Source organism: Equus przewalskii, chromosome 6 (genome assembly GCF_037783145.1).
Source record: "Equus przewalskii isolate Varuska chromosome 6, EquPr2, whole genome shotgun sequence".
Lineage (NCBI taxonomy): Eukaryota > Metazoa > Chordata > Mammalia > Perissodactyla > Equidae > Equus > Equus przewalskii.
In genome coordinates, this window is record NC_091836.1 from 88,541,650 (window position 1) to 89,695,082 (window position 1,153,433).

The 1,153,433-nt window shown below is 41.3% G+C and overlaps 3 protein-coding genes and 1 long non-coding RNA gene across 7 annotated transcripts; 3 read left to right on the top strand and 1 right to left on the bottom strand.

The window, feature by feature from the left end:
* Positions 1–16,823: 16,823 nt before the first annotated feature.
* On the top strand, positions 16,824–72,602 carry SLC6A5 (solute carrier family 6 member 5). The gene is made up of 16 exons (XM_070624511.1): positions 16,824–16,956; positions 18,308–18,835; positions 21,467–21,605; positions 24,314–24,445; positions 24,798–24,971; positions 32,169–32,310; positions 35,002–35,134; positions 42,610–42,744; positions 44,491–44,594; positions 47,283–47,407; positions 52,364–52,476; positions 53,216–53,347; positions 54,287–54,386; positions 61,271–61,371; positions 65,529–65,696; positions 67,916–72,602. The coding sequence occupies exons 1-16, from the start codon at positions 16,954–16,956 to the stop codon at positions 68,069–68,071; spliced, it is 2,385 nt and encodes a 794-aa protein (XP_070480612.1). The 5' UTR covers positions 16,824–16,953; the 3' UTR covers positions 68,072–72,602.
* Positions 27,135–34,048, bottom strand: LOC139084005 (uncharacterized). Its single transcript, XR_011541264.1, has 4 exons — positions 33,494–34,048; positions 33,350–33,407; positions 32,434–32,654; positions 27,135–27,633 (listed from the first exon to the last, which is right to left on the bottom strand). It is a non-coding gene; the product is annotated as an uncharacterized lncRNA (long non-coding RNA).
* An 11,858-nt stretch (positions 72,603–84,460) lies between the features above and the next one.
* Positions 84,461–835,264, top strand: NELL1 (neural EGFL like 1). Of its 4 annotated transcripts, XM_070624512.1 has the most exons (20): positions 84,465–84,701; positions 92,508–92,636; positions 166,134–166,284; positions 202,601–202,771; positions 235,228–235,324; positions 254,884–254,956; positions 255,608–255,690; positions 262,795–262,929; positions 263,875–263,977; positions 278,745–278,818; positions 282,199–282,298; positions 297,520–297,648; positions 446,243–446,368; positions 538,799–538,921; positions 656,346–656,441; positions 789,840–789,980; positions 815,066–815,259; positions 830,672–830,848; positions 833,075–833,299; positions 834,793–835,264. In XM_070624512.1, the coding sequence occupies exons 1-20, from the start codon at positions 84,647–84,649 to the stop codon at positions 834,841–834,843; spliced, it is 2,433 nt and encodes an 810-aa protein (XP_070480613.1). In that variant the 5' UTR covers positions 84,465–84,646; the 3' UTR covers positions 834,844–835,264. The 4 variants fall into 4 exon arrangements, with proteins under 4 accessions (XP_070480615.1, XP_070480613.1, XP_070480614.1 ...); XM_070624514.1 differs by lacking the exon at positions 789,840–789,980 and having other exon boundaries at positions 84,461–84,701; XM_070624513.1 differs by lacking the exon at positions 538,799–538,921 and having other exon boundaries at positions 84,475–84,701.
* On the top strand, positions 583,858–585,243 carry LOC103550963 (isocitrate dehydrogenase [NAD] subunit gamma, mitochondrial-like). The gene has a single exon (XM_008520183.2). The coding sequence runs from the start codon at positions 583,957–583,959 to the stop codon at positions 585,106–585,108; it is 1,152 nt and encodes a 383-aa protein (XP_008518405.1). The 5' UTR covers positions 583,858–583,956; the 3' UTR covers positions 585,109–585,243.
* Positions 835,265–1,153,433: the final 318,169 nt, after the last annotated feature.

Genomic DNA, 1,153,433 nt, shown 5'->3' on the forward strand with positions numbered 1-1,153,433 from the left:
GACCGGAACCCAGCCTTCCTGAGCCTCTGCACCAATGCTAGAAACCACTGACCACCAGACATTTTGTTCTATAGAAAAATACCCCCTGTTTGTTCACGCCACTCTTGACTGGGCATTCCTTGAAGCTGAAAGCATTTATGCCACATATACCCATCCCTCCCAGACTAAATTCTACTTGTCCTTCGACTCAGCAAGGTCACTAACTGTACCACGTGGACCAGGTGAAAGAACTCTGTTCTCTGATGCTATGCACTCAGCACTTCTTTAATTAAAGTGTAATGGCTAAACGCACCAGCTCAGAAGCCACACTGCCTGGGTTCATAGCCCAGTGCTACTATCTGCTAGTAGATAACTTGGGCAAGTTATTTATCCTCTCTGTGCCTCAGTTTCCTCATCTCTTAAATGGGGATAAGGATATTACTAACCTTATCTAACTGTCATAGGGATTAAACGTGTCAATGTTTGTAATGAACTTTATACCTGGCTCCTGATGATCACTCAGTTAATGTCTGCTGTAATCAGCACACGTTTCTTCATTCTCTACGGCGGGAGCCTAATAGTCCTCCTCCATGATGGAGCGCAGTTAATGACGGTGGAGGTGCCTCTGTCTGGTTTATTGCGTTCTCGGGGATATCCGGCTGAGGGAGACTGCCAGCAAATGTTTACTGAATAAATAAACATAGCACACAGTGCGAACAGTATACAAAAGGTAAACCAAGTCAAATAACCCAACTGCAAAGGCTTTTTCATATGAAGATGGTGAAAGGAGTTACCAACCAGCATTTAGTGAGTTCTAGAAGCTACCGAAGGAAAAATTCCCATTGTTGGCTCAAAGGACAAAATACTCATGAGCTCAAAAGGCCCCCAGCTCACGAGCTTCACTCAGTCAAGAAAAAGTCACAAGGTTGCCTGAAAGACATTCAACAGTCAGCGCTGGGCCAATGGTCCTTAAGCATTTTGCCTTGGCCTTGTCCAAATCTGGCCTCCTAAAGATGGAGTCTGTAATCAAAGATAGGAGGTGGGAAGGAATGATGAAACACAGCGCACCCATCCCAGATAACCAGTCCCCTAGTCTCTTTCTTATTTCATCTTGATTTACCATGCTTTCTCTTGCTGGCAGGTCAACTCCCATCTCTGAGCTTTCAACTCCTCCTCACCCCTCACTTGGGCTGGAACCTCACAACAAAGTTATTCTTTGTAATGCATGTGTGAGTGTGCGTGTAAAAGTAGGGAAGGAAAATCCAGCACAAGAATGATTGCACACAAGTATCTTCTGGTGAGTGTGCAGTTTTATTCCCCCATGGCTGCTGACAGGTAGGACGGGGAAAATACTGCCCGGGTCTTTAAAAAGCTTCTGCATCGATCCTTCGAGAATTTACTTTCTTATCTCTTTCTTTTCCATTCACCCTGAGCAATTATGGCATCTTTCTTTGCAGAAGGTCAGTAATTGGAAAACTGGTTTACGAATCTAGTAACTTTTTCTTCCCTAAGGATTTTTCTCATCACACAGAAAGCCAGGGGAAAGAGAAGGAAAAAGGGGAAAAATGTGCATTTTAGTGAGGTCTAGAAGGATGGATATCGAATTTCTTTAACATTCTCATTTATTACTTTTCAGGAAGAACTGGAAGAAGGCGCAGGAATTTGATACTTTGGATAACACAGGGCTGAAGCCGCATGAGGGATTTTCCTTTAAAAATGTATTTTAAAAAGATTTGTAGCCTCTGGATCAATCTGACTTTAAACCACCTTTGTGGGAGGATGTCAGCACCAGAGACCACTCGGTAAAAGAAACAACAACAATATTAGCAACAGCCCACATTTATCAGGGGTGGTGCTAAGTACTTTACAGATTACTTCATTCACTCCCAACAAATCCAACAGAACCAGCTAGGTCCTATTATTACCTCATTTTCAAAAAAGGAAACTAAAGCTTAGAGAGGTTAAAAATAACTTGCCTGAGGTCATGGAGCTCGTAAGTAGAGCAGCTAAGACCCCAAACTAGGTCCGACTGCCAAGCCCACGCTCCCAACAATGCGGGAGCTCCCACAGCAGGTGTGCCCAGTGCGAGAAGCTTATCTGGACCCATGGCAAAACGGCCTCTAGTTTTCTCCAAGCTTCTCCCATCCCCTCTCGAGTTAAGAAGCCTGGCGTGGCCCCAAGAGGTAACCACAAAAGAAGAGTAGGGGCAGGGCTGCAAAGGACAGCTGGCTCCTGTGCTCTGCTTGCTCCAGAAGTGTTTGTAAAGACAATGCAATTAGGCAGGTATTTTCAATTTGGAACAACAACAAAAGTCCCCATACCTTTCCGGGACCCTCTGTGAACCCAGAGAACCTGCGCAGAGGGGGGCCCCGTGGGCAGACCATGGGAGCATCACCCTCATCCGCCTCTCAAGAGCTGTACTGTCTTGTGCAGGCTGCTTCCCCTCCGCGTGCCTCCTTCTTCTTACCTATCAAGTGAGCAAGATAATAGCACCTGCCTCGAGTCATGGGCCCCGAGGGCAGAGCCTGGAGCCAGAGAAGATTATCCGCCAGCCTGGAAACCTAGTGGAATTTTGTCCTGCTGGGTTTTGAAATTTTGCGAGGGTGACCTCTTTCTTCTTTCTGTTTCCCCCTTTTGGAATGAGACTGTCAATCATTGCCTGTCCCACCATTGGATTTTGGAAGCAGATAACTTGTCTTCTAATTTCACAGGTTCCCAGATGGAGAGGAGTTTTGCCCTAGGATGGATCATACAGAATCCCACCTGGACTTGATTTAGATGATTTAAATGGTGAAATCTGGGACTTCTGAACTGATGATGTTTAGATGAGATTTTGGACTTGAGTTGATGGTTTAATGGGTTGAAATTTGGGGAAATGTTGGGATGGGGTGAATGTATTTTGCGTGTGGGACAGACATGAATCTTTGGGGGCCAGAGGGCAGATAACATGAGGCTGAAAAATGCTCCCACCAAAAACGTCACCCATATCCTAACCCCTGGTCCCTGTGAATGTTATATGGCAAATGAAAGAGTGTCTGCAGAGGTGATTCAGTGAAGAAATTTGATGTGGTGAGATTATCCTGGATTATCAGGGGGACTCTAAATGCAGTCACACGCAGCCTTACAGGAAGACGGCAGAGTGAGATATTTCCCTCACAGAGAAGGTGATGTGAAGACGGAAGAGAGATTGGAGTGCTGTGGCCCCAAGCCAAGGAATGCTGGCAGCTGCCAGAAGCTGGAAGAGGCGAGGGGTGGAGTCTGCCCTGGAGCCTCTGGAGGGAGCACAGCCCTGCGAACACCTTGATTTTAGCCCAGTGATACTGATTTTGGCGTCCCACCATCCAGAACTATGACAATAAATCTTTGTTGTTTTAAACCACTGAGTTTATTGGTAATGTGTCACAGCAGCATCCCACTTCTAGGTACCAAACTCCATGTTGGTTTCTTGTGGCTCCTGGGGCTACGGAGAGAGTTAAACGAGGTAATATACGCAAAGCCCTCAGAACAGTGCTTTAGAACAGTAGCTGTTTTTTGTTTTGTCAGTATGATCATTATTGTGGGCACTGGAATGTTTTCGGGAGACAGAACTTTGCAGGGGTCCATGGACGTTCTGGGGTGAACTATGAGTTCCCCGAATTTGTGTATGAAACTTGGTGTGTATGTGCATATGTGTAGTTGCTATTAGTTTGCCAGGATGGCGTAACGATGCACCACAGCCTAGGTGGCTTAAAGAACGGAAGTCTCTTACCTCGCGGTTCTGGAGGCTGGAAGTTTGAGAGCGAGGTGTCGGCAGGGGTGTTTTCTTCCGAGGGCAGGGGGGAGGAATCTGTTCGAAGCCTTCCTCTTCCTCTGGGAGACGGCTGTCTTCTCCACTTCTGCTCACACGGTCTTCCCCCTGTGTGTGTCTGTCTCTGCATCCTTTCTATAAGGACCCCAGGCACTTTAGATTAGGGCTCGTCCTAACAACCTCATTTTAACCTGATCACCTCTGCAAAGACCTATCTCCCAATAAGGTCACATTCTGAGATACTGGGGCTTAGGGCTTCGACATATTTTTTTTTTTTTTGGAGGGGCAGATACATTCAACCACATCAGTGCAAATGTTCCCAGAGCTTTTATCCGATCTCCAAAGCATCCAGGACTCACGCTCGTGCACGCGTAGGCATACCCACTCACAAAGATTAAAACTCTCTTCCAGGATGAAAGCCCAGGAGGTGGGCAGCGCTCAGTGAGTAGCTCTGGGGAGGGAGTTCTGGGCCCTTGGGTTCTCATCTCAATAGGCAGACGGCAGCTTGGCTTAAACAGCCTTAAGCCACGTTTTGAAGTCGGCAGTTTACTTGAAGGCAGCGCAGGTGGTGAAAGAGGCACAGACTGTGGAGTGACGCCAATCTGCCTTGACATCACCTAGGCTCTGTGTTGCCTCAGGGAACTCACTCAACCTCTCTGAAACTGTTTCTCTGTCTGAAAGATATCACCTACCTTAAGGCTGTGGATATAAAGTACCAAATTCAGTGTCTGGGTCTGAGCAGGCTTGCAAAGACCTATCCTCATTACGGGTGGGTTATGACTAAGGAACACATGCTCTGCTCTGCCTCTGGGGCCCAGCTCATCAGCCGCACAGACTAACGGAGCAGCGGCGGTGACTCACGCTCTGCCCTCAAGCTCAGGCAGATGCTGCTTCCCTCAGGTAAGCGGCCTGGGCAGAGCAGGCTGACAGAAAAGGGCTTTCAAGAAAAAATGTCTCATTGGTCTTCCAGTCAACCTGGGTGGCAGCGAATCCTTTAGTTGGTGGCATGGGCACTGCCTCAGCTTGACAAAAGACTTCCAGCTCCCACCCGGGGCAGGCTCAGGTGGATGTTGTACGGAGCATCCAGTCTACTAGTTAGGGAGACGTCTACTGCTATAACAAAGAGACCCCAAATGACAGCAGCTTAAACTAGACAAGAATTTATTTCTCTTTTATATCATATCTTTCATAGTATACCACATCTTTTATATCACAAGAGATGAGAGGTGCTGGGCTGGTAGACAGCCCTGCTATTCTTGACATGTGGCTCTTCCTGGTGGGTCCAAAGCGTGCCTGCAGCTCTCATCGTGTCTCAGCCACAGGAAGGGGGAACACATGCTCAAGCTTTTTAGGGCGGGACTCTGAGGGCACACATCATTTGCTCATATCCCATTGGCCAGAACTTAGTGACAGGTGCTCACTGAGCTGTAAAGAAGGCTTGGATATGTCATCCTGAATTGGACTGCCATGTGCCCAGCTCAACTCAATTATTACGGAAGAAGCAGAGAACGAATAGTGGGGAATACAGCCAGCAGATTGCCATATCCGGCTCGTGGGCTCTTTTTCTCCTTCTGGATGTCTCAGCGGCCCTGTCCTTAGATAAGTGACCATCTTGATTTTGCTCCTCTTCAAGAAACACCCTCCCCTGCCACATGGACACCTGCGTGATCCAGAACAGATCTGTAGGCCTCCGGTCTGTGAACAGTGGAATGGGAGAGATCAAGTTCTTACGACTGCATGGTGCTTTCAATTTACCCAGCTCTCCGTTCCATTATCTCATCTGATCGTCACCTCCGCTTTGAGAGTTAGGTGCTCACGATTTATTATCTCTGTTTTACAGCTGCAGAAACTGAGTCTCCGAGGAGCTTGTGATTTGTCCAAGGTCACACACCTGTAAAGGTGCCAGACCCGGGGCATCTGATAGCTATTTAGGGCTGTTTGCATCTAGAACCAAGGAAGAGGACTGGAAATTGGAACTCAATTCCATTGGAACAAATTCATCCATTCTGTTATCAAGTCTAGGGAAGTGGTGGTTGAAAGTAGCTGAAACACAAGAGGGGCGCTCACCTTCCTCACACATCCTCACACCTCCTTGTACCCTTCTCTGACCTCTCCGAGGACCAGGAACGCCATGCTCATCATAATGCAAATCTCTACTGTTGGGGACCTCCACCAAAATAGCCCATGGTGAAAATGGTCTCTATGTCCCTCTTCACTAACGAGGGTTTCCGTTTATGGATCCGCAGGGTCAGGTAGGTGTAAGGAGGAAAGCAATATAATAAAGCTTACGCCAGGATGTAAATGAGTACTTAGTTATGCTAGAAGTATGTTAAAATGGATAAAAACCACTTGGTTATGATATTAAATGACTTTCGAATTGGTGGAATTCCAGGGGATTGGCTGGCCAAGTAAAATCTTTGTGTTTGGGAGGGTTTTTGGGTGTAAGCCCTCCTTAGATCCCTGTGGTGCCCAACATCTTTGCCTGGCAGGAAAATCTGCCTTAAAATAAGGTTAGGGGATCATAGTAGTTAGCTCTCATTAATTAAGCACCTGCTATGTCTCTGCCTCTCACCTGAGCATAGTACCTGCATGACCTAAGTCAAGTTTCATAACGATGCTGTCAGGAAGGGGTAATAGTCCTCATTTTACAGAGGATAATGATAAGAGCTGCCATTTTGTCTAGCATTTACTATGTGTAAGTTAAGATATGAGGTTTTATAGATTAAATAAGTTGACCAAGGTCACATAGCTACTAATAAGAATTGGAATTCAAACCCTGAGTCCTATGACTCCAAAGGTGGTGCTCTTTTTAACATTGCTTCCTCCGAGGTCTGGAATTCTACCACTAAAATGCTCTGCTCTGGGCAGAGGCACTCCTGAGGATTTTGTATATTCATTGTCCCAGTCCACTTTTAATCGAGTCATTTAGAACAGAAAAAATATATTGACTGATATATTTTATATATTTCTATTATATATATTCATATAAAGTGTTTACTATATATTGAAGTGTTTATTAAATATTATTAAGAAAAAAATGAAGGAATAAAATATATAGGTGGCATGATCCCAGTTTGGAAGGAAAAATGCGTAAATAGATATAACCTGGAAGGATATTTACCAAAACATCAGTGATTGTAACCCTTTAATAGGAGTAAAGTTTAGAAGTGGATATCTTTTATTTTTCTTTCTGTTATTATTTTGTCTGTCCATCATCCCTCCCACACTTATTCTGGTAACTGTAATTTACTACTCTACCCTTTCTTTGGGAAATTTCTTCCCTGCTCCATGTGGTTTTTCTCTCTTTTTTGGGGGGTGGAGTGGGGCAATGAGGAAGATTGGCTCTGAGCCAACATCTGTTGCCAATCTTTCTCTTTTTGCTTGAGGAAGATTGTTGCTGAGCTAACATCTGTGCCAGTCTGCCTCTATTTTGTATGTGGGACTCCACCACAGCATGGCTTGATGAGCAGTGTGTAGGTCCATGCCTGGGGCCCGAACTTGCAAACCCCAGGCCACTGAAGTGGACTGTGCAAACTTAACCACTGCACCACTGGGCCAGCCCCTCCATGTGGTTTTGATGGGCTTCCATTCACAGATGCTGCCCCATCATCCCTAAGAGATGGTCATGTGACCAGGTCTGGGCTAATCAAGCTACTGTGTGGTTGGTCTGAGTGGGGAACAAACTAAAGCCCAATGTAGCAGCTGCTGTTGATGCCCCGCTCTGCACTGCTTCGTCCCTTCTCTGAGTTTAGCTGCAGTAGTGTGGACAATTTCTGACACGCTGACAGCTTCCCACCTCAAGCACCCACATTTCTCTCTTTCTCAAGCTGAGACTTTTTCTGGTGTTGTAGGAACTTGCTCAGCCCAAGTGCAGAGCACCCACAAGAGCTGAGCATTAACACCCTCGGGGGCAGTCCTCAGCCAATAAGGGATGGGAGTCTGCGGACGAATCACCTCCTCGCTTCCCTGTCCCCTGGTGGGAGAATTCTGACATGTGCTCCCCGTGGTGCCTCAGAGGGACCCAGTGGCATGAACTCCACTTGCCCACGGTGGTAACTGGCTCATTAACACTCTCTTTATCTCCCAGCTGTCACATGCACTTTCCTTGCTCCCACACCTGTGCTTCCTGGCACCCCCTCCCAAATCATGTACTTGCATCAAAGGCCTTGTCTCAGGGTCTGGCCTGTTAGAATCCTTTCCCAAAGCTTCCCAAACTGAAGTAGAGATGCAGCCGTCTCCTTCCTTTGGATGACAGTCTATGAGCATGGGAGCCCAGAACTCTGGGTGGCAGGACTTCTACAACATGAGAGTCTGAAAACATGTGACAGGTGGACCAACAGAGTCCAAGACCCAGAGAGAGGCTCCTGATGCTGTGGGCAGCCTGGGATCCAGCCCACCTTGAGGTCAGCTCCATTTTGACCTTGACCTAGCCATTATTTGGTACCTTGAGCTCCAGCTAGTTTTGACTTGGGTTTCTGTCCCTTGTAATCAAAAAAGTCTTGGTGGGATGATGTTTGTTTTCCTCTTTTTGCTTATATTATTCTAGACTATGATACAAAAAACATTTTAATGTCAAAAATGACAGAATAAAGTTCTAAAGGAAAAAAAATCCGTTGGAAATGTCTTTGACAACATCACCTTGACTAGCCCATGCGGGGGCACAGTCCACCTTTTTCTCTTAGTATCAGTGAAACCAGGCTTCATGAAACAATGGGATCATTGAACCATGAGTCGTCACAGGCAATCACACTCCCCAAATGCTCCCACAGTGGTGAATGACAGAGGGTCTTTCCTTTGACAGCGCCACCAATCACCCTGACTCTTAGAATGGTCTGGATGTAGCTTCTCATTTGGCCCCAAAGGTGTGCCCAAGTTAATGACTTGGAAAAACATGTCATCATGCATGTAATCTACAGAAACCAGAGAGGGCCCTGCGTCAGGCTCTTCCACTGCAGAGGAAGCGTCCACAAATGCTGCACATTTTGACAGTGTTTGCATTTTTCCTCACAACTGTTTAATTAAGTCCTGTGTAAACAGACGGGCTTATTTGTTTGGTCCTAATAGTAGTAAAATTTGGATATTGTACATATTGACAATTACAAATATTTGTATATTCTGAGTAATAGTCTTTCCGTTAAAAAATTCCTTTATGCTAAAGGGAAAGCTGATTTAGCCTTTATGGACACATGCTATGGCTTTTTGTTCCCCTGGCTTTTTCATAGCTGGAGGTATTCACGGATTGCTGGGCATCATTGGGAATAAACCACAGAGCATTGTCACCCTCTGCTCAGAGCTGGGCACATCTTCATATACAGCTCCATGTCTGAGTCTTGAAGCAGACCTTAAAAAACTGGTCCAGATAAGATGGCTCCAATTCTCAAAAATGTACAATTCCTTTAAATAATAATTCTACATTTAGGAACCTATACTAAGAATCCAAATTAGAGATGTGAGCAAAAACATATATAGATAGATACAGATATACAATGCAGTACTACTTATAGTAAATGCTGGAAAAAATCCAAATGTATAATAGTTGTTTATTAGTTAAATTTTGGTGTATTTATACTGTGAAAATCTGTGCAGCAATTAAAAATGATAAGGTAGATTTCATGGCAATGGGACAGAGCTATATTAACAATAAGTGAAAAAAGGCAGATTACAAAAGACTATAAACAGCATGAGCTCAATTTTGTAAAACAAAAACTCTATCTCTATACACATGGAAGTCTAGAAGGCCTTACACCAAAATGTTAATAAGGATATATTTTGGGGTGGTGAAAATATGGAACATTTATTGTTATGTTCTTCTTTCAGCTTTTCCAAATTTTCTGTAATGAACATGTATTATCTTTATAATCAGAAAAACAAAATAAAAAGTGAAAACTAATAAAAATACAAAATACAATGGTTTAGAGAAGACAGCAAGATGACATAAGAAATCGAGAGGGTATTCTATTATTTTTAAGTTAGTCATTCAAAAATCCTAAGTGCCTACTGCATGTCAGTGCGAGGAAAGGCTTTAGAAAAGTCAAGCTCTCCTGCCTTTGCAGGGTCTACAATTTAGAACCGCGCTGCCCAATAGAATTTTCTGCAATGACAGAAATGTTCTCCGGACTGTTCAACGCAAGTCGCTATTGGGCACTAAGAATGTAGTTAGTGGGACTGAAGAATGGAATTTTACATTAATTTTAAATAATTTAAATGTAAGTAGCCACATGCAGCTGGTGGCTTTGGTAGAAGAAAAGACATACGTGGAGATAATTATGCAATGCTCTAGGTGCTAGAGAAGCCCAGAGAACGGAGATATGAACTCTGTTCATAAAAAACCTCTGAGAGGAGATACGTTTTGGGCGATGAGTCTAGAGGTGTAGTTAGGAATTCGTTCTGGAGGGAAGAGCATCTCAGGCAAAGGACTGGATGCCTAGGCATAGTCATGAGCAGACACGGCATGTTTAAGAAAGACAAGACAAAACAAAAGAGGACACCAGGCTAAGCTCATGTCCTTTCAAGAAGGATGAGGAGAATAAAACTTGCCCACTAAATTCAGTAAGGTTAAGACATGGAGAAAGGAGTCACTGCGTTCCATCGCTGAGAGAGTGTGGCACTTCTGGTAGCAACCCTCAAACCCATGGAAACCACTATCTCCTGGGGGGAGGAGCTCTTACTGGGTGTTAAGCACTTCGCTAGAAGCTTTCATACATGTTATCTCATTTAATCCCCACAGAAACCTCATCTGACTGCAAAGGAAAGCAAGGCTCAGAGGATAAGTAACTGCCCAAGAACACACAGCCAGTAAGTGGCTGAACTTGTATTTGAACTCTTGACTCATGTCTAATTCTAAAGCCTGTTTTCACTCTATCATGTCCACCCCCCGCAACAGGAAGATGTTTAGACTGAACATAGAAAGACTGAAATAGAATGCAAACCCTAAAAGATGATTTCAAAAGATTTCATGGATCAGTTCTAAGCTCTAATGGTGACATCCCAGGAGACAACTACCATTGAGATTAACTAACTCTGGGTTGTCTATCAAAGATGGTAGACTGAGCTGGCCATTGTTTGATACGGTCTCATCCTATAGTGAATGTTGCAGATACTAGAAACAATAGTACCCAATTTGGTGCCAATGTCCATGGCCCCCTGGGCTCAATTTACAAGAGTACCACCAAGTGACAAAATTCTAGGGTCCTGAAACTTATCTATGCTGCCTCGCAGGTCCTACTGGTGTAAAGGGTTTTCAGTTTTCAAAGTCCCACTTCCTAGAGCTTTGGCCTCACCATTGTGTCTTTCTGAACCTTGTTCAGATACGACTCAATAGCCTTGGGTAACTCCATCAACTGCCTATACCGTGAAGCTTCCAGCATCTGTTCTGCTGTACTTGGGAATTCCTGCTAGGTTTGCATGATGTTGAACTCAATTCCCCCCACCCCCCACCAACCAGGACAGCAATAGAAGGCCAGGGGAAAAGGGACATTCAAGACAAAAAAGAGAGAATCTTCTTTACTAACACTGTAGACATAAAATATCAATTCTTTTGTACCCCATGTATTAGAAATCTCCCATCTCCAACAATGAATATGAGACCTGACCTGTCTTACAAGGCTGATTTCCCCCAATGTTGACTTTGGGAATGTTGAGCAGATGGAAAACACAGAGGACTTAAACGTGGAAAGAGATTACTAAGTAGTTACACCAAACATATGCAACCAGCAAAGCAGGGCTACCAAAAGAAAGACAAGAAAAAGGAGCAGAGGGAAAAAGTGGAGGTGTTGTTTACCAGAAAAGCATCAATATTGTCATTTTGGAAAAATTAGAAATCAGAAAATTTTAGTGTCATTTTAGTTTAAATTACTTTATGGTTTAACGTACGTTACAAGGATAGAGATGGGGGAACAGAGCATCATCATATTTTCCAAAACTGTGTCTCCTAAAGGTCTTGACCAGACACAGTTCAACCCCAGCAGAGCCGGGAGAGAAACACCAGGACTTTAGGAAGGAGGATTAGCCAAATGTTGGTAGCTCAGATCCTTAATTAACTGAATTCACTTTTCTGAGCTCTGCTTCTCATAGAAAGACAGGAAAATAGATGTAGGCTTAATATTTCCTAATGAAAGTAGCCTGTTTGGTGAATATACTCATTAATTAAAGTAGTAGGTTCTAGTGCTACATTTTTTTCTTTGAAAAATTGTTTATATATATTTTACATAAATTTATAAATATGACAATTGCAACCATTTAAAAAAAAATACAGTCTTTTCCTTGTCTTATTTTTTTGCTTACCTCTTGCCCTCTCTCTCCTCTCCACTCCACTCCCACCAACGCCCACACTGCCCGCCAGTCATCCTAGGTGCTGCTTAATGTGTGTGCTTCCATATTTTACTGGAACACACACACACACACACACGCACAATGGGATCATATTATACATATTTTAATACATCTGACTTTTCTCACTCACTACCTCATGAAAATCTTTCGAAGCTCTAAATCATTCTTTTTAACGCCTACAAATTGTTCCATGCTTTAGATATACTATTGATCTAATGTGGATATTTTTTCCCTAGGCTTTCACTCATCAACTATGCTGTAATAAACATTCTTGCACTGTGCCGTTGTTTCGTTGGGATAGATTCCTAACGGTGGGATTGCTGGATCAAAGGATAGCATAGTTCTTTTTTTCCCTCTCCTTTTTAAAGAAGAGATGCTTTCTGACTTTGTTCCGAATTTGCAAGTGACCTTGAGCACCCACTCCTCCTCTCTGGACCTCTGTTTTCTCACTGGTAAAGCAGGTATGTGGGACTATAGGTGACCTTGAATATCCTTCGCAGCTTGCTCTAAACTTCTCCGCTTCTGCGCCTGCGCCCACTGCCCTGCGTTTGCTGCAGTGGAGTGAGACTCATCTCTCCTGCTGACTCAGGAACCAGCCTCCTGCCTGTCTGATTCCCGGGATCCGGGACTGACGTTTTGCACACAGACTAGTTACTCAGCGGAACCACTGATTTCCAAGTGCAGATTCTTCTGAAATGCTACACTGAAGGAAGCTCGTGGTGATTATTTCGAGTCTCCCTGACACCAGGGTCCAGACGAGAACTGGACAGTGAAGCTAATTACAAAGCTCTAGCTTCTGTCATTTACCTTGAGATTTCCCTTGATCTCAACAAAAGGTGCCTCAGGACACACTCACGGCAGCCTCTGTGTTTGAGCACTTTTTCAGGATGCTCCCAATTTTCTTTTAAGGAAGAGAGATACTTGATTATTGCATGACCAAACTGCTGAATGAGGAGGGAAAATGTTGCACAATGATTACCTTGCGAGGGTTTCTATTCTGTGCATGTCTTCCGATATTAAGCCTTCTGGACTAGGGAGAAAGAACGGTTTTATTTGCTAAATCTGAGGGCTTTCAGGCTGAATAATAGCAATCGCTTATTGAAAGCCTACTAGGCAGCTGGCTGCAGTCTAGGCACTTCACACTCATACTCATTTAATGCTCAAACAACCCTTGAGGCAGGTTGATACTTTTACCATCCTCATTTTACAGATGGAGAATTTCCCCCCAAGGTCCTAGAGCTGGGCGGTGGTGTAGTCCGTCTGCAGAGCTCACATTCTTAGCACAAAACAACTGCAGTGGAGCTGGGCAGTAGTGGGCAAGTGGAACAAAAATACCGCATGGCTTCTTGACCATCTTGGCAATGTCACCTGAAACTCACACGGATCCCTCGCATCCATCACCCATAGAAGTTTTAGGTATTCACGCCTTGGATATCAAAATCACCTGAACACCCACAGAGACGCTGACATTATCTCCCATGCAGTGGAGTGGACCCGAGTCAACACAGACCTGGGCTCAAATGCTGGTTCTGCCCGCTGACCTTGGGCAAGCGTCTTTTCGCCTGTCAGATTGGCCTGCAGCTGTTTCTCGCCTGCTGCCCCGAGGACGAGAGGAGGCTGGTGCCGAAAGCGCCAGGCTGACCCCAGAGCAGGCGCTTGTCAAATGTCTGCCTCCCTCCTCTGGCCTCGCCTAGTGCGGAGGGGGGCAGCATCTTGAACGCGCGAGGCCGCCCTCCAGGCCCTCTCCGGCTCGGGTTCCAGTTCGCTCTTGGTGTCTTGGCATAAACACGGGCGTCAGGGCTGCCACGGGACGGCCTCTTTTTCAGTAGACTCCCCCGCACCCCTCCCCCCCCATACGGCCGGGTAGACACGGTTTTCAAAAATAGCTACTTATTTGCTTATCTGCGGGGGGCGGGATGGGCAGAGTGATCGAGGGCAAAATCAATTACTATTTTTCATCTTTGACAAAGTAATTAAGGCCGTAGTGACTGGCTAATTCCGACCGAATGGCTGCGCGGTGATGGATGCGGATTTACGGCCTCCTCGGCGGCGGCGCGCGGGCCGATTATCACTCCAAACAGGCGGCCGCGGAGGGCGGGGACTGTGGCTGCATCCTCGGCGTTCCCGAGCGCTGACACCCACCGGAACCGCACGAGAGCCGCCCCTGGCCTCCTGCCCCGCACGCCCGCCCTCGCACCCCTACCCTGCCGCCCGGCTGGCGCCCGCCATCCGCCCCGCGTTGACTTCCCAGCCACTCCTTTAGGCCTCCCCTCTCGGCAGCCTCCCTCCACTCCCCACGCGGCCCCTCCTTTCTAGAATCTTGCGGCTGAAAGTGGGGGGAGGCGGGGAGCCAAAGCAGCGCCTCTGCCCTCCCACCCCCAGGAGCCTTCTCCACGTGTCAACCGCCTCCGAAGGACCTGACGCGCGACGGGCCCCACGCGGGAACCCAAGTGCGCACTTGGCCAGGGAGGGGCTGCAGGCGGAACGTCAGGCCTAGGGGCCGAGCGGGGGCGCGGGGCGTCACTCGTGCCCTGGGCCGCAGCTCTGGGCTGCGGGCGGGATGGCAGTACTCCACCGCCCCAGCGCACTCGTGGCCGATCCCGCCCGGGCTGGCTCATCAGTGCGCCCCGGTGAGCTGGGTGCACGCTCAACTCGCACCTCTGCGGGGGCGGCTCAAATGCAGACTGTGGAAAGTGGCCAGAGCCTTTCGGAGTCGTGACTGTCTCTTGTAGAAGTCGGCCCAGGGCCTGCAGGGGGAGGCCTGCCCCTACCCAGGAGCGCGCCTCGTGGCGCGGACGTTAGAGGCCGCCGGGCCTGCCCTTTGCAGTTCTCGCATCCTGGTTTGGCTCCTTGGAAACTGGGGTCTGTTTCGGAAGGGCCCGGGAGGCCCCTCGGCTTTCCCCGGGGCTTCCACCGTCCAGGGTGTTTCCCAGCGCTCACCAGGCCGAAGCACGCGCCCCTGCGGGACTCTCGGCCCTGCGTGCTCTCCTGCAGCCGGAGCCCACCACAGTCCCAGCCCCGTCTCCCTTGCTGCCCCCTCCCCGACCTCGCTTGCTTTCTTTCCGAGCGGGCATCCCGAGAGAGCGCGGCTGGCCCCCCCCGCGCGACGGCCCTGTGAGAGGCGTTGAGAGAGTCTCCAGGGTTCCAAAGCGACTTTCTGAGCCTCAGTGTCCCCAGCTTCAAACTCGGGACTTTCTCGAAAGTCGTCGTCAAAGCTAAATGGGCCGATTCACGGAAAGCCCTTGCACAATGGTTCAATGTTGAGAGCTTAATACATGTTAATTCAAAACTACGATAGAAAGCGGCCTGACACCCGCAGGGCGGCTCGTAAGGAAGATCTCTTCGGGGAACCTATCCTCCTTCCATAATAGTGGAGACCGTGGGTTCCCAGCCGGCTGCCCTCACAGGGGCCAGCGGGCGAGCGGCGAGCGGAGGCAGCGGAGCGCGCTCAGGCAGCTCCGGAGCGGCGGGGGGGCCTCCACGGCGCCCCGGGCGCCCGCCGCAATCTGCCGCCACAGCCTCGGCCGGCGGCATTGTCCTCCCGCCGCGTGGGGACGGCCCAGCCGAGTCCGACGCCGCCGACCCCGAGGCGGTGGGCCGGGCTGCGGACAGCAGGGAAGGGACGATGCTTGCTCCTCATACCCGAGGCCAGGGGTTCCCCGAACCAGCCTGGCCAGGAAAGAGAGAGGGGCAGCTTTTTGCTATGAATCCCTTTCTAGTCACCAAACTACGCCTTCTTTGTAAAGATGTTTTCCTTTCTTATGATTACTGCCATTGCTTTGTGACAACAGGAAAGTCCATTTTATATCTCCACGGCCACGGCCACCCCCCACCCGCGCTGCAGCATGCTAGAACGACCTCCTGTGGCTTCCCGGGTGTCCAGCCCTGCCGCCTGGTTGCTGGGGATGGTGATTTGCAGGGTCCCTAAGAGCTCGCCTCTCAAATCAGCCCTAGCAGTGGTGGATTTTTATTGAGACGGGTATGAAGAAAAAAATGGGTTTCCTTTGACTTTGAAAGTGACCTAAGAACTAGGTCAGTGTTGGAAATAATTTCTTGTATTTCTCTAAAATATTTTCAGAGGAGCTTAAAAAATACAATGAGAAGAGTCATAATTTTACTTAGAACCTTTCTTAATTGTATTAATAAAGATAAAACAGGAATGCAAATACGAGACCTCAATTTTTAAGGGAGAACCCAGGATCCCTCTAACACTGGCTGTCCTCAGAGTAGGGCTGTGAGAATCGGAGGTCCACCTACATGCAGGTGGGTACACCCTTTATGCAGGACCCGTGCGCATCAGCCATAGCAAAGCCTCTTGCTTTCGGGGTTATATTGCAGAATCCGCTGCCTGCAGATTTGGAGAGGCGGCTACGGGATCTAGTGGAAGAGAAAAACGGAAATATGACAGTAATTTAACTGCTTCCCCTGCGCCCACTTCAGCAGCCCAATCCGCTCTGTTGGCGGCTGCGCCCCGCCTTGGGTGCAGTGGGACGTGTCCCTCCCATGTTTCCCTTAATTAGGAGGAGGCAAACTTCTGTCTTCCCCTCCCTCCGGCTTCGGTTTAGTAATCAGACCCACATGAGTCACGCCAAACACGCAGCCCCCTCCCGCCCGAGTGACAACTGGCCAGCGTGCTCTCGGCTGTTGTCCCTTTAAAACTCGAATCCAAGGGGGTAATGATTTATCAAACTTGTATTATCAAGAAAATGTCAAACGAAGGGCACCTTGCTTTGCACTGACGCAAACCGGCCTTTCCCAAGGAGATATAGAAAGCGCCTCTCTTGCTGGAACCAAACCCAGTCTTGTCAATAGCTGGTTTCGCTCTCGACCCGTTCAATCTGTTGCCGGTGCCAGACATGGTGAGTCTTTGCTTTTGTTCTTTTAAGAGGACAGGGGGCTAAGCGGGTAGAAAGGGCAGATTCATTTTGGATATTTCTTTTTGAAATGTTCTGTGTATTTTGGAAGGCGGAAGACAATTCTCCCAGCCGGAGATATTTGTACTTGCGAGCATCACCTGAGGTCAGAAAGACGTTTCTCAGGCTGTCGAGCTGAGAGCGTACCACGCGCTTCTGGGTACTGTCCTAGGTGCTGAAAAGCCAGATGCCGGTACTGAGGCGAGTCGCTGTGGACCTTAGAGGCTATCGAGAGAGAAATGCTGGCTGGAGCCTAAGTACTTAGATTTGGTGCAAATTAAGGAGATCTGATCTGTGCATTTGTGAAAGACGGTTAGACGAGAGGCGTGCAGTTAAGGTGAAGGTAATACGGTTATTTTTACCGTATAAGAGTAATTATTGGGGCTAATATTTAGGATGCCCTGACGGAAAAACCGCCGCGGGCAGTTCTTTTCATTTGAGCCTCTATTGGGAGAAAGCAAACGAAAATTAGTCGTGGGTTTTGTTCCATAAGCAAGTGTAGGGGCACGAAGGCTATGAGACTCCTGTGGATAGTTATTTCTGGGGGCAGGAGAACCAAAAACAACTTTGCAGGTCCTTTAATATACCTGGGAATCTGGAAGTCAGTGTAGGTTGTGTACGATGAACTTGGTTACTATCTTGTGTTTTAAGTCTGGTTTATTATTGTTGTTTTGGGTTTTTGTTGTGGTGGTGGTCGTTATTTTGGTTGTGATCCTTGTCCCTGCCTTTGCTACCTGGCCAGGGGGGCTGCCTTTTGGAGCTGTGGGATTCACACAACCGATTTGGCCTCAAATGCTCGCAGGTGCCAGGGCATCAGCTTTGTGGCCGCAGCTTGTCTATGGCTTATAAAAAAAAAAAAAAGAGGCAATGTGCATTGCTGAATGACAAAGGAAATGGGGCGGAAAATTAAAGAATCTTTCTACAATGGTGATGGGGACGTGAGCACCCTACAGCCGTGATGTGAAATCCAAAGAGGGCAGAGAGCTCATGGCTGTAGGGGTAGTTCTGTCCCTCCCTTTGCCCCCCTCCAGAAAACAGTTCTGCCTCTTTTCTTAGTTTACCTCCATCAGGGAGGAGAATGTTAGCTTCTTTATGTCATCTCGTTATTGAAGAGACGGACAAACTGAGAAACAGTGATTGCAGTTTTTCTTGGAGAAGGAAAAAAAATCCAGATTCCAATTTGTTCCCTGGATATTGTGTCTGGACCTGAGTTGTGAACGTCTCTATATGTAGATAAGGTATTTTTAAAGCTGCTGTGATTTTATTTTTTTGCACGAACTTCACGTTGTGTTCGCAGGATTGCGGGACTCCCAAGGAAATGAATAAACAACCAGCCAACAGCCTGGAGGCGGCGGTGGCGCCAGGCCACCACGATGGTCGGTGCGCGCCCAGGACGAGCCCAGAGCAGGAGCTCCCCGCCGCCGCGCCGCCGCCGCGTGTGCCCAGGTCGGCTTCCACCGGTGCCCAAACTTTCCAGTCCCCGGACGCGCGAGCCTGCGAGGCTGAGCGGCCGGGAGTGGGGGCTTGCAAACTCAGTGGCCCGAGGGTGCCCGCGGCCTCCGCGGCTCTGCGGGACTTGAGCGAGGCGCACGGCGCTCAGGCCGCCCCTCCTGGGGGCGCCGGGCCCGGCAACGCGCTGCATTGTAAGATTCCGGCCCTGCGCGGCCCGGAGGGGGATGCGAACGTGAGTGTGGGCAAGGGCACCCTGGAGCGGAACAATACCCCGGCCGTGGGCTGGGTGAATATGAGCCAGAGCACTGTGGTGCTGGGCACAGATGGAATCACGTCCGTGCTCCCGGGCAGCGTGGCTGCCGCTACCGCCCAGGTAAGCAGGTCGCGCTCGGCCCGCGCCGCCTCCTGCTCCCCAGCCGCGCGGAGGCGAGCGAGGCCGTGGCGGGTGCACGTGTGCTGATGGGGAGACCGGTTGGCAGTGCCAGGTGATGGATGCTGGGGGCAGCTTTGGGGCTTCGGAAGCTCGCACTGCGCTGGGGTCACCAGTTCAGGGCGCGAGGGCTGCAGTGACCCTGCCAGAGGGATCGCGACCTCAGGAGCTGCGGCTACCTGCTCCTTCCCAGCCTCGGTGGTATCGGAAATCGGGGCGCAAACTCCTTAAAACAGTTGAGGCAGGTAGATTCCTACCTCTTTATGCAGACACGACTCCCCCTCTTGCCAATGAATGGGTCTCTTCTTTTTTTCCCAAAAAACCATTGTTTTAATTTTAAAAAGAAAATATAGACAAAAGCCTGGGGGAAATAATAATTTAAGTCCTGTAGCCTTTGCACTGGGAGTTACCACTTATCACTTGAAAACTCACTTGCTGAGAGGTGGTTTACACGAGGTCACTACAGAAGCTTCAGCCTCAGGGCGATCTTTTGCCTGGCTGGTATCTAATTTTTTCATCGTGATTTTGTCCGTTTTGGTTTTTTGTTTTTCTTAAAGAGGACCTCTCTCAACTGTACAGGCTTCAGGCCCACAGACCTGGATCCACCCCTGCAGCTGATCCTTTACACTCAACCAGAGGCATAAAAGATCCTCAGAGCCAACCCCAAACCTGGGCTAGGGACGAGGGGACTATTACTGGTGGCTCCTCTCCCACATAGGCTTTGTCTTCTCCATTTCCCTCCTGTCTCCCTCCTTCCACCAATCTTTTCTTTCCTCCATCCTGTCCACCTGCTTCAGCTCTTCCCTTCCCACTGTCTGCCTTTCTGCTCTCTCCTCCTCCCCTAGGCTCAAGGCTAGGCAGTATCCAGTGGTCGGCACCTGAACCAGACCATCCGCCCCTGTGAGATCTGGGGTTCTGGGGTTTACAAGGCCCTTCTGTACTTAGTCCCTCTAGTGCTTGTACACGTGTGTGCATGCACACACACACACTTATCCATAGGCACACACAGCAGGGGCTCAGCTATTAGAATAACTAGAAATGTACAAAAATTTAGGCTTTCCCACTCGCCCCTGCTTCTGGGATCCACTTCTGGAGCGCTTGGCTGTGTGTGTTAACTGCCTGTGACAGCATGTGCCCCAGTGTGACTCCAGGTAGAGGAAGAAAACGTGTTCCAGTGCCTCGCTTAACCTCCGCACTGCGGCAGGAGGAGCAGGAACTCCCACCCTTTCTAGCCCTGGAAGAATTGGAGGGTGGGGGTGGGGCTGGAGGTGGTATGTGTGCGAGACGAGTGCAGGGAGATTTTAAAGATGCTCAGTGTAGCTCAAACCCTGCATTTGCCTACATTCAGCTCTGCCCATCTCTCTGATTCTTGCCTTTCTGACACCCACCTTGGCTCCTCCTTCGTCTGCCTCACAAGACTTCCTCCCCATCCTGACAGCAGCTTCTTTATCCTCTGTGGCCTGTGGAACAGTGTGGGACACGGCAGGTTGCTCAAATGGCAGATGGAGGGTGACTGAGAAGGTGGAAGCTATGCAGTGGCTTTGGTCCCTGGAAGCTTTGTGTGGTGTCCAGGTGTCCTGAACATTTTCTGAGTTTATTTGAGATGGCTTCATCCCCAGCTTTTTCTGCTTAGCAGTGAGGCACCCCAGAACCAGGTACTGCCCCAGAAAGCATCTTAATGTGAGCTTGAAGAGGGGAGCCCCAAAGATCCATAGACCGCTGGAGCTGGAGTGTGCCTCAGGGGCTAGTCATTCCAAGCCCCTCATTTTACAGATGGGGATACAGAGGATCAGAGAGAGCAGGTGGCTTGCCTGGGGTTGTCTACCTGGTTAGTAGTAAAGTTTAGACCAGAACTCAAGGTTTTAGATGTCCTGTCTCTTACCATATCTATTTTCTCCCTTCTCCCTCTGTTTCACCCCACATCTCCCTCCTGTCCATATTTTTTTGCTCCAGTGCTGAAAGGTGTCCCCTTCAATTAGCTACCAGGCAGGTTCTGGCTGAAGGCTTTGGCCGAGAAAGTGAGGCAGGGCCTCCGGCTGGCTTCAGGCATTGCAGCTCTCTCTGGCCTTAGCACAGACTCCAGAGGGAGAAAGGGCTGAGGGAGGGGGCATTGAGGGTTTGGGGGAGGAAGGGGTTGGTTAGAGACCTGCTTGCTGGGGACTCTAGGCATGATATTGGGGGCCTGCTTGCCAAATGAACTCTTGGTCAGGGGTTGGGGATGGAGGGACCTGCTTGCAATTAACTGACAGGTTCAAGGTTGGGAAGAGCTGCTTGCTGGTGTGCCCTGACCGCAGGGTTTGGGAAAGAAGCGTTCAGGGGTCTAAGATGGATCTTCAGATCAGAACTGGGAGCCTGCTTGCTGAACCACTCTCAGGGCAGGGTTGAGGGGGTGAGGGCCCTGCTTGTAGATGCATCCTCTCTTCAGAATTGGGGTCCTGCTTGCCGATGCATCCTCGGTTGAAAAGTGGGGGCCTGCTTGCTGGGAAGGACCCTCAGCAGGGGGGAGGGGCGGAACGGGGCCTGCTTGCGACCAACCAGGGGCTGTTATCCGACAATGTGCTTTTCCGCCCCCAGGAGGACGAGCAAGGGGATGAGAATAAGGCCCGAGGGAACTGGTCCAGCAAACTGGACTTCATCCTGTCCATGGTGGGGTACGCAGTGGGGCTGGGCAATGTCTGGAGGTTTCCCTACCTGGCCTTCCAGAACGGGGGAGGTATGGCTTTTCCGCTCTTTCCGCCTGCGGCGCGGTGGGGCGGGCGCTGGCGGGTTGGGGGGGAACCCAGAGGCCCAGGACCGCGCGAACAGAAGAGGCTCGGGACAGCCTGCTCACACTCCAGCCCCATCCTCCGTGGGCATGGTGCGGACCCAGAGCACAGGAGCGACTGGGACCGTTTGGCGCTAGATCCAGGGGGCTTTTATCGCGAGATGGAGCTCAGCAGAGGGGCGGGCCCTCATGATCCCCCGCCGGCCCAGCTTGGGGGCTGGGTTCTGAGCCAAGTGGGCATTGACACGGGAAAGGTCGGACTCTAATTTAGCCAACAAGTATTCAGGCAGCAGGTGCACTCCGCGCACCTCAACGATTTTAGAGTCCGTAGCTGTGCGGTCCTGGACGCCGAATTAAGGGTGCTTTAAGATTATAACCTGGAAATGCGAACCTGCCTAGGAGACCGTGGGAACGGGCTCTGGGTGGCGCAGAATGCAGGATGCGGGGAACCAAGCGGTGCGGGTGGAGAGGGGCTGGGGGTTGTGCTCTGAAAACCTCTCAGAAGTCCCCACACGCATACATCCTCTTGTGCACAAACGGGGAGTATTTTGACTTTAGCAAAAACAGTTTTCGTTTCATTTGTCCTAACTGGGTGGAAGAAGCTGCTTTTTGAAGGAAACCCGTTTTTGAAATGGGGAGGACACCAGTTAAGCCTGCGCTGGCTGCCTGGCCTCTCGGACCCATTGTACCTCTTCTGTACCCGACACACTCAAGATCCCTTTGCTTGACCACCTGACACTGAGGGCTGAGGGGCCGGCTGCTCGCCCCGACATTGGCTAACTGAGGGTCGCCCTCTAGGAATTGGAATTTCACCTAAGGCTTCCTCCCACAGCTTCTCAACGGGACCAAGAGACTAGAAATGCATCCCTCACTCCATCACGTTAGGCAGCTTAAGGTTGTGTGTGTGCAGGTGTGTGTGTTTGTGTGTTTGTCTTGGGTCTGCTCCACGTGGAATTTGGTGCACGGGGACGAACAGATGTTGCACCACTCGATGATTAAAACGGAAAAATATGTGACCCTTCCTCCCCTCAATTCCAAATTAGGGCATGTTGACAAATACTTATGAGGACCGCAGAGCGTTTGCAATCAGACGTGCCCTGGAAACAGAAGAACGTGTGCTGGGTACACAAATAGACGCACCCCAGCTGGGTTTCCGCTTGGTTTTCCGCAGGGAGTCCGCAGAGCAGGGTGCAGGAAGCAGGAGGTGCTATAATAAGGCTTCTAGTGAGAGGAAGGAGGTGGGTACACAAGACCGCAGTGGGAAGGGAGTTTGGCGGGCGCAAGTGCCAGCCCTTTGCAGGCCCAGGATCCGCGAAGCGCGGGGCTGCGTGCGCGCTGGGCGGTTACGGCTGCACCGAGCCAGGCGCGGGGACGGTGAGGCGGCCTTTTCCGCACTGCGGCTCCGGGCCCGCAGCCCTCCGCGCGGGGTGGAGAGCTCTCCTCCTACCTCCCAGGAGCAGAAGAGAAGGATGGCTCAAACCACGTCTTTCTCGAAAACCCTGTCAGAAGATGACAAAGCAGAACCCCTGTTTTACTCCTTAGTATCCCAGGGCCGCTGCTGAGCCTTCCTCGCCTGGAGAGCACCGTCCCCTCCCCTCCCTGCCTCCCCCTGCGCCCCCTTCCTCCCTTCCCGGGGCAGGAGATGCCCTTCCTCGGGACAGGAAGTTGGGAGAAGGCCGAGCAGAAAGAATGGAAGAGGGGAAGATAGGCACGGTGTTCTGGGTTTCAGCGTCTCTACTATCTGAACTGGGTCCGACCCATGCCACAGGGCTTCCTGGGCCAAACCTTTTCAAAGACCTTGGCCATTCCCTAAGGCCCTACCAAACACCCTCAAAGAATCCTTTAAGGGAAAGAGCCCAGAGAACCCTCAGCAAGTCTGTGGAGACCTACCAGCTACTATTGCCCTAGGCTGCCTGTTCTGGGGGATAAAGAGATAAAGGGTCAAGAACCTTAGGGGGCTCAGAGTCTGGATAAGACACTGCATAAATATTGTCAGGTGCTCAGTGCCTGGGGAAGGTACTGTGGGAGGACAGAGAAGGGAGGCTTCTCAGAGGAGGAAGCATTTGAGTTGAGAAAGATGGAAGGGGCTTGTCATGTGGAGAAGGGAGTTGAGGTGTGTGAGATGGCAGAGGTGGTGGGGAGACGGATATCCTGGCCTCCTGTCAGGCAGTGCAGGCCCCACCCTGGTTGGCAGAAGGTGTGGGGGTGACTTGGATTATTGTGGAGGTGGGGGGATTTGGGGGGGGTGTCCTGCAGTCTAGCTTAGCAGAAGTTAGGTCCTTGGAGGGTGGAAGTGCTGATGAGCTTTCACCAAATCTGACTGCAGTAGTGACTCAAAGGCATGGATTTGTCGAACACTGGAAGGGCTTACTTTTGGGGCATTGAATTACCAGAATAAGACAAAGAAAAGAATAAAACCCAACCAGCACACAATGCCTAGCGAACCATCCGGTGGGGAATGGAAAAAAGGAGTGCAGTTGCGGGGTACTCCTGCCCTTTTTAGAGGAGGCCTCGTAAACATCCCAGGCACCCATGGTTGACCTGGAATCTCAAAAGCTTCCTGGAAAGGAGAGAGAGGCAGCTCCCATTGAGGGGGAAGGTGGGCCTGAGCGGCCGTGGCCTCCCGGGCTCTCACGTCCTGATCTTTCTCTTTCAAGGCGCTTTCCTCATCCCCTACCTGATGATGCTGGCTCTGGCTGGGTTGCCCATCTTCTTCTTAGAGGTGTCACTGGGCCAGTTTGCCAGCCAGGGGCCAGTGTCTGTGTGGAAGGCCATCCCAGCCCTACAAGGTGAGTCGGCCCTGCCTCCCAGCCCCCTTAGCCCTGCCCTGCCCTGCCCTCTCTGGCCCCAGGTGGCCCCGGGGTGGGGGGGAAGACCTGCTCTTGTGATCAGTAGAATCACTCCTTCCTTCTCTGTTTGATCAATCCACCTCTGGGGCCCTCTGAAGAATGTCCCAAGAAGACCACTGGCATTGTTCCTGTCCTGGCAGAATGCCTCAATGTCCTTGGTAGACAGAGTCCACTCCACTCTTTGTGTTTCCGTCTGTAAGAGCGAGCCAAGACCTGGGTCCCTGCCCTGTGCCCAGCGGTAAGAGCCCCATAGGGCTTGATGGACTGAATCCCTGGACCTTTACTTCTACAGGCTGTGGCATCGCCATGCTGATCATCTCCGTCCTCATTGCCATTTACTACAATGTAATCATTTGCTACACACTTTTCTACCTGTTTGCCTCCTTCGTGTCTGTGCTGCCCTGGGGGTCCTGCAACAACCCTTGGAACACGCCAGAATGCAAAGACAAGACCAAACTCTTACTAGGTAAGTTGGGATATACCTACACTAGGTGTACTATTCATTCATTCAGTAAATATTAACTAAGCACAGATTATGTTTGCCAGGCCCTATGCTCGGTGCTGGGGGCACAGAGATTAAAACAAATGCCAAAGGTACTTGATTCTAACATTTAAGGAGCTCATGGCCCAGAGGAGGTTTAATCGAAGTTTTGTTTGCTCATGAATAGCTGGAATGTTTGTTAAAAATGTGGATTTACAGGCCCACCAGATACTCTGATTTATTACATTTGGGTGGGATTAGGAAATGTGCATTTTAGCAAGGTCCCCAGGTGACTTGCATGCACGGTATGATTTGAAAAGCAACGAGGTCCTAGAGTCCAGGAGAGTGATGCATGATATCCTGGGTCCACACTTCAGAAAATACTGCTCAGCGCACAAGGTTAAGTGTGAGAACAGACACTTTAATGGACGACCTCTGATGGAAATGTGCACTGTGCTGTACCGAGGTGAGTGGAATCTGCCTGGGCGGTCAGGGAGCGTTCCTGGAGGAAGACCCATCTCAGACCTGAAGTCCTTTGGGACTTGAGGACTTGGAGAAAGCTGTCAGCTTGTTGGGTCAAGGGCAGGAGAATGAATGTGAGGAGGAGGCGGGCAGATCTGTGAGCACGGCTTTCTGCTCTATAAGACATCTCTGCCCCTGACGGGACGTGTGTCTGGGGCAGGTAACTTCTCTCTGGATCTTGGTTTCCGCATTTGAATAATAGAAATAATGTAAATATTCTTCATCCTATCGACCTCTCAGGATCGATGTAAGGAGGAAGGAAATGAGGATGTCACAGTAGTTGGGAAAGTATAAAACTCTACAAATAGAAGGAGCTGGTATCCATCACCTTTGGAGGCTCTGGCCATTTTAGTGGGCACCAGTGAGCAAGTAGTTTCTTCCCCCCCCCCGCCCCCTGGCAGATCCGTTATTCTCCTGAAGCTGGATCTGTGCTGAGGTCAGAATCCTTGATCTCTGGATGACTGGCTCTCGGTGTTGGTCCCGCACATCAGCTCTGTTGTCCTTACAGCCTACACATTGCAGAACGACGACATTATTTAACCCTTTGAGTGTGTAAGAGGGAAAGATGAGTTCTTCCCTCCCACACCCCAGAGAGATGCACATCCCTAAAGGCAGTAGTTCACACTGGAGTATTTTTACATACATGAGTGTGACACACCGTGACCAACCTTCACCTGGAGAGGCTTTGAATAATACTAAAGAAGAGCTAAAACCAGAGACACGTGCGCATCAAATTCAAACCCTGTGCACCTGGAGGTGCTCAGGAATAGGGGTGGGGATCTGTGGAGGTTCCCAGGGGTGTGGCTCACTAGTGGTATGACCCAGAGCAAGTGTGCCTTAGCCTCTAGGGGCCCCAGTGTCCTCATCGTCACAATCACCATGTTGGTGGGCTCAGGTTAGAGCAGCGGTTCTCAGCCCAAGCTGCTCCACATTAGAGTCACCCGGGGAAGTAACAAATCAAAACGTCACCGAGGGTCCACCCTGGACCAATGACTTCAGAAGATCTGGGGGTGGAGCCTAGGAATCTGTATTTTTAGAGTTCCCCAGGGGCACTCAAGGTAGGAACCATGAGGCTGGAGTTTGCCCACATGCCTTCGTTAGGCTTCCCTTAACCATTATTGGAATGGAGTGCCCACCTTCTTTGCCCTGCAGTCCCTGCCAGCCCAGTGGCCACCTCTGCAAGGCTGCTGTCTGAGAGAATCCCACGCTGGAGGTGTTCACAGATTCACAACCAACAGTCACCAACCGGAATGGCTTTCCCCAAAATGGTTGCCTTGTTAGGCAAAGGGCATTTTCCGGGATGTGGGGTCCGGAATAATGGAGAAATACTTCAAGGTCAGCCCAGAGCCCTGCTTGTCCTTTCCAGATTGTGCCTGGGAGGGAAGGCACTTTTCAAAGGCATGCCTTCTGGAGGAGGGCTGTCACCTTGATTCAGCTCCACGGGAAGCTTCCCTGGGGACTTGCCTCAGGGACCATGTGGGACATGGTGACCAGTGTCCCACAGCTGTCCTCCAGGAAGGATAGTAGTTCAGAAACACCATTCGCCTCTTGAACAACATCCACTAATATTTGTGCAGCATCCTAACGCTTAATAATAACGGCGAGCATCACTTGCTACACACCAAGCACCAGGTTAAACCCTTTTACTCAAATTGCCAGTGTTAGGATGGACAACAGCCAATGTACGGCTTCTGTTATTTTTTCCATTTTATGGGTGAGAAATCTAGAGCTCCAGGTCAGAGAGCTAGCTCTGTAGTAGACCCGGGATTTGAACCCATGTTTGCCTGCCTCCAAGGCCATGGTCCTAAACACCATGCTAAAGACTCCCCAATCTACAAAGCAGCTTTGTAAATGATGTCTGTGCTGTTCCCAGTAAGAGCCCTGTGAGTTCCAAGGGGCAGGCGACATGATCACCATCTTGCAGGTGAGAAAGTGGACTTGGAGAGAGGACATATCATGCTGTAAGTCGCAGGGCAGAACCACTGTTGGGATCTGGGTCTCATGGCCCCTAATTCTCTGTTCATCCAGGCTTCCTAAAGAGTCCTTGGTCCAGCAGGTTCTACTCCATCAGTCTGGGCAGAGTGATGTCCATCCACGTGGTCCCTAACTGTTAGTAGCTGAGATCCTGTGGAGTAAAAAGAAAGCTTGTCTGACCAGTAGTTGATTTGGTACTTCCAGTTCTGGGAGGAATCCTAAGGGGGAAATCAGAGATGCAGGTGAGGACTCGACATACGTGTTCATAGCAGCCGCACTTACAATCTTGGAAAACACTAGAAACACTTAAATGTGTGACAGAAATTCCAGTAATTATTGAATAATTCCCTGGTTCAAGAAAATTATAGTGCATCTGTAAGATGAAGTATTCCATAGTCATAAAAGATGAATACTCATAAAACATGGGAAATCCTCACCATATCATGTTAAATGTAAAAACAGGATACAGGTTTATAGTATACTTTTATTTTTACTAACCATATGTGCATGGATAGAAAACACACAGGAAGGTGATACACAAAATGTTAACTAGCAGATTTAGGACCATTCTTTCCTACACTTTCTATCATGGGCATGCGTTTATTTTATAGTCAAGTATATACATATATATGCATATGTATACACACATACACATATGTGTTTGTGTGTATTATTTTTTGAAGCAAGCTGAGCCCATTGACCAGGCAAGACATGTGAGTGGGGTGCCCCTGGTTTTGTGGAGTTTCCAGTCTGGCTCCAGGAAACGCTAAAGGCAGAGTGAAGACATTACATGGTAAGCTCTGAGTTGCCTGGTACAAACCATGAAAGCTATGCAAGCTCCGAGCAGAGACAATGGACATTTTTCACTCTGATTATTCCCTGGGAGCATATAGACAGGCTGGGCAGACCTTATCTCGTTCTTAGCTAGGGCTTTAAATTTTTTTTTTTGTTTGTTAAAAAGCAAGGTGTCAGTCCCCATTCTCTCTTTGTGCAGCCCCTCCATCTGTTTTTCTCTGTGTTATCTGCATGTGAGCGGCTCCATTCCTGGGGCCAGGCTAGCCCTTGTGGAAGTATTGGTTCTTTGGGGTCCTCCTGTGACTTAGAAGAGGGATGGTGGTCTGACATGCAGCAACGTAGGTGGCCTTATAGCCCCACTGTTCTGATGCATGAGACAGGAGACCAGACAATGGATGTCCCAGGCTCTCTCCAGTTGGCCATTCTGAGAGAGGCTTATTTAGGAAACAGGAAAACTCCTTCTCCTAGTGCAGTGTCCCACAAATAACCTTCCTGGCTCACCCTCTTCGTCACAACCCCGTAGCCACCCTTCCCTGTGAGAGCAGGCAGCTGGACCCGAGAGAGGGGAGAGATGGCCTGCCATTCTTACCTTCTGTCTGAGCAAGGCAGTGTTCATCCCACAGCCGCCTCAGCATTGCCGGGGACCTACTGCCCGGGAGCCCTGCCTCCCCAGGGAGATGCCAGGGCGGGGTACCGCTCCAGCCCGGGAAGCAGCCCTGGCTCTGTCCGTGGTGGAGGCTGAGCTTGCAGCCGGTTTTTAGGATGTAGGTTGTAATGGAGACTGTCTTCGGTAGAGAGACTCAACCTTCCAGGTGTCTGAAATGGAGACGGGCTAATCCATGCCCTGCCAAGTGAGACCAGCGGCTGTTCTGTGAGATTAGGAGCTAGCTGGGTCGTTTAAAATGGGAACAACATAATATACCATTTCTATTTCTGGAATGGCTTAATTTTCATTAGAACTTTAATTAAATGATTTCTTTTCTCCCTCGTCTTTCGTGTGCTTTCATTTATTAATAATTGCCCGAGTAAAGCGAATCCCGTTCGAAGAGCTTCCAGTTGAGCACGATCATTATCGCTGCTCTTTGTTCTGGGATGCCAGGCGCCCAGCTCTCTGCCCGGTCCGCCGGCCGACCTGGCGGCGCTGGGCGCTGGAAGCACGCCTCTGCCGCCCAGTGGTGGGAGGGGATATTGCAGGAGGCTGGAGGCTGCCGAGCCGCAGGGACGGGTGACCTTGCGCTGCGGCGACAGCAGTGATCCAGACACCGCAAAGACACTCTCTGGGGAAGCGGCCCGCCTGCTTCTTGAGCGCCTTTGTGCAAGCAAGCGATTTGGCATTTACACGCGTGTTAGCATCTCTTCAGCGATAGGGGATGGATGCACGTTTTGGCAGGAGGGCAAGAAATCACTTCTGTTCTAACTTACAGAAAGGGATGTGGGTGGTGCTTTAATTGTCTTCCTTCAGGTCGCTGCTGGGGGGGAGGGGAAGCAAGGGCTCCCTCGGTAAATATTTGATAGTTATTAGGTCGGAATCCCGCTGAAACTCTCTGTTATTTAATTACACTAAAGAGATAACATTGAATAATGAGGTATTTTGAGGACTCTAACTATAAGCAGTGGTTCTCAATCGTGGGAGCCATTTGGCAATGTTTATAGACATTTTTGGTTCTTACTACTCGAGGGTGGATGCGCCTGGCATCTAGTGGGCAGAGGACAGGGATGCTGCTAAATATCCTGCGATGCACGGGACAGCCCCCCACCACAGAGAATTATCTGGTCCAAAATGTTGTTGAAAAATCCTGATCTAAAGAACTAATCAGAGAGAAGTGATTCTTATAATTTTTGTTTTAATTTTTATTTAATATTATGAGGTATTCTGGGGCATGTGTGGGAGGCAGCAGGAAATTTATGGCTGGCAAATGGGATTGTGCGAGATGATGCTGAGGACTAGAGATGCTCACCTCATGAAAAGGTATAACAATGATGATTGAGTCACAGCTAAAATTTAGTGGGTCTGGTGTGCTAGGCGTTGTATGAGGTCTTTTTGGTCTGTGATCTCGATTTGGTTCTCACAACAACCTTGTGAACCAGATACAACTATTATCAGAAAACAGAGGCTTGGACAGATAGAGGAACTCATCTGAACTCTCAGAGCTAGGGGACCTCCTGAACCTATGGTCTTACCCACTTTGCTATTCCACACAGTGGGAGTCCATGCACCAAATCTAGGCCACATGTGCCTTTTTGGGGTCCGCAATATTTAAAGACAATTTGACCTTATTTCCAACATTTTAAAATGGAGAGATTTTGTGTAAATATTCAGATTTTCTGCCTCTATTGCTGGAACACCTGGAAAAGCATGGCACAGATTGACTGGAGCACTCTCTGATTTGCCACAGTCGCCACCACTCCTTATTACCTCCATTTTATGCCTTTCTCATTTGTGTCACCAGCCTGGCTTCTGAAGGTGTTTGAGTTTATGATTGCTGCTCTCTGCTTCACACTAGAGTGGTTCAGAGCATGGCCTGCAAAGAAAAAGTGACTGTTTGCCTCCTGGTTCTGCTCTGTGACCTTGGCAAGCAACTGCACTTCTCTGTGCCTGTTTCTTTATCTGCAACCTGGAGATAAGAACAATACCTACCTCATAGGAGTGATGTGAGGCTTAAATCAGTTAATGCATGTAAATCACTTATGGTGCTTTAAAGTACGTGTGGAGTACACGGTAAATGCCCTATAAGTGTTAGTTGTTGTTATTGTTATTTTTTCACTCCTTTAGGAAATAGTGTTGTTTGCTATTAGTCTTGGTGGACTCTCAAATATTGGTCGAGTCATCAGTATTTCTAAAGCTGTCAGGGAGGCATTGTAATATGGTCAGAAAGTCTTCAGCTTCTTCTGATTTGAAATGAGGCTAATAATGTGCACCTGCCAGGATTTCACGAGATAACAAAGTGTCCAGCACAGTGCCTGACACCAAGACTCACAGGGCTAGTTCCCTCTCCCCGTGCCAGCCTCGGGCGGCTTTCTCAACCTCAGCGCTGCTGGCGTTTTGGACAGGAGAAATCTCTGTTGGGGGCGCTGTCCTGTGCATTGTAGGACATTTAGCAGCATCCTGGTACCCACTAGATGCCAGGAGCACCCTGCTCCCCAGATATGACAATAAAATGTCCCCAGACATTTCCCAGTGTCCCCTGGGGGACATGTTCATCCCCAGTTGAGAACCATGGTCTGAGGTCCGGCCGCAGGCTCACGAGCACGTGGCACAGCTTCTGCCTCCTCTAACCCATGTGAGTGTGTGGAAAGCATGTGGCGCACATCTTAGCGTACTTATGGTATGTCCTCTGTGGTCCAGGCAGTGGGTTCATGGTGAAGTTATTGCTGAGCCTTCTGTGGCCATAGCCCTTCAGAAAGTTTGCTTATGTCTGATTAAACTCATTTCTGCAAGCCATTTATTTTCTGCGGAGTTATAAAGATCTGGGTTTGAATCTTGATTCTCTTCCTCATTAGCTGTGTGATTTTGGGAGAGTTACTTAAGACCTCTTTGAGCCTTCTTCCTCATTTTAAAAACGGAGGTCATGGTAGCTAATGCTGTTGTGAGCATTAACCGAGGTAGTGCATCTCAGGTGCTCAGCATGGCTCCCACCACCCAGGGAGTGCGCCGTACTGAGAGCCACAGTGTCAGCACACGGCGCTGCTGGCGGCACTGGGCTCCAGGTGGATAACACACCGTCTGCGGTCTGTCTCCGTCTAGCTTTGAGCAGTGAACGCTTTCCCAAAGTTACTCTCCAATATTGGGCAAATATCTTTGTCCTTTGTTTTTAAATTGCTAGAGAGGAGATTTGTGTATATTTTCCATACAGATTTCACTGTATTTCCATTCCGTCTTCTCCGAAACAGACTCCTGTGTCATCAGTGACCATCCCAAAATACAGATCAAGAACTCGACTTTCTGCATGGCCGCCTACCCCAACCTGACGCTGGTTAACTTCACCAGCCCGGCCAACAAGACGTTTGTCAGCGGGAGCGAAGAGTATTTCAAGTAAGATGTTCGTTTGCTTTTTACTTTCTAAGAGAAACCCAATGAATTAGTGAACATTCAGCTTGAAGACTGGGAGTGTGGGTGGCCCGAGGAATGGGCTGCCGCCCTCTGCGCCCTCCCTACCTGCTCGAGTGATCAGGGAGGAAGACTTGTGCCCTGGTGTGGTTTCTGAGAGCAGAACCCTTGCGGGTCTGGAGAGGAGAGCTGGCTGAGTGCTGGTGGGAACAGAATTGGTGCTGCTGTAATCCCTGACGTCGATGACAAGGACGTTGCAGAACCTTCATCCACGGTGATCTAAGCAGACCTCCAGTTAACTAGGGTTTTTTTTTTTTTTTCCTTCCTCACTTGAGAAGGGAAGAGAGGCAAAAAGTAAGAAAACAAGTCAGGGTCAATGGCTTAGTTTAAAGAACTAAGTTTTCTTCTTCTTCTTCTTCTTTTTTTTTTTAACAGTTTTGCCTTGGTTTTGTACTTTCTACATCCATTTTGCCAGACATTCAGGACTGAGGTTCAGGGATCTAGGAAACCCTCAGCCACCACAGGAAGATTAAAAAAGGTCATGGAATTATTTCTTAGGGGAGGTAAATGTAGACAGAGTTCAACAGAGGATAAATAAAGAATGTTTGATAGTTAAGCCTTAAGTTGGGGGTTATAAACTCAGATGTGCTCAGGGGCTTGGTGGGGAGGTTTGCTTGCCAGCAAATGAGTGAAGTACAAATGAATGAGACAACAGAGAATGGTGGGGACTGTGGCAGACTGGAGAGGAGGTTTGCCTCGTGTAAGGTAGGCTGCTGCTGCCCAGCTCCAACCCATCCTTGCCTTGGGGGGGTGGGGTCCATGCTGCTAGAGCTTCCGTCTTACAAGAGAAGTTGGAAATAAAATTCGAAGTTTTATGTGTCTCTCCCATTTTAAATGTTTGCAAACTAATTCAAATAAAACACGGGGGCCAAGTTAAATGCATACATGAGTGGGCCCCCGGTTTGTGGCCTTTACTTGGATAATGAGAAGTGCTCACTAAGACCCCCTTAGTCCTTCCGGTTACCGTTAATTCCTATTCCAGCTTTCTCTCCTGTGCAGACTCACAGGGTGCATGGCTGTCCCTGCAGAACAGAAAGGGGAGTCAGGCTGAATGACGAAATAACCCCTTTTGAAGATAACGTGGGAGCAGGGCGGCGGGCTGACTCACCCTGAGCACTGGGAAGCTGAGTCTGGCCTGGTGGTGGGAGGAAACCTGATCACGTAGTCACCCGGTTAGGTATACCATGCAGTGATTTGTGAACTGGCCTCTGATGGTCTTTGCTCATCCTCTGGGACCAGTCTTAGGTCCCAGGGAATGGTGTGAGGAGCTTCCTGGGACCCGTCTGAGATCCCTTCTTAAAGCATGGGTAGTGGAGATGCCAAGTGCTGTGGCGTTGCTGACTCAGTGGTTTACCCTGTTGGGGGCGGGGACACAGAGAAAGTCCTTTTTGTTGTTGGGCAGTATGGTCCCTAAGGTTTGGGAGCCCGGGTCAGCCACCCTTGGTCCCTACTCAGCTCTTGAGCCCAGGTTGAGATGAAGTGGGCTCTGCCAGCCCGGAGCGTGGCCAGCCCTGTTTGACAAGGGTGACTGTGCTGCCAACAGCCTCTCCTGTGGCCCCTCGCTAGCTGGCTGGGGACAGCGCTGCTGGCTGGAAAAGGATTGTGCTGCTGCCTTCTCTCCCCCCAGCAGGTCAGAACCTCTGGGCTGTCACTTCTAGAGTCCTGGAGAGTCTGGATTCTGGCTGGTCCTTTGTTCAGGTCACAGAAAGCCGCCAACCTAGAAACACAGCACTCTCCTCCAGGACGTGGGACTTAGTTGCTGCATTGTTGAGGGGATTGTCTGAGTCTGTTGGGACTCAGTGTCCCTGTAACCACCTCCTGTCCCAGGAGGGAGGCTGCCTGCCCATTGGCTACAAGCTGCTGCCTGGGGCGCGAGGGTCACCAGGTCGGCCGGGACTTCTCGGCACCTACATAGGCTGTCAGCAGCTGCGACAGGGCCCCAGCAACCCCCTGCTTCTTACCCCGGGGGTCTGTCCTTGAATAAGGCCCAGCCGGCTCTGCTTTGATGTTTCAGCTCACCTCAGCCTGGAGACGTGCCCAACGCAACTGGAACTAAAATGCAGAGGCAGCATTTTTGGTCATTTAGCATAATGACTCTGTATTGATTTTTTCAATTTAAAATTACACACATATCCTGGAAAACATTGTCATAAAATAGTGGAACAATACGGAAGCGCACAAAAATCATCCCAGACAGCTTAGCGTTTCGGTTGGTGCTGTGAGTTTGTATAAAGACATCCACCTTGCTGATGCAGTGGAGGCTGTACGGGAGCCTCCAAGGCTGTTGGATTTGTTGCTCTTCTCCTGGGGCAGCCCTGGCCGACGTTGGAGCTGAAGTGGTCTTGTACAAAGCCTGCCCAGGGCCGCCAGTGGTCTCCCAGCGCATAATTAAGAACTGGGTAAATCCAGTCGGTCTGTCTGCGGGCAGCTGTGGGTGGGAGCCCAGGCCAGCGAACCCCTTGCCACCTGCTCAGATCACATCTCTCATGGGGAGGGCGGGGTGCTGGGTTGTTTGGCTCCTGGCTCTGCCGGAGATTAAAGCCTGCAGAAGGCCACTCCCTCCCTCCCTCCTCTTCCTCCTTCGTTTCCTCCCTCCTCTCTCTTTCTGACTTGTAGGTACTTTGTGCTGAAGATTTCTGCCGGGATAGAGTATCCAGGGGAGATCAGGTGGCCGCTGGCCTTCTGCCTCTTCCTGGCTTGGGTGATCGTGTATGCATCCCTGGCAAAAGGCATCAAGACTTCAGGAAAAGTAAGGACTTGTATTTGTCTGGGAGAAACTCTGGGACAGCCAGGCATGACTGTGTCCTGTGGCAGCGGAAGAGCTCTGAGACCAGAGTCAGGAGCCGGGGTTGTAATTCTGATCCCGGCCCTGAGTGGCTGTGGGGCCTCGGGCAAGTGATGTCACTCCTGTCTGTGCAGTGGGATGGTGGCACCTTTCTTTGAGGGCTGTGTTAGGGTTAGATGAGCTCCTGGGGAGGGTGGGGCTGCTGTGACTGTTTCCTCCCTTCCCCATGGGGCTGCCACTTCACTCAGCAGCTGGGATGGCCCTGATGCAATTCAGTCACTCTCCCTAAACTCCATGCTTCGTGCTGCTGGCTCTTTGCTTGTCGGTCTGGCTGCCAGGTCAGTTATTGCTCCTTCCAAGAAGCTGGAAAAAGATCATAACTGTAAAGCGGATTCTGTCTCCTCACTCCTGGCTACCATGTTCTCGGCCTTTGATGACCTTCTTCCAACCCCCAGCCCGACACTCTTTACCCCACTTACCCACAGCAGTAAAGGGTGACGGTCCTGCTGGTGGGATCTTGCTTGGCGATTGCTTGGCTGGCCCTTCAGAGATGATGGAGCTCCCACCCCAAGCTCAATTCTGAGCCGTGGACGGCAAGGAGTCCAGGAAACCCCAGGACACACTGGATGGACCTGGTTGTAAGGGCCACAGTGTCTTCCCTCATCTTCCTGCTGCTTTAGAAAAACTGAAAAACGCCATTGAATGGCTAACCAATCACTTTGATGACAACCAATAGTATTTAATTATCCTAAGAGTCACGTGCATGTTTCAGGATGAAAACCAAAATATCTTTAAGGCCCGAGGGATGAGCGTGTGATGGTGGACGCTGAGACCACAGGTTGTGGAGTCGGGTTTGGGCCGGTTGTCCAGGCCAGGGCTTACTGTGGTTACACACCAACAACCAATTTTGGAAGGATCAGGCCTCGAGGGTGCGCGGGTCTGTGCCACCTCCACCTCCAAGGCATGCTTCACACCCCCACCAGGCACCCAGACCCAGCACCCTTTAGCCACAGAGAGCAGAGTCCCTGGGCACATGGACATGCTCACAGGTGACTTCTCATAATGGCTCTTTCTGGTGCCCTCCACATAATCTGGTACCCCAGGGACTTGAATGACTGGCGGGTTTGTCAGGGTTACCTGAGGCCAGGGGTGCTGCCTAGGTCACAGGAGGTGGGGAGAGAAACCCAGACGGGGGGCGAGGCGACCTGGGGTCTAGTCCTCCAGGATGTCTGGCCTTTGCTGAATAGGGACAGCTCCACTTGGGCCACGAAACCTGCCTGAGCTTCTGATTTGCTCTTAGCTTTTATTTGTTTTTCTGCCAACAAATGAAAAGCAAATTGTCTTAGCTATTTCAGAAGTCCTCTGTTCTAAAGTGAATGCATTTGAACCGGGTGATGTCTGAGACCCTGTAGCTCTAATATTATTTTGTCTGAACACTTGCTGAATGAGCTCGGGGTGGGGGGGTGGGGAATGGCAATTTTCCTCTCTGACCTCAGTTTCCCCTTCTGTAAAATGAGAGCTGGGAGCAGGGGACCCTTGAGGAGCCTGCTGGCTCTGAATGAGTGTTATAAGACTGGATCGATTGCTTTCCTAAGGCTGCAGGCAGATGGGGAATGTTGCCACGACCCTTACAACAATGCCGTGTGGGTCCTGAGGGTCCCTGGACTCCTCGCTTCGGTGGCTTGGAACCCAGCTAAGAGATCACTTAGCAAGAGTGGCCAAGGATTTACTCAAACAAAATCACACTGGCAGGATCTTCACTTACCGCTAGAGACGGAGACAGGGCAGCCTCAGCCAGGATCGAAGTGGCCAGGCAGGTCTCCAGCAGGATGGGCTAGAAGGTGTGACTACAGGAGGAGAGGTGACAGGTGAGGAGGGTGGCAAAGGGCCTCTTTGCTGACATGAGGAAGGGTGGCCTGGTGGCTCTAGAGCCAGACCAACGTGAGTTCAAATCCTGCCCGTATCACTTTCTCCTTGTATAACTCTGGACAAGCTATTTAACCTCTGGAACCTTGGTTTCCTCATCTGTAAATTGGGGATAACAGTACCCACCAGATAGGATTGTTATAAGGATCCAGTGAGATGATGCACACACAATACCTGGCATGTGGTCAGTTCTTAATTTACACTGGCTTTTTTCATTTTGTAATGAAATGCCTGATGTATTGAGTGTGCATTGTGCCACTGCAGCATCTTGAAAGCAGTGTCTCTGGTGGGGAAGTGGGAAGAAAAAGAGGGCTTTGTTGAACCTTCTTGGTTCAGATTGCTGAGTATATCACACGCATTAGTTCACTGTCTCCACAGGCCCCTGCGAGGTCAGCATATTTATTCCCATTTTAGAGACAGAGAAGGTGGGCTCATCAAGGTAGAGTAAATTGTCTGAGCTCGCACAGCTTTTAAGTGGCAGTGGTAGGATTTGAACTCAGGTCTGTCTCCCTTTGAAGCCTAGACTCTTTCCACGACCTGACATCCTTTCCCGAGGAGGGGCTGTTAGGAATGGATGGGAATGCAGAATGGCAGAGTCATCACTTGCACTGGGGGCATAAAAGTCTCCCTGCTGCCAATCAGGACCTTGGCACCCCTCCCCCATCTCTGCCATCATTAGCCGTCATTGCCAGCTGGGCAAGTCATAGGATGCACCTGGGTCTCCTTTCCCACATCTGCAAATTTCAGGGTTAAAATAAATATTCTCTAAGATCCCTTCTAGCTTCATTAGTCTGGGATTGCTCGGACGGTCTTACGGCCAGTTCTTTGCATTGATTTAGAAGTCAATCCTTGGTGCTAGATTTTATGGGCTTTCCGGAATGGGGACTTTTGAGCAGCCCTGAGCAGCCAAGCTTTTCTTTTAGATCTGCTAACTTATCTTTCTGCTTCGCTGAGAAAGGTTTCCAACTAGGGGTCAATGATCAATTCTTTTAAAATGAGGAACACCACCAGAAATAACGAATCACGATTTGTTACCCTGCCCTGGAGTGTGCAGACATTAGCTGGGGAGCGTTGTTTCGAAGCCAAGGTGAGCGCACGCTGGCCGAGGCTCCTCCTGATGGCAGGCTCCTTTGTGATGGCAATTCCATGGACACTGTCATTTCTAGGCACCAGAGATGTCCTCCTTTCCCTGCAGGAAGATAAGCCCAGTTCCTCTGTTCAGGGCCCTGGGAGACAAGACCGGCCGGCTGCTTCCTATGAACCTGAGTCTCCCTTTGAGCAGCTGGGATTCCAGAGACAGGGGCGATGGGCAGGCAGCCTGAAGGTCAGATGCAGCCCCTCTGAGCTCAGGAGCCGCTCTGCCTGAGAGTTATGGCAGCAACACACAGCTAACCCCATTAGTCAGCGCAGGCTGGTGGGGCCTCACCTTCCCACCTGCCCAGGGCTCCCGCTGGGAGGAGGATGCTGCCAAGTGTCAGGCCAGCAGGCTCAGATCAGCTAGTCATGTCACTCCTGCCAAGTGTAATTCACTACTGCTCAAGGTCAATTCCTCGAACAGTATGTCCTGACGCAGGTGCGTCCCGAAGCCCCTTCACACAGGGAAGCTCACTGTGCACACAGCACCATGGACACCTGATCACATCTGAGGCATCCCCAGGATTTACAAACCAAACTGTGGGCCCTTTGAGTTCACCACGATCACCATCTACAAAGTGAGTGCATCATCTCATACACCAGGGCCTGACCTGGGGGAGGCAGGCACATGCCTGGGGTGTGAAATTTAAGGTGGCACCCCCTCTCAGGTTCCTGCAATGCAGGTTGGCCCCTGAGAGTGAGGGCCTCCTTAACTCCTGCACCCTGGGCGCTCACCTGCCCCCTCCTCGTCTGGGCCCCGCCTGCCTCCCATATATCTGATCCTGTGGCCCAGAGAGGGGCATGAAAGGAAGGAACACAGGCTTTGAGGCAGAGAGCTTCACGTTTGGATCTTGACTCCAGCCCGGAGACCTTGAGTGAGATATTTAACCCTTTGAGAGATGCTTAACCTGAGCCTCAGTTTCCTCCTCTGCAAAATGGGACTGTGATTAGCTGATCTGCAGAGGGAGCTCCAGAAACAGTCGTGTCCGAACAGCCTCCAGCAGTGGAGTGGGAGCAGTGGTCCCAGCCCGTCAGACTGGGGCTGGTGTTGGGCTTCCTCCTGCCGGCTCTGCTTCTAGGTCACGTCCCCTCCCTTACCTCCTTCCGGCCTCCCTTCCCACCAGCCCCGCATGGTCAGGGGTGAAAAGGATATTCCTCAGTTGTCACCCTGCCTCTCCTGTCTGGGTGGTGTGGAGGTCAGACTGGTCAGGGCCCTGCCGTGGTAGCATCTCCTCCCCCAGCCGCATCCCACAGCTGGGAGGACAGGCCGGGCCGTCCTGGGCTGGCGGTTTTCTCCTGAGACGTCAGGTGCCTTTGGGTTTCTCAATGTCTGTGTGTGGAAGGGGAGGCTTCCCCACGTCGGGGGAAGGAGGGAAGCAGGCCTGGCAGGGGTGGGGGAGCAGCCGCCCCTCCCCTCAGTCCCTAGCCCTCCAAGTTCTTCATGGCAAGCGGGGAGGGGAGACTGCTGTCCTGTGGGGCAGGGAAGAGGCCCCAGGTCAGTGGAGGGAGCAATGCAGAGAAAGGGAGACCAGCCCGCCCTGGTCTGTAGCCAGAGAGAGTCTGTCCTTGACGAGTAACTGGGTTTAGAGGAAGAAATGACACCTCTCTCTCCTTAGCCCACAGTCTGCCCCATTCCAGCTGATGGCACCTCCACCATCCCGTTGTCAAGGCCAAAAACCTAGGCGCCGCCCTTGACTCCTCTCTGTCTCTCACTCGCAGTCAATCGGTCAGGAAATTTGACTGGCTCTTGCTGTTCAATATCTGGTATCTAACTGTTTCTCCTGGCTCCACTGAAACACCCAGTTGGAGCCATCACCGTCCCTTGCCTGGGTTGCAGCTGTGGCCTCCGACCTGTTGCCCTGTTGCACCCCTGAGCCCCTGTGGGACACTCGCGACACAGCAACAGGGTGACCCTGTTCCAACACTAGATCATGGCGCCCCTCTGCCCAGGTCCCTGCAGTTGCACCCGCTTCCCACAGAGTGAAGGCCCCACAGGCTCACAGGATCTGCACCCCCTCCTACCTGTGGGCCCCTCACCCGGCCATTCTGGCCTCCTGGCTCTTTCTAGAAGTCAGGCACACTCCCTTCTTGGGCCTTTCCTCCAGCTGTTCCCTCTGTCTGGCATGTCCCCCAGATGTCCAGTTGGCTCTTGAATTTCCTCTAAGTCCCGGCCAACTTCCCCACAAGGCCCCCCACCTGCCCATCCTAACATGGGCCTTCCCAGCCGTCCTTCCTGGCACGCACGGCCCCCACCCTGATCCGCTTTTTCTCTTTTCCAGTGCACTCGTCACCTTCTGAGATGCTACAGGGAATGCTATTCTGATTACTGTGGGTTGTCCATCTCCCTAGCTGAATGTAAGCTACTTGAGGGCAGGGGTCTTTGTCTTGTTTACTGACAAACCCCAGATGCTTCAAACTGTGCCTGGCATACATTAGGTGCTCTAAAAGTATGTGCACATATGTGTGTATATGTGTGTATTTATTTCAATAAATGAAGTGACCCCAAGAGTTATATCTTAACCTCAACCCTAACCTTCTCCCAACCCATCTGAAGTTGGTCCTCATCCTCTAAAATTCCAGTGCCTGCCAGTCGCTGCCAGGCAGGAGCCCCCCGCCAAGCCCTGGGGGCTGTGCAGCCTGTGTGTGGCAGGGTCTCTGTCTCCCTCCTGGGGCAGGTGTTCCGAGTGTGAACGGAGTGGCTCGCCCAGCTGTATACACCTTCCACATGCATCAGAGAGGGTTTGGCGGCCGGGATGGGTGCTTAACTTCATCCTTCCAAGTGTATTCCAATGTACTTTTGGGATGCAACCAACTTGTGAGCTGGGGGTTGTCAGTGTTATTAAATTTGGGACTGGTGCGTCTTAGGAAGACTGAAGTGGTGCCCCTAGGCCTGTGCCACTTTGTACGGACTGTTCCACTGAACTCTCCCAACAAGCCCCATGGGGAATATGCTGTTGGTATTGCCACTTTGCAGGTGTGGACACTGAGACTCAGAAAGGTCAAGTCACTTCCCCAGGAGGCCCAGCTCATCAGTGATGGAGCTGGGGTTTGAACTTGGGCCCGTGGGACTGTAGAGCCTGAGCTCTGCCTCCTCATCTGCCACATCCTGGTCCCAAGCCCATCCTTCTCCCAGGGTCTGATTGCCGGATGAGGAAAGAAAGTGCCTCCCACTCATCCCCATCCAACCACAGTACCATGTTCTGCTGAGGTTACTTCCTAAATGTTTCTCGACTCTGGTCCCTCCCTCTCGTCCAGAATCCAGGAGCGTACTTTGGCTGGCCTTCCACACCTCCCATGACGTGGTCTCCTGTGCTGCAGCCCCCCCATTCACTCTTAGCCTCAAGTTTATGCTCTCCCGATAGTGAGCCATCAGAGCTTTGCCCTCGCACCGCTGCCTGGCCCACTTCTCCCTCCACCTTCCTGCCTCGCTGTACCTCCTTTAAGCTGCACTTGGCCTCTAAGACCTGGCTCCTGTGTCATCTCCATGAGTCTTTCAGTGAACTCCCAGGTTGGGCACAGTGCCCTCCCCTGGACGTCCTGGTGTCCTGTATGTAATTGCTGAGCCTGTTACCCAGACTTTGTGACGGGGTCTTCAAGGTCCTGGGTCCCTGCATCTTTATGCATCCAATGCCTAGCACAGCACCCAGCTCACAGTGGGCCCTCAGTGAATGCTTGTTGAGACTAACTGCGTTTAATGACCGTCTGTTATAGATCAGACGCTATGCTTAGGGCTATCTCTGCATTAGTTTGATCCTCACGATCATTTTTTAAGAAAGGTGCCATCATCCTCAGTTTACAGATGCAGAAACTGAGGTTCACAGAGCTTCAGAGCTTGTCCAGGGTCTCACAGCTACTCAGTGCCAGTGGTGCGACTTCATCTGAACCTAAATGTGTCAAATTCCAAGATCATGGTCTTTTCACCTCCTCGGGCTGCCTCACCTGGGGTGTCTATATAACCAACGATGGAAGGCTTAAGCTAAAAGGATTAATCTCTAATGGTGGAATTGGGGGCCTCCAGCAGAGGGTGGGGTAGGAGTTAGGGAGGAGGGAGGCAGGCAGCTGTCCTCCCAGGGGTCCTCAGGGAGCTGTCGCCTCAGCAGCTGGCCGGGGCGGGCTCTCTCCAGCCTTCCGCACTGCAGGCGGACTCACCTCCCAGCCTTAGTGTTCCCTTCACAGACTTATTTCTGGCTCTCTCTGACTCACCTCTGGCCCCAGTGCCTTCCCTGTGCCCCCAGCCCTAGCAGAGCTTGGGGAAAACTACCCGGTGTCCTCACCATGAGGCGCTGAGTCCAGGCGGCAGGTCCCTCTGTCTCCGCCCCTTCGGTGCGGGCATACCCGGCAGCCCCGCTCATCGCAGCCCTCTGTCGGACGCGTTCCAGGTGGTGTACTTCACGGCCACGTTCCCGTACGTCGTGCTGGTCATCCTCCTCATCCGCGGGGTGACCCTGCCCGGAGCTGGTGCTGGCATCTGGTACTTCATCACGCCGAAGTGGGAGAAGCTCACCGACGCCACGGTGAGCTCAGGATTCGAGTTCTAACTTGCCGGTGGGGGGGCAGCATGTGCGAATGGTCCCGGGTTGGGACGCCGTTTGGCAGAAGGGGTCAGGCCTCCCCTCCAGGGAGCTCACCGTTCACTTTTACAAGTCCCTGATGCGCTTGGACCCCTGTGCACTCAGGAAATCTTTAATGAGAGCGGGCAGCTGGGGCTTTTCAGATTCCTGGAATGGTCGTCCCACATCTGGGTTGCAGTGGAGGCGGAAATGAAGAATGAGATCCCCTTCACAGTTTTGGGCCACCTCATGCCTCTTATCTGTTACTAGCTGTAGTGTTGGAAAAGGAGTGTTACTGGTTGGAAAATAACAGCACTTAGGCAAACCACAAGCGATTATAATTCAAAGGGCTCAGACACATTGGAGTCTTGCTGGCGCACTGACACAGGGCCAGCACACGCTCGCGCTTTCTCTGTGCAGGCACATCATACTCTGAAATTCCCAACTCTGAAACCTCCAAATGAGGGGGCGATTGTTTAATGAGAAGTGACTTTTCTCACCTTAGAGAAATATCTGCTTTTCCAGAGTGTGTTAAGAACACATACCTAGGATTGAGCTTGATAGCACCTAGTGGAAAACCTTCAGATAATGGCAGCTTAAACACGGCCAAGTTTACTTCGCTCTCGTGCTTGAAAGCAGCCTAGTGGTAGGTAGTAAAGCACTGGTTGGTGGCACCATAGTGTCCCAGGTGCCTGTCTTTCCATCCTACTATTCTCAGTGAATAGCTTCCATATAGCTGCCAGAGCTCCAGCCATCACATCAGCATTCCAGGTAGCACAAAGGGGCGAGGGAAGGGGTGGAGATAGGCATGCTGCCTCTCTTTAAAAGAGGAGAAACCCCAGAAGTTCCCATAACACCTGATTTTCACATTATTGGCCAGAAACGAAATCATATGATCCTCTCCTGGCTGCACCGCCCCTTGATGCTGGGAGGGAGCCATTTGGCTGGGCTCATGCCTTTACATAAAACCACAGCCTTGTTACTAAGGAGTATGGGAGAGTGGATGTTGGGATAGGCACAGACTTTGCCAGCGCACACTTGAACTTTGTTTTTGCATATTTTAAGTACAATTTAAAAACTGGACTTAATTTCTAGAAATGATGGGAGGGCCATCATACAAATCACATAAATCCCTAGCTCAAACTCTTGAGTGGCCTTCTGGAATTTTGTGAGGACAATTAAGAGAAATCACCGAGAGGACCAGGAGGTGTTGTCAGCCGGGTTCCAGCCGGTTGTGGCCCTGTGATCCTGTGCTGTGGCACAGAGGTCACTTTACTAAGATGAGGGCTATGGAATTCAGATTTTTAATAGGTTGCTGTAATCTGTAGGAATGCCAGTTTAAAAAGGTTTTTATTTTGTATCCATGAATATTTTTGCTGTTGAAAATTGTTTTTGGAGAGCGTATTCCCCTAAAGAGAGGGCCCTGCCATCTGCTCAGTTTCTTGTGGCGGGACTTGTGAGCGTGAAGCGTGTGTAGTGTACTGAGTTCCTCTCCTTTGGCTAGAACGGGGTGAAAGTCTCCCCAGTAATTTACTGCCTTTTTGGCTTCCAGCGAAAATGATGTCTGTTTCTTGTTTATATTGCTGGCAAAGTCATCTTGTCCTGCCTGTCTTTCCTCCGGGGATGATGTGCACGGGTCGTGGGAGACCCCCCCTCTCCCGGTCCAGCCTCCCCCGGTGACCTTGAATCTTCTCCTCTCTTGCCTCCCAGGTGTGGAAAGACGCTGCCACTCAGATTTTCTTCTCCTTATCTGCCGCGTGGGGAGGCCTGATCACTCTGTCTTCTTACAACAAATTCCACAACAACTGCTACAGGTACGTGGAGGCTCTTCCGGTCCCCAAGGGGGCTGGTGAGCGGGACGAGGGCCTGGGGACAGAACAAGGGACTGCGTTACCAGACACCTGAACCCTCATCCTCGCACTTCACCTGGCACAGGTGGAGCCCTCTGCTAAGGCCTAGCTGCTGGCTGCTGGTGGCCTGGACCCCAACTTGCACTGTTGCCCCCGACACAGGATGGAACTGAGTCTCTAGGGAGCTGCTGTGCAGCTAGCTGTGTCCTGGGATGGTCATCTGTGAGCCACCTAGTCCGTGGATACACTGATGGAGGAGGGTCATTCGGTCACTCGACAAATATTTCTCTAGAGACCCCCGTAAGAAATGCAGTGTGGCACGGTGGAAAGAGCACTTGGTGATGGAGGTGTGAAGTCACTCGGTGGTGGGGTCCCCGTCACAATGTCTATGCATAGCAAATCAGCACATTGCACACTTTAAATGTATTGCAATTTTGTCAGTTATACCTCAAAAAAGCTGGAAAAAAATGCGAACTTTGAGTCCCCCCCAGATCTGTGGATCAGAATGTCTGGAGGTGGGGCAGGCCCAGGAATCTATATGTCTAGACGGGATCCTCAGGGGACATGTGGATAGTGTGATGTTAGGGGGCCTCTGGAGTCCCGAGGACCTGAGAGAGCCTGGACGGCTCCTGGAGGAGGTGACATCTGAAAGTTAAATATGTCTATGACAAGCAATAAGAAAATAAGGCCCCTTCTCTTTGGGGGGCTGATTAAAACCAGAAAGAAAGAAAGAACCTTGGACTGAGATGGACTTGCATTTGAGTTATGACTTCACCGTCTACTAAAACTCCAAGACATGGGCAGTTTTCTCATTATAAAATGCAGATTATAATCTTTTGTTGAGAGGTAAAAGATGATGTATGCAAATTCTTAGAGCAATATTTCGCACACAGTAACTGCTCAATAAATGGCAGTTGCCATTATTAATATTATTAGTTTTAACAATGTATGAGATATTTTGTGAGCCGAGAGGAAGAGCTGACAGTTGAGCTGTGGCCCAGGATGGCTGAGGTGGCCTCACAGGGGCGAGATCTATGCTGGGCCGACTTCCAGCAGGTGCAGGGGAGGAGGGGTTGTATTTCAGGTGGCAGAAGCGGCTAGAGGTGGGCGTGATGCGAATGAGTGTGGTGGAGGTGCGAGGCGGGAGCAGAAGGTGTGTGCACATGAGGCTGGGAGGGGAGGGGTCTGAGAATAGGCCGAGGCCAGACTGGAGAGAGCCTTAGTACTGGCCTGCTAGGGCTGCCTTGACAAATGTCAGAGTGGGAGGCCTAAACACCAGCAAGTAATTTTTCACGGTTCTGGAGGCTGGAAATCCAAGGTCAAGGTGTCGACAGGGTTGGTGTCTCACGAGGCCTCTCTGCTTGGCTTGTAGACAGCCATCTTTCCCTGTGTCCTCACCTGGTCTTCCCTCCGTGCGTGTGTCTGTGTCCTGATCTCCTCTTCTTGTGAGGCGCCAGTTCCTATTGGATTAGGTCCCACGCGAATGACTTGCTTTTAACTTAATTGCCTGATTAAAGGCCCAGTCTCCAAATACGGCCACACTCTGAGGAACTAGGGGTTAGCACTTCAACATAGGATTTTGGGGGCACGCAGCTCAGCCCGTAATAGCTGGAATGCAGACGAAGGTGTCTGAACGTCTTTGGTCACAGCCACTCATTAACCCGTGACCCTTGGACCTGTGTGAACACCATCAACCGGGGAGCACTGCTCTGTGCTCCGTTAGAAACGAGGCCGTGGGGTGTGGCAGAAAGAACATGAGGCTGGGAGGCAGGAAGTCTGGATTCAAATCCTGACCTCCTGTTAATTAGCCCCTTACCTTCAGTGGGCCCCTGTTTCCCCATCAGTAAACTCACGGGTGGGACAAGGCAGGAGCCAAACCCTGTGCTGTGCGGATGTCATCTGATTCTGTCCTCATAACAACCTGCCAGGGAGAGGGTGTCATTGCCACCATTTAAAATCAGAGTGGAAAGAAAGTGACTTGCTCAAGGTCATGCCAGTAATGTGTAAGAGAATCCGTATTTGGGTTTGGCCTTGAGGCTCCATCTAGCTGTGACCCCTCTGAGTCTAGGATGGCAGAGGGGCAGGCTGGAGAACCGCAGCAACATTGCCAGCAGAGGGCGCCGGGACAAAGGCCGGTGCTGCTCTCTCCCCTCCCCTCCCCGCTTGCCCTTCTCCCCTTTTCGCCCCAACCCCAGGCAGGCCCCATACCTGGTGGCATTTCCTGGTCCCACTGCCTTCTCTTCTCTCATACGTGCTTCCTGTCCTGGAGGCCTGGAAGGCCCCATCCCTCAGCTTCTGCTCTGATGGACAGACTTGCCTCTGCCCCTGCATTGCGGGCCCACCGGCGTCTGCCGCACCTGAGCCAGCGCCTTGACCCAGAGGCCCTGGAGCGGGGCAGTAGGGGAGATCATTTTGAGCCTTTTGGTGCTTGTAAAATCAGCCCGAGGGAGCCTGCGGTCAGGACTGGTTCTTCGTTTCCTTGTGAAGAAATGTCAACAGGGCCAGCCTGCAGTGAACACGAGTTCAGAAATGGGCATGCACACGTGTACACAAACACACGCAAACACACGGGCATACATTTCTGCATCCTTCCCCCGGCCCGTCCACCTCACCGAGCACATCCGACATCAAACTCTTATCTCTCCCTGCCAGGGACACTCTCATCGTAACCTGCACCAACAGTGCCACGAGCATCTTTGCCGGCTTCGTCATCTTCTCGGTTATCGGCTTCATGGCCAATGAACGCAAGGTCAACATCGAGAACGTGGCGGACCAAGGTACATTGCAGCTGTCCCCCTGCTGTGGCAGGGCGGGATCCAGGCTTGCCCCATGAGTTCCTGGTTTGTGCCATGCTGGGAGGGTGGTCTTTGGGGACAGGATGGAGGGTGGGGCAGCCCAGATCCCCTTTGCCGAGGGACCGAGACAAGCTTGCATAGGAAGCTCCCGCAGGGCTGGAGCTGGCGGGTCCCTAAGCAGAGGGCTTGCTGTCAAGGCCCGTGTCCTGCTTATCTCACCTCTCCTTCGCTCTCCGTTTCATCTCTTAATTCAGCTTCAGCCCACATGAGTAAGGCTTGTACCTGCTCAGTACGGGCAGAGGCTTCTAAGAGTAACCAGTGTCCTGGAGCTGATGGGGGCACAGCCTGCTGCAGGCAGGCATTCCTTGCAGAGACCGCAGAGACCCAGTGCTAACGCTTCATCAGAGCACTGACCTCAGAGCAGCACGTGCCTGATCGTTAGCTCGAATGTGCCCTCTGCCTAGTCAGCAAGACAGACCTGCAAGCTTGTTTCCCGGGGGGTGGAAGGTTGGACGGTGGTGGTGGGAGGGAGTAGAATGTTCACTCTTTACTCAGTGATCCCTGTATTAATGGCTCACATTTGTATGGTACTTTCGAGTTTACAGAGAGCTTTCCTTTTTATCTCATTTAATCCATATTTCTGGCATAGCGTTTTGTAGAGATTGTTTAATATTTTTATTTAACTCTATTTCCACGTGGCCTTCTTCTACAAAGGATCTGGGTGATTAGTGGGCTTTGGTGATTAAGGGATTTCCATTTGGCTTTTGCATTATGATCATTCTCTAATCAGACGTTTATGGGATGCCTCGGTGTCGGGGCCGTACCAGGGGCCGGGGGACGTGACTGTGGGCCCTGGACAATCCAGAGTGTGTACATGTGAGCAGCTTCTCTGTGCACAATCTTTCTTCAAGGAGCTCACTGCAGTTCTCAGGTAATGGCTCAGGTGCCAGCACTTGAGAGAACTAAGCCCTGGAAATGTCCCCCACTTGGGGGGCTGCTGGCCCTCTTCTGGCTCCCTGGAGGATAATTAATTACTGCTTCAGCAGCGCTGATGGGCCCTGCAGGCCTCAAAGAGTTAAAGACACAGGGAGTTCCAGGGGGTAATTATCTGTCTCTGGGGAGAGTGTCAACCCTCCAGGGACGTTTGGTTCTGCAGCAGTGCACTAAATTAGAGGAACCTGGGAGCTGAGCAATGCCCCTCCTGGGTTGAGAATTCTCAGCTCCCTGAGGAGCAGGGAGGGAAGGGAGAGGGGAGAGGAGGCTTTGTCTTTGGGGCACGTGGGCCACCCCAGCTGTCCTCCTTTCCTCCCAGCAGAGTGGCTGGGGCAGCCAGGTCCTGCCCACCTTCTAGCAGACTTGAGTGTCCTGTTGTTTTGGTGACATTACTGAGCTCCTTGTGAACCAGTGGCCGAGTTGTCAGAGACAGTGATTCCTGAGATGTAGGCCGTGTTAGTTCTCTCTTCTGGGCTCCATCCTGCCCCAGGAAAGGGGATGCAGGCACGTGTAGCTAAAACCCAAATAGAATTTTGTTTTTCCTTTATATAAAAAGCATCAGACAATTGCCTATGTTTCTGCTTGAAACTTGCCCTTTCCAGATTTTTTCCATTTCCTCTGATTTTAACAAGGAGACGAGCACTTCTGATGGGTCCTAATGTGGTAACACTTGGTGATCGCCCACTGTCCCTGGCACGGGGACTGTGGGCCTCTTTTCCCACAGGGCGGGGGCAGCGGCCCATGAGGCCTCTCCCAGACCCCGGGGGGCGGCGCTCCCTGCCCAGCTGAACTTGTCCGCATTCTTCTGTGCGATTGGCAGACTGGGCTGTCTTCCCCCAGTGTAATGCCTGCAGAACACAGGACAGAGAGTTGGGGTCGGGTCTGCCTGCAGCCAGCCCCACTCCCTCCTAACTGGGCGACGTTGGCGTAGAGACATTCAGTCCATTTTTGCTGACCCAACATTAGTTACTGCGTTTTGGTCTCTAGGCCAAAACAGGTTCTCTTTGGTGACTGCGTACTATTCTATTTCGTTGACCGCTCCCTTCTAAGAGAGCGTTCTTGTCAAAGTCACTAAGCCCAAATCTCGGCCATATCAGAGTTTTGGGGGCTGAGGGTGGGATTGGTGCTGAGCCCGGCTGTGCTCTGCTTTTACGATGGGCACGGGCGAGGGGGCTTGTTCTTCTCCGGCATCTACTCCAGAAAAGCAGCTTCCTGGGAAGTCATCTCCCAGCATCGTCATTGGTCCCTGTGGAGCACTGAGTCATGCACAGAATCCAGCCCGAAGCCCCACCCAGATGCCCATCCAACAGCAGAGAGACGGGTTAGACTAGAGTAGATGGACACAAATGTGCGTGTTGTATTTGGAGTTCCCGGGTCAGGGGGTGACTCTCAGGTACCCAGACCACCAGGAAGGGCTGCCCTGGTTCCCTTGCCCCCAGTAGTTCAGAGACCCTGCTGATCGAAATGAACAATCTTACACAGGACTGACCATGCAGCGGTCCGTGTGTCACCTGGATGCCAACCCTTCTGCCCCAAGGTCCGGTCTTCAGGCGGGGTGTCCTCTGAGAGCTCATCCACTTGTAAGAGCTTCCACTGCAGGGTGGCCCCCCAGGGGTGCTGCAGGCCTTGATGCATTACATCGACCAGAGCTCCAGGCTATGCCTTCAGGGGCTCCCTGGGAAAAGGAGGCTGTCACTGTGGGTCTCTGGGGGCCCTGGCCAAGTTGCTGGCATGCACAGCCCCTTTGATAGCATTTCCTGGGAAAAGTAAAAATGCTCTCTGCTTCCTGAATTCTCACTGTGTCCAGGTGTTGTTCTGGGCCCTGTGTTTGTATCGGCGCATTTAACTCTCACAGAAACTCTCTGAGGGCAGGTACTGTTATCGTCATCGTGTGGATGAGGAAACTGAGGTTTGTGCAGAGAGCTCAGGTTTTCCCCCGGGGCCCCCAGCTACCGAGAGGCAGAGCCGGTTTTCTGGTCTGAGGGGAACAGAGCCTGCACTCCAGCCCTGGCCTGTGCCATCTCCCAGTGGGAGAGGAGAGAGACGGAACCAGGCTCTGTCAGACATGTGGGCCTCATCTGGGGAAAACTCCACTGTGGCTCAAATAATCAATCTTTCCCAAAAAATAAACTGAACTGTACAAAATGATATAAAAATGGACTTTGAAAATCCACTCCCCAGGCAGCTGGGATAAACCGAGTTTGCTGAAAATGATGCCTTCACCTGCGTCCTTTAGGGAGGCAGCTGAAACTGCAGCAGGCCCAATATTTTGACATCCTTTCCCCCTGAGAAAGCAGTGAAGGCCGAGGGGCTGCATCTTATTGAAGCAATCAGCCGAGGCCCTCCAGCGGTGGCTGTTTCGAGACCTTCCTGTCCGTGTTGCGGGCTGACTGTCACGGTGCTGGCTTCCTCGCTGTTCTGCATTTGAGACCTATTTTGAACTGTAGTTTAACACAAACTACTCTTTTTGTGGTTCATGGGGAGCCTTCTGAGGCTGCCTCCACCGACTGTTCAATAACTACATAAAGCGGGGTGTCTCAGGCGTTCAAGGCTTGATATTTTAAACGCCGCAAGGCCCTCGGCAACATTAGGAACTAACAACCTGATAAATTCCGCTGTAAAAAAGTGCCGTTATCCTTGAGTTCTAAAAACCCCAGGTGTTGGAATATCTGGTTTCCAGACGTGCGCTGGCCGCGGGTTACCCCAGCCTTCACTGGCCCTGCCTGTTGTCATTCAGTTTTCTGCCTACAAGGACATTCACAGCTGGGGTCCTCAGCCAGCGTGGGTACAGCATTGTGCCCAGGCAGGTCGCGAGCAGACGGGAACGGCCCGGTGGCCTTCGTGACAGCAGAGAAATTGCTGCTCAGACCTCCTTCACTGAGACTAAAGCCCATGTTCTCGGGAAAACCAGAGTCAGACCGCTAATTGCTAGGTTCATCGCACGCTTGTCATAAAAGCTAACGTTCTGTGAGTGTGGCTGGCGTGCGAGGCACTGGCCTCAGTGCTGTACCTGTGTTTCCTCATTTGTTTCTCGTACCTACCTTGAGGGGGACTATTGTGATCCCCCTTTTACACACGGGAAAATAGAGGCTTATGAAATTAAAAACCTGTCCTGGGTTGCACAGCTGGTGAGGCATGGAATCTGAATTTGGACCCAGATCTATCTGACCATTGGAGCCTGGACTCTCTTCCCTCCTACAGTATGCTTCTCCACCCCTCTCCCCTACTGGGGACGGATGTAGCCCCCTCTTTACAAGCCTTTGTAGGGCAAGGTCCTAAAAGCGTTCCATGGATTCATGTTGTATGTAAATGGCGCTCCTGGAGGAGCGACCAGGAGGAAGGGTAGTGAAAGGGGGACATGATGTCCTTCTGGGTGTGTTCTAACCTTTTGAGCAGGTTTCTTAACCTCAGCACTATTGACGTTTGGGTCAAATAATTCTTTTTTGTGGGCAATGACTCATGCATTCAGGGATGTTTAGCAGAATCCCTGGCCTCTACCCGCTAGCATCAGGAATCATCTTCCCATCCCAGCTGTGAGACCCACAAATGTCTTCAGACATCACCAAATGTCCCCTGGTGGCCAGAATCCCCCCTGGTTGAGGACTGCTGTTCTAGAGGGTAATTATGATGTTCTCTCCAGCTCATCACTGCAAAGATGGCGGTTTGCGTGTTATTTGTGTGGACGCAGCCTGGCCGTGGAGTTGGAGTCTCTGCTCTGGCACTGTTTTCGAGCCTCTCCTTTGAGTTGCCCTGGTCTCTTCCTTCAGGGAGCTTGAGGTCTAACTGGGGGAACGGACAGAGATGAGTGAAAAAATAACAAGCAGAGGAGGCAGCATATAATAAGTAACAGCTCAGGATCTCCGTGGAGAGAGGGCCCTGAGAGCTTCCAGGAAGAGAGGGCCCGGAGCTGGGCCTGTCTGAAATCATCCATCTTGTTTCTTCCAGGCCCAGGCATTGCATTTGTGGTTTACCCGGAAGCCTTAACCAGGCTGCCCCTCTCTCCGTTCTGGGCCATCATCTTTTTCCTGATGCTCCTCACTCTTGGACTTGACACTATGGTGAGCCCTTCCCCTCCCTCCCTGCCCTGGGTCCTTCTATGACCACTTCCCCTGGGTCCTGCATCCAGCCTGGGGCGGAGGGGGTGCTAAGCGGTGCTTGAATGTTTCCCTGAGCAATGGAGGGAAGGAACCTGTGCAGGGCTCAGGATACCCCCCCATTTGTGGGTGACTCATGTGATGGCACAAACAGTTATACTCTCTCCCTGGATCCCTCTCTCTATTCTCCATCAAGTTTTAGCCTGTGTACTTCCTGTGTTGGTATCTTTTTGCCAAAGCAAATTCTGTGGGGCCAGATAAGGGAGAATAATGTGAAGTCAATTTTAGGGAAATTGCTGTGGGCTGAGACCACTACAGATCATGCTGACAGGCACTCAGAGTTTAGTAGTTGGGTGCAAAGAGGGCTTTTCCTCAAGTGAAAGATCAAGTGCCAGGTAAACTGGAGGGGAGGAATTTACATCTCATGAATACGCAGTGGGCGTCAACTGTCTGATGGAAGAGTACGAGGGCAGTCTCTGGGGGCTGGGAACACAGTTTCTAAAGCTCACATCCTGCTTGGAGACCCCTAGCTGGCCTCAGGGGTTAGACCCCAGTGAGGCCTGTTGCATCCATAAAGAGGATGCAGTCCTGCAACCAATCCTATTGCAAATACCACCTTCCTGGGTGGGCAGCACAAAGGACTCGATGGCGTCTTCTGGGTTGGGTGGTTTGTCTCAGACGTCCCTTCCTGGCACCATTCCAGTTTGCCACCATCGAGACCATAGTGACTTCCATCTCGGACGAGTTCCCCAAGTACCTGCGCACACACAAGCCGGTCTTCACCCTGGGCTGCTGCATTTGCTTCTTCATCATGGGCTTTCCAATGATCACTCAGGTAAGCTGCCCCGTGGGCACAGGCTTGGGGGTGGGACAGGTGGGAGGCCTGATGGCTGTCTGTCCTTTCACCCAGCTCACAGACATCATGACAATGGCCAAATCACTGCCATTCCCACGTGGATGGTACCAGTTAGTTAGAGATTCCTACCACAGAGGGAAATATGTCACCTCGGCTGTGAGTGATACTTCTAGCATCTTTGTAATTGAGATGTAGCTTCTTGAGCCAATGAGGCAGATGTGTCCTACTTTAAGAAAATGGAATACATGAAAATCCGAAATTCCCAGTTGACTACTCGTCATACATGAGAGTCTACAGCCAACTGAGTTCCTTCTGAGGTCCTGAGTGTCTTGACAAATTGTGTGTTAGCTCACTCCGTATATATATTGCTTTTGCTCTCTCTGTGACCTTGAGCAAGGCACCACTTTGGGCCTTAGTTTCTTCATCTGTAAAATGATGGATTGGAATAAGATGATCTCTAAGCCTCATCTGTTGTGGGGAGACTTAAAGACTGAGGTAAAGATGCAGGGGGATGCATGAGGAATGCCCAGCAACACCTCAAAGTCATAAGAAGGTCAATCAGATGCAGATGTATGGGGAGAAATGATTATCTGTTGTTTGAAGCAAAAACAAAGCGGTCTGGCTGCATTCACATATCCATCTTCAGATGCTGACCTTTGCCTTTTAAGAGTAAGATGTTAGATCTTTTCTGTGCTTGTTCTATTGATTGGCTCCAAGTCTCTTGTGGGACTGCTTTGCTAAATGGCAAGGCCTCCAGCTCGCATGCTGGACCGGGTTGAGGTTACTGCTGTCAATGGGAGGGGAGGTCCTCTGACTCCTGTTTGTCCCTGACTCCTCAGGATGGAAGGATTGGCTGTTAGGAGAGGGCGCAAGCCTAGGTCCAGGGCCATTGATGCTGCTGTTTCTCTTCCGTACTAGGGTGGAATTTACATGTTCCAGCTTGTGGACACGTACGCTGCCTCCTACGCCCTCGTCATCATCGCCATTTTTGAGCTCGTGGGGATCTCCTACGTGTACGGTAAGGGAACCACAGGGCCTGCTGCTCAGGGAGAACTTAGTGTCAGTAACGTGTCCATGGCAAGTGGGTTTTCCATTTTTAATAAGACGATGAAAGTGTTTAATGGCAGCTATTTAGGAAACATAAGAGAGTTGCACCTTTATTTCCACACTTGCCTCAGGACCACTGTGATCCAGATTTAATACAGAAACAAGAGGTGACTGATGGTGACACTCAGAAATCTTTGTCCCAGAAACTCCTAGGACCCTGCCTTTGGGTGCATGCTGCATGTGAACAGTTAATGTCTGGGGACAATGGCCAGGTTAGGGAGGAGGAAGGCTACTTCGCAGGTATGAAATTACTCCCTGGTCTTGGTAGCTGCAGTCCCCGTGTAGCTTGAGGGAAGGTGGAGCTCCACAGCTGGTCCCCGGATACCGTAGTGAGAAAAGAGACCACCAGGCTCACAGACCCTTAGGAAACTTTATTAGCATCATGGGAGCCTCTGATCCCATGCAACATCTCAATCCCAGCTTTTCCCAGGAATAAATTTTCATTTCTTTACAGTTTAGTCTTTCCTACCATCACTATAGCAACCTGTATCCCATAATCAGTGGGGCCATTATCAAGAACAATAGGAACTGTAATTCAGTAGATGCCATCTTTGCCCTTTGTGTGGAGGTGTTTGTGCTTGGCCATCTCACCGGGTGACCTGTCAGATTCAAGGCCCTACTGACTTCTTTGCACCTGGAAGTCTGCTCAGAATCGTCCCTGGACGAAGGCCCCCTAATATAAATAAGGCCTCTACGGCAAAAACCAGCACGGTGAAAATGCTAGGTCAGACTGTCTAACTGTTTCAAACCCAAAAAGAGAAAGCACCATGCTGTGAGCTAGAAGGAAAGGCAGGACGTCACTGGGAATGCTGGATGTGAGTGAGGGACAGATGCCCAGAGGAAGGGGGGCAGGCCGAGGGCTCTGCAGAGCTCCGCCTTCCAAGTTGGGGCGGGGGCCCAGTGGCCTCACCCTGCCCACCAGGTATCCTTGACATGAGCATCTTGCTTTTAATGTAATTGTTAAATTCATTGAAATGGAGGGGCAGGAGGGGAATCAAGATGTAGAAAGGAAACCTCTCGTGGAAAACATGGGCGCCCCAGAATCAGGAAGACACTGCGGTCATTTCTGGGTGTTGGTGGAGGGGAATTTTTCTTAGACTGGAGATCACATCCCCACCGCAGGGAGAGTTTAGTTTCTGGCCAAAGAAGAGGGTTCGCATGCCACTGTGCTGATGGGATCAGAGGCCAAACTGCCAGCTTTGGGCTGATGGGCCAGCCTGGAGCCTGCAGCGATGCTGCAACTGAGACCTCCAGCCCGAGGGTGGGTGAGGCTTCAAAGAGCTTTCTGCACCAGTGAGAGTGGCAGGAGCCCAGTCCATCTGCCACCAGGAATCTGCACTCTTGGCCCAGGTACCAAGGACTTCGCCATGGAGAGGCCAGGCGAGCTTCCGACACCCTCCTTTGGAAACGCAGCCCCTGTGGGTCACGCGTAAGCTCAAGTCCTCAGATGGTCTGCAGGTAAAGGCAGGAGAGCATCTCATTCCTGGCACTGGCCAGGTGCAGGGAGCCATCTCACTGCCTCCTCCGCTGTCTGTATCCTCTCTGCTAACTGTCACAAATGGTGCATTTGCACAGTTCTTTCCTCTACGACAGGGCTGTTCAGTGTGGTTTACAAGCATCATTAGAGAAACCTTTTACAGTTTCTGTTTTAGAAGTTAAATAGCACCTCCTCCCATGCCCCCGTATAAATCCAGTAGTAGATTTCTTGATTCTGAAGGAAAAAATAAATCCTAAGTGCTTCAATCCTTGGGCTTGGCTGATTCTCCTGGGGACCACCCAGGAGGTGGCCTGGTCTCTGAGAGGGCTGGGCCAGCCTCCGGAACAAAGTCGACTGTGCTGGGCTCAGGATGAACTTGACATTGGATGTGGGTGTGAACCTCTGATTTGGACCTGGAAGGGATTTTAAGAAGTGAGGCTTAGAAGAAATATTTGAAATAAGCTGACATAATTGTTAGCGATGAAAGGAAAAGCCTCACCAATACGTAATTTACACTCCAGAGGACAGTGTGTTCTTTAGCGAGATGATGAGGTCTGAAACTAACACAAGGTTAGTTTTAGGCAGTTGAACCCTGAAGAAGGAAAATGAACCTGACTGATGTAATGCGCTCCTGTCCTGGCTGCAGATTTAAAAAAATAAGCAAGTGAATGACAGAGCTTTGTGTTTTCTTCTTGGTTCTAGTAATCTCTAGACTCTAGATGCTAGAGGATGTCATTCAAACATTTGAAATACGGTAGGTGTAATTTTCAAGTTTTGTCTTTAGATTGAAATGGCTGATGCAAGTTCTCACGTCAACGTTCCTCAAAGGCCAGGATCCGGGTTTGAGGGAGTCAGGTTGAGAGCGGAGCTCCCTGGGCTTGGGGTAGGAGCACTGCCTTCAGCAGACTTTTACCTAGATGGTCCCTTTGAGAAAGTGAGCTGCGTTTTCCTGGGAGCCCACACAGGCGTCTTCGGGCTGGGGGGACCATGTGATTGAACTGCCACCACAAAGACCTCCTGACCGCCATCTGCTGGGCTCTATGCCGTGCGTTTCCCCCCAAAGCACGATATATGCCATTGTCTTGCTCTCTTTTCCACTTTCATCAGTTACTTGTTTCCCATCCCACCCGCAGACTGTCTTGCTCCACATCCTCGAGGAATGTTAGAGTCACACCAGGCAGTGGCTTTTACGTGATGGAGTATGTCATTCTTCAGCTCTTGTTGCCCATCCTGCGGGCTGAACTTGTCCGAGTTTAGTGCAAATGAAAACAAACAAAAAAATCCTCCCAGAACTCCATTTTGTTCCCCATGATTCCCCTCCATGACCTCCATTTCTGTCTTCTTGGCCGAACTGTCACTGTCCCCGTCTCCTTCAGGGTGTGAGGTCCCCAGCTCCCTTTGCTGGGGCTCAGTAGATGGTAGGAATGAGAGGCGTCAGTCTATCACTAACTCACACAGGTAACTGAGTGATGAAGAGATACTGAGGCAGTGCTTATGCCTGTGTGCTCCTGGGAAAGTGGGGAGGGCGGGGTAGTTCCCTACATTCCTGCGACTCGCCCCCTAGCTACCAGGAAGAGCAAACCCACTTAACACATTGAGAAGAAGGTCGGTACTAAGCCAGGCATCCTTGTCTGGGAGCACTTTTGCCGCCCAGCGATAAAGGAAGGTCAGAGTAGCCAGGAAAACCTCGAGAAGGTGTCATCTCAGAGATAAAACACTTAGTCAGGGGTAGGTTGAGTTAATTGCTAACCGAGGTGGGGAAAATCTGAGCCAACACATAGGTTTTGGCTCTGAGAGATGGGGCCTTCCCATGAACTGTAAAAGAATAATCTGAGGTACACCCAGGACTGGAGACATAATTTGTAGGACCTGGTGTGGGATGAAAATGTGGAGCCCCTTGTTAAAAAATTATGGCAAATTTCAAGATGGTGACAGGAGAGCGTTAATCCAGGTGCTGCGCCCTTCTGCGCATGGGGCCCCGTGAGTGCACAGCCTGAGTACCAGGAGGCTGGCCCTCGTCACACAGCCGAGAGAGCAGCCCCTGGAAGACCAATGCCTGACTGAGGGCAAGGGCGTGGTTTACGAAGACACATGCCCCAAAGCTGCAGAAGTGAAAGGGCTTGGTTGGTTGAAGCAAGTCCTTGGCTTCCCCGTTCAGGATTGGTTGCTTATATGGAGCTTGTTGTAGGCAGATTTCTGAGTCCAAGATCTGTTAGTTGAGTCCAGAAAAGAAGCCACAAGTTCACTCTTTTTTTCCCCTGCTGTTCTTGTGCGAATTCAGTGAGAAGCAGTTGCTCAGATCCCTTTTGGAGCCTGACTATCTTACCTTCCAGGCTCACGGCCGTGAGGTAGGCAGGTCTCCGTGCACATGCTGCAGGCTCCATGAACGATTCCTTTATCAAGACTTAGGCCTTGAAGACAGGAGGGCTTTGGGTCAGCGGAAGGGACAGAGTAGGCAGAGGAAGCCATATCAACAAAGGCCTAAGAGGAAGGAGTCCACTGACTCAGTGAGGGATACAGGTGGAGTGAGTCAGGTGGATGGAGCGACTGGAGAGCCTGACTCAGGAATGAGCAGGAGGTAGAAGGGTGTCCTGCTGGTGCCCCTGGGCTGCATCTACAGGACCAGCCTGTGAGTTGGCAGAGAACTCATGGGACCTGGAGCCTTGTTGGAGGCAGAGGCCAGGTGTCCAGAGAGGCCTAGAGAGGGAGATGAGTTTCCAGGGACCGAGCTGGCTCTGGAACCCAAGCCTTCTCCCTCTGAGTCCTGGGACCGCTCCTCTGCGTCAGACTGCCTCTGGTTGAGCGCTCGTCATCCGCCCCTTCCTCCAGCTCTGACTCCAGCTCCTTGTCCCCTCCCGGGAAGCTTGAGCACTTCACCACCACTCTCCTCCTCCCATAAGAGGCTATCTGTAGGTCTTCCTCGGGTCTAACCTTGAACCCTATCACATCAGTTTCACCAGTCAAGCCGCACAGCATCGTCTCTTGGGGATGGTTTAGTGGAGAGGAATAATCGGGCAACAGGATTGATACTGATAGCAGAAAGTTCTAGAATCTTTTTTGAAGCACTGCTTTCAGTGTCACGTGTGTGTTTGAGGGCCTCAGCTTTGACTTTTGTTCTTTTAGTTCTCTCCCCTCACTTATGCCCAGGGTGTCTAGTGTCCAGACGCCACTCATTTGAAGGTATTTGATGACACTAAAGGAAATACGCAATTAAACAAATCCAAAGATGGTCAGGCCAACTAACTCAAGACATGCAGTTCTTGCTGGTGGACCCAGGAAGCAACCTGGAGCCTCCTTGCATCATGGCTTGACCTCCTGGAAAGGCCCTAAGAGCTCATTTGGCCCATTCTCCCCACTAAAGCTGCAAAGGCTCAGGAGGGGTCATGCCCTCCCTCAGGCCACACAGTGCATTAGAGGCAGAATAGGGTTCAACTCGCGGGTCTCTCACTCCTGGTCCAGCGCTCTTCCCACTGCACGTTTGTGGTTGACCCCGACCAGGGGTACCTTAAAGTCGAGCAGCAGGCTCAGCTGCAACCTGAGCGATGTGAGAGAGAGTTGAGAAAAGCTGCCTCTGGCGGGTTCCTGACACCATTCCCAGCACAGGATGCTCTCGAGCAAACCCGAGGCTTGGCTGTCCTGCGTGACGGCAGTTGTCAGCGGGGCCTCCTGAGGGCTGGCTGACCTTCTGGGTCTGGACTTGGCATGGAGTAGAAGCACATGCCGGGAGCTGAAGGCCATGAGAGGTCTCAGGGTCCATCGTTTTGGCAGTTATGGCTAGATGGACTTTTTGGGGTAAACTTTAAAATTGAAGTATAACATCCATACCGGAAAGAGCACCTCTGTTGAGTGTGCAGCTCAGATTTTCACCCCGTGTAACTGGCGCCCAGATCAAGATGCAACACTATTGGGGCCATTTTTTTAAGGGGCTGAGATGAACTCTTCTGTTCCCTGAAGACCCCCGTCTCTGCTTTCTGCCCCAGCAAGAGATTGTCTTCTTGCCTCACACCATCCTTCCCCACGCCCTCGTAGTGGAGAGCAGGTGTGGAGGGAACAGGACCAGGAAGGATCAGTCTGGGCTGAGGTGGGGGCAGGGAGGGGGCACTGGTCAGGTGAAGGCAGCAAGGACAGCCGGTACAGAGGGAGGTGATGGCAAAGGGTCAGGCATGGAAGTGAAGGCTGGAAGGGGGGCCCCAAGGGACCAAATTCCACTGCTCCTCATGGGGCTGAGGGTGGAGGACCCAGAAATCCCAGGGGGCTGTGAGAGCCTGGGAGCTGGAGGAGCAAGTGGCCATAGTCTCTGGGAAGGTGCCTGAGGATGTGCAGGGGATGCTTCTCGATGGGAGGAGGCCGAGGGCAAGTGAGGGCTTTCCCTGAAGACGACCTCTGGCCCCTTGACCTGCAGGTCCCCACTCTTCACATAAATGACCCAGAGGATGAAGGGATGAGATTTACATTGACACTGCTGGGCCCCCGGTCAGAACTGCTGACTCTGAAGGAGCTTGATCTTGGGTCCCTTTCAGGTCCCTTCAGCACAGTGATGCTGCCGTTCTGGGAAAGCCATGCCTCTGATGAGCTCAGGGAACAATGCAAGAAACTGCCCATTCGAATATATTCCTCAGTGGCTTTTCCTTTCTGGAGTGGTTTAAAACCTTCCCAAACCAAGAGTGTACGGGATGGTGGTTAGTGGGGCCGTGAGAATAACTCTCCCCTGCTCGTGACTCTAGTGAAGTGCCAGTGGCCAAGAAGACAGCAATCCTTTGGGTTCCAACAAAGTGGGCGATGAGCACTTGGACTTTCCCATTGGTTTTTGCCTGCTGTTGTCATCTCACACAGCGCAAAGATCAACTGACTCCTGGAAGAGTGTCCTTGGGAGGGCAAGGGACAAAAAGACCAGTGGAGAGTGACTCTTGCCCTAAATCTCAGGGCTTTCCTAAGACCCTGTGCTTAATGACCATGGTCTTAATTGGTTTTGCCCGACGTGTTGCTAAGCACATAAGGCCAAGGGAGAAAACAGCCACAAAGGTGAATATGCCGGGCTGTGGCCGTGCTCAGAGCCCTGGCTGGTCTGGATGCCACTGTGGGATGACATTTTTTAACCTCACTGCAGAGAGTATTTCATATCTATTTAAATGTTCAATTTGCACCAATCTCCTAGTCATTTGTCTGATGGTTTCCTGCATACTAAGGGTTGTGTTGACACCAGGCTGGGCCCGTCCCTGGCTCATGGCACTTGAGTGAGGGGGTCTATCGCTGTCCCCTGCCCCCACCCCACCCCTGCCACTGCGGCTCATGCTCCATCTCCGTTTGTCTGTTTGCAGGCTTGCAAAGATTCTGTGAAGATATAGAGATGATGATTGGATTCCAGCCAAACATTTTCTGGAAAGTCTGCTGGGCGTTTGTAACCCCCACCATCCTGACCGTAAGCCTTGCATGCTTCACTGTGCGGATGGTGCCTTGCGTGTGTGTGGTGCTCTCTGTTGATCAAAGCGTGTGCCTACATGTGAGCCCCGGAATCCGGTAGGATGGGTATTATTCATGTCTTGCAGATGAGAAAACTGAGGTTCAGAGAGGTGAAGCGACTGTCCTACAGGTGCCTGGCTGGGACTCATGCACAGGTCCTGACGGACTGTTTCCCTGAGACCAGTCCCCTCGCGGTCTGAGAGCAGATAACGCTCACATTTCCCCACGTACTGTGTACGGTCCAGCTCCATTCGAAGTGCTTTCTGGGCCTCACCTCATCTCTCCCCCGCAGCAGCTCTGTGGGGCCGGCATTATATCCTCCTGCCTAGCATTTCACACCTAATAGTTAACAGCGCCCGGCCCGGATGGAAAGGCCGTCTGGCTCCAGACCTCGTCTCTAACCACTGCCCCATATGGCCTCTCCACAACACGTAGAGAAGTTTGACTTTTATTGTTCGTTTTTATTGCTTTTGAGGACTATCTTGTCATCCTCAAGTGTGAGGATGACATTTGAGATCATCTGACATTCATTTTCTTAAAGATCAGGGCCCTTCTTGTATCAGTAAATCTGCATGGGGACTCACCTGCACATGCTGTCGCCTCTGTGGTGCCTTAGGCTGTGTCTTTGCCTCATCCACCTTGCAAGCACAGTAATTGACTGAGACCTTGCCGTCCAGCCCGGCTCTGTGCCCTATGGTGTCATCTCGGTAAGGCTGCCGGTGGCCGGCTGTAGTTCCCATATTGCCCAGTAGGTGGCACTAGAAACCAGATTAAGACCCTCCTTTTCTACACTGTACCGGCTTCTTTAAAGGAAAACAAGCAGGATGGAAGTAAGACTGTAAAGAAAAGAAAATATAGATTTTCCTTTTTTTTTTTTTACTGTCACCAAGTGAGTTTTAATTAAAACACCTCATTTTCTTTCTGAAAAGACAGAAGTTTAGAGAGAGAAAGCAGTCAGTGTTTATCTCCCTTTGCACTGGCACGGACATAATCCTGAGGCCCACATCTGTACTCACATTTTAGAGGCTGTAATTTGTTTGTTAAGTTCCCCCAGGTTTGGGGCATGAGAGTTGAAAAGGATTAAGATAGATTTTTCAGTCTCTTGATTTCAGGACTGAAATGCGTATGAAGAACTCGGGTTCACCCAATTGGTGGGAAGAAAACTTGAGACTTTCTCGCCTCTGCTGTTCCCCATCTCTGCTGTTCCCGACTCTGCTGTTCCCCATCTCTGCTGAGCTTCTCCAGGTCCCCAAGTTCCTACTACTAGGGTGAAATCCCAGTTCGAGTCTGTTCCAGATTCTGCGTTTCCCTTCCGCCCTATCTTGGAAGAGATTAAGCTTCCGAGGATTCTATTCTATTATGCATAAGTGCATCACGTGATCATAATGAGCTCTTCTCCTCGTGGGGTCTGTTCTAGGCAGGTGGTCTGTGAGCTCGTCTCTAGAGCTTCTGCCCGCTCTGCTTGCCGGGGGACTGCCCCCGCTTCACGGCCACGTGCGCCGCGGCTTGGAGAGGCCAGGGAGCTCGCCTGCGGCCACAAAGCCTGCAGGCAACGGAGCTAAGAACTGAGTCCAGGGCAGTCTAGGCTTTGAGTCTGCATTCTAATAAATTTCTAAACCCCAGTGCTTTCCCTTCCAAGTGGAGTTTGGCCAATTTTGGATTACTATAATCCTAATCTTCCATGTGAGCAGCGTGTCAGGGGAAAGGAATTCGAGGGACTGGCTGTGTTTTTTGAGAAAGTGCCTCAACTATGCTGTGCCTTACTTAATTTCCATTATAAAACTCATGTCAGAAACTTGTGGAAAGGTCCCAGAAAATATCTTCAACCCGATTCCCCTTCTGTGCGTGGGAGCTAGGGACCAGTAGAGGTGGTCCCTTCCATCCTCATCGTCACTGATGAGTCTCTCTCCAGGGCCTTCTTCAGCTGCCATCAACAGAGGGTCAGGGTGGGCCTGGCTCAGTGGCTAAATTATCCTGTCTTGTGGCCAGGCTCCTGGGAGGGCAGAGGTTCATCAAAGCTGACCCGGCAGAAGGAAATGTATGGCAAGAACAAGTTGGCACAGAGAGGTCTGGTGCGATATTTGTGCAGCCGGAAACGGAGGACCAAGCCTGGCACTTCCTTTTTGCTGTTCGCCCTTCCGTAAAATGGCTATTTGTAGTGTGCAGGAATGAGCTAAGATTATGGGTTTAAATTACCTCGAAACCCATGAAATAAAATTGATCATTTTTATATGTGCCTTCATGGATTTATAGAGCTATAAATATTCTCTTTGCAATTATTGTGTACATAGTCAGATCACGTCACTGAATTATGCGCACACATAAGCAGACGTATTGCTATTTATATAGTAAATGAAATGGAGCAACTTACCATAATTACATTAGGCCATACTTCCAATAGACTGGTTAATAAAGCTTATAACTCTAGGGGCAAATGTTTGGAAAGGGGCCTCGGGGGTCGGCCCCGTGGCTGAGTGGTTAAGTTCTCACGCTATGCTGCAGCATCCAGCCCAGGGTTTCACTGGTTCGGATCCTGGGCCAGGACATGGCACCACTCCTCAGGCCTTGCTGAGGCGGCGTCCCACATGCTACAACTAGAAGGACCCACAACTAAAAATATACAACTATGTACTGGGGGGATTTGGGGAGAAAAAGCAGAAAAAAGAAAAAGATTGGCAACGGTCGTTAGCTCAGGTGCGAATCTTTAAAAAAAAAAGAAAATGGCCTTGAGTAGGTGACTTTCCACAGGAGCTGTTTTTTCAACAGTTGTCTTCAGGCTCCTCTTGCTTGGAATCGATACATTGAATTATTGTTGCATTGAAATAGTCACTTGCCCCAGCAGCCCGGGCTCTGCAGCGATAATGTAGATGCCTGACCTTGGTGTAGTGCTTCATGTTTTTCCAAAACAATTCCATATGTTATCTTTTCTGACATAGGTCTCTCCAATCGTTTTGGGGCGCTTATTTTATTGCTTAAGACAGACTGAGAAGGTGGGGAGGAGGGAAGGAGTTACGTGGGCACGTTATCCTAGGTCAATGCTGCCATAGGCAGGCTGAGCACCGGGAAGAACCCGGGTTCTCAGGGCTGTGCCCCGGAAGGCTCGGCTAGGCCAGTTGGATGTTGTGCTCTGTCTTCTTCCAGGCCGCTCTCTTTGGCACCTGCGTTCCCATGCTTCTCTTCCTCTGCACTAATAACCACGTCTTCAAGGGATTCTCCCGCTGTTGCCAGCCAAATTGTGCCGCAGTAGGAGATAATGGGCCGAAAATACATCATGACCTCTCTTAAAATTGAGGGGGAACTGTTGAGTAAATACTGGGCTATCGTTCCCAGGAAACTGGTGTTGTATACGCGGTGTGACATAGATGCGTTTTATAGAGAAGTCTGAGCTGTAAAGGTCCATCGGCTAATGAGTGGCAGAGCTGAGATCAGCCGGCTGGTTTCAGGCTCTCGGCCCGCCGTTGGGTGACGAGGCCCGTTCACCTTGCGTCCGTTGGGCCGGGGCTGTGCATTCATTCTCTTTGCCCCACAGCTCGTTACAGGACCAAGCTTCCGGCTCAGGCACTGCTTGGGGACCACTCCGGGTCTCACACAGTCAGCTTTAGACACAGCTCTTGGATGTGGGCCATGCCCCGTTCAAGGAGAAAGCAAAGTAAATCCGACTCATTTTTAAAAATTAAAATGCATAAACTTAATGGATTTTTTTCTTGTAACAAAAGCTTGATTATCCATTATACAAAGTAGAGATAACCCCTTAAAAACACTCACCTCCCCTTCTCCCCCCTCTACCCATCAGTCACCTTGGTGTGCACCCTTCAGACTTGTCTTCTCAGCCTGTCTGTGTGCATGTGCACGTGTATGCATGGCTCAGGTCCTGTGGGATGGCAAATGCAGGGTCAGCAGCTAAGTGTGTGTCATCCTCACCTCTTTGAAATTCAGTTTCTTCACTTGGAAAATGGATTAATGATACTTCCCTTTCAGGGTGGTCATGGGTTTCGAATGAGATGATAGATATGAAAGCCTCGGACTCAGAGCAGGGCTTCAGTACCTGGCTGTTGAATGAATGAATGCTTCCCACCGCCACTCTGCTCTAACACATGTGTTTCTTTTTTCTCCCAGTTTATCCTCTGCTTCAGCTTTTACCAATGGGAACCCATGACCTACGGCTCGTACCGCTACCCGAACTGGTCCATGGTGCTCGGCTGGCTGATGCTCGCCTGTTCCGTTATCTGGATCCCAATTATGTTTGTGATAAAAATGCATCTGGCTCCTGGCAGATTTATTGAGGTAATTCCACCAGCTCCTCCCCCTACCATCCTCTCCCAAAAGAGAATCTCTGAGAGCTCTGTGGGCTAAAAACCAAAAGATTCGTTAAACTTAGTCTAGAAGGAGACTTGGTGATTACAGTTGCTATGTTTCTGCTAACCTCATTTTTATTATGTCTTATTCCTCTAATGGAGGGGCTCAGCCAGTCCACAGGCTGAGCTGTTACTATGCTATTGCTCAGCGCAGTGACAGCTCCAGGGAATAAATGATGTGAATGTCTCCTGTCTCTTCCGCCTCTCCCCTCAGCCACACTTTAAATCCCAGTGTTCGGTTTTTAACCACAGATCAGATTCCCCTTTTCCTGATGTTCTTCTCTGTCCAAGCCTCCTCAAGCCTGCAAACATCTATTACCATTACATTGAAAATCACTACCCCTTCCTACCCCTGTGCCTATTAGGGATGGCTGAAGGGTCCAAGCTGATGAAAATGTTGCCATCCCTGTAGAATGTAATGCAAGGTTCAAAGCATGGCTGCTAGGAGGTGGGACTTGTCTTTCCTTGTCAGTGCATCCCTTGCTGGATGCATATTCCATTGCTAATGCAAAAATATCCCCACCTTCGCTCCAGAGTGGATGGGGAGGGACTGCCGCTTGTTACGCCACCAGTGAAGTGTGGTCAGGCTCTGACGTGCTAGGAATAGATCAGCACCACCTTTGTCTTCAAGATCAAGAGAGCTGGCATTTTGGCCCAGACTGGTGCTCCTCAGGGTTTGGTCCAGGGACCAGCAGCACCAGCAGCGCCTGGGAGCTCTTTGGGAATGCAAATGATCAGGCTTCAGCATGACTCCACTGAACCAGAATCCTGGGGAAGGGGGCCCTGGCGTCCATAGTTTTAACAAGCTCCCAGGTGGTTCTGATGCACACTCGAGTTTGAGAGTCTTTGGAGTAGAGCACGGTGATGAAACACCTGCCAATGGGGGGAAGTGGAGAACAGCTGGATGGGCTGTGCTCTTGGCCAGTCACATTGAGAAAAGGAGGAGAGCTCTCCACGGAGACTCCGGAGGGGAGGAGGAGGATGGGAACAAAGCAGGTGCGTAAATGCCCAATGCAAGCATCCATGTCACCTCTGTTTCCGTTGGGCCAAAGATGGAGATAGAGTTGGCAAAGGGAGATGTAGGAATCTTCCTTGTGAAGCTGAGCTCCAGTTTCCATCCTCAGGAAATTCTGTCCATTTTCCCCTTGCGATAAATTATTGTGCCCCTTGACCCCCAGGGACGGCTCGCTCGTGCCCCAGGTGAACCTCCCACAGCTGACCCAGAAACCTCTTTCCCTCTGCACAAAAGCTGGTGTAGCCACTGCTACTTTTGTCTTAGGCCAGAATTCTCTAAACTGATGAGTCGGCTCTATAAATAGATTACGGTTGATTTGGGACACCAGGGTTGCAAACTGATGATTAAGGGGAGATTAAACTAACAGATATAAGAAATGGCTTCACTTTACTAGGTAATAAACATATAATTGTTCCCTCTTATGTAGTCAGAAATATGTTTTCTTTCTTTTTTCTAGAAGATGTTCCAGTCCAATTATGTTTTCTGTAAAAAGTTCAGTGGAAGGATTAGAGACACTCCCATTATTTTTAGCTTGCCTGCGAGAACCCACACTTCTGAACCAAGTCAGAAGCATATATTTTTATCAACAGATAATTAAAATCTTTGCTTAGTCTTGGCAATGTATCTTTGGGGTTGGGTTTTCTTTTTTCCTGGCCAATTATATACTTTTTGGAAATATGCTAAACAAAATCCAATTATTGTGATGTAACAAACCACTGTTGAGGCTATAGAACAAATAGTAATCGAGCACACGTCCTTTGCAGACTGCGTTTGGCAGTGGAGAGAAGCTTGTAGATTCTCTACATTTGGAGGGAAAAAATGTGTAATTAAAATTTGGGCCCTTTATCGTCTATTAATCTTATGCAAGGCAAGCCCTGAGCAATTGGAATATTGCTTGCAGGGTGATGTAAATAATTTAAGTGAACCAAACTAAGTCTCCTATTTACTGCGTCCCTCACTAATTAATTCATGGGGCTGATCTTCCTGAAATGCTTCTCCTGGTGGGGCACCTCTTGGCTCAACGAGGAGTTCTGGTAAATGGGGTCGCACACAGTTTGGGGATGGGTGGGTGGCGCCTAAGGGAGGAAGGTACATGACTTCTGTGACCCTGTGTGTGTTTGGCTTCTTTGCAGAGGCTGAAGTTGGTGTGCTCGCCGCAGCCAGACTGGGGCCCTTTCCTAGCGCAGCACCGTGGGGAGCGCTACAAGAACATGATCGACCCCTTGGGAACTTCCTCCCTGGGACTCAAATTGCCAGTGAAGGATTTGGAGCTTGGCACCCAGTGCTAGTCCGATGGCATGGGATGGCCCAGACTTGGTCCTCTTTTTCCTCTCTGCCTTCCCCTAATGTTTTCCCATTTTCTTCTTCTTTCTCCCCACATCTCGGTACACATCTGTGCATGAGAGTGGTTATGTAGAAAAGTAGGATGTAGTGTCGCATGCTGTAGTGAAGAGCTAGACAGACCACTTGACGCGCTGTTTGCCTGTGTCCATGGCCTCAGTTTCCGTAGGGTTGGTCCCCTGAGCACACACTTTACCCAGAAGGAGCGGATCGACTAGGCGAGTGCTTTCCGGTGAAGTCACAAGGAGGTATGCGAGATTCGGTCAACTGAGGAGCATCCATGTGTTGTCGTTGGTGGTGCCAGTGAGGCAGATGGAGAAGGGCAGAATTACAAGACTGTTCACTTGGATTCAGCAGTGTCGTAGAGCTGAGCTGAGCGGCGTGGAGGTTTCATTCAGATGCAGAAAGCTCAGGATGGGGAACATGTGGAGGGTCGGCAGTGGTCAGAAATGTTTTAGAGTAAGATGAGGCTGGTGGATTTGGACACCACCGAGGTGGCTAAGTTCACATTCCCATTCACAATTGGGGGTCTGTTTTCTCCATTTGGACCAACTGCCTCATGTGCGCCAAGGACTCAGATACTTAACTCTGCACGCTGCGAATCCAGCGAAGAGGCGGTTCTCTTCCCTCGGTTGTCTTGTTTCTTTGAATAACCATATTTGTGAGTTTTTTTGGTCATTCCTCCACCTCTGCACAAGAAGCCATCATATAATTTGTGCGTAATTTTGTGCATTCTAGAAGAGCTCCATTCTCCTTTCTCCTTGACATTTAGCGCCCTGCTTCACTGTCATGATCCACCTTTCTTCTCTTCTAAACGTCTTCCTATAAGCTGTAGGTCCCTCACCTTTCAACCTCTGGGAAAACAAGACTCACCCTGGTTCTGTCTATGTATTATATGTATAAGACACACACTCTTCAAAGACAGATAACTTCTCAACTTTTACTCTTAACTTTTTCATTCACAGTAAATGCCAACGTGGTCATAGAGAAATCAGAGAAGTGGAGAACTGAATAGAAAGCAACCATAATATTCACCATGCTGGTAGTACATTTTAGGTCACCGTATTTACAGAATGTTCTGGTGAATACAGCTTAGGTAAGGAGCAAGCGAGCCAATTAAGACTATAGCTCTTAAGACTACATTTAGCCAATTCAATTTCAAGAGTCCCCAACTCACAGCCCTCATAACAGCACTCTAATGAGAGCAATTCACGTATTTGCAGAGATTGGCGGAGCTGTAACCTTGATTATCTTCCTGTGTCCTGAACATGCATATATGAAATTTTTAAAATGTGGTGTGTTCATGTCATGTAGTGTGTACTCGTAGTAGTGTTTTCTGTCCTTATAAATATCTTGTGAATCACTGTAGAGATGGTGAGTTTAGACTAGTATATTGTTTTTTTTTCCCTTACAGTAATAGTATCTAAACCTAGAATTGTTTTCTTTAGGGGAGACCGTTTCAGTCATTTTCTTATTTGTTTGTCTTCATATTACAGGGTCTCAGGCACAGTTTTCAGTTCAAATCTTGTATATTGACGTGACATTTTCATCCCGTTCAACAGCAATGAAACCCAACAACAGACCTTAATGTAACATTTTTTTAAAAAATGTCTTCATTTGTTAAAAGAAAAAAAGAGTTTCAACTCACTTTGCTGAGCTCTCCCTTTTCTAGGGCAATCATCATTGTTATTTGCCAACACTGTCGTGAACTTCCAGTTTTCCAGAGCAGCCTGTGGGAACTTCCAGGACAGGAAACAAAGATGGGTTTGAACTTTAGGTTTTCATCTCTAATCTGCCAGGCCTGTTTGCTCTTCCTCCTCCTTGTTCTCCTTTTCTGCCTGTCTCCCAAGGCTAGAGCTTACTAGAATCCTGAGCTTCTTCTAGACTTAGCTTTAGGAAGCTGAGCTGTGGCCCCATGTGTCCCAGTGTTTCCCAAACTGACCCATCTGCCATTAATACTGGTTTCCCCAAGAAAGCCATATTGATGAGAAGCCCTGTTGCTGTAGCCGATTTCATGTACTGGTACCAAAAATTAGCCTCTCCAATCGATAACTGGTGGAGTGGGAAGTGGAAGGGAGGAATAACTTAGGATCAGAAATTATCTGTAGGCTTTCCAACTTGAAGGCTGAAGAAAAGAGCTTAAATCAATTAGCATTCTCTCATGGGACCCATATGTTTATGTCAGGACCAATGGATTTTGGCTTTCCTCTCTCGTCTCTTGGCTAAAACTAGAGTCTGACGCTGGATGCCAACCCAATTTCTGCTAATTATTGTTGTTGTGATTAAAAGAAGAGGGGAGAAAACCCACGATACTGCCAGGTTTGTTTTGTACAAACTGAAAGTTAACTGAATTGTGAGAACAGGGACCTCCTCTCTAGCTAGTGTGCTTTGCAGTTGGGGACAGCTACGTTTGTATTAATTAGGATTTGTCCTACTTAAGACCCGGTAGCTGTTCCCTAAGCAGCTGGGGTGTTTTTCCTTTACCCTACAGTTTCCGTGTTTTATGTAAAATTTGTTTAAAGGTGAAAGGTTCTGAACTGACCTGGAAACGGGTACCTTGTAAATGTTGTTTTGCCTGTTTCTGGAGCCGTGGTCAGCTCCGAGGCTTTCCCTGGCAGAGGTGGTCAGTGTCCAGCTGGCTCCAGTCATGGCGCACCTGCACTGCACCTCCGTAGACTTGGTGGGGATGCAGAGAGCTGAGATGCATATGACCAGATGGATGTTTCCATGCTTTTAAAATGCACAGTCAATTGGAAGAAAAAAATTAGTGAATAAAAATAAAATGAACAGCATCGTCATAAACTGCCGCTTGAGAGTTCCCCTTCAAACCGAGGAAGAAACTGAGCTGCTGAGGAGAGACTTCCGTTGGTTCGCTGTATAGAAGGTTGGGGTCTTTTCCACTTGCGAGATTATTTCCTAACACCGACAAATGCCAGAAACCCCTTCAGAGAAAAAAAAGCCATATATTAAAAGCAGTAACCCTGTAATATCCTTAATGGAAAAACAATGTATATTTCTTAACTATTGGTGTTGTGGCTTCTTATGCAAATATTTGTCTTGCATATTAGTGACTTTTAATCTCTTTAGGACTGTGTGTTTGTCCTGTACAAATGTGTCCAGTCTGGTCTTTTACTTTTTTTGGTTTATATTTACGTATTGCATGAAATCTGTGGTCAATGCAAAATCTCGATGACCTCAATGTCTTTGAAATTTCCAATATGTTTTTAATATGTAAAAAATGTAATCAACTTGTACTTCAGCGAGTGGCACTTTAAAAAGACATTTAACATGATGACCTTTAATTTAAATGACTAAGACTTGGGTTGTCTTCGTGCTAATGTTGCTTTGGGGTTGAGTTTTCTTTTAATTAAGTTCTCCTGCTATCTACACGTGCCTCAGTGCTCCCTGACAACCTTCACCTGGCAGCATGGTTTTCCCATGCCTAAATTTAAGATTTTTCTTTCCTCTTTGTTCTGTCGGCCATCGGTCATTGTCCTCTTCCCAGAGACTTGCACAATTGCTATTGCTTAGCGTATGCATGATGGCAAGATCATGCCGCTGCTGTCGCACCCTGACTTGAGTTTGTGACACGCTTCTTTGAGGCAGATGACTCACGTGGGGTGTGCTGTGGGGCAGGCTGGCTGCAGGGAAAAACGGCCAAGGCCAACATATGAGTGCTTCCTCTGTTTTACACTGGGTATCACGCAGAAAAGACTTCCAGGCTGGGAGCCAAGTGTGGGTGATTTATTCTTGATACTAATTTCTCCACAAAGTGGCCCTAAGATTTGTAAAAGCGAGGTTTCCTATCTTTCCCAGATTTCGCTTCAACTGTACAGAAAGATAGTAATTTTGAACTGTAGTTTCTGCTTGGGTCACATCTGAGCAGCCTGCAGCCAAAGAGAAAGGGTTTTCAGAGCGGGCATTCATCGCCTCTGAGGGGCAAGCGATGGTTGGATTTGCCTGCCGTGGAGTAAATACATCTTCAGGTAGCCATTTGCCTTATAGGTGTATTTTATTGTTAGGATGACACTTAGAAATCGACTAGAAACCGTTTTGTCTTTCATTTTTTGGCCTTTTTTTGCACTTTATTATGGACCTATCCCGGAATAGGTTTATTCTGAAATTGCGTACTTGGCTAATGTCCTACATGCAGGCATCATATGTGGTACTGTTGCCTGTGAACAAAGATATGTTCCCTAGTCAGGTCCTTATATTTTTTCATTAACTTTACATGAAGAAAATATATTGTGTTACAAATGGTACATCATATATATATCTTATAGAGTACGTATTATATACTGTGCATTATTCATTTAAGGAGTCATTATTCTTGAGGCCCTACCTCAAATTTTGTATTTATGTGTACAAATGCAATTTATTGTATTATATATTTGCCTATTATATACCAATATAAATTAGAATTTATCCCAATAATGTATGAGTTCACAAAACCCTAAATAAATGTCAGTGTTTAAAACATGATGATTACGGTGTTGTGTCTATTACAAACCCATTACCCATGTTCTTTCTTTCTTAACAAATGGCCTTCAAATATCCCCAGGGTTGATGTATTTTATTGGGAGAAACCTGGAACAGCAATGGAAAACTGCCCTCCTGGGAAAATGAGAGATTGCGAGGCTGCAGAAACAAATATCAATTAAATTGTTATATTCTTCACCATCAAGAATACACTATTGTTTGCTGAATTATTAATTACCCCTCATAGGGAAGGAGAGACAGGGAGGGGGAGAATCCAAGTGCATCTGAACAGAGGGACTGGGCGAGTTAAATCCTTGGGTGTGTTTTAACAATCCTTTTGTCAGTCGTCTTCAACTTTATTTCAATTCAGCAACCATTTACATAACTCCTGCATTGAGTTAGACCCCAGGCAAAACTCAATAAAATATAAAGCAATCCCAGATCTTAAGGAACTCAGAGCCTAGGAGAAAGACTACCCATATTCAAGAAACATACGAAGAAATCAATAAATGCCATTCATCCTCTTTTCAACGGGCAGGGCCTCCAGGTGTCCTGCCCGGAGATGGGCTGAGCTGCGGTGGCAGCCTGGGCTCTTTCGTCTGATCATGTCAACCCAGAAGATTGACTCTGTCCTCCTCAAATGAACTAACACTGTCGCTCTCTCCTCCATCTTCAGCTTCTCTGTTGGCAGGCATGGGGATGAGCCAGGTCACCTTTAGTGGGAAGAGAGATGCCCTCACAAGCTGATGCTGAAAACCACATGCCAAGAGCACACTGTGCATCCTGTGGTAACAAGACTGACACGCGCACTTGGGCTTGGCCATGACGTGGCGCCATAGGGGGCAGACCGAGCAGCAAACCCCTACCTCAGTGTGAGACCTTATCCTGAAGGGGCAGGAAGAGCGTGCACGGGATCAGGGCTGGTGCTGGCTCGTCATCCTTGACCTCCTTCCTGAGGCCCCTTGGCTCACTTGTGTTTTCTTTTAACTTTTTACTTTGAAAATTCTCAAGCATCCATAAAAGTAAAGAAAATGGAATAATGAACTCCCATGTCCACGTCACTCAGGTTCAACAGTTCCCCCCTCACGTCCAAGTCTATTTCGTTTATCCCTCTCCCCACCCTGAACTGAAATTTTGTTTCTTTGGAGGATTTCAAAGCAGATCCCAGATCCCACGGAATTTCATATGGAAACATTCCATTGTATTTTTATAATCTTTTAAAGTAATCTTTCTCTAAATGGGGACGATGGCAAAATGTGGGAAGCTTAGAGCTCAGGCATCCACAGCAGGACCACTCTGCTCCGGGCTGTCAGAGGAGGGGTACAGGGGTCTGTCTGGAAGGGGCTAATGTAGGGTCCACTCTGATTACCTTCCTTGCTTCCTCTGTCCAATCTCTCATCTTGTTTTCATCAGTGTGGCAGCTATGCCTCCCCGTGGACTTTGGGCTATTTTCTTAGCGAGCTTCCTCCTGCTGACTTTGTTCTCGGCTCTTGTTCATGCTTCCTTCCTCCTCCTCTCCCCAGGTGTGTCTCCTGGAACCGGAGATTCAGAATCTCACAGTTGCTCAGAAGTCCAAGCATCTCAGAGACACAAATTCTTCTACAACAGTCTGTTTTGTGGGAACTGGATTTACAAAGAGATGGGTGTGGGCTGAGCAGTCGCCGTCTAAAAGCTTCGGCCTAGGAACCTTTACAACAGAAAACTCCTCTGGTGCCTTTAAAATAGCTCAACTTTACAAAACTTGGATTTACTTCTCTGATTTACACATTCTGCTATGTAAAACAGAGACCACGTGTGGTTCGGACCACCCCTTCCTTTCCCTTTAATATAATCTGTAATTTTATGAGACTTTTGATGGTGCAGGTTGTTTAACCCAGTCTCATTCCCTTTTCCGGGAAACTTCTCCGGACACTCGTAAGATTAGAAGAAAATAATGACCGGAATATAGTGTGATTCCACATGGAAACAGAATCACATTTGCATCATTCATTGATCCATTCCCTCATTAATTAATTTTTATGCTATGTTGAATGTCTTAATTATTTATATGTTTCCAGTGCCTAACAGTTTGTGACACATAATAGATACTCAATAAATGCATTTTTTAATTGAATGAGCAAATATTGAGTATTGGCTCTGTGCCAGGAACAGAGCTCTGTGTTATAATGTGCAAGAAAAACATGAGTGAGACTGGGTCTCTCCCTCCAGGCTACTCAGAGTGTGTGGGGCTTCAAAGCAGGTGCACACGTTGCCATAATGCACAGTGGAAAGTACCAAGTACCACAAAAGAGTTTAGGACAAGAACATATTGACAGGATGTGGAGGAAGAAATTCCCTCTGGCTGAGAGCATTGAAGGTGGGACTTCATGAAATAGGGACATGGGGAGGATTTTGACCATGAGGAGGGTATTGGGGTGAGCTTTCCAGGTGGATGAATGCAAGTAAGTGATGGCAGGGGGGTAAGGCAGACAGACCATTTCAACAAAGAGCGATGGATGAAATTGGAAACTATATTATACGCTTGTGGGAAGTGAGAACTAAGGCTGAATGTGGAGTTTAGGATTTGACGGTCAAGCGCCTTCAATGCCAACATAAAGAGTTCAGATGCTCTCTGATGGTCTGTGGGGAACCATGGAAGTTTATTGAATAGTGGAGAGTGATTTCCTGGCAGAGGCAGCTGTGATGCTTGAGACAAAGTACTGTCTTGGGTTCGAGTGCCAGCTCTTTTCCTTATTAAGGCAGTCTCAGTTTTCACAATTTTAAGACTGAAACAATTACATCCATCTCACACAGTTGCTATGAGGATTAAATTAAAATTTGTACACAAAAATTTAGCACTGCGGATAAATGGATATTTACTGTTGGAGGCAGATCTGTGCGTTTGGAATATCGACCTGGTCACAGTGTCAAGGATGGATTGGAATAGGGAGAGACTTGAGACAGAACACTGGTTTGACAGGGTGAGAAACCAGACTTTTCAAATGTTAGAAGTGAACTCCAAGACATCAGGTCGTAAGTCTAGAAATATAGGGGTCCTTTAGCAGGAAATCTCCTTTCTGACACGTGGCTGGGGCCACCAGGCATTACATTTAAAAATTTGAGGAGTCAGCGTGGAAATGACACCAGGCAACAGAAACAGAGCCAGCAGTGAGGCCAGAGCGTGGCCCTGCCGGGGGCTACCATGTTAGTTTCTGGATCTTGGTGAAGTCTCAGAGTCCGGGGGAGGTGCTGGGGCAGGCTGGGCCTTGGGGTGGGGCTCAGGGGTCTCAGGACAGCTTGGATATTTTTATCCCATTACTTGCTTCCTCGTGCTTTCTCCTCTCACTCAGGAAGTGGAGGCTGAGGGATTCTGTGGTTACTTACGAGGGTTATTCATTTGCACAATTTGCCTCCAGACTGCCTGCCGTCTCCAGCCCATGCTGGTGTTGGGGAGAGATGTACAGAGAGAGCTTTGGGCCATACCTTCTAAGGTTGCATGAATTTGATCTTTCTTGGCAGGGAGCTTTGAGATAGACCATATTAAAAAAAAAAAAAAAACATTTTGCCCCACCTGCTCAAAAGTGGAGAGCATTGACAATCTAGACACGCAGTGCCTCTCTTTTCTTGCCTTCTTGCAAGGCTTCGTAAGTCTACATGCCCTGGGTCTTGAAGTGACGGAAAGAATTGTGATGAACTTGCACTGGGCCAGTATTGGTATTTTGCAACGTTGGTACAACGTGAGGGAGTGTGATGGACACTATTCTTCCCTTCCTTAGTAACACCTGTGACTTTAGCTAGGCTTGTTGTCACCCAGTCCAAATGTGACATTTCCCCATTCCCTTGCAGCCCGGTATGGTAGATTGACTCCTGGCTCCACTTCTTTACCCCACCCCCAATCACACCCGGGCTATGGCCTCCTCGTGGGCGATTGTACTTCTTGTCTCTTGACTTTAATAGCACCTGAGCAGAGTGACAGTGTGTCAGGTTTGAGTCCAGACCTTAGGAGACCTGGCCTATTTCCGCTTGCTCATTTGTGCCTCTTTGTGCCATGACAAAAACATGTCCTGGCTAGCCCAGTGGTCCCAGGAAGATGAAGGACATGTGGGATAGAGTTACTCAACTGACACACAGACCTGTTGTGAGGTATGGCACCAGCCCAACCACTGTAACCTGAGCAGAAGTGCCTGGCTGAGGCCAGCCTGGATGAGCTGAATCCCAGGCAATCTGCAGATACGTGAGAACAGATGCTTAGAATTGTATGCTACTGAAACATTGTGGTTTTTTGTTATGCAACGATAGCTAACAGATACATAGGGAGCAACCAAGTGGAAGTGATAAGTGGGCTCCTGGCCATGCTCTTCTCCTTCTTTTCAGTTTCTTCCACATTTGCTGTCTGGAATGTGATATAATAGCTGGAGTACCAGCAGTGATGTTGAACCATGAGGACAAGAACTATGTTCTAGGGACGGTGGAGGAGAGATCTGGGAGGAACCTGGCTCCCTGAGGACTTCATGGAGCCACCAAATGAAACCTGGACCACTCCACTCTAGAATTCTTTTACCTTAGAGAGAATTAAACACCTCTTATTGAAGTTATTACTTTTTTGGAGTTTTCCTCTTATACGAAGTCAGATAGAATCCTTCCTGATACAGGTAATAAAATGAACTGACATGAAGAGAAGGAGATCCAGGGAACCACTGGGAAATGCAGGAGAGTTTGGTGTTACTTTGTTGGCAGGGAGAATTTCGGTGGCCTGTGACTCTAGAAAGTAGTCTAAAGGCATTGGAAATGACAATTTCTGTTTTACATAGAGGGGTGGAGCCAGTCTCCTGAACTGATGTGAGAGGGCATTGCCCAGAGTAACTAGAACGGGCTCTTCCTGTTCAGAAACCTCTCTCCCACTCTGCCATCCCATGGCCTGCAATTCCTCCAGTAGATATTTATTTCTTTGGGTCAACGGGTCTGCTCATGGAAGTTGTACTTTAATGAGGAATGCTCCATCCTTCCTAACTCAGCGTGAGGAAGTAAAAAGGATGTTTTCCTCCTTATTTTCCTGTAGAGTGATGGTAACAGTGTTGAGCACGTGGGACTTCTACTAGGAATAAAGGATGGTCTGGAGGCTTAGAAAAGGATACCGGGTGAGCATTTTGTGGACGCCCCAGGGACACTGGATGATAGAAGGAGGATTTACAAAGGAAAGTTTGAAAGTTGATCGAGGGGATCATCTCTTCCCCACACTTTTGGTTTCCATGATGAAGGATTTTCCTTAAACACCCTGGCCTTTTATCCCACTCCCTACTCTCTCTGCTCCTTATAGAGGACGGGATAGCCACCGGTCTTCATTTCTCAATGAGCTCTCTTTCACTTTCTTGCTTCCTTCAGATCAGTGGGAACAGACGGCTGTGACAAGGCCCAGCCTGGAGGGAGGGCAGATGGCCGGTCCATTTCGGCTTTCACGTTAGGTGTGCTCTTCCACACTGTCTCTGTATTCATAAAGGTGATGCTGACCTCCCGCAAGGTCTTTTAGTTCTCAGTTGGTAAGAAATCATTCAGGTAGAAGGGCTGCTCTTTGTTGGCCTCCCACAAGACCTCAGCAAGGAGACTGAGTTCTCAGGCTTCATCCCAGGAGAAGCGCCCTAGCTTGACAGTCAAGTGCACAGATTCTGCAGTCAGACTGCCTGGGTCTGAGGCTTGCTTCAGCCACTCATTTGGCAAATGGCTCCATTTCCATATCTGCAGAATAGGTATAATAGTCCGCCTACCTAATTGGGTTGTTTTGAGGAATAAATCCATAGAAAGCACTTAGCGCAGTAACCCACGCATAGTTACACTTGATGGCTGGAGCCATTATCGCTCTGGTCAGGGTTGGGGCGAGGCCTGCTTCGAGGGCCTGGTTGAGGGTAGTGTGTCTGCTTTTCCCTGGTCTATAGGAATGGACAACACATGCTTACCTAACACGTAACACAACCTGGGTATGTGCACACCTTGGTTCTTGTCATCAGAAACTTGAAACTCCTCCACTCATCCAAGATTGATGTTATAGATCAGGAGGGTTTGATCCAAAGAATTAGGAGATGCCTTTATCTATATGTCTATCTATAGATTTTTCTGTCTGTCCTCCTACAGATTTATACCTAGCTTTCTTCTAAAAAGTGTTTGAAACTGCAAGACAGAAGGACAATAATTAAATTTATCAAAATACGGGTCCCTCTCACTTGGATGTCATGGAAGCTGATTGTAGTAACCAGATCAGAGAACACATTTTTCATACAGAATTCATATATTCATATAGAAACAGAGGTACGTGCACGAGTATATTCATTCAACCCCTCTTTATGGGTGCACGTGCATTTCAGGAAATGCACCCACTTGTCAGGCTTGCACAGTTCCAGACGGCACTGGGGCTGCTAGGTTTGTGAAGGGAACGTGGGGGTTTTGCACTTTCCCAGACTCTGCAGCAAATTGGCACTGGTCTTAGTGTCCTGGGGCTGCCATAGCACAGCTCTGCAACCCGGAAGGCTTAAACAACAGAAACGCAGCGCGTTTTGCAGGTTAGAAGTCTGAAAGGCAGGTGTTGGCAGGGCCGCACTCCCTCCAAAGCCTCTGGGACCCTCCCTTGGCTCTTCCAGTTTCCCATGGCCCCGCATTCCTCGGCTGGCAGCCGCAGCGCTCCAACGTGTGCCTTCACTGTCACATGGTGTTCTCCCTGTTCTGTCTCTGTCTTCACATGGTGTTCTCCTCTTCTCATAAGGACACCAGCCATTTGGAATTAGGGCCCTCTAATGATCTCATCTTAATTTGATTACATCTGCAAAAACTCAATTTCCAAATAAGGCCACATTCACAGGTATGGGGTTAGGACTTCAACACTCCTTTTGGGGGGACACAATCCACTCCACGACAGCATAATCCTCTCATTTTCTCCAGTTTTACAAGGAAAGTTGTTATGTGTCCATAAATGTGAAGGTAGTCGAAAGGCTGTTTGGATAAAGGAGAGCGACTCAGGGTGGGTTTGGGAGGGCGGTAAGTGAGATGGAGAGTTTCTCAGCCTTGGATCTGCCTCTAGCTTATGGATTGAGTTTGGATACTGAAAAGAAGTCCATCTCACTCTTCTGTGGGATCCATGGCCCCGCACAGAAGCAGCAATGGAACGGCTCTGGGGGCCAGCGGGACAAGGTAGTCTGACTGTTGCCTTGGTGACGGCCAGTGAGAAGTGTCAGTTCTCCATGCTGCTTCCTGAGAGAGCATCCATTGATTCATCCAAAGAACATTTTTTGAGCTCCTAAAATGTGCCAGGCACCATTCTAGGTGGAGAGATACAGTGGTGAACAAGAAAGACAAAAATCCTACTCTTATGGGGCTTGCATTATGTTGAAGGAGAGAGAATAAATGTCAACAACTAAATCACTATTTCAGATAGTAATAAGCACTATAAAAAGTAAAGCAGTGTACGGAGACAGTGACGGGGGTGAAGCGAGAAGCTTCTGTAGGCAGGGTCTTCCCAAGGAGCTGACATCTGAGTGGAGATTTGAGTCATGCAAAAAGTGAACCATACAAAAATTTATGGAAAGAATGTTCTGGGTTGAGGGAGCAGCAAGTGCAAAAACCAGAGGAGGGTACGAACTGGGAATGCTTGAGGAAAGGCAGGGAAGCGGATCTGGATGGAGCGAGGGGGAGAGCGGGAAGAGAGAAAACTGGGGAAGTGGGCAGAGGCCTGTAAGATGTTCTGATTTTTTCAAAAAATGATAGAAAAGTGCAAGGGGATTTTTGAGCAAGGGAATGTGCTCCAACATATGTTTTAAAAATCAGACAATGGCTGTGGGGGTGGTGAGGAGCAGGAGTGGAGGCAGAGAGAAGGATTGGTCCCGGGCGGTAGCCCAGGGAAGAGACGATGATGGACTGGAGGAGGGTGGGAGTAGTGAGGGGGGTGAGAAGTGGATGATTTGGGATTTTTTTTTAAGGTGTACTGACAGGGCTTGTGGCCTGGCCGTGGGGGTACAGAGAAAGCAAGCCAAGGACCACCCTGGGTTACATGGTTAGAGCACCTTGAGAAGGCTGTGCTGTTGCCTTAGAAGGCAGCAGGAAGTGAGTTTGGGAGGTGGGGAAAATCAGAAGTCCTCATTTGGTCATATTACATTTTTCTTTCATGATCATTAAAGAAATTTTTAAAAACAGCTTCATTGAGATAATTAATAGACTGTACAATTCTCCCATTTAAAGTGTGCAGTTCAATGCTTTTAGCACGTTGTGAGTATCTGTGAGAGTTTTGCATTCATCACCACAATCAATTTTAGAACATTTTCATTTCCCAAAAAATTAACCCTGTCCTGCTTAGTGGTCACCTGCTAATCCTTCTTTGCCCTTTCTTCCCAGCCCTGGGCAGCCACTAATCAACTTTCTGCCTCCACAGATGTGCCTATTCTGGACATTTCATATAAATGAATCCTACGATATGTGGTCCTTTGTGACTGGCTTCTTCCACTTAGCATAATGTTTTCAAGGTTCATCCATATTGTAACATGTGTCAGTACTTCATTTCTCTTTATTGCTGAAACATATTCCATTGTGTAAATACACCACATTTTATTTATCCATTCATCAGCTGATGGACATTTGGGCTGTTTCTACTTTTTGGCTATGATGAATAATGCTGCTACGAATGCTTATGTACCACTTAGTGTGTGGACGTATGTTCTCAGTCCTCTTGCGTATGTACCTAGGAGCAGAATTGCTGGATCATATGGTAACTTTATGTTTAACTCTTTGAAGAACCATTCTGCATTCCCACCAGCAGTATATGAGAGTTCTAATTTCTACACTTCCTTTTCAACATTTGTTATCTGTCGTTTGATTTTAGCCATCCTCGTGGCTGTGGAGTGATAGCTCATAGTTTTGATCTGCATTTCCCAGATGGCTAACGATGTTGAGCATCTTTCCATGTGCTTATTGGATGTTTGTATATTTCTTTGGAGAAATGTCTATTCAGATCCTTTGCCCGTTTTTAAATTGGGTCGTCATTTACTATTGAGTTATAATAGTTTTTAACAGATACAAGTTTCAATCAGATATATGACTTACACACTGTTTTCTTGTTCCGTGGGTTGTCTTTTTACTTCCTATGGCATCCTTTGAAGCACAAGTGTTTTTAGTTTTGATGATGTGGCCGTATCACATTTGAGACACCTAACAGGCAGCTGGGTATATGTGCATGGGGTTCAAAGGAGAGGCTGGAGCTGGACATGCACATCTGAGAATCATCCACATACAGATAGTAGTTACAGCCACGAGGCTGGATGGGAACAAATGCGAGCCAGTGTGGCTGCAAGAGAAGAGGGCTGCGGGCCGAGCCCTGAGGCTCTCCAACATTTAGGAGTCAGGAAGAAGAGACAGAAGGATGACCAAAGGAGGCTCCTGGCTTCTGGAGAAACCATGGACGGAGGCCGTTCAGAAGAGCAGGGTGGACTTGGGATATGGCATTGGGTAAATCAAGTGTCCTCGTGGCTTCCACCGAGCTCAGGTCCCATGGCGGCATCCCAGCATCCAGCACACACCCAGCCGTGGTCCCTTCAGCGTCACTACAGAAATCTGCTGGGCCAGTTCCACAAAGGTTACCTTAGCCTGACAGGTCCACACATTCAAAATCTGCACTCGAGAAATGCACTTTCAGGAGGAGATTGAAGTACGTAGTTATCTAGGAAGATTTACGACCTTCTCAAGATTAACTGTTGTTACTGTTAATGGATGTGATGCCGCAAAGCTTTGACAGAACATGCGTCTTGCTTTACTTTTTAATGGAACACGCTAAAAGCGCCATCCCACAGGACCAACTAATTACACAGAGACTTGAAGATCGAGAGCTCTGGTCTTACCCAGGCCACCTTTCCCCTTTGTTGGGGTCATTGGGACTTCTAGGGACTCTGGGATTTCTGAGATTCATAAAAGGACCATTGGAACAACCACTCAAAGCCACTAAAGGCTGCTGCTGCTGCTGACGGTATTTAAAAACTGCAGAGGAGAGCGGGGGCACAGCTCTCACGACACAACATGGTTTATGCGTGTCCTCCATCACTTGGTTCAACTAAACTCCGAGAATCCTATTTTCTGCAAGATGTGTGACTTTAATGTCAACTTTACATGTAACGTGCTCCGGGTGAAAGGAAAAAGTCCTGACTCTGTAATGAAAACAGAGTCGAGGCAGACAAACCCTCTCCGTTCTCGAGTTGAATCCCAGAAGAGTTGGAGAGTCCGTTCAGCCCTGACATCAATTTACCTCTTCATCTTTCAGCTGACTCCTGGAGAACGCAGTGCACGTCTTTGTCATCCTCCTTTCTTCTGCCTCAGCTGTCGGGAGCTGGAATTTACCTGCTTGTTCACTTTCTTCTTCATATGCCAGGGGACCACAATGTAAAGGACCAAGTGGGACAGTGGCTTGCATACAGAAATATCCAGAAAAATAGGGCAGAGATCAGAAGGGCATGTAGATAAAATCGTCTCTCTTAGGAAGCTGTGCTGCCAGTTTGGTGACCTTCAGTGGGGGCTCCTGGGGTCATAGTCACGGAGGGGTTAGGAATACGCCACGGGAGAGGGGGTGCGAGCAATAAGGGCAGACCCTTATTAGTGAAGAGGATTCTGGAACGTTGGCACTGGTTCCCAGGTAATACCGAAGGGCTGGTAGGAGAAGTTTCGCTTTCCTCCTCTGGAATCCCAGTTGAGGGTATCCAAGAGGTGGGGTGGGCTCAGAGAGAGGGGCCCAGAGTGAGGAAGCCCGAGAGCTTTGAATCACAGGGGCTCATTTGATATAAATCACAAGTTCTGTCATCTCTGATTTCACGACTCTGCATCCTGGTTATAAATAACATACCTGGATGGAAGTGTGACAAACCTGGGAGATATTTATAGGGAAGGCCTGGGGTCTGGAAGGAGGTGACACAGAGGGAGGAGGAATTCTCTTCTTGCCCACACGCCCAAAACAAAGGCCAGCTTTTCTCTCCAAGGAATGGTGTTGGGGTAGAGAGAGGGTTCAGGAGGAACTGAGGGAGAGCCCAACATGTGACTGTGAAAGGGGAGTAGGGCTTTTGACAAAACCATCAAGAAAGTCACCCAAGGAAAAAAAATAGTTAGGAATTTCCCCTATGTGGCAGCATTCGCCCTGCAGAACCGGAAGGTTTGCAAATAGACTCCCCAGACCTCCGCTGTAGCTCGCTCCGGCTCGGGGACCCTTTTTCCGCATCCCCTGTCTCAGCGCCCTCTCCTTGCACCCCCAAAGCCTGTGCCTAGTCAGAGGGGCCCCCCAGAGAGGGGAGACAGGAGGTACAGGTGGCTAGCCGGCACTCAGCCATCATCCCCCTCAGGGCCCTACTCCCTCCTTCCCACCCAGCCGCCTAAGCAAATCCCGAGTAATTGTTTTCCGGGGAGGGGCTGGGCGCGCTCGGTGGCGCCGCCTCGGTCAGGGTTCCCCAGGGAGAAAAACCCACCCGCGAGGGCTAGGCTGGTCTTCGTCTCTGCCGGGATGAACGGTGGCAACTTCAGCTGCCCCCACAGCGGCGCCGAGGCAGAGACGGCGACAGTGGCGAGGCCAGCTCGGCTGGGCTGGAGCGCCTGAAGCCGAGGAGGGGCCTTGCGCCTCCGGCTCCTCCTTTTTGGCCGCGGGTCCCGGGACTCTAGCTCCGGTGCTCCCGGTGGGAGCGGCTGCTGCGCCGGCCGCACAAATCCTCGCAGCTCCGCGGGCGAAGGAGGAAGACCCGATCCCAGCGCCGAGCGCAACCTGCCGGAGTGGCCGAGCCCAGGGCTCCCGCCCCAGCTCCGAGGCGAGCGCAGCCGCAGCGGGGACCGGGTCCGGAGCCAGGCGCCGCCGCCGCCCGCGGTGGGGGGCGGGCTGGGGGCGGGGCGGCCGGGGCCGCCTTCCCGGGCGCGATCCCTGAGCGCAGCACCCGGCGCTGCCGTGCCACCTCCCCGCTGCCCGCTAGCAAGTTTGGCCGCTCGGAGCCCGGCGCGTCTCGCGATCGAGGCGCATTTGTTTTCTCCTGGCTTCCGCGCGCCCGGTTTGGCGGGGCACCCCAGGAGCGATGCCGATGGATGTGATTTTAGTTGTGTGGTTCTCTGTGTGCACCGCCAGGGCAGGTAAGCACGTCTGGGGCTGTCGGAGGGGTCCAGGGGAAGGGGGAGCCCCGCCGCTGTGCCCAGAGCCCACGTAGGCGTGCGGAGACCTGGAGCCGAGCTCCGTGCTGCTCCGGGGAAGGGCAGTGCAGCATGGATGGGTCCCTCAGATCTCTCTGCCCTGCTTCAGGTGAAAGAGTGAGAAGTGGGACCCACCGGCTGGAAGATGCCCCCGATGAGTGCCTCCTTCCCGGGGGACACGGCCTCCGGGACGCAGGAGTGAGGGGCGCGGCCGAGCGGGCGCACCCTCTCGCTGCTAGCAACCGGCTTCCGGGTCGAAACGCACAGCAGGGCTGGCCGGCGAGCCCCACACCCCCGAACTTGAAAGGTGCGGTGGAAACCGCTGTCCTGGCGCCCCGGCGCGCAGGGAAGGGGCATCCGCGGGAGTCGCACCCGCAGAGGGAGCGCTTCCGGCCGGCAGGCGCTGCCGGGGCCCGGGAGGGCGCGGCGCGGGGTGTGGGCTGCAGGCGAACCCCGGGATTCCGCGATCTCTTCCCGTCCCCTCGTGACTCTCCCCAGGGGAACTCCAGGAGTGTTCTCTTCCCCCCTCCCCGCCCAGAAGGGCTAGACGAACCATTATTCGGGGAACTTGGAACCCTGGAGACAATCTGGGAAGATTTTCGCAAGGTCCAAAGCAGTTTTCCCTAGCTAGAATTGCAGGTTGGGGGGTGTGGAGGGGGAGAAGGATAATTGGCGTAATTTTCGGAAGTCCTCACTTCGTTCTGCCTCCAGAGACGCAGTTGCGAGGACTCTAAGCGCACCATCTTCCGTTAGCTTCCACTCGCCTCCAGCCCCCTGTCTTAGCTGCCTTCTCCAAGGGGCTAGTGGTCGATCGGGGGTGGGGTAGTGGTGGTGGTGGTGGTGAGGGTGGGTGGGGTTGAGTAGGAAATTGGCAAAAATACGGCTCGCAGAGGCCCGGGCGAGGGAGCGTCGCGAGTTTTTATTCCTACGCTAGCTAGCCATCCTCGGTACACGCTGCCGACTCGGCGCCCAGAATCGGCGTGTAGTAGTTCGCTCTTCCTTTATCTTTTCCTCTTTTGCTGCTCTCATTTCCCTTCTCTAGAGGCGTAGCCTCCTTCGTAGACTAGGCAGCAAGTTTATCCCGAGAGGCTGGGGAGGGGTGCCGGGCCTGGGACGGCTCAAAAGTTCCCGCTTGCGCCCCAGGCGCCCCTCTTGGGCGGTTTGCCGGCCCGAGGATACAAGAGTTGGCGTGTAGGAGCTTTCTGCTGGCTCTTTTCATTTCCGAAGACCGAGCAGGCAGCAGCTTTCCGCTTGCTTAATGGAAGAGCGTCGGGCGTGGATTTCTCCAGGGACAAAAGGAATCCCCGGCCCTTTCCTGTCTCCATCCGAGCTTCCAGGGCTGCGGAGACGCCAAAGCTCAGTCCAGCCTAGAATAGGTGCTTCTTGAGTTAAGGCCCATGGGGATGGGTTGGTCTCTTAAAACCAAGACCAAACTGGAAGAAACGCGCCCCGGAAGATCAGGACAGGCGAGGCTAGCGCAGAATGTGGGCTCCCAGCCCTGCGCGGGGAGAATCTGGGGCTGAGGAACCTGAGAGAGAGAAACCGGATGGGGGAGGGGACGGCCCATCGGTCATTTCACATCCTCAAGCGCACAGCACGCCCGATGATGCCTAAATCCTTTGTTCTCATTACTCCTTTGAAAAGTCGGCAAAAAGTGCTTTCATCCAGGAGTGGACTGTGTCTCGAGGGCGCGTTGCTTGTGGAGATCTTTAAGAACACAGACGGCCTTTTCCCCTTCCTCAAACCAAGCCCCTTTAAATCTTGTAAAAATTCTGTGGTAGGGAAGATTCATTCATGTATTCACTCATTCGACAAACAGTTGAGTGTCTTGCCGGGTGCCAGGATTGTTTATGCAAAGAGGAAAGGACTTGGTCCTTTACTTCCAGGAATTTACAACTCAGCTGAGGATCCAGATAGAAACTGGAAAGCATTTTTAGTCTACAGCCTGAGGGGGGTTGGGGGGGGGAGAGGCCGAAGTATAAGAAGTTTGTACTGAGGGAGTACAGGGGAGGAACAGTAGGGGTGAATTCTGGGGATGGGCGGTTGGTGGTCAGGCACAGCTTTTACCAGGAGGGGACCTTTGAGAGTTGTGTCTTGAAGGCTTTGTAGGGGGTTTTCCAGGTGGACGAGGTGGGGAGAGCATTCCAGGCAGAGGGCTCCGCTTGTGCAAAGGCGGGGAAGCATGCGAGGCTCTGCCCAGTTGGTTGTGGCAGCTGCTTAGGGATCTTGGGTTTTACATGCCACTTGGCACTGCTTGCACACTAGAGGCCACATATTTCTTCTACAGAAATTGTCAGGAGAATCAGACAGATGGGGGACTTGTATGTCAGTTCTTTCACTTAAGTTTATTGTAGCTTGACGGGGTGTGATCGGCAGCTTATTGGGGGCAGCCTCTTTGAGTTTGCCCAGGAACCATCATCCCCACATCACACATCCATCCTCTCAGGTAGCAGAGGCTGCCTTGTGATTAGTTTATCAGGATCCCAACAGCTGCTTGGAAAGTTTATTTGTCAAGTAGGACGATTGTTGTCTGGGCTGTTAACAGTCCAAGATGAAAAAAACATGTGGTTCACTTAGTGAGCTGCTCAGATAGCACTGCCTTTTAATGGGAATGAATAGATGATATCAGGCACATTTTAATTAAAGCAGGGCTGCACTGCGGTAGCAGTTACATAGGAAAAGATCTAATGATAGGTGTCACAGGAAGCTGCTGAAATTGCTCATTGTTCAGAGAACTTGTTTCAGGGAGTAAAGCGGAGACCAGATAGGAGGTGCTGTTCTCCAGATCTTGTTATTTCTGGGTGAAAAATGATTCTGGGGTTTCCAGGTATATCACTAATAATGGAAATTTAGAGGGCTACAATATTAGCAGTAATAAGGCATTAGGTCCATGAATTTTCTCCAATGGCCTGGAAGTGTGAATAACATAAAACTCACTGATTTCTTCCCCATCACTTTCCAGTTTGTTTTGGACACCAGGGCAGGGGCGGAAGGAGCCCCTGGGACCAAGAGAGTGCCTTTTGCTGCCACCTGCTGGGATGGAGAGCTTTTCTTTTTAAGCACCTCCCAGGCCGGTCCTTAACTAGGAATTGAATACAGAGCTGTGAACAGAGCCCCCAGCCTCCAGTGTCCTTGTGAAGCACTGGCTGACTTGGAACAGGTATAGAGCGTATTCTTCAAGGATATTGCTTTGGGATTATTAAGAACCTTTGTAGGAGTCCAGGGGCTCAAATCTGAGAAGGGTTCTGAAATCCTGCTTTTAAATGAGGTCTTGGAGCATCTCTCCAGTGTCATATTTCTCTCCATGGAGCAGGGGACAACAGCTGCCATCATGGCCAATGAGCCGGATTAGATTTGAAGTGAGCCAGACCCAGGAGGATTTTCTTGGGAGCTTAGGCATGGGACCCTGAAGGTGACTGAGTGGGCTTCGGGCCTGCGCACTCCCTGGGCAGGGCTGAGGAGGGCCAGCGGCAGGTGTCCTGGGGGATCAGAGTGGAGGTTCAGAATCCCAGAGCCAGGCCTCAAGTGCCTCTGCGACCTTGACACCCTGCCTTCCAGGTTTTAAAAAATATTTCTTCCCCAGAAGCTCTTGATCCTGCTTCATTCCAGTTCCCAGCTGCAGCCATTTGTAGAGCACTTATGGCCGAAGTAGAAAACTTTCATAGAGTTTCCTGGCAAAGGGTGGGAGCTCCATGCTTGGACAAGAAGCGGAAACATTAAAATAAAAAAAATTGTTTTTGTGGAACCAACTCTCTCATACTCCATGAGGTTCAGGAGAGGCCATGTAAGCACTGCCTTGCTAATAGATGTTCTGATTCCTTAGGCCGTGTGCAAAGTGCTATCTTTTACACATCATGCTATTGGCACCAGGCATTTTCATCCTGAAGGGGACCAATTAGAGGGAGAGAAGAAACTGTATCTGGAAGCCTAATTGACTTCCCTTGTTCTGTTTTTATGGGATGTTTTCATAGCAAGAGCAGTCCAGTTATCTTAAAGCCAGGAAAGCCCCTTCTCTTGTGGCTTGTAGGGGGAGGAGCGAATAGTGATTTAACATATTGATTTCACAAAGCACAGCCAGAGTGAGATGTCCATCCAGGGCATTTAGGCATATGGAGGGATTGGGAGCAATGGGGCCATCTGTACCTTTTGTATGATTCCAGTGGAGTTGAGGACCAGGGAGCAGGAATGGTCTGGAGAGCTGGTCTTAAGACAGACAGATACAGCTTATGCCAGCTGCTAAGCGGTGCTAGGAGGTTTCATGTCGTCATCACTGAAACTTCACGAGGCTGGGAGGCAGGTATTATCATCCCCATTCTATGGATGGGAGAACTGAGGCTCGGAAAACTGAAGTGATGTTTTCAAGGGCACAGAGATAGGGGGAAGGGACAGGACTGAAACTGGCTCTTAGTTTAGTGTTGTTTCTACAACACTTTCTGGATTGAGGGTGCTGTGTTCTTATCTGAGGATGGCGATCCAAGGGCACCATTGGGTGTTCTGCTAGTTCTGCAGAACCTGTTTGGGTGCCTCTTAGGCTTATCCAGTTGGAGGGCTCATGCTCTGGGAGATTCGGGCATCTTAAGGGTGACCATCGTAGTGGATCTTTAGTCCCTGCGTTGGTCAGCTATTGCCGCAATAATATTGCATAATAAACCACTCCAAACTCAGTGGCTTAAAACAGCATTTATATTGGTTCACATGTCGGTAGATTGGTTTGGTGTTGGCCAGGATTGGCTGGGCGTGGTCCCAGACTCTGGTAGGGTATCTGCTCCAAGTGTCTCAGTCTCCCTGGACCTGTGGACCATCAGGGCCATGTTCTTCTCATCGTGATGCAGAGGTATAAGAGAACAAGCCCCACAACACAAGGGCATTCAAGAACCTGCTTGTGTAATGTCGCTAACATCCCAGTGACCCAAACAAGTTACCTGACTGGGCCCAAAGTCAAGGGATGGGGAGGTTTACTCCCACTCCAGTGGAAGGAACTGCAAGCTACACAGCAAAGGGTATGGACAGGGGAGGGCTAGCCATTTGAAGCCAATAATTCAGTCAACCTCAGTCCTTTTAGAAAATTTCCTTGGCCCAAATGCCATCTTGTCCTCTCAGGTATCCTTGGATATGCATGTTGCTCTGAGGTCACTGCACCCAAAACAATGATTGGGCATCCACTCATCAGTTAGTTAATTGGCTCCCAAGTTGAGGGCCTGCCATGTGTCAGGCTCTGTGCGAGGCACTGGGGCTCCAGGGCTGCTTCCTCCCTCTCGTGTCCTGCTAAGGCCACATTCCCCACGCCACCTTCCAAATTCCTGGCCAGAGAAAGAGCAGCTTGGACGTCCTCTGAGATCACTCTTGATTTAATTTCTGCCATACAGGTGTAGAAAACTATAGATCAAACTGAAATATTAGTTCCTTTCCTGCCTTTTCAAGGTGAGCACAGAACGGCTGATTTCTAAGCTCACTTGGAGGAAAACATCACCAGTCTCACCAAGAGGCTCGTGGTGCTGTGACGTGGGCTGACAGGCCCCTATTAGCCCCGTGTCTCTTCGCACAGACTTCCATCTGTCTTTGCGAGTTGAGTCTGTATGAGGGATGAGCAGTGTCAGGCAGGTAGAATGGACACTCACGTGAGGTCATGCTGTAAATCGGAGCACATCCCACTCCTCCCCTCCTCAAACACACACCTTAAAGCCCTCCGATGATATTCTGCTGCAGTTAGAATAGTGTCCAGCTCCTTGTTGTGGCTCACAAGGCAGCGCCTACTTTCTGGCCCCATTTTCCACCACTCTGCCTCAGCCCCACCCTGGCCCACTCTGCTCCAGCTACGCGAGCCTTTACTCTGTTCCTTGAACACAACAAGTTTGCTCCTTCTGTGCATTTTCTGTTCTCTAAACTGGAAAGCTTTCCTCCCAGGTCTTCCCATCACCGGCCCCTTCCAGTCATTCGGGTCTCAGCTCAGAAGAACCTTCCCACACCATCCTTTCTAAAGCTCCCACCCAAATTGCTTTCTGTTCCGTTGCTCTGTTTTATTTTCTTCACAGCCTTCATGGCCATCTCAAATTACCTTCTTTGCTTGTTTATTGTTTGCCTTCATCTAATGTGGTCATCCCTCATTGGAATGCACTCTCAGTGAGGACATCTCCAGTGCCCAGCACTGTGTGTGTTGCTGAGCAAACACTCAGCAATACGTGTTGAAAAAGTACTGAATGAATGCAGAATGAACGGAAGGAAGAGTTGTCTTTGGGTAAACTGGCTAATAACTGGCAGCATTTGCAAGGAGAAAACTTAAATCTTCAGTTCAGAGGACAAGGGGAAGCCTGACAAACACTGAGAAGGCAGATATATGCACTGTGCCTTTAATTTAACCCTTTGTCCGCCTTGGCAATGAGAGGCTTCAGCTCCAAAGGGCCTTCGCTGACCAGTTTTCTGTTGACAGAAGCCCAGATTGCTGGAGCAGTCCCTGTTTCCTCACAGGAAGAGAGTAAGGAGAGGGTAGATTTCCTTCCCCAAGTCTTAGGGGTCAGGGTTGAAGGTGGGAGGACAGATGAGGTTGTAGTAGCTTGCGATGCTCTGATGGACATTGGCTCAGTCTCTCTAGGACAAGTTGGGTGCAAGCTCTTCAGATCTTGCCTCAGCGCCCGCATTACCAGCAGACCCAAGGTGACAGCTGTTGCTGATTAAAACATTTCCAACTGTGCAGTCGGAATTGCACTATTGAGATGCTAAGTGTAGAAAGATACAGCCCTTATGAGTGGCTTAAACACAGTCCCTTAGCGTGATCTCCAGCCTTATTAATACATATGTAATTTGAAGTCACTTTGCAATCATGAGTGAATCATGCCACAGAATGCCCCTTGAGTGAGAGGCAGCCTTAGGCATTCACCTTTCTCAGACAAGGCAATAGGGGGCTCAGGGCCATGTTTCTCTGCACTGAGATTCTCCAACAGAATTGTCAGGGTATGTAACTTTCCATTCAGGAATCCCTTGAGGTAGAAATACACATCTCATTCCAGGGATTCTCTTTTTTGCCTGATCCCTCTGCCACCCCTCTCCTCAGGGACAGCCCCTCTCCATCATGTCCTGTTTATCACAGGTGGTTGTGCCGGATGGACAGGGATGCTCTCTGGAGGTGTTCATTGGTGACGGCGGTGTCAGATTTTGCTACTGCATCCCTCTCTGGAGCAGGTATATCAGGGCCACAATCTTGTATCCACGGTCTCCAGTCTAAAAAAGCTTGGAAACCCAAAGTGTCTTCATAACTCACCTGACAGTAAAACTTACACTGAGCTGAACTCACTTGGTGGCAAAACTTGACCTCAAGAGATATGAGGCTATTTATAGTCTTTGTTTAGCCAGTTAGAGGAAAACGTCATACTTTGTGCTCCAGAAATATTGTATTTGATTATGGGGTGCTGATTCAGACTTTGCTGAGGGTGTTACATAAAATGTAGTATATAGGCCATCTTACCTTTCTAACATATGATACATTCTGAAGCTGGAATATATTTGGCCCTGAGGGGTTTAGATAAGAGATTCTCAATCTCTAATGAATAGGAAGGGGGCTGAGGGAAGGGACAAAGAAACCACAGTGTGCGTGGGGTGATGGAGCCAAGACTCACTTCCTTTTCCGTCCAGGGAGAGAGCATCTCCGAGCACTCGTCCTGGCTTCCCTACCACTCCCGGCCTCCGTAACTTCTGTTCCATGTGGCTGCTAGCAGTCTGCGTTTTAAGCCAAGACAGCTCTTTGTTCCTTTTCAGTGATGGGCTTTGGGATGGACCCCGACCTTCAAATGGATATTATCACCGAGCTCGACCTCGTGAACACCACCCTTGGAGTCACTCAGGTGTCCGGACTGCACAATGCCAGCAAAGCATTTTTATTTCAAGGTAAAGGCTCTCCCTCCTTTGCATGGGGGCAGAGCTTGGGGAGGAGGGTCTCTCTGGGAAGTGTTCGTCTGGCCTGTACTTGTCGGAGGATCGTCTCCACTATTTCTCTTGTGTTATGGTCGGGGGCAATGTTCAGCAATGATGAAGGTGTTCACAAATTTGGGGGATGTTCTGAGGCTGTGAAGGGGCCACAATGGTGAAATATTTGGTTTGGCAGTGACATATTTCCTTGGGAATTTTGGTGGAAATCTAAAGTGGAATGAATTTGTAAAGTCCTTGAAAGCCATTGGCCAGCTGTATTATTTTGACAGGATATTTTTTCAACTACTATTTACCTATACCCACACCTCTTCCCGTTCCCATGTCTGTATCTCTCATTTAATGGGTAGACCATGAGCACGGAGGATGTTTTATGGCTGTGTTCTCTTAGGAGTGCATCTTACTTGGTTCCGTCCACTATAAACTTGGCTACAATCCCTTAAATCATTCAACAAGCAATCATAAAGGCATATTGTGTGCTTCTTAAAAGCATGTGCTCTGGAGCCCAACTGCCTGGGATCAGATTCCAGCCCTGCCAGTTATTGGCTTTGAGACTTTGGGCAATTCCTTAGCCTGCCTCTGCCTGTGTCCTCATCTAAAATAATAGTGCCTGCCTCATGGGGCTGTTATAGGATTAGAGGAGCTCATTCATTAAAGTGCTTAAAACAGTGCCTGATACGTAGGAAATCCTCAGTAAGTACCAGCTATTATTAGAGAACACCTCCAATGTCCCAGGCAGCATGCTAATAGTAAGGTTACCAGTAAGAGTAAATAAAATATAGTGGAGGAAACAGTCATTACACAGGAATTGTTGAATTACAGTTGCTATACTTACAATTAAGGGGGTGCAGAGGCTGCCAAATAAGAGTCTACAGGGAGATCGGATTTAGTGGGGGTGGGGAGATGGTGTCAGGGAAAGCCGACCCTGGAAAAGCGATATGTCAGCAGAGACTTGAAAAAGAATAGAAAGCCTGGGGTAAGAAGTGTGGGGGCTCTGAGCCTTCTGGGCAGAGGAAATAGTATGTATGAAGGTCTTAAGGCAGAAACCAACGGGAAGATGACTATCCTGGCTGAGGGATAGTGAGTGGCTGGAGAGGTGGGCGTGGGCTAGGTGACACTGGACCCTGTAGGTAGAGCTGATATTTAGCTGGTAGCCGTGGGTTCGGGTGCACTGATGGTTTATGGCCGGCATCCGTTCTGGTAGCCGGAGGCGAGGCCCTTGTTGTCAACTATTGTAAATAGTCCCCCTGCCCGTAGGCCATGGAACTGATTTTGTACTGTACTCTGAGAGCAGTAGGGGCTTTTTGACAGGATATTTTGGAGGCTGAAGCAGGGGAGTGACCTGATCAGACATGGCAGTCAGGCAGCCTGGATAGTCCGCTATGAAAATGCCCGGCAGGATTCTTGTAGCTCAGTCTTATGCAGATACCAAAAGGATTATTTTAGAATGACTGAAACAGTGCTATGGGATGAGATTTACATATTTACTGTGCAGATAACTTAAGCCTTGTTAGTGATATATAGCAAATCTGCAGATATTATATAATGATATATAACAAGGCTATGGATATGTTAATTTCCATTTACTCTTACTAAGGAATTGGTGAAGTACATAAGCTGGATATGATTAAGAGAATACAGACTGGATTACTTATCTCTTTGCATCGTGCAAGGTGTGCTCAGTTACTATTGAGAGACCATGCCATTCTTCTTCTTTTTTTTTTGGTGAAGAAGATTGGCCCTGAGCTAACAACTGTTGCCAATCTTCCTCTTTTTGCTTGAGGAAAATTGTTGCTGAGCTAACATCTGTGCCAATTTTCCTGTTTTGCATGTGGGACGCCACAACAGCATGGCTTCATGAGCAGTGTGTAGGTCCGCGCCCAGGATCTGAACCTGTGAACCCCGGGCCACTGAAGTAGAGCACACGAACTTAACCACTATGCCACTGGGCCAGCCCCAAGGCCATGCCATTCTTGATCTGAGCAATGCTGACACTTTGTCAACAGAGTTTCTATGGAAGCCTGGTTCATCTGTAAGCTTCATGAAGGTGTAAGTCATGCCTATCTAGATACCTCTATGGTCCTAGGGCCAAGTGTTGAGCGTGGCATATAATAGGTGATAAATAAACATTTTTGAATTGAATTAAATTCTCTTCTGTCCATGGGCTGGCTCGGTGGCATAGTGGTTAAGTTCACTGGCTCTTCCTTGGTGGCCTGGGGTCCGCCAGTTCAGATCCCGAGTGTAGACCTACACACCGCTCATCAAGCCATGCTGTGGCAGCATCCCACATACAAAATAGAGGAAGATTGGCACAGATGTTAGCTCAGGGCCAATCTTCCTCACACATGCACACAAAATTTCCTCTGTCAAATGTGCTCTATAAAAGCCTTGTTGCCTGCTTTGCACGTTATTCATTCACTCATTTTTTTTTTATTCCGAAGTGTGGGCTTCCTGGGCTAGAACTCTGCTCTCTAATTGGCGTGTCCTCTGTTTTGGCAACTGCCTGGGAATGTCTACTAGGCTCCAACCACAGGGATGGATTTCAGCTTCTTTGGTGGGAAGAGTAACTTCATTATAGGAGTTTGACTGAGGAAGGCTGTCCCTTATAGGGACCCTTGCGATTACATCGGGCCCACCTGGATAATCCAGGATGATCTCTCTGTAGCAGGGTTTATAATTTTATCACATCTGAAAAGTCCTTTTTCCCATGTAAGGTAGCATTTTCACAAGTTCTGGCAAGTAGGGCATGGATGTCTTTGGGGAGCTATTATGCTACTTACCACAAAGTCTGACCTCTGGACCCCCAAAGATTCATGTCTGTGCCACATGCAAAATACATTCACCCCATCCCAGTACCTCCAAAAGTCTCAGCCCATTATAACATCAGCTCAGAGTCCAAAACTCATCTAATCTCATCAGCTGAAAAATTCCATTATCTCAATATCTAAATCAGATATGAGTGGGACTCTGAATATTATCCATTTTGGGGCAAAATTCCTCTCCATCTATGGATCTGTGAAACTAGAAAACAAGTAATCTGCTTCCAAAATATAATAGTGAGACAGGAATAGAATATCAATTACAGAGATTCTTATACAAAAGGAAGGGAATGGAAAGGAGAAAGGGGTCACCATTCCCAAGATATTTTGAAATCCAGCAAGGTAAACTCCACTGGGTTTTAGGGCTTGGGAATAACCCTCTGTGTTCCTTGGCTCTGCCTTCTGGGCTTGTGACTTATTCCTCAGAGTCATTCTTTTTCATGAAGAGTAGCATGTGTTTGTAGTTGAGTAGTTTTATCAGCCTGCTTCCTACCTATAGAATTTTGGGAGCCTATCAGCCTCCTTTTATTTCATCCTCTCTCTGTCCCCTTCAGGCCAAGTTGGCAGTGTTTCTGCTGGTATAACATTCTCAAGAACGTGGAGGGTCTCCTGTCCATTAGACAGGAGGCTCCTCCACAGATCTTTCTTAGGTAATGCCTTCTCTCTTCCTGACTCCTGCAAAGATGCCTGAGGGGACCCAGGCATCTCCATCTCTTCAAGGAGCCCTCTGTGTTGTTGAATATTCTGACCTTTTGATTCTTCAGAGGCACTGGCAAACGGTGGTTCAACCACATCTTGGCTTTCTCTCCAGAATAGAGTTCCCTGACGGTGAATCTCCTAGTCTTATTGTTTGTTGCAATCTGGATAGGCTGAGAATTCTCCAAATCATCAAGTCCTGGTTCTTTTTGCCTATCAGCTCTTCCCTCAGTCTCCCTCTTTCGTCTCACGTTTTACTATAAGCAGCAAGGAGAAACCGGGCTGCACCTTCAACACTTTGCTTGGAAATCTCCTCAACTAAATGTCCAAGTTCATCTTTCACAAGTTTTTCTTTCCACATGACTACAGGACACAATTCAGTGAAGCTTTCTGCCACTATATAACAAGGCTCTTCTGTCTTCTGGTTTCCAATAATGTGTGTCTCATTTCCTTTGTAGCCCTCCCTGGCAGTATTTTTTTTTCTATTTTATTTTTTATTGAGGTTATGATAGTTTACAACATTGTGAAGCTTCAGTTGTACATTATTATTTGTCAGTCATATTGTAGGTGCACAACTTTACCCTTTGTGCCCACCCCCAAACCCCCCTTTCCCCTGGTAACCACTAATCTGTTCTCTTTGTCCATGTGTTTAACTTCCACGTATGAGTGGAGTCATACAGAGACTGTCTTTCTCTATCTGGCTTAGTTCACTTAACATAATATCCTCAAGGTCCATCCATGTTGTGAATGGGACGATTTTGTTCTTTTTTCTGGTTGAGTAGTATTCCATTGTATAGATATACCATATCTTCTTTATCCAATCATCAGTCAATGGGCACTTAGGTTGCTTCCGAGTCTTGGCTATTGTGAATAGTGCTGCAATGAACATAGGGGTCCATAGGTCTCTTTGAATTGCTGATTTCAAGTTCTTTGGATAAATATCCAGTAGTGGGATGGCTGGGTCATATGGTATCTCTATTTTTAATTTTTCGAGAAATCTCCATAATATTGTCCATAGTGGCTGCACCAGTTTGGATTCCTACTAGCAGTGTATGAGGGTTCCTTTTTCTCTACAACCTCTCCAACATTTGTTACTTTTTGTTTTGGTTATTTTATCACTGGCAGTATGTTTAATGTCCATATTTCTACTAACAGTCTGTTCACAATCACTTAAGTATTCTCTAAGACAATATAGGTTTTCTCTACCAAGCTCGTTACGTCATTCTGAGTCCTCACTAGCAGAGTCCTTAACATCTGTATTTCTATTAACATTCTGTTTAAGGCAATCCAGCCTTCTCCTATCATGCTTCTCAAGATTTTTCCAGCCTCTGCTCATTTTTCAATGTCAAATTCACATCCACGTTTTTAGCTATTTTTCATAGCAGCACCCTCCTGCCAGGTACCAAAGTCTGCATCAGTTTCCTATAGCTGCTGTAACAAATTACCACAAATTTAGTGGCTTAAAACAAAACAAATTTATTTATCATCTTACAGTTCTGAGGGTCAGAATTCCAAAATGAGCTTTAGGGGGCTAAAATCAAGGTGTTGGCAGAGCTGTGTTCCTTTGGAACCCCTATAGGAGAATCAGTCTATTGCCTTTTCCAGCTTCCAGAGGCTCCTGCATTCCTTGGCTCATGGCTGCATCACTTCAACCTCTGCTTCTGTTGTTGCATTTCCTTCTCTCTCTCTGCTTCTGTTGTCATATTGTCTTTTCTGATGTTGAAGCTTCTGCACCCTTTTCTCCCTTAGAAAGACCCTCATGAGTATATTGGGCCCACCTGGGTAACCCAGGATAATCTCCTCAGCTCAGGATCCATACCTTAATCACGTCTGCACAGTCTCTTTTGCCACATAAGGTAATGTATTTATAGGTTTTGGGATCAAGATGCAGACATACTTTGGGGAAGGTGGTATAATTTTGTCTACCATAGAATGGCTACCCACTCTTAGGTAGAAATATGAACAATACGACATTTCCAGGGTACTCCAAATAAGTCCTCCTTTCCAGTGCACCACTGTGCAATAGTATAATCAGTGAGCCGTATCTGTAATTTTAATTTTTGCAGTAGCCATATTAAACAAGTAAAAAGAAACATGAAATTAACTTTAATTCTACATTTTATTTAACCCAGAATATAAAAAATATCATTTCAACATTTGGTCAATACAAAAAATTATTAATGAGATATTTTACATTTGTTTTTTACAAAGTCTTCAAAATCCAGTTTATATTTTATACTTTCAGCACATCTGAATTTGGACACTGAATTTTTGTCTGAAATAATTGATCTGTGTTTAGATTTCATAAAATTTAAAGTTGAAAAAGTAGATTCACCAATTTATTCCATACACAGTTAATTAAGTATCAGATTTAAAAAATTAAATAGCTCTATTGAGGTATAATTGACATAATAAACTCTGCATATTCAAAGTGTATAGTTTGTTAATTTTGACATAAAAATGCTAGTGAAGCCATCACCACAATCAAGAGAATAAACATACCTATCATTCCAAAAGTTTTCTTTTTTTTCTTTTTATAATCCCTCCTTCCTTACTTCCCAGCCCTTATCCCCAGCCAACTACTCAACTGCTTTCTGTCACTATATAGTAGTTTGTACTTTCTAGAATTTTATATAAATAGAACCATACAGTATCTGCTCTATGTTTTTGGATCTATATTCTTTTACCCCTCATAGTTATTTTGAGATTTATCATGTTATAACATGTAAAGTGTTTTTCTTGTAGGTGATATGTAGATGGGTCTTACTTTTTATTTTAAAAAAAAAATCACTATGACAATCTCTGTATTTTTGTTAAGGAATTTAGACCATTCACACTTAATGTGATTATTGACAGGGTCGTATTTAAATGTATCTTTTTGCCATTTGTTTTCTACCTGTTCATCTATTCTTTCCTTTTTTCCGCTTTCTGCCTTCTTTTAGATTAATTGAAATTTTTTTATGAGTCTATTTTATCTCCTTTCTTGGATTATTAACTATAACTCTTAGTTTCATTATTTTAGTGATTGCTTTAGGGTTTATGATATACGTCTTTAAAGTATGACAATTTACCTTCAGGTGATATTATATAACTTTATGTATGTTATAGGAATATTTCAATAGTATACTTTTCTCCTCCTGACATTGGATTATTATTGTTATGCATTTTACTTTTACTTGTGTTATAAACATCATATTACATTGTTGTTATTTTTACTTAATCAGCCAATTATATTTTGAACAGATTTAGATAATAAGAAAATCACATATTTACTCATTTGTTTTTCAGCCCCTTGTGTGGATTCATATTTCCATCTGGTATCATTTTCATCCTGCCTGAAGGACTTTCTTTAACATTTCTTATAGTGCAGGTCTGCTGGTGATGAATTCTTTCAGATTTTGAATGTCTGAAAAAGTCTTCACTTGAAAGATAGTTTTGCTTGGTATAGAATTCTGGGTTGACACTTTTGTTTCTTTCAGTACTTTAAAAGATATTGACCCACTGTCTTTTCACTTGCATTATTTCTGACAAGAAATCTGTTGTCATCCTATATTTGTTCCTCTGTAGGTAATGTAATTCCGCCCCCCCCCCCCGCTTTTAAGATTTTCTCCTAATCACTGACTTCAAACAATTTGATTAAGATGTACCTTAGTCTGATTTTCTTCATGTTTCTTATATGTGGGATCTATTGAAATTAATCAAATTTGGAAAAAATTTGGCCATTATATCTTCAGATATTTTTTCTTTCTCTTCTTTAGGGACTCCAATTACATGTATATTAGGCTGCTTAAAGTTGTTCCATAGCTCACTGATAATCTGTTTATTTCAGAAACTGTTCTTCTCTTTCCTTTCTGTGTATCATTTTTGATAGTTTCTATTATGGTATCTTCAAGGTCACTAAAATCTTCTTCTGTGTTGTCTGCTATTAGTATCATTCAGTTATTCTTTTCTCTCATATATTGTAGTTTCATCTCGGCAAGTTCAGTTTGACCCTGAAAAATCTTTGTCTCCATCTAACTAAAGAGTTAGATGGAGATACAGTTGTAACTGTTTTTCAATGTCCTTGACAGCTAATTATAATATTTGTATCAGTGCTGGGTTGATTCTGATTACTTTTTCTTCTGCTTTGTGCTTCCTTGCATGCCTGGTAATTTTTGATTGAATTCTACACGTTGTTAATTTTACCTTGTTTGGTACTGGGATATTTTATATTCTAATAAATATTCTTGAGTTCTGTTCTAGGACACAGTTAAGTACTTGGAAACAATTTGATCCTTTTGGATTCTACTTTTAGGATTTGTTAGTGCTAGTGTTAATAGCTAAGTAGAGCTAATTATTTCCCATCACTGAGGCAAGACCTTCTGTGTTCTCTACCCAATCCCTAGGAATTGTGAGATTTTCCAGTTTGACTGGCAGGAATAGGTACTATTCTCAGCCCTGTATGTATGCCGGGCACTGTTGCCTTTTTGGTGGCTTTTTTCTGCCCTTGAGTATTTTTCTCATGTGCATGCACTGATCAGTACTCTGCTGAGAGAGATCCATATTTTTCTCTCTGTGCTGTTTTGTCTTATGTATCCTGTGAAATCTAGGTGCCTTGATCTCCCCAGACTCTCAGCTTCTTTATCTCAACTCAGGGAGATGACTGGGGTTTGCCTTCATTCCTCCTCCCTATGCTCAGGCCTGGAAACTCAGAACAGTAAGCTTGGGTAATTGTAGGGCCATCTCTTTTGTTTTCATCTCTCAAGGATTACTGCCCTTCATTGGCTGATGTCCAGTGTGTTGAAAACTGCTGTTTCATTGAATATTCATTTGGAATTTAAATTCAAATTAAATAAAATCAAAAATTCATTTCCTCCACCACACAGCCATATTTCAAGTGCTCAATTGCCCTGTGTGGCTTGGGGTTAACATAGTGGACAGTGCAGGTCTAGAGAGGCTCAGAGATTTTACTGTTTCACATGGTTCAGTTGATGTGGGCAAGCTACAAAATCCTATCTTTCAACGTTAATACATGATAGTAACTTCCAAACTACTTAAGCTCTCTACTTCAAGGTACCCCCATTTACTCACTGATTAAATGGGGTAATAATACTATATATGGCTGTAGTAAGGATGAAATAAATCAATACACGTAAAGTGTTAGAACTGTACTTGGTACATGGTGAGCTCTCATTAAATGTGAGTCTGTATATTTTTAAGTAATAGGGTATAACTTTGGGTTCTTCTCCTGTGTGGATTATCTGTCTTGTGGATTATTGATGTCAGATTTTAATCTGCAGAGGTGGATTGAGATAGTGGGAAAAGCAGAGGATTGGGGAGGGGACAGAAGATTAGGGCTTAACACTTTATATGTATTAATTTATTTCCTCCTCGCCACAACCATATAAGGTAAGTACTATTATTACCCCATTTTATCAATTAGTAAATGGGAGAAACTTGAGGCAGTACTTAGCAGTTCTGGTGGATATATCTCTTAATGTCTTCAAGCCTCAGTTTCCTCATCTGGAAATGGGTCTGATTATGAGAAGTAAGTGACAGCATATGAGAAAGAACTTTGAAAAGTGTAAAGTGTAAAAAAACAAATTCATTATTCTTTCCCTCCTTTATTTTTATTTCTTCTCATACGTCACCATCCTGAGTTCAGCTCTAAGTTAATGTGTATTAAGGGAGTGAAAACGTTCTTTTCAGTGCTAGCCTATTAATAATATTGATAAACTTAAGTAGAAAGTTCACTTAACTGGAAACACTCCTGTAATACCAACTCTGAAGCCTGATAGGATTTATTTTGTGGCTACTCAGCTTTTTAAGGGTATCTTTCTCACTGCTGTCTTTGAATAGTGCAAAGATTTGAATAAGTAAGATTTTTGTTTTCTTCTTTCCTGAAACAAATTGTATTTTATTAGAGATTGGAGAATGGGGGTTAGGAGATTGAACGGCTATGTGTAAGAGTGGCATAGATCTTTTCTAAGCTGAAACATATCCTAAATACCAGCATTAGAGTTTCACAATCATTTTGGATTAGCTCTGCTTTGCTTTGAGTGGGACAGAGAAGATCTGAGAGTTTAGAATGTGCTTCTCCTGACTGACAGTGCCTTAGTGTTGCGTAGTTGAGAGGATGTGTCTGTCCATTGGTGTTTCATTTACAGAAGTGAATTAGAATATGCATGAGTGCAAATTCTGTAATGTGTTGCCTTTTTTTTTTCTGACAGGAAAGTGCTACCTTTCAGGAGTTCTATTTTAGAAGAGTTTCTAAAGAAAAAAATAGATCGCATCAAGTAGCTTGTTTTATGTCCCTAGATAGAACAAAGGCTAATGTGGGATACTTTGAGAAGATGGAGCCTTTTAGTCCCTGTTTGCATTCTGGGCTTTGAGCTAGATGTTGTGGAGGACACAGATGAATAAGGCAAAGATACTGGCCTCCAGGGGCTTGCAGTCTAGAAGGTCAAACACAGTGTGCCTTCAGACGCTCTTAACGTGGAGGAGAAGAGCACTGGCTTGCAGTGGGGTGTGGATAACGTCCCCAGGATGGTGAAGAGAGAAATTGCTTCTCACTAGATCACCTGGGGAAGGCTCCTTGGGGGAGGTGGCACCTCAACCAGACCTTGAAAGATGGACAGGAATTAAATATGTGGTTTCTGTTTCATAGGAGCTCTGCCCACGTCTAATGATTTTCACAAAACGGAGCTTGAAACTTGAGCTATAGCTCTTAATGCTTAGAAAATGTGAGTAAGATGGAGTTACCCAAAGGGTTTGTTTAATGCTGATCTTCCAGATTTCCTGCCACCCACTATTGCCCAAGTCTGAATTGTTTTTTCTGTTGATTGGATGCGCCTAGTCGCTAATTACCTCTGGGAGCGTTTACAAGTCAACCTCACTTTGAGTGGAGTGATTTAGTATAACTTTGCATTTAATCAATTAGTGGAGTGATTCAGTTCACATCCAGCATCTCAAATATAGGTATTTTTGCTTTTGCCAAAATAAAACTCAAGCAAGCTGCGGGAGGAGAGTGGGTTTTCAAGTCCCTCTCTGGGGCAAATTAACACCTGCACTGGCAAATTCTGGAAAAATCATTGAATGGCTATGTGACTAAATGGATATCATAGATCAAATAAACTCTATTTATTTCCCAAACCTGCACACTTCTAACATCTGCATTAAAATTTATTTTCTCAGTCATGCTGCTTCTCCCATCAAATAGTACATTAAGGAAAGTAGAGATGGAGAGAGGTGGTGGAGGGTGTAAACAGATAAGAATTTTTTGGTGAACTCTTAGGTGTGTGAGCCAATTCCACACTAACAAATCGACCTTGGGCAAATTGCTTTAGCTCCTAGAATTTGTTTCCTCTTTGGACCTTGGGTAATAACGATAATGTCTGTGATACAAGATAGTTTTAAGGGTTAATTTAGGCAATATAAATTCATTGGAGGCAGTAAAAAGAAATTTAAATTTTAATAATATTATTGAGTATTCAGAAAATATACATTTTTTCATTACATAAATATTTAGTGGATACCTACTATGTGCTAGGCACCCTTTCAAGCACAAGGAGTGCAGCAGATTGCAAATCTGACAAAATTCAGCTCTTGGGGGAAACAGACAATAAGCAAATAACTAACGAAGTATAAAGTAAGTTCCGATAACTTAAAAAAATTCGTATATTTAAATTCAGGAAAATATTGCTGTGTTGTTTTCTCTCAAGGAGTATATACTGTATTTCTAATTACCTACCGTACTCAATTCCTAATGAATATGGATAACCGTTGTCTGAAATTTCTAAAGAAGGGTTGTCTCAACACCTGAAATTTATTTGCCTTTTAATCTTTCCACACACTCCTAGAAGTATACTATTTTCATATCTGTTATACAGATGAGGAAGCTGAGACCCAGAGAGTTCCAGTAACTCACATGAGCTGTAGTGACAGACAAAAGATTTGAACTCAGAAGCTTATACCTGCAGAGTCTGTGTCTTAGCCCCAGTCCACCTCCTGTTGTTTTTCCCTACTTCATGAGGGTGGGAAAGAATAAATAAGTGCAATATGATAGAGATATGGCTACTCTCAAAAGAAACCAAAGACATCCACCAAAATATCTTTTTGCTGTTTTTCTTTTAAATGTTAGTCTTTTTTTTTTTTTTTTTTGAGGAAGATTAGCCCTGAGCTAACATCTGCTGCCAATCCTCCTCTTTTTGCTGAGGAAGACTGGCCCTGAGCTATCATATGTGCCCATCTTCCTCCACTTTATATGTGGGACACCTACCACAGCATGGCTTTTGCCAAGCGGTGCCGTGTCCGCACCTGGGATCTGAACCTGTGAACCCCAGGTCGCTGAAGCTGAACGTGTGCACTTAACCACTGCGCCAAGAAGCTGGCCTCATTGACTGGTGTTTTAAATCAACCAGGACAGATGTTTGTCTTATCAGTTGGTGAATTCCATGTAATAGAATTTTATGATTCCTTCACTTGGAGAGGCCTGTTGAATACCTAGAGATGAATACCTGGGAATCTGTTTGGCTGCTTAAAAAGAATATGCAAGAAAATCAGAATTAACCATGGGGGAACTCTTTAATATGTATCCATTTAAAATGTAGTCTCTGGCCATTTGCCCAGGGTTTTCTTGAGAGAGCTTGTGGGAGAATAAGGTGTGCATTGTCGGCAATGCTCTTTGATGAATGCTATGATTTTTAATTGGGATTTATTTTAGCATATTGGGACTAAATTCTTTTCTGTGGGAATACATCTCCAAAATTAGAATGTAAATCAGTGGAAAAACTATGATTTGATATGCAAATATTTTATTTAAATACAACTTTTCATGGATGCAGCCAATGCATGAAGTGGAGCCAAGACGTACAAGCTAGGCTGGCTCAGTCCTCGTATTTACAGGCTGCTAACAAAATAAGGCACACAAGCCACCTGGCAGCATGGGGTTGAGAGCAGGCACGTGCCCATGTGCCTGGGGACCAGGTTCTCGCTTGGCTCTTTTACTGTTGACTCCTGGGTGTACCACTTAACTTCTCTGGGCCTCAGGTCTTTAAAGTCATGGAATTTTTATCTTGACGAGGAATTATTTTGTAAAAGAAAAGAAAAATATGGACAAGCACAAAGGATGATACAAGCAACAATGCTGTAGCTGTCCCCTAGAATCAATAAATGTTAACATTTTGTCATATTCGCTTAGAACCTTAAAGGAAATTACAGGATAAGTTGAAGTCCATCTGTTCCCCTCCCTGTTCCTTTTCTCTCTCAACTTCCCTAAAGGCCATCACTAACACGGCTGATGAGTATTCAGTCCGTGTGCGTGTATACAGGTGTGCGTGGGTGTGTGTGCACACACATGCTTATATATCACCACATTTATGTATTTATATGTGTCCATATACAAGACCCGTAACAGAGCAGGCATGTACTATATGCCCATATAGGGTGTAGGAGCTAAACCTACCGCCTTTGGAGCCACACTGCGTAGACCCACATCCCACCTCTGGCTCTTCCTGGCTGTGTGGACTCGGGGAAGTTCTTTAGCCTCTTTTTGCCTCATTTTTCCAAGGTGTAATATGGGATAATAAAGCGTCTATCTCGTAGGATTGTTCTGTGGATTAAGTGAGTTGGTTCACATAATGTATTAAAACATCATTGGGCCTTTGGTAAACATTCCGTGCATGTGAGCTGTTGCTTTAAATAGCTTAACAAATTATGTAAATGGCATCGTACAGTATGGCTCTTTCTGAAACTTACCATCTCACTCATCACTGTTCTTTTAATGACATATAGATCTAGTTCATTCATTTGAACTGCTGCATAACAGCACAATGAATTCATCCATTTGCTCATCGATGGAAACTTGGCTTGGTTCAGATTTCTGACAAACAAGACTTCAAAGTACATCTTTGTGCATGCCTCTTGCCCACACCTCTTCAATTCTTAAAATATGTGCCTCACCAAATAGGGGATTCTTTAAGGGCATGCTTAATTGTCCAACAATCCGTTAGTCCAGTCCTATGCTTGGTCACCCTCCGTGATGGACATAACACGACATCATGAGTTGGCTCGTATTATTTTTGGATTACTATGTTAGAAATAATTTAAGGGAAGACAGATTTTGGTTTGATACAGTGCCCTTCCATTGGTCCTGCTTAAATAACTCCAGGCACGTTGGCCATCTTTTGGTTCCTTGAATCCCCCAGGATTTCCCCTGACCCATGCTGTCATTCTTGCTTGTCTTTTGCCTGGAAGACCACCTGGTTCCTGCACTTTCTGTATCTGGCTCTTGGTCTTAAATGTTGCTTCCTCAAGGAAGTAATCTTAATTTTGAGGGTCCTCCATTTTATTGTCAATCACCACTTCCTGGTGTTTAGTCCTTCAGAGTTCTTTTCATAAATTGAAATTATATATTTCTTATTTCATTTAATCTTTTTGTCCCCTGGTAGATCATAGGTAACGCCATGACTCCACTTGTCTTGTTTTCCGTTATAAATCAGTACCTAGCACAATGCCTGGCACTTACAGTTGGCACTTAAGAAAGATTCATTCAGGTGATGCATAAAGAAATGATTTAATGAGGCACTTGTGACCGCAGAAGAAAAGTTTCAATCCCTTTGCTGTGAGATATCCTCTCAGATATTTGCAGACAGCTTTCAAGGTCTCCCTGCCTCCTTTCTCCAGCTAAGCATTCCTGGTTACTTCAGCAGATCCTGAGGGGACATCACTTTGAATTTCCCCATCGTTTTCTCTCATTCGAACACCTGGGCATTTGTCTGTGTTCCTAATGATGTTTGATGTCTTGAACTAAACATGGTGCTTCCTGTCTGGTCTGACCAGGACACAGCAGAGCGTCCCCTCCTTGTTCCAGTTCATATGTTCCTATTCCTGCAGCCCCATCACAGAATTAATTTGTAATAAGCTTATTGTGGATCAAGACCCCTCAGAGGTTGGTTGGTTTGTTGTTTCACTTACTGTTGCTAAACTCTGACTTCTCCCTTCTTTATCTTGTACAGTTGCTTTTCTGGACCCGTGTTTATGTCCTTATGTTCATTACCATTAAATTTCATTACCATCTATAAAAGGATAGGGTTGGATTAAATCACCGAGGTCACTGGTAGCTCTGGAAAATGGAAATGCTGTCCAATAGAACTTTCTGTGATGATGGAAATGCTCTATATCAACACTGTAGCCACAAGCCACATGTGGCTATTGAGCATTTGAATTGTGGGTAGTATAACTGAGAAACTGAATTTTAAATTTTATTTAATTTTATGATTTAAATTTAAATTTAGGTGGCCACATGTAGCTAACGGATACTCTATTGGATAGTGCAGTTCTAGAGAAAAAGTTTCAGAAGTTTAAAAGATGAAATGGTGTGTATAACATATATGGAGAAACCAACAACAGGATAGATTGGCCTCTTCTGGGTCAGGATTCACTTACTCAGTATTCTTCTATTTATTTAATAGATTTTTTCTTTTTTTCTTTTTTCACTGAGCATCAGCAATGTGCTAGGCACAATACTGGGTGCTGGAGATCCAGCTTTGAAGTAGAGTCATGACCTCTGCTCTCATGGGACTTCCTGTCTGGTGCATTGGTCCCAGCCCTGATTTCATATTAGAATGGGAAACTAAAAAATTCTGATGCTGGGGACCTACCTTTAAGAGATTATGATTTATTTCATCTAATGTGGGGCTCACATTAGACTTTGATAGCCTTGTAAAAACTCCACTGGTGACTCTAATTGGCAGTCAGGGTTAAGAATCTCTGGTCTATGGGAAAGTGCATGCCCTTCTCAATAAATACTTGGAAAGGGTCCTGTTTAGAGTTCCACTTTGGTAGGAAGGTTTCCTGCGTATTCTAAAGTCCCCCACTTGATACCCTGATGTGACCCAGTCCTTCCTCCCCAAGTAGGAAACACTGCCTGAAACATGGTGGTCCATGACATCAGTTACGTGGTCTTATTTGTTGTGTAATGGTGTCAAACTTGCAAACATATCCTGAAGGTAAGTTACATAAACTGTGAACTCTATCTCCTGGCAAAATATATGATTAGTCTTCAAACTGGTTTTCTCTGCCCAGTGCCTTTTTTTTTTTATTAAGGTTATGAAAGTTAACATCCTTGTGAAATTACAGTTGTACATCATTATTAGTCATGTTGTAGGTACACCACTTCACCCCTAGTGCCCTTCCCCCCACCGCCCTTTCCCCTGGCAACCACCGATCAGTTCTCTTTGTCCATATGCTAACTACCACCTATGAGTGGAGTCATACAGAGTTCGTCTTTCTCTGTCCGGCTTATTTCACTCAACATAATACTCTCAAGGTCTATCCATGTTGTTGTGAATGGGACGACTTTGTCCTTTTTTATGGCTGAGTAGTATTCCATTGTGTATATATATATATATATATACCACATCTTCATTATCCAATCATCAGTTGCTGGGCACTTAGGTTGGTTCCATGACTTGGCTATTGTGAATAATGTTGCGATGAACATAGGGGTGCATGGAACTTTTGGAATTGCTGATTTCAGGTTCTTAGGATAGATGCCCAGTAGTGGGATGGCTGGGTCATAAGGTATTTTTATTCTTAACTTTTTGAGGAATCTCCATACTGTTTTCCACAGTGGCTGCACCAGTTTGCATCCCCACCAACAGTGTATGAGGGTTCCCTTTTCTCCACAGCCTCTCCAACATTTGTCACTGTTGGTTTTGGATATTTTTGCCATTCTAACAGGTGTAAGGTGATATCTTAGTGTAGTTTTGATTTGCATTTCCCTGATGATTAGTGATGATGAGCATCTTTTCATGTGTCTATTGGCCATCCGTATATCTTCTTTGGAGAAATGTCTGTTCATGTCCCCTGCCCATTTTGTAATTGGGTTGTTTGATTTTTTATTGTTGAGTTGTGTGAGTTCTTTGTATATTATGGAGATTAACCCTTTGTCGGAAAATAACTTGTGAATATTTTTTCCCAATTAGTGGGCTGTTTTTTTGTTTCAATCCTGTTTTCCCTTGCCTTGAAGAAGCTCTTTAATCTGATGAAGTCCCATTTGTTTATTCTTTCTATTGTTTCCCTCATGTGAGGGGTTATAGTGTCCAAAAAGATTCTTTTGAAGCTGATGTCAAAGAGTGTACTGCCGATATTCTCTTCTAGAAGACTTATTGTTTCAGGCCTAATCTTTAGGTCTTTGATCCATTTTGAGTTTATTTTAGTAAATGGTGAAAAAGAATGGTTTATTTTTATTCTTTTACATGTGGCTGTCCAGTTTTCCCAGCACCATTTGTTGAAGAGACTTTCTTTCCTCCATTGTAGGCCCTCAGCTCCTTTGTCAAAGATTAGCTGTCCATAGATGTGTGGTTCTATTTCTGGGCTTTCAATTCTGTTCCATTGATCTGTGCACCTGTTTTTGTACCAGTACCATGCTGTTTTGATTACTGTAGCTTTGTAGCATGTTTTGAAGTCAGGGATTGTGATGCCTCCAGCTTTGTTCTTCTTTCTCAGGATTGCTTTAGCAATTCGGGATCTTTTGTTGCCCCATATGAATTTTAGGATTCTTTGTTCAATTTCTGTAAAGAATGACATTGGAATTCTGATTGGGATAGCGTTGAATCTGTAGATTGCTTTAGGTAGTATGGACATTTTAACTATGTTTATTCTTCCAATCCATGTGCATGGAATGTCTTTCCATCTCTTTATGTTGTTGTCGATTTCTTTCAAGAAGGTCTTGTAGTTTTCATTGTATAGATCTTTCACTTCCTTGGTTAAATTTATCCCAAGGTATTTTATTCTTTTTGTTGCGATCGTGAATGGGATTGAGTTCATGAGATCTTTTTCTGTTAGTTCATTGTTAGCAAATAGAAATGCTACTGATTTATGTATGTTGATTTTATACCCTGCAACTTTGCTGTAGTTGTTGATTGTTTCTAATAGTTTTTCTATGGAGTCTCTGGGGTTTTCTATATATAAGATCATGTCGTCTGCAAACAGCGAGAGTTTTACTTCTTTGTTGCCTATTTGGATTCCTTTTATTTCTTGTTCCTGCAGAATTGCTCTGGCCAAAACCTCCAGTACTGTGTTGAATAAGAGTGGTGAAAGTGGGCACCCTTGTCTTGTTCCTGTTCTGAGAGGGATGGGTTTCAGTTTTTGTCCGTTGAGTATGATGTTGGCTGTGGGTTTGTCATATATGGCCTTTATTATGTTGAGGTACTTTCCTTCTATACCTATTTTATTGAGGGTTTTTATCATAAATGGATGTTGGATCATGTCGAATGCTTTCTCTGCATCTATTGAGATGATCATGTGTTTTTTGTTTCTCATTTTGTTAACGTAGTGAATCATGTTGATTGACTTGCGGATGTTGAACCATCCCTGTGTCCCTGGTATAAATCCGGCTTGATCATGGTGTATAAGCTTTTTGATGTATTGCTGTATTCGGTTTGCCAAAATTTTGTTGAGGATTTTTGCATCTATGTTCATCAGTGATATTGGCTTGTAGTTTTCCTTCTTTGTGCTGTCCTTGTCAGGTTTGGGGATCAGGGTGATGTTGGCTTCATAGAATGTATTAGGGAGTGCTCCATCTTCCTCTATTTTCTGGAATAGTTTGAGAAGGATAGGTATTAAATCTTCTTTGAATGTTTGGTAGAATTCTCCAGAGAAGCTTGTCTGGTCCTGGACTCTTATTTTTGGGGAGGTTTTTGATTACTGTTTCTGTTTCTTTACTTGTGATTGGTCTATTCAGATTCTCTATTTCTTCCTGATTCAGTTTGGGTAGGTTGTATGAGTCTAGGAATTTATCCATTTCTTCCAGGTTGTTCAATTTGTTGGCATATAGTTTTTCATAGTATTCTCTTATGATCCATTGTATTTCTTCGGTATCTGTTGTGATTTCTCCTCTCTCGTTTCTAATGTTATTTATTTGAGACTTCTCTCGTTTTTTTTAGCGAGTCTGGCTAAGGGTTTGTTGATTTTGTTAATTTTTTCAAAGAACCAACTCTTTGTTTCATTGATCCTTTCTACTGTCTTTTTTGTTTCAATATCATTTATTTCTGCCCTAATTTTTATTATTTCCTGCCTTCTACTGACTTTGGGCTTTGTTTGTTCTTCTTTTTCTAATTCCGTTAGGTGTCATTTGAGGCTGTTTATGTAAGATTTTTCTTGCTTATTGAGGTGAGCCTGTATTGCAATGAATTTCCCTCTTAGGACTGCCTTTGCTGTGTCCCAAATAATTTGGGACGGTGTGTTTTCATTTTCATTTGTCTCCAGATAATATTTTATTTCTTCTTTAATTTCTTCAATAATCCATTGTTTGTTCAGTAGCATGTTGTTTACTCTCCACATTTTTTCCCCTTTCTCAGCTTTATTCTTGTAGTTGATTTCTAGTTTCATAGCATTATGATCAGAAAAGATGCTTGATATTATTTCAACCCTCTTGAACTTATTGATGCTTGCTTTGTTTCCCAAGATATGGTCTATCCTTGAGAATGTTCCATGTGTGCTTGAGAAGAATGTATAACCTGCTGTTTTTGGATGAAGTGTCGCATATATATCTGTTAGGTCCATCTGATCTAATTTTTCATTTAATTCTATAATTTCCTTGTTGATTTTCTGTCTGGATGATCTGTCCATTGGTGTTAATGGGGTGTTGAGGTCCCCTACTATTATTGTATTGCTGTTGATGTCTCCTTTTAGTTTTGTTAATAGTTTCTTTATGGATTTTGGTGCTCCTGTGTTAGGTGCGTATATATTTATAAGCGTTATGTCATCTTGGTGGAGCATCCCTTTTATCATTATATACTGCCCATCTTTGTCTTTCTTTATCTGTTTTGCTTTGAAGTCTACTTTGTCTGATATAAGTATGGCAACACCTGCTTTCTTTTGTTCATTATTAACTTGGAGTACTGTCTTCCATCCCTTCACTTTGAGTTTGTGTTTGTCTTTGGGGCTGAGGTGTGTTTCCTGGAGGCAGCATATTGTTGGATCTTGTTCTTTGATCCATCCTGCCACTCTGTGCCTTTCGATTGGAGAGTTCAATCCATTCATGTTTAGAGTGATTATTGAAATGTGGGGGCCTACTGTTGCCATTTTATCACTCGTTTTCCAGCTCTTTTGCATTTTGTCCTGATGGAGAGCTGTTACTTTCTGTTATTGTCCTTCTACTTATCTCCTTTGTTCTGGATTTTGTAACCCCTTTCCTTTTTTTGATTTTTCAGGAATGAGGTTCTTCCTGAGAATTTCTTGAAGAGGAGGTTTTGTGGCAATAAACTCCCTTAACTTTTGTTTATCTGGGAAAGTTTTTATTTCTCCATCATATTTGAAAGATATTTTCACTGGGTAGAGTATTCTTGGCTGCAGGTTTTTGTCCTTCAGAGTTTTTAATATTTCATTCCAATCTCTTCTAGCCTGTAAGGTCTCTCCTGAGAAATCTGCTGATAGCCTTATGGGGTTTCCTTTGTAAGTTATTTTCTTCTGCCTGGCTGCCCTTAGTATTTTCTCTTTGTCATTGACTTTTTCTAGTTTCACTACTATATGCCTTGGGCTTGGTCTTCTTGTGTTAACAAAGTTTGGAGATCTATTGGCTTCTGTCACATGAAGTTCCATCTCTCTTCCCAAGTTTGGAAAGTTCTCAGCTATTATTTCTTTGAACAGGCCTTCTGCCCCCTTCTCCTTCTCTTCTCCCTCTGGTATACCTATAATCCTTATGTTGCATTTCCTAATTGAGTCGGATAATTCTCGGAGAGTTTCTTCATTTCTTTTTAGTCTTAGTTCTCTCTCCTCCTCTGTCTGCAGCATTTCTATATTCCTATCCTCCAAATTGCTAATTCTGTCCTCCATATTATCGACCCTACTGTTCAGAGAGTCCAGATTTTTCTTAATCTCCTCCATTGTGTTCTTCCTCTCCAGTATTTCTAATTGGTTCTTTTTTATAGTGTCACGCTCTTTTGTGACATAGCTCCTGAACTCATTGAGTTGTCTATCTGAATTCTCTTTCAACTCGTTGAGTTTTTTAATAATGGCAGTTTTGAAATCATCGTCATTTAGGTTATAGATTTCATTGTCTTTGGGATTGTTTTCTGGGTGCTTATCATTCTCCTTCTGTTCTGGAGATTTAATATATTTTTTCATACTGCTTGATGGCGTGTATTTGTGCCTCTGCATAGAGATAGAGTTTAGTCGCTGCTTCCACTTGTTGCGACTGGTGTGTGGGGGGCAGCTGTTTAGACTGCACCAATCAGGAACCCTGTCAGCTGTTACTAACTGGACCTGGACCCCTCCTCGTAGTCACAGTGGTCCTGTGGGGTCCCTCGTCAGTTGTGGGGGCAATTGCAAGGGGGCCTCAGGCTGCTGGTGCCTACTGTTGCAGCCCACTTAGACGCACTCCCTCCTTGAGGTCTGCAGTGGTGTTGTGGGCTTTCCCAGCAGCCAGGAGCAGGATCACCTATAATTGCCGCTTTGTCCCTAACAGAGCCCACAAGATCACACTTATCCACTATAGGTCCCAGCAGAGCTATGGGTATCTTCTGCAGTCTGTCATTAGCTCACCTAGCTGTACTACTTTTACCCCAGGGCCTTCCCGCCTTGCAATTGCCAGTTGGGACCTCTCCACTAGTGCTGTGTAGAGGCTTTTTCTGAGGCTGCTGTAGGAACCTGGAGTTACCCCCTGGGCTGCATAGCCATTTCACCGGAGCTCCACTCTGCCCCACTCCACTCTCACGGGATCTCTGGGAGCCCCTTGCCTCGTCTGGGACATGGCCAGAGTCCATGGGCCTGGTGGTGGCTTGTAAGCTGCTGCCTTGTGGCGAATTCTGCTCTAGGGAGCTTCCTGGTGTTCCGAATGCTGGGCCGGGCCTCCCTGCCAATGGCGAGCAGAGGCCCTCCCTCCTGGGGGGGTGTGACACCCTGGAGCGTACCCCCAGGCCGCAGAGCTGGGTGTTGGAGCTCCACCCAGTCCCCAAGCACGTCCACGGAAAGTCTGGGCACCCCGTGCACCGACCCATGCACCCAAGACTGTGGGCCCAGCAGCAGCTTGCGGTCTGGTGCCGTGCTGGGGAATTCACCCCCCGGGAGCTTCCTTTTGTCCTGGATTCTGGGAAGGGCCTCCCTGCCAATGGCGAGCAGAAGCTTTCCCTGCTGGGGAGGTGCGGGACCCCGGAGCCTCCCCCTGGGCCGCAGAGCCAGGAGCTGGACCTCCAACCTTGTCCCCAAGCACATCCATGGGAAGTCTGGGTGCCCCCTGCACCGACCCGTGCGCTGGAGACCGTGGGCCCAGTGGCAGCTTGCGGTCTGGTGCTGTGCTGGGGAATCCGCCCGCCGGGAGCTTCCCTTTGTTCTGGATTCTGGGCGGGGCCTCCCTGCTAATGGCGAGTGGAGGCCTTCCCTGCTGGTGGGTGCAGGACCCTGGGGATTCCCCCTGGGCCTAGGCATAATCACAGGGGACTTGGGTAGGGCTGTTGTCACCTGTTTCCACCGTCACTCCACTGCTGAGTGCACATTCCTGCCCTTGGTGTGTGGCGATGCTATGGGGGAATCCACTGGAAGAGAGCCTCCTGCAGGAACTAGGCTGTCTGGGGGTTGGAGGTCGGGGGTTGGAGAGTTTTCACCTATTTCCACCTCCTCCCAGGGGGAAGTCCGTCCACCTTCTGATGTACAGTAGCACGAGACTCTTAGGTGTCTTGAGATGCTATCTGGATATCGTTTGTTAATTGGTGAATGTCCAATTAGTTGTAGATTCGATGGGGGAGAGACAAAGGAGACCACTCACTCCGCCATCTTGGTCAGAAGTAATATCCCAGTGCTTTTTCCATCTATAGTCTTGACCAGTTCTTCAGATTCTAGAACTTGATACTCTAGAACTCAGCCTCAGTGGCATGAGAGGAATGAGGAGCCAAATGTTTATGAGGTGGAAGGAATATTGGCTTGGACTTTTCAAGGAGGAGGAAATATATGGTTGTATCATTCAATGTAGGCTGGATTTTGCTGTGGCTCATGACAGGGGCTGATTTCTCTCTACATGGTCATTGTGGGACATCTGGGGCTTCTGGAACAAGCTGACAGAGCATCTTTTATATAGAATATTACTGGTTGTTGTGACAGAGGGAAAAGAAAGCATGGCAAAGCATGAGCTGGCCTTTAAAGCTTCTGCCTGGAAGTATACCTCTTTTGCTCAAAGCAAGTTCCATGACCAAGCAAAGAAGTGGACTTCCCCAGAGAAAGGCAGAAAATATTTGTGAATGATAATGCAGTTTATTATAGGCTTCCCTTCTCATCACAAATGTTTGCTTCAATCTCCTTTTGACTCACAAAACCTACCCTCCCCCTCCCTCTACCTAAGGAGACCATACAGAAATCCTATCCAGTCATGGCAGTAGACCCAAAGCCCAGGATCCTGTGATGGAGCTTTACATCAGATTTTCATTTGTCTCCTCTTGCTTCAGATACCCAGGAACTAAAAAGGCAATTATCTGCTCCCCATATTTCCAACATACAATGTTAGAACAGGGTTAGAATAATTTAAATAAATACTTTTTTTTGAAAAGGGAAGAATGGAAGACACACAGTTATAGCAATTTTGGCATTTAATGGGAGAGCTGTTACAAGGCCCCTTACCTCAGGGGTTGGCGTGTTCTTTTGCTCCTGGGAAGTAGACCTCCAGTCTGTCGTTTTCCATGCCTCTTGGTTTCACTGTCTTGGGAGTCCCTCCTCTTCCTTTATTCTCTTTGGCAGCTGACAAACTGTCATTCTGCTGCCTTCCCATAGAAGGTTGGGGGCCCAGATAGTCACAGTCTCTTAGTCTAAGATGGTGTGGGTCTTTGGCTATAATACAAGAATAAAACTTAGTCATTTTTCTCATCAATTTAATTTCAGGCTTTGTATTCCAGAACTTCAAGTTGCAGCTCTGCCACCTGTAACTGTGTGACATTCGTCCAGTTACTTGACCTCTCTGAGTCCCTATTTCTCGTCTGTCAAAGGGGATAGCAGTATCATCCACCTTACTGAAGTGTTTTGAGTATTACATCTCCCCCATGTAGTAACTGTATAACCTTGGACAAGGGACTTATATGTACCTCAGTTTCCTCCTCTGTAAATAGAGATAATGATAGTACACATTCATAGGGTTGTTAAAAGGATTTAATGGTGTAAAACATTTAAGCCAATGCCTGGCTCTAGTAAATGCTCAATAAATGCTAATTGTTGTTGATGTAGTTAGCTGAGGTGATACACAGGGCGAGACACACAGTGAGCACACAGTAAAGATGAGAATCACTTTCTGCACTAACATTTATTGAGCAGTGCAAGTCAAGTCTGAGAAACTGGAGTCAGGGCGAAGGGACTGAATCAGAGAAGGTGGGAGAACAAAGATGAGAGAGTTTATTGATCATCAGGCCATAGCTTCCTGACAAGCTGGTTGCTCAGATTCTCAGGATGCGTTCACAGAGGTCATGTATAGTCAGTGTATCTCCCAAACAGTCCATGCAGTAACGGGGAAGGGGGAAGAATTTATCTGTCGACTCCCAATCCCATGGGTCCAAATTCCCTCCACGAAGCATCCTACGTCCCAGACTTCTGGGTTGCATGTGCATGGATGCCATATGAGTCCTGAGACATCTCCTGCGTAAGTGGCATCAGGGAGGCCCCAGAGCATGAGATGATGGTAGGTGGGATGACGAGAGGTGAGGTGCTGTTGGAAAGCATGTGAACAGCAGGAGTTAGTGGGAGCAGCCTCCAAGGCCGCTGTGAGGCTGCAGCGCTGTTGGTGGCACAGCTGCAATCTGGCTGCATCACCATGGGAATAGTGGAAGTGGCTGCTTGGGCCTCTCTGACCTGAAAACGAAGGAAGTGCACAAATCTGGGGTGTCCTATAAGCACAATCACACTTTTAGCCCAGTTTTCTCACTTTACATGTGAGGAAATTGAGTCCCAGAGTGGGAAAGGATTTATTTAGGGTGAAACAGCTTGTTAGTTGCAGAATAAACATTAAAATCCCAGTCTTGTGAAGAGTTAGTTCTGAGATTTCCTGGTCTCTAGGTCTCTGATTCACTTCCAGCTCATCTCCATCCATCCATCCATCCATCCTTCTGTCCCTCCATCCTTCCATCATCTCTGTGCTTGGCATTTACTGAAGGCCTGCCTTTATATTTGGTGCTGTGTTGGGCTGGGCACTTCTCACAAAAGGATGGGTTTGCTGAGAGAGGAGAACTGTGGGTCGCCTCTTTCGCTGACCCCATGCCCGCTTCTGCTGTGGCGGTTGGGAAGGCAAGCTGTCTGTGGAGCCGAGCCAACAAGGAGGAAATTGGACATACTCAGGACGCCTGATAGATGGAACAACTGAGGTTTTCCGGGCCAAGGGAAAAGGAAGGCAATGGTTCCATCTCTGGCCTGAGCTCTGGTGTATTGGCAGCATCTCTGAAACTTAGGGAGAAGACAGATTTCCAAGGAGGGTACCTGGCTTTTCTGAATCCCATAGGACCTTAGATAGAGCCTCCCCAGGGAACCAAATTGTTACACAAGCCTGGTGGCTCACTGACTGCAGGGCACTGTGTTGGAATTGTGAATTACAGGCAGGTCCACGTTATGATTCCTATCCTTTAGCAAAAGAAATTATAGTTGGAAGACAAGCAAATATGTAAAAGATTATTAATAATGCTATACTATTAATATTAATGGCTAATGGTTGTTTTGCTTGGCTGGGAGGGCCCGGTTATCTGTTAGCCATCTCAACTTGGAGTCCGTGGACAAGCTTAGTGAGTCTGTGGATCCCCTGAAATTGCATGTGGATCTTGTGTGTATATGCCTTTTTCTGGGGATAGGGTCTATTTCTTGCGTCGTATTTCCAGAGACGTGTGTGGTCCCTCACACATTTAAGCACTCTATGGCGTTTCATCTTCCTAGCAGCCTTATTTTTCAGAGGAGGATGCCCAGACCTAGAGAAGTTAAATGGCAGAATCAGTATTTGAACCCAAACCCATCTGACTTCAGACCCTGTGCTTGACTCACTTTGCCATGGTGCCCTCCTGCAGCATGAGGAAGGGGAAACTGAGGCCTGCAGTGGTCGGTCCGTTCCCTCCTTCTGATCTGTGCTCAGGAATGGCTCGTGACTGCTGCTCTGAGTGGAAAGTCAGTGCTTCAAGGGGCAAACCTGGGCCTTGGGCTCCTTCGGCCTGGAGAGCAGCAGTATGAGGTGGCACGCCTCCCGGCTGGGTGCACAGATGTGCGCGATGCAAGCAAGGCGGGCAGCTGTCCCTGTCTCTACCCAGGCAAGGTGGTGCATGGCCCCACAAGGAGCGCAGTTCATACCTGAGGGGGAGCTTCCTGATTTCAAAGTGGGTACCTGAAGGAGGGGTGAAATCTCCTGAGCAGTGACGTTTGGGTCTGTGTTGAATAGTTTTTTCTAAAATTAGAGGAAGGACACAGAAATGTTTGAAGGCGTCCTTTGGGCACAGTTTTCCTCTCTGGTTCTAAATGCACTCTATTCTCCTGATTTCCGAAGGCCAGGGGTGAGTTAATTGGCATGTCCAGGTCTTGGTTCCCGGGTGTCCTCAGCTGCAGCCCAGCGGGGGCATTTGACACCCATACTGCTTAACGTTGCTGCTGACCTTGAGAAACAAAAGGCGGTTCTGCAGACGCGGAGGAGGTCTGCACCTCCGTGAGGCCCCTGGGCCTCAGGTGTTTCCTGAGTGCCATGCCAGTTGGCAAGCCGCAAGGCTGTAATGGGCTCAGAGCACTCCCGAGAGGATCTGGTGAGCTTCTGTCGCACGAATCGGACCACGGGGAAATCACTCTGTTGGGTTTACTGGGCTGATGGTTGTGGCTGAATGCACGAGGAGGAGCGAGCTGGAGCCTCTGGAACTCAGGGCCAACACAGCTTCTGGCACGTGAGAACCGCAGGTAGGCCCGGGGAGTAGGGGCTCGCAGTGAGGGTGCATGTAAGAGGCCCGGACTGCTTGTGCGAAGCACGTGCATGAGTGCATGCCTGTGGCTTGGAGAGTGAATGTGGGTGTGGCAGTGAGTGTGGTACGTGTCAACGTGTGTGGCAATTAAGACCTGGGTTTGAATTCCAGACCCACCCTCTCCAAGGTGGGTGGCTTAATTTCTCTCTCTGCGCCTCAGTTTTCTCATCTGTCAAAAAGGAATAGTAATAACCTCCTCACAGGGTTACTGTTAGGATCAAAATACAAACCGTGTATGAAAAGTGCCAGGTACACGCCTGGCACGAGTGAGTGTTGAGTCAACGGCAGCTGTTAGTGTTGTTGGGGATGAGAGTAGGTGTGTGCATACGGATGTGCTAAGGGTGAGCATATGTGCGTGCACACCCGCTGGTTTTGTCTCCAGCTCTCCTAGCAGACTCTCTCTGACTAAGGGGCTTCCTTCATGCAAATCACTGGTGTGCCCCCCAAACCTCCTTTCCCACAGTAGTCCTCAGTAAGTCCCCACTGGGATCCATCCTATCTAGGACTTCCCTGATTTCCTGCTGCGATTGTTCGCGGTTTTTGTGCTGCCTTTTTGAGTTTTTTTGTGACCAGCCTTCGTTTCCCAAGTTCTTTGCCTGCGCCGTTGGTGGAAGGAGGAAGTGACCTGGAGGCATGGGTGATGGAATTCATGTAGGGCCCACCTGCCGCCACCTGAGACCTAGGTCCCGGTTTGCCGTTTCTTCCTGCTTGTTCCCTCTGGGTCCTGTGCTTTGTGGATCTGAGTGAGTGGAAGAGTTCCTCCTGCGTGAATTTCCCCCTTTAACCCTGAGCAGCTTTTCATGGTGGGTACTACCACATTCTCTCTGTGTGAGACTCACCTCTTACCTTTTAACATGACAGATCCTATAGTCAGTGATGCATACAGACCCTAGGAGCATTTCTTATAGCTTTTACTAAAATAATGGTGCATCTTGGAGTGGAGGCTTCTTAGACCTCATCTCAGTACTCGTAACCTTACATTTCAATTATCTGTTTCTAGGACTGTTTCCCCAACTAAACTGGGAACAACTGTGGGGTGGAAGGGACTGAGCAGTGTCAGGAGCATTGTGGGAGCTCTACGCTGGCTGGTTCACACGAGTGTGTGGATAAGTCATGGCTCCTCCCTGGGGGAGCCCACAGGCTGGTGGGCCTCAGCTGCCCCGTTTACTGTGGCTTGTGTCTTCATTAAAAGCTTGGGCTGTGATTGTAGTCTTGCTGCTCAGGTCACTACCAGAAGAGTCTAGCTGAGGAGGCAATCCAGGGTTGTGTGAAAAGATGCTGGGCCGTATGGGGAGTTGCTGATGCTCCTGAACGACTCCTAGGTGGTGAGTGCTGCCGGAGGTCTGAGGATTCAGAGATGACTGGGGCTGGTGCTATCTGGGGCACCGTGCAGCAGGAGCTGAAGAATGAGTAGGTTGGGTTGGGCCGAGGGGTGAGGGAGGCAGTGATGCAGGGGGAACATCATAAGCAGAGGTGCAGGGAGGGGCGTGACCAAGGGGCGGTGTGGAGGACAGTTTGGCTTGAGTAAGAGTTCATGTGGGAGGATGTGGGAGAGAAGCCTAGAAAGGCAGGTTAGGGTTTGGCTGTGAAAAGCTTTGAATGCCGGGCTCAGGAGCTTATGGTGGGAAAATGTGGGCATTGGTATCATTGAGACCTGAGTTCATTCATTCATTCCTCAACACAGTGGGAGCATGAAGACCAGCCCCTACCCTTGCAGAACTTACGTTCTAGAGGGTTCAAGTCCTAGTTTTGCTGTTTACCACCTGGGTAAACACAAACAAGTCATTTAAACATTCTAGGTCTCAGTTCTTCATCTATAAAATTGGGATAGCCTCCACTCAAAGCAAGACTGTAGATCAAACTGCCTGAGGCACAGCTCGTGTCCAGTAGTGGTCGCTCCCCTCCTCTTCCTCCTTGCCATTCTCTCCTCCCACCTTCTTTCCCTGGGTTGTTGGGGGCCATTGGCTCTGCTCTGTACCTGTTGCTCAGAGAGAAGGGCCCTGCACCTTGTTAACCGCCTCTGGCACTCAGGTACGGTTTAGCAAGCTCCACAGGCTCTTGGCCTCGTGCATTTGCCTCCTGGAGGTGACTGTAAATTGGCGTAGATCCAGGCAGTTCATTAGCAGTGGAAATTAACCTACAAGTGCCTTGTAAGTTTCTCCGGGATGATTGCACATCCAGAGCTCAAGCTGGACCATGCCTGGAGAGAACCAGATTAGGAGCGCAGGCTGGGAGGGGCTGGAACAGATGGAGATAGGAAGCAGAGTCAGAGGAGGGGAGAATGGGAGGCAAGAAGAGATAAAGGGCCCCAGGGATAGGGGAAACTCTAATGGGTGTGGGACCCCAGGCGGAGGTTTACTTTTAATTCCTGTAAGTATTTGTTGAGCGCAGATCCCATGCCTGCCACTGTCCAGCTGCTGAGGCTACAGCAGTGAGCAAGAGAACAAATTCCCTGCCCTCACAGAGCTTGTATTAAATCGGAGGAGACAGATAAGAAACACATGAATGAAGAAAGTGGACGATAATTTTGAATAGAGATGGGGACCATTCATTCATTCATTCATTTATTCATTCAACATAATTGTGAGTGTCTACTGTTTTCTGGTTATTCTTCTAGGTGCTGGAATACAGCAAGAAAGTGCACAGTCTGTCCTCATGGACTTGGCATCCTAGTGGAGACACAGTCAGTTAACCAGTAGACAAATAAATATGTAATACGGCTCAGTAGTGATAAGGCTGTGACAAAAAATAAGTGAAGTTAACAGAGGACAGGTGACAAGGGTGCTTTTTAGATCAAATGCTTAGAAAAGGCCTTAAGAAGGAAGTGATATTAGAGCAGAGACGTCCCTGAAGTGATGGAAGAAGCCGAATCATAACCTCAGGGAAGAGCATTCTGGATGGATGGAACCACAAGGCAAAGGTTCCAAGCTTGGCGAGTTGGAGGGAAATCTAGAAGGTCAGGGTGAGTCAAGTGGGGAGGGTGAGCATGAGAATGGTGGGAGTCAAGGTCAGAGAGGTGAGCAAAAGCCAGAGCACATTGGGCCTTGGAGGGTCTGGACAGGAGTTCACATTTTATTTTCCGTGGATGGGGAGCAGTTGGAGGCCTTCGAGCAGGGCTATGATATGAGATTTGCATTTTTGAAGGATGACTGCTGCCCTGTGGAGACAGAATGCAGAGGGCCAAGGGTGTCACTGGAGAGACCGGGTGGGAGGTTGTCTGCAGGAATCCAGGGGAGGTGAGGGCTTCGACTAAGGTCTTCGTGGAGGAGGTGGTCGGAAGTATTCAGGTTTGGGATACATTTTGCAGGTAGAGCCAATGGGATTTGTGAGTTTGTGATGGACTGAATTTGGAGTGTGAGGGATCTGGTGGAATGAAGGCTACCTGCTCAGCATTGCTGTTGGGAAGTCTAACGGGGGCACTGCCGTCATTCATTCCTGTTAGATCCCATCATGTTTGAGGAGCCTATGTGATGTCCACAAGGAGATGTGAGGAAGGCAAGTCCAGTGTGAAGGGGAGAGGTGGGGCTGGAGGCATGTTTCTGGGTGTTATCAGTGTGAATGTGGTATTTGAGGCCAAGGGAGTGAAGAGATCATTTAGGGCAGTGGCTCTCGGTGTTGTCCCTGGACCAGCAGTAACAGTAGCACCTGGAGACTGTCAGAAATCCAAATTTTCCAGCTCCTCCCTAGACTGATTGAATCAGAAGGGGAGGCGGTGGAGGATTGAGGTGAGAGAAGGTGTGAAATAGAAGAAAATAAGATGGGTGATGCACTGTGACAGAGTGTGGCTCCTCCCCGGCTCTCTGTGCCTCATGGTGGGCGGGTGAGAGGCAGGGAAGGGTCAGAGCTTCTCCCAAGGGGGCACGGATCTTGACCAGGAGCCCCCGGCACCCAGTGACTGAGGAGGGCCACATGTAAGTACACAAGTGTGGCACAAACATAGATCCCAAGTAGCCCCCAGTCAGGAAAAAAGTGGGGCACTTAGTCCTGGGTGGAAGCTGAGCCCCCTCACTGTGGTTTGGGATAGTCTTTAAGTTCTAGAACCATCTTGGCATTTTTTCTTATCCAGAGAGTATGGCGGTTTGCTTGGTCCATGGGGTCTCTCAGACCTATACAACATTGACCGTTGCCCAAAATGCGGCATTAATTAATTTATTTTATAGAACATTCTGTATTTATTTTTAAAGTTGCTTAGCACTTTATTTTCACCATAACAAAGGAAACAATCCTAAAATGTATAAAGCAAACGTGTATAGTTTCTGGTCCTTTTCTCCCTCCTCCACACCTCCATCCTCCAGTTGAGCCTAGCCTTCTCCCCTACTACTAGTTTTTATTTTCTTACTCTCCTTTCTATTATGTCCCTGTAGTCCAGAGCTCACGCAGCCTCTGGAGTCTGGTGGCCTGGTGTGAGTCCTGGGCCTCCAGCATGCTGTTTTGGCTTTAATGTTATTCTCCATGGAAAGGAAGCAGAGCTCCCAGCCTATAGCTCATTACACACTTTGGGGCAGGGGACCATCAGGATGGCTCTGGGGTATCTGCTTTCAGATACATCTGGGTTAGTGCAAAAATTGGCCAAGAGGAAAACTGAGAGGGCTCCCATTGGCTGAGGAGGGGGGCAATTTATTTTTACCAAAAAGCAACAATTACTGCCGTCAATTGAAATAAGTTGTTACTAGAAATAAATAATAATGCTCAAAAGGAATATGACCCTGAGCAAATTCTTTAACTTCTTTGTGCCTCAATTTTCCCATCTGTAAAACAGGGAGACGGTAGCAGTATCTACCTCATAGGACTGTTGTCAAGATTAAGGAATATAATTCCCGCAGGGAGATTAGCAAGCAATTGGCACGTAATGTTCAATAAGTGTCAGCCATAATTTGCACCATTATCCATATTATTAACATAGAATACTCTAGGTACCGCGCAACGCTCTGAGTTGGAACCATCAGGAGTTAAGGTTTATATTTACTTGTGAATTTGTTTGATGCTGTTCTTCGGCACTAGATATAAGCTCCGTGAGTTTAGGCTCTTTGTGGTGGTCAGCGGCTGTATCCTAGCATTTAGGATAGTATTTGTTTAATAAATGAAGTAGTGAAAAGCACTCAGTTGAATAGCAGAGTATAGTTTCTGGAACTAGCAGCAGTGTGAGAAAATGTAACGTAGAGGATTGTAAGACTATAGCAAACATCTCTGCTGCGGATTGGAGGTGTGTGCGTGACTGCATGGACACGTGCACGTGTGTGTGTTTTCCAGGAAGGCATTCCAGAAGAGGATGCTCCGAGCCTTGGCATGCGGGGGGCTTTCCATCAGGTTGGGAAGCAGGCAGGAGACATTCTGGGCAGAGATGCTGGTGCCCGGCAGGGAGCTGGCGCACAGACGTGCTCAGTGCTGACAGACTGGATGAATGGTTGGGGCCGGTGCTGTAGTGCTGTCGGGGCGCTGGCTTTGCAGGGCCAAGGGAGTGCACGTGATGGGGAATCACTGACGGTTTTCAGCAGGAATGCTTCAGCTTAGATACAAGGTCCTGGGAGAGAATGGTTTGAGCTGCTGTGGAATCAAAATCTGGGTCACTTTGCTGCTTGCATTCTTCTAAGAAAATCGGATGTTTTCAAAGAGGCTGCTGCTTCTTTTCCTTCGTTCTTCTCTGGTGAAATTGAATAATAGCCCGGGCTCTGGACTTAGACCTGGATTCAAGTCCCAGCTTGGCCGTGACCAGCTTCATGACCTTGGATCATGTCCCCCACTTGTAAAGTGGGGGCAATGATACCTATTTCTTGGGGTGTTATGAATTGCTGCTGAGGTCGTGTCTGGGGAAGAACTTTGTAAACTAGTTAAGAGCTGTGGGGATGCCAGGGGCGGGGCTTGCTTCTCTATCCCTCGGAGGTGGCAGTGCAGTTGGTCTCTAACTCCTGGCAGTGCAGCCAGGCTTGGCTTCAACTACTGTATTCCCTGAAAGTGTGATTTCTATCGGAGGAGCAACTCCTTGTGGTGTCGGAAGTGGGGCGGAGGTGCAACAAGGGCTCTTTATCACTCAGAGCTCTGCTGTCCAGCACAGTAGCCACAAGCCATATTGACTATCTAAATTTAAATGAATGAATATAAAGTAAAATTAAAAGTTCAGCTCCTCAGTGGCACTAGCCACATTTCAATTGCTCAGTAGTCACACTGTAGTGGCTGCTGTATGGGACAGCACAGCTGTGATTGTGGAAAGCTCTATGGAGGCCCTGCCTGTGAAGGGGCAGGGAGGCAGGCCACAGGGATCAGCAGAGAGCACCGAGGTCACGGTGGTTTGGTAGCGGCTTCCAGGGCCTGCTGACATTGCTGGTGAGGCCTGCAGAGGGTCAAGCCCTTGGGTAAGAGTGAACTCACACAGTGTCAATGTCACTCTGTCCTCCGTGCTGTATTTGGGATGGGCAGGACACACACCACGTTGTCAGGTTGCTTCTTGGGAGCCAAATGCTTGCCATAAATGAATGCTGTCTCTTGGCTTCCTGCTGTGCATTGTAGCTCTGTAAATGGTCCTAGCAGACAATAACCCAGTCTGCCTGTATTTACATTTCTGGTGAGGTCGAGGGAGTGGGAGCTGCAGCATTTCTGGTTCTCTTGACAGTGCCTTCTCAGAAAGCTTGGAAAGTGAAAGTGACTGGGGCCCCTTGCTCAACTGATGTGTAGTGGGATTTGGGTGGGATTCAGCTGGGTAATTGCCAATCACGTTAACGGATGTCCCCCCAACCGTTCTCTGGGCAGAGAGAGGGGACGTAACCTCCCCTCACTGTCTTCAGGACTCCCAAGATGGAGTGCTTGATGTCCAGTAGGGGATGGAATGAGGAAGGAGGCTATGGAATGGTCCAGCTATGGTCTGGAGGGGCAGTTTTTAAAGGACTCACCCAGAGACAAGACAACGAGACAAAGAAATGTTCCCCTGATACACTTCACCCTGAAGTACCACCCTTATACCCGGAGGCAGATTCAGAGAGTGAACTGTTCATTTACACAACAAATATTTCCTGAGCGGGGACCATTTGCCACGCCCTGGTCTCGGGCCTCGGCCACAGCCGTCACAGACATCGTCCCTGTCCTCAGGGAGTCTATGTTGCAGCGAGGGAGGAAGAGCCAACACTTCCTGCTAACTCCGTGCCAGATGCTTTTCTAGTCTGTTCCCTCCTCGTAACAACCCTCCCAAATGCACACTGTTTACCTCCATTTTTCAGAAGTTAGGTAGCTTGTCTGAGGTCACTTAAGCTGGAAGTGACAGAATTGGTCCTGGCAGTCTGGCCTTCCACAGCACCCTCTTGATCTTACCCTGAGCTTTCCTGCTGCTCCACAAACTGGGAAGGGAGAAGGTGTTTCTGGAGGAAGAAAGACTGAGCAGTCAGTCCCTGCCATCCCTGGGAGCAGGAAGCCTGTGTTGACACAGGTGGCTCTGTCCGTGGCGCTGCCTTTCCCTGGTCCCAGGCTCCTTCTCTTCTTCATGCTATTTTCCAAACCTGCAGAATCCTGAAGCTTGCTTAGCCGTGTGATGCCATTTAGGGCACAGCAGCTTCCCTGGCTGCCCCTGGCCCTGGGATTCCCTAGATTTAGACTCCTGCCTGCCTGGGCCCTCGTGGAGAATCCCCGTAGCAGCCGTGCTGTGCTGTGCCCCAGGCCGCTGCACAGACCAGCTCTGTCTTCCTCAGCATTGGATTTCTGCAGGCTTTCAGAATTTTTCTGTTTCAGGGATGTCAGAATATTCTTTCTCTAGCACCTCTTTGCCTGCAGAAAAGGAGCCCGAATCTACTTTTTCTGATATTTTCTTTTCAGTTCCCCCTGGTGCTCCCTATTCCCTTTCTGCAGGTTTGACTTTTTTGGAAGGGCTTCCACCTGCTTCTTTGGTTCCTTCTCTGCCACTTTTAGGCCTAAGACTGCTTCTTCGGTCTGAGTTTTCCCGTCTCTTTTTCTTCTTTCTCTTTCCCGCTCTTCCTGTTTTGACTTCAAGACCAAAACCGATATTTAAGCTATTCCAGTTCTCCCTGGGTCTCTGATGTTCTCGTTCCAAAGTCCAAAGAGTAGCTTTCTGCTCACCTCAATCCCTGCGGCCTTCGTGTCCCCCGCGGGTGCTTTTCCCTCTGCCTTGACGCAGGTCTGGTTCTCTGAGTCCTCCTTCCAGATGCAGACTTACCCCTCTGGGAACTTGGTCTTGTGCCAGCACCAGTAGGCTTTTCGTCTGTCTCAACTCAAGAATGTGTCCCATTGCGTCACCTGGCAGAGGGGCTTCCATTCCTCTTTAACTGTTCACAGATGATGCCACCTTTCCATTGTGATTGAATTCGCCCCCCGGGTCTCTCAAGTCCACGAGTGTAATCAGGACTTATTTTATAAGCTCGGTTACGAAAGAAAGGGCAGAGTCATCTTAGAATTCTCCCTATCAAGCCACCAAGATCATCGGGCTCCAGTTTTCTTTTCCTCTCTGTTAATATCCCTAAGAACTGTCCAGAGATTGGGGCTTCCTTAGAGAGTGACTGCTGGGGGTGGAGGGTACTTCAGAGAAAATACTGATAGGCCACCCAAACCCACTAAGGTTAATTCTGCCCTGGAACACTCCAAGTCTTGTATAAACTTGTCTCCACTCCTAGGATTCTGGTACCTTGGGTTCATGGAGATTAGATGGATATTTGGCCAGGGAAATGAAGAATACATTTTTCTTTTTTCAGCCTATTATCTCTTCCTGCAAAGTCCCAAGGGACATGTATGTTGGAGTCCTGCTTTCCAGACTTTAATGTGCATATGAAAGTTCTGGGGATTTTGTTAACATGTGGATTCTAATTTGGTAGACTCTGCATTTCTAACAAGTTCTCAGGAGGTGCTGATGTTGCTTGTCCCGGGACCACACTTTGAGGAGCAAAAGGCTAGAGGACAAAGAGCCAGGAAAGGAGTATTTTTATTATTAGCTGGGGCTTCCGTCCCAAACTCCAGTGCATTCCTCTCAGGAAGTGGACTTTGCAGTAGGAACGACTTCTTTTTCAAAGAGGAGACTGTTGTCTCCACCTTGGCATCAGCCTGATCCTTATTTAGCGCTCTTGGAGGTGAAGAGCTGTGGAGGACACAGCTTCCCAAGCTGGAGAAGTTCTAGATCACGTCTTACCTTAATGGCTATAGTCAAGGAAGGGAGTTCAAATAGGTAGTGAAGGGAAACCAAGAGGGCAGTGACTGGAAATGCTTCCAAGCAGGAGCAAACACAGTGCCTTCCCTCTAGACTCAAGGATCCTGGTCTCTGTGAGCATAGCATTTACCTCTGCTCATGGCACCCTGAAAACTCCACTCTCTGCCTCTCGAAATCACCAGTCCACAGCAGTGCTTCTTTCTGAAGGTGGAAGAAGTGTGGGGGAAAAGAATTCACCCTTACGTTGTATTCTCTTCTTTCCATCTTGAATGGCTCTGTGTACACCTCTCTAATGGATGTTCACATCGGGTGACGTATGCTGAGCTAATGTAGTTTCCTAACCAGTCTCTAGTCAAAGACTCTGCAGAGCTCGAGGGTCTTGTGGAAACCATTGAATCCGGTGACTCTGAAATTTTCTGGCTAAGTTCATTTACACACTCGAAAGACCCATGGCTCACCTGCCAAACCTACCCACACTTTCTAGAGGTGGTGTGTCATAACAATGAGATAGTACTGTTCAAAGCTTTCTTGGCTTTTCTTTTCTTTTGTAATTAGATGTACGTCTTCTTTAGCAACCACCCAGAACCATGTATGAATCCAACTGGAGCCATGATTCTTCTCTAGCTTTCCTGTTACCATCCTTGACTGCTGTCCCTCTTGCATATGCCCATATTTCCCTGTGTCCTTTACTGACTTGTCCTCAGCTCCTGCGCCTCCAAATTTTGGACTGAGCTCTGTCTTCTGGTATCTTATCTTCTCCACTTCCTTAGGTGATCTAGTCTAGTCTCATGGCTAAAAATACTGTCTATAAACTGATGACACTCAAATTTATATTTCTAGCTTGCACTAGTTTCCTGAAAGGTAGAATTGAATATCTAACTGCCTAGTTAGCTCTTAAAACAGAAGATGCCAAAATCCCCACCCCTCCACCCCCCAACTCTGGACATCCTCTTACTCCAAGCGTTATCCATGGCAATAAACAGCTCCATCATCTACTCAGTTGTTCAGGCCCCAAACCTAAGGACCATCCTTGAGCACTCTTCTCTTTATATCACTAAACCAGTCCATTAGTTAGTGCCATCTCTTCTACTTCCCAAATATATCTTGACTTAGAACACCTCTCATAATTTTCATAGCTACATCTCTACTCCAAGCTACTATTGTTTCTTGCTTGGAGTATCATGATAGTGACCTAATGGTGTCCCATCTTCCACTTTTGCACTTCTGCAGTGCATCCTGCATACAGCAGTCAGATAGTGTTACTCTTATGCTTAAAACTCCTCAGTGACTTCCAGAACACTTAAAATCCAAAGTAAAATCTTTCTTGCAAAGCTCTGCCTTATCTGGCCTTTTCCTATCTCATCCATATCAGTACCTATCTTCCCAGCTTGCTATAATCAGACCAGTCTTATCTCTGTTTGAACATGCTGTATCAGTCAGCTATTGCTGTGTAATAAACTACTCCAAAACTCAGGATCATGAAATGGTAAGCATTTATTCTCACTTTTATAGGACAAAAAGTTGACTGGATCCGTTGATCAAGTCTGAGCTTGGCTAGGAGGTTCTGCTTCAAGCTGAAAATACAGTTGGGCTTGGCTCCTCACAGTAGTTGGAGCTCAGTCTGCTCCATGTGTGATCACTCTGGAGCCCAGGATGAAGGGGCAGCAATAACTCATGACCTGCTCTCCTCATGGCAAGGCAGAAGTCCAGGAGGGCAAGCCTATTGCACAGGCAGATTTTAAACCTTTGCTCATATCACATATACTTATACTCTATTGGCCAAAGCAAAGTCATATGGCCAATCTCAACATCAGGGGACATGGTAGAAAATTCTGCCCACAGTGGTAGGAAGACAGGAATACATCTGCTGAATGACAATCCGAAATTTGATGCACTCCAAAGTTGTTCCTGCCTCAGAGCTTCTACTTGCTCTTCCTCCTGCCTGGGATGCAGGTCACCCAGATCTTCCGAAGTCTGCCTCACATTGTCCAGTTCTTAACTTACGTGTTACCTCCTTGGAGAGGCCTTTGAAGGTCCTTGGTCTTGGTGAAAGTAACCTCGTTCACTCTCTTCCACGTTACCCTGTTTCATCTTTTCCATCTCCCTTTATTTATACCTGACATGACCTCACTTGTTTTGTTCATGTGTTTAGTGTCTGTAATCCTCCAGTGACATGTACAGTTTTGAAGGACAGGACCTTGTTTTATTCACAGAAGTATTCTAGTGCTTGCAACAGAACTGTCACATAGTAGGTGCTCAAAAAATATTTGTGGTTTGACCAGCCATCTAATTCTTATATGCCTTGAAGCCTAACTATTGAAAATTATAGGCCTTCAACACTGTGGATCCAAATATGCATCACCACATGTGGTAGGTGTGGTAGGTCATTAATCAAATGACCTACCACAATCTAAATTGATAATTATGGAGCTTAATTAGCATTCATTTATAGCATTAGCATAATAGTAATTGAGAGCCACGATCAACTGAGGATAGCACTAATGATATTGATGCCAGTGTATTCTTCCTCAAAATCATGGGCCTTCCAACCGTGTGCACATTTTCATGCACAGTAGGAGCTTTGAATGTTTCCAAGTGTTTGAGTCCTTAGTAAACTAGAAATACATGAATTTTAGTTGACTATTAATAAGTTACCCCTGCTGGTAAGGGTTACTGGTATGTAACCCTAAGCTGTCCATAAAAATAACTCTTTGAAAATGGATTTCATCTACTGATGAAATTAATAAAATGACCTTTATTTTTCAGTCAAGTTTGAGACCCATCAAGAGAATGCATATGGCCTACCACTGGGCAGTGGGCCATATTTGAAGAATTATTGGTTTGGTACAATGGCATCATCTTCTAGATGAGGACAATGAGGCTCAAAGTCCAAGAACACGTGACAGTAATGGCTGAATGAATAAATGGCTCATAAGCTTTTATTCTGGTCATCTGTCTCTGATTTCAGGGTTCCCTCTGCTCTTCCATTCTGGATCTCTATGCAAAGTAAAAATGCCTTCATAAGGAAAAGAATTTCTTATCTGTCTGGAGCCTGTGCACTCTAATTGTTTAACTTGCAATGAGCCCATGAAGCAGGCAAGGGCAGGTATTACCTTACTTAATAAGTGAGAAAACTGAGAATGAGGGGCCAGTCAGCGGCAGAGCTCCACAAGAATGTGGGTCGCTGGAGTTAGGGCAGGCTTCTCTGGTCCTGTGGACTGTGGCCCCAGGTAGAGGGTATCTTTTGGCTGGATGGGTTGGCAGAGGGTGAAGCACAGGGTCGGTAGGACCTTGACCTTACACCTTACGGTCAACCATAGACTGAAGTTCTTTGGGAATCATTAGACAGAGATCTCCAAGCTTTTCAAGAATTATATGGTCGCAGGGGGTAGTGGAAAGATGTGATTTGGAGGCACTCAGATCGGGGTTCAAATCCTGCTGTCCCCTTACTAGGTCAGCGGTCTTGGGTAAGTAACCACTCTGACGTCAAAGTCCTCATCTGTAAAGTGGGGTATTAATATCCTCCCCTGTTTAGGTGTGTAGCAAGGAATCGAAGCATTTGGCACATAGTAGGCACTCAATAAATAGTGACTATTATTATTTAAAGTTGTTTTGAATATTGCCCTTTTCTGATTCTATCAAGTTTGCCAAGTGAGACTTTCAGTTAAAGGCCATTGAAGGTGAAATTTTATTTATATGGTATATCCTAGATCATTTTTAGACCTGTTTTCTTGATCTACTCACCAATTTTTACGTTATTTACTTCTCTGTCATGGTTTTGGTAAGTGGAAATCCGGGATGTGTACGACATACAGCTTCCAGCGTGGCTCGTTCCTCATTGTACACCACATCCTCTGAAGGCTGGACAAAACCTCGAAAGGAGCTTGGTCCATCACTGTGCCTGAAGTCACCACTGTGCTCACACCATTCCAGGCTGATACAAACTTCTCCTTTTCTTTGCCCCCTGGAGGAAAAGTCTCCAGTGGGGCCTCTTGAGTTAGCTGATTGTTGCTCTGCTCCCCTTTGGCTCAGAGTTGTGTCTTGTTCACAATTACATGCCTGACTTCCTTCTTTTAAAATACCTGGCACATATAATAATAATTTTGTGGAACAGTTGACTGATGGGTAGTGCTGACCAGGAGAGCAATTGAATGTATGTAAATAGTGAGAAAATGTTCAGTAGTTAGTGTGGGAAATGCACCTGCTTTGAGCTTCTGTGTACAAAAAGCTATAATTATGTGGTCATACATGTTTGGAAATATTTTGTATAATGTCATTTATTAGTAGAAGTAGAATGTGTTGAATCTTTTGAAATAAGCAGATAAACATTGATCGATTGATTCAGCAAGAAGAACATGTCTTGGTCAGCAGCATGCTAGGAAGTTTAGGCATGGCGAACAGGAAGAGCTGTGTAGTTTGGCATCATTTCACTTAAAAGAGAGAGAATTTGAGATGAAATTTGGAAGCCGTCTATGCAGAGGACAATGCCTGAGATCCTGTGGTCATATGCAAGTAAGAGTTATTTGGATGTTAGAGGAAAACCGGAGTTTGTGAGCTTCTTGATCTTGGTAGGTGTGTGTGGTTTCCCTTGCTTGTGTAGTTGGGACCCGCATGCCAGTAGCCCACATGCCCTCACCTGGCCTATCTGTTGGCATCACTGCACGAAGGAAAGGCTGGTCTGGGAGGTGGTGGAGTTTATACTCTTTGTGACTTTCCTGATTGGTTAGATTTCTAAGCACCATTTGCTCTCCTTACCCTTGCCATAGCCAAAGCGGGTTGAGCTTGTGTCAAGGGTTATGGCTACAACATGTTACTCCATATGCAAAACTTTCATTCCATGGCCAAAGTATTCTTTCTCCTGCCTATCCACAGTGGAGTTAGAGAACTCCGTATTCCCTCAATGCTTTCACATCGCCCTTGGGATAAAAGCATAGCCGTTAGATGGTCTGTGTGGTATGGTCCCTGCCTATATGCCCAACAGCGTCCTTCTGCCTGCTCTTTGCTCTCTGTACTCCAGCCACGCTGCTGCTTCAGTTGCTTGAACGCCTCATATTTCTCATGCCTGTTGTGCAAGGTTTGGATATTTTGCCTGCAAGGAATTGATGGCTCACACTCAACTAGCTTAGGTTTACTTGTTATCTCATATAACAAGAAGTCCTAAAGGAGGTAAGCTCCAGGTTGGTTAATTCAGTAGCATAGTGATATCAACAAAAATCAAGGTTTTTCCCTCCATCTTTTTGTTCTACCATTCTCAGCATGTTGGTTTTGCTTTCCTCATGCGTGCAAGACAGTTCCCCCATTTCCAGGCATCACATGTAAACAACACGATACATAGCAGCAGAAGAGAACACAGCTCAGGTGTCTCTCTTGTTATCAGCTGGGAGAGCTGTATATGAGCTCAGCCACTGGCTGTGTGACCTTGATCAAATCACTAAATTTCCCTGGATCTCTCTCCTTTATGTTCTCTTGGAAAAAATTGGACCAGATTAATCTTTGAATGTGTTCTAATTCTATCCATCCATCCATCTTTTATGTGACATATATTTACTGAGGGCTTGTGATGCCCCAGGAATTGTTATAGGCAATAGAGCTGGAACAGGGAACCAAAAAGCAAGGTCCCTACTCTCATGGAATGTATAATCTCTTGGGAGAGACAGACATTAAGTGATTACAAATAATCCAAAATTGCTATGTGACTCCGCTATTCCAGGGATGTCTGACCTTGGTTGAGTGACAATTCTTGGTTTAGTTAGCTTTGGGAGCAGGGGCGGGAGAAGGTGGATGTAACATGCTATAGTGAATATCAGGAACTATGGCGGGCAAGAAATTATTAACATCTTTTGGAAAACAACAAAGAAAATCCAATTTTCCTACGTGAATTTTTCTGTCTCTCTTGTAAATTGAGATGTAATTAACATACAATAAAATGAACAGATCTTAATTTAGTTTGACAGATTTTTACAGTTGCGTACACCCATAAAACCGTCAACCACAAACGGGATAGAGAAATTTCCATTAACGCTCCCCGCTCAGCTGCTTAGCTTTGCTTCTCTCTGGACTTCATTTAATAGAATCGCTCTATATGTACTTTTTGTATCTAGTTTTATTTTGCTCAACATAATATTTTTGAAATTCAGCCATGTTGCATATATCAGTGGCTCATTTTTATTGCCAATTAGTCTTCCATTGTATGAATACATTTTCATTTCTTTTGGGTAAGTATCTAGGAGGGGAATTTCTGGGTCAGAGGGTAAAGAGTTCTTCAAAGTGGTTGTTCATTTTACCATCCCATCAGCAAAGTGTGAGCGTTCCAATTGCTCTACATCCCTGCCAATATTTAATATTGTTGGTCCCTTTGATCTTAGCCAGTCTAATGTGTATTTGGTAGTATCTCAGCGTGGTTTGAATTTGCATTTCCCTGATGACTAATGATGTTGAGTATCTCTTGGTGTGCGTGTGTGTGTGTTTTCCCTTTCCTATATCTTTGTGAAGGGTCTGTTAAAGTCTTTTACCCATTATTATTGTTTTCTAAAATTATTGACTTATAGGAGTTCTTTATATATTCTGGCTACAACATCTTTGTCACATATATGCATTGCGCATATTTTGCTCCTAGTCTCTGGCTTATCTATTCATGTTCTTGCTGGTGTTTTCATGAGTAGAAGTTTTAAATTTTGATAGAGTCCAATATATAATTGTTTTTCTTTTGTGGTTAGCTTTTTGTGTCTTGTCTAAGAAATCTTTGCTTACTCTAAAGTTATGAAGAAATTTTATCTTCCAGAAACTTTACGGTTCCAGCTTTTATGTTTAGGTCTATGATGCGTCTTGGATTAATTTTGTGCATAGTGGGAGATAAAAGTTGAAGTTCATTTTTTTTTATATAGACATCCAGATGTTCTGGCACCATTTGTTAAAAAGACTTTCCTTTTCCTATTTCATTAACTTGGTGACTTTGTCAAAATCATTTGACTCTGTATTTCTGGGTCTATTTCTGTACTCTGCATTTTGTATCTTTCAGCATTATTCTGTGGTTTTTAGTATAGAGGTGTTGCACATCTTTCATTGGATTTATTCTTTGATGTTAGATTTTTTATGCTGCTTCAAATGAAATGCCATCTAACTTTCATTTTTAGTTGTTTGTTGCTATTTTGTAGAATTGCAATTAACTTTTATATATCGATCATTTATCTTGAGACCTTGCTAGATCTACTTTGTTTTGATAGTTTTTTTTCTTTCACATATTCTATAAGATTTTCTATGTTTATGATATCATCTGTGAATAATGAGTTTTACTTCTTTCTTTCCAGTCTTTTGTCTTTGATTTCTTTTCTTGCTTTATTGTATTAATTAAGACTTCCAGGACAATGCTGAATAGAAGTGATGCTGAACATTTTTGTCCCAATCTTAGAGGGAACACAGTCAACATTTTACCATTAGATATCCTGTTACCTGTAGGGTTTTTTTTGGTAGATGCCCTCTATCAGAATGAGGAGGTTGTTATCTATTCCTATGTGCTGAGAGGGTTTGTTTTTGGTGGGGGGGAGGATGAGGAAGATTGGCCCTGAGCCAACATCTGTTGCCAGTCCTCCTCTTTTTGCTTGAGGAAGGTTGTCCCTCAGCTAACACCTGTGCCAATCTTCCTTTATTTTGAATGTGGGATGCCGCCACAGCATGGCTTAATGAGCAGTGTGTAGGTCCGAGCCCAGGATTCGAAACTGCAAATGCCAAGCTGCCAAAGTGGAGCATATAAACTTAACCACTATGCCACCAGGCCGGCCCCCTAAGAGTTTTTTTTTTAATTGAGGTATAATTGACATACATTGTGTTAGTTTCAGGTGTACGACATAATGATTTGATATTTGTATATATTGTGAAATGATCACCACAAGTCTAATTAACATCCATCACCATACGTTCAAATTTTTTTTCCTTATAATGAGAACTTTTAAGATCTACTCACTGAGGGTTTTTTTTTTTTTTTCCCTATCAGCATGAATAGTTGTCGCATTTTGTCAAGTCCTTTTTCTGCATCTATTGAGATGATCTGGTGCCAACTGTGACTTTAGTCAGCTTTGGGAGCAGCCATTTCAACAGCAGGAGCTGTGGGAGGGCAAAAATTTATAAACATCTCTTGTACAAATGGCAAAGAAAAATGGACTCTTCTTTGAGAAATTTCTCTATTAAAGTTATAACTGGTGAGACCACAAAATTTTGTTTTACTCAAATTATTTAAACAGAAAATTTCTGAGATATGTCTCATGTACCAGAAATTACCATGGTTTTCTGATCGTATCATTAACCATCTCCGGGAGAAGTAGAAGGTGGGGATGGGCGCCGTGCTAGGAATAGAAGGCGTATGATTTGTGATGACACAGGACACTTTCTCGCATTTGGTTCAGTTTTCCCTCTAGAAGAATGATCTTATTATGGGACAGTGTGGAGCAAACAGGAATAAGGGAAAATTAAAGCTCAGTTTAGTTATAAAATGGAACAGAGCCTTAAAGTGCTTTAAACAAGTTCTAGTCCTGAGGCTCAGATGAGTCTCATCCAGAGAAATAGGATGGATTGAGTTTTGATCATCCAGCCTGTGTCCTGTAATCTGAGGGATACCATGGAGAATGAGGGAGGCACAGAGGGGTGGGATGAATATCCTTATTATTATTTTTGTGGAGAAATTGTGGCTTCCAGAAAACATAGCCTAGTGATCTTAATCTCTCTTTTTGGCAAAATTCTAGATTTCTTTTTTAATTAAACAGATGGGAACGTTAGAAGAGAAATTATTGACTCACCTGGAGCTGGTTCAAGAATCCACTCAAATGTCACCTTTCTTTGATGGTGGCTTCTTGGACCCTGAGAGGCAGAATCAGTTCACTTTGGTCTGTGTGCTCCCACGTTAATTGTACTTGACTCTAGCCCTGACCACATATTTTCCTGTAATTTCTGTCCTTAGCTGTTTGTCTCCTTCACCAAACTACCCCTTTAAAGGCCAGAACCAAGTTTATTCTCTGTTGTATCCCTGAGTTCAGCACGGTGCCTGGAACTGTGAAGGCGTACAATAAATATTTGTGTGATAAATGAAATGATAGGACTTGCCAAACTCACATTTTTAAGAGAATCTTATGTATCAGCTAAGTTCTTTTACTTGAAATAGATCAATAGCCAACTTGAAATGGTTTAAGTAAAAGGGGAAATTTAATTGGCTCATGGAACCAGAGTTAGGGGTAGAAGTGGCTTGAGTCCTCTTGGATTAAGGTGCCCTAATGATGTCATCATGACTTAGTCTCATTTTCTCTCCATCTCTTGGCTCTACTTTGTTTTGGGCTGGCCATATTTAGTCAGGCTGCCTCCCTGGGGAGCACAGTGGTCCCTAGCACCCCAGGCTTCTATCATATTCCCTCCAGAACCTTAGTGGAAAGATGTCTCTTTTTTGTCAATAAATAAACAAAAATTTTGGAATTAAGTCTCATTGGACTGTCATGGGTCATATTCCCATCCCTGAGCCAAACGCTGTGGTCAGGAGGATGGATGATGCCAATTGGCCAGGCTTGGGTCACATTTGTACCCCTGAAGTAGGGGGGTGGAGCCAACACCTGAACCATAGAGATGGGAAGTGGGTGAGTGGTGGTTCTCCAAATGAAAACCATAGTGTAGTTACTAAAAAAGGAGGGGTGCATGATGAGCGGGAAAACAATTCCAAGTACCTCTGGGTTCTTGACCAGTTCATCCATTGTTATCCTGCAGACAGTGTACTTTGATTTCGTTGGGGGCTTTAGCACAGTCTCTCAGGATGTTCTTTGGGCAGAATGGTTAGCTGTGAGCTTGTTGATGATAGAATTAGGTGGATTTATAGTTGGCTGAACAAACATCCCTCGCAAGTGTTGATTCATGAATTGATGTCCACCTGAGGGATGGTCCCCAAGGTCCTGCTGTCGGATTTATGCATAATCCTTTCTGGACTGGCATTTTTGGATGAAGACATCATGGGTGTACTTAGCAAACCTGAGGTTGACAGCTCCTGGAACTTTGGGTGTCACAGTCTGGTAAAGTTGCAGAAAAAATTTAGGAAATGGTTCAGGGTCTTCAGCTTTTTATTTTTGCTAAGTAAAGATGCAAATACATTAACTATCATCTATTCATTTCACGAATATTTTACTAATAAAAGACATTTTAATATCAAAAAAAGGAGGAAGGACATGATCTCATTAAAGAAACAGCCCTTCCCAAGAAAGGATAATTGGCTGCCTTATACCGGCATTAAAAGAAAATAATGTAATGATATTGCACAAATAATTGCCACATAAAAATTCAATTTTCAGAATTACAATGAATCTAATTTCTGTAATTTGCTCTCTATAGATTTGTCATTTTGGAGATTTATATTTGACAGTGCATCATAGCATGGAGCTTTAATGGCAGCCTGTGGACTTGTTTTTTCAGATTTCGTGGGAAGTTCAAATTCACCTAGCTCTGCTGATAAAAATAGAAGAATGCCACTCTTAATGCTGTTTTGCTCAAGTCGCATATTTTGCATTACACCCCAAGAGGTTGGGAAACCGCTCCCGCCGACCCCCGTCCAAGCCACATGCACACGCATCCCTGGCCTGATGCCCCTCAGCCCTTTCTGCGGCCTTCTCCCCACAGGGCAGGAAATAAGCTCTGAGGCGTCTGGTGGAGATGTGTGCTGTAAGGATGATGGGGGCTCTTGCCTGGAGGGCTGCTCCCACCTGGGCGCTCAGACAAAGGCCCTGATCATCTTGAGTGAAGCAGGCGGGGAAGCAGCTGAGGGGGATGCTGCAAACTGGCAAAAATTTGAAGTCCCCTATTCTGGAGCTGCTGCTGGAGGTGATGAAATTCTAAAAGAAACAATTCCTTCACTGGGTGTCTGAGTCAAGGCTTTCAGCATCTCCATAGGCTGCAACTGGGAACTGAAGCTGACAGGATGGAATTTCATAGGGATTCGTGTAAAGTTCTTCTCAGTGCTCCAGAGCCTCAGCGACCCAAGAACAAGCCTATGTTGAGAGCAGTTCATGTGAAAAAGGCCTGGCATTTTTAATTGACTTGAGTTCAGTGTGAGCCAGAAGAACCTGTGCCATCAGTTGTAGGTCAACTTAATAGGAACGTGATGTCCAGATCGTGGGAGATCACAGCTGTCCCAGAGCAGGCTTATTTTGGACCAGAGAATTATTTTGGGGGAGGAGGGGCTTCTGGTGTTCTGTGCATTAGCAGCATCCCCGGCCTCTACTACTCGATGCCAGTATCATGGCCCCCAATGTGACAACCAAAAATATCTCCAGACACTGCCAAATATCCCTGGGGGAGGGGGCCAAGAATGCCCCAGTTCAGAACCGCTGCACTGGATTCTACTGTGCTGCATATGCCACGTGTGGAGCTGTCTTCAGTTCAGGGCGCTCCGTTGTATGAGGAAAATTCACCAACTGGATTAAGTTGGAGGAGAGGGAAGGGCCAGGGTGAGGTGTGGAAAGCCATGTCAGCAGACTGTGGGAGAATATTTAGACCGCAGTGCTGAGACTGGAAGAGAAGGGACTGAAGTGATGGTGGTGAGAGAGCTGTGTGCTGGAGAAGGACAGCCCAGCTTTAAGTACTGCCTCTTCTTTCTTCTTCTTGCTCTTTTTTTCCTCCAACTTTTTTTTTTCTCTGTAACTCTTTCCTATCCTCCTTTTTTCCCCCTTTTTCTATCCCCTGGCTTCATTTTCCTTTCCATCAACTTTTTAAATACTATTTTTATTGTGATAAAATATATATAATATAAAATTTGCCACTTTAACCATTTTTTTAAGTGTATGATTCAGTGGCATTAATTACATTCACAATGTTGTGGAACCATCGCCATTGTCTATTTCCAAAATTTTTCACCACCCCAAACAGAATCTACCCAGTTTTTTCTCCCTGCCCCAATTCTGGGCACAGAGGGACCTCTCCTAGCTGCCTTGCTGTAATCCCCGACCTTGGGTAAATCCCACCAGCCATGCTCAGCAGGGATGGCGAGACTCGGCTGCTTAGAGCCCTTCAGATTCCTGTTAGCCCATCTCAGCTGGGCTCGGGGTGTTTCCGCTCAGTTCTTGTATATCCCAAATGCCTTCCTACCCTTTACTCCCCAGCAGCTGTTCTAGATCCTTCAATTTTTCTTATTTGGCCCCACACCTTATCTTCCTATCACACTGCCTTATAAATAACCTTACCTTTATTTCAGTACAAATTGAGTTTCTCTAAAATGAATTTCCTAAGCCTGTTTTTCCCCCAGAATTTCGCCCTATCATCACTGTCTTTTTGTCCTTTAGGCTTGATCTCTGAGGGCCCGTGACTTTTCTTTCTAAAGCTAGCTATTCCACCTAACCTGTGGCCATATCTCTTGCCTCCAGAACCTAGTGTGAGAGCCACGTCCTGTCTTTCAGGAAATTTTGGTATGCTCCTTGTGCTTCCTCTTATCTTGCTATATTAGTTTGGGCTGCCGTAACAAATACCGTAGACTGGGATAGCTTGAACAACAGAAATTTATTTCTCACAGTTCTGGAGGCTGGGAAGTCCAAGATCACGGTGTCAGCGTGGTTAGGTTCTGGTGAGGGCCCTCTTCTTGACTTGTAGATGGCTTCCCTCTTGCTGTATCTTCCCCGTGGCAGAGGGAGGGAGAAAGAGAGGGAGAGAGGGAGGGAGAGGGAGAGATTGAGACTGAGATTGCAAGAGCCAGCTCTCTGGTCTCTTCTATAAGGGCGCTAGTCCCATCATGAGGACCCCCACCCTCATGACTTCACCTAAACCTCATCACGTCCCAAAGGCTCTGTCTCCAGTCACCATCGCACTGGGGGTTAGGGTTTCAACGTAGGAATTTTGGACTGACACAGTTCAGTCCATAACGCATGCCCATCTCTTTCCTTCCTAAAACCCCAAACAAGCCCTCATCCTGATTTCTCCTCATTTTCCTGCTAATCTTCCTCTTCTCCGGTCCATACACCAGACTGTGGCCAGCACGGTTCTCCCACAGGAGCCAGCATGGCATTGCCCTATTCAGAATGTGGCCTGAAGAATCCAAACTCCTTAGCATGACATTTGAGATCTTCCGTGAATCAGGCTCCAACCCGTCTTTCTGTTCTCATCTCCCACAGCATCACTTTCCCATTTCTAAGCCCTGCCCATCTCATGCTGCCCATTGAGTGTGTTGCACTTTCACGACGCCAGTCTTTGCTTTTGGTGTCCTCTCAGCCAGAGATGTCCTTGTCTCCCTTTCAGCCTCTTTAACTTCGACACACGTACCACATCTTTTCTTGGCCCACTCCAATTGACCCCAGTTAGAGGTAAGTGGTTCTTTCTCCTGGATAAGGCAGCATAGTCCTTAAAGTTTTACTTACTTCACATTTTATTCTGCCTGTTTTGCCGTTTGTTCATCTCTTCATCTTCTCTGTTAGGATGTGGGCTTCCCAAGGGCGGGGACTCTGTTCACGTTCTGTCTCCCCCAGGGCTTTGCATACGTAAGAGCCTCCAATGCACCAGCTACTTGATGAACTCAAGAGGCTTTCTGTTTGTTCTGCAGAAGGAGAGGGCAAAATAGGAGCAACCAGCTCAAATTTCTTTCTTTTGATTTTCCCTGAGGAGAGACATTTTGAATTAGAGCTAACCAACAATGGAGCGGGTTTATCAAGAGGTAGTGAGTGCCATCCCTGAGACTGTTCGAACAGAAGCTGGGAAGACCATCCCTCTGAGATATTGTAGAGAGAATTCCTGAATTTGTGGGAAGTTGCTTTAGAGGTCCTCTGAGGCAGAGTTTTTCTATCTTGACACTATTGCTATTTGCGGCTGGATAATTCTATTTTGTGGGGGACTTTCCTGTGCATTGTAGGATGTTTAGCAGCATCCTTGATCTCTACTCACTAGATGCCAGTAGCACCTCTCAATTGTGACAATCAAAATTGTCTCCAGAAATTGCCAAATGTCGTCTGGGGGCAAAATCACCCCCAATTGAGGGTCACTGTTTTAGGGTTCCTTCTATCAGTGAGAATCGTGAATGTAATATTTTATCTTTCTATTTTCTGAGTAACAAATATCCCAAAGTCGGTGGACATTCTGAAGGCTGGAAGAATGAAAGGGAAGGATGGGAAGAGAATGGATCTGTATTGAGCCTGCCACATGTCAGGACAATCTGTGAGGTGGGGAGTTTTATCCTCATTTCACAGATGAGGAACCCGAGGCTCAGAAAAGTCATGCAGCTGGTAAGTAGCATATCCGGGTCTCAAATGTGGACCTTCCTGAGAAACCGTCTTTTTCCCCATTGCTCTTTCTAAGTGTGTCTCTTATTGCTTTAAACCAAGGTCTTACATTAAACCACCTCCTTTTGTGAGCTTCACATTCAAATTTTGAGGGTGCTTCAGTGTGCGCTTCTTGTAACTTTCCACTTTGGCTCAGCACTCCCTCACAGGGTGGACCTGGAGCCTCAGATGCTCAGAGCATCCATGGTCCTCATGGAAGAAGCCCACACTGAACTGCCTCGGCACCTGGATGCTCCTACTTCATGCTGGTAATGGCGCCCCCACAACTATATTGAGATATAATTGACATATAACATTGTATAAATTTAAGGTGTACGATATGATGATTTGATATATGTATATATTGTGAAACAATTACCACAATAAGGGTAATTAGTACTCATCACCTCATGTAATTACCATTTATTCTTTTGTGGTAAGAACATTTAAGATCTACTCTTTCAGCAATTTTTAAGTATATAATACGGTATTGTTACCTATCGTCACCATGCTGTACATTAGATCCTCAGAGCTCCTGCATCCTATATCTGGAAGCTTGTATCTTTTGACCAACGTCTCCCCATTTCCCTCACCCCCCCAGCCCCTGGTAACCACCATTCCCCGCTCTGTTTCTATGAGTATGGCTTTTTCAGATTCCACAAATAAGTAAGATCATACAATATTTCTCTTCCTCTGTCTGATTTATTTCATGTAGCATAATGCCCTCAAGATCCATCCATGTTGTTGCAAATGGCAGGATTTCTTTCTTTTTGTGGCTGAATAATATTCCATTGTGTATATACACCACATCTTCTTTATCCATTCATCTGTCAACGGACACTTAGGTTGTTTCCATATCTTGGCAATTTTGAATAATGCTGCAATCAACATGGGGGTGCAGATATCTCTTTGAGGTAGAGATTTCATTTCCTTTGGATGTATACCCAGAAGATGGATTGCTGGATCGTATAATAGTTCTATTTTTAATTTTTTGAGGAACCTTCATACTGTTTTCCATAGTGTTTGTATCAATTTATGTTCCCACCAACAGTGCACAAGGGCTCTCTTTTCTCCACATCCTTGCCAACACTTGTCTTTTTGATGCTAACCCTAATGGCTTGTTTTAAGGGAGACCCAAATGTCATGAGGATTCAAGAACCTGTGAATACTACCGGAATCACAGTATTGCTAATAACCACGGAACGTCTATTCTTGTTCCATTCTGCCCAAGAAGGCCCTCTAGCTTTTTGTGCAAAATCTCAGGACCCCCAAGTCTTCCTGGGGTTCCTTAATAGGGCACCTCACCACTCAGTCTGAAAGCTTCATCCACCATTGGGCAGGTTATTCTTTTCTCTACTCTGGCTAATTTGGGAATATGCTGGGAGAAGGTGTGTCATTACCAGGCCTGATAGAACCCCGTATGAATCTCCACTTTTGTCCAGGGTGCTGTACCCAGAGATGCCAGCCTTCATGGATCCAGTAGACGCTCTCTCTGGTTGAAAACAGGGCTGTACTCACTGCTCTGGCCTGGGACCCAGCCCCTTGCAGGAGCACAGTGTTCCCAGGGTAAAGTAGGAGAAGACCTCTTGTTCCAATCACTCCACCCTTTGTATCCTGGCCCCTGATTATCCTCACTTTGCCCAGAATCCACAAAATCTCTTCAGAAAATACCCATCTCCTGTGAAATTTTATCCCTCTACCCATAGAAGCTCAAACCCTGCCCAGGCCCTGGGGAGGGGGGAGTAGACATCATTCTCTACCTTCAGGCTGCCATCATAACAAAAAAACCAAACCCTTCTTCTTTCCTCCCCAATTACCAAACAAAAGTCCCAGGAGATAAAACTGCTATGTCATGTGGGATGGGGAGGGAGCTTGTCTGTACCTGTAGCATCTGGGCCTCTGCCCAGCCAACCAGCATGCCCTCTTACACAAATGAAAGAGGGGTTTAACATCTGAGTTGAGGAACACCAGCATATTCTGTACTGTCATTGAAAGGTTTAGGCTGGAGCACATGTAATGTAATATTCTCAAGTGTTTCTGACATCCTTTTGGTTGACTTGACTAGTGCAGCTGTTTCAGTTCACTGCTGCTCAAGCTGTGTCTAGGATGCCGCTGATCAGCTATGTTTACAGTTGTGATGGGAGAGGCCCAGAAACATTTGGGTATGCACTGGTGTTGGCACAAGTGCAGATTAGTCTCATGTCCCAGACCAAGTGTCCCTAGACTTTATCTGAGAAAAGGCCTGGGTGGGAGAAGAAGGCAAATAGTGTGGAAGGTAAGTCAGTGGAGGAGAACAGGAGTGACTGATGCCCAGCCAATGGGGCAGAAAGGGAGTGACTGATGCCTAGCCAATGAGGGAGGGAGTGACCTATGCCCAGCCAATCAGGCAGAGAGGGAGTGACCCATTAGGGCTCACAGTGATAGAAGTCAGCTCCCAGATGTATTAGGCAAGACCTTGATATATTCCATTTGAGATCCCTTGACTTAAAAACAGGATTTCTCAGGATTTCAAGCACCGCCGATATTGGCATACAAGTGGCTGGTTTGGAAATCTTTTTATCTTTCTTCTTTGTTTCTTTTTACCACTAAACCCAGAGTTTGCTGTCTAATCCCATTTGACAGTGTCTGTTAAAGATTTAAATGCTGCTGCCACATTCCCTGGCCTCCTCCGGCCTCTTTGAAACATCGGGTCTGCAGGAAGGAAGGCTCAGCCTGGCACCTCCAAATGGGCAGCTCCTCAGAGTGCCAAATGCTGCTATTGTGTATTGTCCTGTGGGAATAAAAATTAGCTGCTTTGCCTGAGTGTTCAAGCTGCTGCCTTATGTATCTGCCAAAGATTCACACTCGTCTTGCCGCCCAGACTGCAGGCATGTCTGGCACGCGAGTGTGTGTGGGGGTGTGCACTGGTGGTGGGAGAAGAAGTTTATTTTTCATCATTTTATTTTTCATCTGCACCTAAACACCTCTGGGCTGCCTGATGTCGTGAAGTGTCACTCGGTGATGAGGTGCAGTCTCATGCAACATGACGTTAAATAAGACAGTGTGGCTGGACTCACCCCCTCAGAACCTGCAGCCTCTGTGTGGTAGCCTTTCACTTGGGCTTCGGACTGATTCTAGTGGGTAGAAGAGAGCACAGTTCAAGCCCACTTGGGGTCTTGGAGTACCTGGGGTACTTGGGTGAAGTTAAAGAAATGCAGACCTGCAATTTCCCAAAATAGTTATCACTGTGCATCTGCGTAGTAAACACAAGAAAACAACAACATATGCTTAAGCTTCGCCTTTGGGTTTTCCTGACGATGCCAGGGTTCCGTTTCACGAGGAGTGTCAGCCATGTTTTGTAGTCTCAGCTCAATCTCAGATTTGTGTGTCAGGATCTGTAGACAAACCCACGGCTTTGGAAGTTTGGCAAACTGCGCATCCTGGTGGATCACGTCTCAGTTTCCAGGTCCTAGGGGAGCAGGGCTTTCAAATGTCTCTTTGCTCTTACAGATTTTGAAACAGACTCTGGGAAAAAGAAATTGTGTTTTGAAGGAGACTTGGAAGGCGGCTGGTTTTATATGTGTGATAGAACAAGACGCTTTTGGATTCGCTTTAAAAAATGAAACCTCGAAACTTGAAGCCTGACATCCCTGGGGCTGTATGATAAATGCTGATGGTTTTGCAGAGCCACACATTACTTTTCTTTCCTTTCCACGTTTATTTTTTTGAAAGGCATACCAAAGCCCGAACTTTGAAGGGACCTGGCAGGATTTACTGGGGAGAGGAAACTTCTCAAAAGAGAGTCTCATAGGTGCATTCAGTATCTTGCCAGGTGGTGCAATCACGTGAATGATTTTTTTTCGTGAGGAAGATTGGCTCTGACCTAACATCTGTTGCCAATCTTCCTCTTTTTGCTTGAGGAAGATTGTTGCTGAGCTAATGTCTGTGTCAATCTTCCTCTATTTCGTATGTGGGATGCCACCACAGCATGGCCTGATGACTGGTGTGTAGGTCTCTGCCCAGGATCTGAACCTGTGAACCCCGGGCCGCTGAAGCAGAGCACACAAACTTAGCCACTATGCCATGGGCTGGCCCCTACGTGAATGATTTTTAAGATGTAAAGTCGCATATTTTGTGCACAAGTTTGTGGTTCTGATTGTGTCTCTTTGAGTCAATTGTTTGATGTGTCGTTTTGAGCCGGTTTCATAGTGAGCAGAGCGCCCTTTGGTTTTTTGATTTCTTCCCTAATTGTTTAGAGATGTCCTCATTAAAAGGCAAAGTAAACATGTTTCAGGTGTTGTGCTGAAGGCAGGCATTGAGGGGCGGTGGGGGGGGCAAGGTGATGCGAACGCCTGTGGTTCTTCTTTGAGATAAAAGCCCCTCCTGGAAACAAAGCCTGTCGGAATAAAAGCTCTCTGTACACCGAGCACGTCGGCCTTTATGGATGAACCCTCTCCAATGGCTGCTATCAAACTTGTCATATTTTATTCATGAGTTGTGGTGTGCCTGGATGAAATAAGAGAAGCAGAGCTCCAAATCATAATTATGGCATAAAAAAGATAAAACAGTTATTATTGTGACATTTTTGAAGAATTCTTAAATCTCTCCAATAATTCATTGGAAAAAGTTGCATGCAACCACTGGGTGTGTGGCGTGCATTTATGCTGTTGGCCCCCAGACCCACCCTGATGGGCTCCCTGCAGCCAGTGACTACAGTGTAATTGGGGAGGGGCCTACAGCAGTGGTTACATTAAACGGAAATGCTGACAGGCATCTTTGCATTTATCATGCTCACATTATTACTCTGTGGTTGATGAAAATAAATATTGTATTCTTGTTTTTTTATTTTTATCTTTTTTAATAGAACATGGGATCTGGATCATTTGTTATGCCTGGTATGGGGAGATTTTGGGAATAGTGGCAAAAAAGCCCACTCAGAAGGATACCTACACCCTCTGGATGTTATGGGACTGCAACGAAGAGTTTAAGAAAGGAGCTGTTGGTTTATAGCATGAATTTGAAAAAATAAGCTGAAGCACATTTAAAACACATGTATCAACCTCACTGGAAGAAAAAGGGCCAACTGTTGTTCCGTCCGCTTCCTCTGGTGACCCAGGGCTTAGCTGCTCATTTAGGAACTGATTTATCCGGAGACACTTATCAACCCACACCATCGTTATGCTCATGCTCTCCGCCATCTCTGGTCCAAATTATTTGTGGATCCAGTGTAAGATATTTATTCACTCGGGATTTGTTTTCCTCATGCTGGGTTCTATCCACCTGTTCACACGGCTAGATTGTGAGCTACTTGAGAAAGCTGGTGAGAGGAAGGCTTCCCAATGTAGTCTCTGCATGTGCCCAACTCACAGGGTGTTGTCCGCCCCTGGTGCTCACACAAGGAAGAACTTGACAGGGGCAAACATTTCCAAAACTGCGCATGTAGGCAATTGCGTGGATTTGTCATGTAGATTCTGTGATATAAGTATCATGGTTATATTTGTCACCATTTAATGGAGGAGAAACTGAGTTTCCGTGGGATTAAAGGACCTGTCACTCAGATACTCAGTGTCAAGACTGATGGTGGGTGCCAGATCTTCTGATCCCAAACTCCACTTCAACATAGGCAGTGTTTCCCAACCTTTTTCATATCATGGCACACGAGGAGAATGGTCATATTTGTACATGACACTGGGGAAGAGACAAGGGGCTGTTTTTTGCCCAAAGTGCTCTGCCTGGTCATGACAAGGGCCGAGAGGCTCCTAGCCTCAGTGATACCTGTACCCAGGGCCTAGCATCTTCTGAGAAGCCCCCGGGTGAGCTGGGAAGGCCCCAGGAGGGCAGGCAGTGGAGGGCTCTGTGTGGGGCCTGGGTGTGTGGAACGTGTGCCGTATTAGCACAAACCAGAGGTGTGTGGGGGAGGGGTACAATCCCAGAGGCATGGAGAGTGCACCAGGTAACAGTTGAGCGGAGTACGCCAGCAGGGAATGCAGCCAACTGGTGGCCTTGTGCAGTGTGCCGCATTTCCTCAGTGCCAGCATTCACTGCGTCATTGCCTGTGGGAATGTGGGCCCTGTGCTGCCACGTCGTCGCAGTTTTTACTGGAGATTTGGATTTTCATATGACATCTCCCAATTGTTATACTGTACTTCATTGATTCTAAGACACGTGTACTTATATTTTCATAAACATGTAGTAAATGGTCTTACCATCAGTAGTGTCTCAAAGTTGTAGTTGATAGCTTTGTGTTTTCTTTTTTAGAGCGTGTAAAATAATGGTATATCTTATGCTCTGTGGCACCTCGGACTTGATGAATGTGCTGTGTTGGCTGGGAAGCTTGTGGGTAACACTGGGGCTGAACACACAGCCCAAGCTCCATCTGGCCTGAGGCTTGTCACTTTACCACCTGGAGCCAGAATACCAAGCAGGACCCAAGTCTCAGCTGTGGCTGCTTGTCACAATCATTTGGGACAGTTAAACAAATAAATTCAGATGCCAGCTCCACCTCAGGCTCTTTTCCTGGGTCTCAGGGGATGAGGCACCTTAAAAGAGAAGGCCTCCACCTGCCTAGACATCCATGAGCTGCGGGCTTCATTGGAAAGGAGAGATGGAGGGCGGTTGGTATTCAGGGCTTGGCAGGGCTTTCCCAGCAATTCAGTTTTAGCTGCATATTTCACGCATAAGCCAGCCACAGCATCCTTTTTGATATTTCATTTAAACAGAAGATCTCCCCATATTTGGAAACCTGTTCAACGCACTGGAGTGCACATCAGCATGTGGACTGGGGACAGGGCAAGGTAGGGGAGCGATGTCCCAGACCCCTGCTTTGAATCTCTCTTTTCTCAACATGCGGCTTTGGAATCCCTTCTCTCTCAGTCTTTGAGGGACTGGCTGGAGAAAAATCATTTTTTTCGAGGCTTTATCTTTAAAGGTGCCTTTACAGCTTATTTACATATTGATCAGTCAGCACGCATTAACTGAGTCTGCATTGTTCCGAGTGCCAGCCACCGTGCTGGGTCCTGATCGTATGAGAAGAATTGGATAGATGCCCTGCCCTTGAGGGCCCCTGGAACTAGTTGTAGGGAGGAGAGAACCAGAAGTATGTTCATTCATTCAACAAATAGTGATTGTACACCCGTGTGATGGGCACAGTCTGGGTGTTAGAGATGGAACAGAAAAGACAAAGTCTGCCTTCATGAAGCCTACACTCCAGCAGATGTGGGCCACCACGGTAAACAAGAACCTAATGATTTGGTAACCTGAGATAGTGATATAGACTCTGGAGGAGATAAAACAGCAGCGCTGTAGAGAGGAAGCGAGGGGAGGATTGACTCTAGGTAGGATTATTGGGGAAAGCTTCCCTGCAGATTTGATATTGTTGCTGATGCCTGGATGCAGAAGGAGTCAGCCGTGCAAAGACGGTAATATCATTCATGATCACTTACATTGTTAATGAGGAACACTTTTCATGTGCTGGGCACTTTTTAAATTCTTTATATTCTTCAACTCATTTAATCCTTATAACACTCCTACAAGGGAGATGGGTATGATGAGCCCCATTTTACAGAAAGGAAGACAGAGGCAGAGGCAGACTCAATCGCTTGGCCAAGCTTATAGGTCCAGTAAGTGATAAAGCTGAGGATTGAATCCAGGCTGTTTTGCTCCAGAGCCCGTAATTTTCGAATGACTGGTACAAAGGCTCTTAGGATCAAACAAGTTTAAGGGGCTCAAGGGTGGCCAGTGTGAGTGGAGGTACCAGAGGAGGCCGAGAGCACGGCCAGAGCGAAAGCTCGGTCTTCATGTCAGCCCCAGCTGCAGTCCGAGGCACGGGGGGCTTTCAGGCCATGCTAAGGAGAGAGGGTTTTATCTGAATTGCATTAGGCAGTGCGGGAGGTTGAATAATGACCTCCCCCCACCCCAGATCTCCCAGAACCCGTGAATCTGTTACTTTATAGGATGCAGATGGGATTAGTTAAGGATCTTTTGGTGGGGAGGCGATCCTGGCTTATCCAGGTGGGCCCAATGTCATCACAAGAGTCCTTATAAGAGGGAGACAGAGGGGGGAGGTGTGAAGATGTGAAGATGAAGGTCAAGAGAGATTGTAAGCTGCTTCCCTGCTGACTTTGAAGCTGTAGGCAGGGGACGTGAACCAAGGAAAGCTGGAAAAGGCAAGGACATGGATTCTGCCCTGGAGCTCCTGGAGGGGGAGCGGCCCTCCCATACCCTGGTTTTGGTCTAGTGAGACCCATCGTAGACTTCTGACCTCCAGAACTGTAGGTTAATAAGTTTGTTTTAAGCTGCTAATTTTGCAGTAATTTGTTATAGTGGTAATAGGAACTAATGCTGGCAGCTATTTGGGCGTTTAAAGGAAGGGGTTGAGGTGATTGATATGATGTGATTTAAGTTTGAAAAAGAGTTCGTTGATTCTCTGATTGATATATGGAAAAGAGAATGAGAGGCGAGCGGAGGAGAGGAAGAAAGGCCCAACTGGAAGCAAGCTGATGTTTGGTGGCAGCTGCAACATTATAGTCAAGAAGATTGAGGGTTCTGGTGGCGATGGAGCTGGGGCTCAGGGCCTCCTGGTGGTGGCTGTGCTCCGAGGCCCCCTAACAATTAGAGGACAGGCAGTGGAGGGCGTGAAGAGCCTCAAGGTGGCCTGAGAAGTAGGAGGAAAACCAGAAGAAAGCAGTGCCAAAAAGACACAGTGCCTCAAAGAGGAGGGAGAGGACAACTGTCGGGAGGGTGCTGGAGGTCAGTTAGGCTGAGGCTAGAGATCTGGCCGTGGGAGATGGCAAGAGGCGGAATGTAAGATGTGTCCGAGTGAGTGGTACTGAGTACTGGCTGGATGTCTCTCTAGACCGAGCCTGTCTTATTCACCAGGGTACAGCGCCTGCCTTGGAGAACATGCTCCACAAAAATGTGTTTGGGTGAATGATTGCATTTTGGAGTGGAGAGGGAAAATCGCCCTTAGCTGGGGCTTCAGAGCTTCATGGAGTTAGAGGAATTGGGTCGGGCCTTGAGAAATGGGCAGGATTTGGATAGGCGTGGAGAAGGTGGCTGGAACTCCAGGTGGGAGGAGAGTTGAGATTACACGCCCGTGGAGCCCCTCACCTGTGCAAGGAGCTGCTCCAGGCACCACCCGCACGCTGCCTCAGGGAGCTCACCTGTGGCCCTGGAGGGCTTGCGAAGAATGAACTAACCACCACTCTTGGCGGGGGTAGTTCAGGGAGCCAGAAAGAGTATCTGCTGGCTAAGTCATCTCATACTCAGGTAGAAAAGATGCCTTGGGAACCTACCAGGCACGCTTTGAGATGAATTATCATGAAGACGCTATTTAATCCACTGAAGGAATAATTTGCTGAGAGCCGACTCAGGGTTGTTAGCCTAGGACTTACAAGCGCCAAATTATTTGCAGCAACGATCAAAGACCAATTTTCCCTTAAATCGGCATTTTGATTTCTTTAAAAAAGCCTCAGTGAATGGGGATTGTAATTTTTGCCCTTGGTTGTAGATCTCATTTGGGAGGGAGGTAGTGGGAAATGGGTCAGGAGGATCCAGTAGGCAGATAGCAGTTGGCTTTGAGTTCAGGAGCAAGCAGCATTTCCAATGATCTGTTTTAAGGGGTCACTAATGTTTAATTGGAGTAAAATCTCTAAAGAGGAGGTCAGCTTTCAAAGAAGCACAGCAAGTGTGCAAGAAACCACACCCATCGCCACGTCTCTGGACAGGTGCACACATCTCTTGGAGCTTCTGCTCAAGCCTGGAGTGTCAGGTGTCCAGAAAGCTTTGCTGTCCTTCCTCAGCACAGGGTTGAAAGGCTAGTAATTGCAGTTTCCCCAGGAACCTGCAAGCACAGACACCCTGTGGCCAGCACAGATAAATAATAGCGAGGGAGACCTCCCTAGCAGTGACTCTGGAACTAATTAGCTAACAAGGCGTGTAATTAGATTAACGCACGTGATCTAAGAGCTCATGATGGGCTTTTTAGGACAGCGGAAATAAAGGAGCTGAAAAGAAAGCATTCCACTGAGGAGTTCGAAATTATTATCCCTGTCGGAATTATTCAGGACGCTTGCAATAATAGAAAAAAGAACCTCCTCCAGCTGCCATGGCCAGCGAGCAGGGGCCCTGACAGGTGGTCAGGAGCAGGCTGGCGGTGGCGGTACCTTATTCATCACTTCGTTCCTGCTGGTTTACCTGGGACTAATGCTGCTTTGTGATTTCTCTCGGTTGTGGAAGAGATTTCTTTTTTTCTTCTTTCCCATAGCATAGTGAGAGGCTCCCACGTTACTTTCTTGGCATACATAGTGACAGGGCCTTCCCTAACCTAGTGGGCTAGTTATTCCCAGAAGGACACCCCCTTTCTCCTTCAGCTCATTTGGAGAGAAAGATTACACATTTGAAGCTCACCAGGTGCCCTCCATCTCCCCGGGTGCGATTCTGCAATGCAGAATGCCCAGCCCCTCCCAGGATTTAGTCATGCCCCTCGCCTCTGACCGCTGGGACTCCGATAAAGCAGATTTTGCCTCTCCGCCTCCCCTTGTTCCCCACTTCTCATTCATTCCCTCACCTCTGTCTGAGATAATGCTACCCTGTGGGTCCCTGAGCGCCAAATTTGTGCAGTTTCTAGGGTGAAATATCGCTCAGGTCACCAAAGTCATTTCTCATCGTGCCTCTGACAGTTTGCTAATTAATAAGATTCTGGTCATTGCAGCCTGTGTTGAAGTTGGACCAGTTTCCCAGGGGTGGGAAGTCAGATATTAATTCACTAAACCAACTAAATTACTTGCGTGTGAGAGGGAAGACAATTTCATCAGGAATACTTTCCTGTGGTTTGACATCTAGCTTTGCAGGTTGTGGGCTTTTTTTTTTTTTTTTTTTAAAGATTTTATTTTTCCTTTTTCTCCCCAAACCCCCCAGTACATAGTTGTGTATTTTTAGTTGTGGGTCCTTCTAGTTGTGGCATGTGGGACGCTGCCTCAGTGTGGCTTAATGAACAGTGCCATGTCTGTGTCCAGGATTCGAACCGGTGAAACCCTGGGCCGCCGAAGCAGAGCGCGCAAACTTTACCGCTTGGCCACAGGGCTGGCCCCCAGGTTGTGGACTTTTAAGAGTGTTTTCTAGCTTGATGACGGGGTGGGGGGGGGTCCTGGATTCTTGATAGGAAAGTTATGTGATTAAGATACCCCGAGTCGGGGCCGGCCCCGTGGCCAAGTGGTTAAGTTCGTGTGCTCCACTGTGGCGACCCAGGGTTTTACTGGTTCGAACCCTGGACGTGGACATGGCACCGCTCATCAGGTCACACTGAGGACACATCCCACATGCCACAACTAGAAGGACCCACAACTAAATATGTACACAAATATGTACCCGGGGGCTTTGGGAGAAAAAGGAAAAATAAAAAAAATCTTTAGAAAAAAAAAAAGTTACCCTGAGTGAAACTCACGCTCGGAGCTGTTTGCAGTTCACCGTGGAGGGGTGCCAGCTTTGTTTTGAACCTGGGAAAAGAAATAGCCAGTGCTATTTTCTATCAGGCTGAATACGAGCTTATCCGGAAGTGTCGCTTTCTGCTTCTGTGCCACAACTGTCTTTGCCCATCGAACCACGGGACCTTACCTTTGAAACATTAGCTGTTCACCCTAGTAATTGCTCTATCCTCTAATTTAATGAAAACCCATTAAACCGAAACAATAATTAAAATGAGACATCATCTCTGTAGGAGGTTTGCATATTAAAATCACTGTGCATTTCAATGCGGGCAGATTTTTATTCTTGAAAAACAGCATTTGAAGCAACAAGTAAAAATGATTTATAATGCGTAATCATAAATTAGAGAGCTTGGCGGTTGAACATGATGGCCTACTGTTTACTATTGAATTTGAGTAGCTGTGGCAAGGTCAAGGCCAATACAGCATTTGAATTCTCTTTCATGCCTGAGAATTAGGACTGCGCACAAAAGGGAACTAACTGTAATTCGGTCAGCCCACTGCTCCAAACTTTTTAAGCAGGCTCGAGATTGCACTCAATATGTGGAGGAGTTTAGGGTCCTGGAGGAGGGCTGTCCCTTAGGTAGGGCAGACCTGGCCCTGGAGCAGAGTAGAGTGGAGAAGTTAATGATTACCCTTGTCTGATTAGGGAAGCCATGCCGAAATACATAAGAAGGGCTTCAAAACGGAGTCAGAAGACACATGTCTGGTACTTGCTGGAGGTGGAATCTTGGACAACTCACCCATCTTCTACAAGCCAGACATTCTTTATCTTTAAATGAGCCTATTCATGCCTACCCAATGGGTTATTATGAATGTGAAATAGTGTCATGTGCGTGGACACTGGCAAATGGTGATGCTCAGACTTCAGTGAGTAGATGTCTGAGCCCTGTTAGCTAAAGCTTCTCAGAAGTGTCTTAAGGAGAGGATGGGGGAAGGGAGACACTTATTAAGCACAAATTATGCTCTAGGTGACTTCCATGTGTTCTTTCATTACTCCTTACTGAAGCTTACAAGGGGAGTGGTGTTTCCAGTGTTATCGACGAGGCAGCTGAAGGATGAAGGAAGGAAGCTGAGTTATCCAGGGTGTCACAGAGCCTACGTGGCGGAGCTGGCATTCAAACACTGGTTGGGCTGAGATGGATGGCAATGAGAGGCAGTGGTGCTTTGTGGTGGCACTAGACAGATTTGAGTTTCAATTCCAGCTATAATGCTTGGTAGGAAGCTTCTTAACTCTTTGTACCTCATCCATACGATGGAGACAGCAATACTGACATCGCTAGGCTGCTGACTGCCGTGACGACTAAATTAGGTGGTATATTTCAAGTCCTTAGTTTGCCATCTAGCACACAGCAAACATTAAAAAGTGTTTGGATGTTGGCTGGCTGGACCTAGATTAGAGTGGCCAGGAGCCCCATAGGCTCTGCCCAATCTTTTCTTTTTTTTTTAAAGGCATGCTTTTTTGGTGAGGAAGATTGGCCCTAGCTAACGTCTGTTGCCAATCTTCCTCGTTTTTTTTCTCCCCAAAGTCCCAGTACATTATTGTATATCCTAGTTTTAAATCCTTCTAGTTCTTCTATGTGGAATGCTGCCACAGTGTGGCTTGATGAGTGGTGTGTAGGTCTGTACAGAGGATGCAAACTGGTGTACCCCAGGCCGCTGAAGCGGAGCGTGTGAACTTAACCATTACACCACTGTGCCGGCCCTGACTTTGCCCAATTTTTAAGAAAAGAGTTAGAATTGATCACTGTGTCACCAACCATGGTGTGCAACCTCTGCTCACCTGCCCATTGCCCTCCTGCTGGCCACAGCCATAACCCGCTGTGGCACCAAGGCCCTCATGGCATGGTGGTTGCTGGTATAGCTTGGTAGTACCCCATCCTTCAGGCCCCAGCTGTATTCCAAATAAATTAACAATTGTCATGTGGCATGTACTGTTTTATTTTTTATTATTATTTTTTTAAAGATTTTATTTTCCTTTTTTCTCCCCCAAACCCCCTGGTACTAGTTGTATATATTTTTAGTTGTGGGTCCTTCTAGTTGTGGCATGTGGGACACCGCCTCAGCATGGCTTGATGAGCAGTGCCATGTCCATGCCCAGGATCCGAACTGGCGAAACCCTGGGCCGCCAAAGCCAAGCGTGTGAACTTAACCACTCGGCCACGGAGCGGGCCCTGGCATGTACTGTTCTAATAGCTTAACGTGTGTCAATTGATTTAATCTTCATACTATCCCCATGGGGTAGGTACAGTCTTAATCCCATGTTAGAGATGAGGATGCTGATGTACAGAGAGGTTGATTTGTCCAGGGTCACACATCTGATAGTGGTGAAGCTGGCCTCTGAACCAAACAGGCTCCAGAGCCTGAGCTCTTAACTGCTACCCTACGCTGCCGCTTCATGGGAAGATCAAGTCTCTGAGGAGGAAGTCTCTGTCCTGCTCCAGGTTATTCCAACCCTGTGATGCCTCCTGAGCATGCCCACTTTTCTTGTGTCTTTAAACTGAACAACCGAATGGTTCCCATTCATTTATGTTTGTGTTTTTATTACTTAACTTTTAGCCCCATTGTGGATAGATGTGTCTTAGTTTTGTGTCCATCGTGTCTGGTTCAGAGGTGTGCTCAATAAAGATTTGAAAGGTAAAGAATGAATGAGCAAATGAATGAGTGGATGGCTGGGTAGTTTGCAGAGGGTAGGGACAAAGACTGCCCTCTTAACTTTTATAAGAACCTGGAGAGCATCCCGTGCTGGGAACAACGTCCTTGCCTGCATGCAGCAACCTATTGTGTACACACAACTTCATATGCAATGTGGTGGCATGCCCTTGGGGTTCCCAGACTCTTGACAGTCAGTGTGCATTCAGATGACTCCTGTGGAGGCTTGACTGTCAGTTTTTGCCGAAGCACACCTCAACCCCAACAGCCTGAGCTGTCTTGGGCAGGGGGTCCAGGTCGAATGCCCCCACAGACATTCTGGGAGCTGCCTGGTCCCCTCTATGAAGGAAGGAAGTGGAAGCCCATGGGAAGCCAGGCCTGGTTGAGGTTGGCTGGGCAGAGTCTGTCGTCCTCAGCAATTTAAAGAGACACAAATATGTGATTAAGAGCAAGGTGATTGCGGCTTATATTCTTTTGTGGGATGGCTGTCTTGTTTCTCCCCCTTTTCTACAATGTGTTCTTATATTTTAGCTTCCAACTTGTTGTCTCTTCCAAACAATCATTCTCAGAGAAGATTTGGAAAACTCAGACCTGGGCAAAGAAGAAAAATTTCACGTGTTAGCTCCTAATTGCTGATATTTTGATTGAAGGCCATTGCCATCTTTCTGCTCTGCATCACTAAAGAAATCTTACGTATAGTTGATGCAATGCTGTACATACAACCGTGTGCCCGTTTGACAGTAGTGTGTAGGCATATCCCGTGGTATTCTAACACCTGGGTTATCGTTACATTATCCTGCATAACTTCCATTGGGCGCGTAGTCTAATTTACTTACCCATTCCTTTCTGTTGGATAGCTTTTTCGCTATACAATGCTGTCTTTTTTTAAATTGAGAAATATTGACATACAGCATTATGTTAGTTTCAATACCCCTTTCCACCTTTTGACCTCCTTTACCCTTTTCACCCATCCCCCCTGCCTCTGGCAACCACCAATCTGTTCTCTATATCTGAGTTTTTTTTTGAAGTTTTAAATTGTTTTTAGTTTTCATGTATAGTGAGATCATATGGTATTTGTCATTCTGAGTTATTTCACTTAACATAATGCCCTCAAGTTGTAATCGCCCCGCCCTGGTTTCACTGAGATATAATTGACGTCGAACCCTGTGTTAGTTTTAGGTGTACAACGTAATGATCTGATATATGCATATATTGTGAAATGATCACCACAATATGTTAACATCTATCACCATACAGTTGTTTTTCTTATGGCAAGAACTTTTAAGATCTCCTCTCTTAGCAACTTTTAAATATGCAGTGCAGCATTGTTAACTATAGTCACCGTACTCTACATTCCACCCCCAAGACTTACTTATTTTATAACTGGAAGTGTGTAACTTTTGCCCCCCCCCCCCACCTGTTTCACCCACTCCCCTCCCCCGGTAACTACCAGTCTGTTCTCTGTATCTATGAATTTTTTTAAATAAATTTTTTTTTTAGATTCCATGTATGTGAGATCATACGGTATTTCTTTCTGAGTTATTTCACTTAGCTTAATACCCTCAAGGTCTTTTTCCCCTCAGTTTTACTGAGATGTAAATGACATAATATTAGTTTAGGATGTAAATATAATGATTCAATATATGTATATACTGCAAAATGATCAATACCATATGTCTAGTTAATATCCATCACCACACAGTTACAAGTTTTTTTTCCTGTGATAACTTTTAAGATCTACTCTTTTAGCAATTTTCAAATATACAATACAGTAGGGTTAACTATAGTCACCATGTTGTACATTACATACCCCAAACTCTATTTTACAAGATAGTTATAACAATCTTATAACTTATACAATGCAGTCTTAATCATATAAAAAAAATCTTTTTACTAGTGTTTTTCCTTTCTGTTCCTTCATCCTGTGATTCAGATAGAGCTGGATCCATGCTTTACCTCTCTGTTTTTTTTCTTGGTGAGGAAGATTGGCCCTGAGCTAACATCTGTTGCCAATCTCCCTCTTTTTACTTGAGGAAGATGGTCCCTTAGGTAACATCCATGCCAGTCTTTCTTCCTCTGCTTTGTGTATGGGATGGCACCACAGCATGACTTGACAAATGGTGTGTAGGTCTCTACCCAGGATCCAAACCTGTGAGCCCTGGGCTGCTAAGTGGAGTGAGCAAACTTAACCACTACGCCACTGGGCCGGTCCTGCTTTCCCTCTGTCTTTATTCCAGGGTGTCCAGCTGAGATGGGGTGGAGGGATGAGGGTTCGGGGGGAGACTTGGTCACTGGTGGGTTGCAGTGTGAGTGTGGGGAGGCAGCCTGTGAGGAGAAGCGTCAGTTTGCTAACTTCTTAGTGACGAGGGATATGTTGATTTTCCTTACATATTTTATGTGTTTATAAGAAGAGCTCAGCTGTCTCACCACGCCTATCTAATTAGAAAAATTATGGGGATGGTGGAATCTCTTTTGAGTGAGTCACATAGTAATTACAAAAAATTGATTAATGCTATGTGTCGCAGAATTCCCTAGGTTTCGGCCCCTAATGGAAGAGTTGGGACGCTCAGCTGGCTTTATTGTTCCCTAGGCAGCTCATCATTTTAATGTACTTCTCAACAGGTTGGGGTTACAGCTGAGTGTCTTGGGTAAGCCTCCTTTGTTATGCTGTGTTCCAGACTTTGGAGTCAAGATATATTAATTATTGCAACAAACATTTGTTATTGTCGGGTCTGTATTGGTAAACAATTCCTCATGGAACTTACAGTCTTGTGGGCATGATAGCCATTAATAAAATAGTTACATACATAAAACTTTGGTTATGAAAAATACAATGAGAGCAAAATACAGTGGATCTGAGCTGGCCTGGGGTGGTCAGAGGAAGCTGGCCCGAAGGAGTAACAATTATGCTGGTACTCAAAGGAGAGGGAAAGAAGAGAGAGGTGGCTGCAGGTGAGAATCCACCAAGGCGGGGAGGGGCACAGCCCTGGAAAGAAGGGAAAGGAGGCTTGTGTGGCTGGAGTGCAGGAGCAAGGGGGTGGGAGAGGGGAAAGAGAGGAGGATGAAATAGTAAGCAGGGGAGCCAAGTGAATGCCGTGGAGTGTTGTGATCGACTCTGCTGGGGCAAGAGTCACAGTTCTCTCCACTCACTTGCTGTGTGACCTTGGGCAAACCATAAAACTTCTCTGTGTGCCTCAGTTTCTTCACCTGTAAAATGGGCGGATGTTGATCTTTAGCTTATAGGGGTTGTACAAATAGATATTTCCTGAGTGAATCAGGCACTGGGTACATGATGTGACCTGTCCCTTTTCCACGTGCACCAAGATCTGAGATCATGTGAACACATTGGTGACTAGCAGATGTGGCTGAGCAAAGAGTATAGAGGGTGGAAGCAGCCTGCCAGGTTGGAATCTCAGCTCCGTGACTTCCTAGCCCAGCGTCTTTTAGAAAATGATGGAAATTCTGTAAGCCTTAGTTTTCTTGTCTGTAAAGTCGGAGAAATAATAATGGCTACTCCTAAGGTTATCGTGAGATGATATGTGCGTGGCGGTTAACCCTCTGCTTGGTGCCGCAATAAGCCGTTCACGTTTGCTGTATCATTCTGGCTTCCAGAGCTCATGAGGTTTAATGAGACGCTATTGTGAACTTGTTGGTGGAGATAGAAATCCCTCACACATTAAGCGGGAGTCTCCTGGTGTCTCTACTACTTTCTGCTTCTTTGAAAGCTGCTTAGATCCATCTGATGTTCTCAAAGAAGGGCCACAGGACCTAACAGTGGGACCCGTGTCCCCCTCCCTCCCACACCAGGAATCGCCCTGTGGACAGTTGGCAGTTGTGAATTGGAAAATTTCCTCCGTACTTGGAAATGAAAAGCTAACTGCCATTTTGAATTAACAAGTGCTGCTTTACCTGCTGCGGTGTCTTATCATGAGCTTACATGGGGCTCGGGCTAGAGAGACGTGCCACATCTATATCAGGATGCTGCCCTGTCTTGAGTTTCTTGGTGTAAATATGCTATCATTGCTAAGATGTCCCCTGAATTCTCCATTGGTCAGGGCTGAGGCTGGCTGTTGTGTTTGTTTTGTCACGTTTCCAGCTGCCACTGTTTATTGCTCCCTTGATTCGCTGATCGGTGGAGAGTTCCCTCTGATGTTAGGTTGACTAGATGCTTTCCTGCTGGACTTGTAGTGAGAGAGGGACTTACAGAGAAAGACAAATGCCAGCATAATGGAAAACACGTGGGTGCTGATAGCCACCCAGCGATCCTGAAATGATCGCCGCCGCCTTCCTACCTCTCCTGCCTGGTAAACGCTTACTCATCTTTTTCAACTCAGGCTCAAAGATACATCCTCCCGATGTCATTCCTGCCTCCACGGTCCCCCTCCTTCCTCTGTGCATTGCCCTATCCTACCTGTTGTCAGAAGGGTCCTGTGCCAGAGCTCCTGTCTTGCTTATGCAGCGATCCTCGAGGGGAAAAACACCTGTTGTTACTGTCACTTTCCCCTTGCCCAGCACAGTGCCTGGCACAGAGGAAACACAGGCGTACATTTGGTGGCAACGCAAGTTGCCACCCTCCCCCCTCTTAAGTCAGGGAAAAGGGAAATGAAGTTGCTTCTTTTAATAGGCAGAGAAGAGTGTGTGAATACCATCTCTTATTTCTTTCCATCTCCGATCTCCTCCCTTCACCTAACACTTCTTCGCTGATTCTTAACCATCACATTAGCATTTTTAGTCTTCCTTTAAAAATGACTAGGTAGAGCTTTTCATCCCAGGAAAGGAAAAGCACTTAACCCTTGCTGCTGAGTTAGCAGTTCTTAACGAGATCCTGCAAAACCTCTAAGCACTGGGAACGACATCCCTTTTTGGTCTTTTTTTAAATGCAAAATGTTCACTGTAGGTGAGTCTTGTGTGGGAAATGACCTTGATGCAATGGTAACCTCCAAGTATACTCCCAGAGGTCACAAAACAAAAAGCCTCCCAAACAGACCGAAGTCAGATGCTTGAATCCTGTGGTAAATTAAATCACTTTCAAATATCAAGGAGGAAGCAAAGGAAAGAGATGGGGTAGGCCAGCTCACTTAGCATAAGGGGGTATGTGGGGCTGGTGAAGGCTGAGCAGCCCCATTGGACTCCTGCGTTAGGCATTGTTCATGTATTCGGTCTTTCTCTGCCTGTCAGCCTTCTTACTGATGCTGTGGTGACACGGACTGGAGCTGAAGTTATAAAAGGGGGTTCAGTTGGGGGGCCTGGAGGTGGAGTGCTTCTTCTGTTGGAGAGACTCGGGGGCAAGGAGCCGTGGCCACAGCTGTAGTTCACCAGTTACTTTGTGAGCGTGAAGGGTTTTGTTAGCACTTCTCAGGATTCATGTGGGGACAGAACTGGAATGGAATGGGTGTGGCATTTAGGGATGACATAGCTGTCATTCTGAAGGTGGCAGCTTTTGTGTGTTATGACTTGGTCCTCCCGCCCCATTCTATTTATAACTAACACTCTTCTTCACTCCTTTTTATCTGTGTGTACACACTTATGTTCCATTTATTCCATCGACGTATCACAGGTTTCCACCTTGCTCTCTATATTTAACACCTGTGAGTTTTATCCATCCCTCTTGTTTTTCCGTGTTCTCTCTACCAGAATTGAATATTCTCAAATATAGCAAACATGCATTATAGTGGTTGAGTATGGAAATTCGGTGGTCCCTACAGGTCCTCATGAACTGGTTTCCATCAGTTGCTCTTTTAACTTCAGGGGAAAAAGCAGGCTACTGCAAAGTAGGTGACATACCACTATTTTCAGTAATTGACAGCTTTATGTGATGTCGATTTGGAAAATCAGAGGAGAAAAATGATAGAATCTGGGTGTTTTATAGATGGAAAATACCTCAGTACTCTCTTGCGCTATGTGGCTGGGAGCAGGGTAAAGTGGCTAACAGAAACAAAATGTCAATGCTAGGAAAAAACTTGGACGTCATGGAGTTCAAGCTTCTCAATTTTCAGATGTGGTTTGTGAGGCTCAGAAGTAAAGTGTCTTATCCAAGGTCACACAGCTACTTACTTGCAAAACTCAGAGTGGCCTTCAGTCCCTTGAAACCTAGTCCAGTGTTCTTGCCTCTTTGTTGTAAGAAGTGGGATTACTTTCTTGTGTTCTTTTAGCAGCTGAATTATGGTAAACGTTTACTTGAAAGAGCTTTTCTGAAAATGAGAATGCACATAAAGTCTCAATGTATCAAAATAGATGTTTTTTGCGTTTCAGTCTGGTGAGTGCTAATGGAGTCTCTTTACTTCAGTGTGCCAATCATTTATAGAGAGAAGTGAGCAAAGCTGGCAAAGCGATGCTCGGTTTTCTAGGAGGGTTGGGTGAGCAGGCACGTGGTCTGATGGGGTTAGGCTGTCAGGTGGGGTGTCCTGTAAATAGGGGCTGAGCTGGCACTGAATGTCATTTTCTTTAATTTGATAACCATTAACTCTTGAAATACTCATTTGTCTCCTACTTTTCCAAAAGGTATCATACTGTTTTCTGACTGTAATGTTTGTAGTTACTTGAAGTAACAATATAAATGACAAAAATAAATGGAAAACAAATTAAGATATTCATTACATCTTTGTTAGCTGCCTGTTTTATGCCAGGCACTGAGAACTGTGGGTACAACAATGAATAGATATGTGTGTCTGCCCTCATGCATCTTATAGTCAGGTAGGGAAGGAAGGGAAAGAAGGTAAGAAAGGTGTAACAAGATTATGATGAGTGATGTAAGGAAATAATAAGCTGATTATAATAATATATTATAAGTTGTATGGAGAACATAACCAGACCGGTGTGATAGACATTAACGGAGAGCTTGCTTGTGAAGGCGTGACCAGGAAGTGGCATTTGCAGTGAGAGCTGAAGGAGGAGGACCGAGGACCAGGCTTGTGAAGACGGGGCAGAGGGAAGAGTACAAAGGTCCTGAGGCAGGAGTGGGCCTGGGATGCTCCTGTAGAAACCGAGGAGAGTATGAAGTTGGGTGGAGGGATGGGCAGGAGTCAGTCTGTGGGTCACCTTGCAGGTCACGCCAAAGAGCCTGGCTTTTATCCCGGGAGCACTGGAAAGCCATTGGAGGGTTTTAAGCAGGAGAATGAAATGATTCTGACTTTTGCTTTAGCAAGAGCACTTTGGCTGCGTGTGGAGAATGGAGAGGGCAGGATGGAAGCAGAGAGGCTGGTTAGGAAGCTATTGGAAGCCCCTCGGGAGAGGATGGCAGCCTGGACACGAGTTTTAAGAGAGGGGTTGGGAAGAAGTAGACAGATTTCAGACAAGGGAACCCTCCTGATTGGCCCTAGGATTGGATATGGAGGGTGGAGGAAAGGGAGGAATCCAGGACAGTTGCCAGTTTTTTGGCTTGAGGAACTGGGTGGTTCCATTTACTAAGACTGGGAACCCTAGGAGGAAATAGAAGGTTGGAGAGAGAATGAGAGCTCTGCTGTGGGTGTACACAATTTGAAATGCTTGTTAGACCATCTTTTGGAGATATTAAGGATATTGTGTAAATGAGTCTGCTTAAGGGAGAGGTAGGGGTTGCAGGTATAAATCTAGAGGTCATTGGCCTTGGGGCTGGACTATCACCCAAGGAGAACTGAGTGAGAGGTGAGGACACCCATAACCAACAAGATATTCATACCTCTTTCCCCCAGAACACACTACTGATGGGTCATGGCCCTCTTCATTGGACCCAAGCTTCAGAATCCTCTAATGAGCTCTCTAGGCAGCCACTACCCATCCGTGGATTCCTAATTGATGAGTAAAGAAGGAAATAGCAAAAAGGAAAAAAGTAAACATATCAGTTAGTCTCAAGAGCCAAATGTTTTTTCTGGCACTAAATTCTAGGCAGAATTTATTATGAAGATCTTTGCCTACCAGTAATGATAAAAAAGAATGTTGACGAACATTCGTTGACAATCTCTAGTTCACAAAGTGATTTGTTCATACCTTTAATAGGTTTGGAATATCATCTTGGAAAGTCTTTGGCTGCGATTTTGTAGAAGGTATAGAAGCGTTCCCTAAGTGGCTATCTCTTATCTCAGCCCTTGACAAAAGCTGACAGCATGCCACTTAGCAGTGAAGTAGAGAAAGCCTTTCTTTGGGCAGCAAAGCAAATATCGTCCAAGTAGGTTTTATGCTGGTAGCGTGCTCTGCCTGGGTTGGGTGCCTCCATGGTAGAGGCCCAGCCTTGCGTCCTGCTATTCACAGCCTGGACTTTTGCAGCTGGAAGACTGTAGTGTCCTTTTCTGTGCTGCCAACTTGAAGCAGCAAATTATAGAAGGCTGAGCTGGGGCGGCCCTGAGAAATCACCTAGTCCATCACCTCATTTTGCAGGTGAGAAGACTGAGCCCCAGGTGAAGAATTCAAGGATTTCCTTTGGTTAGAAGCCGCTCTTCAGGATGAGGTTCTTGAAGGCCCATATTCAAGTCTGTGGTGTTGCTTGGGCAATGCAGCCTTTGAAGTTTCATGTTTTCCCAGACTCCTCATGCAGTCCTGGAGGAATAACCAAGTACTTACCATACAGTCAGAGGATGTGGTCGGGGCATGAGAGAAGGCCACCAAACATGCCTTTGGTGTTCGTGTGTCATCTTCTGAATGGTTTTCTCTAACTCTGCTCACTTGGTGCCCACTTTCTGATGCCAGGAAGTGTAGTGGAAAATAATGAGATAATGCCCAGTTTATCGTGACAAGGGGGAATCTGAGGATGAAATGATGGATGTCCCTCATGATGTGGATGTTGCAGAAAGAAAGATTCTTGTCCAGGAGCAGGATGAGCTGGACTCACACACCTCTAGGCCAGTTGAATTGGCCTCAACTTTAATAAATATTTCATGAGGAAAGTCATCGACTGCATGTTTACAGGGGAATTCCAGGCACGCTGGTGGGTCATACGTTGTATTTATTCTTTAAGCAAAAGCAGAGTTGTCTGGCGTTATTAGTGTTAGTAAATCTCTGCTGGCAGGGACAGGTTTCCCTAGATACGTTGCGGAGAGGAAGAACTCAGTCCATGGGAAAAGTGCCATTGGAGCCCGTGGAGTGGCATTTGGATCCTTCTAGACTCAGGATTCTCTGAATTTAGGACCCCATTTATCAGACTGCCCGCTTTATTTAGAGGAACTTAATCTGTTTGCAGCAGGCCAGATTGCTCAGTGTCCCATCAAAATTCCTGTCAGAAAAATCACTGGCTGGCCGATTGTGAACTTGTCAGAGTGACAAGTGGGCACGGTGACAGGTGGCATTACTGGGTTTTGCATTGAATGAATGCAGCTGTGTGGAGTGGCGGGTGGCGCCTGAAACTGAACGCTGTTGACGAGAGGGGGGAAATGAAAAGTGCAACCTATATCCTTTGGACCTAACATTTTTCACTCTGCATCTTTTCTCCTCTTCTCTCTCTTCTTTTTCCTTCTGTATTACTTTTCTTTTTACTTACTCTTGTCTCCTCTCTCTCTCATCCTGTTTCTTCTGCTCTTCCTTCTTGACTCGCAGATGTAGAGAGAGAGATCCATGCAGCCCCACACGTGAGTGAGAAATTAATTCAGCTGTTCCGGAATAAGAGTGAATTCACCTTTTTGGCCACTGTGCAGCAGAAGCCGTCAACTTCAGGAGTGATACTGTCCATTCGAGAACTGGAAAACAGGTAAGAAAGCTCTTTGTACTTTTGAAAACCTGCTTAGAATGAAGGGGCTACACACATGCCTTGGAATTTAGAGATAGTAGCTCCAAGAAAACATTCAGCTAGCCGAGGCCTGGGTCCTGTTGAACACATTGACTTACTTTGCATTAGGAATTTACTTTGGGCAAAGTGGCTTTCTTGTTTGCTCTCCAAGGACCACTCGTGAATGTCTTTCTCACCTATCTTATATCTGCTGCTAGACTTGGCTCATGTACAGTTATGAGCGCATGATGACATTTCGGTCAATGATGGACCACATATATGACAGTGGTCTCATAAGATAAGTACCATGTAGCCTAGGTGTGTAGGAGGCTGTACCATTTAGGTTTGTGTAAGTATACTGTATGATGATCACACAACGTCGAAATTGCCTAAGGACACATTTCTCAAAATATGTCCCTGTCGTAATGTGATGCGGGACTGTAAAACTACATTCTACCCATCATATTTAGGTCATCAAGCAAGTTAACAAGTTATATTTAACAACAACCTTCAACAAACATTTATTTTGTGTCCTTTATGCAGAAACTGTGCTTAACACTGAGAATATTAAGGTGAATAATACAGAATTTTTATTCTAAGGATCCCATCAGCTGGTAGGGAAGATGGACAAATATCATGAAATGTTGTAGGTGCAGTGCTAGAAATTTGTGTTTAGGGAGTAAAAGTAATGGTGGTCAATTCCACTAAGGATGGCCGTAAGCAAGAAAGGCTTCAGAAAGGGTGATGCTTGTATAAGGAAACGTTAGTACTCTATACAAATATATATGTATGTAGTCACCCTGTAAAGGAAATTTAGTTTTATCCTGATTTACTGAAAGACCAAAAAGTCGTGAATAATTGTTAAGTTTTCTTAAATATCTCTTCAGGGTACCTTTTGAGTTAATTGTGTTTTTTTCCCTTTCATCTATTGACATAATTAATTACATTGAGTCCATAGTGTTGAACTATTTTGAAATTCTTAAACTTACACTTACTAATATTTTATTTAGGATTTTTGCATCGATATTAATAATGATAACTAAAAATAGTAGTAGTAACTATTTTAAGCACTGATAAATGCTGGGCATTGTTCCAAACACTTTACGCTAAGTCCGTTAGACACTTAAATGTTTTCACTCATTAATTGAGATACAGTAGGTTTTTCTGTGTACATGGTTAATTTGAGGCCTTTTGAATTCTTTTTGTGTTCTAGACTGGTTTAAATATCTAGGCCATCCTTCCTTTATAAATGTTTCTGGTAGAATCAGCCCGAAAGAACATGGGCTGATAATTTGTTTTCCGGGAGGCTGGGAAACCTTTTATTACTGGAAATGTGCATTTTCCATCTTTTATGGCATAGTTCTATTTAATTTTAAACTCTTCTTTGGGTTGATTTATGTGTTGTCAGAATCATATTTCATTGAGATCGTTTTTTGGGTAAATAGTTGGACAGTATATTCTCCTTAATAAAATTTTCATATTTGTGGTTACATCTTCTTGAATTTGTAATGTGAAGTATATGTATTTCCTTTTTGTTTTCTTGGTCACGCTCATCACAGGATTGTGTAATTTCTTGGCCTTTTTAATGAAACAATTCTTAGTTTTATTGATCAAGTCTACGGTTTTTCATTTTAATTTCATTGATTTCTGCTTTTTTATCACTTTTTAGTAGTATTTTTAGTAGCTTCTCGGATGTTGGGTTCATTTGTTTTCAGTATTTCCTGTTTACTAGCACAGTCACTGAGGGCTTTATTTTTCCTGTGAGTATTGCTTTGGCTATAGCCCGTTGATACTGCTATTTAGGGTTTTCATTTTCTGAACTTTGGCATAGTTCTTAATTTCAGTTTGACTTCCTCTTTGACCCAAATTAGAAGGGTGTTTAAAAATTTCAAAGCGATCAAGTTAAATACTTGATGGATGCCTTCTGGCTTTGTTAATTGAAGATGTGCTGTAAGATCTATAGATTTGAGATTGCTGAAACTTTTTCTGGTGACTTTGTACATGCTCAATATTTTTATTTTTGGGTGGTGCCTTTTAAAAGGATGGTGGTTTTGGTGTGTGTATAGATATATACAGATACCACTTTATACGTGACACCTTTCTGTTGTATTATTCAACTTCTGTGTGTTTTTTATTTTCTCCTTGAATTATGATATCTGGGAGGGGTGGATTCTACTGTGATTAGACTTCTATCATGTTCTCCTTAAATAGGTTTAGGGACCAGGCCTGGAAATGTCATATGTTACCTGCGCCGCATTTCATTGACCACTACTGGGATATTGTCTAGCAGTGTGCCAAGGAGGAGAGGACATGCATACTGGGATAACTAGGCAGTCTCTTGATTGTTTGGGATGTTTTCAATGTGGTTTGTGCCCACATGTATGAAAGTAGCATAGGGAAGAGATTGCATCACGTAGGGTTTTTCTTTTTATTTTTCAAGTAATACTCTTGGGCATACAGTATACATTCAATATTTACTGAATAGATAGAAATAGATTGTTTTTCTCCATCTCTCATTAAGGCTGCTCAGAAATTTCATGGCTCGGTTCAAAGTTTCACATGGAGTATATTGTCCCAGGCATAGGCACTGCCCCGGCTGTACTACCTGTGGATGCTGCACAGGACAGTGAAAAGGCAAAGGTGTTGGTATCTGGAGATTGAAATGAATAAAACCTTGGGATTTGTAAAACACCAGCATAGTTCTTGGCATATAATAGGAACCCAATAAAAAAAAAGCCATTGTAATTTAAATAAATTGAATTAAAAAAAAAGCCATGATGATGATGATGATGAATGATGATGATGATGTCGAGGTGGAAATTTGATGCTGAGGAGTGGCTAGGAAGCACAGTCACTTTTTTCTCAAGTTCAGTGGTTAAGGGAAAACAATGTATGTCACCTGAACCTTCTGGTAGTGTTCAATTTCCGGTCAGAAGTCACCTTTGCTGATAAAGCACAATGGGGGAACGGCATTCTGGATCTGAACACTCTCCCTAGCCATCATTTGCACCACAGGAAGTAATCATCCAACTGCCTTTTCCAAAGCTGTCAGCCAGAAAAACTGCATTTACTGTTTTGGAAATCACTGTTTCCAATTTCTGTTAGGCTTCCGGCTACTCTCAGGGAGGGCCATTATTGAATTAATGGCAGAAGAGTTCATTCAGTGGCTGAGTTCTCCTCTAGCCACAGGCAGGCATCTCTCTCACCTGGTGGGGATACAGCGGCCAGAGGTGGGTCATGTGGGAAGCTGTGACTCCTTAAACTGGGAGTGAACTTCTTGGCACAGCAATATCTGGAAACTCCCTAGGTCATTGAGCCAGTTGAGTTCCCATGAATGTCTTAAGTGAGTAGACAGAATGAAATGGAAAAACTTAAAGATGTTGGAAACGTACCTAGAGGTAGCAATTGAAATAGACGCTTATGTCATGGAATGGGCACTCTATTATTAATTCTAATCTATATGTCTAATCTGATGGATTCTTTTTTTCCCCCAATATCAATAGAATACATTGGAAGAGCAGCAATGATGAATCTGTCTTGCTGAACTATCTTAATGGATATTGCAGATTTTACGTTTATTTTTCCTGATTCAAGTGTGTTCATATAAGGCTTTGATAAAACGGAAAGCTTAATTAACATAGATTAAATCTAGTTGAATGTTCTGCCAGTATATGCAACTCTGTAAGATATAATGGGGAATCTTTTGTTTTTCTTTTATTCCTAAATTATAGATAAAATTGAATTTAAGCGTAATTAGATTGGAAGCTGAAAGCTAGAGTCTAATAAAAACCTTCCTGCGGAGCACTTCAATGAGGAGACGAAGAGGACATTTTTGGCTTCTTAGGGCATCTCCTTTTTTTAAACAAAAATTTAAAAGATACTGTTTCAAAAGATACTCCTCAGTTTTCTGAGTTCTTGTGGTGGGAAGAACATTCCACTTAGATGCCAGGTAGACCTGGGTTCAATTCCCTGTTCTGTCAACTACCAGACATGTAAGCTTTTGCAATTGCTTTTAATTGACCTCGCCCTAGTGTCCTGCCATGTCAAGTGATGGTCTTGGCGACTCTGTCGTGGGTTACTGGGAGCACTCAATAGGAGCACTTACATGAATGGTTTCTCACACAGCTCACGTCACGGCACTCAACAGATATCATTTCCCTTCCTCTCCTCATGGCTTCTTTCTCTATTTCCTAATTCCCTCCCAAATTCTTCAGAAGGGAAAAAGACCTTTTTGGGACCTTTTCACCACTTGCAATAGAAATTTGGTTTTCACATCAAGAGGTTGTTACAGATAACCAAAAATACTGAGTTGTCCTGATGGAAGGCAGTCTGTCATTTCTAAGGTTTGCCTTTTCTAACTAAGGAGTAGGTTTAACTTTCTAACTGGATGATTTAAGCTAATATTTAAATTAGTTTGTACTTTCAGATAATTTATTGAACATCAGAATGGAGGGTAGAGGTTAGAGGAAGAAATTCCAGGAGACTGTTACATAGTTTGATGAAGCCAGCCCAAGAAAAATCTTTTTCTTTGGGTGATTAACAGTATATTTCCAGAAATTGAACCTTTTCTATAAACTTAAAAGTTCTTTCCTTAAAGAGATAGTCTAGGGCTTATATTATTTAAAAATCAGATTTTCAATTGTTAAATTGCTTTCATTTGGAAAGGAAAGAGCTAAGTTCAAGCTGGAATCTTGCCCTAGGGCAGATCCTTTTGCAGTAGATAGACAGGTCTCCACATCACATTCAAACAAGAGGAGAGGCTTCACACTGAGAACTGTGCTCTGATGAGCCCAGAAGCTCCCGTAGCAACAGCAGTCAGGACATATTCCTGAAAACCTGCCCTATACCAGGTGTGGTCCTGGACGCTGGGCTGTGATTGTGAAGCATACGGGGGTGGAAAAAGTCCATTAAGGAAACACCACAACGTATGGTTAGTGCTCTGGTAGGGGGAATACAGGAAGCACAGAGCAGGGTACCTTGCCTTGCCCAAAAGGACGTGGAAGGTCTTCCCACCGAGAGTTATACTTAGTAGGCAAAATAGAATAAGTAGAAATCAGCCGGAAGAAATGAATGGAAGACGGTTGTGGATGCAGCATGAGCAAAGGGGTGAGAGATGAGAGAGATCATGGTGCATTAAAAGAACTGAAGAAAAATGCAATGTTATTAGAGAGTGGGGAGAACACAGGGAAGAAGGGGCAAGGTGTGGCAAGAAGTGGACCTGGAGAGTCAGGCAGGAGGCCAGATTGGGATGCCTTCATAAGCAATGTACAGGGGTTTAGCCTGGATTCCAAGGGCAGCTGGGAGCCATGGAAGGGATGCAAGTGCAGGTGTAGTGTGGTTAGATTTGTGTTTTAGAAAGATAGCACTAGTTGCTTAGTGGAGAATGGGGTGGAGGGGCAGAACTGGAGACAGAAGGCCAGTTACAAAGCTGCTGCGGCTGTGTAGAATCTAGACTCGAGCCAAGAGGGCGGGTCCTGGCCTTGGTCAGGTGATGGTGGTGCAGATGGAGAGAAGTTGATTAATTTAAGAGATAATTAGGAGGTTGAGAAAACTGGTTCTGGTTCTAAGTGGGCCGTTGGGGGTTGGAGAGGGGGGAGTCGAGGGTGATGCCCAGGCTTCCAGCTCAGGCTTCTGGGAGTCCTGTGCCCTGAGCAGGCAGAGCAGGGGGTGCATGGCTTTTTTTTATCCTTGTGTTATGTGTGTCATGTAGCATAGTTCTTGAATTTACTTTAAGATTTTAGTTCAATAAACGAACAAAAATATAGAAAAGCTGAAAAGGGTAATAATTGATGGGAAATGTTCTCAGTAAATGGATTCCCCTGCTTCTGGATAGAGGCTTCTTGAAGAAGAAAACAACCAGAAGTGAATATGTGCGTCTAGAGTTGCTTCCAAATGCTAGGAGAAAGATACCTGGAATCTGGGTTTCTAACTTGATCTTTATGCCTAGCAGAGTGTAGACACAGCTACGAGGGAAGGTTGAAAGGCTGCACTGTGCCTTAGAAAGTAGCAATTTCATATAGAAATGAAAATGAATGGAAGGATCTCATGTCAAAGTGAGGAGGTTTTTCAGGAACACGCTAATTAAATAAAATTTAAGTCTTTGTTGGAAGAAATGAAGCTGTGCAGATAACTTTTGACCTTAATTGAAGACAAGAAGTAATCACAGCAATGGAGTATAATGTTTTGGGCAAATTGCTCATGCCTGTATATATGCATATTAGATTTTGGATTGCTTAGAGTTTGAGAAATGGCAAAACGGCAAAGGTAGCAGTTAACCTTTACTTTTTAAGTAAAAAAGTCACAATTTCATTAATATTTATGCATAAAATCATTTAAGTTCAATGGAATTCTCCTGGAGGATTTAAAACACTGACTTCTTTGACTTGCTTAGAATTGGTAATTATGAAACACCTGCATGCCTGGGTAATACGTATTCATTCAACTGGCTCTGTGGAGAGAAATGTGGAAGATGAGCCTTGTCACTTATGAAAGATAACTTTAACCCCCTGATTTGCTGAGTTCTGGGTGGAGGGCACCCCAGACAGTCAATCCATTGAGGGTCGTGCAATGGCAGAGATACTGGGCCGGGAGTCAGAAGAAATGGGCTCAAGTCTCTGTTCTGTCAGTGAGTATTCAGGAGCCCCTGGGCGGGCCCCTCCCTGTACCTCAGTTTACTTATCTGTCAAATTGGAATTCTTTCATTATTCATCAGATACTAATGTGTGGGCAGAGCATTGGTGGACCCTTCAGTGGTGAGGAGGACCTGCAAATGGCCGGTCTTCAGGGAAGTTGCATTCTGATGGGGCAAGTGAGATACATATGGTTAAAGTTACACCTAATGATAAATGTCATAGAGGCAAACAAAACAGAAAGACAAGTGACAGATCAGTGGAGAAAGAGGGTCCAGAGAAGGCTCTATGAGGATGGGGCCCTTGAACTGAATCAAAGAGGCAGCTATGGGAAAATCAGAAAGATGAGTGCCACAGAGGAGCAGAGGAGACAGTAAGTGCAATGGTCCTGCAGCAGGATCCTGCCTAGTGTGCTCAGGGGACGGACTGAGGGCTGGTGTATATGGAGCCTGGTAAATTGCAGGTGAGGAGAGGAATGGTCCTTGAGGAGAAGATGTAACAGTAATAGCTGCCTTGACAATTTCACACTGTGAGAGAGAGTGTAAATGACAAAGTGTGATATTTACACAGGTCATGCCATTTCAGGTCCAAAAGTACTTCTTGAGCACCAGGTACACGCAAAGAAAGTCTACTCATCCATGTTCCTTGGAAATCAAAATAATTTCATAGCTCATGGAACTATAACAACTACATAATGTTTTTGTAAAGCAAATGAATAAACTCTGTGGTTTTTTTTGGGGGGGGTGTTTCAGTTTCTCCCCTTCTACCACTTCTAGTTGATTGAGTTGGTTGCCAATAATTATAAGCTGGTAGGAGTGAATCGTTAATTCACCATCTGAAGCATTATCAGTTCATCTGGACACAGCCAGATAAGGTTCTTCCAGCAAATAATAGCCTTTCCTGAGAGTGGAAGCTCTCATCCCCGAGGAGGTGGACATGACATAGAGATGGAGAAGTATGTGGTGTGTGGGAGTAAGGGCGGGCCCTCGAAGAGGTCCTTGTGACCGGAATGCAGCCTGCAGGGAGAGCTGGGGTGGTGGCATTGGTAGGCTCCCAGTGAAAGGCAGCCTGTAGGATTTGTTGAGGAGCATGGACTGTATCTTATAGGATAGAGGTTGAAACTCTAGGCCTATAGTTAGCTTGCAGAACTGCTTTATTGGGCTCACATTATAATGGCCCCCACATTATTTTCCTGTTAAAATATTTTTTTAAAAAAATCATGAATTAGTTGCCAACATTTGAAAATTGGGTGATTTGGCCTAAAAATCCAGCTTTCCAGATTCTCATGAAAAACAGTACAAGCGTTCTTCAGATTGCCGCAGTCCCCTATCTCTCTCCATTGTCTCCCTATCACTATGAGGCCGTGTGTTGTTTGCTTTTGTTGTTTGTGTTAACGTGCAGTTAGGAGAAAAGCGAAACTCTTGTACCCATGTTTTTATTAAAAGAAGAAAACTAAAGACAATTAATGGGCTGCTTGTTTTAAGACAACTGCTTCAAATTCATAGCACGCTCAGTCCTGTGAGATACCTGCCTGGCCCCTGAGGTTTGTGAGTCCCCTCTGTCGGGGCTGGTGAAGCAGGAGACTTCATGCTGAGACAGCTGCTTTAGGGAGAGTTCTTAGGTGGCTGTGCAGAGGATGCATTTGCCACGCTGGCATTTTTGTTGCTAGTTAAGGGAGTAGGCCAGTTCAGGAGTCATGGTTTGGAAAAGGTGCTCTTCAGACTGAGAAAGGTTGAAACAAAAACGAGCGCAGAGACGGAAGGAGCTGAAAGCTCCCTGGATTGCACACATTGCACCTTCCAAACAGGACTTATTTCTGAAGCTGAATTGCGTTGTTTTCCACAAACCACCCCAAGGGCATTTCACTTTTCTATGGCCATGGTGACCACATTTTCTGAAGTCAGAGTTTGGAAATGTATAGCCTGACAAGGAATTTTAGGCTGACTTAGGGGTAATTCTTAGTTTGGAAGATAGGGTTTGTTTCCTGAAATCATGGAATCCTTCGGATGTGTTAACGACTAAGTGGGAATAGGGCAATGAATTATCCTAGAATAACTGTATTTTAAAATCTGGGCTGTGTAGTTGTTGGTTTATCAGATGTGGCTCTGTAAAAACAAAAGATGTACATGATGAGTTTAAAGGGGACAGTGGAAATCACCATGGCTGGCCCGTTTATCTCCTTTCATTCTGCCCTGATTTGATTCTGGATCCTCAGCTGTCAGCTTTGGGAATATAGAATACTTTATCTCTTTCTGGATATTTTATATTCAGTGTCTTGACTTTATCTTGATTCAAACCAACAAGAGGTGGAAATGCTCTATAGCTGTTTCCAGCATTCAAAACATGATCCTGTACTTTTTAAGAGAGCACGTGAATTCATTTGGTACTTTTTGACTTTAGCATTATTCACAAAAGAAGCTTGGGCTGGAAACTGGGGCTGTTGGTCTGGCTAACCTTAGATGGTGACAACTTTTGGTCTGAATTTGCGTTTCACTTGAGACGTATAATGAAAGGGGAGCAAAATGATTGATACCTAGAATGTGCCAGATTGTGACTTTCATGATCTCATTTTGTCCTCCTCACAACCAAGATAAGATAGGTATTATTTTTCCATCTTTGAAATCATGAAACTGCTGTTCAGAGAGGCTGAATAATTCGTCCAAGGTTATGCAGATAGAAGGTGGCAGAGCCAGAATACAAAGCCAAGTGTAAAGACTTTGAAATAAGACCCAGAAAGGTGCTTAAGGATTTTGACTAATGTGTTATCTTTAAATATCATTGTTCCTCTCTTACCTCTGGTGTTCCTTCATGTGAGTAATTAGTTTTGCTGAGTTGACCATGTAGAGATGGATGTCATTCTGGTCTGACTCAGGGCACACATCACTGATTAGCACGGGAGTTCCCCCGAATAGGTTCCAAGGACCACTGGGCCTGCAAGATAGTCAGTCTTGTGACACAAGAGTTATGGGGTTGATGAACTTGAGGAAGATGACACACTTTCTTTCTTGGAGAATCACAATAAATACTAGCATGTTAAGAGTTCTTTAAATTCCTGGAATAAAGTACTAGGCACTATATTAAGTACTTCAAATGCATCCCTGTATTGAATCTTTACGAAACTGTGTCAAGGGTTCTGTTATTATCTCCACTTCATGGATGAGGGAACAAGCATGGATTGTTGGCTGCTTGGTCACAGGTCACCCAGCTAGTAAGATGATTCAGCTGGGAGTCAAACCCAGGCATCTGACTTCTCAGCACGTTTTCTTTTTATCAGTGTATTGTATTGGTTCCTTAAACTTGCTTACCATAGCGTTTCCCAGACTTATTTTTATCATGCAGCACTTCGGGGAGTGTCATTTAATCCCACTTAGTTGAACCAGTACTCTAACAAACCCCGGGAAGTGCAGCATGCACAGCACTGATCCAAGGCCACCCTGGGCGATCATTGCGGAAAGCGGTTTGGCAGCCTTGGAGAGTCTTGGGACCCCGGATAGTGGAATAGGCGGGGGTGTCAGGGACCTGGCAGGAAGAGGCCACGTGAGGCTTGATGGAGTTGAACCTGGTTAAAGTATCTCATTAGCCACTGGCACTCGCACTTTGCCTTCAGTGGTTGGCAATGAGATGGCTGTTGAGAAAGACTCCTGTTCCAATGCTCTGAAGGTGTCCAGTGCCCAGCCAGGCTTTGATGGTACACTGAGGACAATACCTGGGGCTCTCTCCACCTGTCAAGGTTCAAAGGCAGCAAGAGGGACCAGATAAGTGCAATGTTTACTTATAAATTGTCAATGAGACTTTTTAAATTGTTAGTTTCAGATGAGGATGAGATAAATCACTCCTTAGCTGACTAGTCAATGAAAAATACAACTCATGGGCTTTTCTGATGTCATATTTCCGTCCTTTAAGCCAGTGTGGATCCCAGAAATGGGTGGATTAGCTGGTAAAATTCAGACACTTTAAGCTTGAAGAAAGCCGTGAGAATTTATAAGCATCTTTTCCCACTTCTTTTCGCAAAGGCTATGAAATGTGTTAAGTACAGCAACTCCAGGGGTTCAAAATAGCTTCATCTTTCATCTTGCAGAGTGCCTTGGGGACTCGAGGAGTTATTTACTGTAGCTGCATGGCACCATAGGGACAAAGATAATCCACATGATCCCTTGAGCTCCTTCCCAGCAAACTGTGTAGGAAGATCTGTAGTGGGTACTCTTTGTGGGGGGGTGGAGTCACACTGTAGTAGCAATGGAATTTGAACCCTATGACAGTATTAAATGCTGTTTTGATGGCCCAGGAATTCCGGCTACAGGAATTTTGAGCAACCTTTTTCAGTGGTGACTCCCGGTGCTCTGTCGTTTTTGGAAGCCTAGAATAATTTCAGATTCCTGTGCTTGGAGAACAGCGATGCTTCTGAATAAGGCCTGATGTAATGTAGCCGCAGGTATGTGCAGAACTTAGGAGGAACTTTCCCTTTCCTGAGAAAGATTAGTGGAAGACAGCCAGTGTTTTGTGCCCATTTAGGCCGACGGCCAGCTTGGGGACCTCTCTGTTTTTCTCTTCTTTGAAGAGTTGTTAAACACCTTTTTATAAACGAGGTGCTGTATGAGTTGGTGGGGAGGTTGGTTGCAATGTGCCTTTGGGGAGACGGACCCATCAACAATTACAGCATACTGGGTATGTGTTATAAATGGGGTGAGTCACGTCATGTGGCTCTTTTGCCCAGCATCCTTTGATTGTCTCCCCACTGATTCAGGATACAACCCACAGGGTTTACCACTGCTACAAGGCTCTCTGATCTGGCCTCTGCCTGCCCCTCATCTCCTGCCATCATCTCATCTCCTGCCCCTGCTACATTGTCACTCAGCTCAGTCACAGTGGCCTCCCTGCTGTTCCACAAACATGTTCAGTTTCCTCTTGCATCTGTCCCAAGGCTACGTGTATTTCCCTTGCCTAAGAACACCCGTCTCCTGCAGGGCTCTCCTCGTTCAGGACATTATTCAGAAGTCCTTTCAGGTACTCACACCTTATTAGAGCCTTCTCTGACATCGCTATCTAAACTAGCCCCTCCTTGCCCCTGCCGTGCTCCATCCCCATGGCCCTGCACTTTATCATCTGACATGATAGATATTTACTTGTCCCCTCCCCACCTTCCATTAGACAAGCGACTCAGGTGCAGAAATTTCAGTTATGTTGTTCCCGCTTTATCCCAAGCACCTTGACCAGTGCCTGGCATCTTGTAGGGCCCAGTGAATACGTATTGAATGAGTAGATGAGGAGAAAATCCTGTTGAAACAGAGAGGGAAGCCACTAAGTCTTCTAGGGAAAGTCAAGGGAGGATTTATAGAGAAGGTGGCATTTAATCTGGGACTTGAGATATAAGTATGAGTTTGCCAGGTGGGCAATGTGTGGGCTGGGGAGGTAGGTGAGGGGGGAGGGAAGGATGGAGGGTATCTCTGGGCATGGCAATCACAGCAAAGGCATGATGCATTACTCCTCCCCTCCCTGCATCCCTCGCCCTCCTCTGACTGCCTCTACCATACAAATTCCTATCTAGATCATTTCTGGGAGAGTTTACCATTGAGCTTCTTGTTCTCAGGCTCCCATGCTACAGTGAGATGTGTCAAGTGCCTGATTGAGCTTAAGTATGATTATGATGAGGTTGGGGAAGGGGTGGGTGTATTCATTCTTCTGCAATGAGTATTATCAGCTTATAACTAGCTCCTTCTATGAAGTACACAGGGGTTTCGCATGCTGGCAGAGGGATTGTAAAACATCTTGAATTGATTGTAGGGTAATAATGTCCATCTCCAAAAGGACTTGTTATGATTGTAAAATGTCCAACTGTTTTCATACATTTAAAACTCAGGATGAAGTTAGATTTCCACTTGGGGCTTTTTCTCAGTCTGACACTTGGAATTTTAATTGAGCCTTGGTAGCTAGATCTTTAAAATGAGATAATGTTCAAACATTGTAATTAAATTTTTAGAAAGGGCAGCAATAACTTACGTACCAACAGGCTCAGCCTGCGTTCTGTAATGATTCATGTATTGCTTAATCGGAGTATCAGAGCTGCTCTCGTGTTCATTTGCATGTTACTGGGGAGCGCTTGCTTAGCAAATGAGGATGAGCCATCAGAAAGCTCTTAAATACCTTCAGAGACGAGCGGAGGGCCTCCTCTAGATCCCTCGGTAGGCAGTAATAATAGGTCCAGTTCCTTTCTGTTTTCCTCTTTTCTTTTTCTTTTTTTAAAAACTACTTTATTAAAGTATTGAAATATGAAAACCTGTGCATATTTAACATGTACCACTTGATGAGATCAGAGATGAGTATACACTTGTGAAAACATCATCACCGATGTCATAAACATATCCATCACCTCCAAAAGTTTCCTTCCACCCTCTTTATTTGTTATTATTGCTATTATTATTTGGTGTTTGTGTAATATGAACACTTAACATAAAATCTATCCTCTTGGCAAGTTTTTAAAGTATACAATACAGTACTGTTAACTCTAAGCTGTACTGATGTTTTCTTCTAAAAAGGTATCAAAGTAATTGATCAGACCACTGTGTTTAGTCAGGCTCCTGGTGGGTCCACGGGCGGCCCCAAGTCAGAACTGAGAGAACCAGGTCAAGCTAGGAATGGACGTGAGCAGACGATGAGTTGGCACTTGAGGCTAGACTGGGGATCAGGGAACACAGACAAGGTGGATCGTTAGGCAGAGTAGTGAGCTGGAAGCAGAGTAGAAAGACTCCAGGGACATGCAGAAGTTGAGGTCAAGGTCAAGAGAATGGGTTGGTAAACTGACATAGTCAGGACTCAGAGAGCACTGGGGTAATGGATGCCAGGCCCTCACAGAAAGACATCAAATAGTATAGCAGACGTAAGCTGTTAGCACCAAGGTAACTTCAACTGCTCACATCCTAGCAAGGGCATAATATGGTGTAAATGTTGGTTGAATTAATGAGAAACTTTTTTTTTTTTTTCCTGAGATGGGAAGCTTTTGTGCTAGGTCAAGAGTCACCCTTAGGGGCTGGCCCTGTGGCCAGGTGGTTAAGTTCACACCCTCCACTTTGGGTAGCCCAGGGTTTCACCAGTTCGAGTCCTGGGTGCAGACATGGCACCGCTCATCAGGCCATGCTATAGCAGCATCCCATATAGCAGAGCCAGAAGGACCTACAACTAGAATATGCAACTATATACTGGGGGGCTTTGTGGAGAAGAAGAAGAAGAAAAAATTGGCAACTGATGTTAGCTCAGGGCCAATCTTTGAAAAAAAGTGACCCTTAGGGCAGGTCTGCCCCGGGGTCTGCACTTGTGGATGGTGAAGCACATCAGAGAGGTGTTAAGGATTCATCTGTTTAAAATGAGAATTGTGAAGCTGGGTTTTCTGGCAATTGTGACAGCTCACTGGTGTTGGGAGTCCCGGCCATCTTTACATCCTTTGTTTGGATGCTGGAGCTGAGCCTTTAAGGGTGGGTTTGAGGTGCAGGTATTGAGGAGGGGAAGAACATTCCAGGTAGAAGGAATAGTGGTTACGAACGCAGGGTGGGAAGGTAAAGGTTGGAGGCCGGAAGCGGGTGGTGGTCAGGTTGGAGTCTTGTGTGCTTGGTTTTGTTTGAAGAGCTTGTGCTTGGGACGATATATGCCGAATGAATGCATGAGCCTTGCATTTCCATGATGGGGAGTAAAGAGGCCTAAGGCAGGTCCAGTTTTCAGGGTACAGGGTGATCCCTAGACATGCATCTGAGGTCCTTGGCCTGGAAAGCTGGAGAGCTGCTTTGCTCAGAGACATGAGCCGTGATAGGACTGTGCAGGAATGCACTGCACTAAAGGGAGGAACACCCGGTCTGGGAGGGGAAGCAGCAGCAGGCAGGGCTGGGAGGGCCTCAGGCACACCCTGAGGCCTTTTCCGCACCCCTGCCCCCACCCCCCACATCCCCATGGACTTCAGGCTGTGGAAGGCGTGGGTGGATATTTTAATTACGCGAGGAGCTTTTAAAATATGGATTTTAGGAATTGTTATGAATCTGAACTTTGGATTTTGGGATTTTGCTTCAGAAGTCTCAGTTTTAATTAAATTTCCAGGTGATTCTAATGCAAGCATTCTGTGGAGAAGTGTGTGTGCGCAGCATTTCCAACTATGCCTATGTCCTCTCTCGACAAGGCCAGAGAGAGGAAACAGCCATCCCACCAGGGCTGGAAGGCAAGCCAAGGCTCATGCAGATCCCCCAGAGATTTCCCTCCCCCGGCCATGAGGAATCTGTACTGATCAGGATACAGGGTTGGATGCTGAAACATAGACCAACATAACAATGGTTTAAACAGAACGAGAGTTTAATTCTCTTATGTAGCAGTTTGAATGCAGGTCGTCCAGTTTATGGACATCACAGAGTTGGGAACTAGGCTCTTCTGTATTGTGGGCCTGCAATCTCTAGGGTGTTGCCCTCTGCCTTGAGGTTCATGATGGTTCACCACACCAGCATGAATGGAAACAGAAGTGGAGAGCATGCTCTTCACATCTTAATGTGACTTTCACTCACATCCTAATGGCCAGAACTTGATCACATGACCAAAGTAGCTGCAAGGAAGGCAGGGAATGTGGCCTTTATTCTGGGCAGCCGTGTGCCCCGCTAACATTCTCTTGCTAAAGGAAGGCATGGAGAGTGGACACAGGGGGACAGCCAGTGTTTTCTGCCTCCAGCAGTCTTCCAGATCTTTTCTGAGAGAGTCCTTGACTCCTCTCTGGTCACGTGAGTGTGAATCCCTGAAGAATTAATTTTCATTGCACAATTCTGGGTGAGGAGCTGGTCAGGAGATTGATCCCCTTCCAGAAAAATCATCCAAAGGCTGGCTGTGGAAGCTGGCTTCCCTGGAGTTCTCATCATAAAACCCCTCTGAGCACAACAGAGTTTTGGCTGGAGTCCGTCTAGGTATTTGACTGAAACAGTTTAAATTTGCTTGTGCTTTGTAAGTGTGACCTTTGCATAGAACGGAGGGACAGAGTGAGGGTCTCTAGAGACATTATTTGTGGCTGAGTGGAGGTGGAGGCAACTAGCAGTTGCTGAGGGTGTGCTTTTGTGTGTTAAATGCTTTCCATATGGGATAGGGTGTTATCCAACCAGAAGATCTGAATTTCAGACCTGGATCTATTGCTTACTGGCAGTTGGCTTAATGATTGTAACTCGAAGAGAATGATGCTGGAATTGCCAAGAATAGCCTTGGTTTTGGGGTGAGAGCATGGAGAGAAGAAGGAATTATGGCTTATGTTGTCTGAGTCTCAGTGTTTTCCTCTGTAAAATAGGGATTCTGATGGTTCCTGTCAAGATGTGAACATTAATGTATAATTTCTAATTCCATGGAACCCCTCATATTGTCCTATGCCCTGAAGAGCTTGGGTGACCAATGTCAAAATAAAACTATGTTTTCATTCTTGTAATGATTTAAATTCAAGTGAGATATTTATAGAACTTTATAGTCGCTGTCAGTGCTCATTATTACATTGTCAGATCAAGTGGCAGTAAGCTTTCTCTGGCTTAGGGATTCTTGGGGCTTAAATAGGGGACTGTCTTCTCATTGGCAGTTCTAGCTAAGGATGTGCCATGTTTGTTTGTTCCCATAATAGATGAGTGCAGGTGTTTCTGGCTAGACATTGCTCCTGGGCAGCCCTTCTTTCAGTGGAGATTTAGAGACCCAAGCACCATGCACTTTGTCCTTCTGCACTCTTCAACATGTGGTGCTCAAGGTTGCTCTGAGGGTGACCCTCATTCAGCAACGAGAAAAAGGATTGCCTGTGGGAGGTGTATGGCCAGTCTAGGAAGCAGCATATACCAGTTACTTCTGTTACATGCCAATGGCTAGAATTCAAGCACATGGCCATTCCTAAAAGCAAGAGAGGTTAGGAAATGAGTCCAGCTCTGTGCCAAGAAGAAAAGCGAATGGGTTTGGTGATCAGCTAGCAGTCTCCTGCATGCTGAGTTTCTGTGTACCATCTTTCTTACTTTTCTTTTTTCCTTTGGAAGAAGATTAGCCCTGAGCTAACATCCACTGCCAATCCTCCTCTTTTTGCTGAAGATCGGCCCTGAGCTAACATCTGTGCCCATCTTCCTCTATTTTATATGTGAGATGCCTGCTGCAGCGTGGCTTGATCAGTGGTGCTAGGTCCATACCCTGGATCTGAACCTGCAAACCCTGGGCTGCCAAAGGACAGCATGTGAGCTTAACCCCTGTGCCACTGGGCCAATGTCTATTTTTTTTTTTTTTTAAGGAAGATTAGCCTTAAGCTACATCTGCCACCAATCCTCCTCTTTTTGCTGAGGAAGACTGGCTGTGAGCTAACATCCATGTCCATCTTCCTCTACTTTATATGTGGGACGCCTGCCACAGCATGGCTTGACAAGCAGTGTGTAGGTCCAAACCAGTGAACCCCCGGCCACCGAAGCAGAACGTGCAAACTTAACTGCTACACCACCAGGCTGGCCCCCTAACTTTTGAAGACGCTGTCTTCTCATTGGAGAGAGGGGTGAGGTTGTGAAAGAGAAACTCTGCCTAAGTGACTTCCATCTGTTGTGGTGGGCATAGTACATTAAGAACAAGTATGTCCTTAAGGAGGCTTTGCCAACAGCTCTTGCCTTCATGCCACATGGTGTCAACACTCTTGGTGTCTCTTTGCTGGTGCCAGAAACTTCATGTTCTCCACAACATCCTGAATACAGTGTCATAGAGTAGAAAGAACATTATTAGTTTTATGTAAACCTGGGTTCAAACCTTGGATCCACTACTTACTGGCTGTGTTATCTTGGTCAGATCCCTCAATATCTTCAAACTTTAGCTTATCTGTTAATTAGGTATAATATCTTCCCTATGGGCTTACTCTGAGGATTTGAGACAACATCTAGCACATAGTATGCACTCAATAATTGCTTGTTGTTATTAACAACTGCTGTGCTTTCTGCTTTCAGTCCAAAGGGCATGTGTCAAATTTTTATTAATGTCTTGCTTTATCTTCTAAGTTCTGCTCTTAGAATATATATTACAGTCAGTCAGGTTTGAAATCTGGTCTCTACATCTAACTTGCAAGCAGTAGAGACCCAGAAAAGAAATAATAATAATAATTAATAAACAAATCTGTTGTTATCTTAATGACTGAACCATTTGCCCAGCTCTTTTTCAGGGTTGAGAATAGACGCCTGTGTCTTCTTGTTTCTTGCTCAGGATGGCTGGAGATAAGGGCTTTATGGAGCTGTTTTGGAGTTCTTCTTTCCCAGTAACTGATTACTGCCCTATACTTGTTCTCAGGCCTTCCCTGCTCTCAGATACCCACCCGATCTTCTGTAGAACGAGAAAACCTTTAATTTCTTTCTCTTGCTGTCTTTGTCTCTTTCTCATTTTTTTCCCCTAGAAAGTCTTTTCCAGTCAGTCTTAATGTCTCATTTTCTAGCTGTTCTTTAGCTTTCACTTTTCTAAAACTATGTGACAGGTGGAAGGTGGATTCACAATTGAAACTAGGGTGAGATGATGGCTCCCCTTGGTTTATTGTGAGAATGACCCACTGCCTGGGGAGGTGGAGAAGCCCTGAGCCAAGATCTTGTTGAGAAAAAGCAGATTCAAGAGTGTCTAGAGGATCCAGTCTTTCCTTTCTCCCGAGTACAAAAAAAGTCATAGACTTTTCTACTGAGATGTCAACCACTGATGGGGCTTCCTTGGCTCTGGCTCTTTGGGGGTCAAACAATAATTTATTTTTTAACTTTTTCTTTTGAGCTTATTTTAGACCTAGAGGGAAGTTGCAAAAATGATGCAGAGAGTTCTTATATGTCCCTTGCCTAGTTTCCTCTAATATTAATGTATTACATAATCATGGAAAATGTATAAAAACCAGAGAATTAACGTTGTGGCAGGACTATGAACAAAATTACGCACCTTATTTGAATTTTACCGGTTTTTCCACCAATATCCCTTTTCCCTCTCTGTTCCAGCATCCTTTCCAGGATCTCACATTGCATTTAGTTACTATTACTCTTTAGTCTCCAGAATGTGCCAATTTCTTATACTTTGTCTGTCCCTCATGACTTTGACACTCTTGAAGAATACTGGGTGTTTATTTTGTAGAATGCCCCTTAATTTGAGTTTCTGACATTTTCTCATGATTAAGCTATGTGTTTTGTGGGCAAGGATAATCGACATGATATGTTTTCTCCGTGCATCATGTCTTGGGGTTCCTGATGTCAATAATCTTATTACTGGTCATGTTAACCTTGATCACTTGGTTAAAGCGGAGCCTGGCAGGTCTCTTCAATGTAGAGTTTCTATTTGTAATTAAAGGAAGCAGTAATTTATCAAGGTCTTTTCCAGGCCCAAATGAGAACCTGCTGTTGAATCACTGGAATGAGGAGGTGTGTTCCTGTGGGCCTGTTTGTGGAAGAAGGAAAGAGGACGGAGAGTAACACCTGGTCTGGTCTTGATCCCAGTGGTCTTCCTAACTTCTTTTTTCACCTCATGTTCTAACTTCTTTGTGGTTTAAGAGGCCAGCAGAATTTCTTTTTATATTTCATTGTAAGGTCTTCTGCTAAAGGACATTCTTGGCATGAAAAAATAGTTTTTCTAGGCCTCTTGGTGTGATGGAAAGGGAAGAACTCTTCTTGAGAATGCGTTTCCAAGGTAGGCAGAGATGTATTTTATGTGACTGTGAAACTCCTGGTATGGAAAGCATTTACTGCATCATCTTTTTAGGAGACTTAACTTTCGAAACTTTCTTGGTACTTGAAAGCAATTGCCCAGCAAACTCTCTTCTGGTTGCAGAGAAAGTTTTAGTCACACTTTCAGACTTCAGAACATATGAGTGAGTCTCTGATCTCCTTCTTGAATCCTAATATCCAAGACCAGAGAGGAGTACCTCCTAAATACCTCCTAAGATCCCGTCAATTTCACCTCCACTCCAACCTGCACATCTTAACAGCCATACTCATCTGGTAGACCTTGCTACAGCGAGTGTGGCCTGCAGACCAGCAGCAGCAGCATCCCCTGGGGCTTATTAGAAATGCAGTCTCTTAGACCCCAGCCCAGACCCACTGAATCAGGCCTGCATTTTTACGGGATGACTCATTTGTACCTTAAATTCTTTGGAATGCTTTTTAAAAGACGCTGCTTTCACTGTGGCTCTATCTCCCAGATGCCTGGGTGGTCTGAGCAGATCAGGGGTTAAGATGAGGGCAGCTATGGGATGGTGATGGGCAAAGCTTCTTCAGCCTTAGCAGGCATAGTGGAGATGGGGAACGTAACAGGAATTCTGGCAGCACAGTAAAAATTAATTAATTTTGAAGCCCCCTAGTTTTTTTTGGAAGGTGGAGGGAGTCTGGCTGTACTGGCTTTCTAAAGTTGAGAGGCAGCCCTGCAGCCTGGAGCCACCTCATTGACCTTCTGAACTGCTGGAGATTGGCTTAGGTGCTCCAAGTTTGCCCAAAATGAATTATTCTAAAATCAATTTACCTAATAGCCAATTTACTTAATGACAATTTCCCCTAATAGTACCACTGACATAAAACTCATGTTTGTGAAATTCATAACAATTCATATGTGATGGGAAGGTAAATTGGTTTTAGTCAAATTTGGTTTTAGATAAAGCTGCTTTAGGCAAATTTTTGCTTACATATATTAGCCCTAGGTAAATTGATTTTAGATGAAAGTCACCTGATCCAAGGGTCCTTTTTTGAGGAGGGGACATGGAATTCAGGGTGGGTGGTGACAATAACCTCACCCATAGAAAAGTGCAGTCATTATTTCCACGGGCAGGGATACTGGCTGCAGAGGGAACTTGCTACAATTGTCATCTTAACAGTCCTCTGAGAGATTTGCCGTATGGCCTGGCACCTTTTGGGTATCTTACTGTGAACAAATGTTACCTGTTAGGCCCAGCTGGGTCCCCATCTTCTAGGCTCATGCACAGTTCTTCTCAGTAACTGTAAACTTTCATGAGAGATCCTTTACAATGCTCGTGTTTAGCCTGTGCTCATCAGTCTGGGTGGCCTTATCCCAGTGCAACTTAAACCGATCAGGCTTTGTCATAGAACCACGATCCTTTCCTTCATTATCTGTTTCCAATTTTACATTTATCACTGTGATTATTTTGTTAATGCTTGTCTCTCCCACTGGATTGTAAGCTCTAAGAACACATGGACTGTGTCTGTTTTTGCTCATCCTTGTAATTTCAGAGCTTAGCATAGGGCCTAGCATATGTAGTAGTGATTTAACAATTATTTTTGGAATAAATGAATGAGTATATTAACAAACATCTGTTTTTTATTAACAGTAATAAGTTACGTATGGCACATCTCACAGCTTATTGTGGTACACCAAACTGCTTTGACATGGAAGTTGAGAATCATTATTGTAGAAAATAAGTTTCTTATCAAGGAGGTGGTTCAGTAAAAGCAAGATTTACATTATGATAATAATAATAGTGGAATTTATCGAGTTCTTACAGCAACTCAGCGATAAGTAGTTTACATACAGTATACCTCACTATGCATTTTATTGAGAGCTCATGTCTTCCTAACAAAGTATCACTAGACCATGTTTCCTAAGGCACTCACTCACTCTCAGCCTCCAAGACTGTGGAGCCGTCAGCACCATGGACAGAGGAAGGTTCTGTCTGGGGTCTGTTCAGAGGGAATTTGTTTCCAGCTCAGAGTGGCTGGCCTCTCTCAGTGCAACTCTCTGTCCATGATGTCAGCCTTCCCAGTGACTCTTATGTGGGTAGTAGTTTCAGTCGTGGGACAGGTGAGTCTGTTGATTCTCAGGGTTCTTTCATCTGAGAGAGTCTGGCTTAGGCATCATTGTCCTAGCTTTGTCTTTGGTCAAGTCATTTAACTTCTCTGTGACTTGGTTTCTTCACTTGTTAAGTGAATATGATAGCTCCCCATTCATAGGGTTGTTTCAAGAATTCACTGCAATATTGTATGTAAAGTACTTACCAAGCTGGTGTATTGTAAGAACTTGATAAATGTTGGCAATTATTTTGAATATTATCATTATTTAAGTGGTGCTTTTACTGAATTACCTCCTTGACGAGGAGCTTTTATTTTCTACAAGAGTGATTCTCAACTTAAGTGTCAAAGCAGTTTGATGTATCACAATCAGCTGAAAGATGTGCCATAAATAATTTATCACTGTTAATAAAAACCAGAGGTTTATAATGTATTCGTTCATTTATTCCAAAAATAACTACCATGTCTACTATATTCTAGGCTCTGTGCTAGGCTCAAAAACATACATGGCCTGTGTATTCACAGAGTGCAATCCAGTGGGAGAGACAGATCCTAAGAAAACAGTGAGGAAAATGTATAAGTAGAAAAAGGTAAGTACTGTGAAGGAAAGGAACATAGTCCCATGAAAAAGCCTGGGTGGTGGTGGGGAATGGTGGAGAGTGCTGAAGCTGAAGCCAGAAAGACGGGCAGGGGCTAGAGCTTGTGGATTCTTGAAGGTCATGTGTAAAAATTCTAGTCTTAAGCTTAATAGCAATGAAAAGTCATTGATGGATTTTAAGCTTAGGGGGTGGGGGATGGTTAGAAGGGATTAATGACATGATTGGATTTTTGTTTTCAAAAGATGACTTTGACTGTAAAATGGATTGGAAGTGGTCAGTGGATTCAAGGAGACAAGTTGGGAGGCTATGCAGTTTCCAGTAAGAGATGACGGTGGCTTAGATAAGCATGGCAGCAGAGGGGGATGTGAGTGGATGGGTACAGTAGATACCTGGGAACAGAAGCAATAGAACTTGCTGGTGGGTTGCACAGCAGGCATGGGGAGAGAGAAGTATCAAAGAAAATGCTTAGGTTTTTAGCTTTCATTTTGTTATAGGCTGTAATAGATGAGGACCAGGTTTGGGGGGAAAGATCAGGAATTATGTCTTAGGCTTATTGAATTTGGAGGGTCCAAGTGGAGTTGTTGAGTGGACAGTTGGCTATACAAGTATACAGCTCAGAAGACAGGTCTAGACTGGAGATACAAATGTGTGATTAACTTATGTTAAAAAGTGCCCTAACATATTGGAGTGGAGTCAGAGTACATTAGAACCACTGATTTGATGTGCTTTCTGGGAGGAGAAAGGACTGGAGTTAGAGGTAATATACCAGAATTCTGACACCTATGGGAGTGTTTCATGCCTGTGAACATCACCTGTCTATTTGTAATAGCAGAAAATGGTTTGAGAACCACTAGGGTCTAGGTTACCGGCCAAATGTCAGAGCCTGGTTCTATGAATCTGACCCCCATTTAACCTTTTGTCTGCTTCCAAACTCCTCTGCTGTCCTCTTGCACACATCCTCAATCCTATCCACACCTGTTCTTCTGTTGCTTGAGACTGCCAGACACGTTTCTTCCTCCCTGTCCTTACTTGTACGTCCTGCTCCTGAAGCTCCTTTCTCATCCTTCTTATTCCAATTTAAATAGTTCTTCTACATGAGCCTCCTTGGTGAGACTTTCCTGGATCACCATTCAAGAATGGAATTTTTTTCTCTTTCTTTAAAGGTCAGGCTTGTACTGTTTATTTTTCGATAAGTTTTTGTTTTACCTCATCAAGTGGCATGTAAATTCCTTAAAGGGAGGTATGTATATCAAAGGTCTTTATACTACTCAGTGCTTGCTCCTTACTTAACTTTAGTGCCATCCCTTGCATCTGATTTTCAGTTTTGCTTTCACAATATGTAAGAGTGGCTTAGCCTTGAGAAAATAGGTCTTTATTTGTAGTCTGGATTTGTGCTATAAAGAAGTCAGTGATTTTAATTTTGAGTGGGAGAATATGTATCAAATAAAATTGAAAACTATAAGGATAAAGGGGAAGCTTTGTATATAAAAAAGATCTCTTGTTACATTAAGTGGAAAGAAAAAAGTGTAGAACAGTGACGACAGTATACTACCATTTATGTTAGAAAGATGGGGCAAAAAGAATATTCATATTTGCTTTTATAGCATAAAAGCCTCTGGAAGAAAGGATAGTCTTTTTATCAAATGATGATGCTGAAACAATTGGACATACTTATGCAAAAAAAAAAAAACTTTGACAAAGACCTTACACCTTTCGCAAAAATTAACTCAAAATGAATCATAAACCTTAATGTAAAATTGAAAACAATAAAAACTTCTAGAAGAAAACATAGGAGAAAATTTACATGACCTTGGGTTTGGTGATGAGTTTTTACGTACAACATCAAGTGTATGAACCATGAAAGGAAAAATGGATAAGTTTCATTTTCCTAAGACAAAAACCTTGTACTCTGGAAAAGACACTATTCAGAGAATGAAAAAAACAAGTCAAGGGCTAGGAGAAATATTTGCAAAATACATCTATTAAAGGATTTGTTCAAAATATAGCAAGAACTCTTAAAACTCAACAAGTAAACAACCCAATTAAAAAATGGGAAAAAGATCTGAACAGACACCTCATCAAAGAAGATATAGAAATGACAAACATATAAAAAGATGCTCAATATCGTTTGTCATTAGGGAAATGCAGTTTGGTAATATCTTACAAAGCTAAACATAGTCTTACCATACAATCCAGCAATCATACTCCTATGTATTTACCCAGTTGATTTCAAAACTTATTTTCACACAAAAACCTGCAAATAAATGTTACTAAGCTGCTTTACTTATAATCACCTAAAACAGGAAGCAACTAAAATATCCTTCAATAGGTGAATGGATAGACTATGGTACGTTTATACGGCAGGCTACTATTCTGTGATAAAAAGGAATGAACTTTCAAGCGATGCAAAGACATGAATGAATATTAAATGCATATTACTAGATGAAGGAACCCAGTCTGAAAATGCTACATGCTGTATAATTCCATTTATAGGATATTCTGGAAAAGGCAAAAATACAGAGGTGATAAACAGAGCAGTGATTCCCAGGGGCTTGAGGGTTGCGGGAGGTTAAGTAGGTGAAGAAGAGAGGATTTTTTTCAAACAGTGGGACTATTGTGTATGATACTCTAGTGGTGGATGCATGACACTATGCATTTGGCAAAATCCATAGAAATTTACAGCACAAAGAGTGAACCTCAATATGTATGCATGTTTAAAAAAATTCATTCGAGAGATTGGGGGCCCCAGGGTGGAATGCAGAATGTGACTATAAACAGTCTAACTGTGTTACAAATATGTGAAATAACCTCAATAAAAAGGGGATTGGAGAAAAAGCTGCTGACCTGAGTGACTTGGAAAACAAGAGGAGTCTGCAAGACTAAAGGTAAAAGGAACTGCACATAGACCCTTCACGCTAATGACAACGGTGCTTACATGAGAGTGTCGGTTAATGATTCTAAAATCATGATACATGTACACTGGAAGTGAATTAAGTAAATAGATGGTGGATTGTGGGAGGTTACAGATAGGTATGGGGACAAGACTAGAATGATCCATGTGGGTAATGGATTAGAGTTTAAGACATCAGTATGAACTCATGTTTAGCTTAATTTAGATACAGATAGACACATAGAAATATTGATATGTGTGTATACACTGGTTATTATACCACATATATTTCTTTACTCTATCAGCAGAGAGTGCCTAGAAACAATACCTCAGTGGCAATGAATACACTTATCATCCAGATCTTGGTTTCTAATACCCTTCTCCGATAAAAACAACTAGGTCTTTTTGGAGAAATGGCTGACTTTTGGACTGAGTCAGGAACGATATAAGAAGCCTTATGTCAAAGAGACATAGGAGCCAAGTGAAAAAACTTCCAATGGTCCAAAGCTGAAACAATTTCAGCAACAAAATAACAAAACTAGTATTGGATGAGAACCCAAAGTCTAAAAGACGGCCTGTGAGTACACACCTTTAAATCAACGATTGAATAAATGGAGAGAACAGGCAAATCCTCATGCAGTAGAATTCCAAATAATTTATGTAGCTACTCTATCTTTGAGGAGGTGGAGCATAACTCCCCGCTCCTACAGTGTGGGCCGCACTAGGGAATTCCTTCCAAAGAGGACGGTGTGGAAAGGGAGGAGGGGAGGAGTAACTTTACATTGGAGAAACCTGACAGACTCTCCCGCAGCCAGGTAGGTTGACACCAAGGTTATCATCATGCTTGATAAGTCAGTTGATAGTATATATCCTAGATGTGATATGAGAATTACACTTTACCTCTGCGGTCGTCCTTCCCAAAATCCACAGCCTGAGTCTAAATATGAGAAAAACATTAGACAAATCCCAGTTGGGGGAAATTCTACAAATACCTCATCCATACCTCTCAAAATTCCCAAGGTCAAAAAAGACAGAGCAAGTGTGAACTGTCACAGCTAAAAGGAGCCTAATGAGACGTGGTGATTAAATCTAATGTGGTGCCCTGGATGGGATAGTGGAAGAGAAAAGGGATATTGGGTAAAAACTAAAGACATCCGACTAAAGTTAGGACTTTAGTTAATATTAATGTATCCATATTTGTTCATTAATTGTGAGAAATGTGCCATATGAATGTAAGATGTTGATAATAGGGGAAACTGGGTGTGGGCTATATGACAACTCTCTGCACTGCCTTTGCAATTTTTCTGAAAATCGAAACTATTCTAAAATCGTTTATTAAAAAAAACCTTGGGAGAGTACACGGGAAACTGATAACAGTGTTGTCTTTGAGGGAGGTTGAGTACTGGGGAGATGGAGAACAGGACGAGAGGGAAATTCTTCACTGAATACCTTAAAGATGATTTAGTTTTGAACCATAGAAGTTAAAAAAAAATTCAAGTTCAGAAGAACCTAAGAAACTTAAAACTTAAGACACATAAAGCCTTCAGTTTTAACTTTTTATTTGGGACTAATATTCCTTCTCTTTAAGTCTTTAGTAAAACGCAGAAGTATAGAAAGTGGCCAGGACTTCAACTACTATTATTTTGGTTCCCCTTTCTTAAATCTTTATTTAGAAACATTTAGGGGCCAACCCTGTGGCTGAGTAATTAAGTTCATGCGCTCTGCTTCGGCAACCCAGGGTTTCGCCAGTTTGGATCCTGGACGTGGACATGGCACCGCTCGTCAGGTCATGCTGAGGCGGCGTCCCACATGCCACATCTAGAAGGACCCACAACTAAAATATACAACTATGTGTATTTTATTATATACATAGTTTATGTATATTACTGGGGGGACTTGGGGAGAAAACAAATTAATTTTGAGTTCCTGGCGATCTGGAGCTGTACCTTAGGCTTAAGATAAGATGCAGTCGTGTGAGTCTAAGCCTCCAGCCTTGGGCTTGTTTGCTTAATAAATATTAATATTCAACTGTATTTGGAGGCCTTGGCAGTCAAAAACTAACAATCCATTCTCTTTGTTCCAGTAAACCAGCTCATTGGTTGCTTTTAAGTTTCTTCTCTCAATTAAAAATGTTTTCTGTCTTAACTTTCCACGTCTTTGCTCCTGGCTCTCCGTATCTGGGAAGGTTGGAAGCCAGCCTTTCCTTCAGTAAGAAGAGCACGGCCATTCCCCTGCTTTTAAAGACAGTAACGGAATTGTTTTGAATAGGTGCAAAGAACCTTATTTAACCATGAATGTTTTATTTTCAGTAACAGAGGCGGTTTGTAATTGCTGTCACCATTAATCTCTTGCTAGATGTTTGCTAAGAGGATTGAGTTCACAACTAGTATATAAGTTTACAAATGCAAAAAAAATCACCAGGTCAAATCTACACGAGGGAGAGTAGAAGGCAGAGAAGCACTATTCTGAGAGGAGGCAGGCCGTGTACCTTTCGGCAGCATCACTCCCTAGGAGGCTGTTCCTTCCTTTGTCTGCAGAAGGAATAAGGATGGGAAATCCTAATCACTGCTGGACACTGGGCACTTTGTAAGGTGATTTGCAAATGTTTTGTCATTTTTTTTTTCCCTCAAAAGGAACCTGTGAAGTAGATGTTATTTTCTACTAGATGAAGAAAAGGAGGCTTGAGGAAGTGATGTGTCTTGTCCACATTCACGGGGATGAAATGGCTGAGGCAGGGGTTGAACACAAGTTGGCTGGACTCGGAGGCCCCTGGGATACCAGCCGCATGTCTCCTGGTGTGTCTGCTCTTTCGACTACACCGTATGCTCTGAAGGAAGGAAGTAGAAGTTGAGAGTAATGGAAGGTTGTCCAGGAAAATTAGACTGTCCTTTACCTTAGTCGAATAGCTCTGCAGCCTGGGCGAGAGCTAACCTGGGGCTAGAACTCAGGGAAGAAATCACTTATAAAAGGACTGCCGAGGCGGCCACTTCCATTTCAGTGAACGCGAAGTTTGAGGCCAAGATGTTAGGACTTGATAACAAGAAAAATAATGGATTAATGAGAAAGATACCAATGTATTCCTTTGGTATTTGTTTCTTTAAATAGCTACTGAAAACCATGCATTTTAAAAGATCTGATGACTTATTGATATTGTTTAAATTGCAGTTTGGGGGACAGAATTCCATTTTTGATGTTAGAAGGAAATATATGGTTACAAGTCTGTGGGGCTCTAAGCAGAAAATTGGCACTTTGGGATTTGATCATCTGGCCGTGACCCCAGACATTTAGTAGGGACATACCTAAATGATAGTTCCAATTTTTAAAGGTAAAAACCTGTATGCCTGAAGTTAGCGTTCTGATTCCTACTGATGTGCGACAAACCATCCCCAAGCTTATTATGCTCACAGATTCTGCGGGTCCAGAATTTGGACAGAGTCCAGAGGGATGGCTTGTCTCTGTCCCACAATGCGTGTGACTTCGGCTGGGAAGAGTGGACAGCTGGGGAAACCACCTGGAGGTTTTCACTCATATGTCTGCGTTGATCCTGGAGGTTGGCGGGGAGCCCAGGTGGGGCTGTTGACCAGAGCACCCATGTGCAGCCTCCGCAGTGTGGTCTGGGCTTCCTCACAGCACAGTGGCCTTAGGGTGGTCAGACTTCTTACACAGCAACTCAGGGCTTCAGTGTTCTGGCAAACGAGAAACTGCGTCGTGTTTTATGACCCAGCCCTGGAAGTCACCAAGCATTACTTTTGCCCTCAACAGCACTGACAAGCCCACCCGGATTCGAGGGGAGGAGGCGTAGATCCCACCTTTGAACTGGAAGAATGTCAAGATTACATTGTAGAAAAACATATGAGATCGGAGATACTGTGGGTATTTTTGGAAACTACCATTTGCCAAACAGAATATTAGGCCATGTAATGCAGTTTCTCTCTCAAATACAGGACAGAAGATGGCTGTGTTTATGCCTCCTGCCATATCTTTCTATTTATAGTCTAGCAGTAGCTTCGTGTCCATGGTTACTTCTCAAGTTTTTTGCCTTTTTTCAGTTTCATGTTCCTGTACCTCTCTTTAATGAGTCAAGGTAGTCTAATAACCTCAATCTCTGTGGATTATTATCAGTAAAGATTTATTTTTGTTCCCAGTTCACTGTCAGCCTGTGTGAGGAAAGATGTCCGTGCTCCATGCAGTCCTTGAAGGACCCAGGCTTATTCCATCTAATGACACCACCCCCCACTAAGCCCTCAGAATCCTCTAGGGGACCCTCTGCAGCTGGCATGGATAAGGCACAGCCTTTCCTAACTGCCTCGCCTTGGTCACACACATCACCTCTGCCCATGTTCTCTTGGTGACAGTGTCATATGGTCCCTCCTAGATCCAAGGCTACTGGGAAATACAGTCTGGTGTGTGCTCAGGGAGAAAGGTGGGGACATGAACATTTGGTGCATCTGTCATCTCCTATCCTTTCTCCCCTGGGCTGCTAAGGAGCCTGCAGCCTGAGCATTGCCAGGAAAGTCGAGGGTAGAAGGAAACTAACTGACCAACCAAGGATTCAGTTTCTTTTAAAGTTTATCAGTATGCAAAGTAGTATATGAATTATAGAAATTTGATATACATACATCTCAGCTGCACCTTAAAGATTTAATTCAGTGGTTTCAGACTATTTTTGGAAGTGGTCTCTTTTTCCAAATGAAATCTTATGGGAAACTACAATTTATATAACAGATGAGAATGAAGCTTCTCTGGTGCCCCATCCTCTCCTTCTGCTAGAGACCCTAAGGCCCTTCCGGGAAATCCTAGGGCACTGTGGATCAGAGCCAATCACTCTGTTTAACAGACAAGAGAAACCGAGGTACAGAGAGGCAGGGCTACATTTGCCAAAGATTACATGTATTGTTTGTCTGCAGCAGGTTTAAGGTTGAAATCAAGTCTCTGTACCCTTGGGCCAGTGCTCTTTGCACTACTATTCACTTAAAAGTTGCGCCACTGTCTCTTAGTACACGTGGTCCTTGAGACCCCTGGCCTGAGGTAGGACACAGTGTACCTTCCTGGTGTTTTTGGCTTCCTCTCTTCATTATCCCAGCCCTAGGCAAAGGGCCAGGAGAGGAAAAGAGCCTCTACCCGAACAGCTGGAGTGTTTCTCTCTGTGGTGGTCGTTGTCTCATGACATGGGGAATGGGGGTTTGCACTTGAGTTTGCAGGAGGATGTCTTCACAGCTTGGAGCATCATGGGGATCAGGGACGGGAGTTGCCTGAGTTCACTTAAGGTCCCTTGCCCCCTGACCCTGATCTGATCATGCCACTGTGCCTGGAGAGGAACAGAGTGTGGTGGAAAGAACCTGGGTCCTGGAATTGAGCAGACCTGGAATTGAGTCATAGGAGTTATGTGACTTTGGGCAAGGCACCTTATCAATTTGAACCTCAGTTTTTACACTTATAGTATGAATTTAATAACTACCATTTAAGATTGTTGGCAGAATTAGAGGTAATATGTTTAAAACATCTTGCACAGTAGAAGGTAATGGGAGGTTGCCATTGGGAGCACCCACTTTGGTGTCTGCCAGACCTGGCTTCAAGTCATAGTTCTGCTACCTATGGCTGTGTGAGCTTCAGATCTTTCATTTCTTTTTCTGTCAAATGAGGTAGCAGTTAAACGTATGGACTTGGGATGCCACACAGAGCGTGAACCCTGGAGCCAGACTACTCTTGCTTGAATCCTAGTTCTGCTCTTCCCTGCCTGTATATCCTTGGGAGAGTTATTCTCTCTTTGCCTTGGTTTCATCCTCTATAAAATGGAGATGGTAATAGCCGGTAATTTTTAAAGTTACTGTGAGCATTAAATGACTAAATATTTGTAGAATAGTGTCTGGCCCAGAGTCAGTGCTGTAGGAGTGTTTGTTAAAGCAAATAACAAATAGATAAATGTCATAGGGTTGTGGTAGGGATTACAGTCACGTGCTGCGTAATGTTTTGGTCAACGATGGACCGCATATGTGATGGTGGCCCATAAGCTTAGTACTGTACAGCCCAGGTGTGTAGTAGGCTATACTATCTAGGTTTGTGTAAGTACAGTCTGTGATGTTCACATGACGATGTTACCTAATGACACATTTCTCAGAATGTATCCCCGTCAAGTGACGCCTGACTGTATTTTGAAATGAAATATAAAAGCTTAAAGACATTCCCTGGTAATGATAAACCCCAATAAGTATTAGCTATTATTAAATAAATATTAGCTGTATTTGTTTTTGTTGTTACTGTTATCATCATTAAGGTAGAATTAACCTTTCCTGAGGTCCTGCAAAATTCTAGGTGCTCTGCTAGGAAACTGACCTTTTTTTTTTTTTTTTTTTTTTGCATCATCCTTGGGACTTGTAAGGATTTGGGGGAATTGTCCACCTAGGTGGCTTATATACACACACACTCACTCACACAATATATGACTCTTTGTGTCCCTTCAGAGAAAGTAGCTAGAGGCCTGCCTGGCTTTCTCCCTGTCCCGATAATCCTGCCAGGGAAACACACACACTGGGATGGAGTGGCCTTGTTTCTCAAATCCGTTTTTCCTCGACTTCCCCACCCAGACTCCCAGGAAGTGGGTGGTGGTTCAGGGGCCCAGAGAAGCCCCTGCTGGATGGAAGCGGTACTGCACTATCTTGGGAGCTCTGGGGTGTGAGCTCTTTCTCCAAAGAGCCAATGTCTATCCTTGTGGAATTGCTGGGAAAGATAATTTTTCTAAGAAATTCTTTTCCTTTTAAAATTTTTTCTTTTATTTATTTATTGTGAGGAAGATTGGCCCTGAGTTGACATCCGTTGCCAATCTTCCTTTCTTTGCTTGCGGAAGATTGTCGCTGAACTAAATCTGTGCCAGTCTTCCTCTGTTTTATGTGGGATGCTTCCACTCCGTGGCTTGATGAGCAGTGCTAGCTCCTCACCCGGGATCCAAACTTGTGAACCCCGAGCCACTGAAGTGGAGTGCGCGATCTTAACCACTGGGGCGCGAGGCCGGCCCCTCTAAGAAACTTTTTGCCTTTGTTAATGAACTAGGATTGGATAATATTTAAAATTAACTTTTGCTGTTTTCATCCTACTATGCAGAAGTGACACATTCATCCAGCAACAACTACTTTAATATTTTGAGTGTGTATAGCCATCCAGTCTATTAGTATATAAAATATGCATTTATAAAAATATACAATTATTTATATACTTAATTAGTATAATAAATATAAAATGTATTAAATATGTATATATTTATACATACATAAAATCTCCAAAATGGATCTGTTGGTATAAGTTTTGGGGAAAACGACAACTATTTTAATAAAAATAACTGGTTGATCTTGATCTACCTATATTCTTTGGAATTGTTCCCGAATTTTATTTCCCAGTGTAGCATGGAATTTGGATAGTCTTGTGAAATTGACTTCAGTTCATGATAACTCTGTTCCTAATACTCAAGGGCACACTCTGGAGAACTATTCATGCTGATTCTGGGTAGGGTCTGCCTAGCGCTTAAGCGAGGGCTTGGGTTTAGACGTCTTAGCTATGTAGATAAGGTGGGAAAGATTCACCTTCATGGCATTCTTGTGCAAGGACTTGTGGTGTCAGAGGATGGGAAGGTCGGTGTAAGTGTTAGGATGCACTCCTCGTCGTGCACAGCTCAAAGGAAGTGTCTTTATTCCTGGATGCTGTATTTAAGACAGAAATGGATCCATTTTGTCCTACTTAGAGCATGATGACCAATGGGGGAAGGATTTAGAAAGAGGAAGAAGGCAGAATCCTTGTTCAGGAGGGCCCTCATAGGCTAGGTGGGGGACAGGAGTATAAAGGAAGGAGCTGGGGATGCTTGGTCTGAAAAAGATAAAGCTTAGCAGTGAATCTGATCGCTGTTTTCAAATATTTGCAGGAGGAACAGGCTTTTCTGGAAGCCAGGACGGGTCATTGGGACAGCACACTTGGCTGAGGTCCAAGGCTGAGGGGTGAAATGCTGCTCACAAAATCTGGCTGATTTTATCACTTGTACAGCAACCTGCTCCCCCACATCCCGAGAAGACCCCAAAGCACTTGAGGCCTCAAGAGAGGGGCCGGTGGGGCAGGGAGCTCCCTAGACACTTGCTGACGGTCACTTCCAGTGCCCTTCCTCTCCCTGCCAGCACCACAGGCTCTTACTCACTGCTCATAGCCTCAAACTTCTGCTTCCCTCACTGTGACCATCTGGCCAGTAAGGAGAGCAACACCTGGCATACTCAACACCAGTGCTTCTTAAACTTTAATATGCACATGAATCTCTGGGGGTCTTATTAAAATGCTGATTCTGGTGCAAGTAGGCCTTGGTTGGGGCCCGTAATCTGAATTTCCATTGTTGGTGATGATGCTGCTGGTCTGTGGACCATACTTTGAATAACAAGCTCTACTGCAAATCATGAGTCTTCCTTCCAGGCTACAGCCAAAGGTCATCAGGCGGAACGACCACCTCCTCCAAGTTGCTCTCAGGACTAAGCCTCACATCTCTCTTAGCAGAGGGTCACTGCCTGGAAGTATTGCCTTATTCCCCTCTCAGTGCTCATGCAACAATTGTATCCAGATGTCACTTAGCCATCCAGCGTCTTGGTCATCCCTAGGGCCACTTCAGGAGTTATCTAACATTTTTTAAAAAACACATCATCTTGACTTTCATCCAAGTTGAGATCCAGCACTTTTGAATATGTGCATGATGCTGTCAGAAACTTTACCCTAAGACACAAGCATCCATTCTGCCCTATTGAGAACAACAAGGCAGATTTCTTTTCTCGTAGCTCATGTTGGTGGTTACTCTATGGGAACCACTTGCTCCTGTGCTTTGTAAAGTGATCTTTAAAGGTCTGCTTATAATACATGGAGCATTTGCTCAATGAGGCCATAAGCCTAGGAATAATGATTAACTCTGGCCAAATGTATCTACCTCCCTTTTTCTTTTTTTTTGATTCCATCAGGTGATCTCTATAAGCATTTCTAAGTATCATTGATTGAAGTCCTTTCAAGGTTGTATCATCTCTTTCCCCAGGAGTAGTTTATTGTCAAAATAAAGTAATTGAGAGATTTTCCTGATATGTTAATCTTGGTAAGGTCTCAAATTTCAGATCATGCTGCTTTTCTAAACAGGAGCTGTGGGATCTTGGGCAAGACATTGAATAATGTGTCTGAGCATATGTGAACTCTCTGTAGAACAGATATAATATCTCCCTTGAAGAAATGAGGTGATGTTTATGAAAGCACTTAACCCATTCCCAGCACATGGCAGTCACTATTGAAATGATAATTTCCCCTGCCTCCTATTTGTTTCTCTTAGGCCAGTTTTTAGCTTGTTACAGGGGAGGGGCACGTATTTTGTTTCCTTTTTCCGCTAGTCTCAAAGCATCTTGAGAACAGGATCTATATTTTAAATTTCAGCCCTTCACTACGTGTTCGGTAATAACACATTAAATGAATGACCAGATAACCTCAGGTGGTCTTGGCCTTTTAAATTCCTTGGTTGTTTGATTCTTCCAATGTTCTAGCAGCTGAAAAGAAATTTGGAGAATTCTTTTAAAATGAATGTCTTCTAGGTTAAGGGATTTCCTCTTCTGCAGCCTTATAAAATATGTATCATATTTATTACTAATAAGTATGTACCTGGGCTCAGGAGCAGGCTCCAATAATATAAGTAACCTCTTCAGTTTATGACCTTGGGCCCGATTCTTTGTCTAGTGCAAATGAGGTGGGTCGGAGGCTGGGCTTGCTTCCCCTGCACGCTCTCTTGGGAAGATCCTGTGAAAGATGAGCAAGAAATATGCGTTGGTTCTGACTTGAGGTTTGGGGTCATGCATAATAGAGACTGTTTCATGATATATTCATTTCAGTCCTCCTGGAAGATGCTTTTTGTGTTTTAGATTGAATACAATCTGGCTAGTGGGGTCAGGACAGCTCAACAGATTAGAGGAGACACAGTAGGTCCTTCCACATCTGGGGATGAACCTGGTTTCCTGTTGAAGTGAGTAGTTCTTGAATCGTCTGTATGAATGAGTTGTTGGGAGACGGTGCCAGCTGAGGCCATCTTTACGACTTTGTCCTCCTGCCTCTGAGATGGGCAGCAAACTGGTGGAAATGCAGACTGTCAAATTCAGACCCAAGTTTAAGTCCTGACTTGGGCATGTTAAATTCCAGAATCTTAGCTTTCTAATTTTTAAAAGGGGATAATGATATTAGTCTTGCAGGATTTTGTGGGTGATGAATTAGGTCATAAGTGTTAAATGCCTAGTGCGATGGCTGGTAGTGAGATTAGGCCCAATTTTGCTGACAACTGTGATGACACTTTTCAGAAGCGAGGCATAGAACACTAACTAGGTCATCCACCCACGAAAGTATCAGCCCTGGTGTGTGTCTGAGGAGTGTCCCAGAGTTGCTTGCTGCATTTTATGACTAAAGTGCAGACTGCAGTGCTGGTGCTAAGAGTCTTTCTTGGATCTGGGAAATGTGCTAACGATCTGGGAAAGTGAAAACCCCATTGTGTGTTTCATCCCATGGTAATTTGAAATACTGGTCCATATATGAATAGCTTCAAACTGTTGCTTCCCTGGTTGCTGTTTAGGAATTGTTGTCCACTTATAGCTTTTTGTCCAAGGGGGAGTAAAAAAAAAAAAAAAAGCCTTATGATCTCTTCACTCTGACAATTATTTCAATCCCTGGTATCCAACACGACTTCTGTTTTCCTTCAATTCTTGAAAAATAAAAATGGCAGAAATAAAAATAAACATCCATAAGTCCATTCCACGTGAATGGCCTTTTTTAGACGATAGAAAGAGGGTTCTGTATAGGACTTCTTTTTTTATCATTTTTTTCTTTTTTTAAAGTATGCTTTTTTTGGTGAGGAAGATTGGCCCTGAGCTAACTCTGTTGCCAATCTTCCTTTTTTTTTTTTTTCCTGCCCCAGCATGTAGTTGTCTATGCTAGTGTAGGTCATTTTAGTTTGTCTATGAGAGGTGCCGCCACAGCATGGCTTCATGAGCACTGTGTAGGTCTGCACCCAGGATCCGAACCTGCAAACCCTGGGCCACCAAAGTGGAGTGCATGAACTTAGCCACGCAACCCTGGGGCTGGCCCTGGGCTTCCAAGTGTTTAAGAGACACTGCACCAAGCTTTTCTAATTAGCTGTGGCTTGTCACCTCACAGTGGATCACTCAAGCTCCATTTTGGGGGCTCCAGGTGTGACCATGAGGGTTCTCAGACAACAGGTGAATTGGAGGATTCCATCTGGTACAGTTGATTTTGAGTTGTAGCTCTTTGTGTCATGTTTGCCTAGTTTTAGATTCTGAGAAACCTGGTGGGAAGACAGTAAGTAGTGAGGACTGATGACTGCTATAAAATCCAGAAATAAAATAAAACAAACTCTTCTTGCTTTGCATACAGTTATTTTGAACTGGAGAGCAGTGGCCTGAGAGATGAGATTCGATATCACTACACACACAAGGGGAAGCCCAGGACAGAGGCACTTCCCTACCGGATGGCGGACGGACGGTGGCACAAGGTGGCGCTGTCAGTTAGCGCCTCTCATCTCCTGCTCCACATCGACTGCAACAGGTATGTCTTTGCTCTTTCGTGATTCTGCCCTTGAAATCGAGCAGTGGGAAGGGGGGCAAAATCAACCCCCTCCAAGCCTTGCTGGGAAACAAAAACCAAGGGGCCCTAATTGCAATTGAACCTACCAAATGGGCCATTAGGCGTGCTGAAATGACCAACTGTAATATGCTAAGAAAACAGTGCATTAAGATGAAACCGTATGCTGTGATTAGGAACAAATGTACAAAAGGTTGATTACAGATTGGGGAATATTAAGTGCTCCTTGGTGTATTCCAGGTACCAGCTGAAATTCTGTGGAGCTGTGATCACAGTTAACTGTGATATATTGTTGTTGAGTTCGTTCCACTTGGAAACGACTAAGCCAGTCTACCTTAGAATGAATCAGAGAAGCCTGTGCTACTGAAGCGGCTAATTCTATTTCACTTCATCAAGCACAGCTTTGCTTAAATATCTTTTCCAAATAGAGGCTTCTTAAAGCGGCTGTTCTTTGAATCCTTTGGAATTGATGTCATCCATTCTCTGCAGAGGAATGAGCCTTCTAGCTTGTCAGAGGATGGCTGGAGTATTTGTGAGGTCTGGGGGGTTTTGCAGGAGGTTGTGGGTTGGGGTGGGAAGGAGATGTTGCCTCTCATGTCCGTCACAGGAGTCAGGTTTACTGCCAGCTGGAGAAAGGAGACTATCGGTCTCTAGTAATTGGATCATTTGTGGCTGGACAGCTGGATAATGGTGGTCAAGGGGAATGTTTTGATGTCTCCAGAAGCCACGGAAAATCCTCATGGCTAGTGATCTGAGTCTTATGGAGAATTTTTTGCAATGCAAGCAGTGCCTGTGAATTGTTGATTTTCGTTAAAGACACCATCAAAGTTAGAATGACTGTTCAGCCACAGGACTTGCTCCCTTGGGCCCAGGATGAGGAACAGGCATGTTGGGGACAGCCTCCCTTTCAGAACCCAATAGGAAGAGGGACAATCTGAGGTCAATAAGCTCCACGTTACATTTCTGAGGAGGAGATACTTGCCTGTGCTTGCTGCTCCAGCTCTGTAGTCTCTTTTAGAAGGGCAGAGAACAGAAATGAGCTTCAGGCTGAAGGGAAGTGCCGCCATCTTGAAGTGAGTCTTGGTAATTTTCGATGGCATCTATTTAAGGTGCTTTCTGGGCTTCTGAAGAACCGTGGCTATGATCAGATGATACTAATGTTCCTGGATAAGGTTTCCATAGAAACCATAGGCTCCTGTTGACCCTGCAGTTCTGGGATGGACAGCCTGGATAGAGCTAGCCCTCAGCCACTATCTCCATTTCTACCTTCAAGAGCTCATTGGCTCCTTTAATTCTCTAGAACTAAAGTGGCCTGTCAGGTAGCACTTCTGTTCCCCTCTACCCGCCACCCATATGCTGCCCAGTGGGAGAGCAGGGGAAGGGCCTTGCGTGTCCTCCTGTGCCACAGGCTGGAAAGAGGCTTCAAAGTCCTAGGTTAGTGATGCCCGACTGAAAAGTCTGGGAAACGCTGCTGTTTTCTTGCTATGCAATTCTTTTCTTCCTCCTCTCAAACATTTTATCCTCTATTTTCCATTATTCTTCTCTCTGGAGAGAAGATATGTTTCTGCTAATCTAAGTTTTTATGCCTTCACAGTTCTCAGGTACCTATGAAATATTCCCTTTTGCCATCCTCAGCAACTCGTTGCCTGTGTGATTTTGAGCTGGTCAATTTCTTTGCATCTCAGTTTTTAAATTTGTAAAGTGGGAGTGATAGTACTAACGCATGCTCATGGATGGGAATGTTAAATGAGATAATCCGTGTAAGGTGCTCAGGGTGGCACTTGGCTTTGGCTCTCAATACATGTTTGCTATTGTTGTTGTTGCTGTTATTCTGCACGTTTAATGTGCCTCTTTGACTCAGTCTCCAAACTTTCATCCACTGTATGTCCTTGGCTACCATGGCCTCTCTACCAGCAAAGTGGGGAGTGGATGGGAGAGCTGAAGCCCCCAATATTCTTTAGGGTCCGCCCCACTTATAAGAATGGACTGAAGGGGTTCTGAATGTTCCTTCCTTTCTCTTGAAATTTTTCATACTTAGGCTCATGGTATAATATGTCCTTTATGTAAGGTCTTGGAGGGAAAATGTAAAGTTGTTGCCAGTTACTGATTCATGGACCCAAACACAGAGGAGTTTTTATGTAGGTCAGGGGAGAGAAAGGCCCGGAAGGATTGGGCCATGAGAGAGAAGTTTTGATTTTTGTATAGGAAGAGTCTAGAAAGATAATTCCCAAACCTGACTCCACAGAATTACTGGGGAACTTAAGAAAATGAGTCACCAGGTCCCATCTGAGACCTAGTGGATCAGATTCCCCGAGGCTGGGACCTGAGAAGCTGTATTGTTAACGAGCTTTCCTGTGGTTCTGGGGCTGGCCGTCCAAGTGCCCGACTGTGGTTTCAAAACCACCCATTCAGAGAGAGAGGGAGGAAGCTGGAGGAGAGGCTAGGCTGCCACAGATGAATGAGAGACTGGAAAACTAGTGCCTGCAGCAGAGCCCCAGTGAGGAGGAGGAGGAGAGATCCAGGGGGAGGGCAGTATCTGCTGCGTCGTCTGCACAAGTGTCTTCCTCCCCGGCGCTGGCTGATTCTAGAGCAGCGGAAGTGCTGGCCTGTTTATCAAGCTGCTAGTCTCCCACTTCTCATCCAGGCTGCCCTCACGGAGTGACAGTCACAGGCTGGTTCTTACTCTCTAAGCCATGCCTTTCATCCCACCATGAGATTCTTACTTTTTGGTTCCTTTTACCCTTAGAATTATAGTATCTTATTTCTCTCAGCCTGTCACCCACTAGAGTCCTGCTGGTTGGAAATAAATGGTGATGTGATGACTTTTGTCTAGTGGTGACTGTGCTGGGCCCTTCACATAGATGAAGTCGTCCCACACTCAGGCCGTTATCTTTCTCATTTTAGAATGTTGGAACAGAGTTACGTTCTATGTCTGCAATCCTGTTGCTAATAAGTGGCAGTGCTGAGATTTGGACCTGAGTCTGACTCACCAACGTCTGCTCTGACTGCCAGGCTGTTCAGCCCAGCACTGGACCTGGAACGTGAGGGCAGGCAATGGCCTAACTCAGGGTGAGCAGTTTGCTCCTTTCTAGTACTTTCCTCCCACGTGTCTGATACTGCTGGTCTTCAGAGTTGTTTGGTAGGATGTGGAATCTTGTCAACAGAACCCATTGCACTGGCATAGGGTAAGGGGCCTACCTTTATCGAGCATCTACTACAGGCCAGGTAATGTGCTACGCATAATATTCCATAGAATAGCCATGTGGGAACAATTTTATTAGACCTGTTTTACAGATTTGGAATAGAGAGGCTCAGAGAAGATAAGTAACTCGGTCTTAGTCACATAAGTGTAGAGCCAAAACTCTGAACCAGGATCTAGCTCCCAAACCTTAGTCTCCTCCCACCCCCCCAGCACCAACGTAATTCATGGACGTCCCAGGATAAAGTCACTGCCACACCAAGGACTGATGCTGCAGGAGATTCAGACCATAAAAACGTGTGAAACCGGGAAAGGAAGATTCCCCAGGCAGTTCCACTGCTCTGAGGAACTGTGGTGTGGCAGGCTCTTCCACCTTTTTTGGGTTAGAATTGAGAAACAGGGCCTTTTCAGACTGAATTACAGAAATTGTCACAAGTGGTGACTGCTGTTGTGGTTGGCAGTTGAACACTTTCTGCCTGCTGCTGAGACTTGCACTTTTCTCCCAGTTAAGCTGGGCCTGGTTAGAAGCTCCCAAAGTGTGGACTGAAGACCTCAAGCTAGAAACATAAAAGGAGCCATTCCATTGGCAGCCAACCTGATTATCTAGGTTGCCTTGGGTTTTTCTCTAGCTACCTTTGTATTGACAGTTGCCAACAAAGCCTAGGAGGAGGCCTGAGCTAACCTTCCTCAGATTCTCCTGCTCCATTCTCCGCTCACTCTGTGGCCTGTCCCCATGACTCAAAGCTCAGAATCCACCGACATCTGGGACTCAGAGCATAAGTGTTCTTTCTCATACGCCACAACAGGGATTTCCTTTCCTTCTCTTTATTTGGTAACTTTTAATTTTCAATCTAATTAATGTATTGGACACAGTGTCGCTGCCAGGCTGTGAGGACACAAAGAAATAAGGGAGTCTCTCCATCCAGAAGTTCATGGCTTATTCATTTAGTTATTTTTAATTCTGAAACCACCAGGGCCCCCCACAGTGATTGGCCCTGCACCCTTGATAGCAGAGAAAGCTTGCACTCGGTCTGAAGCCCTGTGAGCAGGCTGATTTGACAAATCCTAACAGCAGCTGAGCAGTGGAGAGAACTGAAAATAGTCACTCCCAGTATCTTGGTCTTGAAGTGACAGGGAGCTGAGCTTCTAACAGCTAAGGGATGGACTCAAAAGTGTTTTCCATTCAAATGGTACATTCATCTAGCTTTCAGTTGCACTTTTCACAATATGCAAGTGTCCCCATTCTAAGGCAACCTCCTCTTGCTTCAGTTCTGGAAAAATTGATCTCTTACGAAGTCACATTGCTACAGGGCTCTGAACTCTCACCTCGTTGGTTCAGACTTGTACAAGTGTGCACAGCACACACACTCCTGCAGTCCAATTGTCACTCTGACAGGGAATTAACTCAATGATTCTAGTCTAGACAGTAAACGTATTTCAGGTTTTACTTCCAACACATGCCGTTTATTCACTGCAGAGCACATTCCCTTTTTGCATAGAACTGATCTGGAAGAGCCTGCAGAACCAGAAAAGTAAACTTAATGTAAATCACTGAACAAGTCAGTAATTCAAGGTTTCTATCTAATATTTCAGAGTAACTTCAGGATATGAGCATCTGTTTATATCTCTAGCTTTTTCATAATGAAATAGTGTGAGATGGCATCTTCCTTCCAGAGAGCTGCTGAAGTAGTTAGAAACATCAGCTTATTAAACCTCACGTTCCTTAAGGTAGTTAAGCCGCGTGTATAATGTACTACATTGATTTTAGACAGAAATTTTGCTATAGTAAGGAGGGGGGAAATTAAGAGATTACTATCAGAGGCCACAGCTTCCAAGAGAGCCAGGCCAAGACTCTCAATCTCCTGGTTCCCAGATTGATATATTACATCGCAAACAGGAACATGTGCACACAATTAACTCATTATCAAAATTAACCAAAAGAAAATTGAGAAGCCAGCATATGCTTCATGTCCAACTAACCCAGCAGCTCCTGATCCTCTGTCCAGGAAGAGATGACAAGTGAATGAGGAGGATAGGACATACCCATGTGTAAATTTAAGAAACAGTACAAGAGATGGCATAAGGCAATGCATGATGGATTGATGGATTCCTGGTAGGACAATCAGGTCTGGAGATCACAGGAGGGATAGCTGGTGGGGATGTGGAGTAGCCTCTCAATGTCTTGCCATTCCAGGTGAGAATGCATGATAATTTCTGCAGCTTTATGGTTTTTTACTTTTATTTTTTTCCTTTTTCTCCCCAAAGCCCCCCGGTACATAGTTGTATATTCTTAGTTGTAGGTCCTTCTAGTTGTGGCATGTGGGACGCTGTCTCATCATGGCTCCGTGAGTGGTGCCGTGTCTGTGCCCAGGATTCGAACTGACGAAACACTGGGCCGCCTACAGCAGAGTGCGTGAACTTAACCACTCGGCCACTGGGCCAGCCCCTGAAGCTTTACTGTTTTGCTACTGGGTAATCTGATTCTGTATCAGTCACGTAAGAACTGAGCTTGAAATGAGGTTCATCTTGTAAGCAATACAAAGCCAGTCATGGTGCCGTTAAGAGAGTGTGTGTTTCGGGGAGTGGTATCAAGTGGGCAGTGGGGGAAAGTTACAGGGAGTGACAGAAGGAAATAGGGGCAGGGGAAGAAAGAGCTGTCTCCACGTGACCAGGTAAACGAGCCCTGTGGTTTAACCTAGCCTGAAACGAATGCTGGACCTTTGTCTTGGCTTTGCCGTTTATAAAATATGATTTACATGCAATGATGCAGGAGTGTGAAATCAGGCCATCTGTGTCTTAGATTCTTTGAAGATTGTTAGTTTCTTCCTTCCTTCATTCCTCTGCCAGGAACTGTGCTTGTGTCTGTAAAATGGAGTCATAGTAACTCTTCTCCCATACGTTGTTGCAGGAATGTAGCAAAAGAATGTGTGCAAAATCCTCAGAAAATTTCAAGCTACTGTGTGAACATACAGCGTCATGAAGTATTATAGACATGTACTGTTATACAGAAAAGATGTTAAGGTATCGTATTGGAAATGAGTACCATTTAGTCAATTTTCACCTCTATAAAATTAGTGGCTTCCATCCTTTGGATCAGGACCCAGTTGTGATGTGGATCCATGCTGCAGTGTAGCGTTTGAGGTCAGTCAGTCAGGTCCCTGAAGTGATTCTGACTGCTGAATCCTGGCCAGGGCTCTCCACGAGTCTGTCTTTTAGTTCCATGATCGGTAGCGCGGCACAATCGTGCATGGTATGTACACCAAGAGTCCCTTTAAAAATTTGTAACAGAGGCTGAGTGAGGAAGGAAACACCCCCTCCGGTGTGATAAGATCTTTAGGAGGGCTTGAGAATGTGGTGTGGCCTCTTTCCCTTTTTATTCCTGCGAGAGAGGAGGTTCAGAAACTTACTTCCCCGTCCCCAACCCAGGAGCCAAAATTCTCACAGCTTTTATGAGGGAATGTAAAGCCGGGTGAAGTTTTACAGAGTGAGGAAACTCCTTTGTTATAATTGCCTGGATCTTCTACACAAAATATCTATTATTTGTTTCTCCACTTTGAAAATCTGACTTTTTAGCACAAAAATGTTCTGGACTGAAAACTTGAGCTGAAAGAAATTGTTAAATCTGTCTGACGCTGGGAAAGTCACTGACCGTCTCTGGGCCTTAGCTCCCCAGGTCCCCAGTAAGGGGCTCCGACTAGATGATTTGTCTCCTTTTCACTCTGACCCTCTGGGCATCTCCCTCAGATTCTCTCATCACAGTGCTTAGTTAGGGCATGCTTTTTTTTTTTTTTTTTATTTTTGCTTTCAGACCCTGGAGAGCAACTCCGCTTGCCGTCTTCCCAGGGCTGCTTCTGTAGTAGACCAGCAGGGGGTTGGCACTCATCTGAGCTGATGTGTGGGTTGCCGTGCAGCGTGCTGCTGGTGAGCAAAGACTGCTTATCCTGGGTGCCCGGTTTCTCTGTTTCCTCGCTTGCCTCCCTCCTTGCTGGAGTAGAGTCTGAATGTGCATTTTTGGATGCTAAGGGATATCGGCCTCTTGTTCTCTCCATCTTGTATTCTTTCTTTCTTTCAGAGTGCTCTGCTGCAGACATCTGACAGTGGACAGCCTTTGGTGGGGTGCAGGTCCCCAGCCACGGAGGCCTTGGTAGCTTGATGACCTACCAGATAGAGCAGTGTGCTCTAGCCAGCAGATGATGGATAGTTGTGCTGTTGAAAAGCATAACACGTCCTCTGACTGCTGAAGGAAAAAAGCCTTTGAGGCTTCCAAGCTGTAGAGATTTAAATAATGGGAGAGAAAGAATCTAAAGATGTAGGTGACCAATGTAGTACATTTAAAGTTGTAGATTCTTTGGCAAAGTAGAGAGTGGCTGCTGAATTGTTGAGGCAGCCTAGACATTACTGTGTTGGATGTCTCATTGTGATTGGTCCCCCGTCCCCGCTTCTACCATGCTGTGTACCCTGTGGCTTACTCATTCCAACCTCATTAGGTGGGTTCCAGCTGTAACTTTGCCCTATCTTCTTCTAATGACATCAGCAGCAGACCTATTTCTAATCTTGTCTTTTCAAGAACCTTCATCTTTTCCTCTTGTTCCCTGCTGGGTTTAGATAATGCCTTTGGTTAACCGCGGCCTCAATGGCAGAGAAAGGTAGGAGGTGAAAGGATTAATTGAAGTGGATGATAGAGTAGCCTGCATCCCCCACTCCCCGCAAAGCTGCATTCCTGGGCTTTGAAAATTGCAAATGGAAAGTGCTAAAAAGAAATACAGTAGAATCTTCCCTTTATCTGGTGGTTTGTTGGCTACCGGAGGCCGTGAGTACATTAATGGAAAGGCATTTTGTTGCCTACACGGGACCAAGATGCATTAGAATAGAGAGGAAAATAAGACTTCATTTCCAACTCATGGTGATTCATCTACATGCCTTCAGACACTTCTTGAGTTGCCAGTGTATTGCGTGGACACGGGTCTATACAGGACAAATGGAAGGGGAAAAAAAGGCTGCAGGAGAAATAAGTGTTTTCTTGTAGGAAAAAATATCAATGCTTGCATATTTATTATAATTTTACTCTGTCCTTTTGATAGATATGCATGGTTGTTTAAAAAGAAAAGCAAGGAAGGAGAGAAAATGGAAAGTCAAGTCAGAGCAATACCTGTGATGGCACCTTATTTTTAAAAATATATACATTTATGTATTAGTTGTCTCTGTTCCTTTTATGCTTCACTCGGTGGAAAAGAGCATTGGGGAATAAAAAATGCATGAGCCATGAGGATTTTTTAATTGAAAGAAAAAAAAACGAATTCCGAACACTGCATTCGTTTTCTAGCTAGACCCGGGGTACTGATGTTGTCATTGAAAAAAGCTTGATTTTCTACACTCCTGTAAAGAAATTCATCTATCTTCTAGAAACTTTAATTAAATTAATGTTATAAATAATAGCAGCCAGAGTGGTTGGATGCAGGGAAACGGATTTATAGCTGTACCTGCCCTTCTGTTAGTGGGTACGGCGGGGAGCCGGGTGTGAGGATGAGGAGGCTTGGAAGGAAGAGGTTTCTATTCGCTCTTCTCTCTGCTCCAACCCCCAGTTCAGTGGACTTTTGTCCCTCAGCTCATCCTCCTTAACTTCTTGTGAGCGTTTCTCCCAATAGGAGTTCCGGAGCCATCAAACCAGCTGGTTGATGTGCCTGGGCCCTCATCTGGGGGTTTTCCTGGGCAATTAGGGTGGAAATCATTTCCTTTCTCCTTAAAGGGCCTGTGTGAGGCTGTTTCTAACTCTTCTTCAGGAATGCATGCTGCATCTCTGCTCGTTAGAGTCGATTAGTCTGAGGGTGTCACTTTCCTGACAGCAGATTCCACATATAGGAACTTTCAGGCTTGGATTTGAGGCCATCACCTGACTTTTCTGCGACCCTGGCGATGCCTGTATTGCCTAGAGTGGGATTTTATTCCACTGGAGGTGAAGAGCCCCAGGCTGGGGGTCATCCTGGTGTGTCCTGCTCTCCTCCTTCGCTCAGTGCTCTCTTGCCGATACCTGCTCTCCAGGTCTGATACCGTCTTTGAAGCTCAAGCCAGAAGGAACTGGGGAATGTATGATTCAGCTTTTTTGAATTCTTTGACATTTTGGCCTCAGAAGCCCAGCTCCGTGCTGGGGGAAACTCAAATATTTTGCTCGGACATTACCGCGTTGAGGTTAGGGTTTTGTGTTTCTTTAGAGACCATTCATACATTCACTTGGTCTTTACTCCAGCCCTCTGAGGTGCATGTTCTGGCATCTTATAGATGGGGACTTTTGAGGTACGAGAAGAGACGTGACTTGTCCAGAGCTATGCAGTAAGTCGGTGGCAGACTGGAGCCATGGTCCAGAGGTCCGTCCTTACTGCTTTTTCAGGACGCTGCTTCTCTATGAGTTCTTCCAGCTTCTTCTTTTGACAGCCCCATGTGACAAGATAACACTTGTAACTTCTCATGGAAGAAGTGGTCCCATCTATAAACTGATGACAACAAAGGCCAAGTTCCGTGTGTTACTTTCTGAGATTGGGGAGGCTGATCACCTTGCAGGGCTACTTCCCTGTTGGACCAAAATCTACCTTGTGATAAATTCCAACCACTGCTGGTCTTTAGACTCTAGAAGGCTTCTGTGGTATTGTTTCTAGATTTAAAGACACTCCTTTTTTCCTGGAATCTGCAGTGTCGATAGGTTCATGACTTGAGTACTTCAGAGATAATATTGGGTCAGGACTTCGAATGGCCCATCATCCTGTATGATTTGTATGTCTCACATGTGCCTCTGTGCTGGTGTGTAATGGCCAAGAACCTAATCTTAATTCATGACTGACTGCAAATGAGCCATTCGGACGTTTCTTCAAATGTGAAATAGATGCGTTACACTAGTCTCTGGTGTTACACGGGTGGTTTTACACTGTTCCAATATAAATTTTGATATTCACGGTTTCAAGGTGATAAACTCTCTGCGTCCTTTAAGGAGACTTTGCAATCACAAGGTCTCATTAAAAACTACTGGAAGTGAAAGAAAGGGCTGGCTGGTGGGGGACCCCGCATTTAGGAGGGCATTTGTCATTATGGCTTCTTTTATATTGGTATCTGATTAGATATGTACTAGAACCTGCAGGAGCTAATAAGAGAGCAAGGCACAGGAAGTAGGAAAGCACATTGAATTCTGAGTAATTTTCATGGATGGCGGTTTCTCATGGACATTAGCATGATAGTCAAGGACTTCACACTGCAAACCTGATCACTGTATTCCCTTCCCAACCCAACTCACACGTAAGCACATTTAATGGCCTCCCATATGCTTTAGGATAAAGGTCATGATCCTTCATAGCTTACAAAAATTTTGCATAGTCTGGCCCATGTTTCCTTCTTCAGTTTCCTCTTGCACAGTTTTCCCATTCCTCTGACCTCACATTCTTTCAGTTCTTTAAGTGTACTATGTTCATTGAAGCCGCAGGATCTCCGTCTGTGCCATTTCTAGAATATCAAGTTCGTGTCTACTTATCCTTAGTATTCAGGACAAGAGAAGTCGCTTGTAGTTGATACTTTCACCATGAAATAGTGTTTGTTTCTCTATGGAGTAGTTTTTGATCATTTGATTGATGGCTACCTTTCCCATAGCTGTAAGTGCCCTGAGAGCTCCCCATTGTGTCCCCAGTGCATATTACAGAGCTGTCACATAGTAAGGAGTCACCAAATATTTGTGAATACCTGAATGAATGAATAAAAGGAAGAGTTCTGATCCAGAAGTCTATTTGTGGCTTCTGGCCTTCTATACGTGGTTCTATCAGTTAAATTTCCTTGTTCTTGGCCCTGATGTCCTCATCTGTACAGAAGGGGCATCCCATCTCTACCCAGTCTACTTGCACAGGGTTATTTTGAGGATCAAATGAGAACCTGCAGGGGACAGTGTGTTGTCAATTTCAATGTTCTATGTAAATATCGGTCACAGGGAAAGGGGAAGATGAAGTAATCCTAGCATTTCTGCTTTGAACTTTTGAGGATTATTCTTTTCGTGAGGAAGGCAGTTAATCTATAAAAGGCTTTTGGTGATTTCCTGGGTTGATTCACCACACAAGGTGAACCGTGCCGTACTCTTAAGTTGAATTTACATGTGTCCTGTGTCCCCCATAGCTCTGGCAGGCAGAAAGGAGTGCAGGTAATTTACACATAGGAGATGAACATAAACCTGTCACAGGGAGGATTAAGGGGCACGTGCCCCCTCTGCTGGAGAGTAAACACAGTTGGGCACACATGTCTTGCCTGTACAGTGGACATATCACTGTCATAAAATTCTGTGGGTCTGCTTCTTAAACTGCCTTTGAGGCCCAAAGTAAGGGCCTCCCATCAAGCCCATTAAATTCAGTCCTTTGGGCAGGGTTTCCTGGGTGTCCCATGCTATTTTGGCATAGCCTGATTGTGAAGCTCAATGGATGTTTTTAGTTTTTTTAAAAATTATGAAAGCTCCTTGCTCGATTCATACACACACACACACACACACACACACACACACAAAGAGAACGTGTACAAGAAGCTGTGAGGACAGAAATTCTAAGGAACAATGTGAAGGTTGGGGTGAAATCTTTTGCAATATAGGTTTTCTTGAGCTTTATATGATGGAATGTCTAACATTTATTATAATGCCTTCCCCATATAAATTGCATTTGTAGTAAATGCTGAGTGACACATATACAAGAGGGGCAAGCTATTTAAAACCGTGCAATATCAACCCCCTGCCCTTAATTCCATTGGAGAGAAGTGATCATTATTAACAGTTTTATTTCTATTCTCTAGATTTTTTCTTTGCGTATGCAAACACATTTTTCAATAATGACGCAGTACTGTACATATTCTTCGCTTTGCTTTTTCGTTTAAAAGAATAAAGCCTGGTGTACACCATTGGTGTGTAGCAGGAATGTGTTCAGGAGGAATGAGGTCGCCTTTGTTTCTTGTAGGTTAGGCTGGGCAGCTCTGTGCCTTGGCAGCACGTAGAGCAGTATTCACCTGCAGGCCTCTGGCCTCCAGCTTTGGGGCTGTATCCATGCCTCCGGCCTGTCACAGCAGTGTCAATTGAAACAAGGCAGGGAGCTAAGAGCCCCTGTGCTTGTATCCTCATGTCCTGTCTCAGCTGTGTAGCTAGGTAAGACCATGGCAATTAGCTTATGCTGAGATGGGAGTTACAAGATTGAAGTGGGTATGTGTGGCTGCAGTGGAGCTCGTGCTGTCCAGGGTCAGGCCTCAGGTGGCATACTGAGAGAAAGTGTAGTATACTGGTTAAGTGTACAAGCTTTTGGAGTTGGACGGTCCTGGGTTTCCACTCTGGCTCTACCACTAGCTGTGTGATCCTTGGCAAGTTACTTAACTTTTCTAAGCCTCAATCATAAGATAAGGATAATAATAGTGCCTCCCCCATGGGATTGCTAGGATTAAATGTGACAATGCACATACATTAAATAGAACACTCCTAGTGCAAATAACAGTGACTTATATGGTGAGGATATACATGTAACATTCACTTAAACAAGACGTTTAGATGAGGCAGGGCCTGAGAGGAGGTGGTGCTCAGATGTCATCTGGGACCGATGCATCCTTTACATCTCTCTACTCTGTCACCCCCAGCATTGTCTCTAGGTACTTTCCCTTGGCAAATGGGACAGAGGTGGCTACAATTGTCACAAATCAACAACCCTTCCTTATACTATCCTGGCACATTGTTCCCCCAGCAGAACTGAGGCACTTTAAGCAAAGGGGAAGGGGAAATAGCTCTGGGGTAGGCTCTCAAGTGTCGACACAACAGAGCATATCAATAGTTTAGCACCGTGTCTGGTCAGGGTTCACTATACATCGCTATGATGCTGAATTTGATACTGATGATTCTTCTGTCACATCTGGGTAGAGCAGAAGTGATCAGGAGGATGAATCCAAGGTGATGACACCAGTATCTGATTCATCAGGAGTCATTTATGTACATGGGCGTTCCTGCCCTCAGGGAATCTTCAAGGACTTGATCAGAGGAAAGATCAGGAGTGAGTCTGAGAGGCCAGCCTGGCTTCATCAACCATCCATCCAGAGTCCATCAACCCTGTTGGCAGGGGAAGTTCTTGTTAGGCCTTTGCTTTGGGAAACCTGGCCTCTGCCCTCTCACAGCTCCTTTGAGCACAGCTGCCCCTTCTGTGTAAAGGTGATCGCAGCTGTTCCCAGGCCTGCCGTCCTGCTCACTCTCGCCTCTTTGTCCTCCCAGCTCTTGCCTTCTTGGCCCCCTGACCCCTGGCTTTTGATGGCTGTTTCTTTACCTGATCAGTTTGGCAACTTGTTTGGATTCCTTCTCTGTTTACTGACCTCAGAGCTTTGTGGCTCTGTTGCTAGCCTCACCCCATGGTGTCCCCGCTAGCAGGGCAGCCCGTTCCTGCTCTCAGGGGAGACCCAGCCCTTGGCTTTTCTGATGACTCCCTGAGGTTGACACCTTGCCATACCTTGATCTTTTTATTTTTCTGCTGTACTTAGGCTGGAAGTTGGGACCCCAGCTTGTGGGGATGCTGCGTACCTTCTTGAGGGTAGAGCCGGGTGGCAGTGGAATCAACATCTGCAGATCAGGTTAAGGCTTCACTCAGAGGGATTCTAAAATATGGAATCCAGATTTCAGTCCAAAAGAAAATGGATACAACCTTTATAGTATCCATGAATCTTTTCAACGTACAAATTATGTGACTGAGCCTTACCCTAAAGCTCACCCTAAGTGCCCCATGAAAAGGGTAACCCAACATCTCTCAGAAGAGTGATCACTGGGGTTAACCAAAATGTCACCTCCTTCAAAAGGAACTGTGCTTAAGTATTGGCTCCAGTCTTCTCTCAAAAGAGTGGGATGGTGGAGAAAGCGCTTGGGATCTGGACTGGGTATCTTCCATTTGCTTCTCCAGAAGCATGTTTTTGCCTCTGTTCTGCTCTGTGTCCTAGCAGGATGACATGCATATACTGCATCGGGGTCCTTTGCCGTGCACAGTCCTCTTGAATTTCATCAGGAGGAACAGGCAGGAGGTTGGAGGGAGGGAGGAGAGGGTACCTATTCCCCTAGTCCCTTGTCTGTGGGGGCACTTTGGGCTGGCTGTGCCCCTCGACTGAAAGCACAGGCCCTGTCAGGCAGCCCTTTTGGGGTTCCCTGCCCTTTTATGCTCAGGAAGGAGACAGCTCCCTGATTCCCTTTTCACAAACTTCGTGGTGGCCTACCATTCCTTGTGCTTTATCTACTCCCTGCCCATACTTCTGTAAATAATCCCTTTAATTTATTATTCTCTTTTCAGATTATCAAATCTCAGTACACTGTTCCCCACCAGGACCCTGACTATTACAGGTTCAAAGTCAGAAACCACAGATCCCTCTCTAGCTTCACCGCTTCCTAGCTGTGTGTCCTTGGGCAAGTTTCTTAACCTCTTTGAATCCTGGGCTTCTCAGCAGTAAAAGGGGGGTGGCACTAATCCTTGCTTCTGTCTACCTCCCTAGGAAGAAATGAAGAGTGTGAAAATGTCATGTAAACTATAAGGTGCTGGGCACAGGGAGGGGTTGTTATCACCTGGATATGCCAGGGGCTTGGGGAAAGCAGAAAGCTTTGAGGATGGAGCTCGTGGGTCTCCAGAGAGGGCTCTGCATCCTCCCCTGCTTCTCCAGCACAGTTAATGAGAAGCGTATCTGACAGCAGGCCGGGACTGAACAGATTATTCTTCAAAGCCGAGCCCCAGGACCTCCTCCCCCATTCACCTCAGTCCACACGTCCAACTCCTGTGGACTATAGATGAGATCCCCTCCAATTACAGACAAATTATTTAGTGATGACATTAGCTCCTGCTAAGATGGATTCTCTGGTAAGGCCTTTGGAAAATATAATTATGTGATCAGAAAAGAGGAAATTGTCAAAATGGTGCTGAGAGACATAGATGAAAAGGCCAGTCCCTTGGCTTTTGTGTTTTGCTATTCAGAGTACAGTATCGGCAAGAGTAAATCCTGTTATTTGTGTCCGTGATGATCTGACACTGGTTACTAAAAAGACATGGCCGTGGTATTTATATTGGAAATTGCTTTGGAAGGCCTTGTGCCTGAGCTCGAGAGGGAGGTGGTGCTGACTCGAGCTGATCACTCTTTATCAGGTCAAACCTCTCATCCACTTTTGTTGTCTCTGAAGGACTTTCACTATGTGACATTATCTTGGTCATTTACCTGTTTACAATTCCATGATATGTCTCATTCTCCCTGACCTGTACCCCTTACCTCCAGTAAAGAGTGTCAGCAGCTTGGACTTGTTTTAATGCTGTGTCCCCCACACCTGGTCAAATGTCTGGCACAGAGTGGATACTTGTTTGAACATTTGTTGAAGTGATGAATGAGTTAATTAACAAATGAGGGAAGGAATGCTATGCTTAAGTGGTTGTGTTAGGCATGAGAGAGAATTCTGGGTCTTTAAGGAACTGATGTCTATTATTCTTTCCACAACATTGAAGGGACGGGCATAAACCCACAATTCCAAGACGTGAAATGCTCGGGGCCCTGGCAGAAGCAAACACACAGGTCAACTGTTAAAGGATTTGAATATGGGATAATTGACTTCCGATGGAAGTGAGGAAGGGAGAATGAACAGTGGTTTGAATAGGTCTTGAGATTGGAGCCAGACTGCTGTGTTCGTGTCCAGCTCCTCCATTTCCCAGTGGTTTCCTGTTGCCTAAGTTAGTTGGGCCACAGTTTTCTCATTTGTTTAAAAAAGAATTGAAATAATATGTGGAAAGCATATAGGTTTATGTCTGACACATAGTAAGCACTTGGCAAATATTAGTTAATTATTATTACTAGTAGTAATAGTAGTAATGGCGGTAGTAGGAGGAAAACACTACAGAATAAAATTTAGTGAATCCTAGCCAGTGCATGGAAAGACTCGGCTTCTAGCTCTCACTCTGCTCCTCAACTTTGTGACCTTTGGCAAGAACTTTTCTCTGGGCATCATGCAAAATGAGGAGTTTGAACTTAATGGTCTCTGGGGGCCCTCAAACTATGATTATGTGCTTAGAGCCAGGCTTGAAGATACACAGTGATTGTGGATTAGAGAGTATCGTGAGCATGTGGGAGGATAACTTTCCTTCTGATTTTCATTTTTTCTGCTCACACTATAAGGGTATTTCACTGAGAGGAAAGAATGTCGTGTCTCTTGTGTGCCTTTTACCCCAGTGTATGCACACGGCTTTGCGTACAGAGAAGGTTCTCAAATACCCATTAGCTGCTTGGCTGACTGATTTGGTTGAGTGTTAGAGTTAGAGTCCCAAGGGGTCCAGAAGAGAGAGAAAGGAAAAGGTGAAGGATCGTTTGATTCTTTAGTATCTACATTGTGAAAGAGAGAGTTATTTCATTCTCACTCATATATACTTTAGGTAAAAAGAGGGAAATAGAGGGAGCGTGGAAGATAGGAAAGGAATGAATGTTTATCAGGCATCCACTGTGCATTGGGAGTCCACATATAGCATCTCATTTAACATTCTGAACAACCCTGTGAGGTGTGGGAGCAGCTGTTTCTAAAGCATCTTCATTTCCATCTTGACCATGAGGAGGTGGGGTCAGAGAGGGCTAACCTGCTTAGGTCTCAGAAGTCAGAGGGAAGTTAGAGGTGGGAAACCCAGAACAAATATGATATGATTCCACTCACATGAAATGTCTAGAATAGTAAAATTCATAGAGACAGAAAGTAGATTAGAGGTTAACAGGGGCTTGAGGGATGGGAGAATGAGTTATTGCTTAAGGTTACAGATATTGTTTGGGGTGATAGATATAATCTTGGATATAGATAGTGGTGATGGTTCCGTGACACTGTGAATGTAATTAATGCAACCAAATTGTACACTAAAAAATGGTTAAAGTGGCAAATTTTCTGTTATATATTTTGCTACAATTACAAAAATAGTGTAATATACCAAAAACCACTGAAGTATATACTTTAAATGGATAAATTGTGAGTTGTATCTCAATAAAACGATTTAAAAAATTACAATGCAAGAAAATAAAGTCCAGATCTACATATTGAGTGGGCCCATCATAAATCTGGGAAAGTTGACCTATCAAGTCAATTCTTAGATACATCCTAGTAAGACTATTAAATTTTAAATAAAAGAAAAAAATATTCTCATGACTATGAGGCAAAGAGATCGTATCACTTATAAAGGAAAGAAATTCAGGTTGGCATCAGACCTTTTGACAGCAACATATATAGCAAGACGAAAGGAGCTTTTTCAATAAAACTTAAGGAAAGGTAATATGAGAGAAGCTTCCCAGTGGACAGCTGAGTTGAGCGTTGGTGTATTATACAGCCAGGTAAGTGCTAGGAAGGTGTCTTGAACCAAGTGACCCGAATGTGCAAAGGATGGAAGAAAGTGTGTGAAACTTCCAGGACTTCCAAATAGTTCAGCGTGGCTGGACTATCTGTAAAGTGAAGTGGAGAGACTCCTAAGGCCTTAGGTTTCATCAAGTAATTCATTTGTTCATTCATTCATTCAGTTAATTGATATTTCTTGAGTATTAGTATTAAGTGCCCAGAAATGCCCAGTTGTGTGTTGACTGAGAGTTGTTAATGAAATCTGTTTATGAGATCTATACAAAAAGATGCGAGGGAGGTTAAAGAGACTGGGGAATATGCATACAAATTTTCATTTATGTGTGGAAATGTTTACTTGAATATTCTAAAGCATCCTCTTTCAATTGAAAATTTGCATTTCAGTCTTTCTGTCAACTTAGTCTTGGCAGTATAGGTGGTCAACTAATCCATTTAAGAAACAGGGGAAGCCAAGCTAGTCTATGCATTGGGTAATCATCACACAATCAGAGGTGGCTGCATCCAGGAACTGATTGGACTGACACAAGGGCAAAAATGAGATGAAAACCACTATTCTTGAGCACATATTCTGTGCCAGGCACTGGTCTAGGTACTGGGGTTGCCATGGCAAAATAGGAACTTGTTTCTGCTTTCAAGTTGCCCACGAATTCATAAACTGCTGATTACATCACAGGATGTGGGTGAGGTAGGCATCAAGATGTGGTGAGAAGATCAGACTTTTTTTAATCCTCATATGCACTGGCAAGTGGATGTCCCAAGACTTTTTTTTTTTTTCCAGGAAGATTAGCCCTGAGCTAACTACTGCCAATGCTCCTCTTTTTGCTGAGGAAGACTGGCCCTGAGCTGACATCCATGCACATCTTCCTCTACTTTATACGTGGGACGCCTACCACAGCACGGCTTTTGCCAAGTGGTGCCATGTCCGCACCTGGGATCCGAACTGGCAAACCCCGGGCCGCAAAGAAGTGGAACGTGTGAACTTAAATGCTGAGCCACCAGGCCGGCCCCAGATGTCCCAAGACTTAATGCAGCTCTTCATTTAGGTGTACAATTGTTCAGCTTTCAGTGTATCTTCCTACAGACTTTTGTGTTGCTTAAGACACTTAGGTTATAAGTAACAGAAATCAACTTGAATAACTTGATCAGAAAAGGCAAGATTATAAGAAGCTTACTAGATTATCCACTGGACTAAAGATAAGGAAAGGGATGTAGCTGGGCCCCAGGGAGGATCTGGAAAACTGACAAGTATTCAGGTAGCTCAACACCACTTTGCTTATGCCATTTCACGTCAGTATTTAGAGTATCTCATTGAGCTCTGGCAAAATAATTAAGAAAAGCAGGCATCATTTTCTTTATGTACAAGGTGAGAAAATGATCCCAGAAAGGTGAAGTGAAATCCAAGGCCACATCCCAAGTCCAGTGGTGAGGCCCGGAATGTAGAAGAGAGGCCTTCTGACTCTTGGCTCTATTCTTTTCCCATTAGTTTATTTCAAAATCACCTTTTCTTACTAGTATGCAAAATTTCTGCCTTCTTATAATGCCTTAACCTTCTTAATTTTTCTTTTATCATTAATTTTGGTTTTAGAATTAGAGTTGCCTGTGTGTCCTTAATAGGAGGCTTATTTGAGACGTCTCTGGAAATCGTCTTTAATTTATACCCTGTAATCTGAGCATGAAGGGGTCACCAGGAGAGGGGATAATTAAAGAGATGAACAGGAGATAGCAGCCGTCTCGGTGATTTTCTTATTATCATCCATGAAATGCCTTATCAGAAATGGGCCATTATAGTTTAAATGATCAGGTGGAGTTTGAAGAGGATTTGAAGCTTCATCAGAGGCTTTCTGAGCTTGGAGTTGTAGCCTCATTGTTTTCCAAGCTCCAATTTTCCCTCCGCAATGAACAATAACTTTTTGATTAAACAGCTGGCAGTTACTATTGAATGCCTCACATTTAATAACAAAAGCCTGCCTTCAGAACAGGAAATTTTATCTAAATTGCTTTGCTCTTCTTCTGTGATAGGGAACTTCTAAAGTCTGACAGGACTGAGAGCATGAAAAAATAAAAATTTCTCTCAAGAAGGTCATGATTACTTTTTAAAATAGCCCCAAACTAAATGAATAATTCAGTGGACTGGCTACAAAGTGGAAGTCAAGGCACACGAGTTGTCCTCCCTGTAAACATTATTAAAACCCATCCAGTTGGTATTGACACGTTAATATTGGGAAGACTATAGACAGCAGCTGAGAGAGAGAAACATGAAAGCAGCAGTTAATAGTCAAGGACCTTCTTCACTATTTTTGTTCTTAATAGAACACCTACCATTGTTCAGCATGCATTGTGTGCCAAGGGCCAGACTAAGTCCTTTACGTACTAGTTAGTTTGAGCCCCAACCTCAATCCCTTGCCGGCAATCCCATTGGCTGAAAACCAACTGGAGCCAAAAGGAGGGAACCTGTCAGTCTCCTTTGGCACAGAGCAAGGCAACGAGGGGCCAGGAGTTCATCGGGAGGAGGCAGATGGAGCTGTCCAGCTCACCTTAATTTATGTCTTCGTAGCATTTGCCACTATTTGAAATTAAATTATAAAATCATTTAGTTTTTTTCTACTGGTGTTCATCACACTACAGTGCAGGCTCCAAGAGATCAGGGATGCAATGATATTCTTGGCAAAATAAATTTTCAAGTGCCTGACTATATTTGCTATCCGTCCATCCATCCATCCATTGATCCATCCATCATCCACATGACTATTAAGGGCGTGTGGTCTAGAGAACTCTTTTGCTTCTTTATATGCACCACAAAAAGGTGGGAGGCTGAAGGAGTTTATTTGCACTGTTTCCCTGTCTTTATAATTCAAACAGAAAAACCTCGACAAACGGCCCCCTACAGGAGCTTCCCCTGTGCTCCTCTCTCTGCTTGGAGATGCCCGAAGCAGAGTCCCAGCTGCTCTTGTCCTAGGGTCGTAGGCTGGCTTAGCTGTAGTGGAGTGAGCTGGGGCAGGAGCTACCAGTCAAGCCTGACTTTGTTGGTTATGGACAAACAATGCCAAATAAGGCCTCTATGAGAGATTCATTTCTGCGGTGGGGCCAGGCTGGAACCTGAAAGTCTGGTTTTATGAGGGGCCTAGACATGTATATTTTTCTCTCTCTCTTTCCTTTTTTGGCTGAGGAAGATTGGCCACGAGCTGACATCTGTGCCTATCTTCCTCTATTTTATATGTGGGATGCCTGCCCCAGTATGGGTTGTGTGTAGCTCTCTGCCAGGGATCTGAATCAGTGAACTCTGGGCTGCCAAAGCAGAGCACGTGAGCTTAGCCACTATGCTTCTGGGCTGGTCCCTAGACATCTGTGTTTTTGAAAAGTTTACCAGGCTATCCTAATATCTAGCCAGGTTTGGGAACTGCCAAGGGTCCTTATTGGTGCTGTCCAAGGTCCTGAAAAGGCAAAAGGGTCAAAGAACATGGATCCCTGCCTGAATCTTGGGGATGCCAATGTTTTGGGTGCAGGTGGTCTGTGGCTTACCAGGATTTCATAGAAAGAAGAAGATTCTCCTCGTTCCTCATCATGGCTGATAGACTCTGATATATTTCACGTGAGTTGTTTGGAAATGGTCAATCATCAGGCCTTTGGGGATGCCCATTTGATCTGGGAACCTTTAGAATGTTACATGAGGATGTCACATACACTCTGTGCATGACAGATGGCTTTTGGATGTTTGTGTATTAATATAACAAGTAGCAGATGGAGGTTGGATCAGAAGACCTTCAATGTCCTTTCCAACCCTGAGAGCCCTGGTTACCGACGTGTACTCTATATGAGCAGTAGGCTTTTGATTTATCCTAACATTTAAATCTTCATCTAGATGAATATTAAAATGGTATTACACTGAATTATCACCCACTCATGAGTATCAGCTAATACTTTCGAGGCAGCTAGCCTGGGGTGTAACTGAACCCTGTGAGCAGCGCATTTTGTCTGAACTCCTGGAAAAAATGAGACCAATGACTATGGCTTCAATTTGCCATCATGGCAACACTTAGGGAGTGATTTAGGAGGCACGTTCTCTCCTTTCTTTCCTGTCAGATTGCTGCCCCTAAGCTCCTCTTTCATAGAAATTGGAAAGCTGACACTGGGCGCTGTTCTCTAACCAGTTGAGCCAGGTGGCTTAGATGAAGTTTCTGATATTTCTTCCTGAAAATATTTCAAAATAAAATATCTTTTAGATTGTTCCATAAAGATAGGAACGTTGATCTTACCTATCAACATTAATAATGTTCCGCTTTAAAGAAGCATTTTAGAATTTACAAACTACTTTTATGTAGATTATCTGTTTTATGTTCATCAAAAGTCTGTGCAGTAGGTATAATTATTAAAAGTTTATGAGTGAAGAAACTGAGGGCCCAGAGAGGTTCGTTAACTTGCCTCAAGTCACAAAGTGTAAACAGTAAAGGTAAGACACACATGGAGGTTTTCTGACTCTACTCCAGTGATCTTTCCTTGTTTCACACTGTTTATGTAACCCACTGGGTGAATATTTGACTTTTTAAGAGCAGAGTCGGTAGAGGATTATAAGACAATATGGCATGGCAGAAGTTTACATCTGGATTTGAATTTAGGCTTCACCATTTGCTGAATGGTATCAGGCAAGTCATTTAACCTCTGAACATCTGTCAATTGAGAATGGGAATGCCTGCCTTTAGGGTTATTTTAAGGATTAGAAAGTACATAAAGTTCTGGCATGTAGTAGGTGCTCATGCAAAGGGAGCTCTGATAGTTTGAGGCAGTGTCTGTCTCTCTGAGTTTGAGGTTTACTGTCCTTGCCAAGTGGTCCTGCATCATCTACTGGGACAACCTTCAGAAACTGGAAGTTCAGTGCCCCCAAGCTGTCCCTTTCCTCTGTGTTTTCGACTGCTGGAAAATTCTTCCTGTCTTGAGCTGAAATGCCTCCTTGTAACTTATACCTGTTGGTATACATTTTACCTCTTTTAGCACGTGGAGCAAGTCCAGTCCCTCTTCCACATGATTGTTCTCCAAATGTTTGAAGACTTTATCCTGCCATCCCTTAATCTTTACTTCTTCAGGCTGAACATCCTCTGTTTCTTCAACGACTCATCACTTGATTCGGCTCACAAGGCCCTCACAATCTTGTTTGGTTCTTTCTAAAGCGTGTCTGTTCATCATCTGAAAATTCCTACAACTACAACATGTGATTATCTCTGGGCTGATTGACTCAGATTAGAATGAGATAATTATCTTCTTCTCATGGTACAGTTTAAGATCACAGCATCCTTTTTGACAGTCTTATCTTAGCTCACTGTTGACCAAACCAGCTAAGTATTCCTTTTCAATATGTAGTTCTGTGAAGCCTTAGATCTCATCTTCTGTCTTGGAGAAGCAAAGTCCCTAAGCATGGGGCCTTTCACTTTTCCATGTTAAATACCAACTTACATGCTTTGGCCCTAATTCCTGACTATTAATGTCTCTTTTAATCCTGATAATATTATCCTAAATCTGTTGTGATTGAAACAATCACACCAACTTCATATTTTCCTACTGATTAAATAAGCACATCTGCTATTATACTGCTAAATCATAAGTAAAAATGCTAAATAGGACGGACTTATATGAGCCGGTTATTTGACCTAGATCCACAGTTAGCATCATCTTGGCATAATATCTGAATCATGAACTTTAGGCAGAGAGTAAGGGTTGGTAAGAAGTAGTGAGAGAGAGACAGAGAGATCAAGGGCATAAAATATGGTTAAGAAGGGAAAGTACCCTTGGTGTAGACATCCAGATGAGGAGAGAAAAAGGAGATAGTAAAACTTAATTGCTAGGCAGGAAAAAGCCTGAGTCTGACAAGTGTTTTCTAGGTGGATGAAGCAGGTCCCGGGAGGACTTGATCTTCTCTGGGAATACCCCTCCTCTCTTTGGAAGGTGTCCATGCCCTGCTCTGGCAAAGTCTGTCCAGCAGCATTTGCTAGTCTCTTTTGACCACTGCTGCCCTCTCACTTACCACAACAAAGGCGTCGCCTTCCCAGTGCATTTCCACTTTGCCTCCTCTTTTTTGTGTTCGTTTGTATTAACTCTGCAGCCAGCTGCTAAGGAACAGTTTGGAAATCAGCTGAGCCCTGCCACCACCCTCCCTCCAGAGCTTTGCATAGATTTAGCTTAGAATTCCATTTTTACCTGTTGGGGCATACCCGTATTCATCCTTCTCCCTGATTGTAGTCTGCTTTCTCTGGTACAGTGCCGGAGGTGCATTGTTTAATCTTGTCATTTGTAGAGTTTTATCTGGTTTTGTTCAACAGATTGGTAGGAGGAGATAGTGGAGTTCCTCTTTGGGGCATTGCTTTCATGTCTTTCTGGTACAAGCCCTGTGTGATATGTATTCCATGTTAGCAAATAATTCACTATAGCCAGGCAACCTGACATGGAAATTCAACACGTAGCCATTCAGTGTGCGCAGTCGGCAAACACTCCTGTCACAGTGAGTAAGCTTCGGGGAACTATTTTGTAGATTGCCACGACCTACAGAATGAAGGCTCAACAATTGTCAGGGCCAAGAAGAATGCTGATGACACCAAAGATGTCTTCGGTTTTTCTAGTGGAGCTCAAGAAATTCATTGTTCTTACCTTTGCCCTGTGAGGCCTGGAGAAGGAGGATTGCATTATGCCTCTTTTAGCATAAGGCCGAAAGAGGGCCTTGGCCTCTTGTGTAAGGTCACCCCCCCCACCCCATGTTAGTGAGGGGAAATAGCATGGGAATTGCCTTGTGTTCTGTGGAGGGAACTTTCTTAAAGGAGCACCTTGATATTCACTGGCGCCAGCTAAAAGACATTGAAAACGAGGCTCTATCTAGCAAACGAAGGTCATTGCGACGTTCCTCTTCAGGGAGTGTGAGCGCTTTTCTTCAATTCTAGGCAAAGCCCAAGATAAACCTCTTCATTTAGCATCTCATTTGGGCTTCATATTGTCTTATTGAACAGCAGCATAATACATGTCGATTCACATGGTTTACATTGGAAATTCATTCTTCTATATAATTGGGAAAGGTACTGTGGAGTCTCTTCAGAGGCCTTTCTTCATCCAGGTAAATAAAAATCCAATATTCCTTCATAAGTGGTGGTGTTGAACCACCGCATTGCTGTGTGTCGAGCTCTGAGGGCTTTGTCTGTTAACAGAAAATGGAATTCTTCATAGAATATTGACTGGTCTTTTAAGCAGACAGGACACTTGCCAGGGAGGGTGTTCTTAGCCAAAGTCATGAATAAAGAGAAGTTTTACCTTGTAAAGAAAATTCCTAATGGGAGCCCTCGATCCGGTGACCGACTTTCACAGGGAGCGTGTCAGCTACTCTTCGCATTGTTCATTCCTCTCAAGCAGTTTTCATGTTTGATTGGATGTTTAATTTTGCATGGTATTGTATTAGAAATGAGATACACTTTATAACACTCACAGATACTAATGGCATGCAAAATTCCCATAATTCTCCCAGTGCAACTTAATAGGCACTACCTTGTCTGAGCGCCAGGCCTAGAAACGTGACTAAGTGGGAACTGGGTTTTCTTCAGCCAAAAGAAAGGGTAGATTTTAGATGGTTGTAGAGTAAATGCATTATTTGTGTCAGATAGCCTATGGGGATGTGATAAATTTGGGCTGATTATAATGCCATCAACTTAAGCAGTAAATCGTACACTTATCAGAAGAATTTTGCTTGATCTAATTAATTTTCAAGCTGCTGATTATTTCTCTTGCCCTTTCTGAAATATGTCTATCGGGCTTTCCTGTTAGTGGGTTGTCTGCTTGACAGATTCAAACTCTCTATCCCTCTTTTCTGGATGAAAAGCAGTGAGAGGTGTTCATCTTGCTCTTTCTCTCTCGGACTTCTTGTGTGAATCTCGTGAGTAGGGGATAGTGGAGCAAGATACTTGCAAATGATTATCACCTTTCACTCATTTTCACTGACTGTGTTTTCCTCAGGATTATCTGCATAAAGTGTCAAGTTTTGACTACCTGATTTCTCAATCCGTGTTATTCTGTTTTGTGAATTGCTCATCATAAAATCTTTGCTGTTGGGGCCAGCCGGGTGGTGTAGTGGTTAAGTTCTTGTGCTCTGCTTTCAGCAGCCTGGGGTTTTCAGGTTTGGATCCCAGGCACAGACCCAGCACCGCTGGTCAAGACACACTATGGAGGTGTCCCACATAAGATAGAGGAAGATGGACACAGATGTTAGCTCAGCGACAATCTTCCTCAAGCAAAAAGAGGAAGATTGGTAACAGATTTTAGCTCAGGACCAATCACACACACACACACACACACACACACACACACACACACACACACGCAAATCTTTGTTGTAGTACTTTAGGGCTTGTGTAACTGTCTGTAGCCCTCCCATTCTGAAGGTAGTATCAGGGAGCGTTCATTCATTCATTCAATAAATATATGGAGTAGGCACATACTTTGACAAGACATTCTTCTAGATGCTAGAGATACTGAGACAAAAAAGGCAGACAAGATCCCTACTTTCAGTGCTTGCTTCTGGTGGGAGGAGACAGTCAGCAAGGAGCCAAGATAATTTTGGAGCATCATTTGCTTTGATAGGGGTAAAATGAGCTAAGTGATGAGCAGCCAGGAGCTGCTTTATCTAGAATGGTGAGGGAAGGTCTCAGTGCAGGAGACAACTGAGCAGGTGCAGGGATGCTGCCGGGAGGGCAGCATTTCCTCCCCACTCGACAGATGATCGGTGGTAGTAGCAGTCAGGGAGCCCAGGCACAACTTGAGGGTGAATGTGCTGGGCCCAGGGGTGCCAGGAAGGTCCAATTCCTCCTTGCTTGGCAGGGAGGTCTGGGAAGGCAGCCAGGACCAGAATCTTAGAGACTCCAGTGGGTAGTGCGAGGGTACAGGGTCGTGCACTGAAGTTCTGGAGAGTATGTCCAAATGGGTCATCCAAGTGGGGAGGGTCTCGGAGATCATAAAAGAACCAACATATAGGGCAGGATATATGAAATAGACTGTATTAACAAAGGCTATAGAAAGGCAGTTGGAAATAAGAACTGAGAGTGGGGACCTCCACTCACTGTTGACATTTTTATTTACTCAGAAACCTTTTCTATGGATTGGCTAAATCCAGTTAAGGTCCCAAATGGACTAGGAAAGTGCCTAGTACTGGATTGGGTGGAAGTGTTAGCAATAGTGTCCTGTTGTCTTTTACTCATTAAAAGCAATGTTCTTTGTTTTGGTTTAATGATTGTGTCCAAACATACAATCTGCTAAATGATAGTTTTTTCTCTTCTTCCTTTTCTGAGCGCTTCTCTAGTCTTAAGTGAGATTATGATGAACTTTCACAAAAATCAAACTTTTGTATATGTCAAAGAATTATATATTTTGGAAGGATGTATAAGATATTAAATAAGATGTTTGCTTAGTATCTTGAGTAATTTATGTAGAAAAGTTTGTGACTTATGGCTCTAAAGAATTAAAAGAAGCTGATGAATGATACTTTAAAACTAAAATAATAAAAATTCTGGAATTTTAGGTTGTCATAGAAAATGTACTTGTCCAAGTATTGTTTTTAACAAAGTTTATTATCTAAATAGATCATCAGCTTGCTCTATCACATTAGATTAAATGACAACAGGAATTAATGCTGTTAATTCCTTTGTTATTTTCCTGTTACATATTTACTTGTTCTAGCTTTAAATTTGTAGAAGGTAAAAAGAAACTTAGGACTTTTAAATATTCAAAGTTGTGGAAACTTATGACAAGATAGATGCTACATTCTTGCATTTTAATGTTGAAATCTCATACCATTGAATACACTCCATGTGACAGTCATGTCCTTCTTTAAACTGTATCCCAAAGCACAAGTGGGCATCTAAGACTGAGAACCCAGTCTCAGTGGATTCATTTGCTGGAAAACACAGCCAGTGGGCTAGAATGGGTCATGTGACCTGTGTAGCTCTGCCTTCTCAGATGCCTGAGTTTTACAGAATAGCAGCCAAGGCATGTGCCAAAGGCATTAAACATATTTCACCACAACCCATACAGTCAGAGTAATGTCCTCGTTTTTTAAGTAAGGAAGCTGAGTTACAGAGAAATTAAGTAACTTGATTAAGGCGATCCAGCTTGTAGAATGCAGAACTGGAATATGCTCCCAAACCTATTTTACCCCAAATTCATGTTGTCTCTGCTATACCGCACTATCTCTGATACCTCTTGGTTTTGTGGGCATGAAAATAAGTAGCTGCTTTTCTATTTTTCACTGAGGTATATTTGTGAGGGTAAATAATATTAGCCACAAAGAGAAAAAATCCTCTCTATCTCTGTGGGTTGGCATAGAAGTTTATTTATTTCTTGCTTATGTAGAGTCCAGCTGGGTGAGTCTAGTTGTCAGGTGGCCTTCCATGTCATCATTTAGGGATCCAGGATCCTCTATCTTGTGGCTCTGCCCACCTTGTAGCCCTCAGATGTCTTCTCTAGTCATCTAAAAGAGAGGGTGAAAGAATGTGAAAGATGCTTGAGGGAGAGTATTTAGGGGAAGGGGCAGGCCGAGAAGTGGTGCCCATCCCTTCTACTCGTGTTCCATGGCCACACCCAGCTGTGAGGGAGGCTGGAAATGTGGTGTGGCTGGGAGCCCAGCAGGAAGAGAGAGTGGGTCCCAGCAGAACTAACCAGTCTTGGCCATGTGCTTAGGAACGTGGACTTGTTTCCCTTTTTCCTTCCTGTTGAGTAAATCAAGTTGGGGATTTTAATTTATTTGAATGAGTAGTACAAATTTTGAGGTCTGGGTTCAAATCCTAGCACTACCATTTACAAGGTCCTTAACCATGCACAAGTTATTTAACCTTGCTGAGCCAGGAACACCTATGTGATGATGGTGTTTTGCGGATTAAGTGAATTAATTTATGGAAAGCCCTCGGTACAATGCTTGACACACATTAAGTACTGTGTAAGTGCTGGCTGTTATGTCTGCATGTCAGCTCCACTTGATTCCTCATTCAAAACTCAGCTCTACTGTCCCCTTCTGTGGAAAGTCTTCTCTGACTTTGCCAGATAGAATTCTGTTTTCTTTCCTCCCTGCTTCCGTAGAGCATGGCATTTATTGCACTGAATGATAAGGGGTGTGCATGCATTTGTCTCTCTCAAGCATTTAACCAGAGGGCAAGGACTTGGACATGTTAATTTTGCCCCCATATGTGTATCCCCATAGCCAGCACGGTGTCACACACATTGTAGGCAGTCAGATATTTGTTGAAGTGAAGGAAATCTCACTAACCAGAATACCGGACTATCAGAATCTTCCATTTCCTTACGACACTGGAAAGCAAGGGGCTTGCTGTCTTAGCTCTGACTTTACATTTCCCTTGACTTGATGCTAGATTTTGTGACAGATCACTGTGCCCTGCCTATCTATTTCCATGAGCCAGTCCACCAAGGGAGCTGTACCTCAGGGATCAGGAGCCATTTGGCCAAGATCCTGATTATATTTGTCTGGCATGTTGGTGGAATAACTCCCCCTATACAGGGTACCAGTAGGGATGTGACAATTCTAATTCTTAGCTTATGATATGTTATCAGCATTAGTTTGTGCAATACTCCTTTCTTGTTTCATTCATTCCCTTTTTTTCCCCTTCACCATTCTCATTCCCTTAGGAAAATACTGTCATACTTTATGTGAATTTAAATTTGTATATATCCTTGCCCAATAGATGTAAATTGTTTTGCATGTGTGTATTTTTAGTTTACATACATTATAGGCCTTGTTGCTTTTTTACTCTATTTTTGAGAATTTTTATTTTAAAATAATTTTAATCTTACAGAAAAGTTTTAAGAATGGTACAAAAACCAATCATACTCTTCACCCAGACTCTGCTTTCTTGGTCTCTAGATAATGATGTGTGTGTTTACATATGTATGTTGTACTTAGATACACACATTGTTATTTTGAACCCTCTGAGAATATGTTGCAAACATCGTGACCCTCTACTCCTAAATATTTCAGTGCATATTTCCTAAGAACAAGACATTTCCTTAAATACACGCCACCCAATTCTCAAAATCAGGAAGTTGAATGTCAATACAATGCTATTATGTAATCTACAGTTCCTATCAAATCTCACCAATTTTCCCTCTAATGTCCTTTATGGGATTTTTTTTTCCTGCCCCAAGGTGCAATCCAGGATCCTGTTTTGCATTTAATTTTTACGTCCTTTTGGTCTCCTTTACTCTCCAACTGTTCCTCAGTCTGTCTATTTTTCATGACATTGACATTTGGAAGAGCACAGGCAGTTATTTTGTAGAATGTCCCTTAAATTGCCTCATATTTCCTCATGATAAAATTTCCTCTGTGTGGGTTTTTATTTTTTAATACTGTGTTTTTAAGCTCTCTTCTTTTTGCCGTGTCTGTTTCCAGTTTGCTGGTTCTGCCTGCTGCGTGGAATTCTCGAGTGAGGACTGCCTGGTGGAGTGAATTGGCAGGGCTACCAGGAAGGCGGCAGCCAGCAAACTTTCTCTGGCATCAGGAGGGGATCCTGACGGGGGACTGTGTGACCCTGGAAACCAGCACACCCCTTTGACAAGGGTGCTGGGGTCACTGTCCTGCTTCAGCTGCTAGCGGCCTCAGCTGTTGGCTTCCTCAACTACTTCTAAGGGACAAGGAGTTGTTATGCTTGTGGAAGATGAGGCAGGATAGGAAGTTGATCTTTTTGATTATTCCTTCCTTCCTTCATGCACTTAATATATATCGATTAGGAGCCTATTCTGCTCGATTGCTCACTTTCTAGCATATTGAAAACCAAAAAGAAAGTGTTTGAATTGAAGGCCTCTCTCCTGACAGATGCAAATGTTTTAAAATGAAGGTTAAGATAAACAGTTTGACACTTTCGATTTATTAGTAAAACAGCCTCATAGAAAATTATGCTTCTGCCTCTTCACTTAAATACAGTGATTTCCGTTTCTCTCTGGCCTCCTCTGAAATTCGCCAACATCGAACATAATTTTTGCATCGTTATCTCCACAGTTCATAAATAACTTTCACTGGAGGAAAGTGGAATGCAAAGTTATTTTGTATACACTTTCCCATATTTTATAACCTGCATATTTATCACTCCTAATGACTATAGTAAATTCTGTCAAGCTGATCTACTATAACATATGCATTTCTCTTTTGTTGTAAATTGGACTTGTTTCTAGGTTTTCACTTTTAGAAAACTTTTTTTTTAAGGTAGTATATAGGATATTCTCATGTTAAAGCAGTTTTGACAAATTGTTTCATCTAAACTGGTTCATTCTAACATACAAAAAAGGTTGAATTCCTGTGGAGGAAACACAGCCTGTCTTTTTTAAGGAGACTTATTTTTCCTTGCTTACATTTTGAGCTTCCATTTATAATGGAAAGATAATTAGTAGAGAAGGACCTGATGTATTTAAAGCTTTGTCAGTTGAATACCTTGCACGTATTGTTAGGAAACAGCATGTTTCCGGTGGAGAATAGGAGAGTAATGGACGATGTGGCTAAGAGCTAAGACTGCAGCATGACAGCTCCCAACTGCAACAGCCTTGCAATCATTCACTTGCCTTGACACCACTGAACAATCTTTCGGTTCTTCCACACTTTCCTCCTGAGAGCCACTGGAGGAATCCATCACCCTCTGGCAGGAGGCAGTCAGCTCCATCCCAGCAGAGAGGACTGATTAGTCGTTAGACCTCTGGACCCACCTGGGAATGACTCCTCCCGCAGCCGCTCTGAGCAAGCACTGAGGAAGGCAAGCAATGGACAGGGCCATCATGAGGAATTGAAATTCACAGATGGTCCCTATATCTTATCCCTCTCAGCATCTTCTGGGCATCTTAAGACAAGTTCAAATCTCAGGCTAGCTCTTCCTTTCCCTGCTCAGCACTCAGGTGCCGGGAGGTGCTTGCCAAGGGTGATAGGGGGGCCTGTGATCATCTGGGGTTGCAGGGACTATTGATAACGACAGCGCAGCAAGATTTGTGGCTAACTGGGGCTTGGGAGGGCAGAACAATTGAGACGATTCAGTTGTTCAGTAGCTTCTGTAGGCCCCTTCAAAGATCCTGGGGCTGTTGCATCCTCTGTGTTAGTTTATGTCCTTATGTATTATATGAAGATTTTCTTCATGTGCAGAATTTTATCTTCCTCTTGCTCCAGGAGGGCAGACTGTGTGTGTCTGGTTTATTGCTCTGTCTTCTAGTGCCTTGCCTGGAGCTCAGGGCATAAAAAGTGCTCAATGCATATTTGTTCATTGGATGATGGCTTCAGTTACTGGATGTTACAGTCTAAGCACGTGATCATCTGCGCAGCTGCTACTCACTTGTTTAAAGGGTGAGAGCAGGTTGCTGTAGAAATGAGTAGCAGCTAAATAAACCAAAGCCAGGGAGTAGTAGAGGGCAAAGGGAGGTGCCTGGGCTTTGGAGCCAGGCAGATGGGGATTCTTACCCCAACGCTGCCGCTCCCTGACTGTCTTCACCTGGTTGAGCCATTTGTATTCGCTGAACCTCAGCTTCTCACCTGTCATGTGGATAAAACCACTGTACTCACAGAGTTTGTATCAAGTTCATTGCTTAGAGTCGACACTCAAAAATGTTACCCTCTTCCTCTTTCTCCTGCCAAAAGGATGAAGACAGAAAGCCAAGAAGGGCCCAGATAATGTGTCCAAGTCTTGTCAAGAAAGAGATCTCTACATTCAAGTTAGCTGTCACTTAAACTGTGCTCCATATTGGCTCCATCTCTCTGTACCAGCAGCTAACACCATGAGTACTTCAAACAGCGTGTGTAACTTTCGGTTCTGCTTTGAGCTTCTCCATTAGTAACTGTGTTCTTTGCCCCTACAGGATTTATGAACGTGTGATAGACACTCCTGAGACCAACCTCCCCCCAGGAAGCAATTTGTGGCTGGGTCAGCGAAACCAAAAGCACGGCTTATTCAAAGTAAGTGCTACTTTCTGCTTTTGCCACATGCTCTTCTATGTGGTTGACGTGAATTAAATCATTTAATTGTCACAATAATTCTATGGAGTAGGCGCTTTGAGACTAGGCAGAGAGTTACGTGCCTGGGTCGCACAGTTCACTCTACTGCCGGGTATGGATGATACAGAATGTAAATGATCCTCAAAATGTTTCTCATTAACTTAATTCTGGGAGACTACAGATAATCTTCATGTTGGTTTCCATTCTCAGGATATATGTTAAGTCCGTTTGGGGTGGATATCTAGATAGGCAATAGGAAACCAATCTCAACTTCGATGAGCTTTGGTTTTCTTGTCTATAAAGAGGGTACTGCAATAACTGCATTATTGTACTTCATAGAAAGATGGAGATACAGTGGTAAAACGAATGGAGAGGATAAACACATCATGAAATTTTAAGATAGTCTTGTTCTTCAATAGAATGGCAGACTTTTGCTTCTGGCAATATGGTAGAGTAGATATTTAAAAAAATCCTCCTGCTTGAAAATGCCTATAAATGCTGGATAAAACAGAACAAAAATCTTTCAAGATTCGTCATTGCACTTACAGAAGGGAGATCCCTGGAGGCCGAATATGTGGAGGGAAGTGAAAACCAGCAGGATGTTTGCCAGCGCCGGCAATTCAGACATTCAAGTTTATTCCTTTTCCATTGATTTATTCCAACTTTATTGAGATGTAATTAACATAAAACATTGTGTAAGTTTAAGGTGTATAGTGTGTTGATGGGATACACTTATATGTTGCAAAATGATGGCCACCATGGCGTTACTGACATCTCCAACATGTCATGTAATTACATTTCTTTTGTGTGGTAAGATTTAAGATCTACTCTTAGTAACTTTCACGTATACAATACAGTATTACAGTTATAATCACCATGCTTTGCGTTAGATCTCTAGGACTTATTTGTATTGTAACTGCAAGTTTGTACCCTTTGATCAACAGCTCCCATTTTCCCCCAAACCCCCCCACCCCAATCTCCTGGTAACCACCATTCTAGTCTCTGTCTCTATGCGTTTGGCTTTTTTAGATTCCAGATGTAAGTGATATCAAACAGTATCTGTCTTTCTCTGTCTGACTTATTTCACTACACATGGTGCCCTCAAGCTCCATTCATGTTATCTCAAATGGCAGGATGTTTTTCTTCCTTATGACTGAAGAATAAACTGTTGTGTATATATATCCACCACATCTTCTTTATCCGTTCTTCTGTTGACAGACACTTAGGTGCTTTCCATATCTTGACTATTGTGAGTAATGCTGCAGTGAACATGACAGTGCATCTGTCTGTGTGAGGTAGTGATTGCATCTCATTGGGTATATACCATATATACGCAGTATAATATGAAACCACCCAGAACGGGGATTGCTGGATCACATGGTAGTTGAATTTTTATTTTTTTGAGGAACATTGAGACTGCTTTCCATAGTGACTGTAACAGTTTACATTTTTACCAACAGTACACAACAGTTCCCTTTTCTCCACATCCTTGCCAACTCTTGTTATTTCTTGTCTTTTTGATGATAGTCATTTTTTTCTTTTTCTTTTTTTTTTTTTTTTCTGTGAGGAAGATTCACCCTGGGCTGATGTCTGTTCCACTCTTCCTCTGCTTTGTATTTGCGTTGCCTCCACAGCATGGCTCATGAGTGGAGTAGGTCCGTGCCTGAGATCCAAACCTGTGAACCCAGGCCACCGAAGTGGAGAATGCAGAACTTTAACCACTTGGCCATGGAGCCAGCCCCTTGATGACAGTCATTTTAGCAGGTGTGAGGTGGTATCCCATTGTGATTTTGATTTACATTTCCTTGATGATTATTGATTTTGAGTACCTTTTCATGTCTCTGTTGGCCACTTGCATATCTTTTTTGGAAAAATATCTATTCAGTTTCTCCGCCCATTTTTTTAAATTGAATTTTGTTTTGCTATTGAGTTGTATGAGTTTTTTATATATTTTGGATATTAACCATCTATCAGACATATGATTTGCAAGTATTTTCTCCCATTCAGTAGGTTGCCTTTTCATTTTGTTGATTGTTTCTTTTGCTGTGTAGAAGCCTTTTAATTTGATGTTAATCCCACTTATTAATTTTGCTTTTATTGCTTGTGCATTTGGTATCATATCCAAAAAATCATTGCCAAGACCAATGTCAAGGAGCTTTTTCCCTGTTTTATTCTACGAGGTTTTTTTTTTTTTAAAGATTTTATTTTTTTCCTTTTTCTCCCCAAAGTCCCCCGGTACATAGTTGTATATTCTTCGTTGTGGGTCCATCTACTTGTGCCATGTGGGACGCTGCCTCAGCGTGGTTTGATGAGCAGTGCCATATCTGCGCCCAGGATTCGAACCAATGAAACACTGGGCCGCCTGCTGCGGAGCGCGCGAACTTACCCACTTGGCCACGGGGCCAGCCCCTTATTCTAGGAGTTTTATGGTTTCAAGTCTTGTGTTTAAGTCTTTAATTCATTTCAGATTAATTTTTGTGAGTGTTGTAAAATAGAGGTCTAGCTTCATTCTTTGACGTGTGAATATCCAATTTTCCCAACGCCATTTATTGAAGAGACTGTCCTTTCCTCATTTTGGCTCCCTTATCAAATATCATTTGACTGTATACATGAGTTTATTTTTTGGGCTCTTGATTCTGTTCCATTGGTCTATGTGTCTATTTTTATGCCAGTATCATACTGTTTTGATTACTATAGCTTGGTAGTATAGTTTGAAATCAGGAAGTGTGATGCCTCTGGCTTTGTTCTTCTTTCTCAAGATTGCTTTGGCTATTTGGGGTCTTTTGTGGTTCCATACAAATTCAAGGATTGCTGTTTTCAATTTCTGTGAAAAATGGCTGTCGAATTTTGGTAGGGGGTACATTGGATCTATAGATGGCTTTGGGTAGTATGGACATTTTAACGATATTCTTTTGATCCATGAACACAGGATATCTTTCCATTTGTTTGTGCCTTTTTCAATTTTTTGACCAAAGTCTTGTGGTTTTCAGTGTACAGATCTTTCACATCCTTGTTTAAATTTATTCCTAAGTATTTTTATTGTTTTTGATGATATTGTGAATGGGATTGTTTTATTTCTTTTTCTGATTTTCATTGTTAATGTGTAGAAAAAACTGGTTTTTATATGTTGGTTTTGTATTCTGCACCTTTGCTGAATTCATTGATTAGTTTTAAAAGTTTTTCAGTGGAATCTTTAGGATTTTCTGTATGTAAGATCATGTCATCTGCAAAAAGACAATTTTACTTCTTCCTTTCTAATTTGGATGCCTTTTATTTCTCTTTCTTGCCTGATTGCTCTGGCTAGGACTTGCAGCACTGTGTTGAATAAAAGTGGTGGAAGTGGATACCCTTGTCTTTTTCCTGATGTTAGAGGAAAAGCTTTCAGATTTTCACCATTGAGTATGATGTTAGCTGTGGGCTTGTCATACATGGCCTTTATTATGTTAAAGTATGTTCCTTCTGTGCCCAATTTGTTGAGTGCTTTTTAACATGAAAGGATGTCATATTTTGTCAAATGCTTTTTCTGCATCTATTGAGATGATCATATTTTTATCTTTCGTTCTATTAATGTGGAAAATCTACACTGTCGTGTAACCACCATCATAATTAAGATAAAGGATCACTCCAAAACTCCCAAAATTGCCCTGTCCTGATTTTTATTCAACTCTTCTCATCCTGAACCTCTAGCAACCACTGATCTGTTGTCTGGCCCTATAGTTTTGCCTTTGCCAGAATGTTACATAAATGGAATTATTTATGTATATATGTTGAGGTTCAGCCATGTTGTTGTGTGTACCAGTGTTTTATTCTTTTGTTGTTGAGTACTATTCCAATTCTACTGTATGGGTGTACCACAATTTGTTTATCTGTTCCTCAGTTCATGGACACTTAGGTTGTTTTGAGTTTGGGGCATTTATGAATAAAGCCACTAAAAACATTTGTATACAGGTTTTTGTATGAACAGAAGTTTTCATTTCGTTTGGGTAAATATGTGTGAGAGGGATCCTTGGGTCTTACATTAAGTGTATGTTTAACTTTGTAAGAAAATGCCAATATACTTTCCAAAGTGGCTAAGCTATTTTTGCATTCCCACTAGCAATGCATGAAAGCCCCAGTTAGGCCTTACATTTCAACAGCCTGTGTGGGATGGGAGGAATGGGTCAGAAGCCATGCAAGATTGCAAGTTGGGGCAGAAACTTCTGAAATAAAGCCACAACCCAGAAGTCTACGCTTCCAGTGGAGGGGTGGGAACAAATAGTTTACTATTTAGCAAAGGGAAGCAAACCAATAACTAGCCTTTCTCTATCTCATCTCCACATGGGAAATAAATTATAGTTCCCCCATGAGAATTTGAAACCACAGCCCTGACATTGTTCAGGCTTGAAATTTGGATTTACTTTCCCTATGAAGCTCAATCAGCTGTCTTAATGTGGCCTTGGGTTGGGCTCCTGGGGATTCCTGATAAAGGAATTACACGTTATCTTTGAGGAAAGTCACTTGTGGTGCTGACCTCACAGGATTCCCAGAGATCAAGTTCATGCAAATATAAGTTTTTAAGCCACCATGAGTGAGAGTGGGAAGAAACGACAAACTTCCCGATTAGCCCTCAAAGGGCTGCAGGCATTGGAATTACAAAATAAAGAATTAAAAACATCCCTATGTTTAAAACATTTAAGGAAACAAAATGACAAATCAAAGAAATGTGACCAGGGAGAGTTGAACCAAAAAACTTCCAGAAAAGAAAAATGTAGTCATTGAATTGAAAAAAACTCAGTGAACCCACTAAAGAGTAGATTAGACACAGAGTGGGAGAGCATTTGTGAAATGGGAAATATCGTCAAAGTGATTACCCTAAATGTGGTGCAGAGATAAAGAGGACAATAGGAGACATTAAAATATGGAGAAGATACATATATATGAAAAAACATGTATTTTTATTATGCTGTTTATATATGTAGTTAATGTGTGTCTATATCTACATACATATATATTTGAAAGTTCCAGAAGATAATAGGAGAAAGAGGTATGGGCACTATTAAAAATATGATGGCTAAGAATTTTCTAAAATTGATGAGACATTAGTTCTCACTATAGGAAGCACAATGACATCCAAGTGTATGTTAGATATTGCTGTCTAACAAATCACTTAGAAAACTTAGAAGCTTAAACAATAGCCATTTTATTTAGCTCATAATTCTTGGGGGTGATGGGATGATTTTTCTGGTCCGGCCTGGCTATGCTGGTATCTACTGGGCTCTCTCAGGTGACTGTAGTCAATTGGCAGGTCAGCAGGTGGCAGGAAGATCTCAGGTGGCTTCTTCACATCTCTGGTAGCAGGCTGGTGTTGATTGGTGTACCTCAGTTCTCCCCTGGGTGGTCTCATTCTCTAGTGGCCTGGCTAGCTCTCCATGTGGCAGCCTTGAGATTGCAGGTGTAGAGAAGAGAGCAACCCTAGTGTATTAGTTCTTTTCAAGGCTCTGTTTGCTTGATCACATTTGCTAATAATTGACTGCCCAAAGCAAGTCATATGGCCAAATCCAGAGTTAAGAGGTAAAGAAATCATTTCCATCTCTTGAAGGACTATTCTGCACTATGGCATTGTAAGGATATGGATGCAAAGAGGGAAAGGATTTTTGATCATTTTAATAATCTACTACACAAATCAAGATAAATAGAAACAGTCATGCCTACACCTATTGGTGGAATAGCAGAACCACGAAGACAGAGAGAAGATCTTAAATGTAACCAGTGAGAAAAGGCAAATTTTCCACAAAAGAATAACACTGATCGAACAGCTGGCTTTTAAACAGTAAAAGCAGAAGCCAAAAGATAATAGAAAAACTGTTTTCAATGTTTTGAGTGAACATATATCTCAAGCGTATTTGCACATATCCAGCTTAATTATCATTTTTAACAATGAATGTGAAATAAAGAATTTATAGACAAAACTCTCTGTTTATGACCAATAGATTTTCATTAAAGAAACTTCCCAGAAGCAAGACATTAAAGTACAGGGAGAATTGAACAAATAAATTGTTTGAGAACATGCACGAAACTGAATAATCATTGATTAGTAATAATAGTGCCTAATTTAACTATAAACAAATAAAATATAAAATTAAAAATATTAGACAGCAATAAAATAGGGCATGACCTGGTTTAAAGTGTTCTAAGACCTTGTATTGGTCAGAAAATGAATAGAGAAATTGATTGATTTTAGACGTTGCATGTTAAAAATTTAAACCAACACGAAAATGTTAGAAATATTGTTTAATTTCTAAATTTAAGTATGAGAGTATTTCTTAAGAAGTTCTATCAACCCAAAAGAAGGCAAGAAGAGAAAAAACGTTTAATAGACAATAGCAGATACAATTCCAGTTCACAATATTCTCTATCAAATTAAGTGATTTACACTCAGTGGTTGAAAGTCAGAGTATTATACTGGATTCACAAAACTCAAGTCCTGATGTATATTGTTTATTTTTGAAACAATTAAAAAATAAGGATTCATTAATGTTCATAGTGAAGTGGCTATGAAAAAAAAAGAAAAAAAGAAGAGAAATAGGTCAAAATAACGTGAGAAAGCTGTGGCAGTATCAAAGTGTAAGGCCAAAAAATTTCCCACATAATGATAAACAGTTGTAAAGATGTGTACACCTAATACATATCCTGAAAATGTATGCTGCAGTGTAACGGAATAATGAGGAAGGATGGTCTTCTCTCCACAGGATGCTGGGCCAACTGACTATCCCTGTGGGAAAAACTAATCTTGACCTCTGTCTCATGCTACATGTAAAGTCAATTCCATGGGATTATAGATCTAAATCTGAAAGGTAAACCAGTAAAGCTTAAAAAGAGCGTAGAAAAACATCTTTGTGGCCTTAACGTAGGAAAGATAGTTCTTAAATAAGACATAAGTAGTAAACATAAAGAAAAAGGTTGATATATTGGAATATATTACAATTTGGAACTTTTTTCAAAATACATGACTAAGAGTACAAGGGCATGCCGTAGAATGGGAGAAGCTATTCAAAGTAGTTCTATCCTATGAAGGCAGGAAAAGCAGAAATTTAATAAGTAAAGTATCCGACTTCAGAAATTAGAAAAAGAAAATCAGAATAAATCCCTCAAAAGTAAGAGCTATGAAAAAATAAGCATATAAGAATAGAAGTTAATAAAATAGTAAGTAGGATACAATAGATAAGATCAAGAAAGCCAGAATTTGGTCATTTGAAAAGACAAATCTGGAAGTTTGAGCAAGAAAAAATGAGAGAAGGCATAAAACATAATAGGAATATAAAAAGCACATAAAAAACTGTAAAAATTAAAACAATGGTAATTAATCATTTATTAACAATTTTATGCTTATAATAAAGTGGAAAATTGAAAAAAATGGAGTTTTCTAAAAATATATAAGTTATCAAAATGAACTTAAGAAATGAAAAACCCAGATAGTCCTAGAATCATTAAAGTATCATAAAGAAGTCATCCAAAATCTATTGGTACCATTTAGCTTTCGATGTGTAGCAAATCAACTCAAAATTGAATGACTTGAAGCAGCAACCATCTACTTAGCTCACTGTTTTGTGAGTTGGCAGTTGGGGCTGGGCTTAGCTGGGTGATTCCTGTGTTCTCAGTGGATTTACCCACGCATCTTTGGTCAGCTGGTTTTCTGGGGCCTGTTCTAGAATGGCCTCAACTGGGATGGCTCATCTCTGCTTTGTGTGATCTCTCATTTTCTAGCAGGCCAGCCCAAGCTTGTTTACTTGGTGGCTGTTCAGGGTTTCCAGAGCTGGAGCAGAAACATGCACCGCCTTTTGACGCCTAGGCTTGAAACTGGCTCATTGTTGTTTTGGCTGCATTCTATCAGCCAAAGCAAGTTACAAGGCCAGATTCAAGGGTATGGGAAATAAACTCCACCTTTTGATGGGATAGGCTACAAATTCTCATTGCCCAGGGCATGGACCCAGCAAGGGGCAAAGGATTGTGACCATTTCTGCAATCTACCATTCTCTCTGCCAAATAACCACTGGGCTCAGACAGTTTTATGGGGGAATTCTGTCACATCCAAGGAAATCATTCCAATCTTATATAAACTCTTCCTGAGGAGAAAAAATGAGAAGACCATCCATCTTTTTTATGAGGATAGTGTGACCTTGATTCCCAAACTAGACAAAGACTGTGTAAGAAAGGAATTGTACAGGCCAATTTACTTTTGAACACAGGTTAGATTAAAAATCCTAAACAAAATGCTAGCAAACTGAATCCAGCAGAGTGTGTGTGTGTGTGTGTGTGTGTGTGTGTGTCCATCCATCCCAAAGAGTGACCACTTTGGTTATTTCACCAATGCAAATATGTTTTTATCATAAAAAGATTTATTAGTATAATTTACCACATTACAAACAAAAGGAGAAAAAAATCCTTTGGTCATTGCAGAAAAAGCACTAGATAAAATTCACTACTGACTCATGATACGAAATTCTTAGCAAAATAGGAGAAGGAAATTTCATTAAATTGATAAAGAGTGCATAAAGGAAACATAAATAAAAACATGTCACTTATGGTTTAAATCTTAAGAGAATTCCTGTTAAAATTAGGGATCATACAAGAATCCCTATTACAATTTTTTCTTTTCAACATTTTACTGTAGGTCCTTACCAGCAAAATAAATAAAAACTTAGATTGTGGAAAAGAAAAACATAATTATTCACAAATTATATAACTGTCTACATAGAAAATAAGATCCACAAATTATTAGAATTACCAAGATTGTTCAGAAAGAGTGATGGATATAAAAACCAAAACCCAAATCGACTGCATTGCTGAACAAAAGCAGGAGCAACAGCAACAACAAAATGCAGATAAATAGAATCTTACGTTTATAATATGAAAAAATGTATGGAGTACTTCAGAACAAATCATACAAAGTATTTACATGAGACTTATGGAGTAAATTATAAACTTCTATTAAAAATCATTAAAGAAGAACTGAATGGGGAGAGATGGACCATGTTCTCGGAGAACAGGCCTTAAAATGATAAAAATGTCGATTTTATTCATCCCAAAGTGATCTCTAGATTCAATGAACTTGGAATAAACTCCCAATAGGATTTTTTTTTATGGAATCTGCAAGCTGATTCTAAGATTCATGTGGAAGACTAAAGACCAAGAATAATGGAGACATTTCTGAAGAAGTAAAAGGAGAGGCTTTCTCTTTCAGATATGCAGGCTTATTATAAAGTTACAGCAATCCACAGACAGAGTGTGATATCGGTGCAAGGATTGGCACATGAACCAAGAGGACAGAATGGAAAGGCCAGAAAGAGACTCTCATCATATGTGACAACTTGGAAACTTGATACAAAACTGAAGTGGCATTCTGACCAATGGGGAAAGGATGTATTCATCAATAAATGGTTACGAAAACCAGTTATTTAAATATTTCGTATAAATGGATGTAATTGATTTTCATGTATAGTGTCAAGAAAAGATTCACATATGTGTTTGAACACCACACAAAAAAATTAGTGACTGTTACAATTGAATTAAATACCTAAATGTGAAAGCAAAACTTTGAAAGTTTTAGAAGAACAGCATAGAAGCATATCTTCATGATCTCAGGGTAGAGGAGAATTTATTAAGCAAGATTAAAAAGTGTAAAACCACTTAAAAAAATATTGATGTTAATATATAAAATAATCTGTTCATCAAAGAAGCTCTTAGCAGCAAGATCAATTAGCAAAGAGGTATCCATGAAAGGAAATGCTATAAATCAATAAGGAAGATTTTCGTAACTCAGTAAGAAATAAGGCAAAGATATGAAATGGCGTTTCCCCAAAGTGGAAATATAAATAGCCAATGAACATATTAAAAGAAATTTAATTTCAATAGTTATCTTGGAAATGCAAATGAAAACCCTTGTGGTATACCATTTCATACTCATTAGCCTGGCAAAATTGAAAAAATAATCTGACAGGGTTAAGAGTTAGATTAACACTGGGGAAGACAGTTGAGCAATGGACACTGAATGGAAATTCAAGTTTCCATTGTGGTGGAGACTGAATTGGTAGAACCACTAAAGAGAGCAATTTGGGAGGCTTTCTATAACGTTGAAGATGTACATACCTTATGACGTAAGAACCGAACTTCTGTTCACATTGAAGAAACTCTTGGTCGTGTATCCAAGGAGATATGTACAGTCATCACAGGAGCATTTATTGTTTTGTAATTTAAAAAACTTGGGGAAAAAATAATTGTCTATCAGTAGGAAAATGTTTAAATAAACTGTAGTAGAATCATATAAATAAACACTAAAATCATTGAAATTGAATAAAAATTGATGAATTACAATGTTGCGTGAAAAAGCAAGTAGCAGGAGAAAATTATGGTATTCAATAACTTATATGTCTAAAAATGCAGAACAATCCAATATATTGTTTGTTTATGCATCTCTGCATGTAAAAAGATAAATGCATGGTAATGAGAAGCACTGAATTCAGAATAGTTTACCTGTGAGAGGAAGGGATGGGAATTTCATTTGGGGTGGGTATGCAGAAGGCTTTAACTATAGTGATAATATTTTATTTCTTAAGCTAGATGGTGAGTTCACAGGTTTTTGCTATATTTTGCATTCAGTCTCTTTGTACATCATAAATATTCAAAATAAAGCATGACATCGTTTTTCAGGGTGATAAATCATGTATGTGTATTTTATATATGCATATATATACATTTACACATACATACAAATACATACACACACACATATGACTTTTTCATGTTCCATGATGTCCCATGTTTCCAGGAATCAACAGAAATTTGTCCAGGTGTCTCAGTTCCAAACTCACTCACATTTAATGCTGTTCCTTATTTTGTAGCTAGGTACTTCCTGGTGAAGCTGTACTTTTCTTGGGGGCTTTGTGTCTATAAGGCAGGGCAGCAACTGGTTCCCAACTCTGAAAAGACATCAAAATCACATGGGAGGACTTTAAAATTCCTGTGCCTACCTTGATCACTCATTGAGAATCTGAACTGTAGGTTTGAGGAATTTGTATGTTTTTAAAAGACTTTCTCATTGATTTTGATCTGCTAGGTTTAAAGGCTCAAATGTGAGTGCACTGATGTAGGCGACATGTGTTGATGGTCTAGATTAGAGTTTTGCCTTGGTCTCTAGAAAGATCCCACAAATATAAGCTATAGTGACTTTTTAGACTAGTCTAAAAAGTGGCCCTGCAACTTGAGAGTGCATCCCAATCTCCTGAAGGGCTTGTGAAAACACAGGTAGCTGGACGTCAGCAAAATGGTGCAGAAGGCAGCTCCAAGCTCCTGTCCCTCCACAGAAATGTCAAAAACGAACAGAAACTGTCAGAACTAACTTCGCCAAAATTTTGGTAAACATTCAAAGGTTTACAGCAACCAAGTGAATTCCGAATCAAGAAAAAGACAACATTCAAACAGTAGGAGAGCTTTGTGGCATTTTTACTTGCCCCTGCCCCACACCAGTCACAGCTCAGTGGCAGTTTTGAAGATGTCAGTTCATATTCCCAATGTGGGGACAGTGGTCCCCTGGCTCTGGAGGGAGTGGAGCCAACCTTCTTTACAAATTACTTTGTATGTCTGTTCTGTCTGGGACTACCTGGAGGACCGGTGCAGGCACTCGTCCCTATTCCCCTAACTCAGAACTCTCCTAGGCCAGAGAAGTGAAGATGTTGCAAAACTAGCAACCCGCATCTACCTGGGGCAAAAGAGTATAGTTGACACACATGCTAGACGAGCCAAAGCCAGGAGGAAAAGCTGGGGGAAGAGATTCATTGTGCAGTCAGGGCATTGAAAATCACCCATGTATAGAAAGCCACACGTGTGCCCAGAGCAGAGATCTGAGAGGGCCTTAAGCTTTCACTCTGGGAGGATCCTGAGGATCACTGTGAGCGTGGCTAAGTGTTGAAGGAGGGCTCAGCATCTATCTGTCCCTCTCTCAGCTCCTGGCATTCAAGGAAATCTTTGTTTAAACAGTGTCTGGATACAAGCTCAAGAACAGAGATTTCAATGACCAGACATGACAGGGAATACAGTCTCTGCAAGAATAATTGGGAAAGTCCTTCAATAAATGGACTAGTACAGCATTCAACAATAAAAAGTAAATAAAAATGAAACAAAAGCAATTCCAGGCAACTCTGGGGAAGGGAGAGAATGTGACCTTCAGAGTCACTACAATATCAAACGGCCATGTTCAAATAAAGTCACAAGGCAAACAAACAGGAAAGTATTGCCGTTCAAAGGAACAAGATAAATGGACAGAAACCACCCCTGGGGAAGCCCAGCCGTTGGACTTACTAGACTAAGACTTTAAAACAACTGTGTGAAATGTGCTCCAAAAGCAAAAGAGCTTATTTGTAAAGTGGCAAAGATTTCTCATAAAGCTAACGTAGATTATATAAGAATATCTATTAAAAGCACTTGACACATCGTAGGTTTACAACGTGCATTCTCTCCCTTTCTATAGTATGTATTTAAGGTTCCCTGTGTGCTTAAAATACTGCAGAGATGATGTTAGCTCAGGGTGAATCTTCCTCAGTAAAAAAACAAAACAAAACGAACTGTAGAAATGATAGGCACTTTTCCTGCCTTTTAGGGCCTTCTGTTTCAGCTGGGAGCTTGTGATTAAGAGAGGGAGAACAGTTAGTCCTATTATCTATCTGTTCCAGCTTGATGAGTGTATGATTCTCTGCAGATGTAAAGAACGTTGTGCTTAAGAGCCCAAATGTGTGATACAGACAGAAATCACAAAGGGTGTTCGTAGACTTGGACCATCATTTTGCTGCAGAGGTGGGTTGTAGGGGTGTGGAAGAGAGTACCAACGATTATTGAATGCTTTCTAGGTTCTAGACCTTGTGTGGCCCTCCATATATCATCTTAGTTATATATCCTCTTCACAGAATGCTAATAAGAATCCTATATAGATCAGGCATTGGGGCTGGGAAAGATTAAGCAATTTTCCAGTCTTACATAGTTTGTAAGTGATGGAAACAGGATTTAAGCTTAAGCCTTTTTTATTTCAAAGTCTTTGCTCATTCATTCAAACATTCATTCATCAAATATTTTTTAGGGGCTTGCTTCCCATGTACTAGTCACTGTGTTAGATGGAGACATTTCTCTTAACTATACCAGGTCCCATGGAGGAGATAGACCTTATTGTCTTTTCCTGGGTCTCCAACCCAAAGGAACAGGTGGTCTCAGTGAGAAGCACCAGAAAGGGATGGTAATTCCACACGGTCCATCTCCCCAGGGAGCAATGTGATTCTCCTTGCTCCCTGGTAAGAGTAGTTCCATCAAATGGCTCTTTTGAAGGGAATCTTCAAAACTCACCTCCTCCTTAGAATCCCATATATCAACCAGTGCTTCTGGCCATCCTTCAGCGAGGTGAGATGGCTGGCATAGGGGAAATATGTCAGTGTCTCATTACAGAAATTATCTTGATCAAGTCAATGCTGCAAAAATCTCCCTGTAAAAGAGGCAGCCACTTCTCAGGTGAGAGTCAGCACATCTTCAGGCTTTTAACATTTATCTTGTAGAAGCTGCCTCCTGGTTCCAAGAACCATGCCTGCTTTATTGCTCCAGAACTAAAAATGCTTAGGATGTGTTTTCAGGTTAAAACAGCATTATTCTCTATTTTAAATATTAATACGTTGCTTCATAGGTATAATAAAAGCCAAAGCTGCTCACTTGTCAAACCTAATTTCTGGGCTCTGGTGCATCTTCATGGAGAGTGCAATAATAGGGCTGCTGATTAAAGAGCAGGGGATGGAGTCACTCTCCTGGAGCCTGGGACATGAGCCTCTAGCATTAGGTAATTCATATCAGAGACACAACACAAACTGGAGATTTCTTTACTTCTACACAGCATCCATTTGAGAAAATAGCTGGCCAGTAGTGATAGGCTTATCTGAATCTTGTGATTGTCATAGATTATCCTTATCCAGGTTGACTACCACTCAATTTCCTTTTGATGCATTCGAAGCTGATGATGCTGTTACTATTTCAGAGGGTAGGGACATAAAGAGCAAGCCTAGCTGAACCGCAGTGAGTTATAGGATGCTTCTGTGGCGTGGGCGTTCCGACAGTTTCTAAGTAGTTGATACCTCAAGGAGAATTCCCATCCAAAGTCTTCACAGAGGCCGAGGCTCTGTGTCTGTGTGTCTGTCTGTCTGTCTGTCTGTGTGTCTCTCTCTCTTTCTCTCTCTCTGTCTGGTGAATTTGGGTCTGAAACGTTTCCCTTACCTGGACATCACTGTCTCCTTAACAGCTGAGCTGTCAGTGGGAAGTGAAATTGATTACAATTTTTTTCTTATGCCACAGCTGTTGTTTTTACCTCAGCTGGTTCCCATAATTCCACAGATGGTAAACATATGTTTATAGGCACATAGGAAGAGCAGCTCTTTTGGGTTCCTCCCATCTCTAATTCTTATTTTTCCTTGCATGCAGAAAGTCAAAGTCTCAGAGCTGGGGAATCTTATATGTTTGTAGATTAATATTTTTGTGCATCAAGATTCTGGAAACAGCAGGACAGCTAACGATATGCTAATGAGCTGACAGCTTTTATTGATCATAATGAAAGTCGACAAGTGTCTTTCTTGGCTTTTGTGCAAGCTGGAATATTTTATTAACTGACTTCAGGGCAGACATCCATAATTCTTTGCACTTTGGAAATCTTCCTTGTGAGTTTCAAGTCTTAATTTTTGTTAGCCTGTTGCTAAAGCTTGTGTCCTTGCCAGTTGATAAACCGAACACATCTTCATCCTTATATTTACATGCCCGGTAGGAACTCTTCCTACTGCCTTTCCCTTTCAAAGCAATTTGTTTCAGTGTTTTAGCATACAAAAAAACAGAACCATTTTCTTCAATGTAAACAGAGATCTGCGGGGAAATAAGAGCGCTAAAAATGAATTAGCATTTGTTTGGCGGCAAAGCTGCTTTCATTTCTATCAGAAAGCTCAGAGTGTTGGAAGAGCTTGCCTAATCTTAGTTATTCCTTACATCAGAGGGTCCTAATGGCATTATTTTTCTAATCTTCTTTTCTATTTCATTGCATCTTCCTATATTTCTTACTGTGAAATGAGAAATGTTCTCGGAATAATGGCAACAATAGGCATTGGTTCCCCAAACAAAAACCCATCCTGTACAACGTACCTGATGCAAATGTATTTTTCAGTGCCTGGTGAGCTGAGTGCAGCAGGTGGAGCGTGGCAACAAGTGGATTTAACAAGGGGAAAAATATCCATTTTTCTCCCTTTCATCAGTACTAATAGTAAAAGCTTATCAATTTGGGTTCTGCACCATAGGGATTTATTTAGATCCTCAGATCAGCTGCGGTTTAGCATTGCAGTAACAATGAGAAAACGGATTGGATTGTTCACCAAATTAATAGTATAAATAAGATTGCAGGGGGCACTATTAGGCTCCCTTAAAGGACCTCTGTTTTCAGCACTGAAAAACTGTTTTAGCAAACTGTTCCCATCTAATGCAAATAATTCCTTATGTACGGTTGGTTGGTATCTATCCATTAAGGCAATTGAGATAGAACCTCATTTTGATAATAGGACCTCCTTGCAACAACATCTTGTTAGCTGACGTAACCATGGGGCTCTCTCAAATGATGCATTTTGACTTGCAGCATGTTGTAGTGGCCCAGCACGGGTTTTGGAGTTTGTAGACCTGTAGTTTACGGCCTAGGGTTAAGGTGTGCTTTAGGAAAGGCACTTAAAATATTGAAGCCCTGGGTTTGTCATAGGTCGAATGACAGATAATCTGGCCCTAGATCAGCTGTCCTCATTGGGCATATCTAAATCATCTCAGAAGCTTTGTCAAAATATACAAGACTGTCCTCCCCTAGTCTCCTCTAAAATTCTGATGTGTATCCCTAGTTTAAAAACTAATACCCCGCATGATCTTCACAGGCTCTTACAGCTCTGAAAATTATATTGTTCAGTATAGCGTAATTCATAGTTTTCAGGAGTTTGGTGCCTTTAAAGTATTTTTTGTGCTTACTGTGTGAAATATACTATGAAGGGGACACTGAGATGAAAATATCTGATTTTTGCCTTTGTGATGTTTATAGTCTGATAATTCTGTTGGTTGCCATTCCTTTCTAAATCAGTGAGGTCTCACTCTATTCATCTGTTGGATTTGGGTGCTCTTTGCACCACTGTGAACTTTTAGAGAGTAAACCCTTCTGTTTCAAAAGAAACAAATGATTGACAATAGAGCAGGGTCTGTCAAAGTGGGGCCCCTTGACCTTTCATTGGAATCATCTGGGACAGCGTTTAAAAATGAAGATTCCTGGGCCCACTCCAACCCTGGTGAAATGGAATCTTGGGTTAACCCTGGAATCTGAATCTTAAACAGATACTCGAGGGGATTCTTAAGAAACTCGAAGTTTGAGAAACTGCCACAATGAATGATAAAAAATAAAGCATAGGTCTGAAAAAATGAGATCAAATGCCATCAGCTAGCATAGACCCAGCTAAAGTCACATTTTTCAGTTAAGTGTAGATTCCTTTAAAGTTAAATGAGGAGAAATAATAGAAATTCTATCTTTTTATCCCTTATTTCATCTCCTTTGGGGGAAGTTGCAGTGCTTGAAGGCACATTTTCATCTATAGAAATCCTCATGGATGATTTTTCTAGGAGAAATAAGGCTGATCAAGCTTCTTTGTATTTTCTAGTTTTATACTTTATATAGAGTATGAAACTTTCTAAAGAAAACTACATGCTTAGTAAAAGCTTCTTTTATTGACAAATGTCTGGGCACCAAATAGTCCATATGGCAATTCAATGCAAGACCTTCTGGTTTTTGCTCTGGGAAGCGTGCTGGATATATACACGTGTATGTATTTACGTGTATAGTCACATACGCTCAGACTTCTTTGGGTTACACTGAGCTTTGGTACAGTATATTGCCACCCTTCTTTTAATCTAGCATGGAATTACATCCATTCAAGTAAATTAACATTCCCATCTTGATTCATTTGGCAAGAACAAGTTTTCATGCCAGCATGTGGGCTGACCCTTGTGACCTTTCCTTAGAAAAATACCAAGTGTTTTGAGTTTTTGTATTAATAGCCATCGAGAAGCTCTCAGCTCTTATTTCTGTTTTTGTTCAAGTCAACATCATTGACCTTCATCTAATGATCTGTGTAACACACATGTATGTGCCAGAGATTAAAAGCGGAAAGACAGAGAAGTGAGGAAGGAGGCAGGTAGGAGAAAGGTGTGAGAGAGGCAATTTGTAATTGATAACATAACAAAATCGGAGTCCCTTAAAAAAGAAAAGAAGCAAAAGGAAAACTGCTGTGCATTATGTTGTGTTTCTACATGATGAGTGGATGAGATATCCATTTCAAATGGGTTTTCCATCTGTTTTTGGAAAAGTAATTAATTCTACAACAAATCTACCTGAGGGCACTTCTGAGTGCTCTTTCCATGGCTGATAAAAAAATAACAATGATTCAGGGTCTTCTGATAAACAGGCAGTAGATGGACCTGATCCCTTCCTGGTCCATGTGCTTTCATCACATCTGCATCACCTGGGATGACTGGCTGTCCTGGTTTGCCTGGAGTCTCTCACTTTTCCCACTGAAATCCCTAAGTCCTGGGCAAACTTGGATAGTTGGTCACTCTAAATTCATCCATATTCAACCTGATTAGATGTTTTCTAACGTGATATTCAGTTTTCTATGATGGTCTTTCTTTGGTTGAAATCTATAACTTTGTCCTTGATTGAATTTGTTCTTTTAACTTGAGAGATAGCAAAAGCCCAGAGATCAAAACTGTGCCAATTTCAGTGTGGACACCTGTTTTGTTGACCCAGCACTTAAGTGCTGGGGGGATCCTTAGCTTTTGCATACGGTGCTTCTTTTTCCAGATGAAGCAACTGAAGCTCGGGAAAGGTGGTTGACTTATTGTCTAATTTCTAGCTAGAAATGGAAAAGAACTTGAGCCCAGGTCCCCTGACTTCCAATCCCAGGCTTTTCTCAAATTTCTCACATGTGCTTGAAAGGTGTCCTGGCCTCTCAAAGGAGTTAATTTGCTTTGAAAAACTGAGCAACTTTTCATACCAGGAAGAAGCTGATTCACGTAGATTGTGCTCCATTAATTGCTCCCTGGAATTCCCTGTAAGAGATTATGAATTCATATTAAGGAGCAGTGGCAGGGGCTTGCTCCCCACAGTGAGGCTGTCTCCTCTTGTAATCACAAGCGCTGCGTCATCCTCAAAGAGGAAGAGGTTAATGAATGTATCTAATTCTGAGGAAGAAGTCCTGTGATCCCGTTATTTCTATTAATATTTCCAATTAATATTTTATCTTGAAATAATAAGCAGAAACAGCATTTGCTGATGACTTTCTGCTGTTTAGAAGATGAGCACATAAATGTTAAATGCTACTCCCTCTGAAAGACTTGCAGCACTATCTTAAGCCTATATTTTATTTATAAATTGAGCTCAATATTCTGGACCAGCTTCCACATCTTCCGTCTGTTTTGTATATCTCTTCCATCAAATCAGGGGGGAAAAAAGCCCCTAAAAACAGAATCTTGAAATTTAACTTGAAAAATCCAAAAGCCAAGTCAATATTTTCATTGAGAGATGGCAGCCCCATTGATGTTCTTAAATTAGGGCTGTTCTTCTAGACTGTTACAGAATTAAAAGACCACTTTTTACTCACAGTGAAATTTTGAGCTAGTCTTAAGACTCACCAGCAAAGACTCATGTTACTCAATTAGCTGAGAGCAAAGATTGTTATGAAATTTTTCCCATGTCTAATTTTATTTCCTTAACTAAATGAATCAATAAAACATTTTAGTCTAATGTGTTTCTATTGTCTCTTTCTCCCACTTAAAAAAATCCTGTGAATCAGTAATATTTAATGTTCTGGGATGACCAGGGAATTGAGGAGAATTGTTACTGCCTTTTTAGTTTGAAAGTTTAAGACCATTTACTGATGTTTACTTAGTGCTATGATGTTGTTAGCATCAACCAGTGGTAACTAATTATAGCTTTCTTAAGAAGAAGGTACATTTCAAGATTTCTAGAAGAGGATGGTTTGGAGTAGTTCAGTGTGGATTTAAGGCCAACTCAACTTTTTTCCTTTTCTTTTTTGAGGAAGATTAGCCCCAAACTAACATCTGCTGCCAATCCTCCTTTTTTTGTTGAGGAAGATTGGCCCCGAGCTGACATCTGTGTCCATCTTCCTCTGTTTTATATGTGGGATGCCCACCACAATGTGGCTTGATAACCAGTGCATAGGTCTGTGCCTGGGATCCAAACCAGCAAACCCCAGGTCGCTGAAGCAGAGTGCACAAACTTCATTGCTATACTACCAGGCTGGCCCTCCAACTCAACTTTTGAATGAGGCTATCAGTCTTGTTAAAAAATAATCTACCTTGTAGAGAGCATGTGACTTCACAAGAGCCATTTGGACTGGAAACTATAATCTTGATTCCTGCCTCTCTCTTCTGTTATCAAGGGAATCATCCAAGATGGAAAAATCATCTTCATGCCGAATGGATACATAACACAGTGTCCGAACCTGAATCGCAGTAAGTAGCAACTTAAAGCATTTGTGAATTTTTAATTTATATAACTTATTGATAATATCAGAGAAACGTCAGGAAAGATACATGCAGACTTCTGTGTGTTGACTTCTAAGGTGGTGGGGAATAATGAGAAAACTTATATTTATACTGTATTCTTCTGTGTCTTTGAACTTTTAAAAAGCTTATATATTATTTATAGAATTAAAATATGAAGGTAAAAAAGATTACATTGGCAGTTTTCTACAAATTGATACAGAAAGATATGTTTAAGATAACTATAGGTACACGCATATATACATACACACTATTCTTTACACTTCTTAACTTGGATGTGAATTTACTTTTTCCTCTTCTATAATAATTCACATTTCTTTAGCCACCTCTCAATAAAAACGAAGGTTTAATTTTAATTTAAAAATGTCAGGTTGTCTTTCTTTTCAGTTAACAGTCCTTTTTTCCTGTTGGTTTCTTTTTTGCTTACTAATAAAAGGGAAACTCTACCCCTGAAATCCTCTGTGCCTTCACTCTAATTTCAAAGTAATCCTTAACCAGGAAAGCAGAAACCCTTCTACATAGACGAACAAGTAGTGTTTGAAAAATGTCTTTCTTATATTAGCACTCTATCAACATCTATTTTATATTTTCTTTGTTGAGCTTGCCCAACGTGCAGTGATTTCTTAAGCCTGGTGCAAGGAATCATGGATTTACAAGAGCTTCTGGCCAAGATGACTGCGAAAGTAGGTATCTAAATTTCACGTGTGATGTTTCATTTCTGTCTCTGTCCTGTCTGGAATTTAGAGTGATATGCTATAATGGAAACATTTTTAGCTTTGGCATTTGCAATCTGTTACTATAAAATGGTTTATTCTCACTTGGAATAGGACTGCCTATAGTAAACATAACCATTTTCGTCTTTGATACTATTAGGCTATATCAGAATGTTTACTTGAAAAATGTGTGGAAGAGGCAATATATGTCTCTGTAGATTCCCTTCGAGTGGAAAAGGAATTTGCCCATTGGCTATGAAACTAGTAACACTGAGATGATGTATGGTCAGAGCCACTGCTGCTTATAAGCTAATGCATTTGGATGTAAGAATAATTGGGAATAATCAGAAGTGGCAAAATAGCTATTGTTAGGAACAGATTACTGTCATAGGAAGGCATTAGATCATATTTCTAATATATGATTCATTTCAGGACTGATCCTGAGTTAAGTAGTGAAGGAGGCAAAGTCTGCCTTTGAACACCTTCAGTTTTATGATTCTGCATCTTTTTCTCCTCTCTTTCATCCTCTTAACAAGAATCTTCTGAGGACCTGCTATGTGCCAGGCACTGTGTCAGGCACAAAGGAGGCAATGATGGACAAGACGTGATGCTCCATCCCAGAGCTGTTCATGTCGAGTGGCAGAGCCAGAAATGTAAACAATTAGGGGCTTTGATATATGTTCATAAAGGAGATCCCTGAGCCTTGTAAAGAAAGCTACCGAATAAATAGAAGGTGTGGCTAATGCTGTTGTTATGATACCAGTCAGTCATGGACATGAGTTCCAGCCTAGGGCGAAGAAAGAATTAGGTTGGGCCTAAGAGACGTTATAGTTTGTGAAAGGAAGGATTTTAATAACAGTGAAAATGATACATTAATCCTATTCCACCTGCGGCTATGAATGCTCCTTGCCATCAGCCTTGGCATGTGGAAGACAATAGGTGGATAGGTAAGTGTTTGGGAGGCAGAGCTGTATTTTGGACCTTAGATTGTGCTGCTGAAGATAACGTTTCTATTTCAAACGAGGGTTTTGGCCAAGTCCCGTTTTTCTGGGAAGGAGAGACGGAACATTTTAGTCAGAGAGAATCTGAGACTGGAGAGCTGTAACACTAGCTTTCCTCTTCAGAGGACAGTGGAAATGTGAAACGCGGGCAATGATTTGCCTTCCCAGCTTGTGGCACATAAGAGGTTTTTATTTCATCTTGTCTGGAGCAGCTTGATCTCAATACTGTTAATTATATTTTAGCTTGCTACCAAATTTTTGGAACAAGAAACATGCCACTCAGTCAGCCTTAGATGATCACAGTTCTCCGTTCCCTGGCTTCCAGGATGCCCTTTCCTTTCTCTTTCTTTCCTCTTGCAGAGAATGACATTTTTCTCTTTTTAGTCACACATTATCTAGGAGCCACATTGAGCTCTGTCCTCAAAACATTATTATGTAAAATGGGCATTTGTGAGGCAGAAGATATTTAATTGTGGGCAATTGCAAGCAGAAAATGGTTTAATCCACCTTCTAACCCCCCCTCTGGCACTTGGGAAGATTTATAAGTCTGTGTCTTCCAGCTCGTGAATAGAATTATAATTAGAAAACTGAGTGCTTCCATTTTCACTGCACAGTTTGGATTCTGTGATGATCTAGGATGGGAGTTGGCAAACTTTTTCTGTAAAGGGCCAGTTAGTAAATTTTAGTCTTTTGAGGCCAAGAAGCTAAATTGAGACTATTATGTATATACTTCATTTAAATATAATCATTTAAAATATAACCGCTAAAAACGTAAAAGTCATTCTTAGCTCACAGGCCATATAAAAACAAGCGGCGGGCCAGATTTGGTCTCTGGGCCTTACTTTGTGAACCTCTGATCTAGAAGAAGCTGGCAAGTCGCTCATACCAGGTAATACTTATTGAGCATTTACTGGTTACAGTGCTTAAACTCCTCATACTCACTGCCACTTTTTAATCCTCACAACAATCCTGTGAGCTTGTTATTAGCCCACTTTCCAGATGAGAAGACTGAATTCCAAGAAGGCTATGAAACTTTTCCCAAGATAGTAGATGGCAGAGCTGGGACTAAAACTCAGATTCTGAAAGTCGAATCATGACTGACAGGTTGTAGTTGGAGAAGAGAGAATTAGAGAGAGAAAAGCTGTAAAGAAGGAATGACTGAAGGAGAGGGGGAGGTGGATGCTACCAGCAGGGGGAGGGAGATATCAGCAAGAAGAATAAGGAGAAGATCAAAGGAGAGGAAAAGAGGAATGCGTGTCCAGATGGCGCCTGGTGGAGGGAAACGTGAGCACAGAGCTTCCAGCAGCTTTTGCACGCAGAAGCTCAGTGGGGAGCAAGGCCTCTTAGTCACCCTTTTGGTTATAGCTGCTGTTTTCCTTGGAGCGTGGGGATTTTCTGAGTCCTGGTTCACATAGCGTGTGCTTCTGTCGGGACCAGGCAGGGCCATCTTATATGAAATTATCTCCATAAGGGTTTTCAGACCACAGAGACTGCTCAGAATCAGACTACAGACCTAGGAGAGGACAGGGGAATTCTCAGGAAAGAATTCTTTGAGTTCTCATGGAAGAGGTTTCCCCTGGCTGGTACCAAAGCCTGAATAGGAAGATCGTTCTGTGCTTTGTGTAAGTCTTTTTCCTTTTTGCTCACTCTTGAACTAAGAGTCCAGCCCTTTGGGACCCCAGCTTTATGTAGGAGTTTCCTTTAAGACACCTGATCTTGGCCAGACCCTGCTCTCTAACTGCTCCCTGTTGCACACTGTGCAGCCATCAGGGTGGGAGCTCGAGGGCCCCCTGCTTCAGCAGAAACCTTCAGCCTGCAGGTTGGCTTTAGTGCTCACCTGCCTCCCTGGATCCCTAGCTGGCACTTTGTTTTGGCCACTGTGGCTTTCTTCCTTTTGTGTCAGCTCTGTGATTTTTAAAAGTTTTTATATATTTTATCAGCATTTTAGTTGGTTCAATTGGTGAAGTCTTTCGGGTTGTCGAGTCTGCCATCTTCATAGAAGCAGAGTGTAATTCACCCTTGGCAGAGTGAAGGAGGTGGGTGTGGAGAGATGAGCCAAACAGGAAGGCAAATATGGTTCCTGTGTGTAAGGGGATTCTGTGGCGTCAGGTCCATCTGGACTCAGGCTTTGCCCCTAGTTAAATATGCCTATGGTGGAAAGACTGACCTCATGGATTTGGGGGTTTGGTTGGAGTAGCCCAGCAGCTATGATTAAAATAGGCATTAGTCATATAGATCATGGTGGAGAAAGAGAGTGGGCTTTGGAGTCAGAATGAGCTGATTCTAAATCCAATTTTTATCACTTCCTTGATTGTTTGTAGCCTGGAACAAGTCCAGTGCAGTTTCCCCTTATGTAAAATGGTGATAGTTATTCTTGGTTTTTATAAAGATTCCATGAGAGTTGCTGTCAGGGCCCTGGGCTGGAGCTAGGTGCTAGGGGGTCTTGGAAAGCAGCAGGGAGTCCTCACACTTTGGTCATGTGGAAGCCATGGAATCCTACCAGAGAGCAAGCCCAGTGCATGAGCTGGACAGGAGTCAGTAGTCAAAATCAGATCAAACCCAACAGATGCAGACGTCAGATCAGCCTGGGGGTCTGCTGAGGAGGGCTCAGTGCTCTTTTTCTCCTTTCAGGGTGAGATGGGGAGTGACTCAGCTCTTTCTTGGTGCAGGACAGATCATGGCAGCAGCTTACACGCACCTTCAGGTGACAGAGGTCAGGATACATAAGAGCTCTCTTGAAGCATCCTGGTGAAACCATACCTTTTCAAGGTGGAGAAGGCGCAGGGAGGCTGTCCCCTGCTGCTTCTCCTAAATGGCCCACTAGAGACCACCAAGCCTCTGGCTTACTCTGGAAGTTTTCCCAGGCAGTCCTGACATTGTGGGCGCCGCCCACCTGTTGAGCCAGGGCTGTAGGATCAGGCTCTGTACTGCTCTCACGTCCCACCTGTGCTGTAATCACATTCTGCCTTCAAGCTCAGGAAGAAGAGATGCTGGAGACTGGGAATTTCTTGATTACTTCTGTGTAAATCTTTGACAAATCTATTTATGCAAATCAAGCAGCACTCGAAATGGCATTTCAGCTTGTAACATATTTAATTTTGAGACTTTCATTGTTTCGAGGAGCTCAATAGTGATTTTTCAATTAAGTTTAAAGGTTTAACACAATAGAAGATTTCTTTTCCCTTCCATATAGAAAATGCCAAATAAATAGTATTTCAAAGGGGAAAAAAAAGGCAATCCACCACACGACTAATGTACTCAGATCCATTCGTTGACCTCTTACTGTGCAAAAGGCCTCTGCTGTCTATCTTTGAATGTGTAGGGCTAAGAATAAATGATTTGGTCTCTGGTTGCTTAGATAAATGCACGCACCGAGGTAGGACAGAATAGGGATGTAGATTTGATACCGTATCTATTTTGGATCTGCAGGCGTTTTTGGAGAAAATGGCAGGTAGTGTAGGAATAGCTGTTGAAAATGAATTTGTGTAAATTCAGCATGCTAATACCAGTGACAGAAAATGTAATTCATTTTTCGATTCAGAGTTATTTTTCTCCTTTATTGTTGCTATAGGATTTAGCAGGGGGAGAGTCAGAGGCAAGATTACATATTAAGTGCCTTTGAAAAATTAGCTTTTTGCCTTAATATCCCTTTGCCTTTGTGTCTGTCTGATGCACTCCTATTATTACAGAGATTAGAGCTTTTCAATGTTGTCAGAAAAGGCTAAATATATTGAAAAATAAAAACAAAGTTCAGAAGAGAAACAAAATCAGCCCTGAGAATAGCTTCCATTATATTCAAACTGAATCGTTTCCTTGGAATTGAGTTTGTAGGTAAGCATAGCTCAGCCTTGTTGGACAGTACTTGAAATGGCCAATATCACCCTTAGGCACCCTCCTGAGTTTTCAAGAAACTTGGATAGAGACAGGATTGCCTTTTGGGTCATTTAGTCCCTAAGAAGTTCCCTTATTAGAATAATACAGACCCCAGAATTGTTCCAGATTTTCAGAGTGAGACAGGCACGTTTGCTCTCACAAGCTGATACCCGCTTCTGAGCCACTTTTGGGAAGGATGCGGATCAAGTTCAACTTGTTCTTGTTCAATCCAAGGTCATATGTCAATCACTACCTTACGCAGGAACTGATGGGGCTATAGACATGAAGTCTAGGTGATAGGGGCTCAGTTGTCACTCCCTTTGATCTCACCTATATATAGTTTTGGTCATTTGACCTTACTGAACTCTTTGAAGTGTACTTTATCTGTTTCCCAATGAATTCCCAAAGAACTTAATTACCATAGATTCTAGAAGCTCTTTGATCAGACTGGAGATTTAAATGTAACCTGAATTTTTGAAAGATCAGGTGTACTAGAGAAGTCACAGGAAGCTAATATTTCAGGCATAGTCAACTCTGTTTCTTCAGGGCTTCTTATGGTGCATATGGTTTATCTGGGATCCTATTTGTTCTTTCCCTGCCCATTGGTACCATCCACAAAAGGCAGACAAGGAACAAATTTTCTTGAGAAATTCCAAAAGTTTAGAGGAAGAGGATGGAATAAGTGACACAAGCAAGGTTGGAATTACATATGGATTCCATTTCTAGAGAGTAGCACTCTTACGAATAATCGAGAGGAGCATGTATGGAATAGAACTGTAGTCAATGTAGAAAGACGAGGAGAGTCGTCATTATCCAGGTTCAATCATTGTATCTAAAATATTGGCTTGAAATGGTCTTAGTTGGATTAGAAATTGACTTGATCTCCTATGTGGGGAAAATACTGAAGACATGCAGGTATAAGTATGATTAAGAAGAAGAGAAACTGTTTGATGATTTTTAACGAAGTGGTATTTGTTTTTCAATCATGGCAGTCCCTAAGTAAGGAAAAGGGGAGAAGCATAATATCACTATTGGGTTGACTTACTCCTTAGTATGTATGTGACAATAGAGAGGTCATACCAAAGTTCATTTTTTCTGCACCACGTTTTTGAAGGTGAACCGGAGTTGGCTGCTTGGAAAGTGATCAGGAGAGGGGATGGGAAGGCTACCATGAGGGAGCTATGGGGGAACCTGGTGGTGCTGCAGGTGGTCAGGAGCAGGCCTGAGGACAGAATGACCTCAAATGTTTGAAGAGGCGTTGGACTTGCTTGGGATGGGTTACAAGGCAAAACTAGATCTCATAGGAAAGAGGGAGGGAGATTGCACAGCTCAAGCCAAGAAAGACGTTTCAAACGTCCAGAGCTAGCAAAAAAAAAAGTGGCTTTCCTTGGATAGTAATGAGGGTCTCACCACTGCAGATGTGAGAACAGAGGCTGGATCATCACTTGAAGGGGTTACTTGTGAGAACGTTCCAACTTGATAACCCCTTTCAAATCAGATTCTAAGATTCTGTGATCAAGGATGACAGTTGGGTGACCTAGAAAAGTGAAAAAGTTTCTTTTACAAAATCCTGATCTCCCCTGGGGCTTTGGTTGCCTCTTCTGACTGTTGTCTGGACACCAAAGTAGATTCCTGGGGCCTTGTGTTTACGGGATCATGAGCTGGGGAAAAATCAGATCCTCCTCTGACTTTTTCTGGCCCCAGCTCCCCAGAATTTTTCATAAGAGAGGAAGTGGGAACTTCCCAGCTTGTAAACCATGGCTCTCTGGTTAGTGTGTGAAGAGCATGGAGAGGATGGTGGGAGATAAATGTAAGTGTGCTGGAGTTCCTGATTAGATCTCCTGTAAGCATTGTAATGAGTCCTTGAGAATACCATTCATCACGAGTGTTTCTGTGTGGCTTGAGCTGAAAGCACACACGTTTATGAACACCCATGAGGTCCCTGGATACAGTTTAATGTTTCATTTGGTGCTCATTATGCCATGGGAACCAATATGTCTTCAATTTAGAATGATTCTACCTCGTGTTGGAAAAAAAAAGACAAAAAACCCAAAACACACAAAACAGATCTGGCTAAGAGTCAGCTGCTCTGAGCGTTTTTTTCTCCTCCTACTTGGATTTTTTTTTCTTGTTGCTATTAGCTTTGTTAGGACAATGCAATTGAATTACAGAAATTACATCTAGTAACTCTTGTTTGCAGCTAAATTATGCAGAGACACGACTTAGTCAATTGGAAAACTGCCACTGCGAGAAGACCTGTCAAGTGAGTGGACTGCTCTATAGAGACCAGGACTCCTGGGTTGATGGCGATCACTGTAGGAACTGCACGTGCAAAGTAAGGCTCTTTATAAATGAATGCAACAAAGCCAGTTCTAGGGGCGTGGTTTCTCTAGTTATCGTGTCATCTGGCTCTTTAATATAAAAGGCCCCCTCCGAAAAGGATTCCCCTTTTACTAAGTGCCTACTTAGTAATCTGCACAATTGAGAAGGAAGCTGGAAAAGCGTCATTTCATACATAAGCACTTGGAAATTAAATTCTGCTTTCCCAGGACAGCACAGTCTAATATCTAATATTATTATGAAGAAGCTTACTGTTTGGAGGTTGGAGGTTGGAGTACTAGAGGGAGGGAGTGACTCCTTCAGTTTTCACACAACCTAATGGTTAGCTTCATTCACAATTTCGCTCTGCTAAAATAAATTTTAAAAGGGCTTTAACTAGCTTTGGGGTGCTTTCATAGTGTTTCACAAGGTATCCATCATCTGTTTCAGAGAATTACAAGGCACCTCCCCTCCCCACGAAGGGTATCCATCTTTTGTATACTCCTTCATCTTTTTCAGAGAATTCTAAGAGCCTCCCCCCACCCCAAATTAGTAGACCCTGTCCAGTTGAAATTATTTGATAAATATCTGAAGAGTGCCATTGTTTGTCTGGGAAAATACAAAATGGATTGTTAGAGCCTCAACAATGATTGACAGGGCCTGCAAGAGGGGTTATTTATGTTCTTGTAAAAATAGGCTTTTTGTTTTCTGCCTAATCTTCTTAGCCCACATGGGCAGGTGGAATGAAGCCAGTGATGTATATCAGAAAAGTAATTGAGGTGGCACGGGTTCATTCGGGCTGGAGAGAAGACATGATTTGTGGTCCTGGAGTGGACGGGGAATTCCTCACACTGCTTCTGTTTCCCTGATGCGGTTTCTGGGATGCGATGGGAGCTTTCTCTACAACAGGAACTTTCCAAGGGCACCTGTGAGATTCCGTTCCCTGTCCTTCCTTCCTCAGAGCGGCGCTGTGGAATGTCGGAGGATGTCTTGTCCCCCTCTCAATTGCTCCCCAGACTCCCTCCCTGTGCACGTTGCCGGCCAGTGCTGTAAGGTCTGCCGACGTAAGTACTGACTGAGGGTCAGAGTGGCCCTCTCTGCTTTGAGATTTATTTTCCCGCTCTGTTTTTCAGGCCCCAACTGATTAACATTGATGAAATAAAGCACCAGCAGTTGATGTAATATTAAATGTATGATAAGAGCTGCTGTAATTTTTTTGATTCTTTTTTTTTATTGAGTTAATGATAGGTTACAATCTTGTGAAATTTCAGTTGTACGTTAATGTTTGTCAGTCATGTTGTAGGTGCACCACTTCACCCTTTGTGCCCACCCCCCACCCCACCTTTCCCCTGGTATCCACTAAACTGCTCCTAGTCCATAATTTTAAATTCCTCATATGAGTGGAGTCATACACAGATTATCCTTCTCTTGCTGGCTTATTTCACTTAACATAATTCTCTCAAGGTCCATCCATGTTATTGCAAATGGAATGATTTTGTTCTGTTTTGCAGCTGAGTAGTATTCCATTGTATATATGTACCACATCTTCTTTATCCATTCGTCTGTTGATGGGCACTTAGGTTGCTTCCACGTCTTGGCTATGGTAAACAGTGCTGCAATAAACATTGGGGTGCATAGGGCCTTTGGGATTGCTGACTTCAAGCTCTTTGGATAAATACCCAGTAGTGGGATGGCTGGATCGTATGGTAGTTCTATTTTTAATTTTTTGAGGAATCTCCATACTGTTTTCCATAGTGGCTGCACCAGTTTGCATTCCCACCAGCAGTGTATGAGGGTTCCTTTTTCTTTGCAACCTCTCCAACATCTGTTGCTATTAGTTTTAGATATTTTTGTCATTCTAACAGGTGTAAGGTGATATCTTAGTGTAGTTTTGGTTTGCATTTCCCTGATGATCAGCGATGATGAGCATCTTTTCGTGTGCCTATTGGCCATCAGTATATCTTCTTTGGAGAAATGTCTGTTCATGTCTCCAGCCCATTTTTTGTTTGGGTTGTTTGATGTTTTGTGGTTGAGTTGCGAGAGTTCTTTATATATTAAGGATATTAAGCCTTTGTCAGATATATGACTTGCAAATATTTTTTCCCAGTTAGTGGGTTGTTTTTTTGTTTCAATCCTGTTTTCATTTGCCTTGAAGAAGCTCTTTAATCTGATGAAGTCCCATTTGTTTATTCTTTCTATTGTTTCCCTTCTCTGAGAAGGCATGGTGTCCGAAAAGATCCTTTTAATACTGATGTCAAAGAGTGTACTGCCTACGTTTTCTTCCAGAAGCCTTATGGTTTCAGGTCTCACCTTTAGGTCTTTAATCCATTTTGAGTTTATTTTGGTGAATGGTGAAAAAGAATGGTCAATTTTCATTCTTTTACATGTGGCTTTCCAGTTTTCCCAGCACCATTTGTTGAAAAGACTTTCTTTTCTCCATTGTGTGCCCTCAGCTCCTTTGTCAAAGATAAGCAGTCCATAGATGTGTGGTTTTGTTTCTGGGCTTTCAATTCTGTTCCATTGATCTGTGCACCTGTTTTTGTACCAGTACCATGCTGTTTTGATTACTGTAGCTTTGTAGTATGTTTTGAAGTCAGGGATTGTGATGCCTCCCGTTTTGTTCTTTTTTCTCAGGATTGCTTTAGAAATTCGGGGTCTTTTGTTGCTCCATATGAATTTTAGGATTCTTTGTTCTAATTCTGTAAAGAATGTCATTGGGATTCTGATTGGGATGGCGTTGAATCTGTAGATTGCTTTAGGTAGAATGGACATTTTAACTATGTTTATTCTTCCAATCCATGTACATGGAATGTCTTTCCATCTCCTTATGTCGTCATCCAATTCTCTCAGAAAGGCCTTGTAATTTTCATTATATAGGTCCTTCACTTCCTTAGTTAAATTTACCCCAAAGTATTTTATTCTTTTTGTTGCAATTGTGAATGGTATTGTATTCTTGAGTTCTTTTTCTGTTGGTTCATTACTGGAGTATAGAAATGCTACTGATTTATGCAAATTGATTTTATACCCTGCAACTTTGCTGTAGTTGTTGATTACTTCTAACAGTTTTCCAATGGATTCTTTGGGGTTTTCTATATATAAGATCATGTCGTCTGCAAACAGCGAGAGTTTCACTTCTTCCCTCCCTATTTGGATTCCTTTTATTCCTTTTTCTTGCCTGATTGCACTGGCCAGGACCTCCAGTACTATGTTAAATAAGAGTGGTGATAGAGGGCATCCTAGTCTTGTTCCTGTTTTCAGGGGGATGGGGTTCAGTTTTTGCCCATTGAGTATGATGTTGGCTATGGGTTTGTCATATATGGCCTTTATTATGTTGAGGTAGTTTCCTTCTATGCCCGTTTTGTTCAGGGTTTTTATCATAAATGGCTGTCGGATCTTGTCAAATGCCTTCTCTGCATCTATTGAGATGATCATGTGGTTTTTATTCCTCAGTTTGTTGATGTGGTGTATCACGTTGATTGATTTGTGGATGTTGAACCATCCCTGTGTCCCTGGTATGAATCCCACCTGATCCTGATGTATGATTCTTTTGATGAATTGCTGAATTCTGGTTGCCAAAATTTTGTTTAGAATTTTTGCATCTATGTTCATCAGTGATATTGGCCTGTAGTTCTCTTTTTTCGTGGTGTCCTTGTTAGGTTTTGGTATCAGTGTGATGTTGGCCTCATAGAATGTGTTAGGAAGTGTTCCATCTTCCCTAATTTTTTGGAATAGCTTGAAAAGGATAGGTATTAAATCCTCTCTGAAAGTTTGGTAGAATTCCCCAGGAAAGCCATCTGGTCCTGGGGTTTTATTCTTTGGGATGTTTTTGATTGCTGTTTCAATCTCTTTCCTTGTGATTGGTCTGTTCAAATTGTCTGCCTCTTCTTGAGTGAGCTTTGGGAGATTGTAGGAGTCCAAGAATTTATCCATTTCCTCTAGGTTATCCACTCTGTTGGCATATAGTTGTTTGTAGTATTCTTTTGTAATCTGTTCTATTTCTGCAGAGTCTGTTGTTATTTATCCTCTTTCATTTCTGATTTTGTTTATTTGAGCTTTCTCCCTTTTTTTCTTTGTAAGTCTGGCTAGTGGTTTGTCAGTTTTATTTATCTTCTCAAAAAACCAGCTCTTTGTCTCATTGATCCTTTCTACTGCCTTTTTCGTTTCAATAGTATTTATTTCTGCTCTGATTTTTATTATTTCGCTCCTTCTGCTGACTTTGGGCTTCATTTGTTCTTTTTTCTCTAGTTCAGTTAGGTGTGCTTTAAGGTTGCTTATTTGGGATTTTTCTTGTTCGTTAAGATGTGCCTGTATTGTGATGAATTTTCCTCTTAATACAGCTTTTGCTGTATCCCATATGAGTTGGTATGGCATGCTATCATTTTCATTTGTTTCCAGGTACTTTTTTATTTCTTCTTTAATTTCTTCAATGATCCATTGCTTGTTCAGTAGTGTGTTGTTTAGTCTCCACATCTTTGTGCCTTTCTCAGCTTTTTTCTTGCAATTAATTTCTAGCCTTATAGCACTATGATCTGAGAAGATGCTTGTTATTATTTCAATTTTTTAAAATTTGTAGAGGTTTGCCTTGTTTCCCAACATATGGTCTATCCTAGAGAATGTTCCATGTGCATTTGAGAAGAATGTGTATTCAGCTCTTTCAGGGTGGAGTGATCAATATATGTCTATTAAGTCCAATTGTTTTAGTTTTTCATTCAGCTCCACTATTTCCTTGTTGATTTTCTGTCTGGATGATCTGTCCATTGATGTGAGTGGGGTGTTGAGGTCCCCTACTGTTATTGTGTTGTTTTTAACATCTTCCTTTAGGTCTGTTAATAGTTGCTTTATGAATCTTGGTGCTCCTGTGTTGGGTGTGTAGATATTTATAAGCGTTATTTCTTCTTGATGAAGTGTCCCTTTGATCATTATATATTGTCCCTCTGTGTCTCTCTTTACCTGTCTTATTTTGAAATCCACTTGGTCTGATATGAGAATTGCTACACCTGCCTTTTTTTCCCTGCTATTTGCTTGAAGTATTGTCCTCCACCCCTTCACCCTGAGTCTGTGTTTGTCCTTGGGGCTGAGGTGTGTTTCCTGGAGGCAACAAATTGTTGGATCGTGTTCTTTAATCCATTTTGCCACTCTGTGTCTTTTTATTGGAGAGTTCAATCTGTTCACATTGAGAGTGATTATTGATGCATGTGGACTTAATGCTGTTAATCTTTCGCTCATTATCTTGTTTTCTTGCGTTTCTTTTCCTGTTTGCTTTAGACTACCCATTTAATACTGCAATTTCTTATGCTGGGTTTCTTAGATTTTTCCTTATTTATGATTTGTGACTCTGTTCTGTACTTTATTTTAGTGTCTACCTTGAAGTTTGTATTTAGAATCTCGTGTATAATATAGTCTATTCTCTGGTGGTCTCTTACCTATTTGACCAATACTGATTTAGACCCTTTGCTCTTCCCCTCCTAAATAATTATTTTCATTTTTTATTCCAGCTCGTCTTATTCATTTGTAGTTAGAGTGCTAAGATCATCCTTGTTTTGGTAGTTTCCTTACCTTTACCCTAACGCTATAATTGAATATTTGCTATCCTGTTCTGGTTCTATCCATCGGTCTCCCTAGTCTGCGGATTGTGTCCCCTTTCTCCCTTTTTCCTTTTTTCAAGTATGAGAGCCTTCTTGAGGATTTCTTGTAATGGAGGGCTTTTAGTTACAAATTCCCTTAACTTTTGTTTGTCTGGAAAAGATTTAATTTCTCCCTCATATCTGAAGGAAATTCTTGCTGGATAGAGTATTCTTGGCTGAAGGTTTTTATCCTTTAAAGCTTTGAATAGATTACTCCATTCTCTCCTAGCTTGTAGGGTTTCTGTAGAGAAATTCGCTGACAGTCTGATAGGGGCTCCTTTATAGGTTATTCTCTTTTTTTTCCTTACTTCCCTGAGTATTCTCTCCTTATCATTCCTATTTGCCAACTTTACTACTATGTGCCTTGCAGTAGGTCTTTTTACATTGACAAATCTAGGAGATCTAAAACCCTCCTCTACACACATTTCTCCATTGATCCCTAGATTTGGGAAGTTCTCTTCAATAATTTCGTTAAGCACACTTTCTGCTCCATTTTCCTTTTCCATATTCTCGGGAATTCCTATGATCCTTATGTTCTTACTCCTCATTGAATCCATTATCTCTCGGAGATTTTCCTCATTTTTTAAAATTCTTAGTTCTCTTTCTTCTTCTGTCTGGCGCCATTCAGCCTCGATTATGCTAATTTTCTCCTCTATGTTGTCTACACGGGCATTCAGGGAATCCGTATTCTGTTTTATCTGGTCCATTGTGTTTTTCATCTCAAGTAATTCTGTTTGATTCTTCCTTATGATTTCAATCTCTTTTGTGAAGTAATTCCAGAACTCGGCTTGTTTCTCTATCTTTCTCTCTACCTCATTGAGTTTTTTGATTATAGCTGCTCTGAATTCATTATCGCTTAGTTTACCTAATTTCAAGTCCTCCGGACTTAATTCTGTGTTTTTATTGTTTTCCTTCTGGTCTGGGGCTTTTATAAATTGCTGGATGGTAGAGGAGTGGTTTTTTCTCATGGTGGTAGAATTCAGTTGCAGTTACAGCCTGTCACCACTAGATGGGGGTTGAGAGCAGCGTGTTGGCTCTCTGCCTTCGCGGCAAGATGGCTGCACCCACTGGCTTTGTTGTGGGGGAGGGGCTGTTACTCACACGCGCCGGTCTGGGTTCAGATCAGTTCTGTTCTCTGGTCTCCCAAGGCCCTTGATTTATGGGGTCCCCATGGACGGAAGCTTTGCCCCTGTCGGCGGGTCTCCACTGAATCAGCGGCAGGAGTCCTGGATGATCCCCCGGTCGCACGGCCCCTACCCTGCTCCTTCCCGACCAGCCCCGCAGCGATCGCAGACTCTAGGGGAGGGAGCGATGTTCTCTCCTACCGTTCCCGCGCCTCCGAAGGTGTAAAGCTAGGTTTATGATCTCCGCCTTCTTGGTATTGTAGGTCTCTAACGAGCTGGCATTATGTTTGTTCTCTGAAATTCAGTTCTTCCAATCTTTTGTTGTATTTTGGAAGGGAGAGAATCCTGGGTCAGCTCACCCCGCCATTTTGCTCCGCCCTGAAGAGCTGCTGTATTTTAATCACCTGTGATGTGGCAGACGCTTTACATAGGCTGCTACTTAAAAAAATAATCCCCACATCAACCCTAATTACTATTCTTCTTCCTATTCTGTGTAGAAGAAACTGGTGTTCACAGGGATTAAGTCACTTCTCTAGGGTCAAACAACTGGTAATGGGGGATTGATCTGTAAAGTCATGACCCCAAAGCTCCGCATGCTTTGGCCCCCTCATTCTCAATGATCAAATTAAGGGCCAAATCCTGTGTTTTGGCCTTCTAAGGTCTTGGCCAGATTTCCCACTGTTAAAAGGCCTTGTTAGGAATTTCAGGATAAACTTCTGCAAAAATACTGAAGTAATTCTTTCAAAGTTGGCTTTTCCAGGTTATATAATGATTTAAAAATCCTTTTTCCTCTGCATTGCAAAGGGCGCTATTTCAAATGAAATAGTGAAATGAACCTTGAGACAAGCAGTAAGAGTCAGAGATGTCATTAGAATGCTCGGTCAGTGCTGGGTGCCATGCTTGGTGCTTTAATTCTGTTAGCTGATTGACTCCGCACCGCAATCCGGTAGCTGGGGATGATTATTATCTCTATTTTACAGGCAGCTTAGGCTTAGGGAAGTTAACTTACCAAGACTGGTGAGTGGCAAAGGTGAGATCTAAAACTAGTCCCATCTGACTACAAAGCCTGTAGTCTTTTCATCAAACCGTATGATCTTCTGTAGGAAAGGAGAGCTTAGGTTAGAAACGTGATATCCTACAGATAATTTTCAAGATAATTTCTCCTCCAAAAACTGCCAACATCATTAGGTTTTCAAAACACAGTGTTCTAGCTTTTTGCCAAGAACAGCATGTTACCTGATATGGCAGTGGAAGAGGGGCTAGTTGGTCTGGTCACACCTGCTCAGACCTTTGAACTCTTTCAAAGGGAACTTTGGAATATTCCTTCTTTTCAAGGTTAGCACACTACACCCATTACTCAAGAGAATGTGCTTGGAGTTGATCTAAAAAGAGAAATTTTCTTGTTTCTTTCCCAAGAGCGTTTGGAAGTCATGTCTGGCAATATGGATAGTTTAAGTGCCCCAGTGTTGACATGATAGTTTGATTTCCTGATGGAAAGATAGTTGCAAGTAGGTACACATTAATTTTTTCCAATCTTGATATTCTATATAATAGCAGAGGAAAAAAGTTGAAAAACGAATTGGAATTTGTTTACAAAATATGAGATTTTTAATGCATTATTTTGAGTTCCCTGGTCAGATCTGTGAATGCTGTCTCTTGGAAGTTGTTATTTGGACGTGGGGCTAGATGAGTCCTTCACCTGCTTCGTGTTTTAACCTTTTGATTTTCTCTAATTATAAAAACATTGTGCTTATTGTGTGACATTTGAAAACACAGAGAAGGGTACCGTTGTTGGAAATACCACCACTTGGAAACAACCAGTCTTGAAATTTTAGTAGATTTCATTCCTTTAATTTATATTTTGTCTACAGTTGAGATTTTATTGTACAAATAATTTTTACCCTGCTTTGTTGACTTACCATTATCACTTAAGTGTATTACTGTGGTGGTTTTGTTTTTGTTTTTGCTTTTCGTGAGAAAGATTGGCCCTGAGCTAACATCTGTGCCAATCTTCCTCTGTTTTGTGTGTGGGATGCCACCACAGCATGGCTTGATGAGTGGTGTGTAGGTCCACACCTGGGATCCGAACCCAAGAACCCCAGGCCGCCAAAGCAGAGTGTGCAAACTTAACCACTTGGCCACCAGGCTGGCCCCAAGTATTACTGTGTTTTTAAAAACTCTGTGTAAACCTCATTTTAATGAGCTTCATAGAATTTTATTCTTTGACTGTTGCATAACTTATTTGATCATTCCCCAATGATCAAATTTCACTATTAAAAGTTACTCTTCAATAACATGTTTTATAGAGAAAACATGTTTTTGTATTTTGTATTTTCTTAAGATAGAATTCTCCAGAGTAGAATTACTGGGCCAGTACACTGACATTTTCAAGACCCTGATACATATCATCAAATTGTCCTCTCATTAAAAGTGTATGGGATAGTCATTTTTCTTTATTATAATTCACTTGAGAATCTTAAATTTTATAAGTATTTCAGAAAATTACCCAATTTTACCAAGATACTGATATACAAGCTAACTAAAACATCAGTTTGTTTTTGTGTTTGTTTGGAATTCCTAGCAATTTAGGTAGGTAGCACTAATTTTCTCAGCAGCTCTGATTGGTAGTTTGATAAGTTTATAGTTCAATAAAGTGGTAATACAAATAAATTATTAAGACCACTAACTCAAAAAATAACTTAAAAAGAAATGATACAAGTCACCAATGGTCATTAAAAGGTTGAGAACCTCTGGCCTGGAGGGTTTTCATTTCTCACTAGTTCTTCATAGAAATATGCGGTAGGCAGTCACTGAGTGCTGGTGGCTGGGAGAGTGATAAAGAGCGCTCTCTTCTTCAGAGGGCTCACTTTCAAGTTAGAGATGTGATTTCCAGCATCCAGAGTTGTGAGTGTGGTCACATTAGGCGTATGGATGGGGCACTGTTAGAACAGAAGAACAGCTGTGAGAGCAGGGGAGGACATTGGTGGTAGGCCTGGGTGCTCCTGGAGGAAGTGGAGCCAAGCTACATATTTCTAGCCTTCTGCAAGATGACCATGGCAGGTTGAACAGTGGGGTGGAGGAGAGGAGAATGAGATTTGCTAAAGCAAAGTTCTAATATTAGTTTGTAGAATTTCTAGAAATTTTCAGGTATCTTCACATCAGAGAAAGGATGGAGACTATTCACTTTGGTTGTCCCTTTCAGGTACAATCTCCTACGCTACTCTCTGGGGTGGGTGGGGCAGTATTGTAGGGACTTGCAGGAAAGGTATTGACCTGACTCAGACAAAAGGAGCCGATATGAAAAAGCAGATTGTTTTGTTGCTGACTTCTTGAGTGTTCATGCGCTTGTCATGGCCTCAGGAGCCGTAGCACTTAAGGATGAAGTATCTGTTTTGAAATAGGAAAGAACTTTGTCTAGAGTCTGTGTTCTCTAGAACACGGTTCATTGCCTGTGAAAAGTGCTTGGTCCTATTCTGATTGAAAGGCCCGAACACTCAGGCCGTCTCCGGGAGCAAGGGAGTTTGGGGGGTTTTCACGGTGGAGGTAACAGGGCCTGATAGTAGGAGGTTCTCTCTGGGAGGCGTCAGGGGAAGCTCAGGAGGACTTCTAGATTCCCTGGTTGTGGGCATGCTGGAGTTTCATTCCTCAAACATTTGTTGAGTGTCTGCTCTATTCAAGGCATCGGACATACCGAGTTGCCTCTTAGAATCACCTGGTGAACCTCTTAAACTAGAGATTTCCAGGGCTCCACTCCGACCTCCTAAATCAGACAGAGGTGTCCTGGAATCTGCATTCTTTTGGTGGACAGATTCGAGAACTATCAGAGAAGGGGGAGAGGGAGGAGGATGGAGAGGGGATCTTTAGCTATGCCCAGCAGCATTTACAAAGGAATAGAGGTGGCAGAGAGAAAGGGAAATGGTCTGTTTGATGGTACCAGAGGGTTTTTGTGGGTTAGAAATAGAAATAAAGGCATAGGTGGCTTGAGGATGGATGATGACAATCGTATTCCATAAAATTCATCCAGTCATCCCTACTGAGCTCCTCTCCCAAACACTGTCCTTACCTCTGCATACAACAGTGGACGCATATACATCATTCATTCTGTGTCAGGCACTACGTTAAGCCCTTTTATGTGTATTAATTCATTTAGTTCCTCCAACAACCCAAAGTTGTAGGCCCCACTGCTTTCCCCGTTTCACTGATGAGGAAGTGAAGCACAGAGAAGAGAAGTAACTTGTCCAAGGTCTCCCAGCCTAGGTGGAGCCAAAATAAAACCCATGTAGTCTGGCTCCAGAGCCCATCCTCTTAACCTGTCTCTTCTGCACCCACTGTCCAGGGAGGAGCGTGCACCGTCTTGTTAGGGCAGAGAGGGTCATGTAACATGTGCACTACATCAGATGCAGAGTAGCAGGGAGAAGGGAGTGATGACTCCATCAGAAATGTGTGCATGTGTGTGTTAGGAAAACTTCATAGGGGAAATAACAGCTGAGTAGGGTGTTGACAAATGAATAGGAGCTTGCCATGTGTACAAAGTGGGTAAGAACACGCCTGCCAAAGGGAATTGCTCTTGCAGAATCATGGAAGTAAACACAGCATTAGTTTGGGTATGGAAAAGTAAGATTTTAAAGCAGGGTGGTGGCATAATCAAAGAAGTGCTTTTCCATAGGCCACTGCACCACAGGAGCTGGCAGCAGGGCCCGGGTATGGAATTCAGGCATATTCCAGGTGGAGGTGAGGAGGCTGGCAGGCAGGCAGGCACTGCCTGGGGAGATGAAAAGGAAGGGATAGATGTGAGTGACAGCCAAAATACCTGGCTCATGGTGGGTACTCCATAAGCACGTTTTTGCATGAGACAGATGAATCAGGAACAGAGCGTCTGTAAGGGAGGAGTTGCCAAGTTTTGAACAAGAGCCCGGGGAGACTCACAGCGTGATTAACAGAAATGAAGCAGGTGGAAGAAGTAGTTCAGGGAGCGATGCATTCTGTTTGCAGTACGTGAGTTGGAGATGCCTGAGGGACAACCAGTCTGATGTGGGCGCCTTGCTCAGAGAGGTGGTATCTGAAACCAGATCTGTGAATGAACTCACCGAGGGAGGAAGGATGCTTGGGCGTTCAGCCTTCCTGATCTGCCACTTTCCTTAAGCCCAATACGAGTGCTGATTTAGATATTCTAAGCTGCTGAGTGCCCAGGGATGGCTGGCATGTGTGCAGGGTACAAATACCTAAATAAAGACAGAGTGACCTCGCGTCCACATCTGACGTGGGGGGCGGGGGGGCAACGCATACCTGTCAATTGTTTATTCAGTGTGCACCCAAATGGCAAAGCGTCCGATCATTGCAATAGAGAAATCAGGTCCAAATTTGGAGGGCCAGATGTCTGCGGGTGCAAAAACATAGAACCGCATAACTGTTTCTGTAAATCCCAGTACATTTGTTTCTGACATCGTGGAGAAGTGTGTGTTGGTGCTGGGTTTCAATTTCATGGTTGGACACTGTGAAAGATTCTGGTTTGCATGTCTCCAGTGTGGCATGAAGGGCTTCAGGTATCCATTTACATTTCTACTCCTACCGAAAGCTGTTGGAATGGAGTCCCAAATGCCCCAGCCAAAGGCACTGGAGCCTGACTCACCTTATGCTTGAATTTCCTCAGACATCACAAAAAGCCTTTTGGCTGTAGATCAAGAGGTTGGATAATGAGGACTGATGTTAGGCATATGGAGGGTAGTGACAGGGGACGGGGGCCACTCTCAGAGAAGCAGGGTGAATATGAGAAAGCAGGGGGAATTCTTGGGACCTCCAGTGGAGATCCTAAAAGCTGTCCTAAGATAGTTTCATTGATACTGTTATTGTAATCATATACGTGTCCTGCGTCAGGGCCGAACTGCCAATGGCTGAGGCATGTGGCACCATGTTGACATCATTCACAGCCCCTTAAACAGCCTGCTATGTGAGGGCATAAAGTTCAGTGGACATTTAATTTTATACCAGACAGGTGGCTTTGAGAGATGGCTGTGTCCCCGTGTGTGGTGTGAAGGTAAACAAGAAGACGTTCCTGTCTCCACTTAGGAGTGCTGGGGAGTCAGGCAGAGGAAGAGAGGAGTCAGGTAACATCTGAGGACAGGGTAGCAAGTGTGCTCGTACCATCACAGGGGTGGCAAGGGGCAAAATGAGGGAGAAAAGTCTATTTCTTTGCTTCCAAGCCTGGGCCGGGAAGCAGATGGCAGATTTGATGGCAGCGCATTTAGCAGAACTGTCACTCTGGAGCAAGCCGTCTTGCCAAGTTGGCGGCAGCTGCGTTTGGGAGTTTATTAGATAGGAATTCCAGGCCCTTGGAGGTGTAGTCTCCCCGTACAAGTGACTTGGGGAATCCACATCATTAGGACCAATGAGTCATGGTCAACTGATTTATCGAGAAAATTGAGGCCTAAAAGATGATCAGGGATAATTTTTTTTAAGTGGAGGGAGAAAGGGGATCTATCTAGAAAATTGTATTGATTCTCTATTCTTTTGTTATTGTTGCTGTTTTTATTCTGATTGCGTTGTTATCTGCTTTTAATGTTTGAAATTGTATTGAATAGCAAAAAGAACTCCTATCTGGGACACAAGAAATTTGATTAGTTTTTGCTACAGCTGGAGGCTCATTAATTCTAGAATAATTTGTTGTTCCTAACAATAAGCCCAGAGAGGCACTGAGCTTGGGGCTGGAGATAAAATTGTGAATAGACATAGTCCCTACCCTTATGGAGGTTACAGCAGGAGAGATGTGTCATGAAATGAGCAACTGAGATAAAATGTGATTTGTACTCAGTCAGGGCTGGGTCCGGGGTACGACAGACACAATGAGGGAAGTTCACCAGTGTTAGAGGTCACGAACAACTTTTTTGGGGGAAGTCAGGCCCAACTTGAGACTGATGGGTATATAGGGTGGGAGATTGCCGGGGAAAGGAGTGGCTGAGTGATCCTGGAGAGGAGAAGAGTATATGCAAATCCCGGAAGCAAGAGAGAAAGCATGGCTAGAGTATATGTGGAGGTGGGAATGTTCGGGAGGGGGAGTGAATGCACAGGAATTGGTGAGTTCGAAGCCGGAGAGATAAGGAAGGGGCCACATGCATGGCCTTGTGTGCTGAATTAAGGACTTTGGACTATGTTCTGAGGGCATTAGCGAGCCATAATGGTTTTAAAGCAGGGCCTCATATTTGCACATAATAAAACATGTCTGACTGTTGTATGGGGAAGGACTGGATAGGATTGAGACCAGAACATGGAGACAAGTTAGGAAGTTCTGGTAGACTAAAATGTAGGGATGGTGGTGGCCTGAACAAACTTAGTATCTGGGGTAGGTGGTGGGGAGTGGAGAAACTAGATTCATTTGAGAAACTTAAGGAGGGAGCATTGCTAGCATTTGGGTGCTGATCAGGATGGGGGTGAGATGAGGGAGAGGTTAGAAGGATCCTGGGTGGTGGGGTGGATGCTGGCGCCGTTCACCGAGAGTGGATGGAGTGGAACAGATTTGAGTCAGGTGTGGGCTGTTGCAGGTTCTGAGGGGAAACAGTCAGAAATGGAGATTAGCTAGTGCTTTATTAGGAGGTTCTGTGAGGATCAGTTCTGGGGTGGGAGTGAGACAGTGAAAGAAGCAGAACTGGGCAGAAGGAGAGGCTGAACTGCAATGCAGTTACCGCAAATAGCTCAGTCCCTGCTATAGGGAGATCCGGACCTGGGGTGACCTTTAAGATTTGTCCTGAGTTGGGGCAAAGGGCCGGGACTTTGTACTATGTTCATCGACCACTCTTTGGATGTGGGCTGCTCAGGAAGGGGACTTGCCCTTGGGCAAGGTGCTCTCTTCAACCAAGGACAAGTCCTAGATCACTGTTCAGCTGAGAGCTGTTGGTCATCAACTGTCTCAGCAGCTGTGGGAGTGTGTCCTTTGGGCTTGGAGGGGGATCTGGGTAGCACACCACAGCATCCACTTTCAGATTGTGCTGTTAAGTAAACCAGTGACTCTGGCTTGTTCTCTTCCTGTGGCTAACAAGAGGAAGTGGGGCAAGTTGACCCCTAAGGTCCTGACGTACTTGAACATTGCGTGAGAGTTAGAAAATTGTAGAACTAGGAAACTACCAAATTTAGTTAACCTCTTTCTAAGAGATTCAGAAATGGACACTCTGAGGGGTGAGGTGGTTTTAGCTCTTAGAGTGCATGTCTTCACTTCTGCTTCTCCTGAGGACGAGGGCAGGAAGGATCCTCATCTGGGCAGGACAGGGAGCCATCAGGCCCTTGCTGCTCTGTTCCTGTTGATGTGGCTGGAGAATTTGGTGGAGACACATTAGAGTCATATCACATTAACATATTCTGTGCTTGCTTAAAAGTGGGTCACCAAGTTGGAATCTAAATTGAGTGAGGACTGAGTCCCAGTGGAATCTAAACTGAGTGGTGGGAGCTCCATTTATGCTTCTCTTTGAACTTTTCTACAAGGCCTGTCTCTACTCTATGGCCTCCCTATCAGCCAGTTAAGCTCACCTTTCCAAAGGCGGTCTCTCCTGCATTGATATAGCATTATACTGGCATGGCTTGTATTTCTTGGTTGTCTTTGAGCTCCCAGGGAACAGATAGGTTAAGGATATGCACTTCGCATGATTGCAGGTCAAAAAATGGCATCCTTCTGCATTGTGGTTGAGGTTCTGATGAACAGAACGAGTCCCCTTTCACCTGGTCATTCATTTTATGGCTGGAGTGTTTGAATCAGAGCTACTGCTATTGCGCTCCATGGACATGACAACCACTCCTTCCTTCCTTTTACCTCCTCACCACATCGATTCATTCTCTAGTTCCTTTGGCAACTGCAACATTGAAATAATTGTATATCCTTGGTATGAAGGACCCATGGCAAACAATCAAGATGGCAGTCTGATTGGGGATTCAACAGTTATCTCCTCGCTCTTCCAATGTCTTCCTCTAGATGAGGAGATTTATATTGTTTAGAATCAGAGAATTTATGTTCTGTGGAATCTGTGGGAGTTGGATGGCACCTCTGAGGTCATTTTGTTGCATAGCATAAATATCTGACCCACTTTTCTGTTTTATTATAGCAAAATGTATCTACGGAGGGAAAGTCCTTGCAGAAGGCCAGCGGATTTTAACCAAGAGCTGTCGGGAATGCCGAGTGAGTTTCAACCTTATGATCCACAACACTTGTGGCTAATTAACAGATAGATTTGTGGGCTTTATACAGGGTTCTGGAGTGGAGCATTTTGGCCTGAGTGGATCCCTGAGGGGGAAGGACCCTCTGTGGTGGGCGGGAGTCCAGAATGGGAGGGCCCAGCCACTGTCGTTGCGTGGTTAGCTTGCCATCAGCTCTGGACCAGGTGACCTTGGAAAGGCTGTTGAAGGAAGGCTCTGAGGAGGGGAAGGCAGCTGGCAGCTACTGTGAGCCAGGGAGGTTGGCAGGTGGCCCTGGAAAAGGGTTTTGAGTTGGTGTTGGGGGAATCAGTCTATGATTCCAGCTGTGGACATCTCTACCCCCAAGGGTTTGATATAAGGTCAGAAAATGCTCCTGCCTTCCCCCTCCCATGTGTTTCTTGAAATAAGATAGGTAGAACCATAGATCTCATTCAGTAATCACTCAACAAACCTGCATTGAGCACCTGCTGCATACCAGCATTGCACTAGATTCTGGGTATACAGCAGTGACCAAAACAAAGCCCCCATCTTTACAGAACTTGCAGTCTAGTGGGGGAGACAATACTAGAAGAAAATAAACAAATAAATATACCCTATGATGTTGAAGTCTATAAAAAATACAAAGCAGGCTGAAAGGATAGAGAGCTTTTGGTGGGGATGGGTGATCTGGGAAGGCCTCTCTGAGGAGGTAATATTTGAACAAAGTGCTGGATAAAGGGTGAGAGCCAGCCATGCACTTGGTTGGGTGAGGCGCCCTCCCAGAACTGCAAGAGTGAGAAACAGGGAAGGAAGGAGAGGAGGGAGAGAAATGTGAAGTGGTGGATCACTAAGCACAGCTGGCTTTGCGAGGCATCTCCAGAGAGAAGACTGGACCACTGTGGCTCAGAATAGACCATCTTTGCAAGTACTCGGACCTACAGTATCTCATTTGCTTTTCATCACATCTCTGGGGAAAAGAAAGCAGTGTATTGTAGAGATTGAGGAGAATGGGGCATTTAGAGACCTACAGAAGCTCTCAAGGTGCTTGAATCCAGTTCTTTATGGGAGGCTTGTGGGGATGGAAGGCTGTTTCCTGTCTCTTCTCTCTCTTTGGCCAGAGTCTACCCCAGGAGGTTTGCATTTGCATTTAGCTTACGCTGCTGATAGCGAGGTTATTAATATCTATCGGTTTGTAATAACTGGTTTGATTCCCTGTTGCAGAAACGAAGGTCCAGCTGAGAGGCACACGAGCCTCAGGACTGGTGCTAACTCCTGAGGCTGGGTGCCCCCCAGCGAGGCCTGGATTGAGGAGTGAGAATGGAATGTTGCTGGAAGGGGGGCTGAGGGTGAGGAGCAGAATCAGCTCTTAGACCTTGAGGCCAGAGTCAGGAGAAAAGCGAGAGACCTAGATACCTTGGGATAGATGGGGAAATGAAAAGCAACGGGGAAGGAAAAAAGATAAGACTGTGTTAGGGGCTGGACTGTCTGGGCTCAGAATTGTGGGAAAGGAGAAGAAGCCATGGTGTAAATAATCCAAAAGATGAGTAGTTGGAAATGAAGTTTGACATTTAAAGTTGTGTTCATGCTCATATTTAAGAATGGATGTGCCTGATATATGGGAGTTCCTGCCAAACCAGAGGAAGATGGGGCCACTGGAATGATAGTCTGTTGAAGATGGAAAACCAATATCTCGCCCAACCCTCTTAGTTGCCCAGCTCCATCCTATTCTCCCATCTATGCTGAGAATTACCTTTTGGCCTTAAATGAGACTCCCCTTCATGAGCTTGCTTCTTGGGTGACTTAACCAACTTCTTAAGAATGGGAGAGAAAAACTTAACATTTTAGGTAAAATAGAAGCATCTTAAACCACGCCCCCCTTTTCTTTATTGAGGAAGATTAGCCCTGAGCTAACATCTGCTGCCAATTGTCCTCTTTTTTTTTTTCCTGAGGAAGATAGGCCCTGAGCTAACATCTGTGCCCATCTTCCTCTATTTTATATGTGGGACACCTGCCACAGCATGGCTTAATAAGTGCTGTGTAGGTCCACGCCTGGGATTTGAACCAGTGAACCCTGGGCTGCCTAAGTGGAGTGCAAGAACTTGACCAGTGTGCCACTGGGCTGGCCCCTTAAACCCTTTTTTAATAGTACTTAATAGACTAATTTTTAAAATTCAGAATGGAACTAAATACAGACTCTAGTAATGTCAACAAAGAGGACCTTTGGTGAAGTAGGGACATAAAGGTTCACCTGCTGAATATTTAAAATTTTATTTTATGTATTATTCTTTTTTTTTTGAGGACGATTAGCCCTGAGCTAACTACTGCCAATCATCCTCTTTTTGCTGAGGAAGACTGGCCCTGAGCTAACATCCATGCCCATCTTCCTCTACTTTATACATGGGACACCTACCACAGCATGGCGTGCCAAGTGGTGCCATGTCTGCACCGGGGATTCGAACCGGTGAACCCCGGGCCGCCGAGAAGCAGAACGTGCAAACTTAACCGCTGTGCCACCGGGCCGGCCCCTAAAATTTTATTGTAAGAGATCTTATTGATGTCTAGAGAAAATCCAGTGCTCATCTAACTAACCCTCTTAGTGCATTCGCACCTGTGCACCTTGGTTCTTGTCTGTTTCCTCTGCCAGGAAAATCTCTTCTTCCTTATCTTATTCCATGATTTAAGTCCCTTCAAATAAGGCATAGGCATTTTCTTCATAATTTCTCCCCACCTGGGTGGAATTAATTATTCTCCCATGCCACCTCATACTTTAGAGTACATTTATTAGGACTTACTGTATATATTATGGTTTCTAGTTACAGAGATTTTTTTTCTCTCTCCATCCAAACTGTGAGGTCATCAAGGGTGAGGGAGATGTCTTATTTATCTCTAGGTTCGCAGTGCTTGTGGTCCCAGGGGAGTGTCAAAATTAGCTCATAGAAGCTCGTGAGAGGCTTGTGAGAGCTCATTTTACGTAACTTCCCAAGTCGGGTCAATGATATCATGTTGGTAGTTCAGAATCAGTCATCGTTGGGGTATTTACATCACAGAAATCAGCAAATGTTCCAAATTAGGACTCCCACATTCAACAGTCAACTGTTAATAACTTACCAGCACACCGTTTTTAGCGACCTTCTGCTACATAGTAGATACTCAAATGCATTTGTTGCAATTGAGGCTCTTTTGATATAGAAAGGGAAATTTACCTTCTCTTCCAGGAGTCTCACCAATTTAATTTGTGACTTTGTCATTATCATGCAATTCCTGGGAGCACCGTTACCTATTGTAGGTTGTTAACCCTGCGGCCTGTTAACAATGAGCATTAGTCATTTGTATCATTGACTAAAAATCTGAACATTTTTTGTTTCCCTATTATTTGGCTTCCAGGGTGGAGTTTTAGTGAAAATTACAGAAGCGTGCCCTCCTTTGAACTGCTCAGACAAGGATCACATTCTCCCAGAGAATCAGTGCTGCAGCGTCTGCAGAGGTGAGCGGTCTTGGTGGGGGGCCCTGGGGGTGTGAGGGTTGAATGAATAAATGTGATGATAAACATGGATCCAGGCTCTGCTCCTTAGAAACTTGCATTTGCTAAAAAAAAAAACAAAAAAAACCCTAAATCCTAAAAAAAAGTAATATCTTGTTTATTTTTCTCTGTTATAGTTTTGTCAATTGTAAAATGAGGATAATAGCACATATTTCATAGGGCTGCTGTGAAGATTAAATGGGGTAACGCAGCCTCCTAGCATCCTGCCCCTGCTGACGCATGGCAGAAAGGAGCCCAGAACATCCATGCTGCTTGTCCACATGCTGAGGCTTGCTCTGCCCATTGGACAATCAGAAAATGAAAGGCATACTTTTCTGGGCAGTAGGGTGTTCTTTTTTTCATGAAATCATAAGATTTATATGATGATTAAGGAAAAATCAATTCAGATGAGCTCAGAGGTCTGTTGTCTCGAACTGTGCTCTCCATGAATTTTACTCTGTCTCTCTTAATTCCCATTTATTTCCCAAGAGCGTCTGTAGAAGTAGCATCATAGTCTCTCACGATATTGTGGGGAATATTTTTCCCCTTTGACTTCCATTTGTCTTTTCCCCTGTCCTCTGGGTTCCTGTTTTCTGAGTGGAGTCTTGCAAGAGGAAAGTGTTGGATAGTTATGATTCTGACGAGACTGGGAAAGCCCAGTGGGCCTCTTTTAAGGCAAATTATTCAGTTCTTCTCTCCACTCCCCCTTTTCTGTCTCTAAAACAGAAAGTAATGAAGGTGAGAAACAGTCAAGTTCTGTGCAAAGTAATTTTTATCCTGACAGAGGATGACTTGTAGTGAACCCTTAACTCATAGATTGATATGAAACTTTTTTACTTCCTTCAAGGAAAAAACTTCACATAAGTCATACGTAATTGCTAATTAATTCTTGGGCAGAAGTTGTTTTGCTCTCACTTCCTGGAATTCCCTTCTTCCCCAAATTTGTTCTTATTTCTTCAAACCCCAGCTCAAACATCACTTCTGCTCTGAAACTTCTCACTCAGGCAGAATTAGATGGATTAGGAGAACCTGAAATTTATTCAAAATCTTAAAAAACCAATCCAGTTAAGCCGATAGCCTTTGTTTTGAGCGTAGACCCACCACAAATCCTTCTCCACCTTCTCAAATACCCCGTGAAGCTTGTAGAGGGAGAAAGACTCCAGCAGCATAGCAGTTCGGCTCAGATGACCTCATAGTGTACTTTTTTCTGTCTTCTCTAGCACAGGGACTGGCAAATATTTTCTGTAAAGGCACCCAAACCAAATATTCTAGGCTTTGAGGGGCCAGAAGGTTTCTGTTGCAGCTACTCAAGTCTGCTATTGTATTGCAAAAGCAGCATAGGCAATAGGTAGATGGATGAATGGATGTGGCTGTCTTCCAATAAAATTCTATTTACAAGTCCAGGTGATAGCCTTTCATTTGCTGACCGCTCCTCTAGCACCTTCTTATATATAAAAATGTTGTATATTTTATCACGGAGAGTTTTTGGCTTAGGCTGAGATTTCTTTCTGTGGCTGGTCGTGAGAGCACTATATTTTGGTAAAATTCCTAGGAAGACAGTGTGTTGATAGCCGAGAAGGGCTCTTAGAAACAGTGTCATGTGGACCAGGCCATCAGAATATCTTCCTTGACTTATCTGCTTTCATGGCTATAAGCCTGTTTGCAGCGGGCATACTTTAGAAAGACCTAAAGATTGATTGGGATTTTCAGAGGGATGCATTTCTTGGTAACTGATAGGGTTATTAGGTAGGTCTTATAATTTAATGCAAAATCTATCATTCGCCATTTGTTGAGGTGCCAAGTGTGGGACTCAGTTTATGTAAATCCTTTCTGATTTATGGTTTCATTAGAGCAGAGTCATTGATTATCCCACAGAAATTCAAGAGGAATTTCATTACTCTGACCCAATTTACAATAAACCAGGTGCCACTGCTTCTGCTAGCACTTCTCTGGATGCATACACTTCTTTACCAATGAAGATGCTGAGAGATGTGATGTCTCATTGAAAAGTAGACTTGTTCAGGGCTCCCATTGCTAGCAACCTGGTTGCTTTTACCAAAAAGTGGGAGGCAGGAATAAGACTTCATAGATTAGATTGTAGCCAGGGCCAATCTGTGACATTGAGGATTTTTTCCTTCTTCCTTACCGGCTTCCTTCTCAGCCAGGAAACTATTAATTCTTTTATTTGGCAGCTGATTTTTTTTTTTTTTGTAGGTGCATGTGTAAGAATTATTTGTACTTCTTGACGACTTTACATTTTGACAGGAACCAGAGCATGTCTTTGGAAAAGAAATTATGGGGAAGGACTGCTCGTGGGGAGTGGGTCAAATTAAACTATTTGGGTATATCGGTTCTCTTGGCTTTCTCCTATACGCTCATCTCAGAATCGAGACACTGGAATGGAGAAAACATCATTTTTGAGTAGGGCCCCTTTTAGCACCACTTACTGTCGTTATCTCCTCTGGTGCCTGTAGCAGACAGGAGCCCGGAACATCCGTCCCACTTGTCCACAGGCTGGGGCTGGCTCTGCACATCAGACAATCAGACAATGAAAGGCATGTTTGTCTGGGCAGTAGAGTCTTCTCTTTTTCATGAAAACATAAAATTTATATGGCAATTAACAAAAAATCAATCCAGATGAGCTCAAAAGTCTGTTGTCTCAAACTGTGCTCTCCATGAATTTTACTCCGTGTCTCTTAATTCCCATTTATTTCCCAAGAGCGTCTTTAGAAGTAACATAATAGTCTCTCACAATGTTGTGGGAGATATTTTTCCCCTTTGACCTCTATTTGTCTTTTACATTATATCTTTTACCTTATCCTCTGGGTTCCTGTTTTCTGAGTGGAGTCTTGCAAGAGGAGGAAAGGGTTGGACTATTACTATTCTGACAAGACTGGGAAAGCCCAGTGGGTCTCCTCGAAGGCAAATTATTCAGTTCTTCTCTCCCCTCCTCCTTTCCCCTCTCTCAAACAGAAAGCAATGAAAAGGTGAGAGACACTCAATTTCTATGTAAAGTAATTTTTATCCTGCTTGTGGAAAGGCTGTACCATTTGCTTTGTGGGTTGAGATTATCTACTGACTGGCGGGCAGCAAGTGAGCAGATGGGGCTCCAGTGACCTGAAATGTGTTTTTCAGGGATGAGCACAGGGCTGTGGTTTCTGCCTCCTTGATGTTATTGATTACAGAAACGGAAGTGGTTGTAGCCTCTTCCAATACCTGTGCTGAAGACCTTTCAATTAGCATATTTATCGTCTCTCTCCATCTTCCTGTGAATGTCGTTAGTCTGAGGGGAATTCACCCCAGCAGAGTATCTTTCTTCGGATGGGTACCTCAAAACCATTCTCTTGCCTGCTTGGGGAACTGAGATTCTCTGAGGTTTCTTTTCCCTGGGACTCAGATGAGCTGCCCTAGTTGAGGAGGGTTAGACTGGCGATTTGAGAAAGCACAGAGAGGGATTTTGTTTTCTGATCCCAATTAGCCAATTATATAATAACCATAAAGCTCTCCAACTGTTTCTTATAATGTTTGTTTTAATGATCACATTTTATGAATTGATGCTGTAAATGTAGGAGACAAGGTAGATAAAGATTTGTTCCTCCCATACGGAATATTTCTATCATTTTCACGTCAGTGACTTTGAAATTATTTTCGGTGCCAGCTGATAGACTTTATATATTTCATATATGAAATAATGTTAAAATTCATTTTGCTGAGTTTTGCCTTGTTTCCTCAAGTTATAACTTGTTGACTTGATTCTGAAGCTAATTTTTTTATTGAGTCATGCCTAGTTTCATAACTGGTTACACACTTTGCCACCCACCCCGCCACTGACTAATCAGGGAGAGAGGTGCAGACTATAGCTTTACACTGAGTTTTTCTCTTCGTGAGAATTACACCTAATACCTTAGAGTTAAGAGTAACAGGCTCTGACTGACTCATGGTGCTCATGGTATCAACAGAACTGATATCCAGACTAGGGATTCACACGCCTCACCTCTTCAAATCTTGGGTCATGCCAAATGCTGTAACTAATTTCCCCACCCTTTAGAGGAAAACGGAGGTAATCAGCTGAACAGGTGGTTAAATCCACAGGGCTACTGGTACAGCCAGGATGCCCTAAGGAAAGAACCACGAAACAGTTAGGGAAGACACATGCAGAAAGAATCAAGGTGATGGACATTGGCAGGGAGAGGACACTTTGCAATTGTTGGAGTCCAAGACTCGTCACCAGCTGCACCACCCAGAACAGCCCTAATCATTGCTCTGGTTTCTCTCTGACACTCAGGACCGTTGGTGCCAGTGCATGAAATTTGTTTACCCTCTTCATTACCTTAAGGTAATGGCTAAAGCAGGAACCTGTCCACTCGAAGTGTGAAGCCATGAGGTGGAGAAGGGGGAGCGGGCACCAGAGTGACATCTACGCGCCTTCTGGGAAGGAATAATAAAGGCATGAATGTAACCCCAGCAGAAAAAGATTGCTCGTGAATCACCAGTGCTCTTGGTTAAAGGGAAAAAAAAAAGCCGCTAATCTTGATCGTGCATTCTCAGGATTGCTTTGGGAACACGCACCCATCATCTGGCCCGCCCCGGAATTCTTGACACACTCTTCAGGGTTTTATTCTCCTCATAATTGACTCTAATTGTATTTTCAATGTTGCCAATGACTTTGGAGGGTTTTGCTGCACGTTTAAGACTTTCGGTGTTGGGGAAAAAGTTCGTTCTGACATCTGTTCCCAATGTGTTTATCGGTAATTCTAATTCATGCTCACTTGCCTTGTCATCTGGCCTGGGCTGAAATGAGTTGAGATTATTTGTCCTATTTAGGATTTTATGCCCTTCAATTAAATCCTCCCAGGGACTCTTGGTATCACGTGATTGTCTTTTCTAGTCTTCCTCATCATTTTAGGTGAATTTGTAATTGAAATGGTTTTAGAGAGAGGATTTCAGGGTATTTGAGGTGAGAAGAGACCCAGGAAAGAGGCGCTTATTGAGAATGTAAGCTACATAGAGGGACTGGCATTTGCAGATGGGTCATGTCCTCTGCCTACTGATAGATGGAATCTGATCGAAATCCCTGTAGCCCTGGGCTAAAGCGGACTGGAAAGACAGGGCTATCCATCCAACTGTAGAGGCTGGGAAAGCAGGGCGTTTGAAGGAGAGTACAGTCTCAGGGAGTCCATGATGCCTGTGGCCCTGAAAGTGCCACAATGGATCCTTGCCCCAGAGAGAAGACCTGGAACTAAGGCCAGGCTGCCTTGGACACGAGGACCTTTAACTGTTGACTCTTGTAGAAGAAACCCATTGCTTTCTAGGATAGAATGTGAGAGTCCAGAGCTCAGTCTCCAGCAGGCCCATCCTGATGGCCCACCCCGTGCCACCAGGAGCTAAAGGAATGTCCTCACCCCCAAGGGCCCAGGCTTCTGTGGTATGTGTGTTGGTTGTGGAGTACATGAGGGTGTCTAGTCCTCATAAAGGATTTTTTGGCCATATCCCTCTTAGCCACTCCAGGGTGTAGCTGTCACCATACCAATGAGGCACACGGAATATCCTGTCCTTAGTACACCTTTGCTCCATATGTGACGTTCAAGATTGGGCAGCAGCAGTGACATGAGAGGTACTGACTCGCAGGATTTGAATTAGGGTAGAGGACTCTGCAGTGCATTTTCAGATTGTCGAGGTGCATCATTTCAAAGGTAACCTGCCTGACCTGCCGGGGGTTACATTAGGGTTAGGAGATTGAGGACAAGCAATGGTGCTCTATGTGGAATCAAAGTTTAACTATCTGAGAGAGGCCAAGTCTTGCCCAAAGTCAGTGGCCTATTCATTCCTTTGTTGTGCAAGAGGTCACAGTAGTAAATCATAAAGATGCTCGTTCATCATTGGCTGTAGAAGCCAGATGGGTGGATGTTTTGGCTATAATTATAAAGGGTACAGAGTGGGATCTGGAGAATGGCATTTTAGGGGGCCTAATCATAGGTGAGGTTTATTATATGCAGATTAGACCAATGAAGTTGAAGACAGCAAATCCTTTTACGAGTGTTATTGGTCTCTCACTGGCAACAGAGCTCTACATACAGGACCACTAGGGGGAGTCCAGATTTTAGAGTGCTCCCAATTAGAGGAGAAAAAGTGTGACCCCAGCATTTATGTTTCTTCATGAATTTCCTTGAACTTGTCATGGACGCGTGCTGCTCCCTGTGTTTGGAACTCCCACCCTTTGTCCAGCGCACCTCACGCATCCTTCAAATCTCCTCTTTAGTACCTGTGTTAGGAACCTTCTCTGTGTCACATTCCTCACCATCAGGGTAGCTCCTTGTAATCTGATACTCAACGTCAGTCTTCCCTGCTAGAGGGTGAGATGAATGGGGGCATGTTTACTGCATATTTTTGTTCTATCCCTATTGCCTAGCTCAGTGCTGGGCACATGATAGGTGCTTAAAAAATACTTGTCAAATAAGTGAATACTATTTCTGCTAGGAACTAAAGTTAAGGAGGTGGTTTGAGTAAAACCTGGAACCTCATTTCAGCAGATTATGTGTCTTCCTCTGAGCATCTGCTCATTTTAACCACTCGAGTGTGAGCTCCCAGGGGGTCTCACTCATCTTGGTATCTCATCCATGGGTGGTGGTCTGTTGTGTGATGTTATTTTTCTTCTGACTTTGAGTCCCCCAGCAGCTAGTAATCATGGAGTGTGTCCTGGAGGAAAAAAACAAGGTTTGTTCCTTTGGAAAGATGTAAGGAATGTCATGCACTAGAAAATGCTAATGGCTAACAGAGTCCTGGTCTCCTGAGGCCAGGGTCAGCATTCCTTGAGTGTGCTTGGATGTTTAAAATCATGGCTGAGAAGTCATGAAGGGTGGTGTAGAGAGGCTGGGGATTAGAATCACATTTAGGGGGGCCAGCCCGGTGGTGTAGTGGTTGAGTTTGCATGCTCTGCTTCGGCAGCCTGGGGGTTGTGGGTTCGGATCCCCTGTGTGGACCTATACACAGCTCGTCAAGCTATGCTGTGGCAGTGTCCCACATGCGAAATAGAGGAAGATTGCCACAGATGTTAGCTTGGGGCCAATCTTCCTCACCAAAAAGAAAAAGAAAAAGAAAAAGAATCATCATATTTACCCATCACCTACTGGCTGTATAACTACTGGGAATGTAGTTAACATCTTTGAGCCTTGGTTTATTTGTCTTTAGAACACTCTTTAATTCTTATTTTGGAGAACTGTTATGATTTAGTCATTAACTCAACACATATTTATTGAGTGCCTATAATGTGTTGGATATTGTGTTAGGTGCAAGGTGACCAAACTTGCACAACCCTTTCCCTTGAACAAGTCACCCTCTAACAGGAAGATAGACACTCAGTAAATAAACACAGAAATAAACATGTCAGTAATGTGATAACTGCTATAAGCAAGAATAGGGTGGTGTGAGAGAGACTAATGGGGCTATATTTAGACTTGGGAGACAAGGAAGCCATCTCTGAATAGATTATATTTAAGCTGGGACTTGAAGACTGAGTGGAAATTATTCTGGCAGGGATGGATGAGGATGCTCTGAGTTGGTGGAATAAGCTTGCAAAGACTCTGAATCAGAGAGATTGGAATCCAGGGGAATTACAGGAAAGGCTGCTATGGCCAGAGGGAATGATGGAGGGAGAGAGGGGGTCTTGTTTATTCCCTCAAATCAAAGTTAAGGATTTTGTGTTTTTCTTAAATAAAATAGTAGCCCTTGGAAGATTTTTGAGGAGAGTGACATGAGCCAATCTATGTTTCAAAAGGATCCCTTTGTGTAGAAAATAGAGTAGAGACAAGACAGGAGGAGACACAGGAGGGCAGATGAGGCGACGACCACCTGAGAGATGATAGCAGTTTGGCATAAGGTGGGTTTTCCTTGTTGCTGTGCAGTGGAGAAGAAAGGGAGATTTACGAGGTAAAATTGACGCACCAGGCCAGTTTTCGGGCACTGAGTCTCTGCCCAGTTATGTACAGTTGTAGGAAATTGTAACCTGACCTGAGTGGGCAGCTTGTATTCCTTCTCTCCACCCCCCACCGCTGCCTAGAAGTGTCAGGTTCTCATTGGCATGGTGTTTTTAACATTTTCCCCAATTATGGATATTTACTAAATGTAGAACTATTGGAAAGCTCCTCAAAAATTCCATTCCAGGTTGCTTCTGCTGGTTTTTCTTTAGTCTTTATTATTTTGGAGTAAGGAAGTTGCGATGACTTTGATCATCAGCAACTCAGGCCTGGGCTGGTAGGTTTCTGGTTTAAGAATAAAAGATGCAACTCTGAACAAGTATAAACTTACAAAAGGAAATATTTTCACGACTGAATACCTCCATGGATGTATTATATGACTTTTTATATAAATGATGCTGATGTAAAATTTACACAGTATTTCCAACTTTTATATTCCATATTAATTAAACATGAAAAACTCAATGTAACATTACCATATATTTGTATTAATAATTGCACAACTCTGTATCTAACAATAAAGGTTGAATTGTGTGAGAGGAATTGGCTATATGTTTGCCTCTAGAGAAACGTAGTGTGGGTCTCTACGCATTTATGGATTCCTTTATAGCGTGTCGTGTTTACTTTGATCTGATATGTATTTAAATGTTGAAGTGTCTTATACTCATCATGTTAGGAATTGGAAAGGGCCAGTATTTGAGGAGTCAGGGCAAAGATAACTGCCAGTTTTCTGGTTTAGGGGGATAAAGGCACTGGGGAAGGATGTGAAGATCTGGGTGAACGCGGATCTAGGAACTCACATCAAAGCTGTTTTGGCTCGGTGAGCTGTCAGATGTCTGTGAGGACGCCCCGATGGAGTGTCAAGTGGCTATTGGCTGTAGTGACATAACATACGTAAAGTGGGATGCTAAACAGTCAGTGTTATTTCCTGTTCTCTTAGAGAGGACTTTGAGCCTTTATTTATTATTTTTACTTAATATTTATTATTGCTTCTAGAAAAGGGTGGATGTCTTCAATCAGAGGCCTGAAATGATTGGGGGCGAGCATTGTCCTACTGTCAATTTCTGCTAAGAACAGATGGGCAAAACCTTCAGTTGGGTCCTAAATGGACCTACTTAAAAACTTTTACAGGACATAGAAGGTTTGAGGTCCACAAGCATCATCAGAGAGTAAGCGTTAGTAGTTATCTTTGCTCCCAGGTATTTACATCACGGAAGAATTATTTCCTTAGTGGTTTTAACAAGAACTTTAGAGTTAAATCATGACTCTGACACTTCCTGGCTATGTTACCTTGGATAAGTTGCTAACAATCTCAGCCACATTTTCGTAATTTGTAAAGTGAGAATAATAGTAATCTTGAGGGTTTTTGTGAGGGTTTCATGAGATGAGGAGTGTGGCATGCTTAACACTATGCCTGGCATGTTGGAAGAAGTCAATAAGTAGCTGCTTTTATAATGTGTTCTCTGAATTTGGGCCAGTGCTAGTTAAAAGATGTCACTATGTGCTTCAAATTATAGGAAAATAATTCCAGAGACTCTAGAGTCACATGTTAAAAATAGCCAAGTAAAAGAACTTGAATATTGGGTTGTGTGTGTGTGTGTGTGTGTGTGTGTGTGTGTGTGTATTCTACTCTGATCACAGCTTCTAATTCTGGTTCTGAAAAAAAAAATTGATTTAAGAAAGAGGGTGACTTTGAGAAGACTCATGCATCAGACTGTGCTGATCACCCAGCTGAAGAAAAAATTGTACTAAGAGCAAGCCAGAGGACTCGAGAAAGAGCCTGTAGGTAGCAACTGAAGACGAATATCTGGAAGGGAAGGACCTGTATCTTAAGTGTCATGCTATTCAGACACATCAGATAAGAAGGACAAAGCCCAGGATTCTGAAATGTGGAGAAGTAATTGAGGATTTATGACTTGGCAGCCAACTCAGATGCTGAGGTGGGGTTTTAAGATTGAAGCTGACTAACTGGGGTGATGGAAGTATCCTAAAACTGGATTGTGGTGAGGGCTGCACAACCGTGTAAATTTGCTAGAAGTCATCAAAGTATATCTTCGCAATAGGTAAATTTTTTGGTGTGTAAATTATACCTCAGTAAAAATGTTTGAAAGAAGAAAAATGATGACTGGCAAACGAGTCACATTTGCCTTCCGGTTGGTTGAGAAGGGGGCGTTAAATGCCACTAGAGATTCGTTCATCTATTCGTTTTCTCACTAATTCACCCTCCCATATTTCTATCTGACCATTTGTCCATCCATCTATAAGCCATCTATCCACCTGTTCTCGTGTGGGAAGCTCTTGGTTCAGAGAAATGGGTGAGACCTAGACCCTGATTTAAAGAAGTTGGAGTGATTAAAGTTAGGATTCTTTGTTAAGAATGTTTGGAATTACCTAGCAAAAATATATATATTTTGAGAATGAGAAGAAACCTAAATTGTAGTCTGTCTGAATCGACACATACAAAAAGAACGCCTTCTTTGTCCTTTGGACCGTAGAATGCTTAGGAATTTGTTGTTCTTGGGAGGACCGTAGAAGAATACAGTGAATAAGAACACTGGCCTCGAAAGGGCTGGTTAGGCACGTGTGTGTGGTGATGGATTGTAATAGGCTTTGGCTGGTGAACATGATGTAATCTACACAGAATTCGAAATATGTTATGATGTACACCTGAAATTCATATAATGTTATCAACCAATGTTACCGCAATAAAAAAATAAAAAAGAAAGAACCCTGGCCTCAGTCAGACCTGGGTTCTGGCTCTGTGTACCTCCCACAAGTGCACTCACTTCTCCAAGCTTCAGTTGCCACATCTGTAAAATAGAGATAATCCAGTTTCATAGGATTGTCCATAGAATTAAACGGGATAATGCACGTAAACACTTAGCTGAGTGCCTAGCATATAGCATGTGCTCAGTAAATGTTATTGTTGTCCTTACATCTGTGCCAGATTATTTGAGCTTCCCCAAACTTAGCCTTCTCCCTCCAACTAGGATTTGCGTCTCAGCCCTTTTCACATTTCTGCCTATGATGAGCCCAAGGTCAAGTTTTGTATCATTTAGCAGTGATGTCTCCTTCTCTGAAACACTATGATAATTTGTACTGTTCACAACTCATTTAATGTAGATTGCTTTTTTAATGCTACCCCTGTATTTGCCTTATCTCCCCTCAGAGTTTGTAATTTCCTCGTGGGCAGAGAGTATGTCTCAAACATCTTTGCTTTGCTCCCAGAAGCTTGCATGGTGCTTCAGTCCACAGAGTTGGTGCCCCATAAATATCGAGTGAATGATTATTCACTGGTGCAGAAAGGCAAGTGAGCAGTGAGTAAATTTTGCTTGAATGAGGGCCTGGATTAATTAAAAAACACACACTTTTGGCATATTTGCCATTAAGGTTGGTTTGTTCCCTGGGCCCTTCACTGTCCTTGAAATACAATTTACCCAACTCCCTGCATTGTGAGTTGACGTGGCATGTGACTGATAGAGAGGCACTGGGAAATCACCAGTATTTGAGGGGCCGTGTTCCAGCCTGTCAAATGCATGTGGAAGGAAAAGGACAGTTGCAGTCTCCTGGAAAGAAAGACAAAAGAAACATAGACAAAGAATACGTGTAATAATGGATACACATATGACGTGAGTCAAGCTTCATAATGAAAGGAAACGTGACAGCTTAATTCCTCACCAATTCTGGCTTGGGGAGGGAGGTCTGGGCACTTCCTCTTCAAAGAGAAGTATGATGCCTAAAAATTGTCCCTTTGGTAGCAAGTCCTCAAGGACTTTTAGTTGTAGTGGTTGTGACAAGCCTTCTAAGCCCTTGTAGAAATGTTCTTGACTGAGGGGGCCATCACATTTCCAACAAGTTAAGTTTTGATTGGGGCAATTGCCACTTAACAGGTCGCAGGGAGTGAGGCTGGACATGATACTGTGCTCATCTAGTCCCGTGGATCCACTCCCTAGTGTCCCGAGCCTTCTTTCACTTTGTACCCCTAGGTTTTGCTATCTGAGAGGCCATCTGATGGAGTGAAAAGTCCATGGGCTTTGGCATTCACCAGAAGTAATTTAGAGCCCTGACAGCCCCACTTGTTAGCTAGGTGTTAGTGAGTCTGAGCTTATCTTTTCTTATCTTGAAGTTGAGGATAACAGCACTATCAGGTTGTTCTGAACTTTAGTTATTGTTGTCAACGTTGTCACTATCATAATCATTCATCATGGTGGCTAAGTTTATTGACCCTCAGTAGGTATCCAGAGTTGTTCTAAGTGCTTTACATGGTTTAGCCTGTTTCACTCTTTCTACGCATATTAATAAGATATATAATTTTATTATCCCCATTTAAAACATCTAGTGTAATGCCAGGCATATTATAGGTGCATGCATTTTATTATTACTTAATAATACTCATCTCTTAGACCAAGTGCAGCCTAAATACTGTTGGTTTTAAAATGCTATTTCAGAGAAAAAAGTTCTAGAATGTCGTGACTGAAAGGAATTAAACTTAGAGTTTATAGAGTTCAGCGATTTCTGTACTTTTTAAAGCCAGAAACTGTTGTTAACAGGATCAGTAGGTCAAAGATATCAAAGCAGAGCTGTTCTATTTGAGTCATGGGTGGGGGACTTGAGCTCTGCCTGAAAACTCGTCTGTGCCCAAGACTCTGAGGAATAGTTTGAAAATCGCTGCTGTTGCCCGTTCCTCGTACACATACCTAGACAGGCAAAGTGATTTATTGTGTTTGTTAGCTGCAGACCCTGGATTAGAAATTAGATCTCCTGTCCCCCAAGACTCATTGTTTTTTATGAGACCACAATACATGATATAGCAGTATAATAATTATTCATATACTTTATCACATTTGAACTTAACAACTTTTGTGCTAGGTATAAACTATGCTTCCTGGGTCACCTAAAAATGCTGCATAATATATAATTTTTTTGTTGAAAATTTGGTGGAGCTGGTAATAGAGTAAGAGGAAAAAAAATCAGACTAGAAAATAAGGAAACAGGATGATTTCATTGAGGTAAACAAGCTCACTGGAGTTGGCGTTTGCCCAGAGGGCAATTTCTGATCCCTAGTGCTAGACTCTGGCTTCTAATGAGCACTGTGTGAGGAGACAGAGGCGAAGCCTGGGGCTGGTGTGAGATGCAGAAATCAAGAAACTGGAAGGGTGAATCCTCAGTGGGTGACTAGGAAACAGCCACTCTGCGAAAGGAGACTTGCCTGTCAGCCTTGAGTCTAGGTAGGAGGCATGGAGGAGAAAAGTTTGCATTCCTGAAAGCTTAGGACCTGAATTTATTCTACCTGTGCGACTCAACCCTCATGCCCCGGGGCAGAATGCAGTTTCAAGTGATCTTGGGTTGATAGTTCCCTCAGGCACCTGACAGAAGCAAACACAAATCCTCTCTGAAGAAACGCAATTTTAAAACTGAAACCTCAAATAATTCCCACAGATTAAATTCCAAAAAATATGGGCTCTCAAAAGAATCACTCAAAACACAGTAAAATAAGTCATCTTCCTTGATTCTTAGTGAAACAACAAACTGTAAAATCAGATGCACAAAGACTGAAGATGTTGGAATTGTCAATATGAAACATACATGTCTAAAGTGTTTAAAAAAGAAAAAGGAAATTAAAAGCTCGAAGAATAAGAAACTGTCAGATTTGACCAAGGAGACTGAAAGAGATTCAAATAGAATTCTAGAAAAAAAAGTGAAATTAAAAATGATGTGGATGACTGAAACAGAATATGACATAGTTCAAGAGAGAATTAATAAGCTAAAAGATACATCTGGAAGTTACACACAGTTCAGTGTAGAGATGGAAATATGAAAGTCTAAGTTACATGGAAGAGAGCTTGAGAAGAAACAGCATTGATTGAATTACAATTTTGGAAAAAGAATAGAGAAAATGGCAAAGAGAGAATGTTTGAAGAGATAATACCTGAGAATTTTCCAAATTACTGAAAGATTAGATCAATCTTTAGGTTCAGGAATCTCAAGGAATCCTAGGAAGGATAAATAAAAATAAATGCACACCTGGGTACCTTAGAGTAAAATGAAAAAATGGAAAACAAAACCCATCAACCAAAGAAAGAAAATGATCTTAAAAGCAGCCATAGAGAAAGGGTTTGTCAAATACAAAGGAATGACTATGAGGTTAACAACTGGCTTCTCAATAGAAACATTAAAATCCAGAAAACATTGGAATAATATCTTCAAAATGTTGAGAGAAAGTAACTGTATACCCAGTAAAGCAATTTTTCAAGTATAAGGGTGGTCTAAGGCCATATTTAGACACAGTTGCTATCAAAATATCTTCACTAAAGGAAGTTCTAAAGGATGCTTTAGGAAGAAAAATAATTAGTCTAGAAGGAACACCTGAGATTCAAGAAGCAATGTTGTACAAAGAAATATGAGACAGTTGGTTGAAAAAGTGTGCTCCAGAAAACATGTTCAAGAATGTTTCTTGCAGCATTGTTTGTAATTCAAAACCTGCAAATAATGCAAATGCCCATCTGGAGTATAATAGAGAAAATGTGGAATATTCATTCTATGGAATATCATAACAGCATTGACATATATTGAACTAAAGCTACTGGCGTTAACATGGGCGAATAGTAAAAATACACCATAGAGGATATGTATAGTATGTTTTTATTCATGTGAAGTTCAAAATGGACAAAACTAAGTAATCTATTATTTGGACATAAGCACCTATTGGGCAAAACTATAAAAAATATGCAAGGGAATGATTAACACAAAATTCAGGCTAGTTCTCTCTGATGGCTGGGAGGGAGATTCATTGGAGAAGTATAATCAAGGGTGACTGATAACATTCTGGTTGTATTCATTTTTATTTTGTAGATTCATATACATTCATTTTATGTATTATTTCCTATGTACCATAAATTTTACATTAAAACAATTATAAAAGGACTAATTCTGTAAGAAGGTGGTATGAAGAGGATTCAGGATCAGCATAGAGAAACGCCTTCAGGAAGGAACAACTTTAACCAATTTGAGTATTTGGGAAAAAAATCTCAAGCATGGGGCCATCCAAAGTTTCATATTCCTACTCTCCCATCCCTTCCCAGCTCACCCTTGCATATTGCCAAGCTATGTTTTCGTGCTTAGTGACATATAGTAAAAATGTTTCATGCTTTATTACTTGAAAGTCTTTTATTCTCTTCTTTTCTGATGTAAAATTTTATGTGTTTCCTCTAGGTCATAACTTTTGTGCGGAAGGACCTAAATGTGGTGAAAATTCAGAGTGCAAAAACTGGAATACAAAAGCTACTTGCGAGTGCAAGAATGGTTATATCTCTGTCCAGGGGGACTCCGCCTACTGTGAAGGTAAGCAAGTTATTTAATGAAATCACTTGTGAGAAATGTCTTCTTGATAGACATGGTTGAAGATTGAAAACCATCACTTGGCTCTGGTCCTATGGGATCCTACAAGAAATGATATCAACTACCTAGGGTACTCTATTTTCCTGCTTTATCCAGGCTGCTTAGGAGCATGTGAAAGCAAGATCTTTGAAGGTACTTATGAAACACAGCAAAGCAACAAAAGCACTATCACATCCCATGTTCTGCTGTTACTGTAATAATCACCAGCAAAACCAGAAACACATCATTGTCTGTTCTCTTATTTGAGTAGTTTGTCATCTCTAAGTTCAATGAAATGTTATGTGGTGGATGCTCTTTTTGAGTGATACTTTGATGCTAGCTTATACCCAACTACCATCTTCTTCACCTGCCAAAGTCAGAATTTTTTTTCAGTTGGGTTTCTTAATGACTGATTCATGGCTTGCTAATTCCCAGACTCTACTAAAAGTCACAGTGATGGGTGGGCTCATAACTTTGACACGTGGATGGATGCCATTTTAGTGTGTTGGTGGCCTCAAGTATCAGTGACCCCCATTTACATTCTAGATAACAGAACAACTCCATTGTCTTGTATGAATGCCTCTTTCCAAGCTCAGCACTCCACCTTGCTGGCAATGACCATTACACACTCCTGCTCCTTTAACATACTGGAGGAGCAGGGGTTAGCTCTGCTCTGCAGGAGCTCTGACCCTGGTCTACAAGTAATATCTGAGTCCATCCATTTTTCAGGCGCTCACTGGCTCCCTCCTGTCAGTTTAGAGAAGTTCCAATAGGAAAAGTGATGGCTCAGCTGTTTCTCTATCCCAGTTGGACCCAATCATTCCTGCCATCTTCAGTAACAATATATTGAACCTTAGTAATCTGTTAATCAGGAAGGCGATGTCTTGAATGGCTGTGAACTCTCAGTCACTCTTCCAATTGGTTTGGTCCTCAAGTGGGTCAGGAATGCTAAAGGTAAAGACAATTGATGACGATAACAGTAAATTCCTTTCCATTCTGCTGTTTATATCATTGACCCCTGCCTAACGTTTTGGCTTTGACCGAAGATCTCTTCGGTTGTTCGGGAAAGGTGTGTAATCACCCCCAGCACTCGGTACCTGGGAGGCAGCCTGGTTTTCGTTTCTGCTGGAAGACTTTCTTCATTATTCCTTTGCTTCTTATTAGCAAAATAGTCTAACTAGTGTGTTTTTTTCTCTCTCCTTTTCACCTTTGTTTTTCTTTTGCTTACCTTTATAGATCTGAACTTGATTAGGGAGACATGCCACTTGGGAGGAGGATGAAGTTGCCCCTTTGGTTATGAACCTTTTCATCTACCCTTTAATGTCTTGTTACTTATTATCAGGTTTGGAGAAGCGGACTATTAATTTTAATACTTCATATTAATATTTATTCTTTGTATCTTATGCTGTTTTTTATTTGTTGTCAGAAAATTTGTGTAACTATAAAAATTAAAAATGTGAACGTTCTCTTCCCCATTTACCATGTGGAAATCCTATAATCTAGGTAATGGTCTAAAAATTTACTTTTTTACCTTCTACTGTCTGTGGGGATAGACTATAAACAATTATAAAAATGACAGAAGGGGCCTCAAAATAATTTGAGTCTCGATTCTGCCACTGGCAGAACTTTCAGTTGTGCATTCGAACCAGTACGCCCACCGTCCCCAGCTGTCCTGAGCGATTGAGACCTGGCAGAATCCGGGAGAAAACTGCTGGCCAAATACTATTTGAGACTCTTTGATTCTCTCCTCATTGAGCCCCTTTTTTCTTACATGAAATCCATTCTGTGAGGAACCATTTGTGATGCTAAATCTGCCTTTTGTGTGTGAGGCCTCATTTTATTGGTTATGTTGAGTGATTTCGGGTCTGAATCATGGTTTTCTTGGACATATTTCTCAGCTCAGTGCAGGTGCCTGGCCACGGGCCAGGGTGCACTGTGGTGCCACCCTGGGTAATGGTGATGCGCTCGGGCTTCAGTTGTTTCTCTGTTATCATGGAGACTTTCCAGAGTTCCAGAAGGCTTGTTCACAGAGATGATAGCACCTAAGAAGAAATGACTAAATATTCGAGCCCATTTAGGGTGTAAGAATAGAGCTCAGGGGGTAAAGCAGGGTGAAATACTGGGCATCCGGAGGGAGGCTCTGAGAACCCAGTAGAACGATTATGAGCATTTGGAGCAAATGTCTTTCTCTCTTTCCGTTCTGCCATCTTCAGCATGTTGGACTTTGGGCTTATTTTCCTTTGGTTGCATGGTTGCTGCCATGGCCTCAAGCATGGTGTCCTCACACCAGCCAGCACCCCAAGCAAACAAGGAAGGAAGGGACAGGGGTTAAAAAACCCTGAGTGAGGTTCTGTCTTTTTATGTCTAAAGAAAGTCCTTCCTGAGGGCCGGCCCAGCGGCGCAGCGGTTAAGTTCTACACTCCTCTTCTCAGTGGCCTGGGGTTCACCAGTTTGGATCCTGGGTGTGGACATGGCACCGCTTGGCATGCCATGCTGTGGTAGGCGTCCCACATATAAAGTAGAGGAATATGGGCACGGATGTTAGCTCAGGACCGGGCTTCCTCAGCAAAAAGAGGAGGATTGGCAGTAGTTAGCTCAGGGCTAATCTTCCTCAAAAAAAAAATTAAATAAATAAAGTCCTTCCTAGGAGGTCCCCCCTAACCCTTCTGCCCCTTCCTTCATGTAGAAGACGTCCACTGTCTTATTTTTTAGAGCTGGGTTACGTCCTCCCCACCCCTAGACCAGTGTTTGGGAAAGGGGAATGAGATGACTGTCGCTGATTTGGGCTAATGGTGTCCATCTTCTGGAGCTGGAGTAGGAGTGCGCTTTCCCTGAGGCCAGATGATCCTCCCCTTCCCCTGAACTAATTAGGGCTGTGGCAAAAGGAAGAGGGTTGGGGTGGTTTTGGGTGGGGAAAAAGCTATGTCTATGCCATTCTTTTGTGGTTAAATTTAGTTCATGGCCGTTCCCCAAGCTCTTTCCTAAGAATTGTCCTCTGGGTGGTCTGATAGACAAGATTAGATGTTGCCAAGCACCTGCCTGGGTACCAGAGACTCTCAGAAGCTGATTTCATTGTCTCACCATAGCCCAGAGAGAACTAGATTCTTAGGAACTGCTTCAGGAAAGTTATTTCTCACTCTGAGTAAATGGAGTGAAAATGACCCATATTGTACAAACCACAATGAACAAGACTGGCTTGCAAATTAAAACAAAATGTTACACACGTTGTCCAGGCTATCTTGAAAAGCCTATTCAGGCTCTCAGTGAAAAGAGAACCACAAAGGCTTTCACTTTTCTTAACTTCCTAGGGTAGCAGCAGACATATGGTGTATTAAGGACTCCTGCTTTGCAGAGATTGCTGTAGAAACTGCCAAAGAGAAGATATCAGAACTCCCAGCCAATCAATAGAAGATAATAAGAACTTTGTCAGCTATGATACAATTCTCAAGAGGTCGTTTCATTTTGCTTCGTCTGACTCAAGCAGGAACATTCTCCATTTGAAAAGTGCTTTAGTTGGATTTTGGTCTTTTATGAAAATGGTCTGCTGAGGCTGTTTACCTTTGTGATGACATTTTCAGTGGGTTGGTCTTAAATAGTTGCTGATACATTAGTTTAAATTAGAGGTAGTGTCTAAGGAAAGTATAGCAATAGGAATTCTACTTACGATCTTCTTGAATTTGGGGTCTACATAAATAGAATCTAATAACCTTTTTCTTCCTGTAGTAAAAAGTTATTTAGAAGAATAAAGAATGTGATATCACGTGCATCATACAATCTGCCAGGCATGGAAAGTACTACAATTAGTGTTAAATGATAATGCCTTCTACTTATAGAGTGCTCTGAATTTTTGAGACTCTTTTTGTATATATTGTACCTTTGGAACCTCACAGTAAATCTGGGAGGGAAGTGGCAGCGTTGGCCACATTAGCTCCATTTTACACGTGCAGACACTAAGACTCAGAGAAGTGAAGTAAAGATAATACTCAACTCCTTTCTACTCCTGGGCTTTATGCCTTGACTGGTTCTGTTCCCTACCTCCCCACCCCCACCCTGGCCCAGTGCTGTAGTGTTGTTCAAAATATTTGCTACTTCCTTGATCCAGTGAAATATGAGTAGACGTGATGTGTACCATTTCAGAGGAGAAGCTCTACGAGCTATTGTGGAGTTCCACCTCATTCTCTTTTTTCTTTAACACAAAACTGGTGACGTTCCAGAGCAGGACTTCTCCTTTACTTGGAGTCCCAGACTGAAGATGACATGGAGTAGAGTGACAACTGACAGGTGACGGACATGTGGCATGAGTGAGAAATTACGTAAATCACTGAAATTTTGGAGGGTGGAGTTGTCTGTTACCTTTGCATAAATTAGCCTAAGCCTACTCGTATACCTGCCTGAATTCGTTGATCCAAATCTTGTGGGTTCAGAAGGATGCCCTCAGCTCAGTGCTCACAACTGGAAGTAGTTTTTTCTATCGCAGGCATTGAGAGTTAACTGGAAAAAGTACAAACTGTGGAGAGCATTAATAGTCTGCTCTGGCTCTGCTGTCAAGCACTAGATATTTTTGCAGACCACAAGTTGTAAATTAGCGATTTCGTTATGGCCAAATCCAACTTGGGAAATTGGCTTTCCCAATTAAGATGATAATGAGACGGTGCGTGTCAAATCTTAAATTGTCTGGTATTCACTAAACATTTAACGATCACAAGAGTTATCATCATCATTGTCATTAACTTATATCGTTGACGTTTATGAGGATCTTTCTTGGAGTTGAAGGTGTGTGTCCTTATTGAGGCCAGTATTTTGAGAAAGAGGATTTTGTACATCTGCACGTTTTGGGAGAATTGACAGGTAGCAGGGGAGTGTTCTTAGATGGAAGCACCAGATTTGATCAGTTCTGCCAGGAGCATATTGTTGGCAGTGGGACACCAAGCCTAATAATTATAAATTATGATGAACTCCTCCCTTCCTCGGAAAAACACGAGCGGAGCAGTATTTAAGGAAATATTGTGGAGCAAAATGACCTGAATTGGTATGAATTTAATAATTTCATGTAACAAAAATACTGAAATGTCTGAAACACAGCCACAGATTAACAAGGTGATTTATAACTTTTGTGTGACCGGAGGTGACGATGAGGGGTCAGACCCTTTGAATATAAGGAGGCTGGGAAGGTGGCAGAGAGGGCAGAGTTCAAACAGAAAGCAGCCTCAGAGTCACCAAGGGGGTAGATATTTATTGACTGAAGCTTCTCAGAAACAAGACCCTGTAAATTCCTGATTAAGTGAATGTGTGGGAAAATGACTAGCAAGCTTAATTACACTTCTGATTTTCCAAGGATTGATTGTAACTCTTGCTGTTTTGAATTTTTACAAAATGCCTGAGCATCCACGTAGCTCAGTTTATGCTCAGATCTGGGCATCAGTCTGCTCAAGTCCTGCTTTTGGACAACACAGGGATCAAAAATCTTTTGTGATCATTCATCTTAGCACAACCTTGACTCTAAGCTCCTACTCGCCTTTATTTCCCGGCATTCAGAATGCTGGGGGTAAGAATACCTTGGGGTATCCTTTTTTTCCCTTCTTCTATTTAGCCTCCATGACTAACAGAGAGATCTTCTGGTACCCAGATATCTGTCAACCCTCCCATCCCAACCTTTCCAAGACTCAGAGCTCTCTAGTCTTTACTTTGTTCATAATAACCCGCATGTCCCCTTCCTCCCAGCGGCAGATATAGATGAGCCTTCTTCCGCTCCCTGGCTTTTCTCTGCCTCTGCTGCTTTATTCTCCAGGCTCATTTGCAAAAGCATCTGCTCTTGCTCTCCCACCCACTTAAATTGTTGCCTCTTATTACCTACCCCCTCCCCATTAACTTTCTTCTTGGAATTATAAGAATGAAAAAAAAAAACAAAGCTCAAGTCCAAATCTTGGTTATTGCACTTGGGTCAAACCAAGGGGTTAATTGTTAAGCTCTGTGCTCTGGAAGGAGCCCCAGTAAAACCAGCTGGGTCACTGGTCAGGACTGAACGTTAAAGTAGTAGTGGTATTTTTTACTATTTCAAAAGATCATTTGTAAGATATTGCTTGGAAGTTTTAATTATTTCTTTGTGCTAAAAATGTTACAAGTGTTGATTAGGTTTCCAGGCTAGCACACGGCGGTCTAGTTAACTCATCACGTGGCTGAGCTGTTGTATTACGAAGCTCTCCTGAGTTTCAGAGTCCTGAGAACAGAGGACTATGACTTTTCTCCCAGTCTCAGTTAATGATACTTCCGTCCACACTGTGCTCAGGTCACAGGATGCAGAAGTCATCATCAGTGGCCTTCTTCCCATCACCCCCAACATCTGCTACATCAGGAAATCTTGGTTGGCATTGCCTCCAGATGAATCGCAAGTTCACCCATGTGTTGCTTTGACTCTAGTCTAAGCCTTCTTTATCTCTTCACTAAGTGATTGCAATGGTGTCCACCCTTGCCCCCAACAATCCATTCTCCAAACACTGATCAGGGTAAGCTTTTTAAAATGTAAGTCATGTTATGCCTATCTTCTGTTTGAAATCATCTGACAGCTCCCATGTCTCTTAGAATAATATCCAAGCTAGGTCCTGGTCACACAGGGTCCTATGTGAAGTGGAATCTGCGTGCTTCTCTGTGTTCGTTTTTTGCCGCCCCTTCCTGTGTTCACTCTTCTCTCACCACAGTGTAATTCTTTGTGTTCCTCGAATAGACCTGAAATAGTTCTTTCCTTAGCTTGGGATGCACTGCATTCAGATCTTTGCAAATCTGCTTTTTAGTCATCATGTAAATTGCAGCTCAAACGTCACCTCTTTAGAAAGGTCTCTCCTAACCACCCTCATGGAGTTAGCTCTGCTACTACCCTCAGCTACTGTCTAGAACATTTTTACTTAATTTACTTAATTTATTTTATTTTCTTCATAGCATTTATTATTTAAAATTGTGTTGTTTTCTTGTTTGAAGGTTTATGATCTGACTTTTGCCTTTAGGATATATGCTGCATGAGGGCAGCCATCTTATCTTATTTGCTGTATCTCCTGCACCTAGAAAAGTGCATAGTGTACTATAGACACACGAAAATACTTAACGAATGGATGAAAGTCCCAAGCTGATTCATGCTCTTCTATATCTGACGTTGTTTTCTGTGTCTGGTTTGTCTTGTTCGTGTTGTTCAAGGGTGGCTTTCTAAGTGCCGAGTTTGTAATTCAGGGGTGGATTCTGCTCATTTTTGCTAATATCTAGTTCACGTAATGGTGAAATGCTGCCTGCTCACTTTACTGCATGTAGACTGCAATGCCATTATTTGCTCCAGAATGCGTTTTCTTCACCATGTGACAGGAAAGAAATTGGAGCTCTCCCTCAATTTTGAGAAGAAGAGAATCACGTTTGAAAATTGTTTGGGTCATCTGCCTATAGAAAAAAAACACCCCCAAATCTCTGGGGCTTAACACAGTAGAAGCTTGTGTTTCCATTCATATAGACTTTCAAATGGATGCTCTTGGTTGGCAGATGGCTTTCTTTAAAGCTGTGATTCAAACATCCAGGCTCCTTCCCTCTTTGGCTCCGCCATGTGCAGTATGTGGCTTCCAAGGTCACCATGGAAGACGATGAGTGGGAAGTTTTTATGGGCCAAGGCTGGTCACATTTCACTGGCCAGAACTTAGTCACTGGCCACACCTACTGCAAGAGAGGCTGCTAAATATCTAGCTCTGTGCCCAGGAGGAAAAGGAATCTGTCTTGGTAGATAGTTTTCCAGTCTTGCCACAATTACTGAATGAAAAAACTCTCCTTCATTAATTTTATGCCTTTTATTTTTTATTTCCTGCATTCCACCAAATGGGCCTCTGGCTTCAATTGATTGTATTAAAACTTGCTCACATGGAAACTAGGTAGGGTTTAGCTCAACTTTCTCGCTCCCACTTTCTTGTTGGCATTATCTTGAGGCTTCTCTGTGGCCCCCACTGTGTCACCTCATCTGGATTTGTTCTATCCCAATATACCCGTGTGCCCAAAGGACCCATCTCTTCTTCCTTCCAGACAAAATTCGCAGCCTCTCATGTGCTGCAGTTCTGAGTTTTATGCTAGGAAGAGAGCAGTTCATGGAACAAGCGTACACACAGTTGTAAATGACTGATATCCACGTCACGTTCCCAGAGGCAAATGTGTTCTTAAAAGAGGATGCTTGTTAATTAAGAAAATTCCCAAACTGTTAAACTTCAAGTAGCATAGCAAAAAAAAAGTGAAAAATTAAAGTTATGTGAATGTGAAAGAGGGAGCTCCCAGTCAGGGGACTGAGTAGATGGTCCCTGCTGGGGACTTAGCCGTGGGAGTCAGTCCTCGAATGTCCTCGAATCGAATGTTCCTGCTTTGTAGCGCTTTCCCCGCCTCTCCTTTTTTTTTCTTTTTCTTGACAGCTCCTGGGGCAGTGATGTAGTGAAAGAACATTGAACTGGGATAAGGAGATCTTGATTGATCCTGGCTTTACCACTTACCAGCCGGGTGACCTTGGGAAGTCACCCAATTCTTCTGTGTCCCGATTTTCTCATGGCCGAATAGACCTTTTAAACAAGGCCTTAATAGCAGCAGTTGGTTGTGAAGGTTAAATAAGATATTGAATGTGAAATCATTTTGTAAAGGCTAAAGCAGCCTAGCTCTGTACTGTAACATTATTTATGGTTATGTTTTATAATTATGCATTACATAATTGTACATCACCATAATAACAATAAGTATTATTTTCATCATTGGCAGTGCTTGGACTAGAACTTGGTCTTCAGATATTCAGGGTTGATATATGTCTCCAGAGTGTTTGTGTGTGTGCGTATGTATATATACACAAATATATATGTGTGTGTATGTATGTGTATATATATATATATATACACACATACATACACACACACTCTGGATATATATCTACTGTGATTGTTAATTTTGTGTGTCAGCTTGACTTGGCTAAGAGATGCTCAGATAGTCAGTAAAAACTTGTTTCTGGGTCTATCTGTGAGAGTGTTTCTGGAAGAGATTAGCATTTGATTCAGTAGACTGAGATCTGCCCTCTCCAACGTGGCCTGGCATCATCCCATCCATTTGGGATCCAAATAGAACAAAAAACAAAGGAAGGGTGAATTCCTTCTTTCTCTTCTTGAGCTAGGATGCTCCAGGACATTGGAGCTCCTGGTTCTCAGGCCTTGAGACTTACCAGTGTCTCCTGATTCTCAGGTCTTTGGACTTGGACTGAATTCTACCACCAGAATTCTACCATCATATGTATTGAGCCACTGTTCTGTGTTAAGCCCTTTGCTAATCATTCTAGAATTTATAGAAGTGGGGCTTCATGTGAAAGGCACCTGCTAGAATTATGCAGTATAAAGTCTGCAAGATTGAACATAGTGGCTCTACCATGGGCCTAAAGAAAAGAGTCAGATCTAGCGTCTTGTCTCATTCTTTCCGCAAACATTGATTGAGCACCCACTGTGGCTGAGTTCTGTGTTGGATTCCGGGAATCCAAAGATGATTAAGCCATAGATCATATCTTTAAGGAGTTCACAGTCTAAAGGAAGAGAGAGCCTGTGATCAAATAATGAAAATACAATAGGATTTGTTCCATCCTAGGATTTGAATAGTGTCTTAGGAGTACACTGGTGGGAGCAATGCATTCTGCCAATGGGAGTCTGCACAGGCTGCCCAGAGGAGGTGACATTTGAGCTGAGTCCTTAAGAATGAGACAGTCTTCAGGAGGAGGTATGAAGGAAGACCATCCTCAGCAGAAGCATCAGCATAGACTAAATTACAAAATGAGAAGTTTAGCGTGGATGGAACACAAGGAGTTCGGTGGAGATGAGAACGTGGACATGACTGGTGGTCAGATGGTAAAGAGCATTATAAGCATGCTAAGGAGTTTCAGTTTTATCATGTAGGCCAACATGCAGCCATCACAGTAGGTGAGAAATTGGATCTATTTTTCCATAAATTGGAAAGAACATTAGAACTTTAATTTAGGTTTATTTCCATCTCATCCTTTTCATTTCCATTTTGGTTTAAGTTTTATAATGTACATGCTATATTAGTATCATAGTATGTGTATATATTTTATTAAATAGATAAATATTTTCATATAGGAAGAGCATGCCCCAAACTGTTGTCAAGAAGGATGCATGGTCAAAAACAGAGATCACTGGTGTAGGCCGCAGAGTATCTAGTGGAGAAGCTGAGGTGAGGAGGACGTTATCGGATTGGTATGTTAGGAAAGTCATTCTCATGGCCACATGGAGGCAACATTGGCTGGGGAGATGCTGGAGGCGAAGGGAGCCAGGTTTAGGTAACACTGCGTAAATAATTGGTGTCTTCATGGGTTCTCAGGCTTGGCCAAGGTGGGTGCTGAGGAGAAAAACATGTTGAAATCATCAAGATAAGCTTGTCTGGACTTGCTTAGTGATTTTCCCCAAATCCTTGCAGTCATGTTACATCTAATTCTTGACCGTGACTTCCCTCTGAAAGCTGACCGCTCCATAACCAGCATTTTCCCAGGTGAATCTTTCTTGCCTTGCTCTTTGAATCTGTCAGAGGGGTTGGATGGTACCCAGAGGCCAAGACTGTGAGGATGGCCTTCCATTGTTGTCCAGTGATGTACTTTCACCCTAAGGAATCACACTGAGGCATCTTCCGGCTCACTGTACAGTATTTTAGGACTTTAAAGTAGCTCCTTGAAAGACATTATGCATATATTATCTTATGTACAGTACTTAGCATTTTTGTGTAGCAAAAAGAAGGAAAAAGAATAAAGGAAGGGAAAAAAGTCCCCACTCAATTTTCAGGGACAAGTCCAAGCTTGAAATGGAAATTTAGTAGATTTAAATTTTTTCTGGTTATTTAAAAAATAAATACCTCTCGACTATCTCTAAGGTGCCTAATAACTAGACAGGATTCGGACGAATTCAACTCAGTGAGTTTTTATTACACCCTTGCCGTCGTGTCTGCTATAGTGCCTGCTGTGGCTTCTGCTTCTTGGTGAAGCTTGTCTGGGCAAACAAGAGTTGTGCACTCCAAATATGAGGGAAAAATAGCAGAGGTATAGTGGAAAGATTTGACATAGGTTTGGGGTCCCTGGGTTGGAATTCCTGGCTCTACCATTATTTGGTGAACTTAAGCAGGGAACTACATCACTCAGCATTTCCCCTTTGTAAAATTGTGCGCTAACACTTAGTAGTCTTTTTTAACAATTGCTTTAAGGAAGCAAACAGGTCTAAGGCAGGACCTAGTACAAAATAGGATTTTAATAAGTGTTAGCTAAGTTTGGGTATGATAAATGCTCAATTAGACATAATTAAGTCACACGATATATGGTCCAGGATGTGTGTCAATGAGTAGTAAGGAAGGGGAGGGCTAATTCCTGGAATTAGCAGGAAAGATGCCATAAGAAAGGGGTCTTGAAATATTAGGACAACAGTTGCTGTGAGGGATAACAAATATTTGATGGGGAAGTATGGGGTGCTGTGAGAGACTCAGGCTGAGACCAAAGGATCAGATGGAGTTAGCGAAACCAAGGGAGGGTGAGAAGGAGAAGAACGCAGGAGTTGAGAGGAGCATCTCTGAAGACCTGGAGCTACAAGAAAGCAAAGGAGCATTTCCTTTGGAAACCAGGGTGGGAGATGCAGAGCGGTGAGTGCAGAGGGAGGCAGAATTAGAAGGCCTTGGAGGCTTTATGGAGTTGGAGTCTCCCCTAAGGGCAATGGGAAGTTGTTGAAGGGTTTAGAAAAGATGTGATAAGGTCCAATTTCTATTTCTGAAAAATCATTCTGGCTGCAGTGGAGGACAGATTATAAAGGAAGGCAAGAACTTTGCCAGTCTGTTGCAGTAACGTAGGCAAGAGGTAGTGGTGGTCTTGGAGGTGGCTTGGCTATTATATGAAAAGTGAATTAGAGTCAATTCTCTGGCTATTTCATCTGTACCACATCAAACTCTAATGGCCGACTTTGTGGCTTCCTCCTCTGGGTTCTGATAATACTTTGTTCAAACCTTTATAAGAGTGCCCGTCACCCAGGATCTTACTTTTTTCTTTTTGTAAAACATATTTTCTAGGTTAGGAGCTGTTCAAAGGCCAGGGCTGCGTTTGATTCATCTTTGTATCCCCAAGACCCAGCCTAGGGCCTGGAACATAGTAGACACACAGGGAATACTTTCTGAATGAACTGACAAATAAACGAAGGCCTGATTCCTTGAATAAACTCTAGTGCTCTATGATTTCTTTCCACTAAGACATTTAGCATCTTGTAGAGCGATCCCATTAATTTCTTTTCCAATTTTAAAGTGGAAAAGCCACCTTGAAATGTGTTCCAATTATGGCTTGCATATCTTTGTAAGAACCTTCTCCTCCTCCTTCGTATTGAGAGGGTTTGCAGAAAGCCCCATGCTAGCTAACAGCTTCTAAGGAGCTGCTGTAGACATTCAGGACTTCTTCCCGTTCGTTTCTGGATATTTTTCGCTTTTGTTTCTGCTGCTGAATGCTGAATTTTGTCTCTTGATGCTGACACCTGGCTCCTCGAAACTCTAATGGGAACTTTTCTGAGCCTAGCTAAAAAAATTGATGTATCAGATAGATTATAGTTCATCGATGCTTCCAGCATTGTGCAAACATGTTTTGTGTTTGACTGACAAATTAGTAAATTTATTCGTTTAGGGTTGGGAGAAAAGAATGGAAATGAGCATTCTCTTTACAAGCACCAGAACGTAAGCTTCATGAGGGCTGGGGTTGTTGCTTGTTTTGTTCACTGGTGTATCCCTGGCATCCTGTGCAGTGCCTGGAACAGAGTGGCTTCTCAGTTAAGTATTTATCGGATAAATGAGTGATTGGTGGTAAGATGTGGGACACTCTTAGGTATTTGATAAGTTTTTCTGGACAAAGGAAAACTAACGTGTGCTAAGTAGGTCTTTATGCGTGCTATCTTATTTAATCCTGACTGTCTCTACTTGGTCAATAAAGAAACCCAACATCACACAGGTGGTCAATGACAGAGCTAGGATTTAATCTCAGGTCCTCCTGACACAAAGAGTAATTCATAGTCTGGTGGAATGATTCAGAGGGAAAATAACTCCAGCTGATTCCTGTTATACTTTTTTTTTCATTTGCCAGGATACATCTGACGAGGTGTCCATTTTCTCCAGTTCTAGTCTATGGCAAATTTCTTAGACAGAAGTAATATTGTTTTCTGAATCTATATTTGTCAGTGCAGCATTTTACGGGGACAGAATAAACAGAGCCTCCTTTCTCAGTTGCATACAAGCTGTGATAAACAGCAATTTTCAGGATCCTCGAGAATCTTCAGTTAGCTCTCCTTGCCTGGGAATCCACAGGAGACTGGGTGATGTCTCGCACATCAAGGCTTCAACACCTCATGTTGGTCTGGGGTGTAGGCAGTCAAAGGGCGTCTGCTGTAAAGTTTGAAATGCTTCAATTTAAAAAAAATAAATGACTTTAGTACCTTCTATGTACCTGGTATCTCAATCTACTTCCAAAAAGTGAGTGTTTTTCCAAATCTGCTTTGATGAATTGCAGCTTATTTGTAGTGAATGATTATTCACTGTTGTTCACTAATGCTATTCCCATAGGTGATAAAAATCAGGGGCCTAGATATACCTAAGCGCGTTACCATCCTTCTTCCTCAATCCGGGGGTAAGATGTTGGCCTCCCCTGAGGATGAAACTGAAATCCACTGCTTATTGTGTGATTAATTGTGGTATAGCTCCAAAAATAGACTTTTCTTGTTGTTAATGGATAGGTTGGGCTTTTCGAACATAGTTTGTAATATATTTTAGTACAGTCAATGAATGTCCACAACATGTGTAGTCATTAACAAAGCTCACTGAAATTTAACTGGCTGCTGAGTGATGGGCAGGCCGTTTGGTATCTACAGCCCCACTCAGCTTTGTGGTTATTCGCTGGTCACAGACTATTGAGCCCCGGTTGTTGAAAATCTAGAGGGATCACTTAAATGTTGCAGCCGTACTTGCTGTAGACTTCTTAAAGTTTGTTCCACTTGTCCTAAGAAAGGAGGGAAAGATATTCCTTGCTCAAATATATGTTTAGAATATTTTGTATATCAGATATCAAAATTGCATATAATGGTTCTGAAAAGGCCTTAAAAAACTGCATTTAACCTAGTATCTGTTTAACTTATTTGTACATGGAATTATCTTAATTAACATGTGAAACCTATTACCGTTCCATGAAACTAGTGCTCTGTGTAACACATTTTTGAAAATGGTCCTTAATGTGTTTTAGTATATAATTATAGGCTCTGGTAATATTTACAAATCTGGGGATTCCTAGAAATCTCTGGATATTTATATTGCAACCATCGGGATTTTCTATCATGACTATAATGAGTTGTAAAAGTTTAAGAAACTTTCTTTAATGCGAGCTCCTGTAAAATTTGTTGTTTCTTTTTCATTATTTGCCTGAATTATTCATGTACAAATTAAATTTGTTTGAATAATAATTAAGAAGAGAAAGCTTCATCTTGTTGTTTTTCCCTCGATTGATAAAGTTCGGGTGTGATGTTGCTGAATATGTCACCATTAAGCATGTGTATGACAGAGTAAATCAGATAATAACAAATATTTGTATAGTGCATTATAATTTGTGATGTACTTTGAAATGTATTATTTCCTTAATCTCCTAGGATCTCTCATAAGGTACGGATTCTTGTTCTTAGAATATTTTGTGGCTGAGTGAACTAAGGTTCAGGGAGGTGGAGTGGCAGCCCAAAATCCAGAGCCAGATATTGAACCCACTTAAATTAAATCTTAATCCAGGTTTAGGGCTTTTTTTTCATATTGTTCTCTCTTAAAACATACTCAAGTTGTTTACTGAATACTCACAGTCCACAAGGCACTCTAGTTGGCATGGCGGGTCTGCCCCAGAGGTCAGGGACTCTTGTCTGCTTCCTTCCCTGCGGGATCGCTAACATCAAGCCTCACCTGGCACAGAGCAGCTCTTTGATTCTAATTGTTGAGTGCATAAATGAATGAATGAATCTTAGTAATTATTGCTGCTAATGTTATTAATACATTTGATAGATTTATGTGTCAAAAACTTTATGTGCTTTTTCATCTTTTTCATGTTATACACTAATAAAAATATTGGTATTTTATAGATGAGGGACTGAGGCTAGGAAAAGTCGAGTGGCTTGCCAGAAAAGTCAAGTGGCTTAACTACCTGGCTAGTTAAATAGTGGAATTACATCTCTCTGATTCTGAAATCCTCGTTCTCGTCTCTGCTAGAGGGAATTGAGGCTCAGATGTTATACTTAAACCTGTATCTTTTAATACCTAATCCAGCTGTGGCTATAGCAAACCACATCATTTCTGGAGATCTAATTCAGCCTCAAGGTAAACAAATGATGACGATACTGCCACTGTTCAGTAATAGACCAATGCACAGGGCCTTGTTCATGTTGAATCTCTGCTTGGTGACTGAGGGTGCTCACAGGCCCACCAGGCTAACCATATCTACTCAATAATAGAGTGCTTGGCATGTTACAGGCATTGTTTCATTTAATTCTCACAACTATACGAGCTAGTCCTACTGTTATTTCCGTAAAACTAAGGCTTGGAAAGGATAAATGACTCACCCAAGGTTACACTGTTAATAAATGGTATGCCCACATCCCTAATCCCAGACTGTGTTTGTCTCCATGAAAGCACAGAGCAGAACAAAAAGGAAGAGCAGGTATCAAAGAAACTCAATGAGTTTAATGAGTGTTGTTTTAATGTTCTGTGTTTTCCTTTCTCTTCTTGTAGTGGGTCCTGGGAGTGTAATTTGGAGACCTGAGATGGGAAACGTTTTGGCCAACTCTTATTTCACAGTCTTAGTCCACACAGCTAAGGAATGCCGTCTTAGATTCAGGTGTGTTTCCTCCTTCCCTTTTGCTAGTCGCTCCCCTGTGGAGAACCTCGTGGAAGATCCTGGCTGAATATATGGACCTGTCTACCTTCCCTAAGTCTTTCCTCCTCCACCAAGACCCAGGAGGCCTCCACCTTGGCTTGTTTCCACTCTCCCTAGCTTACCCTGCCAAGTCAGCTACTCTGCTTAGCTGTTTGCTCCATTTCCCTTCTCTTTCTAATCCTAATTCCCTCATTTTCTAATTATTATCAGCATTACTGATGCTTAGTGCTTAGTGTGATAGGACATGCTGCTTATAATGGCCACAGGTAGTTACACTTCAAAGGAGTGAATGGGATTCAGCAGGCCCCCGGCATATTTGCTGGAGAAAGACAAAGGATTTAAATTAAAGGATTAATTGGAAGCCTCTTAGGTGCACTTAGTTTCTGGTCGACTGAACCAAGTTCTTCTCTTGAAAGGTCAATGAGTTTTTCCATAATTTTTAGCTGCTCTGAGAAAGGGCCCGTAAATCTTTCTGTTTATTTGCTTTGTAAATCTCCCTTCAGCTCATTTAGTACGAGGCCGAACATCATAAATCCGTGACTTTCTTTTAGAAAAAGAAAAACAAACCATGTTACCAAAAAGGAAACATGTTCTGCTAAAACTATGAGAAACTATAGGGGCCAACTGCCTGACTGGAAGATGCATGTATATGTGTGTGTGTACACAAACATACACACACTCATAAATATGTTTTGTGTTAGAAAAGATCATACCGTTGGTCTTGCTTTTATCACCTTCCAGCTAAATAGCATATTTTACCATGTTTCCCAAGGGAATGAAATAATCTTTGTTCTGAAATAATATCTGCTTTAAGCCAGGCACCTTAAACTTGGAAATAATAGAAACATGGTGGAGCTGATGAATGACGTGCTTGGAGAATAGCTTGTTCTGGTTAACTGGAATTTTTGATTATCTGAGGAGAAAGTCTTGGCATCCTCATGCGCCCCTTTTTTGTTGAAAAATCTTTAAATTGCTGAATCCCATTTTTGCCCTTCGAGTGCATGCGGCTGTGTTCGTTGGTGGCTGTCTGCTTGGTGACTAAGGATGCCTATGGGACTATTCATGGTACTAGGTGATTCATGATACTAGGGGTGTATGGCCAGGGTGAGGCTCTTTGCCTCTGGCTGTGTGGACTTGAGGACACAGTTTGGAGGTTATTTTTGTGACCGATTTATCATTTGGGTTTTTCTCCCCCGAGTGACACACAGGAGAGGAAGAATGGGGTCTTCTTCAGGTCTGACTTCAACAAGTCTTATTCATTGTTGCATCTCTAACACCTAGTACTGTTCACGGCACATTCGTTCAAAAGTGTTTTTTTAAATATTCGATGATTTAAGATAGACGTATTTGAGTCATTGAGATTTTAAATATTTTGGATAGTTGATCTCTCTTCCTCCCTTCCTTTTTTCTCTGAGTTTCTGGAGCACTTCATATTCTCAGGTACTCTGGTAGATGCTGACATTACCAAGAAAGGAGGAGACTGACATTTCCTGACTCCCTCTCACATAGCAGACACTGTGTTTTTACATATTTCTTCTTTATCCAATGGTCACAATACACTATGCAGTAGATTTTACAATCTTCATTTTTAAAGATGAGGGTATAAATCTCAGAAGGGTTTTGGCTGGGATTGACACATAAGGTCAGCCCATATATACCTATTCTTTTATCCCTGTGATTCCTGAATGTGGCTGAGAGCAGAATCTCCTGGGAAGTTCTGTGAAGATTTGGTTTCCTGGGACCCTTCCCCAACCCAGAGTTAGAATAAAATCTTTAGAGACCCAGACCACTGAGAAGTTTGTGATGTATTCTTCCCATAGATAATTCAACATTTTTGAAAATAAAATTATGAAATAAGCATAAAGAAATCTTAACTTAGAAGTTCTTAACTTTTCTCAGGACAACTACTTTAGAACTTTAAAAACAGTACATATCACTTTCTCTTCAAATTTCTCTCTCTCTCCTGCCCCTCTCTTCCTTATCTCTCTTCTTTTTCTCTTTCTCCCCCTTTGCTTTACTGATGCCCTTCCCCAGAGTCTGAGTTTTGGATAACTCAGCAATTCCCAGATCTTGGGATTCTGAAGCACAGCCATTGAGCAGTTTCTCAGATATTTCTGGTTCTGCCCCCTTCTAGGCAATAAATGTTTGCCATGGGACGTGTAGTTGTGGCCAAGGAGTTAAAAACAGAAGTGATGTGTGTTGCTTCCAAGCCAGAGTTTCTAATTTCTGGGCAAGGGCCCCCAAACGCCTTCCCTTTGGCAACAGCAACCAGCAATCCCAGATAAGGGCTGTTTCGTCAGCCTGCGTCCCTGAGGGTTACAGTGATCTGGGCCCCCTTGCTGATCTGTGGTGGACATGTAATGTGAATTAAATGAACTTTTGTCATTTTAAGCTGCTGAGATATCAGGATTCTTTGTTATCCCAGCAAAACTGTGATGTGGACACCATCATTCTGCGTCATACCGGGCACTTGAAACTGAGGTTGAGGCTGAGCAGTATTTTGCCAGGCAGATAGGGAGGGAAAAGGATGTCAGACAGAAGGAAAGTGGTATGTATTTTGACACCTTTAGTTATCAAATTCTTACTTTTTTCCATTTAGAAGTGATTTTAGGGGAGTGTGTAAAAATTGAGGAAAGAATTTTAGTATGGCCCATGAATTACTTACCTGTGGGTATCTCAGGACCCATCAAAGGCATATGGGTGTGACAGAAATAGGCTGATAATAAGGGTGCACTGTCATGGTCAAATACCGTTGAGCAGTTTATTGTACCTAGAATGTGAACTATAGGTGGGGGGCAGTAGGAGATGAAGCAATTCAGGTTCTTAACGATGGTTCTTAGCAGTGCTTGGTGGGCATCCTCAACTGAGCTGAGCAGCGCCACATTAGGCCGATTGTCTTAATTTTGTGAATAGTTTGCAAAAATCATTAGACCTTTGACAAACTCAATTAAACCTAAAACGTTTGCCTTGGCCCTATTCCTATTTCTCACCTCTGGTTTCCCTTGTTCAGTAAGCTAAGAGAATGTAGATATGTGGTATATTCAGAGTTGCCAGCCAGAAAATATCTCCCCGAAAAACCAATGAAATAAGGGAAACCAGTAGTGGTATATAAGTGCACTGATTGTACTGATTAGGTTTCTTTGATATGCAAGTGGCAGAAATCTAAACTCAAAATGCCTTAAGCAGAGAAAATTTATGGACTCAACTGAAAATTCAGGGACAGACTTCAGGCGAGGCTGGATCCAAGGCTCAAACAATGTCACCAGGACTTTTCTATCTCTTTATCTCCAGCTTTTGTTGGTTTTATTCACAGGTAGATCTATTCCACTGCTACCACCAGCTTCAAGCTTCTCTTCCTAACTAAGTAATCCCAGTCATTTTAGCAAGAGTCAGAGAATTGAGTCTCATTAGTCTGGTTTGGGTCCAGTAGTTGGCCCTGAACCACTCATGATATGCAGGAAAATATGACATACTGATTATCCAATCCTGGGGCGTAGTTCCATGCCTGGGAAGTGACAGCGGAGGTTACCTCCACTCAATCCATGTGGACTGAGAGTAGGGGAGAGGTGGTTCCTCAAAGGAAACTCAAGGTGTCATATCAGAAAAAGTGAGAGGATGGACACTGGGTAGGACAAGACAAGAGCTATCTTCTACTGGGATGTCTTTCAATTTTGTAGATGAGGGAACTGTTAAAATGATGATATGGTTGATAGTGATTCTGTGGAGAAAGCAGTGAACTGAGATTTAGGAGATTTAAATCCTCATTTCCCAGTGTCTGGCTGTGTGACCCAATCCCCAGGTGTCTTAGCTGCCCCACCTGTTGAAGGGGCAGGATGATGCGCCCTCTGTGCAAGATGCTGCTCTGCAGGCAGTAAGATGACAGGATATTACCCATGTGGTATCTTCTGGGATTATCTGGGCCCTTCTTTGGCAGATGAGGAGAGTTAAGTGACTTGGCTAAGGTCATGTGGACACTAAGAGCAGAACCGGAAGTGGAGTCTTTGTCTCCCAGCATTAAAGCCAGAATTGTAACAGCAATTATGAAAGTGCTCTGGAAGATTTTAAGAATTATGCCAATGTAATTTGCTATTTCTAAAAAGTCACTTGTATATGTAATTTTTGTTAACTAAATAATTTAAATGGCAGGGCTTACTGCTTAAAAGAGTTGTATGGTTAATCATTTAGAATCTCTTTGTTAAGTGAAAAAACTCCAACCAATTTACCTTTGTTTTGGTAAATATTTTTCAGATACCACCTTTACTTAGAGTAAGGTCAGATCTACTATTATGTTATTTTAATAGGAAATCTTGATTTTCATTGTTTTTAGTGTAATGTAGTGGAAGAGAAGAACTTGGGGATCAGAAAGACTTGGCCTTCAATTCTGGTTTGGCTGCTGTTAAGCTTTGTGACTGTGGGCAAGTCATCGAGCCCCTGGGAACCTACAGGTCTTCATCCTTTGTAGTTTTCTGTTACTGCCCTCAGCAGTATTCTCAGCCATTCAGGTCCCACCCCACCTGCACCTTCTATAACACACTCCGCTGTGACATGACGCTGGAATCCTTGCTCCCTCTTTGCCATTCTCTAGCCATTAAATGATGAAGCTCCTTGAGGCTGGATCCTAGATGTCATCTCTGCTCACTCCCTATTCCCTCCTCACCACCCCATCTACAACAGTCTTCGCTTAGCTCTGATAGGTGAAAGGCTATCACCTCTACGCTGGACCCACAGCCCAGACCTCTCGTCTGAACTCCATGCCTGCATGCCTGATTGAGTATTTGGCAGCTCTACTTGGATGTCTCAAAGGCACCTCAAATGCAGTGTGGCCAAAACAGATGTATTTTCTTCTCCTGCAACACCTGCTCTTCTTCCAGTTTTCTTTTATCCAAGCGATAGCACCAAGTGTCCTGTTACACAAGCCATAGATTTATGAGACATCCTTAATGCTCTCCTCTGCTTCACCCCACTGTCTGATCCATCACCAAGTTCACTTGATTTTATCTGCTGAGTATCTTTTCAATCTATCCACTTCTATCCACATTCCCTGATTGCCTTTAGTCTCAGCTTTCCTTGTCTCTCGTCTCGACAGTAGTGGCCTCTTAACTTGTTCACTCTGGCTTTCTCTAATTGGTTTTGCATGCTGCACATGGAGTAATCTTTTCAAAATGGATCATGCCATCCCCCTAGCCTTAGTGCATGGGTTCCCGTTGCTCTATGGAAAAAGAGGCATTCTTATCACAAGCCACAAGGACCTTTAGGGTCTCTCCTCTGGTCTCACTTTGCACCATGCTGCCTCTTTTTCTTGATTCACACTTGCTGTCTGATTCTCAGTCTGCCAGTCCCTCTTCCTGAGGCATCCTTTTCCCATTCCTTATAACTTTTCACTTAATCATCTTCTACTCTTTCTTCAGATCTCAGATCACTTACCACCTTCTTGGTTGGCTTCACCACCTGGCTCAAATTTTCAGTGTACACCCTCTTGGGACCAAATGTCTCTCATTTGTTGTACTCTCCTAATGCTAATTTTATATTTGTTTGATGATTTCTTGATTATTCCAGTTATTTTCCCCTTGGACATTGTATCCCTAACACCTAGTAAAGTGTTTGATGTGTTAGGCGAGTAACGAATATTTGAATCTCTTATTTTAGTGAAAAAGCATGATCTCTGAAGCCAGACAGATCTGGATTTATATCTGGGCTTTGCTTCGTGTTGTGTTATCTGACTTGAGTGAATTACTTGAATTCTCTGGGTTCTCAGTTCTCTCATCCGCAAAATGTGCTAGTAGTTCTAATGCATAGATTGGAATCAAATGAGATAATGCAGTAAACCACCTAGCATGGGGCCTGATGCATGGTAGAAATTTTAAAAAATTCCTTCCCCACCTTCTCCCCTCCAGCTCTCCTTAGAATATGATAGGTTTTGTTTCCCAAACGTTGGGAAGCTTGTCTCTTTACATTGTTTTAGTCTTTGCAGCCATCTCCTTTGGTAGCCTGTGCTGGGCATCTGCCTGACAGCTACTGGATGCTGCTCAGTTCACTAGTGATGAGCCGTCACCATCCTGCGTCCTCTCTTGGTCCGTGCAGAATCACATGACACCTTAATGGCCAACATTTATGGTGATGGGCCATTTGCAGGGAGATGGGAGTAATTTGCTTAGTTTTGAAGGTACATTAACTTTCTTTGGTCACTGAGACTCAATGATTAAATTTTTTTCTCAGAGTCCCCAAATAATATCTCTGCTAGGACCCTCTTTGATTTCAATGAATTAAAAAACCCATGTTGTGTTGACCGAGTTAGTGGTTTCCTCCCAGTTATGCTGATTCCCTCAAGGTTCTGGGTTCACTAGATCAGCTCCATTTGCTGAAAAATATTAGTAAAATAAGTCTTTTATCTGATTTACCTGGCCAACTCACAAGAATGATTAAACTAGTAGCCTTGAGTACACAGGAATGAGAAGAATAGATGTACCGTCAGAGGAGGATGAGGTCAAGTAAAGTTAATTTTCATGAGCTATATCCTGCTTCATTCCATAAGGAGTTTGAGGCGGCTTACAAGAGTATAAAAGTACAGTAAAATAATAGAACTGAATTTTAAACTAAAATCTCACTAGGCAGTGAAAGTATAGCTAGAATAGAAAAATAAGATAGGAAATTTTATCCCTGAATGTCTTGGCCGTAAGCCTTATATAGTTAGTAAGACTGGGCGGCACATATTTTACTAAGCAAAAGAGGAGCCCTGATTGGTTGCAAAAAACATCATCCATGCACAAAAATAATGGCATTTCCTTGGCAGAAGGAGCCTTTTGGATTCAGGACCAGGCTGCTTGCTGCCATTGTCTTGTGAGGCTTTACTGAGGAAGTTCACCTCTTTGACCTCTGTTGGCTTCTTTCGCATGAGGAAGTAAGCATCAGAAGCGCAAGGTGGCATCCTTTGGGCCATATTTGGTCCACAGACATTTCTCTCTGGCTTACAGGGCACTTTGGATAACTTTAATTTGATGCCTCTTGGCACAGTGTGCAGACCTCCAGTTTGCCACTTTCCCCTCTGCTCCCTTTTGTGATGCGCTTGGCCCTCTTCTATGGAAGCCAGGAAGCCCCCGGGGAGAGAGCAGATCACGTGACACCTCCAGATAGTCTCAAAGGAGTAGATGCTAGATCAGGACTTTCAGGGTCCCAGGACCGTCCTTTCACATTCTATCATTTTACAGTCCTGTCCCAGGTCCGCTTCTCTCCCACAACATTGCCCACATCCCAGATGGGGATGAAGGAGAGAGTATCAGGAAAAATGACATTTGTCAGCTGGCCGCTGTCACCATCACCCCTAATTTAGAGATGCTTATTCTACAGCTGTAATCTTCAGCACCTCCTCAGGGACCCTGAAGGATCAGGTTTTACCAGGTGCTAATGGCTCACATACTTCATCCTGCATCAGAATCACTTGGAGCCAGGTGGCTGGGTCCCACTCCCAGAGTTTCTGCTTCATTAGGTCTGTGGTAGGGCTTGATAATTTGGCATTTTCACACATTCCCAGATGATGTGGTGTCCTTCCTCATTCCTGATGGCATGAACATGCTTTGAGAACCGCTCTTCTAGAATTGGGGCACCTTTTTACCTTTCTTAAGCCCACATCAATAAAACAAATGACAGCATACATCATATATGCCTCAGACTATGATGAGGGGGAGGTCTGGCCCTCTCTAGGGGAATCAGAGGATGCGGGGATGGCCAGCTGCCTTTTCTTTTCTGCCCCTGATTTTGTAACCTTCACTTACATGGAATTATGTAAAAAAGCATTTTTCTATGTAAATAAACTTCAAAAATATGTATTATTTAACTGGATTGAAGAGTTAAGTATTTTAAAGGATTAACCCAGGAGAAAGCTGCAGAGCATATAATGCAATATTTGCCTGGTACAATCTGGGGCATATGGTATGCAATAGTCAAAATGGCTTTTGTACTAGATAAGAAAGAAACCCCATCGGGCTGAAACATGGCCTAATTCTAATGAAAAAGGCCAAAGCCGTTTTAACCAGGGTAGATTTTGCTCTAGACACATCCTACTTAATTTATTATTCTCCCTCTGTAACTCTGCTCAACTCATTTGACCTCAGGTGTACTTCTTTTTAATCTAATAAAAATGTATGCGACATGTGCTCTCGAGAGAGACTGCCCAGGTTTAAACCCCTCCTCCGCCAGAGGCTGTGCATGTTGGACAAGTTACTTAACTTCTCTGTGCCTCATTTTGCTTCTTCTGAATAATGGGAAAATAACAATGCTTACCTCATACCATTGCTCTGAGGATAATTGATAATAGAGGTAAAGTTTGGAGCAATGCTTAACACCTATTTTAATATAATAATGGATTCTTCCTTTCTCCAGGACAGAGTATTCTGTGGAAATGAGTTTTGATTCTGAAAACTGTGATATTTTGTTTCCCACTTTAAAAAAGAGAAAGCTAAGGTGCAAAAGAGATCGGGGTTTGTCTGTGCTTGCAGAGACGAGTAACTGCAACCCGCTCAGCCTTCTGGGTCGGGCTGCACTTGCGACTTCCCTTGGAGAACATAAAGATGATGTGGCGTCTTCCGTCTGCTCTTGGTAGTTGGAATCCCCTGTTGTTTAAGGAAATAGTGTTTTCTTAGCTTAATAAATTCCCCTTGCTCCCCCTGCCGTTGTATCGCATAGGGATGGGCTGCACTTCAGACTCAGGAGCCCTTCTTCTGAGCACACGTTAGTCATCTGAGTCAGAACTGAACGACCTATCGTGGTAAATGATCGCTGTGAGTTCCATCCCACAAGCCCTATTATCATCTGCTTGTAGATAATAATGGCAGCATCTTATGCTCGTAATACTTATATCTTTTCCAAAGCTTTTTCTTAGTGGGTTGTCAGAATCCCTCAGGGAAGATTCTTATTTTCTCAGTCCCCACCACAGAAGGCTTTGGAGTCCAAGGGACCTAAGTTCTCCAGTTGACTCCCCGACTGGCTATTTAGCCTCAGGCAAAGTGGGTAAACTCTCTGAGCCTCAGTTTTTCCATCTGTGACAGCAGTGCCCCTTCAGATGTGGGTGAAGGACATCAGGGTTGAGCTGCTTGCCTTCACCCATACAGCCAACATGTCTCAGGGCTGGGCACCAATCCAGGCTGAGTGACAGACAATCCTCTCTATTGTTTTCTTCAATTTTGGAAGAGGATGATGGTTTGTGGTCTCTGGTCCTGATCCTCTGTGGGATGAATGAGGCTCCCCGAACAGGAGCTTTCACCCAGTAGTTTGGCTGTAGCAGAGAGGCTGGGAGGGCCCCCTCCCTGGTAAGGGCATCTTCCCCGCTCTGTGCTGGAAGATCCAGCCTGCCGCCTCATCACTCATTATGAAAAGGGTGCTCAGTAAAAACAAGGCCTGGGCATTGAACCGTTTTTATTGTTTTGGTTCCCCTACTTTACTCTTACTATCCTCTCTGTTCCACTGCCTTCCTTATCTTCTTGACTTTTACCTTCTTTCTGGGCCTTAAATGTATCCAGCATTGCATGGCAGAATTTGATGTGACTGGTCAGTTGAACAGTCTGAAATCAGTTGAGGTATAAAGCAAGAAGCAGTTTTATTCTTCTCTAGTCACTGCCCTCAATTGTTTCCTTAACAGTATCCTGGGCAGATTCCATAACTTTCTAGTGACTTCTGTGTATAAAAAGCCCAGTCTGGTTTGAGACTTCGATCTCCTGTCCAATTTAATGATCTTCTTTTCCCTTCCCTTTTAGCACAGGCTGAGCTTTGGCCTGAGGGCTTGCAGTGGGGAGAGGGTACAGTCTGGTCTTCCAATTCCACCTCTCCCTGGACATCCAGATACAAGTCCTTTCATGGGTCAGTGTGTAAGGTTTGTGGAGGTCCTGTGGGACCTCCCATTGCAAATATCCCTAGCATGGAGATGCACTCCCACCTGCCCTCCATATCTAACCACCCCTCCTTTTTCTCTCCCTCTTTCACAGTACACTCCAGTAGCCTCTCCTTACTCAACTGACAACTGTTTTGAATGGGGCCCTGGATCAATGGCTCAAGACTGATTCCCTTTCACAGTGTTCACTTGACACCTAGGGAACATGCCTTCTTGACATGCTAATACTAGGAGTGCGGGCCACTCCTCTGCTAACCTGGCTTTCCCTCTAATACTCTTCTCCCCCTGTTCGGACACAGAGATCAATAGGTTCATCGCATAAGCAGATAACCAGCTGAATAACATCCTAGTTTCCCCTTCTTGCTGGCATCCCCAATTTCTTGGAACCATCCTTCAGTGACCAAGGCACTCCTCCCAAGCTAATGACTCAGGACACATTATCCTGTCTGCCTGCTCCATAATCTTTTGCTTCTATAGACAGGGGAGGGGAATGGCATTGTCGTGATTTGGGTAATAGAAGCTGAAGAGGGTGTCTGGCACCCAATCGTTCTTAACTTTCTTTAGAATTTTGTACTTGACTCCCTTCTGCTCTCAGCTGTGAGACCGAGTCTGGCTATGAGGAGAAGTCCGAGTCAACATCCTATGGCATGTACTTCTTTGTGTCTCAACCCCAGCTGCATCCCTGGCCATGCCTTGTGATGCTTGTCTTGTGCCTTTCACTCCTAAATTTTTCAACTCGCTCTTGCTGAAAACCAGCTCTGGCATTTGCCCAACAGGTCCAGGTTCTTAAGTGTCTTCCAACTCCTAGGAGAGGGGCTTATCCTAAGGAGCTATCCAGGGATGGTCAGAGTGGCCACCATGGCCTGGTGAGAAAGCCTAGAGTCATATGCCGTCACCAGGGGAGGGAAGTCTTGTCTCCTGAGGGATCTGCATGCATTTTGCATGCCCTAGAATGTCTTCCCCTGTCTCCCTATTTCTGTCTCTGATACCAACATTTCTGGCAACTAATGGTTTTGTTGTAATACGTCGTCTTTGTTCCTGTAGATCAGTGGGCTGGGCTGACTGTATAAATCCACTGCTTAACTGCTCTGAGATTTCTAAGGTGTATTTTCAACTAGGGAAAGGCAAAGTAAATTAACCCTTAGTGTGTGCCTTCTGAACTTCATACGCATGCTCTTATTTACTTTTCCCAGCAACTTTGTGAGGTAGATGACCTTGTTCCCATTTTCAGGAGATGTAAATTGAAACCCAGAGAAAAGTAAGTCACATGCCCAATCTGGCTAGATCCTGGGCTAAAATTAAAATCCTGATTGGTCTGATTCCAAAATCCTTAGCTCTTTCCCCTACATAACAATGAAAAGAAAGAGGAGGAGGCATTCCTGGCCAGGCCAGCTCATTGGCACCTGCCTCGGGGTGGTTGTTTGCATAAACTGGCACAGATTTCAGTAAACACCTCTTGGCTCTGGTGCTGACCTCCTGGGAGGGCATGAATGGTCAGTTCCTGGCCTGAGGAGTGGCTGCACTTGCACTGGAACCCGCTCTGGGGAGAGATGCGTGCTAGTCCACACCAGCTTCCCATTCTCCAGGCTTATCATTATGCACATTACTCGCGGCAGCAGAGGAAGTTAATTTGGCAGAAGGAAATTAAACTCGTCTCTTATTCTCCATTCCCCCAGAAGTGTTGTACTTGAGGAGAATCACATTCCCAAGGTGACAGGTATTGTGCAGAAAGGGCACGGCAAACCCTCTCCTTCCTTTTTCCCTCAAAGCCTGTGTAGGCTATAAAAAAAAAAATCCTGAAAATATTTTTATTTAACCCAATAACATTCTTATGAAGACAAAGATATTTACATGCAAGGTCATTAATTCAGATTTGCAGGCTACTGAATATGTAAGAACAGTTCCTGGGGCAGCTCTGTGAACAGGGCTTCGCAGATGAGAAGGCGGGGCGGGAGACTGCTGCTACTGAAATGTGATCTCAATTACTACATGCATACCTAACAAATAAGATGGTTTCTGGATTTCTTGCTCAGTCTGTTGGAATTTCTGGCCTTTCCTTTAAGTTGGATTCTTTGCCTAGTTCATTGCTGTCCATGGTGCTGGAGGCTAGTGTTTGCCATCTGCTGGAGGGTTGAACGCTTTCTGGAAATTTAGATCTATGGAAATTATTTGGCTCAACCTGCACATCTTATAGATTGGGAAAGGAGATCTGAAGAATTTAAGAACCTGGATTCTAGGTGTAGTTTCTATCACAAGTCAGTGGCCTCTCTGGCCTGGCCTGGGTCAAGGTCAGGTGAGTAGTGATGGTACAGCCTGGGGCAGAACCTCCATCTTCTGACCCACATCTGGGGCTCTTCCACTGGATCATGATGACTGCTACTCCCTCACCCTGAAGTGTCATTTTTGGCCATTTCCTGGAAACTTCCGGTTAGTGGCAGGGTGCTCATCCCTCCTCACCATGCTTTCAGCTCTTAGCAAGTGGGTTTCTGTCTACTTAGAAGGCCCTCCTCTTGCTTCAGTGCCTGGCAAACTCTCATATGATGTTCCTGGCTACTTTTAGATGCTACTTACATGAAGCTTTCCTTGACTCCCTCAGTCAGACTTAGATATTCTTTCTACTGAATTTCCATTTTATATGTTGTACTCATTATAATTCCATTTATAGTAATCCTGATGTTGTGACTGATGAGTGACACATTATTCCCTGCAGTGGACTGTGAATATTTTGAGAGCAGGTGCTAGCCTAGAGTTGGTACTTTGCACCTGCTTGTTGACTGACTAAATGAATGCACAGCAGCACTGGTCTGTGGCAAGTACGTTGGTGACGATTTGGCTACAGGAAGCGAGGGATCTTGTCATCACTTCCTACTTATACATGGCTAAGTTGGACTGCTTTTGGCTAGTGTCCATTAGCTTGGCCAGCAAAAGCCAAAGAAAAAAAAAAAGAAAAAATCTGTATGGGCCAGTGTACAGAATAAGAAAAATATATATTTGGTCTCTGCCCCCAGCCCCTTTTCTGGCACACTTGGCACATAGTTCCTAAAACCCTTGGAATCTTCTGCAGTGATGAATGTCTTTTGTATGCTAATGAGATGATTCATGCCTGGGGCCTTCTGGATGGTCTTTGGCTGGGGACTGGTTACCAGGTGAGCCAATCATGTCATTAAAGAGTTAGTCCTCCCCTGACTTCGAAGGAGAGAAGAGGGGCTGGTGGTTGGAGCCTCCATGAAAACCCTAACTGAAGGGGTTCAGAGAGCTTCTGAGTTGGTGAACAAGAACACATCCATGTGCTAGGAGAGTGACACACCCCAAATTCCATGGAGACAGCAGCTCCTGTGTGTGGGAGCCTTCCAGACCTCACCCTATGTCTCTCTTCATCTGGCTATTCATCTGTATCCTTTAAAATGTCCTTTGTAATAAACTGGTGATAGTAAGTAAAGTGTTTTCTTGAGTTCTGTGAGCCATTCTAGCAAATAATGTAAATTGAGAAAAGGGTCATGGGAATCCTTGATTTATATATAGCCCGTCAGAATTGTGAGTGACCCAGACTTGGATTGGCGTCTGAAGCAGGGACGGTCTTGTGGGACTGAGTCCTTAACTTGTGGGATCTGACAGTAACTCCATCTAGATAATGTCAGAATTGGATTGACATGTAGGACACCAGCTGGTGTCTAGAGAATTGGTCCATGTGGGAAAAAATCCACACATTGGGTGTCAAAAGTATTTTGTGAGTAGAGGAAACGAGAGGGGTTTTCCTTTGGTTAGAGTTTTTCTTTTAGCCAGGCATCGCCATTTTCTGCTCCCTTAATGAAATTTGATAAAAAAATAAATGGGATTTCTGAGTTCTTTCATATCTTCAAAGACAATAATATAAAGACAAACCGTGATCATCATATAATCCCTATCTAGCTTGCAAATAATGTCCTGGTTAATTGAAACAACTTTTAAGGAGTCTAAGTTACCTTTGATTATTTTTGCAGCATATACCGGTTTGGGGCCTCATATTTCATAGCTGTTAAGTCACTGTTGTTTAGGATTTGGATGCTGGGCTTGGAGCCACATATACCCATTTCCCCCACATATAGCACACTGTCAGAAACAATCATGACACAAACTCAGCAGGCCAATTTTGAAAATAAGCACTGAGCATTGTCATGAAAAAACATGAAGATTCCCTGAGCAGCCAAATGCTGTAATGAAAGAAATTTGATGAAACATATGTGAGATCTAACAGTTAGAAATATCTAGAGTACATCAGTGCCTGGACAGGCTCACAATAGCACTCTTGTTTTTGTGATCCGATATGTTGTTCACTGTGGTTGAAAGAGCAGAAAGCCAGTCAGCTAAAAACTATGCTTTCTAAACATCTATAATTATAAGTAAGAAAGGAGGGCAAATGTATTACTAATGAACAGAAAGTTTTTTCCATTGAAAAATGTAAAAAAAAAAAAAAAAAAAAGGTGGAAATTTGTGGGGAATATGTAAATTATACTTGTCTCCAAAGTGGTAAGTGATATTTATGCCCATGCTTGTAGAAGATGGATTATCCACATTTTCTAAATCTGCCATTGTATAGCCATGTGCCGCATAATGATGTTTTGGTCAACAATGGACTGTGTATGTGATGGTGGTCCCATAAGATTAGTATCAGATAGCCAAGGTGTGGAGTGGGCTATGCCATCTAGGTTTGTGTAAGTGCACTCTATGAGGTTCACACAACGACGAAATCAGCTAATGACACATTTCTCAGAATATATCTCCATCCTTAAGCGATGCATAACTGTACTTACAAGTGAATTAGTTTAAATTTTATATTACAAGTGCCAGGCCTTAGCAGTGCTAAAGTAGAATTATTCGTTGTCCCCTGGAGTTGCTCTAGTTATTTTGGTGTAATAGCCTGCTGAGATCTGTATGAAAATGAATTTTAGTTTCTAATAAGGTAACCATATGCTTTGGAGGGCGTTGCATAAAGTGTTACAAATAATTATTGTTTCTAACAAATTCAACCTGGTGACGATCAGATCTTATTTTAACAACCCATGTTAGACATGGATTTTAGCCTTTTCCGTATTTCCGCCACAATTTCCTCGGAATCTTGAAATAGCCACAGGAGAGTTGCCCTGGTGGAAGCTGTTTTCTTCCTACTTTCTCCTCACTTACATAATGTTATTCTGTTTCAGAGTTGCAAGTTCCACAAAGGAGGCAGGTCTCCCACAGACTTCATGTTATTTTTTTCACTCCTAATTTCTGCAAAGAAAATTGGTCGCATTAGGGACAGTGTGTGTGAATTGTCCAGAGGAATTAACTTGGCGCATCCTTTTCCTGTGATTAACAGTTATTAATTCCAGTAGCTGTGAATAACAGAGTCAGAGAGAGCCAAAAAAAAAAAAAAAAAAAAAAACCACACACAAACCAACCCAGCTTCCATAAATAGTTTCCCTTTCCATGTCCCAGAAGAGCAGAATCTCCATCTCTTCTCTCGCTTCTCCCTTTGTCATCCCTACGCCCAGCTTTCTTTGCATCACTGTGTGTCAATTATCATGTATTTTTGTGCTGCCCTGTTTGACGCTGGGCAGGGTGGGACATCGAAAGAATAAGACAAGGTCTCTCTCTTCTATAAATCTCCTCCTTGGAGCTGTCTGTGCTCACTGGAATGCTACAGAATTTAAGTGGAGGAGGGATTCAGAGAAATGTTAGGTCACTGTGGGCTGAGCTAGATGGAGTTTCATGAAGAAGGTGAGAGTTGAAGAATGAACAGGATTTGGATGGAAGGACAGAAGAGAAACATTTTATGCTTATTCTACAAAGGTTTATTTTTACTTTAATATATTAATCTTCAGGCATCAGGGTTGAAATCAATACCCTACAATTCAGGATATAAGAATTTATTTTCTTCAGGTCTAATTCACATGCACTATTCTTGATAAAAGATGGGGGGAGTGTCTGATTGGAGGTCCTTGGGTCTCCCTTACTCTAAATCTATTATTTGGATGAGCGCAGTCTCATTTAGGTACAGTCTATTCAAGGATTAAAGCTCCCTCACAGCTTTTGGAGATTTCCCCTTTCCTTCATCTTCTCCAGATGATGCTCATGCGTCCTTTGGCAGAGGGGCTGCGGTGCTGGTCTGAGTGTTACTCTTCCCTGCTGCTTTGCTCTGACCTACTCTTGGGTGAGATGTCATTCATTTTACCCAGTCTTTGGGTGATAGTCTCTGTTCTGGCTGTATCCTAGTGGGGGTTTCCATGCATGATGAGTGCTCCTAGGGAACCTTGTCATCTTGGTGCCTAGTGCTCCCACCTCTGCTGTCACTGGGGCTGCTGAGTCTCTGAGACCTAATTACAGCTCCCATTTGCTCATCTGCCTGGGCAGTCCACCTAGGGATCATTCTGCACTCCACTCCTGTGTCCTCTCTGTGGTGACCTCACCAACTAGCATGCTCAGTAACCTTCTCCTGGGGGGACCCAGGAAAGTCTGGGTCCTTTCTTTCTCATACATCTTCTCTCTGTGTAAATATCCCACACCACCACTTCTGTTCAACTGCAACTTCTCCCGCTGACATGGGAGCACACCATTGGAGGATCTCCTTCCAGACTTCCAAATGGTAAACTGAGCAGCACATTCTTTGTTCTTTCACTTTCTCTGCCCTCTCTATGGTGGATTTTATCTTCTTGATGCCTCCACCCCCATAAAGCTAAAGAGCTGGGGCGGTAGGTCCTTAACACCTTCCTTCTGTGCATATCCTCTCTCTATCTCCCCCACCGGCCCCCACTGAAAAGGCTTCAATTCTTCTTTCAATCTAGTAGAAATTTCCCCTGCATCATATTCTCCTTTTTGCCTACCCTGTGGGCACACCTCCCATTTTGCTTTGGCAAAAAACCCTCATCCTTAATGATGAGAAAAGCTATAGGAGACAAAAAACCACCACCAGGACAATTAGATTATCAAGAGGAAAGCTATGTGCAGAAGTCTTTCACAAAATCTATCTGCTAATAAATACAATGTATGACCAAATGGGTCCAAGAATGTTCCTCTGGTTTATGATTCAAAGAAATAGTGAAAGGTGGTAACTCGTTTGGATTTAAGGTTTTAAGTTCCCTGACACCAAGTCAGTCATGGGACATGCTGAGACATGACAAGACTAGATGCTGGGCATCATCAGAAAGCTAAAGGATGAGACCCGAGGGCTCAGGGGTTCCTTTGTACTTTACAACCCAGAGAAGTGGGATCAGATTTGGAGTCCATCTCCCCAACCAGCCTGAAAAAGAGAATAATGCTAAATGCAACATTACCCTTGATGGAACCACAGAATAGAAAAAGGGCATTAGTAGAAAAAGCAGTGAAATACGAATAAAGTCTGGAGTTTAGTTAATAGTAATGTACTATTTGTTTCTTAGTTTTGACAAATGACCCATAGTAATATAGGATGTTAACATTAGAGGAAAGTGGATTAGGGGCATTCGGGAGCTCTCTGTACTATCTCTGAAAATCTTTTTGTGAATTTAAAATTATTCCACAACAGAAAGTTGATTGAAAATAAATTACTTGTTCCTATGGACAAAGCTGGAAAGTAAGAAGGAAAATACAAGCTGTTGTATTCATTTTTACAGTGTTTTAACATTTTCTGTCCTTTAATATTTTTAGAATATTTTAAAAAATTATATGAGTGTTATGCAATTAGAGATTCTTATTTCTTTCTTTGGATATATATTTTTTTTCTTGGGATATATGCATGTATACATTATGTACATTGTTTTATTTACATGTGTTGTTTTCAATAAATAGCCATTTAGTTTTACAAAAAAAGAGATGCCTCTCTTCCAACACTTTTGATAGATTGATCCTCCATGAGAACACAAGCCGTCCTGTATTTAAGTTATTTAGTTCAGATTACATACATTTCTTTCCATTTTCTTTTAGCTGGAGCTGGGTTTTGTTTTCTTTGTTGTTGTTCTAAAGTTTCTTTTGTAAGGATATATTTTTTGCACTCTCAGTTTACAATTTTTTTTTACACAATGACGATGGTGACAATTTTCATTAAGCATCTCACACATTGACTTTCACCATTTTTATGTATCTCCAGTCCTGTTATTATCAAAATTAATCTTCTTTCTTAGGCGTGTAAGTACCTCGGCACAAAATGCATCTTGTGAGCTATTGAGCCGAAGCAGCAGCTAATTTAACAGCTTTGGCTTGGTCAATATGTTGACCAGTAGGAGAACGTCGACTGTCTTCCATCCTCCTGCTGGTCAGCATTATCAACTCTGCGGTCTAATGAGTGCGCTTGAAAATTGCCATCCGTGTATGCCTCTGTGTAAGAGGAGATTGTATTAAATTCAATCTATATAACGCCAAGGGATGGTGAAAATTGCATGTTTTCTTACTTTCCTCTAAAGGCTGCTTTTATGGAACTCTTCCTTCTTTTTGTAAACTTAGCTTTTCTTAAAATGAAATCAACATTTTCAAAAGGAACCAGACAAAAGATGACGCCTACCATCACTTGACGATTGACAAATGTAACCTGATAAATCAAATTAAATGAGATTCCTATTGTATGTTGGGCTACACTCAGGTTTACAAAAAGACTCATGGTGTCCAAGTGTGGAATATGTGGTGGTTTGTAATATTTAACAGTATATGCCATGTCGCTACCGAGTCAACGATGGACGTCAATGCCAGGGTTAGGGTGCCATGTCTGCAAGACTGGCGGAAACTGTCGTGGTAGAATATTGTACATAAAAAATGTACTGCAATCTTCTGTTTGGTTCTTTCTGTCTATAGTTTGCTTCCTTGCCCGTTGCTGTTGGCTCTTTTCTAAGAGTTGGGGCTCCATCAGGCTTTAACATGATGCCACTGTCTCGTCCTGATGGCAGTCTGTCCACAGGTTGGATTTTGTTCTATATGCTAGTTCTTGGGATCCTGGCAGCTCTCTATCCGGTATATGAGACTTTCAGTGGTGAAAACACATGACCCAAAATAGTCAACTGGTTCTTTAGACTTTCCATCCTAAAAATTCATACCCTAGTTTGAGTTTCCTTCGGTTTCATGCTATTTTTAATTCCAAGGCAAGAGTGTGAAGCCTTTAAGGGAAGCTGAGGAGCATCCACTGATTCACTTTCCGAAATTGGTGCTCCCTACCCTGGTGGCTGAATTGGTACTAAGACTCCAAGTCTAACATTAATGGTGGCATTGAAGACAGGTGACTTTTTACAGCATCATACACTTACTAATATTCTTCCTCTGGGCCTATGTTCTAAAAGAACTCATTGATAAAAACTTTGAAACCCCTGCAGAAAGCCCCGACTTTGCTTACTTGAGGTTTTCGCTTAACTTTGAGGGCATGGGCTTTCCTTAATTTGAGTTTTAAGCTGTTTTAACTGGAAATGTGTCTCAGTTTCAAATAAGGTGGCTTCTGTTGTTCTTTTTTTCATTATGGTGTCTAAGTTTTAGCTTCTCATCTGCCACCTGCTCTGTAAAGAACATCGATACTCCAGGGTGCATTTGCTAATTATATTTGATTACTTGAAAGGTCATATGAAGGTTTTGAGTGTGTGTCTTTGGGAGGGGCGTTTAAATCAGAGTGTTGATGGATGATGTCCCTCAGATGCCCAAAAGGCAAATAGATGGGGCTGGACACAAGGTGTTGGCAGTGATTGACTGAATCACAGTGAGAGATGTGGATCTGGCTTTGGGAAATTTTTCTAATCCACTGACACTCATCGTGGTTTGACCTTGAATAAAAACCTTAACCCAGTTTCCTGTGTCACTCAGGGTGGTGGGATTCAAGATCATCGTGAATGTTTGAGTATAACATACTTTAGAGCCCTGTCTCGGGCAGTCCAGTCTTTCCAGTCATGCCTTTGGGGCCCAGAGTTAGAACTTTAGTGTTGTTGTTGGCCGTTCATTTTCAACAAGAATCTTCTGAAGCTGTTAGGTTCTTAATATCCTTCTCCCAGCAGTTGTGGGCATATATACATAAAAAGAAAAAAAAAGTGAATGAACATTTAGGAAAGACAAAGCCAGCTCTTAGTAACTTTCAAAAGCTTACACTCTTGAAGTCAAGAGACTCCATAGAGGAAAACAGTGTAATGCCTCCAAGTCATCCCAGCTGAGGACGTTTGATGGAGGTTTGCATAGATCAGATCAAGTGCTTTTGCGCAAGCTACCACAGAAGGTGAACCTTTGATAGCCATTACTTCTGGACTTAAATGTTCTTTATGTGGCAGGATGTTAAAGGACCACTGTCCGTCTCATGGACGGAAGCTCACAGGCAACCGACAGGTGGCAAGAACTCTCTCATTCTAAAGCGAGGCGCTGGGCCAGTTAAGCAGGACTTGGAAAGACGCGCCTGAGAACTCTGATCACCCAGTTGATCCTATTAAAAAGGTTGGGGAGGGAAGAGAGGAATTGAAGATGGGAAAGAGCATTTCTTTGGACAGCATAGTTAAACTCTTCCCACCATAGGGAAAGGGAGAGGAGAATTCCCTCCTCCCCTTCAGCCTGGTGAGAAGAGTTTCAAGGATACCGCTGGAGAATTTGTGTCTTTCTGGTAGGTTGGGGAAGGCTGTGGCCTGGTGTCTGACTCCCACCTTGCGAATCTGAAGAGTGAGAGCTGGCTGGAGCAGCCCTGGGCAGCAGGGTAAGGGGCTCCAATTAAAAGGACCTGCAGTCCCCCCGGAGTTACATTTCAAATGTCCCTGGTGTGCCATTTGGATTCTCTGGGAAGCAGATGCTGAAATAGAGTTAGAAGGGCAAATGATTTATTGGGGAAAAGGGGAACGCCTGTGAAAAATGAAGTGGGAGAAAGCAGCACCGGGCAAGGAAAGCCCCAGACCACATGCAGGCCTGACAATGTCTTGCCCAGTCAGTGGGGAGCTCCAGAATAAAGAGTGTCTTCAGAGGAGTCCCATGTTGGGTAGAAATAGCTTGGCTTTAGGACTTCTGCGGTGCTCAGTCACAGGTTGGGGCTGCCTGGGAATAGCGTGTCCTCAGCCCTGAAGCTGCGCAGCGGGGTGATGCAGACAGGGGCCAGCTAACTGCTTTCATAACTGAATAGAAGGTCTCTCTTCCGAGATCCGAGCGGCACGTCTCTGCGGCCACTGGGAATGGCGAACTGATTCTCCAGACATTTCCCATGCGTTCCAGCATCCCCGCAGTGAACATTTCTGAGGATCTAGGCACCTATTAGGGCCATCAAAGGCTTTAGGCTAGAAGAATATGGAGGCTGATCAGACAGATTCTTTAACAATTACCTACATTAATTAATGAACAGAAGAGTCAGTGCAGACCGTTGGGAATTCTGACCATTCTGTGTTGGATAAATGTTGTATCTGTAGCAGTTGCAGGAAATGCTGAGGGTGAGGGACAGGTGGAGTGGAAAATCTCCCTGCTTGTCTGGACGGTCTACTCCAGTCTATTTTACTAGAAAGTTTTAATCTTAATAAGTAGAGAGTAACGGGATGCTTCAGAGCAAGGGGTAGCTACACTTTGTCTGGAACTTTTTCATCAGAAGGGTCTTTGTGGACCTGCACCAAAGCTGCCTCCCACGTTCCACCCACAGCCCTGCATCCTGTGCCATCCAAAAGGCATGGCATTCAGCGTGGCAGAAGAAGGGGTGTTGCCCGGCGGCTGCCTACCCAGGAGGGCTGCCCAACCTGGTGGCTGTCAGCCAGTGGAAGACTTTCTTCCTCTGCTGTCACCTTGGTGAGACGCACTGTCCTTCAACTTGCTCTTCTCCCAATCCTTTTCCTCCTGCAGCTACATTCTCTTCTGCAACCTTTGGTGCTACTGGGAGTAATCATGAATGCCAAGAATTTCTCCTAATGCCCCCAAATTCCTCTACCCCTAATTCTTTCCTGAATTCTTCAAAGTGTGCTTGTAATTTTTAACCACTAATAGAATGAATATTAAATTAATATTTCATGTAATGGAATTGATAATGTTGGTATTTTTAAATGTACCATCCATTCTCATTAATTAACGAATTGATAGTTAACTGAACAAACGTTTGCTGAGCATCCCCTGTATTCTGGGCTCTGCGCTGCAGTAAGTTTGGGCATAAAGTAATTTATTCAGGACTTCAGGAAGCTTGCAGTCTTTACATTTTCCTATAAATCATGCCCAGAAACATATAACGGGTTTTTTTTCCAGAAAAATGTAGGGTCTTTTTTTCTTTTAGCTTTATTGATAAATCCCTGGTTCTTGGACAGAGTGGGGATGTATTTGGTGGGCCACTTAACCTGGCATCAAGATATGAAATGCAAGGAATAAGCCCAAAGAGCATCAACAATACAATGGTTACTGAAATGCTATTTTTCTGTTGTCACATTAATCTCATGCGTTGGATAGCCTGGAAAGTTGAGGCTGGCAGGAACACTCAAGGTCATATAGCCTTTGTTTTATGGTTTGGAGACCGAAGTTTAGAGAGGGGCAGTGACTTGCCAAGGCCATGGATCCCACAAATGAGAGACCTGGGACTCTGGTCTCTTCTCCACACTCTCTGTTTTGTTCTGATGTGTGGGTGCAGAGACCAATGGACCTTGTGCCAAGGAAGCTGAAAGAGATTTGCTGCTGTGTCCGTGCAGGGTGGGTCAGGTACAGGATCCTCCGCTCTAAGTGTATCTGACTCTAAGAAACAAACTGGGAGGACTAATGCCAAATTCCCTTTTGCATCTTAATAAATTATTAAATTAAGTGCCTCTAAACTTTGTAGGCCTGAATTGTTAAGGCAGAGAAGTGTTTAAATATAAAATACAGATGAATATTTCTCCTGCATATTTGTGGAGTGATGGATATGAGAAAAATAGAAAGACCCAGGCATATTCTCTTGCATTTCCTTTGCCTTGGAATCCCTTCCTCTGCTTCTCTGCCTAGAAACCTTCTATTCCTTTGTCTATTACCAGTGCCATGTGATCCCAAACCTTCAGAACCGATTGTTTTCCTGTCTGTGTCCCCACTGCACTTTGTGATGCTCATTATAGCATTTGTGACACTGAAGGTTAGTTATCCATTTCTGTGTCCTACCCTGGCTGGGCTGTGAGTTTGAGTGGCAGGGAATAGCCATATTCGTGTCTGTATCTTTAAAGCCAATCACAGCTACTGGTACATAGCAGGTGATCAGTATATATTAACTGAAATAATGGATAATAAAATCTAGTTAATTAGAATGATGGGGTAAGTTTACATAATAACATGTAGTAATAAACATCGGTGCAGACCCTTCTTTGGTTATCAAGTCTCTTTGCCACCTTGCTTGATTCTCATATCAACCCCGTGAAGGGGGTATTGTTGTCTCCATTGTTATTGGAAGGCGTGGAATCAGAGGAGCCAGAGTGTGATTTACTGTTATTTAACGGGAAAATTGAGATTCCAACCTAGGAATCCTGACTCCAGACCACAGTGCTCTAACCTATCCATGGTGGTTTTCAAATACCAGGCATGGACCAGACCAGTTTGATAGGTTTCACATGTCCATGATTAAATGAGAAAAATAAAAGTAATAAGTGAGTATTTTATAATGCAGAATTTAAAATATAGGACCATCCTTTATATTTATGGTTTAAAATATCATTTTAAAAATAAAATGATAGTGGTAACATATGGTAAATTAAAAATTCTTTACTGTCCTAAAAGAATATTGGTACAACTTATAAGACGTACATAATTGAAATTATTTTTTGGAAGTGTTACTAGTCTGCTAAACCATGAAGCTTAGGAACCACAGCTACCCTGGTGGAATACCTTAACTAGTTAATTTTTCTACACTTGCCTTTTGGAAGCAAATGATGAGAAAACAAGCTTATATCAGAAATTTAATTAAGACGACATCCATCTGAAAACTATCTAGGGTGTGTCCTGGCATCTGAATATACCAAATCTAATTTCTCATATTTGCTTTGGCTAGAAAGTGAGAGCTCATATTCAGAATAATAACTGTAGTCACGTTTTTCTTATGAGCTTATATTTTATTATTACAGTGTTTACTGATGCTTAGGGGTGGTTTAAAACATGTGTATGATGATTTTCCATGGTAAGATTTAAAACGAGGCTTGTTGCTACTTCTCATTTAAGACTCTCCTTAATTTAATATTCTGTTATTTCTAGAACATTCTGGACAATTACTTTTTCTCTGTTTACAAATTAGGGAGCATCACAGAATTCCCCCCTCTTTGACCCAGAAGCTGATACTGGGAGCAGAAGGTCTGTTCCCAACAGGGTGAGTGTGTTTTGTCCCAGGCTGCGTCCCCTCATGCGGCTGTTGACCTGGACTCTGCCAGAGCTTTTGCTGGGGAAGGGACGTTGATGGGTCATCAGCCTGGTGACACTTGGAGCCCACCGCATGGCACAGGGGTGCCGCTGCATGATCACTGACATTTTGCTGCCTCTCAGTCTTTGTCTTTATGAATGAGTAGCATGTATTTCCAATCTCTTCTCTTCTTGATAAAGACGGTGTTTACGAGCATCGGCATTAACGGCACAGTTTTGCAGCCCCGAGGTTAAAAGCTTTCCGATGTCTCATTAACTCACAATGGCATTTCATTTTTAATATTGTGTATGCACTCTTGCTTGAATCATCACAGTTCAAATGACTTTAATTTGCAGAGGCAAACTTAGCAGCGATGGATGCTTTAGCGAGAAAAACCAAAGTGGCGGGTGCCACCTTGGTGAGCTTATTCTTGACTAACAGTTTTCCTAATGTTAGGAACATATCATGTGACACTGGGATAACAAAATGGCAATAAAGCAAGCTTTGGACTTAGACTGACCTGGGTTTGAATCCCACCTGTGTCAGTTGCCGGTGGCCTCGGGCAACTCAACCTTGAGTCACAGTTTCTTTATCTATAAAGTAGATGTAATTGTACTAATTTCATAGATTTCAGGGGAAGAGTAAATAAGAAAAAATATATATCTAGTATCTAGCAAAGTACTAGGATGGAGTCCATCCTGTGTGCTATCTTCCTGGTGGCACTCAACTCCTTTTAGTCAAATGCTTTGTCTGGGATTGCTAAGACTCAGAATGGCAGCAAGGGTGGACCATCAGAAGCCTTCCAGCTCCCTCAGTATGGTCTCTCAAGGCAGAATCTCCACTCTTTGTGGGGATACAGGATATGGAGGTCTTGATCCCTCTCTCCAAATTCCTTCTTACTCTTTCTCAAGAAGCGAAACCATTACTATGACTGGATCATTTTGAACTTTAGTGATTAAGCGGCGTCTTCTCATGAGTGGGGTCACCGCGCATGACTTTCACTCTTGTTCATCTTTCCTCCATGTGGTGAGTGAGTTGGGCCTTGCCCTGAACAGGTCCAGCCATCTCTGGTCCTCTCTCCTCTCTTTCGTCTCCTCTCATCAGTGTTTATAGGTTCTCAGTGACATGATCTCTTATCTCTTAGGGTTGAAGCCATCCACTACATCTCACTCATCTGAGAGGTTTGCACTGAGGTTTTGGCCATGGTCGTATATTACTTCCCATTTCTCATTACCATTTACATGACTATTTCTGACAACTTCAAAGGGAGGTGGGCAGGCTGGGATAAAGTAAATTCCTTGGTCTTGGAGTGAAATAAACATCTCTTGCAGCCTGTAACACTTTGAATCACTAGGACAGTAAAACACAAAATTAAGATCAGCTTTAACTTTTTACGGATATCTACCTGTTGTTGGGGTAGCAGGTGATATATTTACGTAAAACAATGCTAGATGAAGTTGTACTGACTCTGCTTTATTCTTGGGACCAGGACAGAAGTTCACAGATCTCTTCAACAAGGCACCATTCTATTCCAGATCTGCTCCTCCATCCTGTCCCATCACAGGGAAACGGGAGAAGCAGTCAACTCATCTAGCGTCTTTCCCTTATCCTCTTATTGTCTGGTTACATTTTGTTTTCCAAATGTGGGGTGGGGACAGGCATTTTTGAAATTACTAGAACCTTTAAACTTGTTACAAATGTCAGTTCTATGTGACATATTCTCCCCAGAAACATAATAACGTGTGGCATATTGATATGATTGGGGCATTCACAACCAGTGTGTGTATATCACGCATGGGGTGAGAAACTGCAGAAATGATTGGGATGAAAGTTATTGCTAGCCTGGGGCTGCTCTCTGCTGGAATGGCTGCAACTCTTGTTTGGAGTTTTTTGCTTGCGAATTTTACACCCCTGCCAATCTTCCTCACTGGCATCCTCTTCCCTCTCTTGGAGATTTCTGTTTGGTTAGAAACAAGGCAGCCAGATTCCATCCTCTTGGCAACTCCATGCTGGGTTTGTGTGGGAGGGATGCATGTGTGTTCACACTCATTTGCAATTGTAGGGGCTGTGCGATTATGATTTAACAGTAATTTTATCACATCATCCAATTCTCAAATTAAAGAACAGTGATAATAGGATGTAGATGCCCACTTAAAAGCAAGCAATTGTTAAAATTAAGGTGTGGCCTACTAGCTAAGATGATTTCTGTAACACTTGGTGTATTTATAGCTAAAGATGTAAATAGAAATAGAAATATCCACATTTGTTTCTTTGCAAAGGCTTAGATGAAGTTCTTGCCCCAACGTGAAGCCTCTGTGACTTGTCCTAGAGACGTAGCAAGGATGTCAGAGCTGGAAGTAACTATAAATCATGGAAGCCAACCCTCTCATTTTGCGGTAGGGGAAATAGACGCCCAGAGAGGTGCAGTAACTTGCCTCAAGCTCCAGAGTGGAAGAGGCTGAACTCACCAACTCCCCCTCCCCTTCTCTCAACTCCTACGGTAACCACGGCTCTGAATCCCCAAGTAATTAGAGATTGGATCACACATTTTGGAATTTCTTACATTGCTTCTTATTGTTTCATATGTGCAGACTTGACTAACCTACTTCACTGAAAATTGTTGAGGTTAAGAGCTGCATCTTAAAGCTTTTCTCTTGTGAAGGCTAGATTGACGCTAATCATTTAATCGAAAGATTCAGTAAATATTCATTGATTGATTGAAATATCCAGGTATTTTGTCTACATGATTCCAAATAAGAGGATACTAGGAAATTTTAAAAAAATATCTGAACGTTTTAGATTCCTTCTGATATATGGGATCCATACTGTGTCTTGAGGCAAAGGCTGCCTTACAGTAATTTTTAGATTCACGGTGCCTGGTACATGATAGGTGCTGAAAAAAATGTTGAATAAATGAATGAGTAAATAAATGAAAATGTGGGTAGAGAACTAATAAGGAAAAAAGCTATGGGCAGAAGGGTGGGGAGAGGGGCAAGTTTACCAGGAAAGCCTGGCTTGTCAGGATGCCCTTGTTCGTCTTCAAATGTATCCTAGGCCAGAATGTGAGACAGGCCAACTCCAGAGTAGGAGCCTGGGCCCGTGGTCACTTTCTGTTGTATTGTAGAGCCAGCTCTTGTACTAACTCACTAACCTTGGGCGCTTGAGAAGGAAGATAGAATTTAACATGGAAGGGAAGATGAAGCTCCTAAAATATTGTCACTCTCAAGGTGCCATCAACTGAGGCAATTCAAGATTTCAAGGAAGGTGACCTCAACAGGCTGCAAACAGGTTCATCGGATAGAGGGTACATGTGGCAGTTGGGTTGGTGCAGGTGAATATTCGTAAACACTCTGATGTCCTTGGGCCTGTGTCTGTTTGATAGATTCCCAAACCATTGAACTTGAGGTTACTGTTGGAATCATTACAGGCACTTACGATGGGTCCCAGGAACGGTCCACTGACTCGCAGCTGCCACAGCAGACTTCCTGGAAGCTCACTTCACCTGATTCAGCATTCTCCTTAGTATTGATCCCCACAGTTGTCTCATGTCAACTTCTAAGTAGCCTCATGGCATTTAGCATCACTCATCCGTTCATTCATTCAACTAACATTTATTGAAGCTCTTATATTTATTAGCTGGTGTGCAAAGAGCTGAGAATATGAAGATGAAGACACACTGCCTATGTTCGTGGTGCTCACTGTGTGGTGCAAAGAGTAAAATAAGACCCCCAGCCTTAAACTGGCCTCCTAATATCTCATATGACAAGCCTGTGGTTCACAGTGAAGCAGAGGGTTTAGTGAGCAGAAAGATGCGGGATGGGTTACCCAGAGATCACAGGCAAGGTGGCACTTCCTCTGGTGCAGGTCATTACCTCCTAGGGTCTGCATCTTGCTGCCTCAAAAATCTGACTTTTCTGGTTTGCTGAGAAGACTTCCATCTCTTAGGGATAGGCTTATATTTGACATGCTCGTAGAACTTGATTATATGTGATATCTCAGAATGTCAGTTCAATAATTTACAGGAACTGTCAGGTCAGACGTTCATCTCAGACAGTCTGGGATAATCTCACCTTCAAGGGAAAAAAAAATGGTCAGAGGGTTCCTTAATGAGCATATGCTCAGAGGAAGGTTGTATTAGTAGTGGGCTCTGGTAGGCTGGCCAGTCCACCTGGACAATACACATACCCTCTCAGGGGTGGCTGTTCTTAAGTGACCACCAGAGCTCCGTCTCCCCAGGGTGGGCCCTGCCAACTTGCCAGTTCCCCTCTTGTGCTCTGGGGATGTGGCTGTTAGTGTTCTGGCTTCATCCAGGAATGGAGGGTAAAGTATTTAGAGGAATGGGTTGACTGCTTGTCTTTCAGAGTGTGCTACACAAATATTTTTGCTCTTAGTAGAGCATAGTATCTCACACTAATTTTGTTTTTATCAAAATAAAAGCATTTGTACATTTTAGAGTGACATAATGTTACATGGCTTATGATGAAAAATGGCAATCTACTGCTCACCCCTTCCCACTCTTTCCCTAAGTTTCTTCCACTGTTTGCTTCCATTGTTTCTTAATGATGTGCTTGTCTGCTATCTTTTTTACAATCTTATTCATTGTTTGTTGCCTTTCTCTGATAGTAGATGAGGATTCAGTTTGCTAACTACTCCCCCTGCCTTGCGTGCATCTTCTCCTCTTCCCACCTTTCCCATGGAGCTAGGCATGACAGGAAACCTCCGGTGAGTTTGGAAAGGGCTGAGCTATGCAGAGCATGCAGTTGTAATCCCCAAACCCCGGGGCACAGCAGACCAGGGTTCAAATCCCGTGTTCTGACCTAATGGCTAAGACTGCGGACAAGTCATTTAAGATTTAAGACCCTGCTTTCCTCCTTCTCAAAAGCAAGGTGGTCATACTTGCCATCTAGAAAGTGACAGTGAATAATATAATACAAGGTATGTAAAGTGCCCAGGCCTGTACGCCTTCAAAATAGGCTGAACCGAGGGTAGACCCGAGGGGCCCTTTTGAATAGCGAGGAGCCATAAAGCTTGATGAGAAACATTGTTTACTGGAGAATTTTTAAAACGTGTGAAAATAACCCCCTCCTCTCCTGCCCCAGGTCATTTAAAAAACCGTAACAGCAAACCGTCCTTGGCTTGCTCAGTGCCGAGCTGGTCCCCTCTGGAAGACTTCTCCACCTTTGGCTGCCCTGCCCCCGTTCTGTTCAGTTTTTCTCTGAATAAGGTACAATGCCATTGATTAGACTTCCTTCTGCTTAGTCAATTACAATCACACTGCAGTTCTCATTCCCTGAAATTACTCCCAAATCACCTTGATTGGGGTTTTCAGTGCTCCCGAATTCCTCGGGCACACATTGCCAGACGTTCTCGAGCTGTATTTCCACAGATGGCTAATCTCAGCCACTGTAGGTGGATTTTATGAGTTTAATTCTCAGGTGGCAACCTTATTTCCCTTCTCTTTGTTTCCTTAAGATCTAATCACCCTGCAGAAATCAACTTAAGAGTTTCTTTTTACTGAAGACTCTTTGGACCTCCCAGTCAAGTCAACGTTTTTGCTCTTCATTGTATGGACCAGTCCCCGTTCTTCGTGTTACAAGTTGGGTTCTCTGGAAGCAGATGCTGCCAAGATGGAGTTTGGGGTACAAAATTTTTATTAAGGCTCAGCATTTATGAAAGGAAAGAGGAGGAAGCAGGATTGGGCGGAGGGAGAAGTTGTAATGCTAACATGACAAAGATCTAGAGCGCATCCTGTGTGTCAGAGTTGTTCCACGTTAGACCAAGATGGCCAGGCTTTTGTTTCTCCACTTCGTCCCACCCCTGATGCGGGCTGCCCTGGGAAGGGCAAGTCCTCAGACCAGGCTTCTCTCTGCAGCTGAGGTGCATCTGAAGGAGCCGACAGCTGGAGGCTCTCAACTGATCACACTCTGTAGCTGGGCAGCCGGTCCTCCGGGGGAGATCTGAGGTGCCCATCTTCATGTCTGTCACATATGCAGAGTACTGACGGCTGCTTCTTAGTGAACGCTCTCGTCTGTGTAGTTCATTGATTATTGTCCACCTTCCCCCCAGGCCTGTGGACTCTCTAAACTCAGGAGTTGTGTCTGCTTTTTCTCATCATCCCCAGCACCTAGCTCATAACGGGCATGCACTAAGTAGTCCTAAAACCAGGCTTTATCTTCAAGTTCAACTTTTAGAGTTGTTTCTACCACTACAGTCATCACTGTAATCTGAAGGGCAGAAACTAACATATTTCCTGAGCCCCTCTTGGGTGTCAACCACTGTGCTAAGAGCTTTCCATTTGCAAACTAATTTCATCTTTGCAACCACTTTGTGAGGTAAAGGTTCTTGCTCCCCCTTTACAGTTGAAGAGATGCAGCTCTGACATGTTGGGTGACTCTCTGACTCAAGGATCTTATAGTTTCCTCGGTCACCACGCCACCACTGCTGGTGAGGCTGGGCTTCCAGGCACCATGCCGAGAGCACCTCTGGGTTAGGATCTGTGTCATCTCTGGCTTTCACATTGAGTTTCGAACTCAAAGGACATAGGCCACCCCCAAGTTGAGTATCACTGTAGCTGCTCTGCTTTTCAGTTGCTGCCACACTAAGGTAAGAAGAGTGCTCTCCTCCAACCAGAATGCTCTGTTTCTTACAGCGAGCATCATGGGCCTGCAAATCTTCACATGCTTAGCTCTTTCTGTCTGTTCCAATTGTGAGAGCATATCCCAGATACTGCCTGTGTGCCGTGGTCAGAGCTTTTCTCCCTGCCAGCCTTCCAGTCAAGACCACAGAATTGCCCCTAGGTATCCTTCCTGTCTGCCCTATCCAGGCATTGTCTTGGAGGCAAGGGCACTGGAAGCTCACTCACCCCCTCATTCTGCATAAGTGCTTTGGCTGGCATCTTGTAGGACCCACCTGTCACTCTTGGTCTCTCCCTTGAGCCTCCTTGTGCCCTCATACAGGGAGAACCCTGGTTCTCTCTGGGGCTGCTGGCTTGTGCCCCATGTTGAGGGGATATCTGCTTGACCAAGGCCCTCCCCCTGGGCCCAGGCTATAGAAAGCAGTGCTGAGGATATTGGTGCCAGAAGGGTTAGCGAGACCTGGAGTTGGTCAGGAAGGCCTAGGAAGGGGCCAAGCTGGTTTCTAAACCTGAGGCAAGCGGTGAAAATAGATGGCTGGAGGCCTGGGCTGGGGACGAGGCATCAAAGGAGGCCACCTGTCAGGAGGAAGTCTCAGAGCCTGTGGCAGGAGACCTTGGCAGCAGCTGTCCGGCCGGGGGAGATAGTCCCGTCCGTGGAAGGGGACAATGAGACACAGACCATGCGGGTGAGGAAGCACTTTCTGTGTAGTGGACGGGCCAGTGCAGCGTGGTGACTAAAAGCACGGTCTCTGAAGTCAGACTGTCTGGATCTGAACCCACACACCCCTAGCTGTGTGACCCTGAGCAAGTTACTTAATGACTCTCTGTCTTAGTTTTCTCCTTTGTCAATTGGGGTAATTATGGCAGCTACCTCAGTGGGTTGCTGTGAGGATTAGTGGCTCCTACATTATCTGCCAAGGATGTTTTCCTCTTTCTTTTGTTCTTTAAATGAACTTTTAAATTTAGAGCAGTTCTAGAATTGGCAGAAAGATTGCAAAGACAGCACGGAGTTCTGAGTTTCCCTTACTATTAGCATCTTACGTTAACATGGTGCATTTGTTACAATTAATGAACCAATATGGATACGTTGTGATTAAAGTCTATGCCTTTATTCACATTTCCTTAGTTTTCACCTAACCTTCTTTATCAGCTACCGTATCCCATCCAGGACACCACTCATATTTAGTCATCCTCTCGCCTTAGGTTCCCCTCCTTGTGGCAGTTTCCTTGTGTTTGATGACCTTGGCCTTTATGAGGAGGACGGGTCAGGCACTTTGTAGAATGTCCCTGAGTTGGGATTTGTCTGATGTGCTCCCCATTGTTAGACTGGGGTCGTGTGTTTTGGTGAGGAAGACTCCTGCATGTTTATTTTATACTTTGGGCTACAATCCAGTCCTTCTTTATTCTCTTGCTCTAGCTGGCCCATGTGCTCAAACGGGAGCTCTTTCAGTTGGCTCCTGTGACAGGGATGTGAAGTTTGATTCAACTTTGTCAGCTCAGTGGCTTTGTTGGGTTTGATACAGTAGCAGCTGGGGTTCCGAGCAGGGGTCACCTGTGCCCTCACTGCCTTTGACGGTGGTTACACGCCTCCAGTTGCCAGGATGTGTCAAGCCATGTCTCCTGCAGGTCTCCCAGCCTCTACAATGGCAGCTCTTGGAGTGGAGTCAAGCTTGATCGTTGTTTCCTTATCTTCTCTCCCTGTTCACACTGTCAGTCTGTTTGAACAACTGGGAAAGATCCTCCCCAGGACAGCTGAGTGAAGAAGTGGAGGTGAATATCCCATTTCCTCAGCCCTGCAATGCTGGCGTTCTCAGAGTCTGAACTTTTTCAAAGCAAGCCCTAGATAGGCTTATATCTCCGTAAGTTTTACGTTCATGGGGCTGATGAACCCATAGTTTAATGTATGTATAACTCCTGGTTTGAGCATTAATTTCTGTAATTATTTGTTTGCAGATTGCTTTGATCGCAGGACACTGAGAACTCCTGGGGGCAGAGACTATATTTTACACGTATTTGTGAATCCATTGTCTAGTAGAGTGCTGTATTAGAGACGTAATGATATTGGTTAAATAAATGAAGAACACAGGACTGGGAAAGTAATTAATTAGTTTACCTAACTTGGTGAACCTAAAATCTTGCAATCAACTCTTATAATAAGATTAATATTTAAGGAAAGTCATAGATTCCCCCCGGCCCACCACCATTGTGCTTGTTTTATTATCAACCTTAGTCTTAAAGCACTTTTGAAAATAGCCTTGATTTTGGCTCTTGGTTTCCTTAGCTGATTGTTCCCGCTGCCTTTGTCAGACGTTTTTCCTCTTGGCTCTCACTCACCTGAACAGACTTGTTTCCTGACTTGAACTTGGTCCATTTTTTTCAACTTTCTGTACCTTTTCTTGTTATGTCAACTGTTTTTCTTAAGGTACTACCTTTTGACAAATTTTCTTTCTGTTTACCAGTTCGATTTCTTTTCCCTTTTTTTTCTTACTCTGAGAGTGTGCTGCTCAATTTCCTTCAAGCTTTGACATCAAGGAGTTCGATGAATATATTAACTCTTTATTCTTGGATGCCTGTATGAAGAAGGAACAAGCCTCTTGAGACCGATGTGTGAATGAAGCAAGGTTGCCAATGAAGGGCCTGGAAGAGGGAGGAGGGGAAGAGACCCATTCTTGCTGTTGAAACGACTGCCGTGGTTACTTGATTTGAGCAGATCGCGGGCTCGGGACTTGCTCTGCAAATCAGCGCCTGCTTCCCTGTGGTGATAGCAGTTCCCACTTGAGAGTGACCTTGGTGATAAATGCCTGTCCCGGTCCTGTTCACCTGACAATACATTAGCCTTGAAGGTCAAGTTTCTTTCTTCTTTTCATGATTTGCTTGAACCTGTTACCCTGAGGTGACTTTATTTGCTTCACGGCTTTTTTGTCCTGTGGCCAAATCAATGCAGTTGTGGAAAGGTCAGCTTCTCGAAGGCCTTTGTAATGGAACGTAAGACCCATTTTCAAATCCCCCCCTCCACCTCTCTCCTTCCCCTCCCACCAAGAATCCATTCCAGAGCCCCATCTGTGTTTTTTCCTCTAAATGGTTCTTCTTTACAGGTGTTAACATGGCATTTAAGTAAAACACCACGTCGCACCCTTTTAAAGCAGGCACGTCATGTTGGAAACACAGTGTGTTCTCCATTCCCACAAACCTCCTGGGTGACTGTTTTTCTACATAAATGGCCGTTTAGGCCTGGTTTGTGTGGATACAGTGTACAGAGCTTTTGTGTCTGAACACTGCGCTGCAGGATCCTGTAGCATTAGCCTTTTGTGCTCCCGATATTGGCGGAAAGTAACTATGCCCTGCAGACCCCGCAGTGGGAAGAGCTCTTCCGTGGTGATGCTTCTCCGTGTTGCTGGACACTAAAAGATGGATCCCAGACAGTGGCTCTACCAGAAGCTCCACCTTTCTGCTTCCACATGTTAGGATAGACAGGACCATTCAAGGCAGGGTGAGTGTAACTAAAAAGCTTTCTTTTTAATGACAAGTTACACACTTTCTCCCTTCCAATAGCAAAAAATAAACAAATTACCTAGAGAAGCCTGGGGATAAATCAGATAAGTAACCTATGGTTTACTCTTTCTTAGGCCTTGGAAGCATTTGGTTGGGTGATCTTTGTAAACAGAAACCAGTCATACTTTGAACAACCAGCAGGTCCCCAGATCCCTAAGAAAGCACATAGGTACGCCATGATTTAGGTCCACCATCTTTCTACCTTCCTGTCTCCATTCTCAGCTGCACGCACTCTTCTTTCTAACATAGTAAAGAGACCCCAGTTCCTGAAACAAACTTTGCACACGCTCTGCTCCTGCCTGAAGGTACCTGTCTTGCTGCCGTCTCCTGCTCGTGCCACCAGCAGCTAAACTCCTGTGCTGCTTCCAGGACGCTGACTGTGAAACTGACGATTCCCACCTTCATGCCACACTTGTACTTCGCACATTGTTCTACCTGTCATGATACCTGGTAATTTTTGATCTATGTGTCTGTCTAGACCAGCTGTCCAGTGGAACTTTCTGCAATAAAGGGAATATGTCCAATATGGTAGCTAGCAGCCACATGTGGCTGTTGAACATTTGAACTATGGTAAATGCAAGTGAGGAACTGAAACTTTTAAATTAAATTAAATTCATATAGTTGGTTGCTGCTACCATGTTGGACAGTATGGATCTAGACCAGTGCCTTTCAAACTTCAGTGTGTATCAGAATCACCTGGAGGCCTTATTAAGACGCAGACTTCTAGGACCCACTCCCAGAGCTTCTGCTTCTGTGGGTCTGGGGAAGAACCTGAGAATGTGCATTTCTAACAAGTCTCCGGGTGGTGCTGATATTTCTGATTGGGGCTTCATACTTTGAAAACGAGTGATGTAGAGCAATAGTGACAAATTACAGCCTTTAGGTTAAATTAACCAGCGACCCGTCTTTGAACGCGTTTTTTGGGAACAGCCTACCCATTCATTTACATCGTCTATGGCTGCTTTCACACCACAGTGACTGAGCTGAGTGGTTGCAGTAGAGATCGGATGACTTGTAAAGCCAAAAATATTTGCTTTCTGACCCTTGACAGGAAAGCTTTGCTGGCCCTTGGTCTCTGTGAATGTGACTTTGTCGTCTTTGTAGCTTTGGCCCCTGCCACAGTGTGTAGTGCAGAGCAGTCCCTGAATGAATGAATGAATGAATGAGGCATTTTGCAGGATCCCTGTTGAGTATAAATATTGGCTTTATTTATGATAGATTGTTGTAGGCTTTTTACAGGTTTTGAAACAATCTATTTGAGTCATTTTTACTTGAGCCTTGAGACATTTAAAATTCATGTCCCTTAGCAATTTGATCAAGGTGAAAGCTTTGAGTAAAGGACTATGAAATGGAAAAGCCACATTATTCTTAAAGGTAGGAATATTGCCTGTTCAATTTATTATTAGTAGTAGTAGTAATGTTTTACTGAAATCTTATTGGAAATCCATCTTATCCTGGAACTAATACGGTGACATTCTCTTGAGATTGGGAAGAGCAGCTTCGAGGACCCGACCCCTTGCCTGCACTGTACCTTCCCACGCAGGAAGCAGGGGAGCTCTCCTGTTGGTTTGTCTTGGCACTCCGTCCAGGCCGCTGAAGTCACAGGCATGCTGCACAATTTCGAGGTCCAGATACCATTAATCAAGAGCTTTGTGGTGTCCCAGTAAAGTGAAGGTTGTAGTCTTTAAGCATTTTTTTCTTGTTCTCTCCTTGTTCACATGGCTTATTTGGGCAAAAGAGTAGGTTAGAATAGTTTTAATTTAGCAGCATCTAAAGTTGCTATCCAATCTGAAACCTGCAAATTATTTTTGACCTTGTCTTTTTCCTAATTTCTCGTATCAGTGTAGTGGTTAAACAGGTGAGCCTTGTAATATGACTGCCGAAGTCCCAAATCCTGGCTCTACTTGTTACAAGCTATGTGACCATGGGCAAGTTACTTAACCTCTCTGGTCTTGACTCCTAGATGTTTTGGGGAAAGTCACCTAGACTTTCTGTGCCTCAGTTTCTGTGCTGGATTCTGTGTTGTCAGCCTGGCGGCACTATCTCCTTCTAAAGGCGCCATCTGCATCATATTACAGGCAATCAGGAAAACTTTTCCCAGATTCCCCTTCCTTCTGTGATTTCGGGTGCAAGGCAGCCAATGACAGGGACTTGGACGTGTGTTGGGAGGCAGAAGAGGAGAAGCCACTGTTCCGCAGAAGCACATGCGGCCAGACACCTGGGCAGATGTGTGAGCCACGGCTGTTGCCCAGTGATCTCTTGAGAATGACGGGTTTGCTTGTGCAGCTCCAAGCAGTGGTGGAAGTTTCCGAGGGATTCTTTAGATTTTTAGTGGCTTCCTGGTGAGCTCTTGAAATAACTGACTTTATTGCTACAGTCTGAGATCATTGGTGGTTACTTCCCAGCTTTTACTCTCCTAGTCCTTCCAAACATTGTGAACACCTCCAATTAATTCTCTCTTTTCCGTAACTGGAATCTGTAGAGTGGCTTCTGTTTTCCCAACCAAACCCCAACTGATAACGGTATTTTCATGAATTAAGTGTAGATAATAATAGTACCTACTTCATAGAATTAAATGAAAAGATATGTGTATATACTTGAAGCTCTTTGAGCATATTACATATTTGTTTATTAGTTTTTTATGTGTCTGCCCCATCCCCTACTGGAATATCAGCTCCACTTTATTCTAGACACCCTTGTTGGAAGCCTTCTCTGCTTTCTGTCTTTGTATAGTATAGTTATTCCTTATATTTCCATCCATTTCCTTAGATTGATATTTCTAAATGCAAATTTGATCATGTCTCTCTTCTCCTAAGCATCAATGGCTCCCCATTATCCATGAGGTGAGGTGGAAACTAGTCCCATGGAGTGGAAGATAAAGTTGGCCATGGTTGATCACTTACCTACTGAGAGCCTGTGCTGTCGCCCTACTGAACTTCTTGAGCATCCCAGAACTTTCTCTAGTGTCTCATACATCTGTGCCTTTGCACACTCTGCTCCATCTGCAGGGGAGGTCCTTCCCTCTTTTGTCCACCTTGTTAACGTCTCTATCTTAAGTACTTTGCTTAAACATCATCTCTTCTGAGATCCTAGGCACAGTTGATAACTTATTTTTCCTTAGTCCTGTTGTATTTTGATCTTAATTTATTATTCAACTTAAATATTTGCATGTTTATCTTTTCCTTAATTCTGTAAGATATTTGGGTCAAGAACCTTTGCTCATTCTTCTTGGTATCTGTAGCCCAGGGACTAGGGTTGAATAGGTTTCAGTTATACATATTCAACAATGGAATGATCGAGCACTTTCATACTTAGATAGTCCTTACAACTTCCAAAGGAGTACACTTGGCCGCGGGGGTTGGTGGCCATAGTGTTACAGATTCTGTTGTCCTGTGAAAGCCGTGTTGAGTTTGCGGAACAACAGGAAATATTTTGGCCCGTGGGCACGAAGACTGATGTGTTAAACTGATAGCGACTGGCTACAAACTGCTCCTGCTGTCGTGGCTCCAGTGGTGTCAGGTGTTTGGGTTTGATCTTCCTGATTAGGGGAATATCTCATTCTTCAGGGGATGCTGTTTTCCTCTCTGTCGGCCTGGCTGTTGTCACTGGCTGTTTCAGTGTGGCAGGCACATCAGATCATGACTGCCTGGTAGCAAACGTGGTCCTTGGCTCCTGATACAAAGTTGAAGCCAGCATGTAATATGCTGTTATTTCCCCACAAACTGGTGCTAGAGGAGATGGATATTTTCAGTGACTCTTCAGCTATCCTTTGGAAACTTTTAGTGAGTGGGTTTACTGTCGGAATGCTTAGATCTATTATTTATCAAATGGTACAAGTTAGAGATGGATACGATGTGGCAGAATCCTTCTTCATTTTGTTACCGAACTAGCTTCATTTTTTCCCGCCGCCCAGAAAGCCAAACAGTGAGATGGTGAGATTGCAGCAGAGAGAGAGTTTACTCACAAGGCAGCCATACAAGGCAGTGAGAGCATGAGCCTCCAATTCGCTTCCCCGAAAATAGGGACTCAGGGATATTTATGCGATAGGGCGCAATGTAGTCTGAAATGTGGAGAGAGGTGATTGGAGGTGAGGAGAGGTGAGGTAATTGATGATCTGTGCAAGCGTGGTCAGACTTCACGCCTCTACACAGGACGCATGTTCACAAAATGGCAGTGTTAGCATGATCTGAGGATGGAGTTTTTAGCCTCTTCACGTCAAAAGTTTGCCTATTGGACATCTATGCGGGCCCAGTTGATGAGTTGGTGGTCTCAACCGGCCTGAAGTGGACAAGGAGTTCTAATTCCTGAAAAACAGCTCAGGCCCATTACCATGGTGACCCAGGCTCCAGGGAAATGCTGTCTAGAGGAGCCTAGTGGGAGTCAGAGAGCATATTGCCTAAGCAGCACCGTTAACAATGGGTGGGTTAAACAGCTAAAAGCTATCATCAGTAGTTGCAAAAAGCAAAAAGCTTTAGTACCTAGATACTTAATCATTAATGGCTGTTTGCTGGTTTCAATTTCTCATCTGCACATGCTGCTTCCCATTTAGCTCTTGTATTCTACTTCATTTTAAGTAGTCCTAGTGTTTGAACATCTCCCATTCTCTACTCAAGTTGACTTAGTCATCAGAATGCCGTTGGGAAGTTTTCACTTTTCTTTCTTATTTAATTTGGTCTTTTGAAAGCTTTACTCCTCTGGGGGTGGCAGGAAGCTATCTTCCAGGAGATTTGGTCCTATCTAAAACATCCATGAACATATTTGGTCCATCCCAAAAATGATTTTGGGATGGACCAAATATCAAGGACCTTTTGGTGTGGACCAAATGTCTGATGGACATTTTCGACCAGACTAAATGGCTGCTAATGGAGAGCTCTAACAGAGTTTGACATAAGAGGTCTGGGCTCGAGCCCTAGCTCTAGCACAAACTAGCATTGTGAGTTTGGATAAATGGCTTAACCTTTCTGAGTCTCATGTTCATGCTCTTTTAAATAGGGATGGTTATAAATGCTCTTCTTACCCCATAGGGTATATTAGTCTGGTTAAGGGCATTCTAGGTCTGGGGCAAAACTGGAGCTAGTACTTCTTTTCCCCTAAATAAGTGAGCCATTACAGAGGGGACATAGACTCCCAAGCGGTGAACTTTACCACCACCTCCTCCTGCCAGCATCTAGTGTGGGGAGAAAGGGAGAGTATATGTGGCCCAAAAGGAGGTTTGATGGTTAGGCTTCCCCATCACTCCAGGCTGAGTATGGTTTACTCTGATGACAGAAAGGAGAGCAGAGTCATGGTCCATTCTGTGGGGCCTTTGTGTCTGGTTAGGGGCTATTTTAGTGATTCTCAACTGGGGGTGATTCTGCCTCCCAGGGGACGTTTGCAGTGTCTGAAGACATTTTTCGTTGATAGAGCCACGGAAGAGGGAGGGTGTGCTACTGGCATGTAGTGGGTAGAGGCCAGGGATGCTGCTAGACATCCTGTGCACAGGACAAGCCACCACAACAAAGAATTATTTGGTCCCAAAGACCAATAGTGCTGTGGTTCAGAAGCAGTGATGTATCCTAGTTAGTCCCAGAGGTCCAGGACTAATCAGGACGAGCTGCATCAGGAGGCAGAGAACCCAGAGGAGTGGCCTGCCTGAGGACCATTTCTTGGTTTTGCTCTGGACCCAACTCCTGACTTCTGCTCCAGGTTTTCAACCTAATGAGCCTAATACTTGCTTATGACATGAACTTGCATTAGACTCTTCTCTGTCCTTTGTTCACCCTGGAATAGTCTCCTGCATCAGTATAACCTAATAGTTAAGAATATGGACTTTACAGAGAGAATGCCTACTTTGAATCTTGGCCTGTCATTTATTGGTCATGTGACCACAGACAACTCTCTGTGCCTTCACTCACTTGATTATAGATTGGAGATGTTAGTACTTATCTTATATGGTTGCAGTCCAATTAATATGTGGAAGAAACATTATAGGCCAATTAATAAGCACCTAGAATGCTGGTTGGCACTTAGTAAGTACTCACTAGATGTTAACCATTATGTACCTGACTGTCCTCCAGAGCCAGTACATGCCAATATAACGTCACTATGTGGTTCCCATATCATTTCAATTCAACTGGTCAGAACTTGATTTCCTGCCTTACTTTGTGCCAAGCATAGTGCTGAGCAGTGGGAAATAAAACTTTCCCTAAACGAACTCATAGGCGTGTAAGTAAATTTATTATCGCATAGTCCAGTGAGTATGATAGAACTATACATGCTCAACTATGGCAGCTCCAAATTGGAAGTGGTTAATTCTATCTGAGGTGGTCTTGAAAGAAAGTTCTTTTTCTTTTTGGAAGGTTAATTTTTAAAAAATGGCAAAGTGGATGGGGAGGAGGGCTTTTCAGATAGAAAGCAGAAACTTCTTATTGTCTCAGCCCAAGATGGTTTCTCTCTTGAACCTTCTCCACATCTAAGCTCTTGGTCTCCCTGATGGGCATCGCTTTGAATTCATCTTCCTGATCCACAGTAGCAGGAAGTCAGCACTCCTCCTTGTCTCGCTCCACTTTTTCTGCCTTGATAAATAGACTTGTGTCAGAAAAGATATCTTTGTGTGGGATGGCCTCTGAACACGCTCCTTTCATCCCTTTCCTGCTTGGAAGAGATGCCACTATAGGAAGCCCAAAAACGATCATTAATTTGGGGAGCCCACACAGTAGACCAGCTGGACATGGTATCAAAACAGCAGCAATCTGTGGGGCTATTTGAACTGGTCCACCCTTGTGAGGATCAGGGAAAAAGTCCTTCCTGGGAGGGATCGGCTGGCTGATAGTGCAGAGAGAAACTTAGGACTTAAAAAAAGAAAAAAGAAAGAGGAAATCTCATTCCCGGAGATTTTAAATCTTTGGAAGGGTACCCAAACTACAAAGTGCCCTTTCTACGGAGAAACAGGGATTATATTTTACTTGTAAGTGTATTTTCATGAGCTACATTTGCTTTAAGAGTAGAGATAAATGTGTTTGCATACCCAGTCTTACAGCCAGTCTTGAGCAGAGCCGTATACTCCGAATGCAACATTGAATATTGAAGCTTGGCTGGATGTGGCTGGGGCCGGGCTGGGGGGGGGAGTGGGGTGGGGTATGAATCTGAAGAGGGCTTTTAAAACTTTAATATCTCTTTCATGTTTATCTGAGAGTGAAAATGTGAGTGAATGATCAATTAATTATGGCCCATACAGCTGTGGATAATTGCTCATTCTCTTTCAAAGAACTTTGGTTCCCCAAATAGTTGTGGCCTTTTAGGCATGGGGCTTAAAAACTAAACTTATTTTTATCTTCAGAGCATGTCTTAGGGAAGGCAAGTCAGATGAAGGCTTTATTATGGCTAATTAGCATTTCTTACCTTTAGAGCAGCACCTGTGTTGATTGCACGCGAACTGCGGTTCTTTGAATGCATGCAAATTGCATTATGTACATGGTACTTGGCCTCTTGTTTTCTTGCATAGCAAGTTGCCTCTGAGACGTGAGATGGTACTTTTGGAGCCGTGACAGGCCCATCTGTAAATTTGTTTATAGTAGTTAAACCAGCAAAAGAATGTACCGTTTCATTTGAATTCTAAAGGACCTGATTTCATTAGCGCCATGTTGGGCTGACCCAGGATAAAACTGTGAGAAGCAAAGTGAACTTCCATCCTTGATATCTGGCCTTCTTTATCCTCTCTTCTACTGTCTTAATGAATTTCAGGGTTTCTCAACCTTGGCATGATTGTTATTTTTTGGGGGGGAGGTCTGTCCTGTGCATCGTGGGGTGTTTGACATCATACCTGATTTCCACCCACTAGATGCCAGTAGCATCCCCCGCCCCAGCTGTGACAACCAAAAATGTCTCCAGACATTGCCAGATGTTTCCTTGGAGGAAAAATTGCACCTGGTTGAAAACCACTGTGTTGTTTGATGCTTCATTTATACAGAGAGGAAAGGAATCTATTACACCGTGACTCTCAATTTTATGCTGGGCAAATGCGCTATGTTCTTTGACATGGTTATCTATGGAGGACTATTTGCACTGATTTGACCAGGCACGTCCTGTTTTATACCTGTTGTCCCACCAAAATTATTATTAGTGTCCCCTTTCACTTTCAGAAGCATACAGGTTTAAATGATCAAGTTTACAGAACCTAGTTTTGAGGAAGATATTCAAATCCTCATAATTGCAGAAGAGGAAATTAGGCTCAGAAATTCAAGTGACTTGCCAAAGATCAGGATGCACAGCTACTAAATTGGGTTGCTAAACCTTGAAATCAGGACTATTTGCGTCCAAAATCCTATTGATTGTTTTGATTTTTCTGTCTGATTTCCCCATGGTGATCTCCAGTAGCTTTTCCCAGTAAAAGGGTTTCAAGAACAGCCATGGTGGCAAAATGCTGGAAGAGGTCATCCTTCTCGGTATCCAGAGGGAGGAGAGCGAGTTTAGAGTTGCACAGTCTGAAATTCAAGCCTGAGCTTCAGCATCTACTTTCCTTAGCCCTGGGAATACGCCTCCTCTATTTCTGCCTCTGTAAAATCGAGGTGATAAACTGAACCCAAGGCTGTGATAAGGATTAAATTAGGTAAGGTGTGTATAGTTCTGGCATATGTTCAGCACTCAGTAGATTGTTGATGATTAGATTTCAAGATAGAGAGGAAAGCAGGCAGAATCCTAGGGCTGTGCTAGGCAAGGAGGGTCCTGAGCTGAGGGGGTCCTGGCTCCCTCGAGGGGCCTGCATCTGGAACGAATACTCACTGAAATCTCGTACCCCAAAGCTTAAGCTCTTACTCCCTTCCTAGGATATTTCAAATCTATAAGGAACTGCTGAAAAGCAAAATACCATAAAGATGCAATGTCCCGAATGTCTGAGCGTGGGATTTCGCCTGGGATGGTTAGTATAGAGAGAGCGCTAAGCCTGCCATTCAAAACCAGCCTCCAGTTCTCTTCCCAGACAAGCAGCTGCCTGGTCTTGAGCAATCTGCCCCCTCCTTTGAATCTTCGTTTTCTCACTGTAAGAAGAATTGGGACTAAGCCTTAATACTTTCCTTCCCGTAAAAAACAAGACTCACAAAATGACTTTATGGCACTGTTAAAAGAACGCTAAAAGAGATTATATGGTCAGCCACAACTCTGTCATCCCTCGAGATCACTGATGCCAGTGTCCTTTGTACTTTCATTTTTAAATTCTGTAAATCTAGGATGTGACTCTCGGGCAGTGGCAATATGGGTGACTTTTATTTTATCTTTATGCGTGTGTTTGTATTTTCCAAATGTTCTATCGTGCATGTGTATCAGTTTTCAAATCAGAAAATATTGAATGCTACTCATTTTTAAGTCTGTGAGCCTGCAAATTGAGTAGGCCAGTTGGGAAAAATACTCCCCACCCAGAAAAAACTTCCTATGAGTCTTAAGACTTGAAATTCAGGCAGGTCACCCCTGTGGGGCCTGTGGATCATTACCTGAGAGAGAATGTCCCATGCAACATGCTAATAAAGACAATGCATCTACTTCCCGCTCTAAGCCCCAACTCCCAGCTGCACGTGCACAGGTGGCTGGCGTGCCTTCTCTGTTCTGGCCCATCACTCTGGGGAAAACAGACGTGTATAGCTTTTTGCTCAGTTGCTTTGATGGGTTTTAGTGTACCACATTTTATTTTTTTTCATTTTGTACATATATTAATAACCACTAAGCGCTGTTCTAAGGCAGTGCAGCATTGCAGAGAGGCTGTTCTACCAAACAGGTGCAAATGTTCTAAATCCTTCTTACAAATAAAGATGGCTATTTAGTTCTCAAAAGTAGTAACAATTCCCATCCTTGGTGGAAAAAGATCTAGAGATGTTTTTGTGGTCTGGAGTGTGGGAACAGACACATTCAGCTTCACTCAGAAATTCAGAAACTTGAGGAATGTGTTGTTATATTTCATTCATTCTCAAATATCTGAACTTTGACACCAACTTAGAAAAACGGGTTTACTTAAACTCAAGGCAGGGGAATGATACTGATTATCATCTTTATCATTAACTTGGCCAAATTCCCTGTTTTGTGGCTTTCTTTACCTAACAGTGTCTTTGGAAGTTGTCAGTATTTTGACCTATGGACTCATATGTTCTCTACAGGACACACTGTGGTAGTTAAGGGCTCAGTTCTGGAGGAGAGCCGCAAGTCCTAGCTCCATCACTTAGTAGTCTTAGTTAAAATGGACTTGTCCCAACTCCTTCCTCGATCAAGAGGAAATGATAGTACCTATCTTGTAGGATTGTTTTGAGGAGTTGCTGCCGATAGATTGCTTACAAGGGTACCTGGCACAGCTTTCAACTCAGTGACTGTTCACTTTTACTTTTATTGTCCTTCGTGAAGAAGACTATTCTGGGGGTGACAAACATGAAACAAACTTCCCTGAAACCAGACTTAGCAAGGCAATAGGGTCCTCCCTCTGTTTGGGTTCCAAGGTTTATTCACTAATCCCAAATGCCATGGTTTTAATAATCCAGACTATTTTTCCCTTTCATCTTGCCTGTTTATGTTAATTGTGGTTCATTCAATAGGAAAAATTCACCTAAAACTTTTCCTCCCGTCTCATTGATGAAGCATCCTCTGTCCATTTCCACTCTCAGTGATCTCTCTGCCACAAACTCAAATGTTTCTTCATGTCAGTCTCTCATTCATTCATTCATGACACACTTGAGTACCATGCTTGTCTCACTTGCTAAGGAAACTATAAATCAGACAGAAAAAGGAGACTGCATAAATCACTGCCCTCAAAGAGCTAGTCTTGGGGACCGTGGTCTATATAATGTTTTTGAAATGTCCATGTATCATCTTTCTTCTCTGCTAGATTTTATTCTCTGCCCAGTGCCTGACATGGTACTTTTTGCATCCATTGTAGGTGCTCAAAAAGTACTTGATGAGTAATAGCTATAGAAGCTGTAGTCATTCTTCATTGAGCATTTGCTGTGCCCAGCTCTGTGCTTATTATATACAAAGTCTCGTTTAATCCTTGCAAACCTATGAGGTATGGGTGTTATTCTCCCCGTTTTATAGACTCAGTAATGTTAAATAACTTCCCAGGGTCCCAGACCTGGTTAGTGGAAGAATCTGGATTTGAATCCAGATTTATCTCACTTTAAAGTCTATGTTCTGAGCTGTTTTGCTATACTTGATGGATAGAGGCATGGGTCCGCGCATAATTGGGTGAATGAATTTAATCTAAAGGAAGTTTAGATTACATATGTAGCCCCTGGTTTTCCTCTGGCTTTCATTTTGGCTACTTCTCAGTCTTCTTGGCTGTTCCTCCTCACCTTCCTGAGTTCTAAACATTGAAGCCCCAGGGCTCTCTTCATGGACTTCTCTTTCAGTTTTTCTTTCAGTTTTTACTCCCTGCCTTGGTGATCTCATCCAGTATCATAGTTTTAAACAGCATCTAGGTACGAGTGATGCCCATGTTTACATCTGAGGCTGGACGCGACCCCTCCATCCTTCTCCTTACTTTCTCTCTCTACTTGATGTGCAGAAGCCATGTGAAACTTACATATTCAAAACAGAACTCCTTATATTCCCCACTCCTTCAGCCTGTCCTCCCCAACCTGCTTCTCCTTCAGGCTTTCCCATCAATTAAAGGCAGTCATTCCAGGCTCCAAGGATGGAGTCATCCTTGATTCCTATTGCTCATATCGCACATTTAATTCATCAGCAGATCCTAGCAACTCAACCTTCAAAATATATCCGGAATCTATCTGACCACATCTCGTCATCTTTATTGCCATTATTCTGGTTTAAGCCATCATGAACTCTCACCTCTATTATCGCAATAGTGTCTTAACTCCTCTCTCTGTTTCTGCTCTTGCACACTCCCTCCACGTCTCTTCTGCACACCACTGCTAGAGTGATCCTGTTAAAGTGTAAATCAGATCATGTCACTCATCTTCCCAGACCTCTTCAGCAGCTTCCTGATTCACTCAGTATAAAAGCCAGGCTTCAGAGCCATACCTCATCTGCTGTGTCTCGCCTCCCAGATCGCGTCTCCTCCTAATCTTTCTGATTCCTGGCCTCTCCCTGCCGCACTGACCTCCTTGCTGATCTGCAAACACACCAGACAAGCTTCTCCCTCTGGGCCGTTGCAGTGACTTTTTCCTCTGCATGGCTCATTCCCTCACCTCTTCAGTTTCTTACATGTCACCAAATCAGTAAGGTCTATTTAAAATTGCATATCGTCCCCACTTCCTGTCCCCTTTCTCCCCTCTACATTCTCCACAAGCAATCATCGTCATCTAAACAATTTACTTAACAGTAGATGGTAAGCAGTATGGAGGCGGGGATTCTTGTCTCTTGTCATTGTCCCAGTCCCTAGCACATTGCCTGGCACATTCTATACACATGTTAAATATTAGTTGAGTGAATGAATAAATTGTGCTTTTACTTTGTGCAAGGCACTGTGCTGAGCATTTTGCATTCATTGTTAAACTGGAAAATATTCACCATGATCCTCTGAATTAAGTAATTGTATTATACATACTTTACAGATGAGAAAGCTGAGCTTGGAGATAGGAAGTCTTGCTCAGGGTCACACAGCTAAGTGTAGACATGGGTTTGCTTAACCTCAAAAACGCCTGCTCCAACAATACTTTCTTCTGGGTTTTGTATGCCAGCCCAGATCCCTGGCCCTCCTTTTCTTAGAAACACAAGCATTTTAGCCCTCCTGGGACATTTCCTTCTGGTGGGCTGTAACATGGCGTTTCTCCGTGTCCTGTGAAGGGTTAACAAGCATTCTTTCGGGGAAGAAAGGAGAACCAATACCAGTGATTATTTTTCTGTCACTGAGCATAAGGTGGGGGGAAGGTTTAGGATCAAAATTTATTTCAAATGACATTTGTAGGAAAAGTGTGAAACGCTATTTTAGTTCTCACAAGGCAATAACCCGCCGTATCCGAGAGTGCCAGCCCGTCTCACGGGATACCTCGGACTGGAGCTCAAAGGGCGGCTCCCATGGTCAATTTGGGGAAAGCCTGACTTAGCTGTTTCGCCTGTATTTCTGGTTTTTCTACCTCGTTTTTAGGCTCTTGCTGGGCAGGGAACCACGTCTTCTCTTAGCAGACGGTGGAGCGCTAGTGACTGTTGACAAAAGTTAAAACTAAGTTCTCAACTGGCAGAATAAAGGAATACATGACTGCATGAAGTTCGCTCCTCACCCGACTCTCTTTGAGAGTCTTCACATCAGGCCTAGACTTGATACCCATCTTCTTGCCTGTTTATCCCTCCACTGTGTTAACTGTCAAAGTTGTCAATGGCATGATGTGCAAGTAATGCTTTGGTTCTCTCAGAATTGGGTTGTTTCAGCAATAATCTCCTCTCAGGTTCTGAGCTTCTTCTAGTGGGACCTGAAGACAGAGCGTCAGTTTTAAAGAGAATCTTTTTACGGCTTACAGTTCTTAAAAGCCTTTTTTTTTTCTGTTTTGTTTTGATTTTTAGCAAGAAGCAATTTAGTTTCCCTGAAACCTTAGCACTCGCTCTGGAACAGTTCATTTGTTGGTCAAAGGTGAGCAGTTAAAAGGCATCAGAGGAGGTGCCCTGCTGGGGCAGACCCGGTGTGGAGGAGCGAGGAGCCCAGCTGTCGGGCAGGGGCCCTTTCCTGCTGCCGCCCCTCTTCTCCGCGTCTCGCTCCTCTTGCACGCCTTACAAGAAGTCCAGTGGATTCAGGTCTGTGGGAGAACATATGTCTGAACTTGGTTCTTAGAAACTCATTTGTTCCCTGCAGAATGTTGCTGAAAATAGAAAAAAAACAAAGTATAAAAATCTCAGGTACCCACAGTCTAGACCATTCTATGTTTTGAGGGAATATAAGAATGGTTTTCACCCAGCACCGAGAATTTCCGTGTTTGGGGCTGTTCCTCTGAGATTCTCATTTAATAGTCCAGGCTAGATGGGACATCTGTATTTTATTTAGGACATCAGTGTTTTCATTTAAAGGTCTCCCTGTGATTCAGCCAGGACTGAAAACTGCTGCTTTAAGCAATCTCTGGTCTTGATGCTGGAGAACCATTTCCTCCTGCAGACATAAGGTAGTGAGTGCTTAGGCTGGAGAAAATATGACCCATTCAGAGCTAAAGGAACATTTAGGAAACACAAGGCCTTTAAATTAATGACTCCATGCTGAAGACCTAATCAGCATTTCAAAGGGCACTGATAACAGGTAGTGCCCACTGATGAAATGAGAAGCTGGATTGAAGAAACCACTGTAATTAATTAATATATTTACCCGACCGTCTCCTGAGTCGCTCTCCCAGTCTGATTTTGTTCTAGTCATCTTTTTTCCTTTTTGTACTTCTCTCCCCTTCTCTCTCATTTGTATCCACACTCTCTCTGCTTCTTTATCTCTTCTTTAGCTTTCTTCTTTGATTTATATTTCCCCACTTTTCCCTCTATTTTTCTTATTTATCTATTTAGCCAGAGTACGAGATGAGGTATGTTTTGTATTGTCTACGATGTTTATTGAAGAAGTGTGTATGTCTTCAGTGATTTATTTTAAAAGCAAATTAGTTGGACTATTTATATTTCTCTTCATTTAGCAAAGCCCTCAGCTTATTATTTTTTATTTATATCTTGTCCTGAAAAGTTTGCCTCCCAGAGTCTGCCGTCCCCTCTTGTGAGTTGTTGGAACCTAATAGAAATAGATTCCCTCTCTGGGTTAGCGCCACGCAAGTTAAATTGGAACCATCTGAGCTGGCGATGCTCCTTTCTCATGCTCTGTATTGTGGGTTTGTAAACGTTAACTTTAATGTTTCAGAAACTGAGACAGAAGAACACGGATTTTCCACTTTTCTTTGGAAATAAAGAGATTAAGTGAATCACAGAATTATTTTCTTCCCTGTAAGCTCTCATTTGGATGTCAGAGATGTGCGTGTTCTGTTACCTTACTGACGTTCACCGAGGGCGGAAGACACAGGGGTTTGTCTTCAATAAATGGCAAAGTTAAGCGTAGTTTAAACTTCACATCATAATTAGTCTGTACTGTCTTCCTTTGACTTATGTTTTTTGTCGATTTGGTGTTTGTGTAACAAATTTGTTTTGTTTTGTTCGTAGGTTTAAATTTGCTGAATTTCCCAGCCCCTATCACTTCTTCCTCGACATCTTCCTCCTTCTGCTCACCATCCTGTCATCATCATCACACCATCATCTCCACTGTCACCATTACTGTCACTACCCAAAGGCCCTTGGAAAACATAATTGAGATCTGAGTCCCTGTGCAAGAGCCTGACCTACCAGGGTGGTTTCGGAAAACTCTGTTTTAATGACTTCAAATAGCTTAATCTGATTTTTGGAGTTCCAAACTTATTTTTTCCGGTACTGCTCGCTGCCATGCATCTTGGATTCAGGCTCTCAGTCCCGGGGGAGCATGAGAGGAAGAAGAGAGCAGGAGAGGGGTTATATAAAGGGCATGGAAGAACATTTGACTTAAATAAAGGAAGAATCACCTAACGAGTTAGCTTCCAGCTTTCAGTCCCTTCTGCATTCATCCATTTCTCTAACGGAAAAGAAATGGAAAAACCATTAACCACTTTTATTTTGATGGCAGGTACATTATACCTGAAAATAAGATTGAAGATCTTAAAATTTCTCCAACCTCAGCAAGACTTCTGGTGACCTGCTGAATAGGTACTTGAGAGATTGCCAGCACAGAAGTCCACGAGGTGATCGGAGGCAATTGCAATATATTAGTCCATAGGCACGCACAAGTTGGGGAAAGTGACAGCCTATAGTATTGGCTGCTGGCTTGTGAACTGAACTTTAAAATTACATCAGATATTTCCTTAGGGATGAGCAGAAGAGACTCGGTGGAATGGGTATCTTCTGTAAGAAAATTGTTACTGCCCTTGCATGTCAGGGTTTGGGAACTATGGATGGGTGGGAAGGGTCCCTGATTCATCCTGGGTCAGGCTAAGCCTTCTCACGGTTAGAGGGCATGCTGTATCTCTGTGGGTGGGTGGTCTGCACTTGTTGAGACATCATGCAACCTTTCATTGCACAGACTGTTGTGGGTGAATTGTCTTGGCTGGAATGCCTTTTTGATATTTGGCTAATGCTGTTAAACCAGAATCTTGGGAGACTAGAGTCCTTCTGTGTTTGGTCGTCAGTTATGTATCTGAGGCCAGTTAACCTACTTCATTAGGGCCCAGTGATGATGAGAACCAGGCTGTGACCTCATACAGTTCAATTTCAGAGGTGTTTTATCTTCATCTTTGATTCTTTATTTTCTTTGGATTCTATTTTCTTCTAGCATGTTAATTTTTACCTGTTTAACTCAGTGGGGGAGTAAGATATTTAAAGTTGCTGGTGCTTTTGTAAAGAAGAAGTTCTAAAACTTGTTAATTTTGTTTTGTTTAGATTAAAGCAGAAACGTGTTCATGTTAGAGAATGAAGAGAGAATCACTGATGATTTCAATTCCTCCGCCCCAGATATAATTCCTATTCGTGTGTTGCACATTTACTTCTAGGCTTTCAATATGCATATATCTATCACCGTTGTCAGTTTTTGCATCAACATCTGTGGTTGAATAAAATGAATATCATACTTTTAATACCATATTTCCCTTTATTGTTATATCATTAGCATTTTCCTAAGCTGTAAATATTCTCTTAGAAAATGATGGATGACTGTGTAACATTGCATCGCATAGATACATCATTCTTTGCACTTCCCTACTATTAGATATTTACATCATTTTCAGTTTTCACTTTTATAAATAATGCTTCAGTGAACATCCTTGTATATAAATCTTGTTTAAATCCTTGACTCTTCCCTTTGAGTATTGTCTTAGGTTAATACTCAGAATTTTTTTCAGGTAAAATACCATTTCTATGGGGCTTGCTAATTCTGTAGTATATTCTTTAAATGTGTTGACAGTTGCAAGGTAACACTGTGTTCTGGGAAGAAAGTGAATGCGAGTTAGAAGACTTAGATCGAGGACAAGTTCTGTCACTTCTTAGCTGTGTGACTTGAGGAGGGCAGCTCACCGCGCTGGTCATTTCTCCTGTCTTGTTTGCATAATGGGGAACATGAAACGCATCTTGCTTTCTTTTTCCAGTTGTTGTGAGGATCAAATGAGGCAGTATAACAAACACTTTGTAGACTTTAAAGCACTTTGTTCTCAGGAGGTTTTTCTGGATACTTCTTTGGAAGCATGTATTTTTCAAGTGGGACATATCTTTTCTTTGTTTTAATTTATTATTAATAATTTTGGACAAATGGAAAGATATGAAAAATAGTACAAAAATACAAAGATACAAAAAAACCCTCCATGTGGCTACCATCTATTTTAAGAAATAAAACATTTCCTCGTGCACTCATTACTAATCTAATTGGGGCGTTGTACCCCACTCCCATTGCCTTGCCCTTCCCTCCCCGAAGAAGTTACTCTGCAGCGTTAGGTCTTTATCATTCCCAGTGTGTCTTTGTAGCTTCACTGGCTTTGAGTTCATTTCAGAGTTTATTTCTCTGTTTCTGGTGTTTGCCCTTAAAATTTTAGCATTCAGACTTAGCATAACAAAATCTAAAGTTAATATTTTCATCCTCCTGAACAGCCTTTTCTTGGAATGCTTTAAGTCCAAACATTTATTTCTTTCATATTACTTTTTTCAGAATTTTAGTTCTATTTTGTTTTGTTACTACCCAAATTAGTTGTTATTTATATTATTATCTTGTATGGCCATTATTGGTGTGATTTCTCCACGTGGTCCTCACTCCCCATCCCTTCCTACCTGTCAGTCTTTTGTTCTGTCTTACTTTCCTTTGGCCGAAGCGTATCTCTGAGAAGTTTCTTCACTGAGAACTATTAGTGATAAACATGTTAGTTTTTATCTGTTTGAGAATAACTATTTCCACTTTTGCTCTTAAATAATAATGTATCTCAAAATTTAATTCTAGGTTGTCAGTTATTTTCAGTCTGCATTTTAAGGCGTCATCCCTTCATCTCTGGCATCCCTCTGTTGGTGTGGAGAAGTCGGCTGCTGTGCACATCAGTTTTCTTTTGTAGGTGATGCTTAATCTATTTGTATAATCCTCTCTTTTTGTTTGGTCATCTGAAGTTTTATTGTGATTTATCCAGGTATGAATTATGTATAATCCAGGATCTTTATATTTATCCTGTTTGGTATTAATTTCCTGAATTTGAGGATTGGTGACTGTCATAAAATCTGGGAAATCTTCAGCTTGTCTCTTCTCCATCCTCTCTGTCCTCTCTCTCTTAGAGCTGCCTTCCGTGTCTCTTTACCCATGTTTCCATACTTCCCATGGAGATTGCTGTGCTGCATCCTTGGTAGTAATTTATTTAGATGTATCTGCCAGTTAATGAACTCTTTTAGTCACTGAATTTGTAATTTCAGTCATTACACACATACACACGTTGCATATATGTATACACGCACACACAGATATTTCTAGAAGTTCTGTTCTTTTTCAAATCTACCTGGTCCCTTTTGATAGTATCTTTTTCCTTTGTTATATTTTTGAGTCCATCTTCAATTTTAAAAAACATTTAAAACATAGATATTTTGTAGTAAGTATTGGAAAATTCTATTATTTAAAGTTATTATTAGTCTCATTCCACTATTTGTTCTTTTTCGACTTACTCTCACTGTTAGTGCCATGTCTCCTTGTTTAGTAGTTGTGGATTGTGAACTCATTTTCAGCAGCAATTAGCTATGGGAATCCTGTGAAGCATGGATTAAGAGTGTGTCTGTTCAATAGAAATTTCTGCCATGATGGAAATGTTTTATTTCTCTGCTGTCCAGTATGGTAGCTACTAGTCACACGTGACTTTTGAGCATTTGAAATGTGGCTAATGTTGGGAACTGGGTTTTAATTTTAATCAATTAAAAATTTAATCTAGTCATATATGGCTAGTGGCCAGTTTATTGGCCAGCACAGGGCTAGACAGTGTTTGATTTTTGCTTCTTCCAGGGGCACTGGAGAACTACTAATTTAGGGCTACTTTAGGTTAGTTTTTTGGCCTGGGGTATTCCATACTACACAGATAAATAAATTAGATCCTGAAACCACAGGTCTGTCCCTGTGATTATACAAATTCAGGGGGATGTTAGTATATACAAGAGAGGCACAGTCCTTGCCCATCTCCCTTTTCTGGTGGGATGATTATCAGCCCGCTCTTTCCCCAGTGCATGAGCATGTCTTTAGGAGTCCTGGCTTTGTTAAAGGACTTTGTTTCTCATCCTGGGAAAATCTAAATCCTTATCTCCTTTCCTGAACAACGAAACCTGACAGTCATTTGGTCTGAGATGACTTATATCTCTGGCTTTTAGCTCCCTCTTCTTTTTTGGCCCCTGCAAATTTCCCCTAGATTTTTGCCAACTCAGAGTCATTTGGAGGAGAGTTTGTGATATTTTGTCCAACATTATTAACTGATAGAAAATAGGTAGTTATCAGGAGATTTATTCTGCCTTATTGCTAGAAGTGAATGCATCTCCAGTTTTTTTTGACTGACTAATTTGTTTGTAGTGGACACATAATGTGAGCCTTTCTTGCTGGGCATGGAGAGAGGTATTTGTTGGTAGTTAAATAACACAACAGAATGTAAATAGGTCTTTTTCATGGGCCATTAAGTTCATGAATAAAATAGACGAAACATAATGCTTTGTATTGGGAATACTATTTACTTGTTTATAGTTAGGGTTTAACATACCTGGTTTACCAGCAAAGTGCAATCGTCCTATTCTCCCAGCTGCCTCAAGGCACATGGGATTATTGATATGTGTGCCAGGAGTCCCTGTTGGGAAGGTCAAATTACCTTATTACAGCTGTACAAGAAACCTGGAAGGTAATTGTGAGGTTCAGTCAGCGAGCCAATAGGTTTGTAAATACTTGTATTTTTTTTTTTGTATTTGGGTGTTTTGAGAGATGATCTTGGTTGGCTGAGTCTATTGGTGATAAATAGTCAATATATTTTCTATTCCTCCATGTTAAAATGTATATGTAAATTAGATGTGAACACAGGAAAAACAATTAAATAATACGAAAAGAGAAGGCCGAGGGTAATTTGTACTAGAAAGAGAAGTGTAGGAGGACACTTTAGCGAATAAAAACAGGCAAAGGCTGGCAGTGATGGCTCACTTTCTGAATCTTTTAATTTTATTCTATAAGAACCATCATCGTAATTGCCAATATTCACTGAACACTTACCATATTCAAGATACTGCTCTAAAAGCTTATTAGCTTTTTTTTTGAATGCTTCAAATACTATATAATGTAGGTTCCATTATAATCTCATTTTCAGTGGAGGACATAAGCACAGAGAGATTGAGAAACTCGCTCAAGTTCGTACAACTGATAGGCGATAGGGCTGGGATTTGAACGCAGACTCCAATGCCTGCCTCTTAACCACTGTACGTTATTTTAGAAATACTCTCTAACATTGCACATGTTGATTTCTGTAATTACAGAACCAATGGTACGAGTGAACGTTTTAGTTGTGCTTTCTGCTACAAGAAGGGTTTTTTTTTTCTCTCACGTGGATGCTGGTTCAATGATGCTGTCAAGGATCCAGGCTCTTTTATTTTTCTTCCTTCCATTTTTAGCATGTTTGTTTTCATCCTCAGGCTTGCCTCATGGTTGCAAGATGGCTTTTGTACTTCAGACATCACATTCCTCTTCAAGGTAGGAGGAAGGGAAAAGTAGTGGGAGTTATGTCTGTCCCTTTAATCAGGAGAGAAAAGACTTTCCCTAAAGCTCCCACAGAGGCAACCTCTTCTGTCTCATTGGATGGTGTTGTGTCACCTGGCCATCCCTGGCTGTAAGGGATGTTGGGAAGTTGTGTGTCTCACTTTTTTCAGCTTCTCTAGTAGAAGGGAGGCAAGGAAGGAGTTGGGAGTGGGTGGTGCCTCTCACCCACTCCATAACAATAAATAACAACGCCTGCTACAGTGGTGTGCTGGGAACTTAGATTGGATGGAATCTATTTGGTGAGATGAATTTTCTGGATCTCACTTGACTGAGAAAGTTACAACATGGGGGCCAAGAAGGCCCACTTGCATCAGCTCTGCCTTGTAGGCCCTGAGGACTTTCAGCTGCAGCCCCAGCCCCATTCACTCCCAGAGCCAAGCCTGTGTGCACCAGCTGATGGCTGAGATCTGGAATTAATCTTGTTGTCTTGACACCAGGCTTCTGGAATGTCTGGTTGAGACACTAGCTTCCACCTGTTTTTTGAGTGTTCTGTATTCTTTTAGTGCTAAAGCATTTCTGTAGTTCCTACGGCTGGTGTTCAGCCTTGATTTCTTGACTGTATTTCAGACCCTCCTTGGCATCCCCACATGCTGGGCTGAGGTTAGGACACTTGGACTAGTTTTATGCAGGCCCCTCCCCTTGGTGCTGTTCATTGACTCATGACACCATCCCTGCTGAGAAGCTCCTGCCGCTTGGCTGGCCCTCACGGGTCCCCCCGTGGAGTAAAGCAAGCCGCCGACAGGGCGGTCTCAGGCTCAGCATGACTTGGGAATGCTGCTTGTTTTCCTTGCCCTCTTCTCAGGCTTACCCTTTCCTGACTTTCTTACCCTTCCTCCTGTTACGTGCTTCGCTGCCACGGCTGCCCAAGCTGTGTCCATGTTTAGGACTGAAGCTGTCCTATGTCCACAGCTTCCCAGGCCTGAGGCAGAGCTGCCCAGACTCATTTAGTCTCTTCCATGGTAGCCAATTTTGCCATAGCCTGAGAGTTCCTTGACTATCCAAATACCTTTCCATTCTGCTTTCTGGTGTCTAAAATCCCACAACAGCAGGTTGTTCCTCATTTTAGCCAACTTCACAAGGAGTTATTGGCACCTTGCCAGTTCTGGTCCTGTAGTGGGAATACAGCTACATAATATGTTACTGTCCACATTATAGCCCAGCAGAGAAGACCAAAATCAACACAGTGATCACAGGGTGAAGGTTTTATGAAAGGGGTAATACGTAGGGGGCGTGCGAGGGGGTCTAATCTAGCCCAGGGAGCTGAGGGTAAGGGAGGAGGGGGAAAGAGGATCAAGCAGCATACAGGGCCAGCACAAGGGCAAGTGTGGTAAGTTCAGGCCTGCACTGAGAAAGGCCTTACCCTTGGTTTCATGCTCTGCTGTTGCCATTTGAAATTCTTAATAATTTTTGAACAAGAGGCCCGACATTTTCATTTTGCTCCAGGCCCCACAAATTGAAGCCAGTCCTGATTGAGAGGAATCCAATATGGTCACGTGCCGTATAATGATGTTTCAGTCAAGAACAGACCACATAGATGACGGTGGTCCCATAAGGTTCGTACTGTGCAGCCTAGGTACGTAGTAGGCTGTGCCATCTAGGTTTGTATAAGTACAGTCTATCATGCTCACACAATGACGAAATCTCCTAATGGTGCCTTTCTCAGAACGCGTCACTGTCATTGAATGATGCGTGACTGTAAGCTGGAGGGTGGCTATCAGAGTAGACGGAGAAGAAGTAGGTAGTTTGTGAAAAGAAAAATACCTTTGGAAAGGTGACAATGATTACCTTTTATTCAATCATTTATATTTAACTAATATTCAATAACTACTACTCATGTTAGACACTGTGCCAGGTACTGGGAAACTGTAGTGAACAAAACCAGTGAACAAAAGAGATCCCTGCTCTCATGGAGCCTCCTTTCTAGTGGGGGAGACAGACACTGACAGTAACATGTCAAGTGGTGATAAGTGTTCTGAAAGAGTGATGCAGTAGGGTAGGAGGAGACGATGATGGGGAAATGGAGTGGGTGTGTGCTGTTTTACGGGGACTGGTCAGGGAAGGTGTGGCCGTGTAGATGATGAAAGAGGGGATGGTGGTGGGAGATGAACACGCAGAGAAATGGTCGTGTGGGTCCTTGTAGGCCATGGCAGTGAGGAGTTTGGTTTCGCTCTGAGTAAGAAGGGAAGCCATTGGAGAGTTTCCAGCAGAGGAATGACATATCTTGTTTATACCATAGAAGTATCATTCTGACTGTGTGTTGAGAATAGACTGATGGGAGACAAAGGTAGAAGCAGGAAAATCATGATGCTATTGCAATAGAATAGCACACAAGGATAGTCGCCTGTAGAGTTCTAGTGGAAAAAGTGGTAAGAAGTAGTTGGCTCCTGGATAGATATATCAGGAGGCTGATAGCATTTGTTGATGAGATTGGATATAAAGTGTGAGAAAGAGTAAAATTGAGGTCGATTCCATATTAATCATTTACATGTTAGTGTGAGTAAGCATGTCTAATCCCTTCTTGAGAGCAAATTTGATAAAGGAGCATAGAGAATTCAGGGAAATGAAAAGGAAACAAAGGAAGGGTTGGGGACATTTCAGAGAAACATTATATGATTATAGTTTTGCCTTATTAACTTTTATGAGAAAGCTAGTGAAATTGTATCCTATTCATATTATCTGCAGGACTGAAACAAAGCATTCCTATAAAGATTGATCCAGGTAAGACTGAAAAGGGCCCCCAGAAAGGTAGATGAAGGAACAAGAAATATTGTGCTTCTGAATGGCTTGTTCTTTAATCTTATCATTTATGCTATTAGTTCTCAAATATTTATCTGACAACAGATGCTGGCCTAGTTTTACTGGAATCACCATCAGTACTTGTCAAAAATAGAGATTCCTGGGGCCCATCCCCCCCAATTCTGATATCCTGCTAAATTTGCATGTGTATAGTTCTAGAAAGCTTCCTCTGTGGATTCCAGTGCATAGACGTTTGGGAAGCTGGTTTATGATATTTCTTTGATGATGCTTTATCAAAGTCTTGCCAAGGAAATTCTGGAGAGGCAGGCAAGCAATGAGTAAACCAGCACAGGAATCATGCATTTAATGAATCAGCCAACTGTGTATAGGCTGAGGGATAAAATCTATTAGTCTTCATACTTTTAAAACCTGGGGAAATAAAGAAATGAGTTGTTACAAAAGCTGGAGTTTGGTTGCGTTGGTTTTTGATATTAGGGACACATGTACTAATACTAACAGTGTTGTCTTGGCAACTCACTGAAGGAGAAGGAAAGAACACTAGATTAAAATATGGCTTCTCGTACCAGCATCTGCACCAACTTGCCATCCCTGTGTTGCGCGGAAACTGGCTCGTGAGAGCCAATTATGAAATGCTCAGGAATCTTGAGAGCAAATTAACACAGCTCATATTAAAAATTAAATTATATATTTATAATGAAATAAATTATATTAAAAACAAAGGTAATAAGTACTAAAAACTCATCACTTTCTAATTATTTTTCTATATTTTACTATTGTTATTTATGCTCTTTATTGTATCTGTGTGGTAGAAATGCTATGTAATGGTTCTGTGGACTGAATCGTGTTCTAAAATTCATACGCTGAAGCCCTAACCCTCCATGTAAGTATATTTGGAGATAAGTAAGGTAATTAAGGCTAAATGAAATCATCAGATGGGGTCCTAATATGATAGGATTCGTGTCCTTATAAGAAGAGCCACTGGAGAAGTGGTGCTCTTTCCCTTTCTGCCGTGGGAGGTCACAGAGAGAAGGTGGTTGCCTGCAAGCGGAGAAGAGAGCTCCCACCGGAAACCAATCAGCCCCCGCCTTGGTCTTAGACTTCTCCGACTCCAGAACTGTGAGCAAATGCATTTCTGTTGTTTCAGCCGCCCAGTCTTTCGTGTTTTGTTACGGCAGCTGAGCAGAGTGAGACAAATGGTGTGCTGCTCTGCGGTTCTTGCCAGCTCCACGGTTACTGACATCATGTCAGTAGCTTGAAATTGGCCATGGTAGAAGTATTTACATCACAGAAATTGGCAAAAGCTACAAATCAGAGTTTATTTGATTTACTGTTTTGTTGATTGTCTAGACCAAGGTTTGACAAATTATGTTCCATGGAACCAACCCAGCCCAGGATTGCTTTTATACAGCCAAAGAGCTGGACGTGAGTTTTACATTTGTAAAAGGTTATAACAACAAACAAATAAAAAAAATACACAAAGAAGAATATATGACACACACATATGTGGCCTGCAAAGCCTAAGATATTCACTGTCTGGCTGTTTACAGAAAAAGTTGATTGACTCTTTGCCTAGACTAAAGAAAGTGATGGAGAAAGTGTTAATGATACAGAGCAAACCTAAAGGCTTTTCTTGTCTGCAGTAGTTATATTGTGAATAGTACAAAAAAATGGAGGAAATAGTCTTCTGGGACTCAAAAACTGTTTTCCAATTCGGCAAAGACGTCTCTCAGCACTGGCAAATCAATGAAGTTCTGCAACATGTCTTTTTTGCCTCACTTTTCATCTTTCTCATTAGTGAAAATAAAAATCTCCACCGCATTCATGGTGGAACTTCACTTGTTCATCAGTTGCAATCAAAGGTTGGCTGAGGATACAAGAATTCAGCAAAAATCAACAAAAGTATTGTGTGAGAATCAACTGGCTATACGGAATTTATGATAAAGGCTACTGCATATTTTATAATTATTTGTTGTACACATCCCGTATAGCAGTAAAACTAGAATAAAAGTGTGTACATATATATGTGTGTATGTTAGGTATAGATTGCTACAGGATTAATTACCGTAGAGTTACTGGTTTAACCAGCGTCCATTTATTATCTCACAGTTTCTGTGGGTAATGGATCTGGCACAGATCAGCTGGCTTCTCTGCTCAGGGTCTCCCAAGGTTGCAATCAAGATGTCGTCTGGGCTGTGTTCTTTTCCGGTGGCTCAACAGGGGAAGAGTCTGCTCCCAAGCTCCCTCAGATTGTTGGCAGAATTCGTTTCCTCGGGGTGTCAGATGGAAGGTCCTGCTTCTTTCTGGATGTCAGCTAACGGTTGCCCTCAGTTCCTAGAGGCCACCCCCAGCTCCCTGCCATGGAGGCCTCCCACATGGCACCTTCCTTCTTAAAAGCCAGATAGGGAGAAAGGAGTCTCCAGTGAGAGTCTACTAGCAAGATGAAGTCTTATATAGTGTAAGTTAATCACAGAGGTGATGTCCCATCACTCTTGCAAGTCACAGCTTCTACCCACATTCAAGGGGAAGAGCATACACAAAAGTTATGAACACCAAAAGAGTGGGATCATGAGGGCCACCTTAGACTGTGCCCATCATGGGATGTATGCATTTGGGGGACGGGGGTGAGGGAGGAGAGGTGGTTGTTAAACATTGACCAGCACACCACTGGGTGTTGTTCAAGTCACCAAACTTCTTTGAACCTTAGGATCCTCATTTGTAAAATTAAGGTATTGGCCAGCACGTCTCAGCTTGGGCTCCAAGAACCACTTGGAGATTCACAATGTGTATTAGCAGCTGAAGTGTTCTTTTATTTTTCTTTCTAGTGAGAAGACTGGCCCTGAGCTAACATCTGTTGCCAATCCTCCTCTTTTTGCTTGAGGGAGATTGCCACTGAGCTAACATCTGTGTCAGTCTTCCTCTATTTTCTGCGTGGGATGCTGCCACACCGTGGCTTGATGAGTGGTGTGTAGGCCCGTGTCCAGGATTCAAATGGGCAAACCTTGAGCCACTGGAGCAGAGCATGTGAACTTAACCACTATGATACTGTGCAGCCCCTGTTTTTTTTTTTTAACACTTTAAGCTTAATTCCAGTTTTCCTAAACTTGTTTGACTGGGGAACATTTTTAAAATGAAATACCATTTAACGTCCTGTGGAGCTTGTGTTCTATAGCACCCTCTTTGGGAAGCTCTGGCCTAAGTGACTTCCAAAATCCATTTAGCACTTAATAATTCTATCATATTTCTACTTAACTTTTATATTCCACCTCAGGACCTTTGAACCAGCTATTTCCTATATGTGGAAATTCTTTCTCCATCTCTTTTCTTGCCTGGCTTTTTCTTACCAACTCATATGTCACTTTCTAACTCATTTCTTTCGTGACCATCCTAGGTCCTCACCACTCTCTCTGGTCTGTTGCCCTGTGTTGTCTTATCCAATGCGTTTGTCACTGTCTGAACACACTGTAGTAAAGTTTTGGAGAGAGTGGGATGAGGTAGAGCAGTGCCACTCACACTGTGGTATGCAGAGTAATGCTGCTCTGCAGATGTTTGTTACTCGTCTATGAGATGAGGAGCTTCCTTGTCGTGAATCAACGAAGTCACCAAGTATGCTGCTTAGATGACATTTTTGTCTCTTTCTCTGTATTGTGTTGTTTGCGGCAAGACTTTGTCTCTGAAGGAAGTAGTATGCTGGTTTACATTCTGGTATAAACTCCTTAACTTGTTCCTTAACTGGAACAAAACATTCTCAGAGTAACCATTTTGAGTAACCTGGGTTAGAGGATGAGGAAGAGTTGAGGGATCAGGGAGGTAAGAAGGGGCTGGAGTGAGACTAGACGGGAGAGAGGTGGCTGGTCAGAGGTGGTGGAGGGTGCTATGTTTACGAGAAAGGGGGAGAGTTCTAGATGAGAGAAACTCCAGGGATTTCTCTTTTTAAAGCACATATTTACTCTGCTTTTAGAGAAGTTCTATATAAAGAAAGAATTACCACTGCTGGATGATTTTCTGGAGGGGGAAAAATTCAGTATTCTGGGGAAGATCTCTTTTAAAAATCTCCAACGTCATCATTGCCAACTGGTTCAGTTTTCATCGTGTAAAATGGAAAGATGCATAGTGGGCTGGGTGTATGAGTCCCCATGCAGGGGCTAGTGGAGAGGAAAGTCCTTCTCTCAAATCTGTGATGTTGAAGGGTGAAAATCCCCCAGGGCAGTCTGGGGTCGTTTCTGTGCCTGCGTAGTTCTTCAGTGCACATTTCCTGTTGACACACACCTTTCTTTGGCTTTTAGTGCTACAAAAGCTTCTTTTGAGGCGAGCTCAGCCCTGTTGCAATGGATTCCAGAAATCTTAATAGTTTTGTAAAAATTGTGTTGTTGAACATTTTCACTGATACTAGAGTAAGGCGATTACTTCAAACATGATGGAAAATACAGATAAAATATGAAGAAAAAATATTTCCTCCAAATCTCATCAGCCTAAAATGAGCACTAATATTCTCATGTATTCCCTTCTAGCTTTTTTCTGTGCACCCATATGCTTTTTTTAACACACTAGAGATCACACTGAATGTTTATACATTTTTTTTAATACTAGGCATCATGTTGAAAGCACTTCTCTGTGTCTTTATAATTTTTTGTAAACATCAGTTTAATGGCTGAAGAATATCCTATCATAAGGACAGAGCAAGTTATATGATCACTACACTTTTTGGACATTTAAGTTCCTTTGATTGTTTTCCCTATTATATGTAAGAGTTGGTAAATAGCTTTTGACTCATCTCTGTATACATTTTGAAGGAATTATATTAAATAAGTGCGTATTCGCAAATGTGACATCTTGTGCCAAAGCCTTGTGGCCTTCTAATCTCTCCACTGCCCCATGTTCCTGCTTCTGTCCCTTTGAGCTTGTGAAGCCATGGACTTGTCCATTGTGCTTGCTTGGGCCCTTTCCGACATGAGCGCAGAGAAGGATCTGGTATTCTCTTGATAGCGAATTGTTATGTCTGCTTGGATACTGGAATTTTCTCTGCCAATAGTGCTAGTCAGTCTTCACCTTCTTTGGCCCTCCTAGCCAATCTTGGATAAAAAGACAAGAGTGAGCAGTTGTCCTAATTTCAGTGGAAATTCGCCTGTGCCTGTATTTTCATCGTGAAAACTTAAACCACTTATCACTCTTATTATCTTGGGTCACTAGAAAAAAAAAAACCTGTTCTCTGACCTAATGTAATTTCTGATGCCATTATACAACCCCTTTGCAGTGTGAATTGGTAATAGAATTTAATATCTAAAAGGATAGAGCTGCGAGTAGAATGATTAAAAGAGAGAGGGGGAGACATGGAATTGTCAAGGACAGTGATCAGCGTCTTGGCTTTAAGACCAGTGTTGCCTGCCATGACTGTCCAGCTTTCTTTTTCATCTTTCTGTTGTTTTATAAATATCCTATATACATTATTTTGAAGTAGCCAGACCCCTTCCTGTACCTATTAGCAAACCACAATATAATATGACATTGAATGCAGTTAGAGAAGGACCCCTTTGATCGTAATCTGGACATAGTCTAATGCAAAGAATAGTGGCACTGGAGGGAACAGAGGAGCTGAGTCCGAAGGATACCACTGATCATGAATCCATGCCAGTCTCTCAGTAAGTCTCATAACTGCTTAAAATTTGTGTTCCACGTCAACAAGATTGGGCTAATAATCCCTTAATTACGTAGCTTTTATGGTTGTTATGAGTTAACATTGAACACAGTTAACTGTTGTAAAACTATAAAGGGTTAATACTAATATAAAATCATGGCATTGATGGGTGAGCACTCTGAACACTGAGTTAAATTTTTAAGTAAGCAGTAAGTCAGGGAGTCAAGGGAAACAGCTTTATTTCTCCCGCTGGAGGCTGGTGGTTGCACGTATCACCCTTCGTAACGCTTAAAGCCACTCTGGAGCAACTGTGGTTCAAAGAGAATGTGTAAATTGGTCCGTAGACCATAGCACTAGTTGCTGGCAGAGCTGGGATTTGAGCTTAGATTGGTCTGATTCTAAACAAAAGAACCCATAGGCCTTGATTTAAACATTTTTATTCTAATAGTTCTTACAAATGTACAAACATAAAATTAGGTATATACTCCCAATAATTATAGCTCTTATACAACTACAAAGGCAAACCAATTTACTAGTTAAGTATAAACAAAACCACAGGCCAATAAAATTCAAATTAATTACAGTGATGCCACATCACCAAGGATGGTGTTTCACTGAGATTAAATCAGCACTGGCATCAGGTAGGCAGCAAGGATTCTAAGGTACTGCTGCTTCGGATTTGGCACATGCGCATCAGCTGTGGCAAATCTCTCATTTTTCTCCACTTTTTACATTTGAACCATTAAGTCTTCTTTTGAAAAGAATGCTGCAAATACCATTTGGCTTTGGGCTTGAACACATTTTTTATCAATCATGTCCACCTCTTTTCTCATTTGCTAACAGTATTTAAAGTATAACCTCTTAGGACAATCCATTGTTAATAAAACCAAAAATGGGCACAAAAATTGCATGGCACTGCTCACTTATAAAGGTTCATCCAAATAACCCCAAATATAATGACATGAAAATGTTAGGATTATTGTCCAAATATTTTGTATTGGCTAGGACTCATAGGCCCCTGAATGTATTCATGTAGCCCTGTGTCCCATGGACCCATGTTCAGGACATGGGCATACTGCTCTGCTCATGAGCCCACAGGGAAGACAGGGTCTGGGAAGTAACAGGGGCTAGAAATATAAATATTCACAGGTATTATTGAGCTTCGTAATGCTAGGGAGCAATAGCCTTTGAGAGAGTCAACAATGGTGCTAGTCCAAGAAGTATGTAACCTACGCCTAAAGTTTAACCCAGACACAGGGAAGTCCGAAGTCTCAGCACCAGGTGCCTGACATGGAAACCCGCTCTGGAGTTGGTGGCTGTCTCCCTGAGGCTGTCTTTTCCTCTCTTGTTGGTGACAGCCAGTCCTTGCTGTGCTGGCCTGGGGACTCGCAGGGGCTGATGCTTGAAAATATCTGATGAGAGGTGAATGGGAGGTCAGGGAACTGTTCCTGATGTAAATTCCAAGCCTGTGTTCTAGAACCATTGGAAATGAATTTTACAGTGTTTGGTTTATCACTGTAGCTGGAGCTACATGATACAGAAGATGCTTTGCAAGATTTCATTTCATTGAAATGCCTTTTTTCCCCCATTTTTAGTGAATCAACGTGTCTTTTGGTAAATTGAGGACCCAGAATGAGTGGTAATTATGGGCCAGTGTATTGAAGCAGGTTTTGAAATTGTCATAAGCACAATGGGAATTGCTTATGGTACTATTAATAACACACAAAGGTGGAAATAGGACATGACTATGAACGAAATTATCTTTTCAAAGCAACCAAGACAGTCGCAAGAACATTTGGTAGCCCTATTCAGGGTGAAAGGGGCGAAGGGACAAGGAGAGTACTTCTCTTCATTCACTAACTTAAGAAACATTTATTGTGAACCTGCAGTGACAAAGCATCTATGCTGAAGAGACTGACCAGGCCTGGCTCTGAACTTGTGAAAGTTATATTCTAGTATGGAAGATGGATACTGATTGAGAAAATGAATAAAATAACTATAGATTTTAATAAATTCCAGGAATCAGGGCCTTAAGTTTGGGAAGAGTGTGGTGTGTACTAGGAAGTGTGGTGTGTTCTAGGAAGTGTGGCTTTTGCTTAGAGAAATAGGGGGAAAGAGGTACACTGTGAAGTTGAGGCTGGCAGAGTCCATATTTTGAAGGGTGTGGGGCTATGTTAAGGAATTTTTAGTTTTTTGTCTGTGTCAGGATTCATTGCTAAAAGATTCTAAGCAGAGGCAGAACACGTGGTTTAGATTTTTATATGATCCAATGACTGCTTTATGAAGAATGCCTTGGAGGAAGCCACAGTGGGAGCAAGGATTCCAGAAGGCCTTCTCCAGGGAGAAAGGATGGTGATTGGATGGTAGCAGTGAAGATGGAAGAAAGTGGATGGATTTGAGATGTATTTGTTGAGATATATTTAAATAGATAATACTGGCAGATGGAGTGAATATCATGGAGTAAAAGAAAAGGAGGAGGCAAGGACAACCACAAAGTTTGTGGCTTTAGTAATCGTGCAGATGACGGTGTCACTTTGAGAGGGAGAAATTCAAGAATTCTGGTTGGGACATGTTCTATTTGAGGTATCTGTGAAATATTCAAGTGGAGATGAGCAGTAGGAGATTGGACATATGAGTCTCAAGTTCAGAGGAGAAGTCTGCACTGGAAATATAAATTTTGGAGTTGTTATCAGAATGTAAGTGATATTTAAAATCATAAAAATGGTTGATCATTAAGAGAGAATGATGTGGGCTCAGACCAAATCCTGAGGACTGTTAATGTTAGACTTTGGGTGGAGTTGGAGGAATCCGCCAAGGGGACTGAGAAATTCTGCCCAGTGAGATAGAAGCTACCTTCACTGAGAAGGCAGAAGCATAAGAAAGGGTTTTAAAGAGGAGTTCATTCTGTCCAATGCTGCTGAGAAACATCGGGAGATCAGAAAGATATCGATTTGATTTAGCTAGAGGTCGGCTGGTGATTTTGATGGACAGTTCCATGGGAGTAGTTGGGGCAGAAGGCTACCAGGTGGGGCTAGGTTGAGGAGTGAATTAAAAGTAAGAATGTGGAGAAGCATGTGTAGGCAACTCTTGTGAGACTTTTGAAGGGTAACAGAAAAATCGGTCAGTAGCAGAGGACGGATCAGGAGACAAGTTGAAATTTATTCTTGTTGTTTGGTTGTTGTGTTTTTATTGTTTTAAGATGAGAGATATCAGAGCATATAAATATAAATGTGGATGAGAAAGACCCAAATAAAGGAGAGATTGTGATGCCAGAGAGATGGGGTCATTTAGGGGGCAAATAGTGTGGCATCTATAGGACAAGTGGAGAAACTGCCCGTTGATGAGGCATAGATGTTCTTTTTTTCTTAACAAGAAGTAAAAGATGGCTGAGAGTAGGAGTGTTAATGTGATGGTGGGAAGATGAGAGTTTCTGTATTAGGCAGTTTGTTTTCTCTGTGGAGTGTGAAGTGGAGTCATCAGGCGAGAGCTGCAGAGTACACATTGGTGGGAGTGTGGAGGTAAGAGGAGGTTTGACTGTCTTCTCAGAGATGGGCAAGAGAGGTTAGAGGAAGGTGTAGCCATGTCCACTGGACACTCCATAAAGCTGATTGTGTGAATTAGTTTTTGAAACTTCCAATTGGTCATTTCAAGGCAGAGAAAAGTGTAGAGATGGATTCAACAAGGTGTAGGGTTTTGCCTAGGTAAGTATATAGAAAAACAGATGGCCAAGGAGGTTGAGGCTAAGGGAATGATTAAAAAGAAAGATATGGAGTCTGTTATACAGGGCAAGTGAAGACGGGAGGAGGCTGAACAGTGAGGAAGTAAATAGTAGATGAGTGTATCGGCAGCCTCCATGAGGTAGAAGAGTTGTGGCAGAGGCGAAGCAATGCAAGTGCGCCGAAAGCTGAGATAGTGGTTTGAACGTTGTTAGTGCCGTCGAGTCGATTCTGACTCCTAGTGCCCCTGTGTACAGAAAAGCAGAACTCTGCCTGGTCTTTTCGCCATCCTCTTGCCTTCCAGAACCGTATCAGCCAATGCTTCTCTGCTGTTCACAGGGTTTTCATGGACAATTTTTTTGGAAGTTGGTGGCCAGGTTCTTCTTCCTCATCTTTCTTAGTCTGGAAGCTCTGCTGAAACCTGTCCACCATAGGTGACCCTGCTGGTGTTTGATATATTGGTGGCAGAGCTTTTAGCATCACAGCAATGCGCAGCCGCCACAGTATGACAACTGACAGATGGGTGGTATGGTTTCCTGACCGGGAAACGAACCTGGACTATGGAGGTGACAGTGCTGAATCTGAACCACTAGATCACCAGGGTTGGCTTTGAATGTAAGACACGTGAAAGGAAACTGCTGGAGGTAGTACGATTTCTGATGATGAGGACGTATATGGTGTGAGTAACGGTGTGAATGGCTGCAGTGGATTGAGGGAAAAGAGCGTTGGAGGTGAAGAGGTCAAGAAACTGAGCGTCCAGGAGACTGTTTCACGTGTAGTATTTTGAGCACTTCTCAAACTGCGCAGGAGATAAGTGTCGGGACCATTTTATAAAGAAGGGTGTCCTGTTTTATACACTTGGTAAATACCGCGTACCTTTCTATCACTCCTCTTCCTCAGACACAGATCATATTTGCATATAGAAGCCACCAAGAAGTTCTGATAGAAAAATATCTGTTAAATTAAATTCATTAGCTTTAATTTTATTTTCTAGCTTTTTGTATGACCACATCCTCATTTCTTAGCTTTTGCTAAACTTTCTTGACTATTTCTGCTATTTTACTCTTCCAGACCAACATGGTCACATTTCTGTAATAATCCTGTGTGGACTTTAATTGAAATTGAATTAAACATATAATTAAATTGCAGAATAATCACCTTTTAAACATCATTTAGTTTTATCACAACTGCCTTTCTATTTATTCAAGTATTCTTAAGTCTCTAGATACAGTTTTATAGTTGTTTTCTCTAACATATGTCCTTCCTGGATATTTCTTGTTAATTTCTGGTTATCTTTTGTTGTGCTGCTAATATGGTGATTATCTTTTTCCATTATATTTTATACCTTTTTATTGCTGGTGTTTAAAAATGCTATTGATTTTTTATATTTACTTTTTATCTATCTCTATCACTGAACTCTTATTAGTGTTAATAGCATTTTAATTGATTCTCTAAGGCTGTGTTTCTTAAGTCTCCATAAGGTGTAGACCAGTTTTTAAAGGAAAAAATATTTTGAACAATTTGTGATGACTTAAATTATTTTTGGAGATAACTAGAATAACGTTCCTAAAATATAAAAACTTGTAACCAAGAATATGCTTTTTATTCTGGTAGCTCTTAATTAGCAACCACGAAAGTAATAAACATCAAATTGACAGCATTCATTATATGTGTTTAATAATATTATTTTGCTGTTTCAAACCAATGCTTGCGAGGTGACTGTGTACTGATCGCTCCAGATCAGGGTCACTGAGTTCTGTACATCTCAGATATCATGTCCTTTGGGAAGGCTCAGTTCTCTCCCTGGCTTTCATTTTTCCCATCACTGGAAAGCCTGCATTCATGTCATCCCTTGATGAAAATGCAAAATTTGTATGTTATCTCCAACTTTGTTCTTTCCTTATCAGCACTCAACAATTACAACAGTAATACTTGGGGACAGTTGTGACCAAATCATGTGGCCATTCACAGTTAGGATTACGCATGAGCTGCAGGCCAAATATAGCTCTGCCCGTTCATTTACTGCAGGTTTTTAAAAAGCTTATGTTTATAGTTCAGATGATCAGAGAAATAAAAATATAAATATAAAATCACTATTGAGAACTGGAGAACCCCTGAAAACCTACCCGTGAACCCAAGTGTAAGAAATGTTGCTCTTGGGGAATCTAGGTAAAACAAAACGAAACAACTTATGTATCTTGTGCAAAAAGCTACCAATTTTATCTTTTCCTTTTCAGTTATTCTCTGTTAGTTTACAGGCAGAACTTTCTGATGGTAACTATGTTTTAAAAATGACAGGTGTTCTGTTTTTGTTTGTGTTTTAATGGGAATTTCTCTAGTCTTCATGATAATCTGTGTCAAATTTTATCACATTCATTTTAGACATTTATTAGTTGATCCTATTGGTTATTAGTAGAAGAATTCATGATATCATATAGTATGTTAATAGATTTTCTAATATTAAGCCATTCTTGTGTTACTAAATGGACACATATTTAGTAGTAGTATATAATTTAATATTTCGTGTTTAAAATTTCTAGAATTTCTAAAATACCATTTCCTAGGATTTTAAAATTCTATACTTTAGTGAAATTGGCTTTTATCTTAGAACTGTTTTTCTGATTGTTTTGTGGTGTTATATTAGGTTTTGGTATCAAGCTTTGCTGACATAACAAAATAGGTTAGGAAGAGAGTTCCGTAGACACTGAGGGCTGGTTTAGGTTCAGGAATGATAACTCACACTCAGTTCAAGGTTGCTTTGGCTTAGTTTGTCTGCTGAACCAGCTAATATGTAGTCTAAAGGGTATGCAACAGCTGAGGAAGGAGGTGAATGGAGACAGCTTCCCAATACCTCCCTAGTTCTCTAGGGAAGCATGCCAAAGGCGGGGTGACACCAACACAACCCGCGAAGAAGGTGAGTCTTCCAAGTCAGAGAAGCTCAGCGCTGAGGGATGACTTCATACCCTTGGACTAAAAGAGAGCTCATATCCGCATTGAAGAGCCCGTGTCTTACCATACAAGGCTTGCTCTGCCCCATTTGGGTACTTCAGTGTTCCGTTTCTTACTGTCATCAGCCTAGAGCAGGCCTGGCTATGGCTCCACAAGGAGCATCTATTATTTTTTTTTTCACTTGAGAAACTATATAGCATATGGCTTATTGGCGACTTTGAAGTTTGAGACAACTTTCTAGTGAAAGTAGGTCTAGAAGCTTTTTTGAACATATTTATTGGATGTCTGTTCGTTTCTTATGTACTTTTTGATCTAGTCAAGTTTTATAGTTCTTCTGAATCAATCTGTGGTCATATGTTTCCTAGAAAGCAGTCTGTTTCTTCAAAAGTTTCATATTCATTAACAAAAAAGTCAAGGTATTTCTCTAAGTTAGATTCTCATTTGTGCTCCTGACCATGAAGATCTGTGTCTGCCTCTTTCGGTCGGTTGATGTCTTCCTGCCTCTTACAATTCTCTCTTGAATAAGATGACCACATCCTCCTGCTTCTTGTCCTCTCTCTTCCGGGACAGGAGTTTTTCACCTACCTCATTCTTTTTAATTGTCTGGCTCCTATGACTTAGGATTGGCCTTTCCAATGTTGTGGACAAACATGATTTTTGCTTTCTCAGGGCTCCACAAACCATGGGGACACAGTCACAGGGTATCTAGCACTGTTTACCAACTAGTTTTTTTCCCCTTGGGCTACTTCCTTCTCTTCCTTTATGTAAACATAAGGAATGTTCATGCTTCTGGTGGCTTGTTGTTGTTGTTCTCTGTGGCTGTTATCCTGTCACATGATGGCTTCCTTCTGTAACTGCTGCCCTTTAGTATTGCCATGTGGCAAAGCCGTGCTTCTGGGAGTGCCTTAGATCCAGTTCCCCAGAAAGCATACTCTGACTTGGAGACCAGCATGCGGGGATTTCATTGGGGAGTGCTCTCGGGATCAATACTTGGGAAGAAATGAAGGAAACAAGACTGGAAAAAGGAAGAAGCTGAGCTGCCATGCAGTCACGATAAAGACCTCAGCCAGTCCCATGGGAAGCTGTGGAGCTGGGATGGCTTGGAAGAGTTTTCCTGCATTGACATCAAAGGATTGCATCAACCTGGCAGGGACCATCATTGGGTGTGACTTTGGGCAAGGCAAGGAAGGGGATATGACTTTGGGCAAGGCAGCCCTCCTCAGCTGAGGGAAACTCCTAGAGAGAGATTCAGCTAAGAGCCATCAGCTGCCAATGCTCCCAGACTCTGAGGGAACCAGTGCTTCAGTCCTGAAAAGGGAGTTGGCAGCGTGGCCCCTACAGCCACTCTGGGAAGCCTCACCGGTACCCTTCTCAGCATTTGCTTTTGATGGTGAAACTTCTGACCAGCCATCCCTGCTTTCAAGTGTTTTCAGGTTTTACCCCCTCCACCCATCCACTCAAATTACATCAATTTCAACCCGCTTCATTGATTTGGCTTCTAGATGGTGCCAGAAACTGTAGTGACTTGAAATGTTCATGATTCAAGCAACATAAAGCGAATTCTTCCCAAGATCTGAGCTAGGTAGATAGCATTTGATTAAAATGCCTAGGATTACACATAAATACGTTCTTTGCTAACCAGGGCCACTGTCATAGGATGTATCTTTGGAGTTTCTACTGGCTTAGAGTGACGTGCTGACTCAATGACTTTTGCTGAATAACAAACCACCCTAAAACCTACTGTCATAACAAAAATGTGTATAATTTCCTATGTTTCCTCAGGTCAGCCAGAGCTGGATGGTCTAGGAAGGCCCTGCTTACATGGCTGGAAGTTGGTTTAATGTCCACTGGGGTACTGGGGTGAATTAACCACATATCTGCCGTTCTCCAGTGCACTGGCTCGGGCTCCGTCACATGGTGGTTCTTTCAGAGTTCCCAAGAACAGAAAGAGAGGGCAAGCCCTAGTGCACTGGCATGTTTTATGTCTCTATTATTGTGAAGGTTGCTATTGTCCTATTAGCCACATTTCGTGTTGTAGGGGACTACCCAAGGGCTTGGATATGGGGGTGGGGGTGGGGAATTATTACAGGCATTTTTGCCAACAATCTGCCACAGGCACTGTCCTCAGAGGACGGGACAAACTTCTTCCATCTTTGTTCAAGAATCTGGAATTGCAGTCCTGGAGTCAACTTATAAGGCCCTGAGTCCCCTTTGTTATTTTTTCCTTATGCCAATAGGAAACCTGGTGGTCCATCCTCTTACTCCATGGTATCTGAGGTGGTTCTGCACATTAGATATGATTTCTTTGTCCTTATATAGAACTCTGTCTCAACTCAGTTTTATTCTCTGATTCTCCAATGCAGAACAAAATGTAAGCTGTCAAGGGGCCGGCTTGGTGGTGCAGAGGTTAAGTTCTGGTACTCTGCTTCGGCGGCCCAGGGTTCACTGGTTCAGATCCTGGGCATGGACCTATATACTGCTTATCCAGTCATGTTGTGGCAGGTGTCCCACATATAAAATAGAGGAAGATGGGCACAGATGTTAGCTCAGGACTAATCATCCTCAGCAAAAAAAGAAAAGAGGAGGATTGGTAGCAGATGTTAGCTCAACGCTAATCTTCCTCAAAAAAAAAAAAACAACATGTAAGCTGTCAGTCAATGTGGAATGGATGAGTGGATGAAGGGAATTACTGACAGATGGCAGTACTTGTTTTTTATAGTAAAGGGCAACGTCCTTGGTCTTGTCCCTTGGGCATGATCCCATTGTTTTAAAAATGTCAGTATCTCGGTACTGAGAACAGATAGAAAATAGAGAAGGAGGGAGGGAGATTAACTGGTAGAAAGGCAGGGTCATTGCTTAACTCCAGGGAGCGCTATTCACATGGAGAATCGTGTGAGTGGCGCCCTCTGCAGTTGTGCAATATGGGTGGCCTGGGACCACATTATAGATCCGTGTCTGATGTCCTCTTGTCCCCTAGCTCCTTCACATTCCCTCCTTTCGCACTAAAGTGAACTGTGTTTAAATTTTCTGAGCTGCATTTTTAGGCCATGCTATCCATACAACCCTTCCTAAGTGTTTTCCTGCTAAGCCACGAGGGAAGAGGGAAAACTATTTAAGACTGGATGCCCTCTCACAGACATCGCTGTAAGGCCTGCCCTGCAGCGTAGTAGGTCTTAGAACATGCAGATCCATCCCCTGCCAAGATCTCAGCTTTGTGTGGCTGCAAGAAGCTAAATCTTTTGAAGACCCTCCCAGCTCAGTAATTCATGGCAGCTCCCTGTTGCAGCCCTGAATTCTCAATGCTTTAAAAGTTAAATTGAAAAAAAAACCAGATATTAATGAAATGTTCATTTGACAACTGATGCCACAAGCAAACACAGATGTAGATGTCAGTCACTGGCGATGGCTCTGTTGCATTTAAACACTTTCCGAGCCGATGAGGAAAAATAAGAATTGTCTGCCTTTGTCGCAGTGTTGTTCACTTGGCTTGCCCCACCCACTCCCAGCGCATGAGATGATATGTATGGTTTTGTTTAGTGTTGCAATGTCAGGCGTAGGTGAGGGAACCAGAAGAAAAGGCTGCAAGGTTTTCTTTTTTCTTTTACAGCTTACTTCAATCTTTCTTCTGTAAACTAATAATTTTAATCAGATTTTTGGAAGTGACAATCTAAATAGGGATTACTTAAAATTCATCAATTATGTAAATATAAATTTTGAGACAGTCTGTTTAAATTTTTTTTTAAGGACGTTGCTTTAATAAGGTGTCACTTGCGTGTTAGATAGCACAGGCTTGAAACAACTGGTGGAATTAAAATATGCAGTGTTATCTGACACAGACGAGAGGGATTATTTCTGAATCTGGGTGACACATAAATATGCAGACGTACATCCTGGCTCAGCCTACAAGGCTCTGGCGAGGGTCAGCAGGAGGCTCCTTCTGAGATAAATGCTTTGTAAAAAGTTTTATGTTTTAATGTTTGTTCTCTTCCTGAACTGGGATAAGGAGACCCTAGGGCGACCTCAGAGTCACTCAGCTCTCTGGGACTTTATTTTCTTATCCGTAAAGTGAGGGGGTTGGCCTCTGAGACCACAAAGATTCCCTCTGACCTTGACCTTCTGTGATCCTAAGATCTGCTCCAGACAGCCAAGCGGCTGTGCCTCTGTGGGTTTGGGGTTGAGGGGGCTATTGCTAACAATTCTCCACCAGCCTGCTGGTTCCCCAAGGGTGTCACAGCTGCTGAGGTCGAAGTCCTGTTAATGGAAAGGGATCCCAGTGACAAGAGCCTCATAGAGGAGCACTTCTCACTTCTGGACTCTGCACCCGATAAAATGTAGTGGTTGCATTTTATTAGCATCGGTTTACCAATGGGTTTCCTTCTATGGGACATGACACTTCATTTGTAGATTCCGGCGCTGGAGTGAGAGAGATGGTGAAGGAAGCAGTCTTCACCACATGTTCCTGCTCTAGTCTCTCTTCTCATGGCTTGTTCTTTCATTCACTCAATGGATATTTATGAAGAGCCTACCGTGCACCAGGCATTGTTCTAGGAGCTGGGGGGTGGAATAGCAGTGGACAAAACTGACAAAAATGTCTGCTTCTGTAGGGCTTACATCCTAGCAAGAGAAAACAGAAAATAAACATAATAAATTAGAATATGGGGAGTGTCAGGGAGAAAAATCCAGCAGTCAGGTGGGTAGGCAATGCTGGTCATGGACAGTGTGCAGTTTTCAGCGGGGTCGTCAGGGTGGTCCTCACTGAGAAGATGGCAGTTGAACACCCTTGAGGAGAATGAATGAGCCATGTGGGTATCTGGAGAAGAGAGTTCCAGGCTGAGGAAGCAGCCAGTGCAAATGCCCCAAGGCAGGCATGTTCTTGGCCTGGGCACAGAGCAGCCAGGAGGCCAGTGTGGCTGGAGTGCAGTGAGGAGAGGAGAAGTAGGAGGTGATGGGCGGGAGGTCATGGTGAGTGGGTCTCTTGGGCGTCATTGTAAGAACTTTTGCTTTTGCTCTGGGTGAAATTGCGATCACAGAGGAGTTTGAGCCAAAGAGTCACATGACCTGACATGTTTAAACATGGTCACTGTGGCTGCTACATTGAGAATTGCTTTTGGGGATGGGGGACAAATGTGACAAGGGTGGAGGCAGGCAGATTACTTAGGAGGCTATTCAAAAAATCCGGGAAGAGATGATGGTATCCTGGACCACAATGGTCACAGTGGAGATGCTCGGAATGGTAACATTCTGCATATATTTGGGGAGTATAGCCAGAAATTTGTTAATCTAGTGAATCAATCACAAATATTTATTGAGTGGTCTTCAATACACCAGCTACAGTTTCAGGCATGGAGATATAGAGTGAGGGAATCTCCAGTCGTGCTGTGAAGAAAACAAAAGTGGTTTATAGCTTGGACGGTAGAGAGTGAGTGGGTGAGAGCACTAGTTCATTTAGTTCTGTCACTGCAGAGGTAGCCGAGAGCTGAATGAGGAGGAGCCACCACGTAAAACTTTGCAGTAGAGCGTTCCGCTGCCGGGGGGACAGCAGATGCAAAGGCCCTAAGGCAGGTACAAACTTGGCCTGTTTGAAGAAATGAGGAGTCCAGTGTGCGTGGGTGAGTTGAAGGAGTGGGAGGTGGAGATAGAGGATGAAGTTGGCAAGGTAGTCAGGGCCACATGAGGTGGGGGATCGTAGATCAGTGAGGGAGGGCGTTTGGATTGCTGAGGCTTGCTGGTGTAGAGACACCGGACAGCTTGAAGGGAGAAGACAGGCATTGTGTGTCTGATACAGAAGCACATCACTGAGGCTGAATGCTAGCTGTCCCTAGAGGGCTCCCACCCCAACCGACCAGTGAGGGAAGCTGGACTATGGATCGGTTACAGCGGGATGCCCTGCGTCAGCATGGCCCCTTCTGAGCATAAGCGCATGCTCACTTCTGAGACCTTCCTGGAGAACCTTCCAGAGTTCAGAGTGCGGGCTCTCCCCAGGGAGCTCAGTGGGGTACACTCAGCACTATATACTCAGTGTGAGCTTACAAGGAGCAGAAGGTTCAGGATAAACTGCCTCGAGGCCCGCACAGGTAAGGGGAAAAGTCCATCAGCCCTTCTCTCAGTCATTTCTATCACTTTCAAGAGCCTCCTGCCACCGTCTCCATCAGTCATAAACAGAGGCAGTTGGAGAAATTGTCAGGCCTGGGAAGCTTCCCCTAAAACATAATTGTTTGGCAAAATTGCTTTTCTTTGTACATGTGTCCATGTTTGCAGTAGGTTTCCGTCAGGCTGCAGGGCGCCTTACTTGAGTGAATGCGTCTCTCTGATACACCAGGTTCTTGGTCAAAATCAATTTCTGTTTATATGAAATCTAAACAATAGGAATATCAACAGCAGCAAAAAACGTGGTGTGGTTTTTTTTCCCCATTAACTATTTTGTAGATTCTTCCTATATATCTCTCAAAAGATGATTGCTTTTCCTGGTTTCAGAAGTAGTGCATTTTCATTGCAGAAAAGTTGGAATATAGAAAAAGCTCAACGGACAAAATAAAACCATCCGTTATGCTATTAACTCAAGATAAACCACAGTTAATATTTTGATATGAGTTCTTCTAGTTTCTGCCTCTATTTTTTTCTTTTTTTCTATCTCCATCTTTCCCTCTCTCTCTTTAATGTGAATATTTTCTTTTTTATAAAGTTAGTGTCATATTGTACTTAAGATGTGGTAAAATGCTTTTCCATTTAATAATATATTTTCAACCACAAATATTCCAGACCAGAATTTTAAATGGCTTCTTGGGTTATATCTTCTGTGTACTATAATTCTCTAAAGTTTATATTTTTTAAACAAGTGTTATGGTGACTTTTTACACACATTTTTGTGACTATCTCTATTTTTTCCTTAAAACTTACACAATGGTTAAAAAAATAGATTCTGCTGTTTTAAGGTCCTTGTGAGATATTGCTAAATTGTCTTCAAAAAAGTGTGTGACTGATATCATGTCTCATATCATGCTTTTGCCCCAACCAGGTCATCTTCGCTGAAATATTATAGCTTTTGACGGGCAATTTTATATGTACTTTTGATACCTAATTTGATAGGTAAAGTGACAGCTCTCTGTTGTTTTAATTGATGTTATTCTGATTACTAATGTGCCAAATATTTTTTCATAGGAATATTGTGCATGCGCATTTCTTTTCTGCATTGTTTATTTATGCTCTTTGTCCATGTTTCCATTGGTGTGTTCATCTTTGTCTTTTTTGTTTTTATGGCTTAACAATAACTTCAGTTATTTTCCAAGCTTGTCATTTGCCTTTTAATTTTGTTTATGGTGTTCCTGGGTTGACAGAAATTTCTGATTTACCTCAAATCTTTAAAATCTTCATCATTATCGCTTCTTTCTTTGCTTTTATGATTAGAAAGGTATTCCTCACTAGTGGACTATTTTAATTTCTATATTATTTTAGAGTTTAATTTTAAACAATTAATGATTTATTTGTACTTTACCTTTCCTTGTGGTGTGAGGTAGGGGTCTAGCATTACTTTTTCCTTAAATAGTTGATCAAATGTACCAGAACTGTTTACTAAGTAATCCTCATTTTATTGCTCATTTAAAATATATTTCATCATATAAAAAATTACCAATATAGTTCTTAAGTCAGTATTTCAATTTTTATAGTTTTACACTGTTTTTTTTTTTTGTTAAAACTTGTTTGACTCTTCTTCCTTATTGATTTTTCCAGAATGTGTTTCTAATAGTTGTACCAAATTTCAAAGATGCATTTGCATTGGAATTGCATTATATTTATAAGTAATTTTGAGAGCATTGACATCTTTATGGGAATATAATCTCTCTCTTTTGTAAGTCAACTTCCATATCCCTGAATAAACTTTTTTTTTTTTAAAGATTTTATTTTTTCCTTTTTCTCCCCAAAGCCCCCCAGTACATAGTTGCATATTCTTCGTTGTGGGTCCTTCTAGTTGTGGCATGCGGGACGCTCCCTCAGCGTGGTCTGACGAGCAGTGCCATGTCCGCGCCCAGGATTCAAACCAACGAAACACTGGGCCGCCTGCAGCGGAGCGCGCGAACTTAACCACTCGGCCACGGGGCCAGCCCCTGAATAAACTTTTTAAGTTTATTTTCTTCTTGTAGGTCTTATCCATTTCTTTATAAATCTATTACTGTGTATTTAACCATATGGTTCACGATTATAAATAGAAGACTGACTGTTGGTCCTGTTGAGGAAGGATATTGATCTATGGCTTTATGTTTTGACTGGTTTATACTGAGTGGAGGAAACATGGAGGAAGGATTGTTTAAACGTGGCCCAGATGGGAGCGGTGGGTGGGGATGCCTCCCGTAAGAGGAAACACCTGGATGTGGATTGCTTCTCTTTCATCTTCTATTCCTCATACAGCTCAGCATCATTCTGACACACCACACAAACTCAGTAAAAATCTTTCGTAAAAAGTACTTTTTGGTTATTCAAATAATCCTTTTTGACTTCTGCTAATAGTGAGATTGAGAAAGGAAGGACAGAGAAAAATACTGATTTCCACTCTGTACGCTTTAGAATATTGTAATATCTAAGTCAATGTATCACTAACCCCTAACATTTAGTGAGCACTCTCACCTGCCTAGGCATCAGGCCAAGCACTGAGAATGCATGAATGCATTTCCTCTCCTCCACACGCTTGTAAGGGAGGTACTTTGTTGTCTCCATTTCGAGCATAGAAGGCTGAAGTGAGAGAGGTCCAGTAGTTTGCCCAGATCACAGTGGTGCTAGGCATAGAGACTTTGCCAGACTTTGAAGCTGGGCAGTGCAGGGCCATAGCCCTTGCCCTGAACGCTGAGCTGAGTTACATTGATTCCTGGGTTCTCCTCATGAAAGTCCCTTCCAGTGAGTAATATGCCGTCATATTGGTCATGGCAATATAACATGATATTGGACAATAACATGACCTTATTTGCTAATTTCCCAAAGTCAAACTTTTTCAACATAGCAATTTGGCGGTGTTCATCAAAAGTCTTAAAATTTTACATATCCTCTGAGCCAGCTATTTCACTCCTAGCAATTTATCTTTAGGATATGATTATAGTTGTGCATAAATATGTCAATATATGAATGTTTATCCATCTGTTGTTTAAAATAAAGATCGAAACAATCGATGTCCAGTAACAAGAAACTGGTCACATTTCATTAATGTATATTCATATAATAAAAAAAAAGTAGAGTTTGAAATAATATTGTAGAAAATATGCAATAGTAGAGAAATACTTGATATATTCTGTTTTCAAAAAGCAAGCTGAAAATAGGGTGTTAAATGACATCCCTCTTTTGAAAAATTATATCAATATTTGGAGATTTAACCTCCCAATTTTAAATTGGCTATAGATTATAAATGATTTTTAGATTTTTACCTCTCTATATTTCTTTATTTTCTATAATGACCATAAAATTATCTTCATAACCAGGAAAAAATTAAGTACTTGAATTATTTCCAAAGGCATTTAAATTTAAATGGTTTAAAGAAACTATAATTAGTTTTCCTTATACCTTCTCTTTTATTCAGTTTATTGATTAAAACCTTCTCTGTCAATTGTTTGCCATCTTCCAACCAAAGGAGATCGAATTTGAGCTCAAAATCTAGGCTGCAGAAGATCGCAGAGTATAAACAACACCATTGTGTCTGAGGCTAAGTCCTCTCTCTCAGGACATCTTAACACTCACCCATGGGCATAGCTCCCAGAAGATGTAACTGATGGACTTGTCGGTAGAGGGTATGGGTCCACGGATGTTATGTAAAGCAAATTTGTACAAGGTGCTGTCTGGTTTAGGTTTATAGATTCATAAGTTCATTATAAAAATTTTCTAAAAAAGAACTCAAATATATTTTGATTTACTTAATCTAAAAATATATTATCTTTATATGTTCCTGTCTTCTAGTATAATAAAATAGTTTGGATCTGGCAATCATCTTCTGAAATGAAAACATGGTTTAATGAAATGGCACGTTCCAAGCTTTAAGTGAGGCAAATGTTTGGATTAGCTTGTTTAAATTAAATTGTTGTTTTCTTGGGCTTTTATTACAACGCTCTCCATGTCCTTTCCTGCTTCCCTGCACTGTGTGTGGAGATTTGTTTTGGAAGCGGGCGGGGAGACTTCTCAGCTCCTACCCTGCTCTCCTGGTGACACTTAGCCTCTAATTGCTGAAATCCTAATGGTGATATTTGTGTTTATCCTGCACTAATAAAGCCAGGTGATCTCCAAGATCTGACATGAACTTTACTCTTTCTTCATCCTCAGTGCCAAGCGCGTTTTCTGTTGGTTTTGGGGAGGTGTAATTAACTCAGCTATAGCTATGGATTGTTGTGTAAGCATGGCTTTAAAGCTCTGATGGAAATGTGACATCTCGTTTTGATGAAGGTGCTTGGTCTTACATGGAAGCATCAGAGGGACTATGAGCTATGGGGCTTCCAAAAGACTTGGAGGACCGAATTCCTTTCCTCCCACCCTTTCCTTGTTGTGACATGTCTTTGTTTTTGTGGACAGTTCCAGAATGAGATTCATGATTTCTCTGCAGGGAGAAAATTAAATTCCATTGGATATCAACCTCGAGCCACCTTTCGGCGGGGCAATGGCCAGACAATCACCATTTTACCTGGTGTCCTCTGGTTGTGTCCTGTTGGCCTTTGCATCCCCAGCGCCTAATGCTGTATTAGACACATGATGAATTGCGAAATCCTGCTTATCCTTCAGGGCTCAGTGCAAATGTTATGCTTCTCCATGGTAGAACAAAAGTTTCCCTGATCTTTGTTCTGGTAATATTCTAAACAGACCTCTTTTTACATGCTTTTCACCTTGCATGGCAGTTAATTTGTCTTAATTTTCCATCTGTACCATGAGTTTCTGAGCTTCTTGAGGGCACAGACCAAATTTTATTGAAATTTTTATCTGCCGTGCTTAACCTATACTCAATGCTATTTGCTACATCTGTTGAATGAACCTTGGGGATTTCTCAGTCTGCTTTTGGTACTGCTTTCTGAACCTATCCACAAGAATGTTTCTCAGATGCACCCCTCGTCTTCACTCCCCAAGAGGAATCTTGCCTGTTCTCCTGGCTTTTAGTCCTGATGATACCAAAGGGCATCCCAACAAGAAATTCTTAATTATTCTGATGTAATATTTTATTTCACCAAGTAAAAGGTAGATTGATATTTTACCAACTCAGAGAAATTAAGAGCTTCTTGCTTTCTGAAATACACCAGGATCTGAAAGTCATTGACATGATATGGCTGACTTCCCACACTCTCGAGGACAGTTGTCACCTGTTCTCTGCCCTATGAGACCCAGGGAATGACAGGGCCTGAGAATGAATAAAAAGGTCTGCTTTCCGCTGGTGCCTCTACCATTGCTGCCACTGGAATTAAAAAATTCATTCTTATTTTATGACATCTTCAAGAGTCCCTCTGCATGGCCCAGGGGGCCAGCCATAGTGAAGAACGTTTTATGCTGATGAATTGTGTGGTGTTAGGCATGTTAACTGGATGACTAGGACCCTAGTGTCACTCCCTGCTTGTGCTTCTCCTGTGAAGGCCATGTTGTCACTATTCATTTCCTCCAGCCATTTCCGTTGTCCCAGCCTCACCTAGCCTAGCTGTGGCACTGGACTCGTGTAGCCCTCAATTTGAATCTTAACTCTGCTTCTTATTAGCTTTGGGATCTTGAGCAAGTCACTTAACCTCTCTGAGTCTCAATTTCCCCTTGTGTGGTGGTTGATGTATGTGTCAACTTGACTGGGCCAAGGGATGCCCAGGTAGCTGGTAAAACGTTGTTTCTGGGTGTGTCTGTGAGAGTATTTGAATCAGTAGACTGAGTAAAGAAGCTCGCCATCACCAGTGTGAGTGGGCATCATCTAATCTGTTGAGGGCTGGCACAGAAAAAAAGGTAGAGGGAGGGTGGATTCTCTGTCTCTTCTTGAGCTGGGATATCCGTCTTCTCCTGCCTTGGACATTGGCGCTTCTGGTTTTCACGTCTTTGGACTCCAGGACTTACCCGAGTGGCCCCCCATTGGTACTAAGGCTTTCAGCCTTTGACTGGGAGCTACACCGTTGGCTCCCCACATTGGTTCTCAGGCCTTCAGGACTCAGACTGAATTATCCCACAGGCTTTCGTCTTCCTCCAGCTTGCAGATGGCAGATTGTGGGACTTCTCGGCCTCTGTAATGGTGTGAGCCAACTCCTATAGTCTCCTCTTATATCTGGCTGGCTGGCTGGCTGTCTATCTGTCTGTCTATTTATCTATCTATCTATATCTTTATTGGTTCTGTTTCTCTGGAGGACCCTAATATACCTTCGGTCTAATAGAAATGATAATATTATTTACTTCTTAGGAATTTTATGAAGATGAAATTAAATTATATAATACATGTTGAAACCTTGGGAATTATAAGCATAGCTAAAAATATTAGCTGTTATTCATAATTAACAAGTTATGTCATTTGGTTTCCTGTGAATATGTGGTTTAGCTATGCCATCGTTATTATGGGGGATGGCCTTTGCATGCATACGTGGTTTTATTCAGCATTTTATTTAATGTTTTCAACCTACTTCTCATTATACTTGCTGACATCTCGTAAAATGTTATATTATTGATTTCAGAATCCTATTATGTACCAAATAATGAAACAGAGTATAGGAAAGAGTAAAATACAAAAGAAGAAGATTCTTGAATTGTTTAGGACCACCTCCATTATCTCTACTAAAAGTGGTTGAGTTTGTGGACATCCCCTCTTTTTTATGCTTAAAGGGCCTTTGGCATCACAAATCTATAACCAGCCTAATGCTGCTGGTAGGTTTGTTAGTTCTTCCGCCTGTATACATGAATCACTCATTTAGACTTTGGGGATAAAACAGTTAGCAGGACAGAGAGGGTCTTTGCTCTCATGGGACTTATATTCTAGTGGAGACAGACAGTGAGCAAACAAATATGTGAAACCTGTGTGTATAAAAATTTTGAGTCATAATAAGACACAAACAAAATCAACCAGAGTAGGGGCCAACCCCAGTGCCCTAGTAGTTAAGGTCAGCACACTCTGCTTCAGTGGCCTGGGTTTGGTTCCCAGGCATGGACCTACACTGCTCTGTTAGTGGCTGTGCTGTGTTGGTGGCCCACATTCTAAAAAATAGAGGAAGATTTGCAGGGATGTTAGCTCAGGGCGAACCTTCTTTAGCAAAAAAAAAAAAAAAGAAAAAAAAAAATTCAACCAGAGTGATGAGAGAGAAATGACTAGAGTAGTATCAACTTTAACAAGGAGGTCAGGAAAGGCTTCACGGAGGAAGTGATGTTTCAGTTGAGCTTTGAAGCATGCACAAAAGTTGGCCAGGTGAAAAGAAAGGGGAAAGCTGTTACATTGTAGAATTTTAGTTAAGAAGTTAGACTTCAGGGTCAAAGATTTGGTTTCCAAATCCACTTCTCACCAACTGGCCTTGGACAAGGTATTTAACCTCATATCCCTTAGTCTACTTCTCTGAAAAAGAGATTTGTTGTAAAGATGGAATGAAATCTAGTTCTTAAATTGCTTGATATGGTGCCTTACTCAGGAAACATTAGCTGTCGTTAACATTTGCAAAGGCTTTCCCTGAAAGAAGGGGAAACAGGAGACAGTCTGCTCTGCTCTTGATTTTGCTGCCAACAGCAGAGAAGCAGTTTCCTTTGCCTCCCCTCTGTAGAAAGGGAGGGCCTGGCATTTCTGCTGCTTCCCACTCACCCCTCCGATGTGACTAGTTAGCATCCAAGGTGTTCACATTCCCTAGGCCTTGTTTCACTAGAAGAGGATGAATCTGTTCTCTGTTCTGCAGGAATGGGCTCTGCAGGTTTGAATTTGCCAACACCCCCATCCCCCCACCCCCAAACTCCTAGCCTCAGACTCCTGCTCAAAGTCAGTGAGGCAAGACCTGCTTCAGGTCACGCATTCTCCAGTTTTTCTACTTGAAACTGGTTGGTCTGTTCTTTTCAAGGCAGTTTCTGATACCTAGAACTAAGCTGTTCAAAGTGATAGCTGTTAGCCCCATGTGGCTATTGAAATAGCACTTGAAATACGATGAGTCTGCTTTGAGATGTGCGTAAGTGTAAACTACACAGCAGATTTTGATGAATTAATGTGGGAAAAGGTAAAAATATCCCAGTAATTTTTTATATTGATTACATTTTGGAATGACACTTTGGGCATAATGAGTTAAACAAAATATATAATTAGAATGAATTTTACCCTTTCTTTTCAGTTTTTAAAAAGTGGTTACTGAAAAAATTACATGGGCATCTCAGATTTGTGGTTCACGCTATGTTTCCTTTGGATAATGCTGGTCTATAAGTATGAGGAGACTGGGAGCCTCCTTTCACCCTTAGATCTAAGCTATGGTCTTTCAATCCAGTTCTTAATAAATCTGTTAATTTGATCCCTTTTGGTTAGTGCTCCTTCTCTGTTTTACAAGCTAGTTAAAAACCAAAAGGTAGAGTGAACTCTAGGCTGCTGGTCTCCAATATGTTTGAGGGACTATATTCCTACATCAAGAAGTCTACTGCGTTTCAATTCTGGCACCAATCACGTGCAGTTAGCAGACCTACCAGCTGAAGGACACAGTTCACAACAGAGTGCCCTCACTTCACACCAAGTAGCTACAAATCAGGGCATGATCACTGCCTTTCTCAGGTTCAGTAATTCACTAGACCAAATCACAGAGCTCAGGCAAGTTCTGTCATTATGTTACTTTTTCGTTATAAAGGATACAAATCAGGAACAACCTAATGAAGAGACGCATGGGGGAGGTCTGGGAGGGTCTTGAACACAGAGCTTCCATGCCCTGTCCGCATGGAGTCAGAGTGTCACCCTCCTGGCATATCACCATATTCACCTCCAGGAAGGTCCACTGATCTTTGGTGTCTAATGTTTTTATTGGGATTTTATTATGTAGGCTTGATTGATTGAATCAATGGCTGTGGTTGAATTCAATCTCCAAACCCCCTCCTCTCCTTGGAAGTCAGGCTGGCTTAAAGTTCCAACCCTCTAATCACATGGTTGAGCTTTCTGGTGACCAGCCCCCATCCTGAAGTTGTCTGGGGGCCCACCAAGAGCCACCTCATTAGGGTAAACTTAGGCATGATCCAGGGGGCTCAGGAATAACAGACACTTCTCTCACTTGGGAAACTCCAAGAGTTTTAGAAGCTCTGTGCCAGGAACCTGGGACAAAAACCAGACAAATTCTTTATTATACAACAGACTGAAAAGTCCAGTGTGGAAAGAGCAAAGAGACTGATTCATCATTCCGCTAATGTTTCTTGAGCTGCTGGGCGCTGTTCTAGAAACTTGAAATATATCATGAACATCAAACATCCATGCCTTCTTGGAACTTATATTCTAGCAGAGGGAGACAGACAATAAACAAACAAAAAACCCTATTAAATGTATCAGTTATACAGGATATTAGAAGGTGGTACAATGGGAGAAAGCAAAAGTAGAACAGAGATTGATGTGGTGGGAATGGCAATGATGGGTTGTAATTTACAATATGGTGGTCTTTAACATTAGGTCTTTCAAGAGGGTGTTATTGAATAAAAGATTTGGAGGAGGCGAGGGATTTTGCCCTGCAGAAATCTTAAGGAAGTATGTTCCAGACCAAGGAAACAGCCAGTGCAAAGGCCCGAGGGCAGAAATGTTCCTGGTAAGGTCAGGAAACAGCCAGAAGGCCAGTATGAACAGAGCAGCAAGAGCAAGGGAAGATGGAGGAGATGAGAAGGTGGAAGTGGCAGGGCCGGATGGTGTAGGGCCTGAGAGACCATTGTGAGGACTTCAGATTTTATTCTGACTGAACTCTTCTCCTGGAGAATTCTGGGCAGAGGAGTAACATGAACTGACTTCTGTTTAAACATGTTCTCTCAGGCTGTTCTGGTAAGAATTGAGCAAGAATAGAGGAAGAGAGACTTGCTTTGAGGCAATTGTCATTATCCAGGAAGGAGATGGTGGTAGCTAAGAAAAGGGTGATAGCAGAGGAGGTGGTGGGAATGGTCAGATTCTGGAAATATTTTGAAGGTAGAATTAATAGGATTTCCTCAAAAAATGGAAAGTGAGGGATTGAGTGGTCCAAGGTGAGACTGGGCACTGGGTGTCTTCTCGGCCGTGGTAAGGAGCTTGGATTTTATCCCAAGTGCAATAGGAAGCCATTCAAGAGTGTATGCAGAGGAGTTCCCTGATTGCGCTAGTATTTTACAAACATTGCTCTTGAGGGTCTGTGGAGGAAGGAAGGGAAAGGGGAAAAGAGTTGGAGGATGCTGGGGGCGGGGTGGCATTTAAATTCCTTGTAGGTGTTAAGCACTCATAACTTAGAGGACTCAACCCGTTTCATGTTAAACATATTAAAACACACACACATCCTCTATTAAATAGCAATTCTTAGTGTAAACAAATTACAGGAGTGTAAGAATTTTGCTTTTGAAATTGTTTGACCTGGGTCACACATTTAATTCATGAATGGCTTTGATTTCTCAGCAATCATTCTGCATACTCAGGATGAGTGAGAAAAATCTAACCTACAAATTGTTTTTAGATGTAAAGATATTTTGCAAACGCAGAATTTAACAATTTGTGAAATTGATATAATGGTACATCTTGTAGACAAATCAACACATATTAATATTGATTTTGTAGTTTTCTTTCTATATTTTGAACACATTACTTTTTTCTTTTACAGGTCTCAGTTTTTTTGTAGGCTCCAAAAAAGCTTATAGGCTCATAAACCTAATGGATTAAATGACCCTGGATATCAGAACAGTCAGGAAGCTGAGAGAGACCTTTTAAAAGGATGTGGTTCCCACTGGCTTCACGAAGGCAGGGTTTTAGGGAAGTCCAAGTGTATCCGGTGTCCTAGCCTTTGTTATATAATTTCTACACTTCTTCTTCAGAAGTCACCTTGTGTCTTTTGGACACACTGATCTTGGATTTGCTAGAATAAGGTGATGATTCTGCTCCTTGACTCAATTTTCCATAATAGGGTCTATTCATGTCACTGTGGAAGTATTTTCTACCCTGATTCGGTGAGGAAGTCTAGAGAATTATTAAGAGGCTTAAAAATATATATAAAACATTGATTTTGTTTTTACCACCCTTGGTAATGGATTCCCTTTTTATTTTCCTGGTGACCTGGCATTGGATTCCATGTATTGCATTCAGAGAGCTATCTAGTCCTAGCTGTCATATGGAGGGCTAGATTTAACTATGGAGCACATAATTCTAAAGAGACACTGCTCGTTTCAACTCTGAATTCACTTCCAGTTATTATAAAACAGGGCAAAAGCTTTTGCCATGAATCTGGGAAGAAATGTCTTTTCTCCATTGAGCTGAATAAGTGTTTGTGTGATTAAATGTTCTGATATTGTATGTGCTACAGAAGCAAGAGAAAATATCAGTTAAAAAATCAAACTAGCAGTTTTTAAAAATCAAGTATTTTTCTCTTATTGTCAGAATGCTCTGGCTAGGACCATTTATAAACACTTTATTCCTTTGTAGGGGAGCGCATCCATGTCTGCCCTAGGTATCCTTAATTCATTTCTAATTTTGAGTATTGAATTCATCTGATTTGTAGCATCTCCTGAGTGGGATTCCTTGTTCCAGTTTGAAATGAATCGAGTTCATCAACTCTGATGGTTCTCTTGTGGTCACTTGCTCTGGAGTCCTTGCTAGTAAGGAAACAAGAGGCTTTCAGCTGGATATCTGAGTGACAAATGATGACACCTCTTCCCCTTTACCTTACTTGGAGCTGCCAGTCTCTTCATAAAGACATCATGTCTCCCAATTCTGGGCGCACCACTTTCGTCACTATGATAGAAAGCCTTCACTGGCAGCCCTGGAACTGCGTTGGTCATCATTGGGTGTTCGTCTCACCATTTTTATTGACAGTTGTCCATAACAAATGTTCTGCTTTCTTCTCTGACTGTTGTAGCGGGGTTGGTAATGGGATATTTTTTGCTTTTGCTTTGTTTTTAATATACCATGAACATTTACAATAAGAAATAGTGGGAAAAATACAGGCTGCAGATGTAGAATTTGTGGATTTGAATTTGCAGTCTGTAGCTTTTCCCTCCTCTGGGTACTTTGGGAAAGTTAATTGATTTCTCTTGGTGTTCATCAGCTTACTGATCTGTGAAATGATATTTGCTATCACTCACTCATTCAGTGTGTATTTATTGAGAATTCCTATGTGCCAGGCAGTGTTCTAGGCACTGGGTATATAATCCTGAATAAAAGAATTCCGGCCCTCTCGGATCTTGCTTTTACATTAAGGGACTGTCTGACATGTCATAATCCCTAAATGCAGTGCCGCTTCCTTCACCTTCCCGCTCTTCACAGTAAGGGATTAGCTTAGTACAGTGCATTTTTAATTTTTTTGTTGTTTCATTTCTGTTGGTTTGCTTTCAAACCTGAAAGGGGAATTCGTGGTGAAGTCATAGTTTTTGAACATGAGAGTCCTTAAAAAGTACAAGGAATGCAAATGAGCAAGGGAGATTCTGGACAGCACATTAAGTCAGATGGCCTGCAGTCTGACTGCTCGCGAGTGGTGAAAGCTTCTGAATTTGCAGACATGATCTTTTCTGAAAGTCTTGCATTTTGAAGTTCAGTCTCGCCAGCCCTGCCTGGGACAAAACACTGTCTTTAATTGGAGTGAGGCTTGCTCCGCTGAGACCTTCCATGGACTGGAGGAAGACCATTCCCAATGCTCAGAGGAACATCTTCAGGAATGTCTTTGACCAAGGGAAAAAGTGACAAAGAAGTTTTACAGAGAAGAGGTTTTCTCTCCATTGAGGAAAATCACCTTAACAAAGGAGTCTGGCAATGAGCCAGAGGCAAATGCAAAATGCTTGAGGGAGCATTGGCTTGGTATATACCGAGACTGAGATATATTTCTGAAACTCTGTAGTCTATATTCTTTTCCTCCCAGGTTTCTCGCTTTCCTTGTTTTAAGTGAGTCCTTATAGAGGCTGATGTGTTCATTCTGGTGTCTGGGGAACTTTGGGTGTGTCCTACACCCTTTATCAGGATGAATGCAAGTCCCCATGGAGGAAGGGCTCTGCTTCAGGGAGCAGAGTGATGCTGTGAACAATGGCTAGTGTTTCTGGTGCGCTTACCATGAAGTATGTTTTATACCTTTTATAGGTATTACCTCATTTAATCCTCACAATAAATTTTCTCCCCATCTTAGACACAGACATGGAGAGGTTAACTAATTTGTCCAAGGTCATTGAGTTAATTAAGAGTGTCAGGATTTAAAGCAGGGCCATCCAAGTCCAGAGTCTACTCTTTTCCACTTCATTGGGGAAGCAATGTATAATTCTATAAGGATTAGGATCCACTGACTGGCCTAGAATAAATACAGAAATTGAGCTGTAACCCTCTATATGGGGCTTACTCTCATTCTCTTTGCCTTTCAACACACACGCACACGCACACACAGAAACACACATACATTCAAACAGACGTTTTCGAGAGGTTTGGTTACTTGTCAGCAGAAGATAAATGGACACAGCCAGTGGGTGGGGCTGCTGAGGGTACAGTCAGTATCTCAGCTTTGAAGAGTCAAAAGAAGGAAAAACAAAAGGCCACTCTGCTGGTACTCGAGACCCTGCTATTGACCAGCAGCTTCAGGAGTCCAAGTGTCTACAATAGCTGGGCAGTTGGCTGAAGCTGGATGAATAAATCGATCTTGGGGCTGGAGTGATTGTACAGAACTTAGAATACTTTAAGTTTCCTGAAGGAAAATCCCCAGGGTCTCATAAAGTGCCTAATGTTTATTTAATAAATAAGGCCTTGGGTGCCTGGTGAGCCCCTGAACGGAGGCAGTGGCAGAGGGGATGGCTTAGCTCTAAGGTGTGTTTGCAGAGGAGTCACGCGTTCCCCTGGAGTCCTAAGGGACCTGATACTACAGAACAGAGCCAGACATGGCCTTTTATTCAGAATTGCCTTTCTTGTAGAAACATTCTGTTTGGCTCTTAGATTGTGGAGTTGAAAGCAGTGAGTGTCTCTGTCCACAGCTGTGTTAGTTTTTCAAGCCCTTTGAATGGTTCATTGCATGGAGAATTATTACACTGTACCTTCCATTTATGGGGAGGGCTTCTGGAAGTTGTCACCACTACTTAAAGATCTCAAGAAGTGGAGCCTGGGGCCATCCTGGTGGCACAGCAGTTAAGTTCACATGTTCCGCTTCTCTGCAGCCTGGGGTTTGCCGGTTCGGATCCTGGGTGCGGACATGCACCACTTGGCACGCCATGCTGTAGTAGGCGTCCCACATACAAAGTAGAGGAAGATGTTCATGGCTGTTAGGTCAGGGCCAGTCTTCCTCAGCAAAAAGAGGAGGATTGGCGGATGTTAGCTCAGGGCTAATCTTCCTCAAAAAAAAAAAAAAAAAGAAGTGGAGTTTTGGAGCATACGTGCTGACACCCTGCTTAATGATGCTTCTCTAGGAGGAGGGGGCCAGGAGGGGAGGCAGCATGGAGAGTAAAATCTGTACATTTAGTCCAGTAAGTCCCAACCTTTTGTGAAGATGTGTAACCTGATGTTATCTAATTAGGCCCATTCTTCCACACAAACCGTTGTGTGGCATATATTTATTACTAAAGGTTTTAACATTAGATTGATTTTTGGTTTGTAGTATTATTTGGGGGAATTTTAGACTCTTTCTTGAAGTCATTGTGATACTATAGGCTGGAAATCACCAATTAAGGGCTGAAGGACTCTATGGAAAAATATGGACTTTGGAGGAAGAAAGTCAGGCTTTCATCTCAACTTCATTACTTACTGTGTGTGTGACCCTATTTGGGAAATTTTCTTTGACCTCTCTGAGATTCTTTCAGGTCATTACAAGCTTTAGAAAGGGCAAAGTATGTAGGCACAATGCCTAACACACAGTAGATATTTTCTATACATCTCCTTTCTTCATTTCTTCCCTTCTCTCACCTGTATAGCTACTCATAGGCAATTGTGGTGCTACCAGGCATCACGTGGTCAGTTTAATTGAAGAAACAAAATAGTTTTCGTGCCCCAAATGGCATGTTTATTCATCACACACCCCAAGCAGCTGACTTACCTGGTCACTCCAAGGCTGTTTTATTGATGTAGCCTGATGCCAAGGCTATGCCGATTGTGATGCCCATGTGCTAAATTCAATGAGAGGAAAACTCGAAGGAAGCTGGCTATGAACTAATATTTATACATATCCTGTCTCCTCTGGGGATTTCCTGTTTAATAGAGATAGAAAGTTTCAGGAGTCAAGAAGCCCTTATAAACAGAGGAAGTTTCAGGAACTGGTAGACTTGGTGTCTGAGGATCCTGAATGAACTTTGAACCAGAGTTCTTTATTCTCCCCAAATGGTGCTGTGAGGTTGGGTTCTCAGAAGCTGCAGTGAGAGGCAAAAGAACTAGAAAACCAGACAATGGGGCTGATCCAAGAGCAGTGAGTCTGTTAGTGCTGGGCCAGGGGTTCCGCGAGCGTTCTGCTGCTAAAATGGAACAATATTGATCTTTTTCTAATTTGCATACAAGTCCATTAATACACAGAATGTGCTTATTTGAAAGGTTTACTTCCATGCTATTTCTTAACTTTGGCACCTGCTATTTCTTATTTCTCGTAGAGCCTGGCGTGTGCTGAACGTACACAGTTCAGCACAGTGTGATTTGAATATAATATCTCAGTAGTTTGTGATGAGTTGCAAAGAGCCCCAGGACATCAATGTTTGCATCTGAAGAAATCTGAGAATCATTGTCCAATATCTAAGCCTGAAGATGCTTTAAACAGCATGTCTAAGAGGGAAAGATTTTTAGCCAAGTCAACTATCCCTCTTGCCAGATGGATAATATCAGGCATTTTTTTCCCTCTCTCATTCTGACAGCTGGAAACCCTACTTATCCTGTGTGCTTAAAAACCGACAAATATGTGTGCATTGTAAAGGCACCAAGTGCTCTCAGAGCTAACCTTGCTTTCAGCCCTCCCACATTTTACAGTCTAGGTGTACCTCAGAATCTCAGAACATCAGCATAGTTAAGAGATTAAGAGCCTGGCTTTGGAATCATCTGTGCCAGTCTCCCTCTACTTTATATGTGAGTCAGCACCACAGCATGGCTGATGAATGGTGTAGGTCCGCTCCTGGGATCCGAATCCGCAAACCTGGGCCACAAAAGTGGAGTGCGCTGAACTCAACCACTACACCATGGGTCTGGCTTCAGGATGCCTTGGTTTTAAATCCTGCCCCATCACTTATTCACTACATAATCCTGGGCAAGTTTTGAGCCTCGATTTCATCATTTGCAAAATATAAATAATAGTACCTGTCTAGTGAGTTTGTTGTGAAGATTAAGTAAGTAAATTAATAAATCAGAAGGTATGCTCTCTCTGAGGAAGGGATGGAGTTTGATTTAAACATTGCTATAACCCCAGTGGCATAGTAGATACTCAATATTACTTAAAGGATTTAATGGATAAGGTATGTTAAGCATTTAGCAATATATCTGACATGTACTGGTTTCTCAGTAAATGGTAAGGATGGCAGCAACAATAGTAGTTGCTATATCATTAGCATTAAGTTACTGCATCTGCAGAAATAAAAACACTACAAAGGACATTTTGTAGCTGGAAGGAGGACTGGATACCTTTAAAGTGGCATCTCCCAAAGCAGCCTCCTATCATATATCCCTTTTCCTATCATCAGTGTGGCTTCGGACAGGTCTCTGGCCACCTGTTCTTTCATCAGGCCAAAGCTTGAGGATGACCTGACGTATAATCTCTCTCTCTTTAGCGTTGTGTTTCCCGACTGTTGAGGGTGGCTCTTGGAAGCAGCAGGTGCCTCATGAACTCAGACATCTGGACTCAAAGCTTGACTCTAAGAGGTGAGAAGATGGAAAGCTCTTGGAGTCCTTTAAGTTGACTTAATGGGATGATGACTCTGGAAAGCTTTCCACTTCCTTCCTTAAAGAGTGAGTATCTTTGAATGAAAGTATTTAGCCCTCTTTCAGGCCTGGCATCTTTGATGTCTCTGTGGGGTTTCTTTCATCTCGGATGGCTCAGTTTGTTTCACCACAATGATCAGGTCTTCGTCATGCTGCCCAGTTGGATACCAGAAGCCCATGAGAAGCAAAGAAAATTGGAAGCCACAGTTTTTTCGTTATCAGAGGAACAGAATTGCCTTGTCACCAATATATGCAGAAGAGAATAAATTTAAGCTAGCAGCTAAGGTATCGTTATCAAGCCTTGGTCTATTAAGTTGTTTAGCTTTGTACTGGAAGCCATTAGAGCCTCTGACTTGGCAGGTGAACTTCTGAATAGTTGATGCGGCTAATAGCCAAATGGCATATAATAATCAAGTCAATAAAAGTGGGAATTTTTAGACACAAGTGTAGTGGCCTGGAATAGAAACACTGAATGCTTGTAAATTACTCCATTGTTATTTGAAAGAAAGAACAATACAAGTTGAAATATTGAAACTTCATACATCACAGTTCTTTTGGTATTATTCTCCCATACAGGGGGATCTCTAGATTTTATTTATAATTCTCAGCTAAGTTGTTTTCTCCCCCCAGCTGCAGAACTCTGACTTGAATTCTATTTTCATTTTAAACATCAATAGTTCATTGCGTAAGAGCATTCTTTGGCCTGCAAATTCCTGACGCTTCCTATGAGGAATATAGCACAGTAACAATTCTTTATACGGATGGGAGATATAAAAAATGACAGACTAAAGATAGGTGGTTAAGTTGTAACAAAACCCAGCACATAAAGCTTGGCAGAGATTTATACAGAGAAACAGAGCCGCTGCTCATGCCAGAGCAATCAGTAAGAGGAACTGAAAGAGGAATGAAGAACGGATGCTTCTAAGCTGTAATGAGACATGGCCGCCTCAGGCAACATCAGTAAGGAATAACATGCCCCAATTTTGTTGTCTTAGAAGCAAAACATTTCTTTTTCTGTTGATTATTCAGAATATGTGCCATTAGCCATATGTGTACCTCTTTAGTCAGCAATACATTTCATTAACACGTGTTCTACTTCCTGCTCAAATCCCCAATGCCCAGAAATATGCCCCTGCCTTTTGAATCTAGTGTGCTCTTTGTTCCTTCATTTCCCCATCATTTATAACACCAAAGCTCCCTGACCCTCTCTTCCCAGCTGACCTCCCTCCATTTTTCTCTGGGCTGTTGACCTTGTAGGCTGCTCACTTCCAGTGTGGCAGGAGATGACTGGAGCGGAGCCTCCCAGCACCTGGAAGTTCTGTTGAATGTCTCTCTGGTCTTCACCTTGGAGGCAAGACAGCAACCCTTAATCAGCTCTAGCATTTTGCAAATAATCTTTGGTGACCATCCTGGGCCACCTTTCAATAGATTACTTAGGATCGATCTGGAGTCTCAGTGCCTAGAGATTTTACGAATCAGTCGATGCAATTTCCAGGATGGCTTGTGTCTGTTTCCTGAATGAAAGAGAGATAAGTATAGATGTAAACCAATTTTTGGTCCATTGCGGTCTGACAATTTTGGGAATCTGTGGTTGGATATACATGGATGTCAGTAAGCACAATTTATCTTGTGAATGAGTTGATGATTTTCAGGTTGAGTCCTTGTGTAACTGTTCTGTGTTGAGCTAAAGGAGATGCCAGCCCCTCAGATCTGCAAGTTTTAGTCGATATGCTAAGACCTTGATGCATAAAGCCAATGCATGGTGTCACAGCTATGTACCATCAAGAGCTACCTGGTTGTCTCTGAAGGTAGTACACCAGCTCACAGAAACAAGGGTTATTATGAGCAAGCACAGTCATGGAAGGCTTCCTGGGGGAAGCAGCATTTAATCTGAGATTTGAAGGAAGTAAAATGAAAAGAGTAAAAATAGTCCAGTTGTTTGACTTCACATTTTAGTAATATATTTCTAAAAATTGTCTCTGTAGTTAGGTTCAACCAATTAATTAAAGTGCTATAAATAAGGCATAAGTAATCTTTTCCATTATCTGTTGAGAAATGTGAAAAGAGAGTGGAAGTAATTTGAAAGAGGCTTCTTTTAGGAAGAACACAATAAACTTTAAGCTGGAGAGAAATGGGGAACTACCTCCTTCCAATAGCTGTTGAACATGACATAGTCAGAGATGAAAAAAAGCAAACCTTTGGACTCATACGGTAGAGAACTAGAACAAGGCTGTGCAAGCCAGTCTTTAAGGCTTAGTAGCTGAGGATGAGTTTTTGTGGTAAACGGCATTTCTAGGAGATCAAGGACCTTGCTACTCAAAGTGTGGTTTAGGGCTAATAGCATCAGCAGCATCTGGGAGTTTATTAGAAATGCAGAATCTTGGGACCCTCCAAGATGTGCTGAATCAGATTCTGCATATTAACGAGACTCCCAGGTCACTTGTAGGCGCTTCAGTATTTGAGAAGCACTGCTGTAGGAAGGAGCAGCCTCCTTAGGTGGGCAGCCCGTGGTAATGCAGCAATCGCCAACTGACCATCGTCAGAATCAGAGTCACCCATGGAGCATTTTTTAAAGCAGTAACTCAGATCTTATGAATTAGAAGTCGGGGGCTGGGGTATGGGGAGGTCGTAGAGATTGTGGACAGGTTCCTTCCCCACCCCCCGCACCAAAAAGAAAAAGCTACCCCAGACGTTCTGATAATCCTGGTTTGGAAGCTACTGATGTATGAAACCACAGTGGTGATTCTTAACCCTGAATGCTCACTAGAATCACTTACGGTGTTTTAAAAAAATCCCAGTGCTGGGACCAGACCTCCAGAGACGGTGATTTAATTGGACTGGGTGGAGTTTACATGTGAGTATTTTTGTAACAGCCTTATTCAGATATAATTTACATACCACAAACTTCTTCCAGACATGAGTATATTTTTAAAGCATTCCAAATGATTCTAACTTGCAGAGAAGCTTGAGAACACCTGCAAGAAGACTAGCAAGAGGCTATTATCCTTTCTAGATAGAAGGCACAAGAGGATTTGAATTTGCATAGTGTCAGTGAATGAAGGGTTGTGTGGATGTATGAGGCAGTCATGTAGGGAGGAATTCAGAGAATTCTCTAAGGCTGAATTAACAGGATTTAATGATTAGTTTTGCATGTGGTAGAGAAGTAATTCAGGAGTCTAGAATTATGTCAGTTTCATTTTATGGACTGGGTGGGTAGTGACACCTGTGGACTCTCCTACCTCTTTCCTATATGGGGTTTCTTTTCATACAGAAATTAGAAAGACAGCATGATACAGAAAATATTTAGAACTTCAGGTTATCTACAGTGTGCCCAAATTCGACAGGAGCAATGACAGCTATACCATACCAAAGAAATTCCTGAACACGTGAGCTTATACCTCTGAAATCCGCAATTAAAGATAATCTCCTCATCCTTCTGTCCATTGTCTGTTGCACAAGACCTTTCAAGTACCTCCCTGCGCCTTCCTGAAAGGTGAATTAGGATAACAAGTGCATGTGTTGCTCCGCTTTGAATACTCTTTATTTGCACGTGACTGTTTTCGTTATTTTGTCGTGAGTAAGAGGAGGGAGCTTCATGCTCGTCATAGCCACAGCAGGACATGCTCAGATCAGTCTTTGCCAAGATCTCAGCTCTACAGTGTTTTTAGCTGACTTCGTTCTTAAACTCTAAGAATGTAAATTTCCTGCTGTGTTCTCCTTATCTTTCCAGTTTTTCTATAATGGGTCATGTGGCACAAAGTTCAGAAGAAACATGGTTATTGAGAACAATAAAGAGAGAAGGCTGGTCCTAGAACAAGTTAGAATCTATTAGAATCTCTGATTTTGTCTCTCGGGTTCTTATTGATTCTGGATGAATTTTTGTGAACATATAAATAACTGAACTCTTAAACTGTTAACTAAAAATGACTAAGCATTTTTCCAGAGTCTGGAGGAAATTTTGCTGACTCATGTTTATGAGTTGGATCAAGAAACACAGCTGTAGAAATGGTCTTTTACTCTCCATGTGTGATCAGCACAGTGAGTAGGAGAAAGACTGAAAGTAGTCTCAACCCGTCTCCACCATCAGTGTCTAGTGTGGATGTAGAGTTTGCTTCAGTCAGAAACGGGGCTGCCTCAGTATGATGTTGATATCGTGTTCTGAGCTGGACAGAGCTGCAGTTTTCTCACAGCTGCCCTTCATTGGCTCCTCACTCTTCTCTGCTAGAATCTATAACTATACCCGTAAGCGTGGTTTGGGACATTGCTGGCATCTGTAGTTATTTCACATACACTGCTGTAAGCAGGGGCTGATGCAGAAAATGACCTGGAAATAGGATATTTGCTAGGAATTATGGTTTTTCATAGGCCAAATTACATTAACGAAAGGCTACAAACCATCTCAGCTTCCTAGGACAAAAATCTTTTTCAGAATTACAGAGCCAGGCAGGAGAGGCAAGAGAAGACACTGCCTCAGGCCGCAGAACTTTATTTGTGAGTGTTAGCAGATGCTGGACCAGCTTTGTCTGTGGCAACCCACCTCCCAATTTTAAATATGGAGGGACAAAAATAACAAGTACCCAAGAGAATAAAAGTGGTGATGGAAAGGGTCATTTGCACCCAGTAATCACTAGTTCTGATTTGTTGTCTGTTCATTTGAAGATGTATAAAAAGGAAAGTAAATGAGCATGCTTAAAAATTGACCAGAATGACATTAGACAATATTATTCTAAAGCTGTATAAGAAATGCACACTCTTGTAAAAGACGCTCCATAGGAAATAAAAACCAATTTTAGATGATATCTCCTTAAGATAGGAAATAAAAGTATAGAATCACAAGGAGATATCAGAATGCTATTAAAAGCCCATAAGCTGACATGCAATCCAGGATGACAAATAGACGTACTAACTGAGAGGGCAAACAACTGCAAGAATATTGAAAATTTAAGAGCAAAATTACAATCCCCATACGATAGCATAAATAAATAACATGGTAGAAAATAGAATCAATGGTAGGTATTTCAGATTTGAGAAGTTGTCTTAGAAAGCAGAGGGAAAGAACAAACGATAAGCTGGGTCCGAAGGCAGTAGATAGGATGCAGCCGTAGGACGGCTTCTCAAATGGAAACTTGAAAATAGCATAGATTAGAAAATTATACAATAAAAATTTATAAAACTAAAACATATACTCATCTATAGGACAAAAGACTCCAGGCAACAAGAACAGAAAGAGTCCTACACCTCAATGTATTCTGATGATTTTTTTCAAAGATAAAGAATTTAAAAATTCTACGAAATCCCACAAAAGAGGATATAAAAATGAAAATAAAAGTATAGCATCAAAGAAACAAAATTGGGTGGGCCCCAGACTTTTCCTCTGCAAAACAAGGTATCAAAAGTTAAAAGAAAAATTATGCTGAGTTTTGCTGGAGAAAATTACGTGATCCAAGAAACGCCTATCCAGCCAATTGTTCTCTCTATATGATGACACCAGAAAGTCAAAGGGCTCAACAGTCATATACTGGAAGAGGCACTGCACGTAACCAGGAAGTAATTAAAATAAAGAGCTCAAGAATGGAGTAATCATTTTATAAAAGAAGACAGAAATGAATATCAAAGTTGACTACTCTTAGAATGAAACTTAAATCATTTTTCATGAAATTAATTGCTAAGAAAAAATGCATTAAAAGAAAATGTAAACCTAAAGAGAAAAATGTTCCATAGGAAATGAACTTGGAAGCATACTGAATTTCATATTTCGCATGTGACTCTGAAGAGGTACATTGTTCCATCTATCTGTATCTCTCTCCACACACACACACACACACACACATACATTAGAGAACAAGAGAGGTGGGGAGGGACGTGATTCTGGTTTTGAAAATCTTAAAGATCAATACTAATAGAAGTAAAGATGGGAGGTCAGTCTTCCAAATCACCAGAGAAAGTACGAGCAAACTAATCACAGTCCTCTTAATAAAATGAGCAAATAAACAGACACATTAATGGCCAGAGAGCCTGAAACATGAAAAGTCAAACATAACAAAAGAGGAAGCATATGGTATACATTAAACAAATGGTTAAGGCAAAAATCTGCTCTTGTATTTAAAAAGTCAACTATACTCAGGTTGTAAGAGCTATAACTGAAAAACCAAAATTCCAGAATTGGGCCAAGGCTTAACAAGCAAATCTGAACAGAAAGAATGCAGGGAAGGCAATATTAATATCTATTGAAGTAAAATTTGAGGAAAGAAACATTAAGAGAAATGAAAATAGACACTTAATATTGAACAGTAAAATCTGTAATAAAGACATCGTAGATATGAATCTGCATTTATCAATAAAACATTAAAACATGTAAAGCAAAATATGTCAGACAAGCAAGGGGGAATTGACAGAAACATAATTACAGTGGTAGATTTTAACATACTATTGTCAGTCTGTGACAAAACAGAAAATAAATAAGCATAAGGATTAAACAATTAATAAAAGTAAATTAATAGGGGGCTGGCCCCATGACTGAGTGGTTGGGTTCGTGTGCTCTGCTTCGGGGGCCCAGGGTTTCGCTGGTTCGAATCCTGGGTGCGGACCTGGCGCCTCTCATCAAGCCGTGCTGAGGCGGCATCCCACATGCCACAACTGGAAGGACCCACAACTAAAAATACACAACTGTATCCCGGGCAGCTTTGGGAGAAAAAGGAAAAATAAAATCTTTAAAAAAAAAAAAGTAAATTAATAGATATAATTATTGTATCAAAAGTTGTACCCTATAGAGAATAGACCTATTTTTCAAATGTTCACAGAACGTTACCAATGATTATAATAGAAAAACATTGGTAGAATCCTTAAAGCAGAAATTAGTCAGGCTGTACTTTTTGCCATTTGGCACAGTAAAACTCTGAAAGGGTAATAGTTTTGCAAAACTTAAAAACCTCAACTATTCAGAAACGTACATTAAAATAATCTGCTAAGTAAATATTTGTTCAAAGAAGAGTGAAAACACAGCAACAAATTATTTAGAACGTGTAGAATACACACAGCACTGCATGCCAAATTTGTGGTCAAACCTGTATTGTGAAGTAAATTCACACTTTACATACTATGTTGTTCTAGGAAAGGTAGCTTCTAAGACTGATTAGAGCAGAAGATGTGCCATGGGAAAGAAAGATAAGGAAAGTTGAATGGAGGGTTGTCAATGGCCGAGAAGCTATGAATGTGGGTTAGAGAAGGGAGGTATTAGAGGTTCTTAAATAGTTGGGGCGGCACCTTTTGAAAGGGATTTCTGGATGAGCAGAGGTAAAGATGATTGGTGGAGAAAATCATGACCTTGGCTTTGGGTATATTGGCTTCTGATTCATTACAATGTAAGAGGAAATAATAACAACAATAATAGTAAATATTTTTATTACAAGCTTAGAATGTGCTAGACACTGTGCTAAATGATTTACAAATGTTACCTGGATTAATCCTCATCATATTCCTATAGCTAAAAAGTGGGTAATTTTGTTGATCTTATCTCTTCTTTTTAATGTAATGATTTTATTTTTAAAAAGCAATACATCACTAAACATTTAACCTTTGTAAGAAATTTGTGAGTGAAATGTAACTCTCCCTCTTGCCTCTCTTAGATCCCCAGCAGCCCTCCTTAGAAATAACCACTTTTCCTGTTCTCAGGTCTCCTTTTAGTGATATGAAATGCATATGTAGGAAAATACGTACATATACATTTGTGCATATATCCCTTTTTATTTACACAAATAGAAGCATATTATACATATTGTTAAGTGCCTCTTTTTCCACTTTACTGTATATGTTGGATATAGTCCCATGTTAGCAACATATGGAATCATCTTATTCTTGTATTTGACTTCATTACGTTCCTTTGTGCAGCTCTGGCATGATTTATTTAACCAGACCACTACTGGTGAATATTTCAGTTGTTTCCAGGTTTGCTTCTACAAAAAATGTTTCAATGAATATCCTTGAACTTATTTCTTTGTGCATGTGGAACACAGTTATGTTCATCTGTAGGAAAAAAACGTAAGTGGATTACTATTTCAAAGGTATGTGCATTTCAAATTTTGGTGGATATTGCCAACTTGCTTTCCAAAGGATTTGTATGAAAAATCTCTCTCATTGTTGGAATCTACACCATCTGACTATACCAGCCTCTCCCTGCTCTTGCTACTGTCCTCTGATATCATTTCCCCTTGTCCATGTAGCTTCTGATTCACCGTCTTTCGTCTTTCTCTTTGTGCCAATTCCTGTCGCTAATCTTGATTACTTCGACGTCTACATGGATGAACCTATCCAGCATGTTGATATCCAACTTCCGTGAACTTCTTATCTCCACTTGACCATAGCTGTCCATCCCCCTCTTCCCAGGGTTTAAATGATATTTTTATGCTTATGACTTCCATGATCACGCCCAAGGATTTGTCGTCATCAGAAATGGCAGCACTTTTGAAATCTGGTCAAACATTCCATTCTTTAGGCAGAAAATTCCGTCCCTCCACCTTACTCGCTCAACTACTCCCATAGCCCAAAATTGTATTACCTCCTTAAAATGTTTAATCCATTGCTTTCACCTCTTTTTCATGATTCTTAGGTCCTCTCATGTTTTTCATTTCCTTCTTGGTACAGGTTAAATTCCATGGCCCATCACTATAATCACTTTCTTGAAAATATATCTCAATGCCCTTGCCCTTCTCTTCTACGGTGTACTTACCTTAACCTTGGATGAACCAAATTACCCAGCTTCTCCACATTGTTCACTAGGAGCTGAACCTTACCAGAGAACGTAATGCAGCCAGGTGACCTGATTGCATTTTATGCTCAGAATCACAAAATTTCACTTAGAAATTCAGCATTACTCAGCAAGCGTCTAATGTTTTACTACTAAGCTTGCTATTACTAGTGCTTTCTCTTACTCCTCAAACTCTCAACCTGCTCTCCTATGCTGTCACTCCCACTCTTAGTTTGTGAACGTACTTCATATGTCACTGAGAAAAATAGAAATCTCAAAAGAGAACTACCTCATAGTCCAACCCTCAGATCCACACGTCAGCACCCACATGGCCCTCTTTCCTGCCTCAACAAGTGCCTCTTAGCTGGTCAAAGGCTAGTCCTTTCCTATGCTCTGCCGCCCCTGCCATCTCTACTTTCCAGAGACCTCTTTCTTCTGCATCATGAATTTCACCTTCTCTCCTGAATTATTTCAATCAGAGTACTGTCATTATCTTTCATCCTACAAAAACATTCCTTCTTTGTCCACAATCTCTAACAGCCCTTGCTTCTATGCATATGTTCTTTCAAGGCCACTTCTCAGAATTGTCTCCATAGCTTGTTTCCAATTCTTTACTCATATCCGCTCTATAACCCATTCCAATCCCATTTCCAGCCCTGCCCCTCTGCTCTAACCTCCATGTTGCCAGATCCAGGGTGTGTCTCCTTGTCTTCCCCTTATTTGATCTCTCAGCATCGTTTGACCTTGGTTAGTCACCACCCCTCTTCTTGGGACACTTTCTTCTCTGTTCTTCTCTGATAACATGTTCACCTATTTCCCTCCCCTCCCTCTGGTTATTCTTTCTTAATTATCTTTGCAGTCTTCTCATTCATGAAACTCAAGATTTTTATATTTTCCAAGAGACTTGGTATGTTATTTTTCCTTCTTTTTCCCCCTATAAATTCACGTTAGGTGATTTAGATTAATATCTTCAGTCTAGATTTTTTCTGAGCTCTGAGTTTGTGTCCAACTACTCAATTACTATTTTGACTCATGATATATGTCCTAAGCTGAACCCCTGACTTCCTGCTGTAAACATGTCCCTGACAGTCTTTCCCATCCGATTCTAATGCTAGAAGCGTGAGAGTCATTCTTGACTTCATCAAGAAAGTCTCCGTGAGCAAGTTCCATCCAGTTTACCTGGAAAATGTGTCTCAGATCCATCTACTTCTCCCCATGTTCAGGCTGCCATGATCTCTTTTGTGGACTAGTGAGATACCTTCCTTTCTGCCCTCCACATTTCCCCTTTCTCCCTATCCCATCTAGTCTACACCCAGTGGAGTGGAGTGATTTTTGTGAAAAATAGAAACGAAATCATATGAGCACCAACTACGTGTTAAGTGATTTACATGATTATCTCATTTATTCTTCAAGTGATCATGTGATCACCATTGCCCTTAGAGAGGTTAAGTAGTTTACTCAAGGTCACGTGGATAGCAGGTGAGGGGACTGAGATGAAACCTAGGCCGCTTGACTCATTGGCCCACCGTCTGAACCACCAGGCAGTGAATGCTCTTTCACAGAAATGTGCCATTTTTCTCCTAACAGCAGCTTGAACTCTTGTAGCTTAATACTTCACCTGTGCTGCCTCTGGGGACCTGGAAAATTACAGCTGAATTCTTTACAATGGTGATCATTTGTTTTTCTGGCACTCAACGTCAAAGGGAGCCTTGTGTTAGGCAGCGGAAGTAGGATAAGCTTATTGAGGCTTCATCCTGAGCTGGACGGCTCCTTTTAGGTGAGCAGAGTTTTTTACACTCTATTTTATGAGGCTGTTGATGTGGATACAGTATGGCAAAAAAGTTTTTTCTTTGAAAGTACAGATTGATTTAGAAAAGCTCCAAGGTGATCGTGTAGAAATAACATATGTGTATACTCTTTCACTGCAACTGCAGAGTACCCGCTGATCTCTTATCAGTTAATCATAGTGATCAAGGATGCGGGGACAGATAGCTGTCATCACAGGACAGTTTCCCCACAGATCTGCATAAAAACAAGCATCTTCAGTTGTTTCCCTCAATCCATCCTCCCTGGGCTGCCAAATTCATCTTTCTAAAATACAGCCCACATTCAGCAGGTTCATGGTTTAAACCTCTACGGTTCCCCACTGCCTGCTGAACAAAGGCCAGGCTCTCTCACTTTGGCATTCAAGACCCCCTGGGATCTGGTTCCAGGGCTGTTTTTCCCCTGACTTATCTCTGCCTATTCCCTTAATGTATATTATGCTCTCAACAATGAGCTAATTGATTTTCCCTACACAAACTGCTATCTTTTCACTTCATTTCTTTGTTCTTTTAGCTGCTTCAACCTAAAATGCTTTGAACTCCCTGTTGTCTGCATTTAAAAATCCTTATTTAAGGTGTGACAGCATGTGGCATAGTCTTAGGTACATATTAGATTATTGTTACTGTTTGATACTCTTGATTTTCTTACAGTATGACTTTTACTGGAAGAGAAGCTCAGAAAAGTGGGGAGCAAGACATAGCTGGAGAATTTCAGAGTCTTTGGGACAGTGTGGGTGGTGGGGTTGGAGAGAGCAGGGCTGGACAATGTTGGGTAGCTAGAGCCTCAGGCTTGGAGAATGGATATTCAGGTGGGGATCTTTGAATAACCAGACTGGCCAACAAGTGTAGGCATGTGGCCAGCTCCCAGGTGAGGTAGAGAGAAAGGAGCAAGTTTATAGATGGGAGTTAAGTCAGTATCTTTTTTTATGGGGCCACTGGTAAGGTCCAAAATATCAGAGGTGAGGACTATGGGCATGTTAGAAGAAAATGGTTAGGAGTGTGGTGAACAAATGACGGCAAACAACAGATTTCTGGGAGAGTTACTGTGTGAGGCAGCAGGTGGCCTGAGGTCAGAAGCTATAAGACGTGTTTTGCTGCCAATCTTCCTCTATTGTGTATGTGGAACGCCGCCTCAGCATGGCTTAATGAGTGTATGTTGGTCCGTGCCTGGGATCTGAAACCACAAACCCTGGGCCACCAAATCGGAGCATACGAACCACTATGCCACTGGGCTACCCCCTGAATTTTCTTTTATAAGAGGCTTCTGGAAGAAAAAGTGGCTTAGAGAAGATAACTTGCTCAGGTCACACTGCTAGTTGTATCTCTTGTGGTGCCAGTGTTGCCAGGGCATATGCCACTCCTCAGAACACCTCTTGCTGGCAGTTGTGTTGTGAACTGTGATGGGAGTGAGGACCTATCACAGGCAGAGTAGAAGTCCATCCACGTGGGGCACCAATTTAGACTGTAGACATCTCCCTGTAAGGATGAACCTGCAGTGACAGAGACATTCTGACCGTGTTGGAATCATGAGTTTATCATTCAACTTTAAACTCGAGCCTTACCACCACACCTCACTGCTATATAGTATACTATAAATTAACGTACGTTAAAAATTTTAAAATAATTATCTTGCCAATCACACAATGAAAATGCACTGTTACATTAAAAGTGTTATTTTGTATAAGGTAAACATTATTATACTTTTTATAATCCTACTTTGGAGTTTTATTTTTAAAAACTATACCAAGAACCTTAAAAAATGGCAATGGCTTGGTGGGAGCAATGCTCATGGTAGTGTCGGCCGCACTTTGCCCAACTCCAGGGAATGCTGTTCTCGTCGTATCTACTGTTGGTGTGTATCATTATTATGACAGTTTTCAGGCAGATGGCATTGAAGTGTCTTGAGCAAGAGATGCCTTTGTCTCCCTTTTCTGTACAAGACTGCGATTGTAGCTAGCAATGGGGCTGTGTTCTGAAATTCTCTTGAGCTCTGGGGTCCTGGGTATATGTGTCAAGGTTAGAGTCAAGGATAATTGTTTATCCATCACCTCTATTTCCTTGACCTTCAGGCTGTTTCATTGGTGTCAAATGGATCAATGTGCCATTCAACCAACAATTTCCTCCTCTAGTGACAAAGTGATTGGAATAGTCCCTGTTGCATATAAATGTTGGGAGGAGAAAACAGGATGACGAATACATTCTAAACATGGTATTTGGTTCAGTATATGTTGGATGTTGTATCAGTTGATTGATTGATTGGTTAACGAAACTGGCTCTGGCCTGAGTAGTCCAAAGATGAGAATCTGGCTCTCCATATTAGGATCAAGGACTTCTCTGGCCCGAGATGGGATGCTAGTTGGCTGGGATAGCAAGTGGGCACAGATACTGTGGTCATTTCCAGATAGGTACCATTTGTTAGCCAGTGGTTTAGAAGTACAAGAGACTGCCCATCATCTTGCTGTGCTTGATTCCCTTTGTCCTGATGGTAGAAGCACAGTGCATTTGTGTCTCCTCTCTCTAATCCTTCTCATAATACTATAGTCGGGAGGGCTTGAGGGCAGGACATGCATAGACCCAGAGAGGTTAACAACACCATCGAGGATTTTTTCTCAGTGTGGTGATGGTTAAGACAACATGCTCCAAAGTTAGACTATCTGCTATTGAATCCTACCTCTGCCCTTTGTCGGCTGTGTGACCTTGGCCTGGAACTTGGTGATGCTGTACTTCAGTTTCCTTGGCTATACAATGGGTAGAAGAGTGCTTATACCTCTTGTGGTGTGGAGATTAAAGGAGTTCATTTATATAAATGCTTATAAGAGTGGCACATAAAATTCAATAAAGGACAGCAATTATTCTTACTTGTATATATACATTCATTTATTCATTAAAATATTTTAGTGCCTATTACGTTAGATATTATTCTAAATATTGGGAGTGCAGTGGTGAACAGGACAGACAAGATGCTGACTCTCATGGAACCTACATGCTCCAGGAGAGAGGGGCATCAAACAAGAAAACAAAGGAAACTGTACTGCAGGATGATGGAAAGGATGGCGTGTCACTGGGAGAAGTGTTAGTTTATCCGGTTCTTCAGAGAGGCCAAGTCTGAGGAGGTGCCCTTTGAGTCTAGATCCGAAGGAGAAGGGACCAGCTTTGGGCAAAGATTATTCTAGATAAATTCTTTTATTCAGAGAGAACAAGAAATGCCCCAAGGCGGGAATGAGCTTGATATGTTCAAAGAACAGATAGAGATTTGGTGGTGTTAGAGTAGAATTGGGGACAGGGAGGGTGGTAGACAAACAGGTAGGAGTCAGGCCACATAAGGACCAGAGGAAAACAATTGGATTTTATTCTAAACATCAGGGGAAAGAAAAGGAGAGTTTTCAGCAAGAGAAGTGTCCAGTCTGATCTCTGTTCTTTGAAAATAGCTCAGGCTGCTTTGGGAGGGGGACTTGGAAGGAGGGAGGTTGGAGTGGGAACCCCAAGAAGCTGTTGTAGTTTATGTTTTCATACCTGTGAGTCCTGAAGGGCAGCTGCCTCAGCAGCCTGTTCTCTGTGTTTTAAATGCAATAGTCACTTAGTAAATGCTTGTTGGAGGAGGCAATGATGGAATGAACCAGGAACCTCTGTAAGTTCTATGTTTGGGAAGCACCTTGTTCCCCGTTCCTTACAGGCAGGGGCTATGTCATATATCCTAGCACAGGACTAAACCTGGTTCTTTTGTTCTCAGTAATGTGAGCCTAGTGAATGTTCCCAAGGTCACACACAAAAAAGGGCAAATAATTTAGAAAGAAGGAACAGAGTGCTCTGTTTCTTTTTTTTTTCAGCCTCTATATTTTCAAGCAATGAACTTTGTGGCATTAAACAGTTGTGCTTTCTATTTGGGTACTTGGACTGTTTTGAAATAAGATTTTGCTTTTGTAGTCCATTAAAAGCACCAGTATTTTCCTTTAACTAAATGTTGCCTTTAAGTATGGAGCAGGCAGAGAATTGAGAGACTTCCTAAGTCGTCATTCCTGCAGCTAGTAGATGAAATCTGAGCTGAGTCTGAGGTTGCAGTCTACACCCACAGTGCACAGCGACCGCCCATCCACTTCTGTCATCTGGATAACATTAAACTGATGTTCTCCAGTGCATCTGGGAAATTCTTACTTCATCATCGTCAATCCTAGAATCTTTCACTCACTTTCATAATAATCCATTAATCCTTTATCAGCCTTTACCCTAAAATAGGTTCAAAATCCAGATAAAACTCTGCATGACTTTAAGATGAAAAGCTCCAGTTTTAAAGGTAGATAGAAAAAAAATCTTGACTATGAGAGAAAAAAGAATGAGTAAGCAATGGACTATTGAACCTTAATGGAATGGTTTTTAACTAAAGATAAAGCTTGGATTGACACTGGAGGCAGCAGAATGAAAATACTAGTTTTATGTCATAGCCAGGAGCAAAATGGTTGGAATCAAAATTTTCAGTAAGCTTTAAGCGTGGAACAAGGAAGGGTGAGAGAATTTTATGTTCATATCCTGGAATTTAAAAAAAAAATCTTTTTCTGTTTGAGTCACCTTAGGTTATGCCTAAGGAATTTAGTGCCTATGTGATCTGGATAGGAAAAAACAAATGAAAATAATTCCCTAGTTATTAGCATTATGTATTATAGCAGATTGCCAAAATTAATTGAAAGAGATATCTATTCTCTATTTTTCATGATCATACTGACAAATGTTATCATTATGTGTGAGTGAGAAATGATTCTTTTCTGACCAATAAGAACTCTCTGTCTTGCCTTAATATTATTTGTAAGTGTTCTGAGCCTGATGTCTTGTGAAATTGTTTGGATGTGAAAGTGCTTTAAATACCATTGTTAGCTGGAACACAGCAGGAAGGAAAGAGTAAAAAAGATGCTGATTACACTGCTTTCTTTTAGATCAGGAGTCAGCAGATTATAATTCTTTTGCCAATCTGGCCCACAGTTTGTTTTTGTAAATAAAGTTTTATTGAAACACAGCCACAGTCATTTGTTTATGCATTGTGTATAACTGCTTTCATTCTGCAGGAGCAGAGTTGGGCAATCGTGAGAGAGATGTGACCCAGAAAGGCTATTTACTATCTGGCCCTTTATAGAAAAAGCTTACCAACCCCTGCTTTTTCACAGGGGTAAAAAAGGTTTTATAATTTGATGTGTTTAATTCCAAAAGCAAATTGGTGCTCCTTGGTATTTACCCAAAGGAGTCGAAAATTTGTATCCACACAAAAACCTGCACATGGATGTTTATAACAGCTCTATTCATAATTGCTAAAACTTGGAAGCAAACAAGATATCTTTTGGGAGGTAAATAGATGAATAAAGTGTGGTGCATCTGGACAATGGAATATGGAGTATTCAGTGCTAAGAAGAAATGAGATGTCAAGCCGTGAAAAGGCATGGAGGACCGTAAATGCATATTACTAAATGAAAGAATCCAGTCCGTGTGATTCCAACTATATGACATTCTGTAAAAAGGTTAGTGATTATCAGGAGTTGGGGGGAGTAAATAGTGGAGCACAGAGGATTTTTAGGGTAGTGGAAGTACTCTGTGTGATGCCATAATGATGGATACATGTCATCATACATTTATCCAAACCCATAGAATGTGCAGCACCAAGAGTGAACCATCATGTAAACTATGGACTTTGGGTGATTATATGTATCAATGTAGGTTCATCAATTGTAACAAATGTAGCACTCTGGTGAGGGATGTTCATAATTGGGGAGGCTATGTGTGTTTCGTTTCAAAGTAAGAAGTATGTGGGAAATCTCTGTACTTTTCCCTCAATTTTGCTGTGAACCTAAAACTTCTCTAATAAAAATCATCTTAATAAAAAAAATTGAAAGCGAATTGTCCATCAGGCTTCCAGGCTGACAGCTTGTTTTCTGTGAGTCACAGTGACTGTTTGTGTGTGTGTGTGTGTGTTGCTGATTAGTTTTTGTAGCTCCAATAAAGGCTTCTGTTCTAGATTTTATATACCTGGCTGTAGGAGTTTATAGATGACCACAGCCATGGCTCAAGGGACATGACTCAGAGTCAGTGCTTCAAAAGATACATAGCAGTAGTCTGGGTAAAATAATAATCTTTATGAAAGTAAACTAATGTTGACAGAGTGCTTCTGCATGTCTGGGTCTATATTTACGATTATTTTCTCTCATTAACTATCACAATTACCCTGCAAAACAGAGTTGGGATTTCACCTAAGGAAACTGAGGCCAGAGAAGTTATTTGCTTAAGTCAACAAATCTGGTGAGTAAGCCCAGACTCAAACCTGAATTTGACCCCAAAGTCCATATGTCCTTTTTAACATGTCATTGCCTCTTCCTGAGAAAGCTGTATACATGAGCCAGACAGATTCAACAGATCTCTACTGATAGCAGCAAGTCATTTTTCCTTAACTTCACACTATCTTATGCTGCATGTACAGGTCAAGTAAATACAATTTTTTTCTCGTTGCAAAGTGAGAGAGTATTAGTTTCTTACCGCAGACTGCTATTCATAGCTCACGTCTAATTTTTAAAAAGCATGTCTTCGAAATGATTACAGAGGTCAACGTTTACACTTGGGAAATTTGTAAGGCTTTTTAGACAGAGACATTCTCCCTTCAGAAATCTCATCAGCATTTAATTTTTCAAAGAGGTGCAAAGTCCTTCAAAATGCTTTAGCGAAAGGTTGTTGGGGGCACAGGGAGTTCAAGATCAGTTATATGAGTAGCCTGCTATGATTTATCTTTTGAAGATAGCATCTATGTGAATTTAAAGGGAGCCTAGTCAATATCACGGCACGAAGATAAGACACAGCCAGTGTAAGAGTATTAGAGATAAAGAAGGGAGAAGTGAAGCCCCCCGAATGGATGGGGGATGGGAAATAGATAGAAATGCTGAGAATGGCAGCTGTTTTAACATAATTGTTCCGAGTAAAGCAGTGCTAAGGCAAGAATTATTCGTTTCTGAGTATAATAATCTAGTGTTCATCCTGGACCAATAGCAGAACCAGGTCTAATGGATTTCAAAGTAAAATATGTATTAAACATATGGAAATTGGTTTAATTATATTAATACGTATCACTTTCTATTCTCATCTTTAAGGTAGTTGAGAGGCATGTATAAAAGTAACCAAGGTGGTAATCCCTTGAAATTCCTCTAAAAATTTGAATAGTATTAAATAAAATTATCACTTAGAAAGAAAAATAATTGTGGATGAATCTCTTCTCACCTCAGGACCTGTCATCCCTCTTTTAATGGCCTCTTCTCATGGACAGAAGGAGTGGGTTATAAATAATGCATCGAACTCCTCATTTAGGATGCATATTGGTATGGCTAACTATATAAATTCTGTCAGAAATCAAGTCTGAGGCAAAATTAACAAAGCTCTTTATTCATTAACTTGTGGCCAGGGAATCCATCTGCCATTACTTTTAGTTCTGCAGGGTTCGAAGCTATTACAAAGGAGAGTCAGTTTTATAGAGTAAAAGGAAAGAAGGCTGAGGTAGTCTCTGATGGTCAAGCATTCTATCTAGGTAGGATTTTTGGAAGTGGAAGAGAGCTTCTAATTGCTGTTCAGGAACATTGGCTGTCCCTGGTTGACTGTGAGGGAGCAAGAGCGCAGGTTAGGGGTATCTCAAAAGAGGAAGGATTGTTCAGATTTAAGGATGGAAGGCGTTCTATGGCTGGCCATTTCTTGGAACAAACGTGGGCTGAAGAGGTGTTCTTTAGCACTCAGACTGTGATAATGGTTCTTAATTGGGGGGAGGGAGCTTCTGTGGCAGGAAGTTTCTCGATGCTGATTTTTCTCTGGCTGTGGTAGAGAAGGGAGGCAGGGCTTCTCATGGAGTATGGTGTATATATGAGCCACCTATCTTCATCTCTTATTCTAGTTTAACTTCCATTCTGCTCTTCCTATAGTTTGAGATATACAATGATACAGAAAATAAAAAGGAGTCCACAAAGAAGAGAAATGGCCCAAGAATGGGCATTAAATGGCCCAGAAACATTTGGTCTCAGCTGGGTTTATAAAGGCTAGTTCATCTTCCCAGTATTCAACAGCATCGTTTGTCATGGTTGATGGGGTGGGTGTTAGCCACAAAATGATGGTGAGCACACCTCTCCAGGAGGGTAAGCAAAGGACAGCCACTCTGTGGATCACAAATAGTGGAACAGGGCGTTGGGCTCCTTCCTGTTTGCTTGCTCAGTGCTTGTCTCTCCAGGTCCAACAGGCATTTTGGTTGATGGTGTGATGGCATATTTCTGACAAGCAACAGTGAACCTTGGGGTCAGGGTATCTGAGCTTTGGGCTCGGCTAAAAGAAAGGAATTTAATTTCATGTGGACCTTAATAAACATCTTTATGAGTGTGTCTGAGGGGGGATCCTATCTGTCAGATTGGGGTGTGAGGTGGAACTTCCAGCTCCTTGGGAGACAAATGACAGCTTCTCACCCAGATCTAGGATATTTTGGCTCTGGTGGGACGATCACAGGTGTATGTTCTCTCCCAACCAACTGTCCTATTATGAGGTACAATCTGTTAGAAAATAAGTCGGATTTCAACCCTGCTTCTGCCACTTGCTAATCATGTGATCTCAGAAAACTTAAGCTTCTTTTCTGTAAAATGGAAAGATAATATCTTGCAGAATCACGTGCATTAAAGCCAGTGAATGTGATAGGTGCCTTATAATAACTGTTTGATAAACTGTAGCTATTTTTCTATGACATATATTTTGCCTCGGCCAATGTCATATGTTTCGTTTGTGGATAAATATCTTCTCACGGATGAATACCCTTTTCTCCTCTGGAGCTGGGAAATACATCACGTTACTCAATAGATTTTACCCACTATTTTAAAAGCTTAGATGAAGACCTCAGAACATTTTCTTAGCATTGTAAAATCTACCTAGAGGAATTTCCAGCTAGTTTAAAAGTGACCTTCATATACCTCTGTTTAAATAACCCAGTTATGTGAGAAAGCGGACTTAGGGAATAAATGAGGTTGTTTTTAAAGCTGATAGCAAGTGCACAGGAGCATGGATAGGAGCGGGTGATAATTTGTGGAGGTTCGTTTTCAATTTTAGAAGACAAATATTTTTTAAACACTTTTTATTAGTTTCCAAGTAAGGAACTAGGCAGTAGAAAAAGCGATCATTGTGAGACCAACTCTTACCTGACCATGCTAAGATGTCCTCATAGGTCTTATCCATTATTGTGTTTGTCCTTCATCCACCCAGCTCTCCATCCATCCAATGATTCTCCTCAGTCACTTGTTTTCAATTGTTTTTTTTTGATGTTAGGTGCTGTGTGTAATGGGTATTAAGGACACAGAAATGTAAGACAGCTCCTGCATTTGAAAAACTCAGGCCAGTGGCGAAGTAGACAGATGCACAATCAGTGATGTTATGAGTTAGCTTTGCAGGAGTTCACTGTATGGAAGTCAAGGAGTGGGGCGGTTCTTCTATCAGGATAGGTCCTAAGTCAGGAATATGTATAGGGCGCCATGGGGGCCCAGTGGAAGGGTAGAGGGTGGAAAGGCAGGGGTTTTTTGTGGAATGAAACTTAGGATGGGCTCTGAGTGATGAGTATATATTTGCTAAAAGGACAGGTGAGTAGAGCACCCCTGGGGAAAGGGACAGCAGGAGGAGTGACATTGAGTCCTCCAAGGAGATGTGGCTTGTCTGTGTTTTTGTTTGTTTAAGCATAATGTTTACTGGATAGGTTTATCATTCTCTTGGTTCAAGCCTGTTGCTAGGATTCAGTAGGTCAAGATTTGGTCAGTGGTGACTTGTGTTGGATTGGCAAGTTAGGCAGACTAGAAATATCCATATGGGGGAGAGTAGGGAGTAGGGATGACTGGGAAGAGAGCTCAGCAGTTAAGAGGAGCACTCTGAAGCTGACAGCCTGGCTTTGGATCCTGGCTCCAGTAGGTGTTAGCTATATAATCTCAGACAAGTTACTTAACTATTCTGTGCCTTAGTTTTCCCCATCTAAAAAATGGGATTTACAGTGGTACTACTGCATAAAGTTCTAGTGAGATTAAATGAGTTTGTATGTGTAAAGAACTTAGAACAGTGTCTTAGTACACACAGAAGTACTGTGTACTTATGATGATGATGATGATAAAAATAATATCTGCCTCCTAGAAAGAATGAGAAAAATGGAGGCTCTTCTGCATTTCAGGCAGAGCTGTAGGCACCTTACATACTTGATCAGTTAATTCTCACAAACAATCCAATGAGGGTATTTCTACAAAACAGCCATTTTGTAGACAAGGAAACAGACAAAATGACTATGTCCAAGGTCATGTACATAGCAAGGTCCAGAAGGAGAGTCTGCATCCATCTCTACTCATCTACTGTTAATACGGATCATGCAGAGACCTGATTGCTGGAGAGCGTGGTGGTGGGGAGTCACTGGGAGAATTGGGACCTGGGAGGCCCAGGGATAGGTTGGGGTGAGGGTACCTAAAAGTGAAGGAGGAGCGAGGGGCAGACCCAGTGCTGAAGCGCTGGCAGGAAGGTAGTTCTTTCAGGGTGGTCGCTGGGCTCAGAGTAGAGAAGAGGCAGCCTGGAGTCTGAGGCATACGTCTTGTTTGCCATGAGATGCAGTAACAAGGGCAAGGCAGGCAGTGCTGTGCTGGTAAATGTTTAATGTTGGTTTGGGGATTAGGGGAGCAGGAGGCCTGATTTGTAGAGTTTGTTGATTCCCATGGTTTAAATACTCCCACCAAGCAGCTGGGGTGAAGTCACAGACGTTGGGGAAGGTATGTGCACAGTCAGCTCTCATGAGCCTGTTCAAGCCAGCGGCAGCCACCACTGAAGGCAGGGCGCCAGCTTGAGACTCCAGATGACAAATGGTGGTGGTTATCCCTGTAACCCACAAATGCTATCTTTCACCCCCTGGGCAGGGTTCTCTTGGGGGTTGATTTAGTTATGATGATGCAGTCACCACTAGTTCTGCCTCTTCTTTGGCCAAAAAAGAACTCTCTAGCATTCAGTTTGGTCCCCCAGCAAAGGCTGTATTTGTCAACTGAGCAGCTTCATCAGATCTTTGGTCTTGCCTGGGATGATCCCCTGGGCCTGCTGGAGCCACACTGCCTCCCATTTCTGTCGGCTTAACTCCCTACCTAAACTGGCGACCTTCTTATCACTTGTCTTCTTCTAGACTATGAATCTAATCCTATTTTGTGTGTCCTTTGAGCTGATTCTTCTTTCTGACTTCTTTTCCCTCCCACTGTGTTGTGTTCTCCAGAACTCTTGTGGCCTTATAAACGACTCTTTGTAGAATGCTTCTTCATCTCTTCTCCTCCTTGAATTCCTCTGGGGATGCAGCTCTCTTACAGCTCTCTGATTGAAGACTGCATTTTCTCGAACACCCAATGTCCCTTGGAGCCCAGAGATGGTATTGACTTCTCCAAAGACAGCTTTGCTGCATCTAGAGTAATTTCTTCCTTCCTCATACAAAACTTTTCTCTTTTGAAGTCCCAGCCATCTGCTCATAACACCTGTTATCCCTTCTAGCTGCTGTCAGTGACAAATCTCCTGGACAGTCCCTGTCGTTCATTGAGGTCTTGGTATCTAACTGCTCAGGCTTCATCTCCACGCTCAGCCGTGCCATCATTCTGGGCAAAAGTCCAGCCTTGAGGACTTTTATCCTTGGGAGCACAGTCATCTTCACTCTCATACCACTTTATGATGCTCTTGACTTTGCCATCACTTAACTCTTCTACGCTTAAAATCATAGACTCCCATTTCTAGCTAGGATCTTTCAGCCACAAGCTCGCACGCACTCCCACTCCACTTATTAACCCACTGCAGCCAGACTTCTACCCTCATTCTACTGGTGCTGGTTTTTTTCTTTTCTTTGGAGAAGAAGAGTGGCCCTGAGGTAACATCTGTGCCCATCTTCCTCTATTTTATATGTGGGGTGCTGCCACAGCATGGTTTGATGAGCAGTGTGTAGGTCTGCATCCAGAATCCGAACCCACAAACCGCAGGCCACTGAAGTGGAGCATGTGAACTTAACCATTATGCTACTGGGCCGGCGCTTTGGTGCTCTTCTTAATGTGGCCACCAATGCTCTCCTGTCAGATCCACCCTGCATGTGCTTCCAGAATGATCTTTTAAAAATGCATCAGTGATCATGTCACTGCCTAGCTTAAAACACTTTAATAATTCTACATTAATTTATTCATTCATTTACAGATACACAATAATGAACTAGGCAGTCAAATATCTCTCAACAGATGCATGTATCTTATTAGTGTTTTCTTTAAGAATGAAATAAAAATATGTTTAAATTCCCCCTCCCCCCAAATTCCTGCCCTCAAGCAGCTTGTATTTTCATGTAGTGCATGTATCCCCATTGACCTCAGAAACGAAGTGCACGTCCTTAGCGTGGCATTCAAGGCTGCCTTGACCTGACCCATGCTCACCTTCCTCTTGCTTTCCTGTGTTCTCTCTGCTTCTTTCACCACTTTTCAATCTGTGAAGCCACATTCACGTTCCTTACCTTCTCCCTTATCAATCTTGGGAACATTTCTTCATCTTTTATGACAGCTCGTGTCATGCCCTTCGCTAGATAGAATTGTTCACTCCTTCCTTGTGACTGGTCCAGGCGTAGTTCCTCCAAAGTGCCTCCAACTTGAGTGTCCTTCTTTGTTTATGCCTCTGTCTCCCCTATTCACTGTGGAAGTCAGGGCCAGGCTGGCCTCGTCTCTGTGACCCCATCACCCAGCATGGTTGCTGGCTCACTGAGCTCCTGAGAGCAGGGCGAGCATCCAAGGGCCAGGCTTGGGCCTAGGTAAGCTCTCTTGCCCTCAGGACCCATAGTGAGAACACCCACCGGGCTCTGTCCCGCCCCAAATAGTGCAGCACTCTCGACCAGGGTAATTTCTGATGGGCTGTTAGAGAGCCCTGATGGTACCACTTGGTAAAAGAACCTTCACCTGGAATTAGATGCTCCAGGTGCATCGGTGTGTAAGATCCTGAGGATGAGGGGCTGTCATTGATTGACCTCTGGCCCCTTTTTCTTCTTTCAGCTTTTTTCCACAGTAAATTTTTTTAGATAAGCATTTGATAATCAATATCTTCCAATTCCCTCTCCATCCCCTCTTTTCTTGTCTCTCTTTCTCTGTTCTGTGGAGGGGAGTATATTTAAAATTCTAAAATTTCTTTGTGACTGAGGCGTGTCTCTGTATTAGACCTCAGTGTCTGTCTAAAAGGAGGGATCTCAGCATTTTCTAACCTCGAGGGAATGCTGCTATTATTATGATTATTATTATTATGTCATGGGTGTTATTTACCTAAGGTTGGAAGACTAATTCATCTTTGTTATCAGCCTTTTATTTATTTGAGACTCTTCTCTTTTATTTTGCCATTCCTAAAGAAAGTTTCCACTCAAAAGGTGTAAATTCTGAGTTTTTAAAACTTAGGCATTTTAATTTCCTTCATAATTTATTGCACAAAGACGTTACAGAACAACCCCCCTCACACACACACACACACACACACACACAACAGGTCAACTGTCGTGCCCTCACATAGTCCAAGAAAACACAGCTGGGCTCCGAGGAAAAGAAAAGCCTGTTTGCCAGAGCAGGAGGTGGCCGCTCTACTGTTGCTGGCGGGGGGCTGCAGGGCGAGGAAGGAGAGAGCGGCTTCCTCTTCTCGTCTTGTGAAGGAACAAGTCAAGGGCCATCGGCTGGCCCAGTGGGGGAGTCACTGACAGGCAGAGGACACTAACTTGAGGAGGCACTGGCTTTTTCTTGGGTCCCCGTGCCAGCTAGAGAGGTGAGCAAGACCTGGCAACAAGTCCAGAATGGCTGCCTTTGAACCGAAAAAGTGAGAAGATGCAGCCAAAGATGTTTATTGAGGCCCGAGACACTGTACGAGGTACACATGTGTGTAATGCAAGCTGTCTTCTTGCATCTTCACAACCACCCTGGGTTTCTCGGACGTGGCAACCCACACTCAGAGGCCTCAGGTCGCTTTCCCAGGGTAACACTGAGCAGTAGTAGTAAAGCTGAGAAGTTACTGAGCTCGGCCCCACTTTTTCCTCTCTAGCCGTGTGACATTCAGCTGCTCAGCGGGATACCTGTTTCTTCTCCTCTGAGAAAGGAGAAATACAGGCTGGAGATTGTTCCCCCTCCTTTTATATAAACAGCTTTATTGAGATATAACTCACATACCAGACAATTCACTGATTTAAAGTGTACAAATAAGTGGTTTTTGATGTATCACATTACTTTACAAATTGTGGTAAAGTATGTATGTAACATAAAATATGCCATTTTAGCCATTTTGAAGTGTGTATTCAGTGGCATTAGTTACATTCATGACGTCGTGTAACCATCATCACTTTCTATTTTCAAAACTTTTTTATGGCCCCACAGAAACCCTGTAATCATTAAGCAGTAACTGCCCTTTCCTCCCTTCCCCCTCCTCCGTCCTCCGTCCCCCCTCCTCCCTCTTTCCAGCCCCTGGAAACCTCTAATCTATGGTACACCCACAGTGGAAAATGGTTTGGTAGTTCCTCAAAAACCTGAGCGTCAAATTACCATATGGCCCCACAGTTCCATCCCTAGATACCTACCTAATGGAACTGAAAGCCGAGACTTGGAGAGATGCTGTACACCAGTGTCCATTGCAGCATTGTTCACAGTAGCTAAAAGGCGGGTTCTTCTTTTTCCTTTTCCTCCCAACCACATGAGTGCGGTGGTTCTTTACCACAGTGGCTCTGCTTAATTCTTTTTTTTCTTTTTTTTTTTGCAATGCAATATTATTAACTGTAGTCACCATGCTGTACATTACATCTTCAGGAGTTATTAGTCTTATAACTGGGTGTTTGTACCTTTTGACCACGTTTACCTATTTTGCCCACCCTCTGCTTCTGGCACCTGCCAATCTGCTGTATCTATGAGTTGTTTTTTTTTCTGACTGACTTCTCTCAGCATAATGACCCAAAAAGGTCATCCAAGTTGTTGTAAATGGCAGGATTTCCTTCTTTTTAGGGCTGAATAATATTCCCTTGGGTATATATAGCACATTTTCTTTATCCATTCATTTGTCACTGGATACTTAGGTTGTTTCTATGTCTTGGCTATTGTAAATAATCCTACAATGAACATGGGGGTGCATATACCTTTCTGAGTTAGTGTTTTTGTTTTCTTTTTGTAAGTACCCAGAAGTGGAATTGCTGGATCATATGGTACTTCTATTTTTAATTTTTTTAGGAAACTTCATACTGTTTTCCATAGTGATTACACCAATTTACATTCCCACCAACAGTACACAAGTGTTCTCTTTTCTCCACCTCCTCACCAACACTTATTTCTCATATTTTTGATAATAGCCATTCTGACAGGTGTGAGATGATATCTTATTGTGGTTTTGATTTGCATTTCCCTTATGATTAATGATGTTGAACATCTTTTCCTGTACCTGTTGGCCATTTGTATGTCGTCTTTGGAAGAATATCTATTCAGATCCTCTGCCCATTTTTTAACGGGATTTTTTTTCTATTGAGATGTTGAGTTCTTTACGTATTTTGGGTATTAACCCTTTATCAGCTATATGATTTGTGAATATTTTATTCCTTCTGTAGGTTGCCTTTTCATTTTATTGATGGTTTCCGTTGCTGTACAAAAGCTTTTAAGTTTGATGTAGTACTATATTGGGCTTCTAAGTTAGATGTTATTCCAAATGCAGGCAGTTCAGTATAAAGCAATGTTTCTTAACTATTTTTTCTTTATCAACCTCCTAAGATATCTTTTAGACATTTTCTTCCTAATCACGCTCCCATGAAATTTGAATACCACAGATATTCTCTCTCTCTATATATATATCTGTTCATGTACTGTGGCCCTTTGGAGCATCACAAACTTTTGTAATATCTAAGACTTTTTACCTCTCCCAAGTGCCAGTTTTTCACCCCATTGCAGGTGATACTACTCTGGTTGGGAGTGTGTGGCATGGAGATTAAAGCTCCACCCTGGGAGCCGGGCCTGCCTGGCCTTGACTTCTAGCTCTGCATCTTTCTCGGTGTGTGACCTTGGGCAAGTTGCTTAGTCTCTCCTTGCTGCCTCGATTTCCTCATCTGTAGACTTGAGGCGCTAAAACACAGTACCTACTTCGAAGGGTTATCGGGATTAAGTGGGTTAATGTATGTTGGACAGTATCTGGCACTTAGTTAAGTACTATATAAATGCTAGCTTTAAGTTATTTTTAAAAGGGTCTTTCCATTTAAAAAATAGTTTAAAATCTGATGGACGGTGTGGAAACCAGAGTCTCTTCCATTTCCCACCTGTTGAACAATGTTTTCCGTTCCACCTTTGGATTGTATTTTCAGAGGAAAGTGGATTATTAGTCATTATTCTGTATTTATTTTTTCTCTTTTCTCGCCATTCATTAATTTTTATAATTTTTCAACAATCACAGTGCATGGGAGTCTGGACTTGGTGATTTTTAAGGACTAACTTAAACATTTTATGGTTTTGGTTTTCATATTAGAATACATGGATTTAGTCAGATGTGTAAGAATTTGGAATTGGGAATAATGTTGATTTCAGTTCGAGAAGATTATTTTATCTGAGGAGTCTCTCCATGTGGGGAAATACCCAGTGAAGTAGCTCCCTTCTCGAGCACATGCAGCTGATGATCATTCATCATACAGGTGGTGGCACACAGGGACTGGTTTTATGGAACCCGGGTTGTGTTCATTAACTACTTGCTCCTAGGTCCACAGGCCCCTGTTTGTTTGTGTAATTCAGAGTCTGGTGTTTAATCTGACGCTGTAGTGAATCAGATCTAAATCTCTGGCACCAAAACACTTATTTTTAAAAGATTATAACCTGTGCACTTTATTTTGACTGAGTGCGGAAAGCGGTGAATGAATAATTTGACCAGGTGACTGCAGGAAATTGCTATTTAGTTAACCAAGGAAGGTGGGTATTCTTATTGAGAAGGGGGAAGCTAAGGTAGCCTTGTAGAGAGGCAGAAGAGAGTAGATGCCAGGGGTCAGATTGCCTGAAGTGATCTTCCATCTGATTCACTTCTTGTGCCTCCATAAAATAAAAATGTTAATGTATATATCCCTATATGGTAGTTGTGAAGATGAAATGAATTAATACATCCAAAGTGCTTGAAACTCTGCTTGGCACAAAGGAGTGATCAGTACGTGCTACCTGGTATTATAAAGAATAGTTTCAGACAGAGGTAGATGCTGTAGACAGCTTCACTGGTGGTATTGTACTCTCCCATCTCATGCACTTTCTGCTGACTTTCCTTTATCTTTGTAAAACAAAAGAATATCAGCCCAGCATCTCCCCATTTCCCACACCCCTCAGCCCTTGGTGACCACCATTCTAGTCTCCATGTCTATGAGTTTGGCTTGTTTAGATTCCACATATAAGTGATATCATACAGTATTAGTCTTTCTCTGTCTGACTCATCTTACTTAGCAGGATGCCCTCAGTGTCCATTCATGTCGTCGCAGATGGTAGGATTTCTTTCTTGTGGCTGAATGATATAAAATTGTGTGTATATGTGTGTGCGTGTGTGTGTGTATCACATTTTTATCCATAAATTTGCTGATGGTCAAAGAGTACAAACTTCCAGTTACAAGATGAATAATTTCTGGGGATCTACTGTACAGCACAGTGATTATAGCCATTAATACTGTATTATATATTTAGAAGTTGCAGAGAGAGTAGATCTTAAATGTTTGCATCGCAAAAAAGAGACGGTGTTAGATATGTGACGCGATGGAGGTGTTAGCGGAGGCTATGGTGGTAATCATTTTTCAATATATAATTGTATCAAATTGTATCAAATTTACATGTACACTTTAAATTTATACAGTATTATATGTCGATTATATCTCAGTAAAGCTTGGGGAAAAAAAAAAGAATTGCTACTCAATTCAATCAGCGTGATAAGGGAAGGCCATCAGCATGTTATGAAGGCATCTGCTTGGCTTCTCAAGACTCAAAACAAGTATCATCCGGGTGAATCCTTCCCCAGTCCCCTTTGGTGGAATTAGCCACTTCATTTTCTGATAGAACTTGGATTGCACTAACAGGGTTCGTGTTCATGGGACTGCTCCTCTCCTGGATTAGGACAGGTTCTGTACGGTCTGGCTTTTTTCACTTAGCATAAAAGCCAGAAGACAGGGACCACATCCCACTGACCTTTGGGATCTTTACTGCCTATGGAGTCCAGCAGTCTTTCCATACATCTTGAGTTTCCTTTCCTACTTGTAGGGAAGACAAGAGACCTTTGTAGCTTCTACATTTCCAGTGTGTTCTTTGGTTAGTCCAACTGACTCACAATCATGAGGAACTCTTGGACTTTTCTAGAAGCACTCATTGATTTTGTTGGTACGTTGGCTGAAGTAGAGTGCAGACACTGATAGTTTCAGATAGGCTGGGGCACAGCCTGAAGTCAAAACTGAATTAATCACCCGTCACTCAGTGTGTTTCTTTCCTGGCAGACACTCAGCATCAGTTTATGGACACTCTTGAAGGTGAGAAATGCCAGGCTGGGGAAAAAGTGATAGGGTGGTGTCTCACAGTGCTTTTCAATGTCAGCAAAAAATCGGTCTGCTGTGAGTCCCAAGGGCACAAAGAGATGTGGTACTTTGTGACAGTATTTGATTCTGAAATTCAGCTAGCAGGGAAAAAACATCTTAGCATGAATTTCCAAATATCCGGCATAGCTATATAGGGAAGTACTTTTAAAATGTCAGAAATCCAGCAATCTAACTTCTACCTTATGATGTGTTTAACCCTGTCTAAGAAGATGTCTTTACTATGCATGGAATGACCGAAAGCTTATTTGTCTTTTTCATCTGCAAATATTTGATCTGGCAGGCAACATGTTTGTTTGACACTTATCTTGGAAGCTGATGTAAAAATCCGTTTCACCAGGCAAGGGAGAAATTTACAGGGTTATTGTATTAGTCAGCTGGGGCTGTCATTACAAAATACAGTAGACTAGGTGGCTTAAACAACAGGAATTTATTTACTCAGAATTCTGGAGACGGGAAGTCTGGGGTCAGGGTGCCAGCGTGACGGAGTTCTGGTGGAGGCTCTCTTCCTGGCTTGCGGAAGGCTGCCTTCTCCCTCAGTCCTCATGTGGTGGAGAGAGTGAGCAAGCTCTTTCATGGCTCTTTCTGTAAGGGCACTAGTCTCATCATGAGGGCACCACTCTTGTGACCTTATCTTAGTTATCCCCCAAAGGCGCCATCTCTCAACAGCATCGGACTCAGGGGTTAGAGCTTCGACATGTGAATTTGGGGCTGAGGGACCCAATTCAGTCCATAGACATTATCTGGGCACCTTCTTAGGCTGTCTTTCCTTTTTCTCTTTTCTCGTCTTTGTCTTTTCTTTGCCTTCAATTCTCTTCCCTTCCTGTCCTCTCCCTTCCCTTTCCTCCTCTCCCTTCTTTTCTTCCTTCCTTCTTGTCTGTCTTCCTTCCTCCTCCACCTCCCTCCCTCCCTCCCTCCCTCCCTCCTTCCCTCTTCCCTTATTCTCCTCCTTTCTTCCTTTCTCCCTTCCATCCTTTCCTCTCTCCCTCTGCCCACTAAAGCTCCATATGATAGCATGCTTTAAGGCACAGACATCCATGGATTGAATCCAGTAGGTAGGTATATGTTACTTGGTTCAAAATGTTTGGAAGAAAATGGAGCCAATACTTTAAAAAAATTAAATTAGTGCTAGGATATGAAACTTCTCTAGAAAGATCAGAGATCTAGCCCACAGACCCTGAGAGGCAGTACCGCAGAGTGGAGAGTGCAGACTCTGGAGCTGTGCTGCCTGAATTTGTATCCTGGAAGTCTAGGTCCTTCGCCTGGTGGTGTGACCCTCGATCATGCACTGTGCATTTCTATGCCTCTTATTTCTCATCTGTAATGTGAGGATGATTACAGTGTATACCTCATAGAGCTTTTGTATTAAATGAGTTAGTGCATGTAAAGTGCTTAAAACTGTGCCCAGCACATAGGAAGTGCTACATAAATGATGTCTCTTATTACTCTCTCATGGATTATTTGACTAGAACTCTAATTTTCCACAATTCATATTCTTCCTATTGTCTTTCTATCACTGAGGTTCAGTGTCACTGTCCAGGTATCATTGCCCTTGCTCTGTGGTTTTTCCCTTATAAGAGAAAACCATTTCTTGTCCTTGGAAATAGGAAAATGAAAGAGAGAGAGAGTGAGGGAAGGAGAGGGTGAGGCAGGGAGAGGGAGAGAGAGGGAGAGAGAAGAGGAGGGAGCGAAGGTGAGAGAGAGAGATGTTTATGTTTTAAGAAAAATAAGAGACACCTTATTTCTTTGTGGACGGGACATATTTTGCATGTATATCTTCTCCCTGGCTTCTATAGGCATTTGGTTTATATTCCTAGATTCTGTGGGCGTTTGATTTTTCTCCCCTTGCTTTAGGAAGAAAACTGTAATTAGAGAGAAGCACAGACATTGGATGAAACACTAATTCCAGAGCTAGAAGACCATGATTTTGTTACCAACTCGATGATTATCTGTGTGCCTTTTGGCAAGTCAGACTTCTTTTCTGGGCTTTTATTTTCTCATCTGAAAAAGAGCGTAATAATTCACATCTTGTCTGCCTCACTAGATTTTTCTAAGTTTAAATCAGAGATCACATAGGCCTTCACTTTTAAAAAATATCCAGTGTGACACAGATGGAGAGTACTGATAGCTCTAATGTAACAAATGACTGGCCAGTGCCACCATATATTTTATAAATCATGATTTCTGAAAATTCAAGAGTAAAGTCTGGTAGAATTGCTCTGCAAATTATCATACTAGTCCATGGAGAACCTGCCTAGAGACACAATTTTGTGTGAGTATCTGTTGGCTAGTCCTAGCTGCTCTTCAGCTTCGGGGGAGATGCCATCTCAGTTGACATAAGTATCAAGGAACAGTGTGAAGGCTCAGGTCATCTTAACAGTATTTTCCAGGACTTTTGTCTTAGGGGGAAAAGGCATGTGGGACATCTGCAAGCTCCTCAAAACTGGAGGACCGGGGGGTGGCCCAAGAGAAACTGTCTCAGGGGCAGGTTTTTACGATGAGTGGACAGACACAGTTGAATGTGTCAAGAGCTTTAGAACGAAGGGGGTCGTTAGATGCTCTCTGGTCCAACCCACACATTTTATAGATGGGAAAACTGAGGTTTAGAGAAGAAAAGTGACTTGCCCAGTACTACAGTTAGCTAACTGGAAAAGCAGGAATAGAGCTTGACTCATGACTGCCAATCCAGTGCTGTTGGTCCAGCAGTCAGTGGAAGACATATGCTCCTTGGAGTCACAGAGATCTGGGTTGGAATCCCAGGTACCCTACATTTAGTTTCTGATGCCAGTCCATGGGATGGTTGGGAATGAGGAGATGCCCACAGTGCTTGGCACAGAGCACAGTCTCCATAAATATTGGCATTCTTTCCCCTGTTTCCTTTTTCAATGTGCACAGGAAGTGGGGCATAATTTCTGCCCCAACCCCCGGGTCTAGCCCTCCCTGGGTTGCCTTTATCTAGGAAATTCTATGAACAAGTCTGAGGAGGTCACATCATTTTATGAGAATTCTTTGCCTTTGCTTCTCTCTCCACTCCCCAGACCCTGCACTCTCATTTCATGACGATGATGCCACAGTCGGGTATGTGTCTGCTCGGAGCTCTCGTATGCAGGCGGAGGCTGGTGATACATGAAGAATCATTGTGCCACATCAAGTTTCATTTTAAAGTCTATCAGTATACCTTTTAAAATGAAAACAAACTAATTCACCATCCTGAGGAGGGACATAAATCATGTATTTTTATTACCTCAAAAGACCACCAGAAGATGAGCTCTAATATTTCATAGGTGACAAGCAATCTATACGAATGAATCGCAATTTGAGCCCCATTATGCTGCAGCTGATATATACTGCAGTGGGGTTTAGAGATGTTTCTCTAACAATATTTAATAAAAAACCCAGGCCTTTTTGTCTCTAGTTTCTAATCCTATAGGAGGCACTCGATAGTCTTAAGCAACTGGAGTAGAGACTGTATCAAGCTGGGGGTTCCAGCTGGGTGAAGAATTCTGCTACTTATTTTGGGGTCCCAGGTCACTGGCGCCTAAAGTGTGAAAGTGTTAGGATTGATTTAAAAGAGCCAGAGAAGCAGTGATGCACAGTGTAGCATTGCTATTTTTACAGACAGTGTAATACCAGAACAAATGCCTGAACAGCATAGCACACGGACGTGGAATCTGGAGCTCTGCTTGTTTCCATGCACTTCGTGGCAGCATCAGACGTACCTAACGTAGTCAGAGGAGTGAAATGTTATTGATCTGGCACAGAGAGAACAGTGCCAACCCTGAAGCCAGACTGTGTGGAGTCAAACCCAGGCTTTTAGGCTTACTGACTTTATGCCTGGGGCAAGTGACCTAATAATCTCTAAGCCTCAGTTTCCTCCTCATGACCTGGGGATACCTACCTCCTACAGTAGTCAGGAGGAATAAATGGAGTGGTGAGATGCTGCCCGGAGAGTACCTAGAATCATGTCTGATATGTAGAAATGGCAGATACTTGCTGAGTATTAACCAGGGGCTGTTCCTAATTTACCCTAGAGGTTGCATATCATTAGTCTCTTATGCATCTTGGTATCACCCTGTGCCTAATGGTGTATTTTTTTTATCGAGTCATCCTTCCAGTAGTCAGGTTAACTGTGGTTCTTCTTAGGAAAGCTTCTGAGACTGATTCAGACGGTCAGCTTGAGCCTGGACTCTTGAGTGTGTTCACCTTCCACCTTGTGGCTGAGCCTCAGGCGTAGCCTCTTCTTGCCTCCCGGCTTTTGGGTGAATGTCACCTTGGAAGAGCCCATTGTTTGAGAGGGGGCTGCTTCAGGCAGAGCACTGGTACCAGCTGGGCAGAGGTCAGATGGCTTTTCAGGGCTGTGATTGGAATCCGCACTGCTTTGGGCCCACTCAGTTTCTTCTGAGCATCAATTCCTTCTTTCATTAGGGAGTTCTGGTTTTTTTGGTAATTATTCATTGCCTTTCAGAATTTTTTATCTGTGAACAAAAAGCAGCCTTTGTCCTAGACTCGTTTTAAAAATCTCAGTTGTTCACTCTCTCTCAAGACTGTTGTCTCAGGATATCCCAGTTCTCTGAAGACGTTAATTCTGTTTTGGTCCCCTCTATAATCAGGTTGCTTTTTTTTTTTTTTTTTTAAAGATTTTTTTATTTTTTCCTTTTTCTCCCCAAAGCCCCCCGGTACATAGTTGTATATTCTTCGTTGTGGGTCCTTCTAGTTGTGGCATGTGGGATGCTGCCTCAGCGTGGTCTGATGAGCAGTGCCATGTCCGGGCCCAGGATTCGAACCAACGAAACACTGGGCCGCCTGCAGTAGAGCGCGCGAACTTAACCACTCGGCCACGGGGCCAGCCCCTATAATCAGGTTGCTTTTGAAGCACTCTTGAGTCCTATTGAAACTGTGTGCAGGGTTGTGCTTTTCTCTGAGGTTGGAGAGGCAATCTTTCTTTGGCACATGAGTTGCCACTCCATCCCCCATTCCCATCCTGAAACTGGGGAGCTGTCAATTCCTTCCTTTCTTCCATTGCCTTGTCTCAAGAAACCCCCCTGGATGACTCCAGACACCTTACTTTTGTTCCTCCCCTCCCCCTTATTTATACCAGGGAGTAATTTTTATATCTGGAGGTTGACAACAAAGATAAGATTGTGACAGTTTAATTTTGTGGTACATTTGTCAACTTTTCTGCTTTATTTTGGTGCTGTCTTTTTCTGGACTGGTACCAGGAAATTATTAGATATGCAAGAGCTGAAATGACCAATGATACGAATTGAAAACAAAACCTACTCAAAGACACATCAGCAGAGCAGCAGGGATGTCTGGCCATGGGGTCCTGGGTGACTCGTGTAGCGCTGGATAAACCTATGTATAGGGAAATTCTCAGCAGGGTTTTTTGAAAATATTTTTATTCAGGTCCTCGGAATCCTAGAACCAAGGAGATGGCTTGACTGTTTGAATGAAAGTAAGCTTGTCATAGCCAAGTAACGCCTTCAAATCTAGATGCAGCAGATACCTCTCAGCAGTTATCCGGTCGCCTAAGAGAAATGAGCCAGGAGGTTCTCTCTGGGAGGAGCTGACAAGGGTCCATGACAGGGAAACTTATTCCTTGTAGTCAACAGCCTGGGTGGCAGCTGTGGCCCATGGGCTGAAGATTGAACTGCCTCTAAGGCAAGTCCTGACTAGTTTCTCATCTTAAAGAATGGCCGAGCATCCTAGCAGAATGAGATGGAGTCAGTGTGGCTGCATCTCTGTGAGTAAAACACCAACGTGATTTAGCCTTCAGCTTGCCGTGCTCCAATCCATTCTCTTCAGTACAGCTGAGTGATATTTTGAAATCAGGAATTGCATTTCTGGTCACTACCCTGATTAAAGTCCAGACTCCTTCACATGGCCTGCAAGGCCCAGCGGGATGCGGCCTGAGCTTATTGCCTTCTTCTAACTAAGTCTTCCCAAACATTCATCTCTGTCTGGGATGTTGTTCCTCTCCCCTTTACCTGTTTCACTTCTATTTCATGTCTCGGATGAAACATCGCTTCCATAGGGAATCCTCCTCTGGCCCTCTCTGACTAGGTCAGATCCCCTGGTAAAAGATCTCACGTTCTTGGTAGAACTTAGAAGTTTCGCTCAATGTCTTGCCAGGCTGTGAGGTCCATGATGGCATTTTGTTCATCACTCTGCCTCAGGGGTTAGTAAAGGGCTAATTAGTGTTCTTTGAATGTACACAACTAAATGATTCTCTCCCTTCCTAACTCTGCCGAGAAAAGAAAGTTTAGCCTCTATCATTTTCCTTCTGTTGCTCCACCTGCGTTCTCTCCTGGTGAATTCCTATTCAAGATCCAGCTTAATTTCCTCCTCTCAGATGCTTCATAGTCACCCTCTGTACTAGTCACGTAGGCTCAATGGCGTCAATTAATAAAAGTGTATCTCCAGCTCATGCAAATGTTCATTATGCTTGTCTGGTGGCCTGGTCTTCACTCAGGGACCCAGGCTTAAAGAGTCTCCATCTCTGTGCTTCCAGGATTTCCACGGCAGGAAGAAGAAAAGGTGTTAAGCCAGATGCTGGCTCTTAATCTTTCCACCTAGGGGTATACTCTTCTGCTCAGGTTTCTTGGTCAGTCATATGGCCACGCCTGACTTTGAACAGGATGGGGAAGTACAATTGTGTTATGGGCCCAGGAGGAGGAAAACTGGTAATATTTGATGAGCAACGCTAATGCCAACTAACCCCCTCCAATGCCTGGCTTCTCGTGGTGTTCCCAACCTCTCACTTACAAGGGTCTATTCTTCCACTCTTTCACAATCATATGCAGGACCTTGTAATCAACAATAACTGAATCACCTCCAAAATCTTAATGTCAAGCCCACCACTCTATAACTCCATCTCCAAGCTTTCCAGCTCACACTCTAGTACCCTCCTGGTAATGATTCCTTGCCTCCACCAGGATTCCTGCTGCAGCTTAGTTTCCCCAGGAAGCAAACTCTGAGATGGACACAGGCATGCAGGAAGTTTTATTAGGGAGTGCTATGGGGATGAACGCCTCTCGGGGAAGGAAAGCATGCCAGTTTGGGCAGAGGGAGAAGTCAGGTCAATCCCATTGAGTGCTCTGAACCTAGAATAAAGCAGAGCCAGTCTTCATTGTAGGTTGCCCTTAGGATGGGAGTGTGACTATGGGTGAGGCATCTCTCTTCAGCCAAGGCTAACAGCTGAAGATCCTTAGCAGGCAGTACTCTCATTAGCTGGGGGATTAGGTCCTTTAGTTCTGAAGAGAGATCTGGGCAGTGCAGCACAGTGTCCACCATGATGTCCAATCCATTTCCACCATCCACCTCCCTCTTCGTGTCCTCCCTTCTCTCCTGAAGAGCTGAGGTTCCCTGGCACGTCATTGTTATCACCTCTTTCCTTACTCCTCAGTTCCCTTGTATCTCTTTTTGCCCATTTTATTCACCTAAAAACTCAACTCTGGTTACACCTAACTTCCCAATTACCCCAAATGGTACTTGCCTCCAGTAGCTGACCGAGACTGGAGACAAACACATAGCCATGCTGATTGCTTTCACTTAACATTTAGGACCACAAATCACAAGTGACTTCTCAGCCACCCTACTACTTGCCCTAGTCAATTCTTGCCCTCTTCCTAACATGACTATTTAATACCTTCTCCCTCTCCTTAAACATCCGATGCTCCCGCCTCTCCTCCTCCTCAAGTGTTACTCTCTCTCATTTCACTGAGAAAATAGAAGCAAGCGAAGGAGAACCACTTCATCTTCCCACCACCAGATGTGCCAACCGATCTCCACCTCGTGCCTTATCCCTTGGCTTCATTCTTGTGAAGATGATTCGCTCCATTTGTGTGCTGGAGCTCAGCTCCTCTTGCCCTCTCCAGGCCTCTGTTCCTGCCCTGATCTGCTCTCTCTTCTACATGATCATTTTTTCACTCATATTGGATCCTTCCCAGCAGCATACAGACATGCTGTGATCTCTTTTCCATCTTTAAACAAGGCTCTCAACACCAAATTTCGCTGGAGCTACTAACCCATTTTTCTTTGTGGGAAAATATCTCAAAAGATTTGCCTTGTTTTCGTGTCTCTGCTCCCTCGTCTTCCATTCTCTCTTTAATTGATTCCAGTGAGTCTTTGCTGTACCACTTTCCCAAAATTACCCTTATGAAGTCAAGGTCAGCAGTGAACTTATTCTTACCAAATCCAGTGGTTAGTTCTGTCTTTATCTTGTTCAACTTCTTCTTTTTTTTTTTTTGAGGAAGTTTAGCCCTGAGCTAACATCTGCTGCCAATCCTCCTCTTTTTGCTGAGGAAGACTGGCCCTGAGCTAACATCCGTGCCCATCTTCCTCTACTTTATATGTGGGACGCCTACCACAGCATGGCTTGCCAAGTGGTGCCATGTCCTCACCCGGGATCCAAACTGGCAAACCCCGGGCCGCCAAAGCGGAACGTGCGCACTTAACCACTGTGCCACCAGGCCGGCCCCTTGTTCAACTTGTTAATTGCAAGTGACGCAAGTGATCATTACTTTTTTCCTGAAGCACTTTTCCTCTTGACTTTCATGATATCCACTATTCTGTGAAGCAAAATGATTAAGTGATGCTGGGACCCAACTTGTTAAAGAATTCTAATGCCCTGACTGCCAGAAAGATCGGAATTACACCTCATGCTCATGTGCAGTTACTGTTCTATCTCAAATTCCTGGAAGAGTTCCCTCCACACTCTGGCTTGATGTAATCATGTTATATAGATTTTCTGTTCCTGTTGTTCATTTATTTTTATTACGCATTGTCTTGGATCATTTTTGAATGCACGTGGTATTGTGCAGGTAGAACCCTTTGTTGATTGCCTGAATTATCTCACTAATTTCTGGTGTTTTGTTCTTGTATCATAGTTATGGAAGTCTTGCTAAATGCACGTCTCCTTCTGGGACCTCAGTTACTGCACAATAACTTTTATTTACAAGCTGACAGATCTTTAGCACTAAAAAGAATCTGATGTTATTACAGGGTGTTTTATTAGGAAATAAATCAATCTGCTTTTACTTTTCAGAGCAATAGATAAATGAGATTTCTTGTGACCCAATATAGCTGTTTCTATCTTCAGTTTCTGCATATGAAGGCTATTAGGATTTTAATGATGATCATAATTAAACTCTAAGACTGTATTTGTGTTAAATATGTAACCGTAATGCTATATTTCACTAAATATGTTAAGCTGTAACACTATATTTGATTAATTATCATTTCAAGGTGCTTTCATGACATATCACAGCAAGAAAGAGATTGACGTCTGAGTTCAAATCCTGGGTGTGGCATGTCCTAACAGGATGACTTGTGCCTGATATTTAACTTCCCTAAGCCTCAATTTTCTAGACTTTAAAATGAGTGCAGTGCTTTACTTCACCCGTGGAATTGCATATAGATTAAATTAGATAGTTGTTTAAAGATTTAAAGCAGTACATTCAGAACTGACTTTTGTGACAAACTGATGAGGATTCTGGGACTCAGAGTAGTTAAATGCAAGTCATAGGCTAGTGACTAGCACAACCGGAATTAGAACTCTATTTCCTATCTTGGATTCCCATGCTGTGCTTATATCCATTCCTCTCCCTGGCCGTCACACATAAGCAGTCTGAGTAAATGAACATAAAGCCATTTTTGAGAACGTCACCTCCAGAAAAGACCAAACTCTGTACTTTAGTTTGTAGGTTATTTTAATTCTTATCATGAACTCTTATGAGAAAGCAGGTAATTCTCTGACTTCCCTGCTAGAGAGAATAAGATCTTTTTGTTGAGTCAGCCCATTCTATCACATAGGATGGATCTCCAGGTCAAGAGATAAAAGACATTAATTTGCATTAGACAACAGCTGCTGCCTGTATTCACAGTAGAACATGCGAGAAACTGGCTGCACCACCATTTTGTGACAGATGGATTAAAGCTTGTCTTAGTAAGATACACAAGCAGAAAGGGCTGGCTTCCCTTGATCTCTCTGATAAAAGCTACACCATGCACAGTGGACACCTAATAAATATTAATTGGTATCAACTCACTGGACTCAAAACTCCTTGATTTTGGACGTTTAAGTCAAGCATCCTCCTTGGTGAGAAGTTAATAATAATAGATTCAGTCTTTACACTCCTTAGGTTCTTAACTGTTGTGTCTCACCATGCATCTTTCTAGAAATACTTTCAGCTCAAGGTGGGATCTAATGCACCAGATGAACTTGCACTTAAGCTTTTGTGTTGACTGCCTCTTGCTTTTCCTCTTGGCTTCAATGGGCATTCACCTTTTCTAATGCCGTTGTGAGATGATTACACTCTGGTTCAATCACTCCACTAACCGTGATATTGCTTCTTTTTCCTCCTTCAGATATCGATGAGTGTGCTGCTAAGATGCATTACTGTCGTGCCAATACTGTGTGTGTCAACCTGCCTGGGTTATATCGGTGTGACTGTGTCCCGGGATACATTCGCGTGGATGATTTCTCTTGTACAGGTGAGTATTAAGAAGCAATGTTGTTTTTCTGACTCAACCCTTCTCTGCCCCATATCTGTGTTGTTATGTTTAGCTTGAAGTGCACGAAGTGCTATTTTTACCTAACTAGTGCTGCTGTTGCATTATTTTATGCTCACCTTTTGAGAAGAAAGTGGTCATAAAAGAAATTTTGTCTGCATAATTTATTTCCACTCCCAGTATTTCTGCCCGTGTGTGTGTGCGTGCATGCATGCATGGGTGTATGATTTGACATTGAAGTCCCAGTTGCCTATAGTAACACTGGGGGACTTAGAGACATCAGTTCCAAAAATAGAAAAGTATCAAACTACTTTCCTTCCATCATGATGAAATGTTTTTGTATATAAGAAAATGGGCTTTGTTCCTAATGGGAAAGACAAGGATTGAATTTGAGGGGAGAGCAGGGTTACCTGGTGGACAGGGATTGGGTGTATGGGAGCCGGTCAAGACTTGTGATTGAAAGATGCTGAGTGTCAGTTCCCCCCCCTTCTCCTGTATCACGGGGCTATCAGTACTAAACTGAAGCTCCAGGGACTGCACTCGGTGCCTTCCTGTGATCAGTGCTGGCTTTGAGGGGGCCTTTGGTTTGGGATTCTAATATACTTCCACTGAAGTATATGGAGACATGAACGGTAAATTGGTTAAGGATAGTAGAAGATTCTGAGTCTTTCTCCTCTTCATCAAATGTGTTTAAATGACCAACGTGAAACCTGTAAGAAAAAAGCCCCTTGAACACAAGATTTCGGTCATGTTGTACCTTTCTCTGATGCCTGTGTATTTCTCTTTGTGTTAGTAACATTGGCATGTAAAAAGTGAATTCTTCACTCAGAATGGAATGTGACTCTTTTGAAGAGGTATCTTATTCTGAATGACCTTTTTAGAAGTGCAGAAAGTTGCAAAAGTTAGGAATGCATGGTCGTATGTCCAATACCTTTGCCATCGATTATTGTATGTTTCTACGTTACTGTTCTTCAACTAAGGGGATGGCAATCTCAGACTGATGCAAGGTTCTGGTGGCTACAGAAGGCCAAATCTCATTTATCTATCTTTTGCATATTGTAATTAAAATTCTTAGAGAAAAAAGAGAGAGATTGCATAAACATAGCATGCTGAGATCTAGACATTTTAAGGGGGCAGAACTCCTTTGGAACTATAAACAAGCACGATTTAAAAATCTGTGATGTTACAGATGACTATTTGTCCTTAATAGTAAATCCAGGTCTTGACTACTTTGACCCTAAGATTAGAAGAAACCAGTGAATATCCTCCCAAAACAACAGCGCCGTATCATGCAACTCAGTAAACCTTGGTGACCGTCCTGCTGTGTTGGAATTATATCAGAATCCCGCCTCTGCTCTTACTCTTTCCCTGAGCGGGGAGGCAAGAGCTGGTGTTTGCTGACAGCATGTTGAGTTCAGATGCTTGGCCTGGTGGTTTATATATGGAACAAAACAGAAGATGTATGATTTTAAGAACTGGCTCCAGAATTACTTTTAGAAAGACCACTGTGTTGTTTGGACTGAAAGGCAAGGGTACGGGTATCAGTGGGCCCCCAAGTGCTCCTCTCCACCCCCAAAACAGACGGTGTAGCTCTACAGGAAAAAATCTGCACACACACACGCTCACACATGCACACACAAACCTTGTGTTTTGCTTGTGTGTTTGTATTTTGTCTGAGAGGGAACAGAAAAGTTAGAGAGAAGAAAAGAGAGAAAAGCAAGAGGGATGAGAGAGGAACCAGCCAGAGAAGAGAAGGCTGGGTGCTGTGGAGGACAGAGGGCCGGTGAAAACCCCCCAGGGGAAGGGTGGCTGAGAGGACTTTGAAGGGTGGGAATCTTTAACATAGGTGTTTTCGTTGTTTTGCTATGCAGTGGGCATTGCAAGTCTTCCTCGTGACCCTCAAACCTTTGCAAAGTCTACCCATCGTGAATGCTTGGTGAGAGCCTCCCCCGCCCCCAATCCAGTGGTGTGTTAACATGGTGGACGACAGAAATGGTGCACGTGTGTATAGGGCGTTGAGACCTCGGAGGTGGAGGTAACCATTGCAAAGTAACCATTCCTATCCCTTATCCTGCCCCCCAACATACACTTAAACACACGTGCATCGCTGTCACACAGCCTCCTCCCAGGGATGTCAGAAGTCTCCATGAGGGCTTTGGACTTCCACAGGTCGTAGAATTGTGAGCAAGCTTTTTTTCTTTAAAAAAATCTTCCTTTGGTCCCAGATTCCTTCCCACTTACTGCTCCATTTTTCTGCTTCTGTTCACAGCAGAGCTTCTTAATTTCATTGTCTGTGGCTGTTCTTCTCATTTACGTGCACTCACCTCACCTGCCCTCCTCAACCCCCTCCAATAAGGCTTCCATACTCACCATTCCACAGAGACTACCTTTATCAAGGTCAGCAACATTTTGCTAAATCTGGTGTTCTTATCTTCCGTGACCTCTCGGCAGCATTTAGCCGAGCTCGCTCCACCTTTGTCCTTTAGACACATATTTTTCTTGACATTTGAGACATCATATTTCCTGATTTTCGTTCTCTCTCACTGGCCACTCCTGCCCCATGTCCCTAGCTGTTCTTCCTCTGCTGACACTGTAAAAATCAGATGGCCACAGAGCTCTGCCCTGGCCCGCTTTCTCCTGTTCACATATATATTCTTTTTAGATGGTTCATTCAATCTTCTGACTTTTGCAGCATCCCTATGTCAATAACTCCTACATTTCTACCCAGTTCCGGTCTTTCTCCTGAGCTTCTGAATCATATGTTCACTTGACATCTACCCACAGATGTTTACTAGGCATTTCATATTAACGTGTGTGAGACAGAACTCGTGATTTCCTCCCACCTCTGCAAACCACGTCCTCTTCCAGTTTTCTCCATCTCAGCAAAGGAAAACACCGTCTGCCCAGAAAGCTAGGGGTCCTACTTGATTGCTGGCATTCCCTTGCCCTCCACTCAGTCCACACACCAGTTTCGCTGACTCTACCCTCCACACCCTGTCTTGGGTGTGTCCGTGTATGTCCGTATCCTCTACTGCCAAATGGGGAGACTTCTGCAGGGGACCCCACACTGCACTTTCTGCTCCGGCCTTGCTCCACCATAACTCCCTCTCCACATAGCAGCTAAAGCAGGCTTTTTAAAGCAGAAATCATACAAATCTGCTGAAAACTCTCATGGAGTTTTTCCATTACCCAGAAAATCAAATCCATACTCCTTGTTTTGCTATGAAACCCTCTATGGCTTTTCTCTTTTCTACCTCTCTGACTTTATCTTGTGCCATTTCCATTCTTGTCCGCTAGGAGGTGGACACCCTGACCTTTGACTTTTTTTCGTTCAACAAGCTTGTTCTGCCTTGGGACCTTTGCATGAGCTGTTCCTCCTTCTTAGAAGCCTTTTCCTCTTGGTGTCTGCATAAATGGCTCTTTCTTGTCATTTTGATCTCAGCCTAAAAATGATCATCTCAGAAGTTTTTTCCTATTTATATAATTAGCCACCATTTTTCTGCCGTATCACCTGATTTTAAGTCTCTGAATATCACTTACCGCCATCTGAAGTTTTTGTTATTTATATATGATTTATAGGAATTTGTCTCTTTCTATTAGAATGTGAGCTCTGTGGGCGGGGTCCTCTTCCCTGTCTTTTTATGACTCTCGGCTGCTTAGAACCTAGCCTAGCACAGAGCAGTGCTCAATAAATATTTATTGAATGAAGGAATGAATTAAACTACTTGCCCTTGGCCTAAGTATTTACTGCTCTAAATTTCATTTGTAAAATATTGCTCACATCTGTGATACTTATAGGTTATTGTGAACATCAAATTACATATATGAAAATATTTATCATGGCGCTTTATCAGTCAGGATAGGATGTTCTACAGTAATAAATAACCCCAAATATGAATGACTTAAAATAACGGGGTTTTATTTCCTGTTCATGCAATGTCTATCACTGGGGGGTTCTGCTCATTGTAATTACTTTGGGACACGAACTGATGGAATAGTCACCATTGGGAACATTGCTGGTCACCAAGACGGGGAAAAGAGAGCCTGGAGTTTCCCACATCAGCCATTAAATGTTGTTACCAGGGAGTGACACGTATCCCTTCCCCCCAGAGCTCATTGACTAGAACTCATTACTAGTCCCCTGCCAACCATGGGAACAGGGAATTCACTTCTGCCTTACGTCCAGGAGGGTAGAGAACCAGAACTATTCAGTGAATGGTGCTATTGAATACCACAGTGACCAACCCTTAACAGATTCACAACAAATTTGTTTCCTTTGACAGGAGGAGCTGTTGTAACCTTTTTTCAATAGCAGTTCACAATGTGATGGGGAAAGTAGTCTTAAGGAATAATTACTGTATTAAACACATTGTGCTAAGAACTCTGATGGAAGTACAAGCAAAATGCAATAAGACAAAGGTGCTTGATTGCCAGGCTGAAGTGTTTGGAATGCTTTCACCCGGAGGAACTGTAGGAGTTTACTGAGGCATGTTAGCGTGCGGGGACTGGTCGCGTTAGGATCTCACGGTGGGGTATGGATGGCAATGAGGAGAGCTGAGAGACAGGCATTCTCCCTGATGGTCATTTCTCCTCTAGGCCAGATTCAAGGGCCTCCAGTAGATGCTTGCATAGTCAGCTGGAACCCTGACATTTCCCTTGGTGTCCTGAAAAGAAGCCTGTTAGGTCAAATGTACTCTTTACCATCCACGATGTAGCAGGTCTCCACCTCTAATCTCTGTCATTTCTTTATTGGCGAAGAAGACTTCTTCCCCCAAGTGGTTGCTTGCCTGTGTAATGAATGCGGCGTGTCACAGATGGCTGCTGCTGTGAGGTGTTTTTTCAGATGATTCATTTCCAGAAGACAGTTTGCTGGGAGAGATTGACAGGCCTGGAGGCATCCTCTGTTTGTTCTGAGTTCCTGACACAGCATTTCTCAATATTGACATTCCTTATTTCCAAAGACCATTCTAGTCTCTGTCCCAAATCAATTAGCATCCACTGCCACTGTTCAGTTGGTTTTCCAAGTAAGTAGATGACATTTTTTTCCTTTGTTTTAGTAAATCATTTAGTCTGTCAGTAACTTTTTAGAAGTCAGTAGTCATGTTGAAAATTCCACTCGACCAAAAATTAGTGAACCTAGAGTTAAAGGAGGCCAAATCTTATTTACCTTTCTTTTACATATTATAACTAAAATTCCTGGACAAAAAAGAGATTACCTAAACAATTAATGCTGAGAGCTAAACAATTTAATGGGCAAAGCTCTTTTGGACCTATAAGCAAGCAAGATTTACATTTGAGCTTAGCCAAAAGGCTATGTATTAAACAGAGAAGAAACTTTACCTCTTTCTTACTTTTTTTCTTAAGTGCAAAAATTGTGTCTCATGGGATAATAAAGTTCTGAGGGTTCAACATTGGGAATAATGACCTAGAACTTGAAAAATCCCTAGGGACTGGGGATTCCCTGACATGCCCATGAATTATATATGAGACCCCAGTACTCTTTTCTCGGAAAGCTTCCTTGGCCTTTGAAAGGCTGAAATCTAAAACATTTGACCTTGGACATGGGGAGATTTGGGCCTTGGAGTTTGGGTGTGAGTCTAAATCACTTTCTTTCCTATAAAGACCCTGAGTTGCCCTTCCTGTTTTATGAGTTTTGAAACTGGAGGAGTCCCTGGCATTGAGGTTGGAGGGGGCTTTTCTTTGTAGCCTCTGATTTTTGAAATGGCCTCTGATTTTTGAAGTGGCCTCTGATTTTTGAAATGGCCAGCCTGCTTGCTTTGTTGGTCTCTGATTTTCATTTATCCCAGTTAAACTCCCTGTGTTTAGGTGTTTTGTGTGTGTGTGTGTGTGTGTGTGAGAAAGATTGGTCCTGAGCTAACATCTGTTGCCCATCTTCCTCTATTTTATATGTGGGATGCTGCCACACCATGGCTTAATGAGGGCAGTGTGAGTGGTCCGGGATCCAAACCTGTGAACCCCAGGCCACTGAAGCGGAGGGCATAAACTTAACTACTGTGTCACTGGGCTGGCCTGTAGGTGTCTTGCTAAGATGTGGTCATGAGCTACTCAGGCAGCTTTACAGGAGGATCCTGGTGATGTACGACGAAAGCTCGCAGCAGTGAGACAGCACTTGACGGTGATGCGTAAGCATTCATTTTTATGCCAAAAAGTTCCCGTGAAGGTAAGAAGTAAAGGGAATAAGTGAAATAACAAGTATCCCTGAAGGTTCCATTACCTTTCTGAAAAGATTTTTATTTTCTTGATAATGGTGTGGAAGAAAGCTTGAAGGAAGTATATGTTTGAAATACTTCAAGTAAGCTTGCTTAAAGTTAGAAATAATCGTCTAATAATTTAATGGTTTAAATTGAGTATCCTATAATGAAGAGGTTAGGCAACACTTTAATAGACTTAGGGGTAGAAGTTAACTGTTAGAAATTTTAGACTCGTTCTCATGCTTTCCTCCTAAGGTTGATGAAATATAGCACACTTTCAAATGTGAGATACCTGGTGTTTTCTCATTGGGCAGAACCATGTGAAATGGGGCTAAAATAGAACATTCTCCAACTTGATAGAGCACAGTAGTAAACTATCCACTGCTTATCCTTATCTTTGAAGCCTATAGCACGTGCTTGTTTTGGACATCCATGTTCTTATTTACTTCTGACTATCTGACAGCATTAAAAGGACAAGTTACTAATTACTTGGCTCTCAGTCTCAGAAGAGGTGACACAGCTATAAGAATGAAATTCCCATCATGGGTCTGTAGACTACTTTTACTTGAGTGAAAAATGCTATATCACATGCTTTAGAATGCAAAACTACTTGCATTAACCTGGCTTCGGTGTTTTTGTTTAAATGTCCAGGTGATTCTAGCATGCAAGCTCTCAAGGTTGAGAGCTCCTGCTTTCATAGAATGGAGAGGGTTGGAGTCAGAGAGAATGTCAGAGGAGAATCAGGAGGCAAAACAATTGCCCTCGGGGCTGGCCTGGTGGCGCAGCAGTTAATTTCGCATGTTCTGCTTTGGCAGCCCAGGGTTTGCCGGTTCAGATCCTGGGTGCAGATGTGGCACCGCTTGACAAGCCATGCTGTGGTAGGCGTCCCAAGTATAAAGTAGAGGAAGATGGGCATGGATGTTAGCTCAGGGCCAGTCTTCCTCAGATAAAAAAGAATTGCCCTCTATATTGTAGACTAGAAAAGGATTCCCCTTGAACTGGTGGTGGGTGGTATGGGGTCAGGAGGTAATGAAAGCAAAAACTTGGACAGTTTCTGGAGGAAGGACCCTTCCTCCAAGGCTTCAGTCTGGAATGTTTAAGATTCTAGAGAGAGAAAGGATGTGGGATGTCTCTATAGGTGGGGCCTCGTGGAGAGATCCTGAGTCTTCAACTGTGACATGACTGCTGTGATGGCTCAAATGACCCTAAAGATAGATGCAGCATCTCTACAGTGACATGTGTGTTCCATGGGCCAAGGACCGGACTGTCTCCTCTCTGCCAATGTCTTGGTCATTGGGAATCCCCTAGAGCCATGACACAGCTTGATGCAAGCAGGGAACCCTCAAAATGAGTGAGATAATGATTCCACTACCCAGAAGAATAGGAGCACAGAACCATTCGTTGCATTCAGTTGAAGAAATAGAAAGCTACATTACTTGCACATACGTATTTGTGACTCGGCTTCACTACCCATCACATATGAAAGAAACAAAGTCAACAAAAGGAGAAACCAGGAAAAAATTAAGAGGCTCCTCTAAACAAGGGTTGTGGGGTGAAAATTCATGGAACGTTTGATTTTCCAGGGCCATTTTAGTTTTTCATATGTAGTCCTGGAAAAGCCAAAGACCAAATGTTTTTTGCGTTTCGTAATAGTAGTGTTAAAATAATGCTAAGATTTGTTAAAGCCAGCAAATGTGTCTTTGGATATCAAAGGGCATTTCCCTTGAGATTTCAGGGCGAAAATAAGTGTGAAGGGTTTGTCCAGCGTTTGGCTTCTTCGTTGGGTTTAAGTGGGAGTTCTTTTTCTACTAGCATGTATTATAGAGTCTCAACCACATTGGCTGCTGCAGAACAACTAGGATAAATGATGGAGCTTGCCCCCAGGGTCTTTGTGCACAAACCTATTAAGTGCTGTGTTGCCCTTGACCCAAATTCATCATAAAAGGCCTGTTAATATTTCTGTATACTCTGTTTTGGGAGTTGTGCATTCAGAATCACAATTAAGCTTTCACATGAAGGAGTTTGATTGAGGATGCTTTAGCACTGGCAACATTGGTGAGGGAAGTCTTGCAGGTCTGCTTATGTCCACATTTGGGTCGATACCGTGAGTGGACGTTTCTCTTTAATAACCCTGCGAGCTATGTTATATTCTTTATTTCCATATCAAAGTCTTCGTAAATGCATATGTACAGCTATTTCCGTACTTTTTAAAAGTATAGTGAGGCACCTTTGGATTATGTTTCCTTTATCTGAGATAGTTGGGAATATACATAAATATTCTTGGGCCAGAATGAAAGCTCTAAATTCTCCTAGTTAAAATCTGTTGTATAAATTAGTGTATAAATTCTACTGGTTGCAGGCTTTGGCTATGCCACTTATTTACTTTATGAATTGGAAAACCACTTAAGTTCCCTGCTTCTTCATCAGTATCCTCTATACGTCCTCACAGAGTTGTGAAGGAAAAAGTGAGACAGGGTGGGTATATCAGTTCAGATGATTTTAGCGGAAAGAATTAAAAAAAAAACTAACCTAACTCCACTGGCTTAAATGCGAAATTTATTTTCTCATTACAAAAAGTCTAGAGGGACATTGTTTCCAGAATTAGTTAATTCAGCTTCTCCGTGACATCATCAGTGCCAGAGGTAGTTTCCAGCTCTTTGCTTGTTATTTTCAGCATGATGGTTTGAAACTTGACGTGGCTGTCTTCAGGATCTCAAAATGGCCAAAGCAACTCCAGGGACCACATCCTGACTTACCTGTGTTCCAAAGTCGGAAGGGAAAAGAGGATTCCCTTCCTAGGGTCCTTTTTTAAGACTAAGGATAGTTATCAGAAGTCCATCTCAAGCAGATTTGTTTTCATGTCTCAATGGCCAAAATTGTTTAATATACCTATTAATAAAATATATCTTACAAAGGTAAATAGAATTACTTTGAATCAAGATTTATCCTTGAGGCCGGGGTAGGTCACAGCTTCCTTTATAGTACTTGGCTAACTTCCATCTAAACAAAATTTGGGTTCCATTGTCAACAAAGAAGATCTCTGTGTGTAGATTCTCAACTGTACAGGCAGTGGACAGCATGTATTAGAGTATATTCAAAGTTTTGAAAATATTGTTTCAAGCTTAGGAGTAATTAAAAGAAATGCAATTAGATACTAATTATACTAAATTTATGTATGTGACTGTGTGTAGATATATAGATGGATAGATATTTATATATATGTTGATCACCTGTTTCTGGAGATGGTTCAGGAAATAGGCACCTTCATAGTTGCTGATAGGAATGTAAATTGATACAAACTTTCTTAAGGGTAATTTGGCAGTATATATCAAAAGGCCTAGAAATATTTATTTATAGCAAGTTATTCCAAGGAAAGAATCAGTCGCAATTACTTACTTGAGAAGATTTTCATTGTGGCCATTTATTCCATTTGTTATTTATAAGAAAAGAAACTGGAAGCAGCCTAAATATGAACTAATGGAAGTATGATTAAATAAGTTACAATATATCCATATATTGGAATACAGTGAATATTAAAATGTTTAGAAGACTTTGAGTGTCAATGGAAAATTCTCACTGTATAGTATGATGAGATTCAAACCAGTATGTATACTGTTTTCAAATTAAAATGATAAACAAATAAAAATTATGTATGGCCACACACACACATGCGTTCATGGATACATAGAAACACAGGCAGGGAGTATTCCCCTAAATAAATAGGTAACAGAGAGTATCTGTGAGTGTATGTTTATACATGTTATTTTTTCTTTACATTTTATGCATTTTCCAACTTTTCTACGAAATGGAATACAATGCTATGAATCTGCATTATGTTTTAATATCAGAAAAATGTTATTAAAATTTTAGAAAGCAGAAAATGATAGACCAAGTTGACATTGAGTTTATTCCTCCAAAATCTCCTGAGTCATCCTACTAAATTAAATTTTTAAAAAATATTTATCACTTGGTAATGCTAATGCCTTTCATCCTTAGTGACATAGATTCTGGGTCTGAATTAAAGAGGTTAAAATCAGTGGCTTTGCTTCAGCATATTCCTGGAGAATTTGATTGGCCAACATGACAGTTGAAGGACACTTGCAATTATGGTGCTCTTTTCCTGCTTTGAGGATCCTGGAAGGTGATATGATAGCCACGTCCCACCTGCCCTGTTGTTTATAAACCCTCTGGTAGGGCTTCCAGACTTGAGGCAGTTGGTCCAGTTTTTTTCTGGACTGTGGTCAAGACAAAGAGAGTAACTGAGGGGACACAGAAAAGACCCAGGATTTCCATAGCAAAGCAACTCCTGGATGAGACTGTCAACATAGATCTGGTCCTGCCCTGCTGCCAGCTCCCAGAATGAGTGTCGCTAACTCAGCATTTCCCTTTGGACCTTGAAAGACTAAGGTTAATTGGCTCAGTAGTTTTCAGTCAGAAGGACCGGGATTCCAAATAAATTTTCTTTTGAAAAGAGTTCAGCATCTTTAAAAAACATAACCTTGCAAACTGCTACTTTTCCAGTTCCGTGATTCTGTAAGGTATGGTTCCTGACCCCTACGAGGTTATAGTCTCTTTGAGGGACATAAAATTTACATTTAAGGAGAATAATTTTATAGGACGGATAACTGAATGCTAAATTGTGAGGTATGGGCAATCAATCCCCATATTGATGAGGGAATGATGAGGATCCAGGCTGCCCCAGGGAGAGAAGCCCAAGGTGTCCTGGCCTCCATATGGCTCTATATCATCCTCCGGGAAGTATAGGATGTCCTGACCTGATTCGACCTGATTCCTAGCCAAAGTTATAGGATCACCCGATAACTAGACTCCACCTGCACTGATACCATTTTAAAAACTTTTTTTACATGATCTGTCCTTTGTCTTGTAAAGAAATAACTCACATACCTACGCCTTATAAATTTAGCCCTGCCCTCAACCCATTGTGGTTCTTCACTGCCCATGGGTCCTGTCCCCATGCTACTCCATGCTATTCTCTGAATAAAAGAGCACTACTGCCAGACCTTGAGAGTCCAAGAAATCTTTCTTTTGACTCCTTGGCTCACCCAGCCCGCATCAGGAAGAGTGTAGGTGCTGGGAGAAGAAAGGCATTAATTGCTACATGGTAGAGAGAATGTGTTTTCCACGGGAGAGAGTCTGAAGGAGGTTGATTTTAGTGTTGAGTGGGAGATGGCAACAGAATTGAGAAGTAATGGGGTGCCTGGAGCTTTAGAAATAGATTGTCTCCACGTTTGTTGACCTGCAATGTGACCTGCAGGTGACCTGAGTAGAGGTGGAAAAACAGAAGGCTCTGAAGCAGCAGGCCTGGCTCCTGCCCCAACTCCAGGCATTTGTAGCAGCATCAGCTTGAATCGTCTTCTGAAAAATGGACATGCCTTTCTCCCAGAATCTTCCAAGGAATAAGTGAGATACTATTTATAAAGTGCTTGGAAGAGGGCTGAGCACAGAGCGCATGCTCAGTGAATGTTAGCCATCACTCTCTCTCTTTCACAGGTGAGGAGTCTGACTTGAGATGCAGGGAGATTAAGGAATTGTCCATAGCCCCAGGCTAGATAGTAGTTGAGCAGAAATAGGAAACGTTGGCCTTCTAGCTCCAGAGACTCAAATGCAACCTCCATCAGAGCTCTTCTGAAGATGCCTTTGAAATGCTGAGGCCGTGCGGTCTGCAGATGCTCTGTGAACAACAGACATTATTAGAATGACAGAGCCCGGGACTTGGGGCAAAGAGAATCCTATTTAACTCACAGCTCTGCCACTTCCAGGCTTTGGGATGTTGGGGAGATTCCCGAAATGCCTCAGTTTATGACACCAAGAGAGAGGGTTGCGTTTTAAGGTTTAAACATATGAACAAGCCCAACCCAATGACTGACTCTTAGATGGTGCTCAGTGTTGAAGCCCTAAAACCTATTCACCAAATTTCTTTTCCTCCTCTCTTCTCACCGAGTGGCTCCTGAAGTACTTCACAGGACTCCACAACATGTTTAAATACATTTGGAAAGGCTCTTGCCTTGAGAAATTCAGTCTCTGTAGACAGTGTCCGGGTTCTCTGGGAACACGAGCCTGCAGTCAGAGGCTTTAGGCTGACGGGTTAAGAAGGAGACCAGCGAAAAGTGGATTTCACAATGGTTTGTAACTAGCAAGGAGTACAGTCCTTTATGTAAAGAAAATATCGCCTTCTAGAGGCATTAGTTTGTGAGTTGTTGTAACCAGAGCTTTGGAATATGTTCCACAAAGCTCCCTTGACAAATTTAAGTTTGTTCCCTGAGAAAGGAAGCCCCTTAAACCGTGAACACCTTTGGCATTTATCAGCTCTGCCTGCTGGCATCTGGTTAGCCCTTGGGAGAGGCTGTAGGACAAATTGCTTTCAGGAGAAGGATGGAGGGTCAGAAACTTGGTCCAGGGTAGGACTCCAGGATGGGGTCTTTGGCAGCTGGGAAATGTCCTTAGAAGGAATTTGCAGCACACAGAGCCATGGAAAGAAAACAGCAAGTTTAATAAAATTATAAAAGAGACTCTATTTATAAAAGTAATATATGTATATTATAGGAACATTGAGAAATTCAGAAGAATAAGAAGAAAATAAAAACTATCCATAATTCAACCCTGTTTCGAGTATTTCTTCCTTCTACATTGTGGAAATCACACTGTAGCTACCAGGCAGTATTTAAATTTTTTCCACTTGTTTCATGAGCATTGCCCAAATTAATAAAATTACTTCAAAAATGTAACTGTTCATGGCTGCAAAATATTCTCTCCTGTGGATGCCTTATTACAGCTTCTACCTCACTGGAGAGGTCTTACCATCCAGTTGCCCCTCTGTCTTCATCTGGCTTTATCATATGCATGGATTTATTCTTCCTCTATTAGGGTGGCTGGTGATCACTGTTTCGCCTCCGTTTGGATGAAGAGTGAGTCACAGAGCAAAGCTCGGACCAGCCCCAAGCAGGAAATACACATGCCTAGGGAGTCACCGAGGAGGAGGACACAGAGTTTCTCAGGTGTTATTCATCAAAGGGCATTTTAAGGAAAAGTAGGGCCCTAGGGAACCATGTAATGTTAACACATATCTTGGCAGTGTGAGGACCTGCATGATTCTTTTAAATAAGAACCCTTTGAAATTAGACGGAGGTGCTCCGGTGAGCTCCTGCCTCCTTTATATGGTGTGTTTCCCATATTTATGTTTTCTCATTGGGTTCTTTGCCCTTTAAAATTCAAAGAGTATTATGCTAGATCAGCTAGCAATTTCCCCCCCTTTTGGCACTGATTTCCCATTCTGGTTGATGAATTGAATGGAGGAAAAGCATTCGAGTATCAGGGGTTTGAAATTGCTGGATGTTGGAGACATAGAAGGCATCAGAAAACACCTGCAAATTACAGTCACTCGATTCTGAATTTCGATGAACTATTGAAGAACTGGGCACAGAGGGCTCTTGCTTGTGGATTCTCCAAAACCTTGGAGTATTTTCTCATTAAGAGAGCTGCCTTTTTTTCCCCAAGCAGGTGATCCATTTGACTTGGTTATATTAAAAATGTGGCATTGACCAGAGGCAGCAGACAGCGACCCTGCCCATCAGTGTGAGGAGGGGTGAGGTCCAGTTCCTGTCTAAGCCAGAGAGTGTGGTACTCAATAACTCTTAGGTCACAGCCACCCAGGCTGAGCGGCTTACCTCACAGGGGAGGAAATCAAGTGAAGATGTGTCTTGTGATGCTTTTCTTGGCCTCAAGCAAACCATTTATTTTTTAGGACAGGTTGGAGCAGCTCACAGCTTTGGCGCCAAGCCCATGAAGGAGGCCAGAGAGCTGTGCCCTCTATCTATTTTTAGGATTTAGAAAACCAACATGTCACAAAATAGCACTCACATGTTATCATGCTTACCTCTCACAGCTGCTGGAGTTTTGAATTCACTACTGTTTGGACATGATGTATTTTATTTCATCTCTTTTCTATCTCTTTTTTCCTCTTGACTCTATGCTTGGATACGTTATTATAGCTTTTGTCCTTGAATCTTATTTTCTTGACCTTTAATATTTACTTCATTAATGTGTGTGCATGATTATTTATGACTGAACCTGACAAGTGGTGGTTTAAATGAGAGAGTGAGGGTCAAAAATGCCACAAAACGAAAATTACAAGTGCTGGCAAGGATGTGGAGAAATTTGGAACCCTTGTGCACTGTTGGTGGGAATGCAAAATGGTATAGCTATTGTGCAAAAGTTTGGCGGTTTCTCACAAAAGTAAAAATAGATAAAAAATCATATGATTCAGCAATTCCACTTCTGGATATATACTGCAAATAATTGAAAGCAGGGTTTTGAAGAGATATTTGAACACACATGTTGATAGCAGCATTATTTTACAATAGCTAAAATGTGGAAGCAACCTAAGTGTCCTTTGAAAGTTAAGTGGATAAATAAAATGCAGTATATGCATGCAATGGAATGCTGTTCAGCCTTACAAGAGAAGGAAATATTGAAATATGATGCAACGTGGATGAACCATAGACAGCATTATGCTAAGTGAAATGTCAGTCACAAAAAGACAAATACTATATGATTCTACTTAGATATGGTACTAGAGTAGTCAAGTTCACAGAGACAGAAAGCAGAATGGCAGTTGCCACCGGCTGAGGGGAGGGGAGTTATTATTTAGTGGGTATACAGCTTCAATTTTACAAGATAAAAAGAGTTCTGGAGGGGCTGGCCTGGTGGTGCAAGGGTTATGTGCACACATTCTGCTTCGGTGGCCTGGGGTTCACGGGTTTGGATCCCGGGTGTGGACATGGCACTGCTGGGCAAGGCATGCTGTGATAGGCATCCCACATATAAAGTAGAGGAAGATGTTAGCTCAGGGCCAGTCTTCCTCAGCAAAAAGAAGAGGATTGGCAGCAGATGTTAACTCAGGGCTAATCTTCCTCAAAAAAAAAAAAACGTTTTGGAGATGGGTATTGGTGATAGTTTCACAACGATATGAATAGCATTGAACTGTACAATTAAATATGGTTAAGATGGTAAATTTTATGTTATACGTATTTGACCACAATAAAAAAAAATTGCCTTCAGGGAGATATCTCTTCATGTTACTGGGTCAACTCTAGAAATAACGTTTACCAGAGTTTTCCTGGCTTCCCTAACACATATTGGGCATCAGCTTCTGTTATAGCTCAGAGTGTTGTATTCATTTTGTTTGTTCATTCATTAAACAAATATCAATTGAGAAACCTATGCATCAGGTATTATTGTAGATGTCAGGAATGCATCAGTGAATAAAACAGACAGAACTTTGCTTATGGTGGGCTGATTTGTTTCATGGAGCTTAGGTTTTAGTTGAGGGAGTCAACAGTAAGCAGGTGAATATAAGATATGCCAGAAGGTGAGAAAAACTGTGGCAAGAAATAAAGCGATGGAGGGGAGATGGGTGTACTGGGTGGGCAGTGTTTCACTTTTGTTTGGGTTGGTCTCGAGAGGTCTCACTGATAAGGGGCGTATAAACAGAGACAGAGAGAAGGGAGGAGGAAGCTGTGCTGATACCTGGAATAGCGGTGTTCTAGGTGTGGGAGCAGCAAGCGGACAGAATAGTCATCTACTCACTGACTCAGGATTTGATCAGACCGCTTGCTAAATCAGTAAACTCCAGTCATCCCTTCTCTGGCTTACGAGTGTGTCTGGCATTCTCTGGTGGAATGAAGTACATGGGTTCATGACTGTTATATGCCTCAGAGACTCTTTTCCTAGAATCTGGGCCATGGCTGTCTTCCGAAGAGTTGAAGATGATATAAGTCGGCCATTGGATGAACGGGACATTACGGTATTTTTCCTTTAAATGGAAAGCAAAGCTTTAATAGCTTAACTATTACTAGAACAATAGCTCTTCTAGAAGAGCAGAATTCAGGAAGGGGCACACAACATGTAGGGCATTCAGTGCCCATGTCCCGTTATTGTTAACAAGGCCTCGACATTCAGTTCCACGGGGTAAACGTGGGAACTCCAGAGTCAGGGCCAGAAAATATCTCTAAGCAACCAGGCAGCTGAAAGAACCTTGCTTTATTCTTTATTTTTACATCTGTGGTTGTCCATTTTCCCTGCTGTTGTTAAATAATTCAGAAAAGAAAAGAATGTTACAGCCCCGACTTTTTAATGCAGAGCACAAATACATTATGCAATTGGTCCCCAGACGCCCACAGGCTTTTGCAAGAAGGTCAGTATTTTGTATTTATTGGTTGGCAGTGTGTTCTTTGGGGCTTTGCAATCAGTTGGCTCTGTTCTTGTAGGTAGAGGAAAGGTGAGGACCGCGTGTGTGAAATGCGCAGAACTAATCCTGCCGTGTTGTCATGGTTCCTAAGTGGGCGGGTCAGCAACAGGTGGGCATTGGTGGGCTATGCAGCTTGGCTCGCAAGGAAAGATTATCTGAGGACATCTGATGACATCAGATAATTGTTTCAAAACCTGAGTGGACATGGGCTACAATACACACTGAGCATCTGGGGCCCAGTGCACCCTGGCAGGGAGGGGTGTCAGGATGCCTCACGGTGGAGCTTTTCCCTCTTGCAACTAGGATGTGCATGCTCACCAACTATGGTGCCCATTTACTCACTTCTGAAAATTATTTCTACTATAAGGATAATATTAATGATGTAAAATATATAATATATTTGTAATATAATAATAAAGTCAGAAGCTGGCTTCTGTGAATATAACTTTGGATGATTTATGTTTAGAAACAGCACTGCCGTCTATATATGTAGCAATTAATTTGGGTCAACATTCACAATGAATGCTGATGATTAGTTTGCTAAAGGGAATGGGATAGAGAGGAAAGAATTTGGTATTGGTTAGTAGAGAGCCTTAATTGAATCCAGATTAACACACTACATGCCCTTGGGCAAGTCATTTTACCTCTTTGGGCCTCAGTTTCACCATCTATAACAGGAGAATATTAGGTTATAAATTGACTTTCAGTGGCCCTATTAAGCTCTTATCTCTTTGAAGCCCAGAATCCTGGCCTTTCATCTCTTTATCAACAGTGCTTGCCATAAGGATAGCCAGTTTTTATTCCCTTTGTTTTTTTTTCCCTAAATGCATGTCTACAGTCATTTGGAGCATTGCAACTAGAATTTTGTTTGATTTGTAGAACTTTGTTTTTAAGGATGCCTTTGATTTTACATTTAAAACTTTTTAACAGACGTTTTAGAAGAATGTGTGAACATCTTACTGATACACTCTTTCTTTGGTGGTTGTTTCACTGAATATTTGAAGTAACTTTTGTGTGTTGACTCAGGCCATTCAGGCCGTAATGATGTTTTATTAAGCACTATTGACTTGTGACTTGGAATTCTCAGACGAGTGATCAAAGAACCTTGCACATCGGGAGCTTTCTGTGAGGGGGAACTAGAGACACAGGGTCAGGACGGACAGCTGGTCTCCCCTTTAACATCCTTTTCATGCTGATTTTTGTAGATGCTTTTGAACACTTGTTGGCAAATGTAACTCCTCTGGCACTCCCCCTGCTTCTTTGTTTAAACAGGTGCCCACAGATCCAAAGCAGAACACCACTGCTCGTGGTGTCATGACAATGGGGCCAGTTGTGCTTTCCTCCAGGATTGGCCTGCCTTGGGGGGCGGGAAGAAGAGATGGTAGAGGATCACAAAAAGAGTAGGAACTCAGTATCAGAAAACCTACCTTCACATCACAGCTTTGACTTTTACTAGTTTTATGACTTTGGATGAAAAGCTTTCCATGGCTGTCTTCTTTCTTCTTTTGTGACATGAGAGTGGAGACTTCTATTTTAAGGTCTCGGCAAATCTATGATTCTATGTGCTATGAGTGATCAAGAAGGGCAGAGGGAAGGCAGCATGTCAGGCTGGCATGACCGAAGAACGCTCCTTTGACTTCGTAGCTTTGGAGCTGTGAAACAGGATTTTGTTTTTGTTGGAGCTGTGGGGACACACTTGCCCACTGGAGGGCCTGGCAGGAGTCAAAGCCCATGCTTTGCAGGATGCAGGAAGGCCCCCGGCCTGGTCAGGCAGTAGAGAGTGGTCTCACCTCCCTGGCAGTGAGAGCTCTTCAAAGGTTGGGACACCCAAAGCCTTCCGTGTGCCTCTCGCTGCTTTGCTTTCAAGCCACTGATTTTGACAGTTCTGAAAATCATTCAACAGCAAATATCTGTTGAGTGTCAGCTGTGTTCCACATCCTTTTTTATGTGCTGAGGATAAAGTGGTGGAGGAGATAGTCCCTGCTCTTATGCAAGAAACTGTGTGGGGACGTCAGCTACCTTTGTGCTTAGTTAGGACCTCTGCTCTATGGAATTGCCATGGGCAGAAGAAGCGTTTTGGCACAAATTTAAGCGTCATTTGAGAGACATGTAGTACTTACAGGCTACAGTAACGTATTTAGAGAGTATGCTTTCAACTCAAAGTCCAAGTTCATGAGTGTTGGAGATATGACTGTAGTGCTGGGAGCTAGCAGGACTAGATTGCCTAACTAAATGAGCTTGTGTCAGTTTCTTAACTTCCCTAAAGTTTGGTCTCTCATCTAGATTATGTGCAGAATATTAGTATTTATGTCATAGAGTGGTTTTGAGGATTATATAAAATGTCAATATAAAACACTTTAACGCCTAGCACAGGATATGCAATCAATACATGTCAGGTGTTACTGTCGTTATAAATTTTATTGTTTTTGTTTTCCACTTAATATTTAACATGTAATCACATTACCTTTAAAAGAGGGGAAAAACGCACTCTCACCTTTCTTGTTTTCTGTTCAAATTAGAGAGCTCTTTGGCTGTTGGGAGAATGTGAATCAGATGAGCAGTCTATTTCTAGTTTTTTAAAAAAGCATCTCTTCGTAGATTCCTTGAGTGGTAAGAAGGAAAGGAAATTATTTCTCTCTTCCTAAGTATGATGGTGGTTGTATATCTTGGGAATCGATAGGCAGGGCCTATGAGTATTAACCTGTGAAGGACCAAACCAGAGAAGTGTGTCTGTGTAGTCCCGATAATCAAAGACCAGATGAAGATGATTCAGGAAGCATTTGTTCATATGACCAGATTCACCAACGGGATGGAGGGTGCCTGGTGCAGAGTTGAGCCCAGGCTTTGCAGCCAGAAAGACCTGAATTTGCATCTCGGCTCCACAACGCATGTGGCCTGCAGCATCCCTTTAACCCATCTGAACTTGTACCCTTATTTGCAAAATAGAAATGATAACAATTGCAGGACTTTTCATCACGTCATAATATGAGAGTTAAGTGAGCTAATAAGTGTAAAACCTTTAGTGGAAGTATGGCACGTAGACTCAGCAAATAAAACATTTCCCTGGATGTCCCACAATACCTGTAACATACTAGTTGCTCAATAAATATTTGGCTCCTCTTTTCCTTCAATTAGTTTATGGACTTCAATTTGGCAGTGCAAATTTGATGTAAACATATATGAAGCATTGGCTTTTACCTTTTGAGAATATTTCTCAGTTTTAGTCCCTACACTTGGTGTTTCATTCTCATTCCTGAATCCTTGCAAACTGTTTTCAGATTCTGACAGCTGAGCCCCTCTCCACAGCCATGGATAGATTGTGGGTTGTCCTTTACCCACGTGACCTGAAACAAAGACGTTTAGTGCCTCATTATCAGCAGGTGAATTTAAGGAGTTGCAAAACAGATTTTAATGTCAATATTTACTCAGCAAATATTTAAGTGTCTGCTGCATGCTGGGCTTTGTTCTTGGTGTCGGGTGCCCGGCAGGTACAGGACAGACTGAATCGCTGCCATCACAGAGCTTATTTTCCAGACAGGGAAACGGTGATTGTAAAAAACATCCCAACTACTTGCTATTTCGGTTCTAAGTGCTGTGAGGAAAAAAAATGAGGGTAAAGGATTAGGACATGATTGGTGTGACCAGGAGAGGTATTTTATAAAGGACAGGAGGTAAAGGCCTATTGAGGCACTGGCCTGTTTGAACCAAAGTGTGAATAAGGGTCAGGATAAGCCATGGCAGGTTCTGTGAGAACATTCCATCCAGAGGGGATGCTGAGTGCTAAGTTCCTAAAAGGAGGTTGAGCTTCGTGTGTTTGAGGCACAGAGAGCAGGCTGTCCTGCCGGGTGTGAGAGAGGTTGGTGATAAGGTTAGATCAATAAGGGGAGATCAGGTCATGTAGGGCCATGTGGACCCTGGTGAGGAGTTCAGATTTAATTTTAAATGTTATGGGAAGCCATTGAAAGTTTACCCAACTATAGTGAGCATGGGTTGATAGCCACTACTGACCACAGCAGAGGTTATCCTCTGTTGGTCAATCCATATGCATTTGTGTAGCATTTTCTCTCTTTTTGGCAGTGTGTTGGAGGTCGGTGTTGTGGGATATTAGTGAGTGCAGAGAGGTAGTACAGGAAGTGCCTCTGTCCACAAGGAACTTAATATAGAACTGGGGAGACAACCCTGCTGTACATAGAACAATTTGAAAGCAATGCTCTAAACTGTGGTATTATCTCTAAGTACAAAAGAAGCTAAAAGAGGGAAGGGGCCTTATGATTTGGATCAATTTATAAAGAATGTCTGGGAGGTTTTGAGAACCAGGTATGGAGAGCATATGAGGCTCCCAGATTAGATTAGACATGGATAAGTAGTCAGGAACCGTTATAAACTCCTGAACTGGGTCTTTAGATGATTGGTCTGGCAGTCATATGCTTTGGAAGAAGACAGGTTAAATGCCCAGAAACTAGTCTGTGGATTGCACAATAAACTTGTTCATCAAAGCCTGGACGGAACTGGTGGCCTTATGGCAGGTTGGGTAGAGGAGATTAAAGAAAGGGAAATATAAAAATAAAAATTCTAATGTTTGTACTTTGTGAGACTAGAAAGATGGTATTTCCATGAATGGAAATGGCATTATTGGGGAAAATGAGTCATTTTGAAGTAGAACAGTATGGGTCATATTTGTAGTGACAATGGGATATTTATTCAAGCATGCCGAATCAGTGAGGTTTACTAAAGTGAAATCATATTAGATGGTATTTAACCAGATGATCCAGGAGTGGCAAAGGCAAAGCCAAATGTGATGACAATGACAATGACAACTACTACTACTTATCATCATCATCATCACCATCATCACCATCATCATTATCATCATTTGGGTCTATTTTCTCGAGTACAAAGTTGTTGTGCAATATAGTCTGCAACAGGCAATTTAATCACAAGTTTAAGTGGAGACATCTTCTTAACCAGTCAAGTCCAAATTGTATCACCAATTCTCATTTATGGACCAAAATGCCCAGTGCTCACCAGTAAAGAAGCAAAGGGAAGAAAGCAAGTTGGCTGGACCTATCTTTGGATGCAATAGTTCTACATGCAATTAACATGGCCCAATTAATACCTTGGAATATGGCTCAGTCTGATTGCTATGCCCTACTCTTGGAGAGGAGACAGGAGTGAGGCATAGAGTAAAGAAAGCAGTGACGATCTCCTCCCTCCTTATAAGGTGAACTCATCTTATAAGTGGATAAATATTGAACTGGATTATGTGTGAGAATTAGATATTTGAGATAGAGATGTGAGTCATCCTGATACAGGTATGTGAATAAGGATAAAAAAGTGTATAGAGAAAAGTGCATAAGAACAGTGTCCTGGGGGAGAACCCCATATGGAGGCCTTGGGAGAAGATGCAACATTAAAAGTGGCAATAAAATTAAGAGATTATAAAAATAAAAAAGAGGGAAGAGTTGGTGTTGGCAGTAATGCAAGAGGATCATACAGAGGCTCGGGAGGGTGAAGACAGAAAATCCCATTGTATTGGACAAGAAGAGAACCATTGGCAATATTCCAATGAGTAGAATCATTACTGTCTCCAATAATAGGATTTAAAAAGATATTTTGATAGAAAATTGGACAGTGGTTAGAATTTGGATGATTTTGGCACTTAAGTGGCTAGAAAGAATTCTAGAGAAACCTGGAAGGGACAGCAAGGTCAAGTGAAAGATATTTTGTCCACCTCGAGCCAACTTTTAAGATGAAGAATATTTGAAGGCTCTATGGGAGAAGTGGCTTGAGATCTTAAGAGGAAGGCATCATTGTGGGAAGGCAGGGTGTAGACTGAGGAGCTGGCTTTGTGGAAGAGGTTGGGGACCTTTTATTCTAGGCCTGGAAGGAAGCGTTAGAGGATGGAGGCAGGGTCTGTGGTGAACGCCATGGATACTTGTGCAGAGCCATGCCCGGCCATGCATTAACTCCGTCTCTTCCTTCAGTACATTTTCTGCAACATATTTTCCTTCCTCTATCTTTCACAAACCATGAAAACCAGTTCTACGTCGTGTAAGTAGACATGTAGAGTATTCCCCCCGGAGGGACCTTTGAAATATAATATACATTTTATTGCTCTATCACATTCACAGCACTTGGTTTTGTGAAGTGTTTTGCTGTCTAAAGATGGGTTGAACCTGATGGCATTGTTAAGCAATGAAATCTAGGGTTGAAAGCTCTGCATGAATGGCATTTAATTCTTATTCCCTCAGTGCTCTTGGGGAAGTCTCATAATTGCTCTCCCAGTCTCCCCATCTGCAAAACTGGTATAACACCACCCTTCTCCTCCCTAGGGCATTAGGGGGATTACTAAGTTAATGTTTTCTAAATCACCGAGAAGATGCTAAATGTGAAGTGCTATCATTACCCACCTACTAGATATGATGGCACTCGTAATGATATATTTATGACCTCATGTTCATTTCCATGGCAATAGCCTGTGCATTTGTAAAGAGATTATGCTTTCTCCGTGAGGGCAAAAACAGAGATGGGGCATCTATCACCCGGAGACACATTGGCAAGAAAACAAAAACTGAATATATGGCTTGTTTTGACCTAAATGTTGTTTTGGGTGTAGAGCCTGTTGTAGACTTCTCTCTTGAAAACAAAAATCTGCCCCCTACCTTCCTACCAAAATATTTAAAACATCATGAGATGTGCATGCTTCTTGGGACATGCTGGGTTTGAGATGTCGACATATGAAATTTGAGATCCAACTGTGAGGAGACATGATTTATCAATGAATGCTTAGAGACTTTTAAGATCACATTCAAACAGCAATGAAGTCAAGAATGTTATGAAGCGTAATTAGGAAGGTATGATAGCGTCTGTTTGAAAGTGGCCGATGGGGGGGTCCTTTCCTCTTTGCAGCACATCACTGCAAGGAGCTCTCTTTGTGTGGTCTTGGGTCAAGGTTCTTGGATTTCTAGGGATCTCAGCATGTGGCCCATCCTATTCTAGGAAATACAGGACTCTCTTTCAAGTGAGTCAACTAGCGATGAGGCAGTTTGTCATGAGATGTCCTCACTGGGGTACTTTTGTAAGAATATTAGAAGTGGGATATGTGGAGGGCTTGTGTTTCTAATGGAGGCTCAGTGAGTGATATCATCTAGGTAATGAGGAAGTGGCATGGATTAAATCAGAACAGAACAAGTCCATCCTCCCTCCACCCTCTAAAATGCTATCTTAAAGTGGGAGAGAGGAACTTCTTCATAAAGCACTGGTTTGGTTCTTTTTCAGACATTCTTTCAGTTGCTATTTTCTAAATGGGCTGAAATGGTTCCATCCGTGCAGTCCCCATCCTGACTCAGGGCCATTGCACTTGCTCTTTCCTCTGCCTGGTTCACTCCCTCACTTCCATCGGCCTCTAACAAAAGACTCCATCATGGTGGGGCTTCCCTGGCCGCCTTCCTAAAGTTTCAGTCTCTGCTGACACTTCCTTTCTCTCTTCTCTCTTGTATTTTTCCTCCTCGGAACGTGTCACTCTCCACCATGCTGTATATTCACTCCATTGCCTTATTTCTGGTCTGGTTCTCCCACTAGAATGTGAGCTTCATGAGGCGGGGATTTTTGTTAGTTTTCTTCAATGCCATATCCTAGCACATAGAATAGTGCCTGGTACATAGTAGGTACTTAACCAAATATTCACATTGTAGGTGATCCATAAATATGACCAATAAATAATCTATGAACTGGGCACTGTGGTAGATGGTAAAGATACATTCAGTTGCAAGTAACAGAAAATTCAACTCAAACTAAGCAATAAGGGGGAGTTATTGGCTCATGTACACATAAGTCCAGAGGTCAAGCAGTTTTAAGGGCTGGTTTGATGCAGCAACACAGGGATGTCCTCGAAGACCTGGTTCCTTTCCTTTCTTTCTGTCTCTTTGCTCCAACTTCTGTGGTTTCAACTTCGTGCTAATGAGATCTTGGGATCTCATTGTAATTCCAAGATGGGCGCCGACAGCGACACTATCTTTCATATCTGGGGAGAAAGATAGAGGATTGTTTCTGAGAAACTCGATCAGAAATGCTAGAAAGCTTCTTTCCCAGAAGCTCATGTGTCCACTTTTGAACCAAACCCTGTGGCCAGCGATTATGGTGATTAGCTTGGCTTTAGTCACGTGCTCCATCTCGAGAGCCTGGGTTGGAGTTGATGTCTCCCAAAGCACCTGTGGGGGGGAGTGGGGATGGGGTGGGGTGGGTACCCTAATGGAAATCAAGATACTGATAAAAAGGAGAGCACATGGGTAATAGAGAGAGAACTACAGATCCCCCCAAGACAGACAAGATGACTTGGTTCACAGAGCCTAAGATCTCCTGAAGGAATTAGTACGTAATTAGACTCATGTGCTGTGTGCTGTGAGGTGGGGACAGGGTGTGAGGGTTTAATGAGAGCACGTATGTAAAGCACTTGGGACTGTTGGGCACATTGGAGTTTAATAACTGCTGTTAAAATTGCTTTTATTGTTATTATTTAAATAGAAGCCTTGCAAGGGTATTCTGATTGTGATCTCCCTTGACCCTCTCCAGCTTTGAGCCTCAGGGCTGAAAGTCTGGCATTAATTAACCCTAAGGCATTTGCTTTTAGCTTAGAAAACTCTCACGTGGTGACATTTATCCAATTATTTATTTCCTATTTAGGTCATTATTGTGAAAAAGAGCAATGAGAACTTAAATTATTTAGATCAGATTTATAATATACTGCCAGCTCTTTAGTGAACACCTTTCCTTCACAGTTATGTAAGTATTGAATTGGAGACTTTTAAGTTAGAAGGGAGATTGGTGGTCACAGAGCTATCATCCTTATTTTATGATTGAAAAACTGAGGCCCAAAGAAATTAATTTGCTCCAAGATTACATAGGTAGTGACAAAACTGGTATTTGAACCCAGATCATCAGACGCTGATTGAGTTTTTTCCAGATTATGTGTCAGCATTTTCTCTGTTATTGACATTGCGGAAAATACACAAATGACTATTTTTATAGATCCTGCAAAGTGGTCTACCTATGTCCCAAGAGAGCAAGAAGCTAAGTGCTCTAGAAGATTTAGTTTTCACAGATGAAAAATGGTTGATTTTATTGTTTTGAGAAATTTGAGACTCAGTTTTATTCCATTTTGTGCACACACACATCCTTTGCACACACACAATGCATTTGCAGAGAAAAATCTTGTTTGATGAAACTGATCTAAAAAATCAAATTTGAGATCTCAAAGCTCAAAGGAAAGAAAACAGAAAAGAATCTCACTAGAAAACTTTTAATCCTCAATATGCAGTTAATTATTCCTCCAGGACACAGTGCGCAGCAAGCTGCCCCCCTCAGCTCTGTAGGTTTTCTTTAAGCATTTAGAACTGGAGAGTTTCCTTGGCAGTCACATGCCGTTGGGTTGCCCTTTCCTGACGGTGCTTTATCCTTCTGCCTCATTGTATGACGTTGAGTCAGCCAGTTAACCTCTCTGTGCCTCAGATAATAAAACCCAGTCCCTCTCTACCGCATAGAGGTGGTAAAGATAAATTATGCTTCAGTGAATTTTGAATAAGAAATCTGTGAAGACAAATGGATGGCAGTGTTTGAGCCTTATAAATCCAAGGAGGAATGACAAACTCCAAGCATCTAGCAATGCAGAAAGCAATGGTGGGAACACCATTCTGTGCCTTCTCCTCTCTCTTCTTTCTGTTTGTAGCTCTCCCATCACTCGAATAGAGCCATGACTCAAAGGTCAAATGTTCTGAAACCAGATTCCAGTTCTGTTACACTTTTCCTTTCCTATCAAGTGCTTCCAGCTGAGGATGTGTGCTGGTCAGCAGCAGCTCTCCTGTTAGAATGAGTCTTTCCATTCCTCTCTGAAAAGTGCATTGAGTGGTAATGGAATATAGACAGTCGGTAGTGGACTGCCTCACTCCACACTTGTTCCAACCCTTGCAGACATGCCTTCCTGTTCTATATTGGCTGGAATGGAGAATCTACATTTCCCAAAGTCCCTTGTTATCAGGGTCCCAAGCATGACCAAGTATGACAAGATGGGCCAAACAGATAATTCTTGGAGGCTTTGATCAGGAACTGAGTTATGTGGGAAGAAAGGAAGTGATGGAGGTTTCCATTGTGCTGGCTTAAACCATGGTGGAGGCATGGTGTCAGCTTCCTGCTTTTTCAGGTGCCTTTCTGATTTGACAACTTCCTGATCCTGGCAGAGCTGGGGTGGTTCTGGAGTGGTGGCAGCTTTCTGATTCTGCAGCCTCCTGATTGTGGCAGAAGTGGCGTCCTCCTTGGTGTCGCAGTTCTGTGGTGTGGTTTGGAGAATTGCTCCTGGAAGTTCAGCCTGGAGTCTGTTTAGCCTTTTCTTCTTGCCTCCTTCTCACCTGCAATAGGATACAATGAAGGAGCTAGGATCCTGCTGACCGTGGAGCCGGCATGTCATTCTTGAACTGCCTGCCTTCAGAATTGTTTTATCGGAGAGAGAAATAAACTACAATATTTAAGGCCTTGTAGTCAAGTCACTGTTTCTTGTTGCTAAACCTAATCCTAACTGATATGTAGGCCTCATGGAAAAAGAGCACAGTATGGCACAAATAAGACTGTTCCCAGGCTGAATCTGGGGGCTGAGTGTGGTTCCTTCTGGGTGCTGAGTTCTGTGTAAGCAAAATGAGGTTGAAATATGTACCAGTGAGCACGCAGTCTCTGAAGGGCAGCCTGCGTGGGCTGTGGGCGGGAGAGGAGGATCTGGGAAAGGATTTATGGAATGACTGGATGCCTGTGTCTCCCGGCCACACTCCCTCCTTAGGTCTTGACCACCTGCCTTCTTGAGTCTGTGTTCAGCTATCAAGCACGAGAGTCAGAGATTACTTTGCCCTCGTTTACTGGAGCTTGAGGACAGATTTGGATAAACTGTCGCAGAACAACATTTTTATTACCTTAATAGCTGGCAAGAGAATTCCTCTTAGAGAAGGATTTTTGCTTAGGAAAATAATTTGGTAAGCTCAGTAGCTGGAATGGAGAGAATGGAAGGGATAGTTGGAGTACGCTGCCATAGAAATAAACAAGGATTTGAAGTTGATGGAGAATGAGAAAGGAGAGCGGAGGGGAGGGGAGGGGAGGGGTTAGCCATTGGCGTGATGTGTCCTCAGTGGTGGAGTGGCCAAAGGATGTGTAAGAACAAGGAGAAAGGATATCTCATGTTCTGTGTGTTAAGTTTGCATAGCTGGGATGTAAGGCCCCCCTCTTACAAAATAAATATATCTACTCATTCAAATACATATTATGAGGGTACTTTTTCTTTTTTTCTTTATTTCACTCTTTCAGAAATTAAAGGAGGGACTGAGTTTCACTTCTAAATTTATTTCATAGGAAACAAAAGTAGCACACCTCAAATGGTCAAACTATCTTAAGGCTTAATGAATTCATTCAAATTATAGCCCTCAGCCCCAACCTGTCGAAATTTGCATCAATCTAACACAGGGCTTTCTATGCCTACAGTTGTGCAATAGAACCGTGGACTGGTCTGAAAGGTCAGGGAATCCCAAGCTGACAATTAGGCTATGTTTCGTTCCAAGGGGCTCTCTGTTCGTAGACACGTTCTCCATTATAAAGTCTCCGGGAGACTGAAATGTCTGTCAGTGTTTCAACGTGGAGCAGAGGGTGCAGCTTGGAAAGGTAAAAGAGATGCTCCACTGACCAGGTAAAAGAAGTCTGTGAAAGACCAACATAAGGACAGAGAGCAAGGAGATGGACCATGGGGCCACCAGTAACAGAAAGTGGGGGAAGAGCAGATAAAATAAGGAATAGACCCAGAAAAGCAGGAAAGTGTTAGGTATAATGTTTGGTTTCAAAGGGAGAATATGCATCACATCTCAAAATGGTATCTCAAAACAGTGAGAAAGGGTAGACAGCAGAGCCTGCTGGGGCGCGTTGGGGGAGGATATGTGAGTTTAAGGAATGGGAATCTGTACGGGAGACAGCATGACCCATGCCCAGCAGCATAATTGTTCTGCAGGAAGCTTTAGGTGGGCTGTGTGATGTGCTGAGGGAGTGATGCTGTGGAAGATGAAGGGAACACCTTGGGACAAGCTGCCAGATGGAAATTAGAAGTAGACCACGGTTTTTCGTGCACATTTGTATCTAAGGAGAGTTACATGATGACTGAGTTAAATAATTTGAGATAACGTGTAATATGCATTCATGCTCACATCCCCGCATCTGTTTTTGTATTGGAGACTACAACTGGGAAAATAAGCTCTTACGAAACAAGCCATGTGAAGCTTTAGGTTTTCAAATTTGTCAACAATATAAAGAGAGAGAGAAGGCATACAGGTTTCGTGTGGTAGCAGGAGCGTCCTCTCTCTCATGCTGTGTTTTTCCTTCCTATTGTGTCACTGGGGGCTTATTCCCAGAGGAAAGCTCCTAGGTACAAGGAGGAGTGGGTATCTGCACCCCACAAGTCTGCTGCGTTTAGTGTGGCTGACTCCGGAGCAGGACGACAGTGAAGGTAGCAGTCACAGTGTGTGCAAGGCCCTAATGTCTATTTCAAGAACTAAACTCTATCCAAAGGCTGAGAGACAGTCACTGGAGAATCGGCCTAAATAGAATGCTAAGTGTGAAGAGCAGTTGCAGGAGCAGAACATGCTGTAACTGCAGAGCAAAGGACGGAAGGATCCGACAGGCTCTGAGACCCAGAGATAAGTGAGGGTTTCCCATGACAACGTCCCTAAAATGCTTTTCCATATCGTTCTCCATCTTATGCTCTGGAATCAGGTGGTCCTGATAGGAAGGCCTGCTCCATTGCAAATTGGGAGGCACATTTGGGCAAATCATTTCAATCTCTTTGAGCTTAGGTTTTCTCAGTCACAAAGCTTAAATAAACAATGACAACAACAATACCTACTCTATAGAGTTTTTATGATGATTAAATGTATTGGGACGTGTGAAGCACTTGGAAGAATGCCAGGTACATAGTAAGTGCTGTATGGTTATATGTATGTGTTTATTATTATTTTTCTCATCATTTCTTATGTGCTAGGCACAGAGGTTAATACGGAATATCTTATTTAATTGACGTAGCAATTCAACAAAGACGTATTACTATTATCCCCATTTTATAAATGAAGAAGCTGAGACTTTGGTTAAATAATTTGTTCAAATGGTAAGTGACGGAATTGGGTTTTAAATTTAGACAAGCCACATGTAGAGTCCCAATGCTTAACTCCATAAAGTGGTTGGGTCCCACACACACACTGATGGGTTGGCAAATAATAGCCACTACTATAATCACTTGAAATAGAATTGGTGTGGGGTAGAGGGAAAGAGTTAATCCAAGCAATTGAGATACAAAGATGTGGGCTGATAATACTTAATACCAATCAGAGGTCAGATGCAGAAGAGAAAGTCAAAATTAATATTTGAGATTTATAATACACAGATTGATGGTGCTGCTGTTCTCTCTTAATTATCCAATTACATAAGAGATCCAATTCACCAGCCACATAAACTGGGTCTTGGCCAGGTGTTTTAGATGTTTGAATATGACGGCTCCAGATGGCTGTGGGGGTCCCTCCCTGACCTTGGTGGTGGACTTGTCCTCTGCACTGTGCTCCTTGGGAGCAATGTCAGCATCAGGGTTTGGGCTAGATGTCTCAGGAGTATGATGTGAGTCAATTCTTATTTTCCAACATTGAATTTCAAGGGTGAAAGAATTTCCTTTGCAATATCAGGGGTCTGCCTCTGCTTCTTTTCTACTCCTTTTTCTGTCTCTTCCTCACTCTATTCCAGAGCTGAGCCCAGGGCCCAGGAGAAAGTAGGTTCACAGAAAGTGTTTACTGACAGACTGAGAGCCTGCAGACTGACTCTGCTTCTGCCAGTCTTGGGCTGTAGAAGCTAAGGCATGCTGTTTCATGCCTCTCTCTTTCATTTTTACTCCTTTGTAAAATGGGGGTAATAATGCTTGTACAGTTACATAATACGTATAAAATTCTCCTGGGTAGTGTTTGGTACACAGAGGTACTGGTAGATATCCATTCTCTTCCCTGCCTGCTCTGTAAATGGGGGTCCGACAAAAGGAAACAGAAGAACGCATCCCCAAATGGTTCAAATAGAGAGGAATGATGGGGCTACTTATAGAGGCCTGAGGGGGGCGGGTTAAGGGTATAACAAAGCAAAGAGAAACAGTCAGCGCTAGCAGCAGCTGGAAGCCTTTGCCATCTTAGGTCTGAGGGATGAGGGGCAGGGAACAGGGGTCCAGAGGCAAAGAAGAACCGGAATCAGGGGGCTGCGGCTGCCCAGCGGGAGCTGTCCTGGAGGCATGAAGCTGGTGGCAGAAGAAGTGGCACCAAAACAGAGAAGGAAGTGGGAAGAATTACCCCTACCTCTCTCTCCTTCTGCCCCCCAACTGGCAGTCAGCCAGCAGGGGGCATCCAGGGCAACACAGTACCCAGAAGAGAAGGATGAGAATAGATGTGGGGGTGGAAAATGGAGACTCACCAGTACCCATAGCGAAAAGTAAAGAAAGATAATAAGGAAAAAAAAGATACAGCTCACTTTTAATCATCCAGAAAAGCATCATTTCCTGCTTCACGGCACTTAGAGATCCTGATGCCTTGGGCTTCTCGAAGTGGTACTGGAGGAATTTACTTAGAACACCTTTTAGTTAGAGGAACAGCAGTTCCATGAGACTTTAATAGCTGTTATTTGAAAAAATAGTTTCCGTGCTTAAATGAACGTGGGAAATGCTGAGTCGGACAAAATTAAATAGATTTATTTATTGAAAGGTTTCTCAGAGCCTTTGCTAACTGAGGAGCATTTTGAATCTCTCTGTGGGAGATATATAGCATTCTCCAAATCTGTTTTCTTGGAGCATTTCATGGATAAATACCCCTTGGAAAATACTGAAGGAAATTCTGACCGAGGAGTTAGAGCATAGGCGAAGTTCATGATCATCTTACGTCGGCTTCTCAGATGCAAGCTGGGGCCCAGATTCCTGGGTCAATACCCCCAGTTTCCATAAGTGGATCAGCATTTGGTGATGAATGCCTTTGTGTAAGATATCCTTTCCACCTCTCTGATCCCTGAGAAAGGTAGTGGCCTTGGATTAGTTTGGCATTAGCCAGGGACATCCTAGTGGAGAGTTAAGCCATCCAAATAGTGGTCCTCAAGCTGTGGCCTCTACTGACAAGGATTTATCCCTGTTGGGCCTCCTCAGGGCAAGCCAGCTCTGTTCACATTTCTGGTATCACTTGAAAGTGTCTTAAGTGTGTATGACGCTGAGCAATACAGAAAGGGCTTGACACTCTCTGTGGCCAAGGAATTCAAAATATTGTTGTAAAGGGATGTAAACACATAAACCACTCAGAAAAGAATTCCAGATCGCCCTTGATCAAGTGCCAAAACCTATTGTAGATCCAAGGATATTCAATACCTGGTTGTGCTGTGGCTTCTCAGAGGTTGCACGGCCTCACCTGGGCCTCACGGTGGGGGAGCGGGGGAAGAATTTAATAGAGAGGTTGAGAGAGCGTGGCATCTCGGACAGGGGAGGCTGCAGGAATGGAGTGGTAGGGTTTTAGCAGGCAGAGTCTGTCTTCCTTCGGCTGGTAGAGTCATACAAGGGAAGGCCCAGGCTCTGACTATTTCACTTCTGAAGCCAAACAGACTGTGCTCTTGGTGGATTTCACGTAGGGGGGTCATGCGCCTGCCTTCATTCAGTGCCCTGAGTTGCTGATGAACCATGTGGGCTCAGCTTCTCCCTGTGGGCCATCAGTGTGGTTGTCACCCACTGGAAGTTAATTAGAGGAAGTGCCCCCTGCACACCTTTCACATTGATTCATCTGTAAGCAGCTAGTAAATTGGATTGGGGATCAAGGTGAATTTCACTGGAGGTATTTTCTTTCTGCAGAGAAATTGCCAAAATAGAAGCCTTCTGAGTTTCCGAATTGGAACAGAAAGTTTTCCTTTTTCAAATTGGTATGAATGATAGAATCCTATGCTTATGTTACATTAGCTTAGGGACCACATTGCAGTCCTGGAACATAAATCCTGCACATGGGGAAATAACAACTCAGGGATACTGAGTTTCTCTCTCCGCCTTTGCTAGTTCTCTTCCATCTCGTCTCTTTCAAACACCAGCCGCAGCACAGAGAAGAGAGCGCGGGGGATCATCAGGAGACTTTTGTGACAGTTTCATGTGACTTAGGTTCTACTCATGAAGGGACACTATATGCTGTGTGGTTACGAGCACTGGCTTCGTCATCCTGTGGCCCTGAGTTTGACCCTCTCCCGTTGGTGGCCTAGCTGCTAAGGAATTTTAAGTGTATAGCTTAGCATTAGACACATCCCTTCCCACTGTCATGGAGGCATGTATTTCCTGTCTCGGATTCTCTAAAACCTAGAGGAACAGTCCTGTCCTTCATTTATTCCTTGTTTTTTTCATTTAGTCAAATATTTATTGAGCATCTACCTACCAGGTGCCTTACTTGTTTACTGCATATATGATGATTTCAGACAACGATAAGTTTAAAAATACCAGCTAGTGATATGTGCTATGATAATAAAGTAGGGTAAAGCTAACAAGTGACTAGGGTTGGGGGGAGGACCTCGTTAGATCAACTGGTCAGGGAAGGCCTCTCTGAGGAGGTGGCTTTTGAGCTGAAGAATCAGAAAGAATCAGCCGTGGAAAGACCTGGGAGGAGGAGAGTATTTCAGGCAGAGGGGAGAGCGGTTATAAGGATGCTGTGGCAGTGGGACTGACGGTCGCTGGAGTATAATGAGGTCCCTTGGTGGGTGCTCAGGCTGGAGAGGTGCCGTGGGAGCCCCTTTGAACAAAAAACAGGAAAGCTGTGGTCAGCGAAGATGGGTCCATGCACCATCAGGGGCGGGCCTTGTCCTGCTCTCATCTAGCCATGGCTGCACAGTTGTCAAGCATCTAGTACCTCCTACTCAAAATTCAGCCACAAAAGGGACTTCCCAGGCTGGCGTTGGGGCAGAGGGGCCTCAGGCTCTGACCTGGTGACTGCAACAGCTTCTTGATTTGGTTTGGTTTTAAGGCTTTAGGCAAGCTGGAAGGCTGCCACTCAGAGAGTCCCCTGGCCATGTTCTCAATGATCTCTAGTCACTGAGGAGCCACGAGAGGGGTGTGAGGGACTGGCGGCCTGGAGGCAGCAGGGGTGTGTAGGGCCTGACTTTTTCCTTTTCCCTACTGGTTGGTAATGGGCCTCACTTGTGGCCTGGGCAGTAGGACATCGAGATTCAAGTCTACCTGGGAGAGCAGAAGACGTCATCCTCAACCATGGCTCACATTTGAATCATCTGGAGTGGGTGCTTTTTATTTTTTATTAATTTTTTGAGGAAGATTGGCCCTGAGCTAACATCTGCTGCCAATCCTCCTCTTTTTGCTGAGGAAGACTGGCCCTGAGCTAACATCCATGCTCATCTTCCTCTACTTTATATGTGGGGCGCCTGCCACAGCATGGCTTGACAAGTGGTGCCATGTCTACACCCAGGATCCAAACCAGTGAACCCCGGGCTGTGGAAGCGGAACGTGCACACTTAACTGCTGTGCCCCCAGGCTGGCCCCAAGGAATGAGTGCTTTTTAAAATGCTGAGGACCAGGGCTCTACCTTCCCACCCAAGGATTTCTGATTTAAGTGATCTAGAATGAGACCTGGAGTTAGACATTTTTCCCAAAGCACCATTTGGAATACCATGTGGCCGGCCGTGCAGCCAGGTTGTGTACTGGTCTAGAGGGACATACATGGCTGCTGTGTTTGTCATTTGTTTCTTTATTTCTTTATTTTTCCTAACACATTTCTCCATTTCTTTGACATGAGAACTAGGGTCTTTTACCAAGTTACAAAGACCTGCTTCTCATAAAGTAGAGTGGAGGTGGCGTCTCAGGGGCTCCTGATAGCAACCTGCAAAGAAGTGTGTGTATGTGTACATTTGGTGTGTGTGTGTGTGGTGTAGTATGCATGAACATACATGTATACAGTGCACATATGTGTGGTGCAAGGATGTGCATGCAGTACATATATAAGTTGTGTGTGGTATGTGTATATGGTATGTACTGTGTGTGTATGTGTTCATGGTGTGCTTGTATGCTCTATGTGGGACATGTGTGTGGGGTGTGTGTGGCATGGAGAGTGTGTGTGGTACGTGTAGTTGGAGTGTGTGCATGGTACATGTAGATTGTCTGGTGCATGTGGTGTGTGTCCCTGGAGTGTGAGTGGTATGAGTGATGTGCGCGTTTCTGTGTGTTGATGGTGCATAATGTGTGTGAATTTCAAGTAGATCTTGCAGACAATTTCAGCCATTCATCATATGTAATGACCTTGGTTAAGTTACTTTATCTCTCTCAGCGCTGATTTTCACATCTGAAATTTGAAATGTCAATCGTATCTCTGCCTCATATACTTGCTTTAAGGATTACATGAGATAATGCACATAAAATTCCTTAGTATGGTACCTAGCATGGAGTAAGCCCTCAATAAAAGTTATATGATGGACTGAATATGTAGATTGCTTTGGGTAGTATGGACATTTTAACGATATTAATTCTCCCAATCCATGAGCACAATATATCTTTCCATTTATTTGTGTCATCTTCAATTTCTTTCATCAATGTCTTATAGTTTTCAGTGTATAGGTCTTTCACCTCCTGGGCTAAATTTATTCCTAGGTATTTTATCCTTTTTGATGCAGTTGTAAATAGGATTGTTTTCTTAATTTCTCTTATATTGCATTATTACTGCATAGAAATGCAACAGATTTCTATATATTAATTTTGTATCCTGAAACTTCACTGAATTCGTTTATTAGTGAAAAGAGAGAGAGAAAGACAAATACCATATGATTTCAGTTATATGTGGAATCTAAAATACCAAACAAATGAACACACAAAACAAACCATGAACAGACTTATAGATTCAGAAAACAAACTGGAGGTACCAATGTGGAGGTTGGAGGTGGGTGAAATAGATGAAGGGGATTAAGAGGTACAAGCTTCCAGTTATAAAATAAATAAGACATGGGGATGTGATATACAGCATGAGGAATATAGTCAACAACGTTGTAATAAGTTTATAGGTGACAGAAGGTAACTAGACTTATCATGGTGAGCATTCTGTGGTGTGTATAAATATTGAATCACTCACTATGTTGTACCCCTGAAACTAATATAGTAATGTATGTCAATTATACTTCAATAAAAAATTTATATGATGGAGATGAAATCTTGATGAATTTGCTAAACCTTTCTGAGTCCTACTTTTTGTATTGGTTAAATGGGAATAACTATTACTAACAAACAGTGGTTTGGCAAAAATCCAATGAGTTGCTATCCTCAAACATCCACTCCAAGTTAAAGAAGTACACAAAGGGAGGTATGTCTGCAAGTCTCACTTCACTGAAACATCTTCCTCCACCCATTCGGCCTGTCTGGTTTCTTTGTTCCAAAGAAACAGGTCTGTTGGCCCTTTCCGATCTTGACTGTAATGTTGGCTAACAACACAGAAGGAAGCTTGGGCACCAGTGCTCCCTGAAGGTGAAGTGCTTGCTTTAATGAGCCTGAAACATCAGAGCATTTAGACCACTCCTGAGGGACATGGGCAAATCCATTTCTAACGCTCTGCTATGAATTGTCACAGTTATGTATGTTTTCCAGCAAAGGAAAGTGGGGGGCTGGTACTGATAGCTCTTTGTTTGCACAAAACATTTGTTGTCCAGCAATGGTAGCATCATTGTGATTGAGAGAATTTATACTTTTAATCTATTTCCTGATTCCAATTCTCCCCTCGCCACCTCTCATCTGTGTCTACTTTTCCCAGTGTAGCCATTTGGCAGGTGGTGTGTTTTCGCTTGACATTGATTAAAGTTCCAACTCCATTGCTCACAACCAACTGCCCGCTGAACATTGACCCAGCAGAGAGGACTGCAGTGTTGGCCGAGAGACCTTGTTTCAAATATGTTTTTTTTTGTTTTTTGGTTTTTTTTTGAGGAAGACTGGCCCTGAGCTAACATCCATGCCCATCTTCCTCTACTTTATATGTGGGATGCCTACCACAGCATGGCGTTTGCCAAGCAGTGCCATGTCTGTACCCGGGATCCCAACCGGCGAACACCAGGCTGCCAAAGCGGAACGTGTGTACTTAACCTCTGCACCACCGGGCCGGCCCTCAAATATGCTTTTGAAAAATTCAGTCTCCATCTGTTTTCTTTTGGAAAGGTTCTGGGCGTGTTGGGGTGGAGGAAAGAAAGGACAAAACTGGGACTTGTAGTAATATTGGCCTTCATGAACTGTGATAATAGTGTGGACTCTTAGACATAAAGTTACTAACATTTTATTTCTCTGAAGTCTCAAACTTCCCCTTCTTTTTGTGCAATTGACAGTTGCAAAGATGGTCCTTAAAATTAGAATTCCCTCAAATGAGTTTCTGTTTAATTAAACAAAAATATGCAAATAGGAAATTATAGGGATTTTTTTTTTTTTTACCTTCCAGGAATGAGCATGAGATGAAATATTTCAGGCACAAAGTACTTCATTTCTTTGTGTTCTTTTTTTCAGCTGTCTATTCCCACGGGCTGTCCCCTAATTATACCCTGAGTGATTTCACTGATTTGGCCTCAGCAGCTTCTCTGACTTTCTGTATTTACATAGACTTTCTCACAGAAAAGTCTGATTTCGGTTCAGATTTGCCTTCTTTAATTTTCATTTATGTCCCCTCTTAGCACCTTAGAATGACTTTTCTAAATTATTTTTCTGAAATTCATGAGTTGCCTTTTTCCTGTTGCTGCAGATGGCACATAGATGGTCGGGGCTTTTTATGTTCCCCTTAACCTTCTTAGAGAAGATGGATTTTAGTCCAGGCACAGAAAATACAATTGTGGTTTTGTCAGGTATTTTATAAATCATAAAATTGCTAGTGTGTTCAATAGATGTTTCTGATTTAACCAGATGGATCATTCATTAAGCCCGTCTGAGGTCGACAGACAGGCTCTCAAAAATGAGAAGCTCGGTTTGGAGTTTTGCATATGAGTTAATGGTGTGTGTGTGTATTGTCTCTGTGTGTGTGAAAGAGAGAGAGGGAGAGAGAGTGCATCAGTGTGGCTGGGAATAACCTAAGATTTGTTTTGGTGGGGTTAGGTAGAACAGAGTTGTGAGAAAGTTCATTTCATTAAATAAATAGTAATTGAGCACACGCTATATCCCAGGTACTCTGCTGGGCAATGGGGATACAGCAGTGAACAAGACAGACAGTCTGTCTGCCCTCAGGTAATCCATCCTCAGTGGGGCTTTTGGGAGAGAGAACTAAAGGAAAAGAAATGAAATCACTTATTTAGTGCCCAAAACATACTTGATGCTCTGCTAGACAATTGAATACATCGTATCACCTTCTTTCTCATAGTGATGAATAATATCAGAAGTCAGTGAGGTAGAGCTTATCCCTATTTTACCAGTGAGGCAAATTGAGGTTCAGAGATGAATGTCAATTGCCCAAGGTTACACCACTAATAAGAGGTGGGTCTAGGATTGTCTGACTCCACAGTCTGTACCTTTTCTCCCACACTGTGCTATTTCTCTTTAGAAGTTGAGAAAGGGTTCTTACCCTGTAGAAATCCTACTTCCAACTCCTGGAGGCAGCCATTGATTTATAAAGTCTTTTTACTAGAATTGAGAACCAGGCTATGGGTGACATTAAAGAGCTCATGTGTGACAAAACTCATGGCTCTTTCTATCTTCCCATTTAGTGGACAAGATGAAAAGAGCTGTGAAAATGGGATTAGATTGCCCAAGTAATAAGCCATATGGCTCTGTGGCTTGTGTGAAAGGTTTGATTGAGCTGAGACCTGTTGTGGGTGAAATGCTCGTCTTTTTTAAAGGCTGTTTAATGAACTGCTCCCTCTCTTTACCAGGGGAGGTGAGGGATGGTTGTTTTCAAGACCCCATTTCTAGATCTGCTGAAATCTTTGATCATCAAGAACAAATACATGCATCTCAGAGAATATTTGCTCACCCTGGGGGATGGTGACATTGAATCTGGGTTGAAAGATGATTGGTCTAGGACTTGACGCGGCAAGGGAAATCTATCTTTGCAGCAATCTCTGAAAAGCAAAACTGAACTGTGAAATCTAATTCAATTCAATCCATCAAACATTTATTGAGTGATTATTATTTGCCAACTTTATGCTAAATTCTGAGGATACAGAGGTGAATAAGCCACAGCTCCTTCCCTTAGGGAGCACATGTCCAATGGGTAAGGCATGCAGGTAAGAATATAGATTCTCTTTCAAGGTCATTAGGGCAAAAATATAAAAGTATTCAAATGTCTTAAGTAGTCAAGAGGAGGGGGAGATTAATATAGGGAGAGAGAAGGAACTGAAGAAAGGCTTCCTGGAGGCACGAGAATATATAACCTTCCTGGAGGGAGGGTTTTGGAGAATGACAAGAAATAAGCCAGGAAATCATGGGAGAGGTGAGGAAGTATTCCAAGCAGTGGAGATGGATTTGAAATGGAGGCCTCTAAGAAATAAGTTTGGGGAATGTGTGGACTTCTACGTTGTTAGTGCATAAAATGTGAAAGAGGCAAGTGGTGAAGGTAGGCGATGGAAGTTAATGAAGGCCATGTCAGAAAGAACCTTGTACTGGATTGTGTAGTACTTATAGGACTGGGTTGTACACAACTGGTCTGTGGATGTCTTGAGGGTGAAGTTGGGGGCAGAAAACTCACGTGAAAGGCCATTGCATGATTGCAGGTAAGGGATAGTGCCCTGAATTAAAGCAATTAGGAAAGAAAGTAGAGATTTGGCCTGAGGTAAAAGTTGTGGTTCCTGGAGATTGTTGGAATTTGGAAGCATATGAGTGAAAAGTCAGCAGGAAATTATGTTTAGGTTCTGACTCTAGGGACTGTGTGGATGATGGTGCTACTAACTAAGGAAGATATCTAGGAAAGAGAAAGTTTGAAAATGGGATCATTTGTTCAGTTTGGACAGGTTGGGAAAAGGGAATTTTAGAAAGTCGTATGGAGGTGAATAGGGGTGGGATAAATGGATGTCTGGAACTCTAAGTCACTGGACATGGAGATTTTTTGGGTGTTGTCAAGACAAGAGTGGCATTGTACAATGTGGAAATATATGAACTTGCCTTTGGAGAGAACACAGAGCAGAACTCTAGGAAAATCAGCACTTAAAGAACTTAAGGAGGAGGGGAATATAGCTAAGAAAACTGAGAAGTAGTAAAGAGGTAGGAGAAACACCAGGAAAGTGTTGTCCTTGGGATGAAGGAGGCAAGAGTTTCAAGGAGGAGAGAACAGGGAACTGAGAGGTCAAGTAACGTTGTTGAGTTAACATTTAGGAGCGCATTGTGACCCTTGCAGGGAAGTGCTGGGGACAGAGGGCAGAAGCCAGAGGGCTATATGTTAAAGGATGGATGGGTGACTAGGAAGTGAAGACAGCAAGTGTAAAGCAATGGTACAAAGAGCTTGGGTAGAAGGAAACAAGAGAATGGATGGTTGCAAGAGAGGGATGCAGGGGCCTTGGGAGGAGAGGTTGAGGTTGATCAGATAGGGAGAGACTTGAGCCTACCTTTAGAGGGAGGCAAGGTTTCAGTAACAATCCAGAGACTGAAGACAGAGGACAGACTTGAATAGCACCTAGATGAATAAGCCCACAAAGAGAGTGCGGCGTTGAATAGAACAAGACTTCACCCTGGGAGTGAGTAGGGAAGGAGGAAATTGCGGGCATCCCAAAGCCATGGAATTTCGTAGTTGAGACAGAGGGCAGGAGACTGAGGGAGTTTACTGCTACTGCTACTTATTTATGGGGCACACTGGAGCTGAGGGCATTTGTTGAGTTTAAAGAGGGTGAATTTGAGGAGAGGAGAATGTGACTGAAGGTGTGGGAAAGGGAGCTTCCCAGAAGGAAGTAAAAAAAAAGAAAGATTAATTTGATGTGTTGAAGGTCCAGATGGAATTGGAAAGAGTGCATTTGGAGCAAAGCCAGTCTGCCTGAGGACGTGATCTTTCTCCAGCGGTGCTCGGTTGCCTTTGCCAAAGTAGAGGAGGCCGACTGTAGGACTGAGCCTTGGCTGGGGGCAACGGCGGGTGTCAGTGGGACAGACAGGAGTTGAAGCAATGGGCTATGGAGCTTATCTAGGCTAAATGGTCAGAAAACAAGGGAAAAAACGAGTGGGACCAGGGTCCATAGTTTGAAGAGCGAGTGTAGTAAGAGAGTGGGAGACCTTGAAGGAGAGAAGGTTGTAGTGAGGGACCAGGGTACTGAAGTTTAAGATTTCTAATATGGATCACTTCAAGGTCATGGCAGTACCCAAGAGGTGATTATGAGAGGAAGACACTGAAGTGGATAGGAGATAAAGATTACTGGATTTGAAAAGATCAAGAACTTTGAAAATACTGTAGTCAGTGTGTCATCCATAGGGACCTTGAAATGACTTAGGATAATGCTGAGTGTTGGGGTAAAATCACTGGGACAGCTATTAATACACACCAAATTTAAAAAATGAAAACTCCTAACCTCTTTAAAATATTTGCCTTTGACTGATATTGTGCTTGTCCTTGCTGACTCATTCAATCTAAATATCTCGACACTATTTCATTTTCCTCCTCGCATAAATAGAACATGCAGTGTTAGATGTATTTATTTGTAATGGAAAATTATACAAGCAAATTACAGCCAGCATTGTGTATGAAAGTAAGTATTTGATATTTGTTGAATGAATTAAAATGTTTATCATCAACTTCTGTGCATTTTTGAGAATTACACACTAAAGATTGACAGAGTACATGCATTTATCTTTATACTTTTTGGTAGAACAGTTCGTGCTGAGACATGAGAAAGCAAATTGTCTCAGCCTCAAATGAAAACCGCAGTCTTCAATTGATTATATATGTTGGCTGTTCCGCTTTGAATTCGTTTCTGACGTCCTTGCTCTTCAGTAACATTTTTTCTTCTTTGAGAAGTAGGGTGATAGAGTAGTGTGGAACATCAACTCCGGAGTCAGGCTTCTGGGGTACAAATCCTACCGGCAACCCCTCAAAGCTTTGTGGTCTTAGACAATTAGTTTATCCTCTCTGTGCCTCAGTTTCTTATGGGAGAAATGAGTATGTCAATAGTCCCACCACATGATATAGTTGTGAGGACTAAATTCGTACTTAAAATAGTGCCTGGCCATCCTATAAGTATTACCTATTATTTTTCAATTATACTTTATATAAATACATAATCACTCGAATACTAGATGTGATTCATCCTCCTTGATATTCCAGATTTTGACCTGAGTTCTTTGTCTCATCAGTGGCATCTTAGAGTCTCCACAGTAGATAAACATATCTCCATAGTAGATGAACACATCTTACTATGGCATAGTTTATGTAAAATATTTTTTCAGTCTTCCTATCTCCATTTCATTCAAACTTCCTATAAGTATGATGGGACTGAGTGGGCAGTTTTTGGTTTAGATGACTCTATTAAATTCACAATTAGTTACTAAGTAGTAATAAATTCTTACCTTTCTATCAAGCTGTGTTTTTTCTTCCAGAAAGCTTTGCGTTTTTATGTATATGATCTCTTTTCTTTTCTGAATTTGGGCATATGTTAGTAACATTGTTGGTAGATTAAGAAATGGAGGCATTGAGAGGTTGCTTGACTTGTCCAAGCTCACATAATGATCATGTTTTCTGTACTCAGCACAGCATGCAGAATGCTCCTGGTCTGGCTTTGATCTCATGCCTCGGTTCTAGTGTCTTTCTTATTCTTGAGACCAAGATCCTGGCTCTCTCACACCTATGTTGGAGCTGGGTCCTGGTTTCTCTGCCAGAGCCCCTATCTCAATAACGTGTCTGTTACTCTTTGTCCTGTAGAATCGAGCCCCTGCCTTATTCTTACCAGCCATTCCAAGTCCTTAGATTTTGACTTAGGGTTTGAACCCCTTTGCCTGTTGACCACCTTCCCTGAAGCTGCCTACTTATATCTCCACGTCATATCTGCTTCTCAGTTCTCCACTAGGGTTAAATTAATAGTCATGACTGTGATTAATTTAAGCAGTAAAGAAATGTACTGGAAGGATATGGGAGTAGGTAGATGGGAGACATGAATGCCAGGAATAAATGCACATCCAAGATCTTGCTTTGGGAATGGTCTGATTAGGATGCCGTGGATGGTGCTGTTGCACGTGAATACTTGTGACTATGTGTCTGGTTTTTCCAACCCTGGAGACTCAGCATCATGTCACTGAAGTCTCAAATCTAAATTTCTTCTTCAGTGGGTCCACAATTCTAATTGGCCTGTGCATCACTTCCCAAGAGCCTAAGGCCCTGAGGGAGGGCAGCTAATTGTCTCTGCTGAAGTCGCACGTCCATGCTCTGGCTATCCAGGTATGAGGAGGGGAAATATCTGTCCTCTGTGGCATCTGTGATGCTAGGTGCGGCTTTACTCACAACCAATCTTGAGATAACTGTCAAAATGTACGGATGCTTGGTTGCTGGACATTAAACACAAAAGTTAAGCATACCACCAACTATTCATTCTCCCCTTGCTTGTTAGTGCCTCCATATCTCCCCTACCTGAGCCGCCTACTGTGTCCAGGTTTAGGACTCAGCCCCTCTTGCTCTGCTCTGTTCAGCTGCGGTCAACTCTCAGGACTGAATCATGTCCCAAGACCTAACAACCAGAACCCGATTATTCCTAATGCTTTGAGCAGCTCCCCCAGGCCCCTTTTGTCCTGCTAGCTAATCTGCATGCAACCCAAAGAACAATGCTTGCTTTCTTTTTTCCCAAAGAAAACTGCATTTGGATTTTATTTAGTAACACATTTATCTTTTTCAAGAATTCAAGGCATGCATATGTAAGTCTGCTCCCGCCTTAAATTGAGGACAGGTGAAATCTTCACGGGTTAATTTAAAATATCAAGCTGCAGTATTGTACCATGTGGAAAGTGCTGAGTGTCCTCAGCTGGGGACTATTTTCTCTTTGTGGTCTGAGGACACTTTTCTCAGCTAATATTTCTTTAGACCCTGTCGCAAACACCTGGGTATCGTTTGAAATGTCTGCTGTTTGTAAATATTTCTGACGTGTTGTTCTCTGGGTTAATTATTCAGCATGGAAAGGAGTTTTTCTTTCACACCCCTTTTCAGCTTGTGGTGTGTTTTAGTTTTATCCTGTGCTCTTTTGTTCCTGAGCAATAGTTAAAAAGGAACCAGATTTTCCCAGCTCCACTAGACTCTAGAATCCGTTAGCAACTTGTATTTTTCTGATATTCCACAACCGGCGCTTTTATCTTCGTGTGTGTAATCGTAATATTTGAAGTCTCCTTCTTTTGTTTAAAAGAAACAAATGGCGCTTTCAGGGAAGTAATTTATTTATGAATGTGTTAGCAAGTTTTGAGCAATGGATATTTTGTTTCAAGGCAAAGGAAACTAGACTAATAGTGTGTTTTCACAGAAACAAAGGAAACTTATCCATGACTACTTCTGAATATTTGTTAGCCCATTCATGTTGTTTTAGCTCTGCTGCACATGGAAGGGTCGTCTTCTTCTCCCTGCATGAATTACTGCCACCTCTGTGGGACATAATGTCCTTTTATCCCTATTACTGATTTTAAATAAATCATTATTCAGTTTAAAGATGTATCATTTTTAAGGATTTGCTACTTTAACTACAATTTTAGCCTCTTGCTACCCTTCACACACACACACACACATTGGTTTTTATTGATAGCATTTTTTATTTAAAAAATTATTTAGAAGTATTTAAGATAAATTAAAAGGTATTGGAAATAATAGGATGAACAGCTCATCTCAGAGACCCTTCTGCTCTGCTCCCTGACCTTCTGTAATGGAAGGACCACTTCCCTCCCATGTAGGTTCGTGTTTATTTCTCCTGATCAACCTCCCTCTCTTCTTCAGAACTGCCACCACCTTCTCTCTCCTCTCCGTCGGGTTCCACAGGACAGTACTGTCCAAGTATAATGAGAGTCGTATATATATAATTTAAAATTTTTATTAGCCAAATTAAAAAAATATGAAAAGATAGCTGCAATCAATTTTAATAATACATTTTACTTTGTCTACTATATCCCAAATATTGTGATTTCAACATGTAGTTAATGTGGAAATATTAACAAAATATTTTATGTCCTTTTTCTTGCACTAAGTCTTGAAGTTGGTATGTAGCTTGCTCTGGCGGCCCATCTCAATTTTCGAATGGTTGTATTTGGCTGCGTGTTGGACAGCGCAGCTCCAAGGAGTAAAATTTCCCTCTCTAAGCTAGCCTCTCGCAAGAGAGCCTTTATCTCACACTTAGGTCAGAGATTTGGCTTGTTTCGTTTTTGTGCTTTGATGTGAGCTGGATGGAGAGGAGGTGGGGCTGCGTGGAGTGTAGATTGTGGATCGGGGGCTGAGATGCTTCTCAATGTGAGAGAAATGAAGGAGGAAGGGAATTTGCTAAGGATGGCTATATTAACATAATTAAATATATAGCCCTTCCAGATAGATCTTACTGCTTGGTTGGTTGTCTTAGAGTAGTATAATATGTTTGTACATTTATCTTTTTCTACATATAACCAAGTTTTACAATTCTGGAAAATTTCTATGCTATGGGAAAAAGCATGAAGCTATGCCCCTAAGAATGCACTGGGCTTAGGATTTGTTTCTAAATGAAATTGGTAGAGTCTGATCTTCAAGATCTTGAGCCCATCAGACATTACAGAATCATTGGTGGGGGTGGTGGGTGGGCTCCTACAGAGACTGAGCAGAATCAGACTGTTTATAGATTTGCCACTTTTTGAGTACTGTGGACAACAGCCACTAGTTTAAGAATTTGCGCAATATATACTTTTCGTCAGTATAATTGTATGTTTTAAATAATTCAGTTTAACAATTTAATTGAGACATGAGGATGCAGAAAGCTGCTAAATCACAGCTGCTGTATAACCCAAGATGTTTACAGTCCAGGAAAGGAAACATGTCAAACTGTGAAAGTACAATATTGGCAATTGGTATGATTTAAAGGGATTGTACTGAGCAAGGAGGAATTAAACTTGTCTAGGGGACAGTGAGACCGTACAAAGTTAATGATGCTCTTGCCTAGTTTTGAAAAAAGACCAGGGGCTCGAGAGATAGGGAAGGTTGTCTTGGCGGAGGAGTCAGGCTGGGAATGTGAGGGCAATAAGTTGGCGTCAGAGGAGTATACAGTGTCGGAAAGGAGTGGCAGGAAATGAAGATGGGGAGATGGGAGGACTCAGCTCAGTATGGGCCTTACTCATTGGGCTGGGAGCTCAAACCTCATCCTGTAGAATTTAGTTTAAAATGCAATGCTTTGACAGTCTTGTTGAGGATGAATGGAGGGAAGGCTGTCTAAAGACAGATGGTTTTAAAAGCTTTTGGGATAGTCTGGATGAAAGACAGTGATGGCCAGAAATCAATCAACGGTAGTGAAGATGGGTTTGTGAGCTACTATTTAGAACAGAGAAATTTAGGACTTGGTACTGTTACGGACTGAATTGTATCACCCCCAAAACTTATAGGATGAAGCCCTTACCCCCAGTGTCGCTTTATTTGGAGATAGTTCCTTTAGGGAAGTAACTAAGTTTAACAAGGTCATAAGGATGAGGTCCTGATCAAATGGGACTGATGTCCTTATAAGAGATGGAAGAGACAACAGGAGTGCGTGGTCATGAGAGAACAGTTATGTGAGGACATGGAGAGAAGGGGGCTGTCTGCAAGCCAAGGAGAGAGGCCGCAGGAGAAACCAAACCTGCAAGCACCCTCATCTTGGACTTCCAGCCTCCAGAACTATGAGAAAAGAAATTTCTGTCATTTTAGCTACCTAGTCTGTGGTATTTTGTTATGGCGGCCCTAGCAGACCAATCAGTGGCTGATTTCAAGTAGATGTGAATGGTAAATAGTTTTCATTTATGGGGGTTTTCATTGTTTTCTCTGCACTCTACTTCATAAGAAGCCTGAGAAACAAGGTTGTTTAAATACCTTGTGGAATTTGAGAGTATAAAATGGCTAAAGGGGTAATTGGATACCAGGGCAACTGTGTGAGTCTCAGAATTCTACACACACCTTTTCTACTCAGCCTCAACAAGCTAATCTGGGACTTTGAATGCCCACCTCAGGTACCTAGATAACTGCGGGCATGTTTGTTTCTTCATCAACATGGTTAGTCAAAGTCACCTGCATTGGCCAAGTCCTGTTTTCTCTTAAATATTCTGCTGCATACGCTAGATACTACACTTCTCTCTTATCCAAAGTGCCCCACTGGCTCCATTTCTGAAAGAAATCATGGTACTATAGAAATACATTAGTCATTTTGGCGTTTAAAAATAGAGCAAAGTCAAAAGTACAATTCTTCTTCAGAGCATTCAGAATCTTCTGCTGTGATGCCTTCTTGTCAGAGGACGGAAGGAGAAATAGAATCCTCATTTTAAAGAGTTTTACTCATTTCCATTATGCTTCCACTTCAAGGACTACAAGAGGAATCATACCTATGACTTACCGCTTGGTGCTTCTCTAGATGATTTCCTTTTTAGCAAGCATTCCTCACTGGAATCTTTTTGTTTTCTTCTTATTTCCATTCACCTCAGTTATTTTCTCCCTGACTTCTCATAGATCTCTGGTTATTTGTTTCAAATAATTTACCATCAAAGTTCTTTTGATTTCTAGCATCCCGTAGATAAAGCAAGTCTAACTATTTGTGTCGATTTGTTACGATTTTCACAGGTTGACTGCAGAAAGCATTACAGTATTTTCCAGCTAATGGCCTCTTGGTGCCGCTATCAGAAGCAGACCCTTCCCCTGTAGTGATCTGCTCTCTGGCTGCCTATGGTGGGTCGTGTGGTTTTCTGTTCTCCGTTCCAAACCTCGGAAGTCAATGGCTTGGGATATGTCCATTCCTTAGATTAATAGTGGGAACTTCCTTGCCCTGGTGATCTCATATAGTCCAACATCTTTAAATCCTTTTTATCTGCTGATGACTTCAAAATTTCTCCTCCAGTCTTGAACTCTCCCTTAGGATGTAATCTTCTAAATCCAAGAGCCAAACTGACAATTCTGCCTGAATATCAAATAAGCATTTCAGAATTATCTTGTCCATAAATGAACTCTTGAGTTCCCCCAAACCTGTTTCTTTTCCAGTCTTTCCTATTTCTATGAATAGGACCATAAGCCATCTAGGATTTTAAGCCAAAACTTTTGATCAAATAGAAAAAAAAGTAAAAAGAATGTGGCAATCTAAAATAAAATAATACATGTACAGATGAAGAAACAAATAAAATGTATCAAATGACCACTGAGTGAAAAATGATGAAATTCTCTTATTAAAAGACAAGGACTTTTAGAGTAGTTCAAAAAACAAAAATGTTAATAAAATAATTTCTGTAGCAAGCTTCAAAGTCTTCAATAGCTTCCCTTGTTCACAGGATAAAGTTGAAACATCTTACCTTGTATATTAATTAGGAACCTTTGTATATTGAGTAGGAGAAAACAACTTAAACTGACTTAAACAACAAAGGAAATGTATTAACTCCAGCAACTGAAAAGTCCAGACATAGGCTGATTTTGAGAGAGGGTTGACCTAGCGAATCAAGGATATTCTTATGACAAGTTTTCTCCTTCATTTTTGGCTTCGGTTACATGGTATTGTGCCAATCTGAGGCAAAACCTCCCTTAGTGGTCTGAGAATGTCTGTGAGCAGCCACGTGTTTTTTGGTTTTAAATCCTAAGAGGAAAGAGAGTCTTTACTCCTGGTACAATTCGAACAAAAGTGCTAGAATTAAGTTGTGCTGGCCTGAATTGACCTGACTTGGGTCCTGTTCTTTTCCACAGTAACTGTAGTCAATGGGATGGAGCATTGGTTGGAGCATTGGTTGGCTTAAGCCAGTTAAGGCCCATGCCTAGAATGGATATTGGGTCAATTCTTCCCAGACACTAAGAACACAAAATTTAGGATACTGTTGGAAAAGAGGGAAGGCTTGGTTGTGAAGTTGGCAATTGACAAATACTCATCACAGATATTCTCAAAGATACGTGTCCCTTCCTGCCTCTGACCCTCTTGGGTACCAGTCTTCTCCGTGGCCCAGTATTCCCCAGTTATATTGGTTTCCTTTTTATTTTTTGGATGTGCTGGGCTCTTTATTGCTTTAGGGCATTTGTGCTAACTGGTCCCTCTACCTGGAAGCCTCTTCCCCCAACATTTCACATGGCTGGCTCCTTCTCATCCTTTAGATCCCAGCTTAAAGTCATCTTCTTAAAATACCCTTCTTTTGATCACTTTTCTAGAATAGAACAAATGGTATGTTCTACCCATCCTCTCACCTCACCTACTTACTCTACATTAACCTATTTATTTCCGTTACAGTATTCATCAAAATCTGTAATAGTCTAGCTCATTTACTTGCTTACTTAATATTTATTGTCTATTTCCTTATTATATTTTAAACTCAGTGGAGAGAAAGATCCAATCAGTCTTATTCTATGCTAGATCTTAGCATGTGGAAAAATGTCTAAGAACCTAATTTGTGTTTAATATGTATTTATAAAGTAATAAATGAATGGGTTTCTGAAGCCATACAAATCTCTGTGTTGGAAGGAAATGGAAAGCTCATCTCTGACAAGTGGCCATCCAGTCTCTGCTTTCATAATCCTGGTGACATGGAATTTCCTACCTCCCCAGGCATTTCACTCCACCTTTGGATATCTCTGACCAGGAATGCTTTAAAAAGAACTCTCTTTCGTTTTATATTAAGTTAAAAAATATCATTTCATCTGACCCACATGTGCTGATGCTGGTTCTATTCCTTGGAGTCCAGTTTCTATATGGTATTCTTTTAAGTTGCTGAAGATAGCTGGCACGTCCTCCTCCCTTCCTCTGTCCTGTTTTCCTTAAATTTAGATTTTCCTAATTTTTTCATCCATTTGTTATCTAACAAGCTTTAACTGTCTTTATCATCCTGGTGACTCATGCATTAACATGCTCCAGTTTGTCTATTTTCAGCTGTGCTCAGTGGTACTCACAATGTTCTCCATTGTCCATTGAAAAGGACCTTTCCCTGCTTTGTTTTAGATACTGTGATTCTCTTGAATCCTACTAAAATCTCTGAGCAACTGATTGCGATTGAATCTATAGTCAGTTAAAACTGCTAAGTACTTTTCCTCAAGTGTTGCCGTCAAGCCTCCTGGCCATGAACTTGTAAAATTATGCATATTATTCAATGGCTCATCTTTCTTTCTGTTGAAATAGGCATAAACTTGTTTGCTGAGGAAGGTTTTCTGAGGAGGTCAGGTGGCCATTTGGGCACTTGCGTTGGTTAAACTCCTTGGGTCCTGCCGGAGGACTTCATTGCTGCCATCTTTTCAGATATTCGTCTGAGCATATGATTCACTCTCTATTCGTGATGCAGTATATGTGCTGTCCGAATTCTGACGAGAGATAAAACCTTGACACTACTATTAGATAATTCTTATCGAAAACTTGGGATTGCCTGAAGGATATTCAGTCCATCCATCATTCCAAATGCTCTAAATTATACCTTTTCATCTTGCCAGATCATTGGAGCAACGTCTATTGAGAAGTTGGTGCTTATTTTTCCCCTTATGAAACTGCTTTTGTCAAGTAGTATTTGGGCTCGTACCAGTAACCAACACTGAGGAATGTAACGGGAATGACCAAGTGAAATTTGCTGTTTCTGTGATGGCGATGTTGGTAAGGATGTTGTTTAGAGTATCATACAGGATACCCTCCTTTTTTATTATGAAGATCTAGGAGAAATTTTTCTTATGTTTCAATATCAAAATGAAGAAAAGTTGAAGCTCTCTTGAAAGAATGGCTTGTGCTTATTTTATCATGCTGTATACCTGGGAACTGTCTGTGTTTCTCCCTTTCATTTGACTGTTAGGAAGCTTAGAGCTGCATTTTGGCTCACATGTAGTAACTATGCAGGGCCGTAAGGTGTGCATTTCTATTGCTGATCTTACTGTGGACCATTCTCGTACGCATATTTCTGTTAACATTAAAATATGAGATTTAGTTTGTAATTTTCTATTATGTGATGAGTTATGCTTGTCCTTTGGGTTCATAACTGCAAGGGTATGGGCTGAGAACCCCTGGAGCCCATATTTCCTTCCACATGGCTCTCTCCACATCATTTGTCTATGATGCTGTGATAAGAGAATTAGGCTGATATGCAAACAGAAACAGAGGTAAACAAAGATGAGAGAGAGAGACAGACATCCAGGAGAGAGAACACCTTGAAGTCATAACTTGAAATCCAACCAGGTCTGAAGGCAGATCTACCCTTACATGTCACAGTTCTATGTCACAATATATTCCTATTTTTCCTCCAAACAAAGTGGATCTGATTTCTGTCATATTGACCTAATATATAATATTGTCTTTTTAAATTTACTATATCCATTCTTGAAAGCTCCTTTAAATACTTTGTTGAATGAGTGTCTGTGTGTGTGTGTGTGTGTGTGTGTGTGTGTATGTGTATGTATATGTATAGTGTATGTGCAACTGCTTCTTAAAGACAGAAATGGAAAAATTTACATTTATCTCTATATAATTGCATTTTGTGGCATTTGTCCCCAACTTCTTGTCCTGCTATGATCCTTTTGGATTTAAATTCTATAATCCAATACCTCTTCTCCTTACTAACATGTTATCTGTCATCTGTATATCTGATCAATGTAGCAAAGATGTTCATGTAAATCATTGACCAAAATGATAAACATAGCAGATCTGGGCACATACACGCTTTTTAGAGATCACTCTGCAGGTAGGTCCAGCCTCTTATCAGGATTTGGGTTAGGTTATTTTTCATCAGTGAATCCAAACATAGCCAGCCTTGACCTTGTGCCTGTCTCTAAAGGGTTTCCTGATATCCTGAAACATCATGTTTTCCACCTTTCCTCCTCCTCCTAACAGAACCATCTTACTAGACTTTGATATCAGTTCTTGTAGAACTCCTCGCCAGTAGAGTTTTCTTTAGACCCACTGTTTTAGATTTGTTTTTCTGATCATAAAAGAAATATATGCCTAGTGTGAAACTTGTGTGTAATATATATGAAGAAGAAAACAAAATTGACCTATAACCCCACCCAGAGAGAGCTATTATCATTTCAGTACATATACTTTTACATATGCAGCGCCTGTTATGTATATAGTACTTTCGAATACAGTAACTTTTTGGTACGTAGACTCATATACACGGAGAAAATTATTAAGTTATCCCAGAGATAATTATTAACTTTTTGGCATGTACACTTTTATTCTTTCTAGGCACAAAGTGAAATACAAAGGTATTTTTCAAAGAAAACAATGATGGACCCTATTATAAACAGCTTTTTTCACTTAACAAAATGTGAGCACTTCTATGCCTTATTAGTATTTTTAATGCCATATGGATTTTCTCTAGTTTGGGGTATTTATAAAAGCTGCTTGCAACTCTTGAACAAGCAGTTTTCTTATTCTAACTTTTGTTTACAACCTAAAGCCACTGAGATCTGGGCTTCTTTGTGTTTCTGAATCAGGATGTATATGCTGCTGTAACATTTTCCTCAAGAAACTTACCTCATTACTGCAGGGTATTTCTTAGGGTCCAAAATCTAAGTTCCCTGGATCAAATTCAACACTACAGTCCTCTTCCGGGGCTGTAGGGTATGCATTTGGATCGGAAGATGCTTCTCCCTTAGTCTCCTCTCCCAATTTTTCTCTAAATTAGATCAATCCCTCTTAATGCTTTGCTATTGCATTTGCACTGATCTTTTTTTGGTAAGATATTTTATTACAATGAAAATAAAGTATTTTTCTTATGACTTTGGCAGTTGAAATTACATTTGCATGCTTCTGAACTTCCTTTGAACCTGGTGAAATGTACTTTATGATGATCTGGTTTTCAAAGACCCAAACAATTATGTTTCAAATTTGTTTCCAACCATCATGACCGTGAAAGTAGCTGTGAAAATCCAAGAAGGGTGTTTTAAAATTATACCCCAAAGGCTAGTTTTTAGACCTACCTATTGAACACCATAGCGTCACTAAGGTCTAATCTAGCTTATATGTCTCCACAGCTCCTTCCAAAATCTAAAATTCTGGACTCCTTGTTATTAGATTTTAACTAGTAGCAATTCCCTAGGATAGTACCAGATCAGTAGACCGTGGGATGGCTAAGTTTCAGCCCAAGCTTGTTAGCTCACAGTAGATTTCTTTATGGTTTCTAGTTTCCTACATCATATGTGGACAAAGCCACATCTCAATCAGCCAGGTCCAAGGTACGATGACAGAAGATGATTTTGCAGTGGATAATGTGTTCCTTCTCCATGATCATATGCTTGATCCGAACTCTAAACCCACTGTCTTCTGCTTTCCTGGCTTTGAGAAAATAGCTATTATTTCAGGTATTGTCCCCAGAGAGTTTTGTTTACCTATCCTATCCTGGGTGTGCACCTCTGCCTTTCCTCAGGGATTAGTCTCAGGGTCTATTTGTTAATCCCTTTTTTCTGTTCTCTTTATTTAATAATGATATTACTACAAAGAAGAGCATTTCTGGAATAGTTAGTATATACCACATGCTGTGCCAAATACTTTATGTATATGTTTAAGGCTGAGGCTATTTCTGCACACTTTCAGAAATGTAACTGTTATATAATTTTTAAAGACAGCTTGCAGCTAAACCTAGATATTTCTGGGTAAAAAGGGTGGGGAAAACTGGGTATTTTTTTTTTTTAAAAGATTTTATTTTTTCCTTTTTCTCCCCAAAGCCCCCCGGTACATAGTTGTGTATTCTTCGCGTGGGTTCTTCTAGTTGTGGCATGTGGGACACTGCCTCAGCGTGGTCTGATGAGCAGTGCCATGTCCGCGCCCAGGATTCCAACTAACAAAACACTGGGCCGCCTGCAGCGGAGCGCGCAAACTTAACCACTCTGCCACGGGGCCAGCCCCGAAAACTGGGTATTTTTTGATGTTGGCGGTTCATGGGGCTTATCAGACTTGACTCATTGACAGGTGTGTGTGTGATACTACTTTGCCTTGATTTTATCTCTCTGAAAACAAGTTCAGATTTAGAAACAATAGGGATTAAAGAGTGTAATTTTCTCTGTTAATATATTAAATTCACTTTACAATAGAACTTTCTATGGGATATCCCTAAATAGCTAGCTATCCCCATGCATTTCAAATTTGATTAGGCTTGCAAAAATTTGATTTACCTGCAACTTCTCAGAAAGACGTGTCCAGAACAAGTCTCTGATATGAGATGCACACTGTTCCAGGCATCCTCGTTTAGATGAGTTATTTGACAGTGAGAGGCAAATGGGGTAAATTTTAAGCTTCGCTGTAGAGACCAGTGAGGGAAAAGGTAAATTATAGGCTCTTTGTCAGATTTTCTGAAATATCAACCTAACTCCCAGTTCTCTATTTTGCTTATAATTAGGTATGTTCAGTGCTCTCAGATTTACAAGGCACTTTCACATTATTTTTCTAGTTTAACAGCTTATGTACTTTGTCACATGGAGAATAACACTTTGTCTCTCTTGCCTTCAAAACCCTCCCATACTTTAATACTCAATGTAAGTTCCACTTTCTTCCTGAAATATTTCCTATTATGCCAGGCAAAGGCAATGATACCCCTCTGCTTTCTTCCCTTCAATTCAGTTCAACAGATATTTGTGAGGAAACTATGAGCCAGGCAATATGGATAATAAGATGAATAAGGCACATTCTCTGTCTTCAAGAAGAGGCAGTCCCATAAATAGTGCTGCTACTGTACCTGATATATGGTTGGCGGCATTCAATAAGTATTTATTGACTCGATTGTTGCCTTGATACCTAGAGAAAGGTCTGTGTGTGTGTGTGTGTGTGTGTGTGTGTGTGTGTGTGTGTTGCAATAGGAATGCAGTAGAAGGGAACCTGGCCCAGTCTGGAGTATGTGTTTGGCTTCAGAGCCAATTCAAGAAAGGTTCTTAAAGTAGATAATATGTGATCTATATCTTAAATGATAGTAATAATTATGGCTGGTGCTACATGCCAGCTACTCTTCTAAATGCTTTACATACATTTATTTATTTAATCCTTACAATGAGTCCAAGGAAACAAGTACTCTTGTTCTCCCTACTTTACAGACAAGGAAACTGGAGCTCTCAGTGGCTAAGAAACATGCCCAGGGTCTTCTGGTCAAAATGTCTGGAGCTGAGATTTGAATCCAAGAGACACCACCCTCATTACTGCACAGAGTATATTTTTCATCCAAACTGAGTCACTCCTGAGAGTGGAGGAGGGTGCTATGAAATCACTAAGCCAGGATGACAGGTGGTAACTGACACTGTCCCAGGCAAACTGGATTGTTTGGCCACCCTACCAAACAGTCCCTGCTTTCTAAACTCCACATTTCCCACAAAAATGTTTATGGTGGCTTGCCAAAATGATGTCTTACAGCATTCACACTTCTTCCTTCCCATCCTGCATAGCCTCTAGTACCACTGTGAGTGGTGAGTAGCATACACAGCAGGTAACTGAAATTTAGCCTCTGACCTTGATGCCAAATGGAAGGGATCAGGTGGTCAAGACCACGGTTTGTCTCCTCAAATTATAATATAGTTGGCTCAATGTCTTCTCTGTCTCACACAATAGAAATGAAGGACAGACAGTTGGGTGGAAGGAAGGAGAAAACTTGCTACAGTCGTGGGAACGCATGTGGGAGCATGGGGGAGTTTGGAGGAGGGAAGGAGAAAGAAGCAGTGGCAATTCATCCTATCATTTCAAGTCTGGAGACTGCTTTAGACCTGCCATTTTTAGTCTTTTTTTGTGTTACAGCTCACATGATGCATACATTTGCTGGATGGGCTCAGATTAGCTATTAACTGTAACCCCACATCATTATGATTCCTCAATATGAGCTGCAGAATAGATAAGAAAGGCAGCATGTTGTGTGTAATTAATCCCTGTAATCTAGCTCCACTTCTTGCATCACTCCCTCTCTGGAAATGAAATGCAGGTGAATGAGAGGGAACTTATAATTAGCATAAACTTGAATCCGTTCTTAGTGACATTCAAGAAGTAAATCATTCTGAGGTAGCCCTGTTGGCCTGGCAGTTAAATTTCCATGGGCTCTGCTTCAGCAGTCTGGGTTTGGTTCCCGGGTGCAGAACCACACCCCTTGTCTGTCAGTAGCCATGCTGTGTCTGCGGCTCAGATAGAAGAACCAGAAGAATTCACAACTATTCACAGCTATGTACTGGGGCTTTGGGGGAGGTGGTGCAGAGGAAGAAAAAAGAAGGAAGATTGGCAATAGATATTAGCTTAGAATGAATCTTCCGTGAAAAACTGAAATAAAAAAAAATAAAAAGTAAATCGTTTTAAATTTCTGTACCTTAATTATGAGAAATTGAAAATCACCTGCCATTCATCTCCCATACAAACAGGTAGTGCCAGGACAAGTATGTTCTGGGGCCATGTTTGAAAATCCTGCTCCAGGCTGCAAATAGAATATCTTGTAAAAAGTTCAAGTTTACTGAATTGCTGTCTCAAATTGGAAGCAGTGGTACCAGGCCTTCTTTCATTTCCAGAAGAAATATCCTGTTTACTTAGTCCTTTCCTATTAATTCTGCATCCTGGGTGGGTTTGCGAGCCAGTAGCCCCATTAGCACCTGTAGATGACATCTTCTTATTTGTTTGGTTTCTGGGCATTTCTGCATGACTGGATTTTCATTTCTAACCGGTCTTCAATTTCATGTTTACTCTCTCTCTCTCTTTTTCTCTAACTTCAGAGTCGATGTTAGAGCTTGATTTTATTGTGAATGCACATACGTTACAGCCTGATACAAAGAGATAAGAGAAGGGATTTTAGGCAAAGCATATTTAATCACTGTAAATATTTCCTGTTGTTACTGGAATTTATGATGAATTTTAATCAGGTGGAAAATGTCCTTAATTGGTCCAATTTAGAATTCAAAAATAATCCATTGAAATAATGTGTGACAGTGCTAGTTTTAAATTTATGCATTTCTCATCTTTAAGGTGAAAAGTAGGTTGCTAGATAGATATCAGTCTTTCTCCATTTAGCTTCTCCACAAACAGAATGATTAAATGATTGTGGCCACTCTGATGTTACAATGGAGAAGTTTCAGTTTATCTTGACAATGAGATTGTCACTTATTTCTTTTAACAATGATATTTTGTCTTTGAACACATTTAAATGTTGGAAGCTAGTTTTAAAATATCTCCTTCTTGGGGTGACTGCTGTCATAGCCAATGGAAAAATCCAAGCTTTGTGTACTCTAATTCTTGCTTACGTGGTTGGCATTCAAGATCATCAGTCAATTGATCCTTTGTGCTGATCCAACCTGAATTCCTATGTTTGCTTGCACATCTTCCATTCCATTCCATAATCTTTACCTTCTCCACCATATTTACTCTAGCTTCGAGGTCTTTGCCAGTAAGCTCCCTGATTCTCCCATTAGAATACTAGGTTTGCTATGCTGGGTTTCCATATTTGCATTGAAAGGGAATAGACGAAAAGATTAAGGTTTCTATATCTTCTCCATGGGTTGTTGTGAGGATTAAATAAGCGAATGCATCTAAAGCACTTTAGTGCAGGGCCTGGCACCTAGAAAGTGCTACCTAAATGGAGATATCATGAAGGTTTTCTGTCTTTGTGAACTTTCTGCACCATCCAGTTCAGAATTCCAATACCTCCAATGTATTTTGAATTCTCCCTTAGCTTTTTAATTTTAGCAAAATTTGTTTCTCCCATGAGGAGAAGAGAATCATTCCCAAGGTTGTGGGATTGTAGTGACTGAGAAGACGCTTGTCTCGAGAGTCTCTTTGTTTTTCTCATGTGGGATGCTGGAAATGCGATAACAGATACATTTGTAAATCACAGGAGGGACAATAAAAATCTGCTTGTGAGCCAAATCTGGCTTGCCTGAGGTTTTAAGCATGCGCAGTTACTGTGCAGCAGCTTTCTTCCAGGTCTTATACTAGTATGCTTGAACCAATTAGTAATTGCTGTGGAATTGGAATAGTCATTATAGCATTTTTAGGCCTTTAAATTTGATTCCACTGAAATCATCTTGTGAAATTAAGGAACAATCAAGGATTCTTTACTTATGAGAAAGAGATGAGCCTAACATCCTTATGCACTTTGCCTTTATGGGTTTCACATCCAATCGATGCAGAGCAAGCATGAGCCCTCTCTACTCTGTGTTGTCATCAATCCAAAGTTTAGTTAGTAGCACAAAGGTGAATTTTCTGATAATGTGGATCCTGATCGAGACTTCTTAGACTCTTATGTTTCTGTATGTGTTTACAAACTCCAATAAAGATTGACAGTAGGAACGAGGAATTCCCAGGATTGAGAAGTGTAACAGTAAATCCAGGCATAATGAGCTCCTAGGTGGGAATAAAATATAATTTGCCTGAAGTTAAACTAATAGACTAGTAGTGAAAGTAGCACTAAGACTCAGTTTTCCTGATCCTAATTATCTAAATATGTTTTTTCCCTTTGTGGTAGAGTTATTGACTTCAGATGCAGTAAGAGACCCCTTGTAGGTGACAGACTTGCCTGACATTACCTTTTCCCTAAAGCCAAGAGGCATCACCTGTAGTCCATGTGCTTTGGCGAATGCAAAGAGAGAGTTATGTTAATAGGTCACTATGTCAGTGATGCACAGACTTCAAGTTGCATAATTATACCCGGAGACCTTGTTGAAAGTGCTGATTCTGGAGCGTCCATCTCAGAGGTTTAGATTTAATAGCCTGCTGGTGGGACCCAGAAATCTGCATTTTAAAGATCCCCTAGTGTTTTGATGTAAGTTCTCTACACTTTGAAAATGACTGCACCAAGGACTCTGTAGCATTTTTGGTCTTTGAGTGTGGGATGCACAAAGGTGTGTGCTTCTCTTACTTGATTCACTTTAATCAATTTCTTCCCTGACTCTTATAAACTGCATAAACTCTGGTGCCTCCATCTTGTCTGAGAACTTCTGACCCTGTGGCCTCCAGAATCCCTTCATGGTTTGCGTTTTTAGAAATGCAGAGGGAGGAGGCTATGGATCTTTACTGAACTTGTAGTATGGATCTGACTCTGTACTATGATTTTACATACGCTATTTATTTAATTCAATTAATGCTCACTGCAGCACCATGAAACAAGTACTGCCATTTCTGTTTTATAGATCAGAGAACAAACGCATAGAGGTCATGGCTTTTTCCAATGTCACCCGAATGATGAATCATAGAATCAGGATTCAGATCCAAATGGGCTTTTCTAAAGCCCATGCCATTTCAGTGGCAAAGAATGTATAACATATCAGAGTATTTACCTTCCTCTTCCTGCACCCTTACCCTCTGCACCCAAAGTCATGTTAATGGACTACGGGGACATCAATGGACCCCAGGTTTAAGGAGTGATAACATGGTGTGTGGTCAAATTGAGTTCTTTCTTAGACACTAATAAGAGTGACCTCAAATTGTTAGTGAACTAGGAAAGCAAGTACTGCTAGTTTTTGGGGGGCCCTACTTCTCAAATAAGGATTCCCTCTTTTCACAATGTTTCTCTATCTTGGTAATTGGTAGCCTCAGACAAGGCCAACAAGTATTTAATGAGACTTGATCCTCATCCTCAAGGAGTTTGCAATCTAGTTGAACAGATGGCAGTAACTAGGGAATCACTCAGAGCACTTCCCCTCCCCTCCCCACTCTGAACAAAAGTGCAAGTGGTGCATCAGGTTATTTTAAAGGCACTTTGCTAGGGCGTTAATTAATACTATTACCGTGAATAGAATAATGAGAAAATAATTTCTTTTTCCATGCTCAAGTTTTCCTATTAGTACATTTAGCTGTTAAAAAAATAATTTTAAAGGAAAATATTAAGTAAATGAGAGTAGAGGCTTTTATGGTTATAAGGCAAACATTGGAAAGTAGCCTGTGCTAGCTCTGAGATGGGAAAGAATGACTGTGATATTTTGAAGGACTGAGACTGGCGAAATGCTGGGGAGTTGTGTTCTAACTGGGCAAAGAATAGGAAAAGGGCATCATGTCACAGGCGCCTGAGCACATTTTTCAAACTGCCCAGCTTCTTCCAGACTGAGAAGCACTGATTTATAGAGCATTTACTTATTGTCTGGGTTCTAGCCTTCAAGTGGCACAGGAGTTCAGCGATAATCTTGCTCGTCACCAGATCAATAGCTGAAGACATCTCCTTGGAGAAGTTGGACTGGAGCTAGGTCCTGAAAATATACACTATTTTAAATATGAGAGAGGTAAAGAGAGGCTGTTTCAGGCAGGAGATGAGCAGAAATATAGGCATAGAGAAAATCATGTATTTGGAGAGTTTTAAAGTACAATGAGGGAGAGTGGTTTGATTATGTTCTGTTTAGCTGTTGCCACCATAATGGTACATCACAAACCACCCCAAAACTCAAAACTCAGTGGCTTAAGAAAAATTTCTTCTCAAGGACGTGTGGGTTGGCTGGGGAAGCTCGGCTTCATAATGTGGGTCTGCTGGTGTGTGTCTACTCCAAGGGGGTCTCATCTTCCCTGGGACAGCAGGTGAGCAGAGGCATGGCATTTCTATGGCAAAGGAAAGTGCAAGACAAGTGCAGACATACATACGCCCACATTTAAGCCTCTGCTTATGTCATATCTGTTAACATCCACTGGCCAAAGCAATTCACGTGGCTGACAACAAAAGAAAAGGGCAAGGAAATACACTCTTTTTTAGCAGGAGGAACTGAAAAGCTACTTGGCACAGGGTGTGGATACAGAGAGGCATGAAGAATTGCGACCCATAATGCAATCTATGATAGACTTAGACATGTGGAAGTAATGGGATGTAAAATTAGAATGATGATGAATATCTGTTATGGCTAATGTTTAGTAAATAACCACAAGTGTTCTACAAGTGATAATGGATGTTTAGTAAGTGGATGTTACATGAATGTGTACAGATGAAAGAACTGGGAGTCAATGATTTTAGATTTAACGTGATTAACAGTGGTTTCCAGTGTAGCTTCTTGACCATAAGAATTATGTGAAGAAAAGAGTATTTTTGAAAAGTGAGTTTGGTACCCATCTATCTCATGAATGGCCCACTTCCACTGCAGTGAGCCAGCTGCTCTTTCTTACGCATCACACACTCTGAGCTCCCTCGTCCACAGCGAATTCTGCTGCTCTTCTACTGTTGTTCCTTACGCTCCTTTAGTTCTTGCCCTTATTTATTAGTTTTTGGTGTTTATGTATTCATATGTTTGCAAACATGCTGTTACTAGGTGCAGGATGTAGCTTCTATCGATGCATGCTTTTATAATATGCTACCGCCCTTTTTTTGGCATTCATGTTTTATAATTTTGCTTTTTTTTTTTCTGACTCATTGTTTTCCTCTGCCTCTCAGTTGTTGAGAAAAACTTCTTGAATTCTCATGCCCCCACCCCCCACCTTGCCTACATACAGGGACCTGCTGCTCATTCCTTGTTGCTCCACCAACATTTAGAAATAAAGGTAGAACCAGGGTGGATCTCTTGGGGATTATGCCCTAAATCTTGCTGATTTTAAGATTTTTTTGAAATTGCTGGCTTTATATTTTGACTTTTTGATCAATCAGATTATACTCTTCAGCTTCATCAAAGTTTCGTGTATATTTTGGTGAAAGTTTAATTTCCGGTACATTTAATAAGTATTTATACCTCTCTGATTAAACATACTGTGTGGCTATTTCGTAAATTCATTTCTTTATATTATCTGTCCCTGTTTCATGGAGTAGCATATAATCTTTTTTGAAAGGATGCTCAGTTTTGATCAATGTATTACTATTTTCTAGCATTTTTTTTTTTTTTGCAGAAGGATGGAAGAAGACAATTTGGCAAATTGTTTAAATGTGAAAATTCACGATAAACAACTATTAAGGGTCCCTTATCTAAGTAACACGATTTGACCAATATCTCCTAGAAAAGGAACCCAAATTTGACGAGTAAGCTATTTCTCACCATCTCCCACTTTTCTGTTCTTCCAGGAGTTGTTTTTTGTTTTGTTTTCCCTAAGGAAGACTCACCCTGAGCTCACATCTGTGCCAGACTTCCTCTATTTTGTATGTGAGTTGCTGCCACAGCACAGCCACTGACAATTGGTGCAGGTTCGTGCCTGGGAACTGAACCAGGGCCACCGAGCTGAGTGCGCCAGACTTAACCACCAGACCACTGGGCTGGCCCCCTTTCCAGGAGTTTTTTGAAAAATCAACAATAAAAAACAAGAATAAAAGAAAGAATCTCATCCTGCTGCCTTAAAATACTGAGAAATTATTTAAGTAGCTAAGTTTGTGAATGTTTGAATACTGGATATTATGAAGGTAGAGATCTTTGTAGGAGTTTCTATGGAATAAATCACAAGTTTCCATGAAGAATACTATAGATTGTGCTTAGCGGGGAGAGACAGAAAAACCACGCTTTTGTGTGTGAATTCAGTGTCTATTTGCAGTACGTTGAATAATGACAGAACATTTTCATTATTTTTTTTCCATTACTGATTTTGGATAAATGAAGAATAATCTTTATTTATGTATTTAGGACCAAATTGGTTTTTGGGCTCCTGTAACGTATATCTATCTAGGAGCCATAGTTACCATCCACCCAAGTTCCTAGACACAGCGTGACTGCACTAGCACATGACTTCAAGACTGAACGAGTAGCTTTTTCTTTGCATCTACGAGCCAATTTTGTGTATAGTTTAACTTGGGAGTGATCTTATTCCATCTCCCTTTGCAGATGAAATATAGGACAGTATTTGCACAGTAGTTTAGGACAGGAGTAAACAAACTTTTTCTGGAAAGGACCAGATAGTAAATAATTTAGGCTTTCTAGGCCACATGTGGTCTGAGTAGTGACCACTCAAGTCTGGCATTGTAGGAAAGCAGCCATAGATTGTATGTAAAGAAATGGATGTAGCTGTGTTCCAATAAAACTTTATTTACAAAAAGAGGTAGCTGACTGGAAGGCTGGATTTAGCCCAGGGACCAGATTTTGCCCCCAGCTCATGGTTTGCAGACAAATGACTAGGAGACAAGGCTGGGTACATATGCGTTGGGCAACATCATTTTGCTTTCCTTATAGAATTAAATCAACTTGTACTGCGTATCATCTGGAAGAAAAACACAATCTGTGGTTGTTTCCAAAGCTGAGTTTATAGTAGATGCTTTTTGTTGTGCAAATTAGCGAGTGTTAATTGGGAAACAAATTTTTAGATGACTGAAACGTGTTCTGATCTGGAATTACTGATTTGTGCCTGATTCTGTTGCCATGCTGCTGCTCATGATTCTTATCAGAGTATTTACATGGAGATCTTCTTTTGCCTTCTGACATGATTTATGAGCAATCAGAAACTCTTTAAGATCAAGAGTAGACAATTTTCCTTTCCGTGGAAGACAAATGAGTTGGCAAATAATGTAGAAATAAATCATCCATTTCTATTTATTTACAGCTGGGGGCTGTTTGAGGTTCAGTTTAGGAGGGAGATTTTTGTTCCTCCTCTGGTTGAGCAGCAAACACATTGGCCCAGTCCTTCCTCTGAAGGACTCAGAAGCTTTGTCTCCGAAGCTCTTTGGCTGTGACTTCTCCACTGGCTTCTGTTCGTCTCTAGTGTGTTTTCTGTGTCTTCTCTGGTCCAAGGTATAGGCATCACCATCTTGCTCAGGTCCTATGGAAGCCCTATTGCAATCGTTTGTCTAAGTTTCCAACTCTTTTAAAGAAACCCTCCTCTGTGGATTCCCCTAATAATCAAACATCTTATTTCAAAAAATGTTCTCTGCTTAGAACACGGCACTTTCTAGGTGAATCCTGAATCCCATCCCCTTTCTTCCCATCTCATCATTTATGCAGTGGGTCAAGTAAGCACCACATCAGAGAAGTTTCTTCGAAAGTGAAGACGTTCCTAAGCACCTGCACTTCCCAAATTTAAGTCCTCAAATCTTTGGCGAGCTGAATACTCTCTCTCTTCAAAGTAGCGTTGCAGGAGCTGGACCAATTTTAGACCCTTTTACCCAATTTGTTAGTCATCATTGAGATTATTCTGGCCTTCGTTTGACTGATGTGTGGGAATAAGCCATGATTTTTTATTGTATTTATGGGGAAAAGCAGAAGAAACAGCAGAAAGTGAAATTAGGCAAATGAACTTATTCAGGGAATATTTCTTGAAAGGAGACGAGCAGCTGCTAATCCTTGCGTGTCTGCTCAGCGCCAGGGCCCAGTGGCTCTGAGGAATCTGAGGCCATGGAGTTAGTAACTTGTCAGTCTCAGAGCTGGAAAAAGCGGGGCTGCAGCTGGAACCCAGTTCTGACTCCAAAGCTTATTTTCTGTGCCTACCTCACAGCATCACATGAGTGGTAAATCTTGATTTAAGAAGACAACTGGGAAGTTATACCTCTTCTTTTACTGTCTCTGACCTCCGTACTCAGTAAGAAGTTTGAAACTTTATAAGAGAGAGAAAATGTTTCCACTTAATTTTGATGATATTTGCTCCTTCGTTTTTTCTCAATTGTAGCAAGCTACGTGTTCTCACTTTCCTGACTGGACCACAGCAAAACCGCAGAAACCTCAGATCTGCATTTAAATGCAGAAAATACAACACCTTAAATGATCATCACTGCCTCTTTCCTTCTAATGTACCACAGGGGAGACAGTGGTTTCTGAGCACATGCGGTTCATTCTGTGAGAATAGTAGCCAACTTTTTAATAGTGCATCTGTGGGTTAGACATTATTCTACTACTTTACATCTATTCACTCACTTAATTCTCACAACAACCTTATAAGGTAGGTACTACCGTTATGCCAAGGTAGCAGATAAAAACACAAAGAGCTGAACTAACTTCGCAACTAGCTTCATACAACTGCTAATGGTGGAGCTGAGGTTGAAACCCTGACAGTCAGGCCCCAGGGTCTGTGCTCTTAAGGAAGTAGGCTCCACTGAACTTTGTAATCAGTCAGGATCCATCCAGGATACAGAAACTATACCAGTTATTTTAAAACACAGGGGTAATATAATTAATGGTAACTATATATTAAAGAATTAAAAAGGCAAAAAGAAAACATGAAGTTATCACAGATGGAGCATCTTTAGGAGGCGCCTTGGGCTAGGGGAACAAAAGGGTGACGTTGGAATTACTAACATTTAGAAGTTTGGAGAAGGGTTCACGGAGCTGAAACTCAGACATCCGAGGAGAGGACATTGCTTAGCTGGTTTTAGTGTCTCTGAGAGTGGAGAAGTATACCATGGGACTGGTGGTGGATGTCTAAAGAGGAGGTGCTGGCCGGCTGGTGTTAGTATCTGGGGCGCCATAATGGTAGTTCTTCAAGGATCGGACAAACTGCAAACGGGAACTAAATGCTGCTACTGGCAGACCATTGCTGCTGTTGGATTGAAGAATCATTGCTAGGATGGTGCTGATAGAAAGGAAGTCAAAAGAAAACAAAAAAGAGGATGAAGTCCCTCCTGCATTCCACAGCCTTGCAGTCCTCCTCCTGCGCCCTTGTGGGCAGAGCCCGTCCGCAAGTAGTGGGTAAGGTAGAGAGGTGGTTTTCAGTACCTTTTAAAAATCATTTTTATAGGCTTCAGGACATCTGTTTATAGGGTCGGCTGAGCAAATAAAGCTTGGGAGTGAGTACATTATTCAGGATAAGAGCCTGTTACGTCCCCGTGAATGCTCAAGAGAGCTCCAGTGTTTGCAGAAAAGTTTATGAAGATTGCGACAATATCCACTCTCTCTTGCCTGGTGAGATGATCATTAATTAAGGAAATGGGGACATCGATCTGTTTGGTGGCATTCCATCAGCAGAGCCATGGGCTGTAAAAAGGTGGGTTGAGATTTTCATTCAGGAAACATCCCTGAAACACAGATGGCAAATGGATGGCAGCATTCCGATCCCCCATGTTACTTGTCAAAGGATAATGGATGTCGCTGGTGGGAACAATACTGACCCAGTAGCTATTCTTTCATTTTAATAATGTGATTGGAAACAGGTTTGTGGTGCCAAGTTGAACAGGATTGGGAAATCAGTCATGTCTTTGAACAACACCAGCAAAAAATGGGTGTGAGGGAAGGTAAAAAGAAGTAACTCTATCTGAAACAAAAGAAGAAAAACAGCTCTATTGCTGTTACTATGATTCTTTCTTGAGAATCACAGATGGAAAGGATAATTTTCTGTGTCTTCTTGCATGTTGGCCACGGTACGGTGTGTGAGTTTAGCGTGGGCAAGGTGCGATAGAGGCAGTAGCACCATCCTGAACCAGGGTGCTCGAGCTTGAGCCCCAAGTTGGCCAGGAACTGCTGTGGGAGTTTGGATAAGTCACTTGACTTCACTAGTCTTCAATTTTATCTTTTGTAGAATGAAAAGATTGGTCATAATAACATGCCACATTCCTCCTGCATTCCTACAGCCTCTTCTTTGTCTTATTTTCCTGGACATGCTAATGTGTACCCTTTCATCTGACATTGAGTCAATTGAGAAGAGACCCTCTCTTTTTCAAGATGTGTGTAAAAAACGTCTCTGAGAAAAAGCACTTGCCATCCTCAAGAGAGTTCTAGTTTTTCTACAAAATGATTTACTTTGTGATATATTTTACTACAGTGTAGGTCCCCAGTCCTGCTGATGAGGAGGTTTTGATTGAAGTGAACTCATGTATTTTCTGAGTCATGTGGATTTTTGCCTTAGGTTCTAATTGTTGAGATGGAAAGTTGGAAGCTGTTTAGTAGTGTAGTGACTTGTGAATTTCTTCACCGTTCTGCCTGTAATGTTCAAAACTCTGTGTGCAATATAAAGTAAAATATGTCTGACATCTTCAAATGGCAACCTCAGATAAAACATTTTGTTCTGTTTTGGTATTAGCACCAATTGTGACTTGTGCTTTAAAGCTAATCGCACAAGAATTGTCTTCTCTTGAGCCAGACCAATAGTCTATCATGTTTTGGTCCATCTATCCATCTACCCTGAGGGCTTGTATCTGACAGAATTCCCTGGAGGTGTTGTAAAGAAGTGTTTTCTCTCTTGATGTCAATTCCCTAAGATTATAAACAAACAGTCCAAATATCACTTGTTTCAATTTACAATTCTTTGTAATTTGACTAGGGGCATACTTTTGTTTCATTCCAGGCTCTTTCATTTCTTACCGCTTACCCTGGGAAAGCTACTCAACCTTCCTGAACCTCAGTGTTAGTCTGTGAAATTGAAGTCCTGTTTCCCCCCTCACAGGATTGTTGCGAGACATCCAGCAATAGTAGGTAAACAGGTCTTAGTAAACACTTAGTAGGTAAACACTACTTAGCAGTGTCTGGGTTGCATCAGTTTCTTCCCTCTAGTTTTTAACCTGCTCCTTTCTTAGAATTATTCGTGAAAGAGGGGTTGTCTTGTAGCACAGTACCTGGGCTTTGATGAGTATATGTGTTCCTTAGAAGTATTTGAAACTAACTCTGACTAGCGTAAACAAAAAAGGACTTATGGCAAGGTTATCAAGAGCTCATAGATGTGCTTAGTCGGATGGAGAAACTCATGTTGAAAGATACTGGGATCAAGGAGGTTCCTAGTGGCCAGGATACAGGAAGGGAGGAATAGTCCCCCCGTAGGAATGGTTGAATGGATAAACCCTGCCCCCACTTCTTCTGGCCTCTTATTCTGCTGTCTCTCAAGATTCAAAGTCAAAGGAGAGGAGAAGTCTGAATGGCTAAACTTAGGTCAGATGACTTCTCTTGGCTTTATTGGGCATGTTGAAAGGGAGGCCCCATTCCCTCAGATCTGTAATAGGAGGGAAGTTCCTCGAGTTGCTCTTCCACCAGAATACACACACTGGTGGCGAAGGATGTGACGCTCTCCATAAGGAAACTCCAGATACCAGTGGGAAGGGGAAATGGATGCTGGATGGCCAAAAAGTAGCAAATGTCAATGACATCAAGCATATGGGTGCTCACACTATCTATCTGGATATATTTTTACAGACTGAATCCATCAGTTCTCAGTCTTTATCTTGGTAGACTTCAGGGTCTTCATTGATTTTAGTTCGTTCGCCTAAGACAGCCTTTTCCATCTCCTAGGATATTTTAATTGCTTGTCTCTGGAGCTTCTCCAAGTTTTGTTAAGTCTTTATTGAGCTGTGGCAACCAGAGCTACATGGCATTCTGCGTGCTGATGTAGTATGATTGGTTTCAAGGAGAGGATAATGTGTTTGGAGTTATGTCCAATATCCTTGGTCAACATTAATGTTATTTATTGGAGGACAAGAAGTTTCATTTTTATATCACTTGGGAATCCAGCAATGTAAGACTTGTTGGCACTGGGGAGACCTAGCCTTTTAGAAAGAGAAGAATATGAATAAAGAATACAGTCATTTGACACTACTTGGGAGAAGGAGAAAAAAATAAACAAAGATCCAAATTTCTACAGTCTGTTCTTTGAGTGCAGAAACCCTTTGGTTTGGGGTTTAGATCCATGTTGATTTGGTTGTCAATTCTGGTTTTCCATACGTGTGTCCTTGGACAAGTCACTTTAGTCTTGCCCACTTTTGGTTTTGTCCTCAGTGAGGTGAGATTAATAATACTGAGCTTGACAAGATTAGGTCAATTATGTTTAATATGTTTATTAAGGCTTTATGTAAACAATTATGTTTATTAAAGCTTTAGCATGTGGTAGAAATAGAATTTAAAAGTCTCATTTTCTCTTCACCTTGCAACAAAGAGATGAGAGAGTCTGAAATAATGGAACTCACTGGATCCTCTTGAATTAGTCAAGGGAATAGTATAAGAAAGAGGTGAGCCTGGCAGTGGTCTTTGCAGGAGAGAAGTGATATGACTTCATGGAAAGAGGAAGTGAGAATCTGAGCAGAACAGAGTCAACAGATCTGAAAACTGGAAGTCAGGAAGATCAACCAGTTTTCCTTCTGGTTATCAGGGTAGCTGGTTAGGAAAGGATGGAAGATTGTGGTCATATCCCTGCTGAGGAGATGAGGTTTGATTTGGGAGGTTTCTGTGCCCAGGAGGCATCAAATCAAGGTAACACTTAGGACAATAAATTCATCCACGATGGCCTGGGCCAGCTCAAGGAGGAGATTGACTGGTCTATCAAGGAATGAATACTTTCAATTTTTTGCCTATTTATTTTTAAATTTCATACAATATCTCTGATAAACGGTAGTGACTCTATTACTTGTCACAGGCTCTATTCTAACCTCTTCCTGCAGGTTGTCTATGTGGATTATAACTCTGTGTTGGCCCCAGGGTCACTTAATTCAGTCATAAAATGTTCAAGATAGCTTCCTATAGTCCACCCAGTTTTCAGATGAAAAAACTGAATATCTGAGAGAGGACATGAAGTGCCAAAGATTATAGACTTTAGGAAGGATTGTATAGAAAAACTATGGATTTTAGGTAGACTTCTTGCCCGTACTAAATGCATGAATTTGAATGTTATCTGACCTGTGGAACCCCGATTTCTCCTCTGTATGATAAGGTCACCAGTACCTGCCTCAAAGGGTGATTGTGAGACTCAAATAAGGGAACACTTGGCAGAAAAGCTCAATAAATGTTGGTCCCCTTTCCCTTCCTTTTGGAATTGATTCATATTCTGGACTTTAAGGAAAGGGTTGTGCTATCCGTTAAGGGAGGAACGCTAAGAAAAAAGGTAAAATCACAGAAGGACTGTTTTTTGATTCTGTCTTTTTCCGCAGTCAGTATCTTTTTGGGGAAGGAGAGAAACAGCATTTCCTCCTGGTCACTGAGCCTGGGCTGGGACACTTCTCAGGATTCTGGTAGAAATTCAGGTTGACATGTGAGGGGTGAGACAGATGACTGTCATCTCCATTAGGAGTAACGGCGCCCTAGCCCTTGAGCCACAGCTCTGCAGATGTGTTTTTCTCCCATAGAAAGTTTATGTGTTGGCAATTTCGGCAGAATGATTTCTTCCAGCTCGGGGGACATGGGAAGACTTCCGGATGGCCCTGCAGCTATTTTCTCTCACCTTTACTTATTCTCGCAGTCTGGAAATTTACAGCCCCTAAGGCTACAAAGGCTGTTATCAAGAACGGAAGGAATTGCTGAACTGGGATTTTTTTTTTCTCTAATTAAAAACTTAAATAAAAATTCATTTAACCAAAAAGAACCAGCAACAAAAGCAAATTATAATATACTGTAAGGCACAGTGGATAGAGAACAGATGTGCAAATTGGAGAAACTAGGTTTAAGTTTCAGAGTTTCCATCATCTGCTCTGAGGTCTCTGTCCGTGTGATCATGGCCATCTGATCTTGAATATTTCTAGGGTCCATTCCAGCATAAACTTTTTGTGACACGATAAGCATATTCTTTTAATAATACTTTTGCAAACTATTACAAACATATAGAAAAATGTAGAGTATAATGTAATGAACAATCTTGTACCCACCATTGAATCCTATCAAAGTTTAACTTGTTGCCAGCTTGCCATACGTATACTTCTTTAAGACAAGGTAAAGCTAGCATTAAGTGTCTGTCTACCTCTCTTGGATCTCACTTTTCTTCTTCTTTTTCTTGAATTTGTTACTTAGCATTTTCATGAATGTTTTCATACTACTATGTATGTCTATCCATGTGTCTGTAGACAATATGTAGTATTGTTTGGCATGTTTTTAATTTTATAAAAATGATATCATACTGTGTATATTCAATTGGCATTTGCTCTTGTAACTCAACGTAATGTTTTTGAGATTTACCCATGTTCACATATGTAACTCTAGTTTATTCATATTAATTGCTACATAGTAATCCATTACATGGATAGTCCACAGTTGCTGTATTCTTTTTCCTGTTGAGTAGTTTCTAAAATGACAAACAATGCTGGAATTTGTACACTGGTATAAGTCTTCTATTCTGTGCATCTTTAACTTGCCTTGATACTGTCAAATTGCTTCTAAAGATTAGAACACCATTGTTCCAATTGCTTATTTCTAGGTTTATTTATTTTGTAATTACTTGGTAACTCTAGCAACTATTAAGAATCCCAAGTTCACTATCTTAGTTCATTTAACGCACATTGTGCATTCTATTGGCAGTGTACTGCGCTAAATACACAGATCAGAAAGACGTGATGACCTGGCGGAAACAAATCCTATACTGTAGACAAACCATAGGCACATATAATTATTATCATATATAATAGTAAGAACGTCTATTCAGTCCTTTGGGCTTTAGTAATTTACTAACACCACCTTTCTAAGTTTGGTGGAAGCAAATTACTTTAAAAAAATCTTTAGGTTTTCTGTCATTTTTCACATTTTTACTTGGAAAGCTTCCAGTGTTATAACAAATAAATAGTACTTTGGATATAGGTATATTTTAGTTTTTATTAAATTTGCCTTGGTTTTAGTCAGAGTCCTTTGGTTATATTGCTTAGCTGTACAGAATGTTGTAACTATTACAAGAAAAAGAAAGAAGACTTTCTGTTGTTGTCTGAGTTGAATATAAATGCACGCTTGTCATATTTAGCAGTACTGAAACTGAATGGCTCTCGTGTGGATTGTGGAAGGATGCTCAGTCACTGGTTGAACAAGACAACAGGTCTTGTTTTCAGATTGTGTTGTCAATCAAATTCACAAGACATAGTAGTTTTACCCAGCAGCAAGTTTGCTTAGCTTTAAGAAAGGAGATAAAACAGGGAATACTGCCGCATGTACACCAGCAGATATTAGAGGCCTCAGACATCCAGACACAGCTTCTGGTCTCCAATGACAGTATGGGATTAGTTTTGCTTCCGAGGGATGGGAACTGACTCTAGTCTGAGTCACATTGGCAGAGGGAAGCTGCAGGGCATATGGTCCTTCACTTTAAAAATCTTGAGTGTCCCTTAGTGCGTGGAGGGGAACACGCCTATGGAGGGGAACACGCCTAGTTTCCATTCTGAGGCGCAGCTGCGGGTGTAAATAACTGCATGTTCTCACAACTCAATACAGCATGCCCAGGGGCAGCCTTGGTCTGTAATCAGGACATGGCAAACCTACTAAGACCCTCGTTTATCTCTAAGGATTTTATTTCCTCACTTGATGTTGCAAAAAGTGCAAGCAGGGGTCAGATATTCTCAGGCTTACCCTGAGGCTGGAGGGAGAGATTCTAGCCCAGGTGTAAACTCCTCTCTGTTGTGTTGCTTCCGTTGACTAAGCCTCAGCAATTCAGGTAGATGACGGGAGAGGTAACATAGTAGAGATGGTGCTTTCCACCTCCCTGGCAGGAAGACTTTGCATATCGTATTGGGCCTATAGGGTAGCAATATAATAGAGTGGCTTGAGTGTGATTGGGCTTTGGAGTCAAGCAAGTCCGTGTTCAAGTCCTGGCTGTACCACATCCTTGCTATGTGTCACTGTGGCAGGCAGATAATGGTTCCTGTGAAGGTATCCGGATCCTAATGCCTGGAACCTGTTACTGTCTTAGGTTAAAATGCAAAGGAGGATTAAGGTTGCAGATGGGGTTAAGATTGCTAATCAATTGACTCTGAGCTATGTGCATTATCCTGGGTTATCTGGGTGGTCCCAATGTAATCGATGTAATCACAAGGGTCCTTATAAGTAGAAAAGGTAGGCCAAAGAGAGAGAACCAGACAGATGGCAGCCTGAGAAGGACTTGGCTCACATGGCTGCTTGTGAAGATGCATGATTGAGGCCATGAGCCAAAGAACGCAGGCAGCCTCTAGAGGCTGGAAAAGGCAAAGAAACAAATTCTTCTTTTGAGTCCCCCAAGAGGAACGCAGCCCTACCAACACCTTGATTTTAGCCCAATGAGACCCATTTTGGACTTCTAACCTCCAGAACTGAAAGGTAATAAATTTGTATTATTTTAAGATGCTAAGTTTTTGGTAATTTATAATGGCAATAAGAAACTAAAACCGTGCCCTTTACCTCTCTCTACTTCAGTTTCTAGTTTTGTAAAATGATGGTTATGACAGAGCTTTCCTCTGACGGTGATTGGGAGATGTAAGTGCTTGCGCAGGGTGTTGTCCTTACTCTTGGTAAGACGCAATCCTTGGACTAGAGGTCGAGACTTGGGTGATGGTCCCAGGCAAAATGAGGACAATAGTAATTTCCTGCTTTTCTGGTAGAATTGATGTGAGAAGCAAATGAAATTGTGTCTTAACTTTCATTTTTTGACTAAAGTACTAGTTACATGTAACTTCTTGTTATAATTTAACTTACACATTTCAAATGGACTTATTAGATGGTATGCCAAAGATATGCGAAAAGATAACATTTTACACACGAACCACCATTTTATTCCAGGCAATAGTGTTGGAGTAATAGGTGATATTAATTCCAATGATTGGTGGTGAGTAATATGTTTTTTTCTTTTAGATATTTATGTTTATAGCATTTTCCATTTCCTATTTATGTGGCAATAATTGTGGTTCTTTCTTCCAAATCCCAGAGATGTGTGTTATCTTTTAATTGCAACCTTTGCTTTTAATGTCTCCATGTAAGCACAGTGATGTTTATCTAATTTGACTGAGTATGAAGTGGGAGAATCACATATGTGGCCAGGATATATCTACCATACCTCCTCTAAGACGCGTTTTGAGTGTTTTAAAAGACGCATTAATTTTCCTAAGTGGAATGGCAAAGTTCTCGTTATACTGTTTGCTAATGATTAAACATTTCACAAATATTAATGGTGAGCTTCGATTGAATATAGAGTTAAGTAGGTAAATTCGGGCAGATAAAATTAACTTATTTGTCTTGTTTGCTTTTGAAATCATTCCTTTATGAGGTCAGTAGTCCATCGGGCGTGTGTGTATACGGAACGGATAGTGAATGTGAGACTATGATTATAATAAGTATCACTATTTACATTTTCAAAACCAATATGGCAATAAATACTGTTATAGGTAGACTGTCTTCAGGTTGTTTTCAGTTGAATGAGGGGCACAGTTACAAGACACATTTTGTAGTGGCAGATTTTGAAAAAGAATGTTTTCTGTGGAGATTTTATGAAATAGAGGTTTGTTTAGACTCTATACCAGAAGCGTATCAGACAAACAGAATGCCAAAGAAGGGATAATTAAATAGTCTAGTTGACAGAATTACATCAGGCCCAGGCTTTGAGCTGTTTCAGCTCCCTCTTAGGGCAAAATTATCACAAAATGTATTCCCCCTTTTTCCGGTCCAAAGAGAAAGAGCCAGGCAGACATCTCGGAGTCTTGAATGTCTGGGGTTTTCGGAGGACTTTCCGGCATTGGTTTTAAACCATTTATCACTGAGGAGTGATAGCCATTTGTAATATTTAAGCAGTTAAAATGAATATGACTCACGCATACCCTGACAGTTTATTTCTTCTCTTCTTCTAAATGTGAAGCACAGGGGAAAAAAAATCTGGTTATTTGAGTACTAACATGTAGAAATCCAAAAGTTAAAATTGAATAGGCAAATGGAGTAATTTTTAACGTGGCAAGTAGTTGATTTCCTCCTACAAGAACAGGATTCCTTTTCAAAGAGGGTGAAGGACAGACAAACTTGAATTTGAAATGTTTTGCAGTTTAAATCTTAAAAATGTAAATTTGAAATTTGACATTCTCAAGTCAATCAGAAATAAAGGATGAAGGTATCTCCTGATGTTAGGTGGCAAATGGGTGGGAATTGGGTCATTTTTCAAGAACTGGATCAGGGTTGGGTCTAAATACAGACCCTTCAGAGGGAGTGGCATTAAATAAAAGGCATTTAGTTACAGAAATCTTGAAAAATCAAATCAATCAATATTTGAAAATGTGTTTGTGTTTTAGAGCTAGTCAGCATCTTTGACATAGCCACGTGGCAATAAAGAAACATTTACAAAGAGAGAAAAATGTCTTTAGAGAGGGAAAAACGTTTTTCTGTAAGTAAACCTAAAATGACAGTGTTTCAGGAACTTTGTGTCCAGCAGATGCTGGGTACTTTTGAGTTGCACTTCTGCAAAGTTACCAAACCCCAGAAAATTTCACAGATAAGAAGTCATTTCATTTCATGTCCCTGATATCTTTTTTTTGGTGACAGGGATAAAGGGAAGGTTTTAGAGACTTTCTGCTGCTTGCACTTTGGCACAGCCAAGGGAGAAGTCAGTATCAGATTTTTAGATTTCTGGGATTTGTCCTACTTTGATGAAAAAAAACCCTCATGATGTTTATACGTGAAATTCTTAGCTTTGTAGATTTTGCAGGATTAGATGCTAGCCGCACTGGTTCTCCTCTTTGGGGAGCCTCACTGATGTGGATCATTTCCATTCCATCCAATTTCATTCCCGTTGAGCCAGGTGATAATTATAATGTCAGTGTCCTTCACATTGGAAGATTTGCCAGCCATGAAGCAAAGGACAGAGACAGAGCACATATTGACTTTTAATCGCTGTTAAAATATCTCTATGGGGCAGATTAATGTCAGTTACCGGGTGGCATTTCTAGGGGCTCTGTCCCCTGCTGGTGTGCCTTTCCTGTGGCCTCCAGAAGCCATACCACCCACCCTACCTCCCACCCTCAACCCCCAGGCTGGAGCTCCACTCTGAAGTTGCGCTGATCCACAGTGAATCAGTTAAGGCTTGGCCCCTTCGCTGGAGTAGGCTTGGTTATTTCCTGCTAATTTTGTCTCACAGAAGGAGCAGATAACTCAGTGGTTCTCAACCTTCATGTCTATCTTCAGGAAATTGAAAAAATGCTTGTGTCTGGATCCCACCATCGAGATTCTGATTCATTTGGGCTGGTCTAGGGCTGGATGTAGGTTCATTTAAAAAATTCCTCAGATGATTTAATGTGTGCCCAAGAAGACCTGGGAGCTGGATCCAGACTGCAATTCTTAAAGTGTGATTCCTGGACCAGCAACATCAGCACCACTTGGGAATGTATTAGAAATCCAAATCCTCAGGCCCTACCCACGGTCAATTGAATGTAAACCTTTTTAGGCGTAGGGTCCAGCAATCTGTGTTTTGACAAGCCCTTCATATTCTGCTGCATGCTAAAGTTTGAGAACCACTGCCCTAATATTCTAAGGTGGGAAAGGACTTAAGGATGCACTCCACTGATACCATTAGATTATATCCAAAAGGGAGTCAGCACAGACCCAAGTTGAGGAATCAATCAGACACCAATCTTGGGGGAGCAAGCAGAATACAGAGTCCCAGGCTGACAGCCCAGCACCCCAGGGGGTTCTCTTGTCAGGAAGCAGTGCCCATCCCAGCAACCTGTGATTAGAGTGTGAGCTTTGGAGAGTTGCTGTACTGGGTTCAAATCCTGGCCTTTTCTTATTGGCTTGGGAATCTAACCTCTCTGAATTTCATTTTTCACATAGGTAAGACAAGGATTTTAATTACTACCTTTCAAGGTTGTTGTGAAAAATAGAATAAAATTGTGAATGCAAAATATCCAGCAAGAGTAAATGTCTACCTCATGCCCAGTGCAAAATGCATTCTCAAGATATTATTGATATTCTTATTTCTGTACAAGAATAATCATTAGATTGCACATGGGCTGTCCTATTCTCCCCTGTATCCATGGTAAATGTTATAAATTAACCCCAGCAATCTTCCCAGTGAGCCAGGACCTTGACTGCTTTCTAACATAGCACTCCAGGCAACCACAATCAGACAATCGGAGCTGGCTTTCAAGATAAACTCCATCTGTCACCCCTGTTAAGAATGCAAAGATCTTAGAGATATTCTGCTTCCTCCCTTTCTTTCCTGCCCACGTTTAAAGAGCACCTGAGGGACCGGCCTGGTGGCGCAGCAGTTAAGTGTGCATGGTCTGTTTGGCGGCCCGGGGTTCGCCGGTTCTGATCCCGGGTGCGGACGTGGCACTGCTTGGCAAGCCATGCTGTGGTAGGTGTCCCACACATAAAGTAGAGGAAGATGGGCACGGATGTTAGCTCAGAGACAGTCTTCCTCAGCGAAAAGAGGAGGATTGGCAGCAGTTAGCTCAGGGCTAATCTTCCTCAAAAAAAAAAAAACAAAAAAAAGGGCACCTGATATGGCAGTGTCCAGAAGATATATAATGCCATCCATATGTATATTTTAAAATTTTCTGGTAGCCACATTAAGGAAATATGAAGAAACAAGTGAAATAAAATTTTAAATTTTAAATGTAATGAAATATATCCAAAATATTATTATTTCAATATGTAATCAATATAAAAATTATTAATAATGTATTTCACATTCTTATTTAAGGAACTAAGTCTTGAAATCCAGTTTGTATTACACTTAGAACACATCTCAATCCAGCCTAGCCATATTTTATGTGACGAGTGGCTGCCATATTGGACCATGAACCTCTAGGACCTCAGATAAGGAACAGAAACAAGGCCTTGTCAGAGCCTGAACAGGCTCACACTTCATTCAGTGACTCAGTCACAAGCAAATGATACTGTTTTCTTGTACAAAGTGCTGTTCCCTCCCAACTTGGATCTTCTTGAAAAACAGAGTAATGGAGTCTGTCTGAGAGCAGAATGCCTGACATTTGTTAAGGCTTCCTTTCGTTTTCTTGTTTCCACATCTTGCCTGACTGACCAGAAATCTCAGCCCCAACTGGAGCCTGCAGGCCCTACCCTCTCCAACCTCATGGCTTGCTTGGAGTGGGGGTTCAACTCAGTGCTGCTGAGGACTGTGTTTCTGCCGTCCTGCCTGGACATTAGTCCATAGTAACATGACAGCCCAGCTGCTTGCTGAGCTTGTGCTGTAAGAGGCCAGGCGCTGTGCCGAGCAGTTCATGTCGAGGGTGACGGGGAGCCCACCACACTTAGAATACATCCTGATGGATTCAAGGGACCTGCTGCTGTGACCCAGGACTCTCTGAAAGACCTGATCACCTACCCTCATCCCATTTCCTCACCCCTCTGCTGCCATCCGGGCCTCCTGGCTCTTTTTCCCACCTCAAGCCTTTTTCTTCTCATTCTGTCTGTCTAGGATGCTGTTCCCCAGGATAAGTGTATGGTTCAGTCCTTCGCTTCATCCAGGTCTTTGTAAACTGTTGTCAGAGAAGCCTCTCCAGGCCTCTCCATCTAATTTAGCACCCTCATCACTCTGCATCCCCTTGCTCTGCTTTGTTTTTCCTCATATTAGTTATTACCACCCCAAATTATATTACATATTTCTTTGTTGGTTGTCTCCCCCACTGGTGTGTCATTTCTATCATGGCAGGGAAGTTATCTTTGCTCACCAATTTGTTTTCCGTGCTTAGAATGGTGCAAGCACATTTGAGGGGCATGATAAATATTTGAATAACATCTCATTCATATTATCTCATTTAATCCGTAGCCAGCCTTTTTCACTGAGGGAGAAACAGTGTGAGAGATAACATATCACGTGTGGAAGCTCACCCAGTCATTAAGTAGCTGGGCTGAGACTTTATCCTAAGACTCTAATCACCGCACTTTCCCACCTCTGGAGGACGGAACCTTGGCTGTGACCTTTAGCTGTGCTTCTGGCCTCCGGTAAACTCTCTGGAAAAACCTTTGGCTTTGTTGGTATGATTTTCTAGTTGCTCCTCTGTTAATACATTGTTAGCATCAAGCAGAGGAACTGACTGCAGAATTTGGTGGCAGGTTTCTACAGTGCTGTCAACATAGGCATTGAGCTTCCCAGGGCAATCATTTAGCTGATGTTGATGAAAATATATTTTGATTGCTGCAAACTTGCCCTTCTTGGGGTTCATTTTAGGGTCTGTGTTAGGTGATAACTGAAGACTTTGCAGCGTCAAGACAATGTGGACCTGACAGATAGTGAGTCATCTTTCAATACAGCTCCCTTTGAACGTGGACGTCTGTCTCCGAGGAACAGACACAGTCTTTCCAGGTGCTTTTTCACAAAACCTCGTTGAGCTCCTGTTTCACACCATGCCCTGGGCGCAGAGCCAAGGAGGCTGTCCTGGTTATCTATTGCTGTACAATGGCCACCTCACACTTAGTGGTGTAAAACAGCCACCATTTTACTATGCTCATAAATCCTGTGGGTGAATCATCCAGACAGCGCCCAGCAAGGATGGCTTGTACCTCCTTGATATCTGGGCCTCAGCTGGGAAGATTTCAAGGCCTAGGGAGACTCAAACAACTGAGAAATGGAATCTTCTAAAGGCTTCTTTCTTCACACGTCTGGTGCCTGGGTTGATATTCCTCAAAGGCTGGACTCTGCTGGGACCATTGACTGGAGCATGTGCACGTGTCTGGCCATGTGTCTTGAGCTGTTCCCAGCACTGCAGCTGGGTTCTAAGAGGTAATGTCCTGAGATGGGGCATCTGGAGAAGAAACATTCCAGAAGCTGGTAGCCTTCTTCTGACCAGGCCTTGGGAGTCATGCAACATATTTTCTACCACATTCCCTTGGTTACAAACACATTTCTAAGGCCGGCCCAGATTCAGAGAGGGGATAGTTAGACTGGACCTCTTGATGAGAAAAGGCGAGGTTACAATGCAGAATAGCATGTGGGGTGGGAGATACTGTTTTGGCCATTCTTGGAAAATCTGCCACAGACACAGAGAAGAAAGTGCTCTTTGTGGCTGCCTGTGAGCACCAGGAGTTAACCACTGGTGGAGGGACAGGCACATCAGGCTCATACCAGGTGGCTTTGTTTTCCTTTGGAAAGCAAACTGACCCATGGCAGGCACGTTATGTGTATCAGCGGGGTTATCTGCTCTGCCTTGTGTTTCCATCTCTCTGTTCATTGGGGCGATTTTTACGGATCTATCACCTTGCTGTAATGACTCACTGTGTGAGTTCTGGTGTGGCTGTGGAGCTTGGACTCACTGTATTTGTTTATTTCTTTACATTTATTTTTAAAGTTGACCTCCTGCCTCATTTTTCCTGGCTAACTCCCATTCAATCCTTTCATTATGTCACTTCCTCCAGGAAGTCTTCCCGACCCTTTGCCTGGATTATGTTCTCCTGCTGTATATCATTATGTCTAGCACTTATCATCTGGGATTAGAAGGCCCGCTTGTCTCTAGATGGTAGGCTCTATGGGGGCAGGACCAGTGTCCATTTTTGCTCTTGTGTCCTCTGCACCCAGTACATTATTAGTATGTAACAGGTGTTGTCTACTTGCTACTATTGAAGAAAGTTGCTTTTTACATCTTTTCTTGCACATGTCTGGCCTGAGGGAAAAAAAGACAACTGAGGGCAGGGAGAGGGACACACGTTCTCATGGTATATTTCTCTTTGTCCTCCTTCCTCGCTTCCTCCTACCCCTCCTCCTCCTCCCTCTGCACTCTTGGGGGAGTTCAGTCAGAGAAAGCTTCCAGCACACCTCCCTGTAGCCACTGGGCCCCCGCTCAGCTCTGCAGTAAGGGCAGCAGGCACGGATCTGGCGTTTCCCCCTCTGTGCTGGGTGGACTCTGCCAGCACCAAAGAAGAAAGAGGGCAGCAACTTAATGGGGGGGGTCAACGAAGACAGTGTGCCCCCAGGCCACAAGGCTGAGAAACTCAGTGTCTGCCTGTGCTGCAGGGACCCTGCTGTTAATACAGCTTCCCGGGGACATGCCTCAGAGAGCTGAGGTGGCAGAGACGGATTCTAAGCCTCTTTCAATCTCAATAAATATATATTTTAATATTTCCAGGGTGGCATTTCCTTTGGTTGGCCTGGCATGTAGTTTTAAGTATTCTAATTTTCATAGTCCAAGCCTAGCTAATAAGAAAGAAAGGGGAAAAAAAAGCTAAAAATTCTTGAGCATCTACTATATATTGAGCACTGTGCAAACCTTTCTAATTATATTTTTCTTAATACTCACAACTCCACAGCAAGGTGTAGGTGGTATTCTCTCTGCTTTAAGGATGGGAAGGTTCAGTCTCAGAAGGGTTTAGAGACTTACTGATATCTTAGAGCTGCTTTGTATGGGTCTAGCGTTCAAACTCAATGTGTCTGTCTCGAAAACCCTCTCTTCGTCAGCCCCTCAGACACAGTCAGATGATTTCATTTTGGACATGGATCTCCAGGCCTCTTTCCCTCGATCCTCTAGAATCTCTTTTCTAGGAAACAGTGAAGGGCACCAGGGCTTGGCCCCTCACTGTCCTCAGCACCTTATGGTGTAAAAAATTGTACGTAAGGTTGGTATATTAGTTTTCTAGCACTATTGTAACAAATTGCCACACACTGTGTGGCTTCAAACAATGGAAATTTTTTCTCTTAGACTTTCGGAGGATTGGAGGTCAGAATCAAAATCCGGGAGTCAGCAGGGCCACGCTCTCCCCAAAGGCCCCAAAGGGGAACCCTTCCTTGCCTCTTCCAGATTCTGGTGGTGCCTGGTGTTCCTTGACTTGTGGCTGCAGAACTCCAGTCTCTGCCTCTGTCTGCACACGGCCTTCTTTCCTTTGTGTGTTTGTGTGTCTTCTCCTCTTCCTGTAAGGATGCCACTCGTTGGATTTAGATCCCACCTTAATCCAGTATGGCCTCATCTTAACTAATTACATCCGCACAGACTCTCTTTCCAAATAAGATGAATTCTGAGGTTCTGGTGGACGTGAGTTTCGGGGGGACACTATTCAACTCACTGCGGTTGAATAAAAAGTCAGAAGGAGAAGGAATACCACATTCATACCATGAATCCCCGAAGGAGAAGGCAAACTTGTAATAAAGAAAAACGTCAGTGCAGCGTTATTTTTCTTACCGTGTTTCATATTTAGACAGTTTTCCTCAGAGTTCTTTTGGGTAGTTGTGGAACCAAAAGAATGACAAGCCAGCCACTTCACGGAGAGAGATAAAGGGCCTCCGAAAAAGGGTCGCTTTGGGGATGCAGACGTAACCATTAGCTAAACCAAAGTCAAACAACAGTTTCTCTGTTTTTTCTTGTTTTGGGTAGTCCTACTGAACTAGGCGTTTTTAAAAAAAACCCAGAAACATTGGACTACAGCTCAGCTCTTCATTAATTTTGTCATTTAATGATGCATTTCTAAATTATCCCTGTGGAACAAAACTAACATTGACTGAATCCCTATGACTTGGCTGGTGTACTGCTAGGTGCTGTTTCCATGCTCTCTCAGTTAGTCTTCCCAACAGCTCTGTGCGGTGGATCTTATTGCTTCCATTTTCTGGTGACAACACTGAGGCTCAGAGATGCTAAGTATATTTGCTTAGCTCACAGAATGAGGAAGTGACAAACCTGGCTATGGACTCTTAGCCTTGGGGACATAAAGAAGAGTAATAAAGCTCCCAGTAAAATCTTCCAGGGATTATCGAGGGAGGGTTCATGGAGAATGCAGGCCAACACCACGCTGTGATGATGGTGGTGGTGGTGGTGGTGATGGTGGTGATGGCCTCTGCCATTTTTGGAGCACCTACTATGTGCCAAAAAATGATTCCAGGTGCTTTACAAACTTTCTTCCCATGGACATGCATTATATAAATGTTTCTTATGCATCTCCTCTGTAGCAGAATCTGTTTGAATCAGGAAACAGAGACCCAACCAAGTTTTCTACTCTTTAATGATAGAATCATTGTCTGCATTTTACACACACACAGCTGGGGCACAGAGACTTTGTCAGATCTCTCTGGAGTTTGCATCCAGCTCTGTCAGCCTCCAAAGGTTTGTCTTTTCCATACAAACTTGGACATATCTGGAAAACATTTTCTATCTTCTTAAAAAAAAAACTATTGTTTAGTAATAAATGATACATGTTGGTTGTAAAACATTTAAAAGTACAAAGTGAATGAAATAAATAGTATAAGTGCCTCCCATTTATCCTCTTTCCAACCCTCCAGTGTAAATCACTGTTAATAGTTTACTATACATTTTTATAGACTTTCTATGTATGTACAAGCATCATATATAATAATTAACATATATTATATATGACCTGCCATATTTAATATATAATACTATGTATCCAAGTAGAAAAGCACTTGATTGAGTTATTACTTTGTGTTTTGTTTCTTACTGCTGTGGAAGAATTATAAAGGATGTATATTAACAAAAAGTTGAAATAAAAGACTAGTTTGTGCATATCACACACAGAAAAGAAAGTATGGGAATTAGTTCCCTTCCACTCCTCGTCTCTACCTTCTTCTCTGCAACCCTACTGCCATATCTATTCTGCCCATAACCCTGTTTGAAGGCTTTCAGTCAAGGACAGCTTCCAGTCCTGGAGACCCAAAGCCTCTTTGTCAATGGAAAGAGTTAGTACACATTTTCTAAGAGAACACTTGACCCAGAGGGAGCTAGGACTGCAGGGTTTGGTGTTTGGGAAGGTACCACTGGTCTCAGCTAAAGTAGTTGAGACCCAGGAGAGGGAAGCTGGAGACCTGTAAGTTCTTAAAGTGGTATCCCCTAGAGTGGGGGAGAATGGATTTGGGGTACACCAAAGATTCAGGCCACTGATAACTAGGGTACCCGCTTTTGGCAAAGATCTCAGCCCCTGAATTTAGCAGAGAATTAGCAGGGCTTCAAACCTCCTTTTTATGGGCGAGGATAATAATCAGTGTAAAAATCAGACAACCCCCTCACAAGCTTTTGTCTAAGAGCCTCCCCCACCCCATGACCATGGTGGGGTCCTGCTGAGGGCAAAGTGTGGGTGGAAAGAGCCAATAAAGAATGAGATTTAGTTGTCCATTCTGGCCTATAGGGGACTTTGAGTTGTATTTATTTTGACTTAGAACATTGTTTCTTGAATTCAAGCACTGTGTTAGATTATAAATAACATATGTCTTTGAGCCTAAAGCATAGGTTTTCAGTTTCATATTTAGGAAACTGGGGATCATCTTGTAATTGATGCATATATTTTATACATAATTACTTCTTTTTCTCCCTCAAATATTACTACCAAATAAATGGTGTTTTAGAATTAAGGAAATATGGAATATTTCTAGGATATTAGCAAAATAACTAACATTCCTAATCTCCATTTGTGGAAGAACTATTTCACCCAAGAATGACTACTGATGAGTCTTTATATCCTTATCATAAAACATGGACACAGAGATAAATGTGTTAACTTATTTTAGAAGTTTCTCCTTAATAATTTTTAACAGCTTTATTGAGATATAATTTATATATCATAAAGTTCACCTCCTTAAAGTGTACATTCAAAGGTTTTAAGTATACTTTCAGAGTTGTGCAATTATTATAATAATCTAATTTTAGAACATTTTCATCACCCTGAGGAGAAAACTGTTAACCATTAACAGTCATTCCTCATTCCCTCCAGCTTAGCCCCAGGTAACCTCTAGTCTACTTTCTGTCTCTATAGATTTGCCTGTTCTGGACATTTTATGTAAATGGGATTTGATAACATGTGGTCCTTTGTGATCGACTTCTTTCGCTTAGCAAAATGTTGTGGAGGTTCACCCGTGATACCTGCTGTAGTCTGTAGTGGTGCTTCCTTCTGTTTAATTACTGAATAATGTTCCATTATACAGATATACCACACTTTATGTCCTCATAAGCTGGTGAATATTTGGATTGTTTCCACCTTTTGGCTACTATGAATAATTCTGATATGAATATTGAGTATAAGTCTTTGTGTAGACATTTGTTTTCATTTCTCTTGGATATATACCTAGGAGTAGAATTATTGGAACTGTGGTAACTTTATGTTTAATAGTTTAAAGTAATTTCAAATATTTTACATTCCCATTAGGAATGTGCAAGGGATCCAATCTCTCCACATTCTTGTAAACACCTGTTATTGTTGGTCTTTCTAATTACAGCCATTCTAGTGGATGTGAAATGGTACCTCACTGTGGTTTTGCTCTGGATTTCCCTGATTAGTAATGATATTGAGCATCTTTTCATGTGCTTATTAGCCATTTGTGTATCTTCTTGGAGAAATGTCTATTTAAATACTTTTCCCATTTTCTAATTGGGTTATCTTTTTATTGCTGAGTTGTAAAGGTTATTTATATATTCTGGATTCAAATCACTTATAAGTTATATGGTTTGCAAATAGGAATGGCAAGATGATCACATTTGAATTCTGAAAAGATTATTCTAAATGCAGTATGAGGAATAAATTGAAGGTGGGCAATAGTGAATGTGAGAGGATCCATTGGTAAGGTACAAGAGTAACCCAAATGATGGTAGTTTAGATGTGGGTGAGCTGTTAGTAGCTTGGATGATGATGGCGGCTTGGATGAGGGGGGTAGAAATGGAAATGGAGAAAAGGAATGAATTTGAAAGACACTTAGGAAGAAGATTGATTATAAGGGATTAAGGGAGAAAGACATTTTAAGAATGACTAATAACTACATGACTCTAATTCTTTTGCAATGGGTTGAGAGTGACTTTGGTGGTTTGAACCTATCATCCTAAAACCTTTGGCCACTTATATCCTCTGTGTTCCTGTTTCTTCACTTAAAAAAATAGGTATGATAATAATCCTTAATTCATATAAATGCTATAACAGAGTATCATCTGGCTCGTAGTATGAGTATGTGCTTAATAAATGTGCTCATAGTATGTTTATGAAAAACCCCAGTTATTAGTGCTGTTTAGAAAAGCAGAGAAGGAAAGTAACACTTTCTTTAAAAATTAAATACAGTGAAGACTTTTGGTTCTGGATGAGATGAACCAGCCCCGTTCCTCCAAGATCTTTCCTCTTACAACTAAAAAAACCTTTTGATATAACACACCAAATACCAGGAAGACCATAAAAGGTGAAAAGAAGAAGTTGGGCTGTTTGGGAACTTTGGGACTGGAGGAACAACAAGATGTGGTTCCCCCTTTACTTTTTCCTCCCATGTATCCTGGATGCGGAGCTGAAGAAGCGTGCAACCTAAAACCACCAAGAGGCACAGAGAAAAAAGCTCCACGAAAAGCTGACTCCACTCCTCCTAGGGAAAGAACTAGGAAAAGGGGGGGCCTAACAGAACAAGCTTTTTTGAAAATACTCGCCCTACTTTAGCCATGTTTCAGTGGAAAACACCCTATGTGTAAGTGATGATCACATTTGACTTCCTAAAAGATTATTCTAAGTGCGGTATGACACTGGGAGGAGCCCAGCAGCGTGGAGACTGAACAAGGCCCAGTGACACGCAAGGCTAATCGGCCCTACACTCTCTCCCAACTTCATTGTCAGTGGGCCCAGCAGGGAGCTGAACCTCCGCCTCCAACCCTCATTGACAAGGCCATATGAGGTGGAGCTAACATTGTATTTAATGGTGAAAGACTGAATGCTTTCTCCCTAGGAGTGATAATAAACCAGTGATGTCCACTGTCACCACTCTGTGCAACATAGCACTGGAAGCCTTAGCCAGCGCAATAAGGTGACAAAAGGAAATAAAAAGCATACAAGTTGGAAAGGAAGAAGGGAAGCTATTCCTATTTACAGATGAGATCATTGTCTGCGTAGAAAATCCTGAGGAATCTACAAAAAATATTGTGGAACTAATAAGTGAGTTCAAGATCACAAACCACAAGATTAGCACACAAAATTCATTGTATTGTTATATACTAGCAATAGATATGTAGAAACCAAAATTAAAAACACGATATCGTATACAATTGCTCCAGAGTAAAATTGAATACTTAGTTATAAATCTAATAAAACACGTATAGTATCTATATGCTACAAATGGTAAAACATTGGTGAAAGAAGTCAAAGAACAAGTAAGTAGGGAGACAAACTGTGTTCATAGATTGGAAGATTCAATATAGTAAAGACGTCAATTCTCCACAAACTGATCTATAAGTTTAGCACAATTCTTATTAAAATCCCAACAAGACTTTTTGTAGAAATGGACAAGCTTAATCTACAATTTATAAGCTAGAATAATCAAAACACTTTTGAAAAAGAAAAATAAAGTGAGGATAATCACCCCATCTGATATGAAGTCTTTCTGTATACCTTCAGTGATCAAGGCCGTGTGGTGTTGGCAGAGGAGTAGACCCACAGATCAATGGAACAAAGTAGAGAACCCCAAAACAGAGCAATAAAAATATAACCAATTGGTTTTCGACACAAGTACAGAAGCAGTTCAATGGAGGAAAAGTAACATTTTCAACAAATGACACTGGAACAATTGGACATGCGGAGACAAAAAGATTAACCTAAACCTAAATTTCATACAATATACAAAATTAACTCAAAATTGGATCATGGACTTAAAATGTACAACTGGAAAACTTAAAAAAAAATAGGAGGAAATCTTTGAGACCTAGGGTTAGCTAGAGAGTTCTTAGGTATGACGTTAAAAGCACTATCTATAAAATAAAAAGTAGATAACTTGAATTTTGTCAAAAGTAGGACATTTTGCATTGTGAAAGACTGCTATGAGGATGAAAATACAAGCTATAGACTGTGAGAAAATATTTGCAAATCGCATATCCAATAAAGGCCTTATATCTAGAATATATGAAGAATTCTCAAAACTCAACAGTAAAAAAAAAAATCCAATTATAAAATGAGCAAAAGACGGGAACAGATATTTCACCAAAGAAAAGATATAGATGAAAAATGAGCCCGTGGAAAGATGCTCAACATCATTAGCTGCTAGCAAAGTACAAATTAGGAGCTTGATGCAGTGTCACCACACACACATGTGAAAGTGAAAGACTAAAAATTTAAAAAGTGATGATACCAAATGCTGACAATGATGTTGAGAAACTTGATCATTCATACATTGCCTGTGGGAATGTAAAATGGTTCAGCCATTCTGGAAAATTGTTGGCAGTTTCTTATTCTGAAATGTGCACTTACCAGATGACCCTGGGCGTTTGTCCCAGGTTATTGAAAATATAGGTTCACACAAAGACCTGTACATAGATGTTCATGGTAACTTCATTCAGAACAGCAAAATATAGGAAATAATCCAAGTGTCCTTCAATGTGTGCATGGTTGAACAAACTGGTACATCTATCCAGTGGAATACTACTCAGCAATAAAAAAGGAATGAACTGTTGACGCATACGACAATCTGGATGGAACTCAAGGGCATTATGCTTACTGAAAAAAGTCAATCTCAAAATTTACTTACTGTGTAATTCCACTTATATAACATTCTTTAAATGACAAAACTATAGAGGCAGAGACTAATCTGTTCTGATTTGTAGTTGACAGGAGACAGGGCTTGGGGGTGATGTGCGGGGGAGTGTGGAGTGGGTGCAAACATGAAGATTTAACCTGACTGTGGTGGTCGCGATTATACAAATTTATGCATAGGATAGTACTGCTTAGAACTCTACATATAGACGCTCAATGAATGCAGTTTTAAAAAACAGCAGAAACCAAATTAGGTCTATAGACTACTTAACAGGAATATACCAGTGTCATTTTTCTGGTTTTGATGTTGTTCTACAGCTGTATGAGATGGTACTATTGAGGGAAGCTGGGTGAAGGACACAAGCGACTCTGTACTTTTGCAACTTCCTGTATAAGTCCTGTAACTATATTTTTTAAAAACATAAAAATTACCTACACTGTGGCCAACATTGTAGAACTTCCTTTGGATCACATAATAAAGTGGGGGTTGGGAAAGAATTCAGGAGAAGGAATGAGGAGATGGGAGTTCGAGTTCCAGACGAACGACGTAGTATCTATTTGCTTATAGGAAGCACCTCTCACGTGCTCCAAAGTCTGGCTTCTTCATCTGTAAACAAGGCTGAGAAGACCTGCTTGGCATTTCCCAGTGAGGCCATTGTAACAATTTTGTAAAATGCAAAAGAGATTACTTTGAACAAAGAAAGCCCTAAGCCAGCCAGACCCCAAACACGGGGCATTTGCAGCCGCAGCTGAAGTGACTGGTTCAGGAGCTTGTTTGGGTCCTGACTAGTTCGCTAAGGAAAACATTGTGTTAATTGATAATGGCTATTGATTACAATATTATGGAAGTGGATTAGTTGGAGTCCTTCTGAGCTCCCATAGAAGAGGAAAGAAGAGAAGGGAGAAAGGAACTATGTGATCATGACGGTGCTTGATGGGTGCTCAATAAATATTAGCCAGCATAACAGTAATTATTATTGTCAGTAGGAAGACAGCTTGCTGCCATAATCATTATTGTTTGTCCTGAGAGGTTTCGTACTCCAAATGTGCTATAATCAAGCTCAGGTCATATATCCACAGTCCTAAATGTCCGTCCGTCCCCTCCTGCATTCATGGTCTTGTTTCTTGGAGACCGTAGTTGAATCTAAGCAAACACTTCCTTGGCTCTTCAAAGAGAAGTTCTAATTTAATTGTCTTCAAATGTCTATCTGTTCATGGCCTGTCTGCCTGAACTACCAGCCTTTAAGGAAGGAGAAAGTTTTCATAACCAATTTTCACCACCATCCAGCAGTTAAGTGTGCTCACAAGTAATTGCAGTAGTAGTGGTAATTGGAGTAGCAGCACTTCTGGCAGTAACTTCTAGCAGTAGCAACAGTGATAATAAAATAGCTTACACTTATGAGCACTTACTACTTGCAGTGTGCTATAAGTATATGACCTGTATTAACTAATTGAATCCTCCCACAACCCCAGGAGATAGGTTCTGTTATTACCCACATTTTACATCTTAGGCAACTAAGACACAGATAGGCTGAGTAACTTACTCCATTTCACATAGCTAGTGAGCGGCAGACCCAGGGCCCTCCAACCTTGGCGGGGTGGTTCTGGAGTCTGTGTGGCTAGACTCCATGCCACGCCATCTCTCACAGGCACTCGTCTGAGACCTTTTGCAGCATCTCCAGCAGCTGGAAGGGGATTTGATATTTTTAGAAGGAGTCGCTTCATCTTTAGCCATCTCTGTCAAACATAGTTTTGGACGTACTGGTTGCTTTGAAAACGTGGACATGACTAAAGCTGATGAAGTGTAGCAGCTTTGCAGCCTTTGTCTTTTGGGGATAGGTTAGATCTTCAGTGGGAATTTGGGGCAAGTATAGAAAAAGTCTTCCTTTTTGGTCTTATGGAGTCACTTCTCTATGTCTTGGCTTAGTGTCAGCCACATCCAAATTGCTTCCGACTGTTCAGTGCTGTGGTCGTCACCCCCCAGTGTCTAGAATCACAAATCCGAGCTCTCCCACATACTAGTGTTGTGATCTTAGGCAGCTCGTTTAATGTTGTCTCAGTTCCTTCACTGTAAGATGAGAAAAATTACTTCATATAATTGTTGGGAGAATTAAATGATATATGTACAGTATTTAGCTCATTGCTTGGCATCTCTGGGCTCAATACCATTATGTAAAGTAGAGAGGGGTAAAGTGAGGGTTGTAGAAAATATGCTACAATTCCTCTTTTCAAGGCTGACTAGTTAATAAGGTGTTAATGATTAAAACTATCTGCAACTCTAAGAAATAGGTTCTATTTATGTAATGGTTATATCACCTTGAAAGTATCATTACCATATATTGTGATGATTGCCTCCAAAGAGATAAAGATATTAAATTTAATAAAAATCTCAAGATGGGTGAAATTCATGTGGTCTGGAAGCAAGTGTGGAAGGCCTCAGGACAAGAGTATGGGGTTGAAGTGGTGTTTGAAGCCAGGCAGGAGCAAAGTGTTCCAACTACATTCAGAGAAAGAAAGTATTTTGAGTGAGGGAAACATGATGAAGTAGAGAGGTAGGAATGAACTCCTGCGCTTGCAGGACAATGACAAGGCCACCTCATCAGAGAAGAGGGGTGGCTTCAGGAATATTGGGAGATGAGCCCATGTCGGATGGATGTGGTGTTGAACTCGATGCGGGGTATCCTTTCACAGTGTGTATGTATATCAAATCATCACACTGTGCACTTTAAATATCGTACAATTTTATTTCTCAATTTTACCTTAAGAAAGCTGGGGAAAAAGACCAGATGGGTAAGGATGGACTGAACTTTTGGAATGTTGCATAAAACCATCGCTTTCTCCACACTGTCCTTTTGCCTGCAGTGCCCTTCGTGGGCAATTCTGGCTCAGAAAACCACAACCGTTTTTAAAAGGTACTGCCTCTTGTAAGAAGACTTTTCTCTCTATTAGAAGGAACTTCTTCCCTCCAGTGAACTTTCAGTCCAGTTTCTCTTTATTCCTCTTCCCCAGCATGACCACAAATGGTTTGTCTCAGTCATTCTCAGTTATGCCTGTTATCCCAATGGAATTATTCGCAGGACCCCCTTTCACTCGAAAATGTGTTCTTTTTATATGATAAAATGTAAGGTCACCTACTTATAACTGATATCACTTCTACCTTGTATTTCAGTTAGTTGCATATTGATGTCTGGTGGTCCCTCTTACAATGTTCATGTGAGCAGAGACCATATCTACTCATGTATCCCCAGTACAGACTCTAGTAACTATTTATGAAATGAAGTTAAATGAGGACACTGAAAACTCTTGAAGTCTGTTATTTTGTGTGCGTGCGTCCCTGACATCACCTGGTATTGCACCTGCACATCCTAGGTGCTGGATAGGTCTGTGAATTTGATCAGAGTCCACAGGTTGTACTGTTTCTGGAGTGTGCCGGAGATGCCTTTAGCCCAGACTACAAGTCTGTCCCCATAAATCTTCTCTTCCCTTCTCACTGCTTGCTAACCTATGCACGTTTCTCACTGACAGTCTGGGTTGATCTTAAGGCCTAAAGAAAAATTTTCTTTGGAAAAATCCAAGGTGTTAAACCAAGAGTCATATGCATGTGTGTGCTTTCCTTTAATTGTGTGTCAGTGATTAAAACAGCTCTACTTTGTAGAATTTAACCTTTCTCATTACTGGGCCCTGTTAGGAAATTTAGAATAAAAAATTAATGAAGAGAGATGATATCTCAATTGATTGATACATTGATCTAACAGCTCAGTTAACAAACTATATTGAATTTTTGTTTTTGTTCAATTAGTGTTATTTTGGGGGAGTTTCTCGGTGGTATTTCAACTCTTATTTTATAACCTTTTATGACTTAAACAATCCTACTTGATTTTTCTTTTTAAAATTTCTAAGAACCTATACCAGCAGATGTTAAAGGGAGTAATGGGTATAAACTTTCCCGTATTGTTTATCTTCAGAGTGGTCGTTTGGAGGACTGTTTAAACTTCCTGATTAGGAATGGACAGTGTAGTTATCTGTGAAATCTTGGCTTCTAACCTGCAATCATTCAGTCTACTTTGTAACGTTAGGTCTATTTCCACCCATGTCTTGTGGATTAAGGATGCCGCATCTATTTGAACGTATATAACCGTATTCCTACACATCAGGCATCAACCCAGAGCTAAATTCTGAGCCCTATGAAAATGACGTATATGGAAAATACGAGTTAAACTGCTGAAGCCCCTTAAAACTGAGTCCTGACAGTAAATCCTTTCCTACTCAGGGCACAACCCCATGCTTGTCAACATTCCCTGGGACCAGGGCGACTCCCCTGAAAGTGCTTGTGGGTAAATGCTCCTGTGCTGGCTGATATTAGCTGGCCCTTCCTCTTCAGTTTTACCTTCTTTGTTCTAAAGAGGCCCTGGAATCTCTCATGTGGGTTTGTTTCTTTTTCTTTTTTTAACCTGAGGGGAAAGTTTCTCAACCTCGGCACTGTTGACATTTTGCACTGGTTAATGCTTTGCGGTGGTTGGCTTTCTCCTGGGCACTGTAAGATGCTGAGGAGCATCCCTGGCCTCTGTCTGCTAGGTTCCAGTAGCATCCCCTATCCCAAATCATGACAACCAAAAATACTGTTAGACATTGGCAGACGTTTCCAGGTGAGAGGGTGCAAAACTGCCCCCTGTTGAGAACCGCTGCCTTGGAGCCTCTGCAGAAACCCTTGGAGAATATGAAAGAGCAATGACCTTAGAGCAGCACTCACCAGTCTTGTGACTTCCATAAGTCTCTTGCCTCCTCTGACACTCAGTTTCTTTACCTGCAAAGTGCGGATAACAGCTCCATCTTTTAGAGTTGTTGAGATTTCCACCATATCAGGCGTAGATGCTGCCAGGCACACAGTAAGGTCCTGGTACACAGTAGTCACTTTTCTCATTTGGTGAGTTCCAGCTAACTTTTCTAATACCAATGACTCCAACTTAAGAAAAGATGTCTCTCTTTCTCACCCTGTAAACAGAACATGACGAATGTGGCAGCGGGCAGCACAACTGTGATGAGAATGCCATCTGCACCAACACTGTCCAGGGACACAGCTGCACCTGCAAACCGGGCTACGTGGGGAATGGGACCAGCTGCAGAGGTAGGCTTGCTGCCTTAGGGGCAGGCTCTGAGCTACCATCTTGCCTGGGCGCTTGGTGCTCATCTAGCCGACCATTTGCGCATAGCCAGGGTTCCTGTTCCTGGTCTATCAGCTGGCAAGGGCACTGGGCACCATAGAAGGAGAAAAATGCTTTTTTAGTCTTCCTTTTGGGTTGAATGAAAAGGTGTGAGTGGGGGTTGGGAGTACTGTTCCACAATACCATGGCTCTGTTCAGCCTTGCCTCTTGGCCTGAGTGTGTGACGCATGCCCTGATTACTGATGTTCACTTTTATTCACTGTGAGCTTTGCTCAGAGGGCAGGTGGGCAGTGCTCATGGCCACGCTCAAGGTAGCTGCTTGGGTATGAAGCTTAAATTTCAGCCCCTCTCTGTGTTTGGAGCAGTTCAGCAATTCAGAGGCCAGTGCCCTGGCTTCCATCTGCATTTAGAATAAAATTCAAACTCCTCCTTTTGGTTTATGAGGGCATTCGGAATCCAGTCCTTGGCTCCTCTTAGCCACCATCTCTTTTTTCTCTGCACCAACACATCATTCCTCGCTATCCCTCGAACGCGCCAACTACGTTCCTATCTCAGGGCTTTGTGCTTGTTGCCCCCTCAGGCTGGATGGTCATTTCCTTCAGGTCTCTACTCATGTATCCCCTTGTCACAGAAACTGGCTTTGACCACTCCTTCTAAAATAGTGCCTCTGGTACCTCTTAGCCGCATACCCTGCTGTATTTTTTCTTCCCCAGCGCAACCTGGTAGAAAATGATGCATTTCTGTGTGTGTTTCTATGTTGTCTGCCTCCCCATTGGGATGTATGCGCTGTGAGAGAGATGCTGGGTCTTATCTCAGTGCTGTGGCTCCAGCAACAAGAATGGTGCCTGACACGTTGTAGGCACTCGTTAAATATGTGTGAACTGACTGGATCTGCCAAATTGACTGAATAGGCAATCGCATTGAAAAAGAGGCAAAAAGTAGAGATAAACCAGGAAATAACCCTTTGAATTAGGTATTATTATCAGCCCTATTTTAAAGGTGACAAAACTGAGACACAGAAGCTTAAGTAACTTACCCAAGGACACAGCACATTATCACTACTCACCTGCAGAGACAACATGCTGCTGCTGAGAGAGAAATAATGTACAATGGCTAAGTCACCCTAGTCATGCAATCGATTAGGGGCAAATGTTAAAAGTTTGCTTTTAGTCCATGTTGGTGAGTTCAGGTGAACAGACAGCCTCATGGATGGCTGAGAGTGTACAATGGTGAAACTTTTTAATAGCACTTGACAGAATCTATCCACATTTAAAGTAAATCTGAAGCGTAATACAGAGATTCTCTTGATTCCATCAGTTTTACCTCTTGAAATGTGTTCTAGAAAAGCACATGCTCATGAAGGGGGGAAATGCACAGATAGTGAGGTTTTTGCTGCATTTGCTACATTTCAATATTCATCGAAAACCAGAAACAACCAAAATATCCCTCAGTAATGGAATGATTAAATTTATTTGGTGTATCATTTTATGGAATAGAATACAGTGATTTGAAACTCTAAGTGTATGTATGCACACACATGTGTACACGCATACATACTGGCACACACATCTGTACACGCATACATACTGGCACACTGAAAGATCTCCAAGACATATTTTTGAGGAAAAAAAGAGAAAGAAATAAAATCAAGTTACTGGACAATGCATATAGCATCATCACACATCTAATTTATTATTTACAGTGTCTGTGCACATACTTATGTAAATGCATAGACTGGAAACATGCACCCGGTTCACCTTACTATCCGTGGGTGTGTGTGTGGACAAGAACATCTACCTGTTGCTATGAATTTAATCTTGTTTGCATCTCTTACAATGGAAATTTATACGTGTACTATTTGTGTAGTTTTTTTTTTTAAGTTTCATCAGGCAAATAAAGACACTAGTGCTCAGCTTTTAAAAGAAGGCTGAAAATATTTCCAAAGCAAAACAAAAAACATAACCATTAATATAGTTCCACGGATTATCAAGCCCGCCGGTGGTCTGTGCACGCTAATGCTGTGAATCTGAGGAGCAATGTAGGGATTTGATTTTAATGCATTTCTTCAGGATTATATCACCTCATAAAATAAGATTGATTGCTCGAGTTCGGTGAGTGTGTGTATGCCCAGCCCTCACACGCCATTGTGATAAGTGGAGGCTTCACCTTTGCAGAATTTGAAAGTCCAACTGTGAAAAATAGAAGTTCAAATAATGTTTCTGGTGTCCACAGACTGTGAATATACATCTTCCCTTGGAAGTTAGGAATTAAGGAAAATAGTTTTCTTAAAGCGATCCTTATAGTCAATCATGTTGACCTCAGTAAGACAGGGAGAATCCTGGGTTTTATGAAGGTCGCATGCGGAGGCGTGCGGCATGGTTGAAAAATTGGACAAAGTTTGGAGAGTCGGCATTTATACCTCATTTCATTACTGGCGAGTTGTAACTTCTGTATTTTTACATATTAAAATTGGGTTAATATCACTTCCTGTGTTTATCCAACAATGATATTGCAGACAATTACTAAAGGAACATATATCGATGTGTTTTAAACTATCAAATGTTATAAAAAGCGAAGATAGTATGATTAGTGGTACAAGGATAAAGGAGAAAGTGGCGGCTCATGAATTTGCTTGAACTTCAGCCTTTTAGTGGAAGTACCCAAATTTGTCTCAGTTTCAGGCCATACATTTATAGCTGACTTTTCCACCTGTAACTGAAACATTTACAGAGAAAGTTTGGCAAGGGTAACCAGATGATTTCAACCAATTCTGGTTTTGTTTTTAATATATAACAGCTTTTTTGGACATGATGTTATTCATGGAATTGACTATATCTGGGTAGAAATAAACACTGTTAACACTTCTCTTAACAAGCAAAACACAAGGCACGGTTTCTCAAACAGTACTAATTGGTGTGAATTCTCTCAGATGGGCTTTCCTGGTGGCTGATGCCCACGTAAGGAGGTCTTTCTTCTCATGTGGTTGGGAAATACCCATTTAGCCTCAACAACAGTCACTGAATATGTGCAAGACACCTTGCTGGAATGTTCACATCTGTTACCTCATTTACTTCCCAAGGTAACCCTGGGAGGTTGATGGCATTATTCTATTTCACAGGTAAATCTTGCATCAGACATCATTGGATCTGATTTATCCCAGTTAGTGTGACTGCTTTTAGTTTCTTCCCTCCTCTCCCTGCTTCTCTTTTCTTTTCTGTTTTTCTTCCTTTTTATTCTCCTTTTTCTTCCTCTTCCTCCTTGTTCATCATTTAACTATCTATTACATATATGTATATATATATTATTTTTTCTAATTAGAGAGTGTAAAGAAAACACAAAGGGAAGAGACAGTGCAATGACAATCTATAATTTTTTAAAAATTGCTCATATTTTTGATAACCAGGCTGAAGTATTTATGAAACTATGTAACATCTGTTGCTAAATAGTTTGGCATTTGGAGTTAAATGGTGAAAGTACTTGCAAATTGTTCCAAATCAGATTTGCACAGCCTGACCTGAGGGCTGAGGTCATCTCAGGAGTTTTGTTGTCTGCTTTCCTGGTCTGCACTCACCTGGAGCCAGAGGTGGGCTTTCCCTAGGCAGCTGTCCATAGCAGCCCACAGGCTAAGCCTTCTCTCTTGTCTGTCATTATAGCTGGATAAGATGCGATGATCCTCGAAAGCATTCTTGTTTTAATGACTGATAATACTGACATTTATTTTTTTGAGCAAATGCTTCAACCCCCATAGAACAATTTACAGAATGGTATTATCTTGTTGGAAAGAGGCTTACAAAGAATTACTCAAAGTATAGAGCCATGTGAAAGGCAGGGGTAGGACTCCTTTGGTTGCAAGTGAGAGAAATGCACTGGTAAGACTTGCTATGTAATTTGCAGAGCCCAGAGTAAAATGAAAGTGTGGGATCTTGTTCAAAAAGTAGGAAAAATCTGCTGTTTATAGGTGCTAAAATATAAAGCTTTTACCTTTCTTCTGCAGTCTCTCTCGACCTGTTATGGTGTTTTTCATTTGCTATTTAATGTTGCTTTCTTGGCCTTGGGGATACTCTTGGGATGAGTACAGACTCTCATAAAAGCTTCAGGCCCATCCCCCACCTTGGCACATGACCATGACCCGCTGACCTCAGTGCTCGCCTCCACCCTGACCAATGTGCTGTCACTTGGCATGGGGCAGGGAAGCTGAACCAGGTATATCCCCTTCCCTTGAGCCCTTCATCTCAATCTATAGCAGATGGGCCACCCAAGGGGCCTGTAGTCTCCCCACCTATTCCTTGGGTCACCTATGGAAGGCACCTAGGTGCTACCAGCTTGGAGTGGGGATGGTACTGCCATGTTCCACCTAGAAACACCCAAAGCATGCGAGCCCAACCCTGACCCTCACTCTGTCTCTGCAAGGACCCTACTAGGGATAGAAGGAGACAGTTATCACTAGGTGGAGAAGGAGAGGCTGTAAGGGACCCAGGGCTCCAGGGAACAGGGGAATGGAGAGCTGGGAACCCATCCTGGGGAGTGGGGAGGCAGTAGGATATAGGATCCCTAAGGCTCCAAACCCCCAGTGCACACCCTGCTGTCCCATTGGACCTCACTTACAAAACATAAATTGGAAGATGAAATTATTGAGAACTTCCAGGTGGTGACCACAGAGCATTAAATCCCAAGTGTGGGGCCCTTCTGAGTGAGGGGCCCTGTGCCACTGTACCGGTTATGTGCTCATGAAGTTGAATGTGTCTACTGGCATTAGTGAGCTTTCCAGGTGTGTCATAGAAAGTAAGGGCAAAAGGTGGCTGGGACTTAGGAGCACATTGCTCCAGGAGCTGGAGTGCTGACAGTACTCTCTCCTTCTGTCTCCTCCTGCTTCTCTGTGGATTGACTTCATCTTTCTTTCTCATTACAGGCTAGATTTTTGTTTGTCCATGTGGTTGAGGGCCAGATCCTCGGTTTTGTAGGTTCAGAAACTTGGCCTTATCAGGGTACCTGAGATGATCGATCTTTTGAGGACCCACATATTAATTTATTATGATAACTGTTGTGGTTTGAGGAGAGCCTGAAAGTGATACCCTTGTTTTCCCCATCTGCATTCAGAATAAATTGAGAGACAGATAAAGAAATCAAGCAAGTGGAGACCAAAATGTCAATATGAATACTGATAAAGGTTATACTAGAGAACATGCCTTCTGTACGTGACAATAGAATTCATAATATTGAACCCCCAAACTAGACAGGCTTCTGTAGCCAATCACAGGTGGACCAGGGCAACCGCGGAGCGTCGCCATGTGGGGCTTCCCCTGTACTCTTCAGGGCAGAAGGGACAGTGCAGAATGGGTGTTTCCTGTGGCCTTCTGATCCCTAGTGCATAAGAGAGGGAAGAGCTGGGCCACACTTGTCCAGTTCCTCTCTCCCACTCACCAAAAACCAGGGAAGAATGAGAGGGAGGGCCAAGAGGCCAAGGGCCAATTGCTCTTAGGGAAACCAGATTAATGGAAAAGAAGCATCAATCTCCCTCTCCTAAATCCACTGACAACTTCTATTTAGAAGAGGCAAATTCTCGTGTCTGTAGTTTCACCTTCTTTCTTAAATGAAATATATACAGGGAGTCATTTTTTAAAATTTAGAATTATTTAAGTGAGAAATCAGAGCCAAGGAGTCAGCTGGGGGTTTTATTGGCTCATCATCTCAGGATCTGTTCCCCTGCTTCAACCATCTCCACTGTAAGAATAGTCATTCTAGACTATTCTAAAGCTAGAGTGATGCCCTTGCTCAAAATCCTCCAGCATTTCGGGAGACAGTGGGTGGTGTCACACTCCTAGTGTCTCCTCAATGTCCTGCTGTTGTCTGGAGAGGTAGATTGATTGATCTTCCCTTGCCCTGTGTTTGTTTTCACACCATGCCAGGGGGCTCTTTAATGGCTTCGCAGTTCATGACAGTGTAGTTTTGTTTTTCCTTGCCTTTCAGGTCCAGGAAGCTGTCCCTCATCTCAGGCTAGGTGAACAACCCTCTCTGTGTTCCAGAGACACCCTCCAAACACTACTCAGTCCCTGTGACCCCATGCTGCGGGTGACATTTATTTGTCTGTTTCCTGCAGGCCATGGCTATGTGTCTCCGTTTAACCATTTAGCTCAGAGCTAAGCATGTTATAGTGGTCAAAAGTTTCCTAAGGAGTGAACACATGAAGATTCCTTTCTAATAGAATGTGCACTTGTGTGTCTAGAAGATTTTACAGGAAAGAAAAAGTCTGCTGGGACACAGAGGTACTTAAACCACTCAAGCCTTACCCCCAGCCTGGGAAAACCACTACTCTCAAAGGTAGAGACACAAACCAACTTCAGGGTGGAGTCTGCATTGCTAACAGATGACCGGCTTTCAAAGAAAATCATTACAGTAAAATTCAATTCACTGAAGAAGTTCCTGGAACGAAAGAGATTCTTTATGCTAAAGCACTTTAGAATCCTGTAGTGTTGGAAAGTCGTTCATTAATGAGCATGTTTGCATTGAGGTGCATATGCAGAAGTACTGTTCCTAGAAATTTCTGTTTGATGGGGTGCTGGATAAATTGTACAAGAAAGACGCAGAAAGTCAGGAGCAGAGGGCTGGGGAATGTTTGATATAGACAGGAAGATAAACGTGACAGTGCACACTTTATAAATTTAGCTCATGCTAAAGATGTAAATGAAATCCCAAATTAAATATCTGGGTATCTCACATGCACACCGATGCTTTTGGAGACTTATAGGCGGTATGGGAGGAAGAGAGAGGGGGAAGAGACAGGTAAGTTGTTTTAATAAGATAGCACTGAAAATAATAAAATTGATAAACTGCTGGGCTGTGAATCACAGAAGATGATATTTGGGGATTTTGAAGCAAATAGCAAGAGGAATAGGAAAACCTTTGGCAAAAGTACTTATAGCACTCTAGACAGTTTTGAAATGGGGTTAATGTAATGAGGAAGAATTTGGGAAGCTCTCAATCTAAAATTCTGCCTTTAGGTGTACGGACAAAATGCTGGAGAGATTGGCGAGAGACAAGATTGATGGACATTATAGGATGGGTTGACTCATTTAGAGCCAGGCACGTTTGTAAAATCAATTTGGTACTGATAGATAGATAAGGGTTGTGAGTGTATTTCTAAGAGTGCACCTCTGGTTATAGAGCAGTTTCATAACATTTCAAGGAAGGATTTGAAACTCTCCCCTACACCTGATTCATTTATCAAGTCAGAAAGCATGTGGATTAGAGGTCGCTCAGGATCAGACTCCGTCAATAGGATGAATCTTTGTAGCAAAAGTGGATTACACTTTTAGTGATTAGAGCCACTTAAAATTCTCCACCTATAGAAGATGATGTGGGAGGGTATCCCTTTGGCATTGTTTAAGATGTTTTTTAGGATCCTATTGAAATAATTGGACCAGGTCAGATTACTATAGGATATGTGACTTTCAAATTTTTCTAGGACTGTTAGATGATTTGATCATAATTCATTAACATAAAGACAAGACTGATGTGGGCGTAGAATGAAAAATCCCTTTCAGTCAATTTCAACCACTTGCTGGAAAGTGTTCTTAACAGATACAAATTTTAACATTCAGTGGTAAGAAATAGTTCGTCAAGAATATGCAGAACCATAATGCCATTCTTAAATATGTATAGAACTAAGGAGTAGGACACAGAATGATGACACAATTTTCTAGTAAAAAAAGCTATTTCCAATTGAAGAAGTTTAAACTCTTTTGCAAGGAGTCAAGACCCTGTGACAGCTTGGCCTCAGCTGGGTATTTGGAGCCTCATCTCTTGCAATATCATCTATCCCCATTACCTGATTAATCACACTTAAGAGTTAACTAACTATTCTCCTAACAGGCCAGGCCAGATGATCTCATGCCCCCTTTCTTCTCCTTGGGATCATTTATTATACAGCAGGGATTTTTTCCATCCTCCTCCTCTTCCAATTAAAATCCTGTTCATCCTTCTTAAATGATGATCCAGCTCAAATCTCATTTTACCTTGATCTTCTCAGTCAGGATAAATAGTTTCTCTCAATTTTGCTTGTGGTATTCAATGTATTCTGCCTTGTTAAACTTAGCTGTTTATGTATCAGCCGTTACCACTGACATAAGACCTTGTCTTTCCTGGGTGCTCAGTGAATATATAGAGATGCCAAATGAGAACTGGCGAGTTCATCTGACGCAAATCAACCCTGCTTTTGTGGCTTGATGCATTAATTACTGAATCTAGACCACCATTCAGGAAATCAAAGAAAGATTAAAATTGTAAGGCAAGTGTTTGTGTAATATCTATTTTAACGTTTTAGAAAATCATCAGTGAGCCTGCTATTTAAGTTCAAAGACGTCCTCTATTGTACATAGAAAATTTGTTTATTCTGTTTTGTTTCGTTCCTATAGGTACTGAATGCCGCATAGGTATTGGAAGGCCCAAGGATAACCGAATATAATTATACCAGAAATGATCACATCCGTTAGTCTAATCTGAGAGACAATAAGCAGCCCAAGCGTGGCTTCTTTTTGCATCTACTTTTTGCATCTATTTCGAAGTCTTTATTTGGCCCCTTCTTAGACTCATTCTCTTATTTACTCAGCAATCCTAACATGGGCTAGGTTTGGAGCTGGAAGGCACTTAACATTCTGGGTAGTCAAGGCAACAGGGAAACATGATGACTTGCTAAACACACAACTCTGCCCTTCGTGTTCTAAGAGACTGCCATGGACGCCCACTCATCCCAGTGTGGCATGTGCTGTTGAGTGGGACATTGTCTTTTCATACTGTGTCCTGGCTCCACTGTGACCAATGGGAAACATTCATGAGACTCAGATCAGTATTCCACTCTATGGTCCAAAACAGCATGGAATCAATTTCTCTATTGGTCATTTAACTTTCAACCATAGGTAAAGTTAGAATCACTTTGTTCCATAAAAGTGGAACAATACTCTACCACTGCCTATAGGAGATTTGGAGTGTCACCATTTTCCTTTCCATTCCTACAGGTTCAAATCTGTGGAAAATAGATGTGGAACGGTGTGGGAATCCTAGTATTGCCTTGATCTTGGGCTCTCTGGGACAATCAGACCCCACTTCAGGGCTCGCCTCTCATCCTCTCTTAGTTGTAGGGGGAGAAGCTGGAGGAGGGGATGCAGAGACCTGGTCAGATCTTTGTTCCCTTGAAGGAACAGAGCTGGGAAGTTCTGGGGATCTCATGACGCCCAAGAGCAGGAAGTCTGAGAGAAGAGAGAGCTCGTGTCATGCTGGAGCACTGGTCTCTGTACACATAAACCGGTCCTCGTCAGACTTGCCAAATAGACCCTTCTCCTCATAAGGGGAAAAGCGAATTCTTGGATATGAAAACAAAAAACCTTCAAAACAATCATTCACCTGCCATTCCCTCCTGAGGGCTGGAGGAGATAGCACAATAAACTCTCCCACCCTCCATGCTCCACCCTAGAAATTCTCACCTATTTTAGATGCGCTGTTATTATTGTTAGTAAAAGTAGATTGGTAGTAATGTTAACATGAGTATTTGAATATCAAGTGCAATATTAAGTGGTATTAAAATAACTTCAAGCCTTTTTGTAAACTCACTGTCATTCAAATGCTTACCAACAAGCACTGGCATTAAATTTAGATGTGGGTGTGTTTGTCGTAGTCCCAAAGAGGGGAGGGAATGTTATAGTACTGATTTAATTCTAAGAGAAGAGTCTCTAGGTTCAGGGAAGATTATTATGCTTAAAGTTTCCATAATGCTTCCTTTGAAAAATGTGGCTGAAACTAGAAAATGAAACTGAATGTATAGACTAAGTTATCAAGAGACATTATGTTGATCAGCCTGATAAAGAAGTGCAGGCAGACAGAAGCTGGGTTGCAGTCTTGAAACCAGCGATGATGCGTTAACAAGACGGGAGCAGGGGAAGTGGGCTTGTGTGGCACAAGATACAATATATTGATTTTGCTATTTTGGTTTAACTTGATATAGTCTTGTTCTGGCCTTTAATATTCTTTTCTCCTTCAAGTGCATTTCTACTGGGTAAAAAAGAGTCTGTTGCATCCATTTAAAGCACTTTTCATCACTTACCAAAGTCAGCGCTTACCTTTTCAAGTTTCCGGCCCAGTAGACAGTAACTATATCCCTAGGGTCTTAAGGGAAACATGTTAAACCAGCTTGTATCTCAGAGGGAGTGGAAATCTGACACTTAGACAAGTGCTGATTCTTTTGAGTGCATTTTGAGGTTGCACTTTGGTAAGTTACATAGTTGTTTGTTATCCGTAATTGTCACATCTGAAATGACTCATGAGATTAGCAGAGCCATATAAATAGATATCAGTCAATTTTATTTTAAAAAAGGCTGCTGAACATTGGCTTTCTGTTAAACAATCAAGATGAGACTCTCTTTCTCTCCTAAGTAACAATTCTCAATGGACTAGGAGACTTCCTTTAGGCAACATTATTGAAAGATGTCATAGTCAATCTCTAGGCTATCTGCTGGGATGTGATCTGTTTAAGTGGGCAATTATTTGCAAAATATTCCAAGTATTTAACAACTGGTACTATTACAGAATGGTGCAAGCTACACTTGACATGCCAGTATCAGCTCAGAATATGTGCCAAGAGCATATACCTTACGTAGAACCAAAAAACTATAGTACCTAGTAGGATGCCATATATTTTAAGGCAAGATTAGCTTAAATGTATCTAGCCCCTCTTAATGAACTATTGTATAAAGAGAGCTAAGTGGTCATAAAGTGGTATAAAGAGAAGCTAAGCGGCTTCTCTTGACTCAAATCTTTATTAAGCAAACAAAGGATAAATTGAAAAACATTTAAAAATAATGTTCAAATGTCACCATAATTTGGGGGCAGAGCTAACCGCAATCCTTCCTCAAGAGGATGTTGGTGGGACGCTTTGCTAGTACTGACCAGTAGAATGTGTTGGGGTTCGCGCTTGCCTGCTTTCACATTTCTGCCTTATCCTATCCCCGACACATGATGTGTTTCTTCATTTCAGCCTCATGCATGCCACTCTGTTTTCTAGAATAAAGTTAGATGTGTTCAGGTCTGTTGACAATTGCTCAAAGCTTAGTCTTTAAAATGCAGCCATCTTCCAACTCAACCACACTGAATTCAATGTCTGTTTCTATTGCCTTTGCCTAATCTTCTCATTTATACCTAGATGTTTATTTGCTAGGGCATCTGGGTTACACCTTGTCCTGTGATAATTAGCCAGTAAAGTGACCTCTTGTTACTCATTTCCTCATTTGTTAATAGACGTAATGACATTTTCAAATCTCTTCTCCCCCTCAGTTCCTAAATGGGAAGACTGTAGCGTAAAATGGCTAACACATGTGAAACTGCTTGTATAAGATAAAGAAACAGTGGTACCTAGTGTAACACAGAAGTTGCAAATTTCAGTAGGTCCAGCAATAAATTCTTATTTACGCTCATGTCATTGTTCACTGAGAGTTGGTGGTGAGGGGCGGTTGTGCTCCACACAGTGATTCAGGAACCCACTCACCTTCCATCTTGTGGCTGTGACCTTTTCTTGCTTCTCAGAATTCTCACCCCTCCATCAGCAGACGGGGAAAGAGCATGAGGCCATACATGGGAGGTTTCTATGGGCCAGACCTGAAAGTGACACATATCATGGTGGCTCATGTGGCATTGGGAAGAAGTCAGTCCATGGCCACACCTAACAACAGAGCGGAATATCTGTGTGCTTGGGAAGAAGGCAGAGGACACAGCTGTGGGTGAGCACTAATAGTCTCTGCTTTCGTGCTGTTGCAAATTCTAAGCAAATACATTATTAAAAAATAAAAAAGTGGCTATATCATTATTTGTAGAAAATAAACCTCTCTGTGTGGTTCTGTAATGGATGCTGGCTGATGCACTGTGAAGATCATCTGTAGGCCTTCCAGTAACGAAAGACGAGGAGTATCCAGGGTTTAGAAATGTCTCCAGTTGAGTGAACTCATTCCTTCCAACTATGTCATCACCACTCCTATCTGGCTTCAATCAAATTAAAGACAGTTCACTTTTTATCTAAGCTTCTGATCTTGTCAGTTTTAAGAAAAATTGAAAAACTGCTTTATGGGTCACTTGAAAGTAGTGCAGAAAACTCAGGATCATTAAATATCTCTTGAGCAGAGTTGCCAGACCATAGGAAAGTAACTCTCCACTAAGCCATGCACCTCTCGTAATTCTGTTACTTAACCGATTCCTGCTTGTTAGTATGGGAGTTCTCTTCCCGTGCGTAGTGATCGTTTCTTCTGAAATCAATGAATCTTCTGTTTTTAAACTTACAACAGAGAAAGCGTGTGTTGATTCTCTTGCACTGTGTTCTTGTATCACCAGTCATCTGGGGAAAATACCATTTTTTAATGTGGCATATTCTGAAGGATACTGGGCAGGGATGAAGGAGGAATTCAAGTATTTAATCAAATCTGGTTTAACTATACTTTAAAGTTTGTTTTAGGAATAATGAACTAATTAAAGATATGTTTTCTTGAAGGTAGAATATTAAAATTTCATACAAGAGATATTTTACTAGTATACGTGGCTGTAGAGGGGAGGGACGATTTCCAGATATCCCTCTAAAACAGAGCCTATTTTTGGAGATGTGACTCGATGAGATTAGAAAGTGGTTTGGATTCAGCCTCCTAGAGTGTTTAAAGTTAGGAAATGATCTCTGGGGTCTAGAGAGCAAACTCTTTGTTAAGCAGAGTTTTACACAGATGAGGATATTGGGGTTGGTCTATTCACTTAAGGTATCTCTTTGAAGGCTATACGAAGTAGAAGGAAAGCAGGGTGTATTAAATGTCTCAGAGGAGGACTTGATTTATGTTTAACAAAACAAAGCAGAACACCCACATGCACATGCATAAGTGTATGCTCTGAAATTAATAGAGGATATAAAGGTTCTAGAATTAGCATTGTCCAGTGGAAATATCATTTAAAGCACACACATTATTTCAAATTTCCTAGAGGCTTCCTTAACAAAGGTAAGAGGAAATAGGTTTGACACATCTCAATTCAGACATTTCCAGTGCTCAATAGCCACCTGTGGCTGGAGGCTACCCCAGCAGCTCTCAAACTTTCAGGGTAGGTTTCATTTAATAAGAAATTAATGTGGCACACTCTTTAATCTACACCCCTAAGCACACAGGGGAGATCTCTGGAGAGGCAGCATGTCACCCTTAAATAGGAAATGGCGCTTTCCAGCATTTCTTTATTACACTGAGCAGCCCAGGTCTGGCTTTCAGGTGAATGCAAAACTGTAGTGTTTTTTAAGCAGACAGGTGGCCAGAATCCATATACCAGGGACTGAGAATATCTAGTTCCTTCTATAGCCTAACATTTCCTTTCTCATGGTGGAATTTCACCATAAAGTCAGATACTGAATAGAAATGAGTAGCATTCATCAAAGCTCAAATTACACTAAGATAAGAGAGAGTAGAAGGAAAAAGAGAACAAGTCTATAGCATTTACTTTTGTTGCATTTCAGGATCAATTTCATATTAAAAACAATTCATAAGAGAGCAGACATAATGCTTTTCATAATGACCTGCTTGCCACAATGATGTTTATCCACTTTAAATAGTGACGTGCTCTGCAGTCTCTCGTTCCGGCCATTAGCCAGAAGAGAGCCGCGTTCTCGAGGATGGGGAAACACGGCAATTTGTGGGTAATTTTCTGGCATGCTTAAACGTGTCATTTAGTAGGATAGTACTTGAATGCTGAATGTACAGAGAATAAAACCTCATTATTTTGGACCCAGATAATTTGGAATTTGTGATAATTATGTTGAAATTGAATTAGCAAGAGGCAGCCCCAAACATTGTAAATACAAGGGCTTTTGAATCTGACACTTTTGAAGTCAAATCAAACTCCGACACATACTGTGTGATCCAGGCCTGAGTCTCTCAGCTTCTCTGAGTTTGCTTACTTGCCTGAGGAACATGGAAGAAATGACACTAACTTCATGGTAGATATCACCACCACTGTCTTTTCCCATCGGACTGCTTTCTAATCCACCCAGCACGCATCGAGAGCCAGAGTGATTGTCTATGGCCTGCCTGCAGGGAGGATGACAGAGTGGTGAAGGGCATGGCTTCTGGAGCTGGACTGCTTGGAAGCCTGTCTCTTTTACTTAGCCCTCTGTGCCATCTTGGGCTAGGTACTTAACCAATCTGGGCCTCACTTTTACAACTGGGGATAATAATTGTATCTACCTCCATGGGTTGTTTTCTGGGTTAAATGGGGTGTACCTGCTTAGGGCACTGCCTGGCATGTAGTGGGTATTATTGAGTATCTATCTATCTCCCCTGTGACTCCATGCTGATGATTCTCCTGTGCATCCCCATGACTTTCAGGACGGGATTTGCACCTTTTTGCGTGTCACACCGGCCTTTCTGGATCAAATTCCCATCTACCTCTCCAGCCTCATTCCTTGCCACTTCCCCCTTACCCCCCAAAACCTGTACTTCAGTCAAACTACTTATAGTGTTCCAAGTCTTCCTTGCTGTGAAATAGCTCAGTGGTTAAGTGCATGGATTCTTGGAGTTAGCCTGCTGGGTTCAAACCTGGTCTCTAGCACTTGGTAGTTCCATGACCTTGGAAGTTACTTAAATTTCTCTGACTTGAGGGTTAAATAAAGCTCTTGTTCATAGTGTGTTCCTAGTTGTTATGTCCTCGCTTTGAATGAAATCTTTCCCTTCATTTTTATTTGGCTTTTGCTTGTCCTTCAAAACGCAGTTCAAGTTTTATCTCTTTCAAACACCTACCTTCACCCCTGCTCTCTGTTCCTGCATGTCACTGTCTTGGCATTTATCACACGGCGCTCTAATTGCTAATTTGCTTAATCTGTCTCCCTCACTGGCCTGGGAAGGCAGACAGCATGTCCTTGTCATCTTTGTGTCCTTAAAGCTAAACACGTAGGGGTTATTTAATAAATGTTTGTTGGGGAAAATAAGCAATACAATAGTTGTGAGGATTAAGTGAAATAACCTATGTTGGCTGTTTGGCAAGTAGTGGGAACCCAGTAAATACTAATTTCCTTTCCCTTAAAATTCGCTCTTGGGTATCCATGTCCTGTGGGAAAAGGGTTTTACACTTTTCTGAGAAACTGAAGAAAGTCAGTAAATGAGGATCCTGCACAAAGCACAAGCATTCTACATTTGGTCTCTATTTGGATGTGTCTTTGGTTACCAGAATAGTGACTGCAATGGTTTGGTCCAACAGATTCAAGTTACTTCATTTAGTATAAAGTGTGTTTTCTTTTACTCAAAGAATGTTGGAGCAATATTCAACTCTGACGAAGATTACAACCATTTACCCGCAAGTCCACCCCTGTGACAACAATAACAGCTAGCATTTATTGAACACCTGTAAGCCGCACACTCTCCTGAGAGCTTTATATGAAATATCTCATTTAAGCCATACAAGTTCTCTATGAAGAAGACAGAATTATTATCCCCATTGTGTACATGAAGCAACTGAGGCTTAGAAAGGATGATTGAGGCAATTAGCTATGTATCTAGGCCAGGGATGAGGTTGGGTAAGGAGAATGGGTTTTATGTAACACTGGAGTTGTCATGTGTGTGGATACCAACATTGGCGAGCTTGGAGAATGCCAAGCCTTTCCATGGAACATGGGTCATTTGAGATTAGCACACTTCTCTTGAGAGAGTATAAGGGAAGCTGAATTTTGGGGCATGAACAAGGACCTAATTATTGCTAAGTGGTGAAGAAAGCATTCTCTGAGGAGAATTAGGGAAATTTGAGTCCCAACAGCTGAAGTTCTGCAAATGATAGCCAAAATCTTTGGGACAAAAAGAAGCAGGAGGAGGGAGAAAGAGATCCCCAGATCTGACGTTGAGTTTGAACTGAGATGGATGCGGGGAAGGATTGCATTGTGGGTAATAGCCAGAGAGAAGAGGAGTGTGGGGCCTGATTAAATTCACCTCAACCTTCCAATGGTGATTCTTGAGGTAGAGTCAGGAATGACAGCTGCAGAAACTGGGCTACAGGCAATTGAGGAGAGAAAATGAGGACAGCTAGAGTAGAGAACAGGACATTGGTTGTTTTTGCCACGCAGCACTCTTTTACCCTTGTGGTAACCATTCATTGATTTCCTTCTGGGAGCCACACCTCACTTTCAGTCCACTGGCCCTAGCATTGGAATCCATAACCCTTCTTTAGGACAATTAGAGAAGTCCATTTTCCTGGTCACACAGGTTGGTTCAAGGGTTTAACGTGTTACCTAATCAGATCCAATTAGTGGGCTTTTTTTTTTTTCCTAGTAATATTGGACAGAGAGTCTCAATTTTCTACTGTTGAAGGGAATCTGGAAGGATACGACTAGGAGCAGCTGTGGCCATTTTGTGACCACAGGAGAGAAGCTGTCTGAGAATAAAGTCAGCACAGAGACGTGTGTGGAAAGATGAAGTTGAACCACATCGTGATAATGTTGCTGGGGCTTCTATATCCAGCCGTACCTGAAGTAGGACTACTCTTTGCTTTGCTTAATCCTGTTTAATTGGTTTTTCTGTCATTTTCTAACAAAGTGCTAACTGTTGGTCTGGTAACTCAGCATCTTTGTGAAGAACAGCAGTGACAATCCTTAACATTCTGATGGGAAAGTCTTTATGTTTTTATGAGAAGAAAATATAGTAAAGTACAGTAAAGAGTAAAGATTATGTGAATCAGGGTGGTCAAGTTTCTTGTTATTAAGAGACGGAAGAAAAATTAGCAGATTTGACTAAAACCTATACATTTTTCCCTCAAGCATGGCCAAATTATTATCAGTCTTCATATTCTTGAATGAGAGTTTTTTCCTTATTCACTAAAATAGTAACTTATTGTATGAATGCATATGTGGGCCTTTGTAGACACTTATTCTTCTCCTCTATATTCTGGAAACTTTCAGTTCAGGGTTATAAAGCAGCCACCACTTTGCATCATTCATACCATCCTCAAAACCTGCAGGGGTCTTCCTTGCTGCTGGCTGTTGGAATTAAAACATCATTTCTCTCTTCTTTAGAATGGTGCTGTTTGATGCCTCATCAGTGGCCAGCTGATTTGAAGGCCCATATCCTAATCACCCAGATAAATGGAGAAAGTTGTCGGATTTTGTCTCTGGCTGATAGAAATTAGAACACAAATAAACTCAAAAGAGTTACCCTTTGGGTAAGATTAAAGCAATGACTAATTCAGATCATTTCATAAGTTGTCTTATCTTGAGCAAAACACTCTATCCCTTGACGTTGCAGATTATAAGAAGTGGGGACATGGAGTAAAAACAGTAACTTGCAATCTCTTTTATATCATGATACACATGGAAGTGACACTATTTCATCTGCACATGGGGGTAATAGATGAGGCTGCTCAGTGCTGAAGGTACCTGGGCTGGGCTGCGGCTTCAGCAGTTCAGCACACTTACCCTATTCCGGGCACTCTAAGAAGCTCCTGGATTTGCAAACCAGTTGGGCTGGATTTTGGTCCTAGCTCAGCCACTAAACCTCATTATATACTTGGGACATTCTCCTTTCCTTTTTGGTCCTCAGTTCTGTATCTTAAGTGAGGAATTTTCTCTATATCTGGAGCATTATCAGATCTAATAAATGGAGGTTTATGACATGCACTGAGGAATTAAGCATGAAAGCACTAACAAGAAGCTCATTACTTAGATCTGTTTAATTACTGCTAAGCATTCTCTTTTTTCAAAAAAGTCTTACCTACATTATTTAAGACACCTAGATGACAGTATATGATGGACAGTGTCAGAGTCTGGGTTAAGCACTCAGAGAGTATTCAGAGAATTTCTGAACTAAAAAGGAAGAGTTGAGATAATTTATTCCCAAATACAAAAGGAGATTCTCCTAAAATTGTCAGAATATAGTTACATAGAGCATCATGCAAGTGCGCAATTGAGAATGCTTAGAGCCAACTCTTAGTTGTTCTTTAGTAGCTTAAAAGAAGAGCATGCAAATGCATAAGCCATACATTATTAACCCACCTATTCCATTTTAGCCAAGTCTTTAGCACATAGAATTAGAGACATTTCAGAATCATTAGCCTGTTAGCACCCAGCAAGAGCAGGGGCTGACCACTTTGGTGGGACAGGGCAGCTCAAATCCACCAGGTAGGGAGATTTAGAGGCAAATGATCAAGGAGTAAGGAAGTTGAAGAGACTACGGATGGCACCAGGGAGTGTTCAATCTGGTGGGTAAACCCAGGGTGCAATTAATAATCATAGTCCAGGCAAAATTTGGCAATGGTGTGAGGGAGTGCTATGATAGGAATGTTTTTGTGCCCCCCTCAAATTCGTATGTTGAAATCCGAAACCCCAAAGGTGATGGTATTAACAGGTGAGGCCTTTAGGGGTAATAAGTCATGAGGGTAGAACCCTCATGAATGGGATTGGTGCCTTATAAAACAGACTCCAGAGAAATCCCTAGCCCCTTCCACCATGTGAGGACACAGTGAGGGGAAGAATACAACAGTGCTGGCACCTTAATCCAGTGCTTCCTAGCCTCCAGAACTATGAGACATAAACTTCTGTTGTTTATAAGCCACCCAGTATGTGGCATTTTGTTATATCAGCCTGAACAGACTAAGACAGGGAGGTTCAAGGTAATGGGATGAACCCCGATGAGGAGGGGTTGTGAACAAGCAGATTTTTGGTGTTAAGATGGTTTATCTTAACCTAGGTTGCTAGGTTCCAGACTCTAGGATGAACTTCAGGAACAAGTTCAAGGATGAAGCTTCAGTCTATCAGAGGAGCAAGGGCGAGAATAGAATTTGTGAATAGGGCTGTGTTTATTGAATGTGCACAGACAGACACAGAAATTAATGAACATGTGTGGCGTATTTAAGGCTCTGTGCTGGACATTTACATGTGCTCTTCCATTTACTCCTTGCCAAATCCCCAAGACACGTGATTTATTCTTTTTACAAATGAGATCACAGAGCCTTGGTTACCACCTGTAATCACATTGTTAGCAAATGGCAAAACCAAGATTTGAACCCAAGTCTGTCTGACATCAAAGTCCATTCTCTTTTCACTGGTATGTAAGAGAAGTTAGGTAACCAGAACCTTGGGAACAGGGACCAAGGATGAAACACTGAATAAGAACTGTGGAATGCAATCACTTTTACTTCCCTAATACTGCTCTGAGGGACATGTATGCCTTCTGCCTTAGGTCAGCGTTGATCCATGGAATAAACAGTAGAGCTAGATTTGGGATCCAGGGGCCCAGCTCATAGGCTTGCAACCAAGTTGGCCCTGAGGCATCTTGTAATCCTGCACCAAATTTCCCTCAACTCTGATGCAAATGAAGGAAGGTGCTTCCATCTGAAAGCTTTGTGGCATGTTTTATTGTTTAGGGCAGCAGATTGAACCTCAAAATGAGGCCAGATATATGTTGATAGCCCTTACTAAAGTTCATCAAAAGCAGCCAACTCCTTCTTCTGTAGTAAGTTGACAGTTGGGAATTAACCAGAAACAGAGATGCCTCCATGATGGACAGCCAAGGCCTGCTAGAGCTAGAATCACTCTTAGGGATCACATATCCTTTTTGTGGGTCAGGATGCCTTGGGGAAAGGATGTGCCTGTCACCTCTAATGACAGCATGAGGCTTAGAATCCAAGTTCCTAATTCTTGGAAATCTTTTCATCATTCCATGATACCTCCCTAGACTTTTTTGTTTCCCAGCTATTTCTATATGCTACTATATTTACTACAACTATAGTGATAGAGTGGTAACTATGATTTACATAGCAATTTGCCTGTTATCAAAGTAATTTTCACTCTGTTATTTCCCAGTGTTCCTGTGATAATCCTTGAGGGAGACATTGTCTTCAACTCTGTTTTATGGGTGATGAAACTGAGTTTAAAGGGGAAAAGTAGCTTGCTCAAGGTCATGCAACAAAGACATGCTAGAACCTGAGTCAAATGCAGTCAAGTACAGAATGCACTCTTCTTCCAATGTCTTCATCCTAAAGGCAGCCTTGTACTGTATCATCCAACTTGTGACACTTTGGAGAGTGAAAGAGGGAACTATTCATGGTTTCACTGATAAAATAGGCATAAAACAGTACCATATTAGACAAACTAGGATGGAACCATGTGGTCATCTTATAATTCACTCTGTACTTCTTGGTCAACCAAGAATGTGTCAGATATTTAACATCAAGGGTGTGATGGACAAAACAAAACCTCAGTCTTAGTTTGGCTATAAAGGTCCGAGAAGCTTTGAAGAAGTTGTTTTTGAGCTGACAAATGAGGGTGAGTAGACATTAGCAAGATAAACAAGGGCAGAGGTTTGTAGAGAGAGTGGTGTGGGGAAAAGAGAAAGATGTCCATGTGAAAAGAGCAATGCGGATAAGTTGTAAGGAAGAGCATTGCACGCATAGGGAGCTACCCCCTCTCCATAAACCTGCTCATTCAAATACCAAAGTTGCCTAAGAATTGTAGGCCACTGATCTATGCTGAGAATTTCTTTTCATAGCAATAGGCAATAAAAATAATAAATGTGTCTCTGTGAAGTCAGCATATGTTAAGTATAAGACTAATTGGAAGACGAAATGGAACACTCATAATGGTACCTGAAGAAAATGTAACGATGGAAAAAAGCCATTTCCTTGATACCCGAGAAATTACATTATAGAAATTGCACCATCAGAATGAATTAATAGAAGGCTTAAAATAATTCAGTGCCCGGCAAACAAATGCATAAATTAAGTATCTTGAGTAAGGTTTATGTTAAAGTAGCATTTGCTCAGTTTATAGAAAAAGGACTTTGCATGGAGGGGAACAGGTGGGTGACAAGGGAGCTTGGAAATTGAACAGCAGGGGAGCGTGCACAAGCTCAAGGGAGCTGAAGTCTGTTGAACTGCCTGGATGTTCATCTTTGCCCACCAGCCATTTTCAGTAATCTCGGACTAAGCTTGTCTTTGTTGCTAATTCCTTGACTGTAAAGGTGGCAGACACGCTGGTGATCATTGATGAAAAGACCAACAAGCTGAACTGCGCTTTCTGGTTGGTGAGCTTCCTCTTTGCTGTTAAGTGGAGTTTCGCCGTCCCTTCTTTTCACAGTACATTTCACAACCATTTCTGAAAGAGCCCAGCTATGCTGAGATGGCCACTGGAGGGGATGCAGTGTGACTGCCAGCAGCTCAGGGACGTCTGAGAGCAGCTGAGCAAGCCCCATAGTCTTCAAACACTCATTGAATTGCTTTCCAGAAGCACATTCCTTCACCTTTCTCTGACATGGGAAAGGAGCAGAGGGAATGGTTATGATCTGAAATGACAGATACGCTGGATGGAATGAGCTAATTTGCAAGGCGGGTGGGGAGTGGGGAGACGAAGTCTACAAATGAAGAACAAAGAGCCTTAGAGCCCGTGGACTGTCCAGAGGCCTTTTTGGAGCCTGGTAAGGTTATCCTTGGCAGGGGGTAGATTGGTCTTGGAAGAATGGTTTGGGTGCCAACATTTTCCCTCATGTGGTTAGCAGGGTTTACATTTATCTTGCCTGTCCGCAGAAGCTGAACTTCTAAATCTGACACCTCAGCTTTCTTGAGTTTGCTGATAACCTGTGCTCATCAGACTTTCTGTCTCCCAGGAAAGAAATTGCCTTGTTCTTTTAGTGGTTGAATAACAAAGCTGCTCTCCCTGGGAAACCCCCAGGATATGTTATAAGGCAAATAGGCTTTGCTACTTGGATCATCTACTACAGAGCTAACAACTAAACTCAAAGTTTTATAGCAAAATACCCTTTCTGAACTAGATTTGGAGGGAGAATTGGAGGCAATTTGCTAAGATTACATCAAGCAACCATCTGGGGGTGGGGCGAGAGAGGAAAATAGCTGGGAAACTGGAAATGAAGATGCGTTGTTGAAGAAGTTGCTTCCCGTGCATTTGTGCAGTAATCAATCTGTGTCTCCTCTCCCCTCCCCTTTCCTGAAACCATCCGATTATTGTGTTTCCTAATTGCAGATTATATTCTTTCTATTTTTGTATTTACAAAAAATGCCACCAAAATAAAGTTGAAAGCATACCCAATTCCTTCTCAACAGGTCTCATTTGCTTGTGCCCACCTGTCCAGATTCATTTTTGACCTTTCTCAACTCCACTTCTAACAGGGAATACCTCATTCTTTCTCTACTTTCGTGCTTTAGTACTTGCTGGTATTTCTACTTGGCTTTTCTCTAGGTTTTAATTGTTGAGGACAATTTCTCTCCTCCTTAAAGAGTCAATTCAAGCTTTACCTTCTTGCTGAGGACTCTCAATTCCCTTAGCATTCAAACATGCTCCTTCCTTTTGGGTTTCATTGCAAGCAGTTCTTACCTCCATACCAACACTTAGCATATTTATCACGCTTTCTCTTTATGAGGCTGCCTCCCCTACCAGGATATGATTCCCTTAGAACTAACATCTTTCTTATCTTCATTCCCTACCACAGTACCTGGTGCGTAAAGAGTATTCCATGAATGGATGTCCATTGCTACTCGTTCATGTATGTGGCATTTATTTTTCCAAAGTTCCTTCACTTCATATCTATATGATATGTAATTTTTGCCTCTCCTAAACAATCATTCTTTTGCTATATATTTGCTTTTGCTGAGAACCAAAGATAGATATGCAGATTGGTGTGACTTGACTTGAGCACATAAATGCAGGGAATGGATTTACTTCTGTGCTATGTAGTTAACAGTAAGAATTGAAGAGCTACTGATCTGAGTTGGAAGCTAGGTAGAAAACAAATCCTACTGGGTTGTCCTTAGTGGTGACAATTAAGATGTGTTAGACAGATCTGCTCTTGAATCTACTAACGCTGGTATTTTTTTTTCAAAGACGATGTAACTCTTCACTTTGGCCTCAGGTCACAAGTAGCTTAAAGCCGTCATAGTGCTTGGACTGCTTGGCCAGCCTGAAATATGGGGCTAGTCTCAACCTGACTCCCTGAGGTCAGGTGCATTCATGCTGTCAAACTGCCCGTAACCTAAAAGCGTTCACTGTGTTAGACTGTGGAACCTGGAACCGTCACAGTGGGTGTTTGACTGTTCTCATCAGGCTCTTGCTCTAGGCCGTGGTACAGACTTGGAGGAAAGGACCTGGTATGTCAAAACAGCAGTAATGTAGCAGAATGACTAAGAGTATAAGGGCATCTGAGGTTGGGTTCCCCCAAAGGCACACTATGAGGAAAGGAGTTGAGTTCATAAACCTTATTTGGGAGGCCAGCACAGGAAACACAGGAAGGAGGATAGAGGAGTCAGACAGGAAGGGAGAACGCCAGCGCTGGATGCTTCACCTGAGAGAAGTGAGTTACGCTTGTGACAACAGGAGTTCAGTCCTGATCAGAAACTTTGGAAAGCTGTGCCCCAGGGTTATCTCACCCAGCAGGGTGAGTCATTGGTGGATAGCTGCTCCCAAGAAAATGAATTCCCCAGCACTTGTCTTCTGCCAGCTTCCCCTCAGGCTCAAAGATGCAGATGCCGGCAGTGGGAAATCAAGCAGGTGTGGGAAGATCGTAAGGCCCAAGGAAATGTGGAGGAGGGACCAACAGTGTCCACTACAAGAAGATGTTAGAATAGGACTCTTCTTGTCCTGATGCGGCCCCAAGATACAAACAGTGTGTACTTTCAAGGTGAGATGCCAGACCTCTAAGTGGGCACTTCTAAGTTTTAGAAGTTTTCGAGCCAGTTTCATGACTGTTGAACTCCTCACCCCCTTCGAGGATTCATGGAAAGTTCAAAGGAGTGGACTTAAGATTTTTTGAGGAAAATTTTTCTGGAGAAATCTGTCCTGTGACCCTCTTTGCCTCCAAATGTGCCTGCATCTTCTCTCTTATCAAGGGGTTACCGTAGCAAGGTATCAAAAGGGAACAGCTGGTGTGAAATCCCTGAGGCTGGAGACGCTGGAGGAGGTTCAAGTAGACCTGGGTGCCTGGAGCAAGCGATCAAGAAGGATGGTAACAGATGCATTCAGAGGACTCAGGGCCAGATCACCAGGGACTTGCAAGTCTTGGGGAGGAGTGTGCTTTGGATTTTGTTCTATGTATAAAGGGAAGTCATTTGAGTTTTTCTTAGAAGGGCAGTGACATGATTCTATTTGTCTTTTTGAAAGGATTACTCTGGCTGCTATGAAGAATTTAGACCTTAAGGAGGCAAAAGTGGAAGCAGGAAGACCAGATGGGAGGACAGTGCAGTAGTTCGCGAGAGCTGATGGCGGACCATGGTTGTAGCCCTGGAGGGTTTGAGTGGTTAGATTTGGCAATATTTTGAATTTATAACCAAAAGGATTTGTTGATGGATTGGGTGTGAGTATGAGAGACACTAAGGTGTCAAGAGTGATGATTCCAGCTTTTGGTGTGAGCCAAAAGGAAAGAGCTATTTATTGAGATGGACAAGACGGCAAGAAGAGCAGCTGTTGGACTCAGCGAGTCTCACACAACTGATTTTTTCTGCAGAGTTGGAAGAGTCTGAGTCACGCACCAGATGAAGGTAGTGTTGTGTTTGGAGCCTCACTGAAGACAACCAAAAATAAATACCGTGTCTTTAAACATTAAAGCTACATTCAGTGAAATGCTAATGCTATTAGAGGCAGGCAGTAATAATGGAGAGTGATTTAGGCAATGACAGGTTCCCATCTTCCATCTCAGACTCTCATTTCATGGCAAACCCTCATGGAAGTGAAGTGGAATGGCAGAAGGAATCACCTACAGTCTACAGGATTTCTCCCAATGTTTCCTTCCTTCCTCCCTCTCTTCCCTCCTTTCTTTCTTCCTCCTCTCTGATTTTCTCCCCAACTGCTATGCCCAGAACATTAAATGCACAAATATTACTCTCCTGTGAGCTGAGCTTTTTTTCTTGATATTCTCTACTCACTGCCATGGTTGCGTTAGATGTTGCAAATGAGAAACTAGTAATTCTCCGGATAAGATGAGTGAAAGTAAAATGCTTTTCTTAGTTTTCAGATACACAGGCTGGCACTTCGCTTATCTCCGTACAGTTTATGCAGATTCAGAGCTGACCTACAACCTCCCCAAATATTTGTATAAGCAGTACCCAAGTAGTCCACAGGTGTTAGAAAACATTAACACTGTTACATGTGACTAAATTTAATTTCAGCAAACCTGGTATGTTATATATTTGTCTGAAAATAGTTACTTCGTTTTATCACATAATATTCTTTCTGACACCCGGCCCTTGATGAGCACCATAGACAATGTCTGCCAGGCTTTCTCCAGTGGACTACATTATTACTGCATTCATTTCATATTGACTCATTGGGGACATATTAATGAGGCAATAGACAGGTGATAGGTTTCTGTTTTTCTGCTGGTAATTAGATCTGACAAGCCGTCTTGCAGGCTGCCTCAGGAAACAGAAAGATTACCATCCAGGAGGCTGCTTTAGTATCATGAGAATGTCTTCAGTAGGTACAGTAGGGCCCGAGGAACCCAGGATGATGTGGCTGGCACTGTGGATTTTCAAACATGGCTCATTAGTAGCTTAAAGCGTCCTGGTGTATTTCATTTTTAACGCAGTCTCTGGCAGTTTGGGACAAAAACCACATGGAACGTTCATCTTCAGTTGACCACTTGTGTATGCACATTCTCATCCTTTGACATCCCATACCAAAGTGTAGCTCAGGGAAAAGAAGTGTTTTAAGTTGCTGGAGAATTGTCTGTCTTCTAGCTGGCAACCCAGCAGGCTAATAAATATGCAACAGATAGAGTCTTCGTCTGCATGAGGGAAAACGATACTCTGTCTTGAGGGTTATTGAGGAGCCTCTCCCTTTTTCTTGGCATACTTAAATGAATGAATTTTAACTCATACTCATATTGGCCCTAAAAATATTAAAAGATTAGTCAGTGCTCACAAAATATGAAGACAGATTTTAAAATAATTTCTTTTTGGTAAATGGAGAATTATAAATGGAAGTTAATTCATTTTCCCATGGAAGACATATTAATACTTTCCATCAATTTCTCAAATTGTTAAGTGGAAGAAGGTTAGAATATTAAGAGCTGTAAATATTCTTTAAGTGGATGTAATATTAAAGAATCTTCTGTATCTTATTAAATAGACATTTAACAAGTGACCATACTAAGGAACTGTTTTCAGTTATCAAAGGGTTGCTTAATAAATCATTTCTATTTAGACTGTTAATTTATTCTTAGAATTTTTTAAGTTATAATTTTGGGCCAATATATGTAATTTGGAGTTGAAATAAAATGATGTACTGTTTTAGTTTTATTTCTTTTATTATTTAGAGTGATATCAATTACCCTCCAATATTGCATTTGCAGTAATAATAATGGTTATAAATATGCACTGAGCTAGGCACTGTTTAAATTGCCTGTATGTAATCCTTACAAACCTCTTTGAGGAAGATATTACCCTCATCTGCACAAGAGGAAACTGAGGCAAAGAAAGATTTTTTTAAAGCAATTTTCCCAAGGTCAAATACTTACAAGTGAAAGAGCCAGGATTAGAACCCAAGCAGCCTGCTGACTTTTAATCCTTATGCTTTACTGCCTCAAAGGAAAAATCTACTTATGAACATTAAAAAATTCATTGTATTTCTATCAAATTTATACATACATGTAATTTAAAGAGCTAAAGGGTTCTAGGAAGCTTTATAAAAAAGATTAATCCCCTGGAAAACTTTCCCCATTTCCTAGCCCTGGAGGCACCCACTTTCAATGCTTTCAACAGATTCTTTTTGTATTTTTGTCCGTATCTCTAAACAGCATGTTTCTTGGCTACTTCCTCATATTTCCAATTTTGGCATTTTTTTATTGACTCCCCATCATCTAAGGGATTTGGCTATCTTTCATACACCTCACCACACATCTTTTCGTTAGATCAACCTTCTGTGTTTATGTTTTCGTGACTATGTGTATGCTATTAATAAATGATTTATTGAGTGCACTTACAGGTTTCGTTTCTTGAACAACTCTTTGTTCCCCTGTTATTAATAGTCATCTAGTTTATTCATCTTATTCCTTAGTTTACTATGGATTTATTATAATTTATCACCAAACTCTCACCAGTTATATAAATACCCACAAAGACATTAACCCTTTCACATTATAAACATGAAATACAAGTTTTACGTTGAATAAATCTCCCCCAAAGACTGGTTGATTTCTTGGCTCGCTGCATAACTCATGTCCTGGGAATCTCTCTTCACCACGATTCTGGGGTGGGGCCTTTGGCTCTCCCTGGGGTGGTAGCCCCCGTTCCTGTATGCTATGTGCACTCTTTCCTGGTTTACTGCTCTGGCTTGATGGAACATGTTCTCCGTTAACTGTATGAGAAACGGTTCATGGGAGAAAAAATTCTGAGACCTTGCTTCTCTGAAAACTGTCTTACTTTTATTAAATGAGTTAGTACTTTAAAAATTGCTTAGGAAACTATCTGGCACATAGTAAGCAAAAGGTACATGTTTAGTAAATTATTTTACCTTCATCTTTGATAATTTGAAAAGGCATTGTATTTTAGCCTGTAAATAATTTTTTCCTCAGAATTTTGGAGGCATTGTGCCATTGTCTTCTAGGTTCCAATGTGGAATTTGAGAGGGCTAATGCTTTTCTGACTTTTTGTCTTCTGTTTCGAAATACACAATTTTAAATGTCATGATGCTGTGGGTACAGATTTCCTTCGTTCTGCTGGGTGCTCAGGGGACCTTTTCAATCTAGGCATTCATAACGTTTAAGTCTGTAAATGTTCTGACTTACATCTTGGGTGACTTGTCCAGTACTCTCTCACCTCCTACTTTTTTTGTCTTCTTTTTTTCTTTCTTGCTCTTCTGTTATTTTGTTGCGAAAATTTCTGCTTCTCCAATTTTCTTATTTTATTTCCTATTTCCATGTATTTGTCATTTTTCATCTAATCTCTGGGGACTTCTTCCACTTTACCTTCCAAACCTTTTACACTGAGCTTTTCTTTTCTGTTGTCCTTTTTGAACGTCAAGACCAGTTTTTCTCTTTCTGTGTTTTTCCATAGCATATTGTTTTTGTTTCATGAATGCAGTGTCATTTTTCTCTTAGGGCATTGATGATAGTTTATTTGAGCTGTTCGTCTCTTAATGGAGTCCCTGTATCCTCCTCATTGCTTCTGTCCACCCATTTGCTTTGGCTTCTTTTATACTAAAAGCTTTCCCACGTTTTTGAACCTAGCTTTTCACTCATGTTTAAGAGCTGGGTTATACAACACTGATCGAAAGTTCTGTGCAAATGTGGATGTGATGGTTACAATGGAATTCAATATAGGGTTATCTGCATCATTATCTTGGGAAACACTTGATGTCAATATCTTTAAATCTTTTATTTTTAGTTTGTTGGTTTCCTTAGAAAACCCTCTTCAAAGCTCCTGCCCAGGGAATCTGGGCCCATCTCTCAGCATTCCATTTGCTATATAACTTTCACTTATTTCCCCTGAATTCAATATGGAACATGCTTTCAGCTGTGCACGGTGTTCCCACTGTAGAGCACAAAGGTCCCGTCTTTTCCTAGATGGATACAGGGGCAGTTGTGTGACTGAGCAGAATAGGGAAGACAGTCTGGGTGTCTACCTACCTCTTAAAGAGACCTTCAACCCACCTTTACCTGCCAATCTCAGGGGTATCTGGTGTTGCAAGTGCCTGAGCCTTTTGGGTTCTGTAGTGCAAAACAAGTTGTTTCTTGGCCTGTTTCATTGAGTGTTTGGGATTCCACTTTTTCAGATCTGAAAAGTCAGTCATCACTCCTTTACCTGCTTTCCAGTTTCCAAACCTTTGTTGTCTTCTCTGTGATTCTGATTGCCCTTGCAGGTATACAATTTTTTAAAAAACCTAGAACTTAAATATAACTTTAGTGGGATTTCAAGAAGGAGCACATGCAAGTGCATGCATTTAACCAACTATCCTTAGTTGGACATTTGTTTGTGGATATTGGTAGTTGTGTACCATTATCAGTTATCAGCCTTAACGTCTGCCATGGTGATCTGGTTTCTCTGTGAGACTCTTCCTTCCCTTCTCAGGGATGCGGGGGAGAGTAGCACATGGAGACACAGAAAAGCACATAAGTACAGCAGCGTGGTGTAGGGGAAAGACACGACCTTGGGAGGAACAGACCTGAGTTTGAATCTTCTGCTGACTTAGCCAGAGTTATGAATCCTCTTGGCATATCTCTTATTTATAAAGTGGTGAGAATAACACCTCCCTTATAGTTGCATTTTTCAGATTGAGATAAAGTGTTACTAACATACAGCCTTGGATATGGTACCCAGGAGAGGCCATTTTCCATCTCGAATGAAGGGAGGGCATTTGCAGGCAGGGGATGGGGAGGCTGGAGGGAATCCATCTGAGAACATTTTAAAATTTGTGTAATTACACATACTGTGTAATATTGACCAGGGATATACCAGTTGGCTAAAATGCTGGCTTCAGAAATCCCCCTCTAACTTCCTGATTCTGTAGCTGTTATAATAACCTTACTGTAAAAATTGGATCACACTAGTTTAAGTGTGGAGTGTGCTTTATAGGGACTTTGATTTGTGGCTAATTGAACTTGGGACTTCTTGAGAAAACCCACAGTGTCTGGTTGCCTGAGCTAGTGTCAACAGTTGTGGAATATGTGTGTGTGTGTGTGTGCATGTGTTTTGAACTAAGAACTGAATTAGGTGTAGCAGAGAGGACTGTGTTGACTCATGCATCCAATCATTATTAGCACAAAGAGATTCTCTTGCCACATCCTGGTTAAAAGGAAAACCTCTAAAATGTCAGGCAGTTGGAGAAAAATATAATAATCACATAGTGAATAGTTCTTGCACGATCACACTCCTCCTAGATAGGGAGAGAATTTAGAGGGGCATAGTCAAGGCCCTAGGTAATAGAAAAGTATTTAATAGAGTTGTTCACATGGCTGTCAAGTTTAGTTAGAAGGGAAGATAAAGATAAGCTGTTTCCAATTTACCTGTAATCTCGAGTCTTCACCTGTCTTCTTTTCAAGAAAGGCTAATGTTGCTGCTTAAGCAACAATTTCATGACTTGACTATAAACTCTACTGTTTCAGATAAAAAAGAAAAAATCCCATGCATGAATAACGTGAATAACGTGAACTCTGCACCACCACCTCAATACTCTTTTTTGCAGAGTGTGGGGGCGTTTTTCCTTTACTAAATGAAAACTATGTCTAAAAAGCTTTTCTTCGTGTAAAATTAAGTGTAGCTCTTCCACAAACAAGGGCTTCTGCGGTGGAATTAGTATTGCACAGTGTGTATTCTCTTTTGGAAAGCAAGGAGGCCGTTTCTGGATTCCATTAAATCTGGCTCTCCATAGTTCTCTGTGAGCACTGTGCATCTGTCAGCTCTTCTACGGTTATTGTATAGTGAGGGAATGACAGGTGAGAAATGGCATTAATTGTGCAACAGAGAAAATGAAACAAATTAAGTCTCTGTGCATTGATCTTTTTAGAAAAATTCTTGATAAAACAACGTTCATAATCAGTTGGTTCTGTAGGACAACAGGACATGGACTTCAAGAGTTCTCTTAAAGAGTACGTGTGTATGTTTTAAAATTTATGCTTTCATTAAGGCAAAGCTTTGGTGTAAAGTGATCTCGGGCATTGAAAATTTACTGTCTCTTTTTTTAAAAGCATGTTTTCCTTTTTAAAGTGGTATCTCTCAAAACCTTTTATTTCTATTTCAAAAGTCTTAAATGTTTCTTTACTGCCTTCAGGGTATCATAAATTTCCTTAGTTTGCCATTCAAGGTTCTCTACCCTCTGACCCCAATTTACTTTCCCCATTTGTCTGCCACTATTTCCCTACTTAAACCCTTCCTTTCAGCTGAATGGGAGTGCTTAGTGTACCCTACAGGGTTTTCAATTTTGCCTCCATCGCAGAAATCCTCTCCTTTCCTCTGTTATTTGCAGCTAGCCCTTCTTTAAGATTAGACTGAAGCCCGTTCCCTCACCATCCAAGCTCAGTTACACAGTCAGTGCACCCCTCCCTTCCACGTCTCAGCTGGGTCACTTAGGAACCATTTAGCCTCAACTGCCAGTTCACGTTCTACCTGGATACATTCCGTTTTCCTCTACCAAGTGTAAGCTCCTAGAAGGTAGCAAGTTTTGTATTTATTTCACAGCATTTCTTCATTCTGACATTAAAAGATCCACTTATATATTTGTTGCTTACTTGTTTATCTGTCAGTCATGTGTTTTCTGCTGTTTACTCCCACTAGAATATAAGTTCCACAAAAGGTCATGAAAATTGCGCAGGTTACAGAGGTCATACATGGCAGATAGCTTGACTCTGGAGCCCTGCTCTCAATCACGAATCTACACAGCTCATGGCAATTGTCAATGACCCCATCATTTCCATGTCTAATTTTACTTAACCTCTCAACAGGATATCGACACTGTTGACCACTCCTTCCTTGAGTGTTTCACTTCTCTTGGCGTCTGTGACATCCTTTTCTCTCCATTCTCCTCCTACCTTCCAGATCACTTTTCTCTAGTCCTCTGGCAGTTCAAACGTTGATGGTCTCCAGTTTTGTGCTCATTATTTTTCTGTACTTTCTCTAAAGTCATCTTTCTAGCCTAGTATTTCTTGACCTTAATGACATGACACATTACAGTGTCACAATCAGTCATGACCTGTGTCAAAAACACTCAGTATTCATAAGCATTGTTACAAGCACTTGTGAATGGTTTCCTTTTTTAAAAAATTAGACTCATCTCAAAGTTACCATTATAAGGATGTCACGCTCACTCATTTGCATTTCAATAATGTGTGCTTTCTTGTGTGGGGAAAGGTGGAAGTGAGTTACCCATAATTCATAGCCTATTTTATATTTGCTGAAAATTTTCATAAACTATGGTTATTGATATGTCATTGATAGTTATATCATTTTTGAAATATTATAATTTGTAAACTGTGGTTTTATAGATGTGTTTGTTTCCTTGATTTTACCCATGGATACATTTTTAACAAGGAAGAGAGATGCAGACAGCATGTGTCTGCACCCACGTCTTCATAGCACAGAAATGAGAATGAGGCTCTAGTCACAATTTCCAAATCAAAGGCAATGTGATCATCCAAATGATGTATGTAATAATAGTATCTATATTAGCATCATGAACAAATATAAATATTATGTGCTACTATTTTTAACCATAAAATATTAATATTTTTCTTTATTGGTACTTGCTTACTTTTCTTATGTTACCTGTGGAGGTCTGAATTTAACCTTTAAAATATAGTTTTATATAGTTTTTATAGTACATTAGTCAAATATGTATTTTTACTCAAAAAGTGACATGTTTTGGGACTGGCCTGGTGGCATGGTGATTAGTCTCACATGCTCTGCTTCAGCAGCCTGGGGTTCATGGGCCTGGATCGTGGGAGACGACCTACACACTGCTCATCAAGCCATGCCGTGGCGGCATGCCATATACAAAGTAGAGGAAGATTGATGTAGATTTTAGCTCAGGGCCAATCTTCCTCACAAAAATAAAAAAAGAGAGAGATGTTTTAAGATCATTAAATAGATGATTTTGCTGATAGAATGCTGTTGTAAATATGTCCTATAAAAACAGTTTGAGAGCTCTTTGCTTATTTGGCCAACTACTTTTGTTTACGTGTGTGTTTGGTTTTCCTTTCCATCTGAGTGTACTCCTGGGAGTGTGTCTCATATGAATGCCATTCGTCATCTGTCATGATGGAAGAAAAGTTGAACACCACTGCTCAAGGATATGCTGTGTACTCCTGTGTGGTTTTCTCCCACATGTTTATGACCCTGAATTGCTGCTATCACCTGTAATCCTTTCTCTGGACCTGCAGACTCATTTATTCAGCCCTCATTTGGCATCTTTGTGTGGATGTCCTACAGGCCCCCACACGTCATATCTGAAACTAAGCTCAGTTTCTATCCTCTACTCCCAACCCAACTGCTCCTGTTTTTGGTCTACATTTTCATCAATCATATCATCATTCACCCAACCCCTTAAAAAACATTAAGGGTAATATTCAGTGTCTCCCAGGTCAGTAACCTCTACCTGTTTATCTCCTAAATGTCTCTGAAAGTGTTTCTCTCATTTACTGCCTTCACTTTAGTACAACTGCTCATCTTTTCCTGTTGGAACCATTTCATAGCCCAGTGGTTCTCAAATTTCTGTATGCGTCAGAATTGTTCAAACACAGGTTATTGGGCCCCAACTCCAGACTTCCTGATTCAGTAAGTCTAGGGATAGTACCAAGAAATTGCCTTTTTATCCAATTCATGGTATTCTTGATGCTACTGGTCTAGGGATCACATCTTGAGATGCACAGAGATAGACTATTAATTGGCCTCCCAGTCACCAGCCTAGCCACCTTACTGTTTATCCTCCAAATTGTTTCCCAAAGGATCATTTTTAAAATGCAAGTCTTATTATATCTCTCTCTTACTTAAACCCTTTTACTGTCTCAGCATCACACTTACAATAGACTTGGTTGAACTCTTTCCACTCAAATGTGTGAAGCATGGCACTCTTGTTATACTTACACCTGCATAGCACTATCTTATTTTTGTTCCACTGAGTTTAAGGACTTTTTCCATTGTCCAGGGACATTTGTAGGTTAATCTTACTATTAAAATCTCAACTGTCACCCAGTTTATAATCCCAGTCTCAGAGCTTCCTTTCTTCTTCATCCATGCCTCTAAAAGATTTATCTCCTTCCAGTGTTAGGAAGAGGATTGGGTTGTATGCTTACATAAGGGTGGCCCATTGATGGAAATGAAATTGTGTGGTTGGGTCTGGGTAATTTGTCTGTCGGCTTTCTCTCCTGGTATTATCTGCTCTGGCCTCCTGCCTGGATGTGGGCAGCTATTAGCTGTCTTATGTGACATATTAAGTGACAAACAGGTACCCAATTGGCTCCTTTATAACAGTTTTTAGGAGGGGGGAGTATTACTGCCTCTTTTCTTTACTCCCAGCAGGGTGCCTCCAACCACACCAACTGCTGGCCCAACCTGACTGGACCTCTTGAGGAGGTGAAGACAGGCCCTTGCTACTCAAAGTGTAGTAGGGGGCCAGTACAATCTGTATCACTAGGGAAGTCCTTAGAAATGCAAAATCTGCACCCTTCCCCCAACAGAACTACTGAATTAGAACCTGCATGTCAATAAGATGCTAGGGTGATTAAGTTTGAGAAGCACTGGGCTAGGCCTCTAGGATCCCTAGACATTCCTCACCTGTTGCCATTCTCTGTTCATTTACAGTAATATGAATTTGTAGGATCTGCAATAGCCATTTTCTTCATCTGTAAAATGGGGACTGTAATGCCTACCACGACAGATGATGATGTCTGTAAAATATCTTTTTATGAAGATATGTGTAAAATATCCAGCACAGCGCCTTAGATGTGGCATATGTTCTATAACAGTAAGCATTGTTAAGTCTGCATCTTCATCTTACTGGATTTTAACAGCCTTTTGGAAATCTTCATAAACAAGTCACCTACCTCCCCCAACAACCACTAACTTGCATCAGGGAAGTTGGGGCCTGAAAGTTTAATAAGAACAGGATTGTGGCTAGTTTATAATTAAAGATATGTTTAATTTTCAATTAAATGGCATAACTGGAATGGCTTTGGGAAGCATAAGGGTTGCCTGCTTTTCAGGGTTGACTGGTAGATTTCTAGAAGTATCATATAATAATGCTTGAAGCTCTGAGCTGGGAAGATACATTAAAAGATTCTCCACATCATAGTGAGAAGGGAAATTCAAATAAAAAAATAGTGAGATACTACCACAACCCAATAGAATGGCTAAAATTAGAAATACCACAATACTGAATGTTGGTGAGGACATGAAGCTGTAATTCTTTTATATTGCCAGTGGGGATGTAAAATGGTACAACCATTTTGAAAAGTTTTTGACAGCTTCTTAAAAATTTAATGACAATAAAAAGGAACAAATTCCAGCAGGCAGAAAATTTGTAAGGAGACATCTGAAGTCAGGAACACCATCATCAACTGGATAGAATTGACATCCATTGTCTACCTCACTCAGCAGCAGCAGAATACACATTCTTCTCAAGCTCTCACGCAACATTCACTAAGATAGACCACACTCTAGACCATAATACACATCTTAACAAATTAAAAAAAATAGCATACAATGTCTGTTCTCAGACCACAGTGGAATTAAACTAGAAATCAATAACAAAATGATAGCTGGAAAATCCCAAAACAAATATGGAGATTAAGCAACACACATCTAGATAACACATGGATCAAAGAAGAAATCTCAAGAGAAATTAAAAAAGTATTTTTGGCAAAATGAAAATAAAAACAACAGCTTATCAAAATTTGTGGGATGCAGTGAAAACAGTGTTTAGAGGGAAATATATAGTAATGAATGCATACAGTGGAAATGAAGAAGGATCTAAAATCAGTAATCTAAACTTCTACCTTAGGAAACTAGAAAAAGAAGACCAAATTCAATCCAAAGTAGGTGGAAGAAAAGAAAGATTAAGAATTTGAGCAGAAGTCAATGAAATTGAAGAGAAGATCAACAAAAACAAAAGCTAGTTCTTTGAAAAGATCAATAAAATTGATAGCTCTATAGAAATGCTAATTAAGGAAAAAGGACATGAATTACTAATATCAGAAATGAAAGAGGGGACATCACTACAGATCCTATGCACATTAAAAGGATAGTAAAAGAATACTATGGAGAGCTTTCTGCTCACAATTTGACAACCTAGATTGAAATGGACCAATTCCTTGAAAGACACAATTTGCCAAAACTCACACAAGAAGAAACAAACAATCTGAATAGGCCTATGTATATTTTCAAAATTGAATCAATAATTGATGAACCCCCAAAACAGAAATCACCAGTCCCAGATGGGCTCACTGGTGAATTTTACCAAACATTTAGGGAAGAAGTTATACCAGTTCTCTGCAATACCTTCCAGAGGATAGAAACAGGGAGTATTTCCTAACATTCTATGAGACCAGCATTATCCTGGTAACAAAACCAGAGAAAAATGTTGCAAGAAAAGAAAACTACAGACAATATTTCTCATAAGCATAGATGCAAAAATCCTCACCAAAATATTAGCAAATTGAGTCTTAACAATGTATAGAAAGAAATTATGCACTACAGTTGACTGATATTTATCCCAGATGTGCTGGTTCAACATTTGAAAATCAATTAATGTGATACATTACTTCAACAGGCTAAAAAAGGGAAATCACACGATATGTCAATAGATGCAGGAAAGCATGTAACAAAATTAAATACTCATGATCAAAGCTTTCAGTAAACTAATAATAGAGGGGACCTTCTTCAACTTGATAAAGAACATCTACACGTAACCTACCATTAACAGACTTCGTGATGAGAAGCACATAGCTTTCCCTCTCAGATCAGGTACAAGGCAGGGATGTCCCCCTTTGCCACTACTTTTTAATGTTATACTAGACTTTCTAGATAATGCAATTTAAGACAAGAAAAGAAAATAAAAGGTATACAGATTGGGGAGGAAGAAACAAAACTGTCTTTGTTTGCAGATGACCAGATCATCTAGGTAGAAAATCTGAAAGAATCCACACAAATCTCCTGGAACTAATAAATGATTATAGCATAATTGAAAGATACAAATTTAGTATAAAAGTCAATAGCTTTCCTATATACCAGCAATAAATAAGTGGATTTTGACATTAAAAACACAATCATTTACGTTAGCTTCCACCAAAATGGAATAGTTATATATCTGACAAGATACATATAGGACCTATATGAGGAAAAATACAAAACTCTGATGAATGAAAACAAGGAACTAAGTAAGTTGAGAGACATTTCATATTCATGGATAGAAAGACTTAATATTGTCAAGATGTCAGTTCTTCCCAACTTGATACATAGATTCACTGTAACTAATCAAAATTCCAGAACATTGTTTTGTAGATTTTGACAAACTGAGTCCAAAGTTTATATGGAGAAGCAACAGACCCAGAGCAACCAAAAAAATATTGAAGGAGAAAAACAAAGCTGGAGGACTGACATTATTCCACTTTAAGACTCACTGTAAAGCTGCATTAATAAAGACAGTATGTTATTGGCAGAAAAGCAGATTAATAAATCATTGGAAGACAATAGAGAACCCAGAAATAGACCCACATAAATAGTCAATGATTTTTGGCACAGGAGCAATGACAAGACAATGGAACAAAGTCGTTTCAACAAATGGTGCTGGAACAAGTGAACATCAACATGCAAAAAAATTAACCTAGACACAGACTTTAAACCACTCACAAAAATTAACTCAAAATGGGTTATACATTTATATGTAGGGTAAAAGAGGAGACAATCTAGATGACGTTGGATATGGCGATGACTTTTGAGATACCAGAGGCAGGATCCCTGAAACAAATAATACTCTAGACTTCATTAAAATTAAAAGTTTCTGAGTGATATCAGCATCATGGTGGAGTGAGCTGTTCTCTTAGTCTCTCCCTGCTAATATACAATGAAAAGGGCATTCATAAACCAACAGAGGACATTCACACATCACAACAGATGTCAGAGAGACCTCCACAGCCATACATCTGAAAGTAGAGAGTCTAGACCCCCAGGAGGCAGTGGATGGGGGTAAGGGGATCTCTTCTCCTTCCCCAAATAGCAGCGATCTAGGGCGCATGACTCTGAGAGGAGGGGGTGAAAGGGCAGCCCTCAGTGGGAAAGGCTTCACTCGTGGAGTTGCCTCCGAGCCTGTGGGAATGCTCCATGCTGAGGAGGCTAAACAATCATGGGGGTGTCTTCACCAAGCCATGCACTCCAGGAGGCAGACAGTGAATTCAGAGCAAGAGCACCTAGGACTGTGCACACTAAAGAAAGCAGCCCCCACTGCCTGGCACATCAGCCCAGCCAGAGCAGGAGACCCCCACCAGAGTGCCTGTGCACCTATATGTCTAAAACAGTGTTATCCAGTGGGCAAATGCAGACGGGGCCTCTCAGCACAGCTTCCAAAGGACAGGCACAGCTACCAGGGATTGTGCAGACTCAGAATACACAGCTCCTGCTCTGCCCTCAAGTGGCAGCAGGTGGAATCTGCGATCAACAACTACCACTATGCAACACCACAGTCCTCCCCATCAAATAGCATGAAGAGGTATATTAAGACTCCAGACAAGAAGGAAAATGAGAAGTACCCAGAAATAAATTCTGAAGTCACAGAAATTTGCAATCTAAATGGTAGAGAATTCAAAATAGCTATCATAAAAAAACACTCAACGAGTTACAAGAAAACTCAGAAAGATGGTTCAATGAAATCAAGAATAAAATTAAGGAACAGAGAGAATTCTTCACAAAAGAGATTGAAACTATAAAGAGAAACCAATCAGAAACGTTGGAGATGAGAAATACAATGAATGAGATAAAGAAAAATCTGAAGTCTTTAAATAACAGGGATGATATTATGGAGGACAGAATTAGTAATTTAGAGCATAGAAATATAGAAATTATTCAGATGGAGGAGGAGAGAGAACTAAGACAAAAAAGAAATGAAGAAATTCTCCAAGAAATATCCAATTCAATTAGGAAATGCAGCATAAGGATTATAGGTATTCCAGAGGGAGAAGCGAGGGAGAAAGGAGCAGAGAGCTTGATCAAAGAAATAATAGCTGAGAACTTCGCCATCCTGACGAAGGAGCTGGAATTGCAAGTAAATGAAACTAATAGAACTCCTAATTACATCAGTGTAAAAAGACCTTCTCCAAGTCATATATTAGTAAAACTGGCAAAAGTCAATTACAAAGAAAAAATATTAAAGGCAGAAAGGTAGAGGAAAATAACCTAAAAAGGAACCCCTATCAGGCTTTCAGCAGATTTCTCCACAGGAACTTTATAGGCTAGGACAGAGTGCAATGATATCTTCAAAATTCTGAAAGACAAAAACTTTCAGCTAAGAATACTCTATCAGGTGAAACTATACTTCAGATACAATGGAGAGACAAAAACTTTCCCAGATAAATTAAAGCTGAGGGAGTTCATCACCACAAGACCTCCCCTCCACCAAGAAATGATAAAGAAGGTCCTCATATGTGAAAAAAAGGGTTTACAAAGCCTTGAGCAAGGAGATAAGTAGACAGGCAAAATCAGAAAATTGCAGCTCTCTAACAGAACAGGTTAACAAACAATTATAATAGTAAAGATAAAGGGAAGGAAATAATCAAAAATAACTATAATCACTTCATTTTAATCACAAACTCACAACACAAAATGGAATCAATTGTGAAAGCAATAATTAAGATGAGGAAGAGGAAAGGGATGGAACCTACTTAGACTAAGGAGATAAACGGCTATCAGAAAATGGGATATCTCATGTATGAGATCTTTTATAAAACCTCAGAGTAACCACTAAAAAAAAAAATCAGAACACAGTCAAAGTGATAAATAAAGACAAAATTGAAAAAACCGTCATAGAGTATCACCAAACTGAATTGGCAGTTGGACATATGCAGAATGAGATACAAGGGAACTACAAAACAACCAGAAAATAAGTGATAAAATGGCATTATTAAGCCTTCATATATTAATAGTCATTCTAAATGTAAACGGATTGAGTTCTCTATTCAAAAGACACAGAGCGGCTCAATGGATTAAATAACAAGACCCAACAACATATTGCCTCGAGGAAACACATCTCAGCTCTAAAGACAAACACCAGCTCAGAGTGAAGAGATGGAAGATGATACTCCAAGCTAATGGCCAACAAAAGAAACCAGGTGTTGCCATACTTATATCAGACAAAGTAGACTTAAAGAAAGTTAAAGAGAGACAAAGAGGGGCAGTATACAATGATAAAAGGGACAATCTCCAAGAGGACATAAAACTTATAAATATGTATTCCCCTAACACAGGAACACAAAAGTACATAAAGCAACTATTAACTGACCTAAAAGGAGAAATTAACAGCAACATGATAGTACTAGGGGACCTCAACTCCCCACTTACATCAATTGATAGTTCATCCAGACAGAAAGTCAACAAGGAAATGGTGGACTTAACTGAAAAACTAGATCAGATGGACTTAATGGGTATACATATAGAACATTCCATCCCAAAAGAGAAGAACATACATTCTTCTCAAGCGCACATGGAACATTCTCAAAGATAGATTATATGTTGGGAAACAAGGGAAGCCTCAATAAATTTAAGAAGATTGAAATCATATCAAGCATCTTTTCTGAACACAGTGCTATGAAACTAGAAATCAACTACAAGAAAAAAGCTGGGATAGTCACAAATATGTGGAGACTAAACAAAATGCTACTGAACAAACAATGGATCGTTGAATAAATTAAAGGGGAAATCAAAAACTGTCTGGAGATAAATGAAAATGACAATACACCATACCAACTCATCTGGGATGCAGCAAAAGTGGTCCTAAGAGGGAAATTCATAACAATACAGGCCCACCTTAACAAACAAGAAAACTCTCAATATGCAAACTTAACCTAGACGTAACAGAACTAGAAAAAGAAGAACAAACAAAGCCCCAAATCAGCAGAAGGAGAGAAATAATAAAAATTAGAGCAGAAATAAGTGAAATTAAAACAAACAAACACAAAACAGTAGCAAGGATCAAGGAAAGAAAGAGCTGATTCTTTGAGAAGATAAACAAAATTGACAAACCATTAGCCAGACTCTATGAAAAAAAGAAGGCTAAAATAAATAAAATTAGAACTGAAAGAGGAGAAATTACAAGGGATACCACAGAAATACAAAGGATTTTAAGAGAATGCTATGTAAAACTATATGCCAACAAATTGGACAATCTAGGAGAAATGGATAAATTCTTAGACTCATACAACCTCCCAAAACTGAATCAAGAAGAAAGAGAATCTGAATAGACCAATCACAAGTAAAGAGATTGAAACAGTAATCAAAAACCTCCCAAAAAACAAAAGTCCAGGACAAGATGGCTTCTCTGGAGAATTCTACCAAACATTCAAAGAAGATTTAATACCTATCCTTCTCAAACTATTCCAAAAGATTGAAGAAGACGAAACCCTTCCTAGCACATTCTATGAGGCCAACATGACCCTGATCTCAAAGCCAGAGAAGGACAAGAGAAAGAAGGAAAATTACAGGCCAATATTGCTGATGAACATAGATTCAAAAATCCTCAATATAATATAGACAAACCAAATACAGCAATACATTGAAAGCATCATACACCATGACCAAGTGAGATTTATACCAGAGTCACAGGGATGGTTCACCATCTGCAAATCAGTCAATGTGATACACCACATTAACAAAATGAGAGAAAAAAAGCCTCATGATCATCTTAATAGATGCACAGAAAGCAGTCGACAAGATCCAGCATCCATTCATGCTAAAAACTCTCAAAAAAATGGGTATGTAAGTACCTCAACATAATAAAGGCCATGTATGACAAACCCACAGCCAACATCATACTCAGTGTGGAAAAGTGGAAAGTCATCCCTATGAGAACAGGAACAGCATAAGTGTACCCACTCTTGCCACTCTTATTCAACATAGTCCTGGAGATTTTGGCCAGAGAATTTAGGTAAGAAAAAGAAATAAAATTTATCCAAATTGGCAATGAAGAAGTGAAACTCTCGCTGTTTGCAGAAGACATGATTTTGTATACAGAAAACTCTAAAGAACCCATTGGAAAGCTATTCAATAAAATAATCAACAACTACAGCAAAGTTGCGGGTTACAAGATCAACCTACAAAATCAGTTGCATTTCTGTACTCTAATAACTATCAGAAAGAGAAATCAAGAATACAATCCCATTTACGATTGCAACAAAAAGAATAAAATGTCTGGGAGTAAATATAACCTAGAAGATGAAAGACATATACAATGAAAACTGTAAGACATTATTGAAAGAAATAGATGATGACATGTAGAAATGGAATGATATGCCATGCACATGGATACGAAGCATAAACATAGTTAACATGTCTGTACTACCTTAAAGCAATCTACAAATTCAATGCAACCAAATCAGAATGCCAATGACATTCTTCATGGAAATAGAACAAAAAATCCTAAAATTCATATGGGGCAACAAAAGACCCCAAATAGCTAAAGCAGTCTTGACATAAAAGAACAAAGTTGGATGCATCACAATCCGTGACTTCAAAACATACTACAAAGTCATAGTAATCAAAACAGCATGGCATGGGTACAAAAAGAGACACACAGATCAATGGGACAGAATTTAAAGCTCAGAAATAAAACCACACGTCTATGGACAGCTAATCTTTGACAAAGGAGCTAAGAACATACACTAGAGAAAGGAAAGTCTCTTCAGTAAATAGTGTTGGGAAAACTGGACAGTCACATGCAAAAGAATGAAAGTAGACCATTGTCTTTCACCATACTCAAAAAATTAACTCAGAGTGGATTAAAGATTTGAAGGTAAGACGTGAAACCGTAAAACTCCGAGAAGAAAATATAGGCAGTACACTCTTTGGCATCAGTCTTAGAAGGATCTTTTCGACTACCATGTGTACTCGGGCAAGAGAAACAAAAGAAAAAATAAACAAATGGAACTTCATCAGACTAAAGGGCTTCTGCAAGTCAAAGGAAACCAGAAACAAAGCTAAAAGATAACCCACCAACTTGGAGAAAATATTTTCAAATCATATATCTGGAAAGGAGTTAATCTCCAAAATAGATAAAGAACTCATATAAGTCAATAACAAAAAAAAAACAAATGACCTGATGAAAAAATGAGCAGAGAATATGAACAGACATTTTTCCAAATAAGATATACATATGGGCACATGAAAAGATGCTCAGCATCACTAATCACTGGGGAAATGCACATCAAAACTACAGTGAGATATCACCTTACACCTGTTAGAATGACTGTAATTACCAAGACAAAAAACAACAAATGTTGGAGAGGATGTGGAGAAAAGAGAACCCTCATCCACTGCTGGTGGGAATGCAAACTGGTGGAGACACTATGGAAAACAGTATGGAGATTTCTCAAAAAATTAAATATAGAAATACTGTATGACCCAGCTCTTCCACCACTGGGTATTTATCCAAAGAACCTGAAATCAGCAATTCAAAGAGACTTATGCACTCCTATGTTCATTGCAGCATTGGTCACAATAGCCAAGATGTGGAAGCAACCCAAGTGCCCATCAAGTGATGAATGGATAAAGAAGATGTGGTACATATATACACAATGGAATACTACTCGGCCATAAAAAAAGACAAAATCATCCCATTTGAAACAACATGGATGGACCTTGAGTGTATTATGTTAAGCGAAATAAGCCAGAAAGGGGAAGACAATACTGTATGATTTCACTTATATGTGGAAGATAAACCAATACCTGGACAAAGATAACAGATTAGTAGTTGCTAGAGAGGAAGAGGGTTGGGGGGTAGGCATAAGAGGTAAAGGGACACATTTATATGGTGACTGACAATAATATACAACTGAATTTTCACAACGTTATAAACTATTTTGACCTGAGTAAAAGGAAAATTAAAATCTTTTGCTCTGCAAAAGACAATGTCAGGAGAATGAGAAGAGAAGCCACAGATTTGGAGAAAATATTTGTAAAAGGCACATCTGATAAATGACTATTACCTAAAATGTACAAAGAACTCTTAAAACTCAGCAATAAGAAAACAAACTGCCAGGTTAAGAAATCAGACAAAGATCTTAACAGATACCTCATCAAAGAAGATATACAGGTGGCTAATAAGCATAATTAAAGGTGCTCCACGTCATATGTCATCAGGGAAATACAAATTAGAACAACAATGAGATCCCATGGCATGCCTTTTAGAATGGCCAAAATCCAGAACACTGACAATGCCAAATACTGGCAAGGATGTGGAACAAAAGGAACTCTCATTCATTGCTGGTGGGAATGCAAAATGGTACAGCCACTTTGGAAGACAGTTGAGCAGTTTCTGATAATATTAATCTTACTTTATCATAGGAGCCAACAGTCGTGCTCTGTGTTATTTACCCACATGAGCTGAAAACTTATGTCCACACAAAACCTGCACACTGATGTTGATGGCAGGTCTATTCATAACTGCCAAAACTTGGAAACAAGCAAGATATCCTTCAATAGCTGTATGGTTAAATAAACTGGTACATCCAGAAAATGGAAACTTATTCAGTGCTAAAAGGAGCTATGAAGCCATGAAAACACATGGAGGAACCTTAAATGCATATGACTAAGTGAAAGAAGCCAATCTAAAAAGTCTCCATACTGTGTGATTCAAACTATAGGACATTCTGGGAAATGCAGAACTATGGAGACACTCAAAAGATCCGCGGTTACTAGGGGTTATCGGAGAGGGAGGGTTGAATAGGCAAAGCAGAGAGGATTTTTAGGGTTGTGCAGCTGCTCTGTATGATACTATAGTGATGGATATATGGTGTTATGTGTTTGTCTAGACTCGTAGAATGTACAACGCCTGGAATGAACCCTAATTTAAACTATGTGTGGTTGATAATGATGTATCCATGAAGGCTCATCACTTGTAACAAATGTACCACTTTGGTGGGGGATTTTGTTAGTGGTGGAGCCTGTGCCTATCCGGGGGATGGGGTGCATGGGAAATCTCTGTACCTGCCATTCAGTTTTGCTGTGAACCTAAAACTTCTCTAAAATATAAAGTCTGTTTTTTAAGACATATATCGTACAGAGCTTAGCACATTGAATGTGCCTAATGAATTATAATCTAATTCCAAAGTGTGTCTTCCACTATATAACACATCATATCTCCTGATTAGCCATCTCTCTCACTGCAGTAGAACCTCTTTCCAAAATAGAATCCAAGGAAGGAGAGAGAATTGTGACCTCAGCAAGAATTATGGATCTAGAATTCCACCAAAAGAATCTAGTTCAAAGTGAGAGGAAGAGCACGTATTTTTACATCTATTAAATAAATCTCCATGTACTGATCGTGGCCCTGAAGATGCTGACAGCTGCCGGTTTCTCTGGGAAGGCCATGTTCCGACCTTCCATTCTTGGCCATTCTTGGGAGATCTTACTTGGCCGTGAAACCTCCCTGAGGAGCTTTTCTTCTAAACACAATATTCCTCCATCAGCCAAGTATGGTGGGCGGCACACTGTGACTATGATTCCTGGGGATGGCATCGGGCCTGAACTTATGCTGCATGTCAAGACTGTGTTCAGACGTATGTGTGTGCCTGTGGACTTTGAGGAGGTGCAGGTTAACTCCACTTCTTGCGAAGAGGACGTGCATAATGCCATCATGGCAGTCCGTCGAAACCGTGTGGCCTTGAAGGGCAACATTGAAACTGACCACAGTCTGCCACCATCTCACAAATCCCGCAACAGCCTGTTTCGCACCATGCTAGATCTCTATGCCAGTGTCATCCATTTTCAGAGTCTGCCGGGTGTGGAGACCCGGCACAAGAACGTAGACATCTTAGTTGTTCGGGAAAACACAGAGGGTGAATACAGCAACCTGGAGCATGAGAGTGTGAAAGAAGTGATAGAGAGCCTAAAGATCATCACTAAGGCCAAGTCTTTGCGCATTGCTGAATATGCCTTCCAGCTGGCCCAGGACATGGGGCGCAAGAAAGTGACAGCTGTGCACAAGGCCAACATCATGAAATTGGGAGATGGTCTCTTCCTCCAGTGCTGTAGGGAGGTGGCCTCCCACTATCCTCAGCTCACCTTTGAAAGCATGATTGTCGATAACACTACCATGCAGCTGGTATCCCGCCCCCAGCAGTTTGATGTCATGGTGATGCCCAATCTTTATGGCAACATTGTCAACAATGTCTGCACAGGGTTGGTTGGAGGAGCAGGGCTTGTGCCTGGTGCCAACTATGGACACATATATGCAGTGTTTGAAACAGCTTCAAAGCAATCTGGCAAGAATATAGCCAATAAGAATATGGCTAACCCTACTGCCATGCTGCTGTCGAGTTGTATTATGCTGGATTACCTCAAGCTTCACTCCTATGCCACTTCCATACGTACTGCAGTCTTGGCATCCGTGGAGAATAAAAGTGTCCATACTCCAGACATTGGAGGCCAGAGTACCACATTGGATTTCATTCAAAATATCATCAACCACATCGATACTGTCAATTAAATGGCCAGTGCCTTGGAGGCTAAGCTATCCTGCAACGTCCTTTGTCCCACATTTGACCTCACCCTGCCCACTCAGAACCCCTGTCCAGCTTGTTTAGTGTGGACTCCAGAATAAAGTAGCTTCTGCTCCAATTCAGAAGAGGTGGGAGGACTGAATCTTAACTGATTTTTTTTTCTGTTAAATTAGACTACCGTAAGTGTCCTAAACATTGCTTGCTTAAATTAGCCAAACCTATTGTGTTGTAAATGTATTGAGGAATTCTTCTCGATTTTAATCCACAATTCACGCTTCCCTATGATATGATACACTGAATCAATCAGAGCTGTTTGTAGACTCCTAAGGCCTTCCTAGAACCTGGCACACTGATTTACTCTTTATCTGGGTCATTAAAATTCAGCAAACCAGCCTGCAGAGAAGTCTGGCTTCTCTCTAGAGGTTGCTAATGAGTTAATTAGTGCAATAAAATTTGCCTACAAAATATACATTGTAACCTTAATAATAAATAAGGTGCCATAAAGCTGAGCTAGTACAGAATGCTTCCACTGCCTCTTAGATAGACTGTCTTTTCCCATGGTCTTGTTTATGTTAGGAAATAATTTTCACACATTGCAGCTCTTCTGAAAAGGGGCCTCTTGGACTCCTTCCAGTTGGGTTCAAGGGTCTAGAGGTCAAATCCCCAGTTAACAGATAATGGGCCTACGATTGTTTGCTATACAAATAGAACCGTGGACTGAAAACCCCATGCTCAGTGCTTCATAGGTTTCATGGTTTACTTTCTTTTAATCTCTCTTTCAAAGAAGGAGTGTATACATGAACACAAAAAGCACTGAACTAATTTAAATATTTGCTGTCATTTTATTATATTTACAGTATTTTTTAAGGTCATGGTTGGGAGACATGCAAACAAAATGATAATTTTATTACCGCTCGGAAATTGTTATTACTCAAGTAAGGAAATAAAAATAATGATTATAGAAACCTACAGCAGTTTTAATGGTAGGAATGGCCTGCAGATAGAAGTAAGATTGTGAATAACAGTGAATTCTTAATAATGCTTTGGAAACCTCTGTGTCTCAGCTACAACTGTTGGATCCTGCTATCGTTCACTGACCACAAGTTAAAGACATTGGACTTAGATCTGAAAAGTTCCTTGCGGTTTCCAAAACGCTTTGACTTATCATATTACCTTGATCTCCTCTATTCTCATTATGTATAAAGTCCAGGCTAGGGTTTGGAAAACCAAAAGCTAGTTTGAGGGCATTTAGTTTGAAGAGGAAGTGACTCCCTTCAACCCTATCTAGAAGTCTTTCTTGAAGAACAAGGCAAGCAGGGATAAGTCAATTATAAAATAATCATGGTATTCCCTTTGTTGGACATTAGATATGTCATTGGCCAGGGCTGCCATTGGCCTATATGGTGCCTTCTTTGGACAGATCTAGACCTGCACTAAAGGCATGGTTTGATGAGTGGAGCAAGGGGTGGATTTTGGCTTGAAGTCCCCCTACCTCAAGTGCCTCACTAACCCACTCTGTAGCCCTTTCTCTCATGGCTAGGGCAGATTATTCATGGTGCAACCAGCCCAACTGCAGACAGTAGCCCAGATATTGGCTTGTATTTGACAACGGGAGTTTATGCTGATAGGTACATTTGAGCTGAGGTTTCCCACTCAGTTAAAGATGGTTGTCTCCAGGGGTTGTCCTGGTGGCGCAGCAGTTAAGTTTGCACATCCCGCTTCTCGGCGGGTGTGGACATGGCACTGCTTGGCACACCATGCTGTGGTAGGCATCCCACGTATATAGAGGAAGATGGACATGGATGATAGCTCAGGGCTGGTCTTCCTCAGCAAAAAGAGGAGGATTGGCAGATGTTAGCTCAGGGCTGATCTTCCTCAAAAAAAAAAAAAAAAAAAAAAGAAAGAAAAGTAAAAGATGGTTGTCTCCAGAATCTTCCCATCGTTTTTGGATCAGACTGCTGTGATGGCACCTAGTGCACTGTAGTGGAATTTTCCATTTATCAGTATTCGATTTTCCCGGTTAGGTATGAGCATCTCCAGGGCAAATACCGTGTATTGTTTTTCCTTGTCCTCTGTAGCCCCTAACATAATGACCGGAACATACAAAATAAGTAGTATATGCTTATTGATTCCCCCAGAAAATGGATTACATGGCTGATACTGCCTCACATTGCTTCTATGTAAAGTGAGATAATAACTGTACCCACCTCACAGGGTTGTTGCGAAGATTGAGTGAGAAAATCTCCGTAAAGCTGGTAGCACTGTCCTGTCATATGGTAAGTGCCTGGTGTATTTTAGAAATTATTGTATTCATTATTGTCTACTATATACCATTCTAAAAGCCAATTCTGAGGAGAACTGGGTGAATTATATTAATTCATAACTGTCATTAGAACTTATTGGATAAGTTGCTTAACTTATTATTTTATTATGGGTTTGTAAATGACTTTCCACTGGGAGAGCAAATCATATCTGCTTCTTCGTAAGTACCCTTATCTCCTTTTCGTTTCTTGAATCCAGCCACCTCTCGTCTTCCTCACTGACCTCTCCTTTCTCATCATTGGTAACTTCTCAATTTCTGTTACTTCTAGCTTGTGTCCTGCCTGTAGTTCTTTTAAATCTATTTTCTACAATATACTGAGGATGATCTTTCTGAAAGGAAAGTAGGATCATGTTACTTCCCAACTTAACACCCCTCATTCAATGGCTTCTCTTTGGCCTTAAGAGAAAGTCAACAGAGCATAGCATGAAAGACCTCCTTGGTTCTGATCTCTGCTTCCTTCTCCGGGTTCACCATTTCTATCCCTTCTCCCCAACCCAGTAACAACACAGTGTGGCGCTCCAAAGAGAGCACAGTCAGAGATCATTGTTAGAGAGCCATCTGCTCTTGCTGGTTCAGGCCTTTGCACGTGGTCTTTGTTCCTCTCCCCTTCAGGAGATGATCTCCTTCTCATCCTAGAGGACTAAACTTAATCATCACCACCTTTGGGAAGCCTTCCTTGACTAACTCTCTTCCCATTTCCTGCTGAGATTGCGGGGAGAACTCCCGCAGCTCCCCCAGAGCCCTCTGTGTATCCTACCTGGTGTTTATGTCTCTGCGTGTCATACGGGCCTTCCTTCCCATTAACCTTCCTGTGCTGTGCCTTCCTCGGTAACGGGAGTGACAGAGTCATTCATCGCTATAGCCTCAGCACCTAGGACAGGGACAGGCTCTTGGTTTCTACTCACTCTAAGTGTTTATAGAGGCAAGATAGGCAGGAAGGACAGAATGGCCTGCGTTCACAGGCAGGAGTGAGGACTGGAGGAACTAATCTGTTGTGAGATACTCCTGTCTGGTTTCAGTCTATGAACCTGTCTTAAGAAGATCGCTCTTCTCTAAAGAGCACTAGAGCCCTCAACGAGTAAGACAGGTGGTTGGCCGGCTGCCTCTGTTTCCTGAGATTTCTACACTATGTTTATTGGATAATTTTATCTTAGGCTTTATCAGTTTACTCTGCTTTGTTTAAAATCCTCATGTTGTAAAGTAGAACAACTACCAATTGTCTGATTTTTTTCTCAAAATTAAGCCTTTCTCATTATGGCTCTGTTTAGTTAATGGCATTACAAATCACTCAGTCACTCAGGTTGCTTAGCTAACATTCATCGTAGATCCTTCTACATAGGAGCTGTGTGCCATTGGATAAGTTGCCTAACCTCTCTGATCTCCAGTTTGCTCATCTGTAAAATAAAGATATTGTTGTAAAAGTTAAATAAGATTGCTTAGGTTGTCTATTCCTGCATCGCTAACCACTTCAAAACGTAGTGACTTAAAACAAGTGATTATTTGTCATGAGTCTGTAGATTGATCAGGTGGTACTTCTCCTCATCAGTGGAGGTATTGGTAAGGCAGGAAGGTCCAAAATGGCCTCACTCACATGGCTGGCAGTTGATGCTGGTGGCTGTCAGGAGCCTAAATTTTCCTCCCCTTGACACAGCCATGTGGAGATAGCATGGCACCTAGTTCCAAGAAGAATTGCTCTAAGAAGCAAAGGCCAGGGCTGTAGATCTCTTAGGGCCGAGCCTTGGAAGTTACTCAATACCATCTCTATTACATTCTAGTGGTCAAAATAGGCAATTGGGTGCAGACCAGATTCAAGGACAGGAAATAAACTCCACCTCTTAATGGGAGGATGGCAAGGTCATAGTGCAAAGGGCACATGAGATGGGAAGTATTGTGACCATTTTGGGAAACATGACCCACCACAGTGATAATAATTGTAAAACTCTTACCATAGTACCTGCCACACAGGAATGTCTTAATCCATGGCCACTGTCGTTATCCTTGACACTTTCCACTCTACATCTTATCTAGCTTTGCTATCTGCCAATTCTCCCTCTATCAGGTACCCAGTGTTGATTCTCTTCATTCCATCTCACTTCATGTACACTTATACTTTCTCAAGGACTATTAAAAATGTTGTCTAACTAATCTCAAATTCTAGTATCGATAAAGATTTATTAACTTCATTTTCTTATATTTTATTTACTATAAGCCACTTAAATCACAAGTTAAGAAACACGAAAGGAAAAACTAGGTTCTTCGCTTTCTTTTCCCTTCACTCTAGTCCATTTTCAACATTGACATCAGACACATCTCCTTAAAGCAAGGCTTATATTGCCATTGCTCTGTTCAATCCCCCTCAGCAGTTCCCTCAATTTGGAATGTATTCAAGCGCTCCAAAATTTTAGCTCACACTATCTTGTCACTCTTAGAGGTTCCAACTTTCTTAGATACACTGTATGCTCCAGCTGATGTAGACGCTTTCATTTACCTAAGTGGGACCTTTTCCTTTCCTCCCATTCATGCAATTCCTCTCCTTAAGGGCATTCCCCATTTAATCTCTGCCTATTACGTGTCTGCTCGTTATTCAGGGTCTAGTTCAAATAGCGCCTCCTTTATGGAAACATCTCTGATTACCCCCATCCAGAGAGACTTCCTTTATTCTCTCTGAACACACATAACTGTATTACTGGACTTTTGAACTCCTTCATTTCACGTTTGTCTTGTATTAATTGTTTGTCTACTTGTCTTGAGCCATAATAAATTGTATGCTCCTTCCGGGTGGAGAAGATATTTTAGCCAAGGTTCTGGGTCATGCGTTACTCAGCATAGTGCTTTGAATATACTAGGTACTAATTAAACACACACCAAATTGGATTAAATAGTGAATATTGTTATAATGTTTTGCGTTTATTATGTGGCATTCATTGTTCTACATGCTTTGCATTTATTTATTTAATTCTCATATCAACCCTATTAGATGATTATTATTGTAATCTTCATTTTATAGATGAAAAAGGTGGGGCACAGGGAGGTTAAGAAATTTGCCTGAGGTCACACAACTAACAGGAGGTAAGGTCAGGGTTCAAACTCGAGCAGTCTTGATCTAGAACCCAAATGTTTAAATGGTCATGAAGATTTGTACATTGTGAATTTCTCCTACTTTTATGTGAAAGCAGACTAGGTTTCACCATAGATCAATGTTCCCTCATGAAAATAATCCCAAAGATTCACAGAATTAGAGAAATGTCAAGGGAGCTTACGCATTTAAATGCAGAAGCTGTAATCCATGAAGGTAAAGAAAGTTGCAAGAGTTTCACAGCTAGTCCATAGCAGAGCCAGGATGAGGACCCAAGTCCTCTGATTCCAGACAGAGTTCTCTTTTCCTGACACACCAACTCTATCCCGATGTAATTTACAAGAAAAGTAACTACTAACATTTTTGAGTACTTAACTTAATGTGTGTGAGGTACTCTTCTAAATGGTTTACATATACTCATTTAATCGTCACATGAACAAATTACATGGACAAAAAACTCGGAAGGACAGAAAAGTCAACTGACTGTTCCAGGTCAGTCAGATTGTAAATAGTGGAGCCAGGGTTGGAATCCAGCCAGTAGCACTAGTATAACGCTACTATTATAGCTGCTTCTCAGAATTTTCGGTGACCTATATAGCCCAGAATGAGAAAGGCGGAATATCCGGATAAATGAGATTATTTGGCGCCTCAACCAAGCATCAAATATTGAAGAGACATGACATTTCAAAAATGGTAAATCAAATGGTCAAATTACTTCTTTGGAGTAATGGTAGGAAAAAAGAGAGAAAACTTAGAAGTGATGTGCTATTGAAACAAAAGAATAACTAAAATAGTGATATGACATGGAAACAAAGAAACGCTGAATTTTGCAAATAGGTGGAGAATTTTGAAGAAATGTATCCAGTTCCGGATCATTACAGAGGTTGCGAAATATCAACAGTGTTGCTAAAGGTTCAGCTGGAAATATGCATAATTTCTGCAGGAAGCTGATTACAGAGCTAGACATTCTTTGAAAGGAGGCACTTGGTCCTTGGAATTTCCCTGCAGACTTGCATAACGTGGTTTGCAACATTGCATACTCAATGTGGGAAAGTGTTCTTCACATCCAAATTAGTTTGTTTCCGCTGGTATGGGAAGCTACATATATTGCATTTGTGAGTGTTTCAGCAAACACAAGGAAAAGAGAAAGGGGACATATTTGAAACGGATAAAAAAGAAGCTCAACTTCACAAAAGCAATTAAAAAAATTGGAATGTCTTGTTACAAATTTTGCAAATGCTTAACAGCCAAGACAGGCTGAGTAGGAACAGTGTCTGTTGAGGAAACCCTAGTCCAGGCTTCCATCAGTTTAAGCATCTGGTTTGCTACAGTTAATGCCAAATTTAGTTCATGCAAAACAGATGTAACTGGATGAATGTTGCCACAAAAGAGAGAGAAAATATCACGTATGTCCAAATGGAAGGTGGTCATAATTGTTCTCTTTCCATCCCTCAGAAAAAAGAAGTTGCCTTAAATTCAGATCCTTATAAATATTCTCATATTACCAAGAGTTCTCTCAGCTCTTTGATTTTGAACAAGAAACCATTTGGAGGAGGGAAAAATGGCATCAGCCAGTTGGGATTTTTATAAAAATTATCTCGAGAATAAAAAGAGGCAAAAAAATCACTCAACAAAGAATTAGTGTGTTTTTATAATTGCAAGTATTAGATGCAGTTTTATATGTATACATATATGCCTTTAAAAGTCACTTAATAACACAGTTGAGTTTTGGGTCACACTGTAGAAATCACAAATATATACCCAGTAGACAAATGGAGAAACAAGAAGTCTTAATATTATGCAACTGGATTCTTGTGGCTTCACTAGACATTTCCAAGGAAAGCATTAAACACAGACCCAAAAAGTGCTTTATCTCAGACAGTGTAAACAGATGGGTTGACGATGGGTTTGGAAAACTTTAGCCAACTTGAAAAGTGTCTCTGGGTTGGGGGAGACCTTGAAGTCAAGATTCATGGGAAGAGATTAAATGAAATTAGTTATAATAGTTTACCATGATATCATGGTAAACGAAAAACTAATATTTCTAAAACAATCTATTGTTTAATATAGTGTATTAAGTAATGTATTTAATACAACTATGCATAGGAACTCAATCCATAAATCAAACATCATACAGATATTTATTTCATACATTCCTCAAAATTATTCAACTTTGCCTAGAATAGTTTTCTTCCCTGTCTTTTTTTTTTTAGATCTTGTCATTGATAAAAAGGCCATCATCCTCCTCATATTTGGAGTGGCTTCCTATTTACACCTTTCCATTATCTCCTAAATGGAACATTTTGTGGGAAAAGGAAAGAAAGGAGATTTTGAAATTATTGTGCAGAAATCTGTAGTAGCAAAGGAAGGAGTCGAGATTTCTGGATATATGGAGAGTATAAAGAAATCCAAAGGAATTGTATTAAATTTTATTAAATCCAAAGTGAAATTATATTTAACTATTTAAAGCTGTGGCTAGAGCACACCGAGGGTTGCTTCATCTAGTTTTGGTATTTTGGTTGGTGTTCAACTTTATGCCAAGCATCAGAAAAAGATGTTCAAAGTCCTGATTTATAAAGAACTTATTTTGTCTGAGGTAAGAAAAGTCTCTGGGATTGATCCTTTTCAAGGTGTTCGCGTTGTGATGCAATTAGATATTTTGATCCCAATTTTATTCTTGCCAGCAGCAAGCTACTCGCTTACACAGGAACTTCATCCATTCATTCTTTCACTTACTCTGTTGTTCTATGGGTTGTTTGTCCTCCATTGAGTGCTTTCCTTGAGCTGGGTGCTACACAAGCCGCTGAGGATGCAGCTTTGAGAATCAGTGTCTTCTCTCAAGAACGCTGCAGCGTTGAGAGAATCCACTCTCACTGAGCAATTATAGTGGGAGACTGATAAGTATTAAAATAGAGGTGTAAGCAGCGACTGTGAGAGCACCCAAGAGGGGAAAGAAGCCAGAGAGAGCTCCCCAGAGCAAGTTGTGCCTCCAGGAGTCAGAGAGGGAGGGAGATGGGATAAGGGGAGGAGGGGAAGGAGATGGAGGAGAGAGAGATGGGGAGGACCTTCTGAGTTTCTAGTGAGGCACTGAGGGCTGTGAGAGCAGCCATCACAATCCACCACCTGCCCATTACCTGATGTTCAAAGCTGTTCCTTTCTCGCCCCATCATTTTTCATTTTGCATGTAATTATTGTTGAACTCATTTTACCTACAAAAACCTTGCCCTGATTATGTTTATCTGTAAGGTGAGATTTTCCAATTTAAGGTGAACGTGATTTTTCTAGAAAGTGATATTTTTTGGAATGATGAACTCCTTACATTGATTAATTAACCTGATTAGACACCTCATCATAGTTGGCTCTAATTCTTGTCATTAGGAAGATATAATATTTTTCTTTAGCTACTTCTCACGCCAGCTGCTGCCTCTTCAAAGCTTTCTGTTCTTTTTCATGTTTCTCTCTGTCAGTCTCTCTGCAAGCACATTTCATCATTTTGTTCTTTTCAGAACCCTTCTTGCTTCCTTTATCTCTTCTCAAATGCCTCCTTTTTTCCCCTCTACATTTTGATTGGAATTGTAACTCCCTTTATATTTATTGATTGATTTTAATTTATTTTTTTAATTTATTGAGGTCATATTAGTTTATAACATTGTGTAATTTCAGATGTACGTTATTATATATCAGTTTCTGTATAGACTGCATCGTGCTCACCACCAATAGCCCAATTTTTATCCATCACCTGTGTGCCCCTTTACCCCCTTTCACCCGTCCCTCAACCCTCTTCCCCTCTCGTAACCACTAGTCTGTTCTCTTTATCCATGTGTCTGTTTGTCTTCCACATATGAGTGAAATCATATGGTGTTTGTCTTTCTCTGTCTGGCCTATTTTGCTTAACATCATACCCTCAAGGTCCATCCATGTTATTGCAAAAGGGATGATTTTGTCTTTTTTATGGCTGAGTAGTATTCCACTGTATATGCATACCACATCTTCTCTATCCAATCATCAGTCGATGGGCACTTGGGTTACTTCCGCATCTTGGCTACTGTGAATAATGCTACAATGAACATAGGGGTGCAAAAAGTCTCTTTGTATTGTTGATTTCATGTTCTTTGGAAAAATACCCAGTAGTGGGATAGGTAGATCATATGGTATTCCAATTTTAATTTTTGAGAAATCAGATGCCTCCTTGATAGTGAAATATATCTCAGAAAGAGATCATCTTTCCTTCCTGGGTGCTGACCTCCAGAGTGAGCTCCCTGCTCTGATGCCATTTTGACCTCTCACTCCTTCTAGAAATGGGCTTGGAGTTTCATTTAAAATCTTACCCATCGTCCTTCTCAGTTATCACTCCTTCTACTGCCAGTGGCATCATCTATTCCCCCGATTGTCCTGAGAAGCTACCAACTGGCCGGTTTCTGCCTAGGGTCTATCATAGTTCTGGTTATCCCTTCCCTCTGGCAGTGGCAGGACTTCCCCATGGCCAGAGCATTCACCACATTCAGGTAAATCAACAAACTACACAATAACAACATTTCTAATGGGATTGACCGTATCACTCTTACACCTGACACTTTCATCTTCTTTTTCCAAGAAGACACCTTACAGCAAAAGGGATTGTCACACACTCGACCTTCTCCTGTGAGGCTGTTTGGTGTCTGGTGAGAGCACTCCAGATATGGCAGCTGAGGGTGCCAGCATTACTTGACCATTGTTATTGTTTTTATCCAGATTGACAGATGCTTTTCACAGTTGCTGGCTGAATTTCCTTGGAAAAGAGCTTCAAATGCACAGGAGGAGGAAAGTACTTCTCTCCCAGGATCCCCACTGGGCTGGTAGCAGTCTATGGGAAGTCATCTATTTAAACGGAAATAAACATGCCTTGGGATGCCAGGAGACTATTTTCAGCTTTATTAAGCTATTTTCAGCTTTATTAAGAAATCTGCATTTAATTTTTCCAAACATCTCTCGTCCTGTTCATTTAGCTTTTCTTTGTGTATGGATCAATTAGAACACTCGATGAGAATGCAGACGTTGCATTCTGCTCCGGACAAGATCAGAGTGCCTTTGGAGGAGAGTAAAGAAGCTGGAAGACTTCCAAGAACCTAGTCAGAAACTTATACTTAACTGGCTTATCATGGGGAAAAATATTCCTGGTCAGATGTTGCCTGTGTCTGGGTCCTGGGAAATTTCACTCGTGGATACTTTTTCCTTTTAGAAAATTTGCTGGAGCCATATAGGTTGGTCACCTGTGATATGACACTACTTTAGGCCAGGGTCAGCAATGTGTGTGTGTGTGTGCACGTGCAAAGGGTCAGAAAATATTTTAGGCTTTGCTGGCCTTATGGTCTGTTTCAACTACTCAGCTCTGCCATTTTAAAGCAATGAGAACCATTGATAATAAATGTGTCTGTGTTCTAATAAGACTTGATTTGTGGACACTGTAATTTAAAATTCACATAATACTCACCTGTCATGTAATATTAGTTTTCTTTTGACTTTTTTTTGTGTCTGTGGGGAAGATTTGCCCTGAGCTAACGTCCATTGCCCATCCTCCTCTTTTTTCGCTTGAGGAAGATTGTCCCTCAGCTAACATCTGTGCCAGTCTTCCTCTACCGTTTGTATATGGAATGCCTCCACAGCAGGGCTGATGAGTAGAGTAGGTCTGCACCCGGGACCCAGACCCATGAACCCCGGCCGCTGAATCAGGCCGCATATAACTTTAGCCACTTGGCCATGGGGCCAGCCCTTGACTTTTTTCAGCATTAAAGAAATGTAAAAGCCATTCTTTGCTCATGTGCCTGGAATTTGTGGACCCCTGTTCTAGGCAAAGGGGCTAAAGTAATGAACAAGATGGAAACCCTGATCTCATGTGACTTCATTTTCCAGGAAGGAAAATAGACAATGAGCACGTGACCACACAAGTAATAAAGATTGTGTCCAATTCTGAGGGCTAGGAAGAAAGAAAATACTGAACCAAACAAAACATGAGTATTGTGACTGAGAACAACAAGTGATAGGACTGAGGATGTGGGGGGCTTTAGCTGATCAGGGAAGGCTTCTCTGAGGTAGCATCTGACTGCGTTGATTCCTCAGTGATGCCAATGAGACATGTCTACATCTAGTCCAAGTTAAAGAAACGGCACAGGCAGAGCCCTGAGCCAGGATAAGCTCAGGGTCTTTGAAGAAGCGAGACGTTGGTTTGGCTGGAGGGGCTACTGCAGAGGGGAAAGCGGAGGGACATGCAACCAGAAAGGAATGCAGTGACAGGTCAGGTAGGACTCGGCCGGAGGGATGGCTTTGGGATTTGTTCAGGTTCCAGAGCTAGGTCATAGGCGTGTTCAAAGCTGGAGAGTGGTGGGAAATGGTTTCTGTCTTTGGATGGGTCACTGACTGCTCTGTGCATGAGGGACTGTGATGGGGAGCAGGAGTGGAGGACAGCAGGGCGGTCGGGAGCTAATCTAGAATAGAGTTTTTCCATTTACTCTTCTAACACTTGTCTTAATGCGTGAATCTGGTGGAGGCTAAGGAGAAGGTGAGGAATCGTGATGTGTTATTCAGCTCGGGTTAGACTAGTGAAGGAGATTTACACCAATAATACTACCAAAAAATTAGCTTCGTCTTATTTATGTTACCTTAGCAATGCTCACAATGACAGCCAACTATTTTGGGGATACTTGCTAGGTGTGGCATTATTTCAATTAAACTTCACAACAATTCTATGATGTGGGTGTCTTTATCCACTCTATAGATACAGAAACTAAGATGCTAGTAGGTTCTGCAAAGGGCCAAAAGGTCTTAGAACTGGTAGGTGGCCTGGGAGTCTAGGTGTACAGTTTGGTTCTCAAGTATGTGATCTTTTCATTTTAACTCTCTTCTTCTCCTGTGTTTCAGTTATCTATTATGCACATCAAACCAACTCAAATGTGGTGTCTTAAAACAGCAATGATTTATTCATTTTCATAATTTGGGGGTTGGCTGTGCCCAGTGAGGGGTTCTTGTCCATGTGTTTTTGGCTGGGATCCCTCATGAGACTCTAGTCAGGTGGTTCATCAGGGCCTGGAACATCCAAGATGACCTCACCTCCATGGCTGGCAATTAGTACTAGTTGCCTGAGGTGTCTCTGTTCTCCTCCATGTGACATCTCAACCATCATTAGGCTAGACAGGCTTTCTTACCACGTGGTGGATGGGCTCCAAGAGGGAGCCTTCCAGAAAGTCAAGCCTCAGTGTACAAGTGCCATCAAGCTCTGCATGCATTACACTTGATGATGTCATTGCTTCCAGAGCAAGTCATATTGCCGATCCCAAAATTAACCTGGAAAGAGACTCCACATTGGAAGTAGGTTCATTAGGAGCCACAAATATCTGTGACAATGGTCTCCTAGCTTCTGCCGTTAGACAGAAACGTATGGGAACACTTTCCTATTTTGTGGTATATTATGACACTCTTACCAGCAATGAAGGAGAAACAATGTACCAGATATGTATTAATTCATATGTTGCCTAGACATTTATCAGGGTCCTATTATGAGTAAAGCACTGTGCTAGGAACTGTGGGAAAAGAAGTGGATAGAACTTGGGCCTTTTCCTCAAGGTAGTTAGAGTCTAGAAGAAAATATTGTGCTACCGGTTGAGTACAGAAAAAATACAGGTGCATGTTTGTGGATAGAATCTATACCTTAAGATATATTTCAAATTGCTCTTATTGGAGCGCTGGATAAAATTCAGAGAGATGTTCTTCTTATAAAATATGTGCCTCTCTCCTGGTTGCTGTGATTTTCTATCTAATCATGATAGAAATTAAAGCTTGTATTCTTGCAGAAAATTAGAGGGCATTATGAAAAGTCAATTTTTCTCAACAATAAACTAGTGTCCAGGTCACTACAGTGTTTGAAGAAGGAGAATTTCATCTGCTACCATGACCTCCAGCTTTGTTTGATCTCGGACTGGTTTAGGTCACCAAGCAGTATTGATTCTTTTTGCATTGAAACCTTCCAGGAATCAGCTTTTTATGAAACAAAACAAACAAACAATAAGCCCCCACAACAATAATTACCCAAAAAGCAACTGGCATGAAATGTTCCAATCTATTCATCGTATGTATGACAGATCTCTGAGCAATATAAAATTTTGCATATTAATGTTAATGTCAAGCTAGTACCTGCTGTTCATTATTATAGGTGTTTGGTATTCTCATGAGATTAAAAATGACCAAAAAGCCACCATACCATTTAACTTGTGCTTATGTGATTTCAGATACTTGTCTAAGTGCCTTCTGTGTATCATTTCCTTTTACTTCTGTACATGTTTGTGATGTAGGTACTGTAATTGTCCTCATTTTATAGCAAGAAAGTTTTAGATAAAAGAGTGAAATAACTTCCCCAAGAGGGAGAGCTGAGGCTTGAACCCTGGTCCTTTTGATTCCTGAGCCCATTCCCTTTACCTCTATATAACACTGATGTAGCAATGGGAAGAGTGTTGGAATGGCCTTTAGGAGACTTGAGTTCTAGTCCTTAGGGCTGAACTAACTAGCTATGTGATCTTGGACAAATCAACCTCTCTTGCCTGAAAAAAGTTTAACTCTCTTCTCTACAGCACAGACATCGGCAGCCCCTATTTCTGTGCTAATTTAGAGCTGACACTTTCTTCACAGCTTACATTGTGTCTTCTGTACTCATACTCTCCCTTACCCTGCTCTGCTTTTCCCTTTTTTTTTTACTTAGCATTTGTCACCTTCTAATATTCTATATCATCTACTTAGTTATTTTTTATTGTTATTATCTGTCTCCCCTGCTCTAGACTGCAAACTCCAGTGACGACAGGGCTCTTTGTCTGTTTTGCTTAGAGGTGCATCACAAGTGCCTCCGGAATTTCCCAGCATGCAGGAGGCCCCCGGTAAATATATGGTGGACTTGTTTTTTTTAAGGAATATGGGAGTGGAAGATAGGAAGAGGCATTCCAGGATGAAGAATATGGCATAAGAAGGACCAATAAGACATTGGGACCTTGGTCTTTTGAGGAGTTTCACTTGCGTGGGGAAGCATTGAGGAAAGAAGATGGGACTGTGGGTAGGATGCACAATGAAGAGGATCTTCACTGTCACACAAAAGAGTCCAGATTTTATCTGTTAAGTGATAGAAAGCCAGTTTGATCACCAAGACTTGTCAGGACCCCAGAATTCTAGGGGTGTACTGGTTGGTTCCAAGAGACAACACTGGAGGCTGAATTGTATTTGGAAATAACATTTAACTTTCTGCTCACATGTATGGTCAGTCTTTCCTGGGAAATGACAAGAGCCATCAAGGAAATAAGAAGTGATGCTATACACTGAGCTCAGTGAGAAAAATGTGCAGATGCAGATGTGTTATTCCTTATTTATGGTAATTGAATTTTAAATTTAATTTAGCAATAAAAATCTGCTATTTAAAGGATTGTTACACTGTAAAAGACTTGAGAAGCACATAGATTCCAGGGGTACTTACAGCATCATTTGATGCCTGATGGGTGACAAGCAAAAATGCATCCAAATTAATCATAATTGCCATTCTAGCAAGTAAAACACAGCAATGTGTTTATCAAAAGGATGCTTCCAGAAGATAGGAAAAGAATATGATAAATAGCAGGGCAAAAGACTCGTGCTGCAAAGCCATGTGGTGAACAGAGGCTGCCAAACAGTGTACACTGTGTGGCCTAGACACCATAGGATTTATGTATTTGTTACATTTATTAACAGATCATAAGATCATTTAAAGAAAATAGCTGCATGTTATCCTACTTTGAGCATTTACAATAATCTTCTTCATCTTTTACACATTTTTGGACATTTCAGTTTTCAAATTTTCATAATCGTAACTAACCCTGCAGTGGCTATATTAGTGTACTCTTTTTTTCCATATTAAAAATTGTTCTCCAAAGAGACCATACTCACAGCAGGATTAATGGGTCAAAGGATATGAATTATTTTTCCATCAATTCTGTATGCTAATTTCGCTAGTGAAAATTGGTACTTGTTAATGTTTTTTTTAATTACTAATGAGGTTCAAATTATGTTTATTATCTGAAATGCCTGCTCATGCCCTTGGGTGTTTCATCTATTGGACCCTAGTGTTTCTCGTTTTGATTTCACACTCAGAATTCTGCATATGCAAAGATCAACTCTGTCAGTGAAGCCAAACTGTCAGTACACTGAAACAATTAATCAATTCATTGGAACAGTTGGTCAGTCTCCTGACATGAGGGGTCATTTCATCTATACAAGTGGATCAATTTAGCGAACATCTGGTGGAATAAAGTGCACCCAAAAAATCATGTTAGGAAGTAGAACTGAAAATCAAAGCACAAACTAGTTCATGACTTGTTCATTAGTTCACGAGCACCTCCTTTCTGATTCTTTCTGAAGTATAATAATAATGATGATGGAAAGTTCAGGAGACATCCATTTCTCCGTGTACACTAGGAGCCTCTGCACTAATTACAGGATGTTGATGTTTTTATCTTCTTTCTGGTTGGATGTTCTGAGAGCCATCTTCCCCTTGAAATTAACAGCCTCGATTCTCTCCTTTCGGTGACCCTTCTCCAGATGAAACTCTCATCGACTTCATTTAATTAATGAGGAGGCCCATTCCCTCATTTATCATACGTTGTATCTGCAATTAGATTCATTCCAGATCCAAAGATAAGGGGACTATAGGAGACTCTCCGAAATTATGAGCGCAAGGTTACTACACTTGAGGTGAAAGAATGGAATATTTCTCTCCGCTTGACTCCGTGGAAGCTTTTTATTAGCAGTGGTTTCTCCCAACTTTGACCCTGAGATGTAAGAACATTTAGGGACAATAGAAGCCAAGGTCAGCAGGCACAAAAGGGGTCTGAGTTCTTTTAGTCTTATCCTGTGCTATGAAGGAGAATTAGCTTCTTTAACTACAGGTTTATTCTATGAAGAATTAGGGTGTTAACAGTATACCTTTTTCCATGATTTCCTTCTCAACTATGCAATTTATTTCCGTGTTTCTTTGGGTACTTGCTCTAAGGACAGACACTCTGCATTGTTGCTGCATTACTCTTCTGCTGGAATGAGATTTGATGCCCCTGCATCAGGGGACAGCATTTTCTCCTGGCAGATGTCATGGTTGTCAACATCAACAGCTCTTTGGCTAATTAAAGTTTAAAAGGTGCTGGTAGTATCCATGCAGCATTAATAGGATTATATCTGATCTGTTATGGATGAAAATATTCCAATTACTTAACCCAATTTCAGCTAGCCCCAAATACATACATATAGGCAGATATACACATGTGTTTTAATAAAACAAAAGTAAATTCAGATAACAGGAAAAAAGCAAAAATTCCTTTCTCCTTTAAAAACATTATTTTATACTCATTCCCAAACACACACATATACATATTTACAGATACACACACACAAGAAAACACCTCCCCCGAAAGAGCAATGGCTCACAGTAAAGCTATAATTGATTTCAACTCAGCCCGGCACGGTTCTTTTCTGGGCTCTCTGTTGTGAACATCCAGCTACAGGGCAGAGATCTAACCCCATCCCTCAATGACAGGCTCAGGACAGAAACACTGGTTCTGTGATCTGTGCCGTGATAAAGTGTAGTGATACATCTCCCCAGCTTCAATTCTAAGCCAAAAGCCAAAAGCCTTTTACATTCTTTCGAAAGAGATGTCCATCGGAAGCTCTGTCTTAAACAAGTGGATCGAACCATGGTTCAGCAGCCTGGCAGTCTCAAATGGTCAAGTTGAACCCAAGATCAAATTTTATTTGATGAGTAATAGAAACAAGGAAACCTTGTATTTAGAATTAATTTTTTAAGAATTATTAAGTGAGTATGGTTCTCTTCTTATTTCACCTCGGAAGGATTCAGGGCTATGTGTCAAGGATAGGAGCCAAACTAAACAAAAATTTTGTGAGACACCAAATGCCAAGCGTTATTAAGCTCGTGCAGGAAATAGCATGGGTTGTGTCAAATTGGACAGCTCTAGGCTGGGACCTTAGCTTTGCCACTTACCACTGAGGGACTTGGAGCAAGTTACTCAACTGCTCAGAGTCTCAGTATCTTCATCAGTGAAATAAGGCTGAACAGTAAAGACCACGTGAGGTGGTTGGAAAGCTTAAAGGAGATGATGCATGTTCAGGAGGCTATAGTGTATCACAGTAGGGAGTTGTTAGAGCAATGATGAGCAATTGAGCACCTGTGTTAAAGGAGCTAACTAGACTTGAAAATTTAATTTCTGAGCTAGGAAACCAAGAAAGCAAGATGCTGAGAATGAGGGCAGATTAAACCTCCCGAAACTGTCCCTTTGAGGGCTGACAGTGGGTCATCGGGGGACTGTGGCCTGTAAGACCCTGAATTTCTTAGATTTTGAAGAAATATGTCTAAAGAATGTATAGGTATGGAAATATGATGGAGCAGCATAAACTATATCTATAAGGAATAATCAGTAATTGTCTTATTCTCTAACCATAGAGCTTATGGTGCCATTTCCAAGATCACTGTGTCTTCCAGGAAGAAAGCTTTTTTTGGAGGGAACATCAAGATCTTAGTCTTTCTTTTATCCCTCCAAAATTCCATTTTCATTTTCTCCCCCTCCTCCCCATCTCGCTGCCAGTTCTCCAACTTTACTTTGAAGTTTATCTAGCAGTGGGAAACCATTTTCTTATGACATTATCCTGTGTTAGCATCATAAGCCACTGACACTATTTCTAATTATACCCACAGTAAATGTTTAATTTCCTCCTTGAACCACTTAGGCACTGTATGTCAAGCATGTTCCTTTTGATCATCCCATGGGGTTGATATCACATTATATGACTTTCATCAAAAGGAAAAGAGTTTTAGAGCAAGTAGGCTATAAAATGTCTTGAAAGAATGCAAAGTTCTTAGGTGGAGTTAACTTTTAGGTAGGGTCAAGTGTATTATCCCCATTTCGCTGAAAAATCAACTGAAGCCAGAAGCTTAAGGTAATGTTCTCAAGGTCACATAACAAGCAAGTGGTGGTATGACCTCTCTTTGATTCCAGATCAAACTGCAAATCTCCCTTCCTCTTTATACTGCCCCTCAAAGCTTAAAGAGCACTTTAAATGTCTATTTCCTGAGTGGGAATGACACTTTCTATCATTTCTTATAATGACTTTTAGAGTATTTGACCTTCCTGCTCCTCACTAATCAAATCCTACCTCAGTGATAAGAGCTCATGTGAAAACAAATATTTCTTTAAGAAAAGTTGATCTTTAGCCCTTCCTAATTGGATGAGTAGATGGGAACTTTTAGAAAATGTAAGTTATTTTTAATCTTTCAAGATAAAGAGCCAACTTCGTGTTCATTCCAATCATTATTCTAATGTTGTTTATGACCTTAATGATGTCATTTATGATAGACGGGATAGGGAGGGGATCTATGATTTCTTACTCTTAATATAAAGGCTCTTCTGCTTAATGGTTGAGGTATGTAAGAGGTTGTGATAAGCGTATTATATGCATTTTTTCTTGACTTCACAAGAACTGTATAGGAAAACTGGCATTATATCTAGTTAAATATATCAGGAAAGTGAGGTTCAGAGGAACCATTTACTTGGTCAAGGTATATAAAGCTAGTAAGTAAGAGAGCTGAGATTTGAAACCGGATTTAACCGGGCCTTAAGTATATACACTTTCTTTTACTCATATCGTAATAAATAGTATAAGTGTTCACTCTCACTGTGAGTTACTGACCAGGCAGGCTGATAATTAAAATACTATCTTGACATTTAGTATTGTTTCAGGAATAATATAAACTTCACTCAGCAAATATCCGTTGAGTGACTGCTATGTGTCAGGCATTGTCATAGGCAATGGATCCAAAGCAAAGTGAAAGCAAGCATGGTGCCTATCCTGGTCTGTTTAACCCAGTGGGAAGACATATATCAAGTCAAATAATGAGTTAGTGAAAGTTGTGATACATGCCGTGAAGTAATACAGGATATTATGAGAGTGTGCAACTGTAAAGCTGACCTAGTTTCTGAGTCAACAGAGGCTTATCATAGGGAAATAGTCTTAGGTTGAACTAAGAAGAAAGTGTTGGAATTAGCAGATGTTCCATATGATCATCCTGTGGAGCTGATTTCACATTGTGGGAATTTAACCCACATATGGTTAAATATGTTAAATTCCCACAATGTGACATCATGGTGGTTTGGAAGGGTGGCGGCCAAGCAGAGAACGGTATCACAGCCTGGGTACAGGTTCAGAGGCAGGAAGGATTTTGCATGTTGGAGTGGAAGGAGAGGAGGCTGATGAGGTAAAAGGAGTAGATCTCGCAGAGCCATGAGTGCATATTAGGCATTTTCATCTGTATCTGGTGGGCACTGAGAATCCATTGAAAGGTTGATGTTGTGTACAATCTGTCGTTCAAGTTGACTGAGCTTTCTTTTCAAACTTCAGTGTATGGGCTGTGGACACTGGGTGAGTAACCCATGTAGTAGCTTTATGAGCTGAAAAATTAATCTGTGTGTTTCAGTAACAAAATCTGTGGCTTTACTGGTTTCTCACATAGCGTTTAATGACTGAAGCAGCTTATTGATGCTATCAGGAAACTGATACATTTGTAAAAAGAAATGCATTAACCATGCTATAAAATTAAATGTTGCATTGCAAAGCAATATAAGAAATATCTCTTTAGTCAATTTTTGTAAACTAAATGTTATAAAATTATATTGGAGCAAAGAGACAGCAAAAGTCCATGGGGAATATATTACTTCAAGAAGTTTATTTTGTTAGCCTATGTTGATAGGCAGGTTTTAATTAACTTTTGACAAAAGTATGTATTTTCCGTACCTGGGAAAAGATGTACGTTCTTTTGCACATGTTGTCCTTTAGGTTTGCATGCGTGTATTTGGGACTTTGAGGGCATATGCATTTTAGGAACTACATTTTTTGTTATATAGGCATAAAATAAAATGCATGTTCTTTATCGATTTTTACACAAATATTAATAACGTGACCCTGTTTTGCCAGGATCCTATTTTAAGAACCTCTAACGCAGATCGTGGCTATAAATGCCTAGATTAACTTTTAGTACAAAAGTTGGAGCTATCTCCTAAGCATTCGGAACACATTCTGTATAATCTGAATATTTTGCATAAGAAGGTGAATAACCTCTTCTGATGACCCTCAAAAGAGCAGCTGTCATTTACTGAGCGCCAACATGTGCTAGGCACTTCACATATTGTCTGATTTAATCCTCACAAACTAAGAGGTAAGAACTCTTATTACCCTATTTTACACATGAATAAACTAAGGTGGAGAAACTTGAAGTAACTTTCTGTCCACACAGCTATGAGTTAGAGCTCGGATATGAACCCAAGCAGTCTGACTGGAGAGTTCCTCCCACTCTTAGCTTCTGTCCTGTCATGCACTATTCCAATATGGGATGGCTCTTTTAGAAAGGATGTTTCTTGTAGATAGTGGTTTTTGTTCTGTCTCTCTTTATTTTCGGCATGACTACTTTGTGCTGCTTGATATTAACACACATCCCCTCAAATAAACTAACCCAGAAAAATAATTGAACGATAGCACTGACGATGATGAAAATAATAGCAACTATCATTAATCAAACCTTGATTAAATGCCAGACACTGGGCTCAGTCCTTTACATTTTCTCATTTCCTCTCAATTCTATGAGGAAGGAACAAGTATTCCCTTTTCACAGTCAGGACACAGAAGCTTAGAGGATTGAAGTGAACTGTCCTTGGAGTGGCGAAGTTAAGAACGTAGATTATGTTGACACAGTGTGCAAGTCCGTGCTCTGGACTCAGTGCATGAAATCATCACAACTCTGCACCCTTTGCATTCAGTGTGAATGTGGACAGATAAAAAAGCCAGGGATGGATAAAAGAAACACTTTATAGTTTATCAAAATTTGAGGTCTGGCACTGCAATTCTTTTAAAACCCCAAAATTACTAATTTAAAACTCAAATAATAAATTAAGCCATCTCGTCTTACCCACCTCTCAGGGGAGATGGAGGGCAGAGGATGTGCTCCCTCTGTGTTGGCGTCTCCTTGCACAACCTCCTCTTCTCCATGGTAAGTGAACCTGAGACCATTCATACCTCACACCCATTTTGGCTTTTTCCCTTAGGTTATTTGTCAGCCAATTCTCAAGAACTTGCCAGTTTCTTCAGTTTCCTTTTTAAAATCCAGATTCGTGAAATATTCCTGGTACTGGAGCCTGACCATATGATTACTTGGACATGAGCACTCACCGTGGGACAGGCCCAGTGTCACTATCATTCAGGATTCACACACGTGGATGAGGCGTGGTCTCTTCTAAGAAGCATCAAATTCAGTGAAAGAGATAGAAACTTGTTGAATCTTCCATCAGGAAGATGACCTTTCCCCTATAATAAGAGTCTTGTTTTCATGGCTTTAACCTTTTTGACTTTGACTATTTTCAAGCAACCCCAAAGGCCATTAACGGTAGATAATTCCTTTTTGCTGATACACTGATTTGGATCTTTCACAGTTAAGAATCATTAGGCACTCTGGAAACAGACAGCTGTTCAATTAATCATCGAACAAACGTTTATAGAGCATCTCTCAAAGTGGCTGAGAGCCCAGGCTCCAGAGTCCTCTATCCTCCGTTCAAACCCCTGCTGTCACTTACTAACTCCACAACCTTGAGCCTGTTTGTTGGATTTGGCAGACTTAGTTCCTCATCTGTGAAATGTGGATAATTGTAGAACTGATGCCATAGAGTTGTGGTGAGATAATATAAATAAAGCACTTTAGCATGATATCTGAGGCAGAGGAAGGGCTCAATAAATGTCAGCTGTTATTGTCAGTAGCAGCAGTTTCCAGTTACTCCACAGGGTGCTGGAATAAAATGATGAGCAAACCCAGATGTGGTCTCTGCTCTCATGAAGTCAATGTTTGAGGAGCTGAAAGAAAACTCAGCATGACCAGGGCACAGAAAGCAGGGAAGTGATGTAGACAAAACTGGAGAAGGGGAAAGGAACCTTGTAAATGTAAAATTTAGCCTTAATCCTTAAAGCAATGGGAAGCCATTAAAGTGGTTAAGGAATGCAGGTGACATTTTAGATTTATATTTGGAAAGATTCCTGGCTGGCGGATGGATGGCTCAGAATGGGGGTACCGTGGATGCAGCATGAGGGCTATTAACCAGTAGATGAAATTGCCTTAATTGCATGCAGTGCAAATATGGACAGGTGCAAAAGTCAGGAATGGATAAGAGAAACATTTTATAGTTTATTTAAATAGGAGTTTCCCACTGTCACACAACTAGTGAGTGGCGAAGCTGAGATTCGAATCTACACACTTGGACACATAATCATGCTTAGTTCAGTGATTCAGGCAAGATGCAATGGTACTCTGAGTAGTGTAGACGTTATGATGAGGGAGTGCAGTGGACAGATTCTAAGAAGTGTTTAGGTTGAAGAACAGACAGAACTCCGTGAAGAATTGGACACAACAGACAAGCCAGGATCTGTCTCCCTATGCAACTCTACTGAATTTAGTGTTTAATGCTTAAGGGTCTGGTGGAGGTCACTAAAATTTTTTAGATGTCACTGCAGTAGGTAAGCCCAATTATGTTGTTTAAAAAGTATTTGTAGGGACAGGCCCCATGGCTGAGTGGTTAAGTTCACTCGTTCTGCTTTGGTGGCCCAGGATTTGCTGGTTCAGGTCCTGGGCACGGACCTACACACCGCACATCAAGCCATGCTGTGGTGGCGTCCCACATAGAAGAACTAGAATGACCTACAACTAAGAAATACAACTACGTACTGGGGCTTTGGGGAGGAAAAAAATAAAAAAGAGGAAGATTGGCAACAGATGTTTGCTCAGGGGCAGTCTTCCTCACCAAAAAGCATACCTTAAAAAAAAAGTATTTGTAAATCTTAGAGATTTTCAAAGGTCTTGGGACATTCTCTCTAAATGGTTGCTACATTTTGGGAGAATATTTAGATCACTGTGATTGTTTCTCTACGGAGTTAGTCACTCTCAAAGTTGGATACAGTAAGCAACATTTTCCCCCAATATATTTGGTGGTAGATTTTTTTTTCTTCTAGATATATTTCAGAGCTTTCAAACTTTCGGCCAGTGAGCCAATTAAAGGAATTGCTTTATTATTATTTTGTTTATTTTTTTGTTATTCTTGTTGTCTATAGAGAGATTTAAAAGGCAACATTTAGTTATAAATACAATGACTTTTCAACTATTATCTTAGACTCTTACCATATGGATGTATTAAGTTTGCTTCTCATTCTAAAGGGTCTAGTGTTTCTCAGTACATGTTTGGGACATTTTCTGAATAGGAATTTGTCAAAAATATGTTGGCTTTTAGTAATGTCCTCAATATGCCAGCTTTCTCTTCCCTTTGTGTCCTCCACAGCTCTAATCCTCTCTGGTCCTACAGCGAAATCCCTGATTTTTACATTTGCTGATACCCAGGAGACTTCTTTTGGAAAATCTCTAACATGAAAAAAAAATGTCAAGTTATGACTGCTGTTTGACATCATGCCATCGAAACTTCTTTCAAAAGCTTGAAGAAGACCCGTTATATTTTTTCAAATTTTAAAAGTTTATTTTCTCCCCATTATGAAGATTAAAATGTGGCTAGTTAAATAATCTTTGAAAATATTGAAGAATAAAAGGAAGGAGAAAAAATCACTCATTGCATAGTATCACTATTTAGAGATTGCCACTGCTTACATGTTGACATATTTCCTTCATGTCTTTTTTCTGTGTTTAGCGTCACAGTTATGGTGGAGGTCCAGTCACAGGGGTGGCATAGTCTACTTCTGACCTGTCTTGGTGAGAAATCTTGAGCTGTATTCATCTCCTCTCTCTATGGTCAGGTGTCCCTACTCCTCTTGCATCCCTAAGTTGTCCAGAGTTCCCGTCTCTAATCCTGGGAACTAAAGAGTATCCTAGGTTACTGAATGGAGAGTTATTCCCATAACAGGTAGGTCAGATGTGAGCTGGGGAAAGTCTCAGGATACTGGTGAGTGGCATTCCTGCTGGAGCATTTTCTGGAAGAGTCTTGGCAGCTGGTCCTCACTGGACAGCAAAGAGAAAGGTACCTGGGTGTCTACTTCTACCGCTCAGAGTTTTTGCTTGTGGCCTGGCTTCCTCCTGCAGGTACAGCTTGCGGAGGGGTGGGGCAAGGTGTGGGCCCTCAGGCTATAATGAAAGCATTTCATAAGCACAGATGCCAAATTGTTATCTTGATATAATGGGTCCTTATTTTATGGAGTTATGATTGTGATCATAATAAACATATCATTTGCCTATTTAGCGCTTTATTGCTGATAATTTGTTTCATCCAACACAAACATTTCATTTTCCTAGGTTAGCATAAATAATGATGCTGATGATAATAATCATAATAATTTACACTTATGCACTGTTTATGGAAACTTCCAGTATCACACAGCTAGTAAATGGTGAAGCTGAGGTTGGAACCAGTATTCACACTCTTAGCCACTAAATGCAGCTGCCAAAACTTTTTGTTAGCATAATTGTGACTGCTATATAATATTCCATTGATTGTATAAATTACAATTTACTTAGCCATTCTCCTACTGAAGGAAAGAACTCTTATTAGGGTTTATTTTTTCCCCACTTATAAATAATGCTGTAGTGATCATCTTGATACATAAAGCTTCATTGTTGCTTCATTGCTTTAGATTTTTTTTCTTGGGATATATTCATTCAAGTGGGAGTATTGACTCAAAGTTTATAAAGAAGTCTGTGGCTTTTGATATATATGCCAAAATGCTTCTCCTTGTCAGAGTGGTTTAATTCACGCTGCCAGCAAAGATTTGTAGAGTTTCTGCTTTAGATACATTTCTCTCTCTCTCTCTGTTGCAGCCATGCTAACCTTACTAGGTGACAGGCACTCCACTGGCTGTATGGAAGATATTTCATCTTTTCCTCAGGGAATTAGACATTTCCTTGGAGCCTTTGACAACATATAGATACATTTTTCCATGGAAATGAGGGGTGAAAAGGAGGTAATGAATTTTAGGCAGAGGAAACATTAGTGAAAACAGATTTTGGAAAGTAAAGTCCTTGATATTTTGAGCGCAGGTTTAATTTGACTAAACGTTTGTGGGTTGTGTGACTCGAACAAAGGGGTCTGACCCTGAGCAAGTCACTTTAGCTCTCTGGACATCCACTTAATAGGCTATCAAGCCAAGACATTAGAGTATTTGATTATAAGCTTCCTTAGAATTCTAATATTAGTTATTCTCTAAATATGTAAGTTCAATAAAATAAAAATTCCCCATATCTCAAAACAAATTCTATGTGTTGCTTGATTTCTAAAAATAGTTATTTCCTATGGAACAGGAGGTAGAGGCCCTATATACTTTCAAATGAAAGCTTTTCTTTCCAGAAGATAACTAAGAATCCTGGAAGATTCGTTGGTGTATGTGTCAATTGTGAGCAATTTAAAACTTGAAAGTTCTTGTTCCTCTCTGCAGCCTATGAGCATACGCATTTGTTTCCCTAACCTTGACTGGATTCTATGGCACAGCATGTTCTTTCTCTTGTGCGGTGGAGAGAGTTTCTTGTAAAATTAGAGAAACATAAATCAAGTCAGACCTGATATGGGCACACAGAGACAGGGCAGTGTGAAATCCATGTTCTTAATCCAGTCGGTAGGCACCATCTGCTCCTTGGGGGTCAGGGAGGAAATGCTTTAAGATGGCGGCCACGGTCAGCTCTCCCCAGAAGTTATGCATTTGAAGGACACAGAATAGCTTCCTTCTTCCTAGAAAATAATTTCCGGGGGCTTATCCAACTTTCTGAAGTTACTACCTTTGTAATTTATTTGAGACAAGGCCATGATGGCCCTATTACCCCATAGAGGTCTTATCATGCTTCAACGCCCCATTGAAGTACTCCCTCTTCCAAGAGGGAAGTTATCCCCATGAGACATCTCTTTTCACTATCTTCTTTATTTATTCATCTCCCTCGCTAGAGCCTAAACTCCTAAGTAGAGTCTATCCAATTCGTCTTTGCATTCCCAACATCCAGTGCATAGTAGCTATTCAATAAATGTCTGTTAAATAGATGCAGGAATAAATCATGGATTAATTTTCCCATTAAGAGTTATTCTTCTCTTTGTGTTCCTACTATACTCTGTTTCTGCTAAAAGTAAAACGTAATAGTTAAGAGTACCTGCCCTAGAGTCAGACCGTGTGGATTCGAATCCTGTCTGTAGTTCTTGTGAGCAGTATGATTGACCCTAGCAAAGGACTAACTTCTTCATCCCTCAGTTTATTCATCTGTAAAGTGGCTGTTCTTTGGATTAAATAAGATAATACTTGTAATGAGCTTAGAAAATTGTGTTCCTTGTTTTTTTCATGATTATTTCTATGCATGTTAGTATGATATATTAAATTAGAAGCTTCTTTAAAGTAGAGCCTCACTCAAATTTGAATCTCAGTTCTCTATGAATAATGAGGTCTCAGCAATCTTTACTAAACATAATTGACATAGTAATTTGGAAGGTTCAGCTCGTCAAAGCACTAATAACTGTTCAATTTGCCAACCTTATAAACTGCTTTATAGACTGCAAACCCCATGAGAGCTGGGATTGTGTCTTTTTATTTTTATTTTTTCCTCCTATTTTATACCCAGCAGCTAACACATGCCTGGCGTGTGCTGGTCATTTAATAAATACTTGTTGAAAAGACTGGCACATGTCAGACAGGATGCTAAAGACCTGCAGGTAGGTAAGACCCAGTCCTTGCCTACTAGGCACTTTACGATAGTTGTGATTTGAACTAGTTTTTGAGATTCAGCAGGAAACAGAGAGAATAGAACCCAGGAGTATGAAGTCTGATGGGAGGTGAGGGGCTAAAGGGGCTCAGGCTACACCTCAAAAGCCCCCCAAAAGATGCCGTCCAGTAAATCACTGGCTTCCTGTCTCCTAAATCACTGCAGATACCTGTACCCCTGCCAAAGCCCCACTGCCAAGCCTGGGCGTACGGCGTCCCCTTTCCTATCCTCCTGCCGACAACAGTCCTGTTTTCACTCACAACACTGGCTCAAGGTCCAGTTTAAAGCAAATATATTTGAATAAGAGCCTATGTCATTGGCATTACTTATAATAATTATTTTTATTTATCCTCTGGAAATCTAACACTGAATAGCTCAGCAAACTGCTCCAGAGCGTGGGAAGAGCTGGAAGCCCTCATCCTTCATTGAAGCACGTCAAACCTATCATGGTGCACCTGCTTCACTCTGATGGTCTGAGAGGCACTAACGGCTTCACTGAGATAATGATGAAGTGTCAGAGTAAATACTGAAAAGACTTGATGTGAGTATACTGCAGTGCTGGCAAGGAACTCAGCATACATTCTCATACGTTATCTTGTCCTCACTATGTCCCTGAAAAGTAGATGGAGAAGGTGTACTGAAGAGAGTGTTTTAAGCTGCACAGTTGAGCCCCGCAGGGCTGGGTCTCTCCCTGGCTCTCTCAGTGTCTCGGACTCTTTCCAGCAGAGTGGGAAGCTCCTATATTTGCTTCCATTTGGTCCCATGGTAGCTAGAGAGCAGCGTTAAATACCTTTCTTTACCTGACAGAATTCTGACTTTCCTTTCTACCTGCTGCTCTGCTGGACCAGCCCCCTGAAAGATGCTCTACATGCAGACTTAAATATTTTATGTTAATAATGATTGAAGTCAGATTTCAAGTAATACTTCCTGCAGTTTATTGGCCCAGTTAATTTAGCGTTAAGAAAGAAGTGAGGATGAATAAAAAGCATTATATATTTCCATATGCAAATGTGTGCCTGGAGGAAGCTGTTAGATGTGGGGCAATCAGTAAATTCTGGAAATTTACGAGAATTGCACGTGATTCTGACGTTAGTTTCTGCGGGTTCTAGACTTTGTTTTAGTGCTCTTCCTTCATCCGTTGCCTTCCTTTACAGGGCGTGGTGTTTTCTGTAACTGAAATTCCCTGGCTCTGAGAAGCATTGCTGATGCTGCACGTGAGCAATGGGATACTGTCTCCTGGGAGATTTGTAATTACTTGGCTCTGACAGGTGCTCGTTGCAGGGCTTCATTTCCCACCCGGCCTCAGCAATCCATTTCAGCTTCAGCAGTAATCCTGTCAGAGACAGGGAAAGGTCATGGCCCAGGGGAGTAATTTACATGCAGAATTCTGATTAATTGTGGGATTCCTCAGAGGTGATTCAGGGGCCACTGCTGGGGGCAAGAGGGAGGCCAACCAGCAGCACTCCAGAGTTTTGGTTTTTCTCTCTTTTATATTTATAAATGTTATCTTACAAAAGGGAGTTCTACTGAGTTAAAATTCAAAACCCACTGATCAAGAATAGGAGACAGCTTGTAACAACAGCAGACAATTATTGATGTTTGATATATGCTGGCAACTATGGTAAGTTCTGGATCTGTTCTCTCTCACTTCATCCCCTAAACAACCCTGTGAGTATTCCCATTTTATAGATGAGGAAGCTGAGGCTCAGTGATGTGAAGTCATTGTCCAGGTCACATTGCTAGTAAGTGGCGGACCTAGGACTCGTTTTCTTTCCATTGTTTCTTCCTTCAAATCTTCCCTGAGCTCTGGCTCAGTCCCACACATGGTGTAAGGTACTGAGGGTGGAGCAGGACACAAGAAGGGTGTGGCTCCTCCTTTGTGGAGCTTATAGTCCAGCTGGATTTGAACCCAGGGCTGTGTGACTGTGGCACCTAAGCTCTTGTCTCTTATACCGTATTGTTTCTAAACACCAAACCCTGGGGCCTCCTCCTCCCCCAGTCTCTGGGGAAGATGTGAGAGATTGAAAGAAGCCAATGTGTGCCAACTGAGTCAGACTGTACTCCCTTTCTGGGGGATGTGTGGGCAGGGAAATCCGTGGAATGATGGATTCTGTGTCCCCAGAGTCTAAGACAACTTCCTTCTTTTGCACTGACAGAAAAATACATGGACAACTCTGATTCTCAGAAAATTCCTTTCCAATGTTGAGCCGTGACTTAAACTATAGTGTAGTGTAATGATCACTAGACTGTGGGTTAAAAAGACCTTGTTCATGTCCTTGACCCCCTTGTCATCTTGAGAAAGTAATTCTTCTTCTTTAGCTCATTTGCCCATCTGTAAAGTACCATGTTTAGATGGCATCCTTGGTTCTTTCTGGCTCAGATGCTGTGATTCTGAGTTTGTGAGTGCAGTACGTATGTGCCTTGGGCTTGGGGGGCATATACCCACTTGTTCCTTTCAAGATGGGATGTCCCCAGCAACAGTGGCTTTAAAATTTTTTGACTATTACCAATAATAAGAAATATATTTTACATTGTGAGTCAGTATACAAGCATACACACATATCAGAAAAAAGGGTTTCATAAAAATACCATTACTTATGTGATATACTCTTGAATAATCTAGTGTATTACATTATATTCTAGTCTATTCATTCCATTTCATTTTCGTGGAAGTGTTGATCATGATTCAATAAATTGATTTCATAACTCACTAGCTGTACCTGGTTCCGTGAAAGCAGACTGCCAAGGAAAGTTTCTCAAGGTCGAGCCATGTCTGCCTCCTGCTTGCTTTGGAAGATTAAAATATATATACATATATAATATATATTAAAATATATATATACACACACACACATATATATTCCTCAGACTGCTGAGCAAATGCCCTATTGCTCTCTGGGATGGCCGCCCGTCCCTTTTTGACTAGGCAGGCAATCTCTCCCAATTTCCTACTTTGCCTCCATGGTATGTTAGACCCTCTGGTATCCTTTAAATGAATCAAAGGTGTCCCCTTAGGATAGAGGCACAAGCCATTGTTATATGAAGAAGTGGTCAGCCAATTCAGCCTGGAATAAAACTGCTTCACTCAGTCATTAAAGAGCTCTTTAAAATTCTCTAATGCATGGACCTTAACTGGAGAGAGAAAATCATCCCCATATTTTGTCAGTACACAACACCAAGATAAAGCACTTTCAGCTTGTGAAGTGGCTTTATTACCATCAACTTGGGCTTTCTTTTGCTTAATGGAGAAATGATTGTAGTAACAAGAGACTTGTAAACTGAGGCTGAGGGCCGTAGGGGGTCTCAGACAGTGAGTGCCTCACACTGTACGGCAGAGCAACGTGTTTAAAGCTCGCTGGCTGTTCTCCCTGAAGTCCTTTCTCATGGGAGGGACCTCTGTTTTGTTGCTTGTAAAGCTAATAATGAGGTCACGGGAGAAGGAAATGGTCATTTGGCCAAACTTATTAGAATGCGTCATTTCTGGTCGTCTTCCATGTTTCTCTTCATCATGGGCACCATCTTATCTTTACCCCAGTTCGTAGTGACCCAGGAAACTCGCATAAATTCAGTAAGACGTTTAGCTCTGTTGGGTTTTCTGCTCCAGCCAGGGTCATTTGCTTCTGATATGCCTCTCATTTTACCTCTGACGTGGCTCAAGATGACTCTCAGCTAAAATGTCACCTCAAAACAGCTTCTTTTGACCACCTTGCTGGACTAGCTCCCAGTCTGTCTGCCATTATTCTCCTCTTTTATTTTACAACGCTTCTTTCCTATCTGAAATTTTCTTTCTTTTTTTGTATACATGTTTATTATACACCTTCCAGTAGCGTATAGGTTCCACTGAGGGTAAGGACTCTATCCATTCCCCACTGTATCCCAGAACCAGGACATTCCCTGATAGAGTCAGGGCTCACTGTAAATGTATGGAATCGTGTTAGGTGTTTACTGTCCAGTCCCTAACTCCAGACTAAAAATAATCTCTCCTTTTTCCAGTTCTCAAAGAACTTGTTCTTATCCTTCTTTCTGCTTGGATGGCCGTTTCTTGTGTAAATGTTCACACCTGCCAGATCCTCAGCTCCTAAATGGAAGGAGCAACATTTTGTTTAGGAAATTAACATTTATTAACCTATGTGGGCAGTCATGGTGCTGGAAACTTCCAGCATTATTTTATTTAATCCTCACCGCAACCCTATGAGATGGTCATTATAACCCCATTTTGCAGATGAGGATCCCAGCCTTGAAAGCTTAAGGGATTTCTTCAATACGCTTAGCTCATAAATGGCAGAGTTGGGATTCAGACAAAAGTGCATTTGGTTCTACTTTATTTCCTCTCATTCTCGTGTCCGTTTGGGTCCTGTGCGGAGAATTATCTTAAATGTTTCAAAAATTAGTGAATGAAATTTTAAAATAAAGTAGCTTCAGTCTTGATTCTCAAGAGTAGTACTATTAGTTTCCTGCAAGGGATCTTACATTTTCTTCTACATATTCGTCAAATACTATTGTGCTGGTATAGATTTATCTGCTTCCCAGACACATCCCAGTGGCAACTTCCTTGAAACAGATTAAAGTTTTTGAGTCAACACTGATGTTTAGTAAGTGCCAGTAGCTTCCAGACACTGTGGTGTGAATCTTATGAAAAAAGACTAGGCAAATACAGAGTCTGCTCTCAAGCAACTTACAGTCCAAAGGAGACATTTGGTTAACTGGATGATCTGAGAAATCCAGGGGATCTGTCAGTTGGTACCTCCTTGCCAAGGTGCTAGAGAAGGGAGATCACTCAAAATCAAATGAACATTCTGTCTAAATTCCACAGGTAACAAAAGGGGTGACATTAATAGGCAAGTGAGAGAGGAAAGAAAGTGGATGAGACGGTGAAGGAAGAGGGGGAGGCAGATGTAGAGGTGGGCCTTGGAAACATTTAATCTTCGCAGAAATGCATTTTCTTTCTCCTTTTGGTTAAAGAGAGTAATGTATCATATTTCACTGTCTACTAAGAATTTCCAAATCATATTTGCTTTTCCTTTTTTTCAGCATATTTGCATTCTACTTTTGTAAATTGACTGACTCTTTTTAAATAGGCGTTTCTTTTCCTTCTTGGAGAAATTAGAATCTTTGAGAAAACTCTAAAATTATGAAAAAGTGCAACTATAATGTCATCATTCAGAGAAAATACTATTAATTCCTTTCCAGTCTACTTTTTTCTTTCTGAATGTCATGTTTTGTCATAATGAATATATAATTCTGTTTTCTGACTTGTTCCTCTTAGAATTTATTAAGCTTTTAGGTTGTTTCCAATGCGACCCAATAAATAATGTTCCAGAGGATATTATTTTACATTAATCGTTGTCTACCACTCTGATTTATTTCCTCTGAATAGACACTTGGAAGTAGAGTAATTAGATCAAGGCTTTCCACAAAGGCTAAACCAATTTACTTTCTCACCAGTATTGCATGGGAACGCTTGTCTTGCCGCTCCTTGCCAGCATTGAATAGCACCTCCTAAATTTGTTGTCAATTTTGGGGTTAAAAAAATTAATATTTCATTGTCTTAAAGAGAACCTTTTGATTAATAATAAGGTTGATATTTTTTCCCATTCGTATTTTGGTCTTTTGTGTAATTTCTTATGTTAAACTTTTTTTCTTATTTTAAATTTAGTTATTATTTGCATATAGTTAAATACATAGATCATATGCGTACTTTTCAAGAGCTTATGAAAAATGCCTACACCTGTTTAGTCCCATTACTCTTAAGCTATAATCATTGCTGTCACCCCAGAAAGCTCCCTGTGCCCCTTTTCAGTCACTGACTCCACCCAGAGGCAACTACTGTCCTGATTTTGTTCACAGAAGATTTTTTGTCCAATAACTTCATAAAAATGCAACCATACAGTATATCACTCTTTTGTCAGAAGCTTCTTTATCTCAGGGTAATGGTTTTGAGGTTCATCCACATGATTGGATGTATCGATAGTTTATCCCACTTTATGGCTGAATAGTATTTTATTGTATGGATATATCAGAATTTGTCTATCCAGTCTTCTTCTGATGGGCACTTGGGCTATTTTAAGGTTTTTTTGGCTATTATGAGTAAAACTGAAGTGAACGTTCACACTAAGTCTCTTTTTGGATTTAAATCTACCATCTTGCTGTTTGTTTTCTGTCTGTTCACCTGTTCTTTTCTCCTCTTTGACTCATTTTCTGTCTTCTTTTTAGATGAATGCAATATTTTTTACTATTCCATTTTATCTCTGATTAGCTTAACTTTCCTTGTTTTGTTTTTTCCTCTGCTTGTGCTATAGTTTGCAATATGCCTCTTTAACGTATCACAGACAAACATCAAATACTATTATTCTACTTTATGTTTAAATTAAAATCTTCAGAAGAATGGGCTTCAACTTCCCCCTTCCATCTGAATTCTTATTGTTATACATTTTACTTCGACGCATGCTATAAACCTGAAATACATTATTATTTTTGTTTTAAATTGTAAACTAACTTAAAAAAATTAAAGATGAATAAATATTCTCTGTTTGCCCACATATTTACCATCCCTGGCATCTTTATCCCTGTTTTTAGAATCAATTTTCCATCTGGCATTATTTTCCTTCTACATAAAGGACTTCCTTTAGCAGAGTGAAGTCTCTCAGCTTTTATCTGCCTGAAAATTTCTTTATTTTGCTTACATTTTTAAAGGATATTTTCACTGGATATAGAATTGTAGGCTTTTTTTCCTTGGTACTTAAAAGATGTAATTCCTTTGACATCTGGCTTGTTATTTTGTTTGATTTTTTTTAATCCCAACTGAAAATCTTTGTCTTATGACTGGATGTTTAATATATGCACATCTCCTGTTATTTTTATAGTTGGATTCACGTCTGCCAGTTTACTTGTTGTTTTCTGTATGTCTTGTGCCTTATTTTTAAAATTCTGTTTCTTGTTAATGCTTTCTTTTGAATTAAGTGAATATTTTCTAGTGTAGCATTTTAATTAATGACTTTCTCACTAGGTACTTTGAGTTATTATTTGCTAGTTGATCTAAGGCTTACTGTCTGCATCCTCACTTATGAGAATCCATGTCAGATTTACACTCATTTAATTCCAGTGAAATATAGAAATGTCACCCCAACACAGACTCTCTTCCTTATTGTACCGTTATTGTTATACACATTATCTATATATGTTAAAAAACCAACAGTGCATTGTTATAATTATTTCTTTATATAATTTTATGTCTTTTAAAATAGCTGGGATAAGAAAGTAAAGCAATTATATGTTTATAAATTTTATTACAGTAACCTTCTTATTTACCGTTTTTGGTTCTCTTCCTTTATTCCTGTGGATTTGAGTTACTGTCTAAAGTAATTGTTCTTTGCCAATATAGCTTTGTTCTCACTCACCTTCAGTGTGTGATTAGTGTCAAATATGTTATAGTTCCATTTCTTATAGGCCTGATAATACAGTTGTATATCCATTGTTTTATACAGTTGCATTTTGAATGTCAAGAGAAAAAAGGGGAAGAAATATGCATTTATATTGTGTTATAATTGCATAAGTACCTTTACTGGTACTTTTTTTTAATGTGGATAAGAATTCCGTGTGGTGTCACTTTATTTTAAACTGAAGAACTTTCTTTAATAGTTCTTGTAAATGAGTTAGTTAGCAAGGAATTTTCTTAGTTTCCTTTATCTGGGGATGTCTTTATTTTTTCTTCATTCCTTAAAGCTTTTTTTTCTCACCTAATTATTTAATTTATTTTTTTCCAGCTTTGTTGAGAAATAATTGACATACATCACTGTGTAAGTGAAGGTGTCCAGCATGATGGCCTCATTTACATGTACCCTGAAATGATCACCACAGTAGGTTTGATAAGATCCATCGTTTCACGCAGATACAATAAAAAGAAAAGAAAAAAAATTTCTCCTTGTGATGACAACTCTTAGGATCTTGGCTGTTAACAACTTTCCTATATATCATACAGCCAGTTAACTGTAGTCATCATGTTGTACATTACATTCCTCGTACTTATTTATCTCATAACTGGGAGTTTGTACCTTTTGACTGTCTTTCTTCCAATTCCCTCTCCCCCAACTTCCTGCCTCTGGTAACCCAAATCTTATCTCTTTTTCTGTGAGGTTAGTGGATTTTTGTTTGTTTGTTTGTTTGTTTTAGATTCCATGTATAAGTGAGATCATACAGTATTTGTCTTTCACAGTCTGATTTAGTTCACTTAGCATAATGCTTTCAAGGTCCATCCATATTGCTGCAAGTGATAGGATTTCCTCATTTTTTATGACTAAATAATATTCTGTTGTTTATATACACCACAGCTTCTTTATCCATTCACTAATTGATGGATACTTAGTTTGTTTCCAGGTCTTGGCTATTATAAATAATGCTATTGTGAATATGGGGGTACAGGTATCTTTTCGAGTTAGTGTTCTTATTTCCTTTAGATATATTCTCAAATTTGGAATTACTGGATCATATGGTAGTTCTATTTTTAATTTTTTGAGGAACCTCCATACTACTTTCCACAGTGGCTGTACCAATTTACGTTCCCACCAATAGTGCACAAGGGTTCTCTTTTCTCTACATCCTTGCCAGCATTTGTTATCTTTTATCTTTTTGATGATGGCCATTCTAAAAGCCATGAAGTGTTATCTAATTGTGGTTTTAATTTGCATTTTCCTAGTGACTAGGGATGTCACGCATCTTTTCATGTACCTGTTGGCCATTCATATGTCATCTTTGGAAAAATGTCTGTCTGGGAAGTATTTTTGCTGGATATAAGATTTTTGTTTGGCAGCTTTATTCCTTCAATACTTAAATAACATCTCACCATCTTCTGACCTCCACTGTTTGTTTTTTAATAAAATTCCCTTATCTTTATAAGGTCTTTTTTTTTTTTTTTTTAATATTGGCACCTGAGTTAACATCTGGTGCCAATCTTTTTTTCTTCTTCTTTTTCTTCTCCCAAAGGCCCACCAGTACATAGTTGTATATTCTAGTTGTAGGTCCTTCTGGTTCTGCGATGCTGCCTCAGCATGGCCTGATGAGTGGTGCCACATCTGCACCCAGGATCTGAACCAGCAAAATCCTGGGCCACCAAAGTGGAGCACATGAACTTAACCACTTGGCCATGGGGCTGGCCCCTGACCTCCATTGTTTCTGATGTGATGTCAGCTGTTAGTCTTATCAAGATTCTCTTATACATGGTGAGTCATTTTTCCTTTGCCACTTTCCAGATTTTTTTCTCTCTTCTATGTTCAACATTTTTACTGTGATCTGTCTGGGTATGAATTTCTTTGTATTTATACTACTTGGAATTTATTGTGGTTTTTGGATGTGTAGATTAATGGTTTTCATCATATTCAAGAAGTTTTAACCTTTATTTCTTCAGAAGCTTTTCTTTTCCTTCCTCCTTTTTCTCTCCTTCTGGTACTCCAGTTGTGCATATGTTACACAATTAATGGTATCCCTCAATTCTGAGACTTTGTTCATTTTTCTTAATTTTTTCCCTCTGTTTTTCAGATTGCATATCTCTTCATCTGTCTGCAAATGTGTTGATTCTTCTACTAGCAAAATCAGTTTTGGAGAATATGCAGTGAATCTTTCATTTCAGTTATTGTAGTTTTCCACTCCAGAATTTTCAGTTTATTCTGTTAAAATATTTTTCATGTCTTTATTGATATTCTCTATTTGATGAGACATTGTCATCATACTTTCCTTTACTTCTTTAAGCACGGCTTCCTTTAGTTCTTTGAACATATTTATTGTAGCTTCTTTGGAGTCTTTGTTAAGTTTGCTGCTTGAGCCTCCTCACAGTCAGCCTCTGTTGCCTGTTTTTAAAATATTTTTTCTGTGTATGGGTCATACCATACCATTTCCTCAAATATTTCATAATTTTTGTGTGTGTGGAAAAAGTAGCCATTTTAGATAATATGTTCTAGCGACCCTGGATATTGATTCCCCTCTTCCAAGGCTTCTTATTTTTTTTTGTTTTCTTCTTTGTTATTTTTTGGACAATTTTGGTGAAGCCAGTTTCCCCTAAAGTGTCAAGTCTCTGAGGTTGCCCCTCAGAAGCACAGCTTTGTGTACACTCACAGTCACCCTGGGAGACAGTGGTTTCATCAGGAATCTCTTTGACTCTCTCTTTCTCTGATCTCTCTTGTCAGCTGCCTACCTCTGTTGATAGCATGCACAGCTATTAGGCTCCACTAATTTCTGTTTGATTGCTGTGTTGTTTTTGACAGTGCTATGGAATGTATCTTGTTCCATAATCTGATTTAATTACATTCAGACTCCGTTGCAGGGGGTGATTTTAAGGCCAGTCTTTGAATTATATTCTGACCACAGGAGGTCTCTTCTTCACTGTCTCTTCCTCTGGTTCTCTCTGGTAGACTTGCTGACCTGTGATTTAGCTTGTTGCTCGTATGGACGTATGAGCCTCCTCTTAATTGCTTGCCATAAAAATCTCCATTTATTTTCTGAGAGCGCCCTAAAGCTTGAATTTTCCCACACTATTTTCTAAATAAAATCAGTTTCTTTGGGCATCACTTTGGTGTTCTCTCTTTTTATGGCCTGTTGAGGCTTGTTTTTAAGTTTAGTTTGAGTGACTCTAATATAGACTTTACCCTAGGGGTCAGTTAGTCCTGTTTCTAATGTTGGTCTTTCTGAGGTCTCTACTTAATGCTCCAAGTATTCAACAAGATCTCTCAACTTTTCTGGTTGAAATTTGAATGTCTCCCAGCCCTATCCAGCTCCAAATAAATTCTTCAGGTCACAGTGCCCCATTAGTTCCTCTTTGGCTGGCTACTTGGAGTATTAATCTAAGGATGCAAAGCTTTGTGTTCAGAGATTCAAGGGGGTCCCACGCAGATTTCCAAAATTTTCTCTGTTCAGTTTCCTCCTTTTGGGCACTCTGCCCTAGAAGTCCAGTCACATCTGCTTCTTAAAACTCTAATCTTTGTCCCCTAACCTCATCAGGGGTACTGTCTCTACTTGAGTTTCCTCATCCTATGCTGTCTAGAAAGTGCCTGCATGGAGAACATTGAGGCAATCCTTGGAATTACCTTAGTTGTTTTCCTTCTGTGAGTCATCATCTCCTGTGCTTCCCATTGTTTGGTGTCTGAAAACAGTTGTTTCATATATTTTATACAGGTATTGTTGTTTATGGTAGAAGAATAGTCTTATATCATCTAAATTATCATTGCAAGAAGTGGAAATCCTGCCATTTTTTTTTAACTTAGTGTTTTTCTTAATTTATTGCAGGCAGCACCTCAAAAATGCAAAAATCTGACCTTTGTCTGTTGTATTAGCTGACATTTTCTTTTTATGTTATTTCCCTTTAAATTATTTTGCAGTTCTATAATCCTCATATTTTAATTTTTACATAACTGAATCTATGGTGTTTTCTTTCCAATTTCTTTGAACTAGAGATCAAACATCTGCCTAGAGTGTCGTCAGTTTTTTGGAGCTTCATTTTTTCGATTTAATTATCATTCTACTGAGATTAGTTTTGGTATTGTTATAAGTTTGTTTTGTATGTATTTTATTCTCATTTTCTGCGGATCATTTGTAGAAAAAGGTGTTGTATAAATAAATAAGTTAAAATATATCACTGGCATATGGTTAAATGTTATTATCAATTATTTTAGAGTCCATGCATGTCAATCTTGTGTCCTGGATTTAAGGTCATTTTGGGGTAATATGCGATTAAGACAGATCATATTGCATTCTTCTTTTTAAAAGATAAAATATGTGTAAAATCAATAAAAATGGAAATGAGGTCATAAAGACTAGGACAAGCACCAAAGGGCAAAGCAGCAGCAAAGTGGATAGTTTTAATTTAAGGCAACGGTTACAATGGCCAGGCTTGCAGTCAGAAATACATACATTTGAGTTCTGGCTCTATCACTACCTTGGTGAACTTATATTCCATTTTTTCTAGGTTATGGTTAAGGTGAAATCAGACATGTAGGTAAACCAGTTTCTGACGCATTACCGCTGTGGCTAATATCACTGTTGTTGTGATTGTACTGATGAAAATCAGAAAGATAAAGAGATGGAGATGTAGTCTGAATGATATGAGAGGGCAAGATGAAGGAGTATGGCCGGCCTTTGCTCTCTCTATAATAGAATAAATAGCATCATTAGGTGGTTCCCCGAGATCCATCTCTTTCTACTTACTATTACCATGAGTTGCCATATAATTCAGTTCCTGATCTTTGTATAAAGTTTCACTAAGCACTGAAGCATTGGGTGGGGCAAGAGATTGGAGGCTGGGGAGAAAATGGATAGCTGGAAGTGTGTGCATGTCTTTCCCTATCCTGGTGAGTAAATGCTCTGCCTGATTTATCTGTCCTCCACAAACACATGTCCAAACCAGGTCAGGCAAAATTGCCTCTTTCCTCCATTGCTCAAAGGAAGCTTGTATGGAAAATACACTGGAAGAGGAGTAAGGGTTGTGGAAATGAAGTTCCTTTTTCTCGGCTGTTGAGTTATGTGATTTTGGGCAGGTCGCTTTTCCTAATCTGGTTTTCACTTTGCTGTTAGGACGTATAATCACTAAAGCCAAAGAATGTCCTGCACGTGCATCAGAGTTCATTCATTTATGAGATTTTTAATCAAATCCTTATTAAGTGATTTCTATGTGTTAAGTGCTATGTTTGGTGCTAGGGACACAGCTGTGTAAAAATCACAGAGCTTGTCCTTGTCCCTACCCTCAAGGAACTATGTAGAGGGATAGACAGACATTGATAAGTGAGTGTATGCAGAGTGAATGCTGCAAAGGAGAAGAGCAGGGTGTCTTGGGGGACAGGTAGTGCAGGCCAGGGCTTGGCAAACGTTCTCTGGAAAGGGACACAGAGTAAACATTTTAGGCTTTGTACACCAGTAGGCAAAATGGAGTAACTGTTCTTACCAAAAAGCTAATCATTATATATATATAATATATATATATAACATTTAAAAATGAAAAACCATTCTTAGGTCTCATAGGCCTTGCAAAAACAGGCAGCAGGCTGTTGTCTGCTGGCCCCTAATTAGGCTAAGTACGTAACACATAATAAGGTCTGCTGGGCATTTATGAGACCTCTGTCCAGACAACGTCAGTGGTCCCTGTTCTCTTAAAGGACTGTGTGAGAGAGAGCTCCCTCCCTCTTTCTGTTCGTACCTATTTCTGACTCTATTTATCTCTGTCTCTTTCTAGCTTTACTTTGTATCCTCATAGAGTTAAAAAATATGAATGGGATACGTCCAATCATGCTTACCAATGCTTTCTTTGATATTCTACTTTGGCTGCCTATGTGTCTCCTCTGAGAGAGGATTTAACCATTTAATTGGTTTTCGTACAATGTTCTGGTGACTGTAGTGGTAAGTTCCTGTAATTGTGTCGAGTCAATGGCAGTGGCTTGGTTAATCCATCAGTATGTTGCACTGTATCTGCTGAGGAAGCTGGAGAGGGAGATTGAGAGCAGGTCCTGAGGGAGCAGACAGAAGACGAGGAAAGAACAGCTAAAATACTCAGCTGTCCCAGAACAGGGTTAGCAAACCTGTTAGTTTTGACTATCTATTGTTTCACAGGTTGAAAAAAAACATCTATTTGTATTTAATAGAATCAGAGTCATGAGATCCTCTATGAACACACTAAGCTATTTGGGGAGGCCCCAAAAGAGGAATCAAATTCAATTAGGAAAAAAAGAGGACATTTATTACTTTGTAAAACTCATAATATTAATGATACTTCAGAATACAAAAGCTGAGACTTTTAAAAAATGGCATAATGCCTGAAACACTTAAAAATATTCTGAATTTTATTCCTTCTGTTATAAGCCTATCTTAACGTTTCACTTCAAACATTTCTGTAGATACTTCTGAATATTTTTTTGCAGTTACTCCAAGACAGAGAAAAGGACAAAGAAATCCAAATGACTTCAATTTGACTTTATTAAATATTTTCTATTTTTCTTTCTCTCTCCCTTGCTGTCTTTCTCTCTTTTTTTTTTCTCACTTTCCCCTTAATTGTCTCAGTGTCTCACTTTTTCTCATTGTATTTTATTTAAATTGAGAAAAAAAGCTATGACTGGGGAAAATGTCAGAGATCTAATCAAGGAATTGTCAATAGTAACCTTGTGACTCAAGCCATAAATCACTTTGGATTAAGCATCAGCCTTCATCTGGGTATGAAGTTTCCGATGCCATTTATTTGTTATGTGCCAATGGAGATTAAAAGGCCTCTTCCCAGGAGATCTTTCAGAAACCAATGGATCCTCACTGTCAGGGCAGCTGGGAAGCCGCCCGCCTGAAGACAATCAAATAAAGCTGACGACATTGCTGGGCCCTTTTCTTCCCTAAAAACCATAATCCATTTCTACACAGCATCCAGTTAGAGAGTGAAAGTTTGGTCAAGGCTTAATGTTTCATATATGATGCCAAAGGCATCTTAAAAGCTTAGAGGAGCAATTTATTGATAATCTCAATGTCATGTATATATTGTGTGTGTGTATGTTTGTTATTTGCCCTCTGAATGTATTTGTTTAACAAAGTGTACAAAGAACCTTTTCGTGACATTCCTGTGATTAAAATAATAATAACTAATATTTACTGAGCACTCTCTATGTCTAGGCACTAATTCCTTTTCTTGTAACATCCTTTACAAATGTTATTTCATCTGATTTTCTCAGTCACCCTATGAGGTAAGTAAGTAATCCATTATCTCCATTTACAGAAGAGTTCCTAAGGCAGAGAGGTTAAGTTGTCAGCCCAAAGTCACCACACTTATATAAGTGGTAGGGCCAGGATTTGAACCCAGTCTCTAAAGCATATGCTCTTACGCGCTATACCATTAAGCACTATCTCCTTCCTTCATGGAGTTTTCAGAATTTGCAGTTCTATATTTCTTTGTTTGAGTATCTTTTTATAATGTCTGTTTCCTCCCTTGACTGTAAGTTCCATGAGAGCAAGATTGCATTATTTTGTTCACTGTGGCAGTCTCAGAGTCTAAGATAGTTTATTGTCTTGCACATGGTGGGAAAACAATAAATAAATATCTGTTGGAAAAATGCCCTACAAGCATGATGTTGTATAGCAATAGTACCAAAGAAATATTCGTATCCTGCTTTGTAGATGGCAAAGCATTTTGATCACAGTTACCAAGAACTGCTCCCTTTGTAACTTTGGAAAGTGGCTGAGAGAACTTTCCAGTGTTTCATTGACCTAATGATGCCAGCTGCCACCATGACTCCCAGCTTTACACCATTTATGGTCTCTCAGAATGAGACATCCTAGAGGTTTTTCAGGTGAACTCTTACCTCTTCCTGCCAATTTAACTCCTTCCTGTTTCCACGGAACTCTTCTTCATTCCCTTCCAGTGAGAAGCAGGAGTGAAAACTTCTGTTCATTTTTTCCTTTTGAGAGATACCATCTGAAGCTCTTCTCTTTTTTCCAGGTAATTTTTAACATGTCTCGATAGTCATCATAGTCCACACATTGCTCACTGACCATAAATCAGATACTGTTCTCAACATTTTACATGTATCAGCTCATTTAATTCACACATGAACCCTATGAAGCAGAGGCTATTATTATCTCCAATCTTTAGATAAAGACACAGATACAAAGAAAACCTAAGCAGTATGTCAGGATTGAGCCCCAAATAAGTCTGGTTCCAGAGTGTGCAGTCTTAACCCTGCACTACTGCAGTGACAACTTCTAGGACTCCTGGCCACTATGCATTGTGTTAAGTCTGCCCTCTGCTAAGTGCTGTACATTGTTCTTTAAGATATTCCCCATGCAGTGTCAGCAAAGGAGATACTATTATTTTCCACACTTTGCATAGGAGGAAACTAAGACTCATAGAGATGAAAACAATATGTCCAAGTTCACATAACTAATCAGATTAGTTCATATGGCTAATCAGAATCAAGTCCAAAGGCAGAGATGATCGACTCAGAAGACTTCCACTCTTGAGCCAAGTCTACTTCAGTGCTGTTTGAATATTGTCTTACCACAATTTATGTATCCCAAGTCTGTTTTTGTGTAGTCCTGTGCAAAATCAACAGCTGACATTTATGTAACATTAGTTAATGGACATTACTCATTACATTAAAAAAATCTTCAACATTCTTTAGTTATGACCTTAATCTATTATCAAAACTGTAATTGAGATGTCAAATCCTCGGATTTTTATAAACTTCCTCAGATTATGACATAAAATTCCCTTGAATATTAACTAGATCTTTGTCCGTATATATGAGTAATAATAACTCTCCACATCTGATAGCACTTAGAGAAACACATTATTTAGTGTTTACATTAGCCGGGCTGTATGACAAGCCCTTTTACCTACAGTACTTACTGAATCTCACAGTAACTGTATGGAGTAAGTTTATCCCCATTTGTACAGCTGAGCCCTTGAGTTCTGTAGGGGCCTTGGAGGTTTGTAGTGACTTCCCCAAGCCAGAGTCAGTACGTGGGGAAGCTGTTTCATACCCAGGATTGTTCTCAGCAGAATTTAGAATCTTTTCACCTTGCCGTCCAATCTTGCTTGGTGCTCTCAAAATTCTTTTTCTTCAAAAAATATCCAAATAGTTTAAGTGATTTGCTCAAGATCACAAAGTTAATAACAGCCAGAGGCAGCCCTGGAATTCAGATCTTTTTTCTTCTATTCTGTTGTTTTTGGCACTATACTCACTGTGTCTTATACATGGATGCATGATATGCACACACATGAAACATAATAAAATAAAATACTTTGTATTTAAGCTATTCTTTTTTAGTTTTATTGTCTGTTTTTCATTGCTTTACTCAGGTGTCCTTTTAAAACTTGTAATTGCTGAAGTTATTACCTTCAAGGATTGTAGCAAGAATAAGTCAAATTCCAAAAATCACAGGAAATAAAATGTATTCCCTTTGGAGATCTTATTGGGATGCTGAGAGGGTAATGCTTAAATAAAGAGATAACTGGGTTGAAATTTGAGACCACTTTTGCATGTGAAAACTCAGCAAGTATTATGCTCAGTTAAACGAGATGTGATCGTTAGAACAGACGATGTTTTGAGAAGGAACTCTCCTGTAAGTTGTTTCAATGCAAAGAGCTCGTCATCCAAGCTGAACATAGGCAGGTGGTTAGGGTCTCCTCAGTGAAATGGCAGTTTTCAAAGTGTACTTGGCTTGGGAGCACTGGGTACAATATTTCCTAAAACAGGACCTGAAATGAAGGCGGCCAGAGAGTACTAGTCAGTCTCTGTAATTTATATCATAATAAAGTAATGGTTATTCTCTTGATCCTTTTCATTTTTCTCCTATGATCAAAAATAACATTAAAAAAATCTACTTAACTCCATCCATCACATTTGATGTGTCATTGTATTAATCAAAGTAGAAAAACTATTCATTCTTCAGTAAACCACACAGTCTCAGGAGCTTATACTATAAAAGTTTATTTCTTGCTCACATGAAGTCTGGTGTGCGTTGGCTCTCCCTTCTCCCTCTTATAGTTATGCCTTGCTATGGACAGGGATTCCAAGGTCACTGCAACAGCAAAAAGAAGGGATAGAAAAGGCACCCCAACTCATAGGACACACGTTGCTCTACTCACAGCCCAGTGGTCAGAACTAGTCACATAACCCCAGCCAATTGCAAGGGAGATTGAGAAAGGCAGAAAATCAATGAGTTTATTTAGTGAGGTCTCTGACCATTAACTGATTTCTCCCTTCCCTCATTCCCGCTACCCTGCCTTTCCCCTCCACTTTTCATTCTTCTCATCCTGCCTTTGTTCCAGTGCTGGTTGTCCTTCATCTTCCTTGTTTCCCCTTCAGTTAGCCATGGCTTAACAAGTTACATGTGTATTGCTCAGGGCAATTGCACGACCAGGAGTGAATGCTCCTGTGTTGTGTGCCCCAGATGCTTCTCTGGCCTCACCCTTCTCCCCGCCCACCCACTCTGTGCCAGATGGTTTCTAAGTTGAGGAATCTACAAGAATCAAATGTGATTCCTAACCTCTGGTTGCTTATAGTCTTGTGAGAGAGATGTGACGTGCAGACAATGCAGTATTAAAAAAAATGCGTGTCATATAATTTCTATAGGTAATGTGCTGTGGGAGTTGATTCAGTGTTGTTCTGCACTTGGCTGCATTTGCTAAATGCTAACCAGAGCACTTTGCTAGACCACATGTTAAGGAAGTGAAGTAAATTTAAAGGACAATGGCCACTGGAGAAAACATAAAATATATGCGGTCACCGGTTAGGCACACTCTAAATAGGTATATACAGGGTATCAGAGGGTCTCAAACTTTGCTGGCTGAATATGGGGTTTTGGGGGCAGCCTAAAATGTGTGAGATTATCTGCTCCAGGGGAAGGCCCAAGTCTGGATCTGTCAAAGCTGCTGAAAACATTACTTGCCCCAGAGCTTTCGGGGTGGCTGCAGATGCTGACTGCCTTTTTGTTTCATGAAGCTTTACTCCGGACTTACAGGAAAAAATATCCACCGTCATTCATCCCTTGACACTCCTGGCATGGATTGTCTTTCAAGGAGGAAAGAAGCACTTCCTTTCTTTTTTTTAATGTCTCAAGAGAGTTATCCTTGCCGCAGGACTTGGAGAAGCTCATACAACTTGAGCAAAATGTTAATAAAGTATGAAAATAAATAATAAAACTGTAAACTGGCGAAGTTTGAAGAGATCTTGATCGACTGGGACAGAGATTGGTCTCAGGGATACAGGCCTGGCTTCTGGAGGCCTGTGAACCCCCTGAAATGTTTGTATGTGTTTGGTTATATGCATTTTATGTAGAAGGGTCCATCTATAAAAGATTGGGAGCCACTAACCTCATTTTAAAGAGGTGGAATCACCAGTCTAAAGAGATTTGATGACTTGCCTAAGTCAATAACTTATCAGGAATAAATCTACTTCTAGAACCCTACTACTCTTATTTTTACTGTTATGACTTGAATTCTGTTCATCCCAAAAATATTGTTGAAATCGTGATCCCCAGTACTTGTGAAATTATCTTATTTGGAAATAGTCTTTGCAAATATAATCAAGTTAACATGAGGTCATTAGGGTGGCTCTAATCTGGTATGACCGGTATCCTTATAAGAAGAGGAAACCTCCATGTGAAGACAAGCATGCCCAACAAGATGGTCACGTGAAGATGGAGGCAGAGACTGGAGTCATGCGACCACAAGCCGTGGATTTCTGGCCATCAACAGAAGCTAGGAAGAGGCGAGAAAGGATTCTTCCATGGAGCTATTGGAAAGAGTCTGGCCCTGCCTACACCTTGATTTCAGCCTTCTAGCCTACAGAACTGTGAGAGAATACATTTCTAGTGTTTTAAGCCTCTGAGTTTGTAGAAATTTGCTATGTCAGCTGTCGGACACTAATATACTCACTCATCACTGATTTTCCATATCGGAACATTTGTTTTCATCATATTGGTGCCAATGCTGATAATTATGTTTTGCTGTGTTTTAAAATACATTTTGACCAGACCTAGTTTATGTACCTCCCCAGGTACTCTGGGTCCATCTGTCCTCCAGACCTTGGCTACTTGCTCTGCTTCCTGGCTGGAATAGCTGAGCAATGGCTCCTGTCATTCTCATAATCGTAAAATTCCAGCCACCGATCAGAATTTACTGATTCTCTCACTGTCTTGGGGTCAAGTGCCAATCTTCGGGCATACCTCCATCATGCTGGATCTGGGAGGTCCTGCAGCACCTCCCATGTCCAAGTCCAGCCTGACCAGACTCACACAAGCTTTAGCTTCCCCACCTTCTCCGCTGGGGTTGAGTACACCAACTAGAACTACAGGACAGATATGCTACTTGGAGCAAACTTTGATGGAGAGAACAACCCACAAATTGTTTTCTCTTCTCCCCAACAGACAGACTGTTCTGAGATGCAGAGGTTCTGTAAGGGCTTTTCTGAGGTTTCCTGTATTATCAAGAAACAACTGGTATTTTTTTGGGAAGATATGGTCAAATCATCATGCACAATGTTATCTTTGCTTTACCTACTACAAATGAAAAAGACTCCTGTGTTTCTCCTTTACTCTCACACTATACTTCTGACACTTCTGGTCACCAAATGTGTGTGTGTGTTGAGGGGGTCCCCACACCAGGCAATTCTGCAACACCCGCTGGCTGTCTGACAAGTCAATTCTGACACTATCTACCTGGAGATGGTGTCAGATCCCACAGGTTAAGGGTTCAGTCCCACAAGAATGCCCTCCCCGCTTCAGATGCCAATTGCATTGTCACCCGTGCTTCTGATCTACTGGCTATAGATCAGAGGTTCCCACAACCCCCTCCTTAGGTTTGATTAATTAGCTAGAATGGCTCACAGAACTCAGGAAAACGGTTTCTTTACTAGATTATCGGTTCATTATAATAGGATACAACTCAGGAACAATCAGATGGGAGAGATGCATAGGGAAGGGGTGTGGGAAGGGGCACGGGGCTTCCATGACCCCTCCAAATGCTCCACTCTCCCAGGTCTTCCACATGTTCACCCACCTGGAAGCTCTCCAAATCCTGGCCTCTGGAGATTTTACAGAAGTTTCCTTATGTAGGCATGATTGATTAAATCATTGGTCAGTGGTGCTTGAACTCAATCTCCAGCCTCTCTCTGCTTCCTGGAGGTGGGGCATGGGAGTAGGGCTGAAAGTTCCAACCAGGTAATCAGGTGATTGGTTCCTCTAGCAACCAGCCCCATTCTTAGGGCCTTCCAAAAGTTGCCTCATTAACATAAACTCAGAAATTGTCTAAAGGAATTTGTTATGAATAACAAAAGATACTCATTTTACCTTTGTGCTCTGGATCTGGGAAAAAAGTAATTTTATTTTATTATTATTATTATGTTTTTTTGGTGAGGAAGATTGGCCATGAGCTAACATCTGTGCCAAGTCATCTTTTTGTTTGAGGGAGGTTGTCCCTGAGGTAACATCTGTGCCCATCTTCCTCTATTTTATGTGTGGAATGCTGCCACAGCATGGTTTGACAAGTGGTGTGTTAGTCCACATCTGGGATCTGAACCTGTGAACCCCAGGCCACCGAAGTGGAGCATGCAAACCCAACCACTGTGCCACCGGGCCAGCCCCCAAAATTAAATATTCTTTTACAAAGAGGCTCCTAGAGCTCTTGTATAGGAAATTACAAGAGTTTTAGGAGCTATGCACCAGGAACTGTGGATGAGGACCAAAATATGTATATTTCATTATGTTGCATCACACCAACTGTTATGGGTTGAACTGTGTTCCCCCAAAATTTATATGATGAAGTCCTAACTTCCAGGATCTCAGAACATGACCTCATTTGGAAATGCAGTCATTGCAGATAGAGTTAGTTAAGGTCGTAGTGGAATAGGGCGGGCCCCTAATCCAGTATGACTGGTTAACTTATAAAAAGGGGAAATTTGAGCACACACAGAGAACATCATATGAAGAACAGGGCAGAGTTTGAGGTCATGTTTATACAAGGCAAGGGAAGCCAAAGATTGTTAGCAAACCACCAGAAGCTGGGAGAGACGGGCATGGAACAGATTCTCCTGCACATCCCTTGGAAAGAACCAACCCTGCCGACACCTAGTTCTTGGACTTCTAGTCTCCACAACTGTGAGACAATCAAGTCTTGTTGTTTAAGCCACCCAGCTTGTGGTACCCTGTTACGGCAGCCCTGGCAGACAAGCATCCCTATTTCTCCACCTCACTTCTAGTTTTCTCATTCTCTCTTGCTACTGGATTACAGCAACCCCCAGAAACATCCAAACTTGTCTCAGGCTGTTTTTCGTCCATAAACTCAAGCTACTATAACTCTTACTCCTATTTTGATTTTAGTATATGTGTGGTTATCCCTGGGTTGGTCACTTACTGGTAGAGAAGAGTGATGATATGTCCTTTTCTTGGAAAAGGTCACGATTTTTAGCAAGACCAGTCTAATTTGTGAAACTCTAGGAATCAACTAAGGCAGCATGTTACATGTTCTATATCTACATTGTGACAGAGTTCAGGACAGGGAGAGTCACACCATACACTTCTAGAATTGCAAAATAAACTATCAACTATGGGGAACCATATTTTATCTCTTTGGTTTCCTAGCATTGCCAAAAAGCACAAATTCATATTTAGTGTATTCTGTACGTATTTTTGAATTATAACAAATGATTTTGTGGCAGGCAAAGGGGAGTCTTATTCCAAATGGGAAACTCGGGCATTTGTACCCAAGGCACCCTGTGGGTAATTCAGACAAAGTGATTAGAGTTTATGGCTGTGGGAGTCTGGAGTATATGTGATGAATGGTCTTTATTGGGAGTGAATTGCTACTAGAAGGTAAGGAAGGATAATTTCTCCAGGTAAGTATGCAGGGCCAGTAGCTGAAAGCATTCCTCAGACCAAGCCATTATCCCCATCAGAGGCATTTATTTAAAGTGCTTATTCGCACATCACACTATGCTAAATGCAGAGCCAACTAACTCCCTTGTGTTAGTAGATAAACTGAGGCACCTTCAAATTTATAAGAGTGTATTTGAGCAAACATCTATTCAAACCTGGCAGCACTCCTGCAGCAGGAGCTAAGGGAAAGGCTTCTATAGAGCAGACAAGGAAGTGAAGCAAGGAAACGATTTGATTGGCTACAGCTTAAGCATTCCTCATTTGGCTGTTTGTGATTGGTCGCTCATAAGTTTCTATTTCTTAACCTTGAGGCATTTATAGGAATTGACTCAGGCTTGGGTTTCCATTGCCGATGCATTAGAGTCACCTCACTCTGATGACTTTCTTGTTTAATTACTGTAAAACTCTGTGCAGCCTTGGAGGAAAGCAGGCAAACTTCACATGGAGTTTAGAGCTTCAAATAAGGAAACTGGCATACTTAACAATACCTTTTCTTTAGAAGAAATCAATTGAAATCTCATTTTCTTTGTTCAGAATTTCCAAATACCTCCATAGATGGGAAGATAGACATTTTCTATGTCCCTATTTAGATCAGGTGCATAAAAATCTTGGCAGAGATGTTGGCTATGTTTTTGGTTAGCATCATTTTTAAAGAAATTCCTCAGTGAGTCCCATTTTCTTCATTGGTCTTATTCTTTTATTTGGTTTCATTCTTTTATTATTATTGATTGGGAATTTCACCACAACCATAGCATGGAGCCCTAATATTTGTCATTTGACTAGTAAATTGCGTCCTAAGTAACAGCTTTTAATTTTGCCTCTTGCAATTCACGCTCCTCTTTGATGCAAGAGACATCTATCCAGAACACAAATTTGACTATTTATTCTCTTGATTAATCCCTTTGATAGCTTGGGATTTCCTACAGATGAATCCCAGACCCTACAGTGTGACATACAACACTTTCCATGACCAGGCCCCCAACTTCCTCTTGAGACTCAGAGTTCAGCTGCTCCTGCGTAGATTACATTTTCATGCACGTGCATCATCTGTTGTCCTGCAACTTTGCACTTTTGCTCGTGCAAGTGCTTCTGCTTTGTGGCCTCCCTCTTTCCTTATCTTTCTTCACCTAGCCAACTCTGCTCGTGTTTCCAGAAACAGCTTATGCATCGCTTCCTCCTGGCAGCCCAAGGAAAGCCTAGATACCCATCCTTAATGATTTCTTATCTCCTTGTGTTCTGGTCGTCAGGAATTTAAGATATTACATTCAAATCATCCATTAGTACCCATTGCTCCCACGGCAGACCATCTCACAGGTCAGCAGACTTTTTCTGTAAAGAGCCAGGTAGTAAATATTTAGCTTTGTAGGGCATGTGGTCTCTGTCACAACTACTCAACTCTACCATTGTAGCACAAAAGCAGCCAAAGATAATACATAAGTTAATGAGTTTGCCTGTGTTCCAATAAGACTTTATTTACAAAGATAGATGGCCAGATTTGGCCTGTGGGTTGTAGTTTGTCAGCTCTTGGTAATGGGACTCATGTCTTACGTTTCTTAGGCTGTCCAGCACCTCGCCTGGTGCCTGGGATAGAGGACTGGCTCAGTAAATGTTAATTGAACTGGGAGTGTGTTAGCCCCTCCAAACCACCACATGCCGGGTACTTATTCTTGTTTGTATTTGAAGTAAATCAGGCTGCTGTTAAACGTTTTCAATTTTATATCCTGCAGGTATGCTTCATTTGGGCCCAGAAGCAAGTCAGTACTTACCCAGTTACCAGGTCACACTCTAATGAGGAGATCTGTGTATTCGGCCTGAGCATCTCAGGCTTCTTGCTAACTTTCTCAGGTATGCCATGGCTCTCAAGTCTCTCAGCTCTCCTTGAATCCAGCCGCAGTGCCGTCTGTGACCTGTTTATTGAAAGCTGTGTAACTAAGGACAGTAATAGAATTTTTCAATCAATAGCCAATTGTAGCAGGAGACAGCGGAGGGATTTCAGGGCAGCTGTAACATGCTGAGATAACTCGGTGTCACTAAGAAATCAGGCAGCAGAGAGCAGTATTAATTGAGTTCCATCAATCACACATGTGGGCATTGGGCCTGAAATTTGGTTTAGAAGCAATAGCATTGGATGATGTGTATTTGGTTGTGTAAACCCAGACAGAAAACTCATCTGCGCTCTGCTCAATGACCCTCAGCTGGGCTTGGCCTCTCCTAACAGCTTGCTTTTTTCTCCCCTGTCCAAAACTCAACAGTTTCCACCATGTGTATAACATCAAAGGAAGAGCAGTGGTACCCGATGGTAACTCTGGGATAGTTGGTACCAAGAGGGAATATAGCCTAATAGAGACTTGGAAGCCAAAAGACCCAAAGTTCAAATGCCACCTACTAACTATGTGTTTTGGTCACACCCAGAGCATCAGTTTTTCTAGCTTTACAATGGGGATAATGCCTAACAGCCTCTTCACAGCATTTCAGTGAATTTCAAAGCAGTTTCTGGCTATGAAACGCTATGTGATGATAGTTGTTGTATTATGAGCACCTCAGGTACTCTGCTTGTTCAGGGAATGTTGCATCAGCCCTGAGTGAATTTCCCCGTCATTTCATCCATTAAGTCCCAGAAGTTTAATATTAAGAATTTTTATGGAAGTATTTCTCAAGGAGTGCACAATGCACTAACTGCTTTATTAAACCAAATAGTCGATGCAAATTTAACCCATTGGTTGCTCAGAGTTAATACTGGGAATTCTGCTTCTGTCGTCAGTGTTGTAGCTGTGGGTGCTGCTGGCTATGGGACTTCCCTGTGATTGGGCTCTGGCCTCAGAAGTAGCTTGGCTTCTGCCTTCTACAAAATCCCAGTTAGGCACTTTGTTAATTTGTGTGACTTGCCTCTTTTCCACAAAGGGAAATTGCAGACTTGGAGAATTACTGGAATAACGTTACAGTTGGAAGGAACATTCTGCACTGTTGAGTTCAATCTCTTCTTAGAAAGAAGTGAAATGAAATCCCAAGGGTTTAATGACTTATTCATGACTACGCAGAGAATGAGTGTCATAGCTTACACCCAACCCCTGATCTCCTGATGACATTAACAAGAATAGACATTTGCATAGAGCTTTACAGTTTGCAAAGCATTTGCATGTCCATATCTTATTTGGACCTCTCTGAAACCCTGTGAAGTTGACAGAGTAGGGGTCTTTTCCTCCATTTCAAAAGTGATAAGTGACTTTTCTAAGATGGTCCACTTGGTGTATGGCTGGAAGAGATGCTGGGGAAATGAACACATATCTTCTGACCACAGGTTGCAGGTTCATTCCAAGCCGTCATATTTCATGCTACTGAACTGTGTCTTGTCTGCTATAATATGAATATTAATTCTTCAGAACATCTGGGCCTGTGTGGTTTTTCTGATTGCCCTAAATTAACTTCCTAAAAAGGATGTCTTCTCCCAATGAGTTCTTCATGTTTCAGAGCAGTTTCTTCAGGGTGGCTGTCGGTGCACTCTGAATTGTTCACAACACCTAAAACCTTGTCTGTTAGGTCTGTACTGCTAGCAGAAGTGATCACAGGCACCTTCATATCATGTCAGTTTTTTTTTTTTGAGGAAGATTAGCCCTGAGCTAACTACTGCCAATCCTCCTCTTTTTGCTGAGAAAGACTGGGCCTGAGCTAACATGCGTGCCCATCTTCCTCTACTTTATACGTGGGACGCCTGCCACAGCATGGCTTGCCAAGCAGTGCCATGTCCGCACCCAGGATCCGAACCAGCAAAGCCCTGGCCGCCGAGAAGCTGAACGTGCGAACTGAACTTCTGCGCCACTGCTGGCCAGCTCCTCATGTCAGTTTTTACTCACCTGTACTCACAGTCTGCTTCTGTTTCCAGCCTTATCTCCTGCCATTTTTTTCTTAGCACTTTAGGTTCTAACAGTAGTGAATTAGTGGAAGTTCCCAATACATAGAAGCTTGTTTTTTGCCATATTAGTAAAAAAGTATTTCAGTTAGAAGTGATGATAACCCAACTCACACTGCCTTCAGCACACCAGGGAATGTGTTGACTCCTGAAGCTAACAATGCAGGGTGACTCCGGCTTTGCTGGACTCAAGATTTCAAAATTAGTATAAAGAAAACATTTCTCTCCCTCATTCCCTCCCTCCCTGTTCCTTCTGTCTGGATTTTTCCGTGTTAGATTTCTTTCTCAGGCAGGATCCCTCAAGTAGAAGGAACGATGACCACAGGAAGTCCCAGACTTTTATTACCTAAGCAATTCCACTGGAATGAGAGTACTTCCTACCACCCCCAAGCCCACCGTAGCATCAGAAAATGTTGTGTTTAAATTGGCTTAGTTGTATATGGCCAGTCTTAGACCTGGGACATTAGTGAACTCAACTCAAGCCACATGAACTGAGAGTAAAGATAAGAGGGATTCTTGAAATTAAAAAATACATTGTGTTATTGTTATTGGGCAATGGATGCTGAACAGGAAGAAAATATTTGCCGAAACAGGCAAAAAATATTCGCTACGCTACTAGAATGCCTGTACCCGTGTTCACTCTACTAAAATGCCTTGCTCCTTATTATTCACCTGAAAAACTCCTATTTATCCTTCTAAACCCTAGTCACAAGACATTTACTATGTGGATGATTTGGTGGTAAGTTACTTAACCTCTCTTTCTTTCAGTTTCCTTGTCTGCAACACAGTATATAATAGAAATAATCAACTGGTATATTGGGTTTCGAGATTATATACCCAATTCTTGCAAAGTGCTTAGCACAGCCTTTGGTAAAAGTCAAGTGCTCTATACCTGTTAACCATGTTGCTGTTACTACTGATGCTGCTGATGCTATGATGTCTTAGCGAGACAAGTCCTGTGAAGAAACAAAGCAGGATGAAGGCATAGAGTGTGGGAGTGGTGCTGTTTGGAAATTATGAACCGAGAAGATAGAATTTGAGTGGAGATCCGGATGAAATGAGGCTGTGAGCCAGGTGAACAACTTGAGGAAGAATATTCTAGGCAAAGAGAACCACAAATGAAAAGACCCTCAAGTGAGAAAGAACATGGCTTGTTTAAGGAATAGAATCATAAGATATTTACCAGAGATGCCATTTTCCCAAAGATATCCCATTTTAACTTTTAACAGAATTATAGACACATATAACATTGCACACGGAGTCATTATTGTTACAAGAAACTTCTATTCATGTAATCTCCCTTCTGGAAAGTTTAGACCTGAGCCAAGCGCAGGTTTTTCCAGGGAGAGTCTTGGGAGCCAGACTGTGAAGTACCCATTAAGTGCCGTATACTGTTGTGTGCAACCCGTGGGCCAGACGGGTGTGGAAGGAACGCCCAGGTTTGATTGGAGGTAACTGGTTCAAAAGAAGGTGAGACTCTCAAGAGCTGGAAAGAGAGTGGAAGATAAGGCTTACGACCCGAACAGGTGGAGCCAACAGGGATGCGGCTGAGCAGGGAGTATCAAAAGGACCCCAAGTGGCTGGGAGCTTGGAGGCATGATGAAGTGTTGCTGTGCAGCTTGGGTTGAAATGTCTTCTAGAATATTTTTTTTCTGTTTAGAATAAGGTCCTTTTTCCTTAGATGGAATCAATAAGATAACATTAGAAGATAGAAACATAATCATAAACCTTGGTTCTGTTTCTTCAGTACGATGAAGACTTTGGGCATAAAATGAAATACAAAAATAGGATAGAAGATGTTAGAGCACAAACTGTTCTTTGTGTCTGTCTTCCTTTCCTTCAGTTATTAAACGCATGCTGTGTCTCTACATGATGTGCCCCAGGGCCTGTGCGGCACGCTGGGGGAGACACAGAAATGGGCGTTTCAGGGCTCTTGCTCCTTCATAAGCTTGGATGGTAATAAATTATAGGTAAATCAATAATTTCGATAAAATGTGACAGGCATTCCACCACTCAAGAGGTATGTAAATTTGAGAAGGTATTCGTCCTCTGTAAGCCCCTCTTTCCTTATTTATAAAGTTGACGTAATAATGGGACCTACTGCATTTTGGGGTGGAATTAAAAGAGATGTGCAGTGTTAAATTCTTAATGCACTATGTGAATATAGTAAATGCTCAGTGCCTTTTTAGAGGGTGGTGCTAACAGCAAAGGTTTGAGGTTGCAAAGAAGAAGAATCATTTTATCTGGCCTGAGAAAATACCTATCCAAAGGAAGCCATTCGAACTGGGTCCTGAAGGGTGAACTGATAAGTGGGGAAGGGTGTTAATGTGTGAAATCCTGTGAAATGTTCTGGGGCAGAATTTTGTATATGGTAGAATAGGTAAAATATATTGAGAAATATTGAGAGAAACTGTAGGAAAGTCAAACTAGCGTCAGATTATGAATGACTTTACGTAGCATGCCAAGGGGGACTTCTTTAGATGGTGATGTCGAGCCTTCACAGGTCCTTAGGCAGAGGAGTGAGGTACTTGGAAATGATACATGTCTGAAGAAGCAGCGATGAGATGGAGAGGAGAGGACAGGAGGACGTGGATGACCGTGTGTGAGTGTAGAATGGTGGAGGATGATTCTGTGTTAGACCCCAAACTCTTAGATGTATGGTAAGAGAACACAGTGAGAAGAACAATTTCTTTTGTAAATTTGAAAGCAGGAGGTATATGTGTGATGGTTAGATGACTGTAGGAGATGAAATTTACCACTGATCAATGATGTTATTTTATGGGAGTTGGCAGCATCAACACGTCTGAGAGCAGTCAGCCTATCCGTGGTCTGTATAGTTGCAGGGAGATGTAATTCACCAGCACCTGCCTGGTCTATTTGGCAAGTATTGGCAGCATTGACCTTGGCTTGATCAGCATGAAAAACTGTTCAGGGAATGCATCGCATTCAGGAAAGGGTTTACTGAAAACCCCAGAAAACTGTTTTGAAGTTTCATAGTGTTCTGTTGTTGTTGTTGTTTTATCTACAATTCTTTGTCTTACTCTGGAATGCCTTTGTTTTGTGTGAAGCTGGAGGTGGGGAGGTGGGGCACAGAACTTAGTCTATTGCACTTGCCTAGTAAAATATTGCCCTTTTTATTTAGTAGTGAACCAAAGGTACAGACTGATTTTGATCACTGGGGTTTTGGAATGTGTGTGTTAGATTGTCTTTGATAACAGACATACCTTTTTGTGTTTGTTGCTTGTGCAATGATACAGTGTAGGTTTCCCTATATTATTGTATTACAGAATAGCTTGTAATACAATGTATTACAGATGCTACTGTATTGAGCATCAGTCTGAGATCCCAGATTGGTCACTGTGTCCTCAGTATGGCTCCATCTGCTTAAAGTAATGCCCTATGAAACTAATAAAATGGCCATAAATTGATTTGGCCTTTCATTAAATATTTCACAATCTGCTAGATTGTAATCGTTACCATTTACTATGCAGCTCTTGAAATAATTAAAGCCTTAGTCCTTTCACCCCCTGCCTCCACATAGCCAGCAGATTTTATCAGTCTGATGTACGGTGGCATGTCTCTGCAGTCATGCTCAGGAGGCTGCTACTCTGCGCTCAGGGACACCTACTCTGAGAGACTGCATCCCTCCCTATCCTCTCTTCCTGTGCTCTTCTTATCTTTGTGTTGAGAAATGTCATCAGTTCTCAGCTTCCTGCCTCTAATCTTTGGCATGCCTAGAGGCCAATCTCTACTTCTGTTCACTCTCTTTCCTTCTTGTCTACTGCTCCTCAAATTCTCAGCTTTTATATCTAGTTATCATCAATTCCTTTCTTCTTCATTTGAGACACAATCAAAACACACTTTTGGATGATAATTTCATTTACTTCTTCTGCTTACCTGGATGTTTTCTCTTGTGCTCACTGTTGACACACTCCAGTAATTTCTCGGGTACAACTATTGGATATGGTATCATTCTGGATGTTGGAAGCTCCTGATTCCACTCTTGAAAAGTAGCAAATGAAAATGACAGCACCATAAATGGCTAATTAAAGAAGGAAATGATTTAACTATTGAGGCAGATTTTTTTCAAAAAATTGAAAACCACTTGCCTTTGTTCTTATGGTTAAGAATTCTTTTTCTCCATTGTCCAATGCATAGGTGTATAATTTCATTTATAGTGTATATTGTACTATGTTAAAAAAGGAAATAGAAGCCAAAGCAATTGTAAGAGGCCAGTGTTATATGCAAACACCTGAGTGTCTTCTCTGATGATAATAGGACTTTTAAACTCCCTGATGAGACTCAGCTAAATCTTTTGCTGGCTTTATAAGTCTACTCTATGATCTGTAATTAATTTATTTAATAATGAGTGATTGATTGTGTATTGTGTGCCAGGAAGTATGTCTTAAATGGGAGACAGAGAGATGAAAGACATGGTTGGTGTGCATGAGAAGCTCAAATCTGTTAGGTTAAACAAATAATAATAAGGCAATTAGAGGATGATATGGTAAGTACTCTGCTGAAGTGTGCCAAAGGTTCTCTGGGGGAATAATGGAGGGGACGTGCAGTGAGTTGAATGGTGGCCTCAAAAATGGTATGTCCAAGTCCTAATCCCCAGGACCTGTGAATGTGAGCTTGTATGGAAATAGGGTCTTTGAAGATCTAGTTAAGTGAAGGATCTTCAGATGGTATCATTCTGGATTTAGCAAGAGCACTAAATCCAATGACTGGTGTCATTATAAGAGAAACAGGAGGGAGATGTGACGCAGAGACACATAGGGAAGGCCGTATGAAGGTGAAGGTAGAGATTGGACTTAGGAATCTGCAAACCAAGAAATGCCGAGAATTGCTGGCAGCCAGTAGAAGCTGGGCGAGAAGCATGTAACAGATTCTCCCTCAGAACCTCCGGAAGGAAGGAACCCTGCTAATACCTTGATTTCAGACTATGGGAGAATATTTTTGTTTGTTCTAAGTCTCGGGGTCTACGGTAATTTGCTTTGGCAGCCCTAGAAAACTAATATAGATGATTAACCTGGCCTGAAGGCCTAGGGTTAGGGAGGATCATCCATCAGAAAATGTCTCCCAATTCAGGAGACATTTCAGCTAAGATTTGGAGGCTAAGCAGGAGTTAACCAATTTACTAATGGGGAAAATAATTCTAGGCAAAGAAAATATGTGTAAATGTAGTTCATATTCTTGCCAGGAAAGAGACTCCCTAATTCCTAACTCTGTAGAAGGGCAAGAGACGTGCTGTTTACCCAGTTTTTTCCTCCTCTGGACAAAGGTCCTGCCTTTCCTATGCGGAGTCTACCTGGTCCATCGATCATTGGGGGAGCTATTGACTTCTCTCACACGTCCACTTCTATTGCACTGGTTGAGGGGACCATCAGTTTCTCATTGGAATTATTGTAATAGCTTTTTCACCAGTCTATCTGCTTTCACCACTGCCTGTCCCATGCCACGGTCTGTTTTTCTCAAGACAGCAGCCAGAAAGATCCTGTTAAAACTTGAGTGACATTATGGCATTCTTTAGCGCAAAATGTTCCAATAGCTCTTCATCTGGAGCCAAACCCAAAGTCCTTAAGTGTCCTAAAGACCCTAGGAGAACTGAGGTTCCTTGAGCCTTCTGTTGCCATCTGCTGTGACTCAGCCCCCAGTTCATTGGGCCTCCTTGCCAACCTGGACACGGTGGGCAGTCCCATGTCAGCGCTTTTGCCCTAGGCTGTTCCCTTTGCCCGGAACATTGATCACCCCAATATCTGCCTGGCCTGCTCTCTCTCTTCCTTTATATGTCTGTTCAAATGCCAATTTATCAGGCCTTCATAACTGCCCTAAATAAATAGTAGCCCCTCCCCCCAGCGCTTCCTGTCTCTGTTCCTCTGCTTTAGTTTTCCCTATAGCACTGACTATTATCTGAATTTTTATGCCTTTATTTGTCTATTGTTTGTTTTCCATTCACTGAAAGCTATGCTTCATAAGCTCATGGACATTATCTGCTGGGATCATTGTTATGTGTTAACTGCCCTCAGAGTACTTGGTGAATGCTAGGATTTCAGTTGATAGTTTTTGAATGAATGGATGAAGAACTTTATAAAAGAAATGAAAATGTTTGATGAGAATTTCTGAACCCATGCTTTATTAAAATACTAAATAAATTTTAAGTGTAAAGTAGAAAATAAATGGCTGAGGCCTGCAGTGAGTTCTAGTGTTAATCTCACATTCCTTCTCTCTAGAAAAGTAAACAAACGAGCAAACAAAAAGTTGGGGATGGTCCTTAATCAAAGTGGCTTTAATTGTAGATTTGATCAATTTGGGTCGTGTCCAGTGGTGTTCTGATCCTCATGTACTGGTTTCTATTGCAGAGTACTTTTTTTAACCTGAGCTTCCTTCCTACTTCTTACTCTCACACAAGGAAAGAATATAGTCCTTGAGGCCCAAGTGTTATCAAGTGACTTCTGTGGGAGGCTTCCTTCTCTCCTCTGTACTCTGTAAACGCTGGCTCTGGCTGTGAGATGCCACATCCTTCTGTCCCTCTAATGTGGTTTTTCTAATGGTTATTTCCTTGCTGGGATCACAGTACCCTGATCAGACCCAGCCTTCTCTGCACATGGTGGATTTAGAGGAGATATTATAAAGATCTCTCCATGAGAGGATTTGCTTCCAGCTAAGAGTCTGAGCTGGGAATAGCTCCCCAGCCGGGCAGAAAGAGGGACATCATGAGAACTCCTTTGTAGCACCTCGGGAAATAGTCAGCCATGGTACCTTGCTTAATCCTTTCGTGGCCAGTGTCATGTGGGCTAACCAGATGGATAGAAAATCAAGCTCAGCCTGTCTCGGGCACTGACCTGGTGGGATAAGGCTGCCAGTGAGAAGTGTCAAAGGACCATCTTGGGGAGAAGAGGCAATGTACCAGGCTCTATGCCACTTGCTTTCATATTTGTCCTGTCATTTAAGCTTCACCCCAGTTTGAAGAAGACAAATTCATTTCTTCATTTCACAGGCACAGGTGGACTCACTGAGGCTCAGAGAAGGTGAGTGCCTTGCTGAAGGTCACACAGCTGATGATTTAATATCCAGGTTTCTCGGGTTCCAGGCACTGGGCTCTTTTTCCTCCAGCATGCTGCCTATAAATTAGAAACATATTTTGAGGAACCTAGCCTAGATATTTCAAAAATAACATTAGCTCAAGAATGAGGGCAGCTCATGGTGTAGATGAGATATAGCTAAACATCTAGGAAGACAGATAACCGGGCAGTGGCGAAGGCTCGCGGCTCGCAGGTGTGTGCAGTGTGAAAGCGGCCATTAATCAGACATGTTCACTTAAGAGGGCCCTGGGTTTTGACTTTGAAGGCAGCAAAGAAAGGTCAAATCTCTGTCTCCAAATCCTCCAGCAAGCAGAGCTCTTGGGCATTCTTTGTGTTCTACAACAGGGTAATTAATGATTCTAACGCTGAATTCCTTGGTTGGGACCTCCAAGCATGGAATCGAAAAGTAGGACACCTTTAACAAAATACGAATGGCAGCCAAATAACCCTCTGAGTAAGGATTTCATCGACCTTCAGTTCCCCACGTCACCGTATTTTTCCCCAGACGGGTTTCCCCACCGTGTATGTAAGTAGATAACTAATGATAATAATAATATCGATAATAATTAATATCTTTTGAGCCCCTGGAACTCAGCAGTTGAGCTGCAGTAACCTTTATTCCTAACAACTGTATAAAGAATATACTGTTTTTCTTCCTATTTTGTCATGAGGGAAATAAGGTTTATAGATGTTTCTAGATTAGCCCCAGGTTGTACGGCTAGAAAATGGCAGACCTGAGATTGGTACCTAGGTTGCCCACGTCTGGCAGCCTGTCATCCGATAGTCTAAGTGTCTGTCTGTCTTAGGCACTTGATAGGGTTGGGGTGCAGGTCGGGGGAGCAGTGTCTGCCGCAGTATCTGATTGCTAAGGTCATTCTTTTCCTTTCTTTTATTCTTTCCCCTTTTATCTTTCCATCCTCCCTATTTCTACCCTCTCTCCTTCCCTCCATACTTTTTATAAACTCCAAACCAGTTTTCTCCCATTGGGTGAAGTCGTCATCGCTTCTCAGGTACCTGATGCTGTGTCAGAATTGTGCCTCCTGGAATTCTTAGTCTCTGCTTCGTAATTAACTCTCTCTTGTGCAAATCATCGAACTTCTGAGCTCTCAGTTTCCCCGATTACAGAATGAAGCTACCATTACAAGTGACCTTTACAAATTCTTGTAAAGCATGTTTTAAACAAAAGCACAAAATGCTTTACAAATCAGAGAAATTGTTCAGGTTTCTGGATGGAGGTGGGAAATGTGAAAGCCCTCTTGAGAACTCTTGTTCACCCAAATTATCCAGCTTCTGTCACTGCAGCATAGACTCATATCTCACTCAAGATTTAACGTCTTATTCTGCGTGTTTATATAAAATCGCAGAATGAGTTTCCCTGGGAGAGCTTGCTGGAATTTATTTTGTAAAAGCCTCTGGACTGTGACCTCCGGGAGTGAGGCATGTGTTGGCTCCAACATGGCAATGCAGCGGGAAGCCTTCTGGCTTTTTCACCCGTGGCTTTCTCCTGCACTGCTGTCCACAGACCACACTTTCCGGCTCCCATTTCTTAGTGCTCCTATAAACACTGGACACCAAAATTTGAATTGATCTCAGAGGTTTTAGCACAAAGATATATTTTGACTGTTTCTTTAGTTTTTTTTACATCCTGAACTAACTTCTTGACTTGAGGTTTTTGAAATTTGAATGCCATCTTATTCTATTCCTCTTCTTAGGTTTTTGTCTTAATCCCTCATCATTTTCTTTGCTATTGATTCTCGTGCTCAACAAACTCTCAAACTCTTAGCATTTGTGTACCAGGTAAGGAAGGCAGGCCGCAAAGTATTTTGATATTTGAGAAGAAAATGCTAAACTATATTAATTAACCTAGAGAGAAAGTGGCTGACAGATAGAAAAAGAACTAGTATTTACTGAGCATTTATTGTGTGTGGGCACTATGCCGAGTACTTTGCACGCACTATCTTATTTCATCCCCGTAATACCAGTATGACTACCGTCTCTCATTGACCTAGTTATACAGATAAGGAACTCGATGCTCAAGGAGCTGAAGCAACTTTCCAAAATGTGTCACAATGGTAATCATTTTGCAATATATCAATGTATCAAATCAACATGTCATACACCTTAAACTTACACAATATTATATGTCAATTCTAGCTCAATAAAGCAAGGACAAAATCAATCAGCTGACAGGGGCTGAACCATGACTGGAACCCCGATCTGTGTCAAGAGTCATGGCCTTAGGCACTCACTAAGCCACAGGCTGTACTGAAGAGTCACCAGGGCACCTGGGCTGTTTGGGTCGCGGGTCAGTGATTGGCCCCCTAGCTGTACAATGTCAGGGCTGGATATTCCTCATTCCTAAGTTTTTAGTAATTTCCTGTTGAATTGCGTTTCCTTTTCTATGATTCTCCCATTTCTACTTTTCAGAGATTTTAAACTCATAAAAACTTATTCATATTCAACATTTTGACTCTGTCTTCCCAGAAAAAAAGCCACTACTCCTGTTCTGAATGAAATTGAAGTGCAGAGAAATATGACAACACTGGCAGTCCTTAAGACTTCAGAATAGCAGTGGGTACCTGGTGAGAAAGGCAGAGCAGAAGTGGCCCTTCTCTGAAATAGCCTTTGGGTTACTTGAACATTCTTGGCCTCAGTCTGCTTGGTTATTTATTATTTAGTTTTCTGATTCAACTCAGGCATCAGCTCTTCTGTGGAGCCATTCTTGACCTTCCAAGCAGAAACGATCCTTCTCTACCTCCTTTTGACTTTGTGTTGGCAGTATTGCTAGGATCTGTAAAGCATTATATGATTTCACACTCTACCTCAGGGCCTTTGCACTTGCTGTAACCTCTGCCTGGAACACTCTTCTGCTTGATAAGTACGTGGTTCATTCTTTCTCCTCTTTGTGTCTTCACTCAAATGCCACCTTCTCAGGGAGGCCTTCAACGATTACCCTGTTCAATTGCAAACTTCCCCACTGGCACACTTTCCATCCTCCTGCTCTGCTCTGTTTTTTTGCCATATCACTTGTCATCATCTAATTTGCTATGTCACTGACACATTTATTTTGTTGTTCTGTATCTTCCCACTAGACTATAAAACCATATTGTGCAATATTTGTATCTGTTCTGTGTGAACACTGGTTCTCAGAATAATCCTTGGTACAGAGGGTGTCACTAAGTAGTTCTTAATTACTAAATAAAGACCTGTCTTCCTTTTCTCAGCTTTGGGACTGTTGACATTTTGGGCTGGGTAACTCTTCGTTGTAGGCTGTCCTGTGCATGTAGGATGTTTAGCAGAATCCTTGGTCTCTACCCACCAGTACAGCTACCAGTAGCACTCCCCTAGTTGTGACAACTAAAAATGTCTCCAGGCATTGCCAGATGTCCCCTGGTGGGGGGAAATTGCCCTCAGGGAGAACTGCTGTATTAGACTCTCAGATCCTGGAGAATGGGGATCATGTCTTATTGGAGTGTCCCGTGTCTAGCACGTAGTAGATGCTTGATAAATTTTTCAAGCTGGACTGATCTGATTCAGTCAAATGTCTGTCTCAAATTTAGTGATATAGTTAGTTTATACACAAGACTGTCTCCTCAAACTTTTTATTTTCTCTGTGTAATTAATTTACTCTACCAACAAATACATGTTTAGTATCACCAGAGATCAAGACCATACAGAGGAAGGCAGAGTTGCCAACAAAGAGGACCCTGGTTCTCAGGAATCTCACAGTCGGGTTAGAGACGCATATGTGCAGCCCCCACTCCAATGCAAAGGACGCGTCATCTCTCCCTTCAGCTTACGCCACTCCCGTCTGCTTCGTCTTCTATCACAGGTTTTCTGTAAAGGCCTAGATAGTAAATATTTCAACTTTCCAGGCCATGTGGTGTCTGCAACTGCATCCATAGAAAATAACACTTGTAGACATTTTCTTATCTATCAGTCTTTCTAGAGCTAAGACCAACATCTGAGTTTGAAGATCTCAAGATTAATTGAAAAGTGACTCTATGCCCCCATCCTACCACAAAATGCTATGGACTAGAAGAAGATGGCGATTACCAAGAATGTATGAAACAAGTGCACAGTTTAAAATGCAGGTTTAGTGGGTTGAGAAAGCAAGTCATTGAACCATGGCTGCATTTATAAATGATAGAGCATAGAATACAATGCAGTACAATACAATATAATGGAAGGCAATGCAATAGAAAATATCAGATGCATTACACATATTAAGAGTAAATTTTATTCTTCTGTTTATGTGTTTATGTGAAAGTTTCTGATATAAAATTTATTTCTTCTTATTTAGTATAGTAAAAAAGATTAGCAAAGCACTATCTCAAACCAACTAACTAGAATAATAGACGGGATAAAAGAAATGTCTATTGCAGATGTCCAGGCAGGACACTATTGTGCCTGAAGAAAACTAACAAATTTAGGACATGGATGGGAAATGGGACAATGGAGAGGATGGTTGCCAGATTCTAGAATGCTCCTGCATGTCTGCCATGCCTTACTGCATTCTCAACTAATGTTCAGTCTCTAACCTCAGTGTGAGTTATAAACTCCTATTCACTTTCTTCTTCTATTTAGTACCTTTCCACAGGACAAAACCTTGACCTGAACTGTCCCTTTTCCTGTACTTCTCTACTTGGCAAAAATCCCATTCATTCTTCCAGGCCCAACACAAATGCCAACTCCCTTGCATGCTTTGCCCCAGTCCACCAGGCACAATTAATCGTGTTCTCTGCCATGTTCTCTCAGCCCTTTATTCATACTGCCACGCTAGCATTTGTGATATTTCATTATGCTTGGTTTTATATGTGCCACTCTCTGCTACTCGACTGTGAGCTTCTTGGGGATGGGGACAATTTTCATGTCTAGTTTTAAACTTTGCAGCACCCGGTAGATTATCTGCACATGGTAGGCAGCCAAGCTCTAAATGGAGACTGCTTAGTGATGTGGTTAGGACTCTGGGCTCAAAACCCAGGATGCCACTTAGGAGTGGTGTGACCTTTGATGACTTACTTTACTTCTCTAAGCCAGCTTTCTCATCTGAAAATGAGAATAACGTTACTAATACACAACATTGCTATAAAGAGGAAATGGAATATTCTGTTTATAAGCTCTTAATAGGTCTTCAGTAAATGGAATTTATCATTACTATTGTTGTCATTATTACTATTAATGTTGAAACAAAGAGTGGGAAAGGCTAGTAGAGCTGCAGATACAAACACATAGTAAGTGATAGGGTTGAAGGTGATTTGGGGGCCAATAATTAAGTATTGATTTGTGCAATATACTGGGACTAGAATGATGATATGAAGAGTGAGAATTTCAGACAACTGCATGTTTGGTTTTATATGTCAGAATAGCCATCTGGATGGTTTTCACTTTTACTTTGTCTGTATATTTTAAATTGTTTTGGGGGAGAGGTTGAGAGGGAGGGAAATGGAGAAAGGGATGAAAGAAACACAATCTTGCTCCTGGAGATGCCCAATAGACTGAATTATGTAAAGTTGGAGCAGAATTTCTCAGCCTCCACACTATTGACATTTGGGGCCAGGTAATTCTTTGCTGTGCAGGCTTTCCCACACACTGTAGGATGTTTAGCAGCATCTTCGTCCTCTACCCACTGAATGCCAGGGACATACTGACCCCACCTGCCATCTTGTGAAAACTAAAATGTTTGAGGAGGCCTTTGATAAATATCATGTTCTAAACAAGGTGAGGGATAAACCAAAAAGCAAACATGGAGGTGACACTGTCACCTTTGTTATTGACAGAGCTGGATTGGAGAATATGAGTTTATGTCTGTAAGCCAAGCTGGTTTGCTAAGAATAAATACAGAATAAGGCCCACTTACGCACCAAGTCCCAGGGGAGGATGTGTCATCTGGGAGGTAAGGACAATTGATACTGTCTGAAGGCAGCTCATTGCCACGAGAGAAGTGAGGTGGGTGTGGAGTTTGGCTGAGCATGACCAGATTTTGTGTATTTCCCCCCTGCTTTGGATTTTAGGTGCACATAATCAAATTCATTATATTCTTGGGTTCATGGCACTCTGTATTTTTAATTTATTTAGATATCTTTATTTTTTCAAATATCTTGATAGTTTTTTTTTTTTCTTTTTTTTTGGTGAGATTCACCCTGAGCTAACATCTGTGCCAGTCTTTCTCTGTTTTATATGTGGATCACTGCCACAGCATGGCCGCCAACAAGTGATGTAGGTCCACCTCTGGGAACTGAACACGGGCTGCCAAAGCAGAGCACGCCAAACTTAACCACTAGGCCACAGGGCCGGCCCCACATTATTTTTAATAATGTAATTCACACACTATCCAAAATGAAGCTAGAAATGTAACAATTACATACTTCTAATCACATGATGCTTCCCAGTCCAGCATCCTGCTTCTCCCACCTGAGAAACATCATCTTGATAAATATTTTTTTCCAAATTTACCAATAGAATAAATCTGTCTACCTCCCCAGAGGCAGAATGAGCAAAGCTAGCAAAGAGAGGTCAGGAATGAGCTTGAGGAAAATACTTCCTCAGGGAAACCAGGAGGGAGGAGAGGGGATTCCTTCTAACAGATGGTGTGAAACTTGTGTGTTCCTTACTTTGTCAGAACACAGGATGTCCCTAGAAACTAAGTATATGCCAGTAAAACTCTAAGAGGATCATGTGAAGTGTCTAGAACTTTAAGGGCTCTTGCTTTTTATTAGTGTAAAACTATTTTTGTCAAATTGAGCCCATGGTGATGATACTGGGCATCCACAAACCTGGCACCTGCAGACCCACCTTCTCATTCTGTTCTTTCCCCTGAAAGTCCAAGTTTCATTTCACATGCTGAGAATTTTTTAATATCCATATAGTAGTCTTTCTATGGATTAATTCTTCCTTAATTCTGAGTTTTATGATTTTATTTTCTTCACAATGAAAAGAGTCCTTTCAAAAATAGAATCATACCATTTTAGAGTTGACCCAATGCATCATCTCCCCCAGGGTAGTAGGTTAATAACAGATGGTACTATAATGACAGATTCAGGTTCGTGACCTCTTCATCTATCTAGAAATCTATTCAAGCCATCCCTCAGAATCTAGAAAGTGGTTGACAAAGGAGCAACATACCCAGGATGCCTGAGTTTTTCTGAGTTTGCAAAGCAGCTGTGACTCCAAGTTCCACCGCAAACCACATGATCCTACTCAAGTCACCTAGTCAAGGAAGGAGTGACAGTGAGCCCTCACTAGTGAATAAGCACCATAGCACAGGGATCATTTATGTCTAATTTCCTGCTGCATCGCCAGAATCTAGCACAGAGACGGGTGTGTTATAGTGCTGTTATTTGGGAAAGCAGAGTCCTGGTGATAAATAACAGCAATCACATCCAGTTCTTGAGCACATTCTACTTGCAGTGCCCTGTGCTGGGTGGTTTGCACTCGTAGTTCAGTTTAACCTGCACAGCCTGGGATTATCATTATTATCATTATTGCTTTGCTCGTGAGAAAACGGAGCTCCAGAGGGGTGAAATTATTTGCTGTAGCTCACACAGCTAATAAGTATAGAGCAAGGATTTGGCCCACGTAGTTTCTACCATCCCATCTTCTCATAAGCCAGAAAGAGATGTAGTAGTTGACTTGGCTTTTTGTTTTGATTATGCCATCAACTAACTAATGTTGTGCAAATTATAGGTCCTCTGAGTATCAGAGTCCTTTTCTTTGAAAGGCTACATTCATAGTTGAACAAGAAGAGCCTATCCAGATATATGTAATCTATGCACAACCTTTAGACCAGGATAAAACAGATGTTTTATGAAGTCTTCAAAGAAAACTTGCACTGATCTTGGTTTCCCCAAAGTAGCTTAAGTTTTAGATGACATGCTCCTTCTTTATTTGTTTTTGTGTTTTTTGAAATTACTTAGTCATATTATCTAAGATTCAAGTAGGCAGTGAACTTCTTCACTTTAGATAAATTTCATTCAATATAGTATGTGCTAGATTGGGTGAAATGTGATTAGGCTCAGAGAGAAATGGAGACTAGATAATAGGTACATGAACTTGAACAGCTCCTTACCCGCCTTTTTTAATGCAATGTGCAATTTGGACATTTTTTTTTTTGCTTTCAATTTGTAGTCAATTCCCTTAGCCCTTATCGAACTATTCAAAAAAGGAATAAACCACCTATGTGAATGCCAGATTCCAGATACGTCTGTGCTGTAACATATAAAGAAGAGCTGAGACTTTGAAGTCAAAGAAGTCCTTACTTGCATCTTGGCTTGGCCACTTATTACCTGTGCAGTCTTAGACAGGGAACTTGATTTCTGAGCCCCAGTTGTACAATTTTTATAATGGAAACAACAATGTCTAGCTGATATTTCCATGATAAGGGCTATTACTACTCTTATTAGAAACTAAATCAAGCATAAATTTGACAAGATATGCCTTAAACCCATCTTGGTGAAGCTGAACATTTGTAGGATGGCTCATATTGCCTGGGTGTTAGACAGTTTGTTTGTGGTCCATGCTTCACAGTAATAATGATATTGCTATCAATTGATTTTATTTAACAAAATACTTATATATACTATGTGCCAAACACTATTTTAAGTTGTTTACAAACACAAACTTATTTCATCCTCATAGCACCCTGTGTATTATGACATGTGTACATTCTGAGATCATCACAAACATCTTACGCTTTCTTCACAAAACCTCCTGTTATCATTTCTGCTTAAGGGTTGAATAAATCAAGAGCACACATGTATTATGAAGCAACCTTGGGTCTCCCAACCAGGTCTGCAGATCCGTGTGTGTGTGTGTGTGTGCGCGCGCGCACACAGATCTGGATCAAGTGCTGCTTTGACTGTGCTGTTAAGGAAATCCAACCTGAGCCTCCTGCTTCCAAGGCCCTGCCTTTTTATTCTGCCTCCTGAAACTTTTCCTTACCAGCTTTTCATCTGCCATTTTTAGCTTGCGAAAACACTTTAGTGTTCTGTCACTAACTTTGATGCATAGCTACACGTTAAATATCCTACTTGACTTGTCAGTCTCCAGAAATGGCAAGGTGTGATTTTTGGGACAAGAGATTTTTGTATACATTTGTATAAATATATTTTTGTATATTTTGGTTTTCATGATAAACAGGCCAAGACAGATATTGTCTAAATGTGTTTTTGCATAGCCCCGGCTACTAAGATGCTGGAAATAGGAAATGGTATTCAAATACCAAGGTAAACACTGTCTGTCCTCTGGCAGGAGCAAAGGAGCTCACAATTAATTGCTAAGCTACAGAATGTTAAATCATCCAGGGGATATTAAATGATGCAGAAAATGACAATATCGTGAGAAGTTCTATGTACTTGATCTAGTGTTCAACAATCTAAAAACATTATTTAGCTTTTTAAAGTTAGACCCAAATTATTTATGTGATGATGGCAAAATATAGCCGTATCCTTTTTCCAGAGTGACATTTTCTAACAGCAATTAAAAATAAAAACATTTGCTTACCTTGCTCTCATGCGACTAAAAGAAACTCTGGGTTAACAAGTTGCAATCATCTTCATTAAGGAGAACTTCTGCCGGTTTGGTACACTAAATTGTTGATTATCCAGCAACTTTGATAATAAGTTATTCTGGAAGTGTTACAGAATTGTTAGAGCAAGAGTTTTTCTATCAGAACAACCTGCAGAATGTAGGTTAATTCATTCAGCAAGTATATTTTGAGCATCTGTTATGTGCTCAGATATTGAAACTATAGTATCGTAGGGAGCAAAAACAACCCTGGCGCTTGTCTTTATGGGTCTTACAGTCCATTGGATAAGATAGGAGATGGTAATCAATTATATGTAAATGAATAATTAGGTTTAATACTGAACAGGAGAGGTGCATGGAGCTATGCTTTGCGAATGTGTAATAAGGGAAGCTAACCCGGTCTGGGCAGGCTAGCAGGGTAGTACTGGGATGGAGATGCGGTAAGTTTGCAGTGCTTATCAAAAGCCTTAACAAAGTCCACACTCTTTGAAACAGCATTTTCACATTGAGACATTTTCCCTAAAGGAATACTTTGAGGTATGCTAAGCATTTTGGCTATAAGGACAGGGCATTGTTTTTATTATAGAATTGTTGCAAACAGCTTAAATATTCAACAGTAGGCCATTAAATTTATCATGTGATCAAAAACTATGTTGACTATGCAAATCTTTTAAAAATAATGCAAAAACATTTTTATTGTAATAAAAGATGTTTCATGAAAAAAGTAGTTTCAAAATAGTGAGTATTTAAAATTTCTTTGCCTTTATCCCAACTTTGTCTTTTCTAGTTACTCAATTTATCCTATTCTGTTTCAAATATATCAATAATAATAATAATAGCAACAGTCACAGCTACTCATACTAGTTGTCATTTAGCACGTGCTGGCCTCGTGCGAAATATTTTATGTCCATTATTTCAATTGATCTCATGTTAACCAGTGAAATAGATATTATTGCACTTATCTATTTTTGTGTGCTAAAACTTTTAAATATGTCAACGCAGATATGTATTCTCTATGCAACAAAGAAAGAATTGTTTCGGCGCTCATGCTGTTTACTGTGAATTTCCTTATTGCCGTTTTATCTAAGAGAAATCCCTCATTCTTTTGCTACAGCGTTCTGCGAAGAGGGCTGCAGATATGGCGGGACATGCGTGGCTCCTAACAAATGTGTCTGTCCTTCTGGATTCACAGGAAGCCACTGTGAGAAAGGTAACCTGGCCTGTTTTTTGGGGGGGGGTGCAGGGAGTTTCAGAGAGAATGGAAGCTCTTTCTCTAGGAGTACAGTACTGTGGGCCGACTTGATATGTTATGTTTCAATGGTGGATGTGGCTCTCCCAAAGTGGGGACCTTTTGATTACTGCATAGTGATCATCCTCCCTCTGAAAATAGAGCTTCTTTTGCCCTTCCTTCAACGGTGTCTAATTTAGCAAGGTCAAGTCTTTTCTCTGCTATAGTTCACAGTATGCATTTTTAGTGCTAATTAGAGATAAAGCCTGATGAACTGACCTGCCCCACTTATCGTCTATTGGGTAGCATCACACACAACTATTGGAGTTATAGCGATCTGCCGTGTCAACGGAATCTAAATTAGAACCACATGCTCCTTGCGTAAAAATACGTTAAATAACTCTAGCAGCAGGTTTATTGGTGTGCTTGGGATTTTATTCTAATATTGGTTTATTAGGGACATTATCATTCATGGACCTGATAATGTAAGCCAAGTAGTATTGGTAGTGTTCCAATATGTGCACCTTTCTATTCCCAAAAAATGTCACATTTACACTTGGGGCTATTTGGTGAAATTCAGCTCTTTATTAATTGGAGAAATCCTCCTACCTGTGTGCAAATGAAATTTGACATTCCATGCCAATGTATATATCAGTGCAAGGGGTTTATGTCATGTAAAACTGAATCTTTCACTGTATTTGCCCATCAGTTTTATTGGGCTAAAATCACTGTTATTGTGTTTTTCTGAGTGAGTAATATCATGCTTGACATTTCTTATAGTATAGCATAGAAAAATGGAAATATGATGCTGTAGTCATTATCCATATTATTAGATGTGGGGGAGGGTGTCTTCATCCAATTCCAAATATGAAAGCAAAGTTCTTGTTTCCTTTCCTTCGTGTTTAAATGTTTCTGAATTCGGATAATAAATTTTTTAAATGAACCTATTTATTATACCCTATCTTGTCTAACATATTACATTATACTGTGTGTATATTTATAAGGCAGCCTGATCCTTTCAAAGACATATCAAAATTTAACTACATAAATTATTCAGCAAGGAAATCAACAAATAACATGTGCATCGTTTCCATATTTTGTGATATGATCAACAAATCAAATCACATTTAGTAAATAATATTTACTTGGTTTGTCCTAAAAAAAGACATATAAAGAACAGAGTTCTGCCTCTGAGGAGCATGAGAGAATTACCACATGGAACTGAAGATCTCTTGCCAAAAGCAAAGAAACTTAATGACAACTTACCACACATGCCCCTATTGCAGTACGTTTGATTCTAATTAGATTTTATAAAATGAAAAAACATATCTAAAGGTTTCTCACCAGTTCTTCTAGAACTGCTGTGTTTCCCTAAATGAGTATACAAGAATTAATGGGACAGAATGGTGGTGACGCTGATGGTGATGCTGACGGATACCTACTAACGATATACCATTTATCATGTGCTAATTATGCGTCAGGCCTTTTAAATCAATGTTTTCATATTAAGAACAAACAAAAGAGAGATCACTCCCATTTTGTAGATGGCAAACTAAAGCTTAGTTAAGTAATTTCCGCAGTGCTACAGAGCCAGTATTAGAGCTGAAGATAAAGCTCAGCCCTCATTATAAACCCTGGCATGTGTTTCTCAGGGATAATATGTAGACTTCCTGTTAAATCTGTTAAAATCCAGATTCCAGGGCCACTACCCCAGACCCAGTGAATCAGAATATCTGGGGGCGGGTCCATGAATCTGCACTTCGACCAAGCATCGCAGGTTGCTTGTTATAAATCAGTTAGTATTATACTGTTATTGTAATATTTAACCAGAGCATCTACTGTAAAGTTCTCATTCTTTTTACATTGTAAAGAATTGGGAGAGAACATTGGTCTTAGGAGAGAGGCTGAGTCAGTGACAACCCAGGAAAAATTAATTGTGGTTTCTGATGGCTTGTTGATTTGACCTCTGTCATTTTCTCCGCTCAATAAATGGTTGGCTGAATCAGTGCTTACATTGTGCTCCATAAGGTGAAGTAGGAAAAATAGAGATAAAGGAGAAAATCAAGACCAGAGGCCCAAGTAAAACAGAGATGGGCAGGACAAGAGTTCCTATGGAAATGTTAAGGCCGAGATTGAGAATTGCATATTCTTGAATTCTTGCCTTGTTATTATAGTGTAAAAAAATAAAATAAGGTTTCTCTGCAGGTGATGTTATCCCCCATCTGTAGCAAAGCCATTCCATTTAATATTGGCCAATACTCTAATTCTATGAGATATTTCGTGGCTAGCATAAAGTACATATTTTCCGATCACTTGTGTACAAGAGATCGAGATGAATTATAGGTCAAACACTGAAAACCTCTGCCATATCTTGTCTGAATTATTTTATCGTGGTGATTATTAGCAATGAACATTAAGTAAATCTATTTGCTGTTGAATAGTGATGCTAGATGTCTTGAGACTAGGGTGCAAAGGAAAAATGCAAGTACATTGTAAATATCTTAGATTACACTAAATCTTTTATTTGGGTTGTTTTAATTTCAAGACTAACTAAATGGTGTCATTTGAGTTGCATAGAATCCACTTATATTTAGTCTGAAAAATCTTTCTCTTGCCCCCCCCCCAGTTATTCATTGCTTGTGATATTCAACCTTTCAGAATTCAAGTATGCTTAGTCAAATCACTGAAATCATTTGCTAAGGAAAATGCCCATGTGGAATATAATGAAGTTAAAAATCCTACCTGTGTTTGGTATGTAACGCAAAGCTGAACGGCTCTGCATTTATTTGATATTAACGAGAGTTTTGTAAACTTAAACTTTTCATAACCCCCTTGAAGGTAAGCCAACGTTTTCTCTCCCTTGGTTTCTCAACAACACATTGTGTTGGTTCTTCTCTTGTCTTTTGACCCTTCTCTGTGCCCTTAGCTTCGATCTGATTTCACATTTAACATGGAGATGTGTAAAGAGCGAGATGAGTGAGGAATCAGTAAGTAGAGTAGTTTTGCTACTCTTAGGACAAGAAAGTGCTGCTGGTGAAAGCTCTCTTCTTACCCTCCCTGAGAGAGCAGAAAGGATAGAATGCCATGCTGACATAATGTAGCCGTGATGTGGCCAACCACAGAACAAAACGAAACAGCACAGAGTGCTAGAGACTTTTCAAATGTTATCAAAGAACTACACTAACTCCAAGAAAATGTTGCTACCATAAAACAGAAGAACATCATCCTCTAAGAAGTAAATGAACTAAGTTTACTACTTGGCATTAAACACATTTGCAAGCAACAAGTAGAGATTGAGTATAAGGTGTAAAGCTTGTCTGGTTAAGGGTTTCTTGACCTTGACACTATCGACATTTTGGACCAGATAATTCTTTGTTGCGGAGGACTGTCCTGTGCATGGTAGGATGTTGAGTCCATCCACTAATCACCATTAGCACGCCTACTCCAAGTTGTGACAATCAAAAATGTTTCCTGACATTAGCAAATATCCCCTGGGAGGTGGAGTCATCCCTGTTGACAACTCTTGGTCTAGATGTAGTGTTTTAAGAAGTCTTTAAAATAGTATCTCAGTGTTATCTGAGATAACGTAAAAATTCTAAGCATTTTTTTAGGAGACAAGCATTTTTAAAGCATCTGTTGAGCACTTTTAGAAGTACTTTGGACTTACCATAATTAGAAAATCCTTGACCATTCAAGACCCAGAGTCTGGCTGGTATCCATCATGTGATATGTAGGGCACACCTTCTTATAGTCTTAGGAACCAGATTAGTGTGGAAGCTGGGCCTGCTCTATGCCCACTCTCTCCCATTGATGGAGTAGACATGTGGATGCCCTAAGCCCACCTAAGGAACACGTGACTGACGGTAACCTTTGTGTTCACCTGAAGGAAGAGAGAATCTTTATCAGTTTTTTAAAATAAAGTTTTCCATGTATGTAATAAAAAGATCATTTCTCTTATAGTATAAAACTTAGACACACACATGATTATCTGTGGTAGCACAGTAAATTTTACTGCATTTTCCTCTTTGTACATTGTATGAATTGTAAATCATATAAATGCACTTGTATAGATATCAGGTATCCATAATAAGTGTCTTGTGAATCAGACAGAGTTGGACAAGACTAGTCAAGCTATAGGCTAGACCACAGTATAGTGTAAAAGAATTGGAAAAAAATGTACTGATGTTATAAAAAGAGCAGACCTTGACTTTTTCCCACAGTTGCTTCAGAAATGGGCTTATTTGTTGTAAATATTATTCAGTAAACTCAAATAACACTTGAACCTCTCACAGTCTCCAAGCCTTTTCAAAGCATATTAAGTGCCTGAATAAGAGTATTCAGGGAAATCAATAAATAACAAAAAATGTTTAACAGCTTTAGCCATTCACAATATAACTTGCAGCAGTTATTATTTTCCTATTTGCTTATCTGAATTTTCTAATTTTTCTACAATAAATATAAATTATGTTTGTAAAAGGAAAAGATTTTTTAAAAGCTTAAAAAATGGAGGACATAAAAGTCAAGAAAAGGACTTCATTTTTCTCCGTTACTAGGGATCTTTTAACCTTTCCTAAAGGCAAATGACTTTTTGCAGGATAATTTATTCTATTCTTTTCCCTATGCTTCAGGGACTTGCAGATATATAGACAGGGGGTAATGATTTGTCCTGAGTGTATTGTCCATCCGCCAGGTAAAAAGAATGGTCAGGAACAAAGACTTCTGTATTCTTCTAAATTTTAAATGTTGCCTGATTTTGAGAGAGCTTTGTTTGTGATTGCTCTGCCTGCTCCTGTTTTGGGGAAAATTTTTAAGAATCTTTAAGAAGGTGGATATTAGCTGCATTCTCTTAACAGAGAAGAGAACAGTTCTGTTTCCTCTGAGGTGTCCTGAGACTGTGGGGAGGGCATCTGGGAAGAGGATGGGTAAATGTAGCTCTTGGGATTCATAGCAGTCAGGAGATTATTTAACTTTTCTCACCATGAGCTTTCGCAGGTTGTCTGGCACCTGGTACATACTTACCATGGCAGCTTCTATTATTAATGTTGCTTCTCGTATTAATGTTGTTGTGCAGCTAAAAGGTGCTCAGGAAAGAGTATGCAGGGCTTTGGTGGCATCATTGAAAAGGGAAATACCAGGACTTGAGGTTTCTCTGAGTTGCCCATCCAGTTAAAGCCACCAAAAATGGATGGATGCAGGTGCTCTTTAAAAACTTTCTTAAAGTCAGATGATTCTGAGTTTGGTTGAAGAACTATCCCCTGCACAGGATATTTTCAGAAACAGAGAATGGCGAGGAGAGGCATCGCACTGGAGGATGGGAAGAGCCCAAACCAGCGACACTGAGAGCGCGCACCCCGAGAGCAGCGGAGAAGTCTTGCCCTTGTTCAGCACCCCTTCCTCTCCGTAGTTCCAGGCACTCAACTTTCTTCTTTCAGCTGTGATGGAGAAATTGGGCTCGAGATCCAGTGTGCTTCCCCATGGCTCCAAAATGGAGTCGCTGCTTAACTCAGAGCTACTTGGAGCCATTTCACAACCTTGTCCTTGTTCCTGCCAGGATCACCATTTTGCCAGGTTTCAGACATATGGAAAAATACTTGAAGCCATTTTTCACTCTTGTTTCCTTGACAGAGAGAAAGTTTTCAAGTCATTTCAGTATGAATGTGGGGAGCGATGCCTTTTGTTCACCAACAGAGATTTGGTGTATAAATTACAGATGCAGCGTGAGATAACGAGTACTGTACCGAAGGACAGAGGCCTGAGTTCTGGTACCAGATCTGCCACTGTGAATAGTTTAGCTTCTGTGAAGTGAAACTTGCCTTAGCCTCCTGTGTACCTATTTTGAGTCCCAAACTTGGGCATCTGTTATTTCTCGAGAGGCAGCGAGTTTCACCCTATTGAACACGTATGAGGATGTGTGTAAGTGTTAACCAGCTAGTCAGTAGTGGAGCTGGGATTCTAACCCTTGTGTGGCTGGATCCAGATTTCACACACTTTCCAATCATCTGTTTCCTCTGGGTCACATTACCTGTGTCCAGGGGCAATTAAACCTAACAGATTATATGGGAGCCAAAGAAATGATGTTCTCCTGTGAGTAATGATCCATAATCTCCTACTTGATTATGTGCATTGTTTTATACATTCCTTTCAACATCTTTGTTGTCCCTAAGGCAGGAAGAGAATGAACGAATTAGGGGCTCAGAGTACAGTCTCAGAAGCCACAGCAGCTCATTTCAAGTTGAGGTCCTGCTGTTTACCAGGATCTGTGACACTGGGTCAGATACAGGTAACCTTTATGAGCTTCCATATGCCCCTAAAAAAGGAATGTCAATATTACTTGTCTCGTAATACTATTGTGAGATTATGTGAGATCGTCTATTTAAATTACTCTGTAGAGTGCCTGGCACACAGTAGGTGTCTAGAAATGATATCTATTATTAATTTTATCCTCAGTTTACTGGGTGATAAAATTAAGACTCAAAAATAATAGGCTACTTTCCCAAGGATGCTCAGCAGGAAAATGAAGTCTCTCTCTTCCTTCAACCAGCTCTTCCAGCCTCTCGCTATACCCTTCAAAGGTAAAGTGCTTTTATTCATGTCATCTTTGCCAATTCATATTCTCTCTGTTCCTGTAAACATTTTGTATGATTTCTTGTCAATACAGATTAATTTATACTCAGAGTTTTGCTCTGTGGAAAGAGTGAGTTAATTCAGCTCCTGTAATAGTGACATGTGTAACTTAGGTAGGGTCCTTGGGAAGAATTTGGTTTTTTGCTATTGATTATTCCTCATTTCTTGGAGTTGAAATTGAGGATTTAACACCAAGTTCTTGCTGTGCTATTGATAGCACAGGCGGCTTTGTACACAGGCAGATCTGAGACCTCATTGAAAAAGACCTCATTGAAAAGCCTGCCCCACTTGTCTTTCTACTAATATTTGCTTAGGCCCTTGTTGATTCCCAAATTTGCTAAAGAAACACAAAGACTCTACTTCTCAATTGGCCATCAGGAAACCTGGATTCTACCCCCAGATTCCACTATTTACCAACTATGTGATGTGGGGCAACCTCGGCATTTTTAGGTAAAGTGGGAGTGAACATCCAAGAAAAACCTTAAAGTTTTCCATACTCATTTATCAAGCATTCCTAGGAATTTACACCGAGTGAATAATCAGAGCTGACACATAATGTTGTTTGAAGATACACTTGAAATCTTAAAAGGATGGTATTTTAAATAATAAGACATTGGAAGCAACCTAGATTTAGAAAAATAGAGAATTAGTGAAATAAATGATGGGTGACCATTCTATGGAACCTTTAAAACCCATGAAAAGACTATTTAATGACATGGGAGACAGTGTATGGTGAGGAACATGAACTCTGGAAGCAGACTGTCCAGTTTTGAGGCCCAGCTCTGTGATCTTGGAAAGTTCCTTAAATCTTTTGTGCCTAAGTTTCCTGATCTATAAAATACGAACAAAAACAGTACTGCCCCATTGGAGAATAATTTTAAAATTTCCTGCTACCTGGTGAGCATTCTATAAGCACTGGATATTATTTAGTAAAAATGGCACGTTCAGTGTAATTCCAATTTTTATGCACAGACACACATATACTATACACTGAAAAGACTACCTGGAGGACATTGATCTCACTATGGCTTATCGCATCTTCGCGTGATTTGGGACATTTCAGGACAAAAGAAAAAGTCTTATTTAAGCAATTCATTCAATCCTATATATATTTTTTCTCCTCGAAGCCTCAGTACATAGTTGTACATCCTAGTTGTAGGTCCTTCTGGTTCTTCTGTGTGGGATGCTGCCACAGCATGGCTTAGTGAGCAGTGTGTAGGTCTGCGCCCAGGATCCGAACCAGCGAACCCCGGGCTGCTGAAGCGGAGTGCAGTGAACTCAGCCACTGCACCACTGGGCTGGCCCCTCAATCCTGTATTAAAGCTGAATAAAATCTTCTCACCTTCTCCCTCATCAGCCCACCACAATCTGAGGAGTCTGCAGTGAGAAAGAGGTCTGGACAGTTTCTATTTTTTTTTCTTTCTATGTCGTATTTTGAAATTGACAGATGCCATGAGGCTTGTTCAGCGTGAGAGAGTTTTATGGGAAAGAGAACAAGGTCTCATGTAACCGGTACCGTAGTCTTCTAGCATCAGGCCCTCTGGACGGGAGGTGTGCACTTGCTGGTTCTTCCTTTGTCGGGTGCTTTGGTGAAAGTCTGCGACCACTGGGGACTTCCAAACGAAGCCCCCTGCACATGGACGATCCTTTCATCCTTCCGTAGTTCTTACGCCATGCTCCTTTGCTGCTGGAGCTCCACGCTGCTGCTGCTTATAAAAAGCCACTTCTCTGTTGTGGCTTGTTTGTCCTGCCAGAGTTCTGTATGATTAGGCTGATGCTCTTTTGTAGGATCCCCAGAAAGCAGACATTTTTCCCTTCAACAGTCTCAGTGCGGTCCTCTCATAATGTGGTCATTTTTTTCTGCTCTGTTGTGTGGCCAAGGCAATCACAGACCCAGCCATTTATCTTTAGAATTTTGAGGCGTCAGTCAAATACCAGTTGCTATGTCTCTCACCGACCAGGGGACATTTCTAGGTGTCCATGAAGTCTCTCTTCTTTGAATGAGTTTGGAGAAGAAATTCTTTCCTTTCTTTCCGCCCAAAAAGGTGAGCTGGAATTGATAGCAAGCCAAACAGCTTTTTCTAACAAAGTTCTCACTTTTGGCTTTAATAACATTCCTTGCTGAATTTCTTGGCCTTTGCTTACAGAGCTGGAAGGTGGTTAATGGTTAATGTTGGCACAATTGATTTTTGCAAGTGTTGTAAAGGTTGTCTAGCAGCCAGCTTTGGAACATGGGGATCCTTAACATCTATTACATTATTATCTATCAAAACTCTGACATGAGAAAAATTCAGTCTTAATATCCCATTACATTTGAGTTCGATATATATTTGATAAATGAATAAATGAATGAGTACAGACAAGGACCTTGTATCTCACATGGTCCCATCTTTCGTTTTATAGATCACAAGTTGTAATGACGCCAATTCAGATCTCATTTAAAAGACCCCTAAGTTAAAGTATACCATAGTGAGGATGGAGGAGAGAAATGCCCTGAACAAGAATGCCATTAATAAGAATGGTATAGAAATTTTGTATGTTTCTAGTAGCTTTGTCAGCTTGCCTTTCCAGAAAGCAAAGCAAAAGGAGCCAAATTTTTTAATAGATTGACATTCCCCATCAAATAACTGAAAGCTATTAAGGATTACCTTGTCTAGTTAGCAATGCGGAAAATAATTCCTGACTGTTTAGATGACGAGCAGCTCTCGCTCTCCACCCGGCAGGCTAAATGCTATTGAACTGTGAAAGTCAGGAGTTTGGTGCATATGCTCGTTGTTAAGCCTGTGACCTGGGAAATACAAAACACCGCTGTAACTTGAAGCACGATGGCTAAACAGAAAGGAAATTCAGGTCTCTGTGAAAATATGACCAGCTGGAAGCCGGAAACTGCAAACTTTCCCTAATAACCAGTATCTAAGAATTCTTTGTATCCAAAAATAAGTACTGCACTGTAGATCATGTGGAAAAAGGCTAATTGAAGCCAATGGCCTGACTGAGAAGGACTATAACTCTTGCAATTTGCATCACTCTCTCCTGATAGGATCCACTGATTAGAAAAGGTAGCTGCTTGAAAATGTTCACTTGGGTCCAAAATATTATGAGTCAAATAGCAAGATCTACGCATTCGTTTTGGTAGTGGTTGGAAAGATAAGCAGTTTCTGGCTTGGTGGGCTAATGTGGTTTTAAAGTGTTCTCTAGTTGAACAGAGACCTTGAAGTTATCTATAGGTGGCAGGAATTTTAGCTAAGGAGATTGAGTCCACGAGGGGAGATTCTGGAAGATTATTCTATTAAGAGATGTCTTTCTAAGAAAACCTTTCAGTACTTCCCCAGTGCTTACAAGATGAAGTCCGAATTCCACGGCATGGGAGGTAAAGCCCTCCGTGACTGGTCTCTGCCTACCTCTCCCGCTTTATCTCCTTCTCCTGTACGTGCATCTTCAATTCCAGCCCTTTCTAAACTACTTCTGGTCACTGAAATGCACCTTATTCTTCAAGTCTCTGAGCATTTGTTTGTAATATTCTCTCTGCCTGTGACACACATACAGACTTACATGTTGATCACAAATATATGATATTAATTTAAAATAATAGAAACTATTGATTATTGAGGGTCTCTAATAACCTAGAATCCTCCTGATCTCCCTCTCAAATTGCTCCTCCAATGGTCATCCTCATTCCAGTTGATGGCAAAATTGATCCTTTCACTTTCTCTGGATCGAGATCTTGAAATTATCCTTGACTTCTTTCTTTTTCACTGCACATCCAAATCCTTGCTCCATCTTCAAAATATATCTAGAATCCAAGCTTCATATGATCCCCACCACTACCATGACATCATCATCTCTAATCTAGATTATGGTAAAAACCTCCTAAATCGTCTTCCTTCCACTGTCGTGCAACTGTAGTCTCTCTAACATAGCAGTCAAGGGAACATTGTTTACAAAGTAAGTTAGATGCAGTCTGTTCTCTGCTCTATATCCTCTGTGGCTCCCCATTTTCACTCAGTCCAAGTCAAAGTCATTACCACGGCCTCCAAGACTCTACATGCTCTGGGCCCCCTCCTTGTTACTTCTCTGCCCTCACCATTCAATGTGCTCTCCTCGTGTGTATTCCTCCCTTTCCAGTCTTAAGGTGTCCTTGACTTTCCTAGAACATGCCGGTCATTTTTCCCTTACAGTTTGTTTGCTTGGGATGTTTGTCCCACAGATAATTTTCCAGTCAGCTCCCTCATGTCATTTAGGTTTCTGTGCAAGCATTACCTCCTCAGAGAGACTCTGACCCCTAACTAAAATAACACATCTCCTCATTTGTGTCACTGTTGGTGTTGTCTTCAGAGCCTTTTTCACTCTGACATGGTCATGCTTTTTGTCTATGTTCTGGCTGCCCATGAGGAACTCCATGAGGAAAGGGTGTTGTGTCTTGTTACCACTGTGTCTCCCAGGCTCAGGGCAGTTCCCGGCACACAGCAGTTGCCCCAAACACTTATTGAATAAATAGATAATTTAGTAAGACTCTCTTTTACTTTCTCTGTTAGTCTCCAAAGCCACAATACTGTCATCGTGAAATATCTTGGCAAGAATGAAAAAATTATTGTTGTCAATCACGCACCTTTCATCGCTGGTATTTTTGGATCACATGTAGTCAGAGTTATCCTGGATTTTTCCTTCTCCCTCACTTTCCCATCCAATCACCCACTGCAGTCTATTTGATCTCCATCCTACTCCCTGGTCTAAACCACGGTCATTTGTATTTTGCCTGGAATGATATCAGAAAGCAGGTATCCAGACCCCCAGTCCTGTTCCTCCCTCATAAAAAGTGTTCTTCCTGCATTGCAGGCAGTACAATCCCTATAAAATACAAATACAATCAGATTCTCTCCGGGCTGGAGAACTTAAGCGGTTTCCAGTGCCCTTAGCATAAACGCCACCCTCCTTTCAGCAGCATCAATGACTCTCTGAGCCCCCTCCCCATTCCAAGTTAGAATCAGTGTTCTTCCTCACTGGACTCTTTCAGATTCTCTTAAAGCAACTCTAGTCTTTCTCCTTCAGGCCTCTGCTCCTGGTATTTGCTCTGCCTGGAGCTCTTTGCTTCTCTTTCTCCCCCTCCTTCTTCCCCCCACAGCTCTGACCCTTGCTCTTCCCTTGCTCTCTCACATAGATCTTAAAGTAAACTGCTCTTCAGAAAGATTTTTCAGACTCTCTTGTCAAGGTTAAGCCCTGTCTAAACGCAGCATGGCACCGCACAGCACCAGAGCAACCTGTTTTTCTCTTTCATAAAGTGTGTCACATGTAGTTGCCTGTTGACTGTTTTCTGTCCCCTTTCTTCCTACCACCATCCCTGTAGCATCACCACCAGACATGTTTAACTTCTCTTCTCCGCACCAAAAACCCCTACAAAGTATTAACTTGATATAGCAATTATCCCACAGTGTCTCCAAACCAAGACGGGACGTTTCCTGACCATTTTTCTTCCATCTCTTTCCTGCTGGTCCTTTGTTCCCACTTCGAGGTGTTCATGACAAGAAATATAAGTGAGATGGTATGAGATTTGTGTAACACATTTCTGAATGACAGAAGCATTAACATCCACAAGGAAAACGTTGATATACATAAACCAGATGGCTCATTTCAGCAGATTAAGCAAGTCCTCCCTTCCTCCCATAGACAAGACCTGGCCTGTCAGAGCACCTCCGTGACCTGGGTGAGCCTGCCCAAACATGGTGCTTCCCGGTTCTTAAATTGCCAAGGAGTCCCTTTTTGATGGGACCACTTGATTGGAACTGTTAAAAAACCGTGAACTGCTCTTTAAGCACTTTCTGATTTACTGTCAGCAAATTATTACAGCACTCTTTTTTAGTAAAGTGATGTCACACATCCAATGGCAAGCTTTAATTTTTCCAGATGCTTGGTCTCCAGATTTGTGGAAATACCATAATCACTTGTGCGTTCCCCATAAACTCCGTGCGTTAGCGTTTTGGAGGTGGTTACATTTCTTTTTCTACTTCTTTTTCCCAGTGTCACTTGCAGCAGGAATACTTCCCCAGTCTCTGAAGATTTTAGTCAGAATAGTGAAGGCTCTATTTAAATAACATAGCTCTTATTTAATACTTAGGCCTGACCTTAATTTGGGCTAGACCTTGTGCTAAATGGTTGACAGGTATTATGTTATTTAAACCTTGTAACCCACAAACTAGGGATTGATCAGCATCCTCCAACCCATATTGCTTGTCTAATCTCATCATATAATTCTGTACTGCTCCTGGTAGCCATTTTTCAAGCACATAAGTGTATAAGCATATAACCGTATAAGCATATAACCGTACTTCAGGGTCTTGGCACCTGGTGTTCTCTCTTTCTGGAATGTTCTTTCTCTGTGTATCTTCATGACTTATCTCTTTCAGGACTCTACTGAAATTTCACTTCTCGGTGAAGCTTTTCTTATCACTCTATTAGAATCATAACCTTACATCTTGCCTCAAACAATAGTGCCTTTATTCCCTGGTTTATTTTTTTCTCCTTGCACTTATCACCAGTTAAGGCACTGAATAGATAATTACCTATCTTGTTTGTTGTCTCTTCCCCCACGGGAATGTTGACCACCATGATGACAGAGATTTTTGTCAGTATTTGCTGCTATAGCCCCATCTCTCAAATTAGTCCCTGGTACTTAGTATGTGTTCAAGAAATATTTTTTGAATTAATGAATGATTATCCTCATTTATTGAGTAAATTAAGAAAAGTAAAGTAATATGCCCAAGATAATAGGTCTAGGAAGTGTCGGAGCTGTTATTTGAGCAGTTCTTTATGCCTCAAAGCTCAGGTGTCTTAAACACTGTCCTTTGCTGCCCTTTTCAAAAAGGCAAGGCTGATTGAAAGGTTCGGACAATTATCAGAGCTCATTTCATGTGTGTTGTTTTTCTCAGTTGAACTCTGACTTCTGAGTGTGTCACTATGATTCCTGTGTATATCATCTATACTGCATTCATGTTCTGAGAAACTGACTTTCCTTGTAATGCTTTAGTTAATACTGTCTTCCTTAAAATGGGACTGGCATAATAGTAGTATTTCATTAGTACAGACCTTTACAGTTCCCAATGCATGTTTCCAGGCACTGTATCATCTCTCTTCTAATCTAACAACTATGTGAGGGATATATTATCATCATCCTAGGTTTACAGGTGAGGAAACTGAGGCTAAGAGATTAAAGAAATTACCCAAATTTCTAAAGCTAATAAAAGGGACAGCTGGGGCTTGAATTCTTCTCTGGTGGTTTAAAATTCCATGCTTTAAAAATTTTTTTTTCATTATTATGCCTTGCCACCCCCAACCTTCCTCCTCCAGGCGTGTTCATTTATCTTGGTCCCAGCTCATTAATATGGAGGTTCAATTTTGAAAGTGCTAGATGGATGCCACTGGAATACTCTTTTACCCATAGGGCATTTTACACCTGGACAGTGGGGCACAGTATAACCTTTTGAGCTGGACAACCTCAGCCACTCACCAGGTGGTAGTGACCAAGTTATATAACTTCTCAATCTGCAGGTATCTCTCAGTCTTGCTCTAAGAACTAGAGAAAGCCTAATTAGTAAATAGCAGGTGATAATGAATTAGTATATTGTGAAGAATCGCAGTGTACAGATTGTCATCTATAGCTTCTGTATTGGAGAGCAATGCTATCAATTGTAGCTGATATTTATATAACTCTTTATAGGCACAGTGTCTTTCGAAGGTATTTTCTTTTTGGAACGCCTCAAGAAAGCCTTGTGAGGTAACCTTCATTTCCCTCTTACAGATAAAGAAACATATTCAGATAGGCTAAAATGACTTGCGCAGGTTCATAGAGTTAGTAAGAGTTGGGCTGGCATTCTGATAGGAGACTGTCCCTTTCACCACTCCAAGATCTGAACTTGAAGTGGAAGAAAAGCAACATGAGCCTCTCAATGATAGCGCCCTCCAACAGGGGTTAATAGTTCCATACCATTCTGAAAAAACCCTGCACATGTTAGGGCATGACATAACACATCCTCAGAGAAGTGAAACTTTAAAAATCAGAAGGAAATGAGATGTCTGAACAGATGTTTGCAGGTATGTATTGTACCAACAACTTGGAAGTTTCTGGAGAGTTCTGAGGTCTGTTTCATATATTCCTACAGATCCTTCCCTGATTTAACGCTCTTTTTTTTTTTTTTTTTTTCTCTCAAGCAAAACTTATTTTAATGTCAAGTGAATGCATTTTCGTGAAGTGAACCGTCTCGGTAATATTTTAGTAGCTATTAACAGCCAACTGCTGGGCATCTGGGCAGGAAACCTGTTCCTATTCCTCAGGCTATTAACATACCTATAGCTGCTACTTTGAAGTGGTGCTCCATGGCAGCCACTGCTGTAAGTACCTAAAGGGATTATAGGCTAGATGTTATTATCCTCATTTCAAGGTGAGGAAACTGAGGCTCAGCAGCTGTTAGGTTCACGGTTGGGATTTGCTTCTACAGCACAAGAGGCAGTTTCTGTTGTTCTAATAAGTTCCTGGCTATCTGCATTGTTGATGGTATTCCTGAAAAATAATTTCTTCAATTATTTATTTAAATCACTCTCCCTTTCTCTTTTCCACTTCTGGCCTATTTAACAGAGTTATTGTCTAGTAAAACATTTGATTGGTAAGTACCACATTCTGTCCCTTCTTGTTTAAGGGTGATTTCAAGCCTTGAAGTAATCCTATGAGTGCAGGAAAAGCGGGAGGTCTGGAAAACTCACAAAAAGTTAAGGAACTTTTATTGAAATATATTAAGTATATAGAGAAGCACATAATATATAAGTATGCGACTCAATGAATGCTTATAATCGAAAAACATCTTTGAAACCAGAACCAAGATTAAAAACTAGAACGTTGTCTGCATCCCAGAAGCCCCCTCTCCTGTTCTCTTCCAAAACCCCCCAAGAGGAATCACTGTCCTGACTTGTAACAGATCAGTGTGGCCTGTTTTTGAACATTATACACATGGAATCAAACGATATGGCCTTTTTTGTGTCTGCCTTCTTTTGTTTGACATTAGATTTATGAGATTTATCCATGCTGTTGCTTGCAGTTGTATTTTCAAGTTCTCATTGTGGAATAGTATTCCATTTTGTGAATGTGCCAAAATGTATTTAAGCAGTTTGTTGTTGGACATGTGAGTTCTTTCCAGTTTTGGTTAACTTGTTACAATAAATATTCTTGTACATGTCTTTAGGTGACCATATAGCAGTATTTCCATGTATCTGTATATCTGGGAATGGAATCGCTGGGTAGACCTGGGTTCAGTTTTAACAGATACTGCCAGTTTCCCAAAGTGGTTGTGCCTATTTATATTCCCAGTAGCAATAAACGAGAATTCCAATTGCACTAAAGCTTTATCGATACTTGTTTACTGTCTGTCTTTCATTTTAGCCATACTGCTGTTGTGGTATTATTTTATAGTTTTGATTTGTGGTTCTCTGATGAAAAATGTAGTTCAACATACACTATATGCTTACTGTGCATTTAATTTGACTGTTTTATGAAGCACCTAGTCAAGTCTTTTGCCCTTTTATCTGTTTCACTGTCTGTTCTTTAGTAATGCACATAGTTTAAAAAGTCAAATAGTTATACTTGGCTAGTTATGAAAAAACAGCAACTCTTCACTCCTATTCTACTTCATTCCTCCTCGCTAGAGTCAGGCATTTTCTTCCCCATGTCTCTAACAATAATACATTTATATTATTATTTCTTGACTTCTTAGTTTTAGGCCTTATCTATTGACCACCCCTGAAGGTGAAGATGTCTCTGTTTTCAACCTCTCGCGCACACTGCACTCATGTGCACGTGCACGCACACACTTCTCATTTCCCTCTTCTTCGATTTTGGTAAGATCAATATTCATTATTTCTCATATTGTGTCTATGTAAATAATATTCTTACGTGAGGCACAGAGTTAGCTCTCGTCAGTTCCCCTGACCTCCTCCATTCTCTACGGGAAAGTCTCTAGGTCTACAGCACAGCTGTTTTCTTCAGATCTCCTTCAGACATCATCTCTTTTTTGTTGGATCTCCTGTTTCCGGAATGCTGTCTCTTTCTCTTTTTTGGATTGCATCTTCATTTTTATAGAAATAGCATTTAATTAACTTCCCGGGAAAGAGTACATGGAAGATAAATTGTTCAAACCTCGCATGTCCAAAGATGGTTTTGCTCTACCTTTGTACTTAGTTGACAATTTGTATGGATGTAGAAGTCTAGGTTAAAAAGCATTTTTCTTTAGACCATTATAGGAATAACTCTATTGTCATATTTTCCAGTGTAAATTTTGAGAAGTACAGTGCCATTCTATCCTTGATCATTTGTGTGATATCTACTCTTCTTTTTCTGGAAAGTTCTGCATTTTTTTAATCCTCGTTATAAAATTTAGTGATAACACATCTTTGTGAGAGTCTATTATTAAACCAAGATACTGGGAACTTTGAAGAGCCTCTCAATTTGGAAATTTTCCTGGTTTTGTTTCTGGGATTTAAAAAATTTCTTTGACAATTTACTCCCCTGAATTATCTTTTTTCTGTATTTCCGGAACTCTTATTATTTGGATGTCAGATCTTTACATTGGTCTAATTGTTTGATTACTTCTGCCTTTGATTTTCATCTTGCTCTCCTTTTCATTTCACTTTCTGCTCTTTTTTTAGGAGGTGGAGCTATTTCATCACCTTTAGTTTTCAAATTTATTGTGATTCATTTCTAATATCCTGTTTTATTTCTATTTTCTGAATGTTCTTTTTATATTGTTTTTAGTTCTTGTAGGTAATATCTTCTTTGATATTTTTGAAGGTAATAGCAAGAATATTTTAAAAGTTTTTGTATTACTTCATACAGTCTGTTTTCTCTTTGTTGATTTTTTCTGATGGTTGTCCTTGTGTTTGCCTATTCTCGCTTATTCCCCTTGTTTTTGGTATGGTTTCTCTGCTCCCAGTTGTCATCCAGTTTCTGTGGTATCCTCTGCTGAGAATAAAACTCCAGTCTTTGCTGGAGCAGGAGAAAGGCACAAGTCTGGCTGGGGTGAATGAGCAGCTCTGAGAAATCTAACTGCTTCTTTATCTAATTTCCAATTAATTTTCATCTTTTAGCCTCATTATTCCCCACAGTTCCAGAGATGGCTGATGCCACGAATTCCTGTGTTCTGTGGTATAAATCAAGTTGCTTTTTGGCTTTCACTATGTGTCATTTTTCTCATGTCTTCTGAGTAACACTCATCTGCCTCCTTTCTACCATCCAAAAGTGTGTTGCCCTTGTCTCTCCTCCAATGTGCTTCACCTTTCAGGGTTTATGGCATTCCTAATTTGTCTTTAATATTATTTTATTGGTGTTTGGTGGAGAAAGTAGAAGTGAGCATGAGTATTCAATTCAGCATCTTTTATTGAAAGCTAGCCCCTCAGTTCTAAAATTGTTTCTGACCCATAGATGAAAAGTCACAAGGAACTCTGGTTAACATGAAAATGTGTATACAATAATAATAATATAACTATGAAATTAGTCAGATGATATAAAATATATTTCTTTTTCAGAAGAAAGAAGATCGGGGGAAGGGATACAATTTAATTTATAAGTATCCCATGACAATTACTCTCTATTGAAAAAAAGTTAATAGAAGAGGCTTCCTGAAAAGATAGACGTTTCCCTTTTGGAAGCTGAGTGTCTATCTAATTTCAAAGACCAATAGAGCATTATGTAAGGTGTTAAATGTTTGAGTTATTCCTTTAAATTTGCAAGATGTTATGGGAAATGGGACTATAAATTGCCATTCCACTAAGCATAGTTAAGTCAGATTCAAAAAAAAATCGAGAGCTGTTTCATGTGAAATTTCATTTGATATATAATTTCAAATGAGTTGGAAGTGAGCCTTTCAGTGGCTTGGGAAATGACCAAGGGAATGTAAATAAGATGAAATGGTAAGGGAAATGTAGTACGTAATTGGGGTTGAAGGACCATCAAGATACCAGAGAGATGAGCGCTGGGCCTAAACTTATTTAACATCTTCATTAATGATCTGAAGAAGGAGGGTTCAACAAATTAATTAAATCTACAGATGGTCCTTAGTGGAAGTTACAAATACCAAGGAGAACTGAGAAATAATATAGAAAGACCCGGGGGTCAAAAGCTTAGATAGCTTTGGGCACAGAAGAGCAAAATTAAATTTGGGAAGGATAATTACAACTGAATAACACTTTGCTCATGGAAAAAATAGGAGTTAAACTGCAAATAATTAATGCTGAACAGAAAATAGCAAAGCTAAAAGAAATTCTGTGGATGATGAGCAAGTTATTTAGACAGGAGCAGAGCTTTGGGACTCTAGAAATGAATTCATTTCAAAAATAAAAATGTACTTTTTAATATATTTTTCGTGTGCCTAATATTCACAAAACATTTCCTTACCAGGAGATGGCTGGCATTACAAACACAGGTAAGAATTGCTCTAATCCTCAGATATACTTACATTCTAGTAAGTTAGATGGATTGGAATCTTACAAAGATACTATAATGGATTCATGAGATTAAGATCAAGAAACGATGGGAAAGATGGATGACATGAGAGGAACTATTGAGAGGAGACTGACTATGAAGTAGTTGACTTCAACTTTTAAATAGGGACTGTTGGTGTTAATGTGGTGGGAGGTTGTCAAGATTGGCTGGTAATTTTCTTCTCTGTACCATTCACAGTGGGGAGCCCTCTCAGCTCTGGATGTAGGAAGAGCTTGTCTGATTTCAATGGTGTGGTCAATAGAATAGAATCCAACCAAAGCCTGGGGACGCTAGTTAGCCTGGATGAAGTTGTAGTTTAACCGTTAGAATGGAAATCATCTCTCTGCAAAGACACATATGGGCAAGAGGTCAACTACTTATTGAGTACCTCACCTGTGTTGGATTGTTCCAAGCACTTTACATAAGTTAAATCCTGTAGTTTTCAAACTAATTCTATAGGATTAGACATTATTCTCATTCCCAATGTTCAGTCAAGCAAACTGAAGCCTAGAAAATGTAAGAAAATCATCTAAGTGGGCTAACAAGCTCAGAGAAACTGGAATTCAAACTGAGGGCTGCCTGCTTCTAAGATCTGGACTAGGTGTTTTTTTACAACTGTGTTACGCCATCTCTCATAGAATATTAGCATAAATAATATATGCTGAACTCATGAGTGTATATATTTTGTCTATTCTTTAGAGTTTAGGTGCTTGTCCTAGGCAGAGAAACATTTTTCCTCTGAGACTTTCATTGACAGAACTGTTCTTATATATAAAGTATGTGAGCAGAATTCGCTCTGTGCAATTTCCAACACAAATCCTTAAAGGAGGATTGTTTTGTACTTGGGTTAATTGATTATGCGTCTTGGGAGGGGAGACACATTAACTAATTAACGTGTAGCAGAAATTACATAATCTGATAATGCCATTCCTTACTATTATCACCCAGAGTAAACTCCTAAGAGTCACCATGTTTCAAAATTTAAATATTAATATCTTCAGAAGGTAATGCTTGCATATTTTTGAGTATTCAGCTATTCTACAAGCTTGAGGAGATATATTGAAAGTCTTTCTGTGTCCTCCAGCTACAAGTTCCTCTACTCGGAAGGAAGTTTTTCTTTCCCAGTTTCTTGTGTGTAGGCTACTAGGCCACCAATTTTAATAGGACCCAGATGGTGTGGGTTTTCTTAGAACTGATGAGGATACTTTGTGGAGATATATACAAGGTGAATTAAATGGGTTGGAGAGAATTAAGATACGCTTCACAGTCTTATTTGGAAGCAGCTAGAATGGGAAAATTCCTCCATGAAAAGTGTGCTTTGAAGAAGAAATGGAAAAATAGGGAGTTAAAATGTAGTCAGCTTTACTGGAAAATAAGGAAGATATGATGGGGGAGATCCTGAAGATTAACAGTGAGAAGAGGTGTTTATGGTGACTGATTGCTTTAGCCTGCCCATATCTGCTCTGTCTTTGAAACTAATCAGAATTCCTGAAACTTCTAGAGAACGAGATCGGAAGGTGAAAAGAATTCTGTGTTTGTAATAAAAGTGAGGTGGTTTGAATTGAAAGTTAATCACATTGAGGAAAGTCAAGTATCCCTTCTGGGAGAGATCAAGCAGATTATGAAATGATTTTAGCAAACTGCTAACAGGACCATTCTTTCTAACTTTTGAATCTATATTTGGCCAAATAAAAACCATGGAAAGAAAATCCTGTTTTGGTCCCTGGGGCAAAGGACCTAGGAAATATTTTTTTCTAACTTCTGCTTAAATAACTCATTCAGTTTCACCCACTAAAATGGCATTGGTGATTGTGGAGAAATTTCTTCAAGATAGAGTGGAATTCTTTCTATTGTTCTAATAATAGTAATTCCTCCATTATTTAACGCTATATGGGAAATATCACAGGTCGTTGTACAATGTAGAGTCTTGAAAAGCATGAAATATTGAGACCGTAATTCTACTTTTTGACATCAGTAGAAATTACATTGGCCTCTCTGAAAAGAACACCTGAATCGACGTCTCAAAGATGAAGGAGCCTGAAAAAATAATGGAAAAGAAACATCAATCCTCAAAATCAACCAAGTATGAGAATTTATTGATTCAGGGGGAAAAACAAACTGGCTGAGATGACATCTAACCTAGAGAGACCAGGTCAATCCATGCCAACTTTCAGTGTCTTCTCAGTACCTCCTTCAACGAGCGTGCACTTGCAAGTTTTGGCAGAAGCACTTGTCATTTGCACATACCTGAGGATGAAATTTCTTTCCTCACACAAGTGAGTTTTTGCCCCAATGCTTGTTATCAAAGCATCAGTAATTGAATAGGTCATATCCAATGAACTTGCTCGTCACTGGCAGTGTTATCTTTTTCCTATGGAGAAAAATCTACAGGGAACTAAGCTTGTAGGAAGGGAGTGTTGGATGCAAATGTTTTCTAAAGCAATTTTCTAATACCAGCAGCCCAAATCACCACATTTATAGAATTACTTAACTCATTCACATGTAAAAATTATAAAATAATTGTGGCTTATTTAGTAAATAAAATTGGTTTCAGAATGTTAAATACAAGTGAAAAACTGTTTTCAACCCAGTAAAACAAAGGGTTTCTAAAGAAAGACTAAAGAAATACGAAGACCCTGCAGCTAGGGCCACCTGTGAATTGCAGAATTCACGTATATTCATTTAACTTGTAAATGGTTACCAGCTACTTGCTATGTGCAAAAGTGACTTGAAATAAATCCAGGTCGTGAGCTACCAGGGGAGATAAGAGAGGCACATAAATAATTATTAATATGTGACTTAAAAATGATAAATTCTGTACAAGGGCCATAAAGAGCTTTGGCGGGATTTTAGAGGAAGGATATTACTTCTGTTTGGGGAGAATGGAGGAAGGATCAAGAAAGTTGTCATGAATGACAGACATTTGGATAGAACCTTCAGGAATGATTCAGACACATCTGACTCCAAGTAGTGAAGTGGCATTCCAGACAGAAAGGCATGAGCACAATTTTGCAGTGTGAAATGACAGGAACATCCTGGGAGAGCTGAGTGGTCTGGTTTGAAAGGCAGATTGGGATTTACTTACTTGCATTAAACTCAGATGCAGAAGGATGAGTTGATCATCTCTCAGTTGCTGCACACCCTCATGCTATTATTGTAAGTCCTCTCTCTTGTGTATTTAATCTCTTTCCTCTCTCTCACTGCTCCCTCCTCTCATTCCTCTCCACCACACAGACAGCTATTTCAGGTATCTGATATGTTTCTTTACTTAGACGTGTTCCCTTAAATGTGAATTTCTGGTTTTTGCATTGATTTTCAATTTATCCAAATCGTGTAATGCCATATATTTTACCATGATTCTTCCTTTTTAAAAACTCAGCATCTTTGTTTAAATGAAAGATTTAAATTGATTGCCCTGTTTATTAAAGACCACTTATTCTGGCTGGTAATGCAGCATGGTGTGCAGTGTTCTAAGCGTGCTTCCATCACTTTTTTCTCATACATTTCTCCTCCTAAATAAAACCCAGCCAGCCATAATTCCCCTCTGCCGCAACCATTGTTACTATGAACAGCCTCTTCACTGTCCCCTTACGGACCTGTGTGAGAATCTCCCTGGCACGTAGAGCAAAAGAAGGGTTAAAATGCTTATGGAAGCTTTATTTGACTAACTACCAGACTCTTTCCAGAACAGCTGCATCAGACCGCACTTCTATCAGCAGTGCATGATTTTGCCAATATACAGTATTGTCCAACTTTCTAAATTTGCCAATCTGATATATGTAAATGGTAGATGAGTGTTTAATTATTTTTTAAAAATTTTATTTTTCCTTTTTCTCCCCAAAGTCCCCCAGTACATAGGTCTGTATTTTTAGTTATGGGTCCTTCTAGTTATGGCATGTGGGACTCCACTTCAGCATGGCCTGTTGAGCGGTGCCATGTCCCCGCCCAGGATGTGAACCAGCAAAACCCTGCGCGGAGCGCGCGAACTCAATCACTCAGCCACGGGGCCGGCCCCAATCAGTGTTTAATTTTACTTTCTCTAAGTACTAGTGAGTTTGAGTATCTCTTCTTGTGCTTCTTAGATTTTTAGATTTCCTCTTTTTTAAATTGCCTATTAATTTATTTTGCCCATTTTTCTGTTGAGGTTCCTATCTTTTCCTTTTTGATTCTAAGGAGTATATATTAGGTTAAATAGTGGCAGAGATGGGACAGTCTATTCTTGTTCCTTATCAGAAAAGAATACGTCAAAAGTTTCTTCATTAACTATAATGTTTGCAGTGCATTTTTGATGTATCACTTTCAGTACAAAAAGTTCTTTTCTATTCCAGGGCCATAAAATAAAAAAGTATATATATATATATATATATATATATATATATATATATATATATTAACTAAATGTTGGACTCATATTTTTGTGCAAAGTAGATAAATGATTTGTAATTCTTGTTAAAATTATCATATCAGTGTAAAACAAGTAAAGGCTGGGTCTTGGCATCAGGCATGAATGAATTCATCATCTTTTCATATGCTTAAAGGTTCTATTGATTTCTGTCATTAAAAGAAAATTGGGTTAAAAAAAGTGATACATTTTCATTGTCAAAACGGGAAAATATGGAAAAGTAAAAGGAAGAAAATTAAAATTACTCATAATTTTTATACCAAGAGAGCAAACGCTCATGTTACTCGATTTCCTTTCACCTAGCATACTTGTGGATGTGCAGTTTTTAAAAATTTTCAATTTACAAATATACATACTGTATAATTTTGTCATGTAAAACATACATAAACTATGAAACTATGAAATATACTTCTACATTAAATCTTATATAGCTATACAAGTAGGTTTTACAGCCACATGTGCTCTAGAACCGTATTTTAAATTATCTAAAATTATGCATATTAAACTATTGTATTTGTATAAGAAATATAAAATTCTATGTAAATTTTAAAAATATAGTTGTAATTGCTAAGAGTTATCCCATACTAACATGTTAGACTGTATTTTGTTTTTATTTTAATAAGGAATCATATATGATTGTATTTTATGGAAGAGGTTTATAATAACAGGAAAGAACTTGGCATACTCACCTAAAGCCTGTGTCTGCCATTGGACTGCCCACTGGCCAGCTTTACAGCTGTACACTCTAGTGCCAAGCATCAGTCTCTGAATATGGCCACAAACTGTGTGCCCTCAGGCTCTCTGTTTCTTTAAATTTTCATTAAAAAATATGCCACATATGATTCCTCCTGTTCCAACAATCTGAAAGCCTGTGTGATTCACTTCCTGTCTCTCCTGTCATGTTGGCTGATTCATAAATGTGCATGAGTTTCTGAGGCCCTTTGACACATTGGCCTTGGTGAGACAGAGGATCTAAGAGGCACCAGCTGGTGTTGGAGAGAATTGGAATCAGGAGGAGGATCAAAGGGGACTGGCCTCAGGCAAAGGTGAGGATCATTGTAAGGCCTGGGAGAGGTCCAGTGTGAGGAGGGCAGGTGGAAAGAGCACGAGATTTCGCAAGAACAGAGATTGAGTCTGTTTTACCAATGATCACCCCACCTTTAAGGTGTCAGGTACATAGTAGATGCTCAATAAATGGCCTCTGAACTGAATTCTAAGTATATAGTGCTGAGAAACCCACTTCTGTTTTTACTTTGTATTAACATTTGCCTGCTTAAAAAGGTTAGTTATTTCTATTCCATTCCTGCCTCATGTGCTCATTTCTCCATTTCTCTTTTCTCCAATTCCTTACACTTTAAGTGGAGAACTTATAGTCAGTGATTTTCACAGCATTAATTGGAACTAACGACTCCCCAGTGAACCAGTTATTCAGTAGTAGTTAGAAACACTATTCAGGATGGCCATTACAACAGTCTGATTTGTCTGTTACTGGGAATAACAGTCATTTCTCTTTTGAAGCAAAAGAAAAGCAAAAAGAAATTTAGATGACTTCAGCTGGTGTAATCAGCTGTATTTCCAAAGGCTTCTCATGAAAGTAGCTGTGAAGGCCCAAGGACAATTAAGCGTTAGAGAGATGGGCTTGGAATATGAAACCTGTCAATTTCAGGTCAGTTGTATGTCTACAAATGGAAGACACTTCAGGATTGATGCGTGGCTAAGAAACAATAAATTGGTTGTCTGGTTTTATTATTAGTAACTAGGCATTTTGTCAAGTTGTGCCTGTGGTTGACAATCTCATTTTGATGGTATTTCAAGTATTGCCATTTGGTGGAATTTGAGGTAAATAGCTAAGAGAGGTACGGGTGTTAGGATGAGGCTAGACAGGCCTTTGAATTCTGCTTTCAACACTTACCGTTGTGTATCATTGGGCAAGTCTCGTAACTTCTTTGGGTTTTAGTTCCTCACCTGCCAAGTTAAAAAAATAATGACTAAGTGAATTTTTCTAGGATAAATAAAAATAATAATAGTTAATACTTATTAGGTCCGTTTTATTAATTCTGTACCAGATGCAAATTTAAGTGTTTTCACATATATTTGCTGATTTAAGCATTAAAATGCATATAACTGATTTCCAAATTTTACAGATGTGAGGACTGAGGCAGAGAGCAATTAAGTAACCCAAAGTTATGTAGGTGGAATATGGTAGATCCAGGGTTTGAATTCAGCCATTGTAGCTACAAAGCCTGCATTTTATAACCTGCACTCTACTGTCTGTTACTGTGCAATAATATCTCTTATGTGCTAAAGCTGTGATGCCGATGATGGGAAATGATGCTGATGCTGCTGATGTAAGATAATGGTGATGCTGATAATGGACATTCATAGAGATGGTGACGTAACTCAAGGAAACAACAACTAGCGCCCTCACCCTGGGCAAGTCAATTCCTTTCTCATAACTACTTCAATGTAGCCTTGCCAACTGCTTTAGAATCTCACAGATGGAATATCTAAGCAAACATGAAAGGTTATTTCTGTGCACGTTACTGGTTGACTACTCTGTGATTGGATACTACTTTCAAATAATTTCTAGTTCTATATATCTTTTTTCTCTTAATTTTCACATTTCTTCAAGGAAGTCACCTTTAATAAAACTCTAGTTTGGCTGACAGAGTCCTTCTTAGAATTTCAGGATTGGAGATGAGCGTCAGATCTTCTCTTATTCAATACCTATCCCGTCCCCTACTCTCCACCCAAAGCCTGTTTTCTTATGAATTCATCCTAGTCTGTTTGTTGTGGTGGTTGTTGTTTGTTTTTTGTGAAAGAAACTCACTCCCCTGGAAGCAAACTCACTCCCATTTCGTCCTTTTTTATAGTCATCCCTTATTTTTAGCTGAAGTTGCGTCCTTATCATTCAACAATTGGTCCTAGTTATCCATCTTGAAAGCAGTTAGGGAGCTAGCCCTTCCATGTAATAGCTTCCCAGTAGTTAAGTGTCAAACCTTAAATTTCTTTCCATTTAACTTCCCCTTTTGAATTTGATCCACAGCTCCAAGCTGCCAAGTTCATTTTGGGTCATAATTCGGCTATCCTGTGTATTCACAGTCCTCCTACCACTTTCGTTTATCTCTAAAGTTGATAAACATGCGATGCCCTGTATATCTGTCTCCATTTCTTGAGTTTAGGGAAACTTTCATTTCTGACCTGCCAGAATTAGATCACCTGAGAAACTAAATTGGCATGTACTCATGACTTGTCTCTGCAACAAATAAAGGAAAAAAATCAGAACTTCAGTTTCATTAATACATCACCCTTTAGCATCCACGTTCCTATACAATTTTAGAGATTTCAGCTCTTCTCTCTCCCTATGTCCACCCGTTTCACAGTTACTGATCCCTGTCGACATCTCACTGCCAAAGCAAAGCGCTAGGCAGACAACTCATAAGAAGACAGAGAATGTAAGAGGAGAGACAGAGACTTTGAGAGGTCCTTTGTCAGTCAAACAGAGAATAACACATTTCAGGGCCTGGCCCGGTGGCACAGCGGTTAAGTTCGCCCATTCTGCTCTGGCAGCTCTGGGTTCACTGGTTCGGATCCTGGATGCAGATCTACACATGGCTTATCCACCCCTGCTGTGGCAGGTGCCCCACATATAAAATACAGGAGTATGGGCAAGGAGGTTAGCTTAGAGCCAATCTTCCTCAGCAAAAAGAGGAGAATTGGAGGCAGATGTTAGCTCAGTGCTAATCTTTCTCAAAAAAAAAGAAAAGGAAAAAAATTTTTATTTACATTTTGAAAAAGAAAATAACTTTTCAGATACCAGTGATGGATGCAATGACAGATTTCACAGGTGTCTTTGAATGTCACAGAGCTGTAGAAAGAATAAGGCAAAGAAAAGCGCCAGATTTAGTCTCTATTCCTTTCTACTTTAAATTATACAACCCTTTCTGTAACATTGGCTGTTAAAGCTGAAATACCATTTGCTATAAAGCAATCTTAATAGAACATACAAAGTGTCTTTTCAGGGAAAATGTAAAAGATTTTTATTGGATCAACGATATGAGATCTTCAGCCAAATCTCCTTGGGAAGAAAAATATATATTTTAGGCAATGTAAGTTACCTCCAAACTGTAAACCTGTCCAGGGTGCAGTATGAGAAACGGAGAATTAAAAGGAGCAATTGGGAAGAGTTTGTTACTTTCACAAATATAAAATGGCATCTTTTTTCCAAATTCTTAAATGTGAAATGCTTGCCTGGCAAACTAGAGCCCAAGTGAGGACCATGAAGGGCCATCACACTGCAGTTTAGATATTTGTCCTGCATCCCACTAACATCAGCAACTTAGGGAAGTTATACTGTGTTCCCTGTGGTGACACTACCAATAAAGTGCAAATTGACCTAAATTACCTTGAGTTCCTGCTGGAGGCAGGCGTAGTTCATAACCTCAGAATTGGACCAACGATCTGTTTGACTGTAGCTGGCAGGTGGAAACGTGCATCACGGAAACCTCAGGAAAGGAGTTGTAGCATGTTTGAATGGTTGCAGAGAGCAAAGCAGACTCCTTAGCATTTCTGGTTTAAGCCACTCATAGCACATGAAAGGTGTTTGACCTTACAGCAGGCAATATGCTGGAGCAGGAGCGTGCATTTCAAGTCAGGCATCCTGGGTGTGCTCCTGTCTCCACCTGTCAACCACTGTGTGGTGGTTGCGAACTCATATGATCTCTCCTAACCCAAAGTATAAAATGGGGTAATAACCTCTACATCACAAATTTGTAGTGAGGGATAAATTCCACAATGTAGGCATAGAACTATGCCTTAAGAAAAGCATATTTTTAAACACAGCGTTCATCCGTCTCCTTTGATTCTTTTAAACAGGGAAAGAGGTTGCCACTTAAATCTTAGAAAAGATACTCAAATCTGATATGATGTTTAATTATTAATACCCAGAGTCTTAAAGAATAGATGCAGGCTTAGATAATTCCACCTGCCTTCTACTCAGTCCTTCCAGTTGTCAAGAAATGGCCATGGTGATGCTTGGTTTCTCATCTAACTTTCCTGGTCTCAACCCATACTAAAATTGTATACAGATGAGTTTGACAACTACACTCCAGAATAATTCTTTTTTGGTCTCTTTCCACACTTTCGGAACCCTCCTATCCTCATATTCTCCCTACTTGGGGAAGAAGGTAATGTTACATTATCATCTACAGGAAAGTAGTTAAGACTTTCATCAAGAGAACCACTCGCAATATTTGCATTTGACTACAGATTACAATTTTGTCATGAAATAGCGGTGTTCTGATGGTGAAATCTCAGCAATCTCATGAATTTATGGCGTGTCAGCCATGGTCTGGCCATCTAGGTATTCCTATAGAGTAGCTACACTCCCTTATCAGGTTGCCAAGTGTACTCATGGGGTGGGGGCGGAGGGGGAAGACAGAAGGAAGAAGGATAATTGGAGCTGTGGAGTACTGTAACTGATGCTGGGTGGAAATCTCCATTCTTTTTTTTAACTAATTCATCTTTTAATCAAGAAGATGTCCCTAGTACCTTGGTCTTTACTGCTCCACTAAAGAGTAAATAGGCTTTATCTCCCATGAGGTGAGGAGTAAATGAGCTACAATGCTTTAACGTAAAAGGGCATCTGAAAGAAAAGTCTTCCTTAGTTTTCCATCAGCAGCATGTGAAGCCTATTGAAGTTTCTAAACTCTTCCCCTTCATTTTTAAAGTCACCCTGAGATTGAGCTAAGCATTGCAACTCTTTCTGTTAATTGTGAAGAGAGTTCATTCTCAGAGTCCTATGAAGCTCTTGGGGTCTCATGGGGTGCAAAACATTTGAGCATGTCATATGGTCTACACTGGTCAGTGCTGGGACGCTCATAGACCAAACCTGCACGGACTTTTACATTTGGAAGTTTAACAAGTGACACACGTTGAACCCAACCTTACCCAGAAATGGGAAATGATTTTACATTGTTGAAATGTCCAGAGGAGGAGCCTGGTCTCAGGGCACAGATAGATAAAGGGGCTCAAACAATGTTATGAATATCTTTCCCTCCTATCTGTTTTCACCTGGGCTAGTTGCGTTATCAGTAGGCTCTCGCCGCATGGTGAAGTGTTGACTGCCTGCCACCCCAGGCACACATCCTCACATGCTGATTATCCTAGTGGGTATATAAGAGCTCCTTAGCTCTTCCAACCAGTGTGTTCTTAAGTGGCTGTCATTGCACTGTTTGGAGTAAGTGGTACTGGTGGATCATTCTGCATGAATCATAGGGACTGAAGAAAGGAGAAATACGTAATGGAAAGTCAAGAATATTATCAACAGAATGGGGAATAGATGTTGGGCACGGAAAAACAACCACTGTCTACCTGGTCACAGACAATGGGAATCTTTCCAAAGCTGGGAGCCCAGTTTTTAGAGTCCTGTCTCCCTAGGCACACCATTCAGCAATCTCTAGTTCTGTCCTTTTAGTGAGGTGCTGAGAATGAGTGGATATGGGCTTCCACTCCCTGTAGAATGCATCTTTCTCCATCCCTTTGCCAGTGCTGCAGAAAAGATCTCTCTCATTCCTGCTCCTAACTCTGCAATCAAAAGCACTGGGCTCCTCCCCTCACAGATGCATTAGTCCAGTCTCATATTCTATACTCATGTTTTCTTCTACTTGACCAGCACTAGGTCACGCACTCAGAGTGGACTGGCTAACTGCCTTAATTCTTGCTGTTCTTCAATCAGTTGCTTTTATGTCGAGTTCAGGGAGCAGAATAGTATGATTCAAAGGGTTGATCAGGAACTTTTTTGTATGTGGCCCATATCAGGGCAATTGAAGTAAGATCAGATTTTCTGATTTACCTTCTCCATTTCTGCTTCATAGACTCCTGGAAATTCTGATTTGTGTTCACCTAATCCTAATTTCTCATGTTACAGGCAAATTTAAGACCAAAGACATTGTGACTTGTTTGGGAAGCCATAAGACTTACAACTGCCTTTCCTTAGGGCTCGCTGCAATGCCAGGCTCTCTAGAATCATAACTTTTACTGCTGAATTACCACAATAACCTCACGTAAAATATAAATAATGATGAGGATTAGAAATCTTAGCCATTCAACGTGTAGCTGATATGGCCCAGAGGTGAGATTAAAATTTGATTTTTGATTTTTCTGTTTACTCCAAAGTTCATGGTCTAAGGCACGGCATTACTGCTGGGATCTGAGCTCCGAACCTGAGTCTCCTGAATCTCAGTCCAAGGGACTTTCCTCCCTGGCCTGGAGATCAGTCTTGTCAACGTTGTTCAAATTCTACTTCTTGGAGGAGCTTTAGGGTTTCAGTGGAGTCCCTTTACCTCTCACTTTGGGTGGGATGGGAGCAGAACAGCCTCCTCGAAGTCCGCCACTCCCACTTTAGCCAGAATTGCTCCGCCTTTTCATCTCTTGGATAAGGGAATGTCAAGCAAGCTTGCATCTGAAGAAAGGTTTTGCAGTAAGTATCTGTGAAGACCCTGAGCCTCCTGTAAGGGCACTTTCAGTATGGCTTCCCATGGCCGCGTGTTCTACCCATGGAGCCCTGGACCCACCAAGCTCTTCTCTAATCACACAGACCACTTTGCTGTACCAGGCCTTGCTGCTTCTTTGCTTCGGCCTTCCTCTTGGCATTGCCAAGAGGACATTTTAGTGTGGCTTGTTTAGCATCCTAGCAATGACTAACGCGGATGCCCCACCTAAGTTTGGAAAGAATATAGGCACATCTTGGCTTTGGTTAGTCTATTTTGCAGTGTTGTTTTTATCATTGTAAAAAGAAACAGGATTCTAATTTTTGTGTGTTGTATTTATTATTTCAGACTTGTCATTGTGTTCTGTGGCCTGAGGTAACTGAGGTCATTGGAAATGTTTCCAGTCAAGATAATACAAGAAATCAGATTCTGGGCCACGAGAAAGTTGGCCGAAACAAACGGTTCTTTTCATGTACTATTTGCTGCCTTAGAATTTTCATTAGCTCCTCTGCAGCATCAATTAGCAGCTTCTAAGCAGATGCCTCATCAGTCTATATTCTTGGACCTAATCCTTTTCAGACTCTAGATCCTCATGCTACTCTGAAATTGATTTCTCAAGGTGTTGAAAGACCCTTGACCTAGTAAAAATGGACATCTCATCTTTCCTTCTCCCGAATTAATTCCTTCTGCTAAAAATCCCCATTATTTTCCTTTCCACCAACTTTCTTTCTTTTTTTTTTAATTTTTCTGTAAGTTTGCCTTTAGCCACAGCCAGGAATGGTGGACCTATTACCAAATTAAGTTCTGACACCTAGGGAGATGCTTACTGTGTCAGGATGGACACTGAACACATTTTGAGCCAACTGGCTTCTGTTTTCTAGGAATTTCAAACCAGGATGCAGAGACTGAGTCAGAAAGGGTGTACTGGCCACTGGAGTTTTAAGGTCACACGGTTAGGAGCAGAGTTGATGCTAGGAGAACTAAATTGGTAGAAAAGCAAAAACAAGAGCTTTATAAAGGAAGCCAATCTTCAGCAGGAGAAGAGATAAGACAATTAGAGAGAGATGGAAAGAGTAAATTTCTTGATGATTGCTTAGTTCCTGGGAAGATCAGCAATGATTGTTGTCATTGGGCTCGTTGAAAGTTCTCTACATGTTTTTAATCAATCGTACTTTCCCTTGAATTCATTTAAGTGAAGTTTTGTCTCTTGCATCCAAATTATTACCAATTGAGACATTTCTTTTCCTGAATTTTCCAGTAATAATAATTACTACAAGAAGTAGATTATTGAGTGACTACTCTCTCTGAGCTATGGTGCTACTTAGTGTCTTACCCTATCTAACTTCTCAATCTCAACACAGACTTATGTGATAAGAAGTATAGTCTTTGTACAGATGAGGGAATGAGGCTTAGAGAAACCAAGCATCTTGTCCAAGGTCATTTAAAACTGTCTGACTCTAGAATTAGGCAATTACCCATCTCACTAAAGTCTCTCCTTATTTCTCTTAATGCTATGTTTTATCACTCAGCCTCAAAAATCGAATCTTTTTAAAATTACTTTTTTTGCGTCATTGATGTCCAGTAAATTCTTTGAATTTTCCCTTGAAATATTCTATCTTTAGCTCAGGCTCCCAATACCCCTAGTTTACAGGGTTGCAGTGGCAGCTCTATTCTCTATAAAGATCTCCATCAAATTTATTCTGTGAATCATTTACCAGATTCGTGGTTCCAAAGGCCAACTCTGAGTATATGACTCTACTCCTTAGAACTCTTCGCTGGATCTCCATTACCTGCCAAGTCTGGTAATACACTTTTATACTGACTCATGCCTTCTCCAGTGTCTCCCCAAATTGCCTTTCCTATTTCAGCTCTCCTCTGCCTCACACATTTACCTGGCCCTCCTACTAAACAAAGCTACTCATTATGTCTCCAAATAGTCCTTGACCATTGCTGCCTTTATGCTTTTGTTTCCACTGCCCCAAAAGACCTTTCCTCTTCTTCACCAGTCGAGATCCTATTAATTCTCTATGGTCCATTTCCAATGCCCTCTCCCCCATAAAGTATTTCCTGATTCTTCCAGTTGGATGTGAGCTCTCTCTCCTTGGAACCTTAGAATGTTCTTCTAATGGAACTTTCCTTCTTTTTCTCGTGACACAGAGAGATGTTAATTGCTCATATAAGGGTGGCAAGTACTTGGCATGTAGATTACTACTGTGCCCATGGTGGGCAGCATGAATTCGCCACAGCTTTCTTTCCTGGGATCCTGGTACTACCTCAGACTCCTTCCTAACACAACACTCAAGGAAGCCACTACCAACTGATTGGAGTCATCATACAAAATGAGACTTGACTGGTATCCTCATTATAGTAGCTCCTGCTACTCTTCATCCCTGGTACTTGGTGTTGGAGTCAGCAGAGCCCTAGAGAGAGGGCCAGAGCCTTGGCTGAGGCCTGCCTATCTCCCAATTCTCCATTTTCTTAGGTCAGGCCACTGTTACAGGCTGAAAAGGAAAAGAAGCCAAATGCTCCAGAGCTCTGAGTCCTTTTGCTGCAGTTTTCCAGTCGCTCTATCTAGGGAGATATAGATGCTAGATCATTAAAAAAGGCAACTGGCCTGTTAAAGAACCTGAAAATCAAAACACATGTTGAAATGCGAGCATTGATTTCCAATCAGCAGATTCTAAGGTGTTATTTTGACATGACATCTATTCCCAGCACAGCTGGGCAGACTTTATCTCAGGTGAGCAGACACTGGGCTAATGGCAATCTATCACCTTTTTACAGGTCCTACACTTGAAGGGGACATGTTGCATGCCACTGTCTCACATATACACACATACACACACGACAGCATGCAAAGAATGAAATAATGCAGGAAAGTTAGGAAAATCAACAGTATTTAAATGGGTTTTTCATTTTCAAGTTTAGGACATAAAATCATTTCATTAAGAATTCATTCATGTTGAAAGTAACTTTTATAATAATGACATATTTCAGATGAATATTTTAAAAAAACGAGTTTGCTTTATCACTGTTCTTAACTACTTTCTGCATTGCAATGTTTTCCTCCTTTTTTACGTGGGACTTTTGCTTTCCTCTGGTACAATGGAAATGTGCATTGCTTTTCCTTTTCCATTGTTCCATCGTGTAGACACAGAAAACAAACCTGTTTGAGAGAACAAGATGATTAATGCCCATGGTGCATCGGGTACTCACTACCTGTGTCACTCATTTCATTTCTGTTCTGCGGCGAAACCTTTAGTTATCGTGGAAAGTGCATTGCCAACTGAAGGAATACATTCAGAGTAAATTTCAGGTTCCATCAGGTTTTGCTCTAAAATTCAGAGAGGGAGTGGGGCAGGGAGAGGAGAGGAAAGGGGAAGGAGAAATTTCTTTCTCCATCTTTTTTTTCTTTTTCTTTTTTTTTTTTTGCATTTCCTGTTCTGGGCTCCATTCCAACACCATATCCACATGACTCAATAATTTATAACCTAACACAAATCAGAGACTGGTCACAGTTAAGTGTGATTTGTTATTTGTGTAGATTTGTTTATGGTATCCTTATTGGGATTTTCAGCAATAAGATGTAATATGTAATCTCTGCCTATTTAAAAGCTTCGTGCTGTTTGATCACAAAAATGATTTGCATCTTCTTGATCTCAGTGGAGTGAATATTTGAACAAGGTTGCCTGCCACAAAGTCCCCGTGGTGTAGCGTGCCTGGCGAGCGCCCTGCACTGCATTGGTGCACATCGTGTGTGCCCTTTCTGCGGGATTAGAGATGCTAGGGCTGTGGCTGATAAACAGAAATTTAGTTGTGGAGGGATTTTGCTTAATATAAACCCAGAAATCCCCCCACCATCCCCCTTCCCCCAACAGATGGTTCCTATGGTGATATCTTCTGAAGAGAATATGGCCTGGCCACTTTGTCTCTCTAGATATACCAGATGTGATGAGAGAGCACCAACTGGGAAGTCAGATTACCCAAATTCAGATACTGGCTTCCTTGTGAATTAGTGTCATAACCTCAAGGGAGGTATAGAACTTTCTGCTCCTCATTTTCCTCATCTAGAAGTGAGTAAAATAATACCTAATTTACAAGGCTGAGAGAATTAAATGGGGAACTTGTAAAGTGTCCCAGTATAATGTCTATCATATAGTAGGCATTCATGAAAAGGAAAATGTTGGTATCCTGCCATATATGGTAGAGGGATGGGGAGAGAGCGAGCGAGCTCACTTGCAAGTAGTGCAAAAGACAGTCTGTGGTTTCACTGAGGTTTTCTGAACCTGTTGGTGGGGCTTGCTTTGTTGTCCATTCTCAGGAATGCCTTTGCTGAAACCACAACCTTGCAGGGCGTTTGTTTCCACATGCTGGCTTTAATGCTCGCACCTCTACATCTGTGTGTGTCTAACAATAACAATAAGTAACAATAAACCCTAGTTAGGGATAGAGAGAATAAAAATACTTAGTGAAGGTTTGTGTTACAAAATTATTTGGGCTCCATAGCAGCACTGAAACTAGAGTGAGGTGAGGGAGGCCCTCACTTTAGATGCGAAATTTAAGAAGTTGCCAAGAAACTCAGGAATCGTGATAAATAATACTCTAATGCAATATTTATTTTTTTAAAAAGTCAAACTTACTGCAAAAAACATCTTCCATTAGCGAAATACCGAATTTTCACTCAAGACAGGCTCTAAGAGGTGGGAGTCAGGTGGAGTGAGGTGGGTCAGATGGTGACGCAGGTATGAAGCCCGTCAGCAAGTGCCTTGTTGGGATTTTCAGCGTTGGTTGGGAGATTGTGGAGAAGCGGTTTGACTGAGCTTGCTCAGTAACTTGACTCTGGCTACCAAAATAAAATGAGGTTTATATTGATGACCTTTTTTATTCCATTGTTTTTGCAATAATGGGTGTATGTGGCACCCTAGATTTTCTTGTTTGAGGAACTTAACCCGAGGCCATCGTGGACGAGGGAAACTTACGGTGCCTAATTTTCAGATTCAGTGTTGACAAGTTGGCAGTGAAGTTTCAAATGTTTAGGCATTCTCACATTCAAGGAGTATATTACTTTATATTTTCAAAATGGTTTGATTGATGGAAAAATACTGGAGCGGTATCTCCTCTATCTAGTTAGTATTTTCTCTGAATGTACAGTCATGTAAAATTCTGTTCAAAAGAAAGTATTTTTCCTCTTCTTAACCCAGTCTAGGTATTAGAAATCTGATAATTTTGTTTGGGTTGTATTTAGTAAATTTGTAGATAAATATAAATGAATAATTATTGTTATTAAATAATAGCAGCTATAATTTCTGAGTGCCTACCTTGTACCAGGCCTGGACCAAGTGTTTTTCATGCCTATCTGCTTTAATGCTCTGATGAGCTCCACGAGAAGGGTCATTTACAGGTAAAGAAACTGAAGTCCAGGGAAGTTGAGTGAGTGCAAGGTCACCTAGTCAATTAGTGAGAGACAGGATTTGAGCCCAGGTCTTTCTAATCTGTGAGCCCAGCTTAGTACAGTGAGGCAAGAGTTGAGCCTTACTCACCTCTACTTTTTGTTTGGAGGCAACTGAGTTCACAGAAAATGAAGATTCAGGAAGAAAAATTATATCAACCTCAGAAATGTTTACCTCCTTTGAAAAGCTTCCAGAGATATAAAACCCAAAAATAACCCAGAAACACAGTGGCTAGAATATGACCCCCTTGTTTATGACTCCTGATGAGGCTGGGGAGGGGTTGTGTGACTTGGTGGGTGTAAGGTGAGATAGGGCCAAATCAGAGGCCTGGAGGAAAGGCTGTCCAGGTCTGGTTCTGCTTCCAGAACTCTCCTGAAGCTCACCTGCCCACCAGCACAAGCCTGGCTATTGCTCCTGCACACTTTGCAACACTTAGCCAACCAGGAGGCGTCACAGGCTGTTGGAAGTAAACTTCTGGTTCTGCAGACATCCTGGCCAGCGATCCTGGTGCCTGATTGTGGTACGCTCTCTTTTCTTACCATATGTATGGAATGCAGTTTCTGGGTAATCCTATACTTTGCCTAATAAAAAAGTATGCAGTGACAAAACACATGAGAAACTGTACAAATCCAATAAAACTCTTGCTTACCAATTTAGAAGGCATCTCCCACCCTTGCAGCGGCTCACCGTCACTGTTCTAAACATCATTATGCGTACCACCATGTGACAGCTGTTCAGGACAGCTGAGTCATCTGGAATTCTCAGAGATGGGACGCGAGATAAACCGTAACTCGGCATGTCAGGTCTGGATGAACCACCTATTATAGTGGTTTTGAAACTATATTATGGCAAAAGGGCGCTTGGGGTTGTTGGGGGTGGGAGTGGGATGTAGTGAATGAACTTTCGGCTCCCATCCTAAGGTAAATCATAGAAGCTTCCCTTTTATGGTTCTACAGAATAGGTTTCTATATAAGATTAGATTTGAAGAAGTTTGACTGCTTGGAAGGTTGAACTTAAGTGAATCTTTTATCAGATCCGGTATCCTCCTCTTACTTTTATGAAATCTGAGTCCCAGAGAGGTTAGGTGTCTTGCCCAAGGCCTCATGCTGGGTTGGTAAGGAGACTAAAATAGGAAGCCAGATCTTCTGACATCTGGCTTCTGGTTCTTTCTGTGTTTTGCCCTGTTTTTTGTTTGCATACCTGTTCCAAGGCATCTCAACTGCCTTGTCACCCATCCTCCTCAAATCTTAGTTGTTTGTCATCTGTGTGGAATGGCAAAGCAATTGCTCTGATATAGAAAAATATTTTTTGAGGCCATGGCAAGATATCAACATTTATTTCCTCCCGTGACCTGTCACAATTTGAATCAGTCCCTCCAGAGGTAAAATGCAGGATGTATTTCGGCAGCTGTCAGGAGGTAGGGGGCCCTGGTGGGGGCGTGTAAACAGAATTTTGGTTTATATTCCTCCTATAGAGGCAATAATAGTATGATCAAGGCTTTTGCTGCTCACGATGGTAGTAAAATCTTTACAGCCCTCCATTTAATGACAGGCTGGTCTTTCTGAAGCCTTGCAACACAAACCCACCCGGAATTAGAGATTAGGGAGAAAGAAATTCATGAACTTGAGCAACCGTGATTATCGTCCGGAGAGACTAATTATGTGTTTAATGAGCTTGAAGCAGGTGGAAGATGCATGAGAGTTTTGTGCCACTGGGTCAGTAAAGCGTCTCTAGAAATCAAGTTAATTTGAATATTTTTATGAAGGAGGGGTAGGGAGAGCGTGGGTCAAGGAAGAAAGAACTGGTGGGAATAGACTATGTAGGGCATTGGGGTTTTTTTTTTAATCTTTTTGATTTACGTGGACACACACACACACCCCACTTTGAGAAGTTATGAATAATCTCCCCAGAAATATATGCATGTATACGCTGTGCATGTTTGCGAAGAAGAATAGGATTTTAGTGACTAAAGTGTATCCATTGACCCATAGACATCCGTGGATTTCAGTTTGAGAATCACTGATCTAGCAGAAGACAAACCAGGTGTGACTTGGTTTCTGTTGCACATGATAAACCCTCCTCTTCTCCTAAGCTGTATTTGATGAGAAATCTCCAGACCTTTCATAAATATGCTACTCTTTTTTTCCCGTATATTATAATTTTCACTGCATCCTTTGGGTTTGTGTGGGCACTTTAAAGAGTGGGGCTAGAGCAATTTGAAAATGGGCCTTTGGTTACCAAATCTCTTAAGGTGGGTTACTTTGGGTAAAGGAGCTCTAATTCTGGAATAGTTTAACACATTTCAGTGGGGGCCTCCTACCCCGTGAGCTTTTAACAGACAACCATGTTCACTGGGGCAGTGCCATCTCCTCCTTCCTTTTGTTCAACCTTTCAACCTCAGAATGAGGCATGAAAGAATAAAGAATTGCCCAAAAGAAAGGTATTAGCAGGAAGTGAAGAAAACCAGAAGGCCGAGATAATCCCTAAATTACCTCCTGAATTACTCAGTTAGCCATACCGAGTAAATGCTCTTCACTTCTTCAGGCCTGTTGTAACTACCTGAAACTAGAGTGAGTTGGAGCTCTGATGGAGGAAGCTTTTATCCCTGAAAGCACGAGGGGAGCGTCATTTCCTCCACCTTCCCTTGCCTTTGCTCTCAGCAAATTTATGGAAGGAGAGGCCAGAGCCATTAGAGAGAGGTGGGTCAATGCACCCTGGTTTGCCAGCTGTGTTCAGAGGTGCACGCTCTGTGGCTGCCTTGAAGCCAGTTGCCTGAGAGAGAGACAAGTGATTTAGGCAGGCTGGGGTAAGTGCCTCTTTCCCAGACTTAAAAAGGATTGAATTTCTCAGTACGAGGTTGGTAACACCAGGCCATCTTGTGTTTTAGCAGTTTGATTGACAAGCGTCACTTCTTGCCGAATCTGTGCACATCCTGATGAAAAATGTAATGATGATGATGCTGGGTTTATTGATCCCTGTTTCCTGTGATTGTTCGTTTGGCGTCTCATTCCTTTTCTTTCATTTTCTCCCCATCTTTTCTATTTTTACAGGAATGGTCCGGGGTAGTAACTATGTCATTATGATGTCTCCTTTTGATGACAACTGAGCACCCAGGCTGAGGCTTTTAATCACTTCCTTTGCAAAAAAGGATTGCCTAACATTTGTCTTCCTAAAGGAACATTAAGCACAAGGAAAGGGGTTGGCGTTTTTCATTCTCTGGCACTAACATAGAAGTAGGAGCCATGTGTTTGAAACTCAGAGACCCATGCCAGGTGACATTTGAGTTGTCACAATTCAGGTTCAATTCACCAGGGACTGGTGTTTCCACAGTGCTTAAAATTAGTATGTTCTTCATCCTCAGGAGAGAGTGGGAAGGATGAGGGAAGCCTGTTGGTAAACCAACTTCTGATGCTGTGTGCCTGCAAAGAAATTATGCCTTTTGCAAAGTTGAGCTATGCAATGTTTGGGACTCTGGGAGCCCCTGCTATTCCAACACTACAGGAAGCAAATCTCTTTCTTTAGAAAGAAAATGAAACTCTACATAAGGTTTCTCCAAGTACATGCTGATTCTCCACTGAGAACAAAGATTCTTGTCTATTTTTCTGCCCACCCCTTGACTGTAGAAGGTCTACCTTGTCCGGGCTTGGGAGTAAGTTAAGAAAAGACAGAGCTTAAAAAATTGGCACTCCTAGGAGGATGATATGCTAAAATGAGTATTACCTTGGATGGGACGATTTAGTGCTCCTAACCTTGTGGTGAGGCTGCCTCCCTAGTAATTAGTGAGGCGGCTGGCTTCATAAAGGGTGGCCTGCGTGGGCATTCATTTCCCCTTCAAAAGTCATTCAGCCTCTCTGCCTGTACTCCCTGCATTAATTCGTCATTTACAGAGGAAATTGCAGAGAAATGAGGGATAGATTGACCCGTGATTTCAAATTTCATGTAATAAGGCCAGAATTCTTTGAAGAAAGACGAGGTGATAGAAAGATAAATGGATTTTCTATCTTTTCCTCTTTCCTTTATTCTTAAACTGGAAGACATTAATGTGATTTTTACATACGGGGTCTCCCACCACTGCTCAAACACAAAATCCATATAATGGGAATTGGATCTTCAGAATCGTGCATCTAAACCAGGGGGCTGGTCACAAGTGATCCTAACAGGGGGCGGTACTGGAGGCAACTAGTGGGCGGCTTGGCCAATCTTCACTTGCTGAGACACATGTGGAGTAAATTCTAGGTCCGTGGTTTTCCTTCAATATTCAGTTGAGTCAGGCAAGCATCATGTAAAGTGCATTTTAATTAGTTTATATTTGGTCTCCTATTTTGTATTGGTGATTTATTTAACCCATCTAGTCTTCACAGAAATTATGAGTTTATCCCTTTTCATGAATGAGGAAAATAAGGCAGTAAGAAGTTATATAATTTGCCCAAGGTTCATAACTGGGAAGTGTCTTGGAGCCAAGGCAGCATGGCTCCAAGTTCATGCACCTAATCAGTATGATATACTCCATCTTACTATTAAGTGAGTTAACATGTGTCACAGACTTAGAACAGAGCCTAGAATGTCGTATGTGTTATAGGAGTATTTGCTGTTTCTGCTCCTCGTCCTTCTTTCTCCTCTTCTTCCTTCTTCTTGTTCCTCTTCTTCCTCCTTCTCCTGTTCCTTCACTTTATAATAATAATTATTACTATATTTATTTTAAAAATGAAGTATACCAGATGCTATTGTCCATTAATGACTTACTGCCTTTAGAACCTTTTTTGTGACCTTACTCAGAAATTGACAAGAGATGTTTCCATTCATTTTTCTAAGTTTCATATATTTTTCATGTACTTGGTGATTTTTGCATCAGAAATGCTTATGATTTTTTAAAGCTTCCAAAACCAAAGGAGGATAATTTGCTTGTCTCCCAAACATGACTTTGCAGGTTATTTTACTTTTTTTACTAGTAAATCATCAATGATGTACCTAGTAGAGTTGTTATGAATCTGACTGGTTTAACCACATGAGATTCATATATTTAGGACTGAAAGTGGAAGAAAGGAGTGGATGGGTTAAGAAAGCTTGATTGGTTATCTCCAGGATTAAATGATTGTCAAGGGCGACTCCCTTCTCCTCACCCCCATCATCTGATCCCATGCTACCTCTCCTGTCTGATTTCTTACCGGAGTCAGGCTCCATTCCCAAATACCCTTCCACTCCCTGTTTGTCTCACTTCACATCCAATACCCATGTTATTTTCTCTGAAACAAGGAAACAAAACATCTATCCTCTCCAACTCCCACCCAGTTCAACTACACCTGATCCTGGAGAGTTCTCTTCTTTCTGATCACCGTTAATTTAGTGGCCTGCTGTCTCTCTAGCACAATGCTGATTCTTTCCATAAATTGGCTCAATCAATCCTTACAATAGTCCTAAGAGCTAGGCACTAGTATTTTCATATTGATATCTATATTGATTCTAATTAGTTGGCTCCTCTTTCATCTATTCAACAGACATTTATTGAGCACCTACTTATGTTAGACTGTTGGGGAGGGCGGTTGCCAGAAATACAACCGTGAACAAAATAGTCAGGGTTTCTGCTCCTGGAGAAGGTGATGAAAGACATGAAACTATCATGCAAATGAATATGTTGTTAGCACTTTGGTAAGTGAAACAGATGGAAACTACTGGGAGCTGTGGAAGAATGGCCTTTGAAACCAGGTGGCCAGTTTCAGATCCTAGTGGCTAATTTTGTGATTTTGGCCCAGTTATCTACTCCTTTGAGCTAGCGTTACACTGTGGTCTCTACAACAATAGAGGAACTAATAGAAATGAGTAAATCAGAGTATAATATGTAGATGTGAATGGAATTTGGGAGGCAGAGTTTCATTCATTCAACTGCACACATGTATTGAACACAATTAACACAGTGCTAATCGCTGTTGACACATAGATGAAGAAAACCCAGTCCCTACCCTAAGCAACTTATAGTCTAGTAGGAGAAAATAAATATGCAAATGACTAGCTGTCCTTACTGGATATATTATTTGCAAATATTTTCTCCCATTCAGGAGGTTGCCTTATCATTTCTTTGATGGTTCCCTTTGTTGTGCCAGAAGCTTTATAGTTTGATGTAGCCCCACTCGTTTATTTTTTATTTTGTTGCCTGTGCTTTTGGAGTCAGATCAAAAAAGATCATTCTCAAAATTGATGTCAAGGAGCTTACTGCCTGTGTTTTCGTCTAGGTGTTTTATGGTTTCAGGTCTTACATTCAAGTCTTTAATCCCTTTGAGTTACTTTTTGTGTATGGTGTAATATAGTAGTCTAGTTTTCCCGACACCATTTATTGAAGAGATTGCCATTTCCCTACTGTGTATTCTTGGCTCCTTTGTTGTAAATTAATTGGCCATATATGCATGGATTTATTTCTGGGATCTCTATTCTATTCCATTGATCTATGTATCTGTTTTTATACCAATACCATATTGTTTTGATCAGTATAGTTTGCAGTCAGGGAGCATGATGCCTCCAGCTTAGTTCTTCTTTCTCAAAATTGCTTTGGCTATTTGGGGTCTTTTGTGGTTTCATATAAATTTTAGGATTGTTTGCTCTATTTCTGTGGAAAATGCCATTGGGATTTTGGTAGGGATTACAATTAATCTGTAGATTACTTGGGGTAATATGGACATTGTAACAATATTAATTCTTCCAATCCATGAGCATGGGATATCTTTCCATTTAATTGTGTCTTCTTCAATTTCTTTCAAGAATTTAATTTTCAGTGTAAAGATCTTTCACCTCCTTGGTTAAATGTATTCATAGGCATTTTATTCCATTTGAAGCAATTGAAAATAGAATTATTTTCTTAATTTCTCTTTCTGATAGTTCATTGTTAGTGTTTAGAAACACAACAGATTTTTGTATATTGATTTTCTACCCTGCAACTTTACTGAATTCATTTATTAGTTCCAACGGTTTTTCAGTAGAGTCTTTAGGGTTTTCTATATATAAAATCATGTCATCTGCAAATAGTGACAGTTTTACTTCCTCCTTTACAATTTGGATGCCTTTTATTTCTTTTTCTTCCCTAATTGCTCTGACTAGGACTTCCAATACTCTGGAATAAAAGTGGCAAGAGTGGCCATCCTTATCTTGTTCCTGATCTTAGAGGAAAAGCGTTCAGCTTTTCTTCATTGAGTATGATGTTAGCTGTGGGCTTGTCATATATGGTTTTTATTACGTTGAGGTATGCTCCCTCTATACCCAGTTTGATGAGAGTTTTTATCATAAATAAATATTGAATTTTGTCAAATGCTTTTTCCACATCTATTGAGATGATCATAAGATTTTTATGCTTCATTTTGTAATGTGGTGTGTCATGTTGATTGAATTGTAGATTTGAACCCTCTTTGCATGCCTGAAGTAAATCCTATTGGATCATAGTGTATGATCCTTTTAATTTATTGTTGAATTTGGTTTGCTAATATTTTGTTGAGGATTCTTGCATCTATGTTCATCGGGGATATTGGCCTGTAATTTTGTGTGTGTGTGGTGTCCTTGTCTGGTTTTGGCATTAGGGTAATATTGGCCTTGGAAAATAAGTTTGGAACATTCCCTCCTCTTCAATTTTTAAGAGTTTGAGAGGTATAGGTATTATATGTTCTTTAAATGTTGGTCCTGGACTTTTGTTTGTTGGGAAGTTTTTGATTTCTGATTCAATCTCCTTACTAGTAATTGGTCTCTTCAGATTTTCTATTTCTTCATGATTCAGTCTTGGAAGGTTGTCTGTTTCTAGGAATTTATCCATTTCTTCTAGGTTGTCTCTTTTGTTGTTGCATAATTGTTCCTGGTAATCTCTTATGATCTTTTGTATTTATGAGGTATCAGTTGTACCTTCCCTTTTATTTCTGACTTTATTTGAGTTCTGTCTTTTCTTTTTCTGGTGAGTCTAGCTAAAAGTTTGTCAATTTTGTTTATCTTTTAAAAAAACTAGCTCTTAGTTTTATTGGTCTTGTCTGTTTTATTTTCAGTCTTTATTTTATTTATTTCCACCCTGCCAGGCCTCATCTTAAGGCCACCCTTCCATGATAAATGTGAGCAGTATATCTGTTCACAAGAACCATAACATTTTTTGAGATATTTTAGAGGAAATAAAATAAATTTTATTCCCCTAGCCTATGTACTCCATAAAGGCAGATGCTGTGTCTTTTATCTATGCATAGTAGGTATTTAATGACTTTTAAATAAATGAGCTTCGCATAAATGAATGAATGAATAAAGATGTACTAGGATTTATGTATCCTCTGGTAGTGCCATTCAGTTCAGTTCAATTCAGTTCTGTCCAGTAAATATTTATTTGCAGCAGGTACTGAGTTTGATACCATGGATACAGGATGAGTTAGGAACCATCAGTTTCTTTCAAGGAATGTAGTCTGGGACAGGGACATCAATTGTGAGAGGCAGCTTTGAGATTCTGTGTTCACTTCTATAGCTGAGATCAGACAATCAAGTCTTTTTGCCTTATTTAAAGAAAGGATGAGTCTTTTTATCAGAATAAGGGCTCTCCTGAGTCAGAAAATCAGTGAGGACTCACAGGTGCAAAGTAAAAAATAGTATCTTTTTTCCCATAGTAGATTACATTATTTGTTCAAAGTTTTTGCCTTCTCTTTCTTCTGGGCCCTTTTCTTCCAGGTTTCTAAGCCATTCCTTACTAGCTTCCCCCCCACGGAAGAATTATACTTCCCGCCATAATAACATCAAGCTTGGCTGTATTACTTGCTTTGGCCAATGGAATATATGTGGAAGCAAGTGTCTCACCTCTGAGCAGAAGCTTTAAAAGCCATTGCATGGTTCAGTGATCTATTTTTTTTCTTTCTTCCATGAACATAGCATGGCCAAAGTACAGGTTGTTTATTCTGTCTGGATTCCAAAGTGAAGAGGGTTAGAGCAGAGCCGCAGCCAACCTGAACAAATATGTACAGTGAATGAGGATTAAACCATTTTAATTGTAAAAACAGAGACATTAGGGTTATTTATTACTGCAGCATGCCTGGCCTAAGATAACTGATATATTTCCCCAAAGCAAGAGAGAATATCCCCACCCACTCTTTCCCTTAATGACCCAAGCTTACATTTGCCTGTTCCAGGAAGTCTGGATGAGTGAAGAAGAGGATTGGGGTGCAAGTGGACACTGTGTTCCTTTGGTTACACTGCCCTGTAATACAATACCCTTGGCCAAGTCCCTTGTACTTGAGAGCTAGCCATACTGTCCAAAAGTATAAAATAAGGCAATAAATGCTGGTAAAGGTAAAAGCCAGTGAGAGAAAGAAGTCTCTATGATGACAAAGCCCAAAATGATCTTTTAAATCCTGCTAAGGCAATTTTGAGAATTCTGAAGTTGTCACATAAAAGTGGGGGGGGGGGGGTGACTCCTCCCAGCTAAGTTTCCCCATCAGTTGTCATGGAAACCATCACATTTTTTTGGTGTAATGCTGAGACAATTAAATGTTAACCTGGGTCTTAGTAGAGAGAAACTGCTAGGTTGCAGACAGAAGAGACTTTGATGGGTCACAGAGATGAGTCTCAATCAGTCCTGAATTCAACTTTTCTCATAAATCTTTGCAGCTACCATTGTCATCAAAGGCATGTACTGAAATTCTCTGAGGAGCCTGACACTCTTCTCTAATATTCCCTATTGCTGGTCCCAAGGAAGAGCACTTTTCACTGAAGATATCAGCTTGATGCACATATTCATAACATGAATCCAGAATATAATTTTACCCAGTTCCATGGGGGAAAAATACCTAGGTTGTCATTTTGATGAAGACAAAGGTGAAATATGTAAGTAAGAAAACATATAGGGGAGAGAAAATATATAGTTTTGGAAGATTATAAAGAGATTAATTCACTCAGTCTGTGAGAAATTCGGCTTTCATCACATACACATCACGTTGCAATAAAAAATCCATCTCTTATTCCTGATGCTTGCACAAAGCTTTTTCTCATTGCCATGACTTTGTACACGCTGTTCCTATTAGTAGTAATTTCTGGCCACTTCTTCACAATTTGTTATACTGCTCCTTTTCTATCACTTGTTGAGTTAATCATATCTGCTTGGATGTTCCATATTAGATTGGCCATGTTGTTACAATATTTGAGGCAGAACTTTAGCTCTGCGTGTGTGTGTGTGTGTTTATAATGCCTACAATAACATAGTGCAAACCTGGTACCTTCAGGTGCATGTTGAATAAATGACTAACAAATGAATAAAATGCATGTAACTGAGATTGTGTTAGGCTTATCTCAGCTTTGCAATATTGAACAACAGGTCTCTGAGTCTCATTCTTTTATGTAAAACTAAGGTATGCCTGCAATATTGACCTACTCATTTAACATTAAATGAGAGAGGATTCAAGTTAAACAAGGTAGATTCAACATATGCATTTATGTTTTCTCCCTCCCCAAATCCTCAGGAAAGGAACAAAAATTATATAAATGATAGTAAAGGGATAAGAAAAAGATATAAATACACAAGTATGAAAAGAAGAGTAGAGGGATAATAGTGGCTGAGAATAAGAGATGAAATGCATATAGACAAATGGAAATAAATGGCAGAGCAGAGAAAAATGAAACTCAAGTATCTACATAGTTACCTGCAAAGAAATTTGAAAAAACTTCATAATTGGCACTGCAAGCTACCTCTGAAAAGGAAGATCAAATGTGGAGATGTACAGAGGAGGGTTGGATGAAAACTTGTCTAAGGAGCAATTAGACCCCCAGGTCCCCTCCCCACCCATTGCAAACAGAAGCTCCATTTTTTTCTCCCATCAGAAGCCTGAGGTTTGCTTTTATGAGATATTGTACCAGAAAAGCTCCAGATACGAGGCCACCAGGAACAGAAAGGGTAGGGTGAAAATCAAAGGAAGTACAGGGAAAATCAAGAGAAGTAAATGTAGGGAAACCTCCAAAATTGCAGCATCCCCCATTCCCTCCCTCTGCTTGACAGTCTGGCATTTACTTCTCAAGAGGATGATTGGAGGATTCCTGTCTGAGAACACTGACCACCTCGAATGAAAAGTCTCTTGGGTATACTAGAATTTGAATGTCTTACAGCAAAGTAGCCAGGAAAACCTAAAGGATGAAAGAGACAAAACAATCAAAGTGAATAAAAGAAACCTACAGAGAATGAGAGACAATGTGATTAGAAGAAATTGCCAAGGGAAAGTCTGTAATATTTGCAGAAAGACGAAAAGACACTGCGCTTATGAAACAGTAACATGATACTATAAAATGAAACACTCAAAGAAATTTTGGAAATTAGAAAATATGATAAAAATAGAAAAGATCATTAGAATAGCTAGAAGGTCAAATTGAAGATATCTCAAAAAAAAAAGAGAATAAAAGCCAAAAAGAAAAGGAAAATAAGGGAGAACTAGTAAGAGAATTAGAGGACATGTTCAGAAAGTTAATTCTGGATAATAGAAGTTCCAGAAAGAGAAAGCAAGGAACATTAGAGGAGGAACGTTATCATAGATTTAACGAATAAAATTTCCCAGAGAGCAAAATGGAAAGATATTCCATGCTTGTTGATTAGAAGAATAAACATAGTTAAAATGTCCATATTACCTAGAGCAATCTACGTATTCACTGCAAACCCAATCAGAATCCCAATGGCGTTCTTCACAGATAGAACAAAGAATCTTAAAATTTATATGGGACAACAAAAGACCCCAGATAGCCAAAACAATCCTGAGAAAAAAGAACAAAATTGGAGGTGTCATACTCTCTGAATTCAAATTATACTGCAAAGCTATCATAATCAAGGCAGCATGGTACTTGTGCAAAAACAGACACACAGATCAATGGGACCAAATTGAGAACTCAGAAATAAAACTACACATCTGTGGGCAGCTAATCTTTGACAAAGGATCCAAGAACATACAATGGAGAAAGGAAAGTCTCTTCAACAAGTGGTGTTGGGAAAACCGGACAGCCACAAGCAAAAGAACAAAAGTAGACCATTATCTTACACCATGCACAAAAATTAACTCAAAATGCATTAAAGACTTGAATGTAAGACCTGAATCAATAAAACTCTTAAGAAGAAAACATAAGCAGTACTCTCTTTGACATCGATCTTAGCAATATCTTGTTGAATACTATGTCTACTCAGGCAAGGAAAACAAAAGGAAAAGTAAACAAGTGGGAGTACATCAGACTAAAAATCTTCCGCACAGCAAAGAAAACTTTGAACAAAATGAAAAGACAACCCACCAACTGGGAGAAAATATTTGCAAATCATATATCAGATGAAGGGTAAATTTCCAAAATATATAAAGAACTCATACAACTTAGCAACAAAAAAAATGAACAACTTGATCAAAAAATGGGCAGAGGATGTGAACACATTTTTTCCAAAGAAGATATACAGATGACCAACAGACACGTGAAAAGATGTTCAGGGGGCTGGCCCCGTGGCCCAGTGGTTGGGTTCACGCGCTCCGCTGCAGGCGGCCCAGTGTTTCGTTGGTTCGAATCCTGGGCGCGGACATGGCACTGCTCATCAAGCCACGCTGAGGCAGCGTCCCACATACCACAACTAGAAGAACCCACAACGAAGAATATACAACTATGTACCGGGGGCTTTGGGGAGAAAAAGGAAAAAATAAAATCCTTAAAAAACAAAAAAAGATGTTCAACATCTCTAATTGTTAGAGAAATTCAAATCAAAACCACAGTGAGATGTCACCTCACACCCATCAGAATGGCTATAATTAACAAGACAAGAAATAACAAATGTTGGAGAGGATGTAGAGAAAAGAGAACCCTCAAACATTGTTGGCAAGAATGAAAACTGGTACAGCTACATGGAAAATAATCTGGAGATTTCTCAACAAATTACCGTATGAGTCAGCTATCCCACTATGGGATATATTTCATGTTCCCCAAAGAACATGAAATCAACAATTTAAAGAGATTTATGCACCCCTATGTTCATGACAGCATAATTCACAATAGCCAGGACTTGGAAGAAACCCAAGTGCCCATCAATGGCTGAATGGATAAAAAAGATGTGGATTGGAAAAATAGGGAAAAAATATGTATATACACAATGGAATACTGCTCAGACATAAAAAAGACAAACTCATGCCATATGCAACAACATGGATGGACCTTGAGGGTATTATGCTAAGCGAAATAAGTCAGACAAAGACAAATACTGTATAATTTCACTTATATGTGGAAGATAAACACATAGATAAAGAGAACAGTTTAGGGGTTACCAGAGGAGAAGGTGGTGGGAGGAGAGCGAATGGGGTAAAGAGCTACATATGTTTGGTGAGGGATTAAAACTAAACTATTGGTGGTGAACACGATGCAGTCTATACAGAAACTGAATTATAATAATATACACCTACAGTTTACACAATGTTATAAGCCAAAATGACCTCAATAAAAAAATTGTTTTTGGGGGCCTGCCCAGTGGCGCAGCGGTTAAGTTTGCACGTTACACTTCTCGGCGGCCCAGGGTTCACCAATTCAGATCCTGGGTGCAGACATGGCACCGCTTGGCACGCCATGCTGTGGTAGGCATCCCATGTATAAAGTAGAGGAAGATGGGCATGATGTTAGCTCAGGGCCAGGCTTCCTCAGCAAAAAAGAGGAGGACTGGCAGTAGTTAGCTCAGGGCTAATCTTCCAAGAAAAACCAAAAAGTGTTTTTAGATTTCCCAGAACACAAGGACATGAATTCCCATATATGAAGAACTCACTAAATATCTAGGTACAATTTTTAAAAATAGCATCTTTATAAAACTTCTGAACAGTGGAGAAAAGGAAAGATTCTAAATGCTTCTAGAGGGGAAGGCAAAACAGGTTATATATCAAGGATATAGAATCTTAATAGCATTGACATCCCCCCGTGAGCACTGGAAACTAGAAGACAATAGAAGATGTTGAAAATTTTGAGGGAAGTTAGAGTCTACAATTATATACCTAGCTAAATATCAATCGATAATGAAAATTGTTATAGACAGACTAATGTTCCCCCGAAGATGTCCATGTCTTATCTCCCCAAACCTGTGAATATGCTACCTTTCATAGCAAAATGGATTTTGCAGATGTTGTTAAATTAAGGACCTTGAGGTAGGGAGATTATTCTGGATAATCAAGGTGGGCCTAATGTAATCAGAGGGTTCTTATGAGAAAGAAGCAGGAGGATCAGAGTCAGCTAAGGAGGTTCGAACACAGAAGAGAGGATTTGAGTGATGTCATTGCTGCAAGTGGGCAGTGAGCCATGGAATGCAGGCAACCGTTAGGAGGTGGAAAGCCAAAGAAATGGAATCTCCCCTGGAGCCTCCAGAGGAACAGAGTCCCTCCCCTGTTTCAGATTTCTGATCTCCAGAACTGTAAGATGATCATTTTGTATTGTTTTAACTTTGTGGTCATTTGCTACAGAAGCAATGGGAGACTAATAGTCATGCATCATTTAATGAAAGGAATGTGTTTGGAGAAATGCGTGGTTTGGCAATTTCATCCTTGTTGGAACATCATGGAGTGTACTTACGCAAACGTAGATGGTACAGCCTACTACACACCTAGGCTGCTAATCTTATGGGACCACCATCATATATGCAGTCCATCATTGACTGAAACATCTTCAAGCAGTGCATGACTGTACAAAGAGAAAGACACTTTTAAGGGAAGTTAGAGTCTACAGTTCTGCAGCTACCTAAATGTTAACCAATTACAAGGATAAAGACAATGCTAGATGTTGAAGCCAATTTTCAAAAGTACTTCCATGCTTGCTTCCTTAGAAAGATACTGGAATTGTTCTTCTCCAGAATGAGGATGTAAACCATGGAATACAAGGAATTTGGCAAAGTAAGCATCCACACAGGAGAGAAATTTTAAAGGATGGCGTATATAATTATAAAATCAACTTAGGCCAACCATAACCAATATTTATGTAATTATAATAACATAAGCAGTAAATATTGGCAGACAAAATTTGTAATAAACTCCATTGGAACGTCAAGTAGCAGAAAACAAAAAGGTGTCTTCATCTTCCAAACAAGGAAGCAATAAAAATATTAAAAATTAGAAAAATCAAGAAGTGAGCATTAAAAGCAAGCTATGTATAAATGTGGAGGTAAATACCAGCAGACATAGCTGGAGGAGTGGAATATGTTTGCTGCTGGGGGCTGGAAGTCAGAAGTAGGAAGCATTTGACACTTTTAAACTCTACTTGTATATTATGTAGGATTAGAAATAGACAAAAGGAAATGCAGTGAGATTGGAGAGGAGAAAACCTTTTGTTCACTGGTGGAGTCCATTGTTCCTTTTTTGGTAGTTCTGCTCTTCCTTCCACTTAAGTCTTCCATTGGGCTTCTCACATTGTTATAGTAAATGTCTGTTATAGGACCATTTCCTGCACTAGTCCCTGAGCTCTGCATTCACAGTACCTGTATAGTGGCATGCAGTTGGCATGTAATCTACTTGGCCTGAGTTCTGTGTCTCATTCATCATTTATCCCAGAATCTAGTCAAAACCCTGGCATACAATATATACTGGTTGAATAAATGAAATTCTGGCTGAAAAATGAATGAATGCATAATCATTATTATGATTTTATGAGCATCATAAATCACAGATGAATATGAGAAAGAAGATACTTGAAAGATTTTCATGAAAAGTAGATGTTTGAAATGATCCTAAGGAGATATGCTAGCACAAATTGTGTATCTCTATATAAGCACATACATTGTTTTACCTTCAAAGCTTCAGTCTTCATTATATAATTATGCACACTTTTAACAAGGTCCCTTCATACTGTATTGAGTAAATTGATTCCAAAGCTGAATCACTGTGGCGATCTCAGTCGCTGAACACAGTTTTTACCATACTCCTGACTATCTGGAGTTGACTTCCCTGTGTCCAACTGTGATACACTCCTCACCACAATTGCCAGGTGTTGGTAGTGATATGGAACTGTCTATGATGATTACGATGATTTCAGTCTCTTAGAGCAATTAAAAATATTTTAATAATTTCTGTTTCTCCCATGCCCTAGTGATTAGGCTTACCAAATCCTTGGATGCTGAGACAGAGTAAAAGGCATCCTGGACTTGGATTTGAAGACCTGGATGCAAATCCGATCTTTATAAAACTTAATCATCCTCTGTGAGTGTGTTCCTAAATTATCATTGCAATAATTCTGAGTAATAAATGATTTCAAAACACAGTGGCTTGTGATAGCAAACATGTATTTTTCTGCACACAGGTCAGCAGGTTGGCTAGGGCTCTGATGGGTTCAGCAGAAATTGGCTGGACTTCAGGTAGTGGTTGGGTTTTAGGTCTATTCCAGATGTCTATTCATTGTCTGGATTTTCAGCTACTGGACAATTCCTCCTGTGGCGATGGCTGAAGCACGAGAGCTAAGCTAAGCTAACTCATGCAAGAACATTTAAGTCTGCTGCTTGTGTTTCAGTCTCCCTTCTTTCGTTGGTCAAAGCACATGGTCAAGTCCAACATCAGTGGGGTCTACATCAGTCAAGGTTCAGTTAGAAATAATAAACTATTATAAGTATTACGGCAGTAAGGGTTTGTTATAGTAAATTGGTCTTACACTTATGTGGGAAGAGCTATTCAAGTACAGACTGGTAAAGGGGAGAAGGGGAATCAGAAGCTGGGATGGGGGTGGAGGAGTTTCGCTGATGAATCTGACCTGGTTTGTACTCTCAAGCAGCTGGTGCTGAAGCTGGGTAGAAAAGGCTGGTGTACACATTCCCATAATCAAAGGTAGAAGTTGTCCTGAAGATAAAATGATATGGATTTTCAGCAGATAGGATATTTCAAGCAATTGGCTTCAGAATATCTTTCTAGCTTAAGATTAGTGAGAGAGAAAGAAGAAAGTTAATAGAGGGCTATTATGATATTCTAAGGTAGAGGGAGAAGATGCCCAGCTAATGTCTAATGGCCTCCATTTTCCTAGAGTCCTTAATAAAGCTATGGTTATGGTTGTTTATGGAGAATAAACATTAGTAGTCATAAATTTCTGGCAAAGGGATAAAACAAAAGGATTTTCTGGTGGCTTTCTTAGCTGATTTAATTACTCTGAAGTCGTGAATTCATTTGGGGAAGTTCTGATGAAATTGTTACTTTTTAATCTGGGCAAAGGATTTGGATTCAGTTACTGATTGATAAACATTCCAGTAATACTCATTTCTTTTACTTCCTTCCAACTTCTCCATTAATTTTTTTCTCATGAAATGTTCAGATTGAAAGGCAATAATTATCCTGCTTTACTTAGGGGAAAAACTTCAGTAAGGCATTCATTTTTTTAGGATTTATGACTTAGAAACCTTTTGTTTTCTTGAAGCAACTGTAATGACTGCCCTTTGTAGGTGACCTGTCATTGTTGAGGAGTGACTGACTTATCTCCATGGAATAAGCGCTGAGGAAGAAAGGAAGATAATAAAATATGGCCTAAATGTTGTTAAAGCACATGCATTGTGATCTAGGAGTTCTGGAAGGTGTGAAAGGCAGCGACATCAGGTCACTTTTTTGGCTGTGATGTTAATGGATGATTATATTGGGTATCTAGACCTGCTTAGCATTGCTACTGGAATTTTGTATGTGGATAGTAATAGCCTCATGGTCACTTCATTATAAACCTCCATATTTCAGTGTCTGGTTCATAACCAACCCTTGAGGTTTAGATCCCAGACCAGTTCTTTCTGATTCTCTGGTCCTGTAATTCCTAACAACGACATTTTTAAAGCACTGATGTGAGTTCCACTCTTACATTCATAGGAAGGGTTTTTAATTTGCTTGTGCAAAAAGAATTTGGTTTAATAATTTGATTGCTTTGTTCACTGAAATAGTGATTTTAAAACACTTAATATTAAACTGAAAAGTCAAAAATGTCTTAAAACATCTTTAAGACAATTATATAAAGCTCATGGGCTTTTAAATATCAAAGTAGCATTGACAAGTTGGGAGGAATGAAAGATGATTCAAATGTCTTAACTGATTTTCAATCAAGGGTTTGGATCTGAGTTTCCTGGTTTAACTTTTAAACTGATAAAGTTTTACTTTATTAAAACCAGCGTGTGAATGTGGCAGCCATCCTATCATAGGCATGGAAACCGTGTCGGGCAAAGGAGCTTCAATCCTGTCTTGGAGGGAAACATCCTGACTTCTGCAGTCCACAGCAAAAGTAGGGCTTGCTATTCCAAGCAAGTTTACCATTTCAAACCCAAACATTCTGAGCTGCATCAGCTTTGAAATTCAAATGCCAGATAATTTGGAAATCATTTTTGTAGAGGGAAATATATTATGATGCATTTTGCCTCGTCAGACTGGATTGATGACAAAGGCTTTGCATATTTACCTGTTAGAAGAGGCCGTGAGCTGGAGAGTCCCTCATCTGTCTGTAAGAAAAATTGACCAGCTTGGTTGGCTTGGGATGTGAGTTCCCAAAATTTTAGTGTGTCTTTTCCAGGAGCCTAAAACACCAGAGGGGCACCGTCTCCTTAGAGGCAGGGGAAGATCTGAACGCTTATCTATGGTAATCCTTTAGTTTGTTGATCTGTACAATGTAAGAGTAACATCTATCTATCTTAGAGAGATGTGGTGAAGATTAAGTATAATAGGCAAAATTTCTGTTCACTGCTTGGGACATCTTGGATGCTTGTTACACACTCACATCTTCCATCCATTTGCACTGGCATCAGGCTTTCTTTGTGGTTACTGGCAGAAAGCATGGATCTGTGAAGCAAGTACATGGAAGGTAAAAGACATTAAGCTATTCGTATCACAACTAACCATCACACCTGCCTAGTTATGCTGCCTGTGAAAATAATCTGTTGACTGTACTTGACCTACCTTTCCAATTAATAGCTTAGTAGAAATCTAAACTTTTTTATCATTCTTGGATCCATTTGATAATTCCACTATATTTTGACATTTTGGGTGCATTTTAAGGTTGTATTTATTTTGGCTAAAGACATTTCCTACACGATTCTTATGCCACACAACAATGTTTTGGTTAACAACAGGCCTCCTATATGACAGTGATCCCATAAGATTAGTGCCCTATAGCCTAAGTGTGTAGTAGCTGTACCATCTGGGTTTGTGTAAGTATGCTCTATGATGTTCCAACAAGGATGATATTGCCTAATCATGCATTTCTCAGAATGTATCCTTGTCATTAAGTGACACATGACTATATATAAAATTTGTAGCAATATATGCATAAGGAAAATGTTTTGAATTCTTTTGAGCATCTTTTCCTATTTTATTCAAATTTGAAAATGAGGACTTTTAGCTATGTTATCTAAAAACCTCTACCTCTAATCTTAAATGTAATTTATGTAGTTTAATTTTAATTTTTTAAAGGCAATTTAGGCATTAAGCAAAATTGGTTTTAGGGGAACCTTTTGTGATGAAGTGCTCTATTACCTCCTCAGATATGCATTCAGTCCCCTTAAAATGAGCCTGGGTCTTCTGAGACTCAGTGCCATGCTCCTTAGATTGTGTAACATGATTTTTGGGGTGAGATGGAGCCACCACTCAGACTTCATGAACTTCAGATAAGAAAACGTGGTAAAATAGAAAACACCTCAAACTTTAGCATGAGCCAACAGGAATTCTGCCTGACTTCAGGAGGGGTGTGTTGGTCCCACTATTCCTCAGTCCCCTGCAGTGTTTGGATCATAATCATATTTTCTTGTTTGTGCTTTAATGATTACCCCTCCCCGAGCAGACTGAGCAACTTGAAAGTAGTTATAATGCCATGTTCATCTCTATATCCTTTCAACTGTGGTCTTGAGTATAGAAGGGCCTCAACAAACTTTGAAAAAAGAAACAAATGATTAGGGGAGAAACTATATGTATATTTAAAAAAATCTTTAGATGACTTCCCCATTCAAAACACATCCAATCTAATTCAACTTATGAAGCAAACTACCTTGTAATTTAATGGTTCGATTATTGTACCGTTATTATTATTCTACCATTATCAATTGATTCAGAAGGATGTTTGAGGTACTTGCTTGCTTTTTGCTGATATCTGCTTGGCTGACTTCCTTCAAATTTATGCTCATATCTTACCTTCTCAAAAAGACCTGCCCTGACCTATTTAATACTGCAGCACGTTCCCCTGCCTCAGTCCTGGCATTCCCAATGCTCCTACTGGGAGTATATAAATTCCACTAGGGCAGATCTGTTGATTTGTTTGTTCACTGATATATCCTGAGTGCCTTGAATGATGTCTAGCACATAGGAGGAATTCAATAGATAATTTGTTGAAGATATGAATCTACAGGATGCTTAAACAACAAAGAGAGAGTCAGCTCTGATCCCTATAATTTGTTTCTAAGGCAGGAGTTAGAATTTAGACATTTTACATAGATTTGCCATAATAAGGTTGGAAAAGTAAGAGGTCTAATTAGCAGAAAATGAATTTATCAACTTATAGAAATTCTGATCTGCTGAAGTTTTGCCATAGTTGAGAAGGGTTTCCTTCTATGTTAGCACTGATGGGGCATCCTGTGATTTAAGCAGCCATCATCACTTCCTGTCCCTTCTCCCTTTGTCATTTGGCTCAGCCTACTTCTTCTACACTCTTTTATGCTTAACCATGTTATGTTTTGTGCTGTTAGCTGTCTCTCAAAGGGGGTAAAGTTAAGGTTTATGAATGTGGGCTCTGAATTCAAACTGCTTGTGTCTTTGCTTTGAACCCATGTTTACTAGTTGGACATGCAACTGGGATATTTCCTTTACTGCTCTGTACCTCAATGTTTTCATCTACAAAGTTGGGGTAATACTTGGATCTTTTTGTAGGGCTGTTTTATAGATGAATAAGGCGTTATTATAACTGAAGCACTTTTAATGGTGTCTAGCATATAGTAAACTCTTAAGACTAAAACTCTCAAGAATAAAATGAAAGCCATTTTAGTTTCAGCTTAAGTAGATTGTAAATTTGTTGGATGTAAGGGCCATCCAAGCTTCATATTTTTTCTATATGCCCTATAGAACATAATAGCAAACATTATACCTGTTTACTGAATGATTGTTTGGCCTTTCAGTGTCCTGTTTGGTTGGTTTTAGCCACTGTGAGGGCAGACTCTCTCATGATACCCCTAAAGATAGCAATGAAAATATAAAACAAAATGAATTTTACACAATGAAGATATTAGTTCTTATTATACTAGCATTTCTGTGAGGAACCTGGAGTGAAAATACTTATCATTGTTGGTTCTTAGAGATATTAGCTTCCTGATTCTCTTCTCTAAACCCTACATCACTCAGCTGAAATCCTGACAATTGCCAATACCTACCAGCTAAAGAACTCCAAGATACACCTGTAATCAAGTAAAGTTGGGTTTATTAATTTCTGCAACAAGGGATGATACTGGAAATTTTGGAGGACAGTAATTATGTCAACAAGGAAGTGTTAGAAGATGGCTTTTATGTGATTTGGTCTTGTATTAAGTGATTTGGGGAGGTTTCAAGGAAGTAGGATCTGTTCTGGATTGAGTACTTTAATGAGGAAGGAGAAAATGCGTGATTGGGGTATCTTAATTTTTACCTAGGCATCAGGAGACATTGAGCTGAGTTAAAGTTGTAATTAGTAAAGAAACAGCAGTCAGCGCTACCTAGGAGTAGGGAATGTTTGGATTTGTTTGTCTGTTTGCACTACGTTCTTAGTTTTATCTGTGTTCATATATGACTTAAAAGGTATATGACTTTGGTCTCCCTCTCTCATGATCACTGGACAATTCACACGAAATTGTTTATGTTCAGCAGGAGAAAACCATGGCCTAAATATTAGAGCCAGGCTGAATCTCAGTTGGAAGTTGTCAGGGCTGCTTTTTTCTTTCTACGACCTTCTATGGCTCTTGACGGCTTTTCTACTTCATTCCTCAAAGTCCCAGGAATTAATTTAGGTCTTGTTCTGATATTCCAATCATCCACAAGCAATGACATGTAATCTTGCTTCATCTTTCTGCTCTCTGGACTTCCTCCTGTTTTCTATGCCTCACCCACCAAATACCCTTTCCCTTCAGTATTAGATCAGCCTCAACTCAAGGTAAAAGTTGTCTCATCTCTTTGGCCATCTAAAGCATGTTAGGGACTTCCCTGGTTGACAGGAAGCCTAGAGGCTCATCAGACTTCCACACTTCATCCATTAGCAGCTTCTCTCTCTTTCCCACCACATGGTACTTCCAAGACTTCAGTAACCTTGTAGGAGCACCTGTCCAACCCATGAGATCATATATACTTTTATGTATCTTTTGGTCATTTTAGACATATCTATTTCCTTACCCAAACTAGATGATGTTTCTTAGAGGCCGGAATAAGGTCTGTTTTTATCCCTCATAACATGTAGTACAGTGATGAGCCTGCCAAGACAGTCAGGAAATGCTTTATAGAATGATTGGCTAGAATGCCAGAAAACAAAAGTTTATTGTCACTGTGAGCATGAGCCACCCTCCACATGGTACTTTTTCCTAGATAATAACATATATTCTCGTTAAATATGGAAAACCAAAAAAAAAGTAGCTGAAGTAATTCTGATCTTTTACGGTTTTTTTTGGTAATTGACAAGACATGTTAACTCTTGGTTTAAAATTTTTGTTCTTATTTTCCATTTCTTGTAACCCTATATTTTCTATAAGCTCCTCTGTTCTCCATTAGTTTGTCATAAATCATTGCAGGGACTCTGTGTATCTGGTGACACTGTGTACTATTTTGGGGTTAGGAGGCTCCAAAAGTCGTCCCTGAAGGCTTGTTTTTAACACTTCTATGAACACTCCCCAATCATACGCTCTTCTCACGTCTTAGTTGGGCAGAATCTTCTATTTTTCCCCTTTTAAAAGATGCAAGTAATAGTACTATGTTAAAAAATAGTGCTATTACTATTTTTTTATTTGGGAACTTTGCACTTGTGGTCGACAATCACAGCCTTAAGAATGTCCATGTTTGTATTTATATTATAGTCCGATTGGTTAATTTTGCCCGATTGGTATTTTGCATTTGTTTACAAAGAAAAGAGATGAAGAAAATAATTAAATGAAAGCCTTCTGAAAGGAGGAAGAGCCTTATCTTCCCTATTATTTGCACATAAAAAGAACATCTCTTGGAAAGAAAAAATTATTTGAGCTCAAAATGTGTACTTCACATGATTCACTGGATTCACTAAAGGCTTGGCATTAAAAATGGATACTATTTCAGCAACATATCATTGTTATTTGGTTAAAAACGTAATTTCTTTTTCTTATCCCTTTTACTTGCCTCTCACATAATTAAACGTAATAAGAAATATATCTTTTATAACACATCAATGTGTCCCTTTAAATAATACAAGCTCCCTCTGTGTATCAATGAGGTTATGTGAGTTGGTTATGAATTGTTAATGTTCTTTATTACTCTTTTCACTCAGTCTTATGTTGGTAACATCAATGGTAATGGCTGGATCCAAAGAAAGTCAAACAAGCGTTTCCTGTCTAACCATATCATAGACTTATGAGGTTGGTTCATGAGAGGCAGGTCACCATGGGAGAGTCTGAAACCCACAGGCAATCTGTCAGCTAAAACTTAGATTTGAGGAGGGACACAGACTGGCCTGGGAGAAATGGAGGGAGGCATGGCTCAAATGGTGAAGGTGGGTGTTTGAGGGCATGGGAAAAATTCACAAGTGGGAATCTAGGCTATAGACAAGTTTACTAAGAAATAACTAGACCTACCAGGTAGTAAAGCACCATGACAGTGAAGAAGAAAGTCAGTGGATATTCAGATAGGTAGGAAGACACTAACTGAACTTCTAATCTTCAGTTCTAGAGTCATAATCCCAACTCTGGATGTCATAAAGTATAAGGGTATGAATAGACTATAAGAACAGGACAGATTTTAATCTAGGCTATACCTTGAGGACAATGGAAGGGTAGCACCAAGAGCTGAGTGAATTCGTTTTACACATGTAAAAGTATTTCATACACCCTAATTATGGAGAGACAGATGGATCTCTGATTACTGGTTGAAATAATGTCTACAGATGGGAATCATATGGTACCAGCAGAGGCAGTCAGAGCTGGTGTGGAAAGGAAAAGATAAGATGCTATACTTTTACTGTGGCCACTCGATCAGTGTTAAGTGAGATAAAGTATAATAAATGAATTGATGACTCTGGAATCTAGGCTTCTGCTTCAGCGACCATTTCTTGCTAATACAGTACCTTCCTGGATTTAGCCAAGGAAAGGAGCCATCCAACTTCATGCCGTGTTTCAACTTCAATGTTTCAGGTGTTGAATGTGTCTTCATATGGTTTTCATCTATTCCATTCTTAAAGAAGTAATCACTTTACTAGATCTTCCTTCTGGAATTGCCTAAGACCACTCATTCATGACCATTTCTAGCAATAACTTTGCCCGTTTTGTCAGTCTCTTAATATATCACATTGGTTAGCTGCCTCAGAATCTTGTAACTAATACAGCATTTAGGGCACAAAGCTGGGCATTCTTGGGGAAGAAAAATGAGATATAGTATTTGCCTCTAAGAAGCTCTCATTTTTCGAAGAGGAAGCATGGCTCAAATAAAGGAGAATAGAGAACATGGAAAGAAGATTGTTAGTATCTGGAATAGAAGGTATGGAAATGTTTATTAATTCAGTGGTGAAGTGTCTTGGAAGCTGAAGAATTTGGTCATCAAGAATGAGTCAGTGATGGGCAGCATCCAGTGCTGCACAGTCAAGGAGAATGAGGAGGAAGAAAGGCCCTGGGATTTGAGAACAAAGACATTAACATCCTGTGTGAGTCATTTCTGCAGCCTATTGTGGTCCCAGGACTGCTCGCCTTCCTGGGACGAGTCTGCAGTTTTCATCTATTGCTTATACACCAGAATTACGTTAAAGGCCTTTACTTCTGACAGCCACATTACCTGAGTGAATTGTTGAAGGTCTGTAAAATATATTGAAAGTGGCAATTATATATGTGTTCTATACTTAGTTCACAGTGCTGCAGAGCCTGCTGTGTTTTTGCAAATGTTTGAAACTCCTTTATTGTTAAATCTCTTTCATTTTAGTTCCACATCTTGCCTACTAGGACCATTTTTAACACCAGCATTGAACCGGTTTCTTTCTCCAGACCACTTTTGCTTTCCCAAACCAAACTCTGGCTCCCCTTGTTTCTTCTGTCTCTAACAGCCCTCCTGTTCCTCCTTTCAGAAAATTTTCTATCTTTGAAATCCCTCCTATTTATAATGTTTTTCAGGACAACCCTGAACCACCATATCTTCTCTCATCCATGTGTGCGTGTTTACCTCTTATTTGTCACTTGACATTCTCTGTTGTTATGTTCTGAATTGTCATTTGATATGTTTTATCCTCCCAGCTGTATTACATAGTTCTCTGGAGTTAGGATCATGCCTTGTACTTCTTTGGCTTTTCATAATATTCTGTGCTTATAGTATATGCAAAATCATTAAAGACTATGTGATGTTGTATCTTTTGCATTAGACACATCTGAATTTAAATCATAACTCTCAAGCCAGGGTTTGCTAACTCTAAAATGTAAATAAAGATACCTGCTTCTCAGGGCAGCTAGGAAAATTGGAATAATGCACGTTAAGAGTTCAGCACGTTGGTTTCTTTATAAATATTGGTTCTCTTTCCTTGTCAGTTGTTTCATAAGATCTGGCATGAGGAGACAGTACGTCTTCAACTAGGTGTTTCATGTGTTTCGTTAGCCTTAGCTAAACAGACAACCCTGCAGTAAATTTATTTTGACCTTGTTCCTTCATTGGATACACAGTGAAAACTTGATTAACAAGATCCTGACTTCATGGAAAATATATTTAACCAGAAATGTTGCTGTCGCTTTTATCGTCCCCTAGATAGATATTTTTAAAATGCATAGAAATGATTTAATTAAAATAACTAACAAAAATAAGAGTATCCACAGGCCCCTATAATGTAAGTTCATCTTCAACTTCTTTACCCTGATCATCAGGAAAGGCTCGTTTTTGTTTCACTTACTAAAACAGAAAAGGAAATCGACTGCTTCTTTAAATTATTTGCAGCATTCACCCAGTCCCCCTGTTCGCTTGGTTAATGCCTGTTCATCCTTCAGGTGTCATTTTAGATAAATCTACTGTAAGAAGTCTTTTCCGATTGCCTAGGGTTGTGATTCGGAGCCCTGCTTTTGGAATCCTATGAATCAACCTCATGTGAACTTTGGCCAAATACTTCCTGAGTTGTCTGAATCCAACAACAGAGAATAAGCTTCATGATTGCAAGGTTCCTGTTCATCTCCATCACCAATGATTCCCCACCATCTGGCCCTTTAAGTCCCTCCGAGGAGGCAGTCGAGAAGTACTTGTTGAAAGCAGTAAATGATGGGTCAACAGGAAGGAAGCTGGGCTAAATGAATTTTAACTAAACAAGAAATGCCATTATGCAGAGTAGTCCGCTTCCATCAAGCACTCTAATTAAATTTTGGGGACATTTAGATAGATTCCCTCAAATATTAAGTGTATTGAATTATTTCACATATATTAATTGAACACCTCTTATGTGCATGGAACTCCGATAAGCTCAGTAGAGGCATCTCTGGCTCAGAGAGATGTAACACAAGACTGCTTAGCACGAGACTGAAAGAAGCCGGTCTGTAATGGCGCCTTGGAGCTGAGGCGTTATTTGGCAATGACACCTCAGGACCATGTTGCATGGTTTATCTAAGTGAGAGGCGAGGCCAAGAGTGTAAACACAGTTAATGTGGATGAGGTTGCTAATAAGTTAAGTCCTTGAAATGGAAATTGGTCATAATTAGCTTTACTATTCCCTGCAAGTAGAAATGGTTGCTGTCTTTTGCTTTTTGTTGGTTTGTTTTCATTCTACACTTCCTTTTTTTGCGCTGATTCTGAACTACTAGGATGGCTAACGCTTAATTAATGATTTTCAGTGTTCGGATAAATGAATGAGTGCAGTTGTTTAGATAAAGAGCTCTTGGTGAAAGGCAAAATATGATATTCATGAAATTGAAGGATCTTTTGTCTTTGTTTTTACTTTCGTCAAAATGGAAATTGAAGGGTTTTTTGGTTTTTATTTCATTTAAAATGGAAATCGTTTACTTTTTCTGATTATAAAATGTGCTGCAGTTTCATTGTAGGACACTTATATAATATCAAGTCGTAAAAGGGAAAATAATAATCACTCTTTGTTCCTCCAACCCCAGATAACCCAAGGTAACATTTTGAATGTGTGATTAGTCATTTTCTCTCCGTATGTACACATGCACGCTCCTCCCAACGGCGTATAAATTGACACATTTTGCAATTAAAAATGAGCTCATGCTATAAAGAGTTTTTAACTTTTTCCCTTAGCAGAATATAATGAACGTAATTTTTGGACAATAGACCCACGTTGTCATCACCCTAAGCAGTTCCCTGCTGGTCAACAGCAAAGGAAAATGTGATGGTTTGTTAGCTTAAGAAGAACTGCCATGATCATTCCTCGTCTTCATCTTTCGCATTTGTTGACTCGATCCTCAGATAACATTTCTGGAAGTGAAATTTTTCCTTAGTACACACAAGTTTGAGGGTCTTAGTAGCCACAGCCAAATTGTTCTCATCAGTATTTATACTTATTAATGCTCCCACCAACTGGGTAAGAGAATGCCCATTTCAACACCCTATCAACACTGGATATTACCATCATTTTGAGTCATTGTTAATATTATAATTGAAATTAGATTAAAAACAACTTTTCCTGATCATAAAAGAATCCATCTTATTCATCTTAGAAAATCTGATGTGACTGTTGATTATTTCCTTATATTTTCTTTGCATTTTGTTCACATTTTATTCTACTCAGTGAGTCTGTGTAATATTTTCCATTTTTAACCTGGTATTCTTTCTTAAAGGCATATCTTAAGAATTTTCCCATATCATTATAATTTACTTATAATTATTTTAGTGTTGCATAATGACCAAATGGATGTACAAAGTTCACCTAAAAAGATACATATACACAAACATGTATATTTTATTATTGTTTTTCGTCTTCTTCTCAAAGCACCCCAGTACATAGTTGTATATTCTAGTTGTAGGTACTTCTAGTTCTGCTATGTGGGACTCCACCACAACGTGGCTTGATCAGCACTGTGTAGGTCTGCACCCAGGATCTGCACCTGTGAACCCTGGGCGGCCAAAGCAGAGTATGCAAACTCAATCACTATGCCACTCAGCCAGCCCCTGATAAGTTTTTACATAGGTATGCACTCATAAAACCATCGGCACATTCAGGATAATGAAAATATAAATCAATCCTAAAATTTGCTCGTCTGTCTTAGTAATTTACTCTCTCACTCTTCTCTACCTCCCCTCTAGCAAAAACTACTGACCTACTCTCTCTCAGTGTATATATTTGTTTGCATTTTCCAGAGTTTTATATCAATGGGATCACAAGATGTGTAGTCTTTTTTGTCTAATGGTTTTCACTCAGAATAATTATTGGAGGTGTCTAGTGGTATCTCAATTTTTGTGTGGCTGTAGTCTGCATTTCCCTAATGATTATTAATGTTTGACATCATTCTATGTGCTTATTAGTCATCCACGTTTTCCCTATCGTAAAGTTTCTGTTGGGTTTTTCTAACCATTTTTAAAATTGGGATTTTTGCTCTCTTTTTATTGTTTGGAGAGTTCCTTATATATTTGGATAAAATTCCTTTACCTGATAGATGTTTTGCAAATATTTTCTCCCAGTGTGCGAATTACTTCATTTTCTTGACAGTTTCTTTGAAGAGGAGGTGGTTTTAATTTTGATGAAGTCCAATTTGTTCTTTTTGGATTGTGCTTTTGGTGTTGCATCTAAGAAATGTTTGGCTAACCTTTTGTCACAAAGATTTTCTCCAATGTTTCCTTCTAGAAATTTTAATGTTTTAGATTTTACATTTAGGTCTATGATGCATTTTGTATTAATTTTTTAAATGAGGAGAAGCATGGACCGAAGTTTCTTTTTTTCTTCTTTTGCTTATGGGTATCCATTGTTCCATCATCATTTGTTGAAAGAACTAACCCTTCTTTACCAAATTGCCTTTGTACCCCTGTCAAAAATCGGTTGTCCGCATATGAGTGAGTCTATTTCTGGTCTCTCTGTTCTTTTCTGTTGATCTATTTGTCTATCTTTAAACCAACACCACATGAATTTATCATTGTAGCTTCATAATAAGTCTTAGAATAAGGCAGAGTTAACCTGCCATCATTTTTATTCTTTTTCAGAATTACTTTGTCTTTTTTAAAAGCTATCAAAACACATTTTCTATTTACTTTTTTGGTGACATATTAACACTACTGAAAATGGACAGTTATGATGCATCTGTAGCTTACTTCTAGGAGGTCAGAAAAAGCAGAAATGTATTGCCCTTTTATGTCATTTTATTATTGTTCATTTAATAAAAAAAATATCCAAAAATTATGAAGACTCTTTTGATCTGATAGTGCAGCTCAAAAAGAAGTGAATCACCTGTGTCCTTCTCTTTTTCATTATAATTTCTCTGTAATCACCCTCGGGGATAAATCTGAGGAATATCCACTGAATTTTCTGAAAAGCCTCAAAGAAGAAAACAAGCAACAAAAAGTGTTGTTAATTTACAAGGAAAGGACTTCCAGGCTCAGTCTGCTGTAGTGTAATTTGAAAATGCATCACAGTTTGATTGATATTTGATGCATTTATATTTATAGCTGTAGATAGAAATATGATTTATGCTATTGAGGGATAAGCTGGTATAACTGATATGTCATATGTTGGTACTAATGATACTACAGCTGGATGGAAATTAGAAATGATGGAGTCATGTCTTAGAAATTCTAAAAAATTTGAAAGTACAATTGAAAAGTAGAAAATGTTACTATTGTCCAAAGTCACTAGAGACACTTATTCCAATCTGAAATACCATCATGTTATTTTCAAGTCTACGTGATGGGTTTGTAAGAAAGGCTGTATGTTGACTCGCTTTCTTGGATGAAAGCAAAATTTGTACACACAGGAAAGGAAGGTGGAACTGCAGACAATGTGGGTCACTTCTACATCTGTTATTGCTGATAAAACATTATGAATAGCCCCTTTCTTGGCATCCATGTTGTAATGATCTTCTCCTGATTTTTTGTTTAGATTGCTTACTGAAATGCATATACTTTATTAAATAAATGAACACCGTCTGCATTTTTAGTAATAAATGATGGGGAATGAACAGAAGAGGGATTTTGTGCCACATGCTGTCCTAACTTTCCGTTTGTATCTTCTGATTTAATTCTTTGAACAATATAGCAAAACTGATATGTCATTTTACTGATTATGAAACTAAGCCTGAGGTGGTCAGGAACACAGAAAACTAGTAAGTGTTAGAACTGGAATTTAAGTTTTAGGATTTTATGATTCCAAAGCCTATGTTTTTCCTGAAGACAATTATCCAAATATATTGATTATTATAAAAGAACCGTGAGCCAGATTTAAGGAGGCTGTTCTTCAGTGGCTGCGTTCAGACTGCCAACTTGGTAATTACCGACTTGGTAATTCCATTCATGTTCAGTCTCTAGAAAGAAACGTAAAATATTCTGGGAAAATAGGATCAAGAATTCACATTAAATAATATTTGCTGGACTAGAAGAGAATGACATGTATTTTAATTCAGCCTGACAGGTGCTAAAATGTTTGGAGCCAAGAAAGACTTTAGGGAGACAGCTTTTTCTCCCCAAAGAAATACAATCCTTTTAAGAAGTTCCTTTGTTGTGCTTGTATGTGTCTGTGTGTTTGTATATGAGATAGGACAGCAGTGTCTAAAAGTGCTTTCAGTTTCATTCAGAGCTAGTTTTGGACCTGAAGTATTCTGGGGAAAACTTTCACAGTAACACACGTAACATCCATTAACTTATTTTGGCATGTAGAAGTTAATTATTGCCAGAAAGGAAAAAGGGGAGAGGGGAAGGAAAGACACATTTGTTGACATTTCCGTTCTTATGTTAGAAATTTTCGCTTATAGAGGCTCATTTGCTCCTCATGATACGGCTTCGGGAAGAAGTTCCTGTATTTGAAAGATGAAAAACTCAAAGCATGGGATATTCACTGCCATTCTTTGCCTGATGTCGAATGTTTTGAAAACTATTCTTTCTTGTATTGTGCCTGTGTATTTTGGTTCTGTCACGTGGTTCAAACTAGTCCCTGTTACTCTATATCAGCCAGAAGTGGAAGTCATCTATTTTTTTTTTTCTTGAATGATCTTGGTAGTTGATGTCTTTCAAGGAAGTTGTTCATTTGATCTAAGTTTTTAAATTTATAGTTGTTATAATATTCCATGATTATCCCCTTGACATCTCTAAATTTGTAGTTGTAATTTGTGTGTACTTTCTTTTCTCTTAATAATTCTGTGTAGAGGTTTATTAATTTTATTCATCTTTCAAAGAGTCAGATTTTAAATTTAAAAATTTGTATCCGTTGGTAATCCATTTACTATATTGTTGACTGCTAGTCTTATTTTTGTTATTTCCTTCCTTCTGTTTACTCTGAGTATACCTTGATCTTTCTAAAGCTTCTTAAGGTGGAAACTTAGATCATTGATTCAAAATCTTTCTTCTTCCAATGCTTTAAATTTCTCTTTAATTACTGCTTTAACAGCATCCCACAAATTTTCATCGTTCATGTTTTCATTTTCATTTAATTCAAATTATGTTAGAATTTAATTTGTGACTTTGTCTTTGATCCAGAGATACATGTGTGTGTGTGTGTGTTCTAAATATTTGGGAATATTAAAAATATATTTCTATTATTTATTTCTATTTTAATTCTGATTTTGTAATAGAATATTCTCTATATTACTTAAATCTTTTAAAATTTATTGAGAATTATTTAATAATTCAGAATGTAGTCCAACTTATTAAGTGTTCCATGTGCACATCAGAGGAATTTTGAGTGGAGGATTTTATAAATGTCAATTAGGGCAGGTTGATTGATAATGTTGTTCAAGCCTTCCATGTCTTTACTAATTTCCTGTCTACTTGTTGCATTGATTATCTAGAGACTAGTCTTGAAATATGCACCTATAGTTGTAGATTTGTCTATTTCTCCGTTAAGATCTATCAATTATTGCTTCCTGTATTTGAATCTCTGTTAGTATGCACATCCACATTTAGGATCCTTATGTCTTATGGATTAATTGACCCTTTTGGTTATCATCTAACATCCCTCCTTATTTCTTGTTCTAAAGTCTACTTTGTCTGGTATTACTATAGTTACCCTAGCTTTCTTTTAATTACTCTATGAATGGTATATCTTTCCATATATGTGTCTTTATATTTCAATAACTTACTTTGATAACTTTTAATCAGGTCTTGCTTTTTTTATCCAATCTTGCAATCTCTGCCTTTTAATTGGAATAGTTAGGCTATTTGCATTTAATGCAATTATTTTTATTGTTGAGTTTTAACCTACCATGTTGCTATTTGCAGTTTATTCATACCATCTGTTCTTCATTCGCTTTTCCCCCTCTTTCCCACTGTCTTCAGCATTCTTTTTTATGATTCCATTTTATCTTCACTGTTAGCTTGTTAGCTATAACTCTTTGATTTATTTTTTTTTCAGATATTGCTCCAGGGTTTACAAAACACATTTTTAACTTATTATAGTCTACCTTCAAATAATATTAAATTGCTTCAAATGTAGTGCAAGAGCCTTATCACAGGTTCTTTATACTTTATACAACAGTAAACTTCAATTTTCCCCTTTCTAGCCTCTATGCTATTTTATTAATACATTATATTTCTACATACGTTCTAACCTCCAAAATATATAAATATTAGGTTTTTAAGGTCAATTTATCTTTTCAAAGTTATATAAAGTGTATAAATAAAAATGAGAGAAAGTATCTTTCATATTTATTCATATATTTACTCTTTCCAGAGCTCTTTAATCTTTTTTTTAAGATCCAAATTCCTTCTATGTGAAGAATTTCCTTAAACGTTTCAGTGTATTGTAACTTGGTCGGTGATTGATTCTCTCAGCTTTTGTTTGCCTGAAAATGCCCTCGTACACCTTCATTATTGAAAGGTATTTTCAATGAATGTAGATTTATAGGTTGACAGATTTCCATTTCAACACCTTATAAATGTCTCTTGTCTTTCTGGTTTGAAAGTATTTTTAAAGAGAAATCTGTGATCGTTCTTATAATTACCCCCTTTTATATAATATATTTTGGTTTTTTTAATCTAGTGGCTTTTAAAATTTTTTTATCCCTTGTTTTCCCATTTGATTAATATGTGCCTTGGTAGGATTTTCTTTATGTCCTTCTGTTTGGGTCTGTTGAGTTTCTTGGATATAATGCCATGGCTTTTGTCACCTTTGAAAAGATTATGGCCATAATTTAGCCATCATTTCTTCAGATAAGTTATTTCTGTGCCCCTGTCATCCCTTTTCCCTGGGACCCCAGTTATCTGTGTGTCAGACTGCTTGCTATTGTCCTACAGGTCACTCAGACTCTTCACTTTTTTCTCTTTTTTGCTTCAGGGTGGATAGATTCTATTGCTATGTCTTTGCTTTTACTGATCTGTCATCTGCAGTGTCTAGTCTGCTGTCTGGGGTTCTCTCTCTGCACTGTGGCCTGGACTCTTGCCAGTATGCTGGGGGAAGTTACCTGACCTACTTCTTCTTTTCTCTTCTCTTAAAGATCACTGCCCTGCACTGCCTGCTTTCGGTAGTCTGAAAGTATTATGTTGTAAATGTTTGTTAGTTTTGTAGTTGTTTAATGCAGAAATGCATTTCTTTTGGGGGTAGAGTGGAAGTATTTCCTCAGATTTTGATAGTATTTTCTTTGTATTGATCTTGTGTTGTCATTTTTGACGTTCACCATTATAAACAAATATTTATTGGGGATCCGTTAAACTAAGCTTTATAGAAACAAAAAAGATGTATAAGGGACTGGATCTGTCCTCAAGCAGCAAGACAACAACGTAAACCCCAAAATGCTATAAAATAAGACAGAATTTGTGGAAGAAATGTTTAAAGGGTAACTTCAAGGACACAAAAGAAGCATGCTGCGAATTTCATCAGAAATACATATGTGCTGCAGAGGAAGATATACACCTGTTTTCCATGAGATTGTGAGACCAGAAAAATTTTTCAAAGAACATGATTTTTTTTTAAAAGATGCAATTTCTTTCAAACTAACATATTGACTTCAGAAGGCCAGGATAAATTCTGTAATCCCTTGATAAATTCCCTAAACTAGGGTTACAAGACAAACAGAAATGGTGCTTCCTTTAAGGGGCTGGCAATTTAACAGAGGAAAAATGTGTAAGTAAATAAATTTAGGGGCGTATTCTAGGACTGGATAGGAAGAGATATGCAAGTGTTGAATTTCAAGCACAGGGGAAGAAAAGGCCAAGTCTGGCTGAGGAAGCAGGAAGTCTTGATTAAGGAGTTTCCTGTGGTGCTGATTTTGAAAACCGAACAGTTCTTTGCTGGGTAGGTTGGTGTAATGCATGTTGTGTGCATGGAATGTTATGGAGAAAAAATGGAAAAGCCATAGAGTCAGATTGTTGTGCTCTGTAATCTAGAAGAATGTTGAAATGGAAAGAAGCCACAGTGTGATGGAGATGAGTATAGTTAGAGGTAGGACTGAAGGGTAGGTGAGAGTCAGCGTAGGGTTAGACATTATCTTGTAAGATTTTATTGAGTATTGGTTAACAACAGTGAGGTAAATTCATTCTGTCTAAATTTCTTTCTTAAACACAGGCATGGATAGTGGTGTCCCTCACCAAAACAGTCAATACAAGAGTAGGAGGCTTGGGGGGAAAATGAATTTAATTTCAGACTTTTAAGCTTTAAGTTCCCAAAGATATCCACTTAAAGAAGTCCAGTAGATGTTTGAACATAATTTTCTTGCTATAGTTTACGGAAGAGGTTGGAGTAAAGGTAAAGTTTTGGGATTTATCAGCTATAGGTTGTCGCCAAAGCCGTCAGTGTAGATTGAATAATCTAGAGGAAACAGGAGAAGGAATAGAAGATGACCTGTAAAATATCCCTGGGAGTGAATGGTTAAGGAAGAATGAGGAAAAACAGAGGAAAATTGTGTCTCAGAAGCCAAAGGAAATGAGAATTCCTAGAAAAAAGTTAACATTGTTACATGATTAAGTTTAATGTATGATAACTGACAGGAAGAATCTGCTGGACTGGGTAGGTAGGAGGTCAGTAGTAACATCTGCTAACAGGAGAGATGAGGGCCCAATTAAGAGGAAGATTAGGTGATAGAGACCAAGGCTGAAGACTAATCACTCCTCAGGAAAGCTAGCTGTGAAGTGAAGAAGAAGATGGTATCCAAGGAGAGACAGTGGGTAGAAGATTATCATTTTTAGGAGGTAAAACACTTAAATATATTTTTAGCCTCTGTTGTAAGAACTAGTAGAGAGGGAGAGGTTGAAAATTTTCCAGGAAATATTCTTAATGACATTGTGAGTGTGGTGAGACCATCTCTTTCACAGACAGCTGGTGGGAGTATAAATTGGTATAATCTTTCTGAAAAGCAATTTGATAATGTGGGTAAAGAGCCTTAAAAATATACTTTTGACTCTATAAGTCTGCTTATAGAATTCTGCCCTGTGGATAGAATGAGAGATGCAAATAAAGATTTATGTAGAAGGATAATAATCACAGCATCATTTATAATAATGAAAAATGGAAACAATCTTTATGCCCAACAAAGTAGGCATAGTTATATAAATTATAGCATATTCATAGAGTATTACACAACCATTGAAAATCATATTTTCAAAGACTTTCAAATTATTGGGGGAAATGTTCTTGCAATTCACTGTTGAGTAAAAAATGAGAAACAGAAAACGCTGAATATAGAGAGTAATCCAAATGTTGAAAATAGAAACATAAAACTTAAAAGAGAAAATATTGAAATGAGTAGGAAAAACTAGAAAATTGAGCAGTGTTTTGGCATAGACTTAAGGAGACTAGATCACAACAGTGACCTAAGGGTTAGTTTTAAGTAGGGAGATACCTCTATGTTAATGGGAGAAATAGGCTATTTGTAGATGTGGAATGGAAAGGATGGGGAAGGAAATGCAAAGATTTTTTTTCCATTAAATGAGAGGCAAATCCTTCTTGTTCATCATCATCACAACGACATAATGTCACTTACATATAAGGAGGGCTAATTTTGTATTATATTTTGCATTAAATGTTTGGGTTTTTTTTTAAGATTTTATTTTTCCTTTTTTTCTCCCAAAGCCCCCCAGTACATAGTTGTGTATTTTTAGTTGTAGGTCCTTCTGGTTGTGGCATGTGGGACGCTGCCTCAGCGTGGCTTGATGAGCGGTGCCATGTCTGCGCCCAGGATTCGAACCGATGAAACACTGGGCTGCCTGCAGTGGAGCACACAAACTTAACCACTTGGCCACGGGGCCGGCCCCCTGCATTAAATGTTTTTAATATTCACAGAGGACACTATGAAAGATAAGCACGCCAAGGCATGAAGAAGAGAAGAAGTTACACACCTAGGAAATGGTAGATCCAAGATTCATACCCAGTTCTACTGGTCTCCACAGTCCAGCTCACAGGATTCTGCTGAGAGAGGAGTGGGGAAACCTTGATAAGGAGAGATTTAAAGGTAGTCACTGTGGGGAAGTGAAGGGAGCTGACTGGAGACAACAAGAAAAAGAAATGGCTGAATGGTACCTAGAGTCTTCTTAAGATCACTTATTTGGAGTGTCACCAGTTCACAAAATTACGTGTTATTTTCTCCAAATTTAGTTACATGCCTTGATGTAGGAGAGGAAAGGAGAGAAGGTTGGATTAATTGAAAGCTATGGTTTACTAGGGAGATTCAATGAAAAGAGTAGGATTTGAAAATTTCGAGGATGTTGGCAATAAATAGAGTTGAGTGGGAGCTAAGCCTAATATGGAATACAGGGTTTGTCTAAAAGAGGAGGGAACAGGATAAAAGAGAATGGTGGAGGGAGAGACTTTAGTACTTGAGGGGGGTCAGGGATATAAAGAAAAGGGCTGAAGTAGAAAGTTGATAAAATTTGTTGGCATCAAGAAGGTTGAGGACTTTGAAATTATATGGTTAGATAGTTAGATGAGCTGTCCAAAATTATGTGAAAAAAATGAATGATTACATCATTTCTATGATGGTATAAATCAGGAGTGGAGATAAAGACCATGAGGCATGTTTCAAAGTACTTAGTGGATAAGATGGAGCGACCAGGAGGTCTCTAGATGATAGAAATGTGAGGTAGAGCAGAGGTGGTAAAGTGGGATGACATGAGCCTCAAAAGAAGAAAGGGGTTTGCATGAGGATCAATGAAATAAAGATCTAGGATTATCAAAGGGCACTAGGCGAATGACCATGGACTTTATAATATTTGGGGCATAGGGAGAAGGACTTTCTTGAAGAAGAAGCAGCTTATAGTCCCATGTTTAGAACATTGCCTGATGCACAATTAATGCTGAACGCCAACTCATTCTGACTTTATAGATGAAAGAATTTAAAATTAATGGGATCACACCAGGAGGTAGAGAGATTCTGAGAAGAGGATGTGATGGGATGGGGGCTGTTTACCTTGGAACAGTGGTCTCAGAAATCATAATGGAAAGTATTTGTGTGGAAGACCAGAAATGGGTGAAACAACATGATGGGAAAATGCGCAGAATAATGGATGGATGTGAGTCATATAGAAGTTTATTAGTTGGAATGATTGGTGTTCTGGCCAGTGACTGAGGATGGCAGGCGTGAAGGATGTGGCTCACCTAACTATGCTGAGGTCCCTAAGACTGGGCTGGCTGAGGCCTAAATAGCCTGAGAAGCCAACAATGTTAGAAGCCTGAAGTTGTTGCTCAGTTCTCAAATGGCAAGATACAGAGAAGCTTTTATGATGCTTTTAATGATAATGCTGCCTTGATTATTGGAGATGATTAGCTGGCCTTTAAACTCCTCCACTCCCAGAGGAATAGTTGACTAGAGGTAGCTGTGGAACAGGATTGTTTTGCTGAGAAGAATTTTATGTATAATAGAGCAGCTTGGATGAAACTACTGTTAAGTAGAGCTCTTTTTACACGGCTGGAGATGAATTTGGCTATTTTTCCAATGCGTTAGCCTCAGTGGTGTAGAGGGAGACTTCTGGTTGCTAAAAGCCTCAAGCCTCAACTTCTGTCACCAGCCTGGCTCTGTTTTCTGCTCTGACAATTTGGTGAGGGCCTCTGAAGGAGTGTAACCTCTCTTCTGTAGCTTACATGTCCGTAGGCTGCATATACAAGATGATAATATATATTTATCCCGAGGCAAATGGGTGAACTGGATGAATCACTCGGGAAGAGGACACCCACAGCTCCCTCACATTGTCATTGAGGTAATAAACTTTTCTAAAGGGAGAGTTATCGACATGTAGTGAAATGTGAAATCAATATCTGTATTATTTACTGAGCACATGCTGGGCATTTTTACCAGAATCATTGGTAAACATCTTCAGTCATAAATTTCCCAAATTCTTGGATGGATTTGTGTTTTAATTAACATTCTTAGCTGGAAACTTGAGGCAGATGGGAAACGTTGTTAATAATTCTATAATTGATAACAATCACTTCCTCACCACAGAGACAACTCATAGCTCACTAATTATTTTAGAGAACAAACACTCCAAATTGTTAGGAAAAACATTCAGTGACATGGGAAGCTGAGCAGTTCAGTGAGCAAAGACTGGTCAGAGGCAGAAGCCCAGGGTCTGAATGCAGACCCACCACTTATTACCATAGAGGTGACCTCTGTCTTCTCTAAGACTTAGTTCCCTCGTCTATAAAGTGGGAATAATTCTTGTCTTCACAGGGTTGATATGAAAAATAAATGAGAAAATGTGTTTGAATGAACAAGGCACAATGCTTGCCACCAAGACAGTCCTCAGTGAATCACTGAGGTCAGTATATGTGATATCAAATAGCCTGGAGGTTATCAGTATCCACCGTCCACTCAGGGCTCAGCCCTCGTAACAACTCAACTTTTTTTTAGTTCTTAAATTTCTATCTTGAAGATCAAGGGCAATCCATTTTTTAACAAAGTTTCTGGGTATTCCTGAATTGAAGAAATCAGTTTAACTTTATTTAACCTTACATTTCCCAATAGGTTTAATGCCAGATCTCCCCCCGCCCCCATCAAACTTATTAACGTCTTGAGGAAGTTCCTCAGAACACTTTAGGAAACGCTGTTATAGGGGTCCAATCCCTCTCCTGTTGTGGAGTCAATAGCAGCAGCAGATTAATATTTATTCAGTGATCACTATGAGCTAGGTTCTTTCTTACGGACTCTTAAGCATAAAGTCTCTCATAATTCTTACAACATCCTTCAGAGGTCAGTACCATTATCGGCACCATTTTGAAGTTGAGGAGACAGAGGCTCAGAGAATTTAAGCATCTCACCTAAGGTAACAACACCACAAAGCAGTGGAAGATGATTTGAAGACAGCCGGCTCCTGTAATCACAATGCTAATCTGGGATTTAATCAGCTAGTGTGTTCAATGGATGCCAAGTGGAAAGCGAAGACCAGGAAACTAGAAAGGGAGCCCCATGGATTGGCATATTCCAAAGGGCTGGAGAAAGAATGCAAGCCAGGGAAAAGACTTGGGAAACCAGAGCAGCAGAGCTAAAAGTAAGAGCAGTGAGCTGAGAGTAAACTGGGAGAAGTGTGGGGCATTTTTCTAAACTGCTGGATGCTGTTTGTGGCTTGCCTTTATCTGTCAGTCACGATGTCATGTGCGGGTGAGCCTGCTCAGTTTAAAAGACCAATAATAGAATGGACATCTTGGTTCAAATGGGAGAATTTCATTAAATCAGGCCATGAAACTCTATTCGATGTGTAGATTCATACAATTAGAATTAAATAACAGAGAAGCATACTGGGTCAAATAATATAACTAAGAAGGCAGCAGACGTTGCTACATTCCATTTGGAATTTAAAAGTTCTTTCATGCAAAGGAAACTATTACTGCATCGGTGGCTACCCATAAGCAGGGCTTGCTCTTTCATTTAGCTCAAACAGCTGTTAAGTGTCATGCCCTATTTTAGCAGTGTTCATGGGTTTGTGAATTTAAGGGAAAATTATTGAAATGGAAAGTTTTTTCCCTAAGAGCTGGCATTCTCTCTGGGGTTAAGAAGGCAGGCTCCCTTGCTGAGATATGGGAACCATCCAGGGGTAAAACATTGGGGTTTATATTTGACTCGCCTTGTAGAGGAGTCGCATGGTTTGGAGCAGGACATTGGACGTGAGGATGAGCTCTGTCTTCTCCACAGATGTGCACAATCTGAAGTTCAGTATCAGTTAATACATGCCTTTAGTGATGAGATCACACAAAACTAGTTACCAGAAACTAATGTATAAACCAGATACACATTAGATAATTTATGTCGAGGACCGTCACTACTTAGGGATAGTTCCATTCACTGGCTTTCACAGTCTTTCCCAGGAGGCACCCTGCATGACAAAGCCAGCAATAATTAGAAGGCTATTGGGTAAGTATTGGACAAAACTCTGGAAGGCAGGGATGACATCATGACTGTCTTGTATACTCAGTGCCTAGCAGCGTCTGGTATGGATGAGGTGCACAGTAAATGTTTGTTGAATACGTAAAAGAATAATTTAGAATGGAAGAGCTCTTAGAGGGGATGCAACCTGATGGTTTTCAAACATCCGTAAGATTCTTGAAGAGGTGATCTAGGGGTCATCTTGGGGATCAGTGGGGAGGAAGTAGCAGGGGCCTAGAGCAGCTCCCCATTTATTTATTGCAGATATTAGGTCTTTTGCTAAGATTTAATTTAATCTTTTTGGTGAGGAAGATTGGCTCTGAGCTAACATCTGTTGCCAATCTTCCTCTATTTTGTACGTGGGACACCAGCATAGCATGGCTTGATGAGCAGTGTGTGGGTCTGCGCCCAGGATCTGAACCCGCAAATCCCAGGCCGCCAAAGCGGAGTGCGCAAACTTAACCACTGTGCCACTGGGCAGGCCTCTGGGAAGATTTAAATTTTGAAAGGAATTCTACTAATACAAAATGTCAGCAGCTAATAACAGAAAATACTGGAAATAATAATGTTTGTCAGTGAGGAAACTGACACCTGAAGTAATTGTGTAATTTGCCCAAAGTCACCCAGGTAGTGAGAGACTACTCTGGCCCTCGGATCAGAAGCTTCCCGCTCCAAGCCTGACCTGTTACTAACAGGCAGCACACAGTGCCTTGCTGGAAGCTCAGCCCCTGATTGGCTATGAGGGTCTCCCGTCCATTTCCCCACAGCAGCCTTTGGCATCCATCCAGAGCTTCTTACAGCGTTTTCATTCTCCTTCTGAGAAGCAACACTTGACATTTCAATCATCACCTTGCAAAATTCCCTCCTGCCTCAGTTTGATCCTCTTCCTCCCTGAGCCTCATTCATTCACATTTTTTTTTTAATTCTTTGGACGGCCTTGCAGACAAGCTAGTGTTTGGTACAAGGAGGAAAGGAGTAAGGAGGATGCATTGGGCAAATAGACAATAAAATCTAGGCAAAAGCTCATTCTAAAACACAGTTTCCTTAAAGCATCATTATCACTGCTGTCATTCATACCATTCCATCCGTTTCCTTGAGCTGCCGTCTCCTGCTGACGCTTTAAAGAGGTCAGAATAACTCTGGTCGCTTACTTGCATGTAAAAAATGCAAGAAATAGCCCCAGAAAAGTTATTTATTCCTCCTCTTTAGCTGGCTGTGCAATTGACCTGCCCGGGAGCTCTACATCCTACCTTTCTGCCCACCGCTGACTGTAAGGATCAGACAAGCCTCCAGAGAGGGTCAGAGATGAAAAGAGCTCTGGGAATCTTGAAATCCACTCTTATTTTACACATGAAGAACCTGAAACCCAGAGAGGGGAGCAGTTTGCTCAAGGCAACACAGCTAATTAGTGGCAGAGAACCGTGTCTCCTGATCCCTAGTGTAGGACTCTATTAGCAATAGCAGGCTTATTTTTGCTTCTGGCCTAATGCAGTGCCCTCCAGCTGAAATCCTGGTGGCAGAGCAGACTCTGGGCATCACAGAGGACCTCTGATGTCCTGTGGACCAGGCACGACACCCAATTAACTGAAGTCAAGAGGGACATATGGCCTGCAGGGTCATGCAGACCCAGTGGACATCAGTCAGGACAGAGACACATCTAGCAGCATCGGGGCTGAGTCCTCTAGCTCAACCAGCATCTGTTGCTCCAGCTCTTTGTTGTGACAGGTGACTGAGGCATTAGCAGTGTGCTCACCCAGAGAGAAAGAAGACGGGAGCAGACAGCAGGGACCACAGACGGTTGTTTCTATTACGCCCAGTGAAAAGAGATGAGCAATGAGTCCTAGTCTGGAGCAATAGTTGGAAAACTTTTTTTAAGTAACAAAAAGTTTTTATTTTTCTAGACAAAATCTCTCCTGGAAATCCAGTGCATAAGATGGGTAAAGGCAGAGTTGCTCTGGTTGAACCTGGGGAGAGAATAAGATGTTCTCTGAGGCTCCAGGCAATCGAGTTTGGATACTAATGATCAGCAGAGGAATTTGGCCTCTAGGAGGAGTTTGGGAAACCTCCTCCTGTGGTGGTAGTTTTGGTTTTCATAGTTGTTAGAGGGGGAACTATTGTTATTTAGTGGGCAGGAGCCAGGATATCCGATGTCCTGCAGTGTGGAGTGTGGTTCTAGACATGGAAGACTCATCCCATAGCCTACCTGATTGATAGGAATATCTCCCCAGATACTCATGTAGATGGAAAAGCAATTTGTAAGTATCTGATCCTCGAACCCAACTCTATCGTACATATGACAAGTGGTGTTGATTACACAGCTCTAATATCCACTGCAGTTTCTAGAAATGCAACAACTGGGGTAATTGGGGGAAGAGTGTACTGTGTTCTTTTCTTGGGAGCGTCACCAGGCGTCTCTCACCAAGAGATAGAACATGGTTAAAATCAAGGATTCTGGAGCCGGCCTGCCTGGCTTTGAATCCCAGATCCTAGACTTCCTGTTGTGTGTGACTATGGCCACCGTACTTAACCACTCCAGGTCTCAGTTTCCTTAGCTGTAAATTGGAGATGGTAGCAGTACCTATCTCAAAACATTATGAGAATGAAATGAGTCAATAATGTGATGTGTCTAGAGCAGTACCTGGCACAAAATAAGTGCTTTAACTTGACAAATCCTATCACTGATGGCAATTCTCCTTCTGTGTGGCCTAATATGGTTATATATCTGCATTGTTCTGTAGTCACCATTGTCGCATTCCTGGTGATTAGTATAGATAGATTGATAGACAGATAAATCAATAGATGCATATTTATATCTTCTTTAAAAATATCAACTATAAAAAATGTGTTGAAAATAAATCAATTGAATGTTGTCCTATTTCACTTAAATGTGAGCTTCTCAGGGGTAAGCATCTAAGTGCTTTCTTATGTTTTCTAGGATAGCCATGCCCAGCCTTTTACGGACTGAGTATGTGTTATTTTATTATAAACTATTTTCTTTTTGTATCTTAAATGTAGAGTTTATGTTGATTTTTTTTCAAGATTATGTGTAGGCAGTTTATATTATTTTTAAACTTCATTTCAGGATAGTAAAGAAAGCATTGCAAAATGCTGGTTAGTAACAGGGCACATTGGGTGTGATTAGATGGAGAACCACTGCAAGAGATGAATGAGAAGCATCTGGAACTCTTGATTTTACATCTAATGAAAGCAGAGGAGATCTGGGTAAAGCTGAAAAGAAATGAGAGGTTTCTCCAACTCTCTTTTTCCCTTAACCATCTTACAACCTTTAATACTCCAGTAAACACAGTTTGAAAATAGCTCTAGAACAGAGATTCTCAAAATATAACTGAAAATATATCTTAAGTCCCACTGGTGAGCTTCCTAGTAGACTGAGAATGAAACCAGCAGCAATGAAATTTGTCCTCAATTGCATTGACTAAAGGCTATTGGCAATTAACATACTAAAAGGCTTATTAAGGACTACTAATATCTGCCATTTCTGTTGTAAAATTAGACATTTCTCAAGTTTATTCTAGAGCCAATTCATTATTCCACTGAGAGAGCGTGCCATAGCCGAAGTCCTGGCCACGTTGAAAAACCCCTCAACTCACCCAGACAGAATTCTTAGAATTTGAGAGGAGGCTGCTTTGTTAACTGAACGTTACAAGTGTTTCCAGTTGGTTATGGCTTTTAACTACTATGATTCTTGATTCTCAATTATAAATCACTATTCGTTTGGTTATATTAATATCAGTTTTGTTTCTTGTGAATTTTTTGTTTTGCCTAAACTTATGAAGTAATGCTAACTTTAATAGTATTATTTGGGGCCAATAATTTGTCAGTTGGAAGACTTTTAGGTAATTGCATTCCAATTACAATATGAGTTGTCTATACCCAATCCCGGATTTGCTTCTGCAGTGACTGGTTTCTATTTGTTGATGGACTAACACCTTACTACCTGGCTAGAAAGCAAAAAAAGATGTAGTAGGTTGGGTAGAATCCTTAGCCCACCTAAAAGGACCAAGGTTGATAGCATTGAACAGCCCTTTCTAGACCAGGAAGGTGAACCTGGGGTCTGGTTGGGGCGAGAAGACGCGGGAGCCATGATGTACAAGAAAGAGAAAGTGGAAGCCCACCTAGAGAAAGGCTCTCTTAATGGAGGTGAGTATGTTTTATTTGAAAACATGTTTGTAGAATGCAGCAGGAAGGCTAAATGTATGGCTGAACCGAGGTTCTCCTGAGGAACTCTGCCTAGAAAGACAGAGAACAGACAGGTCAGATCAGAAATAGCATTTCTCTGCTTTCAGACACTTAAGATATTTTTTTCTGTTGGGAATTCTGGGCTTTTTAAGACAAATTCCATTCATCCAAGAGCAAAAAGAACGTAAATTTCCAGGACTTGCCAAGGATCTCTGTCCTCATAGAAGTGAGAGTACATAGCAATCAAATCATAGATAAAACTGTCTGTGGAATTTTCAGGGGCCTGCTTACTTTCCGTGAAAATACATCCACATTTTTCTGGACTAATGGAACATGTAAGTAAGATGGCTAGAAGACAAAATTCCATGCAATTATCAGATATTTTGTTTTTTTCAGTAGATTTTGCATGAGTCTTAGAAGTGAAAATGACTGAGTTGGACTCCATTTGCTAGGAAGGGTTTCACAGAAGTATATTACACTCCCTCCAGCTAAGTAGAAAGTCCTGCAGCCTCAGTTGGATAATGGCCCTTGGGTTTTCTTCCAGCCCTAGTATTCCATAATTTCAGAAGAAATCAGTGAGATTCCTCCAACCCCATTGTGATCACTGCAATCTTCTTTGCTGTGGCTCTTGGTAATTTGAGGCAGAACCTAGAAGAATGGACTTCCTTTCTCATTGATATGAATTATCTATACTCATTCCACTAATAGGAATTGAATACTACACATGTTTCTAGGCTTAGGGATGCAAAGATAGGGAACTTGAGTTCAAGTTGCTCAAAGTCCAGGGCTTTCCTGGCACAGACAAATGAAACGATGATAACGCAGTAGAGTAAGCATTGAGTTTCAGATCAGTAAGGTGTGCTGTGGGAGTGGAGGCTGTTGAGTTGTAGCATCTTGAGTCCAAAGATGTTAGAAAAGTGTAAATACCACTACACTGTTTAGAAAGAGAGCAGATTTATCTTTGTGCATTTCCAGATAGCCAGATTTCTCCCTTTTTAAATTAGATTGGGACACACAGTGGGCCTTTCTGAATGCAAATGTTACCACTGATTACACATCACCCTTCTTTGGGTTCTTCATCTGAAGAGTATAGTGAACAGTAGAATTTGATTAATGCTTTCCAACCTTCCTCCATAAAAAGTAAATAATACCTAATACTCATTGAGGGCTTTCTCCAGGCCAGGCACTTGCAAATGCGATCTTCTGTGTGAACTCACTTAACTCTCACTGCTACCTGAGAGGAAGGGACCCTTCTTAGTCTCTCTTTACAGATGGAGAATTGAGGTAAAGAAATGTGCAGAACATGAGCATGTTTGTAAAGCTCCTACAAAGTAATCTTGCTAAGAAAATAATGTATCTAAAATTCAGATATAATCACATCACTCTCCTGATTGAAAGCCTCAATGGCTCCCTTTCCTAGACTCAAAAGGGTAAAGTCTAGTGTCCTTAGTGTAAGATCTCAGGTTCTCTGTGATTTGGACACTTCTGTCTCATCTCTTGCCTCTAACTATATATTTCAGCCATACATATAGGTCTCTCAATATGCTTCTTTTTCGTATTTTTGTCTTCATTATTTTAAATTGCCTGATACATGCTTCTTATTCCCCTGCTCTTTGCAGACTTAACTCCACTGTCACCCCTTCTAGGACATGTCCCTGCTAGCTCCAGCCACTGGTGGTGCCTCTCCTATATATTTATCTGGCAGTTCGTACATCTTCATGACCAGAGCTTACCATATTTCATTGACATTCATTCACGTGTTTCTCCCCTGTTCTGTGCTGTGAACTCCTCGAGGAGAGAAGCCATGCCTCACTCACCCTGAGATTGCCAGCATCTGGCACAATAGAGCAGAGTGGATGCTCAGGACTGTTGGCTAAGAGGTCCTGATCCACAGGTTGTGCTGTGCAGCAGCTGAGAGCTCTGACTGGAGCTCAGACCCGGCACTAACACTCACCACTGTGTCACTTGGACAAACAACCTAAACTCGCTGAGCCTCAGCTTTCTCATCTTTAAAATGGTAAAAAATAGTATCTTCACCATGGTTGTTGTGAAAGTTAAGCACGTCAATGAATATAAAATATATAGCAAGTTGTTTTGTACATAATAGTCACTTATAAATGTGAGTTGCCATCGATCCTCATCATTATATTTAGAAACCCAAGACAAGAGAACATGTGTTTAAGGCTCCAAAAGCCTTCCAAGAAATTCTTCCCAGACTTACTTCCTTGCCATTTTATAAGGCTTGTCAATCCTTGCAGTCAGAAAACTGCAAGGAAAAATGGCTCAATACATGGATGACACTGTGTGTCACTCATTTTTTCTCTCTTTTCAATGATCTCTTTCTCTGTATTCGAGAAAAGATTATAGGCTTGGAAATGAATTCAGAAGGTTACTGGAAAGTAGCCTGGGGAATATGAGTTAAATTGAGGCCAAGATAAAATTGTCAGGCTTGCCACTTTTTCAGTCTTGCCCACTGGAATACACTTTAATAAAACTATTTAGGTCTGTGTTCCTTTCTGATTTATTCTCAGGCCCGTCTGATCCACAGAGCTGTGTTTCCTAGCTGTTGAGCTAAAATGTTGGTAACTAAATGGCAGGAGCATGATATTTCTCTTAAATGATATAGACTTTCAAGAACTGAAAATAATTTCAAACACTAAGTGAATGTGATGTAATAATATAGTCATAACAGCTACCATTTATTGTTTGCTTCCTGTGATAAGCACTTTCCATTTCTTATCACATTCAATAATCACAACAATTCAACGAGGAAGGTACCATCGTTACTCTCATTTTAGAGATAAAGAAACTGAGGTTTGGAGAGCTTAGGACTTGTCCAAGGTCAATAACCATAAATAGACAAACCTGAGACTCTAAACCAGTTGCATATGACTCTCAAGTTCATGCTCTTCATTGCTTCACTAAACAACCACGAACGTACAGCCATTTCATACGCATGCAAGAGGCACACATGTGAAAAGCCAGTAGATTTAGGCTCCTAACTGAGTATAGAAAGCTGCAACTGAAGTATAAAAAATTAATTTTTTTGCTTCGTATTAAAAGTCCATGTTAACTCTTATTTACAAATAAAAATGAAACAAGGTTTAAGACATTTATTTTGGCCTGTTCCTGGAGACCATGGAGTTCAGTCGAGTTCGATTTCAGGAGTGACTGTAGCATCAGAGTCAATGAGGAGCCAGACTGATATTTTTTTTTTCCTTATGGTCTTTGGGCTGTCCAAGCTCCCAGAAGCAAGACACAATGTTCACTGTCTGTTTCTTAGAAGCTTCTTTGTCCAGCTGTGGCTCACTTTTGAGCTAACACCTCCAGTCTCTGGAAAAGTTCAACTCACTCTTTTCTCTCATTAGAAAACTCCTTTCCTGGGGCCAGCCTGGTGGCGCAGTGGTTAAGTGCACACATTCTGCTTCAGCGGCCCAGAGTTCGCTGGTTCAGATCCCGAGTGCGAACATGGCACCGCTTGGCAAGCCATGCTGTGGTAGGCATCCCACATATAAAAGTAGAGGAAGATGGGCATGGATGTTAGCTAAGGACCAGCCTTCCTCAGCAAAAAAAAAAAAAAAAGAGGAGGATTGGCAGCAGTTAGCTCAGGGCTAATCTTCCTCAAAAAAAATTTAAAAAAAAAGAAAACTCCCTTCCTATCTCCTACTCAGTTCATCATTAGTTTGGTTGAACTTCCAGATACTTGTGACACTGCCTATCAAGTACAACTTGCTTTCTCTTAACCTAAATTGTTGAACTTTAAAGATTTGGAGTATTATACCATTATTTTAACTCATGCTACTAAGCACATTACTCTTTCGATTGTAATTGAGTCATAAATCACTCCCTGGCCTTTAACCACTGCCAGGCTTCCAGTTAACTATTGAGAACATGTTCTGAGATGCCTCTTGGAAAATAAAACCTTCTTATACTTGTTACATGTCTTGTTATCTCATTATACTGAAAGAAGGAGAAAGGTCAGTAAAATATTTGAATCAAACCAGATGGATTGGTGTGAAAAATTAGGGAGCAATTCCTCGAAAAAGTGACAAAGCTTTCCTTTTTTTGGACAATTCTAGAGAATCTGTGTTGTTGATATCTGCTGAGATGGTAGGAGTGTCCAAGAAGAAATTATCAAATGGGAAACGTTGTTAACAATTTACCCCGTCTTCCCTCCTTTCCTCCTTTCTTCATTCTTCCCTTCTCCTCCATTCCTTCCCTCCCTCTCTCCTTCTTTCTTTCCTTATTGCCCACCTCCCTTCTCTCTTTTCCTTCCCTTCTTCCTTCCTCCCTTCCTTTGCTCTGTCCTTCCTTCCTCCTTTCCTTTGTTCTTTCCTTCCTCCCTTCTTCCCTTCCTCCTTCCTTCCTTCCCTCTCTCCCTCCCTCCTTCATTCCTTCCTTTCTTCCCTCCTTCCTTCGTTCCTTCCTTCCCTCCCTCCCTCCCTTTCATTTATGCCATCCATGTTATTACCAGCTATTGGATGCCCACTATGGATAAAGCACTGTGCAAAGATCCCAGATTTAGAGAATGGAGACACCAAGATTAATCAACCTTAATTTCAGCCTCAAGTTGTTTTTATAACACTAGAGGAGACAAAACATGCATGGCAAAAGGCAGCTAAAATCCAAGGTGTGGGAAGAGCTCAGTGCCATAGAAAGGCACAGGTGAGCCTGTGAAAGGTCAGATGAGAGATTCTTCCTGATGGGGAATCAGGGAATCTTCATAACTGCGGCAGCATTTGAACTTGACTCTTAAAAAAGATAGGAGTGTTGGGGATGGGATCAACATTCCAGGTGGAAGGATGTAGAGGCATAGAGAGATGAGAAATCTCATGTTTCCCTCAGTTCCCTCATTCCTGTTCCATGCCTCTGGGCCTCTAGGCCGGCAATCCTTGAGTCCTAACCTCCTCAGACTCTTTCCCATCCATTTTCCAGGATCAAACTCATAGATTTTGTGTTGTATTTATATTCAGGACCTACTAGGTGACCAACTGGCTAAAATTTTGATTTGTCCACATGACAATATCATTGGTCTATCATATCATTGATTTAAGGTTACCTGTTCATATTTTAACAAGTCATTTCTGACATGTGACCTCAACTCTACAAATATAGTATTAAATTATCAGGGTACCTGTTGTTTTAGGGAAAGGAGGAATACTTTCAACATTCCCCCAGATTAGAGAGAACTCCTCACAGCTAACTTGGCATTCCCTTTGTCAAACGTTATTAGGCACAAGAAAAACCTAAGCAGGATCTGGATTTTGTGGGCAAGATAATTTGCATATAGCCAATGCAATTTTTTGGCAAACAGATGATTTGGGGGAACATTGTGAGGTTTATATAGGGCACCCTGTAGTATATTAGAGTTAAACGAGGCTTAGACATCAAATAACTCTTTCTCCTAACTCTTTATTAAAGAGAACAAAACATCCCTTAAAGTTTGCACAAATCTTGGGGCCAGCCTGGTGGCATAACAGTTAAGTTTGCACACTCTGCTTCGGTGGCCCCAGAATTCACCAGTTCGGATCCCGGGTGCGGACATGGCACCGCTTGGCAAGCCATGCTGTGGTAGGTGTCCCACGTATAAAGTAGAGGAAGATGGGCACGGATGTTAGCTCGGGGCCAAGATTCCTCAAAAAAAAAAAAAAAAAAGCACAAATCTCTGTTCCAAGAGCCTCATGGTTCAAAGTTGTCTGTTGAGATGTTCTAAAAGTTTGCTTTACTTCACTGTGAGGGACAGGGAAGGAAAATAGACTACTTCTTAAATAACATTATATACCATGTGCTATTTCCCAGATAGTTCTCCTTTACAAAACTGCCTCCTGGCTTATCATCCCACTTATACTAAAATGCAGTCTTAAACTTGGCGTACGAGATCCTGCATCATCTGGCCCCTGCTCACCTCTTTCTTCTCATCTCTTGTCACTGTCACTATTACTTAAATTGCTTTAGTTGAGTTGACTTTCTTCATTGACCGTAGGAACTTTGTCCCTTCCTTGAGATTCCAGCACTATCCTGTCCCTCCTGTCTGGAGTGTTCATCCCCCTGAGAGCCTGTTGTTCTCACCGTCCCTTCATTCTTGTCTCTGCTCAGAGAGGCCTCCGCTACCTACTGGTCTAACGTAGATCCTCTGCCCCTACTGATCTTGGCTGCCTTCTATCCAATTTCATTTTCTCCACTCTGCTTAATACCACCTGACATCACAGTACATATTAATATGTTAGTTTATTGTCTAGGTTCCTCTCTAGAATGTAAACCTCAGGAGAACAGACACTTTTATCTTGCTTACTGCTGAATTCTCAAAGCCTAGACCAGTGACAGCACATAGTAGGCATTTAATCAAAATTTCTTAAGTTAGAGGTAAGTATTGCTGTCTCTGTTTTACAAAGGAGTGTATTGTGGTCAATAGAGATTGGAAATTTACTCAAGAGTGCCACTTTAGTAACAGGAGCAGCTAGGGAATTAAACCTTCAAGCCCCTTCCTCTTTCACCACACAAACATCGCTGTAAAGAGCCTGCCGTAGTAAATTCCTCCCCTGAGTTGTAGTTTGACATAGCGATATCTTTCTTCTACAATACCTCTGTTATAATTAGGTATTTGTTTTTCTCACTTCGCATTTCAATAAAGCCTAACCTGGATTGTCATCTTCTATAGAATAATTGCAGAGAGCGCACGACACACAGTAATCATTAATTAATGCACAAAGTATGTTAACTTTAGCTGATCTGAATAATACTAATGACGATTCATATTCTTTCTCCCTCTCTCTCTCTCATTATTTGACAAAGCTTTTTCCACATCTCTTATCTCAATTCAATGCATATCAAAGCTGGAAGGCATCTCAGAGAGAGGCCAGAGTGGAAAGGGGCTGTTTGAATATCACGTACATCCTGGTAGTGGGTGTGCGTGCCCTTTCTGATATGACCAGCAGCCTTAACAGCCTACATATGAGGAAAACAAAAGGAAAAGAAAAGCTAAAAGCAAAATCTATCTTAATGCCCTAAATTTTTCCTTTGCCTTGTGTTAACATTTGTCATAACCCAACTTCCTTGAAAGCTCTTCTATTTATTTTATCTTTGCTTTTTTAATTATGTGGTGACTTGACAGAGCCATATCTCAGTGCCGTTTTAATTGCAAGTATTGATGTCTGAAGTTGCACCCTGCTGGGAAAATTTTAATTATGATCCGCGTGTCCCCAGCCTGAATGGTTCTGTGGTAAATTGTAATGTTGTTCATAGCTATCCGTTTCCTCCCTACGCCTGTAAGAGGCATATACATCTGCATCCTTGCTCACATCACTTGCAGTGACTCCTGTAAGCACCATTGGCGATACTGGCCACATGACTTGCTTTGGCCATTAGCGTGTGAGTGCATAGCATGTAGGTGGCCTCCAAGCAGAAGCTTCCTGCCACAAGAAGCATATTGTACAAGAGCTGCTGTCTCGTCTTGACATCCAGAATGCGAAGGCACGGGGAGCAGATTCATAGTAGACCCGGAGCAGAGCTACTCGAACTTACACCTTCATGTAAAAGGTGCAAGAAACAAATGTTTTTCTTGTTGTTGTTGTGATCAATTGAGAATTGTGGAGTTTGTTTGTTAGCATGGCAAAAGCTGAGTAATAGAGGTTCAAAGAAAGCAAAGCAAAGAATTATACAATCTCAAGGTTGAAGATATATCAGAAGTCATTGAGTCCTGGCCTCTGTCTAGTATAGGCGTTACTCCAGAATATCATAGCAAAGAGCCATCAAGCCACTGCTTGAAAATCTCCCCTCACAAGAAGCTGTCTTGTCAACTGCTCAAGCGTTTTTGGAACTTACCTTATTCAAGTGATACCTAAAAATGTTGTTACATCCATGACATCATCTGAACCATTAATTACGTACAATTCCTCTTTAATTAAACTCTTTTTACTTGAATAAATTTACTTGACAAAGATACTTGTTATCACTACCAGAAATGGAAAACCATTATCTCTTGCCTTAAACAGTAAGTCATTTGGTAAAGATACACACTGTAGAAATGAGGCAGTATCATCAATTCTAGCCGTGTTCTATTGATTCCTATGGCTATGGACCTTTCTCTCTTTATTACCAAGAATTATTAGGAAGTGTTAGAGAATTGAGCCCTACTCCTTGTTACCAGAAAGATGGAGAGAGAAATCAATACAGGGTAAGTTACTTGCTGTGTGATTTAGGGCTGTTCCATCTATGCCAGTCTTTTTGTGGACCGTCAGGAAGATGCACTAGAAAATAGACCTGCTGGGGCAACGGAAGCATCACTTCTCTCAAGGAGTGTTATCAAGAATTAAGCCTTTCAACTACTACTTTTATGATAATATATTGGTATCGTGGGTATTGACTCTGATGAAAAGATGATAAATTTCGAATTCTCCTTCCACTTTCACACCATCACCCTTCCCCTCAGTCTTAAGTCTTCTTTTCTCCAGGATCAACATCTCCAAGTCATTGAGCTTTTCCTTGTTTGCTATGATGCCTGTGACTCTCCCTGAGTCTCCATCCCCTGGCCACTCTTCTCCTTGTCGAGTGTCCTAACTCTTGTGCAAAAGCGAGTGCAACTCACACTTGAACAATTTAATTGGTCTGAAAAGTTCCTGTGTAAAATCTTCTGTCGTTGTTTTTCTATCTCTCAAATTTAATTGGACATTATGGGAGACTTTGAAAAACAACAAATGATGACTGATTGACTCTCGGCTGCTACTCCTTCCCTTTATGGAGTGTAATGAGAAGTTTTCCCGAAGCTTTTACTGTTAGCTCTAGAATCAGCAAAACTGTAAGCTGTCCTCAACCCTGGGGCTAGTTTTGTTTCAACCATTCCATTACCAAGAAGGGATCAGGGCTAGCGTTCCTACAAAATGGCTTCTTGTTCCCATCCATGAAGAAATGCAGATCAGTCAAGTGAGAGATTGAAGCAGCAGGACGCAGTCAAATAGAGCAGGGAAGAAGGATGAAGTCGCTGTCTGGGATGACCCTGACTGTCACCCAACCTGGCAGACTTCTGTGAGTGAAGCCATTAGACTGCCCATTTAGCTTGACAGTGTCAGCTACAGACGTGCTAAATTGTCACACTCCTCTGACAAGAAATCCTGGGCAGTAATTCCTTCCTTGAGTTAAGAGTTTTCAGACCTCTCTGTCTACAGGGCAACTCCCACGACTGCCCTGCAGTGCATGCCCGATTCGAGATCCTCTGTGTGCCAATGGGAAAGATTGCTCCCCGCCTCCGGAACTGCTCGTTAGTATGTGTGTGCACCTGCCCAGAGCACTGACAACAGGGAAGGAGCAGTTCAGCCAATTATAATGTTATTCTGTTCCCCTAAAAAGGCCTTGTTTTAATTTTTTGCTTAATATTTCTCTCCTAGACCAAGTAGGGTGATCTGAATGGGTGGGGAAATACCCCTTGAACTGGTTTTTACTATTGGGGCTTGCTGCCTTTTACCTCTTCACAGCTTCTTTTCTGGCTCCTGGCTATATGGCGTTGGACAGATGATTACAGGTCACTTAGCCTCTGTGAGCCTCAGTTTATTCCTCAGTAAAGTGGGAATTTACAATGCCTTCCTCTAAAGGTCATTGGAAATATTCAGTGAAATGGCATGTGAAAGTCCTCTAGCATATAGCCTGGCACATAGTAAGTGCTCAACAAATGGTATTCAAATCAGAATCAGACTGTACAAAATATTAAATCATATTCCTGTAATGTGAATGCCCCACAGGTAACGTCTGTCCAGATTGCAAGGGCCTTTGGCCACCCCACAAAGACAGTTTCCTAAAGGGTTTATACATATTGTTCATCATTTCTGTCCACACAAGACTTAGTGACTGTTGAAGAGAGCTCAGAAAAGAGCAGAGAAAATGCTGAAAGGTCTGTAGGTCATTCCTCTGAGGAAGAGGTTAGAGGAGAAGCGTTCTCTAATCTGGGCAGGTGAAGATTGCAGCATGACCTAATAATGGTCTTCAGGCATGACTGATGTTAGTAACTGAAAGAGTAATAGAAGGGTTGCTTTAAAGTGCAAACACATCCTCATCATTCTCCCAAGACCTGCTCGATGTTTGCTAAGAGCAGGAGCAGATGGGACAGATTCCTATTGCTATAATGATAATAGGTATTGAAGCTGGAGTCAAGGAGAAAACCGCTCTGGCTGTGTACTTGTCAGAAGCAGAATCTGGTGGCTGGTGGTGGAAATTTTTTTGGATACTCTGCCTCATAGATTTTAGGTAATTTCATGGCATCTGTCTACAGACTGTGAACTTGTCTCTTAATCTGGGTGAGGCCACCAAAGCCCAAAACAGTGCCTGACTCACAGTGAGTGGGTGACCGGTGTCTTCTAAAGAGATTTTACTCTTATCTGTTGGAAAATGGAGATAATATTCTACCCCTGGGGTTGATGCACATGGCATAGAATGACATGACAAATGCTTAGCTTTCTTTATAAAAATTACGGCATTGGTGGTGGTAGCAGGAGAAATTGCACAGTAGGAGCTGGATACCTTGTGTCTTTCACTAGACTGTGAGCTCCTGGAGGACAGATTGCTTACTCTCTGATGTTCGGCTCAGTGGCTGTCAATCATGGCCACATGTTAAAATTTGCTGGGGAGCTTGAATAAAACACTGAAGTTAGGGAGTCAAACCCGACTATTGGAATCCAGATCTCTGGGTATAGCACATAGGCATTGCCATTTTTTGTAAGGTGCAGTCAGGTTTGTGAATCATCATTCTAGCTGAATGCAAAAATAGAATGGAAGAATAGAAGATAGCTAGTGTGCTTTATGATCCTTAATCCAACAATCAGGAACTCTTGAAAGTTCCAGAACCCTTTTGAAAAGAACAAAAGTATAGTTTATTTAGAGTATGTTGGCATTTTTCCTTATTCTCTTAACACTGACCCTCCATGGGAAAGAGACACAAGAAGGTTCAAGCCAGTCTCTATGTTTTTAGTCTCTCATATTTTGACTCACCTCTCATGTAGATGATAGAACTGCTTCTTTCAAATCTGTACAGGAAGGAAGGCTTTGATATCCAGCCTTTGTAGAATTTTATATGTTTCTTGACTTTGATGCCAGACATCCCCCCAAAAAATTTGTGAACATCTCATATGTTCTAAAGTCAGGACCAGCATCTCATGTCGAAGGTTTCACATTATCCAAATTTACATGCCAGAGAGTTATCTGAATTTCTATGAAACCCGTAAAAGTCTATAAGCCATAATGATATGTATGAGTGGTCAATATTTGGAGAATCTTAAAGGCAGAGTGAGCGTTTGACAACCAGGTAAAGGATCCCATATTGGATATTCAAAATAATTAGCATAAAATAAAAAGGGAAAATGAAGTCTACATGTAGCTGTGGCATTCAGGTCATCCTGTCTTAGAGTAATTATCAGAATCCTCGCAGTGAAGGAGAAATGGAAAGGTGTTCTTTCTACTCTGTCTTGTTTTCATGATTTCCTTGGAATATTGCCAATTCCCCCCAAGGGTCTAAAGTTACTAGTTTAAAGAAGAGTTCCTTAAGAATCTAACACTTCTTGGGGCTGTCCCGATGGCCCAGCTGTTAAGTTCGCACATTCCACTTCCCGGCAGCCCAGTGATTACCGGTTCTGATCCCGGGTGTGGATGTGGCACCGCTTGGCAAAAGCCATGCTGTGGCAGGCGTCTCACATATAAAGTAGAGGAAGATGGGCACGGATGTTAGCTCAGGGCCAGTCTTCCTCAGCAAAAAGAGGAGGATTGGCAGTAGTTAGTTCAGGGCTAATCTTCCTCAAATAAATAAATAAATAAAAAAATCTAACACTTCTTCTATGAAAAATATTGCTCAGCTGCAGTTTACCACTGTAAGACAGTGTGGTATCTTTATATGAGGAACGTGGTATTTTACTTGAGGAACATTTCATTTTAAATTTCATTAAAATGAAAACAAAATAGAATTTTCATAGAATTATTAAATACCTGAAAATTCATTTCCTCAGGATCCTCTTGGATTTATAGACCCCACATGATAAATAGTAATTGACTTTATTATTTATTATTGACTTTCCTGTTAGGATCTATAATCTTAATGGATGGTGAAAGAATGCCCAGCAAGCCTTTCCAACATTAAGTGTGTTCGGCAATTGAAACAGGCACTCGTGGTACGGCTGCTCTGTCTTGACGGCTCAAGCAAAAGCCAGACTCAAGTGCCTGATAATAAGATCAAATTATCCTTTTGGCAATGGCTGAGAACCCCTCTTGTTTAATTAGCTAGAGGCCAGAGCACTTTAGCACGAGTGTGGTCGGGAGGGCCACTGCCGGGTAAATCCACTGTTTTCGGCACATACCTCACACGCCCAAAAAATGAAGCAAAATTTCTGATTTGAGGTACATACCAATATGTGCTTCCTGTAAAGTACACCTTCAACCAGCCAACCAAATGGATTGTTAGAGCTGTTTATGGTTACGCACTTAAATCTAGGGCCGCGTCTCCAAGTGCAATGCTTTCCATGCAGTCGGGTCCGAGGCAGAGTGCTGCTGGGGCAGTAATTAGCCTGCTCCTTTAGCTGCTGTGCAAAACGGACAGTAAAGCAGTTCTGCAGTAAGTAGCAAGACTTCAAACTCTTCGCACCTTTGGAGTCAGAATTCTATTTCTAAGAGGATTTCCCCTTTATAAAATTTATAATGCTGCTTTATGATAGGCACTTTTGTCAATTAGGTTTCTTTTTTTCCTTCTCTCTCCTCTTTCCCTATCTTCCACTTCTTCCTGTAGTTCGACCCGCTCCCCATGTTACCAACTAATAAATACATTTACAGATACACAGTCCAAGAATGCATATCTGTAGGTTTGCGTTTATGTATATACATATTATATTGTGTAAAATATCATATAATAGTAAATATATAAAATATCTATGATAAATATATTTATATAAATATATAATTATATAAGTATATTTAAATATGTATATGTGTGTAGCAGTTGATATACATGTGCCCATATATACGTATGTAAGTATATGTTATGCATGTATATATGTAATATATATACATATATAACTGTAATTATAACATTATATATATGTGATATTGTATATCACATATATATGTGTGAATATATACAAAGTCACATAATAACCATGTGAAATTGCCAGTATTCACCTGCTTTTGACTTACAAAAATGTCAGTTTCATATGTTGTCTTCTTCAAGTCCACTGACCCATTAGTTTTAATGGTAATAAATGATACTCCACCGTGAGGATAAACCACAACTTACTCAACCTTTCCCTCATTGCTAGGCATTTACTTTGTTGTTTTCAGCACAAGCAATGCTTCAATAATCAACATCGTACATACATTCTGAATAACTCATGCTTTTATATCCAGGGAAAATATTTTTGTGTGACATAGATTTTTATCAGAATCATTTACTTATATTATTAACGAAAACATCATTTTAATACTCTTTTCTGATATTTGTAAAACTTTTTCTTTTGTCTCCTTTTGGCTAAAATGTAAAACAATTTCCTGTTGAATAATAATAATGATAGTGGTCATTATCTGCCTTTTTCTTGATTTTTCAGCAAATAACTTTAGCGTTTACCCATTGGGATTGCTGCTGCTGTTTTTTTTTTAGTAGATAGAGGTTAGCATAGCTGTGAGCTTTATTTTTTTTTCCTAAAGATTGACACCTGAGCCAATCTTCCCTTTTTTTCCTCTTTTTCTTCTCCCTAAAGGCCCCTACTACATAGCCGTATGTTCTAGTTGCAGGTCCTTCTGGTTGTGCTGTGTGGGACGCCATCTCAGCCCAGCTTGATGAGCCATGTCTGTGCCCAGGATCCGAACTGGTGAAACCCTGGGCCACTGAAGTGGAGTGCACAAACTTAACCACTCAGCCATGGGCTGAACCCTGACCTTTTAATATTTCTATTTTATATATAGTTTTCATTTGGAATAGTTACTAAATTTTATCAAATATCTTTTAAGCATCTATTGCTGTAGAATATTAATCTTACAAGACAGCATTTCTAATGCATAAACACGTTAGCAGGCATAAAAAAGTGAACACTCATGAATAAACCATCCAACTTGAAAATAAAGAATCATTCTCCATAATTTGAAGTTCTCTTACTGTTGCTCACTGTTCTGTCTTTTTTATCCCTTATCTTTTGATGCAAACTCTTTCTAGAATTGCATATTTATTATTCCCTTACATTTTCAAATATGTAACTTCAACTCCCCCTACGTATACTTAAACAAATATGTTCTATATTTTTACTGGTTTTTGAGCTTTATAACAATGGCATCATACTGTATATTTTGGGAAATAAATATATGCACATCCTACTACTTAATAATCCTATTTCTAGATATATACTAAAGAGATATTCATGAATATGTGTGCGGAGACATGTGTAAGACATGTATCATCAGTTATATTATGGCAGTAATCTGGAAACAATTTAAATGTTTATTAACAGAAGAATACACAAATAAATTATGGTATATTCACACCATGTAATATTACACATTGTTACAAACAAATGAACAACAGATATTTCCAACAATATGAATCTAATAAGCATAATTTTCATTGCAAAAAAGAAAGTCACAAAAGGCTGCATCTATTAATTTTCTCCCATAATATATTGATATTAAGGATCATGTTGACTGTTGTCTTTATTGGTGATGTTGAACCATATTTGTCATTCTTTGAGTAAATCCTACTTGTTTATAGTATATTATTCTCCTGATCTTCTTTTTAAAAACTTTTTAAAACATCCTTATTGAGATATAATTTAAATATTACAAAATTCCCCAGTATAAACTGTACAAGTCAATGAGTTCTTCATGTAGTCACAGAGGTGTGCGACCACTGCCAAGAACTAATTTCAGAGTATTTCATCACCGTCAGAAGAAATCCCGTGCCTGTTAATCTGTCACTCGCCAGAATCCCTTCCCCTGAACCTCTGGCAAACACTATGCTACTTTGTGGCTCTGTGGGTTCACCTATTCCAGATATTTCATGTTAATGGAATCATACAATACGGGGCCTCTTTTGTCTGGCTTTTTTCAGTGAGCGTAACATTTTCAAGGTTCATCCGTGCTTTAGTATGTATCAGTACATAATTCCTATAGCCATAATATTCCATTGTGTAGCTAGCTAGCTAGACATCACTCTTGTTTATCAATTCATCAATTGATGGAATTTGAGTTATTTCCACTTTTTGACTCTTATGAATAATGCCACAATGAATATTCCTGTACAAGTTTTAGTTTGAATGTATATTTTTAATTCTCTTGTGTGTGTCCCTATGAGTGGAATTCCTGGGTCATGTGACAATTCTATGTTTCACCTATGAGTAACTACCGAACTATTTTAGACAGCTGACTCTGCCATTTTACATTCCTGCCAGCAATGTACGAGTGTCTCAGTTTCTCCGCACCCTCACCAGCACTTGTTCTGGTACTAGACTTTTTGATTCTAGTTGCCCTTGTGGGTATGAGGTGGTATCGCACTGTGGTTTGGGTTTGCATTTCCCTGATGGCTAATGACGTAGGGCATCTTTTAGGGTGTGTAATGCTCATTTACATATCTTCTTTGGAGAAATGTCTATTCAGATCCTCTGCCCACTTTTGGGTTGTCTTTTTTCTTGGTATGTTTCTCATACTACATTTTAGTATTTTATTTAGAATTTTCATCCATTCTTATAAATGAGCTGGTCTGTGGTTTTGTTATTTTTCTGTTATCTACATCTGGAGAGGCTACTTTATAAAATGCATTTGGGAGCTGTCATATTTTACTCTAAGGTGGAAACATATAAAATATATTCTGATTAATTGCTTTTTAAAATTTAGATAGACTTGTCTATAAGGTCATGTTATCTTGAAGTCTTTGAAAATGCTGGATTTTTTTTTTCATTTCTCTAATCTCTCTCTCTCTTCTTTTGGTGAGGAAGATTGGCCTTGAGCTAATATCCATTGGCAAGCTTCCTCTTTTTGCTTGAGGAAGATTGTCCTTGAGCTAACATCTATGCCAATCTTGACTCTTTTCAATATTTTATGTTTATGCACAATTATAGTAATCAATATTTTTGAAAAAAATTTCCATTTCCTAAGGATTTACAAGTCAGTTATCTATAGTTTGTTATCAGTAATATTTTAGTGTGATTATGATTCTTTTTTCATGCCTAATTTTATTGATTTTTGTTCCTCCTTTGTGTTCCTTCATTAGGCTTCTGGGAGTTTCTTTCTTTTAATAGATCCAGATTTTGATGTATTTTTGTTCTTTTTTAAATTTCTCTTTCACAAATTTTATTATTTAAACTGATTCTCTCTTCCTGCTGCCTTGTTTCATTGGAGAATTATTTTTCATTTCTTAAGACCAAATTTCTTTATTTAAATGCAGACTTTCTTCTCTCATCATATCCCACAATTTTTTTAATAAAGTTTCCAACTTTCTACTGTTTTCTGGATAGCTCACAATATCAGTTTTGATTTTCTTTTGATTAATCCAAAGCTTGCTGAAGAAACTCTCTTGATTTCAGATAGCTAATAAGTATTAAATACTTTTAAAATCAGTTATTTCTCATTAAATTTTTATATTAGAGAAGGTGAACTATAAAATGTCTGTTTTAAAAGTATTTTATTCAATGCCAAAGACATAATCAACTTTACGTCTCTCATAGATAAAATATATTCTTGATTTGTAGGCTACAAGTATATATCAAATGTAATATATTATACATTGATAAACACATAAAATAAGTTTTTTGTAATATGTATTATTTCTCTCTTCTCATTATTTAGATCTGTCCACTTCTTAAGGGAGTATTGCAACATTTTCAACAACAACTTTATTATGTTACATTCTACTTGAGTTCATAATAGTATTTCATCCTTACAATTAGTTGCTTTGGTGTATGCTCTGCCTAGGTTTATATCTGTAATGTATGCTTAGCAGATTTTGCCTTAATTTTTTCATTTTATTATATCCTTTGTCTTATTCTTAAATTACAACTTATCTGATATTGGTATTACCACTCCTACTTGTTTGTTTGTTTGCATTGCCTCATAACTCTTGGTCCATTATTTATTTTCAATCTTTCTTATTTCACATTTTAGTGAAATAATACAACCACTCCCAAAAATACAAATAAAACTATCACAGATGCCTGTGTACTAGGATTCTTTTAGTAAATATTTAATATTTTGTTACATTTGCACCAAATTTCTTTTTACCAAGAATTAGAGTATTGCAAATTTGGATAAAATTAAAGTTCTCTTTATATTTCTTCTTGATTCTATCCCCTCTACACTTTCTCCCTAGAGATAATTACCATCTCAAAGTTAACATGCATCCAAAAAGTAAAAATAAATAAAGTTAACATGCAGCCTTTCTGCCCATGTTTTTATTATTTTACTACACATACATATGTATGTTACTGCAAAATATATCTATTTATAATTTTGTTTTGTTTGTATTTAAATTTTACATATCAGGAATCATACCTACTTATCAATAATTGACTTTTTTACTTACTGTTACTTTTTCAGCTATATATGTATTGATACGTATAGTTCTAATAATATATTTTAATTGCTCTGTAATATTCTATTTGAAGAAGACAGGCATAATTTAATTTCCATTCTTCTAGTGATCATTTAGGATGTTTCCGTTTTTAATATCATAAAAATTGTTGCAATTACTATCCTGTAGTGGTCTCCTTGTAAGCCTCTGCAGCAGTTTCTTTAGGGTGTGTATCTAGAAATGGAATTATTGTATCACAGGATGGGACTATCGTCAATTTTATTACATATTGTCAAGTTAGTCTCCAAAGGGTTTCACCAATTCATGCCATTGGATAAGAGTTGATTTTTCACAAGTTTTCACTAATACTTGGTATGGGAAGTGTTTACGTTTTTCCAATCTGACATATATGAATTGGTTTCTTGTTGTTGTGTTTATTTGTATTTCTTTGATTAACATAAAGATTGAACATCTTTCTGTCAATTTATTGATCATTCTGTTTACTTTCAGTGCATATTTTCTGCCCGTATTTCTATTTTGTCATTGACATTTTCCTGTAGATTTATAGGATTTTTAACTACACACTGGATACTAATTACTAATTCTTTCTTTTATATCATCTTTGCAAGTATCTTCTTTTAGCTTGTGACCTGCCACGTTACTAATGTTGTTTTGTGTTTTTCTTTGGTTAATTTTTGTGTCTGTGTTGTATTTCAGAAATTCTCTCTTATACGGTATCATGAAGACATTATCTCACTTTTTTTCTGAGCATTATGCATTTTGCATTTGTTTTTAAGGTCTTTAATGTATTAAAATTTATTTTTATTTATGGTGTGGAGTAGGAATCTATTTTTTGTTGGTGTTCTTTAAGAAGAGTCGATTGTCCCATCTATTTGACTAGTCCACCTGTAACACTGATACCACTTTATTATAATCACATTCATATATATGACTAAGTCTATTTCTAGATTTCCATATTGCTTCATTGGTCTATTTGTTATTCATACCTCAGTGACACATTGTTTTATTTACTAAGTTTTTGAAAAACTTTAGGTCATCAGGGAGCATACATTTCCTGTCTTGTATTTCTTTGCAAGTTTGTTCTTGGCTTTTTCGTAGAATTCAAATCCAGCTATTGGGACGGCCAGCAGTCTGTGCCCCTGAGGCCAAAGATGTGAGTCATGGCAAGTTGTAAATTTTCTATTGAGGTGCTGGGAGGTAGACTCTGTATTGGTCAACTGTATTGTAAGGGGAAGCACTCTCCTAGCCTCGGGGTGAGAGGATTCAATCCTCCAACCCAGCTCTCTCAGGAGTCTCAGGGACAGAGAACAACAAGTGCTTCCAGGGCCGTTTGCTTGAGTCTAATAAAGTCTGTCCTATGTGTCCAAGGATCCTTGAATACCAAGTGTTCCTGAACTATTGTGTTCCCATCCTTGCCCCAGGGCTATCCAACAGCAGGCTAATTACATTTCAAACCCAAGATGGGACAGTATATGTCAAAAATTTAAATTAGGACTTGAGATCCTGGCATAGCTCGCTGACATCTTCGAGGACCTGTCTGGTTGCCCTAACTAGCCCGGGATTCCGGGATTCCTCAGGACAAGACATAGGTAGTTGAACTACAGTTGAGAGAAGAGGGCTAAAGGGTATGTTTAGCCTCTATCTTTCTAGAACCTTCTATTCCAAATTTTATATAGTGATAATTAATTACTTTTATCATCTGAAAAAAGCATTTAAAGTAAATCAATGAAAAACACATATTGTCAGCATGGCATACAAGGATTATCTTCCTTTTTATAGCATGCATTTCACCAAATAATGACACTAACTTGATTAGCTATAACTACTTAGTAAGAATATAGCACTTTCAATACTTTATAGAATTTGAGATTTCATGTCATGAGGGTTCTTACTTATACTACTATAGATTACACTGTTTGGCCCCAAAATACTTCCTGTAATGGTGAGTTTTGTAAATAGTCTTAGGTTGTTTATCAGTTCTTTCCCAGTGCTAAACCAGTGTATGGTATCTAAAGATTATGTACCTTCAGCCTGTTTGTCCTTTATGCAGGATATTAGCCCATGCTTAGGAACACCTGCTTTATGATTTGCCCTTTATGGCTTTAGTATTTTATTTCCCCCACAATATTTATAGTCAGTTGGAACTACAGTCCCCAGCAATTCAATTTGCATTGTCTTTGAAATATATACATGTTTGAGTGGCACATATTTATACCTTCTCTTTATTTCTAGTATCCAGAACCACTGCTCTATTCCTAACATGGGGTTTGTCCAGGTTATCTCTGTGATAATGTATCCTTATTTTTATGACAGTGACATAATACCATGCTTCTCACAGTGTTCTTGGAAGATTTATTTGAGATAATATGTTTATAAGCTTTTTTTAAAAGATTGTTTACAAGGTATTTTCAGATACGTTATCTCATTTGAACTTTATTCCTACTCTGCAAAGAGGGCAGTATTTTCTTTATTATAAGAGGAGAGAAACTGAGGTCCACCATCAAACTTACGGTTATTAAATATAAGACAGGACTCAAGCTCATATTTTCTGACGTCTTGCTTTTCCCCCACGTGTCATATTCTAATATGCAGAGTGTTTAAATATTTTACCCGTTGTATGGGGTTAACTCTTACCAGTGACTGTCCTGATGGTGGTGGTGGATGTTTTACGCCATTTACTGTGTATGAATATTGTCATGGAATAATATCCTAATGTAAATAGTCCCTGAAAGTAAGTATGATTTTTGCCAACACACGTAATATGTAGGTCTTTGTGTGTGTGTGTGTGTGTGTGTGCGTGTATCTTAGTGAGATTTTTATTGCTAAACATATGTTAAAAACTTTTCCATGGAATGGAAATTTTTTGTCTCTTCTGAGTTTGACAACTTAATAAGTACTTGGTCTCTTTCCCTATCATTTCTATTCTTATTCACTCTGAAAAGCAACTGAAGACGTGTAATTTTGTTCTGGCAAATCGCTGTGGCAGTTGTCTCACATGTGACCAGGATCTAGAGTTTGGCTCACGCTTCTTGGATACTGTGTTTAGACTCTCACGTTAGCATGTCACATTGCAGGACTTGCTTTTTCTCGGTATTTATTAGCATGGAGAACATTGTGACAACTATTATTTCATCTCATCTGCATATCTCATCTGATTGTGCTGTGAGACAAAGTAGCAGGAAGCCGCATTATCTGAGTCATTAATGATGAACTGGACGAAGGAATGTGTAATCAACTATGAGCAATAATATATGCATTATTGGGATTTAAACTGGCCTATCCCATCTGCTCTAATTACTACAAGTTCGTCATAAATGACAAAAATAGATTACCAGCTGATTGTTTTCCCAGTGCTGATGTTATGGAATAGGTCAGGGTTCTCCTCTTCCGTGTGGCTTAGCCTACCCTTCACATGAGTGATGATCTCTTTGTGATGGAGTAAACCGAGTAACTAGAGTAAGCCTTATATACAAAGAGTGTCTGGGAGCCAATGTGTCTACGTTTTGTAGCTCCTCTCATTGCACTTCTCCCTTCTCCGATACTTTGTACTTTTATCCCAAGTCCCAAAAGTTTAATCTGTTCCAACACCAGCCCCGGACAAGGCTCATCAACAGTCCTGCCTCTTGTCTTTGGCAAAGAGCACCATAGCTTTGAAATCCTCTGTCCTTACTCATGTGTTGTGAACTCTCTCCCAGGAACGGAACTATCCGTAGGCTTAGAAAGGCAGATGCTGGTGGCTTCTGATGATGTACAGTTGACTGATTTCCCACAGGTGCCACTCCATTGATTTATTATTGATAATGTAGCCAGTAATGGAGGTAGGAGGTGCTATGATCAAAATTCACAAGGAATGGAGAGGTGATTAAGAATTATTACTATAGGGTAGGAGGATGCTACCCTGGATAAGTAACTAGTCTTGACTGAAAGACATCTGTTGATCATCTAACACTGGGTCAGATGGGAAAATTGAGGAACAGAGAGTCCCCGTGGCAAGGAAGTGGCAGGGTTCAAGTAAGATCTTCCTGCTCCAAAACCCATAATCTCTTCATTGCAAAAAATTGCAGAAAGTGCAAGTTTGTTCTAAAAACTGGTTATTGCATTTATTTTCAGCCTGTTTGGGGCTTTCTCTGCCTGACTCAGGCAACTCTATTATCAGCAGCATGAACCACAAAGCTCTAGGGAGGTGAAGCACTCATGGTGTTTCTGCAGCCTGATTCATCAGAATCTTTTTCAATTGGATTTTGAGGAAAGTTACGCCAAAAATATACCTGTTGCCTTTTAGCATCTTGCTCTTCATGCTCTTCATTATGGCTTCCCACCTTTCAGACAACTTTGGGCTTTAGGATTCTTTTGGTGAGCAGATCTATCACAGTGGCCTTCTCTGGTCATACACCCACATCGTGACTATGCAAGGAAGGAACAACGCCGATACAGCACATGTGCATGGGTCTCCTTCTCGAGAAGATCCTTGGAAAGCTGGCTGCTATTTATAATGTTTAGAGAGTAATTCCTTTTCTGCGTTTTGTTTCCAAAGAGAGGACACACAAAGCATATCTTGAATGATAAGCAGGAAATTGAAGGAATCAGGAATAAGTATGAAGACAGGCTCGGGATTATGCTATCCTCTCAAAGAGTAAGTTGAAATTGTCCATATCAACCACTTATCAGTCGAGATGTAGGACATAAGACACATGGATTTGCTAGTGTCAGTACAAAAATCAAATAAGGATGTATGTTTCTCATTATCAGAAAGAATCAGGAATTTTGGGTTTGAGTCCTGTTCTATCATACTTCTGCTGTGTGTCTTGGGCAAGCCCTCCTATCTATATGAGCCTCAATTTCCTCATCTGTGAAATGGGAATAATAATCCTCCTTGGGGTTATTTTGAAGTACAATGATGTAACATGGGCCAATACAGAACATAATACTTGGAACAGTTTCCTTCCTCCCTCATCATGAGCATATATAATCTAGAGTGACTGAATCTGATAACCTCTAAGTTTCCTTGAAGTTCTAATACTCCTTCTAAATTCTAGACCCAGGCTGTCCAAAATGGTAGCCACTAGCCACATGTGGTTATTGAGCATTTGAAATATGGCTAGTGCAACTAAGCAACTCAATCTTTAATTTCAATTTAATTAAAACGTGAAAACTGATGCAGTGTAAAATATTTTTCCTTTAACACACTTTAGCGTTTTGGTAGGACTACATTTTGCTTTAACTGTTGCATCATGTTGACATGATTGTCATTGTCGTAGTGGGACTGTTGGCTTCTTAGGATGTTTTTAGTATTTCCTTAATGTTTTATATTGATTACATGTTGAAATGATGGTATTTTAGATATATTGAGTTAAATAAAATATATTACTAATTTAATTTCACTCCTTTCTTTTTACTTTTTTCATGTGGCCTCTAGAAAATTGGAAATTTCGCACAAGGCTCCTGTTATATTTCTATTGGACCGTGCTGCTCTAGGCAGCACAGGAGGATGCCTCTATGCCACGGTTGACATTTACAGCCCAGAGGACAGCTCTCCATCTGTCTGGAGAGTTAGAGGAAAGGTCTGGCCACACAAACTATGGTGTGTTTGTTACAAGGCCGGGGTTGGTCCCTCACTGTGCCCAGCTCCTTTCTAAGAGGCTCTCAGGTTAATAGGTAATATTTAGATTGCTTCTCAATGTGAGTAGTTGAGTATAAATCCGGTCATTTAAAAGCTATTCTCCATCAGTCAGACCCTGACAATAATGTCTAATTCAGACTGTGCCTCCGTTCCTCTGAGTCACATGTGCCGCTACTTCACTTGCGCCATCTGGTCCTTAATTTTGCTTTCTGTTTCACTTGACTCTTTTTTCTATTTTTTGACATCTGGTAACTCATCCTCGAACCCTCTTAACCTCGAGATTTTTCCTCGATTCTGACTTTGTTATAACGAACACTGTGATATCACTGGGAGACAGGCAGTGTGTCCCCTGCCTAGTGCTGGATCCGGGAACTCCTTAACTGAATTCTTAACAGGGATTTTCCTTTTGCCAAATATACACTGAATTAGTGAATACCTTGTGACTTTTTGTGTCTCCCATTGTGAGAATGCTGGCTCCCTGAGAGCCTTGTGAGAGCAGGGACCTTGTTCGTCCTCCAGTGTGCAGAGAAACAGACTGGTGCATAAGTGTCCAATAAATATTTTGACAGAATAATTGGAAGGTAGGATGCTTTTTCTCCAGTGCATTTAGATTTTATTGTGATAATATCATCATAATAATATCTCATATTTATCAAGGGCTTTGCGGTTACAAGTGCATTCACATCCATTGTCTCTTTTGATCCTCACGTCAGCACCATGCACGGGTTGTTATTTCGTGTTCTTGGATGTAGAGGCAGAAGCTCAGGGAGGTGAGTAAATGGGAGCAGGAATTGGAACTCACAACTTTTGATCACAAGGCCTGTTTATTTTCCTCTACTTACACAGCTTCCTACCATCTGACTCCAATTTTTGTGCATACTTGAACAAACTTGCAGGGTGCCTTTGTAATTCTTGTCTTAATTAACTTGGTGCTTATCACCATGTGCCTATAAATTTTGGGAAACTTGGTTTTCAAAATTGCTCAATCTCTCTCTTCCTATCTTTCCCCTGGTCGCCTGGGTTTGGTCATTTTCCTGCCTTTCCTCTCTGGCTTTTAGAGAGGATATGTGCTACTCTAATTTTAATTTCAATGAGTTTTTATTTATTTTAAACTTATCCACTCGCTAGCTTAAAGCAGAGATTCCAAAATCATGCTCAGCTTCTCACTCTTGTCTCATCCCCAGGCTGTCACCAGATCCCATTGATTCTACTCTTAAATTTCTCTTCTCTGCAGACTCTGTGGCTATGGCCCTTGGGATCACTTGCTATGATTATTTCAATATGGTGGGATTCAGAGTTAAGAACATTTTCTATTATACAGTTTTTAAAAATTATCTGTAAGTTCTTGGTAAATGAGATAAAACCTCCTTGTCATCCTGGCCTGGGGATATCATCTTGTGGGAGGACTTTTTCTATTCTAAGTCCTGCTAAATGATTTTCCTGTTTCCAACCAATCCTCTGATCTTTGCCCACATGTCTCCAGAGTGATCTTTTCAAAATAGAAACAGGATTATGTCATGCTCCTGCTGAAAGGCCCTTGGATGATCTCCCACTGTCCACGCAATCGAGACAAAACCCAAGCAGGATTTAAATCAAGGTCTTCCATAGAGGAAGCCCGTCAGACCTCACAAACCCATCTCTTCCTCACTTCACTCCTCCGGAAGCCCTGTGCTCCATCACACTGAACGCCTTGATGTTCCTGAACATTCTGCGTTTTATCTTGCATCCGAGTTGTTCAGATACGGATTTCCTGGGCCTATAATGCTCTCATCTCCAGCAGGTGAAGTTCTACAAGCCTCTCAAGGCTCCCCTTAGATATCTCACCTGTGCACATTCTCTTACTCTCATTTCTGTTCAACAGCAGCCCTCCTTCTCCTCTCCTGAAACCCCTGGAATCATCCCCTCTACCTTAACATTTAGAAGATGATGGTAATTATTTTATTTCTCCTCCACCAGACTATGGAATCTTAAAAGCTAACATTATTTCTTTGAAAGATTCATTATTTTAAAAAACCCTAGTGATACTAAACAAGGAGAAAGAGACAAGGCACAAATAGTCCCCTTTTGTAATTCTAATAATGACTTAAATACAGATACAACAAATATTTCTTAAAAAATAATTTTTACATTAAAATTTGGAAACTTTGATGAAATACACATATTATTAGAAAAATATAATTTACCCAAACTGAGTCAAGGTCAATTAAACATCCAGGAAAGATAGTACTGATGTTTAAAAAATATTCCAGACAATAAAAAAGGAGAAATACTATTTTTACTTTTTTTTTTTATTTTGAGGAAGATTGGCCCTGAGCTGACTACTGCCTCTAATCCTCCTCTTTTGTGCTGAGGAAGACTGGCCCTAAGCTAACATCCGTGCCCATCTTCCTCTATTTATACATGGGATGCCTACCACAGCATGGCATGCCAAGCGGTGCCATGTCCACTCCCAGGATCCAAACCAGCAAACCCTGGGCTGCTGAGAAGCGGAACATGCAAACTTAACCACTGCACCACTGGGCCAGCCCCAGAAATAGTTTTTAATTTCACTTGAATATAGAGGGTATAAATTTATTAGCAAACTAGTCAGAATCACTTTAATAAAGGAAAAATCACAGTTCAATATCACTTGTATAAAAAATATTTTCAGAACAAATATAAATAAAACAACCTAAAAATGATTTTTAAAAATATTATGAACAGGTTGTTTTTATTCTAGAAATTCAATAATGGTTTAACAGTACCTAATATATCAATATAATTTATTACGTTAAATCATGCAAGCAGAGAAATGTGTAGAATCATCTCAAATAGAAGAAGCTTTCAATAAAATTCATTCATTTGTTAAAGAAAAAGAAATCTTAGCAACTGAGATACAGAATCTGTAGTAAAAAGCTATAGCAAGCATCATAGTTAATGGTAAATCAATAGAAACAACCCTTTGAAAAACACAACAAAGAAAACAATTGAAAATCATTCTACATCAGCGTAAATTAACTTGTGTTCATCAAAGAAACCATCCCCTCAAAAAAAGTGAAAATATAAGCTACATGACTACATGCAACAGATATAAACTAACAAACGTAATGTTAGTACTAGCAATATGTAGAATATATAAATAATGCTGAAAATCTCCATGAAAAAGGAAAACAAAGTGGACAAAAATTATAAACATAATGTACAGAAACAAGAAAAATAAATAAGCATATGGAAAGATGTTAAGCTTCACTAGTAGTCAGGAAAACCTAAATAAAACCACAATGAGATACTATTTCACGCCCAGTGTGGTAACAAAACTTTGACAATACCAAGTGTTGACAAAGCACGAAGCAACAGGAAAAATTGCACACTGAGCTGGAGCGTATGTTTATATCAGCTTATGAGCACTTTGGAGAGTTGTTTTGTACTTTGGTGAAGGTGGCGGTGCACATACTCTCTGACCCAACAGTTCCACTGATAGGAATATACTTGAGAGCCTCCTGCACACGGCCACAAGAACGCATCAACAGGAATGTTCACAGCTGCATGGGTGGTGACTGCAAAAATCGGGGAGCTCAATTTCCCTCAAGGAGAGGAGAAAATAAGAGCACAGAAAATGAACGAATTATGCTTATTTCTCTCAATGTTAGTCAGTGGCAAGACAATGTTACGTGAAAAAAGGAAGTTAGAAAAATATGTGTGAAGCATGGTACCATTTATATCATTTAAAAAATGCAAAAGAATGTTCTACATTGTTTAGGGATTCAACATTAAGGAGCACGTGGGAATGAGAAAGCTACGATGAGAATGCTGGTGAATTCTAGGAAGATGTGATCAGGTTGGCATACAGAGGGGTCTTCAACAGTGTTAATGATGATTTATCTTTTTAAGCAGGTGGTGGATGTTGGTGCTTTTATTGTATTATCTTTTACACGTTTTTGCATTAGTTTTGGATTTCGGAAAAGTAACAGGTATCTGTATTAGGTAAGCAATAAAGATTGTCAGTATTCTCATTGCCTTCATGATGATTAAAATTAATTCCCAAACTGCTGAGCATTCCTGCCACAGATTCTATCGTTCATCCTTGTGTTTGATGTATTAGGAGAGGCAGTGAATGCATGCACACAGTGATAACCCATGAACTGAAAGTCTCATTGAAAAGTCCAGGGACTGAGGTCTAATTAACATCTTGGGCACTTGTGTTGAATGACAAGACCTCTCTCCCCTCTAGGAGTGGGCCAGGATGACTTTACATGATTCCGTAATGTCAGCGGATGCACGACTGGTCACATCTTGTTTCCAATTATAGATCATAAGCCATAATAGATGCCTTTTGGAAATTGCATTTATAAATGTGCAGAGAGGCAGAGAATAGTGGCTGTATTCAATAAACACCATAAATAACCATGCAGGAGTGGAGCACAGAATCCAAATGCAATTTAGATGTGCTCTATGGAATTTGTAAAGTATTTTCTTAAAGCACAACTGGGCAAATTACTGTTTCTGCCCTTGTCTTGAATTGTGGAGAAGCCTGTAGGAAAGCTCATCTTTTTTTTGAGAATGAGGTGGGCTCATTCTCATCTTGTTTTTTTGGTGTCGATCTTGCCCTTCTCACACATTCTCTGGTTGGGCTAAGTATGAGCATTTGTTGAGGGCTAAACCTAGATACAGTTTGAGAGGACAAATTACAATGCATTTGTTTTGCCTAAATCTGCCAAAATGTCATGACCCAGCCTGGCAGAACATGTTTAAAGTGACATATGAATTCTTGGAGTGTGTAAAGAGACGTCTGTGGCTGTGAGCATTTTTTCCCCTAAACTTAGCTTTTGAGCACTCTCAGGAGTTCCTTATTTACCCCCGACCCCTCTTGTTTCATATTTGTTGTCCTTTTGATCGCGCTCTACTTGTGATCTTCCTCTTTATTATGGGATCTGCCCTCTTCTTGACTAGTCATTTTTACCCGTCTCTCCTAGCCAAGACCTCCTCAGCTATTCTTTCTTTTAAGAGTAACTTTTACGTGTACTTGCTGTTTTCGTGATTTGATTTGAAATAGTTTTATTTAAGAGAATGAAAACAGACTATCATGGTTTATATTATAGGGGAGGAAAACTTCCCTTTTTCTTTTCTAGGTTCTTGGGCTGGCTTAATAGTTAAATTGACATAGGACACACTAACAGAAAAAAATTAATTTTATACATACCAGAAGCTCATAGAAATATGAGACTCAAATGAATGAGCAGAGCTGGTAGCTTTTATACCTTTTAAACAAAGAAATGATTATTTGTGAAGAACTGACAAAGGGATTTGGGCTGGGTGTAGCAAATTAATGAAGAAGTAACAAAGTTTGTTTATAAGCCTTCTTGCCCCTCAAGTTCCTATCTCTGGCCATAAGGATGCCTTCTGCCCTCCAGGCACAGGAAGGGTACCCTTCATGTGGGGAATTTATTTCCTGCTTTCAGGGGACAAAGGAGGGCTAGAATGTCCTTTTTGCACTGGCTATTTATTAAGTGACTTTAATTCAAAATAATCAATATGCCAAAGTGGCATATTTTGGGGACAGCCTACCTTGAAACCCACCAATATCTCACTCCATTTTCTAGCTGTGCGATCTTAGGCAAGTTACATATCTTCTCTGAGCCTCTGTCTTCTTATCTGTAAAATAAGGACAGTAGTATCTATATCATCAGATTGTTGAGAGGATTAAATAAAGTAACACCTAGAAAGTACTTAGAAGAGTGCTTGGCAGAGTAAGCACTCATGTGTGCTAGTTGTTGTCGTTGTTGTTCTTGTTATCACTATTATTATTAAGATATTATCTCCAATATATTCCGTAAGTGTATTCACTGGAATAATCTCTTACTTATTTCCCCCAACCCGCCCTAGTCTACTACAACTTTCTCATTTGTCCTTTTCCTCTAGACTTACTACTTGGCTTACTCTGCTTGCTCCTTCAGGGCCCAGTCAGTGACCCAAAGAAGCCTTCCACTGAGCTTTTTATCCTCACCAACAACTATCTAGAATGCTGTGGAGACATGGTGGTAAACAAGATAGAAAAGTCCCTGCTCTCAGGAGCTTATATTCTAGTGCAGGAAGAGAGAGAATTCACAAACAGATACACTAGATCATGTCAGATACTGACTCCTGCTACGGAGAAAAGAAAGCAGGGTAATGGAGTGGGGAGAGACTGGAGGATGAAGCTCCTTCAAAAATGGTGGTCAAGGAAGGATTCTTTGAGATGGTGGCATTTGACCTGAGATCCAAATAATAGAAGGAGCTGGCTATGTATGTAAAGAAAATTCTAGGAAGAGGAAACCACTAGCACGAAGTCTCCAGGGTAGATGATGGATTCCAGAAGGCCAGCATGTCTGGAATGAGCTAAGGGGAGAGCACGGTATGGGATGAGGAAAAGTATAAGGAGGGTCCAGATCTTATCTGGAATTGTAATATAGTTCAAAGCTTCTACTAAAAATAAAATACAATAAAACCCATGAATTGTAGAAAGTGGGCCTAAAATATTAATTTGTGTGAAATGCAAGGTCACTTTATAACAAGGTCGAAGAAAGGACTGGGATGAGCCTGTCCGGGTGAACCAGCTCCAGGGTTTCAATCCACCCGGGCCTTGCTGCCATTTGGTGCCACCTGGTGGTGATCGTCGTCAGGCCTCAGTGTCACATTGAGGAGGCTTTTAGTTCTTTGTCTTGGCTGGGATGTGGCAGCTGTTCCAGAAATGTCCTAGTGAGTTAGTGTTCATTGATGATTGTCGATAATCCCAGAAGATGGGGCTCAGAGACTGTGGGGCACATGGGACCCATTCTCATTCCTGAAGCCGGGCCAGCTCCTGTTTATGCTGGGCTTGCATTCTCTTCTCTTTCCATCTCCCCAAAAGATAAGCACTTTTTTCCACTTCTATTTGAGAATAAGGGCTAGACAGAGAAGGAGAGCTAAGTGCCGCTCAGGAATCACCTTATATTTGAATTCATGTCATCCCAGGAGTTTACCGTTAGAGAGGATGACATTGTAGCTCTGATTTTGTACTTACTGCATTTGATTAATAATGATATTATAATATTGTGTAATATTTTAATTGTATATGTACTTGTCTCCTTCAAGGAATATGAACTCCTAGAAGGCAGGAACAGGTCATATTCAACTCTGTATCCCTGCTAACAAAGGGGTAAAAGGAAACCAATATTTGTGTTCACCTTCTACAAGTCTCATTTAATAGTCACAAAAAATCTATACAGCAAGAATTGCTATCTCTATTTTAAAGATGAGGAAGATGACCATGAAGAATCCAAAATCACACAGCAAGCAAAGGACAGATCTGTGAATTCAATCCCGAACTATCTGAAAGTATAAGCTACATGACCAGGAAAAAAACATTTGCAACAGTTATAAACCAACAAAACCTATTTACATCCCACCTCACCAGATCCACTGCCTTGAACACCCAAGCAGGTTGCTGTACGTAGCTAATGCTCAGTGGATGATTGGTGGGTTATACATACAAAACATATTTGGTCAGGGGCCAGCCCAGTGGTGCAGCTGTTAAGTTCACAGGTTCTGCTTTGGCAGCCCGGGGTTCACCAGTTCAGATCCTGGGTGCGGACCTACACACCGCTTGTCAAGCCATGCTGTGGTAGGCGTCCCACGTATAAAGTAGAGGAAGACGGGCATGGATGTTAGCTCAGGGCCAGCCTTCCTCAGCAAAAAGAGGAGGATTGGCGGTGGATGTTAGCTCAGGGCTAATCTTCCTCAAGGAAAAAAAAATTTGGACATTTGGAATAAGAACCTAGAGTTAGTGGCACCCATTTGCCTAGTCAAAGAAAGCATTCAAAGTGATTGAACACCAAATTTATTCTCAAGCATTTAGGTCACAGTCAGCTAAGGTCTGGGACCCCCAGCCTCCCTGCTGAAGCTGCTACAGAAGAGTTAGTTGCCAACGCCAGTCACTCTATCCCTGCTGTTTGTTTAGGTTCTGACTTGTAATTCCCTTCCCTCTATCATCATTTCATTCAGTGAATTGTAGTCAACACCACAGGAAAAATTAATGCCTGTGCAATAATACTTGAATAACGGGAAGAGACGCCAAATGCAGACTGTTCACACTTATTAATTAGTAAGGATATTATAATTTTTCCAAAAATGAAATGAAGTTTGTCTTCTGCTTTTGCAGAGAAGTCATTTCTTGGTGTACAGGTATGTGTGTGTGGTGAGGGGTCATTGGTGGCCAGATATCTGGAAAAAAATTGCTTTTGCCAGGTTATGATGCCTCAATTCTTTACTATTCCATTGACAGGAAGGCATCTTTTCCGATTGTTAAGAAATGTATATTATAAGCAGATTGTAGAGGCTATGAAAAGGAGGAAGTGAAAGGAAAAAATTGTCAAGCTTGGCGAAAAGATGCCCAAGATTCTGAGTCCATCAGAGACAATCCAGTTGTTAAGATAAAATAGAGTGGAAATAATAAAATTAAAAAAAATAAAAGCTACCTGCTATTGAGCGAGGGCTCTGAAATCTGAGGTCAGCAATCAGTCTATAAACATTATCTCCATGAAATATCACAATGATATAGCCATCATTTTCCACCTTGCCGTCCCATGGACTGAAACAGATAATACCTGGTTCCATAACCTGTAAGAGACAGAGCCAGAGTCCCAACTTGGTTCTGGCTGACTCGAGAACATGGGTTTTCGAGTCTGAGCTGCCATGATGTTGTCATCCCTGGTGAACGTGTAAGAGTGGGGATGGGACATCCACCCTTGCCCATGGCACCGGACGTGTGCCCCAGGATTGGCCACACCAATCCATTCGTATTGACATATTAAAATTTCTATTTCTATTAGTTATTATCTTATAAAAATAAAGACATAAAACTTTACTAATCTTTAACTGTAAATTATTTAATTTCAAACAATCGACCTGGCAACATCATTTAGTTAGTATATAAAATAGTACAAGATTAAAAGCAAGATTTTCTGAATCAACTAAACATCTTCCATCATTTTGCAAGTATTAAAATTAATACATTAGAGAGAGCAGACATTTTTGTGAAATTAATAAATGACATAACAGTGCCAATTTACACTGTTAAGGTATTTGCCTTATGATTTTTAATTTTAAATTTTGTCTATGTTTGGTATATAAAAATGCTTATATTTAGGGATTGCATGCAAAAATATTTATAATATCAGAGGTGCACCATCCAAAAAGTTTAAAGATTTTGTTGCCCTTGTCAACATGAGGACAGCCTCTTCTGGCAAATGTCACAGACTCAGATGTCTACACCTGTCAAGCATGAGTAAAGTGATCCAGATATGGACAGCTCTGCACTGGAGAGCACCATTTAAAGGCAGCACCATTGCTTATCACCTATAAATTGTCGCCAGGAATCCAAAATTTGTGTGTGAAATCCCTAGATTCTTAATGTTGGCATCTGGTTCAATTGTTGAATACAACTCTCTGTGTAAAGCAAAACCATACAATGCATGTGGGCTGTTTCTGGTCCCAAGGCTGACTGTTGGGGTCATCTATTTTAGGGTCACAGGAATAGATCTGACATGGGGGCTTGTGCAGTTTTCTTTGTGACAGGAGAGCTCTGTTTAGAAACTAGGAAACTATTTCTTTTACAGTGTTCATTCCTGTCTCATTTTGTTGAGGATTGATTTTCAATTTATTTGTTCCTTTGCCAATGTCATTATGGAGAAGCCAGCAGCTGGATGATGAAGGTGATACGAATGGTTGTGGGGGTGGCAGTGGATGATAGAATCCTTCTTGGAAGAAAGGTTTCCTGTAGCTTGAAGGTCGGGTAGGACTGAGGGTAAAGCAAGAGAAAAATGGTGAAACGCTCTGAAGAGTAACTTTACATTTCCTTGGCAATCTTGTGTAGGCACCAAAATTATTTAATAATTCATCTTTCCTGCTTGTTTTTTAATTATACTTTAGACATTTGCATCATTTTTACAGTACTGACCTTCATGTGGCACTCAATATAAGCAATCTGTGGACTTCTGTGACTGCTGTGTTTCTACTTCTTTCTGAAAATCTCAGTCTTCAGTACAAGCCAGGGGACAAGGATGGGAGGGGAAAAATGGGAGTAGTTTATCAAAAATTACTGAAACAAAAAAGATGCAAGAAAAGTGAAAGCTCAGCAGCTGAAGAGGCAGCCTCTAAAATATCACCAACAGTTATCAAATCCCACTGCAACGCGTTAACTAATTCTCTCCAGGGGACCCCTCCTCTTGCTTCCTGCCGCTAACCTTTCCTTTCTATCCCCAAATGCCTGAACAGTTAGCCTAGTATGCTACAGAGAACACCAGCGAGGAGGCAGGGCTTCTCCACCTTGAGCAGTTTCTCCCTGAGCCTCAGTTTCATCATGTTTGAAGAGAGCATCTGAACTCTAAAGTGCCCGGTTCACGGTGGGGGTGTGAGCATCAACAAGATACTATATGTGATAGCACTTTGAATTGAGTTCCAGGCTGCACCCGCCCTAAAGGATCATTATTGCTAAACCTGCGAGGTGAGCATTTCACATCGAAAGACTCTCTGAGAAACTCCATGGTCTGAGCTTGACTTTGACGCTCCAGTGTTCTCTAGAGATTGCAGGGAGCGGTTGGGACCTCCCCTTTGATTCACTGCGGGTGGGGAGGGGAGCAAGTGAAACTCTACTGAGCTGAGGGAATAGCTTCCTGCAGACCTGATCCCACTGTGTCCCCAGAAATGTTATAGTTCCTCACTGTGGTTGGTACTAAGTTTCTTTCTGTCTGTCCTCCCCAACAGACTGTGAGGTCCTCAAGGGAAGAGGCCACATGTGATTACTTATGATTTCACAGAAGAAGGTGGAAGAAAGAGGCAACATTGCGTAGTGGGAGGAGCAGAGTATTTGGCATTAGATAGAGCTGCACTTGAATTCCAGTTCTATCATATACTGTCCCCTGGCCTTGGGAATGTGACATATACTCTTGGTTTCTTGTCTGTGAAATAGGGAGAGTAAGTCGTGGTTTGCAGGGCTGCCATGGAGACTAAAACATAGTGCCTGGGCACTTAAGAGACATAAAAGAAATGTTCATTCTCTTCTTTCTTTATATTTCAGCAGCTAGCAAAGTCTCTGGGCGCATGTTAGGTGATGAATACCTATATATGTATAAATATATGTCCAGTATGTCTAGCAATTTGGCATCGCTACTCTTTAAACACTGTTGAACTGACTCGTGCTGTTAGGTATTTGTCCAATGAGCTGGGAGACCTTAGATAAATCACTTCTCTCATCAGGCTTCAATTTTCCTACATGTAAAAGGATAGTTATTGTTTGCAAACTGAGAGCTCAAGTTCAATGAAAACATGTTTTATGTGTCCTGCCCAGTGTTGGCCTAACTGGAGTTTTAAAAATAATAGTAATAAAACCAACCTTACAGACAGATTTGTCCAGTGAATCTCTACCTGGGTGAAAAAGTGGGCTTTGCTGGGATTCCAACATGTCATGGCATGGTGACATTTACTAGAGCTAAGTATAGTCATGCGTCACTTAACAACGGGATACCTTTCTGAGAAATGCATCATTAGGTAACTTTGTTGTTGTGCAAACATCATAGAGTAGACTTAGACAAATCTGGATTGTATAGCCTACTACACACCTAAGCTATATGGTACTAATCTTATGGGACCGCTGTCAAATATGTGGTCCATCGGTGACTGAAACGTCATTATGCGGCACATGACTGTCATAGCTGCTCCCCATGGGAAGGGTGTGTGTTCCTTCTAGTTTCCTAATGCCAGGCCTCCATCATTTACTTAGATTACCTGCTTGGGTCCTCTAATCTTTGGAGTATATGGCCTCAAATATTGTAGCATATAAAAATCCCATTCCTTTGTTCCTCTATGATTCAGTGATTTCTAAGCATGTAGAATTTAGGCATTCTTTGTTATCACCAGTATTACAATGGCTAACCCACACAGTTGAAAGGAGCTATTGTTTCTCTATAAGTACTGAAAGAGGACATGTAACAAATGACCACAGGCAATGACGTTATCCTCGAATACATTTCTGAGTGATCCTCACCACGTGTAATGTACTCTCTAAGTAGTCTGTCTTTTCCAGATACCTAAGTGGTTTCTCAAGTTGAGGGGTTAGTTATTCAAAGAGAAATGATCCATTCTCTTTGTATTCTCTTGTGGTTATTTGATCCTGGCTCTGAGCTTTCCAAGTTACAGATTCGTAGGTTGACTCATGCAGCCAGCTCTGGCTCTGGATCCCTTCTGAGCAGCATCAGTCCTGCAAAGACATTTTCAGACTAGATGCATCCAGGATGTTGTGGAGCTATGACCAGGCAAAGCAGCATAAATGCTTTTGGGGGATCTCAAACCCCGGTTCTTCTATCTGTCTAACAGTGTGCTCCATTTTCTCTTCTGAATTTCTTCTCCAACTCATGGAAGAGAAAAAAAAAAAGACACATTTCTCCTTTTCAAAAACACAAATTACAAAACTTTGTGAATTTGACAAAGAAAGCCTTTTTTTCCCCAACATAACTTTTTCATTATGATGGTTGCTTGTCTGCCATTACACAACATAAAAGAATTTTTCTCTGGGTGTAATCAGATGGTGACAGAAATATCGTGAAGTTTTCTAAAGGACTGACATACTTAAATTCTTCATTTCTCATTGGAGGCTGAAGCCTCTCTGTTTTATTTGGAGGTAAATTACCTTATTTATCATGTCTGCATAAATACCTCCACTATGAATAATGCAGGCTATTGGAATGCTCAAAGTAAAAAATGTGGGCCTGTCCTTAAAGGACTAGCTTTAACATCTTGCAAGAATAAATTAAAAACCAACTTGTGTTTTTCTTTTTAAGCAGGAAAATAAAGTATTGTTTAAGATGGCTTCACTACTGTCTTAACCAAGGATTCTTACATCTGTAAAGATACTCAGGGTTAGATACAATGGCATAAGGGGAAAAGGTAAAACATAGCCATTTTGCTTCCCCGGTCACCTTAGCCCTGCAGTTTGGTGAGAGTGACAGTGTGACCCATGGAAAGGCAGAATAGCCTACTGAAGTTTTGGAATCAGAGAAAAACAATTTTGAATCTTACCGTACCATGTACTGGATATATTGCCTTATGGAAACTATTTGCTCTCTTTGGAGCTTGGTTTTCTTACCTGCAAAATAGAGATAAGAATATCTTACTGGTTAGAATTGCTTTTGTCTGCAAGGAACAGAAAACTAAAGTAATTACAATTTAATAGTAAATCGTTAATGGTATCTCATGATAAGAAATCTGGCAATACGTAGCTTCGGGGTTGGTTCAGCAGCTCAGTGATATCAGAAGGCTACTGTGATGTGTCTGTGATTTCACTGGATTTTCTCTCATGTTACCAAGATGGCTGCACCTCCAGGCATCAAGTCCTCCATCCACTTTGATAAACAGAGTGGATACATCAGGAATTCTGTCATTCCACATGAATGGCAACCCCACTCCCACTCTCACCCCCAGCAGACTTCCCCTTACTTCTAATTGGCCAGAACTTGGTCACATGCCCATATCTAGACAAATCACTGGGAACAGGGACATGAATAACATTATTATTATAAACCTGTGGTTCACAAAGTATGGTCCTTGGGATGATTCTGGCAAACTTGTTAACATACTAATTACTGGGCTCTATCCCCAGAATGTCTGACTCAATATGCTGGGCTAGGACCTGATCATTTTCATTTCTAACATGTTCCCAGATGATGTTAATGTTGTTAGTGTGAGGACCACTCTTTGAGAAGCACTGATTTAGACCAACAGTGGTTCAACCCTTGGGGCTGGGATGTGGGCCCTTCCTTTTCTGAGATTAAGGAATCCCCGCTCTATGTAAACAAGTCAGGCTCTTCTGCCAGAAAGGAAGGAAGGGTAGTGTATCAGAAACATTAGTGGGAAAACAAAACCTCACCGGTAACTCAGTGGAGATAATTAACAGAGTGAATTATTTACAAAGGTATTAGGAGAGTTTAGTGAGCAATTGGAGGAAGTAGGAATAACCTGGAGATGAGCATTGCAGGGAGCCACTACCTCTGCTTGGGCTGGAGAGTCATAGCCAGTCTCTGAGATGCCACCACCGGTAGAGAATATGGGGAGAATTCCCAAAGAATTGCCAGAACACAGTATGTGATTCTTAAGAGTATGAAGTGTACTCTGCCATCTTCCCAGAATCCTCAAAGTAGTATCTTTTATACTTATTACATGGAGTGACATTGATGTCTTTATTTACCTTCTTGACAATGATGGGTGCATATCTCAAGAAGTTATACCAGATACTAAGAGAATAATAGAGATATGAGGGTACCGTTCAGACTGATAGCATTCCAAAGGGAAAGTTGGAGTCTGTCCGAAGTGGCATGGTTTCATGAGCTGATCTGTCCCACAATATGCTGTAGTTAACATAAAAAGGGGGTTAATGGAAATCTGTTGTTTTTACCTCCTGAATACATTCCCCAGTCTAGTAATGGCCTTCCAGTATTTCACGAGAGACCACCCCTTCTCAATTCTTAGTTCAATGTACTCCAGGTGGAGCTGATTTTACTCCTTGCTCCAGGGATGGTCTGATAATCCAATCATGGTCACAGTAATTAACTTCAGGACTCAACAAGCAACTGCATTGAGACCAATAAATCTCAAATCCTAGATTTTTGTCCATATTATTGTTAAGAATCTCTTTTCAATGGCTGTAGAATGATGTTAGCCCAGAACAGCTGGGGTCCCAACAGGGAGAGGCTCCAGCATAAAGTGAAGCTAATAAGCTGAAGAGCAGAGTAGAGGGAGTGAGTCTAAAACCTGATGATATTGTCTGATTACCAGGACGCCATAGAGTCTAGAGCCCCTGGACTTTTCAAGTATGTGAGCCAGTGTTTATTTTTGGAGGGGAGGGTTGTTCCAAGCAAGCTTAATGTGCAACTTGCAACTGGTGGTCAAAAGTCCAAAGGTATTTCAGCACCTACTTACCGTTCAGGTCCTCATTCCTGGGCCTCTCTCCATGCGCCTGCTCTTTACCCCACATGCTTGCCTGCTCTTTGTTCTCCTAGATTTGTATTTCACAATTACTCTTCCAACATTTGTCCTTGATTCTTCCTTCGGTTTTGACGTACAGAATCCTATTTTTGTGTTTTCTCTGGTTCTTAGAAGCAAAAATTTGCATTTGGGTATTCTGCCTCAGATTGTGTTAAGAAACATCCCTTCTAGTTGAATAGAGTCTTTGAGATGCTCTCTGTTGTCGCTAACCCTGCCTCACATACTCCAGCCCTGTGGGCAGGACCAGATATAGTGTAGACATCTATTTGGCTGCCTTTCACTAGTTTCTTGCAGTGGAAAGTTAGATCATTGGTTTTAAACTTCTCTCTCTCTTTTTTAATATAAGCATTACAACCACACATTTGTTTCCAGGCACTGCTTTAACTTATTCCCCCAGATTTTAACATGTTGAATTTTAACTATCATTCAGTTGGAAGTGGTATTTCCAAATATGTGTAACTTTTCTAGATATCTTATTATTTGAGTTCTAATTAATTCTTTGTGGTCAGAGAATATACTGTAAGACTTTAATCTTTTGACTTTTTTGAGATTGTTTTATGAACCAGCATTTCTTTTATCTTGGTCAACATTCCACGTGCGCTTGAAAACAATATGTATGCTGCCGTGATTGGAGGTAATGTTCAATCGATGTCAATGAGGGTTGTTCAGGTCTTCTATTTTCTTACTGATTTTTTTCCTGTCTAGTTATTCTATCAATTACTAAAATAGAGATGTTAAAATCTCTGTATTTGTCAATTTTCCCCTTGAGTTCTTTTAGTTTTGTTTCATATATTTTGAAGCTTTGCTATTAAGAATTTTCAATATTTATGTCATATCTTCCTGATGAATAGACTCTTTTATGAAATACCTTTTTTATCTTTGCTAATTTTCCTTATCTTGAAGCCTATTTTTTCCTGATAAAAAATATAGCTATTCCATCCTTTCATGATGTGTATGTATATCAAATCATCATGTTGTACCCTTCAAATACATTACAATTTTATTTGTCGATTATACCACAATAAAGCTGCAAAAAAGTAAATATAGCTATTCTAGCTTTCTTATCATTCAAGTCTGCATGGCGTATCTTTCCCCATACTTCTATTTTAAATTATTTGTGCTTTTGTATTTACAGTGCATCCCTTGAAGACAGTATATAATTGGGTCTTACTTTTTTATCTAGTCCGATAGCCTTTGCCTTTAGCTGAGTCTATAATATATATGCATGCATTTCATATTAATATTGATGTGGTTGGGTTTGGGCCTACCATTTTGCGGTTTCTTTTCTATTGGTCTCATTTGCTTTTTATTCCTCTGTTCCTTTTATTTATGTCTTCTTTGGGGTTAATCAAATTCTTTTTTTCTATTAGGTTCTTTTTCTCTTCTTTTTTTCATTGTTCTGAAGATTAAAAAATGCACCTTTAATGTAACAATCTACTTTGAGTTGCTATTGTACTAGACCAGTATAGTTTCATTTTTCACAGACTCCTTTGAATGAATACTGCAAAACCTTGGTATAGTTCCGTTTACCACCCACCTGTCCTTTTTGTCATTTGTTACATCTACATACATTATAGACTCTACAATGGTGTTATAATTTTTGATTTAAAGTCATTACTATTTTAAAGAAATTAAGAGAAGACAAAAGGAAAATCTATCTTTTATATTTTCTCATATCCTTATCATTGGTAATGTGCTTCATTTCTTCCAGTGGATCTGAGAAACCATCTGGTCTCTTTCTCCTTCAGCCTTAAGAACTTCCTTCAGTATTTCTTGTAGTGCCAGTCAGCTTTCTGTGATTCTCTGTTTTAGTTATCAGAAACTATCTTCATGTTCCTTCATTTCTGAAAATAGAGACTTTTGGATGTGTACACCATTTACCTTAGTGTGAGTGTTGATGTGGTTGGTTGAAGTCTGTCATCTTTGTGCCATCTGTTCTTTGTTCCTTTTCTACTTTTTTATGTCTTTTATTGTGATGAGTATGTTTTAGGATTCCATTTTATCTCCATTGTTCCTTATTAGCTATAAATCTTTGTTTTGTGATTTTACTGATTCCTTGTGTATTTGTAGTAAACATTTTTACCTTATCATAGTCTACCTTGTAGAGATTATACTGCCTCCTACATAAGATGAGAACCTTACAGCACCATCCTTCCAGTTCTTCCCTGTCGGACTTCATGCTTCTGTTGTCATACATCTTATTTCACATAGTTTCAAATTTAGAAATATATCATTTTTGTATAAAGAGTCAAAAATCCTTTAAAGAGATTTAAATAAAAAGAAAATAATAAAAATAAATTTGAGTAGAAATAAATAAATTTTAAAATCATAAATGAATAAGAAAATAATTTTCTGTGTTTACCATGCAGACATCCTTTCCAGAGGTCTTCATTCTTCTGTGTACATCCAGATTTCCATTTCTTACCATTTTCCTTCTGCTTCAAGGCCTCCCTTTGACATTTAATGCCTTGTGGAGAGGCTAGTCATGATTTCTTTCAGCTTTTATGTATCTGAAAGGTCTTTATTTGACTTCATTTTTGAAATTTATTTTTGCTAGGTATAGGAGCCAAAGTTGACAGGTTTTTTCCTTTTAATGCTTTAAAGCTGTTACTTCACTGTCTTTTCCTTTGCGTGTTTCACAAAAGAAATCTACTGACATTCTTATCTTTGTTCCTCTGCATGTAACATATCTTTTCTTCTCTGGCTGCTTTTAAGATTTTTTACTTTATCACTATTTTGGGAGAAGTTTGATTATGATGTGCCTTCATGTTCTTTTCTTCATGAGCTTTCTCGGTCTATTTGCGTATAGTTTTCAACACATTTGGAATATTTTTGGCTGGTATTTCTTCAGATTTTTTCCTGTCTCTCTGCTCCTTATTCAGGGACTCCAATTACACATATATTAGGCCACTTGATTTTCTCCTATAGTTCACTGAATCTCCTCTAATTGTTTAAAAGTTCTTTTCCTTTATGTTTCATTTTGGATGGTTTCTATGTCTTGAAGTTCACTAATCTTTTCTTCTATAATATTAATTTGCCAAAAGGCCCATCCAGTATATTGCATTGTAGCTTTTATCTCTATTAGCTTGATTTGGAGATATTATATTATATTATATCTGTAATAGTATATTTTCTTATATTAATATATATTATAGTATATCTAATCTATAATATATATTTTATATATAAACTCTTTTCATGTTTCTAATTAACTTTTTAAACATATAAATACAGTTATGGTATCTGTTTTAATGACCTGTCTTCTAATTCTAACATCTGTGTTAATTTTGTGTCAAATGCTTTTTTCCCCCTTCATTTTGAGTTAGATTTTGCTCTTTCCATTTACCCTAATAATCTTTGATTGGATGCCAGTCAATGTTGATTTTACCTTGTTGGATGCTGAATATTTTTGTATTCCTGTAAATATTTTTGAGCTTTTTTCTGGGACACAATTAAGATACTTATACATAATTAGATCCTTTTAAGATTTTTAGCTGGGGCCAGAGCAGTGTTTAATACAGGGCTAATTATTCTGCACTACTGGGGCAAGACCCTTTGGTGTTCTCTACCCAGTATTATCCAATGAATTATGAGAATTTCCCGTCTAGCTCATGGAAGCAAGTGCTATTCCCCTCCCCTGTGTGAGCACCAGGCACTGTTACCTCTGATCGATTCTGGTGGTCTTTCTCCAGCTGTGGGAAGTTTCATCACACTCATTTTCTGATCAGTACTCTGCTAAATCCTTGAATGTCACACCCTCCAGAGCTTGCTCTCTGTGCAGCTCTCTCCTCTCCAACACTGTGCCCTGGAAACTCTATCTGCCTTGTTCTCTCCATCCCCTTGGCTCCGTAGCCTTAAACCGGGTAGTCACTGGGCCCCTCTGTGGCCCTCCTGCTTGCACTATGTCGCCTGAACTTCTCTCAAGGTAGCAAACAAGGGCAATGTCAGGACTCTTCTCATGTGTTTCAGGTCTCTCAGGGACCACTCTTCTTAATTGCCTAATTTCCAATATCTTGGAAACCCTTTTTTCATATATATTGTTTGGTTTATTCTTGTTTATTTATTGGGAAGGTAAGTCCAGTCCCTATTACTCAATCTTGGTTAAAAGTAGAAATCTGTTCATTTTTCAATTCAGTGTATTTTTATTTCAATCCTTGAACATATTTTTAATGATTTCTTTGAAGTTCTTTCTACTAGATCCAGCATCTGGGTAAGAGTAGGTTTGGTTTCTGTTCTCTGGTTTTTCTCATTAGCATGGATTATATTTTCTTTTCTTTTTTTTTTTTTTTGGAGGAAGATTAGCCCTGAGCTAACTGCTGCCAATCCTCCTCTCTTTGCTGAGGAAGACTGGCCCTGAGCTAACATCCGTGCCTATGTTCCTGTACTTTATATGTGGGATGCCTACCACAACATGACTTTGCCAAGCAGTGCCATGTCCGCACCCAGGATCTGAACCAGCGAATCCCCGGCCACTAAAGCGGAATGTGCACACTTAACTGCTGTGCCACTGGGCTGGCCCCAAGGGTTACATTTTCTTATTTCTTTATGTGTCTAATTTTTTATTGCATGTTGGATATTATGTTCCTACTCTTCCTCTGAATACTGTTTGCTTTCATTACAGCAGGCAGTTAAATTGGCTAGACCCACATTTGAAATTCTGCCTCCCCTGTGTAGCATTGGCTGAAATTTCCACTCAACCCTTTCACCTGGAAATCTATTGTTAACGATGAGTTAAGTCAGCTTTAAGCCTGGAGTGGTGCTTAGCCATGGGCGATGATCAAAGAGAAACTCCTTTTCCTCCAGAACATGCAGGAGGCTGTGTGCTATAGCAGTTGATAGGATGTATGTTGGAGTCAAATAGACCTGGGTTGAGATCCTCACTCTGCCACATTCCAGATGCTTTCCATGGGGACATTATTTAAACATCTAAGCCTCCCTTTTCTGTAAAATTAAGGTAGTTCAAATTATGTGAGAGGCATTCTGAGGATCAAATGAAGCAGTGTCTATAGAGCACTTTTCAGAGGGCCTGACACATAGTAAATTATTAACAGGTAGCCGTTCAAAAATTCTATTTGGTAGAGAGAGAAACTATAGCAAGAAACACCAAAATATTCTAAAGTAGAATGGATTCAAGAGTTAAATGGGGTGGTAGAAATGTAAAGTACTATAGGAATTCGAAGAAAAGAGAAGAGGACTTCTTTTGGAATTAAAATCTGTGCTTGGATTTTTATTTAAAAAACAACCACTTGCAGGGTGGGAAGTGTGAAGTGAAATTGTGTATAGACTCTGGATACTGAGGCAAACAGGCCAGAGTGTGCAGAGGTTATGTGCTGAAAGATTTTGAGAAATAAAGGTGAATTGGCAGGCAAAGTGAGGTCAGATTATTTATGGTTCAAGTGCCTGGTGGGAGGTTTTTGCAAAATGATCATTTTTACATACTAGAGGAGAAGGATAGAATAAAATCACACAATCACAGTGTAGGGGAGGATGACATGTCCTCTACTCACTCTGGCCGGACAACGAATTGAATTCACATGAGACAGAATAACAGGAGAAAATCAAACAAAGCTTTATAACATGTGTACATGAGAGACACCAAGAGAAACTGAGTAACTCACCAAAATGGCAGAAGCTCTCACCTTAAATACTGTCCTCAGCTAAGGACAAAGAAAGATGTTGGGAGTCGGGGGAGTCACTTATGGGAGATTACCAGAAAAGCACAGTAAACAAGAGTAAGGTTATTATGCAGATTTAAGTCCTTGCCTTCCGCATTGATTAAGACTTTCTAGAGATAAGGTCATCCCCCTGCTTCCTGGTACAGAGAGGGAGACAGCTTTACAGATGGAGATTTCCTTTACAATATAGATGTCTCTTAACAAAGTGTAACTTTTCAGAGTTTCTCTCAGGTCTGCAGTTTTTAAAAGTAACAGCCCAAAATAATCCTCATGCCAAAGAGAAGTATTTTGGGGTGGCCAATTCCAGTCGCCCACAACAGGAATTTCTATCTGGAAGTGAAGATGATCTAGTTCAATGTCTTTTAAATTGTCAGCATTCATAGCAGTGAAACTTTAATCGATCTGCAGTACAGACATGTAGAGCTGCTCAATGGTTGCTCCAGGTGGGTTCATCTAGAGATTCACCTGATCTGCCCGGGTGAACCTCCAAGGAACCCTTGTGCCCTGTACAGTTCTGGTTGGAAAACCCTGATCTAGTTTAATCTGTGCTTATTATAAAAACAAAAGAATTAACATTTTGAGTTTGAAAGTGACTTACCCAAGCTGAATTAGCTATTGACTGCCAGAATAGCCAATGTTATTTTAATTAAATTTTCTGAGTAATTAGTTTGGGGAACATTAGTGCAGTATTCCTATGGATTGGAGAGGACGGTGAATGCAAGACCAGCCAGGAGATACTGTACTCACTGAGGTCTGAGCAAATAAGGAACCAGAGCATGGCAGTGGCAACAGATCTAGAGAATGGATCCAAAGCAGATTTTTGAACCATGTCAAGGAAGAATTTCCAGTGCAACTTCCTTCCCTTCCTCTGTCTTTCCTTCATCCAGCAAATCTTCATTTTGTGCCCAGTAAGTTGCAAGTTCTGCTCTGTCCCGTATCACCCCATGGGGCTTACATTCTAGTGAGAGGAAGAAGATGGGAAACAAATATGCACGTAAAATATAAAGCATATTAGATGGTGATAAGTAAAGGAGAAAAACATAGCAAGAGAGAGGATAGGGAATATTCGATCTGGGGTAAGTAAGTATGGCTGTAATTTTAGATATGGTGGCCAGGGAAGGGCTTACTGAGAAGATGGATATTTGAGGAGATTGGGAGGTTGAGATTAAGCTGTGGAAATATCTGAGAAAACATTCTATGCAGAGGAAGAGCACATGCAAACAATAAATGCAAAGGCTGGAGCATGTCTGGTCTGCCCAGGGAATAACTGGGGAGTTAATGCAGCTGTCCTGGGTAAGCAAAAGGAGCAGTGTTTGATGCATTCAAAGAGGTAAGAGCGGGCGGACCACCTAAGGCTTTGTAAGCCATTATAAGAACTTTAGCCTTTTATACATTGATTTTGAGGAATGAGAGCTGGGAAGGAGTGCTGGGGACGAAAGCAAGTTTGATACATAGAAAGATACATGGTATGAAACACTTGGGGCAGAATGAGTTTGAAAGGAAGAGACCTCTGAGATGAGCTAAGCCATAGGCCATAGGAAATGTGTACGTGAACTTGTGTTAGAGGTGGGGTTAGAGGTGTAGCTCCAAGAAACTCCAGATGTAGGGGAGGAAGACATCTCCTCTACCTACTCTGGGTTCTTCTGGCTGGAAAACGAATTAAATTCACATGAGACAGAATAACAGGAGAAAATTAAACAAAGCTTTATAACATGTATACATGGGAGAGGCTCAGGCAAACTGAGCCACTTGCCAAAATGGCTGAAGCCACCACCTTCAATATCATCTTCAGCTAAAGACAAAGGAGGATGTTGGGGGTGGGAGGAGTCAGTTATGGGAGATTACCACACAAGTACAGTAAACAAGGGTCAGGTTGTTATGCAGATTTAAGTCCTTGCCTTCTGCATTGATAAGAGTTTCTAGAGATAAGGTCATCCCTCCTTCCTGGTACAGAGAGAGACGCCTTTACAGATGGAGATTTCCTTTACAATGTAAACGTTTCTTAAGAAAGGGTAAGTAAACTCTGCTTTTCAGAGTTTCTTTCCTGTCTGCTGTTTTTATTTTTTATTTTATTTTATTTTTTCTGCTTTATTTCCCCAAACCACCCCCCTGCCCCCCTCGTATATCTTAGTTGCAGGTCCCTCTAGTTGTGGCGTGTGGGATGCTGCCTCAACGTGGCCTGACAAGTGGTGCCATGACCGCACCCAGGATCTGAACACTGGGCCGCCGCAGCAGAGCATGCGAACTTAACCACTCGGCCATGGAGCTGGCCACTGCAGTTTTTAAAAGTAACCAGCCCAAAATATTCCTCATGCCAAAGAGACAGATCTTGGGGTGGCCAATTCCAGTCCCCCACACAGACAACAGAGGAGAATTGAAGTGCAAATAAATAGGTTCTTTATAAGAGTCTTTCTTTCTTATCAAGAATTTGGGAATGATTTGTTTGGAGAAAAGACACAAAAAGACAGACCTTGGAGATAAAATTAGAAGAGTACAACCAAGAAGAGAATGATTCTCTTGTGCCAAGTCAGTAAAGAAAGTGATTTACAAAGGGCAGCGTATCACCAATGCCAATGACACATTATTTAACGGCAGGCACCTCTCAGTTTAATGGACCAGAACTAGTTGCTAACCAGGATTTACAAAGAAGACACAGTAATAATGATGTCATCGTATATTTTGTGTAGCATTAATTGACTTTGCAGAGCTTCTTTATGCCTTATTGGAGCTTTATTGTGAGAGAGACAAGATGTATTTTTCTTTTTAAATTGCAATTTGGCAAATGAAGAAACTGAGGTACGAAGTGGCCACTTAAGCCTTATAGAAACCATTCAGCTGGTTAGTAGCAGATGAAGGCATAAGACCAAAGCTCAGACCTCCCATCTCCTAAGCTGTTAGAGCTGGAAGGGGCCTGATGTGTGTTACAGCACAGTCCTCTCATTTTCCACGTAAGGAATTGAAACCTCGGGACTTGTTTTTCTCTCTAGAGATCATGTCTGCATGAGTTCTGTCCTGAGCACAGTCTTTCTCCTTAATATGGAAAAGGTCTATCAAAGCAGGAAATGCTGGCCGAAGCAATCAAGTCCCAAACTGTGGGATGGCTCAGTAAGATAGAAACATTTCTACTCATATAAAGAATCCATGACAGTTTCAGGTCTGTGGAAGGGCTCTGCTCCACGTAGTCATACAGGGAGCCAGGCAGACAAAGGCTCTGCCACTTTTAACTTGTGGCTTTCAAGGTTTCCCTGGACATTAGCCGCCAGCAGGCAAGTAGGTAAAAATAGCATGGAGGCTCAGATGAGACATTTTTGTGCACCATATTGGAATTACCTTATTTCTGGCTCTAGAAATATGGCCTCACCTATCGGCAAAAGAAATGTTCTCAGAACTCACTATTGGGAGCCCAAGAAGAAGAGCAGATGGAAGAGCTAGCCTGTTTCTAACACAGTCTCTCTGTTTCATTTATTCTCTATTTATTTTCCCTCAAACATTCTGATGCATGCTATGTTCAGTACAGTCCTGGCATTCAGCAAATATTAAATAACAATCAGGCTGGTGTTCACTATAATCATGGTACTTTATGTTACTGATTCCACTTCCTTAAATTTATGTGACCTTTTTGGTGAGAGAGAATCCATGTTTTTATGGGCTATATATTAAAAATTCATAAATTCTATTCCTGAATATTTTCCAATGTTACAATTGTCTCAAAATCCAAATATTTTTGAAGATCCAGAAATCATATCTCGGTCCTAACCAGTTTCCTGATTACAAATTTATCATTATTTTTTCTGTCTTCTGGTTTTTATCAGTGATGTAGAGTCCAAAGTTAATATTCTATACAATTGGAGAAACATAATAGATTTTGTTTAGAGACTTTCTTGCTCATCAATCTTATGACATTTGATTTTATTATCCCCAATCTACAGATGAGAAAACAGAGATCTGGAAAAATCTAAACAATGTATTAGTGTGCTGGTGAGCAGGAATTTGAAGTCAGGTTTCTCTGCAAAGCCGGTGTTCTTAACCATGGTTATTTTTTTATGTTGCAGTTTGCCCGGATAGACTGTCAGTGTCGGGAACACAGGGACCTTGTCTTTTCATCGCTGTATCACAGGGTGTAATACTGTGCTTACACATCTGCGCTCCATACACTTTTGTTGAGTGAACAAAAGTATCAAAAGTTTTCTTCATGACTCAACCTCCTCTCTCTCCAAATCCTTAGAAAAATGTGATCCAACTATAACTCGAGCCACTACTCCACTGCAAACTTTAACCAATTAATGTGAAATACAAAACAATCTCCTTGAAAATTAATTTTGGGAAACAGTTTACTGATTTGGAGATCTTCAAATAGCCAATCTGAGAGGGAGGAGATCAGATGATGGAGGAAATTCATCCAACTCAAGAGACTGGAATTTCGCAAGAATCCAAGGATTTGTTTGCAAATTGCTTCTGATAGCAAATTCACTGCATGCCAGATAGGATTAGACACATCCTGTGGAAAAACCTTGGGTGGTCATCTCTTTTTCACTGAGAATAAAAAACTCAAGGTACAGATAGGATTCTTCATTGAAGGCAATTATAACTATGTGTCTTTTTTGTTATCTATTGCGCCAATTAAAATATCTCTAAAGATTAGACTTAGAAGTGAAGTATTAAATAGAAACTATGTGGTGTCTTTTAGAGGTAAATAACAGAGAAAGATTAATCTAACCCCATTATATTTAGTTTTGTGAATCGACGTTGTGTCTTTATAAGTTGCAGACAGGAGGCAGCCCTGTAGTACTTTGAATCTACTCCAGCACTTGTTCACTGTTCTTTCATTCAGCCCCTTGTCATTTATGTTTTCATTTATTCAGTCCCACAAATCTTTATTAGGTGCCTTCATATTGCTTAATACTCACTATCAATGTAAACCTAATATGTTGTCTCTGTTCTTGGGAAATTTGCATTTGACTGATGGGCACAAATTTGAAATAATTGTGATAGATCATTGTACATGCTTAAATAGATGTGTGTATATACTGAGTCACTGGGCACAGGGGACCTGTGTGTAGGAGGAATTGGAGAAGGTAATATCCGAAGGGGTCTGAAGGATGAGTTGCATACCTCCTCCCCTTGAGCATGAGCTCCAGGATTTCAGGAATCGTGTCTTCACCTTTGCATACACCACAACACAAAAATCACCCTTGACACATATTTCCAGCTGAACAAATATTTAGAGAATTGAGTAAATGCATTATCTTTGTGTGATTCTTCCTTTCTTGATTTGTCAACAAGATGGTACGATAGAGTAGTGACAAATAGTGGTTCTAGCTAGTTCTGAACCTCGTTTCGTCATTTGTTAGCTGTGTCACCTGGGCTATCTTGTGAGTTATTATGTAGCAAACTCTTGGCACTGAGGATACAGAAATGAGTACCATAGGTTCCACTCTCAAGAATCTCCAGCAGCTCTTGTTTCCTTCTCCACATTCTTAGGTCTATGCTGGAATAAACTGAGATTTAAACACAAACCTAGGACTAGCTATAAGAAGAAAAGATGGGTTGATTTTTGTTTGTCCGTTTCCTTTGGGATGGTGGCCCACCATGCGATGCTGCTAGGCTCAGCTGTGATTTATCAGAATTCCTTGAGAGAGATTCAGGTTCCATAGTGAACTCACAGGGAGCTGTTCCCAGAAAATCTATCTTGTTTGTTTGCCTGATGGGAAAAACAAATCTCTGAGGACAAAGGCAGCCGCAACCTATTTATAATTTTTCAAGTCCCCAAAGTGTTCCTGAAAAGCCTCCAAGTATTTTCTGTATTGGGTTTGTGGTGGTTACTTGTAATATGACTGTAACTACGCAGAAGAAACAACCCATTTTATGAACATGATGGAAATGTGAGCACCTCTCAGGTGCAGTCTGGTTGGACATAAAATGAAGTTTTTGACTTCAGTTATAAGCTTGCATGCGGAACAGAAATGTGCAACCGTGTGACCAGGTGCCAGTGTGTGATGAGCCATGGTCCTTCCTAGCAAGTCCCCAGAATCTGCCAAGGGCAGTGAACCTTCCAGACAAGGGGCATCACTACTTCACCCACTTTCAGTGCAAGCCAGTGCATTCACTGCAAGTGTCTCTGGGGAGGTAGTGGATGTGTAACTGTCTGGTTGTCTGCACTCCCTGAGTCTCCCGTATGACACAAAGAGCTTCTGTCCCCTTGGATCACGGAAGCTCTTACTGAGCGCTACCATCATTTCATTCTGAAAATGGAAATATCTGTGAGTTGGAAAAATATTTGCACATCATTCACCATGCCTGCTCCTCCTAGAAATTTCCTGTTGAATCGACGGCTGGAGGAGTTAGTTGGAAGGTGTTCAGATAATTTATCCTCCAACCTGGGATGGTTGTGAGAGTGAAAGGGGGAGCAGGTGTAAACCAGGCCTGCCCCAGGCCAACCAGGACACAGGGTTGCTTTGGTTTCTTGAGAATCTTTTGCTTTTGTATTTCCTGGTTTTCTGAAACACTAACTGTGGCTAAATGGTCGTGACCTAAATATTGGCAATAGTCTAGAAGTGACAGCGTCTGTGCGGATCATAACCACCTTTCTGGGAGCTTGGGAATAAGCATCTGAGGTAGAATTTGTTGCTGCTTCATCACAGCAAGTGATCTTTCAGCCTCACCTGGAGAAGCTACCTCTGAAAGTCAGTCCTCTAGTTACGTTTGTGTCTCTTGGTGACCTGTATTCAAAAATACTGAACTGAGCCCATGACCGAGGGCCAGACCTTCCTCTCTCTGAGACTTAGCCCCCAGTCACTTTTCTGTTTCAATTTTTGAAATTTTTAGTGATCCAAGGTGCATCCCACAGAACCACACAGCTGTAAAATTTCAGAAATGACAATCTACGTAGTTGTTGAAAATGCATTTTCTGGGGATTTATAATAAATGTACACACAACCTGATCGCAGGAGCTGAAGGTGCCGAAGAAGCTCTGGGTCCTGAGGCCTAATTGCATTTGGAAGCCCAAGGGTCACCACATGTCATAGGACCATACAGACTGAAAGATCCCAGCCATAAACTAGGAGGAAGACGGCAGTGGGCAGTCGAAGGCAAAGCTGGAGTTGCCCCGTGTAAAGAGTTTCACATTCTCTCTCTACTCGGTAGCTTGAATGCCATGAGGTGAGAGTGACAGGTTTCAAACTACAGTCCCAGCCCTGTGCACAACTTAGGACTTGTCAAGGAAATTAATCAGCAAGGAGCTGACGGCCCCTGAGCTGATGCCTGCAGCAGGGCAGTGCTGAAAAAGACTCCAAAGTGCGTTTTATTCATTATGTGTTATATCCCAATCTTAATTAGATTTCTATTCCTATAAGACTTCCGTAGTTCAGATATTTCCAGGAGAACTAGAGGAAGGTTCCCAGCCAACAATGGCTAGATTCCAAGACATAATTACATGGAGAGATTCTGTAAGAGTGAGCCGACCCTGGCATAACAATTGACAGCTCGTCTTTCTGCAATGGTGTCAGCTCCTTCAGCTCAGAGGTAAGCCTTTGGACCAGAGAATCTATGCATGATGCGGGCATTTGCTGATTCTGAAAGGCCAGGTCCTGGAGCCAACAAACCCCGAAGACTTCCTTTCACCAGGAATCACTGAGGAATGAGGAGCTGCGATTGACTCCCAGAAGTCAAGTCCTCAAGGGAATCAACAGTTTTAAAGGAATTAGAACAGTAGTCCCCGGACTGTGCTCCCGAGAACATTAGTTTCATAAGATATTAAAGGTATCGTGAAAAAAGGTGTGCCTCAGCCTAATAAATTGGGGGAAAGAGTGCCTGTTATTCTCCTCTCTAAGCTTTGCAGGTCATATAAAGATTTAAGTCTCCGAGACCGCAACATAAAAAACATCAATTTAACACTATTTAACCCAGGGTGTCCTGAACTTCCTTGTTCATAGATATTTTCAAAGAACACCAAATAATATCCAGGATTACACTCAATACCAAAACTGTGCCAAACCTCCTCAACTGAGTTTTTGGTGATTGAGAAGCTAACACAAAATTTGTATTTAGAAATGCCTTCATGACCGGCAGCTCTCATTTATTGTCCAATATGTGAGAAAGCATTAAAAAATGAAGCTTCCAATTTGTTTGGATTCTGGAAAAGATGGGATTTGGTTCTTCCTGTGACTTTCACTTTAGGTGACTAACGAGTTTTAATCGATATGTTGACATGAGCATGTTTTAGGTGTTTACTGAAAGGTTAGTGTCAAAAGAAATTAATGTCCTGGTGGGCTTGTGTTTTTCTCTGAGGCAGATATTGATGAATGTACAGAGGGAATCATTGAGTGCCACAACCATTCCCGCTGCGTTAACCTGCCAGGGTGGTACCACTGTGAGTGCAGAAGCGGTTTCCATGACGATGGGACCTATTCACTGTCCGGGGAGTCCTGTATTGGTAAGCAGCTTTCAGCCGTGCCCTCATCCGTGTGGACCTTGCAGGAGGGGCAGCCTGCTTTGGTTACTCTGCTCAGGTCCCGGTGTTAAAATATGACCACTCACTTGTTAAACTCATCAGCTTTCAAATTCCTTCCTTCTGAAATTCAGGGATAACACAGTGTAGGATTTTAGGGTTTTTATACAGAAACTGGGGCAGTCAGAAGAACAAAGCCTAGGTCTGTATGCTATAGCATTTTGTTTTTTCTAGAGGAAACCATCATGGCTTGCTGGAGTTTTTAACAGTTTGAGAGGCAGCTGTGGGAGGGGAGGAAATGTGACGGGACCCGGTTTCATTGAAATCCCAGCTCTTGTGTTGCAAAAGTCACCACACCTCTCTGTGCCTTCGTCAGTGAATATGTAAAAATGGGCATAATAATTCACATATATGGTTAGGATTAAATGCGATAGCATCTATTTAAAGACTGGAAGCTCTGAATTGCACACATCTGATATGGTTGCATTAACCTTATTATCGTTGCTATTACTACCGCCTTTAGTAAGGTGTGTTCTGCTTGTGGTTCTGTTAACTGCTGAGCAAAGGAAGTTAACAGATGGAGTTCTTCACCTTCAAGACCTTAAAACGTTCATGAAATCCAAACAACAGATAAAAATGTAATTGTTTCCATGAGAACCTTGGCCAATCCAGTTATTTCATGTCATGTGGACTCAGCTGAATTCTTAACGCTGATTTAGACAGACCCAGAGGGCAAGCCTTCTGACCACCGGTTCCCAAAGTTCAGACTGCTGAATTAGAAAATGGGAATTTGATTTTGAAAATGTGTTGTCTCTTTTCACTGCATATCTTTTTTCCCAAGGATACTGAGATTCACTTTGCGTTTTTCCAGCCTCTCCCCTGGGGTTGCCCTAGAGCAAAAATGGATCAGGGAACAGTGGGCACGCAGCATGAACTGCCCATTACAGTCTTGACATGACTTGAGAGGCCCACAGTGTAGTTGGTAAAAGCATGGACCCTTGAGCCAAACTTCCTGCCGTCAGATTCCAGCTCTGCCACTTCTAAGTGGGCTACCTCGGGCAAGGCCTTGTCCAGTCGCTACCTCAGCTTTCTCATCTGTGAAATGGAAATGTGCATGTCTAGTTCTTATGAGTGTTGTGAGAATTGATTGAATTAATATCTGTCGAATGTTGAATAAATGTTAGTTACTATTATCTTAAATGCTCCTGCGTATTCAGCACTCTGCCCCATACTCCGTCCATGTTTCTATTACTGTTAAAATAATGATTGGTGACCTTAGGGAGAGGTGTGCACTCATCCCGGTTCTGCACGTCCTTCCTGTACATTTGGCCTTCCGTAAGGAAGGAACTTCTGTACGTGTGCAACTCCGTGTCAGCCGATGTCATGTGAACAGGAATAGATCAGATGGCTATTGCTGTTGACGAATGGAGATAGAAAGATAGAATATTGACATATGTGATTTTAAATTTGGGGGCTAAAAATAAAAATTTCATTTGAAAAAAACTGTATGTGACATCATTAAAGGGGAGACTCTGAGCTTTTTAGCACATCAAGGACCTTAAGGATTACCTTGTTGATTCAATTTTATAACCGCCTAGACCTGCCATGGTGTCACACACCTCTGTGCCTTTGCACATGCTGTGCCCTCTGGCTGGAATGGAACAGAATTCAGAATCAGAGATGACCCTTTCTGTACCTTCATCACATTGATTCACACATGAATTTCTGTTCATTTTCCTACCTTCGGCTCCTGTTTCACCAGCCCCCGGGAAGCTCTCTCTGATGACATCATGGGAGTCATCACTCCTCTCCTCTGCTAACCCTGGACCTTTTACCCTGCTCTGTGTTTCTGTAGCTTCTCCTGCTACACCACTGTACAATCTGTTTGCTCTCCGACTAGATGGGGAGTGGGAAATGGGCTTTATTCTTCTGTCTCTCCAGTGAGGCCCTTTGGTAACTGGTGTTCGATAAAGGAGAAAAATGCAAGCTCATCGTATGCCCAACAGAGAAACAGAGTCTCTGAAAGGGTGGCACCTTGCTCCAGCCACATAGCTGGTTTGATGTAAATTGAGACCCAAGCCTAGGTCAAGGGTGGCTCTACATCCCAGATGCCAGGGATAGCCCCAGTTTATGCCTGTTGTTCTGATGTAATTATCAGTAGGGCCCTGTCACTCCCACAAATGTCCCCCTTAGAATGACAGATGTTCCAGCCACCTCATCTGCTGATTTCTCTCTGCCATGCTGAGCGGCATTCCCCGGGGGAATAGAAGTGCCTGCACTCTCTGAGGGAGTGCTTTATCCATCCACAGGCGGCTCCCTGGTCTATACAGCAAGCTCCAGCAAGCTGCGCTCCTTGGCGTCTAGAGTCGTTTTTATTAGTGACATTTTTAATTTGGGTAATTGTTCATCTGAATTCCCTTCCATTTCCACACTTGGGGAATGTCTTTGTAAATGGGTCTTGATAAGGACAGAAACATAGCCATCATTTCATTTTTCTTTGGTAGTTGAGGACATTCTCTTGGTTCAGAATATTTCTTGGTGAATCAGATGGATAAATCAGATCGTGTCTCTTTCTTGTCGCGACCTTCTAATGCCTTCCTGTCGAATGTAAAATAACTTTTTAACCTCTTGCCTGGTCTTCAAGACTTGAGGCGATATTGTCCCTGCCTACTTCTTGGGCTCATGTCCTGTATGTGGTAGCCTTTTGATCTTTTCATGCCTTGGACATGACCACGAGCTCACCCAGTTTCAGAGCCTTTGGCTTTTGCTGTTTGCTCTGTCTGGAACACTTAACACCTGCCTTGTTGCCTGGCTGTCTTCTTTTTTCATTTAATTAATTCTAAGCTCAAATGCCACTTTTTCAAGGAGACCCTCCCTGACCATCTTATCTGAAGTAGTCTTTCCCTGGTCACTTCATTATATCACTCCTTTATATCCTTTATAGCATCTTTTATTCCCAAGTTTACATGTGTGCATACATGTGTGTACTTGTCTCCTGGCACAAGTGTACAAACTCTTCGAGGCCAGAGACCTTGTCTGTGTCCCCGCACTGTACTTCCAGCCCTGAGAACGATGTCGGCAAAGGTGGGCATTCTGTGCATCTGTGTCAAACGATTGAAGGCATAGACAGTCAAACTGTATCAGGTCAGATTTATTTTCTGTTTGGTTTGACATAACTGGTTGTATAGAGCACAACTACTGTGGTGCATAATATGTTAAATATCACGAAATCATGTGAGTCTTTTATTTAAGAAAAAAAAAAAATCTATTGAGCACAAACATCCCAGCAGCACAATGCTAAGCCTTCTGGGGATATGGGTGTGACCAGCTAAGATCCCTGTTCTTCAGGGAATCTATGACCTGAAATGTTCTGAATCATAATAACATATCTGAACGGCACTGAAAACTAGAGCATCAGAATAAGCCCTAGATAACATCAGCTGCTAATGCTTACCTTCAAAAGAAACAACAGCATCTAAAACAATTTTTAACATTTTTTTAAAAAAGCAGTTTTGCACCATGTGCTCAGCTCTGCTTTTCTCCCAGACAATAGCAGGGATGGCACAGGTTAGATTCTAAAGTCTGGCAGTAGCAGGCTTCCAGCAGAACAGTCTTCCGTAAGTCCCTGCCATGTTTTGTCAGATGAGGATAAGAACACCAGCTCTGTTGACTTCCTCAGTTACTGTAAGCATCAGGTGTCACTGATGTCATAAAGAACAGTGCACAATTTACTATTTCATGAGCAAAAATGTTTAAGATCTGCCTCTTTCTTCTAAGGTAGATCATATGCTTGAAGAAATGACTAGTCCTGGGTATTATCAAGGCAGACAGACTCATCCTACTTAAGGAGTTTATCAGAGCCCCTCTCTCTCTCACTGGCTTGTGTATCTTTATAGTGCCAGGAGAGAGGATGCACAAAAATGAGCCAAGTGGTATTTGGAGAAGACGAAGGTAGTGATCCCTTGTGGCTGTAGGTGCACCGCACTCTGGGTTCAGACGCGGTGGTGGGAGTCAGCAATTCTCAGTTTTAACACAGAAGTTGTGAGCAATTGCTTTTTTATCTAGGCATGGTTATCTGGGTCATTTGGAAATGAGAACGAATATATAATTAGCAATGAGATGTAGAAAGAGCATGATTTTACATATTTTGATAAGATTCAAACTCCCTCGGCTGTCAGTCTGTCTCCGTGGTCTTGGTCCTGCGTATGAGACCTCCTTTTCCTCTGCTCCCTTTCACACTCTGTGGGGACCCTGAAGCCCACTCAAATCCTTCTGTTCTGCCCACACCCTGCACTCTCCTTCCCTACTCCTTTCCTTGCGTGCTTTTCCCTGACCATCCCTATATCCCCATTTCCACTTCTCAAAATCCTGATGAGCTCCTCCTCCCAAAACCAGTGATTCTCAAACTTGTTTCACAGTAGAGTCACTTGAGTAGCTTTTTAAAAAATACCTGTGATGTGACATCGCAGCCTGAAGATTCTGAGTCAGTTGATCTGTTGCGGGACTTAGATGAGGTCATTTTTTTTTTTCTTTGAGTGTCTCCAAGTGATGAGAAAGAACATCCAGCTATGGTGGAGAAGCACTACAGATTTTCTCTAATAAAAAACAAAGCCTCCCTCCAAGGGGTCCCCACAGCCGTTTATTTGCACCTGTTTTAGGGAATGTCTTTTATTTACCAGATCAGGTGTGTCTTCTTCATCCGTTCTTCACAGCCTACCGTACAGTTGAGGTCTTTTATAGATTTGTGTTGAACTAAATTGTATCAATCATGCATTTTTTTTTGTTATCAAACAAAATGTTGAAATCCCAGTAAAACCCATTTTGTTGATCAAGGCGCATTTGAAGACGGCGGACGGCTGTTCTTATGGGACGTGGCACCTGAGCTCGGCCCCCATTAGTGTCCGCTCCCGGGGCTTGGTCGGCTGGAGCATGTTCCCAGACTCTGAAGCCTGCTGTCTGGTCACCATAAATGGCCCCGTGAGGATTTTCCTGTCGGAGCAGCTGCTGCAACTGTCGTCAACATGCAGAGCAACATGAAACAACCAGGAAAGGCTCCGCTGCAATCTCTGGGGAAGGAGATGACAATTTTAACTGGTTGATGTGTCGGGGCTGATTGAAATGGCCTCAGAATGATTTGGGTTCTGCTGTCACTCCCAGGGCCTCGGGCCTGCCCAGCTCTCACAGGAGTGGAGAGAGATAGAAGGGCTGGAGCCTGGAGATGCTCCCTAAGACAAACCTCACTGCGGGGGTGGGGAGTTAGCAGGTCTCAGCGGGGACAGCGTGATAGAGGGAAAGGCAGGTGTTAAGTACATAGAGGCCTGGATACAGGTCCCAATCCGGCCTCTTTCTAGCTGAGCGGCATTTGGCAAGATATTTAACCTCTCTAAGCCTTAGTTTCCTTAGCATACAATGATTAAAATAATACTTGCTGGTGGATTTTTTGGTAATATAAGTGTTCTTATATGCAAATCTCCTGGCAAGTGATAGATCATAAGAGTCAACATTGAACCTCCCTTCCCCTCCCATCCCTCCTGTCCAGTGCAGACAGCAGCAGCAGTACCAATGAGAGCTGGCACCCCTGAGAGCTTCCTCTGTGCCAGGCACGGCTCGGAGCAGCTTACACAAGTGCCAGCCTCCTAAGATGCTGTGGAGTAATTGCGAGGATTACACGACAGAGGAAAGAGCATTCTGCACTTAGGTTTTCAGTGCTCAGTAAGTGTTAGCCAGCATCCTGAAGTGAACACCTCACCATGGGGCCAGTCTCTGGGCCACAGAGTTTCAGGCAGTATCTAGTTTAGTCTCTCAGCTACCATTGGGAGAAGCCCTCTCACTATCACCATTTTAAAGATGAGGGAAATAAGGTCTCGAGGATTAAGATAACTTGTCCCAATTTATTCCACAGCTGATAAATTCCACACAGAGGCCATAATCCAGGTGTGTTTGGTCGCACAGCTTCTGCGTTTAGTATGTTAACAGTGTGGTGCTTTCTGGAAGGGAAGGGACGAGTGATGAGGCCACAGGTAGAAGAGATGCTTAGTAGAGCAGCTGGAGGTCAGTGAACAAAAGCAAAGAGAGAAGGAGAGAAAATGAGCGAGACTCATGTGGAAAGTGCACTATTGCGTCTGAACCAAAAGCCTTGGGAATTATTTTACCCACTGGATTCAAGGGCTGTGTTTGAGGCTGTCCTGCTGGAGCAGGGCAGGGTGTCAAGGTGGCAGGTTCTTGGCAGTCAATGTGATAGCACCTTAGCACTGCCAGTGACATCACCTGGCTGGCCACTGAGGTCACTACCTCTCTGCACTGTTGATGTGAATCCAGTGTAGAAAAAGGAAGTGCCAGGGCATAAAGAGTATGAGAAATGGTGGTAGGTAGATTTTTGACTAATTATATTTATATTTTCATCCATTTATTTGTACCCTGCCTATTAAAAGCAATTAGTTTAGTGTATACAAAGAACACATGTTCAATAGAGTTATCAAAATAAAAATATTTGAAAGATAAGGAAAATATCTTAACCAAGAGAGTGAACAAAGATGCTTATGAATAGCCTGGTAGCCAGAGCAAAAAGGGAAACAGGAGTTATACAAATTGTTCTAATCTGAAAAGAGGTTGCATGAAAACTCCTTGAAAAGAGAAAGGCTCAAATGTGCTTTTCCTCTATTCCAGAGAAGAGATGTGCCGGGGGGGTGAAGGCATCTTTGTGGACGTTCAAACAAAGAAAGTTTAGGAGACAGGGGCATGCACATCAATCTCGGGGCACTCAGATCTTCTCTGTTTGCCAAGAAATAAGACCCATGCATGCATAAAGTATTTTTACTTAAGCAGCCCTCCCCTAAACCTTCCTTGATAATATTTAGTGAGGTCTCATCAACTTCAAAATTGATGTTTTGCCAAAGAACTTTAGATTTGGTTTTCAGCAAAGCAATAAATTCTATTATTGAAGAACTTTCCCAAAGGCAGATGCCACCTGGTCATGGACATCTTTAAACAGCTTTATGCATCTAACTGGAATCCGTGTGAAGTATATGGGAGTGCGGTTTGGGGACTCAGAGACGTCAGTTGCATAGCACAAAATTGCCACATGTCATTAATACATTCAAATGTACAGACCAGGGACAGACGCCACCTGAGTATGGAATGGATATGGAAAACTATTTGTCCTAGAGTCAGGACACAGGTAAGAACATTTTCCCACATCTAATAGAGGTGATATTCTGGGTCCCCAGAAGCAAATTACAGTGGACATTAACACACAGTTGCAGGAGTTAAATTAGGTGAAAATGGGTCCCCTCAGACCCTCTGGAAGCTTCCTGCTCCCCTTTAAGTCCAGCCATTCATGCGTAAGCCTGGAGATGGTCAGCATGTAGGGTAAATTGGGTATATTTGGGGACTTCTCAGGAAAGGCAAGTGTAACTTCTCAATTTTGGTGATTAACACTTCACAACACAAGGTCAGATTAGAGTTCTCCACACTGAACTCAGGCAGGACCCCAGGTGCCCTGGTCGCCCTCAGCTGATCTGGGCTGACACGACAGGCCTGTGTGCTGTTCTCCACCTGAACTTTGGAACTCAAACCAGACCTTCTGGGGAAGTATTCTAACGAGACCTCAAACTAACTTTAAGATCTATTCTGTAAGACACCTCTGCTCCTGGTTAGTATCTTTTAAGGGGCAATTTTACTATTGTTTAAATGCCTTCCTCTTGGCAGCTGTGATCAGCCATGGAGCAGGACTCAGGCTTTGAAGCAGGGAGCCAGGGGACCTCAGTTCCAGCCAGGTGAAACTCATGTGGGCACAAATGAAGATGAGGAAAATTAGAAAGCTATTAGATATGTGATATGTACTATGTCAATAAAAATAAGGCTGCTATGCTCTTTTTTTTAATCATTTTCTCTCCCTTCCTTCCTTCCTTCCTTCCTTCCTTCCTTCCTTCCTTCCTTCCTTTCTTTCTTTCTTCCTTCCTTCCTTCCGTCCGTCCGTCCTTCGGAAGATTGGCCCTGAGCTAATATCTGTTGCCAATCTTCCTCTTTTTCTCCTCCCCAAAGCCCCAGTACATAGTTGCAAATCATAGTTGTAAGTCATTCTAGTTCCTCTATGTGGATGCCCGCACAGCATGGCTTGATCAGTGGTGTGTAGATCCACGCCCAGGATCTGAACCTGTGAACCCCAGGCCGCTGAAGTGGAACACACAAACTTAACCACTCTGCCCCTGCTATGCTCTTAACACTAAGCTAGGTGGTATGGAGGATGCAGACAATTCATCCTTTAGGGAGTTTAAAACACCAAGTTAAGGAAGAAAAATCAACATGCACAAAACAACCAATAGTATCTGATACAGGTTATAATTAACCACAAAATTGTGTGGTCAACACTATAAAACAGGTGTAATTAGGGAAGAGAGAATCAAAGAACAGTCATAGCCAACTGCAAGGGGACGATTAGACTTGAAGGATGGTAGGGTTTAGGTGTAGGATGGAGAAACATAAAAATAAATATTAATGATGGCTAATATTAGTTGATTACTTCAGGTTCTAGGGACTTTTCTAAGAGCTTTGGGTTTCCTAACTCATATTATGCTCAAAACAACTCCATCAGGTAGGAATTGTTATAATCTATGCTTAACAGACAAAGAAACTGAGGCACAAAGATATTTAATGTATTGTTCATGGTCGTACAGAGATTAACTAGATTTCTTCCTTCAGAAAGTGTTAATCGACATCCTTTCTAAGAACTGTGTACATGTTTCATATTTTTGAAATAGTAAGCAACAACAATATTGCTTTCTTTATTGCAGACTGCAGTTTTGCTGTACAAATGATATATAGCAACAAAATTTTTTGGGGGGAGGGGGCAGTGAGGAAGATTGGCCCTGAGCTAACACCTGTTGCCCATCTTCCTCACTCTTTGCTTGAGGGAGATTCACCCTGAGCTAACACTTGTGCCAATCTTCCTCCATTTTTTGTATGTGGGAGGCTGCCACAGCATGGGTTGATGAGCGGTATGTAGGTCTGCGCCCAGGATCTGAACCTGCAAACCCTGTGCTGCTGAAGCAGAGCACACGAACCCAGCCACTACAACACTGGGCCAGGCCCTATAATAGCCAAATTTTTATTTATTAAATATCAACTGTGTGCCATTTAACCTTCAAAAACCCCTTGGAGCCACCCTGCTGGCATAGTGATTAAGTTTGCATGCTCTGCTTCAGTGGCCCAGGGTTCGTGGATTTGGATCCCCAGTGCAGACCTACCCATTGCTCATCAAGCCATGCTGTGGCGGCATCTCACATACAAAATAGAGGAAGACTGGCACAGGTGTTAGCTCAGCAGCAATCTTCCTCAAGCCAAAAGAGGAAGATTGGCAACAGATGTTAGCTCAGGGCCAATCTTCTTCACCAAGAAAAAAAAAATCCCTTGGGAGATAGGGAGCAAATGAGGGGAAATAAACCAAGTTGCATGGCATGCGTGAAGAACCCATTTTCTTTCTATCCCCCAGTTCCTCCAGTCAATTGTTTATTAATTGGAGATAACTAATGACAGGATTAATTAGGGCATGAATAGTGATGATGATTCTAATAATTGCCTCATTTTTTACTTCATTCTATGCTTACAGATACGCCCATGGTATAAAGTCCATGATTTCTTAGTTTGGTTTATTTTAAAGGTGCGTACAGAGGGAATAAAGGTTTTGCTTCATGCCAGTGTATTCTGGGGGTCATCGCATATCTGAACGAAAGAGAGAGATCTAGCACGGTGGCCATTGAAAAGGTCACCTGTGTATATCAGCATGCTCCCCTGCTGAGAGGTGACCTCAAGGCTGTGGGGGCTTCTAACATGATGTCCAGTCGCAGACATGGAGATCGGAAGCTCATGAGTCAAAAAGACAGGCCTACCTGAGGAGCCAGAGCAGTGCAGGCGGCAGCTGAGGCCTGAGCGGTGTGCTATCTCCTTTCCCCAGCCTCTCTGAACTAGGAAGCACCGCTCTGCTTCATAGGCCCTATAGTTTTGACTGGAGTCTGGTGTTTGCCTGGTAGAAAGAGAGCAACAACAAAGTGATTTTGGCTGATTGAAGCTCTTTCTTTTCCCTACAGTTGGCATCAGTAGTTAAAACCCAGTTGGGGCAATGACTCCAACAGACCATTTATCAAAGTCGGGATCTAGGACATTAATGCTGGGGAATTTTTCAGCAAAGAGTCCTATTAGCACAATTATTTGGGAAATTATAAATTAATAGAATTTAACTGGCTTATTAACTGCAGGACTTTTCAGGGCCTTTACTATGCATTGTAAGTGTCCTGAATTTATTTGGCTTTAAAACCCTTTTTCCTCCCAGGCATCCTGTGGATCTGGCACTCTGCAGAATGTACTAACAGAAAACTCAAGAATGAATATAGCCTACTCTGGGGACTTCCAGGAAACCCTACTATCCAATCTCATTGAATAATGAGCTGCTCAAAAGTGGGTTTATTTCCAGTTCTGCAACAAAAATTTATTGAGTACGCTACATATCCTTTAAGTACCAGCAATTTTTTATGCTATTATTTAATTTGGTTGTAAGGAGTATGACTTTTGTCTATTACATTTTTACTGTGATCATTAAAAATGTAAATCATTACTCAGTTCTACTGCCCCGTATTGAACGATCTTCTAAAGGCTTTATCGGGATATAGCTGGTTTGTCCCTAAGCTAAGTGGCCCCAGTCCATGGGTTTTTGACAAATGGATTTCTCCTTTGAATAGACGTTTCGTCCCTTTTCATATTGCAGCCTAAGCTCTAATGTTTTGGTGGCATCTGGAAGGCTGCTCTCCTTCGCACTATGGGAAATGAAGATTGGCAAGGTGATGTCTCACGTGAGGCGCCACGGCAACTCAAAAGCAGGAACCAGAAGCCGGTTGCTTATCTAGGCTCTGGGATCTAGAAGAATGGAGGCAGGTTTCCAGAAGCGCCCGATGACACTCTTGTGCTGTGTGAATAGGCCCCGGGGGAGTCCTGAGAGGGGGAGGCAAGTGGGGGCGGGGGTGTGAGGGGCTTGAGTGGAGGCAGGAATGGGTGCTGGCTGGCACGGGCGGAGCCACAGCTGGGTGATACACAAGGAAGAGACTGATATTCTCCCTAAAGGGTGCTTTGCAGTGCACTCATGTTTTCTTCTAAGTCCTCCTTTTCGCTGTGACCTTGGCGTTTTTGGAAAGATCGAGTAACAAGGGGGCACTTTGATTTTCTCCTGCACAGGATCTTGGAGCTCATGTCATGCAAAATCTTCTTTATGATGATGTCTTTTAGATGACTTTCTTTTCTTTTTTTCACTTTCTTTCTGAGTAGTTGGCAGTCCCAACTGGGTGACAACAGAACGTATGGGGTATTCCTCAAAACTCGTTTCCTAACGTTACTTCCTGGGAACTCAGTCCCGTGTAGCTTAGGGCAGCAGTTCAAGAGGTGTGATCCTCAAACCAGCAGCCTCAGCATCCCCTGGAAAGTTGTTAGAGATGGAAATTCTCTACCCTACCCCCGGACTTCCTGAGTCGGCAAGCAAATTTGGGATCAATCGACCCAGTGGTCTGTTTCTTAATGAGCACTAATTTAGTTGATGCTCACTCATGTTTGAAAACCACTCCCTTGGGGGTTTCATTGAAAGCCTTCAGAGGGGTCCATGAATGCCCTGAAACTGTGCAAGTTTGTGTATATGTGTGTACAGCAGCTTTTGGAGGAAGTGGAACCGTTGTTTTTACTGGGAAGTCAGAATGATGCTGGCTCCAACACTGTAAAAGCCATTGTGCAGATACCAGGATCCAGGCTCAGAGCGTTCAGTTGCCCTCTGATCTGACTTCTCAGTGTTGTCCACCTGGGGATCGACAGTTCAGACTCAGGGGAACTTCCTCACCTTCCTTTTCTCAGATCCCGAGCTCTCCATGGTATTGAATTCCTTGTAGTTGTCAGCTTCCTGCCTCTTGAAACACGATGAGAGCAATTGTTTCATTATGCAAACTTCTGGCTGGAAGGTCTTAGAGCCAGAGATCATGTCTGTGCAGCAACTCAGATATGGGCAGGTACAACTTCTCTGAAATGACTACTGAATTTTTCAGTCTGAGGTTACTCACGCTGCCGTGAAATATTTACCCCTGGGTTGATGAGCAGGGAATTTTGAACTGTCGTTCTCATATCAAGTAAGGCACTGTCAGCGGAAATCCCCATTCAGTTGTGCAGCGACTCTGATCTATGCTAGTCCAGGTAGTAGGAAGTCTTAGGCACACAGAGAGGAATGCCCTTCCAGTCTAGGATGGCGACAGAAGAGGACAGGGATTGGGGGAGGCTGAGTTGTGGAGCAGCTAGATGCATAAATAAAAATAAGCGACTCTAAGGAAAAAGTGACTAACTCCTCTTGGCATTGGGGCATGTGGGGATGGTAATGTACATGGGAATCTTTCACAGAAAATATGGTATTTTCACTGGGTCTCTAGGATGAGAAGGAATTTTTCCAGGAAAAATAGATTTAAGGTAAGTATTCCAGGTGGGAATAGCAGTCTGATTGCTGGGAAAATCATGAAAGAGATCTAATTGTGTCCAAGAGACGGTGAGATTTCCCATGTCGATGTAGTCCCTGATATATGTGGGTGTGGTGTGGATGGGGAATGACAAGGAAGGAGCCCGCATTTAGAAGCGGAGACCAGATTAAGAAAGGGGCTTGTGTTCTAAGCTAAGGAATTGAAAGTTGTGAATCCTATTTCATAATATCAGTGTCTTCCAATGTTGTTGAAATATTTATTTTGTTGTGGAAACACTTTGATACTTTTTAAGAAGCAGCCATTTTAATATAAAATATAGGTATACAAATATACTAGTATTTCTGACAAAATTTCAAACCCTCTATCAGACATGTGTCAATGTGATTTTCGGCACCTGTGCAATTTTGCTCCTTTTATTTCTTTTTCTTGGAAAGTGTTCCTTTTGAAAAGAATGAGGCCATTAGCTAGATATTCATCATGATTTTCATCAAGCAACTATGTGCTAACATTTTGTCCTATAGTTATTCCTACAACCCTTCAAGTTTGTTACAAGTCCCCATTTTATAGACGGATAAACCAAAGAACAGAGAGGTCTGAATTTTCCCTTGATACAGAGCAAGTAACAATTTCTCATCTGAGAAGTTGTGAAATGGCTTACTAAAGCAATTGGTTTGGGAATGCATAGAAGTAAAACATGGATTCAGATATAAGTTTCTGCCCATCCCTAGACATATGATCTTGTAGCAACTCAAACTGGGTCATCTTCCTGCTTAAAAGTCCTTGAGACAATGAGAGGGTGGTATGATCAGACTATTAGTCCAGCTTCTCTTTGAAGACATGTAGGTGGGAAAACAGGAAGATGCTGTAGCGATGGTCAGGTCAATAGAAGTGGAGAGCAGTGAATAAGCTGCGTTTCGGGGCAGCTGGTGAGGATTCTATCAGCTCCAATTAATTGTGATGTTTGTTAGGGGCATTGCTTTCATTGTTTTATTGTTACCTTTTACATATAGTGAGCATCAGTTAATATTTGGAGAATCTGTGTATTCGTTGATGTGTTGGAGATTTGCCATTTGGTCTTTGCAGAATGTCACTATATTTCTTTTCTACAGAATTGAGAGCCTGCCGTTGTGTAATGTGGTGGGATAAGCCTGACCTGAAGTCAAGGTGCCTGTATTTGCATCCTAACTCTGAACCTTGCTAGCTATGGCCCTGGGCATGTTATAGGACCCTCTGTTGCCTGTTCCTGTACTTCTTATACTGGGGTGCAAGCATTGTTGAAAGCATGCGGCTTCACACAAGGGTATACAAAGCTGGAAGAGGGACCTTACTCTGCTCAATGGTTTGAGGGGAAAAATGATCTTTTTATCCAAACAATCCTGACTAAACTATAGATGGGCATGTAAAAGTGATTTTTAAAATAGAAAACATGAAACATCAAATAAATTTCAGACTCGTGGTTTCCCCTTTGCGTATGTCCTGGATTCTGAGAAATGAGTGTTCATTCTTTTCTGCCATGGAGATGAACTTGGTAGAAAGGTTAGAGAAGCAATGATCATTTGTTCCTCAGTTCGGTTTTGTTTTAAGTGGAGGTGATGGTAATGTTAACATTCTAAGTTTTTTGGAAGGACAAATTAAACCATGGATTTTAATGGATTTTGAAAACTTTGAAGAGTACAGTAAATAAGAGTATTGTAAAGTTTTGCTATTATACATAGTAAAAAGAAAAATCTCTATTTCACAAGGATCTGTTAATCATGACTCAATAAAAGTCTTGGGGATGGCCAGGGTACCAAAGCATCTGCAAGTTCCTGAGGAAGATACTTGGAAGGAATTACAGTCATGCGCCAAATTGCTGTCCTGGATCGATGTCCTAACGCTCTTTGTTTCAGGCAACAGCGGACTGCATATGAGACGGCGGTCCCACAGATTAGCAACATTTAGCCTAGGTGTGTAGTAGGCTCTACCACCTAGGTGTGTGTAAGTGCACTCTGTGATGTTCGCATGACAAAATTGCCTCGCAATGCATTTCTCAGAACACATCCCTGTCATTAAGTGATGCATGACTGTGTCTGATGTTTGCCTTTGGCTGTTAAAATTTAATCTTCCCAGGAGCAGGAATTTGGTCTGTTTTATTTGTATCATATTCCCAATGCCTAGAAGAGTGCCTGGCGTATCATACATGCTCAGTAAATATTAAATGAATTAGTGAAGGGACTCAGAGCAATCACTTCTATCACTAATGAGGACATTGGCCCCTAATTGCTACTTACTCTGAGGAGCTGAGCTGGACTACAGATGAACTGTAAGAATTCCTTTTGTTGCACTCTACCAGCCTGAGTGGTGTCAAATATAAACGAAGCCGGACACTAGTCCAAGTGATAAGGACAGATTTTAACCAGTAATAAACCATTGCAATAGGGAAGAGGGTCCAGCGTGAACTGAACTCAACTTTGATTTGTGCAGGGTGACAGGGCCTTTTAAAATGAGAATGAGGGAGGAGAAATAGTGAGGACTTGAGTAGAATGGCAGAAGTGGACATTTACAAGAAGCGGGAAGGGGACATCAGTCCATGTGAATCCCATCTGAGTTTGTTAATAACTGGCTCTTATCAAATGTAGGCTGCTATTCTCCCACGGAGACTGGGAGACAGAAGTCCTATCTTCAGGTGTTGCCTGGAACAAGCAAAATTCTTTGGGCATCCTTGGGTTTTCCCAGGCAGGAACTTAAGGAGGCTGGAGTCATTATCTTAGGGGTGTGACCTTGAGCTATTAGAAACTATGCTAGTGTTTGTTCAGACTTAATGTGGAGGGGTTGGGTAGACAAAATAATTTGTGCAGAGAATCTGCAGTGTTTATAGGCCAAGGTTGAGGCCTAGTCGAGAAGAGGACTCAGAGGAGCCTGACTAGAGTTTGCTCAAGGAGAGAATCTTTGTCAGTGCCCTCCTTTGCTTCCCTTTGGAAACTAACTTACTTTTGGCCCTCACAGTTTTACCTCCCTTAGGGTAAAAAACACAGAAAGACAAACTTAAAATAAACAGAACTTGTCTCCCAAAGTCTAGAGAATGGACTCACGTCTCTTACTCTCTGCTTCATTTTCCTATGACTCCCCCACAGACCTTCTAGATCTTTCCAGAGACTATCCCTTCAAAATAGGAGGCAGCCCCAAATCTATTTTTACCAAATCAGTTGACTAGGAGAAGAAATATGAAGAGAAGAAGAAGATATGGACAGATGAAATTCTCCAAGAAAAGACACCATGAGATCACATTAAGATTTATTTATAGCCTGTTTGTTCTTTCAGTAGACACTGCCTTTCTTGGCGTGATCATCCAAATTGCTGTCCTGGATCGATGTCCTAACGCTCTTTCCACTGGACAGGTTTTTGGAAGAGCTATGACCACTTCCTGGAAGTTAGGGAGCACAATAAACAGAGTGGTAAGAGGAGACAACCAATGGCAGGTGGGGAATGGCTTTGAATTCGTGACTGCTGTAATCTCACCGTCTTGTTATTTATCGAGACCTGGTTTTAGAATGTACAACTGACATGTTTCTTTGACCTCTGACTTCTATGTAAGCTGCTGGATGTTTCTGTAATAAGTGAAATCACTGGTAACCTCTCTGTGCCTAAGACCTTTCCTTGGAGATGAGAAATTATTTCTGATCTGACAACTTGCTTGAGAGAATGATTTGTCAAAATAGAGTTAGTTTTGGTTTTTACCCTGGCTGGAGTCCCCGTGCTTATTTGTCAGCAAGGATTACATTCCCAAGGCTTCAGTGCAGACAGGAAAACCATGCTTCTCCCTTCATTACTCTCCCTCTTTGACACCTACTTGAAAATACTCATTAGGAGGGACTAGAGATATTTCAATAAATATCGAATGTCCAAGAACACTGTTTAATTCTAAGGAATCCTTGTTATTCTGAAGCTGGCTTCTTCCACTCACCTCAGTCCTAGTCTCCATCTGTCACCACTCATATTCTAACACTGGAGTTACCAGCTCAGTCCTCCGGCGGTGAAAAGTAATCGCGTAAAGCTAGAAAGGGAGAAGATCTTAGAAAACACTTTATACACCTCCTATATTTTACCTAAGTGAAAACTGAGGCCTCCAAAGAACGAGGCTTCTTTTTTCAATCACAGCTCAACCGGATTCAAACTTGACGTGTGTATGCATTTCTTAGTAGGTGAAAGACACTGTAAAAGGTGCTGCGGGAGACACAAAGATAAATAAGACCAAAATATTACTTCTGAGTGAATAAGGAGGAGAGAAAAGTCTGTTCACAGCAAAGCATCCAAGGTAACGTAAGGAGATGTAGGTAACGTGAAATCAGATGGCAGGAGGGTAATGCTTTGTAGGTGAGGGTGAAGTCCTGCTGAAGAGAGTACATAGTACAATGGCTGTACAAGAGAATGTGTTGGCCTGGTAGTGGGCAGCCAGTGATTCATAAAAACATACCTGTTCTACTTCTCTGTGAAGCAGATGCAGCTGATTCCTGTAAGCACAGATATGAAAACATATAAATCTAGGGTCGTTGGCATCAATACTGTAGCTTCTCTGTGCAGCAGAATTCTCTTTGGACAGAAAATACTTATTGATTTTTTATTTACTCTCTCCACTGGTCAGAACTGTGTTGATTTTAAACAGATTTCATCACTAGTTAAAGAAGCATGATTTGTTATTGGCAGGAAGCAAACCAACGTGGCTAACTCAGAAGGCTGCTCTGCTTTTATTCTACTCTTGTTTTCCTACCTAGAAGGAACTGTGTTCTCCATCAGCAGTAAAACACGTCAATTTGTACGGCCTATAAACAAACTGTCATCAGTGACCTAGGCTAGTTCATGGAGTGTCAGAAAACTATATTCTTTCAATGACAATCCCTTAAATATTAACACCAGATTTACTGATTAGGGCTCACAGAGAGCTTGGAGTGTTAGCATTTCTGGGGTTGACTGGCCAATGTACTGAGCAAATGCGTGAGAATTTGTTGTGAGAATTCAGAATTCAAGTGGAAATCCCCAGTAAAGAGATGAAGGGGTGAGCTGGCCACATAATAAGGTGGTGGCGCAGATTTGAATACATCCTGAAGAAGTCGGGGAGTGGAATTCATGAGACGAGATGAACTCTGTGAGAGAGAAATTATAGGGACAATATGAACAACAATGACACCAGCTAATCGTTTTTGAGCAATTACTACATGATAAGCGTTGTGTTATGTGTTTACTCAAATTACCAGATGATCCCCATGGGTATTTTTCATCCACATTTCTCGAATGATGAGACTAAGGCTCAGACACGTCAGGTAAATTGTCCAGAGTCATACAAACAATAAGTTGCAGGGGTGGAACTGGGATGAAGTTGATTCATTTGTCCCTGTTTGCCTGGAATATTCCTGGTTTTAGCACTGAAAGTCACCTATCTCGGGGATCACCCCAGTCCCAGGAAAGCTGGGACTACAGGTCACATTAATGGGCACCACAGCTGCTGGGTTCCAGAGCTTGAGCTTTTTCTTGAGGAAGATTTGCTACCCATCCTCCTCTTCTTGCTGAGGAAGACTGGCCCTGAGTTAACATCCATGCCCATCTTCCTCTGCTTTATATGTGGGACACCTGCCACAGCATGGCATGGCAAGGGGTGCCATGTCCGCACCCGGGATCCGAACTGGCCAACCCCAGGCCTTCAAAGTGGAATGTGCGACCTTAACCACTGCACCACTGGGCCAGCCCCAGAACTTAAGCTTTTAATTGGTGTGTTGTATTGCTTCCAGTGAGGAGAAAGAGAACCAAAGACCAGAGATGGAACCTTAGAAAATGTTACTAACTTAAAAAGTGGGAGGAGACTATAAGCTCCATACTTCTAGCACCATGTCTGCATTCTTCGCCCCTTTTATTCCCAGTCCCTAACACCAGGTCTAGGACAGAGTACGTGCTTAAGAAATATATGTGTAATTAGTTGATTGATGATTATTAGTAACTGGATGAATGAAAAGGTAAGAGGATGAACAAGGCAATATTATATCCCACAATATCAAGAAGAGAGTTCTTAGACTGAAATAGTCAATAACAATTTTATTACAATATTTGTTAAGCAAAGGGTGATGATTTTGCAAACTAATGGTCATGAGAAACTTCCGGATTTAGGCTTTGAAGAGAGGGTCACATGGAAGCTTACAAACATTTAGGAGAGGATGAAGATGGGTAAATGGAGGTAGCTGCTAGTTGTAGACACTAGGAAATAATGCCTGGATCTAGGGAGTAGTTAAGGAAAGAGGGAGCCCAAGCAAGGTTGTTTTCTTTTTCTTTTGTTTCAAGAGAGAGTCTGATCAGTTAAAAGAAAAGAGGAAGATTCGTTGGAAAGTAACAAAGCACACACTGAGCAATAAGAGAAATACCATAGCAAAGAGTTTCTTCCTGACTCAAGAAAGGGTGGAGGCTGGAACAAAGGCTGAAGAGTTGACACTGGAGGGGCACTGGAACTTCTTCCTAAGAGATACTCAATAGTATCTCAAATAGACAAAGCTAAAGCTCGCTGATCTCCTCTTTCTGTCTTTTCCTTTTCAGGCTGAACCCCTCACATTTCATTAAAGCACAGCAAGTTGGAGCCCTTCACTGTGCTGCTGGGTCTCTTCTGTTGTGTCCTAAGTGTGTCAGCACCCCTCTAAATGGTCTGTGCTCTAAAGGGAATGTAATGTCCACATGTGGTGTGACTAGCAACCAGAGAGCATGACTGTCACCCCTCCTTCTGGACCCGAAACTTACTGCGCAGTTTAACTTTTCATTAGCCTTGCATTTTGCAAGCCACATCAGACATCATCAGATTTCTCTACTTGTTTCTTTCACTTATTTTTCTGACATTGGGTGTGTATGTTTTTCTGTGTAATTTTCTCTCTGCCACGGTGAAAGCAGCATCAGTGCCCTAGCTATGGGGGAGGCATCTGTGCTCTATCTTGTCCATCATTAATAAACCCCCAAGCTCTGTTCTCATTTCCAAGCTACTAATGCCTCGTAATGATTTCCCAGTCAGAACACACGCAGCTGGGTATTCAAACCCCAGGTTAAATTTTGTTTTCTGACACATCACCTGTTTTGAGTTTGAAAGTAGGACTAGATGTGTTGTGAAAGTTACTCAAGAAAGAGGAATACGGGGTAATGAAAAAGTTCACTCCTTTGACCTAATGCTACCAACCCACTGAAGAAAAATGTTTCCCTTGATTTCTCAAATCAACTGTAAAAGTTTCAGCTCCTAAGGCAGGTACCATTACAGTTGCTATACTATTAAAACTTCTGCAGAGCCGTTTTTTTTGAAGGGTAAGGACATTGTTTGAGGCTAAGTTCAGATTAGTTTGATTGCAGCTGATATAGACATCTCTGAATTGTATTTTCTTACATGCCCAAGTAACCTAAGAACCTCAAATTAAAGAACAAAGTAGACTGACTAGGCACAACCAGACAATTTTAAAGGTAAAATTGAGCGCAATAATAACAGCTTTCAGAAATTGCGAAAATGTCAATGCAAGAAAATTAGTTCTAATGTAAGCTTAGCTGTGGAATTTTATTGAAAAAATTCTCATCTGAGCATGGAGCATTTAAGTAATGAATTTATAAGGAGAAACACAAGGAAATCAGAGAGCCATTACTTACAACAAGAAAAAACAAGTACACTCTAATGATTATAGATTTGAATATGGAATATTTTGCCTGATTTTTGCTTCATTGCCTCTTTGTCATAGGAGGGCTGTCTGATGATTTGGGTGAGTATCATGGGTGAATGTCTTTGTGTTTGCTCAGCAGAGAACAACAGTTGCAATATGTAAATAGGGTGCCTCTTCCCTTTGGATGCCTTGGGATATGTATAATAGATTAAGTTGGCTTTGTGCAGAGCAAACAGGTCCATATTACCAAGAATATGAATAATGTCGGTTCCCATAATTGCTAACATCTGGCTTTCCATAAATCTGCTAAATTGCATGGAAGCAGAATTAGATTTCTGCGTCATAAGTAAAGCAATTACATGGAACTCTGTAAGCAATATGGTCCTATATTCAACTGTGAAATCCTTTCATTCTGGCAAAAGCAAATCCAAGCTTTTCATCCTGTTTTTATTGTACACACTAGGTATGCTCATCTTTATGCTCAGGTGTCTCAATTTATGAGAAGACAGCATTGCCAATATAAACTTTGTAAATGCAAAATAACCAAATGCTACTAAAGCTTATTATAGTTGGGCATTAATTGCCAATTTAGGGGAGACCATAAATTAAATATCTTTTTTTAGTCACTGGTTGTAGATCTGTTGAAATCACTCTTCCAGACGATTTCTGGATTGATTTGTTAATAAGTATTCCTCTGCCCTTGACCACAGGCATTTGATAAGAAACTAAGGTGGAGGAGGAGGAGGGAAGGTTGCCTTCCTATTTCAGTGTAGTTACTGTTTTGCTGTATTTATTGTACTTTGAACCAGAGACAAGGGCCTTCGCATAAGAAAACTCAAGAATAAAATGTGTTCCCTGAAGGGGAGGGTTGTGGTTATGCCTTATGCTTATTGAACGCCCCAGAGACCAAACTTTGGTAAAGTTCTATAATAGTATCGGTCTGTAAATTTCTTGGATAAGTAAGTTAAATCAAGTAAATACACTGAACATTGTACTTGGCCCTGAGAAAAGAAAAGGGAAAACATTTAGTCTCTGCCCTCAGTGAGCTTGCTATCTCTCGATAGAGATGGATATGTCAAACATGGAACTCCTACGAGATGCACGCAAGGATAGCATTGTATATAAGGTACAGAGAAAGCAAAATGTCTATAGTGACTCTCTTGCAGGATGAGAGGTGGTGACGCTTGACCTTGATTTTGAAGAATGAGTGGGAGTGAAGATGCACAGGAAGGGGAGTGCTTACCTTGTCAATTAATTAATTTATACTGCAGCCCATTTCATCTAGGCTAAAAGTAGAGACAGGGAAGGCGCGAGTACTCCCATAAGAGGAAAGGCATGCCCCAAGGCACAGACAGAGGAAACAGCATGGTCTGTTTGTGTATCACTCATGGCTTTTGAGCAGCAAGGGGAAGAGACAGAAGGTAAGGGCCAAGTGTTAGATTGAGGCTTACATGATACATTAGGGTTTTGAACTTTCTGTGACAAGCCTCAGAGAAAAATTGAGAGGTGGGAAGCAGAGGAGTGACATGGGCAGGTTTGCTTTCCAGAACAGCACTCCCCTGGGGAAGGTGCGTAGAGCAGTGTTTCTCACCTGGCTGAACTGAGCCCGGATGGCTGGATCCTACTTTAGTGTCTAGTGGTGGTGAGCCTGGGCACCAGTACGTTTTAAAGGCTCCCCAAATGTTTCTGTTGTGCCCACAATTGAAAATCTCTGCCTTAGAGTGAGAAGTGCCTTTAGTCAGGAGAGCAGAGAGGAGGCTAATGCAGTGGTCCCGGGGATAAGTGTGCAGATCTGAGCTAACACAGAGTTTGAAAAAATCTGAATTTCATTTTTTATTACATATGTGATAAGCATCTGTCTGTCTGTCAACTTACTCCCTATCTCTGTATCTCCCAGATATACAAACTAAATCATAAATGTGATGAGAGAAGTATAAGACCAATTTTTTTTTTTTTGTACGAAGAACATTGGCCCTGAGCTAACATCTGTTGCCAGCCTTCTTCTTTTTGCTTGAGAAACATTGTCTCTGAGCTAACATGTGTGCCAATATTCCTCTATTTTATGTGGGACGCTGCCACAGCATGGCCAGAGGAGTGGTGCTAGGTCTACACCTGGGATCCAGACCTGCAAACCCGGGCCACCAAAGCGGAATATGTGAACTCAATCACTATGCCACAGGGCCGGCCCCAAGACCAAATATTTTAATTATTACTTTCAGCAAAAACTGGAGAGTGAGAATAATGCAAATGTATCTCTTCAGTATTGTTCCAAGGTAGCATCTACCTAAATACAAAGCCACATGGACCAACTTTCATTGTAATGGGAGGTCAGAGGACGTGAATTATTACTAAGAACTGGCATCATATTGGAAGATGCTTAACTGAGGAGGTAGGGGTTGAACTTTGTCTTAAATATTTGCATTCATTAAATCAAGAAACAAATATTTATTGAGTCATTAAGTTACCTACATTTTTATTTTCAAAGGGCCATAGATTAGGTGGTTATGGTTTTATACAGGAGATAAATGCAGGTCTGAGAGGTTAAATAATGTGAGCAAGAACATAGAGCGTAATGCATAAAATGACCAGTGGTTAGTAAGCACTCAATTAAATAGAAGAGCTTGGTTTTGAACATGGGTCACCTGGCTCTCACACTCAATGGTACTTTTAGTTGCGAAGATTTAGAGCAGAGGAAGAAGACTGGGGAGATGAGAGGTTTCTAGGCAAGAGCACCATATGGTCAAATGCGTTGAGAATGGCATGGGCATGACCAGGAACAGTGAGGAGGTATGAGGTCTGATTGTAGCAGACCTGGATTCTAGGCTTCATAATTTGGGATCATTTCCACACTCTTCAAAGGAGGAATCATTATTCATTAACTAAATGTCTTGACTGAAGCTACAATTGGTGGGAAAAAGACAAACAGTAAATCTCGGGATGAAATAGTTCCTAGAAATGTTGTTGGAATTCCTTAACATCTTCCACTCTGTACCGCTGCTGTGAAACAAGTCTTATACCAATACAGTGCATGCACTGTAAGGGCAGACAGGTCATTTAGTTCTCATTATTTTTAAGTGACAGTAGTTTCAAAATTCTAGCAAACTGTGAGTAATTAGATTAAATTCAGAATTTCAAATACAAATACTAAAGAGGATCTATATAATATCTTATTCTTGAAAATGAGTTGCAGTGTCTAGAGGGTAAATGATTGAAAGCAGATAAAACCACAAAACATTCTAGCATGCTGAAAGATGGCTTGAGACTTGGGGTTGGCACAGTTTGGTGGAAAGAAGTCTACAGCATCTGTCAGAATTCCCAGGACACAATCTGTGATCTAACATACTAGTTGTGTGACCACCTAACCTCTCTGAACCTTAGTTTCTTCTTTTGTAAATTGAGAATATCTCCCTCTTGCAATTATATGGCATAACTTATGAAAAAGCTTTGAAAAACTTTGTAACAATATATATAAGTAAGTAGTAGCAGTAAAATTTATATTATGCCTTTGAGCACTTTAGGGGAAAATGCCACTTACAATTGTGTTTTTTTTTTTAAATTTAGTTTCACAATCCTTAACCAAATGCCTACAACCTTATACTTATATAAGTTTGACACTTATATTTAACATGAAATTTGGGATGTAGAATAAGTTAATTTACACTGTCTTTTTCTAACTTACTATAGGAGGCAAACCTACCCATAGTTGTCTATATATTCTCTTGTGTTCCTCCTGATCACCTCCACGAGGACAGTGTCTTATGTGTCACTTTCAACATTTATAGCACCAGTGTGCAAAGAACCTTGTGCATAACAAACTTTTGGTAAAAATTTATTGGAATCAATGTTGTCATCTGAAGGATATCTGAAGGGTATGGCAATACGTTAGTCACTGGAGTAGAAGACTCTGATAGACAAATGACCAGTGTCTGCAAATCGCCTAAAGATCATCATAAATAAGAAAAAAAAAATCAAGTAGAGGTTTCTTGAGTGGTCTGAGAACTAGCACCAATAAGTAGAAGTTACTGGATAATACATTTCATTTCAATTTAAGGAAGACATTTCCAAAAGAGTTATTCAATGATGGAATTGGCTGCCTTGGGAGGTAATAGATTGCCCACTGGGAAAGGCCTCAAACCAGGTCCAGACAGCTATGTTTGAGATGTTGTTAAGGTCACTCAAGCTTTGAATGTCAGAGAGGGCTGACTGGATTTATGTGTGCCTTCCATACTTGGCTGTCAATGAAAAACAGTGAAATGTATGTGTGTCTTTCATCAGCATCCATCCCATCCCCAACCGTAACTCCAAGATGTTTTCTCGTGTGGGCAGAAATGCTGCTGGCCATTAGGGTGGTGAGGCTTTGATTAGGCAAGGCATCTACCTAGAATTATTTCCTGTTCTTTCGCCTTTGGTCCCAGGATCTGGGGGTAGTCTAGTTGGCTCAGCGTTGCTCTAATTGCTCACTTGTTCCTACTCAGTGGCTAATCTATTCACACCTTTCTAAAAGGCCCACGTCTCCATAGGGTATATCCACACTGTTAACGAATTAGCAGTGTTTATGGCCCCTGGATGGTAATGTCCTTGAGAATATCCGAAAACTAGTTCAGAGCTGCTACTGGATAATTTAGTAATTGGAATCTGGCAGCTGCTGGTTTGAGTCTCAGACCTGCCACTTGTTAGCTATATGACAGTGGGCTTGTTATTTAACGTCTCTGGGCCTCTGCTCCATTATTTGCAAAACAGAGATAAGAACAGATCCTCCTACACAGACCTGCCTTTCAGAGTGAATGAGATAATGCGTGTGAACAGCTTGGTACAGTACCTGGAACAAGGGAAATGTTCAGTAATGTTAATTAATGCTATTATAAATGATTATTATTTTCTAATAATGATCTTGGCTAGCTTCTAAAGCTCTGTGCTTTTTTTATTGCAGACATTGATGAATGTGCCTTAAGAACTCACACCTGTTGGAATGATTCTGCCTGCATCAACTTGGCAGGGGGCTTCGACTGCCTGTGTCCCTCAGGGCCATCCTGCTCTGGTGACTGCCCCCACGAAGGAGGACTGAAGCGCAACGGGCAGGTGTGGACCCTGAAAGAAGACAGGTGTTCTGTGTGTTCCTGCAAGGTGAGGCTGATGTGGTGCAGCAGAAATTCTAATGATGCTGCTGAGTGGCAGGCAAACCTGCTTGGTGAAAATTGATCTGTGGGGTTGAGAAGAGAGTGCAGAGCACAAGGCGGGCAGGGCAGAGAAGCCAGTGTTAGTCCTCCTGCTGGGAGCTTGTCGTGCCTTTAAGATTAGTTGGGTGAGAGCTTTAATAAGCCCTCATCCTGCATTTATACAAACTTGCTGATTAAAACTACTCTTTGCTTGAAATGATCACCTGCCTGAACTTGCTCACTTTTATGGGGACATCCAGAAAAACGAGGCTCAGACTTGCTTCCGGTGGTCAGAGACAGGTGGACTTCCGTTCTGAACAAATGATAATGATAGCACGAGGCCTTCTGGTAAATGATGTCTTCTTTGTAGTTCTCATTGCTAGGCTATTCCTTACATTAAGTGTTTGGAAGTGAGTTTAATGCTTACGAAAATAAACTTCTGTCATCGACTAGTTTTGCTTTATGCTTTGCAAAATGGGCCTATTAAAGTGTTTGATTTCCTTGTGCTTTATTTCTTCTTTGTTGATCTGGCCTATTCATTTTCCTTTGGTATTGCTTTACTGTAGCTCTTGCACTGTACTTTTACGTCCGTTGGGATGGGGCTTTTTAATCTTGGGCTTTCTGAGCAGGGGAGCCACTAGAAACGACTTGCTTAGTAGGCTCTCAGAGATCTGCTCTCCTAACAAATTCAGAGTGCTCTCTAGAAAGAGAGTTGAAATGAACCTTGAAAAGCCATCCAGTTCGTTCACCAACCTTCATGTCCGTCACACCTCCAGCAGACCTGGGGGCACCTATGTAGGAGAGCTACGTCACCAAGTGGTTAGATCATTACCCCAGCATGCCCGTGTTTTCCCTTATACATAACTAGTTCCACACATCCAAACTTAGGTCCATTACCCCCATTTATTGAGCACCTCTTGGGTTCCAAGCACCCTGTAATTTAAAAACAGAATTACATTTAATATAGCACAATTTTGAAAGATGAAGACACTGGGTTTCTAAGTTTTAGGGCACGTAAGGTACCCTAAATATCACAAGATAGGAATGTCAAAGCTGGGAGCTGAATTCCATTTGGTTCCCCAGATTTCATGGTCTCGCACCTTGCCAAATGTCCTGTAACACTCTACAGATGATGTCTGTTGAGATATATAAAACCAATTAAACAATCAGTGAATCCAGCTTGACTGAGCTCAAACTCTCAACTCAGTACTACGTTAATGACTGCGTGGGACATTCCCTCAAGAAGTTTTCAAGTTATTAAGTACAATATTTAACCATGTGACACTGACTCAAAGGGCAAAAGCTTTTTGTTTTTTTAATTAAGGTAAAATTTGTATATAACATTATATAAATTTCAGGTGTACACTGTTATAATTTGAAATCTGTATACACTACAAAGTGATCACCACCACAAGTTTAGTTACTGTCCATCACCATGCAATTGGCCCCTTCACCCATTTTTCCCAGTCTGCAACCTCCTTCCGCTCTGGTAACCAGCAGTCTGTTCTCTGTATCTAAGAGTTTGTTTTGTTTGTTTGTTTTGCTTTTCATGTAAGCTTGGTTATTCAAGATTTTTCTTGTTATTTGAGGTAGGCCTCAAATTGCTATAAATTTCCCTCCTGGCACTGCTTTTGCTGCATCTCATAAGTTTTGATATGTTGTGTTTTTGTTTTCTTTTGTCCCCACATATTTTTTTTTTATTTCTCTTTTGATCCAATAGTTCACTAGCATATGGTTTTGTCTCCACATATTTGTAACTTTCCCTGCTTTTTTATTGTAGTTGATTTCTAGTTTCATACCATTGTGGTCAGGAAAGATGCTTGACATGATTTCAGTCTTAAATTTATTGAGGCTTGCTGTGTTTCCCAACATATGGTCTATCTTTGAGAATGTTCCATGTGCACTTGAGAAGCATGTGTTTTCTGCTGTTTTTGGATGGAATGATCTAAATATATCTAAGAAGTCCATCTCGTTTAGTGTTTCATTTGAGGCCTCTGTTTCCTTGTTTACTTTCCATCTGAAGGATCTATCCATTAACATACGTGGGGTGTTAAGGTCTTCCTACTATTGTTATGTTGCTGTCAGTTCCTCCCTTTAGTTCTATTAATAATTGCTTTATACACTTTGGTGCTGCTCTGTTAGGTGAATATAAAGTATTATGTCTCCTTGGTGGAATGTCCCTTTTATCGTTATATAATGCCCATCTTTGTCTCTGATTGTCTTTTTTATCTTGAAGTCTGCTTCATCTGATATTGCTACACCCACCTTCTTTTGCTTTGCCCTTTGCTTGGAGTATCATTTTCCAACCCTTCCAACTGAGCCTATGTTTGTCTTTAAGTGTGAAATCTTTTTCCTGGATGCAGCATATTGTTGGGTCTTTTTTTTCATCCATCAACCCATTCTGTGTCTTTTGATTGGTGAATTTAATCCATTTACATTTAGAGTGATTGCTGTATATGAGGGCTTAGTGCTTCCATTTTATCTCTTGTTTGCTGGTTGTTCTGTATGTCCATTGTTTCTTTTTCCTCGTATTTGTGCCTGTCATTTCTGTTTGGTGGTTTTCTATTTTGGCTTTCTCACTTTTCTCTTTATTTATGATTTGTGACTCTGCTCTGATTTTTCATTTTGTAGGTACCATGAGGTTTGTATCAAAGATCTCATAGATGAGATAATCCTTTTTCTGATAGCCTTTTATCTCCATTAGGTTATGAAGGTTGCATGCCCTTCCTCTTCCCCTTCTCTGTTTTTTTTTGTCACAAATTATTATTTATATTGTGATTTGTGACCAATTCTAACTATTTATAGATATTTTTGATGTTTTCTTTATCTTTTATGTTATATTTAAGTGTTTGCTAAACTATTCTGATATAGAGCTGCAATTTTCTGATTTTGTCCATCTCCTTTCTCAAGACTAGTTAAAACTTTGCCTTTTTGTATAAGGTAGGAGGGCTCCTTTCAGTACTTCTTGTAGGGCAGGTCTAGTGGCAATGAACTCCCTCTGCTTTTGTTTGTCCATGAAAGCTTTTATTTCTCCATCATATCTAAAGAGTAACCTTGCTGGATAGAGTATTCTTGCCTGTTGGTTTTGTCTTTCAGTATTTTGAATATATCATCCTGCTCTCTGCTAGCCTTATAAGTTTTCCACTGAGAAATCCACTGAAAGCCTGATGGGGGTTCCTTTGTAGATTATTTTCTTCTCTCTTGCTGCCCTTAATATATTTTCTTTATTATTGATTTTTGAGTTTTAATATTACATGCCTTGGAGAAGATCTTTTTGGATTGATGTAATTAGGAGTTCTATTAGCTTCATGTACTTGCATGTCCAGTTTCTTCCCCAGGTTTGAGAACTTCTCAGCTATAATTTCTTTCAGTAAGCTCTCTGCTCTTTTCTCCCTCTGGGTTACCTATAATCCTTATGTTACTTTTCCTAATTGAGTCAGATATTTCTCAAAGAATTTCTTCATTTTTAAAAAATCTTGGTTCTCTGTCCTCTTCCACCTGAGTCATTTCTATGTTTCTATCTTCAAGCTCACTAATTCTCTCCTCCATAGGGTCTATTCTATTCTTGATGCTTCCTACATTATTCTTTATCTCATTAATTGTGTTCTTCATATCCAGAATTTCTGTTGGGTTTTGTTTAGAGTTTCAATCTCTTTGTCCCATGCTTCACTTGCACTGCAGTTCCCAAGTTGTCTGAGGTGCTGGTTGCACTGCTGCCAGGGGTGCTAGGTTCACAGGTATCACTGTCATTGGCAGGTGCCTGCAGACCCAGGGTCTTTTATGCAGCCCCCGCTGCTAGTGGATTTGGTGTCGGGATGTGGCCACTGGGGGCTGGGTGCTCATGCCTTCTCTGCTGCCAGTTGTGAGTTGGGCCACCACTGCTGCCACCACTCCACGGACCATCCTAGGATGGGGCCACTACCACAACACAGCCTCCACCCCAGGGCTTTTGTGCACACATGGGGCCTCTGCCACCTTGCAGACATTCAGGTATGCAAGGCTGGGCCACCCTTGCCTTCATTCTCTTGTGTGGTCCACTGTGTGAGGATCCAGACCCTGGATCACTGCCACCAGTGTTGGAGGTAGGGGCTGCTCTCCTAGTTCCACTGCTTCTCGGAAGTCCACTCCACGCACCTTCAGATGTACAGCTGCCTGGATCTCTTAGGCATCCTGTTTTGCTATGAGGAAATCCTTTGTTGGTCAGTGGATGTCTGTTTGGCTGTAATTTACAGAAGAGAGACAAAGGGAACCTCTGACTCTGCCATGATGCTGATGTCACTCCTGTTGGGAGGTTTTTGATTACTGATTCAATCTCCTTACTAGTAATCAGTCTGTTCAGATTTTCTATTTATCCCTGGTATAGTCTTGGAGGATTGTATGTATCTAGGAGTATATACATTTCTTTTAGGTTGTCCAATTTGTTGACACATAATTGTTTGTATTACACTTACAAACCTTTGTATTTCTGTGGTATCAATTGATCTCTTCTATTGTCTTTTTATTCTTCATTTCACTTATTTCCACTCTGGTCTTTATCATCTCCTTCTACTAACTTTGGCTTCATTCTTCTTTTTCTAGTTCCTTTAGGTGTAAAGTTAGATTGTGTATTTGAGACCGTTTTTGGTTACATAAGGTAGGCCTGTATTGCTATGAAATTCCCACTTAGTACCACTTTCACTGCATCCCAAAGATTTTGGTATGTTGTATTTCTGCTTTCATTTTACTAGGTATTTTTTTGATTTCTTCAGTGACCCACTGGTTATTCAATCCATTGCTTAATCTCCACATTTTTGTGGCTTTTCCAGTTTTCTTATTGTTTTTGATTTCAAGTTTCCTACCAGAGTGGTTAGAGAACATGCTTGATATGATTTCAATCTTCTTGAATTTATTGAGATTTGTTTTGTATCCTAACATGTGATCAATCCTAGGGAATGTTCTATGTACACTTGAGAAGAATGTGTATTCTTTTGCTTTTGGATGGAATAGTCTCTATATATCTATTAAGTCCATCTGGCCTAATGTATCATTTACGGTTGCTGTTTCCTTATTATTTTTCTGTCTGGATGATCTATCCATTTATGTAACTGGGGTGTTAAAGTCCCCTACTGTTATTGTATTGCTTTCAATTTCTCCTTTTAGGTCCATTCATATTTGCTTTATATATCTTGGTGCTCCAATGTTGGGTGCATATATATTTATAAATGTTATGTCTCTTGCTGAATAGACCCCTTTACCTTTCTCTTTTATTACAGTCTTTGTTTTAAAGTCTATTGGGTCTATTATTAGTACAGCTACACCAGCTTTCTTTGCATTTCTATTTGCAGGGAATATCCCTCTCCATCCCTTCACCCTTAGTCTGTGTATGCCCTTACCTCTGTGTGTGTTCTTAGTTCTGATGTGAGTTTCTTGTAGCACCAGATAGATAGGTCTTTTTTTTTTTATCCATTCAGCCACTCTGTCTTTTGATTGAAGAATTTAGTTCATTTACATTTAAAGAAATTATTGATAGGTATGTACTTATTTCCATTTTGTTGATTGTTTTCTAGTGGTTTTTGTAGTTCCTCTCTTTTCCTTTCTTCTTTTTTTCTTCCCCTGTAGTTTGAAGGTTTTCTTTAGTGTTAGGTTTACTCTTTCTTTTTCTCATTTTCTTTTGTGTATTTGCTATAAGTTTTGGCTTTGTGGTTGCCATAAGGTTCATATATAACTTCCTATGTATACAACAATCTGTTTTAATTACATTCCCCCCAACATTTTATATTTTTGATGTCACATTTTACAACTTTTTATTTTATGTATCTAACTATTGTAGTTTTAGTTAATGTTACTACTTTTGCCTGCTAACCCTCATACTTGCTTTATAAGTTATTGATCCACTACCTTTACATTATATTTACATTTTCCTGTGAGATTTTTTACTTTTATATGTTTTCTTGTTATTAATTAGTGATGTTTCTTTTTACTTCAGAGAAGTCTCTTAACATTTCTTGTAAGGCCAGTTTAGTGATGATGAACACCTTTAGCTCTTGCTTTTCTGGAGAACTTTTAATCTCTCCTTCAATTATGAGTGATAACTTTCCCAAGCAGAGAATTCTTGGTTGGAAGTTTTTTACCTTTCAGCACTTTGAATATGTTGTGCCATTCTCTTCTGGTCTTCAAAGTTTCTGCTGAAAAATCTGCTTATGGCCTTATAGGGTTTCCCTTATGTATAAAAAGTTGTTTTCCTCTTGCTGCTTTTAAGATTCTCTCTTTATCTTTAACTTTGACCAGTTTAATTGTGTGTCTTAGTGTGGATCTCTTTGGGTTCATCTTATTTGGACTCTATGGACTTCCTGGACCCGTATATCTGTTTCCTTCCTCAGATTAAGGAAGTTTGCAGTCAGTATTTCTTCAAATAAGTTTTCTGGCCTTTTCTCTCTCTCTCTCTTCCTTCTGGGACCCCTATAATGCAAATGTTATTCTGCTTGAGATGAAAGGTCTCTTAAGTAATCTTCATTTTTTTAAATTTTTTTTTTTGTTCAGTGCTTTGTCTGGGTGAGTTCTGTTGCTTTGTCTTCCAGCTCACTGATCCGATTTTCAGCTCCATCCAGTGTGTTGTTGAACCACTCTAGTGTATTTTTCAGTCCAGTTATTTTATTCTTCAGCTCTGTAATTTCTGGATGAAAATTTCATGTATTTTCTGTCCCTTTGTTGAAGATCTCACTGTGTTCATCCATTCTTATCCCAAGTTCAGCGATGATCTTTACGACCATTACTTTGAACTCTTTGTTGGGTAAATTGTGTATCTCCATTTCATTAATGTCTTTTTTCTGATGTTTTAGCTTGGTCTTTTGTTTATAGCATATTCTTTTGTCTCCTCATTTTGCCTGACTCTCTGTGTTTCTTTCTTTGTATTAGGCAAATGAATTCTCTTCCATTCTTGAAGGAGCAGGCTTGTGTAGGAGATGTCACTTGGGATCCAAAAGCACAATCCCCCCGGTCACCAGAGCTGGGCACTCAAGGGGAGTTTCCTATGTAGGCTATACATGCCCCCTAGTTCTGGTGGGGTTGTATGAGCTTCATGTGGGGTGGGGCTGCTCACCCTCTGTGTCTGTTTGTGCCATGTGTGAGTGGTGTGGGATCCAGGGCTGCTCAGCTTCTGCCTCAGTTGGTACCACATGCAAGATGCTTGGTGGGGGCTGCTTGCTCACACTGTTAGCAGGTTTGAATGAGTGGGAAAAAATGATGCCTGCCAGCAAGGTACAGAGAGGACATAAAAATGGTGCCTGCCAGTGTTCTGTCTCCGGAGAGAGTCCCAGCAGACTTCTGCAACTCTGGCAGATGCTTTAAGATTAGCTAGCGAATCTCCTTTATATATGGTCTAGGCTCTTTTCAAACTGCTGCTTTTTGCACTGAGTCCTGGGACAAGTAGGTCTGCATACAAGCCCTTTAAGAGTGAGATCTTTGCTCCCTACAAGCTTATGTTTCTCCTAAGCATAAGCTCCACTGGTATCAAAGCTAGACATTCTGAGCGCTTGTCTCTCTGGTGCAGGACCCAAGGGTTGTTGTGCCTGGTGTGGAGTACAAACCCGTTACCCCTCATGAAGAAGCTTTATTTATTTATTTATCTATCTATCTAGTTAGAGATCCCTCCTGATTGCGTGTCTCCATGCCAAGGTGTGGTTTGGGCAAGAGCCTGTCTCTCCCTCTCCTATCCATCTTGATGTGGCCCTTTTGTCCTTTGTTGTGGAGCAGGTGTTCAGCTAGTTCTCAGGGTTTTTTAAGTGGATTTCTTCCATCCATGGGAGGAAGTGAGTTCAGCATCTTCCTACACCTCTATGTTGAACCCCCATCCCCAACTCAGGGAAAAAGTTTTTAAAAGAAGGAAAAGCTCACTGTAGGTTAGAATAGTTGAAAAGGGCTTATAGAAGAGGTTGGCAATTAGTTCTCCATTCAGCCAGCAAAACAAGGATGAATTCCTTTACTGGTTCTTTTCTAGAAAATATTGTTTTTCCAAACTTTTGAGGATGATCACAACCTGACCCCAAATCCCTTTTAGAGTTTCCAGATCCCCAGTCTCTGGAAAAGGTGTGGGACTTTAGTTGAGTCTTGACTAGTCTGAAACCAAATGTCTTTATCAGTTTTTTTTTTTATTTTATTTAAGCCATCATAAATCAGGGAATTTACCAATCAGTCCAAGCAGCCTAAGCTGATTTATTCTACTTTGACTCCTAAAGTATCTCCAAAGTCTTATGAGAATTAAACTGAAATTGCCACAGGAGATGAACAATACTTATAATCTTATTAAGTTAATATAGTGCCCCTTCACCGCTATGGCTCACCTTTATTCATAGATTTATTTACATAAATCCTTTTTTGTTTTCCAGTGGTATTTATTACTCATTGATAGCAAGGCTTCCAAGAGGTTGTGGAGGGCCTGGTTTTAGGAGCTGAATGAAGAACCCTGAATCAAATTCTGTAGATCATCCTCAAAAAGTGAACTCATTTGCGACCCTCCATGTTTGTTTGCATTATTTGCAGTTGAAAGTATTCTATTATTTTTTGAAATTTTTTTCTCTTTATTTTAAAAAGTATTCTATTCTGATTTGATAATAAAAGTCTCTGGTACTCAAGCATCCAAATGGGTTACAGTCCTGTGCTGCATAACGACATCTCAGTCAACAACAGACCACATATAGATGGTAGTCCCATAAGATTAGTACCATATATCCTAGGTGTGTAGGAGGCTATACTATCTAGGTTTGTGTAAGTACACTCGATGATGCTCACACAACAAAATCGCCTAATAGTGCATTTCTCAGAATGTACCTCCATTGTTAAGTGACACATGATTATATTGTAATGGAATCATCATGGTGGCTAGAAGTAAAATTAAAGTACTGGCTTTTTAGTCATATCCTTGATGTTTCAAATTCAGATAAAACCAAATAACAGAATCACACAAACCAACAAAGGGTCAAAGCTTACTGTTGAAAGAAGCAGAGTCAAAGTTCTTTTAAAAAGCCACTTTTCCCCCTGAGAGTCAGTACACCAGGTTAGCTACTAGAATTTCACACCACTCGAAAAAGCAGCCTTGAAATATGTCCACAGCTGAATGGAGTTCAGTGATAAAGCTAGGCTAGCACAAATGGATTTGGGCTTTTGATTAGATGCCATGCGCTTCCTTGACAGTGGCAATGATTTTGTGTACCCCTAGACCACTGACTTGATTAGGCACAGAATGATTGCTGAACTCTTTGGAACCCTTGTTCCTCTAGCATTATGCAGACCACAAAAACCCAGAGTGAAAAATGGTTCTCTCTCTAGGCTTGATCCCTAAATCTTAGTTACAGCCCAGCTTCTTTTCATAGATACCCATCTGTGGCTCTTCCGTTCATAAATTTGTCCAGAGCCTTAGGAAGACGTCTTTATTTTCTACCTGTGCTCCATGGGAAAGTAGAGGGGTCTCAAGTTTATTAGTTTCTAGGAAATGCAGCATTTTAGTATGAATCGTTGTATTTATATTGGAGATCATGGAGATGAATAGGGAAATGGATACACAAAAGGTTAATCACCTGTCATGCCGTGGTAGAGTTACGAACAATTTGTTGTGGGAACTAGAAGTGGGAAGTCTGCTCTATTGTGGGAGGGTGCAGAGAAGAATAGGGAACAACTTCACAGAGTAGGTGACCTTGGAGGAAGACCTTAAAGGGTGAGAAATTTAGCCAGGTGGAGATGGGGGGAAAGTGAATCGCAAACAGAAGGAACAGCAAGAACAAAGATGCAGAAGACTAGCAATATATGTTGTGATCAAGAAAATATGAAGTGAATGATGAGATTAAAATATCAGGAGCAAGAAGAGTATGGGAGGGGGTTAGCCAGTGGTGAGCCTGGAGATAAAGTCTGGGGACAGAGTCAGGACACAGAATTTAGATTATCTGGTGGGCAGCAGAAGATCATGAGAGATTTTTCATTTAGGACTGGCATGGTCCAATCAAGCTCTGACTGACAGCACAATGAAGGACAGAGGAGATCAAAGCTAAGAGGAGAGATACCACTTAGGCTCGAGTCAAGGTTCAGGAGAGTAAAGATGAGAACCTGAAAGGGTGAGTGAGCTAAGGCCACACGGAAGATCACAGAAATGAAATGATGGATCCTGATAAATGAGGATCTCAGACACTCAGCCCCTGTGGCAACATGCGCCCTCATTCTGTGGGCAAAAAGAAGCTTCAGAGTAGCTTAGATGCCCATTTTCCTGGGGGAAAAGTGTTCAGGTGCCACTGACAAGAGAAAGAGCGAGGGTTTGCAAGTTAGGCTTATGCATACTCAATAAATGTTAGGCATTGCGAACCTACATTCACTCCTACATCTACACCTTTACCTGCTACTACTGCTGTCATTAGTAACTGGAAAATCCAGTGGGAGAAAGAGAACAAGCTATGAAGGCCAGATTTCATTTCTGTGCTTTATGCAGTGTTTTGTTCTGCCTTTTAATTAAAAAGAAAAATGAATAGCATTCATCCTGAAACTAAATGTAATACTGAAGACCTGGGCAATACAAGATCTTAAGTTCTGGGAATTATGGAGATGGGTAGAGAAATGGATGCCATAAATAACCATTCCCCACCATGTCATAATAAAGTCAGGGCCAAATTGCTGTGGCAACACAGAAGGAGCACAAAGTAGAAAATACCTTTGCTGTGAGATTGTCTGGAATGCTGGCCATTTGACCTGGTCTCATATAAGCCTTTGCCCAGAAACTGAGGAAGGTGGCCATAGTAGGGAACCTAAAGGGTTCATGTGTCTCCTTCAAGCAAGGAGGGAATAACCTGATCTGCAAGGAGCTGACAATAAAATAGCCCTGCCGTTCTCAGCATGGCACTCACTCATAGAGTAAAGAACGGGGATGAGTCAGCCTGTCCCTGGGGCCAGTATAGAAGTTAGGTTTATAGATCCCTGCAATCTACTCAGAAAAATGCTTTGCTTTGCTCTCTGAACCTAACCAGCAGCATTGTCAATACTTTCCTGTCTGCGGTGTTCTTGATGGCAGGAGTTGGCTGTGCAAGTCTTAAGGTTGTGAAAAGATGAACGTATTAGCAAGTTTAATTCTGTGCTCAAAACTCTAGAGGTCTCATCAAGGAACAGGGTCTCCATTTCCATTCCACTGACTTCATACACCTCCTGTTCCAAACCCTGCCTTCTCATTACAGTTTGAGGGTTCTGTCCTGCTAGTTGCCCAATGGACTGGGTCCTTTATTTTTCCACCAATGGTTCTCAAACTTTCCCTTGCACCAGAATCAAGTAGGGGGCTTGTGAAACTTAGATCACTGACTCTACCTCCAGACTCGCTGGTTCTGGGTTGAGGCACAACAATTTGCATTTCTAACTAGTTCCCAGGAGATTCTAACCAGTCCCTGCTGGTTAGAGGACTATACTTTGAGAGCCATTGCCCCCAAATCCCTCTGATCTCAGTTTGTCTGAAATCTTTTCCCTACCTGCCAGCCTTTTCATTATACAAGGAAGCAGCCTGGTGGAAAGTCATTGATATAAAAGTCCAGATTGGGGTGTATTTCTTGTTTTCTTATTAATTTGCTAGGTGGAAGTCATTTCCTCTCACTGGGCCTGGTTTCCTCTTCATTAAAATGAGACAGCTGGGTTAAATGACTGCTGAAGTTTTTCTTCCCCAGGTGCTAATTAGAGAGGGCTAACCGGCTAGCTTGTGGGCTATAACCTGAGGCAAAATCCCTATTTTGTAAGAAGATTGGATATCACAGCCCAATAAATTTGCATGTGAGAAGGTCGAACAGATGCATCTTGAGTACCACTCCTAATTTTAAACTTTGTATCAGGGATCCAAAAATTTTTCTTGCAAAGGGCCAGATAGACTTGCATTCTGTAAAGTCTCTGACTCAAATACTCAACACTGCCACTGAAGTGTGAGAGCAGCCATAGACCATGGGTAAATAATGAGGGAAGCTATCTTCCAATAAAACTTTATTTACAGAAAAAGGCAACTGGCTGAATTTGGACTGTGGGTGTCGGTTTGCCAAATCTTGGTTTATATTATCATTCAGTTTACATAAATAATATTACCTAAGTCCACATTCTTGATTTAAAAGTTTCAAAACTATGGCAGAAAGAAAAACAGTGCTATGCAATTTGGAGTAAATGTATCAATGTATTGTCTATTCAGTAATAAAGTGTGTAATTTACAGAATAAAGCCTCTAATTTTTCATGGCTTAATCAGAATAAATTAATTCTTTATTTTCTAGGAAAGTGTATGTCCCTGCTTTTTAAAATTCAGAAGCAACTTAAATATTATAATACTTATTAATCGTTTATAGCTTTATACGTTATAAAACTGCATATAAAGTATTTAGTTTCTATGGCAGAAGGGTTGGAAAATACATCTTTGGCATTTAAGTGGGGATTGTTTTGACCACCCCAGCTGGGATAGCAGTCAAGCTCTGGGAATGACCCTAGAGATCTATGGCAAGACGGATTACTCGCCATTGGTGGGCTCAATTCTATTGCCAAATTTGGATTCTCATGTGGTTGCACTCTGTGAGCTGAGGTTTTATAATGGCATTCTCATTGAATTAATGGAGCCACCTGTGACATTTCATTATTAGAAATGATTTTCTTGACAGTTACCCTGTAATTCAAAAGCCAAAGTGAACATAGCCATTGTTCCAAAACGTGTTAGAGACTAAGAGAGGCCTCTTTGGCATTTTCCCATAATTGATGAGAAGTGAAATTACTTTATTTTGCAGTAACCCTGGAGGCTATTCACTTATTCTTATTCTTTTTATCAGCAAATGGGGAGAAACCTAACATCCTAACATTCTGATTGGGTCTCATTGGCTCTTGTACAGTAGCCTCTTCTAAAAGAATCTCTCTCTGTTTGATGTTGTTCATGGACATAGCCATGTGGGTTCCTGAGGCCTGGTCCTTTTATACTTGGGGAGAGTAATACTATACCCTCTGTAGCTGAGCTGATCAAATGGTTCCAAGTCATAGCTATCATTATTTTTCTTAGCTTCTGTTGGTTAAAATAAACCCCTAGGGAGTCATTTTGGGCAATGGTTACACAAGCAAAATATATTAGTGAGCTAAAATAATGGTATGTTACCTGTAAGCCAAAGGCCTATTGTTGGAAGATTCTTAGAATCTGGACACTTCTTTGTCTAGACTAACTGAATTCTCTGACTCAGTTCACCCTGCTTATCTAGAGTCTCTTGCTTGCTCTCTATAAACACATACATGTATGTGTGTGTGTGTGTGTGTGTATATATATATATATGCATAGGTATGTATACGTGTGTATATATGCATAATCTCTCATACCTTGATATTTTGGAACATTATGATTTCTTGGCATTTCTTACAGTAATAGAGACAATGCACATGATTTGAGGGAAAGCATTTTTCAGCTTGTTATTATTTATATAGCCAGTATGTCCCCTCCCTTCCATTCTCCATAAAGGATGTAAAGTATTTAACGATTTCCACTTTCACTGATAGTAAACTTATCCCAGCAAGCCCTGTCCTGTTCAACATTGTTATCCATGAAGTAGATGAAGACCCTGAGGGCAGCTCCATCAAGTTTGCAGATGTCACTAAGCTGGGAAGGAGGACAAACTATGGTGGATGACAGAAACAGCATGGAGAAAACATTGTGACAGACGAGAGATGCAATGGATCTAACAAGGTGAAATCCAAGATGGATAAACATCAAGTTTTACACTCGCTGCCCCCGAACAACTGACTGCCCAAGATGGGTTAGGGCTTAATGAGGGTTTAGTCTTCATTAAGCTCAATATAAGTCAACACCGTGACATAAACAAAGTAGGTAAGAAAGTAAATATTGAAATCAGGCTGCATTCAAGAAAGTACAGTATTTAAAACAAGGTGACCCTGAGTCCCAATTCACTGTGTTGCTCAGACCATTACTGAAGAATTTTATTTAGTTCTCTAACTCAGCTATCTCATTTGAGAAAAGGGGATGTAAATTTCTTATCCACAGAATTATCAGGATTAAGTGTGATAAGGCATATAAAAGATGTAGCACAATGTTTAGCACAAAGTAAGTGTTAAAATCATGGTGGGTTATTATTATTGGAAATACTCAAAACTGTTGAAGAAGAAGGCAGCTCTAACAGTGAAAGGATTCAAAAATATGAGGACTGCTCAAAAATTAGAGATGTTTAATCCAGAGACTAGATGATTCGGTGGAGACGTAAATGTTGTCTTCTAAGAACAGAAGAATTGAAAATGTGACGGGAGGGACTGAGAGTTCCATGATCACCAAGGTGTGAACCAGGATCAGCAGATAGAGGCAACAAGAAGTGTAGTTTTTAACATTCAGACACGTGCAGAGAGGTACACTTTGAAGGCCTTCTATAGTGAGTTCCTGGAGACCAGAGAGCTTCAATCACAGGCTTGATGGCTTTCAAATACGGTTGTTCTACACAGGATTCAAGTATAGGTCAAGAGGTAAGGTACCTTCTGCTCTGAGATTCCCTGGTTTTGTAAGTATTCAGCAAAGCAGTAATAAACATAACTGGTGGCCACAGGTCTCACCTTACATTTTCAGCTGCTTCATTGTCTGAGATGAGACGTTACTGTGAGCAACAGACATCTACATGAGACATGCTGCAAAATGTTCAGTGTTAGTGTTTGAAACCTGTTGACCTTCAATTCTTGATAAGTGGGAGTGTTCGGGGCCATTCTTCCAGAAATTGTACTGTGCCTGTACTTTGGGGAACTGCCACAAGGTGGAAGGCAGCACCTGGTGATAGCCCCTTGTAATAAACAACCTAAAGACTGTCCTGTAGAAGAAAAATTGTTTCCAACCCAGAAGACCTGGTGGTGTTGCTTAGAGAATCGCTACCTCTGTGAGACGGGGTGGGTCATTAGGCCTTTCCGGGCCTCTGTTAATACAGCTGTAAACAGGTTACAGTCAGACTTCCTTCCAGAGTTGAGACAGAGGTAAAATTAGATTAATGCATTTCATTAGGTGGTATCACGATGAACTGGGAAAAGTACAGTAGCATGATTTTCCACTCAAATGAGTTCTTGATCATATGCATTTTCAGAAATATGACTTCAGAAACTGTTCTTTAAAAGTTTCAAAGAACAAACTAATTTCTTTTTTAACTTAGAAATGTCTCCATTTTTGCTCAGGCTGCTCTGCAGGCAAGGTCAGGGAAAGACAGAGTGTGTGTACGTGAGCACACATGCATGTGTCTGGTTTGAACAAAATGGGAAGTGGCTGGGGTGGTACTTTGACTCTAAGAAATCTTTCTTGTGTGCTCTGAAAAGTGTTTATAGGTTTGGTTTTCATAGTGTGGCTATCTTATTGTTTCCCTAATGAAACCTCCTTAACCTCATTTCTAACCAGGATGGGAAGATATTCTGCCGACGGACAGCTTGTGATTGCCAGAATCCAAGCGTTGACCTTTTCTGTTGCCCAGAGTGTGACACCAGGGTCACAAGTCAATGTTTAGACCAAAATGGACACAAGCTCTATCGAAGTGGAGACAATTGGACTCACAGCTGTCAGCAGTGCCGGTGTCTGGTACGTCGGCCTCTTTTAGTTGTGTCGCCCCTTTACTCTGGAGGGACAGCCTCAGTTGCCTCTGGCCTTTAGTCCCCCACTGTCTGGGATCCTAGGCAGGGAGTAGTAGGTCCTATGGCCGACTAAGAGGCATGCGCTGCCTGAAGACATTCGGATTCTCCTATTTAAAACACTGTGGGAGATAAAAAGAACATATTTATGGGACAGATTTTGTGCAAGCTATGTTAGTTTACCACTGCTACTTTTTAGCAAATTCAGATCAAGAAAAATCCCTGCAAGACAGAAGGCTTTCAGAGCCTTGACCAGGACTTGTAGTCATTATGGAGCCAAATTTTTTCATTTCCTGGGGCATAACCATTGAAGGCTTCCATATGAGAGAGAACAGAACATGGAAGAAATATCAGCGATTGAGTCATAGAGACCTAGAGTTCAATCCTGGTTCTCCCGTGAGCTAGCTCTCTGTGATTGGGCAAGTTACCATCTCACTGATCATTCTTTCCTTCCATGTACACAGGTGGATGGTCCGTATTTCGCAGGACAGTTAGGAAGATTAGAGAATATATGTGAAGGACGGTATAGTACTGGGCACACAGACGGTACTTAGTGCACGTTAGCTACTATTGTTAACATTTCCCGGATTGAAAAATCTGTTCCAGAGGCTGAGACTTCATAGACAGAAAAATGAAGGTTATTTTGGATCTTAATATAGGGATACTAATGGTATCAGATTTGAGAATGTCCAGAGAAAAAACTTAATTTCTGGACCTGCTTCTTTTTGCCTCAAATTATACCACAAACCAAGACTTTTAAGGATGTGAACGCTGTCAGGACACATTCTCATGGTGAATATTGTGGTCCATCTGTGAGAAGTCATACTTTGGAGCTAAGTCATAACTAAGTCAACTGGTAATGGAAACCATTAGTCGCATTCCATAGATTAACATTTGCTGAAATTAACAATTTAGTCTTTGGAGACCGTACGAAAACAAGCATTCAGAGAAATTGTGCTCTAAATTTCTACAATCTCCTAGTGAATATGCAGATAATCTTAATAGAATATATCCTTCTAAATCACTCCTAATACTGAGGAGTATAACTCAGATGAATTCAAATCATAGCCGTTTTCTCAAACTCCCACCCAAGGACAAGCAAACCCAAAACAACTGTAGAATTAGCTTCCATATAATTCTGGAAATTTCTATTTGTTTTTCAAGAAACCAATCATTGGGCATTCAGAAGAATTGGTATTAATTTTATACTTGAAATTTTCATAGAGTTTCATAAGTATATCCTTTCCCATCCCCAGCCCCTAAGGTTAATATTTTCTGAGAAAACTGAAGCTGTTGAACACAGAACTTAATAATTACGTGAGAATAATATGTGTCATATTTAATAAATATTTATCAAGAGTTTGCATATGCCAGACTCTGGATGATGCACCGGTGAGCATGATAGATATGGACTATCCTGAAGCTGATCTAGTAATTAGACATGAGTTTGCATAAATTTTAATGTCATGATAACAGAAGAAGGGGCTGCATAGGGAAACAGTTCTATTACACAAAGCTCAAAGGAGCCCCAGGTGCCAGACTCTGAGCCCTGGGGCAGCTGCATTTGAACTATAATATAGAAAGCCCACTAGCTACACATCACATTCAAAGCCTTCTGAAATAGTTCTTCTGATGTTGCCCAACCTCAACTTTAAATTCGATACTAACAACTCAATTTATCATCTTGCTGAAATATTACAGTGCTTCAGGTTTTCCTTTGACCTCAAGAGAAATGAAGTTCTCTTTATATCCTAGCCAGTACCTTGCCCTCTATTCATTCATGTATTCATTTGAGTAGCATTCTAAGCATCAGGGAGAGAAAGAAACACACCCAAGGCCTGGAAGGTCAAAACTTAATGTACCATTGTACTGATAATTGTGATAAGGATCTTAAATAAGATAAAAAAATAATTATAGGCTGCCATCGACACACAGAGACAGGTCCTAACTCTTTCTGGGGCTGCAGTATAGACGGTTAGCAAAATCCCGCTGGAGGAGGGAGTATCTGTAGGAGCTCTTCAAGGAGGAAGCGCACTGTCTCCACAAAGGTGCTAAAGCAGGACACTTCAGTGAGGACAGTGATGAGAACTACTGTGCCCTTTTTCCCCTCTGGGACGTTGGGAACAGAATTGTGCATAAGAACAGCAATGAAACATTTTGGGCTTTCTCTCCACAGGAAGGAGAGGTAGATTGCTGGCCACTCACTTGCCCCAGATTGAGCTGTGAGTACACAGCCATCTTGGAAGGGGAGTGTTGTCCACGCTGTGTCAGCGACCCCTGCCTGGCGGATAACATCGTCTATGACATCAGAGAAACTTGCCTGGACAGCTATGGAGTTTCAAGGCTTAGTGGCTCAGTGTGGACATTGGCTGGATCTCCCTGCACGACCTGCAAATGCAAGGTAACTGGATGTCCTGAGGATAATCAGGCCTTGAGCAATTGGCAGAGAACGCTCGCAGCAAGTCCACTCTGATGATCCTGAATGCACAGGGTCAAGGGGCGCGGTGGGAAGACAGGCAGGCGCTTACTTCTCACGGGACATTAGTACGTCTGAGCACATCATAGCTGCACCGTGTATAAAAGCAAACTCCAAATGAACCCGCAGTAAAATAGTCTTCTCTCTTGCCTTTAAACTATAGAACTTTAACAATTGACACTAGGCTCAATTATGCCTGATTTAAGCTATTTAGACTTGTGGACCAAAAAGAATAAAAGAAAGAAAACAGATCTCTCTCTCTTTTCACCCTGGAAAGTTTTATAATCTCCTTCATGAAACTGTCAACGTTAGAAAAAGGGCTCTGAGAAGTTGTTTGCTTTGTTTAATTATCATGGTGCCTAATGTGGGGACCTGACGCTCTTGCTGCAGACTTAATTAATTGTGATTATTTTCCTGTTTTTTGAGGAGGCCGCATGAGGTGACCTCATGTGCCTTTAAAATTAAAACTTGACCCCTTCCTCCCTTAAAAGCTTGTGTGGAGCTATGACTATGGCCAACTCGAAGCAAGGGTTAGGCAGGGTCGAATCTCTGCCAAACATCTCTCTAAGCTTCCTTTGATCAAACACATTAAAAACACTGGTCTGTTGGGTTCTGTCAAATTCTGGCTCAGCTTCAGGCATCAGTGAAAGGTTCCCACCTTGTCTTTTTATGCTGTTAGAAATGCGAATTCTTTTCTCTTTTCTGGAAAGTACCATTTTAAGACGCAGCCCCGATACAAAAAGGATAATATCAAATTTCATTTGGCAAAAGAGCCATGGTCCCATGCATAACTGTAGCCCCAACAAACAAAATGACAGTGTGACAGTGACCTGGGTGAGGTAGTATTATGGCCTTGAGGTCAGGTTTGAGATTCAATTAGAGGAATTATAAAGGTATATTTAGATTAATACATGTAATTGGTGTTTAATGAATTTCCAATAGTTTATATATCTAAATAGGTACTGTTCCTTTCATAGTCACCATGAGAGACTCTATATTTGTCCCTAATGTGCCAACCTTTCTGGAACCGATTTTGAACTTGCCTTTAGGTTCTCATGGTACTTCTGATTAGCTTTCTTAATGTCAAATTATCTTTCAGGAGTTTATTTTTGGAAAGAATCTCATTTAGAATAAGTCCAGTGAATAAGTTATGTGAACAACTTGGAAATGCAAGGAGAAGTCCCAAAGGGGGTTTGAAGTCAGACAGAGGTCTGAAATTACACTGCCCGCAGAACCTAGCCAGCGAGACTCTGCAGGGTCTCCTAAGCCCTTCCTGTCCACTCCTCCCCTTGCATTTGTCTGTAGCATTCATGGAGTTTGTCTCAAAATGTAGATGGTCACTCTGAATATAAAAGTGCACTGCTAATTGATTTATATTCTCTGTCTCAACTGGCTAACACTTGTGTCTTGATGCACAGAATGGAAGTGTCTGCTGTTCTGTGGATTTGGAGTGTCTTCATAATAATTGAAGGATTTAAAATGGACTCATGATCGCCAGAGAAAAATGGACAAATGACCATCCATGATGATGAAAGAACAGGAGTTGGTGTTTTTTTTACCACAGACAATTACCAAAGTCTCCGTCTGAGGAAGGTGTTTGCAGGTTGCCTTTTGGACCTCCCACTCTGCTCATTCTTGCTAACCTAGTCTAGGTGACCTACAGTGCATTTCAGTCTATGGTTGTTAAAAGAAGTTTTCCGTGTTGTAAATCACGTTTCCCTTACCAGGTCATTGCAAATACATTTAAATGATTTCATGGTAAATGTTGATGTATTTTTTGGGTTTATTTTGTGTACTAACATAATAGAGATTCAGCTGCTTTTATTTATTTTTTTCTTGACTTTTGGATCAAATTCAACAAATAAAGTTGCCTGTTGTGATTTTGTCCCATCCACTGCATACTTAGTATTGAGATCCCTGTGAAATGTATTGATAAGAATATGTACATAGAGTCTAATTGCATCAGACTTATATTGCAAGCTGATGAACACACTTAGATCACTCATTCAGCTTAAACAAGGCAAAAGCAGTTATAATACGTTAAAGAGAGGGAAGACGACAAACGTAATTGTTTTTAAAAGAACTTTCTCCTCCATCTTGCAAACCAAGTGAAACAAAATCTTAAGCCACAATTTAGAAACAGCAATGCTTACAGTCTTTCCTGGCGTTGAGAGAGAAAATATCATCTTTGCATCAGTTTTATATATTATTTGATAACTTACAAGGGACTTTTATATGTATTAATACAAGTTAGTTATCATCATAGCACGGGTGAATAGTATTATTCCTACATTACAGAAGAGTAAGTAATTAATGTGGCCCAGTTAACCAGTTTGTTCAGATCTAGTTGATTTCTAGCCCTTGGAACTGGTAACCAGGTCTCTTAATGCCTGCCCAGTGCTATTTTCCACCAAACCACACAAGCTCTCGTATAGGAGAGCATCTACTTTTAAGAAAAGCTGTTTGTATGCTTAGCAGTTATTTTAGAACAGTGAATGTTTTCATTTGAGTCGCTACCATATTTTTATGGCAGTTATTGAGTTAGTTATACAAAATTAATGAACTGTGCAAATAACATTTTATCTGAGCTGAGAATTCTAACTTAGATTGTAGTGTCAGGTAAATCACATCTCAGTGGTTTGTAATAGCTAAGGCTCCTGAATTCATCATTATTCTGAATCAACTTGGTTCATGAGTTTTTGTTCACTCTTCCAACATCAAAAATGACCTAACTTAAGTCAGTCATGCTAAAAATATTTTAAATCCCAAATATTAATAGAATTATTAATTAAAAATTTCAAGCTCAGATCACCATTATTCATTGGTATTTGTCCAATGGAGATGATACTCAATATTTTTTTGTGAAGATGGAGTTCACTACATGAGATCAAATTTGTGTGCTAAATAATATTATTATTAATATTAATAATAATATTATAAATAATATAATAGCTGTTTAAATACTACAGTAGACAACAACTATTGCCATAGTGTGGTAAATTATTATAACACATCTCCACTTTAATTCTTTAAATGCAGTCTTGGAATAGAGAATTTGAAAATGATTCTTTTGAAAATATCTGACACCTCCATTAACAAAATACCTTTCTATTTTTATTAGAGAAGCAGAGACATTTAGAAGAATCGCTCATGACTGTACAGGTCAGGGGTTGGCAATCTCTGGTTCCTTGTGTCAAATTCAGCCCTCCTCCTCTTTCCTTGGAACACAGCCATGCCAATTCATTTACATATTCTCTACTGCTAAGAGAGAGAATGGCAGAATTGAGTAGTTCTCACAGCGACCATGTGGTTCACAAAACCAGAGATATTACCATCTTTCCGTCTAAAGAAAAAGTTTGCCAACCCCTGGTATAGATGATGACTGAACACTGGTACGTATGTTAGAATGTGTCTTTCCATTTTTTCCAAGGAATTTTCAAAATTTAACAGTTTTCTTTGAATTTGTATATGTTCACACTTTATTGTTGCGCCATTAGCATTGACGGCTCATCCTAAAATACTGGTGTTTTACAAGGACAATCATAAGACTCAGTATTTTCTTCTTTTCATTTTAGACCTGGTGGAGTAAATTTAATCTGTGCTAACTTGATGACAATATGTTACTGATGTTTAGTAGCACAATTAAATTATTTCCAGCTCCTATCAATAAGGGGTTTACTTCCTATAAAATAACTGGTGATATTTTCTTATTAAAAAGTTATTGAGTACTTTATAGATAAGGTGCTCTGCTAAGTTCTGCTGGATAAATAAAAAGATGAACCAAATAGTCTTTACTTTAAAGATCACCAGTATGTGGGCCTTTAGAAGGTGCTGAAAATTTTTGAGTTCATTAGGAGATCCTATTGAAATAAATTACTGCTTGAAATACCTTCTTGATCTAGAAATTGAAAAAAAAAAGTTTTTAAAAAATGTGGTAAATCTCATGATAAAATCTGTTTAAGTCTCATGCTATGGTTTTCAGTATAAAACACATGTCCATTTGATGACCCAAATCAGTGCTTGCCAAACCTGTCTCCTTCCAGACATTACCATTGGCTATACCATCACAATGTAAAGATTCCAACATACACTGGTAAGAAACAATGATGAATAGATAAGCAGTTATGTAGCTATACTCCAATTATCAAGAGTGTGAAAGCATATGAGGAGAGATGAAAGCTCTACATATTAACTAGACACATCTATTAAATACAAATTTTGCCCCATTCTTTCCTTCTAGGTTGCATAAGAAATATATATATATGTGTGTATATCTATGTATAATATATAGGTAGCATATCAATATATAATATATATCATATGCAACCTATAAACACATATGTATAATATATATTCATATGCTGTATTTATATTGTGTGTGTGTGTATCTTCCCAGAGCCTCCTGAGCTTCCTCTGAGCTTTATGGTTCTGTGCTTATGGCACTGTTATGGACTTTTAATATACATTTTCCCTGTATTATGGTTATAATAGGCTGACGGCTAGGCTATGTACAGTCCTCATCTCCTAGCATCTAACATAGTGCCTTGCATAGAGTAAGTTTTCAATTAATTCTCTAAAAAATTGAATTCATAGTCACTTATGGTATCAAAAAGTTATTGTGGCAGAGTAGAAACAACCCACTCTAGTGGCTTTCAAATGTCCTTAAACAATAAGACCTGTTTAAAAGCCTAAATTTATTCAGTGATCCAATATAGAAATCAGATAAAAGCAGAGTATCTCTGTTTGGAGCATAGGTTGGAAAACTGGAACCCCTTCACACATCCCACCACAACTCCCAGACTTAGAGCACAATTTTAAATCCATTTATCTGCCCATCATCTTCACTTCTACAAATGAAACTAACACTCAGAGAGGTTGACTTGCCCAGAGTTCATAATTCATTAGTCACAGACCTAGAACTACCATCCAATCCATGCTGATTTTCCCTGTGCCACTCTGCTAATGATTCCAACTGTTCGTCCATATTTCAGTTTGTCAGCTCTTCTTACTCCTAAATGGATCACATTAAAAGACAATCATGGAGGAGGTTTAAGATGACAATGTAGGAAGATCTTTAACTCACCTCTTCCCACAGACACAAGGAACATACAGCTATGTATGGACCAAATCCCACTGAAAAAACCCTGAGAACTAGCTGGACTCCTGCTCCACAACAAAGGATAAAACAGCCACATCAAGATGGGTAGGAGAGGCAGAGGTACACTCTCACCAAAAATCCCACCCCTGGTGTGGTGACCCACAATCGGGAGGGAGATAGCTAGAGCTTCTCCCTTAAGAGCAAGGGGCTTATTTCCCACACCAGGCTACCCAACCCTTGGGTCCTGAACCAGAAAGACAAGCCCACAAAACATCTGGCTTTGAAAACCAACAGGGCTTACACTCAGGAGAAAGATAGTGCTCTAGGGATTGAAGATCCCACTCTTATTGGGCTCGCATGCAGACCTACTTGCCCTGGGGCCCAGCACAAAAAGCAGCAGTTTGAAAAGAGTCTAGATGATGTGTGAAGGAGATTAACTAGCTAGTCTTAAAGCATCTGCTGGAGGGGCAGAAGTCTGGTGGGACTCTTACTGGAGATAGTACGCTGGCAGATGCCATATTTATGGGCTCCCTCTACCTTGCTGGTGGCAGCACTGGCATCCACCATTTTTGCACTCTCTCTCAAACCTGCTAACAGTAGCAGGTGAGCAACCTCATGTACAGCACTACCTAACAGCGGTAGAGCAGTCCCACCCCCATACAGTCTGCTAGTCAGGGGGCATTGTTCTTTGGGGCTCCAGGTGACATCTCCTACACAAGACCAGTCCTTCAAGACTGAAAGAGGTAGTTGAATTGCCTAATACTTAGAAACAAACACAGAGAGTCAGCCAAAATGGGGCGACAGGGGAATATATTCCAAGCAAAAGAACAAGATAAAACATCAGAAGAAGACATTAATAAAATGGAGATAAGCAATCCACCTAATAAGGAGTACAAAGTAATGGTCATAAAGATGCTTACCAAACTTGGGAAAAGAATGAATCAACACAGATCTTCCACAAAGAGATAGAAAATATAAGAAAGTTCCAAACAGAAGTTAGTTACAGAGTTGAAGAATACAATAACTGAACTGAAAAATACACCAGAGAGTTTGCACATCACACTGGATAAGCCAAAGATTGGATTAGTGAGCTGGAAGGCAAAGCAACAGAAGGCACCAAGACAGAGCAGAAAAAAAGAATTTTTATAAAATGAAAATAATTTAAGGGATCTTTGGGACAACATCAAGCAGAGTAACATTTGCAATATAGGGATCCAGGAAGGAGAAGAGAGAAAGGACCAGGAAACTTATATAAAGAAATAGTGACTGAAAACTTCCCTGATCTCTGGAAGGAAACAGATAAGCATGTCCAGGAAGTCCAGAAAACCCAAATAAGATGAATCCAGAGAGATCCACACCAAGACACATTATAATTATGTAATGCTAAAAGTTAAAGAGAATTTTAAAAGCAACAGAGAAAAACAACTTATTACATACAAGGGAAATCACATAATGCTACTAGCAGATGTTTCAGCAAAAACTTTGCAAGCCACAAGAGTGGCACAAAATATTCAAAAGGCTGAAAGGAAAAACTTTCCATCCAAGAACTCTCTACCTTCCAAGGTTATCTTTCAGAATTGAAGGAGAGATTGAGTTTTCCAGATAAGGAAGAGCTAAAGGAGTTGATCACCATTAATCTGGCCTTACAAGAAATGTTAAAATGCTTCTCTAAAATAAGAAGGAATGGCACTAATTAATAAGAGCAAAACATATGAAGGTAAAAAATATCACTGGGAAAGGTCAATATATTGTCAAATTAGTGGATCAATCACTTACAAAGCAAGGATGAAGATTAAAAGACACAAATAGTAAAATTAACTAAAACTACAATAATTAGTTGAGATGCATAAAATAGATGTAAAATGTGACATAAAAATATAAAATGTCATAGGGGAATGTAAAATTTTGGAATGTGTTGAAATTTAAGTTGATGTCAATTTAAAGCAGACTATTATATACATAGGAAGTTGTGTAGGAACCTTACAGTAACCACAAAGCAAAAACTTAAATACACTAAAGAAAATGAGAAAGAAATCTAAACATAACATTAAAGAAAACCATCAAACCACAAAGGAAGAGAGAAAAGAAGAGAGGAACTACAAAAACAGCCAGAAAACAATTAACAAAAATGACAGTAATTACATACCTGTCAATAATTACTTTAAATGTAAATGGACTAAACTCTCCAGTCAAAAGACAGAGTGTCTGAGTGAATTAAAAAAAAAAAAAAAGACCCATCTATATGTTGCCTATAAAAGACTAACTTCAGAAGTAAGGACACAGATAGGTTGAAAGTAAAAGAATGGAGAAAGATATTCCATGCCAATGGAAATGAAAAGAAAGCTGGTTTAGTTATACTTATACTAGAGAAAATAGGCTTTAAAAAAAAGTAATAAAAGACAAAAAAGGGCATTACATAACAATAAAGGTGTCAATTCAGCAAGAAGACATAACATTTATAAATATACATGCTCCCAAAATAAGAGAACCAGGATATATAAAGCAAACATGAATGGATCTAAAGAGAGAAAGTGAAAGCAGTGTGGTAATAGTAGGGGACTTGACACCCCACCTACATCAATGGATAGATCAGACAGAAAATTAATAAGGAAACATTGATCCTAAATGACACATTAGACCAGATGGACTTAACACGTATATACAGAACATTCCATCCATAAACAGCAGAATACTCTTTCTTCTCTAATGCACATGCAACACTCTCCAAGACTGATCACACATTAGGCCACAATACAAGTCTCAATTAATTCAAGAACACTGAAATTATATCAAGTATCTTCTCCAACTACAATGGTATGAAACTAGAAATCAATAACGAGAAGAAAACTAGAAAAAACACAAAAATCTGGAGATCAAACAACACGCTACTGAACGACTACTGGGTCATTGAAGAAATCAAAGAACAAATAAAAAAATACCTAGAGACAAATGAAAACAGAAATACAATATAGAAAACCTTTGGGAAGCAACATAAAATGTTCTAAGAAAGAAGATCATAACGATATAGTCCTACCTCAAAACATACCAAAAATCTCAAACACACAATCTAACTTTACATCTAAAGGGACTAGAAAGAAAAGAACAGGGGCCAGTCCTGTGGCTGAGTGGTTAAGTTCGCATGCTCTGCTTCAGTGGTCCAGGGTTTCACCAGTTCAGATCCTGGGTGTGGACCTAGCACCACTCATCAAGCCATGCTGAGGCAGCATCCCACATAGCAGAGCCAGGAGGATCTAGAAACAGAATATATAACTATGTACTGGAGGGCTTTGGGGAGAAGAAGAAATAAAAATAAAGATTGGCAACAGATGTTAGCTTGGGGCCAATCTTTAAAAAGAAAAGGCGGAACATACAAAGCCAAAATCAGTAGAAGGAAGGAAATAATAAAGACTAGAGCAGAAATAAAGGCAATAGAGTCCAGAAAGACAACAGAAAAACAATCAATGACTCTAAGAGCTGGTTCTTTGAAAAGATAAACAAAATTGATAAACCTTTAGCTAGACTAACCAAGAAAAAAAAAGAGAGAGGGCCAAAATAAATACAATCAAACTTTAAAGAGGAGAAGCTACAACTAATACCACAGAAATACAAAGGATCATAAGGGACTACAGACATACCTCAGAGATATTGCCAGTTCGGTTCTTTAGACCAATGCAATAAAGCAAATATCACAATAAAATGAGTCACATGAACTTTATGATTTCCTAGTGCATATAAATGTTATGTTTACAGTATATTGCAGTCTGTTAAGTGTGCAATAACATTATGTCTAAAAAAAGGAATGTACCTACCCGAATTAAAAAATTATTTATTGATAAAAATGCTAACCATCATCTGAGCCTTCAGCCATTAGCAATCTTTTTGCTAGTGGAGGGTCTTGTAAAAAATGCAGTATCTGTGGAGCACAGCAAAGCAAAGCAAAGCACAGTAAAACCAAGTATGCCTGTACTCCAAACAATTACATGCTAACAAATTGGACAACTTAGAAGAAATGGATACATTCCTAGAAATATACAATCTTCCAAGACTGAATCATGAAGAAATAAAAAATCTGAATAGACTGATTACCGATTCAGTCTCCTGACTAGTAAACAAAAACTTCCATACAAACAAAAGTCCAGGACCAGACAGCATCCCCGGTGAATTCTACCAAACATTCAAAGAAGATAATATCTATCTTTCACAAACTCATTCAAAAACTTGAAGAGGAGAGAATGCTTCCAAACTCCTTTACAAAGACAGCATTACCCTGATACCAAAACCAGACGACATTACAAAAAAAGAAAATTACAGGCCCATATCATTGATGAACATAGATGCAAAAATCCTCAACAAAATACTAGCAAACTGAATTCAACAGTACATTAAAAGGATCATACCCCATGATCAAGTAGGATTTATTCCAGGCATGCAAGGATGGTTCAACATTCACAAATCAATCAATATGATACACGACATTAACAAAATGATAAAGAGCATTTCAGAAAATTCAGCATCCATTTATAATAAAAACTCTCAACAAATTGGGTTTAGAGGGAACATACCCAAACAAAATAAAGGGCATATATGAAAAACTCACAGCTAACACCGTACTCAGTGGTGAAAAGTTGAAAGCTTTTCCTCTAAGATCAGTAAGAAGACAAGGATGCCCACTCTCACCACTTTTGTTCAACATAATATTAGAAGTCCTAGCGACAGCAATGAGGCAAGAAAAAAAAAGTCCTCCAAATCAGAAAGGAAGAAGTAAAACTGTGGCTATTTGCAGATGACTTGATTCTATATATAGAAAACCTCAGGCTCCACCAATAAACTGTTCGAAGTGACAAACAAGTTTGGTGTCATGCCAAGAGAGAAAATCAATATGCAGAAATCTGTAGTGTTTGTATACACTAATAACAATCAGAAAGATAAATTAAGAAAACAATCCCATTTACAATTGCATAGAAAAGAATAAAATACCTAGGAATAAATTTAACCAAGGAGGTGAAAGACCTCTACACTGAAAACTAAAAGACACTTCAGAAAGAAATTAAAGAAGACACAAATATATGGAAGGATAGTCTGTGCTCATGGGTTGGAAGAATTAATATTGTTAAAATGTGCATACTACCCAAAGCAATCTGCAGATTCAATGTAACCCCCATGAAAATTACAATGGCATTTTTCACAGAAGTAGAATAAATAATTCTAAAATTTGTATGGAACCACAAAAGATCCCAAATAGCCAAAGAAATCTTAAGAAAGAGAAACAAACCAGGAGGTATCATGCTCCCTGATTTCAAACTATACTACAAAGCTGTAGTAATCAAAACAGTATGATATTGGCATAAAAACAGGAACACAGATCAAAGGAAAAGCACTAAAAGCCCGGAATTAAACACACACGTATATGGACAAATAATTTGTGACAAAGGATCCAAGAATATATAGCACAGAAAGGACAGTCTCTTCAATAAATGGTTTTGGGAAAACTGGATGGCCACATGCAGATGAATGAAACTAGACCACTACCTTACATAAAAATTAATTACAAAAATTAATTGAAAATGGAGTAAAGACTTGAATTTAGCCCTGAAGCCATAAAATTCCTAGAAGAAAACATAGGTGGTAAGCTCCTTTACATTGGTCTTAGCAATATCTTTGTGGATCTGACTTGAAAGGCAAAGGGAAAAAAAGCAAAACTTAAAAAATGGAACTACATCAAACTAAAAAGCTTCTGACAGCTAAGAAAACTATCATTAAAACAAAAAGGCAACCTACTAAATGGGTTAAGATATTTGCAAATCATATATCCAACAAAGAGTTAACATCCAAAATACGTATAGAACAACAAAAAAAACACAACCAACCTGATTAAAAAATGAATAAACATTTTTCCAAAGAAGACATCCAGATGGCCAACAGGCATGTGAAAACATGTTCAGCATAAGGAATTATTAGGGAAATGCATCACTGGAATATAGTAGTCAACTCTCCAAGATGCCGCCCATCATGTAATGTAAAGCTTTTGGGGAGGAATGATTTCAGTTACCAGAAAAATTGTGTTTATTTAATTTACAGCAACTTTCCGATATCTAGAGTTAATTAAAATAAAAAAAATAATTTATTATTGAGGAGGGAAATCAATATTTCAGGAACTGCAAAGACAAGTAGAAATATTTGAACACATAGAAATGCAAATTTACCTAGTTATCGGCAGTTGGTGTGCCAATCTCATTACAAAAATCAACTTTAAAAGGGACATTGACACACTTTTGTAGTATTTTAGGACTACTGTTTTAAGAAAATAAAGAATCAAATAAATGTAATGGTGGGAAGTGGGAATGTTTCTTTTAAATGCAAAATAAAAATATATTCTTTTGATCAAAGCATCAAATACTACCTTTAGCAACTTGGGAAACTGGAAGACATTATAAAGAAATTAGAATAAAAATCTAGGGTACTGAATGCCATGATGCTTACAAACGGTGAAGTGTTGCCTCCAAGCATGTTTGTGAACACAGCTGAGGTGATTCTGTTGTAGACCAGGTACTCCCAGGGAAGAATTGTTCTTAGACAATTTCACACATAAAATTTTAAAATGACTTATTAAAGGAATGAATCACTAAACTAGAAACCAGAGTTACAGAGGCTTTGAACAGATTTTAAAACATTATAAAGGACAATGAAATTTAAAGAAGTACCCAGAGTGAGTTAGGGGGAGTCATGAGAACTCATGACATAAACAGTACACATCTCACAGGTCTCGGTAGACTGTCAGCCAACTGTTGCCAGTTGAGAATGTGGGACCAGCATTCCCAGACTTTTTCAGTTTTTCAAGAGAAGTCATAAATTTAGATTTTAATGTGTGATATTTTGAGTCTCACATTCCTCATCCAAGTTTAAAAGAACAGATTCAGGCCATACAAAACACATCTCTGGTCTCATGTGATTCATGGATTGAATTCATTACAGACCTCTGGCTTAAAGCCACAGGAAAGCCTAGAGGTTAACTTAGACTCCTTCAGAGTTTCTAGGTCAGGAATCAATTGCTTTTCTCCTTACCCTAACCTTATCCTTGCATGTATCATTCACTTTAATCATATGGCATCTATTGATATCTAAACCCCAGAATTTCCTCAGTACGTTCTGTATCTGCTTCTGCAAAGTGTGTATGTTGATATTTCTATTGATTAGTTCAATTCTACTGGAACTAGAGCACTTGCTTCTTAAATGAGTGAAACATCAGCATTCTACCTAATTTTTGGAAGGCGTCCTCAGCAACCACCAATATTTCCATTTCTGAAACAAATGGTGTGTTTGTAGAAAGTACTCATTCAGAAGGCTTCAAATTGAAATGTCTTATTTTTTATCAAAACTGTTCATCATCCAGGCAACAGATGTGAATTAATTCACACAAGGCTACTGATGATGATTAAATGTTGTGGAAGCTTGGTGGGAGAACAAGACAGCTGGAGCCACAATCTTTCCTGTTCCAACCTCACTCTGTTTCACAACCAGATAAAATGGAGCAGACCAGGAAAGCCCAGATAGGATAAGACCACAGAAAGCAGGACCTGCTGGTAGGCTCCTGGAGTGTCATCTGCAGAGACGAAGAAAGGGAAACACAGACTACCTTCTCTTTAATGATGGCAGAGCATCTTGGCAGCTGCAGTACATCTGAGAAAGGAATGGTTGTCATTCCTTTCTGTTATTCAGCAGATAAGAAACAAATGCAGAGAATATAAATAAAGCAGACAAAAATTTTTGTAATTGAAGAGAGTGAAAAGGGACCCCTACATTATATTGGAGAGTATCAAAATATAACTAGCCTTGTGTATTAGTCTCCTGTGACTGCTATAACAAATGATCAGAAACCTGGTGTCTTAAAACAACAGAAACTTATTTTCTCACAGTTCTGGAGGCCCAAAGTCTGAAACCAGTGTCAGCGGGGCCATTCCCCCTCCGGAGGCTTGAGGGGAGAACCCCTCCTTGCCTTTTCCAGCTTCAGATGCCTCTACTTGGTCCTCAGTTTGCGGCTGCAACACTCCAATTCAGCAGCTGTGATCGTGTTGCCCCCTCCTTTTCTCTGCATGTCTCTATCCTATGTATCTCTATAGGGACACGTGTCATTGGATTTAGGGTCCACCCAATAACCTACAATGGTCCCATTTCGAGACCCCTAATTACGTTTGCCAAGACCCTTTCTCTGAATAGGGTAACATTCAAAAGATCTGGGGATAAGGGTGTGGACATAACTTTTGGAGGCCACATTCAGATTACTACACCATGATTGATCAGGAAGGCTAAAAAAATCTAGATTTAACCCCTTTATATATTGAAGAGTTGTGATTCCTCATTTCTTATGTATTGGATAGATACGTGCCTGTGTAATTCTCCCAATACAGAAGATGCCCTTGCATACAAAGTGTGCAGAAGACCCATAGACTGGAACATCCATATTCTAGAAATTATTTTCTAGAGGAACTTAATTTTAAGGTCTTAAAGAGTTAAAACTCTGAGTGGAGTTAAGGCAGCAATTATAAAAATTGAGAAGGGCGTGATGAGGTCATTGCTGCTTCATTTTCAAACAGGACACATTAGTCAATAACACTTGGATATACTTGGGGTCCATTCACAGACATTGCAAAAATTCAGAAGTAGAAAGTTGAGCTAAATGCTCCTTTCTCTTTTATAAAAGACCTCTGACCATACAACAATAAAATAGTTCATCAAATATTTACTGGAATTTCAAGTAGACCCTAAAAGCTTCATGAATTCTCCTGTGAAAGCCAATTTCAGGTTTCCCCTCTCATACTTGAGAGTGTTCCAGATAATCTTGAAGCTAATGCTCCTTAAGCCTTGTACATGTGTTGCAAATATCTCCCTTTGCCCACTGAGACACACAAATCTCCCTGGTATACCTGATGGCACTACATCATATCAATTTCATTGCTTGATTGTGCAATGGAGTATATTAATGTACAATCACTATAGCTTTTCACACCTTCCTCCCCTTTATTTTATTCCAAGCCAGCTTGAAAGAATCCATCTCTGGGCATTTTGAAGAACTATCGTCATTTGTTGTTCAGGAAGTAGACTACAAGCTAACAAATCTTCTTAAATTAATTATCAAATCAATGTTTAATTGGCACCTCATCCAAGCTCTATATATTTGAAGCTGGAAGAAGAGGACTGATATAGAATTAATCTACTACCTGACAAAGACTATACTAAGCAATACACAAATGTTGTTTTATTTCATACTGAAACCACTCCTAAAAGTTGGGGATGGTGATCCACATTTTACTGATGGGGAAGTGAAGACACGACCTTGCCTTATAACACACATCTATGAGTAGAGGTTCCCTGATTCTAAAGCTACAGCTCTATGGAGGAGCTGGGAAAGGTTTAGAGAGGAAGACTTGAAGTTGTCTGGAAGGATTATGAATAGGAAGGCTTTCCCAGAATAAGGATGGAGAGATGAAAGAGCTAGGCTAAAGGAGAGTGGGCATTAAGAGTAAGGTAGCATGAGTGAAGATTAGAGCAGATCTTTTATGCCAGGCTGTGTAGTTTGGTCTGGGTCACACAGAACCTGAGATCCATTCTGGTTCTTGTAGGACCACAATTTTTACTGTAATTCTCAATAGACTTTGCTATACTGCATCAGATCAAATAGTAAGTACCTGGCACATGCGTGGCTAGAAGGGCCCTCTCGCCCCATGATTCAACAGCCGTTAGATTTCACTCTGGCACTCTGGGCGAGGTGGGTAATTACAGTCAGCTGTCTGCAGCCTGCAGACCCACGGCTCTTCATTTGTTCTTATGAGCAGGGTTGCATTGTGAACAGTGAAATGCATCCAGCTGTCCAGTCCCTGGCAGAAGCCTGTTCATCATCTGCCTCTCCACTCTGGATCTAGATGGTTCAATCACACTGCTTTTCAGTGGGGAGATTTATCTTTCCAGTCACTGTACATAGCAATCTTAGAAAATATGGGAACTCGTTCTCACTCCACCATGGGCAAAACTACTAAAAATGCCCACTGTTTGGAGCATTAAAAGGATGATATATTGGGAAAAAGACAAAGTTTAAAAGTGAAGCTGAGGAACACAGACCAAGACAAAAGGTTTGATGGGTCTTTGTGAACAGGCCTCACAATGCACAACAGCAAAATGAGAAGCAGACAGTACGTAGCAGCTTAAAAGCCAATATAAAAAGTCAGTGTATTTGGCTCAAGTCTTGGAGCCCAAAACAAAAGACAGTAGGAATTGTGGTGGATGTTCTGAGAATGTGCCCGCTAAGCACATGTATATGTCTTAGTTCAAAGAACTCTCTTCAGTGTAAAGAAACCAACTGCCTAAGGTTCATGTTTATTCTTTCAAACATTCATGAACTTATATTTGTGCTAGGTATTGAATAGCTATTTTATTGAACATCTATTTTGGACAGTAGTTTTTTGGAAAACAGGAGTGAATAGAGCAAGGTACAGAAAAAAACGTTACAGGCATTCAGAGGAAAGAACATCACTTCCAAATAAGAGGGATACAATACACAGACACTGATAACGAAAACATTGGTGGATAAATCAGATCCTAGGGCTGGGCATTCTTTTTGCAGATGTTTAGGACAAAGACTGTGTGAGCTATTTCGAAGAAGCTCTGAGAAGCAGGGTGTGAGCAAAGACTGGTGGTGGCCTCCGAGTGCAGTTGGAACCAGACAAGTGCAGCATTCCTGAAGATGTGGCAGCATCAGGGGTGAGGGGGAAGTCAGCAGCTTTGTAGGATGGTGGGGTCAGCAATGACAGGAAATGTAGAAAGAAACAAATGGCATCAGTTGAGATTTGACTATCTGCTGACGCTTGGCCAGACGTCTTATCCAGTTTTAATGTAAGAGGTGTCTAATGGGACAGTTTGGAGCATGGGGATGAGGCCACAGAACGTGATTCTGATGCCACAGTGAGGCATTTGAATGAAACCATCTGCACCATAGAGACTGGAGACAAAATGGAAGAAGAATGAGAAAGTGTACCTGGAGGACACAAGATAAAGTGAAAAGAGCTCGTGCCTTGGAGCCAGACAGCCCTGGGTTTGAATGCCAGTTCCAGTACTTCTTAGGTCAGTCGACCATGAACAAGTTACTAACCTGCCTGAACAGCAGCATCCTTGTTTATAAAAAAAGAGAACAGATTAATGCCACACAGCCTGAGGGCTTTTTATAAGATTAAGACATACTTTATGAAGTTCATCAACTTTATTGCTGCTCAATTAATAATAGTTATTATTAGGAGAATCTTCTTTGATGCTTTTTCTCATATTGACCCCCTTAGATGCCCTGTCCTCCCTCCCCCATCCTTTTAGGCAACTATGTAAATAGCTGGCCAGGTGTTGGGTCACACTCTTCAGAGTTCAACACGTCTTAGCAATATTAATAAGTCATCAAGAAACTACCAGTCTTATTCAGTCTGTTTTTTCCGTCCAAGGATAGGAATGAATAACTTCAACATTTGAAGGTTCTTTGAGGGAGCTAGGGGAAGATAAATCCCAAAAGGAAGATGTACTGCTAACAAGCCAGGTAAATTCTGTAACTGCTCAGCGCTTGAATTCTGCTGTCAGGCTGTGTGGGGAAGTGGAACGATGATAAAGGGGTGTATTATGGATATGCGTTTGCAAGCAAGTAGATAATGATTGGAAATGATTACCCACTGGCCGAAGGACCAAAAATCCAAAGGTAAAGAGCAGTCGGGTAATTTGAAGTCATTTGATCTGATAAATGTTAGGCTGCTGAAAAGGCTGGATATTGTTTCCCGTGGAAAAGCTGACAGAGGAGAAACATTTTACCTTGACAGTTACATACAGGGCACCCTATTCCTCTGCAGAGTCAAGAAATGGAGGGAATTTCTGAAGAAACAATATACTTAGCGGAGCTTTTCAAATAATAAAGGACAAAAAGAGCTTTTCCAACCAGAGAGAGTAGATTGACTCAAATTTCTCCTCCTCGGGTGGCTTCAACAAACCTAGCCTCAGTTCCCATAATGTGTTCATTTCATGAGGGCTGTGAAGTGGGCTCTGTTGCAGTCATCCAATCAAGCGAGATCAGCCAGTACTTACTGAGTGCCCAAGACTGAACTATATTCCATGGGGATATTAAAAAAGCAAAGCCCAGGTGATCCGAAGGAAGCCTTGCTAGAAGAGGTCCCAATGAGTGACTGAAACAGGTCAGTCATTTCCTATCCTACCCAGATTCTAATACTTAGTGTTTTATGAAAAATAATCAACAAATGACTATTCTTTCCCAGAGACAGAATTAGATAAAGTGTAGACCTAATCATACCATTTTTAGGGAAATAATGCAACTCACATGGTATTAAAACAATAGACGTGAGATGCTTCAATTTTCCCTTCCTCATACAATTATGTAGATAATATAAGGAAAAGACAACAAAAACAATTGCTTAAATTACTTAGGTTATAAGGAAAAAATTCTAGATAGAAATTCTGGGGCTAAAATTTTGGAACACATGTTTTGATCTGGTTTTCAGCCCAAGTATTTATTATGCACCCACTGAGTGTCGATCAGGGAAGGGAAGAATGAAATAATACTGGCTTTTGTCCTGGAAGAGTTTAAAATTTATACAGGGTTACAGACTCTGAATTTATAAGCAATGTGCTAAGGGTTGTGATAGAGGTCACCATACGATGCTGCGGAAGTAGAAAGGAGGAGCACCTAACCTATCCTTCTGGAGGCAAAAGTTGTCAGGAAAGATCTCACGAGGCCTGAAGTGAAGTGGAAATATCCAAGGGAAGACTGCAGTAAACAGTGTTCCAGGAGAGAACAACATGAGAAAATTCATGGAGGTGTCAAGCGGTGGCATCTATAGGTAGTTCCATACAGCTGGGATATAATTGTGAAACAGGAAGTAGGGGAAAATGGTAAGAAGGTCGCTGAAAGAGGGAAGCAAGGCCAAGCTTTGGAGGGTTTTATATGTCAATATATGGAACAATTTAGATAATAAGCAGGGAAAATAATTTGATAATCCAATTTTGAAGTGAAAAGTGGGAAAAAATATTTCAGTATTGACTTTTCAAGTAAGATTCTGGTGACAATGACAACTTTCTGGCCCATTAACACTTCTTACAGAGGTATTAAGTAATACAGAATGTTTGTTTTAGGTCTTTTGGAATAAAGGAGCCAAGAAGACTAAAGAATGGTAAGTCAAGAACACTTGGAGAAAAAGCAACATTACTGGGGAGCAGAGAACGGGTGATCCCAGAAGAAAAGGCTGCTGAAGAGCCCTTCTGGTTATAGACCTTTATAATACATTCTTCTTACCTCGGCCTCTGCCCTTATGTCCTTGCCAGTTTGGGTTTCCAAGGCTATAAAAAAAGCTGTAATAGAATGTTGTTAGTGAGGTTAGAAAATGTGTCTGAGTAAATGGAAGAACCAGAGAAAAAAGTGGAGCAAAAGTTTAAATAACCAAGGAAGGGGTGAGTAAATTGGGTACCTATCATGTCCTCTCTAGTCTTCACTCTGAGGATAAAGAAAAGAGAGGGAACTTCAAGAATCAATTCTGCTAAGACCGTCTCTGAGTATAGGGAATGCATTCACTTATTCTGTCTTTAATGTGTCGGTTTTAGTTCATTCCTTCTTTTATCTATTTTTCTATTCGTGTATTATTCCACTTCCTTACTTAGGAAGACCATTTTAATATCTATTTATAGCTTATGTGAACCAAAAATAACCAAGAAACTCCTAAGTATCACCACAACACCAAAAAAGGAGAGGGCTTATTATAACTAACCTTTCTTATGACTTGCTATGAACTAGGCATTGCTGATAATTTCCTTAATGTTCACAGTAAGCCTATGGCAATGGTACTATTTTTAACACCATTCTACTAATAAGGAAACTGAAGCAGAGAGAGGTTAAATCAGTTAACTATGGTTGCAGAGCTCCTAATCGGCAGAGCTGGGATTGAGTCCACTAGAGAAGTTACACTTCAACGGACCAACAGAGTTGGTTATGCTTTTCCTCTTCCTACATTAGAAAATAATTTTTCAATTATGCTTCTTCTCCTCACCTATATTATCTTTCCACCATGCTACCCAAACTCACTTGGTCCTTTTTCCTCTGATCACTAAATGCTTCAGTCCAGGTCCTGAGAGAAATAAACAGGAACCACTTTAGATATTTCAAGCAGAGGGAATTTAATACAAGGGATTAGCTACACTTGTTTTGGAAGAGCTCTGAAGCTAAACCTAGGAAGCCAAATCAGAGATTAGCTTTGAGAGGGCTAACAAGGGGAAGTGGTGCTACCAAAGCGAAGAAGCCAGAACCAGGGCTGACCAACAGAAGCTAGAAACAAGGTGGAGGCTGCCCTGTTAGGACAGGGACCACAAAGAAGAAGACTAGCCAGTGAGAGCTGGAGTCACAGAGAAAACACAGCCACTATTGAGGACACTACTCAAGACAAGAGACAAGAGAAATACCCTGGCTCCTCCCTGTAATTCAATCAACCTACAAGTCAGAGGGAAAAGGAAGTTTGGAAAATTTAATGGAACAGGGGAAGGGCTGGAGAGGAATTTGAGAACAAATCAGAAAATGGCTGGTTCCCCGAATGACTGGTTGTCCAGGTTGTCCCCAGGAGCCCATTTTCTCATTAAACCATACATATTGCCTGCCTATAAATGGTAAAAATCAAGCACCTATTTTCGAAGACATGATTGGTGACACAGAATACAGATAGGTACACTCTTGAAACAGGATCACCTTTCCCTTGGATGACAGCCAGTAACATATGGCATTGATATAAGTCAGAAAGAGATATGAAAATGGTACCTTTGTTGAAACTTAATGACTTAAGGAAGTTAGGTCTCACTTTCGAGGTCACTATATAGTTTGATATACAGTGTCGTTAACTTCTTTATGTATTTCCCCCAATAATTTCTACAGTAGGCTCCCAATAGCCATGACTATTCATTGCAGAATTGATTTATATTTTGTCATATTGAAACAAAATGGCAACTCATGGAACATTTCATATGGACATATATTCGAGAACAAAAATGTGGTGTATGTGAGTTAGAAGCCCAGGAGGGCTGATAGTAGACTGAAGCATCCAGACATAGTCAGCTACTTTCTTGAACAGTTTCTGCAGCACTTTCGAGACCCCAGGATGTCTGAGCTGAGACTCATTAAAAGGACCCCTCTTTCCACCTCTCAAAAAATTTAGTATTTGGCTATCTTCATACTTTTGATTGTCACTGCCACTAAAAGTCCCCACTCAAAAAATCTGCAAGTGGTAGCCCTCCTACCAGACCTCGTCACTAACATTGCATTACCCTGGACCACGGCCTGATGCTATCCTTCCTCATTTTACTTTCAGGACCTTTCCTTTCTAGTTGTGTTCGTCCAACTGTTATAATCAGCGTGTTGAACGGCTCTGAGTTCACTAGAGTCTTTTTTAATGCATTTGGCCGGAAGCCTCTATGAAGGATACCACAGTTAAGAGTATAGACAGGTAGGGGCCGGCCTGGTGGTGTAGTGTTTAAGTTTGCGTGCTCTGCTTCAGTGGACTGGAGTTCACAGGTTCAGATCCCAGCCATGGATCTACACACTGCTCATCAAGCCATGCTGTGGCGACATCCCATATACAACACAGAGGAAGACTGGCGTGGATGTTAGCTCAGGGACCATTTTCCTCAAGCAAAAAGAGGAAGATTGGCAACAGATTTTAGCTCAGGGCCAATCTTCCTTACACACACAGAAAACAAGAATATAAACAGATGGTAAATAGACTTATCATGGAGATCATTTTGTAATGTATATAAACATCAAATCACTGTGACGTACACCTGAAACTAACAGAATATTGCATGTCAATTATACTTCAATTAAACAAAAAGAACATAAGCTATTTTTAAGGATAACCTAGAACTCAAACCCAAATAGTAATTTGATCCAATAAAAGCCTGTTATATCCTTAGTGTGACATCTTTGTCCTTTAAGTCTAAACTTGCTGAGCAGTTGCTCTATCTCCACATTTTGCCCATGCAGACAGATTGAGGATATTTGATATAACTAAATAATGAAATGAGAAAAAGCTTATATAGCAAATTGGCTGAATTTCTGAAACAGGAACCTATTATCTTTTCCTTCCTCAGCTTTTTCAGTCTGGTTTTGTTTTTATGGAAATACATAATTTCTGTCACTGTGAAAATCTTGCTTGAAAGAGATACCTTAGTCCTGATAATATGTATCAGTGAAAATACACTCTAGGTAGCCCTAATAAATGGATGCACTTGTTCTCTGCCTGAGTTTAGAAGCAATTGAGCAATAGCAAAGAAACACAGCAGATAGAGAAAAAAAAGGTAGATTATTACTGAGAGAACTGTGTGGAGAATGTACTTGGGTGCATAGCAATAACGGGTTTCCTAAAATTAATTCCCAGAATTTAATACCCATCTGGCATTGGACAATCCCTGATTTCTCACACATGCAGAACTTGCCACTGTGAAATCTAATGCATGGAAGAAAAGGGTAGAAGGTACATTGTCAGCAGGGACACCACTGCCAAAAACGCAAGGAGGAAAGAAGGGGCTGAGCTTCGCAAGCACTCAGCTCCTTTCCTTAACTGACTGGTCATATTAGTAATTCCATCTCTCTTGGGATGCGGTAGATAAATGGGCAGAAGAAGCCAGGTGCTTCCGCAAAGAAGGAGCATCAAGGCAGAGATTGTCTATGAGTGTTACCCTTTGTTTAATTTACAGCTGGATCCCTCCCATTCTCCTTCCTTTCTTTCCTCTCTCTTTTCATTCTTCCTTATTCTCAATTTTAATTCATACAGCAAAGATTTATTGAGCGTCTGTTTTTGGCAGGTTCTATGACAGGGGTCACCTTCTTCGCTTCGTCTCTATACTTACTGATGCTTTAGGCCTACCTGCTGCCTACATGGGCACTACCAAATCTATTTAAGGAAAACAATGGGATAAAGCTCATATGTATGTTTGCTGAGTTCTCTCTTGAGCATTATTTTTAATTCATTCACATAATCATTCAAAGCATACTTATGGAGCACTTAGTGTGTGATACTTTTCAAGCGCTGGGGATAGCTCAGTAAACAAGACGAAAAAGTCCTTGCCTCAAGGTTCTACATTACAGTGAGGGAGATTGATGAGAGGCAGACAAATAGATATCTAGTGGATATCAGGCAGAGATAACAACACAGGGTAAAGGAGAAGAGAGATGAAGCCTGTTTGGGGTAGGGTAGTGAGGGAAGGTGTCTGTGAGGAGATGGACTGTAATCACAGGTCTGAATGGAGTCAGGTAGCTGAGCCTTCGAGGCAGATGCAACAAGTATAAAAAGCTGGGGATAGAAACAAATTGACTCAAAGGAAGGATGTAGAACATTGCATCTCAGAACCTCAGAACGCAAATGCATTCCAAGCACACACAAAATATTTACAACAATTGACCATTTGCTGGTCCATAATTTAAGTCTCAATAAATTTTTAAAAGATTGCATTTATGTATGATACATTGTCTGAATACCATATAACTAGGCTAAAAATCTATTTAAAAATCATTACTATGTGTTTGTAAACTAGAGACTATTTCTAAATAGCCCATGGGCCAAAATAAGAATAACTTATTTACCATAATGAATAACAGAATGGATTTCATAACGCATATTAGAATATACTTTGAACTGAATGAAAATACTGCATGTTAAGATTTGTGGGATGCAGAGTTAAGTAGAGGGGAAATTATAACCACATATGTATACATTAGAAAGAAGAAAGATGAAATTTAACAAGGTAAGAACCCATCCCGCAAAGTTAGAAAAAGAATATCAAGGTAAGATTGTGAAAATTAAAATGAATGAAATACTAATTTTTAAAAACTGAAAAAAATAAAAATAAAGCACACATTTAATAGAAAGGATCAACAGAGCCAAAAGTTCTCTGAAAAGGCTAATAAAACTGCCAAGCCTCTGTTGAGATTTACCAAGGTGTGAGGGAGGAGAGAACAAGGCACATATAATTATTACCAGCAGAGAAACAAGTGACATCAGAAGAGATGCTGCAGCCCAAAAAAAAGAGGATCTTACAAGCACTCATAAACTAATAAATATTACTTATCAAAACTGACAAAAGTAGTAGATAACCTATATACTTTATATCCTTTTTAAAATATAAATTCATGCTCAAATACTTCTCAAAAATTTCCCCTAGGCCTACTTGGTTTCATTAGGAAATTCTCCCAGCATTTAAGGAAGACATTTTTTCTTTTTTTTTTGAGAAAGATTGTCCCTGAGCTAACGTCCATGCCAGTCTTCCTCTACTTTGTATGTGGGATGCCACCACAGCACGGCTTGATGAGTTGTGTAGAGATCTGCACCTGGGATCCAAACTTGTGAACCCAGGTCTGCTGAAGTGGAATGTGTGAAATTTAACCGCTGCGCCACCGGAACAGCCCCAGGAAGAAATAATTTTAACCATATATAAACTCTTCCAAAAAAATAGAAAGTGTGTGAGACTAGCATAATATTGATACTAAAACCTAACAGGGGTGTTATAAAAAAAATGAAAGGACAAGGTCACTGTGAGATAATAGAAAATATATATTGGTCCCTGCCCCCAGTTCCTGGCACAGAGCTCCTGAAACCCTTGTAACACTATATATGATAAGAATAATAGGAGCATCTCCTGTTCGAATATTTGGTCTTTGACCCTATCCCTGACAGTTGGAGGAGGTCATTGAGAGGACGTGACTGCCAGTTGACGTGCAAGCTGGATGGGGGCAATCAGAGGCTCCTCCACATCCCCTCCCCTGTCCTTGGAATGTACTTCCGCCCACCATTCCACAGTAGGAGCTGTTTCAAGGATGCAGCCTTGAGAGAGCAAGGTGTTGTTGAGACCATCTGGACTGTGTATGTGACTGAATCCAGTTAAGGTCTCTATAAACTTTCAACATTCTGGCAGGTGGGTATGAAGATCTACTCATTTTGAGGCTGCTCAAAGAAGCTTTCTATGTAAGTCCACTTGCTTGTTAAACCTGCCTCCTGCCAATCTAGCGTGGTCTGACTCTTTCCCCTTGCCTTCCATGTATGGGGGCTAGATTTCATCTGAGGAACTCCCGAGTTTGAAAACCAACACTAACATAGGACTCCCGAAACCCTCGTAAATTCCTAAGTGGTAAGAGAACTAGTGGCACCTTTTTTTTTCCTAATAAGGTGACTCTAGGTGGGCTCCTGGATGGGGACGGTCACTAGAAAGATCATGCCATGGTTAGAACCTTGGAATTTTCAGCCCCGGACCCCATCCTCCAGAGAGGGGAGAGGGGCTTGAAATACAATTAATAACTGATTATGTCTATGTGAGGAAGCCCCTTGAAATCCCAATAGTACGGGGTTCAGAAAGCTTCCAGGCTGGTGACCACATCCACACCGGGAGGGCAATGCATCCCAACTCCACGGGGACAGACACTCCTGTGCTCGGGACCCTCCCAGACCTTGCCCTATGTGTCTCTTCATCTGGCTGCTCATCTGTATCATTTATCATATCCTTTAATAAACAGGTAAACATAAGTAGGTGTTTCCCTGAGTTCTGTGAGCCGCTCTAGCAAATTAACTGAACCAAGGAGGGGGTCATGGGAACCTCCAATTTGTAGCCAAGTTGGACAGAAGTTGAGGCAACCTGGAGACCTACAACCTGCAATTGGCAGCTAAAATGGGGGAGCAGTCTTGTGAGACTGAGCCCCTAACATGTGGGATCTGACACGGTCTCCAGGAAGATAGTGTCAGATTTGAGTTAGATTGTAGGACACCCAGATGTTGTGGAGAGTTGTTTGCTGTGTGGAAAAACCTCCACGCGTGTGGTGACCGCAAGTGTCAGAAGTGCAGTGTTCTGTGCGAGTAGTAAAGGAGACGCACTGGAGAAAGACTCGTAGGAGGGAAAACTGAATTTTCCCTCTGCAGTCACTCACAATCAATCCTAAACATACTATTAGAGAACTGAATCCAGAAATATGTGAAAATAAGAATACATCTTATCCAAGATAATCTCTCAAGAATGAAAACTGATTTAACTATAGCAAATACATTGGTCTAATTCATCTTATTTACAGATTAAAGGAGAAAAATTGTATCTCAATAGAGGCACAAAAATTGCTTGATAGTATTCAAGATCTATTCATATTTTAAAAAAATACCAGACTAACAATAAAAAGGAATTTCATTGATCTGACAAAGCACATCTATAAATGAAGTACAGTAAACATAATATTAAATGGTGAACATTAAAAATTTTCCCTTTTGGGGGCTGGTCCTGTGGCCCAGTGGTTAAGTTCGCACACTCCACTGCAGGCAGCCCAGTGTTTCGTTGGTTCGAATCCTGGACACAGACATGGCACTGCTCATCAAACCAAGCTGAGGCAGCGTCCCACATGCCACAACTAGAAGGACCCACAACAAAGAATATACAACTATGTACTGGAGGGCTTTGGGTAGAAAAAGAAAAAAAATAAAATCTTTAAAAAAATAAATAAATAAATACATTTTAAAAAAAAGATTTAAAAAAAAAAATTTTCCCTTTAGGGCCAGGAACATGGCAATGATGTTCAGCATTACCAATTCTATTTAGCCTTGTTTTTGAAGTCTTAGCCTTAAACTAGGAAGAAAATGATACTAAACATATAGCAATTAGAAAAGAACATATATCAAAGTATTATCATTTTAATTGATATGATTGTATTCTTGAAAATCTAAAATAATCTATATGTAGATTATTAGATGAGGTGAATTGTTAAAGAAATTGTTATTATAGATAAATTATTAGAAGATTTAAGTTACTAAACAAGAGTTCTGCAAAGTTGTTTATGAAATCAAGATAGAAAAATAAATATTAATACTACATTCTAGCCACAAATAGGCAAAAAAAAATACTATGTCCAACTGACCACACCATCAAAATCTATGTAATATTTAGTACTAAGTCTAACAAAGTTTGTGAAATTTCTCTAAGGGGGAATAATACAATTTTACTGAAAAAAATAAAGAAACACAAAATGAGAGATATACTATGTTCAGGAATATAAAGAATCAATATTTTTAAGTTACCATTTTTGCCCAAATTGATATAAGGAGTCAGTATAATCCCAATCAAAACCCCCAGAAATGTTTTAGTTTATTGGCAAGATAATTCTAAAATTTTTGTGGATACTTAACGACTAATATGATACCTGAAGAAAATAATAACAAGGTAAAAGACTTGTTCTATCAGATGTCATTATTTATTATAAAGCAATAGTAACTAAGACAATGTGATATTGACAAATAAACCACTAGAATCAAACAGCAAGCCCAGATAGAGACACGTACATATACGGATTCAAATTTTCACAAAGGTGGTGTTACAGAGCAAAGGGGAAGAGATGAACTTTTCAATAAATAGTGCTGAAAGAATTGGGTATTGATATGGAAAAAAATTAAGTTGATTCACTATTTTACATCATACATAAAAACATATTCCAAGATAGATCAAAGATCCAATATTATGAGAATATCTTCATCTTGAGAGACAAACTGCAAAAAGCACTAACCATAGAGAAGAAAATGAAAACACTTGGCCATACTAAAATTAAAATTTTCCTTCGTAAGACACTATAACAATGTGATAAGACAAGTAAGTAGAAAGGAGATATTAGCAATATGCATAATCAACAAAAGGGTCTGTATTCAAAACTTATAAAGACATTTTATAATCCATTAAGAAAAAGACGGGAACCCAAAAGAAAAGTTAGCAATAAATTTGAATAAGGTTGTTACCAAAGGTTAAATTCAAGGCCAGTAGCATGTAAAAGGGTGTCAGCCTCGGTAGCAGTCAGGAAATTGCAAAGTAAAGCAATTGTGGAAGGCGTGTGGAAGCAATCACACACTGCTGTTGCAAGTCTATATGTTTTACAACTTTATAAAAATTTATTTGGCATTATATTCTAGTGTTAACGATCTGTATATTCTATGACCCAGGAATTTCAGAGTTAGATATTAGAAACCTGTGCTTCTGTGGACCAGGATACGTGTACGACTGTTCATAGCAGCGTTGCTCAGAATACCCTCAAACTGGAAACGCACCAAAGATCTATCAACACTAGTTTGGACTAAAAAAAAAATGCGGTGTGCTTGCATAAAGTGAAATTCTATACATCAACATAAATGAATGAATGCGGCTACACACAACAACATAGGTCATCTTAACATAAATTTGAACAAAAGAAAAAAAGACACAAAATAAAATACACAGAGTGATTCCATCTACAAAAAGTTCAAAATAAGCAAAACTAAAATCATTGTACGCGTAGACACATATATATTTAATTAAATGAAATTATCTTAGAAATCAAGAGAATATGCCTACAAAGTGAGGAAGCTATTTGTAATCAGGAAGGGGACACTGAGGAAGAGCAGGGCCTCTGGTATGGTTGCATCATTCTAATCTTGACTGATGGTGGTTTTATAGGTGTTAATTCTATAATCATTCACTGAATTATATGTTTATATATTATGATCTTTTCAGTATATGTTGTATTTTGAATAAAGACTGTTTCTTATCTCTCCAAAAAATAAATAAAGGAAAAGATGCAGCTTTGCCCTTGAAATAGTTACAATCTGATAAGGGACAGAGTTGAAAGAACAATTACTTGGTTCTGGTTGAGTATAATAAAGACGATAAGTTAGGACTGTCCCTTGCTCCGACATGCCACATAGAAGCGGCCAATTAAAACTTAGCTCTGTCTGAGGCAGGAGTCTAAGTATTAAATAGCTTGTTCTTTCTCATGCTCCCTATTTACCAGGTGCTTCATGCAACTAGATAGAAGGGCATCTATTGTACTAGGATTGTTAGTGTGGCAAACAGAATAAATATTCCAAATTATTCACTTCTACAACTAAAGGCCTTGAGCAGTTGTAAACGAGGAAATATTAGAAAGGATATGTGATCACAAAGACTTAGTTTCCGCCTTTTTTTCTGTCCCATACTACTTAACCAGAGATAGATTCCATGATCTGAGAGTAGAGAAGCAATTGGATGAGAAGCAAGAGCTAGCTGTTGGTCTGTCTCTATATGCCAAAGACAACTTGAGGATATTAGTGCAAAGAGGACCTGTGCCTCCTAGGTCCTGTTTGGAACTCTGTCAGTCAGCCTTACCAGCGTTCCTTGTGGCACCTTAATGGGAAAATGATAGAGCAGAGATGGCTGTAATGGATGGTGGGTGGTGTGAATGCTTGCCCTGCACAAGAGAGCAGCCTGCAGCCCCTAAGGGACACAAGAGAGCGACAGAGTCTTCCCCTGCCTGTGGAATGGGCCCAGAAGTTACCTGAAAGGAGCCTGCAGACCAAGGAGAACTTGAAACAGAACATGGGACATGAGGAGAAATCACAAATTTGGCCCATCTCTGTGCCCCTGTATTTCCATCTTTGCTCACTGAAGGGGACACATTGAGACAAGACGGAGCAAGTAGCATCTCAGAAGATGCAAGCATAAAACAGAATAATCAGATTAGGACAGATGCTGTCCTCCAACATGTGTGATAGCCTCTTCAGAACTTCCTAGTGAATCCCGGCAAGAGGAAGGGGAAGCCTGGGCTTGGGGAGAGGGAGCGACACAATTTAAAATGTGAATTGACTAAGAATTTTAGTGAATCTACTTGGAAGTTACTAGTTGACATTTTCTGTATCAAGCAGAATGGAGACTTGGAACCACCAATTAAACTGAGCAATATAAAACCAAGAAATTATTTCATACACTTGGGCTTGAGGTGGTCATTAAATTTTTTATTTGCAATATACCCAACAATCTCGGTTTTCAGGATTGTGGACTTGATCTCAGTGGCTGCTCTGGAAGCAATGTCCTACAGGCTGTGATGAACAGTCTAACTGAGGCTTCCTGGGCACAGCCTGTGTTTACGGGAGCAATCCCAATTCAGAAAAAACTGTGCAAGACGGACTCTGTAGTTTGACAATTTAGACAAAGTTCTTCTCTTTGCTGATACATTTACAATGCTTTGTAATTTCGGTTTCTCCTACTGCAAAGAATTCCCGTGCACTTAACTACTTCAATTTTGGAGAAAGGTAATTAACAGATAATTTTCCTGTGGTGATGTTTGTGGTCTCATCAAATGAATCAGCTTCTAGCATAGCAGTAAAGGCTGGGTCCAAACTGAGCACGGTTTACAATAATGGAAGCAGATGGTTTACCGAGTTAAGGAATGAGTACTGACTATTGATTTGCTATCCTTGTAAGGACATCAGTGGAGAGTGATAATGGACTGTACCACTTGTAACAGAGTAAATAGCCATTTTTATATTACTTGCTTTCTTGCAAATTGGCTACTAGCAGTGAGAGTAAAATATATGGCTGTCTCATATCTCAAAGCACTAAACAAATCGCACAGAGGAATGCAGCAAAGCACAGTAGAACAGTTGCTGATATTTATAACTTGAGCTCAGGCTGAAAGCTCCACATTAAAAAGTTCACAATTCCCCCCGTTTATTTTCCACAGTCATTTAGGTATTACTTCCTCAATTGTTAGCTGATGCATTTATTTTGGAATAATGCATAATTGTTTTTTTTACCTCCTAAAGCGAAAGAAGTACTCTGGGGCTCTGCTCAATTTGTCATTTCCATGACAAAATATAAGCTATTTTCTGGGAGTATTTCTTGGAAAAGTATCCACAGCGAAATAACAGAAATGAGTATCAAGATACAGGAATGCAGCTTTAAAATAATTCTTGGAGGAAGACTTTGTGCTGATTTAGAACAGACTTGCATTTTCCCTTTGTCGCCCTTCTTTCATTGTAGCCTTCCTCCCAATCCTTCTCATGCCATCGGCGTGCTGTCAGGGGAAGCTACCTAGATATGCTCATGCCCAAGTCACTTCTCCAACAACATTTCCTGCCGGGGGTGCTCTGAATCTGCACACATTTTGCTACTGATTCTGTTTGCAAGCTGGACGATCTTGTGTGATACCGAGCTACGCAATCTACATGCGCCAAGACACACAGGGGTTTCCACAACCGACATCAACAGCTCACATAACTGGGAGGGTTATTTTTGAATTGGGGGAAATATTTTAGCCTCTAATCAATGAGTGGATTTGCATTCAAAAATCCGTTTATTCTCCAGCTGCAGCAGCTGTACCACTGTTCAGAACAGGGTTCCCAAGCCCTGTCATAACAACCTGGTGGCCATGTTGTATTCTCAGACAGAGAAGCCGGGTTGTTTTAGACACTAAATGGATGCTCTCTCCCCTTTATGCTCTCCCAGATCATTGAACAACTGAGTGGAAGTGGAATATGAAGACTCTGAAAGCCGTCTGCAGGGATGCAGAGACGAGAAAGAGTTCTCTCACTCTGATGATTGGTGGTGGCTTCTTGGGTTCTTCTGTTGAAAAGGATTCTGAGGACACTTCTAGTCTCCGTGAGAAAATGCTATCACACTGAATTGTGATATCCACCCACGCACACACACTAATGTATATCACATGTTCCCACACGTGATACATATGAATCCCTTGTTTGGAGTTTCACAGCTGTTGCAGCATTTTCATATGTTGCATATCATCCAATCAGCACTTTGAATAAAGATCACATGCTCTATTTTCTAATGTAGGCTCTCAAAAAAGGGCTTAGGACATACTACCAAGATGACAGTATTGGTATAGTAGATAGATATTGCTTAGTAATTAAGAAATCACTATATTCATTATACCTAAATATACGCTAGTACAATCAAGCTTTTAATTTGTTCCTACTCACCATGAATGGTTTGTTTACAGAGGACGGAATCCTTCAGGCAAACCTGAAGTAAAGAAATGCACTGAAGGCTCAGGTTGAGTCTAATCTGTGGTTTCCATGAAGCCCCTCTCTCTGCTTCTCTGAGGCCTTATTTTACAGCATTTATTTTCATTTGGATATCAACAGCTATTCCTCTTAAATTTTTACATTATCTTGAATTCTAGAGTTTTTTTGTGACATAAAAAATGGTTTTATTTAAAATTCATTTCAACTTGTTTGTTACTTTGCCCTGTCATGCAAGTATGATTGCATGTCTTCAGCCAGAAATAGTAACTATTGTTGGGCATGCAGCCATGCTCTTACAATAAAATCCAGACTCTTTTACAATAAAAATATCTCTATCTACATAGGTACACTGGATTTATAAAAGCATATTTCTTTGAATGGCTCAGTGGTTCTCATCAGAGGTGATTTCACCCCTCACAGGATGTTTGGCAATATCTGGACACACTTCTTGTTGTCATATTGGGGACCAGAGGACTGCTACTGGCATCTAATGGTTAGAGGCCAAGGATACTGCTAAATGCACAGGCCAGCCCCCATAACAAAGAATTATCTGAGATTATGAGAGCTGCTCTAGCTCATAGTATAAACACTCATCTTGTAAGTCATAGTTGTAAACATTTTAACCGATCTTAGTAACAATTTACATAATTAACTATTAAGTTAATTAATAATTTTAAGTTATTAATGTTAATAACTTAATAACATAACTGAAGAGCACAGTATTCTGAAATCAGCCATAAATGACTATTGAAATTTATCATTATAAACTTAAGGTATCAATAATCTTTATCACTAATATTTACCAAAATAGACTAAATGCTGTGACATAAATGATGGCTCAAGAAATTTCAAGGATGAAATCATATGTTCTCTGACCACAGTGGAATTAAACTATATATCAATAATATAAAGATAAAAAGAAAATCTCCAAATGTTTAAAATTAAAGGAAAATACATCTAACTTACCAATGGATTAATGAGGGAAAAAAAAGAAAATTATAAAATATATTGAAATTATAAAATAATGAAAATGTGATATATCATTTTAAAGTGGTATTTAGTGGGAAATTTATAGTTTTAAATGCATAAGTTAGACAAGAAGAACAAATGAAAAATCAATAAGCATTCATCTCAAGAAGTTAGAACATAGAAACAAAGATCCTAAAACATTACATATGAAATCCCAGGACACATAAAAAGGCAATTACATCATGACTAAATGGGGTTTATTCCAAGAATGCAAGATTAGTTTAACATTGAAAATCACTCAGTGTATTTCACTACTTTAACAGAAAAAAATGGGGAAAAAAGCATATGGTCATTTCAATATATGCAGAAGCAGCTTTGAAAATAAAATTCAATACCTGTTCATGATTTTTAAAAAAACTCAGTAAATTTGAGCCATATGGGAAGTTCTTTAATCTGATAAAGAATATATATGAAAAAAACCTGCTGCTAATATCACACAATGAATAAAATGGTGTATACTTTCCATTTGAATTTGGAAATAAGTCAACGATGTCCATTGTTACACGTCTAATCAATCTTGTCCTGGAATTCTTGGGGCCATGCTAGTTCTTTTGTTTCTTTGATTTTCGAGTGATGTTCTCTTGCTCTCTCTTTTTTAAAATAATGACTTACTCCACATAAGATAATACACACTGAAAACCATAAGACATTGATGAAAGAAATTGAAGAAGACACAAATAAATGGAAAGATAGCCCATGTTCATGAATCAGAAAAATCAATATGCTTAAAATCTCCAAACTACCAAAGCCATCTATAGATTCAATGTAATTCCTCTCAAAATTCCAATGACATTTTTCACAGAAATGAAAAAAAAAATCCTAAAATTTGGGTGAAACCACAAAGACCCCAAATAGCCAAAGCTATTGAAAGCCATGAAAGAAGAACAGAGCTGGAGGCATCACACTTGCTAATTTCTAACTATTTTACAAAGGTATGATAATCAAAACAGTATGGTACTGGCATAAAAATAGACATATAGACCCACGGAGCAGAATTGAGACCCAAGAATTAAGTCCTCACATATATGATCAACTAACATTTGACAAGGGAGCCAAGACTACTCAATGGGGAAAGGATAGTCTCTTCAATAAATGGTGCTGGGAAAACTGGATAATCACATGCAGAATAATAAAACTGGACCTTTGTCTTACACCACTCACAAAAATTAACTCAAAATGCATTAAAGATTTAACATCTGAAACCATACAACTCCTAGAAGAAAACGTAGGGACAAAACTCCTTGACATTGGTCTTGGCAACAATTTTTTTGATATGACACCAAAAGCACATGCATGGAAAGCAAAAATAAATTAGTCCATCTACATCAAACTAAAAAGCTTCTCCATAGCAAAGAAAAAAAATTCAATAAAATTAAAAGGTAACCTATGGAATGAGAAAAAATATTTTCAAACCATATACCTGAGAAGGGGTTAATATCTAAAATATATAAGGAACTCATACAACTCAACAGTAAAAAAACACACGAAAAAACCAATCTGATTGAAACACCATCAGAGGACTGAATAGACATTTTTCCAAGAAGATATACAAATGGCCAACAGGTACATGAAAAGATGCTCAACAATGTTAATCATCTGGGAATTGCAAATCAAAATCACAATAAGATATCACCTCATGCCTATCAGAATGTCTGTCATCAAAAAGACATGAGATAAGTGTGACAAGGATGTGGAGAAAAGGGAACCCTTGTGCACTGTTGGTGGGAATGTAAGTTGGTGTAGCCAGTATGAAAAATGGTATGGAGGTTTCTCAAAAAATTCAAAATAGGACTACCTTATAATCTGGCAATTCAACTTCTGGGTAATTCCAAAGGCAATGAAATCAGGATCTTGCAGATATATCTGCACTGCACTCCCATGTTTATTGCAGCTTATTCACAATATCCAAGATAAAGAAACAACCGAAACGTCTGTCAACACTTTCAAGTTATAAGATGAATAAGTGTTAGGGATCTCCTGTACACTATGGTGATTATAGTTCACACTATATTATATACTTGAAAGCTGCTGAAAGCAGATCTTAAATCTTCCCACTATGAAAAATAAATGGTAATCAAGTCAGGGGATGGAGGTGTTAACTAACCCTACTGTGGTAATTATTTCTCAATATATAAGTGTATCAAATTAACACATTGTATACCTTATACTTACACAATATCATAGGCCAATTATATCTCAATAAAACTGGGCAAAAAACCTTATTTCAGATTGCTAATGCCACATGAATAAATTCCTGAGAAGGACCGTGACTTGAAACAACTCAAGATTTCTTGGTGTTATATACCTGCTCAGAAAATAGAGAGACATTGAAGAAATAATTTGTAAATACATTTAGGAGAAGTAGAAAAAGATGCCAGCAGTGATCAGACAGCAAGCTTGTCCCCTGTGTTCCCATCATTCCAGACATTGACTCAGAAATGGACAAACTAAAAAGAAAAAGCAATCCCTTGATTGAGAACCATTGAAAAATTCACTCCCTATATTAAGGTCTTTATCTCATTTCATCAATTTCTTTAAGATCTGTAAGACACTTGATAATAATATGGCCTCATAGGAGTGGAAACTAAGACCCTGAAAGATTAAGGAATTAGTTGGAATCTCATAGGCAACTGGGGCTTGAGAAATGCCATATAGACTAGGTTTTAGGAAGAAAACTTTGGGAACTATCGATATCTGAGCTTAAATTCTATTTTCAATACTTTGTTTGACTGATGAGTAGTTAACCTCTCTGAGTCAGTTTCCTTTTCCTCACCAGAAAGCTGTGTGGAGATCCTGATCACTTTTGGCATAGTTACAGTTTTGTCTAAAGACTCAGAAACAGACCCTCTGTGCTAAATATACGTATTAGTGTTCTGTGATCACGGTCACAGCTGAGACTCTATCTATCTGTATGAGAATCATTTCCAAAAACCCATGTCTCCAGAAGGCACCAGTGGTGCTGACGGCAGTGGCAAACCAAGGAAGGGAGAAGTGGTGGCAAGAGGAGGCCTGGTCTGTAGATCTTCTACAAAGGATAATTCAGCTGACTATAAGTACGTTTTATTATCACAAGGTACCAACCCTCCTAAAGACAGTCAAAGTCAGTGAAAAAAAACTCCTTTCAACTGGGGCAAACTGCTCCTACCGAATTCCCACATCTACGTCATTAGTCAGATACATATTTATGTCGCTTGTAGGTATGCTGTGGATTGTAAGTATTAGCACTACACTACACATGTTAAAATGGAGATGATCTTCACTGTCATTTCCACTACCCTTGCTCTCTAACTTCTCAAAATTCATTGGAAAAGAGGACTCTCAGCTCAGCAGGGGTAAGTCGTGGAATGGAGTGATGAGACACACAGAGAAACTGAGGTAGATGTTTCATCTGAAGAATCGAGAATTCTTCAGTAGAGATGAAATATTACTACTATGGGAAAAGATCGTAGTGGGAATAAACTCTCATCAAAGGGAGAAAAGACATTATATACATGGGTAAAACTATGAGAATGATAGCTGACTACACATCAGAAACTATGCCAGATAGCAAAAACTATGAAATAGCATCCTTAAACTGCTAACAAACAAACAGAAACTGTAAACCTGGAATTCTATATTCAGCAACTTACACTGCAAATTGTTCAGGGAAATAAAAGTCTTTTGCACAACATTTGATACCATTTTGTAGGTTGGGATTGTGTGAGCGTATTCTTTAGCTTAAAGGCAAATGAATTAGATGCAAACTTATCTACACATAGGCATGTATATAAAGGTAATTATAAAATACATATAATATAAAAATGTATATAATGTATAAATTTATACAAAATGTGTATAAAGGTAAATATAAAAGTTTTTCACCACACTAACAATAATTGACCATTTAAGTAAAAATAGTAACAATATCTCCTGGGGTTTATAGCTTATGTGGAAGTAATTGTGTGGCAGCAACAGCACAAAGGACTAGGGGGTCAAAATAGAAATACAACTGTTATAAGTATCTCGTATTACATGTAAAGTGGTAACATATTATTTGAAAGTAGATTGTGGTTAATTAAAATTGCATATTTTAAGCTCTAGAGCAACTTTAAAAAAAAGGATATGGCTGATAACCCAAGAGAGAAGATAACAGAGAATACCAAAATATGCTTAAATGAAAAAAAGTCACAAGTGAAAAAAAGTCAAAGAGATGAATCAAATAGTAAAGAAATACAGTATGACAGACATAAACCCAAAAATACCAATAATTATAGTACATATAAATGGATAATTGAAAGGCAGAGATTGTCAGATTGGATGAAACAGCAAGATCAAACCATGTTCTTTAAAAATTTTTTTTAAACAAGAAATGCACTTCAAATTTCAAGATACAGGGTAAAATTAAAAGGATAAAAAAAGATAAATCAAGGAAATTAATCATAAGAAACTGGAGCATAAGAAAACTGGAACAATATTATTAATACTCGACAACAAATTAGAATTCAGGAAAAATGTATTCCTAAACCCAGAAAGGGATATTTTATCATGATAAAAGAGCCTAGTCATCAATGAAGACACAAAATCTAACATGTATAAGGACCAAATAACAGAGCTTCAAAATACATTAAGCAAAAGCTAACAGAATCAAAAGGAGTAATAGACAAAACCACAATTTTGTTGGTATTTTAGAATTTCTCTCCCAATCATTGATGAAGTAAACAAAAATCATTGATTATAGAGGACTGAGAAAATTTTCTCAACTAATTCTTCCTCAATTAATATGTATGAAACATAACACCTTCCAATAGCAAAATCCACATTCTTTTCAAGTGTACATAGAACATTGGACAGATAGAACATAGGCTGGGAAATAAAGCAAGTCTCGATAAATTTAAAAGGATTAAAATAATTAAATTAAAAATCAGGATCAGAAGGATATATGGAAATTTACCCAACTATTAGGAAATTACATAACACTTCTAAATAACCCATAGTTCCAAGAAGAAGTTACTAAAGAAATTAGAACATATTTTGACCTGAGTTTTAATGAAAACATAACATATCAAACTTTTTAAGATGAAGCTAAGGGCAGCACTGAAGCAAAATCCAGAGCTCTAAGAATGCTTATAACAGAAAAGGGGAGAGACCTAAAGTGAGTCATCTCATTCTGATCCCACATTGAGAAGCTGGCAGCAGAAGAGCAACACCAACCCAAAGCAAAGCGACACACGAAAGACAGGAGCAGAAATCACTGAAACATAAAGTAGAGAAACGGTTGTTTTTTCTTTTTTTTTTTTTTACATGCAGGATTTTCTATAAAAAAAATTAATAAAAGTGGCAAAATCCCAAACTACATGTTAAGAAAAAAGAGAGAAAACACAAGTTAGCAATGTAAGGAAGAAATGAAGAAGAGACACTACTACATATCCAAAAGATTTTAAAAAGATAAGAAAATATTAGGAGCAATTTATGTTAATTATTTTGACAACTTAAATAAAATGAAAAAATTTCTTGAAAGATACAAATTACCAAAACTAATGAAAGAGAAATAGAAAATAAATTGAGTTCATAATTGCAAGCGATCTTAAAATCAACTACAACTCCAGTCACAGGTGTCTTTATTGTGAATTCCATCAAACATATAAGCAGCAAATCGAAGGAGTAAATAATATCAACCTTTACAAGCTTTTTCAGAAAATAAAGGTTGAGGGAACATTTCTCAACTTATTTTATTTGGCCAGCAACACCTAATTTGATAAAACTTGTTTCTCATTCATGATAACAAAATCTAAGGAAGATCCCCAAACTAATAAAGGAGCATCTACGAAATATGTTTAGGTAACAAGGTACTCAACAGTGAAAGACCTAGTGCAGTCCCTCTAAGACTAGGAACAAGGCAAAACTGTCCACTCTCCCCAGTTCTAATCAACACTATACTGAAGAGAACGTAACTGGAGTTTCTAGCCAGCATAATAAGGCAAGGAAAAGAAATAAAGTAAGGCAAACTGGAAAGGAACAAATAAAGCTATATATATGTATATGTATATGTGTATATATATATATTTTTATAAGCAACATAGATTTATGTAGAAAATCTAAATTATCTACAAAAAAACTTGACTTCAGCTAATGTAGCAATATTGCAGGTAACGGATGGGCTTCATGGCCATGCAACCCTCGCAGTTGCACGGAGCTCCGTGTTCAGAAATACCCTGCACTTAGTTTAATGCATTGCCGTCACTATCTTGAAATTTGCAGACAGGGTCCCACAGCTTTATTTTGCACTGGACCCTGCAAATTACATAGCAGGTCCTTGCAGGGGACAAGGTCAACATATGCAGTCTGCTGTATTCCTATATGCCAGTAAGAAAGAAATTGGAAAATAAACTTCAAAAATTGCAATAGATTCAAAATACGTAAATGACAGGAATAAGCTTTACAAAATATGTATGAGATACTAAAAAATATAAAACGTTGCAAATTAAGCAGGGCCTAAACAAATGGAGTGATATACAATTTTTATGGATTGTGAATCTAGTATTTTTAAGAGGTCCAATTTCCCCTAAATGATCTATAGTCAGCAGAGTCCCAGTCAAAATCCCTGCACATTTTACTTACTGCAAAAGTTGGCAAGCTGATTCTAAAATTGATGTGGAAATGCAAAGATCCTAGTATAGCCAAAATAATCTGAAACAAAATGATCAAAGTTAAAGACTTATCCTGTCTTATTTCTAGAATTTATATAAATATATGGTAATTCAGACAGGGTGGTAGTTGCAAGAAGATTGACAGATAGGGCAATGAAACAAAATAGAGAGCCCAGAAATAGACCCACACTTATTATGGTCAATTGGTTTTTGACCAAGGCCACAAAGCATATTAGCAGAGGAGGGAAAGTCTTTTCATAAAATGGTGCTGGAACAATCAGCTATGGTTCCAGCCATAGGCAAAAAGGGAAATCTGACTTGTACCTTACACCATATACAAAAATTAATTGAAAAAATATAGACATAAACATAAAAGTTAAAAACACTAAGCTTCAAGAAGAAAACACAGGATAAAATCATTGTGACTTTAGGGATAGACAAAGATTTTATAAAGAGGATGCAGACATATAAACAGGACTTTTCATTAAAGAAAAAGTTGATATAATTTATCTTATCAAAATAAAAACTGTGTGCTCATTAAAATACATTAAGAAAATGAATAAGCAAGCCACAGACTGGGAGAAAATATTCACAATACATGTCTGACAAATTACACGTATTCAGAATACATGAAGTCCTGTGATTCAATAATAAAAAGACAAATGACCCAACAAAAAATGGGCAGAATACTTAAACAGTTACCTTACAAAGAAAGATATATGAATGGCCATTGAGAAAATAAAAAGTGCTCAGCATCATCAGTCATCAGGGAAATGGAACTTAAAACCCCAATGAGGTACCATTACACGTTGAGCAGAATGGCTAAAATAGAAAAGACAGACAACAGATACTGGAAAGAATGGCAACAACCAAAACTTTCACGTGGTACTGGCAGGAGTGTCAAATGATCCACAGCTGTGGTAATCAGTCTGGCAGTTTTTCATAATGATAAGTATATTACTGTCCTATAAGCCAGTAGGTCATCTTATAGATAGGTTCCCAAGAGAAAGAAAAACATATGTCCACAAAACCAGCTGTACAAGAATGTTAATAGCAGTTCTACTCATGATAGGCAAAAACCAGAAGAAGCCCAAGTGTCTAGCAACAAGATATGGATAAAAAAATTGGGGATGTATTTCTAAAAATTAAGTGATACATAGCAATAAGAAAAAATGTACTACTATTACATGGAACAGCATGGATGAACCTCAAAAACCTTATATTGAGCAAAATAAGCGAGACACAAAAAGGTACATACTGTATTACTCCATTTATGTGAAATTCTTTAAAACTGATGTAAGGGAAGAAAATCAGTACATTATTTGACTCTGGGGGTTTGGAATAGAGAGCAAAGGAGCAAGAGGATATTTCTGATATGAAGGTATTATTTAATATCTTGATAAGATCTAGATTTTACAGTAGTATGCTGACAAACCAACTCTCAGCAACAAAAAGCCCTGATTTGTAGCATTTGTAGATTTTTCTTCTGGTATAAATACTCCCACTATGGCTGCTTTTAAATCACAAATGATTTAATTTTTGCAAAAAATTAAAATTGCAAAATTTTTGAATATTTAATAATCAGTCCTTATAAGCTGGTTCCAGCATACCCTAGAATACTGGCGTGTACAACTATTCAAGCTCAAACTAGGGGCTACATTTCACTGTGGGCAAATTAGACCTTAATATATATGAGAAAATAAGAATTTATCAGTTCTACAAGACAGTCTAGCTAAGCACAATTTTCTCCACAAGCCACACATTCTCTTTAGCTTCTGTTTTGCATTGTCTTGCATAGAATCTCCTGGGGGATAGTTACTTTACATTACTTGTCTGCTCTATAAGAAAATAGAATGTTGTTGTACACTAGACTTTGAATCCAAGTGGACTGTGTCCAAATACCAGGATCTGCCCACTTTCATGCTAGTTCAGAGGACCAGACATAAGCAGGGGAGCTGTGATTCTTGCTGATGGAGTCTAGTCACACGGTCAATCAGATGGTTCACTTAGGAGTTTGGAATTGCCTACTCTCAGAGACCAAAACACCATTTGTTTGCTCGAGCTGAATTTTTACTGAAGCAGATTTTGGTCAAGGCATCCACTAATGACCATGTGCAAGCTCGAGTTGCAAAGAAGACAGCTGACAGAGTGAACACAATAAAGCAGAGCAGAAAAAGAAACGCTGTGAGTTGAAGTTCATGCAACATTTACATGATAATAGTCATAGATACCATAGATTGTGCTACTACTTTATGCCAAGTTTTCTTGTATATAACCTTATTGAATCATTACAAGATTACAACCATAGGGATACTTTGGTTAATCAAGGCTAAGACAGAAAAACAGAGTTATTGTAAGCATTAAGGACTTAAGGCATTTGTTCTATGAATTAGACCTTACAAGAATCTGGGAGGAGGTGGGAAAGTTGAAAGTCTGAAAGCACTGGTCGGAGGGGATCAGAGAAACCATCACTAACCAGTCAGCCTGAAGCACTGGTACAGATGGACAAATCAGAGCCTGCAGATAGATGCAGGAAGCCATGCACACGCCACCACAGAAGCAGGGCTGCAAAGGGGTAGCTCAGTGGGGAACTGTTGCTTCTGTGTAGCTATTGCTTTGTGGGTCCATAGCCAAGCACCCAATCACAGGCCTCGTGCCACTTTTGGCCATCAGGGCCAGCAACTAGTACAATGAGTTCCGTGTGGAACGGAGGATAGAGAAGGCAAGCTGCAATGGCCAGGTGCTTCCACCCTCACCCATCACCGTGTCTGATCATGGTGATCTTCCACAAGTGAGGACTTCTGTTTCACTTTGTCTTCCTAATTCCAGGCAAGTTCCTTTTTTGGCCAAACTCTAACCTGGAACCATATAGTGAAGAGGATCTTGGGAAATATAGATCTTAGCGTTAGCCAAGTATATATAAAACAATGCAACACAATGTAATTTCCCCACTTTACAGATGAGGAAAGGAAAGCTCAAGCTGGGGAAATAATTTGCCCCTGGTTGTTATACTTGATAAGCACCTGAGCTTCGAGCCAAACCCAGGTGCATTTGATGCTAAACTCTGTTCCTTACCACCTTTCCTATGGTTATCAACTTCAAGGATAAGGTTATCCACCTCAAGGGTTTTCTGTTTCCAGTGCCACATTGTCACATTCGACGAGTTTTTTTGAGGGGTTTAGGTACCTTTGTAACCAAGCAACCTCATGTCTGGTTATAATGAAGATTAAAAGAGGCTGTATGGAGCGTGTATTTAATAATGCCTTTCCTGTGAGCTCTTGCTCCCTTGTAGCTATTGATGCAATGATGTCTTTGCTGACAATGAATGGTCTTCACCTTCAGGCAGCTTCATAAGGGGAAAAGCACGGGCCAGGGGCTCTGGACGAAGGTTTAGCTTTGCCACTTAATCTCTCCTGTGGTTATAACTTGTGAATTTCAGCTTTTTAAATTTCTAAATGCGGATAATATTCTCTTCTCTGACTACTTCCCAGGATTTTTATGAAGATCAAATGAAATTTTATATATACACATAATATATATGTAAAGATTGAGTTTTTAGAACAAAGATAAAATTAAAAGATATTCATAAAACACAAGAAACGATGTCTCCTGCTCCCTGGGCTTGAGCTCTTCCAGATACCCTGCCCTGCCTTTGAGAGCAATGTGGGCTCCTCTTGTCTAGAGTTAAGCCTCTAACTGTAATAATCTCTGTCATCCAGGGAGGCTTTGAAGATGACACAAGGAAAATGTGTGAAAAATATAATCTAAAAGCCAAAACGAAGCCTTATTATTATTGGATCACCTCATTTTTGGTGTTTTCCTTTTGAAAACATTGGAAAGGTAAGGTTGTTTTTATGCCACCAACCCACAGCCTGTCTTCCTCCCACCTCCGTGCTGATGAAGGCTCTGGGCTGGGCTGCCTCTGCAAATCCTCTGAAAGGTTGCCGCCATCTTGGCGCAAAGCCTCAGCACCTTGTGCAGGGGGAGATTTCAGGGTGGTTATCTCTCAAATTCCTCATTCCTTTAAGGAAGCTGTACTTCTAATCTGTGGCATGAAGACCTTTTGCTTACCCTGTTAGATTAAATCACAGGCGTCCTTATCAGAACAGAGCTGAGAGAAGGCTTGCAAATCGAATCGAGACCTTACCTGTGAGCAGCATGAAAAATCAACTGAAACTAGTGCATCCTTCCAAGTTACGCTCCCCGTCCATCCGGGTATTTTCTAGCCACAGCTCACGCCAGCATTCAGAATGCAGTCATGCCTCCTCCAAATTAAGAATTTAGTAACATTTCAGCTTTAAAGCACTCACAGAGGAAAGTCATTTACACTGAACTCTTTATTGTGGTTAAAACAATAAAGAAAGGGACATGTGTGGGATATTGAGTCATCATATGTAGCGAGGACTTTGATCTGGGCTGGTTTTTCTGCTATAGAGTTGATGGGATCTGAAGAAAAATAATATCCAAGACAGCTATCCGCACTGTGTGTGACGTCTCTCAACAAATTGTGCCCTCAACACCATATGGGCAGGTGGCATGATATGGTGAAAGAATGTGGGCTTTTGGGTCAGTTAGACTTGAATTCCTGGCTCCACACTTTCTGGATAATCTAATTTACATTTTTCTTTTAGAAAATATTGCCTACTTCAGAATTTTTTTTTTTTATTTAATTGTTTTACATTCTGATAAACAGTAAAGGCCAAGTACCTCTTTGCTTCCTCCTTTTCCTGCCTTCCTCCTAAAAAGCTGCACCTGGAGAGACCAGCTTTGTGATCTGGTAATTAGCTTGTGATTTACAACACCCCGGGAACCTCTGAGAAGTTTCTTAAGGACACTTTCTACCTGGGCCTCTGGAGCCCTCAGGACAAAGTCAATCTAGGCTCAGAATAGCAAGGACTCCTGCAGCCATATCCGCGTGTGGTGATATTGAAGGCAGACCAAAGACAGAGCAGGTTGTGCTAATCATAGTATCTGCACCCGTAATCATGAAAATTAGCTTTGGTCATAACTGAAATCCCCAGTAGCCCCCAGGCCTCCTGAAAGGAGCAGTGGATTATCAAATGTTCGCCCAAGCTAAAGAGGAGTCAGGTGTTAGGTACCTGAGCTAATTACCTAAAAAGACCGCCTGAGGTGAAATCAAGTGTTTTCTGATTGGCAGTCAGCGCAACAGCCCTAATCTAATAAGCTGATGATCAGGGAGAAGAGAGCTGTGAGAGGGAGGAGGTCCTTTCTGGGTCCTCGGCATTCGTAGGGCTGCCACCAGCAGGCCTTCTTGGTCTGGATGGCCTGGGCTCCATAGCACTGGGGGAAAGCTCAGCATGAGCATGTCTGAGCATCACAGGAATTGTAGGGAGTGGTCAATCTGGAATTCTGAAGCCTATTGGAGAAGCTTTGGAAGGAGGGTAATCAATTAATTTGGAATGGGATGTGAAGCTCTCAGCTTAGGGGGTGAACGATCACAGTGAGTCTCTCACCTGCTGCACCGATCTGTCTGCATTACATTCCTGGGCCGTGAATGAGTCTGTCTGTCAGCACCTTCCATGCTCTGCTTCTTGACGGCAAGACTTCCCAGTATGCCACCATGTTTTGCAGGAGCGAGAATAAACTTGCTCTCCTGTTTCCTCTTCCTGCGATCCTCCCCCATCCACGCTCCTCCACCCTCCCTGCAGCCCTTGCTTCCTGTAGTTGCTGCTGAATCCCGTTTGCAGTCTTTCCAACACTCGCAGAAACAGCCTCATCGAGCGCTCTCAATGAGATCCACGGTGGCTCTCTGACCTTCCATCCTCAGAGGTCTGGGCTCCAGGCCCACAACCCCTCCTGGTATCCAGAGCGACAGCACACACCAAGCAATCATCGTCCTCAGACTCAGGTCTGAGTTTCAGCTCCAAGTAGCCCCTCCTTCAGGCTTTAGTAAGTCCAACCTCCTGCCTTTATTCCCCAGTCCAATCAGAGCGGCTGCTTCCTGCACTTACTACCTTAGGATTCTCTTTTTCACCCTTTCACTCTCCTAATTTGCTGAATATCTAGTTAACCACCCCTTATAGTAAGTTCTTTCCATTAAAATGGCTAGTGCGATTTCTATCTCCTCTTACAGCTATAGAAATTGGTACCAAAGAACAGACCATCCCAGATAAGATCGTGGGTTGGTTTGGAAATATCCTTGAGTTTGAATGCAGAGTTGAGCATCATGCCAATGGGAAATGGGATGTCAGTAATGCATGACATGCATCACAATCAAGTTGTCACCTGCACTAAATGGTGCCAATATACCTAGTGCGTATGCCTGCCTCCTGATTTGACTCTAAACGACAGAGTTTACTTTTTGGGTCTCTTGGATAGAAAGTTTTACCCACCTATGGCTTTCCTTGGCCCTTAGAATAAAATCCAAACTTAGTCCCATGGCTTTTACTTGTGTATAGTATCTGGTCCCTTTCCAACATTGTCTCCTACCCATCTCCCGCTTGCTTACAAACATCTCCTGTCTTCCTTCTAACCCTCACAGGAGGAAACTCTACCCCACCTAAGGGCCTATGCTAAAGTGGTTCCCCTCCTTGGAATGCTCTTTACCCAGATCTTTGTACGGCTGGCTTCTTCTCATCATTCAGGATGTAGCTCTGATGCCACTTTATTAGAAAGTCCTTCCATGCCCAGACAACTACTGTGTCTACCTGGGAAAGGTGGCCAGCACCTTGATATTTGAATATCATTCAAATTAGCTGAGAAAAAATATTTATCGTATTTCAAGTGGATTGTAGTCAAGAGAATATACAATTGTATATTATTGTTTAAATAATTGAAACTCAGCTACTTACTTTCAGATAAGTGTTCTTTTACTTTATGTATTTACATATTTCTTTTTTACATATAGAAATATACTTTTTTTTGGCAGGGTACCAATAAATAGCATCATGCAATCAACAATGCCTAACATCTTTATTAACTTAACATGTCTACCAATTTTTGCCCTGGTCATTCTTCCAAAGCAGAATTGTGCCCATTAGGAACACTTGTTGCACATATAAATGTGTAGAATTAGCATTGATTACAATTCTGTATGAATTGTGAAATTTCAAAAGTAAATTGAAATATTAGAAGTAAGAAATAACAAGAAAGTATGGAAAAATTAGGTATTTGGCCAAAGTTGAAAGGGAACTTTAAAATGGTAGATGGTTAACAAAAAACACTTAGCTTTAACTTCCCCTCCTCAGAACAGATATGAAAACATAGATGAAATTGTGGATGCTCTTTTCATATCAATATGAGAATACATTGGGCCACTACTGGAGCAGTGTTAATGAGAAGAGGATGAAATTTTAACTTAGAATATCTCCTTGCCTTTTGGTCCTGGCAGCTCCTCACACCCTCTAGAAGCCCCCAGAAGTCCCTGGCAGCCCTTGTAAGATATTGGTCACATACTGGATATCATAGTGGTAGACAGCACTTGGAATCCTGCAACTGACACAGCTGGAGACAGCTGGGAGCAACAGAAGCAGAGAGAAACAAGGAAAGGGTGGCAACTAGAAAAGAAAAATCCCAGCTTTCTTGGCAGGTACGATTTAGACAACACATGGTTAGAGATGCCCTGCTCATTCACTCAGCCCACTGCTCAGCCGGGCAGCCTACTATTCGGCCAAAAAGCCAGAACAGAATTCTTCCAGATTTTCTTTTAAAAGAAAGGATACCCTGTAACATAATGAACAAAGTCTATTTTCTAAATATAGAATAAGTTTCAAAGAACTGTTTCACATAATGCCTCTCAGGGTAGGCTAGCAGCCATCATTCCAATTATAAACACATTAAAGCACTCATAATAGACCAGAGAGAATTTGAGGTTGAGTGATATGATGTAGCAAAAGAATGAGATTCTGAGGATTCAGCTCAGAACAGAGGTAGATACTACGTAATTTAGTCAGCGGTTCTTGCACTGACTGCATATTAGAAATGTGTGAGGTGCTTTAAAAAAAATACTGATGAGCACCTGCCATTCCAGATAAATTAAATTATGACCTCTGCCGTTGAAAGCCACAAAAATTACTTTTTCAAAAGTTTCTCAGATGAGTCTAATGTGTTTCCAGCAGTGATTGAGAAGAATGAATAACGGCAGAAGCTCTAGTCAGTGTCCTATGAATAGTGCTTTTTAGCCACATTTCAGAAATTAAGCCATGGTGGGTCTGAAATTTCACTCTATGAAAAGTACCAGAAGCACATCTAGTTGTATTGCAAGGTGAATAAAGAGCCAAGTGCTATGACTGTTTTCATCTGAAACTGGGTGATCAAGACACAGCTCTTCTGTGCAGAGGGAGCGGCTATGGACAAAGCCAGGTTTCTCTCAGCGAAATGAGGACTGGTGAAAACTAAGGGACGGACAGCCGCTTGTTCCCTCACGTCAGGACTCTCTCCTGTTCATAAAGCACTTTCATGTACACGATATCAATTAAAAGCCTTATAACAGCATTTGAAGTAGGCGTATTATCATTTACCCTTTACCAATTAATTAACCGAGTTCCAAGAAGTGAAGTAATTTGCCTAGGGTTAGTTAGCTAGTGACAGACCAAGAACTAGAACCCACCTCTGTTGACAAGCAATCCAGTACTCTCTGAAACACATATTTCATCCCTCTAACCTCAAACCTCCAAAATCTCACTGAGGGTGCTAAAGAAAGAGGAAGACAAAATGTCTCTTTTGATTCCGTGTCTTCCTTCAGTACTGCTCCACTATTCTGCTCCCCTCTTCTGTAGAACATCGTAAGAGATTTATCCATATGATTTGTCTCTACTTCTCACCTCTCATTTTCTATTCATCATGTTAACACTACACCGAACAGGTCTGGAAAAGTCATTGTGGTAGAAAGCCTCCAAAATGGTTCCCCATGATCCCAACGCTCTGCTCTTGTGTGGTCCCCGTGTTCCCTTCTGCATTGCACAAGGTTGGGCTGTGACTGATAACACATAGTGGAAGTTAAGGTGAGTCACTTCTAAGATTGGGTTATAAAGACTGTGGTTTTCAAGTTGGGCATGCGTGTCCTCTGTTTCTTTTTTGGATTATTCACTCTGGGAGAAGCCAGCTGTCACACTGCGATAACATGCAAGTAGCCCATATGGAAAGCTACCGACACAGTGAGGAACTGAGGATTTGTGCCAATAGGTAGCAAGGAACTAAGGCCTGCCAGTGGCCACCGAGTGAGCAGACATCAGATCCTCTCAGAGAACCTTCAGAGGACTACAGCCCCAGTCAATATCCAAATTGCAACCTCATGAGAGACCTGTGCCCAAACCACCCAGCTGGACTGCTCCCAGATTCCTGACGCTCAGAGACTGTACAAATAATAAATGCTTGCTGTTTTAAGCTACTAGGTTTAGGGTACTTTGTTATGCAGCAATAGATAACTAATACAATCACCATTCTTCAATTCTGCCAAATGTAGTGATTATCCATCTTCAGCAGTATTTGAAACAGTTGATCTCTCCTTACTAGAAATGCTTTCATCTCTTGGCTTTCAGGACACCTTAATATCCTATTTTTCCCACTAGCTCATTTATCTGTTCTTGGTCTTTCTTGCTGCCCCCTCCTCCTCTCCTCACCCTATGAAATTTTCAGACCGTAATTTTCAAGCCTCTTCTTGATCTACACTCTATTCATATATGGTATCAATTAGCCCCATGGTTTAATATCACCTCAATGCCATTGACTCTTGAACTTATACCTCCAGTCCTGATCTTACTGCGATACATATCAAACCACCACCACAAAGTCTCCCTTGAGTATCTGATGCTCAAGCAAAATATGTTTAAGCAAATATCTATTCCTCCCCTCACACCGATGCCTCAATCGAGATATCCATCTCAGTGAATGGCACCAACATTACCCCAATTGGTCAGGTCAGGAACCTGGGCGAGATCCTTGATTCTCCTCTTTCCTGTCCCTTAGACTATTCAGAGGACAAACTGACTTCTTGAGCAAAACATCATTAGCACCCCTGGGGAGCTTACTAGATGCGCAGAATCTTAGGTCTCCGGGCAGACCTGCTGCAGCAGAATCCGCATTTTGACCAAAACTTTAATTGATTCATATGCACAATTACACACGAGAAGCACTAATCCAGAGGGCCAAACTCCATCAATTAAGCAGTTGTGTTTTGTAAATCATATCCCCCTAATATGTTCTTTAAAATAAGGGTTTTTTCGGTTTAATAAGTTTGGAAAACACTAGTATAAAATGCATAACAGGTTTTGAAATTTTCTTACAATAGAATACATTGAACTTTGTTTAAGCCAGCTTTTTGCCCTCAAAATCAGCTAACAGTTTCTTTCTCTGTTTCTTTCTTAGCCAGCATGTATTAACATTCATTGGAATGACTATACCATTCCACTGAGAAACACTGTGCCCAATAGTCTCTCAGTTATTATTGTTTGGTCTCTGATTTTTAATTCATTTGTTCACTCATTCATTGTTTAACAAATATTTACTGCTCTGCATAGAACCTACTCTGTGTAAGACACTCCTCTATGTTTGGGGGCAATAGCAGGGCAAGTCAAAGTGCACAGTGTCCAGCGTGAGCGCGACTCAGTCGAGTCATCCTTAGGCATGTGAATGGGGTTATAATTACACATCCCACAGCTGGTGATCGTGCATACCCCAGGAAATCATGGGCAGGGGTGACCAGGATGGCATCAGCAGCTAACCCTTTGTGGCACATCTATCAGGGGAAGTCTGGCTCAGAGATGACAGCACCCCATCCTCCTTCCCATGTAGCCCATTCGGGCACGTTGTGGCTGTCCATAACCTGTTTTCCTCCTGGGCTTCTGTGGCTGATCCTGATACCTCACATTCAATTGGAATAAAACATTAATGGGTCAAGACTCTCCCCAAGTTTATTTTGTTTTTTCCCGAACCACACCCCTCTCTTGGAATGGTTGTATATGTCCAGTAATACATTTTGAATGACTCTTTGTTGCAAGACGTTTTCCCTTGGTTATTTATGATTGTTCAAGATCAAACCCCAGCACCTTCTCCTCCAAGAAGCCTATTTTGAATTCCTACCCTGAGCTTCTGCTGAGTTTGCATAGCACAGCATCTCATGTCTCCTGATTACATTCACTTATCACATTAAATTGAAATTCTCTGTACGTCTTAATATCTCTTAGTTCTTAAGTCTCTCAAGCAGAGGTCCTCATTTATTCCCGTTGCAGCAGCATCCTCTAGTTCACTGCCTAGATCATAGTAGGCATTCACTGAGTGTTTGATGATCTGAGCCAAACAATGTTTATGTAAGCTAGAATAATGAATTCCTTTCGCATGCCTGAAGTGGAATGCTGCAGGATTTGAGTAGCATAATTCCAGGTTTCTTAGATCTTAGGGTAGTTGTTGAGAGCCAATAGGAGTCATGGCCTATGTGCGCCAGATAAGTAAGGTGAAGGAGAGACACAAAGTTGGTTTAAGACAGTAGAGTGAGATGGAACATGGAAAAGTGGATCCAAGATTGGCATACTCTATGGCTGAAGAGAATAAAGTCCAGGGGCCCGCCCAGTGGCGCAGCAGTTAAGTGCGCATGTGCCGCTTCAGCAACCTGGGGTTCACCAGTTCGGATCCCGGGTGTGGACATGGCACCACTTGGCAAGCCATGCTGTGGTAGGCATCCCACATATAAAGTAGAGGAAGATGGGCATGGATGTTAGCTCAGGGCCAGTCTTCCTCAGGCGAAAAGAGGAGGATTGGCAGCAGTTAGCTCAGGGCTAATCTTCCTCAAAAAAAAAAGAAAAAAAAAAAAGAAAGTCCATATACATGTTTTAAAGGCGAAGTTAGCCCATTTTTACTGATTTCTAAAATACTGTATAGGCCAACCAAACTGGCAAGATTATTGGTGAGCTTGTGGGTTTTTTATAGGCACATTTTTAAAAATTCATTTTTCTTTTTATCAAACGTAAAAATTTATTGTAGAAAATATGAAAATCTGAAGAGTCCAAAGAATGATATAGAAAGCAGTCATAATTCTACCACCTAGACCTATGCGTGCCCATATATTATATATATTATGTGATATTTAAATATGTAATAGAATAAATTAAAATTTTAGATAATTCTGCATTTTTCTTCAAAAATTCAGACATGAGAAGTAACTTTTCTTTGTATTTAAATATTTATATATTTATTCAATGAACGTGTACTGATCATCTTGAATGTACAAGGAACAGAACAGCACAACCCATTATTTAATTAACCCCTTATTGTTGGACATATAAATTATTCCATTGTTTTGTTCTATAAATGCTAATATGGTGAATGTTGTTCTGCATAAAATTTTGTGAAAGGTTTAATTTTCACAAGCTCCATCACTCTTTGTTGAGAGAGAGAGAGAGAGAGAGTTGTTAAAGAGGGAAAAGACAACCTTGAGTGTGATCTTCTTAAGTTATGAAATTTTGCCATCTACCTCAATAAAACAATTCTGACACTTGCTTTAGGAAAATGCTGCAGGATCATTTTATGTAAAATTCACATTGATCCACAATCCCCCTTGCTTTTTTACTAAAAGGAATGGTGACTCAAGAAAAGGCTTCTCCAGTTGGAGGCCCCAGGCACTTGTTGATATCAGTGCTGTCCAGAGCATGAGGCTGGAAAATCTGCCACCTGATTTACCCCCACCACACAGGATGCTAATGACCCCACACCCCTGCTGCCATTGAGAGGGGTGTGGCAAAGAAGGGAAAGTGAACAAACTTTATTAGGTAACTACTATTTGGTGGACATTATGCTAGATCCTTTAAAAACAGTACTTGGCACATAATGTGTTCAATAAATATTTCCAAAAATAAAGAACTGTGGTCTTACCAGCTCTTTGTTCTTGGATAATTAACCTTTCACCATCTGTTTCTTTGTCTGTAATAATTATTATCTCTAAATTCCCACAAAAGCCCTGCAGCGTTTAGACATATCTTATTTTACATATGAGAAACCTGAGTCTGAGATTTGCTAAGAGACCTGCCCCAGCTCAACCAACTAAACAATGGCTGAGCTTGCACTTAAATCACAAGATCAAGTGTAAGAATACCTCACATCTCTTAGTACGTCTCAGGAGTCAAGTTCATTCACCTGCCAGTGGAGCTACCTCACATTCAGCGGGGCAAGATGCCTCAGGGTACTGTAGGGTCTGCATGGAGTCTGACTAATGGCTGAGGATGCTGGTAGATATTGGGCTAAAGTGCATCACTGACCCACTTGTATCTTCAGAGTCTCTAGTCCAAATCCAACCTCATCTAATGCTTGAATTCCCAATAAAACAGCCTCACCACTTGGCTACAATCTGTGCCTCAAAACCTGATGGTGCAGACCCAGAGGTAGCCTCTTTGATCTTTAGCCTAGTAAAATCTCAATTCCCTGTTGGATTTAATCAAATCAAGCCCATGCCAAAAATGGTAAACAAAATTACATCCACCCCATTTTTGAGGATGAATACAGTTGGGTTTTTCAGGTAGGTTTTTAAACTGCATGACTTAATTTAATTCTCCTAATGAAACAATGAGACAGATACTTATAAAAGTTGCAGTTTAAAGGTGACTTTCTTAAGGTCACAGAGTTAAGATATAGTCAAATTGGCAGTGTAGGTGAGATCTGTCTGCTTCTGAGGCTGAAGCTCTTAAAGAATGGGCTAAACAGGCGCATAAAAGGATGTTCAATATCACTAGTCATTATGGAAATGCAAATTAAAACCACAATGAGATCTCACCTCATACCTGTTAGATGGCCATCATCAAAAAGATGAGAGATAACAAGTATTGGCGAGGATGTGGAGACAAGGGAACCATCGTACGCTGTTGGTGGGAATGTAAATTTCTGTAGCCACTATGGGAAACAGTATGGAGGATCTTCCAGAAGTTAAAAATAGAACTACCATATGATCCAGCAATTCCACTTTTGGGTATATATCCAAAGGAAACAACATCACTAACTCAAAAAGGCATCTGCACCACTGTGTTCATTGCAGCATTGTTCACAATAGTCAAGACATAGAAACAACCTAAGGTCCATCAACGGATGAATGGATAAAGGAGATGTCGTGTATATCTAAATATGACGGATATTATTCAGTAATAAAATGTGAGGAAATCCTACCATTTGACACAACATGGATGGACCCTGAAGGCACTATGCTAAGTGAAATAAATCAGACAGAGAAGGGTAAATATTGTACGATCTCACTTACACGTGGGATCTAAAAATCAAAAACCAAACTCACAGAAAAACACATCAGACTTGTGGTTACCAGAGGTGTAGGGCAAGGGGGAGAAGGAATAGGAGGAACGTTCTCAAAAGGTACAAACTTCCAGTTATGAGATAAATAAGTACTAGGGATGTGGTACCCCACACAATGACTATAGTTAACACTGACGTATGATATATAGGAAAGTTGTTAAAAGAGTAAATCCTAAGAATTCTCATTGCAAGGGGAAAATTTTCTTCCTTTTTTTCTTTGTTTTCTTTTTATTGTATCTATATGAGAAGATGGGATGTTATCAAACCTATCGAGGTAATATTCCACAATACACGCAAATCAAACCATCATGCTATACGCCTTAAACTTATGTGGGATGTATGTCAATCATTTCTCAATAAAACTGGGAAAAAAACCCCAAACTTGCTATTAGGTTTTGGGGGGGAAATGGATTATGATTAAAAACAAAAACAAAAAACCATTGTTTAGGAGAAGCCAAAGTCATTGCAGGGAACGTGAATAAGTGTCAATCAATCGGCACAGAGCCACGGTCCCCACAGGGTTTACGGGAGACTGGGAGAGGCATAGGCAGCCCTCCAGCACAGCGAGTTGCAAACTTCCTTCCTGACAACCTGAGGAATCCAGTTCCTTTGGTGGTTTTGCAAATTAGAAGTATGTCTGCTAAAAAAATTAAGAAATTTAAGTGCCAAATGCTTACCCCTTGCCTGTTTTATGTCTTAGGTTCCAAAGATGTTTCAAAAGAGAGTCACTAAAACAAAGTGCAGAAACCACTGATCTAGATAATTTTGAGAGAAGGGAGGTCTGGTCAGGATTGGGGAAGTGCTATTTCCAGGGTCAGAGAAATTGTTAGTGATCAACCAGGCCAAACACTCAAATCTTTTACTCCTGGCTCAGTACACACTCCTCTACAAGTTACAGCCAATGCTCCAAGAAGTTTACTTTTAAAGGTTAGGAAAATTAATATCCTAATCGGGAATGATGAAAAAAAATCCACACCATTTGAGATTCAATTTAATTCCTCACTCCTTTGCACGGCTGCACACCCACTGCTGGCGTTTACTTCTCTAGCTCAGGCAACAGGCAGATCTGTGGGGGATCTGGTGTACCCACTCTGCTTTCCACGAGGGCCATAGAAATCCTGCAAAGAAAAAAGGGTGAAAGAAACTTGCAAAATTCCCAGAGTAGGTCATAGTTTTCTACGTATCTAGTTTTCAAAAATCGAAACCTCTGATTTTAAGAGACAAGAGGAAGAGAGCAAATGTCAGTTTCTACCTGTGGTCTCTGAAGGCTCCTCACCGTTTTGTTTCAGGACATCTGAGCAAGAGAAGCAATCCCTCCTCCCACGGTGGCCTTGGACCAGCAGCAGCAGCATCACTGGGAGCTTGTCAGAAATGCACATTTGTCGGCCCATCCCAGTCCTAACAAGTCAGAATCTCTGAGCGAGGCCGGGAATGCCTTTCAACAAGGTCCTCAGGTCATTTGAGTAATAAAGTGAGATGCATTGGTTTAGATCTACAACAAGTGCTTCCCAAAGTGTGGGCTCCAGACCAGCAGGTTCAGCTTCACCTGGGAACTTGGTAGAAATGCAGATTGTCACCTCGGTCCAGATCTACTGAATCAGAAACTCTGGGGGTGGGAGTCAACTGTCTAGTTTTAACAAGCCCTCCAGAAGATTCTGACGCACATTCCACTTTGAGAACCACTGGTCTAAATGAGCAGACAGGCATGACTCAGGACATTCACTCTAAAAAAGAGAAAGGATAAGCTAGTTTTTCCTAAATTGCGTTATGTAGAGTAAGGTATTAATAGACGTTCTTTAAGTAAAGGAGTTCATGGTCAAATATATTTGGGAATCCATAGTTAAAACAACAGCAGCAGCAATAGGCCAGAGTTTTACAAACTTCAGGTGCCAGCCCATTGGTGTCAGGGTCGCTGCCCTGCACTGTGCCCTTTCAGGGGCACTCTCCACTTCTCTGCATCATACAGGGGACCTGAGTGGTTATGAAATTAATTTAGTGAGTCTCAACTTGCATTAGAAAATGCAAAAGACAAATAGCCAAGTGCATCACACGTAGTGAAGTAGTGTATGTAGCGTTCTATAAAACGTGAGTGTGTGTGTGTGTGACAACATCATGTGATGACTGAGAGCACAGACTCTGGAGCCTGGCCCCTTGACTTGCAGTCTTGGATCTGCTATTTTCCAACTGAAAGAACTTGGGTAACTTACTTTACCTCACCAGGTGCCACATCTGTAAATTAGAGCTAATAATAGTGACCACCTCAAAAGGCGATTGAGAACATTCAAGGAATTAATGTACATGAGGTGCTTAGCATGGGGCCTGGCACACAGCTAGTACTCATTACTATTTTAATTTTTTTCTACAATTTCTACTACTAGTATAATTACATGTGTGTACCGGATCATGATTTAAGATATTTCTCTTACTATAGGTCATGATAAAAAAATTTGAAGGCCATTGCCCTCAACTATTTTGTCTCCCTTCTAAGTCAGTCCTATTGAATTTGCAAATAACCGACGACCCTCTGATGTACATTACTAAATTTGACTCTCCCCTTGTGGCACAGAGAGATCAAGTAATTCTGCTCTGGCAGCCCAGCTACTGGAGAAGAAGAGGTGGCAGCAGTACTCAGGGAATCAGGAATGATTAGTGGCTATCATTCCTCATAGTCCAATGGGAACTATGGAATAAAGGAAGACCCACGGAGAACATACCCCAAAGTGGCAACGGAAATGAGATGGGACAACAGAGACGTTGAGTCTGTCTTCCCTCTGCTCATCAGAACAGAATCCCTAATTTTAATAGTAGAGTTATACAGTTGCTTTCTGGGGATTAGTGACATGCAAAGAATCTAGAAAAACTGCCCTTTTTCATGCTCCAGACATCAGAGGGATCTCCCCAAACCAGTATCAGACTTAGGGAAAGTGACAGAATGTGAGACGATGGAAATACTGACTTAGAAATACGGACACTTGGGCTGGACTCCCAGTTCTACCAGTCACTAGCGGTGTGCGTGTGGGCAGGTCGCGCAGGGCACACGTTCCCTTGGATGCCTACGGTTTCCTCTCTGTAAGAATGTTATACTATCCCCTGTAATCATTCCTAAAGGGAGCGTGTGAGGGTCAAATGAGACAGAATACTTAAAAGGATACTTAAAAGACAGTATACCTAAAAAAAATCTATAATTTTGAGGCTGTTTCTGGGACAGCATGAGTTGAAAACTCCCACTGGACTCCTCATCACAGTAGAATGTTTCCTGATATGGACTCACCTACCTCATCATATTTGCCTCGCACTACTTTCTTCCTCGGACCTTACGCCCCGGCTGTGTACATACATATGAAAGGGAACATGACATTTTACACGACATACATAAGAACAAATAAATAAAACATGTATTTTAGTTTTATAAAATGTCATATTCTCTTCCACGTCTCATTTTTCACATCCTCCTTCCTATCTGCCCTGAACATTCTTCCGACCCCGCCGTCTCACTGTCTCACCATGCCACTCTCATCAGATTATCCTGGAAGCATTTTGATCCCATACGTCCATTTACGTATCCCCTTGCAGAGGCCACGTATTGCCTCTGCCATATGGTGTTATATTTGTTTCCAGTTACAACTGACTCCTTCCTTGTCTGTACTAGTCTGATAATGTCTAATTTGTCATTGATAAATTCCCAGTATTTTTCAGTGTCGGGAACATAATAGTCACTCAATAAATGCATGTTGATTCAAAAAGTTATTATTTATATTCATCTCTTCAAATAAATTATGATCTTATCTTGACTGATGGGGACTGTCAAGGAACTAACTGTTGGGCATTCAGGTGTGGAGATGGTAAATTAGGACAATGAGCCAAACTGAAAGTGGCAATCAAATCTTACTCACTTACAACAACAGTGCAGGCAAGAGGCAAAAGCAAAGAGGCGCCCACTATGCGGGGCTCCATTTTTTTTCCCACAGGACAGCACCTGGAGGGTCAGATGACATGCAGCACAGCCCGGTGGGGGTGTTGGGGGGGTGGGCGAGGGCGTGTCTGTCTGCTGAGCAGCATTTAACAAGGCCCCTGCCTTACCATAGATCATAGATCGGGGATTTGGGAGCAGGGAGAGGGGAAGGGCCAGCAGTGGAAAAGTACTGAGTCTGAGGAGAACAGCGCCCCAGCCACGGCCTCCAATGAGGAGCGTCTGAATGGGGACACCTGGGCCAGGAGTGCAGTCATGCAAAGGAGCAAAGCGGGCCTGGGGAGCCTGAGTCCTTGACTACCATTCCCTCCAGGAAGCTGCAATGTGCACGGCCAGGCACCGAGTCCGGTATGGGAGGGCAGCTTCTTCCCGTGAGGACTGCCAGGCAACGCCTTGTATTGTCTGAGGTCAGGCCTGAAGGATCACACACAGGATTTTGGCCTTAAGCTGGACCCTCAACTCCACACCTTGATACTTTAGGGAGGGCCCAAGTAAGAAGCCTGGGCTACCTCATCATGGATTCAGATGAGTTGAACTTCGAGAGTATTGGTCTGTTGGCTCAAAACATTTGTCCCTGGGCAGGATTTTCACCCTGGGCCAGGGTCTGGCAGATATGTCTGCTTTTCCATGCTGTTTTGGCATCGTCTGATGACATGGCAGTCTGCGCGTGTAGGCCCAGGCCAGGATGGTGTCTGAATTCCCAGGGGCCATCCTCTTGTGGCTCCAGGAGGCAATTGGCTGCACAGCTGTTTGCTCTGGGTGGAAAATAACTCAGTCTCCAGGCTTAGCAGACACAAACAGTAGGGGCTTTTCTGATAGGCATCCACACGGGTAACAAAAGGCCTGTTAGGAGTAAAGCTGATTTTTATCCCAATGTCTCGTCCCAACAGGGGACTTGTTTTATATGCTGAGACTCATGAGGAGCCCGATCAAATGAGCAGTCCCTTAGCTACAGAGAGGAGTCAGGTGGGAACACAGTCTTGCACATGTTCCACGAAGATGACCCAAACTGCAGCATTTTCCATCAGGCCTTAGGGCAAAGGTGAGCAAGAGGCACACAGCCAATCTATAGCAATAAAGGATTCAGTAGTGGGAATCATGACAGCGGAGGCGGTAGGGGCCTAGGGAACCCACTCATGGCTGGTCCTGGGCAGCAGTCCTGGTGGTGGCGGCCTCTTCCAAACCAGAGAGCATCATCTTTTCCCCCTTCATCCTGGGGATGTGGGGATTACAGTCACCTGTGCACCAGTACGCCTAAGGCCCAAGAAGTTCAATTTTTCTCCACCTGCCCACTGAACTCTGCCCTTGGCATAGAGCCTCTGGTCTCCCCTGGAGACAGAGTGTCTTCAGCCTACCCTCTAGTCTTCTTTATTTGTGAAGGCTGAGAGGTTCAGTGAAGGTTGGCAGGGCTCTGTGACTCATCTCCAGGTGTTACAGGCTCTTAATTAACGTCAGCCCTGACATTGGTTCCCCTAAGTTGAACCCAGCACATATGGGGTTAAAACCAAAAGCACACATCTGTGTTCCCTGCTTCTTTAGTTACAGTCACATGTAAATATTTGTTTCTTTAACCTCTGACCCCATGAGCTTTACAACCAAATAGAAGTTACAAATTGTTAAAAGCTCAGATGGCCTCATGCTGAGCTCCCACTAAAGTTGTAACTCATCACAGATCCTTGAAGCTATTACAGGGAACCTAACGTCCAGAGAGCATCAAGAAACTAAAGCCTCCCAGGCCCCAATTCCTCAGCTTCCTGATGCCAGAGTCTACCATCCACCACGGAGGTAAACAGTCAAGGACGCCCATCTGTGGATTCTCTTATCTTGCCCTGCAAATGGCCTCACAAGGCCGAATGCAGACTGGTAAGAAAATGCCGGCCAATAAGGCTACATGCGCCCCTCTCTACAAATAGTCACATTCCCAACCTTTAAAAAACCCCTAGCTGCTTCCTAACAGGGAGCTAGCAATTCTTAAGGCGCTAGCCATTGCTTTGTTCCCTCTGCCTGGCAAAAAAAAAAATAAGCCTTGCCTTTCCACTCAAGACTTTGTTCTTCTTATTTGGATCAGCATCAGATTCAGAGACCAAAGTTTTGGTAACACAGGCTCATTATGTGGGGCAGAGGGAACAGTACTTGTGTCCATCGCAGAGGCCGGCAGGTACAGACCCTGGTGTGGCTGCCCATTGGGCCCCCAACGGCCTGGTTTCTGCCCATGAGTTACCTGAGGGAGCCGGGAGTGGAGAATGGGATGGACCAGCTCTTGCCTGGCTGGGACTCCTGGAGGTGGTGCAGGGTGGGCCAGTTTGGGTGCAGTCCTGGCTTCCATGGTGGGGTGGGGAGATGACACCCCTATAGCTGGATGGCATGTATACCCTATCTATAATTGGCATTGTGCGACTTTGGGTTGGGGGAGTCCAGGTGCCACCCTTACATCTCCCTCTCTCTGCTGATTAAACTCTGAGGCAAAGGCTCTGCGAGCCTGGCAAGGAGCCTCCTCTCCAAGGCCTTATGGAGCTTGAGTGAGCACCATGGGCATGTGCAGCTGCTGGACACCACAGAGACTGTGCTGCCCTGGCCCCCCACCGCTGCTGCAGGAGTTGGCTTTCTTGGTGTGGCTGTTCTCCCGGGGATGATGCTCTGAAGGACAATAACACTGCCCACAAGGTGGTTCACTCCTTCTAGATTTAACGAGATTACCTCCCTTATCATGTAGGCACACTACTCAAATTTCTAAAGTCTCTTCAGCCACTGAGTGAGGGGATCCAGAGGCACCACATTCTGTTTCACTGAAAGCCTCAGTCTCGATAACTCTCTACACCACAGGGCATTATCAGCACTGGGACCTGAGCAATACTTAACAATAGTTAGCCTCCGCCCAGCTCTGGTCTCATGGTCAGAGGACCAACCCATGAACCCATGAGCAGGGGTGAGGGACCTGCTCCCTGGCCTTCTCAGAGCCCTCTGTTGGATTTCTAATTTGACCCACTGTGGGAGCTCAGCCCGATGACTGGGGCTAAAGAGAAGGAGCAGTGGTCCCCTGCGCACTGAGAATGTTTGTGAATAGTCTTCTAGCACTCCCTGAGACCCACTGGTGAAGGCTCTGAGGACCCTCTGATGTGGATCAAGGCTGCCCCAGGGAGAGAAGCCCAAGGCATCCTGCCCTACATACCGATCTATATCATCCTCTGGAAAGTATAGGACGTCCTGACCCGATTCCTAGCCACCCACCGGATAACCAGACCCCACCTGCACTGATACCATTTTAATGACTTTTTAACATGATTTTTCCTTTATCTTGTAAACAAATAACACACATACCTTTGCCTTATAAATTTAGCCCTACCTTCAACCCATTGCAGCTTTTCACTGCCCCTGGGTCCTCTCCCCATGCTATTCTCAGAATAAAGAAGCACTACTACCAGACCTTGAGAGTCCAAGAAATTTTTCTGTCAACTCTTCTCGCCGAGCCTGCATCACCTCGGGTTCTTTGCTCTTCCAAAATGGTCTGGTGCTCAGTTGACCACTCTGCTGACCATACCCATTTGTCAAGGTGTGGAGGTGGTCAGTCAGGACAATGAGCCAAATGAAGGTGGCAACCAAGCCTTTATTAGTGTGACAATGTAGGCAAGAGACAAAGAAAGAGGCACTGGCTCCCCAGTGTTCCATTTGTTCCCAGGGACAGGCACTGGGCGCAGGTCAGATGAGCGGGGCATGAATGCGGGATTACCTCACTGTCTGATGAGGATTTTTAGGCTGCTTAATTTTAAAATGGCTTATGATGAGGATTTTTAGGCTGGTTAGTTTTAAAACTACAGATGAGATGCAGGCTCCAAGGAGTGGAATTTGTTTGCCCCTTTGTTGGGAAACATTTACATTTCTAAGGGAACCCTCTATCTGTGAAGATGTCTCCCTCTCTGTGCCAGGAAGAGGGGGGGATGGTCTTATCTCTAGAGGCTCTTGGTCAATGCCAGAGGCAAGAACTTAAGTTGGTTGCTGTCTGGCAATCTCATGTAACTGGTTTAGGGTGGTGGCGTCTAACCTTTCTAACCTTTACTTAATCCGATTTGATTCTTGTCTAAAAGTCATGGGATCACCCAATGACCAGACCCCACCCGCACTGATACCATTTTAACTTTTTTTCATGTTCTTTCCTTTGTCTTGTAAAGAGATGAATCATATACCTATGCCTTATAAAATTAGCCCTAACCCTCAACTCGGGGCAGCAGCAGGAGCTCTGACTGCCCGTGGGTCCTGTCCCCACGCACCAGCTCTGCCTGCCCATGGGTCCTGTCCCCATGCCAGCGGGGGCAGCAGCAGCAGCTCTGCCTGCCCATGGGCTCTGTCCCCATACCAGCGGGGGCAGCAGAAGCTCTGACTGCCCATGGGTCCTGTCCCCATGCGATTCCACACTATTTTCTAAATAAAAGAGCACTACTGCCAGATCTTGAGAGTCTAAGAAATCTTTCTTTCGACTCCTCGGCTCACCGATCCCGCATCACTGTCCACTGCCAGGAGCACCCAACAAAGTCCTCTGCTTCCTAGGAACCCAGGGGGCAGGAAGGAGACTGAGTAAAGGGCTTGGAGGGGAAAGCGCTGAGTCAGAGGGGAGAAAAGTGCCTTGTCCAGGCACCAACAAGGACATCTTGGTGGGGGTACCTGGGGAGTGTGTCAGCCCAGCTCCCAGTAAAGAGTCCCTGAAATGGAAGCATCTGAGTTAGGAATGCAGGTGTTCTATTCATATAAGCACAGCTGGCCTGGGGGTGCTGGGGAACTGAGTCCACGACTGCAACTCCCTCCAGAAAGCTGCAAGGGCACTGGCTGGTCACTATCTGAGGTTGCAAGGACAGCTTCCCGCCTTGTGGCAGGCAGGCAAAGCCTTGTAATTGTTTGTAGTCAGGCCGGAAGGCTTACACAAAGGATTTTGGCCTGGAGCTGGACTCCTCACAAACAATAGGAGTAGGTGGAGATGAAAGGACAAGGGTGGAAGTAGGAGGGAGAATTATGTTTGCAAACAGATCTGAAGCCGGAGACAAATGAGGCCCTGCCCCCTCTCCTTAACTCATTTCCCTTGTTCAACACCAATTTCAATGTATAACTTCCATAAATCTTATCTTGTTCCTGCTTCACTGTAAGTTGGGCAGGAGAGATGGATAGCCAGGTAGGGCTAATATCCAAGAGTGAGAAACAGGAAGCCCAAGGAGGCTGAGAGCAGATCCACTGGCAAGTGGGACATACATGTGTCCTGGGAAGATCAGATGGGGCTACTGAAGCTGTCTTTTACATACCTCTCAGGTCTTTCCTATTATTGGCTCCTAAGGAGTATCGTTGCAGATATCTAACCCACTTCAACCTTCTATCAGAAAAATAAAAGTCTGCATTGAAGGGTGTTGTGCCCAGTAGCATTGAAAGGTTGGCAATTTCTCTTTTTCTTCTCAGAACAATGCTTGGAGCCTATACCAGACATGATGGGCAAAGGAGACACGCGGGGTATCAGAAAGTCCACAGAGAGGGAGGATGGCCCGGGAAGAGAGGAAGAGTGAAAGAGACATCTGCAACTTACTGAGCTATGAGCCCTGGCACTTCGGTTTTTAATTTTGAAAGCACCGTGTAATGTGCTATACAGATGTAAGTTATTTTTGCTTCCTTGAATTTCTCCTAACTTATTTGCCACTGGTCTCAGAACCCCAGGAGGATAGAAATTACTTTATTCCTGCTGCCTCAGGTTTTCTTCCTATAAATAGTTGGAGAAAAGCGGGGAAAATAATGTTTTATTTTCTTTATGAAGCCATCATAGGATTTGTAGCCATATAACCAAAGAACTAAGTGACAAGAAGTTGGGGAATACAAGACATCTGCAACCAAATGAAGGTTCTCAGGGGGATTTGAAAATGAGAGCAGCTGAGAAGACAAGAGTTGACAGAAAGAATACCGGCTCCTGCTTCGGTACTGCTCTGATCATCGTTCTCATCAATTATTTACAGAAGGAAGATCTACATTAAAATTAATCATGAAATTCTGAATTGCTTCTTTACATTAATAATGAAACAACTGCACCAAATGCAAACAGACACTGATAATAGAATATGAAATAATGCTTAATGTGCATGGGGAAAGGGCCTATTTAAGTGAAACACCTAGAGGCTAGTTATTGTACTATCTTGAGGACGATGGTCTGTGACCCAGATTGGCAGTCTTTACCTGGCAAAAAAATGTTGGTGTCTGTTTCATCTACAGTTATCATATTTAGAGCTGTGTTCAGAGTTGCTCCAAGTCTGACTACCTGCTCTTGACTACCAGGAAGTCTGAGGGTAATTTGAACCACAGTGAATGGTCCAGTAGAATTTGGGGAGGATACGTGGACAAGACATCTGAGCCTGGACCCCTGGGATGGCAAACACAAGCTCTCAGAAGGAATGCTTCTCCCTCCCACCTCTTCTCATCGTCCAGTATGAGCTTTGCGTACCATTCTCTGTCTCCCTTGTGAATTTACCCTTGGTCATCTCTGCTCACAAGGACCTTCTATTTTTAACATTTCTACAGCATGTTATTCTCCCTGTCACATGCTGGCATTTGCTAGTATGGTATCTTGGAGTCCTAACTGCTACTGGCTCTAGATTTTCCTTTCATCCTAGGATGTGTTTGACATGGTCTCTACCCTCAAGATTTTGCTCCAGCTTGAGGCAGGTTTCCAATCCTTTTTCTTGGCTGTGCATTAAAGAATTTCTGTGGTCTTGGAAAAGAGCCTGAGGGTATTGGGTCCATGGTAACACTAACCCTCTATTTGACAAGAATTTAAGAACTTAGAAGATTAGGACAATAAAAAAACAGAGGCAGAGTGACATGCAAGGAAGTGGATGGAATTTCACACAAGAAGACCAGAGTTTGAGTTGGGCTTTAGTCACTTACAATTTAGGCAATTTAGGGCTAGTTAATTACACCAGCCTTGGTTTCTCCTATATGAAATGGGGAGAAATGGGGAGAATAGTACCCTTGTCCAAACTCACAGGTTTGTCTGAATTGCTAAACGTTGTTTTGTATGTTGTAAAAAGCTACTCACAGCTACCTAAGAGCCTGTTTGGCATGGCGGGTAAGGACATAGACTCTGGGTCACACTATTTGGGTTTGAATCCTGGCTCTGCAACTTCCGAGTATGACATTATCCTCTCAGCAGCTTAATTTCCTATTCTGCAAAGTAGGGATCATTATGGCATCTCACAAGACTATCCTGGGAATTAAATGAGCTCCCCCGTGTATAGAACTCAGGACAGCGCCAGTAAGTAAACACCAAATAAATGGAGACTATTATTGCTTTAGAAAATAAATAGGAACATGCTTGTATAGCCTTTATGTCAGCGCCTGGCACAGAGTAAGTTCTCAGCAGATGTTGTTATTAGACGTCGTTACTATTCTAACAATGTTAAGAGATAGGTTAAGCCTACAGGATGATATCCACAGATTTGTTCCTGGTGAGCAGAACTTAAGAATGTTTCTGTTTTTCTCAATCAATGCTTTATTTATTTAATTATTTGAAAATATTCTATGATAGAATCTGTTATAATATTCTCTCTGTACTACACTACCAGTCATGCACATTTCATCATGCTGTGGTCAGGAGACTTAAAATGTCCTTAAAAACCATTCATGGTTTAACATATATGCCTGATGGAGAACTGAGGAAGAAAATGTAATGTTTTATCCAAATCCAGAGAGACATCAAATTAAATATCACTGCCAATCAGCAAACAAATGTTTAATGATGGAATCCCACAAAAGTGAGAAAACGTGGTTGGTGATGGAATAATTCAGAAATGTTTTCCCAAAGATGAATGGTTCTTCTATAAGTCATGGCCCTTGTGCGGCCACTGATGGTCACTGTGCTGATCCACAGTCAAACAGAAACAGGTTGTCTATGTTCTTTGTGGCTGAAGCTCCCCTGTAGTCATGTTTCTGTATTCCAGGTGACAGCCATAGATTGTCAACCGGGTAGGTAGCAATGTGAAAAATGATCCACATGGATGTTACACAGAAAAGATCAAAACCTTCTTTTGGAGCTCCCGTGAACACCACATCCTTCCTGATCTACCTGTCCACAGAGGTTGGAGTAAAAGTACAGAATTCTTCCAATAAACAGGCAGAATCCTTTCTCTTACCCAGAAATTTTACAACTACTCCCTGAATAATGTCCATAAGCACAGCAACTATCTGTCAGAAGCATGTAAATCAGGCCTAAAAATTCATCCTCGTTCTCCCAGCAATGTTGCCTCACAACACTTTAGTTCAGTGGAGACTTTTCCAGACTCATCAGCAATTGTGGCTAAGGCTGGCCGATCCTTCTGTCTCCCACCTCTCATTCTCCTGCTGATCTGCCGTTGAGCGGACGGGTACAAAGGGAGTTAAAGTCAAGGACCTGGGAGCATGGCAGAGGCTCCCAGCTACTCCTCTGGCATGTCTAGACCATGACTCTTTAGGGTAATTTAAAGCATGATTTGCCAAAGCATGTGCTCCAAGGATGATATTAGATGTTTTCTGATGAAGAATGCTTTCCACAGTCCAGTGGTCCTACAAGACCGGAAAATTCTGGATTATATGAGGTTAAATCGGTTTTGTAATGGCAGAGTTCCTGAGAACCTGTAATATGTTGACACATATTATATTTCAGCCTTCTAAGCATCAGTTGGTCTCTTGGCCAGTCCGTCCGCCAGGTTACTTGGAATGATTTCAGGAGCACTGTGCTGAGAAACCTCAAAGCAGTCCATCAGAGGGAGGAAGGAATAGAGTTTATCTCCCTGGATTCCTCCCATCTCCTGCCCCCACTGGTCAAAATTCTCCTTTCAAGGAGTGTCTGGCCCTGCATTTCAGGGTTGCATCATCCAGCTAGACGGCAAGTGGCAGCCAGATCCTACACACTGTGGTTGGCATGACAGGAGCAATTGGAGACTGATCTGCAGCTAGTTGGCCTTGGGTGACTGAGCAGCATGGCTAGTGTGCTGCCCCTAAGACAGGCAGAGGGGGCCAAGAAACAGCCAAGGCCCGGGAGGAAGAAGCATGAGGCGAGGCAAGACAATCTGAGAATGTTGTGTCTTATTTGACTCTCTTTTCATTTGCGACACACTCCAGAAGCCTGGTATAAAGCAAAACCAGGGACAAGAAGACTGCCAGGGGCCCCAAGAAGGTAGAAAAAATACTGGAGCTGCTTCCATGCTCTTGCTCTCAAGGAGTCTGAGGTCAAAGGTAGTGTAGGGTACAGGAAGCACCAGAGAAGAGTCTAAGAAAACAAATACTGGCACAGAAGATCCAAATCATGCTCTGGACTGCGCGTTCTAAGAATGCCAAGTGAGGGGTGGTTCTGTAGATATTCAGAAAAGGAGAAGACGTAGGATGGCTTTTTGCAAAATACCTTGAATGAAACGTGGAAGTCAGATTGCCTAGGAAGTGAGGTAGTAAAAAGAAGAGGGTGCTTTCTGGAATCCAAAACTGAGTGTGTGTTGTTTAAGACGACCCTCATTAAGATAATTACTCAGCTTACCTTCTGATCCAGAGAGAAGTATTTTTCTTTCACATCCTTATACGTCCTATACACACCACTGTATTTTGTGTTTATTTTTTTTTTTGGCTAAGGAAGATTAGCCCTGACCTAACATTTGTTGCCAAACTTCCTCTTTGCCAAGCTTTTTCTCTTTTGTATGTGGGTCACCACCACAGCATGGCTGATGAGTGGTGTAGGTCTGTGCCCAGGATTCGAACCTGCGAACCCAGGGCACTGAACTGGAACAGGCTGAACTTAACCACTAGGACACAGGGCCAGCCCCCACTGTATTTTTTTTAACATTAATTAGTTAACATGTCCACAACTGATCTTCTGAGAGTCCCCCTCTTTCCTTATACCTGTTTTTCCTGTACTCTCCCCGACTTAACTTAATGACAATTCCATTTTTAAAGTTGCTTAGACCCAGACATTCCAATTTTTTCTTGACTACTTTCTCACTCCCCACATTCATTCCATCTGGAAGCACTCTCAGCTTGACCTGTAAAAAGTATCCAGAATCTGACAACGCTTCCCAATCAACGTAGTGAGTATCTAAGCCACCACCAGATTTACTGCGCCTCCTCTCTTGCTGGTCTCCCGGCTTTCATTTGGGTTTGTTGACAGGCTGTTGGCCACCTAGTAGCCAGAATGAGCCTGTAAAAATCTATGTCAGTCACTTTTCTGCTGAAAACTCTTCAACGTTTCCCTATTTCACTTAGAATCAGAGCCAGACTCCCATCAGTGGTCTTCAGCTATACGTGATCAGGCTCCTGTTGCCTCTTGATGTCTTGTCCTATTGTTCCTCTCCTCCATGCCTGTTTATTCTGCTCCAGCCACGCTGGACTCTTGCTATTCCTAAGACGCTTCAGGCACGTTTCTACTCAAGGTCCTTGCATAGGCTGATCCCTCTGCCTGCAATGCTTTTCCCCAGATTTCTACATGGCATGTCCCCTCGCTTCCGATAAGCTTTTGCATATGTCAACAGGTCAAGGAAGATTTCCTTGGCTACTTAAAATTGCAGCCCTGGCACCCCTCCTCTCCTTCCCTGCATTATCCCTCACCCCAGCATTTCTTGCCTTCAGTATATGGTACATGCTGCCTCCGTGCCAGAACATAAACTCCACAAAGGCAGAGTTTTGGGGCTGCTTGCTCCCTGCTCTATCTTCAGTGCTTAGAAATGTGGCTAACTCACAGCAGGTACTCTGTAAATACCTAATAAATGAAGGACGAATTAAATAAAATTTGGGTACTTGTCTACTACTATCACATGTCTGTCTACTATCATGTGAGCTTCTAAAATCATGGAATACTCTATTTTAATCATTAGCACTAAGCTCACGACTTGGCTTTTAGTAAACCCTTAATAATATTTCGGGCACGAATGAAGGGGAGAATGCTGAGTTAACTCTAAGAAGATGCTACATAGAAACACGTTGTTTGGCGAAGATTGGTCCCAAAGGAGGTGGATGAGAGAAGAGAGAGGAAAGGAATGTTTGTTGAAGACTTGCTATCTAACTTGTACATATTTTCAAAACAGCCACTTGAAAGGGAAAGCGGTTTATGCCCAGGTAACAGATGAGACAACTCAGTATCAGAGGATCCAAGTTCCTTGTCTATAGTCACACAGCTAGATAGACAAAGCTCTTACACTTCCTAGTATGCCACGTCATGCCAGTGTGTGTGAACTGATGCTTACTTCAAGCCAAATACTCTCTTTGAACAAAATGTCCCTAGGCATAAAATAACCTCAACTCTGCCTTAATGATTGGACTGATCATTTCTTCCCCATTTGTGGATTTTTTCTCTCTAGTGAAGGAAGTCGGTTGTGTATTCAGCCAAATTTTAAATTGCACTAGATAAATGTTCAATTCTCTTAAAATGCTCACTTACAGCCTTTCCTGCTTCTCTGGTGATTTTACCTCCATCACCATCAAGGATCCTTCCTCAATTATTTGCCTATTTAGTTATTTATGATTGAACTAAACCATCATCTTTATTTAATTTGAGAGGCTTGCGGGATCCGGTAGCTAGCCAGATGTGTGCAATTAAGGTGGATACCACAAGGAAAACCCCAATCAACAGCGTGTGGGCTTCAGGCTTGCTCATTAATGTTTCTCTTTGCTTTTTACAAGTTTATGTCTAGCAGTTACTTTGTGGGAGATCTGACCTAGCAACGAAGGTCTTTATTTTTTTTCTAATCTCAACTGATCTCTGAAGTTTTCTGTATCAGCTCCCCTAGTCAAGAAAGGAACAGTCGTTGCTTCTGAATTAGAGGTTGCTTTACCTGGATTTGCTTCGAATGAGATATAAAGATTAAGTTCCTTCTCCAGCACACCCTTCCTAGCTCCAATAATCACAGCTAAAAAAGGAAGCCCTGAGCAATCAAATCTATGTGCCTGAAAATTACATCGCATCACATCGTGATGCAACAGAGGTAGAGATGCATTTAGACAGAGTGACTCTTGATCATGATCAAGGCAGTTATTCAGAGGAGAGGCACGAAAAAGGGAAAGGTGCTTCTAATTACCCAGGAAGGAGCTGAGATCTAACCAGAGTGTCTCCGTGGAAAAAAAATAGTTGGAATTAATAGACCGTATGCACTATCACTGACTGGAGAAAAGGAGTAAAATTCAATTTAATTTTACAAGATGACCATGGAAGCAAGAGCATTGTGAAGAAGCACCCCATTAAAACTATGTGTGGGGACCACCCAACTTTACAATTATTTCTGCTTTCATTGACTTAGTGGAGGAAACAAAAGTACTTGATTGCGACATTGGTGACTTTCTCCATGACAGTGCCATTTTTCTAAGAGTGGCTGGGAGTGCTTAGTCAAAGCACTGGTCAGTGGATCTTCTCGGGTAGTGGACTGTCTCAGGGACATTGGAAGATGAGCCAGAGTGAAGACAGCGGAAGAAATGAAACTGCCCCAAAGCTTTTAAGGAAAGTTGAGACGGGACACCAACAGCAAGCGTGCAGCCTACAACTCAGGTTGGGATTCAAAAGGAGCCCCACAAAACAAATGAAAACACCAGACACATGTAGGGATAGATTAAAAACAGCAAAAACAACAAAAACACAAAACAATGTTTTCATGCACGTTATTATGTTAAATACTTACATATCTCAGCATATGTTAATCCTCTGAGGAAATTTATGAGCCACATATATATTGGGATTGGCCAAGTTATAGCTGAGGGAATCGGGACTTAGAGAACCTAAATAACTTGCCTAAAGGTCATGCAGCTCTCAAGGAGCAAAACTGGAATTCCTGTCTAGATTGATTTCATACAAAAGCACATGCTCTCCTTCAGTATTTGGAACTATTTGTCAAGCCAGGAGAGTCCTGAGTAATTTCTGTACACACCCTTTAGGTGATGGTGACATGTCTCTATTTGTGAATGAGTATATCAAGATTGGGTAGATTAGTTTGGCTTAAAGATATATGGTTAGAGTCCACAAATGTAAAGATGTTAATAAATGGGGCATCCCAAAAGTCAAAAATAGTGAATTTTTATCCCAGCTCTATAACAGATTTGTGTGAATTTTGGAAATGTCATTTCCGTTTTTCAGGCCTCAGTTTCCTTATGTTTGTTATGATGACATTGAATTCATTTGTCTATAAGGACCCTTTATGAATAAATATCCTGTGATTCTGCCATGTGCACTTCTATGGTGTATGTCTCCCAGATCATTGGGGCGTAAAATGATTGTGGGTGCTCCATGTGGTTTGGCTTATGTCATAGTATGCACTAACATCTATTAATTTCTTAGTATATATATCTCATATATATATATATATATATATACACATATATATATGACACTGTTTTAAATACTTTATGTAATCCTTTCAACAAAACTATGAATTGAGTTCTATTATTACTCCCATATTACGGACGAGGAAACTGAACACTCAAAGATTGAGTAAATTTCCCAATGTCATGTAGCTAATAGTCATAAATTCCAGGATTCAAATATAGATGTTTTAGTCTGAGAGTTTATGCTCTTTATTATCTTTCTCTGCCTCTGTTATCACCAGATGACTGTAGCCCATATCTCTTTGTGGGTAATTACACATTCTAATGAAATATAAAACACAGGCAGTGGGGCTGGAGTGCTATTTAGATTATCACCTTAGAAAAAGCCGCTCCTGAAATATTTTTGATGACTGATTTTGATTTGTTTTGTTTGGTGAGGAAGATTGGCCCTGAGCTAACATCTGTGCTAATCTTCCTCTATTTTGTATGTGGGATGCCACCACAGCATGGCTTGATGAGCGGTGTGTAGGTCTGCACCCAGGATCCAAGCCGATGAACCTGGGCCACTGAAGTGGAGTATGTGAACTTAACAATTATGCCACCAGGCTGGCCCCAATGACTGACTTGAAGTAGTGATTTAAATTGTATTTGTATAATCTAAAGCAGCTTAAACCATATGCCAAAAATATTACCATGGTGATTTCCCTACCTAGAATTTTCTTCAATGGCAAAATGTTTAATTGTAAGTCTACTCTTATGAATATAGACCCAAAATTCCTCAAAAAAATACTAGGGAATTGAACACAGCAATATATAAAAAGGATTATACACCACGATCATTTGGGACCTATCTTAGTAATGCAAGGTTGGTTTAATATCTAAAAATAAATTAATGTGACATACCACGTCGGTAGAATAGAGGACAAAAACCACATGCTCATCTCAGCAGACACAGAAGAACGTATTTGACAAAATTCAGCACCCATTCATGATAAAAAGCACTCAACTAAACAGGAACAGAATGGAATTTCCTCAACCTGATAAAAAGGCATCTGAAAGAAAACCAGAGCTAACACCATGCTTAATGGTGAAAGATTGAATGCCTTTTCCCTAACATCAAGAACAAGACAAGGATGTCTGTCTGCTCTTGCCATTTCTATTCAACATGGTACTGGAAGTTCTAGCCAGAGCAGTTAGGTAAGAAAATGGAATAAAAGGCATCCATTTTGGAAAGGAATTAGTGAAATGATCTGCTATGACCTGAATGTTTGTGACCACCTCCCCAATTCATATGTTGAAATCCTGATGCCCAACAAAATGGTATTAGAGGGTGGACTTTTGGGGAGTGTACTCACTCCCATGAGGGCTCCTGAGGGTTCTGCCTTAATGAATGAGATTAATGCCTTTATAAAAGATACCTGAGAGGGCTCCCGTGCCCATTCTGTCATGTGAGGATATAATGAGAAGTCTGTTACCCAGAAGAGAACCCTCACTCAACCATATCAGAAACCTGGTTTTGTATTTTCAGCCTCCAGAACTGTGAGAAATAAATATCTTTTGTTTATATGCTACCCAGTCTGTGGCATTTTGTTATCACAGTGAACACACTAAAACACTATCTGTATTTTTAGATGACATAATCTGGTATATAGAAAATTCTAAGGAATCCACTAAACAATTATTAGAACTAATAAATGAGTTCTAAGAATGCAGTAAGTCTGAAACAAGATTGCAGAATACAAGATAAATGTACAAAGAAATCAATTACATTTCCATATATTAGAGATGAGTAAAGCACAAATGAAATCAAGAAAAAACTTCCATTTATTAGAGAGTCAAAAAAGAATAAAATACTTAGGAATAATATTGACAAAAGAAGTGTAAAATTTTACTCCAAAAACTACAAAACTTTGTTGAAAAAAATGAGCTTCTAAAGAAATGGAAAGTTGTCTATGTGTTCATGGATAAGAAGACTTAATATTGTTAAGATGGCAATACTCTCTGAATTGATCTAGAGATTCAATACAATCCCTATGAAAATCCCAGTAAGTTCTTTACAGAAATTGGCAAGCTGATCCTAAAATTCATGTGGAAATTCAAGGGACTCAGAACAGCCAAACCAATCTTGAAAAAGAAACACAAAGTTGCAGGACTCATTCTTTCTGTTTTCAAAACTTATTATGAAGCAACATTAATTAAGACAATGTGGCGCTGGTCATAAGGATAGAGAACTGAGAGCAGAAATAAGCCCTCAAATTTATAGTCAATTGATTATCAGCAAGAGTTTCAAGACAATTCAATGGGAGACAACATTCTTTTTAATAAATGATGCTGGGACAACTGGATGTCTATATGCAAAAGAATGAACTTGTAGCCCACCCCACATAAAAAAATTCAACTCAAAATTGATCAAGGACCTAAATAGAATATCTAAAACTATGAAACTCTTAGGAAAAAGCATAGGTTAAATGTTGGTGGCTCTTGATTAGACAATGGTTTCTTAAGTATGACCAAAAGCAAAGGTAACAAAAGATTTAGATAAACTGGACATCATTAAAATTAAAGACATTTATCCTTCAATTGACACCATCAATAAGGGGAAAAGACAACCCATAGAATGGGTAAAATTTATTTCAAATCATATGTCCCCTAAGAGACTTGTATTTAGAATACATAAAGAACTATTATAACTCAATAATAAAAAGACAACACAATTAAAAATGAGCAAAGGATTTGAATAGACATTTCTTCAAAGAAGAGATACAACTGGTTAACATGTCAATAAAAATATCTTCAACATCATTAGTCATCAGGGAAATGCAAATCCAAACCACAATGAGATGCTACTTCACACTCACTGGGATGGCTACAACAAAAAGACAGATAATAACAAGTGTTTGTGAGGATATGGAGAAATTGGAACCCTATACATTGTTGGCAGGAAGTAAAATAGAGTAGCTGCTTTGCAAAACATTCTGGAAGATCCTCAAGTGGTTGAACACAGAGTTACCATGTGACCCAGCAATTCCATTCTTAGAAATATATACAAGATAAATGAAAGCACATGTTCACACAAAAACATGGCACACATGTTTACGAAAGCTTTATTCATAATAGCCAAAAAGTGGAAATAACTCAAAGGTCTTTCAACTGATGAATGGATAAATAAAATGTGGTATTTCTATATATGGAAAGTAATTTTACAATATAAAAGATATGAAGTACTGATATATGGTACAACATGGATAAACCTTGAAAACATTATACTATGAAGTACTGATATATGGTACAACATGGATAAACCTTGAAAACATTATACTAAGTGAAAGAAGATAGTCACAAAGGACCACATATTTTGCAACTCTATTTCTATGAAGTGTCCCAACTACGCAAATCTTTAGAGACAAAGGTAAACTAATAGTTTCCCAGGACATGTGGGGGTGAAGGGGTTAGTGGGTGATGGCTGAGGGCTACCGGGTTTTTGAGATAATGAAAATATTGTAAAATTCATTGTGATGATAGACTTACAAGTCTGTGAATATACTAAAAGACATTGGATTGTACCCTTTAAATGGGTGAATTATATGGTTTGTGAATTATATCTCAGTAAAGCTATTTAAAAAATAGTAAGTCTAACCAATTGGACACAAATAATAATACTCTATGGATTTCATCACTGTTGGTTGGCTTTATCTTTTGAGACCAATTTGTCCCTCAGAAATAATACCACTTCTTCATTTCTCAGTTCCTTTCTATGTTCAGACCCATAGCCTGGAACTACACTTCACTCTCTGTTCCTTAAAGATGGCTCCTGTTTTTGCTCAAAGAACTCAGAGAGAAAACGGAGGATATTAATGTGGAAGGAGTTAGCAAATGTTTCACGGAATAAGTAGCCCTTTTTAGAAATAAAATCTCTAGATTAGGAAATATTTCAAAATTTATATCACTTGTCCCATTTGTTCTCTCCTGAATCACTGTCAGAAGATGTCAATTTATTTCTACATCAATTGACTACTTAGAAGTTTATACTTACCTCCAAATTGTCCCACTCCACTTTTGACTATTCCACAGAATAATTCTTCCTTATGTTTAGCAGAAATCTCTTCCTCAAGAAATTGAAATTTAAATGCTTCTGTTTTTATCCCTTAAGGCCAATAGGTCAGTCAAGTTTCCCCTTTCATCAAGACTACCCTTCTTTGATTTGCAAGTATCTGTCATGCCCAGAAGCAAAGAGGTGAAGTGGAATCTGGTAAGAATTTGCTCTAGATAGACAGACTATGGGCCTTGGGCAAATTACTGAACTTCTCTGAGTTTCACTTTTACATCTGTAAAATGAGAATAATAAAACCTATGTTGTAGAATTCTTAATGAAATTTGTTGAATAGCTTTTATTTTTAAGTGCCTAGCAGAAGGTGGATTTTCTAGAAGATTAGTTCCCTTCTCTTCACTGTCCCCTGCTTTCACCTTTTTTTCCAGCAATTCCGGTCATCTGTAGTATAAAATGCCTGTAAGCAAAATGTGTAGACTGTGCTTGACCTGTGAGCACAAGCTAACATGGAAAGTGAGCAGAGGGGCCTCCTGTGACCTCACAGGGATTCAGGCAGTGTACTTTGTAGAGAAGTCACAATACCTCGCCTGCCATATAGGCTGGACATGGACCTTCCTTCCCCTGGCCTCCCATAAGAAACCCTCGTTTTGTAAACAAACCCTCACTTGCTCATTTGGTTGAGAAACAGAGACTTTTTTTCCTCTCTGAATCCCTTCCAAGCCCACGGAGAGTTTGTGTTTTGAACATATGTTGCTCAGAGTTTTTGCTTTCCTGCTGGTTCTTGCCTTTGTTTGTTCATAAGCAAGAATTTATTCTAGAAACAAAATCAGATGTTCAGGCATGGTAGTACGAAATTTTGAGGGATACGGAGAAACTAACCTGTGTCAAGCACGTTCAGGGAATGTGGCCATTGGGCTCAGTCCTTTCCTGTGACAATCTTAAGCATTTATTGATATCATCTGCATCTCTCATATGAGAAAACTGAGACTAGGGAAGTGGAGAGACTTGCTGTAGGCCTCATACACGGTGCCGTTCTGTCTCCACTCCAGGTGGCAGACCCGGGCAGCCGTTACCCCGATTTTATAAAGAACTTAGGGTTGGCCTCAGCAAAACTCCAGAGTTTCAATGCTGTGGTTTGATTCCCTTCACAGGAAAGCGGAAATGAAATACATGAGAGAGCACTTAGTTATCAAAGTTCTCATTCTGGCTATGCCACTACAAGACTGTGGGATCCTGGGAAAGTCACTACTTTTGAAGAATAATATTAATAATCATATGGATATTATTAATTATGTAGAATTTTAAATGAATTGTTTTTTAAAACTCAACATCTTCCGCGTCCTCTCTGTTTCATCTCTGCCTATATTCCTCAGGGATGTTTGACGTCAAAAAGCTATATATCTGCATAACGGCCATCCTTTTTTCTTTTTCAGAATTAACTTATACAAGACCAATTCCAGTCAGGCTTCCTGCCAGAACAGAAAGTAGCCTCCTGCGGAGCTCCTTGGAAACCTGCCACAGTCCCCGATTATGGTCCTGCATCTCTGGGCACTCCTAAACTCTCTCAGGCGGTCTGCATCGTCAATATTATTTTCATAGTAATACTCAGATGTTATTTGCCTTTTTGACTCTCATCCTCTCATAAGTGCAAGTGGAGTTTTCCAGAGACTGCCTGACATTCGACATTACAACAGCCTGAATGCAGGAGTAGATATGGGAATCCAGGTGTCTTCCAATAAACCAGACATTAAAGGCATTTGCAAAAATGTAAAACAATATCACAAATTTTTCTTCTTGCTAATTTTTTTGTTTAGGAAAATGTAATTTTTAATTAAAACTTTATTGTTTACTCAACATGGGGAGACTTTTTTAAAATGAATTAATATGTACTTTTGAAAATTTATCAATTTTAATTATTGCTAGTCTAGTAAATATCAACATATAGAACCCACACAAACATCTGTTTTCAGAGTTCTCCGTAATTTTTTTTTTAAAGATTTTATTTTTTTCCTTTTTCTCCCCAAAGCCCCCCGGTACATAGTTGTATATTCTTCGTTGTGGGTCCTTCTAGCTGTGGCATGTGGGACGCTGCCTCAGCATGGTTTGATGAGCAGTGCCATGTCCGCGCCCAGGACTCGAACCAACGAAACACTGGGCCGCCTGCAGCGGAGAGTGCGAACTTAACCACTCAGCCATGGCCAGCCCCTCTCCATAATTTTTAAGAGTTTAAAAGGATCCAGAGACCAAAAAGTTTGAGAACCTCTGGCCTAAGGCAATCAATCCCGACAGGGTGCTGAGATGGGCGCGGGCTGCAGCCTTGCTCACGCCAGAGAAGGAGCTGATCTGTCTTCAAGACTTGCTGCATTTGTGCACGACACCCTCAATGCAATGCACAGCAGAAAAAGCCCTTATCTGCTACTGCTCCTATCGCAGTGAGCTTCCACCAATAAACCTATTCCAGGCAGGGTGTGTTTACTTCATGGTCATTCACACCTACTCACTCAGCATCACTGATTTAAAATTTCTGTTAAACAAACCTAAGTCCAAAGATAAAATCCAATTAGAGGTTCCTAGAAATGAGTGAGTTGAAAAATATGAAGAACATATGTCTCCCCTATTTAGATTCCGGAATTTTAGATTTTTCTGGTTTTATACATGAAGCCCAGGACAAGGATCATTGGCCATATGAAGGTGTAAAATTGCAAGCCCCTTTGATAATGTTCTCATTACCTCAAGTCCCAGGGATGGCACTATGTTATGTTGGTGGAAGGAGGAAGGCAGAACGAGGAAGAAGGGGAAGATGGCTTGGGAAACATGACACTTTGTGGCCATAGCAGCCTCTAATTTGTTTACACCTGATAGTATCAATGTCCTCAGAGAATCCACAAATATACTAGCTCTAGTTCAGCCATGCGACTTGCTTAGGCCAATGGGACAACAGCAAATATGATGCAAGCAGAGACCTGAAGTTTCCACATTGAAGCTTGTCCTCTCTTGCTGCTCTTGGAGCCACAGGCCACCATGGAAGCAAACATGGGCTGGCCAGCTAGATGAGAGACATGTGGCATATGACCCATTACACCCATCACCCCAACTGGGAGCAAGTTGGCTGTCAGACGTGTGAGTGAGGATATTCGGGACCAGCGAACGACCAGCCATGCCACACGTGTCCAAAGATGCCTGAGTCAGGCCAGATGAAAGCCACACGTGCACCAGAACTGCCTAGTGGAACTGGAAGCCAAATAAATGGTGGTTGTTTTCAGTTTCTAAGTTCTGGGTTGGCTGACTTTTGCTATCAGAGCCTACTGTCATTTTAATGCTTGTAAAAATCCTTATGAAAACTTTGACGTAGGTGTGGTCTGTCACATTACCTGACTTCTACAAAGGAGCCAGTAAACTCTGTCAAGCTTTCTCTCTTCATCTGTGTTACCTCAGAGTCTTAGAAGCTTTTGGTGTGACTGTGTTGACCGAGAAGGATGTGGGAAGGCTGAGTGGGTAATGAGAGAGAGTTTGGAGGAGGGGCGTTTGTTTGGTTAACTGTAAACAACTTTCTCATTCTGAGCTTTGGTTTTCTCCAGTGAATACTTTGAAGGACTGACATTTTCATTTTGTTTTACCTCAAGAAATTTTGAGGGAAATTCTCTGCTACAGTAAAATAAATAATAATGAATTGATTGAATAAATGTTACTTGGTAATAGAGAGATAAATGGCTTATTGGGGACATCAAGCTGGTAGCATAAATCGGAGCGTTCAAAGGCAACATGCAGCTGTTAGGAGCAAACTGGTAGCAGAGATTCGGGCTGGAGATTCAGCAGGAGGACTCACAAGACCTGCTTACATACGTCTTCCTTAGGAAGGTTTGACCAGGGTCAGGCTCAGCTGTATGTGGGTGTCTGGATGCAGAGGGATGCACATAGGAGCGTCACTTACCTCACTGCAGGATGGACAGAAGCCTCTTTGGATGAGGAACAGGACATTCCCTCAGCTCATGTCTTGGACTTTAGAATTGGTGGGAATCAACCAAATCTTAGCTTCACCACTTCCTGGATGTGTGACCCTCTCTAAGACATCATCTAAAATATGGTAATAAAAATACCTACAGAAATAAAAAAGAAAGAAAAAGGAAAAAGAACCCCTACATTTAAGAATTGTGAGAATGACATGTGCTGGCTTTTTGTCTGTCTGGTTTTTCTTTGGTGACGCTATAATCTACATATGCAAAGAAAATGCAACTTCTTTCAAGGCCACATTATGACTTTCATAGGCCTCTACCCAACTTTGACTTCGTAGGCCTCTTCTTCCATAAAAACATGTTAAAAAGTACATTTTATGACTCTGTTGGTAAACGACAAATGTAATATTTAATTTTAAAGGTTGATTTTTTTTTTTTTGAGGAAGATTAGCCCTGATATAACTACTGCCAATCCTCCTCTTCCTGCTGAGGAAGACTGGCCCTGAGCTGACATCCATGCCCATCTTCCTCTACTTTATCTGTGGGATGCCTACCACAGCATGGCTTGCCAAGCGGTGCCATGTCTGCACCCAGGATCCGAACCAGCAAACCCTGGGCCACTGAAGCGGAACGTGTGAACTTAACCACTGCACCACTGGGCTGGCCCCTAAAGGTTGATTTTTTTCTTTGATTTTGAAAGGAATTAAAACATTTTTGTGGCAAAAAAGCCCAAGAGATCTTAAGCATTCTCACTAAAAAAAAAAACCAAACCAAAAACCAAAAACGCGTCAACTGTGTGAGGTGAGCTTATGGATGTGTTAATTATCTTGATCTCAGTAATCATTCTACAATGTATATGTATATCAAATCACCGTGCTGTACAATTCAAATATATACAATTCCATTTGTCAATTATTCCTCAATAAAGCTGGAAAAAGAAAAAAGTGATAGAATTTATAAGAACTTTTTTGAAGATGTTAGGAAGGAGAAAAGGTACAGAAGATTCCATTTGAGAAGGTGAATGTTTTCACTGACGGGTGCTTATGAAAAAGGAACTCATCTGTAGAGAAGAAGGTAATTGATAAGTTTAAAGTTGAGGTATTTTCACTGCTACTCAGCCGTGGGTACAGGCTGTGTGGGTAGCCGGGAGGCTGATCACCAGGAAGACTAGATCACTTGTAGAAAATACAGAAGCCACTGCTGACGGATCCACTGGGCACAGCAGACACAGGACCTAGGAGCCCGAATACTTTCTTTCACAAACGCTGGTTCAACACAAGTCTCTTTGGACCCATTAGCCACATAGTCTTGGTCTAGATTGCCAGCATCCGTGAGAAAGGAAATAATAAAGACAAAAGCAGAAAAAAATAATTAGAAAAGCAGACCACAAAAATAGCTCAGCTGTTAAATATATTCAAGACCTGGATCTTTGGAAAAAATTACTAAATTGTGGATGCTTCTGGCAAATTTACAAGAGAAAATACAAGAAAGCACAAATAAACAAAAAGAGAAATTGCTGCGGGGGGATAAATCGCGCAAAAAGTATGTAAAATTATACACTGTGTGCACTTACAAACGTGAAAATCCTAACAAAATGGAGAGTTTTTTTCTGTTAATCTATTAATGTAAATCAACAAAATAGGGTAAACTGAATATATGAATACATGGAAATTGTTTTAAAGGTTATTTAAGAATTATTTCTAAAAGTCTTTTGAGGTCAGATGTTTTCATTATGGAGTCCTTCTAACTTGTGATGGCCACATTCCTATGCTATGAAATCTATTTTTCCAGAAATATAAAAGATGTAAAGCTGTTCAATTGACTTCATGAGGCAAGTACAACCAATTTCAAAACATTAGAAAGATGGCACATAAAAGGAAACTGGATCAAAGAGACTTATGAGTATTCAAAATAAAATGCTGGTGGATCAAATCCAACAGGGCATCAAGAGACTAACGTACTAAAAAAAGTAGGATGCACCACTGAGTCACAAATATAATCTGCTATTTTGGAATCTAAGACATGTAAATAGGTCAAAAAATAAGCATCCCAATTGATGGTTAAATGTCATTTGATAAGTTTCAACTCAACTGTAATAAAAAAACTAGAAATAGAAAAATCACTCTAAAATATTTTGATTATAACATCTATCTGAATAATCACATCAAAATTAAAGGAGATACTCTCAAGGCCTAACCACTAAAGAACAAGAAGAAAACATGCATTACTATTTTATGATGAAATATATTATACATGTAAAACTATTCATAATGTACACATAAGGTACCTTGTACACACAATACAGCAAAAGAAAAAGAAACTCACCATTTATGTGAAGAGGGCTCCTCTCTGATTTGATTTCCTTTTTTGATCATCTTCTCACCAGAGATAGAAGGTAGCCTGAATTTTGTATTTATTATTCACTTTATAAATGGCTAAATAATGTGCTGGCTAGTTTTGTATGGATTCTGGCTCTATGGAAATTGCATCATACTATATATACTATCTGCAATGTGCTCTCAAACTTAACACAATCATGAGAGTCTCTCACACTGATAGTTGTAGCTGAGCATCTTTCATTTTCACTATTATTTACTATTATCTTGTTTGGACCACCCGCAACGTACATTCCCATCTTCTGTAGATGGCTATTCAGGTTATCTGGTTGTATGTTTGCTTATTGCTTTGCTATGAACATTCTTGTGTCAACCTCTTCGTACAAGATGTCAAATAGGCCTGACTAGACACAGTGCTGTCCACTAGAATTGATGACATGATGAAATATTCTACGAATCTGTACTGTTTAAGAAAAGTTAGGGCAATTGTATTTATTGTCATTACACACTTGTCTGGATTTTTTTTGTTCTTCTGGAACTGTGACTGACTTGCATTAAGGCTTCTCATTCTGGCCTCCATGTGTCTTAATCTCTAATTTATAGTTTTCATTTTGACCTTTTTTTGCTGTGTGTTGTCCATGGTTATTTTCTCCCCTCCTACTGCCTCGTCTTAGATTAATGGTACTTTTCTTTTCTTACTTTCTTTTTTCCTCTCTTCCAACCCTCTATCTCTGTTCTTTAAACAGTTAGCCTTGAAACTTTATCATCTATACCTAATTTTACAGTCTAAAATTTATCAATGTCTTTTCTATATTTCTAAACAATAAAAAGATTTAAGAATGCTTTAACTCTCTCATTATTCCATCCCATCTTTATGCTTTTTTCCATTGGTATTTTAGTAATCAATTTAGTATTTTAGTGTAATTTCTCAAATAGGCATTAATTTTGTAGAATTGAATTAACCAAATGAAAAAACTCTAATTGTTTTTATCATTTTTGCATATTGTTGGTATTATTAGAAGGTTCTATGTTTTGATGGGCATGAGGGAAAAGTCATTTTCATTCCTCTTAACTTTCTTTAAACCTCAATAGATCTGGATATAATTCTGCAAACTAAAATGAAATTCCTTGAAACTTATTTCAATTGATCCCTCAGCATTTAGGACAAATATCCTATTAGAAAATTCCCTGTATATTCTAAACCAATGAATCCTCAGGAGGACTTCAGGAAAATGATTCTGTAGAAAATAAAGGCACATTTTGATTGGCTTTGTCTACAAAACTATCCAGGCCTTTACTAAATCCTTTAACTTTTCATGATAGTGTAGTTATTTACAAAGGTTCAAAAAGAAACTGTCTTCATTCTAACCAAGATCTAATTGCATAAACCAAATTTATAACTATGACCATGCCAGAAATGTCACGTCTGAGAGTAAGCTATATTTAATTAGATAGGACATGGCTGCTATGCAGAAATAAGGACTTCACTTCTTACGTAGAAAGGATGTTTACAAAGTCCATCCAGGAAATTGGTCCAGTACCTGTTCTATGGTTTGGAGTTACATTTGGTAAAGAATGTCTTTTTTTAGTAGACCAGAAATTTTGATAAACGTGGAGAATCTCAAAAAAAGAGTATATCCATTCAGTTATAGATTCTGTGGATAAAAACTGGTAGAGGCAAATTGGATGGTTCTTGCTTTTTAGCCTCAAAATAGATAAACAGACAACGACAGTAAAAAATATTTCTAGCCAGATCAAAGTGATCAAACACATGGCCCTAAGGGCTACACCAAGCCTCCAGATGGAAGTTAACTCTCGGCTTTAGTTCTGCTAAATGTGCAACAAGGAGTCCTCTATGTATTAATCATCACCCCTTGTTGTAGCTCTGTGTAAGTAAAATGCACCAGACAGAAGAGAACATGGAATTAATGATAATCAGAATATTTGTGGAGTAAGCTTACTTGTCATATCTACCCCTTAGGTGTGGAGGTTAATCATGGGAGGTGGGAGTGAGGAGGGAAATGAGGGGAGAAAGTGGGATGAAACTAAAAGATGATCTAGCTTTTTCCTGAGCTTCGCCTAGGCGAGTCTGAAGGAGGCACGGTACTCTCCCTGGCCTTGCCACCAAACCCCATAACCACAGTGGGAAAAAGGAGAGCCTCCAGCAATGGCTCTTCCTCCAGGGGGTTCTCAGATCTTTTCCAATGTCCTGGGCATAACCAGGAAGTTTAGCACTCGATGACGACCCGAAATGTATAACAGAGGTAGGGGAAAATAAACTTATTTACTCTTTTCTACTTAAAAGATTTTTTAATTATGAAGGATGGAGAGCCTAGAGATATCGGTGTGAAACTAAGATAGAAATAACAGCAAACATGTATGGCGATCGCTGCACCAGGCCCTGCTCATAACATTTTACAGATTTGATCCCGCCAAACCCTCTAAGATTTCAGAGGCAAATTTATCCTGGAGTTACATTTCAGAATCAGGTACCTAATTTTATATTGGTAATTTTGTATTCATTTTCATAAAGGATGCTTTCAAAACTGTATAACTCTTAGGCCGCCAAGACCTAGATGCACCCTTGAGGGTAAGGAGATCCACAGAGAGTTTCAGCACCCGGCCCAAATTCACACAGCCAGTGAGGGTGGCAGAGCCAGGTTCAGTCCCAGACATCCAGATCCAGGGGACGTGCTTTCACTCCTGCCCTGCATGTGCTGGGAAAGCTAACAGGCACAGCCCGTGTCCATGCCTGGGTCTTCCAAGTCAATCTGCTTTAAGTCATTGATCTCATAATGAAAGAGACATGCCTTAAATGTCTAAAATTCCTACTAGAATTTAACCAATTCCATTTTAATAATAAATATCTATATGATTATGGTAATAACAAATACTATTATAATCCCATTTTTCATAGTCTTTCTGATGTCAAATAATTTTCTGAAAATTATATAAATGACCTATCTAGGAAATGGAGAATCTGTGATTTGAATTCAGGCGAATCTGACTGCAAAGCTCATGTACTTAACTGCTGCTCCATATCTCCTAAATTCAAGGTCTCAGAATGAGATTTACTGCTGCTGTTTTTATTGTCCTTTTATTTGCCATTTATTGAATACTGTCAAGTGTTGGAAGCCATGTATATGTTTTATAAATTGTCATAGCAACCTTTAAGATGGTGATTACTATCTTCATTTCACGGGAGTTAGTTGAGATTTGAAGAGTTCAGTAAAGGAACTCGTCTGGTTCTCCAGAGCTCATAACTAGGAGAGGCAGGATTCCCACTGAGACCTGAGTCTGAAGGCTAGACTTCCTGCTCCGCCTGCCCTGTCATAGAGGAATTGTGTCAGTGACACTTTATGAACCATCCACAGACACAAGACTCATTTCTCACAAAGCTGCCTATCGTGTAGGAGCCAAATCAGAATTCCCCGCCCTTGAAAACTCCCTTTATTCTCCAAACTTTGCTTCTAAAAAACTTTTGGCATTTTCTAAAAACCAAAGAAATCCACCCATAAGCTGTAAGAATGTCTTCACGGCTTTGAAGATCTCTTCCCCAGTAGGAGTTCCAAGAACGTTTGGAGCACGCTTAGCGTCACTGGAGTAAATGGGGAGGCTCATAGTGTGAAAATAATGTCACGACACGTGTGCTACCAATCACATTGTCGTCAAAATTTGCCTTGTACAAGTCCTTGCACGTCCATGGGACCATTCTATTGAGTAAGCTATGTCACCAGAAAGAATAGAAGGATTTTTCTTTGTCCTTAAGTGTGGCTTGAATTGATCTTTCTTAACAACTCCGAAGTGTGTGCTTTCATTCTATAATCCATCCTAAGTATTTTAAAATAAAAGAACTATCAAATCACTTGGCAGAACCAGACCTATGGATGCCCAGAAAGGCCAATTTATATTCAGTTGGCGCCCTGGCAAGCATCATGATTGATATCATTCAGATTTGAGACAGGAGTGATAAATAGTTACACATGGCGGAGCGCCACACTTCAGGGCTCATGGGCCCCTGGTGAGTTATTGTTTTGTTTTGCCCCTGGTTCTTGTAGGCTGGAAACTCCGTTTTCATAAATTAATCGGTGATTGCGTTTTGCATTTCTGATTTGTTGCCTTTCTCAAAAGGCTTTCCTTGCAGTTTATAATGCTGAGTGGCACGGTTTCAAGCTGCCCAAAGAGATGTGAAACAATTGGATAATCAAGATGCTTTCTGTTTGTTATCACGGCAAATAAATACAGGATTCTCTAAAAGCTTCATTTTCAAACGCAAGGACAAGTAGGTGCAAAGACATTTTAAGTTGCTTTTATTATCTGTTGAGTATACATAAAAGAATATTTATAAAATATACATGTATTTTTCCATCCAACTCTGTGTGAATAGAGTGTCTGGGAGCTCTGTACTTTCCACTCCATTTTGCTGTGAACCTAAAACTGCTCTAAAAATAAAATTTATTCATTTAAAAAATATACACGTAAATTAAAAGAAATAACAACAAAGGAAAACCTATTTTCTAATCAGCTATTTTAAGACAAAAAACTAATTCCCTTTGAAATTTCATGTCTGCTCCTCCCGGATTCCATTCTGCATCCTGCCGCATCAGAAGTAACCGGGAACCACTGTACTCAAGTCTAGGTTCAAACAAAGCACTGTTTAAATGTTTTTGAATCTTGTACAAAAGGAATCACATTGTGTGGACTTTTTGGTGATTTATTTATTTTCCTCTGTAGCATATTTGCAATATGTATCCATGTTGATCCTTATAGCTGCAATTTACTTATTTTCCTTACTGTATATGATTCCATTGTATGAGCAGGCCACAATCATTGATCATTTCCCAGTCAATGGACATTTGGATCGTGCCTTTTTTTTTGCAGTTCTATTATGAATATTGTTATATATGACCATTCCCACATTATCACCAGAGGTACCTAAGTAAGAATTTATATATATTCATGATGTATTCATGTATTTATGTAACATATTGCTACATTATCTAGAAGATATACGAATTTTTTTGGATCATAGGGCATTTACATTTTCAATTTTGCTAGATATTGCCAAATTGTTCTTTAAAGCATTTGTACACTATTTTGGGTCTTCCATACTTTCACCAATGCTTGATCTTGTGAGATGATGACGTCTTTGTGCTTCCTGAGGATGCAAAATGGAATAATACTGTGGTTTAATTTGCATTTGTCTGATTGGTTATGAAGAGGAGCACACTTTTACATATTTGTTGACCATTTGTGTTTCTCCTTTAGTGACACGCCTGCTATTCACTATTTTTCTAATGAATTGTTTGTCTTGTTCTTATTAGTTTGTCATTAGAAATGATGAAAATATCGCTTCCTATGTTTGCTCAGTTTTCATTCTATGATATTCGACAAACAGAAATTCTTAATTTTGTGGAACATAAACTTCTCAATAATTTCTTTATGCTCTGTTGTTTTGTTTGTTATTTATGAAGGCTTTCCTTGGCCCATGAAAATGCCTTTTATATAGACTTCTAAAATTGAATACTTTTGCCCTTCAAATTTAACTTTTATCTCTTTGGAATTGGTTTTCTATGTGGTATGAAGCTTGGGACTAGTTTCATTTTTTGTTTAATATACACAATCTCTTGTCTCAGTATCATTTATTACAAGCCCATATCTCTGTCCTTATCTACAATGCCACCTCTGCCATTGTTCCTTCAGCTCAGGTTTACTGAGTGGTTAATATGTTCCTGGCCCCATCATAGCGGTTAGAAATCAGGAGGAAACAGATTAAATTACTCTAATGGAACTTTCATTTCAGTTGAGGGAGAGAGATAATATTTAATAACAAATATACAAACAAAAGTAAAATTTACTTTTTTGATAATGATCAGTACTGTAAAGAAAATACAAAGAGAAGGAAAGTAGAAAATGTGGAGCTGTGTTGTTTTTCTTTAAATGGGATTATCAGGAAAGCCTTTGCTAAGAAGCTCGCATTAGAGCGGAGATTTGGAGAAAGTAAAGGAAAGTCATGTGACTGTTTTGGGGGGAAACATTTCAGCAAAGGAAAGAGCAAGTGAAAAACTCCTGAGGCAGAAGTGCGCCCAGTGTGTTCCGAAGATCAGGCTGTCTGGAGGGTATGAGCAAGCAGAAGATCAGAGATGAGTTCAGAGAGGGAATATAGGGCTCCATTTATAGGACAGGAAGCCTTTGAAGAATGACACGGTCTGAATTACATTTTTGAAAGGTTCACTGTATCAATTAGTGATCACAAGATCACTGTATCAGTATTAATCAGGTACACTGTAATAAATAAATGCATATTCTCAGTGGCCTCAAGCCATGAATATTTAATTCTTGCCCGTGTTACACACACTGCAAGTCACTGGGTACTACGGTCCATGTTCTCCTCACTTTGAGACCCAGACTGGCAGAGTAGCTACCACTGGGAGTGCCACTGGTTTTCATGACAGCAAGAAAAAGAAAGACCAGTCAAACACGTGCCAGCCACTAGGGCTTCCATTTGTATAGAAGTGACCACAGCATTTCCATTCTCACTTCACTGGCCAGTGTAAATGACGTGGCCACCTATGTTTCAAGGGGTCGGAGAAGTACAACCCCACGACATGCCTGAGAGAGAGCAAAGTATCTGGTGGACAGCACTATGTCACCAGTCTCTGGCTGCTGTGTTGAGAACACTGCATTGGTATGCAGGGGCAGTGGTGGGGGGCACAGCCTGTTGCAAGATAAAGGCTCAAACTCGGGAAGTAGCAGAGGATGTGGTGAGAATGAGTTGGATTCCAGATAAATTTTGAAGGTAGAGCCAACGAGTTTTTATCAATGGATTTGATGGATTTGAAAGAGAGAGAAGAAGAGGCAAGGATGACTCAGGATTTTGGCCTGAGCAGGTGGGTAGTTAGACCACATTTATAGTGATGGACAATGATTTAAGACAAGTGAGTTTTTTGTTTTGAGGGTGTGTATGAGTGTGTGCGTGTAATCGCAACTTCAGAACTGGACTCTTCAAACCCTTCTAACATCTTTGTAAGTATTTACCTAGATGAAATCTCTCCTCTTTTTAAACATCTAGGACACTTTCTGTTTTCCTCACTGTTTCCTGACTGATACTGAGGGTCTGAGTATTGGGGAGCAGTGTTAGAAAAGTCTTTCCAGGAGCACACAAAATTCCTTCTCACCATGTTTGGTCCAGTCAGTGATGATGTGGAGGCCTGAGAAGGATTGCTGCATCCAGAGTGCCGGGGTCCCTTAAAGCCACTCAGAGCTCTCCTGCTGCTTCTTGGGTCCCGCCAACTACAAATGGAGTTTCCATGTGTGGCTGATCGGCTATCGCCACCAGTGGTAGTGGTTTTGCCTACCTTTGTACCAACATCATATTGTCATCATTCGTAAAGCTTTACAAATTGCCATCCTTGGAAGGGTTAGGTTTCTGAACCAGAAGCTTTTCGTTCTTTTTCAAGAATCCCTTGATTCTTCCTGCCTCTTTGATCTTTAATTTAAATTTTAGGATCACCTGGGAAGTTAAAACAAACAAACATGAACAAATCTCTTGAGCTTTCACTAAAAATTCATAGTGTCCCCCTGTAAATATTTTGCACATTTTCTATTAGGCTTATTCCTAAAAACTTTATGTATTTATTGTTAATGTAAATTCTATTTTTTTGTGTGTGTGTGAGGAAGATTGGCCCTGAGCTAACATCTGTTGCCAATCTTCCTCTTTTTGCTTGAGGAAGATTGTTGCTGAGCTTACATCTGTGCGCATCTTCCTCTGTTTCTTGTGAGATGCTGCCACAGCATGGCTTGATGAGCAGTGCTAGGTCCACACCGGGGATCCAAACCTGTGAACCCTGGGCCCCTAAAACAGAGTGTGTGAACTTAACCACTACGGCACCAGGCCAGCTCCAATTGTATTTTGTTTTTGTAAATTATATTTTCTAGCTCTATGTTACAACTACAGGGAAATGAAATTATTTGTATGTATTTAACTATTTTCTTTTTAAAGATTGGCACCTCAGCTAACATCTGTTGCCAATCTTTTTTTTTTTCTTCTTCCTCTTCTTCTCCTCCCCAAAGCCCCCCAGTACATAGTTGTATATTGTAGTTGAGGTCCTTCTGGTTGTGCTATGTGGGACACCACCTCAGCATGGCTTGATGAGTGGTGCCACGTTTGTGCCAGGGATCCAAACCAGTGAAACTATGGGCCACCAAAGTGGAGCACACGAACTTAATCACTTGGCCATGGGGCCGGACCCTCTATTTAACTACTTTTATTGTTTCTTATATTGTTATTAGCTGTGTTTCTTCTAAACAATGTATAGCTAGACTTTTTAAAGTAACATAATTAGTCTATGTACATTTATTATAATTACTGAAATAGCTGGATTCGGTTTTCCATCTTATTTTCTGCTTGCTAATTGTCCTATCTTTGCCTTTTTTGGCCTTTTCTTCCTTTCTTTTGTATTAATTAGATTTCTATCAATTCTTTTGTCCTCTGTTGATTGAGAGCTATAAGCCTATTTCTAGCATTTTAGTATTTATCCTAAGGATTTTAACATACACACTTCACTTATGAAAGCCTACAATTACTCAACATCTTTTTTTCTTTTGAATAATATGAAGACCTCCAGAATATTGTCATTCTTTTCATACTTTCTATGCTTATATATTTTTATTGCATATTTTAGTTTTCTCTCTTTTTTCTTTTTACACGCATGATGTCACTATTGCTATTTCATATTGCGTGTATTTATTTAGATTTACGCAGATATTGTCAGTTTCTTTGTTCAGCATTCTTTTTCACAGCTTTAACTTTCCATCTGGAATCAAGTTGTTTCCACCTGAAGTCTGCGGTGGAATAAAGATGGCTGCAAATTCTTTCACACTCCTCCTGTGGAGAAGTGGAGTGAATTTTCCTCACTTGGACCTGGGATGGCCTATGATAGCTCTGTTCAACAGGTTGTGGTAGAAGCGACACCATGCCAGTTCTGGGCATTTATAAGAACTAAACCTTCTGTCATGGTCTTTGAGAGCCCTAAACTGACATGAAGGAACCATGCCTACCCTACCCCAAAGACCACATGGAGAGGACTGAGGACTGCATAGAGAGCAGTGTGGTCTGGCTAAGCTCAGTTTTCCAGCCCCACCCCCCCTCAAAGCACCAGGAATGTGAGAGAAGTCATCTGGATCCTTCAGACTTGCCCAGTCACAAGGTAAATACCACCAGGTGGCCCCATTTGATGTCATGAAGAGCAGAAGACTCACTCTAGCACCATTCTGTTCGTGACCCACAAAACTATGTGATATAGTCATGTGGTTGTTGTTTGAAGTCACTGTGTTTTGGGGTAATTTATTACGCAGCAATAGTTAACCAGAACAAAGGCCTTCGGGCTTTTCTTACCTGGAAAGTCTTTTATTTTGCTCTTACTCTTGAAATAATACATTTTTTGCTGAGGAAAAAAATTGTGTTGGGAATTATTTTCTCTCAACACATTGAAAATATTATTTGGTCTCCGCTCTTACTAGTGAGAAATCAGCTCTCAGTAAACGTCCATCCTTTGAAGGTGACCTGCTTTTTGTTTTGTTTCATTGAAGTTTTCGTTTTTTTAAATCTCTGGCTGTTTTTAAAGATCCACTCTTTGTTTTTGGTTTTCCAAAGCTTCCCTAAGATGTGCAATGGTTTCTTGTTTCTTTCATTCTTTGTTTAATCCTTTTGGGGAGTCACTGGTCTTCGTCCTACTTAGGATGGAATCTGGATTGGTTTCCATCATCAGTTCCGGAAAACGCTTATCCATAATCTTCTCAAAGATCACTTGTTCCAATTCTCTCTTCTTCCAGGATTCCATTTAGATGTATATTAGACTTACTCACTCTCTCCTCCAAGTCTATTAATCTATCTTTCATAATTTTCATATATTATTTCTTCAGATATATCTACTTTCTTAAACTTTTTTCTTATTTACTAAAACCTGATTTAAACTTTTAAACTAATCTCTTATTTAAACTATTTGATTTTCTTCCAACATTACAAAAACTCTCAAACTTACGAGTAACTTACCTTATCTGAACATCATTTTCCCTCTGTGTAAAGTGTAATTCTTTTAAGTACAATACATATAATAACTTATTTTTTCTTGCAACATAACGGACATATAACATTGTGTGAGTTCAAGGTGTACAACATGTTGATTTGATACACATATATTGCAATATGATTACTTATTTGCAGCATACAATAACTCTGTGAGAAAGACACATTGATAACCCCATTTTATGGATGGAGAAATTCAGATACAGAGAAGTAAGGTAAATCCCCTGAAGTTGCATATCTAGTAAGCTGCAGAGCCTGAATTTGAAACCAGAATATTTGGTTCTGCAGTTCTATACAATCTACTAGAGCCAGAAAAATTCTCAGGGTAGGAGTCAAGAAGAGAACTCCATCCCCTACAGATCAACTCCACCCTCCTAATGACAGGGAGACATCACAAGATCCTCACAGTGTAACTCAGAAATTGGCACTGCCAAAATGTCACTCCTACAGAACAATCCCATTTATTATTATTATTATTATTATTATTATTATTATTTACACTGGAAATTCTTATTCATCATCTATGCTTTAATTTTTTAAAAATTTTGAATAATTACAGAGTCCCAGGAAGTTGTAAGGAATACACAGGAAGTTCCTCTGTGCTCTTCACCCAGTTTTCCCCAGTGGTCCCACCTTGCATAATATGGTACAATATCAAACCAGAAAATGGACATTGGTATAATCCACAGAACTTATAAAGATTTCACCAGTTTTACATGCACTCATTTGTGCGTGTGCATGTGTGTGTGTGCAATTTCATCACAAGTGTAGATTCATGTAACCAGCACCACAATCAAGATATAGAACTGTTCCATCACCACAGGGCCCCTCATCTACCCCTTTATACTCACACTCACCCTCCTCCTCCTCACTTATATTTAACAATCAACATTTAGACAAAGCCTATTCATCTATACTTAGTAGTTTCCCACACAGAGGCTTAAAAAAGAAAAATAAGGAAAGTACACAAATGGCAGTTAAGTTTAGTCAAAAGCACGAGCTGACACTGAAGTTTCTTGATTTGGGCACATGTTCTTGGCTGCATTTAGATGTAGAGTACCCCAAGTCTTTGCTTGGAAAGACTTGGTTTTAAGGCCAAAAGAGTGCAAAGTCAGAGAAAAATTCCTCTTCATCATTAGAATGGAGTGGGATGGGCAATTCATCCTTCTTTTCTCAACTGGATTAACTCCCAGAAAACATGGATAAGTGTCCTGACTCTAGCATTGCTAATCTTATGACTACATTTAACATCTGAGGCCTCAGCTTCCTTCTTCACTGAATGGTGATAATGGCTATGAGATCACTCTATAAGGTTAAAATCCAAGGCTGGCATAATAGCAGATTGTTCCAAGGGCCATCTATTTCTCTTCTACACACTCTGCTTAGCAGGAACTCCCCATCCTCCCTTTAGGAAATGTCTACAGTATTGCTAACTTGAACACAAAGTGCCCTGCTGGGGGATGCTGAGGGATGACAGTGATTTGGATTTCTGAGACACAAGGCTGTGAAATGCCTGACAGAGAAGAATAGTTAGTGTCAGGGATGCTTGATTTGTTAGAGAAAACTGAAGGACTCTTTCCCTGGCTCAGACATTCATCAGCGAATGGAGGTCACACAGACAGTGTACGACTTTAGTTTCTTCTAGCTGATCACACATAGCAGAGCTCCAAAACCTTGACATTGTCTTGGGTTTCAAGTTCTTGATTCTGAGAAAAACAACAGACAATATGGAGCACAGTGGACCACCACATGGGGGTGTCTCATTTAGTCTCTTCCAGTGTGATAAATATAGAGATATGTCTAGTGGAAGAGAAAGAACTCTGAACTAAGAAAGCAGAAGGTGTCCACTCTAGACAAAGCCCTCTCATGTTAATGATATGAAGCCTTGTGCAAATCACTTGACATCTTTGAGTCTTTGTTTATCTGCCCACCTATCTTGTATGTTGTTAAGAATAATAAAATGAAAAAACATATGTAAAAATGCTATGTGAATTCCCAAGCGGTATATAAAACGTATGTGTGTCTAGTATATATATGATATATATGCTGTAGATACATAGTGTGTATGTGTGTGTATATATATACACATATACACATGAATTGCCAAGTGGTAGATATGTCATATATATATAGCAATAAATATGTATATGGTGTACATATATGGGAGAGATATATATGTATACTTATGCACACGTATATATACACATATGTTAGATGTTATCACAATTATTATTTTTCAGGAAAAGGAATATGTATATGTGGAATTGTTCTCCTTTTGACAGCTCAGAAACCAAAAAGCAATTATCAGCTAAAAACTGGTGTGTTGTCACACAAGATACATAGAATGACAAAACTGTTTTTCCTAGGAGAGTATGTAGGATACAAGAACTCACGGCAATTTAAAGCCAGAAGAGAGCTGAGAGTCTGGCAAGCTCAAGTCCCAAATCTCTCATTCCACAGATGATTAGAAGCCCAAAGAAGGCGACCTGTCCAAAGTAGTGATGGATACCAGACTGTGATAAATGAGGGACAAGAGAAAGATTAATGGGTGGACTAACTATAGTCAGATCAATTCTGATAGGGAAAGAAGACATCAAATAGGCGGTACGATTTGTACAAGGCTTTAAAAGATAGATATCAACAGGTAGAGACCGTAAGAAGGATGTTTCATTCAGAGGGACCAACGGAAATTGAGGCTAAAGGCAGGAGCCTAGAGAGTATGCCGACATTTCAGAGAGAGACAAGGATATGCTGTGCTTCCAGGGAGAAGAGGACACTGGCTTCTACCTGAGAACTATGAATGTGTTGAAGTGTTGACCTTTGTAGGAGAAAACAGATACGAATCATTAATTTCTCTCTGGTGTTGGAAACTTCCTCTTATTCAGGGTAAGGGAGCGGTTCTCAAACGTTGCTGTACGCTAGGATTGCCTGGGGATTAAAAAAATCGCTGGTACCTGGCTACCACCCTCAGACATTCTGATTTAATTGGTAAGGGTGCAAGCTGGGCATGAAGCTATTTAATTTCGCCAGGTGTTTCTACTTGTGGCAAAGTTGGAAACCACTGGGGAAAGAAGCAAATTAAGGCACAGCTATTTTAATATGCAAGCAAGTTACCTAAGAGAGATAACACTAATCCTCCATTAACACCTTGGAATGGATTAATTAATTTATTTAGCAAATCAGGGAAAGAATGGGACACTACACAATCAAGTTTCAGTTGTGAATAGCCTAAGATAAACCTTTGAAAATCCTGAAAAGAAATTTTCTACTTTGTGATTTTTACATGAAGCCCCATACCGGGAGTCAAACTGGCATTTTTATATGATATTTTAAGTAAAGCACAGTGAATGGATTATTATAAAGTTGGTAAAGAGATGAGTAAAGAAATACCACTGGCCCAGACCAAGAATTTACCAAGGCCTTAATTAATATGTAATTGAATACTTACAGAATTTAAAATCTATTAATTTTATTAATTAAATCCAGCCACTTATTCAATAAATGCTTACTAAGCACCAGCTATGTGCCAAGTGTTGTTTGAGCTACCGGGTTATGGTAAGTAACACAATTTAAAAACCTCATGCCTAGTGGAGCCTGGTGTCTAATGGGGGAAATAGAAACTAAACAAATAACATATAACACAATGTCTGTTGGTGATAAATGTGTGAAGATAAAATAAAACAGGCAAGGTAAATAGAGAGCAAAGGGCGTGTACTACTTTAGATGTGATTGTTAGGGAAGGTGTCTATGCAGAGACAATATTCGAGAAGAGACCCAAATTAGGTGGAAGATTATAAGGAGAAAAAGGCTTCCAGGAAGATGGAATAGCAAGTACATCACCTTGAGAAGGGGATCATGCTCAATGTGTTCAAAACAGCAAGTAGTCCAGGGTGCTAGACCCCGGTGAGGAGTGTTAGCTGATGAGGAATGTGGGGTCCGTCCTTCCTTCCTTCCTTAAATCCCTTTCTACCTTCCTTCTTTCCTCCTTCTCTGTCCTTCTCCCTCTCCAGATCCAGTAGAGCAGGAAGAACTGCAGATGGAGAGAAGACAAACGCAGGAGCCTGTGAAAGGACTTTCGCAAACACAATCCCTTGCTCCATCTTCACAGTAAGACTAGTCTTCTCCTGCCCATTTATCAGATGAGGAAACCTCCTCTCGGAGACTTTAAGCAACATATTCAAAGGCTCATAAGTGGCAAACTTATGAACTTAAGTCTTCTGACTTAAGTCCTGTTCTTTTTTCTTTCTAGACATCATTCACAGCATAAAAGAGAGAAAATGCCAAGATTATCCCCAAACTGAATCACCCGCTCTATCCTTCCTCACGGCTAAGATCTTTCCTACATTCTACTTTACCTAAGACAGAGCTAATGTGGAGTTAACTGATGCCAGACTCTGCTGAAAAGTAAGGTCTTTTGTTGTTTTTTTTAAGCAAAATCATGAAGTTTTTTAATGCATGAATCTTACCCAACAACCCATGCGAGGAGTTTCTGAGTAAAGATTTTTAAGCAGATTTTTCATCCTATCAATACAGAAAATAGAAACATTCTCTAGGCAACAGAATATGCTCGGGACACCAAGCACTAATATTAAAGGAAAAGGGAGTCCTGAGTAATTGGGTCCTTGTTCCAGATCTGGACGCAGACTAATTACTAGAAAAAAAAGACCAAAGTTTATTTTTGTAACACTGGAATTAGACCTGGGGGGAAGTTCAGAAATATTAGTCACCTAGCAAGGTGATTCCTGATTACAATATCCCATAATTATGAACTATGTTAGCTCAATTATGTGTCTAAGAAATAAATATTACTTCCTGCACTACAGAAATAAAATCTTTTCAACACTTAAGAGTGAAGATAAATGAAACAGCACTAATTGAGCACCAATTTAGACTTGAAAGTCTGTACATCTAGGCTCTGTTGAGTTGTTAGGGCTCTTGCTTTTGGAAGGCAACTAATTCAGTTCCTTTAATTAAGAAATCAACTTTTAAAAAATAACCAGTAGATGAAAACCTAAAAGAAATGTCATTGTTTAACTAAGACTAGAATGAGAGGCCAGGATCTTCTCACAGGATTGTGTCCTGGTGGAGTGTGTCAATCATCCATGGACTGGAAGACAACAAAAGAAGGACACAAACTTTGTGATAAAGAGACCTGAGTTCAAATTTTGTTCTATCTGTTTCTAGCTGTGTGCTCTTGGGCATATCACTTAATTTCTCGGAACCACCATTTTTTATCTTTAGGAAAATGAAAATGAAAACAGCGTCTTGCAAGCACGAAAAAGATAAGGTGTTTACAGTAGACATCTGTCTTCCCAAAGACTTTTGAACACCCTCTCTAGATTTCAGTGCTTTGCCACATTATATATCCTCACATCTTAAGGTTAAATGAAAAGAAAAGCAAAACTCTATTCCCCAGGCTACCTCACAGCTGAGATGCAAGCATGTGACTTAGTTTCTGCAAAGGCAGTCCTCCAATCCCAGGTTTTTATTCAGGAGGAAATGGGCTGAGTTCAGGCCAACATGAAAGGCAGTGGAGGACTGTTCTGGAATGGTTTGAAGGAGGCAGCAGTATCCCCATCCAGGGATGTGGTTCTTGAAAGGTTAGGCCTGAGTTTGTTTCCCCAACCCTTCCAATAATTATGTGAACCACTAATGCCCGCCCCTTAATAAATTTATTTCTCCTTAACCTGGTCAGATAGATTCTATTATTTGCTTCTAAGAACCATAATAATTTCAGTGTTAAAATATTAATTAGCATAATTATGGATACCCCAAATTCTCCGTCAATGTTGCTTCTAACATTGGAGGGGAATTGGGTTGGCAAAAATTCCCTTCTGCTCTCCACCTGCATTCTTTCAAACTCTTTCCTGGTGTCTTTCAGTCACCCTGTGTATCATGCTCATTTTGAACCCCTATTAAAAACTAGACAGAGGAAACTTTACTGGAGTGTTCATATTATTAACTTGGCTGTTTTTTAATTGTAGGTTCCTGAAAATAGCTAAAGCTTTGGAAAAGGAAGATAAACCACATGTAAGACAATGGAGAGGACCTTGGAAAAATGATTGGAGGATCCATAAGGGCATAAGAGAAAGGCCATGCAGATGGGACAATACCCTGTAGACTTGGGGCATGATGGGAACCGGAAAAGGTTCAGCAGAATCAGAGCAGAGCCATGAGTAGACCAGCAAGGCCAAACAGGATTGTGCTGCTGTGTCCTCTATCTGCAAGTCCCAAGAGGGTATTCTAAGTATAAATTGGCAGATATGAAGCACAACTTTCATAATAATTTGTGATCTAACTTTAGTAACTGGATAGGACAAACCTAGGGCACGTCTATCTGAATTCTATTTTTTTCCTCGCTGTTATCCTTCTACTCTTGTAAAGCTGCTTTACTTTTACTGATGCTGATTTTTAAGTTTTATTTTTATTTATTGTTATTTATTTATTTTTTAAATTGAAGTGACACAAAAACTGAAATGAGGGGGTGGGGGAGGGCAGAAGGAGGATTGGGCACACATGTGCGGTGATGGATTATAATTAGTTTTTGGGTGGTGAACATGATGTGATCTGCACAGAGTTTGAGGTACGTTGCAATGTACATCTGAGGGCTATATAATGTTATAATCCAATGCTACTGCAATAAAAATTAAAAAAAAACAGATAAACAAAAAACAGTTAAATGGACTTCTAAGTGCATATTTCAAAGAATTTTGACAAATGTATACACGTTCATAACCCACATCCCAAGCAAGATATATCACATTTCCATCACTCCAGAAAGTTCTTTCATGTCACTTTCAGTTAATCTACCTTCCCCCACCCAAAAAGATAGCCACTATTCTGATTCCCAGCACCAAAAACCAGATTTGCCTATTGTAAAATTTTATATAGATGGAAACACACAGCATATATTCTCCTGTGATTGGCTTCTTTTGCTCAACATAGTGTTTTTGAGATGTATTAGTATTGTTATACGTATCATAATGTGTTCCTTTTAGTTCTAGTAGGGTTCTCTTGTAAGAATTTACCACAATTCGTTTATTTATCCTTCTGTTGATGAGCATTTGGGTTTCCAGTTTCTATTTACTGTTTCTTTTGATTACAGGTCACATTTTTCTGCTTGCACGTTTCATAATTTTTGTTGTATTCTGGACATTGTTTATTAAAGAAGAATGTAGAGGCAAGTACAACATTTTGTTTCATTTATTTCAAAGAGACTGAAAGCCTCTGTTCTCTGGCAGTTAGGGTGAAAGGTTGCTCATTCTGATTTCTCCCAGAGTTGAGTTAAGCTGGTCTGGGCTACAGTTTTAAATATATGGGGTCCACCTGCGATTAGCTCTGCCCCTCCCTCCTATGGGGCCAGCCATGCCCTTTTCATCTTGTTAGCACTGATCATGAGGATTGGGCTTCAGTGTCAGATAATTTTGGTTTCCCTTGAATTCACTTCTGGCAGGGAGTCTGGATCTGAGCACTGGGAGATTGGCTGAAGTACCTGATTTCTTTCTGGTTTCCAGTTCCTTTCCCACTGCCACTTTCTCAACAAAATTTTGCAAGGGGTAGTAGGGGGAAGAAGTGTTGGGCTGAATGATTAATTTTTTTGTTTGGGCTTTTTCAAGGCCATCTGACTAGCCCATGTCATAATCCAATGCTCAGTCCCTCTATAGTATGCCCACTCATCCTCCGAACTGTGCCAGCACTGGCATTCAGTGCCACCAGTATGGGTGCTGACCGACGTCCTGCACACCTTTGAAATGCTTATTTCTCATAGAAATTTAGTTCAGCTAGCTTCTTTGCATCTACCACTCTTAACTAGCCCGATAGGAAAAAACAATTTTTACTTTGCTGTGCTTTTCTGGTTGTTGACAAGAGTGACTGTCTTGTGTGCCCTTCTGTATTCCAACTGAAGGAGACCTTCCTGTTCATATTCTATTTAATTTTATCTATCTTAATTGCATTTATTTTAATAGTTGCATTCTTTTTTAATGAAAGAGAAAAGAAAATTCTGAAGAAGAAAAGAGAAAAAGGAAGGAAAGAAGGAAGGAAGAGAGGGAGGCAGGAAGAGAGGGAGGCAGGAAGACAGAAAAGACATATAAGTTCCACAAAGGCAAGGATTGTTGTCTGTTTTCTTCATGGCTTTATTCTAGTCCCTAGAACTCACCTGGGATATACTAATTACTCAATAAGCAGTTGCTTAATAAATATATAAATAAGGAAATGAATGAATAATGAATTAGGCTTGAATATTTGATACTTTCACTATCAAGTATTGGAAAGTATCCAATATTGATGGGAATACAATTGACGGGAAATGAAACAATTGATGGGAATACATTCCGGAGCATTTCTTAATTCATTCATCAATAACTGAAACTTTTTTTCCTCTCACTTAATAAAAGCGAGTGAAAGAAGAGGCTTAGTTGTCTGCATCATCTCAGCAAAGGCAGAACTATTCTAATTCTGGTTGTGCTCTCTAGTTGAATAATAAATGCCACCACCGTATGCAGTGTGGGATAAGAGAGGAAACAAGCTGGTCCCTGGGAATGGCTGCTCTTCATGACTGAACCCAGCTGCAGCCTGCAGCTGAGCTAGCAACAACCGAAGGCAGGATGAGAGGCCTGCTTTGGTATGGGGAGCCTGCTGCTCTGCCTGAAGTCTCCCCACTCACAGTGTGATATATACAGAAGTTGCGAGCCCACTGTCAGCGTGTCATTCTCCAGTCAGTAACCTCTGAGCTTCCTTGATACTTTTAGCACAAACTCCTTAGATAGGATGATGTCCAAGTCCTCTGTGTTTGCGTCTCTCAAATAATGTGATGCTCTCTCTCAATTGTCTTCAACAACTTCTCAAGGCTGTGGTGCTAAAAAAACTCCCTGTATGCTGTATAGCTCACATGGCTGTATATGGTACCCTGTTTAAGGAGGCATTCCAGCCAGGTGTTTATACTTCCTACACAACAGTACTCATTTCCTTATTTGTTCTTTGGTCTATATAGTTTGTTTATCTTAGATTTCTACTCTGAACTCATATTTTAAAGATAAGAACAATGGAGATAATGGAATGATTGTAACTATTATCACGTGTTAGGACCTAGCATGTAAGCTCCAAAGGGAATTTTGTCTGTTTTTTTCAGCTTTATTGAGGTATAATTGACAAATAATATTGTAAGATATTTAAAGTGTACAATGTGATGATTTGATAGATGTCACACTGTGAAAGGATTCTCCCCAGCAAGTTAATTAGTACATCCATCACCTCAAAAAATTTTCTCTGCTTTGTTCACTACCATATGTCCAATAGATAAAAACAATGTATGACATATTGTAGGCATCAATAAAGATGCGGAATTTATCAATGAAACTATTAACCAGTTACTTTATCTTTTCTCTTTCTTACTACAACTCTATGAGCTAAATGTTTTTATTCAAACTTTATGGATGGGATAATTGAAGAGATTAAATAACTTGCTGTCTCAGTCCCTTTGGGCTGCTATAACAAAAATATCATTGACAGGGTGGCCTAAACAACAAATATTGATTTCTCACAGTTCTGGAGGTTGGGAAGCCCAAGATCAAGGCATCAGCAGACCCAGTGTCTGAACCACTTCCTGACTCATAGACATCTTCTCCCCATGTCCTCACATGGTAAAAGGGTCCAGAGAACTCTCTGAGGTTTCTTTTATAAGGGCACTAACACCATTCATGAGGGCTCCACCCTATTGACCTAATTACTTCCCAAACGCCCCACCTCCAAATACCATCATATCGGGGGTTAAGATTTCAACATATGAATTTTGGAGGGACACAAACGTTCCATCCATAATGCTTGCCCAACGTCATGGAGCTAGCAAGTGGAAGAGCAAGGAGTCAATCTATGTCTCTCCGAATCTCGCATACAATCTCTTTATACTATGTTGTCTCCCTAATTCAAACAACTCTTGAGACTCAGCTAATCCATCCCAACAGTAAATAATTGATAATGGGTTGATATTTCAGAAAACTTCTACAACATTTAGAATGAGCAATCATTAATGGTCAATGTGACTTTTTTTTATTGTACCATATTAGTTAATTTTATTTCATTTCTAAGAGATCACAAACTCTCTCATTACAGAGACATTGTCTTATCACTCTGTGGAAATTCTCAAAGCTCCCAGCATGGTAACTAGGTGCCTAAAGGGGAATCAGAATTTACAGCTGACCTGGCCTGCTGCCTGGTTGTGTACATAAAGTTTAATGGGCACACTGCCATGACCATTCATCTATCCATTGTCCATCACTGCTTTCCTGCTCCAACAGCTGAGTCAATTAATTGTAACAGAGATCTTCTGGCCCACAAAGTCTAAAATATTTACCATCTGGCCCTTTATGGAAAAAGTTTGCTGATCCTTGTGTAATGGAAAATCTTAAACTTGAGCTCAAAAAGACCTGATTTCAAATTCTTCCCACTTACCCATCAGATCTATGATCATAAGCGATTAACCCAATCCAAAGTCTTATAGGATCCTCTGAAAACTGACGGGTTGATGATGTATCTAAAGCACTAGTTATGTAAGAGAAATTCGAGAAGGTCACACTACATCCCAGGAAAGGACCACTGATGCCTCACTGGTTGTTTACTACTCACCAGCACTGCCTAAGTGCTATAGATGCAGGATCTTATTTAACGAAGGCCCTACGTGGTAGACACTGTCTTTTTCCACCTATATTAGAAAAGCAAAGTATCTTGCCTGTGGTCACAAAACAAGTAAAAGAAGAAATTCAAAAAGTGGGTGGAATCAAAAGTAGGTACTCTAGTAGGAGGCAAGACAGCAATGGTGGCAGGAGCACTGCTTTTTTTTTTTTTTTTTTGTCTTAACAGACTTTTTTAGAGCAGTTTTAGGTTCACAACAATATAGAGTGGAAAGTACACAGATTTCCCATATGACCCCTGCCCACACACCTGCACAGTCTCCTCCACTATCAAATCCCCACACCAGGGGGACGCCCCGTGGTGGAGTCTTTAAGTTTGTGTGCACTGCTTCGGCGGCCCAGGGTGGCCGGTTCAGATCCCGGCCTCGGACATGGCACTGCTCATCAGGCCATGCTGAGGTGGCGTCCCACATGCCACAAGTAGAAGGACCCACAACTAAAAAATATGCAACTATGTGCTGGGGGGATTTGTGGAGAAAAAGCAAAAAAAAGAACCAAAAACAGAAGATTGGCAACAGTTGTTAGCTCAGGTGCCAATCTTTAAAAAGAAAAAACCCCACACCAGAGTGAGGCCTTTCATTCTCAACTACCAGCTCTAGTGGCTCTACCGCACCAGTAGAGCTTATCCTCAGCCCAAGGGGCCTGAGGCCTGGACTCCATGCCCTTCCCAGGATGGGCCCCTGTGCCAGTGAGTTTATAATCAAAATTGGGCAGAGGAAACCAAGAGGCAACCAAATGGACCACCCGAGTTCCTCGCATCTTCACCCTTGCCTCCATTGTGTAACGGTATCCCTACGTTTTCTGATTATCAGAACTAATTATCTTTGCCAAAATAGTGATGCTTCTTGCCTGCTGGTCCCCGCACACGTGGAGCCCAAAGTACCTAGGCAGAAGCCATAGCTTATAACTCAGCGGGACTCTGTGTCCTGTGCCCCTTTGGACATCAAGACTCTAACCCTGCAGAGCCTGGAGTTTCAGGGATGAATTCATAATGATAATAAAAAACAAAGCAAAAAACAAATTTGTGGTCACCTTTGGAGAAGTTACTATGATATGTACTCTTACCATTCTAATGTCTTTCCTCCACCTAGACATCCTGTTTCTCTTTAATTTGTGAAGAATTTTAAAATAGAAAGTTAGTGTTAGTGACATATTGCTAAGTACATAGAAAGATACTTTTTAAAAACATAGAAATGATAGTTCTAAAGAGATTTAACAACGTGGGAAAAGTATAAGTTTTCAGTACAAAAAGTCAAATGTGAAGACCCTCTGGACAATCTTGCATTTTCCTACGCCCCCTTCCTAACCTTGTTTCCAATGAATTAAATCACAATACATAACCTTGGAAGAAAGGTTGCCCTAAGGCTGCTGGGAGTCAGATATGAGTTCATTCTGTACACCAGAAATCGCTAAATCTTGCATCAATAGAAATATTAAAGAAGTCTGCTGGCAGCTGACCGGTGGCTCCCCCTCCCAGGTAGGGAGGTGTCTGAGGAGTAGGTGGTAGAAGGCTACAGCAGCTTTCTAATGACATCCCCTAACAGAGAGGTGCAGACTCACGGCGAAAGCAGACTTGGGTGCTGCTGTAAATGCATCCATCTCTTGGATTTTTTCTTGCTTGGGTTGACCAGCAGCACATGGATATCACCAGCTGTATGGGAGAACACCTGAGTTTGCTTCTGGTACAAACATTCACATTAAGTGGAGAGCAGGGAGCAGAGTTAGGGCTCTTTTTGAGAATTGGTAATACCATTCTACTCCTGCACCTGCTGGTTCTCCATATTAATAATTGACTAAATAGCCCCTTTTGATCTGAAGCTAGCAGGTGGAAGACTTTAGCAGACTCCAATAGCAGAAATGAACTCAGCTTCTAGTTCATTATAAACCACTACAAGGCAAACAGAGATCTGTAATGATGCATAAATAGGGGAAAATTCCAGAGATATAAATGAGTCTGCAGTTCAAAGAATCTTCTCTGAAGTTTCAAAGAAGTAATATTACACTGAAATAGACATTTCATAAAATTACAAAGTTAAGAAAAATTTATAAAGAAGACAGGAAATATCTGATGTCTTTTAGAAGGCATTGCTAGCTGCACGAACAGCCCCTTAGCTCGGTATAGAACTGTGGCGTCAGACACGTTTGCCTTCACAGCTTTGTAAATGGAGCTCCTTTGTCTTCAGGCTGTGTTTGCACAGGAAAAATTTGGGCTCTACCTAACATTCACCTAATTAATTTTTAGATATTTGGGGGGATTATTTGTCATCAAAGAATAAAGATTCAGTCAGACTGTATCTAAAAACATAATCTATTTTTATTTTTTTAAAACATAACGTACATCTCCATTTTTAGACTGAAGAAATTTCCATGGTGAAACAAAGATTTTTTTTTCTCAAACTATCAATCTCTTGGTTAATGATGTAACATTCAAAGAATAACCTTTTTACTTAACACTGTTAGAGGTTTTAAAAAGTAAAGTAAGATATAATAAAACAAGTAAAAAGCAATAAAATTATCTTTTTTTCTCTAATGTTTCTAAAACCACAGAGAATTATCATTACTTTCAAGAGATTTAATTGTGTTCTTGTAAAACTCTATAAAACCAAGAGGGGGAAAATCGTAAGATTGTTTAATGCCATGACTGAAATAAGTCTGCTCCTAAAGACAAAACCAAAGACTTTACGCTAGCAACAGAGAGTTAAAAGAAATAATAAAAACAATAATCCTAACAACAGCCCCGAGGAATACAAATAATTACAGTAATATGAAGCATGCAGGAATTCACTGCTGAAAACTATAAATACTTCCTAACAGATCACATGAAGGAGAAGCCATCACCCCAGCAAAGAATAAAGTTTTAAATAATTTTTAATTCTTTTCCAGTCAATTTTTAAATTTACTTACACTTAATCAACTAATAAAAACTATGCTTCTGATAAACTGTGGGGGTTAAATCTTTCCTTACACAAAGATCAATCTCACTTAGCTATAAGTAGAATTATTTTGTTTTGTTTTGTGGGTCTGAAAAAACTTTTTTATTTTTCTGGGGTGATTAAGCATGCAAAACTGCTTTCGACATTTTTAAAAAGAAGAATTATAATTGGAATCTTGCTCCCACTGGATTTCAAATAATATTAGAAGGTAATTAACACTGTAACACTGGTGGAAGGACGGTGACAGTATCAATTGATAGCACAGGAAGGACTCTTCCTCTCTCTCTCTCTCTCTATATATATACTATTTGTTTATTTAATGAATTACTTATAATTTATAAAAATCACTTGGGAAAACTAGAAAATTTGATTAAGGACACAGTAAAAATGCAGTCTTCTTGTAAAGTAATACAACAAAAATTGCGAACAGGGGCCGGCCTGGTGGCGCAGCGGTTAAGTTCACACGTTCTGCTTCTTGGCGGCCCCGGGTTCGCCGGTTTGGATCTTGGCTTCAGCCATGGCACCGCTTGGCTTGGCATGCCATGCTGTGGTAGGCATCCCATATATAGAGAAAGATGGGCGTGGATGTTAGCTCAGGGCCAGTCTTCCTCAGCAAAAAGAGGATTGGCAACAGTTAGCTCAGGGCTAATCTTCCTCAAAAAAAAAAAATCCAAACAGCTTAAAGCAGCAGTTCTCAAATTGTGGTGCCTTGAAAGCAGGAGGTTTCTGAGACTCGTTCAGGGATCCATGAGATTAAAAAAGAAAAATTATAATCACAAGGTTGCTTATTAACTTTTCTTCACCGTGTTGACACTTGCACTGATGCTGCAAAAGCGATGGCAGGCAACGTGCTGGAGCTTTAGCATAAATCAGGGCAGTGGCCCCAACTGTGCCAGTGTTCTATATTCTTCACTGCCAGCACCAGCAGGGAACAAAAGCCAGTTTCACCTAAGGATGTCCTTGATAAAGCAGTGAAAATTATCAACTTTATTTAATCTTGGCCTTCTAATGAGACTTTTTAATATCCTGTGTGACAAATGGAAAATATGCAGAAAACATTCTGCTCCACATGGAAGAATAATGGTGGCTTTGAAGAAAATTATATGTACGACTGTGACTGTATGAATTAGTTGCCTTTTTCGTGAAACACCATTATTTTTACCTTGAAAGAACAATTGACAGACAAGCTACGGTTAATGAACAAGTGAGCCTGTCACAGCAAGGAAAACAACTGGCCACGTATTTTGTCAATTACGACATCTGAGCTCTCAAGCAAAAATTAGAATTTTGGAAAACTTGTATCCATCATCATGAGCTTGACAATATTTGCATCCAAACATTGAAAGACTTTTCTGATGAGATCAGTTATAATAATAACAAATGTGATTGTTTTGATATTGTCTAATAAAACGTGACAAAATTGGTACTGTATAAGTCTGGGCGCCAATATTTTCCAAATGAGCAATGTAATATGTTCCAAAATCATGCATGAGTAAAGGATCCATTCAAAGTGCAGGAAAGCCCAGTAGATATTAACTAACAGTATGAAAATTAATTGATATAGTTTCGGATTCCACATTGCAACTGACATTTAAGAAACAGACGTGTTGAGTTTTGCTGTAGCACCAAAAAAAGAAAAAAAATCCACCATTGTCCAGAAGGTCTATGCAAAGATTCCACCTGTTTCCAACCACATATTTTGTGAGGCCAGATATTTTCCAAACAGTTTGATCAAAACAACCTATCATAATTTAATTGAATTGAGAAGCAGGGTATGATAATCTAGCTGTTTTCTATTGTCAAATATTGAAGAGATTTGCAAAAATGTAAAGGAATGCCACTCCCCTCAACAGTTTATTTTAGAAAATACAGTTATTTGTCCTAAAAATACATCAATGATATTAACATGTAAATCGTTTTAAAAAATAATTTAGAAAAATTTAATAATAAATATTTGTAAAATATCTCAGCTTTGATTTCTAATACGGCATATATAGCAAGGTATAACTCACGTAAACAGAAGCTCTCTGAAGTCAACAGAATGTTTGGAGTGTAAAGGGATCCTAAGAAGAAAATCTTTATGGAATCACTGGTTCAAAGTATTCATTTTTTAAAGTAAAATCTTAAAACACTTGTAAAAAATCAGTAATTAGTTATCTTCTCTCCATATGGAGAATTCTATACCCAGGCAAGCAATGGAAGAAATTGCTTGCCTTTTCTTTTGGTACAACTACCAAAATAAAAAATTCAGTAAGTTTTACAACATAAAAATGTGAATGTGAAATGCCTGTGTACAAGAAAAGATCTTTAAAAGTTTTGCGTCACTTTAAGAAACAAATAATAGGATATGCTATTTGCTAAAAGTTTAAAGATTAATATTTAACAGATAAAGATCCCATATAAGTCAATTAAACAAAATAAAAATTATAATCATAGTGTGAAAATAACAACAGCACATAGGAGTGGAAATATGATAAAATGAACACACACAAACACACAGCATCATATTCTCACACTTTCACATGCTTTTTTTTTTTAAAGATTGGCACCTGAGCTAACAACTATCTCCAATCTTTTTTTTTTTTTTCTGCTTCCCCCCCGCCGCCCCACAAATCCCCCCAGTACCTAGTTGTATATCTTAGTTGTGGGTCCTTCTAGTTGTGGCACATGGGATGCCGCCTCAACGTGGCCTGACCAGCAGTGCCATGACCGCGCCCAGGATCCGAATCAGGGAAACCCTGGGCCGCCGCAGCGGAGCGCGCGAACTTCACCACTCGGCCACGGGGCGGCTCCTCACACTCTCGTTTGTAATCTCATAAAAGCCCTATAGATAAAACATGTTTGCTTTTCACCCACCAATTTAGCTCCTTGTAAAAAAGAGAACGCTCACGCTTGGTAAAAGTGTAGCTTAACACATGCTCTCAGATGCTATTTGTGAGAATACGGAATGATGCAAACTTTATGAAAGGCAATTTGGCAAATTTATGAAAAACCCTAACAAGGCTGATACTCTTTGACCCAGTAATTCCACTTCAAATAATTATCACTAACTATTCCAAAATTAGGGTAATATACATTTATATAAATATATGTGTTACACAATTCTATGTAATATACAAATCCATTTCTTGGTTGTGATATTTTGCTACAGTTTTGCAAGACGTTTCCATTTGGGGAAAGAGTGTGAAGCATATACGGAATATCTTTGTATTATTTGTTACAACTGCATGTGAATCTACAATTATCTCAAAATCAAAAGTTTAATTAGAATTAAAAGAAAAAAGACACAAGATGAAAGTCAAAAGGAGGAAAAAATCGTATAACATGCATGAGCTCTACTTTTAACAGTAAGGGGAAAGGATAAGGGAAATATTCCTAAATATTTAAAATGGTTTCTTCTGAATTTACAGGAATATGATTTTTTTCCTCTTCTTCTTGTTTACCTTGAATGTACTTTCTGAAGTTTCTTAAATGAGCTTGTGCAATTAGAACCAGAAAACAGAATGATGCTGTGCACCCAGCATCTAATTTGTGCTGTGCGCTACTTTAAGTACTTTGTAAGCAGTATCAGGACTAAATGAGTTCATATTTGTAATGAGCCAGGAATACTGTCTAGGACATAATAAGCACTATGCGAGTGTTTTTTAATAAAATAATAATGAATCATATCATTTAATTGTCACAAAATCTCTATAAGATAGGGAATATTATTAGCATCATTTTATAACTGAGAAAACTAAGGCATAAAAAGCTGAATAACTTTCCTAAACTTAGACTGCTCCGATGTGCTAGGACCAGGATTCAAATCCAGGCAGCAATTTTTAAGTCTGGATTCTTCACCACCACAACCGTGTCTTCGAATTCACTCCTGGTGGTCATGCATCTGATCTGATCGTCTGATCCCACAGCTTGTCTGTTTGTTTTAACATAGCTTGTTCTCTTGTGTGGAGGCATGGGATTAAAGACATTTGCTTTTTTCTTGCTAGTAAAGGCAAAATGATGGGAGCAAGAGTCAAGAAAAAGTTAACATGCTGAAGTCAGCAAAAAATCAGCTTGCCTCCTTGCCTCCTCCACAGTCCAGCTGCCATGTTCTTGAGAGTAGCAGGCCAGCGGAGAGACGACGAAGTTGTCCGCACAGGATGGGCAAGGCTGAGATGTGCAGCTTCGTGTTCACGCACGTCCTTTCCCTTGGAATTTCATCTCGCCATGTTTCCCAATTTACAAAATTTAGTAAGTCTAATAACTTTTCTATTCATCAGAATGAATTAGCAGCTATCTATTCTTTAAAGACTCAATAGTTAGTGTTTAAATGTTATTAGCCTAAGAATCTTTTACTTACTACTCTTAATTACTGTAGACAGATGAGGCTATATGCCTATTAGAACAAAGTCAATTAGAACATATTTTACAAGCTAGAAGAAATTAATCCTCATTAGCATATTGAATTTGGTTCCATTTCCCTCAAACACCGTGTTAAGAGTCATCGTTATGGCCATAACCAAAGACACTGTCACATTTCTGTACTGGGAGATGAAAATAAGCTAATAAGAAGTAATGCAAAACCTTTCAAATAAGCATAGACCCGCCATTCCCCTCAACAGGAAATGATGATAGCAGTAGACTTACATTGGAGTAGAAATAATTGCTGGTGTTCACAGAGGTCCCACAGACCTTCTAACCCAGCAGCACGCGAGTTGAACAAGCACGGCTTTTGAATATCAGGTAGACAATGGCTCACACCCTTTACTGCATCACTGAAAAGCTGGTAAATCATAGACTTCTTCCTTAACCCATCTTTTCTTCTTTAATTTATTTCCTGTTATTTGCATTTTATAACAGCTTTATTGAAGTATAAATAAATAAAATAAACTGAACATATTTAAGGTGTACAATTTTATGTTTTGACATGTATATACACCTATAAAATCATCAACACATCAAGTTAATAAATATATCAATCCCCCAAATTTCCTCATGGCCTTTTAACCTGTACCTCTGACCCTCTACCTCCTTCTCCATATCCCAAACACTGATCTTTCTGTCACTATAGATTACTTTGCATTTTCTAGAGAGAGAGATATATATATAAATGAAATGATATATAATGATTTATTTATAATGAAATTATAAATAATTTCTAGTTTTCATATAAGTCAAATAATACAGAACATATTTTTTTGTTGTTGAGCTCTTTTCACTAAGCATAAGCATAACTATTTTGAGATCGATCCATGTTGTGTATGTCAATAGTTCATTCATTTTTATCATGGAGTAATGTTCCATTATATGAATTTATCACAATTTGTTTATTCATTCAGCTGTTAGTAGACATTTGAATTATGTTCAGGTTTTGGCTATTGCAAACAAAGCTGCTACAGACATTTATGTACACTTCTATCTCTTATAGGTAAATACCTACAAATGGAATGGCTTTGTCATCTGGTAGGTGAATGTTTAACCTTTTAATAAATTACCAGTTTTTCACTGGTTTTATGAAATGTCACATTCCCACCAGCACTATGAGAATTCCAATTGCTCTACACCCTTGCTAATACTTGGTATGGTCAGGTTTTCAAAATTTTGGACAATCTAGTAGGTGTGTAGTGGTATCTCGTGCTTTTTTACCCAGTTTTTTTTTATTGTGGTAAAATATGTAAACATGAAATTTACCATCTTAACTATTTTTAAGTGTACAGTTCAGTGGTATTCAGTACATTCATAATGTGCTCCCATCACCACCATCCATCTCCAGAATTCTTTTCATCTTGCAAATCTGCAGTTCTGTCTACATCAAATGCTAACTCTCCATTGCCTCTTTCCTCCTGGTCCCTGACAACCACCAGGCTGCTTTCTGTCTCTATGGCTTTGACCACTCTGACTATCTCATATAAGTGCAATTGTACAATATTAGTCCTTTTGTGACTGGCTTATTTCACTTAGCAAAATGTCCTCAAGGTTAATCCATGTTGTCACATGTCAGAATTTCCTTCCTTTTGAAGGCTGAATAATATTCCATCGTACATATACACCATATTTTGTTTATCCATTTATCTGTCGATGGACACTTGAGTTGCTTCCATGTTTTAGGTCTTGTGAATAATGCTGCTGGGAACACGAGTGTACAAATATCTCTTCAAGATCCTCCTTTCAATCCTTTTGGGTACATTCCCAGAAGTGGAATTGCTGGGTCATATGGGACTTTTTAAAAAATGTTTTGTGTAACCTCCATACCTTTTTCCAGAGCAGCTGTATCATTTTGCATGCCCGCCAAGAGTGCACAAGGGTTCCAGTGTCTCCACATCCTTGTCCACACTTGGTATTTTTTATATTTTTATAGTAGCTATCCTAATGGGTGTGAGGTGGGATTTCTTTGTAGTTTTGATTTATATTTACCTAAGGACTAGCGATTTTGAAGATCTTTTCGTGTGCTCATTGGCCATTTGTAATACTTCATTGGAAAAAGTCTTTTCAAGTTCTTTGCCCATTTGAATTGGATTTTTTTTTGGTTGCATTTCCATAGTCACTAAATGATGATGAGTAGCTTTTTATGTGCTTATTTGCTGTCCATATATCTTCTTTAAGGAAGAATCTGTTCAAATGTTTGACCATTTTTAATTGGGTCATTTGGTTTTTTTATTACTGAATTTTGGGGGTTCTTTATATATTCTGAATACCAGTCCTTTATCAGATAAGTGATTTTCAAATATCTTCTCCCAGACTTGGCTGAGTGTATCATTTTCTTAAGAGAACATTTTGAAGAGAAGTTCTTAATTAGTGAATTTTATTGTGTATAACTAATGCCTTAATAAACAAAACAGAAAGAGGAAAGTTAGTTGATTTAAAGTATGTGAAGAAATAAAATATTGTAAAAATCGAAAAGTTATCCTTGACTCTTGTCCGACTCTGAATTCTGTTCCTGTGTCCTTGTTAAAATGCTTGGCCTTCCACCTCATGCCTGTTTCACCCACTCTCCTCCTTTTTCAGGATTGAATTTCTCTCTCTCATTATCCTTAATAAGCCTGGGAAGATTCTTCCTTAATCTCAGTCCATGGCCATGTCTCTGCAACCAAATCACTGTGATGATAGCTGCCTTTCTGTCCATCTCCACGTGCAGCCAGTCTTCTTGCCTCTTGAAAACTCACTGATTTCTGGACCTTTCTAATGCTGACTCCAGACCTAGATATTTTCTGGATTCTTCCCTCCCTCTCAACCTTCTTCCTACCTTCCTCTCTTTCCTTCCTTTCTTCCTTCTGCTTTTTCTTTCTTCAGTAATTATGTGGGTATCTATTATGGACAAGAAATTGTGATAAGCACTAGGAATACAAGAACAGAGTATATGTTCGCTTTGCCTTCAATAAAAAGAGTTGAGAGAAAATTTTTTAAAAATCACCTGTGTTATAGGAGAATTACAATTTGCTGAGGTGGTACCTAGCAAAAGCGTATTACTTAACCTAGGATGGGCAGGGAAATTGTCCTGGAGGTAAAGACCCTCATTTGTCACCTGCAGCAGGAATTAGGCTTATTGACACAATTTTCATGACCATGTGAAGCTGCATGTGTCCTCAAGGCCCCTCCTTACTCTGGGGATGGACTGCTTTATCACTTTGTAGATCATAATCTCTACTAGCCCAAGCTGCCCCGTGGCTTGCTGAAGCCTGACCTGCCCGTGAGCGCTCCCCTCTCCGTCCCCATATGACAAGGAGGACTTTCCAGGTCAGCATTTCTTAGCAGCACTTCGCTTTATACAACACACAGGTCCCAGAATTGGGGGCCTAAATTAATTCCACTGCCTTTACTGTCCTACTGCAGTTTTAATTCCTTTGAAAAACATAGCCAGAGGTGAAAGAACATTTTTAATGAAATATTGTATGCAGCTGATGAACGTATACAAAAGCATCACCTGAGGGGTATAGATTTTTATAATGAGCTTCTTTCTTTGACTTCCAACCCTATTTGAACTTCTGCACTGAAAGGCCAGATTGCTCTTCTCTTGTACTTTCAACTGTACAATAGGCTTCCTTGGAAGAGCTGAGTTGGTCCCACTTGCTGTTAGCACAGCAGGCTCCATCCTCATGATGCTTCAAATCTCAGTTATCCTGAACTGCCAGAACAATTCTTGACTATCTTAATGAGACTCAGCACCCCAGCCCTGATGTCAAAGTGAAGCTTTTTCTAAAGAGTTCAAGCAGTGTCTAGTGAAGATTTTATTCTGTGCCATATTGTCAGTAAAAAGATGTTTTTCCCATAACCTAAGCAATGACCTTGAATTTACTAAGGGAATTAACGAAAATGCAATAAACTTGGCTGCTTCTTCATTGACTACCAGGAATGAACTAGGGATGGTGTGAAAGATGGCTTTGTGATATCATTTACTCCTTTTGGGGACAAATATTCTCCCTTCACCCCCACCTCTATAAATATATATATATATTTTTTTTAAAGATTTTATTTTTTCCCTTTTTTTCCCCAAAGTCCCCCAGTACATAGTTGTATACTCTTAGTTGTAGGTCCTTTTAGTTGTGGCATGTGGGACGCTGCCTCAGTGTGGTTCGATGAGCAGTGCCATGTCCGCGCCCAGGATTCAAACTGATGAAACACTGGGCCGCCTGCAGCGGAGCGCGCGAACTTAACCACTTGGCCACGGGGCCAGCCCCCATGAATATATTTTAATGTATTTACTCTGTGATTGTAGGTAATAAAACTTCTTCACATACACACTATTGTCCTAGAACACAGGTGACTTAATTTTAGGAAAACTAAACATATTTCCCTCCTCATCCTTTTCTTCTACCTGCACCATCACGCCCCAGACATGCATTTGCAGCTTATAAAAGTAGTGTAGGGGCTTTCCTGTGTTGGACAGTTTGTGCCGTCCCCAGATTGCTACGGGAAGGTAGATCTGGCTGCAATTTTTACTGAGGTGCTTTTGCATTGTAACATAGACTTCACTGCAGTGCTCACACAGCACAGGCTCAAATCTGTGTCTCATAGGATGTGAGACCATAAATTCAACATGGAGAAACTTTGGGGGGACTATCAGGGCTGTCCTACAGGAGGAAGCTTCTTGGAACCGCTCAAGGGGATTGGTGGAGAGCCATTTTAACTGAGTCACTTTTATTTTTTAAAAGATTCCTTTTTTACTCTTTTTTTTCCCCCAAAGTTATGCTTTTTTGGTGAGGAAGATTGGCCCTGAGCTAACATCTCTTGCCAATCTTCCTCTTTTTTTTCCTCTCCCCAAAGCCCCGGTACATGGTTATATATCCTAATTGTAAGTCCTTTTAGTTCTTCTATGTGGGATGCTGCCACAGCATGGCTTGTTGAGTGGTATGTAGGTCTGTGCCCAGGATCCGAACTGGTGAATCTGGGCCACCAAAGCGGAGCATGCGAATTTAACTGCTATGTCAGCAGGCTGGCCCCTAACTGAGTCACTTTTTCCTGGTGGCATTTTGGACAAAGTTTCCTGAAATTCCCCATGTATGCAAGTTCCCAACAGGAGGACAGTTGTTGATAGAATATTTGCTATATACTAATGCTTTCTGAATGTTAACGGAAGGAATTAAATCAGATATCCTAATGGGATATCTGGGATGGGAGATGTCACCCCATTTTGGCCCAATATCATAGTCTGAGCATTTTCCATTAGGCCACTAACTCTTTGCACTTCATTCTTTTCCTTTTCAGACCTGGGGGAGACTAGGATCAGTCACTCATTCAACGAGAGCTTACTGAGTGCTGCCCATATGCTACTAATGCTAGATGTTGTATTAATCATAAAAAAAATGATAAGCAAAATAGCATCCCAGAACTTTAGGGTCCCTGAAGTCCAGAGCCAGATAGAATGACAGGTGATTTCAATACAGAGCTGTTAAGAGGACAACCTCTTAAATTCCATCACAGTAAGCCTCTTGTCTCCCAGCGTCAGCCTGCCCACCAGGCCTCCCACGGAGGAGGCGTGGAGCTTGTCTGATTTCGAGGTCTGTGAAAGGCAGTCTCTGGGGCTCTCCTGTTCAGCTTCCTGTCTTCTGAGAGCACGGTTTCCCTGCAGCCCTGCGCTGGGAGGTGAGTGTAGCGGGGCAGGACCCAGTCTGTCCCTGGCGGGAGGGGAATGGGCAGCTGCTGGAGTTTTCCAGCCCTGCCTGCTGGAAGATGGGGAAAGTTCAGCGCTGGAGTGGATGCAGACATAGAGGCAGATTTGTCACTTAGCCTTAGCCACTATCGAGTTGACATTTTGATTTCTGTCAGCCTGACTCCGGTGACTCTCACTCAATTGGTTTCAAACTTTGTAGGAGAATAAAGGGAAGTTAAAACCTCACTTATCCAGTGTAAACCCCAATAAAAGGGACAGGAGTCGGGGGCTGGGTCTCTCTCTCCTTCCCCTTCCTCCTTGTCTTCCCTCTAGTCTCTCTTCCTAAATCTTTCTCCCTTTCCCTCTCTTCCCTCCCCCATCTCTATTCCTCTCTCTATCACCCTTCTCCCTCTCTCGCCCTAATGTCTTTCCTCCCCGTCCAGTCTTCCCTCTATTTCTCCTCCTCCCTTCCCCTCCTCTCTTCCCCCCACTCCACTCTCACCCGGATTCTCTCCCTGTCTCTTTTATTCCACAAATGTTGGTTCAGTGCTTTTGCTAGATTTCCCTCTGCGTGCTGGCCTTCTGATCTAACTGTGGGAGGTGCCCATCAGGGGAGTTACCTGGGAGGAACGACACATGGAGTGAGGGCAGAAAACCACAAAACCCACAAAGTGCTGGTTTGAGAGAAGACCGTGTCTCTTAGTGGAGGCTCTGGCCTGGAAATCCTTGGTCAAGATCGTCATCTGGAGGCCAGAGGGTACTGTCCTGAGGCGGGGACCTTAATACGGGGGAGCTAGTCTGGAAATTCAACTCCCACCTTTTCCCACACCTGGCAGGAGTCTGGTCCCTCATTCGGTCCAATACTTCTGCTGTCTGATTGGAATTTCAGGAATGAAAATTCCCTTTTGTTTATTATCATTGATATTGATTGTATAATTTTATTCAGATCACTTCTGTAGTCTAGTAACCAAATGTTACTTTGTGTCAAAATTGGTTGTGTATATTATCTCGCAAGACAAGACGTATTAATCTTTTAGTTTGAGATAATCTTGGGTTATATCTTTACCCTTCCTTCTGATCATTTCAGACAGAGGTAGCATCTCACCTTAATTTCATCAAATGAATTCAGTATTTCAGCTCTGGAAGTCATATTATTATAGCCCCAGTTGTTAACTATACATACTTTGTCCTGGAGGCAGCCTTCTTATCTTTAGAATTGAAAACTTCAGAGATGAACACAGTATTTGCTTATTATAAAGGTCTTTGGAACGCCATTCCTAAACTCATTCATATTAAACAAAACTAATATTTTGTAATGTCAGAAGGAAGTACGGGGAAGAAAAGAACAAGGAGAGGGGAGGTTAGAGATGCTTCTGCTCAGGGGAGCTGAGAAAGAAGCCAGTCAGGTGGACTGTGCTTGCCATCGATTCTTTGAAAATGCAAACTATGCTTTCAAATTATATAAGGGCTGTCATGTGGAAGATGCAATTTGGCAGTTCTAATTGATCCCGGAGAGCTGGACCACGGCCAACAAGAGAATGAGACAGAGAGTTATTTTAATTCAAGATAAAGCAGAGATTTGTAGAGTCGAAGCTCCCCAAACATGGAAGAGACGGCATCAGAAACTGGGAATAATATTTATAGAGCCTTTACTGTGTACTGTGCACATGCTAAGCACTTCAGTATGTGTTTTAGCTCAGTGGGTACCACAGAGTGTTGAATGATGGCCTCTCAAGAGGTGTGGCTATGTCCTAATCTCCAGGAACTGTGACTGGCTCCTTATTTAAAAAGGCTCTGTTAGTTAAGGATCTTGAGATGAAGAAACCATCCCGATTTTCAGGGTGGGCCCTAAATCCAATGACAAGTGTCCTTCTAGGAGACACAGAGTGGAGAAGGCTATCTGAAGATAGAGGCAGAGATTGGAGTGATGTGACCACAAGACAAGGAGGATGAGAAAGACTGACAACCCAGAAGCTGAAGGAGGCATAAAGGAGAACTCCTGAGAGCACGTGTCTGTTATTTTAAGCCTCTAATTTTGGGGTAACCTGTTACAGCAGCCATAGGAAACTAATGCAGGTACTAAAGTAGGCATTAGCCCCAGGGAGGCAGAGATTAGTAACACGTTCAGGCTTATGCAGCTACTGCGGCAAAGGCAGGATCTGGCAGCAGGCAGTCTGACTCAGAACACACATTTATAAACACAACAGTGTATTACTCTCTTGGTACTGAGTTCCTGCTCTCTGAGACTGTGCAGATGGAGACCACAAAACTTCTTGGTGGGGCGGAAGCATTAAATAAGCAGGAATTGATTAGGACTTTCAAATACCAGTCCGTTGCATCAGAGCTTGAAAACAAAATTCAAATTCTGAAGTTCCAGTTTCACAGTCTATGATTCAATGCATTTGGAGTGTTGACCAGGAGTCTGTATTTTTTAAAATAGACCTCTTTCTAATCAATTCTCATAGTATGTTCATGTTGGGAGCAATAGGACCTGATGCTTTTTGCAGTCTTTTGCAATGCTCAGCATCCGTGTTCTTGTACATGCCTCTCCTTGCCCACTACTCCTCGTGTGTCTCCTCTCCCCAAAGCAAGAGACTGAGGCAGGATGGGGCTGAAAGGGGAAATTAGTGGAATTTTCTTCCCTTTTTCTTGTGTCATGCATGTGGCCCAGGACTGCAGAGTTGTCGTCTGTCTTTAGGATTCCCTATGAGTCAGCATAGGATCTAAATGACCAGCTGAATTAGCTCACTGCTTTGCCACTTTGGTGTTTGCAACAAAATAAAAGAAAATAAAATCAGACATGTCCTAAAAGTAAGAATAGAGGAGGAGGAAAGTGCTTTATGGATCCACAGATAAGAAGCCTATTAACCACAGATGGGAATTCACTCTACACCAGAGTCTGGAATGAGACAAGCCTTGACACCAGGACTCACCGCTTTGGAGTCTTGTTAGTTTTCCAGAAGACTTCAGAGTGTAACGTTTTTCTGAGAGATGTTCTTTTCATGAATGTGTAGACTGCAGTTGAACTGAACTAGAATGCAACAGTTGAACATTTTAACTGGTGGGATTATTATCAGAGAAGTAAGGGAGCAACAGGCAGAAAGATTGTGACTTTTCTTGTAGAAACAGAAAGGAGGGGCCAAATTGAAAGAGGCAATTCCCATTTAGTCTTCCTAACCACCTTGGGCTTCAGAGACCTCATCCAACTTGACCTAGGTTGCACAGCAATAGTGTTATGGAGCTGGGATTTGAATCTCTTTTAAAGACCATGCTCTTTCTATTGCATCGGGGTGTGGTTGAGCATCAGAATCTCCTGGAGGGCTTCATAACACACAGACTACTGGGCTCCACCCCCAGAGTTTGTGATTCAGTAGGTCTGGAGTAGCACCCAGGAAATAGTATTTCTAACAAGTTCTCGGGTGATGCTGCTGCTGCTGGTCCAGGGACCACACTTTGAGAACACTGTGGAACTGTACCATTCGGGGAGGATCTAAGAACTGCAGCTAATTGTTCCTCCAGCTAAGAGGGCCTCTAAAACAATTTAGACCTGAACGTGCAAAACTGTTGACACCAGACATGTTCATTTAATATGATTATTTTAAAATTATTTAGTGGTCAATATTATAAATTCAGATAGAAATCTTTTTTTTCTGGAAAAGATCAGAAATCTGGCATGCAAAAATCAGCTAAAGCTTCCTTAGACAGAATGTGAGCCTTCCCACTCAGAGTAAGTTAAGGTCGAAGGGACAAATAGAACAAATAAACTATCACAGCTCAGATGCAACAGAAGTTTGTCTCCATAGCTCATGCTTCTAAGCTATACTACCTTGCAAATGGTAATGACACTAGCTGGGTGGTGTTGTTGAGCACTTTACATATATGAACTCATTTAACCTCCCCAACAACACTATGAGGCAGTATAACTATTTCCATTCTATAGAAATGCAAACTAGGGCAGAAGGAAATTAAGCAACTTGGCCAAGTTCATATAGGTTGATCTATAGAAGAGGTACTCGAATCCAGGCCACCTGACCACAGAGTCCATACTCTTAACTCTTATGTTCTGCTGTAGCCATTTATGTTTGTCACCTTGATCTAGACCCATGCCTCCTTTTGCAGATGAGAAAATTGAGTATCTCAGAGGTAAAATGACTTCCTCAAAATTGCAGAATGAGGGGCCAGCCCAGTGGCATAGCGGTTAAGTTTGTGCCCTCCACTTTGGTGGCCTGGGGTTCATGGGTTCAGATCCCAGGCATGGACATACACACTACTCATCAAACCATGCTGTGGCAGCATCCCACATACAAAATAGAGGAGGATTGGCACAGATGTTAGCTCAGCAACAATCTTCCTCAAGCAAAAAGAGGAAGATTCGCAACAGATGTTAGCTCAGGGCCACTGTTCCTCACCAAAAAAAAAAAAATATTTTTTGCAGAATGAGTTAATAAATAGAGGTCACGTTCACACTCATCATTACCAACAAGTACTCCAGCAATTACCCCCAGTTCACTATCATTGTAATACAAATAGCAAAGAGGTTAAATAAATGTTAATGAGATTCTACTCATTGTTTTTATCTAAAGATGATCTCAAATGGCCACCCCACTTATTTGCAACCCTGGCTGCACATTGGAAGGTCATACTGAGAGATTTTAAGGAACGTGATGCCCAGGGCCCACTCCAGGCCAGCTAAATCGGAATCTTTGAGGGATGGAGTCTATGATATATATTAAGTATTTAACTTGCAGCCGGAATTGAGAAATGCTGCGTTACACTGTCAGGAAATGCAGAATGATGCCATGGCTGGTAATTAGACATTGATGTTATCTTCTTCTGGAGGTGGTAAAGGTTCCTGTAAAGACATCTGGTTCCATGTTCAATGCCAACTGCATCCCTGTAACCAAATGCAATAATTGCTTTTTACTGATGTGTGTCCATGAATAATTGAAGAGTCTTATTTTGCCCCTGCTCCCGCTTAACTTCAGTGACTGAAGAGACCTGGGCTCCTCCTGTAAGAAATAGACAGACTTAATCTGTTGACTGGTGCTGGGTTTTTGGTTAATTTCCATGTTTATTGCTCTTGCCCCTTGTCCCCATCTAATCTGATGCTCTTTCTGCTTCTTACACGTGATTGACTTGTGCAGCGACACTGCAGAAAGTGTCATTCGAAAAGCTCTGGAGTCCCTAGATCATCTCTGCTCCTCATGATGACAACTACATGATTGGTCATTGTCAGTTCAATAGGGGAAAAATTTAGGAAATTTTGCCCACACAAATTGAGCTAGGCTAGTAATTTCAAGTCCTATTCAACATTACAGAGATAAAATAATGAGAATTATCCCAGCAATATTTTGGCAGCAAAACAACATTAATTTTAATGAGCATTCCTAGAGCCCTTTCTTCCTCTTCTGTAATATTTACCATGCTTTATCATAGTTATCTTTTTAAGGACTGACTTTTCTGTGAGAACTTAGGCTCTGTAAGTACGGGAACCATGCCTGTCTTTTTCATTATCTTGTCCCCAAGTCCTAGCATATTATAGGCCCTAAATAAACATTTCCTGAATTTATAAATAATTAGATGAATGAATATCTAGACTAGGCATTGAGGACAGAAAGAAAAATAACACATGATTCTGTCACTGAGGAGCTTGTAAGATTAAGAAGGGAATAGAAATGTTCAGGAATTACAATTCAATGTGGTGAGGGCCCTAACGAGGTAGGCGTAAAGGAGGACAGGACTCTTGCATGCTGGCATCAACAGATCATCTGTCCCCAGGGTAGGAACAGCCATTCAAGTTAAAATTCCTTGCATGTACTTTGTTGTATAGATTTGAATCTGGGCCAATGTAAATAATTGACATAGTTCTAAAACAAAATTAAATTTTAATAAATGGATCCCTAAAACCTCTTTTGATTTTACTTTGATCTTTTCTTTTAAAAATGAAACAAATGAACCTAACTGTGGGTCATGTGGAGACATAGCAACACAGAGAAATTATTGCAAATGATTTTAAAACCCAGTAACTTGAGTGTACATACTTAGTTGAGTATACTAGGGACGGTCTCCTGTTGAGTTACTCTATACTCTCTGTGGCGTATAATTTGCAGGATCGGTCCCCAATTTTCTTGTGCTTCCCTGTACCCACATTCTTAGGTAGTCTGCTCACATACTGACTTGACCTGGTACGTGACTTGCTGTCCTAAGTTGCTAGGGCTGTCATAATGGAGTACCAAAAACTGGGTGGCTTTCACAACAAGCCCTTGCTGTGTCACAACTCTGGGGTTAGAAGTCAAGATCAAGATGTCTCAGGGCCACGCTGCTTTTGAAAGTGCTAGGAAAGGATCTGTTCCAGGCTTCTCCCCTAGCTTCTGGTAGCTCCTTGGCTTGTGGCAGTATAATCCCAACCTTCACGTGGTGTTCTCCCTACGTGTGTCTGTCTCCAAATTTCCCCTTTTCATAAGAACGTATTGGATTGGGTCATATTTATAAGATCATATTGGATTAGGGGTCCACTCTATTCCAGGATGAGCTCATCTTAATTGATTACATCTGCAACAACTTTAACTCCAAATAAGTCCACATTCTGAGGTACTGGGGTTAGAACCTCAACCTATGAATTTGGGGAGGATACAATTAAACCCATAACCCAATGCGCGTTGGTCAATGAGAGAAGAGCAACTGTGATGAAGCGGAGGTTTGAAAAGGGCTGGTACTTTGGGGCTCGCTCTCTCTTACCACCTTTAGAAACCTGCAAGCACCCTGTGAACAAGCTTGGACTAGCCTGCTGGATAATGAGGGGCTCATGGCCCATTTACCCCCATGACAAGCTCACAGCTAACCTCCACAGCAGACGGCCAGCTGGCTGGCGGGTGACCGCAGTGAGAAAATCTAAGGGAGACCAGCAGGAGAAGCACCTACTAAACCCAATTCAAAGAGTTTGAGTTAAATAAACCTGCGTTGGAGTCTGGGTTTTAAGCCATGAGGTTTGCAGTGTTTTGTTAGACATCAGTGACTAACTTATTGAAGAGAGGTGGGGTAGTGTCTAATCTCAAATTGTCAAGCTTTTGTGTGAAGACCTTGCTCTTAACAACAAGAAAACTTGGTAAATTTAGCTATTACTCAGTCTTGTCTCCTTTCTTTTCACGGTTTACTGTTCCCAAGGGAGCTTCCTGAAATAAACAAAGAGATATTTAAAAGAAAAATTTCCTCTGTAAATTGCCTTGCTGCATCCTTTAAAAAAAGGAAGAATAAAGAAAGTCTTCTTTCTCAACACTGATATTTCCTTCAATTTTATAGATAGGTCTCATTTAATGAATCATCAACTATTCATTTATTCATTGATCATCAAATCCTTAATAAAGCAAGTCTATTAGGCATCCACAGGCAGCAAAGTGTTTATATGCAAGATCTTGGGTAGGCTAGCCATATTTTAGATATAGACATCTTTTTATTATATATATTTTCCAACATAGACTCATAATCTCAGATTTAGAAAGGGCCCTACCTTTCATTTCTTCTAATTTTCTTCCTAATGCAGGGATATTCTCTATACCATTCCCAGCAGGCAAGCATTTCTCCTCTGCTTGCATGCTTCTCATGATGAAAGGCTCATTACCTCATGAGAAATCCAATTTTACTACAGAATAGCGCTGCTTGGCAGAAAGTGTTTCCTTCTCTTGACCTCAAATCTGCCTGTTCACAATGCACTCAGACTGCCCAGTCTCCCTCAAGTCCTCTCCTTCCTCGCATTTTGCTGCCAGTCCTAAGAAGAGCATGCCTATTTCCTCTCCATCTGGCACACCTTCAAATATTGGAACGCAGCCCCACGGCCCTCTTTTGTCTTTCCTTAACTGTGACAATAAACATTCTAACCTGCATGGACATCATAATGTTATGACATATCTTCTCTAAGAAGAAAAGTTCTGATAAGTCCAGAGCTCACTAACATTCTTAAACAACAATTTCTAGGACAAATGGATAAAGTATTAAAAAGAATGACTTGGGAAAAAGCAGAATTAGCTACAGACAGAAATACAATGAAATAATGCAGAACATTACTGCTGTTTGTGCAATATTACTGAAAATATTACTGAAGTGTTAAGAGGAGGCCTTGTACTTCTTATATCAATTATTCTTTATTACCAGTTATTAAATTATAGAACAGGGGCCAGCCCTGTAGCCAAGTGGTTAAGTTTGCGCACTCTGCCTCAGTGGCCCGGGGTTCCTCGGTCGAGATTCTGGGCAGGGACCTACACACTACTCATCAGGCCATGCTGTGGCAGTATCCCACATAGAAGCACTAGAATGACTTACAGCTAGGATATACAACTACGTACTGGGGCTCTCGGGAGAAAAAAAAAAAAGAGGACGATTGGCAACAGATGTTAGCTCAGCGCCAATCTTCCTCACCAAACATAAATAAATAAATAAAATTATAAAACAAAAATATTCAATATTGAAAGTAAAGATGCCCCCTTAGGACATCAGAAAAGTAGTTCTGTGCAAGCAAAGCAACGGAACTGTGTCAGAGGTGTGTATTATACTGTTAAAAAGTGGGAAGGACAGAAAACCACTTTGCCTAAAGAGTTCTTGATCATGTGTCATGTGAGCAGGATTTGATTTCTGGTCTTCCATCTATGGGCTATGAGTTTAGATAAATCTAAATTTCAGTCTCTTCATCCACAGAATGAAAGCCGCCTTCTGTATGCTATGGAGTGATTTTTAAAATATTCTATGAAAATTAAACCTTCTTGCTTCCTTAGTCCTTCTTTCGATTTAAGTATCCAGGTATACATGTCTCCACTGTTTGAGTATATAAACCTTGTCTCATTTGGTCCTTGTGACAACAATTCTATTCTGTTTTATATTGTCCTTTCTCACTGCATATAGAATCAGGATGAGAGTTAAAAACTATAGGTGTTTTGTAAGCCAATGTAGGATCCTTGGATTGTAGTAATCCAATGATTATGGCAAGAGAGAGAAGGCTTAGGCACAAATTAAATTCTTCATCCTTTGAACTCCTACTTTTCTTCAATGCATAACTTATGGGGCACTTCTTCATTGAAGATTTCCTCTACCACTCTCCCCCCACACATGCCCCATGCACGGCCTCAGAACCAGGTGCTCAGTTTTCCGTGTATCTATAATGTTTACCTTTAGTAAAGTATGGTTTGTCAGTTATTTACTTAGGTGCCTGTCACTTCTCCTAGATTTTAGGAGCTTTGAAAGAAAATGCACATAAATCCTAGTACATAGCCTAGTACTTGTGACTCAGAAAATATTTATTAAATGAATGAATAATGATAACGATGAGAATGAGGATAATAGCAGCTAACTTTGAGTATTTTCTCTATATTAGGCATTTTCCCAAGCTCTCCACATGAATGAAATAATTTTACAAACACAACAACTCTGTGAGATAGATACCGTTATTTGCACCATTTTATAGAGGAGAAAACTGAGACACATAGTGTTTATTAAATAAGTTGCTAGGCAATAAGATTCAGAGTCAGGGATTAAAATGGGACATTCTGTTCCCAGTGAACAGTTAATTAAACACTATTCAATGTGGTCTCTCCTGAATGAGTAACTGAAAAGTTAATGAAAGAATGAAATGCACAAAAGATACCCACCCAATACACACATCTACGCTTAATTTTTACCATACTGACCCTATTTTGGACCTGAAATCTCCACCTCTGTGGGGTCATTGTTTCCTCAATTAGTCAAACATCAGTGTGGTGGGCTGGATAGTGACCTCTAAATATGTCCACATCTGAGTCCCTGCAGCCTGTGGGTACATTACTTTTCATGGCAAAAGGGACTTTACAGATGCAGTTAAGGATTTTGAGATGGGAAGATTATCTTGGATGATCAAGCTGGGCCCAATGTAATCAGAAGGATCCTTATAAGAGAAAGAGAGAGGCAGGAGAGTCAGAGAGACACTTAAAGATGCTAGGCGGCTGGCTTTGAAAATGGAGTAAGGGACAACATGCCAAAGAATGCAGGTGGCCTCTGGAAGCTGGGAAAGGAAAGAAAATGGATTCCCTAGATCCTGCAAGGAAAACAGCCTTTCTTGACACTTTGAACCCAGTTCAGATTTCTAACTTCCAGAACTGTAGGAGAATAATTTTGTTTGGTTTTAGGTCGCTAAGTTGGTGGCTTGTGGAAGTTTGTTACAGCAGCAGTAGGAAGCTAATCTTCCAGGCAGAGTGGCCTTTGATAACATATATAGTGTCAGCCTTGAAGTTTGGTTTGATAGATTGCTGCTATTTGGGCAAGTGGAGAGTGTGGTGTTGCCTAATGAGAATGAAAAACAGATACAAATTTTGATGAGAGAAGGGGAAAACAATTAGTCTTGAGTTTCTTCCCGGCTGGGGTTGGGGGCAGTCTGTATTGGGTGTTTCTAAGTCACCAAGCCCTGGTGTTGGTTTGGGGAGGTTCATTTGGAAAGTATGTAGTCACTTTAGGGGCAAATATTGTTGAAAACCGAGGGGAGATAGCTGGAAATAGACATGGCATGGCTGGGATTAGGGAACCGATCCAAGGGGTTTGGGCAGTCAACAGTTCTACTATGCAGGACCCAAGGGGAAGGGATGAACTCTCATATCATTCACTGAGGTGGCATTGAGCAGAGTCGACTCAGCACAGAGCACTGACAAGAGTCTCAGCCCTGGTAATAACTGAATTTTAGGCAGTAATCCTTCATGTTGGGGCAAACCTCACTGTTAAAAGAACAGTCACACATTATCTTCATGAAGTGCATGTGTGCATGTGTGTATGTATGTATGTTTCATGGAAGCATTCCCAGTCAGTGACAAAGAAAAAGATTATTTATAACTGATGTCTGCTGATTAACCCTTGGGGAAGAATTGATGCATTTTGGGTTCCAGAGCTTATAGAGAATGTAAACACATCCTTAAATGGGTTAAATACATAAAAAGAATCCATATAATCTTTTTTCAACTATCGAGCTTCTGAATATTGGTGTCAGTGGGGACTTGCTAAGCTTAAAAGCCACAGAATAAGAGCAAAAGAAAAGACAAACATTTATCTACATGTAAGTTAAAAACTTTTTCCTGGAGAAATAACCAAAATTAAAAGGAAGGCAACACGTTAGGAAACAAAAATACACCAAGATTGACAGAGCATGTCTACTATAGGGAACAATCATGCAAGGGGGAGACTAGAAATCTTCTAATAGATAAATATGCAAAAGACATGGACAACTGATCAAAGAGGAAACACAATGAGATTAAAGACGAATGGAAAAATACTCAGCCTCACTAGTAATCCAAGAAATGCAAGTTAAAATGAGATACCATTTTTGGTTATCAAATTAGTAAACAGTTTAAAAACCTTGTAATATCCATAATAGCTTTCATAAACTGCTAACAGGATGTAAACCGACACCAATTTTCGAGATACGGAGTCTGAATTTGAAATTTTTTCTAAATAAATAATTGTAATATGAAAGGTTTTATACACAAAATCTTCTATCACAGTATTATTTGTAATATCAAAACATTTAGGAACAACTTAAATGTTTGAAACACAATGTCTTAAAAGTAATTGATAATATCTAACCAATAGAATATTATTCAACAATTAAATTTTTAAAGTTTTACTAATAAATTACAAAATAAACCATAAGAATTGTATCTCTATAATGACTTTAAAATATTTTTGAAAACCTATTACAGAAAAAACTGGAAAAATACATGAATATGTTAACATGGACAGACTTCTACAAATTCTTGCTTTTCTGTGTTTTCTTTTTCTTCATGGCCTCATTTATTTAATAAGCATGCACAATTGTTACAATTAAAAATAAATAAATCAATCTGCGCCTGGTTCTATTTAAGCGGGAACTTCAGATAAGCTTGGGTACATAATGGGAATAAAAAGATGTGATTCCATTAAGACAGGATGAAAAAGCTGCTGAGAATCACAGCTTACATTTAAGGGGAACATGTGAGCAATACAAAGAAGTTTCAAGCAGATATTTAATGGGGAGCGGAGAAGGGTTTTCTTTTGTTTTGTTTTAAGAGTAGAATGTTTCCTTAGGTAGGGAAAAGAGTGTTTCTTTCACACACGTCTGCAGACCCTGCTGCCACCTCCCTTCTCTTTCTGCTTATTCCAATTATGTGCAAAACACCCAGAAGGAAATAACCAGCCTCTTGATTGCTTGTCTCGCAAATTCAAACCTATAAATTGATAGCAAATATCATAATACCAAGTAAAACCCAGGAATCCTTAATTAAATCTCTGTAAGACTTCAACAACCAGAAAATGCACAGATGCATAGTATTTACAAGCAACTTGATTTCTATTCACCTGTGGCATTTTATGAATTGTGCCAATTTCATTTTAAGTTATTGCATTTGTTATAATAATTGGAGAGTTTTGCGATAACAGTAGATGTGGGAAGCGGGGTTATTTCAACAACTACCTGTTGCCTGATCCTGAAAGTGGTCCAATTAATCAGAACAAAGCCACTTCCATTTATGTTTTGTACAGATGCTGCCAGTGGTTGACCTTGCTCCTTATGGCCTTTCAAAATAGGAGGCATACACATAGTTTGGAGTCGGTTTTCTTCACCCTCAGGCAGGGCCAGAAGTAGGGGGTTGTCTGGGGAGACTAATGCCTCAATGGGGAATGGTCTGGGAGCTTTTCTAAACTGGAGTTGTGGTGCTAATAGTCAGTCAAATCAGCTACCCACTTTTATGTCTCCATTTTCCTCCTCTGTGGACTGCAACAGGTGTCACAAGTTTCACAAAGCAGCTGCATCTAAGGGCCATAAACCGCCCACTCTACCCCCCGAATAATCATCCATCCCGCAGAGCTCATCATAGGTTTTTGAAAGCCACAGTCCCTTCTAATGCATCCTTTGCTTGTGGAGAATTGCTTGGCAGAATGGGTTATTACAATGGGCACACCATATTCAATGAGAGTGTCACCATCTGTTCCACCTTCCAATTAACCAAAGCAAATGGAAATCAAAAGGCAAAGGCATCGGAAATCCCAGATAATATTTTCTGTTCATTATGTCTTTTGCCTGATGTGGCTTTTAAAATTTCATTTGGAACATGTTGTAGGATGAAGCACTCTTTCTGCTACTGGGACACAATTAGAATATTGGGTTCTAGCACTCTGGGCAAGATGCACGCAGGCACATTCAGCATCCTGACCTCTCCTATGTAGTGGAGATATCTGCTCAGGCTTGCAAAACTCACATCACATTAGGCAGGAAGTGATTAAGCAGTAACTCCCAGAGCTACTGTTGCCTGGGGAACAGTGAATGGAATTGTTCAAGTAGGTAGTGTGGCATTGATCTTTCCATGTTTCTGCCCAATAGGCAATGGATTTTCAGCAAGACTGGAAGCAAGAAGTGAATATTCCCATTGTGGTGATGTGTGCATGTGTGTGTGCAGGGAAGTGTTGAAGGAGATTAAGGTGACAGGTCACCGGATGTGAAATTAATGTTGATGTTAACAGAGAATTAAGGTGCCAAAGACAGCATGAGTTTAAAATACTTGAATTGAATAAACAGTGCTTTAGCAGTTCACAACCATCCTGGGGTCAACAGGAAACAACTGAGAATGAATACCATACTACAGGTCCTAAGGAAGAAGCAGACGTTGGAAGGGGGACTGGGTCCCAGGGCGTCCACACGAGTGGGATACAAAATGTCTTAAAATGGGTCCGATCTATATCCTTACCTAAGTGTGTTAAGAACCCACTTTTCTAGGTGAAGAGGAACTGGAGATTCGGGTAGGAACGCATTGAGTACGGCTTAAAGCCAGTTGGCGAGGACTCTGTACCATGAACAACGTGACTCTCGGCGCAGTGTCTTCGCTCCCGATAAATGACTTTGTGTTCTTCCCAGAGTCCTGTGCTAAGGAACCTCTTTAGTTACCTATCTAATCTGCATATTTGACTATTATATTCAAGATTTGGTTGCTTAGAATGGGCAAAACCAGAAAATTTTTGCCCATGTTTAGTGTTAATTTGTTTTATTGAGCACTTTCCTATCTTCGGGCACGTAACTGGATGGTGCCTTTCCAACCCGCTCAGTGTGTCCACCAAGTATTGGCATTAACTAAATTGTCAACGTTCACTCCTGAATTAGCCAGATTTGTGATATTTTTGCTGTCCAAGAGTAATATAACAGTAGGAGTCTTTCCAGCTAGGGTTTGCCTGCTAGCTTTGACCTGCTTAGGATATTCAGATAGAGCCATTTGTCTGTTCAATTTTTTTCACAGCCTCATGGAGGAATGGAGTGCATGCATATTTTTGACAGGTTCTGGTTAAAAATTGAGGGCCTAATTATAGGCTCCAGCTCTTACCAGATGACTCCATCAGCAGTTTGTGTAGACCTGAAATTGTTTCCCTCAGCACAGCCAGCAGTATGGGCCCTGGTGCCTAGCACAGTATTAAAAAGACAAAAATGCTAGCCAGCCTGAGCCTATTGTTTTGCTAATGGTAACACTTTGTTTTATGTTTTCCCTGGATGAAAGATCTTTTGCAGCCCTGAATTTGGGACCTGCGTTTATTTATTTATTAGTTACTCATGTATTTTTTAAACAGCTTTTATTGAGGTCTAATTGAGAAATGATAAACTGCACATATTTAAAACGTACTATTTTACAAATTTCGACATACGTATACTCCGGTGAAACTATCACCACGATCAAGAGAATAAACATAACTACCATTTCCAAAAGTTTTCTTTTTCCCCTTTGTAACTCCCTCTTCGGCCTCTCCCCCCTCCCCACACCAAAATTACTGATCTGCTTTCTGTCACTAAAGATCAGTTTGCATTTTCTAGAGTTTTGTCTAAATGGAATCATACAATATGCACTTCTTTTTATCAGACTTCTCTCTTTCAACATAATTATTGTGAGACCCATCCACACAGTCGCATGTCTCGACAGCCTGATTCTTTTATCGCTGAGTAGTATATTACACTGATATACCACGACTTGTTCATCCACTCACCCGTTGATGGACACGCGAGTTGTTTCCAGTGTGGGGCTATTACGAATATTGCTGCTTTGAACATTCACATACAATAGGATGCACATTTTAATTTTATATTTTGTATTTCACAGCAGGGACTCAAACTAAATCAGAACTTTTCTGGCATCTCAAATGGACATATAAAGCTTTCCTAGAATTTATGAAACCCTACAACAGGTGACAAGTAAGTAGAAATCTGGCTCATTTATTTGTCAGCTCTTTTTCCCTAATTTTCCTTTACGTGAAAACAAAGACACTGCTGTTTAACCAACAAAACAAAAACTTATTAGAACAGCCACAAAATTCTGCCTCTGATTCAATCCTATAAAATAACCCACAGAGGGACACAGCTCAAATAGACTGTTTTTCAGTAAATGATCCCACTTCTTCAATTTTAAGATGCACATTTTGCTGTATTTTAACCTTTTGAAGATGTGGATGCATCTTTCAGTTGATATATAAATTTCTTGTCCAGTATTTGTTTTTCCTCCTCTTAAATGTCTATCAACTGATAAACAGATAAACATAAATGGAATATCTATACAATGGAATATTATTCACCGATAAAAAGGAATGGGGTGCTGACACGCTACAATAGAGAAGAACCTTGAAAATATCATACTAAGTGAAAGAAGCCAGTCACAAAAGGTCATGTATTGCATGATTCCATTTATATGAAATACACAGAATAGGCAAATCTAGAGAGATGGAAAGTAGATTAACAGTTTTTAGGGGCTGAGGGAAGGAGGAAATGGGGAGTGACTGCTTAATGGGTATGGGGTCTCCTTTTGAGGCACTGAGAAAATTCTAGAACGACATAGTGGTGATGGTTGCACAATAGTGTACATGTACTTGATGCCACTGAATTGTACAGTTTAGGTGTTTAAAATCATAAATTTTATGCTGTTTGTGTTTTATCACCGGAAAAAAGGAAGTAAAAATGATTTAAAAGGTATATTACATCAGTGGTATGGCATATAATTTATGGAAATTTAAAACCAAGGAAATGGTGTGACTTCTTGTGTGAGTGGCAAGCTGGTGCCCCTGGATCCCTCCAACAAGGCCATGTGTATATGTGCACATTGTGTATTGTGTAGTCTACCCAACTCTTGAACACGTTACAGTTAAATTCATGTCTTTCACAAACTTAGAATAAGTGGACTCCATCTCAGTTGTTCTAATATTTTGATTAAAAACTAGAAACACATACATAAATCTAAGAATACCAGATTTATTCCGGTGTCATGAAAGGAGGAGAGCTTTTTGGAGCTGGTCAAACTAGTTTAGAACTCAGGTTAACCAACTTCTAGCTCTGTGAAATGGTTAACCTCTCTAATCCGACATTTAACATTGCAAATGTGACATTAGGCTAATATTACTTACCTCACAAGATTGAAGTAGTTGCATGTATAAAATCACCAGCATAATGCCTGGGATGCAGTGGCTGATTAACAAATGTAATATTTTGCCTCCTTCCCAAGCCATCCGTCCTCCCGGAATACACAACCTTTGCACACCACAATATAAAATATAAATATCTCTCTTGCATTGAGGAACTTCACACATGACTTATTATGGGGATATCCTGCTTGATTTCCAGAGTCGCTGTTTATCAGATACATCGCATTTTAGCCATTCTTGACCATTCTACACTAATTGTGTCTTATGGGGAGGAAACTCTGAAGACCTATTACAAATAAATGAAGAGAGAAAGGTCCTTTGACTCAAATATCCATGGTAAAATAGAAACTCCTAAAGAAATCTAATCAAAATCTGAATCAAAATGTAAATGTTACAGGGGGATAGGATCTAGATATCCCACCTTACAACAAATATACACTTTCAATTGGGAGTTAACTACTATGTCCCTTAGGTAATGAAGACTACAAGTGCAGAGTCATTTGAAGACCTACTCTCCTCTGTCTGGACTAAAGTACTCAAGTCAATCCAATTCCATTTATTTATACCCCCAGGTGAATGAAAAACCCTGTATTTTCTTTAGAGGATTTGTAATAGAAAATCCAGGGAGCCAGCCCCGTGGCCAAGTGGTTAAGTTTGCACTCCTGCTTTGGCAGCCCAGTTTGTGCCAGTTCAGATGCTGGGCACAGACCTACATACCGCTCAACAAGCCATGCTGTGGCAGCATCCCACTTAGAAGAACTAGAAGGATTTAGGACTAGGATATACAACTATGTACTGGGATTTTGGGGAGGAAAAAAACAAGAGGAAGATTGGCAATAGATGTTAGCTCAGGGCCAATCTTCCTCACCAAAAAGCATACTTAAAAAAAATAGAAAATCCATCAGTGCCCAATCTCCCCACACAGCAAGTGTACAGAGCCTATATTTCAGGTTTTATGTGAGTAAAATTGATTTATTCTGTTTTTCTCTATAGAAATTAGGTTGTACTTTTTCAAGAGGAAAATTTTGAGCACGTTCATTTCTCTCAGGTTAGTGGAAGACGGTGGCCGTGATAAAATGAATCCCCCATAGAGTGGGCTTTTACTTTAAAACAAAGCCTAAACTCAGGAATGCAAATATGTGTGCAAAAGATCAGCCAATGAGCAGCTTATAAGAAGGCTCGTGTCATGGCTTCCAAGTCTGGGTTCATGTGGTAAAGGACCAGGCTTTCAGGCTATGGTGGCAGTCCCATTACGTTCTCTCTGCAGGAGCATCAGCCTGGCTTCCAATCTCTGATCTTTTGCCCAGAGGTTAAACCTAGATCATTTCTTTTCATCCATGTGTAAAGGAAAATAACATCCTCATTCACAAGACACTAGGGCTTTAATATTAAACCCTAGATTCCTGAAGGGAATGCCCCATTTTGAGCCTCCTACAGACGGCCCTGGCTGTCATTAACTGTGACCAGTTAGAGAGCATTTAATGAGCACTGAGAAAATCACTTCACAAAAATTATCTTATTTAATCCTCTCAACAACTGTGCATTGCAGACATTATCATTTCCCTTGACAGATGAAAGAACTGAGGTTCAGAGACTTGCCCAAGGCCACACACTAGTTAGGTTCTGGACCCAATATTAAAATTCAGATTGGTTTAATTCCCAACTACTGTAATAAGCAGACAGACCTCCTCACTTCTTCAAGCTTTAGCTAAGCTTAACAGTCACTGACTGGGGCATTTACTACTTGCCACATGGAAGTTTGAATGAAGAAAGTATCTTTTTCTTGTTTATCTCAACCACACTATTTAAAATTTCTACCTGCACCTCACCTGCTCCCCTTTCAATATAATATGTACTCCTCTTATTTGTTATGATTATCACTTCCTCTCTGCCTTTGCCAACACTTCCACAGGGCAGGGGCCTTTGTCTCCTTTGTCGGCTGATGTACTCCAAGAGCCTGGCACACAGTAGGTGCCCATGAGTATTGCTGAGTGGATAGTCCGTGAATAGAATATGGCAAAAATAATGTAAATTCTTAATTTTGAGGAATACCCTTGGAACATTACGACTTAGATCTTTGGAATTAGAACAGGAGTCATCACCACCGCTGGTGTGATCACTGGCTAAGTTCGGTACAATACTATCAAGAGCTAGTACTCATACCAGGCTTATTAGGAGCCAGGCACTGTTCTGAGAACTCAATCACTCTGTGAGGTAGGTAGCATTATTGTCCACCTCTCCCGAGGAGGAAACTGAGATACGATGAGGTTAGTTAATGTGCTCAAAGTCACAGCACCAGCAAGTACTAGAGGTAGGATTCAAACCTAAGCAATTTGTCTCCAGTGACCGTTTTCTTGACCTCTGTCTTCACAGCATTACTGTGAGCAATGAACATGATATATAAAGAATCCAGCAAATTTTTCATTTTGCACATGATAGGTATTCCATGTTAGTTCTTTTCTTATCCCTCTCTGCTTTTATGCTCTGTTCATTCTAGACTTACAATTCCTTATTAGTTAATTCTATCTCTATCTATCTATCTATCTATCTATCTATCTGTCTATCTACCTATCTATCTACTATCTTTAACATTAAGGCACATGTACCACGTCACACACACATGTTGCCAATGCAGGAAAGGTTTTTATGTTGAGAGGCCAATGTCTCTAGCAGCTGGCTGTTTCTTATGGTTCATCAGATCAGCTTCCAAGCCAGTTCTGGTGGCCACCAAGGGATGAAATGAGAGGCAGGAGCTCATTTGAGTGTTTACAGAAGACTCTGCTTTACCAGAGCTCATAATGTGATGATTCAATCATCTTTTCCCTATGATGAGTGGGATTTGAGCTGTGTTCCTTGGTCTGGAGACCAGAATGGAAAGTGTGGAAATTCCAAACGGTAGAAAGGTTTCAGGATTAGTAAGGAAATTTCTCTGAACTAGACTAATGAATGCATTAAGAGGTTCACGAAACTACTCCTTTGAGACAGATGGCAGAGAATTAAATCACACCAACCATAGGCAGAAAATCAGGAATTAGTAGTGATTTTGTCAGTCTTGAGGTTCAAAGAAAAGATGGTGACATATATTATTGGAACAGCCACTCTTCCAGCTCCTTCTCCTATCATGCCTGCTGACTATGACCATGGCAAGCCTCATAGGGATCTTTCTCAATGATGCCAGAGGAGGCCTCAGAATCCTCCTCTACATAGTGCTCCTCAGAACCACTGTCATCTGTGGAAGTTCATGTGTAAGTTGTATCCACCCCTAAACTACAAGGAAGCTATAGACTATGCTTGCTGTACGCTGATGAGAATCAGGTAATTTAGGAACACGATGTATTATAGAGTCTTTGTATTTCTTTTATTTCATGTATTTACTTATTTAAATTGAGATATAGTTGGCATAACATTATATTAATTTCAGGTATACAACATGATTCTATATTTGTGTATATTGCAAAATGAGCTAGTTAATATCCATCATCATAGATAGTTACAAAATAAATGTTTTAATGAGAATCATGTACATCAGGAACATGACGATGTATTGTAGAGTCTTTGTACTTCTTTCAAATTCTGTATTCTATTCTTCATAAGTCCCTCGAATATGAGGGTTCCTCTCTGTGGTGCTTGATGCCTGGGTCTCCTGGATACTCCTCTGTGGAGGCAGCTAAGACTTGCCTAAGGGATGTTCTTCATCTGCACTGGGATCTGAACTGCGCATCGCTAAGAGCTCCTCTTTTATGTGTTTTTCACTCCACTGAGTCTCAGATCTAATGTACTTGGCATATAACCTACAGTGACTCTACAACTATGACTTTGGAGAAAGATGGCCTGAACATGAATCCTGTCTCCTCAACTTACTAAGTGTGGGAGCTTGAAAAGGAAATGTTTTCTCCTGTGCCTCTATTTTCTTACCTGTAAATTGAAAATACTATTAGATTTATTTTAATATGTTTTGGGGAAGAATTAAATAAGTTAATATAGATAAAGTGCTTAGAACAATGCCTGGAACATAGTAACAGCCCAATACATCTTAGATTGCTAAACTAGCAGTTTTAAGGCATCGACTCAGCAGTAAAACCCTCTGGAGTCATACTCAAGCTTTGGCTTTTATTGGTGTTTAAATTTGGGTATGTAATCTAAACTCTCAAAGCCTCAGTTTGCTTAGCTGTTAATTGGGAACAATGGCACATGCATTTAAGTTATGGAGAGGATTAAATTACATATTTGATGTAAAATGTTTGGTACAACTTCAGGCACAAGCTAGTCCACTGATAAATGATATTTTTGATGATTATTGTGAAGATGGAGTTTGTGATGATAATGTGATGGTAATAATATAAGGGCACTAAATAACCAGAACCTGGAATCTCATCCCCTTTTTCTATTGACAGGGTTAGAACTGGCTGAGGACTTGGGAAATCGATAAAACTTTAAGGCTTAGACATCTTTGGGAAAATCTTGGATGAGTATGCTGACAGATTCTCATTTAATACTAAGCATCCATGGCTCTAGAAATCTCCTGAGGTTCCTCCATATTCTTTGAAGTCACCCAAGGACGCTGATAACGCCAAGGTAACTCAGTAAAGGAGGTTGTGTCCTTTAAGCCAAATTGTCTGCATCCACAACTGTGGGAGAATAGAAGAAAGACCTCAGCTACCAAAGAATTTATAGCAAGGAAAGAAAGAAGCTATGCTTAATACCATAGACGATGCCTGAGATAACCCGCAAGAGTTTTTGTGTTGCTTGATGAGACTCTGACCTATGAACTTTTCACTTTTCTTCTGCACTGTTCTGACTCTGCCCTTTCCAGATTTTAACAACACAATTATATACTGAAAATTACATTTGATTACATTCACTCAATCTTGCTAGACCTGTAGTCTTTTCAGATATTAAATGTCTCATCTATAACTTCATTTTAAAATTATTTATCCCCTTATATTTTGGGAATATAAAGTTTTTAAAAATGAACAACATTTTTAATCTTGAGATGAAGCTTATCCAATGGACACTACCATTGCTGCAAATAAGCTAGTTCCCTTATCTTTTCAGATAAGGTACCTAGCGGGGTAATGTTCTTATTTTCTCCTTACTGAAAGTGACTTATGAGACCCTCATGAAGATAGCACAGATGTGTAATAAAGAGAGAATACTTTTCTGTTTCACTTTTATAACACAATTTTCTCCTTTTCAATACACATGCACACACACACACTTACTAGGACCTTTAAAGAATATCTGTGCAGCAACAGCCGTGCCATGATTGTTGAAATAATATACATAAAGAAAGAAATCCATTTTCTAAAGAGTAGTCATCTTGGAAAAGAAAAAAAAAAAAGAAATCTTGCTAAATAATAGTAAAAGCATCCATTGTCAACTTTGTTAAAAGATTCAGTAGAGCTGAAATCTGTCCTATGACATGAGCTTGGATAATGCTTTTGACCTCTGTGTGACTCTGGGTGTGGAAGGGTGCTAAAAACCCTGGCTCCTTTATTTGAAGGCATGTCATGGATTTAAGGAGTTAATACGTCTAATATATTTGAACCAATCGAAAGAATTTAGATGAATAGAAGTGTTACTACTATATTCTCATATCCTAGTAATAATTTCCTGAAGAAAAGCTTAATGATGCTAGTTCAAAATTTTAGCAGGACATATAGCAATTGATGTAGATTAAAATGCCTGAAAATAAGGAATGTTTAATCCAAGAAGAAGAAGATTGCTAAATTGCTGTGAGGAAGACACGGCTTCCCCTGAGACAAGGGATTAACAACATATTGCACTCCCACCGAGACTTGGTTGGTTTCCACCCACCTTCTGCTGCCCTATTTTTCCTTTTAGCTGAAGTCATGTTTTTCTTAACTCTAAACTTAGTCTCAGTTGAGTTAGTCTCTGCCAGTAACAGCAGTATATTCTGTGGATTCATTATCATGCTTGGGTTGGACCAATCTTGACAGCTATGCCACTGTGTTGCTTGGACTTCTGAATTCTTCTTTTCTGAAACTCATCAAGAGTGCCCTAATTCAAATAACTGTGTTTTCTTTGTCCTTATACCCTCCTCTGAGGTTCTCTTCCAGTGGCCTTATTTGAAGCCCATATTTTGTACTGAACATCATGTGGCTCTGAAAAAATTGCCTGAGATTCTTCTGTTTCTTTGAAGTTTCCCCAGGATGCTGATAGAGCCAAGATCACTCAGAAAAGGAAGATGGGTCCTTTAAGTTAAATCCTCTGTACCCAGAGCTGTGAGAAAGAAAGAAAATAGAAGAAAGGCCTCAGTTCCTGAAAAGAAACAGGCCCTGCCTTGCTCTTCCTCCACCACACAGGGGCTACAGGGCTGCCCCTAAACTATAATCCTATAGACGGGGACTTATGTCACGTTAGAACGAGCTGGCCCTATGCGCTTTCAAATGACTTTTATACCAAATTGCTTAGGACTGCTCTCTGCCCACTTTCCAAACCCCTATATCATCTCAGATTTCCTATTTCTGACTGTTATGCAAGTTCAGATGGCTATAAGCCAGTGAGCCTTTTCTAGTTAGTGTCAATATTGAGTTTTGCCAGTTCCTGTCCTGTCCTAGTGAGCAGCAAGCCAGGCCAACACAATCTTGAATTAGGTCAAGGATGACTTTTTTCTTTTGGAAGGTGACAGTCCTAACTTATTAGACTTAATTAATCTGTAGCCAACTATAGTCTGAGAATAAAGTAAAATTATTTTAGTTGTATATCTGTATATGCCAATGTCCAATAGCAGATGTTTGATTTTATTTAAAAAGTATATATGATTTATGTTGAGCAAACATTTTGCTATGAACTAATGGAAGCACAAGGACAATTAAGAGGAGGTCTTCATTTCCTAGGTGCTTTCAAACTAATGACTGGGATGGTCACACACACAAGTCGTTTACACGTAAGTCTGTACAGGAGCTATGAGTAGAACATTAATTGAGCACTTACTTTGTGCTGGCTGTATGCTAAGCATTTAAACGTATCATTTAATTTAAATCATACAGCAATCTTAAGATGTAGATATAATTATCTCACTTTTCACAGATGGGGAAACTGAATCTTAAAAATTCAATAACTTGCCTATGGCTACAAAGTTCTGGAAATTTGGGCAAATAGATGTAAATTCCTCTGACTCTCAGACTTATTTCCTCAAAGGCTTTTCTGCTCTAACCAATTAACGTAGAATCCAATTTTGTTTCCTTGACACCTAAAAAGACTCAAAACGTTAATTTCTAAGGCCCTCATTTGCTGAGCTCTGCCTCGCAGATAAAGGTGATCTGTTTTGGAGGGTGGAGCAATAATAAATGAAGAGGAAAGGGCCCCAGTGGAAGACAGACGCCTCTCTATTATCCCGAAGGGTGAATATGGAGAACAAGCTCACCTCCAAAATCATTTAGCACTTTGATTTTTTAAATCCCCATTCCCACAAATTATCAAAGCAAGTAATAGTCTTCTAGGTAAACCTGTTGTCGTATATTCTTCCATGACTGTGAAGTAGGTAAAGATGAGATCTAGATGCTCATTAGCCAGGACTGAAGAGAGGCAGGCATGCTTAAGTGTCAGGGTAGAACTTAGGGAAAACTTGACAGGAATTTTCGTTCCTGCCGTCTACCATCACCTTTCTAAGTACCGCCTCATTAAACCTCCAGCTTATTTCTGGGAACCTCTCCTAACAAGCCACTTCTTAGGCCAAGAATTACACTTTGCATATATTTTATCCTTATAAAATCTTAATGAGGTAGATACTATATCATCCCCCTTTTATTAACGAGGGAACTAGAGCGCGTGCTTATTAAGAAATAATGCTCAAAGTTTTTCAGAATTAGAACACAGGCTGGCCAGAGATATGGATCAAGTAGCCTGAAAACAAAAGCAACCTAATCTCAAAGGAGGAAAGAGAATGGGCTTCATGGAAAAGGCAGTTACTCTGTGCTTGTCCTCATGTGGAAGATTCTTGGCATCTTCCCTTTAGGTAACTAAGACATCTCATTTGAAAGTAAAGAAGCAGCCATCTTTTTTTTGACTTTTTTTTTAAACAAATCACTCTTTTGTTTAACCTATTTAGAAAAGAGAAAGTTCAAACACAATTAGAATAAACTCTACTGGATCTCGAGCCTTACACCAGGATATATGCCACTGCCTCCATCTGCTCTTTTTGGATATTAGAACTAAGAATCCGACATTCTTTCCCTAAAACTCAATAGTTTGTTTTTTTTTTTTTATCATCATGACCATCTTCTGTACTGTAATTTGAAAAAGAAGAATCTTTATCTTAAGCATTGGGTCTGCAAACATTCTTGCTTAAGGATAGTTATAACCCATTTTGATTAGTGATGTAGATAAGAGAAATTCAAATAATGAGTGTGTCCCTCCACCGACATTATGATGTTTGATTTTTCGACTGTGTATACAAGAGTGCATAATTATGGTGAGAGGTACTGGCAATTCTGGAATGCTTGCAGTCACAAAACTCCAGAGAGAAACAAATCGTCTGAGGGACAAATTTCAAAAGCCTTTCCTGTTGCTTCCACTGCAGGATGTGCTTGGTCAACTCTCTGCCCTCATCTTCCCAGACCTATCATTTGTTACGCAGTTGGTCATCCCTTCCTTCCTGATGCAGGTTCTTCATCTGGATTCAAGGCAAACACTCAACTAAGTCTCGTCCTATAACACAGGCAACCAGCCCTTAGTCTCCTTTGCCCATTCTTCCTCATCCCCCTAACTACAAGACACTGAGTGACTTAGTGCTCAGACTTATGGATTCTTCTTTGCTTACACTCGCCACCTTGGTGATCTCACTGAGTTACAAACCTGGTGGTTCCCAAGTTCTTATCTCCAAGATGGGCTTCTCCTCTGAACTCCACACTCACATATCCCGTTGCCAATTCAAAAATCACCCCTTTGATACCTAACAGGCAAAACAGACTTAATAAGCCCCAAATCAAAATCCAGCTCTTCCCTCTAGGACCTGTTCTTCCATTGTCTTCCCCATTCCTGTAGCGAAACCATTTTTCTAGTTGCTCAGGTCGAAGATCTTGTACCCATTTTTCTTTATCTCACTTCATGTATCTAATCTGTGAGGAAATCCATTTGGTTCAGCCTTCAAATTATATCCAAAATCTGACCCTTCTTGTCCCTTCCGTTGCTCCCACTGTAATTCAAGCAACCATTTCTCTTACCTGGATTATGACAATCACCTTCTAACTAATTGTCCTCCTTCTACTCTTTGCTTACTTCCATCTCTACTCTATCTAGCAGCTAGAGTAACTGTTACAAAATTAAATTCCACTCTTGACATTATCCCTCTGCTCAAAAACCTCCCATGGCTTTGCATATAAGTTATAAAATCCAAAGCCCCAAGAATGGTCTCTAAGGTCCTGCACAACTTGGTCCCTACCCCTCATTACCTCTCTGACTTCATCTTCTATATTTCACGTCTCAATCCCTCTACTCCAGTCACACTGGCCTCTTTGATGTTCCCTTAACATCTTCCCAGCCCAGAGCCTTTTCATATGCTGTTTCTTCTTACTAGATACTCTCCCCCCTCCCTAAGATATCCTTCTCCAGATCTTTGCTTAAATATCATCTTTTCAGTGACGCTTTCTCTTACAGCATATTTTCTCTCTGGCACCCTTCTTTTTTCTTCATAGCACTAAGCATAATCTGACAGATTTATAATCTGAAATTTCCCTTATTTTCTTTGTTTATTGTCTCCTTACTCTAATGAAGAGGTAAGCTCCCTTAAGGAAGAGGTTTTTGTCTCACTTGTTGATGAATTCTTATCATCCAGAACATTCTTTCTGCATAGAATAGATTCTCAATATATATTTGCTGAATAAATAAATGAATGAAAGATTGAATAAGTGATGGTGATGGCAGACAGAGCTATTGGAAAAGATATCGTGGCAGGCAGATCTTCTCTGAAACAAACTTAAGGATATTCTCCAAGATGTCAGTTTAAAAAAAGAATGGTGACCTAAAATCATGTTTATTTTCTTTATATTATCAGGGTCCTAAGAGGCCCTAAAAATGGAGAAGACTTTTGACATGGATAATGTCTTCATCTATATGTTGCAGTCCTACCCCTTACCAGGTCAAATATAAGAATAGCTGGAGCTATCCCTTTGAAGAACAAAACTATACATGCCAATCTGTTCTTCCCATCACAACCATTTTGGACTTTGCAAAGTATAAATCTGATTGTATCCCCAGCAAATGAAGCCTTTGGCGGTTTCTTGTTGCTTTTATGATAAAGAGCAAATACTTAACAAGCGGCACAGGATGTTATATTCTGGCTTCCTGCACACTCTTCTATTCTCAGTTTCTTTCCACATCATTCTGACCTTTGCCTCCTTGCTCTAGTCATGATTTCCTGTTCCTAAGATATACAGTGTTCCCTCCGACTGTGTGCTCATCTTGGATCGGAGTGCCCAGCATAGCACCTCCCTTCATCTAAACAATTCCTACTTATTCTCCAGAACTTGGAAACTCAGTCATCACTTCCCCATGGGAAATTCCCTCACCTGTTGGCCAATTCCCCCTTTCTCTTGCAAAAATACCTTTTCTTGGATCCCGCTTGCAATTTAAGGGTAATAATTTGACTATTAAATTTCTCCTTTGCAAGACTTTCAGCTTCATGGAAGCAGACACTGAGTTCTCGCTAACAATGCCCCTACCCCAACACAGTGCCTGACCCACAGTAGTGTCCAGGAATTTGTTGAAGGGGTGAAGGAAACAACACTCACATGCCTTTCCTTCCTGTGACTACATGCAGAACTCTGGTCCTCCAGAAACTAAGGTGGATTAGCCAAGATAATTTTGCATTTGATAACTGTTGGGGTGTCATGTTCTTTCTAAACTCAACATTTTCCATTTCTCTTCTTCTATTTTAGTTTTTTCAGGGGTAAGCTGTATGATCTTGAACAAGTAGCTTATTCTCTATGAGTCTAATTCTTAATATATGCTAAAAACTCACCTCATGAGTTTGAGTGAATTTAATGAATGTAAATGAGATAATGAGCATGGTTTAATATAAGAACAAGAATAATCCAATAATATTAACTCCCCTATTTGTGAGCTTTCTATGTACTCAACATTGTACTAGGTAATTTATATAAATTATCTTATTTCATCCTTCCAAAAAATCTATTAACTAATATAATAGCTATAATTTATTGAGTACTTCCTATATGCCAGGGCTTGCCTAACTTATTTCCTTTGGCCCTTTTATCTTTGAGAAGTAGATATTAATACTCCGACTTTGCTGGTGAGGGACCTGAGGCTTGGCTAGATTAGGAAAGTTTTTAAAGTCACACTAGCTGTCAGTTGCAAGTGGTTGGTGAAAGCAACATGCGCATCTCTATGTTCCTTTGTAAACAAGAAGAGAAAGAAACTAAGTGATAGGCAATGTTCAAGATTATGCAACTTGAATACTGGTGATGTGGAGCTCAAAGTGACCCTGGGGATCATTACATCTAATGCCAAACACCCATTTATATATCTTGGAAATGTGATTAATTTATTTGACCAACTACATCATGAGTACTTTGAAGATAGAAGATGTTTCTCTTTTATTCTCAGTGCTCCACATGTTACTCTACATAATGTGGGTGCTTAAGGATAATTATGGAATTAAATTTTTCAAGCCATCAATCAAGACAGAGCCAAGATTAAACCAAATCTCCTGACCTCTAGTAGAGGGCTCATTCCATTAAATATGATGTTAATAAGTGACTAAGCTCAGTTTGGTACTTGACTTATTAAACAGCATCATTATTAATAATTACAGTAAGATTAGAACATTTCACAGGTGATATTATCACCACTACCATTACTGTAAGAGAATCTGCAGGCCATCTTTTGGACTTTACATTCAGTCACCTCTTTTTGTCATTGGTTTCCTGACAGATGCATTCTAGCACCAGGGATCCAAGTTTCCTCTTTAAGTCTCAAAGGCAGCAAAGAGGAGACACAGTTATAAATCAGTGGAGGGGATGGCTCGGCTTCCTTGGCAACCTGCTTGCCATTCATGGAATCTCAAATGTTAAGTGCCACAGCAGTTTGCAAACTAAATGGATATGGGTAGGGTGTGGTGATGGTTTTGGTAAATCCCCACCATATAATTGGTTGCAAAGAGATTGAAATGTTTGCAGAGAGGGAAAACATGCAAATAAGATTCCTGTGGAAAAGTTAAATGGATGAGTTTGTTCAAACATGGAAAGCGAAGGGTAGCAAGCAGGCTAATTAATAATCTTCAAGGGATGGCTTTGCTTTATGAGCACAGATAACAATGTCCAATGCTTCTCAACTCTGCCAATGAGAGAAGAATATGAAATATTACGTGCAGCAGAAGACACTAAGGTATGAAAGAAGGAATTCCTATTGTTGAAAAAGTTTCCTCCCTGAACTTGAACAAGAACAGCTGTTGAATATCTTCCTTTGGACATCTTAAAAGAAAGATACCCTCATATGGCTGGGAAGATCAAAGCACTGTCCTATTCAAAGGAAGGTCTCAACTCACTTCACCCTAATAACTTGACAACATCCCTCCTAGATCTAAGATTATGCAATTCTAAGCCTTTTATTTGTTTAAATCCTTACGGTGTCTCAGTTCAATCAAGGCAATAATCTACCTATTAAAAGACCACTTTACTCAAGAAGTCCTAGAAAGATCATCAGAACTACTCAGTCTGGTTTCTGACAAAGCCAGATCTGGTCTTATGTTTTAAAAAAGTGGATGACTTGAATATCATATGACAATTCATTAGGATATCTGGATTCAGAGCCTATATTATACATCGATGACTAGGTGGTCCTTGTAATTTTCAGATTACTGAGAAGTTCCACCAGCCTAAAATATTCACCCACCACTCTGCTATGGTCTCTGACACTTCTACCATTAGTCATCCATTTATTTCAACTAAGAAATTACTATTCTTATGCATGTGTTAAGGCTATAAACGATTTGGGGATAGTTAATCTACTAAACAATTTTCAAACATAGCTATCTCTCCAGGCAATGAGAGAGTGGGACACTGTAGAGGCCAGTTTTGACAGGAGACAAAGCAGAGAGACAGGTCAACAGTATGTAGCAATGATTGGAACAGACTGAGAGGAACTGAGCCCAGAGAAGCCAAGAGGACCATGAAGGCACCAGAGTTGGGTACTGGAGCTGTCTCATGCCAGCTTATCAGAGCAAACTGTTGAAGTTTCAGTTCTGAAAGCCAGTTTTTAAGCACATCCATTCCTAAAAATTAATCATATTAAAAAGTTAAGAAATACTTATAACTCATTACCTCCTAATTATTTTACTGCATTTTGCTATTATCTATGTGCCTTTGATTATTTACAAGGAAATACTATATAATGATGAACTAATGAGCATCTCTTCTCAACTCTGTGTTTAGTGATGTATGTTGATAGCTTGAAATTAGCCATGGCGGGAATATTTACCCATGGAAATCAGTAAATGCTACAAATAAAGGAGCTCTTTTTAATTTTTTTCCCATAGAGCCCCTTGTTAACCACTTCCCAGCACATCATGACTATAAAGGTTCATAAAAATTAGTAGCTTCCCACAGGAGTAAAAACGGTTAGCTGGTGGATGCAGAGAAAGACGAAGTTCCTGGGATGAAGCAGTTAATTCCAAAACATTTTAAATCGTCTAACATCAAAATTATTTGTGGATGATAAGTAACAAACAGTTTACACTTTTTTCTGTTCACCAAATCCTTGCTCCATTGTTAACAACTTGTCTTCCACGAAAATGTGGTCTCACCAGCATCTTTTTTTTTGCATGTTTTCCTAATATTTTCAGTAATTCTTTCAAATGAGTTTGCTATGGATCGCACAGATACACTTATCTGACAATATGTTTTCCTTAGGTAGAATATTGCATCAACTGTTCGGCACAGAAACATGGGGAATCAGAATGGTTCAGAGGTACTCACAGCTGGGTTTGAATTTCCAGTCTGTCATTATCAAGATATGTGACCTGAGATGAGTCAATTCAGCTGTAACACTCAGCTTCCTCCATTTTAAACCAGAGTGAGAACAACCTAGCTGGCAGTGTGTGCATAAAGATTTCATGAGATGATGTATGTCAAAGGAAAAGCTTGAGAGCACCTGGCCTGTGAAGGTGTTCACGAAATGTCAATCCTTTTCACTGTCCTTTTCTTTCCTCATCTTTTCCACTAAGGTACAGAAGCTTTTCAGGGCAGTGACTATCCCAAGAGGAGGAAAACCATGAATTTCCCCAAACCAAACCACTGGAAAAGAGTATATGAATTTCAAAGTCCTGTTTGCACACATACAAGCTAAAAGTTATCTTTGATTTCACAAAGCCCCAGAGACAGCCTGAAGAAGCATTTTGAGAAGAGCAGATACTCTGGGGGAACTCTTTTTATAGTTGAAAGAGACTTCTGAATGTGGTCTGGTCTCTCTACAATAGCTTGGGGCCTTGGACAGGGAGAAAGGAAAGAAAATTGAGTTCAAGTTTCTATGATTCACCCATCCAGAATTAGCAGCTTTGAAACACTTTGAACATTTCCCTTAAAAGGTTGTATCACGTCAGCGGGCACAGCGCTTTCCCTGACTGCTCTCCTGATCTAGCCTCAGGGTTTCAATCAGCAGGGTGGGGTCTAGCCCAAGAGGTACTGGTAAAAAGGAAGAAACGTCTTCATTAAGACTATAATTTGGATGCGTCTCTCCTCTCTTCTTTCCTCAGCCCTACACTGACGTGTATGCTGCTTTCTTAACGTGAGAAATGAGAGGAAAGGAGGTCACATTGACTTATGTAAGAGGTTTCCATGAGGTTCCCATAAGCTTTTAGGGTTTACAAGCTCAAGTGTTATTCTTTCTCCCAAATCATTAAAATCAGCTTTTGTTTTGAACAGTTGGTGACTTGAAGTGCCCTGTGATTAACGGTGTCTATAAAAGGAAAAAGATTAAAAGAAAGTGTGTGTGTGTGTGTGTGTGTATTTGTGTGTGTGTGTGTGGTGGTGTTGAGGGGGGATTGAAAAGGAAAACAGAAAAACAAAGAAAAAGAGACATAAAGGGAAGGAGGAAAGATGAAGGGAGTGGTAAATAATTAGTCCTTTCCACCTTTTTATTGATAAACTGATTGTACATTTTCTAAAATGTACTTATATTCCAAAATTATAATCTCTTTTCTAAAAATTCAGAATATTACTCTTATAACTTAAATTTATATAAAGTTTGCTCACTACAAAATGATTTGTGGTGGCAGCCAGGATATGCTAGTGAAGACCAATCTTCATCTCTATGTATCGTCTTCTCCCCCGAGTCCGACCACTTATGTTCAAATAAGTTTGCTGGGCATTTCTCCCTGGATGTCCTAAAGTGCCTCAGATTAGGCCAGCTAACAATGCACTTACCATTGCTTTTCAACCCTCTTTGCCTCTGCTCAAACCAGTTTATCTTTCTAGACTGGGGTGTGTGTGTGTGTGTGTGAGAGAGAGAGAGAGAGAGAGAGACAGAGACAGACTGATAGAGAGAAACAGAGATATAGAGAGACAGAGAAGTAAAGAGACAGAGACAAAGAGACAGAGAGACAGAAGGAGACAGAGAAATGCCCCAGCATCCACTTGGTCAGTGAAGTCAGAACTCAGGAAGTGATGGCAGACCGCAGTGCATCACTTTTCCCTTGCTAGCAATAAGTCACTAAGATCTGCCCACTCTACTCCCTAAATGCCCATGACTACCCTCCAGTGCACATACACCTGCTCACTCTCTTCAGTGTTTTGCTCTAGGCAGTCATCATGGTTGCCTGTTTTACTGGAATAATCAGATTGGCAGCAAGAAGTCTTCCTCCGTCAATGCTCTTCCATCCCCTACTTGAGGACCCCATCAGAATACAAGCCTGATTAGGCCTCTCTACTGCTTAGGCCTCTCTCCTCGCTAAGAACAGATTCAGAACCTTTTATCCGGGTGTACAGAGCTATTTCCGATCTGGCCTCCTGCTTACCACTCCAGCCTTCTTCACTCTTTCTCAAGATGTACTGCGGAATGAATAAAGCAATGAATATTTTAGTTCTGAATATCAAACTATTTTTAGTTTCCAAGCTCTTCTGTGCTCTCATGCCTCTAAGAGCCTGAAAGTGCTGCTCCCTCTGCCTGGAAGATGCTCTCCTTCCCTTTCTCCAACTGCCTTACTCTCTTCATTGCTTTAGGTTTCGGAAGTCCTACCATTTCCATCATTCCCCTCTTAGCCAAATCTCAACTACGCGCTCACTTGCTTGTCTCTGCCATTAGACTGGCAGTTATTTCAATTCAGGAATAATTTCTTATGTGTTCCTCCTAATTTTTATCAAAAAAAATAGATGCTTCAATAGATCCATTGAAAACAATGGGTAATCAAAGATGTATATAAAGTGAATAAGTGAAAAAAATAAGATAATATTGATATTTCAATTTATTTTTCTATATCATCCTTCACTGTTATTCATCTAGTTGCACTTTACTGATGTTTTTATTTGTATTCAAAATTTTAAAATACAGTAAATATCAATAGAATTTTCTATCCTATGAACACTCTTGATTTTCCTATAGCCTCTAGTAATCTCAATTTCTTGGGGTAGGGAAACGACCACAGCAAACAAACACAGCATAAGCTTGGGAGGGAAGAGAAACAGAAGGACATGGATGTTAATTATTTCTTAAACTATTAACAGCTCAAGTTTTCAGATGCTACCATCAATCTCTAGAAAGACTGAACAGAAGGCAGAACAGCAATTATAAAGACTGAAGTGGAATAGGTCTACCATATGATCCAGCTATTCCACTGCTGGGTATTTATCCAAACAACTTGAAAACACAAACGCATAAAGATACATGCACCCCTGTGCTCATTGCAGCATTACTTGGAAGCACCCTAGGTGCCCATCAAGGGATGAATGGATAAAGAAGATGTGGTATACATACACAATGGACTACTACTCAGCCATAAGAAAGGATGAAATCCAGCCATTTGTGACAACATGGATGGAACTTGAGGGTATTATGCTAAGTGAAATAAGTCAGATGGAGAAAGTCAAATACCGTATGATCTCACTCATAAGTAGAAAATAAGAAACAAGGACTGGGGCCAGCCACATGGCCAAGTGGTTAAGTTTGTGCTCTCCACTGAGGCGGCCCAGGGTTTTGCCAGTTCAGATCCTGGGTACGGACATGGCACCGCTCGTCAGGCCACGATCAGGTGGTGTCCCACATGCCACAAGTAGAAGGACCTGCACTGGGATATACAACTATGTACAGGTGAGATTTGGGGAGATAAAGCAGAAAAAAACAAGAGAAAAGATTGGCAACAGTTCTTAGCTCAGGTGCCAATCTTTAACAAAACAAAACAAAACAAAACAAGGACAAACAAACACATAGCAACAGAGATTGGATTGGCGGTTACCAGAGGGGAAGGGGGAAGGGAGGAGGGTGAAAAGGGTGACTAGGCATACATGTGTGGTGACGGATTATAATTAGTCTTTGGGTGGAGAACATGATGTAATCTACACAGAATTTGAAATATATTATGAGGTACATCTGAAAGTTATATAATGTTATCATCCAAGGTTACTGCTATAAAAGCAAAATAAAGATTCAAAAAATAAAACAAAAACAAACAAAAATAAAATAAAAAATTAAACAAACAAAGACTCAAGTGGGAAATGGCTAGGAACTGAACTGAACCGAAGGCTAGTGCGACAAGGAATGAAGAGGCTAGCTTGGCAGAAATCTGCTGCGTTTCTCACTAACATTTAAATACATTTATCTGATGACAGAACTTAGGAGAAGTCATATCCTGATGATGAAATGCTTGTTAAAGAAAATCAGATTTCAACTTCTCCCCAAATAACCTCTTTTTTTACCTTTTTTCTCTCAAACTCTAAAACATTTCAAACAATTCTTAATTTGAATACATTAGATTTTACTACTTCTCAGTAATTTTAATTTTCACAGTCTGTTTGCTACACACAGGCAAGTGCACGAACCTGCAGGTTGGCAATCTTTCACGCCAAGTCATAAACAGTTGCTAATTTTGGCTCTTCTGAACCACGCTGGAAGTGATAGGGGAGGGTGCAGTGGGTGAAAGAAAACTGATCCTTTCATGACCAGAATATCACTTGCAAGAGCCAAATTCAAACTTGCTTAACGAAAAAGGGCATTTGTGAGATACAGGGGCATTTCATAGAATGCGATAGCAGAAAGTCTATACTCTGAATTCAGAATGAAGTGAATCAAAGAAATACTAAGTTATATACCGGAGTAACTCGCTCTCTCTGTGGCCACGTGGTCTCTTATCCCTGCACTTCGAAATCTTTGTCACTCTTCCTTTGTTTCTGTACAGCAGCTTTGTCTCTAATTGTGCAAGGGCTGATCTATAGGCTCTGCCAGTCCCGACATGCACATGGACTAACTAGACTTTTATATCCTAATTCCAAATCCTTAGGGGACTGGCCCATTTTTGTGCCAGGTTAAGCTTGCTGGATTTAGCCAATAAGTGTGTGCCATGCAACACCTGGGATATACTTATACTAAAAAATTCTGTTATCTGAAATTCAAATTTAACTGAGTGTCCTTGTTTTATCTGGCAATCCTATGTCGGGCATTCTCTATTTGTCCAATCAGCTGTTGAAGGCATGGGGACACAGCAAAGGGGGCAAAGGGTGGACTTGCCCTTCAGCTAGTTGACTGGGTGACAGAAAATTCTCAGGAAGGGAGATGTGAGGTAAATATGTATGCGAAGTCATTTTCTGCATCCAGGACAGAGTAAATGAGAGAGAGGACTTTGGTTCTTAGAGGGGAGATAATAGGTAAAAGATTTGCCAGTTGACTAAGAGAGAACAAAATAGTTTCAACCAAGCAAATTTTTTAAGTGATATATACATTTAATCATTTATAAGGTGGATTGAAAGGAAAGGTCATCAATATGGTTGATTTAGATTTCATTCCACAAACATTACCTGAAGGCCTTTGTGCTAGCAGTTTAAAAGCATGTATTTTTTTCTCTTAATTTAGATAAACATCCTGAGAGGTGACATTATCATTACAGTTTTGCAGGTGAGGATGTTGAAGGTCAAACAGGCTAATAACCTGCTTAAGGTAACCTGGCTAGAAGGCAACGGAAACAGAATTTGAAGTCAGAGCCCCCTGAAGCCAGAGCCTTTCCACGGTACTATGTTGCTTCTGAATATTGTTGCTTTGTACCCCTAACATCAGCATTATTCCAAGCTGCCACTAAAGATTGCTATCGCTCCTCTATTGGGATCTTAAATCAGCAGCCGCATTTTATATGATGAAAGGCCTAGGGACCACTTCCATATGGAGCACAAGCAAGAGTGTTTGGCTTCTGCCCAATGTTTTCCCCAGAATTGCTTTCCAATATCCCCGTCTGTTTTCTAATCCTAAATGACTATAGCACTGGTTGAGGTACCTTCTACGCTGTTGAGAATAACAACTGATGCATAACCTATGCATATTCATGAGCCGAATTATAGCAATGCATGAATGCTCTACATTAGTGCCTCCTAATCAACATCTACTTCCTCTCTTGTTGTTGTGGTTGTATAAAATAAAGGAATGGGGGTTAGTAAGCTCAGTCACTAATCAAAGATAATTACACCGCTCCTATTCCAAACATTTATCTGCGCCTCTGTGAAGCAGGCAGAAGTGAATGTTTAATGTAGTTTTCAGACAGGCCCTGTGAAAAGAGTAAGAAGGGGATGCTGAAATCTCTTTGTAAAAGCAAAGAATCAGAGATACTCTATTTGGAAAACTTAGGAAAATTTAATTCAGTGTTTGGCAAAGTGTTTTGCAGTTATTAAGTGTTAAATAAACAATATTTAAACAAATAAGTGAATGAATGAATTGTTCTGAAAAAAGTAAGATCACAATAAAATCGAAATATTTGAATAGGATGAGGGCTGATCCTGCCCATGAAGATTTCTCTTGACCCCTATGCTGCATACCTGTAGGATGATTCTTTCAGTACACCCTGCGCACTCAAACAGCATTGTCAATAGACAAAGGATAAACCAAATCATGGCTCTTAATTGTGGCATGAAATGAATTTAAGGACTAGTCATAACTTTTCAGCAACAATTTTTAACACCTTTCTATATGTCAGGCACTCTTCTGGGCATTGATGAAACAATGGTGAGCAAATGTAACCACAGTTCTTATCCACATGAAACTTCAGTTTATGGGGCCGGCCCCGTGGCCGAGTTGTTAAGTTTGTGCGCTCTGCTTGGATGGCCCAGGGTTTCACTGGTTTGGATCCTGGGCGTGAATGTGGCACTGCTCATCAAGCCACACTGAGGCGGCATCCCACAAAGCACAACCAGAAGGACCTATAACTAGAATGTATAACTAGGTACTGGGGGGCTTTGGGGAGAAGAAGAAGAAGAAAAAGAGAAAATTGGCAACAGATGTTAGCTCAGGTGCCAATCTTTAAAAACAATAAAAGAAAGTTGAGTTTAGCGTGGGGAGATAATAACAGAAAAATCAAACAGATACATGTGTAATATGAAACTGGAATACGAACAATGAAGGAAAGTTACATGGTGCAATGAGAGCACAAAGTAGGAGTCTGATGAACACAGGCTCATCAGGAGTTTGGTGGACAGCCTCTCTGGGGACTGACAACTGGAGCAGATAGCATTTTAAGTTGGTTGAGATATATGATGTTGGTGAAAATTTTGGAGATATCAAGCATAGATAACTTTTCTGACATTTGGCTTTTAAAAGGAGGAGAGAGATTAAATGGGAGAAAAGGGAAATGGTGTTAGACAGGTTTGGTTTTGTTTAGTTTGGATAGAACTGATTTGAGCATTTTTAAATACTAACAGGAAAGAATACGTTAAGAGAGAGAAGCTAAAATTAGCAAAAATTGATACTGTAAATATCCAGAAATTGTGGGGAGAGACAGCCTCCTAAGAAGGGTGGAAAGCACGAAGGAGAAGGTAGACTTATTTTAACAGAAGAAACTAAGGAAATAATGGATTTGGAAGTAGTTAAATTTAAGGTTATGATAGTGAGAAGTTGAGGGAGCTCTTATCTGATGACTTTGCCTTTCCCCATGGAGTAGGTCAGGACATCTGTTGAGGAGGAGTGACAAGTTAGGAAGGCTAGAGATCTGAGAAGGGAGAATTTGAAAACGTCACTGCAATAAGACAAATCTAGGCTGACAAGCAAAACACAGCATTATTACCAGGGAGTGCTGGTTATTTGCTGTTGATGATCATGAAAACGCAGTGGTAATAAGACGTAATGCCAAGCGACTTTCTCCAGCATCAATTTGATACTTCAGTTCAGACACGGAAAGGTGGATAGTTAGGTTCATGGAAGGGGATGAGAAATTGCACAGATTTAAGAGAAGTTTTAGGTTACTGGCAAGAATCTTACTAAAAAAACTGAGCTCTGGACTCTAACTTCGTTTAAACAATTGCCATTTTATCCCTGTGCAAAATCTTAAGAAGGTCAATAACAAATTCCTTTTATGCTGCTCAAAATTGTGATAGATAATCTTCACGTTGCTTTTGTTAGGTGTAAGTTTTATTGATGGATAGATAGATGATTCAAAGACAAATAAAACTTCTACTTTGTCCTTTTACAAGGATATTTCTATGATCTTATATTCCAACCTTCTTGCTATTGGTCCTCTAGAATTGACATTTCCCTGCCCTCTGGCTCCTGCTTCTAAGTGTATAGTCTCTGATTTTGCCTCATGCCAACCAGAAATAATAGCTTACCACCTCCTATTTTGCAAAACGATTCCCATATCCTCTAATATGTTAATATCAATGTGGACTTCATGAAGATTCCTTTAGATACATGAGGCAGAAGAGCCACAGCACACACTCCGCAGGAAACAACTTCAAAACCTCCTTGGTCATTTCTGTTTCTGTCAAAGTCTCTTTCAGCACCCACTCCATCATCACCTCCACGGCATCTCTTCTCCTCTCGTTATTTCTCCGTGCAGATCCGAGCACTTCCTTCCCACATGCTCCTCTCTCTCACAGAAAGCTTTCTGACGTCTTTAAATCTAGGCACCACGGCTCCACATTCAGACCATGGAGGCTCAGCTTCTACATGGAAGCAAGCACATGGGTCTCTCTCTTCGAGGGGCTCTCAAGTCTGTTTACTAAGGGAGTGGAATTTTCTCCCAACAGAGGGAGTGCAGCCTACCAACACCTTGATTTCAGACTTTTGGCCACTAGAATTGTGAGAATACACATTTCTGTTGTTTTCATCCACCAAGTTTGTGATCTTTGTCATAGCAGCCTTGGGAAACTGATTCACATGTGGAAGGACAACATTTCATGTAACACTTGGGCTTTTCTCTGCCTCCTCATTTCCTCCTCTCTTGGGGAAGAGAGTGAAGTCTGACTGTATATTTAGGGGTAGTATCTCAGCATGCAGGGCATCACCTCTTCCTCTTCCCTCTGTCTTCGGGAGCTAGCTGCCACCGGGAACGCTGTCTTTTGCTCTTCTCCTTCCATGGTGTGTGAGTGCATTATTTCTCCAGCATGGCCTACAAATGGGCACATAAATATGTAAAATTACTAGGTCTAATATTAGGAAATAAATTGTTGCCACACACACCCCTAAGCCACGATCTCCTATTTCAGCATTATCAGTAATAAAGACAATAAATTCTTCTACCTCTGTTGTTCACTTCAGACTTTATTTCCATTTCCGTCAATTCTAGAATCTTTTGGAATTTATTCTCTACTTGACTAACTCAAACTTTTCTACAGCTCCTGCATGAGCTCCACCCCACCTGAGATGACTGAGAAGAAAAGAAGATACAGATTTGTGCTATCAGAGGAATATTTTATAGTCTCACATGACCTCAAAGGAATAAGAATGATTTCTGACTTCTTAACAACAATAATGGAAATCTAAAGACAATAAAGACACATATTAAAAATTTGATAGAAAAATTATTTTTCAGGGGCCGGCCTGGTGGCATAGTGGTTAAGTTCACATGCTCTACTTCGGCAGCCCAGGATTCGCTGGTTTGGATCCTGGGTGTGGACCTATACACTGCTCATCAAGCCATGCTGTGGTGGCATCCCCCATAGAAGAGCTAGAAGGACTTACAACTGGTATATACAACTATGTGCTGGGGTTTTGGGGAGAAAAAAAAAAGAGGAAGATTGGCAACAGATGTTAGCTCAGAACCAATCTTCCTCACCAAAAAAAGCATACCTAAAAATAAAAACTATTTTTCAACCTAGAATCTAAAATCCAGCCAAAGTATCCATCTAGTATGAGGGTAGAATATCACCTTTCTAGCAAGAGAATGGAGTTGTTGAGGAGTTTATTCCTGGGTGAGTGACTATCTTACCTGACGGATATGATTCCATGAAATGTTGCATTGAAAGTATTTTATTGAATTATTATTTTTATAAGAATTACTGGAAGGTGTAAAGATATTTGGCAAGAGGTATAAGAAAATGAAAAATTATTAACTCCAGGAAATAATCAAAAGATGTTCAAGAAAGGAAAATTGGTTTGCCAGTAAAATAGTTACAGTTATAATAATTAAAACACTGAATATTGACTTTAACAATTACAATACGATTATATTGAATGGATGAGGAAGAGTAGTGAAAGGTATAAGAAAGATAAAGTATTTTTACCTTTTTATATCATAATACTGTGCCCATCAATACATTTGATAATTCAAGGGATGAGTGTGTGTGTGTTCACAATTTAAGAAAGAAATAAGAGGCAGTGCAAAGAAGAATTGGGAGGAGCATTTCCAAAGGCAGGAGCAGGCACATGATGGACCAGCTCTATTTGTTCCAAGCTTTGGTGTATTATTTAACTTTTTAAACTATCTGATGTATTACTTTAAGAATAATAAAAGTTGACTTAAAACAGATAAAAGCAAAAGAATGTAAAATTCATCTTCTAAACTTGCTTTATTAATATAGATTCATGAAAGAAATCTGCTAACTATGTAGTGAAAACAAAATAAATCTCACCCTTCAGTGATCCATTGGTAGCATTTGTATACAATCTGGTGATGAGAAACAAATGGGCATGAAATAAAAACTGGAGCCTTGGGCTTCAATATAGGAGTGAAAATTAAATATACATATAAATAAAAATATAGGGAAAAATAAAGTTGAACTAAAATTCTAGGCAACCATAAAATGAAAGATGGAAGATTGGAAGTAAAGCCTTGGGTGCCTATATTTTCTGAGCAGGAGGGAAAAATATTGATGAACTTTACACTCTTCAAGCATAACTTGGTTAACTTATAGATACAGCAAGCAGCAAATTCATCAGACTGATGTGTATTTTCAGGGCCGTCCGTATTATGTGAGTGTTTGCTATCGTTCCTGGGAAAGAAACAAAAATCCCCTCCTTCATAGACATTGCCCTCTCTATAAATATTTTTCAAGTCACATGGAACATGTGCAAAATTTACCACACACCAAGGTCTAGTGGTTAGCCTAAAAAGAAGTCTCAAGAAATACCAAAAAAAATCAGTACCATCTTAATCAGGTGCCACGACAAAAATACTACTCAAGTAAAATTAATTTAAAAAGAGAGACAAAAAAATGTCATCGTGTTTGAAAAGGAAAAAGTCACACACACTTCTAAATAATTCATAATCCTCAAAACACAATGGAAATTACACAAAATTTAGCTAATTAAAACAATGAATGCAAGATATACAAAAACTTTGAGATGTAACCAAGGCAATATTTATATCAAAAATACATAATCTTAAATTCATTTATTAGAAAACAATAAAGTTTCTAAGATTTAAAACTAAAAAAGAACAACACATTAAATTGAAAGAAATAGAAGGAAGGGAATAAAAAATGCAAAAGTAGAATTTAACAAAACAGAAAACAAAGTTTGTAGAAGATGATACAATCAAATATGTTAGTTCTTTGGAGAAATACTAATGAGATTGGCAAAACTGATAAACATATAATGAGTGAATGCACCAATTAACAATGTTAGAAGTGAAAAAAGGACTGTAATTTCATGTGTAGTGGAGGTTTGTTTTTAATCTTTCAAAGAATAATGTGTACAACTTATTGTAAAAAAATTAAAATTGTGATCGTTATTTCTTAGAAAAATATAAATTACCAAAACTGATTTAAGAGGAGTGAAAGCTAAATCTATCAATAGTGATACTAGACTGCTTAACCTAAAACTGGCTCTACGTTCAAAGCTCACAATATATTTTTATTTGTTCTTCATTTGAATCCAACTTCATATTTAGGAAGGTTGCTATTTATATTAAAAAACCTGGATCAAATATCTTCTCTCCAGGGAGACTTCCATAACTGCAGGAGAGAGAGTTATTTTGATAATGAATGCTGGCTCCAACAAACACAGGCAGTTTGAGGTTAAGCAAATGACTTAACCTTGCTAAGCTTGCTTACTTTCAGTAGCTAATTTCCTAAGACTGTGGTACAGATTCTCTGAGGTTAATTCAAGTAAAGCCTTTAGCCCTGTTTCATAGTAAAAGTACATCAATTCATAACAATTATTATTGCATCTAATAGGAGATTAACTGGTAACTATTAACGTTCCCTCCTCTGTGCTCCCATTGCACATTGTCCATTTTGCATTTAACACGGTTAGTTACATTTTATCTCTATGTCTACCTTTCCCACTATATTGGGAGTTCCTCAAAGACAAGGCAGAGACTTACTCATTTTTAATCTCTCTCAGTCTAGCAATGGATGCTCAATTACTTACTAAACGAATAAAACAAGCAATCAGTCAATTGTCCCATCCATCTGTCCATCAGTTTATCCATCCACCAGGTGCAAAATCCTGCATGATTTGGCCTTGCTTCGCGAATTAATAAAAACATGGGTACATTAACATTTTTGAGGTTTTAAGTGAAAAATTACCTGATGAAAACTTCCAATTCTTGTAAAAACAGTCTTAGGGCAAGGTTTTAAACATTCTTTTATATTTAATCCAAATATTATTAATCTGAGTGATCTATTTTAGAGAGTATATATACAGTCATGCATCGCTTAACGACAGGGATATGATCTGAGAAATGTGTCGTCAGGCGATTTCATCGTCGCATGAACGTCGTAGAGTGCACTTACACAAACCTGGATGCTACAGCCTACCTCACGCCTAGGATCTATGTACTAATCTTATGGGACCACTGTAGTACGTGCGGTCTGTCATAGACCGTAATGCCGTTATGTTGCGCATGTACACACACAAATGCATACACACATATATTTGTGTATTTTAATATTTACATATATTAGTCCATATATTAACTTATAAATAATTATACATACAAATAAATGTTTCACAAAAACAAATACAAATATAAAAATATACCATATATAAACATAAAACCACAAAGTTTTATATATACAAATACACATAAATATGAGTGTATTTATATAATGTATACATATACTATGTACCACACATAAATACATATGCATTTAGAGAATATATATACACAATTTTTTTTCAGTATTTATATCTTGCCTACCTCAAAGATTTGAAGTGCTTAACAATAAAATGTAGATACTGACTGGTACCATTAAAAAGAATCATATAGTGATGAGGTCAGAATTCTGGTTATATCAAAAACATAGACTGAGTTGAGTTTTACTAAAAATTTACCTTGAGCTTCCTGGCAACCAAGGCAAAAGGCTCATGTACTTCTCTGTGTCTGCCAGTGAGAAGCCCCTCTGTTAGTCTTCAGTAAAAACAGTCACAGCATTAAACTCAGAATTTCTCTATGCATCTGGGGGTGAGATAATATTGAATACGAAGTTTAAAACTCTTCAGGAGCAAAGATACAAATAAAGAGATACAAAAAAAGAGACCAGAGAATAATTTTTAAGGAAGTTTTTGCTTCAAGGTATATAAGTTGTCCCATTGAAAATGTGACTAGTCAAGAAGTTCTGCTTTAGTTACCAGACCAGAGAGATGCACAATTTGTAATAAATGAGCCTCTAAAATGTTTGAAATCTTTGTAGAATAATTTTATAATCTCCCACACTACCATTTGGTCATTGTAACCCAGGTTTTCTAGGCCACTACAGTGGGCTCTGACTCAGAATCTCCCTGTTAAAGATATCACTGAAATCCCGGTTTCTCTAACTTTTAAGATTTAAGGAGACCCCATAAGAAGCTCTGCACATCCTTGTCACCCGTCTTGATGTGGTAAGAAGTTTGCTCTGTGACCCTGTTGCCTTTTGCCTTCTGTGAATGATGCTAATATCGTGGGCAGCCCTCACATCTTCCCTAAACAGCCCAAAGGAGGTAGCCACCAAGGAGTGGGGGACCAAGACCTTTTAACTTTGACACAATATCATGCTTTCTATGATTGCGCTTCCCAGAGGCCAATAAAATGGAAACAGATGGAGCAGTACCAGAACGCCAAGGGGCTCAGTGTCGTAATCAGAAAGCCTGTTATATGTCACATGTCTATGACAGTAGGTGCTGTTGACGCCCACCTAGGCCTCCTTTCCTGCTCCTCCGCACCCATAGTGCAGCTGTTAATGACTCCCAGCTGCAATCAAGGCCAGTATGAACTGCCTCACACAGAGACAGCCCAGAGATTAAGCCGCCCCGCGGGAGTGAAAGGATGATTAAGAGGAGGCTGGAAAACTCAACCCCTTACCTCAGTGTGAGAGCTCTGCAGCGCGGTTCACGCTCCAGTTTCCTCTGAGGGGAGCCGACTGAAGCTAAATTTCAGTTCGACATTTTGCTCATCTTCTTCTCTCCCCTTGACTTCCTTAAAGTTTTCTCTTAAAAGCTCTCTCTTGCACAAGAGAATCATTTCTAACAGAATGCCCCCGTCTCAGGCTCTATTCTAGGAAACCTAACCTAAGTAATGTATCTGGTTTGAAATAGCCTGCGGGCAGTCTGATTTGACTGAGTCTGGTCTCTGGCCACCCAAGAGTTTTCTTGGAATTCATATTTAATGCCTCCTCTTTCTGAACTAGATATCCCTAACGGTATCATTGTTCTTTTTGTATTTCCTGTTCCCTATATTGGTAGGGCAGCCGTGGTGGTATATAGGTATATGCACAGCCAGCTGGTGTTGGGGTGGGGCTGCGTTAAGCATTCCAATCTCTCTGGTCCTACCAAAGGGCCTCTGGGCCTCTTAGCCTGGCACCACCCTGGTGTGTTTAAGAGACTACATACTGAGGAGTGGGAAGTTGCTGCTCTTGATTTTTTTTTTTTCTGCTTTATCTCCTCAACCCCCTTTCCCTCCCATACACAGCTGTATATCTTAGTTGCAGGCCCTTCTAATTGTGGGATGTGGGACGCCGCCTCAACGTGGCCTGACGAGCAGTGCCATGTCCGCGCCCAGGATCCGAACCCTGGGCTGCCTCAGCGGAGCACGAGAACTTAACCACTGGGCCACGGAGCCGGCCCCTTGATTTTTTTTTATATACACGTAGGGCTTATGGTTAAAAGGGGAAGTTACCTTTAAAACTGTACTTGCATAGGTAGAACACTGTTTTTTGCTTAGATTTTATGTTTACTTGGAGTGACTTGCATGTCTCATAATTTCTATGAACTGGCCCCTCCATTCCCCATTCATCCTTTGGTATATTATAGACTTAATTCTCTTCATATTAAAAGTTAAATATTCTCTATTCTTTATTATTTTATTCAAACAACCCAACTCAAACTGCTGCCCATTCTAGGAACTCATTCCCATTTATCCAGACGAGTCAGGGAACACCCTCTGGAGAGGACAACAAGTGTCCAAGACTAAGCTGGGCATCTTTTCTTCCCTTGGGATGAGTTTCTTCCCCACTCAAAAAGGTGTATGGGTGGGGCCAGCATGGTGGAGCAGCAGTTAAGTTCACGGGCTCTGCTTAGGCGGCCCTGGGTTTGCTGGTTCAGATCCTGGGCACGGACCTACACACTGCTCATCAAGCCATGTTGTGGTAGGCGTCCCACATATAAAATAAAGGAAGATGGGCACGGATGGTAGCTCAGGGCAAATATTCCCCAGCAAAAAGAGGAGGATTGGCAGTGGATGTTAGCTCAGGGCTAATCTTCCTCAAAAAGAAAAAAAAGGTGTATGGGTAATTAAGAACACCTCACATCCCATGCTTATTTGACCCTCTTGTCATAGAAGCCTGTCATCTGTCCAGTTCCTTGTAGTTACTGTTTCACACAGAAGGCACATTGAGCTTCCACGGCTGCAAAATAATTGTGTCCTCAATTCTCCTGAAACCCATTCTAATGACCCTACATTGTCATGGTAGGCAGGCACAAAGAGCTCCTACTGAGCACTTTCTACACAAAACAGACCTCCCTTCCACTCCAGGCCCAAAGCTGGTGGATGTCTCCCATCCCTCAAATCCCTTCCTGTCATTTTGGTCCAAGTGATTTGGGTGCATAATTCTCTCCCTTAATTGAGAGCTCCTTTTGACAGAACGCATATCTTAGCCGTATTTTTATTCTCAACACTGTGCACAGTTGGTCCTCAGCAGACGTGGTATGTATAAATGATGGACATATGAATGAATGAATGAATTGACTTCTTGACTTTTTCTCCACAAATAGTTAAAAAAAAAAATTGATTGTTGCCTCTTCCAAATCATAACCTATTTAGAAATGAGAATTTCCAAATGAGCTGTTGTTTTTTTCTTTCCCTTGCATGAAAATCTCAGCTCTTTATGTAAAGTGGAAACCTCAATAGAGTTGGTAACTTATGTTCCTTAAATGCACCCACTTATGCAGGACTGTTAGCCTTCTCATTGTGTTCGCCCTGGGAAGGGTGCTTAGGAAGCAAGCACTATGTTTAGGCAGGGGAAGCAGCACTAAATTGTCGAGTAATAATCATAAATTACTGCAACTCTGGGATTTGGAAATTAATGGTGGCGGTGGAGGGGGGTTTAAACATAGATTGCATCCATTAGCGCAGTGTAGGCTTTTTATTGCCATTTTCCACGCTTCTTCTGAGAATGCCTATCATTTAGGGGCATCATAATTAGATTCCACTGAAAATGAAAAGAATAAAAAAAGAGTTTCAGAAATCAGAGCAGCATCATCTGCCTATGACTATTTATAATATTTTTCTTGGGGCAGTGCTTTTTCAGTATTATTTACATAATTTTTTACTATGACATCAGATTCTATTGCATTTGGGCTCTTGATGTAAGCCAAAAATGGTTGGTGAAGAAATCCATTACTCTTGACATCTCAGGCCAATAATAAATTTACTGGATAAAATCCAAAAAATTGGAACGAGGATGTGCTTTGTTGCTCACAAATTGAAATGTGGTGTAAGTGGTTCCTGCAGAAATCAAAGTAAGTCCAAAAGAGGAGCCTCTAATAGTGGCGATGTCTCTGGAGTCAGATTTTAAAGTCTCTCTTCTATACTGTGAGCCAGTGTTTCAGCTGGGAGCCGGAAAAATGGAGCCTCCATCTTTAGCACACACTCAGCAGCCTTTTTGTCCCACCTTTATTGTTTACTTGTATTTTTTAATTTATGACCTGTCTATCCCACCTACTAACTTGTTAGCTCCTTGGAGGGCAGAAGTCAAGCCTATTTTACATGTATGCACGTTTTTGAGGCCTCGGTTTATCAGCTGTATGAGAGATTCATCATGCTCTAATTTGAAATGTACAACGTTCATACAAATGCTCAGTCAGGCCATATTGGCACCTACTCAGGTCTTTAAACGTGAAGTTCAAGATGGCCCATCCTCGCTTCTTTGTCTTGAGCTTTGTATTAATTTTCTCTTGCTACCTAACTCATTACCACCAACGTAGTGGCTTACAACAACACAAAATGATTACCCCACAGTTTCTGTGGCTCAGGAGTCTGGGATGATGTCCCTTTCACAGGTTATTTCATGAGAGCATCCTCTTTAGCAACTAATCCAGTTTCCTATGCCCTTCTATCACTCACCTGAGCTCCTGAACATATTAGATCCAGGCATTTCTTTTGACTGATGCTTCATGGTCAGAAATGCAAACCAAATTTCAACTCAATGATTTAAAAAATAGCTAAAAGAACAATAATTACCATTTTTAAAGCAATTACTTTCTTACAGGTTCTGTGTTAAGCATTTTATATAGATTATACCTTTTTGCAGAATAAGGAAAATGAGGAAGAAAGAGGTTTCACTATTTGTCCAAGTCACAAAGTTAGAAATAATTGTGTCCAAATTCAAGCCGGAGGCTCTCTAAAACCAAACTCTGCTCTAGTGCCATTCTTTATCTCTTCCGATGATTCTTCTATCTTGCTGAATATCAAGAGACATATCCCATCCTTCTCCATAGTCATTCCTCAGACTCTCAGATGCATAATCAGATTAACTCCTGGTTAACTTAGTAAATTAAAAGTTGGATGCACTGACTTGTATCCTTTTCATTCATGAATTTGGCAAGTCAAAAATATTTAAGCTTAGGAGTGGGCCCCATGGCCTTGTGGTTAAGTTCAGTGTGCTCTACTTCGGTGGCCTGGGTTCGGTTCCCAGGCATGGACCTATACCACTCATCGGCAGCCAGGCTATGGTGGCAGCCCACATACAAAACAGAGGAGGGCTGGCACAGATGTTAGCTCAGGGTGAATCTTCCTCACCCCCCCAAAAAAGAAAAAACTTAAGCTTATCATTAACGTCTTTAAGCATAAGTATATGTAAATACTAAGAATTTGCAATTAGCTTCTAATTTGACATTGCCATTGAAAATGTATAGTATTTAATTTTTTTTGTTTTGAGGAAGATTATCCCTGAGCTAATATCCACTGCCATTCGTCCTCTCTTTGCTGAAAAAGATTGGACATGAGCTAACATCCGTGCCCATCTTCCTCTACTTTATATGTGGGACACCTGCCACAGCATGGCTTGAGAAGCCGTGCATAAGTCTGTGCCTGGGATCCAAACTGGTGAACCCCAGGCTGCCAAAGTGGAGCACGAGAACTTTGCTGCACCACCAGGCCAGCCCCTAATGTTTTTTATATATAAAATAATGAAAATGATTATGGCATGTATACATATATATATATATACATACACACCATCATCGTCTTCACTAGCATGTACAGTCTCTACTCTGTGTCTGATATGGTGCTAGCTTTTACGTAAATTAACTCATTTAAGATTCACAAAAATTTTCGAAATAAATATTAACGAGGCTCATTTTATTGATGGAGAAACTGAGACTCAGAAAGATTAAATAACTTGCTGAAAGTCCTATCACTGGTAACTATTAGAGCTGGAATTTGAACTTTTTCTACTTCTTTCAAATACGTCATGTTATCTTCCCAAATAACACACATTAAGGATCTGGAGGGCAGGGACCATGTTTTACACTTCTTCAATATTTTTCCCACTGCTTAGCATGATGTTCTGTAAATTTTAGATGACCAAGAAATACTTGTTGATTGAAGCTTAGAGGCTGAAACTTCACAGAAATTAATTTTGAAGAGAAAGAAAACTAGAGAAGACGTCAGAATGTTCATATCATCTATTTCCACAAAGAGTGTCTTGAAAAAAGTTGGAGAGTTCATCCCAGCAAAGATCATAAGCATTATGTTGGCAACACCAACTATCAGTGTTATCTTTGTGGAATGATAATAAAAATGTGCATTTGTAAAACTCTGTAAAATTTCTGACATATTTTCACAACTGTCTTCAATCAAGGAAAGGTTTTCATTAATAAAATCATAACTTGGCCTCCCTACAATATCATGCTAATGAACAGGAAGGAACGATCACCTTAGACTTCAAAATGTTAACATAAATACACTGGTTTAGAAAAACTCAGCCAGTGACAGGACGTAGTCCACCTCGTTGCTGCAACATTTTGTAGAGAATCAACTTGGAAGTGCCCCCGCTTAGCTAAGTAGACATATTTGGGTGCGGTGAACTGTTTCAAGCAAGCCATTTCAATTAGGCAAGAGTATAAACTACTTTAGAATTACATTGCAAATAACATTTTCAATCTTGTATTGCAATTGTACATTGAATGCAGAATCAAATCAGAATATAGAAATCCCGGAGACTGCTGGCAGGAATGAAAAAGGGACCTGATTCTCTAAACATGGGCACAATTTCCCAGCAGCTAGCTTGGCTTCCTCACAGCCACTCAGCGAAGTTCCTGCTACACAGGCAAGTTCTACAGACATCAACTGTGAGCAACCCATTCATGGAAAATCTCTGGCACTGAGTATGTCCATTATTATGTCCTTTTTTTCTTACTCTTAGAATAAGAGTGTTAGTAACGCTCAGTCTGGATTCAAGTCAGAGATCTAGCACCTAAAGGAGCTCCGGCACATGACATAACATCTGTGGGCTCAGGCTCCTCCTCTATCCAAGGGGGTAATAAACCTGCTACTTCTTAGCATTATTGTGAGCACTAAAAGATATACGAGGTAGAAATTTCTTTTCTCAGTGCTTGGAAACATAATTCCTCAACAAATAACAACCTCTTTTAGAGCTGATTTCCAGAATGGTGGTGTGAGGAGCTCCCCAGAGAAATGACAATAATTGGTGAAAAATATTTTCTAAAAATTAAAATCTCTGGAAATAGTCCTAAGGCCCTATAGAACATGAAGAAACATTTATTCAAGTAAATCTACTGAATCAACTAAAAACAGCAAGAGTCTGTGTCATGTGAACCACTACCAGGTTCCTCCACCCCCACCCCGTCTCCAGTTCAGCAGGATGAAAGCTCCACTCTGGATAGGCTGAGCTAAGAACACGAAGCTCTCTCTCACCCCGCATCAGAGTCCAGGGATGTGGTTTCTATCTGGGAAACACAGGTTACCAGCGTATCTCAACTCCCTAGTTATGTGTTACAGAGGCTAAATAATTGCCAAGCAACTGTAGCCAAGAGGTCAGAGACTTCCCTCCTGCACCAGCCCCAGAGGACGGGAAGACTCTGCTCCAGGCACTGGAGGACAAGAACAAGCCCAAATCTGTCCACTTTGTTCATGGTGTCAGAGGTCCCACACCAGGAGCAGCAAGCCTACAAGACCAGAGATGATGCCCCCACCTAGTGTTCTGCTCTTACAACAGGGCGTCATTCTGAGAGAAGCAAGCCACTGTCCCTGCCCCTGGCTCCAGAGTGACACAGAAATTTTGCCCAAGGGATTGAGCAGGCTGTAGGAACAGAGTGCTATGAAGCTCAATTCAAGGACACTAAATTTATTTTTGTGACAATGTAGTGACATTCAAGCCTAAGTAGATTGTTAAAAAAAAAAATAGAGATGTTAGTGAATAAGCAATTAACAGTAGGCTGGTAGCCCTATGAGAGCAAGAAGCTAAACCCTAGACTAACTAGGAGTTTACCAGAAAGCACCAGAGAAAGAGACGGCTAAGAAGAGCTCTACTGAAGACAGAATAGACGTCAGAGACTGGCCTCAAAAACTACTCCTGCAAATTCTTCCCAGCTTAATTAGGTCAGACTGAGGAGTAAATTATGCCCCAGCACACTGTTGTCAACAGTAAAGCAACTGGCCAGCAATGAGTGCAGGCTAAGAACTGGGTGTGATACCAACAGAGGCAGACAGTGTAACAGAAAGATGAGGGAAAGAGACAGTGAAAGGAATCCTCTTAAATCTGTCATGCTGGGCTGCCCCTCTGAGGAGTGACATCAGAGGTTTCACACTTCAGGGAAAAGACTTCACTGAAAGAGTTCGGTCAAGTGACTAAAAAAACCCAACAAACAAGTAAACAACAGCAACACACTTTGGAGGAAGATCAGTATCCAGAGTTGTGACAATAAGTTATGTAGCATGTTTAGTACCCACAAAAAATTACAAGATATGCAAAGAAACAGGAAGGTGTTATTCACTCAAAGGAAAAAGAAGCAGACAACATAAAACAGTTTTGAAGGGGCCCAGATGTCAGTCGTAGAACACAAAGACTTCAAAGACCCCGTAATACATATGTTCAAAGTTCTAAAGGAAAGTAAAGGATGAGCTCTCAAAAGATAGAGAGTATCAACAGAGGGACAGACATTATAAACAACAACCAAGTGGGAATTTTGGAGTTGAAAAGTATTAACAATAAAATCATGATAGGAGCTCCGCAGCAGAGTTGGCGTGGCACAAGAATCATTTATATATCCACCCACAACATGATACACAGTGATCTCGAACGCACGTGGAATACTTCCAGCAGTGGAGCACAGGTTAAGCCATAAAGCAAGCCCCAATAATGCAACCGTACTTGAAAAAAGTTTGAGAGAGTTTATGAAATCTAAAGAGCAGGGAAAAAAATAAGGAAAATTCACATAGATTCAGGAATATAGGACACCATTAAGCAGAACAACACACATGTAACAGAAGTACCATTAAGAGAAGAGAGGGAGGAAAATGAAACACAAAGAATATTTGATGAAATAAAGGCTGAACGCCTCCTAAATTTGATGAAAAATATTAACCAACACATCCAAGTAAGTAACAAACTTCACGTAGTTTAAATTAAAGATGTTTATCCCCCAGACACATCACAGTAAAAAATGTTGAAAATCAAGACAAAAAAAAAAATAATCTTGAAAGCAGCAAGAGAAAACGGGGGTGTCACATACAAGGAAACCCCCAGATAAACTTCTGGCTTTTCATCAGAAACAATGAAGGCCAGAAGGCAGTGGGATGGCATATTTAAAATTCCGAAAGGAAAAAGAAGCAAAACGAAACCTTGTAACCGAGTGTCTTAAACCCACGAAAACTGTCTTTCAAAAATAAAGGCCATATGAAGGTATTCCTAGATAAACAAAAACTGATAGAATGCTTTGCTACCTGGCCCACCTTTGAGAAACCTCTCAGATTTGATTCATTTTAGCTGTGAGTAAGAGCATAGGCCTCAGATAACATCTCCACCACTTACCACTTTGTGACTTTACAAAAGGCATTTAATATTTCCAAGCCTCAGTTTCCTCCTTGGCAAAGTGAGGGTGAATAATAACAACCTTCAAAGTCATTCTAAGGATTCCATGAGGAAGTGCATGTGAAATATTTAGCACAGTTCTTGGCATATAGTGAGCACTCAGAAATGGAGCTCTATCTGTAGATGGAAACATGCATCGGTGGTTCTTGCTAATGTAGAATATTTTAATAAATGAAAAAGCCATGTTCCGCTCTTCCTCCCTCACTCTACTTTATTCTAAGTATGAAAGAGATAGAAAGGCTGGTGCTTAGCACAAACAGGAGCTGTGGCTTAATCCTGGGGGTCAGCCTCCCTAGTTTGGGACAGGGAGTGGAGATCTAAGGCCCGCTTCTTCATTATTTCTAACAGGTTGCTGGCTATCTGTGGATAGCTGTGGAAGACTGGACGTTAAAGGCTACCACCTTAGCAGCAGCATCAGGCCATGCCATAGCTGAGCTTGCGATCAGAGGGGGACCAAGGTGAAGGATTTATCTATGTAGCCTGGCGAAGAAACAGCACCCAACAGACAGTGGACCGGCAGCAATTCGCAGGAGTATTGTGTAGCAGGGAAAGCATAGTAATGATAGGGACTCATGAGGGACTGAAAACTGCCTCCTCCTTTATTGTTCCAGGAGAGTAAGCTCCAGAGGTTTTACATAGATACAAGTGTCAGGGAACCCTACAATTGTCTTTACTGAATAAAGAAATATGATGTTTCCATGTCTGGATTTCACCAAGCAAATTCCGACCTGATAATTAGGTGTTCTTCACTAGCAGCTTCCCTCTCTGTCCCGTTGTTTTCACTGAAGATCTATCCTGTCTGGTTTTGACCAGGGAATGTGACGATTTTTCTGTCTTTGAGGAATGGATGCGTATATTTCTCCCCTAAGATGAAACACTGTCCCAGTGCACCCTATGAGACCACGAGGTTTCAATGCTCAGACCATCCTCTCCCTTTCTTACATGCATCCCTTTCCCCCTTCCCCATTCCCTACTCTCTAAGTCCCCATCCACCATTTTTTTCTAGAATGATGGTATTTTTCTTATTAATTATAAACACACCTATAACTTTTAGGACCTGCAGTAGGTCCAAACTCATAGTCAATCTCTACCCTGTATTACAAGAGGAAACTGAGTCCTGAGGAAAAGAGAAGGAAGGATGTGGATGGATTTCCACATTAGGGTGCAGTTGAGTTTAGTAAATATTTCCTTAGGTCAACTCTGAGAAAAGGCTCTCCTTGCCTCGAATTACTTTATAGCATCCATTCTTTTAACTTTACCTTGAATTGTGTCTTGCCAAAGAGACTGTTCTCACTCCTGAGACCTCAGCTGCAGCATTTAGGAGGAAAAACAGTCACAGTGAGTCTTACTCTGATTCAACAAACAATCTTTTACCTTGTCAACGTTTTTCTTCTCACTCTTCCCCTAACACTCCACACGCATTTCTTTCTTCGTAATTTTGCTCATGTGATTTTTCTTGTTGGAAAGTCCTTCTCTACCTTATGCTTACACAAATCTTACCCCAAATCAACAAAAATCTCAGAAACCCTCTTATGTGACCACACTAGAAGTGACAGTTTTCATCTCTCTAAACTCCCATTACTAATGTAATATATTCTGTCTTGTCTTTTATTAAAAGCATATAAACTATCTTTAGCATATACTACAGATTTGTTTTTCCAAACTGAGGAAATTGTAGTAAAATCAAAAACAAAATTAAGAAACTTGGGCTTCCAAGTAGGGTGGAGTAGTTGTGAGCAATCGACACCATCACCAAAACTAACTAGAAAAGCTGAGTAAAATAAAAAATGATAGGTATAATGGCATCTGAAATTGCTTAAGAATTCTAAGAGACAACCCAAGATTCTGGTAAAGAGAGAACCATGGAAAGTTGACAAGACCTTGATGCTCCTTTTTCCTGGGGACAAATATCAATTCTGGGCTCACGGCAAGAGGATGAAAATCTGAGCCTTGCCCACAAAGAGTTTGAGAGTCTCGAGTGACTAGAGAGACAAACTTGGAGACTAAAGTGTCCTCACCAGGTTTCTTTTCAAAATATTTCCCAAGTTTGAAGCTATGTGGTATGGAGTCAAAAAATCTAAGCTGAAAACCTTTGAAAAATAAAGCTTGAACTTGTGCCATTGAGGAGAAAATAAAGAGTTCAGGACCTGCCCCCAGAAAAGGCACTGTGGATACAGGAGGCTCAGCTGAGAGCCATGGACGGCTCAGTCTAGGAGAGGGTCAACCCAGGAGCAGACGGATCCTATGAGAACTTGACTGAAGCGAGGTTATGACCCCTCATTCTCTGTGCCTAGAGAAAAGAGGGTGAAAGTCTTCTGGAAGAGGGCGACATCATCTGCCACATCTCCAAAATTTAAGCACAATATTGAGCATTCAATCAAAACTTATTAAACACAGAGATTTAAAAAATGGAAACCACTTGAAAATAGCATGAGAGACACGTGGGGCACAGTTAAAACATCTAACCCACCAGTGTTTGAGGCCCAGAGACATAGGAGAGAGAGAATGGGGCAGAAGGAATATTAGAAGAGCTAATGGTGAAGAATTGCCAAAATTATTAAGGACCTCGAGCCCCAGATTTAGGAAGCTCTTTGAGCCTTAAAAAACAACAAAAATCATATCTAAGCGCATGTTTAAAAATATTGCTGAAATTAAAAAAATAAACAAATAAATGCATAAAGGAGAGAGAGAATCATAAAGGCACTCGGATGAAATAATCATATTACCTTCAAAGAGGTTACCTTAAGACTTAGCAACAGAAACAATGGAAACTAGAAGACAATGATATAATATTTTTGAAAAAATGAGCATGTTTAGCTACTGTGAACAAGCCCAGTATCATAGATTAACACTATAATTTCACAGAACCTTCCAAATTTCCTTGAGATTAGGGTTGATGTTCTAAACCAGGTGTGGAAGCAAGGTAATAAAGGAAAAAATAGGTCTAAAAGCATGAATTTGTTTGGCTGTTTCTAAAACTGAGTGTGTCTATATATTTTTCCTGTTGCCATTCTCCCCAGCCCCCACCTTATCTTAAATTTCACAGACAACTGAATTAAAATGCCATTTACTTTAATAAATGAGAAGGTAACATCAGTGTAATTGGTCAATTGGATGTACAAAAATGCAATTTTTCTCCATTTTCTATTTCTGATTATGTCTAGCTCTGGAATTCTCTTTCTAGTTGAGGACAGGGGTAGGGACAACAAATCTGTCAATTTCTTCCACTTTTAAAACTGTGACTTTCCAATGAGTTCAATCTCTTCAGAAAATTCAAACTCCAAATGAGTTATTAGTGTTACTTCTTTTCTCTCAGGTTTTCTTTCTTTGCGTGCCTCTTTTCCACGGTGGTATCTGTGTAAATGTCACCTCTCCAGTATGTGCTCATGACTGCAGCCAGGAGGCGTGCCTGCAAATGCCCTGCTTTCTCCTAATGTGGAGCAGTCTGGTCTTGTCCATTGATGCCCTCCGTTGGTATTTGCCAAAGCAGGGCTAGTCCCACCTTATCTTTCAGAGCTGATAACCACTGCCAGAATCCCTACCATAGACTCTGTGGCCAACTCCTGCTGCTCCTCTTCCTCTGGTGAGCCCCAGCCCCAGTGCTCTCAGCACCTCTGTACCCTCCTAGCAGGGCACGCGGAACTGCCAAGGCTCCTACACATGGCCTGGTGGCCACAGCCAAGCAGGGAGAGCTTGCAGCACTTCTCTGTAGAGCCCCCCCTCCGTCCTTGCTTCTCTACTGCTCCTGAGCTCTGCTGCATGTGTCAGGAGCAGCCAACTGGATATTCTCAGACTTTCCCTTCCCTCAGAAGGAGTTTTGCCACCTCATTCTCCACTTGAGCCAAGACCCAGAGTTTTGGAAATCATGGGTTCCTTTTAGAATCTCTTGTAGTATTCTCTCCACAGCTTCATACTCTGTGAGTCATCTTTCTTCATCAGCTATGGAAAGCTTTCTACTTGTTCTTTCTATCTTATGGGAACTTCCCTAGTTAATATGCTCTGCCCCTACTTCACAATGGTTCAGTGCAAAGATGTATGACTCAAACTCTCCAGAACCAGATTTATATCTCTATAAAAAGACAATTTGGAAATTAATACAAATCTTTATCACTAAAAAGAAAAAGTTGGCTTTCAATAAGAATGTCTCATTACAAACTCCTCTGAGCACCCACTGCATCTACACTTTCCCCTATTTTAGCATTTACTACATCGTTTTATAACTGTGTATTTATCCATCTCCCCCTCTAAACTCTCTGCTCTTAAGGGCATGGACAGAGTCATGAATAAATGAACTTGAGCAGAAGAAAAGGGACCAGGTCTGAACCCCTAGGTCAATATAATTAAAAAAACAACAAAATACTTATGAGTAAGTAAAACAATATATGAAGCAAGAAAATAGTTTCCATTTTGTTCCCAGAAATGTTGGCTATGCTTATGCCCAGAGAAGCTTAAGAAAATTCTTGATTTTAGAGATAAATTTCTATGACTCTCCATAATGCTTTATTTTTCATGTTTCTCAGGAGTCAAAGAAGGAAACCAATATACTTAAGGAAAATATTTGTATCAGTAAACTATTTGACTTAAAAAGTCCGCATGGCGTGATAAAGCAGATTCTGGACCAGGAGATAGATGTTCCAAGTTCTGGTAGTGCCTTTAGCTTCTCGATAGCTGCGTGATACTGGGCAAGTCAAGAAAAGCTTAGATCCTCAGTTCTCAGATCTGCACACGTCAACACATTCACAGCGAGTTGCTACTACATTTAACTTTGAGCTTCACTTTCAAAATCACTTAAGTAGGATGAAACAATGCTGCTTTATAAAATTAGTGTAAGAATTAAATGAGACTATACTTAGGAAAATGTGCTGTACAGTGTAAAGAAATGATAATAAGAGTTCACATTTATTGAACACTTGCTATGAGCCAGGCACTGTTCTAAGGATTTCACATGTATTAACTTAATTTTCACAGCAACCCTCACAGCAATCCAGACATGATGAGTCCTTACTATACTAACCCGTCCCTCTGTGGAAGTCTCCTGTATAGCTCTTCAGATTCTCTCAGCCTCTCAGCTGTGTCTTGGACTGTTGGCTGTTTGCTCCATCTCAGCTGCTACCACGCCTAGTTTCACCCAGGCTCACATGGTTCTGCCACCTAAAGTGCATCAGCTGTATGCCCTGCCAGACCCTGGATTCAGACGGAGGGCCACATTACAAGGCATGGGATCTTGCTGCCTGAGGAGTCAATGGCTTCTATGCCAGAGGAAACCACTCTTCGGTTTTCTATCATGATATGTTAGTTTTGCCAGCTCTTATATTTTATGTAAATGGAATTATAGTGTTTTTTTGCCTGGCTTCTTTTTCTCAGAATAATATTTTGAAGATTCACCTATAGTATTATACTACACTATACTACACTATACTATACTATACTATAGTAGTATAGTAGAGAAGTTTCCGTTCTCAAAGTTTGAAAACTCTTCAACCCTGTCTCTCGCATAAGCACACCATCTTATTACAAGCACTGCGATATCCTGCAGTTAAAGAACCCTGTTTGTCCCTCTGAACCCAGATTTCCAACGTTTACTAACCTTAGAACTCCCTCTCTTTTCAGGCTATGTTAAGATTTTGGAAACATTAGTCTATGTGTAATTCTGTCTCTATATTTATACACACACACCATCACACAACACTATACTAATACCAACACACATGCACACACACCTGCCACAGGTACACACTGGGTGGATTACTGAGGCAATGATCAGATTACTGTAATGGACTAATATTTTGCTTAAAGTCTAATGCCTCGTGTAAAGAGCTCTCCTGGACTTGCGGAAAGGAAACTCATATGAATTACACATTGAGAAGTCACCTAATAATCTCACCTTTTAGTATGAGGTACAGAGAGGGCAGAGATTTTTCTCAAAGATAAATAAAAATTAATGGCAGACAGAATTTTTCTCAATGATCCACTCTATCTTATCTCTTTATATATAATTCTAACCTCACGTGACAATAAATATACATGTGGCTATAGGGGGATCATCTTAAGTGGGACAGGCTGCACATCCCTTAGAGGCACTGGTAGTATGTGTATAGCATTTCAATAAGAAAGACACTAGTTTTCCCTGGTGTGAGCATTTGTAATAATTCCAGTGTAATATTCTCCAGAAGCCCCCAGAAGCAGAGTCCAGATGTAGCAATGATTTAGTGTTGCCATTTACTGGAAAGATGCAGCATAAACATGAAAGAGTCTGGAAACCGATAGCTATGCTAAGAAAGTGATTCAGATATTCCAATGCGAAGTCCAGGCCAGGTGGGGAGGACGGTCTGACCAGGCGGGAGCTGGCAAGCTGAGAGAAGACGGAATGATTAGCTATAGAGGAGTGAAGGAAATAGAGGACTTTAGCAAATGGAAGAAAAGTCAGTTGGAGAGACCCAGGAGGACAGGGGGGTGTAGTGCAAATTTGAAGTATAAAATCTTGAGGTTTTGTAGGTGGAAGATGGCCCAAGGATGATAAAGTTTAGGACTTATCTGGTTGAAATGGGGTAGAGTCAATGGTCAGTGGAGTGAATTAGAGAAGAAACAGTTAGCTGGGGTGTTAAACAGGTTATCCACATAGTTTTAAGAGTCCTTAAGAAGATGGAAACACTCGAGCAAGAAAAAACACTATGTTAGGCATCAAAGTATATCAATAGAAGGAGCAATAAAGAGGAATCAGAGTAGGAGAATATGACAGCACAGGCCTCGCAGGAAGAGGGGATTGCACAAAAGGGAGGAGGAGTATTGTTCTGGAAACCGGACTGAAGCAGAAGGCATGAGGACTGAGGGAGGATGAGCAGCTTCCCTGAAATGGGAGCAAGGGGAGTAGGATGTTCAGAGAGGGAGTCAGATTTTGGTTAGAGCAAAAGGGAAAGCAGACCTTTCATTACAAGATGAAAATAAGGGTGTTTGCCTTGTAGAGAGTTCCAGGGTGGAAATGGATGGGAAGGAGAGGAGGAGTGGGAGGTCACTTAGAGAAGAGGAAGTGCAGAGAGGCACTGGACAGGAGCTTAGAGGAGGCAGAGGGCACTGTGGTTACACGCAGAGGCTCTGGAGGTAATCCATTGACAAATAGAAATGGCAAGCAGTAGGATATGTTGGAGTATATGAGGAAGCCATTTAGTGTAAACCTAATTCGGCCTGACTTTGTTTTTCAAAAGGGCCTGACATGGCCATCAAGCATGCATTGTATATGTGCTTTAAACATTTACTATGGCAAGAACAAATGCCCTTAAGGTAAAGGTGCAACTTCCCCCACATTGGCATTTCCTTAAGGATAAGCATCTTTCCCTAGGCTAGGAACTGATTGCTGTGCTCACCTTTGACCACCCAGCTTACCTGTGACCCTCCCAGCTAGAGACAACAGACTTGCTTCCTACTGTGCCCGCTGAGACAGCACACCCACTATCTGCTGTGTCCATCAAGCGCTGTGCCGACAGAGCAGTCTTGCGACTGTTGTAAAAGCGACATTTCAACCATATGTGAAACATCCTGTTTGGGGATATATAATGACTCTGTATACCCCACTTCTTTGGTGTCCTTTCTTCCTTCAGGAAGAAAGGCCCTGGGCCGTGGTCCTCACGTTTTAGCTCAGAATAAACTCACCCAAATTTTCATTTATAGATTGGTTATGAATTATTTTCATCAGCATCATCTTGGTTTGGATCCTAGTTCCACTGAGTCACTAGGTATACATTCCTGTGAAAATTGCTAAACTCTCTAAGCATGTTTCCTTATCTCTCAAATGGGAAAAATTGAATGAAATAATACATGTACAATTTTTCTGCATAGTGCCTTAGGCATAATAAGGGCTCAATAAAATTATGAATACATGTGCTTTATAACTTCAGGAGACCAAGGTTGTCAGGTGTGTGAAGCATAGCAGAATTAGCTCATCTAAAGGATCAAGGTTTCAAAGAGACCTCTGTTGTAGAGTTGCATAGGTGCAATCTAAGACCCACTGAAGAAGAGTAAGAAGCCAGATGGAATTTTGCTTGGTGACTAGGCACTTTGCTTATTACACTAACAATGTAATTATAATTTCAGTGTAGGGTGTTAGAGAGTGTGGCATATTGGGGAATGTAGATATATTAGATGTAGTAGGTCCATTAGAGAGTGGATAGGGAAGCAGAGAAGCAAAGAGAAGGGATGAGTAATTCTACCTGTGTCGGAAGTCAGAGAAGGCTATGCAGAGGGCACATGGTTGAAACTGAGTCAGAAGTGGAGATGGAAAAGAGAGGGAATAGCATGCGCAAAGACAATCAGTGATGAAAGGCATAGAGTGTTCTGCTGAGAACAGCAAGAAGGTCAGTGTGATGAAACCCTGAGGCATAGGTAGCAAAGGAATAGGAAATGGAGCTGGGAAAGGGGGCTGATTCCAAAGGGTAAGTAACACGGAGCCAAACAAGTTGAATGATTCCTTTCGGATCAGTAAGAGAAACAAGCTATGTAAGAAAGACATTATACATTGGGTTCTCCACAGGAAGGCTGTTCCTGAAGGAAGAAACAGGGAATTCTGAGCAGACAAAAGCAATAGATAGAATAGATGCGATCACTTTGTAATAGATACAGTGTGCATAAGCATTCAAAGAAGGCTATCTCTAAACAGGAATGTAACATTCAAATCACTCTCTCACTCAGATCAGGCTTGAATTTCATTGACAATTCACTCCTCAATCTGATTCTTCTTTAACTTTTAACAATTCACTAAGTTAATTCACACGAAAGTGTCAATGACATATAAAAATATACCAAATGCAATCCCTCATTTAAAGATAAGAAGACTGAAGTTCAGAAAAGGTTAAGTGCCTAGAACAAGGATTCAATGCTCATTCGTGGCCAAGTTAGAACTTGAATTCCAGCATTCTAAACGCTAGTGCAGGGAGCTTTCCACCAGACCACACTGACACTCAGTGAAGCCCTGTCCTCCTGAGATTTGTGGTGTGGTACAGGAGTTGAGATGCACATAAGGGTGGTGGAGAAAGGCAAAAAAGGACAGCAACTGAAGAGCTGTGAAGAGGACAGAAATGGCAGAGTAAGGGGCATATTGAAGGCCAATGTCCTGTCCCCGAATAGAGCGTGCCTGGATGGGCCGTGACTACGGCTCCTCATAAAGGTATCCTAGACTTCTCAGTTCAAGCAATTATATGACTGAGATTCTCATGAGAATTTTCCTGTATTTTTTTTTTCTTTTTAGATTTTTACATGAAAATATTTAACATAGGTCAATAGTAGATTATTTTACCAGGAGCTGTGAAAAATTATGATCTCTGAAAATTAACAGGTAGAATCAATGTATAAATGCTAGAGATCTGAGATATGCAAAAACATCTTAAAGAGATGGAAAGACTCAAAGGACTTGACCCAAGGGATTGACTTCTCTATAGAGGAATGGGTCAATTAGGTAGTAGCTCATCCCCAGGCAAGTGCAGAAAGGAAGAGCTGAAGAGGCAAACCTTGGGGGAACCTGTTCTCCCCAATCCACCGTAAAGGAGTGTCCTGATACCAACCCCCAATATTCCAGTCCCTGAGGCAAACTGATCTCTGTTGTGGAGATGCTTTCATGAAGAAAGACATCAGAGGTTATGCCTGGTGCTGCTGACCACAAAACAGTATAATTCACTCACTGACCTGACCCTCTGCCACGCTCAGCAAGCAGATTCAGCTTGTAATATGGCGTCCCATCAAGATTTGCTTAGTGGGAAATTGAAGTGGCCATATTGAGGCAAATGCGCTCAGCTTTATGACAGTTATATTTCTCATGGTACATCAATAAGATAGCTTTGCTTTTTATATCACTCATCCTGAGCTTGATTTGTAGGAATTCATTCCAAAGAGACAGATAAGTTCTCAATATGCTAACAAGATTGTGTCTCTGAGCTGGCAAGGCTGCAGGCCAGCCTGTGGACTGTGGTGAATTCTCCAAGCCAAGGACATCTTGTGTGCCCCTTGGCAGCCAGCCAGCTTTTTCCTTGAGTCCCCCGACCCTCCTGTGTCCTTAGCTTCAAACCTTTACTATCTCCTATCCAGAAACATATGCTTAAAGCAATCACAAAATTTCATTCACCTTCCCAAGCAAAAATAAAACTCCCTTAGTAGGGTTCTTTTTTCCCCAAGCCCAGGAAAATACTAAATAATGATCATGTCAATCATTAAAGGAGCACTACAGAAAACAAGTGAATTTTTCCTTTCTTTAAGCCTTCAGTTACATTTACTAAGGTATCAAACCAGCTTTTTTTCCTACTGTCGTATATTATGTAGAATAGAGTTTAGATGCAATAATCTGTATTTCCAATGATGTGCATTAATGATTTTGGTAAATTGCCATATTATTATTGCTCTATTTTAGTAAACACTGCATCTGAAAGGTATCCTCTGTTCTTCAAAGCAGATAAAATAAGCTCGTTTATGCTAATGCCTATCTTCTTGACACTCAATAAATTTTTCCTAATGCATTAATTATGACTCCAGACAGACCAATGATTATTTCATATATTCTAATTAGGAATCACTTTAGTCAGTCAGCCACACACATCAGTAAACAAATGGAATGAATTCCCCAGGGAGGTGATAAAAAGACAATGATTTCCTTTCCACTACAGCTTGGAGAATTTACCCCCACAATCAAGGTAATTAGAGAAGAAAATGAAGAGTTAGAAAACATAGTTGCAGGTGTGAATACTTGGCAAGGCATGTTTCTTTGCAAGGGTGAAATGAAAATGGACCTCTTCATGACTAATCATGGGTGGGGAAATATATTAGCTATCATGGTCTCGTTTCAGAAGTAAGCAAAAAATACAATCAAATTAGTTGCATTTGTAGGAGAACCAATTGGAATGTAATCATCTCATTTAAATGCTAGATTCCCAGAAGGGAGGAAGATGGAATCAACTCAGCACGTTTCTAATTATTTATTCTTTTATCATGGAGATTTATCCCCTCAAGATCAAGGTAATTGATATTAATTTTTGATGCCAAAATTTGCAATAGGAGCCCTCATTCCAACTTTTGGTCCATGATCCAGCAATTAAAATAAGGAGCAGAGGTGGTAATGGGAAAAGGGAGAGTTATTAAGCTGGCTGCTTTTACTACTATCTGGATTTGGACTTCCCATTTATCATCCTATTCTAGCTGTCGAAGACATTTTCAAAAATTATTGTGTAGAGGGAAAAGGTATGACTTTAAAATACATGCATTTGTTATATATACGTAATTTTTCTTATCGAGTTGGCATCACAAGTACAAGCTGCATTCTTCCAGTACAGCTTTTAGACTTGTTTTGAGTTAATCTGCTCACTCGCCAGCTACTGTTACAGGCCAGCAGGAAACATAATCTCATAACTAACAATGATCCACATTACTTAAGGTGAAATGCTCAGTGTTCCTTTAGTTCACATTAGGGGCTTGAGAGTAGAACATTTTAATTATCTGGAAAACAGTCAAACAGCAAATCAAACACTAAATAACCAAAAGCTTCTTTATAAAATCACAATTCAGCTTCTGGCCTTTCATAATAATTTGTTTCTCTGACCATGGAAAGTCTTTTGAAAAAGTCAGCAAGTCATGTTATTAGTCTTAATGGAGGAACAAAGTCTTGAACTCATGAACAACTGGCTGAAATAAGGGAGAAAGGTCCCAGCTTAGTCAAATTAGTGTCAATCAGTTTAGACAGGTAATCAATAACTGTCCACTTATGTTGTTCAGCCAGCCATAGTACTCAGAATTAAGCCTCGTATCTATTCTAGTTTCGCTGACACTTTACTAGAAAGAAATTGTGGGTGGGGGAGTTGGGTCATTCTGGAAAACACCTTGGAAAAAAATTTTCTAGAACTTTTGTATGCCGTATGCATTTAACTTTGGTTCTCCTGTTATGCTAACCTGGACTGCTCATGAGAAATTATGAAAAAAGAATTTGGAAGAATAATGTTTAAGGGCATAAACTTGGATGATATATTTTGAAGCTTTAAAGACTTTTTTGTTTAAATACATTTGCTAATGGATTATGAGTTTATGATACCATAATAAAATATGTTTCAAAAGCAGAGTTTATTTGAAAAATATCATAATTGCATTTTTAAAAAGGTTCATATTTATACACAGGCCAATAATTTAATATTTAATTCAATAAAGTTATGAATATAAAAGCTATGGAAGCTCATGGATGATGTATTGAATGGTTATGACAAATGATGGTCTCCATATGGCAGTTAGACTATTGTATGGTTCACTTCCTCCCCAATACTAAGTCCTAATTTTCAGATGTATGTTCTTCAAAAACCATTAGAGGAAACCATCTGGAAACTGAAATTCTCATTTCCTCTTGAAAGTTCTACAGACATATGAGATTCCAAAAAAAAGAAAGAGAGAAAAAGCAATAGATACATTTACTGTACACTGAGTATCAGTGAAAAGGAAATACCAGCATAGATGTTGGGTAGGATGGGAAGCACGTAGCTCAACACTACTCTCTTATAAGAGAGGATACAAACTTTTTCCCAAGAACATCATCTACTTAAAGACAAAGCACTAATTTGAAGGAATGTTCTGGGGCTTCCAATTCAGTGTTCACTGAATCCAGAAACCATGTTATTTTTCTGGCCGGTTTTCTAATCTGTATAATGGAACCAATAATGGCACCTCTCACTATTAGGGCTTCTGCAAGAGTTAAATGTGTTTCAAAAATACATTACACGGGCCAGCCCCGTGGCCTAGTGGTTAATTTTAGCACACTCTGCTTCGGTAGCCTGGGCTTGGTTGCCAGGTGCAGACTTACACCACTCATCCATGACTGTGCTGTGGCAGAGACCCACATAATAAACAGAGGAAGATTGGCACAGATATTAGCTGAGAGTCAGGCTTCCTCAGGCAAAAAGAGGAAGACTGGCAACAGATGTTAGCTCAGGGCAAATCTTCCTCACAAATAAATAAGTAAAAATAAATAAATAATGTAAATAACACAGTATAACATTCAATAAATACATGCTGCTGTGGCAGTTATTATTATTAACTTCCTTTCTTCTCTGTACTGCCCCACCTTTCATCACTTAGAGAGGTCTGACCTTAGCAACAGAAGACTGAGACATTGGCCAAAATTAATCTTCATATTTCAAAAGAATTTAGGGGTTGAAAGGAAGCTGGTAAAAACTAGGAAGGCGCTTGATTCAGCTGAAAGCACAGCTTTGATTTTTTCCTTTTCTAGTCACATTTACACCCTTAAATCATATATTACAGTGAATCATGAACAAACTAAAAATATTATGGGAAAAGACACAATTCTGAAACCGAATTTAGAATTCCTTGGCTAAAATATCGATTCCAGGGTTAAAACTATAGGTTTGCTTTGGGCTCAAATATGCTTATGAGGCATCTTGCATTAAACAGAATCTAGTTTAAATCTGGAAACAATTTAATCCTAGTGCTACATTCATCTACAGACTCTAAAACCATTTGCAAACATGTACTATGTCATTATCCTTGTTTTACAGACGCTCCAAAGCATAGGCGGAGATTAACGTTTTCAGGCAACTAAGCGAGCATTTCTTGGCCTGCTGCTCGGTACTGAAGAGTGTCCTAGGAGCAGAGGTATATCTTAAAATGTCTCATTTACTGCCATTTTCTAAAAAAATGCTGATTGAAGTAGAAAATGAGTGAGTCATACAAATTCAAATTAACAAACATTTGTAATACCCAGCACTAGGTTAGTTGCATAGGGGTCTATCAACATGATTGAAACAGGATGCCTTTCCTCAAAGAGAGTATGATTTTGCCAGAAAGAATCATAATGATAATGGCTAATGTATTTTGAGTGCTTACTAGGTGTCAAACATTATAGTAAGTTCTTTATAGGTGTTGTGTCTATTTTTATAACCACCTTATAGTTAGGTACAAATCTACCCAATCCATAGTCAGAAAACTGAAGATTAGAGAGGTTGACAGGCTTTGTCGAGGTTGCCTGATGGAGGCTGGGGGGGGCTATAATGCATCTGCCTCACCACAGGCGGGCCTTCATAGTTCTCCTTATTGGTGGGGCTCTGAAATCCCCAACAGAATTGCCCTGACCCTCTGGGGACTAAACACAGGACTCTTTCAAGAGCTTCACATTTACAACCTCACATCCTCCTCTCCTTCTTTAGAGATCTTTGCATATTGATCAGTATCTTAGTTCTTGACAGTTTCAACAGCCTCCTCTCCTCCAGTCATCCCACTCGCCGCTCTATTCAGCACGACTGAACTTGCATCACTAACTGCTTGCTTTCCTCATGGCAATTCCAAGTACCACACTCCCCAGCCACCGCCTCCTATCCTTCTGGCCTACTGCCTCTTCTCCAGACTGATGACCAATTTTCAACCCTATATAAATGCAATCCATTGAACTCCCCCCTTTTCTCCCTCTCAGGTCCCCGTATGTTCTCAGCTCTCTGCTTATCCAGCTTAAATTGCACTGTCCAGACTAACTCCCTTGCCCCTCTCCCTCTGATGTAGCTGCTTGGCAGAGCCAACCCCAGGTAAGTTCAGGGCTCCTGTGCCAGGGCCCAGGCATATGAATTTGATGAAAGGAAAACATAAAAATATTGACTAACTGTATTTTATTTCCCTCTGTTTTATGGAGATATAATTGCCACACAACTTTGCGTTAGTTTAAGGTGTACAACATAATGATTTGATACAAGTATATAATATTGCAAAATGATTACCACAGTAAGTTTAGTTAACATCCATCACCTCACATAGTTATAATTGTTTTTCTTGTGATGAGATCTTTTAAGATCTACTCTCTTAGCAACTTTCAAACATCTGATACAGGACTGTTAACCATGGTCATCATGCTGTACAGTATACCCCTAGAACTCATTTATCTTATAGCTGGAAGTTTGTAAATTTTGACCACCTTCACCCATTTCCTCCATCCCCAACCTGTACCCTCCTCTCACCTCTGAACAACCAATTTGTTCTGTTTCTATCAGCTTGTTTTCTTTAGATTCCACACAGAAGTGAGATCATACAGCATTTGTCTTCTTCTGACTTGTTTCACTTAGCATAGTGCTCTCAAGCTTCATCCGTGTTACAGCAAATGACAGAATTCCCTTCTTTTTATGCCTGAATAATACTCCATTGCATCTATATACCATGTTTTCTTTCTTCATTCATCTGTTGATAGATGCTTAGGTCATTTCCATGTCTTGGATATTGTGAATAATGCTGCACTGAGCATGGGCATGCAGGTAGCTCTTCAAGACAGTGAGTCCATTCCCTTCAGGAAGATAGCAAGTGAAGTGAAATTACTGGATCAAATGGTAGTTCTGTTTTTAATTTTTTGAGAACCCTCCATACTGTTTTCCATAGCAGCTGCACCAACTTACTTTCCTACCAACAGTGGACAAGGGTTTCCTTTTCTCTACATCCTCTCTAACACTTTTTATCATTTTATTATTTCTTTATCTATTTTGAGGAAGATTAGTCCTGAGCTAACATCTGTGCCCATCTCCCTCCATTTTATGTATAGGATGCCTGATACAGCATGGCTTGATAAGTGATGTGTAGGTCTGCGCCCAGGATCTGAACTAGTGAACTCTGAGCCACCACAGCAGAGCACGGGAACTTAACTGCTACGCCACCAGGCTGACCTCTTTATCATTTTATTTTTGATGATAGCAATTCTAATAGTCGTGAGGTGACATCTCACTTCACCTTGTGTTTTCATTGGCATTCCCCTGATGTTCAGTGACACGGAGCACCTTTTCATGTACCTGTTGGCCATTCATATATCTTCTTTGGAAAAAGGTCTATTCAGTTCCTCTGCCCATTTTTTAACTTGACTGTTTGGTTTTTTGTGATTGAGTTCTTTATATATTTTAGATGTTAACCTCTTATCAGATGTACAATTTGCAACTTTTTTCTCTCATTCTGTAGGTTGACTTCTCATTTTGTTGACTTTTATTTTTTATTCTTTTGCTGTGCAGAAGTTTAGTTTCATGTAGTCACATTCGTTTATTTTGTTTTTATTGTCTTTGCTTTTGGTATCAAATCCAAAAAACCATTGCCAAGACCAAAGTCAAGGAATTTACCACCCACGTTTTCTCCTAGGAGTTTTAAGGTTTCAGGTCTTATATTCAAGTCTGCAATCCACTTTGAGTTGATTTTTTGTATGCGGTGTATGATAGGGTCCAATTTCATTTTTTGCATGTGTCTGCCCAGTTTTCCCAACATCATTTGCTGAAGTGACTATCCTTTCCCCATTGTATGTTCTTGGATCCTTTGTCATAAGTTAATCGACCGTGTATGCATAGGTTTATTTATAGGCTCTCTATTCTGCTCCATTGATCTACATGTCTGTCTTTATGCCAATACCATGCTGTTTGAACGACTATAGCTTTGTAATAGTTTGAAATCAGGAAGTGTAATGCTTTCAGCTTTGTTTTTCTTTCTCAAGACTGCTTTGGTTATTTCAGTCTTTTATGGTTCCAGACAAAATTTAGGATTGTTTTTCTGGCTTTATTTTAAAAGCATAATCACTTATCTTAAGAGTACCCAGAGGAAGATTAGCAGCAGTTAGCTCAGGGCTAATCTTCCTCAAAAAAACAACAAAAAAAGACCCTTAGAGCTGCTCAGGAATCAAACTAGAATTCCCTGGTCTAACAGTTTTCAAAATTTTCTGTCTCAAGATCCTTTTCTACCCCTAAAAATTACAGAATTGGGAATTTCTGTTTATGTGGGTTATATCTATCAATATTTGCCATATTATAAATTAAAGCAGAGAAAGTTTAAAATATTTCCTAATATATTTAAAAAAGAAATCCATTATATTAACATAAATATTTTATGAATAATAACTTTACTTTGCAAGAGCAAAAAAATTGATGCCAATAGTATCATTTTCTATTTTTTCAAATCTCTGCAATGTCTGGCTTAATAGAAGACAGCTGGATTCCCATGTCTGCTTCTGCACTGAATCTGCTGCAATACCACGTGTCATGTAGTCTTTGAAAAATTCCAACCTACACTCATAAGAGAATGAGAGTGCAAAAGTAAGCAACATTAGTATTATTATGAAAATAGTTTTGACCTCTCAGATCCACTTAAAGGCTCTTTGGGGCCCCCAAAAGTCCCCCAATCACAATTTTAAAGCAGCTTCTCTAATCCATTCATTTCCTCACTCAGCTAGATAAATAAATTACTTTCCGCTGTATTCTTTTCTCCTCAAACCTTCAAAACCTACTTTCCTCTCTTTGTGCATAATTGACATAACTGCAAAATATTTCATTGAAAAGTAGAAGGAATCTGAAGAGAATTTTTACGCATCCCCACACTTACCGACCAGTGCACCTTCATCTGTACCTGTGCTCTACCCGACCTCGGTACCCCACCTGACCTCGGAAGGAGAGACTGCCCACACTAAAACCAGTTCCTCTCTTCTCCTCAACATGTCCCCCTTTTTACTTCCTCAAGGATACGGCTTCAGCTTCTGCATCACTTTGCCCTTCTCTATTGCATCATTGCCAACAACATTCTCACTTGCTTCAGAAGATTCCCACATAAAAAAATATTTTCCTTAATTCCACTTTCCCCTCCAGCTACAGCACCATTTTTCTTTTCCGTCTGACTGCAAAATTCCTGCCCTAGCTGACGATACTCTTGATCTCAAGTTCCTCCTCTTCAGATCTCTCTTGAAGACAATGTTTCCAACTTTTCTCCCACCATTCCCTATAAAATCGCTCTTGTGAAGGTCTCTGGGGGCCTCCACGTTGCTGAATCCAATGGACATTTCTTAGTTTCCACCTTATTCAAACAAGCTGCATTTGACACATTTGATCACAATCTCATTCTTAAAAGACATTCTTGGGGGCTGGCCTGGTGGCGTAGTGGTTAAGTTTGCACACTCTGCTTTGGTCGCCCAGGGTTCGTGGGTTCCAATCCTGGGGACAGACCTACACACCACTCATCAGGCCATGCTGCAGAGGCATTCCACATGAAGTAGAGGAAGATTAGCACAGATGTTAGCTCAGGGACAATCTTTCTTACCAAAAAAAACCCAAAAAAACTTCTTCACTTAGCTTCTGGATCACTGTTCTCTCTTAGATTTCCTCCTACCTCACTGGAGGCCCTTCTTAGTCTCCTTGCTGAGTTCTTCTCCTCTCCCTAACGATTAACTGTGGAAATGATTCAGGACTCAGTCCTTGGATGTCTCCTCTCTCTATGCCCCCTCCTTATGTAATCTTATTCAGGCTCACCATTTTTAATACCATCCAAATTTACATCTACTCTCAAATTTACCTCTCCACCTCGCCCTCTCTACTGAACTCTACACACTTATGGCGTACATAATATCTCCATTTAGAGATCTAATATGCCTTTCAAACCTTAAGACTGAACCCCTGACTCCCTGTTCCCATCTACCCAAACTTATTTCTCCACAATCTTCCCTGACTTCTTAAATGGCAATTAATCCTTCAAGTTGATCTGGCCAAATAAAATCTTGGAGGCTTCTAGATATAAGTCCTATTTTGCCGCTTCTCTCCTCACATCTCTTCATTCACTTATCTTACTTAGGAAAAGTCAACATCCTTCCATTAGCCAACAAGGTCCTACACAACCGGGTCCTGTGTGGACTCTCTGACCTTATCTTCTGCCACTCTTTCCCTCATTCACCCAGCGCCAGCCACCTTGGACTTCTTTCAGGTCCGTACATGCTGAGGAGTCCAGACATATTTTATGGGCAGTGGGAAGTTATTGCAAAATTTTTGCTTCATACCATTTCTTCAAAGAGGGCAGTCCTCATTCTTTCAGAGTCTGATCAACCCCAGGAAATTTGGCACAGTAGTTCCAATGATCTAAAGTTTCTAACTCCTTTCAAACAATGTTTTTATCTTTCACTGGATTTCAATACATATTAGAACCACTGAGCCCAGTTTTGAGTGGTCAAAGTTACACTGAGAGAATTTGATTGCATACAGTAAAAATACATATGTGTTTGATGAGTGATAAAGAGAATGAAGGCTGTAGAAACTCACAAAGAAGGATAAATGAAAATGCGGTCAGAAAAGGTTTTGTGGAGAAGATAGCTCTGTAGCTGTATCTTGAAGAGTGAGTAGCATCTGGATAAGGGAAAACAGTCAGAAGGATGGTAACAGGGCAGGATTCTGGAACAGGGCAAGGAGGCAAGATTAAAGAACGGGATATTGGGAAAGATCAAGTTAACTGAAAAAAATGGGCTCACATTAGAAGGTAAAGTGCATGAGATGTTTATACTCGGCTCCTCTACATTTAATGCGCTTAATACTTCTACATCTATGGAGTCTGTAAATTCAAATGCACATAGATTCCATGAAAAGATTGTGGCAATTTGTGTGTATTTACAGCATCTTGGCCTGATTGTATTTTTTAGAGTAGAATATATCTACTCTCAAAATATGCAAACATTGAGTTTAATCATCATTTTTTTTCTCTTTAAGTGGAATAGCATTGACAGTCACGTTGTTTAGCTTAAAAATCAGGTAAGTCTTCAGGTAGTACTTTTCCTACAACGTATCTGACTTGATTTTGAAGCATAAATCAAGTCATGTGTGATTACCATTTGACTCGTGGGCAGCACCATTGTAGGATAAGGTGCCAGCAGAGAGAGATGTACAAAGTCTCCACCTCGTCCCTAATGTTCTCGAAAATTCGCTTTCCAATTCATTGTCCGATAAAAAATACACAAGCATTCATGCTCAGAAACATTATTCAACGACTCAGTATCAGCATCCTTCTCCACCATCCATCAATTCTTTGCTCTATGTCAAGCTCTGTTTCCACAATCAATCTTTGACTGTCTGTGATTGGGACTAAGCACCTTTTGTGCTTCCAAGATATTGCAAGTGAGTGTGAACCAAGGAGAAAATAGATTATCCAAGCACAAATTTTATTTATGCTCTGACACCAGTACCGATGCCTTCCTCTTTTTCCATAAAGAACCTGATTTCCCAATATCTACTCAAAAGATAAAATCTCCCTGCCTCAGGTTTTCAACAGCACACTGAAAATTGGTTTCAGGAAGCAAATTTGGCCTGTTCTTTGTTAAATTACTACATTTTAAGCCACATTTGCTAAAAAGAAAAGAAAAATTTCCCTTCAGATCCATTTAGAATGTGTAGATTTGCTTTTTCATTTTTGTTTTTTAAGCATAAAAGGAAAAGGTCAAATTTAGAGACAACAGGGTTTTTTTTTTTAAATATTCTTTTGAGATAAAAGCTTCGCTCTCTGGATAAGAGCAATATCAATTAACAGAGAAATTTCAGAAAATTCTACCTAACAGATGATAGTTTTAATTACTTAACTACATAATCTCCAAGCTCCTTTTACCAGCCATGATTGTGTTCTCTTTTAACTGTACGAGGCATCTACAAACTGAACATTTGAAGGTAATTGGCTATTTTAGGCTATTGCATTATATTTGAAACATGATCCTGCAAATTATCTGATTTTTTTAGTAATAAAATCTATATTCATATACATACCTTTACTTGCTTTTAAAAGCTAACATTTATCCTTACCTTTGTTCCAAATCCATTTCACTCAGTTTTCATGAAGCCATTTTTCCAAAATGTTAACAGAATTTTGAGTTTTGTTGCTTTCTTTCGGAATTTAAGTAACTCCTAACTTTACAACTTTGAGTAAATAATTGTAAAGGAGGGAATTGGTGTTGCAAAGAAGAGGCCTGAAAAGCAGAGTTTAATAGATGCATTTTATGATTCCGTCTTGGAAGAGATACAGAAAACCGAATTGCATATCCTGGAACTGGAATTCCATTCCTTTCCTGCTGAACAAGAAGAATCTCAAACTTGTGGAAGAGAGTGGCTGACAACAAGATCACGGTGTTTCCCTGCCTTCTGTGAATTTCTGACAAAGTGAATTGAGGAAAATCTAAGCGAGTATAACCCAGCATGTCAGGAAAGATCTTTTGGAAAGAATCCTTGAGTTCACACTGACTCTCCCCCAGCTGTGCTAAACTGAGTCAGTCAGATGAGGGTAACCAAAACCTGAGAACTTGTTGCTTCAGAGGAGACAGGGGTCAGCAAAATCATTCCCAAGTTTAATAAATGTAAAATGCTTCTTACGTTTATTATGTCTGCTTGGTTTTTATCACTGGTAAGGAGACACCGCATTGTATAAGCCTATGATAAGCCATCTTTCCAAGCTGACACAAAAACGGAAACAATAGCCAACATCTCTTTGGAAGTGATCTTCAAGCCGGTTGATGGAATACTTAATACGTGCATGAACAACATAATGAAAAAACAGCAAGAAACTTCATCCTGAAAATTAGCTGGTCTTCCAACAAAAAGATTTCTGAGAAAGAGAGGGAGAATATGCAGGGGTACCCCAAATTCAATAAGTTGGTAAACTGATCAGCCATTTTATGCTGACGTTTTGAAGAAACACGTTTGATTTTTCGCTGGCTAACTTTTTCTGTTTTAACATCCACGGTCACAAGCTCAGTTAGTTCCTACTGAAGGATCCCTGACAGAACAGGTCAGCGGGGAGACCGCGTTCCCTCTGTGCTAATGCAGCCAGGCTGGCCCCAGCTGAGCAGGTAGGAGGAAGTGGCCTTGGAGGGTACCGCGGCTCCCTGCCTCCACTCAGGGCACAGCTACACTAACTGATCGCATGAGAATTTGGGGAGAAATCTGTGTGGTTTGGAAGTTTTTCAGAGATAAGAACACTGGGCTTTTCATTATCGTTGCTACAATTTGGGCTGTAGAGAAAGAAAGAGGTGATTTGGCGCACAGAGAGCCGGGAGAGATAAGAAACCAGTATGGTCCTGCCACAGGCAAGATGGAAAAGAAACATTAGGGTATGTGGCAGCTCGGTAGCAGGAAAGCAGGTGTTTTAATAAAAGCACCAAGAGAACTGACAGCACTGAGGAAGGGCTCTCATCGAAGGGTTTGTGGGACGAGCTTGGATGAGATGGCCAGAGAAATTGCTAGCTCAGCATCCATCCCCCCTTCTTCTGAAAACAGCACTTTGAATTTCCTTCCTAAGCACCCCGCCGTCAGCTCCTGCTGAGTCTTCTCTTATCCCGCAGGAGTGGGGATTTAACCCAGGCCTGACCGAAGAGACCACCGTAAAATCTTTTAAAAACTTGAGATATAATACGCATAGCATAAAATTCACTCTTTGTATGAAAGCAACAATCCAAAAAGATTTATGCACCCCTATATTCATCACAGCATTATTCACAATAGCCAAGAAGTAGAAGCAACCCAAGTGCCCATCAATGGATGAATGGATAAAGAAGATGTGGTATATATATATATGTGTGTGTGTGTGTGTGTATACACAATGGAATACTACTCAGCCGTAAAAAAGACAAAGTCATGCCATTTATAACAACATGGATGGAACTTGAAGATATTATGCTAAGTGAAATGTCAGGCAGAGAAAGACAAATACTGTATAATTTTACTCGTACATGGAAAAAAACCAAACACATACATAGACACAGAAAACAGATTGGTGGTTACCAGAGGGGAAGTGGGTGAGGGGAGGGCAAAAGGGGTAAAGGGGCACATGTGTCTGATGACAGATAAAAAGTAGACTATTGATGGTGAACACAATGCAGTCTATAGAGAAACTGAAATATAATAATGGACACCTGAGATTTACACAATGTTAAAAGCCAATATGACCTCAATAAAACTCAAAAAAAAAAGAAAAAAGTCAAAATTCACTCTTTTAAAGTGTGTAGTTCATTGGTCTTCAGTGTATTTACAGAATTGTGCAACCATCACTACTACCTAATTCCAGAACAATTTTATGATCCCTAAAGAAACCCTGTACCTACCAGCAATCACGGCAGTCATTCCCATCAACCATCAGCCCTTTTCAACCACTAATCTACTTTCTGTCTCCATGGATCTTGCTATGTGGACATTTCATACAAACGGAACCATACAACAAGTAGTCTTTTATGTCTGTCTTCTTTCACTTAGCATGTTGTTTTCAAGGCTGATCGATGGTGCAGTATTTCACCATGCAGTATTTCATGGTGAATCAGTATTTCATTGCTTTTTATGGCTGAATAATATTCCACTGCATGATTATACCATTCATCCATTTATCAGTTTTTGGACATTTTGGTTGTTTCCACTTTTTGGCTATTATGACTAATGGTGCTATGAACATTTGTGTGTAAGTTTTGGTGGGAATATATAATACCAATTGTCTTGGGTATATACCACGAGTGGAATCACTGGGTCACACAGTAACCCTGTGTTTAACTTTATGTGTGATAGGTAAAATAATAAAAATTTTCTAGGAAGGCCTTGAAGGAGTTTTAGTCTCATTCTTTTCCCTCCAGTGGCTTCCAGACTGCTGTTTTTCCCCGTGATTGTGGAGCATTAGTTTCTAGGTTGCCGTGGAGCCCAGAAGAATGGAAATGGGGGGCCGGCCCAGTGGCACAGAAGTTAAGTGCGCATGTTCTGCTTCGGCGGCCCCGGGTTTGCTGGTTTGGATCCCAGGTACGGAGATGAGACTGCTTGGCGAGCCATGCTGTGGCAGGCATCCCACATATAAAGTAGAGGAAGAAAGGCATGGATGTTAGCTCAGGGCCAGTCTTCCTCAGCAAAAAGAGAAGGATTGGCAGCAGATGTTAGCTCAGGGCTGAACTTCCTCAAAAAAAATAAATAAAAGAATGCAAATAGGGTAAGTTAAAAGTTATAAATCTCGCTGTTCTTGTTGAGATGTTTTTCTTGAATAAACACTCCCCAGATGGCTGAAAACTTTTAGCTAATATCTGGAGTTCTGAAAACGTTGCTTGTGACGATTTCTGCCAGTGTTCTCATTGCTTGTAGGAATGATGGGATTTTTGGAAGCCATTACTCTGCCATTTATAGCTGACATCACTATGCCTCTAGTTTTTGCAATGCTTGATTCCCTCAAGGCATGTGACTTAATCTGGTCCTAAGAAAATTAATGCTACTTTTGTAGCTTGGGGCCTCAGTAGTAGTTGCTTCAGGCACACTGCCTGTATCCCCAGGGCCTTCTGACTCACCGCGTGCCTGCCAACTTCTAGTCGTGGATATTTGCTTAGGGTTGCCACCTAAGGACATTCACTAAAGCCATGTAGGTCTGCTCTAACCCCAGGTACATCAGCCTGGACACACTTCCCATAAACGATGACCAATAGTAGTCAGTGTCCAAGTGTCCCATCGTCCTGGGCCTTTAGGTGGTGTAACTTTGAGACATATGTTTTATATTGCTGCCAAAAGCAATATACAGGGAAACCCAAAGTCTCCCTTGAGGGTCATGCTTCAGTCACCAGCAGCGGCAGCTGATTTATAATGCACTCCTTACTGGCTTCTTGACCTTCCCCGACTTTCCTACTGCCATATCCTGCACCTCTCAGATCAACTACTTGGATCTGAATCTTTTTCTCAACTTCTGCTTTTGGAGGAACCCGACTTAGAGAGAATGGAAGCCTGGAGCCAACTGCAAACAACACGTTCTCTAATTAGGAAGCTAACCTGGGAAGAAGTCACCTGGAGGTAAAATCTGAGAGATAGCAGAGCTGAATTCTAGTGGCAATGTTTAAACCGCTCCATTGAGTTCTGACTTTTTCTGTGGACCTTCAGTTATGTGAGCCAAAATATTCCCTTTTTGGTTTCAAATGAATTTGAGTTGGGTTTTCTGGTTTTTGCCTCTGAAAGAATTCTGAAGAATATAATATGATGTTATTTACTGTGGACTTAAAAAAAAACACCACCACCATAATAACCTTAAATAAGCAAAGCTAAGTTTATGAAACCAATTGAAGTAATAAGTGGCACCTGGACAGAGCCTCAGTCATCTCTCACAGTGAGAGATCAGAGATGTTTATAAGGTTTAGGATCTAAGCTCCAGTGGTTTAAATTGTCTTTCCGAGTAGGTACCTGATTGCAATTGGGACAAAAAACAGGACTTAATCACTGAAGATTGGTGCACATAGCATGGTGAGTGCGTGGAAGCAAGTCTTGATAAGTAAACTGTTTGTTTGGCAAGCAAGTTATTTGCCCAGTTGAGCAATCCATTGTCCTACGAGAATGATTTGCCCAGATGAGCAAACTATTTGTTCAAATAAATGGATATGCAGGGATATCCTGAAGCAAACAGTGAAGTTATTTAATGGTATATAAAATGGTATATTTAATGGTAGATAAAAATCTTTCTGGAATAAATAGTTAAGTTTTTATTGACATAGGTGTTCTCAGTTCTCAATCCTGACACTTAAGCAATGTGGCACAGGTGGTCTTAGTTCTCATAAAGATGAATGGGATTTGTTTTATAGGTCAGTGACGTGGAAGGAATTCTAGGCAAGAGAAAAAAGCCAACATACAGGCGATAAACAGTGGATAAAATATTAAGAACTATGCTAGAGTAGAGTGAATAGAAAATTAGCTAAGAAAAGGAATTTCAGTGAGAGAAACAGGAAGCGGAACCTTGTCCTCCCAGCAATGAGGAGCCTTTGAAGGTTATAAAATAACCTCATGTTTGTGTTTGGATTTTTTTGTTTATTTTGTTTTGTGTTGCTAGGAAATCTTCGTTTGTAAGTGGTCACACGATATAATGTACCATCAAATGAGGAATTTGTTACTTCAAACTTCATCTGGCTGTTTAAATCTTTTTCATATTTTCATACTAAGCTCTATGCTTTGAAGGTTGATTGCAAAATGAGAGTTAAATTATTTTCTGCAAAGAATGATAGCAGGAGAGTGAGACTGTGATCATCTTGGTTTCCATTTCTGCATAAATTTATGGGGGCCAGAGAAAGGGCATTATTTGTTCATTGTGGAGCTGAGCAAGGGACAGTCCAAAGGTTGACAATATTTGTCAAACAACACTGCTGAGATTTATGACAAACAGCTCTTATAGTGACCAATACCTTTCACTTTCAGATTCTGAGACAACCCAGCAAGAACACAATAGCAATCTAATATTCTTCATATTTAGAACAATCTAGATTTGTATCCTGACTCAGACACTTAATATCGGAAGATGATTTGGGGCATGTTAACACCCTTGTCCCTCAGTTACCTTATGCAAATTGTGGGAAAAGATAATACTACTTCAGGAATGTGATGTGAAAATCAAATCAAGGGAAAAAGAGAGAGACTAACAGAATTTGGCACAAAATTGGAAAACTTTAAAGATTGTTTTTCTTGCTTTGCTTTTTACCTTTTTTCTGAAGAAGGCTTCTATGAAAATATGCATGAGGAAAAGGAAATAAAAGTCTGAGCCAATTGGTGGTGGATCCAATTTCTGGTTGCCCGTGCCCGTGTATTTGTTCCACCTGTAAATCTGCTCTCAGACTCTTCATATGAGCATCAAAAGGGAAGTTCCAAATTCACGACCACTTCCCCCAGGGAGATCTGCCCTTTAACCAAGCTTTGATCTGAGAGGGACTACTTGTGATTTAGCATTTGAGCACTGGGCAGAGGAAGCCCACTAGGAAATCACTCCATGGACGTCACTCTTGCATTATGGGTGAGTGTGAGGAGTTTGGGGGCTAAAACAGGGGAACAGGCAGTGAACTAGGAGTTAGGAGACACAAGCTCTGCTACTTTCTATAGACATTTAACCATGTCACAACTCTTAAAATCTGAATTTCTTCATCTGTGAGTGGGAGACTTTACAAGTCCATCATGAGGATTACATGAGGCTGAATGAAGTACTTTAAAAATTGTAAAAGGATATACAAATGTAAATGTCAATAATTTCTCGTATTACTTTCCTCCAGCTCCTTGAAGAGATGTAAAATAAGAGAATGAACATACGAGGCAGCAGCAGGAGGCTAGCAGCTGATCTCAGAGGAGGCTGTTACAGAGTCCTTTCCACCTTGGGCAGCGTGAAACTAACCCAAGATTAGCAATGGTGTCACGGAAAATCTTCCTGGCATATTGTATGTGCTCAGTGTATGATACCACAGCAGTGGAAGCATCAAGCAAGCAGGAAGTTCTCTAGAGACTTTTTCCATATATTCTGCACAATGTGAAAAGGCAAATTCGAAAATCTGCTCTCAGTCTTTATTTTCTTAGGAAAGATATTCTATTCTGTTATTAAACAAGTGTTTATTGAGCACCTACTGTGTGCCAGGATGTTAGCTGTCCTTTCTGGAGAGCCATCTATATGCCAGGGATCATATAACACACTTAACATCTTTAAATAATTCTCTCAGTTAATCCTTATAACAATGTATAAGGTTGGCATTAATATACCCTTTTTAATATATCAGGAACCTGAGACTCAGAGCGAGAAAGTAATTTACTTAAGATAGATACTAGTAGCTTTTGTCGGAAGTGAGGTTCCAACCTAGGTCTGAGCTCTTCTAGAGCCTGTGTACTCAAACACAATGTTCCACTGGCACTCAGGTCCTTGGAAGTCTTCTCTCCTTCAGCTGATTTAATTAAATCCCAGACAGTTCTCTAAAATACACACAGAATGACATTACTTCACTTCAATTTTTAAAATGAACTTGCTTCATCCAGCAATTTATGGGCCAGGACGGAAATGAAAATGGGATAAACACACAATTGAAAATTCCCAACCAGAAAGTTTGTAAGCATTTTTGTTTTACGTTGAATCTAAACAATAGGAATTTAGACAGTCTGCTTTATACCCAAAAATGCTGCAGTCAGGCATCCGATGTTCAGAATGCTTTCTTTGTGCTTCAAGACAGAGAATCTTCATCTGGTAATAACGGTATTTCTCTCAGTACAGCCTATTCCACTGAAGTATTATAAAATCTATCTATCATTTAGAGTTACAGAAAGAAGTCATTTCTGCTATTCCAAGGTTACATGGGATGGAGTGACTGAGAATATCAGAGAGTTGCTGGAAGTGTGAGAGTGACAGAGAGAGAAATAGAAATATGTAAATGGGGGACAGAGAACAGGTCTCCCTGTTCAAAACTCTCTCATCAGTAATACTGATGCACTCAGATGTTGAAATGAAAAACCCATAAACTAAAAATATTTAAGTCCAAAAACTGCAACTTGCAATGTTGTCAAAACATTTATCGTGTGTGCTGTTACACATAGAAAGAAAACCTACAAGTCACTTCAAAACATGAATAACCATAGATCTTAAACTTGGGCCCTTAAAATTCTTCTTCAAAATCAGTATTATGAAGGAAAAGATTTTGTATCTTGGACCAAAAGATAGTTTTGGAGGCCTAAAAGAGTTTCCCATTGATATCAACATGTCACGCAGGCAGGCAGCCATCCTCCAATCTGGCCTTCTATTTATCTGACAACGTTTTGTCACAGCAGAAGATCTGAGATGGTGCAGGAGTGTTCGTATCGAAGCAGTAGGCAAAAGCTGGGGGTTGTCTGCCAAAGTTGTAAATGGAAATATTCTGCAGTGTAGCTTGAGAGAGCGCTGCCTCAAGGAGTATGTCATGGAAAAATCTAAGGGTGATGAGGCCAGACTTCACTCTGCATGGATCCACAGCAGCTAAGCACTGGCGTAAATGTGGCTGGCTGCCATGCATAGGAGATCTTTTGCATTTGAAGCTGAGCTTTTCAGTACTATTGCAGGTGAAGAAGTACCGTGGAAGGAGTTTATGCATGATATCCACAGCAGGAGAGGAACGTAGTCAATGAGTCTAATTGGGATAGCCAGTTTGCACTAGCAGGTAACTACAAACACCAGAAACTATTTGTAATCTATCAAATTAGCCAGGATTTTCAGGCAACAAAGCTGATGCAATCATTCTATAGGATAATTTAGCAACACATATTAAAAGCCTTAAAATGTCCGTATGCTTTCTCCAGGCAATTTTAATCCTAGGAATTCATTTTAAGGAGGGTGTTTTCAAAGATTGACCTAAAAAATGGCTGTTCAAGACAGAATTAGTCATAAGAGCAAAAATTAGAACCAACCTAGTTGGTTGATATGAAGAATTGATTAAGTAAATTACCATATGTCAATAAAAGGAAACACCATTCAGTTGTTTTAATGGTGCCTATACATTATGATTCTTAGATTTGAGGGTCACAGACCATTTTTAAAATCAGGTGAACACCAGGGACAATCTCTCATTCTAAAATATACATGAACTTATGCAAATTAATACCCAGAGTTTGGTACAAATAGCCAAAAAGTTCATGGATCTCCCAACATGCATTTCAAAATACTAAGTTAAAAATTCAACATTAGTGACCATTAAATTATAAAATGATCACAATGTATTAACTTTTAAAAATCAGAATATATAACATGTATGTAGCATTATTCCTTTTTAATTTAAATGTATATGTTTATACCTGAATATTATATTTTTATGACCCCTAAAAAAAAAAAGCTATTCAACTGCATAGGCCTCCTGCCCACTATTAAGAAACAAAAATTACATCTTAATATGTGGCATTTCCTTAGAAGTTCTTTTTTTTTTTTTTTTTGGTGGAGAAGATTGGCTCTGAGCTGACATCTGTTGCCAATCTTCCTCTTTTAGCCTGAGGAAGATTGTTGCTGAGCAAACATCTGTGCCAATCTTCCTCTACTTTTTGTATGTGGGACACAACCACAGCATGGCTTGATGAGCAGTGTGTAGGTCTGTACATTGGATCTAAACTGGTGAACCCTGGGCCGCCAGAACAGAGCATGTGAATTTAACTGCTATGCCACAAGACCGCCCCCTCAATTTTTTCTTTTTATGTCTGCTAAAACAAACAAATAACATTCAACTAGCTACCAATTCAAAAAAAGAACTTTATTAATTTTAACTAAAGGGCATATGTTTCAACAGACACACCTTATACGTAAAGTAATGATGAATGTCAGTTTGAGAGTTTGTGTGCGTGTGTGTATGTAATTTAAAGTTGTTAGCTGAGATCAATATAAACCAACGCTAGCTAATTTAAGCAGAAGGGACATGTATTAAATGGAAATGAGCTGCATGACAGCTTCCAGAATGGCAGTGTGAAGAATTCTATGAAACCTCTCTGTAGCATAAAAACTATAACCAGTAAAAATTATAAAAACAACGGTAATGATAACTGCTTAATATTTGGAAATTTTCCTAAGGATATATACCAAATGATTAGACATTTATTCAGGAAAATCTACTAAGTTTCATAAACATAAAAATAGTAGGAGTCTATGACTCTTGAACCATGATTCACTTCTCCCACCCCAATTCAGCATCATGGAAATTCCGCTCCAGATAGATGAGGCCAAGCAAATAGGGCTTCCAGTCCTTCCAGTTTTCATTCAAGGACTACAGAACCTCCCTGGGAGAGGCAAGTTGCCCTCATTTCTCATCTCCCCAAGCTCCATGTTGCAAAATTCAAAGTTTATGTAGCTGAGAAGTCAGGGACTCCCTTCTTGTGTACAGCCCTCATTATAGGGCAGAGGCTCTATGCCAGGTGCAACAGGCTGAGAATACTGGGTCTTCACGTGCACTTACCCGATCTCACTTGTAGGGTGGAGGTTTCATGCAGACAAAGGCAAAATGAGAAGACCAGAGGCTACCACGCCACCCAGTCTGCTGCTCAAAAAGCAGGAGTGTCACTCTGAGAAGCAGTCAGTTGGCATCACACCAACTCTACAACAAAATTTCTGAGATACTGCCTTAGGGAGCAAGGAAGGTCATAAGAACAGAGTGCGCCAAAGTTCTCCCAATGACTACATTTGAAACAGGAGGTGGGGAAGTTCAAACCTCAAGGTACCTTTAGCAACAGATTTTGGTGGTAAATAATTTAAGAGGATCCTGGAAGCTCAATGAGAGCAACAAGCTAAATCACAGGCAAGTTAGTTTACCAGAAATAATTATGGAAAGAGATAACTGAAAAGAACATTCCTTGGGTCGGAACAAACCTCAAACAAACTGGCCTCAAAAACTCCCCCTGCAAATGGGTCTGAAATTAATTGGACAGACGATGGAGCAATTTATACCCCAGGGCATTGTTTAAAACAATAGAGCAATAAGCCAGCAATTAATTGAGCTAACAGCTGGGTGTGATATCATCAGAAGCAGACAGGTTAACTGAGAGATCAGGAAAAGAGATAATCAAAGAGAGCACTGATAATGCAACTGTAACCCCAGGAAGACTGTACATATGCCCCAAACTACAGAAGCTACACACTGGGGATACAGACTTTATTAAATTAGTCCAACCAAAGCACTAAACAAGTACATAAGCAAACAAGCACAAGCCATGGATGAGGTCAATATCAAAAGTTATCACAATATATTACCTAAAATTTCCATGTTAAACAAAAATTATGAGACACGAGCAGGCAGCCAAAACTACCTGTGAAGAGGTCTAGATGTCAGACTTAGCAGATAAAAACTTCAGAGCCATTATAAACATATTCAAAGAAATACAGATATAAAGGTAAACCATGATTACACAAAAAAGAAAGGTATGGTGAAACTTTCTCAACAAATACAAAATGTGAATAAAAAGATAATTATTAAGAAAAACTGTGGAATTTCTGTATGTGAAAAGTAAAAATCACTGAAGTGACAGATTCAATAGAGGGCCCCAACTGTAGATTTGAAGGGTCAGAAGAAAGAATCAGGAAACTTAAAGACAGTTCAATAGCGATTATGCAATCCAAAGAACAGAAAGGGAAAAAAGATATAAGAAAAAAAAAAAACATAGCTTCAAAGAAATAGGGCCACCATTAAGGACATAAACATATTCATAATGGAAATACCAGACGGAGATAAGAGAGGAAAAGGAGCAGAAAAAAAATTCCATGAAATAATGTCTGAAAATGTCCCAGATTTGATGAAATCATGAAGCTAAACATCAAAGACTAAGGAAATTCAAGTAAAATAAACCTAAAGAGATTCCTACTTAGTCACTTCATAGTAACGATGTTAAAACACAAGACAAGGAAAATCTTGAGAGTATCAAGAGAACAATGACATATTAGGTACAAGGGAATCCCAATAGGGATAAAGCTGACATCTCATCAGAAACAATGGAGGCCAGAGGCACCGGGGTGACATATTCAAAGTACTCGGGGAAAACAACACTTTCAAGAAAGAATTTTATACCCAGCAAAACAATTGTTCAGCAATTAAGGTGAAGTAAGACATTCCCAGATAAATGCTGAGAAAATTTGCTGCTCACAGATCCACCTTAACAGAAACATTAAGGAAAGTTCTTCGGAAAACAAATGATCCCAGAGTATTTTGAATCCATACACACCTAATCATACACACATACACACAAAAGAGTGTTGATAAAGGTAATTACATAGATAATTATAAAAGACTGTATAATCACATTTCTTCTCCTTTCTTCTCTTAATTGATTTAAAAATCAATGATAGAAAATGTGTATATAATTGTACTGTTGACCCAATAACATATAGAGATGTAATTTATTTGGCAATAAAAGCAAAAAGAGGTGGGTAAGAGCAAACCTGTACTGGAAAAAGAAACAATACCAAATGGTAACTAGAATTCACAGGAACAAATGAAGAGAACCAGAAGTGGTAAACAAGAAGGTAATTGTTACAAACCCTGTAAATATATGTTTGTTTTTATTTCTTCTTTCAATTTATTTAAAATAATTAAAATTATATAAAATAATTTAATGTAATTTTTGTGTGGAGCATGTATAAGTGTGATGTATAACAGTAATAGCACAAAAAGGAGGTATAGGAAATAGAATTATATAGTAGCTATACTTCAATATCTCAGTGGAATTAAATTAGTATAAATTTGAAGCTATTAGGATAAGACAAGATGTATATGGTAAACCCTAAAGCAAACACTAAGAAAATAATTTTTTTAAATAGTGAAAAAAATCATTAAAGGAATAAAAATATCTCACTAAGGAATAGTCACATATAACAAAAGAAAGCAGTAAAGAAGGAATAGCAGGACAAAAAAGACATGAACAATACAAAAACAAAATTAAAAGTGTCTAGTAAATCCTAATTTATCAGAAATTATATTAAATGTAAATGGATTAAACACCACAAGCAAAAGGCAGAAATTGGCAGAATGGATAAAAAATGTCCTAGCTATATACTGTCTATAAAAGACACACTTTAGATTGAAAGACACAAATAGGTTGAAACTAAAAAGACAGAAAAAGATACACCACTCATGGAGTAAGAAAAGAGAGTTGATGTGGCTATATTAATATCAGACAAATAGACTTTGGGACAAAAATTATTACTAGTGACTAAGAAGGTCATTTGATAGAAATAAAAAGGGTCAATCCATTAGGAAGATATAGCAGTTATAAACACATATACATCTAACAACAGAACCCCAACATACGTGAAGCAAAATCTGACAGAATTGAAGTGAGAGATGGGCAATGCAACAATAATTGTTGGAGAATTCACTATTCTAATTTTAATAAAGGACGGAACGAGTATGCAGAAGGCCAACAAGGAAACAGATGACTTGAACAACGTTGTAAACCTACTAGACCTAACAGACATATATTGAACATTTCAATCAAGAACAGCAGAAGACACATTCTTCTCAAGAACACACAGGACATTCTCTAGGATATACCATTTGCTAAGCCATAAAATAAGCTTCAGTATAATGTAAAAGGTTGAAATAATACAAAGTATTTTCTCCAACCACAATGGAATGAAATTAGAAATAATAGAAATTTCTAAGAAGTTCACAAATATATGGAAACTTAGCAACATACTCCTAAATAACGAATGAGTCAAACAAAAAGTCACAAGATAAATTAGAAAGTACTTCAAAATAAATGAAAATTAAGACACAGCATAGCAAAACTCATGGGATGCAGTGAAAGCAGCCATGCTTGGAAGAAAATGTGTGACTACAATGAGCTTTATTGAATAAAATATAAGATCTCAAGTGAAAAACAATCTTTCATATTAAGACACAGAAGAAAAGAGAAAATTAAAACCAGAGCAAGCAGATGGAAAGAAGTTATAAAGATCTGAGTGTAAATTAATGAAGTAGAGAATAGAAAACAGTAGGGAAAATCAACCACTGAAGGTTGTTTTGTTTAAAAATGTTAAAACTTAAGCAATACTGACCAAGAAAAAAGAGAAAGAAGACACACGTTACTTAGTCAAGAATCAGAGGGTATACCACCACCGATCTTTCAGAAATAAAAGGATCATAAGAGAATTATAAGCCATTATAAACCATTGTATGCCAACAAACTAGATAACTTAGATGAGATGGACCAATTCCTAAAAAGACAAAACAACTGAAAGTTATTCAAGAATAAATGGAAAGTGTAAAAAGATCTATAAAAAACAAAGAGTTTAAATTAGTACTTAAAAACTCCCCAGAAAGAAAATCACAGGTTCAAATGGCTTACCCAGTAATCTTTACCAAATATTTAAAGAAAAATTAATAACAATTCTCAAAAATTCTTCCAAAAATACAGAAGAGAGAATGCATCCCAAATCATTCTATGAGACTAGTATTAATCTGATATCAAAACCAGGTTAAGACTACAAGAAAACTACATACCAATATCTCTTATAAATATAGATGCAAAAATTCTCTAAGAAACATCAAACTAAATCCAATCACATAAAATAGAATTATACACCATGACCAAATGGGATTTACCCCAGGACTACAAGGTTGTTTTCACATCTGAAAATGGATTAATATAATACACCATATCATAGGACAAAAACCAGGAGTGTCTCAATAGATTCAGAAAAAGCGTACAACAAAATTCAATATACTTTCTTGACAAAAACGCTCAACAACCTAGCAATTGAAAATAACTTCCTTAACCTCATAAAGGGCATCTACAGAAAACCCAGAGCTAAGATCATAGTTAATGGTGAATTACTGAACAATCATGAAAAAGACAAAGATGTCCGCTCTTGCTACTTCTTTTCAACATTATAATGGAAGTTCTAGGCATGATAATTAAGCAAGAAGGAGAAATAAAAGGCTTTCAGATTAGAAAGAGAAAAGTAAAGCTATATCTATTTTCATATGACATGCTCTTCAAAGGAATCCACTAAAAAAATATTAGAATACATAAGTTAAACAAAGTTTCAGGATACAAGACGGATATAAGAAAATCAATCTTACGTGTATATACCATCAAAGAACAATCTGAAACAATTCTATGTATAATAGCATCCAAAAGAATGAAATATTTAGGAATAAATTTAACAAAACCAGTGAAAAATTATATGTTGAATATACAAAAGATTGTTGAAAGATATTATAACAGAACTATACAAATAAAACAACACTCATGTTCCTGGATCAGAGAACATAATATAGCTAAAATATTCTTCAAATTGTTCTACAGACTCAACACAATCACTATCAAAATACCAGATGATTTTTTCCTTCAGAAATTAACAAGCTGATCCTAAAATAATGTGCAAACGTAAGGGACCCGGAACAGCCAACGCAATCTTGAAAAAGAGAAACAAAGTTGGAGGTTTCTTGCATCCTGATTTAAAACTTGCTATAAAGCTATAATAATCAAAGAGATCCTGGCATAAGGACAGACACACAGATCAATGGAATAGAATTACATATCCAAAAATAAACCCTCACATTTACGGTCAGTTGATTTTTGACAAGGGTACAACATAATTTAATGGGGGTGAAAAACTCAGTCTTTTCATTAATGTTGCTGGAACAATTGAATGTCTGTATGCAAATTAATGATTTTAGACTCTACCTCATACCAAACACCCCTAAGTGTAAGACTAAAACTCTAAGAAGAAAATATAAGGGTACATATTCATGACCTTGAATTTGGCAATGGATTCTTAGATATGACACCAAAAGTGCAAGCAACTAAAGGAAAAATAGATAAATTGGATTTCAACAATATTTAAAATCTTGTGCTTCAAAGGATACCTAAAAAATGGGAGAGAATATTGCAAATCATTTATCTGATAAGGCCCTTGTACCTGGAATATATGAAGAATTCTTATCACTCAATAATAAAAAGACAGTTAAACCAAGTAAGAATGAGCAAAGGATCTGAATAGACATTTCTCCAAAGAAGATATTCAAATGGTCAACAAGCACATGAAATGTGCTCAGCATCATTAGTCATTAGGAAAATGCAAATCAATACTACAATGAGAGAACTCTTCACACCCACTAGGATGGCTGACGGCCTTTGCTGAAACAGTTCATCAACACTGGAAACTGTAGCTTGCATTGCCATCATTATAATCAGTGGAAACGGGCACTGATCCTTCAGCTGTTGTTGCCAGAAAAAATGATCTCTTTTGTCAGTATCTCCAGAAGAACTGTAGGGAGTGGGTTCATCTGATTAGCTGAGGTTTGGTTACTTACCTACCACCTTCCTGCCAGAGAATCTGGGAAACTAGGAAAGTGTCTCCAGCCTAATCATCAGAGGCAAGTTCAGCTTTTCACCAAGACTTGAAAGGTAAGGAATTCCTCAAATAGAGAAAAAGTGTACTGATACTGGACAGTCAGAAAATGAAAAATGTCCACCCTGGATTGTGGATGTGGGTACTCGCATGTAAAACAAGCTATCTAGACCCCCACATATATTTTCACTAAAATGTTTAGAAGGTTGTAAAAATCTCATCACCTGGGACTTCGTCTTTTCCCCCTTTTCTACTAATCAGTATTTTGTAAATATTTTAAACAATGAAACAATGTTTTTAATAGTAAAACCATTTAAATTACTTTTTAAATGATTACTAAAGTAATCTCCAATCAGTGCTTTATTTTTTTTATAACTTTTAAGTCTCCCACCTTGCTGGCAGGAATGCCCTACTTGAATACTCTAGACATTCCTCCAATAGCTTGTTTTCATTTTAATTAAATTTCCAACATCATTCATGGCACTTTGAAAATGATTGTCTTTTCACCTGGGCATTTGTGAACGCTTCCCATCTTATTGCATCTGTCAGTCCTGGTGCAATCACAGACTCATCAATCTTCCGTGGATGGTGTGGTCTATTTCTAATGAAAGCCTTCAGCTTAGAATAAGAAGTATTTAACTGAGGCACTTTTAAAGTCCTCTTTCATTCAAATTGCCAAGGAAGCTTTAAGTACCCTGCTGTCCAAATGACTTAGTGAAATTAATGATCCAAAATAAACGTTAAAACCTCTATAGTCCTTTCTGGAAACAAAATCAGGGCAGGAAAAGCTGAGGGAAAGCCTGCCAGGGAGGTCGCACCATTAAGTGAGAGGAACCAGTGCTTTTCTAAGGGGCCAATAAATCAATATAATTTCAGATTCCCAGGGTTCATTGAAAAGAGCAATTATGTTAGTCAAAATAATAAAGTTGAGGCTGGGATCTGAATCATAAGTCAAGAGTGATGAGAATGTGCATATTGAGGATCCAGGGCAACAGAATAAATGTTTTCCAAATGAGAGGTGATTTTGCGATTAGGTAAAAAGCGCAGGCGGTGCATTTCACAAAGGTGGGCTCATAGCTAGACTCCGAATAGTTGTTCGACCTTGGAAAACGGTTACAGACAGAAATCATTACAGGAAAACAGGATGCGTTAAAACAGTTAGACTGTTTTCTGCCCATACCAGAAAGATAAATGATTTGTGTATATCTATAACTTTTACTCCACAGGCAAATTGGAACAATGAATTCACAAAATTTAATAAATATAATTAACTTTCAAGAGGCTCCTTCCTCTGAGCTATTCATGTATTAACCAACTCAGCAAATATTTACTGAGCACCTACCATGTGCCTGGCCGTCTGGAGATGTTTGTATGAACCTGGCAGCAGAATGAGGAGCAGTGGGGAGGAGACCGTGCATAAAGACACTTGTTTTCAAGGAGCTCATGTTATTCGGGGAGGAGAAAGTGGAGAGCAGCTCAGAAGACGTGCATGAAAATATCATACACACACACGCACACAACTTACTCGGGTATAGGTGTTCCATCATTATCTTTAAGGTTTTGGGGAGTGTAGAAGAGAGTCTGATTCAGCTCTGAATTGATTTAAGAGATTAAAGCTTCTAGCATTTCAGCCAACCATCTTTAAGGTCTTTCCTAACCTGAAGATTTTAAAATAATATGACTTAATAAATCAGTCATATCAATAAAAGTGAATAGGCTTATGCCACCTATTAAAAGAAAAGTTATCTTCAATTCGGCTAGGAAAGAAAGACCCAACTATAATCTGTATACAAGAGAAAGATCTGAAAAAGAATTCAGAACGGCTGAAAAACAAAAGGATGGACAAACGTATGCTAGGCAAATGGAAAAAATAAAACAGGCCTTGCTCTGCTGATTTCAAAGTGGAATTTACATTAAAAAGTATCACATTCAATAAAGGATGCTTTATTAATGCCAAAAGCTACAATTCGGAATGACTAACCGTTATGAATCTCTGTACAAAAAATGACAGCAACCATCTTTTTAAAGCAAAAACTATAGAGATACAAGGGTTTATAGATAAAAATATACAAGTAATGGAACAATATTAGACTCCACTCTCTGTATAAGACAGACCAAGTGGCCAGAAAGTAAATAAGAGTATAGAGGACCTGAATAATATAGTCAATGAGGACAATCTTATAGCTATAGTATATTGAACTGTGCATCCTGATAATAGAGAACACACCTTCATCTCAAGAGCGCTTGAAACAGTCACAAAAAGTAGTCACATGTAGGGCAGAGAAAGCATTAGTAAGTTCTGTAAAGTAGAAATAAGACATGTTGATCACAATGTAACGATGAATAAATGAAAGGCAATAGGATATATTGGAGTATATGAGGAAGCCATTTGGTTTAAAACTAATTCAGCTTGACCTTGTTTTTCCAAAAAGGCCTGACGTGGCCATTGAGCATGCATTGCACATCTGCTTTAAACATTTATTGTGTCCCAAAGATAAGAATGATGCCCTTAAAGATAGGGATGTAACTTCCCCCCATATCGGCATTTCTTTAAGGAGAAGCGTCTCTTCCTAGAAACTAAGGATTAATTACTGACCTGCTGTGTTCACCTTGTGACCACTAACCTGCTGTGCCAGCTAAGCATCTTGTGACAGCAGTAAAGGATATATTCCTGTCATGTGTGATGCACATTCTTTGTTCCAAGATGGTATGTAACCACCATATACACCCCACTTCTTTGGTGCCCTTCCTTTCTTGGGGAAGGAAGTCCGTGGGCTATAGTCCTCAGATCTGTCTCATAATAAACTCATCCCAATTTTGATTTATAGATTGATTATGGATTAACTGCATCAACAAAAATAAAATTAGAAACTAACAACAATATAAAAAACAGGGCCCTCACTCTGAAAATTAAAATGGCATGTAATAAACAACTCATGGCTGAAAGGAAAAAAATCAAAATTACAGAATTTCTAAAAATTAATTATAATAAAACACCATATTATCAAACGGGACATGTTTACAAACTGATCAGAGGAAAATTAAAATAAACATAAATAAACAGATTCAATAACCATAAAATAATGAATATAGTGAACTAAATTCCTGACTAAAAAGCTAGGGGGAAAAAGAGAACAATGCAATTCCAAAAATACATAAAGAAGAAAATGATTAAATTAAAAGCGAAAATAATTAAAGTAGAGCATAGGAAAAATAATAGACATAATTTAACTAATCAAGGTCCTGTTTTTTGATTAACAAAGTAAACAAACTACTAGTTAATCAAAAGAAAAAGAAAGCACAGATATAAAACATATGAAATGACCAGGGGAAAATGAAACAGAAGAAATTTTTACAAATCGTGAGACTACTTTATAAATCACTGAATCCACAAGAGGGATGGAAAGCTTAACTACACCAATTTCCACTGAAGAAACAGAGAATGCTACCGAAGAACCACAAATAAACACTGGCCTGGAAGAGTGTTACAGAGGAGTTCCACCAAATCCCCAAAAACTGGATGGTCCCAATGACGTAAATTGCTCCAGAGCCTAGAGCATGAAGGACATTTTCAAATTCCTTTTTAATATTAATATAATATACCTGATCAAGACTGCAGAAAGAAAATGACATAGCAATATCATTTATATGAAAATACAAAATAAAACATTTCTTATAACAGAACCCAGCATCACAAGAAGGAAATAATACCCCATGATCAAGTAAGATTAGGAGAATGCAATATTTGTTCACTATTAGGAAGTTTATTAATATGATATACCACATTAACAGATCTAAGTAGGAAAACTACATGATTATCTCTATAGACACTGAAAAATCTTTTGACAAACACAACACCCATTTGTAATTTTAAAAACCCAGCCCATCGGAATTGGCTACTTTAAGCACCTTGGACGCTGTTCTGAATACAATGGGAAGTCAATGGAGAGTACTTAAGCAAAGCTGCAACATGATCTGATTAGGTTTCAAAAATATCACTCTGGTTTTTGCCTAGCAAGTGGAATACAGAACCGGCAAGTTTAGAAGCAAGATCAGTAGCAGCTACTTCAGTAAATTCCTGAGGTCTTGACCTGAACCTGGAGGGAATCCACAATCCAGGGAAGGAGAAGAAACAGGTGACCCTTCAGGAAACAGCCTTAGAAAAGGTCCTAACCAGGGCCAGGCAGGTGGTGCAGTGGTTAAGTTCCTACGTTCCGCTTCTTGGTGGCCCGGGGTTTGCTGGTTCGGATCCCGGGTGCGGGCTTGGCACACCATGCTGTGGTAGGCGTCCCATGTATAAAGTAGAGAAAGATGGGCACGATGTTAGCTCAGGGCCAGGCTTCCTCATCAAAAAGAGGAAGACTGGTAGTAGTTAGCTTAGGGCTAATCTTCCTCAAAAAAAAAAAAGGTTCTAACCTATTTTCAGGACACAAGTTATGACAAAAAGTCACCTCAACTCCAAGGGGAGTTAGTTAAGCATTACAAAACGTTTCATACATAGTTTCTTTTCTGTACAAGTAATTTTTATATGTCTTCCATTAGACAGTTCAATTCAATGTACAAATTATTCTATCTTTTCTAGGAAAGAATCCTCACAATCGTGTTAAATACAAACACACAAAAATGGCTCTTCTCATTCGATTGCTATTAAACTGTTTTTTTAAGTGTTAATGTAGCCAGCCACAGTTGCATTCTATTGATTTACATTTTTAATTACACATTGCATGACCCAAAGTCAATCTGATGATGATTATCCATTGAGTTAATATTGGGGAGTAATTAGAAGGTTAGAGATTCTCTTGAGCGGCGGCAGGCAGGGGAAAGGGAACATTCTCCATTATAAATAGTATAATTTACAGCTGTACGAGACCATGTATCCTGCATAGAAACTGTTAGTGAGCATACAGATCAGGCCTTGTCTGTGTTTCCATCAGCAGCCCTAAGCTTAAGGCTGGGACTTGAAATGCAAGTGAATCTGGAAGAAAAGATTTGACTAAGTGGGCGTGGGTACCAGGGTAAGCAAACCTAAAGAACATGGCTCCTACTTGCCTTTGAGTCAGAAAATCCTTTCGATTAGAGAGATCGTTTTCTTTCCTCTTTTTACTGGTACTCATTATGTCACCGAACTTATTATTTCACTCCTATTTTTAAGCTCACTGTGTGTCCATGAAAAAAAAATGCAAATAGCTCTAAACCCTGCTTCAAGGGATGTTTTTCTCCTGGTTGAAATTCTGCTCCTCTTCCCTCAGAAGAGACTGAGACCCATTCTCCGGTTCTCTCAGCTGCTACACAGGCAAAACACTTTTTATCCAAAAATGTGATCATGTTGCTTCTTCACTTAAAACCCTTCAAAATTCCTCAGCAGTTGCAGAATAAAGTCCATGCTTTCGAGGATTGTTTCCAGAATGCTGAAGCTCACGGCTGCTTTACGGCCTTGAAACACCCCCTACAATCTTTCCTCACCCTGTATTTTGGGACACCTTTCCCCTGATCCTGCAATAGCGTTCTTTTACCCCCCTGTTCAGTCACCTTCTAGTCATCCATCAAAACATCCAGCTCAAGTCTTATTGCCTTTGCCCAGCATTCTCTGGCATAGACACATGATTTCTTCTGTGCATCCAATAGCACTTGGGCCAACATCTTCATTAGAGGATTTAAAATATTTTAATATTATTTATAAGTTTGTTTCTACCCAATATAGTGAGTGGTGATAGGAATTGAATCTTCATTTTTGTTTATTTGTGTTCTTTTTTTAGCCAAGAAATATTCGTTGAGTGTCTAGCGTGTGGCAAGTCATGAAGTGATAGAGAGAGATGGAGATGGAAAGAAGCAACTTTAGAAAGGGTGAGCAGGGAAAGTCACTCTGAGAAGATAATGTTTGAAACAAGATCTGAGGGATGAGAGAGAGCCAGCCAGCGATGATCTGTAAGAAGAAGGAGCAGGTGGAGGTGATCTGATGCGGAAACAAGGCCGGCGCGTTTGAGGAGAGGAAGAGGCCTTGAGACCAGGACAGAGTGAGGGATGGGAAGATGCAGCATGAAGCGAATTCATATCTGTTTTCCTAGAGCTCACGCTGAAACTGACAAACAGAAGGGTTTATCAGAAGTAATTTCCTGAATCAATATTGTGTTAACCAGGTAAATTTTAACTAGTTAACTAAACAAGTTGTTTACGATAACATAATTTAAGAAATTGTAAGGTGCTTAGAATCTATCAAATCACACCTTTAGTCATAAATCAGAAAAATAAGGCCTACCCAGACCCTGGGTCTTATTCTCTAAAAGAAATTATCCCATGAAATCTTTTCCAAGAAATTAAGCAGGCAAATGGACAATGTTTTCAATTGAAATTCTGCTGAAGATAAACAAATGCTTTTCATAGCTGCTTCCTATGGTGATCCTTGATTAAAAGTCAAGGCATATTCAATTATGATTCAGTGATATACTAGGAACCAGTTCAATAAAGTCCAAATATACAGCTTTCTGTTCATCTGACTTGATCTAAGGACAAGTTGTAGAAAATCTAGAAGGGTAGTTTTCAACCTGTACAAGCCCTAATATTCAGGGAAGTTGCCCAGGAGATCTCAAAGGGCCGAGGGCGCAGCTAGATGGCCGAGTGGCACAACCCTGAATTCTACTTTCACCTAAATAGGATCAATTTTCCTTTCATCCACTTATGTATTGGATTTCTCCACAAGAATCCTTTGAAAAAGAGGTTATGCTACTCAAAAAAAAAAAAGTTAGAAAACTATTGATCTCAAGAGGTAGTGACTGCCTGAACCACAATGTCTTTTCAAGCCACTTTAACATCTCCTACATACATATTTCTCCAGGGCAAACTATAAAAGGCCAGTGCAGGCCCATACTCACCTCAAAAGCCTCATTTCTGAACTTTGTTCCTTCACTTCACGAGATTCCAGCCTGTTACTGACGCTCTTGATACATCCTTCATACTGAATGTCTTGTCTTGTCTTGCCCTTTGGACTTTGTGTTCCTCACCATTTTTCTGGCTATCACTTCGGGCTTGACTCCTTTCCAAGCTATCCTGATTTTCTCCAAATTATCCTGCTTTGGCTCACCGCTTCTATACACTCTATTCTTTCCATTTAGCAGTGCTACCCTCCTAACCCTGGCATGACTCTCAGAGATGGTGCTCCCACCAAGCCCAGCCCAAAGCTCACTGAGAAGGGCCAAGAAAATTCACTCTGCAGCAGGTAGGATGTTCTGAAATACCAGTTTTCTACCTGACGTCACTAGAATCTACTCTCCACTTGACCTCCTCCTTTCTCTTTTTCTGTTGTCTCATTTCTTACTGTGAGACCATGAGCGGTCACCCTATGGTAGTGGGAAGAGCATGGTCGTTTAGTTATAGGAGGCATGAGTTTCCATCTGTGAGATCTTGAACAATCACCAAATCTATCACAGAAGCTCTCTAATCATCCCAATTCCATGTTTCTGGATGAGTGACATGGCGTCATGTATGTGAAAACAACTTAGAATGTACGATTGCCACATAAATGTTAGTTATGATTATGTTTCGAGCTTTAGACAAATTTCAAATGATTCCCCTTTATGGGTACATTTTATAGCTCTTTTTCCCTCTGAGGACACAGATCAAATTTCTAAGTCCATCTTCCTTTTGAAGTTTGGAGCAAATGTCCTGAGTATTTATCCCATTCTTCAATCACTACCTTTACCTATCCCACTGCAGAATCAGGTGGAAGGTTTACCAAGTCAATTTCTGCATTTGTCTGAGAGGCCAAGTGTTTTAACACTATTAATGAGATCAAGTCAGTCAACGTGGCTACATCCAGTGTGCATACAGCACTGCCTAAGAGGAGAGCCACATCACGAAAAATTTTTGGAGAGACTAACTGTAATCCACATTTGAAGTCAGAGTATGTTCATCGTTTTCTTTTATCTGGAAATCTGACATTCAGAAAATTACCCTAATTTTGCCTTTGTTTGCCAGTTCATTTTTTGAATGAATGTTCACTTGGCTAAGCTACTTCAAATATAAGTGCAAATTGTTATTTAAAATGCTACCATTTAATAGAATAGTGACAACAATAGCAATGGTGACAAAAAACAATGAAAGTTACACTTATTTGGGACCTACTATGTGATACATGCATTTGGATGCCAATTTTACAAGTAAAGGAATTGAGACTTGAAGTTAAGCCACAGAAAAGTTGAGAGGGCTGGTTCTTGTTCACTGTATAGGAAAACAAATGAAAGCAAACATTCCATGTCAATATAAAATGTATAATCATCATGAAAGAGCACAGGATATTAGACAGGGTTATGACCTCCTATAACAGGTGTTCTTGTGCTAACAAAGTGGAGCAGCTTGGGGTAAATCCAGGTTTTGAAAGGCTTAAACTTATTTAAGATTTGGAGGCCCTGTTTAAGCACATAAAATTATGAATACAAAATTAAGTATGAAAGTAAATATTTATTGAGAATGAGTGAAGAAGTAAATTAATTTTTAAAAATCTGACAACACAAAGATTATAGAAATAAAAATAACAATATTTGTATTATTTAACAATATTCTTGTTATCTCTAACATACTTCTATAATTTTTTTCATTCATTATTTGATGCTATACCCAATGATTGCCTCTTGATAGTACAGTGGTCTTATTATTTTCTACAGAGAGAACTAAACAGAATTGCTACAGATAGTTTAGCCTTTCCTAAAGCATGGTTGATCACAAAAATTTTTAATAATAGCTTATGAATGTTTCTTTCAGCTGTATGACTTGTTTTTGGTAATGTGTAAATGTTTGGAAATTTTGTCAAATTTGTGAATTATCGGTCAAGTTTCTTTCATACATGAGCTGAAATATTTCAAAGCACAAGTTTTCTTTCACTGTAACTGATCTTAAATATTCTTTTAGTTGTTGACGGTCATTAACAAGTTTGTTGTCAAAGTCTTTATGTTATGCTCCTAGGTGCGTTAGCAGAATGGGTGGTAAGAATATAGCTGGAAGCTATTGTTACACTGGGATGATTCGTAATAACTATGCCCAGGCATCACTGTGAGCCACATAAATACATCACACTGAATCCCAAATAAATGGGTCCCCAACTCAACTTGCACTTCACTGCATCCAAAAACGCTCATGGCTACTCCAGTGCCACCTAACTCAAGGGTTCATATGCTAAAGGGGGAAGTTAGAGTGAAAAGAGACAGTAGTCTTATTACATGAAAATCTCTGATTTTAAACACTTTGTCAAAATCGATGATCTGTGTGAACAATCACGAAGGCCTCTAGGGCCTTGGAAGGCACGAGTGGGAGGCCCTGATGTTTAAGCTTGTTTAGCTTCATAGTGAGTCCACTTTCGGGGAGAAGTATGAAAGCTAGGGCAGACATGAAAGAGTCATGGACTGCTGACCTTTGAACCTTGAGACAAGTGCAGTTCACCACATTCTAATTGAGTATTGCTCTATCCTCATCGCAATTCAGCCTCTTTGTATTTAAAAAAATTCATGATGAACAGTTGTATATTTGAATGGCAGCCAAATGAGAAGAGAACATATCCTATACTAAATCCATCTGCCCACTTTCATAGTCCCAGATGATGCAAAAATGTCAGTCCACGATCTATATCCCATTTTCTTATGATTATCTCTAGAGCTTGTTAAAATCTCTGCACTTTTTCCAGTTTAATCTTATCTAGGTTCCATTACACACGGATTTAGTTGAACAAAAGTTATTACATAATAATGCTTGGTGATTATTGCTTTTATAAACCCAATTTTAACCTACCCTATTCAGCTCAGTGCCTTCCCAAATGTAGTGAATGAAATAAATTAAATGTCTTCCTCTTACTTTCGTCATGCCCCAAGTCGAAGTAATGGATAAGACAGTGTTAGAAAAGTAATTGACTCCCTGTGGTAGATAAAATTCTAAACTGACCCTAAGATTCCTGTCCCCTTGTGTACGTGCAATATGTAATCCCCTCTCCTTGAATGTGGGCAGAACCTGTGAATGAGATGGGCTATCACTCCTCTGATTAAGCTACCTATGTGGGAAGGTGAAGTGATTTTGTAGATGCATTTAAGGCCCTAATCTGTTAATATTAAATTAATCAAAAGAGAGATTATATTTAGTGGGCCTGATCTAATCAGGAGAGTCCATTAAAGAATGTTGTAGAAGTCAGAGATGGAGGAAGTCAAAATGATCAGCACCATCAAAGTCTCCCTCCTGCCAGCCTTGGAAAGCTATTTCCCATGTTGTAGAGAAAACCATATTTCAGGGAATAGGGGCAGGCCTAGAAGCCAAAGACCTCAGTGCTATAGTCATCAGAACTAAATTCTGCCAACAACTAGTGAATTTATAAGAGAATCCCCAAATCCAGGCAATATCACAGCCCCAGACAGCATCTTGATTTCAGCCTGGTGAGACCCCTTGCAAAGGTTCGGTGCCCAGATGCCTGACTTACAGAAACTGTGAGCCAATGTTTGTCCTAATTCGTTATGCAGCAATAGAAAACTCATACAGTCTGGTCTACCTAAAAGGTAACAAGTTAAGCCAATATACTAGGAAATTAAACTCCATAAAAATAATGTCAATACAAATTACTCATAATTTATTAATAAAATATCTGCTTGGGTCTCAATATCTTCCCATCTGTGCAATGGGAATGTAAGGAAGAATATTGTGCTTCATCAGTGGCTTCTAGACTTTTAGCTCTTAGGGATCAGTAAAAATTTCAGAAAATTATTTTAAAGACCAATTTAGAATTTTCAACTTTTCGTCTTGCTAAGAAAGTATATAACTCTCGATTATTATTAAACCAGCATGAAAAATAAAGAATGTCCTAACACAAATAGTGATGGTCAGTTTATGTGTCAACTTGGCTAGGTGACAGTCCCATTATTCAATCAAGGTGCTGCTGTAAAGGTGCTCTGTAGACGTGATTAAGATCCATAAGCAGTTAACTTTAAGTAAGGGAGGTTATCCTAAATAATCTGGGTGGTCCTGATTTGTTCAGTGGAAAGGGAGAGCTGAGGTTTCCCTCAGCAAGAAGAAATTCCACCTATGGATGGCAACTTGGGCTCCTCCCAGAGTTCAGCCTGCCCTTCCTCATAGCCTGCCCTGCAGAATGCAGACTCGCCTTGACAGTCCCCACAATTCCGTAAACCAATATCTTTCAATAAATCTTTTTATTGAAAGATATTTATACCTCATACTGATTGTTTATCTGGTGGAACCCAGACTGAAACACAAATACAAAATAACAAACAAGTAATAAATTTAAAGTTAGGATGACCTCCTACGCCACAATTATTTTTATTCATTTCTTCATGAATTGATACTGAGATGGGGTAGCCTCAGCATTCAATGATTTCATAACACTGCTTTGCCCTTTATTCTTATCATTTCAAGCATCTGTAAGCATCAGAATAAAAAACAACAACAAAAAAAAACACCCAATATCTTTTAACTTGTCTAGCTGGCAAATAGGTAAACTGGGTAGGAAAAGTTATATGGATACCCAGGGTTCTATATTATAGAGAAAAGAAAGACAAAGGCTAAAGGAGGGAAGAAAAGAAGGAAGAGACGCTCATCCAGTTGCCGGATTCCTCCATCTCCTGAATGAATCTTGCTGACACTTCAAAGCTGCGACAAGCATATATTTTACCTGTGAGTCACAGTCATATCAAACTCTACTCCTGGTTTAAACACAGAAGAGCAAGATTCACAATGATTGGGATGATCATTCTCTAAGGTGAAGCTTGGCAGAATCCCTATTAGAATCGCAATCAGCCATAACATTCTTCACTTTCGGGAAGTGTCTGTCCTGCTGATTGCTTAAATTACACACATTAATTTCAAAAGCTGGGGTTGACTTTTGCAGAATCTGCATCACAAAAATAGTGTTATTCAGAGGAAGTGCTGTGTTTTCTTAATGATTACATTAGCTCTCCATAAGTACTTTATAGAACCTATGAGAGATGAACATCTCGTTTAAAAGCGTAACATTTGATTGACACTCTATATTCCTAGAACGCTCTGTTGCAGACTTGCTAAGCTAGATTTCCTGGTCAGTACCTTGGCAACGGTTTCAGAGCTGCATGGCAGTTCTTAAACTGCACTAAAATCCTTCAGGCCATGAAAGCTCCGTTCTGCTCAAGTAATTTTTATTGGTCATCTTACAATCCAGAAAGGCAACTTATAAACAAATAATTGCAAATGAGGGTGATGGGTGCAATAATATGGGACCTAGAAGTTGTGAACTCTTGAGTATCCTGGGGTAATAACAACAACAAAAGTCTACGTCCATTCACTGAAACTTGGAAATTGTTTCTATAGGTCTGACGTCAAAAGAAATAACAGAAGGCTCTGGGGCCTGCCCGGTGGCATAGTGATTAAGCTCACACCCTCTGCTTCAGCAGCCCAGGGTTCGCACGTTAGGATTCTGAGTGTGGACTTACACCCCACTCACTGAGCTATGCTGTGGCGGTGTCCCACATACAAAATAGAGGATTGGCACTCATGTTAGCTCAGGTCCACTATTCCTCAAGCAAAAGGAGAGAGGCTACAAACGTTAGGTCAGGGCTAATCTTCCTCAGTAAAAAAAAAACAGAAAGAAAGAAAGAAATTATAGAAGGCTTTATCAAGCTCTTTTCAAAACTGTTCTTTTTGATTAAGTTTAATATAGATCATAGGAATCCTGTCTCATCAATGTCTAGCAAGAGGGAGCAGTTTTAATGTGTATACATTCCAGAATCACCTTCTTCATTATATTTGTGGAAAATAGCAACTTCAGACGTTTTATCACCATCTTGATTTCCTGGAGCTCAAACCAATGTCTTCCTTTTGTAGATCCAAATTTGTTGGACAACTGCAATTTTAAAATGGGCTATTTAACATTTTTATGGGATATATAGATCCCTATCCAGCCCATAAAAAACTATAGCCAAGAAAGACATAGAAAATTAGCTGGAATTCCCTAAAACAATTAGCTAGACTAATGGAAGATGCAAAAGGCAGGTCTCTAAGCAGATACTCTCCCATCAAACACAACTAAAAACAGTGAAAAAAAATACATGAAGGAGCAGTTTTAAGGTTTGGACAACAGCACAGGGATGCTTCAGAGAAGGAAACACATAAAGTCAGATCCACTTTCCATGTTGCTGAAGAGGGCACTGGAGCCCGCCCAGACAGCACAGTAGGCTCATTTAATTCTGCAAACAGAGATCATGGTTTAAGGGTCCACATGGTCAGGCAGCCAGAATTTGCAAGATTAGGTAACACAGAAGAGAATTTTGTGTATTAAATAAGTTCCATAAATCTGTATGGCAGTGACGTTAAGGCTTTGGCCAAATATTAAGCTGTGTATTCGTAGAGTGAAATTCTGCTTGGCCCCGCAGAGAACAGCTGCTGGAGGCAGGGAACCAATCAGAGATTGTGGAATAGTGCTGGAACCAGCCAGAGTGGAGAGAGTGGAGAGACCTAATTTAATGCCCCGGGCATTATTCAGTTGACACCCTAGCAAGGCACACCTTAGTAGTCGTGCTACACCAGCATTAGAGTAAGGGCTATTCTGGATCCATCCTAAGGAAAATTCAGACCAGGCCTCAGCAGTTGAGGCTAATCCTCTCCTGAATAAACAGGTGGCCAGAGCAAAACTCAACATTCTCCAAAGGAAGACAATAATGTCCCCTCTCAACAATGTAGTACTCATAATTTCCATTATAAAATTAAAAATTTCCAGATACACTAAGAAACAGGAAAATGTGACCCATAATCACAAGAATGAACAGTCAACAGAAACACATGCAGCAATAAGACAGCTGTTGGAACTGGCAGATAAGGATGCTAAAGTTTCTAACAAATACAAATAAGTACTTAATATAAGTATATATAAATGCCTAAAATATGTTATATGTAAGTACTTAAGTACACTTATAATGAAAGAAGAAATGGAAAAATCTCAGCTAAGAAAGGAAAACTATTAAGAAGAAACAAATTGGGGCCAGACCCATGGCTGAGTGGTTAAGTTCGCGTGCTCCACTTCAGCGGCCCATCATTTTGCTGGTTCGGATCCTGGGCACGGACATGGCACCACTCGTCAGTCCATCCTGAGGCAACATCCCACACAGCACAAGCAGAGGCACTCACGACTAGAATATACAACTATGTATTGGGGGTTTTGGGGAGAAGAAGAAAAAAAGAAGATTGGCAACAGATGTTAGCTCAGGTGCCAATATTAAAAAAAAAACCAAACAAATGAAAATTCCAGAACTGAAAAATAGAATAAGTAAAATGAAAAATCCCCTGAATGAGCTTTTTAGCAGACTGGACAGTGCAAAAGAAAAGATCAGTGAATATAAGTACGTGCTAATAGAAACCAACCAAATTATAGCACAGAAAGTAAAAACTACTGAAATTTATTTTTGGTAGCTAAACTGCTGTAAATACTGCATGCTACATACTTTACGTATTGAAGATCAACAGGTGAACGGGCACAGAGGTGGGAGGGGCCCCAACTTGCTGCTGTGGGTCAACAGCTGCCCTTCCTCTGTGACAAGTGTGGCTCCCTCTGCATCTCTGTGTCTACAATTCACAATTCTAAGGTTGAAGTGGCCAGCCAGCTGCTGATTTATCCTCTGATCACAGCTTCTCCTGATCTTAATTGAGCCCATCAGCGTGATAGCTAGAGTGGGAGTTGGCTGTGAGCTGGATGGTCTCTCTGGCAGACACTGGCTGTATGACAGTCAGCATGTCTGTGGCCTCTCAAGTGTCCACGTTCACACCTCAACAGTCTCAGCTGCTACCACAAACACTCCCTGGACAATGTCAGTGCCCTCCTCTCTCATCAGGCTGCAGTCAGCATACACAATGTCAAGAATTCAGTGGTCACTGGAGTCTGAGTCTTAGGCAGGGGTCAAAGTGAGGTTCAGCAGAATCAAAGACTTGACAGTGCATAGAGCTGGAGGAAAAAACCATGACGTCAAAAACCTTCATTGCAACAGATGGTGTCTTGGCCTAAAGGGGCCACCTTCAAAGTATTAGGCATTTTGGCCTCCCAATCTGACTTGAAATGATAAAATATGTACTTGTCTTTGATATTGATAAGCTAGGAAAAGCTAAATGCAAAGCCAGGCCCTTGGCCAATGAGTGGAGTAGCTAAAAATCAAGCCAGAGGCTGTGAAAATTGAGAAAATAGACTCTATGTCACATGAAGTCCTGAGAAGAAAACCAGGGTCAGAGTGTGTTTTCTTAGAATCACACACAAGATGGTGGCAAATGAGATTCAGAGTCTGGGTAGGAAAGCTGAAGTGGGTTTTTTTGAACTCAAAATCAAGTACCAATTCCAGCACAAGAGTCAGCCAAGTAGTGACCAGGATCCAGGCCACAGAGAGCTGAAGAGCCTGAGCGCATAGACAAGGATCTAGGGTGAGGCTCTAGTTAAACATGAGCAGGAATAAGGAACAGAGTTTGGAATAGAACAGCGACTTTTCAACAGTCCTTTTTTTAGGCAATAAAACCTTTTCATTCACATGAAATCTCAGTAGAAAGAGATGAAGGTTCTGGCTGAGGTAAGGGTCAGGTTCTGGGAGACACAAGCTCTGCCCGCTCAGCTTCCGCTATTCCTTTTGGAGGAGAACTTGAATCCTTCCCACGGAAACCTAGTGCTTCAAGGAACGATTTGCAATCTGCTGGACCAGGAGACTGAGGGACCATCTCAGAATCCGGAATTTGCGCAGAGATCTAGTCAACAAGCTTAGTGTGGCAGAAAAAAGCAAGGGTTTGGAGGCTGATCCACAGAGCTTTTAAACCCAATTCTCAAGCCGTGTGACCTTCGGAAAGAGGCTGTCCCTGGGGCTGCAGGTTTCTGCACTTTGGCTTGTGGCAAAGGGCCCAGGAGGTATTCTTACATGCTCTCCTGGATATGAAAGGAGCCCTCTGTCAAATCTCTGCCAGCTGCCTCTTCCGATTTGATTCCCTTCTGCTTCCTAATCCTTGGGGCTGATATTCAGCCAGTACAACCTAGCAGGGCTGCCTCAGTCATTGAAGGCTGGCACTTACATTGACAGGATGTGCCGGTGTCATACTGATTTTAAATATTTTGACTATCATTCCAGCCAACAGTGAATTAATGGCAGTCACATGCTGAGCACATATGCTGTGTCAGGCTTTGTGCTAATATGATACACCCACGAACTCGGATCATCCTACGCTCACTCTCTGAAAGAAGTGTGGATACTAGCACCATTTTATAGATGACGAGACTCCAGTTGGATCCTTCCCCCACTTCTCACAGCTAAGAAGTGACAGTGCTGGAATTTAGACCCGAATACCTCACCTTCCAAATTCTTTGATCTTTTCACTAAACCACATTCTCTCTCTCAACATAGATATTCCATAATGAAGAAGCCCTGAGACAAATTAAAATAAAACAACACGGCCTAATATACAGAATTCAGGAAAAAGTGACCGCCAAATATATCCACTGATGCTGAATTTCAAGGGCTTTTTAAGCTGGTATCCAAGAAAATTGAAAAAAGATAAGCAGAACCAGACTGTATAAGTACGGTAAATTTTTTTTTTTTGCATTAATTCAAATAGGCTTAAAATATAAACAGTGTCAACCCCTTAACTAGAGCAGTAAGAAAGGGGTCTGGGTGATTTGTTGATTTAACTAGCTTTTGCGTCATTAAGTTGAATGAAGACACAGACTTTATCTAAAAAGGCAAGTGAGTCTAAGAAAGACCTATTAATAGTTTTAAATACTGGCTCAGTGACTAAGATATAATTATTTTTTGTGTCTGCGGGTTAATAGAGCATCGGTTTTATGGTTAGTAGCTTATCTGCCTTTGAGCTACAAAGACTTTATATTTTTAATTGTGTGTCCAAATAACGTTTTATGGTGAAACGGATCTCCCATCAAAATGTCTGCCAGCTATTTTGTTGCTCCTGATGGCTAAGGATAAGGAAGGATGTGATCTAGAGCAAAGTGACGCATTAACTATGATAGATTTCCTGCTTAGCTGAAGACGTGATCTTTAGTTTTTGTTTCTTTGTTTTTATTGAAAGAAATGCAGCCGTCTTTCTATATCTGCAGATTTTAGAAGAAACTCAATCCTCTGCTTCCTTTTCTGATTCTTTTACACTAAAATCGGCATCTTAAAGGACTAAAAATATTTGACTTGGAGATACGAGATAATCTGTTTGCATTTAGTTGAATCCCTGGTCTTTTTGGTACAGATAAGAGAAGCCTAGCATCATAGTATACAGGTAATAGGCTCAGTGTATTTGATCAAACGCACTGAGTTTGGTAAACTGGATTAAGGTTCTTTATAATCGACAAAGGTCTTGTTAAGTCAGCACAAACAAAGATATTGTTAGTTATCTTTCTTGAATTAGTAACTACCCACCCCTAGACTTGCAGAAGTCTATAACAGTTTTCCTCTCAACTAAAATCTGACTTCTAAATCCACAAAGTCTTCTCTGGATTTTGGAGGTCTCAGAGATGGCACATGTAATGCTCTTAGCTCTCACATGGGCCTAATTCCTCTTGCTTATCCAGTTTATTTCGTGCCCCACCTCCGGATTCTTTTTTGTGCTCTCGCAATATTCAGGAAAAAAAAAAAGAAATCCTCTTTGGAAAAATATATGAGTTTCTATACTGTGGCAGGGATAACACTTGTTAGGCTATCACGCACAGTAGCAAGACATCCTAGGGAAGAAGAGATTAAAGAGCTTTCTCACCCCACCCACTGAGCTGTTCAAAGGAATCCTGCTATGTCATTTGCAATGGAAGGAACATCCTCATGACTTAGCGTGTTTCAACATAGACATAGGCAAAATCTGAAAGTCATGTGTCCTTGTTTATTCAAGATGACAAGAACGTCTTTCTTGTTTGTTTCTAACTATCTCTAGCTGTTAAATACTTTACTCAGCTCTTTTAGTTCCGGCAACTAACTAACACAGGGAAGTGCTAACACAGTTTAGATCCAAAACTAGAGTGTTCTAGGGGACCTATTCATTTTTTTATGCTGATTGATTTTTCATGTGTCTAATTTAAAAAATCTGGAATGTTCTTGATGAATCCATATTCCTAAACAAATTAAAATCGACATTCTCATAATGAGAGGTCTCTATTAGTGAAATTCTTCTTGTCACAGGGACAATTGATGTTCGTAATGATGACTTAGAGGCTTTCAAAGATTCCCAAGTGCCATCTGAATCATTAAAAAATTAAATTACACTCAAAAGAGATTCAGCTGTCCTTTACTAAACTTTTAATCTGTTCTCTCTTTATATTATATGATTATACTTTATTAAATCTGATATTTAATTAACTAGGAAATTCCCTTCCACAGTCATTTCAGACAACAGAAAGTGTACTGAACTGAATTTAGGCTATATATGGTCGAGTCTATATAGTAAAGCAGAACTAACACTTCTTGAAAATCTACTATATTTGAAAACTCAGGTTTTTAAAAAAATAAACATTGTAATTTAGAATAGTTTTAGTTTTACAGAAAAGTTGTGAAGATAGTACAGAGTTCCCACATACCCTACACCCAGTTTCCCCTATTATTGACATCTTACCTTAGTATGGCACATCTGTCACAGTTAATGTTAATGAACCAATATTGATACATTATTAAATAGCTAGAGTCCATGGTTTACATTAGAGTTCACCTATTGTACAGACCTATAGGTTTTGATAAATGTATAGTCATGCACTCATCCTTACAGAATCATATAGAATAGTTTCACTGTCCTAAAACTCCCTAACATGCTCCACCTTTTCATCCTTCCCTCCGTCTCTCTAAACCCCTGGTAACCACTGATATTTTTACTGTCTTTAGAGTTTTGTCTTTTCCACGATATCATATAGGGGGAATCACACAATATGTTGCCTTTTCAGACTGACTTCTTTCACTTATCAATATGCATTGAAGTTTCCTCCATGTCTTTCTGTGGGTTGATAGCTCATTTCTTTCTTTCTTTCTTTTTTTTTTTTTTGGTGTGAAAGATTCACCCTGAGCTAACATCCATTGCCAATCTTTCTCTTTTATTTTTTTTTTCACTTGAGGAAGATTAGCCCTGAGCTAACATCTGTGCCAGTCTTCCTCTGTGTTGTATGTGGGAGGTCTCCACAGCATGGCTGATTAGTGGAGTAGGTTTGTGCCCAGGATCTGAACGTGCAAACCCAGGCCACCAAAATATAGTGCATGGAATTGTAACCACTCAGCCATGGGGCTGGCCCCCAATAGCTCATTTCTTTTTATCACTGAATGATATTCCATTTTACATATGTACCACAGTTTATCCATCACCTATTGAAGAAGATCTTGGTTGCTTCCAAGTTTTGGCAATTATGAATAAAGTTGTTTTTTTTGTTCTGAGGTCACATTGGTTTATAATACTATATAAATTTAAGGCATACATCATTATATTTCAACTTCTGTATAGACAGTATGTTCACCACTAAAAGTCTAGTTGCCATCTGTCATCGTACACATGTGCCCCCTTAGCCCTTTACTCTCCCCACATTCCCCTCTGGTAACCACCAATTTGTTCTCTATATTTATGTGTTTGTTTGTTTAGCTTCCACATATGAGTGAAGTCATACAGTAATTGTCTTTCTCTGTCTGACTTATTTCTCTTAGCAAAGTTTCCTCAATGTACACCCATGTTGTCACAAATAGCAAGATTTCATCTTTTTACATGGCTGAATAGTATTCCATTGTGTGTGTGTGTGTGCATGCGCGCACACACACACGAGTGTGTGTACATGTATGTATATGTACCACATCTTCTTTATCCATTCATCAACTGATGGGCATTTAGGTTGCTTCCAAGTCTTGGCTATTGTGAATAATCCTGCAATGGGCACAGGGATGCATTGAATAAAGCTGCTTTAGAATTTTTCATCAATATCTACAAAATTACTTGCTGAGATTTTGATTGAGATTGAGTTGAATCTATAGAGCAAATTGGGAAGACTTGACATCATGACAATATTGAGTTTTCCTGTCCATGTCTGTGAAATATCTTTCCATTTATTTAGATTTTTGATTTTTGTATCAGAGTTTTGTAGTTTTCCTCATATACATCTTGATTATATTTTGTTAGAGTTATACCAAAGAATTTAATTTTGGGGAGGCTAATGTAAATGATATTGTAGTTTTTATTTTAAATTTCAATTGTTCATTGCTGGTATATAGAAAAACAATTGACTGTTATATCTTAACCTTTTGTCCTGTTATCTTACAATAATCAATTACTAATTCCAGGAATTTTTTGTTGATTCCTTAGGATTTTCTATGTAATAATCATGTCATATGCAATAAAACACAGTTTTATTTCTTATTTCTCAATCAATATTCCTGTTATTTCCTTTTCTTGTCTTATTGCATTAGCTGGGACTTCCAGTATGATGTTGAACAGAAGTGGTGAGACAAGACATCTTTGTTTTTTTCCTGATTCCTAGGGGGAAGCTTCAAGTGTCCTACAACAAACTATCATATTAGCTAGAGGTTTTTTGTAGAAGTTCTTTTTATTAAGTTGAGAAAGTTCTTGTCTCTGGTTGGCTGAGATTTTTAAATCACAAATGAGTGTTAAAGTTTACTAAATTCTTTTTCTGCATCTGTTAATATGATCATATGATTTTTCTACTTTAGCCTATTGATTTAAAGGATTACATTAATTAAGTTTCAAATGTTGCACCAGTATGACATACTTTGGATAAATCCCACTAGGTTGCGGTATATAATTACCTTTATACATTGTTGGATTCAATTTGCTAATATTTTGTTGAGGACTTTGCATCTGTGATCATGAGAAATATTGGTCAAGAACTTCTTTTAAATGTCTTGCAAGGGAGGTCTGCTAGCAATGACTTCCCTCAAATTTTGTCTGAGAAATTCCTTAACTTTTGAAAGATAATTTCACTGGATATGGAATTCCAGCGTGGAAAGGATTTCTTTTTCTTTCAATAATTTAAATATTTCTCTCCATTCTATTTGCTCACGTGGTTTCTGATGAGAAACTGTAATTGATCCACTGTAATTCTTATCCTTGTTCCTTCGTAAGTACGATTTTTTTCCCCATCTGGTTTCTTTCTAAATCTTCCATTTTTCTTTGGTTTTCTGCAGTCTGAATGAGATATGCCTAGCAGGGTGTGTGTGTGTCTGTGTGTGTGTGTGTGTTTCAGTATTTATCTTGCTAGGTCTCTGAACTTCCTGTATCTGTAGTTTGGTGTCTGTCCTTAATTTTCTAAAGTTCTCATCCGTTACTGCTTTAAATATTTCTTCTGCTCACTTTCTCTTTCTTCTCCTTCTGGTATTCCAAGTATGCATATGCTATATGTTTTGATATTGTTTCACAGTTATGGGATGTTCTGCTCTGTTTCTTTATTTTTATTTTTTCTTTTTACATTTCATTTGGGAAGTTTCTATTGACCTATCTTCAAGCTCAATGATTCTTTCCCAGGCTTTGTCCAGTCTATTGAAGAACTCATCAAAGGATTCTTCATTTCTGTTATAATGTTTTTGATTTTCAGTGTTTACTATTGATTCTTTCTTTGAATTTTCATCTCTCTGCTTACATGACTCATCTATTCTAACATGTTGCCTACTTTTTCCATGAGAGTTCTAACCATATTAATCATGGTTATTTAAAATTTTCTGTCTGATAATTCCAACGTCTGTGTCATATCTGAGTTTGGTTCTAGTGATTACTTTGTCTCTTTAGACTGTTTTTTTTTTTCTTATTTTTCTTGCCCTTTGGCATGCCTTGTAATTTTTTGTGAAAAGGCAGATGTATTGGGTAATAGGAACTGAGGTAAACAGATTTTCAGTGTAAGAATTTAGTTAATCTGGCAAGGTGTGAGGCTGGGCTTAGTGTTTCCTGTAGCCATAGATGCCAGAGGCTTCAAAGTCTTCTAGCATTTTGTTCTGTCTTTCCTCTTGACTTTGAACTTTCCTTAGTATTCCTCCTCAGAGACATTTTATGCCATGCAGCTTTTCAAGTGAAGTCAACTTTTACTTTACTGGAGACTTCTTATCATGGTACTAAAGTGTGGGGGAGAGGGAACTTTCTATAATCTTGCAATTAAAACTCTGTCTATAGGAGGCCTGTATCTTGGCACTGTGAGCATCACAAATGTTCCGCCAGTGACACAGCTTTTTTCCCTCCACTCACTACTCCCTTCCCTGGTTGTAGTATTACCAATCTATTTGGAGGAAGCCCTGAGCCTTGTTGGAAATATGGTTTCCCTCTCTTAGCCAAAACAGGAAGGCTTGAGTGGGCTAGAGTAAGAAGAATTCCCTTCCCCCACTGAGATAAGGCCTTGGCAAAGTCCTCTCTGCTAGACAGTAAGTATTCGCTATGGAAAAGGCTCAGGATGTATTTCACAATGATTACTCTTCCCTTCTCCCTGACAGAACCACCTGGGGATCTCTCTTGCTTTCTTAGATCTTCCCCATGGGAACCTAATGGGGTTCATGGAGGTAAAGCCCATCAAAGTATGGGGACTTCTGTAAGGCTACAGCCACCAGGAAATTCCCACTTTCACACTAGTTTACACTCAACCTCCAGCAATTCATCAAAATTACCATTTCAGCATTCCTACCTGTTTATGGACCCAGTGGGTTCTGCTCCAGGTAAACAGATCTCAGCTGTGTCTCTCTGGATGTGCCTATGTCTCCAGATCTGGGGGTGAAGGTTTGTTCAGCAACCTCAGTTCTCTGCTAAGTCCAAGAAAAGTCATTGATTTTCACTTTGTCCAGTTTTTTTGTTGTTGCAAGGACTTGGAGACTTCTAAGCTCTTTACACATTGTCACTGGAAATGAACAACAGTGTTTTTTAAATATATCATTTCATTTAAACTTTACATTAGTACTATGGTATGGGGAAGTTATTGAGACACACCATCCAATTAGTAAGACAGAAAAGGAGCCAGAGTTTAAATTCAGATCATCTGAATCCAAAACATTCTGTTACACCATTACCGCATGCTGCTTTTGCACATTTCATGTGCTACTCCTTAGGATTACCAACAGTGGCAACAGGAGCATGAAGCATTGGCTTCAGAAGGCGGTGGCTTAAATGGGCATCTGAGATCTGCAATTATTTTCAAGCTGAAAAACAATTTGATCCAGTAACTACTATTCAAGGAAAGGTCAAATTAATTCCCACTGTACTTTAGTGATGGATATTATAGTTCAATGGCTTTCACATGGGGAGTTAGTAATGTGGTCATTGACCTTGTGCATTGGCACCTGCATTATAAAGGAGTAAATTTACTCTATAACTGAAAGCTCACAAACATTGCAATAGGTCAGCATCATGTATTGAACATCCATTCAAAGACAAATAAAAGCAAATGCTGTAGCATTTGAGTGCTAGAGAAATAGAGCAAAATAGCAATCAAAATGAAATACTGATTCTCCAGGTAATTTTTTAAAACATTAGTTCCCATATACACAAGAACCTACACTACTATTATCATTTATAGTCACCAATTTTAGGAATTTTTAGCTGTATTATTATAAATCTCACACTACATGCTAAACAGGCATTTTCATCCATTCTTTGCAAATAAGGAAGTAGAGAGGTTAATTTGCCCAAGTTATAGATTTTAAGCATCTGAAACCCAAGAATTGACCCCAGATTTATTATTAACAAAGCCCATCTTCCTTCTCCCAAACTAAGCTACAGAGAAATTGATTTTCACGTGTTTTATATGGGAGAAATGCACAAGTGGAGGTTAGTGAAGAGGGAAGAAGGTGGTTAACAGTGATAAAATGATGATCTATATGCCTGTAACTCCCTTCACTGGCACTCTCCAGCTTGATTTTCTCTGAGGATGTTGTGTAGGCAATGACAAAAGTCAGCTCTTCGCTTTGATAAGTATAAATGGACAGATGCCCTGCAACAATGACTAGCTCACCACCCACTGTCATTCCAGAGTACCCTGGGAGTATTCTTTTGTCATTTGTCCGAATGGATATTCTGTTTCCTCATACATAAGTGGTCTTGCAAAACAAAGTAATGTGGCCTTTAGTCAGCTCTGGAAATTCTTTTTATTCCCATGATAAACCAGAATTTCTCTTGTGCACTCCTTTGTATTGTCAATGCTGATTTCAAAGGTCTGATAGCATACATTTTGTCTTATATTAAAAACTTCTCCCATAAAAATCAACAAAATCGATAATGTAGGCTGATGATATGAACAGTTTTACTAGTCTTATGTATAAAACATATGATTCCTTTAGTTTAAATTTAACTTTAAATAAATCCTTTATTATTATTTTATAATAATTATAATTATTATTACATAATTTCCAGTAAGTCAGGAGAATTCTAGCCCATAGTACACACTTGCAAAAAGCATCCAAGGCAGGAAGATTTGTAAGTAGGTAGAAGAGAGGGCTGTCTGCACAACCTCACGGTTAGTGTCATTGGGAGGTCATCTGCCTAAATGTGTCTTACTTGCTGGTTTGAATATGCATCTGCTAACATTAGAGCTTTAATCCTTTGGTTCATAAAGACTTTATAGTCTGAAGATTTAAGTATATTTTTGTATTCAGTGAGCTCCTACTATATTAAAGCATTTCAATTAGTGCAAGGGAGCAAGGATTATAAGGAACATAGAGATAAGACATGAAAATGAATACATTATAAGGTAGTATGTGATTAGAACCCTTTAATCTGTTTTTTTTTTTAAACCATTTAGGTATCTCTCTGAGAAATATTACTTTAAGTTTAAGGAGTCGTTGAAAATGTAGTTTGTAAATTCACTTTCCATCTAATAGGATTGCCTTGCAATGATTAGAAAAAGATGCTAAGATATATGTCATGATATAGATATGACCTAAGGGTTATTTATGCATAAGGAAAGGAGAAAAGAATTCTATTTGGCAAGACTAGGCTTGACTGATTTCTGACGGAAACAGGGTTTCAGCTGGGCTTTGATAAGAAGATAGTGGGAAATAGAATAGAAACCCTGTTTAAATGAAGTGAGACTGCACGGGCTTTGGTTTAATCCTACCACACTTGGGCATATCGCTTCACTTCTCTGAGGCTTAATTTACCTATTTACGTAAAGGGAGAATTAGAGTAAATTGGTAATAAAAATAGGTACATGGTTGCCACCACTGTCACTTATGTTTCCTGACAGATATCATTAATCATGCATTCCACTCTTTACAGATAAGCCCAGATAAAGCCTCAAATCCTTTCAAAAATAATAGGCAGATATAGATAATCTTATGGAATCTACAAAAATACTGCTGGAAATAATAAGTAAGTTTAGCAAAGCTGTAGGATACAAAAACAAAAATCAATTATATTTGCATATTCTAGCAATGAAATATTAGAATATGAAATTAAAGAGTCAATGGTTACCTCAGCATAAACCAACACTCTACATCCTAGCCCTTGCTGGGTATGGTCAGTCTAATTTTATTTTTTTTTTAACTTTTTTTTTCCCCCAACGCCCCCGGGTACATAGTTGTATATTCTTCGTGTGGGTCCTTCTAGTTGTGGCATGTGGGACGCTGCCTCAGCGTGATTTGATGAGCAGTGCCATGTCCGCACCCAGGATTCGAACCAACAAAACACTGGGCCGCCTGCAGCGGAGCACGCGAACTTAACCACTCAGCAACAGGGCCAGCCCCTGGTCAGTCTAATTTTAACCATACTAACAGATGGATAGCAATATCTCATTGCAGTTTTAACTTGTATTTAATTAATAATTAGTGATATCTTTTTATGTGCTCAATTATATAGCTTCTTTGATGAAGTGTCTCTTCAGACCTTTCTGTCCATTTTTAATGGATTTTATATTATTGAGTTTTGAGAATGTTGTATATTCTGGATACAAGTCTTTTATCAGATACATAATTTGAAAATATTTTTTCCCAAAATGTGGCTTGCACTTTCACTTCGTTAAGACTTTTTTTAAAAATAAATTTGTCAGTTTTTTTGGTTTTGTTTTTGGTTTTTTGCTGGGAAAGATTCATCCTGAGCTAATGTCTGTTGCCAATCTTCATTTCTCTCTTTTTTTTTATTTATCCCCAAAGCCCCAGTAGATGGTTGTATATTCTAGTTGTAAGACCTTCTAATTCTTCTACGTGAGCCACCACCACAGCACAGCTACTGACACATGAGCGGTGTGGTTCTGCCCCAGGAACCAAACCCAGGCCGCCAAAGCAGAGCGTGCTGAACTGTAACCACTAGGCCATCAGGGCTGGCCCTTAAGACTGTTTTTGTTTTTGTTTTTGTTTTGTAAAGATTGGCACCTGAGCTAACAACAGTTGCCAATCTTTTTTTTTTTCCCCTGCGTTTTCTCCTCAAATACCCCCAGTACATAGTTGTATATTTTAGTTGTGGGTCCTTCTAGTTGTAGCATGTGGGACACTGCCTCAGTGTGGCCTGACAAGTGGTGCCATGTCAAGCCCAGGATCCAAATTGGTGAAACCCTGGGCTGCTGGAGCAGAGCACACGAACTTAACCACTCGGCCAAAGGACCGGTCCTTAAGACCGTTTTGGGAAGAGCAGAAGTCATTAATTTTTAGAGTCAAATTTAGCAATTTATTATTTTATATATTTTATATATCATGCTTTTGGCTTCATATATAAGAAAATTTTGCTTAGCCCAGTATCGCAAAGATTTTCTCCTGTTTTCTTCTAGAAGTATTAGTTTTAGGTTCATGATTAGTCTTGCTGATTTTTGCATAGGGTGTGAGGTATGAAATGTCATATTTTTGCATATGTGTATCCAATTTTTCCAGTACTGTTTGTTGAAAACATGCTGTTTTCCCACAGAATGACCTTTGCAACTTTATCAAAACTCAATTGACTATATATGTATAGGTCTGATTCTAGACTGTACTCTGTTTCATCAATCAGTGTCTTAATGCCAATATCATACTACCTTGATTACTATAACTTTATGGAAAGTTTTAAAGTCTGGCAGTATAAGTTCTTTAACTTTGCTCTTTCAAAATTATTTTATCTATTCTATATCCTTTGCACGTCCCTATGAATTTTAGAATTAGCTTTTCAATTTCTACAAAAGAACCTGCTCAGATTTTGATTGGGATTGCAATAAATCTATAGATCAATCAGGGGAAAATTGGCATCTTAACAATATTGAGTCTTCCTATCTGTCAATAATGTATATCTATTCTTTTACTCAAGTAATTTAATTTCTCTCTCCAAACTTTTACAGTTTTGAGTATATAGGTCCTGCACATCATTTGTTAGATTTATCCTAAGTATTTCACATTTTTGATGCTATTATAAATTATTAGCCCCAAATTATTATAAATATATAAATATATGACATTTTAAAATTTCAATTTCCAAATATTCTTTGTACATAGAAATGCAATTTTTTTAACATAATGATCTTGTGTTCTGCAATCTTGCTAAAACTCACTTTTCCTCATAGCTTTTTTGTAGATTGTCACATTTTCTCTGTAGATGGTCATGTCATCTGCAAATAAGACAGTTTTACTTCTTCCTTCCTGTCCAGATATATGCTATTTCTTTTTCTTACCTAACTGTGCTGGCTACACCCTCTGGAATGTGATAAATAGAAGTGTAGAGAGAAGACTTCCTTCTCTTGTTCCTGATTTAAATAAGTTGGTCAACTGTCTCCTCACTTACATTTTTCCAATTAAAAATTCTGCTGTGTTCCTTATCTTTTTTCCTTTATACATCTGTTTCTTTCTTCTGTGGCTGCTTTTAAGACTTTATCTTTAGTTTTAAGAAATATAATTATGATATCCCTTAGTAAAGTTATCTTCATGTTTCTTGTGCTTAGGGTTCATTGGGCTTCTTGAATCTACAAGTTCATAGCTTTCTTCAAATTTGAAGAAATATGAAAATGTCAAATTTGAATATAAACAAAAGTCAGTATGCTTTAGACTACTTTAAGTTGTTCCACAATTTATTGATGCTCTTTTTTCTCCTCTTATTCTTCTTTCTCTGTGTGTTTTATTTTGGAAAGTTTCTACTGCTAATAAAAATTCACCAATTCTTCAGTTAATGAATTCTTCAAGTTCACTAATCTTTTCTTCTGCAATGTCTAACCTGCCATTAATCCAATCCAATAGACTTTGTTTTATCTCAGATATTGTGTTTTTCATCTCTAGAAATTTGATTTGTTTCTTTATTATCTCTTTTATGTCTCTGAACATGTCATATCCAGTCTTTTCTCTTGCTTCAGGACATACATGATATAGTAGTCTAACTGTTTTCATATTGTTGTGTACTAATGCTACCATCTGCATCATTTCTGGATCCATTTCCACTGATATTTCTTCTTATTATGGGCCATAATTTCTTTCTTCTTTGCATGACTAGCCATTTTTTGTTGGATGCACAAGAATATTGTGAGTTTTACCTATTTGGGTGCTGAATATTTTGGTATTCTAAAAATATTCTTGAGCTTTCTTCTGGTATGTGGTTAAGTTACTTAGAAATGTTTTGGTCTTTCTGAGTTTTGCTTTTAAGCTTTGTTAGGAGGAATCAGAGCAGCATTTAGTTCAGGGTTAATTTTTCCCACTGCTAATGCAAGACCCTTCTTAGTAGTCTAATGTTCTATGAGCTACGAGATTTTCTACTCTGATTGTTGGAAAAATGCTCTACCTCCACCTTTTTGTGAGATCTGGGCATTGTTTTCCCCTGATCTTTCTCTGACCTTGAGTAGTTTCTTTCCATATATGCTGATCAGTGCTTAACTGAATAGTGGAGGAGGACGCTGTGGAGGTTTCTCGAATTCTCTCCTCTCCGGCACTATGTCCTGTAAAGTCTTGCCACCTTGGCTTTCACAGACTCCTAGCTACATCTTCTTAGCTCACTGAGTACAATGGACTCTGTCTAAGTTCCCCCCGTCGCTGCACTGCAACCTGTAAACTATCTCTAGGCATTGAGCTATGGAAATCATGGGGTTTCCCTAATTTGTTTCCTGTATTTCAGGGATCACTGTTCTTTGTTGTCTGATGTCCAGTTACCTGAAAGCCAATTTTTCATTTATTTTGTCCAGTTTTTAGTTTGTTTCAAAAAGGAGGATAAATCTAGTCTCTCTTACTACATTTTGGCCAAAAAGTGGAAGTTTTACACATTATTGATTATTGCTCTATTTAAATGATTGCCTAACGTGAAGCTTCTTATTAAGAGAAAGTATAGACTTGAATAAATTAAAGGAAGAGGAGAATCTTCCAGACAGAGGGAAGACCCTAGGCTAGGAATGAGCTTCGGCATTTAGGGAATACCAAGAAAGCTGGTGTTGCTGAGACAAGAGTGAGCGAGGGGAGAGAGTAGTGATGGATAATTTTATAGAAGGGAGAAGGAGCTAGGTGATGTAGGACCCTCTGAGAACCTTGGCTGGGTTTCTAGTCATCCTGCTACGTTACAGTTCTAATCAGGCGAATGATCTGATTGGAGATACATTTTTCAAAGATCACCTTAAGTGTGACTTGGGGAATTGGCTCTAGGCAAAAAGAGTAGAAATAGAGAAGAGATTCTGGAATTGTGACAATCCAAGTGAGAGAAGATGGTAGATTTGATGAATGTGTTAGCAGTGGAAGTGGTGAGTAGTGCTCAAAGTCACAGCATATTTTAAAGATAAAGACTATAAGAATTTTTAATGGATGGGAAGTCAGATATGAGGAAAATAGATAGAGCAAAGCAACTCCCGGGTTTAGGGCTATAGCAGCAGTGCCATTTATTCAAATGAAGTTTAGAGGAGAAGCCACTTTGAAGGTGGAGTGAATCAAAAGTTTAATTTGGGGCATGATCAGCTTGAAATGACTGTTAGACATCCAGGTAGAAATTCCAGTAGCCTTTTAGGATCAAAGGATAGTCTTCTGCATATTAATGTTATATCATAGCAGTGAAAACTCACCTCATTCCACAAGCTGTTTCTGATTATCTCTTCCCTCCACGACTTACCATGTCTCCTCAGAAGCTGACACACAGATGGCACCTCCTGAAGCAGGAGGCTCCGTGATCCTGCACTATGTCTGTCTTTGCCATTCATTAGGTAGCCCTCGGTCCTTTTACCCTGTGAGACAAGTTCCATTTTGTTCATACTTCCTCCTTGAAAAAAGAAGCTCTTTGAAGGAATTATATAGTCAGCATCATTCTTTTCAGATAATAAAACTGTACAGCCACTCCCACCAAAGCCCCAACGTCGGAAGTGAAGCTTTGTTATAAGAAGGAAAACTTGATTTCCTTAAGGAAATCCACTGGAATCCAAGGAACAAAGAGGGAAATAATCAGCATCTTCTCAGCATCATGTGCAAGGTTTTCACCATATTATTCAGCCCTATTCCTATGTAACTCTGAAACCATGTAAAAATTGTATTCATCTTGACAAAACTGAACAATTCAAGGGTGGATTTCTTCATTATTACTTTTTTCCACTGCACTAGATACTTGATAAGTTGGAAATAAGAGCTTAGTAATTAAGGGACATGAGAGAAGATTCTGGAGAATAATAAAAGGGAAGAATTTGCTACTGCCCAGTGCTCATGGCAGACTTAATAGTTAAATATTATTAATAGTAATAATAATTATTACATTCTAAATTGTGGTATTTTGTGTATTTCTATCACATTCACATCAATTCTTTCACTCTGGAACATATGGTCTCATTTGTTGGATATTCTCACCTTAAATTCCCTAAATAAATATATCTTAAATTTTATTTAGGATACAAATGTCCTAAAATAACAATGACTATTCATATCACTTGGTGCATTTAAACTGAGAAAAAAGGAAATGTTCAGCCAAAGTCGTGTGACTTTAAGAACCTGAGTTGAATTTAGAGTATAGATGATAATTCCAGGCTAGGTCTAAGCAAGTTGTTAATGAGTCAAAAGTGCTTGTCGTAAGATGAATTGGTTTGACATGATTTGATGATGTGATGTGGGTGTCCAGATGGCTCATGAAAATATTTTCTTTATTTATGTGTCCAGACTTACGCAGCACAGAGTTAGTTATCTGAAGTGTCAGCTCTCCTAACTTGGACATTATTTTCCCTGATTAGATTTTTCTCCACATCTGTACCCACTAATCATCATCATTCTTAGCCTCACAGTTTCCAATTCAATCTGTGCTTGAGTAGAGAGTACAGGGCGTTCCAGTTCTTTCTCCCTTTGTGTGTTTGTGGTGGGTGGGGCTGGGAGACTAATTATTAAATTACTCTGCCTGTTGGCATCAAAAGGAGCTTATGTCTGTATTAGTCGGATTAAAGACCCTTCTTTCTTGTTCGACAGTTGAACTAAGGATAGTTTTTTCCTCTAAATGAGTAGAACTTTACACAAAACACACAGAATTGATCAGATGACAGAAAAAGAACTTCTAATACTGCTTCTCATTCCGCAAAGATCCAATGATTTGAAAGGAGTGAATCCCTTACCCAAAAGAAAGCAAAGGATTGACAGCTTCTCACACTCCAGGATATTAAAATGGCCTTATATGCTGCTGCTAGCAAAGGGACATTCTTCAGGAAGCCAGTGCCCACGGATCAGATTGATAGACGCATTTCATTCCCTTGGCCTCTACCTACCTTTGGAAGCTCCTACAACATAATTGTAGGTCTATCATGATTTTTGATGGCCATACCCTTGGATACCCTGCTTTATTTACCTTCAGTTCTAGGCTAGGCTTGGTCTTTCTTTAATCTGCCTCATCTTAGCATGAATACAGAGCTGTGCTTCTCTGGTTCAGAGAGAAACTGTGAAATATGGCATCTGATGGACACTGTGATTAACTCCCAACACCCACTACACCCTTGCCAACAAGTAGGCTATATAGAAGGATATTCGTGTGACACATTTTTAACCAGTGAGCATGAAGGAAAGTCACTGAGGTGGAGTCTTTGCATTCCCAAGACAGAGCCACAGAAAGAGACCATCCCCCTCGTTCATCCAGATGCTGTCCTTTCTACATGTCATTCAACAAGCGCGGTAGCCATCTTGCTATATAGGCTGAGGAAAGAACCTCTCAGGATGAAAAATTGAAAATGTAGAAAGAGGGGCCCGCCCAGGGGTGTAGTGATTAAGTTCACACACTCTGCTTTGGAGGGCTGGGTTCACAGGTTTGGATCCCGGGTGCAGATCTACACACTGCTTATCAAGCCATGCTGTGGTGGTATCCCTCACGCAAAATAGAGGAAGATTGCCACAGATGTTAGTTCAGGGACAATCTTCCTCAAGCAGAAAGAAGAAGATTGGCAATAGACGTTAGCTCAAGGCCAAGCTTCCTCTCCAAAAAAAAAAAAAAACACAAAAAAAACAGAAGTAGAAAGAACTGGAGTCTTTAATGACCCGCTGATCCACTAATAACACCATTTTGGAGCCCACACTATCTCTGCTAGTCCAATTATAAGAGATGATACATTTCTTCACTGTTTTCTTGCATTTTGAAAGAGGATTTTTCTTGATGGGGACAAAAGAATCCTAAAGGATACACAATATTAAGGGTTTCAGTTAATGACCGTGCCCACCAGGGATCCTTTCATAATGAAGGCTAGCATTCCAATAGACGCATTAATAGGAAAACACTAGTAGGAAGAGTAGGTTTTCTTTCTCCCCATTTATGAAGTGTAATCTATTCCTAAAATTAATTCCTTATGTGCCTGGGCCCCATGCTGCTTTTTCCATGATATCAATAGTTATATTCTTCTGGAAGTGGAAGTCTGACTCTTTAGACTGGAATTAAGGATGTGATATCAAAGGGAACCTTTATTACTCACTCGAAAGAATTAGACCTGATCTCACTCGTTCCTAGTTTTGAAAGTACCAGTCAGAATAGATGAAACGAAGATATGACATTTTATTAGTAGATTAGGTCTCCAAAAGTATGAAATAAACAGAAGAATGGCTGTGCAAAAGAGAATTTGGATCACTTCCTTGGTGTGTAACACTTTCACCGATGCAGCTTTTCTTGTATCTGACTGAGCTCGCTGGGCTTCACCGGAAGCCTGCTGAAAACCTACTTACCAAAAGAGGAATCAGGACATTCTCCAGCATCCACAGGACCGGGATGCAGAGGAGGCAACAGCTGGAGATGGGCAGGCTCCGAAGCCTGTCGTCTTATTTTAGTTTCTAACTAACAGATCAGTTTGGTATTTTCTTTTTAGTGGATATAATTATTGATAAAAAAATTTATGCCTTCTTATGGGATAGATGATTACATTGCTTAATAGAGATGTAGTGCCCTGTACATTGTATTTACTATGTAACTTGTCTATTAATCTGAGATGGTATATGGCAAACCATAAATGTACATCTCGAGATGTCCTGTGGCACATCATGAGATGTTATAAGGCATGTCATATATCACACATATCACATCGTCAGAGTGAGAAAGCTGAGTTCTCATCAGTTTTCTGTGTGATAGGGAGCAAGCCAGCTTCTGCGGATCTCATTTCTCTCATCTCTAAAGAAATCATGATATTTGACCTACCTACTTCATCCAGCCGCGGTAAAGATCATACACAGTACTGTAAGAATAAAAGCAGTACGATATGTAAATAAAAAGGGAGTTGCATCTCCAGCACAATGCCAGTTGGGCTGATACAAGCAGCTTATTAACTGCATAAAACAAATATGTTGTCTCTTTTATAAAATAGAGCATTGCATACGAAATAAGCAAAAAACAGTAATCAGAAGTGATGCATGGGAGGGAGTGGTCAACTCAGTCTGAGGAGATGGTAGAGAATTCATCAAGAACTTATGCCCGAGCTACAATGGGAAGGCTGCTTTCACAGAGTTAACCCTTCCTCATCGAGAGAACAGGATGCTACATATAAAAGCCTGGAGATGGCAGAGAGCCTGTTACGTGCAGGGAACCACAAATCAGTCAGGGTAGCTAAAATCGAGTGGTCCTGGGGGTTGCAGTGGGGTGGGGGTCAGGTTTAGTGTAGATCGTGGTAAATCCGGACGGGGCCAAACCAGAGGGCCCGTATGTGTGCTGTAAGGGACTTGGTGCACATGTAGGCCTGGCCCAGCATTGGAATGGCCAGGAGACTTTGGAAGTCACTATTGTTGGCTCCATCTCAGACCTTCTGAATTGGAATCTTGGCTGGGGGACAGAGTGGGTGGCGAGACTCGGAGCTACATCTATAGAAACTGGACATCAGTCAGGGTTCAGAACCACTGATCTGGATAAAAGGAAGTCATCAGAGGATTCTGAGCAGGAAAATGACATGGCCAGATTTACATTTTAAAAGATCACCCAACCTGCTGTGTTGGGCATGGCAGGAGGGGCGTGCAACCTAGGGGATAGAATCCAGAGCATGACAGATCCTGGAAGCCAGACACGAAGATGAAGAGCAGCAGAGAAGCTGGCCAGCAGGGCTGAGGGGGCTGAGGGTGGGAGAACAGCAGGAGGTGAAGTTAGTGGAGCAACAGCATGGAAGACTCAGAAGGCCTTGTGGCCAAGAAAGAGGAAGCGACATTCCCTGGAAAGAGATGGGAGCACCAGAGGATTTTAAGTAAGACAGTGACATGATCCATTGCTTGAAAATTGATTTAACCTGACTGCAGGCAGGCTCATCAAGGAGAAGCACTTAGCAAAGGGTTCTGGGTTTGAGGGGAGGGTCTCCTCAGCACAGGGGCCCTTGGGCAGAGCACCAGAGGGGCTGGTTCCTGACGTCTCTGTCAGATCTCCAGTATCTAGATCATGTTAACCCACTCAGATCAGTAAAGACAGGCAAAGAGGAAATCGGAAGGTCTGATTTACAGGAAAATATTAAAACCAAAGGGAAATTCTCTGGTGTAAGGAAAAGAAAGGAAGATCTCAAAGCCAAAAAGCAGCCAGTTTTCATTCAGGGAAAGTAAATAATATCCTATGATCCTTGAATGTAGTCAAACAAACACAAAATCTCTGCTGTACGTGTCTACAGCTGGCTGCAGTAACTGTACACTTTGTATTTCTTATAAAAGTCCCAGTTTTAAGTATTCAGTATTGTAGCCATGTGCCCATCTCTGTGTCCTATGTTTTTTGGGGAAATGTCATTACCCTAACTTTAATCCCAACTCTGTTTCTAGTTTTATTTGGCCCTTGAGTAAATCATTTAATTCCTGAGTTTATTATAGTGAACAGATTTGGGTTTGCAATTACATCGATCTGTATTTGTGTTCCAGGTTCTTCCACCTGACACTTGAACATGTTTCTTAAACTCTGAGAACCCTAGTTTCCACTTCTCACATCTATTTATAAGGTCATTATCAGGGTCAAAGAAGCTAAGTTAGATAATAGAACAGAACAGTGCCGGACACATAGTAGGCCCTCTGGAAAATCTAGTTGCCTTTTTCCATCTGCCATTCCTCATTTTGAGGATGGGAGAGATGAAGGAAAGGAGCAGAAGCAGCCAGCATGTAGCCCCCAAGCTGCCATTGTCCCTCCCTGTATTCATGGCAAACATTCTAATTGATCACACCCTTCTTCGTTTTGAAACCAGAAGGAGCGTCAAAATCCTTCCCAATACACAACCTTGAGCTGCTTCTACCAGGTGCATAGATATGACAGTTGAGACAAAACCTCTTTATTATCCCTGGACTGGGTAATCGCTAAGGTTGGAGCTGAGACAATCTGAACCCACAACAAATGGAGTCCCATTTCCAAAACCATACAACTGAGTGGAAGGCAAATTTTTCAGAGCTAAGAGGACACAAGTGTTAAGATAGAGAATAAAATTGCCTGCGGGTGGAAATTTTGGGGAAAGCTTGAGAGGGGACATGAGACTGGAATTGGTCTTTGTGGTAGGCAGAATCAAAACCCCACAAAGCTGTCTATGACTTAATCCCTAGAACCTGGGAACATATTACCTTATGTGGAAAAGCGGATTTTTCAGTTGTGATTAAGGATCTTGAAATGGGAAGATTATCCTGGATTATCTGGGTGGGCCCAACATATTAACAAAGGTCCTTACAAGAGGGCGAAGGAGGCAGGAGAGTGAGAGTCAGAGGAGATGTGAGGATGGAAGCAGGGGTCAGAGACGCCTCTGGTCAAGGAATGTATGAAGTTTCCAGAAGCTGGGAAAGCAAGGAGCTGATTTTGCCCTAGAGCCTCCAGAAGGAACGCAGCCCCACTGACCCCTCGATTTTAGCCTCGTGAGACCCATTTTCAGACTTCTGACTTCTAGAACTATAGAATAATAACTTTGTGTTGTTGTAAGCTACTAATTTTATGGCAATTTATTACAGCAACAACAGGAAAGGAATACAGGCCTTGAAAGAAGGGTTTGGATAGACCATAAAGAGGGACCGTTGGGTGAGTAGTAAATGACAAGGAGATATAAATGTGAGAACAAGCAAATGTGTGGTGAGGAAGTCTGTGGATCCTGACCAATTTGAAGAGGTAGACCAGGCTGATGATAAGAAAGGCACACAGCGCAGCAGTTAAGCCCTTGGACTGCTCCAACAGCCTGAGTTTGAATCCTACCTCTGATGCTTACTGAGTAACCTTGGTCCAATTACTTAACTTCTCAAGCACTGCAATGTTATCTATAACAGTGAGAAAAGCAATAGTGCCTATTTCATAGGGCTAAGAGAGACAGCAGACGTAGAGTGTCTAGTACTGAATAAGTTCTCCATAATGGAAGCTGCTTTTTTCTTTCTTTTTTTGGTGAGGAAGATTGGCCCTAAGCTAACATCTGTTGCCAAACTCTCTCTTTTTGTTTGAGGAAGACTGTCCTTGAGCTAGCATCCGTGCCAATTTTCCTCTATTTTGTATGTGGGACACCACCACAGCATGGCTTGACCAGTGGTGTGTAGGGCCACGCCCGGGATCCTAACACGTGAACCCTGGGCTGCTGAAGGGGAGCATGCAAACTTAACCACTACACCACTGGGCCAGCCCCAGGAAGGAAGCTGCTATTTTTATGAATGAAGACAAAGTTGAATTGCCAGTTTTCTAGATTATTGAAAACTCTGAACACCAGAATGAGATTAGGAAACTTTACTTCCTAGACATTGGGTGACCATCAGAAGATCTTGAATAGGAAAGTAACTTAGAAACACAAAAAGACTCCTGTGTTAAATTAACGTGGCAAACCAAAAGACAGGAAAACCAGCCACTTAAGTGAAAGTCTGAGGGCTCGAGACTGATCTTCACCTAACGCAGGAGAAGTAAGGCACCTATTGCCCAAGCATCCTGGGCGACTCCAAGGCTTCTCACAGGGGCAGAATGTTGTAGTGGACACACGCATTGCTGGCCTAGGAGCCAGGGAATAAAGGTTCTTACTCTGGATGTGTTGGCCACTTGTCACCACTTTGAGCAAGCCCGGAATGTGTGTGGTTTTGGGTCCATAACCCAAAGGGCTTGGTGAACTCAACTCGCCCTCTTGGCTCAGCATTTGCAGAGGCAGTGCTATTTCCCAGTCAAACTTCTTTTGGGCTTATATTCTCTGTGAGCCTGAGGTCTAAGGATGCATCCTCAGAAAACTGCAAGGATGAAAGAGCCCTCCTCTTTTCTAAAGGATATTAGTTCTGCTTGCTATGAATCTCTCTGACTATTTAAGTCCCACACTTACAAATAATTAGATCTTCTACAAGGATGTGAAGACTAGCTACAGGACATTAAAAAGGCATAAATCAACATGTAAATGTTGTATTTTGTGTGTAATTAGACTGTTGCTATCTATGCTAAGAGTCTTCTTGGTGGCATCTTTTGGTCAGGGTCTTTTGCCTAAAACAAGACAGAAAGAAAAACAACTTCAACCAGGATTTCATTGTAATGTATCCAAACCATAAATGTGTCTCTTGCTCGTGAAAACAGCACAACTATTAGTGCAACAGAATTACCCTCATCAGGGAGAGAAATCTCCAATAAAATTTCCCAAATGGCATGTGAAAATCAGCAAAAGGTAAAAGACTTTGAATAGTTTCAGGTGAAGAAATTTTCCAATAACATGTAAAAACAGAATGGTACCTGCCTTTAGCCGGTGACACTGGGTCTAACCTACACTTTGGTACAGAGTGAGATGCTGGCGATAATTTGAAGAAAAGCACTGTCATCTGTAGTTAAGAGTCAATGGTCAGGACACCTTGGACACTAAAGGAAGCTATTTAAATCCCTTGTTTTTAGAAGAGTAAATAAATAATGCAGCAATGAACAGGGAAGACTGTAGATGCTCATAGGTGTTATTTGCACTGCCTGAGCATCACCGAATCCCCCAGCACTCTGAGATAATTTTGCTAATATCTAAATAAAAGAACTCCAGAGCCCATCTCGTAAAATGTGAGAAGCCCAGTGCTTTGCTAGGTATTTGCGAATTCCTGGGGTGGTAGAGGGTGCAGTTTGTTTACTGGCCTGCAGATTGCTCCAGAATCCAGCTCAGGTCTTGATTGTGTAGAGGAAGACATTTCCTCTACCCACTCTGGGTCCTCCTGGACAGACATTGAATTAAATTCACATGAGACAGAATAACAGGAGAAAATTAAACAAAGCCTTATAACGTGTACACATGGGAGAGCCTCAGGCAAACTGAGCAACTCACCAAAATGGCTGAAGCCACCACTTTAAATATCTTCTTCAGCTAAAGGTGAAGGAGGATGTTGGGGGTGGCGGGAGTCGATCATGAGAGATTACCAGGAAAGTACAGTAAACAAGAGTCAGGTTATTATGCAGACTTGAGTCCTTGTCTTCCACATTGATAAGAGTTTCTAGAGATAAGGTCATCCCCCCTCCTTCCTGGTACAGAGAGGGAGACACCTTTACAGATGGAGAATTCCTCTACAAATGTAAATGTCTCTTAACAAAGGGTAAGCAAATTCTACTTTTCAGAGTTTGTTTCCTGTCTGCAGTTTTTAAAAAGTGACCAGCCCAAAATAATCCTTATGCCAAAGAGGCATATCTTGGGGTGGCTAATTCCAGTCCCCCGCAATCGCTCAGACTCACCCTGCTATCCTGCCATGACTCAGAGCTGCTCCAGCTCTCTCTCTGGTCTGCTTTGCTCCAAAACGTAAGTATATCGTTCCTCCTCTAGATTGTATTTTCTCAATATTGGTTATGTAAGTTCTCTAAGCAGAGTTTAATAAAAGTTCTAGGAAAACAAAACAGAATTAGAGAACCAATCAGAAAACACCTTAAAACTAAACAAATGACCTCTGTGAGATTAAAGTTTTCCCATTATCAGTCTCTGTAGGCCCCAGGTGCTCCATGTCACTGGGCCCTGCCTTCAGAATCCCTCAGGAAACCTGTCCACAAATCCTCTCCTCTAGGAATGCCCAGCAGCATCACTTCTGTTTTCTTTGTTCATAACAGGAAAACTTAGAATTCTGCGTCCATCACCAGGCAGAGCCAATTAACTCCTCTAAACAAAACGTCAGGAGCAGCCATGACCTCAGAAACGTGCCCGGCTGATGGCTTCTCTCACCCTAGGCCCCATCCTTAGTTCAGGAACACCCAGCAGCTTGGGGTTAGGGGTCCAGGTCATGGCTTTAGGTGTGGTTGTGTGGGCGTGACTGTGCCTGTATCTGTGTGTGTGAGTGTGTGGGGTTGCGGGGATGGGTGGGAGTCGGGTGGGACATGGAAACTCTAGTCTCTCTCTGTCAGGACAGACCCCAGAGGGCCTGCTGCTCCCCTTCTCCTCCTCCAACTCCTCTCTGCTTCTTTATCTTCATCCTCCTCCCCCTGCCTTTCTTCTTCCTCCTATTCCTTCTACTTCTCTTTGATACCTCTTCTTCTTATATTAATTTTGAGAAAATTAATTCTAAAATGCATTCATGATTTACTTTGCTAAAGAAAGTCCAGAGTCTATAACCCGTCTTCACAGCCTAGCTGACTTCACTTCCCAATTAACCCCTTTGCACAGCCTGTGTTTTAGCAAAACTGAATCATCTACACATGGCCCAGCTCTCCCCACAGTGGAGGCCCTGCTCATTCTATTTACACCTGTGTTAGTTAGGATTCTCCAGAGAAACAGGACAAGTAGGAAAAATCTCTCTCTCTTTCTCTGTCTAGAAAGATTTATTATGAGAAATTGGCTCATGCGATTATGGAGGCTGAGAAGTCCCATGATCTGCTGTCCTCAAGCTGGAGACACAGGACAGCTGGGGGCAGATTTAAGTCTGAGTCCATGCAAAGACTGAGGAGCATGGGAGCCTGTGATGTAAACTCGAGTCAGAGGGCAGGAGAAGACGAGATGAGACGTCCCAGCTCCATCAGTGAGGCAGGAAACACAGGGACCACTTCCTCCTTTCTCTTCCTTTTGTTCTGTTCAGACCCCCAAGGGTTCAACGATGCCCAACCACACTGGGGAGGGCGATTTACTTTAGAGTCCACCAATTCAATGCTCATCTCATCTGGGAACCCCTCATAGACACACTCAGAAACAGGGCTTCATCTGGGCACCTGCGGCCACTCAGGCTGACATACAATTAACCGTCATAATGCCAATTCCAAACCCAGCCCACTTGTAAAGGTTCAGTTCAGCATTACATTTCTTGTTACTTACTTATATAGATAATACTCCCGCCGTGGCCACCTTTCAAGCTCCTGTGCGGCTCAGCCCCGTAAATACTGATGGTGGACGCCTTCAGTCTGCTTTCCAATCCTGCTACTTTGAGTCAGGTTATAGAGTCAGAAAGACCTGTATTTCAATTCCAGCCCTGCATTTTCCTATTGTGTGTGTGTTTGTTCGTTTTCACCTTGGGCAGGTTATTTTATCTCTCTCTGCCTCATTTTGCTCATCTGTAAATGGGAATTAAAATAATACCTCTTGTGTTGTTGAGAGAATAAAATAAAAGAACATACATGTGTTCCTTAGCACAGCGCCTGACATGTGGAAAGATCCCCATAGACATGAGCTACAGAGCACTACTTCCTAACACTGGGATAAGACCCCATGGTTTAATAACACTCTTCTGGGTTTATTAGCTCAAAATGTCCCTGCGAAGTAGGTAGAACAAATTTTTATGCGTATTTCACAAATAAGAAAACAGGGTCTTAGAGAAAATGAGCAACCTTACCTGAATTCTAGCAAAAATTAAAAGCCAATGTTTGTTTTTGACCCTGCATTTAATTACAGACGAATTACATTCACCTGAGCAGGACTTTTGTTCTTTAAGGAATCCTCTTACAGAAATGTTCTAGAAATAGAAAGAGTGGGCTGCACGCACCCCATTGCTACTGTTCAGGAGACTAAAATAGGGGTGGGAGGAAGAAAGAAAGGTTTCATCTCTGGTTGTAAATTCCCCAGGGGAAAAATAATTGAAGAACTGTTTATGATAGAAAACTATAATTAGGAGTAATGGGATGGAATTAAGGGAAGGGAAATAACGAGTTTATAATAAGGTTCCAGTATGAGGTATTCAAATTTAATTGTGTTTTTTAAGTAATGTCAGACTCCCAGATGCTATGGCGATGAAGACCGTATACAAATGGGTGCGTAAATAAATGACTTTATAAACCACGCAATCAAACTGGTGTGACTTATAAGCCAAGACGCCATTTTGCAACTGTCCGTTTAGAATTGGCATGGCAATATGCAAAAGAAATCTCCTATTGGGCTGAGAATGTGATTGTGTCCTATTTCTCATAACTTACTAAAAGGAATAGAAAAATCCCTCCTCCTCCGCCAAAAAAAAAATTCCCAGCCTCTTCAGCTTATTAAATTTGCATATGTTGAGATCCATTTTTGAGTTGAAGCATCACGCACTAGGAGGTTAATTTATCCAATAGAATGCTACAATCAACATTTCAAATGCATTGTTCAGATCCTCAGAGACCTAAGGAGTGAAGGGGAAAATATTCATGCTAATTTTGGTGTCTTCCACACTGCTACAGAGACGCAGCTAATAAAGTCACTCAGAACTAGGGCTGCAGGAAATGTGGGACTTGCAGACAATGCCCTGCTTTTTCATTATTGGCTTCTCTGTGGAATCAAATTATTTGGAGTTCTTTGTTTTAAAGCCACTATTTTTCATTAGACAACATGCTCCTTTTATCCAAAAGTTAATAGCAGGAATATGTCTGGCTGACACAACAAATACAGCTATAGTTCCAGTTATTAATGCTAGTAACAATTTGGGATACAATAAAGGACTGTGCACTGTGGCATTTACCGCTCACACAAAAGCAGGGAACCATGTTGCTGATCTGTCTTCTGAAAAGAGAGCACACACACATAGGTGCATGTGCATGCATGCTGAACCCAGAACAGTCTCTTGCTGATGCTACCAAATACATCACGGCAACTGAGTGGAATGTTCTAAGTGTGAGGTGTCAAAGTCTGATTCCTGACATAGGAAGAGAAATTATGCTACAAAGCACTAGTCTGGGAATTCGGAGTGCTTAGGGCAGCATTGACAATTGCATGGTACTCCTCCAGAGGATGTGGACATTTGCAAATAACTCACAGAAATGCTTGCAGCATTCTTTCAGCCCTTTCTTATATTTCCAGCGGGAATTGTGTCACTGGTCACCCTTTCTAATGCTAACGTGGGCCGACTCTAGGCTAGCCCTGGGCCCATGCATCATAACAGGATCTTCCCATTCTTAGAGATTCACAAGGTGCATTGGCAGAGTAAGATCTCCAGGAAGCTCTGTAACACGTGGACACAACATTTTTCAAGATTATGTGTGAATTGAACCCTTTCTGTTTGACTTACTAATTAACATCATGCATAACAGCATTTAATGAATATTAGTTTGGAAGCAAGGTCTTAATGGCCCTCCTCCCTCACACACACAAACACACGTGGAGAATTTTCATGATGCAGTAGAAATGAGGCCACTCTCCATATCCCTCAAACTTACAAGACTCAGATGCTCAAATTGTTGGGGAATTCTAGCCACTTCAGAGCCCTTCTGCTGTGCATCCACTGAATCACCTGCCTGGAGAGTTTGCTGGCCTTACCTGGGTCTGCTGGCTTTCTCTTCTTGTTCTGTCCCAGTAAGCTTCTATTACGCAATGAATTTCCAAACTCCACCATTTTGGGGGCATTATCTCTCCTATCGTAAGAGCCCTCATATGTTATTACAACCAGGGCACCTGACCCATGACAGATACAAACCTTCTTGAGAGTCACAGTCATTGCTGTATCACCAGAGCCCAGGCCAGTGTCTGTCACAAGGTCAAGGCTTCCTAATCGTGACCAAATTAAATGAAAACCACCAGGACATTTCACAAATCCATTAAGTTAGCTAGAATCGCAGCCAAAGATTTTCAGGCCAATGTTTTCAAGGCTTACCACTATTCTTCCAGTTCCTAATTGCTTCGTGCTCATCATCCATAAGCATTTATTCAGCAATCACATGAACAGATGAGTGCTTCACAGGGCAAGTTTAACTGACTTATTCCCTGCCCTTTCAGAGGAGACAGTCTCAATTTCTTTTCCTGATAAGAGTACATAACTTCATTCGGTTAATAGAATGTGACAAATTGCTATCATAACTCTTATATACCTTTTCATAGTCAGTAGTTTGTCTCCTTTGCTACCCTATCAGCTTCCCAGGCAGATCAGCACTTATTCAATACAGACCAAAAGCATCCATAAACCAGATTGTTCAAAGCGTGGCCTAGCTGCTTTCATTGTCTGGGTAACTAAAGGTTGCACTCCTATCTGCTGGCCCGCTTTCTCTGAGCCCGGATGGTTCCCTGAGTCATCATCCTATGCACCAGTTCTGTGCTGTGTTCCAGTTGGAGAATCACAGCCACAGGATGTCAGGAGTGAGAGCATCTTAGAAACTGTCTAGTAGTAGTTGTAATTTCAGTGGTAACACTTCCCCTGTCTTACCTTTGTGTGAGCTTGTTCCATTAGGAAGTATCTTCCCACCATTTCATCCTTCTCATCATTTCAACCAGCCTATGAGATTGGCAGAAAATAGGCAAAAGGAGACAGAGCGATTTGCTCAAGATCACATAATACCAGGACTTGGCGCAGATCTTTTGCCTCTGTGTGTAGGATTCTCTCTCTATTGTCTGAAGAAGAAGGAGGAGGAAGAGAGAGAGAAGAAGGATGGGAGGAGAAAAAGGAGGGCAGAGGAGATGTTAAGAGAAATACAGCAAAAGAAGAGAAGTATTTGACACAAAATATTTGCTTAACAAATATCTTTGAATGGATAATAATAATTGTTACATTCGTATAAACTCTTTGTGCTTTAGTTTCCTCATATTTGAAATGGATAATACTATGTAACACATGTTGTGAAGATTAAATGAATTAACATCCAAAATTAACATATACGTGTATATGCGATATATACATATGTATATATCTTAGAAGAGTAATCAATAAATAGTAAGTACTCAAAGAATGTCAATCGTTATTAAATGCACAGTACTTTACAGGTTACAAAAATTTCAAATACATTATCATAACTGATCTTCAAAATAACTCTGAAATTAGTGATTACATCCTCATTTCATACAAGAGCAAACTAAACTGCTGAGTTTATGTGACACTATCCAAGTGGCAGTACCTGGACCCCCAACAGCTGCCTCCTTCAACTAGCCGCAAATAGGAGCGAAGACTCCCGAGCATAACGGGATGTGTCGGTGATCACACAGTTAACTTAGGTGCAGGATGTCCGGCTACATGTGCGCCCACCCTGGGACAGAACCTGGATACTGGGAAGATCTTACTTTGTCTCTAGTTAGCATCTGAATCGTCAAATTGCTATCTTGAGATCTGTCTCTTTCTCTTGATGAGAATAGTTCAGAAAGAAAAAAAATCGTCATCTAAACAAATTGCCTAGTTAATTGAGCTCTACCCAACTAAAAGTTTACTTTCTAATTATGCTTTCAAACTAGAACATTTTATAAACACCAACTGTAAGGTGGAGACACGCTGGGAAGGAACAGGTGAAGGAACCTGAGACTTCCTTGCATTTTTAACTCAAACACTGGCTGAAACAGCAGCTCCCCCACCCCTGATCTGGAGCTTTGTCTCTTGATTCTTTCCTTTTTCTTTCTCTATTTTGTAACTTAAAAAAATACCAATATACCTTTTCAAATCAGTTGGATTATAACCCAAGCTAATTCTTACCAAGAGGGAAAAAAGAGCTACAGCTCCCAATGTCCCTGTTGGTGCAAGCTGAAATTAGCCCACAGCAGTTGACGTGTCTCTCGCAGATTCTGTCTTGGATGGGTTGATCACGCATGCTATGCTGAGAGCTGTCTCCTTTCCTTTAGTTAGGAAGCACTTCGCGAAGCATCAACTGGCAATTTGCTCATTGGTTAGGATCTTCACTAAATTAGACGTAATGTGATCCTGCTGTCATTATAGGTAACTTGAAATTAGAAGGGTTGAGTTAAACTTTGACCCTCCAGTTTACTTACTACATCTTTATCCCCTGAAAAGGTCACTTAAAGCTGTTGAGTCTCAATTTCCCTATCCGAAATCTAGGACAATAATATTTACCTCCAGGGTTGGTTGGAGAATGAAACAAGTTCATGCATTAATGATACTATGTCAGTCTAAAATCCTGTTAATTACAGTTATTAAGAGAGTAGAGGTTAAATGGTGAACAGCTATTTTTGATTATGAGGTGTTTGGCATAAGTTAATTTTAGTCCCTCACTTTCAAAGTCCTCAAAGCCTGAACCACCCTAGGGAAACTTGTGCTGAAGGCTAGCAACTTCAGTCTCAAGGTTTGAAAGGGGCTATGCTTTAAAGGATTCACGGAAACTTCGTTTAACCTTGCAATAAGATTAAGACCAAGCTCTCCCCAGTTGGTTCTCAGCCCTGTCAACATCTCTGCCTTTGTCTCTCTGTTAATTTTGTCCTGCTGCCCTGGACTAATACTACAAGGCATTTAGCTGTGTTAATTAAAAATACCAGCCAAGCAAGATGCTTAAGAATGTCACTGCCAAGGGCAATCTCCAGTTTTAAACAGCCAGATTGATTTAAGAGTTTTTAACCAACTGCTCTATAAATTTCCTCGCCAACAGCTTGGTGCTATGGATCAGTAAGAGGGGGCAGAAAGCCCAGTGGTTTGCAGGCTCCCTGCCATATGAAGGAGCCACCTGGAGGGGAGTGAGGAGGAAACTGAACGTCCTCAGGACAATGAGAAGACTGCCATACAATGAAGGGAAATCAACACTATTACCTCAGAGCCGGTGTCAAAGGGTTAGCTGCTGTAACTTACAGTGGTCAGAGGGAACTTTGGAAGGTACTAGAGCAGTACTAAATAGTCTGCAAAGTTTCCATAGACCTGGCTAGTCATTGGAGACGTAGAAATGAGGGCACTGCCTGGCAGTGAGAGCATTTATTTACAGAAGTCAGGCTTGTGAACTATTGGGAAAGGAACAAAAGATGGGAATCTTTGGTTTTGGATCTGGGGAAAATAACCCACTTCAGAGACCACCAGAGCAGCTGGCCAGTCCATACAGTGTCCTGTGGTCCAGATAGTAGACCATGCTGAGAGTCCAACCATGAGTAAATCACATTCTGAGGTCTCAGGAAGCAGATGGTACCGTTGTGGTTCCAAACAATCTGCCCATAGTAAGACTATAGCCAATGAGTGGATGACAAGGGAGAAGGATCTAGTCCCTGTCTCCCCAGCCCCACAGTGGGGTAAGTTTAGGCAGAGTGTCAGGGCCTCAGTAGGGCTAAGTTGGATGTAAAGATGCTTTTGAATGTTCCATAACATGTGGGGCTTTCTCTTTGTGTTTTGCAATGACAATCTAGACTCCTTCTGCTTTTTCAACACTGGAAATGAAGACACGAAGTCTTATGCTAATATAATGCCTATCAGACCTTATTGGGCACCAAACACACCTATGAAATTCATTTAAAATACTGATGCCTAGAGCTCAATACAGACCAATTGGATTAAAATTCCCAGGAGTAGTGCCCAGTGTCTGTGTTTTTAAGAAGCACCACAGGTGATTTTGATATTCACCCAGGGTTGAGAAGCATGGGGCCTGCCGGTTTTCACTCCTTTCACAATAATGTAGAAAGAAGGCAGGACGGCGGGTCCACACGTGAGCCTGCAGTCCGACAGTCCCAGCTTTAACACTTGTTAGTTATGGAACTTCAGCAAATTGCTTAACTTTTTTAATCCTCATATTTCTTAAATGAAAATGGAAATAATGACAGCAACTCCACATAACATTGATAGGAAGATGATTCCATGAGTTCACATATGTTGAGGGCTTAGTCCAGTGTCTGGCACACAGTAGGTACTAAATAAGTGGGGCTATATTTGCTAATGCAATTCTAGCCCTTTGTGCTCTTTAGGGTGCAATCATAATGCAAATACCCTGAGAGAAGTGAAATGTTACCAAGAGGCAGAAGCTAAAGGTGCAGAGATAAAGGCACACTGGGTTCTCTACTCCAGGTAAGGCACAGTTCCTCCTCTCCTGCTCTCTCTTCTTAGGTAAGAAATTGAAACTCCTGACCCTAAGCCTTTTCATTAGTAAATTGTCTCGTAAACTATAGGGTGAGCCAAATCCGGCGATGGTCTGATTTTCGATGCCCCAACCTAAGAATGGCTTTTACATTTTTAAAGCATTGTTTAAAAAGAAAGAAAAAAGACAGAGGAAAAAAACATGTGACAGAATACACACGGCCTGTAAAGACTAATATACTTACTGTGTTTTGTGTCTATTTTCAAAGAAAACGTTTGCTGACCCCTGGCCCTAGAGCTGCTTTTCTCAAACTTTACCATGCGTGTAAATCTTCGGGAGCTCTCTCTAAAATGGAGGGTCTTAGTCAGTAGATCTGGGGTTGGGCCTGGCAGTCTGCATTTCTAACAAGCTACCAGTGATGCTGATACTACTTCTCAGGGACCAAATGTTGAGTAGCAAGGGCCTGGCTGTTGGGATCTATCTGGTATGTGGTAGGGCCTGGGCTTTTCATATGACTGTAAAGCTCACGAGGCGATCTTATGTGCAGCCAGAACCTGGTGCCACTGACCTTCTTAGGAAGCCCTCAGCAGACTTAGTCCGATCAGCTACCATCTTAAAAAACAGGATCAAGTCTCTGGGAATGTGATTCAAGACAGGTGAGTTCTTCTAGCAGAAATGAAGAGAATGGCAGATAAAAGGAGAAGGTTTGACTGTTATTAGCCTGTGTTTAAAATATAGCTATTTAGTTTCTGACTTTTGATGGCCCAGAAATTTTGTCTGGTTCCTTATCTGTTCCTCATTTTAATAGCCTTGGTTCTTTCCTTTTCCTTTTTTGAGGACCTCTTTTTGGATTTATCGCCTTGCTTTCCTGGACCTACGGTATCTGCATGTGTTCTTTGCATTGTCTGGACACGCTGAAATTAACTTCTGGTTCACCTGAACTGAATAACTATCAGCCGCTTCTGCTAAACTTAACTCATGACCTGACCTCAGATGAAAATATGGAGTGATGGAATCTTAAATGTAAGAGCTGGAAAAGAATCCAAAATATTACATCATGGTAGTAAGATGCAGGACAATCTCTAGTTCCATTTCTGCCTTGCCCTCCCACTCTCCCTTGCTTATAGCCATACAACATTATGGCATAAAACAAGCTAATACAATTAGTATTTAATTCTATGAACTGAAGGATCAATTACTAACCCTCTAATATTCATCAGATGAATGAAAATATTGACAGCGAAAATAAAAACCCACCTTCTGTTTTAGTACTCAAGAGAAAAGCCATAAAAAGGTCAGCTCTGAACATCACACATTTATATATCCGCCAAAGTTTTTTGGGTATAACTTGGCATTAGTGGGTGAAAACTACTTGGATAGCATCTTCAGCCTGCTGGCAGTTTTATAGAAGTGGAACTATTCTGTAATTCTATGATTTTAGGCATTTGCTTTTATGGCCCTTTGATTGACCAAGTTAAGGCTGACATGATACATAATGTCACCAGCCTGAAGAAGTTGGAAATATTGACAAAGATCAGGCAAACAGGGCCATAAGCTTTCACTGTGGTGGCTGGGAAGAAACACAACATAATAGGGGTGAGCACTGGGCAGCGTAAAGGGAGATGGTGGAGTGTCAGCAGTAAGAAAAAGCAATTCGATTCGAGGTCCAAGCCTCAGAGCCATGTCTGACCCAGCCACAGTCAGCTGCGGCCAGTGACCACCAGGCAGATGGAGGCAGTGCGCCCGTGCAGCAGACAGATCAGAGGCCCTGGCCTCCAAAGCTAGCTTTTAATTGATGGGCAGCAAACACCTCATTTTAGTGCCTTGAGCTCCTCTCTACAGTACCTGTTAATTTATATATGCCAAGTTGAAACTCTAGGAAAAGTTATCTTTGGCCATCGATTGTCCTTTCTCATCATTAGACAAAGGTGATGGTCTCTGTCCACTGAGTGAAGGGTTATTTTTTGTAAAAAGACTGATGATCGCAGCACATGTATAGTGTACTCAAAGGCCATTCCAAAGTAACCTTGAACTGTTGGCATGCTTTGGAATGGGTCTGCTGTCAACACAAATGTGATGTGATGTATTGTCAACATAGATGTGATGTGTGCCTGATAGGTAAAAAAAAAGAAAACAGGAAACAAACACAGTAAATCCACCCAGAGCTATATTTGAGATATTCGGGCTTAGAGAACTTGACTTATGGTTTAGAAAAGAAAAAAGAAATCAAGATAGATTTGGGAAAGATCTAGAGTCTTTGTTGTTTTGCTTTTTTGTTTTTAATCTTGACAATCTGGAATCAGCAAAAATCTTTTGCGTAGTCCCTAAATATGGCTTTCCAGTCGGACAGGACTGGCTGATCAATTTTCAGTTAAGTATGTGCATGTTTGTGAAAACTAGTGAGTGTGTGTGTATTCGTGCTGGATCTAAAGTTAAGATTTGCCTTTAGTGGATCATAAGAGATCAGAGAAATCTCATGTGCTTTCAAGGGCACAATAAGAAGAACTAGAACCTTAACTAAGAAAAAAATCCACTTATAAAAATTACAGAGTACTGAGAATACCACTGTCCCTTCACATGAGGTCTTTCCTACTGGAGCTCTGTGAACTTTAATATGGGAACATAATATGTACCTCATTGTACTATTCTGAGGTATAAAATGGAATTCCCTGTTTTCTGATTTGAAAAGCACATCTCCTTTTAAGCAATTTTCATTACATACAGTATAGACCCTTACTGAGCCCTGCCTGGCTCTGCTGGGAGTGGAATCTGGGGAAGCCAGTGGGGCGTGGTCAGTATCCATGGAAATCCCTCTTCTACAATCAGAAAGTCCACGGGGCCCAGGAGCAGGGCCACCCTGAGAGCGACTTTAATCAGTAGGAAGGGGCAAGGGGTGGGGAGGGGAGGAGAGAGTTTCAGCTGCCCAGAGGGAAAGCTGGAGGAGGAACCGGAAGAGAACACGGTGCTATACGGATCCAGGTAAGGAAGAAAAAAAATGTCTCCTGTCAGTAAATACAACTTCTGTCATTTAATCTCACTGTGCCTCAATTTCCTTTTATATTATCTATAAAGTATGGATAATGATAATGTCTTCCCCATCCATAGGTGCGTTATGACAATTTAATGAGTTGATATACGCCAAGCAAATACAACAATGCCTGGAACACAGTTAAGTGCTACATAATGTTAGTGATTACTGTTAAAATGCTTGATGAGCACAAAATGGGTTCTCAAATGATAATTATCACTTCCCTTCTACAGTCACGTCTTTCTCTAGGACGAAATAAAGAAAACAACTTGAATAAGCCAGAGGCCAAGTCTCCTATTGCCATGCTCTCAATCGTAATTTACCCTAAGTCATACAATTAGTAAGTGATTGGAACAAGAAGTTGACTCCAGATCCATCAACCCCCGAAGCCTAAGACTCTGCTCCTTGGAATTCTTGTCTCTCTGCCCTTTGGTGTGTAGTCGGAGCTGTGAACTGGTGAGGAGCGACAGCTCCTTGGTTTGCAGCAAGGTATAGTGGCTTGTAAGCCACTATTGAGAGAGTCAGAACAGCTCCGAAACCCAGCTCAGCCGACACCCTGCAGTTACCTGCAGCTTCTGTAGTCATGGCTAGAAGCTTGTCCCCACTATCCTACTCAGAGAAATGCTTTGAAAAGGGTGGAGTTAAACCCACTGTAACACTGCACTCTTGAGAAAGGGGCCAAATAAAGCAGCTCAATAGAAATGGTTTAAAAATGTTAATCTTGTCTAAATTGAGACCAGTCTGTTCATTGTGGGCGTCAAACCTAACTAGGCAGTTAGAGGTGACTAATCCAACACAGAGGTGCTCCCTCGAGCCCCGCACTGTGGTGAAGTGGCATCGCTATTCTATAAAAGGGTGCTTTGACAGCAGGTGTGACACCGCTGAGGCACCTGCCACACACACCTGCACAGCGCGGCAGGTTTGTGTGTGATGTGTCTGTACAAAGGTTGTAACACGGGGACAAACAGAGAGACAGACCCTGGGTGAGCTGGTGGCACTCCAGACAAGGGAGAAAACGTCAATAGGAAAAAAGTGGTGACCAACAGATTGAAGGCAAAGGTCTTCGGCCCACACTGATGTTGGGTCATTATGACTCTGTGTTTCTAAATCTGGGCTTTTCCTAGGAGATCGTTCACAAGACAATGAACATAAAAACTGGCGCGTCTGGGTCTCCTGGAGATGATGGAGAGGAAGAGAGACAAGTGCGATCAACCACAGGCAGAGGCGGTGCTATGATGCACTAGGAAAGAATGTCTGAGTTAGAGCAACTTCCTGGTTCCGTCCCTGATTCAGGGTAGACCCCACAAATGCCCCGCTAAGGTTCAGTACCCCCTCAATGAAGGGAATAACATTGGGTTTGTGGGTGAGGTTAATAAAGTTTTCCGAATAAAGTTGCCCAGAAATTCTGTGTCTGGAAGCAATCAACTCACTGACCATTTAATATGTATGTTGTTACATGGAGCCTCATGCAAAGGAAGTCTGTCAACATTGTTTGGTGGCAAGAATATTTGTTTTGCATTTCAGATATTCCCAAGAGTGTCGAGGAACAAAAATTTGCTGCTGCTTGGCAATTTCCAGAAACCTAATTACCCAGGAGAGGATTTATGAAAGACCACACTGACTGCTGTTCTTTGCATGCTTTTGCAAAGGCGAGACTTTTGCTGGAGGTTTTTCTCAAACCTCTGTGTCTTCGTGTATGCTGTTCCCTGGACTGAGGATGTCACTGGCCCTTGTCTCTAGTTTTCCTTGAAAATGCCTACTTACTTTTAAGACTCAGCTCAACTGTCACTTTCACTATGAAGCCTTTTATGACTCTCCTCTGCAAAATGAGTCAGTGCTTTGCTCTGCTAACGTACGCCTTGTTAATACTCCACCACATCTGTTATTTCAATATCTAGTCGCCCCTAGTAGATTTGTAACTTCTTCCTGGTGCAGGACAATGTCTTATTTTCTTTTTATCTATAATACCTAGAATAATTCCTGGAAATTAGATCTCACTAATTGTGTGTGGAAAGGAGGGAGGGAGGAAGAGGGGACTAGAGGAAATACCGTTACCCAGCAGGACAGGGAATTGCATAATCTCAGGAAAAAAAAATATTATGGAGAAGAAGAAAGGGCATGAGACATAGAGTCAGAGCGCACAGGCTTAAATTCCAGTTTCTCCACTCATTATCTGTGACCTTGGGCTAAAGGCTAAACCGCAATTTTTTAGTAAAATTACAAGGGTGTTAAGATTAAATGAAATAATATTTATGAAAACACAGGACACCTAGTGGTTCCTCAAAGATTTCATTACTGAATATTGGTTAAATAAATTATAGACTAATTACCTTTCAACATTCTGAAAGAAACAAAGCATACTTGGCAACGACTCCAACTTCAGAACTTCTGTGTATCAAATAATTTTATTATAAACATCAATTTATCTTTGTACCACTAAAGCAGCAGCAGCAGCAAATTTTCTCATTGATAGAATGCCTCCCAAACAGCTTACATTATAGTGACTTTTCTTAACAGAGTTAATTTTAAGAGGTAATACTTTTTTTTGGTGAGGAAGATTGGCCCTGAGCTAACATCCATGCCAATCTTCCTCTATTTTATGTGGGATACCACCAGAGCATGGCTTGATGAGTAGTGCTAGGTTCATGCCTGAGATCTGAACCTGTGAACTCTGGGCTGCTGAAGCAGAGTGCTCCAACTTAACCACTACACCATCAGGCCAGCCCTTAATAAGACATTTTTTTAAGTCTCTTTAGTCCATGAAATTGCATTGTCCACATAAAAATCCCTAGGCTCATAAGTAAAAAAGAAGCCCAAATTTAAGCAATCAACCATAAAAACAGAAAACTGATCAGAAGCACAATGAATTGCATTGGCAGATGGCCCTTTCCATGCTGCAGAACCTGTTTTGTCCTCAGCTGTAATGTACATTCCAGCAGAGTCTCATTTTCGTCAAACTACTCTCAATGTACATTTCCTTGTGATTCCTGCGGCCAATCAGCTGTGCTTACAAGAGAAGGAGATACCTTCCTCCTTGCCCTCTTTCTTTTCACACACTACCTCCAATACCATGCCAAGAAGATCCCACTAGAAAAGGAGATGTACATTTAATAGTTTAATCGGGTCCCACCTCACTGTGTGAATTGCCACTTACTCCTTCTGACCCACATCTTCAGTTCCAATCTAGTTAACCTCCCTCCTCTCTATACCTTCCCACTGCATGTTCAGCTTCTTGTTCTTTTCTCTGTACCTTCATTTGTTAACAGTATCCGCTCTCTCTCTCTGATGTTCTCTGTTCTCATTCTTGCCCATCCTTCAAGTCCCAACCCATCGTGATGACCGTGGTCTGCATCATGCACTTCCTCCCTAACTTCTGTCCTGAGTTTACACACATACCTAACAATCAGCACCATGATCAAGTCAATCTTGTTCTTTAATCATTCTTCTCACAGCCCATCATTTCATAGTAAACCCTCTGTGGCTGATCCCGTCCTTTATATTCTTTGTATCCTCTTAGGAAAACAAATTCAATTTCAGCACATGAGTAGGCACTCAGAAAATGATTGATTTTTTCGCTGATTGAAGAATCTTCCATCACTCACCTCTGAAGGATGAATAATAATCCTTGACTGGAGGTAGACCTCACATAAATACATACATCCTGCAAACATACAAACATACATACATAAAATTTGTCATGAGAAAAGCAAAGCACAAATAATAAAACATCTAGGTTAAAATGCAAATTCTGTCATTCACTAGATTTGGGGACTTGAAAAAATTACTTTTAACCCTTGTTTTCCAACCTTAAGTGAGATATAATATCTTCCAAGAAGCCATTTCCATCGGTAAAATAAAGATAACAATAGCTATTACCTCATAAGTTTAATGATGAGGATTTACTGAGAAAAATGGAATAAAATGAAAGATTTCAGAGTTGTCCTGTGCACATAGTAGGTGTTCAATAATTATGTTATTATCATGATTATTATGGTTAATAAGTGCACAATATGTCTAAACCACCTAATACACTGCTTGGCAAATGATAGATCCCCAATAATGGTAATTCTCCACCTTTTACTGCTCTCATCATTAGGTGTTTCCTTTCCTTGTAAATTTTGAGAATTCCAGCAGGTTTCCACAGTTGATGTTGTGAGTCAACTTACAGTGAATCTTTCTATATCATTTTCTCAACAGGAAAATGGCTGATGCTTATTGATGTCTCCTAATAAGCTGAATACTACTACTGGTGCTACAATTCTTGGGAAAGATGGCAAACCCAATAAGGTCCATCTGTTTGTTCTATAGTAGGATGGAATGACTACTGCACACCAGACATCATTACAGCACCAAAGCAGAGCAGTGAATAAGACAAATAAGCATCTTATGCATTTAAAGTTTACATTTTAGTAGAAGAAAAAGACAGTAACCAAATAATCAGACGAATAGCAAATTCAGATATTGACAAATATAATGAAGAAGAGAAACAGGAAATGTGTCCTAGCGTAACTGGAGAGTGTGGGGTAAACTAGATATGGTGATCATGGAATCTCTTTCTGGGAAGCTGACATTTAAGCTGAGACCTAAATGATGGGAGGGACACATATTTGAGATAAACTAAGGAAATAGTGGTCCAGAAGGAGAGAACAACAGTGCAAAAACTCCAAGGCAAGAAAAAGTGTTGGACTCATATTATTGGTATAACGATAAATTGATAAGAACAAGTCAAAGATGATAATCATTGCACTCCATGGATATAAGGGTTTTGGGTATTTGTTATCAGGCCTTAAGTGCTGGCTATGAACCTACTCCTGGCAAGGGAACATTATGTGTTTGTTCACACTGTGCATTTTGCAAGCTCACCATTCATGGCATGGTACCAAGTGATTTCTATTAAAGCAAGGAACATCAAACTCTTCCTTTTACAGCCAATCTCTCTCCTTTGGACAGAATGCCATAAGCCTACATTTCTTATTCAGCGAGATTCCCCGCCCAAGACCTATTTTCAAAATTATATCAATAATCATTTTCCCGTGATGGCCCATCATATCTGGAATCTAATTCATCGGTGTTTTTCCAGCTGACTAAACTTTTCACTCCGCTGTATCTCTCAGCTATAATGTGTCAACAGTTTTGTCTACATTAATAACCTCCCAATGCAGAGGTGCCATAATTAAGCATCTTGTTTGACAAAATTGTTACAGTACCGGTACTTAGAAGGAGAAAAAAATGTAAGGAGTAAAAAAAAGTAATTTATTTTCCTAATGTTTAATGTTTATGTGTGGAGTAGACGCTAAATACTTGTATATCTAATGCTCTGCAAATAAGTGGATTGGAAGTGCCTGCCGTAATACTGTATGTCAGCAGTATAAAGAGGTGCTTATAAAATCATGATACAATTAATTTTCCATCTGAAAAACAATACAGAGGCTTGTTCAAAGCCAAGGTCTAGAAAACTTAGTGAAAATTAGAGCTATTTAACACTTACCGATTTGTTAGTATATGGATGGAGTATTAAGTTAAAGCAAAGTGATTAGTAATATACTATGGTTAAGGTAGTATATCAGATACTTTAAGGGATTATGAAAAAGAATTAGCTATAGATCCTTCCTGCTCTGGGAGCCTAGAGTATAGAAGACAGAAAATATAAACCTGAAGGATTAGGAACCATTGACCAGAAAGTGATTTCTTATAAGAAAGGTTCTTAAAAGATTTCTTATAAGAAAATATTATGATAGTTTAGAGTCAAGATTGATTAGGTTTCATAGAAAACATGACATTTGAAGAGAGCATTTATTCAAAAAAATTACTTGGTTCGTCATGAACAAAAATATAGAGGCAGGGAAATATAAAGATGAATGGAGTACTTGAAGTAATTTTGTAAGACTGCTAAAAAATTCACTAGTACATAACATGAAATAAGGGTTGAAAAGAGGGTGGAATTTTTAAATGGGGACCTGGTAGGTAAACAGAGAGAGATATGCCCACAGACCTCCATAGGTGGAGACATTATTCTAATAAATTTACTTTCCTTCCTCCCCGCTCCCTTCCTTCCTTTCATTTCATTCCTTTGACATAAACTTACTGTTCTAGCTAAGTGCTGGTATTAAATAATATATGAGACAAGCATCACCCTTGCCTTCATGCTGCTTATTATTATTTATATTCTAGTGAGGGATACAGAAAAAAACTTAATCATAAAACAATTAAATCTACAGTATTATAAATTATGAAAAACTTTATTAAGGAAACAAACAGAGAAAATTAAAGAGGGTCACCTGCCTCAGAAAGGGTAGTAGAGAAAGGCTTTTTTGAATCCATGGAATTGAAGCTAAGACTTTACAAAAATAAGGTGACGTGAGCCTTTTAAAGAGGAACGAGGGAACATTCCAAGAAGAGAGAATAAGATTTGCACAGTCCCTGAACAAGGTAGGAGGTCGACTGTTCAGACTATTGGAAGAAAACAGGAATGTCTGGAAAGAAGTCAAAGGGGAAAGAGGTAGGCGGGGGCCAGATTATGCAATGCTTTCAATGGCGTTCCAAACGCAATGGGAATCAGTCATTGGTGAAGCATAATATGACTGCTCTTGCTGTAATGAAAAGAATAGATCCCTGGGGGTGGGGTTTAGGGTGAAATTAGGGAAACCAGCTAAAAGGCTGGAGCCCAAACAAGAGATGACAATGCACCGCAGTATCTCTAGTGTATGGTCTGCAGCAGTGGTGGCAAAACTGAGAGAAATGGAAAGATTTGAGATATTTTGGAAATAAAATCAACAGATGAAGGTGATGGGTTGATCTGGGGAGAGAAGCAAAAAGAAGATCAACCAGTTGTGCAGGTCCAGAAAATTGATATTATAGGGACATCTTGAGAACCCCAGTGGCAAACGGACACAAACTTCAAGAATGCCGTTAACAGTACTACCAATATTGACAGTACCGAGTGCTGGCGAGGATGGAGCACATGGAAATCTCATTCATTGATGGTTGGAATGCCAACTATGCATGGAAAAGAGTTTGACAGTGAGAAAAAGAATCTGGCAGTTTTTAATAAAGTTAAGCATACACTTACCATATAACCCAGCCCAAACCCATCCTGAGTCTTCACTCAAGTGAAATGAAAACCTATGTTTATGTAAAACCTATAAATGACTATTTATAGCAGCTCTTTTTTAATCATCCAAAAACTGGAAATAATCCAAATGCCCTTCAACTGGGGAATAGATAAAGAAACTGTTTATTCATACATGAAAACCTACTCAGAAATAAAATAGATTAAACTGCTGATACATGCAATAATATGGATGAACCTCAAATACCTTGGGCTAAGTGAAAGAAGCCAGACTCAAAAAGCTACATACTGTATGATTGCATGGATACGACATTCTGGAAAAGGCAGAAGTAGAGGGATGCAAAACAGACCAATGGCTGCCAGGAGTTAAGAGTGAGGTAAAGTCTTATCCATTACAAAAGGCTGTTTTTTCTCAAGGGGAGGTAATGAAACTGTTCTGTTTCTTCACTGTGGTGGTGATTACATGACTATATATTTGCCAAAACTCATAGAACTGTACATCAAAAGAATGACTTTTACTTGTAAGTAGATCTTAAAATAAATAAGATTCTACTAAAAACCAAGCCAAAACAGTACTCGTATATATTAAGGCATATGGGGGAAGGAGGGTATTGCTATACTGACAGAGAAGCTCTTGATCCCGTTCACGGCACCTCCTTTGCTGACACCAACGTGAAGAGAAGACAAATGTCATCAGTGATTCTAAGCCTACAGCAAAAGAAGGTAAGTCATCTTTGAGAATATTCTATCTCAGTCAGGGTCAGACCTAGTCCATGATTCCTCGTTAGAGTCTAAGCCTTTTGAGTACAAGAACCCATCTTACTCTCTTCGCTTTGACCATCTCTACTTTATACAATGCAAAATGTATTTCTCAGAATATTTCTCAAATTACATATAACAAGATCCATTTTTCATCTTAACTCAAAGCTTTGTAATTTCAATTAATTAAATACTTTTGTCTGAATTATATGAGTAAGAACAAAAAGTAGAGTATTATGAGATATCTAGAAAATCTCATTATTCTTATTTTGGCATATACTTGGCCAAAACTTCCTACTGTTTTAGATTTGTGATCACATACATAATGTGAAAAATAGTATTAATGCATTTATTTTACTAATTACGGAAAAAGAACACATATAACACTATAAAACAATTTCCAATGAAGTTACTTCAAGTTTAAATCTTATTTCAAGAGGGATTGGTGCCAAATAATCTAAATAGTTATATTAGTTCTCAAAATGAATTTGTTATAGAAACATAGTTTTTGTCATGATTTAGTCTAGAGAAGTTAGTATATTCAATGATTTTCATGACTTGGTTGAAAATGTCAGACTATCCAATGATAGCATGAGAGAGATGTTAGATTGCATATTGGGCATAGCTGTCTTCATAGGCAAATTGGGTAGGCTGGGTAAACATAATTAGAAACCAGAATAGTGGGCTTATCCAAGGTCATTAAAAGCAGGGGACATGAGAAAATGAAGGAGAGATGAGCCTTGTGCTAATTAAGAATTAGAAGTGTCTCATGTAGCTATTAATAGAAACCCTAAGAGCAACTATGAAAACAGAGAGGCATTAGTAAAATGACTATTGAAACTCTCGTTCAGACTATAATTGCAGGTTATATAAGTTGGTCAGTGTTGCAGACTTGACATTGATGTTGGAACTGTGAAATCCAAACATTCAGAGGTTATTGTGGTAATCATTTTAAAAAATTCAAATTTTGGAGTTTGAAAATCTCAAATGATTTGAAACATCCTTGCCTCGTAAGTTTGTGAATGTGTCTTAGATTTATACATTTTCCATATCTATGGTCTCACATAAAATATGTAACTCAAATGCCTTCCAATGAGAAGTCCAGTAAAAAAGAACACAAACGTCTTCCTCAGATTCCTAAATGTGAAGACACAGTACAGAAATACTGAGCATTCCAAATTACATATTGTGGTATAAATTAAGGAATAAGAACAAAAATAAAATAAAACCTAATGAATGGCTTTGAAATGTAAAGTTGAAAGATTTTTTAATTTCCAACAAAATTGTACATGAAATTATGTTTTGAATTCCAGAGCAAGTATTTTCAACCTCTGAGGGAAAAGTTCATCACAGAAAAGTTTATCACAATTTTAGGAATTGATTTTAGGAAACTATGCTCCCATGATTTAGAATGAGAAAACTAATATTAAAAGAAACAGACCATTTGCTCTGAGTTACATGAAGCTAGATGGCCAAAATAAATATTAATCAATACTGGGGGAAGCATCATTCAGAATACACTCATAAAATCATATTAACCAGGCATTATTTGTTCAAATTATGTGGATAAATATGGAACTTCTGATTTTAAAAGCACAGGCTTGATAAATGGTGAATCCAAGAAATTTGAGAACAGCTCATTAAAATCCCAAACTAGGGGCTGGCCCCGTGGCTGAGTGGTTAAGTTCGCGCGCTCTGCTGCAGGCGGCCCATTGTTTCGTTGGTTCTAGTCCTGGGTGTGGACATGGCACTGCTCATCAAACCACGCTGAGGCGGGATCCCACATGCCACAACTAGAAGGACCCACAATGAAGAATATACAACTATGTACTGGGGGGCTTTGGGGAGAAAAAGGGAAAAAAAACAAAATCTAAAAAAAAAAAAAATCCCAACTAGTTAATATTGAAGCTTGCCACAGTCTGAACTTTACTTGTAACATATTTTTTAAGACATATACTTACCAAAGTCATGCTTAAAAAAACCCCAAAAAACTGTAGATATCACCTAAGTATAAGTAAAATCTGATCTGATCCCATATGACCTCTTATTTTCAGATTCGGATGCGCTCTGGACTATGGGCCAGGAGTCAGTGTTTAGTCATTCATCCACTGATGCACATAGGGTCAGGTTTTAAACTCTCCAATTATTGTTCTCTGCCTAGAAATTGGGCCCAAACAGAAGACATTTGCATCCCTCTTGACAGCAATCAGCAAACTAGCAACTTGTGAGGGGGTACCAAGCCAAGCCCCTTGACACCTTTCTACCACATACAGATCCCTACAGAGACACCACTACTGAGTCTCTACTTTCTTATCTCCATTTTCACTTAGAGTGAAATCCTCATCAATGTCACGAACAAGGTAATATTAATAGAGTAAAAGGGAGCAAACATGGCAACGAGAGACAGTCCACCTAACCTGACCTCAGCCACGGTATGACTGAGGCCTCCGTTTCTGGGATAAACCATGAGCTCTGGTCCAGCTCCAACTTTCTTCCACTTCATACAGCAGTCTACACTCAACGCCCTCAGTTTCTTCTTAGCAAGTATCTCAGTGAGCATCTTGCTAATAGGTGCCTTTATCTCTGAACCTTCTCCTCACCCGCACTCTGTCCTCAATGACAGAGCACCTAAGAGCTGAGGCGTCTACGTACTTTGCCTCTATAGGCAATTATCCCAGGACTTAGAAGACTTTATATTTTCATCCAGGCTCAAAAAACTCCCTTCTCATCAGCCTCCAGATAATTCTAGTCATTATTTCTCAAAGTATGAGATTATGTACAGCATAGTCTCAAACAATGGTCCTTAGAAATTAAGCAAACAACAAAAAGGCATTCTAGGATCAATAAGATTGAAAAATGACACACTTTATAGTTCTGACTTCCCACTTTGGAAATCCATAATGCATTTTAGCATACTGGTGTCATGGGAAATCTGACAGTAGAAAAACCTTGAAATTTAAATACCCTAATATTTGCCAAATTCACTTGATTAAGAGCCCTATTTATTCTCAGAATAACTACCAACATCCCTCTGTATGAATTCTGGAAAATATGCTTTCGAAAATGTGTTATATTATTATTTTTTAAATCTGTCAAATTGATTTTTAAGTCACTATGGTGTACATGAGTGCTGCTCACCAATACTTCTCATTCTCCTTTTAGGTCTGCATGAGGATTTTACTTCCCCTCCCCCTTTAGGTTAGGCATGGCCACACGACTGCTAAGATTTGTGAAATATAATCAGAAGTGTGTCATTTTCAGGCAAGAGCATTTAATTCCTGGCTCAAGTCTATCCGAAGTGCTTCGAACCACGTTATGAAGAAGTCATCATCATTCCCATATTGTGAATGACAGAACTAATTTTCAGAGAAGGCTGTGACAGGATTCTAATTGGTGTGTTGCAAACCTCATGCTTTTTCTACGATACCTTGCTGCCTGAAGTTGATATTCATGTCACACTAAGATGCACCTATCATCTTCTAAACCGAAATGCTACTCCTTTAATGAATCTGTTTTTGCCTCTGTTATTCATGCGACATTCAGGACACTACTCCACCTGCAGTTACGGTTTCATTAGTGTAAGTGGGTTGAGTTAAAGCCAATGTTACTTATTTCCCAACAAAAAATAGGTATCTATGCATTCCTTCCTTTGAATTAATATAAATATGATGAAATCTAATATTTCCAGGCACTTCTATAGTAGCTCAAACCATGCCCACTAACAGGGTGGAGGACCTCGGGATATCTCCCATCGTTCCCTTTCAGAGCCCAAGATGAATAGTCAGGAGACATGGATTCCTGTTTGCTTTTTCCTCTAGTTTCCTTTATATGTTTCCAAAGTCATTAGACTCTTTAAGTTGTAATATTCTCATTTGTAAGATAAGGATAGTAACATCTGCTTTGCAAGCCTCACAGGTTATTTTCACTTACACACTCATGAAAATTAAATGAGATTACATAAATTAAAAAAAATCACTTCTTACTGAAAAGACACTATAAATGTTCAGGATTGTTATTATTCTCTTCTAACTCAGTTTTTCCTTTATATTGTTTTCATCCAAAACACTTAGCATAACGATTTTCATTTTTCTGTATAATGACTCAGAAAAAGTTTAAATTGCCCATAATTCCAATAACACTTTTACCAATATTCTAAACTCTGAACACTAGATAAACTATTGGTTATGTCTTCTGCTTGAATCCTAGTAACCAAGCACTGCTGGTAAAAGTCATGTAACAACAGATTTGAGTCATAAAATGCATAGTCACCACTCTCAAATAGCTCTTTAACACCACACCCAACACTTACCATTTCTTTCATATTTTCCCCATTTTAAACGTTACCAATTTTCCTAAAACTCTGATATCTTTACTGAAAACTTCCAACCATACCTACATCAATACCTGTGCCCAGCAGATAACCTCATCTTTCACTTGCTAGAGGAAATTTTTTCAGCATAAGTGCATCGAATACCTACTGAACACAAGCACTGTTCTAGACAGATAATATCCCAGGTTTCCTAGTCTTAGATCTAAAGGGAAGACAGATGATCAATAAAAAACAGATTTTAAATAATATATGAATGATTAGGTTAAGTAATCAAAGGATAGACAGACATAAATTGATCCGTGTGATAAATTCAAGTAGTGATGTGTTATGGAGATGATAAAACAAGGCAATAAGATAGTGACAAGGACACCTTACATACAGTGATCAACAAATGCCCTTCTGAGGAGGAGCTCCTTGAGCAATGAAGCAGAGACTATTAGCTACTTATCCCAATATCAGTGTCTTCTTCTTAGTAATAGAGCTCCAATTGTTAGTGGGTACAAGGACCCACAGAAAAAAGTAACACATTTCCCATCCTCCCCTACAGCTTGGTGTCACCGTATGATCAAATTGCAGCCAGGGAGATCCAAGAAGTGCCTTGTGACACTATCAGAAGGTCTTAAAAGGGAGAGGATGAGCCCTTCATTTCTCCTTCCTCCATCCTACTGCCTAGATCTTGTTGTAACTGTATTGGGAAGACTTTGGCAGTGGGAGGGGAGAGTCTGCAGAATCTGCCCAGATTTGCATGTGAGGAAGAACCCTGGCTGCTCTCTGAAGAGTAGACCACGGGGTGGGGGTGGGGGCAGTGTGGAAGCAGGGTAACGGGTCAGGAGGCTGCCACAGGCATCCAAGGGCAACAGGATGGTAGCTAGGGCAGCTGCGAGGAGATGGTGAAAGTGGTCATATTTTGAACATATTTTGGAAGAGAAGCCAATGGGACTTGCTATTAGCCAAATGTGGAGACTAGCACATGGGAAAGAGATGTGTCAGGGTGACTCCTAAACTGTTGGCCAGGCCCACCGTGTGAATTGTGGTGCCATTTATGGAAATGATAACGGCTGGGGAAGAAGCAGGTCTGAGGGGAAGTGAGGGGTGAAGGACCAGAGTTCTCCTTTGTATGCATGTTAAGCCTGGTATATCTATTAGACATCCAATTGGACATGTTGAGAAGACATTTGAACATACGAGTCTGGAGCCCTGGAGATAAATTGGGACCAGACATACAAATCAGGGAGTTATCAATATACAGGTAGTATTTAAGCTATGAGGCTAGAAGTATTCACTTAAAGAGAGAGTACAGATCAAGAAGGGCGGGAGATTGCATAGCATGTCACTGCAACGTTTAGAGTCCAAGCAGAGTGAGGGAAGCCAGTAAAGAAGCCCAAGAAGGAGAAATCTATCAGGTAGAGGAGGGAAACCAGGAGGAAGTGGAACCACAGAGCTGGAGAAGAAAGTGCTACAAGAAAGGACATGAGATGCTGCTGAGAGGTTGAATAGGAGGGAAAAAAAGAATTCATCACGGGTTTGGCAAGATGGAGATCACAGACTTGATAAAAGCTGTTCCAGTGAAATGGTGGGAACAAAAACCTTCATGGAGTGAAGAGGTGAGGGGAAAACTGGATAGGCCTTCTGGGAAGAGGAGCAAGGAAATTCAGTCATAGGAAGAGAGAAGCATCATAAAGGGAGAATTGTCTTTTATTTGTTTTTTTATTTCTTAAGACAGGGAGATATTAAGAAATGTCTGTAGGCCAACTGGAGTAATCCAGTTCAAGGATGCAGTGAAGCAAGCCAGGCTAGAATGTGTTAGAGAGGATGAGATTTAAAGTACAAATGGCAAGTTGGCCTTAGATCTATGAAGACAGGCAGGGATCACATCTGCTATTGCTAACCATTGAATCCTCAGTGCCTAGCATGGTGCTGAAGACAGAGTGGATGCTTAATAATTATTTGTTAGATAAATGAATGAATGTTATGTTTAATAGTCTTGGCATATTTTATCACAAAAATCTTTAAATAAGGTCATTGAACCCCCGTTTAAAATATTCTGGGGGCCCCAATAGTCTGCTTAATAAAGTAAAAATATCCTGGAGTTGGCACAAGGGCACCTAGGGGCTGGCCTCTGCCTGCCTCTCTAGTCTCAGGTCTCTACATATCTACCTGCATCCTACATCCACACCACGGGGAAAAACTAGTTCTGCAAGCACATCACGCTGTTTCCTGCCTTGGTGCCTTCGCCATATGTGTTCTCTGTTCCCTCATCAACCCCCTGTGTTTTGCTAACTCCTGTTTATTCTTTGTGACTCAGCTCAAGCACTTATCCCTCTAGGAAGACTTCCTTGATGCTCCTTTCTGAACTGGAGCTCCTCAGCGCTCCCAAAGCAACTGTGCAGACCTCTTACAAATAATTATATTATATTGAAATTGTTTATGAACTTGTTTGTTTCCATCATTAAAATTAAGCTATAAAACAAATATGCTTTTTATCTCTAAATACCCAGAACCTAGCTCAGGACATTTAATTAGTGCCATTAAATAAATAAATGATATGTATGGTATCCTGATGATGCCTGTGTTTTTTAATCAACCAAAAATGTTTACTCCCTAAACGTCTTCAACAAGTGCTAGTGTCTATATTGAAATCCTCCTTGATTTTCTTCCTGCTATATGATTAAAAATTCAAATACTTAACGGGCCCCAATCTTAAAAGAGCTTGCAATGTAAGTGGGCAAGCTTACGTAAAAAAGCACAGCATCATCCTGAGTGGGAGTGTAGAGACTGCAAATACCAGGGTTTCCACCTGACATTCCTTCATCCTTTAAATATTCTTAATTAATCACAGTAGTCCTACTGAGACTGCATGTGGTCTTAGAAGTTTTTGCAACGTAGTCTTTTTAGGAACTCAATTTCAGAGTTATCATTGAAATGAAATTTTATTATCCATCCATGAACTTGTCCAATGGGCTAGATGAGAGTAGCATACTGGATAAATGGAACAAAGTTCAAGGCAACTTTGATGATGGGGAGAGATTAACATGCTAAGGAATATTGAGAGCATGGTGTGTGCTCTAGGAAAAGAGGAGGCAGCCTCACAGCACTAGGTAGCTGCCAAATGCAAGCAGCTTAGTTAGAGAATGGGAGAGACACCAAGGCTAAATTTGGGGGTTGTTTTTCAGATGGTGTGTATGGTTCAGCAGTTTCTTATAAAGACAGTGAATTTCCTCCAGTCCTGACATCAATCCCCACATAAGTTAATGCAATTCTTGCTCATATGGTGACCTATAGGATAGTCCTGGTGCAAAGGAAAAGATTGATCTTAAAGGATCTGAAATCCGGTGTTCAGAAATATGAGTAAAAAGTTATCTGAACAAGGTAATGCCTTAGCAGAATTCTGATACTTGGAGTACCAGATAGTACGGTTGTATTGTAAAGGCTGTGAACTTCTTGAAGCCAAGAACCTTAGTTTAATTATCTCTGAATTGCTAGGCACATGGCCCTGACATGTGAGTGGCAACTAATATGCACCTATTCCAGAACTTCCTAGAACAGTGTAATTTCTTAGTCTCTACAGAACTCCTGCTGGCCACTTAGGGAAAACTGGGCCCATCAACCCTCCCTAAAGGAACACTCTAGAAACAAGTTTCAGGTACCCAAGAAAGATTGGAGAAGGTGTGATGTCAAATCCAAGAGTAAGATTTCAAATAAGAATAAATAGAGAAGATTAGGGTGGCAAAATAGTTTGTAAATATCATACGTGCTGACAATATAAATGTAATCGATTTCACAAAATGGGAAAAGATGAGATAAAGTGCAAAGTGGAATATACTTGCTGATACTCTCATTGGTATTAACTTATAAGACAAATGAAGGAGCAAAAGTATGAGCAGGTGTAAGAGTGTAAAGATAACTTTAACGTGAGAGTTGTCATTAAAATTGAGTAATGGAAGAAAGAAGGGGAAAGGGGGGAGAAAATCTTCCTTATTGTAGCTAAGAGACATTATCTGAAAAAGACAGCACTAAATATAGTATATAAAGAAAGGTATTGGTTCGATAGAAACCACTAGAAAAAAAGATAAACTATCCTAAAACCAAAATAAATACCAACAAAAAAGTTTTTGAAAATGACAATATGGTGAAATGTTTAGTGTGTGTATGTGTATTAATAAATATAATAAAAAATAAATAAAATTTTTAAAAAACATATGGCAGACATTAGAATTTATAGCAGTTTATCAATAAATGTATGTGTACTTAACTTTATTAAAAGAAAGAAAAAGATGTTTAGACTGGCTAACAAATCCATATCCAACTGTTTACTGAATACAAGAGACACATCTAACACAAAATGGTTGAGAAAAGTTACAAATATAAGGCTAGGCAAAGATACACCAGGCAAATGCAGATGAAAAGACAAAAGGAGCTGTAATTTTAGTATCAGCCAAGGCAGAATTTAACCCAACAAGGGCACTTTATAAACTAAAGGCTACAAATGAAAATAAAGGTTAAACAGTTAATTATGTGCTAAAAAAAACACAAAACCCACAGTAGTAAATTTGAATTAGACATGTTAGAATAAATTTCAGTTTTCCCCAAAATACACATTTCCTAACTCTCACAACAGGAAAGTTTTAAAAGCAAAGAAAATTCGGAAACAATGAGCTCAGCTAGTGCCCAGATTGTGGAGCCCAGAGCTCTAGAGGCAATGGCTGGTTCTGGATTTGGGGAAGCGTAGATCCTTGATAAGTCTGGGATGTCTGTTGTTCCAGAAAGCAAGGAAATGACCAAAGACTTATGGGTCACGTCAAAAGCACACAGTGTCCAACATGAAGGAATCCCAACTGGCCAAAGATGCCGAGACATAATTTAAAAATCAAAAAGAATAACTGAACTTGACCCAAACTCATTGTGCAAAGAAAAATCTGTAAATTCATGATGACATAGAGAAAAAATAGAGAGAAAAAGTACCACAGCTCTCTCAATTAATTGGTTATATTAAAAGTAACAGATCCAAATCCTTTCTCCAAAATGTTAACAATTAAATACTTTTCCTGTTGAAACTGTACCTCAGGTTACCCAAATCACCCTATTATATGAAAGAATGTTTTTGCTTATTAAAAAAAATGTTTTATGACCTCTAATGCAATTATTAATTCTGGGAACAATCATTAGGGGCAGGAAGCATCCCATGAAATGCCGATGGGAAAATGAACAATAGAAGGAGGATGCTGTCACAACCCAATCCCCCTGGTAAATCAGCATCACCAGAGGGAGACGGTGAAGTATTTTGTGTCTCTCAGTGTGATGACTACAGGTCATACAGCACCATCAATGAAATATTCTTACCAAAATGGCTGAACTTGATTCTAACGGAATGTCAGTCTCTAGAGCTTACTTCTAGTTTACAGGAAATAATAAGGATGAAAAAAGCAAAGAGACTCATCCATAATGTGGGACATTCTTCAGATTAACTGACAAGGGATTTGTTTGTTTTTTTAAACAAATCAATAGCATTGAAAATAAAATAAACAAAACAGAAGGGAGACATATTACTCCAACATTAAAGAAGCTCTGATTCATTACAACTGTATATAATGGTGGACCTGAGTTGGATGCTAATTTCAACCATCCAAAAGAAAGAAAACAATGGAGGAATTTTGATTACGGACTAGGTATTAGATGGTACCAAGGATTAGTGTTAATTTTATTAGATGAGATAACAGCACTATGATTATGCAAGAAAATGCCCATAGGCTTTAGAAATTCATACTGAAGTCTGTAGGTTGAAATAACATGATGTCTGGGATTTGTTTTGAAATGCTTTAAGAAGGAAAAAAATAGAAAGAGACAGATGAAGCAAGTGTGACAAAACCCAGATAAATTCTTGGTCTGGAATGTGTGTCTGTGGGCTTCTCATATTGCTGACTTTTTATGAATGTTTGAAAATTTGTAGAATTTCTTGCTAGGTGAAAAGAACAAAAAGAAAAGGTATTTGCTTAATAAAATGTGTGAATAAGAAAAGAAGTAAGGCTCCTATGGAAACATAAAGCTCCAATTAGGAGCAGAAAACAGTAGCTAATTTGTTTTCAAAAAATGAAACAAGTACACAGCACATCAAGCCATTTTTTATGAACCTCACTCAAATTGTAATGCAACTGCTTACCTTTGTAAATGGGATTTTTTAATAAAAATGTGCCCTGAGGCAATTTATATTTATTATACTATTTATGGCTAAAACTAAGGAAACCAAATTCTAGTGAAAAAAATTGTATTTCCTTTCTTCCTGAGCCTAGCATAAGGGAGATTGGCAGCTTTCTGTTTCTCTGCATTTTTCCTTTTGTAATAAAGCATTTAAGTTTATTTGTTAGCAAGGCCTTTCTGTGGTCAGGAAAGCTTTTGGGAGATTTGGGCATTTAATGCCAGCAAATGGAATCATAGATAGTGAAGGTAATCTAGCATTTGGGTTATAAGAAATGCTGAGCTAAATAATCCCACAGCATTCTAGAGAGGTCTGGCGGTATAGTGTGTCTTTCCATCTACTCCCAATCAAAATAAACCACAGAATTAACTTACTAGCAAAAAGCAATGGGGGTAGGGTTTCAAAGAAAGGAGCAAGGCTTGATCTATGCAACTGAACGTCAGTCACCTCCACAATTCTGTTCTAAGCCACTAGGATGAGCATGAAGGGCTTGTCCCTAGGTGAAAGAGCAAAGCCAGTCTAACTTGCCTTTTAGCATCCACTAACCTCCTTGGCTCCTCTCCTTTCACCTTGATGTTGTCCTTTTCCTTTTTGGCCAATCTTATGCTTTCTTGGCCCTTTTGGTCTATGACAATGATAAAGTGATGAACGTTCGCTACAAGGAGCCCGTGACTTCATAGACCTTCCCAGCACTATTGACATTTTAAAAGCTCCCACACTTGATCCAAAAGGAATGGCCATCAATTAGAGGAATGTTAGCAACTAGCACATTGTATAAGTAGAAGAGGGAAGTCAGAGGCGACCACACCTAATGATGATGATCGGTGATACTGATCGTGCTGGGTCTTTACATGCACAATTCATTTGATCCTACATTTGTGATGTAGGTGCTTTATTATCACTGAATTACAGGAAACAGGGGCACAGAGGAGTAAAGCAACTTGCACAGATCACACAGCAAGTCAATGACAGAGCAGTGTTAAGGACCCAGTTGGTCTGACTCCAAACCAGTGATTGATAAAAGCCAGGCACTTTGCATCATACAGATTCTCCTTGCCTCTGCGACTTGTTGCTGTTTGTTTGTTCATTTGCTAGTTAATTTAGTGACTTGACTGAATTAATTTTGTGAAGCCTCTTTCTCCTGCAGTGGGAAGCTTGTGACATCCCTGCTCAGCATTGTTTTCCTTGTTTGTATCCTTCATAAGCCACGGGTTGGTCAGGGGCTGTGCTGAAGCCCCACTGCCAAGTACATTTTTACTCATTACCTTTGGATGTGTGTGTGGGTTGGAGAGCACTTTTGCAATTCAGAAAGTTTACAATTTTGCTCCCATTCAACCAGGGACTTACTAACTCAGAAGTTTCCTCTCCAGACTCTCCAGAGGCGGCTCAGTCTGGGGCATGCACGCAGTCTTCCAGACCACCAGCGATGAGCATGACTGTTTTGAAGCCTGGCTTCCTAGGCATTTCTCCTGATTCAGAGTATCATATGGTTCAGCTAGTGTTGGGTCAGATATTGGATTTAAGCCCCTGGGTCCAGAAAGTCTTCCCCGCTTTGCTGATGGATCTGTGTGGCTCAGGGAATTCTGTCACATCTGCCCCCATGCACTCTGACTGTTCCTGAATGGACGCAGCCTGGTGTACGTTCACACCATTCAGACTGGATGGATGCAGCCTGGTGTACGCTCACACCATTCAGACTCCCAAGGATGAGGGTGACCCCAAGAGGGCTCTTCTTAGTGGTCTCTTTCCCTCTGTTAAACTTCTGTCTAGTTTTCTGTTTCTACATGTTGTACTAGGATCATGGAACTACCAGCTGCTTCTTAATTGCTTGGCAACAAAATCACTCTTGTTTTCAACTCCGTCTTTAGGCATAAACTCCGCCATGCTTTGTCCCAAAACAAGTCACTCTTCTCAGTCACAGCTGGGAAGTTGAAAATGACAGTGGTTGTACTATACTTTGTAGGGAAGAAATTTAACATACGCAGTTTTCTCAGGTAGTGACGATCTTGGTGGAAGCCCAAAGGTCAAGAATCATGCCAAACCTTGATCTTAGGACATCCGTGGATAAGGCCAAGATAAGTCACAGATCATCTGAGCTAGTCTTGAAGGATGAGTCAGAGAATACCAAGTGAAGAAGTAGAAGAAGGGAATTCCTGGCAGAAAAAAAAGGCATGAATTACTTTCTCTTCAAAGACGGGGTAATGTACTTTGACTAATGTATCCACAATATACAGCACACAGGCTGATACAAGAAAGTGTTCAAAATATTTTCTAGATGAACGAATTAGAAGCTTAGAGTCATGGAAGTAGACAATATGTTGAGCAATAATAAATACTACAGGACAAAAATACAAGGTATTCCATCGAAGAATTAGGTTCATGTCATTGAATACTTGCTGGAGATTCATGATATCTGTTCACAGGGGACAAACTGCCAAAAAGTCCATACTGTTAGACCGTAGCACACAGCCTGCCTTGTGATTCTAATTATCAGGAAACACAGGTTTACCTGATCAGTCGAGAAATCCATACACAACTAGATTGAAAGAATGACTTTTCCAGCATTTCTGAGGCCCTTTCGCACATTCTGAAAGACCCTAGCTGGATATACCCTCAGGAGAAGAAAATCTGCTAGTCAAGCTCAAAGATAAGGAAGAGACAAAGGTCACCAGTCTTTTAAAAATCTCTAATGGTGCTACTCAACAGCAGTTTATGCAAGAAGTCATGCAGGCAGTGTTAGTTCAACACAAAACAAGATGCCCTAGATCATCCAGAGCAGGAAATGCAAATGCATTGTGGGATTTTCTCTCCTGTCTGCAGATAAATTGGACCTGCCGTCTAATGGGTATAACTGACATTGTGATTTTTTTAATCAAGGTACCAAATTTCAAGAGAAAATGTGGTATAGTGAAATGCATACATTCAAGCCAAAGCCAAAAGGCCCAAATTCTAAAATCACCTTACTTTTGAGTCTTTTGAAAGCTTGGTGTGCAAAATGACAAGAGTCATGTAACCTAGGACGAATAGGGTTTGTTTGGATATCTGTCTTCAAAAATGAGATACCAAAACTGGCTTATTGGCTGTGTTTGCTTGCTTGCTTGTTTAATGTCATAGAGCTCTTTATGCTGCTCCACTTAAAGCAAAAGAGAGACAGTAAACCCGTGTCCTGCTATATGACACAGCAGAAGGGAAGCGAAAGGGGCAGCTCGTAGCCTGACACCAGAGGGAGACGCAGATCAGCTTTCCTGGAGTACTGCTGGCAGACCTCACACACATCCTCTAAGGGGTCTCCACTGTCTACAGCTGACAGCAGCAGGCTGGCGTCACAAGAACCCTGAGTAGTGATGCTGAGGCAGCATAACTTGGAGCATCCTAGCCGCCAAAAGCAGACCTGCACAGAGTCTGTGGGAGCCGCTATCGGAGGCAGTAGGCAGTCTGCCAGACAATATTGGTCAGAAGTTCCCATTCCAATGTAAGTTGGGAGAGTGTGAAAGGTAGACACTTTTGATCATCTCTGTATTTTCCTTAATGGGAAGAAAAGAAAAAAGAAATCTCAACAGAGGTAGAGCATTTAACAAATAAACTAGGTAGAGGCTTGACGTAAGAAAGAGGCCTTGCATTGAAAATCAGTTTTCAAGTGGAGAGTGTTAACAGAGGGAAGAAAAAATAAAAGCCAGTCATCTCCATTTTCACCATCCTTTTGGAGCTCAAACAAAATCATTGAGAGGTGGAATACATCAACAACACACAATGACCGGACTATATATAACAACAGAACTCTGACCCCCAACCGGAAGCAATCAGTCCAGGAAGCGAAGGCACCATCTCCAGCAACCAGTTCAGGAAGTCAGACAACAATCCCTGCAAAAATTGGCCCCAAATTACCAGGAACTTGTTAATACTGACAGTTTCCCAAATATTTGCCCCTATTTCCAACTGAGGACTAACCAGAGAAAGCCAAATATATACCCCTAACTGATCACACAGGACGTCGCACTTCTGCTGAGCCTTCCCCATGCCAATAGCCTTAGCTGAACAGAATGAGGTCGTAAGTCTAGTTCCTCAGTGACACAAACTATTTCTGTGGTCTCAGCCTAGTCACGTATCTTTTTTTTTTTTTTTTTTTTGAGGAAGATTAGCCCTGAGCTAACATCTGCCACCAATCCTCCTCTTTTTGCTGAGGAAGACTGGGCCTGAGCTAACATCCATGCCCATCTCCCTTTACTTTATATGTGGGACGCCTGCTACAGCATGGTTTGACAAGAGGTGCCATGTCTGTACCCGGGATCCGAACCAGTGAATCCCGGGCCAACGAAACGGAACGTGTGAACTTAACCGCTGCACCACCGGGCCAGCTCCCACTTAATATCTTTGGATATGAATTTTCTCATTAAATCAAATGAGAGATCAGAGTAGATGATCTTTAGGTTTCTTCCAGTTTTGACCTGATAGGGTTCTATGAGCTCTCCTAACACTGGGGGCAGAAGGAATCTAGAATAAAAAGTACCTATAAAGTGAAACCATACATATCTCATCAATGGAGTAGGAAAAAAAAAGACTAAGCCTTATAGGTTTATTAAAATTAAAGTGGAGTAAAATCTATAAATCTCACTGAAAAGATGTATGTGAATTACTGCCATCCAGAGGCTCAATTATAGGCTACTCTTTGAGAGTTATTAACTCCGAAGCATCCCAACAATAATGGGTAATTGCCTTAGAAAACCCAGCCTGGCATAGCTTGGATGTGTTTGGTTCCCATTCATAACCCATCATTTAAAAAAGATACATCATTTGAAGGATAAACATAAAATATGAACTCTATAGTCCAATGAAATGACTCTCTCATCAAAATTGTAATTGTGTCTTAAATCTACACAAAGGGGCACAAACAGAGCCTGGAGCATACCCAGGCAAGAGAAGATTCTGCTTTGACTTGCATTTTCCTCAATTTCCCACCTGATTCCTTCTTCCCTCTGGGGAAATATAGACCGTGATAAGGAGCATAATGACCAGCATAATGTGGGTTGCCTAGTCACATCCTTTTAATCCAATTAGAAATCCGTGCAGAGCCCCTGCATGAACTATCTATTGCAGCCACTTTGCCTCAGTCAATTTATGCTCAAATCCATCAACAGCACTTAATGTGCACTGCTATTCAGGGTCCTTCAGCATTTTCTCTTCTCTCTTAGTCTCTCAGTCCCCGTGCACGTCTACGCATCAACATATCCATTATCAACCAGACAAGGCTGCCTCTTGAAAGGTTTCTCCATAGCATTTTCTCTCCTTGCACATTCTTTGTCTTTTTTTCCTTCCCTTTCTTTTCCTCTTTTAATTGCAAGAAAGATTAGTTCTCATTACTTTTGTATAAAAAGAAGGAAATAGATGAGCTCTACCTACCCATGCTAATATTGTTTTAAAAAAATCTGGGCAGAAAATGAGTGGGTGTATGCTTTTTTATTTTCCAGAATGTCATCCTTCTGTTCTTTCTCTTTCTCTTTCTATATGATTTCAAGCCTTTGCAGACAGCTTGTGATTTCCTGCCGCCCTGTTATCCTGGCAGGAAATATCGCTCTCTCAGCATTAGAATGCACTGATAAGGTGTGTATAGGAGATTATTTTTGATAGGGAATTGGAAGATCAGAAGGCTTCTGACTCTGAACTGGCTCTGTGACTGGGCAAGTTACTTCTCTCTGAGTCTCACTTTTCTCATAAGAATAATGAGGGACTATCCCCCTCATAGAAAATGACATTTTAAGTTAACTGGCAAAAGATGTGTGTTTGTTGTGGCTAGGAATTTAATTTGGTGTCAATTTGGCATACATATTGTGGAAACTGTGACAAAATTAAAACAAACACATGGAAATCAAGCCCCATGAGAAGAGAAGAAAAATTGGTTTTCTAATCAGGTAGGCATATATAATTTAGGTGGTAATTGACCAACAAATGGTAGGCATTGTTGTTTTTAGACCAATTATAGAAGTCATTTGTAAGGTAGGAAAGATGGAACCATAAACCTACTTAAGCGTCTGCCTAAAGCATAGCCACTTCAAGTTATGAACACGTGATATTCTCCCAGAGAAATGTGTGTGTGTGTGCACACGTGCATGTGTTTCCTCCTAAATTTCCTTAGAAATAGAATGACAAATGCCAATTTGTTTTTGGCCAAAGATGTTGTTTACCCAATTATGTGCGTATTACTTGGCTGAGAATATTTATCGAGCACCCATAATATGTAAAGTGGCACTAGATTAGTCATAAGACAACCTGCGTTCAGAAAAAAAGATAGTGACCATAATTACAGAGCCTCCAGACGGACGATCTGGATAGCATTATTTAAGGGAGTTCTATCCACCAAAAACTCAGTGTTCCCAACTGGGGCTGCATGTCAGAGCGCCCTAGGGGCAACTAACAAAAGCTGAGGTTCCCAGGCCCTCCTTCAGAGGTTCTAACTTGGTAGATTTGGGGTGAAACCTGAGAATCTATATCTTTCCAAATTCCTTCAATGACTCTCATGCAGTCAGTCCACATACCCACTTTCTGGAACCACTACATAAAATGATATTCTGCTTCTCCTGAGAGTCAAATATATTGATTGCAGCAAGAGATTACAATTGGTACTTATTAGGCGTATTTTATAACATTTAATATGAGAGTGAAGGCTTTCAAATACTATTTCATTTAATTTCCCTGAATAGTCCTGAGAGATGGGTATTATTATCTGAATTCTCTTACTGAAAGAACTGAGTCTCAAAGAGGTTAAGTAAATGGCTCGATATCCCAAAGTGAAGATTCTAAGTCCTCTGCTCTTTACACTCGTCATGTCATGCTCCGTCCTCACCACTACACGTCTCTTTGAGGGCTACTCTCAGCCTGTTTATTCAACTAATATTGATAGAACATCTATTAAGGGCTGGGCACTGTACCTTAGTTACATGTGTGGACTCCTTTGTCTGAGAGCTCTTTTGCTTGAATAAAAAAAAACGGCAATAACCCATTTTAAATTTGAAATTAAAGACTCTTCTAATGAAGAACTAGGAGCGTGCTTAAGCAGAGGGCTGGTACGCACCAGTGACAGTTGAGGGCCACTTCACAGCAAAACATCTCAATGACACGTCATCTCTCTGGCATTCAGTTTGGCATTAACAATTGGATTATCTGAGGCAATGGGGAATTTTGTATTAGTGAGAAAGTTACTTCTTCTTCTTATGTAGCACAAGAAAATCAGGAAAATGTTCCACTTCTAATAATCTATGAATAGCATGCCCTAGAAAATATTTCTACCACGCCTTACCCACCCTGTTTTCCCTACAAAGACACACAGACACACACTCACACTCTAGAAAAGGTGGGTCAGTGGACGGACACCTCACTTCTAAATGCCTGCCAACACTGGATCCGGCAAATTTTACAGACGGGGTCTTCAGGGCCGTTATGCTTTACTCCAGGAGCGATAGCGTTTCAGCAGCATGACAGCACCGCACAGGGAGGAGGCCCTTGGAAGAAATGAGTATTTAAAAATCAGCAGCTGGAATCTTTGATGGCAGATAATCGGGGAGTCAGTTAAGATAAACTCCGGGACACTTTTCAGAAAGCCACTCTTGCTCGGTTAGTTGTTGAATCTGTCCTCTTTAGCCCTGGCTTTACTGACTGTGTGCTCCATGAACACGACACTGTAGGCAGCTGACTGAGCTGGGAGAGGATGGCCCAGGCTACGCATTTATTCAAATGGAAAGACAGAGCACTTGATTCTCAGGCAGTTGCATTGACCCATAAGTCCTACTGCCTCTCCACTACTGGCAGCCATTTCAAAAATCCCAGAGACCTAGACTCTAGAATTCTCTCTGACACAAATCAGCTGTGTGACCTGGAGCAATTCATTCTCCATTCTTAGCCTCTGTTTCCCCACTGGTTGACTATGTATCTCCAGTTATTCCTCTCATCATTGAATCCTCAGCATCTCCCCCATAGTAAAAACTAAATTTGTATTTGTCCACTTAATGTCCACTTAGCTCCAGCACTCTCTGGCTGTATCCTTTTTGGCACACACTTACCTCGGTCCTTGCTTTAGGCAACTTCCTTTATGATTTATGTTGACAGTTCAGGGGAGAGCTTCCCTCTTGAGTCAGTCCCTTCCTCCTCCTCTTGATTCCTCGTTACTGTACCTGTGGACCCATCTGCTTAAATTAATTCCAATATCAACCCACCTCCTTTTAAACCTGACCCTGTGCACTCTCAAGCATCTTTCACATTTGTGTATCATCTATATCTTCATTTCCATTCTCCCAGTGCTTTCTGTTTATATGGATAACTACAGAGTGAATTTGAATTTAGTTAAAAATTCAATAAAGAGCCTGGCACCAAATAAAAAGGATATTGCTTCTATTTGTGCTATGAATCTACTGAGAAGAGAGAAATTAACAGCAAGAACATATTTCTAGAAATTTGAAGGAGATGCTGAACACACAGATATACAAAATTAAATAGCAATTTCTTCCTAAGGTATGAGGTTAGAAGAGGTAACTACATTTTGATCAAAACTTCATGTTCAGCATAGTGACAGATATCACCAACTCAGAATCACAGTTCTCACTTGTGGAAATAAAATCTCAGTGGTCTTGCCCAACCTCCCCGCTTCACTGATGAGACACTGATTCAAATAATTTGTTTTCCTGTCCTTCTGGCAGGTAATGCAAGAGGTGCCAGGTTATTTATTATTTATTTATTTATTTATTTATGTATTATTTTTCCAGTGGCCTAACCCTCTGAGATCAGGACATTTTTCTCAGGACTTCTGTTTGGTCTGAATATAAGATTATTTTTTAACTTCTCCCGTTGCCCTTTGAAGAACTGGAGTAACACGGAAAATGTAATTGCTTCAGGGAACTGACAACTAATTATCCCAAAGCAAAAAGAAAGTGAGGCATTTAGATAATGAAATGTCAATCAGTGTAATAGAAGTGTCACTTAATGCTTGTCTGTGTTTGAATGGAATGCACGTTATTCGAAGACACACTTGTGTATCTCTGAGGCCAGAAGCACTGTGGGTGCACATGGACGGTGGCTCTCTCTACGTCGTTAAAGATACTGCACCAGTACATAGCTACAAAGACTCAGGGGCAGAATACTGCGTGTGTGTCTGTACATCTGTGTGTCTGTACGTCAGCTCCCTGGATTCTGTCAAATGCTGCCTCTTGATCTGAGACTGTCAAGTCTGCATTTACAGCTGCATTTCTGCAGAGAGCTGGGATGTTTCATTCAGAGGAAGCTGCAGTGCCCTTGACATTGAACAGTGCCAGAAACCTAACACCAGACCATCAAGCAAGGGTTTTGAATGTGTAGAAAGGAAAATTTTTCCATGAATATTTATGGAAAACCCTGCTCTGCATGAGTGAAAATGATAAGGATGTGCTGTTGATAATCAAGCTGGGTTATTATTTGTATGTAATAATTTAGAAATGGGGGAGGGAAGGAGGAAGCCCTACACTTTATTAAACCTTCCAGACACTGGATTATCTCAATGTTGTGTCTGTGTGCCTCGGCTCCTTCCATTCTCCCTCATGCTGGGGTCAGAGTTTAACCTCCTCATAACCCTGGGTATGAGCAGCTCCCCGCTCCAGAGCAAGACAGACTTCCTTTGTTGGAAGCACACCACATGTCAGAAGTGATTCCTTAAAACTAGGTGTCATGATGGACAAAATCTAGTGCCACATAGCTTCAGTCTGCCCCCTAAGGTCCTCTTTGTGTTCCTCAAGTGACAGCAACCAACTGGCAGTTCGGATGATGATAAAATACATGTAAGGGTGTAAGTTAGTTTCCTGAGGCTGCTGTAACAAACTGCCATGAACTGGTGGCTTAAAACGACTGGAATTTCTCCTCTCCCCGTTCTGGAGGCCAGAAGTCCAAAAGCAAGGTGTGGGCAGGGCCATACTCCATCTGGAGGCTGCAGAGGAGAATCTTTCCCCCACCTTCCAGCTTCTGGTGGCTCCGGGCATTCTGTGGCTGTGGCTGCAGAACTCCAATCTCTGGCTTTGTCTTCTCAAAGCTTTCTCCTCTGTATCTGTGTCGTCTGCTCATCTGTCTCACAGAAGGACACGTGTCATTGTATTTCGGGCCCACTGGATAAATTAGGATGGTCTCATCTCAAAATTCTTCACTTAATCATATCTACAAGAAGCTTTTCCCAAATGGAGCCACATCCATGGTTTCTGGAGGTTACAACAGACTTTATCTTTTTGGGAGGACCACCATCTGACTATAGAATGTCACAACTACTGCCTTTTATGACTAAAATCCTGTACTGCCCAATATAAGACAGGTACGTTGATCAAGAACTCTAAAGTCTAAGTGTATTCAAACTCGGGGTTCTCCTTTAGATAACTGTAGACTTCTGAAGCGGCACAGAAACCCGCACTCCACAGACCTATAGGTAACTTTTGTATAGAGTTATATGAAGCCATTAAAATATTTACAATTATTATTAACACGCTAAAGTAGTTTGAGTGGGGTAAAAGCCGGATTAATATAATCTGATTGTCACGATGGGAGCAAAAAACAACAAACCGGCACCAAGAAGAAGTGGAAGAAAGAATACACTGAAGAGTCAGCAGTGGTATATATTTTCATTCACTTTGTGTGGTGCAGATCATGTGCTGCACAATTAACTAAGGATAAATTTTTATTTTTCTACTATTTCTATATTCTACATTTTAAAAAATAATCTGTTTCTACATAGATAGAGAGACACACACATACAAAGAAAAAGTCAAGAGGCATATAAATATCACAGAAACTTGGAGCTTTAGAGTGAGTCAGGAAAAACCCCTGGTACTGTGGCTCAGCATCCCTCCTTTCTATAACGTCTCTGATAGAAAGGCAATCTACATCTACCTCTACTTGGAAACTTCTGGTGATGAATCCTTTTTCTTTCACAATCCAGCTCATTCTAGTATTGAATGTTACTAATAGTCCAAAAATTCTCCCCAAAATGACTTATAGTATGCCTGCATGTCATATTTATCCAAGGCGTGGTGCTGTCACGTATGGAAGTACAGGGCATGCACTGCACAACTCCATAGTGCACCAAAGAAAGTACCCTCTGAAGTTGTGCAGTGTCACAGCCCTATCTTGGCCTATGACATCTCTCAAGTTGAAGAAATCCTTTATTTTCCTGGTTTTTCTCTTCTTCTTCTTCCTTTTTCCTTTCTCCTAACATTACTTGATCTCTTCAGAGGGTGTGGCCTCAAATATAGCATGTGGTTATTATCCCTGCCTATATTTTTCCTGGAAAAAAAAATGACTTAGTGGCTTTCATCTTGATTTTCTACATTTTTGAGGTTTATTTCAGACTCCAAGAAAAGTAACAGCATTTCTTTGGGATGACTTTTATTGATTGATGATTAAGGGTTCCCTCAATATACAAAAAAATTGAGCATGAATTTGTTATAACCACTCACTAACAGTGAAAAAAGGAGGGGGTAACAAGTCAAGGAACACCTAATTTATGCCATCCAAGCTCTGGGCTCTCCTTTGAAGCATTTGCTCACTTAATTCTCACAACAAACCTGGATAATAGTGGTCATCACAGCAGGAGTCACAGGGACAGCTCCTCATCTGGCGGTGCTCCTTTGTCCCTGGGCTCCTGCATTTCCCTCCCCTGACCCTCCCTTCTCCGTCAGCCGTTCATTCGCTCTTTTGCCTGGCAAACTCCAATTTATCACTCAAGTCCCACATGAGATTAGATGTGCCCACTTCCTCGGCCTCTGTGTCTGGGCCATCCCTATCTGCTCAAATACTTTGCATGTCCCACATCTCATCACCTAAATTTGTATCATAATCACCAGTGTGCACTGCTGTCTCCTATGTTAGACTCCAACCACCAGGAGATTCAGGACCAGGGTAAGGAGAGCAGAGTTGAGCACAGTAGAGTGTAGTGAGGACACAGACCCTAGGCCTAAGCGTCCTGGGTTCAAAGCCTGGCTCTACCCCTTACTGACTCAGTGACTTCAGACAAGTTGCTTAAGTACTTCAGTTTGTTCATTTGCAAAATGAGAATAATAATGTGTACTTTCTACATCTGTTTTGAGACAGAACACAGGGAAAGCGTGTAGGAGAGTGCATGACCCTCACTAAGTGTTACTCATTTTCATGAGGTTTACTCATGAGTATTCCCAATGCTGGCACAGAGCAGAAGCTCTAAATTCTCTGGAGACTCAGGATCAGGGCAAATGTCACCTCTTCTAAGAGACCTTCCCAGATACGCCATTTGGAAGAATCTCTCTCCAAACTCTTCTCTCTCCCTGTTTAGTAGCATTTCTTACCTACCGCATTATTTCTATTGAATGTATTCTGCATGTCTTCTTTGTTCTATTAAACCAAAGCTTCTAGACCGTAGGCTCCATCTCTGTCTCTCTATTCATCTAGCAAAGAAAACAACTGTTGGATGAATTAATGACTTAACAGATAAATCAATGAAGTGAAAAATCAAAAGGAGTCCTTGGGGACGGGCTGGGACTCAAAACAGGGCTGGAATTTGGCTGTCAGATGGAGAAGTTTGGATGGAGACTAGAGAAAGATGACTAGTATACACCAAAGGTCAGCAAAACTGAAAAGTTGGTGTTTCCCACGCTGGGAAATCTGTTAAGCTTTGTCACAAACAAAGAGCCAGGCTGGTGTAGCCTTTGCGTTGGAAATCACAAAGGGAAGGTCCTGGATTCCTGAATCAGCTACTTTCTGCCCAGGAAGCAGAGGGACCACTGTGGGCTTTTCACCGGGTCTTTGGTATAAGATCCTGTACAGCTTACGACTGATAAAGGAGAAGAAAGAAGCTGTTCTCCTGTGAGACATCACCAGATTATAAATACCCATGGCTCATCATTTCTACTGCAGCATATTGAACTAGAAATGAGAAGACGTGGGGACGATGCTCACATCTCTCAACTTGTTGGAAAGATGAGCATGTCATCTAGGACGTGGAAAATCCAAGTCAAGAGAGATCATAGAAGTTGATAACAAATTTCTTTTAAATGAAGTAAAAGTGAATATTTCTGGGAGAGTTTTCTGAAGTATGTGGTGAAAAAAAATGTTCAATAAGCTGGTCTTTCTAAAAATGTTCCTTCTTCAAAAAGTTTGGCAAAGTTATAGGTCTTTTTTTGGGATTTATACTGCACATCATAATATTAAAGGCTCTGGAAAGTCTTGAAGTGATAAAAAGACTTCAATTCACTTGAATCCTGAGAGGTAGTGGCTTGCCCAAAACTACCCTTGTTGGTAAAAGGACGACTAGAATCCACTCCCATTTTACATTTTCAGTAAAATTGTTGTGCCTCTTTTTGGTGACTATGAAATAGCTTGGTGGAGGTGGATTCTGGAAAAATGAAGATTAGGAAGCTGAGAGAGACACCTTCAGCTACACACTCCTAGTGACACTTGCCATGTAAGAGCCAATCTAATAATAGTATTTAAGGCCTGAATTCCAGCACATAGGCCAGAAACAGCACTGGGATACATCTTGCTACCCTCTTCTCTACATTTCATGATTGCTCTGGTTTATATACCCTGGTATTCAGAAAAGAAGTCTAGTTGCCATATCTACTCACCTCCTCCACCTCCATCACCAAGCTTTAACGCTGAAATTTTCACCTGGTTTCTTCCAGAGAGCTTGTAAATATCCCCAGTGAACTTCTCCCAGAAAATTAAAGGTTGTCCATCAGTCTTCATTTGCCCTGACCTTTGTGCGACAATATCTATGGCTCTCCCCTATCCTTTTAGCTCACCCCTTCCTTATTTACTCTCCAGCTGCAGGACAGATAGCCGAAATAAAGTGAGATTTGATCTAAACGACAGAGCAACTGTCAGGATCATTCTTTTGCTGAACTGATCATTGTAATGGAAGGTCTTTCTTGCAAGTTTTCCATTTGTTATGGATGAAAAAGTTGTGGGCCTAAGATCACAGGAAACTTGGAATTCAAGGCTAAGCTTTGCTACTAAGCAGTAACATGATCCTGGACCGAGAATAATCCTCAGCTCTCTGTTTTATCACCTATCATCATTTGTGAAGTGGAGTTACACTAAAAGATTTTCAAGGTTTAAAACATCATTTTTCCTTTTTCTGTCTAATTATGTGGCATTGGTAATTTGTTCACTGCTTTTCAAAGTCTGATTAACTGAAAAGAAAACAATATATCTGTCTGGTAATTTTTTATTAAGGATTCATACTCTCATCATAATATTTTTAAGGTATGCTTTTTGGTGAAGAAGATTGGCCCTGAGCTAACATCTGTTGCCAATTGTCTTCTTTCTTTTTTTTTCTCCCCAAAGCCCCAGTACATAGTTGTAAATCCCAGTTGTACGTCCTTCTAGTTCTTCTACGTGGGATGCCCCCACAACATGGCTTGATGAGTGGCGTGTAGGTATGCACGCAGGATCCAAACTGGCGAATCCCAGGCCCCTGAAGCAGAGTATGCAAACTTAACCACTACACCACCGGGCCAGCCCCCGTAATATTTTAAAAAATTAAACATTATTTCATTCTGCTTACATTAGTAGAAGTAGTGGGAAAAAAACACCCTTTGGATTGGGAAAGTCATCATATACATAAAATCAGACTTTTTATTGTGCAACTTTATTTGAGATATATAGCAAGAATTACACACTTTTTAAAATTCTATACAGTTAGATATGCATCTGCCATTTCTCTTTTTGTTTCCTGTGTTCATATCATTTTTGTTCCTCTATTTCTCCTTTGCTGCTTTCTTTTGCACTAAAATATTTTCTAATGCAATGTTTAAAACCCCTTAACGATTTTTGACTCTGTGTTTTTAGTTACTTTCCTAGTGATTGCTCTAGGGCTTGCCCTGTGCATCTTCACTGATCAGACTCTAGAGTTATCTTAACTGAATTCCGGTGAGACGTAGAAACACGACAGCTTTCTAGATAGTCCCGCTTCCCCTTTCCGTGCTATTATTACTATTATAGATATGACATCGGTATATGCTGCCAGCTCAACAGTACATTGCTATAATTAGCACTTTACATAAGTATGCTGTCTTTCAGAAAAGCTGAGAGAAGGAAAGAGAGCAAGCCTGCATTTGTAGCATTCGTCATGGTACCCTTCTTACTTATTTCTGGTTCTCTTCATTCATTTCTGCAGTTCTGAGTTACCGTCTGGTGTGACTTCCTTAATCCAGGACAGCTTTTGCTCCCTCCCACCTCTTTTGTGCTATAAATCGTAGCTTTAGTTACTTCTTTAAGTATGGTATCCTTTAATGATTTGAACATATTTATAATGGCTGCTTTGAAGTCTGTTAAATCCGACATCTGGGCCTTCTCAAAAGCAGTTTCTGTTGCCTGCTTCTTTCCCCGATGTCTGAGTCCCTTTCCTGTTTCTTCATATGTCTTGTAATTTTTTGTTGAAAACTAGACCTTTTAGACAACATATTGTAGCAACTCTAGATACTGATGCCCACCCAGCGCCCACTCCACCCCTCAACCGTGAAGCTTGCTGTTGCTGCTTGCTAGCTCACGTGTTAGTGACAGGCCGGAGGGTTTTGGTGAAGTCTATTTCCCTCACAATGTGAGGCCTCTCCTGTTCCTCAGAGCGTACAGCCTGGGGCGCGTTTCCTCTGGGTGATCTTTGCCACTTTCCCCTGTCACAGGCAGCTGTTAGACTCCACTAACTGCCAGCTGATTGTTTATTGTTTTTGACAGTTCTCGGGGTCATAAATTTCTGTGCAGTCGGATTCAGTTAAATTGGCAGTCTTTTAGAGGGTGAGGGGGGTCGAGGTCCCTGTTTGAGGTTTACTTTGGCCCCAGGAGGGTTTGTTTCAGCTGTCTCTTTCCCTGACTTTCTCTGACAAGCTGGTTGGCCTGTGGTTTAGCATACCGCTCTCACGGAACTGTGGGTCTCCTCTTAAGTTCCTACCACCCAAATGTCCACTTTTTCCAAGATTTCCTTGACTCTTGAGTTTCCTTTGAGAAGTAGCTTTGGAGCTGTCTGATCCTGACGCCCGCCTGTACTCCTGGGCAAACTCTCTGAGCCACGCCTAGAAGATGGGGTGGGGACACGGGCCTGCTTCTCTCTAAAAGGCATCCTGCTTTAAAGGCAGGGTTCTGGCAGGGACCATCACCTCTGGTCTTCTCCACCCACCTCTCCTGGTGTGGAAACTCTGTGCTGTCAACAAGCCGGGGCAAGGGTCATATAGGCCTCTGCATATTCCGCCTGCCTCACCTGAGCTTGAGCCCCTACCTTGTGAATGTTGGCTGGGTGGTGGCAGAGGGGAGCCACTGTTGATTTTGTCACTGCAACACATAGCTGTGGACTATGAGAAATGCTGGTGGCCCATCCCCTCCTGAGAAGATGCTGCAGCCCTTGAGCGGGGGTAGGGAGAGAGCATCCCTGGGCTCTTGGCTGTGATTACCTAGAGTGGAGTGTCTGCCCTACCCAGCTAGGAAAGGGATGGGGGCGGTGGGTCACAGTTCAAATGCCATGGATTCTCTGTGGTATTCTTAACTTTTTATTAAATTTTAGTAAAAGTTTTTAAATTAAATATTTCTTCATTTGTCCTTAGGACAATATACGCAGACTTCAATGGTTTTTGTTGTTGTCTTTAATTTTCACCAGGTATAGTAGTTTTCTTGGGGAGCAAGTCCACAGGCCTCTGCAGATTGCCATTCCAGAAGTGAAGCTCCCATTTGTTCTTCTGTATGCATTTTAGATGTGTGCTCCGTGGGGCCATTTCCTGATCCACAATTATCCTGTTCTTCCACTGATCAATGCACCCTTTTAAAACTCCTTGAGATCTACCATCTTTTGTTTGTTTGTTAAGGACAGTTTACACACAGTTCAGGTGTATTCTCAAGCTATGCCAGTCTCTTCACGTTTGGAAGCATGTTCAATAAGGATTAATGAGTCGACTTATCTGATTTTCTCCTTTCCTTTCCTCCTGTCAGTAATCCCAAATTGCTTAAAGGCAAATGCCACGCTTTTTAAAAAAAAGACATTAAAATTTTACATTGAGATAATTGTAATTCACATGCAGTTGTAAGAAATGACATAGAGAAGTGCCACATACCCTTCATCTAGTTTCCCCCAAAGGCAACATCTTTTAAAATTTTAGTACAATATCACAACCAGAATATTGAGATTGGTGTAGTCAAGACACAATATTTCTATCGACACAAGGATCCCTCATCTTGCCTTTCTATAGCCACACCCACTTCCCTCCAGACCTCACCCCCTCCTTAGCCCCTGACGAGACTAATCTGTTCTCCAATTCCACAATTTTGTCATTTCAAGAATGTTATATAAATGGAATTATGTAGTATATAACCTTTTGGGATTGACTGTTTTTGTACTTGGCACAGTTTCCTGGAGATTCATCCAGGTTTTTATTTGTCTCGATAGTTTATTCCCTTTCTGTGGGATGGATATCCTACAGTTTGTTTAACCATTTGCCCATTAAAGGACACATGGTATGGTTCCAGTTATTGGCTATTATGAAGAAAAAGTTGCTATAAAAATTCATGCACAGGTTTTTGTGTAAACATACGTTTTCATTTCTCTGGGATACATGCCCAGGAATGAAATTCATGGGTTGTATGGTAGTTGCGTTTTTAGTTTCTAAGAAATGGCCAAACTATTTCCCAGAGTGGTTGCATAATTTTACCAGCAATCTATGAGTGACCCAGCGTTACGGACTGAATTGTGCCCCCAAAATTCACATCTTGAAGCTCTAATGCCTAATGTGACTGATTTTGGAGACAGAGCATTTAGGGAGGTAATTAAGGTTAAATGACATTGTTAGAGTAGGGGCCTAATCCAATAGGATCGGTACCCTTAAAGGAGAGGAAGAGACAGCAGAGGTCTCTTTCTAGAGCTCCCTCTGCACATGCACTGAGGAAACACACTGTGAGGACACAAGGAGTAGGCAGCCATCTACAAGCCAGAGGTCTCACCAGAAACCAAATTTGACAGCACCTTGATCCTGGACTTCTAGCCTCCAGACTGTGAGAAAATACATTTCTGTTGTTCAAGCCCCCCAGCGTGTGGTATTTTGTTACGGCAGCCCTCGCAAACTAATACACCATTTCTCCACATGCTCTCCAGCATTTAGGACTGTCACTATTTTTTATTTTAGCCATCCTGCTACATATATGGTGATATGGCAGTGTGATTTTAACTTGCACTTCCCTAATGATTACTAATGTTGAGCATCTTTTCATAGTTTATTTGCATTCCATATATTTTCTTCAGTGAGATATCTCTTCATATCTTTTGTGCATTCTATGATTGGATTGTCTTCTCTAACTGTTGGGTTTTGAGAGTTCTCCATACATTCTAAATATGTCAAATATGTGGTTTACAAATACTTTTCTGTAGCATCCTCATTCTTCCTCTTAACAGGATCTTTCACAGGGAACAGTTTTTAATTTTGATGTTCAACTTGTCAATTTTTCCTTTCATGGATCACATTTTTGGTGCCAAGTCTAAGAACTGTGTCTACTCCTAGATTCCAAAGACTTACTCCCGTGTTTTCTTCGAAAGTTTTGCAGTGTTAGGTTTTACATTTAAGTCTATGATCCATTTTAAGTTAATATTTGCATAAGAGGTGAAACTTAGGCTGAGATTAATTTTGTTGCCTATACATATGTGATATAATAAAAATATGTATATATAGTTGTCCCTGGTTCCCGGCATGTGGGAAGCTACAGTGGACATCCTGGCTCCCTGCATGGTCTCCACTGACACCACAGTAGCAATTGCCCTGTCACCACTGAGTAATGTTGAAAATCCTTGCTCTCCGCTAGGCTTCCTCTGACACAACCCCGTGGGGAGGGGGAGAGACAGCTCAGAACCGCTGGGTGGTGGTGGAAGTCAAGGCTCTGCCCATGATCTCCCCTGACCCCTATTTCTGATCCTTTGGCTAAAAAGAGCAAGCTTTTGAGGGCATGCTTGTCTGCACCCACTGGCATTTCTGGGTTGCTGGCCTCTTCAGCTCCAGGTCTGAGTTGTACAAGACACAAAGGACAGCCAGGAAACTCACAGCTCTGTTATTACACCAGGCCCAGGGTCCCCAGCCTCTTGCCTTCTTCTCCTTACTTTTCAGAATCTTATGCTTGTTTTACATCCTGTCCTGTAATTTCACCGTATACATCTTTGCCACAAGCATGATCCTAGTATAACAATTTGGCCATAAGGCAATTTTGCCGTAAAAGCTAAAATAACTGGTTGCTGGTTTGGTTTCATTTCTTCTATATGGAAAAGTCAACCACTTTCTGCTGGCTTTTAATGTATTTAAGCTGGTTGTCAGTTTGGTTTCATTTCTTCTCCATTGATGAAGTTCTCGTAGCACTCCGTTTTTATATTATCTGCATCTTAGCCCTCATCTTGCTCTGTGCAGTGGTGAGTAGATGTGCTGGACTTAAAACAGCGAGTGATAACTGTGTATATGGACTTCGTAGAAAATACGGTGATAAAACTCACTGGAAGTGTGAAATAAGAGTGTAAAGCCAGACTGCACGCTACACTGGAAAAGGATAACATGAGTGTGCAAATCCTCTGGTGAGCACAGGCACCCCTCCCGCCCTTCAGAATCAGAAGTTTACGAAGCTACGGCAAATTTACAGAAGAGGTAGCTACTCATTCCTGAAAGACTTCAAAAATGAGTACTTAGGTACAATCCACAAAATAAAATCAGTTCTTTGCTCAGTATTGCCATGAATCTGCACACATTTTAAATCTATTCAAGTTTGCTTTTTATTTTCACTTTTTGCATTAAAGTTTTAATGTTGTTATTAATTTTAATGTCTCTCTTTTATTTTTTATTTTATCTTTTATGGCAAAATTGCCTTATAGCCAATTAGCTATGAGGTAAAAATGCTTCTGGCAAACTTGCTCACAGCAAAGACGTTCATAGCAAAACCACCTAGAACTGCCTTATATATAACATCCAGGGTTGTAGTTGTACTTAGCGGGAAGAATAAGAAAAAGTACATCTATTTAATCATCTCAGAAGAAGTTTCTGCAAATATTTTAAGCAGGATACAATAGACAATCCATTGGCTGCTAAATATCTGAACACAATTCCGCCATTTTGGGAATCTTGGTGGGAGGCAAAGCCCCACTTCTCACTTATAATAGTTGTAAGCCAGGGCCTGGACATGTAACTTCATCTTGTCCAACTGGATACCATGGAGATTTTGATTCTGGAGTAAATGGCATACAGAAGAAAAAACAGCTGAGAAGTTATTTCTTTGCTAGTGGTATTGTGGGTCCAGCGGTAGTAGCGCCAGTTCAGTGTCCAACAGATGCTGCAATGGTACCTTAACTAAGATGTTCCAATGATGATACTTTAGGTGGTGTTCTGGCCATCTACTTGAGTTTTCACCACTTTGTTGAGGCTCATCTTTTATTTTTCCCTTAGACTGGTGACCTCCATTATATTTTTCCAATTAATTCCCTTTCTGTTTCAGTTAACCAAAGACAGTTTCTGTTGTTTGCAACCACGAACCAAGATGTGTACAACAGGAACTGTGAATGTGCCTAGAGGAAAACCATTTACAATGACTACAAATTGAGTTTATTTCCTCTTAAAGTTCTGGTTTGAGGCTGAAATACTATTGATGCAGGAAAAACTAAACCGTAAAAGTGCATTGCAGTCAGAGAAAACTGTACTCCCTGCTTAGAAATAGGAGATGCTGAGAGAGTAAAGAAAAAGAGAGAGAGCTCAGACGAAAGCGAGAAGCCGCCCTTCCAGCCCTTGACAACCCCTGTAATTTAACCTTTGCTCTTTTCTAGCACAAATAATATATATTCTGCTTAGAGAAGTCTCTCTTCGTACCAACAGCTACTATTTCAAAACATGAAAAAAAGGTACAGGAAATGATTGAAGTGTAACTTTTTCCTGCTCAAAATGTATATACTCGCAAAAAGCAAACATGCAAGGACATATTGTCATGGTAATTTTGGCAAGCCATTTACCTGCAGTAGTACCTTCCAATTGACTCTAAAATACTCAAGAAAGGGTAAAAATTCAATGCTTTAGCTGAACATTAAGACTGCTCATGTGCTCTAAGCCCGACCCCCAAGTATGGAAAGTAAATAATAAACTATCACTGAGAGCCCAGGACACCTGATGGATTCAGAACATAAAACGGAATCTCATAACCAGAAACCAACTGGTTCCTTTACAGGCAAATTGTTTTCAGCAAAAACCTTAGGCCTGATTAAAATGTTTCCCAAGTCCAAAGACAGGCGAGATAGATGGGGCGGCATGCTGTAGATATGGACAACTCATCAGCACCATCACTATGTTTGTTTGGAAGCCTTCGGCCAATACAGGAAAACTCAACCTCATCTCTCACTCTGATTTGCTATATTTATCTGGTAGGCAGATGTTCTTTGGATTAAAGTTGTTTCACAACCAGATGATTTATCTTAAATGCTATTACAGAGAAGGCAATTTTTAACATTCCCACGTTTTGGATAAATAAAATTGATTCTTAATTCTTGTAAAATGCATTTTGACTCCTTGATATGTTTTCACATTTATAACATCATTCCAGTCTCAAAACAACCTGTGAGGTAGTTAAGTGAGAGAAGGAGAAGATAATGTGTTTAGTAAGTGCCTACTATATACTAGGTAACATATATTTTATGTAGTTTCATCTTCACTCCAGCTCTTTCATTTAATATCGTTAATTTATAGATGAAGACCCTGAGTGTTGTCCTAGTTTAATCAGATCTGGATCTAGATCTTAGGTCACCTGGCTTCCAAGTCTATGAAACTTCCTCAAGCTCTGTTGTGGCACTTCCTGGTCTTTATAATAGAAAAACTAGTCATGTGCTAAAGAGCAAAGAGACTAAGCCCTATGTTTTCTCTGCTCCCATTTGAGGAATGATTTTGTCTCTGAGTGGACATCTATGGGAAACAGTTTCCATCAACAGGACAAGCAGCTGGACTGAGAAAACCAAGAGACATAGGCTGATTGATAATGATAGTGGAAGGGTAGACACTACATGGAGGATGTGGAAACTCCCATTAGAGCAAGGACAGTAAGGACAAGGCCAATCAGGCCACGTGGGCTTTTGCTGAGACCCCCACAGTGAGAGAAGGCTCCAGAACCATATTTACAAATGTCCCTGCTTCGTGACCTTGGCCAAGTTACTTAGTCTTTCTAGATGTCATTTTCCTTGTCTACAAAAATCTTCCTCAAATGAGCTCACTAATCTGCTGTCTGAAGTGTGGGAGGAGTTAAGAGGGTTAGGAAGCCTGGTCATTAAGAAGTGTGGTTGGGCACAGGAACTGACAAGAATGTGAAATCTCTGAAGCTCCCCACCTCTCCTCTTGGGGCCTATTTCTTCCCATAATGTTCCTTTCTCCTCTATTCTAGGTGTCCATCTTATTCCCCATTCTGGCTCATCCCAGTCAGGATATAGATACATCCCAACTCGCCATGACATTTGCTGGGAATCCACCAGAGATTGGAACACCTGGGACGTTAAGGCAATAATAGGTAGATTATTTGTCTATATGTTCTTGAGGTGCAAACCTTCCTCATTATATGTGGCTTTTATCAAGGTACTCCTGGTGAACAAGAAGCCTAGAATTAAATGGATTTTTCTATGATTATTGCTCCTTTTTTCACTCCCTGTCCCTGTTCACCAATTCCCCAAAGGAAGACCGAAGATTTGGTCTTCTGCAGTGATTCCTACCTGAGAAACGCAGAGATATAATGAGATAGAGACTTGAAATATCACATTTAATTTTTAATCCAAGGTGATTGGATGATGCCTAGAAATTATAAAAACTGAGACAGACTTCCCAAAATGTCTAATATAAGTAGAAGATTAATTGTGTATGTAAGTGTGTGTTTATGTGTGTATATATATGTGTATGTTTATATATAGATCTATCTATCTATCCATAGTATAGCAAACCCCAGAAAACTCCCCTCTATCAAATATCTTCATCCAGGTTGAGAAATCATCACACACACACACACACACACACCCGTCCTATGTGGCTACCGAACATCCAAGCGTACGGACTCTCTCCAGCTCTGTGACGACACTTCTCTGTGACCCTGGGCAAATCACATCAGCTTTGCAGTTGTCAATTTCTTCATCTACAAAATGAAGAGCTTGAACTAACATTTCTGAAATGGCTGATGGCTCCTTAAATCTAAAAATAACTTGTTCTCTGTTACTCAAACCCATAATATTTCCAAGTGAAAAATTAATGGCTGCTTTTCCCCCACTACTAAACTGATGATCTTCCTTATCCATTAAGTGAAAAGGGGACTGCAGAAAATACACAAATTGGGGGTTGTGTGTTTTTTCATCCAAAAGATTCTTACGTTATGTTCACTGAAATCCACAAGTCGTGAAACTATTTGGAAATAAATATATATTTTTGTATAAAAAAAATACCTTCACCTCAGAAATTGATTCTCTGGAGGTTTCCCAGGCCATAGGATTTGAAGATGGAGCAACGTGTACACTCAAGAACAGTTCTTTACACGGAAGTTCAGTTCCAAGAAATCAAGGCTGGAACTCAGGCTTCCATATTCTTATGTGTTCCGAAAGAGCAGCTCCTGGGGACTGTAGCACTTCAGGCTGTCAGACCTGACTCTGAAGAAAGAACACCCACTAATCATCCGCTGTGAAGTGTGTAGTTGGAAAACATATTTCTACGGTTGTCTTTATTTAACCCTTTCTTTATATATAATTTTTACATATACATTTTATAAGCATCCTATAGTGTTCAGTCAATGTTGTTGCTATATTTATAGCAGTCCTGTTTAAGGCCCGAGGAAGGGACTTCCCTGACCTTGTCAACAATACAACAGTGTTGTGGGGTCAGGAAGTCGGTAGTGATAAAGTGCAGGAGAGGACTCAGAGCTTCTCCCCACCTCCTCCCTGGTCCAGCTGCGCATTTGTCCCATGAGAAGAGTGAGAAATCTCTCCTTATCCTAATACAACCCACCTGTTCACGGTGGGATCTCAGGGGCAGTAGAAACTCTTCTTTTTCCTGCTCAAAATATTTTCAGTATTTGAATCTTCTTCATTTCCAACAATGTCCTAAGCAAATTCCACACTCCCTGGATAATTGTGTACACATCCAAGGGGACAACCTAAAAATCTGTGACTCATTTCAATGTCTAAACTCTGAAATGTTTGCTCATCAAAAAGCCATATTGCCTTATCAGTAATATTGTTTACTGCTGATAAAAAAAAACAATGCCTGATTGTTTTTAATTTATTACAACAGTACGAAATTCAGGAAAATGAGCTTTAATAGAATATGTGCTTATTGTGTGGATTAAGGATCAAACTCAGAAAAACACAGGAGTTGGAATATCTGGATTCAAGCGTTTGTTTTGCAACTCATGCAGTTGCTGTTCACCAAGTCCCTCAGTCCCTCCAGGACGCTGTTCCTTCATCGGTAAAAGGAAGGGCATTTGGAAATTCGAAGTACTTTTCAGTTCAGACACACTAAGATTCTTTTCCTCATCCGTTCGCCTATTAAGGTGACAAGTTAGGTCTTCTCGACAGTTTCCAAAGGCAAAAAGAAGTAAATTGAAAGATTCTTTCCAACATAAAAGAAATAATAAAACTAAACACAGGACACTACAAAATGATATCCAAGGAGATAGAGGCAATTTAGTCACTCTGGGAAAATAGTGAGATAAGAGGTGCTGTGAAACGTAGCAGGGGGGTGGCCGTGGCTGTTAAAACTCGGCGACAGGATTCTGAATGGAGGGTGGGCAACATTCTGGGACAAATGACATTGTAGAGAGAGGTGTTCAAAATAGATGAGCCTCAGAGATGGTGATCTGAGGACCTTAAACCAATGCACCAAATGAGCAAAAGTGTATGTTATAGAAGTGGGTGTTTCTCTAGTCATCAAAAACAATGCACTTCAAAGCCCCTTTCTTCCCCCTTCCCCACGACACACAGCTTTGCGAGTCCAACATTCTCTGTTAAGTCAGATCAGTGGCATCTTAAGTTTCAGGAAGTTTATCATAAAGTCTCTCCAGACTTGACAAAACTCATCTGGATTCAAGAGTTCATTTCTCAGGAGGCTGGTCAATGGGTCAAAGCAGAAAAATTCAGAGATTAAGACTGTCCTCCCTTAAACACCCACATAACTATGGGTCTAAACGAAAGCAGAAACTCTGAGCTCCGGTGGGATTTTCTCTGAGAAGCAACTTGTGCACTACCTCCCTTGGTTTTCCAGATTGGCCTGTAACTTCCAAACAAGGCTTCAGAGCTGAATCCCAACCACTCTTAATGGAGCAATGTGGTGGAATGGACCAGCCATAGAAAGGGTCCCCAAATGCAGGAGTTTAGATGGAGTTTTAACTCACTTCTGTCAGGAGGGAGCCCTATACTCACAATTCAGCTCAAATTTAACTCTAGTTCCCCTCCCTATCACGTTTTCTCCACTACATGCAACTTTTTAAATGAAGGCCTATCCCACTCTCTGAGGAATCTTTCTGCTGGGACATGGTTAGAAAGAAAAATGACATCATGAGGATTTAAATATGGAGAAGACATTTTAAAGCTTTGTGCTATTAGACTAACCAGTGATCACCATCAGTTATAGTGCTGATAACCGGAGCACGGTCGAGAGGATGAGATATAGAATGAGGCAGGTAGAGCCTTTGTTCCAATGCCACCTCTGTTATTAGCTCACTGAGCTCTTTCCCACAAGTTGACACATCTCAGCCCCCATTTCTCAAGTCTGATTATCAAAAGAATTAGTTGACTTATAGCTTCAAAGAAGAAATACATGGAATAAGCAGATTTTTAAAAAGTGCATTGAAAATATATAATATGAAAAATATAATATGTGGAGGATAATTCATTTCAAACTGAAGAACTCACAAATCTTTACAAGCACTTCTTTTGGAGGCTTGTCCTGTCAGTAAGATAGAGATGAAATACACTTCAGGTTCTTAGGTGATGTGGCTAAGTGTAGTGTGGTTTTATTGTGGTTTAAGCAAGCTATACTCATACTCTGGTCTAAAAACTCACAATCTATAGGAAACAAATTCCAGAAGACAAAGTAAGATTCCATTTTAAAAGCAGGAAAAGACAAGCAGCAACTCCAAATCTTTCATAAAATCACACCATTTCAAGAGACTGATGCATCTCACAAACTTTCTGGGTAGTAATCAAAGGTAATTTTGTTCTCTAGTAATTTCTACCTGTGTCATATAGTTGAAAAAAATGAAGACTATGTAGTCTGGCCCTCTGGCGTAGCAGTTATGTTCATGCATTTGCCTTCTGCAGCCTAGGGTTTGTCAGTTCGCCTCCCAGGCAAGAACCTATGCACCACTTGCCAAGCCATGCTGTGGCAGGCGTCCCACATATAACAGAGAGGAAGATGGGCACGGATGTTAGCTCAGGGGTAATTCTTCCTCAAAAAAAAAAAAAAAAAAAATGAAGACTATGGAGTTATAACATTACAGTAATTGAGTTGCTTAAACCCAGACCTGCTTGCCCATAGCAAAATTTAGTATACCCAGCCAGTTCCACACAGAATGCATATCTCCAAAGGACCACATCTCACCTACCCAGAGCTCCCAACTCAGAATAGCAAACCATGTGCTCACACACGTCACAATCATTTATACTGAAAAATATACCTAGGAATAAATCCTACTCAACCTCTCAAGATCTCCAGATATGGATAAAATGGCCCTTGCTCCAATTAATCTACCTCTCTATTCTGGAAGTTGAGCCATTAAGATCACTTCTATCACTGCATCCCAAGCCCATGTCTAGCTCATGTTCCCTTTGATGGATAAAGAAGGTTCAATAAATAGGGAAAAACAAGACTAGGGAGAGTAATCGTTCTTTCCAGAAAATTTTTGAATTGGACTAGAATCCCTAAAACTCCAATGGGGAACAACTAACTTTCCTCCTTTCCTGATAAGCTTATATTCATTCACTCTTTCAGTCAATAAATGTTTATTGAGAACCTACCATGTGTTAGACACTCTGGTAGGCTTTAGTGGTACAACATGGCAGACGGTTCCTTCAACAGAGAGTTCATGGTCCGCTCTGGCAAAAAGGTAAGTAAATAGTCCAATTGCAATTCAATGTGATAAATGCCATGTCAGATACAGTGTGCTGGGGTAGAAAGGAGGTGAAGAAAGGCCTTCTGGAAAACTCTTATAAGTTGGGTCTTGAGGATAAGTAGTCATCATCTAGAAATGAGGGTGAAGAAGGTAGCTGTCATCCTAAAAGTAGTTCAACATCCCTGGAAGCACTAGGTGAAGAGTAGAGAATGACGGGCTAGAGGTAAATGGGGCGTATCTTTCATGGGAGCACTGAGATCTACTCAAGGGACAGTACCAAACTCTCTCGGGGTACATGATAAAGAAAAGGACAAAGCCTCAAATTTTTTTCAGCTTTATTGGGTATAATTGACAAACAAACACATAAGATATTTAAAGTATACAACATGATGATTTGATCTACATTGCAAAAGGATTCCCACCATCAAGTTAATTAACACACGCATCCCCTCACACATTTACCGTTTTTTTCTTTTTTGGTGAGAACATCTAAGTCCTACTCCCTTAGCAAATTTCAACTATGCAATACTGTATTGTCAGCTGTAGTCACCATGTTATACACATACGTTATAATTTGTAAATTTAAGGTGTATAGCATTACTTTGATACGTTTATATATTGTATTATGATTGCCATTGAAGCAATGATTGTCACATTACACCTTTATAATACAGTATTACTGACTATATTCATCATACTGTGGTTAGATCTCTATGGATTACTTACTATTTATTACGAGTATGTACCCCTAAACACAATCAATCTTATCCCCCCACTCACCTTCCCCAATAAGCACCATTTTACTCTCTGTATTTTCGCAGGTTTGACTTTTTTAGGTTCCACATATAAGTGAATTATACAGTACTTGTCTTTCTTTTATTTATCTCACTGAGCATAATATGCTCACGGTCCATGCATGTTGTCACAAATGGCAAGAAAGCATTCTTTTTCATGGCTGAATAATACTGCATTGCATATACATGCTACATCTTTTTTTTATCCGTTATCTACTGATGGGCAATTAGTTTGTTCCCATATCTTGGCTATTATGAGTAATGCTGCAATAAACCTGGGTGTGCGTATATCTTGTCAAATTCTGTTTTCAATTCCTTTGGGTATATATTCAGAAGTAGAATTGCTGGATCATATGATAGCTCTATTTTTAATTTCTTGAGGAAACTTTATTCTGTTTTCCATAGTGGCTCTACCAATTTACATTCCCTCCAACGGTGTACAAGAGTTCCCTTTTCTCCACACTGTTGCCAGCATTTGTTATCTCTTATCATTTTTTCATTGGGATATAATTGATGTATAACATTACATTAGTTTCAGTGTATAAAATAATGATTTGATATTTGTATATACTGTGAAATGATCATCACAACAAGTCTAGTTAACATCTGTCACCACAGTGACAATTTTTTTTCTTATGGTAAGAACTTTTAAAATGTACTGTCTAGCAACTTTCCAAATATGTAATACAGGATAATTAAGTACAGTCACCATGCTATACGTTACATCCCCATGAATTATTTATTTTATAAATGGAAGTTTGTACATTTGACCACTTCACACATTTGCCCACTCCTCCAGCCCCTGCCTCTGGCAACTGTATCTATGAGTTCAAGGGTTTTTTTTTTGTTCATTTTTATTTTAGATTCAATGTATAAGGGAGATCGTACAGTATTTGTTTTCTCTGTATTTCACTTAGCATATTGCCCTCAAGTTCATGTCACAAGTGGCAGGATTTCCTTCCTTTTTATCGCTAAACAATATTCTAGTGTGTATATGTAACACATTTTCTTTATCCATTTATCCATTAATGGACACTTAGGTTGCATCTATATCCCGGCTATTGTAAATAATGCTGCAATGAACATGGAGGGCGCATATATCTTATCAAGTTAGTGTTTTCATTTCCCTTAGATAAATACCCAGAAGTGGAATTGCTAGATCATGTAGTAGTTCTATCTTTAATTTTTTGAGGAACATCCATACTGTTTTCCACAGTGGCTGTAACAATTAACATTTCCACCAACAGTGCACAAAGGTTCCCTTTTCTTTGTATCCTTGCCAACACTTGTTATTTCTTGTCTTTTTGATAATAGATATCCTAACAGTTGTGTAATGGTATCTCATCACGGTTTTGGGAGGGGGTTTTTTGGTGAGGAAGCTTGGCCCTGAGCTAACATCTGTTTTCAATCTTCCTCTTTTTGCTTGAGGAAGACTGTTGCTGAGCTAACATCTGTGCCAATCCTCCTCTATTTTGTGTGTGGAACACTGCCACAGCATGGCTTGATGAGCAGCGTGTAGGTCTGTGCCCGGGATCCGAATCTGCGAACCCCAGGCTGCCGAAATGGAGCGCGTGAACTTAACCACTATACCACCAGTCTGGCCCCTCATTGAGGTTGATTTGCATTTCCTTGATAATTAGTGATATTGAGCACTTTTTTCTGTACCTGTTGGCTATTTGTATGTCTTCTTTGAAAAAATATCTATTCTGGTCCTTTGCCCATTTTTTAATTGGGTTAATTTTTTTTTTTTTTTTTGAGTGGTACAAGTTCTTCATATATTTTGGATATTAATCCCTTATTGGATATAGGGTTTGCAAATATTTTCTCCCATTCCACGGGTTGCCTTTTCGTTTTGTTAATGGTTTCCTTCGCTGTGCAGAGGCTTTTTAGCTTGATGTAGTCTCACTTGTTGATTTTTACTTTTCTTGCCGTTGCTTTTGGTATCAAATCCAAGCAATAGTTGCCAAGACCAATGTCAAGGAGATTACATCCTATATTTTCTTCTAAGAATTATACGGTTGCAGGTCTTACATTCAAGTCTGTAATCCATTTCGAGTTGATTTTTGCCTGTGGTATGAGATAGTGGTCTGGTTTCATTCTGTTGCATGTGGAGATCCAGTTATTCCAACACCATTGTTGAACAGATTATCCATCCCCCATTGTATATCCTTGGCTTCTGTGTCAAAAAATAATTAACCATATATGCATGAGTGTATTTCTAGGTTCTCTATTCTGTGCCATTGATCTATGTTTCTGTTTGTATGCTGGTACCATACTGTTTTGCTTACTATCCTTTTGTAATATAATTCGAAGTCAGGAAGTGTAATACCTCCAGCTTTATTCTTTCTCTAGATTGTTTTGGCTATTTTGGGTCTTTTGTGGTTCCTTATGATTTTTAAGATTGTTTTTCTCTTTCTGTGAAAAGTGGCATTGAAATTTTGATAGGGATCGTGTTGAATCTGTGGATTGCTTTGGGTAGTACAGACATTTCACCAACATTAATTCTTCCGATTTATAGACACAGAATATCTTTGCATTTATTAGTGTCTTCAATTTCTTTCATCAATGTTTTGTAGTTTTCAGTATATGGCTCTTTCACCTTCTTGGTTAAATTAATCCTAAATACTTTATTCTTTTTGATGCGATTGTAAATGAGATTGTTTTATTAATTTGTCTTTCGGATAGTTAGTTGTTAGTGGGTATAAAGGCAATGACATTCACATATTGATTTTGCGTCCTGAAAATTTACTGAAGTCATTTACTAGTTCTAATGGTTTTTTGGTGGAATCTTTAGGGTTTCCTATACATAATATCATGTTATCTGCAAACAGACAATTTTGCTTCTTTCTTTTCGATACGGATATCTTTTGTTTTTCTTGTGTAATTTCTGAGTAGGATTTCCAGTACTATGTTGAATAAAATTGGTGATAGTGGGCACCTTTGTCTTGTTCCTGATCTTAGAGGAAACGAGTTCAGCTTTTTACCATTGACTATGATCTTAGCTGTGGACTTGTCATATACGGCCTTTATTATATCGAGGTACATTCCTTCTATACCTCATTTGTGAGAGTTTTTATCATGAAAGGATATTGTATTTTGTCAAAAAATTTTTTTGTAACTATTGAGGTGATTATATGAGTTTTCCTTCATTTTATTAATGTGGTGTATCACATTTATCAATTGGCAGAGTTGTACCATCCTTGCATCAAAGGAATGAATCTCACTTGATCGTGGTGTATGATCCTTTTAATATACTATTGAATCCAGTTTGCTAATATTTTGTTGAGGATTTTTTCTTCTGTATTCATCAGGGATATTGACCTGTCATATTCTTTTCTTGTAGTGTGTTTGTCTGGCTTTGTTATCAGGGTAATGCTGGCCTTGTAAAATGAACTTGAAAGTGTGCCCTCCTCTTCTATATTTTGGAAGAGTTTGAGAAGAACTGGTATTAATTCTTTTGAAATGTTTGATAGAATTCACAGCGAAGCAATCTGATCCTGGACTTCCATTTCTTGGGAAGTTTTGGATTACTTTGATCTCCTAATGTATAGGAGTCACTAAGGTAGTTTCTGGATTTTTCTTAGAGGAAATTGCTTCATGTATAGCTGTACATTTGATGTGTCCACGGGAGGAGGAAAGTTCAGGAGCCCCCTACGTTGCCATTTTGGTCCCTTCTCTCTCCATTCTCTTCATGGTCTCAATTCTTTAGCACAGTGTAGGAAACGTTCAGTTTGGGTCAGCTATAAAGACAGTGTATACATTTTACCGAATATCAGTTTCACAACTGAGAATTAATGCAAAAATATGCTCATTAAAGGAAAACACCAACTTCAATTCCTTTTTTACTGTGTAGAAATTGAGGTGGGAGGAATAACACTCCCTTAAGCAATTGACCAATAACATTCCCCTTTCACAGGTGAGGAAATTGAAAGACAAAGGTCAACTAGGTTAATCTCTATCTTAGTATATATGGTAAAACCAGAATTAAGATTTACTAAAAGCAGACAAGCATGTCTAGACAACATATTATATGGCATAATGGTCACTTGACACACTCTCAGGAAGAGCTAGATTCTTGTTCTAACTTGACTGATGACATTTAGGCAAATGACCACTCACTCTTTACACGAGGGTTAAGGTCCCATTCATTTCTAGCCTTCTTGGATTTTTAGATCTTGTACTTTCAAATAACTTTAATTATTGCCCACTAGAAAAGTACAAATGGTAGAATAATCTTACTTTGTTTAATTGAAAGTAAGCCAAGTTGGTGTATAGGTCAGCCTGAGATTTTTCTGCATGAACTTTAAGACGTTGAATTGCTCTAGGGTACCAAAGGTGTACTGATGGGTACAGAGCTGTTCCTAGCCAAACGTCCAAGCAGCTGTACAGGGGAGCTCCCCCCTGTTCCCCTTGTCTATTCTCCATTTGCTTCCACCTCAGTATTCACCTGTGGATGCCGGCTTTAGATGGAGAGAGCTCGAAAACTGCATGCAATTCTCCTAGACTCAGCAGACATCACCTGGTCTGGGACAACCTTACATGACTCTTAAATCACCGTACAATTGAAGGGCTTTTTAAATCAATTTTTCTACTCTAGACACAAATTTGTTTAAATCTGTTATAAAAGTGATCTTGGGACTTGGGTCCTAACATTTATTAAGCAGTTAGTATGAGCCTTTCCTCCTTCCAGTTACCTTAATATTAACCCATTTGATTTTTATAATAACTCTGTAATTACTTTTATTATTTCTTTATTACCTATCTAACGAATGAAGAAAACAAGTGGAAGTTAGAGGCACTAGGTAGCTTGCCAAAACTGCATACATGGGAAACTATAGAGTGAGAATTCAGACCTAAATAGTCTGATTCCGCCAACTTCAAGCTAAGCCACTATACACATTGTCTCTCCAGGTGAGGTTATGACCCTTCCAGTCTTCAGTCTCCTGATGCGGAAGATACTTCACACTTTGTGAAGTGATTTTGTGTTTACAAAGTCTTCTCGTTTTTTACCTTCTCTGGAAGTGACACAAACCCTCTGAGGTTTTGGGACAGGTGTTCAGATCCACATTTTAGAGAAATAACTGGGTCTCAGAGGGGATGACTTTTCTAAGGGCTGGAAAGCCAGCACCACTCTAAGTCAACTGACTTATTTACTATTTCTAACAGAAACTCCTTTCTCCACTAAACAGCATATTTTTACTGAATAAATGAAATGAGATGAGAAATGCTTCCCAAGGGCCATTCTAAACCATTCCTCTTAGCTTTTCACGACCTATAGTTTGCTTAAGGAGAATACTGGGTGACAGCACTTTGATGTAGAGAAATGACACTCAGAACTATAAAGAACTATTGAGAAGCCAGAAGAACAAATTCCATCAATGGCAAATGTGGGCTCCAAACTTGGGTTAATCACACCATTTATGCCCTAAATGAGAAGTCATGCTCATGAAATCAAGCAGTTGACACTATGGCAAATCAGGATTTACAACATCATAAACAAGAGGCAGGATGGTGTGCACTGAATATGTTAAATGGACACAAACCCAGGCTTGGTCACTCCAAGTCATATAATTGCAAATGTGTGTCAGATATGGAATCAGTAGAGTTGAACCACTCCAGGCAGGGTCTCTTGTGTAACCAAATAAGAGCCATAATCCTGTTAGAGTAAACGGGCTCAGGTACCTGAGTGAGGGAAACGCTGTTTCCTAGAAGCGCCTGACTATTCCAAGAAAGCAACTTGGCACAGGGTGGGAGAAAATGCCTGAGGCCAGCAATCAGGGTGACTTGGCTTCCAATTTCTGCTCTAGCATTGATTTGTGATGACGTCTTATGCAAGCCATTTGACCTCCTTAGGATCCATTGGCCACCTGGGAAACATATACCTGGCCTACTTTCTTTGATGACTTAATGTGAGAGTCATGTGAGAAAGCAGGGGTGAAACAAACTAAAAAGCAGAAATTTGTGCTATGCATGAATGGGGTTATGATCTAAGCAGTAAAAGGAGTTGTCTCTGGATGTGCCAACAGTACAGTGTCCAGTCTGGGAAGAACCGTTTACGTACAGTGTGTAATGTGCCAGGTGTTGTGTTGGCCATTTCTCACAGCTCCCTGATACTATGCCATTATCATTTCACAGATGAGAAAATTCAGGCCCCACTAGGTTCAATATCTTTCTCAAGATCACACAGCTAGTAAATTGTAGCACAGGAATTCAAACTTAGGTGTGCCTACCACAAAAGGCAATGGAAATGATGGATAAAAGATACTGGAACCTGCCGGCTGTCCTCCTGTATCTCTGAGATAGACATGGATGAGAAGCTTCCAAGGAGGAAAGAATTTGACGTTTGAGGCCTAAGGAGGTCACTTGAGATCTTCTAAGGCACAATTTCTCTGAGTGTTATATTGATATAAAATTCGTATTTCAAGGCAGCTGGGGCCATGTGTTCATTCTCTAAATAAACTAATTTGCTTCTGTTCTTCCACAGTGAGAAGCTATATTCCTCTCCCTCCGGCCCACCTTCCTCATTACAATAGGGACCTTGTGAAAAGATCAGATGGGTGGATCAGAGTGACTATGTGACCATTCTCAGGAAAACCATCTCAAAGAACTTGCCCAGTGGAAAGAGGATGAGTTACACCAAGTGCATTTTTCTTCCTCCTCCTCCTCGCTCTCTTCCTCCTTTTCCTTGGAGGAAGGAAATCATCGTCGTCATCATCATTGTATAAAAGCTAGGAAACCTCTCCGTCCTTGAGCAAGTCAGTTAACATTTCTCACTGCTAAACAAGACAGTAAAACAAGGCTGTAAAACAGGACAGTCGGATGAGGTTATCTCCGAGCTCCCTCCCTGCTCTAGATGTTGAGAATTGTCAGATAAATCATAATGAGCTCACTCTGTATAAGACAGAGGGAAAACATACGACATAAATCACAATCCTGGTGCTCAAGGGGCTCAGAGACTAGAGAGTATCCAGAAAAGCGGAGATTCACAACAAAAACTGATTGAAAAAAAATCACTAGGAAATACTGAAGTCTTATTGTACATAATATTCAATAATACTCATCTTTGAAAGGTTACATTCGGCTCTTGCGTCCTTCCTTTGTCAGGCCACCCTTACTCCCTAGCCCTACTCCGCACATTCCTTTATCTCCACTTTCCAAAATAATCATGATTCAAAGCCCCAGCCTCAAAACCGCTTCCATCCAGGGGCCTTCTTGCCTCCAATAGGGAGGCTCTTACCCTCCTTTAAACGCCACCTCTGCTGCCAGGTTTGCCTAGATAACATCAGAGCCTGGAGGCACCTGAGGCGCTTTTCCAGGGGGGCCTGATTTTGAAGTCTGTTCAACCTCAGTTCAGCTGGCAGAGTTCCCTAAGCCTTCATTTCCTCTCCACTAAAGTAGGTCTGATAATAATCTCTCCACACAGAGCTGCTGTGCAGATTAAACGAGGCCAGGTCACGTGGGAGGTAACAAACCAGGGAGCAGAGATTCAATGAACGTGTCTGAACCCTCCCCCCGCAATTACTTTACTCGGCTTTCTATTCGGGTCGCTGTGTGTCTGTTTTACCTTCTCTGGAAGAGTCAAGTCTGAGGACAGGAAACTCTTTCCTCATTCATCTCCGTGCATTTTCCTCCTCGCACCCAGCCCTCCCCCCCAACCCTGTACCCAGCACAGATTCTTTTTGTTTATGTGTAAATGTTATCAAATTGGTGTCAGTCTGTGCCAACTCTCTCCCGCAGCCTGTTAAGAATGTTCAGCCATGTACACTTCAACATTAACAGGGACAGCATGGAAACCTCTGTTCTGTCTTCTCTCCCCTCCCCAACCCTCACTCCTCCCTCTACAGCTTTGGAGAGGAGGCTGCAGGTAGAATCATTTCACCATAAGAAAATCATCAGTTTTCTAATGAAAATCCTTGTCAGGAAATAGCCAGCCTCTGGCACAATTCCTAAGAGAGAGAACGCATTCCCACAATGCACTTGGCCAATTTGTGAGCCCTGCCTTGGTGAGCACAGACTCTCTCTTGACCCTGGAAGACAATCAGCGGGAGCCCTGAATTATGAAGCATGAACGCTCACCACCACGCCGTCGCCAGCTGACGAGCCAGCTCCTGTCATTGAAGGTCGCTCAGCTACAGAGGCTTCCAGAGAGAGAATCAGTCACCTTGGTGTCTCCACTCTCCCTCCTCTCCACACTGGCCCCTAACTAATCCTTTTGCCTTTCGTTAGTCTCCTTTGCAGCTTCCTGAGGATTTGGCAGTTTTCCACTGTGTCCAGCCTACCCTGCTGTAGACACCCGACTGAGAAACACAAAATGTGTTTATAGGACTTCTGATGGCTCTTCATCTAAACCATACATATGAAATGCTTTTTGACGTTTCTCAGAAAACACTCCATCTCCAGGATTCAGTCGGCAGCACAAATTGACTCCCCACAAGACAGCACCAAAATCTCGACTTTGTGGTTTCCAATCAAACCCGTGCATGCAGCTGCATTGTGCTAACAAAAGTGGAACATTGTTAGGTCACGTACCCTGAGTGGCCATGTCTTAAAATGATTATTTCCAAGTGGTAAGAAATTCCATTTGGTGGTATCTGAGCATCATAAACAGCTAAAGTGGTTGCATCTGAGACTCTGATGTTAAAGACTTTCTGGGGCTGCAACCACAGGCAAGGCAGGCGAAAGAGTTTGTGGATAAGATTTATCCACAGATTTAGAAACCAGGCAGATTCCTGTCCTGCTACCTGAGTGATGTGTCACTTGGGAAGTTAAAGTTTCTAAGCCTCAGTTTCCTCATAAAAATAAAATAGCAAGAAATACCAAAGCTCCCTAATGGAATTACTTATGACACTAAAGTATATAGTGTATATATATCACTTAGCCCAGTACTTGGCATTTATTAGACACTCAACTAAGAGTGAGGATTTTTTTAAAACTCTTATGTCTGTTACAAGATAGAAATATTAAGGCCAAAATGGTTACTGAGCCCTCCGAAATTTCATCTTATTCTCATTGAGCTAAATCTTGGAGCAAAATCTAGAAAGATTCGATTTCACTCCAAGGTTCTTGATCCTGCCTTTGTTATTCCTCCATCCACTAGGTGCCGTGATCAGACCAGGATAACTGGTGTTCTCGAGGAATGACGCTTCTAGGAGTGATGGTGTAAGATGATTGCTTGAGTGTCCTGTCTCCTGCTGGAGTGGAAGTGCTCAAGGGCAGGGCCTGTGTCTCTCCTTTCTTTATCCTCACTGCCTGTTTGTGCTCAACAGGAGGAGGCCAAGATCCCAGCTGATACTGCTCAGGGACCGCTTTTTCCTTTCTGGAGTGTTAGCTATTATTTATCGCATGGAGAGAAGAAGCTGTCAAGGCACCATGCCACGTGCTTTGTTGGCATGCTTCTCCTCGTTGAATCTTCACAACTCTCTGTGAGGGAGACACTCCTGTTTTTCTGAGAGTACAGATGAGAGAACTCAGGCTCAGAGGGCTTAAAAAAACTTACCAAAGGTCATAACAGCAAGTGACTGAGTCTGGTTCCCAAACCAGACCTTACTGAGTATAAAGCCCATTGACTAACTCAACACTCATTTACAACAAGTACCGGCTGCTGTAACGAGGCTGGACAATCACCAGGACAGGTTTTATCAATGGATTTTGTTATGGTATTTTAAGTTTTTCAGAGCAACTGAGTCTGATTAAAAGTTGGAGAGCTCAAAACTGATTACATTTACCATTACAACCATCTCTTGACCAGAGATTCACAGAGTCAAACCTGAGTCTTTGATTCTCAGAGATCAAGTCTCGGCATCAACATTTATAGCATCAGTGTAACCCTTTCTGTATGGGGCCTCCTGATATGTGACAGGGTATTATCTCCACCTAATCCATCCTCAACGGCTGGAGATTTCCAGAGGAGGAGACACTAAATAAAATGTTGGTGCCCTATTTCTCCATTTTCCTGTAGCTTAGCTAAAGGAAGATATTGAAGTTTGGCACATGGGCATGCCGGCGTAGAAACAGGACAAACGATTCTTGGTGTATAGGAATATATGACCTTAGTCAGTGAGTAAATGCTGCTATCACCTGGAATACATCCAGGGGAGCTCACTTCCTGCAAAAGTCCCTTCTAACTTTGAAACTCTAAGAGATCTCTAGAGACAGGTCTAAGACTTCTCTACTTGGTCCTGCCACAGGCCAAATCTGTATTAATGCTCACGTGAAAACACAGGATGCGGGTTTAACCTATTTTTAGATAACCCAGAAATCTGTCAGTGGAGAGCCAAGAAGCTTTGAGGAGGGTGGAGTTAGGTACTTTGTATTAACAGAAGTTAAGAGGATCTTTTCTGGAATCTGTACCTGAAGTCTACAGTGCCTCCCTAACATAAATAAATCTTGTCCCCTCTGTCCCTCTGTCCCTCTTCTTCCCAAGCCCCCATTCGGTGCATACTTTCTATCCACAAGTGAGCCCGGCTAATTGATTCTCTTAACACTGGGGGTGACTTTCTCAGAAGGCTTCCTCCTAACCTTTCTGGCTATTTCTAATCCTATTAGCAAGCTCCCATCACAGAGCATTAATGTGGTTGTATCTGATTTCATTTTTTGCCAATACCCTACAAAATGCAGCAGCTTATTAGTGGCTTTTATGTCATGTGGTTTTAGCAAAATTGAATGCTAATGAGATGTGATTGGGTGGAAAATCATAGCAATAGGGTGCTTGCCTCCTGGAATTGCAGCATAGGCTTTAGTTTGGAATAGAGGTACCAGGGTTTCTTTTAATCAATAGTGATTTCTCAGGCACAGAAAGGTACCGTGTTCTTACAATTATGCAGCAGATGATTAAGTGGCTTTCTCTGGTAGACTGTCAAACAGCCTTGCAAATCATAGAGATGGTCAAGGAAAGCAGCAAGAAGATTACAGTTGCATTGTTTCATCTGAAGCCTCATTTATTACCCTCCCACCGCCACCAAAAGAAGTGGAAAAGGAGGCACCATCATAGCAATGATGGTCTTATCTAAAATCAACTTATTAAACAAGACAGATTCTTTATTAACTAGTCAGGAGCCAAATGATTAAACAGCTTTTCTTGCCATTGAATTCCAAGCAGAAATCAATGTACATTATACAGTCGCAGCAGCTGAGATTGCAAAAGACCCAAGGACAGCATAAAGACTGTGATTTACTGAAATATTTCATCACTATAATGGTCAAGAGATGGAGTGCAGTTTGTCCGTGGAGTATAACTTATATCTTGTTCATTTTGTATGTGTTAGAAAAACTACTTGCATAAACTCCCCAGTTGTCGTATTCCTGTTGCAAAATCATAACTGTCCAACTGAAAAGAATTGTCTCTCCATTCAGAGCATTTTTAAGAACGAGACGCTGCTTTATGGAGGTTTATATATTGTCATTCAACTGCAGATGGTCCTACCCAGTGAGTTTGGCACAGTTTACGACAAATCCCGTGACTAGGGGTTGTTAACCACAGTGCTGGATATTCCCTGTGCCCCGATACAGCACTAAAGGGGCAGAGAAGAGCCTGTCGCTAAGGCTCTTGCATAATTCAAGCAACACAATTGTTCTTGAATGCAAACTTTCTCTAACACCAACGGCACTTGTGAGTTTAATTTATCCTTCCAATCTAAAATTTAGAGAAAGATACAAACTTTAAAAAGAAGGAAAAATATAAACTTAAATCACAATGTTCAGCACCTGAAGGATTTCTCTCTACTTGATTATCAGTAAAAATCACATTATCTATTACCTTTGCGAAATGTCTACTTCTAAAAAGGATATGAAGTGGCTTACAATAAAAGCCATGGATAATCAAAGCTCCGGTTAGCTATTGCTATGTATCAAATTACCCCACTACTGAATGGTATAAAAGAACAACCATTTTATTTGATAGACAATTGTATGTGTCAGGATCTCAGGAACGAAACAGCAGGATGGCTTGTCTCTGCTCCACAATGACTGGGATCTCACCTGGGTTGGTTTGAATGCCCTAAATTGCTGGGACCATCTATCTAGAGCCTCGGGTTGCTTGGGTTTCCTTGGGTCTTCTCCATGCTGCAGCAGCTAGGGATGGAATGTCCACGGTGGTTTTGTCATCCATATGTCTGGCACTGCTGGGATGACAGAGACAGCTGAGACTGGCTGGGCTCCCCTCTCTCTCTTCATGGCTTCCCCTAGGCAGCTTCCTCACAACACAGCAGTCTTTTGGTAGTTGGACTTCATACATGGTGGCTAGCTTTGCCTAGTGATCCAAGAAGCCTGGGCAGAGACTGGGAAACTTCTTATGAATGACCTAATCTCAGAAGTCCCAGAACATGACCTCCGTCCCGTTCTAGTGGCCAAATCAAGTCACTAAGGCCTTAATTCAAGAGGAGAGGAATTAGACAATACTTTTCAATGGAAGGAGTAGCACAGACTATGCAGCCATCTTAATACACACCATAGGCATGTGGTAATTAGAAGGATGATCATTGAAAAATGAGAAGAGCTGCACGATTGAAGGAACAAGTAATTATACTAGGAAACTAGGCTACTAACACCTCCTGCTATGAGCACAGAATTTAACCCCAAGCTTCCTAGAGATCAAGGCAAAAAGGAAAGAAAGAACCAGCAACATAGTTTTCATTAACCATTTCAAAAACATCATGCTAGACTTTTTCTATTATTTTCCACAGAATAAAATAGTATTCAGTAATGATAGATGATGAGATGTGTTACACAGTTCTTTTCTACATAACCCTCCTTTTTTGCCTCAATTATGCAGTTGACTGGCACGGTGGTAGTCATTTCGGATAGGGAATTAACTGCTTAGGATACAGCCTGAGATTAAGAAAGGTAGAAGAAGAAAGAAGAGAAATGGGGGTGAGCTGAGAAAAACACAAAGAAAAGGAGAAACGAAGAGGAAAAGGAGAGAGAGAGAGAAATTAGACAGAACTTGGTCTTGCTCTGCCTTGTAAAGAGTTTCACGGGTCGCAAACTCAAATGCCTATAATCTCTATAAGATCTAAAATGTCTATAAGGTCTGGCAGGTACCTAAAATATCTGAAACACGTGAAGTGTAAGAAAACAGAAAGAAGTGGAGCCTCTGTGGGATGGACAGTGCATACCCTGTCTACCAGCATCACATTATTTTTGATGAAGTTGATTGTACGCACTGTGCTGCCGAACACACCCAGGTCAGTGACTGACTGCAGGCTGCTACTGAGTGCTAGGTTTCCTCCTTGACTTTGCTTGCATGGAGAAATTCTGAGTGCTCAAGCAGAAAAATCAGACTACTGGATTTCCCAGGTCCTTCCTAGCAGAGAGACCCTCCAGGATGACATCAGGCATTCACAGAAGTGACCTCTCTGTCACTTTCCTAAGATCTAGGGCCTTTCACCTCCTGAAATAGTTGTTAGGGAAGAAATGAGAGGAGGGATTTTTATTGTTCTTAAGGTATAAAATAATGAACTAAGCCAGGCTAGTGCCAAATACACTCTTGTTCAAATCCAAAGCCTTAGAACTGAGAAATCCATCAGTGTATTCTCTGAGGCGAGTTAGTACGATGCCCTTTACCTCCGATTGCTACTTTTTAGACATAAAATGTGCTAAAAACCAAAAGAGGACTCTAACATGTTCCTTACTATAGAAAGATAGGCAATGTTAGCACTCCTCAAATTACGACTGAATGTTTTCTCCTCGTTTTCTTCCTCCTCTTTTTAATGGGCTGCCATTAAAACTAGTAAATACTCAGAAAAGTAGCACTCTTTCTTTTTAATCCAAAATGGGTTTCCCTAAAAAGGAGAATTCTTAATAAATAAAACATGCTGCTTGCTATAGTTGTGGTTTCTTCTTTTTAAAATTATGTGGTAGAGGCTGATAGTGTTTCCAATTATCTGAACTCCCCTTAGACGAATAAAATCCTTGAGTTTTCGCTGAGCATACGGCCACTCAATGTCTCTCTTGCTTGTCTCTTCAAACGTAGTCCCCCATCTTCTCTGGTTGTGAGGGTGTCAAGCCCAGGTGCTCCTTGTGTCTCTGCCCCGACGGCCTTCCTTTCAATGTCCCATGGTACTGTGCAGTGTGCTCTTTCCATTAAAATGTGTCACATCCATTCACTTCTTACTTTATGTCCCAAACTGACTTTTTCAAAAGTTGATGAAAAGTAATAGACAATAATACAAGGATATTGTGTCTTTCAGAAAAGAGAGCTGCAGTTCAACAGGATGCTTTGATACCCAGATCTGAGTTAACTAATGGGGGATTGTTCAGACAACACTCAGGCCAAATAGGTTTGGGAAAGAGTCCACACCCGTAGTGGGTCATTTTGAGATACCTAATTCTAATGTCACTTGGTGTTAGCCTTTGCTGAGATACAAAAAGCTCGGTTGAGTTCCACAAATGATGTAGATTTTCAGTAGTTTGGATCCCTAATGTTTTCTTTGATGGCCAGTTTGTTCTGACTCATTGGTTGGAGAAAATTAGGTGAGATATAAGAAATAGGAGTTGTTACTCCCTCTAGATTGGGGTTGATAACGTGAATAATGAGATGAGCTTTCTGGTAAAATGGCTCTGATCTTTTCCATTCCTCTATTTGCCCATTAGCTACCTGTACTTCATGGGAGAGAAAGATCTTAGTTCCTCCCTATTAACATATTTCATCATTTCTTAATTGCAGACATAGACTTTTGTAGACTAATGTAACTGAACAAAAGGTATTATGAAAAAATGAGTTTTATGAGAATGGGAAGAATTCATTCTATTTTAGAACTAAAAAAATGTATTACAAATGGAGGCATTCCAAATCCTTTGGTTTCATGAATATTCCATCTTCATGATAATGAACAGCTATGTTCTTATGAACTCCTAAAAATCAGCTAACTTTGGGCAGAGCTGGAGTTCTTAAAGGTAGAGGACGGAGGAAACAGACTCTCTCCTTCTGAGTGGGCATTTTCAGTGCGGAATTACAGTAAACTTTCTCATCAACCCTTAAGCTGACATTCATAATAATGGAATTTATCATCATTCACTCCCTGACCCAAAGAGACTGGAACTAAGAGGCCCTGTCCTTCATTGTTAAGTACTGAACAATTCTCCCCTTTGCGGATCTTATGTGAAGATCCTGCTGGTCTGATTGATATTACTTTTCTTCTAATGGAAAACTTCTTTCCTCTGCAACTCAGTTTAAAGGCCCCCCAGCATGTACTCAGACAGGCAACCTATGGGTGACCAGACAGAGAGAATGGACCAAATTAGAGACCCTTTTATTGAAGGTCCAGGGCGTGAATAAATGCAGGGGACCACAAGCAATTGTGTGACTCAGGGAAACATGAGATTATATGTTCAGTTAAAACTGAAGCTCCATGGGTTCTCACACAGATCACCAAAGCCATCCATTCCTTATGGGAAAAGAGAGGAGCTGAGGCACAAGCTGAGATAGCATTGACAGAGACAAAGGCTACTAAGGTTTCAGGTTGCCCCTTAGGAGAGAGAATGGAAGTGCAGCCCCAGCATCATGATTACGAGACCTAGGTAGGATTTCATAAAGCCCTGTAACGTCTCTCTCTTTGTTACTTTTATTACCACCCTGGCTGTTTCCCTGAACCAGGAAACTTGTCAAAGGAGCAGGATGTAGGTAGCCTGCGTCTTCTTACAGCTAGACTTGGGAGGACTGGATCTCTAAGGGTGGTGGTGGCCACTGAAAGAAGGAGGCTGAGAACATAAACAAGCTGAGTCTCTTGGGCTCACAAAGAAGAGATGGCGGCTGTGGGCTGAGCAACAGTCTGGGAGGTGTGGCATTCACAGGCTCCCTGTGGTTCTTCTGCATGCATAACTCCCTAATGCAACTGCAAGCACTGTCAATTTTAATGAAAAAAATTAAGACCATTAGAAGAATAACAGCTTAGCAGAATGAATATTTTACATGATTAATTAAATATTATTTTATTTTTAAGCCCAAGGTCTCAGATCATTGGTCTCATAAGAAAAGAATGAATGAGTTGTCATTCGTATCTATTATTTTTGGAATGTCTATTTTGCAAAGTTTTAAGAGAGAGATGTGGTTTTGAAAGGGAAAAATGCTTTTTGAAAATTGGCTTTAGTTTTCTAATTCTGTTCATAAACAATACACATTTGAGAGGGCCAAACACATAATGATTAAGAATTTTAAAAAGCTGGAGCTGGCCTGGTGATGTAGTGGTTAAGTATAAGCACTCCGCTTCAGCAGCCCAGGGTTTGCAGGCTGGGATCCCAGGCGCGGACATATACGTCACTCATCAAGCCATGCTGTGGCAGTGTCCCACATACAAAATAGAGGAAGATTGGCACAGGTGCTAGCTCTGGGCTGATCTTCCTCACCAAAATAAATAAATTTTAAGAAGCTATTTGAAAGGAGACATTGATTAGTATTGCATGTTCCTCTTTGTACATAACCCAAAGATGACAGGGGTTGGAACACCACTTGAGAGGAATATACCCCCAAAGAGGAAAGAATAGTCACTAATTATGTAAATGCATTTTTTTTTTAGCAAGAGAAACACAGAATCGTGGATTTATTAATCTTGAGAGAAGAGCAAAAATAGCCATTATGAGAAGAGAATGAGAAAGACAGAGATAGAGAGAGAGGGAGGAAGGGAGAGAGAGAAAACAATATTGAAAAAGCATTGAAACTCAACCACAGAATTATTAGGTATCAGATGAACCAATATTATAACCAGATTTATCATAAGACAAAAACAATACCTTCCTAGTAATTCTTGTGGTACTTAATCTTTTTTCATTAAAAATCTTTTACTTAGCACTCTCTTAACCTGCTGGTAGTTGTGTAATATGTTAAAACCATTCTGGAGGGCGTTTGTCAATATACAACAAAAGCCTTAAAACTCAAAAAATTTTGTTCATTCTAGTGCTTTTTCCCTAAAGAAATATGCAAGCGCATAACCATGTTTTATAAAACAAATAAATGGAAATGACCTAAAGTTATTGGCTAAGTAAACTATAATATATCCATAGGATTAAATACTCTATAGCCATTTAGTATAGGTTACAGAAGGTTATTTAATCATATGGGCATAGCCACAATAAATTGAATAAACGGTATGGCTATCCCACAGCACTAGAGTTCTATGAAAAGCATGAAGAGCCTAGCAGTCATATAGTAATGCCCTGGAAGGAAGAAATACAACTGTGCTGAAGGAAGCCTGAAACTATTGATTGTGTGTTGCATTGATTTCTCCCAGGTCACAAGGCAACTACTTTTTCAAAAGGAGACCAGAGGAATGAAAATGTGTTAGATTTTGATTTGTTCATTCATTATTCATTTACTTATTCATCTATTCATTCAAGCATCATTTCTTAAATGCCTACCCCATGCTGAGCCCAGGGCTAGGTACTGAAGTATGACTTCAGAGAGATGAGACTGGACAAGCAAGCAGAAAATAGCTCAGGAAGAGCCTTGCATTCGCGTGCCCTGTACCAGATTCTGCGTAATCTTGCAGAAAGGCAGTGGTGAATTTTTAGCAGGAAAATGACAAGACTAAACTTTAACGTTTGACCCTTTTGGCAGCAGTGGGGACATGGACCACAGCAGGACAGGACTTAAGTAGAAATGTGGTGGTTGGGCTTTCAGGGTAGTCCAGTGAGAGCCGAGGAGAACCTGAACCAAGGCAGTAGCCCAGAAAATGGAAACAAGGGGACATGTACAGAAGACATTTAGGAATTAACATTGAGCATGGAAACTCAATGTGTATACAAGGAACAGAAGGAATGGACATAATTTTTTATAAGTCCCAGGTTTTTGGCTTGGGTAGGGAATAGTGCTGTTTAGCAAAATAGCTTGAATAGCGTTCTCTGGCATTTTATACTTTTTCAGTGTGCTGAGATATATAAATATATTCATATGCTCCTGTAACAAAACTTATTATATGCATAATAAGCTTATAAAGTACTGATAAGCTGGTCCCAATCCTCTGCCGTGGACAACTTTGGGTGTTCACTACACTGTCTATGGTTTTCCTTAATAAAGTGAGACATTTGAAGTTTGAAAGAAATTAAAATTTGAAATTCTGGAATTTCTGAAGGAACTATAAATTCTGAGAATAAAAATGAAAATGTATGGAGTATTGACAATGTGCCTAGCTCTGGGTAAGAATTTTATACAGACGACGTCACTCACTTACCACAGCAACACTATTAGGTGAGCATTTTCATTTCACAGATGATAAAATGAAGCCCTGAGAGATTGCCACTTGCCCCAAAGTATACAACTAGTAAGTGGCACAGCCAGAATTCAAACCAAGGTTATCAATCTTTCAGGCTGTATCCTCTGAACTATGTCGATTACTTTCTGAAATTTTTGACATTCTTCAAAACATCATCTTTCTGAAACATAGATGAGCTTTGGAGATCTGAGTGGCAGCATGGTCTGATGGAAAGATCACTGGACTGAGGGTTGAGAGTCTAAACGCCCGGTTTGAACTTGCTGTGTGACCCTAACCAAGTCACTCAACAGCTCTGGGTTTCATTTTCTTCATTTGAAAAATAAACAAATTGAATTAAAAGTCACTTCCAAGATGTTGTTTATATTTGTGACATAAGAAATTCGAAATTTCTTTCTTCATTCACATGGGATAAAATTTCAAAGCATAAATTGTCTCCATATACCAAAGGAATTTGCTGAGTTCAGACACGGAAACGCCACGCTCTTTGGGCATAGGAAGTAAAGAGAATGGCCTCTGCTACACGTCTTGCATCTTTGTGAACTGTCAACTCACATTCAACACTTAGATGTACCCTCAGCCTTCTCAGAATCCCTTGTTTGGTTCATTACTCCACCTTTTTGAAGTGAGAACTCAGGTTAAAATAAAGCAGGGGGCTCTGACAAATCACTTCTGGGTCCAAGCTAAACAGGATCTCGCCTTTATCAGGATGATTGAAAGCGTTCTGTGGAATTAGGTGTGTCCTGACTTTCTTACCATCTCTGGTTAATGATAATATAAACAGCTATAGAAAGCATCCCTGGGACATCCACACGGAAGTCCATCTGGCCAACAATGTGGACTAGTGCCACCGTCAGAAGGAGGAGAGAGAGAGACTGGCTTACAACATAGTTCGGTATTTCAAAATCTCAATGTTGAAACAATTTTGCAAAGCCATACACTCCAGTGTTTTCTAAATTTGATGTTCCATGATAGATATTCATGCATGATGAAGTTGTCATTGGTCCAAGGCAAAATTAGAAGAGTAAGGACATTGTAATAAATTTTTAATAAAGCTATATTTATTTAATTTAAGGGAATGCCTTTTTTCTAGGCTTATGTACTTCAAACTCAATATGGAATCTTTTATTGGTTAAATGATAATGATAGATGAAATTAATCTTTGTTGTTTTGCTTCTATTATACTTACTTGATAAAATAATACATTGGTCTTACGATTTTTAAACTTTTACTACTTGGCAACATCAGAATTTCTGGGAACTGCTGATCTGATCTAATCAACAGTCTCTTCCATTCAGTGTCGGAAACGCTCCCTAGTCTTTTGATCAGTCACCTAACCTAACTTGAACTGCACTGGGGATGGGGAGGTCAATATCCATGAGCACCTCCACTCTAGTTTTGGATGGCCCAGATGTTTGGTAGGTCTTTGTTACATAGTGCTATGGTATGTTTTGAACAGTTCCATCAAATATTAATACTTCTATAATATACTTTTTATAAATAATAAAACAAGGAAAGTTATCTTATTTGCACTAACTAGTAAGTAACAAAGCTAGGGTTAGTCTTAAGTCCATGATATTTCAAAATACTGCACTCCTAACAAATACAATATACTGCTTTCTGAGTCCTCCCTATTGACATCATAAAGACCTAGTTTCATAAATTTAAAGGCAACTTTTATGTTTCTCTGAGTTTTCTCTTAGCTAAGATGAATATGGATAATTTCTTTAGCTGTTGCTAATGTGACATGGTTCTCTCATATCATTTTGCCATGGCAATCTCTTAATAAATTGCTCACTCTTCATTATTCACAATTTGCATGGGAGTCAATGCGAGTTGTAAAAAAAATATGGGCTTTGAAGACACACTCACCTGGCTTTGAGTCCTGGCTCTGGCTCTGACTAGTTCTATGACTTATTGAGAGCTGTTTATTTATTATAGTTGAGTATCAATTTCCTCATCTGCAATATAGGAATAATACGTTATAGTGTTACTGTGGAGATTAAATAGGAAAATTTATACCTAAACGGCCTTTGCTAATTCAGTCAGCAGAAAACTAAAGCAATGAACAAAAATATGTGTGTGTTTATGTGTATCTGGACTACAATAGATAAAAATGAAGCAAGAATTAACTTGATAAAATATGTTAGTTTCCCTAGATCTCTAACATATCATGTAACCAGAGAAGATAAGCTGGCTTGAAATTTTCCTATCTCTCTGATTTACATCAGGATTCAAGGAATAGTTACAATTAACTTTCTATACTTGTCCCCCATTGATCACTTGATGCATATGCTTTCCCGGAATTGGATTGTTATCCAAGCATGGCAAATTAAACTTCCGATCTAACAATTAAAACCATCAGGCTGACGAATGAGACTGTGAG

Excerpts from the sequence above, each read along its gene's own strand:
- SLC6A5 (XM_070624511.1), top strand. Across the intron at positions 52,477-53,215 it reads CTCTTGGACTTGACACTATG|TTTGCCACCATCGAGACCAT; the intron begins GTGAGCCCTTCC and ends GCACCATTCCAG. Across the intron at positions 54,387-61,270 it reads GGGGATCTCCTACGTGTACG|GCTTGCAAAGATTCTGTGAA; the intron begins GTAAGGGAACCA and ends GTCTGTTTGCAG.
- NELL1 (XM_070624512.1), top strand. The coding sequence starts at position 84,647 with ATGCCGATGGATGTGATTTTAGTTGTGTGGTTCTCTGTGTGCACCGCC. Across the intron at positions 278,819-282,198 it reads AGAGCTGTCGGGAATGCCGA|GGTGGAGTTTTAGTGAAAAT; the intron begins GTGAGTTTCAAC and ends TTTGGCTTCCAG. Across the intron at positions 830,849-833,074 it reads GTCAGCAGTGCCGGTGTCTG|GAAGGAGAGGTAGATTGCTG; the intron begins GTACGTCGGCCT and ends TTCTCTCCACAG.
- LOC103550963 (XM_008520183.2), top strand. The coding sequence starts at position 583,957 with ATGCTGACAGCTGCCGGTTTCTCTGGGAAGGCCATGTTCCGACCTTCC.